A 1,153,433-nucleotide genomic window follows, 5' to 3' on the forward strand; every position below is an offset into this window, starting at 1 on the left:
TTGCATTTGTGACTCATATACAGTGACTGGTGTGCACTACTGGTGAGTGCAGACCAAACGCGACCACATACTATTTTGATTGAATTTTCTTTTCCCTGGACTGTTATTTTTCCTGGGAACTGCCAATTCTTACTGCCATGAATAAACCAGCATCAGTTGCATCTATGGATATAGATTTTGAGAAAGAGTGGTTGGAAATCTACACTTTAAAACAGCTCAAGCATCTCTGCAAGAAATTGAAAGTTGCTGCACCAGGCATTTCCAAAAAGAATGACTATCTAAAGGCCCTGAGGACCCAGATAGAGGCTAGAAATGCCCCTTATCTGGTGGTGGAGCCAGCTGGGGATGCAGATGGGCAACTGGATAGGCCAGTGTTTCCAGCTAGAAAGGGGTACCTTCCCCACCTGGCAGTAGCATGTCTTCCAAAGACCTGTCCCCCAGAAAGCTGGGAGACAGGGAGAGAAATAGGACACGCAAGCTGGAGATTGCTAAACTTAAAATGGAGGGTCAGAGGGAAATAGAGAAAAACAGGTTGTCCTTGGAAAGAGAGAGAGAATGAGGATGGAGCATGAAAGGATGTTGATGGAGTTAAAGATCAAGGCCAAGGGCTTAGAAATCAATCTTTCTGGTGGCAGCGCACCATCTGTGCCTTCAGAAGGCAGGGTGTATATCTCCAAGGATGTCATCAAAGACTTCCATAAACATGAGGATATTGGGCAGTGGGTTGCAGCTTATGAGATAACAATGTTGGCCCACCGGGTTCCTGAGGAAGAATGGGGAGCGGGGTTGTAGGGCCGCTTTGTGAGTGAGGGAAGGGATGCTTTGTTAGACCTACCCAGTGAGAATAGGATGTCTTATGCCCACATGAAGGAAGTCCTGATGACAAGGTATGGTTTGACCCCAGAACTCTATGGACAGATGTTCAGGAATTGTAGGAAGCTGGAGGGAACCACTTAGGTAGAATACTTATCCTTCTTTTGCAGAGCTATGGATGGTTGGGTGAAGGGTAGCAAAGTGGATACTTTTGAAGCGCTCTGTTATTTGCTTGCATGAGAGCACTTGTCTGCTAATTGTTTTCCAGAGCTACACCAGCACCTTATTGATAGCAAGTTGACTAACCCTAGGAAGCTTGCTGAGGATGCGGACCACTGGTCAGTACCAGAGTCCACAAGGGTCATGTGGGAGACTCCGCCAAAGGTGGCAGGATCCCCAGCAGAAGAGTGGGGGGAACAAGGGTAAACAGAAGGAGTTGCAGAAAGGGCCCCAAAGTAATTCCCAAGGGAACCAAGGAAAGGGTTCCCAGCCTCCCCTTGACAAAAAGTCAGAGCCCCAGACAGGTGAACCTGTTCACAGGGGGCCTGCTTCATGCTTCCAGTGTAAGCAAGTGGGACACCGTTGGTATGATCCCTAGTGTCCCCAAAAAGGTCAGTATGTGCCACCACGTGCACCACCTAATCAGTTGGCGAGTGTAGCTGGGGGTGGGGGGGATGGGTGTCCAAGGTGGGTGGGGTCCAGCAGAAATGTCCCTTGTCTCTTTGGGAGACTTTGAGATGGTCCCTAAAGTTCAACTGCCTGATAACATTAAAAAATACAGGCAGTGGATGACCATCAATGGCCATACAGTGGAGGCTCTCAGAGACACTGGAGCCAGTGTGACAGCTGTCAGGTGTCACTTGGTGTCTGACGAGCAGGTGGTCCCGAATGCATTCTTCCCAGTTGTTGCCGCTGACAACACAGAGTGGGGGGGATCTCTGGTGTTCTTCAAGTAGCTGTGAGGCCAGCCATGCCTGTTGATTGTCTGTTGGGCAATAATTTAGAACGCTCCCCTTGGGATAAGGTGGAGAAGAAGGCTCATTTGGAAATGTTGGGTTTGCCTGAGTGGGCGTGTCGGACCACTCGGTCTATGGCAGCCAGTAAGGGTTTTATTAAACCTGCTCCTATCTTTGCATATACCGAACAGGGCTACTTCTGCTGTTGGTAGAAGAGATTTCCCAATAGCCTGTTCGATATCAGCAAATATTCCCTTCCAGAAAGTTTCTAACTGGTGGCAAGAAAAAAAAATGTGATGCCATCCTCCCTGGCTACTAGCCATACATCTAAAGCACTTATTCTCAGCTCCGGGAAACATCCTTTCCAAAGCCTCCGGTGTATAATATGCTAACCAACGAGACAGATCCTTTTATAGTTGGCAGCTCGCAATGATCTATTCCCCAACTCACAAATGACCCCCCAATCCTTTGTGGAAAAGTTACATTGTGTAGCGAGATTTATTTTCTCAAGATGACTGTCTACTAAAACATTTTGATTTGAGCAATGAAGCATCTTATACCAGTATCCGATACCTACACTCATTCCATCATACTGGGCTGTTAGTATGATATTAGGGGGATTAAACAGGCCACTTATCTCTTTTCTAATAAAATTAACAATCTGCAGCAGGTTTAATAAAGCAGAAGAGGTATTTATATTTATTTCTTGCGCAGTTGCTCGTTCCTTAATTCTTCAAAACTGGAAGTCCAGCGAGATTCCATTACACTTAAAATGTTTCAACAAAATGAGGAGAACATGTTATTTTGAAACGGCAGCCAGTAAGGGTGTGCAAGAGATCCTGGAGCCTGAGAGAAGAGGTAGGGGGTGCATAAAACCAGCCCCCATTGTTCCCATGGTCCAGGAGGAGGCAGACCTTGAGGGGGATGCTCTGGGACCTACAGCGGAACATGTTGGTGAACTGGGGGACCTGCCGGAGATGACCCATTGGCAGCAAGAAGGGGGCCCCTCCAAGGAGGAATTTTGTGCAGAGCAAAGGAAGTGCCCTTCTCTTGAGGGATTGCAGCAACAGGCCACAAACCAGGCAGCAGGTGATCAGTCTGGATCACATTGGATCTACTGGGAGAACGGCATACTGTATAGTGAGCCTAAGGTTGCTGAGTCTGGGTCAGCCTGTGTGCTGGTAGTACCCCAGCGCTTTAGAGCCTTCCTACTGGGTTTGGCTCATGATGTGCCTTTAGCTGGACATCTGGGGCAGAATAAGACCTTTGAAAGGCTTGTCACCCACTTTTATTGGCCCCAGATGAGGACAAGTTCAGACACTCATTGTAGGACATGTCAAACTTGCCAGGCAAGTGGGGAAAGTGGAAGGAAGCAAAATGCTCCTCTCCAGCCTTTCCCTGTAGTCAGTAACCCCTTTGAACAGGTGGGCATTGACATTGTGGGGCCACTGGACCCCAAGACAGCCATGGGCAAAAGGTTTATCCTGGTCCTGGTGGAACATACTACCCGGTACCCGGAAGCCATCCCGCTCAGGACAGTGACGGCTACGTGGTGGGAAGTGCACTGATTTTCTCCCGCGTGGGGTTCCCCAGAGAGGAGGTGTCAGACCGTGATACCAACTTCATATCTAATTATATGAAGTCCATTTGGCAGGAGTGCGGTGTTACCTACAAGTTCACCACTCCTTACTGCCCCCAATGTAATGGACTGGTTGAGCAATTCAATCAGATCCTTAAAGGCATGATTATGGGTCTTGAGGAACCTATGAGGTGTAAGTGGGATGTCCTCTTGCCTTGCCTTCTTTTTGCATACCGTGAGGTGCCACAGAATTCCCTAGGGTTCAGTCTCTTTGAACTACTGTGTGGACACCCGGTAAGAGAACCTTTGAGTCTGGTCAAGGAAGGTTGGGAGCAATCTCCCAGGAATCCTCCCCAGGATGTATACAGTAACATGCTGGCCTGCAGGTACCAGATTAGGCGAGTCAGACAACTCGCTCAGGCGAACCTCGAAGCCAGCCAGGAGGAAATGAAGCGGTGGTACGATCAGAATACCACTCTTATTCAGCTTCAACCTTGTGTGCTCCAAGACAGGTGGACAGGACCATTCGAGGTGGTGGAGCGCAAGAGTGATGTCACATATTTGGTAAACTTGCGGTCTCCTAGGAACGCCTTGCGGGTCCTGCATATTAAACGCCTGAAGCCCCACTTAGAAAGGTCCGAAGTGGGAATGCTCCTAGCAACAGATGATGGAATGGAGGAGGAGACCGAGCCTCTTCCTGACCTCTGTCAGCAACAGAGCAAGATGGGTCAGTGGATGGCGTCAGCCTCTCTGCCACACTGACCCCTGAACAGCAGCAAGATTGTCGCCAACTGTTGGGGCAATTCTATGATCTGTTTTCCCTGTCACTGAGTGGTGCTTCCATGATGTGGACACTGGGGGCCGGCCTCCTGTGAAGCACAAGGCTTACAGAGTGACTGACAGGGTCAGAGCTTACATCACGAGGATGTCTCCAAGATATTTGCCTTAAGGGTGATTGAGTCCTCCAACAATCCTTGGGCCAGTTCGGTGGTCTTGGTCCCAAAGGCTGCTGCGCCTGGTGCCACATCCGAACTCCGGTTCCGTGTGGACTACCAAGCACTCAATTCAGTCACCAGGACTGACGAGCACCCCATCCCCAGAGTTGATGAGCTCATTGATCGGTTAGGGGCTGCACGGTACCTCAGCACATTTGATTTGATGTCTGGGTACTGGCAGATCGCCTTGACTGATGGGGCCAAAGAGAGGTCAGCATTTTCCACACCAGATGGGCACTACCAATTCCGGGTTATGCCCTTTGGGATGAAGAAGGCTGCTGCCATCTTTCAGAGGTTGGTCAACCAGGTGTTGGCTGGACTGGAGGAGTTCAGTGCTTCCTACCTGGATGACATTGCAGAGTTCAGCACCAGTTGGGAACAACATCTGTGCCACCTCTGGGAAGTGTTGATGGCACTGCGTAAGGCAGGCCTCATGATCAAGGCGAGGTAGTGCCAGATCGGGCAGGGTTCTGTGGTGTACTTGGGGCACCAGGTAGGGAGCGGCCAGGTGGCGCCCCTACAACCCAAGATTGATATCATCCTAGAATGGAAGCCCCCAAAGACTCAGACGCAGGTGAAAGCCTTTTTAGGACTTATGTGGTACTACAGGAGGTTTGTCAAGGGGTATGGCACCATTGTAGCACCCTTGACTGAGCTGACTTCCAGGAAGCCGCTCAAGGAAGTGAACTGGACTGACACCTGTCAGAAGGCTTTTGATACCCTGAAGACTGCCATGTGCCGAGCACCCGTGCTTCAGGCGCCCAACTTCTCAAAGGAATTCATTGTTCAAAAATACACTCAGAGCATGGTGTAGGGGCTGTTCTTTCACAGATTAATGAGGAGGGCCTAGACCAACCTGTAGCCTTCATCAGTAGGAGGTTACTTCCACGGGAACAGAGGTTGAGTGCGATTGAGGCTGATGCATTTGCTGTGGTCTGTGCACTGAAGAAGTTGAGACCATACCTGTTTGGGACTCACTTCCGGGTTTAGACAGACCACAGGCCCCTCAGATGGTTAATGCAAGGGTGAGAACCTAAAGTTGTTGAAGTGGTCCATTTCCATACAGGGGATGGACTTTATGGTGGAACACTGCCCTGGTACAGAACACGCTAATGCTGATGGTCTGTCCAGATTTTTCCGCCTTAGTGATGAGAACTCCCAAGGGGAAGGGTAGTTCTTCCCACATTTCAGCTGGAGAGGACACGTGTTAGACCTGGTATCATTGGCGTGAGTCTCCCTTCGATTTTTTACTGATTGCCTCCTCTGTTTTTGATCTGTTTTGCTGGTTAGATGCTTTGGGCACCGTGCTCTGCTATTCAGTGCCACAGTGAAAGTGCTCCCTATGTTAAATTATTGCATTGATTAGTGTTTCCATGATTGAATTATTTGATTTACTTGTCAGACCCTAGTACAGTGCACCATGTGTGCCCAGGGCTTGTAAATCAAATGCTGCTGGTGGGCTTGCTCTCAAAAACTACACAGGGTCGTGGCTCAGAAAACCAGCAAGGCTAAGCCAAATCAGATAAAGGAACAACACAATTGCCAGTACTGGACAATATTATGAATATTTGCACTGACCTGAACGTAAATAAAACATAGAGGTCCATAAACTGATTATGTCACTAGTTTATTCGTCACTTTAGTCACTAGTGGAGTAATTTTTTTCAATACTTCCGTTTTTTTAAATTTGCATATGTACAGATATAATACATTTAAACAAAGTGAATACAAAATACAATATACAAATATACATATTTACATCACATCCAACTCTCAAACTCATACATCCGCAGTCATACAAAATGAAGAAGAAAGGTGCACTTAGAACCTAAATGTCAATAATAAATTCTCAAAACATGTCACTGATACCAATTTTTTCTTTAACCCAATTATTTTTGCGAATAACGAAAGTGCTTTTTTTTCAAGTGATCAGAAGTTCATATCACTAAAAGTCGGTATTTTCAATTGACATAAAGGAAAATAAACATGGTCGACGCGTTTCGAACCCCCCACTGCGGGGTTCTCTTCAGGACCAATGTGTTCTAAAAAGAATAAACAAAAAAGTTGTCAGGACTAAACTGTGATAGTCTTTACAAACACCTCAGTGCCACCGCCTGGCAAAACCACCATCCTACCTTAGTCACTTATGGAGTAATCCAGGTCCGAATAAATCAAGGAATGGAGTGCTCTGGATAAAGAGAGACAACAACAACGTCTACAACATAAAGTCCAACAAATATTGAGGAATTTAAAATCACGGGTGGAGGGTGAAGGCTTACCTAAATTGCTGAGGCACAGCTGCAACCTGAGAAATGGGAAGAGAGGTGCCTACAGTTAGAGGATGTGTTTGTGAGGGGGTCCAGGACATGGCGTCTCTATAGGTCAGGTTCTTACCTGTATCGTGGGTAGTCCTGCCTGAATATGGCATCCTATGTCACCGTTTGGCTACCGGAGGGATAATATGCCGATCCGGTCACTGGCTGGGGAGATAGAAAACCGCGGTTAAACGGGCCGGCATGGTTGTGTAATCCTTCATTTGGCTGAGCTGGGCTGGGGGTAGGAGGTTACCTTCTCGCTGCTCGTTCGGCGTCTCAAACAGTCTCGGAATCTGAGAGTCAGTTCCGGGTTCAGATGTGCTCGCATATGAGTGGCGGGCGCCGGGGTCACGTGGTGCGACTTCCATCTAAGCTTCCTCTAATCCTTAAAGTGATAGTCGCCTGCTGCCGTCAGTAGCGAGATAAAATTCATCTGACAGACGTCCAGGGTTTAAAGTGTTGAAGCACATATACAAAAACCGTCCCAAGTCTCTAATTGGAATGTCTGGCGCAGGATGTCCAACAAAAGGGAACGTGCTATAACCGAAATGAAAGGGCCCTTCATGGTGACGAGAGTTGCCTTACTGATTGATTTTATAAATTTCCGACATCTCATTAAGTCCTGTGATTGCCGTACTATATTTCATAATAAGCAACGCCTCGCGTTGATTCAGTGTGCCTTCTGTATCTCCTCCACGAGGATCTTTTTGGACTTTTGAGATAATTGTCCACCTTAGGTCATCTTCCTTATGCTTATTTGTAATCCAGTGGAGTACCAAAGGGGCGTTAGGTGTTTCTTTGCGTATTCTAGACTTGTGTTGCGTCACTCTGTGTCTAACCTCCTGAGTGGTCTTCCCTATATACAGTTTAGGGCACGGGCATATGATCCCATATACCACGTTTTTAGTTAAACAGTTCGTAAACACTTCATGTTTCCAATGGATGCCATTGAAAGAAAACACAGTACCTTCGTTTGTTTGACCAAAGCAGGAGCAATTGCCACATTTATGATGGCCAACTACCGGAGGAAGGCCAAGCATTCCTCTTATTGTTGTTTTGGGAACAGGGGGTAATGCTGCCCTAACAATGTGTTGTGCCACACTTTTCTCTTTTTTAAAGGCGAATAGTGGTGGGTCTTTTAAGTCTTCATGTAGGTCTTTGACTAAATGCCAGTTTTGTTTCACCAGCTTCTGTAGTTGACTGGCCTTGGGGCTGAATGTCATTACACATACAGTGCGTTTCTGTTCCATGTGTGTTTTCTTTTGGAGTAAGGTTTCCCGAGGGATCCACCAGACTCGTTTTAGTGTGTTTTTTAGGAGTTTACTTGGATATCCACGGTCAATGAGACGCTGTGGAAGTTCGTTGGCATGTAGGAAGTATTCCTCTTTATTGGAACAGTTTCTCCGGACGCGGAGAAACTGTCCAAATGGCAGATTTTGCTTTAAACTTCTTGGGTGGTGGCTTGTATAATGTAATCCCCTGTTCCGATCTGTGGATTTGCGATACAATGTGGTGCCCAACATGCCCTCAGATGCATACACTCTCACGTCTAAAAAAGTAATGGTTTCATTAGAGAACTCAAAACTGAATTTGATATCCTCCGTCCTTTGGTTTAACCAGGTCATGAACTCCTCAAGTTTCAGTTGTGTTCCAGACCAGATCAAGAAAACATCGTCTATATAACGCATGTAGTTTGTAATGTACTCGCTGTATGGATTATTGTTGTAGATGAATTTATTCTCATACAGACCCATGAATAACACTGCTAGTTCCGGAGCAAAGGGGCAGCCCATGGCTACCCCCTTTATCTGGAAATAGAAGTCCATGTCAAACATGAAAAAGTTTTTTTGCAAGGCAAATTTTGCCAGTTGAACAATAAAGATAGTGGGTGGGCTTGCAGCACTGGTTGTGCCACCCACAGAAGCAGCTTGTAAAGTGTGTCTCAGGCCTGCCATTGCAGAGCCTGTGTGCAGTCTAGTATTGCCATGTCGACTTGGTAAGTGCACCCATTTGCCAGTCCCTAACCTTCCCTTTTCTTCATATCAGACACCCCTCAGGTAGGCCCACGGGCAGGGTGCATTGTAAGTATAAGGTAGGACATGCCCTGGTGTGTGGCATGTCCTAATAGTAATTTACAGCCTTTTTCGTTTATCACTATTGCAAGGCAGCTGTTCCCCATAGGCCAGAATGGGCAGATTGCTTGTAACATCTTATAATCCTAACTGACTCAGGGAATTAGGAAGAAATTTGAGTTTAGTATGCCTGAACTCAGTATGATAAAATACATCTTTTAGTGAAGTTGATTTTAAAAATTCTGTGTTTGAAAATACCACTTTTAGAAAGTAGGTATTTTCTTGACTAACTATCCAGTCTGCCTCGGCTAGCTTGTGTATTGTGTGTCTGGTTTTGTGAGTGACAGGGGCTGGGGGATTCTCGGAGACAGGGTGAGTCAGTACACGATTGAATAGACCTATCTGCATGTAGATGGGTGGGAGGAGTTGCACCTGGGACCTGAATAGGGCTGAACCTGCCTTCCGCAATGCTAGCTCCGCCTCCTGTGGTGCGTCTGATGTCCATGGCCCACGCTGTCAAAGGAAAGAAGGAGTCTTGTCAACAAAGTGCTCCAGGACTACACAGAACTGATTTGGACGACTTGTCACAGGACCCTCTGCCTTCAGAGGACAAAGGATTTGCTGGTATAAATATTGGGGCCCAAACCCCAAGACTTTAGATCACTTCTGGAACAAGACAAACCTCTGCCAAGGAGAAGAACCAAGGAAGCTGTAGGAGTTGTACTGCCCCCCTGCCAGTGTGTTGTGTTGCTGGGATGGCCTACAGTGGTGTCTTCAGTGCCAAGGAGAGGAAAAGGAACTTCTAAAGGACTTTCATCATCTTGCAGAATATTACTCCAAGGGCTTGAATTGAGCTTGCTTCCTGACCGAAGTCTCAGGGATACCAGACTTCATCACTTCTGTTTGCCTGCATCTGGAACTTGCTGTTCTAGCTGATACAGAAGTAATTCTGCAACACCGACGCCAGCGAGCGACGCCGTCATCTACATCGAAGGTGAGAGCACTACTCTGACCTGCAACGTAGACCCGCCGAAAACCACCATGCCCCCTTGACGCCTGCGAACGACATCGTAAGCCTGCCATAGCCGTGAGCGCTGCTCTGACTTGTGACGCCAGCCTGACGCCTGCTGCTATGCAGCATCGACTCCGAAGCCGACATCATCGCGGAGCCGATCGTCAACGTGGGTGGTCAAGAATCCATCGACGTTGTGACACCGTACGGAACCGTGGTCTCAGCGCCATCGTGATTTCAACTCCACTCGGGTCAGGAACCAAAGCCTCACCTGCTTGCACATGCATCCAGGTCCTGATGCATCACCTCCCCCAAAGCAAGGAACCGACACCGCAACGCGCCAACAACGCCGCACCTCCCCGACGCCGTGAGCTGTCTTTGTTTTCACGGTTCCCAGGTACTGTTCTCTGTGGGTCTGTTTTGACGAATGTATGATGTTACAACGCATACTTTTACAACACATACCTTTACAGCACATTTTTTACAACGCAACATCCATTACAATGCATGCCATTACAACAAATTTTTCTAAACTACCTTTACAACGTATTCCATTATAACGCATACTATCTTTACAACGCATACCATTACAACGCATACCATTACATTCATGTATGGTAAGTATTGGATAGTGTAGGGGTAAAAATTACTATTCTAACTCCAGGGGGTGCAACAGTAGGGTAAGTGTTCGATAGTGTAGGGGTAAAAATTACTATTCTAACTCCAGGGGGTGCAACAGTAGGGTAAGTGTTAGATAGTGTAAGGGTACTATGCGTTGTGATGGTATGCGTTGTAATGACTGCATTGTAATGACACACGTTGTAGTGGTATGCATTGTAGTGTCATGCATTGTAATGGCATGCATTGTAATGGATGTTGCATTGTAAAAGTTTTGTTGTAATGGTAGTGCGTTGTAAAAGTTGCGTTGTAAAGGTTGTTTCCCGTTTCAACTCCGGGCCTTACGCAGCGCAGCGCACCTTGCGGTCGGCGCAGTACTTTGGGATTTCTTTTACCTTGATGTCGTGATAACTCCCGTTGGGGTTATCTGTTGCTAAAGACTGTTTTTAAGTGAATAACCTATTTGTAAACTATTTCTACCATCTTGAAGAATTATTGATTACAGTATTGTGGATTTTTGTCATTTGTGGTCTTGTGTTAAGTCTATATAACGAATACTTATTTTTATAAAACTTGTGTTGGGTCCATCTGTAGTGTTTTCACTGTATTACTGTGTATATTCACAAATGCTTAACACACTGCCTCTGATATAAGCCTGTATGCTTGTGCGAAGCTACCAAGGGGGTGAGCAGGAGTTATCCAGTAGTATAATCTCCTTTCCCTGACTTAGAAGCAAGGGTCCTGTTGTAATCACAAAGAGGCTGGATCTGTAGGTTCTTAAGTTACTTTATTAAGATATTAAGTTAAGATGATAACCCCATCAGGAGCAGCTGTCCTGCTGCTCAGCCCTCACTCAACTGACATTCATAACATACTAACATTCCACTCATCCAACATTCTACAACACATGCATTCTAGCTGAGCAGCAGGGAGACTCAAGATACAACATATCTCCCTTCGTTATAGGGGAAAGAATTGCATAGTGAACAAATAAGATGATGACCACATGTTAAGTACACGTAGTCACAAACTTAAAACAATGCACAAATAAAACATATGCAAATATGCAACACCATTCTACCAATGAACTTACAAAGAAGATACATCCTGAATCGCTATACCACGATTCACCAAACATCAAATGAAAACAACACACACCACAGTCTGAGCAGAACGACACGAAAGGTCCCTGAAATGAAGCACTATCCATCATCATACACCATCAACCCGAAATGTCACACATCATACCAGTTGGCCAGACCAGAACAACATGCAGCACTCACAGAAACAAACCATAGCACCAAATAACAGGAATCAACGTGTACACTACAGACAAATGAACAAGCCCTTACAAAACTCATTCACATACCAGATCGAGCACTTACATAACTCAATCATAACCAGAACGAGCACTTACATAACTCATTCATACACCAAAATGAGCACTTACATAACCCATTCATACACCAGAACGAGCACTTACATAACTCATTCTCACACACCAGATCGAGCACTTACATAACCCAATCATAACCAGAACGAGCACTTACATAACTCATTCATACACCGGAATGGGCACTTACATAACCCATTCCTACACCAGAACGAGCACTTGCATAACTCATTCTCCCACAAATGAACAAGCTCTTACATAACTCATTCATACACCCGATCGAGCACTTACATAACTCAATCATAACCAGAACGAGCACTTACATAACTCATTCGTACACCGGAATGAGCACTTACATAACCCATTCCTACACCAGAACGAGCACTTACATAACTCATTCTCACACAAATGAACAAGCCCTTACATAACTCATTCATACACCCGATCGAGCACTTACATAACTCAATCATAACCAGAACGAGCACTTACATGACCCATTCCTAACGAGCACTTACATAACTCACTTACATAACTCATTCATACACCATGTCATGTCTGGGACACATTCCATTTTATAGTCACTTCAGGTACAGTTGCAGTGGCACAGTCACTTCTGGTGCAGTTTTTTGGGAAATCTTCCTTTAATAATCACTTCATGCGCAGGCACTTTCCTTAAATGGTCACTTCAAGTGTAGTGTCTTGGACCACAGTTCCTGTAACTTGAGCCATATAGCTCCTCGAAACCGTTTTCACGAAACCGTTTTCATCTGTGGAGCAGTGTTGGATTAATACGCTGCAGCACTAATTACCACATTTATTTTCTTGAGTCCTGACTGTCTCAACCCATGCAGGCTCGTGCTCCTAAAATCAAACGTTACCAGAGTCTCGTGGTAAGTGCCCAATTTCAAAAGACGCACTAACGGTAACTGAACCCACTTTCAGGTAACAAGCAAGATCCACTGAATAAAAATACGTGAATGACGCACTTCTTCTGTCCCGCACTTTTATTGCGCAAAGCAGGTTCACATCACTATGGCATTAATCTCACTTAACTTTCCCACAAGAGACGACGAGACAGGAACTGAAAATAAATCCAAACACCGAGGCACGACTTTCCCTTGCCCCCGAGCTATAAACATATCTCCCATGAGCTTGAAGCTTGATTACGCAGACGAAAAATGTGACTGGCTAGTTCTTTGCTCCCAAACAGTTTTCAACATACACTGCAGCTGGTACTAATCATTTTTTTTAGCACTGACATAACACGCAGAACAGGGTTAAATGTCATTTCAAACTTTCCTCCGTGGCTCGAACATAAACAAGGTAGCAGCTGTTTTTTTTTTTTTTTTTTTAAGTAGGCTCCAAGACTCGATTTTACATCTACAGCACACAGCAGCTTGCAACCTACACAGAGGCTCGATTTGTGCCCCCGGTCAATTAATTGCTTTTTTTACTTCCACCGAAGATAAACCGACCACACAGCTGCTGTTTTTAAAGCACTTCACTTTCAAAGTCTCGATCCATCACAGTGCAAATTTCATCCTTTGAACACCGTGACTCGATTTCCTGCCCCTGAACTCGTTTTTTTTTTTAATTCTTCAAATGCTCGGGAATCATACACCATCTAACAAATGGCTTTCACTTTTCTCTGAGGCTCGATTTTATGCCCCCGAGCAACCAGTCAACTTTTAAACAAGACCACAGCTTTATCTCCTGAATCACATTTATCTGACACACCTATGTATCAGGGCGACCGATGGTAAGGTCACTGATGGGGTTCTTCCTTTTTGTGTCAGACAACGTTTGAAACAGGCATACTTCATCAGATAAAAGTCATTTACCTCAAAATTGGTCTTTTCCAACGATGTTCTTTGACAGTCCAGTTACACTCTTTTCCTTTTATTTCTCTTCGCTGTTCCACTCTTCTCTTTTCTTCTTTTTTAATTTGCACGCGTAGATTCTTCTTGACAGTGATCTCCAAATGTCGCCAAAATGTTGTAATCACAAAGAGGCTGGATCTGTAGGTTCTTAAGTTACTTTATTAAGATATTAAGTTAAGATGATAACCCCATCAGGAGCAGCTGTCCTGCTGCTCAGCCCTCACTCAACTGACATTCATAACATACTAACATTCCACTCATCCAACATTCTACAACACATGCATTCTAGCTGAGCAGCAGGGAGACTCAAGATACAACAGGTCCCTAGTTGGTCAAAGGTGCATACCATTGCCAACTAGAGACCCCCTGGGGGTCTCTAGTTGGCAAGTGCCATAGTAGCGCCATAGTTGGCAAGTGCCATAGTAGCGCATTCAATGACAAAATATCTAGGTGTTTCGTAGTCCCAGATCGTCTCCTCCAGTACTTTGCCGAGAACTCGGATGGTGTCATCCTGAGGAATACTTCTATACTGGCTCTCGATATCTAGTGAAATTTAAAAAGTGGTGTCCCTGTCTACTATTATGTACTGTATCAGAGCCAGAAGATTTTTTATATCCCTCAGGAACGGTGCAGTCTTTTGTACTAATGGTTTAAGAAATTGGTCAAAGTACCTTGACAAAGGTTCCAGCAACAAATCAATATCTGAAACAATTGGACTTCCGGGTGGTGGTGTCCTGGTCTTATGGGTTTTTGGCAAGGTGTAGAAGTATGGATTAATTCCTTCACTTGTTATCAAGAAATCACCCTCTTGCTTTGTAATGTGACCGTTAGCTTCAGCAGACCGTAGATCCATCCCCTTAGATCAGGGGATGGATCTATGGTCAGAGGTTTATAGCTATTACGGTCATTTAAAAGGCGTCTGCACTCCTTGTCGTAATCCACAGTGTCCTGGATTACCACTCCTTACCATTTGTCTGCTGCCTCTATCACTATGGAAGTGTTAGACTGCAGGGATTGTAATGCTTGAAACTCAGCAGCACTCATGTTTTTAAATACTCCTGTTTCTTCGAAAGTTTCAACATCATTGAAAACCGCCTGCTCAAAGGCTATTACTTCAGCGGGGACGGAATGCAGAGGAGGGTTAAACGTTGATTTTAGACATAAGCCAGTGTCACTGGTAGTCGAGCCTGATGTCTCTGTCGGTCCCATCTTCTCAAAGAAAGCCTTGAGCTTTTATTTTCTAAAAAACTCTGCCAGCTCACAATGCAACTGAAACTTAACCAAGCTTGCCGTAGGCACAAAGCCAAGTCCTTTCTCTACAACCAAAAATTCTGCCAGAGTTAAATTGACCTGGGAGAGGTTGGTTACTAGACTCTCTGATTGCTGGTTTCCACTTGTGGGTTCTTCAATAAAACTTAGAATTATGAGTGGCATCAGAGGTTCATCTCCTATGGCACACAGGTAGTCTCCATATAGTGTTTAATGGGCTTGTGTGTCTGCTTGGTGGACTCTGTAGAATGATTACTGTTTGTTTTCCAGTGCCATGACAGCTGATGCTTCTGGGGGGGGGGGGGCTCTGAACAGTGTTTAAGTGTTTATTGGATGAGTATCATTACCACCTGTATGGGTCTAGACGCTTACCCGTACTGCAGGTACGGGTCTTCCGCTTTCCCAGGTACGTGCGACTTCTTTTGAAAGCCAAAATGTCACCACCCAATGGAATATGTAGTAGGAAAGAGTTTTTGACTTTTTCTGTCTACCACAAGACGAAGGCTTCAATGGGATGAAGGAAACCAGGAACAGGAATCTAAGAGTGGAATTCTTCAGAAAGGGGAGTAAGGACCAGGAAGTGGAGAGAGAGAGGAAGCAAGCAAAGTAACACAGCTTTTTTGCAACACTCCCACGAACAAGGCTGAAGCCTTTCTATAGTAAAATAACAGGAAAAGGAATGCCATCAATACACCACAGGACAGGAAGTATAAGTGACTGGAAAACAAAGGAAAGCAAAAGAGAACAAAAAGTTGAAGTGAAAGTTTTCTTTGAGATGCAAAATACTAATGACTCTCAGCCCCCACTCCCCGGAATATCTCCCCTTGCCAGATTTTTCCCCTACCTATTTGTTCCTTTTTGTTTGTCTCAACCATACTTGTAACTAAAATTGCCATGCTCTAATAACTGTGTAACCTTTGTAAAGCTGTAACCTGCAATTTATTGTCTGATACCCATGTAAAGCGCTCTGATACCTCTGGGTCTAGCCAGCGCTATATAAAACCTTTTTTAAATAAATAAATAAGACGGGCGGATCATTTCCTGTCCTCCAGACTCTAAATATTGGCCCTGAGTACATGCTTACTTGACTACCAGGAACGTCTTTTGGGTCCTCTTCAAAGATAGAAAGGTGCTATAGAAATTATAATAATAATTATACTATATAGTACAGTGCTTGCGTAGTTTCAATGCATACATCCTTAGTTTCTTAAACCTATGAAATTGTATAGACCAACAGATCCTGAAGAGCCTTTTTTTCATCCTCCTATTCATAAACACTGCTTCTGTCACCCCCTTGTGTCTTTTCACTCATTCCCTCTTCCTCCATTTATGTCTCCTGTTCTCTCTCTCCCACTTTCTCACCCTTATTCCCTTTTCACTTTCTTCATCTGCCTTTTCTGGTGTTACCAGTCTCCCCTTGTGTTATGTCTTTTCTTGTTTCTAGACTATCTTGTGTTTTCCACATATCTCAGGTACCCCCTATCTCCCTCTCATAGTCTTGCAGCAACTATCCCCCCCATTATAGTAAGAATTTTGGTCCAATCTTAAGCATGAATTGTAATTAATTTTGTAATGAAATTTGAACCTTCCAGTACAAAAAGTATGCTTTAAGACTTTTCCCTCTTTTTTATGGGTGCTGTCCGTTGTGGCGCGTATTCAAAGTTGGAAAGCTAAGGAGAAATGAAAACATTTCTCCTCATTATGCCTGCCTCAAGGAGGCATAAGGTTTTTGAGCAAACCCCTGTTACGAATGATATAAAGGTATTTCCACCAAAACCCATGACTGGTTGCATGGAAATTCCAAAGCATCACAAATGGAATGCCCGCTTAATGCATAGCACATATTTATGTTACTTTGGTAAATTTTCCAAAGGATATCCTTGTTTGAGTTGGATAGTATATCCCAGCACAACACTTTGCACTGGGTTTGCATCACAAACGCAAAGCACACTTGGTGCAAAGCAGTGGAACATCTGGGCCAGAACGTCTAGTTGTTAGGGCTTCCTGGTCTGTAGACAGTTGAAGGTGCCTCTACCAGAAGGGGGACAGGATACATCTAGCAGTGTAACTGATCTGTGTGACATTACTTCTGTGTAGTCCCCTTGTTGGTTCAAAGGCCCTTTAGAATATATCACCAATGGCTTTTCCACCTGCCATTCTGCATATATTCTTAAATTGTACATAATAATTGTTGCCTGTGTAATAAAGTACTGGCTAGACAGCAAATTATTCTGTGATGTTTGCTGTATTGCCTGGATGTGATTCTTTAACCTGAGTAGGATTTGGACTGCTCCACCTCATTATCTGGAGAGTCAAGGGCTAAAAAGGGGTAACTGGTTCCCAGTTGGGGTGTCTCCAATAAGGAGATCCCAGAATATTAGTGCCACAAGACCTCATTTGTTACAGCTGGAGGCCAGTGCCCTATTGGATGCTTGTACCCGGATTTCTTACAAGCTCCAATGGAGCAGATCTATGCTAAACAGAACCATAGATGCATTGTGATATATGTGCCTTTCTACCACATTTATAGAAATAGAAGCACAGGGTTGTGTCAATACCTTTCATCTACTGGGTCAGCGTCCAGATTTCAGTTTGACTGAGTAGTGAGATGACAGAATAAGCAGGAGTAAAGTGTAGGGTAAGAGAAGGAAAGGTGCACTGGACTAGAAGTGAGAGAAGGGCAGCATGCAGCTGAATGTGGGGAAGGGGAGATAGAGGATTGAGAGAAGTAAACAGAAGGTAAGTGGCCATAGGAAGTAAAACGAGAAGAAGACTTACACAGAGCAGAGGGACTCAGAGAGAAAAGTAGACTTGGTAAAAGTGAGGAAAGAATTAAAAGACAACAGGAGAAAGAGAACAATTGAGTGACCGGAAAAAAGAGGTAGATATGAGTGGAAAAATGAAAGTATGGAAGAGAGAAGCCTGTATGTAGAGCATTACAAAAGGTTTGTATTGCTCATGGATGTATCACACAGGACTAGGTCATGAATCTCTTTTGTGAGTAGTTTTGCTTTAGATTTGACTTACTGTGGACAGGTTGGCAGGTTTTGCTCCATGCATTTAGTATTCCTGACCCTTTAAATGCTTTAATTCTCTATTTTTCCCTCTGATTTAACAACCTCTTTGGGTGACACTTTGATGGATTAAACAAAGTCATAGCGTTTGTCATGTAACTGAATATGTGGATATGTTTGAGTTGGGACAGAAAATAGGCCAGGGCACCATAATAACAGTGGGCTCCATTAGTGAATTGGATACCTACAAAAGGCGCTCAGGGTTGCACATGTAGGCAGGTCTGAAGTGGTAAAGACACATTGTAGAAGTGTTTTGCAAGGTGAAGGCTGCATGGATTTGAGCTTGCTGCATGCAAAGTTTGTTTTAATAGCAAAGCATGCTTAAGCGAAATGTTAATTTGTCCATGAGAGAGACATATCATCTTTTTATATAAGGTTCAAAAGTTGACATCCATTCCACTGATGGGAATCCTTGGATGGTCAGCTAGAACCTAGGATGGACAATGCCTTCTTTATGATTCCTCGTCATCTGACTCCCACTGGGCATTGCTCCACCGCACTGTTTATGTGACACACGCTCCCATTCTTCTATGGACTTTGCCTTCAGCGCTTCCTGTCATCTACTGTACACACCACACAGCAGATCTAATTCATTGCAATGTAAGACTGCATCAATCCACATATTATTGCCCATGATTTGCTTGTCAGTTTGTGCTCTATTAGGAATGAATCAGCTTATACATGAATACCTTGTTGTGTTGTGTTGGAAGCAAAGATATTTGTGGCCAACAATATCTGCACAAGGGATTTGAGGATTGTGTGTTCCTCCAACTAACAATCTAGTATTTATGAGGGAATCTTTTTGTTAGGCCTGGCTTGACAATGCATCTGTGCCTCATATTGTGATCACCCTAAAAGGCGGCCAGTGTATGTGCACTTGAATAGGCCGATGTTGGGTAAAGTTTAATTAAAGGTTAAAGGCATTGGGAAAGGTCAAGCCAGAGTTGTTAGGTTTGATTTGTTTACTCCGAAGTGCTATGACAAAGCTAGTGGGCCTGAACTACATATTGTTGAAAGCCCGCATTGACAACAGGCTTTTAAGGATGGATTGTTATTACACTGTGTGTAAGCCTGGAGGGTCTTAGTTTAGTTTTTTCTTTCAATTTGACTCAAATTGGCAGTTCAGCAAGACAGATGCTTGTTCTTTTAACTTCATGCCAGAATAAAATCTAGACCAGAACTAAAATTAACTGGAACCAGCACCCCTAAAGAAGAAAAAGTGGGTGGATCTAATAAACAAGATTTTAATTAGAGATCTATATTTTGAGTTAAGATGGACCTGACAATATAAAAGGTATTTGTGAATGATCCCATCGAAGTGTGACTAATAAAGGTATCACATGAACACTTGAAGGAATTCATAGAAATAGAAGGGTGAGAAAACTAATCTAAGACCCTCGAAAGAAAATTATAGGGCATTATCCGGCACCTATGAGACTGTAAAAACCAGACAAGGAACCCGTCCAAAACTTCATAGGAGGCAAATATAAGAGCTTCCACATAAATCAATCGATTTTTAAATATTGAACTATTGCCCTGAAGAAGGTGACGATCCACCTAAGCACCGAAACGCCACGTTGAAAGTTGTACTTCATGTATTTATTGCACATATTGTTTCTCTTGTATTTAAAAATATGAGAATGTGATTTTAATGAGTTTTTAACTTTGTCAATATCAATTTTATAAAACATGATCTTTTGAATAAAATATTGATAATACATTCCTTTGAATTCATATGTTTGATTAGAAATTGATTATTCTATGTATGATTTTATATATTTTACTGTAAATTTAGCAACCTGGTAAAATTTGTCTTATTATATCTCAGTGTATGGCCTTACTATAACTGAGTTAACCAATCCAATTGGAGGATCAAATCCTTAAGTTCTCAGTGTAGAAGGAGAAGGGAACTTTGTGTTCATTTCAATATCAGAAAGTCATCCTTTTTGGCTCTGTTCACCCCCATTTTTCAGTGTTGAATGGAACTGGTGGCAGCTGACTGTGTCCTCTGCTAGTCTGGCCGGGGCCAGAGCTATGTTAAACACAAACACGTACACAGAGGTAAACTTAAATTTGGCATGGCCAACCCTTAAAATCCCTTGTAGATAACTAGGAGAGTGTACAAAATATAATTCAAAGACTGAACAAGATGGCATTGATAAATCCAGCAAATTGGTATTGTTGAATTTATGATAACTTGTACAGAAAATGTTTAGGAGACTTTCTATTCTCTAGGCCAAATTCCAGCCTCTAGCACTATTCCCTGATTGTTCAGCCCTGAGGGGATTAGCCAGCCTGCGTTGATTAGGTAATAAGTAGCCTGCCTGGGCAGAGGCTAGCTGACGGAAAGAGCTCTGTGGGGCACAGGAATGCCAGAGCAGGGGGTTGGGCCATAAAGCATCAGCTTCAAAGGACGAACAGGTCAAGAAAGCCTGCCAGTCAGGGTCACCCTCTCTCCCTAACAACACCCTGGACTCGTCCAAATCTGGATTCACAGGAACCACAGCACCGAAACCGCCTTCATCGCTGCGACTGATGACATCAGGATTCAGCTGGACAACAGAGAAACCGCTGCCCTCATCCTCCTAGACCTCTCGGCCGCCTTCGACACCATCTGCCACCACACCCTACGCACACGCCTCTGCAACGCAACAATCCGCGACAAAGCCCTGTACTGGATCATCCTTCCTCACCCGCAGAACCCAGAGAGTCTGCCTCTCTCCATTCTGATCCGAAGCCGCCAAGATCACCTCATGCCTCAGCCTGACCCTTTTTAACCTCTACATTGCGCCGCTTTCCACCCAGCTGACCCTCTCCCTCACCAAGGACTCCGCCACCGCCAAAACCAACCTAACAAAGGAATGAAGGCCGTTGCTGAATGGATGAAGAACAGTCGCCTGAAGCTGAACTCAGACAAGATGGAGGTCCTCATCCTCTGCTCCACCCCCTCTGCCTGGGACGACTACGCTGGGAGCTGCACTGACACCCCCAGACCGCGCATGCAACCTTGGGTTCATCCAGGATTCATCACTATCAATGACCCAGCAAGTCAACGTTGTCTCCTCCTCCTGCTTCAACACCCTCTGCATGCTTTGCAAGATTTACAGATGGATCCCCGCCGGAAACAGAATGAACGGTCACCCAGGCCCTCGTCCGTAGCAGGCTGGACTACGACAACGTCCTCTATGCGAGAACCACGGCCAAACTCCAGAAAAGACTTCAATGCATACAGAATGTCTCCGCACGCCTCATCCTCTACATCCCCACCACATCCACATCACTGCCCAACTGAGGGACCTGCACTGGCTCCCCTTCAACAAGAGGGTCACCTTCAAGCTCCTTACCCACGCTCACAAAGCACTCCACAACGCCGGACCAACATAGCTCAACAAACGACTCACCTTATACAACCCAAACCGCCAGCTTCGCTCCGCCGACCTCACCCTCGCCACCGTTCCATGCATCCACCGAACGACCACTGATGGCAGATGATCCTCCCACCTCACCAACACGACATGGAACACCCTCCCCATCCACATGCGACAGACCCAGGACCTGCTGACCTTCAGGATACTTCTCAAGATCTGGCTGTTCGAGCAGTAGCAGCACCTTCCCTCCCCCTCCCATTAGAGCCTTGAGACCCTTTTGGGTGAGTAGTGCGCTCTACAAATTCTCTGATTGATTGATTGACAGATGGGAGGCTTAAGGAAGGGATTCACAGATGTGAGTGGGGGAGTTTATGCAAATAAGCCATACTCTGAGTTGGTTTTAGCTAGTTCTTGCTGCTCTGCTGAATTTTCCATCACACTGGATTTTGAGAGAATAGTTCTTTCTGGACACGACTATGCCACACCTTGGAGGAAAGTGTCATGCTTTAGGTTGTTGCCCTGCAACTCATTGGTCAGGGGTGCTCCCCTGTTTATCATCAGAGAACACTGGATGAATATGAGGCCCAGAGCATCTAAGTTCTGCTGCCTGAAACTATAAGAAGGAGGATTGCCCTGCTGGTAACCTGATCGGCACCCAAGGGCCTCTCTGGTGAAGACTTTGCCTGCTGCACTATCTGGGACTACAGCTCTGAGGACTTTGCCTTGCTTCAAGGAGTAAGGAGTGGACTCCCTGCAGCTAGAGGTTATAAGAGCTTAACTGACCCTTCTCCATCCAGAGTCCCCCTCATGGAGTGTGCCCGTGGAGGTTTAAGGTATTGACCAAGTACATTGTGGGAAGTGATGTCAAGGCCTGAGAAGGGCCATCTAGGAGATTCCACATACTTGGATTTGTATTTTGGTCACTTGAAACCCACCAGGAGACCTTCTGGAAGGACCTCCAAAGGTTTGGGAAACTTTGGGAAATATTTTGGAAAAAGCTCCAGGAGGTGGCTGACCTGACCGTGAGACCCAAGCCGGCCACCTTCACCCATGACACATCCTATATTCCAGGTTCGCCCGCTGAAGAGCTCCAGAGGTACGACTTACAGAATTTGACCTCGAGCTCCCTGAAAGTCAAGCCAGTGAACCCTCCCTGAATCCAGACAGGTGGAGAGCAGCGAGGGCCCTCTGCGGAAAAAACTCCAGAAAGGTTTTTAAGTCTGAAGGTAAAATTTTGACAGAGGCCTACCACGTGGGGTATCCAAGCAGGGCTCCAACGGGGTTGGCCTCAAACTTTGACTTTGTCCTGGTCAAGTGCGACCAGATGTCCGGATGTAGAGCTATTGGTTTATAAGCACTAGAAAGTGTATATTCTTTATAAAATATTATCTCTGGTTCCCTACAATGGATTGCCATGGCTTTGGTGTCATTTTAAAGATAAACATATTTCCTTATTTTATAAATTGGTGTGGGATTTTTATTGTGTGTTGTGCCTTAGTCATTCACTGTAATGGTGTTTTTAAATACTTGCATTGCCTGTCTCCTAAGTTAAGCCTTATTGCTTGGTGTCAGCTATCAGGGGTTGAGCAAGGGATTGATTCATAAAGACCTTATTTAGGAACCAGTACCGTGTTGGTGGCCTACCACTCTCTATAACTCACCTTCCAACAATCAATAAGAATAGTACAGAATATTCAGAGACAAGGACAAAACATTCACAGAAAAGGACACCACATTAAGAGACAAGGACATGATGTTCAGAGAAATGAAGTTGACATTCAGAGAAAAGGACACAGCATTCAGAGACAAACACATAAAATTCCAAGACAAGGACACGTGATTCACAGACAAGGACACAACATTAAGAGACAAGGACAAGCCATTCAAAGACAAGGACACAACATTCAGAGACAAGGACATGATATTGAGATACAAAAAAACAGCGATCAGAACAGTACAGAACATTCACAGATAAGGACGTGACATTCAGAGACAAGGACGTGACAATCAGAGACAAGGATATGCCATTCACAAACAAAGACACAACCTTCACAGACAAGAACATGACATTCAGAGACAAGGACACAACATTTACAGAAAAGGACACAACATTACAGACAATGACATGACATTCAGAGACAAGAACATGACATTTAGAGACAGGAACATGACATTCAGAGACAAGAACATGACATTTAGAGACAAGAACATGACTTTCAGAGGCAAGAACATGACACAACATTCAGGGACACAAACAACTATCAGAGACAAGTACAAGGCATTCAGCACCCCTTTAATTCCAAGATGAAGAATTTTCAATTAAGAGGCATTTATGTATTAGTCCTAAAGTCTTTACTGTGCATTCAAGCACAGACTGTGTCATGGGAGGCAACTTTATTTGACAAAGTGCTGCTAATGTTTTTTACCTTGAACAGCTATATTTGCTATCGCTTTTTCTGACAGCATGTTTGCCGTATTTTGGCATTTTAACTTGGGACATTCTTGCTGGAGTACAGGTGAAAGGATAATGCCATAGTATTTTAGAGGTTTCAGATAGGGGTGGGCGGAATTTGCGTAATCGCGTTACACAAATCTCTGCGAAACGGTAAAAAAATATCCGCGAACACGCAGAAATTCCGCGAACATGCGGAATTGCTTGTTCGCGATGCTTTTTTACTGTTCGCAATTGCTGCTTGCGTGCTCGGGGGGAAATATCTCGGGAACACGCATTTGAGAACACAAACAAGCAAACAATTTTGTGAAGTTGCGGAATGCAGAATTTTGGACAATTTCGCGTTCCCCGCGGAACGCAAAATTACTAAAATTCCGCAAATTCCGGTAACGGAACGGAATTTACCTCCCAGGCCTAGTTTCATAACACATACATAAAGTTGTTTGCCTTCTTATCTCAAAATATATATCACCAGCATGGTAAGTACATTCAAGCCGTTTAAGTCAGGTGAAGTCACAGGTCAGCACCCCTAACTACAAATATTGTTCCAGAGCCACTGCATGAGTAAGGACAGAGATACCATGTGAATCAGGTGTTTGGGACCACAATTCTGCAGAGTTGGTGATGTCATTGTGTGTGGCACACTCTTGGTCTCATTGGCTTTCTTGCACCACATCACAAATTTTGCTAATCCACATCAACTACCCAGGGTTGGAATGGGACAGAAAATATGCCCAGGCAACAGTGACTAAATCATAAAAAATAAAATAATAAGTGACAGGGACCAGGATATTTTTCAGGATACCACTGCAGCGTGCGCCCTACACTGCTGCCGCCATTGCTGACAAATGTCAGTACCAACTTATTTGCTAATAAAAACACTCCTAGAAACCTTAACAAATTGGACTGTTCGACGTCAACCAAAGCTGTCAGACTGGTCTGGACATGCTGGCACTGCTTAATTTGTGAGAAGAAAAACATTAATGCCAGAGCTCTCCACTCGCCACTGCATCTTGCACCAGACATTGCCTGGGTCATGCTGCCAATGATAGTAACAACACACTACTAACCATCACACTCTTACAAGTGGGAGAATTCAGGTTATTTCCGGCCCCCAAAGCTATAAAAATGGCTAGGGCGGCAGGTAATAGTAATTTTTAATGTATATTGAATTAATAATTAACTATTGTTCAGATCAATCAATTAGCCAGACAGGGCCACCTTTTGGCAGACTGTCACAGCGTCAGTGTTGACAATTAAGTGCCGGTGCCGAGCACGGGAAACCACTGGCCTAAAATCAGTAACTGCACACTGTCATTATTTGCTTTTAATGTATATTTAGGGCCTCATTTATGTAGTTTTGGCATAGCGCAGCAAGGTACGCCAAAGTAAAAGGGCAGGAACGCACAGTATTTAGGCAATACAGTGCACTCCTTTCCTTTCTGTCTGAGCTGGCTCCGGTTTGACAGCCCAGCGCAAAGTAGGCACTTTTGCACCGTGGTGCAAGGGTGTCTTCATTGCATGCATGATTATTTTTGTGCAGGAAGGGGCACCTTCTTGCCAAAAAAAAATCCTACCAGGCGTTTTCCTCTTCCTTTCTATATGTGCTGCAGGATGCATCGTAAATGGAATAAGGAAGAAATTAAGAGAAATTTGCATATTTCTACTTTTTAGGCCTCACGTCTGGAGGCGGATGGATTTGACACATCCCCAGGTTCACATCACTTTGTAAATCCGGGTCAGTGTCAAATTCCATGGGTTTTGCTTCGGAGAAAAACCCACTGCAACGCCCGTGGAACGCCTCCCCGGTGCAGAGTAATGCAACACAGCGATTTGTGCCCAACTCATGACTTAGGAGGCCACTGAAGGCCAAAAAAGGGTGGCTTTGCTGCCTTCATAAGTGTTCATGAGAGCCCTGTGTCTTGTAAGTACCAGTTTATGTGGTGCAAAAGTGATGTAGGGCTCTCATAAATTAGACCTATAATGTTTAAACAGTCTGCTGCTGTTCTAACCTCAAAACTAGACAAACATCGCCACTCTGTGGTAGACTGCCATAAGTACCAGTGTTAAGAATGAAATGCCAGTGCCGAGCCGGCTAAAAGTAAGTACTGTGGTCCCCAAAATAAAAGTGGCCCCCATTAATGAATTAGATAGTCAATGTTTGTGTGGTATCCTTCTATGTGCTATGTATGTGTGACCTTCTGATTATAGAATGTTATTTGTAGAATGTCATGATGTAGTCTTGTGATGATTCTAAATGTGGCCAGGACTCTGTCAGTTGCTGCTGCCTGCCTGTGCCTCTGTGGATGAGATCCTTTCCTTCTTTGAGATGAATAAAGAAACCTTTTATCCATCTTATATCTGAGATGTACTTCTTCACATTGGCGACGAGGACGAGATGAAGACTTCATTTCAACTTTAAATATTCTTTTGGAAAAGGAAGAATAATTTTTTTTTGAAAATTTCTCAAAAGGATCTCAACACCAAAAAAGAAAAATCATCATTTTAAGGTACTTTATGCTAATTTCGTTTTCCTGTTCGGCTTTGGAAACTAAAAAAAGGAAGATTTTATTCCAATTTATGATTCTCTTCCTTTTATCTTACTGCCATTACATTCCTGGTGAGGTTTAATAATTTTCTACCTACTCATTCTTTATTTAAAGTGGCAGATTTCCCTAGCTTTCCTTATTTGCCTCACGGAAAACGTTATTTTAACTTCTCAAGGAGAACCTTGCTTTGCTAATTAACTTCGATGACTGCCTGCCGTGTTGCCTATCGACTTTCAGTGACTGTCTGCTGAGTGAATTTTGCTTGCCGAGTTTCTTGTTTCTGGGACATTAATTTGGAATAACTATTGACTTGTGTTACCTTATGTTTTCAACGACCGCGAGGCCACCAACGAAGGACATACATATATAAACAATTACCTTCATCTTCAGCCGCGCTCTCACCCGCGCTCCAGGCTCGTTGGTTGCACATACGCGTAACGTTCTTGACACTGCGTTTCAAGCCTGACGCTGCGTTTCAAGCCTGACGCTGTGTTTCAAGCACGCAGTCTGACGCTGCGTTTCAAGCACACATAACACTTCTGTCTGTGCGTTTCACTCGCGTCACACTCAAACAGTGACGAACATTCCTTTTCCCTTAGCAACGCTTTTGCTCTTGGCAAAGCTCAGCTTTCTTGACAACGCTGCACCTGAACTTCGAGTCACACCGGCGCTTCATTCTCTCTCGGCAGAAAACTTGAATACTGGCTCTTCTTAATTGATACTGACTCTTCTTCATGGAATTTGTCGTTTTGAAGACCTCTTCTGTATTAACAACATTTACTTTTGAACATTAAACTGAGCTTCGTGGGAAAGTTTCCTGTGTCTCTACGCTGACACACTCAGCTTCAGCAGTGTGTATGCTTTTAAATACCTTATCTACGCTGACACACTCAGCTTTGTTAGAGTATATTTATTATACTCTTACTGTACTTTCTTTAATTATTTTTTTTTCTCTTCTTCTTTTCACAGGTTTTGTTAATAATCTTAAGTATTTTAACTTAATTTTACTTCCCTACAGGTTCATTGACATACTGTTTTCATCTTTTGTGCTTGTTGTACTATTCACTTATGCAGAACGTTACAGCTGCTCCTTTTTTCCTTTCTAAACAAGGCAATCCACCCATTCGCTGGTCCAAATGGAAAAAGGTGTTCCTAAATTATGCAAGGGTGTGCGGTACTTCTCTTTCTGCAGAAAGGGAGTCTGCACTTTTAATGCACTGCTTAGGCTCTGAGGGGCAAGAAGTTTTCGAGCATTTACCTGAATTGTCTACTGAAGAAGCAAACAACTTAAATGAATTTGAGGTCAACATTAAAAAACTGGATAAACATTACTTGCCAAAAGTGAGTACCATTTTAGAAAGGTACCACTTTGGCAGGCGTATACAGAAAGATGAGGAGTCTATTGAAACATATCACAGCTTTACGCAAATTGGCTGCCACTTTTAAATTTGAAGGTACTTTAGAAGAAAGGATATGTGATCAATTCATGTTAGGATGTTGTCTAGAAAAAGTTAAAGATGAACTGTGGCAAAAAGATGATCCTAATTTAGATGAGGTTATCACTATAGCCAAAAGATTAGAACATTCGGATGCATGTGTAAAGGTTTTTAAAAAAGAAAAAGAGGCATCTGAAGAAAAGGTCTTAGTGGTTAATAAGAAGTCCCTGGAAAAAACTGATCTGAGAGCTGCATCCAAAACTGCTAAGAAAATATCTAATTCTGCTTCTTCTTCTTATAATTATTCCAGAACCTCCTCTAATTCCAAACTAAAATGCTTTCGTTGTAATGCCTCTGATCATCTAGCTAATGATAGGTCATGTCCTGCTTTATCTTCTAAGTGTAACAACTGTGGTAAGGTAGGACACTACTCGAAGGCCTGCAGGTCTCAAAGTAATAAAAAAAAAACAAGTGAAAGAAGTGATGATTGATGAAGACTCTGATTCTGATTCAGATGAGTTACATTGTGGTGAGATTTCCTTATTTGATGAAACCGTTAATTCTGATTCAGATGAATTACATTGTGGTGAAATTTCCTTATCTGATGGGAAAAAATGTAAAGGTGCTATTGATGTTGTGCGCATTGATAATTGTGAGGTCAAAATGCTATTTGACTCTGGGGCAAAAATTTCTTTAATACCTGAAATTTTCTTTAATAAGAAACTTTTTGGAAAAGTAAAAGTTTTCAAACCTGATATAAGACCTTTGGCCTATGGGAGAAAACCTATTAAACTTGTAGGTTATTTCAATGGTCAGATTGATCACAAGGGACGACTTACTGCAGAGAAAATTTACATCTCTTGCAGGGGAGATAGCATCATAAGTTGGTTTCACCAGGCGGACTTACATCTTGCCTTACTTCCTGGTGAGAATCCCTGCATAGTTCTAAGAGACATAGTATCTCACTCTGGAAAAAATGATCTTGTCTCAAATGATCTGTCTCCATGCACATCTGGCTGTAACGTGGTAGGTGTGCAAGAAGTCTCTAATCTGAGTAAAAATGAGGTGTCTTATCCTGATTGGCGAGGTCTGTTTGAAAATGTCTTTAGTAATAAACTAGGTTGTCTTTCTGGTTATGTTCACAATATTATCCTGAAGACAGATGCTGTTCCTGTGGCATGTAAAGTGCGTAGCGTTCCTTTAGCTATGCAAGAACCTATGCGCTTGGAATTAGAGAAACTCATGAGTGATGGAATCATTGTGAAATCTGAAGCAAGTGAATGGGTTTCGCCTGTTGTCTTAGCACGTAAACCCTCAGGCGAGATTCGTTTTTGTGTGGACCTTAGGGGTCTTAATAGGGAGGTATTAGCTGATAGATACCCTCTTCCCAATATTAATACTATGCTAACTCAACTTGGGGATGCTTGCATGTTCTCCACTCTAGACTTGAGGGCTGCATACCACCAAGTGAGAATTGATGAGACGTCCATGGGTTTCACAACCTTCATCACACCCTTTGGCACATATAAGTTTACTCGCTTACCTTTTGGTTTAGTCTCTGCAGCCTCTGTTTTTCAGAGGGTGATGGAGGATGTATTGAAGGGTATCACTGGCGTTAAAATTTATCAAGATGACGTACTTGTTTTTGGTTCATCACAAAGTGAACATGATCTTAGAGTTAGATCTGTTCTGGAGCGTTTTGAGGACAGAGGACTGACTTTGAGAGAAAATAAATGCAGATTTAATTTGTCGGAGATTGACTTCTTAGGTCATTGCTTGACTCCTGATGGTGTAAAACCAAAGGATAAACTGGTGAAGACCATACAAAACTTGCCTACGCCGAAATCTAGGGAAGAGTTGGTTAACTTTTTAGGTATGGCAGAATATTATAACAAATTTGTGCCTCATGTTGCCAATAAAACTTCTAACATGAGAGCCTTGTTAAAAAAAGGAACTAAGTTTTCTTGGTCTCAGATGTGTCAAAAGGAGTATGAGCTTGTTAAACATGATTTAAGTTCAGCTCCTTCTTTACAGAGTTTTGATGTGAATAATGATTCAATTTTGGTCACAGATGCTAGTTCTCGAGGTTTAGGGGCTGTGCTCAAACAAATGAGAGATGGGAAAGAGATTACCATCTTGTTTCTGTCTAGGTCTTTAGTTGGCCCAGAGTTGTCATATTCTGTGATTGAAAAGGAGGCCCTTTGTATTTATTGGGCAATTAGGAAATTAAAAAAAATTCTGTGGGGTAATTCGTTTGTGGTTCACACTGATCATAAACCATTGAAGGAGGTCTTTTATAAAAAAGGGTTTGGATGCCATTTCTTCACGAATTTGCAAATGGGTTATCGCTCTCCAAGAGTTTGAATTTGATGTGAGATATTTACCTGGGGTACATAATAATAAAGTTGCGGATTGTCTCTCTAGGCTAGTTGTGGAACAAACTGACCAGAATTCTTTACCATCTGAAGATTCTTGGGAAGTAGATGAGTTCAAGGTCTGCAAGGTGGTTGAAGGAGTTGTTCAAGAAAGTGATTGGAGAGACGCTATGTGTACAGACTCCGAGTTGCAAGAAGTTTGCGATTTGGTAAGTAAAGGTTGGCCATGTCTTAAGAATTTGAGTGTTACTGCCAAGAGGTACTGGAATGTCAAGGATGAGCTATCCTTAAAGGATGGTTTGTTGTGGAGAGGCACTAGACTTATCCCACCTTCTCTGATTAGGGAAAAAATTCTTCTCTTAGCTCACCAAGGACACCAAGGCATATCCAAGACTAAGGAGAGGATACGGTTACATTTCTGGTGGCCAGGTATCGATCTTCTGGTTGAACGAATGATTCGTGATTGCGTTGAATGTAACTCCTCTGACAAAGTGTGTAAAACAAGGACACAACCAATGGTTATTAGGGAAATGCCGGTATGTTGTTGGCAGGATGTAGCCTTAGACATTCTAGGTCCCATTTCCTCTGGGAATGGTCAGAGGTATGTGTTAGTCATGATGGATATGTTCTCACAATGGCCAGAGATAAAAATAACCCAAAATATTGAGACCAAAGATGTAGTCAAATTTTTACGAGATATTTTTGGTAGGGAAGGTTTCCCTGAAACTATCCTTACAGATAATGGTGTGCAACTGGTGTCAAAAGAAATGGAGGATTTCTTGGCAAGTAAAGGTATTAAACACAAACGTTGTTCACTTTACCATCCGGAATGTAACGGAATGGTGGAGAGGTTCAATCGTGTACTTAAAGAGTCTATTCAGATCTCTAAAGACCAGGGCTCGGATTGGAAAAATAACCTGATGGACAGGGTAATGATTTATAGAGTTACACCACATTCCACCACAGGTGATATTCCTTTTGTGCTTTTCCGAGGTCGCATTCCAAACACTTCTATATTTCAAAGTTGGATGAGAAATTTAGGGGTGGAAACAGGGAATCATAGCAAGGACTTAAGTTCATTGAAGCAGGAGATGAAGTCTGATATAAGGAAGGAAAACTTTGATAGAAGACATGCAGTTGCTCATACCAAAGTGTGTGTTGGGGATCGTGTAAGAGTTCGTCTTCCACTTGGATCTTCTGGGCCAAAGTTTTCTTCCCCCTTTTATGTCACAAAACTCTTCCATAATGCTGTTAAACTAAATGATGGAAGGATTTGGAATTTGAATCGAATTGCTTCATTTTCAGGTTCTTCTGGAAAGACTTTACCAAATAGCAGTTTGATTAACAAGGAGGTTCATGTCAAGTCTGATGTTCCTGTCAGGAGAAGTACACGTTTGACCCGTGCTCCTGCAATTCTTAAAGACTATATTTTGAAATAGTTTTTTTTGTGTTTCAGGGGAAGGTGTGTGGTATCCTTCTATGTGCTATGTATGTGTGACCTTCTGATTATAGAATGTTATTTGTAGAATGTCATGATGTAGTCTTGTGATGATTCTAAATGTGGCCAGGACTCTGTCAGTTGCTGCTGCCTGCCTGTGCCTCCTGTGGATGAGATCCTTTCCTTCTTTGAAATGAATAAAGAAACATTTTATCCATCTTATATCTGAGATGTAGTTCTTCACAGTTTGCAAACTGGGGCCGTTTTGAAAGCTGTTTAAGCGTTTTCCAAATTATGGGGCACTGCATGGATTTGAGCTTGCTGCATGCAATGTTTGTTTGAATAATAAAGAAATTAAAAGTAAAAAAACGGCACTTAAGATATTAAAATAGGCTCACAAGCAGTCAAAAGTCAGCCCACACACTGACCTTTCAGACTAGCCCTTCGGGCACTTCCTGGTTGCCCTATGGGCCATTCCGTCCATGTACACTGAAGAAATCGAAGCACTCACTTTCATCTTCGCTACATATATTTTCATAGCATTAAATAAATTCCCATCTTGGCGCTCTAATGAGTTAAAATGCAGAGAAATTTGCTATCAATAAGGAATTATTGAGATTGACACCCTCTTATTTGTCATGTTCCTGCTTTAAAGTGCTCTTAAGTGCAGGTAAGCAAAGCACACCGTCAGAAAAAAATAATAAAAGTTATCTTTTATCAGCAGATATATCGGGGCAGATTTTTGTTCCACCACACAATATTTGATGAGGAAGAAAAATCTTTTTTTGGTCTGTTCAAAAATCAATAGCGTCCAGAAAGACTGTGTAGTGCATAAGGGCAAAATAAGTGCCAGGGCCCTTCTCGGGAGGCCACTGCAGCCTGCACCACCCACCACCCCTGTCAGAGCTGCTAATGGCAGGACCAACACAACTGCTAACCATTGCACTCATAAAAGTGGGACAATTCAGACTATTCCAGGCAGCCCAAAGCTAGAATAATGGTGTGGGCAGCAGATATTATTCATTCTTGATATATATTGAGCTATAAACAACTGTTGTTGTGCTCATTTCAAAATTACGCAGACAGCACCACCATGTGGTGGACTGTCATTAGAGCCGGTGCTGACAATTAAGTACCAGTGCCTAGCACAGGAAACCACCGGCTCAAACTAAGCACTGGTTTGAAATAATTGGACTTATTAAATCATTCCTATGCCGTTGACATATGTTTCAGCTGAAGCATCATCAAAAAGAGGGACTATCAAGAACTGACAGAAAACTAGCACTAACACCCCCTAGTATGTTTTTATACCCCTGCATTGCTCCTGCCCTGCAGCAGGTGACCCTGGGAATTCTTAAAATGTTGCCATTTTGATACTAGTTTTCCACTCAGGTGCTTTTATACTCCTGGACTTCAAATCCTGAAATAAATAAACATTTCAAACTTTTCAGACAAATACTGACATTGCAGAACACCGCTGGTGTTGCTAGGTGTAGGAAGCTGGCTATATATGTAGTGTACCAGTGTAAGGGTACACCATGCAAAAAGTCCATAAGACCTTTACTTGGTTTACAGGGGCTTACTTTAATAATCCCAAGGTTCTCTTTGTGGTAGTATGGTCGAGCAGCTTAGGCTTATCAGAGGGGAGTGTTGAGCATTTGTTGTACACACAGGGTCACTAAACGAGACACACACTCAAAAAGTGCATTCAGAGACATAGATTTTGGAAATAGTACAATAAAATACAAGAATAATGGTTTATGAGGTATAAGCCCAGAACGCGATAACATTATCCTATGGGAGAAACGTACACTGTATACAGTTACTTGCCAGCGGTTCTTTAGGGTAATGTTAGGGGCTTAAGGTGCTTAGGGGCCAAGGTACAGGAAACCACCAGCAGTTCGGATTTACCGGTCCTGGTGTGTCCGGGTGCAGCGGTGCTGGTTACGTTGGTAGCCTCAAGCACTACACGTTAAAGTCTATGCGCAAGTACCAGTAAAAGAAAGGCTGCACGTGGTGACAAGTATGGTAGGATCCAATGGTGGGGTTGGCTCTTCAGTGTCTCTGGAGCAAGGAGACACTGTCACTTTACTACACCTCGGGCTGTGGGGCTCGGGTGCAGAGGTGTTTTGGTCAGCAGGTCTCTTGAGTTAGAGGCTCTCACTTCTTGGGTTGACTTGGAGAGGTAAGAAAAACAAGACTGCGGTGCCACTCTCAGTGACGCTCTCATCAGTCCTGGAATCCCTCGTTGGCTGGTGATTGGTTGGTGTTGGTGGTGTCAGGGCTGGACACGCAACAGGCCTTGGTTGGTGAAAATGCTCAAGTTGTCAGTGTATTGGTGCTCTGGTGTGTGGCTCCTCGAGAGCATGGGATCTCCACACTCAGCAGGGAGATGGAGCTGACCTCCTAGAAACACAGTGACTTCTTCCTGGCAGGATGTACCCTTGGTGGACCTGATCGTCAGCAAGATAATGTACCAGAGTGTGGTCGGTGGCTGCAGCTGCAGGGGAGTGGCTGCTCTACTGCAAGGGAGATGCTGCGAGGTTGTCGAAGTGCTGGAGAGTCCTCCAAGGCTTTGGGCCAACGGCAGGATGAGTCGTTTCATGCAATTGCAGGATAGCAGCAGCCAGGCAGGGTTTGGCGTCAGTTTCAGCGCTGGTCCACAATCCTGGCATTGTTGGCTCCTCTTTATCCTTCCTCTGTTCCCAGGTAGAGGAATCTGAGTTCCTCGTGTCAGGGTGCCACCTAAATACTGAATTTAGGTGTTAATGGGAGTGTAAGGTAGTAGTCAATGGGATACCTACCCCTGGGGTGGCAACACCTATATCACCACTTCCTTTGGAGAGTGGGCATAAACCTGACCCAGGGTTCTTAGTTTCACCAATTACAAGATGGTAAAACCCTTCTTCAGCTGGCTACTTCAGGGGGCCTACCTTAGGGGTGACAAGAGTGACAAGCCTTCAGACTATCTAATTTCCTACCTGCTCAGGTGCCAAATAGTGCTTAGGGCAGGGGTGGCGTTGACCAGGTCTGGGGGGGAGCCATTGTCACATACCAAAGGCAGCAGAGGCATTGAAGCATCTGGCCTTGACATGCTAATTTTCTAGCCATCCTGCTGGAGGAAGTGTGATCACCTTCTACCGGGGCAGACATTATTCCTCTAAGAGTGCAGGCTTTCACCTGCAGGTGGGTCAGAAACTCATCTGTGGTGGCAGGCTTGAATATACCAGTCAGTCAGCACACCAGAAGATAGTAGGTTTCAGGGGGCACCTTTGGGTGCATGTCATAATAAATCTAGTACTGTCATCAGTACAGACTTATTAAGACGAGGGTTTGATACCAAACACCTTTATTTTCAGTGAAGGCATTATGTAGCTGGGTAACTCAAAATAACCAGAGCTGCAGTTACGTTGTTGCTGACACGGCCAACACTCTGTGGTGGCACTGGCCCCATCATTGATACTGAGCCAGAAAGGCATCGCCTTACGAAAACTCCTGCTTTCGCCAAAACAATGCCCTCCGAGTTTGGAGACAGTGCCTTTTTCTTTTCGTCAGCCCTTGAGAGGGAGACAACTAGAAGGGGTCTCTGGACCCTTAGGGTTATTCTCACCTCCTTGATGAACCTGAGAACAGCTGGTTTGAGGAACGCGTGGATGCCTGTGTATTGGATATTCCACCAGACACTTACTTGGTCTCTCCTCTTATTGTGGCTATGGAGGAAGAGGCTTCCTTTGCCATAATGCCCACCGCCATTGCCCTGCATCTGGGGACCCCAGTTTCCTCACTGAGCACTCCACCCCAGAAGGCTTGGTGGTCCAAGCATCCATCACTAAAGTCAACCTTGGCACGTTTCCTACCACTCCACTGGACAGGGAATCCAAGAGGCTGGACACATTTGGCAAGAGGATGTACTCTTCTGCCAGCCTAGCACTGTAGATAGTGAACACTGCATGCTTTTTGGGTCAATACACCCACACTATTTGGAATTTGGTTGCGCAGGTGCTGCCGAAGGTCTTGAAGCAGGCCTGAGCTATACTGTCAAAGGTGACTGCAGATGGCAGGGACACAACTAAGTTCACCACTCACTGCAGACTTCCTCTTTGGCAAAAAGGCAGAATCAGCGCTGGAGCGTTTTAAGGACTGCTGCGCTACTGCCAGGTCCTCAGGCCTGTTGTTGGCCCCCCCGACAACTCCAGTCTGCTTCTTGCCTCTTTCGTGGCTATGGAAGGGGCTCCAAACAAAGTCCTTTCCTGCCCACCCATCAAGGCCAACAGGCTTCCCAGACTTTTCGTGGCCACAGGGACTACCAGCCATCGGTTGACCACGTCCACCCTTCCTCCCCAGGCAGCCACGGCCTCCAAACCCCTTTAGTTCACCCTCATGCCATCAGAGACACCCAGTATTGGGCAGGATCACCCACCACATTGGTGCTCTACAACATCTGACAATCGGGTACGCCAGATCATTCAGCTGAGTTACTCTTTCCACTTTTTGGAAACCCCACCGTCCAGGCCACCTTCTTACAACTAGCTGATAGAGGACCACCTCTTCCTGCTCCGTCAGGAACTACAGACTCTTTTGGTCTAAGAAGCCATCACGAGGGTGGTTGCTATTCCCGCTACTTTCTGGAACTAAAAAAAGACAGACGCTGCCACCCTAGTCTAGACCCGCTCCCTCCCAACCTCTACTAGAAAAAGGAGACGTTCGAGATACTCACATTGGCTCATGGTCTGTCTGTCCTTAACCCACGAGACTGGATGGTAGAGCTGGACTTGCAGGATGCCTACTTTCATATCCCGTCCTGCCTGCGCACCGGCATTGCCTGCGGTTCACAGTAGGCCATGAGCATTATGAGTTTCCTGTGCTCCCTTTCCCCTTATCAGTCACTGCCCCTTGGATGTTCCCCAAGGTGATGGCGGTGGTCGCGTCACATCTGCGGTGGTTATGGGTTTCAGTCTTCACCCTACCGTGATGACTGGCCATTGAAGGTGCGCGCATTCAAGATGGTCGCTGTTCAAGTCAGCCACTGTGGCTCATTTTTTAAAGGGACTTCGACACTTGTTCCATCCACTACCAATCATCAGAACCCAATGGGACCTCAATCTGGTCCTGAGCTTTCTGATGTATGCAGCCTTCATGGCACTACATAAGGTACCCTTTGTTTACTCACCATTAAAACTTCTTTTCTGGTGGCCATAACATTGGCCAGGAGGGTCAGTAAGTGGCATATATTCCCTATGCAGCATCCCTACACAACATTTTGCCCACACAAACTGGTACTGAGAACCTCTGCCTCCTTTCTTCCAAAACTAGTAACACAGTTTCATATGGGCCAGAATATCAACTTGCCTGCCTTTGTTTGCCCTGCCTCACCCTTCCAAAGGGAGACTCCACTTTTTGAACCCCAAAAGAGCATTGCTGTTCTACATTGATCATACCAGAGAGTTTCGGGTGCACGATCAGCTCTTCTTTGTGTACGTCGGGCGCAAAAAGGAAAGACCGTGCAGAAATGGACCATATCACAGTGGATTACTAAAATCTGCTACACATTGACCGGGCAAAAACCCCTGAGGGCTTGTGTGCTAATTTCACCAGAGCCAAGGCTATGACCGTTGCGGTAGCTCATTGTGTTCCAGTCCTGGATATCTGCCAGGCTGCAACGTGCGCATCTCTGCACACGTTCTCTAAGCACTACGGCCTGGACAGTCCGGCACGTCATAACGTGCACTTTCCTCGCTCAGCTCTGCAGGACTTCTTGGCCTAGTCTGTTCACAGACCCACCTCTGGGCAGCAATTGTTTGGGTATCTATTCTAAGGTAAGGAATGTGCGGCTAGAAGTTTCTATCAGTCAAACAAGTTACTTACCTTTGCTAATGCCTTATCTGGTAGAGACTCTATCCAGCAGCAAATTGCGTACTGACCCTTCCATCCTCGCAGCTCTGCGAACTGATGTTCCTGTGCAAAGTAACTCTTCTAAGACCATTAGTGCCAGCACACCTGTACATCAACATACCTTGTTGCTCCGTGTTTCTGGTGCTGAAAGGTCGCAAAAAGAAACTAATGTCAGCACGCTGGGGAGGTGCTTGTAAAAGCACTGTGCAAGTCATTTATGGCGCAGAACCCAACGAAGCAGAGTTGAACACCACCACCTCCCGGCGCATAGCTTGAAAAGTTTCTAGCTCCAGTCTGACGACTGGGGATTATTCTTAGATAAGGAATTTGCAGGTGGATAGATTCTCTACCAGAAAAGGCGTTACCTAAGGTAAGTAATTTGTTTGATACGTTTGAAGTCCTGCTGAGAAGTGCTAGAATCGCTTCATAACACTGATTTTACAGGCTGTCTGCAAAGCTATCTCTCACATTCTCTATTGCTTACCAGCTTGACAGGCCCAACTTGTGGGGCAACTAGGGCTACTGGGCCACAACCATTTGTGGGGGTCACTTGACATTGCTGTCACTGGGTGTGCCATACAAAAGCTTTGCACGCTTCTCCAAACACAACTCTTGCACACTTAACATGTCAAAAGTTCTCAGGGTGGTAATGTCAATTGTAGAAAATCACAAGTCAAATAGTCAAACAAGAGACACAGTAATTTACCTCCCGGCCACGTGCTTAGCTTTAGGCAAAATAAAAGGTACTTTGATACAAGAAATATTATACATTTGGATGGAGGTTTCTACTACAAGATTACCACTCTCCCTTATGGGCTTGAATTAAGCACTAATACCCCTTCTACAGTGCCCAGTCCCAACTCTATGGTGTCCCTACAGAGTCTATGTTGACTTATCAGCTATAGGGGCAGAGGCAAAGATAAGGCACAGGTACACATTCATTAAGCAGTTTCACCTCAGCACTTCCTATGATAGTTCAAATAGTTTCTGAGGCCAGGGAGTTCATACTAGCAAAGGTTATCCTCCTAACAAGATTGTCTTTGTGTGCTCAACAAAGTCTCTCAGCGGGTTGAGTTTGGATCTGCTTCACCTGCTCAGCAAAGACCAGACTAGGTTGATGCAGGATCTTATGGTCAATGGGAGTGCACCCTTGGCATCTTCTTTGGCTTTGTGGAACTAGGCTGTGGAGCTGCAAAGGAGATGAGCATGGCAGGCCTGATTGGCTTGGGCTGTTGTCGCTAGGAAGTGGGTGGTCTACCTCTTCAGCTATGGTGGCTAAATGTGCCACATGACTGCAGCATCAGCATCAGGTCTTTGAGCACGCTGCAGGGCTACCAGATTACATGTTGTTGTTTGGCTTATAATCTCTTCACACAGTTATACACAAACTGCTTACTGGTAGGGATGGGCATTCCTTGCGTAATTTACTGTAGCCAGGAGCGTAACCTTAGTTACGATGGGGGATGGGACACTGTTGGAAATGCTAAAGCAGGAAGAGCTTGTGGAGCAAACAGAACCAGTAAAGGTGGAGGATCAGTGTGCCGCCATGTTGGCGGTGGAACGGGCTCCCAGTAGCGACATCGGCTGACGCTGCTGTTTCTCCTACAGAGAAAATACCGGTCAGTAGCCCGTCTTCCAACTAGCCAGAGACTTCGTATAAGAAAAAGTCCCTCATTGAAGTACAGGTACAAATATTTGGAGGGAACCAATCAAATTCAAGTGCATCTTCTTTTGTTTCTTGTTCCGCTCCAGGGTGACGAGGCACTCAAAGCCAGTCGAAGCTTGTGGGGTTACAAGCTAAGGCCATGGAAGGCTTACTATATACTGTCACCAGGCAACTCCTAGCACATGTGAGGCTGTGGCTCTGGCATTTCTGTTATGAGTCAGGCACAGGGGATGGGAGCTCAGCACATCATTTGTATAAGTATGAACGAGCTGCTATGAAGTCCTTACCCATCTCAGCACAGAGGAAGAGGGGGAGAGATAGAGAGGGAGAGAGAGAGAGAGAGGGAGAGATGGAGAGAGGGAGAGAGGGAGAGAGGAGAGAGAGAGAGAGAGAGAGAGAGAGAGAGAGAGAGAGAGAGAGAGAGAGAGAGAGAGAGAGAGAGAGGGAGAGAGGGAGAGAGAGGTACCTGAAGAAGTCTACAACTTGAAGAAACCAGCAGTCCCATAAAAGGTACCTCATTTTCTCAAGTCTACTGAAGGATTGAATCCATTCTATCACGAGAAAATAACAGAAATTACATATACATACAAACATAAATACATACTTGAGAAACAAGGCAAGAGTAGCTGTGAAACTTTGACTAGTAGGGCTGCTGGCTCTCATCGGTTTCTCCATAGAGTGGACAGGTGAAGGACTGGGTTATTTAAGACCCAGCGGTGCCAGGGGACAACACCTGAAACCTTCGTGGGTAACCTGCTCCGGCGTACGAATGACAGAGACACGGGACACTTCCTTCGGCGTTCATAGATACCAGACTCGACCATATTCGTGCGAGTCGAAAACACCACTTACAATTGTCACGAAACCTCAGACGCTCCTTTTGCCCTCATGTAGGCAAGCACTAGTCGGAATCATACTCAATATTCATCAGACCATCTAGATGTTGCTGTAACATAGCTCTGTCCAACCGAGTTACCTTGGTAACAGGCGGCTGTCTTATACACGTTGTAGCACAAAGGCCACATAAGGCAGGACCACACTGCACACAAAGGCAACACGTGAACAGGAACGCCACAACAACTCCGATAATCATCAGAATCTTCCAACCCCAAGTCGACATCAGGCCCCAAAACCACCCAAGTAGCGTCCAATCCCCTACATCCACGTGTATGGATTCAGAGATTTTATGCAACTTTGAGATGGCTTGATAGACAGTCGGAGCGTTATCCGGAATGAAAATACAGCAGCTCGAATGGATCACCTTACATACCCCACCTCGATCTGCTAAGATCACGTCTAAAACCATACGGTTTTGTAACGTCATAAGTCTATCCGCCTGAAGTTCTGTGGTGATATTACCAAGGGCACTGGCAGTATTATTAGCTGTCGATTCTACCACTCGAGTCAACTGTCTCAGGTTCCTACTATTAACCATAGGCCCCCAAAACGGGAGGAAACCCTTGAAAAAGTCTCCTGCCTCTTGACCGGCGGTGTCCTCTTCGCTAATTACGCCTCTCACAACTCTAGTTTTGTGATAGTCTGCGTCTACAGTGAACGTCGGAGGCAACAGATTTGCGATAAAACATGAGCCCACAAAGTCGGAGGGCAACCATGCATACGCACGATCATGGCAGACAAAGTACGTACCCTTGGCAGCCAGAAACACAGGGGACGAGACCATCGGCAGAATGTAATTTTCAGTGCAAGCACTCTCTCCAAGTCGGGCTTTCGATCTTCGGCCACGACCCATTAAACAAAAATTACCAATGTGGGGTACGACCCATATCGGAGGCGAGCTTTTAAGCTGTTTATCACTCGTGAGCGCACTATACTCGACCTTACTCAGGACCCTATAGGCTTGTACCTCTTCCTCTGGGATGAGCGACGGCTCATAGATATCTCTATCTAAATCTTCTATCGCTATGGACAAAGGCTTATAGTATGAGCCAAGGCCAAGGTAGGGAGAACGTGGCTCTCGACTGGGGTGAGAATCTAGTGCGCTTCGAAACATTGTTTGGAATGCTCGAGCTGAACCCTGGGAACTATATGGTAAGACCAAATATGGAATTCCCTTATCCGTGGTATGTGGCATTAATCCACACACCCAACAATTAGTAGTATTCACAACTAACTGGTGCTGGTGAAGGAGCTGAATAAAGGAATTATTGCGGAATTCTGCACGTCTAGCCTGCTCGTGTTCGGGTAAGATATGAAAAGAATGAGGAGATGCAGTGGAGGTAAGTGTAGGGTCAGAAGTAGGAGTAGGTATGGCAGAAGGTAAGAAGTACGACATCATATAATACACCCCACCCGCCAATAGTGCAGAAACAATCAGAAGCAGTACGAATATTTGAAACATAAAACATTTGGTACGAGTAAGTTGTTGTAACTTGAACCTTTGCGCCTGAGCTTCTTCCAAGTCCATCAGCTTTGAAAACGCCATCCCCTATGACCGTCCGCAACGTTTCTTGACGCACTTCGTTCTGTGTGGCAGTAGTCAATCCCTAGGAGTTCCCAGGAACCGACGGTCTTTAACCTAGCGTCAAGACCTGCTAACCAGAAGGAAGTACACGCGCGGCCCTACGGCCTTTATTCACAATGTATATGCAAAAAAATGTCTCTCAGCTGTGGAAGCAAAAACACATATGGAACGAAACTCAATATATATACAAAAATAATTACAATGATACGGGTGTTCGGACTGATCGTGGAAAACGGGATAATGCAATTATAAAGGGGCAGAACGGGATTTTTATTTGTCCTTAGTACTGGAACGCAAAAAGTATCGAGTTTTCCCAGGATGTGTATGTTCATCAAACAAAGGATCCGATGAGGGAACAGAGTCCTGTTGATCAGCCGAATATTCTGGTCTCGAGTCTTTTGATGACAAATGTTCAACAGTGTCTTTCTGCTGCACTGAGGATTCTCCGACAGGTTGTGCGTCGCTAAAAGGTACAAACGCCGGCAATCCTTCTGATTCAGATGAAGCAATGCCCCTCCTCACCCACGAGTCTGCCGGTAAAGGAATAGGAACTTTCTTCGTATGGGTGGCATGCACCCAATTTTTCCGGCCTTCTAAACGAACTGCAGTTCTCGTGGCAAGGAGGACCTGGTAGGGTCCAGTAAATCGGGATTCCAAGTTCTTCTTGCGGGCAAAATTTCTGGTGACCACCCAGTCTCCGGGCTGGAGCTGGTGGCCTGGACCCTACGTCTGCGTCGGCAATGCTTCGTAAACCTGTTGGTGAATTAACCTCAGTTTAGCAGTCAGATCATGAAGATAGTCAATCAACATTGGGTATTCGAGACTGGAGAACACACCCGGTCTAGGGACCCCCCACACATTCGCAGGACGACCGAACACTATTTCATAGGGGCTAAGCCCTACTCGGGAGTGTACGGTTGCCCTAGTTGACAACAAAGCTAAGGGTAAAGCATCAGGCCACGAAAGACCAGTCGTAGCCTGAATCTTCGCTAGCTTCAGTTTAAGGGTACCATTATACCCTTCAACCAAACCAGCTGACTGGGGATGATTGGCGCTGTGGAATTTTTGATTAATTCCAAGGCCCTTACACACACTCTTCATCACACTCCCCACAAACTCACTTCCGTTATCCGACCATACAATCTGAGGCATTCCATACCGAGGAAAGTATTCCCTCAGTAGGATTTTCGCAGTCGACAAGGCAGTATTGTCTTTGAGGGGATAGGCTTCAATCCATCGGGAGAACGCGCAAACCACAACTAAAACGTATTTCAGGTTATTGCATCGCTCCATATGGATGAAGTCTAATTGGATCACCTCAAAGGAACATGAAGGGGGAGCAAAACTACCAGGAGGAGTTGGGGTTCCCTTACCAGGATTGTACAACATACATACCATACAATTCTTAACCAATCGTTCAGCACATTTCGTGATACCATCATTCTTCCACACAGGGGACAGCAACTTACAAATACCTTTCACGCTAATATGTGCTAACCCATGTGCCATTGTCACAACAGCTAGCACATACGCATCTGGTAACATCCATCTCTTTTGTTCCGACAAATCAACCCAACAACCATTCGCATCCAACTTTCCCGTACTTTCTTTCCACTTCGTCTTTTCAGTCTCGGTGGCCTCATTCTGAATTGCTTTCACACTCTCGATAGTGTCCTCACACATACTCGATTCTGTAGGCCACCTAACCGAACTCGTCACATACATTCTAGTGCTAAGGTTCCGGGCAGTCTCCTTAGCAATCTCATCCGCAAAGGCATTACCACGACCAACATCATCCGTCACCTTACGATGCGCACTACATTTAACAATCGCTACCTGCTTAGGCAACGTAAGTGCATCCAAAAGATCATTCACGAGCTGTCCATGCTGAATCTTCGTACCATGCGATGTCATAAAACCCCTCTCTCTCCACAACCGTCCAAAGCTGTGGGCGACACCAAAAGCGTATTGGCTGTCGGTAAACACATTCACACGTTTCCCTTTCGCTAACACACACGCTCTAGTTAGAGCGATCAGCTCTGCAGCCTGGGCAGAGTTCTGATTCAATCTCGCAGTTTCCACTACAGTATTCAATGTTACAACAGCATATGCAGTAGTCACATCACCATTCGGTAATTTAAAACATGAACCATCCACATACAACGTTCCATCTGGATCTTCCAAAGGAGTGTTTTTAAGGTCCACTCGACCTTTTGTTTCCTCTTCAGTTCTCAGATAGCAGTCATGGGCTGCTATTTCATCTGACTCTGTGCTAATGGGTAACAAAGTTGCCGGGTTCAGGACATTACAACGTTTTATCTGAATGTGGCTTGCCAACAGCGTCAACTCGTACCCAGACAACCTCGCACTCGTCAAGTGCTGAGTTTTCGTACGATTCAAAAGAGTGTCGACTGCATGCGGAACCATCACCGTAAGCATATTATCCATGACCAATCCTGCTGATTGTCGGATGGACACCGCAGCTGCCGCTGTTGCTCTCAAACAACTCGGCAATGCTCTAGCTACCGGGTCCAAGGTCGAGGAAAAATATGCACATGGACGTTGCTTACCACCAAAAGGTTGCGTTAAGACACTCAAAGCACAACCTTCCCTCTCGTGAACATATAGTGTAAACGGCTTGCTATAGTCAGGAGTACCTAACACAGGAGCCGAACACAATGAGTCACGTAATTCAGAAAAACTTTTCTGACATTCGTCCGTCCATGGTAAAGGAGTTGAAACATCCTTGCACGTAAGAGCCACCAATGGTTTCGCTAGCAATGAAAAATGTGGAATCCATTGCCTGCAATACGACGTGATACCTAGAAAGGCACGCACATCTCTTTGGGTTGTTGGCACAGCCATTCGCGCAATTGCTGCAATTCTCTCTGGGGTCAACCGTCTTCCCTCCTTTGACAATAAGTGACCTAGATAGGTTACTTCTTGACAACAATACTGGAGTTTAGAAGGTGACACCTTGTGATGTAAGTCACAGAGATGTTGCAGCAACGACACCGTAGCAATTTTGTAAATGTCCTGAGTATCTGCAGCCACCAACAAGTCATCGACATATTGAATTAAGGCCGCACCAGCCGGCAATGAAAACGCATCCAGTTGACCCTTCAAGGCTTGACTGTAAATCGATGGACTCTCACAGTAGCCCTGAGGAGCGCGTTTAAACCGGAAGCTGCGTCCACCAAGAGAGAAACCGAAAAGGTCTCCGCTCTCTTCTGCAATTGGAATGCTGAAAAATGCATTCTTCAAATCGATCACCGAAAACCACGATGCAGAAGCTGGAATCAGAGTCAGTAGCGCCGTGATGTCAGGCACAACAGGAAACTGAGGAATCACAATTTTATTCACCTCCCGTAAGTCGATAGCGAAACGATAAACAGGTGGTTTCGAGGGATCAGTACGTTTTAAAATAGGCAGTACAGGACTGTTGCACACGTTTCCCCGCGTCTCTTCAATAACGTCTTTCTCGATCAAATCATAGATGATCGCTAACAGTGCTCGTTCACCATCAAGAGAGATACGATACTGGGGAATACGTGGCAACCGTACATTAGATTTCAGCTGAACAACATAAGGGGAGATGTCAAGCAGGCCCACGTCGTTGGGACCTGTTGCCCACAAAGATGCAGGAAGAGAACTCAATTCCGGTGGAAGCTTATCGAGAGACAAGTACATAGGAGAGACAACCCTCTCTCCTAACGTAAGCTTTACACCCGCAGGAGAACAATACAAAGTTGCATACAAACGTTTCAGCAAATCCAGGCCCAAAAGATTTTCACCACAACCAGTCGTTAAAATCAACGGAGCTTGAAGCTCACGAGGCCCAATTGTAAGGGGCAAAGGGCGTGAAACTGGATTGCTAACAGGGGCGCCAGAGAATCCAACGGAAACATTTGTTAAGCCAGACAAATGTGCGCCAGGGAGTTTCGAATGCATTATGGAACTTTTCGCTGCACCAGTGTCCAACAGAAAAGGCTCAACGACGCCCGATGTAGCAACTGCGACGTAAGGCCCTCTCTGATCAACCGGAACTGATACCACTCCCTCTCCTTGTCTATGGCTGTCCTAGTAATTACTGTAGTCATTTTCCTGATCGACGTAATAATCATCTACATTGTACTGCGCAGATCGTCCTTGCGATGATCCGCGTTGATCAAAACAGTTATTGGAATTGGATGAGTTATCTGAACGATCATTTTGAACACCACGACCCCTACCGCGTGATGTCTGCTGCGACCCACCATGACCTCCTCTAGATGAGTTACCGCTGTTACGATCGTTTAGAACGGGACAATTGAATTTTAAATGACCCTCCTGTCTACAATAGGCACACTGATTGTACCCTAACGAAGATCTTTGGGAAGAGGAGTCATTTCGAGGTTGTGACCTATTTGATTGCGACTGCGGCCTATTTTGCTGCGAAGCATTCTGATTCGAGCGCGGAGGATACGCCTGCTGTAACAACACTTTAGTTTTGAGTTCTTTCGTTTTCTTATCAGCGCGGTCGTTCTCCTCTTTTTCTCTGTTCTCATAATACTGTGCCGTAGCCAATATTTGAGCCGAGGTAGAAACGGCCCACGCACTCTCAGAATTTTTTAATTTATTGCTCAAATCGGGCAATAAGTTAGAGACAAATTTGTCCACGAACAACCGTTGACCACCCTCAGTGCCCATATCCTGACCACTATGATCGATGAATGCCTCCTCAAATCTCGTAAAGAAATCAGAGACACTCTCGTCCTTTTTCTGTTCACAAGCTGACAATTTGTCCCAGTTCACCCTCATAGCTGGCATAAGAGTTTTCATTAGCGTAATTATTCTCTGCGGGAGAGCAGCAATCAACTGCTCGGGTTTAGCACCACCAGTTTGCAACCCATCCGCCGCTACAATGGCAGCCCAATCACCACCTAATTCATTTGCGTGATTTTCCTGACGAATCTTAGCCCATACCGGTTGAGGTACGACATTGCCGAACAGCATGTCAATATCGGCAAGATTCATTATCGTAGCGTCTACAAGCTGCGACAATTCTTTATAATACCCTGCAGGATTTTTGCGAGGGTCAGGCAAAGATTGCTTCACCTGTAACACTTCCGATCGTTTCCATGGGAGATGTATCCATACTCTCTGGAAATGTGCCGGGATCGGTAGAGCAGCACCAGCGTCGCCTGGCATCCAAACTGGTGGAACTTCACGCATGGGAAACTGCCCAGACACATCTAACTGCCTCTCAACGTCCTCAACAAACAAAGCTTGAGGTATGGGAGCGGGACGGAAAGATAACAACCGTTCAACAGCACGTCGAACATTAGTATCCACTATCAGTCCATTCGAGAACTGAAGCTGTAGATCAGACAAAGCGGTCAACACCTCGTCAGGTGCATCAGCCGATATCTGATCACGCAGAACCTTGCACATTTCTTCGAACACGTACCTTTGTGTCGGTACATTGAATTGGCAAAACGTATCAAGTACAACGCGTGGAGGATTTCTAAGAGGGTGCGTCATCCAACCCATCGCCATATTGTATAGCGAAGCACTTTCCCTGTTACCGGGAAGCTGACTACGTCTCTGAGGACCATCTGAACCAGCGGACCCAAAAACGGGTCCGAGAGAATGGAAAAAACTAGCCGCAACAGGAGGAGTACGACTACGAGTAGATGGAGAAGTATAGCACAAGGGACTAACAAGAGAAGGAGTAGAGACAGAAGAAGCAACAGGAGTAAGTAAAACAGGAGCCGTAGCGGGAGCAGGAGTATGTGGAAGCAGAGGAGCAGTAGGAATAGCAATAGGCAAAGGAGCGGGAACAGTCGGAAGAACGGGTGCAGGTTGAGGAACAGGCTGAGGAACAAGTACAGGGGGGACCACAGGAGCTGCGGTACCCTGCACGTACGGAGGTGGTGACTTCATAAGATAAGACATTAAAGGATCCTCAACTGATTCGTCCTTCTTATCTGACTCCGTTGGCAAAGCAGGATAGCACTTATCTATGGACATACGCTGTAGCCTGTCAAACACTTCCTTTTCCTTAACCTCCTTATCACGCTGAAACTGCTCTGCTTTTTTTACAATGGTAGCAACACCATCTCTCTGATTACGTTTAGTCTGTCTGATCTCTTTCTGTCGGGCTTCTTTACGCCACAACCGAAAGGCATCAAACATGGCCGGCCTTGACTTTCTCTCAAACAATTTAGTCTCAAGATTATCTAAGATCGTTGTCTCAAAACTACCATGAGGTGGCCAACTAAGGGCACCATCTTTCCTAGTATAACGGATCCAGTAATCATTAAAAGTAATCGGACCTAGCCCGTGTTTGCTGTAGAGCTCATAAGTGGGAGTTCCAACCGGAGGTATCGGACACGAGTCCTCCAGTCGGGAATCCGTACCAGAACGCCTGAAACAACTAAACAAAGTACTGCGACCAGGCATCTTGCACACTAGCCGAGTTTCACAAACGTCAAGGGTTACGGGATTTACCAAGTCCCTGCAAAGAGTAAAAACCCTCGGTTTTTGGCGACTGCAGACGTCAAATATCACAACAAGGTACCAAGGACCACAAATGCAATGGAACCATGCAACAACTAAGCAACCACAACCAAGAACTCTGGGAGCGACCCACAAATACTTAACTCAAAGATCAATGGCGTCACCAGGAAGGCCCGTCAATCGTCTCGCTATACCAAGGTCTACGCCAGGCGCCAAAACAGGTCTACAGTCAGGGCAGCAGTCCGTCGCAGCCGTCTGGCGGCGGGAATCTTCGCGGGAAAAGTCTTCGGGCCACTTGTTTCGACAACAGGATCGATGAAGCGGAGTGCACCTTCCCTCGGAGATTTCACACGAAGTTCCTCACGATCGTCGGGCTTGGACCGGTACCACTGATGCAGCCCCACGTTGGGCGCCAACTGAAGGACTGGGTTATTTAAGACCCAGCGGTGCCAGGGGACAACACCTGAAACCTTCGTGGGTAACCTGCTCCGGCGTACGAATGACAGAGACACGGGACACTTCCTTCTGCGTCAAAGATTCAAGTTTTATTTACTGCAGGGAAACACAGAAGTCACAGGAAGTACAACGAGTGTAGTTCGGGGAGACTGCTTCAAATTGGTTCTGTGGATCGCTCCTTTTATACACGATTCTCCCATAGGTTTACATGGTACACAAAGGTTTACGACTTGGTTCCCACAATTATCCCCGAGAGGGGTCGCTTTGGTCACTTTGATACATTCAAGGTCCGGAACATAAGTGCGGAAATATTTGGCGGTTCCCAACTGTAAAAACCCATCTTCCCACCATTAGTACATTCCAATCAGCAGTAAAACAGATCGAAGAAGGAACAAGAACAGGTGTAGAGGAAGATGGAGACAGTGGGGAGATTGGAAAGGGTGTAAAAAAGGGGAGGTATCGGGAAACACGAGCTACAGGCATCAAAGGGACGTGCCTAATAAGATGCACGGCTGAGACAATAAACCGGCACGGCAAGATGAGCCTCGAGCGGGGCCATCTGCCTTACAGTATCATCCCCCTCGTCATAAAGACACTTTCAAAGGACATGTGTCTTCCGCAGATCTCTTGGGAATCCCAGGGTCGCGAAGCGGACAACGTCCGTTCGCTGGCTACCTGAGGGCAAGGAACAAAATGGATGCCGTATCTAAGATGGAACCCGTGGGTACAGATGAAAAACCCACGTAACAAACGAACGGTTTAAGTTAGCACAGCGAAACTGCGCACACTTACTAAACTCGTCATTTGCGGTTCATAGATACCAGACTCGACCATATTCGTGCGAGTCGAAAACACCACTTACAATTGTCACGGAACCTCACAGGGAGCCGCAGAATTCCCTGCTAGGGGAGAGGATTTCGTTTACGGGCACTGGTGCTTTCTTCGGCAGTCTCTTGCCCTGTGCCCTCCAGGAGAACACTTAAGACTTGAAGCACTTTTGAGAGGACTTCTGGTAGGACTATCCCCAAAGAAAGAAAAGTAGCAAGTTACCCTGTATAATGAAATCAGGAGCAGGGCAGTACTCTGAATGGAAGTGAGCCGTTCAAGCTCCGTCGGCCGCCCGCTGACTCCTAGCGCTTATTACAGGCACACAAAGCTGCAACTCGCAAGAACGAAGGTGCATTGATTAAGGGTGGAGGAGGATTGACATCGAACCTCCGACAATAGCGCAATCCCACTAAAAGCTCCAGACAGCTAAACGCGTGTAGCGATTCACGATGGCGCCGGCCTGCCAGGGGCCCCGTTATTAAGAGGAAACCAGGAGTGCAGGTCGATTGAAGAGGAGGGGAGACCCCGGTGTATTAGCGGCGACAGCTGGAGATGCTCTGGGATTCCCAGTGAGTGAGGGAATAGACATTCCGGGAGAAGCGAGTGTCGGCAGGCACACCAGCCACCTTACGAGCGGAGCTCAGTGAGGCGATTAAGCTGCGCCCCCGGGACTCGCCAGCATTGAGAGTTAGACACCCGAGTAGAGGGGGACCGCTTATTTGGCCACAGGGTGGGAGATTGCAGCAATTATTTTAACACGCCTGACCCCAAGATGGCGGATGGGGCCTCCCTGCACGAGAGTCAATTCAGAAGGCTCCTCAGAGGGTCCTGAAGTGAGAAGGGAAGACTATTGAGGCACACTGTGATAACCTGAGAGGCCTTGATGATACCCAGAGCTCGATGAGTCACCGGAGCATACCGCATGTGCCTGACCCTAAGATGGCCGCCACGAGCTGCTTCAACCTCGGAGAGACCCTCCAGTTGAGGCACTAAGAAGGTCTGAGGAACGCACCTGGGCCTTCTCCCTACAAGCAGGTCAGCCCCCACCAGCACGAAGAGGGACACCCTGATGATCTGAGGGAACCAGGAGTCCCTGGAAACAGACAGGGACCGCATCTACTCAACCTAAAAAAGCGCAAGCGACCTCCCCCCCCCCTTTAATGAAGAGGACAGCATAGAGGCAAAACGCCCATAATTGAGGTTTAGGAGCCTGGGAGGCTGAGAAGTGCAGCGGGGTTGCCCATACATGATCTGCCTGACTTAAAACATGGTGCCCGCCTCTTACAATGCCTATACGCAGTTTTGGCGCACTGGGTCTGCAGGGGCACAGTTCCTCCTGCCCTTGAGCACCCTCCTCTTTCCACAAGACGGAGCCCAGACCATGACCTCAAGATCAGCTCTGGGATACAGCATGCTGCTTCCCCCACCACCATCCGACCTTCTACCTGTATGGACATCTCCAACTCGGAGATCCCTCCAGACGCAAGACCACCACCCTTGATTACAACACCACCTGAACATTTGGCTGCACGAAAGCCAGAATTTCCTGCTCTGTAAATATGTAATATATAATTGTCCAAGTCTAACCGGTGTTAAAATGTAATCCTGAGTGAATTTACTATTTGTATATATAAAACTCTAACCACTAGTATATGTAGTAGACCTTTGTACTCACTACCATTCTTATGTGATTTTAGAGTTTATCTGTTTGTATCCCTTCCTTGAGTGACAGTGACTTTACAACTTGTACATTTGTAATTTTTTCTGTTTGGATTTCTTCCATGAGTGACTTTACAACTTGTACATTTGTAATTTTTTCTGTTTGTATCTGTTATGTAACTCATGTCCTTATGTAACGCAACTGGTTCTTTTGTAAAGCGCTCTGGTACCTTCGGGTAATGTTCGCGCTATATAAATTCGCATTAAATAAATAAATAGACAGGCAGTGCGCCAGGATCTTCTGGCCTTTCTTGCGCCCACAATACCAGAGACTTGGAGAACATTTACCTTGGTTTCCAAAGAAGATGAAATATTTGCTTGTCCCCTTGCTGCTTTTGGGTCTGATGCAATGAGCTCAACTTCCTTTCCTCAGGTGACACTTCCCCCCAGGCTGTGCTTTCACCTGCCTAAGAGCAGAGTATGCAGCTTTCACATTGCACTTGCACGATTAGGGAGAACTTCTTCAAACTCAACCACTGATTAAAGGCTCTCCTAATGCCACCCCAAAGAACACAAGGCATTGGGGCATCTTTTACATTAAGCAGTTATATATAGAATATTAGGAAATGAAAGCACATCATCAGGTGGCACCATTGTGAGATTTACTAAAACAAGATAAAAGTAGGTTTAACATTTCAGATATGTGACCCAGGAAATATTTTGCTCCGTGGAAGGTCCATGTCTTATTAGTCTCCATCAGTTAGAATTTCTGCATGCGAACGACCTCTTTCGGAATCCCTGCGTTGCTCGATGATTCACTGCCCCTGAAAAAGGATAAATATTGTACAGGTGAGAACCAAAAACCACAAAGACTTATAATTGTTCAGCAGTTAAGTCATTTATATACAGCGGTTGTAGGTGGTTTGTTACCTCTGGAGTCACAAAACTACTCCTGCATGGAACAGAACAGGCCACAGGAGGGGAATGGTTAATCTGCTGCCTGCACAGTCACACAGTGTCAGACCCTGTTCAGGGAGCCAGGGGGCAGCAGAGGCTCCTTGACTCAGCCAGTGGGCTGGAGTTGTCAGGGAACCAGCAGGGTGAGACTGGGACAAGACTGGGATACAGGGAGTGCAATCTCTGTAGGAACAAGCATTTGCAATGCATCAGTCTCGCCTTTGGGACCTTCTATGTATTTAGCTATGCAGCATATTAGCCTGGGTGCTGAAACATCTACTGTTCTTTAACATGGAGGGAAAGTAAACACCAAATGGAGTGACACACCAGGTATGGGAACACATGGAGAGAAATATTGCCTTTCAGCTGGAAATGGTATATGCCTGTGAGTGAACGGTGGACATTTCACTTTCTCCAAATGTAATTTCATCAGCAGTGGCTTCCCAACCCACTGCTCAAATGTGCCTGCTTGTGTATTGTCTGTGACTGTGTGTGTTTCTGTTTTCTCTGCCGCTGTCTACGTACAGTGACTTCTGCAGGCATGGGGGTATTGATCTGGGCGTAAGGATACTCACACGTTTGCTTACACGTGTGGATATGTACCGGTGTGGCTTTAGGTCTGCATTTATGTGTGCCTGTATGTCTCCTGGGCTGGGTAGACAGGTGTAAGTAAGATGAGCTGTAGGTCTAGGAGTATGAGTGTCAAAGTCAGGCACGCAATGCCAATGGGGCTCAAAAGGCTTCAGACCCCCCATGCCTCCCCCGTTGTGTGTGTCAGCTCGGGCTTAGACAGCTGGAAGAATTAGCCCCCCCCTCAAATTTTTATCAGCCCCCCCTAAATTTGGCTCTGGTTGCGCCTCTGTTGAAAGTGCACATGTATGTGTGATCTTGTGACACTTACTGTACAAAAACTAGTCTCCCAGAGCATATGTAGCTGTAGATGTAAGAATTAAGCTGCAAAAAGATGACTTATTACAACTAAAAATGCCAACATTTCCACTCTGCAACTGAGGCTTTACCTTTTTGATATAAATAGAGGGTTTAAGTAGTGTGTTTATTTTTATAGGTTTATATACCACAAACTCAAACCAAATGCATTAGAGCGGGTTACATTCTACAAGGTCGCATTCTATTTTTTTTAGGCAGAGGGAGATTAACTGATTTGCCTAGAAATACAGGATGCTTAGGTTGGGACTTGAACATGGTTTAGCATTTCGTAGGGGTCCGGTCGAAAGAGGGAGCCTACAGGTTCCTAGTGGGTACCTGGCATCGTGGGCGGTGTGCCGAATCGCCACCACCCCTCTCCCGTGACCGATGGTGCATTGAATGACTGTACCTGTTAATAAACTCGGTTCCTCTCTACTTTCAAGGGAATCTGTACCCAGTGTTTTTTAATATTTTTAACAATAGTAACCTCTGGTTAGTGTGGGCCTTAGCGCGCCCACACCGCCGGCGTTCACTACCACACTCTTGGTCCTGTTGAAAGCCTGACTAACGCTCACACATAGGCAGAAACATGTTGACCACACTCTCAGGGATAAAACTGAACTTTTAATTTAGTTCTTTATCCTACACTTTAGATATTTCATTCATGTCTGATTGGCAAAACGAATAATGTATTTTTTTGACACGATCTAGACATTTTTAAACTCACTTTTCACGATCACCTATAACCATCTCTGCAGTAAACTGGCGTCGCAGCACACAAGGGTGGCATTCGTCCACTCCTGGTGGGGCCCAATGATGAAGCATGTCACCAACTAGGTTGGTGAGTGAGGGCTTTTCTAGAAACCTAGCGGGTTTTCTTCACAGTAGATTCTCACTGTGACTTTCAACATCCTTGCTCTTCTCTCATTTTTTATGGCACACTCCTTTGTTGATTTTTTGATTTAATTCGAGGGGAGTATAGGTCACCATTTAAAAAGACAGTAGCGCTGGCATTAACACAATAGTTCACTGGGTTGTTTTGACATGGAAACAGTTTGCTCATTGTTTATTTGTGTGCTCATTTGCGGAATGTAGCCACCCTTTCCTATTATATAATTTGTGTGAAAATTAAACAGGGATGGCTAAAATTGTTACATATATTAAAAACCCTGGCAACTTTATCAAGGCAGGAAAAACAACAAAACGATGCCTAATTAGCAACAACACAATACCAAAGGAATGTTTAATTTAGGAAAGCAATGCAATGAGTTAAGTAGTTGGTGGTGGATTGAAAACGAAACCCAATAACTCCCACTCGACCTTTTATCTTCCAACATAGCTAAAAGGAGTACCACTGAGTCGGCCCGTGCTATGAAGCTGTGACACGAAGCACTACGGGTGATTTATTAAAACCCAAAAGTAGTTCCTGGAATGAGGGGTCGCTTTTGAAGATTGTTTGAAAAGTTAGAACAATTGATTGGTTCGTTTCCCGAGGCAGCTTGGTTTTGTGTTTTTTATTGTTTTGGTATTTCCGGGTGCTATAGTCATACCGCTGTGTGCACAGTTCAAAAAGCGCGCGCATGACGAATGCATGCCAAATATCTACAGCGTGCAGCATAAACTGTGAAAACAATATGCCCAATGTGAGAAAAGCTAAAAACAGTGTTTCCATTTTAGACAGAGTACCCAGTGTTCACTGTATCGCCAGTCCTGAGAGACTCAGACTATATGTATGACTATACCGCGGGGGTGACTGGCATGTTGGCATCAGTGCCCGCATGCATTGTGTGGTACTCTACAAGCCTCAAAATGCAATAGAAAGGATTTTAGAAACTACCATTCTCACAGAATGAACATTTATACAAGAGACGAAGAGGTGAAGAGACAATGTGATGCTCTCTAAAATATTTAACATCTTCTGTGCTCATGACGAGCTGAGCTGGTCATGAGACATGGCGCTCGGGTGCTCATGACGAGCTGAGCTCGTCATGAGCTGTGGAACGCTCACACGCGGGGATAATTCCCCCGCTGTGCTGAGCGTTCCATTAAACGGGCACAGTCATGACGAGCTCAGCTTGTCACGAGCACCGTGGCGCTGTGCGGGCCCCCACGCCCCCCAGCACAGCGGGGGAATTACCCCCGCTGCGAAGGGGTTCAAAACAAGACATGATAATATGGTCACATGCTATAAGCCCACTGTATGAATTCTAAAAACTGTTAACGCAAAGCCTTCCTCATTTTGCTATATCTCAATGTTACGTAGTCGAACTTATTTTTTGCTAAGCCTTAGGATACAAATCAATAAAAATAAAAGCAATGTAAACACTCAAATAACAAACCTTCGTGTGAACCAAAAAAAAAAATCAATTCAATGTATTTTACTATAGCTCAGTGTGGGTAGGCAAGCTGATATCCTGGCAGTATTGCGTTCTGTTATTTGTCAGCAGAAACGGCTTACATTCAAGTTTAAGTATGGCAGAAGTAGGTTCCTCCTCACCTCAGTCTACCAACATGTGGTTTCGCTACAGTCTACTTTCACAGCATCAGCCCAGGCACCAAAAGTTATCCGACGAGTTTATTTAACTAATGGGCCTGTCATTAGACGATCCCAGGGCAACAGCAACGTTCAGTTTAAATACACGGCAAAAGGATCAGTTGAGACTCCGGATGCTGTTTAAGGACTGCTCAGTGTACATGCACAAGAGCGTGAATTTGTTTTTACGGGCTTTCAGTTTAAACACTTCAAAGCAGGAGGCGATGGAGCTTGCCATTTCAAACTTGTGAGTCGCGTACAGTTCTATGAGGCCGCCGACGGACAAAGAGCCTACTGCAACTACAGAGGTGAAAATGTAATGTGGTGTTACTGCAGTAAGAGTGGAGCCATAGCGCAGTGCAGGAAAGGAGTGAGACAGCACACAAAAAGGACTTTAGATCAATGGAGGGGCAGGACGAAGGAACAGCGCTTCCCCCAGAATCACTCCACCATTAATAACAACAAGCAGGAAGTGGGATAAGGGAGGGGGTGGCAAATGTTGAGTACTTTTGCGGCCGCTTTGATGTTCTCTGTGGCCACGCGGCTCACTGAGAACATCAAAGCGGCCGCAAAAGTGCTCCCAAAGGCTGCAGGCTGACAAACTGTGCGCGAGCCCGCGCACATGCACTGTACCTCATCCGCCTGCAGTCTTTGGGAGCGCTTTTGAGAGCCCCTACTAAACTCTCCCAGAGCAACGCATGCGCGTTGGCTCAGTGAGACCTAAAAACATGTTTGGGTAAAAAAACTAAATAAACCAAACAAAAGAGAACATGCAGTAGTCTGTATAGTTCTCGCTTCCATACTAGTGGAGCTGTTTTTAAATAAATATTTGATGTTGTGTGCAATCAAGATCGAGTTAACAATTACCAGAATGTTCCCATAAAAATCTAGTATTAGATTCTACCGTCTCAAGGACACAGGTCACGGCTATCATGGTGAAGCAGCCCGAAAGGAAGATGATGGGGCACTTGAGGTAACTGTAGCACTCCATGTTCACCAGGTAGGTGAGCACGGTGAAGAGCGTTGAGGCACAGCACCGACTAGATGCCAAACCAAATGCGAGCAGAGCGCAACTCTTTGGCCGTGAAGTACATGAGGCCATGGGCACCCCGGGGCTCGCAGGGGGCAGCCAGAAAGTGGTAGCCTACATAGGTGGGTGCCCGCAATGCCAGTGGGCAGGTGAAGTGTTCGGCCGTTCCCCCGCCCTAGGGTAGAAAGCAGTCCACGCCACGTTATTACTTTGCGTGCTGCACAAATAAATTGACACAGTGCATCCAAGTTAGGCCAGACTGCTTCTGTGCCAAGCTGGATGGGATTACAGAAGCAGAAAAATACCAGTCGGACGGCACACTATGCTAAGCTCAGATTTCCAGTGTACTTGTTTCCTTTGAGGGACCCCACAGTTTTTTCGTCCCACTTAAAAAGCCATGTCTAAACCTCTTAAAAAGTGGGATTAAGGTCCCATGGTAAGGTTCTCTCTGAGGCAGGGATGCCTCATTTAGTTATGACTGGGATGGAGAGGTTGATGAGAGCACGTGCAGGAGTATTCAGATGAAGATTATTGGCGGGCTCGGCTCTCACAGCCGCGCTGGACCTCCCTGGCTCAGCCTTGGGTGAATTTACCGTCTTCCTCGCCCCTCTCTTTGCCTGTCCGGCTCACCTCTGCCCATGTTGTGCATGTCCCGCAGTGGGAGAACCGATGCTGCTGCCCTCTGTGCTGTCTAGCTCTACCTATGTAGTGCCTGTTAAGCACTGATAGCACTAGGGACAGCCTGCGCTTGTCCACGTGCTGCTGCTGCCGCCCTCTGTTATGCCAGCCCAACACTTGCGGACAGAGTCCAAGAGAGATACTGGCCAGCTCTGCCCGTGCTACTTACTGGGGCTCCCTTGAGTCTGTAGAGAAGGTGGAGAGGAGCGGTGCCTACCCGGGCTGCCAGGGCTCAGCCTGGTGCCCGGGGAGGTGTTCGTTGGTCCCTGGAGGTGGAAGCCGGTCGCAGGCCCTGGGAGTGTGCGCGGTGGAGCAGCACGACAGCAGCTGCAGCAGGTAAGAACATCTCAATGCCTGGATGAGGGCACTGTGTACCCCTGAACACCCGGGGCAGGCATCGGCCTCGAGACGCAGCCAGGCACGCGGGGCTGTTGACTCTGGGGGCATTGCATTCAACGCTGTAAACCTGTTCAGGGACTCGCTGGAAGGGCAGGAGGTTCTGCATGATGTTCTGCCCACCGTTTCAATGGCGATGAGGGTTGCCATTTAAACATAGCATTATTGTGTAGTAATCTTGGTAGCTCTTGCCACATAACTGACACGCACAGAAGTAAGTTGCACGCACCTTTCTACTGCTCTGTCGTGCACCGACACGGTGATCCTGCAGCTGCTGCCGGAGATGGTGAACACGGATCACGTGATGCTGCCTTCCATAAAGCCGGCCAGGAAGAGAGCAGTCACTGCATGGTGCTCCTGTGATTAGGCCGCGTGCCAGAAGTAAGTACGGTGAGTAAAGGGGCCACTAGCCTTGGAAGGATACAAATGACGACAATCGTCATGAGGAGGGACTAACAAGCCTTAAACCAATTGGAAGGCTGCATTTACTGACCTAAGCCAATGACAAAGATGGGCAGAAAGTGGGCGGAGCAACCCCCACTATAGTGTATACAGCATCTCTCGCCGAGACAGCGCATGCGCTGCCTAGGCGAGACCTAAAAAGGGATAAGGTATGTAAAACAAACAAGTAAGAGCCAGAGGCCCAGGAAAAGGAACACTGAGGCTGGAGTAGGCAGGGATTTGTTTAGGAAACTGAAAGTCTGTAAAGGAAAACTACAAGTTTCACAACAAATAGAGACAGGAGAAGATAGACAAACTTATCATGAGTGATCGTATCTCTACTCCTTCGGTAGTAATCACTCTAGAGAGATGAAAACATTTTATCCGAAAGCGAGTAGCGTGTTCATCTCCAAGAGTTCGGGGGAGACAACCAGCAGCTCCAATGGAGAAGGAGCACTGAGTAGTTCTCTGTGCGGAAGGCACAAGCCCTGGAGTCTAACAGCACCCTTAGAAGCTAAGACAATTAGAAGTACAATATAACCACAAGACTTAACAACAGGGAACAGAAAAAGGAACACCAAAGAGGAAACTGGGTTCAGGGTAAAGCAGGACTGGAATCCAGGTCAGGAACAGGACTGGAATCCTGGGAACAAGGCTGAGAAAGATATGCACTCAAACAAGGCAAAACAGAATTACGCAGACACACAGAAGCACAGAACAGAAGATAAGGACTTTGAATATAAAACGGCAGATCAAGGAAAGTGCAGACAGGAGACTATGAACTATGGCTGTCACAAGAACAGGAAATCAGGATAGAAACAGATACTACAAAGAGCCAAAAACAAGAAAATGGGTACAGGGAAAAGAGGAAACAGAATCAAAGAACAAGCGGGTAATTACAGCAGCAGGAACACAGAGTGCATGGAGACTCACCAGAAGCCAGTTGCAAACCGCTGCACTCACAGAGCAGGAAGAGCAGCACAGGCGCAGGAAAAGAGCCAGGTGCAAGGAACTAACCAGGTGCAAGGAATCAGGGCACCACCAATAAAGGGAAGGAGAAGGGAAAACCAGGGGAGCTGGGAGATACAAGACAGGGAATAGCAAACCTGGAAAAGAGTACGGATTGGAACAAACCTTGTGAAGGGTCCAGAATGCCATTATAAAGGAGTCAAAATAACCCTAGAATGTAGGAACAAACCTAGTGAACAGGAAACCACCACCAGACAGGATCTAGGAAGGATCTGAAGACACAGAACTACAAGTACCATAATGCATCAGGTATGTTCAACAGAAACATGTACTACATGGTTAAGCAAAACTAAGCATGGCAAGTGTTTATTGACTTATACTGGTATGAAGGCAGGTTCGTAAAGGGCCCTCGTGAGCGACATCTGAAGGTAGGATGACAGAATACTGATCAGATTCTTTTGCCGTTGATGTCCCGGGTCTATCCAACCAGGGCTCTTCAATCTGGGTCAAGTACAACTCCTTCAGCATTTGACTCTCAGTAGTAGTGAAGGCGAGCAGTCACAGGCTTCTCAGGCAAGTTAATGTGGAGGGACAACGAGCTCAGCACAGACAGGGCTTATCTTTTAAAGAGAGAAGTACTTTAATACACTGTAAAATATAAAATACCACACACTCCAAAAGCTCAGGTTTTCAGAGTCTCTGGCGCAAGGCCACTGCTCTTTGGCGTGGATGACCCCTCCGCGTATCCGCGGACTGCTTGGGTACACTTATAGCGTGCCGCAAATGCTCGCTTTAGTGAGGCGGAGTGTCTCTGAGTCAGGCACACACCAGTCACACACTTAGGACTCTCTATTAGGCAGATCCACAATACCAGGGGTCAATTACTGTAGCCATGCTAGTAATCAGATCCTACCGCAGGCTTGGCTCACTCCTTCCTGGAAAGATACTTGCAGGAGAACCGGAACTGATAGACAAATCTGCCTCCAGAGGATGTCAACTCTGGACAGCTGGCTGTCAGGCAGACATCAACCCTGATTGCACAGTAGTCCTGTGTGTACACTGTGGAGCACCCCGACCTTTGTCAGAGAGACCGAGGAACTGTAACAAGTGTGTCAACAGATTTAATTCTTATAGAGAATCATTAGACAGATGTATATTCCTGGTTTGCACTTTTAGAACAACCTTTGTCGAGAGTGATGCTGCTCACAGCAAAGTTGTCTCCAGATAAGCGCACCCACAACAGAGGCACAAAGAGGTGTGAGCACTTTGTTACTGGCTATCAACAGCCAAAGACTAAGAACAGAGACTACAGACCCAACATTCATCCCCTTTATCTAACAAATGGCAGTATACATGAGACTAATCATCATTCCTCTGCAGCAAAAGCACCCTATTGAATTACTACGTGTCTCTTTTTCCACTTCAGTGTCAAGGTAACCTCTCTCAAGCCTCAGGAATGTCAGCAATACACGTACACACTATCAGAAAGTAACTTTACCTCCATCTTGTGCACAAGAACTGGCTAGCGTCTTCAAAAATGGAACCCAAAGGCCTCCCTTACTCTGGTTCATTCAAACACTGTGGGCCCAATTACGATCCTGTTAGGAAGGGCTCTGAATCGGATTACGATTTGCAGAATCTGATTCGGAACCCTTGTTGGCGACCGATTCGAACACTGTTAGCAAACACTGATTCAGACAGCCGTTCCAAATCGGTTTCTCCAGAACGAATCGGCTACCGAAATCTGTCTTTGAGGGCCTGTAGCAGGCATCCCTTCACCCGGGGCCCTCCAAATCTGGCCCGTGGGGGTACCCATGGGTCCCCTCTTCCCAACCATGCACAGTGTGGCAGGCACCATGGGGTGCCTGCCACAGGGTGCAAGGTTTTCCCCAGCCGCCCCTTTCTTCAATAGGAGCCTGTGTTCTCGTTCAGAACACCGGCTCCCATTCAAGTCAATGGGAGTCTGACCGAATCATATCCGGAAACATTCGAATACATCCAAATTGCTTGGTCAGACTCACCCGATCTGAGTCGTCCGGAAAGCATTCAGAGACTGATTCGGTAGGAATGCTTTCCGGACGAGATCGTAATCGGCCCCTATATGTGTAGGTAACTAACTAACTAACCAACTAACTAACTAACTCACACACTCGTACACACACACACATTACAGCAAGGATCCTAACTAACTTTTAGCAGTGGAACTTTTCTGGGTAGTAGGCGACCCCGCCTATTACCCATATGAAAAGGTCTGATCATGTTATACGATTACTAAAACACAGTTTGCCGCCGGCACTGCTCTACACCCTAGAACCTGCAACAGGGACAGCAGACCACTGCCACTACAGAATATGCACTTAAGGGCCAGAACACTCCCTCCAGGACCATACTCATGTCAAGGGTCAGCCATTGACCTTCGTCCATATACAAGAATTGCAAAAGGCTGGGGCAAAAAATCCCAGAACTGGGATAACAAACACTCACATTTGGGCACTCAGGGCAGGGAAACACCACTGTTCACCATTCAGGGGACATTCTCATCCAAATCCTTCAATCCAAACTTGAGAAATGTCCCACAAGCCCTTTCTTACCAGCAGCTGCACTGCATCCTGGCTAACCCTATACTCATTTAATCCTATCCCAAATCTTTTGTTTTGGGGCGGATGCAAATAATCTAGTGGTTGATCACAGTTAGTGGACCGGTAAGTGGTGCAGTATTTTAGTGCCAAAGTATGTAGCTCTTTCATTACGTTAAGTGCCGCGAAAAGGCAAATTAGGCAGCAGAACGCATCATAGTATAGCGATACCTATTTTACTAAGTGTTAGAAACGGGACCCTGGCCGGCCAAGACTCGCGTCGAGGTCAGTCAGGGATCGCTATTTCTAAGTGTCAGGGCAAGGGAGTCACACACCAAGATAACCCCTCTCTCGCCCTCTAGGTAACGTGGCGCGAGCAGTCAAGGCTAAACTTGGAGGCTATGTAGGTTAAGTGTTTGCGCGCGCACTCAGTAACAACACCCAAGGCCCACCACAAAGGAAACTCCACACAAGGTTATATAAAAATAGCCTTTGTATTATATCAAAAACACATTAGATAAAACATACACTTGGTTACACTGTGCCAACAGGCACGGCCAGAATTTACAAGGGGGATATTTACAAGACAGGGCCACCTGGACCACTGTCAGGAATCATCACTTTTTAGGAATAGTAATTAGCACATAGAATACTTTTAGAACATGTAGGACATGTAGCACAAACTAGCACACAACCAGTAATTACTGGTAAAGCATAAGAACCTCCTACGCAACCCTAACCACCTTAGGCAACTATTGCGCAGGGAACAAAAGACCTCAACTAGCAACACCTGTACTAGGAGAAAAGCAACCACCTAGGAATCACCAACATCTAGGGGTATAAGCATAGGAACATTACACATGATGCATTAACATTCAGCGGTGTAGGGAAGGAAGACACATGATGTATCCAAACACATTCAGAGGTGCGAGCACAAGAAAACACATGATGCAGTACCTACATTCAGCGGTGTATGCAAGGAAAGACACATGATGGTTCAGAACACATTCAGCGGTGCGAGCACAAGCAATTGCGCAAAACTTCCCATGAGCCACAACCTGTGGCAGTCCCTGTGTCCCAAAGTCAGGGCAGGCTGTAATAAGCCAAAAGTACACCCAGCCTAAACGTAGCAACTGTCCACTAAGTGCTGGACAGTTGTAAATACCAAGGATGCCAACGTTGGAGCCTCGTGGACTCAGGACAACTGACTGGGCAAGGAGCCTCTCAGGGGCTCACAAAGCAAATAGGCAAATAGAGCTCCAGCGCTCTAAATCAAGGAAAATGCCCCCAGAGCCTCTCTCAGGGCTCTCACTCGATGTGGGCCATGAGCCTCGCTAGGCTCGGCAACAACTGCGGGTTCAAGAGCCTCTCAGGGCTCAAAGAACAAAGAATGGCCCCTCTCGTTGGAGTCCCTCACGGGGGACTCGAAAATAGAAAATGCCCCCTGAAGCCCTCGGGCTTCAACACAACAGCGCGCGCAAACTCGCGCTACGGGGGAGGGGCGGACACCGGCAATGTGTCCCGACGCCCCTTTCCCCTTGCAGGCACTCACCGGGTCTTTGGGCGGCAGGACGGCTCCTCAGCGGCTCGGCTGAGACCGCGGGCGGGCTCCCCTCCACTCGGGAGCCGCGAGGACGGAGCCGGCTGCTCCTCTCGCCTCCCGCCTGGCCTTGTCTCGCTCTCCCCTCCGCCTGACTTCCGCCGGGGCCGCCAATGGCAGCGCGGCCCTGGGGGTCAGGAGGCGGGACTTCCGGGTCGCTCTAGGCAGCGGCCCGGCAACAGCTTTCACTCCTCCTCGGCTGCGGCGGCGGCGGTGATCACGGGCAATGCCGGGTGGGCATCGGCTTCAATCAATGAAAAACTCCACGGGGCAATGCCGGGTGGCACCGGCCTTCGAATTAAAAATAAAGCGAGGTGGCACTCGCTGTGCGCCGCGAATCGGCAGAATCAGGCGGCCAGATGCCGGGTGGGCACCGGCTGTGTACAGAAGCGCTCCCCAGCGCTTAGGACCAACAAGAAAGCGCTCTCAAGCGCCAAAGGCAAGGCGAAACGCTCCCAGGCACTAGGGAAAGTCCAAAGCGCTCCCAGGCGCTGAGAACACAAGCACAGCGCTCCCAGCTGCCCTCAGCAGGGCAGAGTCCCAGCAAAGTCCTTAGGTAGGCAGGGGGCAAGGCTGGGCCAGGGGCCAGCTCACTGGCCCTCCAGGCAGGGAGGCAGTCCAAGTGGCGGTTCCTCCTGGCCCCAGCAGCAGCAGCAGCCCCCTCAAGATCCTAGAAGAGAACAATTTCAGTGGGGACACAGCCCCATTTTTATACACTGAAATCCTTTGTCTGTAGGTGCAGGGTGGGGGAGAAACCAGTTGCAACTGGTTCTGGAGCACTCTTGATGGCCCAACCACCCATTTCATTCACTGGGGAGGCTAGGGTCGTTAGACACACCACAGGGGGGCGGAGCCAGCATTGTGTGGGGAAAACCCAGCCCATCCAGGACACAGGTACACTCCTCCCACACATCACTCATGCTAATCTCCCACTCACCACCGGGCAGACCCATCCAGACTTCCTGGAGCCTGGCATGCCAGCCAGCTCCAGCCAATCACGCTCCAGTACCCTCACTGCACACATATCTCACTGTCCAGAAGTAGCACTTCCCAACTAGACACACACATGCCGCAGACACCATCTTGCAGCATTCACTCTCACGAGTTTACACATACCAAACTCGAGCCTGCACTCCCCACGCATCAGGAACTACCAGGGACACACACATTCCCCATGCATTCCTATGGGAGGGCAGGCCAGCCATACTACACGCACGCACTTTCACTCTGGGACCCAGGGGAAAAGTGCGCCAAGCCAGAAATCATGAACACCAGGTCGCCATCAAAAAGCAAAAAGTTCAGGGGTGAACCAGCCATAAGGGCCCGGGTCCAACACAACCCCCTTCCAGCCAAAACGCAGGGTAGACCGATCACCACCGTGATGGGCTTCCCTGCTTTGGGCGAAAGAACAAGGACACGGGCCCGCCACTGCCGGGACACCGTCCTGTTCCACGCCACTGTGAACCCCTGGGATTCCTTCTCAGACCACCATCTGGAACAACTGGGCTACCCCACTGGTACTCCTCAGCTGTCCCCGGCCAGGACCAGGCCCTAGGCCACCCAGGTACCACTGGTTCCTGCCTACTCACCGAGTGGGGGGTAGTAACCCCTGGCACATAGTAGCCACTCTCCACTCTTCCTGTCTGCAAGACAGGGCTAGACTGCCACTGGTTCTCCAGCCTAGGGTCTACAACCTTAGGTGGACCAGGAGTCTCAGGGAAGGCTCTCCTCCCCTTACCTCTTCTTCTAGGGTTCCTCCACCTCCTGCGAGGTGTACACCTAGAACGCCATTCCAACCCAGGGTTTAACCCCTCAGGTTGCACCGGGGTCAGGGGCGGGCTCTCCCACCCTCTGCACCCCCTTCCAGAGTTCTGCACCCTCCCAACTGGAGAGGTACCCCTGGAAGAAGCACTGGCTAGGACTCTGGTTACAGAAGTCCCACCCTTCAGGTCAGGCCGATCCTGAACCTGGCCTCCCAACCTTCGGTCTAAACCTCTAGGTGGGATAATTGCCTGGCACTCCAGGACTTCTGGGGACTCACTCACCGTCCCCCTGAGGCTAACACATGACTCATGTGCTGTGTGACTGTCTGTCTGGCGCAGATCTCCCGTCCCCTGTCCACCTGACAGTGCGGGAAGATCCCCCAGAACAGAAGTGGTGTCACCATGGTCACTAAACGGGAACTTCGCCCAACTGGGTAGTCCCTGACCCACTGGTTCTCCCACTGGGGAACTCCCCCAATCACTCCTCACTTCGGACTTCCGTGCCCCCCCAACTGGAGTGGCACTGCCGGGCACTAGAACCACTGGAACACTATTTAAAGATACTCCAGGTTCTCTAGACACTAGGGGATCACCCTCAAGGGGTCTAACAGGACAGCCTAGATCCCTAACCTGGTGTTCCCTCAAGAAACCATCCAGGTTCTGAGACTGGGTTTCGGGCACCTGGGAACACTCAGTCCCCCACTCACTCTTACTCCACGGAGACAAGACGTGAGCCCCTTCACCCCTCTCGCTACACTGGGACCTAGCTGGGCTACTCTGAGCCTCCTCCACCACACTGGTCTGGAAGATACCTGACCCACTACTCTCGGGTTCACTCACCCATGACGTGTCAGAACCACTGGCACCTTCCCAGCGGTCTGCTTCCTTTGCAATGTCCCAAGGACTCACATAGTCACCTCTTGACAGGTGTTTGCGCAACTCTGGCACAAAACAATTGAGCAACTGCTCTCTGATAACAAGGTTGAGTAGTCCATCAAAATCAGGTTCCCCATGAACCTCTAACCAATCAATCAGTGCATCATGGCAATCATCCACATAATCTCCCCAATCCTGGTGAGGCAGTCTCCTACTGCTCCTGAACTTCAACCTGTATGTGTCCTCTCGGGAACAAGGTACCACTCTTTGGAAACGGGGCATGGCACTTCCCGCACCAAACTCTCTCTTGCTGCCACCACTGGATCCAACCCTCCCTGGGGAATCCAGAAAACTATGACTGCGGTCAGGGGATAACCTACCCTCTAGGGCTATCTTCTCCCTGGCCAAGGCCCTCTCAGCCTCTGCAGTCCGCTCATTCACACCCAGCTGCGCCATCTCTCTGGAATGCTCTAACCTGAGCTTCTCCATGGCCAACTGGTGCTCCCTCTCTTCTCTCCTATCCACCCACTCCTCTGGGGACAGGGAAAGGGATGGGGTGCTACATCTGACACTGGACCCAGCAAGGGACTCCCTATCTAGGGGGTACTCGCTCTCTGCTGGCGCCCATCCACTGTCATCCTCACTCTCCACATCAGACTCTTCAGGGCTCCCCTCAGACCCACCACCCTCATGGTGTGCGGTCCAGGCCCTCTCCCTCTCACTGTGCTCACGCTCCCAGTCACTCTTCTGCCACAGGATCATGTTATCCCTAAGCTTGGACTGGGTGTCTGACTCACTCACTGGGATGTCTCTCTCCTTACATAACCGTACCAACTCATGCATACTGTACTTAAACAGACCACAGAGGTTAAAAGGAGATTCCATCTTGACAGGATGCTCACAGACACGTGCAACACAGGGGACTCAACTGTCAGAGCTGAAGCAAGAGCACACGGTTCAAAAGTATTTCAGCAAGCTCCCTACTAAAGAGAACTCACACTAATCTGTCCAGGCAACACACCATTCATCCACGCACACCCTCCCCTCGGACCGGTAAGGCAGTTTTTACCACCCCTGATTTCTCAACCTGACCACACGTGACACAGGTACCAAACTCTGGGAGCAGGGCAGGGGACAAATGTACTGGACACTCTTTGGAAAAAGAAATACTAGAACTTCAAAGGACAATAATCCCCAACATGTAATTATCTAAAATGCAGAGCTTTGTAGTGTGGCCTGTTGCCACTGCAGTACAACGCAAACACAAATCCGGATCCTCACCGCCTGCCACCAATGTTAGAAACGGGACCCTGGCCGGCCAAGACTCGCGTCGAGGTCAGTCAGGGATCGCTATTTCTAAGTGTCAGGGCAAGGGAGTCACACACCAAGATAACCCCTCTCTCGCCCTCTAGGTAACGTGGCGCGAGCAGTCAAGGCTAAACTTGGAGGCTATGTAGGTTAAGTGTTTGCGCGCGCACTCAGTAACAACACCCAAGGCCCACCACAAAGGAAACTCCACACAAGGTTATATAAAAATTGCCTTTGTATTATATCAAAAACACATTAGATAAAACATACACTTGGTTACACTGTGCCAACAGGCACGGCCAGAATTTACAAGGGGGATATTTACAAGACAGGGCCACCTGGACCACTGTCAGGAATCATCACTTTTTAGGAATAGTAATTAGCACATAGAATACTTTTAGAACATGTAGGACATGTAGCACAAACTAGCACACAACCAGTAATTACTGGTAAAGCATAAGAACCTCCTACGCAACCCTAACCACCTTAGGCAACTATTGCGCAGGGAACAAAAGACCTCAACTAGCAACACCTGTACTAGGAGAAAAGCAACCACCTAGGAATCACCAACATCTAGGGGTATAAGCATAGGAACATTACACATGATGCATTAACATTCAGCGGTGTAGGGAAGGAAGACACATGATGTATCCAAACACATTCAGAGGTGCGAGCACAAGAAAACACATGATGCAGTACCTACATTCAGCGGTGTATGCAAGGAAAGACACATGATGGTTCAGAACACATTCAGCGGTGCGAGCACAAGCAATTGCGCAAAACTTCCCATGAGCCACAACCTGTGGCAGTCCCTGTGTCCCAAAGTCAGGGCAGGCTGTAATAAGCCAAAAGTACACCCAGCCTAAACGTAGCAACTGTCCACTAAGTGCTGAACAGTTGTAAATACCAAGGATGCCAACGTTGGAGCCTCGTGGACTCAGGACAACTGACTGGGCAAGGAGCCTCTCAGGGGCTCACAAAGCAAATAGGCAAATAGAGCTCCAGCGCTCTAAATCAAGGAAAATGCCCCCAGAGCCTCTCTCAGGGCTCTCACTCGATGTGGGCCATGAGCCTCGCTAGGCTCGGCAACAACTGCAGGTTCAAGAGCCTCTCAGGGCTCAAAGAACAAAGAATGGCCCCTCTCGTTGGAGTCCCTCACGGGGGACTCGAAAATAGAAAATGCCCCCTGAAGCCCTCGGGCTTCAACACAACAGCGCGCGCAAACTCGCGCTACGGGGGAGGGGCGGACACCGGCAATGTGTCCCGACGCCCCTTTCCCCTTGCAGGCACTCACCGGGTCTTTGGGCGGCAGGACGGCTCCTCAGCGGCTCGGCTGAGACCGCGGGCGGGCTCCCCTCCACTCGGGAGCCACGAGGACGGAGCCGGCTGCTCCTCTCGCCTCCCGCCTGGCCTTGTCTCGCTCTCCCCTCCGCCTGACTTCCGCCGGGGCCGCCAATGGCAGCGCGGCCCTGGGGGTCAGGAGGCGGGACTTCCGGGTCGCTCTAGGCAGCGGCCCGGCAACAGCTTTCACTCCTCCTCGGCTGCGGCGGCGGCGGTGATCACGGGCAATGCCGGGTGGGCACCGGCTTCAATCAATGAAAAACTCCACGGGGCAATGCCGGGTGGCACCGGCCTTCGAATTAAAAATAAAGCGAGGTGGCACTCGCTGTGCGCCGCGAATCGGCAGAATCAGGCGGCCAGATGCCGGGTGGGCACCGGCTGTGTACAGAAGCGCTCCCCAGCGCTTAGGACCAACAAGAAAGCGCTCTCAAGCGCCAAAGGCAAGGCGAAACGCTCCCAGGCACTAGGGAAAGTCCAAAGCGCTCCCAGGCGCTGAGAACACAAGCACAGCGCTCCCAGCTGCCCTCAGCAGGGCAGAGTCCCAGCAAAGTCCTTAGGTAGGCAGGGGGCAAGGCTGGGCCAGGGGCCAGCTCACTGGCCCTCCAGGCAGGGAGGCAGTCCAAGTGGCGGTTCCTCCTGGCCCCAGCAGCAGCAGCAGCCCCCTCAAGATCCTAGAAGAGAACAATTTCAGTGGGGACACAGCCCCATTTTTATACACTGAAATCCTTTGTCTGTAGGTGCAGGGTGGGGGAGAAACCAGTTGCAACTGGTTCTGGAGCACTCTTGATGGCCCAACCACCCATTTCATTCACTGGGGAGGCTAGGGTCGTTAGACACACCACAGGGGGGCGGAGCCAGCATTGTGTGGGGAAAACCCAGCCCATCCAGGACACAGGTACACTCCTCCCACACATCACTCATGCTAATCTCCCACTCACCACCGGGCAGACCCATCCAGACTTCCTGGAGCCTGGCATGCCAGCCAGCTCCAGCCAATCACGCTCCAGTACCCTCACTGCACACATATCTCACTGTCCAGAAGTAGCACTTCCCAACTAGACACACACATGCCGCAGACACCATCTTGCAGCATTCACTCTCACGAGTTTACACATACCAAACTCGAGCCTGCACTCCCCACGCATCAGGAACTACCAGGGACACACACATTCCCCATGCATTCCTATGGGAGGGCAGGCCAGCCATACTACACGCACACACTTTCACTCTGGGACCCAGGGGAAAAGTGCGCCAAGCCAGAAATCATGAACACCAGGTCGCCATCAAAAAGCAAAAAGTTCAGGGGTGAACCAGCCATAAGGGCCCGGGTCCAACACTAAGTATCATTTTAAAGCATATTAATATTGTCTGGGCAAAAACTTCTTTTTTATTGCCAGTTCAATACTTGAATGCTTGAATGCTATCAGCAACTAAAAGATGACCGGTTAAGATCTGCAATGGGTCAGCTTCTGTGTGACACCACACATGACACCTGTTTTAATTAGCTTTTGCCTCATTTGAGAGGCATTGCGTTTACCTCTGCAAGGTATGGAACAGATGCTAGGTTAGATGGGAACTTTGGAAAATACATGATCATGCAGAAAAGAATGCAGATTCATCCAATTCCAGTGTTTCTGAGTATACTCCATTCTTATAACTGGCATTTTATTTATTTAAGAGTGGCTGAAAGGTAATGAGGAGCAAAGTGTACAAGAGGCAGCATCAATGACCAATCTGAGGAGATTTTGTAGGGAAAGAACATGTTGTATCCGCTAGGGTGGATCTCATAGTTGTTCTGTGATCATTGCCATTTGGACATTAGAAAGTCTCTTTAGAACAAGGCTACACAGTTCAGTTTGCTGAGTGCTTGTGACTGCTTCTTTATTAAAGGGTGGAGAGGTGGCATGAATGGAGAGAAGTCTGGCATGTTGGAGGAATACATGTTGTGGAGACTTCGCACCTGAAAAGCCCCAGAAGATATTCACAATGTTGTTGTGATGCACAAGGTTCTCTCTACAGACATCTTGGTGCATATATTTATTTATGTAGTTTGTAGAGCGCACAGCTACCCCCGAGGGGGTGTCCCGGCGCTAGAACCTGAACCTCCAGGGGAGAAGAGAGGAGCATGGAGGGAAAACAGCAGAATAAAAATCAGAGTACAGAAAAGAGCCAAGTTTTGAGTCTGGCCCGGAAGATGGATTCAGAGGGACAGAATCTAAGATCGATTGGCAGAGCGTTCCACAATTTTGCCGCGATAACACTGAACCCTCTGCCACCCATTCTAGAGAGTCTGAAACGGGGAGAGATCAGAAGGCGGAGGTCATTGGATCTCAAGGATCTGATGGAACGGGATATTGAGACACGTTTTTTCAGGTAGTTGGGTCCGAGGTCATTGATGGCTCGGTAGGCAAGGGTAAGGATCTTGAACTGGATACGGCTGGCCACCGGTAGCCAGTGAAGTTCCTTACGATAGGCGGAGACTGATTGACGGTAGGGAATATTACCAATCAATCTGGCCGCCGCATTCTGGACAATCTGAAGCCGGTCTATCAGATATTGGGGGGCACCAGCATAAAGGCTGTTAGCATAGTCCAGGTGAGACGTGATGAGGGCATGGGTAACTGTACGGCGGGAATCCAGAGGGAGATAGGGGAGTATCTTTTTGATCATGCGCAACTTCAGGAAGCAGGCAGAGGTCACTTTATTGACCTGAGTTTTGCATGAGAGGGAGTCGTTAAACTGAAATCCCAGGTTACGAGCAGAGTGAACGGGAGAGGGAGCGGGATCCAGTGCCGTGGGCCACCACCAAGAGGAAGGGATGGGATTTTTCTGGTTAAAAAACAGCACCTCTGTCTTGTCTGCATTGAGTCTAAGGTGGTTATCAGTCATCCAGACACTGATGTTGTTGAGACACTGGCGGAAGTTGGTGAACGCGGAGTCCGAGTGGTCTCTGAAGGAGAACACCAGCTGAGTATCGTCAGCATAGGAGACCACCCTGACTCCGTAGGACTCAACAACGTCGGCCAGTGGGGCAAGATAGATGTTAAAAAACAGAGGGCTGAGGGCGGAGCCCTGTGGCACACCGCATGACAAGGGTTTTTCCTCCGATTTAAAAGGCCGCAACAATACCCTCTGACTTCTTCCTGAAAGGAAGGACTCGATCCAGCTAAAGGCAGTGCCGCCAATGCCAATCTGTTTGAGTCGGTCAAGGAGGATGAGGTGGGAGACCGTATCAAATGCAGCGGACAGGTCGAGGAGGACCAGCATGGCCTCCTCGCCCCTGTCCACGCATTCCCGAATTGTTTCCGATACTTCCAGCAAAGCCGTCTCTGTGCTGAATCCCGCCCGAAATCCGGATTGTGAGTCGTGTAGTAGAGAGTTGCTTTCCAAATACTCCGTGAGTTGCAACTGCACGGCTTTTTCCAGGACCTTTGCGGGTTTGGGGAGAAGGGAAATGGGGCGGTAGTTGGCGAGAACCGTGGGATCAGCATCTGCCTTTTTTAGGATAGGAATCACCAAGGCCTCCTTCCAAGTGGTAGGGAAAAAGCCATGGTGAAGGGAGGCGTTCCAGATGGAGAGGAAGGAGCCGGCTAACGAGGGAGCCAGCTCTCCCATGAGTTTAGCAGGTACAGGGTCAGAGGGAGCGCCAGATTTGCAATGGGTGAGTAACCTAATAGCATCGTCCCGGGTGAGTTTATTGAAGGAGAGGAAGGACGGAGAAGCTGGGGGACTTGTGGAGGGAGGCAGGGAGACTAGCTCTTTAGGGAAGGAGAGACAGAGTTTGTTTATTTTTTCAAGGAAGTAATCAGAGAGTCCCTCGCACAGGGCCTGACTCGCAGAGTTCTGAGTGGCCCTAGCCGGAGGATTAATGAAGTCTTTGACAATGGTGAAGAGGGTTTTTGACGAGTTTTTGGCATTAGCAATTTGAAGAGAGAAATGGTCTTTCATAGTGATTTTTTTTTGTTTGAGGAATTTTTTCAAGGCAGATTTGTAGGTAAGTTTAGCTTCAGGGTCATAGTTTAGTCTCCACTTACGTTCGAGTGCTTTGCATCTGCTTTTTTCCTCACGGAGGGAGGTGGAGAACCAGGGGGCGGAGGGGCGAGATCTAGTGGAGGCAATGATTTTCTGCGGAGCAATGGTGTCAATAGCATTGATAAGGGCAGTATTTAGCCTAGAAACATTTCCGTCAATATCAGAGGAGAGGTATTCCATCTGGAAGTGGAATACCGGGTCCAAGGTGGCACATGTGACCTTATGCCACTTTCTTCCCAACTCCTTCCTGGGGGCCAGGGGGACAGATTTCCGGCCTAGGGCAAGAGAGAAGGGGATAAGATAGTGGTCGGACCAAGTAAGGGGGAGGGGGGGGAGGACAGTGATAGTCGAAAAATTGGCGAAAATAAGGTCCAGGGTGTGACCAGCCACATGAGTGGGACCGGTGACTAATTGCGTGAGGTTCAGACTATCCATGGTTTCCAACAGATTGTTCGCCTTCACGCAGAGAGGGTTGTCTACGTGGAGGTTAAAGTCACCTAGGACTAGAAAATATTGGTGTTTAAGGGATAGATCAGCCAGCTGGTGGGTAAGAGCAGTAAGAGAAGGGGAGGCGGTGTTTGGGGGGTTATAAACTAAGGTGCCAGCCAGTATAACTGCAGCGGAGTCAGATACAGAGAAATACATGGCTTCAATTATACCGATATTGGTAAGTTTGGTAATGGTCAGCTGAAGATGGGATTTGAGGATGACGGCTAGTCCGCCTCCAGATTTTCCTCCAGCCCGGTTGATGCATTTAATGTCGTAGCCTGGGGGGATGGCCAGATAGATATCCGGAGAGGAGGAATCAGTGATCCAGGACTCAGTGAGAAATAAAATATCCCACTGGTCAGAGGAAATAGACATCCAGATATCGTTGGCATGACGGGGGAGAGACCGGCAGTTGACCAAGCCTGCTTTCAGCGTCCGGTGGTTAGATGAAGAGAGCTGCGGTGTGGGATGAGAAGGCAAACGAGATAGGTGGGACGGGAGAGTGAAGTTACATTGAGGGCAATGGAAAGGAACAAATTCTAAATGGTCTGGGTTGCAGAGGGTAGTGGCCGAGCAGGGGGAGGAATTTAATAGATGTAGTTGAGTGTTGGACCAGCACGTGCGGGTAGAATCAGTGGAACCGGCAGGGGGTTAATGACTTAACTATAGAGAACATCTCTCCTGTGGTGTTGATTGCCTTCTGGATTTTCACAGCAAATAAATCTCTGTGGGTTCGCCTAATTCAACAATGGTAAGTTTTTAAGGTTGCTAGATAGTTTGGTTTACATGTTGGCTCATAGGGTGTTCACCAAAATTGTTTAAGACATTTACAAGTCTTCTACGTGGCTGAGAGACGCCCGCATAGTGAAAGGGGTTGTTTGATCTTACGCTTGGTAATCCAGCTGTCAATTATTTGCTGGCCTTGTCCAAATTCCCATCTAGGATCGATATACTGTTGTCTAACACTTGACAAAAGTGCTTGGGATTGAGCTTAGTCCACTGTCATGATCATACAGGTGAAGGGGCACAGCCATCCGCAGTCCACCTAATCCTCCTCATAATAAGGATGGAAGAGTAATCCAACCATCTTTAACCTCCAAAATGTCTAGATTGGAAAAGACTGAGTTAAGCATATGTTCGGACCGGATGTATGTCATTACAACGCGGGCTTTACACTGCACTACCATTACGATGCAGCAATCACAACGCAAGTCATTACAACAACTTGTGCTGGAGGCGCTGGATTTAGGAATAGTATAATTTACTATTCGAACTCCAGCCCATGTAACAGTAGGGAAGGTGTTGGAATAGTAAATCATGCTATTCCTTAGCATATAGCGCCATCCAGCGCAAGTCGTTGTAACGACTTGCGTTGTGATTGCTGTGTTGTAATGGTAGCACGGTGTAAAGCCTGCGTTGTAATGGCTGTTTCCCGTTTGGACCAGTATGTAGGGTATCACATTTGATGGATGAATTGTACGCTCTCTGAAAATTCCCCATCATAGTTTTGACCACATGATGGCTAGTGTTTTCAAAGTGCATATTGAGGGTGTCGAAAACTGTAAAACGTGAATATTGTAGCTCTAGAGGAGTGATGGTGTCGACTAGGGTATTAGTAAAACTAGAGAAGGCACTTGGGAGTTAGTAGATGAAAGCCCCTGATCGGGTAAAGGTTTTGGGGAGTTCACGAATCCATTTTTAACTCTGAATAGGAGCAATTAAACCACTGTGGAAAAATAATGGATATACTGCCCCTTCTTGGAGTATCCTTGTCCTGCCTAACAATTGCATTAATCCTAGGGAAAAGATTGTAAAATATCAGGAGCCGGATCATCCCTCAACCAAGTTGCTGTCTGTTAAAAGCAAAGCATCTGTTAGTTGATCTTTAACAAAGTTATAAATATCAAGTTTGTGTTTTACATAGATCTGCAATTCATAAAAAAAAGGTTTTAACAGCTGGGAGTCAAATGTGACTGGCTTGTCTCACCTATATTTAAAGGTGGACTGTCAATCAAAACAATTCAATAATTGCAGCATACCTCATTTTCATCAGAGGGGCTTCTCCTTCCCCACATCCTACCATGCTCACATGTAGCCATAGAGAGAGGTGTCAGTGGAGAGGACAGTATCTCCTCACACCCTACTATGCCTGCATGTTTTCCCGGTGGAGATCTCAGGTGAGAGTGTTCTCCCTCCTCAGACCCTACTACGGACACTTGTCGCCCTTGGAAGAGGTGTCAACCGTGAACCCAGTCCAACCCCACATGCTACTACACACCTGTTGCATTGGGGAGAGTTCTCAGCAGAGAGGCTTCTCCCTCCGGACACTCTACCTTGCAAGCCTGTCAATATGGAGAGAGGTGTTAGTGGGGACAACAGTGTATCTTCACACTCTACTCATCTGTTATCCTGAGGAGATATCTCAGCAGAGACAGCACTTTCCACTCACATCCTACTACACATACTTGTCGCCCTGGGGAGTTGTGCTATGGAGAGCCCAGTTTCTCTCCACAGGCTACTACGCACACTTGTCACACTGGGTAGAGGTCTTAGTGGAGAGGCCACTTCCTCCCCACACAGTACTACGCATGCCTGTCATCCTGGGGAGATGTCAATCCATATCCTACTATTCACAGCTATCATCCTGGGTAGACATATCTGCAGATGTCACTCTTTCCCCACACTTTACTACATACATGCATCTATATTTGTAAAGTGTATACTTTTTTTAGCATTTAGGTGTATGAGCTCGCAAGACACTTAAGGTAGCTGAACAAATGTAGGGGTGGAGGTAACTGTTTGGCTGCTACAGGGAGAATCCCACGGGTGTTAATCCCCCACCACAGGACGTTTTAGCCTAAAACAATTACATAATGTTGTAGTAGGCGGTCTCTGAAAAGAGCCTTTATATTTATAGTGTGTAGTGTTTATTTAGATGTAAACTGGATACATTCCTTTATTTTATGGAAGATTCTGTTTCCTTCTGCAGTTGAGTGGACACCTTCTTTCCAGTAGACTCCTGGCATATCAAAGCTGAAAAATATTGTGATAAATAGAGCCCACGTCATGGTCATGGAGAAAAACAGAAATTGTTTTATTAACATGCTTCAGGGGCTACTCAATCTTAGAACAAAACTGTTTTGAGCATTGCCATTTTTGCCTTTGACATATATTAGAATACACAAAGGCTGTGTGAGGAAAGAAGGGCTTAAATTGTGAAAAGGTTTCCTTTGTTTGTATTTGTTAGACTTGGCTGTCTCTAGTTGGCAGAGGTATACACTTCTGACAAATAGGGACTCACCTCCTCTAGTCAGGGCAAGGAGATCACACACTAAGAACCCCTGATCACCCCCTTGGTAGCTTGGCAAAGCAGACAGGCTTATCTCAGAGGCAGTGCGTTAAGCATTTATGACCATATAGAGTAATAAAGTGAATACACTACAAATGGACACGACACAGTAGTATTATAAAAATAAGGATGTTTATATAAGGCTTAGCACAAGACCAAATAACGACAAAAATATACCACAATCTTAATAAATTCTCTGGGAAGGAAAAAATAATAGTTCAAGTGTAGTTTCTTCTTAGCACAAAAGTCTTTAGTAACAAAAGCAACTCTTATTCTCTAAATCACAGTTCTTGGCAACAATGTAACCTCCACAGGAGTCACACGACGTCGAGGCAAAGTTAATCCAAAGGTTCGGCGTCGACCGCGAGCCCGGAGTCGAAACAGACCCCCACAACACAGTACCTTGGAAAACGAAGAAAAGATGATCTACGGCGTCGAGGTGTCCCGGCGTCGAGTCTTCGGCGTCGATCGGGCCTCGGAGTCGGGGCGATCTACAGCGGCGTTGACAGGTGTCAGGCAGGAGTAGCGCTCACGAGGCGAAGCAGGATACGGCGTCATTGTCGATGTTGCAAGAGTGAGCAGCGCTCACGGCGTAGAGAGGGCTCGGGGTCGAGGTGTCGGCAGCGGCTTCACTACTAGCGTCGATCGGGCCCGGCGGCCGGCGTCGAAGGTGCGGGACACGGGAGCTGCACTCACGATGTCGAGCTGGATTCGGCGGCGTCAGTCGGCGTCGGGATTGCTGGATTTCTTCAGAGGTGCTGGACTTTCAGGTTCCAGCAACAAGCACTTTCAGCAAATGATGAAGTCCTTTAGCCCTGTGACTTCAACAGGAGGCTGGCACTCTTCCAGCCCTTGGAGATTTCCTTGGCAAAGTTTGAAAGTACACACTCAGTTCCTCTCTCCTGGTTCCTTGGCAAAAATAAAGAAGTGACTGCAGGGCTCCCCCCCAGCAAACAGCACTCTGGCAGAAGGGGTAGGCAAGTCCTTGGATCAGCAGGCTTCTTGTCCTTGGTCCAGGGTTCCTTGTCAGAATTGATCTAAATTCTTTGGTACAGGGGTCCTTCTCTTATACCCCTTTTCTGCTTTGATCCCTTTGTCCATGCAGGGGAATTCCCCTCATCCTGGGTTTGTTGTGGGTGTAGCCAGGCCGAGGCACCTGGCCTATTCACTGTGCAGGGCAGGGTCCTTAGCCGCCCAGCAGGAGGTGGAGCCAGTATTGTCACTGGCAGGAGCAGAGCCATCAGTCGCCCGGCAGGAGGTGGAGCCAGCATTGTGTCAGGCAGGGCAGGCTATCAGGAGCTACTCTTCCCCTACTCTCAATGCAAATGCCTCACTCACCCCACACTGACTCATTCAGACCTCTGAAGCCACCCAGCTCCTGTCACACACATACCAAACCAGCAGAGACCGGTAATAGTCAGACAAGAAAATAGCCACTTTCTGAAAGTGCTATTTTCAAACCCAGAGTCCAAAAACCATCCACCCAAACGGATGCGTTATTAAACCCTGAGTTCAGGGATATCAAACTCGACATTGTACCATGCTCCCTGAGCCAGCTAGGATTATAGCTCTTAATAACCCTGGCAGCCCATTCTAACTTATGGAGAGCAGGTAACCTTACAATAGTGATAAACGAATATGGCTGTAATTCACTATTAGGACATGCCACACACATCAGGGCTTGTCCTACCTTATGCTCACAATGCACCCTGCCCTTGGGCCTACCATAGGGGTGACTGACATGAAGTTAAGGGAAGGTTTGGGGACTGGCAAGTATCTGTACTTGCGTAGTCCGAGTGACAGTACCAGACTGCACGTAGGTCTAGCAATGGCATACCTTTAGACCCATTTTACCAGGCTGCTTCTGTGGGTGGCACAATACGTGCTGCAAGCCCACTAGCAGCATTTGTATTTACAAGCCCTGGCACTCCTGGTGCACTATACTAGGGACTGACATTAAACCAAACAAGCTAAACATGGAATCCAATCAATATTAATTTAACATAGGGAGTACTTGCACTGTGGCACTGATCAGCAGTGGCACAGTGCCCAAAGCAATATACCAGCAAAAACATCGTAAACAGAGGAGACAAACAGAAAAAATGGAGGAGAGACTCAGGCCAATGATGTCGGGTCTAACAGGATTTAAAATGCAACACCAATGACTGGGTTGGTTGCAGAGTCTTCACCTCTGCGCCATAGGGGGTTACCTTTATGTATCGCAATAAAATATTACTTTACTTTAAGAAAAGAACCAAGAAATTCACTGAAAAACCAAAGGTTAAAATGATATTACAGTTAGAGTTAGGTATGATAAAATCGGATTTTGTTTAAAAAAACAAAAACTTCTAGATTCAATGAATACTACAAACTTTAAAATGGCGTTGTAGTTAAGAATTTTTATTGTATTTTACTTGTATTTATTTATTTTTTTAAACCTTAGAAATTCAATGTAAAGCCAAAGCTTAAAGTAACTTTATAGTTAGGAATTATTATATTTTAATTTACATTACAAAAAACCTTAGAAATTCACAGAAAAAAACGATTCAAGTGATGTTATAGTTAGATAAATCTGTCAGTGCCAACATTATTGTTTTGAGCTAAAAAACACAGAAATTAACCATTTATAGTTAACAGAGCTAAATATAACTTTCACCCTGCCATGCACTGCTTAAGATCTCACAATTTACATCATTCATGGCGTGTTTAATGGCATAATTTATGACTTCTTAAATGACATCATTGATAACATCACTGGTGACATCATCCAAGCTTTTTTTTATACACCTTACCGTATAAACGAGTTTGGTGTTAGAAGTCTAAAGAAAAGTAGAAAATAGCTCAGAATAATATGAAGCATTATTTCCATTACAGATACAACTAACTCCCTTAGGTATAGCAGGTTTGTGTTGTGCTTGGCCCTATACCATACACTCCACGGTCACCAAGTTCACAATAACAATGAACCATAGGTATGTATCAAGAAGTTACTGCATACAAGTTTTCAAGTTTATTTTTATTAATGTTTTTTTGGAACTCCGTTGAAGATCGCATAAATCTTGAAGTACATATTTGCACTAAAATACAGATAAAATAAATATACCAAAAATACTATTTTGTACTCAAAAATACATAGAAACTACTCAGACAATAGGTCCAACAATCACAACAGAAGTGTTCAAGATTGAAAGTTGCATGTAAACAGTTTCCCATTTCCGGCAAGGTATTACCCCTAAAGGAACATCAAGTGGCTATTGTGCCCTTTGTTCAAAATGTGCAAACTATATAACGAAAGCATTATATAGGAATACGTCAGCAGCAACAAAACCAAGATATCAGCCAAATAAAAAAGCCTGAATTCCTACTTAAGAATCATAGGCAACTTCAATAACCTTGAAACTAGTACATCATTAATATAGGTGTAAAAACAATTAGAAAAGTTCAAAATCCTATAACAAAACACTTAATTTCGAGGTACATAAAGCGACTGGTAAATGGCTGAGAGAATGGACTGCTGCAAACATATGGGCTTCAGCCAATTTCACTGACTTTGTGAAAAAGCAGGGCAAACAAATAAAACATGATTAAGATCTTGGGAGCACAGGTTACAAATCGCTGAGAAAAATTCCATTGGTCAAAAGGAGATTTCATGGGAGCATACCCTTCCTCAAGAGTATCCAAAAACGTCTCAGTCCATGTGACAAGTACCATAGAATATACAGCTGTGCTTTATTCATCAGCTAGGGGTCTATAGCAGCCCCTTTTTAAAAAAAAGTGTACAGACCTTCCTGTCAAGGCAAAAGCTCAAGGACTATGTGGCTTCTTTTAAACTAGCTTTTAATTGTTGCATAGTCAGAGTAAAAATCAAGGATGGATCTAGCGTCAACAAATCTACAGCAGCCACAACCTTTCTATAAATTAATGTATTTTCTTTTAGGTCATCCAACATTTCTTTATACAAGACCTTGAAGAGCCATGACCGCCTTTTGCTATACCAAAGGGGATGATGGTCGGAGCGCTTGAGCAAATCAACACTCACCCCCAGTCAACTGATCTGGGTTTAATCCATCATCATTCTTTAGCCCACTCCACCACCCCAGTTCAAACATGGCCATATGCAAATCAGTCTGACCCCGTGCCTCATGGGAACAGTCCAGCCCGAACTGCCAAGCCATATCTTCCCTGGACCGGAAACAAGCTTCCGAGGATCGGTTTTGGATTCATAATCCTCATCAGCCAGGCTATCTTTGGTATCGCTTTGGTACCTGATTTGCATCCGTCCATCATCCCCTTTTGTACTGCTTTGTTCGCCATAAGTTAGCAGGGTATGCCCAGACATTGGTCCCTTGCTCACTCTACCACTGGAATCAAGATAGCCTGAGGCACGGTCAACCATATAAGTAGAGTTACGACAATGTTGGATATTGCCAACACACACAAATTGCCATGCAGGGTGATCTTGCAGAAAAGGCTTTCGACCGGGTCTCCTGGGAATTCTTATGGGTCACAGTGAGGTGGTATGGGTTTGGTGCCAGTTTTATTCAGGCAATTAAAGACAATGTACAGATCACCAAAGGCGCGAGTATGTGTGCTGGGGTTAGAATCGAACCCTGTAACCCTATCAAGAGGTACCAGACAGGGCTGTCCCTGCTCTCCCCTGCTATTTGCGCTATATATTAACCCTTTCTTAAACCTATTGGAACAATGGCTAAATATACAACTATTAGGTCCTAGGCTAGAACGGGTTAAAATATTTGCATATGCAGACAATGTAGTGATAGTCTCACTGGATCCTGCCACCACACTGGGAGAGACTGAACAACTGGCATCAATTTATGAGAGGAGTTCAGGGTACAAATTAAACCTAGCAAAGACACAGGTTATATGCACTGATCAAACGCAATTCAATGGCCTAAGAGTCATGGAAGAGGCAACATATTTGGGGGTGCGCTTGAATGTCTGCCTTGATTTATTTGGTCAAGTCTGATTGGGAGCCTCTTCTATGTGAGATCAAAAAGGATTTGGATAGGATGGAAGGTCTTCACTTATCGATGCTGGGAAGATGTAATGTTCTAAAAAGGAATGTTTTGCCAAAGGTTCTCTTTTTTTTCAGGGCAGTTCCACTTGAAATCACAAGGAAACCGATGCAGAGATTGCAATCTATCTGCAATAGTTTTCTGTGGGCACAGGGGAAACCGCGCTGAGCTTGGAAATTTATGGCCCTTCCATGTGAACGAGGAGGCTGGGGCGGTTCCTAACTTCCAGTTCTACTACTGGGCATGTTTACTGCAGTATATTGGAATCTTACTGGTTGGGGATAACGAGGAAAACCTAGAGGATACTCCCCATATCTTTCATTTGTTATTAGGCTCCACGGCAAGGAGCACTTTCTTTACAATCCTCGAGCCCAGCTACTATAAAACTACAACGTTTTAAGGTGCTTCAGGCAGCTTATAAGGCCTGGTCTCAGATAAGGCGACATCTGAAGATCGGCAGGATTAACTATTACACCCCTACGGATGCCACAGCTTTACTGCCAGCTATTCTCTTAGATGGTATCATGAACAGATGGAGAAGCAAAGGAATTGTGACTCTGGGACATTTAGTAGGTTGCAATGGCATTAAGACATACACTTCATTAATGGCTAACTAGGATCTCCCCAAAACAGATTTTTTTTCAAATATCTACAGATTCGGGACTATCTGAGCAAAAGAAGGGATGCCTCACGCTTATCACAGAAAAATAATCTATTAGAAATTGTAGAAGTCAGGGAAAAAATTGGTAACCTATATCAGGTACTTACGGAAATGCAAAAGGATGATGTGGAGGCACAAAATGTTAAATGGAATACTAGGCTGTTTGTAGTGGGTAATATTTTACAAGAATCTATTATTTTAGCTTACAAACTTCTAATTTCCTCTAACCTAAAAATACAGCAGTACAAAACTGTTTAATTTGCAATATACAGAAAATTGTGCGGTGGGGTGGGATGCATGAGGGTAAATGTACTCGGTATGGGAAGGACCAGGCAGATATAGTTCACCTCTTTGCTACATGCCCAGATCTAAAATCATTGATCAATAGGATGCAGACCTTTTTAACGGAAGTAACTGGAGTGCAGATTCAGATAACTCCTTTAGTTATGCTGCTGGGGGTACTAGAGAATGAAATGTCTGCACAGGGAATGTATACATTCAGATATTTAATATATATTGCCGTCGCTGTGGCAAGACTATGTATAGCCTCACTGTGGTGTCAGAAAGAACCCCCTACTTTTGAGAGAGGAAGGTTATTCGCTATATGTGAACTTGAAACTAACCTGTATGCTATCAAAGGGCCACAGAAGCGAAGACTGGGCGCTGGAATATGGGGGGTTTGAACTGAAGTTATGACACCGGCAATAGAAGACCATACCTAGACCCCGCTGTTTTTGGAAGGATTAAAGTCTGCAGGGTTGTAAAAATCTTTTTTTTATTTTGTAAATATAGGAGCAGGCTAATTGCAAACTACTGTTTACCAATTTATTTTTATTTAATATCTACTCTCTTCAGTCCATCCCTTTGTCTGTCGGTACTCCAGATTTAATTATTGCGTATGGGGTGTAATCTTCCAGATGGGATCCTACATATATGTATTACTTCAGGCTGTACAAATGTTATTTGTTCACGATGTTGTTTAATTTCCTTTTTTGTCGATCTTATGCTGGCTACATTTTGATGCTTTCTGTAATTGTCTACTGGCTTAAATAAAAAAAAAACAACAAAAAAAACTTAAACGCTTACTCCACAGCAAAGGACAATATACTTTATCAAAAGCCATGAAAAAGTCTATAAAAGCCCTGTATACCAATCCCTATCTTGTTAACACAGATTTTTCATTTATCATCTGAAAGGCAGTCATATAGTCAATCGGGCCCTACAAATTGGAATCTCCTTTTACTGTGGATCTAGGCCCGGAATAAAATTTACCCGTCTAGATTCTTCTATAGCTAAGGGGAAATATCTAGCTCTTGCACCACAACCCTCAGCGACTATCTCCCCAAAAGTTATAGTCTGGCCTTTTACTACTGCTTCCCTTAGTTTAATCCAGAGCCTATCCCACTCCTCTCTCTTCAGGATAGCCTTTAGCTGACTGCACCTCATTTTTAACAGCAGCATCCTAATATACTTTTTAGGGGACATAATCCAAATATTGTTGCCTAACTAGAGCGTTTATTTCCCTGTTTAACATGAGGAGAGGACAGCCTCCCCCACTGGGTTCTTTTGATCACCAGCTTTAATTTACTGCTTAATACAAATATTAAAACTTTCAATTTAGTTTCCTATCCAGCTAACCAGTTTATCAAGGGTGGCCTCTAAAGTACGTCTGAGGCCCATAACTGTTCTATAATCCCAGTGTGTTCTCCCTGTTTTCTTGTTAAACCTGGTAGATTCTCCATTAAAATTCCAAGATCTAATAGGGTGTTGTGTTAAAATATACAGAAATTCTTAAAATGTTATGATCACCAAGCAGGGGGGTCTATGAACTTTAATCACCCGACAGGTAGGAAGAGGTCCAACCTACCACCACATAAACCGGAATTGACCACTTGCGTGCTGCCGTAGGCCATTGGCCGACAGCTGCACTACCTCCCTAGTGCTGTAGTCGGCCAACGGCCGATGCAGCCCCACCCACTCTTCAGAACGCCCGCACTGCGGCAAAAAAACCGCCGCGGATAAGGCATTAAAGCTCCCCCTGAAGCTTTGTGAGTATATGCTGGAGGGGTGCCCAAAGGTAGTCTCCCTCATCGCTCTAACGCAATCAACTTTTTCAGCTGAATGGATATTAACTTTCCCTCTCTTATTAGTTTATTTTCTAAGGAAAAAGGGCTGGAGGGATCCACAAATCTTTCTTGTTTTCCACATCGCGTATTTGTTCTAAAGCATAATTAGATATTTTGAGGTTTAAGGACCCAACCCAAATTATATGTGGGGGGATGATCCTTATCAGAGTCTTTTGTTTAATATAAGAAAAGATCTCACATTAAAGTGCATCATCGGAGGCCTCTGGAGGGAAATAGGCATTTATCAACAGCAATTGAGGTGGGGTGGACTGAGGGGGGAGGGAGTCTTTGGTTCTCTTCCAAACTTGAACAGGGTTTCTGCCATAAATAAGTTACTTGGGTCTTTACAACATGTGTACCTCCTTTGAATTCTATTGGACAGAATACAGGCATACCCCCCACCCCCTTGCATGACTCCTCCATGATGGTATTACTTTACAATCTAAAATGATGTAATCATCGCAAGTGAGTTCCCCCTTGCACCATGTCTCCTGGAGACAAACTACATCTGCCCCTAGTGAGCTTAACTAATGCCACTTCTCCCTCCTATTTACTATTCTTGCTCTATTCCAGGAGATTATCTTTAGCTAATTGTTAATTAAAAGGATGCTGGAGGAGGTTACTCTGGGAGACACCGAGAAGAACGGTCACCCAGGCCCTGGTCAGCAGCAGGTTGGACTACGGAAACGCCCTCTACGCAGGAGCCTCGGCCAAACTCCTGAAACGTCTTCAATGCATCCAGAACGCCTCTGCACGCCTGATCCTCGACATCCCTCACCATAGCCACATCACACCCCTCCTGAGATACCTGCACTGGCTCCCCGGCAACAAGATGATAACCTTCAAGCTCCTCACCCCCGCACACAAGGCACTTCACAACACCGGACCAGCGTACCTCAACAGACGACTCCGCTTCTACTCCCCTACCCGCCAGCTCCGCTCTGCCGACCTCGCCCTTGCCACAGTCCCACGCATCCGAAGAGTGACCTCCAGCGGCAGATCCTTCTCCCACCTCGCCGCCAAGACCTGGAACACCCTCCCCACACACCTGCGTCAGACCCAAGACCTTCAGAAGACTCCTCAAGACCTGGCTTTTCGAGCAGTAGCAGCATTCCCCACCCCTCAGCGCCTTGAGACCCTCACGGGTAAGTAGTGCGCTTTATAAATGCTATGATTGATTGATTGATTGAAACACTTTGTAGCCAGTTCGATCAGAGGGGCTCATCTTCATGTATTGCTTGGATGGGGTGAACAGGAGGTTCTCTAATGGATACCTGTCTTGCGTAGCTGGTTTTTAATCCCCCAGTAATCGTTCAGAGAAACCTCACTAAAAGAACAGGCCAAGAGGGGTGGTAGCCCATTACCCACATCGAGTCCACCCTCTTCCAAAAGCATGATGATATCAATCCCCCTACATTGCAAACATTCAGACAATTTTTATATCAAATTTCCGGTAAGTAAAGAATAAAATATGTCCCTTGACTTAAAACTTGACCCTAGAGGCAATATGGAAAACAAATTGATATTCCTGCCTTGAAATTAACTTAAAATTTTCAATGCCCGAAAAACATTTAAGTAGAGAGGACCTATTTATGATTAAGTCTACATCAAAAAGGGGAATAAATTCCAACATGTTAGTGTCCACTTACACCATATGGAGCTTGACCCTTCTGATTCCATGGGGCCCCTCTTTAGCCTGGATCCAAGAATGGAGCAGCCATGGTTCTGCTGCTAATACTACTACAGTCGCCTCAGCCATTGCATTATCTGATCCGCAGTCAGAGTCCATAGCTTGTTGAGTGGCTTGAAGGATTCGCTTTGTACCCTCTGCACTTTAGGAGGCATCCATACCCTCTCTTACGCTTAATCCCCTTCATAACAAGTCTACCTCCACCTTTGCCTGAAAAGTGCTTTGTTTGCAGTCATCTAACTTGTGGTAAAGACCGGAATTTAAAATTTGGGAACACACCCTTTGGATTTCCATTTGTGCTCTTCATATTGGGAATAGCGTTGAAAATACATTTTATGGAAACAACTGGGCTATCGGGATGAAGAACTTTTTTGGTAAGCTGCTCACATTTTGGTTTTCCTGCCTGGTAGCCAAAGTCAATGTGACAACAAACCTCTTTCTTATGGATCTTCCTGCCAGGCATCAAGGCCCCTTCCATTTCATCTGGTTCCTCAAGGCCTATATCCTTTTCCTTCTTACTGCTTATCATTTCCTAAGTATTGCTGTCACAGCACAGTGTAACAAATAAGCCTTTCTAGACATAATAGGGAATCTGACATCTTTACCTGTTGGTCTGGTGGATGACAAAGTTGTATACCGCTTATATCAAGGTCAGGAGCCACGGAGAAATGGGTATCCAAGAAGGATGATTTGAAGGAGTACTGCTACAAAGTTGAAGTCTTTAGGTATTACCTTGGTGCCAGGGGCATTGCAGTGCTGGCTGTTATGTATTACCCATGTGGAGGCATTCCGTACTGGCAGACCTTTTTTTTGTTTACATTACCGCTGCCAACCCTGCCTGATGAAGTGAGGTATTCATTGGTAGTAACCTTGCATATGGTGGCCAGTCATGTAATAATGTCTGGTGTGGTCACTATTTCAACACTAATATCAGTAGCTCTGGAACAGTTTCATTGAACAGAAGTAGCTCTTATTACAGAAAAGTTTGGAAACCCCTGGTCTACAGCTTCAGTGCCAGACTGCAGCTGGACGCAATGAAGGGGGAGGGGAGCTTTGAGGGTATGTTGAGGAAGGGAAACTGAACAGGAAGAGAGCTCTCGGGTGTGAGAAGTAGTGTGGGCAGAGGATTCAGGAGAGATGGTCTGTGGTCCAGACAGCAGTAGACGGTAGTTATGAGCACCCTGGCACTTAGTTTCACATACACCCACTCAACAATACAAACACCATACACTTTATGAAATGTAAAAGAAAATCCCTTTCATAAAAAGCCTAAGCTATTTGCTTTGCCAATGCTTGTGTGGTGCCATATGTTCTAAATGTTCTGTGTCGCTGAAATCCTTTGGTGTACACTGGGAGGAGAGTTTTAAGTGGAGAAGTGTGGCTCAATGGTTAGAAGAGGCAGACCATGAAGCAGAGGTCAGACCCGGGACCAGGGTTCAATTCCCGACGCAGCAGGGTCTTGAGCCCAAAATGTCCACGGACTCGATAATTCTCGCTTCGGTGCCTGCTCGACTCACGGGTTCACACTTTGCGACTCTGGGCAATAACTTGCTTAATCTCCACTATGGCCCCCCGCAGCGGGATGCCTGGCTTTCACCTTGGGGGTACCCAGTACGGGTTATCTCACAGGAAAAAAACAGGACGGGTTCCCAAAGCAAGCGCTTAGAGACCGTTGGTGATAATGCGCTATATAAATATAAATTACAATTTACAATTTTATAGCAGCTGGGTCAAAGAGAGGCTGCTCTTCCTACAGGATCTGACTGTCGCAGGATAAGAGGTGGATGTGTCGAGGAGAGACTGCTCCCTCCAGTGAGTCTGACTGCCAAAGGGTGATAGATGGATGTGTCCAGGAGAGCCCCCATGAGGTCTGACTGTCACAGGATAAGAGAAAAGGGTGTCAGTGAGAGGCTGCTCCCTCCTGTGATGTCTGACTGTCACAGGATGAGAGCTTGATGTGTCAGAGAGAGACCCTGCTGAGGTCTGACAAGGAGGCTGCTCCTTCAAGTGAGGTCTTACTGTCAAAGGGTGAGAGATTGATGTGTCCAAGAGAACCCCCCTTGAGGCCTGACTGTCACAGGATAAGAGAAAAGGTTGTCAGTGAGAGGCTGCTCCCTCCTGTGAGGTTTGACGTTTGCAGGTTAAGAGATTGATGTGTCTCAGAAAGACTGCTCCCTCCTGTGAATTCGGACTGTCAAGGGTGAGAGGTTGATGTGTCAGAGAGGGACTGATCTCTCTTGGAAGGTATGACTGTCACAGGAGAAGATGTGGATGTGTCATAGATAGGCTTCTCCCTCCTGTGCAATCTGTCACAGGATAGGAGGTGGATGTGTCAGAGAGCGACTGCTCCCTCCTGTGAGGTCTGACTGTCACAGAATGAGATCTGGGTGTGTCATGCAGAGACTGCTATCTCCAGTGAGATCTTACTGTTACAAGATAAGAGGTGGTTGTGTCAGGGAGAGGCTGCTCCCTCCTGTGAGGTCTGTCAAAGATGAGAGGTTGATTTGTCCGAGAGGGACTGATCTCTCCTGGGAGATATGACTGTCACTGGATAAGAGGTGGATGTGTCAGGAAGAGACTGCTTCCTACTGTGAGATTTGATTATCACAGGATAAGAGGTAGATGTGTCAGGGAGAGAGTGTTCCTCCTGAGCTGTCTGACTTTGACAGCATCAAGATTTAAGTCCCAATATACAGCCTGACTGCCACAGAGAGAGGCTCTAGTTAAGAGACGGGATTGATAGAATGATTGACAGATGAAAGGACTAGTTGAATGATGGAAGGCTAAAAGAAAAGTTAAATGGTGGGATACAGAATGTGTGGCTGGAGGATGGGCGTGAATTCTGATGGATGGACGAATTGGTGGTATTCCATGAATTGTTAGATTAGTGGGTGGATCTTTGTATGAGTGGCTGGCTGGGTGCATGGCTGTGTGTTTTTGCATGAAGTAGTTTGATGGCTGAGAGCTGGCAGGATAGACGGGACGGATGGGAGATTATTGGATATGTGATGGATGGATGATGGATCTCGGTGGGCGGGGTGATGGATCTGGGTGGGCAGATGTTGGATCTGGGTGAGCGGGGTGATGGATCTGGGTGGGCAGATGTTGGATCTGGGTGAGCGGGGTGATGGATCTGGGTGAGCAGATGTTGGATCTGGGTGAGCGGGGTGATGGATCTAGGTGGACGGGTGATGGATCTGGGTGGGCAGATGTTGGATCTGGGTGGGCAGGATGATGGATCTGGGTGGGCAGGATGATGGATCTGGGTGAGCGGGGTGATGGATCTGGGTGAGCGGGTGATGGATCTGGGTGGGCGGGTGATGGATCTGGGTGGGCGGGGTGATGGATCTGGGTGGGCAGGATGATGGATCTGGGTGGGCAGGTGATGGATCTGGGTAGGCGGGATGATGGATCTGGGTGGGCGGGGTGATGGATCTGGGTGAGTAGGATGATGGATCTGGGTGAGCAGGGTGATGGATCTGGGTGAGCGGGGTGATGGATCTGGGTGAGCGGGGTGATGGATCTGGGTGGACAGATGTTGGATCTGGGTGGGCCGGGTGATGGATCTGGGTGGGCGGGTGATGGATCTGGGCGGGCACGCTATGGATCTGGGGGGGTGGATGATGGTTCTCGGCGGGTTGACATTTGATATGGGTAGGTGGCTGGTTTGGGAGGATGGATTTGTTTGACTGAATAAATGGATGAGGCTGAATGGGATTGGGTGGCTAAATGTATGGATTGATGCATGGATATATTATGGATGGGTGAGTGGATGTCAATGGGTGGGTAATGATGTACAGTTGGATGGGTGTCTTGATGGTGGGTGGGTGAGTGGATCAATGATGGATGTGTTTAGGTGTATATTGTGAGAAGTTAGCCTGGCATATGATGTCACTAGTTCTAGTGGCACCTTGCACCAGTCTAAATCGACCCTTATTGATGGTGGTTGTAAAGTCAACCTTATAGACAAGCTATCCTAGTGGTAGCATGGACCAGCAGTCATAGGCTAAGACTCCAAAGAGCATGTGAAGCAAGCTGTTTTACCAATTATAATCCCTTGAATACCAAATAAAAGGACACCACACAAGGTATATATCAAATATATATGTATTTATTTCTAACACAACCCCTCTGCACTCGTTATGAGGTCAGAGATCGAAGTACATCACAAGTTACTCAATTAGCATACGATAAGTTGCACAAATACAGTTATGCCCTAGGGGCCTCACAAACTATATACTAAGTAAATGGTATAAGAACCACGTCTGGAATAGAAAGCAGGCCTAGGGCCTGTGGAATCACTGGGGCTACACTAAACAACCAAAGGTTAGGAAGTAGACCCACAGGAGAAGCGTGCAGTGTCTAAACACAGTCGCGAGTTATCATTGACTTATAATGGAGAACGAAGAAGTTACAAAGTTACTGATTAAGGACACTTCCGGATGGACTACGGTAAACCCCTCTAGACTAGGACACTTCGAGAGTCAAGACCCACGGGAGCACCGGAGTACTCGTGTTACCTCACCCAGGGAAGCCGGGTGCATAGGTGTCTTTTCGTGTCGGGTTTCGTCGTTGTTTTCTATGGAGAGCTGCAAAGAAGTGCTGCAGGCGACCAGAGGAAAAGTGTCCGGGTGGATCCAAGGGTGGATAGAAGAAGTGAAGAACCTGAAAGCAGAGGGGACAGACTTTGGGTCACTAGCCAGTGACCAGGAAGGAACCAGGAAGGAACCAGGCGATGTTGCATTGATCTCAGGTGAAGAGGTGAAGCTTGTCTCTGCAGCCACGGGGACCAGGAGCTGGAATCGAGCTGTGCCACATAGGATCTAGTTGACTGCGGTGTCGGTATCCGGACTGGACCCAACAAGCCTTGGCAAACGCAATCCACGCAGGAAGTGAAGATTGGCTTCAAGTCAGACCAGCAAGGTCTGGGGAGCTTCTCCTTTGCAGGGAAGCTAGAGCAAGCCTGGAGCAAGCAGGAAAGCAGTTTAGTTTTAAAAAAGTCTTTGGATGGCTAACTAGCCAGCGGGCTAGCAACCGGGAAGACCCGCCAAGCTGAAATGCAAGAGCAGGCCTCATGTGGAGAAGTGTGGCTCAGGGGTTAGAGGCGGCAGACCCGGAAGGTGGAGAAGTGTGGCTCAGGGGTTAGAGGCGGCAGACCCGGAAGCTGAGATCGGCCCTGGACCAGGGTTCAATTCCCCGCCTCGGCGGGTCTTGGGATAAAAATTCCACGGACTCGATAATTCTCGCTCCGGTGCCTTCTCGACTCACGGGTTCACACTCTGCGACTCTGGGCAATAGCTTGCTTAATCTCCACAACGGCCCCTCGCGGCGGGATGCCTGGCTTTCACCTTGTGGATACCCTGCCGGGATATCTCACAGGGGAATGCCAGGACGGGTTCCCTAAGCAAGCGCCGGGAAACCCACTGCGGGTAGCTGTGCGCTATATAAGCTCAAATACATACATACATGCGGCACTCGTGGAGTGTGGAGGGCTGAGCTTCGGTGTAAATGGCGCTCGGGTCTGGGGCTTCTCATACCCCAATGCATAACTGCGCGGGTAGCTTTGGAGTTGAGCAGTTAGTAAAATGCAGGGTGTCCAATCCCACGTCTCTCATGTCTGCCACAGGTCTCAGCTTTGCTGTGGATGTGGGTCGGAGACGGAAAAGTCTAAGAGTCCAGTTTCTGTGTCACTGAGCCTTCGGGTTCCGGCGGGAGCATCGACAAAGCAGACCGGCAAGTTACTGGTGCTGCCTGTTTGCACAGGGTGGTCACTCCTTGACCACAAGGGAGATGCTTTCAGTCTTCTAGTCGGTATAGAACGTCGGAATGTCCAAGAGTTCTGTTTCAAAGTTTCATTCCAGGATAATATAAAGTCTGTGGACACAGCTCCTATCTTTATACTGATTTTCGGGGCTGGATTACCTGCTAGGTCCCTCCTACGGGTTGACCTGGGAAGGGGGTGGTTACACCGCTTTCCCTTTGTCCAGTTTCACGCCAGAGCAGGGCTGGAGTGCCCCAGCAACTGGTTTGAATCGGGCTATGCATAGAGCACCTTGTGTGCCCCAGGCAGTGTCTGGAAAAGCATCTTTCCATTCAACCCTCCCTGCCCCAATACACTACAGGCTGTCATGGGAGGAGCTAGCACCTCCCTCAACAGGAGACCTACTGACCAGGCCTCCCTTGCTGGAGTTTCCCCCAGCTGCAGGAGGTCAGACTTGTGTCTGTTGCAGCAGCATCCATTTTGTGATGCTGGGGCTCTGTTTAACTTTAACCGGGTAAAGCAGTAACATACATGTCTTTTCCCTCTAGAAGGGTGGAATGCTAACCCCGCTGCCAAAATTGGCGGGGTGGTAGTATTCCAAAGTGTTTGACACCTTACACAACATGTTTTGATAAAGCCAAACCAAAGTTAGCATCAACTGCGAGGATTATAATGCACTTAAGAGTATATGGTATGACTATATCATAGAACAGCTATAAGGAGATGGTTCAAAAAGCTGCAGAGGGGTTAAGCTCATGCTAGGGCACCTTCTCACATAAAACCAAGCACTCTGCCTCCAGGATTATCAAGGCCTACCATAGGAGTGACTTATAGGTGCATATGTGCCTATATATAAGGTAAACTTAGATATACTATATCTAAGTAAGGGGTGATTATGCCACCTTACCACAGGCTGTGTGAACAGGCCTGTGGTGTCAGTTTGGATGGCCAGCCAGGGGTGGCATAATACATGCTGCAGCCCCTGGTAGGCCTTGGATGCACCTATGCCCTGGGTACCTATGGTACACTATACAGGGGCTCATAAAGGTGACCCAATACCCAATCAGGTATGTACCTAAAGCACATGGTATCAATTTAGAGAGAGAACAGCTGGGCTGTGGGTCTGATTAGCAGGCCCACAGCCACGAAAATCCAGAGAATCACAGCAAAAAGTGGGGGTAACCATAGGAAGCAGACCCTACTCTCCTACATATTTGAATGAAGAAATTGATAGATTACTTACTGCATGTCTCTCGACAGGTAGCCTCTGTCTCGTCGCAGGGATGTTGGTCCTGTCTTTATCACTAGAAGTCTTTATACGGCTGCATCTGGACTTTGGGTTCTCTGGCTCAACAAAATGAATCTTTAACAGGATCTCTTACTGTTTACTCATTATTTTGTTCCTGATTCTTAACCTTTCAGCTACAGGGACTGTTATAAAGTTCATCTATTTTGAAAAGGCTATCTATTGGACTGTCCTAATGGTCATCCACGGGTACTGTGATAAAGGGCATACACTAGGTTTGTCATAAAGGTCATCCACTGGATCTGTCCTTAAGGTCATTCACGGGGACTGCCATAAACGTCATCTATTGGGACTGTCATAAAGTTAATCCACCTGGACTGGTCATCTCCTACACTCTCATAAAATTGACTCCTGAACTTGCATCCCAGATCAGGAATCTGTTCCCCCCTTCGGTTTGCAATTGGTTCTCGGTCCCATCCCAGTGAAGCTGTCGGGCACCCGTCCCCTGGGGGCAGGGGGGAATTTGTGCAGTGGCAAAATGGTGCTGATGGGATCTGTTTTTAAGTTTTGGGGTGCTCGTTTAGTGGGAAAAAAGTCAACTAGGCGTTGCTAGGGGCTGTGAGTCCTACTGTCCCCCATTGGGTGAGGGACTGTGAGTCCTACTGTCCCCCATTGGGTGAGGGGCTGTGAGTCCTACTGTCCCCCATTGGGTGAGGGGCTGTGAGTCCTACAGTGCCCCATTGGGTGAGGGGCTGTGAGTCCTACTGTCCTCCATTGGGTGAGGAGATGGGAGTCCTACTGTCCCCTATTGGGTGAGGGGTTGTGAGTCCTACTGTGCCCCTGGGTTGTGAGGGGCTGTGAGTCCTACTGTGTCCCTGGGTTGTGAGGGGCTGTGACTCCTTCTAAGCCCCCAGGGTGTGCGTGTCTCTGGGGACTTCTGAGCCCCCAGGATTTGGGGGATCTGAGCTCTTCTGTGCCCCCTGGGGTGTGTGGGCCCATTAGGCCATCTGTGCCCCCAGGGTGTGCAGTGCTCTGGGACCTTCTGTGCCTCTGTAGTTTGAGGGACTCTGAAGGCCATGTACCCCGAAGTTTTTAGATTCTGTTTGGTGTTATAATATTCCTTTGCCTTGTATTGAAGTCCTTTAACCCTTTCTTTGATGTCACCATGATCAACCCACACTTCTCTCGTTCTGTTCAATCATACGGGACATTTCTTCCTTCTTGGCTTTGTCCCTTTCAAAAACACAAACGGAGACACACCAGTTACAGAAAGGGGTGTTGTTCTATGTGACCACACCATGTTTCCCAGTTCCTTCATCCATGGAAGGCGATTAGCCATTGAGAGCTGTATGTTTTCCATCACCAGATGAGTCATCCTTTCCACCAAACCATTGGCCTGTGGTCTGAAGATAGCCACCTTCTCACAACAATGCCCATTCTGGCAATAAAGTCCGTCATCTCCCTGGAAATAAACTGAACTAAATTGTCAGCAACTATTGTCTTGGGATTGCCCTCCGACATGAACATTTTCTCAAAATATTCAATGACATTTTAGCGTTTACCTGTTCCAAGGTCTCCACCACAAACCACTTAGTGTGATAATCAACTGCGATTAAAATGTACTTACACCTCAGTTCCAGACAATTAAATGGCCCTATAAAATCAACAGCTAATTTCTCCCATGGTCTCAAGGGAAGGGAAAATCTGCACACTCTAATGGAGTTTGCCTCACCACATTGGTTTTATCACTATTTGCGCATACAAGACAGATTTTCACCACTTCCTTTATCACCATCCATCCCAGGCCACCAGTATGACTAGCGTATCCTTCTCTTGTTCAGATTGCGAATTGGATGGCCTTCATGAGCAATGGCAATTATACGAGTTTGAACATCAGTAGGAGAAATGATTTGACGACTCCTCATCTCCTCTTTTATCTTGTAAAACTGAATCTGAAAGAAACACGTTAGTTATAGATTCCTTACCTTAGAATTACCCCCAGGCGTCAGACTGGATCCGGAAAGTTTTTTTCATCAGCAGTACCTCTGTGCGTCGGAAGATGGCGTTGGATGGCTCCACATCCATCATCGGCGTTGTGGTCACCGGGATGACAGCTACTTAGACACCGCCAGCACAGATCCCGGAAGAGCGGTACCTCAGTCATTTTTTTACTAACTTTTTCTCTACTTTTGTCGACTTCTCGTTTTGAGTCTTCGACTCCAAACAGGTACACAAGGGATGCCCGGTTTCAAGGGCTGCAGTTCCTGTAACCGACTGATGTCGTTGACAGATCCGCACCGCGGGTGCCTCTTTTTCCTGAAGCACGACCACGACCCCAAGTCGTGCTCCGACTGTTGGTCAAAGGCACCGAAGCTTTGCTGGAACAGTCCTGAAAGGTGCTTGAACGCTGACAGTCGACTCCACGCCGTTCGAGGTCTTGGTCGCGAGGGAGGTTGAGGGATCGATCGTGGACCCACCACCATTCTGGTTCCAAGTCATCAAAGTCTTCGCACTATGGGTCGGGTAAGTCGAAGAATAAGAAGTCGTTAAAGAAGCATCTTTGATTTTTCCTCGTCTGTTGGCCGATCCGACGAGACACGCAGGTGGTGCTACTTCCGCGGCTCAAACGCGCCTAGCCCGAAGGGTCGACTCTGAGCTTCCCTTCCTTTCCATGACCCGGAGCGACTCCCGCGCAGCTTTGTATGTTCTACGAGGTGATGCATGCCATCTTTGGGTGGACCGACCACGCTGGCGTGCCTTCGGACTCTGCGGACTCAATTGGGGGGCCTAGGTCTTCGCTGCCGGCAGCTCCGGCACCTGCACTGCAGGCCCCACTTGGATCCAGGCCTGGGTCCAGATCAGCATTGGTTGACCTCGTTACACCTCCACCGGCGCCGCTTCCTATGGCACCACTACCACGTTCGGTGCCGGCGGGCATCAACCTTAGCCTACAAACCCCACGTGGACACCGAGCCCGACTGGCGTCGGCTACCACCGGATCTGGCGCCGATGAGTACTTTTGTCCCTGTGTTCCACCCTGGCCATTTTCAGCCAGATTGGCAGCCAGAGGAGGGTGAGGAGGACTGGGAGAGGTCAGGTGACCCTTTAACTGACCAGTTAGATGCTGAGCAGGACTGGAGAGAGGAACTGGGGAATGCCAGTGGTCTTGACACTTCTCCCGACCTTGGCATGTTGTCTCCTCCTACCGTGGCTACGGTGGAGGGAGAGTCATACGCAGTGGTGTCGCGTGGGGCGGCCGAGGCTCACATCCTTGAGATTCCTACGGTGGCAGTCAGGACGAACCTCCTGACTGAGGTGCTTCAATCAGCAGCGAGCTTTGTGGAGCCCCTGCTGCCATTTAATGAGGCCCTCACCGACGTCCTTTTGGGCACATCGTCCAGGCCCAACACGGGGGCTCCTGTGGACAATATGATCGCCCGACCCCCGACTGCAAATCAGTCTTGACCCTGTGCCTCATGGGAATAGTCCAGCCTGAACTTCCAGGTCAGGTCTTCCTTAGACTGAAAACCAGGATCCTGGGACTGGTTTCGGGGTAGCACCCCTCATCAGCCAGGATAACTTGAATCCACTTGAATAAAGTGAGCAAAGGACCCACGTCTGGACATACCCTGCCAACTTAGGGCGCACAAAGCAAACACAAGGAGATGATGGACGGAACGCTGACATTTTTAAGACACTCACCCCCAGTCACAGATCTGGGTTAAATCCATCACCGTTCTTTAGCTCACTTCGCCACCTCAGGTCAGACCCAGCCATATGCAAATCAGTCTTGACTCTGTGCCTCATAGGAACAGTCCAGCCCGAACTGCCAAGCCTGGGCTTCTCTGAATCAGAAACAAGCATCCTAGGACTGGTTTAGAAATAACACCCCTCATCAGCTAGGCTACCTTGAATCCAGTGGCAAAGTGAGCAAGGGACTCACGTCTGGGCATACCCTGCCAATTTAAGGCGAGCAAAGCATACACAAGGAGATGATGGATGGAGCGCTGAAACTTTTCAGACACTCGCACCCAGTCACAGATTTGGGTTGAATCCATCATCGTTCTTTAGCTCACTTCGCCACCTCAGTTCGCACCCAGCCATATCCAAATCAGTCTTGACCATGTGCCTCATGGGAACAGTCCAAACCGAACTGCCAGCCAGGTCTTGCCTGAAACAGAGGCAAGCATCCTGGGACTTGTTTTGGGGTAACACACCTCATCAGCCAGGCTAGCTTTAATCCAGTGGCAGAGTGAGCAAGAGACCCACGTATGGCATACCAGCCCCTGATCAATCAATGAGGACAGACAGTGCATGCTGTATCTGGCCCCTTAGTGAGGACAGAGAACTGAGCACATGGAGATGATGGATGGAGCGCTGAAACTTTTCAGACTCTCACCTCCAGTCGGATCTGGGTTGAATCCATCATTCTTTTGCTAACCACGCCACCCCAGTTCAGATCCAGCCATATGCAAATCAGTCTTGACCCTGTGCCTCATTGGAACAGTCCAGCCTGAAAAGCCAAGTCTTCCCTGGACCGGAAACAAGCATACTGGGGCCGGTTTCAGGGTAACACCCCTCATCAGCCAGGATAGCTTGAATCCAGTGGCAAAGTGAACAAGGGGCCCATGTCTGGGCATACCCGGCCAACAAAGGGCGAACAAAGCAATCACAAGGAGATGATAGAAGGAGCGCTGAAACTTTTCAGACACTCAACCCCAGTCAACGATCCGGGTTGAATCCTTCATTCCTTTGCTCAGCATGCCATTCCAGTTTGGACCCAGCCATATGCAAATCAGTCTTGATCCTGTGCCTCATGGGAACAGTCCAGCCGGAACTGGCAAGCCAAGCCTTCCCTGGACTGGAAACAAGCACACTGGGACTGGTTTCGGGGTAACACCCCATATCAGCCAGGATGGCTTGAATCCAGTGGCAAAGTGAGCAAGGGACCCACGTCTGCTTTGTTCTCCCTAAGTTGGCAGAGTATACCCAAACACAAGGATATGATGGACGCAGCACTGAAACATTTCAGACACTCACCCCCAGTCACAGATCTGGGTTAAATTAACACCTTGGCTGCTAATGGTTTTCCCCTCCTGTGCTAACATTTTATGAATCCTTCTATTCATGACTAGCTCAGCTCGTCATCAGCACAGCTCAACTGTGCCTCATGACGAGCTGAGCTCGTCATGAGCATCGAAGGGGTTAATCCTCGTTCTTTAGCTCACTTCCCCACCTCATTTCAGACCCAGCCATACGCTAATAAGCCTTGACCCTGTGCCTCATGGGAAAAGTCCAGCCCAAACTGCCAAGCCAGGTCTTCCCTGAACCAGAAACAAGCATCCTGGGACCAGTTTCGGGGTAACACCCCTCATCAGCCAGGGTAGTTTGTATCCAGTGGCAAAGTGAGCAAGGGACCCACGTCTGGGCATACCCTGCAAACTGAGGGCGAACAAAGCAAACACAAGGAGATGATGGACGGAGCGCTGAAACGTTTCAAACACTTAAAAAAGCAAAAAAACGATGGATTTAGGCCGAGATCTCTGTACCGGGGTGAATGTATGACATTGTTCTGCATTCTGTCCATCTATTGTTGTTTTTGCATTTGTCACCCAGAGTGAGATGGTATGCTCAGATGTGAGTCCCATGCTCTCCACAACACTGGAGTCAAGCTATCCTGGCTGAAGACGGCTGATAGCCAGAAACCGGTCCTTGGATGCTTGATTCCGGTCCAGGTAAGACATGACTTGGCAGTTCGGGCTGGACTGTTCCCATGAGGCACAGGGTCAAGGCTGATTTGCATGTCTGAACTGGGGTGGTGTGAGTAAAAAAAACTATGAATTTAGGCCCAGTTATCTGTACTGGGGTGAATGTATGACATTGTTCTGCATTCTGTGCGGATCGGAGCTGGGCCCATTCCTTTCACCCTCCACAGACCCCTCCAGACTGACCTTATTTTGAACTCTAGGACGTTCTGTTTAATGAGTGTTCAGTTTCAAAGAATTGTCATTCACCACAGACGAGGCGGGTGCTGAACACTGCATGACGGTGTGTCTTATCTTAATATAATGTATCAAGCGCTCGAGTACCCATAAGGGTGTCTTGGCGCTGGACGTAGTATGTCAATGATTCGACAGAGCCAGAGGGGTCGGGGCAGCTGCACCCCACTGCCCGGGATGCGCTGATGCGGAGGGGAGCGGGCGCTGGCTGTGGCTGCACTAAAATCAACGTGGGAAGTATCCCGGATGTGAGCAGGGTCCGAGTGGGGTGAGCTGAGATACAGGAGTCTCCCTGCAGCCCGCACCGGTCTCTGATTGGCCAGGAGCCGGGATCGGCGCTCGGGTTCTTGGGGACAGGGGGTCCCCGGGGTGGGTCCAGGGCACCGGTCCCTGACCCCAGAGTCATTCAGAGGGGCGATGGTAAGATTCCGGGGGAGCCAGACCCGCATCTTCTCACCCGCGTAAGGGAGCTTAGCTTTGTGGCGCAACATTTCATCAATTCTGTCTTTGGGGGATGCAGTGGGAAGACGGTGTGGGTGCCAAGCCACCCTCTTAAAGTTCTATCCCCTTCGAGGCGCTGTGCATGGAGTGTGCACTGCCGCGCGTGCGCGCGCACAGCTAGGAAATGGGGCCGCGCCCTGCCCTGTGGCTGCGTGCACGGGGCGTGTGCCTGTGGCCCAGTGCCCACCGCTGGTGCGTCTATGCCCACTCTGTGACCCTGCTGCTCGTGCACGCGCACACCTAGGCAACGGGGCCGCGCCCTGCCCTGTCTGAGTTCGTGCACAGATGAGCGCTCCGGGCTGTACACGCTGCACCCACCTGCAGGGAGGCACGGCCCGACAGAGGGGGAGCCGGGAGAAGGCCTGACCCCATCACAAGGAGTGCCGGTGCAGGCTGGGGGCAGTGCGAGGAACCCCACTGCCATGGCAGGTGAGTGGCCGCGTGGCAGTGCCCACTGGTGCATCCATGCCCTCTCTGTGAGCTCCGGTCCCGGCTCCCCCCCACCCCCCAAGGGTGTGATCCTTGGCAGATGCTTGCATCTCTCTCTCTCTCCTTTAGACGAGCCCTTCGGCCTTGGCAGGAGGCGCCGCGTGGCAGTGCCCACTGGTGCATCCATGCCCTCTCTGTGAGCTCCCGTCCCGGCGTTCACTCACCCAAGGGTGTGATCCTTGGCAGATGCTTGCATCTCTCTCTCCTTTAGATGAGCCCTTCGGCTGTGGCAGGAGGCGTTCACACACATGACTCTCGGTCACAGTCATCCACATACCCTCAGCCGCGTCGCATGGACCCCGAGAGCAGCTCCCTTCGCACTGGCTGCAAACGTGTATGTGTATATCCCCTCTCGCGCTCCCACCAGCCCTCACCCCTTTCACTCCAGAGCTCTGTCTGAAGAGTCCCCCACACTCTCCTGTCTTCATCTCTCCTCTCCTTGTGGTATCTCTCGGGTTCTTACTGCCACACATGCACCTGATCTCATGCTCACTCACAGCTTACCCTCTCTCTCACAGCTTGACCCTTTTACTCACTGCCTACCCCCTCTCACTCACAGCTTACCCACTCTCCTCTCTCTTTCTCTTTCCCACGCTCTCCCTCCTGCACTGTCTTCTTTCTTCGATACACACTGTTCGCACTCTCTCCTTCCTGCACTGTCTTCTCTCTCACTCACACGGAGTGCCCAGACCCTCCACTCTCTTCCACACTTTCTCCATCCTGTACTCTCTTCCCTCTCACTTACCTTGAGTGCTCATAACAGCTCCACTCACTTTCTCTCTCCCACACTACACTATCTTGCACACTGTCCTGCACTCTATTCTCTCTCACTCACGCTGAGTGGCCATACCTCTCCACACTTTCTCCATCCTGAACTCACTTCTCTCACTCACACTGAGTGCTCATAACATCTCCAATCTCTTTCTCGCTCACACTTTATCATGCACTCACTTTTCTCTCACTCACACAGAGTGCCCATACCTCTCCACTCCCTTCCTGTCTCCCACACACTATTTAGCACTCTGGCCTGCACTCTTCTCGCTCAATCACACCGAGTGCCCATATTTCTCTACTCTCTTCCACACTTTCTCCATCCTGCACACTCTTCTCTCACTCACACTGAGTGCTCATAACGTCTCCACTCTCTTTCTCTCTCCCACGCTCTATCTTGCACTCTCTGTCCTGTACTCTCTTCTCTCTCACTCACACTGAGTGCCCAGCCCCTCCACTCTCTTCCACACTTTCTCCATCCTGTACTCTCTTCCCTCTCACTTACCCTGAGTGCTCGTAACATCTCCACTCTCTTCCTCTCTCCCACACTCTGTCTTGCACTCTCTGTCCTGCACTCTCTTCTCTTTCACTTACAATGAGTGCTCATTGCATCTCCATTCTCTTTCTCTCTTCCACTTTCTCTCCATCTGCACTCCTTTCTGCCCCAGCACTTGTGCTATATGCCCCGCAATCGTGGGGAATGTCTGCACTCATGGCATGGCCCGCAGTCATAGGGGAGTCTCTGCACTCCTGGTGGAGGCCTCTCAATCGTTAGGCAGTCTCTGCACTGGTGGTGGAGGCCCCACAGTTGTGGGGGAGTCTCCGCACTCCTGGTGTAGGCCCTCCAGTTGTGAGGGAGTCTCCGCACTTGTTGCATAGGTGCCACAGTCGTGGGGGAGTCTATTCACTCGGGCAGAGTTGGGACTCCCCCATCATAGAGGGGTCTCTGCCACAAGTGCAGGGTCCCTTTGTGACTCAGGCCTTGTGTCTACCTCATACAGTGATTATCCTCCTGTACTCACGTTCTTTCTCCTCGCGTTCTCTATCACCCGCATTTGGTCTTGTCTATAAAGTGTGTGAAGTCAGAGTTTCCGGGAGTTCATCTTAGTAGTGGTTCTGTGTTTCCTTGTACCTGGGCAGTGTCTGCCGTGTTCCACAAGTCCCAGTGTTGTTGGACCTGGTCAAGCTCCGTCTTCCTTAAATTAAAGGGGACGTGGGGTCGCGCACTCCCTCTCCCCAAGCCTTTTTCAGCCCTAGTGAAACCCCTTCCCCAAGGCTTGCACTATTAAAGGTGGGTCTCTTGGTGCCCACCCAGGGCACTCACCATACACTTGGCGGGGGCTGCGGGGGAGCAACAGGCCCCCGTGGCCCAGCCAGCTCTACCTATGCTGCGGAAGCCAGCATTGCTCCCGCCCGCAGGGAGCAGCTACTTATGCATGGGGATTTTTGTGTTTTGGGACCTCCCATTTTTTTCTCAGCCCCGCTTGATGGATCACTCCGACACTTTCCATGCACAAGCTAGTCATAAAGTAGAAAATTTTTTGAAGGTTTTGTGGAGAATCATCAAATGGGGCCTAATTTATTAGCATCACAAAAAAACGATTTTCCTATGGAGCAGCTGACTTAACTATATTTACCCAGTGGCAACAGGGTAATTATAGTAATAGTTCAGCAATTATGATTTTTTGACAACTGATTGTTAGAAACTTGCTCTTATCTTGATCCTCTAATCTCTGTGATACTATTTCAAAATTTCAACAACAAAAAAAAAATTTCAAAAAAATTTCAAATGTCAAAGACTCGTGGGAGTCTATATGGAATTGGTCCTCTATAAACAGTTTTGCACATATTTATTTGTTTTGCACAATCTGTATGCCAGATGAATCATGGAAGTCTGAATATTGTACTCATGGCCCTAAGTCCCCAAAACTTTGTGTACTTTACAAGGACAAATTGTGAATTAATTGTATGCCTATTTACAACGCTGCAATGACACTTACGATTTATAATCAAAACGAAGAAAAAACATTTTTGGGTTGTGTCCCCTTTAAAACAAATATATGTTTTTAATTGGTGGTGGGGAAAGGGTAGCGATTTCCCTTTAAATTGACTCTCTATGTATCACTTTGACCCAGTAGAAGGCAACAGTCGAAACGCGTAAGATCAGCTTTGGATATTATGCACTCTGCTCTTTCCTTGTTTATGGCTCCATGACTTTTAGTTGCTTATGAAACCTAAATAAAGCACCACGTCGCAAAGGATTCCGTTGTGCCGTTCTTCTGCCCTTGGAACGCAGTGTGGATTGCTGGGCGTGCGCTACAGAGGCTTGAAGATATATATATATATATATATATATATATATATATATATATATATATATATATATATATATATATATATATATATATATATATATCCATCCTACTGGCGGTCGCCAGTAGGTAGTTATAGTTAGGACCTAGTTTCCATAGGAAATCCACAACATTCTATTTGGAATAACTTTGGCGCTGGTGGACGAATCTTCGCGAATTTCTCCAAGAAAATGGCCTACTTGGTTCCACTCCTTCCCTAAACGTTTGTGGGTGATTCGTCAAACAAGAGCCGAGAAAAAGGGGGGTCCCAAAACGTGTTTTCCCCATGCAATTTTCCATAGGGACCTTTAGCCAGGGCTACAGCCCGAACGGCTGAACGGAATTACACGAAATTCGGCAGAGAGGTAGAGTTATGTTCGCAGATTGTGCTTTTTGTTAAATGGTGTAAATCCGTTCAGTAGTTCTGAGAAAATTGCAAGTAAAATCATAGCGATATCTAGAGTCGGAGTTCAGTATGCGTACTGAAATCTGTACAATTACGAGCGCGAGCTGCATGCTGATTGACTGTGAACTGTCTGTCAACACTCGAAACCAGGAAGTGTTGGCGGCCATCTTGTGCCTCGCCAGAACCGAGTCACAAGAAAACAGTAAAACAAAGATGAGAAATAAGGGAAGGGGGTAGGGTAGAGATATTCTGACCCTGTAGGCTTGCTTAGGGGGTCGAATATGGATGTTTAGGCTCTATTTTTTATGTAATTTTTTTAAAGAAAAATAGCGGCGTACGTGTATGTAAATACCTACAATTACGAGCAGGACCTGCATGCTGATTGGCTGTCAATACTCCAAACTAGGAAGTATTGGCAGCCATGTTGTTTGTCGAAAGAGCAGAGTCACAAGAAAACAGTAAAACAATGTTGAGAAATAAGGAAACGGGGCAGGGTAGAAATATTCTGAGCCTATAGTCTTGGTCAGGGGGTGGTACATGTTATGTTAACAATTGTTTGAATAGCGCACTGACACCGGTTGGTTTCCTGGTGCTGTAGAGACAGAGGGCAGTCGGAGTTGGAGGCCTGCGGATTTAGTATTATGCTTGTTGGTAAAGCCAGGTCTTTAGGGATTTCCTGAATGACATGAGATTGGGGCATAGCCGGATCTCAAGGGGAAGGGAATTCCACAGACGAGGTGCCAAAGTGCCAAATCTGCAGCCTCCAGAGCGTTTACGTTTAAAAGATGGTGTTTGTAGAAGGCATTGGTGGGCCGAGCGTAGGCTTCGGGACGGGGCGTACTTTATAATGAGTTTTGTGATGAAATTGGGGCTTTTGCAGTGGAGCGCTTTAAAGATCATGCAGCTGACTTTAAAGGTGCAGCGCTGGGCGACCGGGAGCCAGTGAAGTGTTTTCAGAAGGGGGGTGGCAGAATGCCATCTAGGCTGGCTTAAAATCAGTCTTGCTGCCTGATTCTGCACCATCTGAAGTCGTTTCAAAAGGAACTGGGGGAGGCCCAAATATATCGAGTTAGCATAATCTATGTGAGAGATCACAGTTGCGATCACCACCTGTATCAGGGCTTCGTGGGTCAGAAGGCGACAAACCTTCTGGATTTTTCTCAGTTGGAAGCGACACCTGGAAACCACCTGGCCTACTTGCGTTTTAAGTGAGAGGTCGCTGTTTAAGGGGATGCCAAGCGTCTTTGCCGATGATGAAGGGATCGGAGCTTGACCCATTTCTGTTGGCCAATAATGTGGGCCCCAGTATTTAGCGCTGTCCCCAGTCAGGACCAGCTCGGTTTTTCCTGGGTTCAATTTCAAATGATTTTGGTTCATCCAAGCTTGGATGAACCTCATTGTTGATTGGAAGAAGGAGATGGACGTATCTGAGTTGTCGATTGTGAATAGGAGCTGTAAGTCGTCCGCATAATTCAGCACTGTTACCTGTTTGTCTCTGAGAGCCTGGATTAAAGGGAAGATGTAAAGGTTAAACAGGTGGGGTGACAGGGACGAGCCCTGGGGTACACCACATGTGATGGCTTGCTTGGTACCCGCTAAGTTGCCCAGGCGAACTGCCTGAGAACGGTCTACTAAGAAGGACTTCAGCCAGCCGGCTGCCGTGCCCCGGATGCCAGCCTGAGAGACAATAAAAAATAGCGGGGTACTCGTGCAGTACTTGTACGCGGTGGAAAAGGTGAAAAAAAAGTTGAAGTCCGTTTTATTCATTAGGTCCCGGGGGGGTAAATTACGGGGGCAATTTATCTGCATAATGGGGGCTTGTAAGGTGCCCCGAGCACTGGGGAACGGCACTCCTCTGGTTTTTATTTCTGAAGTATGCGGGGGGGTTATGGTCCTACTCCCCACAGTCTCTGGTAGCGGCACCCCTCGGGTCTTTTAAAAAAAATATATATATTTTGAGCTCTCTCGCTCTGTCCCCGTACACGTCGCGGGGAACGCCACATTTCTGGGGCAGTGATATGTAAAATTACCTTCCAGCTCCGGGTATCTGCATTGTCTGGAGTTTTTTATTAATGTTCGTAGGGTGGGCTTGATAATACGTCCTTGTTAAGTCCCATAGAAGCCTATGTTCTGGTGCTATCATGGGGTTCTATGGGAAATAAAAAGGCGGTATTATGAAGCTCATTATCGCCGTTTTATCAGCAGTTTCTTGCCAATAAAACGGCGATAATTTTAACACCGGTCCTTGATAATATGCACCTAAGTTTACTGGTAAAAAAAAGAGCAATGGTCCATATTATCAACAAAAGGCGATACATTATCGTCGCATTTATTGGCAGGAAACTGCAGATAAAGTGGAGATAATGGGCTTGATAATATGTACTTGTGAATAACCATAGCAGCCTAGGTTAGGATCAGAACCTGGGCTGCTATGGGAAGTTACAAGGCCTATTATCAAGCACATTATCACCGCTTTATCGTCAGTTTCCTGTCGATGAAAGCGGCGATAATGTATCGCCTTTTGTATGTAAAGCTTTCCTTTTTTTTGGTGTAGCAGTTGTACTCTCTTCACATGCTCAGCGTCGTTTCGAAGTTCACATTTTTTTCTTCAAGTTCAACAAGCAAACCTTTCTTTCTATCAGTTAGTAAATCTGTTGCTTTCTTTTCCCGGTTCGTGTGATTCATCCGGTGCTGTACTTTTGTTCAGTGTTAATAGTCATATTTTTTATATATTTATTTGCAAGGTAGTGCTGAGGCGCCAAACGTTGATTACGTACTCCGTCCACTGCCATTTATTATATCAGTTAGTTAGAATTCAGTAGTTTTCAATCCTAGTCTTGAATATCTTACTATAGTAGTTCAACATTATTTTTATTGTGGACCGTCATAACCCTCCCCCACAAAATAAAAGAAGTATGTAGTTTTTTTTTAATGAACTTTTATTAAACAATAAATATAAACAAAACTCAATTATAACTATATTAGAACTGGGAAAATAAGTTAAACAATGTTATAAAGAAATTGTGAAATGGATTCCAAAAGGTGTCCGATTTGGTAATCTGCAAAAGAAAAAATAAAATTAGAGTTTAGAATTATGTAGATGTGAGTAAATGAGCTGAAGCATTACAAGTTGTGGTAACTCTACAGTTTTACGTATGCAGTGTGACTCGTATATTCTTGTTCTGTTATATTGCCGCATTCAAATGGTGTCTATATGGAAGTGGCTATGGCGTTAATGACGCCCGTTATGGCGACTTATTTCTAATGCATTTCTATGAAGGATTTGTAGATCTAAGCCTCTGTGCTTACCGTTGTATAAAGCTTGCGGCCAAACACTGCAGCCACTGGGATGTACAACTTCAGGTGGGCTGATCTTCTACACGTCCAAGCAGACAGCAGTGTCTAAGTTTAAGAGAAAGAGAAATGATGTCACAGCTCTATGGAAAGAAGTAGGCAAATCCCATTCATTATGCTTTCCTACTAGTCCTGACATCCTATAATCAGCCTCCATTGAACAGCTGTAACATATACACATAACACAAAACTTAAAACTCTTAGGTGTAGGTACCCTCCAGACTGTATTTGCTGGAATGTTTCTGTTATTTATCGAGTAGTCTGGTAAGTATGAAGGGCCATACCCACTTCCTCATTGTCAAGTTATGGTGACAATGGGCTTTCGCATGTGCATATATCACCAATAAAATAGACTCCACACTCATAAAACAGGAGCCTATTGGGCAGTTGTTGTATTTATGGGCTCAACATAACCTCAGCACGCCACTCTAGGGCACCGGATATTCACTGTTCTAAACTATACCATCTATACCCATGCTACAACTTCTACAACCCTACAGAGTTGCCGTTAAACTTTATATTGCCTGACCACCCTAGGCGATACAAACCAGCAATAAAGTCACCTCTTTTTTTATCGCGGACTGATTCCCAACAGGGCTACAAGTCTTTGACACGGAATCGAACGCGATCCTGATGTGCAATCATCCTAATCATTAAGACATGCATCTTACTTACAAAGCGTATCGTGCACAGTCTATCACCATATAACAAGGAAAAGACAAAGCCAGGAAGACCCTGCATGCTTTCCTCTCCATCTGTACCTCTTGATAGTCATCCTAGCAGTCTGGGGAGGCACCAGCAGTGGAGCGCCATCATCTTTTTATGTCCCCAATTATCTACTAAGGGTTCTCACCGGCGCATGCGTATCACCTACATAGCGCCTCAGGCATCTGGTGATGACGTTCTGGGTATGCTGGGAGTGGTAGTTTTCTCCCATGATTACGCATATTAGCGAACTTTATTGTTCATAAATATACCAATGTTCAAGCAACCAATTATATTAAAGAGCGTGTAGCCCAAATCCTAACACAAAGGTTGTATGGTTGCACTGTACATATGCGTGCATGATTATAAACGGAACTAATGAATGACAGAAAGGTGTGGGCATGTGTCCTCATTTATGTATAAACCATTAAAGGACTAGCCCCCTAGAATAGTGATATATCGGACGCTGTTACAAAAATAATGATGATGGTCTCGCACTCGACCACCGATAATATTTTCTGGATAAAAAGTGTGAGCATGTCACTTCACTACTGTGTAGATAACTAAGGAACTAGCCCCATCAATATACCCTCACACCATCAGTGTTTATGCAATATCTGTTATATACCGTGCCCTGTCATAAGAGTGATGATGGTCTCACACTCGACCCTTAATCTGATAACGCTCGCCAATCTCAAGTGATAACGACCAAAGTCATTCAGTTACAAAACAGAAAACTGTATCCATGGATACATTATTAATAGGGGGTTCATAACGATGCCATCATATGGGGAGTCATTGAGTGGAAAGTGAACCACATTCATAAGATCACCCAAGGTATTGCATCATTCAAACCCACTTTGTCACTTTGTAATTTGAACACCCACTTTTGTAGGAGACATTTTGAGACATCTGTGACATGGCATGGAATGTATGGTTGTTCCTAGACCGTCCAATTAAAGTCGCCTGGTCGATGATTGACTTCCAAAAAATGGCTCGTCAATCTGGTTGCCTGTTTTTTGCACCTCACTGTGCTTCTATGTTCCATAATCCTCAATTTAACCTTTCTGGTTGTCATCCCTACGTAGTTCAATTTGCAAGGGTACGTGATGAGGTATATGACTTTATCACTATTGCAGTTCGTGAGGTTCTTCTGCACCCAAGGTCTCCCAGTACCAATGTCAATTGTCTTAGATTTCTGTGTTAGGGAACACACCCTGCAATGTAGTGTAGTTCCTAGTTTCCCACTAGGCCCTGCGCATTGGAATAACATAAACAGTAGTATCGACGTAGAAGTGCGGATCTTCCAGGCCTCTACTGACTATGCTAAACTTAATTGGGTTTGTTACCAACTAGCTCAGAGGTCACTGGAAACTTTCTTGACTGAAATAGGAAGTGATCAGCTTCCCTGGCACAGACAAGAAGGGATTCAGTTTTCCAACAACCGTGCAACATGACAACTTTGCTCCTCAGATCAAGAGTCAATCTCTAGGGTCGTGTGAAACAACAGACAGTTATTTTACTCAGTCAGGTTAGTGCAGATTACTTTCACAATATGTAGAGAACAGAGAGACGGGCGTTTGTCAATAAAGGGTTAACATTTATTGAACAGTCTTTCTTCTCGTACAAGAGAAATGTATTGCCACAATTGCAAGACTTGTTATGATAAAAAGTACGTACAGTAAGATAAGTATTGCGAAATAATACTGTAAAAGCATTGATATGGTTTCTTAGCCATACAATGGTTTAAAAGTAATAAAACATATATACAGTCATATATACATTAGGCTAAAATACTCAACTGGTGCTTCTAACTACGCCTACCCCAGTGTACCTGACCTAAGCCTAGTGCTTGGGAGGGGAGTAAGTAAGTAGCTCTAAGTTAAGTTGGTTTTGCCAAGGTTTGCTTCAAGAATTCTCACTAAGGGTTTAGTCAACACCATACCTCTGAATAGAATGATGGAGGTCTGGTATCTCCTTCAGGGGAAACTCGGTATCCCAGTCACCTGCGAGGGTAGACCAGAAACGCTGGAGCTGGATTTCTCTGCAGGAGAAAGGCAGCGTCTCTTCTTCAGCGCGTCGCGCGGGCAGCTGGCATCTGCTGGGCTCTTCGCAGAGGGACGGCTGTTCAGCTCCTAGTTACACCACACCATCGTTCGCGCTTTAGCAGCGATAATGGTATCAGCAGCTTCGGGACAGCAGCAGCATCAGCGTACTGCAGACAGCTAGCAACAGGCAACAGGCAACTGCTTAAGGCAACGTTGGTAATATTTATACCTGAAAGGTGCCTGGTTTGACGTAAGTTTGCTGGACATAAGACGTCAATTAAAGATGTCACTAGGAAGTGATAGCTATCAGTTGCTCATTAGAGTTCCATTACTAATCAAAACACAGCAAGCGGGGATTTCCAGGTTTGCTGAGTTTTTATCTTGTTGAAGAACTCGGAGTGTTAATCTAGGAATCTCAGATAGGGACTTCTGCTCTGTCATTGCACTAATTGGTTGCAAAGGAAGTGGCAGAGAACTATTCTGGAATGTGTCTCTGTTCGTGTGAGGCCAGAGATGACTTTCTGAATATCGCACTTGAACGGCTATGCCAATATAGGGAATAAATGGATTTATAGCCGACTAGGGGCATACAGTCACAGTATCGCTCACGATCCTAGATAAGCACGCAACAGCAAGAGCCACCAGGAAAGTGACCCTAAACAGCCGGGAGATCCTACAGTGTACTTAAAGCACATTCTTGTTCTTGTATGGACCAGCTGGTCACGTAAGTTAGTGCTCCTCTTGAAGGAAAATAGGAGGCAATGGAATCTGTTCATTGCCATGTTTAAAATGTTCCAATGTTTGCGAACACTTTTTTGTATGTCATTAGACATTGTGCTAAATGTGTTTACAAAAGTCAGTCTAGATAACTCCCCTTTAGGTTCAGGTGGATCCAATAAGGCGTCTCTGTTATTGTTCATAGCCTGCATTATTGAGCGACGAACTAAGCTGGGGGGGTATTTTCTAGCACACAGTTGTGATGTTAAAGTCTTCGCATGCTCCTGGAATCTCTCTTTGGTGGAACAGTTTCTACGAACCCGTAGAAACTGATCATATGGTAAATTGTCCCTGGGAGACTTGAGGTGATGACTATTGTAGCACAACAAAGAATTCCTTGCCATGGGATTTCTGTATAATTCTGGTTCTAAGCCTGTTGGAGTGGCCACAATCAATCGATCAAGAAAGGCCAATCTGTGTTTATTTACTTCAACAGTGAACTTTAAGAAACTAATTTCTACTATTCAGCCATGTGAGGAATTTGCAAATGGATTCTATTTCCCCCGCCAGATAACCAAAATATCGTCTATATAACGCCTCCATAGGCGTATAGATTCACGGTAGGGATTAGTAGATGTCAGCACATGCTCTTGCTCGAATCCATGTAAATACAGATTCGCCAAGCTGGGAGCAAAAATACTTCCCATGCTGGTACTCGATGTCTGAAGATAAATGGTTTCCTCAAACATAAAGAAATTCTCTTTCATGGCAACCTGAGACATGGCCATGATGAAGTGTATAGGAGTGATGGAATCTACACCTCTCTCTGTCAGGAGCATCGTAATGGCATTTAATGTCTCGTCGTGAGGAATCGAAGTGTAGAGAGACTCTACATCAAAAGATACCAATACATCTGTTTCTTGATGAAAATCCACTTCCGGCAGTAACCTCAACACATCCTTAGTGTCTTGCAAAAAGGTTGGCATGTCCTTAACCATAGGCCTTAAAAAATGATCTACAAATGTTCCAGTAGTGAGCCAAGTCTAGATATAATAGGACGTCCTGGTTGATGCCTCTGTGACTTATGTACTTTGGGTAGTACATAGAAATAAGGCATTATGGGATGTTTCGTTTGTAAAAATACTGATTCTTGTGCCTTTATCCATCGATAACTTAATGCCTCCTCAACCATGGTGGAGATGTTGATCTTGAATCTCTCTGTGGGGTCTTCTTTCAAAGGGCTATACGATTTCCTATCGCCTAACTGCCTTAGACATTCTGCCCGATATACATCTGTATTGAGTAAGACGATAGCCCCGCCCTTGTCGGCCGGTTTTATTACAATCTGGCCATCAGATATGATACTGCGTAATGCTATTTGCTCTTTTTTGGGGAGGTTACAAAATGTTTTGTTGTCATTTTTGAATAAAGCTGTGATATCATTGCTCACGGCTTGTTAAAACGTCAATACCTGAGCTGGAACAAGGTGTGTTGGCGGATTAAACGTACATCGTTTTTTTAAACCAGTGTTAACATCAATGGAGTCAGTGAGTTCCTCTTTTTCTTTTCTGAAAAAGAAATGCAACCGGACCTTCCGAAAAAAATTCGCAAGCACCCAATGGGTCTGAAATGGGTCACCTTTAGAGGGAGACACAAAGCCAAGACCCCCATTCAGAACTTTTTCTTCATCCACATTGAGGGTTCTGGAACTCAAATTTAACACTAATCCGTCCCCGCACGCATCCCGGGCTGACCGGGAAGCTTCTTTTTGCTGCTGTGCAGAGTTCTGGGTGATGGAGGAGGACTCCAATGGACTTGGGTCTGTAGGTTTCTTTACCTCCCTCTGGAGCAACCTCGGCCAATTCCTAAAAAAGGCTGATTGTTAAAATAGCCTGGAAAACCCGGTGGTTGGAAAGGTTCTATCGGTCCTATCCCTTCCCTTTCATCTTAAAATACATTACTGATGACCTCACTGATGACATCTGAAATGACATCACTGATGACATCATCCAGTGACTGAGTGTTTTCTAAAAGTTACTGAGTGTTAATCATATAAACTAAGAGTGACAGGGTAAATAAGAGACTGTATACATGAGATAGTGGGTGTGTGAGTTTTGTATAGGTGAGCGAGTGGGTGTCTCAGTGCGGGTATGAGTAAGTGAGCGGCTGAGTGAGTATCAGTTTAATTGACTGAGTTGGTGTATTAGTGGTTGTAAATCGTGAATGAGAGGGTACATAAGTGGCTGAATGGGTGTTTGAGCAGATACATTAGTGTCTGTGTGGGTTAGTGACAGGGAACATGAGTGGCTGTCTTGGTGCATCAATGGATGCGTAAGTGGGTGTGTGGGTGAGTGAGTGGGTGTATGAGTGGCTGTATATGTGAGCAAATGGGTGGTTGTATGGCAATGTATGTGGTTCTCTCAGTCACTGTAAAGGTGAGTGAGTATATGTATTAGTTCATGTATATGTAACCGAGTGTCTGTGTGAGTAAATGTATGGGTGAGTTAATGGCCATGTGACTGCCTGTATGGGCGACTGAGTAGGTGTATGTAGTAATTTACTGTGTCTGTAGCTGTATGGGTGTATGGCTGGATGTGTAAGTTTGGCTTGTCTCTATAACTGCATCTGTGACTGGCTGTATTGGTAAGTGAGTAGGTGCATGAGTGTCTGTATATGTGAGCTAGTGGTTCTGTTAGTGGTGTATGTGTGAGTTGATGTGTTACTGGCTGTATGGATGAGTGACAAGATGTGTGAGTGTATGTATGGGTTCTGTGAATGAATTTGTTAGTTATTGTGTGGGAGTGGGTGTATGACATGTTTTATGGGAGTGAAAATGGGTGTGTCAGTGTTTCTCTGGATGATGTCATGAGTGATGTCTCTTCAGATGTCATGAGTGATGTCATTTGAGATATCATCAGGTATGTCACTGACCATGTCATAAGTAATGTAATATGTGAGGTGATAAGGTGATAAGCAGAGTATTGCAGGGGCGTGAGTTAGCTCAGCGAACTATAACTGCTGAATTTCTATGTTTTTTATGAGTAAAATGTCATCCTAACTATAACGTTCCTGTAACCTTTGATTTTTGCAGTGAATATATATATATATATATACATATATATATATATATCAGGTAATCCGCTTTCAAATGCGCTGAACCAGAATCTCGCCAGCCGGCAAGGAAACTCGTACACGGACCAATTAGGCGCTGAATTTTCTTTATTGCAGAGTTTCCGTCAAAGACGTTTCGGCTCAATGGAGCCTTGTTCACATGACTGTTTTTTATGAGTAAAATGTCATCCTAACTATAACGTTCCTGTAACCTTTGATTTTTGCAGTGAATATATATATATATATATATATATATATATATATATATATATATATATATATATATATATATAGCGTTTCACCACACGCTCTCGAAAATCCAGCAATGATCACCATGAAGTTAAGCCAGCCAACAAAAGTTCGTGGGTATTCAATTTATTTCCAGCATGGAAAGACAGTTCATGGAACCAAACCCCCAACGCGTTTCAGCGATCACTTGCCTTGGTCACGTATATATATATATACAGGACCCGTGATAAAGGAGCTTGGCTCCGAAACGCGTCGGGCAAAGATTTGCCAATGACTGCAATAAATTAATTTCACCACGCACTATGGATTTGGGCTCGGTTCTTATGTGAGAATACCGAAGATTGGAGTAATATATATATATTATATAAATGAAGACCAGAACAGAAAATACAATGCACTAATGGAAAAAATTAAATCTAGGCCTGACATCGTAGTAAGATGGTCCGACAAAGGTGGCAACATTGTACTCTGGCCGTTGGAGATGTACAACGCGGAGGCACTTGTGCAATTGCAAGACAGGGAGTGCTACACAAGGATAAGCCCAACCCACTTGATAGGTATCCAAGAGAGATACCACAATGAACTGTATAAATGGAGAGGGGAAGGCTTACTGAGCAAGAATGAACTTGAATTTCTCAAAACAGATTATCCGGTAACAGCACAACTGTACCTAATCCCTAAGGTGCATAAAAATGAGAAAGTGCCACCGGGAAGACCAATAATCTCAGCCATAGGAAGCCTCTTCGAGAATACGAGTGTATATATTGACCACTTTCTCCAACCCGAAGTCAAGAAACTACCAGCATATATAAAGGACACGGGTGATTTCCTGAAAAAGATATTCGATGTAAGGTGGAAAGAAAATTATGTATTTTTAACATTGGATGTCCAAGGGCTGTATACCAGCATTAGACATAAAGATGGACTGAATGCCATAAAACACTTTTTGGGAAAAAGACCTATTGACCAGTACAAACATACTGCAATGATTTTGGAGATGACTGAGTGGTGCCTCACAAATAATACCTTCATTTTTGACAAATTGTTTTATAAACAGATTCAGGGTTCAGCCATGGGTACATGCTTCTCCCCCAGCTATGCGAATCTGCATATGGGCTGGTGGGAGGAGCAGGTACTGATGAACCTACACAAAGAGACATTGAACAAGAATGTAATTGTTTATAAGCGATTTATAGATGACATTTTTATTTTGTGGGAGGGCAGTGTGGAAAGTGCTAACAGCTTCACAGAACAGTTGAATGAGAACTCACTAAATTTAAAATTTACTTGCAATGCTAGCAAAGACAGTATTCAATTTTTGGATGTGGAGCTATTTGTAGAAAATGATACAATACAAACACGCACGTATCGTAAGCCCACTGCGGGCAATACAATCCTCCACGCAAACAGCTTCCACCCAACACCACTAAAACAGTCTATCCCATACGCAGAATGCCTTAGGATGACTCGCAATTGCAGCACAAGGGATGGGTTAACCAATGCCAAGACAAATCTCTTTTTAAGATTGAAAAAAAGAGGGTACACAGATGAGACATGCAAGGCTGCAGAGACAAAATGCAACTCTAAAACCCGCCTAGAATTACTATTCACAAAAGAAGTGGAGTCTGAGGCGACCGCACCTGACAGACAACCACCTAGGCTAATCACGGGCTATAATCGTCACCAAGCCAATCTTCGCAAGATACTCAGAAGACATTGGCCATTGGTTAGAAATGATTCAACCATAGGCAAGACAGTGGGTGAAAGACCACTAGTGTCCTTCAGGAAGGCAAAATCCATGCGGCAACAATTGGTTTGTAATGCCCCAGAAATACCTAAACAAAAAGTCTGGTTTCAATCCCAAAAAGGTTTTAAGAAGTGCATGAAATGCAAAGCCTGCATCCATGGCAAAAATACTGTCAGCATCACAGTACCCTTCCGAAAACAACCCTACACTCTGAGGGATCACTATACATGCAAAACCGACCATGCTGTATATTTGTTAACATGCATATGTGGCAAAATGTATGTAGGGTCAACTATTCACCCAGTACATGTCAGAGTATTGCAACACCTCAGGGCAATAACTAATAAGGACCCAGCATACCCTGTAGCAAGACATATCCACGAAGTACATGGTGGAGATGCAAAAGGCTTAACCTACTGCGTACTAGATAATGTCCCAAAAAATCTGAGAGGAGGCAATCGCAAACTCGCATTGCGTCGTCTGGAATCCAGATACATAATCTTACTGAATTCCAAAATTCCCATAGGGCTTAATGCAGATGAAGCCTTAACTCCTTGGACACTCATGACGAGCTGAGCTCGTCATGAACAATGGGAATGAAGAAGAGCCAGCACAGGAGGAAAATAACACTAGCATCGATGGTGTTAAATGTACACATCTAGAGCAGCGTCCGTTTCCTCTTTCCCAAGTACCCTTTAACATTGCAAAACAGCACACGCGATAATGTAAAACCAATCACTTATCTTTTCACTCAGTCATACTGAACCCTTATTAGTTGGCAAACACCCCTAAAATGGCACGTATGGCACGCATGGATCTCTATATTTAAGAGACATTATCCTTAGGTGGGAGTACAAACGCGCACTAGCGCAAAACAGCATGCTTCCGAAGCGGTAAAAATAACACATTAGACTTGCATGGTAATCTGGACGCTGTGATCCCTACACTTGAGAAATAGCAACCATAAACACGGGGGACAAATGCTCATCAGCGCAATACAGGCTTTCGCTGTAGCGTTTAAAATTATGGTAGACTTGCACGCAACGAGAGATAGCAAACAAATGCTCATCAGCGCGATACAGGTTTTCGCTGTAGCGTTTAGAATTATGGTAGACTTGCACGCAACGAGAGATAGCAATCATAAACACGGGGAACAAATGCTTATCAGCGCAATACAGGCTTTCGCTGTAGCGTTTAAAATTATGGTAGACTTACACGCAACGAACAGGATGCTACTCACAAATCATACGAGCGCTTCCTGACATCTGTAAACTTGTTGTGCCCCTGCCATTAGACGAGCAAACCGACGTCTAAATCGGCGAAGCCCATTTGTGACAAACCAAGGTCCAGGAAACCAATCAGGATCCTTAGGGGAACACACCTCCTCTCTGATAGGCCAGAGTTACCATGACACCGAAAACATGCAAGAAATCACGGAACACAGAGGCTTTCTCCCGCCAGTATTATTAAATACCAATCAATGACATGTATATACGATAAAATGTTTAAAATGTATCATTCATGATTATCAATATATACTTAATGTGTGCCTACTGAAAATAAAGTAAGGAACAAAGTAATGCATTATAAATCGCCAGAGAAACAAATGAACTGGAATAATTGTTTGGGTGTATTATATGATTACTATGGTAACTAATTAATGCCAATCAGGAATGACCATTATGACTCATGTGACAGTTTAAAACATGTATAAAAGCGTCATTTTGTTTAGTCAGATGTTAGTGAGCAAGGCGGAGGTTGCCGCCGAAACGCGTCTGAGCAGAAGTTGATATGAAATAAACACCCTTGAACTAAGATACACGGAGTCAGCGCCTTCTTGGATGGTGAAGTTTGGTGTGGTATTAATATATATATATATATATATATATATATATATATATATATATATATATATATATATATATATATATATATATATGTATATATATATTACCTACTGGCGGTCGCCAGTAGGTATATATAGTTAGGATTTTTTCTCTATGGGATTTTTGAAAATTCTATGTCTAATAACTTTGGCGTTTGTGGACGGAATTGGCTGAAATTTTCAGGAAAATGGAACATTTTGTTTCTGAGCAGCCCCTGACAATTTGGGGGGGTTTCATGAAGGGGGGGCCGAGAAAAAAGGGGGGTCCCAAAACACGTTTTTCCCATGTTAATTTCCATAGGGCGGTTGGCCTCACTTTTAGCTCGAACGGCTGAATGGATTTGCACGAAACTTGGCAAAATTGTAGGGACTGTTAGCCCGATGTGCCTTTGCTAGGTCTCAATATATGTGCTCCAGTGGATTTTGAGTAATTTAGGTTCAAAAAAAGATATATATCTGGGCGGAGCCTAACCACACATCTGATCTGATTGGCTGTCAGCACTTCATCCAAGAAGTGTTGGCAGCCATCTTGGGACCAATATACATGATAGCACCTCATTAAAAAGCATTGTAGTTAATAGAGGGTTTTAGGACTTTAGTTACATTATAAATCATTTGTTGATGGTACCATACTCGTTTTAGGAATTGTGGTGGGTTCTAAGGTGATTTTACCATGTGAAAAAACCTTCTGCTGTGATATCATGAATATTGTTTGAAAGAAAACTAATATCTCATGATTTTCCCACAGTGGTTTGGAAGGGGATCTATAAGCTAAACTGAAAGCATATTTTCTGTAAATTCACATTATCTTTCTCAGTCATGTGAAAATGAAGTCTGACATTCTCAGTAAAACATGCACATCCAACAAGGACAGAGACTGTCAGTTGATTCCTTTGTGTTCTACTGCAGCCTCCTAGAGTGTTCTAAAGAACAACTAGAGCGCTAACAGTCCTACTTATTATAAAGGTATGGCACACCTGAAGCCATCTTGATTGGAATAAAGTGGTAACTCTTAAAACATTTAATTTAAAAAGAAACAACATGAGGGGGTATATTTTGCCATAGAAAGTATGATTAGTGCTGCAGAATGAAAAATTAGGGCACATTTTGAGTGACTTCTCAAATCCTTTTCTATTTAATTAAAACATTCTGATATGCAGTCTCCCAAAATGGCCACCAGAGACAAAAGAGCCCAAATGTAGCCCAAATATCACCCAGATGTAGCCCAAGTATAGCCCAATGACAGAATGTCCCAGAGTGTTCTAAAGAACAACTAGAGCGCTAACAGTCCTACTTATTACAAAGGTATGGCACACCTGAAGCCATCTTGATTGGAATAAAGTGGTAACTCTTAAAACATTTAATTTAAAAAGAAACAACATGAGGGGGTATATTTAGCCATATGAATTATGATTAGTGCTGCAGAAAGAAAAATTAGGGCACATTTTGAGTGACTTCTCAAACCCTCTTCAATTTCATTAAAAAATTCTGGCATACAGTCTCCCAAGATGGCCACCAGAGACAAAAGAGCCTAAATGTAGCCCAAATATCACCCAGATGTACCCCAAGTATAGCCCAATGACAGAATGTCCCAGAGTGTTCTAAAGAACAACTAGAGCGCTAACAGTCTTACTTATGACAAAAGTATAGCACACCTGGAGCCATCTTGATTGGAATGAAGTGGTAAGTCTGAAAACACTCAATTTAAAAAGGAACAACATGAGGGGGTTAATTTTGCCATAGAAAGTATGATTAGTGCTTCAGAAAGAAAAATTAGGGATCATTTTGAGTGACTTCTCAAATCCTCTTCTATTTCATTAAAAAAATTCTGACATGCAGACTGAAACATGCACTTTGAATACCAGCAGCAGACGTCCCTGGTGAGCAGTAGCTTTACTACAGTGATCTAATGTGCAACTAGAGTGCTAACATTCAGAATTTATGGCAAATGTGTGACACATCTGAATGCCTTCTTGATGGAACCAAAGTAAACAAGCATTGAAAATGCAATAGATCTCGCCCTCGTTTAAGTTAAAGCCATTCTGTTTGTAATGAGGTGGCTTTTTAGCTTTGCTTTTATTAGTGTTTTTTCAACTTTCATGTAAATAACATGCATCTGTATGCATATAAGTATATGTATGCATGCATTTATGTTTGTATTTATATAGATATACAGATGATATATGTTTATATATGTATGTATATATATATATTCACTGAAAAAACCATAGGCTATAGACCATATATAGTTAGGAATTAGCATTTACAAAACCTTGAAAATTCACTGAAAAAACCATAGGTTATAGACCATATATAGTTAGGAATTAGCATTTACAAAACCTTGAAAATTCACTGAAAAAACCATAGGTTATAGACCATATATAGTTAGGCATTCGCATTTACAAAACCTTATTTTACTCACACAAAACCATTGAAATTCCATATATAGTTAGTTGCACTAACTATATATCGCGCACCCGCAATCCACTGCTGATGATGTCACATATTACATCATTCATGACATGGTCAGTGACATCACTGATGACATCACTGATGACATCACTGATGACATCTCAAATTACATCACTGATGACAACATCCAGTGACTGTATTTTTCTGTAAAGTTAAAATATGTCTTACATATTGAAGAATGAGTGGATGTATAAGTGTCTGGATAAAGGATTTAGTAGGTGCATGACTGACTGTATGAGTGAGTGATTAAATGTGTCTCACTGAGAGCATGGGTTAGTGACTAAACTGTCTTAATTTTCGCATCATTATGTCTGTTGTTCTGTAAACTGCTGCATGTGTTGATCAGTAGCTATATGAGTAACAATATGGGTTATTGATTGGTTGCCCAAGTATTTGTATGGGAGACTGAGTGTGTGTGTGGGTGGCTGGGAGGTGTATGACTCTGTGCATAGATGTGTGAGCAGTTGATTCACTAGATGTATGGTTTCAAAAGTGCATGTGGAAACAGCTGTATGGGCGGTTGACTGTGTGCATGAGTGTATTGGTGAGTGAATGGATATCTCAGTGCTACATGTCAAAGTAAGTACATATGTAAAACACAGTACATGTGAGAGTTGACATATATAAATAACTGTGCATAAGAGCCAGTGAATGTGTGAGTGGCTGTATGGATCATTGTGAACTTGTATCAGGGATTGTATAAGAGAGTAAATATGTGTTAGTATATGTTTGAATAAGTAAAGTTTGTATAACTGTATAGTTGAGGAAATGGAGGTGTGATTGATTCTTTGCATGACTGACTAGGTGTGTGAGTAACTCCATGGATGAGTGACAGTCTGTGAGTGTCTGTTTACACTGATTGTATCTAAGGTTATATTAGAGTCTGAAGAGGTTCATCGTATTATCACATGAATGATATCATCAGTGATGTGATCACTAAAGTCAAATGAGATGTCATCAGTGATGTCATCAGTGATGTCATTTGAGATGTCATCAGTGATGTCATTTGAGATGTCATCAGTGATGTCACTGACCATGTCATGAATGATGTAATATGTGACATCATCAGCAGTGGATTGCGGGTGCGCGATATATAGTTAGTGCAACTAACTATATATGGAATTTCAATGGTTTTGTGTGAGTAAAATAAGGTTTTGTAAATGCGAATGCCTAACTATATATGGTCTATAACCTATGGTTTTTTCAGTGAATATATATAACATTTGGAGTTGAGATTACTAAATCTATACTTACCTATACGATCCTACTTTATTTACATGATCATTGTAGAACACTATTTTGTTGTTCGATATTGTACCATACTTTGTGTACAAGGCCCGTGTGAATATTGAAGAAAGTGCCTGGCACACTAGCGGTCAAGGGGTTAATGTGCCGATTATTATGAGCCCAGTATAATGAGATGCTGAGTCAAGCTGTCGGAATTCAACCCTCTAACCTAAAGGTTAGACTAAAGTCTGGCTCAGATGTGAAGGCTAGGAGATGTTTCAGCAGCCTTTCATTTCTGAGGAACCTACTTGTTTGCAAGCCAACAGTGTGTTAAATAATGAAAGTACATGTGCTTTTATGCACGCCTACAGCATCTGAGTATTTGCTTTGCTAAGATAGCGCATTCCTATGTGTGTCCGTCAAAAACGACTTTGTGTTTATTGCTTAATCAGTACACATTTAATTATAGGTCCCAGCGGTGTATGAGCATTACAATGTATGAAAAGGACCTACTTATTTGTAGAGTTATAAGCAGTTAAATTTAGCTGATGCTGTTTGCAGTGTGAAGATAATAATATAACTGATCATTCAAAATATGCAATTAACAGTAAGTGCATCAGATTAGTGAAGCATTACATATTACAAAAATCTGGGAGTCTGGCTAGACTCAAACCTCTCTTTTGACTATCATACCAGGCGGGTGGCAGGCGCCTGTTTTGGGGTCGTAGAGGTACTGTGGAAAATGCTCGACCTTCTACCCACTCGCAGCATTCGGACAGAAGCAGACCGTGTTTAACTTGCAGGCATTTTCCTGGCCAACGCTGGTTCTGTGCTCATTGAAGCACTAAGTGGCATGATCCTGTAAAATTATTGGACACACTTGCAGCCACGTACGACCTACTCCACTCTGTACTATCACCTACAGTGAGTACCCGGCTGGGTCCACTGTGAGTACGTTTTATTCCTTTCCTCTCACGCATGGTTGGCATCTACTCCACCACGAGCCCTTGACTGAATCCTATAAGATGTCCCACACCGTCCCTGTCCTGACGAGACCCTCCATCCTGTAAAGGGTCGAAACGCCGTCGATGCTCATTGGGAATGAACCTTTGAAACAATGTCTATGAATTGAATAGCCATTGTATACATTATTGAATATTGTTTGTATGGTCGTTCTCCCTTTTCCTTGTAAATACACCTCTGTTGAAACCGTGTACATAATTGTCACTTGCTGTCACTTTTAGTGTTCTTTAACCACTCTTTCGGTTCACACTCTACACTTGGGACTCCTCTTTCAAAAAGCTTTCACATTGATGTAAATTACAATACAAATGTTAACTGTATACTCTTTGAATTCTTGTAAAAATAACAACTGATGGTTTTTGAATCGGTGGTATGAGTTTTTGTTTTTCCTTCTTACATCCTCGAACCTTTATACTATTATTAGACATTGTTCGGTAAGTATCGAGTATACTGTCAATTGTTCCACTGGAACCAATGTTTTTTGATATAAAATACGTACCCTGGTTGCTTAGTGGGTAGGGTTCCCTTGTTTTGCTTGCGACCTTCTACCCACGGCGGCCAGGAAGACCATGGTCCACGCCTTGGTGACGTCGCGCCTAGATTATGGCAACATTCTTTATCTTGGTGCGACGACCAAGAGTATCCTCTGCAGGGAGTACAGAATGCGGCAGCCTGCTTAATTCTGAAGCGACCTAGAAGGTCCTCTGCATGGGCAGCTCGGGCGGCACTACACTGGCTTCCGATAAAAGAGAGAGTCATATTTAAGGCACTGTGTGTCTGTCACCGAATCCTTCAGGGGAGCGCTCCACCTTATCTATCTGAGCTATTGACCCCCTATGTCTCTACAAGTCACCTAAGATCAGGTGGGGTGGGTCTGGTGTGTGTACCAGCCATCAAGAGAGCGAGGATGGGAGGTCGCTCCTTCTGCTTATTGGCCGCCAAACAAAGGAATGCGCTCCCAGTGGGCCTCCGGATGGAGGCCCAGGAGAGTCGCTTTAGAAAAAACTTTAAAACGCACCTCTTCCCTCGTGATATGTATGGTAGTGGTGGCGGCTAGCACTTCATCGGCAACTGTACCGCAGCGCGGGGACACACTGTCTTTAGTGTAACCATTGTGCTTTATAAATGTGCAAATAATAATAATAATAATAATTACAGAGAACTGTGGAGTAATACATAAAACTGTGTTAAACCACGCATGACAGCCAACTGGTGCCATCTTAATTATTCCACACAGTACTCCGCTTTATCGTTAGCAATGACATCATCAGCACCTCAAGGCGGCAATAATGACTAAGGACCCTATTTAATTCTTGGCGGAAAGCATTCTTCGTTGTGATACACTATGCTTACCGCCAAGGTAATAGTCCACCCGTCTGATTTAAATGCAGGCGGACCTTTGGTTTAATCACGGTGGAGACTACTCCATCTCCTCCACGATTAAACCTCTAACGAACCAACATAATAGGGGCTGACAAAGGTTGGCCTCTAATTTCTCCCACCTAAGTTAGATGGACATAATTAGAGGTCAGTTTTCACAGCCCATCACCACCAGCAAATCCAGAGGGAAAGTGAAAACTGCTAGGTGCTCCTCTCACCATGGGAATGTTATTGAGTATGAGAGTTGGGGGCCCCTGGGAAAGGGCAGAAGAATCCATCACCGGACCCTGAATGGGGGGGAGCGGGCTCACTCCTCCTCCCTTCTGGAGCACCTGTACTCACAAGCACCAGCCCCAGATTCTGAGGTCATTGGTGCCCTGTACTGGGAGGTCTGGATAGTGCCTATGAGCTGCGCCTTTGTATGGGTATTGAATGTGATAGCTGAGGACTCGCATTTGCAATTGGGGACAGTGGCTAGCTCGGGTGCCAGTTCACTCCAGGTGAATGAAGGTGAGCCATAGATGCTCAGGGGGTTTCCAGAGCTATTCTAAGACACTGACCCACGGTGGCAGGGTGTATATTGTCGCACCACTACCAGTCTCATACAAAATTATGTTGGAAACTTAATTACTGTTTCCTAAAGCGACTCATGCAAAATGCCCACCTTTAAAGACCAGCCACCGTTGGTGGTCTTGAATATAGCATATGAACACAGAGCTAAGAGAGGCACATATACAAAGACATCTAAAACATAGTCCTGGGATTAGTCCATGTAACAAAAAGAAGAAGCACTGTTAGACCTGGCACCTTGGCGTGAGTTTCCCTTCCACTTTTTGCTGTTGTGCCTCAGATGTTTTGCTGGTGTCCGCTACTCAGGGCACTGCGCCACGGCCAACCCGTGCCGCAGTGCAAGTGCTCCCTACTGAAAATTGTACATATGATTGATGCCCATGATTGGTTCATTGGATTTACTGTTAGTCCCTAGTAAAGGGCACCAGGAGTGCCAGGGCTTGTAAATGCCAATACTGCTAGTGGGCCTGCAGCGCTGGTTGCGCCACCCACAGAAGCAGCCTTAAAATGTGTCTAGGGTCTGCCATTGCAGAACCTGTGTGCAGTCTGGTACTGTCATGCTGGCTGGGCAAGTGCACCCACTTGCCAGCCTCTAAACCTTCCCTTAACTTCATATCAGTCACCCCTATGGTAGGCCTGAGGGCAGGGTGCATTGTAAGTGTAAGGTAGGACAAGCCCTGATGTGTGTGCCATGTCCTAGTAGTGAATTACAACCCAATTCCTTTTTCACTATTGCAAGGCTACCTGCTCCCCTTAGGCCAGAATGGGCTGCTGGAATTATTACACTCTATAATCCCAGCAGGCTCAGGGAACATGGTAGAGAGTCATGTTTAGTATGCCTGAACTCAGAATAATAAAATACTTCTTTTAGTAAAGTTTATTTTAATATCCTGGGTTTGCAAATGCTACTTTTAGAAAGTTAGCCTTTGCTTGTCTAACCATTTCAGCCCGCCTCTGCTCTTGTGTGTATCTGACTGTCTGAGTGTGTGAGTGACAGGGCTGGGAGTTGAAAGGTTGTGAATAGCAGGATGACACCTTAGTGGGTGGTGGGAGTTTCCCCTGAATGATGCATCAGGCTGTGCTTTGCCTCCACAATGCTGGCTCCACCCTCCTGGGGAGCGACTGATGACTCAGCCTGCACCTGGCCCAGGAAGGACCGAAGCTTGTCAACAAAGTGCTCAGGCTGCCCCTGTCTTCACAATGCCGGCTCCGCCCCCCTGGGGAGCGGCTGATGTGCCTGCCCTCACACTGAATGCAGAAGCAGAAGTACCCACCACAAGTGCTCAGGGACTAAGAACAGTTATGCAAAGGCCCCCCTGGCCTGTAAGAACAAAAGAAACTGGGTATAAAAGTAGGAGCCCTGCTCCTTGTAAATTAGATCCTGTTTGCGCTACAGAAGAAACTCTGCCCGAAGAGAAGGACCTGGAAGGACAAGGAGGAGTGCTGTCTCTGGCCTGTGTCTGGTGCCTTGCTGCAGAAGGAGAGGAAAGAAAAGACTACCAAGAGACTTTTGCTTTTATTGAACTTTGTACCAAACTCTGCTGAAAGATCTCCAAGGGCTTGCCTGTGAACTTGCCCCCTGACCAGCGCCCCAGGAACAGTGGGCGCTACCCCTCTGAAGGAAGCTGCTGCTGGCGTGTGCTGTGTGTCTCTACAGCGCCGAGTGAAGGAGACTTGAGAGCGCTGTGCCCGCCGCCACGCTCTCTGACAATTCGTGCAGCCGTGTCCCTCCCCCGACCACCGTGACTGTGGCCTGATCGTGTGCCAGCTGCAAAGTGAAGACCGGCCCCACGCTGGTCCGAGCGCCGTGACTGTCCGCGCCGTGCCGCGCTAACAAAGGAAAGGGAGGACCTGCCCGGTCCAAGCATCGCCGCCTGTGTGACCCCCGAGGTACAGGCTGCCCCGCAAAGACAGGCACTGCCAAGATTGTGCCCCTCGTAACTTGGGCGCTGAGACCCCCTGGCCCCCGCAGCTGGGAAGTGACTCGCTGCCGGGCCTCGCCTGATTTGGGCCTCGCACTTCGTGAAGTGCGCCCCCCTCAGCCCCGCCTGCTGCGGCCTCTCCCCTTCAGAGGACGAAGTGAACCTTTTCGGGAGAGCCCGTGACCCCATCGAGCACCGCCGCCCGCCCGGGAAGCAACGCGACGTGGGACAGCTCCCCTTGAAGCCGTCCGCTTCAGAAGTCCAAGGTACTGTGCTCTTTGTCCTCACGGTGCGAGCGTCCTGCGACCTGAGCTCGCACCGCGCTGCCTGCTTCACAACGCGAGCCGCCTCTGAGACCGAGGCTCGCACTGCTCCTGGTCCTCGAGGCCCACGCGGGAAGCGTGAGCTTTGGCCGGCCGGGCCCGATCTCCTCTCTGAAGCGAGCGGAGACAGCGGAACGCGCATTGAGGCGCTACAAGACACTGAACGTTGCTGAACCTGGGCAGAAGGCCCAAAAGATTGCTTATTGCTAGAAAGAACTGTGGCAACTTGAAACCAAGTAAACTGGAACCGCTATTGAAAGTTTGAAGTCTGTATTTGCAAGCCTGCTTGAAATTATATAAAGAATATATATGTTTACAAATACAGTTTGGTGTCATTGTGTGGTGGGTTGGTTGTGATGGTGTAATATTGCAAATGTTTAACCCTATGGGCCCCAGAGATTAGCCTAAGACTGCTTAAGCCACACTACCTAGAGGGTAAGCAGAGGTTGTCTTGGAGGTAACCCTCAGCCCTGACGAGGAAGAGAGAGTCCCTGCTTGTCGCCAGTGCTGCACTGCGCCAACTAGAGACTCCCCCTTCCTACGTTGGACGCAGCGGTTAGGATCGCGAATTTACATTTGCAGTGTTTTACCTTAGCTACTAACCATTGCACAGTGATTACAGTCCAGTAACTTAGCCACAGACTTTGTTTTTAATTTTGCCAAGAGAAGATCCCTAGTGTTGAAATCATGCCTGGCACAAACAGCGTTGATGGAGGAGAATCCATAGCCTCTGGTGCGGCGGAGCTGGAATGGGATGCAGCAAAGCTGGACAACTACACAAAGAATGAACTGAAGTTTTTTTGCAAGAAACTCAAGGTTCCACACGCAGGGTGCAAGAATAAACCAGAGCTCTACAAGGCCATGAAAGCCTGGATTGAATCTAGGGAGGCACCTGAGGATCAGAATGCACCTGTGGATCTGGTGAATCTTGAAAAACCAGACAGCGTGCATAGCTTTGGCAGAGGCCTGTCACCAGAGGAGCTGGCAGACAGGAAGGAAACCAGGGATCACGAAATGAAGCTGGCAGAATTAAAATTAAAGAGCCAACTGGAGCTTGAGAGCAAAAGGATGGCTCTGGAAGAGCGAAAACACCAAATGGATTATGAAGTGAAAATGAGGGAGATGAATCTAAAAGAGAGAACCTTGGATCATCCTCCCTCTGGTGGCAGCGCAACGCCGGTGCAGGTAGAGTCTAGAGTGCACATCCCCAAAGATGTAGTAAAGGAGTTCTTTAAGGGGGATGACATAGGACAGTGGTTTAGGGCATATGAGGTAGCCATGTCCTCCCACCGGGTCCCTGACAAGGATTGGGGAGCGGGGTTGTGGGGAAGGTTCCTTAGCGAAGGGCGGGACACCCTGCTAGATTTGCCCACTGAAAACCAGAGATCCTATTCCCACATGAAAGAAGCTTTAATGAACAGGTATGGGCTTACCCCTGAAATGTATAGACAGAAGTTTAGGGGGTGTACTAAGCGCCCTGGGAATACGTATGTGGAGTATGTGACTTTTTTTTGCAGAGCACTGGATGGTTGGGTGAAGGGTAACAAAGTGAATGATTTTCAAGGTCTCTTTGATTTAATTGCATGGGAGCACTTGTCTGATCACTGTTTTCCTGAGTTACGCCAGCACCTGATTGATAGCAAGTTGTCCAACCCAAGGAAGCTTGCTGAGGAGGCGGACCGCTGGCTCAGCACCAGGGTCCACAAGGGTCCAGTGGGAGACTCCGCCAAGGGTGGGCAGGGTCCCCAGCAGAAGAGTGGGGGGGACAAGGGAAAACAGAAAGGGTTCCAAAAAGGCCCCCAAAGTAATCCCCAAGGGGACCAGCAGAAAGGTTCTCAGCCTCCCCCACCCCCAAAGCAGAATGGGGCCCGACAGGTAGACCTGTTCCAAAGGGGCCCTTCAATTGTTTCAAATGCGGTGACCCGGGGCACATAGCCAGTGACCCCAAGTGTCGCCTGTTTGGAAAACCCGCACCCACTGGTGCTCCGCCCCGACAAGTGACTAGTGTTCACTTAGGAGAAGAAGTGATGTCCCGGGGGGTGGAGATCACGTTCAGATGACCCTAGTCTCACTAGGAGACAGTGAGATGGTCCCTACAAACTACCTGCCCTCTAACACTAAGAAATATGGGCAGGTGGTGACCATCAACGGTTAGGAAGCTGAGGCTCTTAGAGATACAGGAGCCAGTGTGACTGCAGTGAGGCAGCACCTGGTGTCTCAAGAGCAGGTTGTACCCCATGCCTACTGTAGGGTTATCAATGCTGATAATTCAGAGAGTCAGTGTCTGATGGCTCAAGTTCCCTTCGAGTGGGGGGGGGGTCTCTGGTACTCTGCAGGTTTGTGTGAGAACGGCCATGCCTGTAGACTGTTTGCTAGGGAATGACTTGGAGCACTCCCCTTGGGAAAAGGTGGAGAAGACGACTCACCTGAGGATGGTGGGTCTACCTGACTGGGCGTGCGTGACCACCTGGTCGATGGCAGCCAGTAGGGGTGGTCAAGAGATCCTGGGGCCTGAAGGAGAGGCCCAGGAACCGGCCTTAGGGAGAAGGCGCAGGGGGCGCGGGAAACCGGCCCCTGAAGTTCCCACGGTCCAGGAGGAAGCAGACCTTGAGGGGGATGCCCTGGAGCCTACTGGGGAACAGATTGCTGAACTGGGGGACCTGCCTGAGCTGACCCATTGGCAGCAAGAAGGAGGCCCCTCCAGGGAGGAATTCTGCAGGGAGCAGAAAGAATGCCCTTCTCTCGTGGGTATGCGGCAGCAGGCTGCAGACCAGGCCAATGGTGTTCAGGCCAAAACACATTATGTGTACTGGGAGAATGACCTCCTGTATTCAGAGCCTAAGGCTGCTGAACCTGGGTCAGCCCGTGTGCTGGTGGTACCCCAGAAGTTCAGAGCCTTCCTACTGGGGCTGGCTCATGATGTGCCGTTAGCAGGACATTTGGGGATGGACAAGACCTATGACAGGCTTGTCACCCACTTTTACTGGCCCCAAATGCACAAGAGCTCAGATGCTCATTGTAGGACCTGTCCAACTTGCCAGGCAAGTGGGAAGAGCGGAGGGAAGAACAAGGCTCCCCTCCAACCCTTCCCTGTGGTCAGTACTCCATTCCAACGAGTGGGTATTGACATTGTTGGGCCTCTGGACCCCAAGACAGCCATGGGCAACAGGTTCATCCTGGTCTTGGTGGATCATGCCACCCGGTACCCTGAAGCCATCCCTCTGAGGACAGTGACGGCCCCCGTGGTGGGGCGTGCACTGATGGGAATTTTCTCACGAGTAGGATTCCCTCTAGAGGTGCTGAGCGACAGGGGGACCAACTTCATATCCAAGTATATGAAGTCCCTTTGGCAAGAGTGTGGTGTAACCTACAAGTTCACCACACCTTACCATCCCCAAGGAAACGGGTTGGTTGAGAGATTCAACCGAACCCTGAAGGGCATGATCATGGGCCTGGAAGGTCCAATGAGGCGTAAGTGGGACGTCCTCTTGCCATGCCTGCTCTTTGCATACCGCGAGGTGCCACAGAAGTCCCTAGGGTTCAGCCCCTTTGAACTGCTGTATGGTCACCCCGTGAGAGGACCACTGAGTTTGGTAAAGGAAGGCTGGGAGCAATCTCCCAGGAAACCTCCCCAGAATGTATATAGCTACATGCTGGCCTTCAGAAACCAAACCAGGCGCTTCAGACAACTTGCCGAGGCAAATCTGGAAGCCAGCCAGGAGGAGATGAAGCGGTGGTACGACCAGAATGCCACTCTGGTCAAGCTTCAGCCTGGACAAGAGGTGTATGTCCTGGCCCCAGTGGAACCCTGTGCACTTCAGGATAAGTGGACAGGACCATTTGAGGTTGTGGAGCGCAAGAGCCCAGTGACATACTTGGTGGACATGAAGACGCCCAGGAACCCCTTAAGGGTCCTACATGTCAACCGCCTCAAGCCCCACTTGAGAAGGTCCGAAGTGGGCATGTTGTTGGCAACTGATGATGGAATGGAGGAGGAGTCGGAGCCCCTTCCTGACCTCTTAGTGGCCTGTGAGAAAGACGGGTCAGTGGATGGAGTTAACCTCTCACCCACCCTGACCCCTGAACAACAGGAAGACTGCCGCCAGTTGCTGGGGCAGTTTCCAGATCTGTTCTCCCTGGTTCCTAGTGTCACAGATTGGTGCGTCCATGATGTGGACACAGGAGACAGCTTACCTGTGAAGCATAAGGCTTACAGAGTGACTGATAGGGTCAGGGCCTGCATCAAGGAGGAGGTCTCCAAGATGCTTGCTCTTGGGGTGGTTGAGTCTTCCAGCAGTCCTTGGTCCAGCCCCCTGGTCTTGGTCCCAAAGGCTGCTGCGCCGGGAGCCACACCTGAACTCCGGTTCTGTGTGGACTACAGAGGACTCAATTCAGTCACCAAGACTGACGCGCACCCCATCCCCAGAGCTGATGAGCTCATTGATCGGCTAGGGGCTGCCCGGTTCCTCAGCACGTTTGATTTAACGTCTGGGTAAAATCAACGTGGGATTTAACATCGGTCAAGGCGATCTGAGAGATCGCCTTAACCGATGGGGCAAAGGAGAGGTCAGCATTCTCTACACCAGATGGGCATTTCCAGTTCCGGGTTATGCCAATTGGAATGAAGAATGCCCCTGCCACCTTTCAGAGATTGGTCAACCAGGTGTTGGCTGGGCTGGATGAGTTCAGTGCCGCCTACCTGGATGACATCGCGGTGTTCAGTGGTACCTGGCCAGAACACCTGCGACACCTCTGGGAAGTGTTGATGGCCCTGCGCAGAGCAGGCCTCACAATCAAGGCAAGCAAGTGCCAGATTGGGCAGGGTTCAGTGGTGTACTTGGGACACCAAGTGGGGAGTGGCAAGGTGGCACCCTTGCAACCCAAAATTGAGACCTTCCTGGCTTGGGAACCCACCAAGACCCAGACTGCAGTGAGAGCCTTCCTGGGGCTCACTGGGTATTACAGGAGGTTTTTCAAGGGCTATGGCACTATTGTGACCCCCTTGACAGAGCTGACTTCTAAGAAGCAGCCCAGGAATGTGATTTGGACTGACACCTGTCAGAAGGCTTTTGACACCCTGAAGACTGCCATGTGCACGGCGCCCGTGCTCCTGGCTCCTGATTTCTCCAAGGAATTCATAGTGCAAACAGATGCTTCAGAGCATGGTGTAGGGGCTGTTCTCTCACAGATGACTGAGGAGGGCTGGGACCAACCTGTAGCCTTCATCAGTAGGAGGTTACTTCCACGGGAAAGTAGGTGGAGTGCAATAGAGCGAGAAGCATTTGCTGTGGTCTGGGCGCTGAAGAAGCTAAGACCCTACTTGTTTGGATCTCACTTCCGAGTTCAGACGGACCACAGGCCCCTCAGATGGTTGATGCAAATGAGGGGTGAGAACCCAAAACTGTTGAGGTGGTCCATTTCTCTACAGAGTATGGACTTTACGGTGGAACACCGCCCTGGCACAGATCACGCCAATGCTGATGGTCTGTCCAGATTTTTCCGCCTTAGTGATGTGGAACTCCCTGGGGAAGGGTAGTTCCTCCCACATTTCAGCTGGAGGGGATACGTGTTAGACCTGGCACCTTGGCGTGAGTTTCCCTTCCACTTTTTGCTGTTGTGCCTCAGATGTTTTGCTGGTGTCCGCTACTCAGGGCACTGCGCCACGGCCAACCCGTGCCGCAGTGCAAGTGCTCCCTACTGAAAATTGTACATATGATTGATGCCCATGATTGGTTCATTGGATTTACTGTTAGTCCCTAGTAAAGGGCACCAGGAGTGCCAGGGCTTGTAAATGCCAATACTGCTAGTGGGCATGCAGCGCTGGTTGCGCCACTTACAGAAGCAGCCTTAAAATGTGTCTAGGGTCTGCCATTGCAGAACCTGCGTGCAGTCTGGTACTGTCATGCTGGCTGGGCAAGTGCACCCCCTTGCCAGCCTCTAAACCTTCCCTTAACTTCATATCAGTCAACCCTATGGTAGGCCTGAGGGCAGGGTGCATTGTAAGTGTAAGGTAGGACAAGCCCTGATGTGTGTGGCATGTCCTAGTAGTGAATTACAACCCAATTCGTTTTTCACTATTGCAAGGCTACCTGCTCCCCTTAGGCCAGAATGGGCTGCTGGAATTATTACACTCTATAATGCCAGCAGGCTCAGGGAACATGGTAGAGAGTCATGTTTAGTATGCCTGAACTCAGAATAATAAAATACTTCTTTTAGTAAAGTTTATTTTAATATCCTGGGTTTGCAAATGCTACTTTTAGAAAGTTAGCCTTTGCTTGTCTAACCATTTCAGCCCGCCTCTGCTCTTGTGTGTATCTGACTGTCTGAGTGTGTGAGTGACAGGGCTGGGAGTTGACAGGATGTGAATAGCAGGATGACACCTTAGTGAGTGGGGGGAGTTTCCCCTGAATGATGCATCAGGCTGTGCTCTGCCTCCACAATGCTGGCTCCGCCCTCCTGGGGAGCGACTGATGACTCAGCCTGCACCTGGCCCAGGAAGGACCGAAGCTTGTCAACAAAGTGCTCAGGCTGCCCCTGTCTTCACAATGCCGGCTCCGCCCCCCTGGGGAGCGGCTGATGTGCCTGCCCTCACACTGAATGCAGAAGCAGAAGTACCCACCACAAGTGCTCAGGGACTGAGAACGGTTATGCAAAGGCCCCCCTGGCCTGTAAGAACAAAAGAAACTGGGTATAAAAGTAGGAGCCCTGCTCCTTGTAAATTAGATCCTGTTTGCGCTACAGAAGAAACTCTGCCCGAAGAGAAGGACCTGGAAGGACAAGGAGGAGTGCTGTCTCTGGCCTGTGTCTGGTGCCTTGCTGCAGAAGACGAGGAAAGAAAAGACTACCAAGAGACTTTTGCTTTTATTGAACTTTGTACCAAACTCTGCTGAAAGATCTCCAAGGGCTTGCCTGTGAACTTGCCCCTTCTCACCTAAAATGGCCACCCTGATCTCGACCTTATATAGGCTGGCCACGGACCCTTCGAACCTGCTAGAGGGTTCCAGAACTTTCCCCTTGTTGCCCAATGGGTCAGGAAACCTGAGGTGACCGTTTTGACAGTTGGTAGCCACCATCTTAGGTCTCAGTTTCTAGCAGTATCTGGTTCTGAGGAAAAACTAGGCCCCACAGAAAAATGGCGGGCTCCAGGAACACCTAGCCCCTGCGACAATACTGGAAAAATTCTGGTGGACATAAGAAAGAATAAATAACTGGATCCTCTGGAAGGCAAAAGTGGACAAAATAAATAATTAATAGTAAAGACACTCCCAGAGGCAGACAGGTCTAACAATCACCATGACAGGGGAACATTTTTCAAATGCTGTTGTCAATCCTTTTAATCATAGCATGAATTCGTGCAGGCAAATAATGGAACACAGCCAACGCGTTTCACCCTTGCAGGCTTCTTCAGGGCTTGTAATGGTCCAGTAGGTACTGCAGGGTATTAACCTGAGCATAAAAGGCAAGGTTTCATTGAAGTCTTGATGTGTATCTCAAATGGTCAATGAGGACAGCAACAACATTGAGGTTTAAGATTGGTAAAATCAGAAACCGAAACGCATAATGTGTCGCGCTAGAAAACAAGGCTATCTGTAGCCGGCAAAAAATCATTTCCGCGTTCTTCTCAAGTTGAGTTTCCAGACCTACCTGTTGTGCTCATGTTTTTCTGGTGGAGGAGGCACCCACTGGTTCTTGGGCCCCTACTATGTATACCTTTGGTACAGTGACCAGGGGGCCCCCGGCCTGGACAAAGGGGGCTTTGACTTGGTCTTTGAGCTGCGATGTAGCTGAAGTGCGTTCTTGAGGTTGCTGGCTGTGGGCCGATGCTGATTTCAGTAAGCAGGGTTGCTGCACGGTTCTTCTTAGGTTGTTGAATCTGAATTCTTGGGTTCAAGGCAGCCCCCTAAATACTGTATTTAGAGAGCGTTTTAGGAGTCTCGAGTTATTAGCCAATGGGCTACTGGCCTTACGGTGACTACACCCTTGGTGATCTCACCCTAGGTGAAGGAGTGAGCACACTCTCTAGCCCTGATTGGGGGATGCCACCCATCAGCAAGATGGCAAGCACTGAGGAGTGGAATTCGCCTCACCTCCCCTACCTGAGAAGTGGAGTTGGCAGAGGTGGGCACACCTCCTGGGTGCGCTAAAGTTTCCCATCGGCTTCCTGCAAAAAGGGGGTGAGACAGGAATGGCCTGCTCCTGATAGCAGTAGAGGCTAGGGGTCGCGCTATAAAGGCGGCAAGGCTTTGAAGCTCCCCTGCCACAGATGGCTCGCCCTGAACAGGGGGAGGTGTGAACACCTCTGCCCAGGAGAGGCCTTGTTTCTGGTACCTGGGAGCACAGGCTGCCACCCCAGGGGTCCAGGAACCTGTCTCGTGGGGACAGGCTGGTGTTCACTAGTCAGGAATCCACTAGTGGTTGGTTTGGTTCAGGGGTCCCCTCTAGAAGGGACCCCTGATTGCATGGAATAATGAATCTGACACTGGAGGTATATTATTCTGAGATATTTGATACTAAACATCCCAGGATTCAGTAAAACCATTATGGCGCTAGGAAACCTGTGAGCAGTTTCTAGACCATATACTCAGTATGGCTTTACTGGGCACTTAGAATATCTAAGAATGGCCTTAGATATTATATGGCCTGTCTACTCATGCAGATAGACCCTCACATGAGGATAGTGCACTCTGCCTTAAGGGTGACTTACCAATGCTTCAAGCAGAGTTGGACGGGCATGGCACACAGGGATGTGTGCCAATGTCGACTCTTCACTTTTAGCTGCACCAAAACACGCAGGGTGCAATGGCGCATGTTTGTAATGAGAGGTGTCTGAGGGTGGCATAATACATGCAGCAGCCCTCAGAGGCCTTTCTCTGGCTACCATGCCCATGGCACCATATGGGCCCCTTACAAAGGACTTACGGGTAGGGCAGATTTGTGCCAAATGTGGAAACAATGGTACAGTTTAGGGAAAGAACGCAGGCCCTGGGAACCTGATAGGCAGGGACCCAGGGCACACTCAGTCAAAGTGCATCAGAAATCAGATACCACCAGGCATTACAGGTTGGTTCCTGGAAGGCAAGCTTGCTCCTGGGCCTGCCACCACCTGCCTCTATTTCTATTTACTCTGCCTCATTGTGAATCTTACCTTTCAGGAAATTGAAAGATTGATGGTTGCTGCTTGGATACTAAAGCTGCAGGCCTGGCAGGGGCTGGGCTATACGCAGGGCCAGGCCCTGCCTTTATTTAATGTAAACTGGGGTAAGAAACGGCCAAGATGATGTCTGAGATTATCTCAGCAAGGTGCACGCACTGGGTGGAAGCTGCTAACCACTGTTGTCACTCCTCACCCGAGGCAGTCATCGAGTTATATGAATATCTCAGTGCAACAATCCAGCTGATGTTAAAAAACCATCAATCGAAGATTGCAAGCAAAACAATCATTAACCCAGCATTACAAAAGCCAATACGTCTAGTTTCAATGTTGTTAATATGGATATCGATGCGTTTGTCGACAAAATAAACTATCATCCATATTCATAGAATCCCACATTCTGAACTTCACATCTACCTCAACACACAAGTTTGTGGTCAGGCTGCCCCTGTGACCTAGGCCCGAGATTACTGATTGATGTGTCATAGGTGGGAGGGTGCATAGCTGGCAGACTAGTACTTGGGCAGGAAACTCTTGATGAATCCCACAGATAGGCGCAGCAACATTACAATGGTCAGGGGAGATTGCCCAGTAAAGCACACATGGCTAGTGGGGGTATGCGCTCTTAAACACATGATACCGTCTGATGCCATATGAGTTAGAAAAATATAGGCAATCACGGCCTAGCACATGTAGAGATCATGCCCTCCCCCTGCTGGACATCTGGACATATTCACCACTGGACACGCTTTGTCGACGCAGGTCAACACACACCTATAGTAACCATTGACCATTAATTTATGACCCTAAAAGCAGCAACCAATATTTCTCACCATATATGGTACACAGGAAACCTTTTATTTCCGCTGTAATATTGTATTTAAAGAAACCTTAAACTCGATGTAAATTGAGACAGTCCTCAGGTCTAGTGCCTGTAACTGTTCTCCCGGCCGAACTGTTTAATGAAGAACTGTTCCTGTTTTGCCAAACACCTCTTGCCTTCTGTTTTTGAAGGAAATTCGATTCGAGCAGCATTGTGACATGGCATGCAAACACAGGCAAGTGAACATGTTTTCATGAGAAAACACATTAAAGTCCCACCTTTTTGTTATCGTTTAATTGGTGTTGATGTTATTAGTGGTGGTTTTGGTGATGAGGATATAACGTTGCTGGTGGTATTGTGGAGTTGGTATTGGTGTTATTAGTTGTGGTTTTGGTGGTGTGGATATAACGTTGCTGGTGGTATTGTGGAGGTGGTATTGGTGTTATTAGTTGTGGTTTCGGTGGTGAGGATATAATGTTGCTGGTGGTATTGGTGTTTTTAGTTGTGGTTTTGGTGGTGAGGATATAACGTTGCTGGTGGTATTGTGGAGGTGGTATTGGTGTCGGTGTTATTAGTTGTGGTTTTGGTGGTGAGGATATAACGTTGCTAGTGGTATTGTGGAGGTGGTATTGGTGTTATTAGTTGTGGTTTTGGTGGTGAGGGTATATCGCTGCAGGTGGTAATGTGGAGGTGGTATTGGTGTTATTAGTTGTGGTTTGGGTGGTGAGGATATAACGTTGCTGGTGGTATTGTGGAGGTGGTATTGGTGTCTGTGTTATTAGTTGTGGTTTTGGTGGTGAGGATATAACATTACTGTGGTATTGTGGAGGTGGTATTGGTGTTCGTGTTATTAGTGGTGGTTTTGGTGGTGAGGATATAACATTGCTGGTGGTATTGTGGAGGTGTTATTGGTGTTGGTGTTATTAGTTGTGGTTATGGTGGTGTGGATATAACGTTGCTGGTGGTATTGTGGAGGTGGTATTGGTGTTATTAGTTGTGGTTTCGGTGGTGAGGATATAATGTTGCTGGTGGTATTGGTGTTTTTAGTTGTGGTTTTGGTGGTGAGGATATAACGTTGCTGGTGGTATTGTGGAGGTGGTATTGGTGTTATTAGTTGTGGTTTTGATGGTGAGGGTATACTGCTGCAGGTGGTAATGTGGAGGTGGTATTGGTGTTATTAGTTGTGGTTTTGGTGGTGAGGATATAACGTTGCTGGTGGTATTGGTGTCTGTGTTATTAGTTGTGGTTTTGGTGGTGAGGATATAACGTTACTGTGGTATTGTGGAGGTGGTATTGGTGTTCGTGTTATTAGTGGTGGTTTTGGTGGTGAGGATATAACATTGCTGGTAGTATTGTGGAGGTGGTATTGGTGTTGGTGTTATTAGTTGTGGTTATGGTGGTGAGGATATAACGTTGCAGGTGGTATTATGGAGGTGGTATTGGTGTTATTAGTTGTGGTTTTGGTGGTAAGGATATAACATTGCTGGTGGTATTGTGGGGGTGGCATTGGTGTCAGTGTTATTAGTGGTGGTTTTGGTGGTGAGGATATAACGTTGCTGGTGGTATTGTGGAGGTGGCATTGGTGTTGGTGTTATTAGTGGTGGTTTTGGTGGTGAGGATATAACGTTGCTGGTGGTATTGTGGAGGTGGCATTGGTGTTGGTGTTATTAGTGGTGGTTTTGGTGGTGAGGATATGACGTTGCTGGTTGTATTGTGGAGGTGGTATTAGTGTCGGTGTTATTGGTGGTGAGGCTATAACGTTGCTGGTGGTATTGTGGAGGTTGTATTGGTGTGCTAATTATTGTTGCAATATTCTGGTGATGTGGTTTGGAGTGGTAGTGGTGATACTGATGATGGTATTGGTAATGGTGTTGGTATTACTAATAGAGTTATTACTATTGGTGGTGATGGTATTTGTGCTGGTGGTATTAGCGATGGTATTAATGAAGGTGGCACTGTGTTATTAGTGGTTGTATATCATTGGTTGTGGTGTTGATGGGAGTAGTGTTTGTAGTCATGTGGTGTTGGTGGTAGTATTTACAGAGGTACTGTTGTGGTGGTGGCATTGGTGGTATCTGTATTGGTGTTGATGTTATTGGTCGAACTGTTCGTAGTATTACATGCAATCAACTAAGAATTGCAGGTGATGAGTAGATGTGCTTTTTAGATGTAAAACAGTCCCTCATGCATTACAATACCAACACTGCTGAGGAAGTGTAATGATGAATAACATGAGTGAGAGGGAAATACTCCTCTGGGCAGAGTCAAATCCCCCTCAATGTACACTTCAAATAACTGGCAACAAAAGGGCAAGGCGGGCAAGTAAAGCTGTCTGTAGCCAGACATAAAAGATCACAATATGATACAGAGGGAATCCTTTACAAAGCAATAAACACAGTGAACACACTGTTCCATGGAGACATAAAGTGTTCTTGTGAATACTTTTACTTGTGAATCTATGTACCATATGACTAGCAGCAGTCTGCTATCCATTCCAGGACTCAGACAGTGTGACCTGGCCTGGCTACATCAAGGCATTTAATAAAACCTTTTCCCACCCCACTCTGTGTGACGTGCAGCAAGACCATGGAAGGCGACTTAGTCCATGACACATCTCATACAGACCCTTGGTATCCCATTCTGTCTTATGTTTATATCTAAATATCTGACAAAGATCCAGCCCTCCTGGGTCCAGGCTGGACACCACTGCTGAGAAGGAACCTTAAAGTCAAGGGAACCGTAGGACATCAAATAGGTTTTCAATCAAGCATATGTCAAGATTCGAGCCCTCAAAATATAAATTCACTGTGCAGTGTAGCTGGAGTGCAGTGCAACATGCCTAAAGCAGATGTGTACATTTGGGATCAATGCATTTTGTCTGGTATTACTCATATCTCATATTTAGGAACCGTAGAAGGTAGTGCACACCCCTATTTTCTTGCTTCCTGCGAAAGTTCCAGTTAATAGCTCGATACTTTCATAAGGGTTTAATGTGGGAACCCATATACCACCTTCAGTAACGCATCCTCTTAGACAGAGTGCAACAGCTGCTGTGGACTCCTAGTGACTGTGAGTGATGTTTCCCATGACAGGTCATGTTTGAGGCTCAGTCCCCCTTCCCTGGCTCTCTCACTGACCATCTGGTCACCATCACTCATTTGTCTGGTCTTTTAGTTCTACGCATAGTGAAGGAGCCATTTGACTCCACCGGTGTCCAGCCAGGTTCTGCATTGACCACCATGAAGTTTCACACCTGCATGAACATTTCACTTACTCCCAGTTGTTTCTTCATATCCCCTCCTTTACTGATCTTGTTGTTGTGGTCCATCAAGGCTAGATGTTTGTCACCTGCCATGTCGGTCCCTTGCTGCCCACCCTCCACTCCCCTCAGTCTCTTATTTATGTCCATAGCTACTTCCGCTTTAGCACTGATGCCAGTTTTGTTACAGGGGGCGATATTGCAGCACTGCAGCAAAGCCGGCCCTCAATGCTTGAAAACCGACCCCCACCCTTCTGGACCATTGGAAAATTCCCTGTGTCCGCGACGGCCAGTCCGGCCCTGGCAATGGGGCTTTCCAGTCCTAAACCAAGAGCAAATGGTACAGGAACAGTACGTACAACGAGAGTAAGAAATGTGGCAATGGAAAAGCTCATTCGAAAAGAGCCAGGTCCTTGGCATGCTGCCCTACTGGTCCCTCTTTCATTGCTGCTTTCTGTTGACCGGAGCATAGAGGGGCATATTATCAAGAACAGAGTTAAGATTATCGCCGCTTTAGTGGCAGGAAACTGCCCCTAAAGGGGCGATAATGGGCTTGATAATAGGCTGTAGAGAATTCCAATAGAAACCCATGTTCACATCAGAACATGGGCTTCTATGGGAATTCACAAGGGCATATTATCAAGCCCATTATTGCTGCTTTAGAGGCAGTTTCCTGCCGATAAAGTGGCGATAATTTTAACACCGTTTCTTGATAATATTCCCCATACTCTTTTGTCTGGGTGACCTCCCATCCCCAGTTAGCCAGTAGCAAACTCCTGGCTCACCGATCTTTTGGGGGACTGGGCCTCCCCTTGATTGAGCACTATGGCCTGGCCTTACACTTGCCACTGCTCACTTGCATGCTTCTCGGGAATCCGGATCTGCCGCAGGGGTGCTGGTGGAGCACACCCTGCTGAGCTGGCCACAGGGAATGCACTCACTCTACAAGAGTGGCGCACCCATGCCAAGCCCCAACAACCCAATGCTACAAGCCTTGGTCAAACCATGGCTGCTTGCCCACTGCTTCTTCAGGGTGGATTCTCTTCTTCAATACCATGCACCATTATGGGGCAACCCTGGCATACATATAGGTGGTGAGATGTTGAACTGGGAGGTGTGGTGTTCCGCGGGCACCCACAGCTTCCATAAAGTCCTCAAAAAGGGTACCCTTAAATCCTTTATGGCACTTCTTAAGTAATTCGGTCTTTCATACCATTGTCCCAGTGATATTTGCAGCTATGACATTGCCTCCATCGCCTTTTGGGTGCGCGGCCCTGGGTCCTACAGCCTTCTCCTGTAATCTCCTACCTTTAATCTGGGGTTGCATCCATGGGGTGATATCTGTCTTCTACAGCATCTTGACCCGTCATCTTTTCTCCCTGCCCCTTCTAAATAGCCTCTGTATCACGTGGCAAGCCAGACTTCGAACAGAATATAAATTTGGGCGGATCTTCTGGAGGCATTGGAACGTGGGGCTCAGTAGGCGCGACTGAAGTTTTGTCTCTTTAAATTACTGCATAACTTGGACTGGACTCACGTACACCTGAAGGCAGCGGGTCTGTTACCTCATGCAGATTGCTGGCTCTGCTCCCATGACTGATGTGACCCGATACACGTCTTCTGTGATTGCCCCACTGTACAACCTTTTTGGGAGGTGGTCGGCCCCATGCTGAGCAAGACCCTACCAATCAAGTCACCCCTGCCTTTCCCCGATCCTTCAACATTATCTTGCGACCTCTCTGGATCTTTCCCACTGTCAAGGCCATTTACTGCACGTGGCTCTGGCCACGACTAAGATCTGCATTCTCCCACTCCCCTTTCCCATGATGAATGGCTCTCCACCATGTACCAGACCGCCTCCTATGAGCGGGTCATATATTACCTACAGGATAAGACAGAGACCTTCCTTCTCACCTGAGCGCCTTTCCTCTGGGAGAAAGCACACAAGCCCTGAATTAAGGACGCCCATGTCCCCAAAAGGATGACCAGATATTATATCACACTAACCCTGCCCTTGCGATCCCATCTGATCATGATCTTTGAGGGTACGTGCCTACTTCCTCCGCTTTCCTATCCCGCTCCCGCTTTTTCCTCAACTCTCCTCTACTTTACCTCTCCTCTTCTTTCTTTTTCCTCTCTTCCCTATTCTCTCCCCTTTCTCTGCCACTTCCCCCTAAGCGTGTGGATGCGAGTATGGATCCTCTGTTTGCTTTCCCTCTATACATTTCTTTTTGTCATTTTACAAGCCAGTGGAGCTTCTGGAGGAGCCCGGTGGCAGAACAACATTGTGGGAGAGAGATAAGCAGCATCGCAGCAGCATTTTAGGCAATCGGAAGTCTTTTCATGACTGCTTTGTTGGCTCCTAGGTACAAGACATTGCAATAGTCTACACAGGGCAGGGTTAGGTCTTGAACAAAGGTCTGCCTAGTTTGGGAGTCAAAAAAGGCAACAATGAGTTTAAGGCTTCTCAAACGACCAAAGCCGATACCTGTCAGCGATTTGGCTTGGGCCTCGTAGACAAGAGTGTCGTCCATCTATACTCCTAGGTTCTTAATAACTGGTTTGGGCTTGGGATGGTCCGAGACTGACTGGCCACCAATGATCTCCCCAAGTGTGAGAGGGCCCGATTCACAGAACTAACTTGAGAAAAAATCCTAAACTTACTACCATTTTGGTAATCACAGAAGGCACTTACTCATTTCGGTATTCACAGATGGCACTTACTCATTTTGGTATTCACAGAAGGCACTTACTCATTTTGGTATTCACAGAAGTTAGGAGTCCTAACTTTAGGACTCCTAAATGGCTTCTGTGAATACCGAAAGTCTTAAAGTTAGGATTTTTCTCAGTTTAGGAGTAGTAAAATTAGGATTCCTAACTTTGGGACTCCTAAATGCCTTCTGTGAATACCGAAAGTCTTAAAGGTAGGATTTTTCTCAGTTTAGGAGTAGTACATTTAGGACTCCTTACTTTAGGACTCCTAAACTGAGAAAAATACTAACTTTAAGACTTTCAGTATTCACAGAAGGCATTTACGAGTCCTAAAGTTAGGAGTCCTAACTTCTGTGAATACCAAAATGAGTAAGTGCCTTCTGTGAATACCAAAATAGTAGTAAGTTTAGGATTTTGTCTTAAGTTAGTTCTGTGAATCCGGCCCAGTGTGTTTGCCTAACAGAAGTATTTCAGTTGTGTTGGCATTTCGTTTTATTCGATTCTAATTCAACCTCTTAGCATCAGTAAGCATTCCTTACAGAAAATTGGCCATGTCTTGCGTTGCGTTCTCTTAAAGTGAAAAGGTGAGATGAGTATCGTGTGTGTGTCTGATACCAATGAGAGCCCGAAAGATTTTACAACGTGGGCAAGAGGATGGATGTAAACATTAAACAAGGTAGGACTCAATGAGGAGCGCTGGGGGACTCCATGTTGCAGGGATTGTTGGTAGGACGCAAATGGGGGTGAAATGACCTCAAATGAGTTCAAGCTCAAAAAAGAGGAAAACTAGGCCAGGGCTGACCCTCATATCCCAAAATCGTGTAGGCGCTGCAGTAGTACTACATGGGACACCGTGTCGAACGTGATGCTTAGATCCAGCAGGATTAGGGCCAATAAACTGCCCCCGTCAAGGGCCCTGCGGAGTTTTCTCTGATACTACTAGCAGTGCAGAGTTGGTACTATGGGCAGGCCTAAAGTCATTTTAGGACGAGCCAAAAATATATATTTTTTCCAGGAACTATGTCAATGCACTGTTGACAGGTTTCTCTGTTTTCTTGGTAAAAAAAAGTAGAAGAGAGATGGGGCGATAATTTTCAGGCTTTGGCGGGTCCAAGGAAGGTTTTTTCAGCAGAGGGATAACTTTGGGATGCTTCCAGGCACAAGATACCAAAGCAGAGGTTAGGGAGAGATTACTGATTTCTAGAAAGAATAGGAGTAAAAGATCTTGGAGTTTTAGGATAAGGTCGGGTTTAATAGGGTCATCGGGACAGCCAGATTTGACTTGTATGCATAGGGCTTGTAGAGAGGCAGGACTGAGTATGGACAGATACCTCAGTATAGTCCTAGGCATAAGGGTCTCCAGCAAAGTGGTACTGTCCGTCAAATCGAAAGTCATATTGAGGAGAAATGTGGGCAGACATCCTCAATTTTACCGATAAAGTGATCTGCTAGCTTGTCGCAGTGTTCTGCCGAGGCTTCCATAGGCTCAGCTGATAGAGGTTATGTTATGTTATGTTACATGTATTTTATATAGCGCATAATCACCTTCAGGCCTCTAAGCGCTGTCAGAGAGAGTGACCAGAATCACTGACGTCAACTGGTAACACACGGCAGCAAAAAATTACACTGTGACTTCATTAAGCTGTTGACTAAGTTAAAAATGTCGTTGGTGGTATTGAATGAATGAATGCATACTTTATTGTATGATTACCTAAAATCATTTACAAAAGCAATGCATATCACTATCATAGTTAAAACAGTAAGTTGATTAAAAAAAAAGAGCATTTAAAAAGCATTGAAAATGCGGAGGGATTTAAAAGAGAAGGAAAAACATCTAGAGACATATATGTCTTTGGTGGTATTGGTACTATTGCGTATTTTATTGGAGAAAAACTCAACTCTAGGCTTCATCATCAATTTGCAATGGGATTTCACAGCTGACCTATAATGGGCGTTTGCAGAGGAATCATAGGTTTTCCTCCGGGCCTGCTCCAGCCCCTTACAGTGTTTTTTAGCGGCTACAAGGGTCTCATTGACCTATAGGGCAGCAGCTTTCTTTTTGCTGGACCCTGATGAGTGAGTTTGTGAACAAGTGTGTTTCCAATGGGGAAACTCTGTACCTCTACTGCTCAGTAGTGCCCTGTTCCCTTTGGTTGTGGGGCCACATCTCTAGTAGAATTACTGAGAGCTGAGGTAAGCCATGATGGTAGCATGGTATCGGCAGCCTGCACGTTTGACGCCAGCTGAGGACAGCTGACCTCAATACATGCACTAGACTCCAGTGAATCTCATTTCTGCCATTAGGGTTGTGTCTGGGGCCGAGGTGCGGTCCTGGAGTGTCATGTGGATGGACATGCGGACCATGTAGTGGTCAGTCAAGGACATGGGCCAAGGGCTCAAGACACATAAGTTACTCAAATTTGAAAGGCCCTTGTGCCACTTTTGCGTAATTTTTAACATGATAAAAGTGATGCAAGAGTGGCGTTTAGGAGTAGTTAAGTTAGGACTCCTAACTTGAGGACTACTAAACTGAAAAAAATCCTAACTTTAAGACTTTCAGTTTTCACAGAAGGCATTTCGGAGTCCTAAAGGTAGGACTCCTCACTTCTGTGAATACCGAAATGAGTAAGTGCCTTCTGTGAATACCGAAATGAGTAAGTGCCTTCTGTGAATACCAAAATGAGTAAGTGCCTTCTGTGAATACCGAAATGAGTAAGTGCCTTCTGTGAATGCCAAAATGAGTAAGTGCCTTCTGTGAATACCAAAATGGTAGTAAGGTTAGGATTTTGTTTTAAGTTAGTTCTGTGAATCGGGCCCTATATCAGGCGAGTGATCCTGGATAAAATCAACAATATGAGGGCGGTGGTGAACCAGAGAGCGGTAGTTGGTTCTGAATAATTGAAAGGAGGTGGGGTGTGAGTTGATGTGTGTAGTTGGTGCTGCGGTAGTACCGAGGGTACATAGTTTGGACCCGCAGATGTTGCATCTGAATGGCTCCTCCTCCGCATCTAACAAGTGCAGAGAGCTATGATGTGAAGACTGCTTTAGAGAGAAAAGCTTAAGTGGTGATTAGACTAACCTGTTTGATTTGGAACAGGCAGGGTTCCTGGCGCCCAGGTGGCGTCCAGACGGGCTTACCTTTGGTGCACCATTGGCAGGCCAGTGGCACGACCGCTGCACGCGTTTGGTGTGTCCGCGCATTGTGTCTTATTTTATGTGCATGAAGCGGCAACTAGATCACTAACCTTATTTACACTGACGACCTTACTAAAATGGCCGACTCCTCTTGCCTTTGGTGCGCTTATCTATATTGTAGAGCCATCTCTCCCAGCACAGGGGCAGTGTGGAACATCGATATTGTAAAGCCATCTCTCCCAGCACTGGAGCAGTGTGGAAAATCTATATTGTAGAGCCATCTCTCCCATCACTGGGGTAGTTTGCTAAATGTACAGTGTAGAGCAAACCCACTCATCAGCAGGATAGTGCTGTAAGTCTACAGTGGCTTGTCAACTCACCCTTCACCAGGGCAGTGGGGTAAATCCACAGTATAGAGCTAGTCTACCCATCACCAAGGCAGTGTGGTAAATCCACACTGTAAGACAAACCACCCACCACTGGGGTAGTGTGTTAAATCTTCAGTGTAGAGGCCACCCACCCTTCACCGGGACAGTGTGGCAAACCCACAGTTTAGATCAAACTCGCCATTCACCAGGGCAGTGTGGGAAATTCACAGTATGGAGCTGTCCCGCCCACCACTGGGGTAGTGTGGTAAACCTACAATGTGGGACAAATCCACCCAGCTCTTGACTACTGTTAGAGCCTGCACATTGACACAATTTTACAGCAGCACCCGCCTGATATGCATATCTACCACAGCATGCCGTATTGAGTTGGAATGTTCGCTGTTTGAATGTGTCAATCTGTTTCATAAATTTCCTGTGGCTTCTCCTTGGCAGGGTGGAGCCTGTCATTGGAGCACTCCCACTGATACTTGTTCTGGTTCTCTCTCTGGCCCGGTGCAGGTGCTGCAGTGCAGGACAGCGGCCTAGAGGAGCTGCTCACCTTCGACGACCTCTTTCTGGAGTATTTCAACGTCTTCCTCGCTCTGCCGGTGAGTTTTTGCGTTGTAAGACAGTCTCCATCTTGAACAGTCGGGTAACGCGTTGTAAGACAGTCTCCATCTTGAATTGGTGAGTTACGTTTGTAAGAAAGTCTCCATCTTGAACTGGCAAGTAAACACGTTGGACAGTCTCCATCTTGAACTGGTGAGTGACACATTGTAACACAGTTTCCATCTTGAACTTGTGAGTAACACGTTGTAAGACAGTCTCCATCTTGAATTGGTGAGTTACGCTTTGTAAGACAGTCTCCATCTTGAACTGACGAGTAACGCATTGTAAGACAGTCTTCACCTTGAACTTGTGAGTAACACATTGTAAGACAGTCGCCATCTTGAACTTGTGAGTAACACGTGAGACAGTCGCCATCTTGAACTTGTGAGTAACACGTTGTAAGACAATCTCCATCTTGAACTGATGAGTAACGTGCTGTAAGACAGTCTCCATCTTAAACTTGTGAGTAACGCGTTGTAAGACAGTCGCCATCTTGAACTTGTGAGTAACACGTGAGGCAGTCTCCATCTTGAACTTGTGAGTAACACGTGAGGCAGTCTCCATCTTGAACTTGTGAGTAACACATGAGACAGTCCCCATCTTGAACTGGTGAGTAACGCGTTGTAAGACGATCTCCATCTTGAACTGATGAGTAACGTGCTGTAAGACAGTCACCATCTTGAACTTGTGAGTAACGCTTTGTAAGAAAGTCTCCATCTTGAACTGGTGAGTAACGCGTTGTAAGACAGTCGCTATCTTTAACTGGTGAGTAACGCGTTGTAAGACCATCGCTATCTGGAACTGGTGAGTAGTGTGTTGTGAGACAGTCGCCATCTTGATCTAGCGGTAGCAAGTGGAGTGTGTGATGTGCATCCGCCGGCTCCTGCCAGACTATAAGTCTGTGTAATGTGCTTTTTGTCTACGTGGCGACATCTAATGTCACTGCTTTAGTTTAAACCCCTTCCACTGGTGACCCACCACATCATCGGGGTTGAAATATGAAATATCATCGCAGCCAAGTTAATTATAGAACATCTACAATTACATGGACAATAATAGGTCCCAATATATGCAGAGGTCGATAATTTGAACATTTGTAATGTAACATTCAAGCCTTATATCACAGTGCTGTGGTGGAAATATCGACCTGCCAAAATATCACATCGATCGTGTTGACTGTCGATACAATACTTACCTTGACAATGCTGAGGCAGTCGATACTGTTGGTGCAATATTTTTGCTTTTAATATGTTGACCACAATATTTTGAGGAGCAGCCCATTCACTGAGGTTTTGAGGATGAACGACCCCTATGACGAAGGAGACCAAGCCTTTGAGGATGAACGACTCCTATGACAACGGAGACCAAGCCTTTGAGGATGAACGACCTCTATGATGACGGAGACCAAGCCTTTGAGGATGAACAAACCCTATGACGAGGGAGACCAAGCCTTTGAGGATGAACGACCCCTATGATGACAGGGACCAAACGTTTGAGGATGAACGACCCCTATGACGACGGAGACCAAGCCTTTGAGGATGAACGACCCCTATGACGACGGAGACCAAGCCTTTGAGGATGAATGACAACAGAGACCAAGCCTTTGAGCATGAACGAGCCCTATGACGATGGAGACCAAGCCTTTGAGGATGAACAACCCCTATGACGACGGAGACCAAGCCTTTGAGGATGAACGAGCCCTATGACGACGGAGACCAAGCCTTTGAGGATAAACGATTCCTATGACGACGGAGACCGAGCGTTTGAGGATGAACGACACCTGTGATGACGGAGACCAAGCCTTTGAGAATGAACGACCCCTATAATGACGGAGACCAAGCCTTTGAGGATGAACGACCCCTATGATCACGGACACCAAGCCTTTGAGGATGAACGACTCCTATGACGACGGAGACCAAGCGTTTGTGTTCATGTCAGCGGTTAGTTTTTTGTGCATTGTTGTTCACAGCATAGAGAAGGCAGGCACTGAGTTCATGATGTCACTATCATGCAACACGTTCCACCTTTTTTGGTGTCAACAGCAGGGGTCTGGCCATGCTAGACTACTTTGGCCTTTCTGTCAAGATCCTGAGCCTACAGGGACCCCAGAAGAGAGATAGATGGGTTGTCTCTTCCACTCCAACCATCACTCCCACATTCTAGATACAGTCTGAAGCCAACTACTCAAATACCTTTAGAAAGAAGGCTCTTGTGCATTCTCCAGTTTTCTATGGCAGGAATTTATAGCACTTACGATCTGCAACCCAACAATGTATCTACATTCAATGCAATATGTTTGCAAGCAGCATTACATGCCAAACTTAATACTGGAGCGTGCAACATTACACACCAGACCTAATACAGGTGCTTGTAACATTACACACCAGACCTAATACTGGTGCATGCAACATTACATGCCAGACCAAAACTGATGCAAGCAACATTACATGCCAGTCATAATACTGGTGCATGCAACATTACATGCCAGACCAAAACTGATGCAAGCAACATTACATGCCAGCCATAATACTGGTGCATGCAACATTACATGCCAGACCAAAACTGATGCAAGCAACATTACATGCCAGCCATAATACTGGTGCATGCAACATTACATGCCAGACCAAAACTGATGCAAGCAACATTACATGCCAGACTTCATACAAGTGCAAGCAACATTACATGCCAACCATAATACTGGTGCATGCAGCATTACATTCCAGACCACAACTGATGCATGCAACATTACATGCCACCCATAATACTGGTGCATGCAACATTACATGCCAGACTTAATATTGGTGCATGCACCATTACATGTCAGACCCATTACACACCAGACCTTATACTGGCGAATGCAACATTACATGCCCTACATAATACTGGTGCATGCAACATTAAATACTAGACATAATGCTGGTGTAAGCAACTCTACAAGCAATATCTAATATTGGTGCATGCAACATTAAATGTCAGACCCATTACACACCAGACCTAATGCTGGTGAATGCAACATTGCAAGCCAAACATAATGCTGGAGCATGCAACATTACACACCAGACCTACTACAGGCACATGCTACTTTACATGCCAGACCCAATACTGGTGCATGAAACATTACATGCTAGACTTAATACTGGTGCATGCAACATTTTCATGCCAGACTTGATACTTTTGCATTCAACATAACATGCCAGACCTAATACTGGTGCATGCAACATTACACACCAGACCTACTACAGGCGCATGCTACTTTACATGCCAGACCCAATACTGGTGCATGAAACATTACATGCTAGACTTAATACTGGCGCATGCAACATTACAAACCAGATCTACTACAGGTGCATGCTACTTTACATGCCGGACCTAATACTGGTGCATGCAACATAACATGTCACACCCATTACCACCAGCCCTAATACTGGTGCATGCAACATTACATGCCAGACCTAATACCTGTGCATGCAACATTACATGCCAGACCTAATACTGGTGCATGTAACATTACACATCTGCCCTAATACTGGTGCATGCAACATAATATGTCACACCCATTACACACCAGACCTACTACGGGTGCATGCAACATAACATGTCACACCCAATACTGGTGCATGAAACATTACATACCAGACCTAATACTGGTGCATGTAACATTACACATCTGCCCTAATACTGGTGCATGCAACATAATATGTCACACCCATTACACACCAGACCTACTAAGGGTGCATGCTACTTTACATGTCAGACCCAATACCTGTGCATGCAACATTACATGCCAGACCCAATACTGGTGCATGAAACATTACATGCTAGACTTAATACTGGTGCATGCAACATTTTCATGCCAGACTTGATACTTTTGCATTCAACATAACATGCCAGACCTAATACTGGTGCATGCAACATTACACACCAGACCTACTACAGGCGCATGCTACTTTACATGCCAGACCCAATACTGGTGCATGAAACATTACATGCTAGACTTAATACTGGTGCATGCAACATTACAAACCAGATCTACTACAGGTGCATGCTACTTTACATGCCGGACCTAATACTGGTGCATGCAACATAACATGTCACACCCATTACCACCAGCCCTAATACTGGTGCATGCAACGTTACATGCCAGACCTAATACCTGTGCATGCAACATTACATGCCAGACCTAATACTGGTGCATGAAACATTACATACCAGACCTAATACTGGTGCATGTAACATTACACATCTGCCCTAATACTGGTGCATGCAACATAATATGTCACACCCATTACACACCAGACCTACTACAGGTGCATGCAACATAACATGTCACACCCAATACTGGTGCATGAAACATTACATACCAGACCTAATACTGGTGCATGTAACATTACACATCTGCCCTAATACTGGTGCATGCAACATAATATGTCACACCCATTACACACTAGACCTACTACGGGTGCATGCTACTTTACATGTCAGACCCAATACCTGTGCATGCAACATTACATGCCAGACCTAATACTGGTGCATGTAACATAAAATGTCACACCCAATACTGGTGCGTGAAACATTACAAACCAGACCTAATACTGGTGCATGTAACATTACACACCTGACCTAATACTGGTGCATGGAACATCACACACCAGACCAAATACTGGTGCAAGCAACATTACATAACAGACTTAATACTGGTGCAAGCAACCTTACATAACAGACTTAATACTGGTGCATGCAACATAACATGCCAGACTTAATACTGGTGCATGCAACATTACATAACAGACTTAATACTGGTGCATGCAACATAACATGCCAGACCAAATACTGGTGTAAGCAACTGTACATGCCATGCATCATACTGGTGCATGCAACATGTTATGTTATGTTATAACCTATTTGTAAAGCGCACTTCGACCAAGGTTTCATGGTGCATAACATGCTAGACGTAGTACTTGTGCATGCATCATTACATACCAGACCTAATACTGGTACATGCAACATTACATCCCAGACATAATACTGATGCCTGCAACATAACATGCTAGACTTAGTACTTGTGCATGCAGTTCAATTCATGAAGCTTTATTCGGTGCATATAGATGACCATGAAAGCACAAGTAAAATATAACAGTACATATTAAAATGTTCCATCTAAGGTTTACAATTAGTGATGATAATCATAGTTCGAAAGAGAACACATATAAAAGTTACATATGGTATAAAACATCTAGTGTTAATAGTCAAAGTTCATTAAAACACATACTTTTCCTAGAATTGATGCACTGATTTAAAAATGTTGCAGTATAAAAACAGATATCTTCCGATTGCAAGTTAAAAATTAGAATCATAGCTTGTTCAACTGTACGTACGCCATATTTAACAAACATGGGTTTCAAAAAGGCAATACGAAAATTAGTGTACAGTTTGCAAAACATTATAAAGTGCACAGTGCTCTGGGTGGATACCTCATCACACCTACATGGTCCAGTCGGATGTTTCTTAATATTTGGGTGGGCTACTAAATAATGTGCCATCCCAAATCTAAGTCTGGTTAGCACAAATTTATGTGAGTGCCTAGTCACCATAGTTAAGTAAGAAGGGAAACCTTCCGTTATATTATACTTATTTTAAAAAATGACAGTGGACATTGATCCGGTTGCAATTGCCCGCTTCCTCCCCGCATATGTCAGGAATATACTTTTCATTTCCGACTTAGGAATCATTGCTGCTGCGCTGGGGTCATTTAAAATGTTCAAGTTGAAAATGTCTGAAAACAAGTAACAACATATTTAACCCAGGGTATCTCTCGATATTTATCCAACCGTAAACAGTCCTCAATTACAGATCTATTAAAGGACTTCTCATCTATAAGCCAAATAGACCGCCAGATCATCATTGACCTAAGGGATAACAGGTCAGTTAAATAATCAATGGCTAGTTCACGGTGACTTAATTCGGTTGAAGCTGAGGTGGGCAAAAACAGGAGTTTCTTTACAAATAAGTTTTTCTCCAACTGTAACTTATGAACACAGCTGTGGCTCCATACTGCAGCTCCATACAGTGCTATAGTGACACATCTAGCCTGGTAAATCTTGAGCATATCCCTGGTACGACGGTCCCCAACCTTTGCAGCAAACCTGTAAATACCATGGGCATTCTTTGCCATTTTATTCCGGATATTGTTAAATTCATTGGTCCATTTCCTGTCATTAGAGAAGGTAATACCTAGATAACAACATTTGTCCACCTGTTGCACCTTTTCTCTATCTATAAAAAAAGTGTTTAAAAATGTAGCTTTAGCCCCACAGGTTATTGTATGTGTTTTCCCTTTATTAATTACTAATTTTCTATCTTTAATAAAGGAAGAAAAACTATCCATTAACCGCTGTAGACCCACAGGGGTTCTAGAGAGTAAAACAGCGTCATCGGCGTATAATAGCACCGGTACCGGGACACCTTTGATCTGGGGGGCATCTGCATTAACTTTTTTTAGAATAGCATCAACTCCATCAATAAATAAAATAAATAGGAGGGGGGCCAACACACAGCCCTGCCTAATGCCTCTTTTAACACTAAATTTTGGAGTGCATTCTCCTCTAGTCCCAAAGCGCACACTAGTTTTCAATTTCTCGTACAACCTTGCGAGGAAAAAGATTATGCCTTCTGGTGCTCCTAACTTCAATAAGGTTGGCCACAAAAGAGAATGATCTACCATATCGAATGCACTGCTCAGGTCTGCAAAGCAGAGGTACAAGGAGCCAGGTTTCGCTTCGGTGTATTTCCCGATCAGTAGATCAAGATTGATGCACTGATCGAGCGTACCCCGACCCTTTCTAAATCCAAACTGGCTGTCAGCCAGTATGCCATCCTGCTCCACCCATTCCTCTAATCTCACAAGCATAACCCTACTCATGACCTTGACTGATGAGTCAAGGAGAGAGATCGGGCGATATTTTGCATCAGACCTGCTTCCCTTTATATAAATTGGTACTATAATCGATTCGCCCCAAGTTGAAGGGGCCTCAGTACTCACAGCTGCATTAAAAACGGTAATCAAAAGAGGTCCCCAGACCTCTGGTGCAGCTTTGTAAACATCTATAGGGACCCCATCCGGGCCCTGGGCTTTCCCTCCTTTACTAGCGCGTATGCCGCACTCAACCTCACTAACAGAAATATCCAGCGGCAGAACAGGCCACCTCTTAGAGCAGGCATCTGTAACTTTATTAGAGTCAAAAATATTAGAAAAATGGGCTATCCACCCCTCACTCGGGACATTTGAGGTTAGCGCGGGTATTTTTTCATCCTTAAGAAAGCGAGAGTTAACCGTGGCCCAAAATAAGGTGCAATTTGATAACTCCGCTGCTTGGTTAAGGGAATCCCAAGCCTGTTGCTGCAGTTGGCGCTTCCTCTGTTTGAGCACACATTTGTATTCCGTTCTCAAATTAATTATTAGATTTTTTTCCCGAGGCTTTACTGCTAATGCCTGCGTAAGGTCAGTTAATGCAGCGGTACAAAGATGGTCGAAACATCCCAGTCCATTACTACGTTGCCCGCTGTTACGTCCGGTGAACTTTGCATCAATAGCAATATTAATTTCTTTAAAAAGTAATAAAACATTTACAAGGTCAAATCTATTTTGTAAAATAAAAACAATGTCCAACAGACTCTCCTTAATTATAGAACTAATTAATTTGTGGGACTTTTCTCCTGCCCATCTTAGCCGTACACCGTTGGTCCTATGTGGTTCCACATTGGAGATTGTGATTCCTACATCAGTTGGACTTCCGGCCCAAAAAATAGTCTCCAGGATAATACAATTATGGTCGCTTAATGTAGTTACCTCAATTCTAGGGGGAGCACAACAAGAAATAATATTTGAGGACACAATCACATGATCAATTGTAGAACTAGTGTGCCAGTTTTTAAAAGTGGGAATCAGTAAATCATTAGCATCTTTACAACACTCCACTATTTCCAAATCATGGCAACCCATGAGCTAATGCATATGCAATGCTTCCCCATAGCTGTTGTGCCTGAAATGCAAAACATCCCACCCAGCATTATTAGTGACCCCACAAACCCTCTGTGATGACAAATCGCATAGAGTGGTATTAAAATCCCCTATTCATATAAAATCAAATACAACATTCACTTCCAAACATACATTTTCAATGGCACCAGCTAAATCTGTTATTACTTTAGCCCTGGTGCCATCAAAAATATTGTTGTAATAGTTAATCAATAGGATATTACGGTCTTTGCCCTCAATAAGCCAGAGGATCTGCACAAGGTCGCCTACAGGTATATACTTTTTAACCACAATTGGGCGAAAGATCGATACAAGTGTGAGTAGACCCCATTTGGCTCTACCTGGTCCCACACCCACTGCCGGTAAGTTAAAAGAGACAACTCCCTCATAGTTGACATCATCCTTACGCCATGTTTCCTGAAAACATAGGACATCATGAGCATTAATAAAATTTAGCCATCCTGGATCCCTCTCCTTCGATTTCAATCCTGCCACATTCCAGCAGACAAATGTAGTGCCTTTACCTATTGCACAATCACTATCTGACATCAGCCCATTATTTCGACCCCCCCCTCTCATTCTGGTTTGTCCTACATGTGTCCCCACATTCAGATGGAACCCTTATGAACGCCACCCGGCATGGCTCAGTTATAATGGTTAACTCTGGGGCCGCAATAATATCTTTACAAACAACCCCATAGGGGCTAATAGTCTCCTGGGGTTGAGGCTGTCCTGCCTGTGCAAGTCAGTCATTCGTATCCAGAGAATTTAGGGCCTGGAATCGGTTTTGCATTGTGATGTCAGGGTATGGCCTATGGGTAACCGTACTGGGTCTATTTCCTCTACTCCCTTGGGTGTTAATATTAATGTGGCTATAGAAGAAACCTAACGAGCGGGCACACACATTATTATCAGTGACCAGTAAGGAGGCAGCTCTTAAAAGTACAGTGGCAGCATGTTGAGGGTGTTTAACATTTACAATAACACTATCTCCCGTAGAACTTTTCCTAGAGCTCCCTATCCAATTAACCCTTCTGGTGGTCAAAACTTGGTCCGAGAATGCAATTGGAAAACCACAATGTCTATGCAACCAGGACATCGTTTTATTTTTTAAAGAATCGTGTGTTTCCTAGTAATTCTCGTTTTCGGAAGGGGGAACATTAGTTAAGACTACCACATATGGTGCGCAATTGGGAGGGAGGTTAGAGGCGCGTCTTTGTCTCACCTCAGTCCAGCCCTCCTTCATTTCGTCTGTTATTACAGCCTGGCTATCGTTGCCGGCTGGGGGCTGGGTGGGCGGGGGATTCCGTACAACATTCTCACTGCCACCTGCCCCTCTCCCAGGGGGAACCTCCTGGGTATCACAGTTACTTGTTACTAGGGCTGATAAGCTGCCCACTTCCTCCACTGACTTATTGAGGAGTCCTCCTAGTCTATTAAACTCTGCGGTAAGCTGATCAATTTTAGCCACAAGAGGTTTAATAATGCCCTTAATCTTCAAGTCAATCATACTTACTAAGTTTTTTATTTGTTCCGCCTCCAATTTAACAGTATCACCTTTCACCGTGATGTCATCATCCTTATCTGGGTTTTTGAGTGGGGAAACTACTCTTTCTGTAGTAGGGGATCTCTGTGTATAGTCATAATCTAGTGAATAGTCCCGCCCATGTGCGCGGACCCCGGAGCAATCAAAAATAATCTCTTAAACTGTCAAAACATGCAGACCTGCATAGACACTTAAGAGAGAATTTAAAGACAGATAATGCAGCCTATATCCACAGGCTACACTGTCCAATACTTCAACTAGAAATTTCACCAAAACCCACAACAGCACAGCCTGTCCAGGGTTTTCCACAGAGAAAACCTTGCCTTTAACAGCAAAACCCTCTGGAATGATAGAGAGAAAGGAGTGGACAGACAAGCCCCATAGGCTGCCATTATGTGGCTCAAAACAGGATACTGTGCCTTTAAGAGAACTTTCCAGAAGCCTCACAGTATCCCAGAATGCAGTGCAGGTCCCTTTCACCTTCAGTTCTTTTTTCTGGCTCCTGCTAGCAGGACCCTGGAGCATTAGCTCTTCTTTTTTGAGTTTTTTCTATACTATGTTGGTGATATTTTTGGATTTTTGTAGCTTCACTCGACGTCTTTGGCCTTTATCTGCATTCTGCTGTGTTTTTTTGGCAGAATTTCTGCAGTCTTCTTGGCTTTAGACTATTTCTAGTCTGACAAGTGCTTTGTCTGCAGCTGAACTGAAGGCCAAAGCTGAAGCTCACAGGGTTTGTACTCTGTGCTTGCCTGTGTCTTTTGACACCCGTCTTCTCTGTACCTTCTTTTCTAGGGGGCTTCGGCTTCCAGGTTTCAAACAGAAGAGCTTGTAGGCATCTTCAGCTTCTGGGTGAGGTGAGGGTAGGTCCTCTACCGAGTCCCATGCTGTGATCTCTGGGGTTATCCCCAGTAAGGGCACGTCTGAGCTATGACGCGGTTCCGGTCTGCGTCGGGGCCGTCATGGCGACGTCATGGAGTGCCTAGACGTCATGGAGTGGCTAGACGTCATGGAGTGCCTAGACGTCATGGAGTGCCTCGACGTCATGGAGTGCCTCGACGTCATGGGGTGCCTCGACGTCATGAGGTGCCTCGACGTCATGGGGTGCCTCGACGTCATGGGGTGCCTCGAAGTCATGGGGTGCCTCGACGTCATGGGGTGCCTCGACGTCATGGGGTGCCTCGATGTCATGGGGTGCCTCGACGTCATGGGGTGCCTCGACGTCGACGTCATGGAGTGCCTCGACGTCGACGTCATGGAGTGCCTCGACGTCGACGTCATGGAGTGCCTCGACGTTGACGTCATGGAGTGCCTCGACGTCGACCTCATGGAGTGTCTCGACGTCATGGAGTGCCTCGACGTCATGGAGTGCCTCGACGTCGACGTCATGGAGTGCATCGACGCCATGGAGTGCCTCGACGTCGACGTCATGGAGTGCATCGACGTCATGGAGTGCCTCGACGTCGACGTCACGGAGTGCCTCGACGTCGACGTCACGGAGTGCCTCGACGTCACGGAGTGCCTCGACGTCGACGTCACGGAGTGCCTCGACGTCATGGAGTGTCTCGACGTCGACGTCATGGAGTGTCTCGACGTCATGGAGTGATGCTCGACGTCATGGAGCAGTGATGCTCGACGTCATGGAGCAGTGATGCTCGACGTCATGGAACAGTGATGCTCCTTTTGGGGCATTGGTCGCTTGGGCTCTGCTCTCTTCCGTTGGGTCAGGACGTCACCGTTAGGGATGGCTCGGCGTCTCCGTGTTTGACACCGTAGTGACATTTTGACGTCTGAGTGTTGGTTGTCGTAGAGACAGTCACTGTCTTAGTGATGGTAATGTCGTAGTGAGGTCGACGTCATGGGTTACAGCCGCAGAATACTGCCGGCTCTTGGCGCCTGGGTCTTGTTCCAGGCCTCGCTCCTTGGTGAGCCTCTCTTCGTAGGAGGGTACTTTGTGTTCCCGGCACCTTCCATTTACGACGCAGAGCAGTTGATCAGCGTCGAGGAACCCTTCTGATGGGGAGTTTGTGGTTACTCACCACGTGTAAGCGAGGGACGTTGGTCCTTTTGCTTAGTTTTGAGTACTTGCATACCTGCACGTCTGCTAGGTCGCCTCCTACTCAACCACTACTGGTGAGACCACCGGGGATCTTTCAGAATCCTCTCGGTTCCCTCTCCCGCCCACCACCCCAGGGGCCTTTGGCCCCTCAGTCTGTGAACCTCCGTGCCTTGATGCCAGGGATGCGTCTTCCATGAGTACGGGGAGTCTCTCTCCGACTCTTTACTGGTTGGCGGGACTTAACTTTCGTCCACTACCACCTGACAGGAGGTTCTGGCTCCGACCGTGCTCCTGACTTGGTCGCAGGGGTGGCGGCATGTAGACCTCGTGCTGTGGCCCGTTGTTGTTGGACCGTTGTTGTGAGATCCCTCTGTGGGGATGTTTTCTTCACCGATTTGTGGTTCCTCTGCCGAGAGACAGGAGGGAAGCCTTACAAGAGATGGTCTAATGGGCCTGATAGTTTTGGATCTAGGCATCAGTGTCGGAGCGGAGTTTTCTCTCCTGCCGACTCCCAGGTATTGTGGGTTTGTCCTACGTTGTCATACTTTTATTTGCCTGACGTCTCTGCAGCCTGCGGCTCAGCAGTGTGCTTCTACTCTCCCGTTCTTTGGGCAACCCTTGGGCTGCCATGAGAGTAGTGAGTGGCTCACATGAAGTCTGAATCGGAGACTTTTGGACGGCTGTAGGTTTGGGGCATGGAGAACGGCTTGAGGCCTTCTGCCCTTTCTAGCGGCGTTTTTTCCTCCCAGGATTTGCCGGTGGTCCCGGGCCGCCGTTTAATGCTTTACAATTATATTGTGCGCATACGCGGGAGAGCTTGTTGCTCCTCGGCGAACAAAGGCCGCTGGGTCTAAGTCAGTCTTCGGTTCATCGGCCCTCCTCCAGCAATTCCTCCGGTCGGCTCGCGGTTTCAGCTGCGCGAGCTCTAAGCAGAGGCCGATATCCTGTTTAGGAAAAGGGCGATAGAGGACGTACCTCTGTCTCAAAGGGGAAGAGGTCTGTACTCCCGGTTCTTTCTGGTTCGCAAGAAGGACAAGAACGAGTTCAGGCCCATTCTGGATTTGCGGCAAGCAAACAAGTGGATTCGCAGAAGAGGAATTTCGCATGCTGTCGTTGCATCAGGTTTATACTCAGCTGCAACAGGGAGATTGGCTCGGTGCCATAGATCTACAGGATGCATACTCCCATGTGCTCATTGCACACAAACACAGGAAGTTCCTGCGATTCCAAGTCGGCGCCCATCATTATCAGTACACAGTACTGCCAGTCGGGCTGAAGTCTGCGCCCAGACCATTCTCGAAGTGCATGGCAGTGGTAGCTGCACGCCTGAGGAAAAACGAGGTGGTTTCTCTAACCGTACCTGGACGATTGGTTGATCAAGGCCTCCTCCTTCTCGGAAGCTCAGGCACACTTCCAGAGGACGTGCGTTCTCTTGAACGAGCTGGGGTTGCACATCAACCTGTCCAAGTCTGTCCCGATTCCGGTCCAGTGCATACAGTACTTGGGAGCCTCCGTCAATACGCTGTCAGCAAGCGTGTCTCCTTCGGAGGAGAGACGATTATCTCTCCTTAGGAAGGTTCAGAGTGCTTGGAGGATCAGTGGGATTAGAGGAAAGGATCTTTGGGCGACAAGATACGACTGTCTCTGCGTGCTCTTCAGTCTCTGAAGTGGTAGTGTTCAGCGGAGAATCTCCTAAGAGGGGTTCCCTTTCACAAGGACATTTCCACACAGACGGTCGTGACGGATGCGTCTCCCCACGGCTGGGGGGCGCTTTCCGGAGACTTGCAGATTCCGTCCTTCCAGACCAACTCTCTGCTTGTACAGACGGACAATACGACAACAATGTATTACCTCATCAAGCAGGGGGGTTTGAGATCGCGCACTCTGTCGCAGGAGGCGCGGGCAATCTGGCGCTGGTTTTTATCCAGAGGACTGACTCTAACGGCTACCCATCTGCCAGGTGTGCAGAATGTTCATGCAGACGTGCTGAGCAGACTGATTCAGGAAAATCACGAATGGGTCATAAACGACGAAGTACTAGGAGTAGTCTTCGGCAAATGCCGAGACTTCGCCTCCAGGTACTGCCTGCGGGGAAGCTGGGGAATGCGTTCTGGATTAACTGGTCGAACAGCTTTCTGTACGCTTTTCCACCCTTTCCCTTGATTCCGGCGGTGTTCATCAAGCTGTCCCAGTCCAGGGTGCGGATGATCCTGATTGCCCCGGAATGGCCCAGACAGTGGTGGTTCACTGACCTGCTTCACCGGTCTCTCCGTCCTCACATACGGCGGCCTTGGAGGCCGGACCTTCTCACAAAGTTCAGGGGGCAGATGTTGCACCCCAACCTCTCGTCTTTGAGTTTGGCTGCATGGCTCCTGAGATAGTGTAATATGGCCATTTGAATCTACCAGAAGTTTGTATGGACATACTGAAGGACGCTAAGCATCCTTCCACTAGGACTTCTTATGCTTACAAGTGGAAGAGGTTTTGCATCTGGTGCAAGTCCAAGGACCATGACCTGACGACGTGTAAGGAAGATGTCATCCTTCCGTATCTTCTACACCTGGCGCAGTCGGGCCTTAATGTCCAATCCATTACGGTTCATCTTGCTGCGCTGACTGCCTACGGGAAATGCCCTTCAGACTTCCTTCTTCCAGATCCCTGTGATCAAAGACTTTTTGGAAGGCTGGAAGAAAGCATTCCCTCCTGTCTGGCTTCCTTCGCCTTCATGGGAATTGAATGTGGTGTTGTCCAGGTTGATGAAGGAGCCTTTTGAACCTATTCATAAGGCTTCGTTGCAGCACCTGTCCTGGAAGGCAGCGTTCCTCGTGGCCATTACATCGGCCCGCAGGGTGAGTGAAATTCTGGCGTTGTGTTACCAAGAACCTTATACTGTATTTCAGGCTGCTAAGGTTGTTATGCATACTCACCCTAAATTTCTTCCAAAGGTTATTTCTGATTTTCATGTCAACCAGACAATAACTTTGCCTACGTTTGTTCAGAATCCTTCATCTCCAGCGGAAAGGTCCCTACATTCCCTGGATGTTAGGAGGGTGTTGGAATTTTATCTGGATAAAACCAGAGATATTCGTGGTTCAGATCAATTGTTTGTCAATTATGGATCAGTCAGGACCGGTCTTGCTACCTCAAAACAGTCCATCTCTAGGTGGATTGTGTCCTGTATACAATTGTGTTACCAAAAGGCTAATACGACCTTAGGAGGTAAACCTAAGGCTCATTCCACCAGGGGCAAAGCTGCCACGACTGCTTTGCTACTTAATGTTCCGATGGCAGAAATCTGCAAGGCCACCACTTGGAAGTCGGTCCATACCTTTGCTAAGCATTACTGTCTGGACACTGATGCCAGGGCAGATGCTCAGGTTGGGCAGGCTTCGCTGCGAAATCGGTTCGCACAGTAGTGGTGTTATTTCTCGGTTCTCCATTGCCGCTTTGGTGTGGGGATGGGCTTGCCATTCTATTCACTAGATTATGACTATACACAGAGATCCCCTACTACAGAAGGAGTAGTTTCTGTCCTGTAACTCCAGTTCTGTAGTAGGGGTATCTCTGTTATAGTCCTAAGCGCTTGCCCTCCTCCCCGGTGGAGAGAGATATTCATGTAAGAAATGCTACAGGTCTGGCGTGTTACGCCTTCAAAAAGAACTGAAGGTGAAAGGGACCTGCACTGCATTCTGGGATACTGTGAGGCTTCTGGAAAGTTCTCTTAAAGGCACAGTATCCTGTTTTGAGCCACATAATGGCAGCCTATGGGGCTTGTCTGTCCACTCCTTCCTCTCTATCATTCCAGAGGGTTTTGCTGTTAAAGGCAAGGTTTTCTCTGTGGAAAACCCTGGACAGGCTGTGCTGTTGTGGTTTTTGGTGGAATTTCTAGTTGAAGTACTGGACAGTGTAGCCTGTGGATATAGGCTGCATTATCTGTCTTTAAATTCTCTCTTAAGTGTCTGTGCAGGTCTGCATTTTTCGACACCTTAAGAGATTATTTTTGATTGCTCCGGGGTCCGCGCACATGGGCGGGACTATTCACTAGATTATGACTATAACAGAGATACCCCTACTACAGAACTGGAGTTACAGGACAGAAACGACTCCTTTTCTAACAGAACGTGACCCCCCACGTTTGGTCTGAACTTTCCTACACGCTCTGACCACTCTAGGCACAGGTGTTGGTGGGTGCTGTGCCGTAGTGTCTAAGGACTCTTCTAGGTCAACTATGGGGGGAATGTTTTTCTCAGGCATATCATTGACAAAGATGTCAAAATTATTGATACCACTACTATCATCCTGCGCCAGTGGAACTGCTAAAGGTTGCGCAGTAGGTGGTGTAGAGGGACAACTTATCGCTAGCGACTGCCGCCTCTCACTGTTAATTTTACGCACAACCTTCACTAGATAGTTATCCAAAGTGTTAGGCACCAGGGGAGCCTTTTGTTTAGACATACTTAACAATAATAATTAAAAGAACCGAACTAAAGCCTTTCAGAATGTGTGTATACAAGATTAAATGATTTCTGGTCTCACTGTATATGGGTCACAGAAGCTCAACAGCATATGTAAATCAGGGTCCCTGGCCCAGCCCAGTCACTTCCTGTCCCGGTCTGTCACAGACTGTCCGCCCTTTGTCCGGTTCTTCATCCCGTGCTGCGTCCCACGCTGCGTCCCGCACTGTGTGGCCCGGTTGCAATTATAATAGCTGATATGTTTGGGGCGGAGCTCTGCGCAGGTGAACAGCCGCACGGACTCCTGGTCCTCAGAGTCAGGTGCGATACTGCCAAAGTGCCTCCGCAGTTGTTGGCGGCCTCTTGCTGCCCTCAGCATCACTCCCCACAAGAAAAAAGGCTGCTCTGCTGGCGTTGGCTTCTAACAGCGAACATTACATGCCAGACCTAATGCTGGTGCAAGCAACATTAAATGCTAGAGCTAGTACTGGTGCAAGCAACAATATATGCCAGACCTAATGTTGGTGCATGCAACATTACACATGAAACCTGAAAATATATACACATTCTCATTCTTTTATTACATTTTTAATGCAGCAATATTGCTTTATAAAAGACAGACGAGGACAGACCAAATGAATTAGCCAATCATTATTTTGTAAAGCAGTCTCTAGCGCTACGAGGCCTCCGGGTAGCAGTGCGCTTTACAAGACACAACAATTACAATTACAATTAAATGGTCATGGACTGTTTTTAAAAATAAACGTTGGCATTCAGGGAGTGGCACTGGTGGATTTAAGGACTACTGTCTGCGCCCCCCCATTGCTCACATTAAGTGCAGTCTTCCCCTCAGACATGGGGGTCTTTGTCCTCTGTGTTTAATCTTCATTGAACATATACCTACAATATAATAACATTGGGCACGATTCACAGAACTAACTTAAGACAAAATCCTAAACTTACTACTTTTGGTATTCACAGAATGCACTTACTACTTTTGGTATTTACAGAATGGATTTACGACTACTAACTTTACGTCCGCACTCGGGCCGGAAATTCCGGCCCGGAGGCGGAGCTTACGGCCCGGAGGATGAGCTTCCGGCTTTGAGGCGGAGCTTGCGGCCCGGAGGTGGAGCTTCCGGCCCAGAGGTGGAGATTTCAGCCATGGCTAGAAGACTGGCCATAAAAGTCTCCTCCTTCCAGTGGAGCATCCTGTAACTTAGTTAACACCCAACTCTCAGCTCAGCCCATATGTGCTGTGTAAGGGGGTGCACCTTACCAGACAGCAGTAAAGTCCCATCGGCGGAGAGACCCTTATTTAGATCTAAGGTGGACCCTTCCCTCCATGAGTGAGACCCATCCTGAGGGTATATTCTGAGGGGCGTCATGACTCCCAGTAATGAAACCATGAAGCGACATCTTCAGGTGGGGAGGTTCTGCCTTCAGAAAATATTTGAAACCCTAGGGCATTATTTATGAAAGTTTAATGCACTCAGCACATTTTTATTCACAATTTATATTGTGGTATGATCCTGCCCCAAGTACTTTTGGCAAAAATGTAACAAATGGTGCAGTTGAAAATATGGTAATAAAACAGAATATAATTAAAGACAGCCCAACAGGGAAGACAGGAGTTCTCTCCAGGGGTGTTTTGTCAAAAGGTGTTAGAAATGGTGAGCTACAAAGCACACCAGGACAGCAGCAGTAGTCAAAAGTGAATATAAGTTAAATACAATCTTACAGTGACTCAGAGAGTCTCCCAAAATAATTTGGGGAGAAAGTTGGCTGATATATAGCCATTAACTGTTGATACCTAGAACTGACTAAAATATAGTTTTGCCTTTTCGGAAACTCAGACAACGAGAGTTTTTGAAAAACTCATGCAAGTGGGTATGTGGGAAATCCACCTTTTCTGTTGGGTTTTTCACCTATAGCTGGACCCTGTATTTCTTCTGGCTGTAGAATTCTGTGCACTTTAACCCTGCTAACCAGTATTAAGTGCCTGCGGTCCCACTTCAAACATGGTTGAATAGGCATACGTCGAACTGATATGTTTAACTTGCCTATACGTTCCTAGTAAAGGGTACAAACTTTACTCAAGTGCCTGGAAGTTAAATGGAACCTGTGGACTACATCATCTATTGTGCCATCCACTTTGGTGGCAGTGCAAACATGGCATCAGGCCTGCCCCTGCAGCTTGACTGTAACAGTGCAACACATGCACTGTGACCTGTACAAATAAACCATTGTTGACCGATAAAAACCTTCTGCTGAATTTGTTTTTGCTGGTCTTAAAACTCTGTCCACTTTAACACTGCTAACTAGTGCTAAAGAGCTTGTGCTCTCTCCTTAAAGCATGTTTGAATTGGCGTATAACCAATTGGCATGTTTAATTTACTTGTAAGCCCATAATATTGTGGTACGACATGTATCCAGGGCCTGTAAATTAAATGCTATTAGTGGGCCTACAGCACTCATTGTGCCACCCATTTTAGTAGCCACTTAAAACCTGTCTCAGATCTGCCATTGCAGCCTGTGTGTCCACTTTAAACTAACATTGTGACCAAGCAAAATAAACCAACCCCTCTTTAATACATATATTACCACAAAGGTAGGCCCTGTACAGCCCAGTTGGCAGGGTGCAGTGTATTCAAAAGTCATACATGTACTTTTAAGTTTGCATGGCATTTGAATTACCTTGCTACATTTATTACCTGTAGGATGCTGGGTGTCTGGTAAAGTACACCCCCTCACACACACTTTATGTCTAGGATTTTGGTGTAACCTTGACTTGAAGTGCACAGGGTCCCTGCCAATCAGATCACCAGTGCCAGAAGCTCCTCCTCTAAACTGTACCTTTTGTTTCCCAAGTGGCCCAACTTCAGTACCCATTGTAAGTACCTAGTACATGGTACCCTCCTGCCGTGGAGGAAGAAGGGTGCCAGCAGTGGCAGTGTTGAGAGAATGCCCTGTCTTGCGACAGTGGATGTTAAAGGCAGTCCCAGTGTTGTACTGAATGTGTGAGAGAGTCCTGCATTGGAGGTGACAGACAGTCCTGTGGTGGGGTGAGAGACAGGCCTGTCTTGCTTCATTGGAGGTTGAAGGCAGCCCCAGTCCTTCACTGGAGGTGACAGACAGTCCTGTAGTGGGGTGAAAGGTAGTTTATAGTGCAGCACTGGAGGTAAGAGAGGGTCCTGCCTTACGGCAGTGGAGGGTAAATACAGCCTCAGTGCTGCATTGGAGGTGAAAGAGAATCCTGCATTGAAATTAAATTAAGCCAGCAGTGCTGCAGTGTAGTTAGACAGTTCTGCAATGCTGTGGTGGAGCTGAGACAGAGTCCTGCGTGGAGTTGGAAGGCAGCCGCAGGGCTGCATAGGGGATGAGAAAGAGTCCTGGAGGGCAGGTGGAAGCAAGCCCACAGTGCTGCAGTGGAGATAAGAGAAGGTGTGAGGAAGAGATGAGGTGTAGGTGAAAGGGAGCCGGCAGTGCTGCAGTGGAGATAAGTGGAGGTCATATGGAGTCCTGAGGTGAAAGAGACCCGCAGTGCTGCAGTGGAGATAAGAGAAGGTGAGAGAGAGTCCTGAGGTGGAGGTGAGAGGGAGCCCGCAGTGCCGCAGTGGAGATAAGTGGAGGTGAGAGAGAGTCTTGAGGTGAAAGGGAGCCGGCAGTGCTGCAGTGGAGATAAGTGGAGGTCATATGGAGTCCTGAGGTGAAAGAGACCCGCAGTGCTGCAGTGGAGATAAGAGAAGGTGAGAGAGAGTCCTGAGGTGGAGGTGAGAGGGAGCCCGCAGTGCCGCAGTGGAGATAAGTGGAGGTGAGAGAGAGTCTTGAGGTGAAAGGGAGCCGGCAGTGCTGCAGTTGAGATAAGTGGAGGTCATATGGAGTCCTGAGGTGAAAGAGACCCGCAGTGCTGCAGTGGAGATAAGAGAAGGTGAGAGAGAGTCCTGAGGTGGAGGTGAGAGGGAGCCCGCAGTGCCGCAGTGGAGATAAGTGGAGGTGAGAGAGAGTCTTGAGGTGAAAGGGAGCCGGCAGTGCTGCAGTTGAGATAAGTGGAGGTCATATGGAGTCCTGAGGTGAAAGAGACCCGCAGTGCTGCAGTAGAGATAAGAGAAGGTGAGAGAGAGTCCTGAGGTGGAGGTGAGAGGGAGCCCGCAGTGCCGCAGTGGAGATAAGTGGAGGTGAGAGAGAGTCTTGAGGTGAAAGGGAGCCGGCAGTGCTGCAGTGGAGATAAGTGGAGGTCATATGGAGTCCTGAGGTGAAAGAGACCCGCAGTGCTGCAGTGGAGATAAGAGAAGGTGAGAGAGAGTCCTGAGGTGGAGGTGAGAGGGAGCCCGCAGTGCCGCAGTGGAGATAAGTGGAGGTGAGAGAGAGTCTTGAGGTGAAAGGGAGCCGGCAGGGCTGCAGTGGAGATAGGAGAAGGTGAGAGAGAGTCCTGAGGTGGAGGTGAAAGGGAGCCCGCAGTGCTGCAGTGGAGATAAGAGAAGGTCAAAGTGTATACCCTATGCACTAGACTAAAAAGTTAAGAAAGGGGCCACAAATAACAGCACCAGGCCCTCTTACAAACACATACCAAAGCCACCTCTGATATGTTAGTGTGTGTTACTGCCTTCTTAGCATCACCATCTGCATAAATAAAACATCTGTAAAAAATTGGCATCTTTTGAATTAAGGAAAATTGTCCTTCAGTAAATCTGGAAACAGCGTCACAACCTGACGGACATGCTGGCATTCACTCATCCCAGGAATACCATTACATCCTCATCATCACCAACTACAGTGTGGGGCCAACCGAACCTCACTGGCATCATCCATGCGGCTCTGGTATTGTGCACCGGTCACTGAACATTGCGCACAAATACTGCTCAATCTGAAGAAACCAGCGGACTACTCCACTCGACACACTGCGCCAGTGAAAGGGCTATCCACGTGATCACGTGTCTCCTGGGATATATAGGAATGACCACCAGAAAGGCCTGCAGAATCATTACTGAACACAGAAGAAATATTTGCTGTAAATTTTTCACAACAGAACTCACCAGTCATTTCATGCAAGGAGCAGGGCCTGGTGCCAGCTCCCCCGCGCGGCTGCGTTTCGCCCACCTCCATCTAATTGTTCTTTCCTTGCCACATTCTGCAAAGAGCGTTCAGTCGCTAGCGTTACTGTTTTCTTTGCATAGCCATTAGTTCTGCTACTGTTTTCTTTGATGTTTTATTGGTCACTTTGTATTTATTAGACACTAACTATTTTCTTGCCGTTTTTATTGGTAACATTGTATTCATTAGCCACAAACTGTACTCTCTGTCCAACATTGTAATTACTTAGCCCCTCATAGTCAGGTCCGTTTGTGTTTACTTATCATATTTGTAACTCAACTCTATTGTTTTTTCGCCACATCCCCCACCGCCACTCAATTTTCCTGCGGTTTTCATCCGCTCTTTTCCCTCCCACTTCCTGCCTCCCAGCTCCTCTCCCTCCTCCCAGGACCTACTTAAAAGAGGACAGCGCTCAGTGCTAGGACCATGGTTCTTCCACCCCACCTAGCAACACTGTTGCAGACCTCCCAGCCCTGGATCATGGACACGTAAACAACACCACCTGCAGCTGCACATCTCCATGCAGCGCCAGAGGACCATTCTCCAGCCAGCACTGCCACTTCACCTGCAACGCCGAAGCAACCAACAATGCCAAGGACACTACAAGCACAACCACGCCCACCACGCTGACTGAGACCGCCACAGTACAACTCCAGTGCATTCTACTCAACGCACGATCGCTCTGCTCCCTAGGCCCCTTCGCAACTCAAGCCACAATAACTATCATAAACTTCTTGCACTTGGAAGCACCCATGGACCCCTGTCCCCACCACCAACTTCAACCTTGGGAGCAAGACTATTGGCGACGAGCTCAAGAAAGTCCTGAACGCGTCCATCACCTTGGCCTCCTTTCCCGAAGACTTGAAACACGCAGAAGTGAGGCCCTTCCTGGGGAAACCATCCGATGACCCTTCAGAACCGTCGAACTACTGACCCATCTCCCTGCTACCCTTACTAGTGAGGGTTCTCAAGAAGGTAATCAACCATCAACTAACTGAACACCTGCAACACAACAAACTCCTGGCCCCCCTCACAATCCAAGCAAACCACATCACTGAGGCATCCCTGAGCGTAGCCACTGACAACATCAGGGCCCTCCTGGACTGTGGCAACACAGCAGCCCTCATCCTCCTGGACCTGTCAGCCGCCTTCGACACTGTCTCCCATCACATCTTGTTCAACAGACTCCACCACATCTAAATCCAGGAGTCGTTCTCAAATGGATCACCTCAGACCTCACTGGGAGAACCCAGAGAATCTATCTCCTATCGTTCCCCTCTTAACCCAAGAAGATCATCTGTTGCTTTACCCAAGGATCATCCCTCTGTCCCATCCTCTTCAATGCATACATTACCCCCTGGCTAACACAGTCAGATTGCACAGGCTCACTATCCTCTTCTATGCTGATGACACCCAATTCATCCTCTCACTGTCAGAAGACCCCTCCACCACCAGAGCCAACTTCCACAGATGTATGATGAACGTCGCCGATTGGATGAAGGACAACTGTCTCAAGCTCAACATCGTCAAAACAAAAGTCTTCATCTTTGGGACCAACACCTCGCCAGGAAATAATGCATGGTGGCCGGCTGAGCTCGGCCCACTCCTAGCCCTGACAGCAACCTCAGAATCGTCTTGGACAGTAAACTATCTATGAAGAAATAGATAAACACAGTCTCATCAGCCTGCTTCCACACCCTACGAATGCTTCTCAAGATCTTCAGGTGGCTCCCAATCAACACCAGAAGGACTGTCACGCAAGCATTCATCACCAGCCGGCTGGACTACAGGAACACACTCTATGTAGGAGTCACTGCACGCCTCCTGAAGGCACTACAGACAAAACAGAACTCAGCGGCAAGACTTATCCTCGACCTCCCCAAACGGATCCACATCATACCACACCTCAAAAAACTATACTGGCTCTTCATCCAGAAAAGATGCCAGTTCAATATGTTAACCCAAGCATACAATGCCCTGCATGGTGAAGGACAGCATACATCAACAAACACATGACCTTCCACCAACCGACCAGGCACCTACAATCCGCCACTCTCTTCCTCACAGACACCCTCGGATCCACCGAAGTAACAGTGAAGGGCACTCCTTCCAACCTGGCGGCCAAAGCTTGGAACTACATTCCCCTGCCCCTCAGGATGGCCCCATCACTTCAGCAATTAAAGGACTCAAGACCTAGCTGTTTGAGTGAACAGATCACCGCAAAGCATTTTGCACCTCCAGTGCCTTGAGACCCTCACGGGTGACATGCCACGCTTGTGATTTGTGATTTGTGGAGGTATTTGTAAAGCGCAACGGTCGCTCCGGAAGGAGCATCTTGGCGCTGATTTCCAGGTAAAAGATCAGGTTGCTTCCTAAAGGTAGAGAAGTTAGATGGCTGCCATGGTGTAGTCGTCGGGAAGATTAAAAATCCAAGTTTTCAGTTCTTTCCTGAGGTGTTTTTCTTGGTTTAAGGACCTCATAAATTTGGGCAATCTATTCCAAGCTTTTGTGGCAAGATGAGTTAGGGTTTTACCGCCTTTGGTTTTCAAAGAGAACCTAGTTGGCAGGATTAGATTGTCATTGGAGGAACGCAGGGACCTGCTGGGGTAGTAGTGAGGGAAACGCTTAATGAGATATTTTGGGCCGGTGTGATTAAATGCCCGAAATGCTACAATCAGAATCTTGAAGTATATTCTTTTGTGCAGTGGGAGCCAATGTAAAGATTTTAGGGCGGCGGAAATTGAGGATTTTCTGGGTAATTTCAGGACTAACCTGGCAGCCGAGTGAAGTACACTTTGGAGCTTCTTAAGTGTAGCCTTCCTGGCTCCGGCAAGAAGGCCGTTGCAGTAATCCAAGCGGGAAAGGACTAGGGCCACTGCAACAGTCTTCCTGGAATCTATTGGTAAGAAGTCAAAAAACTTTTTTAGAGATTTGATAATTCCAAAACAACGGCCGGCAACCGTTCTAACGTGTTGGTCGAAAGACAGATCAGTATCAAACAGGACTCCTAGGTTCCTAGCCGTTGTTACTGTCTGAGGGGGAACAGCTGAGTCTTCGGGCCACCATAGGCTAGGACAGAAATTGACATTTTTTCCCATAGGGAGGATCTCGGTCTTGCAGGAATTACATTTTAGATGGTTTAGGTTCATCCATTGAAAGACGGCATTTAGACAGCATTTAAGGTTCTGTTCCGCTTCTGTCGAGTGTTCCTCAATGGGTACAATGAGTTGTGTATCATCGGCATACGATGTTACAAGTATGCCGAATGACTCGATCAGAGAGATAAGTGGAATAAGGTATATGTTGAATAGGAGAGGGCTCAGGATGGAACCCTGAGGGACTCCAGATGGGACCCTCTTCTCTTTAGAGAGGAAAGGACCTAGGGCTATCGTTTGCGATCTGTCCGTTAGAAAGAACGTAATCCAAGCTAGAGCCATCTCAGAGATACCAATATCTTTCAATCTACTTATCAGAATGGAGTGGGAGATGGTGTCGAATGCTGCCGAGAGGTCTAAAAGAATGAGAATGGCATTCTTTTTCTGATCCTGCAGCAGCTTTATGGAGTCGGTTAACTCAATCAGTGCAGTTTCTGTGGAGTGATGGGGGCGGAAGCCTGATTGTTGGGGATGGAGTACATTGTGTGCGTCGAGGTATCCTTTGAGTTCCCTATAAACCGCTTGTTCTGTGATCTTTCCTAATGCTGGAAGGAGAGATATTGGGCGGAGGTTGGTATGATCAGAGGGAGATTTATTGGGTTTCTTCATCAGGGGTTTAACTATTCCCTGTTTCCACAAGCGAGGTACAATTCCAGTGCTAAGAGAGGAGTTAACAATCTTGTTGATGATTGGGTTCACCAAGTCGATAAGTTGATGGAGTATTCTAGGGGGACAGGGGTCAGAGGGTGAACCAGATTTGCATGCCATGATAATTTCCCTGGTTTGATCTAAGTTGACTGGAGTGAAGTTTTTTAGACTTCCTACAGGAATTTCTTTCTGGGCAGATATGCTCGAGGTCTGTGTAGCTTGGGGAGGAGAGAAATTTTTTTGGATGTCATTTATTTTCTCCTCGAAGAAATCGGCTATTTGGTTACAAAACTCTTGGGATGGAGGGATCTCAGGTTGTAACGCTTTGGGCTGGGTGAACGTCTTCACAATTGAGAACAGTGTTTTCTGTTTCTGTTTGGACTCATTAATGGCGTTTGTGTAGAAGTTTTTTTTAGCTGTTTTAATGTTGGAATGATAGATATTCCTAAGATGGATGTATGAGAGTTTATCTGCTGTACCGTACATTCTACGCCATTTGCGTTCGGCTTTTCTGCAAGCCAGATGGGCTATTGCTAGCTCTGGGGTGAACCAGGGGGCATTGATCTTGGATTTTTTATCTTTTCTTTGTGGACGATTGGGAGGTTCACGCGCTTTAATTTCCTGACGAATCCAACTGTGGAAAAGGTTGGCGTCAAGTTCGACATTACCGGTGAAGTTAGGAATCTGAGAGTTGGTGATGGGATTTAGGTCGATGTTTTCTTGTATCATTTTCCAGTTAATAGAGTTATCCGGGTGTGGGTTAGGTTTATAGGTAGTTTGCACTCGTATAGTTTTGATGTGGAATGGGATCAGGCTATGATCCGTCCATATTTGAGGGACAGGAGGTAGGGTGGTTAGGGGGGAAAGGTTGGTGCAGACCCCATCCAGTGTGTGCCCTCGTAAGTGGGTGGGCTGATTAACTCTTTGATGTAGATTGAAGATTTCTAAGGTCTGAAGGAAGTTGTTGACATGTGCGTCGGTTTTGGACTCGAGGTGTAGATTGAAGTCCCCTACGAGAGTAAAATGTGGATATCTGAGGAGGAGGTGAGCCAAGGAGTCGCTAAGCGAATCTAGGAATCTGGTGGCATTGCCCGGCGGACGATATATCAATCCTCCGGAGAAGGACGAGGAGTCGTTGATTTTGATGGAGAAGCCAAGACCTTCCACATCTTTTAGGGGGTCTAAGTTGAATGTGTGGCAGTTGAAGCTGTTTTTAAGTACAACAGCGACGCCGCCACCTCTTCCCTTAAGTCTGTCTTGCCTAAAGATGGAAAAGCCCTGGGGGAGGGCTATGGCAAGATCCGGGTTGCTATCGTCTGTAAGCCAAGTCTCGGTAATCAGGAGGCAGTCAAGGTCTAAATTTTGGATAAGGTCACTTATATCTTGACTGTGCCTGCACATGGATCGGGCGTTGATCAGCCCACCTTTAAAGTGTGATGAGTAGTCTGTGGAGTTGGTTACGGGAATAGGTGATTTATCTGAGTCGCAGTCGGAAGACCAACGGCAGAATGTACAGCTAAAGGGACCATATAGGTTCTTCGTATCAAGTTTGCAATTGCAATTGTACAATCCGCGTAGGCGGAATAGTTCGCTAGGCAGATATCTTACTAATGGGGAAGGTTGGACAGTATTTCCTGCGCCTGTCGCGGTCTTTGGCGCGGACGGGCGCAGACGGGCTTGCCTTAGGCGCGCCTTCGGCGCGCAAACGGCGCTCCCGCTGCGCTCGTCCGCTGCGCTTCCTGTGCATGCACATATCTAATTGCGGGGGGCGTGGCTTCAAGGGGGCGTGGTCCGCAAGCATGCCAGAGGTAATGGCGGCCGCTCGAGTAAACAAACAAACGCTACAGCGTTCAAGTCAGCTGTGCGTTAGGCTGGGCGGTAAGCTCTGTGTTCTCAGTGCTCATTTAAAACATAGCTGAATAAAGTGACACCAATACAATTTTAAAAGAGAAGTAACAAGAAATCGTACCGCCACCTCCCAGCTTCCGCCTCAGGGGTGGGTTTGGAAATCGACGTGTACGCTGGTGTTCAGCGTTTTTGTAGGCAATGCGGGGGGCGTGGCCTCAAGGGGGCGTGGTCCGCAAGCACGCCAGAGGTAATGGCGGCCGCTCGAGTAAACAAACAAACGCTACAGCGTTACAAATACTTAATTGATACAACAAAGAAAGTGAGTTAAGCTGGACTTGATTTGAGTGGTCAGCCCAATGACAAATGCAACATCCTTTTTAATAAAGAACAACGTTGGATATTCAGCTTGCACGCAGACTAGTCAGGACCTAATGAATCAATATCATGGCTGTCCTTATTTCAGCTGAAAAATTATTATTAGAGACCTTCAAGGCACTGAACTGTACATACCGGATCACTGACATAATATCGACTACAAAAATATAGACATTACAAATATTGAGTTTAAAATATCGACTATCAAAATATCGAAATCCTATCTACAAACAGGTAAGTACAAAAATATCGAATCAAAAATATCCTTTAAAAATAATATAGTTAGTCAAAATATCGAATTTTTGTAAATGTCTTAAAAGTAATTTAAAATAAATGAAATATTAAAAATAATTAACTAAAATATACTTAAAAATACTTAAATAACCTTAACATTATAAAATAATTAAAGTTAAAAATATATATATATTTTTTTAAAACACAAAATATATATATTCACATGATATTAATTAAAAAAACACAATATTTTTACCGTAGGATAGCATAGGGGTAAAAATTACTATTCCCACTCCCACTCCAGTGAGTGCAACAGTAGGGAAAGCATTGGATAGCGTAAGGGTAAAAATTACTATTTCCACTCCAGAGAGTGCAACAGTAGGGAAAGCGTTGGATAGGGTAGGGGTAAAAATTACTATTCCCACTCCAGTGAGTGCAACAGTAGGGAAAGCGTTGGATAGCATAGGGGAAAAAATTACTATTCCCACTCTAGTGAGTGCAACAGTAGGGAAAGCTTTTGATAGTGTAGAGGTAATAATTACTATCCCAATCCACTGAGTGCAACAGTAGGGAAAGCGTTGGATAGCGTAGGGGTAAAAATTACTATTCCCACTCCAAAGAGTGCAACAGTAGGGAAAGCGTTGGATAGGGTAGGGGTAAAAATTACTATTCCCACTCCAGTGAGTGCAACAGTAGGGAAAGAGTTGGATAGCGTAGGGGAAAAAAATACTATTCCCACTCTAGTGAGTGCAACAGTAGGGAAAGCTTTGGATAGCGTAGAGGTAATAATTACTATCCCAATCCGGTGAGTGCAACAGTAGGGAAAGCGTTGGATAGCGTAGGGGTAAAAATTACTATTTCCACTCCAGTGAGTGCAACAGTAGGGAAAGCGTTGGATAGCGTTGGGGTAAAAATTACTATTCCTATTCCAGAGAGTGCAACAGAAGGGAAAGCGTTGGATAGCGTAAAGTTAATATTTACTATTCCAACTCCAGTGAGTGCAACAGTAGGGAAAGCGTTGGATAGCGTAGGGGTAAAAATTACTATTCCCACTCCAGTGAGTGCAACAGTAGGGAAAGTAAATACTTCATATATTATTTAATAAATATATATATTAACATCTATAAAAAATTAATTAAATGTAATTACCAATTTAATATAATATAAATATTAATCAATGAAAAATACAAGTAAAAATTAATTATTACAAATAATTGCCTATTAATACTAATTAGTTACAAATTAACAATTAATTAATTAGCAATTAAAAATGAATTAACATTTAATTCAAAATAAATACCAATAAATAAATAAAAATATTTAAATAATTATAATTAAATTACTTCCCAACCTATTCCCCTATAAACCCACAACCCGCTACGGAAAATAAATTAGTAAAATTAACATAATTTTCAATTAATCAATTAGGAAAAATAATTGTTAATTAAAATTTTATTAATTACCAAATAAAAATTAATTAACAATTAATTCAAAATAAATACCAATAAATAAATAAAAAAATTAATTAATTATAATTAAATTACTTCCCACTCTATTCCCCTATAAAAACACAACCCGCTACCGAAAATAAATTAGTAAAATTAACATAATTATCAATTAATCAATTAGGTCAAATTAATTGCCAATTAAAATTTAATTAATTACCAAATAAAAATTAAATAACAATTAATTCGTAATAAATACCAATAAATGAAATAAAAATATTTAATTAATTATAATTAAATTACTTCCCACCCTATTCCCCTCTAAACCCACAACCCACTACAGAATTACATTATGCAAAAATTAAATAACATAAAATTAATTACTTTAAATAAATGAATATAAATATACACTTTTCACACATATACTAACATACAAAACACTATAAAAAATTCGATATTATTAAAAATTCGATCATTTTAAGAACCTATATTATATACTTCGATATTATGACTTTCTATATTTATAAAATTCGATATTACATTACTTACCTTAAAAACTATATTTTTGATGAATATTTTCTGTCCATTCGATATTTTGTCCATTCTATATTTTGAAGCCGATATTTTGTCCATTCGATATTTTGTAGTCGATATTTTGTCTGTTTGCCGTACATACACTGTGATTCTGACATGACTCACCTTGGCCTGGTCCTTTATGATCCTCATTTGACAACTAGGAGTACCACAGCACCCCAAAGACCATATCACTGATCCTACCTAGTTAATCAGTTGTGGATCTGGCCAATACCTTGACATGGCCGTAATTCCCAGGTGCCAGATTTTATTACTTTGTAACAACATGATTATTAGGACCACACCACACTCGACTATAAGATGCTTCTGGAATACCCAACAAAGGGCATTTAATCCTATACCAGTGGGCTGACTTCAGACTAAGTCGTCTCAACATTTATGTGATGCCTGATAATCTTTCCTGAACTACGAGGCCCTCAAATCACTCTTATTAGCCCCCATTCTTTAATCCCGAATCTAACATTCACGACTTCCTGATATCTGTAGTATGTTGATATTCAAATGTACTACCTTCGTTGGGAATAGCACGCACTTCCTATAGTGATATATCAACATGATTTGCTATATTCATATGGCCTAAGAATAACAAATGGGAGTCTCACCGATGTTTTGACACAATATACAATCACAAGCAATTTCATCGAACATGAAGAGGGGAGACGATGAGGCTGACTCACTAACCTGATGCGTTATATGTGGATTGGACGAGAATGTTCAGTGTTATGCTAATTAAAGCTAGTGTTATCACCAGGATACTCACAACCTCAAGTCACCTGCACACACTACAGTCCACATCTACCCCATGCACCTACTGCCCTGATGATTAGACGTGGACGTCATGGAATGCCCACTTAGAATCCTAGTGCATCCCCCACCTCACAATGCTGCCTTGTTTTAGTCACATAAAATCAAAAAGACCTACTTGATGTTCTAATTACTGACTGGCACTTATGTTTACTTACCATATCACTTCCCAATAATACCTGCCGGGATCTGTATTCTAACTGTTGCTGCTTACGGGGTCTACCTTTCTCAGGGTAATTAGCGACCACTTCCAGATCCAGACTAACCTGAGTGACTCCCTAAGGGGCACCCTCGTCTACAGACCTCCCGGACCCCATCCCTTGTTCAGCAATTTCAAAGCCGACTTCATTGCTCACCAAGCTCTCACCTCAACGGACTACATCCTCCTCATCGACCTCAATTTCCACCTGGACAACCTTGACAACCACAACACCCCATCCCCATGAGAAAACCTCTCCACCATCAGACTGAAACAACCTCCCCAACCGACTAAGTAGGACACATGCTTGACTCCATGTTCTCCGCAGGCAAAAACGTCTGTCAGCCACACCTCCGAACAACATTGGACAGACAACCACTGCGCCCACTTCTCCTTCTTCAAACTCACCGAAAACCACCGCGTACACCGCGACCCGCGCAGAAGCTGGAACAATGTCTCCGAAGACCAACTCACCACCTCCCTCAGCAAAGTCCAAAGGCTGACCACCACAATCGCCAACGCCTCAGCATGCAACCTCCACCAGTGGATCTCAGACACTGGCCCCCCTTAGGAAATCCTCCAGCAAGCAGTCCTCTGGAAAAGCCAGCTGGTTCTCCCCTGCCCTGCAAGAGTCCAGGCACACCTGAAGATGGCTCGAAAGAAGATAGAGGAGCAGGAAGACTGCCATCACCGCACGCCACCACCTCATCAGACCCACCAAGAAAACTACCATACAGGAACGCAACAATGCCAATGCACACAACAGCAAAGAACTCTTCACTGTGATCAAAGAATTCATCAAATTCTACACAGACACCACAGACATCCCCCTACCAAGATTTCTGTGACAACCTCGCCAACTTTTTCCACCGCAAGATCTTAGATATCTACGACATCTTCGCAATCAAGGACCCACCTACTCCAACAGCAACCACCACACCTGAATGTTCTAGATCATAGTCGACACTGCTCAATTGGACCACCCTCACCGCTGGCCAAACCCTAAGGATTATAAAAAACTATCCCCACTTCGGCCCCCTTTGACCTCTGGCTCCACCACTTTTTCAACCGAGCAGGCGCCATCACCCCCAAACCCTGCTGCACCTTCAACTGCTTCATCGAGGCCACTACCTTCCCAAAAAACTGGTAACATGCAGAGATCAACCCACTGCTGAAGAAACCCTCGTCCGACCCGACAGACCTTGAGAACTGCAGACCCATCTCTCTGCTCTCCTTCCCAGCCAAGGTCATCGAGAAGGCCATCAATGCCCAACTCACAGAATTCATCAAAACACACCACACCCTGGACCCCTCCCAGGCTGGCTTCAGGAGCAGCCACAGCACTGAGACTGACTGCACTCCCTCTGCAACTGACAACACACGCACTCTCCTTGACGGTTGCGAAACCTCAGCCCTTATCCTCCACAACCCTGCTGCCTTCAACATGGTCTCCGAAATACCCTCTGCACGAGACTCCACAATTCCGATATCCGCACCAAAGTGCTAGAGTGAATCTGCTCCTTCCTTACTCGCTGAATCATAGTCAGGCTCCCACAGTTCTCCTTAGAACCTCCAGAGATCAGCTGTGGAGTTCTCCAGGCAGTGGCATAACAGAGGCCCCTGCATCCTCTGCGCTTCTAGGGGGGCCCCTCAGCACAGTACTCCAGCTGAGAGTGCTCAATTGATTCTGGAGGGGGGGCGCTCCACTTACTTTGCAGGGGTGCCCCCTCAATTTTCCTTACGCCAGTGCCCCCAGTGCTCCTCCCTGAGCCCCACCCTCTTCAACATCTACAAAGATACTTGCACCCATCGTCAGAACCCGTGGACTCAACATCGTCTCTAACACAGACGATACACAGCTCATTCTCTTTCTCACAAATGAACCTACAACCTCTAAGAGCAACTTCCATGACAGCATGAAGGCAGTAGCCATCTGGATGAAGGAGAGCTATCTCAAACTCAACTCCCACAAAACCAAAGTCCTCATCCTAGGTTGCACTCACTCCGCTTGGGATGACTCCAAGTGGCCAGCAGCACTCAGAAACCCCCCACATCCATGCACTCAACCTCGGCATCATCCTCGAGTCCTCGCTCTCTCAGAACTGCCATATCACGGCTGTATCAGCCTCTTGCTTGCAGGAGAATGGTCACCCAGGCACTCGTCAGCAGCAAGCTCGACTATAGCAACGCACTCTACGTCGGCACAGCTCAAAAACTCAAAAAGAAGTTGCAATGTATTCAGAACGCCTCCACCAGACTTATTCTCGACATCCCCCATTAAAACCACATCTCCGGTCACCTAAGAGACCTCCAGTGGCTTCCGATCAACAAATTAATCACCTCCAAGCTCCTCACGCACACCTACAAAGCCCTCCACAACACTGGACTCGAATACCTCAACCACTGCCTCTTCTACACACCGACCAGGCATCTCCTCTGTGCCCATCCGGCCCTGGCCACCATCCCACGGACTAGCAGGACCTCGGCTGAAGGAAAATCCTTCTCCTACCTCGCTGCAAAGACCTGATACTTCCTACCTCTGCACCTCAGGCAATCACCGTCACTGCCTCGATTCAGCAAGGACATCAAGAACTGACTCGTCGACTGAACTGCAGAACCCCTCTACCCCACAGAGCCTTGAGGCCCTTATTGGTGATTAGTTGTGCTCTACAAGGACCCTGATTGATTGATTGATTGATTGATTGATTAAAACTTCATGAAACATAAGCATGTTACATTTTTGATTATCTGCAGCTGATGATGAAATGTTTACAGTCTGACTAGCATATATTTACCAATTAAAGTAGAGATGGTTTCTAAGTGATGGTAAACTTTGTACTGCCATCCTGTATGACTGACACATGTCTATTGATTACATTACAGACCCCAATAATGTGTCTCCACCACTGAGATGAGACATTAGGATTTTCTCTATTTATGGGAGGAAAACAGGACGACGATTTATTTAGTGAGGTGTCCCCAGGTCACTATCACCTTGTGTGTGGCACCAGTGTGGACACTATCATGTGTGTTTGTACAAACTCGTGTATTTGTTTACTATCACCTGCACCCTTGATCCGGATTATCCGACCCATGGAATCCGAGGTCATTTCTCCTGGATTGGCCGACCCCCCATTGGGCTGTTTAACATTTTATAAATGAATTACTCAATCTTTGAAAGCCGAGAGGGTGCCAGGGTCCTGATGAAGGCCCCAACACCTCATTTGAGGATGCCACTCAGGCTGAAACATGTAGACTATTGGTAGAGTGTTGGATTAATCCCCGTGCTATTTTATAACCTATCTTCGGTGACCCAATAAAACGTCATTCAGCCCACCAATAGGTGGTTTTAGTTTACGTCTATTTGCTTTCTACTCCCTTCCGCAACTTGGTTCTCTCCCTGGTGAAGTCACCGCTCATCATAACCTCATCCCAGTACTCAACCCCCAAACATCTCGTGAGCCCCATGCAGAATGGTGGAGCGCGTTATCACAGCAGGGTTTCGCGGCGCTGTGGCTGCATGAAGCATGCACCCGTCGGGTGGGTGAGGGCTGCATGACGCATGCCACCTGTGGGTGGGTGAGGGCTGCATGAAGCATGCCACCCGTCGGGTGAGTGAGGGCTGCATGAAGCAGGCACCCGTCGGGTGGGTGAGGGCTGCATGACGCATGACACCCGTTGGTGGGTGAGGGCTGCATGAAGCATGTCACCCATCGGGTGGGTGAGGGCTGCATGAAGCATTCACTCGTCCGGTGTGTGAGGCCTGCATGACGCATGCCACCCGTGGGTGGGTGAGGGCTGCATGAAGCATGCCACCCGTCGGGTGGGTGAGGGCTGCATGAAGCATGCACCCGTCGGGTGGGTGAGGGCTGCATGATGCATGCCACCCATGGGTGGGTGAGGGCTGCATGATGCATGCCACCCGTCGGGTGGGTGAGGGCTGCATGAAGCATGCACCCGCCGGGTGGGTGAGGGCTGCATGACGCATGCCACCCGTGGGTGGGTGAGGGCTGCATGACGCATGCCACCCGTCGGGTGGGTGAGGGCTGCATGACGCATGCCACCCGTGGGTGGGTGAGGACTGCTTGACGCATGCCAACCGTGGGTGGGTGAGGGCTTCATGAAGCATGTCACCCATCGGGTGGGTGAGGGCTGCATGACGCATGCCACCCGTCGGGTGGGTGAGGGCTGCATGAAGCATTTACCCGTCGGGTGGGTGAGGGCTGCATGACGCATACCACCCGTGGGTGGGTGAGGGCTGCATGACGCATGCCACCCGTGGGTGGGTGAGGGCTGCATGACGCATGCCACCCGTGGGTGGGTGAGGGCTTCATGAAGCATGCCACCCGTGGGTGGGTGAGGGCTTCATGACGCATGCCACCCGTCGGATGGGTGAGGGCTGCATAAAGCATGCACCTGTCGGTGGGTGAGGGCTGCATAAAGCATGCACCCGTCGGGTGGGTGAGGGCTGCATAACGCATGCCACCCGTCGGGTGGGTGAGGGCTGCATAACGCATGCCACCCGTCGGGTGGGTGAGGGCTGCATGACGCATGCCACCCGTGGGTGGGTGAGGGCTTCATGAAGCATGCCACCCGTGGGTGGGTGAGGGCTTCATGACGCATGCCACCCGTCGGATGGGTGAGGGCTGCATAAAGCATGCACCTGTCGGGTGGGTGAGGGCTGCATAAAGCATGCACCCGTCGGGTGGGTGAGGGCTGCATAACGCATGCCACCCGTCGGGTGGGTGAGGGCTGCATAACGCATGCCACCCGTCGGGTGGGTGAGGGCTGCATAACGCATGCCACCCGTCGGGTGGGTGAGGGCTGCATGACGCATGCCACCCGTCGGGTGGGTGAGGGCTGCATGCCACCCGTCGGGTGGGTGAGGGCTGCATGACGCATGCCACCCGTCGGGTGGGTGAGGGCTGCATGACGCATGCCACCCGTCGGGTGGGTGAGGTCTGCATGAAGCATGCCCCCGTCGGGTGGGAGAGGGCTGAATGAAGCATGCCACCCGTCGGGTGGGTGAGGGCTGCATAAAGCATGCACCGGTCGGGTGGGTGAGGGCTGCATGACGCATGCCACCCGTTGGGTGGGTGAGGGCTGCATGACGCATGCCACCTGTCAGGTGGGAGAGGGCTGCATGAAGCATGCCACCAGTCGGGTGGGTGAGGGCTGCATAAAGCATGCACCTGTCGGGTGGGTGAGGGCTGCATGACGCATGCCACCCGTGGGTGGGTGAGGGCTGCCTGAAGCATGCACCGGTCGGGTGGGTGAGGGCTGCATGAAGCATGCACCTGTCGGGTGGGTGAGGGCTGCATGACGCATGCCACCCGTCGGGTGGGTGAGGGCTGCATGAAGCATGCACCTGTCGGGTGGGTGAGGGCTGCATGACGCATGCCACCCGTCGGGTGGGTGAGGGCTGCATAAAGCATGCACCTGTCGGGTGGGTGAGGGCTGCATGACGCATGCCACCCGTGGGTGGGTGAGGGCTGCCTAAAGCATGCACCGGTCGGATGGGTGAGGGCTGCATGAAGCATGCACCTGTCGGGTGGGTGAGGGCTGCATGACGCATGCCACCCGTCGGGTGGGTGAGGGCTGCATGAACCATGCCACCCATGGGTGGGTGAGGGCTGCATGACGCATGCCACCCGTCGGGTGGGTGAGGGCTGCATGACGCATGCACCTGTCGGGTGGGAGAGGGCTGCATGAAGCATGCCACCCGTGGGTGGGTGAGGGCTGCATGAAGCATGCCATCCGTCGGGTGGGTGAGGGCTGCATAAAGCATGCACCTGTCGGGTGGGTGAGGGCTGCATGACGCATGCCACCCGTCGGGTGGGTGAGGGCTGCATGACGCATGCCACCCGTTGGATGGGTGACGGCTGCATGAAGCATGCCACCTGTCGGGTGGGTGAGGGCTGCATGAAGCATGCCACCCGTCGGATGGGTGAGGGCTGCATAAAGCATGCACCTGTCGGGTGGGTGAGGGCTGCATGACGCATGCCACCCGTCCGGTGGGTGAGGGCTGCATAAAGCATGCACCTGTCGGGAGGGTGAGGGCTGCATGACGCATGCCACCCGTGGGTGGGTGAGGGCTGCCTGAAGCATGCACCGGTCGGATGGGTGAGGGCTGCATGAAGCATGCACCTGTCGGGTGGGTGAGGGCTGCATGACGCATGCCACCCGTCGGGTGGGTGAGGGCTGCATGAACCATGCCACCCGTGGGTGGGTGAGGGCTGCATGACGCATGCCACCCGTCGGGTGGGTGAGTTCTGCATGAAGCACGCACCCGTCGGGTGGGAGAGGGCTGCATGAAGCATGCCACCCGTGGGTGGGTGAGGGCTGCATGAAGCATGCCACCCGTCGGGTGGGTGAGGGCTGCATAAAGCATGCACCTGTCGGGTGGGTGAGGGCTGCATGACGCATGCCACCCGTTGGGTGGGTGAGGGCTGCATGACGCATGCCACCTGTCGGGTGGGAGAGGGCTGCATGAAGCATGCCACCCATCAGGTGGGTGAGGGCTGCATATAGCATGCACCTGTCGGGTGGGTGAGGGCTGCATGACGCATGCCACCCGTGGGTGGGTGAGGGCTGCCTGAAGCATGCACCAGTCCGGTGGGTGAGGGCTGCATGAAGCATGCACCTGTCGGGTGGGTGAGGGCTGCATGACGCATGCCACCCGTCGGGTGGGTGAGGGCTGCATGAACCATGCCACCCGTCGGGTGGGTGAGGGCTGCATGAACCATGCCACCCGTGGGTGGGTGAGGGCTGCATGAAGCATGCCATCCGTCGGGTGGGTGAGGGCTGCATGAAGCATGCACCTGTCGGGTGGGTGAGGGCTGCATAAAGCATGCACCTGTCGGGTGGGTGAGGGCTGCATGAAGCATGCACCTGTCGGGTGGGTGAGGGCTGCATGACGCATGCCACCTGTCGGGTGGGTGAGGGCTGCATGAACCATGCCACCCGTGGGTGGGTGAGGGCTGCATGACGCATGCCACCCGTCGGGTGGGTGAGTTCTGCATGAAGCATGCACCCGTCGGGTGGGTGAGGGCTGCATGAAGCATGCCACCCGTAGATGGGTGAGGGCTGCATGAAGCATGCACCCGTCGGGTGGGTGAGGGCTGCATGAAGCATGCACCGGTGGGTAATGCCAGTGTAAATGCAAGACAAAAAGATATGTCTAAACTGGGGTGGCTTGGTGAGCAAAATAACGATGGATTAAACCCAGATCTGTGACTGGGGGTGAATGTTTGACAATGTTCAACATTCCGTCCATCAACTTTTTGTGTTGCAATGCCAGTGTAAACCCTGCACGGCAGCACGGGCCATTAAGCGCCGCGACGCCTGTTCTTGTTGTCTCGGCGCTTAAATGCGGTTTGTGATCGGTTCTTGTTGACAGACTTTGCATTCTTGGCCGGGGCTCGGTGACTCTCAAATTAATCTCAGATAAAGAGGCCCGACCCTGCCAACAAGGGCCGAGCCTTTGAAGCCACAGACGCCGAACAAAGCGGGCGATTAGGGCTCCCTCTTGACTCAGCAAACACGGCTTGAGAGCGGCGCCGTGACTGCTTCTTCGCAGCAGCGCTTAGCAACGCCCGCCTACAACAAGCGCCCAGAGGCAGGGGATGCCATGTGCGGCGCTGTGGAGCCGAGGGCTGGAGTGCAGGGCTGTCCCTCCCAGACACCCCGAGGACACAGGGACCCCGAGATCTAGCGTCCTCCTCCAGTGGAGGGCAGGGGAGGGCAGGAGAGGGCCCTAGAGCCCTCGTGACACTGGTGCTGAGCTCAGGGCACAGGGTGCAGGGACCTCAAGACTCTGAGCTCCCCCCCTCGAGGGCCCAGGGGTCACAGCCTTCAGGGACTCTTGGCGCTGTCCCTGAGTGGCATCTCTCCACGAGGGTCCAGGGGGCAGTGCCCTCCGTACACTGAGCATCTCCACGAGGGCCCAGTGGGCAGTGCCCTCCTTACACTGGGCATCTCTCCACGAGGGTCCAGGGGGCAGTGCCCTCCGTACACTGAGCATCTCCACGAGGGCCCAGTGGGCAGTGCCCTCCTTACACTGGGCATCTCTCCACGAGGGTCCAGGGGGCAGTGCCCTCCGTACACTGAGCATCTCCACGAGGGCCCAGTGGGCAGTGCCCTCCTTACACTGGGCATCTCTCCACGAGGGCCCAGGGGGCGGTGCCCTCCTTACACTGGGCATCTCTCCACGAGGGTCCAGGGGGCAGTGCCGTCCGTACACTGAGCATCTCTCCACGAGGGCCCAGGGGGCAGTGCCCTCCCTACACTGGGCATCTCTCCACGAGGGTCCAGGGGGCAGTGCCGTCCGTACACTGAGCATCTCCACGAGGGCCCAGTGGGCAGTGCCCTCCTTACACTGGGCATCTCTCCACGAGTGCCCAGTGGGCAGTGCCCTCCTTACACTGGGCATCTCTCCACGAGGGCCCAGGGTGCAGTGCCTTACTGGCACTGGGCATCTCTCCACGAGGGCCCTGGGGCAGTGCCCTCCTTACACTGGGCATCTCTCCACGAGGGCCCAGGGGGCAGTGCCCTCCTTACACTGGGCATCTCTCAAAGAGGGCCCAGGGGGCGGTGCCCTCCTTACACTGGGCATCTCCCCACGAGGACCCAGGGGGCAGTGCCCTCCGTACACTGGGCATCTCCCCACGAGGACCCAGGGGGCAGTGCCCTCCTTACACTGGGCATCTCTCCACGAGGGTCCAGGGGGCAGTGCCCTCCTTACACTGGGCATCTCTCCACGAGGGCCCAGGGGGCGGTGCCCTCCTTACACTGGGGATCTCTCAAAGAGGGCCCAGGGGGCAGTGCCCTCCTTACACTGGGCATCTCTCAAAGAGGGCCCAGGGGGCGGTGCCCTCCTTACACTGGGCATCTCCCCACGAGGACCCAGGGGGCAGTGCCCTCCTTACACTGGGCATCTCTCCACGAGGGCCCAGGGGGCAGTGCCCTCCTTACACTGGGCATCTCTCCACGAGGGCCCAGGGTGCAGTGCCTTACTGGCACTGGGCATCTCTCCACGAGGGCCCAGGGGCAGTGCCCTCCTTACACTGGGCATCTCTCCACGAGGGCCCAGGGGGCAGTGCCCTCCTTACACTGGGCATCTCTCAAAGAGGGCCCAGGGGGCGGTGCCCTCCTTACACTGGGCATCTCCCCACGAGGACCCAGGGGGCAGTGCCCTCCTTACACTGGGCATCTCCCCACGAGGACCCAGGGGGCAGTGCCCTCCTTACACTGGGCATCTCTCTACGAGGGTCCAGGGGGCAGTGCCCTCCTTACACTGGGCATCTCTCCACGAGTGCCCAGGGGGCGGTGCCCTCCTTACACTGGGGATCTCTCAAAGAGGGCCCAGGGGGCAGTGCCCTCCTTACACTGGGCATCTCTCAAAGAGGGCCCAGGGGGCGGTGCCCTCCTTACACTGGGCATCTCCCCACGAGGACCCAGGGGGCAGTGCCCTCCTTACACTGGGCATCTCTCCACGAGGGCCCAGGGGGCAGTGCCCTCCTTACACTGGGCATCTCCCCACGAGGACCCAGGGGGCAGTGCCCTCCTTACACTGGGCATCTCTCAAAGAGGGCCCAGGGGGCGGTGCCCTCCCTACACTGGGCATCTCTCCACGAGGGCCCAGGGGGCAGTGCCCTCCTTACACTGGGCATCTCCCCACGAGGACCCAGGGGGCAGTGCCCTCCTTACACTGGGCATCTCTCTGCGAGGGCCCAGGGGGCAGTGCCCTCCTTACACTGGGCATCTCTCCACGAGGGCCCAGGGGGCAGTGCCCTCCATACACTGGGCATCTCTCCACGAGGCCCAGGGGGCAGTGCCCTCCTTACACTGGGCATCTCTCCACGAGGGCCCAGGGGGCAGTGCCCTCCTTACACTGGGCATCTCTCCACGAGTGCCCAGGGGGCGGTGCCCTCCTTACACTGGGGATCTCTCAAAGAGGGCCCAGGGGGCAGTGCCCTCCTTACACTGGGCATCTCCCCACGAGGACCCAGGGGGCAGTGCCCTCCTTACACTGGGCATCTCTCAAAGAGGGCCCAGGGGGCGGTGCCCTCCCTACACTGGGCATCTCTCCACGAGGGCCCAGGGGGCAGTGCCCTCCTTACACTGGGCATCTCTCCACGAGGGTCCAGGGGGCAGTGCCCTCCTTACACTGGGCATCTCTCTGCGAGGGCCCAGGGGGCAGTGCCCTCCTTACACTGGGCATCTCTCCACGAGGGCCCAGGGGGCAGTGCCCTCCATACACTGGGCATCTCTCCACGAGGCCCAGGGGGCAGTGCCCTCCTTACACTGGGCATCTCTCCACGAGGGCCCAGGGGGCAGTGCCCTCCTTACACTGGGCATCTCTCCACGAGTGCCCAGGGGGCGGTGCCCTCCTTACACTGGGGATCTCTCAAAGAGGGCCCAGGGGGCAGTGCCCTCCTTACACTGGGCATCTCTCAAAGAGGGCCCAGGGGGCAGTGCCCTCCTTACACTGGGCATTTCTCCACGAGGGCCCAGGGGGCAGTGCCCTCCCTACACTGGGCATCTCTCAAAGAGGGCCCAGGGGGCAGTGCCCTCCTTACACTGGGCATCTCTCCACGAGGGCCCAGGGGGCAGTGCCCTCCTTACACTGGGCATCTCTCCACGAGGGCCCAGGGGGCGGTGCCCTCCTTACACTGGGGATCTCTCCATGAGGCCCCAGGGGGCAGTGCCCTCCTTACACTGGGCATCTCTCCACGAGGGCCCAGGGGGCAGTGCCCTCCTTACACTGGGGATCTCTCCATGAGGCCCCAGGGGGCAGTGCCCTCCTTACACTGAGCATCTCTCTATGAGGGCCCAGGGGGCAGTGCCCTCCCTACACTGGGCATCTCTCCACGAGGGCCCAGGGGGCGGTGCCCTCCCTACACTGGGCATCTCTCCACGAGGGCCCAGGGGGCAGTGCCCTCCCTACACTGGGCATCTCTCCACGAGGGCCCAGGGGGCGGTGCCCTCCCTACACTGGGCATCTCTCCACGAGGGCCCAGGGGGCAGTGCCCTCCTTAAACTGGGCATCTCTCCACGAGGGCCCAGGGGGCAGTGCCCTCCTTACACTGGGCATCTCTCCACGAGGGCCCAGGGGGCAGTGCCCTCCCTACACTGGGCATCTCTCCACGAGGGCCCAGGGGGCGGTGCCCTCCCTACACTGGGCATCTCTCCACGAGGGCCCAGGGGGCAGTGCCCTCCTTACACTGGGCATCTCTCCACGAGGGCCCAGGGGGCGGTGCCCTCCCTACACTGGGCATCTCTCCACGAGGGCCCAGGGGGCAGTGCCCTCCCTACACTGGGCATCTCTCCACGAGGGCCCAGGGGGCGGTGCCCTCCCTACACTGGGCATCTCTCCACGAGGGCCCAGGGGGCAGTGCCCTCCTTACACTGGGCATCTCTCCACGAGGGCCCAGGGGGCAGTGCCCTCCTTACACTGGGCATCTCTCCACGAGGGCCCAGGGGGCGGTGCCCTCCTTACACTGGGGATCTCTCCATGAGGCCCCAGGGGGCAGTGCCCTCCTTACACTGGGCATCTGTTGGACAGGCCACATGAAGGGCCGCTCTCCCCCGGCCCAACCAGGCCTGAGCCCAGTCCCGCAAGTACCACACACCACCATTGCACGTCCTCCGTCCCCTCAGGGACCCCTGCCCTCGAGCCTGCCGACCTCGTGGGTCCGATCCACTGCCGGCCCACGCGCCCAGCCTGGGGCGCCATCTTGGACACTCCACCACGAGGCCGCCTGGCCCCCGATCGACCTCAACCCTGGGCCTGGCCCGGCCTCAGACATTCCGGCACCACCCTCCACCCAGGAGGTGAGCGGGCTACTTGGCAAGTCAATGGGAGAAAGAGGTGCCGATGGCTCTCCCCCACCAAGTGCCGCTCGCCCATCGCCTCCCCGGGCGCTGGCTCCACCCCCCTGCTGGGTGTCTGGACTCCCCCATCCCGGACCTCCCGACCTCCAAGTGCGAGGGTCCGGACATCAAAGCACGCCAGCCCTATAACTGGGGCAGCTCCAGAGCAGGAGGGCAGTTGTATCTTGGAGTCGAGAGACGTAAAGAGGAACTCATCCTGGACGGACTACTGGCGCTGCCATAGCTCTGTCCTGTGCACCATCGTCCTGCCTGTTGGCGCTGCCACAGCCGTCGTAACCTTCATCCTTCATCGTCGTCGGGATCTGCTGGCGTGGCCGCGGACCGTTGTAACCGTCATCTTCTACCGGGACCTGCAGGCTCCGCCGCGGACCGTCGTCCTTCCTTCATCCATCTCGGGACCTGCTTGGCTCCTCCACGGCCCGATCATCTAGAACGCCGAGCTCGAGGATTGAGAGCTATTTTGTACTCATTGGTAACTAAGACTGTCCCGCTACCCCTTTCCTAAACCAGAGACTAGAACCGAGGGGACCCCTGAGTCCAGACCTCCTTGTATCCATCATCGTAACCTAAGAATTGCATATAAAGTCTCGTTAACCTTCAACCTTGTGTGGTGTCCGTCTGTGGGGGGGAAGTTACTTATCTGTACAGTCGTTGGAGACGGCTCTCCCTGGAGACCTCTCCCCGTAACCTCGGCCGACCCTCCCGGTCCGTCTAACATTGGTGGCCAGCGGCGCGATCCGAATCACCGCATAAACGTACAGAGAGTAGCTCACCCCACGACGAAGTCACAATGACCACGAAAGAGAGCGGATCAACCGAGAAATTCCAAATGGAGAAATTGGAGGAGTACAACCATCGTGAACTTAAACAATTCTGCATCGAACTGGGTATCGCTACCACCGGACTGAGTACCAAGGACGATTTTAAGCATGCCCTAGAATCTTGGGCAGAAACCGGGGCTGCCGGAACCCCTGATCAAAGCACCGTAGAAAAAACGACCACGGCCCCGGAAGGGCAAAGAACGGGTCTCTCGCAAGACGAGATCCAGGAAAGAGAAAGGACCCGACTACACGAACTAGAAATGGCCCGACTTAAAATGGACATTGAACTTAAGTTGGCCGAACAAAAAATCAACTTAGAGCACCTGCGTCTCCGAGAAGAAAGAGAGGAGAAACAGAGACAAAGGGAGCTCGAGGAAAAGAAACTAGCGTACGAACACGAACGAAACCTAGCCGAGATCAACCTACGCAAGCAGGATAAAGAAGCAGGGGTGCCCGAGCGACCCCCCACCTCAGGGGCCACAGACAAAAAGGTACACATCCCCAAGGATGTTGTCCGAGAATACTTCAGAGAGGACGACATCCAGCAATGGTTTAAAGCCTATGAAATCGCTATGACTGCACACCGGATCGATAGAAGCGACTGGGGAGCCGGTCTCTGGGGAAGATTCCTCAATGAGGGCCGCGACACCCTACTACAGCTCCCGGACCACCAGATGACCTCCTACGACCATATGAAAGCGGCCCTCCTCACCCGCTATGGTCTCACACCCGAGATGTACCGTCAGAGGTTCCGAGACTGCACCCGCATCCCGGGTACAACTTGGGTGGACTATGTAACATACTTTAGCCGAGCCTTCGAGGGCTGGATCCGAGGAAGCAACGTCACGACCTACGAGCAACTATTTAACCTGATGGTATGGGAGCATCTGTCGAACAATTGCTTCATTGAACTCCGCCAACACCTCCTCGACAGCAAGTTAACGGATCCCCGGCAGCTCGCAGCCGAAGCTGACCGGTGGGAGATCACCAGAGTGGGCCGGAATGGGTCCTACGAACAGAACCGGAACAACAATGGTCAGCACCGACCCAGAGGAGGAGGAGGGGGCCAAGGGCGAGGAAGAGACAACGCCCCGGACGCCCCCGCTACCAACACCACCCCCCCGGCCAACCGGGGCAGCACCCCAGCGCGACCGGGGTACAGAGCCAATGTCACGTGTCACCGATGTCAACGAGTCGGCCACTATGCGAACGACCCAAACTGCCCGCAGTACCAGAGCCCAAGACCCCGCCAAGTGGCCGCTGCAGCCCTAGGGGAAGAACAGATCTCCGAGGAACAGGAAGAGTACGAACAAGAGCATCAAGAGTGGGAGCCAGCCGCCATGACTCTAGCCTGCTTAGGGGGGAAAGACATGGTCCCGCGGGTCCCCCTACCCGCTAACACCCAGAAGTACAGCCAATGGGTGAGCATCAATGGACACCAGGCCGAAGCCCTTCGTGACACCGGGGCCAGTGTAACAGCCGTCCGCTGTCACCTGGTGGCCCCAGAACAGTATCTACCGAACATTCTCTGCCCTGTACGATCAGCCGATAACTCGGAGAGCCTGTGTCGGATGGCCTGCGTCCCCTTCGAATGGGGGGGGGTCTCCGGCATGTTGAAAGTGACGGTCCGAGACGATGCCCCCGTAGACTGCCTCCTGGGCAATGACCTGGAAAGCTCTCCGTGGGCCGCCGTGGAGCGAAAGGAACACCTGGGGATGTTGGGCGTCCCAGACTGGGCGTGCGTCACCACCCGTTCCATGGCCGCCCGTGCCAACCACCAGCCAGAAGAACCCGAATGGCCGGCGCCACCGCCTCCGGTCGCCCCGGCCGAAAACACCGACCGTAACCTTCCCGCCGAACCAGCTCAACCTACCGACCTCGCTAACCTCGACCAGTGGCCTCAAGAAGGGGGGCCCACGCAAGAACAATTTCGCCAAGAACAGAAGACCTGTCCCTCCCTCGAGGGACTCCGCCAGCAAGCGCTCGCCCAAAGCGCAGGGGATACCCCCGGAACTCATTGGGTCTACTGGGACAATGATCTGCTGTACAGCGAGCAAAGAATCGCCGAGCTGGGGAGCAACCGAGTACTAGTGGTACCCCTCCGTTTCAGAGACTTCCTGTTAAACCTGGCCCACGATGTCCCCCTGGCAGGACATCTGGGACAAGATAAAACCTACAGTCGCCTAGTGACCCACTTCTTCTGGCCCAAAATGAGAAACGATGTGCACCAGCATTGCCGATCTTGCCCCACGTGCCAAGCCAGTGGGAAGAGCGGCCGCAAACTAAAGGCTCCCCTGCAACCTTTTCCCGTGGTCACTACCCCGTTTGAGAGAGTCGGAATAGACATTGTGGGGCCCTTGGACCCACGCACAAAACAAGGCCATCGATTCATCCTGGTGCTAGTGGACCACGCCACCCGCTACCCTGAGGCTGTTCCTCTGCGAACTGTGACAGCCCCGGTGGTCGGCCGGGCCCTGATGGGGATCTTCTCCCGTGTGGGCTTCCCCCGAGAAGTCGTCAGCGACAGAGGCACGAACTTTATTTCCAAATACATGAAGTCCCTCTGGCAACAGTGCGGGGTCACCTACAGATTCACAACCCCCTATCACCCTCAAGGGAACGGACTCGTTGAGCGGTTCAACCGCACGCTAAAGGGAATGATCGGGGGGTTGGAAGAGCCCCTCCGTCGCCAGTGGGATGTGCTGCTGCCGTGCCTCCTCTTCGCGTATCGAGAAGTCCCCCAGAAATCCCTGGGCTTCAGCCCATTTGAACTGCTATATGGACACCCAGTGCGAGGGCCGCTCAGTCTCGTCAAAGAAGGCTGGGAGATGCCTCCGCTAAAGAACCCTCCAGATGTCTTCCGGTACCTCCTCACCCTCCGCAACCAGACCCGGCGGGGCAGAGAACTAGCGAAGGCCAACCTAGAGGCCAGTCAAGAGGACATGAAAAAATGGTATGACCAGAATGCCTCATCCATTGAATTCGAACCTGGCCAACAGGTATGGGTGATGTCCCCCACTGAGCCATGCGCCCTGCAAGACAAATGGACGGGGCCCTTCAAAGTAATAGAGCGCAAGGGTCCTGCCACTTATCTCATCGACATGGAATCCTCCCGGAACCCTCTCCGGGTCCTCCACGCTAACAGACTAAAGCCCCACTTTGTGCGAACAGAGCTCAGCCTCCTGATGGCCACAGACACTGGGGTTGAAGAAGACTCCGAGCCTCTCCCTGACCTCCTACGGACTCAAGAGCAAGACGGCTCCGTGGATGGGGTCCGGCTCTCAGAGGCCCTCACCAGAGAACAACGCCAGGAGTGTCAAGCCCTCCTATCACAGTTCGCCAGCCTGTTCTCCCTCACCCCGGGTGTCACTTCCTGGTGTGTGCACGATGTGGATACCGGGGACAGCCCCCCTATCCGCCACCGGGCCTACCGCGTGCCAGACCGGGTACGGGCCTGCATCCAGGAAGATTTAGCCAAGATGCTCACGATCGGGGTCATCGAGCCCTCAGACAGTCCCTGGGCCAGCCCTGTCGTACTGGTCCCCAAGGCAGCGGCCCCCGGCACCACCCCAGAACTCCGGTTCTGCGTCGACTACCGGGGCTTGAATGCGGTCACCAGAACAGACGCGCATCCCATCCCCCGGGCAGATGAACTAGTCGACCGAATGGGAGCTGCCCGCTACCTCAGCATCTTCGACCTGACAGCAGGCTATTGGCAGATCGGCCTCACACCCCGGGCGCAAGAACGTTCTGCCTTCTCCACCCCCGATGGCCATTACCATTTCACGGTCATGCCCTTCGGCATGAAGAATGCCCCAGCAACATTCCAACGGCTCGTCAATCAGGTCCTGGCGGGGCTCGAAGGATTCAGCGCCGCCTACCTAGACGACATCGCTGTATACAGCCACCATTGGACCGAGCACCTCCACCCCCTCCGAGCAGTGCTGCAAGCCCTTCAGCGAGCTGGCCTCACGATCAAGGCCAGCAAGTGTCAAATTGGGCAAGGGTCTGTAACCTACCTCGGACACCAGGTGGGAAGCGGCCTAGTGGCCCCGCTACAGCTGAAAATTGCCGCCATCCAGGCCTGGCAGCCCCCCATCACCCAAACCGAGGTACGAGCCTTCCTGGGCCTCACGGGCTACTACCGAAGGTTCGTAAAAGACTATGGTACCATAGTGGGGCCCCTCACAGAACTCACGTCAAAGAACCAGCCCAAAAAAGTCACCTGGACCCCAGAGTGTCAAACTGCATTTGAACAATTAAAGGCCGCCATGTGTTCCGCCCCTGTGCTCCAGGCCCCAGACTACAGCCGGGAGTTCGTCGTCCAGACGGACGCCTCCGACCAGGGCATTGGGGCAGTCCTGTCTCAAGTGAACACCGAAGGCCTTGATCAACCGGTGGCCTTCATCAGCCGGAGACTCCTACCACGGGAGCAACGCTGGAGCACCATAGAGAGGGAAGCCTTCGCTGTGGTATGGGCCCTCAAGAAGCTCCGGCCCTACCTTTTCGGCACCCACTTTCGGGTGCAGACCGACCACCGACCCCTGCAATGGCTGATGCATATGCGGGGGGAGAACCCAAAGCTGCTACGCTGGTCCATCTCCTTGCAAGGTATGGACTTCACAGTCGAACACCGGCCTGGGCCAGATCACGCCAACGCGGATGGCCTGTCCCGGTTTTTCCGCCTCGACGAGGAGAGTCCCCAAGAGGATGGGTAACTCTCCCCGCCTTCAGCTGGGGGGGACGCATGTTGGACAGGCCACATGAAGGGCCGCTCTCCCCCGGCCCAACCAGGCCTGAGCCCAGTCCCGCAAGTACCACACACCACCATTGCACGTCCTCCGTCCCCTCAGGGACCCCTGCCCTCGAGCCTGCCGACCTCGTGGGTCCGATCCACTGCCGGCCCACGCGCCCAGCCTGGGGCGCCATCTTGGACACTCCACCACGAGGCCGCCTGGCCCCCGATCGACCTCAACCCTGGGCCTGGCCCGGCCTCAGACATTCCGGCACCACCCTCCACCCAGGAGGTGAGCGGGCTACTTGGCAAGTCAATGGGAGAAAGAGGTGCCGATGGCTCTCCCCCACCAAGTGCCGCTCGCCCATCGCCTCCCCGGGCGCTGGCTCCACCCCCCTGCTGGGTGTCTGGACTCCCCCATCCCGGACCTCCCGACCTCCAAGTGCGAGGGTCCGGACATCAAAGCACGCCAGCCCTATAACTGGGGCAGCTCCAGAGCAGGAGGGCAGTTGTATCTTGGAGTCGAGAGACGTAAAGAGGAACTCATCCTGGACGGACTACTGGCGCTGCCATAGCTCTGTCCTGTGCACCATCGTCCTGCCTGTTGGCGCTGCCACAGCCGTCGTAACCTTCATCCTTCATCGTCGTCGGGATCTGCTGGCGTGGCCGCGGACCGTTGTAACCGTCATCTTCTACCGGGACCTGCAGGCTCCGCCGCGGACCGTCGTCCTTCCTTCATCCATCTCGGGACCTGCTTGGCTCCTCCACGGCCCGATCATCTAGAACGCCGAGCTCGAGGATTGAGAGCTATTTTGTACTCATTGGTAACTAAGACTGTCCCGCTACCCCTTTCCTAAACCAGAGACTAGAACCGAGGGGACCCCTGAGTCCAGACCTCCTTGTATCCATCATCGTAACCTAAGAATTGCATATAAAGTCTCGTTAACCTTCAACCTTGTGTGGTGTCCGTCTGTGGGGGGGAAGTTACTTATCTGTACAGTCGTTGGAGACGGCTCTCCCTGGAGACCTCTCCCCGTAACCTCGGCCGACCCTCCCGGTCCGTCTAACAGCATCTCTCCACGAGGGCCCAGGGGGCAGTGCCCTCCTTACACTGGGGATCTCTCCATGAGGCCCCAGGGGGCAGTGCCCTCCTTACACTGAGCATCTCTCTATGAGGGCCCAGGGGGCAGTGCCCTCCCTACACTGGGCATCTCTCCACGAGGGCCCAGGGGGCGGTGCCCTCCCTACACTGGGCATCTCTCCACGAGGGCCCAGGGGGCGGTGCCCTCCCTACACTGGGCATCTCTCCACGAGGGCCCAGGGGGCAGTGCCCTCCTTACACTGGGCATCTCTCCACGAGGGCCCAGGGGGCAGTGCCCTCCCTACACTGGGCATCTCTCCACGAGGGCCCAGGGGGCGGTGCCCTCCCTACACTGGGCATCTCTCCACGAGGGCCCAGGGGGCAGTGCCCTCCCTACACTGGGCATCTCTCCACGAGGGCCCAGGGGGCGGTGCCCTCCTTACACTGGGCATCTCTCCACGAGGGCCCAGGGGGCGGTGCCCTCCCTACACTGGGCATCTCTCCACGAGGGCCCAGGGGGCAGTGCCCTCCTTACACTGGGCATCTCTCCACGAGGGCCCAGGGGGCGGTGCCCTCCTTACACTGGGCATCTCTCCACGAGGGCCCAGGGGGCGGTGCCCTCCCTACACTGGGCATCTCTCCACGAGGGCCCAGGGGGCAGTGCCCTCCTTACACTGGGCATCTCTCCACGAGGGCCCAGGGGGCAGTGCCCTCCTTACACTGGGCATCTCTCCACGAGGGCCCAGGGGGCAGTGCCCTCCTTACACTGGGCATCTCTCCACGAGGGCCCAGGGGGCGGTGCCCTCCCTACACTGGGCATCTCTCCGTGAGGGCCCAGGGGGCGGTGCCCTCCCTACACTGGGCATCTCTCCACGAGGGCCCAGGGGGCAGTGCCCTCCCTACACTGGGCATCTCTCCACGAGGGCCCAGGGGGCAGTGCCCTCCTTACACTGGGCATCTCTCCACGAGGGCCCAGGGGGCGGTGCCCTCCCTACACTGGGCATCTCTCCACGAGGGCCCAGGGGGCGGTGCCCTCCCTACACTGGGCATCTCTCCACGAGGGCCCAGGGGGCAGTGCCCTCCCTACACTGGGCATCTCTCCACGAGGGCCCAGGGGGCAGTGCCCTCCTTACTTATTTTATTTTTTTTTTATTTATTTTGAAAGTTTTATATAGCGCGAACAAGATCTTCGCAGATATCAGAGCGCTTTACAGAGGGGGGGGAGCATGTATACGCAGATACATCAATCATGTTAAAGGTACATTGAGGTGATAACATAAAACAATCAATAGGTCAATTTCAGAGTCGAAATAACAATACAAAGTGTTCAACAAGTAGTACAGATGAGTATCAAGTCTTTGTAGTTTATCTCCAGTAGTCGTTCAAGTGTATTTAGCCATGAGGATCGCTTTTACTTCTTTCTTGAAAAGTATAGTAGAGGTGATGAGCCTGGTTTCAGGGGGGAGCGAGTTCCAAATCCTGGGAGCCATTCCTGAGAAGGAGCGTTTATAGGTTTTTTCCTTGCGGAATCTTTTAGGCTTTAGCAAAAGATTATTTGTACCTCTAGTGTTTCTGGAGCCTCCTGAAATCGTCAGCTTCTGAGCAAGGTATGTAGGTGAGCTCAGGTGGACAGCCTTGTGCGTCAGACAAGCGATTTTCAGGTGTATTCTGGCTTCAAACGGCAGCCAATTCAGGGATTTGAAGTCAGGGGAAATGTGTGAGTGTTTTTTTGATCCAGTGATAAGTCTCGCTGCGGCGTTTAGCGAGGCTCTGATGGGTGCCGTAGTGGCTAGGGGGAGACCGCAGAGCGCGGTGCTGCCGTATTCTATTCGAGGTATGACTAGCGATTGTACCGCAGTTTGGAAGTCTTTGGTTGGAAGGAAAGGTTTAAGTTTCCTAAGGGTGTTGATTTGGTAGTTCGCTCCCTTAGTTGCTTTGTTGATGTGTTCCTGCATGCTGAGATTGGTGTCAAGTGTTATGCCCAAAGATTTTGCTGAGTCCACGATGGTGGGTTGGATATTGAGTGCCGTTAGGTCTTTAAGCCACATTTGTGCGGTAGTGCTCTTCGCGGGTGGTGAGATCAGAAGGAACTCCGTTTTAAGGGCATTGAGTTTCAGATGATTGGCGGCCAACCACGATTGGGTGCTTCTGATCGTTGAGTTCAAGAGCGTGATGTCTTTGGGTGATTGTAGTTTGAGATAGAGTTGAGTGTCGTCAGCATACATGTGGAAGTGTACATTTGATTCTTGCAGCAAGGTGGTGAGAGGTTCCATAACTAGGTTGAACAAGGTTGGGGATAGGGAGGATCCTTGTGGTACGCCTAGCGATACAGGTCTTGGTGCAGACATCAAGTTGTTGCTCTTGAATTTCTGCGACCTGTTATGCAAAAAGGACGTGAACCATTTGAGCACAGTTCCAGATAGGCCCATTCTCGTGTTTAGTAGTTCGATTAAGCTCTCATGTTTGACAGTGTCAAATGCAGAGGAGAGATCAAGGAGGATGAGGAGGCAAGTATCGTTATGATCTAGGATTTGGAGGGCGTCGTCGATTATGTGAGTCATAGCAGTTTCAGTACTGTGATTTGCTCGGAAGCCTGATTGATGAGAGTTGAGGAGATCAAACTGAGTAATGTGTTTAGTTAATTGTGTTTGTGCGCATTTTTCCAACAGTTTGGCAAGAGTCGGAATGTTGGTAATGGGACGGTAGTTGTTTAGGTCAGAGGGGTCAGCTGTAGGTTTCTTTAGCAAAGGTGTGACTTGACCAACTTTGAGGGAGTCGGGAATGATCCCTTGTTGAAGTGAGCTGTTAATGATTTTGGTCCAGAGTGGAAGGAGCGACGGGGTAAGGACTTTGACAGCGTTGGCAGGAAGGGGGTCCGTGAGGTGATTGGATGGTTTCAGAGTGCTGAGCAGTTTGCCAATTTCTTCCTCTGTGTAGGTGAGAAAGGTTGACCAGGTGGCATTGTTTTTTGGTGTCGTGGGTGCTATGCGTTGGTGTTTGGGATAGAGGCTTGCGTCTATGAGGAGGTCATTCTTTATGTTGTCAGTTTTTTGGTTAAAGAAGGAGGCGAAGTCCTCACAGGAGGGAGCTTCGCACACAGTGTTGAGATGTTGGGGTTGTTCTTTGGATTGTGTTCGGATAAGCTCAAACAGCTTTCTCGGACGATTTTTGGCTTGGTCAAGCTGACGGCTGAAGAAGTCTGATTTTGATCGTTTAATTTTCCTGAAGTAGGCGTTTCTCCTTTTCTTCAGGTTTTTTAGGTTCAGTGCGGAGGGAGCTGATCTCCAGGTGCGCTCTGCCATTCGCATGGCGCGTCTATCGTCATTGAGACTCCCGTCGTACCAGGGATTGGACATTTTTGTGGTGGCTTTTTTTAGTTGCAAGGGTGCGACTTCATTAATTATTGAGGTCATAGTGTTAAGATAGTGATCAGTCAAGGATTGGACATCTTTAACGCCAGCAGGAGGAAGTAGTAAGTTGCAGCTTTTGGGGGGCAGAGAGTTTGAGATTAGCTTTTTCATGTCTCTTTTCCAGACTTTGGGCCTGGCGGGTTGAACGGGGTTAAATTTAACTTTTTCATTGATGAAGAATGTGATGGTATGATGGTCCGACCAATCACAGGGATGGATTGATTCGAGTTTGATAGTGGCCTCTTTGGAGATGATGAGGTCGAGGATAGAGCCTTTCTTGTGTGTTGGAACGTTGCAAATTTGAGTGAGGTCAAGGGCGTTAAGGAAGTTCTTCAGACCTTTTACCACCGCATCATTATGATCGTTCCAGTGGAGGTTGAAGTCACCAAGGTATATTTGTGTGAGTTGTCGCCCGGAGTTGGCTGAGATCATGTCCATGATTTGTTGGGAGAAGGTAAGGTTGTCACCGGGTGGATGGTAAATGCCGTGCAGAGTGCAGATCGGTTTGTCCTCACTGTGAATATCGAGGCAGATATATTCACAGGAAGTTGGGGAGGGTAGGGAAGGAGAAGTTACTTTCAAGACAGAGAGGTTGTTCCTGTATATACATGCGATCCCGCCACCTTTTTTATTGCCAGACCTGTCAAGTCTAGTGATGTGGTAGTTGGGGGGGACCAGAATGTCCATTATAGGTGTAGAAGATTCTGTTAACCATGTTTCAGTCATGATGATTAAGTCAAGATCCCATTTTAGGATGAGATCGGCGATAGCGGCGGAGTGTCTAACGGCTGATCTGCAGTTGAGGAGAGTGCATTTGAGACGGGGTGTGTCGAGGGTGGAAGGGTGTTCTAGAGCGAGGGGGAATTTACTCAGGTTACTATGGATAGCGATATGCCCTTACACTGGAGAGATGCCCTTACACTGGGCATCTCTCCACGAGGGCCCAGGGGGCAGTGCCCTCCTTACACTGGGCATCTCTCCACGAGGGCCCAGGGGGCAGTGCCCTCCTTACACTGGGCATCTCTCCACGAGGGCCCAGGGGGCAGTGCCCTCCCTACACTGGGCATCTCTCCACGAGGGCCCAGGGGGCGGTGCCCTCCCTACACTGGGCATCTCTCCACGAGGGCCCAGGGGGCAGTGCCCTCCCTACACTGGGCATCTCTCCACGAGGGCCCAGGGGGCGGTGCCCTCCTTACACTGGGCATCTCTCCACGAGGGCCCAGGGGGCGGTGCCCTCCCTACACTGGGCATCTCTCCACGAGGGCCCAGGGGGCAGTGCCCTCCCTACACTGGGCATCTCTCCACGAGGGCCCAGGGGGCAGTGCCCTCCTTACACTGGGCATCTCTCCACGAGGGCCCAGGGGGCGGTGCCCTCCCTACACTGGGCATCTCTCCACGAGGGCCCAGGGGGCAGTGCCCTCCCTACACTGGGCATCTCTCCACGAGGGCCCAGGGGGCAGTGCCCTCCTTACACTGGGCATCTCTCCACGAGGGCCCAGGGGGCAGTGCCCTCCCTACACTGGGCATCTCTCCACGAGGGCCCAGGGGGCAGTGCCCTCCTTACACTGGGCATCTCTCCACGAGGGCCCAGGGGGCAGTGCCCTCCCTACACTGGGCATCTCTCCACGAGGGCCCAGGGGGCGGTGCCCTCCTTACACTGGGCATCTCTCCGCGAGGGCCCAGGGGGCAGTGCCCTCCTTACACTGGGCATCTCTCTACGAGGGCCCAGGGGGCAGTGCCCTCCCTACACTGAGCATCTCTCAAAGAGGGCCCAGGGGGCAGTGCCCTCCCTACACTGAGCATCTCTCAAAGAGGGCCCAGGGGGCGGTGCCCTCCCTACACTGGGCATCTCTCCACGAGGGCCCAGGGGGCAGTGCCCTCCTTACACTGGGCATCTCTCCACGAGGGCCCAGGGGGCAGTGCCCTCCTTACACTGGGCATCTCTCCACGAGGGCCCAGGGGGCAGTGCCCTCCATACACCGGGCATCTCTCCACGAGGGCCCAGGGGGCAGTGCCCTCCTTACACTGGGCATCTCTCCACGAGGGCCCAGGGGGCGGTGCCCTCCCTACACTGGGCATCTCTCCACGAGGGCCCAGGGGGCAGTGCCCTCCTTACACTGGGCATCTCTCCACGAGGGCCCAGGGGGCAGTGCCCTCCATACACCGGGCATCTCTCCACGAGGGCCCAGGGGGCAGTGCCCTCCTTACACTGGGCATCTCTCCACGAGGGCCCAGGGGGCGGTGCCCTCCCTACACTGGGCATCTCTCCACGAGGGCCCAGGGGGCAGTGCCCTCCCTACACTGGGCATCTCTCCACGAGGGCCCAGGGGGCAGTGCCCTCCTTACACTGGGCATCTCTCCACGAGGGCCCAGGGGGCAGTGCCCTCCTTACACTGGGCATCTCTCCACGAGGGCCCAGGGGGCAGTGCCCTCCTTACACTGGGCATCTCTCCGCGAGGGCCCAGGGGGCAGTGCCCTCCTTACACTGGGCATCTCTCCACGAGGGCCCAGGGGGCAGTGCCCTCCATACACCGGGCATCTCTCCACGAGGGCCCAGGGGGCAGTGCCCTCCTTACACTGGGCATCTCTCCACGAGGGCCCAGGGGGCGGTGCCCTCCCTACACTGGGCATCTCTCCACGAGGGCCCAGGGGGCAGTGCCCTCCCTACACTGGGCATCTCTCCACGAGGGCCCAGGGGGCAGTGCCCTCCTTACACTGGGCATCTCTCCACGAGGGCCCAGGGGGCAGTGCCCTCCTTACACTGGGCATCTCTCCACGAGGGCCCAGGGGGCAGTGCCCTCCTTACACTGGGCATCTCTCCGCGAGGGCCCAGGGGGCAGTGCCCTCCTTACACTGGGCATCTCTCCACGAGGGCCCAGGGGGCAGTGCCCTCCTTACACTGGGCATCTCTCCACGAGGGCCCAGGGGGCGGTGCCCTCCTTACACTGGGGATCTCTCCATGAGGCCCCAGGGGGCAGTGCCCTCCTTACACTGGGCATCTCTCCGCGAGGGCCCAAGGGGCAGTGCCCTCCTTACACTGGGCATCTCTCCACGAGGGCCCAGGGGGCGGTGCCCTCCCTACACTGGGCATCTCTCCACGAGGGCCCAGGGGGCAGTGCCCTCCTTACACTGGGCATCTCTCCACGAGGGCCCAGGGGGCAGTGCCCTCCTTACACTGGGCATCTCTCCACGAGGGCCCAGAGGGCAGTGCCCTCCTTACACTGGGCATCTCTCCACGAGGGCCCAGGGGGCAGTGCCCTCCCTACACTGGGCATCTCTCCACGAGGGCCCAGGGGGCAGTGCCCTCCTTACACTGAGCATCTCTCCATGAGGGCCCAGGGGGCAGTGCCCTCCCTACACTGGGCATCTCTCCGTGAGGGCCCAGGGGGCGGTGCCCTCCCTACACTGGGCATCTCTCCACGAGGGCCCAGGGGGCAGTGCCCTCCCTACACTGGGCATCTCTCCGCGAGGGCCCAGGGGGCGGTGCCCTCCCTACACTGGGCATCTCTCCACGAGGGCCCAGGGGGCAGTGCCCTCCTTACACTGGGCATCTCTCCACGAGGGCCCAGGGGGCAGTGCCCTCCTTACACTGGGCATCTCTCCACGAGGGCCCAGGGGGCAGTGCCCTCCCTACACTGGGCATCTCTCCACGAGGGCCCAGGGGGCGGTGCCCTCCCTACACTGGGCATCTCTCCACGAGGGCCCAGGGGGCAGTGCCCTCCTTACACTGAGCATCTCTCTATGAGGGCCCAGGGGGCAGTGCCCTCCTTACACTGGGCATCTCTCCGTGAGGGCCCAGGGGGCGGTGCCCTCCCTACACTGGGCATCTCTCCACGAGGGCCCAGGGGGCAGTGCCCTCCCTACACTGGGCATCTCTCCGCGAGGGCCCAGGGGGCAGTGCCCCCCATCCCTTTTTCTAAGCTCAGAAATAAGTTTATTGAAAAGAGTAGAGGTGCCTGCATACATTATAAGATAGAACTTGCATGATACGGATGTGTTGGACAGGCCACATGACGGGCCGCTCTCCCCCGGCTCGACCAGGCCCGAGCCCAGTCATACAAGCACCACACACCACCATTGTACGTCCTACGTCCCCTCAGGGACACCTGCCCTCGAACATGATCACACCATGGGCCCGATCCACTGCCGACCCATGCGCTCAGCCTGGGCCGCCATCTTGGACACTTCATCACGAGGCCGCCTGGCCCCCGATCGACCTCAACCCTGGGCCTAGCCCGGCCTCAGACATTCCGGCACCACCCTCCACCCAGGAGGTGAGCGAGCTACTTGGCAGGTCAATGGGAGAAAGAGGTGTCGATGGCTCTCCCCCGGCCAGTGCCGCTCGCCCATCGCCTCCCCGGGCGCTGGCTCCACCCCCCCGCTGGGTGTCTGGACTCCCTCATCCCGGACCTCCCGACCTCCAAGTGCGAGGGTCCGGACATCAAAGCCCGCCAGCCCTATAACTGGGGCAGCTCCAGAGCAGGAAGGCAGTTGTATCTTGGAGTCGAGAGACGTAAAGAGGAACTCACCCTGGACGGACTACTGGCGCTGCCGTAGCTCTGTCCTGTGCACCATCGTCCTGCCTGTTGGCGCTGCCACAGCCGTCGTAACCTTCATCCTTCATCGTCGTCCGGATCTGCTGGCGAGGCCGCGGACCGTTGTAACCGTCATCTGCATCGGGACCTGCTTGGCTTCTCCACGGCCCGTCGACCATCCGTCATCCATCCCGGGACCTGCTTGGCTTCTCCACGGCCCGTCGATCATCCTTCGTCCATCTCGGGACCGGCTTGGCTCCTCCACGGCCCGATCAGCAAACACACCGAGCTCGAGGATTGAGAGCTATTTAACTCATTGGCAACTAAGACTGTCCCGCTACCCCTTTTTCCTCAACCAGAGATCAGAACCGAGGGGACCCCTGAGTCCAGACCTCCTTGTATCATATCAACGTAACCTAAGAATTGCCTATAAAGTCTCGTTAACCTTCAATCTTGTGTGGTGTCCGTCTGTGGGGGGGGGAAGTTACTTATCTGTACAGTCGTTGGAGACGGCTCTCCCTGGAGACCTCTCCCCGTAATCTCGGCCGACCCTCCCGGTCCGTCTAACATTGGTGGCCAGCGGCACGATCCGAATCACCGCATAACGTACAGAGAGTAGCTCACCCCACAACGAACAACAATGTCAACTAAAGAGAGCGGATCAACTGAGAAGTTCCAAATGGAAAAACTCGAGGAATACAGCCATCGTGAACTAAAGCAGTTCTGCATCGAACTAGGTATCGCTACCACCGGACTAAGTACCAAGGACGATTTCAAGCATGCCCTAGAATCTTGGGCAGAGACCGGGGATGTCGAAGCCCCTGAGCAAAGCACCGCGAAAAATACCAGCACGGGCCCTGAGGGGCAAAGAACCAGTCTCTCGCAAGACGAGATCCAAGAAAGAGAAAAAGCCCGACTACACGAACTCGAAATGGCCCGACTCAAGATGGACATAGAACTCAAATTGGCCGAGCAAAAAATAAACTTAGAGCACCTTCGCCTCCGAGAAGAAAGAGAGGAGAAACAGAGGCAAAGGGAGCTCGAGGAAAAAAGACTAACGTACGAGCACGAGCGGAACCTAGCCGAGATCAACCTGCGCAAACAGAATAAAGAGTTAGGGGTGCCTGACCGACCGTCCACCCCAGGGACCACGGAGAAAAAAGTGCACATCCCCAAGGATGTGGTCCGAGAATATTTTCGAGAAGACGACATCCAGCAATGGTTTAAGGCCTATGAAATCGCGATGACTGCGCACCGGATCGATAGAGCCGACTGGGGAGCCGGCCTATGGGGCAAATTCCTTAATGAGGGCCGCGATACTCTGTTACAGCTCCCAGACCACCAGATGACCTCCTACGACCATATGAAAGCGGCCCTCCTCACCCGCTATGGCCTCACGCCCGAGATGTACCGTCAGCGGTTCCGAGACTGCACACGCATTCCAGGTACAACTTGGGTGGACTATGTAACGTACTTTAGCAGAGCCTTCGAAGGCTGGATCAGAGGGAACAACGTCACGACCTACGAGCAGCTGTTCAATCTGATGGTATGGGAGCATCTGTCCAACAATTGCTTCATTGAACTACGCCAACACCTCCTCGACAGCAAGTTAACCGATCCCCGGCAGCTCGCAGCCGAAGCTGACCGGTGGGAGATCACCAGAGTGGGCCGGAATGGGTCCTACGAGCAGAACAGGAACAACAATGGTCACCCCGACCCAGAGGAGGAGGAGGGGGCCAAGGACGAGGAAGAGACAACACTCCGGCCGCCCCCACTACCAGCACCACCCCCCCGGCCAACCGGGGCAGCACCCCGGCGCGACCGGGATACAGAGCCAATGTTACATGTCACCGATGCCAACGAGTCGGCCACTATGCAAACGACCCAAGCTGCCCGCAGTATCAGAGTCCAAGACCCCGCCAGGTGGCCGCCGCGGCACTAGGGGAAGAACAGATCTCCGAGGAACAAGAAACAGACGAGCAAGAGTATCAAGAGTGGGAGCCAGCAGCCATGACTCTCGCGTGCTTAGGGGGAAGAGACATGGTCCCGCGGGTCCCCCTACCCGCTAACACCCAGAAGTACAGCCAATGGGTGAGCATCAATGGACAACGGGCCGAAGCCCTTCGAGACACCGGGGCCAGTGTGACAGCCGTCCGCTGTCATCTGGTGACCCCAGAACAATATCTACCGAACATTCTCTGCCCTGTACGATCCGCCGACAACTCAGAGAGTCTGTGTCGGATGGCCTGCGTCCCCTTTGAGTGGGGAGGGGTCTCCGGCATGCTGAAGGTAACGGTCCGAGACGACGCCCCCGTGGACTGCCTCCTCGGAAATGACCTGGAAAGCTCCCCGTGGGCAGCCGTGGAGCGAAAAGAACACTTGGGGATGTTGGGCGTCCCAGACTGGGCGTGCGTCACCACCCGGTCCATGGCCGCCCGTGCCAACCCTCACCCCGAAGAACCAGAATGGCCGGCGCCACCGCCCCCGGTCGCCCCCGCCGAGACCCCCGACCATGGTATCCCCCTCGAACTTGCCCAACCTTCCGACCTTGCTAATCTTGACCAGTGGGCTCAAGAAGGGGGACCCACACAAGAACAATTTCGTCAGGAGCAGGAGACTTGTCCCTCCCTTGAGGGACTCCGACAACAAGCGCTCGCCCAAAGCGCAGGGGATACCTCCGGAACTCATTGGGTCTACTGGGACAATGACCTATTGTACAGCGAGCAACGAATCGCCGAGCTAGGGGCCAACCGAGTACTAGTGGTGCCCCTCCGCTTTAGAGACTTCCTGCTAAATCTGGCCCACGATGTCCCCCTGGCAGGGCACCTGGGACAAGATAAAACCTACAGCCGCCTAGTGACCCACTTCTTCTGGCCAAAAATGAGAAACGATGTGCACCAGCATTGCCGATCTTGCCCCACGTGCCAAGCCAGTGGGAAGAGCGGCCGCAAATTAAAGGCCCCCCTGCAACCCTTTCCAGTAGTCACGACCCCATTTGAGAGGGTCGGAATAGACATTGTGGGACCCCTAGACCCGCGTACAAGACAAGGCCATCGCTTCATCCTGGTACTAGTGGACCACGCCACCCGCTACCCTGAGGCTATTCCTCTCCGGACCGTGACAGCCCCAGTGGTCGGCCGGGCCCTGATGGGGATCTTCTCCCGTGTGGGGTTCCCCCGAGAAGTCGTCAGTGACAGAGGCACAAACTTTATTTCCAAATATATGAAGTCCCTCTGGCAACAGTGTGGGGTCACCTACCGCTTCACGACCCCCTATCACCCCCAAGGAAACGGACTTGTTGAGCGGTTCAATCGCACGCTAAAAGGGATGATCGGGGGATTGGAAGAGCCCCTCCGTCGCCAGTGGGATGTGCTGCTGCCGTGCCTCCTCTTCGCCTACCGGGAGGTCCCACAGAAGTCCCTAGGCTTCAGCCCATTCGAGCTGCTCTATGGGCACCCAGTACGGGGGCCACTCAGCCTGATCAAAGAAGGCTGGGAGATGCCTCCGGCCAAGAGTCCGCCCGATGTCTTCCGGTACCTCCTCACCCTCCGCAACCAGTCCCGAAGGTTCAGAGACCTAGCAAAAGCCAACCTAGAGACAAGTCAAGAGGACATGAAGAAATGGTATGACCAGAACGCCTCATCTATTGAATTCGAGCCGGGGCAACAGGTCTGGGTAATGTCCCCCACAGAACCGTGCGCTCTCCAAGACAAATGGACGGGACCCTTCAAGGTAATCGAGCGCAAGGGTCCTGCCACCTATCTGATCGATATGGAGTCCGCCCGGAATCCGCTCCGAGTCCTCCACACCAACAGACTGAAACCCCACTTTGCGCGAACAGAACTCAGTCTCTTGATGGCCACAGACAATGGGGTTGAAGACGACTCCGAACCTCTCCCTGACCTCTTGCGGACCCAGGAGCAAGACGGCTCCGTGGATGGGGTCCGACTCTCGGAGTCCCTCACCAGAGAACAACGCCACGAGTGCCAAGCCCTCCTATCACGATTTGCCAGTCTGTTCTCCCTCACCCCAGGTGTCACTTCCTGGTGTGTGCACGATGTGGACACCGGAGACAACCCTCCTATCCGCCACCGGGCCTACCGCGTACCTGATCGGGTACGGGCCTGCATCCAGGCGGAAGTAGCTAAGATGCTCACGCTCGGGGTCATCGAGCCCTCAGACAGTCCATGGGCCAGCCCGGTCGTACTGGTCCCCAAAGCGGCCGCCCCCGGAACCACACCAGAACTCCGGTTCTGTGTCGACTACCGGGGCCTGAATGACGTCACCAGAACGGACGCACACCCCATCCCCCGGGCAGATGAACTGGTCGACCGAATGGGCGCTGCCCGCTACCTCAGCATCTTCGACCTGACGGCAGGTTATTGGCAGATCGGCCTCACATCCCGAGCACAAGAACGTTCTGCCTTCTCCACCCCCGATGGCCACTATCATTTTAAGGTCATGCCCTTCGGCATGAAAAATGCCCCAGCGACTTTCCAACGGCTCGTCAACCAGGTCCTGGCGGGGCTCGAAGAGTTCAGCGCCGCCTACCTGGACGACATCGCTGTGTACAGCCACCATTGGACCGAGCACCTCCACCACCTCCAAGCAGTACTACAAGCCCTTCAGCGAGCTGGCCTCACGATCAAGGCCAGCAAATGTCAAATTGGACAAGGGTCGGTGACCTACCTCGGACACCAGGTGGGAAGCGGCCTAGTGGCCCCTCTACAGCTGAAGATTGCCGCCATCCAGAACTGGCAACCCCCTATCACTCAAACTGAGGTACGAGCCTTCCTGGGCCTCACGGGCTACTACCGAAGGTTCGTGAAAGACTATGGTACCATCGTGGGGCCTCTCACCGAACTCACATCAAAAAATCAGCCCAAGAAAGTGAATTGGACCCCAGAGTGTCAAGCGGCATTCGAACAGTTAAAGGCCGCCATGTGTTCCGCTCCTGTGCTCCAGGCCCCAGACTACAGCCGGGAGTTCATCGTCCAGACGGACGCCTCCGACCAGGGCATTGGGGCAGTCCTGTCCCAAGTGAACACCGAAGGCCTTGATCAACCGGTGGCCTTCATCAGCCGGAGACTCCTACCCCGGGAACAACGCTGGAGCACCATAGAAAGGGAAGCCTTCGCTGTGGTATGGGCCCTCAAGAAGCTCCGGCCCTACCTTTTTGGCACCCACTTTCGGGTACAGACTGACCACCGACCCCTGCAGTGGTTGATGCATATGCGGGGGGAAAACCCAAAACTGCTACGCTGGTCCATCTCCTTGCAAGGTATGGACTTCACGGTTGAACACCGGCCTGGGTCCGACCACGCCAACGCGGATGGCCTGTCCCGGTTTTTCCGCCTCGACGAAGAGAGTCCCCAAGAGGATGGGTAACTCTCCCCGCCTTCAGCTGGGGGGGACGCATGTTGGACAGGCCACATGACGGGCCGCTCTCCCCCGGCTCGACCAGGCCCGAGCCCAGTCATACAAGCACCACACACCACCATTGTACGTCCTACGTCCCCTCAGGGACACCTGCCCTCGAACATGATCACACCATGGGCCCGATCCACTGCCGACCCATGCGCTCAGCCTGGGCCGCCATCTTGGACACTTCATCACGAGGCCGCCTGGCCCCCGATCGACCTCAACCCTGGGCCTAGCCCGGCCTCAGACATTCCGGCACCACCCTCCACCCAGGAGGTGAGCGAGCTACTTGGCAGGTCAATGGGAGAAAGAGGTGTCGATGGCTCTCCCCCGGCCAGTGCCGCTCGCCCATCGCCTCCCCGGGCGCTGGCTCCACCCCCCCGCTGGGTGTCTGGACTCCCTCATCCCGGACCTCCCGACCTCCAAGTGCGAGGGTCCGGACATCAAAGCCCGCCAGCCCTATAACTGGGGCAGCTCCAGAGCAGGAAGGCAGTTGTATCTTGGAGTCGAGAGACGTAAAGAGGAACTCACCCTGGACGGACTACTGGCGCTGCCGTAGCTCTGTCCTGTGCACCATCGTCCTGCCTGTTGGCGCTGCCACAGCCGTCGTAACCTTCATCCTTCATCGTCGTCCGGATCTGCTGGCGAGGCCGCGGACCGTTGTAACCGTCATCTGCATCGGGACCTGCTTGGCTTCTCCACGGCCCGTCGACCATCCGTCATCCATCCCGGGACCTGCTTGGCTTCTCCACGGCCCGTCGATCATCCTTCGTCCATCTCGGGACCGGCTTGGCTCCTCCACGGCCCGATCAGCAAACACACCGAGCTCGAGGATTGAGAGCTATTTAACTCATTGGCAACTAAGACTGTCCCGCTACCCCTTTTTCCTCAACCAGAGATCAGAACCGAGGGGACCCCTGAGTCCAGACCTCCTTGTATCATATCAACGTAACCTAAGAATTGCCTATAAAGTCTCGTTAACCTTCAATCTTGTGTGGTGTCCGTCTGTGGGGGGGGGGAAGTTACTTATCTGTACAGTCGTTGGAGACGGCTCTCCCTGGAGACCTCTCCCCGTAATCTCGGCCGACCCTCCCGGTCCGTCTAACAGGATGGTTGAAAACGGCATGGAATCATTTTGGTTTATCGCAAAGTATTCATTAAAAAATGAAGTGAAGGAGGCTGTAAATGCAGAATCCAAAAGAAGAGCATTGTTAAAACGCCATCTTTTAGGGACATTAACTTTAGGCAGTATATCGAGACTAATTACGACAGGAGCGTGATCGGACAATAGGATAGGGCAATTTCAGCATTTATAAGGGCTTGCGAGATATTATGAGAAACAAATATATAGTCAATTTGTGATTGAGTGTGATGAGTTGGGGAGTAGAAAGTGTATTCTCTGGTAGTTAGGTTACATAAACGCCGAGCATCAAGGAGTTTGTCTTGAGTGATAGTGTGAACAAAAGATTCATGAGATTTATTAGGGACAAAAGGAACCTTGGAACATCTGTCTATGAACGGGTCATAAATCCGATTACAGTCCCCAGCATGTATGAAGTTATCTTCAATGCCATGAGAGATTTGCTTAGCTAATGTGTGCCAAAACGAGGCGTCACCACCAGTGGGAGCGTAAACAATACAGTTGTACCCTCTGTCTTCTGCTGCTAAGGGACCCTCTTCCCGATGCTGCTAAGTGACCCTCTCCTCTAATGCTGCTAAGTGACCCCTCTCCAATGCTGCTAAGTGACCCTCTCGCTGATGCTGCTGAATGACCCTGTCTCCAATGCTGCTAAGTGACCCTCCCCCCAAGGCTGCTAAGTGACCCTCTCGCTGATGCTGCTGAGTGACCCTGTCTCCAATGCTGCTAAGTGACCCTCCCCCCAAGGCTGCTAAGTGACCCTCTCGCTGATGCTGCTGAGTGACCCTGTCTCCAATGCTGCTAAGTGACCCTCCCCCAAGGCTGCTAAGTGACCCTCTCGCTGATGCTACTGAGTGACCCTCTCTCCAATGGTGCTAAGTGATCCTCTCCCGATGCTTCTAAGTGACCCTCTTCCTGATGCTGCGAAGCGACCCTCTCCCCGATGCTGCTAAGTGACCCTCTCCCCAATGCTGCTAAGTAACAGTCACTCCACAATGCTGCTAAGTGACCCTTTCCCCGATGCTGCTAAGTGACCCTCTCCCCGATGCTGCGAAGTGACCCACTCTCCAATGCTGCTAAGCGACCCTCTCCCCGATGCTGCAAAGTGACCCCCCTCCTCAATGCTACTAAGGGATCCTCTCCCCAATGCTGCTATGTAACCCACTCTCCAATGCTGCTAAGTGACAGTTTGTCCTCAATGATGGTAAGTGACCCCTCTCCAATGCTGCTAAGGGACCCTCTCTCCAATGCTGCTAAGTGACCCCCTCCTCAATGCTGCTATGTGACTCTCTCCTGAATGCTGCTAATTGACCCTCCCCCAATGCTGCTAAGTGACCTTCTCCTCAATGTTGCTAAGTGACCCCCTCTCTGATGCTGCAAAGTGACCCCTTCAGATGCTGCTAAGTGACCCTCTCCCTAATGCTGTAAAGTGACCCCTCCGAATGCTGCTGAGTGACCCTTTCCCCAGTGCTGCTAAGTCATCCCCTCCCCGATGCTGCAAAGTGACCCCTCCTGATGCTGCTAAATTACCCCCTTGTCAATGCTGCTAAGTGGCAATCTCTCCCCAATGCTGCTAAGTGACCCATCCGGATGCCGCTAAGTGACCCTTTCCCCAGTGCTGCTACGTGACCCTCTCCCAGATGCTGCTAAATGACCCCTCCGGATGCTGCTAAGTGACCTCCCCCACAATGCTGATAAGTGACCCTCTCCCCGATGCTGCTAAGTGACCCTCTCCCCGATGCTGCTAAGTGACCCTCTCCCCGATGCTGCTAAGTGGCCCACTCTCCAATGCTACTAAGTGACAGTCTCTCCTCAATGGTGGTAAGTGACCCCCTCCCTGATGCTGCTAAATGACCCCTCGGGATGCTGCTAAGTGACCACCCCCCCAATGCTGATATGTGACCCTCTCCCCGATGCTGCTAAGTAACCCTCTCTCTGATGCTGCTAAGTGACCTTCCCCCAATGCTTATAAGTGACTCTCTCCCTGATGCTGCTAAGTGACCCTCCTCCTCAGTGCTACTAAGGGACGCTCCCCCAATGCTGCAATCTGAGCCCCTCTCCAATGCTGCTAAGGGATCCTCTCCCCGATGCTGCTAAGGGACCCTCTCCCCGATGCTGCTAAGGGACCCTCTACCCGATGCTGCTAAGTGACCCTCTCCCCGATGCTGCTAACTGACCCTCTCCCCGATGCTGCTAAGTAACCCACTCTCCAATGCTACTAAGTGACAGTCTCTCCTCAATGGTGGTAAGTGCCCCTCTCCTGATGCTGCTAAGTAACAGTCACTCCACAATGCTGCTATGTGACCCCATCTCCAATGCTGCTAATTGGCCCTCTCTCTGATGCTGCTGGTGAACCTCCTCCTCAATGCTGCTATGTGACCCCCTCTCCAATGCTGCTTAGGGACCCTCTACCTGATGCTGCTAAGTGACCCTCTCCCCGATGCTGCTAAGTGACCCTCTCCCCGATGCTGCTAAGTGACCCTCTCCCCGATGCTGCTAAGTGACCCACTCTCCAATGCTACTAAGTGACAGTCTCTCCTCAATGGTGGTAAGTGACCCCCTCCCTGATGCTGCTAAATGAACCCTCGGGATGCTGCTAAGTGACCACCCCCCCCAATGCTGATATGTGACCCTCTCCCCGATGCTGCTAAGTGACCCTCTCTCTGATGCTGCTAAGTGACCTTCCCCCAATAATTATAAGTGACCCCCTCCCTGATGCTGCTAAATGAACCCTCGGGATGCTGCTAAGTGACCACCCCCCCCAATGCTGATATGTGACCCTCTCCCCGATGCTGCTAAGTGACCCTCTCTCTGATGCTGCTAAGTGACCTTCCCCCAATAATTATAAGTGACTCTCTGCCTGATGCTGCTAAGTGACCCTCCTCCTCAGTGCTACTAAGGGACGCTCCCCCAATGCTGCAATCTGAGCCCCTCTCCAATGCTGCTAAGGGATCCTCTCCCCGATGCTGCTAAGGGACCCTCTCCCCGATGCTGCTAAGTGACCCTCTCCCCGATGCTGCTAAGTGACCCTCTCCCCGATGCTGCTAACTGACCCTCTCCCCGATGCTGCTAACTGACCCTCTCCCCGATGCTGCTAAGGGACCCACTCTCCAATGCTGCTAAGTGACAGTCTCTCCTCAATGGTGGTAAGTGCCCCTCTCCTGATGCTGCTAAGTAACAGTCACTCCACAATGCTGCTATGTGACCCCCTCTCCAATGCTGCTAATTGGCCCTCTCTCTGATGCTGCTAAGTGAACCTCCTCCTCAATGCTGCTATGTGACCCCCTCTCCAATGCTGCTTAGGGACCCTCTACCCGATGCTGCTTAGTGACCCTCTCCCCGATGCTGCTAACGGACCCTCTCCCTGATGCTGCTTAGTGAGCCTCCGGATGCTGCTGAGTGACCTCCTCCCTGATGCTGCTGAATGACCCATCTCCAATGCTGCTTGGTCACCCCTTCCCGATGCTGCGAAGTGACCCCTCCCGATGCTGCTTAATGACCCCTTAGTCAATGTTGCTAAGTGACAGTCACTCCCCGATGCTGCTAAGTTACCCTCTGTCTTCTGCTGCTAAGTGATCCTCTCTCTGATGCTGCTAAGTGACCTGCTCCTCAGTGCTGCTAAGTGATCCTCTCCCGATGCTGCTAAGTGACCCTCTCCCCGATGCTGCTAAGTGACCCTCTCCCCAATGCTGCTAAGTAACAGTCACTCCACAATGCTGCTAAGTGACCCTTTCCCCGATGCTGCTAAGTGACCCTCTCTCCGATGCTGCTAAGTTACCCTCTGTCTTCTGCTTCTTAGTGACCCTCTCCTCGATGCTGCTAAGTGACCCTCTCCCCGATGCTGCTAAGTGACCCTCTCCCCGATGCTGCTAAGTGACCCTATTCTTCTGCTGCTAAGTGACCCTCTCCCCGATGCTGCTAAGGGACCCTCTCCCAGATGCTGCTAATTGACCCTCTTCTTCTGCTGCTAAGTGACCCTCTCCCCGATGCTGCTAAGTGACCCTCTCCCCAATGCTGCTAAGGGACCCTCTCCCCGATGCTGCTAAGTGACCCTCTCCCCGATGCTGCTAAGGGACCCACTCTCCAATGCTGCTAAGTGACAGTCTCTCCTCAATGGTGGTAAGTGCCCCTCTCCTGATGCTGCTAAGTAACAGTCACTCCACAATGCTGCTATGTGACCCCCTCTCCAATGCTGCTAATTGGCCCTCTCTCTGATGCTGCTAAGTGAACCTCCTCCTCAATGCTGCTATGTGACCCCCTCTCCAATGCTGCTTAGGGACCCTCTCCCCAATGCTGCTTAGTGACCCTCTCCCCGATGCTGCTAAGAGACCCTCTCCCTGATGCTGCTTAGTGACCCCTCCGGATGCTGCTGAATGACCCATCTCCAATGCTGCTTGGTCACCCCCTCCGGATGCTGCGAAGTGACCCCTCCCGATGCTGCTTAATGACCCCTTAGTCAATGTTGCTAAGTGACAGTCACTCCCCGATGCTGCTAAGTTACCCTCTGTCTTCTGCTGCTAAGTGATCCTCTCTCTGATGCTGCTAAGTGACCTGCTCCTCAGTGCTGCTAAGTGATCCTCTCCCGATGCTTCTAAGTGACCCTCTCCCTGATGCTGCGAAGCGACCCTCTCCCCGATGCTGCTAAGTGACCCTCTCCCCAATGTTGCTAAGTAACAGTCACTCCACAATGCTGCTAAGTGACCCTTTCCCCGATGCTGCTAAGTGACCCTCTCCCCGATGCTGCGAAGTGACCCACTCTCCAATGCTGCTAAGGGACCCTCTCCCCGATGCTGCAAAGTGACCCCCCTCCTCAATGCTACTAAGGGATCCTCTCCCCAATGCTGCTATGTGACCCACTCTCCAATGCTGCTAAGTGACAGTTTGTCCTCAATGATGGTAAGTGACCCCTCTCCAATGCTGCTAAGGGACCCTCTCGCTGATGCTGCTCAATGACCCTGTCTCCAATGCTGCTAAGTGACCCTCTCTCCAATGCTGCTTAGTGACCCTCTCTCCAATGCTGCTAAGTGACCCCCTCCTCAATGCTGCTATGTGACTCTCTCCTGAATGCTGCTAATTGACCCTCCTCCAATGCTGCTAAGTGACCTTCTCCTCAATGTTGCTAAGTGACCCCCTCTCTGATGCTGCAAAGTGACCCCTTCAGATGCTGCTAAGTGACACTCTTCCTAATGCTGTAAAGTGACCCCTCCGAATGCTGCTGAGTGACCCTTTCCCCAGTGCTGCTAAGTCATCCCCTCCCCGATGCTGCAAAGTGACCCCTCCTGATGCTGCTAAATTACCCCCTTGTCAATGCTGCTAAGTGGCAATCTCTCCCCAATGCTGCTAAGTGACCCATCCGGATGCCGCTAAGTGACCCTTTCCCCAGTGCTGCTACGTGACCCTCTCCCAGATGCTGCTAAATGACCCCTCCGGATGCTGCTAAGTGACCTCCCCCCCAATGCTGATAAGTGACCCTCTCCCCGATGCTGCTAAGTGACCCTCTCCCCAATGCTGCTAAGTGACCCTCTCCCCGATGCTGCTAAGTGACCCACTCTCCAATGCTACTAAGTGACAGTCTCTCCTCATGGTGGTAAGTGACCCCCTCCCTGATGCTGCTAAATGACCCCTCGGGATGCTGCTAAGTGACCACCCCCCCAATGCTGATATGTGACCCTCTCCCCGATGCTGCTAAGTGACCCTCTCTCTGATGCTGCTAAGTGACCTTCCCCCAATGCTTATAAGTGACTCTCTCCCTGATGCTGCTAAGTGACCCTCCTCCTCAGTGCTACTAAGGGACGCTCCCCAATGCTGCAATCTGAGCCCCTCTCCAATGCTGCTAAGGGATGCTCTCCCCGATGCTGCTAAGGGACCCTCTCCCCGATGCTGCTAAGGGACCCTCTACCCGATGCTGCTAAGTGACCCTCTCCCCGATGCTGCTAACTGACCCTCTCCCCGATGCTGCTAAGTAACCCACTCTCCAATGCTACTAAGTGACAGTCTCTCCTCAATGGTGGTAAGTGACCCCCTCCCTGATGCTGCTAAGTAACAGTCATTCCACAATGCAGCTATGTGACCCCCCTCTCCAGTGCTGCTAAGTGACCCTCTTGCTGATGCTGCTGAGTGACCCTGTCTCCAATGCTGCTAAGTCACCCTCTCTCCAATGCTACTAAGTGACAGTCTCTCCTCAATGGTGGTAAGTGACCCCCTCCCTGATGCTGCTAAGTAACAGTCACTCCACAATGCTGCTATGTGACCACCTCTCCAGTGCTGCTAAGTGACCCTCTCGCTGATGCTGCTGAATGACCCTGTCTCCAATGCTGCTAAGTGACCCTCCCCCCAAGGCTGCTAAGTGACCCTCTCGCTGATGCTGCTGAGTGACCCTGTCTCCAATGCTGCTAAGTGACCCTCCCCCAAGGCTGCTAAGTGACCCTCTCGCTGATGCTACTGAGTGACCCTCTCTCCAATGGTGCTAAGTGACCCTCCCCCCAATGCTGCTAAGTGACCCTCTCGCTGATGCTGCTGAGTGACCCTCTCTCCAATGGTGCTATGGGACCATCTCCCATGTGACACTTTCAGCTATTTTAGCCCTTTGGCCATCAGTCAGCTGTATTCTGGGGCTTGTAGCTTCACATCGTAAGTGTTAAATTGACCTGTGGCAGCCTTGACACATTAGCTCACCCTCTCACATTGGACTGGATTGCGCACAGAAGGCATTTATTTATTTAAGGTTTTTGTAGAGCGCGTAGTAACCCTAGAGCATCCCAGCGCTTGAACCTGAATTCAGGAGGGAACAGCAGCGGAAGGGACAAGGAATCAGGGGAAGATAAGAGTTTTCAGAGCCTTCCTGAACTGAAGGAGGTTTGGTTCGGTTCTTAGTCTCCGGGGGAGACTGTTCCAATGTTTGGCAGTGTGTACCGAGAAGCGGCGTCCTCCAGACCGAGCTTTTTTGACTCTGGGGAAGGTGATGAGGTTCTCTTCGCTTGATCGAAGAGCTCTTGTCGCTTTGTAGGGAATGATGAAATCATTGAGGATGGGTGGCCCTTTGTTATTGAGAAGTTTGTGGGCCAGACAGAGGGCTTTGAAAGCAACCCTTTCTCTGACTGGGAGCCAGTGAAGAAGCTTCAGCCCTGGCTTTGCCGAAGATCTGGCTGGGGTGTTAGTGAGTAGTCGGGCCGCGGCGTTTTGGATTCTCTGCAGGGTATTGAATGTATCTTCCGGGGCACCCAGGTAGATTGCATTGCTGTAATCTAGCCTCGCCAAGATGAGGCCCTGGATCAATAGTTTACGGGAGGTGGCAGGGAGCAGGGGGAAGACCTTCCTGCATGCCCTGAGGAGTCCAAAACATATTCCTGCCGTCTTTTTGGCCTGAGTTCTGAAGCTCAGATCCTTTTCGAGCCATACGCCCAGGCTCTTAACCTCCTCCTTGGGGGCAGGGGGGTCACCTAGACAGTCTGGCCAGATGTTAGGCGGCAAGGAGGGCCCTTTATGTCCGAGCAGCAGGATTTCGGTCTTAGACCCATTCAGTTTCAGCGCTGAGGTGTTCATCCAGCTGTGGATTTCGGTGAGACAGCTGTGGAGATTGGAGGGATCTTGGTGAGGGTGTGAGAGGGTCACCACCAGCTGGGTATCGTCGGCGTAATTGATGATAGTCACGCCGAACGGGGTGACCAATTCCTCCAACGGAGACATGAAAACGTTGAATAACGTAGGGCTAAGAGATGAGCCCTGCGGCACTCCACAGCGGAGGGGGATAGCGGGGGAGTGGCTGTCGTTCTCCCAGACTTGGAAGGAGCGACCCTCTAGGAAAGACATGAGCCACTTCAAGGCCGTGCCGCTTACTCCAATGTCTCTCAGTCGCTGGGTTAAGATCTACTACTGATGCGCCCCTCAAAGTGCCTTGCGTCCCTGGTTTCTTCTCGCCCAAGGGAGGTTTGAAGACATGGTGATGACTTGTGTGTTCATAGAGTCACCTCTGGTGCTGTAGAGAAGAGCCCAAGATGTGCATCATCCTTTATCCTCCCTCAGTACTAAATTTGTAAACAAACATAAGTGCCAGGGCTCTCGTCAAGAGGTCACGGCAGCTTGCACCATCCATTGCCCCGGCCAGAGCTCCCAATGACAGTACCAGCACAACTGCAGCCATCACACTCCTACAAGTGTGATAGCTGAGACTATTCAGGCATTAAGAATGGCTTGGTCAGCAGCTAGTAGTCATTTTCATGCACATTGAACTAATAAACAACTCTTGTTGTGCTAATCTCTAAATTGGACAAACAGCATCACTAGGTGGCAGACTGTCATAACTGCCAGTGTTGGCAAATATTTGCCTGTGCAGAGCACCAGGTACCAACAGGTACCACCTGCTCAAATTAAGCACTGGCACTGAGTGCCAGCAGGCCAGTGATGCAGAGGAAGTTCAGACTGATAGATGACCTCTTTACTAGACCATGAGCATGTGATTTCCAGGATAATAAGCCCTTACTCTGCACAAGAGACATGATTACCTTTGACCCTGCCGTCAGGTAGGTCGCCCCCCAGTCGCCACACGGTCCTCCTGTGACGCTGCCCCCACTGTCGCCTTGCCCCTTTACTGTCATTGCATTCTGTGATTATTTGTATTCTCCTGTTGTGCCTTGTGCCTTGTTGCCTTCTGTGCCCCTTGTTCCCCCACTTCGCCTCCCGTGTCCTGTCCCCCGGTTCCCTCTGCCTTCTCCCCGCCACTGCGACCCTGCGTCCCTGCGGCACCGCCCCCCGCCATTCCCATTTGCCACCCACTCCCGCCTCCAAGCTGCTCCTCCCTCCCACAACCCCTCATATGTAGGCCGCGCAGCGGGCACGCCAAAGGCAAGCCCGTCTGCGCCTGGACCGCGCCCAGCGCCAGAACTCTTGGCCCCCGCCGGAGCCAGGGGACTTGACTGAGATACTACTCCTCCACCCTCAACGCACTCAACACCGGACGTCGACCCACCTGCTACAGAGCAACCCCGAAGCGAACCCAGGGACCCTTCACCTGTCAAGACTGCAAATTCACCTGCCTCCGAACCTGCAGACCTCCCACCGGACCTAACATCAACAACAACCACCTCAAGTGCATCCTCCTCAACACCCGCTCCATCCACAAGCACGCCATCGAACTCTGGAACCACCTCGACACAACAGCACCAGGCGTCGCCTTCCTCACGGAAACCTGGATAAACGCCTCCTCGGCCCCAGACATCGCCATAGCCATCCCGGACGGCTACAAGATCACCCGGAAGGACCGCGTCAACCAAACCGGAGGATGAATCGCCATCATCTACAGGAACACCATCAACATCACGACCAACGACGAAGACACACTCTCTACCACCGAACACCTGCACTTTCAGATTCACACCAACCCCAAGACCACCGTTAGAGGAACACTTATCTACAGACCCCCGGGCCCGCGCACACAATTCAGCAAAACCATCGCCGACTTCATCACCCCGCACGCCCTAGCTTCACCAGATTACATCCTCCTAGGGGACCTGAACTTCCACCTGGAGAAAAACAACAACACCACCACCACCACCCTGCTCGACAACCTCGGCAACCTCGGACTCAAGCAACTGGAGAACACCACCATCCACCGAGCTGGCCACACGCTCGACCCCATCTTCTCCGCCAGCAACCACGTCTCCTTCAGCCACTCCACTGGGCTACACTGGACAGATGCATCCACTTCACCTTCAAAAAGACCACATCCCACCTCTGCACGCAACAAGTCCCCTGCAGATGCTGGAGCAAAATCACCACAGACCAGCTCCTCTCATCACTGAGCTAGAACCCGCCAGCCGACACTGCGGACACCAACAACGCAGCCCACAACCCCGCACAGTGAATCACCAATTGCGCCGTAGACATTGCTCCACTGAAGAACCCCCCAGGTGAGTCCTGCAACAGGAAATCCTCATGGTTCACCGACGCCTTCAAAAACTCAAAGAAATCCTGCCGAACCCTCGAAAAAACCTGGCGCCACAATCAGACTACCGAAAAAATGACTGCCCTCAAGAACGCCACTCTCGAACACCACCAGCTGATCCGCACTACCAAAAGGGCATCGTTTAAAGAGCGGCTAGACAACAACACCCACAACAGCAAGGAACTCTTCAGCATCACCAAAGAGCTCTCCAACCCCAGCGCCAGAAACAACGACATCACACCATCACAAGACCTCTGCAACTCCCTCGCCATGTTCTTCCACTGCAAAATTGCAGACATACACGACAGCTTCGGACCCCAGACATCGCCCCAGTCACCGAACCACAGACCCCAAACACCATCCTCAGCACCTGGACCCCCATCAGCACTGAAGACACCACTCACATCATGAACACCATCCACTCTGGCTCCCCCTCTGACCCTTGCCCCCATCACATCTTCAACAAAGCCGACATCATCATCGCACCCCATCTCCGGAACATCATAAACAACTCCTTCACGTCAGCCACCTTCCCTGAGAGCTGGAAGCACTCAGAAATCAACGCCCTTCTGAAGAAACCCACAGCAGACCCCAAAGACCTCAAGAACGTCCGCCCCATCTCTCTTCTTCCCTTCCCAGCTAAAGTCATCGAGAAGACCGTCAATAAACAGCTGACTGCTTCCCTCGAGGCAAACAACTCGCTCGACCCGTCCTAGTCTGGATTTCGAGCCAACCACAGCACCGAGACCACCCTCATCGCAGCCACCGACGACATCAGGACCCTCATGGACAACGGAGAAACAACCACTCTCATCCTCCTAGACCTCTCGGCTGCCTTCAACACCGTTTGCCACTGCATTATGATAACCCGCCTCTTCAACACAGGGATCCAAGGAAAGGCCCTGGACTGGATCACCTTGTTCCTCTCCGACAGAACCCAGAGAGTCCGCCTACCTCCTTTCCGCTCAGCAGCCACCGAGATCATCTGCGGCGTACCCCAAGGCTCCTCGCTCAGCCCAACCCTCTTCAACATCTACATGAGCCCCCATCGTATGCAAACACAACATCAACATCATCTCCTACACCGACGACACCCAACTGATACTCTCCTTCACCAAAGACCCAGCCACCGCCAAAACCAACCTCCAAGAAGAAATGAAAGATGTAGCAGAATGGATGAAACTCCGTCGCCTGAAGCTGAACTCAGACAAGATGGAGGTCCTCATCCTCGGACAATCCCCTTCCACCTGGGACGACTCCTGGTGGCCCACAGCGCTGGCGCCGCACCAAAACCCACGGACCACGCACGCAACCTGGGATTCATCCTGGACTCCTCCCTCACAATGGCCAAGCAAGTCAACGCCATCTCGTCATCTTGCTTCAACACTCTACGCATGCTTCGTAAGATCTTTCGGTGGATCCCCACCGAAACCAGAAAAACCGTCACCCAGGCCCTCGTCACCAGCCGACTGGACTACGGAAACGGCCTCTACGCAGGAACCGCAGCAAAACTTCAGAAACGACTCCAGCGCATACAGAACGCCTCCACACGACATCCCCCACCACAGCCACATATCCGCCCACCTGAGAAACCTGCACTGGCTCCCCGTTCAGGATCCTCACCCACGCACACAAAGCATTCCACGACAATGGCCCTGAATACCTCAACAACCGCCTCTCGTTCTACACCCCCACCCGCCAGCTACTCTCTGCCAGCCTCGCCCTCGCCACCGTCCCACGGATCCGCAGAACCACCACCGGAGGAAGATTCTCCTACCTGGCAGCCAAAACATGGAACTCCCTCCCCACACACCTACGACTGACCGAGGACCATCTCACCTTCAGGAGACACCTCAAGACCTGGCTCTTCGAGCAATAGCGACACCCGCCCCCCTCCCCCTCCAGCGCCTTGAGACCCTCACGGGTGAGTAGCGCGCTCTATAAATTTATTGATTGATTGATTGATTACCAGTCCTGGTGCTTTCCTAGAGGTTCGGTTATGGCAAATCTCTGGCTTGTTTGTGGTGGTGAGGTGGTACAGCAGGGGGACAGCCATGTCTTACCTGCTCTTTGTTCATGGGAGAGGCACAGGAGTGGGCATCTGAGGGCAGTGCTGATGTGAAATGGAGTGATGGACTGGGTCTGAGATGGAGGCCCAGCCAGTGAGAGAAAGAGGGTAGAGGTGAAGGAGGGTGCTTGAACCTTGCCAAGAGTGTTAGGCGGAGTGTGAAAATGCGAGAGGAGGGAAATCCATCTCAGAATGTTGTGGGGAAGATTAATTTAGGATGTATTCATAGGTTGGGAATTCTATCAGTGAAGTAAGCAAACATACAATATTGGTAACTTCTAGCCTGGTCTTGACTGGTGCCAACCAACATCCTATGAACTGCAGCAGTAGTGTTTACACCATAGAAGCTGGATGCCTGGTAGGTGAGAAGACCTCCTAAAACAGTGTTACCTTCCACCCGTAAATGTCTCTGCTATTACTGCACCTTCCTTAGTTGTAAATCTAACTCATGCTAGTGCATGGCTTTGCTATACTCCAGTTAAGTTCTAGGGACATCACAGATTAAGGAATGCCCAGTAGTGGTACAGATTCACTCCCTAGCACTCACAGCACCATTTTAGTTTGAATCCAGAGCATGTAACCCTTGCTGCACAAGGCATGGTGGTGGGGCTGCATCACTGCTTAATGATACACACATTTATGTCAGTACTGCTTGTGGTTAGAAGAAGTCTTGTGTGCAGCTTGGTTTTCCATTGTGAAATTTGCAGAGTTTTAATTGTTCCTGGTGATGGATCCTGCAAAACTGAGGAGAAGGTGTTGAAGCGCATAGATTTGAAATGGTGATATCATCAAATAGATTATATAGAGATCACTTGGGGGAGGGCAAGATTTTATTTTCTCCCAAGAGTGTTTCTCATTGCTCTCCTGTATGCTAATAACCACTAATACAAAAGAACTGCTTATTAGCACTTTTTATCTTTTTGGGTATACGTGTTACAGGACATGCTAATGGTATTTGCTGGAAATTGGGTTACTGGTTGAGGGGGGTGAAACCCTAGTCAAGCAGCAACCACAATTTCTGTCAGGGAAAAACACAAGAAAGCCCCAAATTAAACTCTGCTTAACCCTCATAGCTTGGCACAAAGCAGTCGGGCTTAACTTAGAAGCAATGTGTTTAGTATTCATGCAGCACTTCAAACACTAATAACGTGAAAACACAACACAAGAACAATCTCACACCAAATTAGAAAAACAAGAGTAAAATGTATAAACTATTTGGGACCAAACTGATTAAAATCAAATCAGTAGAATCAGAGATACACAATTTTAAAGTTTCAAGTGAAAATAATGCCTGACAGCACAAAGTGCCAACTGTGGCTATCTGGTCGCGCCAGACCTGTACAAAGTCTCAATTTAGGCTAACTGCGATGGAGCGTGGGCTGGCTATAAGGACCAAGTTAGGCCTGCTGAACAAAAGTACCTTAAATCCTGGTACGCCATCTGTGCTATATTGTTTTGCGAGGCAACGCATCGTTCGGCATCAGTTCTGATGAAGCTGTGCAGCGGTGCTTTGCAGGGCTTTCCGTCACTTTGCATCAGTTGCAGCGAGCTGTGCGGCGTGGCTTGGTGGGGCTATTTGTCTGTTCCAATGGAGCTGGCAGCTATGCAATGGGGCTTTGCATTACTTGGCGTACAACCCAATGAGGATGGCAGCCTTATGCTAAGGCTTCTCGTTGCTTTGCGTCGGTTCCAATAGGGACCATAGCTTGGCAGACAGAACACTTTCAGGCCCACTTCCAAAGGTCCAGGATTGGGTGTTCCCACTTGGGTTTACGATTCACAGCAGGCAGAGTCCAGATGCTGGGTTCAAGGTTGAGGCTCTAATCAGAAGGCCAGCCAACTGGCCCTTGAAGTCTGTCTGGTGGTCCTGGGTTCAAGAAGTAGGTTCAGTCCTTCACTCTGGCAGCAGGCAGCAGTCATTCTTGGAGAGCAGCACAGCAGTTTATCATAGTCCTCCCCAGATCCAGAGGAGTACTGCGGAGTTGTGTCTGAGGGTCCATTATTTGTACCTGGTGCCCACTTTGAAGTAGCAGAAGGCTCTGAAGGTATTCTCCCCACTAGTCCTTGGTATTTCCTGTCCCCTGCCCTGACCCCAGATTGTCAGGGGTCACAATAAACTAGTGGCAAACCCTTTGTGAGTTTGCTCAGACAGGGCCTTTGTGATGTGTAAGTGTGGTAGCTGGCAGCTCCTCCCCTCATCAGGTCAAAGATGGCTCATCCTGCCAACACCTATGCTTGTTTGTCTCACTGTCTGGGAGCAATATACAAAGAACCAACTGCCAGCTACACCTAGTCAAGGGACTCAAGATACAGGCTCCAAATGGTTGGGACAAGAAAATACCAACTTTCTAAAAGTGGCATTTTCAGAACTGTAACTTTAAGTTCACCTTTACCATTAAAGAGGTTTTAAAATTGCAGTTCTTTAAACTTCAAATTCGACATCCCTACCTGATCCCAATTGAAAGTTATCACTTCTTAATTGTAATAAATTAACCCAATGTTATCCTGAAGGAGAGGCAGGCAGTGCAGTAGTGAAATACTAATTTAAGAGTTTTTCACTACCAGGACAAGTAAAACTTAAAAATACACGTCCAACTTTTTAAATACACAGCACTGTGCTCTGTTTAGGTCCTCCTGTAGAAGGGACATATGTATTAAAAAGGAAGATTTAGGCCTGGCAAAAGGTTTATTTTACCAGGGCAAAATGTGCAGTTAAACCGCACATACAGGCTGCAATGGCAGGCTTGACATATGTTTAAAGGCTACTTAAGGGGGTAGTGCTACCAGTGCTGACGGCCCACTAGTAGCATTTCATTCACAGGCCCTTTACTAGGGACTTACACATAAATTAAATGTGCAAATGGGGTGTAAGCCAATGTTACCATGCTCGAAGGAGAGAGCACAAGCACATTAGCATTGATTAGCAGTGGTAAAGTGCACAGAGTTTAATAGCAACGAAAATGGGTTCAGAAAGCAGGAGTATGAAGGCAAAAAGGTTTATGGATGACCCTACAAAAAGGGCCAAGTTCAACAGTATTACTCTGATACTGTCTTGTCCGCAGTGTGTTTTTGTTTATTTATTTTGTGCCAAATGTATGTTAAGTTCATTTGTTTAAATATGTGAAATATTTGGATTAGTGCCTAGATTTGTTCAGGTGCTGAGCGGCAGCGGTTATTTCTGACAGGCCACGACATGATGGTGCTTTCTGTCTATTCTTGAGCAGAGCACAACAAAAAGCATCTAATAATTTCATAGCTCACAGCCTCTCCTTTGAAACCTTTCCCATGCAAACAATACCTGACCATCTGTAGCCTGTCTAATCACTCCACTAACCACTAGGTTATTCTCATGTGCCCCCACTAATGGTCACACCTAGCTCCTGTAAATGTAATCTGTCACAAAGGGACTGGAGTAAATGCATGGAATGGTTTCCTTGTGAGTGCAAGACTAATCCCAATAACCAGCAGTAACCAATAACCAGCGGATTAACCATTGATTTCGGGGGCTCTGAGTAGCACGCTGCTCAACATGAAGCACTTGAATGCATCATGTATGGTAGAAAGCGCTATATGAATAGAACACAATACACACACCGCTGGGACCTGGTGCCACTGCAGCTGCAGCACTATGGGGCCATGTAGATGTTGAACAGAGTCGGGCTGAGTGAGGATCCCTGGGGGACGCCGCAGATGGTAGAGGTGGTTCCGGAGTGGAAGTGCTGTAGTTGCTGCGGAATCCTGACTGGGAGGTGTCCAGGATGCTGTTGTCTTCTAGGTAGCGGGTTAGCTGGGTGTTGACGATCTTTTCCATGACTTTCGCAGGGAGCGGAAGCAGGGAGATGGGCCGGACGTTCCTGAGGTCGATAACGAGCCTTGAGGCGATAGCGTGCGGTTTGGAGCCCGCTTTGCATGTCAGCGATATTTATTGCTAATGACATGCAAAGTGGGCGTACCCAACCTGTTAGCGACTGAAAGCAGTTGCTAACATCGCTATTGCCTACTATCAACGCAGGCATAGCAATAAAAAAAATTGGTGCTAAGCGCAAATATCGCTGAAAACGAACGCCTGCTCAGACCAGTTCTTAACCTGTATATCCAATGGGAGGTGGGTATTCAGGTTAAGAACCTATTGGCATTAATGCCTGAATATCGCTGGATTTCCAGCGATATTCACGCATTAAGCCGCTATCGCCGGAAATTTAATCGCAATTGAAATAAACGTTACTAATAGCACGTTATCTCTGCTATAAAATCCGGTGATGCACGGCGATAGAAAAAATGTTGCTAAGCTTATTTAGCGATAAATATAGCTCGTTGTTGATAATATGCCCCTTAGTTATTGACCTGATATGTTCACAGCTGGAGCTGTGTTGTGCAGTTGTGCTAATAATTGGGGACTGTGGGGTTAGCCTACTACTAGCAACTGTGTGTGGTGATCTGGCCGAGGGTCTTGGAACTGGTGTTACTAACCAATATTGGTGTGGAGAATCCAGTGATAGAGCCTCGGAGCATTGATCCGAGGACCAGGTCAGTCTCAGGTCATGGGGTGACTATGAGAGAGACCACATTTCTGACCAGAAGGACTCAGACAGTCAACCTAGCACCATGCTCATCAGAGGCCCAAGAACTCATCTGCAGAATTCCTCAACGATCTTCACTCAGCCACACCCTCTTCAACGTCTACATGGCCTCACAGGCTGACATCATGCTTGCCCAGGACATCAACATCCTCTCCTATCAATCAATCAATCAGGGTTTATAAAGCGCGCTACCAACCCGTGAGGGTCTCAAGGTGCTGGGGAGGGCGGTATGGGGTGATGCAGCTCTGGATCAGTTTCAGACCTTTGCCGCGATGTAGGAGAAGGCTCTTCCACCTGCTCTGGGTCTGCGGATGCACAGGTTTCTGCTAGGGCAAGGTCGGCGGAGCAGAAGTTCCTTTTGGGTACGTGGAATGACACTCTCTCATTGAGGTATTTGACACACAACTTCTTCTCTCCCCTTTGGATAAATCCCCCGAAAACAAGTAACAACTTAACCACCTGCGTGACTGAGATGGCCACTTGGATGAAGGCCACCTGTCTCAAGCTGTACTCCGACAAGACAGAATTGGTGATCATCAGAAAGGAGGCCGCGCTGTGGGACTCGTCTGCTGGCTGACAGACCTTGGACCAACTCCCATCCCCAGCCCAAACATCAGTAACCTGGGCATCTTCATCGAGAAGCTGGACATCACCGCCCAGGTAATGCCGTCACCTTGTCCTGTTTCCACTGCTGAACTGTCGCACTGCTTTCCACATTCTGAAGATGCTAACAAAGATCTACAAATGGCTACCTGACAACACCAAAAAAAGTCACATAAGCCCTCATCACCCGCAGGCCGGAGTATGACCAGTGCTTAATTTGTGCCCGGCACTTTTGTCAACACTGGAATATATGGCAGTCTGCCACATGGTGGCACTGTTTGTCTGATTTAAAGATGAGCATAACAGTTGTTTATTAATTAAATATACATGTAAAATTACTTATACCTCCTGCCTAAGCCATCCTTATAGCTTTCAGTGTCCTGGAATAGTCTGAAATATCACACTTGTAGGAGTGTGATGATTAGTAGTTGTGTTGGTACCATCGTTGGCAGCACTGGCAGGCAGAATGGTTACTGCGAGTTGCCGTAGCCTCCCAAAGAGTGCCCTGGTACTTACTGTTTTACAAATTAAGCACTGACTGTGACTTTCTTTATGCAGAAATCTTCCAATGCCTTTCGAGAAGACTGCAAAGTGTCCAGAGCACAACTCCCAATGGCAAAACGTGCACCGTTTAAGCTCCTCACACACTGATACTAGGCACTACACAACACTGGCCCAACCTACCTGAACAGCTGCATAGACTTCCATCAACCTCCAGGCATCTCCGCTCCACAGGGCTCCTCAAAGCACACGTCCCATGAACTCATGGAAGCAGATTCGGAGGTCAAGCCTTCTCCTACATCGAAAGTTGCTGCCGGCCTAGCTCTCCACCCTGCTCCTGTAGCTAGCCTTACACACTTGCACAGTGCCAGTATACCTTCATGCGCTATACAAATACGCATTACATAAAGTGTATAACATTGTTAGTTACAGGAGTTTATCAGCTAGCTCTCTTCCTCCATTAGTCTGTTGTTGTGTCATTCACATGTATCTTCAACTCACTGCAGCATGCACCATGAGGCAATGGGTCAGCCCACTTCAGCCATTGGCCGACTTCCCTGTGAGTCACAGCACCCCGCCCTTTCACAAGGAGCACTTCCACACACAAAGAAGTTCCCTTCTAAGCCAGAGACCACTATGGTAACGTGCGCTTTTTTAAGATCAAACAATATTTTTGTTTTTAAGCATCTTTTATTTTTAACTAACGAGGGCCGGCGAATTCAACCAACAGTGAACTTTTGCAAAACACCTTGAGAGAACAAAATACGAATTGCCAAACCCAGACTTTCTGGGTTTGCCAATGTTTGTTTTGCTTTGCTCTCTCACTTCATCTATCTCCTCGACCAAAGTGGCAAGCATTCATAATCAATCTTCTCTCCTCCTCCCCCTTCTGGGGCAATTATTCCCTTACCTGCGTCTTCATTAGCCTCCAGGTGCATGATAAAACTAAACAAGTAAAAACTTCTCCGGGTCAGGAATGGCGGAAAGTATTGCTTTTGAGTCTGACATGTTATCTGTAGTTGCTCGTTACTGAGCGATCAGTGAGTTCAGATCTCTGGTAATCAAGACCACTTGTTCGCCTCTTCCTAGTGAGTGTGAGAGGGGAGGGAAGGATGATGGACTGGTTGGTAAAAATATACATTTTGAAGTTCATGGTCAGTGCCTACATTTGGAGTGCTGCTGGTGCCCTAAACAAGCTCTACCACACCTAACTCTGAGGCCCTGAGGCTGCACCTTAGAGGTGAGGGCCACCCCTGCCCCTCGAGGATGTGGCCCTGATTGCACAAGGCACGCGAGGCTCGTGTCACGTGTGGCACACTAGTGCGGTGCCACTTCTGCTGGTCCATTGTCACGTCACCAGATGAGGCTTTCATCGAGTGGTTCTGGGCACAGCCCTCTACAGCCTGCAGCGATGCCATTGGTCCTGCAGACTTCAGCGTTACTTTAAACAGCACATAAGGGCCACATCCACAGCATGTTCATTATATTAATGTGTGATGGAATAGCGCTTAGTGGCCTCTTTACGTCTTCCAATAGTTAACCTGAATATCTGAGGTGTGCAGATGGTCTGGTGCTTGCATATTCTAACACAGGGCTTTTGGGTTTCAGGCCTTTCCAGTCAGACTGTGCTATGACCCACTCTTGGGGAAAGTGAAGGAGCTGGATGGGTTCCTGCTAGAGTCGGCTTCTGGGCACCAAGAGCACAGGATCAGACTTTCCCACTTCTATGGAGCCGGCGAGGTGGAGAGGGAGAGGACATTGCATTGGCTGAAGAAGGAGCGGTTCCCTCCCTTCAAAAGGTCAGTACACTCATTTGAACAGGTTTTGATAGTCGGGGAACCCTGTTCTGCACCACCTGATGTACTCGCTGTGTTTTACACCACACTAATTGCCCACTTCCAACGACAAGACACCATTTAGTCAAACATTAGGTATATTTACACGTCAACGAGAGGCGACCAAAAAAGAATCTCAAGAGTAATGACAGAAGTCAGCATAAACAACACAAACCAATCCTATGCTTGTGTGTACTCTTTTATTTGTGCTTTGTTCTCCACAAGTAGGCAGAAAGATGCAGCCAACGCGTTTCGCCAGCACAAGGCTTCATCAGGGCCAAGAACAGAGTAAACCTGCATTGGTCACCAACTTTGGGCCGTACCATTGCTAAAACTAATCCTATAGTTCAAAGTAATCTTATAACGCGATCTCCAGCTCTTGAGATCTGATAGACAGTAGTAGATTCCTTACCTTAGAATTTTCCCCAGGCGTCAGTCTAGTTCCAGAATATTAACACAATCCACATTTCCACATTCCACATTTGTAAAGCGCAAACACACACCCGTAAGGGTCTCTAGGCACTGAGGGCCGTCGGGAAGATTAAGCAAGCTATTGCCCAGAGTCACATGGTGCTGGGCTAACCTGCCGCCGGAGCCGGGGATCGAACCGTGATCCCCAGATTCCAGCATCAGTCACCCTGGCCGCGGCGCCACACCTCTCAATAAGGTTCTGCACTCAACAATGTAACATGATAGTGAAAACAGTCTTTGTGTGCCTATTGAAAAACTTCCAGTTCACGATTATTCCTTTTTGTTCCCATCTGTTCTTTATTAATCTTACCGTTAAAATTCAATAGCCATAGCCGGCACGTTTTGTTCCCAAAGGGACTTCTTCAGGGCTCCACAGGGTAATAGGTAGCTTCCACTAGTGACATTTGTTCTGTAGTCTGGCTTAAGTCCTTTGTTCAAATATTTTGTATAGTATATATTTCCATTCGCACGGGTCGATAACCCGCGGTCTATTCATGCATCTGTTTCAGTATTTTCAGACACATTCTTACCAAAGTTGAGTAACTTGTTCTTCAGTTATACTAGTAAAACATCAAAATAGAAGTCCAAACAAAAATGTCTCTCGAAATAACCCCATTTTTGAAAAACATGATATCAGTCAAAGAAGGGTAATTAGTCCAAACTTTGAGCAGTAAAAACATTACACTTTGTTTGGCTTTGTAACGCAGCCGTCAGCCAGGCCGGACGTGCAGTCAATGAATGACTCTTTTACTCTGATTTCTCCTTTAAATTGGGGTGCTTGCATTTATCAAGCTTATCTCCATTTAGGAGGCAAAACAACAAATAATTGCTGTTCCCTTTCTCTAAAAAGGCAAATGCAGGAACTTATCTCTATTCCTTGCCCTCAATAGGCTATGAATTTACATCTGGTCCCTGCCTTCATTAAACTATGAGTGTACGTACCCTGTTCCTCACCTTTTAATCAATCAGGGAATTGTAAGCGCGCTACTCACCCGTGAGGGTCTCAAGGCACTGAGGGGTGGGGGGTCCGCAGATCTGTTTAGCCAAAGAGCCAGGTCTTGAGGTTCTTCCTGAAGGTGTGCAGAGTGGGGGAGCCACTGATGTTGACTGGGAGCTTGTTCCAGGTCTGGAGGCTCTTCCTGAAGGGGTGCAGAGTGGGGGAGCCTCTGAAGCAGACTGGGAGCTCGTTCCAGGTCTGGAGGGTCTTCCTGAATATGTTCAGGGAGGGGGCTAGTCTGATGTCTGCCGGTAGCTCGTTCCAGGTCTTGGCTGCAATGTGAGAGTAGGATCTTCCACCTGCTCTGGCTCTGTGGATGCACCGGGGTTTCGGGCAGTGCGACCTTTAATAGAACAGTTCCTGAATATATCTCTGGTCCCCGCCTTTAATTTAGTATGAATCTACAAAGAATACAAATCAATGTAGCACTCATCATGTATGTCCATTAACACATCATAGAACATATATGTATGGTATGGAGACTATGCCCCTGAAATCATTAACAACTTTAAACTTTCAGGTGATTGATGTTTTCTTTTTACTTCAAATCAATATCAGACAGAATAACACATCAAATATTCAATCTAAATACCGTTCTTTGTCAGTCCCTTGATTGCAAGTACAATTGTTTAGTGACGAATTGTAGATATGTTGCTGTTATTTCTTCATGGATGGTCTCAGCTGACACATGTTTCACCCCTTATGAGACTTCCTCGGGGCTACATTTAAATAGATTATCTCCAGCCAGTAAGTAGTGGTTACTCACACTTGTTTAAAGATATCCAGGCTCATTGAAGCTTTTCAACACTACTCATTCAAAATAATGATGTAAATTAAAATGTACCAGCTGTGCAATCCAAAAGCAATAGGCCATGAATGAACCTGTCCCTACCTTTGAAAGATAGTGCCTGACTGTTCCTGTGTCACTGCCTTTTTAAGCTTCAGACTGTTTGAACCCAGTGCTGTGGAGGCAGTGAGAATCAAAAGGGATGTGACGATTAGTGGAGATAACGAGATAAGGATTGCTGATCTGGACTCAAACAGTCAGGGACCAGGTTCACACAGACTCTTCACAAACGAGCATTCCACCAAGACACGGCCTCCATGGAAGTCTGTAGTTCCTCTCAGTTGAGAAGCTCCCCTACCGATCCACAACTTCCTATATCACAGGGCTTGCGTTGTGTTGTGATGTAACAATGAACTGGGATGCGGCCTGGGTTTTACTAGTGTTTGAGATTAATTCAAGGATTCAATCCATCACTTTTGTGTATACTTTAGTGAGTCATTCTTAGAGGGATAGATATGCACAGGCCAATGCACACCGTGTCAGTGGAACCTAGCTAGAACCTGGCTGAGAAACCCTAGCTAGGGAGAAACTGGTTCTGGATTGCTTATGTCCTGGTCAGGGAGGACCTAGCCTGGTTATTCGGTCTGGACTGTTCCCACTGGAGCAGGGTGAGGACTGATTTGCATATTGCTGAATCCAAACTGAGGTGGCATGGTATGCAAAATAACCATGGACTGGGATGCGGCCTGTTTACTACAGAAAACTGTGTTCCCAGCTCTAAATGGCTAAGAGCAGCAGGAGCTTAGGGTATTATTATGAATAAACTCTTCAGGTAGGCACTTCCCCTCTCCCATTGCCAGACCCTCTGCCTCTCCTGCCCACATAGGGCCATCGGTGTGAAAAAAGGGAATGTGCTCTGAGTCTGTCATCACATGCAGATGGTGTCCAATGCATACGTAAATATGTTTTATTTTTTTCTCACATTAATTTCTAGGACTGTGTTGTACCTGGAGTACAAACTGGCCAAGTTACTTGTCCGCCCGCTGCAGGATCGACACCCGGCCACGCGGTTTGAAATCCGAGGGTACAGCCGGCAAGCAGATAGTGCTTGTGTGTCCAGCATCCCGTCCACCGCTGGCCTCCCTGCAGCTACTCAGGGTCCAGGAACCACCTTCCCAAAGCTCAGCGATCATCTGGTCATCAGGCTTCCCAGCCGGACCCGCAGCACCCCAGCCAATCTCGGTGAGACGTGAAGCCCCACTCAGGTTGTACAAATACGCTTCTTCTAAGCACTCAAGGGTTCAGGTCTACCCAGTGCCTGGAAAGATCTGGATGGAAAGAAGAAGTTACAGAGAGGAAGGACCCTATGGTACCTGAGTGCTAAGGCAAGGTCAAGTTTAGATAGAAGGAAGGACGCTGATCTTAAAGGTGTTTCCGAGTGAAAACGTATACACGTATAGCTGCAGCTTGGATTGCCAACCTGCCGAGGAGTAAAATCCACTCAGGATTGCAATGTGTATGAGAAATATTTACATACAATCAGCACTATTTACACAGGTAACTTACATTTGTGAGTAATTTAAGTATCACTTACTCTTGCACCTTTGAGTAACTACTACTTTTGTTCATTAACAAAATCCAAAGTATAAAGTTACTCAAAAGTGTAGACTTGCATGTCTCCAACCCCTGAAAAAGTGGGTGGAGCCAGATTTATGAGTATGTTACTACTGCCAAAAAAGAAACAGTGGTATGTCCATCACCACAGATGGCCAACTACAGATACGTCCTCCTGAATGGCTTCCCATAGAAAGTAATGCAGGCAGGTACTTAAAATTGAACCCCATAGAACAAAGTGCTAAATTAAATTTATTTAAACTATTTTAAATTGTTACAAACATAAATAAATATAATTCAATGTAAAAAAGTATACAAAAATGGTTCATGTTTATTAATCATTTTTAAAATATTTATTAATCTTATTTGAATTAAAAAGTAATGTAATATTATTTGTAGTAAATATAATTATATTACGCTGAATTAATTCTAAACATAATTTTTAAGAATTTTTAATGAATACTATTTTTTTAACCTTTATGTGGATATGTATTAATTAATTTAAACTTCAGAATTTTTATTTTTTTATGTATTTAATTTATTTAAATTTAGTAAAATATGTACTTCAAAATCAAGTTTATAGCCCTGTAGTATGTTTTATTTTGTTCAACATTTAAAATAAATATGCAACGTTAATTTAATTTACAGTTATATTTAACACAAACATATTTTACTAATTCATTATAAAGTTTAATATGCTTTTTTAATGTGACCTATGCTTTATGTTGGGGAAAAGCTCCACCCTGACTGTGGAGTCTCGCTATGGTAAATAAAGTATAAGGAAAAGTAAAAAGCTTTAGTTAACTTAAAAAAAAAATTCTGAAGTTAACATTCAAAAATAATTTCCCATCTAAAGTAATAAAATTAAATTTTTTATCATGCAATAATTATTAAAAATGATGTATAGAAATATTTACAATTATTTTCTATTATATTTTACTAAAAAAAGAATGTTACATTCATTTGTAAATTAAAAAGGTTGGTAAAATGTTTGTAATTAAATAATTATGTTTATTTTTTATAGTTTTTAACATTAAATTATATTTATTTATGTTTTAAGCTATTTTAAATAATTTAATATAACTTTATTTCTTCTAAGGTTTTATTATAAGTTAAAACATCTATTATTTTCTATGGAAGGGTGTTGCAGTACCAGTGGTTGGCCATATGTGGTGCTGGACTTAGTCAAGTTCTAAACTGGAGCAAATGGCTACCGTTTTGTGCCCTTTTTTGCCTGTCGTAACTTTAGAAGTACAGTTTGTGACTAGCAATGGGATTACTCGTGGGAGAGTGCACGTCTCTCCATAAACCCCTTCCTAACCCTCCCCAAGCCCCCCTGAATCCTCCCTAAACCCCTCCCATTTATCAGTAAGTATGTCTCTTTTCCCAGCCTCTCCCCAGGTCCCACCCACAATTACTATAGGCACGACGAGACCTCGCACCCCAGTGCCCAGATACCCCCTGGGGTAGCTGTGCCAACCCACTTCAAATGCTGATTGATTAAGGGTACATGTGTAAGGATCGCCCCATAGAAAAGTTCGGATAGGTGATTTGCCTTCGCAGGGTTGTGAGTAGCATGCTGTAGTACATTTATAGTGATACTGTAGTTCTACTAAAATTCCTACAAATGGCTGTTTGTGAATAGGCCTCAATGAATTTCAGCCTAAACTATGTGCACCATTGTTAGATATCCTTAAAAGCCTGCTTGGACTGCACTTTGTAGCTGTTCGCCAAGCTCCTTCCTAGTGATACTGTGATGGTGCTGGCTAGACTCTTATTGCTGATTCAGGTCAACAGATGTCTCTTGCTCGTCTCTGCAGGTGGTGGAGCGCGCCGTGTGGAGCTGTACTCGCTAGAGTGTAACGGGGAGCTGGTGCTAGGGTACTACATCCCATGGGATGTCTCCGCACACATGGTGCTTCCTTCCTTCTCAGACCTCTCGCACCTGGCAAGGGCAGATCCAGGAGGCCACAAAGGTGAGTTTACCTTTTAATGGACTCCAGTGTCCTGGCCACCTCATCTCAGAGAGCCAGGATCCCTGCTGCCCCCTCTGTCATTGGCCAGGAAAGAGAATGTCTGGAGAGGCTCTTCTCTTGCCTGATGCTGGTTGTGTTTCCATCTCTTGTTTTCTCTGCCCTTGTAAATATCTGGATAGTTCTTTTGGGTCTTTGAAAAAGTGAGTCCTCCCTTTATCACTTATTCTGAATCTTGTGGGGCCCACACATGAGAATATTATGTTTCTTTCCTCAGTTTGTCTCACAGGGCTAAGAAACCTTTTCTTGTGTCCACTGTGGGTTTTGAGTAGTCTTGTGTAAGGATTATCTTTTGTCCATTCCATTGCATATTTTGGTTTTTCCTTGCTACCCCAAATATAGCCATGTTTGATGTGAGCGTAGCGGTTTGCATATTCATGGGTGAGGGCGCGTCCTGTTGGATGGTTTGAAGGCTGGGACTCTATTTCATCTTCAATGTGCACTCCACTGTATGAAAACTCATTTCATTGCCAGCACTCACACTCGAGGCCAGACTGCAAATGGCATTAGCCAGGGGTCTCCTCTCTTAATATTTCCTACTCTGATTAACATAAATAATGGTGGTCTTTTAAGATCACCTTGAGGGAAGCAAGTCTAATGACATCATATTTCAACATAGTCACTTCCTATTTGGTTTCCTGTTTGGCAGAGGAAATAATTGTCACCTGAGTGCTAATATAGCATTATAGCCCACAGCTGAAAGCTGTACCTGTCTTGTAAGTGCTTTCTTCGAAATTATAGACCCAAGATCAGGCGAAGACGACTAATGAGGGGCAGGGACTTTAACAACAGATAATATCCTGGCACAAGGGTGTGTGCAGTATGTGGAGTGGTGCACACCCCTAAGGGTTAGTGCAATGAATGGTTTTGTTCTCATATCATAAGGGTATTACTTGACTGCACAATCAGCCAACAGTAGAAACCAGCTCTAATGCTAAAGTCAGGTAGAAAATGGATTAGAAATACAAGAAGAACAAAAAACATTTGATATCAGCAAGAGTCATTACAGTAGAAGAAGCGGCCTCTGTTAATTCCTTATAATAAGCTGTTGGATTTTTCCTAGGGTTGCGCAACGTAGTCTTGAGGGCTAAAACCTCTTCTTTTCCATGGACTGTAAACCCATTGCTCCTGAAAACAGGCAGCCACGGCTGGTCTGGTGACATTACCGCGCTGATCTGTCAGCTTAGGTTTCTCTGGATGATAAATAGGATGGAACTAACGCATAAGGAACTAAAACTGAATAATTGTAGTGGGACTCTTATCAAACAATCGAACTCTTTAAGAAACAATAGTAGCAATATTTCCAAACACCTGCCCAAGGGCCAAATCAGCTGTATAGACACGATCCTTGATATCAAATAACACTTGTGGCGCCTTCATTTTAATGTGTGTGTGACAAAGATTGATCAGTGCAGCAGACATATGTTGAAGAACATGCTGCTGTAGAAAGGGCTCGAAGTCACGCATAACTTGCCAAATATCCAAATATCCTCTTTGGCAAATAAGATTTATCAATGTGCAGATGAAATCTTCTATCTTTACGTTCTACTCCTACCTCCTGTTTTTCTCTATCATATGCTACAGCTTTCTGTCTCAATGTTTGCATTTTCCTTTTCTGTGTCCCTTTCCATTTTTAAACGTCTCTGTCTAGCTTCCTTCTGCAAAGTTCTAACAGAATCAAACGTTGACTGCCTACTTCGTCTCTTAAACATCTGTTCCTGTAAAAACCCAATCTTTTGTTCATCAAAAGTGCCTGTCAACGGTCACTGCAGCTCGGCATTGTCCCTCGTATATTTGTGCCATAATCTACTAAACATAATAGGGCCAAGCCCATGTTTTATATACATATCAAAATAATGGCTGCCTTCGGGAGGTGCCGGCTGAGCTTATTCCAATTGAGCATCTGCAGAACAACAACGACAACACGAATTCCAAACTTTACTGAGGCCAGGCATTTTCAAAAAGAAAACAAGTTTGTTATGTTTACCTGGGAAAGTAATTGCAAATACTTTTTCTCAAGACAGTCCTCAGACCGTACCAAACTCAAACCACAATGGTGCCATAGCCACAAAGATCCAAAACAAACTCACCTGATATCAGTTGAACAAACTAACCAGTTCTCCACTGCCGACTCTTCAGACCAAATGGTCAGATCCAAGGGTTTCGCGGTTTAGGACTCCAGTCGGAATGACCATTGGGCGAGGCACCGTCCGGCAGGACAGGAGGGGCAGCTACGATCAATAAAAACTCTTCGTGCAGGGATCCCTGAGCCGTCCGTCCGACCTGATGATGTCCTCGACCTCCCCCACATCTGCGGTAAGGGGATGGATCAATCACATGAAGGAGTCCCTGATCAGGTGGCAACTGAAAGAGTGAGCCGTTTTAGGGCCACTCGGGTCACTAATGACCACCTCTCAGCCTTCCATACCAAATGAAGAGTCGGTTAAACAGCAGAGAATACAAACCAATAGCTATTTATCATTTTACACTCAGAGCGGAGCCTAGTCGCTTGGAGTTCTGCAGAAAGGACTGACATCGACAAGCATAAAGATACATGATGTACCTTTCATAGCCGGGCAAGAACACACCCACAATGGAATTTTCCAAGCAGGGGCAGCTAAACCGTAAAATACAGAAAAAACGGTTTCAGCGCTCCTATCTTATACAAAGTATTGTAATCCAAGGTCGTTCCATCTGGAGCCTGCCACCAGACAAGGGGGAGAAGGCCGGTAGCTAGTGAGAAAGCTATGTGCTAATTTGAATGGCATGCTTATTACTGAAACAGGACACAGATGAAGAATCAAAACTTACAGAAGGGAATTTCTCAGAATTAAACTGGATCAGTTTCGAACAGCCCAAAATGGCGCCTGCAAAGAAAATGGCGCAGCGAATGCTAAATTACATAGGGCAATGCTTTTCTAACACTATGGGCATCATTAGAATGGCAGGCGGACTATGTCCGTCCGCCATCCTGACGGAAAACTGGACTGCCGCCATATGTGCTGCAGTCCCGTGGGGGAGATTAGGTGGGCGCATCACACATTTTTGACATTGTGGCGGGTGGTGCTTTCAGCAGCATTTGCCGCAATGGTAATAATGCATGTTATGCATTTGCATGCACAAAGTGGCAGGCACCGTGCGGTGCCTGCTGCATTGTGCATGCAAATGCAGGGGGGTACCGTAGGTACCCCCCTTGTGCACCCCCATCCTCCCTAACTTCCTGGGGTCCCACAAAGGGCCCCCAATTGTGAAATCTGCATGCCTTTCTGTGGGGGCAATGCCACCGCGGAAAGGCTGCTCTCCGCCTGCATACTAATATGGATGGGAGTGTCTAGCAGACACCGCCACCATATTAAACCTCTTTCTGCCCGGTCGACTCATCAAACTGGCGGATGGTCTCATACTAATATGGTCGGGGAAATGGGTGGCAGGTGGAGTAGGATGTAGGGCGGATCGCCACCGCCATGCGGCCGTTGGCGATCCTCCCTGCATCCTAATGGACCCATAACTTCCAACGTTTATAGTTGACCTCCATTCGCCATGCCCCACACTCCTGCCCCGTAGGAGACAGCAGATACTGTATTCGCTTTATAAACAGTTTTAATTGATTCAAGAGGTTTTAAGCCCAGCTTTCTAGCTAAGGTGAAGGATTCTATCACCTCCAGTTTTCGTGTGCCTATAAGGAAGGGGGTGTTCTTTTGCCCATAGGTACCCCTGCAGTAAGAATGAAGGATTTTGATTCATTTACCTGCATGTCCAGAGAGGCCATAAAGACTGAGTAGTCGTTTATAAAGCGCTGGCGTGCTAACCCTGTTCTGGCAATTAGGATTGGAGTTCTGGACTTTTTGGTTCCGTCCAGAGGTGTCAGGGACAACACCGGAAGACCCCGGAGTTCTACCTGTCTCGGTGCACAAATAAACAGAAACACGGGCTTCTCGATGGTGGCGTCAAAGACCAAAGGTTTATTACTGCAGGGACACAGAAGTCACAGAAACTACACACGGGCAGTATCTAGGAGCCTGTTCGATTTGTACAAAGTGGGTTGCTCCTTATATACTAAATTTTAGGCTTCGGGCAAATTCTTTACATGTTAGTACATTTCTAAACCTTTATGTCCTAAACAATAAATATTTGGCGTTGCACAGGAATCGTCAACAATATCTGATGTCAAAACATTACGAACGAGGGGTTCCCACTGTTCCATCATAATCCCATGTCAACTTTTCATTCAAGAGCCGGACCGCCTCATCGTAAATTTCGTTACCTCCCCCTAATAAAGGCCCAGAAGGAAAGGAGCAGAGCCAGGTGTAGAAGATAGAAAAGCAGGATAAGAGATGTTTGTGGGTCGTAAATGGGCAAGGCTACCAGCTTCGGCCGCCTAATCATGATCAGGCCAACGAACACGAGAACCAGTATAGCAGGACTGGCCTTAGGCAGAGGAGGCAACTTCTGTCGAGTCATGTAGCCATAGCGTGTTCTGTTCTAAAGTGCACGTGTCACTAGCAAGGTGAATCTCCGGCTAAAGCTTACGTGTCCTTAAGCGAAAGAGGTCACTGCGTGTCCATTGTCTATGTGAGGGCAAGAATCACAAAATGGCTTCCGTAATCTAAGATGGATGCGATGGGTAGATCAGAAATGTGCTCATAACAGGAGTGCTCTTGCTCGTAGCATAGCGAAAACACCAGGATATGCTAAATGGATCATTTGCGGTTCACCAATACCAAAATTATGTATTTACGACAATGTTGAAAACACGGGTTCAAATCGTCACGGAACCTCAGGATTGAGCTATCAGAATATACCAGCATTGGTACGTTATGGCTATCACAAATGGGGAAGTCTGATGTTTACCCCTGAGTGCTACCTCAACCCCATTTGTGTAAATCAAAAATAAAAAGGGGCGATGAGGCACCCTTGTCTTACCCCCGTTAATCTTGATGGGCCCCGTATATTCCCCATTTTTTTCGTAGCGGACAGAAGCTGTTGCACAGGTATATAATTGGCGGATGAAATTTATAATAGTGGCATCCATCCCCATGGAGTCCATCAAATTCCACAATTTGGTGTGGGACACAGAATCAAATGCAGCACTAAGGTCCATAAATGCCATAAAGATCTATTCTCCCTTGGCTCTGGTATATTTTTTGATTATCAAACTTAAATTAGGTCATTGGTCAATTGTGCCTTTCCCCTCTTGAAACCCATATTGTGCTTCGATCAGTACATTTTTCTCCCTAGCCCACTCCTCCAACCTGTGTAGCAAAAAGTGACCCGTTAGCTTTGCGGTTGTGTCCAGTAGGGAGATTGGTCTATAATTCTGTGGGTACTCCTTATCTCCCTTTTTAAAGATCGGAATAATAATACTGGACGACCAGGAAGATAGTGGGCCTTTTTTTTTGCTATTGCATTAATCACATTTGTAAGGCAAGTGGCCCACAGGTCTTGATGTGTTAAAAATAAATCAATGGGAACTCCATCTGGACCTGGTGCCTTCCCATCAATGCATTTTCCAAAACCTGCTTTTATCTCTTCCAATGTTAATATTAAATGTTCTGTGTGGGCATGGATCATGGGATAATCTACAAGTGGTCCGCTCTCTACTGGACCAAAGACTCGTTCAAAGTGGGCCACCAGGCTTTTTCACCCACATGAGTATCCAATGAAGGGTCCGCTGAGTTTCCAAAGAACGGAGCATTACTTGTCTTCCAAAACTTGCTGCTACATTTAGTTACTGCTGCCTGTTCCAAGCTATCCCAAGCCTCTTCTCTCAGGATTCTCTCTCTTGATTTCCTGGCTTCTGAGTAGTTTTTTTTAAGGGACGCAATGAATACACTATTTCGGGGCCACGCTCCCTGACCAGCCTTGGTGCCTATTACTCTATCTGGTATCGTAGCGCTTGCTGCCTGGTATCATAGCGCTTGATATTTTATCATTGCCTGTAATTGTATGTCATATCGTAGCGCTTGCTGCCTAGTGTCGTAGCGCTTGCCGCTAATTGCTGTGCCTTGCTCTCTGACCTTATTCCCACTGTTGCCCTGCTCGCATCACCTGTTGAATTGTTTATGCCTCTTTGTGCCGCCACTACTGCCCGATCGTAACATAGCTCCGGTGGTGCCCCTGTATCGCTTGTTGTTTGTACTGCCATTTTGTTTGTTGACTCCTGGCCCGTCCCTCCTCCCCGCTCCCGCCTCCCAGATGCTCCTCCCTCGCTCCGCCCCCTCCACTATCCACATATGGCAGATGCTTTTGCGTGCAGCGTTCACGCGCAGCGGTCGCGCCCAAGGTGTGCCAAAGGTAAGCCCGTCTACGCTTGTCCGCGCCTGGACCGCGCCCAGCGCCATACCCCCTGGTGCTTTCAAATCCCACTCCACCCGCTTTACGTATGATTCCGCCATCCTCTTTGCCCTTAACCCCGGTCGCACACCACATTGCTGCGAAGCGACCCCAGGACACACCCACGGACCTTTCGCCTGCTACTCCTGCAAGTTCACCAGCATCAGGACCCACACCAAATCCACCTCCTCCAAACACAGCTCCGACTCTAATCACCTGAAGTGCATCCTACTGAACACCCGCTCGGTCCATAGACACGCCACTGAACTCTGGGATTTACTCGACACTTCATCGCCGGACATCGCCTTCCTTACAGAAACATGGATGAACGCCTCATCAGCGCCCGACATCGCCATTGCCATCCCGGACGCTTACAAAATCATCCGAAAGGACCGCACCAACCAAACAGGAGGAGGCATCGCCATCGTCCATAAGAACACCATCCGAATCACGACCAGCTCCGACGACAACCGCGCGACCGCCGAACACCTTCACTTCCAGATCCACACTGACCCCAGAACCACACTTAGAGGCACCCTCATCTACAGACCACCAGGATCCCGCACGCAATTCAGCGAAGACATCACCGACTTCATCAGTCCACACGCCCTCCCCTCCAAGGACTACATTCTTCTGGGAGACCTCAACTTCCACCTAGAAAAGAAAAACGACAACAACACCAACACCCTTCTGGATAACCTGGCCAACCTCGGACTCAAACAACTTGTGAACACCCCCACCCACTTAGCCGGACACACGCTCGACCCCATCTTCAATCCAGCAAACACATCTCCTTCGATCACACCACAGCTCTCCATTGGACAGACCACAGCTGCGTTCACTTCAGCTACAAAAAGACCACGACCCACAACCCCCCAAAACCTATTCCTCGAAGAAACTGGAACAAAATTACCACCGACCAACTCTTCACATCGCTCAACCATAACCCTCCTGCCATATCATCGGCCCCAAACCAAGCTGCCACCAAACTCACACAATGGATCACCCTCCGTGCTAACGAATTAGCACCTCTGAAAAACCACCAGATCAAACAAGGCTGCAAAAAGGCCCCCAGGTTCAACGATGACCTTAAGAAATCCAAGAAGTTATGTCGTACCCTCGAGAAAACCTGGAGAAAAAACCCATCCACTGATAACCTGACCACCTTCAAGGATGCCACCCGCAAACACCACCAACTGATCCGATCCACCAAGAAATCAGCATTCAAGGATCGACTCGACAACAACGCCCACAACAGCAAAGAACTATTCAACATCATCAAAGAATTTACCAACCCCACCGCCGGCACCAACAACATCACTCCCTCCCAAGACCTCTGCGACTCCTTATCCGCCTTCTTCCACAACAAAATCGCCGACATACACAACAGCTTTGAAAACCAGTCCGAAGAACAGACCACTCCACCCACCCCCCGAACCAAAACAGCTTTCTCACACCCTTTGCGCCTGGAACCCAATCACCACTGAAGACACCATCCGCCTGATGAACTCCATCCACTCAGGATCGCCAACCGACCCATGTCCCCACCACATTTTCAACAAAGCAGCCTCCATCATCGCACCCCATCTCCGCAACGTCATCAACTGTTCCTTCAACTCCGCTACCTTCCCGGAAATCTGGAAACATGCCGAACTCAGCGCCCTTCTGAAAAAACCCACAGCAGACCCCTCTGAACTCAAGAACTACCGCCCCATCTCACTCCTCCCATTCCCTGCCAAAGTCATTGAGAAAGCCGTCAATACTCAGCTTGCCGCCTACCTTGAATCCAACAACTCCCTCGACCCCTCCCAGTCCGGCTTCCGAGCCAAACACAGCACCGAAACCGCCCTCATCGCTGCTACAGACGACATCCGAACGCTACTGGACAACGGAGAAACAGCTGCCCTCATCCTACTCGACCTTTCCACAGCCTTCGACACAGTCTGTCATAGCACCCTTATACAACGCCTCAGCAACATCGGAATACAAGGAAAAGCTCTAGACTGGATCATCTCGTTCCTCGCCGGAAGAACCCAGAGAGTCCGCCTCCCCCTATTCAAATCAGAGGCCACCGAAGTCATCTGCGGCGTACCACAAGGATCATCACTCAGCCCCACCCTCTTCAACGTTTACATGAGTCCCCTCGCATCCATCGCGCACCAACCCAACCTCAACATCATCTCCTACGCAGACAACACCCAGCTGATCCTCTCCCTCACCAAAGACCCAAACACCGCCAAAACCAATCTACACGAAGGAATGAAAGAAGTAGTCGAATGGATGAAGAACAACCGCTTAAAACTAAACTCGGACAAAACAGAGGTCCTCATCTTAGGATCATCCCCCTCTGCCTGGGACGACTCATGGTGGCCTCCAGCCCTGGGCACTGCACCCATACCTACAGATCACGCACGTAACCTGGGCTTCATCCTAGACTCCTCCCTCTCGATGACCAGACAAGTCAATGCCATCTCATCCTCATGCTTCAACATCCTACGCATGCTCAAAAAAATCTTCCGTTGGATCCCCACCGAAACAAGAAAGACAGTCACCCACGCACTGGTCACTAGCCGACTAGATTATGGAAATACCCTTTACGCAGGAACCACAGCCAAACTACAGAAAAAACTTCAACGCATCCAAAACGCCTCAGCCAGACTCATACTGGACATCCCCCGTCAAGCTCATATTTCCGGTCACTTGAAAGAACTCCACTGGCTTCCCGTCAACAAGAGAATACCGTTCCGTCTCCTCACCCACGCACACAAGGCCCTCTGCGACCTAGGACCCGAATGCCTCAACACACGACTGTCCTTCTACACACCCACCCGCCAACTACGATCGTCCGATCAAGCCCTCGCCACAATCCCGCGTATCCATAAATCCACCATGGGAGGAAGATCCTTCTCCCACTTAGGGGCCAAAACCTGGAACTCTCTCCCCACTCATCTCCGCCTTACACAGAACCACCTCTCCTTCAGAAAACAGCTAAAAAACTGGCTTTTCGATAAGTAATGCACCCACCCTCCCTCAAGCGCCTTGAGACCCTCTGGGTGAGTAGTGCGCTATACAAATTCTTGAACTTGAACTTGAACTTCTTTTAAGGGCTATACACAGGAAGTCATGCGCCCTTGTTTGTAACATTTCCAGTAGAGTGGGTACATCAAAGGCCTGATGGCTGGGAAACGACCTTTACAACGACTCATTCACAACGAAGGGCCTGACAGCTACAAAAGGACCGCAATAAGGAGTTTTCTCTTAAAAGGACAGTGATGTGGCCAGGCCCACCACCCCACAAACAAACATTTCCCTCCAATGGTGCATTTGTGTAGACAGGAAGTACCATGGGACAACAGTCCTTTCGCTTTGAAAAGGGGAGCATCCGTTGGGTTACGAGGTCACTTTGAAGTAGAATTTAAATTGGCAACATGCTCCCAATAACATTATGCGGATTAGAAGCTGGACACCACATTTTTTTTAGTAGCAATCACATTGAGAAATGACCTCCCAGAGAGACAAGAAACAATTTATATCATAAAATAATCAAAAACAATCAAAAGTTAGAAGAACATGTATATATATATATATATATATATATATATATATATATATATATATATATATATATATATATATATATATATATATATATTCACTGAAAAAACCATAGGTTTTACACACGTTATAGTTAGGAAGTACCATTTGAAAAACCTATGAAATTCACTGAAAAAACCATAGGTTTTACACACGTTATAGTTAGGAAGTAGCATTTAAAAAACCTATGAAATTCACTGAAAAAACCATAGGTTTGACACATGTTATAGTTAGCTGGACATTTCACTCATATAAAACCAATGAAATTCCCCGTTATAGTTACTTCAGCTAACTATAACTCGCGCGCCCGCAATGCACTGCTGATGATGTCACACATCACATCACTCATGACATCATCTATTAAATGGGTTAGTTTTGAAAATTACATATATTTTATATATGTAGATCAGAAAGTTGGTTTGAAAAAAAATTGTAGTATATAAGTGTATAAACGGTTGCTTTTTGGGTGACAAATAGATTCTATAACTGACTGATTAAATATATCTTAATGAGTACATGTGTTACTGAGTAATATTTAAATATATACCTATCTATGTCTGTCTATCAGTTTCTATTTTAGTGGCTAAATGTGTTGATAAGTAGCTTTATCACTGATACATTATATCTATATAGGTTATTGTTTCTTTATTATTACCAAAAGTATCTCAGTGTCTAAGTGTTAATATGCTACATTAGGAGATTTTACATATTCCATTCATGCAAGAGTCAGTGACATACTATTCCTATATGTTGTAGGCAGCATATGTCAGATACTAGATATTATCAGTGATATCAAGAGTAATGTCACTAACAATGTGATGAGTGATGTAATATGTAACATCATCAGCAGTGCATTGCGGGCGCGCGAGTTATAGTTAGCTGAAGTAACTATAACGGGGAATTTCATTGGTTTTATATGAGTGAAATGTCCAGCTAACTATAACATGTGTCAAACCTATGGTTTTTTCAGTGAATTTCATAGGTTTTTTAAATGCTACTTCCTAACTATAACGTGTGTAAAACCTATGGCTTTTTCAGTGAATTTTATAGGTTTTTCAAATGGTACTTCCTAACTATAACGTGTGTAAAACCTATGGTTTTTTCAATGAATTTCATAGGTTTTTTGAATGCTAGTTCCTAACTATAAAGGATATACCTGAAATAAATATCGCCATACCAATCTTACGTGCGCGACCGAGTGAGCGCACCCACCTATATATATTTCGTGAAAGCTTTGCAATTTGAACCTAATGAATTTCTTTATAGACCAATGAAAGAACTTATAGTACGTTAAAGACACTGAACCTTTGCTTTTTTTTTTCATATAAACCTTTTAATTAAATGGAGCCGAATTTCTTTTTAATCTTTCGTGCGTGACTGGATGTACACACCTTAATATTTTTTTAAAAAATATAAAAGGTTTTATAGTTTAACAATTGTATACTTAAATCGAGCTCTAAAAATATGTAAAAACTGTATGTGTTTGAATTCACTTCTTTTCACGTTTTCAAACTTCGCTGAAGAAGATCGCTACTTCCAAATCACGTTCGTAACTAGATACTGTCACCGCGTACACGTCCTAAGAAGCGCATGTGAAGTCATGTGACTTGAAAAGAACACTTCCAATTGGTTCTTAGTAGTTTCTATTCTGGAATTTACACGCAGCACTCCACCCACTTTCCTCACTATCTTTTCTACTCTCAAGAGACAACAACGTCGAACATCTTCCGGAAGACTTTGCTGAAATGGCTGCCGTTCCGCATTCATCTTCCGAATCTGAAGGAAATGAGCGACCACCTTTAAGAAGAAAAAGGAATCTTTCATTTGGCAATTTTTCACATATCCTGAAGATCAAAAGAAAGTGAATGCGCCAAAAGTAACCTGCACGATATGCAAATCGGAGCTCTCAAGGGGAAATCCAAATAGAAAATATTCCTTTTCCATACATACCATGCAGCGGCATGTTAAACAAAGGCACCCTGAGCATTATGCAAAAGCATCGACAAGAGCCCTGGCCACGCTATTACCATCAGAGGTGGCCAGCACATCTTCTGGTGGACGACCTGTATCTCCATCGAGTGCTGAGATGGACTTGAGACCATATCTTGCGAAGGTGCACATGAAATGCAACGAGTGTGGAGAAATTCTTTTGTACGGAGAGCAGAGCCTCATTCTTATTAAACTCAAAATTGAAAGTCATAAATGCCCCAAGAAAAGATACATTTCTTCACTTCATTTTGATAGCATGACATACTAAAAAATGTTGTTGCAACTTTAAGAAATCAAAAGCATCATAACACTTGTTTTCCAAAAAAAAAAAAAAAAAAAAGTTCTTTTCAGAACTAACTCTTTGTACCAAAACGAGCTCCAAGAGCATATTATGAGATGTTTTTCGCCGCTTTCTTTTAGTGCGCGACCGGGTGCGCGCACCCACCTATCGCGTACAGGACCTGAGACTCGCATGTGAAGTCATGTGACTTCAAAACAACACTTCCAATTGGTTCTTAGTAGTTTCTATTCTGGAATTTACACGCAACACTCCCCTCACTTTCTTTTCTACTCTCAAGAGAGAACAACGTCGAACATCTTCCAGAAGACTTTGCTGAAATGGCTGCCGTTCCGCATTCATCTTCCGAATCTGAAGGAAATGAGCGACCACCTTTAAGAAGAAAAAAGGAATCTTTCATTTGGCAATTTTTCACTTATCCTGAAGATCAAAAGAAAGTGAATGCACCAAAAGTAACCTGCACGATATGCAAATCGGAGCTCTTAAGAGGAAATCCAAGGAAAAAATATTCCTTTTCCATACATACCATGAAGCGGCATGTCAAACAAAGGCACCCTATAGAGTTTGCAAAGGCATCGACAAGAGATCTGGCCACGCTATTACCATCAGAAGTGGCCAGCACATCTTCTGCAGGACGACCTGTATCTCCATCGAGTGCTGAGATGGACTTGAGACCATATCTTGCGAAGGTACACATGAAATGCAACGACTGTGGAGAACTTCTTCTATACGAAGAGCAGAGCCTTATTCTAATTAAACTCAAAATTGAGAGTCATAAATGCTCCGAGAAAAGATAAATTTCTTCACTTCATTTTGATAGTATGACATACTAAAAAATGTCGTTGCAACTTTAAGAAATCAAAAGCATCATAACACTTGTTTCCAAAAAAAAACCAAAAAAAAAAAAGTTCTTTTCAGAACTAACTCTTTGTACCAAAACGAGCTCCAAGAGCATATTATGAGATGTTTTTCGCCTCTTTCTTTTAGTGCGCGAACGGGTGCGCGCACCCACCTATCGCGTACAGGACCTGAGACGCGCATGTGAAGTCATGTGACTTGAAAACAACTCTTCCAATTGGTTCTTAGTAGTTTCTATTCTCCAATTTACACGGAACTCTCCTGGAACTCTCCTGGAACTCTCCTGGAGAAAAAGTTTATCGGAAAACTTTTAAACCCTCCTCTTATCAAACATTCGACATCGTTCACATAACACTGTAGTAAATAACACTAGATCCACTCCGTCCCTTCATTACAAGGGACATATTGCTGTGTGAAAACAACTTTTGTTTTCACGCAATAATGTGAAATACTGAGCCTGTTACAGAATTTTCTTTCACATATATGTTACCATTCTCCTTCAAGCACTAACACCGTAAAAAATACCACCAATAGCGGTGATATTTTTTACACCGAGAACGGGCAATTTTTATCGCTTAGAGCCCTTGCTACTATAAAGGTTTATTTCCTAAGTCTCTGATCTCCAACTGTGCAACACGGCTCCCCTGTGTGTCGTAATGAGCTGCTAAGAGCACCACGCACACTCTACTGTGACTAAGCATCCATAAATTCCACGGACATCTCTACCCTGCTATCTGCAATTGTAAACATCAAAAGGAGCTACGCTGCGCCCCTTGGAGATGCCTCACTCCCACTCCTACAACGGCTTGGCAGTCGCCAAGATCCACAAGAAGAGCGTCTCGGATCCATTGAACTTCTGTGACGGTCTCAATGAAAAAATGCACAGTAGAATATTCAAGTATGTAGTAGTCCTCCTGCTACAGCATACAGAATGCATTCTGTTAGATATAAAGAAAGGAAACACCCACGCCACAATCTTGCAACATTATATATCTACATAGAATAACAGAATAAAAACATAACACTGCAAAGGCCGAAATCTCTACTAAATGCAGATTTGTAACATAAAGGACACATTTATGATAACTACTTCATACCCAGATATCCACCAGTTAATGTACACCACAGTATGGTGTTACTCCGAAACCCATGGTGTGCCACATTTAAAATGAGGCGCACCATGGCAGAAACACAGCATACATGTGTAATATATCTGTGCAGAAAAAACAATACATTACTAGAGTTGTATGGGAAATGTAATGCAGCTACAGCAAGGCTCACCAGTGCACTTTGGGGCATATTATCAAGCAATAGCGATAATTATTTCTATTGCTTGGTTATGGACTAAAAATTTTCCGCAGCGCTGCGGCGATTTTTACCGCAAATAAACCTTGGTATTGACAAGGTTTAACGGAAATGCGGTAAAAATCGTTGCAAGCATGAATATCGCAGAAAAGTCTGCATTATTCATGCAATACCGACCTAATGCTATTAGCCATGTTATCCACCTCCCATTGGATAACAAGGCTAAGAACTGCTCAGGGCAGGTGTTACCTTTTAGAGATATTCCCGCTTAGCACAAATATCTCCAAAAGCTAGTAATAGGAGATAGCAAGGCTAGAGACTATTTTCAGTTGCTGACATCTTGGCACGCCCACTTTGCATCTCATTAGATATGAATATAACTGACATGCAAAGTGGGGCCCAAAATGGTCGCTATCTCCTACTAGCTGTCGCTAACTGGTGTTAGCGGCAGCTAGGTAATAGAGAGATAATTTTATCTCTGCTTTCTTTGCTTTTAAAGCCAAAAAACACAGATAAACCCCCTTGATAATATACCCCTATATTCAAATTGCTGCGTCAAGACCTACACCTGCTTCAAGCACATGCACATTTTTAAAACAGCATGGGCCTGAAAGTCACTGACTAAAATCTCATAAATTACAGTCAGCCACTTTCAAGACGCATTACTTCAGAGGAACACTTCTTTATAATACAGGGCTTTAGAATGACACATATCTCCTCTTTATAGAGACCCCTCAGGTTTTTTTAACAGCTGTTAAATCCTTCCATACTCATCACAAAGCCGCTCCATCACAAGCATTGCCTCAGCTGTCCTCAGGACGGACAACATTTGTGATGAACTTGCCGCTGTGCTTGCGTAACACTAACATTGCGCTTCCTTGACACGTTCTATTCACTAAGCAGAACCATCACGGAACCACTCTATCATGAACACACCTCAACAATGGCTCAGAAATGAGTAGCTCTATCATGACCATACAAGTACCACTAAGCCCCCCAGCCCCCTGATCTTGAGGCAGAATTAGCACTGCAACACAGGATTTAAAGTCCTGCAAAGAACACCATGTAACATTTAATATCATTTTCCACCATTGTTTTCATATATCAGTATTGCTAAACTCACTCAGTGAAATGTCGCTCATTTTATTAAATCACTTTTAAAGCATGCCTTATAACAATGCACCCAATCCTATGTGGAAGTGTTTAATATAAAAGATGACATTGCTTTAACGAGGATAGACAAATAAATAACACAATGATGTAAAAATTTCTTTATTATTTATACTTACCTAAAAAAAAGGAAAAAAAAAGTAAATTTCTTTTTAAAACGTACCACCTGTGGAACAAAAATAAAAATAAGATTATAAAGTATATTTATTAAAGAAAAAACAATAGGAGACAATAAGAGAGATGCAGAGAAAACTCTCAGATATTATTAATTGAACTTACCTTATAAATATAATATCTGTGGAGGAGAGTAAAAACAAATCTGTTATAATACATATTTCTGAATGCAATGTAACAAAATAAGTGAAACAACATATTAAATGGTTTATTTTTGCTGTCCTCAGAATACATTGATTTTCACTATCAAGAGTGATTTCAATATTAATCATCATATAACAGCGGGGAAAAAAAAACACAATCAAAATGATTGTGTTTAAAAAACCCATACAAAATCTGCATACATATTATAAATACCTGAAAAAAACATGTCTTAAATGTTTTCCTCAAATTGCAATTTCTTGAGTAAGCACACTACATCTTCCACAGTTACAAACTAATTAAAGTATACCACTTATTTTTCAAGATATCTCAACAAAGCCCCGTGCAGGTATCTCCTATAAAAAATCTATTTGAAAGACACAGTTTCTTCTCTCATACCTTTCCGCGTGGCCAAATTGTATAAGCAAACTCATTATCTTTTAAATACCTCTCCCAAAAACTTGCGTCCATATAAGTTTTAAAATAATTTTCAAAAGTACTCATTTTCTTCTCTCATATTTTTCCACGTGGCCAAATACTATGAGTTAAGTAGTTTTTTTCTGAAATTATTTAATCTTAGTCTTATCTATTGTTTTCTGAACCTTCACAATTAAAATTTGTAACATGTTTTATACCATCAAACATTAAGTAAATTTGTACCTGATGTTATCACTATGCCAAACACAAATTACATTTATAAATTTGTACACCCTCATTTACATGATATTTGTAAACTAGTAAGTTTCAGATCTTTACAGTATACATCTTCCTACAGCAAGTCATTCTACTGAAATTTGGGTTCCAAAAATAACAAATAAGAGTTAGTTAAGGCAAAAGGCAAACGTTTTTTAAAAGTCAATTGGCTATCATTGCAAAGCGTCCAGCCACTAGCACACTTCAAATAAGCTGTATAATGTCCTGATGATGAAGAATGCCCTTCATGAAAAATAATGGCTACAGTTACAAATGTTCTTCTAGAAATAGAAACTTGAGAAGCCACAACATTTTTAATTAAAGTTGACAATTTACTCCCATCAGCTCTGCATCGTTGAAACATTAAAATTACATATTTTCCATATCTATGGATAAATAAAGTTGATAACATTTCAGACTTGCATTGAGAACAGACCATGTTCTGATGCGCATCTTTAACTAGTTTATTAAAAGGCACTTCTTTGCAGTCTGGTAATGTCAAATATAAAAATCTTTCACTGGGTATCTCAGTACTACTTAAAAATGAGCAATTATCACACTTATGTTCCCATTTATAAGAAAGGCCAAAAAGACTATCAATATCTCCACCTTCATCTTCCAAAACTGTAAACATATACATGATAAATTCCTGACAATCTTGCTGCATATTCTGAGAAAATTGATTTACTCCTGCACATATGTCTAAAACATTCCTTAGTTCTGAAACACTTGCTACTTCACTATCACCACTACTACATATTTCAAATATAGAATTTAAAGAATAGCAAAATGTATACTCCTGATTTTCTATAGTCTGTTCCTTAACATATTTCAGAAAGAAAACAACATTAACTACTACATTTGCATAGCAGTTGACACCAGACCTATTTTCAAACTTAAATCCAACAATCTCTTCAATACTAACAGTTTTGCTACGGCTACCAACAACAGCTACATCTTTTTTTTGTCGTTTCTCGACTACTTCAGCACATTTGTCCTCATTTTTCCTTTTCTGACCAACCATACGCCTTTCAATTAAAGGATATTGAGGTAAACTTGGAGCATATTCTCTTCTTAACCTATTATACTCCTTCACACAATTTAAATCTGCACTAATCTTTGTCTCATCATAATCAATTAGATAAAGCCCACATAAAGTTCTAACTCGCGATAGAGCAACATACGCCATACCCTCTTTGAATACAGTGCTTCCAATATTTACCAAAGCACAATCTACACTTAAACCTTGAGATTTATGTATAGTCACTGCATATGCCAAACAAATTGGAAATTGCTTACGACGGACAAATAAGTCTTTCACAAGCAAAAAACGAGTTGAACATCGACTAATTTGTTGAACTTCCTCAATCCCATCAAATTTTATCCTCAAAAATTCAATCTCATCTCTATTTGTATAATTGACAAAACCAACAACATTACCCATTGCTCCATTTACCAATCCTCTTTCTACATGTAAATTTCTCCTTAAAATTATCCGACAATTTAAACATACATACAGATTTTTCTCTAAACCAGCAGTTTTAGATATAGTTTTTTGAAGAGAATCCAATTTTAATTTCAACTTTTCAGACAAAACAATAGTACTACCTTCATGCTCTATTCTATCTTTAGCTTCCAGTTTCTTAATTTCTTGATTTTCTAAATTCAACATTTTCTCATTAAAAACTGAACATTCTTTCAGAGTTGGCATCAAGTATATCACTGACTTATCTGCTACCTCTTTACTATATATTTTCTCAGGTACATTATCTTCATTAGGAAACAGCTTCGAAAGTAATCGGGTTCGTAGAGTGTGTTTCGCATCTTCAGTTAATTTTCCAATCCTAATATCTTGAAGAATACTTCCATATTTAGTATCCTTTGCCTGTTGCATATTTTGAATCAGTTCAGTATATTTGAAATGTGACCATATATTTACATTTCCAATACTGCCCAGGCACTTTCTGGTCTCCTCATGTGTAACAGTTTCAAATACAGGTTGTCCTTTCACAGGAGTTAGCTGCAGTAGATCTCCAAAAACTATGACATGTTTACCTCCAAATAACACATCATGCTCTGTCTTAAGTGTCTGTTGCATTCTTAAATGCACAAAAGCAAGCATTAAATTGGATACCACGCTTACTTCATCAATAATAAGAAGTTTCATTTTTTAAGGACTCTAGAAACTTCAAAACAAGCTTCTCCAGATAGCTTCTGATATTGTAATTTATTTTCATGTTCAACTGGCAGCATCAGTAAACGATGTAAAGTAACACCTTTAATATTATGTGCTGCCAATCCAGTTGGAGCAGTAACAACACACAACAGTGTTGACTGAGTTGTTTGCTGTAAATATGTAGTAATTCCTTTAATTAGGAAACTTTTACCAGTCCCAGCTTCTCCACTTACATATAATCGAATAGGCTCAAATGACATACATGAGCAATCCTTTCTCTCATGACGAAAGCCATGCTCAATGTGCTCTGTCCCTTCATCATATATCTGTCTTTGCTCAACATTAAACTGCTTCTTTAATTCTTCTAAGTCGATTACTTCCTCTTGACCTTGCTGCATTGCTCTTTCCACCTCATCCATGGCGGTGGCTGCTTCATTTTGGATAATTGGTTGTCCCAGTGGATCTTGACTTAATGAAGCCGAACTTTGACTACCTTGTGAACTATCTCAGCAATCTCCGCTGCAATTGTCGCTTCTTGCTCTATTTCATCATTCAACATTTGGAGATAATTACTAAAAACAGGACATTCAATATTACTTTTAGATGCGTTGAATGAATCTTCATAACTATCAAAGTCTCCAAGTAGTTCCTCTTCTCTACGCCATGGTTTAAAGAGTTGCAAAAGAGCAAAATAGTAAAATTCTCTTTTATCAGGTGTGTCGCAACTCAGTTTCCGATGATTTATCAAGTGTCCTTTTCTTTGTTTTACCAGACATCCTTCATGTCCAATTGCAGCATGTACACCTTTATCAATGTTCTCCGTAACATTCCTTTTAAAAGTATAATTTTGAAGTATTTCATACAGACAAATGTTTTCAAGCAGAGTACTTCTATTTGGATAGTATGTATCCAACATATTTGTTTTCAAAATGTTTGTACTGTTTGGTTCTTTCTGGGCTAAATATTCAATTTCTTGCACAGGTTTCAGAACACGGTTTCGTGTTTCTGCTAGGCCCAAACTCACCCAGAGAATAGTCCTTGATTTCGCATAAAGACTTGCTGATGATAATCTGTCACAACATTCATATGCTCCAATTTCTCGATGAGACAGCATCTTCAAACTGTACGTATACAATTTCTTGCTTAGGCTCTTTTCATGAGAAATGTCTTCCCACATCTCCTTCAGTTCCGTCTTTTCAGATTTCGTGATGTAAGACGTTACATATCGAGCCACAGCAATAGAGTTGTCTGCAACATATTGTATGTCCATGTTAGCATTCCACATGGACAAAATGACTGGGTTATAGTCATTAATATATTTGGATTCTTCACCTCTTCTTAAATTGTACGTATTTTTAGGTGACCTCCTTCTGATATTATGTCGCAAACATGACATCAAATTGTTGACTCTTCCTTTTGAAAGTACCGGTCGTGCAAATCCAAAGCGACATTTGGTGTAGAATTTGCTCTTTGATTTGAATTTTCGCCGACAATATTTTCCACAGCGATGACTTTGAAAACGTAACACTTTTCCTCTTAAGTCCTTATCAGTTGTACTATTAGGTATGTCACAAGTGGCATACTGTTCAATAAAAGACAGTACAGTCTCATCCGAGTCTATTCCAAATTTAGGAGCATCCTTGATCCATAGCAGCATCTGAATATGAGGAGCACCTCTTGCTTGATATTCTTTTCTCCAAAAGAAATCCAGTACTTCACCAAGAGGCGGATTTTTCCTGTTTGTAACGAAAGACATCATAGCTTCAAATCTATGATTAAAATATCTGCAAACATTAACTGGATCTAATGAACACAGTTCTCCAGGTGTCTTGTAGTTTATGTTTTCTATGTTTGCATTCGCCTCCCGAAGAAATTCAAGTAAATCTTCCCAAGCATACTTTGCACAGCTTAGAGTTAAAACCCATGTTGGTGCTCCTAAGTTTCTAAGCATGCACTTCAAATCTCCATGACGACGGTACCAATACTCATTAGTACCCCGCTGACAAGCCATTAAATTAATTAGATGTGAATCCAAAACACTATCTTTCTGTTGCACTTTATCCATAAATTCCTTTGCTGAAATATTTTGCAGATGTACACCACTTTTTAAAATATGATTTACTGCATAAGACAAACCAGATAAATCACTTTCAAACAGAAGATGAAACAAATATGGAATGCATTGGCGAAACCTTGGATCTTCTGCATATAATCTTGTTGTCCGGTACTCAGATGCAGGAATCTGCATAGGTCGATCATCATATCGTGTACCTTCACCTGTAGGAAATAACTGTGGAAAACAACGACCTTCCAAACTTTCTTCCCACACACTAATAGGATTTCCTTTCGCCTTTTTCATCTGAAATAATTCTATAGCATTCCCTATTGCTTCTTTGGAATGTAGTGGATGAACACTGTAATGTTCATAAATTTCTTCAGATCTGGATACATCAACTTTTTCAATTTGTCCACTAGACAAATCACTATCCTCTTCTTCACTTACATCTTCTTGTTCTACGTATACATCTTTGTAATACTTATTATTTTGCACTAAATACAACGTTGCCTTTTTCACTTTCCTAACATCCACTAAATCTTGCCAGATTTTCTTACTCTTTGTAGGTACACCATTAACTAGAATAACTAGAGGTTCCTCTTCTACATTTTCAACACCAATTGTTTCCATATTTTTTTTTAAATCAAGTGGCAAATACACAACTCTACCCTTTAATCCTCTTTGTAAATCTGAAGGATTTAATTTACCAGTCTTAGGCTCCATACGAACAATAGCCTGAAAAGGATGTACACATTGAATCAGAATAGTCTCATAAGTATTTAAATCCATCAATTCTGATGGAATATTTACCAACTCTAGATTATTATGAACAGCTCTAGCAGGCATTTTATTTTCATTTAATTTATTATAACAATATTTACAAACACGTTGCTCAAAACCCAAATCAAAATAGTTTTCCACCAACAAATAAGTTGCAAAATCTTTCCATTGACCATTATTTTCATCTTCACTTTTTAAATATAAATCAACTAACCTAGTTTGACTTTTGTAATGAATGCGTCGACAACAGACACAAGGAAAATTTGGTTTCTCACCTGCAATTACCTTAAACTTTATTATTTCCTGTTCAAAATTTTCAATATTAACATTTCCAACATTTTCAAACACATTTCCTTCTATAATTATATCAGTTTCTGCATTATCTTCCTCTGGACCAAAATAACTTACCTCAATTTCTGCACAAATCTTCTTAACATCTAATTCACATCCATACAAAAGAGCACTATTTAACTGTTTAAGTTTAAGTGCTGGACTTTTTGCATAGTACAACTTTCTCACTAATTTTCTCATTTTAGTATGATACACTGCTAACATCCGGACGTGATGAAAGACACTCTGGCATATTTTTTTAGAAAGACAAGCCAGAGAATGACCTTGCAGACCTATTTTTTCTCGCACTCTGCATTGATCTAATTCTTGCAACATTTTAATTTTTTTTTAGACTTTCTTTAGTGTACTTACGTAAGAAATTGCGAAAGAAATCAATTGAATCCTGTCGTACACTACAAATGCTACTACAATTCCAACTGTAAACAGGAGCATTAGAACGTCCCTCTAAAGCTTCTCTAGCCATAACATCTTCTGCATTTCTAACCACAATTTTCTCTTTCTCAATAACACAACCATCCTTCACCTCATACGCTCAACCACTGGTGTCAACTGCATGCAACAGATCGTTACTTTGAAAGTAACTCTCTTCATTAAAAAATGGCTCAGAAGTTGAAGTATGCATCCACTTCCCAGAAAACACTTTACAAAAATTACTCCTATTTATGTGTCTCTTCCATTTACTTTTACCTTTTAAAACTCGAATCGCCTTATTTAAAATATTTATTCTATTAAGTATTAAAATAAATAATTTTCTTTTTGTCTCAAATGCACGCTCAACAATACCCTCTATATATTGTTTCTTCTTAAAAAAAGCAGATCTTCTTTTGGAAACTTTCTCCTTTTGTAATAAATTTGAAACGACTCTGTTGTAAAACATACGCTTCCTGATTTGGCTGAATTGATTACTCCGGGTTTTACTGTACACTCTTTCATCTCTCCTAATTCCAGAAACATTTTTATCTTTGATTCCATATCTCCTTTTAGATACTGATGTCGTTTTCTCCTTCTGAACTTCAATATTAACATTTTTCCTTCCCAAAATTCCTTTCAAAAACTTTTTAGTTTGCTTACCAGGAGCACTCTTCTTTGTATCCGTCCTCTCCTTCTTAGAAAATATTTCAATATTTTTCTTCTTCAAACTGTAAGTCCGTTTGTAGAGTTTCTTCTTTTCAATTCTGGTCGGCATCTTAATTTAAAATTTTGATGAAATTGTCAATCTGTAAAACACAAAAATAACAAATATTATAGTTCACTACTAGCATATACCGTATAAATTAAAACCACACATTCATTGTCTAAAGAAATACAGATAATAACAGAAAATCTCTGAACAAAGTAGTAAATCCTGTAGTGAATGTTTGTTGTAAATTTATCACACTCCATATCTGTTTTAACTTTATAGACAATTTATTTTAAAAAAATTTAAAGCATACAAACAGTACACTTTTTTCAAGAACTATCGGTCATCATAGGTGTTTTAATCTTTTTTACTACGATCTCTTTTACACTTCATGAGAACATATCTTATCACTCTCATGAAGCACATCATCGACGAATAGGTCAAGAAAACTGTCTTCACGAATGCTTTGCTATCAATTTTTTTTAATTTATTCATAAGTTCATAATTTAGAAGAACTTCCAACATTAGTTCATCAGGGACTTCTTCAAGTCCACAGTCCTCATCTTCTTCTATCAGCTCTAAATAGGCTGAATCTAAGGATATGTCCATGAAATCATTATTTTCATCAATTTCCTCTTGAAACACCGCGTCTAAAATTTCCTCCATCAGTTCATTAATGATGTCAAAATGAATTTGATTCTCTTCTGACAATTCTCCATAATTAGTTTGTTTTTATTCTTCTGTATCCTTTTAAAAAAATATAGAGACTAAATTATATCTTTTTCCATAAGTGTATAACTGAAAAGTACCTTTACTAATTTTTAAACTACATATATTTTTATAATCTCTAACTTATTAACTCTATATATTGTAACATACCACATTCCTCTTGTTTTGAAAAAGAAATTGGCAATATAACTCTAAACATTTACACTGAGCTTTTTTTCCATTAAATAATTACTGTTGCTAAAAGACATTTCACTGTAAAATTTATTTTTAGATTTTCTAGATATCTCAAATATTTATTACCTGTACAATAATTTTTAGAGACCCATTTTTTTAGTTCATCACTACAAAGTGCAATATAAATGTATGCACTCTGAACAAAAGGATCACACTATACAAACCATTTTATTCACTTAACCGATTACTACTTCCCACAGAGACAGTTCCATTTATGTTACAATAGCATACTCACCATGTAAATGTGTTAGCATATGCAAAATGTCATACTAACCATGAAGAACCACCTCATAATAAAACTCTACATTAATATGTAAAAAAGTGCCTATACATAGTATAATCACAGATATGCAGGAAACATGATCATTACATTTAGATCCATATCATAATACCTCTCTGTAAATAAAGGTGAAACACTGCCAAACATAATACAACAGGATTTAAAAAATAATGAGCACTTCACAAGTATTAATTAAAAGAAACCTGAAAGAATTATACTCCAATGATTTCTAAATCTCAACTCCTTCCAAAAGAACACATGCACCAAGCTCATTAAAAGATAATTTGAACTGTCAATGGAGAACATCTCAAAAAACATATGTAGTATCAGCAGATAGAACCACATGTGAAAAATGTAAGATAAAATCATGTTCTAAACATTTCAAAAAATATTCTTTATTATTTTCATCACCACCCACAGAAATTGCCCAAGCAAAAAAAGTAACTCACCTGAAAAAATGAATATATACTCTCAAATTATACAATTCAAATGGCAGGTTGTTGCTTTCAGGCACCAAACTCTAAAAATGGAAATAATAAAATGTTATTAACTTATTACAAACTTATTTCCTACACAATATACAATCATTATAGCATTGAAGAAGCATAACTAATAAGTTCCCCAAAATCCTCTACATTAAAACTAAATACAAAATTTCTCATTTATAAAAGCATTGTGCCACAGATATGTCACGTTTCCCCATGTTAAAATTCATGCACCTGCAACAGTAGGCTTTCATAACTAAAAGGCCAAGTCACAAAAAAACAAAAGCCTTATTTATGAAGACCTTGCGCCGCCAGTGCGTCACTTTTAGCATGGGAAAAGTGACGCACGGGTGGCGCAAGACCGTCATAAATAAGGCCCCATGTCCATAGACAAAAAATACAGGGCCAGCATTATACACATGCAAGCAGTACACTTGCACAGAACCACAAAACCCCAAGGGCCACCATGTTAGTATATATCCTTAATATAATAAACCTCTGAGAATGGATACATATTTGCGTGGCAGCCCATACCAGAAATTTGGCGTCCTCTGACTCTGATCCACTACCAAACACTCTGACCCCCCCCCCCACCCTCCCTCTTCACTAAACTCCACACTCCACCCCACCCGGACCCCCTATTACAAACCCCCTACCTACCCTCCCTGCCCAAGGCCACCATGACCCTAGAACCGCCCCTGGTAAAGTTATAAGACACAGCATTACTAAAACTCAAAGAATAGGCAACAGGCAGATAAACTAAATAGTACATAAAGACACATATTTTTTACATAATCCCATTGAAAAACTTGTAGTATTTTTTTTAAATCTATCATGCAACTGGCCCTCTAGAACCGCTTTCAAAACGCCTACTTTAAACCTTTACATTTCATTTTTAAACCATACACTTTCAATTACATTTTTTATTTATTTACAATTCCTGTAATGTTACACACCTTTTCTAAAATACACCAGTCCCTGTTATTTATAAGGATTTTTTTTCATTCTTCATCAGTGATACTTTCTTAACATATAATGAAAATCACTGTAACTTTTCAAACAACAAAGCTAACGCGGTAAAAATAACTCTCCATTTGCTTTCCTTTAAGAATGTAGATTATCTACCCCACACATGCGATTCTTGATATTTGCATTTGGCAGCGAATACCGACTTTGAATCCGAAGACATGAACAAGAGCTCCATTGTCACATTTAAAACTTAACGTAGCATCTGCTCACACACATATCTTTCACTTAGCTAATATTCACAGAGAACAGCATTCGTGTAAAAAAAAAATTGACCTTCCTTTACAATTTGCTCAAATGACTCCCTTATTTTTTAACGCATCCTCCACTTCAAGACAGGCTATTTTTTTGATAACTACTAAGCAATATTTAAGTGACTAGTCTGCTAGAAAATTTATCAAGTCATTCTGCTCCTCTTCACTGCATAGCCGGCGACCTATTTCTGTGGAGTTCCTATAGAACCGGCAGTGCTGCGTCATTTCCTTTACCATCTTGGTAAATTAAAAATGGATGTCCCTCCTCTCTTCGCAAACGAGCCGGACCACTTAGAACTATTTCGACAGAGGATGCTTCTCTACTACGGCACCTTAGCACTCTCAACTTTTAATACTTCATATCGATTATCATTTCGATATTCGTATTTCACCTGTGTGCAACCTGTATTTCATTGCCTGAGCTGTGATTTCATGTGGGCCCTGGACTTATGTCTCTGCAATTTGGTACCTCTTGAAGTGAATTACAATCACCTCATGAATCCGTTAATTGATCATGAACAGCTTTGTTACAACGGAGGGTTTATGGCCTTTGCAGTGATACAAGGAGTTCTGGGTCATTGGAATATATTCGCAGCGGCGCAAGATTTCCTAACAGAGAGCTACATCGAAAACCCACCGAGCTGTCCTCTGATGGTAAAAGAGGCTCCGATAATAACAGATCATGAATGCTGCTTTCCTCTTTTCAATTGGATGGCTGACATGTTTTCAGATGATAACAGTGATTTCCTGTTAGAAGCAGTTGCTACCTACTTTGCTTACACAATGGACGGATGACTCTTTCCTAACAGAGAGCTACATCGAAAACCCACCGAGCTGTCCTCTGATGCTAAAAGAGGCTCCGATAATAACAGATCATGAATGCTGCTTTCCTCTTTCCAATTGGATCTCTGACATGTTTTCAGATGATAACAGTGATTTCCTGTTAGAACCACTTGCTGACTACTTTGCCTACACAATGGACGGATAACTCTTTCCTAACAGAGAGCTACATCGAAAACCCACCGAGCTGTCCTCTGATGGTAAAAGAGACTCCGATAATAACAAATCATGAATACTGCTTTTCTCTTTTCAATAGGATGGCTGGCATGTTTTCAAATGATAACAGTGATTTCCTGTTAGAAGCAGAAGCTACCTACTTTGCCTACACAATGCTTCGATAACTCTTATGCAAGCCATTGACATTCTCATTTCCTTTTGCCTCCCTATATTCTTCACGTTCTTTTGGATATTTTCTTATGAAGAACAGACCTATTGGCTTTACTAACAGTGGACATTATAATTTCGTGCTGGTTAAATTTTGGTCTTTTATGTGGACTAAATTTTTTTCTTCAGCTACTCGATTTTCAACTCTATTTTTTAAAACTCTAATCTCAACAATTCTGTTGCATATCTTATCTTATGTTATTTCAAACGTACTCGATGCAAAACTCGCTAATATATGCTACATGTGCCCTGATTAATGTGTAAATATTAAACGAGTTTTTTATAACTGTAAACGCCATTTCGCCTCTCAACTGCTTATTTCCGCCTCACACCCCTCTGCTCCTTTAATTTTCCATAAAATTATTTTTAAAAAATACATAACAGAAAAATATGTTCTTTCAATAATATTTCCATTGTTTCTTGTGCTGTATTTCAAATGCAATACTGCAACCTTCAAAAGATATCTCAATACAGTAGTTCTCCTCAATAGTGATTTGCGCACCATCCAACAGATTACATACATGCACCTCTCGCCATTTTGTCGCTTTTGGCGCCTTTTTTTCCCCTCACACAGTAATATAACACAAACTTGATAGTGCTTCGCATGTAGACAGCTGATTGATAAACTGATGATGTATAACCACTAGCATTTTCATATATGGTTCCTAAACTGAAAGGCCAGAGACCTTCTTCCATTTATTAAAATATAATATACTTCCTTATAAGGGTGTACAATTAATTTTGCAAAGTATATTCATTTTTCTTCAACTATAGCGTTTGTATTCCATGTACTACTGACAATACCAATTACTGTGTTTTTTGCAATTTCTGTACTCATATTACATAATGATTTGCCTTCAAAACAGTGCATTTCTGAATAAACATTTCAAATATTCACGTTCTCTCTTTTAATCCATAATCTCAACTGAAATGATTATATATTGAAAAAGTATTCATGTGTTCCACGTAACCTCAGCTGTACTAACTGAGGACCTTATTTATGAAGACCTTGCGCCGCTGGTGCGTCATTTTTTGAAATGGGAAAAAGTGACGCACCGGTGGCGCAAGGCCTTCATAAATAAGGCCCTGAATGTTTTCTTTTCTCGACCTCACTTACTGATACTAGAACCTGCAAGCCTATAACGGCCCATGAACTCTTTCTTAGTAGGTCGTGCACCGTACAGACAGTTGTACCTCTGTTAAAAAAAAAAGTTATTACTTTTACCAAGCACCGCCACAGTTCCGCTTGACTCAGAGTTAATCACTGCTCCCACGCTTCTACAGGCCAGACGCTATGTCGTATTTCACTCCTTATCACCCTTTCATCTCCACAATAACAAACAGTTCTCCGCCAGCCACCAGAGAACAGAGTCAGATGCAGAGGCAGCAACAAGTGAAATACGACATACCCTCTGCTCTGAGAAAGCAACCAAGCGGTAATTGTGAAAGAAAACATTCAGTAGCGCTTTAAAAATAGCAATGCAATTAGATAATTATTTTTTTGAAAACGTTCCAATTACTTTGATAGGACTATCTGTGTGTGCCTCCACAGCAAACTTCCTCAGCCCGGACTGAAGGCAGACACAGACAGACACACACAATAACATAACACAGGGCAAAGGAGACGGAAAACAGAAGGGACATGAAGATGCAGTCAAACTGCAAGACTGAGAGAGATACTTTTATACTCCGTTTGCTACCTCAATGTACGAACACATTTACTACACAAATCTGTGTACAACCTCATACTCAAAACTTTTCATTTTATTTCACTCGACCACCTCCCTTTCTCACCCAACCAGTGCAAACCGCGACCAGAAACCGCACTATAATTTTGTCATCTGCAAAAACTTTGTGAATACCTTAATCATTACCACTTTAGCCCCCTTCCCCCTCCCTCTCGCCCCACCCCCACCAGTGCAGGCCACGGCCACCAACCACCCTGAAATTTTGTCGACTGACAAAAACTTTACGAATTCATTAACCATTAGCATTTTTTGATGACGGTATCACTAGTAATTTACCATTTCTCTCTCTTTCTGCATTATCTGTCTCTCTGCTAATATCATTTTTTCACTTCATGAACAACTTCTCTCATTATATATAAATGCTTCAAAATCTCAAAAATAATTACTCTTTATATTAAAAATATTTTATACTGCGTATTCAACATTTAAATGAAAAAATTACTTTTAGAAATACAACACATTATGACAGCCAAAAATTAGTTTTCTTTCAGGCTACGAGGAAAATCAATCATTGTTTGTGACTAAACTATATTTTACGGTACATGACAAAACAAACTGTTACAGACTTACCTTTACCAATGCTTTGTACGATGTACAACAGTGACAGACACAAAACAGATATTCGTTTGACGGAACTGTCTATTAAGCTTCTATCACTGCAACCAAAATTCAATGGCACAGATATCCAGTCAATACACACTCATATAACTCTCTTCAGCCAATCACATTTCGTCACGCAAATTGTAAAATCAAATTTACATTTCAATTGGTTGTCCTTCACAATATTTTCAATCTCACGTGAAAGTCACCCATCACCAACTGCCATCTCCGGCTGTTTCCATGGTAACACCTCATTCTGCACTTGGCTGAAGGCACAGGTCAAAAGTTCATGTCTCAACGTTCTACAGCAAACTAAGAAGACTGTTTTCCCTCCAGAAACACCTGCCAATCCACAGCTCTGTTACATGTCATTTTTTTCACACCCAATAGTACTTTTCGTTTAACATAAACATTAACATGCAACGTACTCTTCAATCTCCAGTTATTACAATCAACCAATCATTTTTATTTTTTTAACCACACCCAGCCTCATCCTTTTTTTTTTATCCTGACTTTCAGCTTCTAACTACCATTCCACTTCCAGAACCGATCGGAGGACGACTACATATCCCTTGAAAATGAAGGTCTGGCTAATAGGACACAGTTATATTCACTGGAGTGAAAAATATGCAGCAAGCAGACAAATTTGCAACCTTGGTTTAACAAATGTACACATAACGTGGATTGGCCAAAGAGGATTGAAATGTCACCAATTGATTCAATTGGTGAAAACTTGTATGCATCTCCCAGAACCAGTCCTTATAATTGTGCACTGTGGTGGGAACGATCTAGGCACAATCACTGGGGTAGGTCTGGAAATGCTTCTAAAAGGCACCTTTCGACAATTGATGACACTTTTTCCTCGAACTGCCTTGGTATATTCCAATATATGCCAAAGACAGAAATGGAATTGGTCCAATCAACATTGTGCACAAATTGAGAAAGCAAGGAGACATGTAAATAAATCTTTCTGCTTTCCTCAGAGATTATAGCATGGGTTCTATTTACCACAACAACTTGCGTTACCACATGCAAGACGTCTATAGAAGAGACGGTGTTCATTTCACGGATGAGGGAACAGAATCTTCCTCTGCAACATCAGGCTCTGCATCGGTACTTACTTATAAATGCAGAAAACACTCAATTAACACAAGGGCTCTTTTCAGAGCCACCTTATATCTAAGCACTCAAACTTCTGATTTATCTCCATTTTTACACTCTTGTGAATAGGTGTGCGCGACCGGGTGCGCGCATCCCGCAACTTTAAAAAAAAATATATATATATCTTTTCACATTTAAGAGCCTTACTGCACACCCCGAGAAAACCTACGCAGCAAGACTATCTCTACCTTCTACCCTTTCCATGTTTCAACGCTTTGAAATGAACAATATATTTACTCGCAGTGAGAAAATGGCGGTCAACACTTCCTGATTTCCTTCGAATCGAACGTTAACAGACGTCACGCAGCAAAAAAAAAATTCCGCTCACGCGCAGCCGCTTGGGTGCGCGCACCCGTGCGCGCGTATAGATATATAATTGACTTTAACTTTAATTTTCTCAGCAACTACTGAACGGATTTACACCATTCCAAAAAAAGCGTAATCTGCTAACCGGACTCTACAGTTTTGCCAAATTTCTTATAAATCCATTCAGCCGTTCGACCTGTAGCCGAGTCTAAAGGTCCTATGGAAAATAACATGGAGAAAACACGTTTTGGGACCCCCCTTTTATCTCAGCCCCCACTTGACCAATCCCCCCCAAACTTTCAGGGAAGGAGCGCAGCGGACCGAGCCATCTTCTTTGAGAACTTCGCTAAGATTCTTTTACCAGGGCCAAAGTTATTCCAAATAGAATGTTGAGGATTTCCTATGGAAACTAGGTCCTAACTATAACTACCTACTGGCGACCGCCAGTAGGTAATATATATATATATATATATATATATATATATATATATATATATATATATATATTACCTACTGGCTGTCGCCAGTAGGTATATATAGTTAGGATTTTTTCTCTATGGGACTTTTGAAAATTCTATGTCTAATAACTTTGGCGTTTGTGGACGGAATCGGCTGAAATTTTCAGGAAAATGGCACATTTTGTTTCTGAGCAGCCCCTGAAAATTTGGGGGGGGGTTCGTCAAGGGGGGGCCGAGAAAAAAGGGGGTCCCAAAACGCCTTTTTCCCATGTTAATTTCCATAGGGCGTTTGGCCTCACTTTTAGCTCGAACGGCTGAATGGATTTGCACGAAACTTGGCAAAATTGTAGGGACTGTTAGCCCGATGTGCCTTTGCTGGGTCTCAATATATGTGCTCCAGTGGATTTTGAGAAATTAACGTTTTAAAAAATTTATATATCTGTGACAGCGTCCCAGATAGCGCTCCAGATCGCGTACTTTTCGCGTCACGGAGCTTTGCGAAGCGATGCTGATTGGCTCTCTGTCTGTCAACATTCTAAACAGTCCGGAGCGGCCGCCATCTTGTCTCTCGGTAGGATCGAGAGACAAGAAGAGGTGAAAAACGAAGGGGGAATTTAATGAAAGGGGGCAAGGTAGACCCCTCTTGACCCCCTAGGAATGATGTTGGGGTTATTAAAGGGTCCCGTGGGGAAAATTAAAAAAAATTGATTTTTCCCGGTAGAAGCGCTTCTCGGTTCGCAAATTAACGGCTGAATGGATTTGCACGAAACTTGGCAAAATTATAGGGACTGTTAGTCCGATGTGCCTTTGCTGGGTCTCAATATATGTGCTCCAGTGGATTTTGAGAAATTAACGTTTAAAAAACAGGTATATCTGTGACAGCGTCCCAGATAGCGCTCCAGATCGCGTACTTTTCGCGTAACGGAGCTTTGCGTAGCGAAGCTGATTGGCTCTCCGGTGTCTGTCAACATTCTAAACAGTCCGGTGCGGCCGCCATCTTGTCTGTCGGTAGGATCGATAGACAAGAGGAGGAGAAAAACGAAAGGGGAATTTAATGAAAGGGGGCTAGGTAGACCTCTCTTGACCCCCTAGGAATGATGTTGGGGTTATTAAAGGGTCCTGTGGGGCAAATAATAAAAATTTGATTTTTCGCGGTAGAAGCGCTTCTCGGTTCGCAAACTGGTAGCGAAACGTGAATTCGCCATTTTGTGTTTCGATTTCATTAAATTACTAGGTATAAGGGGGTACGGGAGACGTATCCTGACCCCTTTTGTTTTCTGAGGGTGGCTGAGGAGGCTCATATATGTTGATACATGTCTTCCAGCGGCTGTGCGTGAGCGTTTTTTTTTTTGTTGCGTGACGTCTGTTAACGTTCGATTCGATGGAAATCAGGAACTGTTGACCGCCATGTTGTCACTGTGAGTAAATATTTTGTTTTAAATAATTGTTATAAATTAATCCTTATTGATAAACATTGTCTGCGCCATCTTGTCTTTTTTGCAATGCCACACTTTTGTTGAGCACGGCAGCCATTTTATATGCCTTGACCAGACCCACTGTCTGCACCCTCGCAAGCATCTCCCCCACGCACTGGTCACTCCCGCTCTCTTTCTCATGTATGGGCTAGAAACCTCCTCCCATCTGCGCTGTTCTTCTCTGAGAATCACACCCTGTGCCCGCCCGACACCTGCCTTTCACCCTATTCACTACCGCACCCTCTGACACTCCTCTTCCTCTGTGTCCGATTGTCCAGGCCCGTCCCAGGCTATCACCTAGCCCTGCAGATGTAGTTTATGGCCTCAACTGTAAAGAATCACCCCTCTTCAAAGAAGTTACAGTAGATCAAGGCCCCCACCCGATGAGATCCGTCACACTACACGCGTTCCTGCAATCTGATAACCATCCTGTATTGTGATTGGAGAGGGGATTCTCACTGTGAGGGTGTGTGGGACCAAGCCTGAAGCGGAAGATTCCAGGGATGCCTTTTTGTACATCAAAGTCTTCACAATTATGTGTCACATTAAAAATATATAGCACTCACAAAAAAGTAGAAGGAAAATAACACTTTAATAATTTATAAATATGTACATCGCAACAAAAACAGTAAACACCTTAAAACATTTTTTATTAAAACAGAAGCAACAATGGTCAGTAGCGGTCTGTTGTGCGAATAGTCCCAAGGCAGCATATTTACCTAGAGTGGTGCTGTGTAGGACATTCTGAATGGAAATTAACCAGAACTATAACCATCTACTTCCAATAATATAACTTTTATGCCCAAATTACGCAAAGATTTAGCTAATCTGCTAAAGGGGGGAGTCGCCATTTCTTTACAATAATCAATAATGAAAAATCGACATCAATAGGGTTGTCCGTATTCCCGATGCAGCACTATAGTGCAACATACACAGCACCTGGGGTGTCAAGAGTGAACAGGTCCTAGCTGCTTAACCAATGACTGACAAATGCTATATTAAACACTTAGTATGTATAATACTTGCGTTCACAATAGTTTTACTTTACAAAACAGAACAAAAGATGTCCCCTGTAAGTAAACCCATATTAGCTGTTTCAGTTATTGAACATCCTAAGGTTTTATGACATGGGGAACAGTAGTGATATCCTGGGCGGGTGATGGAACTGGGTTTGTTAATGGAAAAACATCTACAGAGAAAACTATTGGTAAATTATACTTCTCCGGAAATTTAAAACTCACAAATGTTTCATTTGTGTAATCGTTTTATGAACATGTACATTAAAAAACTAAAAGAAATGCCAAGAACGTCCCATGTGAAAGTGAATTTTATCTGGCAATTTTTTTCTTTTCCTTCTCATGAAAAGAAAGTTAAAGCCAGGTTCGTTACCTGCCTCATCTGCAAAAAAAAAACTCTCGAGAGGGACCGAAAAAAATATTGCTATGGTAATCATACCATGCATTGGCACATGGAGAGGTGGCACCCTTTAAATTATTCTAAAGCACAACTTCGAGATTTGGGGGATAACCCCTGACCGGCAAAAACATCCACCAATGACTTAGCAATAAGTGAGTCAGAGGCAAGGGAAACGGTCCCAAATCTGCAAAAGAACTTTGGGCAGATGAGATTGACTTGTGTAGCATGTGGAAAATTAATTTTATGCGGAGAGATCAGTATTACTTCAATAAATACAGTAATCAATGATGCATTAGAACTTAATATCAATTCATTTTCCGAACGTGTAATCAGTACCTGTCCCATGTCAATTCATTGTTCGAACTTATAATCAATACCCATCCCGGATCAATTCATTGTCCGAATATATAATCAGTAAAAAGTGCGACAAGTGCAACAAAATCATATCGATAATTCATTGTGAGCAAGTACCAAAAGTGTCGACAATTCTAACCTTCAATAAATACAGTAATCAATGATGCATTAGAACTTAATATCAATTCATTGTCCGAATGTGTAATCAGTACAAGTCCCATGTCAATGTATTGTTCGAACGTATAATCAATACCCATCCCGGATCAATTAATTGTCCGAACATATAATCAGTCTTATCCCATATCAATTCATGTGCTAAAAACTGCATACATATCTCATGATATCAAGGCTGAGCAATCGGGGCACAATAGTTTCATTTGTACCGGCGCCATTTTGGGTGAGGTCAGGAAGGTCCAAGTATAGTCAAAATGTCTGCACCAACTCGTGGTTGGACCGGGACCTCTTTCGGCAGTCTAAAAGTTTTCGTTGAAGGGTAGTAGAGGGGACTGGCGACATGAACCATCAGTCAAAGAGGGGTGGGAGGTAAAAATCTCTCCTACCGGGTCATACTGGTGTCCCACCGGAACTGATCAAGTTGGTAGTCTTGCAGGATTTTGGTGATTTCAAGACTGAGGCCGGCGCCGGCATGAGCGCGCCGACGTCCCGCGGCTACGTCGTGGTCGTTCCGTGGGTGATCATGGCAGTCATTCCCCATTGGGGGTCGGGGGCCCCCGTGGCTCTTATAGAATCTTCAAAGTTGAGGAGAACGTTTCTGGATGCAGGACTCATTTTCTAGTTGAACTCAGAAGCGCCGTTGCACCGCAACAGTGGACGAGACCCCCGCTGGGTGAGCGGAGCATCATTGCCTCGCAATAGTGGACGAGACCTTTTGTCGGGTGAGTGCAGCGTCGCTGCATCGCAAGAGTGGAGAAACCCTTTTGTTGGGTGAGTGCAGCGTCGCTGCATCGCAAGAGTGGAGAAACCCTTTTGTTGGGTGAGTGGAGCGTCGCTGCATCGCAAGAGTGGAGGAACCCTTTTTCGGGTGAATGCAGCGTCGCTGTATCGCAAAAGTGGAGGAACCCTTTTGTTGGGTGAGTGGAGCGTTGGGGGTGCAGCCGAGGGGCCCTCACCTGTGGGGGTGGGAGAGGCTTGTTCGCGCCGCATCTCCCTCCCAGCGCACCCCACGCCGACACCTGGCGTTGATATCCGTGATGTCCGGACCAGGCGATAAGAGGGGGGGGGGTTGGAGGCAGAGGCAAGACATCCCCCCCGTGGCCTGCAGGGCGCCGCTTCAGGCCCGAACGGGGAGCTCATATCAAGCCGGGGCCAGACCAGGAGATACGAGGGGGGGGGTCGGTGGCATGTGCAAGACATCCCCCCCGTTGTCGCAGCCATTATCTAAGAAAGAAGAAGGATCCTGTCGGCCTCGGCTCCTCTCCTGGCCCACCTTACGGGATGACCTCCCCGGCCGACGGCTGCCAGCAGGACTCGCCCTACACGTGCCGAAGGCCTCGTCTTCCGGATGGGCGTAGCCGCAAACCTGTTGCACTTCGGGAGTTTCTGGAATGGGGGTAGGTATCTGCTGATTTGTATTTATTTCATGTTACCGTTATTGGGCGTGGCGGGCGGTGGAACAGACATGCTTGGAGCAGTGGGGGGGTGGCAGAGCCTAGCTACCTTGTGGCTGCCGTAACGTCAAGCTTGGCTTCTTTCACCACTTTCATGTTTCTTATTTCTAGCGAAGTCAAAAACTCATCAGAGGCCTACTGATTTTGTTCGATTTCTTTCCCTTCCTTTTCAAGTGTGTTTCATGCTAAAGTTTCTGTTTAACAGGATACAGGGATTACTTCGTATTTTACATATGTCTTCTTTATTAGGGGTTCTCTCCGGTTAAGTCAGATGATGTACCTCTAATAAATGGTCCGGGTGGAACTAGTTTCTCAATCAGTGGGGAGTAGATGGGCATGACAGATTACAACGGGGGACAAAGGTCCGCATTACCCTTCCTTCACTACTTGCAAAGACTAGACAGAATATTTCTATTCCACGTTATTTGCAAACAGAGAGTACCTCGAAAGAACTATTCCTTGAACAATAAATGTCCAGCCAATCAATCAATCAGGCATGACGGATTACAACGGGGGACAAAAGTCTGCATTACCTATCCTTCACTATCTGCAAAGGGAGACAGAATATTTCTATTCTTCTCTGTTTGTAGACAGGGAATATCTCAAACAGCAATAATCGATAAAAAAATTAGTAGGATTATAACAGTTTAATAACTTATAAATATATACATCGCAACAAAAACAGTAAACACCTTAAAACATTTTTTATTAAAACAGAAGCAACAATGACAACTAACAGTAGTGATATCCTGGGCGGGTGATGGAACTGGGATTGTTAATGGAAAAAGATCTACAGAGAAAACTATTGGTGAATTATACTTCTCCGGAAATTTTAAACTCACAAATGTTTTATTTGTGTAATCGTTTCAGGTCAAACGGATTGTGGGACAATGTTCACAATGGAAGAGTCACCAAAAGGCATTTGGATCGATGTTGCAGCAGGCTGCCATGTATATAGTTATTTAATAAAACGTTTTACCCTGTTACTTTGCTGGTGTGTTGTATATATTTATAATATTTGCATAGGGTTTGTCGTTATTTTGGGCGGGGTGGGTGGCGGAGCCGAGCTGTCTTGCAGCCATCATGGTGTGGAGCTAAGTTCATCTCACTAGTTTCGTATTTCTCATGAGGGGTTGTTCTTAATGTTTCTATTTTAGCGAGGTCAAAAACAGATCCCATTAGTGGCCTACTGATTTTGCTCGATTCCTTTTGTTTTTTTAAACGATTTTTCACTATCTGCAAAGACTAAACAGAGTATTGCGACTCTGTGCTTGTTTGTAAATACAGAATGAACCAAAGAGAACCAATTCTAAAACAGTAAATGCTTGGATAGCAATCAATCAAATAGAGAGAGAAGCAGGCACGACGGATTACAACGGGGGCAAAGGCCTGCGTTAACTACCCTTCACTATCTGCAAAGAGAGAGTACTGCTAAGAGAAAAGAGGGGGGGGTAGGGGGGGCAGCGTTCAAAGCACATCAGCGTGCATAAACACGAAAATGTTTTTACCTATCATGTACTTGACATTTGACAGCTTTTGATATTTGCTATTAAAAAACCATTGAAATTCAATGAAAAAACCATAGGTTTTAGCCCATATATAGTTAGGGATTAGCATTTACAAAACGTTATTTTACTCGCATAAAACCATTGAAATTCACATATATAGTTAGATGCGCTAACTATATATCGCGCACCCGCAATCCACTGCTGATGATGTCACATATTACATCATTCATGACATGCTCAGTGACATCACTGATGACATCACTGATGACATCTCAAATGACATCACTGATGACATCACTGATGACATCTCAAATGACATCACTGATGACATCACTGATGACAACATCCAGTGACTGTATGTTTCTGTAAAGTTAAAATATGTCTTACATATTGAAGAATGAGTGGATGTATAAGTGTCTGGATGAAGGATTTAGTAGGTGCATGACTGACTGTATGAGTGAGTGATTAAATGTGTCTCACTGAGTGAATGGGTTAGTGACTAAACTGTCTTAATTTGTGCATCATTATGTCTGTTGTTCTGTAAACTGCTGCATGTGTTGATCAGTAGCTATATGAGTAACTATATCGGTTATTGATTGGTTGCCCAAGTATTTGTATGGGAGACTGAGTGTGTGTGGGTGACTGGGAGGTGTATGACTTTGTGCATAGATGTGTAAGCAGTTGATCCACTAGATGTATGGGTTAAAAGTGCATGTGGAAACAGCTGTATGGGCGGTTGACTGTGTGCATGAGTGTATTGGTGAGTGAATGGATATCTCAGTGCTACATGTCAAAGTAAGTACATATGTAAAACACAGTACATGTGAGAGTTGACATATATAAATAACTGTGCATGTGTGAGTGGCTGTATGGATCATTGTGAACTTGTATCAGGGATTGTATAAGAGAGTAAATATGTGTTAGTATATGTTTGAATAAGTAAGGTGTGTATAACTGTATAGTAGAGGAAATGGAGGTGTGATTGATTCTTTGCATGACTGACTAGGTGTGTGAGTAACTCCATGGATGAGTGACAGTCTGTGAGTTTTTGTTTACACTGAGTGTATCTAAGGTTATATTAGAGTCTGATGAGGTTAATCGTATTATCACATGAATGATGTCATTAGTGATGTGCTCAGTAATGTCAAATGAGATGTCAAATGAGATGTCATCAGTGATGTCATTTGGGATGTCTTCAGTGATGTCATCAGTGATGTCATCAGTGATGTCATTTGAGATGTCATCAGTGATGTCATCAGTGATGTCATTTGAGATGTCATCAGTGATGTCATCAGTGATGTCACTGAGCATGTCATGAATGATGTAATATGTGACATCATCAGCAGTGGATTGCGGGTGCGCGATATATAGTTAGCGCATCTAACTATATATGCGAATTTCAATGGTTTTATGCGAGTAAAATAAGGTTTTGTAAATGCTAATCCCTAACTATATATGGGCTAAAACCTATGTTTTTTTCATTGAATATATATATATATATATATATATATATATATATATATATATATATATATATATATATATATATATATATATATATTCCGAATGGCCCATTATTTTGACGGACGTCATTTTAGGTCCCATTTTACCCAGCAAACCAGATATCACCTTCAGGAGAGCTCCCTCCATGAAGGATGCTTTAGATCACGCTCATCCAGAATTGACATCATTTATCAACTTAAGTGTACTTGTAATCTTTCCTATATTGGCAGCACCAAGCTACCCGCTAACCAACGTATTTTGCAACACATACGAGCAATCGTAAATTCAGATAGCAATTACCCGGTGGCTCGCCATTTTAAGGCTGTGCATAACAATAGATTGAAGGATTTACAATACACACTTCTAGGTTCTGTTCCAAACCCCGGACGGGGTGGAGATAGGGAGAAACTCCTAAGACAAAAGAAAACTTATTTCATCCTGTTACTTGATTCTAAGGCACCAAATGGCCTAACTGCCACGGATGAATTGCATAATTTTTTGTAATTCTGATCTGATTTTGAATCTTTGGGTTTCATGATCAAATTACCCATAATTAAATGAGTAATTTTTGTGCAGATGTATAATGAATTTAACTGTTTTCAATCATGAACTATGTAAATTTTCTATTACAGTGCTTCAGCTTTAACCGTTATATATAATTTATTGTTATTGATTTTCAAGTTTTTCACTCAAATCATTAGAAGCACGTTCTTTATTTGGTTGGCATTCGATGAATTTTGTTGGATATTGTTTGGAAAATAGTATTCTGGGTTAGACATGATTACATTATAGTTTGGTTGAAACTTGTTTATCATCTGTTAGTTGGTAATTCCTGAAATGATTTTACATATTTTTGTATAATTGATTCTTCTGCATTATATTGGATTAATTGTGATCTATAGGAGATTCCAACTTATTATTCTTTAACAATATGCTTCAACCAACTGTTTAGATTATTCATGCACTATGCATGGACTTGTTGAATCATTTCTTTTGTATCCTTTTTTTTGTGTGGGGTCTGATTTTATTTTTAGCCTATACAAAACAAATACCCAGCACTGTTTGATTCAAGCACTATGCTTTAATTATTTTTGCTTCCATCAAATGCATTCAATATCCTTGTGTATCTATGTTATTTGAAACATATTTTTTAGCTTATGCCAATCGATGTTATTATGCACTTTATCTGGTTTCCACGGGTGGTTGAGCTTGCTCTTCACTATTTATTGTCCTATTTGCTGTGGGCGCGTCATGTGACCAAGCTCCTTCGTAGGAGCGAAACGCGTCAGGGAAGAGCATTCAGCTCTATATTTTCTTTGTTTTAATAAATTTACCACTGGATAAGACGGTGTGATGGCGTTTTAACTTTGCGCTGAATCAGTTTGCCAGAGAAGAGGTCCGCGCCTGCTGTATTGCCGCTTCGAAAGCGGTCAGGAGTGTCATATATATATATATATATATATATATATATATATTCACTGATAAAAACCATACGTTTCAGAAAAGTTATAGTTAGGAATTAGGGTTAAAAAAACCTTAGAAATTCACTGAAAAAACCATAGGTTTCACAAATGTTATAGTTAGCTGGACATTTCACTCATACAAAACCATTGAAATTCCTCCGTTATAGTTAGTTGTACTAAGTATAACTCGCGCACCCGCAATCCACTGCTGATGATATCTCATATTACATCACTGATGCCATCTCAAATGACATCACTGATGACATCATCCATGTGATAATCTGATACATCTCATGATACACTAGTGTAACCTTTCAACACTCATTATAAAATCTGAAGTGCCATATTTCAAACCACTGACACACCAATACAAGTTTTTTTTAAACCCACTCAGTGATTCCTACATCTACACATACATCTAAACACTTACCTATATATTCACTCATACATGCTAACAAAGATCAAAAGAACACTAATAAATATACTTATACAGAGCCCCATCACCCAATTTTCTTAAGCCCAGCGTTGGGGGGGGGGGGGGGAGGTGGCGGTCCCCGGGGCTGGGGGAGTGTCGTAACCTCAAAAGTTTCCTCGGGAGCCCCACGGAATCCGAAGACTGGCCCACAGCTTCCCCCAACAGGTCCACCACACGCCAGGGAATATAAAACACCTGAACGTATGTGATGATGCCCAATAGGGAAAACAGGGGAACAAAACAAGGAAAGGAGGGGATAAACACAGGAATCTCTTCTATACTGGAGACGGACTGTTGATAATTCAGGATACTGGTTCACCTTGATCAACAGGACTGCAGTAGGCACAATGCAACAAATAAGACACAATCAATAATATAGATATGACAAACATGCATCCTCCTGTGGAAATAAAAGATACCTGTCTCTTTTTGTATATAGCGTTACAGGAAGGTCGTCTTAGGGTACTCATATATAAGTATATGCTTAGTCCTGGAGAATATATGGATATATTAAACAGGTTCACTTTTCAATGCTTATTTATACAGGAAATAATGCAGTATACTCTTAGGCATATTGTTACCTGAGGAACATAACGAAGACTCATACCATGGCACCCCATGCAATCGAAAGCCACAAAATACGGAATTAGGACTCAATAATATGAAGCACCTTCTCTTTTAACCATAGAAGAGAACAATCACAAAATCTTGTGATACAGGAATTATCTTCTGAATAATCGTTCAACCACTCTTGTTGTTTTCACAAGAACAGTAAAATAGGACCACGCAGTAACAACGCTATGGTCCCAACAAACTCCGTTATGAAATCGTGAATAAGGAATGCCCAGGAGATAACGAATACTCTCTTAGGCTACACGGGCACAGAAATGCTCAAGAAACAAACAGAAGACAAACACAACAAATGCTCCGAACGAGCTGAGTGAACGTGGAACATGGGCAGTGAAAGCCCAACACCATATAACCGGCCAGATGAAATACACCGGTAACAAGAAAGTACTGGCTACATACAATTCTCTAGAAATACCGTCAGTGCCGATAGAAGCACGACGAGCCCGCAGAGACGCCACCACCGTGACCCGGCCGGAACAGGAACCCCGGAAGCGGAAGAACGCGAAGCGCTCATATCACCATAGAGACGGGCTAAATAGGATGACTTGTGCTGACGCTTGCGTGGTGTTTAGCGCATGCGCCCTGATGGAACATTGCCGTATCTCCAGCCAACTCGAGGGAGCCGTTTTGCCATGTACTCTATACGCGGCAGGCACGACGGGGAGGCCCCGTGAGGCCCCCGCATACATTTAATTCTTGACCCAGGGGGTAGCGGTTCCCGGGGCTGGGGGGTCTGAGAGCCCCCCTCCCATTTCAAAATAGCCCCGGGTAGTGGCGTTCCCCGTGGCTGCAGGGGGGCCCCGTGAGCCCCACGCATACACTAAAATCGAGCCCTGGGGGTGGCGGTCCCCGGGGCTGTGGGGGGGCCCGTGAGCCCCCCCATATATTAAATTAGAGCCCCAAGGGGGTGGCGGTCCCCGGGGCAGTGTGGGGGGGATTGGGACCCCCCACACTTTTTTTTCGATAATGCCCCCGGGATTTGCCACGTCCCAAATTTACAAATTTACTGTGGGAGACCGTGTTTCTTTTTTTTTAATATCGCTAGGATGCGCGGATCCTACGCACATCTCGCGATTTAAAAAAAAATACATTTTTGGCCCAGGGGGTCCTTGTGGGACCCCCTGAGCAGGCCTAGGGGGTAAGGGTGTGTCTACCCTGCCCCCTTTTCGTGTTTTGCGGCGTTTGTTTTGGTTTTCTTGTGCCTCGGTTCTACCGAGGCACAAGATGGCAGCCAACACTTCCTGATTTTGACAGCTGTCAGCCAATTAGCATTCAGCACGGCAGGGTGCTTGTAGGCTGCGCATAGGGTACGCGGATAGTACTCTGGATCACCCGCACCCATAGATATATAAATGACTTTAACTGTCATTTTCTCAAGAACTATTGAACGGATTTACACCAAATAAGCAAAAGGCACAAGTCTGAACTGAGGACTACCTCTTTGCCAAATTTGATGTAATTCCGTTCAGCCGTTCGGGCAGTAGCCGTGGCTAAAGGTCCTATGGGAAATTGCATGGGGAAAACATGTTTTGGGACCCCCCTTTTTTCTCGGCCCCGCTTGACCAATCAGGGAAGGAGTGGAACTGAGCCGACCAAAAGTTTGGAAAATTTCGCACAGATTCATCAATCAGTGCCAAAGTTATTGTCAATAGAATGTTGTGGATTTCCTATGGATAATAGGTTCTAACTATAACTATCTACTGGCGACCGCTAGTAGATAATATGTATACATGTATATATATATATATATATACCCATGCACTCATCACCAGTAGACTTGAGTACACCCAGAAAATACTCAGGAAGGTCCATGGAAGAAAATAGAAAATGAAATTAACCCCTTCCATGCGGCCGCTGACGTAAATAATTAATTTACTCTCTTAATTCTATGCAGATAAGTACTTATGCAATAATAACTCAATCAGAATGAAAAAAGACAGAGTCCGTGGTGTTAGAGTTTCTAAGGGTTTTATTCCTCATAAAGGAATGGTCTGATCAGGATATCATGTTCTGACCACCACAGGGGTGTCAGAAGGGATAGAGCGCTATATTTTATTGACAGTACATAGCTTATATACTTAATTCATGTCATAAAGAATAATGCAAGAGGCGTAACAGCTGAGAGAAGACAAGATAACAGTATACACGTGATACTAATACGTAATCAAGAGGCGTGAACTAGGCGTGAATCAGAGGTGTGTGCTAGAAACGTCACTGATAGGTGACGCAAGTGGGTGGCACCAAGGGGTGGTGCTAACAGAATTGTTGCGATGTCAGCAGAAATCGGAAGCTTGGATGCGCGCGCAGCTGCATGACGTGTGATTGACGGGGTGCAGGGGATTTGACATTTACACTGACGGAAAGAGACAGAAGTCTGGCATGTCAGATCAACTTGTACTTCTATCATATCTGATATCTGATGTTTAGGAACTATACTATCTGGGCGGAAAGGTCTCTAGGGCAAAAGCTATTCTATGCTAACTGTGGATGCGTGTAGAAGCGCCTAAGTGTCTACATGTGAAGCGTGGGGCACGGGGCCTTCCATGGAAGCATGGCAACAGAGGCTATGAATTACTTGCATTGAGACAGGTCGGCCCTTTGGCTCTGCAGCTGGGGAGGATGTTTACAGGATCTAGTAGGCAGGAATGTATTCTCGGGGAGCGGAACAGATAACTCGAAGGTTATAGTCAGTCTTGGCAGAAAGCAGGCTTGAGCTGAGCGCGAGGGGCCGCGCTGAAAGTAAGTCAGAGTTCACGGGTACAGAGGTAGCCTGGGCAGAGGCTGCCAGAGTCAGGAGCCACAAAAGAGGTTTCGGTGGCAGAAATTCAGGGCCTACTCTGAAAAGTGTACTACAAAGAGACGGTGGCATAGCATACTTAGGAACGGACTACATAATCCATTCAGGGTGGATCTGAAAGAGGACATGTTAACGGTGGACGCAAATGTATTTGCGTCTTCATAGCTGGCACAGGAGGGAAGTTACATGCACTTTAAGCTGGTACATGGAGTCGGTGGGGTACGCGCTAGGGAACATAACATGACCAAAAATTTTAATTTTCCTCATTCCCTCCTTGTTCCCTACGGACCCTTCATGAAATATCTATCCTCATGAATCGATCAGTTTGTTCATGTAGCATCATTTGTTCTTCTTTCTTTCGTTTACGTTTTGAGAGAAAACTGGAGTGTTCAATACAAGAGGTGGCACACAGTCCACAAATCGCTGGCCCACACTGCAGGCACAGGCAGCAACTGAGTACCAGGACTAGGCCAATGCCTAGGAAGGATAGGATCTTCCATCCCCAAGCTGTTAACGTTGTCCAGAACCAACCGGACCAAGTCCAGGTGCCTGGATTCTGATGTATCTGATTTGCAATTTTATGAAGACGGGTGATAGCTTGATATACAGATGGTGCGTTTTGTGGTATGAAAACACAGCAACTTGACCCGATGACCTTACAGGCTCCACCTCTATCTGCCAAGATGACGTCAATTACAAGACGGTTCTGAAGGACAACAACCCGCATGGCGGACTGCTCTTCTGTTAAGTTACCTAAGGCGGAGGCAGTTTCATTCACTACTGCTTCAAGTGTTCTAGTTAATCTGCGTATTAATTTACTATTCTGAACAGGGCCTAAAAAGAAAAAGAATCCTTTATTAAAGTCGGTGTACTGTTCCCATGCCGTTTCTGTGTAGTCGACAAGTGGGATGTCTCTTCTGGGTCTATTCTTTACTAGATTGGTATTTCTATGGTAATCAGGAGGAGCTAGAAAAACAGGTGGCAGAAGGAATGCAATGTAACAGGTACCATCCCAATCTGGAGGTAGACGAATGTATGCGGTATGACCACAAACAAAGTAAGAGTGACTGATAGCTTTAAAGGACGATTTTCCATGATCACTGAATTCGACCACAGTAGTGCATTTACTATGACCTAAGTGTACTGAACCTTTTTTCTTGATACATAATTCACCAGTGACTGGCAGTACTGACATAACGGGTAGAACTGGTGTGGCTTCGGATTCGACAGTGAGAATCATAAGGCTAATTGTATAATTACCTAATCCATATACTTCATTTTCTAGATCAGTTCCTATTCTAGTGGGGAGTCCCTCCTTATCTGGGTAACAGGCGTCGAGCAGGACTAAGTTCAGGTTTCCCCAAACCCAGCCCCCATCGAAAACAGCAATATCAGGATCTACAGAATTAATTATTTTAAACCATGCTCCGCAGGAGCCATTGTGAGTGAACGGGTACGGAAAGAGAGGCAGAGCTCCCTTGTAGTTCTGGTAGGGAGGGAGTCGGCCACATATCCAGCAATTTGTAGCATTGTTGGTTTGATGAGAATGATGTAACATACTAATGAATGTGTTGTTGCGCAGCGCAAGTCTGTAGGAAAGCTCGTGAGGAGGTAACTCACTAAAAGTGTGTTCAGCAGATACATTGTAAGCAGATTGTTCATGCTTGAAAATAGGGTAATAGATAGGCAATAGGATGCTAGTAATGATAATTAAAACACTGAGAATAAACATGATTATTAGTGTCACTATGCAGTGACTACGAAGTGATTTACAATATGTACGTTTCTTTGCTTCTCTCTCTCTCTCTCTATCTCGATCTAGGGGATACATGTCAGAAACTATTTAACCGATTCACCTAGGGGAGGACTTAAACAATTAAACTGTCTGACTTGCTAGATCGTAATTTCATGCGATAATTTTCTTGAGGAGTCTTTTCTCGTTCAGATTCTGTAAAGTCTTTCTGTTTGACACAGTCTTTGGTGGGGGTGGACGAGTCTCGGTCAGATTTCAGTCCAGAAAATTTTTTTATATGACTCGTGTGGACCCACCCCTTTCTTCCTTCGATTTTCACGGCCGTCCTTGTTGTTAGAAGAACGGTCTTCGGGGACTTCCAGCGGGGCTCCAGCGGACTTTTCCTGTCGAAATTTCGGACGAGCACCGTATCACCAGGACGGACGTCGTGTGGCTTTACATCAGTGTTGTCAGGGAAGGCTGCGGCAACCTGTGAACGACATGATTGGAGTGCAGACATCAAGGAGGCAAGGTAATCTGTCAACATGTTAGAATCAACATCAGTAATCTTTTTTGGAATGGGCGTCCCCCACATATTCGGTGGTCTTCCAAAGACCACCTCGTACGGGGATAGCCCTGATCTCGAATGGGCAACCATTCTCATGTAGAATAGTGCCACTGGCAGGGCGACTATCCAGTCGACCCCTTTCTCCTGACATATTTTGGCAAGGCGGATCTTTAGTGTCTGGTTATGCCTCTCAACAAGGCCTGCGGCTTCTGGATGTCGGACACAATGGAACTTCCACTGGTATCCTAGTAATAAAGAAACTTCTTTCATTAAGGCAGATGAGAATGGCTGACCGTTATCTGAGTACACGACACGAGGCAGGCCGTATCGTGGGAAGAATTCACGAACCAACTGCTTGGCAGTGGTCGGAGCAGTGTAATCTGAGACTGGGTATGCTTCGGTCCAGCGGGACAGAGCACAGACAACTACAAGAACATATTTAAATCCTCGACAACGGTCCATCTGGATATAATCCATCTGGAGGACTTCAAAAGGGTGATCGGGAGGATGAAATCCACCTTGCTCTACAGGGACGCTTTTACCTGGATTGAACTGGCAACAGATCATGCAAGTACGCACTTTCTGTTTTGCTGCTGCTCGTAAGTGTTTATTGTTCCAGAGATTTTGCAAACTGTCTAACATTGCTTTCTCTCCTAGATGTGCAGGACTATGTGCTGTATTTATCATGACTTGAACCATAGAGTCAGGGAGAAACCATGTAGATTTTCCCTTCGTCATCCAACCTTGATCTGTCTGGATCCCTCCTAGTTCAATCCATTTCTTTATTTCTTCTGGAGTAGCATGTGTCTGAATGTCGATAACATCTAGTGTAGGATCCCTGACTGTCATACAGTTTGTCGGATCTGTTGTCATTGTCGTATCATTTGTCTGAGTGTGAGTCAGTGCTGTATGTTTTGCTGTCTGATCTGCCAGGTCGTTACCCTGGGAAACAGAATCTGTGACTTTAGTATGTGCTTTACACTTCATGACGGATATGGCTGAAGGCAGATGTATTGCTTCTAACAGTGCTTGAATGAGAGGACCGTGTTGTATCTTGGCACCATGAGAGGTCAGAAAACCTCGTTCTTGCCACAGCATGCCGAAGTCGTGTACGACTCCGAACGCATAACGGGAATCTGTGTATATGTTGACATTTCTGTTCTTGGCTAGAATACAGGCTCGGGTCAGGGCGATGAGCTCTGCCGCTTGAGCAGACAGTGTATCAATACGATGTGTTTCTTTAACTTCAGTTTCAGTGGTCACTGCATACGCGGCCACTAACTCTCCTGTATTTGTTCTCATGCATGAACCATCTACATAAAGTGTCAGGTCTGGATTTGTCAATGGAACATCTGTTAAATCTCGTCGGGGCTTTGTTACTGCATTAATGATCTCTATGCAATCATGCGGAGCTGGATCTGTCATAACTGTAGGTAACAGTGTTGCTGGGTTCAGGATACTGCAGCGTCTGATTTCTATGTGTGGCTGGAATAATGTCAACTCGTAACCTGTCAGTCGTGCTATAGTCAAGTGTTGAGTCTGGGTTCTGTTTAACAGAACCTCTACAGAATGTGGGACTTGTACTGTTAACTGATGACCTAGAACAATTGAGTCGCTTTGTCTGATTGCTAATGCTGTTGCTGCTACTGACTTTAAGCACGCAGGGAGTGCCTGGGCTACTGAATCCAATGTACTTGAAAAATAAGCGCAAGGCTTATGTGAACCTGCTTGATCCTGAGTGAGGACAGACAATGCTGTACCGTCACGTTCTGTAACAAAAAGTGTAAACGGTTTGCTGTAACATGGTGTCGCTAAAACTGGTGCTTGGCATAATGCTTTCTTTAATTCCTCAAAGGCTTGTGTGTGTTCCTGAGTCCAAGGGAGGACAATGGAAGTTGCTACCTCCTGCGTCGTTAACTGGATGAGTGGTTTAGCTAGAAATGCATATTGAGGAATCCATTGTCTGCAGTACGAGGTGAGGCCTATAAAGGCCCGCACTTCCTTTTGTGTCTGGGGTCGCGGCATATTTACAATTAACTGAATGCGATCGGGAGTGAGCTGTCTCCCCACTTTGGACAGCAAGTGACCCAAGTACACAACTTGCTGAACACAGAATTGTAGCTTCGAAGGAGACACCTTGTGTCCCTTGTCGGCCAGGAAATGCAAAACTGTCAGTGATGCTTGTTCACATTCGTGCTCACTTCGTGCGGTGATCAGTAGATCATCGACGTATTGCAGTAAAGCGGTATTAACTGGCATTTGAATACAATCTAGTTGTCTTTTCAGTGCTTGACTATAGATGCTGGGGCTTTCTGTAAATCCTTGAGGTGCGCGGGAAAATTTGAAACTTCGTCCATTTAAACTGAATCCGAAGAGATATTGGCTCTCCGGATCAATAGGTACACTGAAGAAAGCGTTCTTGAGGTCTATTACAGTAAAGAACGTTGCTTCTGAATCAATAGCAGTTAACAGGGAGGAGATATCGGGGACCACAGGATACTGTGGTACAATGCATTTGTTCAGCTCTCGAAGATCAATCACCAGCCGATATACTGGCGGTGCATTGCGGTCTGTACGTTTAAGAATTGGAATGATGGGTGAATTACAGATATTGGAGTCGGTCTCTACGACCACCCCCTGGGCAATAAGCTCTTCAATGATTTTCAGTAAAGCCACTACAGCATCGGGTGGTAACTTGTATTGTCTGATTCTGGGTAGAACAACTCCTGTCTTGAGTGTAACACGATATGGAGTGATATGCATACAACCTACATCAGCTGGGCCTTTTGCCCATAAGTGATCTGGTACATTTTTCAATCTGACATCAAAATCACGTAAAACATAATGACCCTTGAAATCCCGTAGAAAGAGTCTGACTCCCTCCGGGGAACAGCATATTATAGCTCCTAGAGCCTTCAGTGTTTTAATTCCTAACAGATTTTCTGGACATGATTTCGTAAGTAACAAATCTGTAACTCGGGATAATGGACCCACAGCTAATGGTACTGGTTCTGATACTTCGTTTACAATAGGCTGTCCTGAAAAACCAAGGGAAACATTCTGTGAGCCTGAGAGGGGTGCCCCTGGGACTTCATTGTGACTGATTGTAGTGCGACTTGCCCCTGTGTCAATTAAAAACTTTCTGTCCTTTCCCAATACGTGACTATGTACATAAGGACCTTCTTGATCTACAGGAATTTCAATAAGAGGCAAATCACTTTCCCTCTCTAGGCTGTTTCATGTGTATCGGGGGTAATCTGGATATGCAGATTGGGCATACTGGTACATCTGTTGTGAGACTTGCTGAGTCGCGGCAATGGGCTGTGGCTGCGGTACTGCTACTGTCTGTGCTGGGTGGGGTGGAGCATGCATAGGTTGTGTATTCTGCATTGGCTGTTCGTTCTGTGAGGTCTGTTGATGACCATGTTCATGTCTAGGCGGATGCGGTCTTTCTTTAGTTTTACCTGTCGCGATGTTGTGTTTCAGGACTGGACATTCATGTACGTAATGACCTGGCTGCTTGCAGTAATTACATGTCCCTTTAACGGGAGCTGCAGAATGATTGGTCTGGGCCCCACCTTTTCTTTGACCGTCGGCTGGGACCGTCTGAGCTACTAACATTTTCATTTTCGTGTCTTTCATACGTTTCTGTTCCTGATCTTGTTCTTCCCTAATTCTGTTCTGGTGATATTGTAACATTTGTAACATCTGGGATGGCGTATTTGCCTGCCAAGTACTTTCAACTTTGTACACTCTATTTTTGACTAATGGTAGGGAATTCTCGACTAATTTTGATACAAAAAGGTGTGGATATGACTCGCTACTAGGTTGTAGGCCACTATTTATAATGAAACATTTCTCGAATCTGGAATAGAAGTCACTAGTATCTTCATCTTGTTTCTGTTTACAGGACGAGATTGCGTCCCAATCTTCCTTTCTAGTTGTCAATAATCTTGGCAAAACCTGTACTATCAAACCTGGTAATGCTTTAGTCCTATCCCCAAGGCTTACTCCTGGGATCCGTTTACTTTCTTCGTCTTCTATTTCTGCCCATGCTATCTTAGACTCTCCCACCTCCCAATCTTTTTCCTTTAATTTCTCGTAAATGCCCGTGGGCAACAGTACTTTTAACATTTTCATAATATCATCATACGTGTAATCTCCCATCAGTAACATGTCTTTGAGCTCTCTGTGAAAACCTGCAGGGTCTTTATCATGACACGGAACTAATTTCTTCATTTCTAACAGTTCTAACTTAGTCAGTGGTGTGTGAACATACACACGTTTCAGGACGTTATCCGTACCCATAACTGGGTGTACTTCTCGTAAGGGATTCTGACTTTCAATGCCACTACCGCATTGCATGTAATACGTTTTCCTCTCTGGAGGCGGCGGGGGAACATATTCAGAGCTTATGAAGGTGTTATACTTACGTCGTTGTTCTAGAATTATTTGTATTAATTTGGTACTGAAACCTCTCCATCTATCCATGAGTAGTGCTTCTAATGTTTCGTGTAAGGGACCTGGATCGGAATGGTTGTTTCTGAACTTGATGAGGAGGTGCTGAATCATGTATACACCTGCTATTTTCTGCTCTTCTGGGGAAAGGTTCAAGAATGTCTGCACTAACGTATCATCATTGTATATGTCTGGGTTTTCGGCCCATAACACGGCTGACCGGGCTAGTTCCTGTTCATCCATAGAATTGAGTACATGGTACCCCACTCGGTCTCGAAGCCTTTTATCAGTTTCCTGGAACTGATGTTCAGAAGAATTCGGATTTGTTAAAGCCGAGAAAAGAACTCTCTTGCTTTCCGGACGAATACCTTTCCTAAGGTAGTTTCCCTTACCTACATACGCTATAGTATCTGTGGACCTTCCTGGTGCTGTAAGTTCTTCTTCCTCCTCGGAGGAAGCTTTATCATTCCCTTCCTGGTGTGCAATTAATACTGCCTTTCTAATTTTCTGGGACATACTGGCTATGCAAGTCCCCTTATCATGTTTTCCATCGGCTATATTTTGACCCCACTTGTTTAATGCGTCTAATTCACTTTGATCTGTCTCGGGCCTGTCTCGTTCTCTTATTACACAATTTATGAAAAATCGTAATATCTGAGCTTGAATGTCAACTTTCTGTTTATGCATGGCATCTTTGACACTGTCAGGGTCTTTCCCTGTCTGTATAAACTCATATAGTCTGTCGAGACGTTCCTTCATTCCTACATAGCATAGCAAGCTATCGGTGGCAGATCTTAATCGTAGTGATGCTAATATCATTAGATCATTTTTCCCGGGGACTGGATCATATCTGCAAACTGACATGTTTTCTTTTAATGCGTCAAGACGCGACAAGTGGGGAGACTGTACTGAGTGGGGAGACTGAAAAGGATTCTGTGTGTCCCTTAAATTGAATCTGTGTGTCGGTGGCGGGGTCTGAGGACCCGCAGTCGCACCTCCTGAGGCGGATGCTTGGGCATTATCTCTCCGTGGAGTCTGTATCTGAACTTGAATTTGTCGTTTAGTAGGATCAGGTAGGACTTGTTTCGGTGGGTCAATCTTGAGTGCGGGAAGCGGCGGAGCTGGCGGAACAGGGGAGGTCTGTCGCGGTACCGGCAGAACATGATCTGGGGGCGTAGTGCCACCCCCACCCCTGTCAGTAGGCAGGGCACGAACAGGCAGATTGGTGTAAGCTGGTGCTACATCCTCTAAATATGAATTTAGGAATATGTCTTTAGTAGTTTTATGCATTACTTTAGTCGGAACTAATGGTGTCGGTAAGTTTTTCGGTATTTCTGATAGGGCTTCAGATGTGCCATCTGCTGCAAGATACATACCGTTTACAAGATTATTTCGGGCACGGTCTATTTGTTCTGTTTTTACTCGGATCCCTTCAGTAACTAATTCGTTTTCTTGGTCTTTCTCTGATTCTTTAAGTCTGTCTTCTCTACGGAGTGCTTTGTCAGCACGCTTACGTGATTCCTTACGCCAAAATTCTATGGCGTCTTTCTGAGATTGTCTAGCTTTCTTTTTCCATAATGCTTCTTCTACCCTCATGATGCACTCGGCATCCCATGTTCCGGTAACAGGCCATCTGTGTCTTTCGTCTAGGTGTTTGGTATAATCGGCCCATAAATCTAGATATAATATGGCATCTATGCCATGCTTGTTGTACATAAAATTGCCAGGAGTGTCCCTAGGGGGAATAGGAATTTCTTCCTCCAATATCCCTTTCCTAGTTCCTATCTGCTTTAACTTGTTGAAAAACGGCATTTTGCTTACTTATTACTGAATGTTCAATCCTTATTCCTTAATACTCTTGACAGCTAGGTTATACGAGGAACACAATAATACACATTTAAACAGTCACATTCATACCACAACATTAATCACATAAGAACATTGAAGACATAGATGACTACCCCCCTATACTGGATGTACTGCTCAACAGTACAGATACACTGGTGTAACAGTGCAGAAATTCGGAATACTAGATATACTGCTAAACAGTACAGATACACTGCCTAAAACAGTGCAGACCGGACTTGCGTACCCAAACCCGTCTAGATACGACCCAGCAATGGTACTCACCGGGAAGCACGGAAACAGAAGGCCTCGGAAAACTTCGACTGGACTCGACTCGGTACTTCGGAATACTTCGGAAAACTTCGGAAAACTTCGGAAACCTGGTGGGCCTCTTAACACCTCGGACCTTGCTTCTTTCGGCTAGGCTCTGGTCGGGATCCTCCGCACTCCTCACCGCCTCGTCTGGGCACTGATCGCAGTCTTCGTCACCTCCGTGGGTCAGAGGGAGATGCAGGAAATCCTGCCAGTACGCGTAGGTTCCTTCTAACTGATGGCAGGGGACATAGCTTGCAACGCACCAACCGGCGCGTGAGGTGGGGGAGGGGTCCCTATTCGGGCGCCAAAATGACGTAAATAATTAATTTACTCTCTTAATTTCTATGCAGATAAGTACTTAATCAATAATAACTCAATCAGAATGAAAAAAGACAGAGTCCGTGGTGTTAGAGTTTCTAAGGGTTTTATTCCTCATAAAGGAATGGTCTGATCAGGATATCATGTTCTGACCACCACAGGGGTGTCAGAAGGGATAGAGCGCTATATTTTATTGACAGTACATAGCTTATATACTTAATTCATGTCATAAAGAATAATGCAAGAGGCGTAACAGCTGAGAGAAGACAAGATAACAGTATACACGTGATACTAATACGTAATCAAGAGGCGTGAACTAGGCGTGAATCAGAGGTGTGTGCTAGAAACGTCACTGATAGGTGACGCAAGTGGGTGGCACCAAGGGGTGGTGCTAACAGAATTGTTGCGATGTCAGCAGAAATCGGAAGCTTGGATGCGCGCGCAGCTGCATGACGTGTGATTGACGGGGTGCAGGGGATTTGACATTTACACTGACGGAAAGAGACAGAAGTCTGGCATGTCAGATCAACTTGTACTTCTATCATATCTGATATCTGATGTTTAGGAACTATACTATCTGGGCGGAAAGGTCTCTAGGGCAAAAGCTATTCTATGCTAACTGTGGATGCGTGTAGAAGCGCCTAAGTGTCTACATGTGAAGCGTGGGGCACGGGGCCTTCCATGGAAGCATGGCAACAGAGGCTATGAATTACTTGCATTGAGACAGGTCGGCCCTTTGGCTCTGCAGCTGGGGAGGATGTTTACAGGAACTAGTAGGCAGGAATGTATTCTCGGGGAGCGGAACAGATAACTCGAAGGTTATAGTCAGTCTTGGCAGAAAGCAGGCTTGAGCTGAGCGCGAGGGGCCGCGCTGAAAGTAAGTCAGAGTTCACGGGTACAGAGGTAGCCTGGGCAGAGGCTGCCAGAGTCAGGAGCCACAAAAGAGGTTTCGGTGGCAGAAATTCAGGGCCTACTCTGAAAAGTGTACTACAAAGAGACGGTGGCATAGCATACTTAGGAACGGACTACATAATCCATTCAGGGTGGATCTGAAAGAGGACATGTTAACGGTGGACGCAAATGTATTTGCGTCTTCATAGCTGGCACAGGAGGGAAGTTACATGCACTTTAAGCTGGTACATGGAGTCGGTGGGGTACGCGCTAGGGAACATAACATGACCAGAAATTTTAATTTTCCTCACCGCGATTCCCCTGGTGTGCTGTAAACAGCACGAACAGGGGCGGGCCGTGACGAACCCCAGCCGTCATCAGCACACGAGCACCGTAGTGCATGACAGCTGGGGTTCGTCATCAGCATGGAAGGGGTTAAAAAAATAATAGCAAAGTATTGAAATAAAAAACAAAATAAAAACACAAGGGTGAATGTATCGTTTTTAGATGTTCTTAAAGACTAGAGAAGTGATTGGCTACTGCAATTGCGTATAAACAATTTAGATATTGTAGAGGACTGACTTTAATAGTAATGAGTGTGAAGAAGTGGGTGTTCCCTATTTTTAGTAGGTTCACCAAAACTTTTATGTGCAACTTCAAGGACACAGAGGGTCACCTAATTTTGTATCAAGATAATAATGATGGGACTTCACCGAGCACACTCTTCTATTTATCCTCTTGATTTATCTCTTGAGTCTTGTTGGTCTAAAAAGAAATATTTTTGCACCATAATTTCCAGTGTAAAGAAGTCACTATGTAGAATGTTTGCAATATACGTACTAAACAATATATGTACTCTACTATTACCTACTGGCGTCTCGCCAGTAGGTATATATAGTTAGGATTTTTTGTCTATGGGACTTTTGAAAATTCTATGTCTAATAACTTTGGCGTTTGTGGACGGAATCGGCTGAAATTTTCAGGAAAATGGCGCATTTTGTTTCTGAGCAGCCCCTGAAAATTTGGGGGGGTTTCGTTAAGGGGGGGCCGAGAAAAAAGGGGGGTCCCAAAACGCGTTTTTCCCATGTTAATTTCCATAGGGCCTTTGGCCTCACTTTTAGCTCGAACAGCTGAATGGATTTGCACGAAACTTGGCAAAATTGTAGGGACTGTTAGCCCGATGTGCCTTTGCTAGGTCTCAATATATTTGCTCCAGTGGATTTTGAGAAATTAACGTTCAAAACAAGATATATATCTGTAACAGCGCTCCGGGCTGCGCTCCGGTCCGCTTACTTTTCGCGAAACGGAACTTTGCGATGCAAAGCTGATTGGCTCCCCGGTGTCTGTCAACATTCTAAACAGTCCTGAGCGGCCGCCATCTTATCTCTCGGTAGGATCGAGAGAGAAGAAGAGGTGAAAAACGAAGGGGGAATTTAATGAAAGGGGGCAAGGTATACCCCTCTTGACCCCCTAGGAATGTTGTTGGGGTTATTAAAGGGTCCCGTGGGGAAAATAAAAAAATAAAAAAATTTCACGGTAGAAGCGCTTCACGGGCCGCGAACTGGGCCGCAAACTGGTAGCGAAACGGGAATTCGCCATTTTGTGCTTCGTTTTAATTAAATTACTAGGTATAAGGGGGTGCGGGAGACGTATCCTAATCCCTTATGTTTTCTGAGGGTGGCTGAGGAGGCTCATATATGTTGATACATGTCTTCCAGAGGCTGCGCGTGAGCTTTTTTTTTTTTTTGCTGCGTGACGTCTGTTAACGTTCGATTCGATGGAAATCAGGAAGTGTTGACCGCCAATTTGTCAGTGCGATAAAATATTTTGTTATAAATGAATCCTTATTGATAAACATTGTCTGCGCCATCTTGCCTTTTTTCCAATGCCACAATTTTGTCGTGCACGGCAGCCATTTTAGATGCCAGGCCGGTCCCAGGCTATCACCTAGCCCTGCGGATGTAGTTTATGGCCCCAGCTGTAGAGAATCCAGACATGCCAACCCTCCCGATTCAGGCGTGAGACTACTGATTTCAGTGCTAGTCTCCCGCCTCCCGATTTCTGCAAGCAAAAACCCGGGGGCATATTACCAACAACTAGCGATAATTTTTGTCTCTAACTTGTTTAGAGACAAAAATTATCGCCGCACATCGGCGATTTTTATCGCAGATAAACCTTGCTATTAGCAAGGTTTATCGCAAATGCGATAAAAAACGGCCGCAATGCATGAATATCGCTGAAAAGTCCGCGATATTCATGCATTATCGAGCAAATGCTCTTAGCCATGTTATCCACCTCCCATTGGATAACATGGCTAAGAACTGCTCAGGGCAGGTGTTAGCTTTTTGAGATATTCGCGCTTAGCGCGAATATCTCCAAAAGTTGGTAATAGGAGATAGCGATGTTAGGGACTGTTTCCAGTCGCTAACATCTTGGCACGCCCACTTTGCATGCCATTAGTGATAAATATCACTGACATGCAAAGCGGGGCCCAAGATGGTCGCTATCTCCTTTTAGCTGTCACTAACTGGTGTTAGCGACAGCTTGGTAATAGGGAGATAATTTTATCTCCGCTTTCTTGGCTTTTAAAGCCAAAAAAGCGGAGATAAACCCCCTTGATAATATGCCCCACGATTCCTCGGGGGTTTCAGCTGACAAGGCTTGGTATTGTGTTACGTGGTAATTCTTCCAGGAAACGTCAGAGGGTCGATGCAGGGGTTCTAGAAGGGGTGATAAACCATTTAAGCCTCATGAACAAGCGCATGGTCTTTTAAAGATCTGTGAAGTACTCGGGGCGGCGGTGTGTGTGTGTCCTCTTTCAGGAGCGGGCAGGGGTTGGGGGGGGGCACTGCCAGCAACTTGCCAGGCCAGGCAGTGTTCAACACTTGCATCACCCTTTCTCTGCCTGCTATTGCGCTCCATGCTTCGGAAAGGTAAGAAAAAGAACGTGCATTTGAGTTTGAAATGTCCGATCCTGTAGCAGTGCACTTGCAAAGCCCACACATGACAATAACCCGATTCAAGGCCCCATTCACCCGATTTTTTAAAAATATATAGCACTCCAACAAAGTAGGATTATAAAACTTTATTAACTTTTAAATATAACCAACGGAACAAAAACTGTAACAAACATTTAAACATTTTTGACAAAAAAAAGCAACAATGGTCAGAAGCTGTCTTTTGTGCGAATAGTCCCAAGGCAGCACAACGTGCTGAGTTCTGGACGGCACCCAGGTGATGTCACCTGGGTGCCGCACTGGTTTTTGGGATCCTACAATGCAGCTCACAAAAACAGCGTGGGGCGTCCCGGGTGGTGCGGGGGGAGGCCTCGTCAGTAGCGGTCTGTTGTGCGAATAGTCCCAAGGCAGCAGAACGCGCTGAGATGTGGATGGCACCCAGGTGATGTCCAGTAAACTGCCGCACTAGTTTTGGTATCCTACAATGCTGCTCCGAAATTTGGCGTGGGGCGGCCCGGGGGGGGGGCGTGGGGGAGGCGGCGTGAACGGGCCTCCCCAGGTGGCGGCCATCCAGCTGAGTTGCGCCCGCTCTTGCGGCTACAGCGTCTCGCTCACCATGTAGTTGAGTTGCTCCCACTCTTGCAGTGCAGCGATAGGTGGCTGCCACAGGACTCTTAAAATGGCGGCCGGCACTTCGGTTTTGGGCCTGGTCCACTAAAATGGCCCTGGGACACCTTGGAACTCGGACGCTTGCCTGCTAGGGCTTGGGCTCCATTCTCGAAAGCGTCCCCTCAGCCGTGAAGATTCTACAAAAGTCTTGGGGGCCCTCGACTCCTGCAGGCTTCCGGTGGGGAGCGGCTGCCATGATTGCTCGCGGAATGACCACGACGGAGCCACGAGATGGTGGTGCTCTCATGCTGACGCCAGCTTCAGTCTGAATCATCCAGAAACAAGGTGGGGCTTTCATCGTTTGGGAAAATAAAATGTTCTAAACCAATGAAAAGTGTTATTTTTAGGTCATATGACCAAGCCTTCCATCTTTAGGAAACCAAAAGTAAAATGAACCAATGAAAAGTTTTATAAACAAGTCACATGACCTGTTATGCGGCATAGGGCTACAAAAAGCGTAGAAAATCCGTTGGCACGTGAGGCGGCGTCAGTAGCGGACCGATGTGCGAATAGGCCGAAGGCAGCACAACGCGCCGAGATCCGGATGGCACCGAGGTGGTGTCCAGCAAATTGCCGTACTGGTGTGGCCATCCTACAATGCTGCGCCGAAAGACGGCGTGTCCAGCTGAGTTTCGGTCACTCTTGCGGTACAGTGACTCGAACGCGCCGAGATCCGGATGGCACCGAGGTTGTGTCCAGCAAGTTGCCGCACTGGTGTGGCCATCCTACAATGCTGCGCCGAAAGTCGGCGTGGGGTGCCCCGTTGGCTTATGAGGTGATGTCAGTAGTGGACCGATGTGTGAATAGGTCGGAACCAGCACAAGGCGCCAAGATCCGAATGGCAAGTCCTGGATGTTGAGTGCCATAGTTGAGAGTTCTGAGCAGTGCTTGTAAGACTATCTGAAGCTTATTTGCACCTGCTGCAGCTTCACTATTGCCCGAGGTGGTGTCCAGCAAATTGCCGCACTGGTGTGGCCATCCTACAATGCTGCGCCGAAAGACGGCGTGTTCAGCTGAGTTCCGGTCACTCTTGCGGTACAGTGACTCGAACGCGCCGAGATCCGGATGGCACCGAGGTTGTGTCCAGCAAGTTGCTGCACTGGTGTGGCCATCCTACAATGCTGCGCCGAAGGTCGGTGTGGGGTGCCCCGTTGGCTTATCAGGTGATGTCAGTAGTGGACCGATGTGTGAATAGGTCGGAACCAGCACAAGGCGCCAAGATCCGGATGGCAAGTCCTGGATGTTGAGTGCCATCGTTGAGAGTTCTGAGCAGTGCTTGTAAGACTGTCTGAAGCTTATTTGCACCTGCTGCAGCTTCACTATTGCCCTGGTGTGGCCAAAGATCACCCATGACATAGGCGGCCGGCTCCCGAGGTCCGGCGGAACTTTTTTCCTTTTCCTTTCTGCTTCTTGTCCCACAATCCGTTTCACCTGAAGACACGACCAGGTCCCTGAATGTGTGCAGGGGGACGCTATTGATTGAATGAAAATGGCGGCTTGACACAAAGCTGACTCAAGCGTTGCTGTTGATGCTATACAGACAAAAATTGGTTTTCAGTTTGTACATTCTTCAGGATTTTTTTTTCCATCCAAGGCTGATTGAGAGTTTGTAGAAAAATGGCTTCAGATTTTCCACATATTACTCTTCAACATTCTTCCTAAATGTAACAATGGGAGACTCACTAGGAGAACGGCTGTTTATCTTTCCTTTCAAAATGCTGCCAACAATATTTTCTGAATGGAAGACACCATCTTGTAGCATAAAGGGCCGAAAGGGGTTCTGGTCTGGCCGATGGTTGGTGGAGACATTTTGACTATATCTTGGACCTGCCCGGCCTCGCCCTAAATGGCGCCGGTATAAATGGGACTCGTAACTCCTTGTTGTGTACTGGTTGAACAACCTTGATATCACGAGATATGAATGCAGTTTTGATGCTCATGGCGGGCGGGGACGAGAATTGATTGAATATTTCGACATCCCTATTGATATTAAGTTCTGATGTGTTATTGATTACTGTACTATTGAAAGTTCGAATTAACGTCACCCATGGTACTTGCACGCAAATGTATATCTAGATAACTTTTTTGTAAGTGGCCCTGTCGTATTTTAATTACAAAATGTACGTCCACCGATTCCGCAACTGTTAGACACCTTAGTTCTTGCAACCTAATGGCTCGTTCGTTACGTTCCTCTATAATGTAAATGTCTCCTCATCATATACGATTTCAGTTTGCTCCGTGGCCGGCCCACGTGGTTATAGGCCCGTATTTGTATACTGAAATTTTCACAATAAAGGTTTTTAAAACAAAACATGGTAGTAGTATTTACATTGGTAAAGTTTTTACTTTTAGTCACTGTTTTCGAATCAGTAAAAGGCAAGTGAAATAAAGCAGTCCAATTACATGACGGATAAAAGGTATAATATGTAGGAACGCAGTAAAGATAAATGGTCAAGGGCAGTTGTGTTTTCCACTCCTGCAACATAAAGTGATCGATAAGAATCTGATAATCAGGCGTATCGGCGACTAAGACAGCAGGCCGAGTCTCTTTTACTCAACGGCTCCGTCATGGAACGAAGAAACACCCTTTTTCTCGAAAAAGGAATATATTTTACTTGCAGGACAGTTGAAATTTTTCCGGGAAAGTACATTAGCCTGGAATATTATAACATATATGTTATAAAAAAAAAAGTTCGAAATCAATAAAAAGCGTATTTTTTAGGTCATATGACCAAGGTTTTCATTATTGAAATAACAAAAGTAAAATGAACCAATAAAAAGTTTTATTAACAAGTCACATGACCTGTTATGCTTACGTTACGCGCTGCGCGCCGCGCCCCGGATCACTTCCGGGTGCGCTAACGCGGCGTGTCATATAACGCATTACGCGACAACGTAGGTCAAGAATATAGTCAAAATGTCTCCACCAACCAGCGTTCGGAACACAACCCCTTTCAGCAGTCCAAAAAGTTCTGTAAAATGACAACAGAGGGGACAGGCAATAAGAACCATCAGTCAAAGAGGGGAGGGCAAGTTCTTCTCTACCGGGTCATGTTGGGGCGCTACCGGAACTGATCGAATTGGTAGTCTACAGTGTTTCTGGATGTTTCAGACTAAAGCTGGCGTCAGCATGAGAGCACTACCATCTCGTAGCTCCGTCGTGGCCATTCCACGAGCAGACATGGCAGCCGCTCCCCACCAGAAGCCTGCGGGAGTCGGGGGCCCCCAAGACTTTTGTAGAATCTTCACGGCTGAGGGGACGCTTTCGAGAATGGGACCCAAGCCCTATCAGGGAAGCGTCCGAGTTCCAAGGTGTCCCAGGGCCATTTTAGTGGACCACGCCCAAATCTGAAGATCCGGCCGCCATTTTGAGAGTCCTGTGGCAGTCGCCTATCGTTGCATCGCAAGAGCGGGAGCAACTCAACTACATGGTGAGCGAGACGCTGTAGTCGCAAGAGCGGGCGGTAAACAGCTGAATGGCGGAAGAGGCACAGTGTAGCAAAAGCGGGCGGAATGGCAACTAAAACGGTAAAGGGGCGCCCCACTACAGCGTGTCTTCAGGTCAAACGGATTGTGGGACAAGGTCCAGAATAGAAGAGTCATCAAAAGGCAAAAAGTTCCGCCGGACCCCGGGAGCCGGCCACCTATGTCGGGGGCGATCTCAGGCTAAACCGGTGCTATAAGACTTGGGGAGGGGGTCGGAGCCAAGCGTCTTCTCCGAGTCCGTGCCATCACACCGCCCCTCGGGGGCCTCCGTCAAGCGGTTTAGGGAGGTACCATATCACATTGTTTTCAAATGCAGTCAGGTCCACAAACGACACTCACTTACTTTGAGAATAGTGAAGCTGCAGTAGGTGGAAATAAGCTTCAGACAGTGTTACAAGCGCTGCTCAGAACTCTGAACTATGGCACCCAACATCCAGAACTTATGCCATTTGAGAATGGCAGTGACATTGAAGCAACTCAGGGACCAAAACCATTAACGTACTTTCACGTATGAAAATCTTACTTGGGGAGGGGGCAGGAGCGAAGCGCCCCCTCCCAGTCCGCGCCACCACACCGTATGTTGAAAATCTGAAGCCATCGTTCTACAAACTCAACCAACCTTGGATGGAAAAATCTAGGAAAATGTACAAACTGAAAACCAGTTTTGGTCTGCATAGCATCAGTAGCAACGCTTGCTATCAGAGTGCATGAGTTTCATGCTCGATCGATTGAGCTAGCCGGATCGGGCAATAAAAAGTATAAAATAGTTATGTAAATAGTTATTTAATAAAATGTTTTACCCTGTTTCTTTGCTGGTGTGTTGTCTATATTTTTAATATTTGCATAGGGTTTGTCGTTATTTTGGGCGGGGTGGGTGACGGAGCCGAGCTGTCTTGCAGCCCTCATGGTGTGGAGCTCAGTTCATCTCACTATTTTCGTATTTCTCATGAAGGGTTGTTCCTAATATTTCTATTTTAGCGAGGTCAAAAAGAGATCCAATTAGTGGCCTACTGATTTTGCTCGATTAATTTTATTTTTTTACACGATTTTTCACTATCTGCAAAGACTAAACAGAGTATTGCGACTTTGTGCTTGTTTGTAAATAGAGAATGAACCAAAGAGAATCAATTGTAAAACAGTAAATGCTTGGATAACAATCAATCAAATGGAGAGACAAGCAGGCACGACGGATTACAACGGGGGTAAAGGCCTGCGCTAACTACTCTTCACTATCTGCAAAGAGAGAGTACTACTAAGAGAAAAGAGGGGAGGGGGGCAGCGTTCAAAGCACATCAGCGTGCATAAACACGAAAAAGTTTTTACCTATCACGTACTTGACATTTTACAGCTTTTGATATTTGCTATTAAAAAACCAATGAAATTCACTGAAAAAACCATAGGTTATAGGCCATATATAGTTAGGAATTTGCATTTACAAAACCTTGAAAATTCACTGAAAAAACCATTGGTTATAGACCATATATTGTTAGGGATTAGCCTTTTCAAAACCTTATTTTACTCACACAAAACCATTGAAATTTCATATATAGTTAGTTGCACTAACTATATATCGCGCACCCGCAATCCACTGCTGATGATGTCACATATTACATCATTCATGACATGGTTAGTGACATCACTGATGACATCACTGATGACATCTCAAATGACATCACTGATGACATCTCAAATGACATCACTGATGACATCTCAAATGACATCACTGATAAAATCACTGATAACATCTCATTTGACATGACTGATCACATCACTGATGATATCATTCATGTGATAATACCATGAACCTCTTCAGACTCTAATATAACCTTAGATACAATCAGTGTAAACAGACAGTCACAGACTGTCACTTATCCATGGAGTTACTCACACACCTAGTCAGTTATGCAAAAAATCAATCACACCTCCATTTTCTCAACTATACAGTTATACACACCTTACTTATTCAAACATATACTAACACATATTTACTTTACTCTCTTATACAATCCCTGATACATGTTCACAATGATCCATACAGCCACTCACACATTCACTGGCTCTTATGCACAGTTATTTATATATGTCAACTCTCACATGTACTGTGTTTTACATATGTACTTACTTTGACATGTAGCACTGAGATATCCATTCACTCACTAATACACTCATGCACAGTCAACCGCCCATACAGCTGTTTCCACATGCACTTTTGAACCCATACATATAGTGAATCAACTACTCACACATCTATGTACAGAGTCACACACCTCCCAGCCACCCATACACACACACTCAGTTTCCCATACAAATACTTGGACAACCAATGAATAACCCATACAGTTACTCATATAGCTACTGATCAACATATGCAGCAGTTTGTAGAACAACAGATATAATGATGCACAAATTAAAACAGTTTAGTCACTAACCCATGCACTCAGTGAGACACATTTAATCACTCACTCATACAGTCAGTCATGCACCTACTAAATCCTTCATCCAGACACTTATACATCCACTCATTCTTCAATATGTAAGACATATTTTAACTTTACAGAAACATACAGTCACTGGATGTTGTCATCAGTGATGTCATCAGTGATGTCATTTGAGATGTCATCAGTGATGTCACTAACCATGTCATGAATGATGTAATATGTGACATCATCAGCAGTGGATTGCGGGTGCGCGATATATAGTTAGTGGAACTAACTATATATGAAATTTCAATGGTTTTGTGTGAGTAAAATAAGGTTTTGAAAAGGCTAATCCCTAACTATATATGGTCTATAACCAATGGTTTTTTCAGTGAATTTTCAAGGTTTTGTAAATGCAAATTCCTAACTATATATGGCCTATAACCTATGGTTTTTTCAGTGAATATATATATATATAAAAAAAGAGAGAAAATTACACAGCAAGATTGGATGATGCGTTAATAGCACATGAGCTTGTGAGATTGGCTGCACAAAATAGGGGAAATAATGGTGACACACATATACAAAAAAACAAATAATGGATGTAAAAAAATTGTAAATTAATGTTTTGCACTGGAATAACTGTGGTACAGTTTGCCTATGAAGTAACAATGTAAATATGATATACCCTTTAGAGGTCATAGTTTTGAAAAAGCATAGTATTTTTGATGTGGTGATGGTTGGGGGGATGAGGTCTCCTTTAAAGTGACTCTCTGTATACACTTCAGTATGGCCCAGTGGAAGGCTACGGCCGAAACGCATAGGCTATTTAATGCTGTTCTGATGCATTTGGTGGAATACCTTAAATAAATGCACCGGGTTAAGCAAAAGTTCAGATTGCTGCATACTGTTTCTGAGCTAATTTGAATGGTATCGAAGTGTTAATGAAGACTTGACTCGAAGAAAACAACAGCCCTACCATAATATATATATATTAAATACCCAGGCACTCATCACCAGCAGACTCGACTATGGCAACACACTCTCCGCTGGCATCACCCAGAAACTCTTCAGAAAATTACAGAACGTTCAAAACACTGCAGCCAGACTGATCTTCAACATTTCCTGCCACAACCATATCACCAAACACCTCGAGAACTCAACTGGCTCCCAGTCAACAAGAGAATCACCTTCAAGCTCCTCACACATGCCCACAAAGCCCTCCACGATGCCGAACCAGCATATCTAAACCCACCAACTCTTATTCCACGTACCCGCCAGACACCTTTGCTCCTTCCAACTTGCCCTGGCCACAGTCCCACGGATCCACATAACAAGAGCCGGCAGTAGATCCTTTTCCCACCTCGCCGCCAAGACCTGGAACACCCAGCCTCTCCACCTCAGGCAATCACCGTCACTGACCCAATCCAGGAAGGACCTCAAGACCTGGCACACCCTGCCCCTCCACCTCAGGCAATCCCTGTCACTGACCCAATTCAGGGAGGACCTCAAGACCTGGCACACCCTGCCCCTCCACCTCAGGCAATCCCTGTCACTGACCCAATTCAGGGAGGACCTCAAGACCTGGCACACCCTGCCCCTCCACCTCAGGCAATCCCTGTCACTGACCCAATTCAGGGAGGACCTCAAGACCTGGCACACCCTGCCCCTCCACCTCAGGCAATGCCTGTCACTGACCCAATTCAGGGAGGATCTCAAGACCTGTAACACCCTGCCCCTCCACCTCAGGCAATCCCTGTCACTGACACAATTCAGGAAGGATCTCAAGACCGGGCTCTTCGACTGAACCCCTGCTCCCAGCAGCCCCCCTTCTAACTCCAGGTGCCTTAAGACCCTTACGGGTGAGTAACCGCGGTATATAAACCCCTGATTGATTGATCCATATATGTATGCACGTATGTATATAGCCTTAAAGTCAACGAGTGGTAGGACAGCAAGCTGGACTGATCATGTTTTGTGATGAAGTGTTCTTTTAAGAGGTGAATCTGCAACTCTTGCCGACATTGGAGCAGCGTCGGGCGGTCCTAATGGATACCGAGAAGTTGTTCCAGATCCTGGGTGCAGAGATTAAAAAAAGGCCTGCGGGCTTCTTTAATCTTTTATACACCTCTTACGGCCTGATTACACTATGTGCTGTTTATCGCACCTGATAAATAACAATAGTCTGTAGTTCGGGGTGCGCTAAATAGCACCTCTTACTAGTTATCGAGGAAAAACACACCAAAATCTGCATGGTACGGTAAATGCCGTACATATTACCCCTGTTAAATTTCAGCAGGTTTGACCTGCCAAAATGTAACAAATGTGAAGGTATTTAACTCATTCTATAATGATCCAATGCATTAAATAAAATCAAACTCATCATTCGGTCCCTTGAATAAACAGGGCTGTACGCACCGGACGGAATTAATCACTCAACCTGTAATCAGGCCCGTAGTCTCACTCGGATGGTGTCCTGGCTGCGGGTGGGTTGAGGACCACCGAGATGCTGAGCTTGTCTGCCAGATAAGCAGGGATGCTGGTCATGCTGGCTTTGTAAATGATGCAGCTGGTTTTGAAGATGATGCGGCCTGCATGGGTGGTCAACAGTAGTCTCTCGTCTTGTGCTTCTGGTAGTTAGTGAGTAACCAGGTGTCATGTTTGTCTTCACTTGTTCAGAGTTTCGGTGGAGCCTTTGAGGGGACTTCGCCTCCTCACAGATTATGGGAAGTGCTTGGGGCCATATTTACAAGCCCCTAGCACCACTTTTGCGTCACTTTTCCCATGTTAAAAATGACGCAAAAGTGGCGCAAGAGGCTTGTAAATCTGCCCCTTGGTTTCTATGCTGACTGCTGAGCTCAGCCCCAGAGACAGGGGTAGTACCTGTTTAAAACCACTTGAATGAAAAAGTTCAGTTACTTACAGCGCCTAGAGGCTCCCGTGTGAAGTTCCTGGGTGACTATCTAACAAGATGAGGCGTAAAGGCGCAACCAACTGACCAGCTGCTAATGTTTGTGAACTGAAGCACCCTTGTGTGATGCCTTAAAAATATTAACACAAGATATTTATTCTACTCACAGACGGACGGACCAGTTGGAAAAATGCAGCAAACTCAGGATATTCTGATCTGGGAAAAAATGAATTGTGGGAACACAGCCCAGAAAGAGGAAGCCATTCAAAAGGGTAAGATTGCACCCGTCTCTGCGTCCTTACACGCCATCTGGGGTGTAGGATGGTCGAAACTTGTCTATGCTACCCACATACTGCATGGCTGTCTCTGCTACCCACATACTGCACGGCTGTCTCTGATACCCACATACTGCACGCCTGTCTTTGGTTCCCACATCCTGCACAACTGTCTTTGGTTCCCACATCTTGCACAGCTGTCTTTGGGTCCCACATCTTGCACAGCTGTCTTTGGTTCCCACATCCTGCACAGCTGTCTTTGGTTCCCACATACTGCACGGCTGTCTTTGGTTCCCACATCCTGCACGGCTGTCTCTGGTCCCCACATCCTGCACGGCTGTCTCTGGTCCCCACATCCTGCACGGCTGTCTCTGGTCCCCACATCCTGCATGGCCGTCTCTGGTCCCCACATCCTGCACAACTGTCTTTGGTTCCCACATCTTGCACAGCTGTCTTTGGTTCCCACATCTTGCACAGCTGTCTTTGGTTCCCACATCCTGCACAGCTGTCTTTGGTTCCCACATACTGCACGGCTGTCTTTGGTTCCCACATCCTGCACGGCTGTCTCTGGTCCCCACATCCTGCACGGCTGTCTCTGGTCCCCACATCCTGCACGGCTGTCCCTGGTCCCCACATCCTGCATGGCTGTCTCTGGTCCCCACATCCTGCACGACTGTCTCTGGTCCCCACATCCTGCACGACTGTCTTTGGTTCCCACATCCTGCACAGCTGTCTTTGGTTCCCACATCCTGCACAACTGTCTTTGTTTCCCACATCCTGCACAGCTGTCTTTGGTTCCCACATCCTGCACAGCTGTCTTTGGTTCCCACATCCTGCACAGCTGTCTCTGGTCCCCACATCCTGCACGGCTGTCTCTGGTCTCCACCTCCTTCATGACTGTCTCTGGTCCCCACATCCTGCATGGCTGTCTATGGTCCCCACATCCTGCACGTCTGTCTTTGGTCCCCACATCCTGCACAGCTGTCTTTGGTTCCCACATCCTGCACAGCTGTCTTTGGTTCCCACATCCTGCACAGCTGTCTCTGGTCCCCACATCCTGCACGTCTGTCTTTGGTCCCCACATCCTGCACAGCTGTCTTTCGTTCCCACATCCTGCACAGCTGTCTTTCGTTCCCACATCCTGCACAGCTGTCTCTGGTCCCCACATCCTGCACAGCTGTCTTTCGTTCCCACATCCTGCACAGCTGTCTTTCGTTCCCACATCCTGCACAGCTGTCTTTCGTTCCCACATCCTGCACAGCTGTCTTTGGTTCCCACATCCTGCACAGCTGTCTTTGGTTCCCACATCCTGCACAGCTGTCTTTGGTTCCCACTTCCTGCACGGCTGTCTTTGGTTCCCACTTCTTGCACGGCTGTCTTTGGTCCCCACATCCTGCACAGCTGTCACTGGTCCCCACATCCTGCACGGCTGTCTTTGGTTCCCACTTCTTGCACGGCTGTCTTTGGTCCCCACATCCTGCAGAGCTGTCTTTGGTTCCCACATCCTGCACAGCTGTCTCTGGTCCCCACATCCTGCACGGCTGTCTTTGGTTCCCACTTCTTGCACGGCTGTCTTTGGTCCCCACATCCTGCAGAGCTGTCTTTGGTTCCCACATCCTGCACAGCTGTCTCTGGTCCCCACATCCTGCAGAGCTGTCTTTGGTTCCCACATCCTGCACAGCTGTCTATGGTCCCCACATCCTGCACGTCTGTCTTTGGTCCCCACATCCTGCACAGCTGTCACTGGTCCCCACATCCTGCACAGCTGTCTTTGGTTCCCACATCCTGCACAGCTGTCTCTGGTCCCCACATCCTGCACGTCTGTCTTTGGTCCCCACATCCTGCACAGCTGTCTTTAATTCCCACATCCTGCACAGCTGTCTTTCGTTCCCACATCCTGCACAGCTGTCTCTGGTCCCCACATCCTGCACGTCTGTCTTTGGTCCCCACATCCTGCACGTCTGTCTTTGGTTCCCACATCCTGCACAACTGTCTTTGGTTCCCACATCTTGCACAGCTGTCTTTGATTCCCACATCCTGCACAGCTGTCTTTCGTTCCCACATCCTGCACAGCTGTCTTTCGTTCCCACATCCTGCACAGCTGTCTTTGGTTCCCACATCCTGCACAGCTGTCTTTGGTTCCCACATCCTGCACAGCTGTCTTTGGTTCCCACATCCTGCACAGCTGTCTTTCGTTCCCACATCCTGCACAGCTGTCTTTCGTTCCCACATCCTGCACAGCTGTCTTTGGTTCCCACTTCCTGCACGGCTGTCTTTGGTTCCCACTTCTTGCACGGCTGTCTTTGGTCCCCACATCCTGCACAGCTGTCTTTCGTTCCCACATCCTGCACAGCTGTCTTTGGTTCTCACTTCCTGCACGGCTGTCTTTCGTTCCCACATCCTGCACAGCTGTCTCTGGTCCCCACATCCTGCACGTCTGTCTTTGGTCCCCACATCCTGCACGTCTGTCTTTGGTTCCCACATCCTGCACAACTGTCTTTGGTTCCCACATCTTGCACAGCTGTCTTTGATTCCCACATCCTGCACAGCTGTCTTTCGTTCCCACATCCTGCACAGCTGTCTTTCGTTCCCACATCCTGCACAGCTGTCTTTGGTTCCCACATCCTGCACAGCTGTCTTTGGTTCCCACATCCTGCACAGCTGTCTTTGGTTCCCACATCCTGCACAGCTGTCTTTCGTTCCCACATCCTGCACAGCTGTCTTTCGTTCCCACATCCTGCACAGCTGTCTTTGGTTCCCACTTCCTGCACGGCTGTCTTTGGTTCCCACTTCTTGCACGGCTGTCTTTGGTCCCCACATCCTGCACAGCTGTCTTTCGTTCCCACATCCTGCACAGCTGTCACTGGTCCCCACATCCTGCACGGCTGTCCCTGGTCCCCACATCCTGCATGGCTGTCTCTGGTCCCCACATCCTGCACGGCTTTCCCTGGTCCCCACATCCTGCATGGCTGTCTCTGGTCCCCACATCCTGCACGACTGTCTCTGGTCCCCACATCCTGCACGACTGTCTTTGGTTCCCACATCCTGCACAGCTGTCTTTGGTTCCCACATCCTGCACAACTGTCTTTGTTTCCCACATCCTGCACAGCTGTCTTTGGTTCCCACATCCTGCACAGCTGTCTTTGGTTCCCACATCCTGCACAGCTGTCTCTGGTCCCCACATCCTGCACGGCTGTCTCTGGTCTCCACCTCCTTCATGACTGTCTCTGGTCCCCACATCCTGCATGGCTGTCTATGGTCCCCACATCCTGCACGTCTGTCTTTGGTCCCCACATCCTGCACAGCTGTCTTTGGTTCCCACATCCTGCACAGCTGTCTTTGGTTCCCACATCCTGCACAGCTGTCTCTGGTCCCCACATCCTGCACGTCTGTCTTTGGTCCCCACATCCTGCACAGCTGTCTTTCGTTCCCACATCCTGCACAGCTGTCTTTCGTTCCCACATCCTGCACAGCTGTCTCTGGTCCCCACATCCTGCACAGCTGTCTTTCGTTCCCACATCCTGCACAGCTGTCTTTCGTTCCCACATCCTGCACAGCTGTCTTTCGTTCCCACATCCTGCACAGCTGTCTTTCGTTCCCACATCCTGCACAGCTGTCTTTGGTTCCCACATCCTGCACAGCTGTCTTTGGTTCCCACATCCTGCACAGCTGTCTTTGGTTCCCACTTCTTGCACGGCTGTCTTTGGTCCCCACATCCTGCACAGCTGTCACTGGTCCCCACATCCTGCACAGCTGTCACTGGTTCCCACATCCTGCACAGCTGTCTTTCGTTCCCACATCCTGCACAGCTGTCTCTGGTCCCCACATCCTGCACAGCTGTCTTTCGTTCCCACATCCTGCACAGCTGTCTTTCGTTCCCACATCCTGCACAGCTGTCTTTCGTTCCCACATCCTGCACAGCTGTCTTTCGTTCCCACATCCTGCACAGCTGTCTTTGGTTCCCACATCCTGCACAGCTGTCTTTGGTTCCCACATCCTGCACAGCTGTCTTTGGTTCCCACTTCCTGCACGGCTGTCTTTGGTCCCCACATCCTGCACGGCTGTCTCAGGGTGGCGCAGTCTCTTTGTCCTCTGCCCTGCAGCGCCATGAGAGATGTTGATGTTCAGCCACCAATCATCCCACTGAACCATTCACAACTTACTTGAAGGGTCTCAGGGGGTGAACTAGGGTCCACTTTCATGCGGTTTAAAACACAGCAGCAGACAGGTGGTTACTAAAGTAATCAGTAACTGATAAATGCAGCCATGTACTCTTGGCTCAATTACACTATTAGGGCCCTAGTCACAAAGGCATGTTGGAGTGCCTAAAGTAGTTCTCTTTGCACACTCTAACAATTGGTTCTAAAACATGTATAATGGGAATAAAGTTGAACTATTCAGATAACATTAAGTTACAGTTAGTACAAGCAAAACGAGCATTTGCAGTGCAATAGGTCTCGGATTTATCAGAGTTTAAGCTTTTTTAATTAACATATAAATAAAAAGCATTTTTATATGCAATGCCGATAGTCCAAACTCTTGTAAATGCGAGACCTATTTCCTTTCAATGAAGCGGCCGCCATTTTCCCAGGCTGATTGGAAAGTAAAAGCATGCATGGCACATTGAATGTTGCAGGAAAACATGTCATGCAACGTGTTGACAACGGTGTTTTAATGTAAGGAGTGAAATGTGTAAAGTTCCTGCCCAAGGGTCATCATGAGTTTTGTGCCAGCATCGCCTTTGGGACCTTATAAGTGTTTAGCCAGAGCTATTGGCTCTGCGAATGCACAATTGTGGTCACAGAAAGGTTATGTTCCAACAACAAAAAGGCATGTATTAGGAGACTGGCACCGCATTCCATTTTTTTTAGATTCAGTTATGAGACATGGCTATCACCCCTCACTGCCACTGTCCCATTGGAGCTGCTGGCACGGAAGGAGCTGGGGGGCAGTGCCAATAGCTATGCACACTCGACGCCCACACCCAGTCAGCTGCACGCATGTTTGCTTCCTGTGAGCATGGCCGGTTTTATAATGTGGGCTATAAGTACAGCGATCCACACTGTGAAACATGCTGCCCATGTCCGTAGCCAAGGTCACCGAGTGATGCAGTGCTCTTCAAGCAGCGGGTCGCAAAAGTCACCAAGTGCTGCAGTGGCTCTTCAAGCAGCGGGTAGCCAAGGTCACTGAGTGCTGCAGTGGATCTTCAAGCAGCGGTTCGCCAAGGTCACCGAATGCTGCAGTGCTCTTCAAGCAGCGGGTCGCAAAGGTCACCAAGTGCTGCAGTGGCTCTTCAAGCAGCGGGTAGCCAAGGTCACTGAATGCTGCAGTGCTCTTCAAGCAGCAGGTAGCCAAGGTCACCGAATGCTGCAGTGCTCTTCAAGCAGCGGTTCGCCAAGGTCACCGAATGCTGCAGTGCTCTTCAAGCAGCGGGTCGCGAACGTCACCGAGTGCTGCAGTGGCTCTTCGAGCAGCAGGTAGCCAAGGTCACCGAGTGCTGCAGTGGCTCTTCAAGCAGCGTGTTGCAAAGGTCACAGAGTGCTGCAGTGGATCTTCAAGCAGCGGGTCGCGAAGGTCACCGAGTGCTGCAGTGGCTCTTCAAGCAGCGGTTCGCCAAGGTCACCGAGTGCTGCAGTGGCTCTTCAAGCAGCGGGTAGCCAAGGTCACCGAGTGCTGCAGGGGCTCTTCAAGCAGCGGGTAGCCAAGGTCACTGAGTGCTGCAGTGGCTCTTCAAGCAGCAGGTAGCCAAGGTCACCGAGTGCTGCAGTGGCTCTTCAAGCAGCGGGTAGCCAAGGTCACCGAGTGCTGCAGTGGCTCTTCAAGCAGCGGGTCGCAAAGGTCACCAAGTGCTGCAGTGGCTCTTCAAGCAGCGGGTAGCCAAGGTCACTGAATGCTGCAGTGCTCTTCAAGCAGCAGGTAGCCAAGGTCACCGAATGCTGCAGTGCTCTTCAAGCAGCGGTTCGCCAAGGTCACCGAATGCTGCAGTGCTCTTCAAGCAGCGGGTCGCGAACGTCACCGAGTGCTGCAGTGGCTCTTCGAGCAGCAGGTAGCCAAGGTCACCGAGTGCTGCAGTGGCTCTTCAAGCAGCGTGTTGCAAAGGTCACAGAGTGCTGCAGTGGATCTTCAAGCAGCGGGTCGCGAAGGTCACCGAGTGCTGCAGTGGCTCTTCAAGCAGCGGTTCGCCAAGGTCACCTAGTGCTGCAGTGGCTCTTCAAGCAGCGGGTAGCCAAGGTCACCGAGTGCTGCAGGGGCTCTTCAAGCAGCGGGTAGCCAAGGTCACTGAGTGCTGCAGTGGCTCTTCAAGCAGCAGGTAGCCAAGGTCACCGAATGCTGCAGTGGCTCTTCAAGCAGCGTGTTGCAAAGGTCACAGAGTGCTGCAGTAGCTCTTCAAGCAGCGGGTCGCGAAGGTCACCGAGTACTGCAGTGGCTCTTCAAGCAGCGGTTCGCCAAGGTCACCGAGTGCTGCAGTGGCTCTTCAAGCAGCGGGTCGCGAAGGTCACAGAGTGCTGCAGTGGCTCTTCAAGCAGCGGGTCGCCAAGGTCACAGAGTGCTGCAGTGGCTCTTCAAGCAGCGGGTCGCGAATGTCACCGAGTGCTGCAGTGGCTCTTCAAGCAGCGGGTCGCCAAGGTCATCGAGTGCTGCAGTGGCTCTTCAAGCAGCGGGTCGCAAAGGTCACTGAGTGCTGCAGTGGCTCTTCAAGCAGTGGGTAGACAAGGTCACCGAGTGCTGCAGTGCTCTTCAAGCAGCGGTTCGCAAAAGTCACCAAGTGCTGCAGTGGCTCTTCAAGCAGCGGGTAGCCAAGGTCACTGAGTGCTGCAGTGGATCTTCAAGCAGCGGTTCGCCATGGTCACCGAATGCTGCAGTGCTCTTCAAGCAGCGGGTCGCAAAGGTCACCAAGTGCTGCAGTGGCTCTTCAAGCAGCGGGTAGCCAAGGTCACTGAGTGCTGCAGTGGCTCTTTAAGCAGCGGGTCGCAAAGGTCACCAAGTGCTGCAGTGGCTCTTCAAGCAGCGGGTAGCCAAGGTCACTGAGTGCTGCAGTGGCTCTTTAAGCAGCGGGTCGCGAAGGTCACCGAGTGCTGCAGGGGCTCTTCAAGCAGCGGGCCTGAGGAAAATGGTTCCGCCTGCAACCCCGTCGGATGCTATTGCATGTCTATGCACTCCTTGCTTGCGCGCAGCTACCAATTTAGTCATTAAGCACAACATCTAAACACTTCCCACACTGAGTATATTGCACTCCGCATTATTCTAGACAAGCACTCCTTGTAAATTGATACTTGTATAGCACACTACTCACCCGCAAGGGTCTCAAGGCGCTTGAACGAATACCACTGTGGAACCCATCCTGGCTTTCCATGTGAGGCGTCCACTCCTGGGCACCCCCAAGGTGGAGGCCAGGCATCCTTAGCGTTGTGGGGGCCATTGTGTGGATTAAGCAAGCTATTGCCCAGAGTTGCAGAGTGGGACTCCATGATTGGAATAGGCACCGAGGCGAGAATTATCAGGTCCGTGGAATTTTTGAGCCCAAGACCCGCCGAGGCGGGGAATTGAACCCTGGTCCCGGGCTAGACCTCTGCATCAGGGTCTGCCGCTCTAATCATTGAGCCACACTTCTCCACTTGCGGTGTAACATGCTTCCCCTCTGATAATACACATCAGTGGTGAATCGTCTATACATTCAAATACAATACAATGCAACTAAACACAAATACCTGTGACTGTGATTACCCTCCGATAAATTGTGGGATGTATGGAAGAGTTTCAATTGCTTTCATGAGATAAAAACACACAAATTGAAGTTAAATAACAGGAACCGCCCTGAAAATGAACTTGATGCAGGTCAGTGTCCCCACAGGCACCTAAAAGAGCATTGTAGTGAGCACACGTGCAGGAATTACCCGAATGAATGACACTCTGTCGCGCCAATTCCACGCGCTGCTCTACGTCTTACGGGGGAGCGCTGCCAAGGCGTACATTCACAGCAATAACAGAGCCATTGATGTGTGACTGTGCTTACTCAAACAAAAAGACCAGTCGCCCCCAGGGGAGCCCAGCACATACAGGGCTGGTGATGTGGTGACTGACGTACGTCATCATGGTATGGGCTGGTTTGTTTCCTCACATGATATGCTGTCTGCAGAGTAATCACAACCGATTTGCGTCTGCCTTGAGCGGCTATCTGCTGCCATTTAATGCAACACCACAGGGAAGTGCAACCTCAACACTGACCAGCCAATTGTATCCGTGCTCTGATACCTGCGGCCTGCTCGGGCTGCCTGCAGGTTATTCCCGCCAATTAATGGGCGCGATTCAGAAAGATATGTGTGTGCCTAAGACTGCTGTAGGTATGCAAATAACATCATGTACAAGCGTACGTTTAGGTACAGGATAAACAAAACTGCAGTTTGAAGGTGTAAACATATGGACACATTCCTAAAATTTAGCCTGCATGGAATCATTTTTAGATTTCAGTACATTTTATCAAGGTGCCAACTATTCTCTGTTCGAGAACATTTTTCGAATGCAACAGGTGGGCACCAGTCTTTTGAACCGAACCATACACGAACAGACTCTAAATACAGCCATGAAGAAATATCGGCAAGTGACTTGCACCGGGGGAGCGAGAAAAAATAATGCTTCATGAGCAGGAGTGTCTGTTTAGCGTCTGCTGGACGACGCATGTGCAATCTAGCTGGCTGGACAGGTCAGGCAAAATAAAGTGCGCAACTCAGCCAGCCAATCAGACGAGAAAAATAGCATTTCTAAATGCAATGGGACTCGTATTACGCGAGCCCTATTGCATTATAAACAAAAGTGCATGACTCCAAGATGGCATGATCGGGAGAGGGGGGGTGGAGTGGGGTGGGCAGAGAAGTTACAGACTGCTGGAAGGAAGGGGGGGTGAGTAACAAAAAAGTTTACAAAGTAAAAGGGCTGATAACCATGTAAGGATTACTGACGACATGGCTGTCAGGAGGAGGCACAAACAAGCCAGAAACAAATCAGAATGCAGCATTTCTGATTAAAGCCAATGAAAAACATGGACGGAAAGTGGGCGAGCTTCCCTCACTATACTGTATACAGCATCTCTCTGACGAGACAGTGCATGCGCTGTCTAGTCCGAGACCTAAAAAGGACGGTGCTCTCTGTGGACTTTTAGTAAGGAGGCGTTGGACAATTTGTGACTGATTAACGAAGGTGTTTAACTGTAGGAACAATTGAAGAGGCCTCAGACTCTGGGGAGAGATTTACCTTTTTGATCGTATGGACCACATCCGTAGTCTAGAGACTGTCTCAAGCCGATTTAAAATCGATGAAGCGGTCATACAATGCTGTTTTTGTTTTTTATAGTTTTCGACCCGAATACTGACAAAGTAGTGATACTTCAACCCCAATCCCACCTCGAAAGCCAGTTTGGGTGAGAGGGATAATCATCAGATGATGAATCCAATCTACATCCTGCGGGGTAGCATTGCACAGCATTTAGCCTCAATATCAAGTGAGGCGAGCAGCGTATAGTTTGAGGAGTTAATAGGACCTCCCTTTCCATAAATTGACTGCGAGCTTCAACCGCGCCAAGAATCCGGCATTGTTTGACTATAGATGCATTTGTTGCAAAGCTTGGCCAGCAAGGCTGACCCCAAACAGGGGTTTATTTTATGGTTTAAATCTGTTTATTGAAATTTCAGAGAAAAAACAAGACAACAAGACCTCGATCTCTTCTTCAGACATCGCGATACAAACTTCAAGTTCAATAAAGACAGTCTTGCTCAGTACTTGCTAGGAGTTGGTCAGCAGTACAGGTCACGTAGAACACCCCAAAGTAAATCAACCGGGCCCTCCCCCCTTTGTCCACAAATCAAAAGGAGGACCCCACCAAGCGGGAAAAGGAGCCTTTCTTCTTGTTTATCCTCTGGTGCACACTTTGATTGTCAAATATGCCTACATTATTTGACAAATGTCCAGAGTGCTCCAGGAAGAAGGCCAAATCGGATCCCCATGAGGTGTGTATCCTCTGCCTTCCCTCTTCCCATGTCCCAGAGGAGTGTGTGATTTGTCAGGGCTTCTCTGGCAGGACCCTGAAGGACAGAAAAAAGATCAGGCTTCAGGGCCTTGAGGAAAGAAGGCTGAAGGCGCATGGTGGGTCTGGAGGGGCTTCCTCTGCCCATGCTGAGGCCTCTGGGGGGCTCCCCAGGGGCAGGAAGACCAGCAAGCGTCCCCATTCTCATTCTGGGTCGATTGCACCGACTACTGCGTCGAGAGGGATGACTACAGTCTGTTCCCTGTCTCCCCAGGGCTCTGGGTCGAAGCGACGTCGACGCTCGACGTCGAAGGAACTGAACAGACCGCTGTCTACGTCTCCTGTGACAATTTCGTCGTCTTCGGAGTCTGAGTCATCGTCGAGTGATCGATGTCGAAAGGCCCGTCATCGGCGCTCGCCGTCGAGGCGACACCGCTATTCGCCGTCGGCGAAAAGGAGAAGATCGTCATCAAGGGGATCCTCGTCGTCGAAGAGAAGATAGCCGTTGAGGCGCAGATAGCCGTCGAGGCGCAAGAGGTCGCCGTCGAGGGCGAACAAGGTCGCCGTCGAGGCGAAGGCATTCGCTGTCGAGGGAAAGACGGTCAACGCCGCGGAGAAGACGCTCGCTGTCAAGGGACCGACGCTCACCGTCCGATCGCCGTTCTTCAACGCCGAAGAGACGTGGAAGGAGGTCTGGCACCAAGGGAGGTTCACCAACTTCCCAGGCTGGAAAGGAAGGCGGATTACCGGGTTCGGTGTACTCAATGGTGTATATCCCGTCACAGAGGCCGGTTACACCCCCGCCACCATTACCGAGGGGGCTCCCTCCGAGGGCCCCTACTCCTCCTCCTCTACCACCACTTCCTCAACCTATACCTCAACCTCAGCTGCCAGCAGACAAGCCGCCTCCGGTCCCTCCGAGGTCGGTCTCTCTGCCCCGACTTCCGACTCCTCCCAAGGGGACCCCTCAGCCGAGGGCCCCGGCCAAATCAAAGTCGCCCGCTCCTGTGGAACCGGCGGATCGACCGAAGCCAAGGAGGTCACGATCATGCTCCGGACGGAGGGTGAGATCGAGGAGTCGGCGTAGATCCTCCACCAGGTCAAGACGTCGCCATAGGAGGCGTGGATCGAGGTCCTGCACGGACTCCTCCAGGTCCAGGACCAGGGCCTATTCACCGACCTTGTCGGAATCCCCAGGGACAAGGGTGTCTCCGGTGGACGACATCACAGCATGTTCCAGGATGTCCTCCTGAGGGGAGCAGCGAAATTGGGAATCACGGTGACGGCTCCAACACCCACGACGTCCGTGATATTTGAGACGCTTCACAAGAAGCATTTGTCTCGCCCTCTACTGCCGCTAGTACCTGGTTTGGTAGAGCCTGCGGAGGAGCTGTTCCTCACGCCAGCGGTGGTGAAGGCCGCTCCCTCCCGACTTCTGAAGAAGTACAGGGCCCCGGATTCGGACCCGGCTTTTCTGCGGATAGACCCGGTTCCGGACTCTGTTATAGTGACGGCGGCCAGGAAGCTACATTCTACCTCCCCGTCTTCAACCGTACCGCCCGATAAGGAGAGCCGATGGATTGACTCAGCTGGTAGGAAGGCTTGTGGGATGGTATCCACGGCCATGAAGGCATCCAGCGATGCGGCGTTGCTAGGGCGGTATGACCGTGCCCTGTGGGAATCCCTTCAACAGTTCACGGAACTCCTGCCACGAGATAAGAGGGAGGAATTCCAGGAGATACTCAAAGAGGGGATGCTGGTTTCAAACCAGGTCATCAGCGCGGCTGCGGATGTCTCTCTTTTGGCTGCCCATGGGTACTGTCATGGGGTCAACCAGCGGCGCCATGCTTGGGTCAGGCTCACATCACTGAAGCCGGAGGCACAGCAGCGGGTGGCCAATCTGCCCTTCTCGGGGGAAACCCTGTTCGGCAAGCATGCCAATGATGAGATGGCCCACATGGAGGCGGAGGCAGAAACCCTGACGGCTGTGGGCTTGGAGAAGCCCAAAGAAAAGAAGGCCTACCGCCCGTTCCAGAGATGGTTCGGTGCACAGGGAAGAGGACAAGGGCAGACTTCGGGACAGCAACAACAGCAACAGTTCCGGAGACCCTTCCAGAAGCGCCAGAAGGGTAGAGGAGGACAGCAGTCCTCTACAGCGAACAAGGGCCCGGCTGGGTCTCGACCCTGAGCGGTTACTTCCCCTACATCCGTTACCCGCTCCGGTGGGTGTAAGCGTTCAATTTTTTCTGGCAGAGTGGAGAAAAATTACTCAGGACAAGTGGGTGCTGAATATTGTTTGCAATGGATACAGTCTTCGGTTCACCAGCCCGCCTCCATCAATTCCTACGGTCAGCTCGCAGTTTCAACTGCACGAGCTCCAGGCGGAGGCCGATATCCTGTTAAGGAAAAGGGCGATAGAAGACGTGCCTCTGTCTCAAAGAGGAAGAGGTCTGTGCTCCCGGTTCTTCCTGGTTCGCAAGAAGGACAAGAACGAGTTCAGGCCCATTCTGGACTTGCGACAGGCAAACAAGTGGATTCGCAGAGAGAAGTTTCGCATGCTGTCGTTGAATCAGATTTATCCTCAGTTGCAACAGGGAGACTGGCTATGTGCAATAGACCTACAGGATGCGTACTTCCATGTGCCCATTGCACACAAACACAGGAAGTTCCTGCGATTCCAAGTTGACACCAATCATTATCAGTACACGGTACTGCCATTCGGACTGAAGTCTGCGCCCAGAACATTCTCGAAGTGCATGGCAGTGGTAGCAGCGCACCTAAGGAAGAACAAGGTGTTTGTCTACCCGTATCTGGACGATTGGTTGATCAAGGCCTCCTCCTTCTCGGAAGCTCAAGCACACTTCCAGAAGACGTGCGTTCTCTTGAACAAGCTGGGGTTGCACATCAACATGTCCAAGTATGTTCCGACTCCGGTCCAGTGCATTCAGTACTTGGGAGCCACCATCAATACGCTGTCAGCAAGCGTGTCTCCTTTGGAGGAGCGACGATTATCACTTCTTCGGAAGGCTCAGGCTCTTATGACCACTCCATCTACAACAGTGAGGACAGTGTCTTCTCTACTGGGATCGATGGCCTCTTGTATCTTCCTCACGCCACACGCACGACTGCACATGAGACCGTTGCAGGAGTGCTTGGAGGATCAGTGGGATCAGAGTAAAGGGTCTTGGGACGACAAGATACGACTGTCTCTGCATGCTCTTCGAAGTGGTGGTGTTTGGCGGAGAATCTCCTCAGAGGGGTTCCCTTCCACAAGGACATTCCCACTCAGACGATCGTGACGGATGCTTCTCTCCTGGGAGGGGGAGCGCACTCCGGAGACCTACAGATTCAGGGAACGTGGTCCCCATCGGACTCCACGTATCACATCAACTTCCTGGAACTCAGAGCCGTTCACTTGGCACTGAAGGCCTTACTTCCGTCCTCCCAGACCAACTCTCTGCTTGTGCAGATGGACAATACGAAACATGGAGTGTCCTGTCTCCCGCAGTAGGTCGACCGGTGCAGTCGGCGGAACCCCATTTAAAAACCACGAACCCGCTCACTAAAGAACCCGATTGATCCGTCCCTATCCACGACATTAGGCTGACTGCTGAAGTTGGCGGAACCCCATTTAAAGACACCTGATTTTCGCTTGAAGGAACCCGATTGATCCGTCCCCATTCGCGACATTAGGCTGACCGCTGAAGTTGGTGGAACTCCATTTAAAGACACCCGATTGTCGCTTAAGGACTCTAATCTACTTGCGGCAGAAAACCCAGCAGTGATACATCGTTCTGCGCACCATCGCTTTGAAATCACGACTGATAGCTACCAGCCGTCCGAAAATCGTTACAAATACGGCGTTCGTGAGTTATGTCCCTGACCGTTTTTTTCCCTAGATTGAATTTCGCTGGACGATGCTTTTTGGACAACTAATATTTTGGTAGTTATTGGAAATTATTTCCTCCTTGTGTGGTGAGGTGTGACCTATCCCTATCACCGCCTGACGTCATTTAATAAGAGCCTTCAGATTTTATTCTTGTTCCCCACCCAGTATACTGCCCCCAGCCCTGACGAAGGTGTGGCCTCATTGGCCTTTCACCGAAACGCGCGTCGGCTTGTGTCCCCAGGAATACGGCACTCTGTCCTAACTACATCAGGACCCGTATTAATGTCATCAGCCTGGAATTACTTTCCGATCTAGGCAACATATTGACCATCTATGTGTTGCATACGCCAGGACTAGAAGAATGAATGGAAGAATGAAAGTTGAATGTTAGAATAGTAGGTAGAGTAAACTGTCAAATGAGTGAGTGTGATAGTATGTCTGAAGTGTGGCTGTTACTGGGTAGGTCTTAATTCAGTCTACATCTTCCTTCTCCCCCTTAATTTAATTTCTCCCATTTGTATATGTCCCTTTTATGCTCCAAAAGTATCATGTGAAACCAAAAGCACTATTTACCTTTTATATGTTTGTCACCTCAAATTCAAAAAAAATATATCTAAAAGAAATAAATAAAAAATATATATTTTTCCAATATATTCTGTTGAGTCTACTTGGATTGACTTTGTGTTTGTTGTGTGCAGTGTCAGCTTCTAGGCTAATCACCCCTTTTGCATATTGTTTGGATCCTCTAGCTAGGGCCACTATACCCTTAGGCAGGGTGCCTTCTTTCATTCTACTCACAGATGGACAATACGACCACAATGTATTACCTCAACAAGCAGGGGGGCTCGAGATCACGCACTCTGTCGCAGGCGATGTGGCGATGGCTTCTGGCCAGAGGACTGACGATAACGGCTACCCATCTACCAGGTGTGCAGAATGTTCAGGCGGACGCACTGAGCAGACTGATTCAGGAAAACCACGAATGGGTCATAAACGACGAAGTAGTAGGAGAAGTCTTCGCAAGGTGGGGGACTCCAGACGTAGATCTGTTCGCCACTGCCGAAAACAGCGAATGCCGAGGCTTCTCCTCCAGGTACTACCAGCAGGGGACGGTGGGAAATGCGCTATGGATCAACTGGTCGAACAGCTTTCTGTACGCTTTTCCACCCATTCTCCTGATTCCGGCAGTGCTCATCAAGCTGTCCCAGTCCAGGGCGCGGATGATCCTGATTGCCCCAGAATGGCCCAGGCAGTGGTGGTTCACCGACCTGCTTCACCCGTCTCTCCTTCCTCACATACGGCTGCCATGCAGGCCGGACCTTCTCACGAAGTTCGGGGGGCAGATGTTGCACCCCAACCTCTCGTCTTTGAGTTTGGCAGCATGGCTCCTGAGATAGGGCAATATGGCCATTTGAATCTACCTGAAGATTGCATGGACATACTGAAGGAGGCTAAGCGACCTTCCACTCGGACTTCCTATGCTTACAAGTGGAAGAGGTTCTGTATCTGGTGCAAGTCCAAGAACTATGACCCGACGATGTGCAAGGAAGACGTCCTCCTTCCTTACCTTCTGTATTTGGCGCAGTCTGGCCTTAATGTTCATTCCATTAAGGTTCATCTCGCTGCATTGACTGCCTACAGGAAATGCCCTTCACAGACTTCCTTCTTCCAGATCCCCGTGATCAAGGATTTTTTGGAAGGCTTGAAGAAAGTATTCCCTCCTGTCAGGCTTCTTTCCCCTTCATGGGAATTGAATGTGTTGCTGTCCAGGTGGATGAAGGAGCCTTTTGAACCTATTCATAAGGCTTCGTTGCAGCACCTGTCCTGGAAGGCGGCGTTCCTCGTGGCCATTACATCGGCCTGCAGGGTGAGTGAAATTCAGGCGTTGTGTTGCCAAGAACCTTATACTGTATTTCATGCTGCAAAGGTTGTTATGCGTACTCACCCTAAATTTCTTCCCAAGGTTATTTCGGATTTTCATGTCAACCAGACTATAACTTTGCCTACGTTTTTTCAGAATCCTTCATCTCCAGCAGAAAGGTCTTTGCATTCCCTGGATGTTAGGAGGGTGTTGAAATTTTATCTGGATAAGACCAAAGATATTCGTTGGTCAGACCAATTGTTAATCAATTATGGATCAGTCAGGACGGGTCTTGCTTCCCTAAACAGTCCATCTCTAGGTGGATTGTGTCCTGCATACAGCTGTGTTACCAAAAGGCTAATAAGACCTTAGGGGGTAAACCTAAGGCTCATTCCACCAGGGGCAAAGCAGCCACGACGGCTTTGCTCCGTAATGTTCCAATTGCAGAAATCTGCAAGGCGGCCACTTGGAAGTCAGTCCATACCTTTCCTAAGCATTACTGCCTGGACACTGATGCCAGGGCAGACGCTCAGGTTGGGCAGGCTTCGCTGCGAAATCTGTTCGCACAATAGTGATGTTAATTCTCGTTCTCCACCGCCGCTTTGGTGTGGAGATGGGCTTGCCATTCTATTCACTAGATTATGACTATACACAGAGATCCCTACTACAGAAGGAGTAGTTTCTGTCCTGTAATTCCAGTTCTGTAGTAGGGGTATCTCTGTTATAGTCATAAGCGCCCGCCCTCCTCCCCGGTGGAGAGAGATATTCATGTAAGGAATGCTACAGGTCTGGTGTGTTACGCCTTCAAAAAAAACTGAAAGTAAAAGGGACCTGCAATGCATTCTGGGATACTGTGAAGTTCTGGAAAGTTCTCTTAAAGGCACAGTATCCTGTTCTGAGCCACATAATGGCAGCCTATGGGGCTTGTCTGTCCAGGTCTTCCTCTCTATCATTCCAGAGGGGTTTTGCTGTTGAGGCAAGGGAAATCTGGACAGACTTTGCTATTTGTGGATTTTTGGTGGAATTTCTAGTTGAAGTACTGGACAGTCTAGCCTGGTGATATAGGCTGCATTATCTGTCTTTAATTCTCTCTTAAGTGTCTGTGCAGAGTTGTATTTTTCGACATCTTAAGAGATTATTTTTGATTGCTCCGGGGTCCACGCACATGGGCGGGACTATTCACTAGATTATGATTATAACAGAGATACCCCTACTACAGAACTGGAGTTACAGGACAGAAACTACTCCTTGTTGATACAAGTCAGAAATTAATTTCTTGTCAGACGTGCGCGTGACTAGCCACTTCTCGTAAGGAGTGAGATGACGTTGCGCTCCTGGCTTAACCTGTGGGTGAAGTGCCCAATGGGGAACCTGCAAATAAGGTAGCCTATCATCCTCTGGGATGCCATAGTTCTCTCTCATTTGTTGGAATGAAAGGATACCGTCCAGGTTAAAAAGGTGCCCTAGAGACCTGCAATGGGAGTGCCTCCAAGCCGCGAACGCCTTGGGGTGTAGACCCTGAGTGAAGTCGGGGTTGGCAAATAGTGGTGTCAAGGGGGAGGGAAAGGAGGCAAACTCGTGTTTGGTAGAGACCTGATCCCACACCTCCATGACCGTTCCAGTAATATGGCACGCATATAAATTAGGCGGCCGGTGGTGCTTTGGAAGGAAGGGAATCCCTTATAAGGACATGCCCGCCACTGCCTGGTCCTGGAAGAGCCAGTTTTTGCCAGACTCCAACTGGTGCCATTCCACCAGGCTTCGGAGCTGTGTCGCATAGAAATAGAGCTGTAGATCGGGTATCCCCACTCCACCGTGTTCGGGCGGGAGAACCACAATGGCCTGTTTAAAACGTGGACGATGGCCCTGCCATATGAAACGCGCCAATTCAGACTGCGTCTGCTGTATCCAGCCTGTCGGGGGACGCAAGGGAAGGGTCTGATATAGGTATAGTATTAGTGGCAGGAGTGTCATTGTGGTGGCAGCTATCCTCCCCAGACAGGAAAGGGAGTGGCGCTTCCATCTCCGGAGCTCTCCGTGGAGTTGTGTGTGGAGTTTAGTATAGCTCACTTCTATGGTGGCCGGAATGGTAGGGCCCAGAAGGACACCCAAGTATGGGACCGTGGTGTTGGACCACTGTATAGAGTGTTCCTCTTGCACCGCGGCCAATGTCTCGGCTGACAGGGAGATATTGAGGGCAATGGACTTATCGGTGTTAATTTTGAACCCGGAGGCCAGTGCAAAACTGTGCATTTCAATAAAAAGAGCTCGAAGAGATTGGACGGGGTCAGTGAGGGAAAGTAAAATATCATCTGCGTAAAGACTAATCTTGTGAGTGTCCCCTGCAAATTTGATTCCCTTGATGAGTGCATGTTGCCGAATCCTTTGTGCCAACGGCTCCATATATAGAGCGAATAAGATAGGGGAAAGGGGACACCCTTGCCTAGTCCCTCTGCCAATCGGGAAGCGAGAGGATGTATGCCCATTGACGCGCACCACAGCGTTAGGCAGCCTGTAGCAGTTCATAATGCGGGTACAAAGAACGTCCCCTAGTCCAAAGAGGTGCAAGACCTGTTCAAGATAGGGCCAGTGGACCCTATCGAAGGCCTTTTCGGCATCTATTGCCAGCAGCATGCAGTCTCGTCTCGTGTGCGACCCCGCTTCAATGAGATGGAGGACCCTCCTAGTGTTGTCGCTGGTTTGGCGCTGGGGTATGAAGCCGGCCTGGTCCAGTTCCACCAGCCGTGACATGTAGGGTGCTAACCGTCCCACCAGAATACTCGTATACAGTTTGAAAACAATATTCAAGAGCGAAATCGGACGATATGAGCTACAGTGGGTGGCGTCTTTTCCCGGTTCCAAGAGTTCTGCAGGTATCGCGCCGGGTTGGGCAAAAGAGTTAAAAAGATCTCGCAACAGGGGGGCCACCTGGTGACAGAAGGTTTTGTAAAAAACCGCCGGATACCCATCTGGGCCGGGGGATTCCCCAGGTTTCAGGCGCGAGATCGCTGACACCACCTCCTATAGGCCGATGGCTCTGTCCGGGAATGCCGCCTGAACTAAGTTCAGGGAGGGAAGATGTGCACTCTGCTGGTATCCCTGGCCTGCTTGCGGGTCAAGGGAGTCACCTGCATATAGGGTCTCATAGAAAGTCCCAAAGGCCTCCGCTATTGCCCCCTCGTCTGAGACCAAGTCGCCGTGGGCATTATGTACGGCCTGTACCCCTTGTTTCTGGCGCTGCTCACACAGCTTGTTCGCTAACAGGCGTCCGCATCTATCCCCCCCCCCCCAGCATAATAGGCATGTCAGAGACGGAGGGCTGCGTATTCCGCCTTGTCTTGGTCCAAGGCTGCTAACATTTTCCTCTCTGCGCACAGTTGGCGCCAGGCCCGCACGCCTCCAGTACGCTGGTGCATTTGCTCCAGCTCGGCCACTCTCAGTGCAATCTCCGCCCGTTTCTGCGCTCGCTCCTTGTTATTGGCTGTGGCGATAGATATAAATTTGTCCCGCAGTACGGCCGTAAGGGCGGCCCACTGCGTTGCCCGCGAAGTCTCAGTGTTGTCATTGTGGGATAAGAAGTGGGTGATGGCAGATTTAATCCGGGCCTCCGTCGATGGGGTATGTAGGAGGGAATTCCCTAAGACGCCAAGGTCGCTGCGGTGTCGGTGCGGCCAGGAGTGAGAAGGTGGCCACCACCGGGGAATGGTCAGACAGTTATACTGGGAGGATGTCTACCTCTTGCGCTCGCGGCACCAGTGGGGATGAACAAAGAAAGTAATCGAGCCTGGCATAGGTCTTATGGGCCCCCTAGTGATAGGTGTATGCTGTACTGCGTGGGTGTAAGTGTCTCCACAGGTCAATGAGGCCCATATCTCGGAGGTGCGCATATCCAGACTTGGAAAGAGCCCCCACCTGACCCGACCTTTGGCAGGAACGATCTGTTGTGTTATGGAAAACCAGATTAAGGTCGCCCCCCAGCAGTAAATGTCATTCAGTGTTGGCCATGGCTGCTGCCAACGCTTTCTGGTGAAAGACCTCAGCCCCTTGTTGGGTGCATATAGAGATCCCACCACTAGCATCTGGCCTCCCATTAGGAACCGGTACACTAGCAGTCGCCCTTTTATCTCTGCCTCTCGGTGGAGTACCTTGCCCGGGAATGATCTGGACACCAGTATCGCCACCCCTGCTGTTTTCTTGGAGGAGGGCGAGAATAGTTGTGTGGGGAAGGCACAGGACTTAAGTCGGTGTTGGTCTTCAGGTAGCAGGTGCGTCTCCTTAGGAGGCAGATATCTGCTGTGGAGTGCTCTAAAAGGGACAGAACAGTTTGTTGTTTTATGGGGTTGTTTAGCCCTCGCACATTAAGGGAAAGAATCTTAAGTCGCAAGTGAGTCATCTTCTCTCAATCATGGACTCCGGCGCCCTGCGTAGCTTGTGGAAAATAATACAGAAAAAAAAGTGGACAGAGGGGTGCCCCCCCCCCCCAAAAAACAACCCCACCCCCAGGAAGAACCCCCTGGCCCTCAACTCCCTCCCCTCACCCACCTCCCTCCCTCCCTAACCCCAACCAGGAACTTCCAGTCATCCCAACCCCAACTCAGGAACTCCCAAGTACAAATCTTAGTCCCAGGCCTGTCAGTACGCAGATCAGGCCAGTGTAGACGTTATGTGAAGGAGTGTGTGGCAGTGGCAACCTTGTTGGCCCCCCGCCCGTCCCCCCTCAGACCCGCATGGTCTCAGTGCGAAGAAAAAGCCCCCTTATAAAGCTGCATCAGTTCAATGATGTTGTGTCCTTGGACACTTCCTGGATAGCTGCTGCTTGTTCCTGAGCCACTGTCACTGGGTCAGGTTTCAGATCGGCCTTGGGTGAGCGTTGTCGTCCCACTCGCTGCCATCGGCCCGTGAGGTTTGTGGTGACCTCTCTCGCGAGTGTCGTGGCGAGGCCCCTTCCGTCTTCGAGTCCTCCTCGAGATCGATGCCCAGCAGGATACACGTGTCTCGGAGCGATCGGAGCTGGTGTAGGGCCCCTTTCCATTTAAAGATTAGTCTGAAGGGGTGGCCCCAGGAATAGGGAATCTCGTTATCTCGCAAGAACGTCGTAGCCACCCTAAAGGCCTTTCTCTTTTGCAGGGTGATGGCCGAGAGGTCCTGGTACAAGGCCACTGGGTAGCCTTGAAATTGGAGAGGCTGTTTCTGGTGCGCCTCTCTTAAGATTCTTTCTTTCAAAGGAAAGTCAGGTAGGAAGGCCAAAATGTCAGGTGGGGGAGCAGGTGCACGGCGTGCCAGGCCCACCCTATGCGCCCTGTCGATGTGAATTTCAAAGTCAGCATTTTCCCCTAAAATCTCCCGGAACAGCCCCTGCAGGAAGCAAGCAACACTGTTCCCCTCCGCCTTGGATGGCACTCCCCGGACCCTTATGATGTTCCGCCGAGAGCGGTTCTTGAGGTCTTCTGCGTGCGCCTGGAGATCGACTTGTTGCTCACGGAGGTGTAGGACTTCTTGCTGCAATTGTTCTACCTCCTCACTCCTAGTTTGGTCCGCTTCCTCCACTGCCGCCACTCGTTCCCCCAAACTGTCTCATCTCGGCGCAGTTCACGGTGTTCTCCAGCTATATCTTGCTTTAGTGTCTGGAAGTCCTCTCGCAAGGACTCCAGGAATGCTTTAGTGATAGGGGCCCCTCCATCCTCCTGCCCTGGGGTATCTTTTGTCACCACCAAGGGGGATGGGCTCTTCTCTCCCTTAGGGGAGCTCTTAACCAGCATGTCCGTTATGCTCCGGCCTCCCCTGCGTCCCGTGGTGGCCTTGATGCGCCGACTGCTCTAGCCTTGGGGTCCTCGTAAGCCCACCCGCCTGTGTGTAGCCTGTCCTGGTGAATGTGCGCCCTCTAGGCGCCCAGGCAACTCTGGGCGCGATCGGGCTCCTCCCGTCTGTTCTGCGTCGCGCTGGCCAGGTACCTCGGCGGCCGCTGCATTCTGTGGTCACTGGGGGAAGCGCGCCGCAGGGGATTCACCTCAAGACCCGCTCTCCGACCAGCAGCACAGGCCAGGCCTCACCTAACAAAATCTATCTGAGCCAGGACCGGCTCCAGCCATAATATGTCCCGCCTGGCTCAAGCACCCTGCAGGCAATGCACAATAAGCACCGGGAAAGCACCACCAGTCCCGCCACTCCAATTTACACTCCTTGGGCCTCTGCACCTTCTGGCTGGGTAATCGCTTGTGTTCACCAGTTCTGCCGGTACCTGTCTGAAGAGCCTATTACTGTCTCCAGTGCGGGGTGCCCCTGATGCCCCACTGCTCCGGCCTCTCCTCCGCTACAGGAGCTCCGACGGGGCCCAGCACGCCAGCCCGATGTAGGCCCCAAGACCAGGGGCTCGATTTTCGTGCCTCCCAGAACTGGAGCTCTCCTGGACGGCGGCTGCTCCCCTCACAGGCCCCCGCTCTCACCGCCGCTGGTGTCTCACTCCACTTCGCCGGAGCCCGGCCTCTGCTGCTGCCGCTGTCCTCTTGGTTACCGGCCCTCGGCGGGTCCCCCGCGGCTGCAACGCTACATCAGCCACCTCTCCTTCAGGCCGCCATTTTGTCCCAACCCCAGTCGGGATGTCGCGCCTCGGAGGAAGAGCGTCTCCAGGGACCGGTGCCGCAATCGACTGCACCAAAAGAATGGGTGCCAACTGCCCTGCCACAGCGGGGTGTGCTGCTCTCTCGCTCTGGGGTTTATATGCGGTTTATGGGCCACAACTGGGTTCAGGGCCGGGGAGCCACACGATCCATCGTCCGCTCAGGCTGCCATCTTAGCCACGCCCCCTGTCCTAGGTGTTTATTTGAAAGAGTCCTGCAGTGTGGACCCCTGGACCTGGAGATCCCTCCTTCTCCCAGCTTCTATGATGGTTATGATCTCTTTGGCAGGTTTCCATTCCTCTGGTGCGTCTGTCTCTTGATCGTGTGTTCATTGGTTGCAGATAAGCGCATCAATTTTATTAGTGTTGTGATTGATTGAAGATATCTGATAACTGTTAGAATTACTAATATATAAATGGATGAAGAAAAAGAGTCCAGTGTGTTCAGTAATGTTTTTCTTCCCTAGAGAGCAGTGCGTCAGTGCCTCTTGGTTGGAGTAGCTTCAGAATGGATCTGAGTTGCCTTACCTGCAGGCATCAACTAACTGGTTCTGAAGCTTGTCGTGAGCAAGTTTATTTGCTGTCAGCACTGCATGCTTTTCTAGTTTTAAACAGGCGTGTTTCATCCCAGGGGCTTCTTGTCAGTGATTTTGACTTTGCTTGATTCACAGGAGTTTGCAGTGGTTTTGTCTTACGTGCTTTTCTCAATTTTTATTCAGAAATTGTAAAGATAAGTTCTGTTTGGATTTTGAACTGACAGTTGAGAATTTACTTTATGAAGTGTAAAGTTCTAACTGAATAGATTTAATGATTGGACTTGGTATTTGTTCCAGAGTACCAGGAGCAAGGTTCCAGATTTTGTCAAGCTCCCTCCTCCTTGTGCACTTGAGCTTTGTGAATAATCTTTGTAGTTATCTAGGATGAAGATTTCGTTGTGCTTGGAAGGGTTTGTAATTGGGAACTTGTAATCTTTTTGAATCAGTTGCAATTATTCTTAAAATTTCTTGAAGGTCTGAAAGTTGATCTACTATTGCCTGGCAGCTGGACTGATGTTGACTTTGTTCAGGTTTTTTGAGGGTCTCAAGGTTGGAGGGGACGAGATTTAGTAATTCCACTTTTTATCTATAGCGGTGATTGCCTTTGCCATCATTTGCAAGAGATCAATTTGAAATTCCAGTTTTGTAGCCTGGAGATTCAGTGCTTTAACTGATTCATTGAATGGCAGAGTAAGGTAGGCCAGGGTGAGTGTGAAGGTTATCACAAGGATGAAAATGTGACAAACAGAATTGTGACTTTTCTGGACTTGGTTTGATGTTTGGAGAAAGGTAGGGTCAATAGAACTTACCGGGCCCTTTGAGCTGAGGTTAATTTGATCGAGGTACAGACCTTATCAACTTTATTTTCAGCTTGCGGGTTGTGTTGGAAAATTCCTAAGCTTTTTTTCGCTGTTGTCGGCTGTGTAAGCGATGGGTCTGTCTTTAACACCTTGTTGCAAGTTGCCAGTTGGAGTTGGCACATTGCCTCTGGTTGCAGCAAGTCACTCTGGTGGGAAGGTTCTTCTGCCAGACTCAGATACAACCCATTCATCTTTCTTTAGCTTTTGTCAGCGACTGAAGATTTGATTACACTTCCTCCCCCACCGGATCTGCTTGTTGCAATTGCGCCATCCTTGCTTCTACACTTTTGTTTCCTTTTGTTGCAGAGTAGAGGGTTAAGCTCTAAGTTTAAAAGTCCTGAGCACATTCTTGGTTTAGTAAATTGAAAGCTGACCAGTGTTCTGTGAGAGAAGTTGTGAAATATTGGGTGCACAATTAGACACAGTGTTTTCAGTTTCTTTGATCTGCTGCGGAAGTGCGCTCTCTTAGGCTTTGAGCATTGTATGTTCATCCCCGCCAGCAACCAACAGTCGAGGTCAACTTGTTTGTGTAACCCTCCCCTCACAATCCTTGGCCGCCCCTTGAATTAGCCAAGTCACCAGGAGGGGTTAGAATGTGGGTCACAAACCTGTCTTCAGGCTAAGAATCATTGGGGCTGATTCACAGAACTGACTTAAGACAAAATCCTAAACTTACTACTTTTGGGTATACAGTCAAAATATCAAGTTACATTAATATTGAGTTAAAAATATAGAATGGACACAATATCGAATGAACAGAATATAGACAACAAAAATATTAAATGACAGAAAATAGACAACAAAAATATAGAATGGACAGAGTATAGACAACAAAAATATCGAATTTGAGGTAAGTTAATATTAGTTTTTTAAAATATTTTTTATGTTAGTATGTGTGAAAAGTGTATATTTATTTTATAATTTATTTTAATTAATTAATTTTATGGTATTTAATTTTTGCGTAATATAATTCTGTAGCTGGTTGTATGTTTATAGGGGAATAGGGTGGGAAGTAATTTAATTATAATTAATTAAATATGTACATGTTCGAGGCATGTGGGCTGCTGAATTCATATCTGTGCATAGATCGCCGCCTAGTGTTGGGTCCGGATGATTGCACATTGTTGTCCTGGAAGAGTCTTCGAAGTATCACGAGATAGGTGGCTCCTCCCCTGGACTACAGTGCGCATGGGCATCGACTCCATCCCCAGATTGTTTTTTTCCGCCATTGGGTTCGGATGTGTTTCGGTTCCCTCTGTCGGAATCGATAGTTGTTTAACTTTCTTTACTTGAGACCAAAAGGTCTTTAGGACTCGCGTCGGTATTGTTTGTCGTTCGGGTTGGTTTATTCATCGGATCCGATCACCTGCTGCCCTTCCGCGTGCTGTCGGCGCGGACGGGCCTACACGACGCTCCAGACTACTTCAACATGGAACGAAGTCCATTTAAGAGGTGCCCAGTGTGTTCCTCAAAGTACCCGCACATCGACGTGCACCCAGTGTGCAACAAGTGCTTGTCGCCAGACCACGACGAGGCCAAGTGTATGGCCTGCTCCAAGTTCCGGTCAAAGAAGACTCTCAAGCTACGTCGGGCCGCAAGACTGCAGGCCCAGAGATCGGCACCCCCACCAGCAAACATCTTTGAAGAAGATGTTGACGACGACACCATCCTGAATGTTTCGGACTCTAACCCGGCGTCGGAGGGCGAGGAAGACTACGACGCGGGAGACAAAGAGTTCGAGGAAGTCGTCGAGGAGGTAGGGGACGACGACGGGGCCATTGCCACCGTAGAGGATAGCTCGGAAGAGGAGCATCCTCATACTGACTCCGGGGCCAAACCCCATCATAAGGCCCTGGTCGAGGGATCGCCTTCGGGCCTTACCCAAGACCTCAATACTCGTCCCACGGCCCCGCCTCCTGGCCCGGCCACGGACATTGGTGATGCGCCACTCCCGGTACAGAAACCGAAAGTGAAGCCATCGGGGTCAACACCATCTGTATCGAAACCGAAAGTGCAAGTCGCACTGGTTGGATCAAAGGCTCCAGAGGCCTCGGCGCCGAAGAAATCCAAGATGGCCGCCGAGCTCAAAAGCCACACCAAAATGGCCGATCCGAAGACCCCCGTGTCGAAGCCGAAGGCGAAAACGCCCGACGCGGCTGCGTCAGCGCCGAAGCTGGTCGACGCTCTGAAGAGTCGCGTCGACGCCAAGATGGTCGATGACCATAAGAAGGCCTCGAAGAAGCGTCAGGACGACCCCAAGTCTCTGGCTGCACCAATCCCAGTCGACAAAGCAAAGGGAGGTGCTGTGTCGGCTCCGAAGACTGCGGCTTTGGTTGCCGACCCGAATCCGGACTCGGAGGACTCGCTCGAGCCGGTCTGGCCCTCCCCCTCACTCACCAAGAAGGTCACGGAGTCCCTTCAGCGTTAAACTATTGGGTGCAGATGGAGATTACCAGCGCTCTAGACGTATTTCACCTTCTATTTTAAGACTTGGCCGTGAATGCAAACACTGGGTGCTTCAAGGTTCAGGGGAGGATAACACCCAATTCCTCTCTGTGTAATCCAACGATTAAACACATACAATTTAACACAAAGTTTGAAGCACTCCAACTTATAATAGCCCAAAATTAGCTATAGTCCATACAAAGAGACATCCAAAAATTTCCACGAAGATTTTCTTTCTTTATTTCCTTTTTTGTGTAGATCCAATCCCAACCAACGCGTTTCGCCGAGGTTATTAACTACCATTCGGCTTCGTCAGGGCTGGCAACAAAACAAAATAATATGCTTTTACCATTATGTACATTTGCATAAATTTGAAGAAAGAGGATAGAGCCCCACATGGCCCATTCAAAAAACCTGTGTCCATATTTACAATAGAAGTGAATGCATGCAGTTTTAGAATTCATTCTAACAACTCAATAGTCCAAAATAAAAAATAAAAACAACTATCAGTGTATGAAAATAACACCTGCCATCACCTTTACGGTGAGTACTGTTCATGCACAATACAAGTGACAAAGACATCGTGTGAAATTGCTCCCACATATCCTTATAATTCATTGACTAGCAACTTCATATACTAGTGTTTTACCTTATCTTCAAATTGAACCTGCCTGAAAGGGGGAGACAGATCCTTACTCTCAAGTTCTGGCAAGAGGACAAACCTAAATCCATTACAATCCTACTCAAATGCATTGTACATATAAATATATCATGTTGCATACCTTGTGTATTTCCAATGTGTTTTTCTATTTTTTCACACGGGTGCTTTATGATTAATCTGTTGCTATATTAGCTTGGCGGAGGGACAAATATCCTTATACTCTCAAGTCCTAAAAGAAAATATGTATCCATGTATCAAAACAACTCTTAGCATCTCCACTATCTTCATTATCTATTAAGTCCTGACACGACTGTTAGCTTACAAGATTTCCAGCCTCACCTGCACTTTTGTCTAAAGTCTCCCACTCGATATCATTTGTATAAGTCTCGCCTTATCTCTCAATTTTCGTAATGCTCTCTCTCTGAAAGTAAAAAGCCATCATCAGATAACCAACTCTACCAACCCCGTTACATTCGACACAAATCCTTCTTATGTCAGTTATTCAAACGCATACCTGTCGTTTAGTGCTTTACGCTGTAAATCACTTCCGCTCCGCTGCCCTTCATAAAGCTGCACCCTAAGCAGAAAGGCGCGTCATTAGTATTCTACAGAAAAAACCACTCGCTCTCCTGGTCCAGATAATTATCGCTTTAGCGCCCTTACCTCACTACTCCAACTGGCGTCCCGTGTACAGGCAGCGCCATTCCCTCCTCGCACACCTGTTTAAGTGGCGTTACTAGATAGCGAAGAGGGACTAACCTACAAAAATATATGCGCCATCTTAGAGTGGGGAACGATATGTCCTCGGCGTCTTGTACTCCTCGGTTACCTTGTATTAGAACCATTGATGCCCATTTCTCCCTGCATACGCCGACGTCCCATATACCGGTAAAATCACCTGTTAAGCTCATTCTCCCTTTTATTTCGGCGCCCCCAAAAGAACAAGAAAGGACTCCCTCTCTACACATAGCATAAGCGCCATTTTGACGTGGGGTAGACTCGATCCAGTTTGTCTTCTCTATTCTATTCACAGATCTGAGCATATTCATGATATTAAATGTTTTGGAATTTACAATTGTAAATTAATGTGCAAGTTTATATGCCTTATATTAAACATTATCGGCACACAAATATAATTTGTGATCCCATGCATACCATCTACCGTCAATCCACATTATTATCCATACAATCCCCCTCTAATATGGAACACAAGTATTATCCACAATAGAATACCTCAGATACATTCTATATCATTGTAGTATTGGGTACCTCATCTCAAATGCATTCCATAGCAAGAATCTAATGCTAATCATATAGTAATAGTATTATTTTCAGCTTCTACTTATCTTAGTTATCATGATATGATGAATTGATTGTACTTAATATCAAAATCCAGATTCCCAAAGTCTGTTTAATCCCCTAAAAAGAATTCCAGCTCCCGATCAAAATTCAAGCCGTCCTCTACGGCCCGCAATTTCATAATCCATCTCGCCTCTTGCCTCCTCAATTTCAGTTCTCTGTTACCTCCTCTGGGGTCCATACCTACATGATCAATACCATAAAACTTGAAGTTTTTGCTTTGATCCTGCTTTTTACATGTGTGTACATGTTCCGCTATTGGGTACCTCATGTCATTATTTTTCACCGCTCTCAAGTGTTCACTCACTCTGTCCTTTAGCATGCGAATTGTGCTGCCCACATAGATTTTCAAACATTTACACTCTATAACATAAATCACAAATTTAGTGCTACAGGTTATGTTAGTTCTTATTTCATAGTTTTTACTATTTGGCACCTGAAAAGTCTTTGTCTTGTCCTTAGCATGCCTACACATCCCACAGTGTCCGCATTTATAGAAACCCTTTGAATGCTCATCCAACCAAGTAACTTGTTGCTTGTCTATCGGGTAACTGGGGCTTAATACTGTCCCTAGGGTCTTTCCTTTTCTATAGGTGATCTGAGGTCTCCCTCCCACAAAGTCACAGAGCATCCTGTCTATTCTAAGGACCTTCCAATGTCTAATCATGCTCTCCAATAGTACCCTACTCAAAGGAGTATAGCTGGTAATTAGTCTTACTGGTTGGTCTTCATTGTTCCTTCTCAATTTAGGTTTTAATGTCTCACTTCTTTCTACATTTTTCACTCTGAGTCCCTTCAGAGTATTCGGGAGGAGGCCGTGGCGCTCGAGCCGAAGGACACTGTGCCGCCTAAGCCTCCACAGAAACCGGCGAAGGCGCAGACGCCGATTCACTTCACGCTGCCGCCAAGAACGGCGCCGAAGGCTTTCGCTCCGAAACATGGGGCCGGGGTGCCCTTAAAGCTGGTTTCTACGCCGAAAGCATCATTGGTAGTGCCGAAGCCACGGCACCAGCCACTAGCGGACGAGGAGCGTCGAGAGGTTGTCATCGACGCCAACACAGGCAAGCTCTCTCTCCTTAAAAGGAAGATCACCCCGGAGCCTGTGTTGGAGCATTTCCACATCCCCCTTAAAAAGAAGTTGGACTCTGCGGGTGCATCTGCCCCTATGGAGCCTGCATCTCCACAAGGTCTGGAGCTCTCACCCACTCACTCTAACGCTGGGGAGGGTGACGGGGACGAGGAGGAGGAGTATACTTATCCAGCGTACTCGGACCCAGAGGATGTAAATGAGCCATGGTCTGCTGGGGGCGACCCTGAGGACCCTCAGTCAGGACACGAGCCGCAGCTTTTTGCTGCAAAAACTTCCCCAACAGAGGACTCTGCAGCCTTCAACGCTCTAATTGAAAGAGCTGCGGCCAACCATGATGTCGACCTCCATGCGGATCCAGTGGATGTCGATTTTCTTTTTGACACTTTCTCGGTGGCTGAAAAGACTGTCAAGACATTGCCAATGCTCAAAGGAGTGCTAAAGCATGCGCCAGAGGTTTTCAGGGAGCCCACCCGGGCAAGAGTCATCAATCCTCGTATTGACAAAAAATACAAGGCAGCGCCCACTGATCCAACGTACATCAAGGGACAGTTGCCACTGGACTCTTTGGTTGTCTCCAACGCACGTAAGCGGGCCAACTCACAGACCACGGGTGATGCTCCTCCCCCAGACAAAGAATCGAAGGTCTTTGAAGCTTCAGGGAAACGTATTGCTGCGCAGGCAGCTAATATGTGGCGCATTTCCAACACGCAAGCGCTACTTGCACGCTACGATAGGGCACACTATGACACCCTAGAAACCCTTCTACAGCACTTACCTGATCAGTACAAGGAGGCAGGTGAAATGTTGATTCAGGAGGGGAAGCTTATCACCAATGCTTCAATTAAGTGCGCTCTGGACGTGGCTGATACCGCCTCGAGAGCTATAAACACTAGCGTGCTACTGCGTAGACATGCATGGCTTAGAATATCAGGCTTTAAACCAGACATTCAGACTACCATCTTAAACCAAACAGTTAATCCAGACCACCTGTTTGGGCCAGAAGTGGATGCCACCCTTGAAAAAATGAAAAAAGACACTGACACTGCTAAATCTATGGGTGCCCTACAGTCCCAGCAGTTTCGGGGTGGTTCCTTTCGCCGCTCCAATAACAGAGGCACCTCAAGGGGTCAAGCGTCACAATCCACGCAATACTATAAAAGCAACACCCAATCCTCATACACCAACAAGGGTAGAGGTGGTTACCGGGGCAACAACGTCAAAGGCAGAGGACGTGGAAATAACAGCTCCAGGTCCTCCACCGCCAACAAACAGTGATGCCTTGTCACTGCCCCCCGACCACACAACACCAGTCGGGGGGAGACTCCAGCAGTTCCTGCCCGCGTGGAAGTCCATCACCACGGACAGGTGGGTCAAATCTCTTATCCAATACGGTTATTGTCTGGAACTCACTTCCACTCCACCAAACATACCTCCAAGAAACCGTCCTATGTCCGGCGAGCACTTGCACTTGTTGCAGCAGGAAGTCCAAGTCATGCTGCAAAAAGGGGCAATAGAGCTCGTTCCACTGCAAGAAAGGGGAACAGGGGTTTACTCTCTGTACTTTCTAATTCCCAAAAAGGACGGATCCCTCAGGCCCATCCTGGACCTCAGGCCCCTCAACTGGTACATTCTGTCAGAACATTTCCATATGCTCACGTTGCAGCAGGTTCTCCCGCTGCTTCGGCAAGGGGACTTCCTAGCTACTCTGGATCTCAAGGATGCATACTTTCACATTCCCCTGCATCCTTCACACAGGAAGTATCTAAGGTTCACCATTCAAAACCAGCACTACCAGTTCCAGGTTCTGCCTTTTGGGGTCACCACAGCGCCCAGGGTCTTTACAAAGTGCCTGGCGACGGTGGCGGCGCATCTAAGACGTCAAAACATCCATGTCTACCCCTATCTGGACGACTGGCTCATTCAGGCAAAGTCGGAACAGCAGTGCGCCAACCACGTGTCCCACACCATTCACCTCCTGCACAATCTGGGGTTCTCACTGAATTACCCGAAATCCCATCTCCAGCCCGCCCACATACGGCAGTATCTGGGTGCGACGATAAACACTCTGGCGGCCACTGCGCAGCCAAATTCAGTGAGAGTCGCCAGTATTCAGACGCTGATCCAAAGATTCAGACCTCAGCACTCGCTTCCAGCGAAAGTGTTCATGCAGTTGATAGGCATGATGGCCTCCTGCATCTCCATTGTCCCGCACGCGAGATTACATATGCGTCCGCTTCAGGAGTGCCTAGCACGTCAGTGGACTCAGGCTCACGGGCAACTAACAGACCTAGTGTTGGTGAGCGGTCGGGCATACAACTCTCTGCATTGGTGGAATCCACAAAACCTTTGCAAGGGCCGACCGTTCCAAGAGCCTGTGCCACAGATTATCCTGATGACGGACGCTTCTCTCCAGTGATGGGGAGCGCATGTACTCCACTACACAGTGCAGGGACTATGGACACTACAGCAAAGGAAGATGCACATCAATGTACTGGAACTGATGGCAATCTTCATGGCCTTAAAGGCATTCAAAGTACATCTGTGCAACAAGGTCATGTTGATCCGGACGGACAACATGACGGCCATGTACTACATTCAGAAACAGGGGGGCACACACTCTCCGCAGCTGTCTCATCTGGCTCAGAGCATGTGGAAGTGGGCCATTCAGAGGAACATTTTCCTGATGGCAGAACATCTCCCAGGCAAAGACAATCAGATGGCGGACCTGCTCAGCAGGCACAGCCACCAAATGCACGAGTGGGAGATACATCCATCAGTACTCCAACCGTACTTCCAAAGGTGGGGTCATCCAGAGATAGACCTGTTCGCCACAAGGGAGAACGCAAAATGCAAAAGCTTCGCTGCCAGGTTCCCACCCCCCCCCAATCGCAGGGCAATGCGATATGGATGAACTGGTCAGGCAGATTTGCGTATGCTTTTCCCCCAGCACCTCTGATACCGCTGGTGGCGCGCAAGCTCAGGCAGCACTCGATGACTCTCATCCTGGTTGCTCAAACGTGGGCTCGCCAACCATGGTACACCACGTTTCTGGAACTTTCCGTGGTACCGCATCAAAGGCTTCATATCACACCCAGCCTTCTGACGCAGAGCCATGGCGACATTCAGCACCCAGATCCGCAACAGCTCAACCTGGCGATCTGGCTCCTGAAGTCCTAGAGTTTGGCTACCTCAATCTTCCCCCAGATTGCATGGACATCATTCGGGAGGCAAGAAAGCCCACTACTAGAGCATGTTATGCGGCTAAATGGAAGCGGTTTGTCATTTATTGTGCGAACCACGACATTAACCCGCTAGATGCTTCCATTCAGAACATCATCTGTTACCTGTTCCATCTGTACCAGTGCAATTTGGCGTATACTTCCATCCGCATTCACCTGTCTGCGATGGCCGCATACCTCCAGAATAGACAACACCTTTCACTTTTCAAAGTGCCTGCTATCAAAGCTTTTCTGGAAGGACTCAAAAGGGTCATTCCACCACGGACACCACCAGCTCCAGAATGGAACCTCAATGTGGTTCTTACAAGGCTGATGGGTCCTCCTTTTGAGCCACTACACTCTTGCGAGCTTCAGTTCCTGACTTGGAAAGTGGCTTTCTTAGTAGCAATTACATCGCTACGGAGGGTTAGTGAGTTGCAGGCCCTCACCATCCAAGAGCCTTTTTTCCAAGTTCATGCTAACAGGGTAGTGCTCCGCACTAACCCTAAATTTCTACCCAAGGTTGTGTCTCAGTTCCACATAAACCAAACAATCGAGTTGCCGGTGTTTTTTCAAAATCCTGAGTCGCTGGCGGAGCGGATGCTCCACACCCTTGACGTTAAAAGGGCCCTAATGTATTACATTGACAGGACCAAGGATTTTAGAAAGACTAAGCAACTTTTCGTTGCCTTTGCATCACACCACAAAGGTAACGCTATTTCCAAGGCTGGTATTGCTAGGTGGATCGTGAAATGTATTCAGATCTGTTACGCAAAAGCTAAACACTCTTACAATTCCACCAAGAGCCCACTCCACCAGAAAGTTGGGGGCCTCTATGGCCTTCCTTGGGAACATTCCCTTAGAGGATATATGTAGAGCAGCCACATGGTCTACCACACATACATTTACTAAACATTACTGTGTAGACGTGCACTCTAAACAGCAGGCAGCTGTAGGACAGGCTGTTCTCAAGACACTTTTCCAAACTGCTGCAGCTGGCACGGGCGGCCGCCGATAATGGAGGGACTGCTATGTATTCTATGCACAGATATGAATTCAGCAGCCCACATGCCTCGAACTGCAAATGCTACTTACCAGTATGCATCTGTTCTTGGCATGTAGGGCTGCTGACATTCATATCGCCCGCCCTCCTCCCCGGCGCCTGTAGCAGCTGCAGTATTCATATATATGCTCATAGCATGGTCATCACTCACATAGTTCACTCCATCTCGGCCACAATGGCTAAAAACAATCTGGGGATGGAGTCGATGCCCATGCGCAATGTAGTCCAGGGGAGGAGCCACCTATCTCGTGATACTTAGAAGACTCTTCCAGGACAACAATGTGCAATCATCCGGACCCAACACTAGGCGGCGATCTATGCACAGATATGAATGTCAGCAGCCCTACATGCCAAGAACAGATGCATACTGGTAAGTAGCATTTGCATTATTGGTATTTATTTTGAAATAATTAATAATTAATTGGCAATTAATTAAAATATAATTGTGAATTATTTTGATTAATTGATAATTATGTTAATTTTATTAATGTATTTTCTGTAGCGGGTTGTGGGTTTATAGGGGAATAGGGTTGGAAGTAATTTAAATATAATTATTTAAATATTTAAATGTATTTATTGGTATTTATTTTGAATTAATTGATATTGAAATTTTTAATTGGTAATTAATTAAAATATAATTGGTTATTAATTTTAAATAATTGATTAATTGATAATTATGTAAATTGTATTAATGTATTTTATGTAGCGGGTTGTGGGTTTATAGGGGAATAGGGTGGGAAGTAATGTAATTATAATTAATTATATTTTTAGATGTATTTATCAGTATTTATTTGGAATTAATTGATATATACATGTTGTATTGGTAATTCATTAAAATATAATTAGTAATTAATTTTAATTAATAGTTTAATTGTTAATTATGTTAATTTTATTAATTTATTTTCTTTAGCGGGTTGTGGGTTTATAGGGGAATAGGGTGGGAAGTAATTTAATTGTAAATAAATAAATATTGTTATTTATTGGTTTTGTTTTGTTGTAATTTAGAATAATTGTTTTAATTGTTAAATAATTAATGTTTAATTGGTAAATCATTTGTATTAATAGGTGATTATTTGTAATAATTTATTTTTATTTTTAATTGATTAATTATTATATTATATACAATTGTTAATTACTTTTAATTAATTTGTATTTGGTATTCATATTTAATTTATTTTTATTCATATATGAAATATTTACTTTCCCTACTGTTGACCTCTCTGGAGTGTGAATAGTAAATGTTACCCCTACGCTATTCAACGCTTTCCCTACTGTTGCACTCACTGGAGTGGGAATAGTAATTTTTATCCCTACGCTATCCAACACTTTCCCTACTGTTGCACTCTTTGGAGTGGGAATAGTAATTTTAACTCTCCCGCTATCCAACGCTTTCCCTACAGTTGCACTTTCTGGAGTGAGAATAGTAATTTTAACCCCTAGCGCTATCCAACGTTTTCTCTACTGTTGCACTCACTAGAGTGGGAATAGTATTTTGTACTCCTACGCTATCAAACGCTTTCCCTACTGTTGCACAATTTTATTCAATTTTATTTATTATGTTTTGGCTCTCAAAAGAGGGCCACATAAAATTTACAGGGTAAAAAGCAAGACAAATACATATCAAAGATTATGACGTTTGAGAAACATGTTTAAGTACAAAACTAACATACAAAGACAAATCTACAGCAGGTCGCAAAGTCAAACATCTCCAAAAGCATGTTAATAAATAGCTAAAAAACCTTTAAAAAAGTTAAAAATATGGAAACAGAACATTTCATTCGGAGGGCAATAAAGTGCATGAAGAAAGTCGTTCAAGGTGGAAATGCCCAGGCGGATACAAATAAATTTTAACCATCTGAGACGCAGTTTACGGAGCGCAGGGCAGATCAATAAAACATGCATACAATCCTGGGTACTCAATTTACATAAATTGCACATAGAAGAGGAGCCATACCATTTGGATAAGAGTAGATTTAAAGGTACTAAGTCGTAACGTAAAAGAAACCAAAATCTACGAATACCATGCGGCAGGTTCCATGTAACATAGGTTTGGGGCAACTTCATCACATAGGAATTAAGGAGAAGGTCTACATTCCTTTTTTCACAGATTAACTTTTTATCAGATTGAAAACATAGGTCCCACGAGGCCTCTTTTAAAACGAGTTTTAACTGTAAGGGAGAGTACAAAAACAGAGTGTTTTCATCTAATTTTAGAAGGGTTACAGCTTTTCTAAAATTAATTACAAGTTGAGAAAACTCTTTAAAATTACCCAATAGTTCACTTCTGAGGAGGGCTCTCATCGTCCCTAAATCTGCTCTAGCCAGGCAGGCCACCCATCTTACTAGGGCACATAATCCCTGTACCCAGCTGCTCCTAAGACCAAAGTCGAGCCTGCAGGCGGCCAAAGAGCACGCAGTATTTAGGGAAGATAGAGATCTTAGAAGTTTCCCCTCAATCTTATGGCAAAAGTCCCAATATTTCACCTCTATAAGTTCTATGCCATACAGTATTGTTGCGGGGATTTTAGATCCGCCACGTCAGAAGCAAGCTTTAGGAAACTCCTAAAAACCTGGCTTTTTATGCAATAATACTGCCCCCCCTCCTGACTACTTACTCTTGCTGTGGGACTCGCTAGCGCCGGGACACCTCCCCAGAGGTAGCTGTTCGCGCTCAATAAGTTTCTGTATTATTATTATTATTATCTATACACCTCCAATAAGCACGAGAAGTGCCTTTTCCCCGTAGCCTGATAGAGGGAATATAGACCTTTGCCATGGGCGAGGGCTTTGCGTGAACTATGCTCAATATGGAGCCTCTCACTCAAGTTAGCCGTGATGATTTTTCCCAGGAAGGTATAGGAGTTTACAACCTCCAATTTTTGGCCGCCGATAAACCAACCAAAATTTACAGATCGGCACTTCTTCTTACCGGCTATGCACATAATTTTACTTTTGGATATATTGATCTTCATGCAATGGGCAGCAGCAAAGACATGAAGAGCATGTAGCCGATTTGCAAGTCCTTTAGGGGTCAGGTCAAGGATAAGGACGTCATCGGCGTACATCAGACAGGATATAGGGGTCCCCCCCACCACCGGGGCAATGCCCTCTCTGGCAGACAAGACGGCGGGTAGGTCTATCGTATATAAGGAGAACAAAAGGGGAGCTAATAAACATCCTTGTTTGAGGCCATTCAAAGATGGAATTTGATCAGATAGCCCCCTTTCGCCCCCTAACAAGACCCTACACCAGGTCTCTGTATGGAGAGACTGAACCAGCTCCAACAGATAAGTTGGAACACCAAGAGCTGCCAATTTTCTCCACAGCGTTCTGCGATCTACTTTGTCAAACGCTGTGGAGAAGTCAATAAAAGCGGCATACACCACCCCTCCTCTCACCTGCACGTATTTATCAGTAACCACATGGAGAGCGGTGAGGTTGTCTAATGTACCGTGGTCCCTGCGGAAGCCAGTCTGTTCAAACGGTAAGATATTGTTCTCCTCGACCCAATCGGAGAGGGAATGTAAAAGACATTTCGCAAAGACCTTTCCGATGGAGTCGAGGAGGGCTATCAGACGATAATTGCTGGGGCTATCCCTAGTTCCCTTCTTAAAAATAGGGACCAAGATACTTCCCCTCCAGGAGGCAGGTACCGTTTTAGACAAAAAGCAGGCTTTATACAGTGGATACAGGATTTTACTCCACCTTAAAGGATCCTGTTTCAGGACCGTCATGGGGAGTTCTTCAGGGCCCATTGCCCCGGAGGCACGCATGTTTTTTATAGCCATCTCAATTTCTTCTTCTGAGGGATAATTGATGAGTCCTTCAGGTGTTGCGTCTAGGGTGATATCTTCACCTGCAATACCATTCCCTGCATAAAGATCCCGAATATAGGTAATCCATACCTCTTCAGCTATAGAGATGGGAGAGGGACTTAGTCTAGTACCACATCCCTTCCCGATTATTGCCCAAAATTCTCTGATCCTACCATGAACGACAGATTCCCTCAAGTTGATCCAAACATTATCCTCCTTTTCCTTTTTTATTTTCGCCTTAAGTCTGCATCTCTTTCTTTTTAGCCTGGAAATTTCTTTTTCACGTTCCATAACTCTATCTAGATATTGTTCACGGACTAGATTATTTATTTCCTTGTTCAGGGTACGCAGTATACTAGGCACCACTACCCCTTTTCTAGGGTGAGAAGTTTTTTTTACATGTAAAATGATGTTTCGCATGAATTTTTCAAAATAAACTATTTCATGCCCACGCCACTCACCCACCTACTGTTGCACTCTTTGGAGTGGGAATAGTCATTTTTACCCCTACGCTATCCAACGCTTTCCCTACTGTTGCACTCACTGGAGTGGTAATAGTAATTTTCACCCCTAAGCTATCCAACACTTTCCCTACTGTTGCACTCTCTGGAGTGGGAATAGTAATTGTAACCCTCCTGCTATCCAACGCTTTCCCTACTGTCGCACTTTCTGGAGTGGGAATAGTCATTTTAACCCTCCTGCTATCCAACGCTTTCCCTACTGACGCAATTTCTGGAGTGGGAATAGTAATTTTTACCCCTACGCTATCAAATGTTTTCCCTACTGTTGCACTCTTTGGAGTGGGAATAGTAATTTTTACCCCTACGCTATCCAACGCTTTCCCTACTGTTGCACTCTGTGGAGTGGGAATAGTAATTTGTACCCCTATGCTATCCAACGCTTTCTCTCCTGTTGCACTCTCTGGAGTGGGAATAGTCATTTTTACATCTACACTATCCAACGCTTTTTCTACTGTTGCACTCTCTGGAGTGGGAATAGTAATTTTAACCCTCCCGCTAACCAACGCTTTCCCTACTGTTGCACTTTCTGGAGTGGCAATAGTAATTTTTACCCCTACGCTATCCAATGCTTTCTCTACTGTTGCACTCTCTGGAGCGAGAATAGTAATTTTTTTACCCCTATGCTATCCAACGCTTTCCTTACTGTTGCACTCCCTGGAGTTGGAATAGTAATTTTTACTCCTACGCTATCCAACGCTTTCCCTACTGTTGCCCTCTGTGGAGTGGGAATAGTTATTTTCACCCCTACGCTATCCAATGTTTTCCCTACTGTTGCACTCTCTGGAGTGGAAATAGTAATTTTTACTCCTACGCTATCCAACGCTTTCCCTACTGTTGCACTCTGTGGAGTGGGAATAGTTATTTTCACCCCTACGCTATCCAATGTTTTCCCTACTGTTGCACTCTCTGGAGTGAAAATAGTAATTTATTACCCCTACGCTATCCAACGCTTTCCTTACTGTTGCACTCTCTGGAGTTGGAATAGTAATTTTTACCTCTACTGTAAAAATATTGTAATTATTTTATTAATATTACGTTGAGATATATATATATATATATATATATATATATATATATATATATTAACAAATTAATTTGTAATTTTTTTTACTTACATTAATTCTTTATTAATTTTAAGGTTATTTAAGTATTTTAAGTATGTTTAAGTTAGTTATATTTATTATTTCATTAATTTTTAATTAATTTAAAGCATTTTAAAAAATTCGATATTTTGACTAACTATATTTTTTGAATCTATATTTTTGGTTCGATATTTTTGTACTTACCTGTTTGGAGATAGGAGGTCGATATTTTGGGATTCTATATTTTTACCTCGATATTTTTGTAACTCGATATCTTGATCTTGATATTGTTTCAGTGATCACTACGTTTGGTATTCACAGAAGACATTTAGTAGTAGTAAAGTTAGGATTTTGTCTTAATTTTGACTTAAGAGAAACTTAAGACAGACTTAAGACAGAGTTAAGACAAACAAAGACAAACTTAAGACAGACTTAAGTTAGGATTTTTTTACCCCTATGCTATCCAACGCTTTCCTTACTGTTGCACTCCCTGGAGTTGGAATAGTAATTTTTACTCCTACGCTATCCAACGCTTTCCCTACTGTTGCCCTCTGTGGAGTGGGAATAGTTATTTTCACCCCTACGCTATCCAATGTTTTCCCTACTGTTGCACTCTCTGGAGTGGAAATAGTAATTTTTACTCCTACGCTATCCAACGCTTTCCCTACTGTTGCACTCTGTGGAGTGGGAATAGTTATTTTCACCCCTACGCTATCCAATGTTTTCCCTACTGTTGCACTCTCTGGAGTGAAAATAGTAATTTATTACCCCTACGCTATCCAACGCTTTCCTTACTGTTGCACTCTCTGGAGTTGGAATAGTAATTTTTACCTCTACTGTAAAAATATTGTAATTATTTTATTAATATTACGTTGAGATATATATATATATATATATATATATATATATATATATATATTAACAAATTAATTTGTAATTTTTTTTACTTACATTAATTCTTTATTAATTTTAAGGTTATTTAAGTATTTTAAGTATGTTTAAGTTAGTTATATTTATTATTTCATTAATTTTTAATTAATTTAAAGCATTTTAAAAAATTCGATATTTTGACTAACTATATTTTTTGAATCTATATTTTTGGTTCGATATTTTTGTACTTACCTGTTTGGAGATAGGAGGTCGATATTTTGGGATTCTATATTTTTACCTCGATATTTTTGTAACTCGATATCTTGATCTTGATATTGTTTCAGTGATCACTACGTTTGGTATTCACAGAAGACATTTAGTAGTAGTAAAGTTAGGATTTTGTCTTAATTTTGACTTAAGAGAAACTTAAGACAGACTTAAGACAGAGTTAAGACAAACAAAGACAAACTTAAGACAGACTTAAGTTAGGATTTTGTCTTAAGTTAGTTCTGTGAATCGGGCCCAAGGTCACTGCCACAACCTCCACTGCCAGTGAGGTTAACTCCAGTAACTCCAGCGCCAATGGTGTGGGCTGTTGTAGCATCAGCCTTCTGCTGTCTTAGGCGTCCTTGCTGGGCCGCAGGGCTGTATACCAAACTGGGCTGCCTTCCACAGGTGTCTGCTGCTGCTGCTGTGCAGACCAGAGCACAATATCCTCACACCTGGAGCCCTGAGCCTAGGAAGCCAGCTGCCCATCCACCATGAACTCAGGCCGAGACACCCGGCAGACTGCGTCAATGTCCTCCCTGAGAACCGCACACCCATCACCCATCTGCTAAAGTCCAGCTAAGGGTGAGATGGCCGGACGCCTTGCGGGGGCTGGCGACTATGTGTACAAGGTCTATCTCTGCAGACCACTCAGTGTCTCGCCCCTTAGTGCCCTCTGATACCATCGGATACCCTCTGACATCCCAAAAGCCACAGGCCATGCTAGAGAGCCGTGCACTGGGAGCTGACGCCCCCTCCCCCCACTCAACCCCCTGGTAAGATGAGATGCAACTAAGTCTGGGCGGAGTGTTAGGTACTGGGCAGGCAGAAAGGTGGCCTCCTTACAGAGCCCCTTAAAAGAGCAGCCAAATCACCAAACTACTGAGCTGCCATCACACTGCTTTGCATCCGTCCGAGCCGCCGTTGAACTGAATTGCCTCCTGTCCAGCTGTTCTTGCACAGAGTTGCATCCTGCGGAGCTGCTGTTGCACTGAATTGCGTCCGCCCGAGCTGCCGTTGCACTGCATTGCGTCCTGCCGAGCTGCCGTTCACTGCGTTGCATCCTGCAGAGCTGCTGTAGCACTGAATGGCATCCTGCCGAGCTGTGTCATACTGTGTTGCGTCCGTCCGAGCTGCCATTGCACTGGATTGTGTCCTGCCGAGCCGCCGTTTACTGCGTTGCATCCTGCCGAGCTGCTGTTGCACTGCATTGTGTTCTGCCGAGCTGCTGTTGCACTGAGTTGCATCCTGCCGAGCTGCTGTTGCACAGAGTTGCGTCCTGCCAAGCTGCAAGCTGCTGTTGCACTGAGTTGCCTTCTGCCAAGCTGCCGTTCACTGCGTCGCATCCTGATGAGCTGCTGTTGCACTGAATGGCATCCTGCCGAGCTGCGTCATACTGTGTTGCATCCGTCCGAGCTGCCGTTGCACAGAGTTGCGTTCTGCCGAGCTGCTGTTGCACTGAGTTGCGTCCTGCCAAGCTGCCGTTCACTGCGTTGCATCCTGATGAGCTGCTGTTGCACTGAATGGCATCTTGAGAGCTGCGTCATACTGTGTTGCGTCCTGCCGAGCTGCTGTTGCACTGCATTGTGTCCTGCCGAGCTGCCGTTCACTGCGTCGCATCCTGATGAGCTGCTGTTGCACTGAATGGCATCCTGCCGAGCTGCGTCATACTGTGTTGCATCCGTCCGAGCTGCCGTTGCACAGAGTTGCGTCCTGCCGAGCTGCCGTTGCACAGAGTTGCGTCCTGCCGAGCTGCTGTTGCACTGAGTTGCGTCCTGCCAAGCTGCCATTCACTGCGTTGCATCCTGATGAGCTGCTTTTGCACTGAATGGCATCTTGCGAGCTGCGTCATACTGTGTTGCGTCCTGCCGAGCTGCTGTTGCATTGAATGGCGTCCTGCCGAGCTGCTGTTGCACTGAATGGCATCCTGCAGAGCTGCGTCATACTGTGTTGCGTCCGTCCGAGCTGCCATTGCACTGCATTGTGTCCTGCCGAGCCGCCGTTCACTGCGTTGCATCCTGCCGAGCTGCCGTTGCACAGAGTTGCGTCCTGCCGAGCTTCTGTTGCACTGAGTTGCGTCCTGCCGAGCTGCCGTTCACTGCGTTGCATCCTGATGAGCTGCTGTTGCACTGAATGGCATCCTGCAGAGCTGCGTCATACTGTGTTGCGTCCGTCCGAGCTGTCATTGCACTGCATTGTGTCCTGCCGAGCCGCCGTTCACTGCGTTGCACCCTGCCGAGCTGCCGTTGCACAGAGTTGCGTCCTGCCGAGCTGCTGTTGCACTGAGTTGCGGCCTGCCAAGCTGCCGTTCGCTGCGTTGCATCCTGATGATCTGCTGTTGCACTGAATGGCATCCTGCCGAGCTGCGTCATACTGTGTTGCGTCCTGCCGAGCTTCTGTTGCACTGCATTGTGTCCTGCCGAGCTGCCGTTCACTGCGTTGCATCCTGATGAGCTGCTGTTGCACTGAATGGCATCCTGCAGAGCTGCGTCATACTGTGCTGCGTCCATCCGAGCTGCCATTGCACTGCATTGTGTCCTGCCGAGCCGCCATTCACTGCGTTGCATCCTGCCGAGCTGCCGTTGCACAGAGTTGCGTTCTGCCGAGCTGCTGTTGCACTGAGTTGCGTCCTGCCAAGCTGCCGTTCACTGCGTTGCATCCTGATGAGGTGCTGTTGCACTGAATGGCATCCTGCCGAGCTGCGTCATACTGTGTTGCGTCTTGCCGAGCTGCTGTTGAATTGAATGGAATCCTACCGAGCTGCTGTTGCACTGAATGGCATCCTGCAGAGCTGCGTCATACTGTGTTGCGTCCGTCCGAGCTGCCATTGCACTGCATTGTGTCCTGCCGAGCTGCCGTTGCACAGAGTTGCATCCTGCCGAGCTGCCGTTGCACAGAGTTGCGTCCTGCCGAGCTGCTGTTGCACTGAGTTGCGTCCTGCCGAGCTGCCGTTCACTGCGTTGCATCCTGATGAAGTGCTGTTGCACTGAATGGCATCCTGCAGAGCTGCGTCATACTGTGTTGCGTCCGTCCGAGCTGCCATTGCACTGCATTGTGTCCTGCCGAGCTGCTGTTCACTGCGTTGCATCCTGCCGAGCTGCCGTTGCACAGAGTTGCGTCCTGCCGAGCTGCTGTTGCACTGAGTTGCGTCCTGCCAAGCTGCCGTTAACTGCGTTGCATCCTGATGAGCTGCTGTTGCACTGAATGGCATCCTGCCGAGCTGCGTCATACTGTGTTGTGTCCTGCCGAGCTGCTGTTGCATTGAATGGCATCCTGCCGAGATGCCGTTGCACTGCATTGCGTCCTGCCGAGCTGCCGTTCACTGCGTTGCATCCTGCCGAGCTGCTGTTGCACTGAATGGCATCCTGCAGAGCTGCGTCATACTGTGTTGCGTCCGTCCGAGCTGCCATTGCACTGCATTGTGTCCTGCCGAGCCGCCGTTCACTGTGTTGCATCCTGCTGAGCTGCCGTTGCACAGAGTTGCGTCCTGCCGAGTTGCTGTTGCACTGAGTTGCGTCCTGCCGAGCTGCTGTTCACTGCGTTGCATCCTGATGAGCTGCTGTTGCACTGAATGGCATCCTGCAGAGCTGCGTCATACTGTGTTGCGTCCATCCGAGCTGCCATTGCACTGCATTGTGTCCTGCCGAGCCGCCGTTAACTGTGTTGCATCCTGCCGAGCTGCCGTTGCACAGAGTTGCGTCCTGCCGAGCTGCTGTTGCACTGAGTTGCGTCCTGCCTAGCTGCCGTTCGCTGCGTTGCATCCTGATGAGCTGCTGTTGCACTGAATGGCATCCTGCACAGCTGCGTCATACTGTGTTGCGTCCTGCCGAGCAGCGTCATACTGTGCTGCGTCCTGCCGAGCTGCTGTTGCACTGCATTGTGTCCTGCCGAGCTGCCGTTCACTGCGTTGCATCCTGATGAGCTGCTGTTGCACTGAATGGCATCCTGCAGAGCTGCGTCATACTGTGTTGCGTCCGTCCGAGCTGCCATTGCACTGCATTGTGTCCTGCCGAGCTGCCGTTCACTGCGTTGCATCCTGCCGAGCTGCCGTTGCACAGAGTTGCGTCCTGCCGAGCTGCTGTTGCACAGAGTTGCGTCCTGCCGAGCTGCTGTTGCACAGAGTTGCGTCCTGCCGAGCTGCTGTTGCACTGAGTTGCGTCCTGCCGAGCTGCCGTTCACTGCGTTGCATCCTGCCGAGCTGCTGTTGCACTGAATGGCATCCTGCAGAGCTGCGTCATACTGTGTTGCGTCCGTCCGAGCTGCCATTGCACTGCATTGTGTCCTGCCGAGCCGCCGTTCACTGCGTTGCATCCTGCCGAGCTGCCGTTGCACAGAGTTGCGTCCTGCCGAGCTGCTGTTGCACAGAGTTGCGTCCTGCCGAGCTGCCGTTGCACAGAGTTGCGTCCTGCCGAGCTGCCGTTCACTGCGTTGCATCCTGCCGAGCTGCTGTTGCACTGAATGGCATCCTGCAGAGCTGCGTCATACTGTGTTGCGTCCGTCCGAGCTGCCATTGCACTGCATTGTGTCCTGCCGAGCCGCCGTTCACTGCGTTGCATCCTGCTGAGCTGCCGTTGCACAGAGTTGCGTCCTGCCGAGCTGCTGTTGCAGTGAGTTGCATCCTGCCTAGCAGCTGTTGCAGTGAGTTGCATCCTGCCTAGCAGCTGTTGCAGTGAGTTGCATCCTGCCTAGCAGCTGTTGCAGTGAGTTGCATCCTCAGCTGCCATCGCACTTCTGCAGCAAGCACGTAAAAAAGTACTACTGTAGTACGCCTACATTCTTTTGTGGATCTACTCCATCATGTATTATCTTTCAGTTACCTTCCTTTGGTTTCTCACCAGAAATGAAACAAGTGCAATGCCCGTTTTAAAAGCATGGCCTAATTATATTATGAACACAAAGAGGGGAGACCCAAGGAGCTATATGAAGGTCCAGTGTCCAGGCTCCCAAACCAATATCTCAACAACAAAGAGGACACTGTACCTAGACGTGAGATGCAAAAAGTCATCTGATCATTATATTAGACACATTTAAAGCACTTTAAACTAAAATATAATTACAATTTGAATTAGAAACATACCATATAATTTTGAAAAGAAGACACCAAATAGGTAAATCAGAAAAAGCAAAAGCAAATAAAAAGCTACTTTGAAAGACACATTTACATTTGAATATAACACAATGCAGCAATTTATAAATGCGCCAACTATAGGTAGGTATTGTTCACACTCCTCAATGAAAATATAAAAACAAATGGAAAGTTATTTTCATTGCAAAAGGAACATGCAAAAGAATTGGAAATGTTTGAAAATGTGACCCATGTTACCTTGCTATTGGTGTAATGAAGAGGGAAGCGATGCAACACTGATGGGACAGTGGTGTGGTGTGCTCTTAGTGACAACACTCACCATGGAAGGTCTGTGAGAGGAAGGGGGCGCAGACGCAGTCCATTGGGAGAGAGTGTGGTAATGACAGACTGGCAGTCCTAGATCCACACACCAAGTGTCATCTGCACAGAATATAGCAAATCACCCTGAGCTCACACTCGTGGGACCTCAGAGGCTGCGCCAAGATAGTAATTGTTGCTCAGAGAAGGTTTCTCCCTGCTCTTATGAAGGCCTTGAGATTACTTAAGGCTAGTGAGATGCTCTGGGCGGTGCTGGCATTCGCATGTCCTGCGGCTCATGCCTGGATCCAGGGCATGATGCCGCCAGTGGTAAACCTGCAGGCAGCTCCTGCAGAAGGTCCTGTGCACACGTAAAGGTGAAGGTTTCTAATGTAAGAACAGAAAGTTATAGTTTGTAGTAGACAAGAAATGAAATAGTCGAAATCCAGCGAAGTGTGCAAATAGATTTATAGTTCGGTTTTGATCAGGACATTAAGAACAACGTAAGCCGACACGACTTTCGTCACATCGTTTGAAGATATGACTCTTCAGGGCTGATCCGAGAGACCTGCCACCGCCGTACTCCGCTTCATTTAACTTATGCCATTGGCCACTGGACACACCCGTCCATAGGCTACAGTCTAGGCTCACACGCCAGACAGGGCCCACTTCCCCCGTACTTTTCCCCTGTCGCAGCCGGCTCCATCCCTGCCGCCCCTGCGTTTCCAACCCTCTACATAGAGAACCCAGCCCTGAAGAGTCATATCTTCACACGATGTGACGAAACACGTGTCAGCTTACGTTGTCTATTACAAACTATAACTTTCTGTTCTTACATAAGAACCCTTCACCTTTACGTGTGCACAGGACCTTTGCATATACTCATACGGTAGGGGACCGTTTTCCTACCTTCACAGGGGCTGTTCCTGGGTTTGTTCCTCTGACCTGTTTGCACTGTTACACCTTGGCTCATTCAAACTTAACTTTAACCGGACACGCTGAGCGCCAAATCTTCCTGTCCTTCCCTCAAACCCAATCACCTCTTACACTAATAGGTCCTGCAGAAGGCACTGGATTACCCAGCTACCACTAATGTCACTGGAAGCTGGGGTTGAGATTCACAACAGACAAAGGCCATTATGAGGTTGTGGAGGTCAGATGGTCTGGAAGGCTCAGTCCAAGCTAATCTGACCCCCTCTCTGACACACTACATTGTGCACAGACAGCACTGCCCAGGTCTTCACTTGGGGTTCCTTCGCACAGCATCGCAGCAATCCTGCACTGTGGGCTGCTCCTGGCTTTTAAGTTATTGCATCAAACATAGAAGCTACATCAGTGCTAGAAATGAGGGTGCATCACACAGGTCCAACGACTGGGCCATTCCCCTGTTAGCGCCTGTTAGAAATGGGATCCCTGGCTGGCCAGGGCTTGCGCCAAAGTCAGTCAGAGACCACCACTCCTAAGTCAGGGCAAGGGAGTTACACGCCAAGATAACCCCTGCTCACCCCCTAGGTAACGTGGCGCGAGCAGCAAGGCTAAACTCAGAGGCTATGTGAGTTAAGTATGTGCGCACGCACCCCAGCAACAACACCCAAGGCCCGACACAAAGGAAACTCCACACAAGGTTATATATAAAAATAGTCTTTGTAATATACCAAAACACATTAGATAGAAACACACACTTTACAATGTGCCAACAGGCACGGGCAGAATTTACAGGGGATATTTAAAAGACAGGGCCACATGGACCACTGTCAGGAATGTAAATGTAAATGTATTTGAGCTTGTATAGCGCACAGCTACCCGCAGTGGGTTTCCCAGCGCTTGCTTAGGGAACCCGTCCTGGTATTCCCCTGCGATATAACCCCGGCAGGGTATCCACAAGGTGAAAGCCAGGCATCCCGCCGCGAGGGGCCGTTGTGGAGATTAAGCAAGCTATTGCCCAGAGTCGCAGAGTGTGAACCCGTGAGTCGAGAAGGCACCGGAGCGAGAATTATCGAGTCCGAGAAATTTTTTGAGCCCAAGACCCGCCGAGGCAGGGAATTGAACCCTGGTCCAGGGCCGATCTCAGCTTCCGGGTCTGCCGCCTCTAACTCCTGAGCCACACTTCTCCACTTCAGCACTTTTAGAACTTGAAATACTGTTAGAAATAGCACTTGCACATAGAATAATAATAGAACATAAAGCACACAACCAGTAACTACTGGTAAAGGTTAAGTACCCCCTACGCAATCCTAACCACCTTAGGAACAGGTCACGCAGGGAACCAGGACCTCACTAGCACCACCTGTACTAGCAAGAAAACAACCACCTAAGTATCACAATACTAGTAGGGGCATAGGCACATTACACATGAAGCATCACTATACATTCAGCGGTGTAGGGGAGGAAAACACATGATGCAGAACCTACATTCAGCGGTGTAAGGAAGGAAAACACATGATGCCTAAAAACATTCAGAGGTGTAAGAGAAACACATGATGCATAAACACACATTCAGAGGTGTAGAAAAAGAACAATTGTGCCAAACTCACAAGTCACCACCTGTGACTGTCTCTAGGCCAACTGGCCTTGTTGGGGCTAGGATGCCCTGTGTCCAAATGTCAGGGGCCTAAACGTGGCAGTTGCCCACAAAGTGCTGGGCAACTGTGTAGCAATTGATGGGGCCAGCGTTGGAGCCTCCTAGGCTCTGGACAAAGGAAATGTTCCCTAGATCCTCTCTAGGCTCAAAACAAATGACTTGGCCCTTTGGGCCTCGCTGGGCCCTTGAAACAACAATGTGGGCACTCAGGAGCCCCTCTGGGCTTGAAGGAATGAAATGCCCTGCAGCCTTGTGGCTCTAAACAACTAATTGCCCCTGTTGAGCCTCTCAGGGCTCTGAACCAATGTGGCACTTAAGGGCCTCTCGTGGCTCTAACACTAAGATGCCCCCTGAGCCCTTCGTGGGCTCCCAGTAAATCAAAACGCCCCCTTGAACCTTTCAGGTTCAACCACAAAATGCGGCCGTCTCTGGAGCCTCTCCGGGCTCTTGAACAAATATGCCCCACACGGTGGGGCCTCTGGGCTTCACTCTCCGGTCTCCGGCGAGGCTACTCTGGTCGGGACAGAGCGAGGCTCCTCTTGGGCTGCGGGGCTTCCCTGGACAGCGTGGGGCTTTCTGCCAGCACCGGAGCCTCTGCTGCTCCGTCTCTGCTGAGGCCGGCCTTCCTTCTGTGCGGGGCTCCTCTCCTCATGGGAGCCCTGCGAGCGCCGGCAGTCTTCCTCCTCACCGGGCAGGAGCGTGGGGAAGCCCTCGAAGTCGGGCCAATCCCTGCGCGGCCCGAGGATGATGCGATGGGAACCCCGACAGCCGGGAACCAATCCTAGCGCGTCCAGGGGGCGGGACCAGCACTCAGCTCGGGATCTCCCAGGGCAGTGAAGTTTTCTGGCACAATACGGGGTAAATGCCGGGTGGGCACCGGCTCCTTTGACTAAATTGTAAAGCGAGGTGGGCACTCGCTAGAGGGGCATGAATCGGCAAAATAGCGGAGTGGGCTCCAGCGCTGTTTTTCACGCAAAATGCGGGCCAAACAAATGCCGGGTGGGCACCGGCTTTAACAATGAAGGCGCTTCCATGCGCCAGAGGCCAGTAAACGCACTCCCAGTGCTAAAGACACAGATGAAGCGCTCCCAAGCGCTATAGGCACAGATAGAGCGATTCCTGGCGCTAGAGAGGAAGCCAGCACTCCCAAGCGCTTTAGGACAAAGTACCAGCGCTCCCAGGCGCTGGAGGGGTGCCACAGTCCAGCAGAAAGTCCTTCCAGGAGTACAGCAAGGCAGGGGGGCAAGGCTGGGCCCAGGGGCCAGCTCACTGGGCCCTCCAGGCAGGAAGGCAGTCCCAAGTGGCAGTCTCTCCTGGCGCCCAGCAGCAGCAGCCCCCCTCAAGTAGGATCCAGGAACAGAACAATTTCTGTGGGGACACAGCCCCATTTTTATACACCACATTCCTTTGTCTGTAGGTGCAGGGTGGGGGAGAAACCAGTCGCAGCTGGTTTTGGAGCACCCTTGATGTGCTCATCACCTCACTCTATTCACTGGCAGGGCTAGGGTCATCAGTCTCGCACCACAGGGGGCGGAGCCAGCATTGTCTGGGGAAAACCCAGCCTCATTCAGGACACAGGTACACTCCTCCCCAGCCATCAGCATGCTAATCTCCACACTCACCACCGGGTAGACCCATCATGACTCATGGAGCCTGCCATCCCAGCCAGCTCCAGCCAATCACATGCCAGCACCTTCACAGCACATACACAGCCATGTCTAGAAGTGGCACTTCCGCACAAGACACACTCATGCCACATACATCATTGCGAAGCATTCACTCACGAGTTCGCACAGCCAAATTCGAGCATGCACACCCCACGCATCAGGAACTACCAGAGACACAGACATTCCCCATGCATTCCTATGGGAGGGCAGGCCTATCTCATCACATGCACTCAGAGTGCGCACGCACTTTCCACTGGGACACAGTGAAAGTGTGCAGAAACCAAAGAATCACTACCTCCAATTCATATTCACAAAGCAAAAAGTTTAGGGTGAACCTGCCAGAAGGGCCAAGTCCAACAGCGCCCCCGACAGTAGCTTCTCCACCACGTTGAGATGAGGATCACCTTTGAACCTCAGAGGGAATCAGTCATTAATAACGACCTGAGATGTTAAACTCTGAGATTTGGACCTTCTCCGAGTAGGAGTCTCCCTTACTGTATGATGGAAATGTGTAGGGACGCCTTCAGTGCACAGCCAGGGTAAGTATGTTGTATTACCTCATCCATTGGAGCCTGAACTCTCCCATCTCTTCTCAGTCCTGCATCTACCTATGAATAGGAAAGACCAACGTACGCCTGGAGCCTCACCTCTGTCTTCAGTCCTAGGTCTACACGATAGGACGTAGGACTGACAGGCACCTGGACACTCTCCGCAGTCCTCGATCCACACACCAAGAGGCGGGTCTGATAGGTGTCTGCACCCTTTCCTCTGTCTTGAGTCCTATCTACACACCAAGAGGTAGGATTGGCAGGTGCCGGGAGCCTCCCCTCTGTCCTCAGTCGTAGATCTACACATCAAGAGGTAGGACTGACAGGTGCCGGGACACTCCCCTCTGTCCTCAGTCCTAGATCCACACACCAAGAGGCAGGTCGGATAGGTTTCTGGACCCTCTCCTCTGTTTTGAGTCCTATCTAACCACCAAAAAGTAGGAGTGACAGGCACCTGGACACTCCCCTCTGTCCTCAGTCCCAGATCTACACATCAAGAGGCAGGACTGACAGGCACCTGGACACTCCCATCTGTCCTCAGTCCTAGATCTACACACTAAGAGGTAGGACTGACAGGTGCCTAGACACTCCCCTCTGTCTTCATTCCTAGAGCTACACAACAAGAGGTAGGACTGTCAGGCACCTGGACACTTCCCTCTGTCTTCAGTCCTAGATTAACACACCAAGAAGCAGGTATGACAGGTGTCTGGACCCTCTCCTCTGTCTTGTGTCCTATCTAACTACCAAAAGGTAGGAGTGACAGGTGCCTGGACACTCCCCTCTGTCCTCAGTCCTAGATCTACACATCAAGAGGTAGGACTGACAGGCACCTGGACACTCATATCTGTCCTGAGTCCTAGATCTACACATTAAGAGGTAGGAATGCCAGGTGCCTAGACACTCCCCTCTGTCTTCATTCCTAGATCTACACAATAAGAGGTAGGACTGACTGACAGGCACCTGGACACTCCCCTCTGTCTTCAGTCCTAGATCCACACACCAAGAGGCAGGTCTGACAGGTGTCTGGACCCTTTCCTCTGTCTTGAGGTCTATCTACACACCAAGAGGTAGATGGACAGGTGCCGGAAGCATCCCCTCTTTCCTCAGTCGTAGATCTACACATCAAGAGGTAGGACTGACAGGTGCCTGGACCCCCTCCTCTGTCTTGAGACCTATCTATCCACCAAAAGATAGGAGTGACAGGCACCTGGACACTCCCCTCCATCCTCAGTCTTAGGTCTACACACCAAGAGGCAGGACTGACAGGTGCCTGGACCCTCTCCTCTATCATGTGTCCTATCTAACCACCAAAAGGTAGGAGTGACAGGCACCTGGACACTCCCCTCTGTCCTCAGTTCCAGATCTACACAGCGAGAGGCAGGACTGACCGGCACCTGGACACTCCCATCTGTCCTCAGTCCTAGATCTACACACTAAGGGGTAGGACTGACAGGTGCCTAGACACTCCCCTCTGTCTTCATTCCTAGAGCTACACAACAAGAGGTAGGACTGTCAGGCACCTGGACACTTCCCTCTGTCTTCAGTCCTAGATTAACACACCAAGAGACAGGACTGACAGGTGCCTGGACACTCCCCTCCATCCTCAGTCTTAGGTCGACACACTAAGAGGTAGGACTGACAGGTGCCTAGACACTCCCCTCTGTCTTCATTCCTAGAGCTACACAACAAGAGGTAGGACTGTCAGGCACCTGGACACTTCCCTCTGTCTTCAGTCCTAGATTAACACACCAAGAAGCAGGTATGACAGGTGTCTGGAACCTCTCCTCTGTCTTGAGTCCTATCTAACTACCAAAAGGTAGGAGTGACAGGCGCCTGGACACTCCCATCTGTCCTCAGTCCTAGATCTACACATCAAGAGGCAAGACTGATAGGCACCTGGACACTCCCCTCGGTCTTCAGTCCCAGATCTACACATCAAGAGGCAGGACTGAGAGGCACCTGGAAACTCCCCTCTGTCCTCAGTCCCAGATCTACACATCAAGAGGCATGACTGACAGGCGCCTGGACACTCCCCTCTGTCCTCAGTCTTAGGTCTACACAACAAGAGGCAGGACTGACATCCCCTTAAATTGTTTGTCTTCAATCCTTGACCTGGGGGAGCTGTTAGGAATCTTCTGATCTTAGAGGCCAGGCAGTCCTGAATGCTAGTCAGGACACTGACTGCAGATTGGTTGATGGCAAACACCTCACATCCAGCATCCCATTCTTAAAATGGGTCCAATGTATGTCACAAACTGTAAGAACAAATATGGCTTTCTGTCCTCAAGAAATATGCCCATTGCGTGTCATGTATGAATGCATAACTGCCTATGAAGGCTAGCAATGGCCACACTGCACAGAGTAAGGCTGGCTAGTAAGGGCCACACTGCACACAGTGAGGCTGTCTAGTAAGGGGCACACTGCACACAGTAAGACTGTCTAGCAAGTGCCAACCTGATCACAGAAAGGCTGTCTAGTAAGTGACACACTGCACACAGTGAGGCTGTCTAGTAAGGGGCACACTGCACACAGTAAGACTGTCTAGCAAGTGCCAACCTGATCACAGAAAGGCTGTCTAGTAAGGGACACACTGCACACAGTAAGGCTGTCTAGTAAGGGACACACTACACACAGTAAGGCTGTCTAGTAAGGGACACACTGCACACAGTAAGGCTGTCTAGTAAGGGACACACTGCACAAAGTGAGGCTGTCTAGTAAGGGACACACTGCACACAGTAAGGCTGTCTAGTAAGGGACACACTACACACAGTAAGGCTGTCTAGTAAGGGACACACTGCACACAGTGAGGCTGTCTAGTAAGGGACACACTGCACACAGTAAGGCTGTCTAGTAAGGGACACACTGCACAAAGTGAGGCTGTCTAGTAAGGGACACACTGCACACAGTAAGACTGGCTAGCAAGTGTCAAGCGGATCACAGAAAGGCTGTCTAGTAAGGGACACACTGCACACAGTAAAGCTGGCTAGTAAGGGCCACACTGCACACAGTGAGGCTGTCTAGTAAGGGACACACTGCACACAGTGAGGCTGTCTAGTAAGGGCCACACTGCACACAGTGAGGCTGTCTAGTAAGGGACACACTACACACAGTAAGGCTGTCTAGTAAGGGACACACTGCACACAGTGAGGCTGTCTAGTAAGGGACACACTACACACAGTAAGGCTGTCTAGTAAGGGACACACTACACACAGTAAGGCTGTCTAGTAAGGGACACACTGCACACAGTGAGGCTGTCTAGTAAGGGACACACTGCACACAGTAAGGCTGTCTAGTAAGGGACACACTGCACAAAGTGAGGCTGTCTAGTAAGGGACACACTGCACACAGTAAGACTGGCTAGCAAGTGTCAAGCGGATCACAGAAAGGCTGTCTAGTAAGGGACACACTGCACACAGTAAGGCTGGCTAGTAAGGGCCACACTGCACACAGTGAGGCTGTCTAGTAAGGGACACACTGCACACAGTGAGGCTGTCTAGTAAGGGCCACACTGCACACAGTGAGGCTGTCTAGTAAGGGACACACTGCACACAGTAAGACTGGCTAGCAAGTGCCAACCTGATCACAGAAAGGCTGTCTAGTAAGGGACACACTGCACACAGTGAGGCTGTCTAGTAAGGGACACCCTGCACACAGTGAGGCTGTCTAGTAAGGGCCACACTGCACACAGTGAGGCTGTCTAGTAAGGGACACACTGCACACAGTAAGACTGGCTAGCAAGTGCCAAGCTGATCACAGAAAGGCTGTCTAGTAAGGGACACACTGCACACAGTAAGTCTGGCTAGTAAGGGCCACACTGCACACAGTAAGGTTGGCTAGTGAGGGCCACACTGCACACAGTAAGGCTGGCTAGCAAGGGCCAAGCTGATCACAGAAAGGCTGTCTAGTAAGTGACACACTGCACACAGCAAGGCTGGCTAGCAAGGGCCACACTGCACACAGTAAGGTTGGCTAGTAAGGGCCCCACTGCACACAGTGAGGCTGTCTAGTAAGAGAGACACTACACACAGTAAGGCTGGCTAGCAAGGGCCAAGCTGATCACAGAAAGGCTGTCTAGTAAGGGACACACTGCACACAGTAAGGCTGGCTAGTAAGGGCCACACTGCACACAGTAAGACTGGCTAGCAAGTGCCAACCTGATCACAGAAAGGCTGTCTAGTAAGGGACACACTGCACACAGTAAGGCTGGCTAGTAAGGGCCACACTGCACACAGTGAGGCTGTCTAGTAAGGGACACACTGCACACAGTGAGGCTGTCTAGTAAGGGCCACACTGCACACAGTGAGGCTGTCTAGTAAGGGACACACTGCACACAGTAAGACTGGCTAGCAAGTGCCAACCTGATCACAGAAAGGCTGTCTAGTAAGGGACACACTGCACACAGTAAGGCTGGCTAGTAAGGGCCACACTGCACACAGTGAGGCTGTCTAGTAAGGGACACACTGCACACAGTGAGGCTGTCTAGTAAGGGCCACACTGCACACAGTGAGGCTGTCTAGTAAGGGACACACTGCACACAGTAAGACTGGCTAGCAAGTGCCAACCTGATCACAGAAAGGCTGTCTAGTAAGAGAGACACTACACACAGTAAGGCTGGCTAGCAAGGGCCAAGCTGATCACAGAAAGGCTGTCTAGTAAGGGACACACTGCACACAGTAAGGCTGGCTAGTAAGGGCCACACTGCACACAGTAAGACTGGCTAGCAAGTGCCAACCTGATCACAGAAAGGCTGTCTAGTAAGGGACACACTGCACACAGTAAGGCTGGCTAGTAAGGGCCACACTGCACACAGTGAGGCTGTCTAGTAAGGGACACACTGCACACAGTGAGGCTGTCTAGTAAGGGCCACACTGCACACAGTGAGGCTGTCTAGTAAGGGACACACTGCACACAGTAAGACTGGCTAGCAAGTGCCAACCTGATCACAGAAAGGCTGTCTAGTAAGGGACACACTGCACACAGTAAGGCTGGCTAGTAAGGGCCACACTGCACACAGTGAGGCTGTCTAGTAAGGGACACACTGCACACAGTGAGGCTGTCTAGTAAGGGCCACACTGCACACAGTGAGGCTGTCTAGTAAGGGACACACTGCACACAGTAAGACTGGCTAGCAAGTGCCAACCTGATCACAGAAAGGCTGTCTAGTAAGGGACACACTGCACACAGTAAGGGTGGCTAGTAAGGGACACGCTGCACACAGTGAGGCTGGCTAGTAAGGAACACACTGCACACAGTAAGGCTGGCTAGCAAGTGCCAAGCTGATCACAGAAAGGCTGTCTAGTAAGGGACACACTGCACACAGTAAGGCTGGCTAGTAAGGGACACACGGCACACAGTAAGGCTGGCTAGCAAGTGCCAAGCTGATCACAGAAAGGCTGTCTAGTAAGGGACACACTGCACACAGTAAGTCTGGCTAGTAAGGGCCACACTGCACACAGTAAGGTTGGCTAGTGAGGGCCACACTGCACACAGTAAGGCTGGCTAGCAAGGGCCAAGCTGATCACAGAAAGGCTGTCTAGTAAGTGACACACTGCACACAGTAAGGCTGGCTAGCAAGGGCCACACTGCACACAGTAAGGTTGGCTAGTAAGGGCCCCACTGCACACAGTGAGGCTGTCTAGTAAGGGAGACACTACATACAGTAAGGCTGGCTAGCAAGGGCCAAGCTGATCACAGAAAGGCTGTCTAGTAAGGGACACACTGCACACAGTAAGGCTGGCTAGCAAGGGCCACACTGCACACAGTAAGGTTGGCTAGTAAGGGCCACACTGCACACAGTAAGGTTGGCTAGCACGGGTCACACTGCACGCAGTAAGGTTGGCTAGCAAGGGTCACACTGCATACAGTAAGGCTGTCTAGTAAGGAACACACTGCACAAAGTGATGCTGGCTAGTAAGGGCCACACTGCACACTGTAAGGTTGGCTAGTAAGGGACACACTGCACACAGTGAGGCTGTCTAGTAAGGGACACACTGCACACAGTGACGCTGTCTAGTAAGGGACACACTGCACACCGTAAGGCTGGCTAGCAAGTGCCAAGCTGATCACAGTAAGGTTGGGACACACTGCACAGAGTAAGATTGGCTAGTAAGGGCCACACTGCAAACAGTAAGTCTGACTAGTAAGGGACACACTGCACACAGTAAGGTTGTCTAGTAAGGGACACACTGCACACAGTGAGGCTGTCTAGTAAGGGCCACACTGCACACAGTGAGGCTGGCTAGTAAGGGACACACTGCCCAGTAAGGCTGGCTAGTAAGGGACACACTGCACACAGTAAGGCTGTCTAGTAAGGGACACACTGCACACAGTGAGGCTGGCTAGTAAGGGCCACACTGCACACAGTGAGGCTGTCTAGTAAGGGACACACTGCACACAGTGAGGCTGGCTAGTAAGGGACACACTGCACACAGTAAGGCTGGCTAAAAAGGGGCATTGCACACAGTACGGTCCCCTAGTAAGGAGCATTTCACAGAGTAAGCCTGGCTAGTAAGGGACACACTGCACACAGTAAGGCTGGCTAAGCATTGCACAGTGTAAGCCTGGCTAGTAAGAGACACACTGCACACAGGAAGGATGGCTAAGCATTGCACAGAGTAAGCCTGGCTAGTAAGGGACACACTGCACACATTAAGTCTAGTAAAGGACTGGTAAGGGGCTAGTAAGGGACACACTGCACACAGTAAGGCTGGCTAGTAAGGGCCACACTGCACACAGGGAGGCTGGCTAGTAAGGGACACACCGCACACAATAAGTCTAACAAAGGACTGGTAAGGGGCTAGTAAGGGACACACTGCACACAATTCTGTAGTTCACAGATATCCTTCTTGGAGGCAGGACAGAGCCTAAACAACAAACACAAATGTATTTGTTTATTACTCATTGTAGGGGAGATGGTCCCCTAAAATCTTTGTAGGAAATGCTTGTCGGTAGCTGGACTGTGGGGAGATAAGATGGTTCTGGGTTTCTGTTTACAGATGGCATTCTAACCAGAGTTCACTTCTTCTGTCAGAGACCAGGGACTCTTCCCTGAGGGCAATGATCCCCTCTTCTGCCTGGAGGAGGAGCTGGAAGAAGTCAGAGACTCCGGGGAGTTCCCACCACACTACAGCCTCACGCGCTCTACACTACAGCGAATGAAAGAAGAAGTCCTTGGGACGGTGGGTAGTGTCAGCACCGGGAGCACGTGGTATGGGGCGCCTTGGGATCGATATGGGACAGTATCATACATGCCAATAGACCCGATTCAGGCAGAGACTCACTATTTTTTTAAGACAAATATGGTTTTATTTGAGCTGTTTCCCGCCTGAAATTGCCTCTGCTCAAATAGAAGTCATGGAGGCCCTAACGAGTGAGTAGCGCACTCTATAATTGATTTATTGATTGAGGGAAATACATTCTCCCGATTCTGTTTTTTAAATCTCCCACTTTCCACTTCTAAAATGTTAGCATGTATGCAGTAGAGCACACAGTAAGTCTTGTACTAGGCTAATTATGTCATGGGAGTGACAGAGGAGTAGTGTGGTGTGGAGCAGTGAATAACGCAGTAAATGTTGCATTTTATCTTTTTATCTGTGGTTATGTATAAAGCAGACCAGACCCACTGGCGTACCAGCACTCTTTACAATTAAAATATGTTCATACAGGTAAGTACATAAATAGGAATCCATTAAGAATACGTACTAATCAGTGAGTAAAGATATACATGGGGGCGAGTACGGTCCACATTGGTGGTGACTCCTGGAGTTCAAAGAGGGCCGGTCTCGTGGCTTTTCATTCAGTCTGTAGATCCTCCCCAGCCTGGGAGCAGGTGACAGACCACACCACACCCAGAGCTCTGGTTTGGACATCTTTATTCTCCAGCATGCAACTGTTAACTGAACGCTCTAAGTCACAAACTTTTTAACCACACCCAGTCACACTCATGCTAAGCATGGTATGGAACGTGAGCGAACCCTGTATCAATTCTCACTCCCTCCTTCTAGGCATGACAAGTCATGGGTGGAGTTGGACAATGAACTCTGGCTACAGTACATGACCCCCGTGAGATCTATGCTAGGTTTACACAGAGCAAGTGGTTTGCCGCTGTTAAACTCACCATCCTCAGGGTGACCCATCTGGGAGGGGTGGGGGCGGAGGGAAGAGTGAGTAGGCCTGAGCCAACAGGCGCATGTTGGAATTTTAACAAAGCGGGTGCTGTGGATACCCATGCAGACTCCGACATGAGTGCTCGAGATGTGGAGATAAACAATGCTGCTGCCTGGGGCAGGGCAGAGAGCAAAGGGTGGAGGCAGCGCTGACAGTCAAGGGATGTTGGGGAAGGCCAGCTACACCAGTTACACTTGAGAAGTTCTCTGCAGAAGTACCTGGATAGAAGCAGGGGCGGCTCTAGGCTCACGGCGGCCCTGGGCAGGGAGCGTAGGTAGGGGGCCCCGGAAGAGGGGGTCCAGGCGGGCCGGAGCGCGGAGGCCAGTGAAGAGGAGAGGGTCACGGTGTTTGGAAGTGGAACACCACACAAATATGTATCCATCCTCAGAGGATTATTATAATTAAGGATGTATATTGGTGTGGCGGCCCCTGGGGTTTGATGACCCTGTGCAGGTGCACAGCTTGCACATGCCTAAGGCCGCCTCTGATAGGAGAGCAGAGCAGCTACTGCTGGACAGTTTTTCCCAGGTTTCGGATGCCTTATTCAGGCCATGTGAGGAGATATGCAGGGAACCTAAAATCTTGCAAAGAGGTGGGTGTGGGTTGTGGACAGCTGATAACAGAAATGTTAAAGTGAGGCATGGAGGCCCTTTCAATTCTTCATATGCTACACCTGATGATATCCCTCTCGACTATAGTGAGGAAGAAGGTGCAAAGCGAGTTTCGTCTGATGCAACATTTGTCATGTCCAGAGGGGGGTTCTGTAAATGACTTCATCAATCAAAATGACTGTACAGTTAAATATTACAACATAGACACTGATGCAGTGAGGACTGTGACCTGGAAACACAGCAATATAGCAGAAATGGGGAAGGCAGACATAAAATCTGCATTTTTCCTCCTGCCAGTGCATTCGGTATGCTTTTGGCTGTTGGGCATTCAGTTCGTGGGCCAGTTCTTCGTGGACAAGGCAATGGCGATGAGGTGATTGATAGCTTGTGAGCGTTTTGAGAAGTTAACACATTTCTGGAAAGGGTGGTGAGAGAGGTGGCCAGGTTGGAACAACTTATGCCCTACCTTGATCATCTTTTCTTTAAGGGCATCGCAGGAATAACATGAGAATATAAATGGTTCACGAGGTCTTTGGTGTGTCGTTAGCATGCACACACATGGCTAAAGGGAGTTGGACGCACAGGAGGCACAGAATAGCCTTTTTTAGAATTCTTCCAGTGGTGCCAGCTGTGAGGTTGTGGGGCTATGAGTTGAAGGACAAAGAGTGGCTTTGTGAGTGGACAGTGCCGCTGCGGTGCATGTGATCAACAACTTGAACAAAAGGATGAGCATGCGCTGGGACTTTTGTGGGAACCAGCGATGATGCGCTCGATGTGGAACGTGTAGTTCAAGCCATGGCGCACACAATGGGGGAATGACAAAGTGTCTCGTTCACAGTGGGTGAGATTCCGTGGTTTAGCTTCAGAAGCAGACTGCTAAGGCACCTCTATGACACTAAAAAAAGTGCAGCCTTTGTGTTTGACAGAGAGGTCACTAGCAGAGTCGAGGAGCAATAGATACTGGGCAGCATGGATGGAATTGGTCGAGCCAGGAGTGGAAAGGCGGTGTGGAAGGTGGGGTCTGGCGAGGCGAAGAGAGGACACAATGAACTTTCTGATAAGTCAAGTGGACAAACGTTTGGCCCCTGTGGACTTTTCAGAAAAGTTGGTGGGATAGCCTTCTATAGGAAGTGCTTTTTGGGGTGTGAGCCTTGTGGAGGTGAGCTGGGAAGGCGGGTTTTGAAAGGATGGGCTAGAGAACGGGGATTAGAGGGTGATGTAAGTTAACCAACAAGGGCTAGCATACTAAGGAGGGCCATTTGCTGAGTGAAATCTGAATGCACATCTGGATGGGAATTCAGGATATTCAGGACAATATTTTAAGTAATTTTCTTTGGGACATTTAGGGTATCAGAAGTGACGGGTACAAGGAGCTACAATGGTTAATGTAATGTAAACAGGATTTGTAAAGCGCGGCTAATCACCCATGAGGGTATCCAGGAGCTACGGATGTCGCGGCAGGAGCTCAGTCGAACAGTCAGGTTTTAGTCCTTTCCTGAACTCCAGCAGCGAGTGTGTGGCCCAGAGTTGAAGAAGGAGGGCGTTTTAAATCATGGCTACAGGTTAGGATAAGGAGCGGCTTCATTGTGGCTTCACCGTATGCGATGGATGTGAGCAAAATTTAGGGAGGCGGAGAGCAGGTGTCTGGACGGTTGGTGGAAGGTCAGGCGGTGATTGATGTATGCGGTCCAGGGTTGTGCAGGGGTTTCCAGTTGTGGCAGCATCTTGAAGTGGCATCTCGTCTGAATAGGGCGCCAGTGGAACTTGCTGAGGTTGGGGGTGATATGAGTTAAGGATGAGTCTGGCCGAGGCGTTCTGTATGAGCTGTAGCCTTTTCAGGAGGTGTGAGGCGATTCCTGCGTAGAGTGCGTTGCCATAGTCTGATCGCTGGGGATTAGTGCCTGGGTGATGGTACATCTGGTGTTGATCAGGAGCCATCTGAAAGCCCTGTGGAGCATGCAGAGAGTGAGGAATCAGGCAGAAGAGACCACGTTTTTCTGTTTTTTCACGGTGTGCTTACTGTCCAGGATGAAGCCAAAGTTGCAGGCATGGTTAGGCGGTGCGGGTGACGATTCTATATTTATTGTTTGAGGGTGTGAGTGGGGGTGGGAAGGTTGTGTGTGAAGGCGAAGGAGTGCAAAATAGTACAAGGAGCAGTGGATACAGAAGTATGGATGGGTGTGTCAAGAGATATGCCTGGTACAACTGGTGAAGAATTGTGTACGTCTGAGGAGGCTTGTTATGTTATGTTATGTCAATTATGTCTGTTGGACAGGCCTCGTGGCAGGCCCGACCCCTCCCCGCATGGCGGGTCGTGGACTACTGCTACCCCTGTTCCCCGGACAAGAACCACACCTGCAACCCACTGGGTCAACCCCCAGCTCTTCCCCGACGGAACCCCGGCTCATAACCATAACATTCTCGGCTGGCCCGGGTCCCTTCCCGAACCACCGACCCCGGCCCAGCCGCCGTCTTGGACCCGCCACAACCAGGCCTCGTGGCCGCGGGTCGACCTCAGCCTCAGGCCCAGCCAAGCCCCGACATCGAGGCACCACCATCCACCCAGGGGGTAAAGAGACCACTTGGCGAGTAAATGGAAGAAGGAGTGTCGATGGCTCCCATCCGCCTGGTTTCGATCGCCCCCAGCCTCCCTGGGCGCTAGCTCCACCCCCCTGCAGGGTGTCTGGACTCCCTCATCCCGGACCCCCTGACCTCCAAGTGCGAGGGTCCGGACATCAAAGGGCGCCAGACCTATAACTGGAGTAGCTCCAGAGCAGGAAGGCAGTTGTATCCTGGAGTCGAGAGACACCAAGACGAACTCATCCTTGGAGGCCTGCTGGCGCTGCCACGGCCCCTCTTCGTGAACCATCTTGAAGGCCTGCTGGCGCTGCCGCGGCTCATCCTCTTCGTGAACCATCTTGAAGGCCTGCTGGAGCTGCCGCGGCTCATCCTCTTCGTGAACCATCTTGAAGGCCTGCTGGCGCTGCCGCGGCTCATCCTCTTCGTGAACCATCTTGAAGGCCTGCTGGCGCTGCCGCGGCTCATCCTCTTCGTGAACCATCTTGAAGGCCTGCTGGCGCTGCCGCGGCTCATCCTCTTCGTAAATCATCCTTGAAGGCCTGCTGGCGCTGCCGCGGCTCATCCTCTTCGTAAATCATCCTTGAAGGCCTGCTGGCGCTGCCGCGGCCCCTACTTGCGAACCCTCCAGCTCGAGGATTGAAACTGTCCCGCTACCCCCTTTCCCAAGAGACTAGAATTGACGGGATCATCGTATCCTGGTCCTGCTGGATCGTCAAGTTAACCTGCCTAAGAATACCGATAAAAGTGTACAGAACCTATCCTTGTGTGGCGTTCATCTGTGGGGGGGTAGTTGCTCGTCTGTACGATTGAAGGAGAGGGCCCTCGCCAGGAGGTCTCTCCCCCCTTGCTCGGCCAACCCTCCGGGTTCCCGTCTAACAATGTCTTTTATAGCGCTCGGCTACTCAAAAGAGTGTCCCGGCGCTTTATTGACAGCCTGAAAAAGACAAACACAACACAGACATTAAAAGAAAACGGGGTCAGCAGGAAGAGGGAGTCTAAGAGGCAAAAAGCCAAGTTTTCAGGCCCTTCCTGCAGGCCAGCAAATTTGAGGTACTGCGCAGTGTCAGGGGCAGAGAGTTCCAAAGCTGTGGAGCCCGGGACATAAAGGAGTGACCTCCAATACGGGCCTTCTTCACACGAGGAACTGTGGCAAGAAACATCGACTCTGATCTCAGAGATCGTGACGGACGATAGAAGGCGAGCCTCCTTTGAAGGTATTTAGCCCCCGAGGCATAGAGGGCCTTGTGTGCAAGAGTTTAGGCTTTGAAAACTATCCGCTTCCGGATAGGCAGCCAATGAAGAGACTGCAACAAGCCAGAAACTCTGACTCGCCTGTGCAGGCCAAAAATGGCTCGCGCTGCCGCATTCTGGACCACCTGCATCCGTTGTAGGAGATATTCCGGCAGGCCAAGATATAGGACGTTGGAGTAGTCCAATCTTGAACCAATTAAGGCCTGTACCGTAGTCCTCCTATGGTCCTCAGATAGCAAAGGGAAAAACTTCCGAAGCATACGGAGGAGACCAAAACAGGTGCCAGTGAGGGCAAGGATCTGAGATCTTAAAGTCAGGCCTTTGTCAATTTTGATCCCCAAATTCTTAGCCAACTGAGACGATCGCACCGGAGGAGACATGTCAGCGGGCCACCATACCTGCCAGTCTGGATCGGATTGACAACCGAAGAAGAGTACCTCCGATTTATCTGAGTTGCACTTGAGGCTGTTCAGTTGGAGCCATTCGAAAACAGCCCCAAGGCACTCTCGGATACTCTCTCCATCAAAGTCCTGTCCTTTCCCACAGGTAAAGAGCAACTGTGTGTCGTCGGCATAGGATACAATCTGGGCCCCGAAAGACTCAGCCAATGCCGCCAGAGGGGTCATAAAGAAGTTAAAGAGAGTCGGGCTCAACACAGAGCCCTGCGGGACTCCGACTCCCAATGGCGGCATCTCAGCAGAGCTGAAGGAGGCCCAGACCGCTTGTCTGTAGGTAGGAGGGTGGAAGGGCTGTATCAGACAGGCTAGGTGTACTGAGGATGTGTTTGTAGCAGGAGGGTGTGGAGGAGTGCAAGTGTGGGATGCATTCTTTCCTGACTGGCAGCCATGGAAGGGTTACAATTTAGTGAAGATGGAACAGCAACAGAGTGTAGGGATACTTGAAACTGGGCAGTAGTTAATGAGGGATCAGGGCTACTAGTGTTATTGATCCCAGAGGTGGAATGGTCTGGAGCTTCAGAAAAAGACATTGGGAGGAGAGTGTGCTGATAGGCAGCCCTGCGGCTAGAAGTTGGGACTGTCATTTGAAGATGTGTGGCTAACTGTATGGGTGTAAGTCTCTGGGCTTAGGTGCTACAATTGTCAGGGCCGCAGAAAACTAAATACCGGCCTGTTAGAGAATCACAAAACTTAAACTGACTGCAGACTTGATTCCTTGCCTTGAAAAAGTCCATGGCCAATAGCCACCAGGGCAAAACATGTGTCGGCTGTTCTTCTTTTGCATATGCAACAACAAATAAAAACCACGCACGCAAAACCACTAAAGAACGCTTGAAATTTCTTTTTGGACCACCTTTGAGAGACTGTGAGAGCACAATCCTCCATCTTCCTCTATACATTTGAAGATGTGGCAGTGGTGTGGGCAGGTATGGGGGAGGTAGGGCCAGTTGATGTCCATGTTGTGGGAAATGAGGGAAAAATGTCAAAGGCCGGATGTGATGTTGATGCACACGGATGAAAATTACTTGGTGTGAGCTGCAGACTTGCAATCAATAAAGATGAGAGAAAAGGGACATGCAGGCCGTAAAGGAAAGGTGAGCGCCAACAATACTAATCTGAGTGCAGCTGCTGCCCAGGAGAGAGTGGAGCAGGGCGAAGAGCCTGCAGCAAATGACAAGGCAAGGAGGAAGATACACAGCGAGATTTTAGGATGATGTCCGACGTGGGAGGTAGGAGGGATAAGCCATGTGGGCACTGTATTTGAATAACTAGGATTATTCCGCCATGAAGGGTTTCACTTGTCCCTCATGGCAGCTGGATTTACTTCAAAAATTGAACATAATGTGTATTTGAAAACTGCACGTTCATCTAAGGGTATCTTGGTGCAGAATAACAGATGTTTATTGTTACCCAACTTATTGGTACTCATTTTATTGACCTCTGAAGGATAAAAGGCTGAGTGGACCTACTGGGATTTAAACCTGTGACCATGAGGGGGGGGACCTAACCCCAGGACACCCCCCACGCCGCATGGCTTGCCAGCTGTAGCGCGTCTCTGCCCCGGCGCCACAGGCTCGCCCTGACCTTGGTGCCCCTAGCTGCTGCTCGTTCCCTCTCTCCCCGCTGTTGACTCATTCTGTGCATCTCGTAACTGTAATCTCTTTAAATCCCTGTTTAACTGTTTTTGTGCCTCACTAGTATTGTAGTGTTGCCCTCTTTTTGTGCATTTCGTAACTGTATCCTCCTTATTTTTTGTCTGTTTAACTGATTTGTGCCCGTTAGTATTGTACCCCTGGTGTGCCCCCCGCTTCCCACTGCTGCTCCCTCGCGGCTCCGCCCCCTTTCTATTCTGTTACCCCATTGGCCGCCCAGCTCCCGCCTCCCAGCTGCTCCTCCCTCCCACTTGGCCTCATATGGAGCCCGCGCGGCGCAGGCGAGTGTGACCTGACCCCAGGACACCCCCCACGCTGCACGGCTTGCCAGCTGTAGCGCGTCTCTGCCCCTGTGCCACAGGCTCGCCCTGACCTCGGTGCCCCTCGCTGCTGCTCGTTCCCTCTCTCCCCATTGTTGCCTCATTCTGTGCATCTCTATAACTGTAATCTCTTTAAATCCCCATCTTCTCCTCCAGCAAGCACATCTCCTTCAGCCACTCCACCGGACTACACTGGACAGATCACAGCTGCATCCACTTCAACTTCAGGAGAACCACGACCCACCACCGCCCGCAACAGGTTCCCCGCAGAAGCTTGAGCAAGATCACCGCCGACCAGCTCACCACCACCCTCAGCCAGAACCCGCACATCCAACACGGCGGACCCCAACGAAGCAGCCCGCAACCTCACACAGTGGCTCACCAACTGCACCGACGAACTCGCACCACTGAAGAACCCTCCCAGCAGACCCGGAAGCAGGAAAGCCTCATGGTTCACCAACGACCTCAAAAACTCCAAGAAAACATGCCGCACCCTCGAGAAAGCCTGGCGCCACGACCAGATAGCAGAAAACATGACAGCCCTCAAGAACGCCACCCGCAAACGCCACCAGCTGATCCGCACCACCAAGAAAACAACATTCAAAGAACGACTGGACAACAACACCCACAACAGCAAAGAACTCTTCAGCATAGTTAAAGAGCTCTCCAACCCCAGCACCGGCAACAACGACATCACACCCTTGCAAGACCTCTGCAATTCACTTGCCTCGTTCTTTCACCGCAAGATCGCCGACATACACAACAGCTTCGGCGCACTGACAACTCACCCAACCACCGAACCAGCACCCCCCACCACCACCCTCAACACCTGGACCCCTGTCAGCACCAAAGAAACCACCCGCCTGATGAACACCATCCACTCCGGCTCCCCTACCGACCCCTGCCCACACCACATCTTCAACAAAGCCGACTCCATCATCGCACCCCAACTCCGGAACATCATCAACAGCTCCTTTGCATCTGCCACCTTCCCGGAGAGCTGGAAACATGCCGAGCTGAACGCCTCCTTGAAGAAACCCACCGCAGACCCCACTGACCTCAAGAACTTCCGCCCCATCTCGCTCCTCCCCTTTCCAGCCAAAGTCATCGAGAAGACCGTCAACAGACAACTCTCCGCCTTCCTCAAGACCAACGGATCCCTCGACCCCTCACAGTCCGGCTTCCGAGCAAACCACACCACATCGCAGCCACCGACGACATCAGGTCCCTGCTCGACAACGGGGAAACTGCGGCCCTCATCCTCCTGGACCTCTCAGCAGCCTTCGACACCGTATTCCACCACACCCTGATACAGCACCTCAGCAACACCGGAATCCAAGGAGCAGCACTGGAGTGGGTCACCTCGTTCCTCGCCAGAAGAACCCAGAGAGTCCGCCTCCCCCCGTTCCGATCCGCGGCCACCGAAGTCATCTGCGGCGTTCCGCAAGGCTCCTAACTCAGCCCCACCCTCTTCAACGTCTACAGGAGCCCCCTCGCAGCCATCGTTCGCCAACACAACCTCAACATCATCTCCTATGCCGACGACACCCAGCTGATCCTCTCCCTCACCAACGACCCCGCCACCGCCAAAGCCAACCTCCAGGAAGGAATGAAAGACGTCGCAGAATGGATGAAGATCAGCCGTCTGAAACTGAACTCAGACAAGACGGAAGTCCTCATCCTCGGACCATCTCCCTCTGCCTGGGACGACTCCTGGTGGCCCCCTGCCCTGGGCACCGCACCCAAGCCAACGGACCACGCATGCAACCTGGGCTTCATCCTGGACTCCTCCTTCACAATGACCAAGCAAGTCAACGCCGTCTCATCATCCTGATTCAACACCCTGCGCATGCTCCGAAAGATCTTCCGATGGATCCCCACCAAAACCAGGAAGACGGTCACCCAGGCCCTCGTCACCAGCCGCCTAGACTACGGGAACACCCTCTACGCTGGAACCACAGCCAAACTCCAGAAAAGACTCCAGCGCATCCAGAACGCCTCAGCACGACTCACCCTGGACATCCCTCGCGACAGCCACATCTCGGCCCACCTGAAAGACCTGCACTGGCTCCCCGTCAGCAAGAGGATCACGTTCAGACTCCTCACCCACACACACAAGGTTCTCCACGACACGGGCCCGAAGTACCTCAACAGCCACCTCACATTCTACACACCCACCCGCCAGCTCCGATCCGCCAGCCTCGCCCTCGCCTCCATCCCACGAATTCGCAAATCCACCGTTGGAGGAAGATCCTTCTCCTACCTGGCAGCCAAGACATGGAACTCCCTCCCTACTCACCAACGGCTGACCCTGGACCATCTCTCCTTCAGGAAACAACTCAAGACCTGGCTGTTGGAGCAGTAGCGCCCCCCCCCCCCGAGCACCTTGAGATCCCTACGGGTGAGTAGCGCGCTATACAAATTTTGCTGATTGATTGATTGAGGTTGAACACAGTTCCCAACAGTGGGCGCTTAGTCCACTAATCCACCAGACCCAGCACCGAAGGATGTGGTTGGGAATTTGATGCAAATCAGGTGCTGGCGAGGAAACTGAAAGAACATCTCAGGGGAGGTTTTTTCTGGTGGCTCAAAGAACAAGACTTGAGAGCTGGTTAAGAAAAGAAGAAATAGCCGAGGAGGAGAGGGAAATAAATTCTGTAGGAAAGTACAACTTGTCCTTAGGGTGCAGAAGGGACAAAATGAAAGAGTTCAGGGACACAAGAAGAACAAAAGTTGGTCAAATGTTAGTCTAAAGTTGTATGGTTAAGAATGAGAGAGATGGATCTTCTGACGGCTAGAAAGATCTCTTCTTGAGACGCAGAGCATGCCAGGCCTCCAGCTCACCGTGACCCCTTTGTGTTTCAGCTGGAAGGCATGGAGGAGTTCCAGTCCTTCCTCCAGGGCACCCAAGGAGTACACCTGCTGCACTTCTGGATGGACTGCGAGGACTTCAAGGAGCGCTTCTTGGCACTGGACGCTAATGAGGATCACCCGGAGGCCCGGCACCTCTGCGCTCACCTCTTCAGGTAGCCACTTCAATCAAATTAATCCATCAATCAGGTGTTTGTTAAGCGTGACTACTCACCCGTAAGGGTCTCAAGGTGCTCGGGGGTGGGGTGGGGTCTGAGTCTCCATTCCATCAAGGAGAGGGTCTGTCGAAGAGCCAGGTTTTGAGGTTTCTTGCAAAGATGGGGAGCGATGTTATCTTTCTGAGGTGGAGCAGGAGGGCGTTCCAGGCTCTGGCCGCGAGGAAGGAAAAGGAGCGGCCTCCCGATCTGGTCTTTCTGGTGCGGGGGACCACGGCGTAGGAGAGCTGGGCTGATCGTAGTGTCCTTTGGGGTGCGTGGAATTTGATTTGGCTGTTCAGGTGTACTGGTCCGGTGTCGTGGAGGGCCTTGCGTGCGTGGGTGAGCATCTTAAAGGTGATTCTCGCCTCAACGGGGAGCCAGTGGAGTATGCGTGGGTGCTGGGAGATGTGGCAGTGTTTTGGCAGGTTGAGGACCAGTCTTTCGGCGGCGTTCTGGATGTTCTGTAGCTTGCGGATGAGGTTTTTGTTTATTCCGGCATAGAGTGTGTTGCCGTAGTCGAGTCTGCTGGTGACCAGGTCGTGAGTGGCTGTCTTTCGGTGTTCGAGGGGGATCCATTTGAAGGTCTTATGAAGGAGGCGGAGGGTGTGGAAGCAGGAAGATGAGACAGAGTTGATCTGGCGGTCCATTTTGAGCTCGTAGTCCAGGATGATTCCCAGGTTGCGTGCGTGGTCCTTGGGGGTAGGTGGGTTTCTGAGGCCGGGGGGCCACCAGGTGTCATTCCAGGTGTCGCAGTTTGAGCCCATGATGAGTACTTCCGTTTTGTTGGTGTTTAGTTGTAGGCAGCTGTTTTTCATCCATTTGTCGACGGCTTCCATACCTTCCCGAAAGTTGTGTCTGGCGGTGTTGGGTTCGTTGGAAAGGGAGAGGATGAGTTTGGTGTCGTCTGCATATGACACATTGTTGAGTCTGTAACTTCTGACGATGGGGTCAAGCGGAGCCATGTAGACGTTGAAGGACACTTGACTCCCCAACAGGTACAGCACCTGAGGGGACAAGGCCCAGAGTCACTTCTAAATACTACATTTAGGGGCATTAAAGAGGTGTGCAGGTCGGGACCAATGGGACCCTTCCTTGGAGTGAGTACACCCCCTATTATGCCACCCTCCAGTGGGAGGGGGGCGTGAACCTCTTCCTAATTGTTTGGGTCCCCTCATCTTCAAGTTGGAGGGGACTGAGATTTGTGCTTCACCTCGCCTCCCTCACCTGAGTGGTGGGGTTGGCAAAAGTGAGCACACTTCTCCTACTAGCTTGGTTTTCCCAACGATTCTCCTGCCCAAGGTGGGGGGCAGAACCGGGGGAGCCAGTTGCTGGGGGCAGCAAAAAAGAATGGACAGCTTACAAAGGCAGCAGGCCTTTGAAGCTTCTTCTTCATAGACCCAGGCTATCCTGGGGGAGGAGGCATGAAACCTCTGCCCAGGATGGGCTTTGTTTCTGGACCCAGAGAGCAGGGGCCCTCTACCCAGGGGTCTAGAAACCTGTCTGGTTGTGGCAAATGGCGGGCATCCATTCAGGAACCACACCAGGGCTGGTGATTTTCAGGGGGCATCTCTAAGATGCCCTCTGAATGCCTTTTACATTCAATCTCACACTGGCATCAATGTGCTGAGATGTTTTCTACCAAACTTCCCAAGTTTTTATAAAGTCATTATGGAGCTGTGGAGTTTGTAATGACCAGCTCCCAGACCATATACTCTTTATGGCTTTACCGGCCGTACAGTGTCTTAGAATGAACTTAGACACTCTAGGGGCACAGGGCTCATGCCACTGTGCCCTCACCTAGGGGCTAGTACACCCTGCTTGAGGGGTGACTTACCTAGGCCTCTGGCTGCGGGTTGCAGGCATGGCACACAGGGATGTGTGCCATGTTGACTCTTCACTTTATTCTGCACCAAGACACGCAGCCTGCAATGGCAGTGTGAGTGTGTTAAGGTACAGGGCCTCTAATGGTGGCTCAACAGGTGCTGCAGCCCTTAGAGGCCTTCTCTGGTCACAGTGCCCTTGGTACCCATGGTACCATTTACAAGGGGCTTACCTGTGGCCAGAGATGTGAAAATTGTGGGTACAAAGGTACAGTCTTCGGAAAGAACACATTGCCTAGGATCCTGATTGGCAGGGTCCCAGGGCATACCAAGTCAGGTTGCATAAGATGTCAGGCAAAAAGTGGGGGCTAACCATATAAAAAGGGGCACTTTCCTACACTTTTCCTTATTTTTCTGTTTCCGTGTTGTTTGTAGGTGCCTGTGATGGGTGTTGTAAAGAGAGTAAGGAGTTGAATGTTCTACGCAAACCGTGTACATCTTTCAGCGGATGTATCTGTGCTCTGAGGTTTACGCCATTATTGTACCTTCTTACAGATGAGTCCTTTACTTTCGGTTAGTCGTTAGGTCTACCGGGATGTGGGGGGTTAAAATTGAGGGCTGTAGATTAATGCGCATCAACATTGTTTGAAGAGAGGCACATGTCAAATGACTCACCTCCTTGTCTAATCTGCGTACGCCTTAAGCTAAATCAAATTTGGGCCTTTAGTATGTGATCCATTGTATGCTTTACCCTTTGTGCTGTCGGGGTATGACCTACTACTGACATTATAATCCCATGATAAATTCAAACACTAGAGTTGGAGGAGTGTCTCTAAAATAATTAGAAGACATTTGAGTCCCAGGGTCGGTGACCGACGTTATTTTGCATCATTTGCTCAATTCAGAGGTATGGGTTTTGTCTTAATAGTCTGTCCTGAAGAAGATCCACCATATGTAGTGTAGATAAGGATCGAAACGTTCAGTTCCTGGCATCCATATGTTAATATAATTGTAATTTGTAAAAGGTAATTATAAACCCTTTTTTAATCAATGTGTAAGTCATGTACTTGTGAATTGTAGTGCTTAATTTGTGCAGGTGGCGGGCAGCAACAGTAATTTTTGGGTACTTGTACTTAGTGTCCATCAGCAGACTTTGTATAAAAAAAGAGAAAGAAATGGCCAAAAAGGAGTAAAGTAGTAGGGAGAGAAAGAAAGGAAAACAGTAACAGAGAGAAAGCAGGTGTGAAAAAGAGCCTGGAAGAGAGAATTAACGAGACATGATTGTAGGGTGCTGGAAGTAAGTGGCATGAGGTGGAACATTTCACCCCATTCTAAATAATTATATATATGAAAATGACCCATGTAAATCAGTATATGGCTTTGTGATACCCAGATTGTCTGAGGGGTACCAGGTTCCCTATTTTATTTAATCTTTCACTAGTGTTAAGAAGCATCCCGCAGACCACTCTAGGCGCTTTATGTAACTGCCAGGATTTTCATTCATCAAGTAAATAAAGTGCAGTCCTGTAAATACCCAGCACAAGCAGGTTAGGACCCCAAGGCCGCCCACTACCAGGATGTGGTTCTTACTGTTGGCACACCCAGGGGCACAGAGACTAACACTAGTTCTGTTTTTCATCTTCTCTTTGTAGGTGCATCCTGGATAAACACAAGCGCCACCTCACAGCCGAGACTCAGGTGAGTGACACTCAGTGCGTGAGGAGGGCAAAGTCCTGAGCCCGCACACAGCTCTGCCAATGCACCTCACACAGGATCTGCACCCCCCTCCCCCAACACTTACAGTACTGAGAGCAACACATAGCTCTGCCATTGCACCTTGTTCTCATCTCTGCTTTCTGATATCAGGGGCACACACAGCTCTGCCAAAGCACCTTGTTCTCATCTCTGCTTTCTGATCTCAGGGGCACACACAGCTCTGCCAAAGCACCTTGTTCTGCTCTCTGCTTTCTGATATCAGGGGCACACACAGCTCTGCTAAAGCACCTTGTTCTCATCTCTGCTTTCTGATATCAGGGGCACACACAGCTCTGCCATTGCACCTTGTTCTCACCTCTGCTTTCTGATTTTAGGGGCACACACAGCTCTGCCAAAGCACCTTGTTCTCATCTCTGCTTTCTGATCTCAGGGGCACACACAGCTCTGCCAAAGCACCTTGTTCTCATCTCTGCTTTCTGATATCAGGGGCACACACAGCTCTGCCAAAGCACCTTGTTCTCATCTCTGCTTTCTGATATCAGGGGCACACACAGCTCTGCCATTGCACCTTGTTCTCATCTCTGCTTTCTGATATCAGGGGCACACACAGCTCTGCCAAAGCACCTTGTTTTCATCTCTGCTTTCTGATCTCAGGGGCACACACAGCTCTGCCAAAGCACCTTGTTCTCATCTCTGCTTTCTGATATCAGGGGCACACACAGCTCTGCCATTGCACCTTGTTCTCATCTCTGCTTTCTGATATCAGGGGCACACACAGCTCTGCCTTTGCACCTTGTTCTCATCTCTGCTTACTGATCTCAGGGGCACACACAGCTCTGCCAAAGCACCTTGTTCTCATCTCTGCTTTCTGATCTCAGGGGCACACACAGCTCTGCCAAAGCACCTTGTTCTCATCTCTGCTTTCTGATCTCAGGGGCACACACAGCTCTGCCAAAGCACCTTGTTCTGCTCTCTGCTTTCTGATATCAGGGGCACACACAGCTCTGCTAAAGCACCTTGTTCTCATCTCTGCTTTCTGATGTCAGGGGCACACACAGCTCTGCCATTGCACCTTGTTCTCATCTCTGCTTTCTGATCCCAGGGGCACACACAGCTCTGCCAAAGCACCTTGTTCTCATCTCTGCTTTCTGATACCAGGGGCACACACAGCTCTGCCAAAGCACCTTGTTCTCATCTCTGCTTTCTGATATCAGGGGCACACACAGCTCTGCCTTTGCACCTTGTTCTCATCTCTGCTTACTGATCTCAGGGGCACACACAGCTCTGCCAAAGCACCTTGTTCTCATCTCTGCTTTCTGATCTCAGGGGCACACACAGCTCTGCCAAAGCACCTTGTTCTCATCTCTGCTTTCTGATCTCAGGGGCACACACAGCTCTGCCAAAGCACCTTGTTCAGCTCTCTGCTTTCTGATATCAGGGGCACACACAGCTCTGCTAAAGCACCTTGTTCTCATCTCTGCTTTCTGATATCAGGGGCACACACAGCTCTGCCATTGCACCTTGTTCTCATCTCTGCTTTCTGATCCCAGGGGCACACACAGCTCTGCCAAAGCACCTTGTTCTCATCTCTGCTTTCTGATACCAGGGGCACACACAGCTCTGCCATTGCACCTTGTTCTCATCTCTGCTTTCTGATCTCAGGGGCACACACAGCTCTGCCAAAGCACCTTGTTCTCATCTCTGCTTTCTGATATCAGGGGCACACACAGCTCTGCCAAAGCACCTTGTTCTCATCTCTGCTTTCTGATCTCAGGGGCACACACAGCTCTGCCAAAGCACCTTGCTTATGATTTCAGTCATGGCTGGTCTAGTCCCATGAGGCACAGGGTCAAGGCTGATTTGCGTATGGCCAAGCTGGGGTGGCATGGATTGGTATGCGGCCCACGTGATTGCCTGTGGCTGAGATTGATTGAAGTATTGCATCCATCACCTGGTTGTTCTTGCATTGACACCATAAGTATGTTATGTATGTCTGAAGAGGGTCCTAGGTTCACTGCGTCACTGGAACCAAGCTATACCTCGCTGACGAGCGCATAATAAGGGTGAAACCGGTCCCAGGATGCTTGATTCTGGTCCAGGGAAGACATGGCTTGGCAGTTTGGGCTGGGCTTTTCCCATGAGGCACAGGGTCAAGACTGATCTGCATTTTGCCGGGTCTGAACTGAGGTGACATGGTGGGCAAAAAACGATGGATTGGGATACGGCCCGGAGAGATTTCCAGTGGCTGAGATTACTTCAAGCCTTCCATCCATCACATTGTTGTTTTTGCATTCCAACATCAGGGGACATACCTAGCTCTGCCAATGCACCTCGCTCCACACTCCTGATATCCCATGGCACACACACACATTTTTTCAAGTCCAAACTCACACATACGCTACACACAAATGCAGAGTTCTGCAGTACACATCAGCCGTACACTTTGTGCTCTTTGCTTCCTGTGCACTTTGCTTTCTCCAGCATTGAGGCGCACACAGCTCTGCCAATGCCCCTCACTTCTGTGCCTGAGTCTATCCCACGACACTGCAGTTTCCCTGAGATTCCAGCCCCGGGGCCGCCCGCAGCTCTGCTGATGACCTTCAGTCCTGCCACCTCTGGGCAGGTATAACTTGCACACAGTGGAGCAGGGCTTGGACCTTGGGCACAGCCCAGCCACAGGGCCCAGGCAGAGGTGTTTCACAGTCTCCCTCTGGGGCAATGGATGGTCCAGTTACCTGCATGCATGGGGTGACTCCTGCAATGGTTGAAGAGGGCTAGTGCCAACGCTTTCTTGCCACAGCTTGTAATCTGTGCCACCGCTGCCCCTTCTGTCTCCTTTCTCCTGTTCCTCTCTAGGTGCAGATCCGTGATGCCCAGGAGCATGTAGGGCTGACCTTCCGAGCCTTCAGCCGACCCCAGTATGACGCGCTGAGACGCCTGCGGTATTACTGGGTTCCCCGGTTCCTGATCCACCGGCACCGGGGCGGCCAGCCGAGGTAGGTTAGGCTCACATCTGCTGAGCAGCTGGTCAGGTCACTGCCTGGCCTCCTCGAGGGTTACAAAGCAGGAGCAGCAGGGCTTAATTTGAGCCGGTGGTGTCCTGTGCTTAGCACCGGCACTCAATTGCCACCACCAGCACTCAGACAACAGCGCCACCATGTGGCAGGCTTCCTTAATTTAGAGATCAGTACCACAACGTGTTTATTAATTCGAAATACATTTAAAAAAATTACTAATGCCTGTGGCACGAGTCTTTCTTATAGCTTTGGGGGCCTGGAATAGTCTGAATTATCAGACTGCTAGCTGTGTGATGGTTACTAATTGTTCATCACCACCCCCTTTTCTAAATCGTTTTTGGCCACTATAGGTGTGGCAGGGTATACTCAGACATGAGTCCCTTTCTCACTGCTCCATCAGGATTCAAGCAAGCCGGGCCGAAGACGGCTGAAATGCCAGAAACCGGTCCCCGGTAGCTTGTCTCCTTTCTTGTGAAGAATTGGCTTGGTAGTTTAGTCTGCCCTGTTCCCGTGATGCACTGGGCCAGGGACAGACTGATTTGCATATAGCCAGGTTCTGAGCTGGGATGGGGCAGTGAGATAAATAACGGTGATGGATCAAGCCCTGATCTTTGGACTGGGTAAGAGTGGTCTGCTTAATTCAGACACTCTGTTCATCACCACCCCCTTTTCTAAATCGTTTTTGGCCACTATAGGTGTGGCAGGGTATACTCAGACATGAGTCCCTTTCTCACTGCTCCATCAGGATTCAAGCAAGCCGGGCCGAAGACGGCTGAAATGCCAGAAACCGGTCCCCGGTAGCTTGTCTCCTTTCTGGTGAAGAATTGGCTTGGTAGTTTAGTCTGCCCTGTTCCCATGATGCACTGGGCCAGGGACAGACTGATTTGCATATAGCCAGGTTCTGAGCTGGGATGGGGCAGTGAGATAAATAACGGTGATGGATCAAGCCCTGATCTTTGGACTGGGTAAGAGTGGTCTGCTTAATTCAGACACTCTGTTCATCACCACCCCCTTTTCTAAATCGTTTTTGGCCACTATAGGTGTGGCAGGGTATACTCAGACATGAGTCCCTTTCTCACTGCTCCATCAGGATTCAAGCAAGCCGGGCCGAAGACGGCTGAAATGCCAGAAACCGGTCCCCGGTAGCTTGTCTCCTTTCTGGTGAAGAATTGGCTTGGTAGTTTAGTCTGCCCTGTTCCCATGATGCACTGGGCCAGGGACAGACTGATTTGCATATAGCCAGGTTCTGAGCTGGGATGGGGCAGTGAGATAAATAACGGTGATGGATCAAGCCCTGATCTTTGGACTGGGTAAGAGTGGTCTGTTTAACTCAGACACTCTGTTCATCACCACCCCCTTTTTGTAAATCGTTTTTGACCACTATAGGTGTGGCAGGGTATACTCAGACATGAGTCCCTTTCTCACTGCACCATCAGGATTCAAGCAAGCCGGGCCGAAGACGGCTGAAATGCCAGAAACCGGTCCCCGGTAGCTTGTCTCCTTTCCGGTGAAGAATTGGCTTGGTAGTTTAGTCTGCCCTGTTCCCATGATGCACTGGGCCAGGGACAGACAGATTTGCATATAGCCAGGTTCTGAGCTGGGATGGGGCAGTGAGATAAATAACGGTGATGGATCAAGCCCTGATCTTTGGACTGGGTAAGAGTGGTCTGTTTAACTCAGACACTCTGTCCATCACCACCCCCTTTTCTGAATCGTTTTTGGCCACTATAGGTGTGGCAGGGTATACTCAGACATGAGTCCCTTTCTCACTGCACCATCAGGATTCAAGCAAGCCGGGCCGAAGACGGCTGAAATGCCAGAAACCGGTCCCCGGTAGCTTGTCTCCTTTCTGGTGAAGAATTGGCTTGGTAGTTTAGTCTGCCCTGTTCCCATGATGCACTGGGCCAGGGACAGACTGATTTGCATATAGCCAGGTTCTGAGCTGGGATGGGGCAGTGAGATAAATAACGGTGATGGATCAAGCCCTGATCTTTGGACGGGGTAAGAGTGGTCTGTTTAACTCAGACACTCTGTCCATCACCACCCCCTTTTCTGAATCGTTTTTGGCCACTATAGGTGTGGCAGGGTATACTCAGACATGAGTCCCTTTCTCACTGCACCATCAGGATTCAAGCAAGCCGGGCCGAAGACGGCTGAAATGCCAGAAACCGGTCCCCGGTAGCTTGTCTCCTTTCTGGTGAAGAATTGGCTTGGTAGTTTAGTCTGCCCTGTTCCCATGATGCACTGGGCCAGGGACAGACTGATTTGCATATAGCCAGGTTCTGAGCTGGGATGGGGCAGTGAGATAAATAACGGTGATGGATCAAGCCCTGATCTTTGGACTGGGTAAGAGTGGTCTGTTTAACTCAGACACTCTGTCCATCACCACCCCCTTTTCTGAATCGTTTTTGGCCACTATAGGTGTGGCAGGGTATACTCAGACATGAGTCCCTTTCTCACTGCACCATCAGGATTCAAGCAAGCCGGGCCGAAGACGGCTGAAATGCCAGAAACCGGTCCCCGGTAGCTTGTCTCCTTTCTGGTGAAGAATTGGCTTGGTAGTTTAGTCTGCCCTGTTCCCATGATGCACTGGGCCAGGGACAGACTGATTTGCATATAGCCAGGTTCTGAGCTGGGATGGGGCAGTGAGATAAATAACGGTGATGGATCAAGCCCTGATCTTTGGACTGGGTAAGAGTGGTCTGCTTAATTCAGACACTCTTTTCATCACCACCCCCTTTTTTAAATCGGCACTGTTATTGGCAGCGCTGGCGGGGGCAATGGGTGGTGCAAGCTGCAGTGGCCCCCTGATGAGGGCCCGGGCACCTATTATTGTGAAATTGTAGCACTGAGGAGCAGTGGGCCTTAGTGAAATAATGAATGCCTCTAGAATGCTCCTGTCAGATCCGCATCTGGGCACCACTGCCGGGGTGAATGGCTGCTTCTAATTTATCGCTTTTAAGAAGGCTTTTATCTCCTCCTGGGGGGGTGGGGAGGGATGTGGGAGTCTCTTTACTAGACAGAAGAGCTGGACCCCGTAGAGACCAAGCAGGGCTTCCACTGGGAGCGAATGGAGCACTCTTAGGCTTGGTACGACATTACCACAGCTGCACACAGTGCCTAGTGCAGATATGAGGGGGATGCAGCATGCAGCGCTGCCTCCAGATATGTGTTAGTGGTCGCAGAAAGACAAAGTTTCATGTTGCGCACACACATGCTCTTAGGGCATGTGTGTGTGCAACATATGTGCACAGATCAATTTCAGGGGTGCAACAGGGTGTCATGTATTCGCAAATTGCTCATGCAATCTCCAATTCATTCCTATGGGCCTGTAAGCCCATAGGAATGAATGGGACAGCATTCCTTAATTGCGACTAGCAATTTGCAAGTAGCAATTAAGTAATGTTTAGGAATCGCTATTTTAATAGCGATTCCTACATGCATAGGCTTTTGCAAATCCTAAATAGCGATTCCTTAAAAATCGCTAATTATGAATAGCAAAAGGCTACCTTGATGCATCTGCCAGCATATTCCTTAATAACGAATCGCTAATTGAGATTCGTTAATAAGGAATACCTAGCCATTCATTCCTATGGGCTAGGAGGCCCATAGGAATGAATGGGAAGACATTCACTATTTGCGATTCGGTATTACAGAATCGCAAATAGCAGGAGCTATTTCAAGGGTGCCAGTGTGTCAAAAGGACACCCTGTTGCACCCCTGAAATGTGCATGTGTGCACATGTGGTGCACATCCATGCCCTAAGGGCATGGATGTGTGCCACATGGCACTTTGAAAAAAGCAGAAAAGTGATTTTTTTAAAGGTAATCGCTACTTACCACCAACTTGAAGTTGGTGGTAATTAGAGATTCCTTAAGGCTGAAGAGCACTTTTTTTGTGCTACTTACATTGCATTTAAGGAATTGCTATTTTCGATTCCTTAAAAGTAAGAGCAAAATAAGGAATTGCAATTTTGCGATTACTTAATTTGCAAGTAGGTTGAAACTCACCTACATTGCTCTCAGCCAAATACCGGTCGGTAACGCAGAAATTCTGCGAATTTCTGCGTTACTGCTCAGTATTTGGCCACCTACATCTGGCCCTAATTCATTATTCTGCCCTAGAACATTTAGGCATGTTTGAAACTTGGGGCTTAGCAGAGTGTTCGGTTGTTTATTCTTTTGGATTCGTCAGTCCATCCAGTCCCAAAGATGCCCCAAAACATGCCACAGCGTCCCCTGTGGTGAATGCTGGAGACGCTCAGACATGTCCTGGAGAAACACTGGTGAGTTCAGAAGCTCGGCAGAGACCCCAGCAACCTTTGATAAAACGTGCAAGGTATTTCAGTACAGAGTGATGCTAGGAGGGAGAGAGAGAGGGAGGGAGGACGGGACAGAGGGAGGGAGAGAGAGAGGGAGGGAGAGTAGGAGAGAGGGAGGGAGGGAGGGAGAGAGAGAAAGGGAGGGAGCAAGGGAGGAGGGAGGGAGAGAGGGAGGGTAAGAGGGAGAGAGGGAGGGAGAAAAAGAGGGAGGGAGGGAGGGAGAGAGAAAGGGAGGGAGCAAGGGAGGAGGGAGAGAGGGAGGGTAAGAGGGAGAGAGGGAGGGAGTAAAAGGGAGGGAGGGAGGGAGGGAGAGAGGGAGGGTAGGAGAGGGAGGGAGGGTAGGAGAGAGGGAGGGAGGGAGGGAGGGTAGGAGAGAGGGAGGGAGGGAGAGAGTTGAGGGAGGGAGAGAAGGTGGGAGAGAGATAGGAATGGAGAGAGGGAGGGAAGGAGGGAGAGAGGGAGGGTAGGAGGGAGGGAGGAATAGAGGGAGGGAGGGAGGGAGAGAGGGAGGGAGGGAGTGAAAGAAGGAGAGAGGGAGGGAGGGGGGAGTGAAAGAGGGAGGGAGGGAGAGAGGGAGGGAGTGAAAGAGGGAGGGAGAGAGGGAGGGAGGGAGAGAGGTAGGGAGGGAGAGAGAGAGGGAGGGAGGGAGGGAGGGAGGGAGGGAGGGAGAGCAGTAAGTACTGGGACAAGGAAGAGAGAATCAGAGGAATGAAGATTAATCCGAGCTTTACCATCCTCATCCTGTTCCTCGTCGCAGCCCTTACTAGAGGAGGATATATCCAAGCAAAGACCTTCTAATCAAACAAGACAGATACAAAAAACAGAACACACAGACATGTAAGAGTACCTTACTTGTATTGAAACAAAATACACCCCACCACATGCCCAAAGGCCAGTCCTGAAAGACATAGACCTCCCTAGACAAACCAAGGGACTGCCCTTTCTACAATGGAATCTGGGAAGCCGCCTTAGAAAGTATCCCAGAAGCAAAAAGAGACTCCGACCCAGAGCAACTTAAGTCTATAGTGAGACGTAAAAGTGGACGGAGAAGCCTACGTCACTGCGGCACAAATGTAAGTTACTGAAACCCCAGCCCATTCAGCCCAGGAGGAGCCTGAACTTTCATAGGAAATTCAGCACCAGAAAGTTTGTAAGCCAAAGAAATGGCTGTCCTGATCCACAGAGCAAGGGGTGATGTGGAAGGCTTACCTCCTCCATTAGCATGACCAAAGATAACAAACAAGGAATCTGACTTCCGAAAAAAAGAGACTTTTCTTCAAATACACAGTAAGATCCCTTACTGCATCCAAAGAAGCCACAGGAGGGTCCCCCAGAGAAAGAAGGTCAATGTCCTGATTACAGTGAAAAGGAGAGTTAATCTTGGGGAGAAAATCAAGACTCAAAGACAAAACAACTCTATCCACAAACATTTTCAAGTAAGGATAGCGGCACCAAAGAGAACCCGACTCCCCCAGTCTCCTGGCCTGAGGTTATAGCCACCAAGAAGAAAACCTTAAATAACAAATGTTGGACAGGCCTCGTGAAAGGGCCGCTCCCTCCCCGCATGATAAGGCCCGAACACCGGCTCTCCCGGTGTCCCCCGAAGAACCACCATGGCAACCCACCGAAGCAACCCGCAACCCGTCCCCAACGGGACGCCTGCTCCCGAACATCCCAGCATCGGCTGTCCCGGGCCTCCGTCAGCACCCTTGCCCCGGCCCAGCCGCCATCTTGGACACTGCACCACGAGGCCGCGTGGCCTCAGCTCGACCCCAACCCTGGGCCTGGCCAGGCCCCGACATCGAGGCACCACCATCCACCCAGGAGGTGAAGAGACCACTTGGCAGGTCAATGGGAGAGAGGAGTGTCGATGGCTCTCCCCCGCCAGGTGCCGATCGCCCCCGGTCTCCCCGGGCGCTGGCTCCACCCCCCTGCTGGGTGTCTGGACTCCCTCATCCTGGACCTCCCGACCTCCAAGCGCGAGGGTCCGGACATCAAAGGAGGCCAGACCTATAACTGGGGCATCTCCAGAGCAGGAAGGCAGTTGTATCCTGGAGTCGAGAGACACCTTGAAGAGCTCATCCCTGACGGACTGCTGGCGCTGCCGCAGCCTTGCCTTGTGAACCACCTTCGAAGCCTGCTGGCGCTGCCGCGGCCCTCTGCAACGTGCATCTTCGTCTGGACCTGCTGGCGCTGCCGCGGCCCATCCTTGTGAACCATCGCTCTTGCCTGCTGGCGCTGCCGCGGCCCCTCCGCAAAGAAGTCATCATCGTAGCCTGCTGGCGCTGCCGCGGCCCTCCGTACCGAGAACCATCGTCCTAGCCTGCTGGTGCTGCCGCGGCCCTCCTTGCCGAGACTTTTCATCCTAGCCTGCTGGCGTTGCCGCGGCCCGACCTTTCAGACCTCCGAGCTCGAGGATTGTGAGCTCCGTCTGGCCGCCCTTGTACCGGACCGGTACCAAGACTGTCCCGCTACCCCTTACCCTACAGAGTCTAGAATTGGGAGGATCCTCGTGTCCTGCCCCCCACTGTATCGTTGATAACCTTGCCTCAAGAATCCTATATAAAGTGTGCAGATCGCATCCTTGCGTGGTGTCCATTTGTGGGGGGGAAGTTACTTGTCTGTACGATCGCTGGAGACGGTCCTCACCGGAGGCCTCTCCCCCTGTACTCAGCCGAGCCTCCGGGTCCCCGTCTAACATTGGTGGCCAGCGGCGCGATCCGAATCAACGCGTAATCGTACAGAGAGTAACTCACCCCACGACACAACCACAATGACAACAAAAGAGAGTGGAACCACAGAAAAATTCCAGATGGAGAAACTAGAAGAGTATAACCACAGAGAACTAAAGCAGTTCTGCATAGAACTAGGTATTGCTACCACAGGACTGAGCACGAAAGAAGACTTCAAAAAGGCCCTGGAATCTTGGGCAGAGATGGGTACGGCCGTACCCCAAAACCAAAGCCTCGAGGCACCGGAAACGAACACCACTCCGACGGAAGAAAGAAGATCGGGTCTCTCCCCAGAGGAGATCCGGGAACGGGAAAAAAGCAGGCTCCATGAATTGGAGCTGGCTCGACTTCGGTTGGATGGAGAACTGAAGTTGGCGGAACAAAAAATAACATTGGAACACTTGCGGCTCCGAGAGGAGCGGGAAGAAAAACAAAGACAGAGAGAGTTAGAAGAGAAAAAGCTAGCCTACGAACATGAGCGCAACCTAAAAGAAATAGAGCTTCGGAAACAGAATAAAGATCTCGGGGTGCCCGAGCGCCCAAACACTCCTGCCACTACAGACCCTAAAGTCCACATCCCCAAGGATGTCGTCAGAGAATATTACCGGAACGACGATATCCAGCAATGGTTCAAAGCCTACGAGGTAGCCATGACCTCCCACCGGATTCCCCGGAGCGACTGGGGAGCCGGGTTATGGGGGAGGTTCGTCGACGAAGGGCGAGACGCCCTGCTGCAACTCCCGGACCATCAGATGACCTCCTACGACCACATGAAAGCCGCCCTCCCCACTCGATACGGACTCACGCCCGAGATGTACCGCCAGCGGTTCCGCGACTGCAAACGGATCCCGGGTACAACTTGGGTGGAGTACGTGAACTTTTTCAGCAGAGCATTCGAGGGGTGGATCAAGGGCAGCAAGGTGACCACTTATGAGCAACTCTTTGACCTTATTGTGTCAGCCGACAACTCAGAAAGCCTGTGTCGGATGGCCTGCGTCCCCTTCGAGTGGGGAGGAGTGTCCGGAATGCTGAAGGTGACTGTCCGCGATGATGCCCCAGTGGACTGCCTCCTGGGGAACGACCTCGAAAGTTCCCACTGGGCAGCCGTCGAAAGAAGAGAACACCTGGGGATGTTGGGCCTCCCTGAATGGGCCTGCATAACGACCCGGTCCATGGCCGCCCGCGCCATCTCCAGTCCCGAAGAACCAGAATGGCCAGAACCTCCTCCCCCGATCGTCCCGGAGGGAGCCGCCCTAAGCGCCAATCCCCCAGAGCCCAACTAAGAAGGGCCCGTTCAACTCCAGGACCTTTCCGAACTGGCCCAGTGGCGGCAAGAGGGTGGTCCCACCCAGGAGCAGTTCCGACAAGAGCAGAGGACCTGTCCCTCCCTCGAGGGACTCCGGCAGCAAGCCCTCGCCCAGAGCGCAGGAGACACAGCAGGGGCCCACTGGATTTATTGGGACAATGACCTGCTCTACAGTGAGCAAAGAATTGCTGAGCTGGGGGCCAGTCGGGTGCTGGTGGTGCCCCTCCGCTTCAGAGACTTCCTTTTGAACTTGGCACACGATGTCCCCCTTGCTGGGCACCTGGGGCAAGACAAAACATACAACCGCCTGGTGACTCACTTCTACTGGCCCAAAATGCGTAATGATGTCTCCAACCACTGCCGGGCCTGCCCCACCTGCCAGGCCAGCGGGAAGAGCGGCCGAAAGATCAAAGCACCCTTGCAACCCTTTCCCGTCGTCACCACCCCGTTCGAACGGGTAGGAATAGACATTGTGGGGCCCCTAGACCCCCGAACGGCCCAGGGGCACCGGTTCATCCTAGTCCTGGTGGACCACGCCACCCGCTATCCCGAGGCCATTCCTCTTCGGACCGTGACAGCACCCGTGGTAGGCCGAGCCCTGATGGGGATCTTCTCTCGAGTGGGCTTTCCCCGGGAAGTCGTCAGCGACAGAGGCACGAACTTTATCTCAAAGTACATGAGGTCTCTCTGGCAACAGTGCGGGGTCACCTACCGGTTCACGACCCCTTATCACCCGCAAGGAAATGGATTGGTCGAGCGGTTTAACCGCACTCTCAAGGGAATGATCATGGGCCTGGAAGAACCCCTACGTCGCCAATGGGACGTGCTGCTCCTGTGCCTCCTCTTCGCCTATCAAGAAGTCCCCCAGAAATCCCTCGGCTTCAGTCCCTTTGAGCTCCTGTACGGACACCCCGTCCGGGGCCCCCTCAGCCTGGTCAAGGAAGGATGGGAGATGGCCCCCCAGAAGACCCCTCCAGACGTCTATAAGCATCTCCTGACCCTCCGCAACCAGACCCGGCGATTCAGGGAACTCGCCAAAGCCAACCTTGAGGCCAGTCAGGAGGACATGAAGAAATGGTACGATCAGCATGCCTCCTCCATCGAGTTCGAACCAGGCCAGCAAGTCTGGGTGATGTCTCCAGTCGAACCCTGTGCCCTGCAGGACAAATGGACAGGACCCTTCAAAGTGATAGAGCGCAAGGGCCCTGTCACCTACCTAATAGACATGGAGTCCTCCCGGAACCCCCTGCGAGTCCTCCACGCCAACAGACTCAAACCCCACTTCGTACGTTCGGAGCTCAGCCTACTGATGGCAACAGATAGTGGGACGGAAGAAGACTCCGAGCCCCTCCCTGACCTACTGAGGACCCGCGAAAAAGATGGCTCAGTGGAAGGGGTCAGACTCTCCGATGCCTTGTCCCCAGAACAACGCCAAGACTGTTGGGCTCTCCTGCTACAATTTGCGAACCTGTTCTCCCTCACCCCCGGGGTCACCCCCTGGTGCCTTCACGACGTGGACACTGGGGATAGTCCACCTATTCGACACAGGGCGTACCGAGTGCCAGATCGGGTGCGCACCTGCATCCAGAACGAAGTCACCAAGATGCTGGCCCTAGGAGTGATCGAGCCATCCGACAGCCCCTGGGCCAGCCCAGTCGTACTGGTCCCCAAGGCTGCCGCCCCGGGCGTTGCCCCCGAGCTCCGGTTCTGCGTAGACTATCGGGGCCTGAACGCTGTTACCAGAACCGACGCTCACCCCATCCCCCGGGCGGATGAGCTGGTTGACCGCATGGGGGCTGCCCGCTACCTGAGCATCTTCGATCTAACAGCGGGCTACTGGCAAATCGGCCTCACCCCCAGGGCCCAAGAACGATCCGCCTTCTCTACCCCGGATGGTCACTACCACTTCAAAGTGATGCCATTCGGCATGAAAAACGCTCCAGCTACCTTCCAACGACTCTTGAACCAGGTACTGGCGGGCCTCGAAGAATTCAGCGCCGCCTACCTGGACGATATCTCTGTGTACAGTCGCCACTGGGCAGACCACCTTCACCACCTCCGAGAAGTCCTGCACGCCCTCCAGCAGGCCGGCCTCACGATCAAGGCCAGCAAATGTCAGATTGGCCAGGGGTCCGTGACCTACCTCGGACACCAAGTGGGGAGCGGTCTGGTGGCCCCCCTTCAGCTCAAGATCGCTGCCATCCAGTCCTGGCAACCACCTGTCACCCAAACCGAGGTCAGGGCCTTCCTAGGGCTCACCAGATACTACCAGCGGTTTGTAAAGGACTATGGCAGCATTGTGGGGCCCCTCACAGAACTAACATCCAAGAAAAACCCCAAAACCGTCAACTGGACTTCGGACTGTCAAACGGCCTTCGAGAGGTTGAAGGCCGCCATGTGAACCGCCCCCGTGCTCCAGGCCCCCGACTACAGCAGGGAATTCATAGTCCAGACGGACGCCTCAGATCATGGCGTTGGGGCAGTCCTCTCTCAACTCAACGCCGAGGGAGTCGATCAGCCAGTGGCCTTCATCAGCCGACGCCTACTGGCTCGAGAACAGCGCTGAAGCACCATCGAGCGGGAGGCCTTCGCAGTAGTATGGGCCCTCAAGAAACTCCGGCCCTACCTCTTCGGTACCCATTTCAGGGTACGAACAGACCACCGACCCCTGCAATGGCTGATGCAGATGAGGGGGGAGAACCCAAAACTGTTGCGATGGTCCATCTCCTTGCAGGGGATGGACTTCACTGTGGAGCATCGTCCTGGCCAGGACCACGCCAACGCGGACGGCCTGTCACGCTTTTTCCGCCTCGGCGAGGAGAGTACCCAAGAGGATGGGTGACTCTCCCTGCCTTCAGCTGGGGGAGACGCATGTTGGACAGGCCTCGTGAAAGGGCCGCTCCCTCCCCGCATGATAAGGCCCGAACACCGGCTCTCCTGGTGTCCCCCGAAGAACCACCCCGGCAACCCACCGAAGCAACCCGCAACCCGTCCCCAACGGGACGCCTGCTCCCGAACATCCCAGCATCGGCTGTCCCGGGCCCCCGTCAGCACCCTTGCCCCGGCCCAGCCGCCATCTTGGACACTGCACCACGAGGCCGCGTGGCCTCAGCTCGACCCCAACCCTGGGCCTGGCCAGGCCCCGACATCGAGGCACCACCATCCACCCAGGAGGTGAAGAGACCACTTGGCAGGTCAATGGGAGAGAGGAGTGTCGATGGCTCTCCCCCACCAGGTACCGATCGCCCCCGGTCTCCCCGGGCGCTGGCTCCACCCCCCTGCTGGGTGTCTGGACTCCCTCATCCCGGACCTCCCGACCTCCAAGCGCGAGGGTCCGGACATCAAAGGAGGCCAGACCTATAACTGGGGCAGCTCCAGAGCAGGAAGGCAGTTGTATCCTGGAGTCGAGAGACACCTTGAAGAACTCATCCCTGACGGACTGCTGGCGCTGCCGCAGCCTTGCCTTGTGAACCACCTTCGAAGCCTGCTGGCGCTGCCGCGGCCCTCTGCAACGTGCAACTTCGTCTGGACCTGCTGGCGCTGCCGCGGCCCATCCTTGTGAACCATCGCTCTTGCCTGCTGGGGCTGCCGCGGCCCCTCTGCAAAGATGTCATCATCGTAGCCTGCTGGCGCTGCCGCGGCCCTCCGTGCCGAGAACCATCGTCCTAGCCTGTTGGCGCTGCCGCGGCCCTCCTTGCCGAGACTTTTCATCCTAGCCTGCTGGCGTTGCCGCGGCCCGACCTTTCAGACCTCCGAGCTCGAGGATTGTGAGCTCCGTCTGGCCGCCCTTGTACCGGACCGGTACCAAGACTGTCCCGCTACCCCTTACCCTACAGAGACTAGAATTGGGAGGATCCTCGTGTCCTGCCCCCCACTGTATCGTTGATAACCTTGCCTCAAGAATCCTATATAAAGTGTGTAGATCGCATCCTTGTGTGGTGTCCATTTGTGGGGGGGAAGTTACTTGTCTGTACGATCGCTGGAGACGGTCCTCACCGGAGGCCTCTCCCCCTGTACTCGGCCGACCCTCCGGGTCCCCGTCTAATAACAAAAATCTCTCTGATGCTTCCTCTAGTGGCTCAAAAGGTGGACCTTGAAGGAATGTAAGTCCCAAGAATGAAAAAACAAACTGACGTTTAGTCAAAGGAGGAAGAATCCTCGAAAGAGCCTACTAACCAAGGCATCAAGATCCTCCAGGTCACCCCAGGGAGATCTAAAAGCCCTGATAGCCGACCACTGTGGCCTTAAAGAAGAAACAGAAAAATGTTTGTCAAAACCCTCCTGAAGAAAATATTAAATAGTGTCAGGGGAACACTCCAGGGAAGAGAAAGCCTTGGCCTGGCACCAAGAGGCCCAATGATGGCTGTACATATTATTGGTTGATTCTCTCCTGGAGGCCTTCAGAGACCACGGAATAGACAAGGACAGGCCTTTCTTCAACAGTCCCCTCCTTTCAACCTCCAAGCCGACAGCCGAAGACGGCCCAGAGATGGAAGTGTCCGGGCTGGACGAATGATTGAAATGGGGACTAGAGGAAGAATCCATTCGTTGGAGATCGCCAGGGATCAACGAAGGGGGAACCGCAGCCTCCTTGGCCAACAAGGGACAAGTGAAATTACACCTACCTTCTCTTTCTGGATCTGAGAAGGACCTTCCGGATGAGGGGGAAAGGAGGAGAGGCATACAGGAGAACCTTGGACTAGGGCTGGAGAAGGGCATCTACCCCTAGAGAATGAATCTCCTGAGTTCGAGAAAAAACTGAGGAATCTGAGAATTGGAAAAGTCGGCAAACAAATCTATGGGGCCGATTCACAGAACTAACTTAAGGCAAAATCCTAAACTTACTACTTTTGGTATTCACAGAAGTTAGGAATTTGTCTTAAGTTTGACTTAAGACAGACTTAAGACCGATTTAAGACAAAATCCTAACTTAAGTCTGTCTTAAGTCAGTCTTAAGACAAAATCCTAACTTCTGTGAATACCAAAAGTAGTAAGTTAAGGATTTTGTCTTAAGTTAGTTCTGTGAATCAGGCTCTATGTCATGAACGCTCCATCTGCTGCCCAGATCCCGAAACACAGGGGATTGCGGACAAACTCCTGGGAACAGGAAAAATCCTGACTCAATCTCTCTGCCTGAGTGTTGAGACTCCCCTGAATGTGAACCGCCCTGATTGACAAGAGATTGTTCTCCGACCAAGCCATTATCTGGAGAGCCAACGGATTCAGGGGCTGACTCTTTTTTCCAAACTGGCGGTTGATGTATGCTTTTGCAATTGAGTTGTCCATCCTAACCACTGCGGATGAACGCCGCAACTGAGGAAGGAAAAACACCAATGCCTCCAGCACTGCCTTCAGTTCCTTCCAGTTTGTAGAAAGAACCCTCACACTGAAGGGCCACAGACCTTGAGTAGACAATTCTCCCCGGATCAGCTTCCCATCCGCATTTGCTGGCATCCGTGGCAACACTCAGGGAGTCCAGGAGTGCAAAGGGGTGACCCTGCACCAATGCCAGAGAATTTATCCACCTGCCCGGATGAGCTCTGATCTCTGGATTGAATTTAGGAAAGAAAAAAAAACTCCTCCTCTTGTATGTATGGCGGTACACCTCCGATACAGTGGACTGGTTACAATGCTACAAAATTGCAGACTTGCCCGCAACCAGCCATAAGACACCCTTGAAGGCCCAGCTTTTTGTCTGCTCTATCCACTTGACGGTATTGATGAACCGCCCCTAAGAAGCTGCATTCGTAAAGATCCTAAAATAGACACTTTGGACCACATAATGACCTACTTTTCTCTTAATTCGCTAAAAGATGCCTAACGTTTTTTTCAGAACAGACTTTTTAGCCTTATGAAATTTCGCTCTGTTTTTTGAACAAAATTTTAACAAATGTATTCACATAAATCTGTATTTTAAGTTTATTTATATGTATTACACATAGCTGACTGCAATGCTTTTAATTAACTGAGCAATAAAGAATTACTTATTTACTTACTTACTCTGGATTGAGTGAAACGCAAATGTTTTTTTTCCCACATCCGTCCAGAAATTGGCCTGATGTACTCCAAGTCTTGTGATGGAACCAGAACAGACTTGCTCCTGTTGAGGAGAACTAAGTATGGGCGAAATTTGCGAGTTCGAGGTCCGCAAAATCACACAAAAGCGAATTTGCGATCCGCAGAATTCGCAAAGTCATGCGAATTTGCGGATTTCTTTTTTTTTTGCGTGTTCACACGTTTTTTTGCTTGTTCGCGGACCGCTTGCAGCGCACCGACCGCGAGGTTGCCCATGCGGTTGTAAATGGGCGCGGCCATCTTGTGCACGTATTTCTGTTTCCGGGCACTATTGGCAATGTTGCGTTGTGTGCGGCGCGCTACTACGAGTTTGCTCGTGTTTTTGCGTACTTGCGGGGGAAAATCGCGCAAACTTACCCACGCGGTCCTCAATGGGCGCGGCCATCTTGTTTTTCATTCATTGCTATGGTTCTGTGCATGCTTTCTAATCCTCCTTTCATCTGTGCAATCCTTTGTTTCTTTGGACTTTTTTGTGATCTTTTCTACTCTATATCTATCCCTCTTTTTTTCTAGATCTATATTTTGTGTTTTTTTCAACTTTTCGTTACTTTTAAAGCTACTTTTTAAAACTTTTTTTTTTCTTTACTTTTTCCCTATTCTTTCCTTTTTTTTTTCTTTCTGCTGTACAGGACCATGGCAAAAGGAGCCGAGAAGGAGAAGGGCCCCGTACCCGGCTCCCGTGCTGGAGGTTACGAGGGGAGGAAGTGATGGCCAGGGAGACATTCAGCGCGGTGGAGGTGGCCGCAGTGATCTTTTATGTGCAGCACCACCTCCCCAAGACCGTGGCAGCAGGGGGGCAGGATCGTGGCAGGGTATGGCCTCTAAGGAGCGTCGCCAGCTGTGGGAAAAGGTGTGCCGGGCCGTGCGGAGGGAGTCAGGTGCCCGGCGCACCTACCAGCAAGGGATGCACCGGTGGTCGGACATCCTTGACCGCGAGCAGGACCTGCTCCACCTGCTCGGTGTGGAGATCCCTGGCCTTGGTGAGTAGCTATTTAATAACTACTTTGTTTTCTTCTGCTCTGTGTTATATTGCTAATATATGTTTTTCCCGGAGAGCAAGAATGCTGCCAATTCGATTACATTGCAGGCAAATTAACGTTTAAATAGCTTCTGTGATTGCAAGTGCTTGCCTGCTCAGTGGCGTTGCTACTATGCTTACTTGTTTGCAACTTTGTGCTCATTTGGCCTGAATATGTATGAGTGTAGTACTTTACAGAACTGCGTAATGCTAGAGAGACTAGAGACTCAAGTCTAGTCCTTCCTTTGTACTCCTGCTGCCACTAAAAAGAAGAGATAGTGATGGATTGATAGGTTCAGGATGAGTATATTATGACTCGTTATTAGTAGTAGTAGTAGGACATTTTTTAGTGCTCTGCAATCATGATGACGGACTGTGTCTGTCACGTCGCGTGCTGCTGAGTGCTGGCAGTCGTAGTAGAACATTTTTGTTGTTGGTTTAGTTAGTGATTTGCATAACTTTCAAAGTAGACGGTCTGCGAATCCAGCAATACTGTATTAGTATCCTCTTAGTTGACCAGATCAGATAGGTCAATACATGTAGTGCAATTCTTGCTCATTTGTTTCCCCGATATAATTTACGATTGTGGTCAAAGAAATCAAAAATTTCCAAAAAACAATCATCCATGTTTGTGTTTATTTCATGATCATCAGCACCTCCCAGGGGCAAGAGGACAGCACCACCCCAGACTCCGGCGGAACAGAGTGGGCAGTAGGAGCGGTCCACAGTAGGCTCTTCTGCTGGCCCCAGTAAGTAGTTCTGTTGTTAATATAATTATACTTCCCTAACTCTATTTTTTACAAAATAGCCTTTGATCTCCTTGTACACTGTTTCTACATTCTTATCCTGCCTCTCTACCATCACTCTCTGTGCTACTACTATTTACTATTATTTCTGAGACGGTCTGTGTAGGTAGCTAAGCTTGCCTAGTCGGCAAACGGTGTTAAACAAAACTCTGATCCAGCAATAGCTCTAGGGGCACTCAGTGCAGTCCACTGGGTTGCCTTTGCTTTCTATTCCAGTCTTGTTAATGTTAGTTCTTTTACAATTTCCAACAACAAAATGTCAATGTCCACCAAGAATAAGGTAGTAGTTGTCTTTTTGAAGTAGTGTGGCTCACTGGTTAGAGGCAGCAGACCCGAGAGCAGAGGACGGCCCGGGACCAGGGTTCGATTCCCGGCGCGGCAGGTTTCTGGACCAGGGTCAGCGGACTCGATAATTCTCTCGCCTCGGTGCCCACTCTGATCAGCGATCACACTCGGCAACTCTGGGCATTAGCTTGCCTCATCTTCACTACCGGCCCCACCAGACCGCCGGGGATGCCTGGTCTCACCCTGGAGATACCCATTAAGGGACCATCTCTCAGGGAAGCCAGGAAGGGTTTCGCAGCGGTCGAAGCGCCTTGGGACCCTACGGGTAAGTAGTGCGCTATATAAATGCCTATACATTTACATTTACATTTCTTTTTGATTTGATAGTAGCACATACCATACCGCTAGTGTTTCAGGGACTATTCTGCACATACAGAAGTATGGACAAGAGAAATAGGACATTGTTGATGATAGGTGCAGTTCGACTTTCCACATACCTCAGTCAGAAGTAACTGTGCGGGACTCGGGAGCCATCACCTTGTTGGAACTTCAAGTCCTCCTGGTGGTGATGAGGAGTAGTTGGTTCTGTCTGTAATTATAAAAATGTTGCACGTTAAAGAGCGGGCATTCATCAGTTGTGCCAAAAAGAGTTGCATGTTATGGCTAAGCATATAAGTTAACACCCTCCCCAAAACTGTGACTCATTTTCACTCCCAATAATCAAAAATTGTTTATCATTTTCTCTTCCATTACGAGACAAAGTAGGGGGTGGTGTATGGTGTAGGAAGGTGGATATCTGACTATGGTTGCCCCCAACTTTTTGCCTGGTGTTTTGTTGGTTTTTCGACTTAGTTGACCTGGGACCCTGTAAAATGGATTCATGTACCTTAGGTACATATCTAATTGGGTACTGAGTCACCTTATCAGCCCCTGTACAGTGTACCTTAGGTACCCAGGGCATAGGTGCACCCAGGGCCTACCAGGGGCTGCAGCATGTTTTATGCCACCCAAATCTGACACAACTGGCTGCACGACAGCTGGGGCAAGGTGGTGTAATCACCCTTTGCTTTAGATATAGTATCCCTATATCTAACCCTAAAATGGACATATGTATTCCTATCAGTCACTCCTTTGGCAGGCCTTATCAATCCTGAAGGCAGAGTGCTTGGAATTATGTGAGATGGTGCTCTGGCATGAGCTGAGCCCGTTTGCAGCTTGCGGAACCACGTCCAAATAGCTGTTCCATGATAACGCGTACCATATACTCTTAAGTGCATTATAATCCTCACGGTTATTTGCCAACTTTGGTATCGCTTTATCAAAACATGTCGACTAAGGTGTCATACGAATTGGAATACTAACCCCTCGCCAATTCTGGTGACGGAGTTAGCATTCCACCCTTCTAGAAGGACACAACATGTATGTAACTGTGAACCCCGGTTAAAGTTAACTCGAGCCTCAGCATCACAAAATGGATGCTGCCACCACAGACACAAGTCTGACCTCCTGCTGCTGGGAGTCCTTCCAGCGAGGAGAACTCGGACAAAGGGTTTCCTGTCAGGGGCGGGGCTAGCACCATCCCAGACAGGATTTTGTGTATCCCAGGTAGGCAGGGCTGAGAGGAAGGTGACTGCAAGTGGCACCCCGGTGCTCACTGTGCATATGCCGGCTCAAACCAGTTCCAGGGGCACACCAGCCCCTGAGCTGGGGAAAGTCCGGACAAGGGAGAGGGGTGTAACCACCCCCCTCCTGGTCCCACCCATGGGCAGGACCTAGTCGCGTTCCAGCCCCTTTTCTTAGGATAAAGGTAGGAGCAGGCCCCCTTCCCAAATTAGATATTTCTGAATCTTGAACTACTTTCCACGAAAGGAACTCTTGACAATTTCTGAAGACTCTCCCTTGTGGTTAAGGAGTAGCCACCCTGCACCCGCAGGCACCACCTAAGCATCGCGGTTTGCTGCACGTCCATCCTCCGGATCAAGACTGACCAGCTCGACGAGACCCGGATTCCCTGGCATCTCTGACCTCTACCTGCATCATCAGCCCAGCTGAGATTCGTGGGTGTGACGAGACCTGAGGGACCGGTCATCTTCAAAACCTGCACGACGCTTAACCAGCACGACCGCCGAGGGATCCTCGAGTGAGTGCACTGGGGTTTGAGAAGCCCCAACCCAGAGCAGCTCCAGCACCGAAGTCCAGCCCCCCAGCATCCACGAGATCTGCGTGGGGCCCTTCCAAAAGAGGAGCACCCCGGACCCTCCTGGTCCACTCCAGACGCCATCTTGACTCCACCGCGTGGGCTTGCCTTTGCCAAGGCTTGTTGCTCCAGTCCTGGTTCCAGCATCGCCGACAGCAGACACCCTCGTGGGACAGCTCGCACCTCCAGCCTGGTCGCCGACAACGCCTCCTGGCCCGTGTGACTGCAGAGTCCAGCGTCGCCCACTCACCTGATCGCGGTGACCTCATTCGGTGCCATCCTGGTGCCCACACAATCATTGGCTAGTGATTAAGAGCTGAGTCCCCTCTGCTTTCAGGTCTTCTCCATCACCGATCCAGGCTTGGATCACACCGAACATCTTCACTGGTCGCCTGCCAGCAACTTCTTCTTCCAGGCTCCATAGACTACAACGAGGATTCCCGACGTCTTTTGAACCTATGCAGCCGCAGCCCCTGGGCTAGGTAACCCGAGCATTTCGGTGCTCCAACGCAGGTTCACTATCCAAGTGTCCAGATCCTTTGTCGTTTTAAGTCTACCTAGTCGGATTCGTCCGAAAACAGTAACTTTAGAAGTTCGAGGCATGTGGGCTGCTGAATTCATATCTGTGCATAGATCGCCGCCTAGTGTTGGGTCCGGATGATTGCACATTGTTGTCCTGGAAGAGTCTTCGAAGTATCACGAGATAGGTGGCTCCTCCCCTGGACTACAGTGCGCATGGGCATCGACTCCATCCCCAGATTGTTTTTTTCCGCCATTGGGTTCGGAGGTGTTTCGGTTCCCTCTGTCGGAATCGATAGTTGTTTAACTTACTTTACTTGAGACCAAAACGTCTTTAGGACTCGCGTCGGTATTGTCTATCGTTCGGGTTCGTTTGTTTCTTCGACTCCGAACCGACGCTGCCCTTCCGCGTGCTTTCGGCGCGGACGGGCCTACACGACGCTCCAACCTACTTTCATCATGGAACGAAGTCCATTTAAGAGGTGCCCGGTGTGTGCCTCCAAGTACCCACATATCGACGTGCACCCAGTGTGCAATAAGTGCTTGTCACCGGACCACGACGAGTGTATGGCCTGCTCCAAGTTCCGGTCAAAAAAGACACTCAAGCTCCGCCGAGCTGCAAGACTGCAGGCCCAGTGATCGGCACCCCCTCCGACGGACATCTTCGACACGGAGGATGTCGGCGACGACCCTCTCCAGGATATCACAGAATCTAACCCGGCGTCGGAGGTCGAGGAAGACTACGACGCGGAAGACGAGGATTTCGAGGAAGTCGTTGAGGAGGTAGGGGACGACGACGGGGCCATTGCCACCGTAGAGGATAGCTCGGAGGAGGAGCTTCCTCACACTGACTCCGGGGCCAGCCACCATTCTAAGGCCCAGGCCGAGGTATCGCCTTCGGGCCTTACCCAAAGCCTTGATTCCCGTCCCACGGCTCCGCCTTCCGGCCCGGCCACGGACATTGATACGGCACCACTCACGGTCCAGAAATCGAAAGTGAAACCATCGGTCTCGACGCCAGACGTATCGAAACCGAAAGCGCAAGTCGCACTGGTTGGGTCGAAGACTTCGGAGGCCTCGGCGCCGAAGAAATCCAAGATGGCCGTCGAGCTCAAGAGCCACGCCAAAATGGCCGACCCGAAGACTACGGTGTCGAAGCCGAAGGTAAAGACGGCCGACGCGGCTGCGTCGGCGCCGAAGTTGGTCGACGCACTTAAGAGTCGCATCGATGCCAAGAAGGTCGACGGCCATAAGAAGGCCTCTAAGAAGCGGCAGGACGACCCCGAGTCCCTCACTGCCCCGCTTCCACTCGACAAGGCCAAGGGGGCAGCTGCGTCGGCTCCGAAGACTGCGTCATTGGTTGCCGTCCCAAAACCAGCTTCAGAAGACTCTCTCGAGCCAGTGCGTCCCTCCGCCTCGTTCACTAAAAAGGTCACGGAGTCCCTTCAGCGTATTAGGGAGGGGGCCGCGGCAGTCGAGCCGAAGGACACTGTGCCGCCCAAGCCTCTCCAGAAACCGGTGAAGACGCCAACGCCGATTCTGTTCACGTTGCCGCCGAAGACGGCGCCGAAGGCTTTCACGGCAAAACCTCGGGCCGGAGTGCCCTTGAAGTTATCTTCGACGCCGAAGGCATCGTTGGTGGTTCCAAGCCCGCGCCACCAACCACTGGCAGAAGAAGAGCGTCGAGAAGTGATCATCGACGCCAACACAGGCAAGCTCTCTCTCCTTAAAAGGAAGATCACCCCTGAACCAGCATTGGAACATTTCCAAATCCCACTTAAGAAAAAGTTGGACTCTGCTGGTGCCTCTGCCCCTATGGAGCCTGCATCACCACAAGGCCATGAACTTTCACCCACTCATTCTAATGTTGAGGAGGGTGATGGAGATGACGAGGATGAGTATGCCTATCCAGTCTACTCAGACCCAGAGGATGTGACTGAGCCTTGGTCTGCTGGTGGCGACCCTGGGGACCCGCACTCAGGTCAGGAGCCTCAGCTCTTTTCAGCAAAGACCTCCCCAACAGAGGACTTTGCAGCTTTCAATAGTCTAATTGAAAGAGCAGCAGCCAATCATGACGTCGATCTCCATGCTGACCCAGTAGACGTCGATTTTCTTTTTGACACCTTTTCAGTCGCTGAAAAAACTGTAAAGACTTTGCCAATGCTAAAAGGGGTGTTGAAACATGCGCCAGAGGTCTTCAAGGAGCCCACCCGAGCAAGAGTCATCAACCCACGTATCGACAAGAAGTACAAGGCAGCGCCCACTGATCCAACATACATCAAAGGACAGTTGCCTCTGGATTCCTTGGTTGTCTCCAATGCACTCAAAAGAGCCAACTCACAGACTACGGGTGATACTCCTCCCCCAGACAAGGAATCAAAAGTATTTGAGGCTTCGGGGAAACGTGTTGCTGCACAGGCAGCCAACATATGGCGCATATCCAACACACAGGCGCTACTTGCGCGTTACGACAGGGCACACTACGACACTCTAGAGACCCTTCTACAGCACTTGCCAGATCAATATAAGGAAGCAGCAGAAATGTTGATACAGGAGGGGAAGCTTATCACCAATGCCTCAATTAAGTGCGCTCTGGATGTGGCTGACACCGCCTCAAGAGCGATAAACACTAGCGTTCTACTGCGTAGACATGCATGGCTCAGAATATCCGGTTTCAAACCAGACATTCAAACTACCATCCTGAACCAAACTGTCAACCCAGACCACCTGTTTGGCCCAGAAGTTGATACCACCCTTGAGAAAATGAAAAAGGACACCGACACTGCAAAGTCTATGGGTGCCTTACAGTCCCAGCAGTTTCGGGGTGGTTCCTTTTGACGCTCCAGTAATAGAGGCACCTCGAGGGGTCAACTGTCACAGTCAACGCAATTCTATAAAAGTAACACCCAACCCTCCTATACCAAAAAGGGTCGGGGTGGATACCGTGGGAATAACTTCAAAGGCAGAGGACGTGGTAATAACAGCTCCAGGTCCTCCACCGCCAACAAACAGTGACGCCTTGTCACTGCCCCCCGACCACGCAACACCGGTCGGGGGGAGACTCCAGCAGTTCCTGCCCGTGTGGAAGTCCATCACCACGGACAGGTGGGTCAGATCTCTTATCCAATATGGTTATTGTCTGGAGCTCACGTCCACTCCACCCAACATACCCCCAAAGAGCCGTCCTATGTCCGGCGAGCACTTGCACTTGTTGCAGCAGGAAGTCGACGTCATGCTGCAAAAAGGAGCAATAGAGCTCGTGCCCCCGCAGGAAAGAGGTACAGGAGTTTACTCCCTCTACTTTCTGATTCCAAAAAAGGACGGATCCCTCAGGCCCATCCTAGACCTCAGACCTCTCAACTTATACATTCTGTCAGAACATTTCCATATGCTCACGCTGCAGCAGGTTCTCCCACTGCTTCGGCAAGGGGACTTCCTGGCAACTCTGGACCTCAAGGATGCGTACTTTCACATTCCACTGCATCCTTCACACAGAAAGTACCTCAGGTTCACCATTCAAAACCTGCTCTACCAGTTCAGGGTTTTGCCTTTTGGGGTCACCACAGCGCCCAGGGTCTTCACAAAGTGCCTAGCGACGGTGGCGGCGCATCTAAGACGTCAAAACATCCACGTCTACCCCTATCTGGACGACTGGCTCATTCAAGCGAAGTCGGCCCAGCAGTGCGCCCACCACGTGTCCCACACCATTCACCTTCTGCACGATCTGGGGTTCTCACTGAATCACCCAAAGTCCCATCTCCAGCCCGCCCACGTACGGCAGTATCTGGGTGCGACCATAAACACTCTGGCGGCCACTGCGCAGCCGAATTCAGTGAGAGTTAACAGCATTCAGTCGCTGATCCAAAGATTCAGACCTCAACACTCGCTTCCAGCAGGAGTGTTTATGCAGTTGATAGGCATGATGGCCTCCTGCATCTCCATAGTCCCACACGCGAGACTACATATGCGTCCGCTTCAGGAGTGCTTAGCACGTCAGTGGACTCAGGCTCACGGGCAGTTGAAAGACCTAGTGTTGGTGAGCGGTCGGGCATACAACTCTCTGTATTGGTGGAATCCACGAAACCTTTGCAAGGGCCGACCGTTTCAAGAGCCTGTGCCGCAGATCATCCTGACAACGGACGCTTCTCTCCAGGGATGGGGAGCGCATGTACTCTAATACACAGTGCAGGGACTATGGACGCTACAGCAAAGGAAGATGCACATCAATGTACTGGAACTGATGGCGATCTTCATGGCCTTGAAGGCATCCAAAGTACATCTGTGCAACAAGGTTGTGTTGATCCGGATGGACAACATGACGGCCATGTACTACATTCAGAAACAGGGGGGCACACACTCTCCGCAGCTATCTCATCTGGCTCAGAGCATGTGGAAGTGGGCCATTCAGAGGAACTTCTTCCTCATGGCAGAACATATCCCAGGCAAGGACAATCAGATGGCGGACCTGCTCAGCAGGCACAGCCACCAAATGCACGAGTGGGAGATACATCCATCAGTACTCCAACCGTACTTCCAAAGGTGGGGTCATCCAGAGATCGACCTGTTCCCCACAAGGGAGAACGCAAAATGCCAAAGCTTCGCCGCCAGGTTCCCACACCCGCTATCGCAGGGCAATGCGATATGGATGAACTGGTCAGGCAGATTTGCGTACGCTTTTCCCCCAGCACCTCTGATACCGCTGGTGGCGCGTAAGCTCAGGCAGCACTCAATGACTCTCATCCTAGTTGCTCCAACGTGGGCTCGCCAACCATGGTACACCACGTTTCTGGAACTTTCCGTGGTACCGCATCAAAGGCTTCATCTCACACCCAGCCTTCTGACGCAGAGCCATGGCGACATTCAGCACCCAGATCCGCAACAGCTCAACCTGGCGATCTGGCTCCTGAAGTCCTAGAGTTTGGCTACCTTAACCTTCCTCCCAATTGCATGGACATCATTCGGGAGGCAAGAAAGCCCACTACTAGAGCATGTTATGCGGCAAAATGGAAGCGGTTTGTCATCTATTGCGCAAACCACAACATTGATCCACTAGATGCTTCTATTCAGAACATCATCTGTTACCTGTTCCATCTATACAAGTGTAATCTGGCATATACTTCCATTCGCATTCACCTGTCTGCGATGGCCACATACCTCCAAAATAGACAGCACCTTTCACTTTTCAAAGTGCCTGCCATCAAGGCATTTCTGGAAGGCCTCAAAAGAGTCATTCCGCCACTGACTCCACCAGCTCCGGAATGGAACCTCAATGTGGTTCTTACAAGACTGATGGGTCCTCCCTTTGAGCCACTACATTCTTGCGAACTTCAGTTCTTGACATGGAAAGTGGCTTTCCTGGTAGCAATTACATCGCTACGGAGGGTTAGTGAGCTGCAGGCCCTCACAATCCAAGAGTCTTTCTTCCAAGTTCATTCAAACAGGGTAGTGCTCCGCACTAACCCTAAATTTCTACCCAAGGTTGTGTCTCAGTTCCACATCAACCAAACCATTGAGTTGCCGGTGTTCTTTCAAAATCCAGAGTCACTGGCGGAGCGGATGCTCCACACCCTCGACGTTAAACGGGCCCTAATGTATTACATTGATAGGACCAAGGATTTTAGAAAGACTAAGCAGCTTTTTGTTGCCTTTGCACCACATCACAAAGGTAACCCTATTTCCAAGGCTGGTATTGCTAGGTGGATCGTGAAATGTATTCAAATCTGCTATGCAAAGGCTAAACGCACTCTTACAATTCCACCAAGAGCCCACTCCACCAGAAGGTTGGGGGCCTCTATGGCTTTCCCTGGAAACATTCCCTTAGAGGACATATGTAGAGCAGCCACATGGTCTACCACACATACATTTACTAAGCATTACTGTGTAGACGTGCACTCCAAACAGCAGGCAGCTGTAGGGCAGGCTGTTCTCAAGACACTTTTCCAAACTGCTGCAGCTGGCACGGGCGGCCGCCGCTAATGGAGGGACTGCTATGTATTCTATGCACAGATATGAATTCAGCAGCCCACATGCCTCGAACTGCAAATGCTACTTACCAGTATGCATCTGATCTTGGCATGTAGGGCTGCTGACATTCATATCGCCCGCCCTCCTCCCCGGCGCCTGTAGCAGCTGCAGTATTCACATATCATTTCATGGCATGGGCAACATTCACTGAGTTTCAGTTTCAGTTTTTAACGTCTTTATTTCGAAATTTCTTCATAAAAGACAAAGTATTTACATGCATCAGAATAACATAGTCATAAACATAAATATATATGACCACAATGGCTAAAAACAATCTGGGGATGGAGTTGATGCCCATGCGCACTGTAGTCCAGGGGAGGAGCCACCTATCTCGTGATACTTCGAAGACTCTTCCAGGACAACAATGTGCAATCATCCGGACCCAACACTAGGCGGCGATCTATGCACAGATATGAATGTCAGCAGCCCTACATGCCAAGAACAGATGCATACTGGTAAGTAGCATTTGCAATACTAGCCTCCATAGACTTTGTCCCGCATCCCGCGTGAGAGTGCACATTCTGCACCCGATCTCCTTAGGCCTCCTGCTCCTAACCTTAGGGTTCAGTAGTGTAGTCCTAGCGATCCTGAAGCCTTTGGATCTTGTTACTTACCTGCTAGTATTTCGCATTCCACTTTTAGAGTATATGGTTTTTCGTGCCCCTCGGGCATTTGTGTAAATTGTGCAACTTGAAGTATTTTCATAAGAGTTTTGTATTGTGCTTAGCTCCCTGACTCATAAAGAGTTCAGGGTAGACTTGTTATAAATAAATATCCTTTATTTTCATAACAACTTGTGTGGTGTCCTTTCACTTGGTGTTCAAGGGGTATATGTGATGGTAAAACAGCTGGCTTAACACGCCCTCTAGAGTTTAGCCTAAAGACTGCTTTTGTCCACGCGACTAGGATAGCTGGTCTATAAGGTTGACTTACAACCAATCATCAATAAGGGTCGTTTGGTATGATACACAGTGATCACTAGAATAGTGAGCACTATATATCAGGCCAACTTCTCACATATGGCATCTAAAAATATGACATGTTTTTTCTAGGCGTCACAACATCTGATGCAGCACTAGCCACCACCTGTGCGCGGAGGGGTCCACTCAAGCAGCGGCGGCTCCACCAGGAGGAGCTGAGGGGGATGGCTCAGCAGCGGTGGACGGTGGTAAGTTATTATTATACTCCTTACTTATTGACATTTTAGAGTAGGCTCGCAAAGGAGTGTATGATGTACTGTACAGTAGAAAGTACACTACTACAAGTACACTACTGTTGAGAACAGTTACTGATTTAGAATTACATTTTTTTTTGCCAATCACGGAGAAGACAGTCACCCTTGACTTAGCATTAGCGGTGGGAGTTCTCGAGTAAGCTATGGCCCCCTCTATTTGACTTCAAATCAACTAGGAAAATTTTATCGTGAAGCCAAGTCATATCAGATGAATTTGAGGGATGCGATGAACGAAAAGGGAAAGAACTTAGGGTCAATGGAAGGACGAGCGAGTCGTAACATTTATGACCAAAGAATGATACGTGTTTTTGAATGCAGGCAGAGGTGGCTGATAGGAAGGAATCAGATGCATGGCTGCATGAAGCAAGGATGGTTGGAGGAGAAAGAAAAAATGACTGCCTGTGTGGGTCAATCAGAAAATTCATGTGTGGTGTGCATTGCAATATATCATTTGGGTGAAACTAAAATGCAAGTCAAAAAGACGGTGGTTTACCAAATAAAATGAAAAGGGTGTTATTTGGTTGTTGAGAAAAAGTAAAGTTGTTACAGTTGAGACATTAAGAAGAACGATAGACGTTTACTTTGGAAGCCTGGATGGTATATCTTCTTCCTCATACATAGCAGAGGTGTATGTAGAGCAGACGCTCCGTGCATGAAGAGTGTTACCTGGTTCGAACAGTATGTCCGTGCCAGAGTAGCAAAGCAGAGGAAATCCAAATACTACAAGTTGTGATTGTTCTGAAACTCTCCCTTGCCTAAATTAACAGTACAGTAGTTTACTTTGCAAGCACAGCATATATTGTGTATGTATTGTATAGTTGACAATTATATCAAGTCAAGTCCCTTCCTCCGGCAATTATGGCTACCACACTCACTCCCTATGTTCATAATTTTCTTTCTGCTGTGTTAATCATGGGTGGACTATTGCTGTTGTTCAGTCAATCTATCAGAATAAAGCACCTAAGGTCATGCATCACATAAGCAAAGAGATCATGTGATCGGCTGGAGACATGATCAGAAATGAATAATCTTAATTTTCCTTTTGTAGTACTGAAGGCCCAGGGGGGGCAGTGCGAAATATAAATTACATTGAGCAGTAGCCCTTGATGTAACCGAGTATGGCCAGTGCCACCCCTATACAAAAGTAAGAGCTTCCCTATCCCCACCTGCATATACTGCTTAAAGTAATGCATGCAAGTCTGCTACATCATGGCTTGTGTCTCTTTTTCTTGGGTGCAAGCTGACTTAGCTGGCATTATGCCGGCTACCACAAGTTCACGTACAAGTAATTTCTTTAGCAAAACTAGAGAAAAAAAGAAGAATACTGGTGTACTCTCTGACTATGTATTGAGTCCATAGTGCTGCCTGGTAGTAGAATGCCTGAAACTCCCACTGTTACAGGCCTACAAATACGGCGGAAAGATACATGCCAAAATGTTATACTGTGCTTGCAAATTGCTAGTTTTACTGTGAGACAACTTTCTGTTGAATTATTTTGTGGTATTGTTAAACAGTATTGGTTACATTATTTTTCTTCCTTTCTTCATATAGATGCTCCCAAAAAGCTCACCAGAGGGGAGATGGCTTTCCGGGCCAGGGCCCGGAAGATGGAGGCCATTCGAGTTGAATATTGCCGGCTGTGGGCTCGAGAAAACGAGGAGGGAACGTCACCAACCTCCTCCAGCACTGCCACCGTGTCCAACAGCCAGCAGCCTCCATCCCACCGCCGTGCTCGGACAGCCCCCCGCCGCCGCTCAGCTGCAAGACCATCAGCAGCTGGCCCCCTCAGAGCCAGGAAGGCACTCATGCGCCGCCTAAGCCTAAGAGTGGACTACCTGGAGCGCAAGGTGGACGACCTTGAAAAGCAGCTCTGGGACCTCCGCAAGGACCGCCTGCCCAAACACCGCCGGAAGTGACTGTGTCCCTTACCCCTTTTTTAAAGACTGTTGGGGGGGGTGGGAATCGGGAGTTGGGGGTTATTTATTTTTGGACTACTTCAAATGGACAATTGTTTGAGTTAGGGAGGGGTGGGACTACTTTATTTTGAAATACATTATTCATTTTACATACTTCAACATAGTGTACGCTTTGATCTTTTTTTGTGGGGTGGTGGGCGGGAGTTAAGGCACGTTTTGTTTTCCTCAAACTTACCAGCATGGTTTATCTAAAATGTCCAAAAATGCCACTAACGGAGTTAGTGAATTCAATTGGCCTACTAGTACTTTACTTGTACTATCAGTCCCTCCTCCGCATCCTAGCCCATCTTTCTACCTCCCCAAAATGCTTATCTTACTTGTGATTTGTGTTTGAGAATAGAGCTAGGCACAGCTCTGGCTGCATGGCAAATGGCGATTACACCATCCCGGACCGAAATTCCGTTGTTGTGGTGTTAGTAGTAGGAGTGGTACCATACTAGCAGTAGCAGCATATGAAAAACAAAGTAAAAAAATTAGACATTGAGTGGCCTGAGAGGAGTATTAGAAGGAACAGTAGCCTAAGCAATGCTGAAGATAAGTATTGAGAAAAAAGAATTGCATGGATGATTATTATGGCTACAACAAGAACAGTGACACAGCAGCGTAACACAACAAGTCTTCTTAGCATGTAGGAGGATGATGTTGACGATGGATCCAATCGATGGTGGGCATGAAATTCAGAATTTATTTTAAAATACTCATTGTTGTTTTTTTACCCAGAATTACAATATCCTAGGATTCATCTAGCTGCATTAAAATTGAGTTGAGGGGGTTGCTTACACCTTATCCTCCCCAGCAAGTGTGTGGAATTATTGTTATTTGCTCACACCTCAATGAAAACCACACAGCCCGGGGGAAGAGGGTTAGGGTTTGAAACTTGGATGGGAATGGGGTTTGTGGGTAAAGTTTTGTGGCGAGAGGGAAAAAGAAACACAGCATGGACAAACAACAAATGAAGATAAACAAATCTTTGGATACAAAGCTATTCATAAATCTTTTAAGGGACATAAAGGAAGTGCATGCACTACTGCATGCATGAAGTTGTTTGCTAAATGGATAGGTTTAGTAAGTAGTACTTTCTACAATGTATTATCAAGAAACAACAATGTGACAGTGCAGGGCTGTAGTAATTACTCAATTTCACTTGCCTATCTGCTCTCAGAGAGAAGAACCACTTCGTACATTAAATTAGTTTAAAGAATAGCAAAGAAAAAAGTATACAATGGCTGGAGGGATGAATTGAAGCAGAGAGCAAACAAATGCACAGTGTCACACTCACAGTAGCTCATAGCAATAACATTACTTAAAAGATAAGTCGAAATGAAGATGGATACTGTAACTGTATGTTGTTGTAGTTGTCCTGTTGAATTAGGAAAGTTGCATGCATCCAGCCATTCCTCTTTCGCGGTACTCCTCCATTCCATCTGACGCTCCGTTGATCAATGTTGGGGACCAGAAGACACCTTGTCCACTGCCTGCCTGGCGGATGCTGATTTGCGGGTCGCTAAGCCTGAGGTCATCCTTTTTGTCATTGCACAGGGTAAAAGCCGGCCTGTAATTGTTGATGGGAAAACAGGAAGTGATATCAAAACACCACAGAGATAAAAATATACGGTACGCTGTGTAGTGCAAAAATAACACTTTCAGTTTTCAGAGTCGACAGTATTACAAAACATAAAAGCATCATTTCGAAAGTGTGTACTCTGAGTCTCCTTTTCAAGGATAAATATGTGTGGGCGAAATTTGCAGATCTTTCCCCTCAAGCTGTGTAAAGTGTAAACAGCGATTTCAGAACCCTAACCCTAACCCTAACTCTAACCCTAGGTCCTAACCCCCCTTTTTAGGTCTCGCCTGTCGATACGCATGCGCATCGAGCAAGCGAGACTATGGGGGCTCATCGACTCTTTATCCAACTTGCAAGGAATCGTGGCGATTCCTTGCAGTGCACGAGAAATTTAAGCTCAATGCGCATGCGCATTGAGCTTAAATGCGCGTGCACATGCCCCCAGCCGCCTGCCTTGCCTACTCTCTCTCACAGCCTCCCCCAGCTCCGCCCCCTCACTACTTGATTGCACGGCCGCTAGGCCGTGCCTCCCCTACTCTCCTCCCCCCTCCTCCTCTCCTCCCCTGCCTGCCTGCCGCTAGGCCGTGCCTCCCCTACTCTCCTCCCCCCTCCTCCTCCTACTCTCCTCCCCTGCCTGCCTGCCGTGTCGCACCTCTCCCCTCTCCGCCCCCTCCCCTGCCCGCCGTGTTACGGTGAAAGGCTTGTTTTCTTTGTGGCTGAGTAAACTGCTTTATGTAGACCCATGCTTCCGGCCTACCGGAAGAGGTGCTGGGTTTGAAACTATAGGAGGCTTGTGGGTTGGTAATGCTTGTGCATAGATCACTGGAATGCACGGAGTGCTTTGCGAGCATGCAGTGTTCACAGTGGCATTAGGATTCAAGGAGAGGGCGCACATTCAGCGGTTTAATACTGATTGCATTGGCACAAGGGCAGTTCGATGTTGACCATTTCTTAATTCGATTTTATTCCACCATTGCTTGAAATGCGCAGTTACTGTTCCTCGAGATAGAAAGGATTGTTTCCAGTCACGTGCATTGAAAATGTGCTTGTGTTGTGTTTTACAACCTTTCCCTTTTAGTGATCTTGAATGCACTTCGTTTAGGCGCTGTTTTATGCATGTGCCCCATCACCATACACCCCCCTCCCCCACCCCCACTCCGGCCCTCTCACACTTTTAACAAGACCTTTGCTGGTCAGAAAGCACTAATAACGCATTGGGTTCATCCACATAATTTCAGTGGTGTGTAAAATGAATCTCTTCGAAACCTCTCCATTCTAAAGTCTTTCAGTCCTGTACATTTTATATTGTTCAGCCAGCTATCCCTTCCCCAGTCCTCGCTTTGTTTTCCACCTCGTCTCACTACCGTTTACACCTTTCTATACGTATAGCTTGCGTTTACTGGTCCAGCACCTGAGGCAATTTTAACGATTTGGGCGATTCAGATGAACGTACAGGGAGGGGCAAGTCCAATGGAAAACATCCCTGTTCTTTGGTGTTTGAGGGACCTCGCAGCCCTACACCCCCTACCTCCTCTAGTTTCCTTTTGTTTGCTGTGTGAGTCACGCACTTCTTTACTAACATTTGCCTTCATGTGGCTTTAAGCATTCCTTTTCCCAGAAGGGCCCTCGGGCCACCTCGCCCACCTGCAGCTTTTATTATAGTTTAGGCCTTATACCTGAGGCTCTGTTCCTATGAGCAACGGATTTACATCCTCTGCTACGGAGCAAGCCCAGGCTCGGCGGCCATTTTGTCGGCATGTTTGGAAGGCAGCGGATTAGGCTGCCTTTCTGCTTAGATTGTTTACATGTTACTTACCTTGAAATGCAGGTCGCTCGCTCATCTGCTGTTTCATAGCAAGCCCCTCATTTCTTTTTAGGTAATCATTGTTACAAAAGCATGGGGAAGAGAATCTTTAGAGACACGCAGCCTTTATTTACTAACAAGGGTTAAAAAACGTTTTTTTTAAATTATGGGTTGGAGAAAATGTTTGCTTCAGCGACTGCTAATTTTGTGCCACTTTAGCATCTCAGTCCTTCTCTCTTCATACAAGGTCTTTTAAAATGTATCGTCCAGTCCTAGTCGGGGCACAAGCCCAGTGTACACGCGAGTAGACCGCATCCACCCCACACAAATATGCAAAACTTGTATCCAGGACACATTCAGCAGCACCTGCACGTTTTCTGCTTTCCTGTCCCAAGCAGCAATGTGCAGTCGGGGTGGGGGTTATCTGTTTCTTCAAACCCCCCAAGTTGGAATGGGAAGGTCAGCGCGCTCCAGCTACAGCTCAGTTGTTTACCAGCCCATACCAATGACAGCAGCTACTGCACCACGCGGTGCACGCATGCCGGAAAAACTCACTACATTAGGCGTGAGCTCTGCCCGCCGGCTCACTTTCAGAGCCGCACGGACATTGAGAGGAGGTAAGCTCCAGGGACTGACACGCTTGACCCGCTGCCTTTAGTTAGACAGTTGTTTGGTTTTAAAAAAATATCCACTTCAATCAGACTTTTCACTTTCCTGCCACGCTGTCACCACGCCGTAATCAGTTATTTGACTTTAAAATTAAATCGCACTTTCCTTTGGCTTTGACGTTTTTAAACATGAGCATTTGCACTATTTTTATGATAGAACACGTAGCCATGAACCGGCCCACTATGGCATTGTTGAACACCCGATTGCGCTTGTACAAGAGAACATGGCATGCCGGTATCTCACTCACGTTTTCACAGGTCACACGTAATTTTAATATGAGACATCCCATACCGTAGCCACCCTCACTCACCCTCACCCTCACTCACCCTCACTCACCCTCAACCCCTCACCCTCAACCCCTCACTCTCACTCATCCTCACTCACCCTCAACCCCTCACCCTCACCCTCCCTCACCCTCACTCACCCTCACTCACCCTCACCCTCCCTCACCCTCACCCTCACTCACCCTCACCCTCACTCACCCTCACCCTCACTCACCCTCACTCACTCACCCTCACCCTCACTCACCCTCACTCACCCTCACCCTCACTCACCCTCACCCTCACTCACCCTCACTCACCCTCACTCACCCTCAACCCCTCACCCTCACTCACCCTCACTCACCCTCACTCACTCACCCTCAACCCCTCACCCTCACTCACCCTCACTCACTCACCCTCAACCCCTCACCCTCACTCACCCTCACTCACCCTCACTCACTCACCCTCAACCCCTCACCCTCACTCACCCTCAACCCCTCACCCTCACTCACCCTCACTCACCCTCAATCCCTCACCCTCACTCACCCTCAATCCCTCACTCACCCTCACTCACCCTCAACCCCTCACCCTCACTCACCCTCACCCACCCTCACCCTCACTCACCCTCACCCACCCTCACTCACCCTCACTCACCCTCAACCCCTCACCCTCACTCACCCTCACTCACCCTCACTCACCCTCACTCACCCTCACTCACCCTCAACCCCTCACCCTCACTCACCCTCAACCCCTCACCCTCACTCACCCTCACTCACCCTCAACCCCTCACCCTCACTCACCCTCACTCACCCTCAACCCCTCACCCTCACTCACCCTCAACCCCTCACTCACCCTCACTCACCCTCACCCACCCTCACCCTCACTCACCCTCACTCACCCTCAACCCCTCACCCTCACACAGTGCAATAGGTCTCGGAGCATTTGAGTTAGAGCTTTTAGAAATGTTTATGGCTTTTTTTTTTTAATTCTTTAGCTTTGGCTACAGGAAACAAAAATGCTAAAGATTTACAAAAAAACCCATAAACAATTCTAAAAGCACTAACTCTAATGCTGCGAGACCTATTGCATTTCCAATGCTTGTTCACAATGGATTTAGTCCAAACCACTTGATTCCGATATGAGACCTTCCCAGCAATGCCCCAAGACACGTCAACCCACCCGCAAAAAAGTTTAACACCCCCAAACAGGCAAAAAGAAAAATTCAAAAACGAGGACTTAGCCCTAGCTCCAAAATCACTCCATGCACGCTCTGCAGCTAGGCCCTAACTCCCCTTTGCCACCATGAATTTTCTCCAAACCACTTGCAATCAAAACTATCCATACCCAGCGTTGCTCCAAGACCCCCCCCAACCCCCCCTCAAACACCAGGAACCCCCCCAAGCAGGCCCCCAAAAACACAAAAGTGAGCGAAAAACTCTGAAAAGTGAAAATAAATTCCACCATGGATTTACTCCAAAACCCTTTTATCTGGTATTAGACCTTCCCAGCAATGCCCCCAGACCCGTCAACCCAGGCAGAAACAAGTTGAACACCCCCCAAACAGGCAAAAATGGGGACTTAAACAAATTTAGGCCTAGTTCCCAGATCACTCCGTGCGCGCTCTGCAGCTAGGCCCTAACTCCCCTTTGCCACCATGGATTTTCTTCAAACCACTTGCAATCAAAAGTATCCATACCCAGCCTTGCTCCAAGACCCCAACCCCCCCCCCAACCCCCCCCACAAACACCAGGACCACCCCCCCCCCCAAACAGCCCCCTGAAAATGCCAAAGTGAGCGAAATGTCTGAAAATGGAAAAACTTTTTCACCTCCGATTTTCTCCAAACCACTTTTATCCGGTATTAGACCTTCCCAGCAACGCCCCCAGACCCGTCAACCCAGGCGGTAACACCCCAAAACAGCCAAAAAGCAAAACCGCAAAAAGTGAGACTTAGAATAATTTAGCCCTCAATCCCAAATCACTCCATGCACGCTCTGCAGCTAGGCCCTAACTCCCCTTTGCCACCATGGATTTTCTCCAAACCACTTGCAATCAAAAGTATCCATACCCAGCGTTGCTCCAAGACCCCCCAAACACCAGGAACACCCCCCAAGCAGGCCCCCGAGAACACGAAAGTGAGCAAAAACTCTGAAAAGTTAAAAACTTTTCCACCTTAGATTTTATCCAAAACACTTTTATCCGGTATTAGACCTTCCGAGCAATGCCCCCAGACCCGTCAACCCAGGCGAAAACAAGTTTAACACCCCCAAACAGCCAAAAAGCAAAAATGCAAAAATGGGGACTTTGACAAATGTATGCCTAGTTCCCAGATCACTCAATGCGCGCTCTGCAACTAGGCCGTAACTCCCCTTTGCCACCATGGATTTTCTTCAAACCACTTGCAATCAAAACTATCCATACCCAGCGTTGCTCCAATACTCCACAACCCCCCCCCCCTCCCCCCAAACACCAGGAACCCTCTCAAGCAGGCCCCTGAAAACACGAAAGTGAGCGAAAACTCTGAAAAGTTAGAAACTTTTTCACCATGGATTTTCTCCAAAACACTTGATTCCGATATTAGACCTTCCCAGCTATGCCCCAGACCCCCGCAGCCACCCACAAAAAAGCAGAACACCCCCAAACTGGCAAAAAGCAAAAATGGCCCTACCTTCAATTCAGTCCAAATGCGCTCTGAAGCTAGGCCCTAACCCCCCTTTTCCACCATGGATTTTCTGAAAAACAAATGCAATCAAAATTAGACTGTGCCAGCAGTGCTCCCAGACCCCAAAACCCAGCACCCCAAAAACAGGCAAGTGAGCAAAAACGGAAAAACTTTTTCGCCATGGATTTGGTACAAAACACTTGATTCCGATATTGGACCTTCCCAGCAATGCCCCCAGACCCCTGCAGCCACCCGCCAAAAAGCAGAACACCCTCAAACAGGCAAAAAGCAAAAATGCAAAAACTCATACTTGAAAATTTTTCAGCCAACCAGTCAACATCGGTCCAAACGCACTCTGCAGCTAGGCCCTAACTCCTCTTTCCCACCATGGATTTTCTTCAAATCACTTGCAATCAAAATTATGCTATCCCAGCAGTGCTCCCAGACCCCCAGACCCTCCCCCACAAATCTAGAACACCCACAAACAGCCCCCAAAAACATGCAATACTGGTATATTCAAAACATGACAAATTGCGCTGTTCACAAAACATTGCTGTTTTCGCAACTTCCACTACTTCGATCCTCTTGAAACTTACCTGGACCGTCACTTGTTCAAGCGCTTCACAAGAATCTCAACAAGGCAGAACAAAATCGAACCACTGCGCTCTTTGAAGAAGAAGATGATGAAGAAGAAGAAGAATGTCTACGACTAGTTTTCACCCAAACGCACCCGCCCGCAAAACACCCAAAAAGGCCAAAATTCTGCCAATTCTGGACCAAAGAACACCAAACCCCCCTAAAACCTTGCCAACATCATTATGAACGAACCTGCATCGGGCCCCGAGCCCTAGACTCAGCGTGAACCATACCAACTTAAACCCAAAAAACCTAGTAAATCGCACTGAACCCTAAACCCTAGATATGCTTTGTCTGTCTGTGTCAAAGAGCCTAGGTATGCTACATCAGGAGGATGCTTCACTCAGTGGTGCCTGCCTTGACCGTCGCATGGCCCTGCCGCAAGCATGGGCCAAAAATCCGTTCCGCTCAAGAATTATTGATTTTTCGGTAATTTTGCGAGATTTGTGAAATACCGAAAAACAGCAAATTTTGCAAACATAACGGATGTTTGGCCCAAGCTTGAGGCAGTGCCATGCAGACAGTCAAGGCAGGCACCACTGAGTGAAGCAACCTGATGTAGCATACCTAGGCTCTTTGTCAGACAGACAAAGCATATCTAATTGTATGCAGCAAACCACATAGCCCCAGTACACTGCCTCGCCCTCGACCACTACATACCACGAATAGACAGACATGTAGTTCTGCTGTAGTATTTGTAGACTGGTTTACCTGTTTGCCACTCACAAATTGGCCATAGTTGTTCCGTAAACCCAACTGATGCTGAGTATCCATCCATCCCAGTGAGTGACTGTAAAGAAAAAAGATATATTATTTAATCAATCATCATGGTATATTGAAAAGTGAGTCCGCTCCAAGGACATTTTGCATATTGTGAAATGCAACATAGTGGCCCTTGAATTTTAAGTACAATTTGAATTAAACAAGGTAAAAAAAATAGAGTAGTTGACATGAGTTACAATTACTGTGTAAAAGATTAAATAATAACTAAGACAAGACATATGATTCATCATTTCATGCACAAAAAACAAACAGCAATTGGTTTCATGAGAGCCAGACAGCCATTGCTCTCCACTGCATGCCATCTTCTCAATTATTCATTACCTGTTCTACTTTTTGTCCGCATCTTCTTCGGAAAGTGAGGGCCCACAGTGCAGCTTTTCCTGTCAATATCAGAAGTCTATCATCAATCAGCAAGCATGAAGTCAGTCAGTAATTTCAGTCCCACTTGAGGGGACTCGTCGTAATCCATCCATCTGCCTTGAGGGAAATGGATAGGGGGAGTCTGGAGGAGGAGTATAGAGGAGCATGATTGAGTTGTGAACTTGTGAACCTCAGGAATGCAGACTGTGGCACCTTCAAATCAATAAGGAATATAAGATGAAGACAGTGCTGCTGATGGACTTGTTGTGATTAGGTGAATAGAGTTTTGTTGCGGTAAAAGTTGCAAAACAAAGAAAGACACACAGGAATAAAAGTGAATAAGGACGAAAAAAAGGAAGTCATTTTCAGGCCTTGGTGTCAAGGAAGTAGAGCTCGTCCTCAAAATCCATAAATTGAGACTTGAGTAGGTCAGGTAACAGAAGAACTTATGTCACCTAAGTTGGTGTCCTCTTCTTCCTGCGTGCATTTACGTACTTTGTAATCTGGTGGTATGAAGTGCTGATTCATCTTGATCAGTGTTAACCTCTCCACATTTTTGGCCGAGAGACGGGTCCTTTTTGAAGTTACAATTGCACCAGCAGCACTGAAAACACGTTCAGAAGACACACTTGCGAGTGGGCAAGACAAATAATTTAGAGCCAGGTAGGTGATCAGTGGCCATAGAGCCATTTTCCTGTACCAATACAGCAATGGGTTCTTATTAACAAATACCTCTGTTGGGTCATCTAGATAGGCATGCACCATCGACTCAAGGTTCTCCACGGTTGCTCCACTTTGCATACCCTCTGTGGCCTTTGGAGCACTGGAACGAGCAAACCCTTGATGAGTTAGCCAATCCGCTTCCGACAATATTATGGCTGGGCCTGGTGCAGGTGAGGATGATGATACGGTTGCTGCTGGTGTCGTTAACGGCTGTGAGGGAAAGTGACTCCCTTCGCCCACAGATTCAGAAGTGGAACTTGACGCCGGATGGCCTGCTGATTCAGTTGGACTTCTGCCGGCTCCTTGAATATTCTGCAGATTTTTTTCGAACCGAGTGGCTGATACAGCTAGCCAATGTTTGTACTTTGAAACATCTGCTTCATCAAAAGGAATGAATGCTTTGCTGGCCACTGCCTTTTTGTACTTTGGATCCAGAATAGTGGCACAAATGTAATGTTGTTCTGTATGTATGTTTTGAAGCCTTTCATTGGCAACTAGGCGGCTTAATAACCTCTCCGCCAACGGATATGCGTCTTGCTTTTCACCATCATCTCTGAACGTTGAAGACACCGCCTTCAGTTGGTGCTCTAGCATGACCAACAATGGGATAGCTTTGCCCAAAGAACAGTCCTCCCTGCCGACTTCACGCGTGAAGACCTCAAAAGGACGAAGCATGTCTGTCAGGCTTTTAACTAGCTTCCATTCCTCCAACTCTAGCCTCATGTCTTTCATAGTAGAACCTAGTTGAAATACATACTCATTGATTACCATGCACTGCTCAGACAGACGCTCAAGCATGATAACTTTATGACACAGCACTGAGCACGAAGTGTTCTCACATCGCCCAGCTTTTTAATAATTTAGACCTGTTTAGACCTGTGTTTAGGCATTTTAGGTTGCTTTGACGTTTTTAATGTAAATTGTTGTATTTTAAAACGGAATAATTGCAGCAGTCAGTTGAATTGATTTAGCGCATACTTGCACTTTACTCACCCTTCCACATCAGAGGGAATAGGCATTTCGAATCGGACTCGTCCTCGAGCACCACCCGCCATCTTGGGGCTGCCTCGGGACGCGTTCTAGCTCTTCTCCACTTCCGGGAGAGAGCTACTTAGTCCTCTCTCATCAGGATGCGCAGCGGACGTGCGCAGCGGGCGCGCGCCGAAGACGCGCCTAAGACAAGCCCGTCTGCGCCCGTCCGAGCTAGATCCGGGCGCAGGGCCACCCCCCCTGTCCATGCTGCCATCCATGATAGTTTACCAACATTAACCTATACCTCCAGCCAACTAAGAGGGATGAACCCTGGATTAGGTAGGTCCTGCATTATGCTTACGCCTCCTAAAGACCTTACTCCCATAGTGTCATCCTGTATGGGCTGTCATTATACCCTCCCGCCGCCTGTACTTGTAGCTAATCACACTTTACATCTTTCTTCAATTAGCAAGGCTCACTCTCGAACTGTTCAGTACTTCAGAGCAGCACTTATCAACTCTCGCTCCCTCCCCAAACATAGTCTATCTATTAGGGACTGTATCATTAACCAGGAATTGGACATTCTGTTCATCACCGAATCATGGGGTGACGAGGCCTCTGGCCCTGATTTTGTCTCAGCCACCCCCGAAGGCTATTGTGTCGCTAGACAAGACAGAACTTCTGGGCGAGGTGGTGGCTTGGCCATCATCCATAAAGATGCTTATAGGATAAAATTTGAGCTTATTCCAACCCCAAACTGCGAAGCTATCGCGTTTGTTATTAATCTCACCCAGAAGCAAGCTTTTAGAGGGACATTGGTCTATAGGCCACCGGGTCCCCGAACAAAATTCTTAGCTGCTCTCGCAGATATCACTGAAGCGGTCATAGGATCCTTGGATTATACTATCCTTGGAGATTTTAACTTTCCGCTGGAAGATATGGAAATTAAGGACACTGCCCAACTTATTACAGACATGCAAGCAATAGGAATGCAACAGTTGGTAAGGGGTCCCACGCATGAAGCGGGGCATACACTGGATGGTCTGTTTACAAATAATCCAGACATTGACCTGATAGCAGTACTACCATTGGTATGGTCTGATCACCAAGCCATCATCTTTAGAATTCGAGCAATACAATCCAACCCCCCCCCGACCAAAGCTCGGTTATCACTGGGAACACGAGCCTGGAAAAATGCCGATATTCCACATCTCTCTAATCTCCTTAGGACTTCGGTCCCGGATAGTTCCTGTGATCCTGAAAGTTTGTCCACTAACTTTCAGGGATGGTTATTAAAGGCAGCCAATCAGGTGGCACCTGAGAAATCTTATTGCCCAAACAGAGTTACACCATCGGCCCAGTGGTTCACAGAGGAGTTGCGTCTCCAGCGTCAGTATTGTAGAAGTCTAGAAAGACGCTGGAGAAAGCACTATAGTCCCTCTGCTAAGCAAATTTATAAAGATGCTCTGGCGATCTATAAGAAAGCTATCATTACTCAAAAAAATACATTCTTTACTGGTAAAATTGAACAGGCCCAGAACTCAGCGAGGATGCTATTCCAGGTGGTGAACTCTCTCTCTACTCCTCCCACTGGCCCGGCAACTGAGCATTCTCAGGAATTCTGTAACTCGCTGGCCAATTTTTTCACCACTAAGGTAATGGACATTTATTCCATTTTCCCACAGCTACCGGCGGAAATTAGGACTGATCCATCCTCCCATTTGGCTGTGACCCATCCTTCTTTTTCTGGTTTCAAGCTAGTGACAGAACATCAGGTCAGCATATTAGCTGCCAAGATCAAATCGGGTTCTCCGCTTGATCCATGCCCTCCTGACATAATGAATCAACTCTACAATACCATCGCTCAGCCGCTTACCACCATTTGTAATGCCATCTTTGAAACAGGCGTCTACCCAGAGATCTGGAAGAAGGCCATCGTCAAACCTTTGCTCAAAAAGCCTTCCTTAGACCCCATGGTTACGGCCAATTACAGACCCATTGCTTGCCTTCCCTTTCCCGCTAAAATCGTAGAGGCCATCATGACCCAGCAGCTCTCAGAGTTCATTGAACAACACGAACTCCTGGATGATACGCAGTTCGGTTTCCGGAGGGGACACGGAACCGAAACTGCGCTGATAAAGGCCTCCGATGAAATTAGAAACATCCTGGATTCGGGAGGAGCAGCAGTGCTCATTCTGTTGGATCTCTCGGCGGCCTTTGACACGGTCGACCATGCTATCTTGGTCGACCGTGTCACAGCCCTGGGGATTAATAATTTGGCCAAAGATCTTGTAGCCTCTTTTTTGGCTAACCGCAAACAGGCAGTTAAACTGGGCAATTATTATTCACCGACTTCTAAACTGCCATGCGGGGTCCCCCAAGGATCGTCGTTAAGCCCTGCGCTTTTTAACATTTATGTTGCAGACTTGGCAAGGGTCATAAAATCTCATGGGATGCGCCTAACTACTTACGCCGACGACACCCAACTTGTGTTGGCGGTCCATAAGAACGGCCCAGTGGTAGCAGCTAATTTCCAGGAGGGGATACTGGAGGTACAAGCATGGATGCACAGTAACTGTCTAAAATTGAATGCGGAGAAAACGGAGGTTATGACCTTTGGCAACATCTCTCCAGAATGGTCCCCGATTTGGTGGCCTATTCAGATGGGTCCTCCTCCGGTCCCAGTCGCAAAGGTCAGGAATCTTGGAGTGATCTTTGATAAACATCTGTCCTTCAAACACCATGTAAATAGGGTTGTCTCAGCTGCCTTTTTTACGTTGAAAAAGATAAAAAAGCTGCTACCGTACTTACCATCATCAGCTGGAAAAACCCTAATCACCACCTTGGTGTTTTCCAAGCTTGATTACGGAAATGCCCTCTTTCTCAACACTCATAAATATATCTTGAACAAGCTTCAATCTGTTCAAAATATGGCAGCCAGAATCCTTCTCAACATTCCAAGGCGCCAGTCCATCTCGGCAGCTATACGCCATCTTCATTGGCTAAGAGTGGAGAGCAGGATCAAATTTAAGGCCTTATGTATTGCCTATAAGGCCATTCATCATACTGGCCCGAAGTTTTTAAGAGAGGCATTTCAGCTATACACCCCTATAAGGAACCTAAGATCAGCAGCTAGCTGTTTACTATCTGTGCCCCGAACAAGAACCGCCACCTGGGGAGACAGACGATTCTTGGTTGCAACTCCCAGACTGTGGAACTCTCTCCCTTCACATATCAAAACTTCCCCCACTCTTATTTGTTTTCGTAGGGCTTTGAAGACTTGGCTCTTTAACCAATAAGTTTGTGTGCTGATTACTGTTTCCTAAAGCATCATACTGCGCCTAGACACCCTCGGGTATTAGCTGCGCATTAAAAATTCCATAAATAAAATAAATAAATAAATAAATAAGTAAAAGGTTGAGTTCCAACGTGTTGTCACCTCCTGGATGAGTCCTTTGACTGGCACTTTACGTTCATGTTGAATGTTCCCCAGCTCCCTCCGGGCCTTAAAAGAATGGCTGAAATGTGTGCAGATTCTTCAGCAGGTGGTCAGTAATTTCCTGACTGTGTTTTCATTTTTCAAGAAATCTTGCACAACCAGGTGTATACAGTGCGCCAAACACGGCACTCTGCAATAGTCACCTTGCTGCATGGCCTTAACTATATTACTGCCATTATCTGTGGAAACATAACCAACTATGCGATTTCTTGGTTGCAGCCATTCAGAGACCTTACTGTTAAACTCCTCCAAAATGTTTTTTGCAGTATGAGTTTTCTCCATGGCAAACATGGCTAATGTTGCATGTTTCCGAGTAGCTTGAAAAACTGTGTCCAGGTCAACAACTGCACTTGACTTGTCTCTAACCCCTGAAAAAGACCCTGCAAAAGAGACCCAGTGTGCCGTGATGCACATGTAATCAAGGACTTGGCAACTGGTCCACATGTCTGTTGTCAAGTGGATAGTGTGAACAGCACTCTTCTGCAAAGCTGCCCCAATCACCTCCAGCACATCTTGATGTAGTGCTGGAACTGCAACTCTGGCAAAATAGGACCGGCTAGGAACCTTCCATTTCGGGCAGACTGTTGCCACTAATTCTAGAAACCCCACCCCTTCCACCAAAGAAAAAGGGAGAAGGTACAGCGCTAGCATTTTAGCCAGCTTTGCGTTATACAGACGTACCGTTGGGTGGTTGCCTTCAAATGGCGCCTCCGACCAGAACATTCCGCGAATGGTGGGCTGGATCATTTTACGTGATGATGATGATGATGATGATGATGATGACGTCTTCAAACCAGTTAGGCCCAGTGATGTGGTTTTTCGCATTGGTGTCTCTCCCAGACTCTTAGTGTGCCTCATACATGTTGCGGGAGTAGAGGGTGTGGGCGATATCACTGCAGTGCTGCTGCCAGCAGTACTGGGTGTACCAGAAAAAATGTCTGTCGCTTCTTCACTTCCCCCCTGCACGATCAGCGTCTCGTCATCATCAGATGTAATATCAAGGTATACATTTGGATTTGTTTTTCTTTTGCCTTCCTCGATCTTCCTCATGTGTGCTTCCCAAATGATAGTGTGGTGTTTCTTGAGATGACCTCTCTGGCCTCCGGTACCCTAGTTGGTACCAAGCTTACCCCGACTAACTGATGTTTTACAAATCAAACAAACGACCACGTTTTCCGCCTTTGCGCTAACAGTAAAGAAGTCCCAAACTGCGGACTGGTGATGTCTGCTGCTGGTGGAAGTGCTACTTTGACTTTCAATGCCAGATGAAGTGGAGGATGGGCGTGGCTGAATTCATTTCTGTTGTTCACTTACAGCACCACTACTTGAGGTCGAGCTGGATGGAGGTCCATGCCGGCCCTTCTGACTAAAAAAGATGGAAGCTGTAGGTCGTGTTGGTGTTGTAGTTAACAGTGGTGGTACCAGTGCCACGCCGCCCATATCCCGCTCAACAGCCATTCGGGATAGGGTCAAAATGTTTGTCTGCTGCATTCCCGCTGGGGCTTGAGTGAAGACTGTGATGATTGGGTCGTCGTCAGACTGCTCATTAGCAGCAGAAGACACCACTTCTTGTTCGTCGTCATCACTCATAAGTCGAAGCCTTGCGGGAGCCTTCCTTTTAGGCTTTGTCGGCTTTGTCGGCTCATGGCGTGACTCACTCTCAGACTGCATTGCTGGGTTCCAATCACGATCAAGGTCATCAGAATGAAGGGGGCTTGAAGAAGAACTTGTAGTAGTAGTAGTATCCCTCCTTGACCTTTTTCTTGCTGGGATCTGGAAGACAATGGATCATCATCAGGAGGAGTGGCTTTCTCAGATGATATCTCCTCTTGAATATCAATTTCCTGATGTGCCCCTACTTCTGGAGGATCAAGCGTTGTAGGCAGTTGTGCCGCTCCATGAACCTCTAGTTGCACCTCTCCATGCACCTCTCCATGCGCCTCTCCATGTGCCTCTCCATGCGCCTCTCCATGCGCCTCTCCATGCACCTCTCCTGGCGCCTCTCCTTGCGCCTCTACTTGCGCCTCTCCTTGTGCCTCTCCTTGTGCATGTACTAGTTGCACCAGTGTTCGTGGTTGCGGCTGTGGTTGTTGAACACTCGTCAGCTGAGTTACACCCGGCGTTGATTGGATGATACTTTCTTGTGATGAGTCAAGATCACTGGTCGATGGTGATTGAACAACCAAAGTGGCTGCCCCAGCAGCACTCATGTTCTTGGACCTAACTTGGCGTGGTGGCACTGAGCCCAATGAAGCGGAGGTACTGCTTCCAGCTTGGTCCCCAGCGGACACCGCTGCTGCTGCAGGCGTAGTTTTTTTTCTCCCCAAAAAAGGTGTCAGTGGGCACACCAGTCTCCTTGGTAGGTGGTGCCACTTACTTCTTCTGTTCCTTCTTACTGGCAGTGGCACTAGCAACTATTTTCGCTGAGGCGCTACGGCCAACTTTCTTTGGGGCCATCTTCTTGAGATGTCAGAACAGCAGGCCGCAGTTCCACGAGTTGCAGAGTTGTCTTGTCTGTGGCCACACGTGACGTCAGGTGACGTTGTGCTGCACACACCGCTGCAGGACTTCTTCCTGGCACTGGTGGTTCTCTTGTGCACCTAAAAGCAATGGAAGCCAGAGGAACATCAGTTATAAACCCCAAAAAGTCGACAAACACTCACAAATCACCACAATCCAATGCCATTCATGCCCTCAATGATGTTTACATTCAAGACACCCCACAGAAAGACTAGGCCCATGCACCACTGAGTACCCTTGGGCATTATGGTTGAAAGCAATGCAAACTGGGTGCAGGCCTGAGCACACTGCTTGGCTTCAAAATGGCCCCTTGACCCCCACCACATGGCCAGGCCCTGCCTGTCCCAGGCCTCAAAATGTCCCCCACCCACTTGGCCAGGCCCCAACAACGCCCCAAAAAGTCAAAAAACACACAAAAATCACCACAATCCAATGCCATCCATGCCCTCAATGATGTTTAAATTCAAGACACCCCACAGAAAGACTAGGCCCATGCACCACTGAGTACCCCTGGGCATAACGGTTGAAAGCAAGGCAAACTGGGTGCATTCCTGAGCACACTGCCTGGCTTCAAAATGGCCCCTTGGCCCACACCACATGGCCAGGCCATGCCTGTCCCAGGCCTCAAAATGGCCCCCACCCACATGGCCAGGTCCCAACAATGCCCCAAAAAGTCAAAAAAACACTAAAAAATCACCACAATCCAATGAGATCCATGCCTTCAATTATGTTTACATTCAAGACACACCACAGAAAGACTAGGCCCATGCACCACTGAGTACCCCTGTGCATAATGGTTGAAAGCAAGGCAAACTGGGCGCAGGCCTGAGCACACTGCCTGGCTTCAAAATGGCCCCTTGACCCCCACCACATGGCCAGGCCCTGCCTGTCCCAGGCCTCAAAATGGCCCCCACCCACATGGCCAGGCCCCAACAACGTCCCAAAAAGTAAAAAAACACACAAAAATCACCACAATCCAATGCCATCCATGCCCTTAATGATGTTTAAATTCAAGACACCCCACAGAAAGACTTGGTCCATGCACCACTCACTAACCCTGGGCCAACTGGCTAGTGAGGCTTTATAGGCACCCCAAAATGTAAAATAAAATCTACTTATAACAGTGAGCTAAAATTCCATGACATAAATGAGAATTAAGTTTTAAAAAAATCACAGAAACATTTGTATCGTGCACCTATGACTAACCCTGGGCCTACTGGATACTGTGGCTACCCACAATATATATTTTGTTAAAGTTGTGAACAAAGTTTTAGAACTGTAGTTGCCTCAACTGCAATGCCCTAAACAATCAACACCAACTTACTTGTAAAATCTCAAGTCCAAAAGTGATCCAAACTCCAAGTCCAAAAAGTCCTCAAATACAGATATCCAGCAGCAGCCACAAAAAGTAATCCTTCCAGCTCCAGCTCCAAATCAAAAGTGACCAGGACATGGACAAAGCACTGGGAGGAGCCTGCTGGACAGGAACAAGAAGTTGGAGACTCTGGGGCTCTTCCTTCCTCCCACCCCACCCCAAAAAATGGACTCCTGCACCAAAAAGTGCAGCCGAATGTCAATCTGAGGGTAGATCAAAATCATCATTTTCACAAGGTTATTGCTTCCTGCGGTGGATTTCTTGTGCAGAATTGCAATTTTTGCAATTTCGGGAACGCGAGCTGTTCAAATCTCCCGCCGGAAGTCAGCTGCGCTCCGCATCTACGTGTTTGCCATTGTTTTCTCCCGCAATGCGTGATCGCGGGCCTTTATGACGTATTTGCGTTGTCAAACTCTCGCTGCGCAAGATGGCAAGCCGCGATAACGTAATTGCGTTCGAAAAACTCTTGCGCGTTCATTCAGCAAGATCGAAAATGGCGCAGCACACGCAAACCGGGAGAAAAACAACTCAGCGGACTCAGAATCACGGTAAGTCAACGCCGCGCGCGCGATATTGTATTTTTCAAGCACGACCAAGCAAAATAATTTGTAGCTTGCGAATTTGCGGATTTTTGGGCAAATTCGCGCGATTCGCGAATTGCGAAATTGCCAAAAATCTGCAAATTCGCCCGCGAAACGGATTTTACGCCCATACTTAGACAGCTGCTGCCTACTGCAATGACCTAGCCTGAGAACTGGGCTGGATCCGAAGAGCGTCAAGGTAGGGGTACATTTTAGTCGCCTTGTCGTGCAAGTACACTATCGCAGGAGCCAGGAGTTTCATGAAGACCCGATGAGCCGTTTTTATCCCGGAGGGGAGGGATCAAAACTGCCAATGCTCTGTACCTATAGAGAGCCTGAGAACCCGTTGGCTCACTGGTTCTTTGGGGACATGGAGATAGGCGTCCTGCAAGTCCATTCTGGTTTCTGCGGCCCCTGTTGACCTGGTGGGACCTGAACGATAGCCTTCCTCCTGAATAACGTTGACACACTGTCCAGTAAGGCCCCCCTCTTTCAGCTGCATACTGGAAGAGGAGTAGGCCGTAAATGAGGTAGCTTTAGGGCAGAAGAAAATGGAATGGTGCAACTCTTTAATAACCTACAGAATCCAGTTGTCCTGGACCCTGAAGACCCCAAAGCCCTGAAAAAACACAAGGACGACCTCCAACCGGCATAGGAATGCTGAGCAGGATTGCCTTGTTACCTGGAGGCTGGCGAGGGGCCGCAGAATTCCCAGACCCAGGTTGGAATCTTGAACCATTGTTTTATCTCTGCTCATATTCAGCCCCACCCTGCTCTGTTTTCATCATTAACCCCTTGGGCGAGGCCGCGATTCTGCGCCTGTGCGGCACATTCCGATCGCGGGTGCGGTCTTGACGGCCAGGAGCCGTCATCAGCACACGAGCACTGTGTGCCATGACGGCTCCCGGCCGTCATCAGCATGGAAGGGGTTAATGGCAGTCAAGTAGCCCTGTAGGTGACGTTCATGTGCACCACGTTTTTTTAATTTCCATTGGCCCCTGCTTCTTAGTCAAAAGGGTGGCGCGTAACTAGCGGACATCCTGCCCCTACTCTGGCTCCCGTGGCAGTACTATACCTATTTTAAACTCTCTTGGCACTCTCAATTCACTACCCTGATCGCATACCCTCACGCACCCAACGGCTGTCTCCTAAAAGATCTCCGGGGCAAAGAGCCCCTTTGTGGATGCCCGTTGGGCGTTGCAGCGCCGGCCCGACGAGGAGCAAAGCCCAATATTGAAGCATGCCATCCTTGGGGGGCTCTGAGGGCAATCCATTAAAGACCTGGGCCCTCCCCCTACCCCCTTAGGAACTGCACATTCATTTCACCCACTAAATTACCCAGCAGGGGCTAAATAGAGAGACCTGAGGAAGTTCCAAACCCCCGATGCCAAGAGATACAGTCTACCTAGGACCCTCGGACCAGTAACTCTAGCCAGGTCCCTCCACTCTCTGTAAACTACTCTGGACCTGGGAGTTTAGGAACCCAGGTTCATCCTGGATGCATTTCATTTCCTCATTTGGAATATATTTGTCTCTTGGAGCAGAAGAGTTATCTGGGAACCCCGAATCTTCTTTGTTGTATTCTGGAGAGACTCTGGATGAAACGGCGGAAGGAGAGGACCCTGAAACACCAGAGGAATCAGAACCAGATGGAACGATGGCCGGATTACACCCGCCCCACTATAGACCGTAAGCTTCTGACAAGGACTTAACCGTCTTCTATAAATTCTTGTACGCTTCTGGAGAAGAGTGACCCCCCTTGCCCCGGACATCAAGAGGGAGGAGAATGCCTCTGTTTCTGCATTGTTTGCCCACCTTGACAGCCAGGCAGGAGCTCACACTATGGGCCCAGAGGACAAAGACTCCTCACTGGGGAAGCGTTGTTCAGGCTGTTTCATTTTTGGTCATCTCCCACATTGATTAAGCCAACTCACTTTATTTCAGCCTTCCGGCATATTAAATCAAAAGACTGCAGCTGGTGCAGAATCAGGCTGCTAGACTGATTCTCCGTCGGCCTAGATGGCAACACGCTTCCCCTCTAATAAGGTAGCTACACTGGCTTCCTGTAACACAAGGTTGCGCTTTCAAAATTGGGTGTTTCATCATCAAATCTCTGCTTGGCCCCTGTCCGAAATTTGTTTCCAACCTCATTCAGAGATATAGACGTGCTCGCAATCTGCGCTCAACCCACCTGAACCTCCTGGTCACACCGACCTACAAACTGAAGAGACTTGATGGCTGTAGATTTGCGGTTTTAGCCCCCCATTTTTGGAACGGCCTTCCCCCTAACATCAGATCCTATACAAACTTCCAGATCTTCTGGAGACTTCTTAAGACCTGGCTGTTTATCCAGGCATATGAATAACCTACCAGGCTCCAGGCTATGCCTATGTTTAGCGCCAAAAAACCGACTGGTGAACGTGCGCTCTACAAATAATTTTAGCATAACATAACAAAGGACCCCACCAGGAGACCACTGACCTGCCCAACAGGACGCAAGCAACGTTTGCTGAAGGCAGAACCCCCTTTAACTTATAAGTATTGTTACTCTAAAGCAGGGGTACTCGTAGTACGGCCCGCTGGCCGGTGGCGGCCCGTCAAGCCTTCCTTGGCGGCCCGCAGACCTTGCAGACAATCGTACCTGTGTTAAAAAAATTATTTATTAGTGTTACCAAACACCGCCGCAGCTACACTTCACTCAGACTGATAATCACTGCTCCCCCCGCCCGCACAGAGCAGAGGCTTTGTTGTATTTCACCTCTTAGTGCCCCGCATCTCCACTCTGACAATCACTTCTCCCCCGCCCCCCAAAGTAGAGTGGAGATGCATAGGCACTAAGAGGTGAAATACAACAAAACCTCTTCTCTGTGGGGCCGAGCGAGCGGTAATTGTCAGAGTGGAGATTCAGGGGTGCTACGACAAAGCCTCAAAAACATGTACATGGTCTTTTAAAGACTTGCCAAGTTCTTTGGTGCGGCTGTCTGTGTGTGCGCGCTGAGGAAGCTGTCTCAGCCCGGACTGAAGGCTGACACAGACGGACACACACACAGTGAGATGACAGAGGGGGAGGGAGAGGGAGGGCAGGAGGGAGATCGAGAGGGAGGGCAGGAGGGAGAGAGAGATGGAGAGGGAGTGAGAGGGCAGGAGGGAGAGAGAGGGCAGGAGGGAGAGGGAGGGCAGAAGGGAGAGGGAGGGTAGAAGGGAGAGGGAGGGCAGGAGGGAGAGAGAGAGGGGAAGAGAAGGAGAGAGAGGGCAGGAGGGAGAGAGAGGGCAGGCGGGAGAGAGGGCAGGAGGGAGAGAGATGGAGAGGGAGGGCAGGAGGGAGAGGAAGATGGAGAGGGAGAGAGAGATGGAGAGGGAGAGTGAGATGGAGAGGGAGAGAGAGGGCAGGAGGGAGAGAGAGGGCAGGAGGGAGAGAGGGCAGGAGGGAGAGGGAGGGCAGGAGGAAGAGAGAGATAGAGAGGGGGAGGGAAGGCAGGAGGGAGAGAGGGCAAGTGGGAGAGGGAGGGCAGGAGGCAGAGAGAGATGGAGAGGGAGGGCAGGGGGGAGGGAGAGATGGAGAGGGAGGGCAGGAGGGAGAGAGAGGCCAGAAGGGAGAGGGAGGGCAGGAGGGAGAGGGAGGGCAAGAGGGAGAGGGAGGGCAAGAGGGAGACGGAGGGCAGGAGGGAGAGGGAGGGCAGGAGAGGGAGGGCAGGATGGAGAAGGAGAGGGAGGGCAGGAGGGAGAGGGAGGGCAGGAGAGGGAGGGAGGGAGAGTGAGGGCAGGATGGAGAGGGAGAGGGAGGGCAGGAGGGAGAGGGAGGGCAGGAGAGGGAGGAGGGAGAGCGAGGGCAGGATGGAGAGGGAGGGCAGGAGGGAGAGGGAGGGTAGGAGGGAGAGGGTGGGCAGGATGGAGAGGGAGGGCAGGATGGAGAGAGATGGAGAGGGAGGGCAGGAGGGAGAGAGTATGTATGCTGGGTCTGGTAGCTCATTGGATGAAGGCATCTGCTGCAGGGACCTGTGCGCAACCTCATGGTCACACGTTTTGTTTTGTTTTAGCCCCGCCCCCTCCCCCTCTGACCCCGCCCCCACCAGTGCGGCCCTCGGCCACAAACCACACTGTAAATTTGGCCCCCGAGAGAAAGTTTGTGAGTACCCATGCTCTAAAGTGATAGTGCCCTGTAAGGAATACATCAAGGCCACATGAGGAGGGAAACTAAAGTAAACATCCTTTTAATACCTCATTTGAGCGCAGTCATAGTGCAAGCCACCTTAGGAAAGACATAAAAAGAGTCCCTCATTCTGTTTCACCCCTTTTCCCTGTGTGAGACATAGCGGCCATGCTGGACAGACAGCGCCAAATGTAAATATAAAAAAACTTGGGCCTCATTTACAACATTTTGGCGCAGGGCAGCACCGCAAGGCTTCCTGCTGCGCTGCCCGAACAGGAAGTGCTGGGGAACAGGGAGGTTTTATGGAAGGAGCTTGGAGGGTTAATGGTAAGGGAAGAAAGTGTAGTGGGACCATCAATATATAGTAAATCCGCAAGAATCCAGGAGAAGTTGAAGAGGTATTTATTAGAGCATCCACCTTCTGAAGATCAGCAGTATAACTGAAGGTGTACTGATATTCAGAATATGGAACAAGCATCAACATTCAAATAGATACAGGATACGCAGAAGGATGCATTGCAAGAAGCATTCCATAATAGAACAAATCAGGGACATTCTAAAACTACTGCAATCCATCATAATACTACAAATCCCCTTTCTTTATAAACTTAAATGAATGAATTAATAACAACGAGTTATTTAAACAATACAAAATCATCAAATTTCTTTGGAACACGCACAAGGATTCATTGCGTGAAGCATTCCATAATAGAACAAATCAGGAACATTCTAAAACTAATACAATCTATCATAATACTACAAAAAGCTTTAAAAAGGTGTGCGAAAAGCGAGCAGAAGAGGTAAAACCTCCTATAGTGAGTACTGGGATGAGGAAGAGGATTAGGATGGTAATGGAACATCTCGTTGGTAGATTCTGGGCCGGGTGGACCTTTACACTGCTGCCCGACACATCTCAGACTTCACCTGCAATGTGGTGGCTTCAGGAAATACCTTGTGGACTGGACTCTTAATGTCAATCAGATATGTCACCAAGGGCCTGGGGCTGCCCTACCCCATTTTTAAATGCTATTTCTCCCTGTTGCAGAGGCGGGCTTGAATCGAGGCCTTGGTCGAAGGCACAGCCTGGTCTGAAGGTGGACTTCCTGCCTCCAGTTCTCTCAGCTCACCCAGTCGCTGGTGATGGACGGACGAGTTGGACGAATGGACCGAAGGATGGCGGCGGCGTGAGTACCTTCAGCTTTACCGTGTCTCACTTCGAACGCTCAAGTGCATAGAAGGAAGCTGTAGCACATCCTACATACAAGTTCATTTATTCACAAGAACTAAAGATATATGTAGGATGCCTGAGAAAACTGGAACCCCCCAGAGCCATGGTTCATTGATCATATATGTCCCCCTTGGTTCCATCTAGACATGAGGGTTAGTCCCTCTCAGTGTGTGGCACAGCTCTTTAGAGATGTGAGTCTTATCCCACAGGGGGACTCCTTCCAGCCCCCACAGCAATACAAACCTGTGTTTTTTGTCTGAGTGACATTTCTTTTGTTTAGCCCCTTCTCATGAATGAATCACTGGACAGAGTTCTTTTGAGACCCAATCAAGACAAGGGTGTATTGTTTAAACTTACTCTTTGCCTTTAATCAACTACCAACATAACTATTTTTGTTGCATTCATTGTTTACTAGTGATGCCACCCTACTGCTTTGTGAAAAGGTTGATTTGTTACAAAATTCCTCAACACTGAGCTCCCTGTGTCTCATTCAGTCAATCAGAGGGTCTTGTAGGCACAGCTTGTCACCCCGGGGGGTCTCCCGACACTGCGTGGTTGTGCGAGCCTTGGTCGGAGAGGTGGTGGTCGATAAGCCAAGTCTTGAGCTGTTTCCTGAAGTCCTTTAGAGATTGGAGGTGCGCAGGTGGAGGGGTAGGTCCTTCCAGGACTTGGCGGTGAGATAGGAGAAGGAGCGACCTCCACAGTGGCTGTGCGGATGTAGGGGATGTGGACAAAGGTGAGGGTGGAGGATCGAGGCTCTCTGGTCGGTTGGTGGAAGGTAGGCGGTTGTTGATGTAGGAGTGTCTGGTTTTTGTTGAGTGCTTTGTAGACATGCGTGAGGAGTTTGAAGTGGCATCTCTTCTGGAACTGGAGCCAGTGGAGGGCCCTGAGGTGGGGGGTGATGCTGTCTCTTCTGGGAAGGTCGAGCATGAGTATTCCCACTGAGTTCTGGATGGTTTGGAGTCAATTCAGGAGCTGCTTAGTGGTTCTGGTGTAATGTGTGTTGCCGAAGTCGATTCGGCTGGAGATGAGGGCTTGGGTGACTGTCTTGTTGGTTAAGACGCGGATCCATCGGAAGATCTTGCGGACCATGCATAGTGTGTGGAAACAGGCAGAGGAGACGGCGTTTATCTGTTGCTTCATGGTGAGTTGAGTGTCGAGGATGATTCTGAGATTGCAAGTGTGGTCAGTAGGGGTGGGTGCTTGTCCGAGAGCTGGGGGCCACCAGGTGTCGTCCCAAGGATAGGGCTTGCTCCCGAAGATGATGACCTCTGTCTTGTTTGAGTTGAGTTTCCGGCAGTTGGTCCTCATCCAGGTGGAGATGTTGGTCATGGTGGTTTGGAAGTTGATTCTTGTGGTGAGCTGCGGGCGATGTACGCCGGAGGTGCCATGTAGGTGTTGAAGAGGGTAAGGTTGACGGAGAATCCATGAGGGCACTGTATATGATGTCTTTGCAGAGAAGAAGCGTGATAGGTGGATACTCTGTGTTTGGCCGGAGAGGAAGGAGGAGAGCCAGTCGAGTGCCTTGTCCTGGGTGCCTATGTGGTGGAGTCTGGAGATGAGGGTGTGGTGGGAGATGGTGTCGAAGGCTGCCGAGAGGTTGCGGGATGATGCTGGCTGGTCCGCCTAGGTCCAGGAGTCTCCTGAAGTCATGCGTTGCTGCTATCGGGCGGTCTTGGTGCTGTGATTAGGCCAAAAGGCTGATTGTGAGAGGTGGAGCAGGTTGTTTTCTTCGAGGTATTTTGTGAACTGGCAGTCAATGGCTTTCTCCAAGACTTTGGTGGCGAAGGAGAGGATCGAGATAGGTTGGTAGTTTTTGAGCCACTCTACACTACTCCACATACCTTTAACAGAGCCACTCTGCACTACCCATCTTCCCTCCAATGGAAGCACTCCGCACTACTCTACTTGCCTTCAATAGAACCACTCTGCCCCCCCTACCTCCCCAAAAATGTATCTCCATTGACTTCAGCTGGATTGCCCTCCTTAAAAACATGCTCCGGGGTTCAGGAGTATCACCAAACTAAACATCTTACTCCCCTACAGAGACAGCTCACAGATGTCTCTGTTACAAGCGACTCACACTCTTTCCTGAAGCCCTCATTGGATGCTGAGGTTATCCACAAGCTTCCTTAACCTCACTCTTCACTTGTGATACAGGTTTTGCCGCTGGGCCTGAAAACCCAAGCACGGTGTCCAGACTCCAGCCGATCCCTTCAGAAGACCCAGCTGCTGGAGAAGCTCCTTGCCGCTCTATCGAGAGACCGAGAAGCCGGCAGCCCCTTCCTGCACTACCTGACCAGGTGACCCCCCCACTCAAGTTTTACTCCTACCTGCAAAGCGTAGATGGCGCACCAGATCGGAGTCAGGCTTATTGAGCGCTCTTAAATGGCTCTCATATTTTTACATGTATATGTTGACCTACATTTCCAACCATTAAATTGGCACCGTTAAAGTTCCACAGTAAAACCAAACCAGCGCTGGCAAAGCCAATAGGTCTGGTGTTGGCCGCCAGCCTTTTGGCAATTCTTGTTTTGTTTTGTCATGAGTTCTTTCAAACTTTATTGTTTAGGAAGCTGCCAGGCCTTCACCAACTCCCCCCCCCCACCCCCGAAAATAAAAGACAATGGCTAAAGGTATAAATGCTTTTCTGGTCTCAAAAAAGTACACATTGCCATAATACTCCCTGGCACTGATGGGTAATACTCTGTGTGAAGGATGTGCTCCTTGTAAAAGGGGAAAAACAACAGTGGTCCCAAGCTCAAGAGAATAGTGGCACAAAATAAATATAGACACAATGGCACTATATTAAGTAGTGACTTGTCCAGCCGGACAGAGGTCCAATTTTTACTTTAGAAAAGAATATTCTGATTGAATACCTTCAACATTTCCACAGAGGAGGGCACAAGCCTGTACCCAGACATACACAATTTAACATAAAGAAGAAAAGGTTAAAAAGTAGACCAGAGTGATTAGGCAAAAGCTGTTATTTCCTGTAAATGCTTCAATAACAGAAATTCCATTAAACACCATTACTCGCCAACCTAGGCAGTTAATACAGTACACAGTATATGGTGTTTTATACAGTCGATGGCGTTTCGATCCCTTTTAAAGAGTCATAGGGATCCTCATCAGGACAAAAATGTTGCCTAATTTTAACAAGGGTCATCGGTGGACATAGAGGTCTACCTACGATTGCGTCGTTCCATCAGGGAGGTTCACCACTAGGACCCTAATTTTGTCAGCATGTTGTAGGCATGCACGAATCGCTTATAAGAGACCGTTTAGTCACACGGAGATTCCTCTCTTTATCGTCACCGTTCACTGTCTTGCACGTGTCGCTAAAAGCAAGCAACAACACCACAGCAATCCATTACCACAGTTCTTTTCACTGCATAATGCATGGTTAGCCACGTTAACAGAGCGCCTCACTTTAGAGCCGCGTAACTACATTTTACTGTACCTCCTTTTCCTGATTTTCCCTCTCTATTTTTCCCTTAGGCTTTCATGGCTTGTTAAAATTAGGCAACATTTTTGTCCTGATGATGATCCCTATGACTCTTTAAAAGGGATCGAAACGCCGTCGACTGTATAAAACACCATATACTGTGTACTGTATTACCTGCCTAGGTTGGCGAGTAAGGGTGTTTAATGGAATTTCTGTTATTGAAGCATTTACAGGAAATAAACGCTTTTGCCTAATCACTCTGGTCTACTTTTTAACCTTTTCTTCTTTATGTGAAACTAGCAGCCCGTCCCGACCTTGTCCGGGAGCAACAGGCTTCCCCGACCCCCGCCCGCCCCGACATTGTCCAGCAGACCGGGGCCCCGCCCGGCCAGTCCCCCGCCTGCCCCGACCCCCGCCTGCCCCATGTGTCCCCTTAACTCAGCCGCCGCTCCTCCCACCTGTCCACTGCTCGCACCGCCGCTGGCCTGTCCGCTGCTCCTCACGTCACCGCGCCATGTCCGCCGCTCCCTTACCTCAGCCGCCGCTCCTCCAGCCTGTCCGCTGCTCGCACCGCCGCTGGCCTGTCCGCTGCTCCTTACGTCACCGCTCCTCCCCCGCGCCATGTCCACCGCTCCTCGTCGCGCTCCTGGACACCGCTCCTCCCCGCGTTCCTGATGTGAGCACGCACTTCGGAGGGACTACTTTTTTTTTTTACTGTAAATTTTTTAAATAACGTTTTTTTTTTATTTATATAGCCTATAACCATCTACACACCCTGACGATTGTGTGTGGATTGGCGCTGTGGTTCCCGAGTTTACCCGCCTCAAAGGCTGAAAGTTCTTCCTTTATTATAGTAGTATAGATTGTATATGTCTGGGTACAGACTTGTGCCCTCCTCTGTGGAAATGTTGAAGGTATTCAATCAGAATATTCTTTTCTAAAGTAAAAATTGGACCTCTGTCCGGCTGGACAAGTCACTACTTAATATAGTGCCATTGTGTCTATATTTATTTTGTGCCACTATTCTCTTGAGCTTGGGACCACTGTTGTTTTTCTAAAATATGTTCCCCGATGTCCCGTGCTGACTCATTCGGGTGCCCTTGTTGTTTTCTATCCTTGTAAAAGGGGGGCATGCTGTAACTCCCAGTGGAATCAGTCAATGGCTGGAGTGAGTGGGGTTACACATTGCCCCTTGATGCATGCTGGACTTAATGGAAGAGAAATGTAAATGACACAATCATGGACTAAGGGTCTGGTTTAGATCTTGAGGACAGTGATGGATATCCCGTCCGCCAAAATATAGATCCCATTATATCCTGTGGTTTCTTGTACCTTGTTAGTGTGTATAGTGCTTGCCTACTCCATCCAAGTAGATCTGTAGCATTCATCTGTCCATAAAGTGGCTTGAGATAGATTTAAGCACACATGTAACATGTAAGATGTAACACAATCTTGAAGAATAATCAGGGCAGGCCAGCCAGGCATGCTGCACCTGGATTGTGTCTCCATGCTGACGCATGACATCTTATGTGTGATGTGCTGCCTTCAGTGTAAAGCTCCTAATGCCTGATACAATGGCTGCTAATTTGTTTCCCAGCATCCCTTACACGCAGCCCCAACAATGTGTGGTGTGGGCATTGGCCATGCCTGGCTCCCTGACAGTGATAGTGCCAGGTTTGTGTCTCCATATAAGTGTGTGTCCCCTTGTATTGACTTTCAGTACATTTACATAAAATAAGTGAAAAACTAGCTGTGCATTGCACGTTCATCTGTTTTGTACAAGTTCATGAGCATTGAAAACATCTACAAATGTTACATTAAGTTATGCAGAATTGTAGAGCGCACTACCACCCGGGAGGGTTTCCTGGCACTGAGCTGGTGTGAGTGTAGCCACACCTAGGGTCTGGTGGGACTACAAGAAAAGCAAGGTCTTGAGGAATTCAAGAAGCGAGGAGGAGTCTCTTTTGTGTAGAGGCAGGTCATTCCATGCTTTAGGAGCAATATAGGAAAATGCTCGACCACCACATCTGGTTTTCCAAATGCGTGGGATTTGTGAAAGCAAGAGTTCAAATGAGAGGAGGTGTTTTGAAGGTTTGTGAAATCAGACGCGATTGTTGAAGTTTACTGAGCCATTGTTATGTAGTGCCTTGAAGGTATGTGTGAGTGTTGGACCTGACATTTTCTATAGGGTTATATCCAAACTTTTTGCCTTTCTCTGCCTATTTTTCTGACCTTCCTTTTGTTAGCTTTAGGACTCTGAGCACTTTACCACACTACTCAGTGCTAAAGTGCCAGTGCACCCTCCTCTAAACTCTAAACAAGGTATGATTGGTTTACACATGTTTGGCACATTTGATCTACTTGTAAGCCCCTTGTAAAGTGGTATACCATATATCCAGGGCCTGTAAATTAAATGCTACACTGGCCTGCAGTGCTGCTTGTGCCACCCATAGAAGTAGCCTTTAAACCTGTCTCAGGCTGCCACTGCAGGGCATATGTGGGCAGTTTACTGCCACTTTGACTTGTCATGTAAAACTACTTGGCAAGCCTTAAACTCCCCTTTTATTACACATAGGTCACCCCTAAGGTAGCCCTATGGGGAGGGTGCTGTGTAAGTAAAAGGTAGGACACGTGCCTTATGTGTGGCATGTCCTGGTAGTGACAAACAGCCTATTTAATTTTCTCACTGCCGTAAGGCATACTCCTCTCATAGGCTAAGGAATTCCCTTATATACTTTTGAAGTGGTAATTCCCGATCAGAAAGGGGCGGCGTTGCAATGTTTGGTATGTTTAGAATAGTGGTGATAAATACTTCTTACTGGTGCAGTTGGATCTTACATTACTATTTTAGACATGCCACTTTTAGAAAGTTATAGAAACAACACAAATGCCAGTACTGATATCTTTTCACACAATCATTCACCACTGAGATCATTCACATGTTTTGATCAGGAATTTACTAATTGTTTTCTTTTTCTTTTACTCTTCAAAATCTTTTTTAGGAGCATTTTCTATACTCAATTCACATAACCTAGATATACAAAAATAACACGACACAGAGAAAACCTCAATAATATATACAAGACATGAAAAAAACCCATGCGGGTAAAACCCCCCATCAGGTCCTTTGCCACTGTGGGTGCAGTAGTGGTCCTCAGAGGGATTGCTTTTGGGTACGTAGTGGCATGATCCACCAAACCAGGATATACCTGTTGCCTTGGGGATCCATAGACCTTACAATGTTGATGCCCACCATCTCAAAGTGTGTGCCAATGACTGGCGGGGGGGGGGGCTTAAGCCTTTTTCCTGCCTTCCCACCAGCCTGGCAGGTTGTACAAGTCCTACAAAATGTATGTGAGGAAGCCTTGATTCTTGGCCAATAAAAGTGTGGGACAAACCTTACAAAGGTCTTGTCTTGGCCCAGGTGTCCTGTCAGGGGTCTTTTGTGTGCCAACTGCAGTAGGAAGACCCTGTAGCATTGGGGGACCACTAAGGCCCTTGTTGTCCCATGCACAGGAAACATAGGCTCACTGTAACAGAGGCTGTCCTCCCAGTACGTATGGTGACAACCAGAGGTATCACCTGCTCCTTGGGCTTCAGCGTGTTGCCTCAAATTTTAAGGGTTGCACACTCTTTGTGCCCTACAAAACTCCTTCTTGTTGGTCCTTTTTCTACATGCCATCCAGCAATGCCCTCTTCAGTGGACTCCAGGAAAGCCACCACAGTTGCCCCATCCATTTCTCTAGAGGTACATTCAGGGGCAGGCTTCCTACGCCCCCTGCCTTTCCTCTTCTGAGCAGCTGGCTGGGACATTTTTCCAGGTTCCAGTGCTTTTGACTCCAATCCTGGGCACTCATGGACATTGTCGCGGCACAGATCCTATCAGGTAATCCTAACATCTCCACATGAACCTTGAGCTCCACCTCCTTCCAGGTAGTGTACGCCGTTTTGGTAACACGCGTAGAAGGAGGAAGTGACGAGGAGAAATTATGATATTTCTTCTTGTTACGCCTCTCCTTGGGAGCTGTACCTTTTTGGTGCATTTCCAGGTGTAACAGGTTTGGTAAATCTGGGAATGTGTCGAAACCCATGAGAGTTGCAATACTCGTGGAACACCTCCCTGGCACAGAGTAACGCAGTGCAGCCATTTGGTTTGCATTGTTCCATATTTGTGAAAAACATTCAAAGCCACGCAAAGTGGCTTTGCGTGGCTCCAAAAATATTGCTTAGAGGTTTGTTGTAGGAGAGTAGGATCTGCTTACTATGGTTAACCCCATTTTTTGCTGGTGTTTCGCTGTTTTTTGACTTTAGTCTGGCTGGGGCCCTGCTATCCAGGACCCAAGCCTAGCTGCTTCCTCTCTAAATTCATTCCCAGTACCTTAAGTACACCTCAGATTGAATTCTAGGGTACCCTTATAAGTCCCTAGTATATGGTATACTATGTACCCAGGGCATAGGTACCCCAGAGGCCTCCCAGGGGCTGCAGCATTCATTATGCCACCCCTGGGAAGCCTTCCAAAATAACACCACAGGATTGCCACTGCAGCCTGGTTATGGTTGTGTATGCACCCCTTACTTCAATCAATCAATCAATCAATCATCGCATTTATATAGCGCGCTACTCACCCAGAGGGTCTCAAGGTGCTGGGGGAGGGGGGTCCGCTACTGCTCGAACAGCCAGGTCTTGAGTTGCTTCCTGAAGGCGAGGTGGTCCTGGGTCAGGCGGAGGTGGGTCGGGAGGGAGTTCCATGTCTTGGCGGCGAGGTAGGAGAAGGACCGTCCCCCTGTGGTGGCTCTTCGGATGCGGGGGACGGCGGCAAGGGCGTGGCTGGTCGATCGAAGCTGGCGTTTGGGAACGTAGAAGTTGAGGCGGCTGTTGAGGTATCCTGGGCCTTGGTTGTGTAGGGCTTTGTGTGCGTGGGTGAGGAGACGAAAGGTGATTCTCTTGTTGACCGGGAGCCAGTGCAGGTCTCTCAGGTGTCCGGAGATGTGGCTGCGACGGGGGATGTCCAGGATGAGTCGTGCTGAGGCGTTCTGGATCTGCTGGAGTCTCTTCTGGAGTTTGGCGGTGGTTCCGGCGTAGAGGGAGTTGCCGTAGTCCAGACGGCTGGTGACGAGGGCCTGGGTGACCGTCTTCCTGGTCTCGGTGGGGATCCACCTGAAGATCTTACGTAGCATGCGCAGGATGTTGAAGCACGACGAGGAGACGGCGTTGACTTGTCTGGTCATGGAGAGGGAGGAGTCCAGGATGAAGCCCAGGTTGCGTGCGTGGTCTGTTGGTTTGGGTGCGCTGCCTAGGGCGGGGGGCCACCAGGAGTCGTCCCAAGCGGTGGGTGAGGATCCCAGGATGAGGACTTCCGTCTTGTCCGAGTTCAGTTTCAGGTGGCTGTTCTTCATCCATTCGGCTACCTCTTTCATCCCTTCGTGAAGGTTGGCTCTGGCGGTGGCGGGGTCGTTGGTAAGGGAGAGGATCAGCTGGGTGTCGTCGGCGTAGGAGATGATGTTGAGGTTGTGCTGGCGTGCGATGTCTGCGAGGGGGCTCATGTAGACGTTGAAGAGGGTTGGACTGAGCGAGGAGCCTTGAGGGACGCCGCAGATGACTTCGGTGGCTTCAGATCTGAACGGAGGGAGACGGACTCTCTGTGTCCTTCCGGCGAGGAAGGAGGTGATCCACTCCAGTGCCTTCTCCTGGACTCCGACGTTGCTGAGGCGTTGTACTAGGCTACGGTGGCAGACAGTGTCGAAGGCCGCGGAGAGGTCGAGGAGGATGAGGGCCGCTGTTTCTCCGTTGTCGAGCAGCGCTCGGATGTCATCGGTGGCTGCGATCAGGGCGATCTCGGTGCTGTGGTTGGCCCGGAAGCCGGACTGCGAGGGGTCAAGGGATTCCTCCGTCTCGAGGAAGGCGGCCAGCTGCTTGTTGACAGTCTTCTCGATGACTTTTGCAGGAAACGGGAGCAGCGAGATGGGGCGGTAGTTCTTGAGGTCGGTGGGGTCGGGCGATGGCTTCTTGAGTAGGGCGCTGAGTTCGGCGTGCTTCCAGCTCTCCGGGAAGGTAGCGGTGTCGAAGGAGGTGTTGATGACTTCCCGCAGGTGGGGTGCGATGACAGCGTCGGCCTTGTTGAAGACGTGGTGAGGGCAGGGGTCGGTCGGAGATCCGGAGTGGATGGAGTTCATCGTGCGGACGGTGTCTTCGGTGCTGATCGAGGTCCAGGCGCGGAGGGTGGTGGTGGGGGGCGGTGGTTCGGTCGTGGCGTTCGTCGGTTGAGTGCTGAAGCTGTTGTGTATGTCCGCGATCTTGTTGTGGAAGTAGGAGGCGAGGGAGTTGCAGAGGTCTTGCTAAGGGGTGATGTCGTTGTTTCCGGCGTTGGGGTTGGAGAGCTCTTTGACGATGTTGAAGAGTTCCTTGCTGTTGTGTGCGTTGTTGTCCAGTCGTTCCTTGAATGCAGTTTTCTTGGTGGCGTGGATGAGTTGGTGGTGTTTACGGGTGGCGAGCTTGAGGGCAGTCATGTTGTCCGGTGTTGGGTCTCTGCGCCAGGTTCTCTCGAGGGCTCGGCAGTTCTTCTTGGAGCTCTTGAGTTCGTCGGTGAACCATGGGGCTTTCTTGCTACCCGGTCTGCTGGGCGGGGTCCTCAGGGGGGCGAGCTCGTCTGCGCAGTCGCTGATCCACTTCGTGAGGTTGGTGGCCGCCTGGCTAGGGTTCGTTGTGCTGGTGGGAGGGTTCATGTTCAGGGAGGTCGCGAGCTGGTCGGCTGTGATCTTGTTCCAGCTCCTGCGTGCAACTTGTTGCTGGTGGTGGTGGATCGTGGTCCTTCCGAAGCTGAAGTGGGCGCAGCTGTGGTCCGACCAGTGGAGTCCGGTGGCGTGGCTGAAGGCGATGTCCTTGCTGGATGAGAAGACGCGGTCGAGTGTGTGTCCGGCGTAGTGGGTGGGGGTGGTCACCAGCTGCTTGAGTCCCAGGTTGGCGAGGTTGTCCAGCAGGGTGGTGGTGTTGCGGTCGTTGTTGTTCTCCAGGTGGAAGTTGAGGTCCCCTAGGAGGATGTAGTCAGCGGAGCAGAGGGCGTGCGGGCTGATGAAGTCGGCGATGTCTTCGCTGAATTGTGTGCGTTGTCCCGGGGGTCTGTAGATGAGGGTGCCTCTGAGGGTGGTCTTGGGGTTGATGTGGACCTGAAAGTGCAGGTGCTCGGCGGTTGCGAGGGTGTCGTCGGTGTTGGTCATTATGCGGATGGTGTTCCTGTGGACGATGGCGATGCCTCCTCCGGTGTGGTTGGTGCGGTCCTTTCGGATGATCTTGTAGCCGTCTGGGATGGCGATGGCGATGTCGGGCGCAGAAGAGGCGTTCATCCAGGTTTCCGTGAGGAAGGCGACGTCTGGTGAAGTAGTGTCGAGCAGGTTCCAGAGCTCGACGGCGTGTCTGTGGACGGAGCGGGTGTTGAGCAGGATGCACTTTAGGTGGCTGCTGCTGTTGCTCGTCGAGGTCTTGAGCACTGCTGGAGTGGTGCAGGTCCGGATGCAGGTGAACTTGCAGGCGTTGCAGCAGAAGGGTCCGTGGGTGCGTCTCGGGGTGGCTCGGTAGCACCCCGGGATTCTTCCGGCATTGAGTGCGTAGAGTTCGGTGGCGTCGTTGGTCCGGCGGGTGGACTGGGGTCTGCGGGGGCCAGGGGTCCTGGCACTGGGCGCGGTCCAGGCGCGGACGGGCGCAGACGGGCTTACCTTTGGCGCACCTTCGGCGCTCAGTCGGTGCTCCCACTGCGCGCGTCCGCTGCGCGGTCGCTGAGGGGGCGGCATAAGAAGGGAGCCGGGAGGGCGGGTCAGCTGGGAGGCAGGGTCGCGTTCACCAATCGTCTGGCGAGGGGGCGGGGCCGCAGGCAGGAAGCGGCGGGAAACGGGATCAGGCTGAGCGGGCGGCCCTGCGGCGGCTGGGGCGTTGCTATCGGCGGTGCTCGGCGGTGCTCGGCGGTGAAGATCTTAGTCAGCAGGGGGCTCTGGAGCAGGAGCGTAGAGGAGCGAGGGAGCGACCAGGCCAGAGGCGCAGTGGTCGCTCCCCAGGTGCGGGCAGGGTCCCCTTAAGAAGGGAGCCGGGAAGGCGGGTCAGCTCCGAGGCGGGGTCGCGTTCACCAATCGTCTGGCGAGGGGGCGGAACCGCAGGCAGGAAGCGGCGGGAAACGAGATCTACTTAGATATAGGTTACCTATATCTACCTTAAATCACTACATATATAAACCTATCAGTCACCCCTATGGCAGGCCTTATCAATCCTGAAGGCAGGGTTCTGGGTTTTGTGTGTGAGGGTGCCCATGCATGAGCAGGGCGCCTCTGCAGCCTTCGGAATCTATTTTCCGGGGTTGTTCTGTGATGCAGCCAGACCATATACTCTTAAGTGCATTATAACCTTGTGGTAAATGCTAACTTTGGAATGGCTGCAAGGAAACATGTCATGTTTGGTGTCAAACACTTTGGAATCATACAACCAGTCGTATGATCCCACCCTTCTAGAGGGAGAGACATGTCCACACCGGTACACCCAGTACCAGTTTAAAAGAGCCCTGGCATCACAAAATGGATGCCACAGCCACAGACACGAGTCTGGCCTCCTGCTGCTGGGCGAAACTCCGGCAGAGGAGGCCTGGACAATAGGTTCCTAGGTTCCCTGTCACAGGGAGGTGTAACCACCTCCCAGACAGGCTTTAGTGTATTGGGGCTGGGTGGGTGCACCCCAAGAGTGCTTTGAAGTCTGCACTGGGGGCACATTTGATGTCCCTGTGCATAGCCCAGTTCAAACCGGTTGCAGGGGCTACCAGCCCCAGCTCTGGGGCGAAACTGGACAAAGGAAATGGGTGAAGCCACCCCCCTTGCAGACTCACCCATAGGTGGGTCCCCAGAGTTTGTCCAAACCCCTTCCTTGGGTATAAGGAAGGAACTCATGACTACAGGAATTTAGATTACCCCTGGACGAAACTCTGCTACAGCATCCCGGAACTTCAACGATCTACACAACTAGATGACGGAAGAATCTCCCTTGGAGTAAAGGAGTTACTCCCCTTCTTGGCAGGCACCAAAGACGCATCTGACCGGTTTGTATCTCCGAAGCTCCCGCCAGACTCTGAAGTATTTGCAACACAGGGGGTGAGTTTCCATACTTCGCAGAGACCAAACCGAGTCCCCAGCAAAGCTGAGACCAGTAGCCCTCGTGGGTACCGTGGAACAGGAACCCCTGGACACTGTGCACATTTGCAAGTGCATTAGCTTCTCGACATTCCTTAAGGATGTGCATTGGGTACTTGTAGCCCAGACCCCGAGCACCTCTTCCACCGAGGATTGCTGGCCTATATTCCACAAGTGTTCCGTGAGTCGGCCCTTTGTGTTTTCACTCGAGGTACCTTCGTGATCACTGGTCCGTTGACTGGTGGGTCCCTGAGAAGGCAACTTTGACTTTCCTTGGGTTTCCCTGGTTGCTCCAGACGTGCTCTGACTCCCCACCACTTGGTGAGTCCCCAGGATCTTGCTGGTCCGCACTGAAGCATCTTTTCTCTTCCAGCGTGGTTTGCTGTTGTCAAGGCTTGTTGGGTCTAATCCTGGCACCAACACCGCAGCACTCAACATCCTTCATGGGACAGCTCGAATCCAGCTCCTGGTCATCGTCGATGTCTCCTGGTCCTCGTGGCTGCAGAGTCAAGCTTCACCTCTTCACACCTGAAACACCTGACATCAGTGGGCATTCGTCTATCATGCCCCTGGTCACTGGCAAGTGACCAGACTCTGTCCCCTCTGCTTTCAGGTTCCTCACATCTTCGATCCAGGCTTGGATCACACGGACACTTTTCTTCTCGATGGCAGCAGCACTTTGCAGCAGATCGCCATTGAAAGCAACGACGATTCCCGACACCAAAAGACACCTATGCACCTGGTTTCCCTGAGTGAGGTAACTCGAGTACTCTGGTGCTCCCATGGGTGTTGGCTCTAGAACCCCTTAAGTCTAAAGAGATTTGCTCAAAGTCCTCTCCTAATTGTGTCCTTAATCTTTAAATTTCCAACCCCGACTTTCCCCATAGAAGCTAACAGCGATTTGCGGCTGTGTTCTAAAGGCTCTAGGCCTTGTTTCTAGTCAAGTCATGGTTCTTATACCACTTTCTTAATATATGGCTTGGTTCACCCCTAGGGCCTAACGTATATTGTGCTAATTGACTGTGATAAACTAAGTGTAACATTTGGAATTTGACCTCTAGCCTCATAAAGAGACTAGTGGGAAGTGTTTAGTAATAAATACATATATTTTATATATATACCTGGTGTGGTTCTCCTTTCATTTAGCCATTCAAGAGATTATAGACTGGTAAAACAAGCTGCTTTACATTCCTTCAAGACTTAGCCTGAAGGCTGTTCTCCACAGCTACCACTAGGATAGCTCTCAAATAAGGTTGTCTTTAACCTATCACCTCTAACGGGTTGTTTGGACTGGTGCAAGGTGCCCACTGTAACTAGTGGACAGCATATGCCAGGCCAACTTCTCACATTTGTGTCATGCAAATAACACGTTGCGTGGTTCACACATATTGCACAGCTCTCAAAGATTTGCCTCTCGGTCTTTACATCAGCGTATTGCAGCTCTGAGCCAGCATCAGTCTAGGCATTGAGGCCAGTAAGATGTACGTCTCCTTCTCTTAGTCTTACTTCTCTTTCTCTCATCCTCTCCCAAGGTTTGAAAGTGCTCAGATGGTGCACAACTTCCTGCTGTGGAGAGAGCTGGAGGACTACTGGGCAGCCGAGGCCCAGCAGACAAACTGCCAGCTCCTGCACCGCGCAGCCTGGGACATCCACCACAAGTACCTGCGGACTGATGCGCCATGTGCAGCGGGTAAGCCTTAAGTCTGACAGGCTATATGCAGCGGATAAGTCTCAAGTCTGACGCGCCATGTGCAGCAGATAAGTCTCAAGTATGGCCACCATGTGCAGCAGGTGAGTCAAGTAGGACGCACAATGTGCAGCAGGTGAGTCTCAAGTAAGACGTGCCATGAGCATGAGGTAAGTCTCAAGTCTGATGCATCATGTGAATGAATGAATGAATGAATGAAGCTAGATTTATATAGTGCTACTTAGCCCAACGGGCGTCAAGGCGCCTAGCCAAATACAGTGTAAGGTCAGAGAGCATGCTTACAGATATGCCTTAGTGAAACACCACGTCTTTAGGGCTTTCTTAAAAAGGGCCATAGAGGGTTGGGTTTTAATCTCAGAGGGAAGGGCGTTCCACAGTCTAGGGGCCACAGATGAAAAGGCCCTTCCGCCCCATCTGACCTTGTTTGTCCGAGGGACGGATAAAAGGTTCTTACTAGCAGAACGTAGGCTTCTACTAGGGGTATAGGGACTAAGGAGGGAGCTTATGGCTTCAGAGCAACCGCCGGATAGAGCACTGAAGACCAGGCATAGGATTTTGAAAGAAATCCTAGACTGGATCGGAAGCCAGTGGAGACTCTTCCTAGCAAGAGTAGCAGAGGCGGTGTTAGGAACATCCAGGACAAATCTGGCAGCCGCGTTCTGGATGGTCTGGAGGCGTTGGATAAGGCCTTTATTGGTGTCTGCATATAATGCGTTGCAATAATCCAGCCGTGATGCAACTAAGGCGACCACGGTCTGTTTGCGGGCTTGAGGGGAGAGATAGTGGGCGATTTTCCTGAGAACCCTAATAACTCCCCAACAGGTGGACACAGTTCTATTGACCTGTCGTGTCATGGCCAGCGAGGTATCGATGATCACACCAAGATTCCGGGCGGAGTTTGACGGCACAGGGCAGGCTCCAAGAGACGGAGGCCACCAGTCATTGGACCATATGTCTTGATCTTTACCGAAGATCAGGACCTCGGTTTTCTCTCCGTTCAGCTTCAGTGCGTTTGAGATCATCCTTTCGGAGACTGCCTGCATGCAGTTCCTGCAACTGAGCGCGGAGGTACTCACCGAGTGGGAGAGGGACACCATAATCTGGGTGTCGTCGGGGTATGACACCACCTCCATCCCCTGTGATCTTACAAGCCTGGCAAGTGGGGCCACGTAAATGTTAAAGAGGGTCGGACTCAAGGCCGACCCCTGTGGGACCCCACATTGCACAGGCTTAGCAGGGGAGAGGAACTCTCCTAGCTTGACCCTCTGCTCTCTCTGGTCGAGGAAAGAAGACAAAAGACTCAATGCTGGGCCCTCCACCCCTATCTCCCTCAGACGGGCTGTTAAAGTTGAGGGAGATAGGGTATCAAAGGCTCCGGTCAGGTCGAGTAGGACCAAAAGAGTGGTCTGGCCTCGGTCGACCTTTGATCGTATATTGTCTATCACTACCGTGAGCGCCGACTTGGTGCTGTGGAATTTTCGGAAGCCATGCTGAGACTGGTCCAAGAACCCAGAGGCATCGAGGAAAGCAGTCAAATGCTGATTAAGATGTGATTCTAGCATTTTAGCTGGAGCAGACAATAAAGAAATCGGTCGGAAGTTTTTAAGGATTTCTGGGTCCAGAGTAGGCTTTTTAAGTAATGGCTTGACTATGGCCTTTTTCCAGGGTGCTGGGAATAGGCCCTGAGTCATAGCCCGGTTCATCACCTCCAGAAGAGGGGGTAACAGGGTGTCCCTACAATCCTACAGGACTTTCAGAGGGCAGGGGTCCAGAGGCGAACCCGATTTTGTCCTATTTAACAGCGAGTCTAGTTGATCGAGGGTAAGGAGCGGGAAGTTGGTCAGGTTCTTGGAGGGATCTTTAGCCCAGCACTCTAAGACAGGTTGAGTCGGGCAAGAATGGGAGCACATTTGATCTCTCTGTGCTTCCAGAGTGAGAGAGATGTCAACGATTTTAGAATGAAAGAACTGAGCGATCTTGTCGCACAGCTCTTGGGAACCTATGATAGGATCGGGAGTTTGTAGAGAACACAAAGAATCAACGATCTTAAATAGTTCCCTAGAGGAGGTGAGGGACGACGTAAGCCTGCAGAAGTAGTCCTGCTTTTCTTTAATGACCCTAGTCTTATATTCTCCAAGCAAAAGCTTATGTGTTTCTCTATCTGTGGAGTTCCAAGTTTTCCGCCATTGCCTCTCCTGCCTCCTACATCCCTGCCTCAGAAGTCTAAGAGGCTCCGTAAACCAGGGGGCAGAAGGTTTACGCCTAGCTGAATAGCGCAGAGAGGCAGGGGCTAAAAGATCTACTGCTCTGGAGATAGAGTTGGCAAGCTCCAGTGCAGCATCACTGGCATCCTTCATGGGAGAGCTAGAGGTCTGCGCTAAGAGGGGGGCAAGAGATTCATTAGTGATACCCCTATAATTCCGTTTGAGTTCTTTGTTACTAGAACCATGTTGAGGTGAGGGGGGGAGAAGGGATTTAAGTTCCAAAGGAACCGCCAGATGGTCTGACCAGACCAAGGGAATAGGGGGGCCCACGGAAAGTCTGGGGTCATTAGAGAACACCCCGTCAAGAGTATGGCCAGCCAGGTGGGTAGGACCATTCACCAACTGATGAAGGCCACATGCGGCCAGGGGGTCCACCAAGGAAAGAGTGTCCTTAGAACAAAGATCATCTAGATGAAAATTTAGATCGCCCAGAACCGTAAGGTGGGGTTTGCCAAAATAGGGCTCTAAGATTTTAAATAGATGGTGGCCAAAACAGGATCTGGGGGCGGGGGGTCTATAAATGAGGAGGCCGGTGAAGGACACTAAGGGAGAGGAGGATATAGAGAAGTGAATAGCCCGAATCCATACTTACGGTCCCATCGTCTTTTTTGAAACGCCAGCTACGGGTTTCAAGTAGCTGTAATAGATCCCGGATGGGGCAGACCCCTGTAGTCAAACATTCATCAAGGCTGACCGCCCGCCCTCTGCACCTACTCTGGTCTTCTCGGAATCTAGACGATACCTGAATCCATGTTTGACTACAGGAGTCTGCCCCATCCGAGATCTATTACCGCTACTTCAAACCCGTAGCTAGCGTTTAAAAAAAGACGATGGGACGGTAAGTATGGATACACCCCTGCATGCACAGCACACCTTAGCGTGTGTGCTGAAACTAATACACATGGCGTTCTTTTGCCACAGCACATTCTTCTCACTTTGTATGGTCCTGAAGAAAGCCTCATGAATTATTTTTCAAGGCTGAAACATGTCGACAAGTCCCTGAAGGATAAGGAGGACCAATTGCCATTCTTCACGTTGCCCCTCTGTTTTCTTTTTAATATGTCCTGGGCCACTGTGAATACAACATTTGTCAAAGCAAAAACAAAGGGGATGATGGATGGAGTGTTAAACGTTGCAAGCACTCACCCCCAGTCAACTGATCTGGGTTCAATCCATCATCATTCTTCAGCTCACTCAGCCACCCCAGTTCAGACATGGCCATATGAAATCAGTCTGACCCTGTGCCTCATGGGAACAGTCAGCTCGAACTGCCAAGCCATGTCTTTCCTGGACTGGAATCAAGCATCCTGGGACCGGTTTCTGGCTAATCAGCCGTCATCAACCAGGCTAGCTTGAATCCAGTGGCAAAGTGAGCAAGGGACCCACGTCTGGGCATACCCTTCCCACATAGGGCGAGCAGCACTTATTTTTCTGCATGATATTTACAGAGGGCAACAGATGGAAAAAAAAGAAAAGTGGAGAAAGCGGACAAACTGTCCCTTGGAAAGAAAGCATGCACTGCATGAGTGAGATAAAAGTGGATTACAGAGGCATGAGGTGGATTTAGGAGTACACAACCTTGGTATTCCGTATGCACCCATTGAAGTGCACTGGCCACAGGTTTCAGAGCAGAGCTTTGGGCACTGGTGCTTTTTCATTTACAAATTAACACCTTCAGCGCGGCGCGAATTTTCGCGCTGCTCTGAAGGTTCTAAAAACCGGGCGTGGTCGTGACGGAACGGTTCTGTCATAAGCACAGCCCAACCGGCGCTCATGACGGAACCGCTCCGTCATGAGTGTCGGGGGGGTTAAGCACTGGTGTTTTGGACAGTAGTACCTCAGGGAGTGAGCACCTGTTTGTTAGCGGATTTAAGCCTGTTCTGTGGGGAAGGTCCAGTCTTTTGAACTGGGTAAATGTTCCCCTTACTTTAAGCAAATGTACAACACAGCCAAACATTACCATAAAATAATATTATCATAACCTCACTGACATTCTTCAGCTGCTGTTCAGATCCACTGGTTATGCCTTCTTTATTGAGTGAAGAATTTAGAAATTAGATTTTGCATGTTAAGCCTCTGACAGCAGAACTATCTTTCAGCCCATTTATTTATTTTGGCATTTTATTTACCGCCTATTTGCCATATTTTGGCTGTTTCAGGATGCATTACATGGAGCAAGAGAGACACAGGTGGAAAGGAGAGAAGGCGCCGGTAGTAAAGTTGGGATATACAGGAGAAAGAGACAAGCCGGGGTTTCAAAGAAAAGGGGCCATGTTGAAAGCATAGAATGGGGCGGCAAGCAGGATGGTAGTGAAGGAGAGAGCAGGAGCATGGTACAGGCAGAGGTGTTTTAAGGCATGGGCAAAGTGGGCTCCGACCCAGGGGCCTGGCCTTTCAGGGCCCTCTCTGAGAGAAAACAAAAAAAGGTTTCTGTTTCCAGATACCTAAGAGCCTTGCTAGAAAAAGCAGCCAGCACACACTGGGGTTGACTGTGAGAAATATGTTTAATGTGTATAAAAAGGAAAAATTGTTCCTTTTTTAGGTGTCCCCTCACTCACCGGGGTTGCCCCACGGTGACATGCTTCATCATTGGGGCCATCCCAGTCCTCTACGGGCTGGGGTGTGCTACGACTTGCGAAGTTACGTAGGAGCACTTTTAAGGACTATGTGTGGTGCATGTGTATTTGTGGGGAGTGGACTATGTGATGTGGGTTAAAAATACCTGCCCAGTAGGTTTTCAATAAACTTTATTCTGACCTCTAGGTGGTAACATAAAAAACGGGGTGGGGAGATAGGCTGCCCTAAACTTAATGTGTCCAGATGTACCTATCAACTCCTAAGTCGACATGTTTCGTGCATACCCCAAGCACTTCTTCGGGACTACACAGGGACCAGCCCTGTGTTCGCCACTCCTTAGCTCTTTCAATGAGATATTATCGAAATTGACTTTCAACTGCAGCAAACTCTACTAAGTGCATGCAATAATACCTACGTATTTTGTTCCAAAAAACACGTGGTTCCTGAAAGATAAAAAACAACTTGAAAGGTCACGGGGTGAATAACCCCTTATATTATCACACACAGTTGTAGGCAGAAAATGTGATGGTTTTCTGTGATCTGAAAGCGGACTTGTTGACCGTGGTTGTTTTCATGCACAAAAACGTGATTCATTTCGTGCATTTTAACGTGATTAAAAAACACACCTCGCTCAGTGACACACCCAAGCATTCATCTGCCATACACACTCATACATACTTTTCAAGAGACCTAACTGGGCCCCATGGAGTCGGAGGGGTATCGGTATCCTAGCAACTCTAGTGGGAGAAAAACAAAGTTGGTAAATCACCCAACAATGCGCGCCGGTTGGCGATGTTAAAATGACCCATAGGCGGTCCTTGGTGCCCTGTTTTTACTTACTTGTGCTCCGGTTACCTCCTGCATTCAGGCACCTACTTGTGTCCCTCCGGTCCGGATGTTATCGGACTGAGGGTTTCAGTGTTGTTTTTAAGGAGATACCGTTCGCGGTTTGTTTGCGCTGGCGTGGGAACGCCCTTACGTGAACTAGAGCGTGTTGTTCCATGCTATCTCACGTATTCGTGGCGGCCATCTTTGGGGTACCGATTTCGTTATCTGTTAGGAAAAATGTACTTAATTGGAACTGTACGGGCTTAATTACACCTCTAAAATAATTTAGGGTGTTGTATGGGGAATTTAGCGTATTATCAGGGTACATGCTGGCCTGATCATTTTTAAGTGCATAAACTCGAAAAATTATTTAACGCACCAGGTTCACCAGTTATGCCCTATAGGTTATTTATAATCTCTCACATTCATGAAATAATTTGCTAGGAATGGCACAAAATGCCATGATACCCCATCATGATTCATGCAACAGTTCGGGTAGATGGTAGTATTTACATATATGATACTCTATGAGTCTTTTACACTATGGATCAGTTCTCGTCTAGCATACGTTTACCATTTAGGTAAACTGTCCCCAGGGGATATCGTCATTTAGTCCCACAATGTGTGAGCGGAGTCTGAACACCCAACGTTGCTCTTTTTCCAGTAGTTTCTTTTCCATGTCAGCATGGGGCTGTTGAATTTTCAGAACTACCCAACGCATATCATTGGGTGTGTGTGCCTTTTCCAGGAAGTGTGTTGTCATTTTTGTATTTGAGTGTTTGCACCTGAAGTTACTGCGATGTTCAACCATTCTTGTGTTTACCTTTCTGGTTGTCATTCCTATGTAGTGCAAATTGCAAACACATGTGATCATGTATACGACCCCTGATGTATTACAGTTTGAGAAGTTTTTCAAATCCCATACGAGGCCTGTGTTACATGTCACCTGTTTGGTAGTTTCAGTAAGGTGGCATACACTACAATTGGAACACGGGTGGTGTCCAACTGGCAAAGGATGTAAACGTCGGATAGGGCCTTCCATATTCCTCGGACGTGTATGTACCACTAGATCCTTTAGATTTTTCCCTTTCCGATGACTGAACATCGGTTGGGTGATGTTCAAACCTCCACTGTTCAGTGTTTTCCAATGTTTTTTTACAATTTTTGTTACCTGCTGCGAAGCTACCGTGTAGGTAGTGATACAGATGGGTCTTCTTTCAGAGGTATCTGTTGGTGGTTCCTTAGGTTTTGACTCCAGTAGTGCATCCCTGTTATTATTGGATGCTCTTTTCTTTGCTTTTTGGACAATCCTTTTGGGATACTGTCTTTGGTGTAGTTTGTCGCACACCAGGAACCACCAACAGATACCTCTGAAAGAAGACCCATCTGTATCACTACCTACACGGTAGCTTCGCAGCAGGTAACAAAAATTGTAAAAAAACATGGGAAAACACTGAACAGTGGAGGTTTGAACATCACCCAACCGATGTTCAGTCATCGGAAAGGGAAAAATCTAAAGGATCTAGTGGTACATACACGTCCGAGGAATATGGAAGGCCCTATCCGACGTTTACATCCTTTGCCAGTTGGACACCACCCGTGTTCCAATTGTAGTGTATGCCACCTTACTGAAACTACCAAACAGGTGACATGTAACACAGGCCTCGTATGGGATTTGAAAAACTTCTCAAACTGTAATACATCAGGGGTCGTATACATGATCACATGTGTTTGCAATTTGCACTACATAGGAATGACAACCAGAAAGGTAAACACAAGAATGGTTGAACATCGCAGTAACTTCAGGTGCAAACACTAAAATACAAAAATGACAACACACTTCCTGGAAAAGGCACACACACCCAATGATATGCGTTGGGTAGTTCTGGAAATTCAACAGCCCCATGCTGACATGGAAAAGAAACTACTGGAAAAAGAGCAACGTTGGGTGTTCAGACTCCGCTCACACATTGTGGGACTAAATGACGATATCCCCTGGGGACAGTTTACCTAAATGGTAAACGTATGCTAGACGAGAACTGATCCATAGTGTAAAAGACTCATAGAGTATCATATATGTAAATACTACCATCTACCCGAACTGTTGCATGAATCATGATGGGGTATCATGGCATTTTGTGCCATTCCTAGCAAATTATTTCATGAATGTGAGAGATTATAAATAACCTATAGGGCATAACTGGTGAACCTGGTGCGTTAAATAATTTTTCGAGTTTATGCACTTAAAAATGATCAGGCCAGCATTTACCCTGATAATACGCTAAATTCCCCATACAACACCCTAAATTATTTTAGAGGTGTAATTAAGCCCGTACAGTTCCAATTAAGTACATTTTTCCTAACAAATACAAAAAATGGAAGGTGCACTCAATGAGAGTCCAAAGGAAGAAAGTATATTATAAATCTTCTTCTTTATTAGTAGTTTTTTTTCCACATACAGGCACAGCCAACGCGTTTCGTTCCTTTAACCATATGGAACTTCGTCAGGGCGAATTGATATAGTATTGAAATCGGGATCTATACAAACACGACTCGTGGATTGCAAAATAGGGACCTCCAATAGTTCAAAGGCATGTAACCATTTATATAGAGAAGGTGCACTCCACTGGATAACCTGTAGAGCGTCCAGTGATGATTCTTATGCTATGCCTCTTAGTCTTCAGGGTTCCGGCGATCTAGGTGGGAAACTGGTTCAAAGTGGGGTGGGTGTCCACAGGCAATCTAATAGTTGCCAAGACGATTTCCTGTAATTCCCCCTAGTGCCAGGCTCCAGTGTCGGTATCAGTACAAAACGGAAGGGTCACCGGTCCATAATACAACTCGGTGTTCGCAGTAATGACAACAGTGCGTCCCGGGACGCCGCCACGAGACGCTTCTGTAATCTTGAGCACCCAACTGCAGGTGCACTGTTGTCATTACTGCGAACACCGAGTTGTATTATGGACCGGTGACCCTTCCGTTTTGTACTGATACCGACACTGGAGCCTGGCACTAGGGGGAATTACAGGAAATCGTCTTGGCAACTATTAGATTGCCTGTGGACACCCACCCCACTTTGAACCAGTTTCCCACCTAGATCGCCGGAACCCTGAAGACTAAGAGGCATAGCATAAGAATCATCACTGGACGCTCTACAGGTTATCCAGTGGAGTGCACCTTCTCTATATAAATGGTTACATGCCTTTGAACTATTGGAGGTCCCTATTTTGCAATCCACGAGTCGTGTTTGTATAGATCCCGATTTCAATACTATATCAATTCGCCCTGACGAAGTTCCATATGGTTAAAGGAACGAAACGCGTTGGCTGTGCCTGTATGTGGAAAAAAAACTACTAATAAAGAAGAAGATTTATAATATACTTTCTTCCTTTGGACTCTCATTGAGTGCACCTTCCATTTTTTGTATTTGGATCCCTTGACCTTAACACCGACTGGTAGCAGGTGTAGGAAGAAGTTTTGCACCGACCCAAAATCTTAGAAACTTGGAACTTGTAGTGCTTGACCTGGTCTGCTGCCTTGACCCTTTCTGGTTTTTACATTTTTCCTAACAGATAACGAAATCGGTACCCCAAAGATGGCCGCCACGAATACGTGAGATAGCATGGAACAACACGCTCTAGTTCACGTAAGGGCGTACCCACGCCAGCGCAAACAAACCGCGAACGGTATCTCCTTAAAAACAACACTGAAACCCTCAGTCCGATAACATCCGGACCGGAGGGACACAAGTAGGTGCCTGAATGCAGGAGGTAACCGGAGCACAAGTAAGTAAAAACAGGGCACCAAGGACCGCCTATGGGTCATTTTAACATCGCCAACCGGCGCGCATTGTTGGGTGATTTACCAACTTTGTTTTTCTCCCACTAGAGTTGCTAGGATACCGATACCCCTCCGACTCCATGGGGCCCAGTTAGGTCTCTTGAAAAGTATGTATGAGTGTGTATGGCAGATGAATGCTTGGGTGTGTCACTGAGCGAGGTGTGTTTTTTAATCACGTTAAAATGCACGAAATGAATCACGTTTTTGTGCATGAAAACAACCACGGTCAACAAGTCCGCTTTCAGATCACAGAAAACCATCACATTTTCTGCCTACAACTGTGTGTGATAATATAAGGGATTATTCACCCCGTGACCTTTCAAGTTGTTTTTTATCTTTCAGGAACCACGTGTTTTTTGGAACAAAATACGTAGGTATTATTGCATGCACTTAGTAGAGTTTGCTGCAGTTGAAAGTCAATTTCGATAATATCTCATTGAAAGAGCTAAGGAGTGGCGAACACAGGGCTGGTCCCTGTGTAGTCCCGAAGAAGTGCTTGGGGTATGCACGAAACATGTCGACTTAGGAGTTGATAGGTACATCTGGACACATTAAGTTTAGGGCAGCCTATCTCCCCACCCCGTTTTTAATGTTACCACCTAGAGGTCAGAATAAAGTTTATTGAAAACCTACTGGGCAGGTATTTTTAACCCACATCACATAGTCCACTCCCCACAAATACACATGCACCACACATAGTCCTTAAAAGTGCTCCTACGTAACTTCGCAAGTCGTAGCACGCCCCAGCCCGTAGAGGACTGGGATGGCCCCAATGATGAAGCATGTCACCGTGGGGCAACCCCGGTGAGTGAGGGGACACCTAAAAAAGGAACAATTTTTCCTTTTTATACACATTAAACATATTTCTCACAGTCAACCCCAGTGTGTGCTGGCTGCTTTTTCTAGCAAGGCTCTTAGGTATCTGGAAACAGAAACCTTTTTTTGTTTGACCTATTTCTTGGAGGGCGAGCCTAGCTAATAATCCTCTAACTCCCTTCCTTATTTATTCCCTCTCTGAGAGAGCCAGATCTGGTCTCCAGAGTCTTGCCCTGTTGACCTTGATTAATTCTTACACAGATTGTTTCAAATACCGTTTTCTTTTAAACCTTTTTTTAATGTGGATGAAGTGTGAGTCTATTACAGTCATTTTTCTGACTGTTGTATTTATGTTTCATGCAACATCCATAAAAAAGTTCTTTTAGATCAAAACAGGACCTCAGATATGAGAAATGGGAGGGTGTCACAGAGATTATTGCAGTAATGTTAGTGCGCTGCTGCTGCTGCGGTACAATATTGAAAACACAGGTCACTGTCTGTAAAGACATTTAGGGCCTGATTCACAATGGTGAACATGCACTTTAAGTTTACAATTTTTTGCAATTCACAAAGCGATTTTACTAGTAGTATCTTTCCGACTGCTTATCTTTTATGTGCGGAGTCTCCGCCATGAGTGCATAGCCTCTACATTCCTAAAATTTCTTTGGAAATTGAAAAAAATCATTTACTTACACAAAAGGGTAAGTTTACTCTTGTGAATGCAGCCATTAGAATCTGGACGAGCATGCTTGTGCATTTTCACTGACCTGGCCAAAGAAGGCTTGAAAGAGCTCAAATTGGATCATAAATTCGAAGCTGTTCCAAACACGGGCCCCAAAATACGATTTAAACTGCACCCCCTGTAGTCTGAGCAGTGCCCTCTGGGTAAACCTCAGGTGTAGGCGCACACATGATGGTTATGTTGGCATGGATTGTGGGGCTCCATGTAGACCACCAGCTATTTGTGATGGTTGTGAAAGTCTGCACTTCGACTCTCTCTACAGCTTGGGTTTCTTTGCTTGCAGGATTATTATTACCAGAAACAGCTCTACACTTTGGCGACCCCGAAGGGATTGACAGCTCCAGCCTTGGAAGCTCTTACACATGGTCGTTTGAGGCCGCTGCTCGCCATGCCCTGGAGGTTCTCCGCATAGCCTGGCTGCGCTATCTCACCTACGACATATCTACATTCCTAGAGTGAGGTTTGGTTCTTTGTGTTTGTTTTAAAGCAGTAAATTGTTATGATAGTTTATTGGGTTGAGGACCTGCTGCATAGACTAACAGTGTCCTGTCATTCATAGTTCAAGCCCCATCCCTTTTTATCTTCTGAGCTTAATTTGAACAGTTTTGTTTACTTCATCTGGTAATAAAGCGCCTAAAAATGTGAGCTATAATAAACATAGGTTTATTAATTTCCTGAGTTAGTCAGCTGATCATTCACACTGTGACTACTGAATGATGATGGGTCTCTCCAACCCTACAGACCAGGGATTAAATGGCTTGGAAAATTGGGGTCTAACATTAAAAGCCTTTAAATAATCTCAAAGTGACTCCATGCTATCTGTGTCTCCATGTTCAATGCCATTTTTTACAGATGATTGCCTTTATGTGTGTGAATCCAGTTAATTCCATTGAACCATGACTACAACTCCCAAAATACATTAGGTCTTTAAAGGAAGCCACCAGGCTGGCAAATTGTGTCACCAATGACATGAGCTCAGCTGGTCACCTTACCCTATAATTGTATCAATATGTTCGAGGCATGTGGGCTGCTGAATTCATATCTGTGCAAAGATCGCCGCCTAGTGTTGGGTCCGGATGGTTGCACATTGTTGTCCTGGAAGAGTCTTCGAAGTGTCACGAGATAGCTGGCTCCTCCTCTGGACTACAGTGCGCCTGGGCATCCTCTCCACCCTCAGATTGTTTTTTTCCGCCATTGGGTTCGGATGTACTTTCGTTACTCGGAGTTCGGAAATAGATTTATAACTTTCTAAAGGCCACAAGGCCTTCGGGGCGTCGGTATTGTATCTTCGATCGGTACCAACAACTTATTCCTGTTCTTTCTACTCAGGACGTCGAATCGGGCCGCGTGGCGTTCTCGACACCAGGGCCAATCGTCGATGGAACGAAGTCCTTTCAAGCGATACCCCAACTGTAACTCTAAATACCCACACATTGATAAACTTTCAGTCTGTAATAAGTGTTTATCTCCTGAAAACAACGAAGCCGACTGCTTAGCTTGTGCTCAATTTCGATCAAAAAAGACTCTTTGGGTTCGAGGTGCGGCGAGACAGACGATGCAGAGGTCAGCGCCTGAGCTAGAAAACATCTTTGAAGACGACGAAGAGGTCGTCGAGCCTGAAGACTCGGATCAGCAGTCGGATCAGGGGTCTGAACACGACTCCAACTACTACGTCAATAACGAGGAAGACATCATCGAGGTAGGGGACGACGAACCAGGCATGGGAGCCGTCGAGGACGACTCCAGCGAGGACAATGGGCCGCCCGTGACTACTGAGCCCAATACATTTGCAGGTTCAGATCCAGAGGCTCAGGTCGAGGCATCGCCGGAAGGCCTTAGCCAAGATCAGGTCGCACATTCTATAGCCCCGCGGTTAAGCCCGGCTAAGAATATATTGCAAGAGCCATCGGTGCGACATTACCAAACTTTGGGAAAAATGAAACCGAAAGTGATGGTAACCAAACAGAAACAGAAACTAATCGACATCCCATTCTTCGGACCGAAAAGGGCGGATCCGTCGAAGCCGACCAAACAAAAACAGGTCGTCGAGGTTGCATGCAAAGGTTGTCGAGGCTAGAACCACTACTCCTATGTCCGCGATTAAGCTGAAGGCCGTCGAGCCGACGACATCGACGTCGACGCCTAGCAACGCAAAGAATAGAATCGAACGGACAACGGTTGTCGATCCCAAACTACGAGTCGAACAACCAAAGCAAGTGCACACCGAGACACTTAAGCAAAAGTCCAGACTCGAGCCGAAGGGCTCCGTCGAACCAAGGGAACAAAACATCGCTCTGAAGCAGCAAGCTCCGAAGGCGACACCGGACCAAAGGATGGTTATCGAACAACCAAAAACAGTCGGATCGATTACCACGGGTCCAAAAAAGAACATACAGTCCACCAAAACGGTCCAACAACCAAAGTCTCTCGGACTGATAAAATTCGGACTTCCTCCGCACGTTAAGCCAAGGGTGGTCCAACAAGATAGTGGATTCGAACCGGCCCAGCCAAAAAGGCCAAGATTGGGGGAAAGAGCTAAAGTACCTGAAGAACAGTCCAAACTGTATGTTGACCCTGATACTGGGAAGGTTACCCTATTAAAAAGAAAAATCAGGCCTGAAACTAACGTTGAGTCCTACAAAATACCTCTGAAGAGGAAAAGAGACACCTCAACATCTCCAGTTCTCTTTGAGACTATCACACCATATGTGCAAGAGACTTATATGTACTCGCCCACACGCACAGATGACTATGGGGAGTATGAGGACAATAACCAGTATAATTATCCGACGGTTATTGACCAGGACACACAAACTCAGCCATGGACTGACCCTGTAGATCCTGGAGATTCTCAAACAATTCCTGACCATACTGCATACCCTGTTAAAACATCGCCTACAGAGGACACAGCTGCCTTCAACGCACTAATAGAAAGGGCAGCATATAATCACCATGTGGAGATGCATGCGGATCCCATTGATGAAGACTTCCTCTTTGACACTTTCAGCACCTCTGAGAAAAACGTCAAAACATTGCCAATGCTAAAAGTGGTGCTTAAACATGCAGGGGACATATTTAAAAACACAACCAGAGCAAGGGTCATTAACCCTAGGATATAGAGAAAATACAGGCCAGCCACAGTTGACCCTACATACATTAAGGGTCAACTGCCTTTAGACTCTTTAGTCGTCTCCAATGCACGTTAATGTGCTAATTCTCAAACCTCTGGCGAGGCTCCACCTCCAGACAAGGAGTCCAAAATTCTAGAGGCCTCTGGCAAAAGGGTGGCTGCTCAAGAAGCTAACATTTGGCGAATTGCAAACACGCAGGCCCTGTTAGCCAGGTATGACAGGACGCACTACGGCACACTGGAGCAAATCTTCCAACATCTACCAGACCTTTATAAGGAACAGGCAGAATTCCTGATAAAAGAGGAAAAGCTCATATCTAACGCATCCATCAAATCTGCCTTAGATGCAGTGGGCACAGCAGCCAGGGCTATCAACACCAGTGTCATGCTCAGAAGGCATGCGTGGCTACATATCTCTGGGTTTAAAAATAAAGTTCAAACCACTCTACTTAATCAACCTGTTAACCCTGACTACTTATTTGGTCCTGATGTGGACACCATACTGGACAAAATGAAAAAGGACACCGAGACAGCCAAGTCTATGGGTGCCTTGCAGTCACAGCAATATAGAGGCGGTTCCTTTCGTCGCTCCGGGAACAGAGGAGCTGTTAGAGGAACCTCAACACAGCAAACCTCGTACAGTAAAGGAAACACGCTAAACACCTACAACAAAAACAGTAGAGGTGGATACCGTGGCAATAACACCAAGGGTAGAGGACGAGGAAATAACAGCTCCAGATCATCCACCAACACCAAACAGTGACTTCTTGTCACTGCCCCCAGACCATTTAACACCGGTCGGGGGAAGACTACAGCAGTTCCTGCCAGTCTGGAAAACCATAACTACAGGCAGGTGGGTGAGACAAATTATACAGCATGGCTATTGCCTAGAGTTAAACTCCACACTGCCCAACATACCCCCAAGACAACGTCCTATGTCCGCAGAACACCTACACTTATTGCAGCAGGAAGTCATCAGCATGCTATAAAAGGGGGCCATAGAACTGGTACCCTTAGAACACCAAGGTACAGGGGTGTACTCTCTGTATTTCCTGATCCCCAAAAAGGACGGGTCTCTCAGACCAATTTTAGACCTCAGGCCCCTAAACCAATACATCTTATCAGAGCATTTCCACATGATCACTCTGCAGCAGGTGTTGCCACTGTTGAGTCAAGGAGACTTCCTCGCAACATTGGACGTCAAAGACGCATATTTCCATATACCTATACACCCGGCACACAGGAAATATCTCCGGTTTACAATTCTAAACCAACACTACCAATTCAAGGTCCTCCCTTTTGGGGTGACGACAGCCCCAAGGGTGTTCACCAAGTGCCTAGCGACAGTAGCTGCACACCTCAGAAGACAGCATATACATGTCTATCCATATCTGGACAACTGGCTGATACAAGCACAGTCAGCCCAGCAATGTGCCAGCCACATGTCGCGCACTATTCACCTCCTGCACAGTGTAGGTTTCTCGCTGAACTACAACAAATCCCATCTTCAGCCGGCCCACGTGCAGCAGTATCTGGGAGCAACAATAGACACTCTGGCAGCAAAAGCACAACCAAATTCTGCCAGAATAAACAGCATTCAAACACTCATCCAAAAGTTCAGGCCACAACACTCACTCCCAGCCCGAGTGTTTATGCAACTAATAGGCATGATGACCTCGTGCATCTTCATAGTCCCTCACGCAAGACTTCACATGCGTCCGCTGCAGGAGTGCCTAGTACGGCAGTGGAACCAGGCTCAGGGGCAATTAAACGACCTAGTGTTGGTGACCAGTCGTGCATACACCTCTCTACATTGGTGAAAACCACAAAACCTTTGCAAGGGACGACTGTTCCAGGAGCCTGTACCACAAATTGTGCTAACAACGGACGCATCCCTGATAGGGTGGGGAGCCCATGTCCTCCACCACACAGTACAGGGCCTATGGACCACGCAGCAGAAGAAACTGCACATCAACCTGCTAGAGCTGATGGCAATTTTTATGGCAATCAAAGCCTTCAAAGTACATCTGTGCAACAAAACCGTGTTGATCCGGACGGACAACATGACTGCAATGTACTACCTACAGAAACAGGGAGGAACACACTCTCCACAGCTGTCACATCTGGCTCAGAGTGTGGAAGTGGGCAATCCAGAGAAACATGTTTCTCATGGCGGAGCACCTCCCAGGCAAGGACAATCAGATAGCGGATCTGCTCAGCAGACACAGCCAGCAAGTGCCTGAGTGGGAGATTCACCCCTCAGTACTTCAACCATACTTCCAACAGTGGGGACAACCAGAGCTAGATCTGTTCGCCAAAAAGGAAAACGCAAAATACCAGTACTTCGCCGCAAGGTTTCAACACCCGCAGTCTCAGGGCAATGCGATATGGATGAACTGGTCAGGCAAATTTGCCTACGCTTTTCCACCAGCACCACTAATACCGCTGGTGGCACGCAAACTGCGCCAGCACTCCATGACGTTAATCCTAGTTGCTCCAACATGGGCGAGGCAACCGTGGTACACCACGTTCATAGAACTTTCCGTGGTACCTCATCAAAACTACGACTAACACCCAGTCTCTTAACGCAGAGCCATGGAGACATTCAGCACCCAGATCCGCAGCAGCTGAACCTTGCGATCTGGCTTCTGATGTCATAGAGTTCGGCTACCTCAACTTACCTCCTGACTGCAAGAATATTATCAGGGAGGCAAGAAAGCCTACAACAAGATTTTGCTATGCGTAAAAGTGGAAACGTTTTGTCATTTATTGTAACAACAACAAGATAAACCCACTGGACGCGTCCATTCAAAATATCATATGCTATCTTTTGCACTTACACCGCTGCAATCTAGCCTATACGTCCATACGGATACACCTAGCGGCCATAGCCGCTTACCTTCAAAACAGGCAGCACCTTTCATTATTCAGAGTGCCTGCAATTAAGGCATTCATGGAGGGCCTCAAACGAGTAATTCCCCCAAGACACCCACCTTCACCTGTCTGGAACATAAACGTTGTTTTAACCAGACTCATGGGACCACCTTTTGAGCCATTACACTCCTGTGAGATACAATTTTTAACATGGAAGGTGGCTTTTCTTGTAGCCATTACTTTGCTTAGAAGAGTTAGCGAGCTGCAAGCTCTAACTATTCAAGAGCCATTCATTCAAATTCATGCAAATAGGGTCGTGCTTCGGACAAACCCTAAATTCATGCCCAAAGTGGTATCACACTTCCACATCAATCAAACAATAGAACTGCCAGTGTTCTTCCCAAATCCACAGACAGTACCTGAAAGAGCTGTGCACACACTGGATGTCAAGAGAGCTCTACTATATTACATAGACAGGACAAAAGATTTCAGGAAGACGAAACAGTTGTTCATTGCCTTTTCACCACAGCCCAAAGGTAACCCTATTTCAAAAAATGGTTTAACTAGATGGATAGTTAAATGCATCCAAATATGTTACATTAAAGCTAAACGTACTTTAACAGTGCCTCCAAGAGCGCATTCCACACGCAAAATGGGAGCATCCCTGGCTTTCCTAGGGAACATTCCTCTAGAGGAAATATGTAGAGCAGCCACATGGACAACCATACATACATTTACCAAACATTACTGCGTAGATGTGCACTCCAAGCAGCTGTAGGACATGCTGTTCTCAAAACTCTTTTTTAGACTGCTGCAGCTGGCACGGGTAGCCACCGCTAAGGGAGAAACTGTTATACATTCTATGCACAGATATGAATTCAGCAGCCCACATGCCTCGAACGGAATATGCTACTTACCAGTATGCATCTGTTCTTGGCATGTAGGGCTACTGACATTCATATCGCCCACCCTCCTCCCCTGTGCCTGTCGGAGCTGTAGCATTCTTTCTTACTCTTACTCTCTTGCATGGACATCTCTTACTGTATCACACTCCACCTCTGCCACAATGGCGAAAAACAATAATCTGAGAATGGAGAGGATGCCCATGCGCACTGTAGTCCAGAGGAGGAGCCACCTATCTCGTGATACTTCGAAGACTCTTCCAGGACAACAATGTGCAATCATCCGGACTCAACACTAGGCGGCGATCTATGCACAGATATGAATGTCAGCAGCCCTACATGCCAAGAACAGACGCATACTGGTAAGTAGCATATTCCTTCTGTCCACTTCGATACTGTAAAACACTTGTAACTTGAATGGTGCAAGGCTGCGGCCTGCAGGCAGAAGCATACCTTAGTCGGTGAGATCAGGGGTTTTAAATCCCAAATTTCCCAACTAAAATAGCAGTGGGCAGCAGGGTGGAAGAGTGAGACGATCAAATGTTCACAATGGTCTGTTTTCATGAGGACCAGGGTTAGCACTGATTTGCATCGGTGACCACTGTCGAGGTGGGCTAAAAACAGTGGATGGGAATGCTACCCGAGTGATGGCCACTGATTAGACTATATGCACATATTTATCTCGCCAGCTTTTTGGTGATTGAGTACCAGTTGATGCCTGGTAATCTGAGAATAGCACAGCTTTCCAATCCTACTGCTGCCAATGCTTGCGAATTCTAATAGGTAGTAAATTTGCACCCATTCATGGAGTACTAATATGGGTACAGATTTACTACTTTTTGGGAAAACCGTTCATTATATATATTTAAGATCCTGGCCCAAAAAAAGAACGAATTTAAACCTCGTAGTCAAATGAGACAGTAGAGAAAAACTGTTACAGACATAGCAGACCGGACTCAGGGCCCCCAGACCCAGCTACCAAACCAAGAATTAGGGGTGTCACACCACAAACACCCCTGCTGAAACTACACCCCTGCCCATCCTACTTGGACCTGGTAGTTCTCCCTGAAAAATCATGACAACTGTTACGTTCAACAGCCTGGAGTCCCTGCACTGGGATCACTTACTTTATATGTATTGTCACTCAACACACTTCTCTCATCTGTGCTGAAGACGCCCTGATGGTTGTCAACTTGGTGCATGTGGGAAGAGCTGCATGTTTTGGTCATTGAGCTTTCCAAATCATTTTATCAAGTGACTGATGGCCCTATGCACTAAGGCTGAGTTGCAAATAAGAGAAGGGCTCAAAGGCAAATTAACAGGGTGAGCCATGCTAGAGCTGAGCCATGGGTCTGGCTTGGCCTATAAGAGTCCATGAGTAAGCTGAGCCATGAATACGATTCGCATGTATATCATGCAAAACATAATGTAAACATGATGCAATCCCTTTAAAATAAAAAAATAAGTGTGTTTTTTTTACCATGTGGAAGCATGTCATAGGGGTGGGCGGAATTTGAGTAATCGTGTTACGCAGATCTCCGCGATACGCTAAAAAATCTCTGCGAACACGCAGAAATTCCGCGGACCCGCGGAATTGCTTGTTCGCGATGCTTTTTTACTGTTCGCAATCGCTGTTTGCGTGCTCAGGGGGGAAATATCTTGCGAACACGCATTTGAGAACGCGAACAAGCAAACAATTTCGCGAAAGTCGCGGAATGCAGAATTTTGGGCAATTTTTAGTTCTCCGTGGAACGCGAAATTACCCAAATTCCGCAAATTCTGCGAGCGGAACAGAATTTAGCACCCAGGCCTAGCGTGTCACCTTAGTACCTCACATTATGTCACTGTATACACAAACAACCATAACTCCCTGATTTGTGGCCAGCAATAGAGGTGTGCGCTTTGCCAGGATCTGAGGGACTCCTGCCTCCATCTCACTCGCCCAGAGGAAGCAATATTGGGGCCATTGACCACGGAACCGGACACCAGCTCTGAAGAAGAATCAGATGAGTCTCTGCTTTTGGGCCCTCGCAGACTTGTGACGTGGGTGTCTTTTGAGAGGGTCTCCTTCTCTCCAGAAGAGTTGTGAGCTCGGTCCTGGCAGGAGTCCAAGGGATTATCTCCAGAGCAGCATTTTCAGGTGTTCCTGGTTCCCGACCCAACCTAGCAGAGGATCCTTGGGGTCAGTGAGAGCGGAGTAGCCTGCCAGGGCTACGGTCAGTCCCCTGCGGTCACCCCAGGCAGAGCTGCTGCTTTAAAAGTTAATGCACCTTGATCAACCCGGGTCAGAGTCCAGCGTGGTCAGCTCAGGGAGACATTTCATGGAGTTAATCCACATGAAGACTCTCTCACTCCCACCAGAACCACCTCACATCATCTTTGGCATCCAAGACAGTCTCTGTTCCTTAGGGGACGCGCTACACCGTCCAGTACTAAGGGACTGATTACGTCCTTGGCGGGCAAGGTTTCTCCGTCACAACGTGACTGATATCCCTTCCGCCATATTACAATTCCATTATATCCTATGGAACTCGTACCACGACGGACGGGATATCAGCCACATTTGTGATGGAGTATTCCATCCGTATAATGCACTTGTAATACGGCGGACAGGATCTCAGTCACGTTTGTGATGGAGTATTCCATCCGTATAATGCACTTGTAATACGGTGGACGGGATCTCAGTCACGTTTGTGATGGAGTATTCCATCCGTATAATGCACTTGTAATACGGCGGACGGGATCTCAGTCACGTTTGTGATGGAGTATTCCATCCGTACAATGCACTTGTAATACGGCGGACGGGATCTCAGCCACGTTTGTGATGGAGTATTCCATCCGTATAATGCACTTGTAATACGGCGGACGGGATCTCAGTCACGTTTGTGATGGAGTATTCCATCCGTATAATGCACTTGTAATACGGCGGACGGGATCTCAGGCACGTTTGTGACGGAGTATTCCATCCGTATAATGCACTTGTAATACGGCGGACGGGATCTCAGGCACATTTGTGATGGAGTATTCCATCCGTATAATGCACTTGTAATACGGCGGACGGGATCTCAGGCACGTTTGTGATGGAGTATTCCATCCGTATCATGCACTTGTAATACGACGGACGGGATCTCAGTCACGTTTGTGATGGAGTATTCCATCCGTATAATGCACTTGTAATACGGCGGACGGGATCTCAGTCACGTTTGTGATGGAGTATTCCATCTGTATAATGCACTTGTAATACGGCGGACGGGATCTCAGTCACGTTTGTGATGGAGTATTCCATACGTATAATGCACTTGTAATACGGCGGACGGGATCTCAGTCACGTTTGTGATGGAGTATTCCATCCGTATAATGCACTTGTAATACGGCGGACGGGATATCAGGCACGTTTGTGATGGAGTATTCCATCCGTATAATGCACTTGTAATACGGCGGACGGGATCTCAGTCACGTTTGTGATGGAGTATTCCATCCATATAATGCACTTGTAATACGGCGGACGGGATCTCAGTCACGTTTGTGATGGAGTATTCCATCCGTATAATGCACTTGTAATACGGCGGACGGGATCTCAGTCACGTTTGTGATGGAGTATTCCATCCGTATAATGCACTTGTAATACGGCGGACGGGATCTCAGTCACGTTTGTGATGGAGTATTCCATCCGTATAATGCACTTGTAATACGGCGGACGGGATCTCAGTCACGTTTGTGATGGAGTATTCCATCCGTATAATGCACTTGTAATACGGCGGACGGGATCTCAGTTACGTTTGTGATGGAGTATTCCATCCGTATAATGCACTTGTAATACGGCGGACGGGATCTCAGTCACGTTTGTGATGGAGTATTCCATCCGTATAATGCACTTGTAATACGGCGGACGGGATCTCAGTCACGTTTGTGATGGAGTATTCCATCCGTATAATGCACTTGTAATACGGCGGACGGGATCTCAGGCACGTTTGTGATGGAGTATTTCATCCGTATAATGCACTTGTAATACGGCGGACGGGATCTCAGTCACGTTTGTGATGGAGTATTCCATCCGTATAATGCACTTGTAATACGGCAGATGGGATCTCAGTCACGTTTGTGATGGAGTATTCCATCCGTATAATGCACTTGTAATACGGCGGACGGGATCTCAGTCACGTTTGTGATGGAGTATTCCATCCGTATAATGCACTTGTAATACGGCGGACGGGATCTCAGGCACGTTTGTGATGGAGTATTCCATCCGTATAATGCACTTGTAATACGGCGGACGGGATCTCAGGCACGTTTGTGATGGAGTATTCCATCCGTATAATGCACTTGTAATACGGCGGACGGGATCTCAGTCACGTTTGTGATGGAGTATTCCATCTGTATAATGCACTTGTAATACGGCGGACGGGATCTCAGTCACGTTTGTGATGGAGTATTCCATACGTATAATGCACTTGTAATACGGCGGACGGGATCTCAGTCACGTTTGTGATGGAGTATTCCATCCGTATAATGCACTTGTAATACGGCGGACGGGATATCAGGCACGTTTGTGATGGAGTATTCCATCCGTATAATGCACTTGTAATACGGCGGACGGGATCTCAGTCACGTTTGTGATGGAGTATTCCATCCGTATAATGCACTTGTAATACGGCGGACGGGATATCAGGCACATTTGTGATGGAGTATTCCATCCGTATAATGCACTTGTAATACGGCGGGCGGGATCTCAGTCACGTTTGTGATGGAGTATTCCATCCATATAATGCACTTGTAATACGGCGGACGGGATCTCAGTCACGTTTGTGATGGAGTATTCCATCCGTATAATGCACTTGTAATACGGCGGACGGGATCTCAGTCACGTTTGTGATGGAGTATTCCATCCGTATAATGCACTTGTAATACGGCGGACGGGATCTCAGTCACGTTTGTGATGGAGTATTCCATCCGTATAATGCACTTGTAATACGGCGGACGGGATCTCAGTCACGTTTGTGATGGAGTATTCCATCCGTATAATGCACTTGTAATACGGCGGACGGGATCTCAGTCACGTTTGTGATGGAGTATTCCATCCGTATAATGCACTTGTAATACGGCGGACGGGATCTCAGTCACGTTTGTGATGGAGTATTCCATCCGTATAATGCACTTGTAATACGGCGGACGGGATCTCAGTCACGTTTGTGATGGAGTATCCCATCCGTATATTGCACTTGTAATACGGCGGACGGGATCTCAGTCACGTTTGTGATGGAGTATTCCATCCGTATAATGCACTTGTAATACGGCGGACGGGATCTCTGTCACGTTTGTGATGGAGTATCCCATCCGTATAATGCACTTGTAATACGGTGGACGGGATATCAGGCACGTTTGTGATGGAGTATTCCATCCGTATAATGCACTTGTAATACGGCGGACGGGATCTCAGTCACGTTTGTGATGGAGTATTCCATCCGTATAATGCAATTGTATTACGGCGGATGGGATATCAGGCACGTTTGTGATGGAGTATTCCATCCGTATAATGCACTTGTAATACGGCGGACGGGATCTCAGGCACGTTTGTGATGGAGTATTCCATCCGTATAATGCACTTGTAATACGGCGGACGGGATCTCAGTCACGTTTGTGATGGAGTATTCCATCCGTATAATGCACTTGTAATACGGCGGACGGGATCTCAGTCACGTTTGTGATGGAGTATTCCATCCGTATAATGCACTTGTAATACGGCGGGCGGGATCTCAGTCACGTTTGTGATGGAGTATCCCATCCGTATAATGCACTTGTAATACGGCGGACGGGATCTCAGTCACGTTTGTAATGGAGTATTCCATCCGTATAATGCACTTGTAATACGGCGGGCGGGATCTCAGTCACGTTTGTGATGGAGTATTCCATCCGTATAATGCACTTGTAATACGGCAGGCGGGATCTCAGTCACGTTTGTGATGGAGTATCCCATCCGTATAATGCACTTTTAATACGGTGGGCGGTATCTCAGTCACGTTTGTGATGGAGTATCCCATCCGTATAATGCACTTGTAATACGGCGGACGGGATCTCAGTCACGTTTGTGATGGAGTATTCCATCCGTATAATGCACTTGTAATACGGCGGACGGGATCTCAGTCACGTTTGTGATGGAGTATTCCATCCGTATAATGCACTTGTAATACGGCGGACGGGATCTCAGGCACGTTTGTGATGGAGTATCCCATCCGTATAATGCACTTGTAATACGGCGGACGGGATCTCAGTCACGTTTGTGATGGAGTATCCCATCCGTATAATGCACTTGTAATACGGCGGACGGGATCTCAGTCTTGTTTGTGATGGAGTATCCCATCCGTATAATGCACTTGTAATACGGCGGGCGGGATCTCAGTCACGTTTGTGATGGAGTATCCCATCCGTATAATGCACTTGTAATACGGTGGGCGGGATCTCAGTCACGTTTGTGATGGAGTATCCCATCCGTATAATGCACTTGTAATACGGCGGACGGGATCTCAGGCACGTTTGTGATGGAGTATTCCATCCGTATAATGCAATTGTAATACGGTGGACGGGATCTCAGTCACGTTTGTGATGGAGTGTCCCACCGGCCAATCTCGCACCCAGGCCCTGCGTTTCTTAGCGCCCGACACTGCAGCTCATGGCGGCAGTAGAGGGAGGGGCAAGCAAAGGAGGACCGGGAGGGACAGACCATGATGGGAAGCACAAACCGCAGCAGTAACCGGCACTCACCACCCCCCGAAGGACAGGAAGACGACTTTCTGGGCGGACCCCAAGTCACAAAACTGCCACATTTTTGGGAACTAATGAAATGGAAGACGGGGTTGGAGATATGTCTCTGCTTGTGATAATGTCATTAGATGTGGCTTTTGTGTTATGATTCCGAAGACATTTTAGGTGTTTACTTGTAAGGGAACCAGTGACTTAGGGCTGGATGTAGGTGGCTAAATACCGGTGAGTAACGCCGAAATTCGGTAAATTTAAGCGTTACCGACCGGTATTTAGCCATGTGCAATGTAAGGAAGGAATCGGTAATAAGGAATTGGTAAATACCGATGCCTCAATACCGATTCCTCACGGCCATGCATTTAAGGAATTGCTGATACTGATTCTTTAAATGCAATGTAGGTAGCACTTAAAACAGTGCACCTCAGCCTTAAGTAATCGCTATTTACCACCAACTCCAAGTTGGTGGTAAGTAGCGATTTCCTTTCAAAATGCACTTTTTTGATTTTTGAAATGTGGCACACATCCATGCCCTTAGGGCATGTATGTGCGCCACATGTGCACACATGCACATTTCAGGGGTGCAACAGTGTGTCCTTTGGACACCTCTGCACCCTTGAAAATACCTCCCACTATTACCAAACTGGTAATACCTAATGTCTTCACATTCATTCCTATGGGCCTCCAAGTCCATAGGAATGAATGGGTAGGTATTCGTTATTACCGAATTTCAATTACCGATTCGGTAATAACGAATATTAAGAATTCGGTATTTTTTACCGAATTCTTACCTACATCTGAAATACCGATTCGTAAATACCGAATTGGTAAAATTCGGTATTTAGGAATCGGTATTTCCCTGTTACCTACATCTAGCCCTTAGGAAACTTTGCTTTCCAATAGAAGAAAAATGGCTTAATGGAATTACCTTCAATCATTTGTATCCAGCCGCAAACCTTGATTCACTTTCTTATAAATCTGTGGTGGGACAAGGACTTCAGCGCCACTTTTCCTCACTGAGGGGCATATTATCAAGAACAGCGTTAAGATTATCGCCGCTTTATTGGCAGGAAACTGCCGCTTAAACGGCGATAATGGGCTTGATAATATGCCCTTGTGAATTCCAATAGAAGCCCATGTTCGGGTGTGAAGCTGGGCTTCTATGTGAATTCACAAGGGCATATTATTATCAAGCCCATTATCGCCGCTTTAGCGGCAGTTTCCTGCCAATAAAGCGGCGATAATCTAAACGCCGATCTTGATAATGTGCCCCGGGGTGCAAAAAATTGCAAACTGCATGTTCATAAACAATTCATCAAAATGCCGTGGGTAACGGAAGTGACATCACAGGTCCTTTGATCTTCGATGTCACTCACTCACGCTTATACATTCATACATTCACACTTACACTCTCTCACGTAAACACACGTTCACCTGCAAGCACGCACACAACATACATTTAAAAACATTGTTTTTACTTAGTTCTCCCCTGCCAGGGAAGGCCTATTGCAGCAAACTTGATTGCATTTTGTATTGCACTAATAGTGAACGATGAAACATTATTCACTATTAGTGTCATAAAAAACTGAGAGAAAGCAGGGAGTGGAGTTCCAGCCCAACCTCCATCCATAGGACGAGCTGCCACTCTGTTAATAGCGCTGATGTTGCCACCTCTGAGGCCAGGGGTCGCAAAGGGTAAGCCAGGGGTTGCGGCTGTGACCCTTGGCGATCCCTGAATGACACTGTAAATCCCAGTGTCACTTACCGCTCACAGGTCACAGTTTGGGTTTCACGGCGGCTCGTCCTGCACTCTGACGTCACGTGCTCTTTGACCCCAGACACCCTCTGTACTTCCAGTTTTCTGTCCCTCTGTCCAGTTTCCTGGGGGCTCAGACTCCTTGGGGTCCCCGGGGTTCTGCTGTTCATGGCTGCTGCCTGGCAGTGGCAGGAGAGGGGGTCGGTTTCCTCTTCGAAGACATTTACATCAAACACCCCAAAGTTTGTAAAACGCAGACTTATGTAAAATGCATCAGATGCTTAAAGGTGACACCGGCGGGGGGGGGGGGGGGCGTCACCTGATGCGGACTCCCAGGCCGGATAGAGTCTGTCCGAGGAGCTCAGGGAGCAGAGACCGGCGGCTCCTGCGGGAGCAGGGAGTGCGGGGACTCCTGCAGGTGGACCGTCCATGAGGGGGTGAGGCATCCATGGAGGGGGCTTATCCAGCGGCACCCAGGGGCCGTTCCTGCAGCCCCCCTTCAATGCTCCCTGCTTCATCACCTGCAGCGCCCCTTGAACTGTGCCCACGCAGGCTTCCTGACCGACACACTGCCTTTGGAACATGGACGTCTTGAGGGCTGGGGGAGAGTCAGCAGGGCAGGTTCCGCTCAGAGTTTTATTATATATACATTCAAAGTGCATTTCTTACTCTCTGCATGTGTAGCCATTTAAATGCAGGACTTAACTGGGTTTCCTTGTAGGGGGTAAAGTTACTTTATATTTGTCTCAGATGGAGTTATAATGTAGCTTGAGTTGAAGGGATAGTTTAAAATTCAAATAAAAAGCAGACCACTCCGCTGCCTCGTGCAATGATAACACCCGCTGTGCCCTCTCTTGCAGGTGCTGCGTGCCAGCCTCCGACTTCACACCCGAGGAAGATGAGGAGGGCGCTGGGGGCAGCGGGGGGAGGCGGAGAGCGGACAGGTATGTACACAAGGGGGCGCAGCGGGACAGGGGGCGCAGCCGCGGGGGGGGGGGGGGGGGGGGGGTACAATGCAAACAATTTCAAGTAGTCGACCGAATGAATGAATGGATGGATGGATGAAAAGTGGCTGGATGGCCAAATGGACGAATAGAACACATTGCATTCGTGCAATATTGGATATATAAATGAACCGCCTCAAGGCGCTGGTTTCCCCAAGGAGGGTCGCACGGGGTTTGGGGTATTTTTGGAAGGACGGGGGTCTGCGCCCTACCGGGGCGAGGGGAGTGCGCTGCGTGCACTTCTGTGCTATGTAAAGCACCCGGGGCCTCTAAGCGCTTTGATGGCGTGTACGTGCTTCACTTCTACTTTTATAAAGTTGCGGCTCCTGTGGGCCCCGGGGTGGGAGCCCTGGGCCCCTTTGGCCCTCTCTGCCTCGGTGCCCTGACCCGAAGGAGGCCGCAGCTCGCCTCCATCAATAATTCACCCACGGCCTGCCTCCACTCATCGAATGACTCCTTAAAATTCCTCCCTGGCCCCCTTGGCACAGAAGGGTATCGGGTGGCACGGGGAGCATTACTCACCTCGCGGCTTCACTTACAATCACGGCGCCTCCCTCCGCGCCTGTGATCGTCGGCAGCTCTGAGGCACAGAGATCTGCAGAGGGTCCAGTGTGGAGGAGGCGCTGGGCTCCAGACATCTGTGCTTGGGGCAGGGGGCTCTCACGGGATAGTGTAGTTTATAGTATTGTGTATAGCGCTTACTAATCCTGTAAGGGGCGCACCGGAGAGGCGCTTATCTGCCTGAGTAGCGCTCTCTGCCGCGTGGGTGTCTGGTCGGAAGTGTGTGATCTTTGCAGCGCTCCCATGCTGGGAAGTGGTCTGTGTAGCGCCTGGTGAGCACCGATGGGGCTGTTAGCGGGTTGTATCATTGTATGAAGAAGTGTGAGAGACAGGTGTGCTTGTTATCACTTGTGTTATGCTGGCAGCTCGGATGAACTCTTTTGGGACCCTTATCTGATGTTCTTGAGGGTGTTTCATCGGCTGGCTTTGGCAAGAGGGTGCCTGCTCGTTGTCCAGTGCGTCAAAGTGAGGTGACAGACAGGAGTGGAGAAAGAGTGAAGGGGGGGGGGGGGTCTGCGCAGACTGACTGTGCTGCTGTTCCCATCACGAGGCATCAGGTGCATAGATGAGCCAGGAGGCGCGTCACTATCAGCATCTCTTGTGTCATTATGGGATGTCAGTGCTCAGAGTGTGTGACTATCTGGAAACCTCATTGGCCAGTACCTAACTCCCATTACACAAGCATTTGTCAACTACAGACATTAGTCAGCACTCAGCCTGCACTCACTCAGCTGTTTACAAACCTCATTAGTCAGCACTCTGCCTTTACTCACGTAACTGTATTCAAACCTCTTTAGTCAGCACTCTGCCTTTACTCACTTAACTGTATTCAAACCTCTTTAGTCAGCACTCTGCCTTTACTCACTTAACTGTATTCAAACCTCTTTAGTCAGCACTCTGCCTTTACTCACTTAACTGTATTCAAACCTCTTTAGTCAGCACTCTGCCTTTACTCACTTAACTGTATTCAAACCTCTTTAGTCAGCACTCTGCCTTTACTCACTTAACTGTATTCAAACCTCTTTAGTCAGCACTCTGCCTTTACTCACTTAACTGTATTCAAACGTCATTAGTCAGTACTCGGCCTGCACTCACTCAGTTGTTTGTAAAACTAATTTGCCTACACTGAGCCTGCTGTTTTCAAACCTCATTAGTCAGCACTCTGCCTTTACTCACTTAACTGTATTCAAACCTCTTTAGTCAGCACTCTGCCTTTACTCACTTAACTGTATTCAAACCTCTTTAGTCAGTACTCGGCCTGCACTCACTCAGTTGTTTGTGAAACTCATTTGCCTACACTGAGCCTGCTGTTTTCAAACCTCATTAGTCAGCACTCTGCCTTTACTCACTTAACTGTATTCAAACCTCTTTAGTCAGCACTCTGCCTTTACTCACTTAACTGTATTCAAACCTCTTTAGTCAGCACTCTGCCTTTCCTCACTTAACTGTATTCAAACCTCTTTAGTCAGCACTCTGCCTTTACTCACTTAACTGTATTCAAATCTCTTTAGTCAGCACTCTGCCTTTACTCACTTAACTGTATTCAAATGTCATCAGTCAGTACTCGGCCTGCACTCACTCAGTTGTTTGTGAAACTCATTTGCCTACACTGAGCCTGCTGTTTTCAAACCTCATTAGTCAGCACTCTGCCTTTACTCACTTAACTGTATTAAAATCTCTTTAGTCAGCACTCTGCCTTTATCACTTAACTGTATTCAAACCTCTTTAGTCAGTACTCGGCCTGCACTCACTCAGTTGTTTGTGAAACTCATTTGCCTACACTGAGCCTGCTGTTTTCAAACCTCATTAGTCAGCACTCTGCCTTTACTCACTTAACTGTATTAAAATCTCTTTAGTCAGCCCTCTGCCTTTACTCACTTAACTGTATTCAAACCTCTTTAGTCAGCACTCTGCCTTTACTCACTTAACTGTATTCAAACCTCATTAGTCAGTACTCTGCCTTTACTCAACTGTATTCAAACCTCTTTAGTCAGCACTCTGCCTTTGCTCACTTAACTGTATTCAAACGTCATTAGTCAGTACTCGGCCTGCACTCACTCAGTTGTTTGTAAAACTAATTTGCCTACACTGAGCCTGCTGTTTTCAAACCTCATTAGTCAGCACTCTGCCTTTACTCACTTAACTGTATTCAAATCTCTTTAGTCAGCACTTTGCCTTTACTCACTTAACTGTATTAAAATATCTTTAGTCAGCACTCAGCCTTTACTCACTTAACTGTTTTCAAACCTCATTAGTCAGCACTCTGCCTTTACTCACTTAACTGTTTTCAAACCTCATTAGTCAGCACTCTGCCTGTACTCACTTAACTGTATTCAAACCTCATTAGTCAGCACTCAGCCTTTACTCACTTAACTGTATTCAAACCTCATCAGTCAGTACTCGGCCTTTACTCACTTAACTGTATTCAAACCTCATTAGTCAGCACTCTGCCTTTACTCACTTAACTGTATTCAAACCTCATTAGTCAGCACTCTGCCTTTACTCACTTAACTGTATTCAAACCTCATTAGTCAGCACTCTGCCTGTACTCACTTAACTGTATTCAAACCTCATTAGTCAGCACTCGGCCTGCACTCACTTAACTGTTTTCACACCTCATTAGTCAGCACTCTGCCTGTACTCACTTAACTGTATTCAAACCTCATTAGTCAGCACTCAGCCTTTACTCACTTAACTGTATTCAAACCTCATCAGTCAGTACTCGGCCTTTACTCACTTAACTGTATTCAAACCTCATTAGTCAGCACTCTACCTGTACTCACTTAACTGTATTCAAACCTCATCAGTCAGTACTCGGCCTTTACTCACTTAACTGTTTTCAAACCTCATTAGTCAGCACTCTGCCTGTACTCACTTAACTGTATTCAAACCTCATTAGTCAGCACTCAGCCTTTACTCACTTAACTGTATTCAAACCTCATCAGTCAGTACTCGGCCTTTACTCACTTAACTGCATTCAAACCTCATTAGTCAGCACTCTGCCTGTACTCACTTAACTGTATTCAAACCTCATTAGTCAGCACTCAGCCTTTACTCACTTAACTGTATTCAAACCTCATCAGTCAGTACTCGGCCTTTACTCACTTAACTGTATTCAAACCTCATTAGTCAGCACTCTACCTGTACTCACTTAACTGTATTCAAACCTCATCAGTCAGTACTCGGCCTTTACTCACTTAACTGTATTCAAACCTCATTAGTCAGCACTCTGCCTGTACTCACTTAACTGTATTCAAACCTCATTAGTCAGCACTCAGCCTTTACTCACTTAACTGTATTCAAACCTCAGCAGTCAGTACTCGGCCTTTACTCACTTAACTGTATTCAAACCTCATTAGTCAGCACTCTACCTGTACTCACTTAACTGTATTCAAACCTCATCAGTCAGTACTCGGCCTTTACTCACTTAACTGTTTTCAAACCTCATTAGTCAGCACTCTGCCTGTACTCACTTAACTGTATTCAAACCTCATTAGTCAGCACTCAGCCTTTACTCACTTAACTGTATTCAAACCTCATCAGTCAGTACTCGGCCTTTACTCACTTAACTGTATTCAAACCTCATTAGTCAGCACTCTGCCTGTACTCACTTAACTGTATTCAAACCTCATTAGTCAGCACTCAGCCTTTACTCACTTAACTGTATTCAAACCTCATTAGTCAGCACTCAGCCTTTACTCACTTAACTGTATTCAAACCTCATTAGTCAGCACTCAGCCTTTACTCACTTAACTGTATTCAAACCTCATTAGTCAGCACTCAGCCTTTACTCACTTAACTGTATTCAAACCTCATCAGTCAGTACTCGGCCTTTACTCACTTAACTGTATTCAAACCTCATTAGTCAGCACTCTGCCTGTACTCACTTAACTGTATTCAAACCTCATTAGTCAGCACTCAGCCTTTACTCACTTAACTGTATTCAAACCTCATCAGTCAGTACTCGGCCTTTACTCACTTAACTGTTTTCAAACCTCATTAGTCAGCACTCTGCCTGTACTCACTTAACTGTATTCAAACCTCATTAGTCAGCACTCAGCCTTTACTCACTTAACTGTATTCAAACCTCATCAGTCAGTACTCGGCCTGTACTCACTTAACTGTATTCAAACCTCATTAGTTAGCACTCAGCCTTTACTCACTTAACTGTATTCAAACCTCATCAGTCAGTACTCGGCCTTTACTCACTTAACTGTATTCAAACCTCATTAGTCAGCACTCTGCCTTTACTCACTTAACTGTATTCAAACCTCATTAGTCAGCACTCTGCCTTTACTCACTTAACTGTATTCAAACCTCATCAGTCAGTACTCGGCCTTTACTCACTTAACTGTATTCAAACCTCATCAGTCAGTACTCGGCCTTTACTCATTTAACTGTATTCAAACCTCATTAGTCAGCACTCTACCTGTACTCACTTAACTGTATTCAAACCTCATCAGTCAGTACTCGGCCTTTACTCACTTAACTGTTTTCAAACCTCATTAGTCAGCACTCTGCCTTTACTCACTTAACTGTATTCAAACCTCATCAGTCAGTACTCGGCCTTTACTCACTTAACTGTATTCAAACCTCATCAGTCAGTACTCGGCCTTTACTCACTTAACTGTATTCAAACCTCATCAGTCAGTACTCAGCCTTTACTCACTTAACTGTATTCAAACCTCTTTAGTCAGCACTCTGCCTTTACTCACTTAACTGTATTCAAACCTCTTTAGTCAGCACTCTGCCTTTACTCACTTAACTGTATTCAAACCTCATCAGTCAGTACTCGGCCTTTACTCACTTAACTGTATTCAAACCTCATCAGTCAGTACTCGGCCTTTACTCACTTGACTGTATTCAAACCTCATTAGTCAGCACTCGGCCTGCACTCACTCAGTTGTTTGTAAAACTCATTCACTCAACCTGCTGTTTGTAAACCTCATTAGTCAGCACTGAGCCTGAACTTACGAAAGTATTTGTGAGCCTCGTTAGTCAGCACTCACCCTTAACTTTCTCAACTGTTAGTGACAAGTCTGTGCCAGAGCTTATGTCTGGACCTGAAACTTTAATGGATTTGCATGCTGCCAGCTCAGGACATTTACATTTGTAAAAGAAATGGAGAAGAGGAGACGGGCAGGAGGATACAAAGTTACAATGTTGTAACCAATGTGTCTGGATTTATCTAGTCAATCTAGCTTCAAATATAGGGCAACCCTGTAACCCTGGGAACCCGGGCAAGAGAACAGTGGTTGTCTCCACAAATATGTCAAAATATAGAGTAGGTACCCTAATCTTTGGAAAAGGGATGGGTGTAGATACACAAACCACACAAAAGTTCCCTTTTTCTAAATTTAAACTTGTAGAATCTAAAAACAGTTGGCGCTATAACCCATCTGGCTTACCAGATACAGGCAATCCGTGATCTAAATAAGGTTTAATTAAATGGATTAGTTGATTAGCTACCTGGAAATCCATTTAATTAAACCTTATTTAGATCACGTATCTGGTAAGCCAGTTGTGTTATAGCACCCGCTGTTTTTAGATTCAAAGTTAAAATTTAGGAAAAGGGAACTTTTGTGTTGCTTATCTGTCTCTACAAATAGCCTCAAGTCTTAGTTTACCTGCCGTAGCAAACAAAATGCACACAGATCGTATATTGACAGAATTTACTGTCCTTTGGGGGGGACAAAACAAATTCAGACAAATATATAATCTATAGATGCTCCAGTGAACAGTGCCATGAGAGTGACATTTGTGAATAAATGTTCGCTAAAAGTGTAAACAAAGTAGAAATATTGTAGACACATTCGCAATGCAATTTTCATTTTTGTCTTAGAATTAGAGTGCCATTCAGACGAATATCAATATATAGCGGTCTACATCTTAAAAGTGTTGATGTTTCAACCCCTATCAGTTATTTAGGAGAAGTCTTCATCAGGACTAGTTGGAAACACCAAAATAATTCAGGGGTATGTAAGAGGAGTGACATCCAGTCTGTGGCTCATATACAGTTTATTGTTCTTCACATCTTTATGAAGGGCAGACAACCCCCAACCATCCTCTGGACGATCGGGGGCAAAATGTGACGTTGGCAGAAAAAAAGCAGCTGATTGGATCACAGACACTAAGCCATGTTTAACCCGAAAGGCTCTTTGCTTTTCTGACGAGTTCAGAAGAACAAAACACTGGTGTCCAGGGCTAACAGCACTGACTGCGCTTGAACATTCAAGAGACCACAAGAGAAATTGTAAGTTATAGGCATTTTTAAAGTCCCTCTACCTTGATGCACTGGGCGGACTGGGACTGACCTGTGACCAGTGTACAACGTCACCCTCTTGCCTACTACTGCAATCTGAAATTACATGTAAGAAAAAATACCTGCCTAATAGCACAATGTAAGAACAATCCAACCTTAGAAGCCTGCTGCCTTTACATATGCTTTTTAAAACCAACAAGCTAGGTCTGTTGGCTTTGTCATAATGATTCATAATAAAAGTTCAAAGCCATGGACACTGACATGCCTTTTGTATTGAACCAAGAGGGCGCTCTAGCTTTGATCAATGCCTTGTCAGCATACCCAGCACAGACCTCCTGATTGGTCCATAAGTTGGTACCCATCATGCATCCATTTTTTAAATACAAATATGCACAACATTACAGTCGGCAAAACAATATACAGCCTCTTTCAAGAGGCCGGACAAGGATTATCATAGTATGTGTCAGAGGGGGTGAACTACATCCGAACCTTGCTATGGTAACTGGTGAGATTTCATGTAACACAATAACTATGTCCTGCTTGTAACTCAGTGTGATAACAATCCACCATTAAAGGCCTATTGGCTTTAGCATATGCTTTTCACTATAGCTGGACAGGCCTGGTGCCTTTGTCATAACCTCTCATGATCAACAGCTCTGCCCTATGGCATCGGACATAACGTTTCCTAATGACGCAGTCTTGCCTACAGCCTTTTAATTGGCTTATCACCAGAACCAACTCAGGCATACTGTATCGAGTGGAAACTTTCCCACAGCAAAAATCTGCTGTATGGAAGGGAAAGAGGATGAAACATCCCACAGGCACACAAGAAGTCAAAACATAAACAAACCCAGGCAAAATATTACAAATATGTAATCCTTACTTTACCAGTAAAAACTTCTGCACAAGCTTAAGGCTGAAAATATTGAAGATGTGAACAGTCCCCTTGTTGCCCAAAGAAGGATCTAATAACTTTTAAAAGTTTTGTCGAGAGCTGGTTTTCGATATAGTGCATTAAAACGAGGTACACTGTGCAGACAGTCCTGTGGGTCCCTTATTGGTTTACAGAGGCACAAGTAGATAACACTAACGCTCTATTTGCGGTAGTGTGGGCGAGCAGCTAGGCTTATCGAAGGGTAGTGCTGAGCATTTGTTTTACTCACTGAGGCAATAAATGAGACACACACTCAAGAATAAATCCGAGACCAAGTCATAAAAATAGCATCGATTTTTATGTAATTTTTAAAACTAAGAACTTCAATCTGTAGTAAGTACTTTCAGAGTTGAGATTTTTAAGAGTTTAGAAAAATATATCACTTTTGTGGGCAATTACCACCATTGAAGTCAATGGGGAAATGCAGAAAATTGCATATAAAATCAGGTAATGCTTTCACAAAGTTGACCTTCTCGTTTTAGGAAGATGGCAGGACTAGGTCCAAACTTCCAGCAGCAGACGTTCGGGAGGGTCCCGGATTTGGCCGGGAGCAGAATGGTGAAGGTGATGGTAGCTGGTGCACTATGACGAAGGGGGCTACATGGAAAGACTCTGCGCAGGAGGACTTAAGTGTAAGTCCGGTGGGTCCCATTGGAGGGAGGAGGTTGCAAGGGTCTCAGGACCACAGGAACGCAGCTAGGTTGTCGTTTATGGGGCTGATCAGGCCGGGTACAGAGTAGTTAGGTCAGCCGGGCACACTCAGTCGAGAAGTCTTCGTGGTCAGGAGGAGGTACCTTAGAGAGGCGACTTCGGGACAGCAGGGCTTCCCACAACGTGGGTCTCAGGGCTCTCGGCATCCCTCAACGAGTGCTTGCTTCTGTGGAAGTTGGAGTAGGAAGCAGTCTTTTCATCTCACTGCTTGCTGAAGGGAGACAGGTACCACTGGTTTTGGTACACTGCAGCTCCGGAAGGTCTTGGTGTCTCCATATGTAGTGGGGAATCAGATCTGGCCCTCCAGAACGGTTGTACCTCTTTTGGTGTGGGTTATGCGTCAAAGTCATCGGGGAGCAGCATGTCGACAAACCAAACTTTTCTTGATCGTTGCCTTTGGTGTGCAGGGAGTGATAGTGATGCCTTCGCTCCAAGGGAGGTACTTGCCAATTTCTTAAAGGTTGGCAGAGCTCCAGGGTTCTTGGAGTCCTCACAGGTTCAGGATGACACTTCACAGCCACGATTGTTGAGCCCTTGAAGCAGCAGGCAGAGAGTTTGGCGCCTTTTTTCTCTGCAGCAGGGCTTTAGTTCTTGGGTAGAAGCTCTTCTTTGTCTGAGTCTTCTTTTTGTCCGTCGAATCAACTGTTCAAGGTCCTGGGAAGCCACCTAAATTCTACTACATTTAGGAGATGTTAAGGAGGAACCAGGTAGTAACCAATGGGCTACCTACCTTTAGGGTGTCTACACCCTCTAAGTGACTACTTCCTGTGGGAAGGGGCACTTCCTTAGCCCTGATAGGTTGGTTTCCCACCATCCCAAGATGATGGATTTTCAGGTGAGGGGTTCACGTTGCCTGCCACACCTTAGGAGTGGTGCTGGCTGAATGGGAACACTCCTCCTCATCTAACTAATTCCCCCGTCCTCCTTCCAAATGTGGAGCAGGACAGGGGGGTTGGCATGCCCCCACTGTGTGGGGAAGCCTGGGCTAAACTTCAAAAGGCGACATCGCCTTTGAAACTTCCCGCTCTGGCAGACCATTGCGGCCTGGAGGAGGTGTGAAGCAGGCGCTCACCACACAAGGTCAGAAACATGTCTGTTCATGGCAGACTGGCTATGACTAGTCAGAGACCAAACCAGTGCTTGGTGGGTTTTCAGGGGACCCTCTAAAGTGTATCCTGTTTGCATTTATTCATAAATCCAACACTGGCATCAGTGAGGATTTATTAAGACAAGATATTTGGTACCAACCATCTTAGGCTACAGTGAAGACGTCGTGGAGCTAGGAAAGTCTTGTTAACAAGTATCCAGCCCATGCACCCTCTATGGCTTCCATCTGCACCTATGATATCCAAGGATGGCTCAGATATTGCAGGGTCATACCTGCTCATGCAGATATGTCCACACATAGGATACAGTGCACCCCTCCATAGGGCTATAAGACCTGCAACAGGGGTAAATTACCTATACCATACGCATTTTATGGGTGGCATGGCACACAGGGCTGTGTGCCATGCCGACTCTTCAGTTTTCGCTGCATCAAAACATGCAGGCTGCAATGGCAGTTTTCATGGTCTTGGTGAGGGGTTCCTCGGGTGGCACAACAAACGCTACAGTCACAGAGGACCCTCTTCTGTACCAATGTCATAAGTATCATGGCCACCATTTACTAGGGACTTACAGGGGTAGCTGTAGTTCTGCCAAACGTGGTACAGTTTAGGGCAAAGAATACTTGGAGCCTGGTTGGCAGGGACTCAGTACACCTCAGTCAAAGTTGCATCAGAAACCAGGCAAAAAGTGCATGTGTTGGGGGGAGGGGTACAGCAACACTTTCTCACAGTTTGTATATCTGAGTCCACAAAACCATTAGGTATTTCTGTCCTAGTTTGAGCAGACTTCAAAACCCTTGCAAAGGCAGTTTAGAACTAACTATTAAATGTTTAATTCATGAGTGAGGCAAGACACTTTTTACTGCCATTAGTAATGCTGAGAGCATGCATGTTCATGTTACAGAACTGGATCTTGGGTACCTGCCGAAGGAGGTTATTTTTAACAAGAGCCTTCAAGATGTTTCCTCGACAAACACGACTTAGAACATGAGGTGCCGAGCACTACAAGCAACCAGTGACCTGGGGCTGTACACACAGGTGCAACAGCGTTCCAGTGGCCTAACTGCAGCCTCTGAGAAGAAGAAAAAGCCATGGATGGAAAGCTTGGATTTATCCCAGTCAGTGGATATAACTCTGAGCCCCATTCCATTCCACAGTTTTGTTGCTCACTGTGCCACTATAGACAGGGACCAACCATATGGCAGTCAGTCTAGGCCCGCCCCAATAGGACTATCAAACCCAGGTTACTAGACCACCACCCCTCTGATCTACAGCCCCTGCCTTTCTTTTCTCTGTATCTCCACTAGTTCTTTGGAACGTTGTAGCACTGTGGAGGGGGGTCGGGGTGCAGAGGCCGTGGGAATGGAGAGGTTGCTACTGTTCCCGACTACAACAGCTCCTGCTGTTTATGTGGAACCACCAGGAGCGGCAAGGAAGGACAGGGATGCTTCTATTTCTCCAGCTGCCAAAATAAACAAGCACTGGCAAAGCCAATAGGCCCGACTATGTGATAAGGGACATATTTGATAATAGTTGGGTGACTTTGTGTGTGTTGCACCCAGCTACCCTATAAAGAGAAATCCACAGTAAATAAAACAGTTAGAATTGGAGTTCTCTAGTTGGCACAGGTGGGTATTTGAGACAAATAGGGACCCTCTCCTCTAGTCAGGGTAAGGGGTACACTCCTAATATTACCCTTGCTCACCCCCTTGGTCAGACAAAAATAGAGGAGGAAGGCAAAAAGTTCAGGGATGACCCTGCAAAAAGGGCCAAGTCCAACAGAAACCATGTGCCAATATGGAAGCTAGAAGTAGGACCCCTTTCAACAGGCTGTGTTGGTATAGTTCAGCAGTTCCTTTTGAGAAGGTTGTTATGAAAGGGACTCCTAATATGAAGTAAGTGTCGAACTTGAAGGACATACAGAGAAAAATAATGCAAGGTTGGTATATCTGACAAATGTGCCTTTCTTTACTTTATGAATAAAAAATAACATAATAGAAAAAACGTTATCACAACAGCACAATCAAACTCACAAATGTGCAAGGGCATATTGTAAAGAGCGCTGTGTCTTTATTTTTCATTTATATATTTTTAAACCATATTTTATAGAATTTTCGAATATTCATATCTCATATCTCACGCATACAGTATTGTACACTTAGTGCCGTAATCATACATTCTGGTTCGACCCAACAACAACATAGAACTATTCTCCCTCCCTCCCCACTGCCCCCCTTGAGTTGCACTCGGTGCTGGGTAAACGCCTGCTCATCAGGTGTTTGCGCGGTGTGGACCTTTTGCTATCCTCTGGCACTATGTGCTCTCATATAGTAGGACAGTACCTCATAGAGGAAGGGCCATTCCAGGCTTTCGAAGGCCTACGGCTAACACCATCGCTTCTGGCCTATTGTAATCCTTTATATCTATAATAGTTAGGAGTCGCCTTATGTGTGTTCTGCCCCAGGATAAACCCGGCTTGGTCTGGGTGGACCAATGTCGATATGGGCGGTACAAGTCAGGTTGCCAATATCTTACTTAATATTTTGTAATCCATTTTCAGCATTGATAATGGCCTGTAGGCCGTTGATCATGTACCGAATTTCCTGGTTCAACACCAAGACAATGAGGGCTTCCCTGGTGCTTCCCGGCAGCATCCCTGTTTCTCGGGCTACAGTACATAGTGAGACCAATCTTGGGGCCAGTTCCTCCACGTATGTTGCATAAAATTCCGCCGGTAAACCATCTGTGCCCGGCGTCTTGTTATATACCATATGTTTGACGGCCGCCCGCACCTCCTGCAATGTCATGTCCACCCCTATACCCTCAGTCTCTTCTGGATCCAAGCGTCGTAGCCCCTCCAAGAATTCCCGCGCCGCCGTTTTATCGCACTGCGCCGAGCCCCTATGTAGCCCAGCACAGTACTAAGCAAAGCTATCTTTAATCCTCTCCTGTGTGTGTGGTCTGACGCCCTCCTCGTCGTCTAACTCTACTATTGGGGAGTCCTTGCCTATGGGATTAGCCAACCACACCAGAAGGGACCCAGATGTGTCCCTCTCCGCATGTGTTCGCTCCAGGTGGTGTTTATTATCACAGCACCTGAGCCTCTCGGTCTGTCTCGCTTCCTCCTCTTTGGCCTCCTGAACTGTCTGTTAGAGCTCTGGGTGCTCTGGGCATCTGTGCTCCAATCCTCTAAGAGTCTTGTCCGCATCTTCAACCTCCCTGAGGAGTGTACGTCTAACCCTGTGGTTTCTGCTATACGTTGGCCTCGCTGGACCGCCTTAAAGAAGCTGTCCCTTCATTATCAATGAAGTATTGCGTGATTTCTCCTCAAGTCCCCTCCCGAAACACTTGACCTTCTGGGACATACGGGAAGAGTCCCACATAGGGATTTTGTGTCTAGGGCGTGCCCACTTTAGGCTTGGTAGTACTGGGTTATGGTCTGAAATTGTGCAAGATAAATATTCTACGGTGTGTACTAGGCTCTGTATGTCTGCAGTGCATAGAAAGGTGTTCAGTCTTGTGTGAAACTCATGCACAGCTGAAAAGTAAGAGTAATCCCTGTCCTGAGGATGCAAGGTTCTCCAGCAATCTAACAATCCCCCTCAGTGTCGCCAATTACTGAATGCCTGCTCTACGATCAGTGTCGGAGAATCTCATAGTGAGGGCGGGTCCTGTCTAGATACAGATCGTCTACGCTGTTAAAGTCTCCCCCATTATCATACTGCAGGTCAAATATGGAGCCAGACAGTGGGTCAAGTAGGTAAAGAAGGTGGATTGCTCAGTAGTGGGGGCATATACACTCACTTTGCTCAGTTCCCGGCCTTCCAGTGCCCCCGTACTACCACATAGCGGTCCTCCAGGTCTATCAGGGAATCTATGAGCTGGAATGGGACCCCTGCTTGGATCCATATAATTTCCCCTCGCGCGTAAGCGGAATAAGTGGTATAATAGGCTTAACCTCTCCAGCTCCTCTGTAACTCTAAACCCTCTTTCTGCTTGAGGTGTGTTTCTTGTAGTAGGGCTATTTGGACTCCCTGCCTTCGAAGGTAGGAAAGCACTTTATATCTCTTTGCCTTTGTGTGCATTTCTCTAATACTCCAATTCATGCATTTATATGTCTGAGTACGTGCAATCTAATGTTGCATCTAAGGGTATGTATCCGCGTCTGCCCCCATGACCCTGTTTCTTCAACTGCCACAAACTCTCTTTGATCAGTGACACATTCTGTAGGCGGTGCAGCGCAAGACCTTCCCTCATTTGAAACAACAAACAATTCCCCCAACTCCCACTCCCCAGGACAAGTAGGTAAATGCTTCTTCTTTAAACTAGTAAATCAATTCTGCAAGCAGCAGCTTGCGAATCGTTCTGTCAGAGGGGGTGGCCCATTGCTCCTCCACCCCTCGTTGCCGCCACCCAGCTCATAGGTATCAGGGAATCCCTTTGGGTTCGCCTCCATATCAATCCTAGTACCTTGCACAGGGCCAATTAAACTGAGTGTCCCTCAGACTCCTATCTTGGTTACCGCACCCACACGTCTCTCAAATGGTACCATCAGCTGTTTGCAGTGTCACCTCTGAAAGCACCATACTCAGGATCTTGGACGCACGGGATCCCAACTCGGAGTTCAACTCCATCACGGTGTCGCTGTCTTCTGGGGGCAATTGATCCTGCCCCTTTCCGCTCATCAGCACCACCACCTTCATCGCATTTTGACTTCCCATTTGTGCCGCCTCATGCGTGCGGGACCTGCCCCTTAGCCTTCTTCTCTGTCTGAGCTCCTGGGATGATCCTGCTCCGTCGTGATTCTCCAACCACACCCAAGCCTCTTGTGAGGTTCGTAAGAACTCTGTTCCATTCGGCGTGAACACTCTCAACCGGGCTGGATAAAACATTGTGTATTTGTAATTCAGTTGACGGAGTATTTGCTTCACGCTCTAGAATGAGCCCTGTTGTTTCTGCACTTCTCTGGAAAAGTCCGGGAAGATTTGTCCTGTCACATTATTCACCTTGTATCCCTTTTGTCGTGCTTGAGCCAAGATGCAATCTCTGTCTCTGTAGTGTTGAAGTTTCACTACCACTTCTTGTAGAGGGGCTCCAGGCACAGGTGGTCTTGCCAGCACTTGGTGAGCTCTCTCCAATGCAATCCTTCCGGTGCTATTTCCGTACGCAGCTATTTCTCAAGGTAGTCCACCATGTTGGTGCCATCTACTTTTTCGGGCAGTCCCACTACCCGGATATTATTTCTGCAGGACCTGTTTTCTGCATCTTCCACCCGCAGTTCAAGTGTGCGCACTTTTGTTTCAAGGGCAGCCAATTGCTTTTTCATTGCTGCTATATCTGTAGATGTTTCAGACAGCTGACACTCGTCTGTCGATACTCGCTCCATTAGTCGCCTGTGGTCCTCTCTGAGGATGGCCTAGTCGGTATCTATGGAGTCTATCTTGACCACCAACCACTCGCTGGAAGTGGTTATGGCCTTCAGGATGTCTTGTAGTGTCGGGTCCTGCAAGTGCTCTGCTTGGGATTGAGGATTCTCATTTTCCGCCGTCGCGCTCTCCCCCCGAGGCTCCATCTTTGTCACTCGTTTTTGGCACTTTCCCTCGAGTGCAATGTCTCCTATTGTATTCCTACTGCTTGCTTTTCTTCTTTCCAGTGACTTTAGCTCTCAGGGGTATAAAACAACAGTCACTATTGTGCCCTGCTAGGCTCAATTTCATGTGAAGGAGTTTCAATGGGCAAGTCCAGTTAACATACACTGTGGGCAGCTCAGTTCACAACCAGACCAGTGTGAGTTGTGGGATTTGTGGTCCTATAATCCACCGTCCCTCCAAAGGTGCGCAGTTAGGGGCAGGGCCCACTACAGTTGTCCATTGGGCCTTTCTCCGTGCCTTTCAGCAGTTCAGCCTCTCAATGTCTGGCACATGTCCCTCTGTCCTCCTCTGGCCATCTTTCCAGCCCTCCTATTGCCATGTAGCCCTTTGGCAGGGCCTGCACTTCTATAAGCTGGCTGTGCGCCACTCTCCCATGCAGATTCGGTTATTTCTTTATTTTGTGTGCTTCTTTCTGGAGGTGCCCTTCTCTTGCAAGCTCTGACTTCCTGGCTGTCAGGAGCTGCATCTTCTCCTATCACCCGATGTGGATCTTCGCACCAGCAGCGGTCTCTGCCAGCTCCTGGGCTAAATTCGGTCTTTGCAACATTGGGACCGGGTTCCGTCCTGCAGGCATCTCCCTCTTGGGCTCGCTACACTTGACCGGCCCAGTCCTCCGCTGCCGGTATTCTTGCACTATTGGAGGCCCGCCTGCCTTGTCGTTTCTCTGGAGCCTAGTTGCTGGAGCTCCTAAGCTTGTCGTATGTATTGCTGCACCTCTAAGCACGACCTCTGGTAGGCCCAGCACTTCTTCCCACCTCCGAGTGGTATTTAGCATTCACAAATCACACACTTGCTAAAGAAAGAATGCCATAAATCAGCAATTAAATGTGTCTCAGTATCAGCAAGGTGAATACAGGAAATAACACATCTGCAGTCTAACAAAAATATTGTAATGTAAGGTGGATTTGTAGAACGCTGCTTGTCACTCGTGAAGGTATCCAGACGCTGGATTACTTGCATCCCATCACCAAAGCCCAATGGGAACACAAGTACGACGATGTGACCATCCTCGACATGCCATGGCCTTGATAGACAAAACACACAAGATGATGGACGGAATGTTGCACAATGGCAAAACATTCACCCCCAGTCACAGATCTGGGTTTAATCCATCGTTATTTTGCTCACCAAGCCACCCCAGTTCAGACATGGCCATATGCAAATCAGTCTTGACCCTGTGCCTCATGGGCAAAGTCCAGCCGAACTGCAAAGCCATGTCATTACTGGACCGGAATCAAGCATCCTGGGACCGGTTTCTGGCTATCAGCCATCATCAGCCAGGAGAGCTTGACTCCAGTGGCATAGTGAACACGGGACCCACGACTGGGCATACCCTTCCCACATAGGGTGAACAGCAAAACACACAAGATGATGGACGGAATGTTGCACAATGGCAAAACATTCACACCCAGTCACAGATCTGGGTTTAATCCATCGTTATTTTGCTCACCTTGATAGACAGCACGTGAAGAACAATTCAACGTAATGCACTGGAAAAAGTGAATTTTTATTCACATTTTACACTAATAGACACAATGTGCAAACTATACGAGAAATACATCAAGAGATACTCATTTTGTGAGGGCTTAGACTTCCTAAACTTCTATTATTTTGATCCACCTGGAAGTGTGGCCTGCCCAGGTATGTACCTAACACAGCAGAAGTAAATCCTCACCTCCAGAGTTATCTAGAACAGCTAGAGGTGTAGTGCTGGAATGAGTGACAGCCCCCAGCATGTTCTCTCCGGTGGGTGCAGGTTTATCTATCTTCTCTGTGAGAGGGATGTCTTGTGAGGGCTTGTGATGATGCATCACAAAGCGGAAAATCTGGGGTAAGACCCCATCCACTGAAAGGGAGCGGTTTTCGAGCTCGGACCCTCTTTCCTTGCACTGGGGCAGTTGGAAGAGCGAGCTGATACTGTAGGTCTTGGAAGTAAGGATCCGCTTCTGTAGACTCAGGACCTTACTTAGATCTTGGCGGAGTGGTTACTCCATGACAACGGTGATGGATATCCCGCTCACAGAAATATAAATCCCATCAGATACAATGGATTTACATGTCAGCGGACGGGATATGCATCACCGTTGTGACGGAGTACCCATCCGCCGAGATCTAAATCAAGCCCTATAACACGAACATCATTGTCTTAGCAGTGGCGTTCACAAAAGAAGATATTGCCACTCCCATGGGGAGGCGTAAGCTTTTAGTGCTGCCACAGATTTACGATTTCACGTAAATCTGGGGCAGTATCAAACAATGGAGGGAACGCCCCCAGCAACACCCATTGCACGCCCCTATAACGCAGAACACTGCGTTAAAGGGACTGATATTTATCAGGCAGCATTAAGCCAAAAAAGTGTGTTAGTGCTGCCTGATAAATATCACGCAGGCTTCTGCGCCACTGAACGTCACAAAAAGTGACGTTCCGGGGCCGCAAGGAGTCTCATAAATGAGGCCCTTAGAATTTTTTTCACAGAAAAGCAGTCAATGCAATCTTATGGAAGGAAATTAAGTTATCGGTTTAAAGGTAAGGGCTTGGTTGTGGGAGTTCAGTTTCTGGGGTTAGAACCAAGGTTCCCCAAGGTCAAGGGTGCACTCACAAAACACCCTCAATGGCACTAGGGCGGCAATGTTAGCCAATGGGGGATAGGAGGCCTCCGGTTGGTGGCTGCTCATGGGCACTCTACTTGGAAGTGAGAGCAAGGCTCCTAGTTTTTAGCTCAGGGCAAAGGGAGGTGTGATTTAGCACACACGGTGTACCCTCAGCGGCACAGGGCCGGAAGGGTGCAGAGTGCTGATTTGGTGTCGGGTGCCCTGTTGATTTCAATGGAGTTGCCGGTTTTGGGTTTTGGCGGCAGGCTCGGTCCAGCAAGTCATCCGGGAGGAACCAACAGCTGGGCAGGTAAGTTGGAGGGCTCGGGACATAGGTGCACCTCGGGTCTTCTTCTCCAGGGCACAGGGCGGCTGGATATAGGGGTGTTTTTTGAGATAGGATTTCACCTTACCGGGCCCGTCGGTGTTGAAGGGTCTCTATGTAGAGGCTGCAGGGTCAACCCAGGGTGGGCTCAGACTCTGAAGTACTGGGGGACCTCGCTGGGACCGGTGGGCCACTCAGACTTGGGCCGTAGGCATCGGGTGCAGTGGTGGTTCCAGGAGTCATGTTTCTTTGTCCTCAGCAGGCTATGAGTCTTTCTTTAGTGTTTATTTTGAACAGAGCTGCTGTTTACAGGAGAACTGGTTTTTGTTGATGGCAGTCAGTCCTCCCAGGGGTTCGGGAGGTGCTGGCTGCAGGACAAGGCAAATTTTGGTGCAGGGTCTCTTTAAACTGCAGACAGGCCGGTAGGGCTGGGGCAAAGTCAGTTCTTCTCTATAGTCTCCTCTGCTGGGCGTCGTCTTTTATCCATCATCTTCGTAGGTTGCGGTAATCTGACATCTTGGTTCAGGGCTGCCCTCTAAATACTGTATTTAGGTGGCATTTTAGGGGTCTCGAGGTCAGTAGCCAATGGGCTACTGATCTTAGGGTGACTACACCCGTGGTGTGCTCACCCATGTGGGGGAGAGAGCACAATCCTTAACACTGATTGGAGGGTGCCTGCCATCTGCAAGATGGCGGGCACTGAGTAGTGGGCTTCACCTCGCCTCCCCACCTGAGGGGTGGGGTTGGCAGAGGTGGGCACACCTTCTGGGGTGTTCTAATTTTTCCCACCTTTCTTCCCGGCAAAAAGGAGGGGAGACAGGAAGGGGCTCTGCTCCTGGTAGCAGGAGAGGCTGGGGGTCGCGTTACAAAGGTAACAAGGCCTTTGAAGCTCCCCTGCCACAGATCACTCTTCCTGACATGGGGGAGGTGTGAACACCTCGCCCAGGAAAGGCTTTGTTTCTGGGCTCAGGCAGCAAGACAAGGCAGTGTTTGGGGGACACCCATGCTCTCTTGCAAGGCCACATTGTGTTCAGAAGAACCTGTGCTCTCTGACAAGGCTAGACTGTGTTCGAGGGACACCCCTGTTGTTTGGAAGACTAGGCTGTGTTCAGGAGACACCCCTGGCCTCTTGCAAGCCTAGAATGTGTTTGAGGGACCTCTCATACTTGCAAGACTAGACTGTGTTCTGGAGACACCCGGGCTCTGTTGCACGGTATCATGACAGTAGGATGTGTGATAGAGACAATACACATTTGACAATAGACAGGAAAAAAACTGTAAATGAAGCCTAAAAAGGGCTTAAAGAATGGGGGGGGGGCACAGAATGGAAGACTCTGTCCTCCTAATAAACAAAGCTGCATTAGTGTTAATAAAGGCATCAAACAGGGGTGTCATTAATCCCCGCCTTATCAGCTGCGGTTTTTGATGTGCCTCATCTGTCTGCTACTCAACAGACAGATGCTCTTAATTAAAGCAAAACAGTGGGAAGGTGAGAGAGTGGAAGGATGAATGCATGGATGGATTGATGGATGGACGGATGGAGGGATGGAGGTGTAAGTGAAATGGTAGATGGGTTGGTGAGTAAAGGGGTGCATGGATGAATGAGTGAAAGGAGGGATGTAATAATGGATGAGTAAAAGTGAAGAAGAATGTATGAATGGACAGACAACTGTGTGAGTGAAAGGATGGACGATAAGTGAAAGGTTAGATGGACGGATGGGTGAATGGATGGATGGGTGAATGAGTGAAAGGATGGACACAAGGACGGATGAGTGAAAGAATGGATGAATGAATGAAATGGTGGATTGATGGCATGGTGAAATGGCTAATGGACAGATAAGCAAAAAAGGGTGAATTAATGGATAGATGAGTGAGTGAGAAAAAGGAAGGAAGGATGGATGAGTGAAAGGGTGGATGGTTGGATGGATGATGAGAGAAAGGATGGATTTATGAGTGATAGAATGAATGGATGGGTGGATGTATGTACTGAGTGGAAGGGTGGTTTGATGGATGAGTGAAAGGGTGGATTGATGGAAGAATGAACAGGCAGAAGGATTGATGTATTATCAGGATTGGCTGTAGCTCAAGAATAGAAATATAGCCACTAACCTTTTCCAAACGCCAAGCGGAGACGACGTGTGATGTAAGTCCCCCAGTCCCCCGAAACACGACCCCCAACAAAGGCAAGATAGATACCTCTGCGTGAATTCGTGCCCCCAGTGAAAAAGGGAAAGGGAAAAAATAATAAAGTAGCTGTGGTCTCGGTGTATCACTTGTAGTCCTGGCCAACCGTCAGTGAAGACCCCAAAGTTGTATACACTACAGTAGGATGACAAAGAATGAGTATAAGTAATGCGAAAGAGAACAACGGGACTCATATTTTCTATTCTACTTTCCCTACTCACCCATAGCTCACAAGCTGTCTCTTGAATAATGCTCTCTGTTCTCTGTATGTATTCAGGAACAGAATACTTTCACGGAGTCCAAACACTTCAGAAATATAACTCGACTGGTAATTCAAACCATTAACAGTCATTGATCTGGATACTAGGTTATCAGCATTCCTTTCTTCATCAACGGTATTTCTTCATACCACACTAAACAGTTGTCGGCGTTGCTGAAGCCTTTATCATTGCACAGTATTCGTCTTTCCGAAATACAGTTTTAGTTACTCTAAACAAAAAGGCCTGCCACGGTAAGAATTGCCTTGCAGTTCTGTGTATAATTTCGCCACTAAGAAAAGCGTTACAGCAGAAAGCGTCTTTACCTCAGACGCGCCTCTGTAAAACACTTTTACAGTTTTCTCGCATGCCCTTTTAAACGCGTCTCTTGCGTTCAAAGCACAGCGGCTGCTCGGAACCGTTTTCAGATGCATTAACGATTTCACGAAAGATTGCAATCCTCATGAGGCTTCCTCCGACACAAATACCTGGCAAGAAACAAGTTTTACGAAGTCCTCTGGGAAACACAGTTCAATGGGTTGAAAGCGCTGGAATCTTCTTTTTTCAAGCTGAACTCCGGCGGGGAGCACCATCCGCCATTCCAAAACCTCGAGGGAAAATTGACAAGCAGTCTCCTGTTCTCTGGGCGGCTCTTAAGTGTGCACCGCCTTCATTCCTCACCAATGTCAAACCTAGGGATGCTGGGAAATGTAGTTTTGTGCATTTTTTCCTCAATATTGCGCTTTTCACAGGATAGCAGTGAAGATATTTCTTACAGCGCCAGGAAATCGCTACATGTATGGAGTGAAAGGATGGATGGATGAGTGAAAAGGTGGATGAATGGATGGTGGGGAATGGATAAGTGAAAGGAGGGATGACTTACTAAAAGGATGCATATGTTTGATGGCTAGGTTTGAAGATGATTGGATAGGTTTGGTTATAGATGGGCAGACGGATGGAATAATGACAGACTGAATGTTGGATGAGAGACTGAATGGATGACAGAATGTAAAATGAAAGTGCTGGGGTGTCGTTAACAACCTTCTTTAGCAGATACTGCGGGTGGGGGCTTTGATGGGCCTCCTCTGCCTACAACTCAGCAGCCAAAGGCTCATATTTGACGTGAAAGGGTGAGAATGTGGATGAGAAAGAGGATGGATGCATGGATGTGTGAGTAAGCGAAATGGTGAATGGGTGGGTGAGTGAAAGGGTGGATGGATAGATGCATGGATGAATGCGTGTCAGAATGGATGTAAGGATGGATGAGTGAAAGGGAGAAAGAAGGGTTGGATGGTTGTGTGAAAAGGGGATGGATGGTGGATGATGGGAGAAAGGATAGATGGATGAGTGAGTGAAAGGATGGATGATGAGTAAAACATGGATGATGAGTGAAAGGGTGGGCGGATGAATGGCGTGAATAGCTAAATGCATGGATGGGTTAAAAGAGTGGAAGGATCAGTGAAAGGATGGATGAGTGGATGGTTGGATGGATGAGTAAAGGGATGGACGGATGAGTGAAAGGGTAAATGGATGGATGGGTGGATGAATGAAAGAATGGATGAATTAGTGAAAGGAAGGACAGATGTATGGCTGGATGATAGGGTGGGCGGCTAGATGAGGGAAATGGTGAATGGATAGATAAGTAAGTGAAAGGATGGTGGATGAGTGAAAGGTAAAATGGATGGATGGATGTTTGAGTGAAAATGTGGATGGATATTTGCATTGATGAAAGAGTGAAAGGATGGATCTATGGGTGGTTGAGTGATAAGGAAGAAGGATGGATGTATGGGTGAAAGAGTGAGTGAATAGACAGATGAGTGAAAGAGCAGACGGATGGATAGATGGATGAACCGAGTGAAAAGGTGGATGGATGAAGAGTGGATGTATGGATGGATGAGTGAAAGGGAGGGTAAATGGATGCTGCATGAAATATAAATGAGTAAAAGGGTAAATAGATGAACGAATGAGTGAAAAGACTAGATGGATGAGTGAAATGGTAAATGGATGGATGAGTGAAAGGATAGATGGGTGAATGGATAAAGGTGGATGCATTAGCGAAAGGATGGATTTATTTAAAGGATATATTTGAAGCTCGATTGATAGGTATGGCTATGGATCGGCAGACGGAATAGTGACAGACTGAATGTTGGATGAAAGACTAAATGGATGACGTCCGGATGCAAAGGTGAAATAGTGATTGTCAGCGTGAAGGATGAAAAGATGAATGTATAGATGCTTGGATGGAAAAGACAATGTGAAAATGAATGTTTATGTCAGGAAGGTGTCCCTTTCTGCACTTAAACAATCATTTTAAAAATGACGAGTTACAAATCGCCATTTAATACTGTTTATGTGAAGCGACACCTTCATGAATGGCTTTTTGCTTTTTTTTAATGAGTCCAGCGCAATGCAGAAACAGCAACAACGAGTAGAAATAAAGCATTTCTCCTCGTTGCGCCATATTAAGACCAGGTTTTTGGGTCTTAATTTTGGCGGAGCCCCATATTTACGCCACCCTTGTAAATGTGGGGCAGCATCAAAATCAATGGGTGTTTCGGTGGAACGCCCAACGCAAACTCATTGCCCACTCCTTTCAGTATAGCGTGAAAGGGTGCCTTATTTACAAGGCAGCTTTAAGACACATTAAGTGGCTTAAAGCGGCCTTGTAAATAAGGTGAAGCTCGTACTGGCCCAGGAACGTCAAAAAGTGACGTTTCTGTAGTGATAGGAGCTCATAAATATGGCCCTTAATGCGGGCTTCTCTTAACGCTTCTTTCATTTTTGCAGATGCACCAAGCACCTGTTCCCAAGTATTAAAATAAAACACAGCTCTGTTTTTGTGAATGCAACAAGCACGTTGTTGTAAGTATTATCATAAACCTAGTCTGTGGAAATAGAAATCATAGCTTCTAGCGCCATCTACTGGACACTCACATGGCAGCACCTCCCCTAACTCATCTGGTTCACTCACAGCTTAGCTCCACCGCCTGTGGTGCCAGGTGGGGGAGAGGGCTATTAGTGCGAGTCGGCAGGGGGGGGAGCATGGGGTGGGAGTGGATGCAGGGGGGTTAATGAGCTATATAAATGGCACAAGTGGCAATAAAAAATGGGTTAAGAAAGTTTATTTTGAATCATTGGAGCAAAGGTTCTTGAGGCGCTGCTCTTTGCATGACCTTAATGCAGACAGCTTCCTGCGCCCCTCTGACGATCGGCGCCCTGTGCCTAGGCCCAGCTCTTCCCCGCCAAAAGCCGGCCCTGCTTCTGACATCATCACTAGGTGGCGATAGATGCAGAACTCAATAACCAGCTTCCGCCAGTAATCAAACAGAAACTTAATGTCCAGTCAGAGCGAACTCTTCTAGAAAGAAGAGGCCTTATACATATAGAACATGTAGGGTCAGAGAGACGAAGACTGTCTGTGGTGTTTAATAACTAAGATGTGAATGTCAGTTGCCAGCAGTATTGTGCACATTAAATACAACATTTTGCAAAATCAAAAATGGTTTGTGCTAGAAATCAGTGACCAGCAACATTTCACACTAGTATGTAAGTGTCTCTGTGTAAAGGGTGCATTAGTGGTATAGGCTCATACAGTAACTTACATGAGGAAATATAAAGGTACAAGAACATGGTGACCTGGGTGCATTTTGAAAGGGAATAGCACACGCCCAACCTAAAGTATTTTTCAGCGCGGTGTGGATGGCACTGTGCTAGTCCTATGCTTAAAGACTTTGCTGTAGAAATGGCAAAATTATTTGTCCCTTTCTATCTTGGTGTGGATGGCACTGTGCTAATCCTAAGCTTAAAGACTTTGATAGAAAAGCAGACATTTGAGGTGAACAGATCTAGAGTGTGGCTGGGGTTGAGGGGTGCTCTGTACAGGAGCTGCTTTCCACCGAAACTGGAGAATTACCCAGAGTTCTCTGCTTCTTTTTTGCATAATTTGTGCAGCACTCTATGCCTGAAAGGGTATTCTTTTGACTTATACTGGGTACTCCCTTGTGTCTGGATTCAGCGAAACCTCTCTGTAGAGCTCTAATAATGAGAGCGAAACACATGCCAGGGGTTGCTTTTATTCATCCCATGTTGGCTTGGATAGTGTTTTACCAATCCAAAGTTGTAATACTGTGCCTGGAGTGGTAAACAGTTTTTCTAATATTACAGCTCAGCTTGGATAGCACTTTGCTAATCCTGTGCTTAAAGACTACTAGTGAAATGGCAAAAGACCTTGTCCCTTTCTATCTCGGCGTGAATGGCACTGTGCTAATCCTACGCTTAAAGACTTTGATAGAAAAACAGACATTTGAGGTGAGCAGATCTAGAGTGTCGCTGGTATTGAGAGTGCTCCACACAGGAGCTGCTCTCCACCTAAACTTGGGAACTACCCAGAGTTCTCTGCTTCTTTTATGTCTATATATGTATATTACAGAGTGGTGGTAGCCCCTCTGCACTTATATTTATGGTTACCAGAGAAAGGAATCCCTCTGAATTTTGCCCTCTAATAACTTAGTGTCCGTTTGATGAATCTTCACAAAACTTTGCAGGGCTATTCTTCTTTCTACATTGGCAGACAATGTAATGTTTCATGGTGATTGGTGAAGGGGGGGGGGGCAAAAAAAGAAGGGGGGAGGGGTCAAAACAGGTTTTAACCCCAATGCATTTTACATAGACTTCTTGTATTAGACGTACCAACAGAACGGCTGAATGCATTTACATGAAATTTAGCAGGATTGCACATTATGGTGCGCAGATGAACCTTTCAGGTACTACAGGTAAAAAGGGGAAGTATTTTTTAAGCTATAAGGCATTTTAACTTAGTGAGATCTGTTGTCACCGTATTTGGCAAAAGTACCACGGTACATAGTGACGGCAATTAGGTAATTGGCTGAAGACTGCCTTTATAAAAGTTAAAGGCAGCCATGTTTTTTTTAGGTACAGTTTGGCTGTGTTTTGTCTTAATCCTTCGAATCTAGGTAAATAGTGAGTTTGGTATTTTTCCCCTATCTATTACCACTTCATTAATGTGTTAATAGGAAGGGAAACATATTAATACGTTTCTATATATTTGAAATAACTGAGCAACACAGTAATACCTCTATGTGTTACCACTTAATATAGTGGTAATAGGTAAAAAACAACAATAGACCTATATACTTCCTATATATAAGACCCTAACTAAGAACTTAGTGAAACGCAGAACACAACAAAACTATGATACACACAACCTGGTGGCCTTTTGCCTTTGGTAACCCCACAGCCATTAACCAATCACATATTGACTTCACAACCGCATGTAACACGGTATACCGCAAACCTACTGCTGTATACCATCGCACAACAAATAACTGCGTTTTTAAAACCTTACAACTTTACCACTACTTACACTATTCACACATACTACCAAAAATGGCCATTTATACCTCATAATGTATATTCCTGCCACATTACGTCTACATTTGTTCACACATTCACGCTACATCAGTTTTAATTAACACACTCCACTTCATGTGACTCTACGCCACTCCACTCTACGCCACTCCACTCTACGTCACTCCACTCTACGCCACTCCACTCTACGCCACTCCACTCTACGTCACTCCACTCTACGCCACTCCACTCTACGTCACTCCACTCTACGTCGCTCCACTCTACGCTGCTCCACTCTACGCTGCTCCACTCTACGCCGCTCCACTCAACGCCACTCCACTCAACGCCACTCCACTCTACGTCACTCCACTCTACGCCACTCCACTCTACGCCACTCCACTCTACGCCACTCCACTCTACGCCACTCCACTCTACACCACTCCACTCTACGCCACTCCACTCTACGTCACTCCACTCTACATCGCTCCACTCTACGCTGCTCCACTCTACGCTGCTCCACTCTACGCTGCTCCACTCAACGCCACTCCACTCAACGCCACTCCACTCTACGTCACTCCACTCTACGCCACTCCACTCTACGCCACTCCACTCTACGCCACTCCACTCTACGCCACTCCACTCTACGCCACTCCACTCAACGCCACTCCACTCTACGCCACTCCACTCTACGCCACTCCACTCAACGCCACTCCACTCTACGCCACTCTACTCAACGCCACTCCACTCAACGCCACTCCACTCTACGTCACTCCACTCAACGCCACTCCACTCAACGCCACTCCACTCTACGCCACTCCACTCTATGCCACTCCACTCTACGCCACTCCACTCTACGCCACTCCACTCTAAGCCACTCCACTCTACGTCACGCCACTCTACGCCACTCCACTCTACGCCACTCCACTCTACGTCACTCCACTCTACGTCACTCCACTCTACGCCACTCCACTCTTCGCCACTCCACTCTACGCCACTCCACTCAACGCCACTCCACTCTACACCACTCCACGGTACGTTACTCCACTATATGCCTCTTCACTCTATGCCATTCCTCTCTACATAGCTAGACTCTATGCTATTCCACTGTACGCCACTCCACTCTATGCTATTCCACTGTATTCCACTCCACTCTATGCTATTCCAATGTACGCCACTCCACTCTATGCTATTCCAATGTACGCCACTCCACTCTATGCTATTCCACTGTACACCACTCCACGCTATTCCATTGTACACCACTCCACCGTACCACATTCCACTTTAAGCACTCAAGGACACTTTATTGTATAACAGTGAACTTTACAACACTCACCTCTACTCTACTGTACCACGTCTACATCCGTTCACACACTTTCACGCTACGTCAGTTTCAATTAACACACTCCACTCCATGCCACTCCACTCTATGCCACTCCACTCTACGTCACTCCACTCTACGTCACTCCACTCTACGTCACTCCACTCTACGTCACTCCACTCTACATCACTCCACTCTACGTCACTCCACTCCATGCCACTCCACTCTATGCCACTCCACTCTACGTCACTCCACTCTACGTCACTCCACTCTACGTCACTCCACTCTACGCCACTCCACTCTACGCCACTCCACTCAACGCCACTCCACTCTACATTAATCGACTGTATGCCACCCCACACCACTGTACTCTATGCTATTATACTAAACGCCAGTCTATTCTATTAAATTCTAGTCTACACCACGTCACTGTATGTCCCTCCACTGTATGCTGCTCCACTGTACACAACTTCACGCTACACTACACTGCACACTATTCTACTCTATGCCTCTTCACTGTGCACCACTTCATTGCACACCCATGCACTCTACCGTATTTCACTGTATGCCACTGGGCTATACCCCACTTCACGAAAATCCAGCGTACGCTATTACACTGTACAACACTACATTCTACGCCACTCCATTCTACGTCACTCCACTCTACGTCACTCCACTCTACGCCACTCCACTCTACGCCACTCCACTCAACGCCACTCCACTCTACGCCACTCCACTCTACGCCACTCCACTCTACGCCACTCCACTCAACGCCACTCCACTCTACGCCACTCTACTCAACGCCACTCCACTCAACGCCACTCCACTCTACGTCACTCCACTCAACGCCACTCCACTCAACGCCACTCCACTCTACGCCACTCCACTCTATGCCACTCCACTCTACGCCACTCCACTCTACGCCACTCCACTCTAAGCCACTCCACTCTACGTCACGCCACTGTACGCCACTCCACTCTACGCCACTCCACTCTAAGTCACTCCACTCTATGTCACTCCACTCTACGCCACTCCACTCTACGCCACTCCACTCTACGCCACTCCACTCAACGCCACTCCACTCTACACCACTCCACGGTACGTTACTCCACTATATGCCTCTTCACTCTATGCCATTCCTCTCTACATAGCTAGACTCTATGCTATTCCACTGTACGCCACTCCACTCTATGCTATTCCACTCCACTCTATGCTATTCCAATGTACGCCACTCCACTCTATGCTATTCCACTGTACACCACTCCACGCTATTCCATTGTACACCACTCCACCGTACCACATTCCACTTTAAGCACTCAAGGACACTTTATTGTATAACAGTGAACTTTACAACACTCACCTCTACTCTACTGTACCACGTCTACATCCGTTCACACACTTTCACGCTACGTCAGTTTCAATTAACACACTCCACTCCACACACAATGGACACACAGAACTGACCCAGGAGTCCCGGAGGGTCCTTGAAGCGCCGCAGCCTTCCTGCGCTGTATGCTGAGGGAAGAGGGAGCAACCGGACTACATTTCCCACCGCCCCACGCGACCGGAAGTCGCGCACGCCCTGTCCCGCCCCTGGAGGTGCTCACAAGTCCAGCCAGAGCCCCGGGGGAGCGGGGGACACACAGAACTGACCCAGGAGTCCCGGAGGGTCCTTGAAGCGCCGCAGCCTTCCTGCGCTGTTTGCTGAGGGAAGAGGGAGCAACCGGACTACATTTCCCACCGCCCCACGCGACCGGAAGTCGCGCACGCCCTGTCCCGCCCCCGGAGGTGCTCACAAGTCCAGCCAGAGCCCCGGGGGAGCGGGGGACACACAGAACTGACCCAGGAGTCCCGGAGGGTCCTTGAAGCGCCGCAGCCTTCCTGCGCTGTTTGCTGAGGGAAGAGGGAGCAACCGGACTACATTTCCCACCGCCCCACGCGACCGGAAGTCGCGCACGCCCTGTCCCGCCCCCGGAGGTGCTCACAAGTCCAGCCAGAGCCCCGGGGGAGCGGGGGACACACAGAACTGACCCAGGAGTCCCGGAGGGTCCTTGAAGCGCCGCAGCCTTCCTGCGCTGTTTGCTGAGGGAAGAGGGAGCAACCGGACTACATTTCCCACCGCCCCACGCGACCGGAAGTCGCGCACGCCCTGTCCCGCCCCCGGAGGTGCTCACAAGTCCAGCCAGAGCCCCGGGGGAGCGGGGGACACACAGAACTGACCCAGGAGTCCCGGAGGGTCCTTGAAGCGCCGCAGCCTTCCTGCGCTGTTTGCTGAGGGAAGAGGGAGCAACCGGACTACATTTCCCACCGCCCCACGCGACCGGAAGTCGCGCACGCCCTGTCCCGCCCCCGGAGGTGCTCACAAGTCCAGCCAGAGCCCCGGGGGAGCGGGGGACACACAGAACTGACCCAGGAGTCCCGGAGGGTCCTTGAAGCGCCGCAGCCTTCCTGCGCTGTTTGCTGAGGGAAGAGGGAGCAACCGGGCTACATTTCCCACCGCCCCACGCGACCGGAAGTCGCGCACGCCCTGTCCCGCCCCCGGAGGTGCTCACAAGTCCAGCCAGAGCCCCCGCGCCGCGGGACGCGCGCGGGCGCCGCCGGGCCCTCAGAGGCACAAGGAGGCCGGGACGGGCCACCCCTCTTGGCTACTACGAAGGAGGAGGCACCGAGTTGTTATATTGTCCTACCTTCCACTGGATACAGGAGGTAAATCATATTGACACATAATCGTGACTGCCTTGTTACCCTTTCCGCCTAACAGAACTGGTCTTATGACTTTGTACACTGGTCCAGTACTGGTGTTTGTTGTTGTTACCATATTGCTGCTATATACAAAGGCTATCAACATTATGGATGGCAAAGGGGTCACTAATAATACTAACTCCCGTGGGGGGCTTGGAAACGGGAGTTTGGAAAACTTAAATCTCTGCCGTCAATCCCCTTCAGTAACAACCAAATACTGCCAATCACTATTGCTATTGGAAGAACTTAACGCGCTTTGTAAAACTAATTACATCCTGTTTCAAGAGGGTAACGAATCAACTGGCGCCCCACTAAATATAAGTCCTAGTCCTAACAAACTACCTAACCCCCAAGAAACCCACCAGGGAAACCTCTCCCTAATTACGGATAAAGATAGTACTTTTATTACAAACCCTCAGACACCCCCCACCAAAAGAAAGCGGGATGCAAGTCCACCCTCGGTGTGTACTATTTCTCCGCACTCACTCAGGGCATGCTCCACCTCTTATTCTCCCCTACCTTCAACACCAACTGATCCTTTGACCCTGATTGAATACATCATTAAATCTTTAATATCCCCTTTGGTTAAAAAAATCATGGTTATCGGGGAAAAAGTTACCTATATAGAAGAAACAACAAAGGCGAACGCCATCCTCCTAGAAAGTCTGGTAAGAGCTAACAAAGCTGAACTCACAGCCACTGCCGATCTTCCAATAATTATAACACAAAGCAGTACTCCCCCAACCCAGCCATCTGCACCTAACAAATCTAAAAAGTCATTACCATTTAATACTCGGCAGACTACATCTAACAGAAGTAGTCCAAAAAAGGTAATACCATCGAACTCTGATAAAGGAGTAGGGTTATCCAAAGATTTAACGCCCTTAGTGGGGACTCTCTCAAAAAATGGTTATAGGCAAAGAAAAACTAATCAAATTGACCTACCGCCGGAGGCAGCTCCATTTGTTTGCATTCTATCAGGCGTGCCTGAATTAAGCAATGGAAAAATCGAGGGACAAACCGAGCTGGCAAACAAAGTATCTTTTTGGTTAACAAAGAATAGGCCCCTTCCACCAAACTTAGACGGGAAAATACTGAATGTCAGAAGGGTGAAATGGTTGGGTCCTCTAACCAAAGATATAGCGGGAGATCTGATTCTTGTAAACTTCAGGGATCCTCGGGTTGTCCATTATCTTCTGGGCTGGCAGCCTCAAAGGGGGGACGGCCCAATAGTTGTAAGGGAATTGAGAGATTTTTACCCCAGAGCCGCATATATGCCCCATGTAAGATTTAAGACAGGGAATAACTACTGTAGGGGCAACAATACACCCAGCAACTACTAGCAACTACAAGCTACCCACTTGGAATCACTTTTCGCATTGATCTGATAATTTGACCCTTGAAAGGTCTGATAACAAATCTCTGATGCCTTGGGCTGCTTAGAATTGCAGAGGAGGCGGCATTTAGTGGGGGAATGATCTTACGTCTAGTCGGGTTACATGCCGATTGAGTGAAGGTTATATTCCCCTATTTTTATATGAATGAAATTCCTTGTTAACGCACATTGCACTTTTTTCGTATAATCCAAAAAAACTGTTTGTTATATTTTTGTAAATTTATTGTATGTACATATTTACTCTTTGGCATGGTATTTCCTTTTAATGTATAGATATGAATGTATTTTAATAATTGCACTGTGCTTTTATGGTTGCTTTGTTTCAACCGAATAAAGCTTATTGACTTTGACTTTGACTTTGACACTCCACTCCATGCCACTCCACTCTATGCCACTCCACTCTACGTCACTCCACTCTACGTCACTCCACTCTACATCACTCCACTCTACGTCACTCCACTCTACATCACTCCACTCTACGTCACTCCACTCTACATCACTCCACTCTACGTCACTCCACTCTATGCCACTCCACTCTACGTCACTCCACTCCATGCCACTCCACTCTATGCCACTCCACTCTACGTCACTCCACTCTACGTCACTCCACTCTACGTCACTCCACTCTACATCACTCCACTCTACGTCACTCCACTCTATGCCACTCCACTCTACGTCACTCCACTCCATGCCACTCCACTCTATGCCACTCCACTCTACGTCACTCCACTCTACGTCACTCCACTCTACGTCACTCCACTCTACGTCACTCCACTCTACATCACTCCACTCTACGTCACTCCACTCTATGCCACTCCACTCTACATTAATCGACTGTATGCCACCCCACACCACTGTACTCTATGCTATTATACTAAACGCCAGTCTATTCTATTAAATTCTAGTCTACACCACGTCACTGTATGTCCCTCCACTGTATGCTGCTCCACTGTACACAACTTCACGCTACACTACACTGCACACTATTCTACTCTATGCCTCTTCACTGTGTACGCCACTGGGCTATATCCCACTCCACGAAAATCCAGCGTACGCTATTACACTGTACAACACTACATTCTGCACCACTCCACTATATGCCACTCCACTCTTTACGTTATTTCACTGTACAACAATGCACTTTATGCCACTCTACTCTACGCCACTATATGCCATTCCACTCTACTTCACTAGTCTGTACATCACTAAACTCAACGTTATTCCACTCTACACCATCCCAGTGTTCGTTTCTCCACTATATGCCTCTTCACTCTACGCCATTCCTCTCTACATAGCTAGACTCTACGCTATTCCACTGTACGCCACTCCACTCTATGCTATTCCACTGTATTCCACTCCACTCTATGCTATTCCAATGTACACCACTCCACGCGATTCCATTGTACACCACTCCACCGTACCACATTCCACTTTAAGCCACTCAAGGACACTTTTTTGTATAACAGTAAACTTTAGGACACTCACCTCTACTCTACTGTACCACACTCCACTCAACGACAGTCAACTGCATGATTTTGAATATTTTTTAACTAAAAATAAAAAAAACATTACAATCAGGAAACCAGTTTCTCCTTTCTATGCAAACATAGCAAACTACACAAATATTAAAGTTATAGTTACAATTTACATTTATAATTTATGCACGACCCCAAAATTACTATAAGTTGCACACTTTGGTACACAGTCTGATCACCTCTCTGTGGTAAATAAAGTATTACCCTGTCATAATTTCTATACTTAAACAAAGGGTCATGCATATAATGAGAGGCAGAGTCCGTGGTGTCCGATTCAAAAGGGCTTTATTTCAGTAACTCAAGTTAAGGGAGAATCGGTTCCATCACCACTAAGGTTCAGGAAGGGTCTTCTGAACTTTATTCACAGAGTACAATATTTATACATTCAATTGTATAGAGAAGGAGGAGCGCTCCAGGCAGAGCAAGAGGAAGAGAGAGATAAGAGCATGTGGGCGTGCATGAGGGCGTGCATGTGGGCGTTCACTTGAGGAGTCATAGGTGAGTCATAGGTGGGTGGATGCATGGAGGGGGTCTGCATGGCCAGCTGGAACCTTTGCCCTACTTGTGTGCGCAACTTGGTCATGACGTACAACTAACGTGTAACTGGGGGGAGCTGACTTTCGATCTAGTAGAGAGGCCTTCAGTGTCAGGACGACCTGCACGTCTGGTATTATCTGATATCTTAGGTCCGGGGATGTATTATCTGAAGCAAAGGTCGCTCAAGCAAAGGTTGCTCATCACCAAGAGCCGGTGTGGGTATATATTTCATATATTTCTTTGTTCATTGCGTGGGGGCTTTGGGCTTTCTATGGATGCGAGCACTGCAAATCACTTAAACGGAGACAGAAAGGCTAGGGCCTATCTCTGCAGACAGGCTCTGTTTACCTTCTTCACCAGACAAGAATGTGATTCTGTAGAGCAAGCAGATAACTGTGTGCAAAATACTGTCTTGGCACCCCGGGCTGGGCCCCTCTCGGCTGAGCCAAAAGTATGCGAGAGGTCAGGGATACGTAGCTGCAGCCCTCAGAGTGTCTGGAGACATGAAAACCTTAATTCGGGTCCTGGCTCAGGCTGAGCCACAAAATGGGTTCATCTCGATATATTAAACGTGCACAATGCAAACACATGGGTAACATAGGCCTCAATGCAGAATTAACGTTTCTTTTCATGGGAGACTTGGTAACTGGCATTAACTGACATCCTAATGTGGGACGTAAATGCAGAGGCATCATTATTACAGACATGAGAGGGAAAATGCATGGATGACATGCAAGTACACTAAACGTGGGGTACACGCAGGGGACACATTGGCCATGTAAAATTTAATTAATTGTTCCCTACTGTACCCTTCAGGACATATCTATATTCATGAGACCGTATATCTGATCATACAGCATCATTTGTTCATCTTTGATCTTTTGTATACGTGGATGGGGAATACAGGCAGTGGCACACAGGCCGCAAATCGCCAGGCCACACTGCAGACAGAGACAGCAACCGAATAGCATAAGCAGTATCATTCCTAGGAACGACAATACTTTCCATCCCCATGCCGATATTACACTCCAGAGCCAACTGGACCAAGTCCATGTGCCTGGGTCTTGATGTATATCATGAGCAATTTTGTGGAGCCTTGTTATTGCTGCGTACACAGATGGCGCGTTATTCGGAATGAAAACACAACAACTGGAGCCGATCACTCTACAAGCCCCGCCCCTATCTGCCAGGATGACGTCAAGAGCAAGACGGTTCTGAAGAACAACAAGTCTCAAGGCAGACTGTTCCTGGGTCAAGTTAGCCAGAGCAGATGCAGTCTCATTCACTACTGCTTCTAGAGTTCTTGTTAACCTGCGTATGAGTTTACTGTTTTGGACGGGACCTATGAAGAAAAAGAATCCTCTATTGAAATCTGTATATTGCTCCCAAGCTGTCTCAGTCTGATCAATCACGGGGGAATCGGTCTCCCTCCTGTGTCTAACATGCTCTAGTCGTGAATCTCGATGATAATGGGATGGGGCTAGAAAGACGGGTGGCAGTAGGAACGCTATATAACACGTCCCACTCCAGTCTAAGGGCAGATGTACATAGGCTGTCTGACCGCAAATGAAATAGGTATGACGTGATGCTTTGAAAGAAGACTTTCCTTTATCATTAAACTCGACTACAGCATTACACTCGCTGTGTCCCATATGTACTGATCCTTTCTTTCTAACGCACAAATCACCTTTAACTGGTAGGACTGTAATAGTCGGTGGACCTGCATTTTGCTTGGGCTGAACATTCAGAATCATAAAACTAAGGGAATGATTTCCTTGCTCGTCCTCTTCATTTTCTAGATCGGTCCCCTTCCTTTGAGGAAGACCGTCATCTTCTGGAAAACATGCCTCATTCATTACCTTATTCAAGTTTCCCCATATCCAGTCGCCCTGGGAAACTGTGGACTTTCTGTCTAGTGATGTCATTAAAGCAAACCATGCTCCGCACGAACCATTGTGGGAGAACGGAAAAGGGAAGAAGGGCAGAACTCCCTTCGTCTTCTGATAAGGTGGCAGTTGGCCACATACCCATTAATCTGTTGCATTGCTGGTCGGATGAGAACGGTGCAACATTCGAATAAAAGTATTGTTGCGCAGGGCTAGTCGATATGACAGTTCATGGGGAGGCAGATCACTGAATGTATGCTCTACAGTGTCATTAAAGGAAAAGTGTATATGTGAGGCAATAGGAGGAAAGAAAACATGTAGTGTCAAGCTGATACATATTATAGTGATGCACAGAAGAGATAGAAAAATCAGAGTTACTATACATCTACTGCGTAATATCTTGCAGTATTTTTCTTTCATTTTGCTCTTTTTACTATTCTGGCTGTTATGGTCTACGATCTTATACATGTCAGGAACCTGTCTAACCGATTCACCACCTAGTGGACTTAAACAATTAAACGCTGTCTGACTTTCTGGATCGTAATTTGGACCTGTACTCTTGCTGTGGAGTCTTTTCTAGCAAAGGGGGCTTAAAGTCTGTAATGTCATTTGTCTTTATCAAAGTTCCAGAATCGCCAAAGTACTTTTTACAATGGTGGGCATGAAGCCATCCTTTTCTTCCTTCGACCTTGATGGCTGTCCTCGTGGTCAGTAGCACAAATTTCGGTGTCTTCCAACGCGGCTCAAGGGGGCTTGATCGATCAAAATTCCTCACGAAGACGAAATCTCCAGGGACTATGGCATGCTCCTTGACTTGGGTGTTGTCAGGGAAGGCGGCGGCAACCTGTGAACGACAAGAGAGTAGTGCAGACATCAAGGAAGCCAGGTAATCTGTCAGCATGTTACTGTCAACATCAGTTATTTTCTTAGGCATAGGCGTACCCCACATATTTGGCGGTCTACCGAAAACCACTGCATACGGAGATAGGCCTGTTCTGGAATGAGCTACCATACGCATGTAAAAGAGGGCAACGGGCAAGGCTACCATCCAATCCACGCCTTTTTCTGCACAGATCTTTGCTAGTTTCGTCTTTATTGTCTGATTATGGCGCTCAACAAGGCCTGCTGCTTCAGGGTGTCGTACACAATGAAACTTCCACTGATATCCTAACAGGAGGGACACTTGTTTCATTAATTCAGAAGAAAAAGGCTGACCATTGTCTGAGTACACGACACGGGGCAATCCGTATCTGGGGAAGTATTCACGCACCAATTGCCTGGAGGTTGTCACAGCAGTATAATCTGGGACTGGGTACGCTTCTGTCCATCTAGATAGTGCACACACAACTACCAAGACATACTTGTAACCTCTACATCTGTCCATTTGGATATAGTCCATCTGGAGGACCTCAAAAGGATGGTCAGGAGGATGAAATCCGCCTTGTTCCACCGGAATGCCTTTACCTAGATTGAACTGGCAACAGATCATACAAGTTCGCACTTTTTGCTTCGCTGCTGCACGCAGGTGCTTGTTAAACCAGATATTCTGTAAGCTATCTAACATTGCCTTCTCTCCCAAGTGTGCTGGACTATGTGCTGTGTTTATGATCACTTGTACCATGGAATCTGGAAGAAACCATGTAGCTTTTCCTTTAGTCATCCAACCTTGGTCAGTCTGGACCCCTCCTTGTTCAGTCCATTTCTTTATTTCATCTGAAGTGGCATGTGTCTGTATGTCGAGTACATCTTGAGAAGGATCCCTGACTGTCATACTTTTTGTCAATAATGGTACCTCTGTCCTTGTCATGTCTGTTGGTGTCTGGGCTGTAAGTTTAGCAGTTCGGTCTGCCAGGTCATTACCCTGGGAAATGGTGTCTGTAACTTTGGTGTGTGCTTTGCATTTCATGATGGCTATGGCTGTAGGTAAATGTATTGCTTCTAACAGAGCTTGAATAAGCGGGCCATGCTGAATTTTGGTCCCATGGGAGGTCAAGAAACCTCTCTCCCTCCACAGGACTCCGAAGTCATGAACTACACGGAATGCATATTGTGAATCTGTATAAATGTTCACTTTCAAGTGCTTAGCTCCTATGCAGGCTTGTGTCAGAGCGATGAGCTCTGCTGCTTGTGCTGACAGTGTGTCTATTCTTTGTGTCTCTATGACTTCAGTAGCAGTGGTCACGGCATATGCGGCCACTAACTCTCCTGTACTCGTTCTCATGCATGAACCATCTACATAAAGTGTCAGGTCAGGGTCTGGCAAAGCAATGTCTGTCAAGTCTTGTCTTGGTTTCGTCACTGTATTCATGATTTCCACACAGTCATGTGGTGCGGTGTCTACTGTACTTGAGGGCAAAAGTGTAGCAGGGTTAAGAATGTTACATCGTCTGATTTCTATGTGTGGCTGAAATAACGTCAGTTCATATCCTGTCAATCTCGCTACAGTCAAGTGTTGTGTCTGTGTCCTGTTCAAGAGAACTTCCACTGCATGCGGTACCTGTACTGTCAGGGGGTGTCCCAGCACTATGGAGTCACTTTGTCTTATGGCTAGGGCTGTTGCTGCAATTGATTTCAGGCACGCAGGCAGAGCCTGGGCCACTGGATCCAGTGTACTAGAAAAATAAGCACACGGCTTGTGCTTTCCTGCTTGATCTTGTGTGAGGACAGATATTGCTGTTCCATCTCGTTCAGTCACGAAAAGCATAAAAGGTTTGCTGTAACAAGGAGTCGCTAAAACAGGCTGAAATAGCATCCCAGTCTTCCATTTTAGTAATCAATAGTCTCGGCAAAACCTGTATTAGGAGTTCAGGTAGTTCTCTAGCTTTGTCCCCAAGACCAACTCATTGAAGCCTGGCTTTATCCTCTGTTTCCAATTCTGTCCAACTTATCTTTTTCTCTCCCACCTCCCAGTCTTTTTCCTTAAGCTTTTCATAGATACCTGCAGGCAACAGTACTTTCAATAGTTTCAGAATGTCAGCATACGTATAATCTCCGATGCGGAGAATGTCTTTTAATTCTCGGTGAAACCCCCCGGGTCTTTATCATGACAGGGCAACATCTTTTTCATTTCCAGTATTTCTAATTTCGTCAAGGGGGTGTAAACATACACTCGTTGAAGCTCACCAGTTGCATTTTTGACGGGATGTACCTCTCGTAGGGGGTTCTGTCTGTCTATGTATAGGCGCTTTCTGTCATGGTGTGGGGTGGGAAGCATGCATGTGGTCAGAGAATTTAAGTACTTATGTTGTTGATCCAGGATCACATTAATTAAGTCAGTACCCAGGCCTGTCCATCTTTCTAGAAGTATGTCATCCAGTAATTTATACAAGTGACCAGGATCAGAATATTGACTTTCATACAACGTTATTAAATGTTGGACCATGTAAATACCGGCCAAACGCTGTTCGTTCGGCGGGAGGCTTAAGAAAGTTTGGGCCACTATATCATTGCTATATATATTAGAATTGGACACCCATTGGGTGGCTGACCGGGCCAATTCCTTTTCGTGTGGGGTGTGGGAATGTTCGGTCTCTATCCGTCTGACTCTTCCGATGATGACTCACCCTTCTCGTCAGACCACATTCTGTGTATTGCTAATATTTCTTTTCGTATTTTCATCATCATGCTATCTGTCTGTCCCTGTTTATCATGCCGACCGGCTTCTATGTTATCACTCCACTCTATCAGACCATGCTTTACATCTCCGTCTCCTTGGTCTTGTTCCCTGATCAGACAGTTAATCATAAAACGTAGGATGTAGTTCTTGACCCCTACCTTTCTGTGTTCCATGGCCTCTTCTATACACTCGGGTCCCTCCCCCGTTCTAATGAAACGGTATATTTTATCTAGGTGTTCTTTCATGTCTGATAGTGTGACCAAATAGTCGACGGCTTTTCTTAGTCTTAGTGAAAACACGAGCATTGAACCCTTTCCTGGTACTGGATCGTATATACAGCGGGCGATTGCTACATCTACAGTAAACTTATATGGCGTTGACGTTGGCGTTAACGTTGGCGTTGGCGTTGGCATTGGCATTGGCCCCCCTCCCCCTACGGCCCCTGGCCCTACGTCATCTTTAACGGTCTGCTGGAGCTGTTGGAGCTGAGCCGCTGATGGGGGCGGAGGGAAATCTGCGTTTACATAGTCCGGTGCGGGCTCCTCTAGATAGGAGGAAATAAAAGCTTCGGAGGCTGTCGGCTTTTTTCTACGTACTCTAAAGGGTACAGGTGGTGGCGTACGCGACCTACGGGGTGTTTCTGAGGGGGTCACTCTAGCTAGTTCTTCTGAGAGAACGGGATAAATACCAGTAACTACGGCATTTCTTTCTCTATCAGCCTGTTCTGCCTTGACCCGTTCCCCCTCCTCCCGCAGTTCTTTTTCTTTGGCTTTTTCCGCTGCTTGTTTACTTCTCTCTACTTGGTGGAATTCTTTCTCTGATCTCCTATGTGACTCTTTGCGCCATAACTCAATGGCATCTTTCTGAGAAGGTCTTGCTTTCCTTTTCCATAGCGCTTCCTCTACTTTCATAATGCATTCAGAATCCCATGTTCCCGAAATAGGCCATCTGTACTTCTCCTCTAAATCCTTTGTGTAATCTACCCATAGTTCTAAATACAACACGGCATCTAGCCCGTGTTTATTATACATGTAATGACCAGGTGTGTCTCTAGGCGGGATGTTAACTGGCTCTTCTAAGATACCTTTCCTGGTCCCTATCTGACGTAATTTCGAAAACAGTGGCATGTTGAAACCAACGTAATGAACAACACAATAAACACAAAAATACTCTGACTGAAACAATCATTCACACTACAACACTAAAACATTAAAACAGATACAGTTTGACTAGATACATGTACTTGAAAACAGTTAACTTTATGCACTGGAATACAGTACAACCATACCGGTCTCTTAAAGAGACACGTCTTTACCCTGCCCACCGAAATGGACCCGTCTTTACCGTGCTCGTATGAACGGACACGTCTTTACCGAGCTCATATAAATGAACCCGTCTTGAACTTTATGCGTTCCCAATAGCGGTACTCACCGGGAAGCAGAACTTGAAGGCCTCGGAAACTTGATACTGCCTGCGCATGCGCCACGGAACAGGTGGACCTTCGGAAACCTCGGACCTTGCTCTCTCACGGGTTGGGCTCTGGTTGGGATGATCCGCAATCCTCACCGCCTCGTGTGGATGCCTGGTCGCAGTCCGTCCTCCTCGTGGGCCTGAGGGAGTAAGCAGGAAATCCCGCTGGCGTGTACACTTTGAAGTCCGTCACGGCTGTGGAAGGGGGCTAGGGCTGGACCTGCATCTCCGGCGCGTGGGGAAGGGGATTTGTCCCTATTCGGGCGCCAGAATATGTGGTAAATAAAGTATTACCCTGTCATAATTTCTATACTTAAACAAAGGGTCATGCATATAATGAGAGGCAGAGTCCGTGGTGTTCGATTCAAAAGGGCTTTATTTCAGTAACTCGAGTTAAGGGAGAATCGGTTCCATCACCACTAAGGTTCAGGAAGGGTCTTCTGAACTTTATTCACAGAGTACAATATTTATACATTCAATTGTATAGAGAAGGAGGAGCGCTCCAGGCAGAGCAAGAGGAAGAGAGAGATAAGAGCATGTGGGCGTGCATGAGGGCGTACATGTGGGCGTTCACTTGAGGAGTCATAGGTGGGTGGATGCATGGAGGGGGTCTGCATGGCCAGCTGGAACCTTTGCCCTACTGGTGTGCGCAACTTGGTCATGACGTACAACTAACGTGTAACTGGGGGGAAGCTGGGGGGAGCTGACTTTCGATCTAGTAGAGAGGTCTTCAGTGTCAGGACGACCTGCACGTCTGGTATTATCTGATATCTTAGGTCCGGGGATGTATTATCTGAAGCAAAGGTCGCTCAAGCAAAGGTTGCTCATCACCAAGAGCCGGTGTGGGCATATATTTCATATATTTCTTCGTTCATTGCGTGTGGGCTTTGGGCTTTCTATGGATGCGAGCACTGCAAATCACTTAAACGGAGACAGAAAGGCTAGGCCCTATCTCTGCAGACGGGCTCTGTTTACCTTCTTCACCAGGCAAGAATGTGATTCTGCAGAGCAAGCAGATAACTGTGTGCAAAATACTGTCTTGGCAACCCGGGCTGGGCCCCTCTCGGCTGAGCCAAAAGTATGCGAGAGGTCAGGGATACGTAGCTGCAGCCCTCAGCGTGTCTGGAGACATGAAAACCTTAATTCGGGTCCTGGCTCAGGCTGAGCCACAAAATGGGTTCATCTCGATATATTAAACGTGCACAATGCAAAAACATGGGTAACATAGGCCTCAATGCAGAATTAACGTTTCTTTTCATGGGAGACTTGGTAACTGGCATTAACTGACATCCTAATGTGGGACGTAAATGCAGAGGCATCATTATTACAGACATGAGAGGGAAAATGCATGGATGACATGCAAGTACACTAAACGTGGGGTACACGCAGGGGACACATTGGCCATGTAAAATTTCATTTTCCTCATCTCCTCACCCGCTACACTACATTAACTATTACTCTGGGAGTGGTAGTGAACTCTATTTGGAACACCATTCATTCATTCACTCGCCCCTTCTCCATGCACTAGTTAAACCATTGCATATTACATAACGTATAGTATGTGAAATAGCATTCATAACAACACTTATGACACTAACGTGACTTGTGAGAACACAGTGCATGGTAGAGTGGTGAGTTATAGTTATTGTAGGGTGGCGAGTGAGGTGACCAATGTGTATAGAGGTGCGCGAGTTATAGTAATTTGAAGGTGGTGCGTAAATTATAAACAGTGAATGTCTGTGCCAGAAAGTTGGTAAAACCACAATGAAGGTTGTTGTGCGGCAGGCGGTTTGATAAAGTACTGTGTGTAAGTAACTATTGCTGAGAACATGTATCTTGAGATCAAGTGATGTTTTTGTTTAGGATGTCGGGTAGATGTCTATAGTGCATGCTGATTGGTGCACACCTTCTTCTTACCACCATTGAGTCCACAGACGCTGCAAAGTGACAAAGCGCCTCAACTCTTTAGAAAGGGGCAAGAAACTATCACCAACATTTTGCACACTATTATTTTTCATGCAAGATTCAAAGCTGAATTAATGTGATCTTAACCCTTTGCGTGCTGCCGTCGGGCCAACGGCCGACGCGGCCCCGCCCACCTTTCAGAACACCCGTACTGCGCCAAAATAACGGCAGCAGTTAAGGCGTTAAAAAAGGATCAAGAGTTAGTGGCAGATTCCAGCCCAATCTCTACAATAACGCTGTGGCTGAAGTGATGGCGTGTCTCAGTCATGGCAACTGTAGTAATATTATAGTTGGTGTGACAGCAGAGAAGTTATAGGGCGGGGACATGGAAGCTACTTCATGAAATGAAAATAGGTACTTATAAAGCGCACAGCTACTCCACAGAGTGTCCCGGCGTTGCTGGTGGAGTATGTACCTAATCAATTGGCCTGTTAACCCTTTAACTTGTGCATCTACTGGACGGTGGGTTGGTTTACAAGAGACTCCATAAGTGCTGGAATATTCTTGGGGTTTCTGGTTTTAGGTGAATATGTTTCTAACCTTCTTCTATTCGTTGCAGAACCGCAAAGAGAAGAGGGATTGTCCGATTCAACATCGAAGGGGGCAGGAGCCCCCACAAAAAGAAGAAACAGAGAAGAACCACCTCTCCCATTCAGTGTCCTCAGGTGCAACTGGACTCTGAGACACCAAGAGGTCCACCCTTTGAGCTGCTGCAAAGCACGACGGTGTTCAACATCTACCAGAAGGTAGTCCATGACACCGAGGGTGCGGAACTGCAGGAGGTGTTGGAGATACTTCACCAACTGAACGAATGCCGAGCGACCAAAACTGGGAAGAGACGTCTTAGGCTCGTGAGGAAATTCCTGGCAATGGATTGTGCCCAGAGGGTTTGGCCCCTGAACCCAGTTCCAAAAACACTCACTAAACAGCTAGAAGCTGAGGTGACCCATGGAAAAATCAGTGATGAGTGTCTAGAAGCGATGGGGGGATTTCTTTGCTCCTTGCTGGAAGAGTCGTTCGGACGCTTTTGGAAGGACATAGCTGAAGGGCTTATAGCTTGCGGGGTGCAGCCTTCCCAGGTAGGACCAGGAGGGTGGTCCAGGCTGGAGCCACTCCTGCACACACTGGCATCAAAGCTGATCCTCCGACGCTTGAAGAAGAGGAAGGCCAAGTTGGTGCACAAGGTCCGGGCCCAGCCAACTCCAGAAGACAAGGTCTTGCTGTCGAGATCCCTGCAGCTGGCAGCTGAAGGTTGGCCCACGCTGGAGATGCTACATTTTCTGAAATATCTCCAGACATATGGGCCCATGGAGGATCTTCCCCTGCTGGAGAACCATCTCCGCTTCTGCTTGGAGGTGCAGAAGTTCAAGAATGCCCATCACGACGTACCCGACAAGGCTCTGCTGAAGAAGAAAACTTGGATCATAAGAGACTGCTTCCTGGCCTCCCAGGTGGAACCATCACTGCAGGTATGGCTGGAGCTGTGGGCTTCTTAGACGGGAGAAGATAGTCTGCTTCTTGGTCTCAGATATCTGGGTTTTCAGAGCGCTTGGAGAACCAGTGGCTACTGAGCGTGGTGTGACAGTGGTAAAAAGGACTGCAGAAGGATGGAGTTAGAAGTCGATGGAAGAAGGAGAAAAGGGGTGTAATGGGTAGTTGAGTAGACGGACTCAGAAATCGGAGTGCAAGTAGCGATGGAGAGCGAGGGAAGAGAGCAGGAAGGATGAGGGTGAGAGTAGGAGCGGAGCGCCAGTGATGGAGTAGAATTTAAGATAGAAAAACGGAAGAAAGGGCGCAGGTGTGAGGTAAGGACAGGGAGCACATGACTATGAGGACACATTTAATGGACTGAAGATGAGGATCGAGAGGGGTCAGAGAAACAAGAGTGAAAGTAAATATATATTTATATATAAGACCTACTGCTAGTCGCTAGTAGGTAGGTAGGTAGTAGGAGATCTGTAGTTAGGACCTGGTTTCTATTGGAAAAGTGTTTCTTTGGTTTCCTTATAACTTTGGTGTTTGGTGAATCTTCACAAAATTTGACAAAAAAGTGCCCTCTTGTGTCTTGTTGTGCATGGAAAGTTTCGGGTTGATTCGTCAAGCGGGGGTGAAGGGCGAGAAAAGGGGGAGTCACAATTAGTGGGTTTCCAATTTTCATTTTCATAGAAATGTTAGACACGACTGCAGCCTGAACAGCTGAATGGAATTACACCAAATTTGCCTGATGGCTACATCTTGATTCAGACAGATCTCTTATGATTTGGTGCAAATCTGTTCAGTAGTTTTTGAAATATTAAAAGAAAAAGAAATGTAGATATCTGACGTGGATCCTCTGTGGATCCAACAGATCCCATGCTGAGAGCTGATTGGCTGCCAACAATTAAACCCGAAAGTGTTTGCAGGTATTAGTATATCAAAAGCTTCCTGGAGCCTCTTATAGAGTTTTTAAAAATTATTTTATTGCTTCTAGATCTGTGAGTTTGTTCCACTGTCGAAAGGTGGATGCATGTAATGTGGCCATAGGTGTGCCGAGTTGTGGTGTTTTAAGATCGATAGCTAGCAGATGATGGTCTGACTATGTGACTGGAGTAATCCTTTGAAAGGTAACTAGTTCTGGGTTTGCAAAAATTACATCTAGGATGTGTCCAGCGATTTGTGGAAGTTCGTATGTAGGCTTAGTCTGTCTAGGCCAGTGATGATATATTAATAATAAAGTAATTTGTACAGAACATAGCTACCTCACTCAGAAGCGTCCCAGCGTAATATAAAGTGACCCAGATCCCCACACAAAGACTATAGATGAAACCTGGCAGCTTAGGATAACCTTAACAGCCAGGTCTTCAACTTTCTGCGGAACAGTAGTTCTGAAAATTTCTGTCTAATTAGCAAAGGTTGGGAGTTCCATCGTTTGGCAGCTAGAAAACGAAAGGAACAGCCTCCAATCTGCGCCTTTTTAAAAATGGGAACCGATGCTAGCAAAGACCCGGCAGATCTTAACCTTCTAGCTTAAAGAAAGGGTGCAAGTAGCCGAGGCCCTTGTTCCAGAGGATCTAATGACAGTAGCACATAGATTTAAAAGTAAGTAGTTTCTCAAGTGGCAGCCAGTGCAACTTTGAAAGAACTGATCCTAAAGAAGACTGCCTAGGGAGATTCAATAGAAGGCGAGCTGCCGCGTTTTGTACAAGCTGAAGTCTCATCAAACGAGACTGCGTAACTCCCAGATAAAGGACATTTCAGTAGTCCAGCCATGAAATGACCAAGACCTTGACTTTTGTCTTTCTGGCAGCCTCAGGGAGGATTCCAAAAATCTTGCCCAGGGATTTTAAGATCATGAAGCCCTTGCCTGCGAGGGCTGTGATCTGACTATCAAAGGTCAGCTTGGCATCGAACCAGATGCTGAGGTTCTTGACTTTCAGCTTGGGAAGAGGCAGAGGGCCAAACACATCCGGCCACCAGGCAGAGGACCAGATAGATGGCTGGTTACCCAAGATAAGGACCTCTGGTTTTTTCAGCATTTCGCTTGAGACAACTGAGGTCCATGCACCGGGCGACCTCAAACAGGCCCTTAACAGTGCAGCAGGTCCATGACATGGTGATAACCAATTACGTATCATCGGTGTATGAAATGATATTAAGTCCATATCACCCAACAATATTCGCCACGGGGCAGAAAGACAGACTGTATAATGTAGGGCTCAAGGAAGAACCCTGTGGCACCCCTGCTGCAGTGGGAAAACCTGAGATAGAAAAGGTTTTAATACCACCTGAAAGATCAGTCCTGCAGAAAGGGGGCTAACCACTGCAAGGCAGTATCCCCGACACCTCATGCTCACAACCGTTCAAACTGTAGGTTGTGGGCACGTTGTCAAAGGCTGCACTAAGATCTAACACCAGCACTGCTGCTGTATCACCCCTGTCCATGACTTGACGGATGGACTCCGACGCTAGAAGCAATGCCGACTCTGTGCTATACAGAGAGCGAAAGCCTGACTGAGTCCAATGGAGAAGCTCTTTTGTCTCAATAAAAATGGAAAGCTGCTGATGTACCCATTTTCAGGCACCTTAGAGGCAAAACGGATCAATGACATTGGCATGAAAGTTTCAGACTAGAGCAGATCCAGACCAGGTTTCTTTAGAAGAGGCAGTTTAATGACTTCAAACAAGGATAGCCGTGAGCTATCCGGCAGCGGTTCAAACCACTGACTGCGACATGGGGTGTTCCTGGACACCTCAGGGAACGTAGAGTAAATAGATGCAACCTTATTAGCACAACTGAGCAGTCACATTACAGCATTCTTCTGAAGGTGGAATAGCTGCTGACGCCTGATCTAAAGAGGATTGGGATTTGACAATAGAAAAAATGTCTTGGTGAAATTTTGGCCACCCTCAGTTTTTCTGGCATAAAAAGCAAGGCGAGTCACCTTAATATGCCTGTGGTATCCCTTCAAGGATGCTTGATAGTTGGCCTTATCGGTTTGGTTCAACATTCCTGCACCAAACGCGCTCTAGGCGTTTGTTGTTCTTTTTTAATGCAAGTAGTTCATCGCTGACCCATTCTGCTGAGGGTTTAGACCTTTTAGCAGAATGGTCAACCCTTGGTGCGATTTGATCTAGAGCCCCAGTTATCCAATCTGTGAGTTAGCTCAATAAACACACTGATGTAGGCTAGGGCGAGTGGAGACCAAAGCCTGGGTAAAGTTGGCCGTGGTCACCTTGGCCCACTTCCAACCAACTGGCCTTGGACAGGTATAGATAAAGAGTTCACAACAGGGACCTGGATTGGTATGGCAAAATGGTCAGACCATATAACCCACTGATAAACTAGTCAAGATCTGAAAAACAGAATCTAGAATATGACCTAGTCTGTGCGTGTAAGACACAACCAATTGTGAGATCTGAAGGGCTTCCAGGTCTGCAACCAGAGAAGCCACCACAGGTCATGCAGTGCAATCAAAGTGGAGATTAAGGGTTTCCAATCGCCATAAAATTATAGTAGCATGGGATATAACATGGCTGGCGTTCTGTTAGAGAGGACGTAAATCTGGCCAGTGATCCTAGAAGCCGCGAGATTAAAAATCTGGCGAAGGCAAAATTGCTGGACAAGGTGAGAGAGAAGAACCCTGCCTGACTTCCTGAGATGGCAAATTCCATAACCCTACATCTAGCTGACTATTTAAAGATAATAGCAGTCCCTCCCCGTGCAATTGACTATCATGTCTGAAAATTGCATAACCTTGGGGGATAGCAGAAAGTTGTTCATACGATAAATTCTCATTCAACCAAGATTCTGATAAGAAATCAGTATCTCAGATATAATCCGTTAAGAAATCAAACATTTCCAACTTGTGCTAAACAAGTGAGCGGCAATTTAAGGAATACAAATGATCCACTTGAGGGGGACGCGCTGTTACAAACCCTTCGATGTCCAACGCCAGCTAGGTCAACGGAGAGAATCCACCTCGGTCAAACCCAATAAGTGTTTTTACTTATTTGACACAGTGGGGTCCAGTGACCAAACTTCCCTGGAAGAATAATGAAGCCAACCTGGATTGCCACAACCAGGGGTCATGGCCCCTGGTGCCGTCCAGATGCGGACGGGCGCATATGGACTTCGGTGCGCCAGCGGCGCATCTGAGCACCGGCCCGCTTTATGTAGAGTGCCAGTATCGAGAGGTGCAGCACATCACTAGTCCGCTAACTGGCTAAAATGACAGCCGTTGTGGCAGAAAACAGCCAAAACCCACTCACAAAGTGTAAAAAGTGCCTGCAGCGCAATTGCCACAAGATAGTTCTTGGATGGGGCATATTAGGTTTGTCTAACCACGGGACCGATTCACAAAGGTAAATTTACACTTTAGTGTATGTTTACTAGTTTTCGATATTCACAAAGGTAAACTTAGACCAAATGTCTAACCTTACTACTATTCAGTATTCACGGAGGTAAGTTACTACTAGTAAAGTAAGACTTTATGTCTAAGTTAACCTTTGTGAATAACGAAAAGTAGTAGAGTTACTTTTTATCGAAGTTTACCTTTGTGAATACCAAAAGTATGAAAGTTAGACCTTTTGGTCTAAGTTTTCCTTTGTGAAAACCGAAAAATAGTAAACTTATACAAAAGTGAAAGTTTACCTTTGTGATTCAGGCCCCATATGTCTAGATCACCAAGGGTGCACAGGTTGGAGAGTTGTGTGTAGTGTTATAAGGTTTGAAACAATGCCTAGAAAAGTTGTCTGGGAATGTTGCATTGCTAGGTGGCGGCTTGTAAAAGGAGAAAATTACAGGAGGAAGTTGGTGAAGGGGTGCATCTGGTGAAGAGGGCCAACACACCCTGTATGTAATATAAAAGCTAATCCACTTTCTCTTTTGCTCATGTGAGTTTCAGTTTGATAGCCTGGAGGAATAGCTTCATGTAATACTGGAGCCATATAATATCCCAACTACTATTAGTCAGTTATGAACAGTAGGTCAAGGTATGTGTAAGTGAGAAGGTTGTGGATAGGGTGCTTGTTTATAGAAAGTGATTGAGCATGTTTTAGTAATTAGTCTAGAGAGTGTGTATTGGTGGTACTGTGACTTTGTTTCCTAGAAGAGTGAGTAGTATTCTTTGCACTTGTAGCAGGGGTGTTGGTATGAACTGTATCAGGATAGCAATAGTGTTGTTTGTCTATATCATGATCATCACCCTGCAGGTTTAGGAGGTATTTTGATGGGTCCGTGTGTGCCGGTGATGGATATGGTGGTGAGCTGGTCAGCTGCGTTGTTTTTGTAGAGAAGTTTTGTTGTGTAACAGACAAGAAAATGCAAAGTAGTGAAGAGTGGTGTGTTGTTTATTTTGTTTGCATCTGTTTAGGGTGGAAGGTGTATGGGTTAAGGGTGGTGGTGTAGCTTGTTGGTCATGTTTTAAGGATCTATATTGTGCAGTGGATGAGAGGCGGGTGAATGAGCTTTTGTGTTGGGTACAGATAGAACATTTGAGTGTAAAGTTGGTTTAGGATGGGTATTATCTGTGTAGTCATGAGTGTGGGGGGAGTCAGTGTTTGTTTCTATTTTGTGATAGAATGTAGTGTAGAATTGTATGTGTGTGTGAGAGAGAGTTTTTGAGGTGCTGGTGTGTGTGTTGTGTTTTGCTTTTGTGGAGTAGTAAGAGGATATGTTGATGTAGTGGTTTTCTGATAAGGATTTGGATGCAGAATACTGTTGGTGAGTGGAAGTTGAATGGTAAAGGCGGTGGTGATGTGCTTTGGAGGAGAGTGTTTGTGGTGTATGAGGGGATGGACACGGGTTAAGAGTGTTTTCTATTACATTTGGTAGCAGGAGAGGTAATGTGTGGAGGAGTGGAGTGTTAGAATTGTTTGCCTGTGTGTTTTTGGCAAAAAAAGGAGAATGGTTTGGTAGGTGGATAATATGAGAGAGGACTGTGTAAAAGTTTACTGGTGCTGGTGTGGGGTCTGTTCGGTGTAAGTAGAGGGTAGGTCTGTTTTTGTATGAAAAAATTCTAAATGCCCAGTGTGAGGTGTCAAAGGAAGGATAGGAAATGGCATGGAAGAGAGGAGAAACTATATGTTTGTTTTTTTTACTGGGGCTGGAGAAAGGCCTGACAGCAGGGACAATAGTGGGAAGGTTGGAAGGTATTACCTCTTATGGGAATAGTCATTGGGTCTATGACCCTTGAGGGGTGAGTTGGCAGAGAGAATATTGGAGGGGCTGGTCAGAGAACAAGGGTTGAGGAGAATGAAAAAGCAACTGGCAACAATTCGGGTTTTGAGATTTTGGGTGGTCCAGATGAGAGGTGTGTGCACATCCGCCTGAGAAGCGGGGTTCTTTCGGGGCCTTCTTTACCTTGATTTTCTTTGGGGCATTTCAGGTATCAGAACTGGGGCGAAGGATGGGGACCTAATATGGGGTTCAAGGGGCTGGGGGTACTGTTGCACAGGACAAAGATGGATCAGAAAGGGAGAGGGTGCATGGACTGGTGAAAAGGAGGTTTTCACCAGTCTACTGGCTGGGAGAGTATTTGAGTTATCGTGAATGGAAGTGGAGCCGGTGTTTCATCATGAGGACAGGTCTCCAGTTTTTTCCAGGCAGGTGCCTGGGGTTATGAGGAAATGCCTGAGACAAGCAGGCTATGGGGGTGTGGGATTAGATTGGGCATGAGTGACAAAAAGTTGAGAGGTTTGGGGAGATGGAGAAGTGCGTGTCTGTGGGGTTATGTTCAGCAGAGGACAGCCAGGGAGTGAGAGGAGCTACTGGTGGTGCTTTAATCCAGCAGGTGTTTTGGAGGTCACAGGTAAAAGAGTATGGATCTGTGGACATTCTATTGTAGAGTAGGCCAGGGTGCAGTCTGAAATGCAATTTGGTAAAGCTCAACTGGGTTTAGAGCACAGAAAGATGTTGGTGTGTTGGCATGGTATAGGGGGCATGAGATGGGGCTGGTTGGAGTCTGCACTGTGGGAATTTAAGTAGAAAAGTAGTAGTGTGGGCAGGGTGGTGATATACCTGGGAGAGAATGACCTGGTACAATCGACGGCATTGGAGCTTTGTTCTGGTCACCATTCTTGTCATACGTATCCTGTGGTGGGTCTTTGAACCTTCCCGCATTTCAAAGGGCAAGTGCCCCCAAAACTCTTCCCCAGGGGCCACTAATCAGCACACAACATTCATACTCATGTGTCTAAGCAATCATTGCATCATTCACAGCTCCCTTACATTTTCTCTCCCTTGTCTCTTCTTCCAACAAAGTTTTCATGTCACTTTGTCCCCTGGCAGTCTTGATACCATTTCCACCTAGTCCAGTAAAGTGCCCAAAAATGTCAATCAGGGGACCAGCCCTTCTGATCTTTCAGTTGCCAGCGGTATCCCAAAGACTCTGTTATGGTCTCCAGTGTTCTCATCAGCCTAGCAGAGTTATCTGCAACACCACCCTGTCTCCCATCAAAAAGTCATCCAAGTATGCCAAACACTTGGGCATAGCTTCATGTCACACCACCAATTCAATAAAACTATTGAAATTTTCAAAAAACGCACGCCACCGCCCACCCCATTGGCATGCACTTGTTCACAGAACATTCCGCCTGAAAACATATCTCTAGCAACTAGAAGTCTGAAGGGTGTACTGGTAGGAGGCAAAAAGCCGCCCTGATGTCCACCTTCGCTACTGCCATAACTTTCCCACAATTCCTGACCAACTTCATGGCCGTGTGGACACTGATGTACGACACAGAACAATCTGCATGATCGATAACGTCATTCACTGAATCACCTCCAGCCAAGATAGGTGATGGATAAGGTAGAACTTCCCTGCCTTCTTTTTAGGTACTTGCCCAGGGAGGACACCATGAGGTCCATGATCAGTGTGGAAGCAAACAGCTCTGACATTCTTCCACTGACTACCTTCTTGCTAAGTTGGACTGTCACTACCGGTGGGACACCCCTGCATAATTGTAAATGTTCTACCTATCGTCCCCGGCTACTAGCGGATCATCAATGCCCATGACCTGGAGAATCACCTCACTTAAGTGTCACCTGCTACAAGTCCAGTTGAGGACCCCTCTTTCCCCATTTGTGTATCCCCCTGGCGTGTCCTTCTGTCCTGTCTGTGAACAATCTTCCATCGAGGTATGCCCCCAGAAGTTTGTATCTCAGGCTCTTTCTTGTGGCAATCCCTACCCGCTGAGTGCTGCTGCTCTTTTGTGTTACGCTGCTGTTTATTTATTTATTTATTTATTATTAATCTTGTAAAGCGCGAACAGCTGATTGACAGTATAGCATAGTAATCCGGAGGGAGTTATTGCGCAAAAGCCAGGTCTTAACGGCTTTGCGGCTTACCGGAGAGAGTTATTGAGCAAAGAGCCAGGTTTTAACGGCTTTGCGGAAGCGAAGATGGCAATGCTCCACTCGTAGGTCCATAGGAAGAGAATTCCAAAGTCTGGGTCCTAGTACAGAAAAGGAACGGCCACCCACTCTGGTGAGCCTAAACTTAGGCACACAGAAAAGATGTTGGGAGGAGGAACGGAGGGAGCGTGCGGGAACATAGGGTTTGACAAGAGATTGGAGATAGGTGGGGGCAACTTCAATTTTTATCTTGTGCATAAAGCATAGTGCCTTGAATTTAACTTGTTTATCAAGGTTGAGCCAATGGAGTTGTTTGATGCGTTCGGTAATTGGATCATATTTCCGACATCCACACAGAAGCCGAGCAGCGGCATTCTGGACTCTGTGTCAGAAATCTTTCCAACAACTCACACATGCTCTCTGCATGCACTCAGACTCACTTGTGTAAAGTGTTGGGGCCCTAGGCCCCAAAGTAAGCCAGTGTAGTATCTGCTGAGAAAGCTTTCTTTGTCATCTGAAATGCCTTTTCTTGGGCGGGTCCCCAGCTTCATGGGGTAACGGCTTTGCTCAATTCCCTAAGTAGGGCAGTGAGGGCGGTTCGGTTTTGAATGAAGCGCCTGCAGTATGAAACCATCCCTAAGAAACTGCGCACACCGGTGACACTGGCCGGTGCCAGAGCTGTTTGCATGTCGTTGACTTTTGCGGGATCTGGAATGACTCCTTCCCCCTAGTATCAGTACCCAAAGAACTCTATTTCCTTCTAAAGGCCTTTTTTTCTTTGTGAAGCATACAACCATTGTTCTTCAATCATTGGAATGCTACTGTCAGACGGTCGAGGTGTTCTTTCAGTGTAGGGGCGTGAACCAGAATGTCATTGATGGCACCTGCAAGGCCAGCCAACACCTCTCTAATTGTGTCCTGAAAAACTTCTGCTGTACTTAAAACTCCAAAACTGAGGTGTTTATACCTACATAGACCCACATGGGTGGAGAATGTGGTGATTGCTCTTGATTCTGGGGAGAGCAGTAAGTGATGACACCCTGCCCGGAGATGCATCTTTGAAAACCACCTTGAGCCACTAACCTCCGCCACAGTCATCGAACGTGAGCGTCAGGTGTCCCTCGCGTTGGATGGGCAGAGTGGGTAGGCTCATATCAACACATATTCTGACTTCTCTTGGCTGCTTGGGTTTCCACTCCACCACGATCGTGGGTACCCACGGTGTAGTGCCATTGACCATCTCGATAATGTCCCCTGTTCTAACTTCTGCAATTCTGCCTCCACCTTGAGCGGCAATTGGAACACCTCCCTCCGAGGCGTCAATGCGACAGGCTGGATGGAGCCATCAATGTCCAGGTGTATGAGACGGTTTCTAAGACATTCTATACCATAGCAGACGGGCACAATGAGGCCATAGCAGCCATAAAGGCACCCCTCTAAGCAGCACACAGCGTCTTGTATAGGCAGGTGGGGCAGCGCTGCCTGGAAAAAGCTGCCAGTCGTGAAAACCAATCCCTGTTGGCACCACAGCATGGCAGAGATGACGAGGCGTCTCCTGCACGGACACGGGAAGCGAGCTTCCACTGCTGTGTGCAGGTGCCTAGGAACAGGAGAGCTGGAGAAAATACAGGGCATGAGCATGCAACGGAGCCACAGGATACACTCTGCAAACATGAGCACCGGGCACTGCGAACAAAGGCAGCATGCGTAAGGGGTGAACGAGAGCCCGCCAGTTGCTACATTTGTGGTGGCACCTTGTGGGTACTAGGACTCACGGTTGGGAAAAGAAAAAAAGACACTGATACAGCAGTAGTATGGTACTTGAACTGAACCACGAGGCAGACTCCCCGGGCTCTTTTATTCACTATCCCCTGACGTCACCACAGGGATCATTGTTGCAAGAGTGCCATGGTCCATTTGTTAAACCCCTTCCACAAACCCATATCATGGCATGTCCCATCCCCAGCATAGGTGTGAGGCTGATTCAGCATTGGGTAGCAGGTATGAGGCTCTTTCAGCATTGGGTAGCAGTTACAAGAGTGCTTCAGCTTTGAGTAGCAGGTACAAGGTTGTTTCTGACTTGGCTAGAGTTGTAAGGTCTTTCCCTGTCTTCCTCCTTTCCACCCTGTTTTCCCTCCTTGTTCAGTCTGGGGACATTTAGAAGGTTGCATGATGTCACAGAATGTGGGGTGACTCATGTGAATCAGTTGACTCCTGGCTGAGCTGAAGGAAGCGGCTCCTGGTGGAGCATTCTTACTAACTTATATCTTGGCCTACCTACTACCCTGACCTACCTACTTACCATCTATGTAACTACATCCTGAATAAAGATACTTCCTGGAATTATTGCTTCGACTCCTGTGAGGTATTTATTTTCAACATTTTGGCGACTAGGATGGGATGGGCACGCGTGGGTTCGTATCCCATCCTCGTCGCCAAAATGTTGAAAGTAAATACGGCACAGGAGTCCAAGTAGGAGTTCTAGGTTGAAGTTTATTGGATGGTTAGTTACAGAGGTGAAGAAGTGGGTAGTCAGGGTAGTAGGTAAGCCAAGAAGTAGGTTGGTAAGAAGGCCCCACTAGGAGCTACTTCCTTCAGCTCAGCCAGGAGTCAACTCACTTACATGAGTCACCCCACATTCTGTCACATCAATTAACATTCTGAATGTCCCCAGACTGAACAAGGAGGGAATACAGGGTGGAAAGGAGGAAGACATGAAAAGACTTTACAACAGCTAGCAGGTAAGAAGCTGCTACAGCATTGGGTAGCAGGTATGAGGCTGCTTCAGCATTGGGTAGCAGGTAAGAAGCTGCTACAGCATTGGGTAGCAGGTATGAGGCTGCTTCAGCATTGGGTAGCAGGTATGAAGCTGCTTCAGCATTGGGTAGCAGGTATGAAGCTGCTTCAACATTGGGTAGCAGGTATGAAGCTTCCATCAGCATTGGGTAGCAGGTGTGAGGCTGCTTCAACATTGGGTAGCAGGTGTGAGGCTGCTTCAGAATTGGGTAGCAGGTGTGAGGCTGCTTCAGCATTGGGTAGCAGGTGTGAGGCTGCTTCAACATTGGGTAGCAGGTGTGAGGCTGCTTCAGCATTGGGTAGCAGGTATCCTCACCCTAGCATAAGAGGTGACCATGTCTTCTGCTTGCTCTCCAGCTCGACATGGACGAGGACCTGCTGCAGAGAACCATGATGGTGGTTGAGGACTCGCTGAATGTCGACCTCCCCGAGCCCGGCCTGTTTGATGAACTTCATGCGGCTGTGTTTACCAGTCTGCTCCCGTTCTGGGCAGGGTTCCGCAAGATGTGGGAAACGCGATCTGTTGCCAGTGCCCAGAGGCCTCCAGGTAAGCATGACACATGCCAGGTGGACAACACAGCGAGCTGCAAGCACCCAGGGACATTTGGTTAAGGATGCTGCATGGCTAGGAGAAAATGTTAGTAGAAAACAGTGTCAGCTGCCAATAGCTAGAAGCTGTCACAGAAGGACACCACATGGCTAGGGCACAATGCGGCCAGCTGCAAGTGCCCACAGGCCGCAAGGATAGGACATAGCAAGACTAGTGGACATCACGGTTTGCTGCAATCTCCCAGGGCCTCCAGGTTAGGATGGGCATGGCTAGTGTACACTGCATTGAGCTGCCAGCGCTCAGGCCTCCTGGTAAAAACATATGCTGGCTACTGGACAGGGCAGTCAGCTACAAACACCCAGAGGGTTCTAGGTAAGGATGTTTCAGTGGGCAATGCAGTCAGATTTGTGTGCCTAGAGGCCTACAGTCAAGGATGACTTAGTATGGCTAGTGGGCCACACAGTCAGATGCATGCTCCCAGAGGCGTCCATGTCAGGATGTAGCAGGGCTAGCGGGCAACGCAGTCAGCTTCAAGCACCCAGAGGCCTGAAGGTAAGGACGCTCCATGGTTAATGACCACGAGGTTTGACCTGGTCACTAACTTAACCCATCCTTTCTACGCACATCACATCCATGCTTCTCCCAACTTTCCTAACAGAAGGTAAGTCTACACTTACTCAGAATCTTAGTGAACAAATCTGGAGAAGTCTGATCCCTGATGAATGGAGGGAGAGCTTGTGAGATACCGCAGAAGGCTAATGCACACACTGCAGAGGTTCTTGTGTGTCCTGAAGGTCACAGGTTCAAAGTCAATCAAATTGGCTGAGTCTCTGATTATCCCATAATAATAACAATGAGATTGAATGGTTGAGCGAATCCCAGCCATTAGTAATCTCTCTTAAGTGCATTCCTTGCCATCATGTTTGTGCTACAAACATATTTGCTGTATATTATTACCCTGCATTACAAACAGTATCCCATATATGCCTTATTTTCTCTGAGGAAATTGGTTATCACTCTGCTGGCAAAGAAAACAATTGTTTTTCGTTATTATTCCAGGGAGCAATTCAGTTGCACTCACCAGGGGCCAGATTTACAAGTCCCTTGCGCCACTTTTGAGTCACTTTTCTCATGTTAACAAACAAGCAAAAGTGGCGCAAGGGCTTGTAAATCTGCCCCTGGTGTTTATGGACCAGGGTGAGACCCGCTGATGAAGCATGCCTCTACCAGAGTGGATGAGGGTCTTACAAGGAAAATTAATTGTTTTTCTTCGTGTTGATGTCATATTAATACTTTGTTGTAAATAACCCTCCATATATGTGTTGTAGAAATCACCCTGTGTTATATCAATACTTCCCTATGATTGCGTTAAATTAATACCCCCCTATGCTTGCATCATATTTATAACCCCACATGATTGTGATAAATTACTACCATCATTTGCTTGCTTTATATTAATACCTCATATTCTTGGGTGATATTAAAGCCACCATATGTTTGCATTACATTAAAAATCCTATATGTTTGTACTATATTAACAACCAGTTTAGTTAAAAAAAAAGATTTACATATGTATACAAGTATAAATGCTTAGAAAAATGTGCATTTATACATGCTAATATTTTTGTTCTTCTCAAGGCAAATATGTATTCCTTTGGATAAACCTTTCATCCTACTCCCCACCAATCCTGGGGTCATTCCCTCCATCCATGCCCCCCTCCTTGACACAGATATAATCTCCACGTGTATCCAGAATGAGAATAGGCCTTACAAAAGTCTGTAAATAATTACAAGCTGATTGGTCTTTATCTGTTTTACATCACCCTTTGTGTATTTGATGTGACACCAAGGCAGTGCCGAGATGTGGGTCCCTTGCTCGCTGTGCCACAGGTTCTAGTTACACCCCACTGACGAGGTTAATAAGGCTGAAACTGGTCTGAGGTTGCTTGTGTTCCGACCTAGAGGGGGAATCGCCAGACAGTTTGGGATAGGCAGTTTCCGTGAGGAGCAGGGTCAGGAGTGATTTGCATAAGGCAGGTGTTGTGTCTTCCTCGTAATAACGACAGACTACTTCTTTACATATCTACTCTGACTAGCCCATCCCCTGGATCCTCTTCTTCCCCCAGCCCACTAACTCCGCCCACCCAACTACTAGACCACTCACAATCCCACATCTCCCCCTTTCTTAACAAAATGGAATAGCCAGTTAATTCATAGTTCCTCAATTTGTCGTTTAGGCCGTCGAACATCTCGTCGAGGCCGTTGGGAGCCTCCATCATAGGCAGTCTCACTCTCAGGCTGAGCGTCTACATTTGGAGGGTCTCTTATTTGGTCACAACTCTCACTGCATTCACCACTGGTTGGTTCAGCTGTTCTAGTGAGAGCATCTCTCAGAGCTGGAGTACATCTTTGGAAATGGGATATATTCCTGGTAATTCTCCGGCTGTCTGATTCTGCAGTCACCATGGTGCCCTTCTGGCGCGTAGTGGTCAAAGGATCATCTTGGAATTGACAATCCGTTTTCTTTTGTTACTCTTGTTTCACCACAACAGTATCTCCTTCCTGCAGGGAGGAGGGTCTGGCTCGCCGGTGTCGATCAGCATATGATTTCATGATCTCTTTGTTCGCACCTTCGGCAGCTCGGACTTCGGAATCAATGCGGGCAGGAGACATGGGTCTCAGTGCGCCTTCCCATGTGGGAATTCTGGTCCGGATAGGTCGACCCAGCATTAATGTTGCTGGGCACTTGCCCATTGTGGCATGTGGGGTGGTTCTATAGGCCCTCAGCACTTCATTGAGAGCCACTTGGAGATCTCGCTTATTCAATATTGCTTGTTGAAAAGTCTTCTTGAGAGTGGCCATGAATCGTTCCACAGTGCCGTTAGCTTGTGGCCACAACGGAGTGACTTTCCGGTGGTGGAAATTTAAATGCTTTGCAAAGTCCTCGAACTCCTGACTAGTGAATCAGGAGTTGCTGCTATCATTCGCTCTCAATTCCATTTCACAACTTTGATAAATACTCCTATCCCAAACTCTGATATTTTTACTTTGAAATTTACGTCCTCTAAATCTTCCTTTATCTGTGTCCTAGTTTACCGCCCCCCTGTTAATATGCCCCTTTTTTCTTCCCATTTTGGTGATCTCATTTCTCAGTTAGTTATTAACTCTGCAAGAATTCTGATTATAGGTGATTTCAACTACTGGCCATCAGACTCTCATGAAAGTGGCCTGTCGGTTGAATTCACAGATCTACTATGCGGCCTGAACTGTCAGCAGCACATTTCAGTAGCGACCCATAATAAAGGCCACATTCGTGACCAGGTATGACCTGGACATTTCCCCCCCCCCCCCTCAGTTTATCCTTGCACTTGGTTTGACCATTCTTTTATTTCTTTTTTATTAAAATCTTCCCCGTCTACCCGTCCGCCACCGGTGTCTAATTTCACGGCACGAAACTGGAAGCAGGCTGATACTTCTCACTTTCATTCCATTCTATCTACCACACTCCCTAGCGACACCACTGATATTAACACGCAAACCGCTATCCTTGATCAATGGTTGACACAAGCCAGTGATGTGGTCGTCCCTGTGAAAACTATCAGAACTAAACGCCCACATGACGCTCAGCGCTGGTTTACTGATCAACTAAAACTGGACAAATTAGCCCTTAGGCAAGCTGAGCGTCGGTGGAGACGAAAATATGACCCCTTACTAAGAACCACTTATGTGGATCTATTAAAACTGTACAAGAAATCTATTTTATTGGCTAAATCTTTCTATTATTCCCAGAAAATCCTCAGTTCAGCCTCAAAAACCAAGGACATTTTCTCCATTGTAGCTGAACTTTCTCTTCCTGATCGTGTTACTGTCCAGCCCCAACCCACACAGGCTCTTTGTGACTCCCTCAATTTATTTTTTATTGACAAAATCACAACTATTAAAAATAATATTCCTTCCCCCACCTCACCCAATGTCTGTGTTCTACCCCCCACGAATCCTTGCCGCCTGCACGAATTTCCTCCTATCTCTCAGTCTGAATTTATTTCTCTATTACATGTAGTAAGCTCTGGTTCCCCCAATGACTGTTGCCCCCCTCAAATTCTGAAAGATGCTTTCTTGGCCTGTCCAGGCCCCCATTAGATCTTCTTAACTATTCTCTTGCTACAGGCTCTGTCCCCGATGCTTTCAAAAAAGCTGTTGTAATACCCATTCTCAAAAAACCAGGCTCGGACCCAACTGTTTGGGCAATTATCGACCAATCTCCCTCCTCCCCTATCTGGGGAAGGTGTTGGAGACTCATGTCACCCGTTGTATGAGCGCCTTCATTAAAAAATCTCACTTCCTAGATGACCAGCAGGCCGGTTTTAGACCGGCCCACTCTACGGAAGCGATCATTGTGGCCGTGATGGATGCGCTGAGACAGGGGGCTGACAAGAACTTAGCCCAGGCCTTGGTACTATTAGATCTGTCGGCCGCTTTCGACACGGTCGATCATGCTATTTTGATCGACCGTGTCGGAAATGCGGGTATCCAGGGCCGGGCCTTAACCTGGATTGGGTCCTTCCTCCATCAACGTTCTCAATCGGTTCAGCTTTCTACCTTCTCTGCCCCCCACTCTCCACTTTCCTGTGGTGTTCCCCAGGGTTCTGCTCTATCGCCTCTTCTGTTTAATCCTTACATGCAACCCCTCTTAGCCTCTCTCCGTCAAACCCCTGTCACCATCTTCAATTACGCGGACGACCTACAGCTAATCTTTCCTATTGATCCCTCTTCTTTCTCTTGCTCTAATTTTCAATCCATCATGTTCACCATCTCTGAGTGGATGAATTTCAGTCAGCTGAAGCTTAACCCCAGCAAGACTGAGTTGGTCTTAATAGGAGGGTCCTCAAATCCTTGGAGTTCCAGCTTTTGGCCCCAAGCTCTTGACCCTCCTCCTTGTCCAGTCAAGTTCGTGAAGAGCCTTGGTGTCATCATTTCAAGTGACCTGTCGATGAGACCTCAAATCAACTCTGTCACCTCGGCCTGCTTTTACCATCTACGCAGAATTGGCAAAATCCGTAGGTTCTTATCCACAGAGGCTCTCATACTTGTTATTATGGCCCTGGTCACCTCTCGCATTGACAATGCGAACTGCTTGTATGTGGGGATTCCTGCTTACCACCTTCATCGGCTTCAGCTGGTACAAAACCAGGCGGCCAGATTGGTTTTCCAACAGCCAAAATACCAACACGTCATGCCCCTGCTGAAAAGCCTGCATTGGCTTCCGGTCGCTTCCCGCTGTTTGTTCAAAATGGGCTGTACTGTTTTCAAATCTCTTTTTGCTCTTGCCCCTGCCTTTACCTCTCTCAGCCTCAAACGCCACATCCCCTCGAGGCATCTTAGGTCTTCTGCACATAACCTCTTAATCACCCCCAGGTTCAAACGCAAAAAAACATGGTGGCTCTTGTTTTTCTTTTCTGGCTCCTTCTACCTGGAATTCTCTTCCTCTTTCAATCCGGCTGTCTTCTGACTACACCATTTTCCGTAAATCTCTCAAAACCTATCTTTTTCAGCTAGCTTATGATTAATTTCTCTGCTCACTCCCAACTACTCTGTTCTTCCACTTTGTCTCTGAGCGCCATGAAACCAATTGGTGTCCGTGTGCGGTAACAAATTTCTTTAACATAACATAACATAACATAGAATGAATGGGGGACCATTGTCTGTTTTCAGTTCTTTAGGAACACCCCAGGCAGCAAACACCTCATCTAGGATTGCAATTGTGCTGGACGCACTGGTGGACGATACAAATTGAGCAATTGGGAATCGTGAATATTCGTTAATCACCTCAAGGACATATTTGCCAGATTGCAACGGGCCATAAAAGTCCATGGCCAATTCCTGCCACACTCCTTGAGGCGATTTAGTCATTTGCAGTGGAGGCGGCAGATCTCCAGACTTGACCAATTGACATTGAGGGCAATCTCTTAATGTGAGTTCGACCATGTGATCTAATAGAGGGAACCAGACTCTTTCTCTCAACACCCTTTTAGTTGCTACAATGCCACTGTGACCCTCATCCGCCAGATTAATGACTCCCTGGCGTAGTTTCTTGGGAATGACAATTCTCTGATTCCTTAACAGGAGTCCCTCGGAGGTGGATGACAATTCCTCTTAGATGTGCTGAAATGCCTGCAGTTCTTGCCGAAGCTGTGGCTCACTCTCCCCTTCCTTATCAATGTCTCTCCACCGGTTGTTTCGCAAACAGCTCATAACTTTTTGCAGCGCTGCATCATCTCTAGTGGCTTTCTGAATGACCTCGAGGGGAACTGCCGGTGGCCTGGCCTGATCCACCACAAAATAAAGATACTCCTCAGCTATAGATGGCCCAGTGATCTGAGACTGCTGCGGATGGCGTGACATATAATCAGCAGGATTGGCCGACTTCCCAGGCTTATGCACAATGGTATAGATGTAGTCTTGTAGTCTCAAACCCCACCGTTCAATGCGAGGCGGCATCTTCGCTCGAGGGTTTCCAAATATCGTCACAAGGGCCTGGTGATCAGTCACCATCGTGAAATGTTTGTATTTATGAAGACGTGAAAATGTTCACACGCCCACACAACCGCCAGGCTTTCTTTCTCTGGTTGTGAGTATGCTTTTTCTGGGTCTGTCAAACTGCGACTCGCATAAGCCACAATGTGTCTTTGATCAGTGTCGTTATCATATTGTGCAAGTATGGCACCTAGTTCCACCGGACTGGCATCTACAGTGATTTCTGTCTTGCGCTTGGAGTCAAAATATGCTAGGTTGGAGGCAGACTCTACTGCCTTTTTGATCTCACAGAAGGCTCGCTCACATTGGGGGGTCCATTCAACCGGCTGACCCTGCTTGGTGAGAGTTCTAAGAGGATGACTTATGGTAGCATAGTCTTTGATATACCTGGCACAATAACTGTCCATGCCCAGGAATGACCTGATGTCTCCAACGTCCTGTGGACTCTTGGCGTCATTCATGGCAGCTACTTTGTCGGGGTAAGGCTTCATCCCGGCTGCTGAAAAAATGTGCCCGAAGAACTAAAGTGTTTACCGGTGAAACTCACATTTCTCTCGATTCAAGGTCAGGTTGGCTTCCAACAATGCATGGCAAACTCGATCTAGTGCCTTGTCATGTTCTTGAGTGGTAGACCCATACACCAGTATATCATCACTGTAGTTCAGGGTGTTGGGTATATGGTGAATGGTTTGACGAATGGCTTCCTGAAATATTTCCGCTGCTGAGGATATGCCAAAACTCAATCGCTTGTAGCGAAATAACCCCAGGTGTGTGACAAAGGTCGTGATATATCGCGACTTGTCATGCAATTCTAACTGATGATAGCCTTTATTTAGATCAAGTTTGGAGAACACTTTCGCGCCGTTTAAGGCAGATATCATGTCACTCAGATGGGGCCCTGGATGGCGCTCCCATTCTATGGCCATGTTAGGCACTCGCATGTCCACGCACAAGCGCACTCTCTCGGGCGTCCCTTTCTTGGGAACTATCACTACCGGTGACACCCAGGGCGTGGGACCATGCGTACGTTCAATGATGTCAGCTCTCAGTAACTCTTGCAGTTCATCTTCGACGGCCTGCTGGAGATGGAATGGCACCCTGCGAGGGTGTTGAGCAACAGGACGGACTTGTTCATTTATGTGAAGTTTAATCTGACACTTATTCATCTTCCCCAGGCCGGAGAACAACTTTGGAAATTTATGAATTATATCAGGATCATTGTTGACTTGATACAGAATTTCTACTATGGGAAGGAGTTCAGCAGTCGGCAAGCTGAGAAAATCCGCCTCTGGACCCTCAATAACATGTATGACAGCTGTTATGGACTTAGTCTTATATTTAAGGGTCATGGAGAATTGCCCAAGACAGTTCAGTGGCTCTTTAGCCATCCATGTGTACACCCGGACTGTGCTGGGTTCAAGGTGGGCATTGGTTTCATCTTTCTATACTCAGTCACTGGGAGATAATTTAGCGATGCTCCGCTGTCTAGCACAAACTTAGTGCTATGGTTTACTATGAGGATATCGAGTCGGGGGTACTTTTTCAACTGGTCCGGGTTAGCCACCATGCTTGCATATTCATTGGTGTATTTAAGTTCCAAAGATGCTGACCGAAAATCTCGGGACGACGATCTGCAGACCCACTGAGATCGTCTAGACTCTCTACTAGAGTTTGGGGACTCAGGAAATGATTTAGTGTGATCTTGTGAAGTTCGCACGTGGTGACGCCGAGCACCCGGCCTGGACGTTCGAGCTGCACCATTCCTCATTTCACCTCGAGGATCTCCACGCATAGCTTCCAAATGGTCATTGTGCTTGCACTTCCGACACTGCTGGTCCATCACAGGACAGACGTCTGTATGTGGGAGCTCATAACCACAACAATAGCATTTCTTGGTACGATCCGCCCTTTTGGCTAGCCGACGGGTTTCAGGGCGCCGATGTCCAGCTTGCTGGTGCCAGGCAGATGACCTGTTTCTTCTGGGCCTTTCTCTGGAACGCTTGCGGGATCTGACATTCTGGACTCTGTTGGCCTGCTCCCTTTTCTCCGCACGCCCTGACTCCATCTTCTTGGCGTGCTCCTCGGCCTGATCGTGCACCTTTGTCATCTCCTCAATTTCATCAAGTTTGTGACTTTTCTTTAACAGCTTCCTTTGAAGTGCTTCGGATTGACTCCCGTCAATGATTCAAAGCCGTATGGCATCTTCAGTGGAAAATGTGTCAAAATTGCAATATTGTGATAGTCGGGGCAGTCGTGTTAAGTAAGTGCTCATCAGCTCTTCTTTGTCCTGTCGAGCCTGGTGAAACATGTATCTCTCGTAATCAACATTACACTTGTGCAGGAACTTTTTGTTTAAGGCTTCACGAACTTTGGCATACGTCCCGGTTTCAGCCAGGGGCAGTTCTTTTATTACTTTGCTAATGTCTTTTCCAACTAAATTACGCAATGCAATCAACTGGTCTTTATCCACCGTCACCTTGGACCCTTTGATGTAGTCCTCGAAGTCTTCAACCCACTCCTGCCACCGTGGACCCATGCTTCCACCAGCTATCAGAGTCAATGGCTCTGGGGGCCTCAGGTGGGTCATGCCCACCAGGATTGGCCTGGCTTCTCTTTGTGCTGAGTTGTGCGTTGACATGATGAATGATTTATCTAATGTTCCTGTTTCCTTTGACACTCTATCTCTTTTGACCATGTGTGGTCATTAGGATTGTCTTGTGCTTGTTCAAGAACTCTGTCACTGCCTCTGGGCAGTCGTGTGATTCACTGTTCACCGTTTCAAGTGATGCCCTTATTCTCGCTGAGCAATCATCTCATGTTATTCATGTTTTCATCAGTGCATTACCGTGTGGCTTGGAATGTCTCGGGCTTGTCTTCATGCAACAGGGTCACCTCATTCATGTGACTCGTCGGTACAATGTACTCGTGACACTTTATGTCTGCAATTCTGTGCAACACTACAAACACTTGTGTCCTTCTTTGACTTGCCTCTCGGGGCGATGCGCTCTTGGTACAGTCCTTTATTCGATCATTACTGTGCTCGAATTTCTTTAACTGAATGGCGCGCACTGATGCCTGACTCCAAGATGGCCGCTTCACTATTGACCAGGAAAGTCCTTCCCGTCTTGCCTGACTTCAAAATGGCCGCTTGACTGACGGCTTTCGCTCTGCGATGTCAGACGACATGCACTCTTCACTCGCACGATGCGTTGCAACAGGGACTCACCGGTCGCCACCACACTGCTGGCACAACGATCTCTCCAATCGTCTGCTTGTCTCTCGCCGGCCACTCCGGTTCACCAGGTACGCTTGGGCCGCAATTCAAATTTCGGCTTTTCACGCGCATGCCACTTCGTACGCTTTTGGGGTGAGGGTCTCTCGTGGCGGGCTATCTCATCTGTTCAGTACTTTTCCACGCATTCATCCTGATCTCACACTTCTTACGATTTCGTAGCACGGTGGTACTAGGTGACTTCAGAGCTGGTCAGTAGGCCTCATACCACGCCGGGCCTCTTAGCTTCTCACCGCTTCAGGCGCGTACTGGCACCAAATTCAAACTTCACCAATGCTCGACTGCGCTTCTTCGCTGGGGCTCTACGCGATCTCCCGATCATGGAACAGATACGAACTGCTGGCCTCTCTTCTCTGGGCGGCAATTCTTCTTGGGGCACCTGCGTCGCAACAGCGACTTCCTTCACAACTTCTAGGAACGGGACCGAATGTCATTTGCGGGTTCAGGGACAGCAAGCTGTGCATCCCACCCTCGTTGCCAGTTGTTGTGTCTTCCTCGTAATAACGACAGACTACTTCTTTATATATCTAGGAGCTTTATTCAACATGTGCTCTCAGGTCCCCGTCCCTACTCTAACTGACTAGCCCATCCCCTGGATCCTCCTCTTCCCCCAGCACACTAACTCCCCCCACCCAACTACTAGACCGCTCACAATCCCACATCAGGTATCTGCCTAGAGTGGCACAGTGGTGAAAAGAACAAGTTACTTACCTTTGATTATGCTCTTTCTGGTGGATAATCTATCTAACCTCAGATTCCTCACTTTTCTGGATCTGGAAGCCCACAGGACTCCCTCTTTCCGTAAAAGAATATCCCGCACCCGGAGATACTCAAAAAGTCTCAATGGCATGCTATATATTATAATCCCTTCTAAGATCTGCCATGAAGCAATCCCGCTGATAGTAAAGAAATACCCTAAACTGTTCTATCGTGATATACCACTATCTATAAAAATATCCAGAAATGCATTGTTCTTCCCTATGGGGATATAACAGTTCAGTCTCCCGCTCCCCAGCAACTTGCGGACCAGAACTCAAACACATTCTCAAGAGCCTTGAACCGGACTCTTTTACGTGTGATTACAATAACCAGACGTGGATTTGATTAAATGGATTAGTGGATTAGATTAAAGATATTAACTGTGTTTTCACTTACAGAAGTCTGATTCCAGTAACTATATGTAGGAGTTTTACTGTTGTAATTACCATTACAATAACAACACATGTGTATTTAGTGGGAGAGATCTTTTTTTAAATAGATGGGTCTTGTCCAAATCTTTGTCTATGACTGATTCTCGCTCCCTCTTTGTGTCTCTCCTAGTTCTGAGGGTTCAACACCTTCTGAAGAGGCGGCTGGCCACCTTCCACCGCGAGGAGGAGCCGGAGAAGACGTTCCACCTCCCTCCATTGCCGCCGCCCACAGAGCTACAGAGAAGCCAGAAACTGCCCCGGTTCACCTACAACTTCACCGTCAGCAAAGGGCTGATGCTTAAGGTGAGTGTCCAAGGATGCTGCAGACTGCACCCCGGATACACCAAAGTCTACAAACCGACCAATAGGAGGGTTCTCCCATGTCAAATCTACAAACCGACCAATAGATGGGTTCTCCCATTATAAGTCTATAAACGGACCAATAGAAGATTTCTCCCATGTCAAGTCTACAAACTGACCAATAGAAGGGTCCTCCCATGTCAAGTCTACAAACCGACCAATAGAAGGGTCCTCCCATGTCAAGTCTACAAACCGACCAATAGAAGGGTCCTCCCATGTCAAGTCTACAAACCGACCAATAGAAGGGTTCTCCCATGTCCAGTCTACAAACCGACCAATAGAAGGGTTCTCCCATGGCAGCATCAGTCGCTCTGATGGTGTAGTAATGTTCCATCCTTGCCTCCTCTTCTCAAAATGAGAGCCTATCAATGAGGTCACGGGGAGGTGGCATGCTTGTGACATCTTTGTTCCAGCAGCTCTTAAAAACAAAAACTTATGATGCTATAACCTAATTACCTAGGTTTATTTCTTTATTTCTTTATTTTGAAGGTTTTATATAGCGCGGGCAAGACCCTTGTGGGTATCAGATCGCTTTACAAGCAGATATAGTAAACATAATAACACTAACTATATATCGCGCACCCGCAATCCACTGCTGATGATGTCAGGATTAGTTAGGATTTTTTCTCTATGGGATTTTTGAAAATTCTATGTCTAAGAACTTTGGCGTTTGTGGACGGAATTGGCTGAAATTTTCAGGAAAATGGAACATTTTGTTTCTGAGCAGGCCCTGACAATTTGGGGGGGGTTTCATCAAAAGGGGCCGAAAAAATAGGGGGTTCCCAAAACGCGTTTTTCCCATGTTAATTTACATAGGGCGGTTGGCCTCACTTTTAGCTCGAACGGCTGAATGGATTTGCACGAAACTTGGCAAAATTGTAGGGACTGTTAGCCCGATGTGCCTTTGCTAGGTCTCAATATATGTGCTCCAGTGGATTTGGAGTAATTTAGGTTCAAAAAAAGATATATATCTGGGCGGAGCCTAACCACACATCTGATCTGATTGGCTGTCAGCACTTCATCCAAGAAGTGTTGGCAGCCATCTTGGGACCAATATACATGATAGCACCTCATTAAAAAGCATTGTAGTTAATAGAGGTTTTTAGGACTTTAGTTACATTATAAATCATTTGTTGATGGTACCATACTCGTTTTAGGAATTGTGGTGGGTTCTAAGGTGATTTTACCATGTGAAAAAACCTTCTGCTGTGATATCATGAATATTGTTTGAAAGAAAACTAATATCTCATGATTTTCCCACAGTGGTTTGGAAGGGGATCTATAAGCTAAACTGAAAGCATATTTTCTGTAAATTCACATTATCTTTCTCAGTCATGTGAAAATGAAGTCTGACATTCTCAGTAAAACATGTACATCCAACAAGGACAGAGACTGTCAGTTGATTCCTTTGTGTTCTAGTGCAGCCTCCTAGAGTGTTCTAAAGAACAACTAGAGCGCTAACAGTCCTACTTATTACAAAGGTATGGCACACCTGAAGCCATCTTGATTGGAATAAAGTGGTAACTCTTAAAACATTTAATTTAAAAAGAAACAACATGAGGGGGTATATTTTGCCATAGAAAGTATGATTAGTGCTGCAGAATGAAAAATTAGGGCACATTTTGAGTGACTTCTCAAATCCTTTTCTATTTCATTAAAACATTCTGACATACAGTCTCCCAAAATGGCCACCAGAGACAAAAGAGCCCAAATGTAGCCCAAATATCACCCAGATGTAGCCCAAGTATAGCCCAATGACAGAATGTCCCAGAGTGTTCTAAAGAACAACTAGAGCGCTAACAGTCCTACTTATTACAAAGGTATGGCACACCTGAAGCCATCTTGATTGGAATAAAGTGGTAACTCTTAAAACATTTAATTTAAAAAGAAACAACATGAGGGGGTATATTTTGCCATAGAAAGTATGATTAGTGCTGCAGAATGAAAAATTAGGGCACATTTTGAGTGATTTCTCAAATCCTTTTCTATTTCATTAAAACATTCTGACATGCAGTCTCCCAAAATGGCCACCAGAGACAAAAGAGCCCAAATGTAGCCCAAATATCACCCAGATGTAGCCCAAGTATAGCCCAATGACAGAATGTCCCAGAGTGTTCTAAAGAACAACTAGAGCGCTAACAGTCCTACTTATTACAAAGGTATAGCACACCTGGAGCCATCGTGATGGGAATAAAGTGGTAACTCTTAAAACATTTAATTTAAAAAGGAACAAAATGAGGGGGTATATTATGCAATAGAAGGTATTATTAGTGCTGCAGAAAGAAAAATTAGGGCACATTTTGAGTGACTTTAAAATCCTCTTCTATTTCATTAAAAAATTCTGACATGCAGTCTCCCAAAATGGCAACCAGAGACAAAAGAGCCAAAATGTAGCCCAAATATCACCCAGATGTAGCCCAAGTATAGCCCAATGACAGAATGTCCCAGAGTGTTCTAAAGAACAACTAGAGCGCTAACAGTCCTACTTATTACAAAGGTATGGCACACCTGAAGCCACCTTGATTGGAATAAAGTGGTAACTCTTAAAACATTTAATTTAAAAAGGAACAAAATGAGGGGGTATATTTTGCCATATGAATTATGATTAGTGCTGCAGAAAGAAAAATTAGGGCACATTTTGAGTGACTTCTCAAACCCTCTTCAATTTCATTAAAAAATTCTGACATACAGTCTCCCAAGATGGCCACCAGAGACAAAAGAGTCTAAATGTAGCCCAAATATCAGCCAGATGTACCCCAAGTATAGCCCAATGACAGAATGTCCCAGAGTGTTCTAAAGAACAACTAGAGCGCTAACAGTCTTACTTATGACAAAAGTATGGCACACCAGAAACCATCTTGATTGGAATGAAGTGGTAAGTCTGAAAACACTCAATTTAAAAAGGAACAACATGAGGGGGTTAATTTTGCCATAGAAAGTATGATTAGTGCTTCAGAAAGAAAAATTAGGGATCATTTTGAGTGACTTCTCAAATCCTCTTCTATTTCATTAAAAAAATTCTGACATGCAGACTGAAACATGCACTTTGAATACCAGCAGCAGACGTCCCTGGTGAGCAGTAGCTTTACTACAGTGATCTAATGTGCAACTAGAGTGCTAACATTCAGAATTTATGGCAAATGTGTGACACATCTGAATGCTTTCTTGATGGAACCAAAGTAAACAAGCATTGAAAATGCAATAGATCTCGCCCTCGTTTAAGTTAAAGCCATTCTCTTTGTAATGAGGTGGCTTTTTAGCTTTGCTTTTATTAGTGTTTTTTCAACTTTCATGTAAATAACATGCATCTGTATGCATATAAGTATATGTATGCATGCATTTATGTTTGTATTTATATAGATATACAGATGATATATGTTTATATATGTATGTATATATATATATATTCACTGAAAAAACCATAGGCTATAGACCATATATAGTTAGGAATTAGCATTTACAAAACCTTGAAAATTCACTGAAAAAACCATAGGTTATAGACCATATATAGTTAGGAATTAGCATTTACAAAACCTTGAAAATTCACTGAAAAAACCATAGGTTATAGACCATATATAGTTAGGAATTCGCATTTACAAAACCTTATTTTACTCACACAAAACCATTGAAATTCCATATATAGTTAGTTGCACTAACTATATATCGCGCACCCGCAATCCACTGCTGATGATGTCACATATTACATCATTCATGACATGGTCAGTGACATCACTGATGACATCACTGATGACATCTCAAATGACATCACTGATGACATCTAAAATGACATCACTGATGACATCACTGATGACATCTCATTTGACATTACTGATCACATCACTGATGATATCATTCATGTGATAATACGATGAACCTCTTCAGACTCTAATATAACCTTAGATACAATCAGTGTAAACAGACACTCACAGACTGTCACTCATCCATGGAGTTACTCACACACCTAGTCAGTCATGCAAAGAATCAATCACACCTCCATTTCCTCAACTATACAGTTATACAAACTTTACTTATTCAAACATATACTAACACATATTTACTCTCTTATACAATCCCTGATACAAGTTCACAATGATCCATACAGCCACTCACACATTCACTGGCTCTTATGCACAGTTATTTATATATGTCAACTCTCACATGTACTGTGTTTTACATATGTACTTACTTTGACATGTAGCACTGAGATATCCATTCACTCACCAATACACTCATGCACACAGTCAACCGCCCATACAGCTGTTTCCACATGCACTTTTGAAACCATACATCTAGTGAATCAACTGCTCACACATCTATGCACAGAGTCATACACCTCCCAGCCACCCACACACACACTCAGTCTCCCATACAAATACTTGGGCAACCAATCAATAACCCATATAGTTACTCACATAGCTACTTATCAACACATGCAACAGTTTACAGAACAACAGACATAATGATGCACAAATTAAGACAGTTTAGTCACTAACCCATGCACTCAGTGAGACAATTTTAATCACTCACTCATACAGTCAGTCATGCACCTACTAAATCCTTCATCCAGACACTTATACATCCACTCATTCTTCAATATGTAAGACATATTTTAACTTTACAGAAACATACAGTCACTGGATGTTGTCATCAGTGATGTCATCAGTGATGTCATTTGAGATGTCATCAGTGATGTCATCAGTGATATCACTGACCATGTCATGAATGATGTAATATGTGACATAATAAACACAACCTGTATTGCGAGAAATAAACATAAACAATAAAAATTTTAAAATAAAGAAGGATAAAATAAAAAGGTTGGGGGAAGAACCTAAACAGGGGTTTCCCAGCCTGGTCACCTATGTTACCCCTTTGTTCCTTTGGCACCCTACACTGGACTCTATAGCTCCCATTTACAAGAAGAGTAAATAACTTATCACCTGTAATGGATCATTCCAGTTCTCCCCCGCCCCTCGGATTGTGACGTCACTGTTCCGTAGGGATCAAGGGACTATCCAGCAGAGGGGTGGGTGAGGTGGGGCTCCTCGTCCTGTGGGTCAGGGCAGTCAGAGAATGTCAGGACCGGTGACCTCGTGGTATGTACTAAGGGTTGAGCGGGCAATCATGCAACAGCTGTCAATTTTGCTCTGCACACGCGGGCCTTTTAAAAGGTAAGTAAAACTTTGCATTGCTTTGCGTCACTTTGGGGTATATGCACTCGGACACAACATTAGTAAACAACCCACAAACATTTCCCACCTCTTTTGTTTGCCAGTAGTTTTGAGTTCTTTTTGCATTTGTCACCCCGAGTGGGAAGGGTATGCCCAGACGTGAGTCCCATGCACTGCACACCACTGGATTCAAGCAAGCCGGGCTGAAGACGGCTGATAGCCAGAAACCGGTTCTAGGATGCTTGATTCCGGTACAGGGAAGGCATGGCTTGGCAGTTCGGCCTGGACTGTTCCCATGACGCACAGGGTCAAGACCGATTTGCATATGACCATGTCTGAACTGGGGTGGCATGGTGAGCAATAAAACAATGGATTTAGGCCCAGCTCTCTGTACTGGGGTGAATGTATGACATTGTTCTGTATTCTGCCCATCAATTGTTCTTTTTGTTTTGAGGATAAACTACAAGGCCAAAGTAAAGAGCCCAGGCTCATTTGAAGCTCAGGAGGGCGACCAGGATACAGTAAAGCCTTTGTGTTTCCATCTCAAAACATTAATGGGTTTGTGAAGCAGTAGTAATTTTAAAAATGTAAAGCTCTTTTAATGCGGATTTAATGCGGATCTTTAGAAGAAGAGGAGTAAAAAGCTCCAATGGTTGTACAATGTCAACCCTCTGACTCCAACTATTGGTTAGTTATGAATGGTGCAGGCCCCAGAGTCCGACAACCTGCAATGGCCTCTTGTAATCTTTGGCATGGGCAATGCTGACCGAGGTGGTCTGTGGCCGTGATCTCCAGGGGTTGAGCGCGTCATTGGTACTCACAGCCAGTGACCGCCGGGCTCGGATCTGAAGTTCAAAGGGTCTTTTGGTGAGTTGAGCCTGTGATTGGATGCACAGCCGGGGGCTCTTGACCATTCCACGCATTACCCTACGATGATGGGGGTGAGTGCAGACCAGGGACCCTGGATGGGTGCACTTCAGCGATCCATGGTCAGCGGCAGTTGGCAGAGGGTTTCTGAGCTGGTCGCTCTCACTTACCATGTGGTATGCACGGACGGTGCACGGACGGTGGACCTAGAAAGCATGGGGGTACTTGTCACTTATTGGTGCAGGCAGATGAGGGACAAGGACAGTTTTAGTAGATCCACTTGTTCTTCTCTCAAGGCGCTGACCATCAGAGGACAGCGGTGCTGCAACAGAGTTCATAGTGGGGGTGCAGGTCAACCTCAACACTAAAGTCATAGACAGGCGAAAAATGATTGTGTTATTGAATAAACCAGTGTTGCATTTAAACAAAACCTCTCTAACCGGTTTTCGTGTGGACCTCCCAAAAATAGGTTTGTAAAAATCTGCTCTAGCTGTGCAATTTGACACATATATTCTCATTTTTATAAAAGAAAGGTGGTATGATCTATAATCAACATTGTGCCTCGGAAAGCCGTTTGGAGATTAATAAAGCATAAAAAAACGTACTGGCAGCGCCAGGGGCTTGTAATCTGCCCCATTGTAGTGTCTAGGGGAAGTGTAGGGTGCTGATCACTGCTTGGATGGAACCTGCTAGGTGGCCGTGTTCAATTGTAACAAGCCACATCTATGAGTAACACAAGTCTCAGTTCTGGTGTGCAGGGCTCTGCGATGTCTCTGTCGATGCTTTCGCCTCTTTCGATCTTTGGCTTCAGGTGACACTCACTCTTCTGTCTCCCTTCTTATGTTCCAGGATGATGACATGGAAGAAACAGAGATGGATGCCGAAGGTGCTCCCGGAAGCCGGAAGATGTCAGAGGTCTGCCTGCTCCCTCCGATCCCTGAACTGACACAAGCCTGAGACGCGTGCAAAAACAACGCCTGCGTGGGTGCCAAGCATGGCACACGCCACAGGGAACACAAAACACGGACGCAAACCAAAACTAGAAAAACAACAACAACATACCTAGCTGCAGATGTCAAGCGGTCAACGCACTTCTAACGGCTATTTACACAACATTGTACTTTTCATTCCTATTATATGTTTCCCAAATCCTACAACAATACTCTCTCCTCAGCCTCTAATAGTGAGGCAGGGGCGAGGGCCGGTGGAATGCCCTCCCAGCACATCTGAGATTGGACAAATCCGAAACAAATTTCAGAAAATATCTGGAAGCCCACTTATTCTATCCCAATTCTAGTTACGCAAGGTAGTAGAGCCGAGGTTGTTACCAGCGTTGGGAGGCCCGTCGGGTAGCCATGCGCTATATAAATCTTGGTGAATAGAATAGAATAGAATATGATAGGGCTGGCTGACTCCCTGGAAAGAGGGTCACTCTGGTTATGGGAGGAAGAGTATACCATGTGACTGGAGGAAGAGAAGCAACAAATACCACGACCGCCGAACAACACGTTGCCTTTGCAACGCGGGCCAAACAACGAATGTGTGTGAACCACCCATTCCATTTACAACGAAAGTCGTTACAACAACATGCGTTAGGTAAATCGGCGTTGGAACTTCCTAAGGCCAGAACATTCAACCCTAGAGGACGTTTAGGTCAATCAATGGAAGGGCGGTCTTGATGACTTCAAGGGGGAGGGGCAGTCTGGCTCACTCGAGTGCAAGTAGCCTTGGTCACTCAAGGGAGAATACTCCAAATCACTTGAGTGAGGGAATCCCGCATCACATCGAATCAACCTGCACAAACCTCCAGGTCAGAACCAGAGAACAGTCTTCCTTCGGTCACTGTCGGGGGGGTTCCTAGATGGACATCTACAAAGAGTGTCAATAAACAACAGCCTCTAAGCCGTGAATCAGGTAGGACCTCTAAAAGGTCACTAACAAGCTGAGACTGGACAGAAGCCAGAGACTCTGGAATGTCCTGAAGAGCCAGTTGTCCAGATAAAGGAAAATTGATGTGCCCTGAAAACACAGGACCTCACCTGTGTGCTCACTGCCTTAGTGAAACCCACCGGCACTGAGCTCAGGTTGGGGAGCAGTGCCTTCTACCTTATATCCTAATACACAAAAAAAGGCATCAATCCTTGGATGTCCGGCATACTAGAGTGGAGCGGAAATTTGAGACTAACCATGGGGTTCACAGAATGTCCACACATACGTGGGCAGAGTTTACGATGAGCGTCACTTTCTTGGCCTTCGCCTGCTTTTCAACCTTATGCAGGTGCAGAATTAGGGAAATTTGAAATTTAAAGCATATCTTCTGAGTCATTTTTTAATTTATAGAAATCGGTTGTTCGCCAAATGTATTTTTCTTCTAAACTCTCCTCTTCTTGAAAGAACACTATACCTCAACCGGTAAATAGAGAATGTTCTGTCTCAGAACCCAGCAATCCCACCTAGAACCCCGCTCGGGCTACCTGTGACCCTCTGCAGTGCCTCTCACCTGGGTTTGTACTTCACAGATAATACATGCATCCATGCATGGATAGGCTTTCTGATATCCCTTACACCTTCATGTTTCAGGTGTAAGATTTGTAGTAAAGGTAGGTGGATCATTACAACGTCCATTGCATTGCATGGTCCTATTACTATATCACATCACCAAGGTATGTTTAATATATTTGTACCATTACATTATCAATCACTTCATTTAACCTACCCTTAATGTTTTAATTCTAATTGTAATCATATTCTTAACCTTTTTATTGATCTCTAAATGTAATTTATTAATCTGAAATGTATTTATTTTTGTAACCTAAATCAAACTTGTTTTTAATTAATTTGTCAGTATTTATTGTTCACATATCGTTTTTCTTTAAATGTGTTAATATCTATTGTCTCTTTTCCCATCCTCTATAAAACCTTAGGGGTGGGAAAACAGACAAACTTCTTGAACAAAAAACTGGACCTCTTTGTGACAGAGCCTCATTAGGAAACTGACTTAAGAACTTAAATATTTTAGTTACCAACAAATGATTTTGGTAGTATCCTAAATAAAGTACCAATTAGTCTTTTTATTCCAATGAATCCCTTTATGAAAGGCAGGACGACACTCAATGTAAAGTGAGAATGAATTTTAATAGCATTTCTGTGGATAGCTAAATCACCATGAGACCTGTCTGAGTTGCTCAAAAGGCAACACGTTTCTGCCCTGCCGGGTCTTCTTCAGGTCTGTCCTCAGTCCATTTACAGTCTTTTTAGGTCATGCTACAGACAGCCTTAGCTATCTATTGCAAGAGCTGTTGTCATCAATATGCCAAAAGAAATATAAATAAATATAGACTGAAAGTGGCCTTTGGGTCAGCCCTCTTCAGATATTGCCTCTTCATGGCTGCTGTTGCTTGGATGGTCTGTTGATCAAGGACATTGCATTTTCAGGATGGTTCCCATTAGCCGTTGGCGAGGTCCTTTTATTAACCTGCAGATTCCACATGCTAGGTAGCTTACAGTTGAGGCTCGGTTTGTGTTTTATGTATTTACTAACATTTTACTTTCTGATTTACTGGTTGACTCCTTGCTGTTTGGATGCTTACACCGGCTAGAAAATAAAGCCCCTTTGCAATTCCCTATTTGCTTGTGTGCATTAATTTGTTTTTGTTTGATGTCATGATGAAATTATTCTGATTTTGCAGTTTTTTTTGTTCATAAAATACAGATGTGTGGACTCACAGCCTTTCTTAAAGAGCAACAGGAATCATATCCCTATGTCAAAATTAGCTTCTATGCAGAATTTTGCTGCATATGCTTTTAAGAGCCGCATTTACAACGCAAACATCATCTTTCTCAATTCAGAACAATTTTCTGTGAGGGAACAGTTAACTCTACCAAAGCCACATTATTCATATCCAACAGAGAAATGATAAACGGAGTGAGAGGAAAGAAGTAAACCTTTTTGGAAATATGCCCCTAACGGCGAGCTGAAGAAGGATGGCTGGACGAGGTGGCGCACAAGGTTGGCAGGACAGCCAAATATCCTTTTAAAGTAGCCACTGCCTGACCTTGCTGGTCAGGAGATAAAATAAACCACAGGACATCAGAAAGGAGGGATGGAAGAGGATTCAGGCCTTCTGGCTCGCACCATTAACAGAATTTGTTCAAGCGTCCATCATAAATGGATTTCAAAGCATGTTTTCTGGTAGACCAGACAATGTCCAGAAGACCACCAGGAAGATAAAATGCCCAATCTCCACGCACGACTGTGGAGGGAGGACCTGACCCTCCTGCTGTAAAGTGGATCCACCTTGTCTGGGAGAGGAAGAAGTGACTGAGCGGTGATGAACGAGATGAGGACCAACTTTTCTTGATCCTCCCACACCGTTCACGAGACCTTTGCCAGACGCAAAACTGGTGCAGCTGCCACTAAAACCAGATGAACCTGAAATCATCCCTAGGGACCCATATGGTGGGAAGCTTATGGCACAAAAAGGAGGACACTTCCTGTTCTGGTTCGTGGTGAAGAGATCCATGCATGAACACACTTATGATGTCGTTATCACTCGTGGTTCTTCATTGGGAGACGACAAAGCATTTCCTCGGAAACTGAGGAAACTCACATAAGGGTCTACTGGGAAAGTTTATGGATGCTGTACCTACTGCCACAGGCAAATCACCTCCTAACACAGGATCCATGACCCTAAACCTTTCTATCATGGACGGTGGTGGTGGTGTCAGACAGAGTGTTAATGCTGCTCCCTGATATACAAGAGACAAATGCCTCCAAGGCTCCACCACGTTGAGGTGCAGACGCTGCTCCGACACAGGCCGAAGGCCTTACAGATTCAAATCATCCAGATGGGTACCCTGGTAAAAAACGTTTACTACAAATCTTTCTACCCGCAGTGAATCACAACGCGGTCGTTACAACAACTGCTTTGTGATTCCGCATACCATTACTCCGCAAGTCGGAACAACGACTTGCGGAGGGGGGGAGGTGTTGGATTTAAAATTCAACACCTTCCCTATTGTCCGCACAGACTGGAGTCGTAATAGTAAATTATACTATTCCAACATCCAGCGCCCACCCTCCGCAAGTCGTTGTACCGACTTAGAGTAATGGTATGCGGAATCACAACGCAGACGGCAGAATGTATGTGTAACGACCACGTTGTGATTCTCTGCGGGGAGAAATACTGCGGAATAAGATCATACATTCGGGTACCCCAGTTCAGCCAGGAGGCATCCGTGACCATGGTAGGCTGTGTGTGTGGAGGTTCGAAGGGGCGGCCCAAACATTTGAAGGGATGCACCCTCCAATACAGATCTGGAGGAACTGACTGGAAGGTCTGCTCCCGAACCAAGAGCTCCCTTGATGGGGGAGGAGGGGCACTGTTTTCTCAGGCACAACTGAAGGGCCATCATCTGTGGTCTGTTGTGTGGCCCTAACGGCATGCACAAGGCCATTGGATCAAGCAGGTTCAGGAGTCCTGGACCGATATCTGTGTCTGGGACAGAAATATTGGAAGCCTCTGTAGAATACCCACAATCCTCTGAGGAGTAAAAGCCTACATATGGTATGTCCTGTACTGCCCGTACGAAGGTTAATCTCTGTGTTAAGTCAGGTTGGAATTCTGGGCCTGGACTATAAAGCCCAACTCATGAAGGAGAGTCATTGTGCGCTGAAGATGTTTTTTCAAACCACGCTGGGGTCTTTGCTTTCAGCAGGCAGTCATCCAAATATGTTTCTTCTTCTAGCTATCCAACCTACATGAGTTCGCCCACATGGGCACCTCCTGGTCCCAGAAGAATCCAATCACCTTCAGATTTCCCCAAGGTTCCAGTGTCCTTTAACCTCTGCAAAAAGCCCCTTGAGGACTCAATTCACAAATAACAGTTTCAAAATTCACAGAAGACACACAAGTATAACTGAAAGTCTTCTTAGCTCTACTAATCCCACGCCTGCAACACATCCCAGACTACAACCATTCCTGGATGTCCAGCACCTACCTGAAGCCTAACCCCACCAAAACAGAATTATTGTTCGTCAAGAACAAAGAACAGCCAGTCCAAACTTGGCTCAATGACGAGAACCAGGACAGATCTGAAGCTCCACTTTCACCCAATGTCAAGTGTCCTGGATTCAATGAGCTAAGCCTCCAGGAACGCACTGCCAAGGAAAAAGAGATGGCATCGTACCAGAGCTCTCTTTACTACAGAAAGTGAAACCATTCTTTCCGGAAAATGACTTCAGAACTGCTGTATACACTTGCATCTGGATGGTGAGAACGCCTTGCATCATGGCCACCCAGACTCTGTATTGGCTCCCACATGAAGGAGCATGCCTCATCAGGACCTGACGAAATATGACCACCTCAACCCAATCGTGTTGGAACTCAACTGTTTGCCTTCGGCACCCCCCTCCACCAAATTAGCGATGTCGTCTACAAAGCGATTACAATCTGCATCGTGCCTAAATAACTGATAAGCTCACCATCTCCGGTGGCTGTTGAGACACACCCACAGCCAGAACACCATCAGACCGGGGATAAAGAATTGCAAAGAACTAACAGAACAGGCCATCTCCATCTATGCAGCTGGGATCTGTAACAACATCCCCATATCCATCAGGACTGGCCAAAAACTGCTCCACTCTAGGAAGAGCTGACACTCTTAGAAACCAGGTACCCCTCCAATCACAGGCTGACCATCTTTGCGTGACCTGTACAGCACTCTGCTACCTTGCGGCTACGTTTGTATCATATAAATACGCAAAAGAGGCAATTGATGGACAGAATGCTGGACAATGGAAACATTCACCCCCTGTCACAAAGATTTGGGTTTAATCCATCATTCTTTTGCTCACTCCACCACCCTAGTTTGGACCCAGCCATATGCAAATCAGTCTGACCCTGTGCCTCATGGGAACAGTCCAGCCGGAACTGCCAAGCCAGGTCCTCCCTAGACTGGAAACAAGCATCGTAGGACCGGTTTCGGATTCATAATCCTCATCAGCCAGGCTAGCTTGAATCCAGTGGTAGATTGAGCAAGGGACCCACGTCTGGCCATACCCGGCGCACTTAGGGCAACATATGCAAAAGAGACAATTGATGGATGGATCATAAATACTACATACATACATGTATACATAGTTACAGCTGCTCATCTTCGAAGGTCATGTCAATGCGGGCTGCCTGGAGATGCCATGGAGGAGATCTGTGTGCAGCGGTGCAGCGTGAGGTTGTGCCCTTGGATCGAGCAATGGTGTCAGCATCGTCCAGGTTACACTTGAGGATCTGTTGGAGGCATCCAAACTCTCATTGATTCATTGCAAAGAACTTGTATATTGATAACGGTAACCTTTGCCAGTTTCCACAGGAAGTAGAAACAGCAGCCCAGGAGACTGGTGGTGTTCACCGTCCGAAGGGAAGACTGCCAGAGGGAGGCATCTTGCAGCCCATAGAGTCTAGTGTTTTTGACTCTCTAGCTGAAGGTACCGTGGGAAATTCAAAGGGGTAAACTTTCTGGTAGACACTTGCAGACAACTACCCTTTCTGATGAATTGTGAAGCATCAGAAATTGTCCATCACCCAAGACAGCTCTATGTCCTCTTGCTATTAAGCTTTGGACTGCTGGGCCTCAAAAGGGTTTCTCCAGGAATCCAGAGCAGGTTTGGGAGGATAATCATTAAAAGGCAGCAAGAGCTCTAAAACTGAAGATAGTTACAGAGTTTGCATCAGCATCTTACATTCCCTTGGCTAAGGGCAGTGTCAAGTGCCAAACCTCCTGCTGCTGTCTCACACCACTGGAGACAATGAAAAGACATCTTCTGAAGAGAGCCGGATGGAGATGGGATGTCCCCTTCTGAGGAAGCGTCCAGACCACTTTCATCTTGTTCTTTTTCAAGCATTCTATCCAGAGGCATTGCCAGGATTGAAAGACACACAAACTTGTCTTTTTCCCAAACTCTATTTCACATGGGTATAAATGTGTTACTTGCATTGATGTGAGAGTTTTGTGTTCAGGCGTTTATCAAGGAGCCCATGCGTGTATAGCACCGTTTTAGGACATAGCTTGTAGGATGCAGGGACAAGACTCCTTGGTATTAGTCTGTAAGTTTAGTGAATACATCATTTTTGAAGAAAAGATATATAGGTATGATGAACAGTCACCACATCATCAATACAGAATCATATCATAACACCAACCATACACCTATCCCAGACACTCTTCACTTTAATCTAGAGTGCTGCAGTCCATTGATCCATTCTCGAGGCTTGCGGGTGTGAGGCAACTAGGGGGGTTGTGATATCAGAAGGCTCAAGGTAAGAGCACAGCTGCAGGGAGAGAGCCAGGTGCAAGGAATAAACCTGGGGCAAGGAATCAGGGAATGACCAATGGATGGAAGGCTGAACTGGGACTTGGGAAGGGGAAGGCAGGGAAACCAGCAGAAAAAAGACAGGACACAGAAAAGCCAGGAACGGAGTTTGGATCAGAGCCGAAAGCGAGACATGTCAAGAATGCAGATATAAAAGGGTCAAGATAACCGTAGAATCCAGGAACCAAGCTAGTGAACAAAGAAACTCCACCACAAAGTGATCTAGGAAGGGTCTGGTAACAGAGGGAACTGCAAGGATAACAATCAATCAGGGACATTGGACAGAAACCTTGACTGGAAGGTGAAGACACATTAAAGAGTCGCAGTGGAGATGTGTAGGTTTTCCTACACTGATGTAAAGCCAGGTTCCCTAAGCGCCCTCGTAAACGACATCTAGTGACAGGACGGTATAATCCTGACAACTATGGCGTCCCTCAGGGGCCTTTATTAATCAGCATCTACCGAACGCCTTACCAGCCCGATTACGAAAGGTAGAAGTGGCCTACAACATTGCTGCTGAAATTCAAGAACTACGTCACATACTGGGGTGAACATAAAAAATTAAACCTACAAGTAGGTCAGAGACTAATCACTGAAGACATGAACGCACACAGCAATCACATCAATAGGACGTTTTGAGGGCTTATCATAGTTTACTTCTTAGGGTTTCAGAATACTTATTAGACCCTACCCCTACCTGGAATAATAGCACACTGTTATGGGCCTATAGACTGTCACAACCACACCTGTGATGTCACTCAGGGATTCATAGTAACTATTTTTACATTTCTCAAAAATGCAACCAATACCAAGAAGCTCTCCACGCCTATTCAACGATTAATTTGCTTACTAAGCCTTGAAAAAGCCCATAGGATGAAACACGTGTCGGAAGAAGTTCTTGATATATATATATATATATATATAAATATATATATATATATATATATATATATATATATATAGATATATATATATATATATATATATATATATATTCACTGAAAAAACCATAGGTTATAGACCATATATAGTTAGAAATTCGCATTTACAAAACCTTATTTTACTCACACAAAACCATTGAAATTCCATATATAGTTAGTTGCACTAACTATATATCGCGCACCCGCAATCCACTGCTGATGATGTCACATATTACATCATTCATGACATGGTCAGTGACATCACTGATGACATCACTGATGACATCTCAAATGACATCACTGATGACATCTCAAATGACATCACTGATGACATCTCATTTGACATTACTGATCACATCACTGATGATATCATTCATGTGATAATACGATGAACCTCTTCAGACTCTAATATAACCTTAGATACAATCAGTGTAAACAGACACTCACAGACTGTCACTCATCCATGGAGTTACTCACACACCTAGTCAGTCATGCAAAGAATCAATCACACCTCCATTTCCTCAACTATACAGTTATACAAACTTTACTTATTCAAACATATACTAACACATATTTACTCTCTTATACAATCCCTGATACAAGTTCACAATGATCCATACAGCCACTCACACATTCACTGGCTCTTATGCACAGTTATTTATATATGTCAACTCTCACATGTACTGTGTTTTACATATGTACTTACTTTGACATGTAGCACTGAGATATCCATTCACTCACCAATACACTCATGCACACAGTCAACCGCCCATACAGCTGTTTCCACATGCACTTTTGAAACCATACATCTAGTGAATTAACTGCTCACACATCTATGCACAGAGTCATACACCTCCCAGCCACCCACACACACACTCAGTCTCCCATACAAATACTTGGGCAACCAATCAATAACCCATATAGTTACTCATATAGCTACTTATCAACACATGCAACAGTTTACAGAACAACAGACATAATGATGCACAAATTAAGACAGTTTAGTCACTAACCCATGCACTCAGTGAGACACATTTAATCACTCACTCATACAGTCAGTCATGCACCTACTAAATCCTTCATCCAGACACTTATACATCCACTCATTCTTCAATATGTAAGACATATTTTAACTTTACAGAAACATACAGTCACTGGATGTTGTCATCAGTGATGTCATCAGTGATGTCATTTGAGATGTCATCAGTGATGTCATCAGTGATGTCACTGACCATGTCATGAATGATGTAATATGTGACATCATCAGCAGTGGATTGCTGGTGCGCGATATATAGTTAGTGCAACTAACTATATATGGAATTTCAATGGTTTTGTGTGAGTAAAATAAGGTTTTGTAAATGCGAATTCCTAACTATATATGGACTATAACCCATGGTTTTTTCAGTGAATTTTCAAGGTTTTGTAAATGCTAATTCCTAACTATATATCGTCTATAACCTATGGTTTTTTCAGTGAATTTTCAAGGTTTTGTAAATGCTAATTCCTAACTATATATGGTCTATAGCCTATGGTTTTTTCAGTGAATATATATATATATACATACATATATAAACATATATCATCTGTATATCTATATAAATACAAACATAAATGCATGCATACATATACTTATATGCATACAGATGCATGTTATTTACATGAAAGTTGAAAAAACACTAATAAAAGCTAAGCTAAAAAGCCACCTCATTACAAACAGAATGGCTTTAACTTAAACGAGGGCGAGATCTATTGGATTTTCAATGCTTGTTTACTTTGGTTCCATCAAGAAGGCATTCAGATGTGTCACACATTTGCCATAAATTCTGAATGTTAGCACTCTAGTTGCACATTAGATCACTGTAGTAAAGCTACTGCTCACCAGGGACGTCTGCTGCTGGTATTCAAAGTGCATGTTTCAGTCTGCATGTCAGAATTTTTTTAATGAAATAGAAGAGGATTTGAGAAGTCACTCAAAATGATCCCTAATTTTTCTTTCTGAAGCACTAATCATACTTTCTATGGCAAAATTAACCCCCTCATGTTGTTCCTTTTTAAATTGAGTGTTTTCAGACTTACCACTTCATTCCAATCAAGATGGCTTCTGGTGTGCCATACTTTTGTCATAAGTAAGACTGTTAGCGCTCTAGTTGTTCTTTAGAACACTCTGGGACATTCTGTCATTGGGCTATACTTGGGGTACATCTGGGTGATATTTGGGCTACATTTAGGCTCTTTTGTCTCTGGTGGCCATCTTGGGAGACTGTATGTCAGAATTTTTTAATGAAATTGAAGAGGGTTTGAGAAGTCACTCAAAATGTGCCCTAATTTTTCTTTCTGCAGCACTAATCATAATTCATATGGCAAAATATACCCCCTCATTTTGTTCCTTTTTAAATTAAATGTTTTAAGAGTTACCACTTTATTCCAATCAAGATGGCTTCAGGTGTGCCATACCTTTGTAATAAGTAGGACTGTTAGCGCTCTAGTTGTTCTTTAGAACACTCTGGGACATTCTGTCATTGGGCTATACTTGGGCTACATCTGGGTGATATTTGGGCTACATTTGGGCTCTTTTGTCTCTGGTGGCCATTTTGGGAGACTGCATGTCAGAATTTTTTAATGAAATAGAAGAGGATTTGAAAAGTCACTCAAAATGTGCCCCAATTTTTCTTTCTGCAGCACTAATAATACCTTCTATTGCATAATATACCCCCTCATTTTGTTCCTTTTTAAATTAAATGTTTTAAGAGTTACCACTTTATTCCCATCACGATGGCTCCAGGTGTGCTATACCTTTGTAATAAGTAGGACTGTTAGCGCTCTAGTTGTTCTTTAGAACACTCTGGGACATTCTGTCATTGGGCTATACTTGGGCTACATCTGGGTGATATTTGGGCTACATTTGGGCTCTTTTGTCTCTGGTGGCCATTTTGGGAGACTGCATGTCAGAATGTTTTAATGAAATAGAAAAGGATTTGAGAAGTCACTCAAAATGTGCCCTAATTTTTCATTCTGCAGCACTAATCATACTTTCTATGGCAAAATATACCCCCTCATGTTGTTTCTTTTTAAATTAAATGTTTTAAGAGTTACCACTTTATTCCAATCAAGATGGCTTCAGGTGTGCCATACCTTTGTAATAAGTAGGACTGTTAGCGCTCTAGTTGTTCTTTAGAACACTCTGGGACATTCTGTCATTGGGCTATACTTGGGCTACATCTGGGTGATATTTGGGCTACATTTGGGCTCTTTTGTCTCTGGTGGCCATTTGGGGAGACTGCATGTCAGAATGTTTTAATGAAATAGAAAAGGATTTGAGAAGTCACTCAAAATGTGCCCTAATTTTTCATTCTGCAGCACTAATCATACTTTCTATGGCAAAATATACCCCCTCATGTTGTTTCTTTTTAAATTAAATGTTTTAAGAGTTACCACTTTATTCCAATCAAGATGGCTTCAGGTGTGCCATACCTTTGTAATAAGTAGGACTGTTAGCGCTCTAGTTGTTCTTTAGAACACTCTGGGACATTCTGTCATTGGGCTATACTTGGGCTACATCTGGGTGATATTTGGGCTACATTTGGGCTCTTTTGTCTCTGGTGGCCATTTTGGGAGACTGCATGTCAGAATGTTTTAATGAAATAGAAAAGGATTTGAGAAGTCACTCAAAATGTGCCCTAATTTTTCATTCTGCAGCACTAATCATACTTTCTATGGCAAAATATACCCCCTCATGTTGTTTCTTTTTAAATTAAATGTTTTAAGAGTTACCACTTTATTCCAATCAAGATGGCTTCAGGTGTGCCATACCTTTGTAATAAGTAGGACTGTTAGCGCTCTAGTTGTTCTTTAGAACACTCTAGGAGGCTGCAGTAGAACACAAAGGAATCAACTGACAGTCTCTGTCCTTGTTGGATGTACATGTTTTACTGAGAATGTCAGACTTCATTTTCACATGACTGAGAAAGATAATGTGAATTTACAGAAAATATGCTTTCAGTTTAGCTTATAGATCCCCTTCCAAACCACTGTGGGAAAATCATGAGATATTAGTTTTCTTTCAAACAATATTCATGATATCACAGCAGAAGGTTTTTTCACATGGTAAAATCACCTTAGAACCCACCACAATTCCTAAAACGAGTATGGTACCATCAACAAATGATTTATAATGTAACTAAAGTCCTAAAACCCTCTATTAACTACAATGCTTTTTAATGAGGTGCTATCATGTATATTGGTCCCAAGATGGCTGCCAACACTTCTTGGATGAAGTGCTGACAGCCAATCAGATCAGATGTGTGGTTAGGCTCCGCCCAGATATATATCTTTTTTTGAACCTAAATTACTCAAAATCCACTGGAGCACATATATTGAGACCTAGCAAAGGCACATCGGGGTAACAGTCCCAACAATTTTGACAAGTTTCGTGCAAATCCATTCAGCCGTTCGAGCTAAAAGTGAGGCCAACCGCCCTATGGAAATTAACATGGGAAAAAAGTGTTTTGGGACCCCCCTTTTTTTCGGCCCCCCCTTGATGAAACCCCCCCAAATTGTCAGGGGCTGCTCAGAAACAAAATGTTCCATTTTCCTGAAAATTTCAGCCAATTCCGTCCACAAACGCCAAAGTTATTAGACATAGAATTTTCAAAAATCCCATAGAGAAAAAATCCTAACTATATATACCTACTGGCGACCGCCAGTAGGTAATATATATATATATATATATATATATATATATATATATATATATATATATATTACCTACTAGCGGTCGCCAGTAGGTAGTTATAGTTAGGATTTTTTTCAATGTTAAATCTCAAAATTCCATTTGGAATAACTTTGGCGCCGGTTGACGAATCTGACTGAAAATTTCCTCAAAATGGCCTTGCGGCGTTCCGGTCCTTCCCTGAAAGTTTGGGGGGGATTCGTCAAGCGGGAGCAGAGATAAAAGGGGGTCCCAAAACGCGTTTTCCCCATGTTAATTTCCATAGGGCGGTCGATTTCACTTTTAGCCCGAACGGCTGAATGGATTTCCACCAAACTTGGCAAAATTGTATGGACTGGTAGTCCGATGTGCCTTTGCTATGTCTCAAGATATGTGCTCCACTGGATTTTGAGTAATTTAGGTTAAAAAAAATATATATATCTATAGGCGCGCTGCGGTGCGCGCACCGGGGAGCGCACCAGGCGCGACACGCGACTTGCGAGCGGAAAGCTGATTGGCTCACGGGTGTCTGTAAACATTCGAAACAGTCCGGAGCGGCCGCCATCTTGCGTCTCGGTAGGATCGAGACACAAGAGGTGACATAAAAAAAAGGGAGAAATGACTATAAGGGGGCAGGGTGAACCCCCTCCTGACCCCCTAGGTTTGATGTGGGGGCTAAAATAGGATCCCGCGGGGCATTTAAAAAAAATTATTTTTTCGATTTGCGCGGGGGGAGCGCCCAGTACGCGCACCGGGGAGCGAAGCACGGGGAAAATCCAGGGCCTTATTTATGAAGGCCTTGCGACAGTTTTGCGCCGCCTGTGCGTCACTTTTTGTGACGCACCAGCTGTGTAAAAAAATGCGCATCGTTGCGCTATATTTAAATAGTGACGCATCTAGGTAGATGGGTCACTTTTTAAAACCCTGCGCCACATTATACCTGCGTCAGGTATAATGTATGCAGAGGGGGCGTTCCCCCGCAAAAAGTTTGGTAATAGCAACGCAGTGAAATCTATGAGATTTCACTGCGTCACTTTTAGGATGCTGTTGCGTCAACATCTTGCGCCTGCCTCACAGCAGGTGTAAGACTGACGCAAGACCTTTCACATGGTGCTTTCCCCATGTGAAAGGACGCATTACTGGAGTTGCGTCACTTTTGTGACGCACTCAAGCAATGCGTCACTTTTGTGTTTACAGATACGTCAGAAATACTGACGTATCTGTAACTCCTTGCGACATGATTCGTCATACATTAAATATGACACATCTGGAATGTCGTAAGGAGTGCGCACAGAAAAGTGACGCATCGCACCAGCGGTGTAAAAAAATGCACCTCGTTGCGCTATATTTAAAAAGTGACTGTAAAGCCAGCGACCTTACCCGTCGGGAATGGTGGAGCCCGACCTCTACTTATCTGTCGTTTCCGGCTTCTCCACAGGATCCCGAGTGGGAGCACGGAAACGAGACTACCAGCGAGTTCGAGGACAACGGTCCCTTTAAGTGGGCGTCGACATACGAGGGGGAAGCCCCGACCCTCCGGGACGTCACTGACTCCACATTGGTTAAAACAGGGGAAGTCTTGTACGCCGGGTGTGGAAACACCGCGAGGAAGAAGGCGGAACTTGAAGAGACGGAGAAGCGGAGTGTAACAGAAGACGGTATCCGAAGAACCGAAGCGGGAGTCTACAGTGGAACCGAAGGAGAAGCTGACCCACGAGGCGAGCCAGGAGGCCAACGTCCCTGCGGACCGCCGTGCCACACTCCCGAGGGAGGAGTGTGGCTGACACAGGTACGGCGGCGTTTGGCGGCTTGGATAGGCAGGTGTAACGCTAGTGCTTAGAGCGCAACTGTGTGTTCCACTCCAGCTGCATTTATCCCTTAGTCCTACCTTTCCTTTCCCTCACCCTACCCTCCTTTACCGTCTGTTCCCAACACCTCCTATACTGAGCACGGCAGTTATTAGTTATATACACTGGGTGTATACCTAACACTCCCTGGGTCCCCCTGGTGCAACCCCATTGGAGGACTGTGTCCTAACGGCTTTCCGCCTTGTTGGTCTTCTTTCTTTCATGTGGCGAGACCCCCGGTGCCCGAAGTGAGGACTCATCTTCCTGGGAAGGAACCTCTAGAAGAGCAGCGCCACGGACCCCAGTACCTTCGCACGGGAGAGACTAACATTCAGGACACGAAAGACGTTGGTCACTAAACCTTTAAGAGCTATCAAAATAAAACCCTCCTTAAACCCTACAGTTGGTGTCACGGTCGTCCCTTCACCCACGTCCACACTGGTGTCAGAAGTGGGATCCTCCCCTCCCAAAACGACCATGGCAATGGAACAAGTGATCCAAACGCTTATTGATGGACAACAAAAACTAGAGTGGGCAATAGGCCAACAGATAAGTACAGCTGATGCTGACCGGGACTTGTTCAAAATGTCTATGACCCAACAATTGGACGCCATCCAAAAAGTTGTACAAACTCCCCTCTCAACAACCGCAATGGACAGAAGACCCGTAGGCCCACACCCATCAGGGGTAGCCTTACAAAAGTACGTGAGTGGGGAAGATCCAGACGCGTTCCTGCTGAATTTTGAGGGCGCAGCCAGAGCTTGCGGATGGCCGGAAGAGAAATGGCCTTTCTTTTTGGCGCCCTTACTCTCGGGAGAGGCTCAAACTGCCTATCAGGTAGCAAATCATGCAGGAACGTCTTCATATACCGACATAAAAGCGGTGATATTAGACCACCTAGGGATGGATGCGGAGGCATACCGTCTACGGTTTAGAAAAGAGAAAGGAATACCGGGTGAGAATCCAAAGACCATGTATCTTAGGGTAAAGATGGCTGCTGAAAAATGGCTCAGGCCGGATATCCGGAGTAAAGAAGAGGTCATGTCCAGTATTATACTGGAACAGTTCATGGAAGTCTTACCATACGGCACACAGAGGTGGTTAAGACAACACCCCGGACTAACGGCGGCCCAAGCCATAGAAATGGCGGCCAACTATAACAGAGCAGCACCCCGGTCTTTTCCTTGGGACAATGAGAAAAATACCAAGGCCATACCATCTACATCCAAACCTGAGAAGAAAAAAACTGTACCAGAACCAATTAAACCACGTCAGTTCACGCCGGAAGGTCCCCATATGAAGGGGCCACAGTGCTTCGAGTGCGGAGAATGCGGGCACATAGCCCGAATGTGCCCCCAACGAAGACCCGTGGAAGAACCCATGGAGGTCGGCTATATCCCAAGGACAGTCATGTACACCTCCGAAATGGGCCCATCCTTTTACGTAAGGGTACGAGTTAACCAGAAGTTAGTGAAAGCCTTACTTGATTCGGGTTGTCGTCAATCAGTTGTTCAGGAACGACTTTTGCACCCAGACTAGATAGGCCAGGAAGGTACTGTTCTAATCAGGTGCGTACATGGTGACGTCAAACCCTATCCTATGGCACGAATAACCATACACCCAATAGGTAGAGAGCCTTGCTCAGTTAAGGTGGGGGTAGTAAGGTCTTTACCCGAAGAGTTGATACTAGGGGTGGATAACCCAGACTTCCTATCCTTATTCAAGAGGGAGTTAAAAGACCACACCGCAGAAGCTTACCTGTCAGTAGACCCATGGGTGTTAGACAGAGGGTTTAAGTTCGCACAGGCCAATGATCATTCTCTATTGAATGCCTGGGAAGCAGCCCATCACTCTCAAACCTCTCCCTCAATGAGTTACCCCAGATTCAGGATAGAAAACGATCTGCTCTATAGGGAAAATAAAGAGGGAGAGCCCACTCAACTAGTAGTGCCCAAGGAATTCAGGGAACAGATCCTTTTCTATGCCCATACACACCTAACTGCTGGGCATAGCGGTCGTGAGAAAACAACTCAGAATATCGTACGCCTCTTTTATTGGCCCGGTATATACAAGGAGGCAGACACATACTGTAAACAGTGCGAGGTATGCCAAAAAAAGAACCTGACTCGCCCACCCGCAGTACCCCTACAACCAATGCCAATCATTGGGAATCCCTGGGATAGGGTGGGAATGGACCTGATTGGACCACTACCACGTACATCGCGTGGCCATACCTACGCTCTTGTTGTGGTTGATTACAACACTAGATTCCCAGAAGCCTTTGCACTCAGTACTCCGACTACCAAGAACGTAGCGGACAAGTTGGTGGAGTTATTTTCAAGGGTAGGGTTCCCTCGCGAGATTCTCAAGGACCAGGGAACACCATTTGTTTCCCGGATGATGAAAGAGGTGTGCAAAACGCTTGACCTACACCACATCCGAACGTCCGCCTATCATCCTCAGAAGGATGGCCTCGTGGAGAGGTATAATAGGACCCTAAAAACCACCCTGAAGAAGTTGCTAACTACCGAGAATAAGGATTGAGACAGAGTACTTCCTCTAGCGTTGTATGTGATAAGAGCACAAGTACAGGGCAGTTTGGGATTTTCACCCTTCGAATTGCTCTATGGCCGCCAACCACGGTCCCTGTTAGAGATCACCAGGGAAGCCTGGGAAAATGAAGGAGCCGCTGAACAGAGAAATCTGTTGGAGTATACACAGCAGTTAAGATCTAGATTGGGCAAATTGAGGGACTTAAGATATTCAAACCTAGAGAAAGCTCAAGCTGCTCAAAAACGATACTATGATAAAGGATAAAAATGGAGGACCCTAGAAAAAGGAGACTGGGCTCTGGTGCTTCTACCTTCGTCCACCCAAAAGTTTCGGAGTGAGTGGAAAGGCCCCTATAAAGTTGTAGATACCTACGGGCGTACCACATACAGCTTACAAATGACCCAGAATAGGAGACAAACTTTCCACATTAACCTCCTCAAGAAATGGATTGGTCCATATCCCCGCCAGGTTAACTTGACCTTACCAGAAGAAAGGAGTGGGTCCACCCTGAACCAACTGCCAATGAACACAGAATTGTCTGAAGTAGAACAAGAAGAGTTGAGGTCAACTCTACTTCCCTTCTCCCCTATCTTTTCAGACACCCCTGGGTGTACCCATTTGGCGGAACATCAAATACGCACAAAAGAAGGACAGATAGTAAAACAAAGACCTTATCGCATTCCAGCTGCCAAAAGGGGTGATGTAAGAAAAGAGGTGCAGGACATGCTTCGTCTAGGGGTGATAAGACCTTCTAAGAGCAATTGGTCCTCTCCCATAGTCATGGTCCCTAAACCTGACGGGTCTACCCGTTTTTGCATGGACTTTAGGGCCCTGAATGCTGTGTCCTCTTTTGACGCATTTCCAATACCCCGGGTGGATGAACTAATAGAGCGGATAGGGGATGCTCGCTACATTACCACCCTTGACCTGACCAAGGGGTATTGGCAGGTGCCACTCAGGGAGGAGGATCGCCACAAAACAGCCTTTGCAACGGAAGATGGGCTCTTTGAGTTTACTGTCTTACCGTTTGGACTCCATGGAGCCCCCGCTACCTTTCAGCGGTTAATGAACAGGGTACTGGCAAAACACACCTCATACAGTTCGGTGTATCTGGATGATATAGTCATCTTTAGTTCATCCTGGAAAGAACATCTGGTACATGTATCCAACGTCTTAACCGCACTACAGGCAGCCGGACTCCATGTGAATGCAAAAAAATCAAGGGCCGCATTCCCAAAGGTGAAATACCTGGGATTCATGCTAGGGGAGGGAGTCATAGCCCCTCAGGAGGAAAAGATCAAGGCTATAACCGGTACTCCTTTTCCAGCCACAAAAAGGGAATTACGTGCGTTCCTAGGTCTTATAGGGTACTATAGGAGATTCATCAAGAACTTTGCAGACCTTTCAAGTCCCCTAACAGACCTTTTGCAGAAACACGTAAAGAACGCTCTGCCAAACCCTCCATCAGACGGAGCCATCAAAGCCTTCCAGACTCTAAAGACTGCCCTTACCACAAGCCCGGTCCTCATACCACCTAACTTTGAGAAACCCTTTTCCCTGTCCACTGATGCCTCTGACACCGGCATTGGGGCTGTGCTGTCACAGGAAGGGGATGACGGAGCTGAACATCCCATACTCTATGTCAGCAGAAAGCTCCACCCCAGGGAACAGAAATACCCCACGGTGGAAAAAGAGTGTCTCGCCATCCGGTGGGCTATTGACAAGCTGAGGTACTACCTGGAAGGTAAAGCTTTCATCCTATACTCAGACCACGCACCCCTCCAGTGGATGCAATGAAATAGATCCCAGAACGCTAGGATATTGCGTTGGTTTCTCTTCCTGCAACCGTTTGCCTTCAAGGTGGTGCATCGGAAGGGGGTTGACAATGGGAATGCTCATTTCCTCTCCAGAATGCCCATTCTCCCCGATCGGGAGAATACAGGGGGGGAGGAATGTAAAGCCAGCGACCTTACCCGTCGGGAATGGTGGAGCCCGACCTCTACTGATCTGTCGTTTCCGGCTTCTCCACAGGATCCCGAGTGGGAGCACGGAAACGAGACTACCAGCGAGTTCGAGGACAACGGGCCCTTTAAGTGGGCGTCGACATACGAGGGGGAAGCCCCGACCCTCCGTGACGTCACTGACTCCACATTGGTTAAAACAGGGGAAGTCTTGTACGCCGGGTGTGGAAACACCGCGAGGAAGAAGGCGGAACTTGAAGAGACGGAGAAGCGGAGTGTAACAGAAGACGGGATCCGAAGAACCGAAGCGGGAGTCTACAGTGGAACCGAAGGAGAAGCTGACCCACGAGGCGAGCCAGGAGGCCAACGTCCCTGCGGACCGCCGTGCCACACTCCCGAGGGAGGAGTGTGGCTGACACAGGTACGTGGCGTTTGGCGGCTTGGATAGGCAGGCGTAACACTACTGCTTAGAGCGCAACTGTGTGTTCCACTCCCGCTGCATTTATCCCTTAGTCCTACCTTTCCTTTCCCTCACCCTACCCTCCTTTACCGTCTGTTCCCAACACCTCCTACACTGAGCACGGCAGTTATTAGTTATATACACTGGGTGTATACCTAACACTCCCTGGGTCCCCCTGGTGCAACCCCATTGGAGGACTGTGTCCTAACGGCTTTCCGCCTTGTTGGTCTTCTTTCTTTCATGTGGCGAGACCCCCGGTGCCCGAAGTGAGGACTCATCTTCCTGGGAAGGAACCTCTAGACGAGCAGCGCCACGGACCCCAGTACCTTTGCACGGGAGAGACTAACATTCAGGACACGAAAGACGTTGGTCACTAAACCTTTAAGAGCTATCAAAATAAAACCCTCCTTAAACCCTACAGTTGGTGTCACGGTCGTCCCTTCACCCACGTCCACAGTGACCCATCTAGGTAGATGGGTCACTTTTTAAAACCCTGCGCCACATTATACCTGCGTCAGGTATAATGTATGCAGAGGGGGCGTTCCCCCGCAAAAAGCTTCGTAATAGTGACGCAGTGAAATCTATGAGATTTCACTGCATCACTTTTAGGATGCTGTTGCGTCAAAATCTTGCGCCTGCCTCACAGCAGGTGTAAGACTGACGCAAGACCTTTCACATGGTGCTTTCCCCATGTGAAAGGACGCATTACTGGAGTTGCGTCACTTTTGTGACGCACTCCAGCAATGCGTCACTTTTGTGTTTACAGATACGTCAGAAATACTGACGTATCTGTAACTCCTTGCGACATGATTCGTCATACATTAAATATGACACATCTGGAATGTCGTAAGGAGAGCGCACAGAAAAGTGACGCATCGCACCAGCGGTGTAAAAAAATGTGCCTCGTTGCGCTATATTTAAAAAGTGACGCATCTAGGTAGATGGGTCACTTTTTAAAACCCTGCGCCACATTATACCTGCGTCAGGTATAATGTATGCAGAGGGGGCGTTCCCCCCGCAAAAAGCTTCGTAATAGCGACGCAGTGAAATCTATGAAATTTCACTGCGTCACTTTTAGGATGCTGTTTGGCTCAAAATCTTGCGCCTGCCTCACAGCAGGTGTAAGACTGACGCAAGACCTTTCACATGGTGCTTTCCCCATGTGAAAGGACGCATTACTGGAGTTGCGTCACTTTTGTGACGCATTCCAGCAATGCGTCACTTTTGTGTTTACAGATACGTCAGAAATACTGACGTATCTGTAACTCCTTGTGACATGATTCGTCATACATTAAATATGACACATCTGGAATGTCGTAAGGAGTGCGCACAGAAAAGTGACGCATCGCACCAGCGGTGTAAGAAAATGCGCCTCGTTGCGCTATATTTAAAAAGTGACGTATCTAGGTAGATGGGTCACTTTTTAAAACCCTGCGCCACATTATACCTGCGTCAGGTATAATGTATGCAGAGGGGGCGTTCCCCCGCAAAAAGCTTCGTAATAGTGACGCAGTGAAATCTATGAGATTTCACTGCATCACTTTTAGGATGCTGTTGCGTCAAAATCTTGCGCCTGCCTCACAGCAGGTGTAAGACTAACGCAAGACCTTTCACATGGTGCTTTCCCCATGTGAAAGGACGCATTACTGGAGCTGCGTCACTTTTGTGACGCACTCCAGCAATGCGTCACTTTTGTGTTTACAGATACGTCAGAAATACTGACGTATCTGTAACTCCTTGCGACATGATTCGTCATAAATTAAATATGACACATCTGGAATGTCGTAAGGAGTGCGCACAGAAAAGTGACGCATCGCTGTTTTCAGGCAGCGATGCGGCACTTTTCAGAAATGAGGCCTCCAGTTTATTCACTGTGTCACCTCTACGACCCTTTCTTGCGTCAATACGTCCCTTTTGCATACATTACACCTGACGTAGGAATAATGTGGCGCAGGTGCTTACAAAGTGATGCAACTACCTAGATGTATCACTTTGTAAATATGACTGAATAAGGTGCATTTTTTACAGCACTGGTGCGTCACAAAAAGTAACGCATCGGTGGCGTTAAAGTGACGCATGGCCTCATAAATGAGTCTTTCAGTCTTCTACTCATGCGTCATATTAAATTTATAACGTATTATGTTGGAAGTTCTTTTAGATACGTTAGTATTTCAGACGAATCTGTAAGCGCAAAAGTGAAGCATTGCTGGAGTGTGTCACAAAAATGAAGCAACTCCAGCAATGTATCCTTTCACATGGGGCCAAGCCCCATGTGAAAGGGCCTGCATCAGTCTTACGCCTGCTGTGAAACAGGCGTAAGATTTGGACGCAACAGCGTCATAAATAGTGACGCAGTGATATCTCATAGATTTCACTGCGTCATCTGTACGACCTTTTCTTGCGTCAATACGTCTCTTTTGCATACATTACACCTGACGTAGGAATAATGTGGCACAGGGGTTTACAAAGTGACGCATTTACCTAGATGTGCCACTTTGTAAATATGAATAAATAAGGTGCATTTTTTATTGGACTGATGCGTCACAAAAAGTGACGCTCCTGTGGCGTTAAAGTGACGCATGGCCTCATAAATGAGGCCTTCAGTCTTCAACTCCAGCAATGAATCTTTTCTTACCCTTCCACACCCCTGTTCCTTTTCAACATTTTCTTTGAATATCAACATTCCCCATATTCACTCTCCTTCTCCTTACTTTCCTTCCCAACACTCACCTTCTTTCAGTTCTCCTACTTCACTTCCTTTCTCCTCTCATACCTTTCTGTTCTTTCTTACTCATTTTCCTTTCCTTTATCAATGCACTCCACTTCACTTACTCTTTTTCATTTTTTTAAGAATATAGCTCTTTGATGAGAATTGGAGGTAGTTCTGAAAAGAACTTTTTGTTTTCTTCTTTTTTCAAAACTGGAACAAAAACAGGGAATGGAAACTGCTCAACAGGAGCAAAAAAACCAAAAAAAATTAGGGGTGGGAAGGGCAGCGATGGTTTTCTAATGCTCGAACCATGAGCTGGACACTTTGCTCCCATTGGTGAGGAGTTGATTGCAGTATCTGCATCACAGGACACCATGGTTAAAAGCAGGTTGAATGTTCGGCACCAGCTCCTGCGATTGCCCCCTCCCAGAAGTAGTTGCCCCTCCGGTGGATGTAGAGGCCCCATCACTGGGAACCTCTTGTGCCAGAGCCCTGACACTTTCCTGGGCAAAATTCTGGGAGTGCTTCCTCTCCACATGCCGGATCATCGTGAAGTTTCCAAATGAGTATTTTTTTAAGGGGTTACCCCGTGACAGGACTTCTTTGCAGATCCTGCACTCCACTTTTAGAGCATTCACCTTTTTTTGGTTAGGTGGTATTTTAAAAAATTTCCAAATAAAATGTTCCTTCACCTTTCGTTGAGGAGGCTCTTCATTGATGAATTCAGGTTCTTCATCACTGCTGGATTCTCTGGCAGCCATGGTAAAACCAAGAAAGATCCAGGAGCAAAAAGGCAGGTCTTGCAGTCACAAAAGTGAAAGAAGAAGTGAAGGAAATGGGTGGGGATTTCATTCTTTGTAAAAAAAAAACTGTTAGCAACCAATGAAAAGTGTTATTTTAAGGTCACATGACTTGACGCGCTGACACTGCGCGCACGCGGCGCGAACGTAGGCGCTTCCGGGGCGCATACGCGGCGCGAACGTAGGCGCTTCCGGGGGCGCACACGCGGCGCAAACGTAGGCGCTTCCGGGGTGCATACGCGGCGCGAACATAGGCGCTTTCGGGGGCGCACAAGCAGATGAACGTAGGCGCTTCCGGGGGCGCTTACGTTGCGCGCCGAAGTGACGTTATCATAGTTTTACGGAAATGCATAATCATTTTCATTTCCTTATAAAAAAAACTGCTTTTATTTGTATGGTACGGAATGTTTTGCGTTATTATTAACTTTTCATTCATATTTTTTTCGCGAACGAAAGTAGCGCTCTGGGTGCGCTTTCCGGAGAGCTTACCGGAGAGCTTACCGGAGCGTGCACCCAGAGCGCCCCAGGAAAAAATGATTTAAAAAAAAACTTAAAAATTAATACTTACACAAAACAGCAAATTGTAAAAAAAAAACATAGGTTAGAAACTCGATGTAGAAAGGAATTAGCATTTAAAAAACCTATGAAATTCACTGGAAAAACCATAGGTTTCACACCAGTTATAGTTAGGAATTAGCATTTAAAAAACCTATTAAATTCACAGAAAAAACCATAGGTTTCACACCAGATACCCATACCAGTTACAGCAAACAATTCAGTAATTCCACCATCTATATACACATCCACTCATTCACCAACAGTTCTATATAGTCACTCATACATATACTCACTCATTATATGTAGCGATACACCTATACATCCTGTTACACTTCGACAGTCATCCAAAAGTTACTCACACACATATTCACACATGCAAAAAAACTATTGAACATCCATTTGTTTGCATATACAGCAATACACACACTACCACCTTACTTCTAAGAATACTTACACATACTTACTCTCTTAAACAATCACTTATATAAACACATACTTATTTAAACAGGAACTCTTATAATCTCTCACTCTCACATATACTCACTTTTATAAATCAATACTCACATATACTAGATTAAAACATATGTCGTTACTGAAAAAGACAATAGTGAGACAGTCGTTTACTCACTAACATACACATATACACACTCATCCATCCATACAGTCCTGTACATATGCTGTCTTCAAAACACATACAAACAGTGAGTCAGTCACCAACCCATACAGCCACTTATACACAAAGTGAAACACTGATACATACATTTCAATATTTAAAAGTTACTTGCTAATATATGTATTCACTAAGATACACTTAATAAGGCAGTTAACCAATCAATTCTTTTAAAAACAAACATCCATTTACACACTTATTTAACCATTTATTCTTCCATCGTACTTTACAAATACATATAAAAAAAAATATTTTTCAGAAAGACACACATTCACTGGATGGTGTCATCAGTGATGGCATGAGTGATGTCACTGACCATGTCATGAGTGATGTAATATGTGATGTCATCAGCAGTGCATTGCAGGCGCACAAGTTATAGTGAGTCCAACTAACTATAACGTGGGAATTTCAATGGTTTTATGTCAATAAAATTTCCAGCTAACTATAACTGGTGTGAAACCTATGGTTTTTTCAGTGAATATATATATATATATTCACTGAAAAACCATAGGTTTGACACATGTTATAGTTAGCTGGACATTTCACTCATATAAAACCAATGAAATTCCCCCGTTATAGTTACTTCAGCTAACTGTAACTCGCGCGCCCGCAATGCACTGATGATGACGTCACATATTACATCACTCATACTTTGAACATTTTAGTTTCTATTTTTGAATGTGTGTATCAAATGTTATATTATGGTGAGAGGAGGTCTGCCAGTCTTTCTCACGGATGATGTGATCAGTGATGTCATCAGTGATGTAATTTGAGATATCATCAGTGATGTCATCAATGATGTCACTGACCATCTCATGAGTAATGTAATATGTGACGTCATCAGCAGTGCATTGCAGGCGCGCGAGTTATAGTTAGCTGAAGTAACTATAACGGGGGAATTTCATTGGTTTTATATGAGTGAAATGTCCAGCTAACTATAACATGTGTCAAACCTAGGGTATTTTCAGTGAATTTCATAGATTTTGTAAATGCTACTTCCTAACTATAACGTGTGTAAAACCTATGATTTTTTCTGTATATATATATATATATATATATATGTGTGTGTGTGTGTGTGTGTGTGTGTGTGTTTTTAATGGATTTATGCCTTTAATTACCTGACACTACTCAGTAAGTTCTTTTTATGTGCTTCAATATAGCATGTTACATTGCCCTTACCAGACACGATCAAAGCATGCAAACATTACCGGTCACAACTATGCAGATGACAAATCGTCCTACAAACTGTATGCCCACAAGACATCTAGAACTCACGCCATGATGACTGCCTTCACCTCATAAACACTTGGATGATGAATAACCATCTAAAGCTCAATACTACAAAGACATGAATTGTGACCTGCAAACAATGGCAAAAATACCAGTCGACCGCAACACGGCCCAAAGAGCTCAAAGTCCCTTCAACAATCTCAAGAGACATCAGGAACCCAGTGATAACCACAGGTTCAGTCCTACCATTGATGCTGCATTTTAACAACGTTACAAATAGTGCCTTCTACACAATGAAGAACTGTGCCGCATCTTCGATATTAACAGAAACCTCAGGCCATTCTCACGTCCAAATCTTCAAGCTGGACTATGCCAACAGCCCTCAGTGCACCCAGATTCAACAGACACAAAATACAACTGATCCTAAAATGCTGCTCTAGACTTCCTCTCTGCATTCACCCAACGTTTTCTACTTCTGTTATTTCAGATCTTTGTGCATCAGACCCACAAATTCACGTGCCTTAAATGTGGCATGCCCGTGCACGTATGCATGGCCTCCCCAATTCACCAAATGTACCAGAACCTGCTATTCTCATACTCAGCCATTTTCAGACATGTGTCTTGGTGCGTTATCGTATTGGATCCTACTATCATATTTTGATTTGTTGAACAGTTTCTTCCTCCTTTCAGCTTGAATGGTTGATGCCGCAATTCTCTGCTTTTAAGCCGTGCATATTGTGTCACTGAACATTTGCAGAAGCTATCCCCATAAGACACAGCCTCTGCCTCTCTTGTTTGGTCACAAACTGCCAGGGTTCATTGAGCCAATAATTCCCTTGGGCTGACCCTTTAAATCTACGGTGTGCCACAACTCTTCCTAGGTTCTATACAAACACACCAATGTGCACACAAGCAGACCTACATACATATGCTTGAGTCGGGTGGAATTAAAGGACGACTTACCTTCGGTAACACTCCTTCTGGTGGGTACTCTACCTATCTGCAGTTTCCTCACCTTTAAATATCCCAGGCGCTAGGTACCAGGGATTCAGCAAGAGTAAGGTTGGCGCTGGACTCCCATAGGAAGGCTGCCAAAGACGCAAAAAAGCTCTGGGACCAGGCAAGATGGCAGGAGCTTAAGGAGGCATGTGTGTCCCTTAATTCCAAAATATTTTGGGACACGTATAAGTGGGACAGGGGGCGGTGTCCAGATCCCCCGCAAAACAATGTTGCCCATCACTCATGGGTCGAACATTTTGAACCCCAGTATGCTTCCTTGGGGGACGAGGTGAATATTGATCCTTACGTCCATTCCTATTTTTCTAGCGGGATATTCACACTAGCGGATGTGGATAGGGCAGTAGATTCTATAACACCAGGACGTGCACCTGGAATGGATAGCATCCCTGCGGACATTTTTCTAAGCTATAAACCTTCTTGGCGATTGTATATTAGATATTTAGCAAATGCAATTGCTTGTGGTGCCCCAATCCCAGCCTCCTGGAAGGGGGCAGAGATAATCCCAGTATTTAAAAAAGGGGATAAATCCATAGCAGCAAATTATAGACAAATTAGTCTCATAGAGTCCATCCCAAAAATTATGAGTTGACTGATTTTGCAAAAAGTCCAGGTATGGATGGAAGATGAGCAAATCCTAACTCCATTACAAGCGGGCTTCCGACCCCTCACTAATACTATCGACCAGGTCTTCCGTTTTGTTAACATCTATTGGAAGACAGTTTTTATGGGGAAAGGGGCCCTGAACGCTGTTTTTGTGGATTTGAAGGCAGCCTTCCATTTAGTGCCTCGACGTAGGCTATGGTGCGTCTTGAGAGAAATGGGGATGTCTCCTGACCTATTATCCCTGATCGTCCGTCTACATGAGGGTAACCATGCGGGGGTACGGTGGGGGGCCCGGGGGAGGTCACAGAGTCATTTCCCGTGGACAGGGGAGTGCAACAGGGTTGCGTGCTTGCACCAACCCTGTTTTCACTCTTCGTTAAAGGGGTGGCCGATTTCCTCTCCGTGGTCCCCCTGGATGCCCCGTTACTGGCGAGCGAACATATACCTATCCACATGTTCGCAGACAATACTTTATCAACTCCAAGACCCCCAGTGGTCTACAGAAAGCTTTAAGTAGGTTTGAGGATTTTTGTCTTATGCAGGCTCTCATTATCAACACGGAAAATACAAAGTTCATGTCATTCAATAATCATAGGTCATTTCGGGGCAAGGTATATATGAACAAAGCCCCTCTTGAAAAGATTGATGCTTTCACCTACCTAGGAGTGACGCTACAGGCAAATATGGGGTGTTCAAAACAAATTGATATTGCCACCTTAAAGCATAAGCAACAGGCCGGGATCCTTGCAGCTAAGTTTGGATCTTCCTTGCCAAACCAATCAGCCCACTGATGGAGATCTATGGTATGAAGGTGGTAAGCTCAGCGCTTTATGGAGCAGAGTTCTGGGGGTTTGCAAATCTATCAACCCTATCAGTAGCTGAAAATTCCTTTCTTCGAAAGGCTACTAGTGTCCCGAAAAGTACACCAATGTTCCCACTGCTGCTAGATTTGGGGAGAAAACCAGTAACTGATTTGGCGAAACTTCGCCCTCTTTTATACTGGCGAAGACTGTGGTGTACGGCTGAGCTTGCTCACTACGCCAAGGGCTTCAAAGATGTAATGGTCGCTGATCAATTTCACAAGATTAGATGGTTGAGAGAGATCAGGGTGTTGCTGGTGAACCTAGGTTTGAGTGAACTGTGGGCTGATCCCCTTAATGCATCATTTCCTTCTAAGAAGATCCTGTAGGAGATGTATTGGGATATGGTCATGGTCACAGCATGCTCAAATGGCTCAACAAGGCATTTCACTGGCCGGTTCCTTGAATTCAAGATTAGGCCTGCACTAGAACAGTACTGGGATGTTGTTGAGAAACCATTTGACAGGAAGTTGTATTTTCAACTGAGGGTCGGCACACTACCTGTCAGGCCATTTACCAGTAAATGGACAGGGGTTGTCGAGAATGTGTGTCCAAAATGTTATGATAAGCAGGAAACAATTAGTCATCTGTTGTTTTTTTGCCCCCTATACAAGAAACCCCGTGCTAGGTGGGTGATACCTATTTGTAAATTACTAGGCTTTAGTAGGCATGGAGAGGCGCTGAGAGTCCTAACAACGGACTCATCGCTACTAATAGCAACTGCAGTAGCCACATTTTTGGGCTGGGCCTGGTCTATTCGGGCAAAGGTGCTTTCTTAGGGCTGTCTATTGATCCATTTCTTTAATGTTATCCTGTTTCCCATTATTTGTAATGAACTGGAGTTACAAAATATTTGAGGCTTATCGCTGAATTGGTGAACATATTTTACTATTTTTAATAAGAGCTTTATCCGGCAGATATATGAGGTTTAATATTTTCTTAAATTATTTTTAAGAGCCGTAATATTTATAGTTTTAAATTGTGACGTATCTGTATGTTGTGCTTTTATGACAAATCTGTTGAATAAAGCTATCTGAACTGAAAGGACGACTTACCTTCAGTAACACTCTTTCTGGTGGGTACTCTACCTATCTGCAGTTTCTTCACCTTTGAATATCCCAGGCGCTTCTCTGGATCTGGAAACGACTGGCATGGCTCCGCAGCGCCGGCTCTGTCTCAATCCAAGACAAGGAGTTGTGGTGACTGGTGCCTTCGACACAGGTTCAGAGCTTCTCTCTCTTAATACTTCTATTTAAAAAATTAACAAAATCTATAAAAATCAACAGTTTATGTTTCTAAATTGTTGTCTACGGAAACTTTACACGTGCATCTGATGAAGGACACATGGATTGACAAAGACTGGTTGCCCAGCTCCGCCTCAGTGGCCAGTTGTGACTGGTCTAGTAACGTCATACCCAGGGCTGTCTTTAGGGATGTGTAACCGCATCTGATGCAGAGCTGGGTGGTGCTGCGTTTGGAAGTAACCTATGTTGCAGAGCTCCTTGTGTGTCTATCAGTTTTCAGGCAACAATAACGATGTCCAGATAACTCTGGTGATTAATGTTCCTGCTGCAGAGAGAACAGAGTTTTGTCTAGTGGCAGCTTTGACTCATTATAAAGAAATTCAAAGGGTTAATGTGCTTGCTGCAAAGAACATGTATCATGGAGATCACTGAATTGTATTTTATGTGGATAGCTCAGTGGGGTAGGGCTTTTGTCACAGAGATCCTTTTGTTACCTGTAGTTCATACGTTACAATCCTTCTAATACAGCACAGTGACCTATGAACTGTCATCAAAGAGCTGCATGTAAACTGCATGGTATAATAAGACCATTATGTTTTTCCCCACAGTCTTTCATTATCCTAATTGTTCTTTTGGGTAGAAATCAATTCTTATCAATACAGTCAATCCCAACCACTGTGGTGTGTTTAAAATAAATCACGAGTCTGTGCTTCTCCAGACCAAACACTCTTAAAATATACTGCCTACTAGTATGGATGACATGCGACTCCTGCGCCTTGTAGTCCTCACTGCCTTATGTCCCATTTCCAATAGACTGATGTGCACATAGCCATTGTCTCTGTATAATGTGTGTGATGTAAAGTGCTCTGACACCTTAGACTGGTGTGAGATGTGCTATAAAACAAATTGATTGCATGTGGAGAGATGAGGGGCACTGGCGGGGCGTGGTAGTGAGGGAATCTGTGGATAAGGACATTGTTGCACCAGGCGCCACCATCGCTACAACCAGCCCTGGTCCTATCAGAGCTTGTTTGGTAGCGGTCACACTGGGCATGAGTATACTTTTGTGGCAAGAATAATAGAGAACATCAGAGAGAAAGACTCAATGCCTCTCCAAGGTGCCAGTCCCTGCAGGTGGTTGCGTACAGTAACCTCCACACCGCTTCAAGGATAGCTCTAAAGATGGCGGCGGGGTGTGTGGGGTTCACCACTGTGCCAGTGTGAGTAGTCATGGCAGAGGGCAAACATATTGTTTGAGGAGGAGGTTCAAAAACTCCTCAGATCCCAAATCATAACTAGGCCTGGGCGGTAAATTCCGTTCGCGGAATTTGCGGAATTGGGTAATTTTGCGTTCTGCAGTGAACGCAAAATTTCCCAAAATTCTGCATTACGCGACTTCACGAAATGTTTTGCTTGTTCGCGTTCACAAAATGCGTGTTCACAAGATATTCCCCCCTAGCACGCAAACAGCAATTGCTATCATTTAAAAAGCTTCGCGAACAAGCAATTCCGCGTGTTCGCAGAGATTTTTTTACCGTTTCGCTGAATGCGTAACACGATTACGCAAATTCCACCCACCCCTAATCATTGCGCAGCACTGTAACATGGGGAAGGCAACCATGTCTGACAGCCAGAGGCGCGACTCAGAAAGACTTATGCACAGCTACGGTCAACTTAGGTAAATAAAATGCAAACGTTGTAGATGGAAATATCTATAATCATAATTCACAGAATCAGGATTTGCTAGTTTTTTTGTACGCAAAGTGCATTATGAGAATTGTGTCGGATTTCTGAAACCTCCACATTCACACATGCGGTTGTAAGACGTGTGGATGTTCCTGGGTGGCCCCACCTCTAAAATTTGATCAACACTCACAGCTCATAAGGTTGTGGGCCTTCGAAAAAAAATTAGTTGATAGGTCTCAACCTTGGAAATACTTGCATAATGACTCCTTTCCAGGGCAGGAGTAAGTGTGATTTCAAGCTGGGGCTTGGGGCAAATGCTTTCCCAATTCCGAAGAAACAAAACAAAGTTGCACGAGTTAGTAAACATTTACAGCACATTTCAAAATAGTGTATTTTCCAACTAGTGGAAATATAGCAATTACAAATTTCATGTATGAGGGTGCCAAGGAGAAGCTACACCTGTCACAGTTTTTCACAAGGACCCCTCTTGGATATTAGCTCCAGTCCTAGGAATAAATACACAGAAGCAAACTGCAACACTTTTCACTTACCTATTATCTTTAGGGAATCAGGACGTTACATTGCAGGTCCTCAAAACTTTTTTTGCTCTGGAGACATTGAAGAACAGATACTGAGCGTTCAAAATAAAAGGCGATGGGAAACATGTTATTGCATTTTTTAATACAAGACTTGGGAACACTCCTCCACCTTGACAAGACACAGCGTGACATACCTGTAGTGTTTTCATGGGTGTGACCCTTCCTGCACCTTTTATTTCAGGAGAACAAGATGTTATAATCAGGTTCAGACATTCAGTGTAACAAAGTGCAGTGTGAAGATTGGAGAGCAGTGCTGAATCTGAATTTCAGAAGTTGCTTCCAAAACATACTACAGTGCTGTTTTTTATTTATTATTTTTCTTACTGTGAACAGACTTTCTTGCCTGGAGGCAGGGCCAACGATGACGTAGGCTGGAGAACGCAGAGCTCAAGAGTAAGTCCATCGATCCTTCCCTTTGTAGTCGAAACCTGTCAATAAACCAGTTTCCCAGTCGAGGTCAGTGTTATGACACAGCCTGACTAAGGAAGTGTGTCCCTTGATCTCCAAATGACAGGGTTTAGAAGCGGTGTCCTTTCTAGATACCAGAACGACCTCACATTGCGAGTGGGTGTTGCTTCTCCAGGAGGAAGTTTTGACTTCCATTCGATTTTTTCCAGGCTTCTTCAGGGCTCATGAGCCAGATTCCTGGAGCTTTGCCTTTGCGCACGCCAGTGCAGCACACAGAATAGTGTCCAAGTTGCTGGTGCTACCTGTCCCCTTGGCCACAACGTCAGAGCCACCAGCGCTTCCTTCCATTTGACCGCAGACCTCCAGGGCCCAATCAGCTGCTGATAACCTGTGCACTGAGGCCTAAAACAGATATGAAGAGAAGAGATACTGCTTTGAAAATTGAGGATACCATGTGAACATACCTACTAATGCACTTTGCACTTGAGCACCCTGGGATCCCTGCATGGTTACAAGCAGTACTAGCCTCATTTATACTGCTTGTTTATTACCAGTAAATAGTAGGTTGATCAGTGGGTTATTGGACCTTTGCAGAGGTGTGTGTTTGTTACCTGTTTTTATTTGTCAATCATGGTGCAAGATAAAATAGTTTGTTAGCGCACCAATTTATTCAGTGAGTTACTTGACGTACAGCAGAGGTGTGTATTGAATACATTATACTTGTCAGGTATCCACAGTGTGAGATAAGGCAGTGGGTTAGTGCACCTGCTGGAGAGAAGTCAGTATAACCGGAGGCTATTATTCAGGTATCTGCTTGAAACCATCAGAGTGGGACGAAGAGAAGCAAAATTGAATAGGCAAGGCAACAGGCCATCTCCATCTATGCACCCATCATTAAGGAGGACAATCCCAAAGCTGCTCCACATAAGTAAAGAGTGGAAGACACCTCTTTGAAGGACACTACATCACAGTGCAGTAGCAGTACACTCTTGCTTTCAGAGACCATCTACTCCTCCAATCATACATTGAATGATTCATTTACCTTTGACTTCGTACAGTGCTCAGCTGCCTTTACGCTAGGTTCACGCAAACATCACATACATCTATGATGCAATAACTGCTACCACGCCCATCTGACTCTACAGGTCACATTGTGTTTGTGTGATGAACAAGAGCTCATGGTGTAAAGTGTCCGCCACACAGAGTTTCAGAATATCTTCAGGTTACACACAGACCGAGTGCATCATTCCATCAACTGCAGAGATATCTTTGTACGCTCCAGCCACTCATCATGGGTGTAGTAGGTAAGATGTTCCAGAGAGGTAAGGCACCTACGGCAAGATGTACAAAGGTTTTTTTTGTTCACAAACGGCCAGATTTCCAATGTACAGAGGCCCACTTTGTGATTTAGTAACCTATCACTAAATCGCAATTTGGGTTTGCGATTCTTTATCTGGAAAAGGCGTGTTTAGGGCGTCCTTTCCTAATACCGCATCGCAGTGGTATGTGTGAATGTTTTGCGAATGAAAGGCAGTTGCAAAACATTTGCTTTTTTAAAATATTTTATTTATAATTTTCAAATAACAAACATATTGCAGTACAAGTTGTCATATATCACTCAAGATAAGCAAATGTGGTCCATATCATAAACTTACATCCACGCAGTTTACAATAAAGTTGATCCTGGAAGCTACTTCAAGTAGGTGGTAACCCATTCGTAAACAGGAAGGGTGTTACGTGTTTATCTAGGTTCCTGATCGATACTGTGACCTTATGCCCCTATTCGGCTATAAATCCATTTATTCCCTATATTGGCATAACCGTTCAAGTACGATATTCAGAAAGTCATCTCTGACTTCACACGAACAGAGCCACGTTCAAGGATATCTCTCTCTGCCACTTCCTTTGCAACCAATTAGTGCAATGACAGAGCAGAAGTCACTATCTGATATTCCTAGATTAACACTCCGAGTTCTTCAACAAGATAAAAACTCAGCAAACTGGGAAATCCCCCTTGCCTTGTTTTGATTAGTAATAGAACTCTAATGAGCAACTGATAGCTATCACTTCCTAGTGACATCTTTAATTGACGTCTTATGTCCAGCAAACTTGCGTCAAACCCGGCACCTGTCAGGTATAAATACTACCAACGTTGCCTTAAGCAATGAGCTGTTGTACTGTTGCTAGCTGTCTGCAAGACCCCGTGTTGGTGAAGCTAGCACCCTGTAGCTGCAGCCTGCTGTCCCTGTGGTGGTGAAGCTACTGATACCATTATCGCTGCTAAAGCGCGAACGATGGTGTGGTATGCTTAGGAGCTGAACAGCCGTCCCTCTCCGAAGAGCCCAGCAGATTCCAGCTGCCCGCGGACGCTGTCCCCCGCCTCCTCCTCTCGACGCGCTGAAGAAGAGCCGCTGCCTTTCTCGTGCAGAGAAATCCAGCTCCGGCGTTTCCGGTCTACCCTTGCGGGTGACAGGGATATCGAGCTTCCCCTGAAGGAGATACCAAACCTCCATCATTCTATTCAGAGGTATGGTGTTGACTAAACCCTTAGATGAGAATTCTTGAAGCAAACCTTGGCAAAACCAACTTGACTTAAAGCTACTTACTTACTCCCCTTCCACGTGTTAGGCTTAGGTCAGGCACACTGGGGTAGGCGTAGTTAGAAGCACCAGTTGAGTATTTTAGCCTAATGTATATATGACTGTATATATATGTTTTATTACTTTTAAACCATTGTATGGCTAAGAAACCGTATCAATGCTTTTACAGTTCTATTTCGCAATACTTATCTTACTGTACGTACTTTTTATCATAACAAGCCTTGCAATTGTGGCAATACATTTCTCTTGTACGAGAAGAAAGACTGTTCAATAAATGTTAACCTTTTATTGACAAACGCCCGTCTCTCTATTCTCTACATCTCGTGAAAGTAAACTGCACTAGACTGACTGAGTGAAATACCTGTCTATTGTTTCACACGACCCTAGAGATTGACTCTTGATCTGAGGAGCAAAGTTGTCATGTTGCACGGTTGTTGGAAAGCTGAATCCCTTCTTATCTGTGCCAGGGAAGCTGATCACTTCCCATGCAGAGAAGAAAGTTCCAGTGACCTCTGAGCTAGTTGGTAACACACCCAATTAAGTTTAGCATAGTCAGTGGAGGCCTGGAATATCCGCAGTTCCACGTCGATACTACTGTTTATGTTATTCCAATGCGCAGTGCCTAGTGGGAAACTAGGAACTACACTACATGGCGCCCAAACGTTTGGTAAGGCGATAAAATAACGCAAGACGGTAGAGTAACTCAGTCGTGCATATTTCACACAGACCCCTTTCTCCCGTAAATACTCCAATAGACGTCTGGAGTGGGTGAAAGGTTAAAATCCGCCCGACCTTAGTAGGAAGAGATTCCTATGTAAAGCTCTGGTTTATTCAACGTTGAAGGATACAGTGTTCCAAAATATTGTGCACCTACTCTTTGTCTCCTTGGAGACCTACTCTGCAAACCTTGCATTTTTTTTTTACAATGCCAGGAGAAAACGGAACCACTGGGGCCGCAGCAGATGCGACTCAGCAAGGTCCCGAACACACAGACCCGGATGCTATTATCATCCCGGTCCACTTAAGAAGATCTATAACTTTAAAACTTATAGAAAACGGACTGACACCTCAAGGTGGTACAGTAATTTTCGTGATAGAGGCTCACGAGTATCGGCAGACAGAGGTATTCTATTCATGGATAAACTTTCCAGCGGTAAACGCTAGAACAAAAGAGTTTCACTATTACAAAATAGAGAAACCTCCGGAAGAGTACGCTCCTTTCGAGGAGATTGAAATTCCACTTAAATTTCAAGAGCACCTGCTCTGGTTTAATGGCGCCCTAAAACATAATGATCACATTACCAGGCTCGGTCCACTAGGTAGACCAGGAGCAACGTGGCCGGTTCTAGCCAGCTACACACCACATCCTGACATTGTAAAAATGTCTAAGGAAGAGCTGTTAGTACAGCTAAAAACATTAATAAAAATACATAGGCAATTAGTCCAATATGTAAAGCGGACTGCAACAGTCCAACCAGCTGTTAATACACCACAGCTGACCCCTCATCAGGGGAACACAAATAAAATTACACCACAGAACATACAGTCATGTCTTGGTAAAACACCCGTAAAACGGGAACAAATTCCTTTCTGGTTAGCACAGAAAATCACTCAAATAGAGGCAGTATTTCCTGATACTACCCCTATTGAGAAACACAGAATCTTGACCATCTGCCTTCCTATGGGAATCGCACCACACGTGGAGGACTGTGACACTTGGGGTACAGTCTTTGCTTCCATTTACACAAAAACACACGGTGTTCCGTCTATGGCGGTAATACCAGAGGTGCTAAAACAGATTCAAAATGAATTCGGTCCAGAGCCCGCTTTAAATCTAGGTATGAAATTACTGAAAGACTTCAAGCAGGTCTCGGCTATATTATTAGCCAACATTAAAGGAGAAGCAGCATCTGTGGCGATCCGCCAGAAGTTGAAGGAAACAGATATAAAAGATCCTGTTGAGCTTGCAAAAATCATAGAAAAATGCTATGAAGAATTAGGCAGAGACAGCTTGGGTGGGAAACCAGTAAAGCCCCAACTGCTCGAAAATCCTGAAAAATTATTTATTAAAAATAATTCAAATACTCCTAAAAAGAGCTGGGATGGAAATACACAATCCACTCCCAAGGAAAAAGTTTTCCAGTCCAGAGGAAGGTCTCCTCGACGGAGGGAAAAAACTCCGACTCGAGAACGCCAGTCTCCCCAGAGGGAGCCCTCTGAGAAAAGATATAACCTTAGAAATAGGGATAATCTGAAAAAACCTGATAGATATCAAAGTATTGATACACGTCCCTCTCGATCTTTTCCACAGAATTCGGAAAGAAGAGGACGGTCAGACCCAGGAGAGCACACCAAGTCCAAAGACAAGGAACCTGCTCAGAGTAAAAAAATCTCAATTTCAGAAAAAGAAGGTAGCCAGTATTAGAGTAATCAACCATGCCGAGAATACTGAGGACACAGTTGAAAAACGGGGAGTGGGCATTGACAATGTTGGACAGTGCAGCAGAAATCAGTATAGCGCGCAAGATCTTGATGAGTCATCTGGAGACAGTGGACACGAATGAATACATTCAGGTTGAAACTGCCGACACCAGACTTAGCAAGCCCCATAAAATATACGAAATAACATTGCGTATAGAGGGTGATAAGACTAGGAAAATAAGAGGTCTATTTTGGGATAAGCTCTCAAAAGGCTATGATATTCTGTTAGCTGAAAAAGATTGGCCCCCAGAGTTTGTCAGGGAGTGCCCTCGTGGCGAAGAAGTGATTATGCCTGCCTTCTCGAATCACATTCCGATTCACAAAAAATATACATATGCAAGGAAATGGGCAGTAGCCCAGGCACCTGCATTGTATAAAAATCATGTAGGATGGGATGAGGACTCTCCTCCCCACAAAATACAATTAAAAAGTGAACCGACTGCCCAACGGCAGTATCCCATTAAGCAAGAAGCTAAAAAACAAGTCAGGGAGATCTTAGATCAACTTGAATACCAGGGGGTGATTGAAACATGCACCTCTCAAATGAACAATCCTTTGTTTCCTGTCTCCAAGCCAGACAATTCATATTGTCTAGTTTTGGACTACAGACACCTTAATACATGTTGCAAAACTTTTGCAGTACAAAACTCGCATAGTGCAGCCCTAATGAATAACATAGTTAGGAAAAAATATAAAACGACATTAGACATTTCTAATGGTTTCTTTTGTCAAAACATTGCACCAGAAAGCAGATATTTGACCGCTTTCTCTGCATTTGGGTCACAGAAAAAATTCTGTTGACTCCCACAGGGGTTCAAGAACAGCCCAGGACTATTCTCAGCTAGAGTAACAGAGTTACTACAAATCTATGATGATGAAGCATTATCTTACGTAGATGATATTTATCTCACAGACGACGACTTGGATACTCACTTGAAAAGAGTGAACACCATTATACTTGGGTTCGCAGCAGAGGGTTACAAATTCAACTTTAAAAAGTCTCGAATTGCCCATCTGACAGTACTGTTCTTAGGGTACGAATTATCAAGTGAAGGGAAAAGCCTAGCGGACAACTTCTTAGAGAAGTGCGCTGTACTCCAAGCTCCAAAAACGCTGAAAAATCTACAATCCATTCTAGGTTTTCTGAATTTCGGGAGAACTTACATTCTAAATTACGCAGAGAGGGTTAAACCTCTCTACGAACTAATTAAACCTGATTTTAAACAAATCAATTGGACTCAAAAACACACAGAAATTTTGAGATCACTGCAAACAGACATGTTAGCAAAAACAAAATTAGATACACGTGAACACACACGTGATCTTGTAATCCGAGTCATCCCAGGAAGATGCGGATTCACGTACCTAACCTCTAATGAGGGAGAAAAGGTACCAATAGCTTATAAATCTCACTTGTACACACAAGCAGAAAAAGCATTCAGTCCCACAGAAAGAACTGTGAAAGCAGTGCAAATCGCATTAGCAAATGAAAGAGAACTAGCACACGGTAAACGGATTAATATCCTTACAGCGGAATCCGCCTTCGAAGCGCTATTCAGCCCAGTAAACCTGCCTACAGTGTCACTAGATCCGAAATGGATACAGTGTATAGATTCTCTAGGAGCGGAAGACGTGAAATACTATTTCGCCCCGCAATTTGAAGAACTGAATGATTTAGAATATGAAGAAGAATATCCTCTGCCAATCGAAATTCTGCCTCTCCCACAATACGCCTGTATAATCTACACAGATAGTTTTGTACAGCATTTCAATGTAGAGAGCAAATCCTACAATGCAGCATGTGCGATCATTAAAGGTCGTTGGCTGTGCGGTAAATTCAGACCGAAAGTAACAAAAACTGAATCTGTAAGAAACTGTTCGGTTCAGAGAACTGAAATCAGATCTTTAAAGATGGCGCTCGAAAATGCAGAACGTGAATTCCCGACACTTATAGTGTGCGATTCTCATTTTTGCGTCAACTCTTACAACAATAAACTGCAGAGTTGGATTGAAAACGATTACAAAGATGACACAGGTGCCACAATAAAGCATAAATTGCTCTGGAAACAGGTAGCTCTTTTACACAAAGAACTACAAAAGACTCACGTGATTCACGCACAGAGTCTTCAACGTGATGGCGTTCACGTTGCAGGGAATTCATTGGCTAATACAGCCACAGCGGAAGCAACTAACCCGGCTTCCGTAGCCACAAAAAAGCGTACAGATAAATACATAGACGGGGAAACCATGCTGGCAGTAAAAACGACCGTAAAAGGCGACTGTGCAGCACTGCCCGTAAACTATCCACTCAATTATGCATACATAATCGATGCAAACTCCGTTCCTTTTGCTCGAATCCCTGGAGTGGGGGACAGAGTAATTCCAAACAGGAGCAGGAGGGGCTTCCTCTTACTGGAAGCACACATGGGGTTGGGTCTGAGACACCAAACAATTAAGGTTTCTCTGAAAGAATTACAATCAGAGTACTGGTGGCCAGGAATGAGCATAGATATTCAATGTTTTGCTCAAAATTGTGAAAACTGCAACAGAGATCGCAGTAATGAACAGGCCAGTGTAGTTTCAGGATCCCTGCTAGACAGCATAAGGCGGTCTATCTGCGCAATCAAAGAAGAGAAGCGCGTCCCATTGTACACCATTAAGACGAAAAGCACTTAAAAAATGAGACCCCCAGCGCTCGGCTGACGCTAGAACGGTTATAAAAGATTTGCAAGTCTTTATCGGCACATACGCAATTACCACGTTCCATTCTGATCAGGGTCCTGCTTTTAGCTCTCGAGCTTATAAGGAGGCCATGGCCAGCATGGGAATTGGGTTGCGGTATTCTTGTCCGTCGCACCCCGAAGGGAATAGTGTGGTAGAAAGAAAAAACCGGGACATAAAGCAATCTATAACAGCGAAGGTATTAGGTTCAGGCGCTGGGTGGGTCAAACATTTAATAAGTGTCCAGACTAGTCTTAATAACATGCCAAGAAATTCTCTAAAAGGTTTCAGCCCATACGAACTATTGTTCGGAATTAGAATGCGTATTCAGGACCTCGATAGTCAGATGTCAGTGGTACAAGAAGAAACAACGCACTTTGATGTAAAGGATCGTTTGGCTGTTTTACAGGAACTGAATGAAACAAGAAAATCCTTAAGCAACATAAAGTTAAAGCAACAGCCAACTACCACTGACGAGGCACCACCAGCAACAGCCCCAGCAAGGCCTGTCTGGATTCCAAAGATTGGGGATCTAGTCAGAGAAAAGATCGCGGTTAAGAAGGAATTTGGGCCTTCTTACAGAAAAGCAGTACCTGTCTTAGCAGTCACCGGAACAAGATCAGTTGTACTACCGCCCCTTGCTGGTAAAAAGGAGAACAGAGTCGTGTCTATCGATCTGGTAAAACCAGAAGCATGTGGCCTATAATCAACAGTAGGCCCAGTGGACTCCCAAGAAACAACAGAATACCCAAACTTGCAAAAATCCAAGAGGTTCAAACTGAAAGACTAATCACATTCGATCAGCCTGCAGTGCACAATGAAGGACTATGCAATAAAGCCATGGAACTCGTGCCTCTTGAAACACAGATTGAAACAGTTCGTCAAGAAACAACACCAGTCTACACTAATGTGGCATCAGAAAGTGCTACCGAGAGACAGATTGAAAGAACAATCCCATCAATTGACAGAACTGCCTCTGGTTATTTCATCAACTTCGACAACTTCTCTGAAGATTTTAATGACCCCGAAGTGATGCCAGAAACAAAAAAGTATTCTAAAGAAACTACAACGGAACTCTTTCAACAAATCAAAGAATTGTATCTGGATTCACCGTTGATTGAGCATTGGATTATCTCAGGGGTATTCATACTCCTACTATGCCTAATTTTAGTTTTAATTTTAGGAAAGTTTATTACAATTGAATGGACACAGCAAGTCAGAACATCAACCTAGTCCTGAAACCACACAGATCATCCCACGTGAAGAAAAGAGAACTGTCAACAGTAAATGTCACGGCAATTCCAATACCTGGTGGGGTAGTATGGGAGAAAACAGACTAAGAGATCTATGGTCCGGTCGAAATCCTGAAGTATCCTCATCAACTAAAGGTTTCCTTAAGTGACTTTGTGACACTGTTAGACGGACCGGGAGGGTCGGCCGAGGACAAGAGGAGAGGTCTCCGGGGAGAGCCGTCTCCAGCGATCGTACAGACGAATAACTTCCCCCCCACAGACGTACACCACACAAGGATAAGGTTTAACGTTCTTTATAAGCAATCTTTAAGTACGGTAGAATGGTACAAGGAGGTCTGGACTCAGGGGTCTCCTCGATTCTAGTCTCTTGGGCGGAAAGGGGGTAGCGGGACAGTCTTGTTACCAATCTGGTAGATGCGATGATAAGATGGATAGCTCACAATCCTCGAGCCAGCAGGTCCCGAGATGATCGTAGGTAGCGACGGTCCGCGGCGGCGCCAGCAGGTCCCGGTGAAGATGAACGGTTCAGAAGGTTTGAGGCAGCGCCAGCAGGCAGGACAGTAGTTCACAAGGCAGGGCTACGGCAGCGCCAGTAGTCCGTCTAGGATGAGTTCGTCACGGTGTCTCTCGACTCCAGGATACAACTGCCTTCCTGCTCTGGAACTGCCCCAGTTATAGGTCTGGCGTCCTTTGATGTCCGGACCCTCGCACTTGGAGGTCGGGAGGTCCGGGATGAGGGAGTCCAGACACCCAGCAGGGGGGTGGAGCCAGCGCCCGGGGGAGCTGGGGGCGATCGGCACCTGGCGGGGGAGAGCCATCGACACTTCTTTCTCCCATTGACCTGCCAAGTGGGCCGCTCACCTCCTGGGTGGATGGTGGTGCCGGGATGTCGGGGCCTGGCCAGGCCCAGGGTTAGGGTCGATCTGAGGCCACGCGGCCTCGTGGTGCAGTGTCCAAGATGGCGGCCGGGCCGGGCGAGGGAGCTGGTAGCGATTCGGCCCCATGATGCGGAGATGTCCGGGGGCAGGAGTCCCGTATGAGACGGGGTGCGGGTTGGTTCTGTGGGTAACACCTGGAGGGCCGGGCTCGGGCCCTGTCATGCGGGGAGGAAGCAAGCCCTTCATGTGGCCTGTCCAACATGCGTCCCCCCCAGCTGAAGGCGGGGAGAGTCACCCATCCTCTTGGGGACTCTCCTCGTCGAGGCGGAAAAAGCGTGACAGGCCATCTGCGTTTGCGTGTTCTTGCCCAGGTCGATGTTCCACCGTGAAGTCCATTCCCTGCAGGGAGATGGACCAACGCAATAGTTTTGGGTTTTCCCCCCGCATCTGCATGAGCCACTGCAGGGGCCGATGATCTGTCTGCACCCGGAAGTGGGTACCAAAGAGATAAGGCCGGAGCTTTTTGAGGGCCCACACCACTGCGAAGGCCTCTCTCTCGATGGTGCTCCAGCGTTGTTCTCGGGCCAGAAGGCGTCTGCTGATGAAGGCCACTGGTTGGTCAAGTCCTTCGGGGTTTAACTGGGAAAGGACTGCCCCAATGCCGTGGTCGGAGGCATCCGTTTGGACGATGAATTCCCGACTGTAGTCGGGGGCCTGGAGCACAGGGGCAGAGCACATGGCGGCCTTCAGCTTCTCGAAGGCCACTTGGCAGTCGGGGGTCCAGTTGACCTCCTTTGGGTGATTCTTGGATGTGAGTTCCGTGAGGGGCCCCACAATGCTGCCATAGTCCCTCACGAACCGCCGGTAGTAGCCGGTGAGCCCCAAGAAGGCGCGGACCTCGGTCTGTGTGATGGGGGGCTGCCAGGACTGGATGGCAGCGATCTTGAGTTGAAGAGGGGCCACCAGACCGCTTCCTACTTGGTGTCCGAGATAGGTCACGGACCCCTGACCTATTTGGCATTTGCTGGCCTTGATCGTGAGGCCGGCCCGTTGGAGGGCCTGCAGGACCTCTCGGAGGTGGTGGAGGTGGTCGGACCAGTGGCGGCTGTACACAGCGATATCGTCCAGGTAGGCGGCGCTGAATTCCTCGAGTCCCGCCAAGACCTGGTTCACTAGTCGCTGAAAAGTAGCTGGGGCATTTTTCATGCCGAATGGCATGACCTTGAAGTGGTAGTGGCCATCAGGGGTGGAAAAGGCGGATCGTTCTTGGGCCCTGGGTGTGAGACTGATCTGCCAGTAGCCCGCTGTCAGGTCGAAGATGCTGAGGTAGCGGGCAGCTCCCATGCGGTCGATTAGTTCATCTGCTCGGGGGATGGGATGAGCGTCGGTTCTGGTGACAGCGTTCAAGCCCCGGTAGTCGACGCAGAATCTGAGGTCTGGAGTGGTGCCGGGGGCGGCAGCTTTGGGGACCAGTACCACTGGGCTGGCCCAGGGGCTGTCTGAGGGCTCGATGACCCCGAGCGTGAGCATCTTGGACACCTCCTCTTGGATGCAGGCCCGTACCCGATCTGGTACGCGGTATGCCCGATGTCGGATAGGGGGACTGTCCCCAGTGTCCACGTCGTGCAAGCACCAGGGGGTGACCCGTGGAGTGAGGGAAAACAGAGTTGCAAACTGCAGCAGGAGGTCCCGGCAGCCTTGGCGCTGTTCCGGGGTGAGGGCCTCTGAGAGTCGGACCCCGTCCACGGAACCATCTTTCTCCCGGGTCCTTAGGAGATCAGGGAGGGGCTCGGAGTCTTCTTCTGTTCCGGTGTCTGTAGCCATCAGGAGGCTGAGCTCCGAGCGCACAAAGTGGGGTTTGAGTCTATTGGCGTGGAGGACCCGGAGGGGGTTCCGTGAAGATTCCATATCGATGAGATAGGTGACGGGGCTCTTGCGCTCGACCACTTTGAAGGGCCCCGTCCACTTGTCCTGTAAGGCGCATGGTTCGGTGGGGGACATCACCTACACTTGTTGGCCAGGTTCGAATTCGATGGAGGAGGCATTTTGATCGTACCACTTCTTCATGTCCTCCTGACTGGCCTCAAGATTCGCTTTCGCCATTTCTCTGAATCGCCTGGTCTGATTGCGTAGGGTCAGGAGGTACTTGAAGACATCTGGAGGGGTCTTCAGAGGGGGCATCTCCCAACCTTCTTTGACTAGGCTGAGGGGCCCTCGCACAGGGTGTCCGTATAAGAGTTCGAACGGGCTGAAGCCAAGGGACTTCTGGGGGACTTCTCGATATGCAAAGAGGAGGCACGGCAGTAGCACATCCCACTGGCGACGGAGGGGCTCTTCCAACCCCCCAATCATCCCTTTGAGCGTGCGGTTAAACCGCTCGACTAGTCCGTTTCCTTGAGGGTGATAGGGGGTCGTGAATCGGTAGGTGACCCCACACTGTTGCCAGAGGGATTTCATGTATTTTGAAATAAAGTTTGTGCCTCGGTCGCTGACGACTTCTCGGGGAAAGCCCACCCGGGAGAAGATCCCCATCAAGGCCCGGCCGACCACCGGGGCTGTCACAGTTCGCAGGGGAACAGCCTCGGGGTAGCGGGTGGCGTGGTCCACCAGTACCAGGATGAACCGATGTCCTTGTGCTGTACGGGGGTCCAGGGGCCCCACAATGTATATTCCCACCCTCTCGAACGGGGTGGTGACAACTGGGAAGGGTTGCAGAGGTGCTTTAAGTTTGCGGCCGCTCTTCCCGCTGGCCTGGCACGTGGGGCAGGACCGGCAGTGGTTGAGGACGTCGTTTCTCATCTTAGGCCAGAAGAAGTGGGTCACCAGGCGACTGTAGGTTTTGTCTTGACCCAGGTGACCAGCCAGGGGGACATCGTGGGCCAAGTTTAGCAAGAAGTCACTAAAGCGGAGGGGCACCACTAGCACTCGACTGGCCCCTAACTCCGCGATTCTCTGTTCACTGTACAACAGGTCGTTGTCCCAATAGATCCAATGGCCTCCGGTGGTGTCCCCTGCGCTCTGGGCGAGGGCTTGCTGGCGGAGTCCCTCGAGGGAGGGACAGGTCTTCTGTTCTTGACGGAACTGTTCCTGGGTGGGCCCCCCTTCGGTTGGGAAGGTCCTGGAGCTGAGCGAGCCCTTCGGGGGTTTGCCCTGGGGGGTCGGCACGGTCGGTGTCTTCTACTGGAGCGACCGGGGGAGGAGGTGCTGGCCATTCAGGTTCTTCGGGTCGGGGGATGGTACGGGCAGCCATGGACCGGGTGGTTACGCACGCCCAGTCCGGGAGGCCCAACATCCCCAGGTGCTCCCTTCTCTCTACGGCGGCCCACGGGGAACTCTCAAGATCATTCCCCAGGAGACAGTCCACGGGGGCATCATCTCGGACCGTCACCTTTAACATGCCGGAGACTCCTCCCCATTCGAAGGGGACGCAGGCCATCCGACACAGACTCTCGGAATTGTCGGCTGAACGGACGGGGCAGAGAATGTTCGGCAGTATCTGTTCTGGGGTCACCAGGTGACAGCGGACGCCTGTCACACTGGCCCCTGTGTCACGTAGGGCTTCGGCCCTGCGCCCATTAATGTTCACCCACTGACCATATTTTCTGGTGTTGGCGGGTAGGGAAGCCCGCGGGACCATGTCTCTTCCCCCTAGGCACGCTAGAACCATGGCGGCCGGCTCCCACTCCTGTTGTTCTTGCTCGCATTCCTCTTGCTCTTCGGAGATTTGTTCTTCCCCCAGGGCGGCGGCAGCCATCTGGCGGGGTCTCGGAGTCTGATTCTGAGGACAGTTCGGGTCATTTGCGTAGTGGCCGACTCGCTGGCATCGGTGACACGTGACATTGGCTCTGTACCCCGGGCGCACAGGGGGGTTGCCCCAGTTGGCCGGGGGCGGGGTGCTGGCAGCGGAAGCGGCCGGGGCGGTGTCTTTTCCTCGTCCCTGGCCTCCTCCTCCTCCTCGGGGACGGTGCTGACCTTGGTGGTTCCGGTTCTGTTCGTGCGGCCCATTCCGGCTTACTCGGGTAATCTCCCACCGGTCAGCCTCGGCGGCGAGCTGCCGTGGATCTGTCAATTTGCTGTCGAGGAGGTGCTGCCTGAGCTCGACGAAGCAGTTGTTGGAGAGGTGCTCCCACACCATGAGATTAAAAAGTTGCTCGTAGGTTGTTACCTGGCTCCCCTTGATCCACCCCTCGAAGGCTCGGCTGAAATAGTTTACATACTCCACCCAAGTTGTACCCGGGATCCGGGTGCAGTCTCGGAACCTCTGGCGGTACATTTCGGGTGTGAGCCCATATCGGGTGAGGAGGGCAGCCTTCATGTGGTCATAGGAGGTCATCAGATGGTCTGGGAGCTGTAACAGGGCATCGCGGCCCTCATTGACGAACCTCCCCCATAGACCGGCTCCCCAGTCACTTCGATCGATCCTGTGGGAGGTCATGGCGATCTCGTAGGCCTTGAACCACTGTTGTATGTCGTCATCTCGGAAATATTCTCGAACGACATCCTTGGGGATGTGGACTTTCTTTTCTGTCGCTCCGGGAGTGCGCGGTTGCTCGGGCACCCCCAGTTCTTTGTTCTGCTTTCGTAAGTCTATTTCCGCTAGCTTGCGCTCGTGTTCATACGCTAGTCTCTTTTCTTCGAGTTCTCTTTGTCTCTGTTTTTCTTCTCGGAGCCGCAGATGTTCTAGGTTCAGTTTTTGTTCTGCTAATTTGAGTTCACCGTCCATTTTGAGCCGGGCCATTTCTAACTCATGTAGTCTGTTTTTTTCTCTCTCTTGGATCTCTTCCTGCGAGAGACCCGTTCTTCGTTCCTCGGGAGCCGTGGTGCTCCTCTCCGATGCTGCAACATTTTGGTCCGGGGGTCTTGCGGCCCCGGTTTCTGCCCATGACTCAATGGCGTGCTTGAAATTGTCTTTCGTACTCAGACCGGTGGTAGCAATGCCTAGTTCAATGCAGAATTGTTTCAACTCACGATGGCTGTATTCTTCCAATTTCTCCATCTGGAATTTCTCGGTGGATCCGCTCTCTTTGGTTGTCATTGTGGTTTTGTCGTGGGGTGAGCTACTCTCTGTACGATTACGCGTTGATTCGGATCGCGCCGCTGGCCACCAATGTTAGACGGACCGGGAGGGTCGGCCGAGGACAAGAGGAGAGGTCTCCGGGGAGAGCCGTCTCCAGCGATCGTACAGACGAATAACTTCCCCCCTACAGACGTACACCACACAAGGATAAGGTTTAACGTTCTTTATAAGCAATCTTTAAGTACGGTAGAATGGTACAAGGAGGTCTGGACTCAGGGGTCTCCTCGATTCTAGTCTCTTGGGCGGAAAGGGGGTAGCGGGACAGTCTTGTTACCAATCTGGTAGATGCGATGATAAGATGGATAGCTCACAATCCTCGAGCTCGGCGTTCTTGGATGGTCGGGCCGCGGCGGAGCCAGCAGGTCCCGAGATGATCGTAGGTAGCGACGGTCCGCGGCGGCGCCAGCAGGTCCCGGTGAAGATGAACGGTTCAGAAGGTTTGCGGCAGCGCCAGCAGGCAGGACAGTAGTTCACAAGGCAGGGCTACGGCAGCGCCAGTAGTCCGTCTAGGATGAGTTCGTCACGGTGTCTCTCGACTCCAGGATACAACTGCCTTCCTGCTCTGGAGCTGCCCCAGTTATAGGTCTGGCGTCCTTTGATGTCCGGACCCTCGCACTTGGAGGTCGGGAGGTCCGGGATGAGGGAGTCCAGACACCCAGCAGGGGGGTGGAGCCAGCGCCCGGGGGAGCTGGGGGCGATTGGCTCCTGGCGGGGGAGAGCCATCGACACTTCTTTCTCCCATTGACCTGCCAAGTGGGCCGCTCACCTCCTGGGTGGATGGTGGTGCCGGGATGTCGGGGCCTGGCCAGGCCCAGGGTTAGGGTCGATCTGAGGCCACGCGGCCTCGTGGTGCAGTGTCCAAGATGGCGGCCGGGCGAGGGAGCTGGTAGCGATTCGGCCCCATGATGCGGAGATGTCCGGGGGCAGGAGTCCCGTATGAGACGGGGTGCGGGTTGGTTCTGTGGGTAACACCTGGAGGGCCGGGCTCGGGCCCGGTCATGCGGGGAGGAAGCAAGCCCTTCACGTGGCCTGTCCAACAGACACCTAGTACATTCTCTGATGATTGGGACTTTAACAGTATTAATGACATGATGTCTGATTTAGTAATGTCAGCTAGATTCACAGATCATGATTATTTACAAGGTTCATCTAGTTATGAGCAGTTATTCTGTTACACCCACTATGGGGATCATTACTTGCATAAATCTGCACAGCCTAGAAATGTTTTTATGTATAATCAATGGGAACATTGTTCTACACCACCTAAAAGCAGTTCTAAAGCATTTTTTGAGAAATTCAAATACTTCTCAGGGTTTAACACCAGTGATGCAGAAACATTTTATTACAAACTGTTAGATAAAACAGGAATGAAAACAATGCTGACAAATTCTAAATTGATATATCCAGAAGCATTTTATGACAAAATGATGACATTTGGTTTTGATTATTGGAAAAATAATATTGAAACGAAAACAATTTGGGGTACAAAAGATTGGCAGGTGCGAGGCATTGAAGCACTATTTAGAACCTGCATAATACCAGAACAAATGTTATTTTTAAATGACACAATACACCAAACATCTTGTCTTGGCCTAGCTAAGATCAAAGACCTTAAAACACCGTCTATACCAAAGCCAATACCTGAAAATACAACAACAGATATTGAGTTAGACGTAACACAAATTTTACATTTTAACAGAACACATCCTGATTGGAAAAAGTGGTTAATCTGGCCTACTGACACAAACAGCTGTCAAGTTAGATTCCTGAATAAAACACAGGGGTTAAAAATGACCAGATTAGACTCGAGATACTCCCAGAGACAACATCCAGGGATTATAACAACATACAGTGTAGGGAAACTCTGCCTTGAATGGCTAACATCATCCACACTGGCTGAAATTAAGCAACACTTGTCTTTACTAAAAGATGGTGCTGATTTGCGCGATTTCATTCTTGGACCACGCAAACAGCGTTACAAGCATTTCATAGCGACCAGAATCTATGCTGCTTACAACGAGGCTTGGAAAGTCAAACAAATTGAAACTGCTGAGAAAATACGAGAAATTGATCGTATTAATTTGGAGAAATCACTTTCTGTAGTAGACAATGGGTTAATGACTGTCTTCCAGAATATATTCGTTGGACAATATTGTATCCTCTGCCTTTGATGTGATAGACAGAGACTTGCTAATGTTACAACATGGCCAGTCGCAATTACGCTCTATTATAGAATTAGGCTGGACGCTGCAAAATCTTCGTTCAGGCTATGTGCCTTGGCGTTTAATCAACACAACGTCATTATTTTCCATTTTTAACCTTACTGATAAAGAGATCAGTTTGGCACAGAAAGGTGCATCGAAAAACTCGAGAGATTACCATTGACAATGTCAGAGAGTCCTGTCATTGAATGGATAATACACGGAATTATCACAATTCCGATAACAACTTTCCGATTTAAAAAGTGCCTTGAGTACATACCTGCTGGCCAGTATGAACAATTGGGTAAAGGATATATAAAATCTGAATGGAAATTACCATACACACATTCTTGCTACAGTGACAGCAACAAAAATGTATTTCTTAGTGGTGACAACTGTAAACATTCACTAAGCGGTATACTTTTGTGTAAGGGTATTAATTTACACGGAGCATGTGATGGAAATTCAAACAACCTTTCATGCCACCAGCTAGTCACACCTGCAACTCAGATAGAGCCCTTCTTTATGCAACTTTCAAACGGGAGTTACATTCTTAGAACGGATCACAGATGTTGTGGCCTCGTGCCAGGGAAAAGTTATCTAGTGAAAGTAACATCCATGGTCAAATGCTGTATGCAAGCATTGTTCCCGAGTGGGCCTGCAGACACAGTGACTCCCATCTGGCCTCGTCTGAATCTCTATTCTATACGAATTGATACTTTAAGCAAAATGAAATCTGTACTTTTACAGACAACAGTGCCTATAACGTCATCAAAAGAGACGTATGATCTTCTAGTTGCAAGGACAGCTACTGAAGTTCATGACCTTTTATCAACAAATTGCCCCGTGCATTTCGTACAAATGCTTAGCCAACTCCTTACCATGTCTAGTGCCACAAGCATCCCAGGCATATTCAAGACAGTCTTTACGGGACTGCTAACACCTTTTCAAGCAATTCTGGGAATCGTTCCTAATTTTGTGCACTCTGTTTTTGGCGGCATACCATTATTTTTGGGACTTGTAGCAGGGATTTTATTTTTGACCCTCTTACTTCGTTATGGCAAGCCTCAGCTCAGACATAGCTCCCATGGGAATGGAAGAGACAATCCTAGCAATGCGCTACCGGGACAGGATAACTAACGTCCTTGGATTGGCCAGGCTGAGAGATCTAAACATGACCTGGTTCCTTTCATTCAGACCTGTATGGCAAAATTGCATTTTACCTGTGCTACGATGTATGCTTTGCGGCGATGAATGCGTGTTGGACATCTGTCTTTCACTTCCATCAGCAGTACCAATGGACGTCGATACTTTGCTCAGTCCAATAACGGCTCACGCATTGTGTTGTCCCCAGCGGCTACTAATCCTGATGACGGCATTCGTGGAGACTCCTGTACTACAGCCAAGTGGTAACAGTGGAGCGAGTGACAAAAGCAACATCATCCGGGTACAACGTTCAGTGAGCATTGCTGATCCTGCCTTCGATGACAGCAATCATTCTCACACCTGCCAAGTTACAGCGCTATCTAATTTGGTTGAACTGTCACCTGAATTTGTAGACCAATTCTTTGAGAGCCTGTCTGATATGATGTTCCCACCCATACAGAAACAATAACTTTGAGAAGCTTTCCGACACACAGCGTTCCCATGAACTCTGAATTCGCCCTTCAGTTTTAATCAACAAAAACTGCTAACAGCGTTGGAACTCTATTTCCCCGTTCAAGCATTAATTCCGTTTGAATTGGATATTTTTCAAATATTGACCCTTTTTGGCACGAACAATTCTTTGCTTTGAGGTAAAATCTATTCTTAAAGAACAGAAGTTCGTACTTCTATTTTTTACACACACCTAGAGACATAACAACTTACATTAGTCTCTAGCACACATTTTTGCAATGCATTTATATGTGATGATTTATCTCGCCCTTCTTCTGTCAGAGATACTTCATGTGTAATTCTTATGCATAATCGTTCATTGATTTCATATGCAATAGTTTTTGAATGATTCTATGCTTCAAAAAACGTACAGTACCTAAATTTCACGTATTACAATATACGCCTATTTCGAATGCATTTATGTATTTTGGGGTGGGCAATGTTACACATGCATCTAATTGCTCTAGTTTTAGTAATTTGATGGACATGAAAACGTGGAGTGGGTGTTGCGTGTTTATCTAGGTTCCTGATCGATACTGTGACCTTATGCCCCTATTCGGCTATAAATCCATTTATTCCCTATATTGGCATAACCGTTCAAGTACGATATTCAGAAAGTCATCTCTGACTTCACACGAACAGAGCCACGTTCAAGGATATCTCTCTCTGCCACTTCCTTTGCAACCAATTAGTGCAATGACAGAGCAGTAGTCACTATCTGATATTCCTAGATTAACACTCCGAGTTCTTCAACAAGATAAAAACTCAGCAAACTGGGAAATCCCCCTTGCCTTGTTTTGATTAGTAATAGAACTCTAATGAGCAACTGATAGCTATCACTTCCTAGTGACATCTTTAATTGACGTCTTATGTCCAGCAAACTTGCGTCAAACCCGGCACCTGTCAGGTATAAATACTACCAACGTTGCCTTAAGCAATGAGCTGTTGTACTGTTGCTAGCTGTCTGCAAGACCCCGTGTTGGTGAAGCTAGCACCCTGTCGCTGCAGCCTGCTGTCCCTGTGGTGGTGAAGCTACTGATACCATTATCGCTGCTAAAGCGCGAACGATGGTGTGGTATGCTTAGGAGCTGAACAGCCGTCCCTCTCCGAAGAGCCCAGCAGATTCCAGCTGCCCGCGGACGCTGTCCCCCGCCTCCTCCTCTCGACGCGCTGAAGAAGAGCCGCTGCCTTTCTCGTGCAGAGAAATCCAGCTCCGGCGTTTCCGGTCTACCCTTGCGGGTGACAGGGATATCGAGCTTCCCCTGAAGGAGATACCAAACCTCCATCATTCTATTCAGAGGTATGGTGTTGACTAAACCCTTAGATGAGAATTCTTGAAGCAAACCTTGGCAAAACCAACTTGACTTAAAGCTACTTACTTACTCCCCTTCCACGTGTTAGGCTTAGGTCAGGCACACTGGGGTAGGCGTAGTTAGAAGCACCAGTTGAGTATGTTAGCCTAATGTATATATGACTGTATATATATGTTTTATTACTTTTAAACCATTGTATGGCTAAGAAACCATATCAATGCTTTTACAGTTCTATTTCGCAATACTTATCTTACTGTACGTACTTTTTATCATAACAAGCCTTGCAATTGTGGCAATACATTTCTCTTGTACGAGAAGAAAGACTGTTCAATAAATGTTAACCTTTTATTGACAAACGCCCGTCTCTCTATTCTCTACATCTCGTGAAAGTAAACTGCACTAGACTGACTGAGTGAAATACCTGTCTATTGTTTCACACGACCCTAGAGATTGACTCTTGATCTGAGGAGCAAAGTTGTCATGTTGCACGGTTGTTGGAAAGCTGAATCCCTTCTTATCTGTGCCAGGGAAGCTGATCACTTCCCATGCAGAGAAGAAAGTTCCAGTGACCTCTGAGCTAGTTGGTAACACACCCAATTAAGTTTAGCATAGTCAGTGGAGGCCTGGAATATCCGCAGTTCCACGTTGATACTACTGTTTATGTTATTCCAATGCGCAGGGCCTAGTGGGAAACTAGGAACTACACTACAAGCGGTCCACAGGGGACCAGTTCTCATTTGTGAACGGTAGCAACATTTTTTTTAAAAACAGCTTCAAGAACACCCTGCTCCATGCAAAACAATTGTTTACACATGCTTATGTTGAAAAATGTCTACACACGCTACTGTTTTTAAAATTGAAATGCCGCTGGAAACATGACGCGGGTGTCCCTGAAAAGACCTTGGGAGCGAGAGAGGAAGGCGATAGGACAGAGCAGCAAATGGGTGCAAGAGGAGGAATGAGGAAGTGTACCGCCTGTTTAAGGGAAAGGCCGCGTTTGTGTGCTCATAATGCGTAGCGGAATGGGGGAAGCAAAAACAGCTTTAAGGAATACTTGAGCAGAGCAAAAGAGAGGCGGCTCCACTTCAAAAAAGTTAGTTTACACATGCTACTGTTCAAAAATAGAAATGCCCACACTCGGTACTGTTTTTAAAAAACAAATGCTGTTGGAAACATGAAGAGCGGCAATGAAGGAGGGGGAGGTGCACGGAGCATGTACCCTCGTAAGCATCTGTTCAGGCAAGGTTGGGGGGAAGTGTGTAACTGTGCTTGCAGCGTAACAAACAGAACTGCTGACTTTGGCCCTGGGGAACTGTAAGTAAGTAAATTTATTATGCATGTTTAATTAAAACCGTGCATTCAGAACATTAAAAGTACATTCCAAAGAAAATATTGCATTAAAACAATTTAAGATAGAATACAAGGTTAAAAATGCTTTGGTATTGTGTTTAAAAGACGTAAATATTGTTTACAACTGTATTAGCACTGCTGGCACAGACATGAAGGCCTGTGTAAGGTCAATTATGGAAACTTTTTTGGTTGACCAGTGGTGTGGTCCAGTTTTACATCTTTAAATCTCTGTATTGGGTCTTAACTGTTGACAGCAGGTTTTTTCAATCTCAGTGCTGTTAGATCGAAGAATTTTGTAAGGCGGTAGTTTAGCTGCACTAAGGTAGGGTTAAAGCACAGCATCACTGCCTGCCTGCAGGACCTCACTCCATACTGGTTAAATATTGGTTTTAACAGTGCCTTCCGAATGTCCTCTAGTTTCTTGCATATGATATGGATGAGAGACTCAGTGTCTTTCGCACACAGACGGCAGATCTGATCGCTCCCTCTACCTTCCCACGGTGGCAAAAGCGGACTGATCGGTCCGACTCCCAACCGAAGCCTTAGGAATTTTTCTTTGATCACAAGCTTGGATCCGACCTTGAGGTAGGGTTGGGGATTAAGAGCTACATAATTGTTAAGCACGACCAAACCATGAGCACGCTTAGATACCGCTTCCTTATCCTCTATTACCGATGAGTCTTGTAGTTTTTGCGACTAGTCTTTTGAAAACCAAGTGGGCCATTGGGGTGTTGCAGGCTTCTGTCAGACCAAGAACCTGCAAGGATTTCTGAAGGTAGTCATTAGCTGACAGCTTTCCGGTACGGGTCAGCTCTTGCCAGAGCTGATAATTCAGGGACCCTGTGTCGGCAGCTCTGATTTTGTGCCAGCTCTTTAAAAAGGCGCCTCGCCTTTCTACTTCCTGTTTTTGAAGACCGGATTCCAGTCTTATTTGGGCAGGTGAAACAAATTTGGGGAGTAGAAAATCGCACGATAGGAGGTTGCAATTGTGCAATCGAGGATAGCAGCGTCTCTTCCTGTCGTGGATTCGCTCCCATAGGTGACTGTTGGTTGAAGTTTCGCTTGCAGGACTTTTAAAAAGGGGTCGAGTGTTAAGTCCTGAAGCAGTTTCTTCAGTGGTTTTAATGCCAAGCAAGTCATTACTCCCTTCCTTTTTAAGGATTCTAGCTGTGGTTTAAAAGAATTATTTTTGTCTAAAAGCACTCCCAAGTATTTGTAGGTTATTACCTGATCCAGACAGTTGCCGTCCAGGTGCCAGCGAGGATTTGACTTCTTGCGGTGGTTTACGGCCATAACTTTTGATTTTTTAAAATTTATTTTTAAGGCGTTCCGGTGTGAAAAATTTTGGGTGGCATCTAGAAGGTGCTGGAGACCTATCGGGGTTCTACTGATCAGCACTAGGTCGTCAGCATAGAGTAGATTTGTCAGTGTCATGCCACCTAGCTTTTGGGGCATGTGAAGAGCAAGCATCCAGTTCTGCCGGCAGGTCGGGCAGAAAGAAGCTAAAAAGCAGTGGAGCGAGAACGCATCCTTGCTTTAACCCCTTGGTGGTCATGATTTTGTTTGAGACGTGCTTTCCAGTGCCTGGTTTAATTCTTATCCATGTGTTGGTATGCAGCTGTATGAGTTGATCTAGGAGTAGTGGAGGTATCCCCCAATCCTTCAGCTTTTGCCAGAGCTTGAATCGGTTGACATGGTCGAAGGCTGCTGAGTAGTCTATGAAGCATAGGTATAGGGGATATTTACCTTGCTTTGCTGCGTCCATGAGCATGGTTAAGGCCATAATGTTGGTTATGGTTCCTTGCCCTTGCCGGAAACCTGTTTGTGTTATTGGTATTATGTTGTTTCTTGTGGACAAAGCAATCAAGACTTTGAGTATAATCCCTGCATAGTATTTTGCCTCGGTGTCTATCAAGGCTATCAGGCGGTAATTGTTTGGATCAGATTTTGCTCCTTGCTTGAATATGGTACTGATGATTGAGCCTCTCCATGACTCTGGGATTGCTGTAGTTCTTAATGCCTTTACTATTACTTGGACTAGTGCATTGCTCCAGAAATCAGAGTCCTGTTTGTATAACCACGGAGGTATGCCATTTGGGCCCTGTGCTCCTGCCCGTCTGCCTCTAGATATTTGTTTGCTTATTGCTTCGACTAGAGTTCCTTTTTGAAGGCCTTCTGTACAGGATGGGCGATCGTGACTTGAGGGGGGAGCTGCCTCTAGCTGCGGCAGATTATGCGGTTCGATGCCCACAACATTTAGACGGTTGGAATGACTTCCCACCTCAATTAAATTTATTGTGTCCACGTAAGTCGATGAAGCCAATGCCACTGCTGTTTCTGGTTCATGATTGTTGAAATGTTTAAGTAAATAGTGAAGAACCGGGTATTTAAACCCAGCGGCGCCAGGGAAAACGCCCTTAGTCTTCCGGATTCACCTGTCTTAGAGTACAGAGACACGGGATACTTCTTGGTGACTTCAAAGATCAAGTTTATTGGCTGCAGCCGGTAACAGAGGTCCTAGAAGTACAACAGCATGTAGGTTCTCAGGAGACTGCTCAATCTTACAGAGCTAGCCTTTCCTTTTTATACAAATTATCATGCTTCAGGCAAACATTCCTTATTTTACAATTGATCATTCACATATTTTCACTACAAAGAAAAAGCAGAGTCATGATGACAAGCCCATATTTCAGTTCGTCCAGCCCACAATCAATTACCCGGCAAGGTCCAGTATTTCCATCAGATATCAACAAACCCCAATAAAAACGGGCACCTCCTCATCGTAAAGCTAGCCATAAAGAAAGAAACAGGGACAGGTGTGTGTAAGTTTAGGCATAGTTTGTGTGCGATGAAAGGTTTACGACATGTGCACCTGGATGCTAATCTCATTCGGCCACTGGGAAAGGAACTGGCCGAACAAGTTTGGCTTCAGGCAATGGAGTCAGCTTGCCCAGGTCACAGGGGAGTCAGCAAAGGTGTACGTGTCCTTAGAGACTTGCATGGCCACAGTCATCCTGCAGTCATCAGTCTAATATGAGGGCAACCCACAAAATGGCTGCCGTACACAAAATGGAACCCAAGGGTTCGAGACGAAATCGTCAAATGCATAGTGAATCCATCGGTGTAACGTGACGGAAACACTCATGCATACCGCACTCGTCATTTGCGGTTCGCCGATACCAAAATCGTCATGATACGACAACCTCCATTGAACGGGTTCAGAACACTGAACCTCAGACCCTCGAACTACGGAACTACAATAGTCTGTCCAGGTGACTTCAGTGATATTGGAGTTGATCCCTTGATGATTGGGATGCTGCAATTTGTTTACTGTTTACCAAAATTTGGAACTGTTTTTTTGGTTTGTATCATGTATAAGTTTCGCCCAAAGATCGTAGTCCTTTGTTCTTTTTTTCTCCCATCTCCTACGTTTTAGTGAGGTCTTTAGCTCACGGAGTGTTTATTGCAGTCTCAGATTGTTTGGAGATTTACGTTGTTGACTTAGAGTGCTATTTATAGTTTGCTTTAGTTTTTTAGTGCTAGGACTATTTTGTGAGTCAATAGTTGCAGCTGCCGCTTTCCGTTGTTTCAAGCCATTGTTATGTGAGTATTTGTCACCTAGAGTTTTGAGAAATATTTCCCAGCTTTCTGTTGGTTGTATTGAATTGACTTGCCATTGGTTATATAAAGCTTTGGCACATGCTGCTATTTCATCTATATTGGTGGAGTTGCATCTTATTCTTTTTAAGTTAGTTGTTTCCTCTAGCAAGATGGATTTGCAGATTTCAGGAGTTTGGCTTGGGCTTAATTGAAGACTCAATTCTTGTGGGAGGTGGTCACTAAATACGTTGCTGCCGATCTTGAAAGTGGCGATTTTGTGAAACAAAGTCAGAGTTGTGAAGGTGAAGTCTATGTGTGATGATATTGTAGATGAGTGGTATGTGGCTGGTGGTGGGCTGTCGTCCTTAAACCGTCCGTTCAAAGCTCTCATATTTAAGAATTCTAGTCCCCTTAGTAAGTTCTTTGCAACCCTAGGCGGCTTGATGGAATGAATGTGGCCTTGTTTTGGTAGTCCCCATGCACTTGAGAGTTCCTGCGTTGAATCTTCTTCCTTAGTATACCCTAAGAGGTGCATGTTGAAGTCGCCAGCCAAAATTATGAGGTCTGTTGATTCTTCTTCTATAACTCTCTGCAACTCCAGTAGCAGCTCCTTAGTTGACTTTTATTTTTGTTTTGGGTGCACATAAACGTTTATTACTATAATATCCTGTTTGGACTGATTAAGCTGGAGTGTTAACTTTGTGGCTTGGATTCCGCTAGGTGGTGTCAAATGTATGGTAACAGGAAGTAGCTCGCCTATTTTGGTTATTGAGGCAAGAAGTTGAAAGCCCCCCGAGCGGGGCCAAAGGCGGATGCCTTTGTCGCCGGGAGCGAGTAAGTGGTGTAGCCTTGCAGGTCAAATGGCTTATCTTCCCAAGTCCCCTGTAGCAGAATTATGTCAAAGGAGGTCAGGTATTTTATGAACTCTTGGTCTTGCTTTTTGGAGGCTAGGCCATTGATGTTCCATGCACATACCACAATTCCGGCTCGTTCTATTTGTGAAAGCGTTGCTGTATCTGGCAGCTGTCATTTTGGACATGCCAATGTAGCCCAGTCCAACTGTTAAGCGTTGAAGGGGACAGCGAGTCTGGGGGGCCGTGGGTCAATTGCAGTGCGATTGTCAAATTTGCCTCGGTTGTTGAGCCTGGTTCTCTGCTTCTTGCTCCTTTCAAGACTGAGTAAGTCATCTGGTGTGAGTTATTTACTACTGTTTTAAGAAAGGGAGTTGGGTATAGCGGTTTTGGGATTGATTCCAGGCCTATCCACCAGTTTAAAAAGTTGTCTCTTTCCCGAAGGATTCTACCTGCAACCTCGGCTGTTCGCCATTTTGTTCTAGTTGCTTCGGTGCACTGACTGTTGTTTGTTGACAGAAATTCTACTGACAATAAGTCAGTGGTTTCGATGGTTGCTAAGGTTGAGGTGGAATGTAATAGCAGTAGAATATTCCCTCTATTCAGTGTGTCCACATGGCCTCTGGTTTTATATTGAGGGTAAAATATTATTGTGTCTGTCCCTTCAGCCTTAGTTATGGCCTGGTCTTGTGGTTGTGTGTTATTGCTAGTGATTAGTCTATAAGCAAGGGGGTCTTGGTTTTGAGATGGTCTGCTTGTGTTGATGTTTACGCTATTAAGAAGGAGCCCTTGATGGAAATGATTTGCTGTGAATCTTTCAGTGTTGTCACTGTTGTGGGAGTTTTCCCTATGGTCAGGTAAATTCCAGTCTGCTGCATGCGCTGTCACCTTTTCCTCGTGGTTATGACTTAATAATTGTTGGCACTTATTTATGACCACCCTGTCGGCTGAGCCAGGCAGTTTACTTGTTTGATCTGATCCATTGATTAGTGCCATTCTTTCTAGGGGGGTGGTTGGTGACTTGATCCCTGTGTTTGCGCTTGTTTGTTTCTTCTCCTGGGCGAATGCAGTTGGTTGCTGAATCTTGTCAAGTTGATTTCCTTTCTGTTTGGTCTTGTCCGCTTGTTTGTTACTAGGGCTAGCTAGGCTGCTAGGTGTTTTTTGCTGCTGCTTTACATTTTTGGTGTTTGCGATCAAGATCTTCGTGCTGTTTGCCATAACTAGCTTGTCAGCACTAGATGTTTCGTCGTATAGCAATTCTGTTGTAGAGAAACCTGTCGGAGAGCGGTATGTTGAGGGCTGGGCCTGGACTGTTGGTTCTTGTTCCTGCCCTTCCTATTTTGCTTTCGCCCTGGTCTTTTTGATAGGGCTTTGTTTCCGTAGGGTGTTGATTTTGATCCTTGGAGGGAACTGTTGAATTCCTTTAGAGTGTCGCTGTTTAGTGATGTTATCACTATTGGTTGTGTGGTCAATTGTGCCACGTTTTCCCTCTGGATGCAATTGTTGACTGTTTGCTGCGATACGGTCAGCCAGTGTTGTTGGTAGCGTTTGTAGCTTGTCCACGATCGGGGCGCATAGGCATTCTTGTCGCACAAGCTGTGTTTTTGCGGCCGCAGCCAGCCCTCTCTTTATTAGACCGTTCAGCTCGCCTAGCTTTTTATCGATCCCCAAAGTAAAATCGGCAAGCGTCTGCAAAACAGTGAGCTGGAGGTCCATTTTATGGGAATGATATTGCAGGGCCGCAGTTGAATATTGCATGGAGCTTAATAGAGATTCCCAGATTATAATTTTGTTGTTGTGACCCGAATTACTTCCTCCAGTTTGCAGGTCATTGGGGCGATCACTGGGACCGTGGGTACATGAGGCGACTAGGTCTTCCCACTCTTGGGAAGCTAGGAAGGTCTTGTCGCAGTTGGAGGCAGACTGGTCATTGATTGGTGGGAGCTGCCCTTGCACTGATTGAGCTGTTCCTTTGATTTTACAAGATAGGTTGTCAACTGAACTGGTGATTGATAATGTAGATGATAAATTCAACAGGGGGGGACTAATTGTTTGCTGTATCTGTTTCATCTGCTTTCGGGCGTCCGACTTGTCTGGAGTAGATAATGGATGTAGATGGAGCATTGGGTCTGGTCCCTTATCAACCATTGTTTGTTGGGGAGAGAAGATGGTACCTTGGCCTAGAAGATTCTCGGCGAAAAAACTGGAAAGTTGAGCGTTCAGAGGTTCTGGTCCTTGTCCTGAGTAACTGGAAAGTTGAGCGTTCAGAGGTTCTGGTCCTTGTCCTGAGTAACTGGAAAGTTGAGCGTTCAGAGGTTCTGGTCCTTGTCCTGAGTAACTGGAAAGTTGAGCGTTCAGAGGTTCTGGTCCTTGTCCTGAGTAACTGGAAAGTTGAGCATTCAGAGGATTTGGTCCTTGTCCTGAGCATTCTGCTGATTAGAATTTAGTGCTGGCACCGATGAAGCCACAGTTGTTACCCTAATTTGTTGAAGATTGGGGATGCTGATTTGGGTAATGTTTGTACTTTCCACTGTGTTGTGTTGTGATGGGTTAGAGTAGTCATTAGTATTATCCTTTAGGAGGTTTTGTGGGGGTTCCAATAGTCGCTGTTGTTCGGAGTTGTCAACCTTGGTTCCACGAGATAACTCTGTGTCTTTGGTTGCTTGTTTGGATCCCAGATAGTCTTTGATTTTGAGTTGTGGACTCATTTGAGATGTTCCTTTAGAGTGGATTTGTGCTACGGTATCCTTCGCTACCAGTGAGCCTAGTTTGTGATTTAGGCAATCCGCCCTCCATCCTAATGGATCCCCTAGTGTCTCAGTGTTGAACCTATGTTCTGGCATTAATGGCGGTCGCACACAGCCTCATTAACCCTCCACCTTGGCTCACACCATTCCTTTTTTGCACTCCTTTTTATTCACAATGGCATTACTGAGGGGGACTGTGTACTTGGTGTGTCCCAGAGGCGGGTCAAGGCCAACTTTCATGCAGCTTCATTGCTGCCCAAGCCCAAGGGAAGGCAGTCGAGCTTGACAGAGGTACGCAGCCATGGTGACGGAAGGGCAGATTTGCTGAATTTGGGGCTCCCAGGCATAGCGTTGAGCAAGTAGCACACAAGGCCAAATCTCTTGTAGCTCAAACAGATGTAGGTTATAAACCCCTCAAGCCCACCAGAATGGTCTCACTGGTTACAAATGACCAGATCAGCATTTTTAATATTATTTAACTAAGAAGGGTCAGATGTCATCACTAATACCTAACAAATTACTATATATGTATGGGGCTCTGCAAACTGAAAGATTCTAGAAATTCAGTAAGAAGTGTCAGCCAAGACCATCCAAGACCACAGCCCGTCAACCACAACCAGACCATCCCACATTACCAGGGTGGTACCAAACACACACATTATTGAGGTAGCACCTGACCCACCCATATTCCTCTGGTGGCACCAGACCCACCCACATTCCTCTGGTGTCACCAGACCCACCCACATTACTGTGCAGGAACCAGACCCTCCCACATTACTTGGCAGGCACCAGACTCACCCACATTACTGTGGCACCCGACCCACCCACATTACTGTGGTGGCACCAGACTCACCCACATTACTGTGGAGGCACCAGACACACCCACATTACTGTGGTAGCACCAGACCCACCCACATTACCGTGGTAGCACCAGACCCTCCAATATTACCATGGTGGCACCAGACCCACCCACATTACTGTGGCACCCGACCCACCCACATTACTGTGGTGGCACCAGACTCACCCACATTACTGTGGAGGCACCAGACACACCCACATTACTGTGGTAGCACCAGACCCACCCATATTACCGTGGTAGCACCAGACCCTCCAATATTACCATGGTGGCACCAGACCCACCCACATTACCGTGGTAGCACCAGACCCTCCAATATTACCATGGTGGCACCAGACCCACCCACATTACTGTGGCACCCGACCCACCCACATTACTGTGGTGGCACCAGACCCACCCACATTACTGTGGTGGCACCAGACTCACCCACATTCCTCTGGTGTCACCAGACCCACCCACATTCCTCTGGTGGCACCAGACCCACCCACATTCCTCTGGTGGCACCAGACCCACCCACATTCCTCTGGTGGAACCAGACCCACCCACATTCCTCTGGTGGAACCAGACCCACCCACATTATAGTGGTGACACCAGAACCACCCACATTCCTCTGGTGGCACCAGACCCACCCACATTACTGTGGTGACACCAGACCCACGCACATTCCTCTGGTGTCACCAGACCCACCCACATTCCTCTGGTGTCACCAGACCCACCCACATTCCTCTGGTGTCACCAGACCCACCCACATTCCTCTGGTGGAACCAGACCCACCCACATTATAGTGGTGACACCAGAACCACCCACATTCCTCTGGTGGCACCAGACCCACCCACATTCCTCTGGTGGCACCAGACCCACCCACATTATAGTGGTGACACCAGAACCACCCACATTCCTCTGGTGGCACCAGACCCACCCACATTACTGTGGTGACACCAGACCCACGCACATTCCTCTGGTGTCACCAGACCCACCCACATTCCTCTGGTGGCACCAGACCCACCCACATTATTGTGGCGACACCAGATTCACCCACATTCCTCTGGTGGCACCAGACCCACGCACATTCCTCTGGTGTCACCAGACCCACCCACATTACTGTGGTGGAACCAGACCCACCCACATTACTGTGGTGATACTAGACCCTCCCATATTACTATTGTGGCACCAGACCCACCCACATTACTGTGGTGGAACCAGACCCACCCACATTACTGTGGTGGAACCAGACCCACCCACATTACTGTGGTGGAACCAGACCCACCCACATTACTGTGGTGATACTAGACCCTCCCATATTACTATTGTGGCACCAGACCCACCCACATTACTGTGGTGGAACCAGACCCACCCACATTACTGTGGTGGAACCAGACCCACCCACATTACTGTGGTGGAACCAGACCCACCCACATTACTGTGGTGATACTAGACCCTCCCATATTACTATTGTGGCGACACCAGACCAACGCATATTACCGTGGTGGCACCAGACAAACCCACATCACTGAGGTGGCACCAGACCCACCCACATTACTGTGGTGGCACCAAACCCACCCACATTACCGTGGTGGCACCACACCAACGCATATTACTGTGGTTGCACCAGACCCACCCACATTACTGTGGTGGCACCAGACCCACCCACATTACTGTGTTGGCACCAAACCCACCCACATTACTGTGGTTGCACCAGACCCATTCACATACTGTGGTGACACCAGACCCTCCCACATTACTGTGGTGGCTTCTTCTTTGAGTTTAAGATGTTAGCTCTGTGGTAAACAGCAGGGATTTTGCTCTGTGACTACTGCCCCAGTACCGCTCCTCTGTGCAAGTTACCAAGCCCCATCAACCAAGCACTAGAGGAACCCGAACCACTGTTCTGGAAACAAGTCTTATTTACTATCAAAAGAAAATTTGTCAGGTCTCTGATCCAAGCTTACCTAGTTCTTGGCTAGTGATCCCTCCATCTGTGCATTAATTAGCATTACTGGTATCAGGACTTTAGTTCATGAGTTCCAGTTTTGAAATGGGCACTGCACTAACCCTGGGCGCAGTACTACGCTACGCTCGCGGGGCATGCGTAGTCTGTGCTACTACGCAAACTGCATGTAGTACAGTGCAATAACGAGTAGCGGGCAGTTTTTGCTTGCTCGCGGTCAACGTCAAGTTGGCGACCGCGAGCTGGCAAAATCAACATACCGGCGAGACTTATTCCTTGTTTGCGTTCAGCAACATCAAGTTGCCGATCGCGAGCTTGGAAAATAACCCTCCCGGCGAGATTCTCAACGCGGGGAGGTCAGGTTTCTCATTACCAGTGGTCGCGTATGCTCGCAACCGCTCGCGAAACTACCAGTACGCGTTGAGAAAACTGCTGCTCGTGTACATATCTACTAGAGCGGCAGAAAACGACCGCTTGCCCTGTGCTAGATGACATTTGCAATGATTGCACAGTGCTGACAAGCATCCAGCACTGTGAAATTAGTGCGAACAGCATTTCCCTACCACACTATGCAGTTCGCGTAGCTACGCTTAGCGCTACTACGCAAACTACGCCCAAAGTTACACTGAACTCCCGTGGCCATCATGCATGCTCTGTTCTAGGTGAGTCTGCCAGTGCTCTGTTCTAGGTGTGGACTGCCAGTGCTCTGTTCTAGGTGTGATCTCTCAGTGCTCTGTTCTAGGTGCGGTCTGCCAGTGCTCTGTACTAGGTGCGGTTTGTCAGTGCTGTCTTCTAGGTGTACTCAGCCAGTGCACTGCTCTTGGCGTGGTCTGTCAGTCCTCTGTTCTAAGTGTGATCTGTCGGAACTCTGTTCTAGGTGTGGTCTCTCAGTGCTCTGTTCTAGGTGTGGTCTGCCAGTGCTCTGTTCTAGGTGCAGTTTACCAGTGCTCTGTTCTACGTGTAGTCTGCCAGTGCTCTGTTCTAGGCGTGGTCTGTCAGTGCTCTGTTCTAAGTTTGGTCTGTCAGTGTACTGTTCTAGGTGCAGTCTGTCAGTGCTCTGTTCTAGGTGTTGTCTGTCAGTGCTCTGTTCTAGGTGTGGTCTCTCAGTGCTCTGTTCTAGGTGTGGTCTCTCAGTGCTCTGTTTTAGGTGTGGTCTGTCAGTGCACTGATCTAGACACAAAAGGAGAGAGGGTCCCAATAGTTTAAACTCCAATAGCCCAGGCCCCCTAAGGAAACCAGTTAATCACACGTAGGGGGTATATAGAGTGCACAACTACCACAGTGGAAAATTCCCCAGTTTAGAAAAACTGCCCTCACTCACATACCGAAGTATGTGACATGCTTCATCATAGGGCCTGCTACATACGCCCTGGTGTAGCCACATCCAGGGCGGAGCATTAGGGAGGGGGAAAAACAAATAAAATCCATGTGACAAGACGTACGATACGATCAAATAATACGTACAACGAATAACATACAAGAGTGGTGAAACGTGTAAGTGAACACCTCGTGAATTTGATGCAAGTGCACTGTTCTAGGCGTGGTCTCTCAGTGCTCTGTTCTAGGCGTGGTCTGTCAGTGCTCTGTTCTAGGCGTGGTCTGTCAGTGCTCTGTTCTAACTTTGGTCTGTCAGTGCACTGTTCTAGGTGCAGTCTGTCAGTGCTCTGTTCTAGGTGTGGTCTGTCAGTGCTCTGTTCTAGGTGTGGTCTCTCAGTGCTCTGTTCTAGGTGTGGTCTGTGTGGTCTCTCAGTGCTCTGATCTAGGTGTGGTCTCAGTGCTCTGGTCTAGGTGTGGTCTGCCAGTGCTCTGTTCTAGGTGTGGTCTCTCAGTGCACTGTTCTAGGTGCGGTCGGTCATTGCTCTGCTCTAGGTGCGGTCGGTCAGTGCTCTGTTCTAGGCATGGTCTGTCGGTGCTCTGTTCTAAGTGCGGTCTGTCAGTGCTCTGTCCTAGGTGTGGTCTGTCAGTGCGCCGTTCTAGGCATGGTCTGTCGGTGCGCCGTTCTAGGTGCAGTCTGCCAGTGCTCCGTTCTGGGTGCAGTCTGTCAGTGCTCTGTTCTAGGTGTGGTCTGTCAGTGCTCTATTCTAGGTGTGGCCTGCCAGTGCTCTGTTCTAGGTGTGGTCTGTCAGTGCTCTGTTCTGCCAGTGCTCTGTTTTATGTGTAGTCTGTCAGTGCTCTGTTCTAGGTGTAGTCTGTCAGTGCTCTGTTCTAGGTGTGGTCTGCCAGTGCTCTGTTTTAGGTGTAGTCTGTCAGTGCTCTGTTCTAGGTGTGGTCTGTCAGTGCTCTGTTCTAAGTGTGGTCTGCCAGTGCTCTGTTCTAGGTGTGGTCTGCCAGTGCTCTGTTCTAGGCGTGGTCTGCCAGTGCTCTGGTCTAGGCGTGGTCTGTCAGTGCTCTGTTCTAAGTTTGGTCTGTCAGTGCTCTGTTCTAGGTGTGGTCTGCCAGTGCTCTGTTCTAGGTGTAGACTGGCAGTGCAGTCTGTCAGTGCACTGTTTTAGGTGTGGTCTGTCAGTGCTCTGTTCTAGGTGTGGTCTCTCAGTGCTCTGTTCTAGGTGTGGTCTGTGTGGTCTCTCAGTGCTCTGATCTAGGTGTGGTCTCTCAGTGCTCTGTTCTAACTGTGGTCTGCCAGTGCTCTGTTCTAGGCATGGTCTGTCGGTGCTCTGTTCTAAGTGCGGTCTGTCAGTGCTCTGTCCTAGGTGTGGTCTGTCAGTGCGCCGTTCTAGGCATGGTCTGTCGGTGCGCCGTTCTAGGTGCAGTCTGCCAGTGCTCCGTTCTGGGTGCAGTCTGTCGGTGCTCTGTTCTAGGTGTGGTCTGTCAGTGCTCTATTCTAGGTGTGGCCTGCCAGTGCTCTGTTCTAGGTGTGGTCTGTCAGTGCTCTGTTCTGCCAGTGCTCTGTTTTATGTGTAGTCTGTCAGTGCTCTGTTCTAGGTGTGGTCTGCCAGTGCTCTGTTTTAGGTGTAGTCTGCCAGTGCTCTGTTTTAGGTGTAGTCTGTCAGTGCTCTGTTCTAGGTGTGGTCTGTCAGTGCTCTGTTCTAAGTGTGGTCTGCCAGTGCTCTGTTCTAGGCGTGGTCTGCCAGTGCTCTGGTCTAGGCGTGGTCTGCCAGTGCTCTGTTCTAAGTTTGGTCTGTCAGTGCTCTGTTCTAGGTGTGGTCTGCCAGTGCACTGTTCTAGGTGTAGACTGGCAGTGCAGTCTGTCAGTGCACTGTTTTAGGTGTGGTCTGTCAGTGCACTGTTCGTGGTGTGGTCTGCCAGTGCTTTGTTCTAGGTGTGGTCTGTCAGTGCTCTGCTCTAGGTGCGGTCGGTCAGTGCTCTGCTCTAGGTGCAGTCAGTAAGTGCTCTGTTCTAGGCGCGGTCTGTCAGTGCCCTGTTCTAGGAGTGGTCTGTCAGTGCACTGTTCTAAGTGTGGTCTGCCAGTGCTCTGTTCTAGGCATTGTCTGTCGGTGCTCTGTTCTAGGTGTGGTCTGTCGGTGCGCCGTTCTAGGCATGGTCTGTCGGTGCGCCGTTCTAGGTGCAGTCTGCCAGTGCTCCGTTCTGGGTGCAGTCTGTCAGTGCTCTATTCTAGGTGTGGCCTGCCAGTGCTCTATTCTAGGTGTGGCCTGCCAGTGCTCTGTTCTCGGTGTAGTCTGTCAGTGCTCTGTTCTAGGTGTAGTCTGTCAGTGCTCTGTTCTAGGTGTGGTCTGTCAGTGCTCTGTTCTAAGTGTGGTCTGCCAGTGCTCTGTTCTAGGTGTAGTTTGTCAGTGCTCTGTTCTAGGTGTGGTCTGTCAGTGCTCTGTTCTAAGTGTGGTCTGCCAGTGCTCTGTTCTAGGTGTAGTCTGCCAGTGCACTGTTCTAGGCGTGGTCTGCCAGTGCTCTGTTCCAGGCGTGGTCTGTCAGTGCTCTGTTCTAAGTTTGGTCTGTCAGTGCTCTGTTCTAGGTGTGGTCTGCCAGTGCTCTGTTCTAGGTGTAGACTGGCAGGGCAGTCTGTCAGTGCACTGTTTTAGGTGTGGTCTGTCAGTGCACTGTTCGTGGTGTGGTCTGCCAGTGCTCTGTTCTAGGTGTGGTCTGTCAGTGCTCTGCTCTAGGTGCGGTCAGTCAGTGCTCTGCTCTAGGCATTGTCTGTCGGTGCGCCGTTCTCGGTGTAGTCTGTCAGTGCTCTGTTCTAGGTGTAGTCTGTCAGTGCTCTGTTCTAGGTGTGGTCTGTCAGTGCTCTGTTCTAAGTGTGGTCTGCCAGTGCTCTGTTCTAGGTGTAGTTTGTCAGTGCTCTGTTCTAGGTGTGGTCTGTCAGTGCTCTGTTCTAAGTGTGGTCTGCCAGTGCTCTGTTCTAGGTGTAGTCTGCCAGTGCACTGTTCTAGGCGTGGTCTGCCAGTGCTCTGTTCCAGGCGTGGTCTGTCAGTGCTCTGTTCTAAGTTTGGTCTGTCAGTGCTCTGTTCTAGGTGTGGTCTGCCAGTGCTCTGTTCTAGGTGTAGACTGGCAGGGCAGTCTGTCAGTGCACTGTTTTAGGTGTGGTCTGTCAGTGCACTGTTCGTGGTGTGGTCTGCCAGTGCTCTGTTCTAGGTGTGGTCTGTCAGTGCTCTGCTCTAGGTGCGGTCAGTCAGTGCTCTGCTCTAGGTGCAGTCAGTCAGTGCTCTGTTCTAGGCGCGGTCTGTCAGTGCCCTGTTCTAGGAGTGGTCTGTCAGTGCACTGTTCTAAGTGTGGTCTGCCAGTGCTCTGTTCTAGGCATTGTCTGTCGGTGCGCCGTTCTAGGTGCAGTCTGCCAGTGCTCCGTTCTGGGTGCAGTCTGTCAGTGCTCTATTCTAGGTGTGGCCTGCCAGTGCTCTGTTCTAGGTGTGGTCTGTCAGTCCTCTGTTCTAGGTGTGGTCTGTCAGTGCTCTGTTCTAGGTGTGGTCTGTCAGTGCTCTGTTCTAGGTGTGGTCTGTCAGTGCTCTGTTCTGCCAGTGCTCTGTTTAATGTGTAGTTTGTCAGTGCTCTGTTCTAGGTGTGGTCTGCCAGTGCTATGTTCTAAGTGTGGTCTGCCAGTGCTCTGTTCTAGGTGTGCTCTGCCAGTGCTCTGTTCTAGGTGTAGCCTGCAAGTGCTCTGTTCTAGGTGTAGCCTGTCAGTGCTCTGTTCTAGGTGTAGCCTGTCAGTGCTCTGTTCTAGGTGTGGTTTGCCAGAGCTCTGTTCTAGGTGTAGCCTGTCAGTGCTCTGTTCTAGGTGCGGTCTGCCAGTGCTCTGTTCTAGGTGCGGTTTGTCACTGCTGTCTTCTAGGTGTACTCAGCCAGTGCACTGCTCTTGGCGTGGTCTGTCAGTCCTCTGTTCTAGGCGTGGTCTGTTAGTGCTCTGTTCTAAGTTTGGTCTGTCAGTGCACTGTTCTAGGTGCAGTCTGTCAGTGCTCTGTTCTAGGTGTGGTCTGTCAGTGCTCTGTTCTAGGTGTTGTCTGTCAGTGCTCTGTTCTAGGTGTGGTCTCAGTGCTCTGTTCTAGGTGTGGTCTGTGTGGTCTCTCAGTGCTCTGATCTAGGTGTGGTCTCTCAGTGCTCTGGTCTAGGTGTGGTCTGCCAGGGCTCTGTTCTAGGTGTGGTCTGCCAGTGCTCTGTTCTAGGTGTGGTCTCTCAGTGCTCTGTTTTAGGTGTGGTCTGTCAGTGCTCTGTTCTAGGTGTGGTCTGTCAGTGCTCTGTTCTAGGTGTGGTCTGTCAGTGCTCTGTTCTAGGTGTGGTCTGTCAGTGCTCTGTTCTGCCAGTGCTCTGTTTAATGTGTAGTCTGTCAGTGCTCTGTTCTAGGTGTAGTTTGTCAGTGCTCTGTTCTAGGTGTGGTCTGCCAGTGCTATGTTCTAAGTGTGGTCTGCCAGTGCTCTGTTCTAGGTGTGCTCTGCCAGTGCTCTGTTCTAGGTGTAGCCTGCAAGTGCTCTGTTGTAGGTGTAGCCTGTCAGTGCTCTGTTCTAGGTGTAGCCTGTCAGTGCTCTGTTCTAGGTGTGGTTTGCCAGAGCTCTGTTCTAGGTGTAGCCTGTCAGTGCTCTGTTCTAGGTGCGGTCTGCCAGTGCTCTGTTCTAGGTGCACTCAGCCAGTGCACTGCTCTTGGCGTGGTCTGTCAGTCCTCTGTTCTAGGCGTGGTCTGTTAGTGCTCTGTTCTAAGTTTGGTCTGTCAGTGCACTGTTCTAGGTGCAGTCTGTCAGTGCTCTGTTCTAGGTGTGGTCTAGGTGTGGTCTGTCAGTGCTCTGTTCTAGGTGTTGTCTGTCAGTGCTCTGTTCTAGGTGTGGTCTCAGTGCTCTGTTCTAGGTGTGGTCTGTGTGGTCTCTCAGTGCTCTGATCTAGGTGTGGTCTCTCAGTGCTCTGGTCTAGGTGTGGTCTGCCAGTGCTCTGTTCTAGGTGTGGTCTGTCAGTGCACTGTTCTAGGTGCGGTCGGTCAGTGCTCTGCTCTAGGTGCGGTCGGTCATTGCTCTGCTCTAGGTGCGGTCGGTCAGTGCTCTGCTCTAGGTGCGGTATGTAAATGCTCTGTTCTAAGTGTGGTCTGCCAGTGCTCTGTTCTAGGTGTGGTCTGTCGATGCGCCGTTCTAGGTGCAGTCTGCCAGTGCTCCGTTCTGGGTGCAGTCTGTCGGTGCTCTGTTCTAGGTGTGGTCTGTCAGTGCTCTGTTCTAGGTGTGGTCTGTCAGTGCTCTGTTCTGCCAGTGCTCTGTTTTATGTGTAGTCTGTCAGTGCTCTGTTCTAGGTGTAGTCTGTCAGTGCTCTGTTCTAGGTGTGGTCTGTCAGTGCTCTGTTCTAAGTGTGGTCTGCCAGTGCTCTGTTCTAGGTGTAGTCTGCCAGTGCACTGTTCTAGGCGTGGTCTGTCAGTGCTCTGTTCTAGGCGTGGTCTGTCAGTGCTCTGTTCTAAGTTTGGTCTATCAGTGCACAGTTCTAGGTGAGGTTTGCCAGTGCTCTGTTCTAGGTGCGGTCTGTCAGTGCACTGTTCTAGGTGCAGTCTGTCAGTGCTCTGTTCTAGGTGTGGTCTGCCAGTGCTCTGTTCTAGGTATAGACTGGCAGTGCAGTCTGTCAGTGCACTGTTTTAGGTGTGGTCTGTCAGTGCACTGTTCGTGGTGTGGTCTGCCAGTGCTCTGTTCTAGGTGTGGTCTGTCACTGCTCTGCTCTAGGTGCGGTCAGTCAGTGCTCTGCTCTAGGTGCGGTCGGTCAGTGCTCTGCTCTAGGTGCGGTCCGTAAGTGCTCTGTTCTAGGCGCGGTCTGTCAGTGCCCGGTTCTAGGAGTGGTCTGCCAGTTGTCTGTTCTAGGCATGGTCTGTCGGTGCTCTGTTCTAGGTGTGGTCTGTTGGTGCGCCGTTCTAGGCATGGTCTGTCGGTGCGCCGTTCTAGGCATGGTTTGTCGGTGCGCCGTTCTAGATGCAGTCTGCCAGTGCTCCGTTCTGGGTGCAGTCTGTCAGTGCTCTATTCTAGGTGTGGCCTGCCAGTGCTCTGTTTTAGGTGTGGTCTGTCAGTGCTCTGTTCTAGGTGTAGTCTGTCAGTTCTCTGTTCTGCCAGTGCTCTGTTCTAGGTGTGGTCTGTCAGTGCTCTATTCTAGGTGTGGTCTGCCAGTGCTATGTTCTAAGTGTGGTCTGCCAGTGCTCTGTTCTAGGTGTGCTCTGCCAGTGCTCTGTTCTAGGTGTAGCCTGCAAGTGCTCTGCTCTAGGTGTAGTCTGCCAGTGCTCTGTTCTAGGTGTAGCCTGTCAGTGCTCTGTTCTAGGTGTAGCCTGTCAGTGCTCTGTTCTAGGTGTGGTCTGCCAGTGCTCTGTTCTAGGTGTAGCCTGTCAGTGCTCAGTTCTAGGTGTGGTCTGCCAGTGCTATAATCTAGGTGTGGTCTGCCAGTGCTATGTTCTAGGTGTGGTCAGCCAGTGCTCTGTTCTAGGTGTAGCCTGTCAGTGCTCTGTTCTAGGTGTGGTCTGGCGGTGCTCTGTTCTAGGTGTGGTCTGGCAGTGCTATGTTCTAGGTGTGGTCAGCCAGTGCTCAGTTCTAGGTGTAGCCTGTCAGTGTTCTGTTCTAGGTGCGGTTTGCCAGTGCTCTGTTCTAGGTGCAGTCTGTCAGTGTTCTGTTCTAAGTGTGGTCTGTCAGTGCTCTGTTCTAGGTGTAGTCTGCCGGTGCTCTGTTCTAGGTGTGGTCTGACGGTGCTCTGTTCTAGGTGTGGTCTGACGGTGCTCTGTTCTAGGTGTAGCCTGTCAGTGCTCTGTTCTAGGTGTGGTCTGCCAGTGCTATAATCTAGATGTGGTCTGCCAGTGCTATGTTCTAGGTGTGGTCAGCCAGTGCTCTGTTCTAGGTGTAGCCTGTCAGTGCTCTGTTCTAGGTGTGGTCTGACGGTGCTCTGTTCTAGGTGTGGTCTGCCAGTGCTATGTTCTAGGTGTGGTCAGCCAGTGCTCTGTTCTAGGTGTAGCCTGTCAGTGCTCTGTTCTAGGTGTGGTCTGACGGTGCTCTGTTCTAGGTGTGGTCTGCCAGTGCTATGTTCTAGGTGTGGTCAGCCAGTGCTCAGTTCTAGGTGTAGCCTGTCAGTGCTCTGCTCTAGGTGTAGTCTGCCAGTGCTCTGTTCTAGGTGTAGCCTGTCAGTGCTCTGTTCTAGGTGTAGCCTGTCAGTGCTCTGTTCTAGGTGTGGTCTGCCAGTGCTCTGTTCTAGGTGTAGCCTGTCAGTGCTCAGTTCTAGGTGTGGTCTGCCAGTGCTATAATCTAGGTGTGGTCTGCCAGTGCTATGTTCTAGGTGTGGTCAGCCAGTGCTCTGTTCTAGGTGTAGCCTGTCAGTGCTCTGTTCTAGGTGTGGTCTGGCGGTGCTCTGTTCTAGGTGTGGTCTGGCAGTGCTATGTTCTAGGTGTGGTCAGCCAGTGCTCAGTTCTAGGTGTAGCCTGTCAGTGTTCTGTTCTAGGTGCGGTTTGCCAGTGCTCTGTTCTAGGTGCAGTCTGTCAGTGTTCTGTTCTAAGTGTGGTCTGTCAGTGCTCTGTTCTAGGTGTAGTCTGCCGGTGCTCTGTTCTAGGTGTGGTCTGACGGTGCTCTGTTCTAGGTGTGGTCTGACGGTGCTCTGTTCTAGGTGTAGCCTGTCAGTGCTCTGTTCTAGGTGTGGTCTGCCAGTGCTATAATCTAGATGTGGTCTGCCAGTGCTATGTTCTAGGTGTGGTCAGCCAGTGCTCTGTTCTAGGTGTAGCCTGTCAGTGCTCTGTTCTAGGTGTGGTCTGACGGTGCTCTGTTCTAGGTGTGGTCTGCCAGTGCTATGTTCTAGGTGTGGTCAGCCAGTGCTCAGTTCTAGGTGTAGCCTGTCAGTGTTCTGTTCTAGGTGTGGTCTGCCAGTGCTCTGTTCTACGTGTGGTCTGCCAGTGCTATGTTCTAGGTGTGGTCAGCCAGTGCTCTGTTCTAGGTGTAGCCTGCCAGTGCTCTGTTCTAGGTGCAGTCTGGCAGTGCTCTGTTCTAGGTGTAGTCTGTCGGTGCTCTGTTCTAGGTGTGGTCTGACGGTGTTCTGTTCTAGTGTAGCCTGTCAGTGTTCTGTTCTAGGTGGTGTCGATTCTCCTACGGTCTGTGCTGTCACCTGGGTGGAGAGCTCTGCTGTCGTCTTTAATATAAAGCCCCCCACTGTCGCCAGGGCTCCCCCTACATAAACATGGTGCACACTATTCCCACTGGTGAGTGAGGAAAAGTGCTGTAGGGAGTGTATTGCATCAGTTTTAAATATGTTGGTTCTGTTGTGTGTGTTGAGACGCGCTTGTCATAAATCTGTGATGTCAGTAAGGCTGCCCCCACTGCGAAGCCACAGACGTCACACCATCCCAGGAACTCTGCGACAAGCTCAGTTCCTACTTCATCTAAAGATCAAGGCCCTCTACGACAACTTCAGTGAACCAGCACCGGACACTACCTCCCTACCCACCGCCGCTGATAAGCCAAACATCACGTACTGGGATTCCGCAACCGTGGAACTCATCACCAGGACCATAAAAAAAAAAACCTTCAGGAGCCCCAACTGACCCCTGCCCACCGCACATCTTCCACAGGGCTACCGCTGTCATCACACCCGAAGTACGACGGACGATCAACACCTCCCTCAGATCCGGCATCTGCCCAGATGACTGGAAACGGGCGGATATGAAACCCCTCCTCAAGAAACCAACTGTCGACCCAACAGACCTGAAAAACTAACGGCCCATCTCCCTCCTCCCTTTCGCGGCCAAAGTCACAGAGAGACTCGTGAATGCGCAACTGACCGCCTTCATTGAAGAGAACTCCATCCTAGATGCCTCCCAGTCCGGATTCCGCAGCAACCACAGCACCGAGACCGCCCTCCTCGCCGCCACGGATGACATCCGCTTGCTACTAGACCAGGGACACGCTGTGGCCCTCATCCTTCTAGACCTCTCTGCGGTCTTTGATGCGGTCTTACATTGCATGCTCGCAGCCAGACTTCACGACGCTGGGATACAAGGAGCCGCCCTCGACTGGATCCAATCCTTCCTCTCCGGCAGAACCCAGAGGATTAAACTCCCTCCCTTCCTCTCCGAACCCACATAAATCAACTGCGGAGTACCCTAAGGATCTTCACTCAGCCCCACGCTTTTCATCATCTACATGGCCACCCTCGCCACCATCGTCAGACCGCATGGGCTCAGCATCATATCCTATGCCGACGACACCCAGCTCATCCTTTCACTCACGAAGAACCCTGAAGACACCAGACTGCTTCTAGGAAGGAATGAAAAATGTGGCAGCATTGATGCAACTCAGCTGTTTGAAGCTCAACTCAGAGAAGACCGAGGTCCTCATCCTCAGACCCTGCACCTCTGCCTGGGACAACCCCTGGTGGCCCTCTGCCCTCGGGAACCCACCACCCCGACAGACCATGCTCGGAACCTCAGCATCATCCTTGACTCCTCCCTCTCTGTGAACCGCGAGATCAACGCCGTCGCTTCCACTAGTTTCAACTGCCTTCGCATCCTCCGAAAGACCTTCAAATGGATCTTCCCAGACTGCAGAAAGATCGTCACCCACACACTCATAACAAGTAGACTGGACTACGGCAACGCCCTCTACGTCGGAATTAGCAGAACTCTTCCCTGCAAACTACAAACCATCCAGAACGCCGCAGCCAGACTCGTCCTCGGAACTCCGCGTCACAAGCACATGACCCAACACCTATGAGGCCTCCATTGGCTCCCAGTCGAGAAGAGGATCACCTTAAAAATCCTCACCCACGCCTACAAATCCCTCAACAACATCGGACCCAAATACCTCAATGAGAGGGTTTCCTTCCACGTACCTAAGAGAGACCTCTGCTCTGCCTACCTCGCCCTGGCCGAGGTCCCCCGCATACGCAGAACCAAAACCGGCGGAAGAGGCTTCTCCTACATCGCTGCCAATTCCTGGAACAAGCTCCCTGTGAATATCAGACGCTCCCAGACCCTGCACACATTCAGGAAGAACCTCAAGACCTGGCTCTTCGATTGATCTGGAGTCGCTCCCCCCCCCAGCACCTTGAGACCCTCCCGGGTGAATAGCGCGCTTTACAAACCCCTGATTGATTGATTCAATTAATCAATCAAACATTTATAGAGCGCGCTACTCACCCGGGAGGGTCTCAAGGCGCTGATGGGGGGGGGGGGGGGGGGGGGGGGGGGTTCTGCTACTGCTCGAAAAGCCAGGTTTTGAGGTGTTTCCTGAAGGTGAGATGGTCCTGGGTCATTCGTAAGTGTGCGGGAGGGAGTTCCATGTTTTGGCTACCAGGTAGGAGAACGATCTTCCTCCGGCGGTGGTTCTGCGAATTCGAGGGTGAGGCTGTGGATCGGAGCTGGCGGGTGGGAGTGTAGAACGAGAGGCGGTTGTTGAGGTATTCGGGGCCCATGTAGTGGAGCGCTTTGTGTGCATGGGTGAAGAGCCTGAATGTGATCCTCTTGCCGACGGGGAGCCAGTGCAGGATTCTCAGGTGGGCGGATATGTGGCTGTGGCGAGGGATGTCGAGGTTTAGTCGTGCGGATGCGTTTTGTATGTGTTGTAGTCGTTTCTGAAGTTTGGCAGTGGTCCCTGCGTATAGGGCGTTTCCGTAGTCCAGTCGGCTGGTGACGAGGGCCTGGGTGACCGTCCTTCTGGTTTCGGTGGGGATCCACCTGAAGATTGACTCTCGAGAATCAGGTTTACATTTAAATAAGTTTTAGTCAATGTAGTTTTATATGTTAAATTGTATGATTTTATCTTTTGTACAAGCAGTGGTACAGCTGGCAGAAATATTACTTTTTACGTTAATGGCAATGTCGCCTGTAATAAGAATGTGGTAACCAATCAACCCCCCCGCCTCCCCAATGCGTTCCCCCCCGCCCACACACACACACCACGTCATATGTGTAAATCCGATGTATACAATGGTCGTGTGTGGACCAGGTGCAGAAATTCAGTTAGAAACGTAGTAATATCAGAGGCACTGTGCAATGAATGGCTCTCTCTGGTGGGCCTGATCCATAAAACCAGAGTAGGGTGGAAATTCAGAGGTAGGCCATTGTAGGACAGTTTCTGGGAGCACTGTCTCTTTAAAGCTCTCTCAGACAGAGCCCAAGCCCTGCACATGTTCACTCCTACTTCAACATTAATCTATAGATTTTAAAATAAGTCTGTGCTACCCGTTTTTGTTCTTATCCTGCTACAACTGTTAATGTCTAAAAAAAGAATGCCACCCATTTGTTGATCTCATCCAGTGCAACTGCTAATGTCAAAAGTTGATAAAACCCAATAAAAAGCGTTTAATCATTAATAAGTCTGTTATTTGACTTAACACGTCCTTAGCATCTGATGGTGCCAGAGCTCGGAGCTGCCGTGCTGGTCCAACAGGCCTGTGTGATTGGCTCCTCGGCACTACGGCATGCATGGCCTTAGAAGCGTGAACAGGGCTGTAGGGTTCAACTACATGCACAGCAGCTTACCTTGGATACCTGGCATGCACAAAGGACCTTCCCAGAATCCTGCTGGCTGAGGAGCAGGACTGAGGCTGCCGGCACCTGCTCACACACCTGGTTCACCACCTTCATCAGCGCCTAGAAGTGGAGGAAGGGGTGGATAGGCGCTTGGTTATCAGAATCTGGGAACAACATTCATAAAACTCTATTTATTTGGTGTTTTATAGAAGCGTGAACATGGCCCTAAGAAAGGGTATCAGAGCGCTTTACATTCACATATCTTCAAACTTAGAACGGCACTTGCGACAAGTGAATTTAGTAAAAATAATCAGTGTACAGCGAGTTGCTAGAAACAGTTATGCTACAAAGTCCTGAGTAACTATACATTGCTTTGTAATAAAAACATTTGTGCTTTAACACTCATATATACAATCCAAAGATAATGGTTAGGGGACAATGTGAGTAAGCACATGTGTGAGCAAAAAGAGTCCTCTGAGAATAACAAGTCTGCTGAAATTATGGAAGAAATTTGCTCATAAAAAAGGATTTGGCTTCATTTTTGAAATCAGAAATGTATGATATTTTTCGAATGTTCCGGGGGAGTGCGTTCCAAATTCTTGGTGCTGCACCAGAGAAGGCTCGGTCGTAAGTTCTTTTCTTTCGGAAAAGGGCCGGTTTCAGTGATAACTCTCCTTGACTCCGGGATACTCTGCATCCTCCTGATAGTGTGATTTTCTTTGCCAGGTACACTGGTGTTTTGTAGTGTATCGCTTTGTGAGTGATACATGCCATCTTTATTCGTATTCTTGCTTCGTAAGGCAGCCAGTTGAGCGCTTTCAGATGAGGGGTGATGTGGTTGAATTTTCTGGAGCCCGTTATGAGTCTTGTTGCCACATTAAGACAGGCTTTCAGTGGGGCTGTTGAGATCTTGTGAAGCCCGGCTAGAGTTGTGCAACCATACTCGATCCTTGATATGACTAATGCCTGGACTGCTGTGTTAAGGTCTGAATAATTTATGAAAGGTTTCAGTTTTCTGAGGTAGCTTAAATGGAAACAGGCGTTTTTTGCGGTGTTAGTGTGTGTTAGCATGTTCAGGTTTTGTCTAGCATAATTCCAAGGGACTTGGTTGAGTCTACAAGCCTCGGAGTTTAGTTTAGCGCCGTGATCAGCTTGGTCCACTCAAGATATTTGTAGCGCTTTTCTGGGGGGAGATCAGAAGGAATTCCGTTTTATGCGGGTTAAGCCTGAGGTGATTAGTAGTTACTTGTCCTGCTCAACCATTAGGTATGCAGGAATGAGGATGTCCCAGTGAAAAAAGACCCTCATGCACGTGATGGGTATGGTGATATCTGAAGCGGTATATCTTGGTTCTCCGCTTATGGATCACGTGTGTGCATAATCATTAGGTCTATTTTCGGTTTATGCAGCCTCCACCAGGAGGTTCTTACCCATGGTTGACGCAGTAGTGAGCCAGTGATACGGGTTCTGTTAAAAAGACACAACAGCCGGGAGTTCTGATTCTTTAATGTACTTGGTTGTTGGTCTGGTAAACTCTATAGGAGTGCATCACTTGGACTGAGTTACGAGTACTGGATGCACTCAGAGTGGTTCGATTCCAGGGTTCGATTCCCGGCGCGGCAGGTTTCTGGACCAGGGTCAGCGGACTCGATAATTCTCTCGCCTCGGTGCCCACTCTGATCAGCGATCACACTCGGCAACTCTGGGCATTAGCTTGCCTCATCTTCACTAACGGCCCCACCAGACCGCCGGGGATGCCTGGTCTCACCCTGTAGATACCCATTAAGGGACCATCTCTCAGGGAAGCCAGGAAGGGTTTCGCAGCGGTCGAAGCGCCTTGGGACCCTCCGGGTAAGTAGTGCGCTATATAAATGCCTATACATTACATTACATTACATTACATCTGCCTGGGTTTAGGACTTACGGGCATTCATCAGGACCGGTGGTGGGAAAACGTGAGGTTTAACAAAATTAAGTGCTCAAATGTGAAAGAAAAAGGTGTTGACCTGTTTCTCTGGACTGGAGGTCTTATGTACCTGTAAAGAGTAAGCACAAAGTTTTCGGCATACATACAGGGCGGGGGGAAGGGGGACACATACACCGAGCAGAACGTTGCTGCTTATATCTATCCATACATAAATACATAAACAACTAAAAAATGGCAATACTTTAAAAACCGGTTAACAATCATGGCAATGTCAACTCTCTCTTTTTCTCTCCGAACTCATGCAGCGGGTATTTAGCGTGCTATACAACAGTGATTACATTGTATTCATTGTCGACCTAGAACGCTGATCTTAACTATGGTTATTGTCAAGTGGTGATTGTGGTGAGCCATAGGTGGGTGCTGGTGTTCAGCGGTCGTTGTGCGGACTTGAACTATGTTAGTGATTACGAGTGCTCAGGAAATGTTACCTCGCGCATTTGTTTAACACGCTCCTGTCGAATCGTAGAGCTCTTGGAAGGGGCTAAAGGGTAGAGATATGGGGTGGTTAGCATGGGTGGTTTAGAATACTTGCGGTTTTTTGGAGACGCCTTCATTGGTCTCGCTACCTGTTGCACCCGTTCCTCAGCTTGCTTCGTGAGTGCGCTGCTCTGCCCTTACTGATCCGGAAACACTTGCTGGTGTTTCCGGGTCGTTTTTATCAGGCTGGGATACCGTTTGTTGGTGATTACCTATTGGTCGGCTGTAGTTGTCACGGTGACAGAGGAATGTTTACCATGTTATGTGGAGTTAAGATTACAGGGGTGATACGTACGGGGAGTTTATCTATTAACCAAGGCCAGCCAGGGTATATTGTCATTCAGCCCTTCGCTATCAGTTTTGAGCCTATGCACCCATCTTTGTTCTTTTTCAAAAAGAATTCTTTCGGCATTGTGATCCTTGTTCGGCAAGGTTTCTAGGATGACCCACTGTAAATCTAGTACAGTGTGGCCCTTCTCTAGATAGTGAGTGGCCATCTTAGTAGTGCTCTTTTTACATTTCACATTGCTCCTGTGTTCGCACAGTCTTTGTTTGGCTTTCCTGCAGGTCATTCCAACGTACTTCAGGTTGCACGGACATGTGATCATATACACCACGTGTGTCCAAAGGACGATCGCAATGATGATAGAAGAAGGAGAGACGAACAACTGGATATCCAAAAAGGAGGGGGACTATCTCAGGACCAACACACCCCGAACCCCTTACTTCTATTCATTACCCAAGACCCACAAAGGGCGATTTCCACCACCAGGACGACCAATTGTGTCAGGAATCAGATCCATCCTCGAACCCCTCTCCCAATTTGCTGACCAATATCTGAGACCCCTTGTGCAAAAAACTCCTACATATCTGAAGGACACAAGAGACCTCCTTAACCAACTTAAAGACATCGAATACTCACCCAACACCATGCTCTTGGTGGGATTCGATGTCGAGAGCCTCTATACGAGTCTGCCACAGGAGAGAACTATGGAGACTCTTGAAAGCATTCTGTTCAGCACATAATGGTCATACAAGACACCCAGACACTTTGTTCTGGAGTGCTGCCGGATGGCACTTATGGAAAAAAAATTTCAGTATAAGGACAAGCTATACCGCCAATGCCATGGCACCTCAATGGGCAGTACTTTTGCCCCGAGCGTGGCGGACTGTACGTGAGCACTTTTGAGGACACACATATCCTGGATGCAACTAACAACCCCTACCATCAATGTATCCTTTTTTGGAAGCGATACATTGATGACATTTTTGTCATCTGGAAGGGAGATCGGGAGAAATTAACAGAATTCTACAACTGGCTCAACCAAAAAGACGACTGCCTTAAGTTCACCTACTGTGCAGACAACAAAAGTATTGACTTCTTAGATGTTACAATCTATGCTGAAGCTAACACCCTACAAACGCGTACCTTCTTTAAAACCACAGCGAAAAACATCCTCCTATCCTTTAACAGTTTCCACCCCGACCTCTACGAGAGAACTTACCGTACAGCCAGTTCCTCAGGTTACGACGAAACTTTAGTGACACGATGGAATACAAAACACAAGCTGGAGACCTATGTAAAAAACTGGAGGCTCGAGACTACCCAAAAAAGGTTATTGCCAAATGCAAAAAACGTGCCAGGAATCAAAATAGAGACGCACTGCTTGAATGCACCCCAAAAAATCAACCCGACGAGGTCCTTACATGTGTGACCACATATAGTGCCATGACTAATAACATCAAGAAAATTGTGAACAAAAACTGGCGCATACTGACATCAGGTAACCTCACTTGGCAAAAACCCAGATTTGCAAATAAAAGGAGCAGAAACCTGAAAGACATCTTGGTCCACACGAGACCACCACCAAAAACACCGAGACAACACACTAATCTATGGGGAAACCCACAAGTACAGGGACATTACCCTTGTGGCTCATGCTCCGTCTGTAGCCTCACAAAACCGACCAAAGAGCTCCAACTGCTTCCCAACTTCAAATGGACCCTGAATAGCCACACAAACTGCAACACCACACACGTGGTGTATATGATCACATGTCCGTGCAACCTGAAGTACGTTGGAATGACCTGCAGGAAAGCCAAACAAAGACTGTGCGAACACAGGAGCAATGTGAAATGTAAAAAGAGCACTACTAAGATGGCCACTCACTATCTAGAGAAGGGCCACACTGTACTAGATTTACAGTGGGTCATCCTAGAAACCTTGCCGAACAAGGATCACAATGCCGAAAGAATTCTTTTTGAAAAAGAACAAAGATGGGTGCATAGGCTCAAAACTGATAGCGAAGGGCTGAATTACAATATACCCTGGCTGGCCTTGGTTAATAGATAAACTCCCCGTACGTTTCACCCCTGTAATCTTAACTCCACATAACATGGTAAACATTCCTCTGTCACCGTGACAACTACAGCCGACCAATAGGTAATCACCAACAAACGGTATCCCAGCCTGATAAAAACGACCCGGAAACACCACCAAGTGTTTCCGGATCAGTAAGGGCAGAGCAGCGCACTAACGAAGCAAGCTGAGGAACGGGTGCAACAGGTAGCGAGACCAATGAAGGCGTCTCCAAAAAACCGCAAGTATTCTAAACCACCCATGCTAACCACCCCATATCTCTACCCTTTAGCCCCTTCCAAGAGCTCTACGATTCGACAGGAGTGTGTTAAACAAATGTGCGAGGTAACATTTCCTGAGCACTCGTAATCACTAACATAGTTCAAGTCCGCACAACGACCGCTGAACACCAGCACCCACCTATGGCTCACCACAATCACCACTCGACAATAACCATAGTTAAGATCAGCGTTCTAGGTCGACAATGAATACAATGTAATCACTGTCGTATAGCACGCTAAATACCCGCTGCATGAGTTCGGAGAGAAAAAGAGAGAGTTGACATTGCCATGACCAACCGGTTTTTAAAGTATTGCCATTTTTTAGTTGTTTATGTATTTATGTATGGATAGATATAAGCAGCAACGTTCTGCTCGGTGTATGTGTCCCCCTTCCCCCCGCCCTGTATGTATGCCGAAAACTTTGTGCTTACTCTTTACAGGTACCATAAGACCTCCAGTCCAGAGAAACAGGTCAACACCTTTTTCTTTCACATTTGAGCACTTAATTTTGTTAAACCTCACGTTTTCCCACCACCGGTCCTGATGAATGCCCGTAAGTCCTAAACCCAGGCAGATAGAGGCAGAAACATGTCGACCTTTTTTTAAGAATACCCCCACAACTCCCCCCCTTTTTTAACCACTCTGAGTGCATCCAGTACTCGTAACTCAGTCCAAGTGATGCATTCCTATAGAGTTTACCAGACCAACAACCAAGTACAATAAAGAATCAGAACTCCCGGCTGTTGTGTCTTTTTAACAGAACTCTTATCACTGGCTCACTACTGCGTCAACCATGGGTAAGAACCTCCTGGTGGAGGCTGCATAAACCGAAAATAGACCTAATGATTATGCACACACGTGATCCATAAGCGGAGAACCAAGATATACCGCTTCAGATACCACCATACCCATCACGTGCATGAGGGTCTTTTTTCACTGGGACATCCTCATTCCTGCATACCTAATGGTTGAGCAGGACAAGTGATCCATTCCCCTTTGATGATTAAATGCTATTTTGGAAAGTGAATGGATCCACAATCCATCTTCCTCACCCTTGATTAGAAGGTGATTAGTAGTTAGCCAATGGACGGATCTCCTAAGTGCCTGGTTCATGATAACGATCTCTTCTATTGAGGTGATCTTAATATAAAGTTGTGTATCATCTGCATACGTGTAGAAGGAGATGTTTGCCTGTTGTAAGATTTCTGTTAGTGGTTCGACGTAATGTAAGGTCACATTTATATAGCGCTACTACCACTCCAAGGAGCATCTTGGCGCTCAAGACCAACCCAGCTGGAATAGGTTGGTAGACTGGAGGCAACTCAGAACACATTAAACACTTTACACCAGTGCCCTACAGGCCGCGTCAGTGAGGGAGAAAATTCATGTCTTCAGGGATTTCCTAAAGTGGCTCTCCTTAGATATAAGCCGAAGCTGGAGTGGCAGTTTGTTCCAGGCCCTAGAGCCTAAGACAAAGAGAGATTTCCCACCTTTAGTGGCCAATCTAAATCTGGGTGTTACCATAAGATTTTGATTAGCGGACCTCAGGCAACGTGCTGGCTGATAAAGTTTAAAGCCATTAGACAAGTATCTGGGTCCTTGTGACTGGAAGGCTCTAAAGGTGATAACAAGGACCTTAACCCGTTCGGCGCTTATGACGGAACCGTTCCGTCACGCGCCTCGGGTGAGCTGTGCTAGTGACGGAACGGTTCAGTCACGGCCCGCTCGACGCGCCTGCGAGGCGCTGATTTCGCGCCTGCGCGGCGCGTTCTATTGAGTGGGCGCGTTCGTGACGGAACCGTTCCGTCACTAGCACAGCTCACCCGAGGCGCGTGACGGAGCGGTTCCGTCACAAGCGCAGGAGAGCCGTGCGACCCCCCCCCCCCACTCCCTAGCACTGCGGCGGAATTGCCGCCGCAGTGAAGGGGTTAAAGAAGACACGCTTGTGTATAGGTAACCAATGTGGGGTCTTGAGCGCGGCCGAAGCAGATGACCTTCTTGGCCAGCGAAGTACTAGACGGGCTGCAGCCTGTGGAGCTCTGCTTTGTTGGTACCTGCGTACAGGCTGTTGCAGTAGTCCAGTCTAGATGTTATCAATGCTACTGCCACTGTTTTCCTTGCTGCAAGTGGAAGAAGGTCAAAAAACTTCCTGAGTGATTTAATGATATGGAAGCACGTGCTAGCCACGCCTACCGCTTGCTGCTTAAATGACAATTGGTCATCAAACTTGATGCCCAGGTTACGCGCAGAGGAAATAGTGTTAGGAGGAGCTTCAGCATCCTCAGGCCACTATTGTTTAGGGGAGAACAGGTTTTGATGGCCGAAGGGCAATATTTCCATCTTCCCAGAGTTACATTTGAGGTGATTGTTATTCATCCACTCAAATGTAGCCGTAAGACAGTTTTTCAGGTTTTCCTCTGCACCAGGCAGCTCCCTATCCAACACCAGGATCAGCTGCGTGTCGTCAGCATATGATATAGTGCTAATCTATTAGGAAGCGATTAGCTCAATCAGGGGTACCATGTAAAGATTGAAAAGTACAGGGCTCAAACTAGAGCCCTGAGGGACCCCTGAGCTGATGACTTTTTCTTCAGATTTAAATTTGCCTAATACCGTGACCTGACGTCTCTGGTTGAGAAAATTTCTAAACCACTCCAATACCACTACTCCTATACCTGCGTTGCACAAACGGTCGACCAAGATTGTGTGTGAGACCGTATCGAAGGCCGCCGATAGATCGAGTAAAATCAAGACGGCCTTCTTCCCTTGGTCCATAGCCATTCGTAGGGTCTCTGCCGTAAACAAAAGGGCAGATTCGGTCGAATGTTTGGATCGAAACCCTGATTGGTTGGTGTGCAGGATGTTATTCTCCTCAAGAAAATTCGTAAGTTGGTTATTAACAAATTTTTCCGTCAGCTTAAACACCGCAGGGAGCAGGGAAATAGGACGCAGGTTGGACAGAGTGGTTGGGTCTGGTAGAGCTTTTTTCTGAAGTGGCATGACCGCTGCGCGCTTCCAAAGAAAGATTGAATAGAACGTAAAGATTGAATAGAGCAGGAGATAATGTTGTTTCCTGTGGTACTCCAATAAAATTTTTAGGTGAAGCAGATAATGATTGGTTCACTGTGAATTTTTGCGATCTGTTCTCTAAGAACAAACAAAACCACTTTAGGACTGTCCCCCTAAGGCCCATCCTTTTTTTCAGACGTTCCAGTATTTTGACATGGTTTACAGTGTCGAATGCCGATGAGAGTTCGAGCAGGATTATGAGACCGGTTTCGATGCGGTCAATGGCAAGAAGAGCATCGTCCACGATGTGCAGAATTGCTGTTTCGGTGCTGTGGTTTAGTCTAAATCCTGATTGGAAGTCATTCAGCAGTTTGAATTCAGAGATATGTTGGCTCAGCTGTTGATGTACACATTTTTCCAAGACCTTGGCTAGCATGGGAATGTTTGTTACTGGTCTACAGTTGTTGAGGTCTTGTTGAGAGATTATCTGTTGTCTTTTTTTTAAGGATTGAAGTTACTTGCCCTGTTTTTAGGCAGTCCGGTAATGAGCCTTGCGATAGCAAAGCATTGATAATCTTTGTCCATGAAGGGATGAGCAGATGGTTTATTGTAGACCAACAATTTGCAGGTAGAGGATCATTGAAATGATTGTTTGGTTTTATTGTTGATATAATCTTTGCAATGTCTGTGTTAATGTAAGGCTTGAATGCTGACCATAAAGCATTATTTTTAGGCCTGTTCGGTCGATATTGCGGCTTAGTTGGGGTGCTCCTTTTGATCAAGGGGCACTCCGCTACCTTTTTGAGCTCCACCTCCATGTATTTGGCTTGGGCTGTAAAGAGGCCTTTCTGGTTTGTCCTAATTGGATTAAATGGGGTGAAGCAGGGTGTTGTCTCCATTTCCACTCTGTGAGTCTGAGTGATCGTCTTTCTTCATTGAGGGATCCGTTAAACCAGGGTTTTTTATCTTTGTCAGGAATCCTTTTGAGTTTTAAAGGGGCTAAGACCTCTATTATGCTCGTCAAAGTATTATTGTAGTGTTCCGTTAAGTCAGTGACGTCTACCTGGTTATTAGGAGGTTGCAGATCTTTCTTTCATATAGTGCGGACAAGATCCAGACAATCAGAAACAAGCTTTAGAAAGAACTAAAATGGATACATAAGAATGCAACATGCTGAAAACTGTTCTGAAACCAACAATAAAAAGAGCACAAATCATGCCTGTTTATCAAGTACGTTTTTCAACACTTTGGTAATTAACTAAATGGAGATTCATCAACGTAAAGCAGTCAGACTAGTGGTCTGTTTTGTTTTCATTTTCATCAAAATTTGCCACATACTGTTAGATGGTCCTCTAATTGGCACATGTGCACTGGAAGAGCCTGTCACCCAGCAGGGACCTCACCACAAGTTTACCTCTGTGACCTTAGGATGCCACTGTTTACCTCTGTGTCGTCACCACAAGTTTACCTCTGTGACCTTAGGATGCCACTGTTTACCTCTGTGTCGTCACCACAAGTTTACCTCTGTGACCTTAGGATGCCACTGTTTACCTCTGTGTCGTCACCACAAGTTTACCTCTGTGACCTTAGGATGCCACTGTTTACCTCTGTGTCGTCACCACAAGTTTACCTCTGTGACCTTAGGATGCCACTGTTTACCTCTGTGTCGTCACCACAAGTTTACCTCTGTGACCTTAGAATGCCACTGTTTACCTCTGTGACGCCACTACAAGTTTACCCCTGTGATCTTAGGACGCCCCTGTCGCACAGCAGGGGTCTCACTACAAATATGCTCCTGTGAGTTAGGACGCCCCTGTCACCCAGCAGGGGCCTCACTACAAGTTTACTTCTGTGACCTCAGAACTCTCCTATTGCCCAGGGGGTAGGCTGCTGATCAAAGCGCCGGTGCCCCCTGCACAAGCGGGTTTTTGTTCAATGTTCAGCCCCACTCAAGGATGTTCGACCCCAGGCATCGCTTCCTGGTCCAGATGCTTGAGCGTCTCCTGATGGCCGAGACCAGATGGGAGGAGGGGCTTTCAAAAATGTGCCCTCAATTTATGACACAAAGCAAAGGCAGCCTAGAACCCACCTGGAATCAGGGGCACTCCAGGACATAAATAACAAAGGTTCTGCAAGGAGAGACCAACTGGGGGTGAACAAATTATCAATCTCAGGGAAAAGGCAATGTTAAATATGAGATTATCAATAATCACAATAGATTTCCTTATAAAAGTGAATAAATAAATACTTTCACTGCCTCATAATAGTGCTCAGGTGAACACAAAGTGGATGAAGGTCTGAGAAGTGCTGTGTGTGTGTGGTACAAGGAGAGAAGGAATGGCAAGCGTGTTACTAAAAATCCAATATTTGGGCCATGAGGGCTCACAACCCATATCAGTTCATTAACTGTTTGTTCCAATCGCATTAGTATTAGGCCTGAGCTGAACTCGCGAAGTTTCTAAAAAACTATGCATGATTCCGCGAACTGGCAGAAACGGGTACGTTGTGCTGCTCGCTCTGTAATGTAGCACTGGGTGCTTGATCGGTGCTGAAAAATCAGCGTGAACGGCACCGTGCTGCGTACTCAAGGGTGCAGCTTCTCGAGGTGATTTTGCTGCTGCTCGAATAGATTTTCTACTCAAGCTGCAGTTTTCTGACCCTCGGCGGTCCACGCGGCACTCTCAAAGGAGAAGCTTCTCGAGGTGATTTTGCTGCAGCTCTACTAGAGCAGCAGTTTTCTGACGGCAAACGGTTGCGATTTGCCACGACTGCATGTGTTGGAGAAATCCCACCTGGTGCCCTCGGAGGGTCGAAAGATCACACTAAGGTTTTGCCAAATATCACTTGCCAACTTATCGTTGGCAAGCTGCACACGAAAAAAAATTCCATCACATGAAGAATGGCGGAATTTGACTAGAACTCTGCTGGCCGAGCGTAATATATCACCCACCCCTACATAGTATTTCCATTTTCAGAGGTGCTTATGGCCATGAAAGGGTGTTGAGCAGAGCAGAACCAAGACATACAATGAATATAGTAATGTGTCACAAGTATGAAAAGCCTGCTTAGCTGGTGGAGCTGCATGCAACAGCAAAACAAACACAGAAAGATCACCCGTCTAATTACAATGTAAAACAGAACTGATGGAAAACCCTTGTATGGACAAACAGAACTACCTAATCTTTATGGAAAGTTATGACATAACTTAGGAACTCTGACAGGATTCATTTTCCTATTAAGTGCAATTGCGCAAGAATAAATCAAGTTTGCAAACAAAGGGCCTTTTAAGGGGTGGTTTACTCAATCTGAGTTACAATCAATCAATCGTTTTATTTCAGATATTAACATCCATAAAAAATCATCAAAAAGACCATAAAAATACATAAAATGCCAGGAAAGATTAAATATACATGTTAAAGTAAAGTTTTAATTATAAGAACATATTGCTTTGGCGGACTGCAGCGGATAAAAAAATGGCTTACAGAATAACAAACAAATATTGAATCCAATAACTAAGTACAACAAAGCTGATTTACGTCTTGGAACAGGCATCACTATAAAAAACACACACAAAAAGAAGAGCAGTAGATTATGAAAGGACAATCTAAATGTGGGTGAGAGCCACCTGCCACACCTGGAGGAGATTCCTGTTAGAAAGGACTCCAGGCCTAGAGAAGCTTCAGCAGAATTAGATTTCTGACCTGGGCTTTCCTAACTTCCTCTTTGTTCCTGTTCACACTAATGGATGATAATGTTGTGAGTGTCCTGGGTGGGAACAAGACATCCGCATTTTTTTTAATGATTTACCAGCTCCCGAGTGCTGCACCAGATGTGGGTGAGCGGGGAGCTGGCTAGGGCACCCAGGAGTGGATAGCCTGCGCTGCCCCTGCCCCTGGCAGTTCGGGCTGGACTGTTCCTATGAGGCACATGGTCAGACTGATTTGCATATGGCCATGTCTGAACTGGTGTGGCAGAGTGGGCTAAAGAACGGTGATGGATTAAACCCAGATCTGTTTACTGGGTGTGAGTGTTTGATTGGTTCAGATGCTCCGTCCATCACCACCCCCTTTTGTACCACTTTGTTCGCCATAAGTTGGCAGGGTATGCTCAGACGTGAGTCCTTGCTCACTTTGCCACTGGATTCAAGCAAGCCTGGCTGAAGACGGCTGGAATGCCAAAAACTGGTCCTAGGAAGCTTGTTTCCGGTCCAGGGAAGGCATGGCTTGGCAGTTCGGGCTGGACTGTTCCCATGAGGCACAGGGTCAGACTGATTTGCATATGGCCATGTCTGAACTGGGGTGGCGGAGTGAGCTAAAGAACGGTGATGGATTAAACCGAGATCAGTTGAATGGGGATGAGTGTTTGTATTGTGAAGGCTCCGTCCATCATCCCATTTGGTTTTTCTTTGTTCGCCCTAAGTTGGCAGGGTATGTTCAGACGTGAGTCCCTTGCCACTTTGCCACTGGATTTGGCCATGTCTGAACTGGGTTGGCGGAGTGAGCTAAAGAACAGTGATGGATTAAACTCAGATCAGTTGACTGGGTGTGAGTGTTTGATTGGTTCAGATGCTCCGTCCATCACAACCCCCTTTTCTACCGCTTTGTTCGCCATAGGTTGGCAGGGTATGCTCAGACGTGAGTCCCTTGCTCACTTTGCCACTGGATTCAAGCAAGCCTGGCTGAAGACGGCTGTAATGCCAGAAACCGGTCCTAGGAAGCTTGTTTACGGTCCAGGGAAGGCATGGCTTGGCAGTTCGGGCTGGACTGTTCCCATGAGGAACAGGGTCAGACTGATTTGCATATGGCCATGTCTGAACTGGGGTGGCAGAGTGGGCTAAAGAACGGTGATGGATTAAACCTAGATCTGTTGACTGGGTGTGAGGGTTTGATTGGTTCAGATGCTCCGTCCATCACCACCCCCTTTTGTACCACTTTGTTCGCCATAAGTTGGCAGGGTATGCTCAGACGTGAGTCCCTTGCTCACTTTGCCACTGGATTCAAGCAAGCCTGGCTGAAGACGGCTGGAGTGCCAGAAACCGGTCCTAGGAAGCTTGTTTCCGGTCCAGGGAAGGCATGGCTTGGCAGTTCGGGCTGGACTGTTCCCATGAGGCACAGGGTCAGACTGATTTGCATATGGCCATGTCTGAACTGGGGTGGCGGAGTGAGCTAAAGAACGGTGATGGATTAAACCGAGATCAGTTGAATGGGGATGAGTGTTTGTATTGTCAAGGCTCCGTCCATCATCCCATTTGGTTTTTCTTTGTTCGCCCTAAGTTGGCAGGGTATGTTCAGACGTGAGTCCCTTGCCACTTTGCCACTGGATTTGGCCATGTCTGAACTGGGTTGGCGGAGTGAGCTAAAGAACAGTGATGGATTAAACTCAGATCAGTTGACTGGGTGTGAGTGTTTGATTGGTTCAGATGCTCCGTCCATCACAACCCCCTTTTCTACCGCTTTGTTCGCCATAGGTTGGCAGGGTATGCTCAGACGTGAGTCCCTTGCTCACTTTGCCACTGGATTCAAGCAAGCCTGGCTGAAGACGGCTGTAATGCCAGAAACCGGTCCTAGGAAGCTTGTTTACGGTCCAGGGAAGGCATGGCTTGGCAGTTCGGGCTGGACTGTTCCCATGAGGAACAGGGTCAGACTGATTTGCATATGGCCATGTCTGAACTGGGGTGGCAGAGTGGGCTAAAGAACGGTGATGGATTAAACCTAGATCTGTTGACTGGGTGTGAGGGTTTGATTGGTTCAGATGCTCCGTCCATCACCACCCCCTTTTGTACCACTTTGTTCGCCATAAGTTGGCAGGGTATGCTCAGACGTGAGTCCCTTGCTCACTTTGCCACTGGATTCAAGCAAGCCTGGCTGAAGACGGCTGGAGTGCCAGAAACCGGTCCTAGGAAGCTTGTTTCCGGTCCAGGGAAGGCATGGCTTGGCAGTTCGGGCTGGACTGTTCCCATGAGGCATAGGGTCAGACTGATTTGCATATGGCCATGTCTGAACTGGGGTGGCAGAGTGGGCTAAAGAACGGTGATGGATTAAACCCAGATCTGTTCACTGGGTGTGAGTGTTTGATTGGTTCAGATGCTCCGTCCATCACCACCCCATTTTGTACCGCCCTGTCTTACACGGCACCTGGGTGTCCAGTGTGCACGGCACCCAGGAATTAATAATAAATAAAGAAATGTAGCGCTAAGCTGCAGACAGAGAACAGAGGGCTTCTCCGGCTGCTCCAATATTCACTGCTCTGGGCCAGGGAGTACCCCTTAATGCCTTGCAAGAGCATATTTGGATATTCTGTAGCTTCCAAGGTGCCCCGAGCAGGGGCACCACCAATGAAGTAAAAGAGTATTGCAGAGGGCATGCAGGAGTTGCAGCTTCCCCCAAATACTTCCTGTTGGAAAGTAGATAATTAGTAGTGGTAAATGTGCATATATGTACACTAAATTGTATAAAAGGAAGACTCTTACACATTTATTGTTGTTTCACTTTTAAAAAGCTTTATTGCTAACTTTGTTGATTAATGGTGCAATTAATATATTTTTAATGAGTGCTTTTAAATGTAATTATGAGTGATGTAATAGATGAGGACATAAGCAATAGGAATGGCAGGAATGCAAGTTATAGTTAACCAGGTAACTGTAACTGGGTATTTTCAGTGTTTTTGTGTGTTTAAATGGTATTTTTAACTAACATTTCCACCTAACTATAACATCATTTTAACTTTTGTTCTTTTCAGTGAATTTCTGAGGCTTTGTTTCAATGTAAACTAAGATATTAATACCATACTTATTTTGACTTCTCTGATCCCTTAACCTTGGTCTGCGTTTTTTGGCACATGTTCAGTTACGGGTGGCTGGGTGTAGGTCAGCTCCCTTTCCTATATGCCGTGGTGCAAGGCAGGGTTGCCCCCTGTCTCCACTGTTATTCGTGCTTGTCATAGAGCCCCTAGCCACATGATCTAGGGGTTTGAATGGTCCCAGGCGCGATCAGACAGAATTGCGTTATACACGGATGATAATTTGTTCTTTCAATCAATCAATCAGTGACACTTGTAAAGCGCGCTACATACCCGTAGGGTCTCAAGGCGCTTGGGGGGGGGGGGGGGGGGGGGGGTGCCGCTACTGCTCGAACAGCCAGGTCTTCAGCTTCTTCCTGAAGGAGAGGTGGTCTTGGGTCAGGCGCAGGTCGGACGGGAGGGAGTTCCAGGTCTTGGCGGCCAGGTAGGAGAAGGACCTTCCTCCTGTTGTCGTTCTTTGGATGCGGGGGACGGCGGCGAGGGCGTGGTTGGCTGATCGGAGGTGGCGTTTGGGAGCGTAGAAGTTGACTCGGCTGTTGAGGTAGCTCGGGCCTTGGTCGTGTAGGGCTTTGTGTGCGTGGGTGAGGAGGCGGAAGGTGATTCTTTTGTTAACGGGGAGCCAGTGAAGGTCTCTCAGATGTCCGGAGATGTGGCTGGTTCGTGGGATGTCGAGGATGAGTCTGGCTGAGGCGTTCTGGATCCGCTGGAGTCTCTTCTGGAGCTTGGCGGTGGTACCGGCGTAGAGGGCGTTGCCGTAGTCCAGTCGGCTGGTGACGAGGGCCTGGGTGACGGTCTTCCTGGTCTCTGTGGGGATCCACCAGAAGATCTTCCGTAGCATGCGTAGGATGTTGAAGCACGCCGAGGAGACGCTGTTGACTTGCCTGGTCATGGAGAGGGAGGAGTCCAGGATGAAGCCCAGGTTTCGTGCATGGTCTGTCGGTTTGGGTGCGGTGCCCAGGGCGGGAGGCCACCAGGAGTCGTCCCAGGCGGAGGGTGAGGAGCCCAGGATGAGGACCTCCGTCTTGTCCGAGTTCAGTTTCAGGCGGCTGGTCGTCATCCACTCGGCTACCTCTTTCATCCCTTCGTGCAGGTTGGCTCTGGCGGTGGCGGGGTCGTTGGTCAGGGAGAGGATCAGCTGGGTGTCGTCGGCGTAGGAGATGATGCTGAGGTGGTGTTTGCGTACGATGGCCGCGAGGGGGCTCATCCTTGATTTTCTGGGCCCCAAGTACTCCAGATACTCCGGGTGTTTAGAGAAACCTCAGAGCCAACGGTGTTATTTCCCATGTGCAGTGATCAAGGCGGGGTACCTGGGCCGAACAATTATCTCATGCTACGGGTGGCTTCAAATATTTGGGTGTCTTTATCTCACTGTGTCCCACGACGTAGTCACATAATATCAATTTGCTGCTTTCATGTATCCGCGAGGAGACCAAGATATGGTCCTATCTACCACTGTCCCTGTATGGACCGTCTGCAATTTTTTAAGATGGTCTCCCTGCCTCGGCTGCTCTATCGGTTGCAAAACTTCCCATACAATATTACTCGCACATGGTTGCCCAAGTAATTCCAATCCTTAACAAGTTCATTTTGGGTGGAAGGGCCATTCGCGTTGCATTGCGTACCTGCACGAAGTCAACATATTGGGGTGGGATTGCAGCGGCTGATGAATAAGTTTATTATGCAGCATCACACCTGCTGGCTATCAATGAGTGATGATACAGCCTGCACACAGACCCAGCATATGCAGTTGAGCGTTTGAGCTGAGTTGAGCATACCCCTCTTGAAACTTCTTTACCGCCACATGAACCTTGACTTCTTGCCCCCAGCCAGTAGAACGGTCGCTCAGCTCTGGCGATACATTGCTACATTGTTAAGAAAATGGGCTGGGAGGGGCGCCTGACACAGAAGACCCGCTGTGGCAGGATACCTACCTGCGCTGTAGCTGAACTTTTAGGCGTCCATGCATGGGACCTCCTCGGAATCTCTACCCTTGGGGACACCATGCAGGGTTCCACTCTAAAATCATTTCAGTAACTACAAAATTTATTTCAACTGCACCAATCGAAGTTTTCTAAATATTTGAATTTGAGACTTGCTCTGACTCCTTTGTTCCGCTCACTGAGTGACTTGCCCTAATACCACCCCCTTGAGGGTCGCTTACTAATGGGGGACCTAGGAACTCATGAGATCCAACAGATCTATCAGACGTTAACCACACATACTCATACTTCACTACGCAAAACCTGGGGGTTGTAGGAAGCGGATATGTCCGAAATGACGGATGATGACTGGACGGAGGCCTCGCTAGTCCTTGTGGAGCCGCTATATCCACATGTTATTGTCTCATTCAGTTGAAATATCTCCCCCGTGCATACTTCACTCGCTCCCGTCTTTGGAAGGTGGGTGTTATCCAGTCCCCTATGTGTCTTAGATGCGGGGAAGCGGAGCAAACCTTTTTCCACACTATTTGGAGCTGTGGGGCGCTGCAGCCGTTTTGGGGGAAAATTCCGTCATATCTGGGCCGGGTCCTGTCCTGGAGCCTCCCGCTTGACCCCAAGTTGTTCCTGCTGCATAGCATGGAGGGGATTGGTGTGAATTGCTACAAACAGCACCTCTTGTTCTTGGGCCCAACGGTGGAAAGCGATCTCTCCACCAACTATGGGCGGGTGGAAGGTGGCCATGGACAAATGCATGGGGGCGGAACTTGCAGTCTATCAGGCACGTGGCTGCCCACAAAAACATAGGAAAATATGGTCCCGTTGGGCGACATACCGAGGCATAGACTTACCCACCTGCCACCATCAGACTCCCTCAAAACCCGTCCTTACATGATACCCTAGATGAGCAGCTCTGATGTTATTATATGCACACACACTTCGGTCAGTGAATTCTGGGGTAACTTGTGCAAGTTTTTGTTTCAGGGCCTTCAGGTTTGCAGGTTAGCTTGTTGTGGAAAAGTACTTGGTACTATCTAGTTCAAAATGTATCCATAATGTATACTTTGGGATTTATCCGCTATGTACCACTAAACTCAATAAAATCTGTCATTTAAAAAAAAGATATTAATACCATACCAAATTATGATGGTATTTTAACCTTTGTTTTTTTCAGTGAGTATATATATTATCAACATCGGGAGCTGCAACAGGTGCGAGCATTTTGTTTGGGGCGGAGCCTAGTTCACATGACCATTTAAGGTGCAGGACTTTAATTAACAATTGTATCGATGGGAGCCTCCTGTAAACTTGGGCGCTGAAGAAGGCATGGATATGCCGAAATGCATTCGCCATTAACATCGGAATAAAAGAAGCTTCCTTACTGTTCCCCCGTGTGGCCTCTACTCTTTTCGGAAGGAGGAGGAGATATATATATATATATATATATATATATATATATATAAGTAGCTATATGAGTAACTATATGGGTTATTGATTGGTTGCCCAAGTATTTGTATGGGATACTGAGTGTGTGTGTGGGTGGCTGGGAGGTGTATGACTCTGTGCATAGATGTGTGAGCAGTTGATTCACTAGATGTATGGTTTCAAAAGTGCATGTGGAAACAGCTGTATGGGCGGTTGACTGTGTGCATGAGTGTATTGGTGAGTGAATGGATATCTCAGTGCTACATGTCAAAGTAAGTACATATGTAAAACACAGTACATGTGAGAGTTGACATATATAAATAACTGTGCATAAGAGCCAGTGAATGTGTGAGTGGCTGTATGGATCATTGTGAACTTGTATCAGGGATTGTATAAGAGAGTTAATATGTGTTAGTATATGTTTGAATAAGTAAAGTTTGTATAACTGTATAGTTGAGGAAATGGAGGTGTGATTGATTCTTTGATTGACTGACTAGGTGTGTGAGTAACTCCATGGATGAGTGACAGTCTGTGAGTGTCTGTTTACACTGATTGTATCTAAGGTTAAATTAGAGTCTGAAGAGGTTCATCGTATTATCACATGAATGATATCATCAGTGATGTGATCAGTAATGTCAAATGAGATGTCATCAGTGATGTCATCAGTGATGTCATTTGAGATGTCATCAGTGATGTCATTTGAGATGTCATCAGTGATGTCATCAGTGATGTCACTGACCATGTCATGAATGATGTAATATGTGACATCATCAGCAGTGGATTGCGGGTGCGCGATATATAGTTAGTGCAACTAACTATATATGGAATTTCAATGGTTTTGTGTGAGTAAAATAAGGTTTTGTAAATGCGAATTCCTAACTATATATGGTCTATAACCTATGGTTTTTTCAGTGAATTTTCAAGGATTTGTAAATGCTAATTCCTAACTATATATGGTCTATAACCTACGGTTTTTTCAGTGATTAAAGTGTCTTAATTTGGCAATCATTATTTATGTTCTTCTGTAAACTGCTGCATGTTTAAATCAGTAGCTATATCAGTAACTATATGGGTTATTGAATGGTTGCCCAAGTATTTGTATGGGAGACTGAGTATGTGTGTGGGTGGCTGGGAGGTGTATAACTCTGTGCATAGATGTGTGAGATTATAACTCTGTGCATAGATGTGTGAGCAGTTGATTCCCTAGGTGTATGGGTTCAAAAGTGCATGTAGAAACAGCTGTATGGACAGTTGACTGTGTGCATGAGTATATTGGTGAGTGAATGGATATCTCAGTTCTACATGTCAAAGTAAGTACATATGTAAAACACACTCCATGTGAGAGTTGACATATATAAATAACTGAACATAAGAGCCAGTGAATGTGAGAGTGGCTGTATGAATCATTGTGAACTTGTATCAAGGATTGTATAAGAGAGTAAATATGTGTTAGTATATGTTTGAATAAGTAAGGTGTGTATAACTGTATAGTTGAGGAAATGGAGGTGTGATTGATTCTTTGCATGACTGACTAGGTGTGTGGGTAACTCCATGGATGTGTGACAGTCTGTGAGTGCCTGTTTACACTGATTGTATCTAAGGTTATATTAGAGTCTGAAGATGTATTATCACATAAATGATATCATCAGTGATGTAATCAGTAATGTCAAATGAGATGTCAGTGATGTCATCAGTGATGTCATTTGAGATGTCATCAGTGATGTCATCAGTGATGTCATTTGAGATGTCATCAGTGATGTCATCAGTGATGTCACTGACCATGTCATGAATGATGTAATATGTGACATCATTAGCAGTGGATTGCGGGTCCGCGATATATAGTTAGTGCAACTAACTATATATGGAATTTCAATGGTTTTGTGCAAATAAAATAAGGTTTTTTAAATGCTAATCCCTAACTATATATGGTCTATAACCTATGGTTTTTTCAGTGAATTTTCAAGGTTTTGTAAATGCAAATTCCTAACTATATATGGTCTATAACCTATGGTTTTTTCTGTGAATTTCATTGGTTTTTTAAAAGCTAATATCTATAGCTGTAAAATATATTCTTTATTAAGTGACGTATCACGTAGCCCGTGAGACGCCTAATGATGCATCGCATAACCGTGACGTATCGTCTCTGCAGCGCAAACCAAACCCAAAACGTAAGCGCGCCAGAACACGCTTAAAGATATATATATATTTTTTTAACCTTAATTAGACAAAATCCACACGTGCACATATCACAAACGTTCAAAAAACACAATATGTCGGACTCCCGTTACGCTGCCGGTTAGCTGCCCGGTTAACGTACCAGGAAGCACCTTTACCGCGAAAAATCGCAATTTTTTTTTCACCCCCCAGGGAACTTTAATAGCCCCCTCATCAATCCTAGGGGTTCAGGAGGGGTCTGCCTTACCCCTTTCATTCATTTACACCTTTTTTTTTTCCACCTCTTGTCTCTCGATCCCACAGAGAGACAAGATGGCGGCCGCTCCAGACTGTTTACAATGATAACAGCCAATCAGCTTCTCCTCAGACTCCCGTTACACTGCCGGTTAGCTTCCCGGTTAGCTGCCCGGTTAGCTGCCCGGTTCGCGTACCAAGACGCGTCTCTACGGCGAAAAAATCGGATTTTTTTTTTTTTTTGGGCCCCGCGTGGCTTTATAATATCCCCCTCATCAATCCTAGGGGGTCAGAAGGGGTGTACCATGCCCTCTTTCCTTCATTTCCCCCTTTGTTTTGGCCTCCTCTCGTCTCTCGATCCTACCGAGAGACAAGATGGCGGCCGCTCCGGACTGTTTACAATGTTGACAGCCAATCAGCTACTCGTCAGACTCCCGTTACACTGCCGGTTAGCTTCCCGGTTAGCTGCCCGGTTCGCGTACCAAGACGCGTCTCTACGGCGAAAAAAACGGATTTTTTTTTTTTTTTTTGGGCCCAGCGTGGCTCTATAATATCCCCTCATCAATCCTAGGGGGTCAGAAGGGGTCTACCTTGCCCCCTTTCCTTCATTTCCTCCTTTGTTTTGGCCTCCTCTTGTCTCTCGATCCTACCGAGAGACAAGATGGCGGCCGCACCGGACTGTTTAGAATGTTGACAGACACCGGAGAGCCAATCAGCTTCGCTTCGCAAAGTTCCGATAAGCGAAAAGTACGCGAACCGGATCGAAGCCCGGAGCGCTGTTACAGATATATATCTTGATTTAAACGTTAATTTCTCAAAATTCACTGAAGCATATATATTGAGACCTAGCAAAGGCACATCGGGCTAACAGTCCCTACAATTTTGCCAAGTTTCGTGGAAATCCATTCAGCCGTTCGGGCTAAAAGTGAGTCCAACCGCCCTATGGAAATTAACATGGGAAAAACGCGTTTTGGGACCCCCCTTTTTTCTCAGCCCCCCCTTGACGAACCCCCCCCAAATTTACAGGAGCTGCTCAGAAACAAAATGTGCCATTTTCAGTGTAAACAGGCACTCACAGACTGTCACACATCCATGGAGTTACCCACACACCTAGTCAGTCATGCAAAGAATCAATCACACCTCCATTTCCTCAACTATACAGTTATACACACCTTACTTATTCAAACATATACTAACACATATTTACTCTCTTATACAATCCTTGATACAAGTTCACAATGATTCATACAGCCACTCTCACATTCACTGGCTCTTATGTTCAGTTATTTATATATGTCAACTCTCACATGGAGTGTGTTTTACATATGTACTTACTTTGACATGTAGAACTGAGATATCCATTCACTCACCAATATACTCATGCACACAGTCAACTGTCCATACAGCTGTTTCTACATGCACTTTTGAACCCATACACCTAGGGAATCAACTGCTCACACATCTATGCACAGAGTTATAATCTCACACATCTATGCACAGAGTTATACACCTCCCAGCCACCCACACACATACTCAGTCTCCCATACAAATACTTGGGCAACCATTCAATAACCCATATAGTTACTGATATAGCTACTGATTTAAACATGCAGCAGTTTACAGAAGAACATAAATAATGATTGCCAAATTAAGACACTTTAATCACTGAAAAAACCGTAGGTTATAGACCATATATAGTTAGGAATTAGCATTTACAAATCCTTGAAAATTCACTGAAAAAACCATAGGTTATAGACCATATATAGTTAGGAATTCGCATTTACAAAACCTTATTTTACTCACACAAAACCATTGAAATTCCATATATAGTTAGTTGCACTAACTATATATCGCGCACCCGCAATCCACTGCTGATGATGTCACATATTACATCATTCATGACATGGTCAGTGACATCACTGATGACATCACTGATGACATCTCAAATGACATCACTGATGACATCTCAAATGACATCACTGATGACATCACTGATGACATCTCATTTGACATTACTGATCACATCACTGATGATATCATTCATGTGATAATACGATGAACCTCTTCAGACTCTAATTTAACCTTAGATACAATCAGTGTAAACAGACACTCACAGACTGTCACTCATCCATGGAGTTACTCACACACCTAGTCAGTCAATCAAAGAATCAATCACACCTCCATTTCCTCAACTATACAGTTATACAAACTTTACTTATTCAAACATATACTAACACATATTAACTCTCTTATACAATCCCTGATACAAGTTCACAATGATCCATACAGCCACTCACACATTCACTGGCTCTTATGCACAGTTATTTATATATGTCAACTCTCACATGTACTGTGTTTTACATATGTACTTACTTTGACATGTAGCACTGAGATATCCATTCACTCACCAATACACTCATGCACACAGTCAACCGCCCATACAGCTGTTTCCACATGCACTTTTGAAACCATACATCTAGTGAATCAACTGCTCACACATCTATGCACAGAGTCATACACCTCCCAGCCACCCACACACACACTCAGTATCCCATACAAATACTTGGGCAACCAATCAATAACCCATATAGTTACTCATATAGCTACTTATCAACACATGCAACAGTTTACAGAACAACAGACATAATGATGCACAAATTAAGACAGTTTAGTCACTAACCCATGCACTCAGTGAGACACATTTAATCACTCACTCATACAGTCAGTCATGCACCTACTAAATCCTTCATCCAGACACTTATACATCCACTCATTCTTCAATATGTAAGACATATTTTAACTTTACAGAAACATACAGTCACTGGATGTTGTCATCAGTGATGTCATCAGTGATGTCATTTGAGATGTCATCAGTGATGTCATCAGTGATGTCACTGACCATGTCATGAATGATGTAATATGTGACATCATCAGCAGTGGATTGCGGGTGCGCGATATATAGTTAGTGCAACTAACTATATATGGAATTTCAATGGTTTTGTGTGAGTAAAATAAGGTTTTGTAAATGCGAATTCCTAACTATATATGGTCTATAACCTATGGTTTTTTCAGTGAATTTTCAAGGATTTGTAAATGCTAATTCCTAACTATATATGGTCTATAACCTACGGTTTTTTCAGTGAATTTTCAAGGTTTTGTAAATGCTAATTCCTAACTATATATGGTCTATAGCCTATGGTTTTTTCAGTGAATATATATATATACATACATATATAAACATATATCATCTGTATATCTACATATAAATACAAACATAAATGCATGCATACATATAGTTATATGCATTTTAGGGTTGTTAGGGCGTTTTCGTGTGTATTATGTTGCTTTTTTGGGGCTGTTGGGTCAATTAAGTAGGGTTCCCGGAGCCTAGGGCTGAGGGGCCGGTTCAGTTTCGTGCGTATTGGTGTTGGCAAGGTTTTGAGGGATTTTGGCGGTTTTTGGTCGAGATTTGGCCGTTTTATGGCTTTTTTTTGTGTTTGCGGGGGGCGCGTATTCGGGTTGAAATTCGTCCCCGTTCCAGTGGATGGATTGGGCTGATTTTTGGTGAGATGTTAGGGAATCGCTGGAACTAGTGTCCAGCCAAGTTTGAAGCGGATCGGAGCAGTGGACGTGCTTTAAAGAGCAATTTTTGTGCGGAGTAGCGAATTGTCATGTTATTCAATGGGAGTTTTTGGTGCGCATGGAGAAGGTGAATTTGGGGTGTTCCAGTTGCGCTAGAGGGACGGGGCTTGGGTGAGCTGTAGGGAGAGTGGATCGGCAGGTGTGCCGAATTTTTGGGATTTGTTGGCCGAAGGGAAGGGTGTGCTTGGGCAAAGTCGATTTGGTGAAAACGGTGCGTTATTTACATGAAAGTTGAAAAAACACTAATAAAAGCAAAGCTAAAAAGCCACCTCATTACAAACAGAATGGCTTTAACTTAAATGAGGGCGAGATCTATTGCATTTTCAATGCTTGTTTACTTTGGTTCCATCAAGAAGGCATTCAGATGTGTCACACATTTGCCATAAATTCTGAATGTTAGCACTCTAGTTGCACATTAGATCACTGTAGTAAAGCTACTGCTCACCAGGGACGTCTGCTGCTGGTATTCAAAGTGCATGTTTCAGTCTGCATGTCAGAATTTTTTTAATGAAATAGAAGAGGATTTGAGAAGTCACTCAAAATGATCCCTAATTTTTCTTTCTGAAGCACTAATCATACTTTCTATGGCAAAATTAACCCCCTCATGTTGTTCCTTTTTAAATTGAGTGTTTTCAGACTTACCACTTCATTCCAATCAAGATGGCTTCTGGTGTGCCATACTTTTGTCATAAGTAAGACTGTTAGCGCTCTAGTTGTTCTTTAGAACACTCTGGGACATTCTGTCATTGGGCTATACTTGGGGTACATCTGGGTGATATTTGGGCTACATTTAGGCTCTTTTGTCTCTGGTGGCCATCTTGCGAGACTATGTCAGAATTTTTTAATGAAATTGAAGAGGGTTTGAGAAGTCACTCAAAATGTGCCCTAATTTTTCTTTCTGCAGCACTAATCATAATTCATATGGCAAAATATACCCCCTCATTTTGTTCCTTTTTAAATTAAATGTTTTAAGAGTTACCACTTTATTCCAATCAAGATGGCTTCAGGTGTGCCATACCTTTGTAATAAGTAGGACTGTTAGCGCTCTAGTTGTTTTTTAGAACACTCTGGGACATTCTGTCATTGGGCTATACTTGGGCTACATCTGGGTGATATTTGGGCTACATTTGGGCTCTTTTGTCTCTGGTGGCCATTTTAGGAGACTGCATGTCAGAATTTTTTAATGAAATAGAAGAGGATTTGAAAAGTCACTCAAAATGTGCCCTAATTTTTCTTTCTGCAGCACTAATAATACCTTCTATTGCATAATATACCCCCTCATTTTGTTCCTTTTTAAATTAAATGTCTTAAGAGTTACCACTTTATTCCCATCACGATGGCTCTAGGTGTGCTATACCTTTGTAATAAGTAGGACTGTTAGCGCTCTAGTTGTTCTTTAGAACACTCTGGGACATTCTGTCATTGGGCTATACTTGGGCTACATCTGGGTGATATTTGGGCTATATTTGGGCTCTTTTGTCTCTGGTGGCCATTTTGGGAGACTGCATGTCAGAATGTTTTAATGAAATAGAAAAGGATTTGAGAAGTCACTCAAAATGTGCCCTAATTTTTCATTCTGCAGCACTAATCATACTTTCTATGGCAAAATATACCCCCTCATGTTGTTTCTTTTTAAATTAAATGTTTTAAGAGTTACCACTTTATTCCAATCAAGATGGCTTCAGGTGTGCCATACCTTTGTAATAAGTAGGACTGTTAGCGCTCTAGTTGTTCTTTAGAACACTCTGGGACATTCTGTCATTGGGCTATACTTGGGCTACATCTGGGTGATATTTGGGCTACATTTGGGCTCTTTTGTCTCTGGTGGCCATTTTGGGAGACTGCATGTCAGAATGTTTTAATGAAATAGAAAAGGATTTGAGAAGTCACTCAAAATGTGCCCTAATTTTTCATTCTGCAGCACTAATCATACTTTCTATGGCAAAATATACCCCTTCATGTTGTTTCTTTTTAAATTAAATGTTTTAAGAGTTACCACTTTATTCCAATCAAGATGGCTTCAGGTGTGCCATACCTTTGTAATAAGTAGGACTGTTAGCGCTCTAGTTGTTCTTTAGAACACTCTAGGAGGCTGCAGTAGAACACAAAGGAATCAACTGACAGTCTCTGTCCTTGTTGGATGTACATGTTTTACTGAGAATGTCAGACTTCATTTTCACATGACTGAGAAAGATAATGTGAATTTACAGAAAATATGCTTTCAGTTTAGCTTATAGATCCCCTTCCAAACCACTGTGGGAAAATCATGAGATATTAGTTTTCTTTCAAACAATATTCATGATATCACAGCAGAAGGTTTTTTCACATGGTAAAATCACCTTAGAACCCACCACAATTCCTAAAACGAGTATGGTACCATCAACAAATGATTGATAATGTAACTAAAGTCCTAAAACCCTCTATTAACTACAATGCTTTTTAATGAGGTGCTATCATGTATATTGGTCCCAAGATGGCTGCCAACACTTCTTGGATGAAGTGCTGACAGCCAATCAGATCAGATGTGTGGTTAGGCTCCGCCCAGATATATATATTTTTTTGAACCTAAATTACTCAAAATCCACTGGAGCACATATATTGAGACCTAGCAAAGGCACATCAGGCTAACAGTCCCTACAATTTTGCCAAGTTTCGTGCAAATCCATTCAGCCGTTCGAGCTAAAAGTGAGGCCAACCGCCCTATGGAAATTAACATGGGAAAAATGCGTTTTGGGACCCCCCTTTTTTCTCGGCCCCCCCTTGATGAAACCCCCCCAAATTGTCAGGGGCTGCTCAGAAACAAAATGTTCCATTTTCCTGAAAATTTCAGCCAATTCCGTCCACAAACGCCAAAGTTATTAGACATAGAATTTTCAAAAATCCCATAGAGAAAAAATCCTAACTATATATACCTACTGGCGACCGCCAGTAGGTAATATATATATATATATATATATATATATATATATATATATATATATATATATATATACATATACATATATATATACATATATATGCATATATATATATATACATATATATACAGTTCAGGTTGCCCTGCTAAAGAGACGCCATCCAGGTAAGGGTTCCTTTCTTTATTGCGGGTAGCAGACACAGCAATATGCACCCTCTATCGGTAACGCTGCCAAACATGTTTCGGGCTCCTCCGCCCTTGATCACTGGTCCTATGCAAAGAGTCACTACAGCTGTGAGGACTATTAAAATGCTGTGTCTGCTACCCGCAATAAAGAAAGGAATCCTTACCTGGATGGCGTCTCTTTAGCAGGGCAACCTGAACTGTGTATATATATATATATATATATATTATATATATATATATATATATATAACCTACTGGCTATATATAGTTAGGATTTTTTCTCTATGGGACTTTTGAAAATTCTATGTCTAATAACTTTGGCGTTTGTGGACGGAATCGGCTGAAATTTTCAGGAAAATGGCACATTTTGTTTCTGAGCAGCCCCTGAAAATTTTGGGGGGGGTTCATCAAGGGGGGGCCGAGAAAAAAGGGGGGTTCCAAAACGCGTTTTTCCCATGTTAATTTCCATAGGGCGTTTGGCCTCACTTTTAGCTCGAACGGCTGAATGGATTTGCACGAAACTTGGCAAAATTGTAGGGACTGTTAGCCCGATGTGCCTTTGCTGGGTCTCAATATATGTGCTCCAGTGGATTTTGAGAAATTAACGTTTTAAAAAATGTATATATCTGTGACAGCGTCCCAGATAGCGCTCCAGATCGCGTACTTTTCGCGTCACGGAGCTTTGCGAAGCGATGCTGATTGGCTCTCCGGTGTCTGTCAACATTCTAAACAGTCCGGAGCGGCCCCCATCTTGTCACTCGGTAGGATCGAGAGACAAGAAGAGGTGAAAAACGAAGGGGGAATTTAATGAAAGGGGGCAAGGTAGACCCCTCTTGACCCCCTAGGAATGATGTTGGGGTTATTAAAGGGTCCCGTGGGGAAAATTAAAAAAATTAGATTTTTCACGGTAGAAGCGCTTCTCGGTTCGCAAACTAACGGCTGAATGGATTTGCACGAAACTTGGTAAAATTATAGGGACTGTTAGTCCGATGTGCCTTTGCTGGGTCTCAATATATGTGCTCCAGTGGATTTTGAGAAATTAACGTTTTAAAAAACAGATATATCTGTGACAGCATCCCAGATAGCGCTCCAGATCGCGTACTTTTCGCGCAACGGAGCTTTGCGTAGCGAAGCTGATTGGCTGTCCGGTGTCTGTCAACATTCTAAACAGTCCGGTGCGGCCGCCATCTTGTCTGTCGGTAGGATCGAGAGACAAGAGGAGGAGAAAAACGAAGGGGGAATTTAATGAAAGGGGGCTAGGTAGACCCCTCTTGACCCCCTAGGAATGATGTTGGGGTTATTAAAGGGTCCCGTGGGGCAAATAAAAAAAATAGATTTTTCGCGGTAGAAGCGCTTCTCGGTTCGCAAACTGGTAGCGAAACGTGAATTTGTCATTTTGTGTTTCGATTTCATTAAATTACTAGGTATAAGGGGGTACGAGAGACGTATCCTGACCCCTTTTGTTTTCTGAGGGTGGCTGAGGAGGCTCATATATGTTGATACATGTCTTCCAGCGGCTGTGCGTGAGCGTTTTTTTTTTTTGCTGCGTGACGTCTGTTAACGTTCGATTCGATGGAAATCAGGAAGTGTTGACCGCCATTTTGTCACTGCGAGTAAATATTTTATTTGTTATAAATAAATCATTATTGATAAACATTGTCTGCGCCATCTTGCCTTTTTTGCAATGCCACACTTTTGTCGAGCACAGCAGCCATTTTAGATGCCTTGACCAGACCCACTGTCTGCACCCTCGCAAGCATCTCCCCCACGCACTGGTCACTCCCGCTCTCTTTCTCATGTATGGGCTAGAAACCTCCTCCCATCTGCGCTGTTCTTCTCTGAGAATCACACCCTGTGCCCGCCCGACACCTGCCTTTCACCCTATTCACTACCGCACCCTCTGACACTCCTCTTCCTCTGTGTCCGATTGTCCAGGCCGGTCCCAGGCTATCACCTAGCCCTGCAGATGTAGTTTATGGCCCCAGCTGTAGAGAATCACCCCTCTTCAAAGGAGTTAAGTAGATCAAGGCCCCCACCCGATGAGATCCGTCACACCACACGCGTTCCTACTATCTGATAACCATCCTGTATTGTGCTTGGGGAGGGGATTCTCACTGTGAGGGTGTGTGGGTCCGAGCCTGAAGCGGAAGATTCCAGGGATGCCTTTTTGTACATCAAAGTCTTCACAATTATGTGTCACATTAAAAATATATAGCACTCCAACAAAGTAGTAGGTTTATAACACTTTAATGACTTATAAATATATACATCGCAACAAAAACAGTAAACACCTTAACATTTTTTTATTAAAACAGAAGCAACAATGGTCAGTAGCGGTCTGTTGTGCGAATAGTTCCAAGGCAGCACAACGTGCTGAGTTGTGGACGGCACCCAGGTGAAGAACCATCCCTTCTTTAAACACCATGAAAAAACTAAAGTGACAACTTCCTCATCCTTAATTTGTCTTTCTTTGTTCCTTAAGATGTCATCTGTGTCAACCTCTTCCGAGAATGCAGATGCGTTAGGGATTTCCTTGTGTTTCTTAATAGCATTGGTGTCTGCACACTTCTTTGTCAATTCTGTGAACATGACAGCTGCTTCATAGACAGACGATATCTTTGTTAAGTCATTAGTGTTAAGTGTGTCTGAAACTACAGTGCCCTTCTGTTTTACTTTCCTCAGACACTACAGAGTTTTGTGTGTTGTTCTTCTGAGCGACAATTATTCCAGAGGTTTCAGGTTCACTTGTTTTGTCCTGCAGTGAGTTAACAGCTTCAGAGACTTCATGTTTATTTGCTATGTCCTGCTGTGCGTCAACTGCTTCAGAGACGTCAGCCTCATTTGATATGTTTGACTATATCCTGGACCTGCCCGGCCGCGCCCAAAATGGAGCCGGTATAAATGGGACTCGTAACTCCTTGTTGTGTACTGGTTGCCCAACCTTGATATCACGAGATACGTATGCAGTTTTGAAGCACATGGCGAGCAGGGCCGAGAATTGATTGAACATTTTGACATCCCTATTGATATTAAGTTCTGATGTGTTATTGATTACTGTACTATTGAAAGATCGAATTAACGTCACTCATGGTACTTGCCCGCTTTAGCTGCACTGTGCCTCGTCAGTAGCGGTCTGTTGTGCGAATAGTCCCAAGGCAGCAGAACGCGCTGTGATCTGGACGGCACCCAGGTGATGTCCAGTAAGTTGCCGCACTGGTTTTGGTATCCTACAATGCTGCTCCGAAAAATGGTATGGGGCGCCCCGGGGGGGGGGAGGCGGCGTGAACGGGCCTCCCCAGGTGGAGGCTCGTCTGCTGTAGTGGGGCGGCCCTTTACCGTTTCAGTTGCCATTCCGCCCGCTTTTGCTACACTGTGCCTCATCCGCCATTCAGCTGTTTACCACCCGCTCTTGCGGCTACAGCGTCTCGCTCACCATGTAGTTGAGTTGCTCCCACTCTTGCGGTGCAGCGATAGGCGGCTGCCACAGGAGTCTTAAAATGGCGGACGGCTCTTCGGATTTGGGCCTGGTCCACTAACATGGCCCTGGGACACCTTGGAACTCGAACGTCCCCTGAGCCCAAAAGTCTTGGGGGCTCCCGACTCCTGCAGGCTTCCGGTGGGGAGCGGCTGCCATGATTGCTCGCGGAATGACCACGACGGAGCCACGAGATGGTGGTGCTCTCAGGCTGACGCCAGCTTTAGTCTGAAACATCTAGAAACAAGGTGGGGCTTTCATCGTTTGGGGAAAAAAAAGTTTTAATCCAATGAAAAGTGATATTTTTAGGTCATATGATCAAGCCTTCCATCATTAAAAAACCAAAAGTAAAATGAACCAATGAAAAGTTTTATTAACAAGTCACATGACCTGTTATGCTTACGTTACGCGCTGCGCGCCGCGCTCTGGATCGTTTCCAGGAAGCTGCGCCTTGCGCACCGGAGCACTTCCGGGTGCGCTAACGCGGCGCGTCATATGACGCATTACGCGACAACGCAGGTCCAGAATATAGTCAAAATGTCTCCACCAACCAGCGGTCGGAATACAACCCCTTTCAGCAGTCCAAAAAGTTCTGTTAAATGACAAGAGAAGGGACAGGCAACAAGAACAATCAGTCAAAGAGGGGAGGGCAAGTTCTTCTCTACCGGGTCACGTTGGGGCTCCACCGGAACTGATTGAATTGGTAGTCTACAGTGTTTCTGGATGTTTCAGATTGAAGCTGGCGTCAGCATGAGAGCACCCAATTCTAAAACAGTAAATGCTTCGATAACAATCAATCAAATGTAGAGGGAAGCAGGCACGATGGGTTACAATGGGGGCAAAGGCTTACGTTCCCTACCCTTCACTATCTGCAAAGAGAGAATACTCCTAAAAGAAAAGAGAAGGGGGGGGGGGGCAGCGTTCAAAGCACATCAGCGTGCATAAATACGAAAATGTTTTTGCCTACCACGCACTTGACATTTTACAGCTTTTGATATTTGCTATTAAAAAACCATTGAAATTCACTGAAAAAACCATAGGTTATAGACCATATATAGTTAGGAATTAGCATTTACAAAACCTTAATTTACTCGCACAAAACCATAGAAATTCGCATATATAGTTAGTTGCAATAACTATATATCGCGCACCCGCAATCCTCTGCTGATGATGTCACATATTACATCATTCATGACATGGTCAGTGACATCACTGATGACATCACTGATGACATCTCAAATGACATCACTGATGACATCTCATTTGACATTACTGATCACATCACTGATGATATCATTCATGTGATAATACGATGAACCTCTTCAGACTCTAATATAACCTTAGATACAATCAGTGTAAACAGACACTCACAGACTGTCACTCATCCATGGAGTTACTCACACACCTAGTCAGTCATGCAAAGAATCAATCACACCTCCATTTCCTCAACTATACAGTTATACAAACTTTACTTATTCAAACATATACTAACACATATTTACTCTCTTATACAATCCCTGATACAAGTTCACAATGATCCATACAGCCACTCACACATTCACTGGCTCTTATGCACAGTTATTTATATATGTCAACTCTCACATGTACTGTGTTTTACATATGTACTTACTTTGACATGTAGTACTGAGATATCCATTCACTCACCAATACACTTATGCACACAGTCAACTGCCCATACAGCTGTTTCCACATGCACGTTTGAACCCATACATCTAGTGAATCAACTGCTCACACATCTATGCACAGAGTCATACACCTCCCAGCCACCCACACACACACTCAGTCTCCCATACAAATACTTGGGCAACCAATCAATAACCCATATAGTTACTCATATAGCTACTGATTAACACATGCAGCAGTTTACAGAACAACAGACATAATGATGCACAAATTATGACAGTTTAGTCACTAACCCATGCACTCAGTGAAACACATTTAATCACTCTCTCATACAGTCAGTCATGCACCTACTAAACCCTTCATCCAGACACTGATACATCCACTCATTCTTCAATATGTAAGACATATTTTAACTTTACACAAACATACAAACACTGGTTGATGTCATCAGTGATGTCACTGACCATGTCATGAATGATGTAATATGTGACATCATCAGCAGTGGATTGCGGGTGCGCGATATATAGTTATTGCAACTAACTATATATGCGAATTTCTATGGTTTTGTGCGAGTAAATTAAGGTTTTGTAAATGCTAATTCCTAACTATATATGGTCTATAACCTATGGTTTTTTCAGTGAATATATATATATATATATATATATATATATATATATATATATATATATATATATATATATAGAGAGAGAGAGAGAGCGATATATATAGATAGATAGATAGATATGTGTGTATGTATGTATGTATGTATTGCGATTTATATAGCGCACGTATCACCCGAAGGCATCAAGGCGCTTGCCTTGGGAACCCGTCCTGGCTTTTTCCCTGTGAGATAACCCCTACTGGGCATCCCCAAGGTGAAAGCCAGGCATCCCGCAGGGGGTGGGCCGCCGTAGTGGAGATTAAGCAAGCTATTGCCCAGAGTTGCAGCGTGGGACCCCATGATTAGAATAGGCACCGAGGCGAGAATTATCGAGTCCGTGGACATTTTTTGGGCTTAGGACCCTGCCGCGTCGGGAATTGAACTCTGGTCCCGGGCCAGACCTCTGCATCAGGGTCTGCCGCTCTAATCAGTGAGCCACACTTCTGATAGATAGATAGATAGATAGATAGATAGATAGATAGATAGATAGATAGATAGATAGATAGATAGATAGATAGATAGATAGATAGATAGATAGATAGATAGATAGATAGATAGAGTGAGTCAGAAAGAGAGAGCGCACGTTTCATGGCTGAGTAAACAAGTAAACAAACTGGTGTTTCCCAGATGAGGAACAGGCCCTGGGGACGGATCCCTCTCCAAGCAGCAGGCCCTGGTAGCTCACTTTCAAAATGAAAATATTTTAAATATGATTTTCTGCAATTTTCAATGTTATCTTAAACCCAGAAATCCCGGACGGCAATACTGAGAATGTAAACTTACATAATTACAGGACAGCTTCAAAGTTTACCTCTGTGATCTTAGGTATTACCAGAAAACTGTCACTAGATGTGGCACAGGCATCTAGCCAGCTCTGTCCACTGTCCAGTTGTTAATGTGAGTGAACAACTACAGGAAGAACTTACAAACACGGAGTCAGCGGGAACCGTGTCGACGATCACGAGCTGGTCAGGATGTTTCTCCAGAAGAACGCGGGCCTTCTCAGCAGCCTGGAGAAGAAATACAAAGCACAGCGAGCATCAGCATAGAGCAGAGCTCCAGGAAAAGCAAGGATAAACCACATTTAATAAGACTAATTCAACTAATTATGGGCAGTGTGAACGCCCCTCTGCATGGCGGCATCAACACCCCTGAAGACATTTGCAAAACAGGAACAAACATTTGAGTTGTTACAACAGTATACCTGGGAAGAGGTTGAACCACATCCAACCCCAGCGTTAATGTGTGTCGAGCCTTCAAGGAGCGACACTAGAGAGTATGTGAAAGTCATTGGCCAAAGGTTCACAACCCAGATCAAGCAGGTGATCAGGTATTTTAGCCTCAGCACCTGGATATGCTGAGGCAGGAGGGTGCAGCATCACGGAGGACATCAGGGATTGGTCAGAATCATTGGTGACATCCACTGTACCAAGTGGTCGGGCAGGATTTGGAGGGTGTTAGCTGAGTGGGGTGCTGTATCATTTAGAGCATTGAGGGGTTGTATTTTTTAACGAATGGACGATGCAAAAGTTGGAAAGGAGATCTGAAAATGTATCAATTCTTCTGCCCAGAAGGCCTCTAGTGGAGATGGAAGGTGGTGGTGAGGGTTGCGAGGAGTGACGGGTTAGTAGCTCCAGGGAGTTCAGTGTCACTTGCGTTTTGGGGCGTAGAGGGCCAAGAGGACGTAATTATGACAGCGAGGTCACCTCCCTGCTTCTGTGTGTGGTCCATACAATGGATGCAGTAGCATACGAGAAGGACATCTGGGAGGTGTGAGGATGGGAGTGAGTCGCTTCTGGGATGAAGAGGCCCTCAAGCCTTGGGTAGGTGATGAGGGCTGCAGTAACTGGTGCCTGGAGTATTGCAGCACAAGCATTACAGAGCATGCCTTACACTGATCATGTATTTTCTCTTCCAGCGATATCCCTTCTCAAATTAAATATGCTGTTGGTTAAGATATAGGTTTCAAATATAAATGCAACTTTATTTAAGTCATTAATAAATGCAACATGATAATTAGGTCTGCTTGAATATATTTGTGTTTTCTGTACGGATAAAATACTCTTTTCCAGCGACTGGTTTTAAATTCTGTACAAGCTTTCATAGAAGCTGATAAAGTGACTTCTTGTTTATGGTTTTTAAACAGTAGGCACGGTTTTACTGAATGGAAGGAAGTGAAAGGCTCCCAGGGAGTTTCTGCTAGTTGTGTTTCTGAAAATGTTTAACAATGTTCAGATACAATATATAAACTAAGAAAGTGTACTGAGGTAGAGAGAAACTTTGTGCTTGAGACTCAAAGAGAGCTGTAACTGCCTTTCTTCTCTGTACGCCTCAGGAGGGATATATCGCCTTCACTCGGAGGCTTCTCTGCCTGCCTGCTGATGCAGACAATGATCCCTGAATCTCAAAGGAGGCTGCTCATGGGGTGAGCAGCCTTTACAACGCGGGCATTACCACGCGCTGCCATTACTACGCTGCTATAACAACGCAAGTCGTTACAACGACTTGCACTGGAGGGCGCTGTTGGATAGGGAATAGTTTAATTTTCTATTCCAACACCTTCCCTACTGTAACGTGGCCGGGAGTTGGAATAGAAAATTAAACTATTCCACTATCCAACGACTTGCGTTGTAAAAACAGCGTTGTAATGGCACGGGTGGTAATAACCTGCGTTGTAATGTCATACAACTGCTCATGGTGATAAGCTTAGTTTAGTAAACTGAAAGGAAGGTGGAGTGGAAAATATCAATATATCATATCAATAGTATTATACAACCACAACGTTGCTATATGTTTTATTGTTCCCCTCCTGGTGAGTATCATTGCCACTAATTGACCTGTTTCTACTACTCACCTCGTATGCATTGGGATATGATTTTGATTTAAAATAAATATTGAAAATATTTTTCTGGATTCCTAGTGTGCTTGAGTGGCCTTTACATGATAAAAGAGAGTTTGGGTTCCACTAACTATCCCTGTAATTTCCCACAGGATTCATTGTTACCCAACACTCATCTCACTCAAGTGATGCTCAGTGGGTTGCAGGATGGCTGCAGTCCACCTGACTTTCCGTCTCAGGTTCCTATATTTACAAAGTCCTTACTAGCTGAGTTTTGAAAAGAAATCCTGAACAAATATCACAAGTGGAATGTGTGTTCTGTAGTTTAAGGGTGTGTGATACTTAGTAGTAAATGCGTCAGATCGGGTCTATGTATTATAAGGATACTATGTGTCTGTTTGTGTCGTATTGACCCGGGTATGATTGAGAGAATTAGCAGTAGGGGGTGCTAGGTGATATAAATCTTACTGTGTTGGTTTCGGTGGAGCAGGTTCTGGCCCAAAGCACTTCCTGGCCCTAACTAGGGAATGCCATAGTCCGCGGTCTGCCGCGGGAAATGCCCAGACAGTGTGACATCCCAAGGAGGTGACTGAATTAAGGGGAAGGCAGGAAGAAATGACACTTTCTGTAAATATGGCTGATAGAAAATGCAGTGATGTCACTTCCTGTGAAGATGGGCGATGGGGAATAAAGTAGTCTTGCCTGGCTTCTTCTTTTGAAGATGTTTTGGTGGTAAACCAGTGCAAATGCTTGACCTGCAACTAAGAATTCTACTGGGTTTGCTTGCTGCTATGCAGACCGAGCTTCCATCCATGGTCTTCTAACAGTTCTCTCTAGAAAAGGAAAATGCTCACGCTCTAGCCACTCTTTTGGGACCCTTTGATGGCTCTAAAATTTGCTTGAAGGGAACACCGATGTTCAGGGCCTGAGCTGTCAGTCATCAAACTCCACATGCTCTCTCATTTGGGTAGTTAGTCTGCACTAGCAACCTCTCTGCTGCAGCTAGCAAAGACCTAAGTCATCCTGACCACTCTTACCCTCAACGCATACAACAGGGACTCCTCCAGTGACCAAATGTTTCTCAACGCGAGGTCCTTGCCTGTGCCCCATCTCTGAACAGATCTATCTTAACTACTTTTAACGGATTTGGAAAGAGTTCTCACAGGAAGCCCCAGAAACAATCACTGTAAGAGCCCATCAGTATAAGACACCGCCCATCTCAACGGTGGATCAGTCGATCCCTGCTCAAATCGCAGATACCTGCGGCATTGCTGGTTTCTGCATTCACTCAGTTGTAATGTACAGCCGATCATAGAGAGCACTAGACAGTGATTTAACTTTTCTTGTCATCATTCAATACTGTGTGTAAATAGTTGAAGCTAGTTTTTCAATGCTTGAAATCTGTCTGTTGACAAAGATTAGAACCACATCCAATGGGATTTCCTAAACCTTCAGCTTCGCTTCCTGAGCAGACTGCTCGCACCTCTGTCATATTTATGCGCAAAGGCCAGTGAACGGGTCCGGCAGCTTCATTTCCCTTGAGTGATACGTGTTTAACCCCTGAACATTTCCAAAGACCTTGATTTACTTGACCATCATGTATTTAGACTTGACGTCAACTGTTGACATAATGGGATTCTTCCTGCAGTGCACATCAAAGGTTTCCTTGCAAATGATGCAAGAGAGTGGTCCTCCCCTGGAGGACAACTTACCTCAAAGTTCAGAATCACTCAAAGGAAGACACTAGCCAGGGCTCAAGGGAGATGAGTGAATCCCATCAGAGCACCCTTGAAAACAGCTCAATGAGGACGATGCATGTTCCCGGTACTTCCTTGGGGTAGAATAACTTGAAGCAGTCTTGGGAAGTTAGTGGCATGGGACTGAATGACCTTCTGTGCTGTGCTCTATCGGATTAGGAGGATGGGTCAAATAGAAAGCGCACGTTGTAGTATGAACAGGGGTTTCTTAGTAGGTAGAGGACAATTAACCGGGGCGGATGAACTTTGATAAAACTTTAGCTGAATATCTCCAAAAGGCATTCATCTCAAACAGAGGAAAGAGTCAGGCAGCAGAACAGAGATAAGGAACTGAGCGAGGGGAGCCATGGAAAAGCAGGCAGGGAGAAGCAGAAGAGGCGAAGTGTGAAGAGCAAGAAAAGCAGGCAGGAGACAGCTGGCATGTATGCTCACATCCTACCTCGCCTTACCTGGCGGGTCTCCAGCTTCCGGATGGCTGTGTTGGCGGCCCTCTGAAGAGACTTCAGTTCCATCTGCAGCTCCTTCCTCTGCCACTGTGGCATTGCGGCACTATCCACACTCTGATATCAGACCCATGCAATGGGAGAAGCACAAAAACGTCAAATATGGCAAACAATGGGTGCAATCAAAACTCCTGCCTTCCTGAAATACAACTCTTACATCCTTTCATTGTAGCTAGCTATGTCTCATACTCCAGCTCTATAATACAACCATCTCTTTATCATGGCCTCTATTGTAACTTATTCTCCAATGGGCTTTGAGACATTTATTTTTTTCCTGAGTTTTATATAGAGCGAACTTGACCCGGTATCAGGTATCAGAGCGCTTTACATAGCACCAGTTGCGTTACATGAGGACACATTAATTTTTGTTAGGCACAGGGAGATTTTTGATGTGTCCAGAATCACAGGATGTTGCGCGTCATTGCTGACACTTTAACGCGGTTCCCCAGATTCAAGGTCGACCGCCCTAGCCATAAGGCCAACTCCTCTCCCCCATTGATCTGGTCACGGAGACAAAAGTTTCATGCATCCTCCCACCTAGTTAATCAAGTAAACCCAAGACATAGGTGACTGGCGTGACACCGAGGACTGGATTTCAGGTAAAAGCATGAAGGAGAGCAGATCTTAAATCCATCTCGTTAAAGTGATACCTCATGAAAGTTCAAGTGTTGCAAGGCTGATATCATTTTACAAGTTTCAAATGTGATAATGCACGGGTGGTCAGTTATGTTGCGTCTCACTCACGTTCAGTCTCCCAGAGTCAAGAACTCCAAAGGTCAGAGGACTGGCAGCTGAAACGGGCACAAGGGGTCGAGTCCCCCCACTGGCAGTGGCGGCCACTGTTAACTGTGTCCAAACAATGGTTCATCATGCATGTAAACTGACTGTATGTGGGGAAAGATGCTCTAAACCCACCATCCTTCGTTACATGTACAGTGTGTATAAAGGAGCAGGGGAGACAGCAGGGCCAGCACCTTTCGCTGGATCAAAGCTGCTACTTGTGTGTCCCCTCAGCACAGGTAAAACCCTTCCCAGGGCTCCACCCCCCTCAGTGGATCGCTGAAGTCTAACAAACAGCAACAATCATATAACAAATAGAAGGGCGGGCTCAACCCCTTCCCCTGATTGGATACCGGCTACCATTTGGAAGGCATCTGCCGTCCAATAAAGAGAGGTGGAGACGGAGACCTGGGAGAGGTGTCCCGAACCCTACGATGCCTGTTTTCTCGCTATGCCTTCCCTGCACCCAGAGCTCCAACACTAGCCTCTTGTACCTTCCTCCTGCATGTTGGTGGAGCCGGGCTGCCATGGATGGCTGGAGACTATTGTGTGTCTGTAAGAAGGACCCTGAACAATAACAGGGACACTCTAAGGCAAACAGGCATTTCTCAGATACCAACGAAGGACACACAGTTCACTGATGCTGAACTGCACGTGATGAGAAACGACCAGCATACCTTGAAGGAAGACAGGCAGATCACGTAAAGCAGGCAAGTCTTAATAGATTTTATTATACACAAACAGGAAGGGGAGAGGGTACGGAACTCACCTACACCGAACCCTCTGTCAAATACTTATACACCCAAAAAGGAGTAGGAAGTGAAGATCGCAGTGTAGTGATCCAGTGGTGGCACATGCTGTGTGTCCTAATACTGCCCTCACTCACACAGGTGAAACCCTAATCCTCACAAAAAGGAACTTCCTCTAGAAAATGTGTGGATTTACGAGTTTACCCCTAAGTCCTGTTAAAAATGGCAGTCAGCGAGACCCCCTGTTGTCACACTTACTCCAAGGGTGGTGCTCCCTCCAAAATCGGTGCGCGCCTGCTCCCGCCGTGTAGGTATGCCTACAAGTTCCTTTTTGCGAGGATTAGGGTTTCTGACACCTACGAATCTCAAACGGAGGTCAGAGCACTACATAATACACTGGGACCGGTAGAGTCCTGAAGAAGGCCTGCGTGACCCTGAGTACTGGGCACTTACAGATGTCCGAAACATGTTGACCACCTGCCAGTACGGAGGGGTGTAAGGAGCACATTATATCTTTCTATCACACCCTCCTTCACGTTTTTAATCCTGGCTGGAGGGTCTAGGAATAAAGTATAGGTATAGAGATACCACCGAGCTAGTTTTAAACTCACATCACACTGCACTTTCACTTCCGGCGTTCCCAGTCACTATTGAAAGCATTGCTTTCTCTCTTTTATGTTGTGTTTGTCTCCCCCTACCCTATTGCTCCACCCCAGGCGTTGGCTGTGCCGGGGTGTATTGTAAGCAGCCCTATGATGAAGCATGTCACACACATGTGTGAGTGAGGGCAGTATTAGGACACACAGCACGTGCCACCACTGGTTCACTACACCGCAATCTTCACTCCCTACTCTTTTTGGTGTGTATCGGTCTTAATAGATGTCAGACAGAATCTCTTATGCCCACTGAATGACAGGGACGGATGGAGGAGATGATACAGAACATTGTGTTTGTGAGATGAGGCTGGTCCCACTTTCAAACCAAAACTGCAAATCTCTGAACTATGACTTGTGTTCATTGCACACTCAGCAGTCTCACAGTCTTAGCTTGGCTGTGACTGAGTTTGCCACTAAATTATGAAAATAAAAAAAATATATCCACTAGATGATGACCCAAATAGTGTTTAACAAAACGGATAACAAAAAAGCTATGCTGATCACCTCCTTCTATTATGAGCAGAAAAATATGGCAGTGAGCAGACAGCCAGTGATTGCCCTGTATCCCCGTATCCTGTCTCCCCAGTCTTACTCACATCTGTCAGCATGCCCACTTCCTTCGAGAGCCGGTGTGCCTCCAGCAGGGAGGGGCTTCTGGTCTTCAGTCGCTGTGAGATGGACTCCACTTCTGCGGCCAACATTTGGCCATCCTCTCGAGCCTAGAGAAGGTGAAGAAAAACTCAATAATAAATCATGCCTTATGCACAACAAGAAATGCAAGATTTACATTATTTAGGAATTTTCCAATTGAAATTTATCATCTGTAAAACTGCATGCCATCGGACATAGGTTGTTTTGGTAACTACTCTTCTTGGAGGCACAGCTGGAGCATACCGGAATTAAGTGCAGGAAAAGAGAAGATAGACAACTTATTATTATTATTATGTTTCTTATATAGCGCCTGAATCGACCCCCGAAGGGGTATCTCCGCGCTTGCCTTGGGAACCCGTCCTGGCTTTTCCCTGTGAGATAGCCCCTACAGGGCATCCCCAAGGTGAAAGCCAGGCATCCCGTCGCGGGGGCCGTTGTGGAGATTAAGCAAGCTTAATGCCCAGAGTTGCAGAGTGTGAACCCATGATTAGGTCAGGTACCGAAGCGAGAATTATCGAGTCCATGGACATTTGAGCTCAAGACCCTGCCGCGTCGGGAATTGAACCCTGGTCCCAGGTCTGACCTCTGCTTCAGGGTCTGCCTGCTCTAACCAGTGAGCCACACTTCTCCACCCAGTGAGCCACACTTCTCCACTGAGACAGTGATGGTTATCCTACTGTGAAGATGAGGCATAGGTCAAGGTGGTGGAGCCGATGGGGAATTAATGTCATTGTGCATCATTTTAGAGAAAGTTGTGAGATACATGTGTGATAGAGAGAGGACATAGGATGTGAGTCCTTTCTAGGGGCGAGGATATCCCAAAATGTGCAGAAAGGAGAGTGGATGGTAGAAAGTGCGACTTACCAAAGGATAATGCTTAGGGATATGGGACACCCTAGGGACACCCCAAGAGCTGATTCAGGCGCCAGCAGACCATGAATGAAGGTGAAAACCAAGGTGTTGGAAAATGGCAGCCAGGCAGGTAGCAACATGACAAAAAGAAGGCTGCAGAGCTAGAGGGGTAACATAAGTCAGACAAGTATCTAGAGCAGCCGATGAGGTTGGGTACCGATGTCTTATTGAGGGAAGTTCAACACATACATGCTACACAGCTACAGTAAGCACGATTCCCATGAGTAGATGCGAAATATAGAGCTGGACAGAGTGGGTCTAGTGGAAATTCGTGGTATGAGGAAAGATACTCCTGAGTGGTGGAGGGTAATGCTTCTACACGGATGAAAGTGGAATGTATGGAGTCGATTACTGACGCTGGGTAGGATTTTTCAAGAAATTGTTTTGCAGAGTGGGAGCGTGAAATTAACTGCCACTGGTAATGGAGTTTAACTAATGTCTTCCAAGATACACATGGGATCCAGGTTAAAAAAATTATTTGTGGGGTCCCAGATCACATGACCTAACTCTGAATATATACTGGGAAGAACATCAGGTAGGAGCAGAGTGCAGCAGGCTTTTTCCCTTCTGATATGTAAAGAATGTATCTATTTAAGGATTGGACACTGCTTTTAATTTCTTTGCCAAATCTCAACTCATGCCCTTTCTGCACAAACATCTTCCCCCCTGCTCAGACGCTGCCCTCTGTGCTCCCTGACACTACTACTCACCAGTGCGGGCTAGTGGTTTGGGAAGGTTGTGAGCAAGAACACTTGCGCCTATTACCCGAGAATGAAATGAGCCAGCCAGACATCTTCTAGAAAGGTTCAGGGGGTTCAAACCTGCCTCCCTATCCCAAACATTTGAAAAAAGATGGAGTTAAAAGTGCATTTTAAAGGCAACATTTTCACATAAGTTGGCCAAAGTCATGCTCAGAAAGGGCACTCATGAAATATTCCAGTTCTTTCCTAGTGTATCAAGAAAGTCTGACCCTCCCAGGCTGTTGCCCCATTTTTCAAAATCTGACATGGATTCCTCCATATGTTAGAAATAACCAGCAGGATTCCAGGATCAGATGTTTTCCATGGGTGCCCACACATCTCAAGAATTACCTCCTGCATAGCAGGGTCAGCGTTTTGTCATCAATATCCCTTGTTGTGTCGTGAGTGACGCAAACAGTTCAGCGCCAGGAAGCCTCACTGCTGACGCCTCGGTTCCCGTGCAGAGCCCAGGCTTTGGTATGCCTCACTGAAATATTGATGGCTTGTGATGTTAAGAGTTTTATAGGATGTCAAAGGGAATGTTTTAGCAGAAACAGAGCAGTAGGAACTCAATTGGCGGCTGAAAGGAGTTTGGAAAAGTTTTTTTTCCAGACGATGTAGACTATAACGGAGAACACCGCTGATGAACAGAGCCCTTTGTGGTCATGAATCGAAGGACTGCAAGGCGTTTGCCTGTTCGTGGCTGGACGGATAAGGGATGAAAGGCAGAAGCTGATGAGAAAGTTTATTTATAGGAAGCGAGTTCAATGTCATGGAGTGGGATACACATGAAGAATTTGGAAATGATGAAATGATGAACAGAGTGAAGGAAGGTAAGTCATTTATAAAGAGGTTGCCTGTTTATCAAACAAAATTCCAAAGAATGGAACAATGCACCATATGGGCACGAGGCACGTCATTCTCACAAACGTCAAAAAAGTGGAAGGAGTGAAGTTTGAAGAATATTTCATTGGGAGGAGAGTACGGGTGTGTCTGTGAAAGAGAGAGATACAAAGAGTGTGTTTGTGTTGGTGTGTGTGATACTGTGTATGTGTGAGTGTATGTTCAGTCAATATGTTCCACGTGAGATGTGTTGCAATGTTGTGTGTGTTGTCATCACTACTGCAAATGTTGAACCCTCTGACAGTATTCAGTGTTGTAGAATGGTTAAATTTAAAGTAGGAGACACTGTGATCTTGTCGTGGTTTCAGGATGCCAGATAAGTAAGGGAGCTACCATAGACAAACCACACACAACACCTTCCTCTGTTTTGAATGCCACGCCAGCGCGTGCTCTGCGATCCTCCTGTGTAGGGCTACTAAAGGTTCCCAGGATAAAAAAGGCACGCATGGGAGGTAGGTCTTTTTATATACCTGGCCCCGAAAAGCTGGAATGCCTTGTCGCTGGACCTTCGCCTGGAGCCATTTGAACTTGGTTTCAGGAAAAAATTAAAAACCCACCTTTCCACACAGTAAGCCGAGCTGACCTTGTGGCACGACTCTGCTGACTCCTCTCGCTACAGCGCGGGGACACGCCATCCGTGCGTAACCAGGCGCTTTATAAATTTCCCTTAATAATAATGTTACCTCCATTACACGCAGGCCAGCCTATGGAACTCCAAATCCCAGGAGGCCTTGGGGCACCATGACAGGAAGAAGAAACCAGGTGACTCCCAAGGGCCTGTTCGGATATAAGCCCCGCCTCTTTTTGTAAACAGTGCTTGACAATTTTTCCATGTAGCCGAGATTCGGATGGAGCTTCCCCGCTAAGGATTTCCCGGTACAGCGCCTCTGGGACGCTGTCTTTCTTCACCAAAGGCTGTGTTTCCCTTCCGAGCACTCGGGTGCACGTTTTCCCGGACTTCGGAAGCCGACGCCTCAGAGCTGCTTCCTTGCCGATAACGCAGGTATTTCTTCCGCATTTTCGAGAGTTGGAGACTGCGCAGAAAGGCGCTCTCCTCTCGAGATTATTATTTGATTACCGCAACATTATTCTGCAGCGTCGCGGAGTTGCCCGTGTTCTGAGGGCTCTCGGCATACTTTTGCCGTCATCAGATTCTACCTCTGCAGTTTCCAAGAGGTGAATACAGGGGGCTGTTCGAGATCTAGGCTGCTCACGAATATTTTGACTTACGTCCCGGGTGGGACCCGTTTCTCTTATCGTGTTCTGCAAACCTCATGGGGGATAATTATTCTAGAAGTTTCTTTTTAGCAGAACGTGTTCGAAGAGTGCTGGAAGACTATTCAGCCATATATTTTGGAATTATCCTTTTGTACAAAACTATTCAGTGACAATTGGGGATCTTGCCCTCCATGTATTGAAGTTCTGGTTCTGATGACTATAGGTGTTCTCTGGGTTCCTTTTGGTTGATACTATGATGGCGCACAAACTTCTGTGAGTGTAACATATCTCTGAGTATAGTGGTATTACGTATGTATGCATGTTGTGTCTCTTACTTTCCTCTTGCTTTCTATTACATACCAGACCTGTGAAGTAACAGGAATTCTTTCTTATTTTATCCCCTTCCCTTTTCCCCTGGGTACTCCTCTTCCCGCAGTGTTGTCCTTGCATTGTGGTGGGGTAGTGTTCAGGGTAAGAGCTACTCTTCACAGCATCGGTCCTGCTAGCTGTTACAGAAAGGTTAGTGGCGTGGATACTACCTGGTGCTGCTGACAACCCTGACAGATCTTTGCTTCCAGCAGGTTTCATCAAGCGTTTTCTCCTGTGTGTCCTTCCTTATTTTTAAACGTCTCGATCTTTAAATGGACTCTTTTTTTATATGTATCTGTTAAAATGCGTGCAGTGTAGCCCATGAGGTTGCCTTGCAAATCTCTACCATCGAGGCAGCGTGATTTTGAAAGGGACGGCTGCTGCCTGTTTCTTACTCCGTGTACAAGAAGACCCTACTTGAAGGCTGACATCTGTTTAACAATCAACGAACCGGGGACCACACAACAGGCATTCAAAGTGTTGGAAGCTCATCTGTCAAAAGACAAACACATATGAAAGGATGGATCTGTTCCTATGTGTTTATTATTATTCTTTATGTTGTGAATGTGATATTTCTGGTATTTCATCCACCCAACAAATGCTGGCTCCTCTCCACATCAAAAGGAGGATTCAGAAAAAGAAAGTAAGAAACGTCTCCTGGTGAAGCTGTGAAAGGCCTTTAGACAACTTAGAGGAGTATTTGAGACAACATAGATAGGTAAGATTCCACATCAGAAGCGAAACTATAATATATATCTGAAAGAGCAAGAAAAAGTAATGACCAAGAGAAACAAATCCAGGGAGGGTCCAACTTCAGAATATTGCATGATAGTCGGAACTGACATCTATCAAGTCTGTGCAAAGAATTGTCAATCATGATATAATGTGGGTCTAGGCTAAAAAGAGCCATTGGCTGGTAGTAACTGAGTCGTAGCCTTTACATTCAAGTTGGCTGATGGCTAGAAGAACGAGCCATCAATGGCCAGACCAACCCATGAGACAACCACAGTGCTGTGCAGTTGCATCAGGCCAGATCTCCCTGAAGAATGAATGTCCCTTGAACACCAGGGTTTACAAAAATATACAAAAACAACCTGCAAACATCTTTTCCACCTAGGGCCACATGCACGAACCTTTTTGGTGTTCGCAAGTGGGTCGACTAACAGAATCAGCCTGTTTGTGAACGCAAAAAGGCTTTTGGGGATGTAGAAAGGCGCATTTAGGATTCAGTAACCTATTATCCAATTGCAAATTGGGTTGCAGATTCTGTAAAAGGAACAGGTGTGTTTAGGGCGTCTCTTCCTAATACCGAATCGCAGTAGTATGTGTGAATATTTTGCAACCAAAGTGAGGTCGTAAAACATTAGCAAAATACCGCCAATTTCAAACTGGTGGTCACCCACTCACAGATGACTTGCGATTCGCTAAGAATTCCAATTAGGAAATTGAAATTAGGAAGTTTTGCACATGTGGCCTGTAGAATCTAGAATAGTTTTTCAAGCAGACCTTACCAGTGTGAAAGAAAACAGCTAACTGAGGCTGATCTCATGGAAAATCACTGGCATCAAGGCAAAGGCAAAGGCCAATGCCCAATGCCCTGGACACAAGAAACACTCTAACAAGCTTTCCAATCACTGCAAAAAGGCTATTTGGATCAACATTCTAAGGGCGATGAAGGAACTCATTATAATGGAAGCCAAGAAAGGCAAGCCAAGAAGCAGGGGCCTGGAGTGGCGTACAAGGTAGCAGCAAGACCAAAAGGGAAGGAGTGTCCCAGATCGCACCGGCTTCATCCCATGCAGAGAGTGGCCAAAATTACGGGGAAAACTTACATCAGAACAATACACGCGTATCACAGAAAAAAGTTTAATATCCCAAAATGTGTACATAAATATCAAACTTTTTCAGAAAGAAAACCAAGCAGGCAAACTGATGCCCTGTGGTGATTTTAGTACAAAGGTGGGTGGCTACGCGGGAGCCGAGCTAGAGTAACAGCAGGTCTAGAATGCAGTCAATATGCTCCGCTCCTTAGTCCTCACCAGGCACACTACGTGTTCTTATCGAACTGTCACCCACATGCTAATAATCTGACATGTATCATCATTGGGTACCCACAACCAGGCTGACTCAACATCGCATTGGGAGGGAGCACTTTGATATTCTCTATATTCTTAGTAAGATCTTAGGACAGGAAAGGTTAAAAATATCTCCCAGGAACCCTAACCCAATTCTTTAATTGGAGGAGCCCTGTGACTAGACACATAGCATGACACAAAGAGGCATTTACTGAGCCAGTGTGTCTATTCTAGGTCGTCGTGTTTCATCTGCTTTGTAAGATGTGCAGATTTCACCAGGATCTCCAAGACTCGTGTGCTCCAAACCTATCCTGAGCAGGAGTTATGCACCCGCACGCACTCCATGCAGGATCAAGAGATAGTAAATAGTGTAGTTGAGAGAGTAACCAACCCTGCTAAACAGGGGAGTCAAGTGAAAACTGGGGATTATCCACTTCAAGAATAACCATGGTTCATCACGCAGGTAAAGTGCCTCATTCGCTGGACCGCCCAAATGAGTATGGATGTGGCGGCCATCTTAAAATTCTCGGTGGACCTGCACATGCTAGGCTGCACCGCTGTTCTAACGAATATGCCCTGAAACGTGGGAATGGGCCGGCCATCTTGATATTCTTAGAGGGGTATTTAATACTGCTCAGTGCAATATATTTAGTTAAAATTTTGGAAGCAACATAGAAGTCATATAGAAGATTACCTAAACATTCCTGACATCTAAAATCAATGGAAATAGGCTAATGTGGGGGATGCTAACTCAAAGTGTCTCCAGAAAAAAATAAAATCAGTGTAATCAAATAAATGATTATCCCTTTTGGCATTTCCTTTTAATTTCCCAGGAGAGAATTTAACAAATTGAACACCCTGACGAAGGGCGAGAGGTCCGAAATACATTGGAGATGGGCATGTTATTAATTTATACATAAAAAAATATTTGTGGAAACATCATAACTAAAAAAAGGAATAGAAATTTGAATGAGGGTCTAATTCATATTTGCACTTATTGGATTTATTTGATTACTAGTAATGAACACATGAAGATCTTGGAGTAATAGTGAGCACATCAATAAAATTATTCAATTAAAAAGTAGAGGTATCATTACACAAATCAGAGGAGTGAGGACAAGGGATGGACACTACCCAGATCTGGGGATATGCAGTTTGCAGGGCGTCAAGGGACTTTGGCACATTTCAACTCAGCTGTAGGGAGTTCTTAGGAGATCATCAAAGTTCTGAAAGACAGCAGGGGGCAGGAGAACAAATCAATGGTGGGGCGATCAAAGCTCTGAAGTACATTAAGGGGCAGGAGGAAAAGATTATTATGGGAGTTAATGAAGCAGTTTTATTGGACCTGCTTCAGAGATCCATGTAATCTACAGGTAATTGACGTAAGCAGGTCAATGTGCTTGCCCCGGAGACACATGTGTATGCTGAGGTTTTATTCAATTGTCTAACATAGATCTGCGGGTGAATACACCTCCTTCACATGCGTATATTCTGTATGCCACAGGTTACCGTTTTGCTTTCCAGCCACACTTCCTCCAAGTCTTTGTCTATTCAGTGCTTAGTTCTGTCTAAAATCAAATGGGAAATAGCGTGCTGGGAGTACCCCCTCAACTCACCTGCGTGGCATGCTCTCCTGTGACAGCGATGAGGCGGCTCACTCCCTTCACCAACTGGCGCTCAGAAAAGATGACCACATCCCCCACGGTGGCCGTCCGCAGCAGGTGACTGAAAGAGAGACGAAGTATAAAAGGCAGTGAGTCGGGCGCAAAGAAACTGTGTATGGCGACAACGCAAGATGTCAGATTCAAGCGCCCCGCCTTGTACACATTGACTGGGTTCGTAAGTGGGGTCAGGTGAGGTTATGTGCGGTACCTCCTTGCACGACTTAAGTCATCAAGGACATCCTCTGTATGATAGCTACCTCGTGTGAAGGGGAACGTGAGGCAATATTTAAAAACATGATAAGGTTCAAATGTAAAAAGACTTCAGGATAAAGATGTTTATGCATATATATATTTAGATGGAAATTTAGCTTGGGGCAAACATGCTAAAAACCAGGGTTGACGCCGTTCGAGCCTATTCCGAGAAGAGCATAATGAGTGCTTACTCATCCCAGCTTGTCATACTTGGAGGTAACTGCTTGCACAACACAGGACACTAGCAATAATGCCTGGCACACAGTGAGCACAAAACCAGTGCCCCAACTGTAATAACTGGTGCAAACTAAAACAGTGATTGCATACATTAGTCTCTATACATTTGAGCTAATATAGAACTGGGCGCAAAGTCAGAGTCTGGCCATAAATATTACTGAAATTGGGTGTGTTTTTGTTTTCAGTTATTTATTTATTTGAAAAATGTTATAAAGCGCGAACAAGACCCAGACGGGTATCAGAGCGCTGTACAAAGAGGAAGACTAACGCTGACATGAAGAAACAGTATAAGTACAATACAATAAGGCAACATAAGAGGAACCTGAAACATAAAAGTAAATGTGGGTGCTAGGGGAAGACGAGGTAGCATGTGAACAAACAGGTAAAAGCCCTACTAGACAGGGCCGTACCGTTTAAGCATCACACTACGTCCAAAGACCGACAAAATATATTTCAAACCCCCAGTAAAAATGAATGTCAAGCCCAAACTTCAAAACACAAAGTGAAAATGACTGTCGAGCACGAGAGGGAAGTGTCTAGCAAATGACATAGAGGCTATTGCTGATGAAGTTCATCCAAATGTAGCCATTTGACCTGTTTTTTGCATGAGGCAGTCGAGGGATTGGCTCTGATCTCCGTCGGAAGGATATTCCACATTCTTGGTGCTAGCCCTGAGAAGGTGTGATTGTAAGTTCTTTTTTTGTTCAATTTAAGTGGTTTCAGTAGTAGGGTATTGGAGCTTCTTAAGTTTGGTCTGGAACCAGAGAGCTCAAGTTTTTTTGCCAGGTAAACGGGGATATTGAAGTGAATGGCCTTATGTGTCAGACAGGCTATCTTGAAGCGGATCATTGCTTCAATGGGAAGCCAGTTAAGTTGAATTAAGTCAGGTGTAATATGATCATGATCATGCTTTCAGTTAAGTTGAGTGTGGGTATTTGTGCTAAAAGCACTAGAGAACATGTAAGAGCAGAGGAACAAAAGAACAGGCTTTGTTTAGAGCTTCGAAAACAAACTAGCAAAACTCGCAGGCTTCATATCATGCGGCAGAATTTATTATGCGAAGGATTGGTGGGACTGAAAGGAACTTACGTGCCACAGCAGAGCTCCACAGATGTCTGTGTCCCAGCCAGGGAATTGTCCTGTAGTAGTCGGTCCACGGAGAGACCAACTGACACCACCCTGACGGGATCGGGGTACACCTGAGCAGGTGAAGGGGAGCAGAAAGAGAGACAAAAAGTTGCTAGTGCACAGATTTTATTAGAAATCAACAAGCAGTATTTATGTGTACTACCCAAAAATCCTGATAACGACACAACCAGCTAAACCGTTATGAGACACAAACTGCAGAGAACGTGAAGGGCCGTGGAATAAACTAGGGTTCTGCTCTTTAGGGAGCCAGAGACTTGAAAATTTTTTGCAAGGCAGTCACATTACATTTTATATCCCTCAATAGTATTTGTGATAAACAACATCATTGTCTGCTCCCTGGCCCTAAACACCCAGCCCAATCAAATGCACACTTGCCACATCTTGTCACTTTTACAGGGGTGCACATGACTGCAGTGGCCGAGTGGGAATTGATCATGTGGATGCTGTGGTTCTGCGCCCGAAGATTGGAGCTCCTCACGGGCTGGGCACACCAGGGGAGGAAAGCATGCACTTGCTGGTGTAACACAATTTTTACTTTGCAACTAGACACCAGCTCATAGCTTTTAATTAAAAGGCCGAATCTCTCAAGACTTGCTTTTCTGTCCCAGGAATCCTATTTCAGAGATCTTTATCCAGTTGGTACATGCGGAGGAGATACTCAACAGAACACGCCTCGATATGGAAAAGCGACAAATGAATATAGTTTCATGAGACAACGGGAGCCGTGAGGGTTGAAAAGTAGGGTGTTATGTTTATAAATGAGGAGACCCTGGCAAGCATGACACAGAGTTCACTCTGAGCTTCAAGATCACAATTCACACAGGACAGCATACACTCCTTAGGCCAAACCTAAAGAGTTTGTAAAAGATGGTATTCACACACAACCCATGTAGGGATGTCGCCACACTAACTGGCCCACCCACCACCCTCTGCTACATCACACTCCTTAGGAAAGTGCCAACATCCCGCAGCACGGGGTCATCACCAGCAGATAAAGGGTCACTTTCCTAACATTTGCCATCCTCATGTGGTCTCTGCTCTCCAGGGGCAAACCAGCATAGTCTAATTGACTACAGAGTTAAATCCGCTCCCATTGGGACTGCACCAGCTACCCTCCTTATTTGGCTCTTTATCAGTAGAGGCTCCATGTCTTAAGGACATCATACTGCAAATTCCCAATTTAGCGCTTGTTCCAGAGCTAGTTGGTTTTTAAACACTCCACTGTTTCAGGTACGAGTAATAGATGTACAAAGAGAAACATCTTTCCAAGACATCCTTCATTTTGGTAGCGAATGAAAGACAACTAAATGAAATGAAATTACATGAAAAGGGGATTTATAAAGCTCTCTTAACCTGCAGGTATCAAGGCGCTACAAGACAGGTTTTCTTATAGTTGCATATTCTGCGTTCAATCACAGCTCCTGCCCTTAAAACAGCTCCTGGTTAGAAATTTAAACCTCTGGAGCTACAAATGGAAAACAGACACACTGGTCATAGGTGAAACTGCTACTGTTATATTCCATATAGGTATCCTATATAGGTGCAGGTAACACTGAAAACTTGACCAATATCCTTCCCTACATACATACATAATGGTTCTTAGGCACTGACCTTTTACCTAGATACGACACTGCATTCAGAACGCAGGTTTTTCCCTGTTTCGATACGCATACATTATGCATGAGGCTTCTTGGAAGCACAGCAAGTCTCACAGCAGGAAGAACATCTCATGTATAATATCTCTGTATAAAGTTCAGGGCCAACGTCATCCTTTAGGCCGACCCAGTAACACAGCAAGGTGGGACACCTGGGGAGACCTATAGCTATATACACATCATGTCTTAGAGAGACAGAGGAGACCGTGACTTCCCAGCTGACACACTGACCAGAGACGCAGAGGGTGTCCAAGTCGAGACCAAGACAGGGTCCCATATTTTCTCCTTTCCCAAGTAATGGGGTTGACTAGACCTTAGAGGGATTCTTGGCATAACACCTACACAGATGCTAAGTACATTTAGGTACATCTAGTTAGGGAGGCATAGTAGGAGTACGCATTTATTATCATGTGTCTTATGTACTTGTATATATCCATGATTACTGCAAAATGGTAGAACTGTACCATCCCTTTACGTTAATAATACTGCTAATCCTATATCTCTGCTACTGTCTAATGGTTGTTACAGCACATCAGTTTAACACAAGAATAACAACTGTTCAATAAGTCCTTATTGAAACGCCCAGACTGATTTTTCTGTGTATCTCTGAGACAAACTAAGGAACACGAGTGACTGAGCGAAAAGTAGTATATTGTTTCCACGATCCTGAGGGATAAGGGTTGTCATGTTCTGAGGTTGCCAGGAACGATTCTCCCCCCGATTAGGGGAGATTCTAGTGGCACTGTGAACCAGCTAATGCAAACAGGAGAACATATCCGGTGGGGGTGCTCGGAAACAGTCCGCCACCAATCCCACAGTTTATGTTATCTGAACGCGCAGATCCTGTATAGGTAATATAGGAACAACACTACTTACTGGTACTAGGCGCTGGTTGTGGCGGAAAGCAGCTAACCAAGTCAAGAAGAGACATAGGGCCATATGTATCAAACTCGGATTTTGCGATTCTCAAATTATGATTTTTTGCGAATCCTACATATGTATGTAGGATTTGCAAATAATTTTGCGAATCCTACATATTCTTTAATTGCGTATTGCAAATTGCGATTCGCAAATATGGAATACCTCATTCATTCCTATGGGCCTAGTTGCCCGTAGGAATGAATGGGAAGACATTCTCAATTTGCGATTCTCAATTAGAGAATCGCAAATTGAGAATGCAATTTCAAGGGTGCCAGGGTGTCAAGAGGATACCCTATTGCATCCCTGAAATGGTACAAAAGGGGGTGGTGAAAGACGGAGCATCTGAACCAATCAAACACTCACACCCAGTCAACAGATCTAGGTTTAATCCATCACCGTTCTTTAGCTCACTCCACCACCCCAGTTCAAACATGGCCATATGCAAATCAGCCTGACCCTGTGCCTCATGGGAACAGTCCAGCCCGAACTGCCAAGCCATGCCTTCCCTGGACCGGAAACAAGCTTCCGAGGACCGGTTTCTGGCATTACAGCCGTCTTCAGCCAGGCTTGTTTGAATCCAGTGGCAAAGTGAGCAAGGGACTCCCGTCCCTGAAATGTGCATGTGTGCAAATGTGGCACACATACATGCCCTAAGGGCATGTATGTGCGCCATATGGCACTTCGAAAAATGCAAAAAAGTGCATTTTTCAGAGAAATCGCAAATTACCACCAACTTGAAGTTGGTGGTAGTTTGCGATTCCTTAAGGCCAAATTGCACATTTTCTGTGCTTCTTACATTGCATTTAAGGAATAGAAATTTGCGATTCCTTAAATGCAATTGCAAAAAAGGGAATCGCAAATTTTGCGATTCCTTATTTTGCGAGGCAGTTTTTTTTTCATACATACCACTGAGCCCAATTGCAATCGCAAATGCCCAAATTCTGCAAACTTTGGCATTTGCAATCGCAATTTGGAATGATACATATGGCCCTAAGAGCCCTATTTAGAGTTTGGCGGATTGGATTATCGATGGAATGGTACTCCCCCCTCTATCTCAACTTCATCGACTATGCGAAAGCATTTAACAGTGTGGACAGAAAGATCCTTTGGAGACTCCTCCGTAACTATTGTTGTGCCAGATAAACTCGTAAGTGTCATGAGGAACTCTTACGAGGGAATGACCTGTATAATACTCCATTGACGACAACTCACAGAAGTGTTCCAAGTGAGGACCACAATCCACCAGGGTTGTTTTCTCTTGCCTTTTCTCTTCCTGCTGGCCATAGACTGGATCAGGGAGACATCCACAGCAAGGAGAAGAAATGGGATCCAGTGGAAACCTGGGGCTCGGCTCAATCACCTGGACTTTGCAGACAACCTGGCCCTACTCTCCCATATCCACCTGCAGATGCAAGAGAAGATCGACAACGTGGCAGACACATCAGCACTCGAAGCCCCCAACATCCACAGGGGAGAATCAAGATCCAGAAGGCTAGCACGGCCAGTACAACTGCAGTCACTCTTGCAGGCGGGGCACTGGAAGAAGTTGTGGTCTACACCTACCTGGGCAGTGCCATAGACAAGCAAGTTGGCACAGACGCCGATGTCAAGGCAAGAATCAACAAAGCATCCAGATAAAGAAGATCAGGAGCTCCAAGGACCTAGCGCTGCAAACCAAGATCAGGCTTTTTAACACCAACATAAAATTGGTCCTACTGTATGGAGCAGAAACATGGGGGACAAAAGTGACCACCACCACCAAAGTCCAGTCTTCATCAACACCTTTCTAAGGAAAATCCTCTAAATCTCCTGTCAAAACACCATCAGCCGCAACAATGACCTATGCCCTGCTCAAGAAGAAATCATGAAAAGACACTGGGGCTGGATAGGTCACACCCTCCACAAGCCAGCATCAAACACCACGAGGCAAGCCCTGATCTGAAACCCTCAAAGGAAGAGGGAAAGAGGAAGGCCAAGCCAGGCGCTCAGGTCTCGAGGCTGACCGCAAGGATTAGGGTGACTCTGGGAGTTAGATTGAAAACAAAACCAGGACAGAGATGGCTGGAGAGTCCTGGTGGATGATCAATACCCCAGAGGGGGGGGGTAGAAGGCATAAGTAAGGAGTGGAATGTCTGCCAAGAATTGCGTAGATATACACTCTAAATAGAGCAGATGGGACATAGGTCAATCGTATGTCAAGAGTTTGTAACTTTGGCCTATGGGAGGCAAATCCATGCTACAGTTGGTTAATACTGAGCAGAGAAACATTTACATATGATGAGTCTGAAGTGGAATCATTTACACAGTCATTGGTTATCCTGAACATTAATCCAGTATTTGTAAAGCGCACAATTACCCAAGGGTGTCAAGGCGCTGGGGCCGTCGGGAAGATCAAGCGAGCTATTGCCCAGAGTCACATTGTGCTGGACTAACCTGCCGCCGGCTCTGGGGATCGAACCGTCAAACCCTGTGGTCCGGAGTCAAAAGCCCTGGCCGCTGCGCCACACCTCTTCCACATCGTTCATGTTTGTCAACAGGAGAGGACCAATATTGGCCATCTCTTGACTACCCCTACTCTATTGATCCCAGGTTTCCGCTTTACTGGAATATACACCGGCTAGAGGGCACATCATCCAGTGCCCCTAAAAACCTTTCTGTACCCTAAAAAGAGAGAGTGACGTCTTGTGCAGTGTAGAGAAGACTCTTAAAGATTCAAATGGCGTCACTCAGCGTTCCATGTGTGTCGGACACATTTGTAACCACACCTCCAAAGGCACGCAATACAGTCCCACCAGAAAACCTTCCAGCAGACTTGAGCTGACTCTATAAGGGGACGGGACTTTAAGAGGTGCAGACATGCACAATCATGCTGCAAGGAGAGCGGCAATCTGTGTCTCGAAGCACAGCATCTTAAAGAAAACATTTCTGAACACAAGTCACTTTGCTTAGTACATCTCACTCCAGGGCATCTCTTTAGATTGCATCTTATGAATAGAAGAGACTGGTATGTTTCCAGCATGGCCTACATTTCAAACCCTACACTTAGTTATCTATCAGGCCCCAAAAAGGCCCTAGAAATACATCTGTTCCAGTTAAACCAGCAGTATCTCTCTGGTGGCATTAGATTCTCCTCAGCACTTGGCATTTCCTCCACATCTCAAAAGATTTCCTGTGACCATCCAATTGTCGATAGGCCTCAGGTGGTTTCCATTTGTTCTCCTACTACTACACAGTGAATCTTCTCTATGAAATGTAGTATAAACTAAACATCAATAAATGTGTGGGTGCCAGGCCACTTTCCTTACCTCATCAATCTTCCGGAGTCCCGCAATCCTGTCCACCACCTTCACCGGCACCTCTGCGGTGTGGATGACCTCGTTCCTCTGAATTACTTCCTGGATTGCTTGTTCTACTTTCTGAAGCTGCTGAGGGGTAACTGGTACCTACAGGAGAGATAAGGGTTCAAATCAAGCCTTTGGAACACATGCACTGGTTTGACATTTAGGAGGTTCCGAGAGGAAGAGAGGAAGTGTTAGGCTGATGCCCAGGAGCACACAAACACAGAAACAATGGCAGCCAATAAAGCAACAACACGGGTATCAGAAAGCAACAGACGCGTGATCGGTCTGCAGATAAGAGCATCTCTCCTACTCTACATAGGTAGTAAGCTTCAGCCCGGCATTGGAAGTCTCACCTTCTGGCACTGTAAGTAGAGTACAGCAAACACATGCGAGTAATGATGGTCTCAGGTCTGCCTTCAACCTAAGACAAATTCTAGTCAAAGCAGCAGGTCAAGAAATAAATGTGCTTTGAAGGTTCGGGAATCAATATCTAAGCAACTATGTCGTCAGCGGAGGGAGCCTCTCTTGGAGACGTATACTACGACTATTTTAGAGGTGAAGGCCTTCTTTCTAGTGTTTCCTGCTCTAAAGTAGGCCTGGGCGGTAAACTTCGCTCCGTTTGCGGAGTTTGCAGAGTTTTCTGCACTCCACGGAGCTTGCAGAAAACGACGCTTTGCGATGTGCAGCTGAGTTTTTTCACCGCTCGCAATCGCAAACGGTAAGTTCGCAAATGGTATGTTCGCGAGTGCGAGCTGACGCTCTGGTAGAATTTCTACCTGAGCGGCAGGAATGCCAGCACAAACTGCAGTTCACACTGCACTCCGCCACTCGTGGAACTTCGCAGAGTTCTTTTTTTTTTTACTTTGCGGAGTTCTGCGTAGCAAAACTCTGCGAACTACGCCCGGGCCTGCTCTAAAGCCAGTTATATACATCAACATACACATGAGCTGATGCCCGATACTACTAACTATTGCTCGCAAAATACAGCGCATTCTGCAGAGCTTGACCAGGGTCGACCAGCACTCTAACCGGCCACAAGATGAAAAAACAACAATAAAAACAATCATAATAATAATAATATTAACGCCAACACCAATATTCACACCATTAACAATAGTGAAAAATATTAGCAGTATTAATAGTTATAAATATTAGCAATTGTAAAAATAATTGAAATAATAATAATAACAGTACTAAGTGCAGTGATAATAATAAAAATAATCGCAATAATAATGGCATTAATAATAGGCTAATATACACACATTATGTGACCGAAATTGGTTTTTATTTAGAAGGTTTTATAAAGCGCGAACAAGATCCTTGCGGATATCAGAGCGCTTTACAATAGATCAAATAGGATAAGATGCATAAAGGTCTAAAATACAGAAAACTCCTGTGTGGGGAAGCACATGAGACACAAAAATAACTAATAGTGCCATTACAGCAGGTTGCAGTCTCAGTTTCTTGTGAGTCAGGTAGAATCCTCATCATAGTACACTCAGGTGAATTTAGCCATGAGATTCGCCTTAACTTCTTTTTTGAACGATGCGGTAGAGACAATCCATCGGGTTTCTGGGGGTAGTGTGTTCCATATCCTGGGAGCCATACCGGAGAAGGATCGTTTATTGTTTTCATCCTGTTGAATCTTTGAGGTTTCAGGAGAAGGTTTTCCGCACTTCGAGGCTCTGGAGCCCCCAGATACCGTTAGCTTCTGCGCGAGGTAAATGGGAGTCTTGTGATGTATGGCCTTTTGCGTCATGCATGCTATTTTAAGGTGGATTCTAGCTTCCAGCGGTAGCCAGTTGAGAGCTTTTAAGTCTGGCGCGATATGGTCGCTTCTTTTCGAACCAGTGATAAGTCTCGCAACCGCATTTATTGAGGCTCTTAGTGGTGCCGTGGTCGATTTTTGGAGGCCACAGAGTGATACTCCCGTAGTCCACGCGAGGGATGACTAACGCTTGCACAGCTAGCTTAAAGTCGTTGGCTGGGAGGTATGGTTTCAGCTTCCTAAGTATTTATTTGGAAGTTTGCTCCCTTAGTTACGTTGCTGATGTGCTTCTGCATGGTGAGGCTGCTGTCAAGAGTGATTCCCAGGGATTTCGCTGAGTCTACGATAGTTGGTTGAATGTTGAGTGCAGTGATATGTTTGATCCATTCCTGTATCATGGGGGCTTTGGCGGGGGGGGGGCAATAAGGAGGAATTCGGTCTTTATAGCGTTCAATTTGAGGTGGTTTTCTACCAGCCATGTCTGGGTGTTTCTGAGCGTTGAATTGAGCGCTTTGATGTCGTCTGGAGTGTTGATCTTGAGGTACAGTTGCGCATCGTCTGCATACATAAGGTATTGCACGTTGGATGCTTGTAGTATTTTGGTGAGGGGTTCCAGGAACAGGTTGAATAGTGTCGGCGAAAGTGACGAACCTTGCAGTACCCCTAGTGACACTGGTACGGATTTGGAGAGACTGCTGTTGGTCTTGAATATTTGCGTACGGTTATGGAGATACGAAGTGAACCACTTAAGTACTGATCCGGAGAGACCTATCCTATGTTTCAGAAGCTCTAGTAGATTGTCGTGTTTGACCGTATCAAAGGCAGAGGATAGATCAAGCAGGATGAGAAGACATGATCCGTTCTGGTCGAGTATTTGAAGAGCATCATCCGTGATGTGGGTCATGGCTGATTCAGTGCTGTGACCTGCTCTAAACCCCGACTGGTGTCTGTTCAGCAGGTCAAAGCGATCAATGTGATTAGTCAGTTGGGTGTGTACGCATTTCTCGAGAAGTTTGGCCAAGGTAGGGATGTTGGAGATAGGCCGGTAGTTATTTAAGTCTGTAGGGTCGGCTGTGGGTTTCTTTAGGATGGATGTTACCTGTCCGACTTTGAGGCTGTCTGGGATGCAGCCTTGTTGGAGGGAGCGGTTAATGATCTTAGTCCACAGGGGTAGAAGAAGAGGGGATAGGTCTTTAACCGCGTTTGCCGGTAGGAGATCAGCTAGGTGGTTGGCCGGCTTCAGGGTATTAAGAATCCTGCCTGTGGGGGGGGGGCTACGTCAGCAAATAAGATGTCTGCTTAGGCTCCCGGCTCCGACGACCTCCGTATCCCGCCACAATATCCTGTACATTATCCTGAATTTACTCCGAGCCTCTGTGTGCATGAACTGCTCCGCACCCTGATTGTGAAATCCGGAAACTTTTATCGGCTGATTTGACGAAGTTCCGTCGAGTTGAAGATTGTGGCATACTCCAGCGGTGCAGCCGGGGCCTCGGGTATTTTCACAGCCGGGCTGCAGTGCAACAACATCGGCTGGGAGACGCAGGCTGGGTCCGGTCAATCGGAGTGGAGGCTTTGTTTAAGCCCGGATTTGGTAGCAATCGTTTCTATTGCCCAGCATCGATGAAGGAGTAATTCTGCTTGCTGTCGGCTGCGGGTGGGGGTCCCCGTCCCGCGGACCCGGTGGAGTTCGGTGGGTCGGGGTCTATGGCCTGCGGCTTTAACCGAGTTGACCGTGGCTGCGATTAAAGTCTGGTCACCCTCCGCATCTGCAAGTTCGAGATCCTGTTTGTCCCCCCCGAGGATGCCAGATTCACCCGGGGAGGTGATTGTGATTGGTGTCGGGCGTGAGACTATGGATCGAATGGTGCTTGAGCCATCGCTGAGATCAATACTGGCAGAAATTAGGGCGTTTCATTCACATGTGGATGTATTATTGAGCAAAGTAGACACGCGCCTATCTGAGATGCTCCTGGTGGAACCGGACCCGGCCTTCCTGTCGGAACAGCAATCTGCAGCCGTTCAAACCGCGGCCATTTTGTCTCCGTGCGAAAACCCCGTGAGGAAGCAAGTACTGAAACCGTCGGATAGTGCCCTGGAGGACGGTGTGCCCGAGGTCGTCAGTGTATTGCCGAACCTTCCACCCCATTGACTTCTGAGGTACCGAAAGGCGTCCCCCTCTTGAGAACTTTTGTTCGTGACTTTCCATTCATTTTGAGGTCATCTTCCCCTCTCTTGGTGACTTTACGACTCCTGGGCAAGGTACATTGGTTCTTCCCATCTAGGAGGGAGAGTCCTTCTGCGTCTGAAGTTTTTGTGGACTCACTGCCTATGAGTCGCCATAGATTGATTCTGGATGACTCCCTTCTCCTTTATTACTCCTTTGTGTGCCTCGGGGTCCCTGCCTGGGGGGGTGCGGGGGGGGGGGAAGGGAGGGGCGTATTCTGTTTCAGAAGGGCCAAGGTTAAGATCAACCGGGTCGGGACGGGTTGGAGTGGCTTTTACTGGTGGTAGACCTACAACTGTTTGATCTAAGAGGCTGGGAAGTGTATCACGGTGCCCCCTAATTTCTTCTACAAGTGTTGTCAAACTTTGGGCTTTTATCGATAGGGGGTATCTGTTTCTGGCGGGGGGACTAAAGGGGCTGGGAGCCCAAACGGATAAGCCCTCCTCCACTCTTTTTCCTACTTTTAGGGTTTTAGTTGTTAGGGGCGACAGGCATGCTGCTAGTGGGGTTAGGCTGTAGCCATTTGCAGGGGTGCAGGGTGGGGGGCTGGAACGGGGTTTTTTATTTTGCCTTTTTTATTTTCTATGGCCTTTTTTGCCTCCCTTTTCTCTTCCTTGAAGGATCAGTATGGCCGACTATTCATTCGGATTCTTAGCGTGTACTTATATTTAGTGCTTATGCTTTTATGATATCCTGATTCCCGGGTGGGCAAGCCTTGAGAACTGGCGCTCAACATTGAATGTATACTGTATTGTTGTCTGCGCCGATCCATATGCTTTAGCGCCAATGTTCCATTATAGCGGTTATTATGTGCATATCCTGTATCTTGTCCTGTCCCCCGTAGTCTTCACCTGATCCTTCCTTAAAAATATAAAATGGAACCTGTCTCATCCTGGACTCAGTAGTGCATTCTAATACAAGTTTTATCCTGAATCGCTGCCGGACTTCAGGGTTGTCGGCTGATGAGATGTGTCATACTTTGATATTGACGGTCTCAATTTGTTCAGCGGCCGGCCCCTGCGGTTGTAGGCCCATGCTTGTATTTTTATTGAATGCTACAATAAAGGTTTTGCAAGTACTATTTTAAAAAAAAAAGATAAATCGAACAAAATATAGACCCACTGACTGATTCAGGGGACAATTCTGGACACTGTACTCATGAAACCATGAAATACACCATACATTTTTTCCACTCTGGCCTTCATTTGACTGATCTGTGGCGCGCCCACGTCCAGCTGACGACCTTTCCTTAAGGTTACATGTGAGAGCCCACACCAGGGCAGGATGATTCTTCCAATCACATGGCCCACTTCAGAGCTCAGGAGGAAGTCTCCGCACCTCAGCCCTCTGCACCCATCGCAAACCCCCACTCCTCTGCACCCTTTGCAGCCCCTACACCTCTGCACCCTCTGCAGCCCCTACACCGCTGCACCCTTTGCAGCCTCCACACCTCTGCACCCTTTGCAGCCTCCACACCTCTGCACCCTTTGCTGCCCCTACACCTCTGCACCCTTTGCAGCCCCTACACCTCTGCACCCTTTGCAGCCCCTACACCTATGCACCCTTTGCAGCCCCTACACCTATGCACCCTTTGCAGCCCCCACACCTATGCACCCTTTGCAGCCTCCACACCTCTGCACCCTTTGCCGCCTCCACACCTCTGCACCCTTTGCTGCCCCTACGCCTCTGCACCCTTTGCAGCCCCCACACCTATGCACCCTTTGCAGCCCCCACACCTATGCACCCTTTGCAGCCTCCACACCTCTGCACCCTTTGCCGCCTCCACACCTCTGCACCCTTTGCTGCCCCTACGCCTCTGCACCCTTTGCAGCCCCTACGCCTCTGCACCCTTTGCAGCCCCTACACCTCTGCACCCTTTGCAGCCCCTACACCTCTGCACCCTTTGCAGCCCCTACACCTCTGCACCCTTTGCAGCCCCTACACCTCTGCACCCTTTGCAGCCCCTACACCTATGCACCCTTTGCATCCCCTACACCTCTGCACCCTTTGCAACCCCCACACCTCTGCACCCTTTGCAGCCCCTACACCTCTGCACCCTTTGCAGCCCCCACACCTCTGCACCCTTTGCAGCCCCCACACCTCTGCACCCTTCTGAGCCCCCCCCCAGCCTCCGCACCTATGCACCCTTTGCAGCCTCCACACCTCTGCACCCTTTGCCGCCTCCACACCTCTGCACCCTTTGCTGCCCCTATGCCTCTTCACCCTTTGCAGCCCCTACGCCTCTGCACCCTTTGCAGCCCCTACACCTCTGCACCCTTTGCAGCCCCTACACCTCTGCACCCTTTGCAGCCCCTACACCTCTGCACCCTTTGCAGACCCTACACCTCTGCACCCTTCTGAGCCCCCCCCCCCCCAGCCTCCACACCTCAGCACCCTTTCCACCTTCCTTCGTAAAAGCTGGAATGTGTTAAGGATTATCAATCATTAATAATTATATAATCGTATAAGAGAAGATTGACAACCGGGCCTAACCCCTCAATGCAGACTCATACCACGTCCACTTCATGTACCATGGGCCGTGTGTGTGTCGCTTTGTTCCACACATGTGAAACACAAGTGACTTCATGACCTACACTCTCTGTGTGACAGAAGAGTTCCTTGTTACTCTGTGGTGTAAACCAACTCCATAAGCAAGTTTAACCAACTCATCATTCCCTAAGATCGGGCCACATTAAAGCGGTCAATGTGTAAGTATAAGAACATTAATAAATACTAGATTTTAATGGTTTTCACCTGCTGAAAAATGCTGGGTTCACCACGCTGCTCGTACAGATTGAGGTGTGGGACACGCAATACAATGTACCGGTCTATATGTCCATCAGACCGCTCTCCTCAAAAGCCATGCGTCTTCCATTCTGCATGTGCTGTGCCATCAATACTGCTCTGCAAACCCAATCCCTTCTTACCTTGGTGCTGACATCAAACCGCAGCCGGTCAGCAGCGACATGTGACCCTCGCTGCTCTGTGCTCTCTCCCAGAACACGGCGAAGGGCAAAGTTTAGGAGGTGGGTAGCGGTATGTTTCACCATACAGGACAAGCGCTGCGTCTGAAAACAAAGGAGTGTTGGTCAACTCACAAGGAAAGATCATAGGAGCCGGCACTGGAACAGTGAGGGCAAGGAGAGGAGCTAGACAGGAAGTGTTTAGTAACAGGCACAGGAGAGACTCAGAGGCAGGGGAGAAAGAGAGAGTAGGAACAACAGCCAGAGTGTTAGGAAAAAGAAGCGACACCTAGAGAGAAGACATGGAGAGTGCATGAGTAATATAAGGAACGAGGAATCATGACTGGCACAGTGCATACATTGAGTGGTGCAACAAGGAGTGAATAGAAGCAATAGTGAGAATATTGAAGGAGGACAGGCATATAGGTGAATGGAAGACAGGAAACGGAGCAGGTGTGTCCAATACTGGAGAGCAGGCAAACACTGCCATGGGTGAGACTAAGAAAACAGAGGGCACAGTGTTACGCAGGGAAGAAACAGCGGGACGGAGGGCCATCCCGATAGCCCAGATTTGGGAGGGCTTCCTACAAGCATACACCAAGGCCTGCCACGATAAAGGGGTGATGTGAGATGATAGCCAACTCGCCCCCCTCCCCCACCAATGGAGTGAAGGGACACATTTGGGTAGAATGATGCATAGCAATAGGGAGAAACAAGAGCCGCACACATATAGACATAAGCTACCACCCCCGCAGCCTCTCTCTCGCCCCCTTCCCCCCCTTCTTCCCCCCCCCCCCCCCCTTAGTCGGAAGGGGCCACACACACGGCCGACTCCAACGGTGCAGCCCCGCCCCGGGCCTTAGAGCTTCCACACACCACCCGAACCGTCGCCCCGCGAACACTAGACGCCAGCACCCTGCGTAGCCACTCTACCCGGACCTAGCACGTCAGGACCCATACTGCAGCACCCCCTCCCCCCTCCCGAGTTAAGGTTCATTACACCCCCAATTTCTTTCCTATTTCCCCCGGTTGGGTCAGAGGTAATTGCAGCAACTGTCGCCCCCCCGGTTGACTACGCTGGATCTGCCTTTCTCAAACAAATTTTACTTTTCTGCACACGACGACCAAACACGAGGTTGTAGCACACATAGCGGCCCCTGCCGCAACCCTCTACCACACCGCGACAACACTCTGAACGTTCTAGCCGCCCACGGCACTCATATACGTCGCCCGGAACAGGGCCTGGTTGGTTATATACACCATTGAGGAACAACACACTGCATCACTGGCCGGAGGGTTGTAGGCAACAGGGGTACAGCTGGCCAGAAGAATGCCCGTCTTGAAGGGTAGGGCCAGATATTCTGGTGGGGTCGACACTGCGAAATAAGTTGTAATACAATGATGGAGTGTCCATTATGGTGAATGCAGAGACTGTCCCCATTACAGCTGATGGTGTTATTCGCTAATGAGTGCATTTATTGGGTTTTCAACCGTCGTCAACATTCGCTCAGATATTGTACGAGCTAATCGCTGTTTCCCCTTTGAATTATACACACAAGAAATGTAACTGTATGTCAAGTGTTTCAATAAAACAGATTTAAAAAAAAAAAATGGGTGAGACTAAGAAAAGACAACAAGGGGGTTTGAGCTACAGTGGGAGTGTGGAATGATGACTGAAACAGGTGGAGAGCCAGATAAGGAAATGAGGGCCAGGATGAGCGACATACATTGTGCAGAATAAGAACAGGACAGGTGGGACACGGGGAGAGTCACAAAGCACTAGACAAGATCTAAAGACCGCAGAGAGTTAAATCAGGTACCTAGAATCCAACTTCACTCCTCCTGAGACAATGGAGACCTAAAAAACCCAGTCCTGTGGACTGAATATCGGGTGTACATTTAAAAAAAGAAATGTCTAAACATTGTTAAGCATTGCAGTTAAGCTCAGTTACTCCTTTTTAGGTCGAGCTTGGGCAGCGCATGCACTGCGAGCCATGCTGTATGTACTTGAAGCCCTGCCCACTCTCCGCCCATATTTGTCACTGGCTTGTGTAATTGTCCTTCATAAATGCTGGCTTCTGATTCGTTATTAGGCTTGTTGGTCCCTCCTTAGTACCTCCTTGTCTTCATTTGTAACCTCCCATGAAGACTGGCCCTTTTACTTTGGTTGTTACACGGTACGTCTTCTTTCGTCTGTAAGCACTATTTTCTTTAATGAGTTTCTCTTACTGCAGTAGAGCAGGAGGGTCTCTCGTGCGTAGTGGTGACCACCGGCTTATTCATTTAACTAATAGCAAAATGGGAGCTCTTCGGGGGCCATGGGAGACAGAAGGGGGCAACTCAGTGATGCCTTCAAGCATTTGGAATTAAATAGGCCTCGCATTTGCGAGAGTTTAAGCTATTGGCATTGTGTTGAAGAACCGGGATAACCCACTTACTGGGTCTCGGCGGCGGGGGTTCCGCCCAAGTCTTCCATACTTAGTAAAAGGAGACACAGGAGCCTTCGTCTGCAGGAGGAACCCAGATTTATTTCAATAGCCCGGGCTATGGAACAGAGTCCCAAGCTAGTCAGAGACAAGACAGAGGAGGCTGCTGCTTCACTCTGCAGCTTACAAGCCTTTTATATATTTTCATTTCAGTCTTTTGGCTGTTAGTTCATTGTTCAATCAGGGCAGTGTTTGTAGTTGATAACCAGATCCGGACGATGTTTGTAGATGGTGACCTGGTCAAGGCTTGGTACACAAATCATTGTCCACTCAGCTTTATCAGAGTCCAGTCTTTCAGGTCTTTGTTTACTCACCATGATCAAAGCCGGCCTTTCAGGTCATTGTTTAATCAACCTGACCAAGGCCCAGCAGTCAGACCATTGTCCGGATAACCTGATCACGGTGTCAAGGATGTTTACTAGGCTGGGAGCAGGAGATGGAAAATGAATCATTTACACATGGTGTGAGTGTCTCATGGCTTTCTGTTGAACTGCAAAGAACAGGGGGGGTTGGGTGTGCGACAGTTCCTGGGCAGAAATGCAGGCTGCAAGATGGTCTCTGTCGTGTCAGTTTAGATTTTCCTCAGGCCTCAGCAGAAACGACCAGGTGGGTCGTGTGGAAGTGTTTGACACGAGATGGCAATGAAAAAACAATGGAGTCCCGGTACAAATGATGCCGATCAGAAAAACACTTTTCCTTAGTGTAAATTACAATGCCTTTTATTTATGTTTTAAAAACTAAAACATAAATAAAAGGCATTATCATTTTCAATGCCAATAGCTCAAACTCTTGTAAATGCGAGACTTACTGCATTGCAGATGCTTGTTACACATACTTCCAGTCAACATATAATGACAAAAGTTGTAAGTGATGGCCCATTACAAGGTGACTTACTGCCGGTCATGTTTTTAACACTTATAACAAAGCAAGATGCTTTTCTTGGTCAGAAACTGAAGCCCTCACCCTGAGATCACTTAAACCCCCTTCCCCCCAGGTGGGCCTGCCCCCCAGTTTGAAGACCACTGCTCTACAGTGACCAGGACGGAGAGAGATTATATGCTTCAATGGCACAACCATTCAATTGCCTTTTGGTGACTTACCTACCTCGTCAATAAAGAGCATCACTCGGTCCCCAACCTGCAGGTTGTCTGGTGCAGTCACTTCATGGACGACGTACCCTCCAGCCACATGAACGGCCTCCACCGGGAACAGAACATCCTAAAAAGGAAATCGAGGGGAAATTCAATCACAACTATTATCAGCAGGACTCATGTTTATCACATATTACGTTTATAAATCAAAGTCTTGCGACTGGCTGAGCTAATGCTGACATTCAACAAAGACCTGTAACTATAAACAATATCTATGGTTAATAATATAAATGAATGCTTTGCTCCTCCCAGAAAGGATCTCAGGACCACATAATGTTCAAGAAATGTAAGCTAGGATGAAAAGCTCTTGGAATCTTTGTATGATCAGCGCTGGGATGCCTTTCAGGAGAAAGTAACGCTTTATAAGTGTCATTAATAATAGTAAGAATAAAAGAGACTTCGGATCTGAAACTAGAACAGACATTCTGGATTCACTTGATAACTATAACTAAATAACTATTGAAAAATGATGCAGTCAGACCAGAAAATATAAGAAGAACGGTGGTATTTAGAGGCCTCTCCAAGAAGTAAGAGTGACACAGCCATCTCCCCTGCCGATGAAGAGAAGGAGTCTTACCTGCTGCTCCACTCGCATAAAGTATCCCGAGTCGTGCGCCTGCCCGCCCTGCTCTGCGTACAAATTGGTTTGATCCAAAATTACTCCACAGCGCTCGCCTTCCTTCACCTTGGAGTGCAGCGCTTGGTCTTTGTAGAGGATGAGAACGGTGGCTTGGCAGGGGCTGAAGACTAGAGAGATGAGAATAAAGCATGTATTTGTACAGAATTTAGAGAAGAGTTCTAAAATTGGCTTCATAAGAAAGAGATTTTAATTAAATCAACTGATTGTGCTCTGCAGGAGAAAACCTGAGAAGCTTAACTTAGTGTAAGAACAAAGCTATAAATCAAAGTTATTCGGTCCGTTTTCATATATGTTGCTTGCCCGTGGCCACAGCCGAATGTGGGCATCAAGAATTGCCTCTCAGAAGTAGCAATTGATCTTGACAAGACACCTGGCCTGGGGTAAAGACATCAGCATCAGTCACCAGTGCAAATCTTGAGATGAGGACTTTGGTATTGGTTGTACCGTATCAGGGTCAATGGAGTGAGGCACCACAGCTCACAGTGGATGTTTTTTTATTAGGTGAGAATATATTCCCGGGTCCCAGGATCGTATTTGTCCCATTGCAGGTGTGCGGAGCTCGTGAAGTTCAAAGATCTCACGTAGACCCATTCTATGTGTCAAAGGTCATCCAGTGCTTAGAGGCTAAATTGTTCCATTGTCAGGTGGGAGCAGATCACCAGGCCAGATATCTTAAACGGGCCCATGTCAGATGTCAAAAGTTAAACCATCCATGCTTTCCTCTCTGCGTTCGGATACTTATACTTTTACCTTTTTAAAATTCCCAATTGCAAAAACCAGGTTACAAAGTGCTGCAAGGTAGGATCAAGGCCTTGAAGCTACAGAATCCTCACATGAGACACTTGTGGTCTCTTCCGTTCCTGGCAGCTCCTGAGAACACACATGGCAGCTTCAGGGCCACCAGCGCCAGTTCTTGTGGGACTCTGTGTCTTCAGCACTTTAGAAATGATCACCTTCCGTAGTTGGCTTAAAGATAAAGCCACGCCCAATTGGGGTAAAGAAAACAGAACAGTACTCTACCAAACTTGTTTCAATACTGTAACCTTACAAATTACAAAAAAAGATATTCACCATATCGCCCGTCAGCATCCAGGACATAGGAATACTTTGGGGAGTCATCCGTGGTGGGCACCCCTCTCCGCTGCAGTTCAGCCAAAGAGTGGACATCCAGCTGCATGCCACCTCCTTCCTCCTCCGCTTGCTGGGCCTGAGATTTACGCTGTAGACATACAAACACATTATACATTATCGCGGTAGAATCAGAGCAAAGGGACCTGCATTATTAATTCACAGCGGGATTCTCACACATCGCACCAGCAAACCTGAACCCCCTTCAGACCGGTGACTCTTTACTAATCCATCCTTGTCTGGAGAGACGTCAACCCCGGGTGCCGAGGAACACAGATCCCATGTGCTGCCTTTCCCTTTCCTGGCATTCAGTGAAATGACTACATGCTCCCCGGCATTGAGAGCACTAGACGGAGACGAACACCTCAGTGTAAAGAACACCCTAACCATTGGCTCCAGATCTCAACAAGAAGGGAAGGGCAAGGACTCTTCCGTAGTTTCACTCTGCATGACTGAAGGCATCAGTAACCTGTGAGAAGTACTTCCTTATTGTGGCAGGACTGACAATTCCTCAAAGATACTGAGTCATCATAAAGTAACATCTTCATTTTCTACTAATGTTTGGTAATAGATTACTAAGCAGCGTAACACCAGGAGGTGGCCGTCAGTACCTGAGAGCCAAAGAACAGTTACCTAGAAATCAATTCTAGACGCTGTCATCACTTCCGGCCTGGTGACAATTATGCGTGCCCAGATTGTGTAGATGCAGGACACATCTACTCCAGCATCTTAAAAAGGTGTTAGGTGGCACTGGTCTCCCATTTGAGTATTTGAATATTTGACCAGTCAGTGTACCACTGGGTGGTTTTGTTTCTCCAAGCTGAACACAGATGCTGGTAAAGATCAGATATACTTAAACAAATCAGCTGTCAATTATACATTTTTGGTGAGAGTATTGTAGTGGGGAGAGGGGGCTTGTAACATCAGGTGCAAAGGTGTCAGAGGACCATGTCTTCCTGAGTTCCAGCAGGTGTGAGCAGCTGCTGAGGATAAGGTTTTTGATGTTTGGTGTGTTTTGTTTTTGCTTTATTATCGATGGCTGACCATGCACTGACTGAAAGGCTCTTCTCCCTTTCCGCCCCCTGGTTGGAATGCATGGGATGTAATTTTGGGGTTGAAGACTAGCCTCGAATGGTAACTTCAGCCAACAGGTATGGGACTGGAAAGGAATGTCAGTGGACGGCAGGTACCACGTAGTGTCACTGGTAAGTCAGTTGCTACCCTGGCGTCTGGGTGCTCTGCCAGGTGCGATGGACCAGTTCAGGGCGCAGGTTGGCGTCTATGGAGGGGGTTAGGAGCACAGCATTCACCACGGAGTTTGCTGGGTACCGAAGTTAATGGCGTGTCAGCAACTGGAGCTGGCAGCCCTTGCTGGTTCATCCTCTTGTCAGCTGAGAGGTGATGCTCTTACACTCACTGAATTAACTGTTGACAGTTAGTGGCACCTTTCGTGTAAGGAGGGGATGAAATCTATTATTTGAATGGTCCCCGTTTAGTGACTCTCGTGACTGTGTTTCAACTGGCACTAGACAGCGTGAACCCACAAGTGACCGTCCGTGGTAAAGAACTTTGTTTTGTTGTATTAATAGCTGCTGTCCCCTCTTGACTTGATGTTAGGAAGGAGTTGTTTGATTGTTGGCACTGACGGTGGATTGCTGATATTCATAGCTGGCTGCACTTGCTTTCGATAACTGGATGGTTGTTGCGATATGTGGACTGGGGGATGAGTGACGTGGACGAGCCGTGTGTGATGGATGTTCAGGATGGCACGAGCAGCCTTAAAAAATGGCTTGAAGACACGGACCTCGTCAGTCAAGCCGGGTCTAGGGAAGGGTGTGAGCAGGTAACCTAGGATGTTTGTCAGTCCCCAACTTTAACTCAAACCTACCGGTGAAAAGCCCTCTGAACCTAGGGTTTAAGCCCATTTTCTTCCTCCTCCCTGGCTGGGAAGCTATTCATGTGCCTGAATGGACTCATAGCCAGCAGCCAGGACACGGGGCCCGAGGCAGTTGTGTGCATTAGTGTTATGATGGAAGTATAAAAGGGGAGCCACGGTTCCCCTATGCTGTGTGCTTCTACTGGATCGCTACTCTCTTTAATGAGGGATCTTCGATGGCCCCTCAGCCACCCAGGACGAAGGATGAGCACTAGATCCTGCATCACTATTCGCAGCACCGTGAAATGAAGCTGCACTGAAACTCATTCTGGGGGTCCCCCTCGCTTACCTGGGCCTCTGCCTGGGCGAGCTGCTCCAAAGCTGCCGAATCCAGGGTCACGCCCTTCTCCTCAAGCATCAGACCGATGAGATCCAACGGAAAGCCCAGGTCCCTGTGGAGCGACCAAGCCACAGCGCCTGCAAGACAAGAGGCCATGAGAGAAAGACACCCACTGTGCTCAGAAAGTTAACAAGGTCAAGTGAATAACACCTCTGTGTGAGGATATGTCACATCACTCTATCACAGGAACAACACCGAAACCTTTCCATGTGAAGGCATCTTCAACGACAACCCAACCATACTCAGCTTATTCATTTATAATATGTGCGAGAGTAGTCTCCTTATAAACTGTTGTCTTTTATTTTCTTATTACAGGTGCGTTCTTGGCAGCCCCAGCACTTTCTCTGTGTTACGACTGTAGCGTGTAAAGCACTCGCTCTACTTTTCTGGCTGTAGTGTGTAAAGCGCTTGCTCTACTTTGCAGGTACAGACCAACTTCTGGCCTTTTCTGTCTAGAAAAGTAGGTTCCGTAGGCAGCCTGCGAGCAGGACTGGTACTGGTATTCTAAAAACAATTCTAAAGAAATACCATGAGAGAATGCGTGGAGAGCTGTACAGCTCCAAGGCTATAGTAGTGGTTGTAGGCATTGCAGATACCTGGTTGCAGATACCGGTGGTTCAAGCTAAGAAAAAAGTCTCTTCTATTGTTTATCGAAAACAGCCTCCAACCATGAACTTGATCTACGGTCACAGCAGTGCATTTGATGCTGACGTATAGAAAGGATGTGTTAGTTGGGGGGTCAGCGGAAACATCCGTCTCAAAACAAGGAACAATCTTCCTTGTGTGGTATTCCATACAAGATTCCGGTAGTTAGCGTAGCGTAGAAACCGGAATCAGTCCTGGTATCAGAGCAGCTCAAGTTCATGGTTGTAGGCTATTTCGATAAACAATAGAAGAGTCTTTTTTCGTAGCATAAACCATTGTCCTGAAGATGGTCTGATGGACTGAAGCCGCAAACACCGAAACGTCGACTCTGCCTTCTATTCCGGAGAAATTTTGTTACTCTTGAACGACACATTCTCATTTGGAGATTTGTTGCCTGTGATTAGGTTGGAATAGTTGTTTGTCATGTACTGCTAGGTTAATTCAATTTTACTTCTTTCCATGACTTTTTGCTAATTGATTTCATGTGTTTGTACTCCCTTTTAATTGCTTTCAATACATAAAAAAATGTATACTTTCAAACTATTAGGATTTCCCGTGCTGTCTATGCTTACAAATTGCATTGATTGGTGCTGTCTAATAACACTTTGGTGTTTGTTCCGGATGGACTAACCATCTAAGCAATCGTATAATAATATAAGTTTGCTCCAAATAAATTCCCTTGTATGCACATTTTACCTTTCATTGTATTGCCTTAGCCTCAAAGGGTACTTTGGGTCTCCCAAATTATTGACTAGACATGCAGGTAAACATGATCCTCCGAGGACCTGTTGGCCAATGGTGAGAATCCCCATGAATGAGCAGAAGCTTTAGGGCCCACTGGCAGGAAGTGAGCTCAAGGTCCTGAAGGTGAGTAAGGTTTTAGGAGATTCACAGACCAGAAGATGAGGAGCAGGAGACCTAGGAATGAGCTGCAGCAGAATAATTGTGTTTCCAGACTTGACCAGGATTACTGAGCCGCACAAGCTGTACACTGATTCATGGGCCACGATTTCCCCCAAAAATTAGCTCTGGTACTAACCAAACAATGCTTTGTGAAAGGTCCTGATCCACTGGCCATTTTTTCTTTTGGGAGCCTGGCCCTATTTTTGGTCCCAATCAGATCCGCACCTAGGATGGACTGAATTGATTCACCAAGAGGGGTTTCAAATCCAGCCAGGCCGACTCTTGGAACGGGCTGTACCTAGTTAGACAGAGGAGATTCCAGGTGAGCCATACCAGCTCTCACGACTGGCTGCACCGGGATATCAAGAGGAGGCTCCACATCCTACAATTCTAGCTTCAATGCCTAGGTGGATTGGGTCACCAAGAGGTGTTCCAAATCCAGACATGCCAACTCACAGGAATGAATAAAGTGAGCGACCCTTAGGAGGCTCCATGGTGATGATGATGATGAGCTGAGTTACTAAACTAAGTGAAGGAACTATACAAATAGGTTTTCCCTTTTACTTAGTTACATTTGGTGTGTTCTGATATTTAATTAGAGGAGAGATATACTTTGCTAGCCTGACCACTCCGAGGTTTTGGTAAATAGTTGTAAGATGTACATAGTTGTATATAGTGTGTAGTATAGTGTATAAAGAACCCTGACTTAATATGCATATAGTAATGAATACATAGAGTAATTGGTACTTTTTTGTATGATTCTGTAGACAGACCGTTGCATTAGCCCAAGTCCTGATGAGGCCCATAGTAAGAGGGCTGAAACGCGTCGACACTTTTGTTTGAGAGAAGACCCCAGCCTAAAAATATTGGAAACTATACATAGTTTCACAAGGAGTGAAAAGGACATTGAACAGATCAAAAAATTAAAAAACGATCTGGTATACTCCCTTGTAAATAGGTCTGGAGGAGCTTACTACTTAAGGAATGCTGAAGCCGTACTAAGAGCTAGCATCCTGTGAAAATAATTGGGCTATTTGAATACTCTGCAAGATTAGTGTATCAATGTGTGTATATATTGTATATATATATATATATATATGTAAAAAGTGATGTATTTGTATATGTTTGTTTGTCTAAATGTGGCAAAAATAGACTCAACTGAATAAAAAGTCTGATTCTAGGTTATGTTATAATTAAATTAAAATCAAATACATAAACATATTGTTTGTGGTGTTCTCTATATAAAAGTGGGTGACCTGAGAAAATGAAATATAAGAATTTGATTCACCTAAATACGACAGATTGGGTATAGGATGAGATAATTTAGTGGTCCCATTCTTGAAGTAATACTGTGCTAGTTGAGTCCAAGGCATCATTTTGCTTTATAATAGAGTTACTAAACTGAGGCTGTCACCCAGCAGGGTATCTTGGTGCTAAGAAAACTACTCATGAGGGGTCAGCAGAGGACCTACAAGAGCAGAGGAAAAGGATAGCTCTTGAGGGATTTCCTGAACTGAGGACGATCACTAACAAGGCAGATTGTGAGAAGCAGCAGATATGAGTAGCGAATAGGAATATTGGGGGGTGATCCGGGAGGAGAGTAAGCAACAATCTTAGCTTGAAGAAAAAGGGACTAGGTTGGAAGAAAGCTTTGTGAACAACGCACATAGGTTTGACCCAAATACGTGCAGACACAGCAGCCAGTGAAGCGTGGCAAGATGCTCCTAAATGTGTCTGAATTTAGAAGATTGGGATGATTCTGGCTGATGTGTATTGAATACAGAGAAGTCCTCTTAGGCCATGCGCAGTCCTAGGATGGCATGAGCTGGGCTATCATCAGGGGCATCCATAAGGGTGTTCTAGATGTTGTCATGCTAGCTCCAAAGCCTAGCATCATTAGGTTACTAAGAGGTGCTCCAAATATGGCCCTGCTAGCGCCTAAGATTGGCTGAATTGAGTTATCATGAGGGGTTCCGGATCTAGTGTGCTAGGTCGCAGGATTACATGATTGGGTTACAAAGGGGGTTCTTACTTGCTAACTACTAGGACTGGCTGGATTATATTACTATTCTAGATCTCCTAGGGCTCACTGCACTGGGTTACCAAGACCCGGGTTCTACATCCTGCACTGAAAAGCTTCTAGCACTGACCGAGGACCACTGCACCCCTTCCTCTGAGACCACAATGTACTGAGCAGGACACGTTCCCTGTTCACTCTAGTACGGACTGGGCGGGATCACAGGCGCACTCTGAAAGTGGGCTGGAGGCGCAGAGCACTGTAAGGTCCTCACCTGGAAAGACCTTTGAGGTAGTCGTCTGCTGGAGTGTCCGATCTATGATCCTCCGCCCACGCTGTAGAGATGACAAGAAGGCTGCCTCGTTGTCGCCAATGATATTCATGATCTAGGGGGGAAATGGGAGACTCCGTCATGCGCTGGACCTCACTCCATCATCGACATCACATCCCGCCTCAATGCCAGTCCCGGGGTTAGGTCTAGGAGGCGTGCCAGTGCATTATACCGGTGGCCTGCTGTTACACACGTCTACCCGGGTTTTGCATCCTATATCTTGTACTCAATATAAAAACACGGCATTAAGGGTAGGTGGGAATGCCTTACCTACGGTCATTACACATGTTTATATATTCATGATAGTATTAATCTCTTTAATATCTGAGAACTACTGTGAGAAGGGAGGGAGAAGAATGGGAAGAAATCTGGTCGGGGGAGTGGGGAATAATTGACCTTTTTTCTCAAGTCTGGAGAAATAAATGTAGAGAGAAGACTGTACTTCAAAGCAAGAAGGGACGAATACGTTTGAGGATCGCTGGGGAGGGAGCTCCAACGGAGAGATGTGAACAGGTCAAAGAACCTAAATGTACATAATTGGCAGTGTAAAGTAGAGACGCAAAGCTGGATGATTGGTGTGCAATACCCAGGTTTCGATATGTAAAGAGACACTCGAGGATAGAGGGTGAAATGAGGGGTTATACACTGCCTTAGTGACAGGGACTGGACATTCCCCTGTGTCTGGCTGACAGAGAGGCAACCTGGAGGTGGCAGGGGAAATGGATGCGTTTCAAGAGGTTGAAACGTGTTCAAGTCACAGAAGTTGGAATCTCTGTCCTACCATTCAGCCCCCCATCCCAGAATTCAACACTTGTCGTAAAGAGTCACAAGCCGCAACCCTTCCAGTTAACGTCACATGACAGTTTACAACGTGTTGCAACATGTCCCTCTGTGCTGAAGGAACCTGAGAATTCTTTGCACTATAACAGGTGAGGCCGGTCCTAGTCTAGTGCCAAATACTGTGCTGCGAGCAGCCTCTCTGTTCACTGGACCCCAGAGCTGTATCCTAGATTGTGTGACCTGCTGTGGCCCAAGCTATGTGCTACGGTGTATCCTCATGTGTGCACTCAGTTGTTTTCCAATTAGAGACCAAGCAGTGTGCTAAGCTGTTTGCTAAGGCTTTGTTCTAAACTGCCTCCTAAAACTGTGGCATAAGTGGTGTTCCAAGTTGTGTGCAACGCTGTGCCTTAAGGAATGATCTAAGGTGTGTCATAGGTTGTGTCTAAGTCTGTGTGTTATGCAGTACCCTAAACTATGTGCTACTCTGCGGGCTAAATATTGTACTTTTCTGTGTGCTAAACCATGTGCTTAGCTGTGTGCTACACTACGTACTATGCTTAGTCCTACACTGTATCCTACACTGTGGGTAACGTCATGTACTATGCTGGGTGCTACACCGTATCTTACATTGTGTGCTAAGCTGTGTGCCACACCATATCTTACACTGTGTGCTACCTTGTATCCTACCATATGAGCTATGCTTAGTATTACACTGTATCCTACACTGCGTGCTATGCTGTGTGATACACTGTATCTTATACTGTGTGCTACGCTGTGTGTTACACTGTATCCTACACTAGATGCTAAGCAGTGAGCTACATTGTGTGATAAGCCTTCTCTGACCAGAGGGATGTAGGTCAAAAGGCAGGCTTTTCATTCTTTTACATCCTAGGGTCTCGAGCTCTGACCGAAGGCGGGCTGAGTAGGGCCACAATGGCGGCATACATTGTAAGTACATATGTTTGTACTACTAAACTCATTATCATCAACTCCTTTGTAACCTTAAAAACCCTGTTACCCGCGCCAGTGGCGGAGAGTCCGGCTTCATCGACTCCTGTATTCTCTACAGAGTCCGGTGACATTAGGCGGCCTCTGGCACGCAGCCAATGCCGGACAGCCCCATAGAATAACATTCATAATGATCAACTGGGGATGTGCTCTTAGCGTGTAGTAGTCTTCCAGTACTATTACTGGCGCTACTACCACACCTACTGCTAATACTAGCTAGGCTGGCTTTCTACTAGCATTAACAGAACTACCACGCGTGCCGCAACAACCACTAACAGAGTGCGCTTGAGAAAGAGGCAGACAAGACGAATAGAGATAGTAAACCAAGCTATACAGGCAGAGGAAATACAAATCAAACCCAGAATATGAGACTAAATTTGTTTTAATTTTTCACAAAGGATATTGTGGTTCTCGATAGACTGACGATGAGCAGGAGCTGGTTCCAACCTTTAGCTGTAACACTCTGAAGGGTTTCCCTCCAATGTGTGCTCGTCTGAAACTGCGAGAGCTTTACAAGAGGAGCACAGGAAGCATGGGGGCTCATATTTCCTGGTGTGAGATCTTGTGTTGGAGCCCCCACTCCAGAAATCGACATGTGAACGAGACAACGTGCCTTGAGTTGAACATGTACGGTGACCGTAGGCAGCCGGAGATGTGATCAAACTTATGGAACCTGCAAGCAAGTCCAATGACTGTGTTCTGAATTAACTGCAAGCATGCACAGAGTTCATCCGTAGGCCCAGGGAGTGAAAGTAGGGTCACTGCTACTACCACAGGTCTACACTCAGGAGCTTAAGCTGGTAAGAAAGGACGACACAGGGGCATTCATTTGGGCTTCCAAGGATACTTACTCGTCCAATTTGAAAGTAGGTTCTGGTTCTTGACAACTGCTGCAGGCAACGGAGGGGAGACAAACCTGAGGTACAAGGTGAGCCCTGGCCACATACCACAATCTCTGTCTTCAGTGGTAGTAAATCACATACGACTAGTACTGGTACCACAACTGCACTAATTCTATAACTACTACTACGCTTATTATCAGTAACAGTAGTACAGGTATTACCAGTTCTGTTACTAGTAACAGTGGTAACAGTAATGAAAGCGGTTACGCAACTACAGTTACAACTACTAGCAGACCAATGACTCCATCTGGTGGTACGACTACTACTGACACTGCTGTTTCTGGTAGTAAATACACCTGCTAGTACTACTATGTGTACTATTAGTGCAATGCCTACTGTTACTACTGCAGGTACAACTACAGCCTCGCTCACCTTTTACTGACACTTCAAGTACTACTACCAGAAACCTTACAACTACCTTTGCGCAGTAGAGCACCCGTCAGACTCACCCGCCTTCTTTGGATCACTGCGGTCACCAGGCACGTAAGATGGACCGCTACGGTGTCATAAAATAAAGGTTTGTTTATGAAAGCGACTTGATGTAAACAGTAGACCTGGAGTTGAACCATCACTTCAAAGCTAGGATGAGCTTCAGGTGAGGCCAGTGACAGTCTGTGCAGTTTCTAAAAGCAAAGTCTGCTCGAGGGTAACACAGCCTCCTATTGGGCTCTCTGCGAACCCTGAAACGCCCTGAATCGCCGACCACAGCATTTGATGGTGACAACAAGCTCTCCTTATGGACAGAGGTGAGATGCTGCTTCTCCTTTATGGACCACTGCACCCAGAACATGGCACCACTGCACCCAGAACATGGCACCACTGCACCCAGAACATGGCACCACTGCACCCAGAGCATGGCACCCCTGCACCCAGAGCATGGCACCCCTGCACCCAGAACATGGCACCACTGCACCCAGAGCATGGCACCCCTGCACCCAGAGCATGGCACCACTGCACCCAGAGCATGGCACCCCTGCACCCAGAACATGGCACCACTGCACCCAGAGCATGGCATCCCTGCACCCAGAGCATGGCATCCCTGCACCCAGAACATGGCACCACTGCACCCAGAGCATGGCACCCCTGCACCCAGAACACGGCACCACTGCACCCAGAACACGGCACCACTGCACCCAGAACATGGCACCACTGCACCCAGAACATGGCACCACTGCACCCAGAGCATGGCACCACTGCACCCAGAACATGGCACCCCTGCACCCAGAACATGGCACCACTGCACCCAGAACATGGCACCCCTGCACCCAGAACATGGCACCCTGCTCTGGTCCAGTCCCAACGTCTACCAACTGGGCTCACAATAGTGAGACTCTGTAAGACAAGGTCCATCGATGACCAAGCTTCAAAGGAACTATCAGCATCAAAGGGCGCTAGATGCTGAAAACCCAAATATCAAATTTAATGTTAAACTCACATGGGTTGACAGTGCTGTAGGAGGTGCAGCATAATATTTATACTTTGGTATAGTCCCCTCAGGGTCTAGTGGTGGAAGTGATTCACCAGGGAGTGGGTCTCTTTGGCAATCATGGAGTCAGATGGTGTCTGTGAAGAAACCTACGGACAAAGCCTTTGCTCGTTGCTGTGTTTCATGAACCCTTAAAAAACAAAATGGCTGCTGGGACTCTGAGTCTTTTCTTTATATACAGATTGAGGCTGTGGCCACACACTTTCAAGGCTTCTGGTGTGACTTTAAGTACGCTAGGAACCACACAAGCACATCCTGTCTCTTCACTTGTTTGAGGCAACAGGCTCCTGACAGCCAGTGGGACAACACACCACTAGACACCCTGGCTGCATGGGGGAGTTTGATATCATCTGAATTCTCCGATGGCAGTCGCAGTAAATTGGAGCGTTTTCTGCCAGTGAAAATCCACAAGGCAAGGCAGTGGGGCTGGTGCAGAGGAGAAAGCGAGCAGGCCAGAGAGGCAAAGCCCAGACCGAAAAGGGGCTCGTGACAAACCCATACTGGGAGGCGGAGTGAGAGGCGGGCAGTCAGCAGGCCCGCAAGAAAGCGGGAGCAGGATTGGGCCGCAATTTATGAAGTGCCCAATGGCCTAGGGGCCCCCTGGCGACAGATTAGGATTTATGTACCAAAGGGAGACCCCCAGGTAATATGTGCCTTCGCCACAGACCCACACACCCACACCTGGATGCAGACATTGCAGCCGCAGAGGAAGGGCTCGGACCAGGTCAGCGTGGCGGGGATAGCACAAAGGGTCGGCCGGCAGAGCGTAATAGACAAAGGGGGAGCCACTCAAACCTGTGCCTTTGGGATGCCTTACAGGGGGGCACTGGGGGGCAGGATTCAGGTCAGCATGGGGTCAGCAGAGGTCAGACACAGCACTTGTAGCCCGGGTCAGGCAGGACATTCGGCAGCGAGGTGTAGCCTACAGGCCGCAGGAAGTGCTAGAGTGGCTGAGAAGGGGCATTCGCTCGGGACACTGTTGAAAAAATGGGTGCTGTCTAGGTTCAGGCCAGGGTTGCAACGATCAGCAACGAAATGGACAGACATGATAGACTGGTTGAATTACCTGTTGGTTAACTGTCTGTCAATAAAGCGTTGGTCTTTTTGCACCCTAACCGAAATGCGTTATTTGTGAGCATGAGGAAAAGGAGGGTGCAAGTTTTAGCAGGGAGCTCGAAGGTCACCTGGGAGTGGTTAGGCTGCCATGGGAGGCTGGGATGCTCACTCTCTGTGTCCCGGAGCAGTCGCAGCTGGCATTACTTGCAGAGGGTTGCGTGGGGAGGGGTTAATTTAATTATGGAGGAAAAAAAATTAAACCGTACCTTCGCTTGCGGTCCCACGTCGCATCTCTTGCCTCTCACTGCTCACAAGAAGCGGGCAGCCTCCCTCTCCTTCCCTAAGCCAATCACAACGTTTCAGGTTTGGGATTGGCTAGGACGCTGTCCATATAGGCCGTTTTTGCAAGCAGCCTACATGGAGAAAACGGGAGCGTGCTCATGTTAGAAGGGGGTTCTGACACTATGGGCAGCCCAGCTTTTCGCTTTTTGAGCACCTAAGTGTTGAGCTTTTACTGTGGGGGAGCCTCAAAATCTGGGACTCGCCCACAGTGAACACACAATGAAGGAGACTGCATGGGGATTTTACTGGTGTCCCCCTGGCTTGACCAGGCCACTGCGCAGCAGCTGGAGTAAGGGACACCAGGCTGGTTACATGAAGACACAGGTGTACATGCATGTGCACACATGTAGGGGCTGCGCTGGGGAGATTCCTAGCGTGCGCAGTCCAGGAGCAGCTACAGAGTGAACAGTGTGGCAGGATTTATGCAGAATTTGGTGGTGACATGGAATAGGCTTTATACACTGGAAAGAAACACGCCAGGGAAAGTCAGTTTGTTTTACTGTGTTTTCCACTTCAGTATCCCCTTATAGGGCTGTGGAGCCAAGGAGCTAAAGTAACTTCCATAACGCCTTCCGATTCCAGACACGCACTAAAGTCCACTGTAGCGGATGTGAAAAGAAGTATTCTGCAGGGTCCAAAGTCATATTTGTACTGCTTTTAGGTCATACGGAAATGTTATATTTCTCTGAGTCACTGGCTGGAGTCTGGCCCTGGCAGGTTAGATTAATGACCTTTCTTCCCAGAGCGAAGATCTTCCCTCCAAGGAGAGAAGATAGGTGGAGCTACAAGCCAATCCATCAACTGCTGTCGCTGGGTGCCAGGCACCAAGCTGAACCAAGGTGAGGGCAGCACTGGGGGAAGGGGACCATGTGACCAGAGACACTGGACGACGCTATTTTGAACAAACCCAGAGGCTGGACAAGAAGGAGGGAGCAGGGGCAGGGAAGTGAGGGGTCGCTGTGTGATAGGGCAAGCAGAGACTTCCTGCCAGCCCCCTCCCCAAATTCTTAAAAAGAACTTGCACAGGAAGAGAAGCTCTTTCTGGGGTGTGGTCTGCTGAGGCAGAAGGTGCTGGAGCCTGGCAATGGGCAGTTGGAAGGAGAGACCCCCTGACTGCCCCCCAGGGCCCTAACTGCGCTAGGAGAAGAGTCCAGGACCAGTGCGCAGAAGCAGGGGCCTCTGCGCAGGGAGAAGAGAGGCCCAGGAGGAGAGCGAGGCGAAGACCGCTCCCTGCAGAATGAACCCTCTTGGAAACCCGGAGGGCAAAGGAGAGTGCTCCCAGTGGCTGGGGGACGCCACCAGGAGCAAGAAGACGCAAAAATGGGTCAGAGCGCCATTGCGCGCCCCTCGAAGAGGTTTGGGGGCCCGGGATCCCAACTCCGGGCCCCGTATGCTGCGGTGAAGGCGGGGAGCGCCGTTGCGCCCCCCGTGAAGACGGAAGTCGGGGGAGGGCAGTCGTGCCCCCCGCGAAAATGTGGCACTTCCCCGCGAAAATGGGATCAGAGGCCCGGGACCCCATCCCTGGGCCCCAAAGTGAAGGCGGGCGTGGGGGGAGTACCGTTGCACTCCCCCAAAGAACGGACCATCCCACGGGAAGCTCCGTGTCTGCCTGCTCACAACTGCTGGGCCAGCTCCCGCGGCAGGACACGAGGGTGCTGGCCGGAAGAGGAGCGGGCCCCCTAGAATCCGACGATCACCAGGGGGGGCTCCCCGAGCCGTTACTCTTACCTGGGGGTTTGGGTGGGACCGGGCTCCCCAACGAGGCCTGAAGATGAGGGGAAGCCGCCATCAATCCATCGCGGCTCTCCCCGGTGCAGCGGGCGAGCCGCTCATCAAATATTCAAGGAAATCAGACAACACCCCACAATGCCTTACAACTGGAAAGGGAATGGTTTTGGTGTCTGGTGGCCCCCAGAGGAGGGGGGTAACCCTCAATGGTGAAAAGGTGCTGGAGAAGCGCAGGCACCCCCCAGCACGAAGAGACAAGTCACCCTCGGTGTCCTAGGAACTTGAAAGAATAACCCCTCAAGGGCTCTGCCAGCATGAAACCCCCTCCTTGGCTGGAACTGTTGTTCTACAGCTGGAGGTGCGTGTAGAAGTGCACCATGGAGTGAAGGGCTGAGTTGGGGATGTCTGGAGAAGGGCATCCCCCGGAGGTGAAGAGGTGTAATTGCACCTTTACTAACGGTTATTTCTTTTAGAGTGACTGAAGTTCACTGAAGTTCATGTGGATAATATGAAGTACCTGTAAGGTGATGTCATAAGCAAAGTTGGGTTATGTTGCCAGACATTCCTGCTAGGGTGTCTGGCTGTATAAGCTAATCCTGTGATTTCATCTGTGATGCCTTTAGGGGCTGTAATTGCAATGCATTCTAATGATACCCAAATGTGCTGTCATTCTAAAGTGTGCTTAAACATGTATTTCTGCTGCTGCTGTTAGGTGAGGAACAACCCAGACTGTTAGTCCTTAAGATGTGGAGGTGCATACTTTATGGTCAGCAGGACATGCTCAGTCAGGGTCGTGTGTCACCAAGGCAGGGTTACCCATTTTTAATGCTTGTTGAGGTAATGGGGTGGGTCGCCACTGGGATGGTGCCAGTGCGCAGGGCCCACGCCCCAGGTTGTGTTCAACTAATTGCATTGGGGGCACGATGATGTGTATAGATGGGAGTGGTGGTACTGGACCCCCCTCCCCCCGCCGCCCCCCCTGCGGGAGGGGTGGAGATGTTATGCGATGTCATAAAGAAATTCCAACAGCTTATGTATATTTGTAAATTGGTGTATAGTATTGAGTGGTGTGTGTGTGTTTAATAAATGTACTCTTACTTTTATAAAGCAAAGTACAGACTCGACAATCACTTATTGGGTGTTATTTTTGCGCACCTGCAAATGGCGATTACTAGCCCTCACTACCTCCCTTGAGTAAGCCTCAGACTGCTCTGCAGCGCTATCCTCTGAGAGTTAGGCGCTACAATTGGGTGTTTGGTTCCCAGTGAAGGACAAATGTGTCATGTTATTTGTGCAGGCCTCACAGATACGCCCTCGTTTTCCAACAGCTCATGACTGGTTTGGACGCCCCTGGGGCCGACCACACAGTCAGCGCCTATAACATTGGGCTAGCTTATCCTCCCCAACCCGCCCACCCACCCGCCCCCAACCAGGTATAACGTTCTTCTGCTTCTCGCACTGTGAAAAAATAGAGGGGTGACTCTCCGACGCCCACGTGGAGGAGCAGCCCTTGTCCTGGAGTCCAGCAGCAGCAATTTTCTCCTTTTTCTTTTTTTTTAGCCATTCAAGTGATGCTTTTTTTGAGGCACTTCGAGGCAGGCTCCGCCCCCAGGAAGCTCAAAGTGTTGTTGCAAAGCAGGAAAGAAGGAATGAAAAAACCTCTCGCCTGCTCATCCTCCTTTTATTGACCCAGCGCAGGGTCAATAAAAGGAGGGGAAAATAGGCTTCATTTTGCTGGGCCTTTGCAAAAATTGCGGGATTTTTACAATAGTCCTAGTTTCACAATATTTTTTGCAAATGGCAAATCCTGGAGGGTCTGTCTGACAGAGAGACTGCAGCGGACACTGAAGTGAAGGGAAGAACTGGAGTGACGGAGACATTTCAAAGACTGCTGCCCTTTCCACAGACCTTAGCAATGTTCCATTCACAGCTTCATATTTCCAGAACTGAAACATTTTTAATTCCCATTTTTCATAACTAATTCATTGCTGTTACTCATTTATCTGAAACTGCTAACAAGCATTGGCAACGTCAATAGGTTTGGCTTGCTTTAAGTGCAGGTTTGTAACTCTGTGATATGTCTGAGATGCAATAATTCAAAATCTCACAGAGAGGCAACAAAATGCTGGTTGGCTGCTACACTATAAGAAGAGCAGGATTTTAGTTTACATGTTTTAAGCCACACCCTTGATTTTATAGGCCGCACCTCTTGGAAATAATTCCTAGTTGGGCTTCTAAGGCCACGCCCCTTTTTAGAGAGCCCCCATTTTTTTGTTCCACTTGAAATGATGTCCATACCTGGCTCGTGTCTCGCCTCAGCTCCGGGTAGGCATCACCCTGGTAAGCAAGCGGAAAAACATTGTCAGGAACTGAATTGTTCGACAAAACATACCGTTTACATTTCTCAGGCAGTAAAACATCTTCCTGCCAGCGACTGTATCAAAGCCCAGCTGAAGTAGTTCCAAATAAATCCAAGCAGATTCTTCATGGAGAGTAGTTTATTGGAGCATCCACCTTCTGAAGCTAGGCTGATCTTCAGAACATGGAACAAACACAGGTATTCAAAGAAATACACAAAAAGTGCATAGATGCAGGAGGAAGAAAGTTCCATAGAGAGAACACATAAATGAACATTTTAAAAGAATCCTAAGAAAAAAATCTACTACCACACCAGCTTTCACTGCTGCTCCTGTGAGCTGGAATTGCCATCCTGGAGAGGCCGTTCAAACGTCTACGGTTTAAATGTTCCTTCAACGACAGGTTGCTCTGGCTCAACTCATGGTCCTATCACAGAATACTCGGATTCCCAAGGTCTACACTAAGCTTTTCTGTTATGTTATGAGCATCTCATCTTATAGGAACAGCTTCATAACTCGTGCAGTGATACAGGGCTTCGCCTGTGTACACACATGACAAAGGCGATGGGGACAGGATTGTGGTTCACATCTCACATGAGAGAACACATGAATGGATGATAAATGTGGGGTGCTGGGAGCAAAGAAAGGGGCTTGGAGACTTTTGGGGAGCCATACCAAATCCGAATGAACTAAAAGGTGCTGAGAAAGGTTTCTTAGGATCTGTAATTGTCTCTTAAGCATTCACCACAGAACATGCGGAACATTATACAAGTCCTGTGCTGCTCCTCACAGAGCAGTGAAGTGCACAGTTTCTGTAACCCTGTTTTGCAAAGTCCTTAACTTCTCACATTGAAATGTACTGGCTGCAGATACTTACCAAAATATCAACCACCGTGGGGACTAAGGTGGGCAGGAAACCAGGAGGAGCCTGAAGTATCTCAGAGGAAAAGCGGACAGCCCTTCGGAGGATCCGGCGCAGAACCAGCCTGAAACCAAGACAAGAAACCAATCAGGTGACGCGTAGACCCAGGTCAGATACCTCAGGGCTTCTCTCAGACTCAGGCCAACATCTCACATAGGAAGACATTCTACAGAAGCTCATGTCATACATGGGCAGATGCCACCCACATGGTGAACTCACAAGAGAAGACATCTTAACATCTGGCAATCTAGCATGCAGTCTCACACCTGGAAACCACATACAAACTGATGTGACACCTTGATCTCACACAGGGAACGAGGTTACACCAGGATCTCAAACAGAGAACAAGATTAAACCAGGATCTTACACAGAGAACGAGGTTACACCAGGATCTCACCCAGAAAATGTCACACCGCAGTCTGCAAGCCCAGTGACAATTCATTTTATCTGTGTGGGATTTCACGCATTAGATGACCCCGGCCTTATTCCTAAACCCCCGTTCCTCTAAACTTTAGGTCACTGGTATTCTCTTCATAAGCCCTCCCCCAAAAGCTGATCTGCATTCTATAAGCTGAGAGCATTTGTTACCATATTCACAATTTTTTTCCAAATCGTCAAGCTGAGACCTGTCCTGCCCCCGTGTACCTTACCCTCTTTGCACTCTCCCACATTCTCACCCCTGGCCCCTCAGAGGGTTAATCCCTTTACTCTTTCTCCTCCCCACCTTGGGACTTCACATCTTTACACCTCACAGATCCTCACCCTTGAACATTACACTGACCTTCCCCTGGCCCTCATTCCTCTCCCCCTAACGCCACCTCTCCTCGCTTCATGCTTTCCCATCCTGATCCTACTGTGGACCCCCTTGGTCCTGGGACAGATCTGCACTGACATGAAGTTGGTGAAATCCCACCCACCTCCATCTACTAATGCAGAGTAACTAACGCCCAGCAGTTGACAATACCAGTTGTGGCAGCGACACATCAGGCCACAAGTTCAGACTACTTCTAGTAGGGTTTAATGCTTGTACATGGAAACCCAGGCTCCAGAGGAAGGCGACTGCGAGCTAGGCGACAGGGGGTCATCTGCTTGGAAAAGCTATTTCAAGGAAAGAAAAGAAAAGGCTTTTTTCTGAAAGGATGTTGGTGCTTTTTAGCAATGATTTTGTTCTGGGATTATCAAACTCCAGCCTCGATACTGGCCACAGAGACAGGAAAAGCTGCGAGTCCTTAGTTTAATATATTAGGTCCCTTTCCGAGGAGCATAAACAGAATTTCACACAATTTTGCAACAAGATCCTTACAAGGTTTTATCTGCGGTAAACATTTAGGCAAATAGTGCATGGTAGTAATGTAACATGCATGTGGGCAACTAGGCGGTGTGCAAACACAACCCATCCTGGAATGTTACTTCATGTACAAAGGGGAGTTTGCGCCCGAAATGAAATATATCCTACACTTGTAATCTAGGCCAGGTGTTTGCATCAAAATCCCAGCATGCATGTCTGACCCCCACAAAGACCAGGATTGTTTATTGGGCGAGATCTCTGGACAGCCCACAGTACAGCCTTTGAGACAAAGGGGCTGGCCTGTCATATCCAGATTTTAGTTTGTCTCATTACTGAAAAGAAACATGCTTCATGGACTGCTTGTCAATTCAATTCAAACCCTTTATTTTGTTTCATAAAACCGTAAAAGTTCATACATAATCACCAGATTAAAATCAAAACAGTCAGATATAAAACATTAAAATGCATGATAAAGAAAAAAAACTAGAACAGCTAAATACTCAGCCATTTTGTAATATAAAACCCTGCAGCATATATAAACTTGGAATCTAAAAATATACAGTCTGTCCTTTCCTCCAAGTAGAAGCGTAAATGAATTTCCACTGCAGAGTTTCTATTGTAGAGTGTCATAAGGACCATTGCCTTCCAAACACCAGAAACAAGCAGAAACCAGAAATCAACAGCGTTTTACTAGTTGTTACCAGGTTGGTGGCTAAAGGACACCCCCTTCTTCCCCTAAATGAGTTTACCTTCTTACAGTGTATCAGCAGTAGCAATGTGTTACTCACTCAGCACCAGACATCCCCGGGTACACACCGTCCGCGATGCACACCGAAAGGGTACGAATGTGGTCTGCCACCACGCGATACGCCATGTCCACATTGCCAGCATCGGCACTGCCCAGATGCCCCTGGTATGATGCACACCGAGAACCCTGGAAAGACAAGAGCACGCAGAATGCGGTCAGTTCTGAGACCACTCAGAGACACTTTGGTTCAGAAGGGGCTTGCTTTCCTGCTAAGAGCCTCCTTATACGAGTGGACAAGAGCCTATCCAATGGTGGATGACACCACAACAAGTGCACTAGTCTGCCATGGGTCCAGCCTCACCTGGTGGATTGCGTCCATCAATGGTGTGAAGAGGTCTGTGTCGTAGTTGGAGCGCTTGTGCTGCAGGACGGTCACCAACCTCTCGAGGCCCATTCCAGTGTCCACGTTATGCTGGGGCAGGAGGCGCAAGCTTCCATCAGCCTCCCTTTCAATAAACATACAGTAAGAGGGTTAGCAGCGATCACACTCTTCTAATCGCGACTAGAGACAAGAGCGTGTGCATACCGCCCATCTCTTGTACAACTGTAACAGAGGAGGTTACATAATACTCCCGTAAGAGCACAACAGTGAGGCACCCGCATCATCTTCATTCAAACGTGCTTCAGTAATTCCAGAAAAAGTTCAACCACAGAGGACGAGCAGAGAAACATAGATCACAAACAACTACATGAAAAGAGAAGGACCTCAGAAAACCAGGTGGGACTTTCCGCTTATCCACAAGTCCTCTCACCAAGTGTCACACTCTCTGTGATAACCCCTTGTGTGACACTACAGTGCAGACCAATATCTGGGGAGATGGGAAACCCCTGGCCAAGGAGATGCCTGCTAATCACCAGAGAAAAGACATGAGGCAGGACCCCTGTACTTCTCTACAAACTGACAGCACCTTGAACCGAGCGTCCTCTGCGGGACACTACAGGACAGACCACCTTTCAGATGGCAAAGAAAGCAGTGCCGGCCGACCTACGCATTGTCTTTTTAGGATCTACCGAAGACTTTCCTCAGATCTGGCCAAGTGCTCCTTCCCTCTCAGCAAAGTCTCTCAGCAAAGTGCGGCTAGCAGCCCATCAACCCAAGCTAGCCTGGACTGAACTAGACAAGGAGAATGAGAGCTGGTTCTAGCTTGAGGGGCACAGGCTTCTTCACATGAACTCCAGGACAAGTTCCCAGATCGCACTGGAGTCCTTATGTCCTCTCATTGTGTTCAAGGAAAATATTCTCGGATAGGAGGAGCAGTAGGACAGGAGAGAGAGAGAGAGAGAGAGTGAAAGAATGCAAGAGTAAGAGACTGGGATAGAGCTAGAGCAAGAGTGGGAGAGAGCTAGCGTAAGAGAGTTAGAGTAAGAGAGGGAGAGAGAGAGTGAGAGATAGAGAGTGAGAGTGCTAGAGTGAGAGAGAGAGTGAGAGAGCGAAAGTGCTAGAGTGAGAAAGAGCTAGAGTGAAAGTGACAGAGAGAGTGGTAGAGTGAGATAGCATGCAGGAGTGAGAGAGAGCCAGAGTGCAGTGGACCGAGCTTCCCTTCTCTCCATGCAAGCATCACCAAACTTCCCATCCCCTGACAGAGGCACCATTGCCCCAGAGTGACACCACCTCACATTCTGTCATGCTAAAGGACACAGCAGCTGTCCTGGAAGAGGTGGGCCACACTCAGTTCTGTGTCCCCCACAGTTGCTGGACTAGATTTGATTGAAAGAAACAGAAGAAAGGGGAGGGGGCCAGGCTGAGAATGTAAGAAAGGGTGACCCACAGCAGAGAGAGACAGAGGCAGAGAGGGAGAGACACATCACGAGGGAAAGAAATCAAGACAGGGTCGCAGAGGGAGACAGAGAATGACAGAGTAAACACAATGGGGTTCGTCCTGCAAAAGCTTAGATCAAAGAAAGGGAAAGATGAGCTTGGATGGGGCTGACAGAGATTAGAAAGCTTCCAGTTCAGCTTTTCACCTGTGCCCACATTGTGGAATAAATACTGGCCTCTTGAAGGAATAACTGCTATTTTGTCTAGAATTCAAAGAGCGATCATACCAGATATGAGCCTGAGCTTTGCAAGTTGCTGCCTTTTGTGAGGCTGGAGACAGGCCTAGGATCCAGACAAGACATCAGTGTTGACCTGGAACAGGAGAAGAGGAAGCTGAACTGCTCAGTGTGGAGAGATCTCTGACCAGAAGGAATGTTCACAGGAGTGAACCATGTGTGGAGGACATGTCCAGGGCCCCCATGGTGGCTTCACAAAGGGTCAAGAAGTGACCGAAAGAACTTTACACCACCAAGAGCAGAGAGGACCTGCAGAGAGAAGTCGGAAGACGTGCATGTGGAGAACAAGCATCATCCCTGACCTGCCATCTACTGCCCATGTGGACGGAGCTTTATCACCCCATTTCGATCCCGAGAGGTACTCAAAATGTTGTAGTTAGCTTTAGACCTGATAGTAGCCTCCTGTCGGCTGTGGCTACTCTGCGTCATTGTGGAACCACTGAGCTCCTACTGCAGCGCACACAGTCAGTCTGTCAGTAACCCAGACTCCCCACTTTGCATGTCTAACTGGTGAGCACCACAGCGGCCCGTTGACTGCGAGGGTTCCTCACTGCATGAAATCATGTCTTTAACAGCACGTTTTCAATATAAGACTGTAAGGTCTGGTATTCCCTCGAGATATGTGTTTGGGTGCCAGCCAACCCCAGCACCAGTAGCGCTCCTCCATGAATATTGACACCACTGGTCTCGACTGCACTGTTCGTGGTGAACTGGGCATCAATCCCAAAAATCCACTTGCCATGGTAAAGTGCCTGTTGGACAGGCCACGTGAAGGGCTTGCTCCCTCCCCGCATGACAGGGCCCGAGCCCCGGCCCTCCAGGTGTTACCCACAGAAGCGACCCGCACCCCGTCTCCTACGGGACTCCTGACCCCGGACATCTCCGTATCATGGGGCCGAGCCACTACCAGCTCCATTGCCCGACCCTGCCGCCATCTTGGACACTGCATCACGAGGCCGCGTGGCCTCAGCTCGACCCTAACCCTGGGCCTGGCCAGGCCCCGACATCCCGGCACCACCATCCACCCAGGAGGTGAACGGACCACTTGGCAGGTCAATGGGAGAAAGAAGTGTCGATGGCTCTCCCCCGCCAGGTGCCGATCGCCCCCAGCTCCCCCGGGCGCTGGCTCCACCCCCCTGCTGGGTGTCTGGACTCCCTCATCCCGGACCTCCCGACCTCCAAGTGCGAGGGTCCGGACATCAAAGGAGGCCAGACCTATAACTGGGGCAGCTCCAGAGCAGGAAGGCAGTTGTATCCTGGAGTCGAGAGACACCGAGAAGAACTCATCCTTGACGGACTACTGGCGCTGCCGTAGCCTTGCCTTGTGAACTATTGTCCTGCCTGCCCGCGCTGCCGCAACATTCCGCATCCTTCATCCTCGTCGGGACCTGCTGGCGCTGCCGCGGACCGTTGTCCTTACCACCTTCTCCGGGACCTGCTGGCGCCGCCGCGGACCGTCGCTACCTACGATCATCTCGGGACCTGCTGGCGCTGCCGCGGCCCGTCCATCTAGAACGCCGAGCTCGAGGATTGTGAGCTATCCATCATATCATTGCACCTACCAGATTGGTAACAAGACTGTCCCGCTACCCCCTGTCCCATCCAAGAGACTAGAATCGAGGGGACCCCTGAGTCCAGACCTCCTTGTACCATCTTCTCGTACCTAAAGATTAATTATAAAGAACGTTAAACCTTATCTTTGTGTGGTGTACGTCTGTGGGGGGGAAGTTACTCGTCTGTACGATCCCTGGAGACGGCTCTCCCCGGAGACCTCTCCCCTAGTCCTCGGCCGACCCTCCCGGTCCGTCTAACATTGGTGGCCAGCGGCGCGATCCGAATCTACGCGTAATCGTACAGAGAGTAGCTCACCCCACAACTAAACCACAATGACAACCAAAGAGAGCGGATCCACCAAGAAATTCCAGATGGAGAAATTGGAGGAGTACAACCATCGTGAGTTGAAACAATTCTGCATTGAACTAGGCATTGCTACCACCGGTTTGAGCACTAAAGACGATTTCCAGCACGCTATTGAGTCTTGGGCCGAAACCGGGGACGCCAGACCCCCGGACCAAAACATTGCAGCATCAGAGAAGAACACCACGGCTCCCGAGGAGCGAAGAACAGGTATCTCGCAGGAGGAGGTCCAAGAGAGAGAAAGAAGCAGACTACATGAGTTAAAAATGGCACGGCTCAAAATGGACGGTGAACTAAAGTTAGCCGAACAGAAACTGAACCTAGAACATCTGCGGCTCCGAGAAGAACGGGAAGAAAAACAGAGGCAGAGAGAGCTCGAAGAAAAGAGATTAGCGTACGAACACGAGCGCAAACTGGCAGAATTAGACCTACGGAAGCAAAACAAAGAACTGGGGGTGCCCGAGCAACCGCACACCCCAGGAGCAACAGAAAAAAAGGTCCACATCCCCAAGGATGTCGCCCGAGAGTATTTCCGAGATGACGACATACAACAGTGGTTTAAGGCCTACGAGATCGCCATGACCTCCCACAGGATCGACCGAAGTGACTGGGGAGCCGGCCTATGGGGGAGGTTCGTCAATGAAGGCCGCGATGCCCTGTTACAGCTCCCAGACCATCTGATGACCTCCTATGACCACATGAAGGCTGCCCTCCTCACCCGATATGGGCTCACACCCGAAATGTACCGCCAGAGGTTCAGAGACTGCACCCGGATCCCGGGTACAACGTGGGTGGAATATGTAAACTATTTCAGCCGAGCCTTCGAGGGTTGGATCAAGGGGAGCCGCGTAACAACCTACGAGCAACTTTTTAATCTCATGGTGTGGGAGCACCTCTCCAACAACTGCTTCGTCGAGCTCAGGCAGCACCTCCTCAACAGTAAATTGACTGACCCACGACAGCTCGCCGCCAAGGCTGACCGATGGGAGAGCACCCGAGTAGGCCGGAATGGGCCGCACGAACAGAACAGGAACAACCAAGGTCAGCACCGTCCCCGAGGAGGGGGGGGAGGCCAGGGACGAGGAAGAGACACCGTCCCGGCCGCTCCCGCTGCCAGCACCCAGCCCCCGGCCAGCCGGGGCAACCCCCCGATGCGCCCGGGGTTCCGAGCCAATATCACCTGTCATCAATGCCAGCGAGTCGGTCACTACGCCAATGACCCGAACTGTCCACAGAACCAGACTCCGAGGCCCCGCCAGGTAGCTGCCGCCGCCCTGGGGGGAGAGCAAATCTCCGAAGAACAAGAAGAATGCGAACAAGAACAACAAGAGTGGGAACCGGCCGCCATGGTTCTAGCGTGCCTAGGGGGAAGAGACATGATCCCGCGGGCTCCCCTACCCGCCAACACCAGAAAATATAGTCAGTGGGTGAACATTAATGGGCGCAGGGCCGAAGCACTACGTGACACGGGGGCCAGTGTGACGGCTGTCCGCTGTCACCTGGTGACCCCGGAACAGATCCTGCCGAACATCCTCTGCCCCGTCCGTTCAGCCGACAATTCCGAGAGTCTGTGTCGGATGGCCTGCGTCCCCTTCGAATGGGGAGGAGTCTCCGGCATGTTGAAGGTAATGGTCCGAGATGATGCCCCCGTGGACTGTCTCCTGGGGAACGATCTTGAGAGTTACCAGTGGGCCGCCGTGGAAAGAAGAGAGCACCTGGGGATGTTGGGCCTCCCGGACTGGGCGTGCGTAACCACCCGGTCCATGGCCGCCCAACAACAGCAAGGAACTTTTCAACATCGTCAAGGAATTCTCCAACCCCTCGGCCAACTCCAACGACATCACCCCCTCTCAAACCCTCTGCGATTCCCTAGCCTCTTTTTTCCACAACAAGATTGCTGACATCCACAACAGCTTTGACAACCAACCCGGAAGCCAACCCACCCCACCATCAGCTGACCTTCTTCCCCCCGTTAACACCCTTAACGCCTGGAACCCAATCTCCACTGAGGACACCATCCGCCTGATGAATTCCATCCACTCTGGATCCCCCACTGACCCATGCCCTCACCACATCTTCAACAAAGCAGACTCCGTCATAGCTCCGCACCTCCGAGACGTCATCAATTGCTCCCTCAACTCCGCTACCTTCCCAGAAGACTGGAAACACGCTGAACTCACCGCCCTTCTGAAAAAACCAACAGCAGACCCCACCGAACTCAAAAACTACCGCCCCATCTCGCTTCTTCCATTCCCGGCCAAAGTCATCGAGAAAGCGGTCAACAACCAGCTCGCCGCCTTCCTCGAAGCCAACAAATCACTCGACCCCTCACAATCTGGCTTCCGAGCCAAACACAGCACTGAGACCGCCCTCATCGCAGCAACAGACGACATTCGAACTCTACTGGACAATGGAGACACAGTCGCCCTCATCCTCCTCGACCTCTCTGCAGCCTTCGACACAGTCTGCCACAGCACCCTTTTACAACGCCTCAGAAACATCGGAATCCAAGGAAAGGCACTGGAATGGATCACCTCGTTCCTCACCGGAAGAACCCAGAGAGTCCGCCTCCCACCATTCAAGTCCGAGGCCTCAGGAATCATCTGCGGCGTACCACAAGGATCCTCACTCAGTCCCACCCTCTTCAACGTATACATGAGCCCCCTCGCGGCCATCGCCCGCCAACACAACCTCAACATCATCTCTTACGCGGATGACACTCAACTGATCCTATCTCTCACCAAGGACCCCAGCACCGCCAAAACTAACCTACACAAGGGAATGAAAGAAGTCGCCGAATGGATGAAACAAAGCCGTCTGAAACTGAACTCAGACAAAACAGAAGTCCTCATCCTAGGTAAATCCCCCTCTGCATGGGACGACTCTTGGTGGCCGGAAGCCCTCGGGAAAGCACCCATCCCGACAGACCACGCACGGAACCTAGGCGTCATCCTGGATTCTTCACTCTCAATGAACAGACAAGTCAGCGCCGTATCCTCTTCCTGCTTTAACATTCTTCGCATGCTCAGAAAAACATTTCGCTGGATCCCCTCCGAAACAAGGAAAACAGTCACCCACGCTCTGGTCACGAGCCGACTGGACTACGGAAACACCCTCTACGCAGGTACTACCGCAAAACTCCAGAAGAAACTACAACAAATCCAAAACGCCTCAGCCAGGCTCATATTAGACATCCCACGCAACAAACACATCTCTGGTCACCTTAAAGACCTCCATTGGCTACCCGTCAATAAGAGGATTACTTTCCGACTGCTTACCCACGCACACAAATCACTCTACGACATCGGACCAGAGTGCCTCAACTCTCGAATGTCCTTTTACACCCCCTCCCGCCAACTTCGCTCTTCCAGCCAAGCCTTGGCCACTGTACCTCGCATCAACAAGACCACCATGGGAGGCAGATCCTTCTCTTACCTGGCTGCCAAAACATGGAACTCACTCCCCGCTTACCTTCGCCTCACCCAGAATCACCTAGCGTTCAGAAAGCAGCTTAAAACGTGGATATTTGACAAATAATCCTACTCCCCTTCCTAAGCGCCTTGAAACCCTCTGGGTATGTAGTGCGCTATATAAATGTTATGACTTGACTTGACTTGACTTGACCCCCCAGAGCAAACCCCCGAAGGGCCCGCTCAGCTCCAGGACCTTCCCGATCTGGCTCAGTGGCGTCAAGAAGGGGGGCCCACCCAGGAGCAGTTCCGTCAAGAGCAAAAGACCTGTCCCTCCCTCGAGGGACTCCGCCAGCAAGCCCTCGCCCAGAGCGCAGGGGACACCACCGGAGCCCATTGGATCTATTGGGACAACGACCTGTTGTATAGTGAACAGAGAATCGCGGAGTTAGGGGCCAGTCGAGTGTTGGTGGTGCCCCTCCGTTTTAGAGACTTCTTGTTAAATTTGGCCCACGATGTCCCTCTGGCTGGACACCTGGGACAGGACAAAACCTACAGTCGCCTGGTGACCCACTTTTTCTGGCCAAAGATGAGAAACGACGTCCTCAACCACTGCCGATCCTGCCCCACGTGCCAGGCCAGCGGAAAGAGCGGCCGCAAACTCAAAGCACCTCTGCAACCCTTCCCAGTTGTCACCACCCCGTTCGAGAGGGTGGGGATAGACATTGTGGGGCCCCTGGACCCCCGAACGGCACAAGGACATCGGTTCATCCTGGTACTGGTGGACCACGCCACCCGCTACCCCGAGGCTGTTCCCCTACGAACTGTAACAGCCCCGGTGGTCGGCCGGGCCTTAATGGGGATCTTCTCCCGGGTGGGCTTCCCCCGAGAGGTCGTCAGCGACAGAGGCACAAACTTTATTTCAAAATATATGAAATCCCTCTGGCAACAGTGCGGGGTCACCTACCGATTCACGACCCCCTATTACCCTCAAGGAAACGGACTAGTCGAGCGGTTCAACCGCACGCTCAAGGGAATGATCGGGGGGTTGGAAGAGCCCCTCCGTCGCCAGTGGGATGTGCTGCTTCCGTGCCTCCTCTTCGCCTATCGAGAAGTCCCCCAGAAGTCCCTCGGCTTCAGCCCTTTCGAACTCTTGTACGGACACCCTGTTCGAGGGCCCCTCAGCCTAGTCAAAGAAGGTTGGGAGATGGCCCCCCTGAAGTCCCCTCCAGACGTCTTCAAGTACCTCCTGACCCTACGCAATCAGACCCGACGGTTCAGAGAAATAGCAAAAGCGAATCTTGAGGCCAGTCAGGAGGACATGAAGAAATGGTACGATCAAAATGCCTCCTCCATCGAATTCGAACCTGGCCAACAAGTATGGGTGATGTCCCCCACCGAACCATGTGCCTTGCAGGACAAGTGGACGGGGCCCTTCAAAGTGGTCGAGCGCAAGAGCCCCGTCACCTATCTCATCGATATGGAATCTCCCCGAAACCCCCTCCGGGTCCTCCACGCTAATAGACTCAAACCCCACTTTGTGGGCTCGGAGCTCAGCCTCCTGATGGCTACAGACAGTAGAGCGGAAGAAGACTCCGAACCTCTCCCTGATCTTCTAAAGACCCGTGAGAGAGATGGGTCCGTAGACGGGGTCCGACTCTCCGATGCCCTCACCCCGGAACAGCACCAAGACTGCCGGGACCTCCTGCTGCAATTTACGACCCTGTTTTCCCTCACCCCAGGGGTCACCCCCTGGTGCTTGCACGACGTGGACACTGGGGACAGTCCCCCTATCAGACATCGGGCGTACCGCGTACCAGATCGGGTACGGGCCTGCATCCAAGAGGAGGTGTTAAAGATGCTCACGCTCGGGGTCATCTAGCCCTCGGACAGCCCCTGGGCCAGCCCAGTCGTGCTGGTCCCCAAAGCTGCCGCCCCCGGCACCACTCCTGAGCTCCGATTCTGCGTCGACTATCGGGGCCTGAACGCTGTCACCAGAACCGACGCTCATCCCATCCCCCGAGCAGATGAACTGATCGACCGCATGGGGGCTGCCCGCTACCTCAGCATCTTTGACCTGACAGCGGGCTACTGGCAGATCGGTCTCACACCCCGGGCTCAGGAACGATCCGCCTTTTCCACCCCCGATGGCCACTACCACTTCAAGGTCATGCCATTCGGCATGAAGAACGCTCCAGCTACTTTCCAGCGGCTGGTGAACAAGGTATTGGCGGGACTCGAGGAATTCAGCGCCGCCTACCTGGACGATATCGCTGTGTACAGCCGCCACTGGACCGACCACCTCCACCACCTCCGAGAGGTCCTGCAGGCCCTCCAACGGGCCGGCCTCACCATCAAGGCCAGTAAGTGCCAAATTGGTCAGGGGTCCGTGACCTATCTAGGACACCAAGTGGGAAGCGGTCTGGTGGCCCCCCTGCAACTCAAGGTCGCTGCCATCCAGTCCTGGCAGCCTCCAGTCACGCAAACAGAGGTCCGAGCCTTCCTGGGGCTCACCGGCTACTACCGGCGATTTGTGAGGGACTATGGCAGCATTGTGGGGCCCCTCACAGAACTCACATCCAAAAACCACCCGAAGATGGTCAACTGGACCCCCGACTGTCAAGCGGCCTTCGAGAAACTGAAGGCCGCCATGTGCACTGCCCCGGTGCTCCAAGCCCCCGACTACAGCCGGGAATTCATCGTACAAACGGATGCCTCCGACCATGGCATCGGGCGGTCCTCTCCCAGTTGAACCCCGAAGGACTTGACCAACCGGTGGCCTTCATCAGCAGACGACTCCTGGCCCGAGAATAGCGCTGGAGCACCATCGAGAGGGAGGCCTTCGCCGTAGTGTGGGCCCTCAAGAAGCTCCGGCCCTATCTCTTCGGTACCCACTTCCGGGTGCAAACAGATCATCGGCCCCTGCAGTGGCTAATGCAGATGCGGGGGGAAAATCCCAAACTATTGCGATGGTCCATCTCCCTGCAGGGGATGGACTTCACTGTGGAACACCGACCTGGCCAGGACCACGCCAACGCGGATGGCCTGTCACGTTTTTTCCGCCTCGACGAAGAGAGTCCCCAAGAGGATGGGTGACTCTCCCCGCCTTCAGCTGGGGGGGACGCATGTTGGACAGGCCACGTGAAGGGCTTGCTCCCTCCCCGCATGACAGGGCCCGAGCCCCAGCCCTCCAGGTGTTACCCACAGAAGCGACCCGCACCCCGTCTCCTACGGGACTCCTGACCCCGGACATCTCCGTATCATGGGGCCGAGCCACTACCAGCTCCATTGCCCGACCCTGCCGCCATCTTGGACACTGCACCACGAGGCCGCGTGGCCTCAGCTCGACCCTAACCCTGGGCCTGGCCAGGCCCCGACATCCCGGCACCACCATCCACCCAGGAGGTGAACGGACCACTTGGCAGGTCAATGGGAGAAAGAAGTGTCGATGGCTCTCCCCCGCCAGGTGCCGATCGCCCCCAGCTCCCCCGGGCGCTGGCTCCACCCCCCTGCTGGGTGTCTGGACTCCCTCATCCCGGACCTCCCGACCTCCAAGTGCGAGGGTCCGGACATCAAAGGAGGCCAGACCTATAACTGGGGCAGCTCCAGAGCAGGAAGGCAGTTGTATCCTGGAGTCGAGAGACACCGAGAAGAACTCATCCTTGACGGACTACTGGCGCTGCCGTAGCCTTGCCTTGTGAACTATTGTCCTGCCTGCCGGCGCTGCCGCAACCTTCCGCATCCTTCATCCTCGTCGGGACCTGCTGGCGCTGCCGCGGACCGTTGTCCTTACCACCTTCTCCGGGACCTGCTGGCGCCGCCGCGGACCGTCGCTACCTACGATCATCTCGGGACCTGCTGGCGCTGCCGCGGCCCGTCCATCTAGAACGCCGAGCTCGAGGATTGTGAGCTATCCATCATATCATCGCACCTACCAGATTGGTAACAAGACTGTCCCGCTACCCCCCGTCCCATCCAAGAGACTAGAATCGAGGGGACCCCTGAGTCCAGACCTCCTTGTACCATCTTCTCGTACCTAAAGATTAATTATAAATAGGCTTTCCTGTTTTCAGTTTCTATTTTTGGTAAATTCTGGTGGGGTTTTTTCAGTGTTTTCAATATTTTTAAAAACAGTTGTTATCAGTGGTTACACATTTTCGCGCCCCTAAAAACTGCAGAAAAAGTGTTTTTCCGGTGTTTATGGAACGTTTTGCTTTTATTATTGCTTGCTTTCTGCACTGAAAGAACATGGTATATAGACAGTGTACTTATAGTGTGCATGAGGTCCAAATACATTTTTGCTGATTAATCTTATTGTAGTACACCATACAATACTTCTTCCGTGAGTCTTTGGGTCCACTCGCTCTTTCCTTCCCATGTAAACTTCTGTGAAAATGCCCTCTCAGCATTCATAGCCCCTTGGGCTGAGAACCATCAGCTAATGGGCATAGTTGGGATGATTCTTTCTTTGATGCCACATAAAGCACAAAATGATAAATATTTGCGTTTTAGTTTGTGTGCATAAGAAAACAGTGCACCATAATGGACTAAAAAGTCCATAGCATCCCTCATTAACTCTGAAGATTGTAAAGATGCTTTCAGCATACCATCTAACAAGTGGCAAGGATCTCCTACAGGTAATCACTTCAACTTGGGTATCAAGTTTGACAGGTCATCACACAACTTTTTTATATACGTTTTACAAATGACACTGCATTTAATGTTTTCCAAAAGTCTGGTGTCATGTTTTCACCACTATCCCAGATGCTTGTTAATATATATATACTCGTCACTATACCTTTCATTGAATGTTTAAAGCCTGAGGTGTTGGAAATTCACCTAATATCAATACTGACCCACTAGAAACCATGGTCTGATGTATTAAGGGTTTTTACCAATTCTCTGTCGGTAAATGTGATGGCACATATTAGGAAAGATTTTTATGAAACCAGCCATTTTACCTATCAGTGAAATAGTCAAATGCAGCCAAAATATCAAATATGAGTTTGATATTTCCTGATTCTCTACAGTTTATAAAATAATTAAACTAGACCTAAAACACGAAACTAAACCCTGCATCTTTAGACCAAAGGCCACAAAACTGAAAAAAGTAAAAGGAAGAAGAAACAATATTTTAGTGGCATCCCTAAAGAACAAAACTCAAGCAGAATAATGTTAGCCAGTCTTTCTTACTGCTAGCTTGTATAACAAAGTTACATTGTATTGAACCCTTCAGGATGAAAAAAATGACTCATTCACTCTTTTTCCTTTCTTTGAATGGCATTTAGTTTGTGGTTGGGCAGGTGTTTTTTTAGTGTTTATATGTTTTCACCGGTGAGGGCTATTTTTCTTTCAGTGGGGTTTTATCGGTTATTATAGGTTTAAACCTAAAACCCCACAGCCTAATTATAAAGAACGTTAAACCTTATCTTTGTGTGGTGTACGTCTGTGGGGGGTGGGGGGGGAGTTACTCGTCTGTACGATCCCTGGAGACGGCTCTCCCCGGAGACCTCTCCCCTAGTCCTCGGCCGACCCTCCCGGTCCGTCTAACAGTGCCCATCAAGACTTCTGAAGAAGTCAATTTGCACTTTAAATCCATGTTTGTACGCGGTGGAATCCTCAGTCCAGTTGGGACAGGGGGCCTTTGGGCAGTCTGACTTTTGGGGCATTTTGGGAGAATCTTAGCCCCCTGTGTTCGACCCTACTGCGTTGTCTCTCCTTGTAGCATTCTGCCTCGCACCTTTGTCCCACTGACTTGTAGACACTGTCATAGTAAAGCATCTGAGTGTTACAGATTTCTAAACCTAGCTGAAGCTGCACAAACATGTGCCCCTTGACCAAGAGTATTATTATTATATAAAATTTGTAACGTGCGCAGTTACCCAGGGGCATCCCGGCGCTGAAGAGTGGCCGCGTGTCCCCATAACTTTCCTATTAGTGCACTTTCCCACAGAGGGCCTCTTACCGCATGAGTGCTGCCTGTCAGTTTGAGGCGTATCTTGGCCCAGGAAGTTACTAGGACTGTTTGTGGCTGGGCTCTCAAGTGTAACTGTTCTACTTCCTCATAACTACACAACAGTGCCATACCTGGACAAAGCCTAGTCACAGGTGGACAGCCCAAGATCCAGGGAAAGCCATGTGCACCGTACAGAGAGAGTTCAACAGAGAGTCTACTGTGCAGAACCAGGATAAGGGAAATTTTGGTGAATGTGGAGGATTTGGAAACAACTTTATCAGTAGATTATGTGAGATGAGAGAAGGAGTGAAGGGCACCTATGTTCTAGTGGTTAGTTCTGCCTCAAATAGCGGGACAGATGGCCCCTAAGAGCAGGGGCAATGGGTGAAGCAGCGCACAAGAGATGCTGATGGAGAAGATGGGTAGGTGTGAGATTGGTGGCCCCCTCCGTCCCCACAGGGGGATTTGACAACTACAGTCACCCATTGCCCAATATCCTGCAATGATGTTTTACTTGGACCGCCCCTACAGACACATTGATGAAGGTGCAGAGATGCCGTGCAGCGAAGCCATCACAAGTCGCCAGAGATGCCATGTGCAGAAGAAGCAGGAAGTGACTAGTGTACCCTCTGCCCTGTCCTGTATGATGCACTCACACAACAGGCGACAACATGGGCAGACGATACAGAAACAGGCCGGGTTGTCTCTTAAATCCTGTTGTAGCTTGGTACCACTAGCTACCCCACCGCGTATGTCTGGAGAACCCAAGGAGGTTCTTGATCAACACTCACTAGCTGGGAAATGTATGAGAGAGGAGGCAGGAACCGGCTGCAGGCCCCTGAGTACAGGGCACACTCGCACCCATCCCCTGTCGGACAGCATTGTGTGAATCAGCACCAGCATCTCCCCAGCACGGTCGGAGGCACGTCTGTGCAGGCTGCACATGCTACATAGGTCACCACTACTCGATCTCTTTGCAGGGCTCAGTGGCTATTGTTTCTTAGGCCTTGTATTTTTCCAATCTGATCTCAAGAAGGAGGGAGAAAGAAGGAACGAGTTCAAGTGAGAAACAGCAAATGGCCAAACAGGACAAGACAAAGAAAGGAAACAGAGAAGAGAAGGTGGGAATAATAATAGAGGGAGAAAGATATTATAAGAGCACACGTCAGGGGGCAGAAACAGATAAAATGGCTGTCCCACTCTATTACCAAGCACACTCTGGATCTCTGCACACACATGCCCCATCACTGACCAGGTGACCACTCTTACCTGTTGTGCTGCATGAAAACCAGGTTCCAGATCTCCACCACCTCAGGGCTGTCGCGGTTCACCAGGGCTGCGGCATCACGTCCGCCCACGTGGTCGTAGTGAATCTCGGTACAGGGACCACAAGGGCCCGTCTCGCCCATCTCCCAGAAGTTCTCTCTTAACCCAAAGGGTAAGACACGGTCCGGGGGGAGTCTGAAAAGGAACAGGGAATCCATGAGGATAGTCACAGTCACAAGTTTTCAGGTGCCGCAACTTTGCCAATGGTCCTTGGAACCCAAGTTTCTAAGAGAGGCAAACGTCTCTATGGCCTCTACGCTACAATATGCCTGGAGGCCCCTCTAAAGCTTGCTATGTATCTGTGATGTCGATGCAGCCACAAGAGCAGCAGAGTCATCTCCATACAGTGGCAGAACGTGGCTTTGGTTGTCTGATCCACACACTCGGAAACCAGGCGCAGTCTGAGCTCCTCAATTGGACAATGATGTCTGGTGCTCCTACCTTCCTTTGCCTCCGTTATGGTATATGACGAAATTGATAGAGTGTCAGAGCAATATAAAACGTGAAATATACAGAAATAGGGAACGGCGACACTAATCCTTATATCAATCAATAGGGATTTGTAAAACGCGACTAATCACCCGAGTGGGCATTCAGGCGTCGGCACCTCTATGCAGCACAGTGCCTTGATGCTCACTTCTAGTCTCGTTGGCGCTAAAAAGTTAATGTAATGCACAGACTATGCGTGGCACTCTGCAGCGTGAACTGCAGAAGCATTGTCTGTCAGATACTTCGACCTACGTGAGTAGTCTCTCATTCCAAAGACAGGCAAAGCTAATCAAAACTGCTGGTGTTCAACTTCATACAACTTTACTGTTTCAAAGTTGCACAATAATGAACAAGAGGGTTCTGTAATGAAAATGAATCATGGTTTGGACTCTTGGCATAGAAGAAGGTGAGAACACGCAGCTCAGGGAGGTACATATGCACCGAGCAGGCTTCCCTGCCCAGGATGCACACAGCTCCTTCCTCCTCTCCGCCTAGGTCTTACATAAGCAGAGGGGAGGTCTCCTCTCGCCCATCACAGGCACTGCTCTATCAGAGGCACTCAACACATTTTCAATCAGCAGTATTACTTCCATTTTGAAAGACTTTTTAATTCAAATGTGGTTTAATTCAAAGGTGATGGTGTAGAATTGGGAAAACTGTTTTTCTATCTTTTCAGGGGGGTGAAAACTGAGCCATCTGATGTCACACAACATGCAACAGGCCAACACATTTTTGGTGTGTTTTTGTTACATTTTTTGAAACTCATAATAGGTGCAGCAGTTGCTAAACAGAATTTCTTTGCATCAACCATTTAGAACTTCAGTCAAAGTGCTCATATGTGGATTTCATTAGCATTATGAAAATGCCATCATATATCTATGAGCCAATAGAAATATAAACACTAACTTGTCTCTTAATAATAATAATAGCATTTGTAGAGCGCAACCGCTACGGCAATCAGAGGTGTCCCGGCGCTACGCGGTCACCGCTGGGGATGGAGGTCCAACCGAGGTGCTAGCATTGGCTGAATAGCCAAGTCTTCAAGGTCTTTCTGAACTCACGTTCAGAGTTGATCAGGCGCATAGGGGAAGGCAGGGAGTTCCAGAGTCTGGCCGTCCCCACAGTGAAGGACCTGCCTCCCATACGGGACTTAGCAGAACGAGGTACAGGCAGGTGCTGGGAGTTAGATCTCAGAGTGCGTTCTTGTTGGTATAGGCAGAGCTTACGCTTATGATAGCCCGGGCCACCATCTTGCAAAGCCCGAAAGGCCAGAGTCAGGGACTTAAACTCTATCCTTTTAGCTACTTTTAACCCCAGCACGTCACGCTTGTTGTCACTTTACTATGTGAGTACATGATTTTTTTCTTGAATAATTTCATAAAATAAGTAACAAATGTTATTTGAACTTGCATGCCCCTGTTCATCTTACTTATCTCTCCCAGAGATATTTATTATCTATCTCGACTCTAGCGAATTGTCACTAATTCTGACCCCGCTTCCTTCCTTGGACCTTTTTTGGCCACATCAGAACCATTATTTTTCTAAAACATTAGTCTACCCCAGGTTCACTTATTGGGTCCCCTTGTTTTCCTTACAACATGCACAAGTTTTTCCAGCATCTCCACGGGTGCTGGCAGTAGTGAGATCGGGCGGTAGTTGCTAAGCTCCATCGGGTCAGCGTTCGGCTTTTTTAATAGGGGCAGTAACAGAGCATGTTTCCAAATATCAGGGAAAATGCCGGTGGAAAGCGAGGTATTCCAAATGTGATTTAAAACGGGGGTAATCGAATGAGACAAAGTACTGAACAACTTTGGCGGCCACGGATCCTCAGGCGAACCAGACTTGAAATCAAGGATTTCAGCCAGTGATTCCTGCTAGGAAATAGCGAGAAAATGTGAGAGGGTGCCCATAGTATTTAGAATTCCCTGTGACTGTGGCTCAGCCATCTCATCCCCTGCCGTAAATGTGCCATATACCTTCTGTATTTTGTTCTCAAAGATGTCTGATAGCTTCATGCATAGAGAGGTGGAAGGCTGTATATTACCCTCCATGGCAGAAGGCTTGTTGATGGAGCCGACTATCCTAAAGATCTCTTTACCAGAGTTTTCTGCGCTAATAATGCGCTTCACAAAGCGTTCCCTTCTAGCCTCCCTCATCAGTTTGCAGAGCTTTTTCGAGGCTTCATTATAGGCCAGTTTAGCCGCCGGAATATATTTTTTCCTCAACAGGCACTCCATCCTTTCACACCTGCTCTTTTCCGCTCTGAGATCAGCCGAGAACCAGGGGGCCGATGGGGATTCTCTCGAGGTTCTAACTGATCTCACAGGCGCCACTGTGTCCAGGGCGGTAGAAGTCCACGTATTAAGTGCGGACAAATCGTTGTTGGGATTCCTAGTTAACTGAGCCCAACTCACAGATAACACTGAACCCAGGTTCCCAGCTGTTAACTTTTTCCAGTTCCTTTTTAACATAGTGCGGATACCTCCACTTGGTTGTATTTTCTCCAGGCTGAAAGAGAAGGGGACCAGGCAGTGCTCAGTCCGGACCAAGCACCGGAGGCCTCTGCTACCATGGATGGAATGTTCAAAACAATTAAATCTAAAATATGACCTGCTCTGTGAGTGGGAGCATTCACATGCTGTGGAAGGTTGGCACCATTAAGTGACAGTTACCCGAGAGGCCTGGAGGCAGCTAGGATCATCTATGTAAAGGTTGAAATGTCCAAAGGCTGTAATGTTGGCATGTTGCAATGATCTCTGAGCGATGAGATTGCATAGCTCCGGAGTAAAGCTGTGTGGGCAATCAGGTGGTCGGTATATCAATAACCCAGTGAAGGAGAGAGTTGGAGAGATGTTTATACAGAAATGTAGGCCCTCCATAGTACCCATATTTTTCAATTCCGTTGTAGAGATCTCCCATGATTTCTTCAAAATGATAGCAACCCCACCTACTCTTTTGTTGCAGCCCCTGTTGGCACAGATGATTCGGAAGCCCAGGGGGATAGCCAGGGTCAGGGCCGGCTTAGATTCCTCCTTAAGCCACACTTCTGTCAGGAACATCGCATCCCAGTTGTTGTCCGACAGTGATAACCAAATATCGTCTGCGTGTTTGGGGAGTGATCTGCAATTGATCAGACAGGCTCTAATGTTGCCTTCCAACAACTTCTGACTGCCGGGAGTCGTGCCCTTGCTCCGGGTTGTCACTAGCGGTGCCTATTTTGTGAAATTGCAAGCCTTGCAGTGGTATGGGAAAACCAGTAATCACTATGTTAAAAACCTCGGGGTAATCTGGGATACCAACATTTCTTTCCAAAAACAAATCCAGACGGTATCCGCTGCCTGCTTTTCTAAGATGAGGATGATGAAAAAGTTCATCATCAATTTCCTTCCCAGTCATACTAGGAAAACAATTGTGCAGGCTCTGATCACCTCCCATCTGGCCTACGCCAATGGATTGAACCTTGTACTTTCCTTGGGCCTCCAACGGCGTCTACAGACAGTCCAGAATGCTGCTGTTCGTCTGGTCTGCGGCCTCTCCCTTCGTGAACGTATCACTCCCCACCGGCATAAGCTGCATTGGCTTCCCGTTCACAAAAGGGCGGAATTCAAGACACTTACCCTAGCCCACCGGGCAGTCAAGGGAAAGGGTTCTGCATACCTATCCTCCTGCCTTCGTCCATACAGCAACACCAGACTTCTCCGTTCCAGCTCTAAACATCTTCTCTCCACCCCCAGATTCAAAAAAGTTTGTTCTGGGGGAAAAACATTCCAAGTCTGTGCCTCTACCCACTGGAACAAGCTACCCATGTCCATTCGGCCATCCAGGAGGAACTCCCCTTCCGGAGAGCTCTAAAAACCTTTCTCTTCTGTTTGCTCCATCTGAGTCAGATACAGCATCAGTTCTCACAGGAGCGCCGGGACACCCCGCTGGGGTATTTGTGCGCTATATAAAATTCCCTAAATAAATAAATAAAATATGTTAGTGCCCTGGTCTCCCAAACACTGGTTCCCCCTTAAGGCCAGGAGGGAATCACGAGGCCAAGTAATAAACTTACCATTACGTATTTGAGCAGCGTGGCTGGCGTTGGCCACGATCAGGGCGCGGACGGTGTTGCATTTGCCGCAAGTGCGTCAGCGGTGCGGTGTCCATTAAATAGGCACCAAGGGAGCCAGACAACTAAAGCTAGTCCGCTCACCCTTCAAAATGGCACCTTAAAGTGTCCCAGCTGAGCGGAGGAAAGATGGCGCTCCGCTCGTTATGCAAAAAGCAAAAGTGCAAGCCTACAGTGTAAAAACGAATTTAGGGATTTAAAAAATTGTCAGAATAGAGTCATTTTAAAACAGCATCCGATTCACCATGCAATACCCAGAGGTGAACTTCACCCTTGTACTTACGCCCCACAATGAGCTCAAACAACTCAGTATCACAGTTCAACTACAATCACCTTAACAGCTTGCTTTTCCTTCTTATAATACTTCTACCACTTGTAGGTGTTGTAAATATTAGGTGTTATATACAGCCCTTAGCTGTATTATTCGGCACAGTTACACAAAAACATACATGTGCATTCCATGTGAGCTCTGTAGCATTGTTGACAGTACTTTCATGATTAATCTGGCTTATCGTGCATGTAGTATTTTACTCACTTGGTTAGGTTTGATTTCTTTTGCTTTTACTTAGTGCCTGGTGTGATCTCAAAACCAAAAGAAAGCTAAAAAACATAGGTTTCTTAAAAATTAGCATATCTCTAGTTCACTTTATATAGGAAGTCTTTTTTCTTTTCAGAGTGCGATTTCCTCTTTTGTCTTTTTTTGCCACGCCTCACTCATTGCATCAGGATAGAATGATTTTGAGCCAGTACAGATTTCTCGTCTTTGCTCTGTCTCAGTAGTGCAGGGCGCACAGAATAATGAAAGTGAGCCTGGGCATTAACCAAAGTGAACTCGCCTTTAGCATGCGCGGAGTGAAAGAAACAACCATGCCAGTGAATCCTGCATTAAGGAAAATTGCAATCAGCAAGCCACAGCCCCCTGTGCCATTCATTCAATTGCTCACCCCAAGCTCAGCCAGATATCTCTACTCTCCTCATCGGCTCCCAATCCCGAAGATGGGTCTCCTGCGAAGTAGGTGACGTAGAGTCGCTCTCTCGGGATCTCGTACACCTGCGTCAGCAGCTCCCAGGCCAAGCTGCAAGCTTCTTCCTGGGACAGTGAGACAGAAAAGGGAATCAGAGTGAAGAACCAACTAATGCAACTTAAGAAAGAAGAAATGTATGTATAAGAAAAATGTGTTGGGGGAATGAAACAGAAATTGATAGAAGTATAAAAAAGAAAAGCAAGTTATAGAAGAAGCAAAAAGAAAAAATGAGGTGCAAAATAAGAACAGAAACAAAGGAAAATAAATAAAATTGAGATCAAACATGGAGATCAAAGAGAAGAAACAAGCATTGGTAAAGCCAATAGGTCTGACACTGGCCGATAACGTTTGTGTTTTTTTAATGTGTGTTTTGTTCTGTCATGGTTTTTGCAAACCTTTATTGTTTGGGAAGCTGTTAGGCCCAAGTTAATCTAAAATATATAGTAGTTCAACCAAAAACGTATTGTCTTCAAAATGTGCACATTGCTACAATAGTCATTGCCACGTATGCAGACTACTTTGTGCGTTTATGTGCTTCCTGGGAAAGGACAGAATGCTATCACTCCCAGTGAGCTTAGCCAATGGCAGAAGTGGGCTGGCCCATTACTCCATGCTGCATGGTATGGTGGGTGGAGCAGAAGTGTGAATGCCACAATACCAGGCCAATGGATGAAACCGCTGTATGAAAGCCCTAATAGTAAGTATTTTATACATATCATTTTCGTCAAATTAAAAGGTTTCAGCTATCGCCAGACCTATCATTGGGCTGAAGAAGGTTGGAAAGAAAAAAGGGGAAAATAGTTAAACAGCATCTAGGAAACATCAAACACAGCCTTCTTTAATTGCAGCCAATGGTGTCATATTGATGGAACTTCTGTTAGACATCACTAACCCACATCCATACATTGTGGAATGCCAGCTCTCTTGCAACAACTCTATCTGTGGGTTTGAGGTCTTGGTATAGAGTACCTCCAAGCCCCCCAGCAATGTGATGGGCTCTCAGACCCTTTCTACCACCACAAAATGCTTCCAATGGTACCTCCATGTAAATAGGACTTCATACATTTATACTTAGTTAAACATTTGCAATACTAAAGAACGGCTTCCCGAGAGCGCATATAAACAGGTATATAAAATTACTTGCAGAACTGTAGCACAAAAATCTACTGAAAGTCAATCTTAAACACATATGCTGCAGCCTCCTTTTGTAATTACAACAATTTGTGTTCCTTTCTAATATGCAAGGAGTGTTTTGTCTAAAAGCTGGAGCACCTGATCGCTGGGACTTCCCGCTGGACGCTTGGCTTGTTCTTGATGCAAGAAAAGCGCCTGTGAAGCGGTTTGTCCAATACCAAAACCAGAACAGGATGACAGTTATGCAAAAAGGTAGCTTTTTATTTATTTGGCCCTAGTTACTGCTTTCCACGTAACTTGAGCATGTGTGTCAGTCACGTCGTCTCAACATTTCCTCTTTAATTTGTTGGTGCAGGTACAACATAAGGTCTCTTGCCGCTAAGTTATTGGAAGCAGCAACAAGCAGCCAAGTTAGCAGAGTTCGCTCTCGATTAAAACTGGAAAGGGGGAGATTTTGCAGTAAATAATTAAACCCATTGGGGGAAAGTATTTTCCAATTGACACATTACAGTGGAGGCAATCTTCCGCCGAACACAGCTAAAATAAAGCCTTTTTTGCCTTTTAAAATTGTGGATCTCCAGCCTGAATGGGGTCTGTTGGCATGTATGCCCTCCCTTGATCTCGTGGAGAGGACATGAGTGAGTTCCAATAAAGGGAACCCAGTATTTTTTAATGAGTTGAACCGTAAAGCCGTACAGGTAAGTCTGGAGGGAATGAGTAGATTTTCACTGATGGAGGGATGGTCGAGAGGCTTACCTGGGTGCAAGAGATAGTTGGGTGCCATTCCATAGACAGCAGACGCTTACTTGGGTGTGAGAGATAGTTGGGTGTCATGTCATAGGCAGCAGAGATTTACAGGGGTGCGAGAGATAGTTGGGTGCCATGCCATAGGCAACAGAGGCTTACCTGGGTGCAAGAGATAATTCGGTGCCATGCCATAGGCCGCAGAGGTTTACCAGGGTGTGAGAGATAGTTGGGTGCAACGCCATAGGCAGCAGAGGCTTAACTAAGTGTGAGAGATAGTTTGGCTATAGGTAGCATGAAATAGCAGTATCATAAATGTGTCCAAAGCCTTGGTTTGGCTCATAACCAGCCACATTGACCAGACTATGACAAGCGAATCTGGCGCACCCTACTTGTTGGTACCTTAAAGTAGTCGCCAAAGGACCAATTTCCAAGCATCTCAAAGAAGGTGTGATGGTACACGTCGCGTCCCACGTCCTCCAGGTCATTGTGTTTGCCACCGGCGCGCACGCACTTCTGACTGTTCACCACACGCCGGTACTGAGCCATCTCGCTTCGAGGATTCACAGTGCCTAAAAAGATGGGTTTGAACTGCCAGGAAAGAGACAAAACATCAGTAAGAAGACCTGTGACAGCTGTGAATGGACATTTAATCAAGCAACAGGAGCAATGAGAACCACTGGGTGAAAATCAAATCAGTTATAGTATGAAATTCCACACTTGCCTTATTGTTTGTTGGGAAGCCTCGCGTTTATGCAATCTAAATTTCTCCTCATTTCTCCATTTTTTTATAATTATATTCAAAATGCACGTTTAGCGCTCACAACTTCTCGATTTTATGTCAAGACAGGAGGCTAGCATTATACATAACCTCTTATTTAGCACTTCTGAGCAGCACTTATTGCTTCAACTAGAATAACATGAAGTAATAGAACATCCACTGAGTACATAAATCCCCAACGCTCCAATCTCAGCCTCTTTTGTTTGCTACTTCTGAGCAGATGAGTATATTTTGAACCTATTGCATATGTATGTAGTTGAATAAGTTTCAACAGCAATTTACAAAAATAGTTAGTTTGGTTTGTGATTGGTATGTTTGTGAGTATGTATGAAATACTCAATTTTCCAGTAAATTAAATGTGTAACATTTAGTATTGCATCGTGTTCAGTATTGATAGGTAACACATTTCTGGCCTTCACTAAGAAAAAAACGAGGTGTCAGATTCTTGAATTCTGATTCAATTGATGAAAAGATATGAAACTAGAGGAGGCGCTGCATGATCATAGGATACGCCAAGTTATCCAACTGAAGTTGTACCTGTCAAACAAACAAGAAATGAACTCATCCAAAATGCCATTAAGTTCTGGGGTATGGACGCTGCATATGAAATAAATCAGTGGCAGCGATTCTGCATAATTCCAACTTAGGAGGGTGCCTAGACAGTTTCACCAATGATGATATTCACTACAACTTACTTTTCATTTTCCTGTAATTCTGCCTCAAATTCATGCATGAGTGGGAAGAGGAAGACACATCCATGTTAATATCTCCTCATTGAAGTGTCAACTCAACCATGGCCCGGTGTGAGCTTGCACCATTGTACAGCAGCCATTACAGTGACTGACGCCCCAGTGTCAGCTGGTACTTATTTTCCCATCCTTTAATGGAATGTTGTATTTGGGAAGCGTTCAGGCTCGCTCTGACCTCTTCCCAACTAAAGAAATTATAAACATCTCTTTGTGGTCAACCTTAATTTTAACTCAGTGACTGTTTCCTTTGCGCGTCTCCTGAATGCCTCGCACACACAACAGAGCTTTACTTGTACCCGTACTCACACTATCAAGCGCATCTTGGCTTAATGACTTAAAATGCCACATGAGAAGCACTTGCACCCTTTTGTTGATTCAAGCCACACAGGAGGTAGGTTACTAGCACAGTACACCCAGTTTGTGATACTCACTTCTGCATCAAATCTATGATGTGTGCAGATGGCTGCAGATCAGTACTTTTTATATGTTAGAGAAATCACCAATTCAGTGCAAATGACCATCACGTGGGACAGCATTCCTATATTAACTGTACACAATCTGGGAGCTAATAAATCTGAAATAAAGAGGCTACAGAGAGTCCTGAACGCGGCTGCAAGATCTCTTTTGGGCCTGCGTAGAACCTGCGCAGTGACCAGTGCCATTCATCGCCTCCACTGGCTGCCTGTGGCCAGGCGAATTGAGTTTAAAGCACGGTGTGTAGCCTATAAAATTTTGAAACTGGCATCCCCACAAATCCTGACTGATCTTCTTTTTCCTTATATTCCCACATGATCACTTCGATCCATGGGACACTGTCTGGTAGTGGTCCCCCGGGTGAGAAGAGCCCGCGCCGGCAGGCGCTCTTTTCGTAACAGAGCAGCTATTCTGTGGAACTCTTTGCCGGCCCACATTCGAGGACTTGCCAATTACCTTCATTTTAGGAAAGCCATTAAAACATTTCTGTTTCCTCCCTTGTAGGCCTCCTGTGGTTCGGTGCGTGTTATTTTCTTGTTGCTTAGCGCCGGGACGCTTCTTAGCTGGGGCAGCTGTTGCCTTCTATAAAATTGTTTAACATTAACATTAACCAACTTTCTCGTCAAGGTTTGACAATGCTTCTTTTAGTGCTGGTTTGCACAACTAGACTGGAAGATGTCAGCAGACATGTTCTTAGCATCAGTGTGAGAGCTCATTGTCCACTTTCACCTGTCGATCGAACTGTGCATTAATCGCACACATGCAAAATTGGAGTCGCTGTGACGCTGACAAAGCAAACCGCATTAAGTGTTGAATTGTCTGTGAATAGCATGAAAACGACAAAGACAAGAAAGTGCATAACAAATTTGCATGCGAAGACGTTTAAAAACTGCAGAATAGCTGCATGAGACAGCATGACAATCAGCAGCATTTGCATGACCGGACAATGGACTCCCAAGGAGTTGCATGCGACCATCTGCAATGCAGGATTTCATCAGGCGTAGTAAGATCTATATAAATGGTAATAACACATAGATGATATGTTTTTGGCTTTGTTATGGCAAAAGCCAATTTATATGCATAGAAAAAAGCAGTTATGTTGATGTAATGAGCTATAAGAAAGGACTCCTTTAATGGATACTACTATTCTAGAGATTGCCTTGAAACAGCTGCATTTCTCCTGAAATCCCCATGCAGGGTTGCTGACTTATCCCTTTTCTAACACTACACAGGCACCCTGTGCATCGCCTCATCTTTTGTTAGTGGGAGGTTTGGGCCCAGGACAGATGGAGTTTGACAGCCATGATCTGTCCAAAATAAACTGAAATGCATCAGTCACTGGCTATGTGCTACAGTGGAAGCCAATGACTGGATGCAGGCCGCCCCCCACAGACCTTCACTGGCTTGTACTTTTGTTAGTAGCTCCTTGAGCTCCAAACACAAACTTCAGAAGATATCCAGGGTTCTTAGTTTCTCCAGTAGAAGGGCAGGAAAAAGGAATAATTTACAATTGGGTGGTAACGGGAAATCCTCTTATTTTTAAGGAAGTGATAAGGCAAGAGAAGAGTTCACTAGTGGTATTTTCTTCACAATGCCATCCCTACAATGAATGAAATTCCACCGGTGCAATCTCCTCTAGAGCCGGCCCTTCCATCAGGAATCAAATGATGATTCTTAATCATCCACCTCTAAATGAGGTCCCTAGACTGCTGGACTGCAAGGGAGCTAAGCTCATGTATGTGATATACAATCCGTCCTTCCCTTGTTGTACTAGACCAGTGAAACTTGGAGACACCCTCCATCATTCCTCAAATCATCACTTTGCTCTTCTGTTCCTTCGTTGGGTCTCTGGTGTAGAATTTTACTTTCTAGTCTACTCTCTCCCACTTTACCATTTTCTTGTACTTTTCCTCCTCTCCACTTATTCTTTCTCATATCCACATTCTCCCTCCTTTCTTTTCTCCTGTTCTTCATCGATCTGCTTTTCTAACTTTCCTTTTATTCTATGCTCTCTCCTCTTTTTCAAATATTGTTTCGCTCTTCTTTCCTCTTCCCTTCTCGTCATGCTGTCATGTGGGCCAGTATGAGCGTGGAGTATAAGCTTATTTGCAGTGTGCTCCTTATTGTATGTTCTCAGTTTCGTCTGAGACAGTGCCCCTGGACTCTAAGCAACATTGTTATTGTGCCCAAAGTGGCACATGTTGTTGTTGAGCAGCGCTGTGGGTGCCCGGTCAATCAGTGCTCTGCAGATCATGGTGAATGTAATATAGTGCCTAGTATACTCAGCAGCTGAGGGTGTGGTGGGACAGGCAGAGAGGCAGGGGCAGGAGGCCCAAGGGCATAGTGACTATGCATACCTGGCAACTCACCCTCATTTAGCTAGTCACACCCTCTTTTAACTTCGATTCACCCGCTTGACCAAAAAATGCCTCTGTGGGATTCATCGGGCCAGCCCTTTTCAAACCTATATCACCCTCCAAAAAAGCGTTAATTCTCCATCAACCTTAATAGGACCCCCCACTTAAGCACCTGGCTTCGCCTGCATTTTTGAGTCAAGAGGTTGACAGGTACACTATGTTTGTAATGCTACCTGTACGACATGCCGCGGCATCCAAGACTGTTGTTACTGCCTGTGCAGCCATCCAGCTGCCTGTGGCTCACTTGCATCAGACCAGGAACACTCTGTATGTGGCCTGCCCCCCCCGCCATCCCCCCCTCCTCCCCAGACCACTGGACAATTCCAGGTGAGTATGCCACCTACAGAGGTATTTGGGCTTTATGAGATTTTTTAATGTTGTTTCTTTTTTAGCTTTTCCTCAACAACCAAGAAACTCACCCAATATATGTAAACGTACCACCTCTTGCAATACTTTTGGGGAAATCTGAAATATCTTTTTGCATTTTTAAAGAGTGTGATAGTTGCTCGACGGCATAAGAGAATGTTACATGAGAACCAGACATTACACTTATTTTTAGGCACAGAAAAGTTAACCGATTTGCTCAGGATCACAGGGTGTTGAGCAGAGGCCGGGATTCAGTAGTTGTCTCCTGTAAGGTGACAAAAAACCTAGTGACTCTGTCACGTTGTCTCTAAATATGTAGGCTAGAGCCTGGGAAGCCTTAAGCTTATAGCAAGTTTAGGGTATATGAAACGTATGTTCTATTTGTGATCTTTTATATTTACGACCAGTGCTTTAACCCCTCCCCCGCTGGTGACGGAACTGCTCCGTCATCAGCCGCGGTCACGCTGTGCTGATGACGGAGCGGTTCCGTCACGGCCCGTTCGGCGCGCCTGCGCGGCGCAGATGCTGCGCCTGCGCTGGCCGTTCCATTGAGCGGGCGGGGCCGTAACGGAACAGCTTCGTCATGAGCACAGCCCAACCAAGGCTGGTGACGGAGCGGTTCCGTCACCAGCATGGAGGCGCCCCCCACCCCTTTAGCGCTGCGGCGGAATAGCCGCCGCAGCGAAGGGGTTAAATGGGCCGGTACTGTCCAGTACGGAGTACCAGCTCTTTATTATTTTGAGAAGGAGAGTACCTGTACTTCTCAAAAGAAACATAATAACTTTTAATTGGAGAGTACAGGCACTTCTCAGGAACAAGCAGGTACTCCTGAACTTCTATTTTTAAAGTTCAAGCACTGTTTACGACTTAAAAAAGCAAAGCACATTAAGGTACAGACAGCAGGCACTACACCCGGAAGTAACACATCAGCCTGACCGCGTCATCCATCTCAAGGTCAGGCAAAACATGACGTCCCCTGCCAATCCAGTTTGAAAGTCAAACTATCGCTTGATAACTCCGCCCCTTCCTCGAAGTCCCGCCCACTACCGCAGAAGCCACGCCCCACTCCAGCGGCACTGATGCTCACTCACCTGGTTCATGCCCGCGTTGACGAAGAGCAGGCTGGGGTCGCCGCGCGGACGCACGGGGGCGGAAGGCACGCGCTGGTGCCCGCCGCGTTCCCGGAAGAACTTCAGGAAGGTCTCGCGCACCGTCGCCGCTGCCGAGGAGCCGAGCCCACGGCGCGTGGTGGCCAGGCTCCCCCTGGCCCGCAAGCAGAGGCGGGCCGCCATCTTACAGAGGGCACCGAAGTGACAGCCGAGATAGAAAACGGACAAACGGCGCACTAGAAACAGAAAAAGGACGAGGGGGTTAAGCAGTGATGAAATTGAAATGGGACTCGAATATGAAAAAAACAAACTGTTAAGGGGCACCTCTGAATTCTGGGACTTGTAGTTTTTTTTAATTCCATTTTAAAATAGGACTACAAGTCCCAGAATTCAAAGGGAAAATCCTGGACTGGCGCAACACACCACACTCACACATGGGTCTTGTATACAATTGTCATAATTCTTTAGTAGTATGCCATTTAATCCTCTGTTTGCTCTAACACTCATTCGGAGGCACCTCTGAAATATCTTTTAACTGATTTATTTGTGTTTCCTGTTTTAGACTTATGCTTCAGACTGGGAAATATACTGGAGTTCACTGTTTTTCATAAGATGTTTACCGCCCTGGACTTAAAAAAATACTGGCCAGAATGGAGGGTGATTGAGGGTTCTTTTTTCTCTTCAGAGTTTTATATAGCACAAACTTGACCCGAATTAGGTATCAGAGTGCTTTACATGAGCACCCGTTGCGTTACATGAGGACACATACATTTTTGTTAGGCACGGGGAGATTAAGTGATTTGTCCAGAATCACAGGATGTTGAGCATCATTGCAGAGACTCGAACCCAGTTCCCCAGAATTGAGATCAACCACCCTAGCAGTTAGAACAACTCCTTTCCACCAGAGTTGCTTAGACAGAGGCCCAGTACAGTTACTGAGTGCTGTAAAGACCCTTCCAGAGCCCCAGCCTGGTAGGAAATTCACTAGGATGTACAGACACCACCACTTAACATCTCGCTTTAGCATTGCATTTATAGAGTTATGGGAGGTCCAGTCAGGGAGATCTGAGGTGAATAGGCAAGTGGTAGTGTCTTTTGAGCTTTATTCTTGTAATGGATTGTGCAGTGTTTGTTTTTGATAATATTTTAGTAGGTTAATGCCAGAGCATTGACTGTAGTGGTGTGGTGTGGGCAGCATCTGATTCCACCGCTGTGTGGGCCAGGACAGGTTGGGGGCACAGAAGTAGTACAATGCCATGTCAGGCACTGGTGAAACGCCCTTGACTAAATGGCAAGCCCAGCACTTGCCTCCTGATACAAGCTTGTTCACCTGGCCACACTAGCCTTCTTAGAAGAGAGAGCACAGTGTATGAAACAATGTTTTTGTGAGCGGGCTAGGTATATTCGTAAAGTAATATAGGAACTGGGAGAGGATTACCATCCTGCATATTGCTATAGGTTTCCCATTGTCAGAGGGAGCGTAATCCATTTTTTAATTTCCTCTTCTAATCGGGAGACTGCCCTACTATAGGTCTCTGCAATAATAACATCCACCTCACGATGTATCCAGATACCTAAATATTTAGTGGGTCCCTCGCTCCAAACCAAGGGGAACTTAGATTTAAACCTGGCTGTATTCACGGTTAGAGGAAAAATACCAGATTCTCCCCAGTTTATAGGTATGCCTGACAGGCCGCCAAATCTTTTGCATTCCCTCAGTAATTTGTTTCAAACCCCCTTGGATTTCATGGATACATTGTCATATCATTGGCATACAATGTTATTTCAATGTATTGAGCACCCAAACCCCCCAATGGGTATCTCTGGGTGGTAGAGCATCCACCCAGGTCACCAGATAAAATTAACAGAATTAAAAGATTTAAAAGCTATGTTTCTAAAGATTTTTTACATGGGACTAGGTCAGAACAGGGTCGCAAATGTAATGGTAACAGATTCCAATGTTGGGGGGCCAAAAAGGAAAAGGAGCGGCCCAATGACACAAGTATGGGGCGGGCTTTAAATCAAAGGGCATGCATGCTCTGGGACTGCTGTAGGTTGGATGCTAGAGACCCCAACATAAAGACAAACAATATGGGGAGAGGAGCACACCTGTCTGGTACCTCTAAGGATTTGAAATGGGGAGGACAATAGCGCGGTAACTCTTGCTCAAGCAATAGGACGTGGATATAGAGGTTGTATTCACCGCACAAAAGAAAATGAAAAACCCATTCTGTGTAGTATGCTAAAAAGATACAGCCACTCAACAAAGTTGAACACCTTAGTGGCATCCAAGAATACCGCCATCACCTCCGTAGCAGGCTTGATTTGGGGAGGAGAGCCAAGAGTGTATGTATGTAGGTTGGAACCTCCCCGCACCAAGCCAGATTGATCCAGCCAGCCCTGCAGGGGGTAGTATTAATAATGTCTTTTCAATGAGATTGGACAATATTTTCACAAGCAATTTATCTGCGATAAAGGAAGGTATGAATCTAGTTGTCCCAAACATTTGCCAGGCTTAAGTACACTTATTACACAAAGGGCAAACACTGAGATTTGATTTGATGTGGATTTATATAGCGCGAAATTGCTGCCCAGAGGCGTCCAAGCGCTGAGAATACCAGATCCGACAGAGGGAGAAGGCACAGGAGAAGGGGGAGGTTAGACTGAATGGAACAGGAAGGTTTTCAGTTGTTTGCGGAACGTCGTAAGGTTAGAGTTGGATCTTAAATGCGGTGGAAGGGTGTTCCAGGCCCTCGCCGCATTGTAGGAAAAAGACCTACCTCCAGCTCTGGATCTCCTTACTCTCGGGGTGACTGCTAAGAAAGACTGATCTGATCTTAGGTTCCTGTTGGGCCTGTAGTGATGGATTAGGTCCTGTGTGATCTTGGGGCCAGAGTTCCAAAAAGACTGGTGGGCTATGCATAAGGCCTTGAACAGCACCCTTTGGCGCACAGGTAGCCAGTGGAGAGAGACCAACCCGGATCTGACTGACTGTCTGCGAGGGATGTCAAGTAGCAGACGTGCAGCACAATTTTGCGCTATCTGCAGCCTCCTCAGAGTGGATTCTGGGGCTCCGAGATAGAGGACGTTATTAAAATCAAGGCGGGATTGAATCAGGCCTTGTATCGCTGCTTGCTTGGCTTCCATAGGAAGAAGAGGGAAAATTTTCTTAAGCATCTTCATGATGCCAAAGCAGGTGGCCGAGAGTTTGGTGGATTGTACATCGAAAGAGAGTGATCTATCCATCCATATTCCCAAACTTTTAATACTGTTTTTGGGGGTAGGTGGAGGGCCCATACTGGGTGGCCAAAGGGTGGTCGGGAGGCTGGAGATCGAGTTGCCGAGAACCATAAGCTCGGTCTTGTCTCCGTTTAGTTTCAAGGATGATAAGGACATCCAGGATTTTACCTGTTCTAGACACTCTCTGAGTCCGCTCTGTGCAGGTAGATTGGTCTCCTGTGTAAGGGAGACCACTAGCTGCGTGTCGTCCGCGTAGGAAATTATCTTAATCCCGAACGGACGGACGACATCAGCCAGTGGCCTCATGTACAGATTGAAGAGAGCCGGGCTCAGAGAGGATCCCTGGGGGACGCCACAGTTCAGGGGAATGCTGGTGGAAACTGAATCACCCTCAAACACCTGGAAAGATCTATCCTCTAGGAAAGACCGGAACCAAGACCAAGCTCTGCCCCTGATCCCAACCTGGGCCATACGGTCCAAAAATTTGTTTTAAAATACCTGTAACTTCCTGATTCCCCAGAGCGGAGCCAGCGCTCAGAGGGAGTGCCCTCCTCGTCCGCCATCGGCCACGAGGAAGCGAGGGACACGCCCCCCCCCCTCGTAGCCACGCCCACTTTGGAGATATATAGCGCGCTGACTTCTAGCCCGCTGTATGCCATTTCCCTCCTGAGGCACAGCCGGGAGAGGGACCACGCTGCTCGAAAAATTGTTATTTTGCACTGAATGAAGTTTTAAAATTTGTTTTAAAATACCTGTAACTTCCTGATTCCCCAGAGCAGAGCCAGCGCTCAGAGGGAGTGCCCTCCTCGGCCGCCATCGGCCACGAGGAAGCGAGGGACACGCCCCCTACACTCTCCCAACAAATATGTGCATGCACAGGAAGCGCAGCGGACGAGCGCAGCGGGCGCGACGAATGCGGGCCGAAGGCGCGCATAAGGCAAGCTCGTCTGCGCTCGTCCGCGCCGAGTCCGGGCCAGGGGCCAGTTCCCCTGCCCCCCCAATAACCCATCACATCTCCTATAGTGCTGACTTTCTCCATAGTCTGAGGGCCCCCATGGACAACCACTGTTGCCCCAGATTCTTCGCCGACAACTTACCTCAACTATGTCCAGAGTGCCGCAAACCCCTCAAACCCACTATAACCGTCAAACCACTCGACAATTTTCGGATGTTTTTGCTGAACTGCCGCTCCCTTCCCAAACATTCAGCCGAAATAATATTGTTAATAGATGAACACTCACCTGATATTCTGTTCCTTACAGAAACCTGGCTTTCCCTGGAAGCCGACCCAGCCGTAATAGCCGCGCTTCCTGCAGGGTTTCAAATCCTGCGCCAGGACCGGCCAAAAGGGAGGGGAGGTGGCCTAGCTATAATACACAAAGAACAGTTCAACTGCAGAGTGGCTGCTGAAACCATTCTAGACTGTGAAAGTCTTACCTTTCATATAGAACTGTCCCCCAACAAGTGCCTTTCAGGCACCCTGATTTATCGACCTCCAGGCCCCCCGAGACAGTTCCACGTCAGCTTACCCACTAATGTATCCGAACGTATCATTTCTTCACCCAACTTTATCCTGTTGGGTGATTTCAACTTTCATTTTGATTCACCCTCCGACCTCACTGCTTCGACTCTAACAAGCAACCTAGCAGCTCTGTTACTCTCACAACGGGTCACCCTTCCCACTCACGTAAAAGGCCATTTGCTCGACCCAGTCTTCACCAACTGCATCGATCTCCTTACCAGCCGCCCCATACCCCTTCCATGGACGGATCATTTCCTGATCCCCATCAATTGGACTATACCTAAGCCCCCTGAACACATCCCCATTACTAGATTCAGGAGAACTTGGTCCCATCTAACGATTGACAGTTGGACCAACGCACTCACAGAGACCCGCCCCATGATCACGGAGAATCCCGATTCAGCCAATCTGGCCTACGTTAACTGGATTTCCCAATCCCTTGACATCGCTCTCCCAAAAAAGGAAATCACGCTTAAACGCCCCCGCAAAACTGCCCCGTGGTACACGGAGAATCTGAGAGAGAAAAAACGGTGCTGTAGGCAACTCGAAAGACGCTGGCGAATTGACTACTCAGTGGCAGATAAAACCCGTTACCGAGAAGCTATTAGTAACTACAAAAACCTGATAAAGGAAGCCCAGGCCGCCTACTTCTCGGAGAAAATTGTCCTTGCCAAATCAAAGCCGAAGGAAATTTTCAAAATCATAAATATACTCACTAAACCCCCCCCCCCCCCCCCCCAGTCCATTAGTGGACAAGCCCGTTTCCCACTGCAACAAAGTCGCAGAATTTTTCCATCAGAAAATTAGTTCCATCTACTCGGCCTTCCCCCAGATCAACTCCCCTCCGACAATTACGCCTCCACATCCTGTTGAGCCAGCGTGTAATTCTCAATCACCCACGCTGTGTCACTTTCCTCCACTGGAACTTACCCTTCTGGAGTCCTTGGTACGCAAGGTCAAATCCGGCTCCCCCAACGATCCTGCCCCCCCAGAGATAATAATGACAGCCGCCCAAACCACCCTACCCATACTAAGGGAAGTGCTAAATACTTCCATCTCTAAGGGCACAGTTCCCACAGTCTGGAAGCAGGCCATGGTGAAGGCCCTGCTGAAAAAGCCCAGCCTGGACCCTACGGATATGAGCAATTACCGTCCAATATCCCTGCTCCCCTGGGCGAGCAAGGTCCTGGAGAAATACATAAATCTCCAACTCACCAACTTTCTAGAAACACACCTTCTTCTGGACCCCACCCAAACCGGCTTTAGACCCAAACATGGGACCGAGAGCGCCCTCCTCATGGTCACCGAGGAGGCAAGGAAAATCCTAGATCAGGGAGGATCAGTGGCAGTGATCCTCCTTGATCTCAGCGCGGCCTTCGATACGGTCAGCCATCTCACCTTGCTGGACCGTACGTGAAGCACTATATAAAGAGACAACTGATTTATCATTATTTGCATACAATTTCAGTGACCTACACTCTTAGACTATGCTAGGTTTTATATTGGGTGACCCTCCTACCTCTGCATTCATCTGTTTTGTTTTGGAGAACTGACACTATCTAGTAACACCCACCACCCCCTAAAAAAAACCTCTATCCTCCCCACTCTCCAAACATTGTCCCAACACCTCTGGGAGCAGAGGGAGTGTCCTCCAAGAAAGGCTGCTCCTCAAATGGCTGTCTCTTCTCAATCTAAGTATCATACATTATTGCCACATGGTGGCGCTAGCAGCTTGCTGGTTAGAATTTAGATTCTAGCCTTTCAGTTTCACTGCCCATTCCCAGTGCATCCAGAGCACTAAGCCACCCCTCCTGGAGTATGCAGAGACCTTTACTCCTTCTGTGTATGGCTGGGGCGCCCCTGCTCTCTGCTCCTGTGACATTCGACACAGGGGCTCATGGAATTCAGTTCAAGGCCCTGGGGGCTGCAAAGGAGCTGACTGGGGGCCTGTCCAAGGTTTGCCAGCCCCGAGGCCATTGTACCATACCTGATCCACAGAAAAAAAAAGATTTACAAGAAAGGCAGTAGGTCCGGCTTCTTTAGTGTGAAAGACCAAAGGCCGTTAAGGGTGGATTGTTATTACACTGTGTTAAGACCAGTAAAGAGGTGTTTTGTTCCAGGGCTTCTCACAGGATGCCATAGGAGGCACGGGTGTCTGTGTTGGCTCAGCATCTGAAGAACCCTTGTAGAAGGTTTATACTCTGATAATCCTTGTTAGGACCTCTTAGGCCGGGTTGCATATGGTTTTGCCAACTGTACTTTGGTGTAATAAAGTAGGCTTAGCTTGACTACGGCAACAAACCAACAATAAGGACAATAGTCCTGATTGCTTCATTGTGAAAAGTTATGTCAGATGCTGTTGATTCTGAAGAGTTACAGCAAAAGCTGCGGGTCTGAAGTGTTTATTGTGAAAAGCATACATGACAGCCAATAGGCCTCTAGGGTTGGGTTGCTGTTGCACTAGGTTAAAGCCTGGAGTCTGGTGCTTCAATAAATACAATCTAACAGGTTACCAGAGGTAAGTTTCTCTGACAAAACCTAGGTTTAGAAGCTTGCACAAGGAGCATTGGCCCAGCCCACTTCAGCCATTGGCTCATTTTCCCTGTGATTGACAGGCGCTTCACTTGATTACATGCACACATTGTGCTTCAGTGTCATGGCTGGTGGCAGTCCTTTAGTTTTCACCTTTCATAGGTCTGCTTTTGCTCTGCTTGCTTGCATTCATTTCTGGTGCAGTGTGCTGCATAGAATGGTATTGCTTGTAGTGCAACATTGTTTTACCGTTCCAAGATGGCCTCCACATCTAAAAGCAACATGTCATTCATCATGGATCAATACACCGATCCATTGATTACTATAGCATTCTAAGATGGCCGCACAGTTGAAGTTTTATTGACTGGCCCTTATTAAAAGGTATTCTGTATAATTTATTAGTTTTTACTGTTACAAGATTAGCAACATGTTGCTTCTAAACATGGAGGCCATGTTGGGACTGTTAAACAATGATATTGTATGCAGAATAACACTACGATAATTTTGTACTTTTATATTGATATATATATATTTTTTTGCAGAGTTTTATATAGTGCGAACTTGACCCGAACCGGGTATCAGTGCGATTTACATAGCACCAGTTACGTTACAAAAGGACACACATTCATTTTGTTAGGCACGGGGAGATTAAGTGATTTGCCCGGAGTCACAGGATGTTTAGCGACATTACCGAGACTCTAACCAGGTTTTTAATTATCTTGCCTATGCTTGTTCAGATTCTGTGTTTTTTTATTATGGATTGGTGAGTGGGTGAATGCAAGAAGGAACCACTGAGTGAATGTATAAATGTATATGTTCAACTCTGGCTTGCAGAGTACATATATCATGAGCCACTGAGTGGCTAAAGACAGCAGTGGCTGAAAAAGCATTTCAGTGATAAGTCAGACCTATTGCCATTGCCAATGTTTGTTGATAAAATTGTTTATCAAGGTGCCCAGAGTCATTTTCAGCTTCATGGACGTACGGTTCACCTATTTACAGCTTTACACCCAATTCTCTCAGTTGTATGTTGAAGCTGTTGTGGGAGATTTTTGTGCATTTATAAATTTGTGCATTATTAATCACAGACAAAATATGGATCTACACTAATTTTCAAACAATGTTGCTAGGATAGGTTAAAGAGCCTTTTCCTTGGTTATGCTAACTAGGCCTCAGTTAGGCCCCAAATGCCATCTTGTTTAAAATGGTTGTCTCACCCAGCATGTTCACTGTTTATTATTTCTTCTTCACATAGTCAAGTAAAGTCATGTTTGTTTATTTCCATTCAAGTTGTTGTATTCTTCTAGAAGAAAACTTTCCCAACATGGGCTCAGTAATGTTGCAGCCACTCACGGTGTCGTCATTCTGCTCGCAGTACCGCATTCATTCACAATAGTTCACTGTTGTTTTGTAACTAGTTTGTTCTGCCATCTCAGAATAACGAGAGCTAAATCAATATTCATGCAGTGGGATAGCGCTTAGATGGTTAGGCAGTATGACATTTAGTAATTCTGTGCTCTGATTTGTCAAAATTGTATTTCTTTTGCTTACATAAATTTGCCATTGTAGTTTTGTTTAATGAGAAGACTTCCTTTATAAAACCCTGGATTTTGGGAGCGAGACCAAACTCTCTAGAGACCATTCCGATGGTACTAGTGATGTAGTCCAATTTCTTACTGATTTTTATCTTCATTTGGGAGTTAGAATGTTATTTTTATTTTGGCTACTATTCTGTATTGCCCTATTATTGAGAACCTTCATGGTAATGACTTAATGTATCTGCACTTTACAATTTTTGCTTTGTATCTTCAGATTTCTTGTAATAAATCCTTCAAAATGTTCTAATTCCTCATTAGAACTGAATTAGTCTGTCCTTACACCACAGAACATCTTCAGAAAAACACAGTTTAGTGTTATTTTTTTTTATTGAAAAACTACAAGCATTGGATCTTGAAATAAATATTGCAGCTGTCAATTTATTCTGCATAAACAAATTACATTTGATTTGAGATCATTTTATATATCACTCCACTAACTTGTCTTAGTCTAAGACATTGCATTTTGGGGTTTGCAGTCCAATTACTTTTTTGATGTTTTAGGAGTTTAAAAGAATACAAAGCGTCCTACTGTGTCATAAGTAAATTACTCCAATAAATGGTTTTAACTTAAATGTTTGCTACCATGAATCTGGTAAGAAAGAAAAAGTACATCACAAGTTTAGGGGGCTTACACTTCTGCATAGGCTATATGCTATAATATAGAAAATGCATATTAATTAAACGTATAAATCACATTTTGTACACAGAAGACATTACAGAAGAACATGATACTCACAAGGTAAAAGATGTAGCTGATCAGGACAATGATAACAGCAATGAAATGCTTCAAGCAAAGGAAATCACACCCACACCAACACTGTATCCAATAACTTTACCTACAAGAAGACACACAGCTAGATTTCCTAGAAATGTAAGGGCAACTGAAGATTGATCTAACTTGTATATCCAGAGGCTCGGATGTCAAAGATAGTCACCCCTACAACCACAGCTTCCAGGAGGCCCGCTGGTTCAGATGCCACACCATCCAGATCTGACTTTGTGTAAAATCCATGTTAGATATTCAAGCCAAACAATTTCAAGCAATTGACATGCTTGCAGAAAACATGGACGAAGGCATGTATGCTATGATAGTATTGACAATTTATATGAAACAATGACGTCCATTGTTTAGGAGACACAGCAACAAAATAAAATACATTCGCAGGTTGTTTTTAAAATGCAACAATTTGGAAAAAGCATAGACAAATCGTCACCTGCAACAGGGATACTCAATTGTCCCACCACACATATCCAGCAAGAAATGTCTCACTGTTGCAGAGATGTAATCAAATGTTTAGGGTAGATTGCATAATGTCTTACATTTTTGCAAACTGTGCAAACACGTTGTAGTGGTCCGGCTACCCCTGCTCTGGTGAGTGAGGAGGCTAGAAGCCCCCTCACTGAGCCCAGGCCCTACAGAACCGGTACGTCATGAATCATAAACCCCTGGATGTGCACACCTGTCTTCAGTGTATCCCCTTCCCAGCTCCAGGAATGTCATCAAGCCCCTGCCTGGGTCTGCAGTCCACACCTCCATTTTCGTTTTCCTAGGCCCTGGGCTTCTAAAATGGAGCCCACAGGCTTCCATGTTATGCACCACACTCAGACACACATATATGCAACACAGCATGCACAAACAGTCACACGCTGTAAGGCGCTATAAATGAACCATGTAGGCCAAGGTGAGTTAAATGCACTGCAGCTGAACTTTACACATGTTGGCCTGTAAACTCCACTCAGTGACGCGGGTAAAAAGGACTGTTCACAATACTGATTACTGCGAAACCGAAAATGGATATGCTGTTCCCACAATACTCATGCCATTTAACTCAAGTTGTCATTTTTTAATAGTTAATTTAACCCTTAACAATAAGAATACATAAAAACTAAAAGTTTGGGATCAGAGGGGAAACGTACCCAGGCCACACTACTCTGGCACAGCGAGAAATTGGGCAGGCTGATTCACTCAAGGGGCTTTGATCGTAGGGACATTATTGGTATATCCAGGGTGGGTGATTTGTGGAAATCTGGCGAGGTGGTCCCTTTTTCCTGGCTGCAGCAGGAATATGAGTTAGCGCAGTCGGAACATTTCAGGTATCTCCAAATCAGGCACGCCATACTTGCGGTTCTCCCTAGAGGTAGTGAACTCCCCGAGTCCACCCCGTTTGAGGATAGAGTGCTACATGGTTACCTGCCTGAGAAGGCCACATCACTCATCTGCAAAAAACAGGTTAACAACATGGGGGATCCCCTGACTCACCTGAGGGCCAAATCACGACGTTGCGGGATTAGATGATGACGAATGGCTGGTGGCAGTGGCCTCCCCCGCGAGGTGTCCATCTCTTCCAGACTACACCTGGTGCAGCTGAAGTTTCTCCAGAGGTCCCATCTGTCTGGGCCATAGTTGGCGCGTATGGGATACAGCTCCAACAGCATATGTGTGAAGCGATGCGGGTAGGAGGTAACTTTTGTTTACACACTTTGAGAATGCACTACTATCCAGAGATATTGGGAGGCGGTAACGAACCTAATGAAAGAAGTGTTGGGGTAGCACATAGAGCCTAACATTAACCCCTTCGATGCTCTTGACAAGCTCAGCTCGTCATGAGGCACGGTTGAGCTGTGCTTATGACGAGCTGAGCTCGTCATGAACAATGGTAAATCATGGAAAGCAGCACAGGAGGGGAAAACCATCAGCAGCGATGGTGTTAAATTGGCTCTCCTAAACATCTGGGGCCCTACCAACCAAAACTCCAGGAAGCGTATATGGGTTACATTGGGGCTGATGTTGGCAAAACGCATGTTGGACTTGGCCCTTCTGGCAGGTTCACCCCTAAACTTTTTGCTTTGATATGTGACTTGGTGCTAGTGATTTTTGGCTTCTGCGCACTTTACCACTGTGTTCCAGGGTCAAGTGCGTGCGTGTAATGAGGTTGGCCTGCCCTCCCATAGGAATGCATAGGGAATGTATGTGTCCCTGGTAGTTCCTGATGCGTGGTGAGTGCAGGTGCGAGTTTGGTATGTGCGGACTCGTGTGATTAAATGCTGTGCGATGATGTGTGCGGCGTTAATGTACCTAGTGTGGAAGTGCCACTTCTAGAAGTTGTCCTGTCTGTGTATAAAAGGTAAATTGGCTGTCTGGCTTGTGATTGGCTGGAGCTGGCTGGTGAGCCTGGTTCCAGGAGGCAGGATGGGTCTGCCCCGGTGGTGAGTGGGAGATCTGCATGTTGATGGCCGGGGAGGAGTGCACCTGGGACTTGAATAGGGCTGGGCTTCCCCACGCAATGCTGGCTCCGCCCCCTGTGGTGCGACTGATTACCCTAGCCTGGCCAGTGAATAGGGAGAGGGGCTCAGAAAAACAAAGTGCTCCAAAACCATCTACGACTGGTTTTTCCCCCCACCCTACAGACCCAGACAAAGGGATTTACTGTATAAAAAGTGGCTGTGTCCCCATGAATGTGCTTTCTGTTCCTGATCCTATCCTGAGGGGGGCCTGCTGCTGCTGGGCGCCAGTAGGACGGCCACTGGGGACTGCCTCCCTGCCTGGAGGGCCCTGTGAGCTGGCCCCTGGGCCCAGCCTTTGCCCCCCCTGCCTTTCTAAAGGACTGGCCCTGGACTTTTGCGCATCTAGCGCCTGGGGGCGCTGGTTTATGGTGCTGGGGAGCGCTGGGCTTCCCTGAGCAGTGCTTCCCCTCTTTTGAATGGCAGCACAGAGCTGCAAATTCAGTTCTGAGGGATTCCCCGGCGTGGGGATCCCCCGTTGTTGATTTTCGAAGCAGGTGCCCACCCTGCATTTGGCCCGCATTTTTTATAATCTGAGCAGGTGCCCACCCTGCAGGGTTGCCGTTTTGTTTAATATTTAAATTTCCAAGGGTGCCTGCCCTTCACTTTGCCCTGTATTTTGGTCCTCGAGAAAGGCTCTAACACCAAGGGGTCCTTGTTCTTTTCCGAGTCCCCCGAGCTTGACTCACACGTGATTTGGGGGCATTTCGGGAGGTAGAGCGGCCCCGGCTGGCAGTGGGCCGCTCCCCCCACAGTGGCAGTTATTTATTTAGGGCCCCAGAAGAGAGCCAAGAGGCACGGGGGTGCCAGGCTCAGTTTCCCCTGCTGCCCAGCACTTAGTGGGCAGCTGCTACGTTTAGGCCCTGGTGAATCTTCTTTGGCTGCCTGCGCAGCCTGCCCTAACATTTTGGACACAGGGCGTTTCAGCCCCTGAGAGGCCAGTTGGCCTGGGGGACAGTTCTGTGTTGTGCCCTTGCATGAGGTACATGTGTTTGGCCCTATGGGATCTTTGCGCAATTTGTGATTACCTGCCTAATGTGTAATGCTTTCTTACCTACACCTCTGAATGTGTTTTTATGCGTCATGTGTAATGTCTTTATGCCTATACCTCTGAAAGTATTGTTATGCTTATTGGGTTGTTTTACCTAGTATAGTTATACTAGTGAGTTCATGGTTCCCTGCGTGATGTTTTCCTAAGGTGGTTAGGGTTGCATAGGTGGTACTTACCTTTTACCAGTGGTTACTGTTTGTGTGCTACATTTTGCGCTACAGTTATTATATGTGCTAAGGGTTATTCCTACAAGTATTGTATGTTCTACAAAATGCTAATTCTACCAAGTGCTAGTTCTAAAAGTGCTTATTCCTGACAGTGGTCCATGTGGCCCTGTCCCATGTACATAATCCCCTGTAAATTCTGCCTGTGCTTATGGCACATTGTAAAGTGTGTATTTATTATCTAATGTGTTTGGTATAATACAAAGGCTATTTTTATATATACCCTTGTGTGGAGTTTCCTTTGTGGTGGGCCTTGGGTGTTGTTGCTGGGTGCGCGCGCAAACGCTTTACACCTTGCCTCCGAGATAAGCCTGACTGCTCATGCCAAGCTACCAAGGGGGTGAGCAGGGCTTATCTTGGCGGGTGACTTCATTGCCCTGACGTAGAATGGCGGTTTCTGCCTGACTTTGGCGCAAGCCTTAGCCAACCAGAAATCCTGTTTCTAACAACGCAATATTGCAAGATTGTGGCGGGCGCAGAACCCACTGAGTATCGAGCACCTGGGTAAAGATATGGACTGGTGTATGGTCACGGAAAGGTTCATATACAAAGCCAGGGGGTGCCCGAATAAATGGATGCAAGTTTGGGGGCACCGAAATACACAGAGGTGAGATACGTGAACCTCCAAGATCGAGAGAAGATATTGTAGATGGGATCTGTATATGTCTCAGCGAGAACTGAATTTATTGCCTTGTGATAAATATGTCTTGAGTACATTGTGGAACGTAAAAGTGCTGCCAACGTACATGTAACATGATTCTTTCATCTGTCAGGCCTTGATTTCAATAAAAAAAGATTTAATAAAAAAATAAAAGAATACATTAAAATACATTGTACAATTAATTATAAGATCATACAGCATAGGATTAAAATTCAATGTCTTGATATTATAAAAAGTATGTTATGGACAACTTCTTATACGACATATATTGTCAACTTACAGCTTGGAGGAAAGTGCATATTGTGACAAAATACAAAGTGCGTAATGTGACAAAGTGCAAGAAGCGTACAGTAGTGGTGGAGAAGAGGAACACGATTGTGGTCAGCACTTCGCTGCATTAGTAACATTCAATTTTCCCCAATATTCCTTAAAGAATTTCATATGGGACTGTTCAGGATAGACCTCACGGCAGTGTGATGGTGGGCGGACTGCAGGCTGGAAAAGCAAGCGTGGAGGCCGAATATAGTGGGCGATGTTGTTATTTATTCAAAAACAAGGTAACCAACAAGGTACGGGCCACATAACATATAGTCCAGGTAAGGGATCCGAGGTCGGGTAGAGGGCTTGTGTCCGGTTCCTTTCTTCAGGTTCGTCTCTGGGGTCCTTCGTCGGGGAGGTACCTCGGAGGGCAATAAGAGACAAAGAAAGGACCTGTTAGTCTGGTCGGTAACTCTATACAATGCTTCCACCGTCAACCGGGTAGTGAGGTAGAGAAAGGAATGACTGTGAGGAAGGAGGGGGGGGGGGCGGTATCCAGAAGGGAGGTAGGGTGAGAGCGAGTCAAGTGAAATCGTGACGGGCAGGGGTTTCACACAGTGAGGTGCTATACAACTAATATACAGTGCGACGAAGTGGCTAGGGTATAGTCTATACATACAGTATATACAACGAGCACCTAGCGAGCTCTCAGGTGGAATTACGGTACTCACACGGTCCGCCGTGACTCTCCGCTGAGTCACGGCCGCTCTTCAGCCACCTCCTCGGGTCTCCACCAATCCTCCGTCCACACGTCTTCTTCGGTTGCCTCGTCTCCGTCTCCAGCTCCGGTTCGAGTGTCCTGCCACGATACTCCAACGTCGGTCGTCCGCCAGCTCTCGGCTTTTACCTGTTCCGACGCTGCCACGGGGTTGGAACTTCCGGGGTTAGAGGGTTGTCCTTCCTGTGGTCGAAAGTCACTGATTGGCTCCTGCAAGAGAGAGGAAGGCGGAGTTCCGTTGGACATGGTTGTAGCGCCTATGTTCGTTACTGTCATGGGGAAATGGTCGCGGCGCCGCAGTCCTGGCGGAAAGGAAGCTGATACAGGTGTGTGGGAGTGTTCGTAGGATAGGGGGCTCCGGGACTCCGTCTTGCATCCCCTTCCCCTAGCTGTCCTTGCTGTACGGGGTGGAGGAGATGGAGTATGGGGGTAATGGGAAAGATAGTCTGCGTTGCCTTGGTCTGTCCCTTTCCGGTGTAGAGTTCTGAAATGGAAGCGTTGTAGGGAAAGGAACCACCGGAGAACGCGGTCGTTGTGCCCCTTGTTCCGGGACATCCACTCCAAGGGGGCCTGGTCGGTGTAGAGGATAAAGTCACGGCCTTCCAGGTAATATCTTAGACTTTCCACTGCCCATTTTATAGCCAAGGCTTCTTTTTCCACTACCGCATAGTTCTTTTCTCTAGGAAACAACTTCCGGCTCAAATATAGAATGGGTTTTTCGTTCCCCTGAGCATCTCTCTGAGACAACACGGCCCCCAACCCTTGCTCGGAAGCATCAGTCTGTAAAATGAAGGGAAGTGAATAGTCCGGGCTCATCAGGACCGGGCTGGAGGTCAGAGCATTTTTCAGGTCCGTGAAAGCCCTCCATAAGATGGGAGTGGGGTTCTTTAAAATCTCTTCGGACCTGACTGTTTTCTTGAGGATGTCGGTTAGGGGGGTTGCTCTCTGTGAAAAATTGGGTACAAATCGGCGATAGTAACCCAGAAGACCTAAAAAGGCCCGGAGGTCTTTTTTAGTTTGGGGAAAAGGCAGGGACTGAATAGCTTTCGTCTTGCTTTCTTGGGGTCTTATCAGGCCATCCCCCAAGAGATATCCCAGGTATTTCACTGTTTTTGCAGCCAAGGTGGTTTTGGCGGGGTTAATCGCAAAACCAAAGGAACCCAAGGTAGAGACTACGTTAAAGAGATGGACCAGATGTTGAGCCCAGTCATCACTGAAGATAACGATGTCGTCTAAATAGGCTCCGGCATACTGTGAGTGGGGTCGCAGGACGTGGTTCATGGCACGCTGAAAGGTGGCAGGGGCACCATGAAGCCCAAATGGCATGACGATAAACTGGTATAACCCCTCAGGGGTCGAAAAGGCGGTTTTCTTTTTATCCTCTTCCCGGAGGGGTATTTGCCAATACCCTTTACAGAGATCAAGGGTGGAGATGTACTTCGCCTTTCCAATTCTCTCAATCATTTCATCTACCCGGGGTAATGGATAGGTGTCAAAGCTGGATACCTTATTGACTTACCGAAAGTCAATGCAGAACCTGACAGAGCCGTCAGGTTTCGGCACAAGGACTATAGGGGAGTTCCATTTGCTTATGGAGGGTTCTATTATCCCCATCTTTTGCATTTCCTCTATTTCCTGCCTTATAACCGCCCGTGGGGCCTCAGGGACCCTGTAGGGTCGTAACCGGACTACCTTCCCTGGTTCTGTCTGTATCGCGTGTTCGATGATAAAGGTTCTGCCCGGTGTGGAGGAGAAGACCCCTTTTACGGGGGCTAGGGCCGCACAGAGCTCATTGACCTGTAGGGTGTCAAGTTGGGGATTGATGCAGGGATCAAAAGGGGTTGGAGATGGGAGATTGGTGCCGGACAATACCGGACGGGGTCCTTCCCATTTTTTTAGAAGGTTCACGTGATATATCTGAGTTGTACCCCGAGTGGGATCCAACTCCACTTCGTAGGTTACCGGGGTCACCTGCTGTAAGATGGTGTAGGGACCTTGCCATTGACCTAGGAGTTTCTGGTCTGAGGAAGGCATCATGAGTAGGACCAGGTCACCTACAGCGAAGACGCGGTTTTTGGTGCCCTTGTCATATTGTCTTTTCTGTGAGGATTGGGCCTGCTCTAGGTTCTGGCGGACTATGTCCCGAATCACCGATAGGTGAGTCTTCAGGTTTTCTATATATTCAGGGAGTGGCCGGGTACGGTCTGGCTCCGCTTCCCAGGCTTCCTGTGGGTCCAGCAAGGTACGAGGAGGACGCCCATACAACAGCTCGTACGGGGAATATCCCAGGCTACTCTGTTTCTTACACCGAATGGCGAATAGGGCCAGGGGTAACATGTCTTCCCAACGTTTTGCCTCCAAACCTAACAGTTTTTTGAGGGTTTGTTTGATGGTGGCGTTGTACCGTTCCACCAAACCGTCGGTTTGGGGATGATACGCTGAAGTTCGGATTTGTTAGATTCCCAGTTGGGAACAAACGTTTTTCATGAGTGCAGAGACAAACGGGGTACCTTGATCGGTCAGGATTTCCCTGGGAAACCCCACCCGAGAAAATATGGCAATAAGGGCTTTGGCTATATTTTGGGCTGTGGGTTGGCGTAGTGGAACAGCTTCCGGAAAGCGAGTGGCGTAATCTACTATGACCAGCGCATAGCGACACCCGCTTCGGGAAGGCAAGAGGGGACCAATGATGTCCATCCCTATTCTGCTAAACGGGACGTCAATGATAGGGAGGGGCTGTGAGGGTACCCTAGGGGGTCGATATCTGCTATTCCTTTGACAGACCGTACATTCTCGGCAATAGTTCTTGACCCTCTGGTGAACTCCCGGCCTGTAAAACTTCTCTAAGACAGCCTGACTAGTCTTCTCATCCCCGAAATGGCCTCCTAACAAGTGACTGTGAGCCAAAAAAAGGACTTTGTCATGAAATGGAGCGGGGACTAGTAGCTGTGGGTTCTGTTGGGGCCCCCCTTTTCGGTATAGTAACCCGTTTTTAAAAAAAAAATAGGGACCTACGTGTAGGGGGTCTTCGTTCTCTAGGGCGTTTCCCCATGCTTCTCTTAGGAGGGGGTCTTCTTGTTGGGCTGCCCGGAATTCCCGGTCTGTTTGCCAGGAGTGGTCTTCTGTGAGAGCGGGATAGGCAGTTGCATAGTCTTTTTTCTCTCTTCGCTTCTGACTCTTGGGTTTGTGAGATTTGGGTTCGACATCCGGGAAGGTGTGGCCCTCTGAGTAAGGGGCTTCCTTCCACCACTGGGTCAGAGAGTCAGTAGTGTCCTGAAGAAGCGAAGGCAGTCCAGGGTAATCGCTTCCCAATATGGCTTGTTCCGGTAGTGCCAGCACAAGGCCCACGGTGAGGTTAGTTCCGGAATCATTCTTATGCTGCACTCGCACTTGCGTCGTAGGGTATCGTTTAGTGTCTCCATGGACGCATTGAATTGCTACAACACCCGTAGGGATACCAGGCGGATGGGCTAGGTCTTGTGGCCTGAGAACACTCTGACGGCACCCCGTATCAGCAAGGGCCATGACTTGTTGTCCGTCAATAGACACGGGGCAGTGGAAGGGAGGAGGAGAGGCCCCCGGAGTGTTACAAACATAGTTTCTTACGAGGCCTATCTCCATCGGCTCCTCCTTCTGTGGACACATGCGTGCTATGTGTCCAAAACCCCCGCAAGAATAACATTGGGGTCCAGGGTTGGGTGGCCGAAAGGGGACCGGTGGTTGCAAAAGAGGAGGAGGCTCTGGTCTCCGAACTAACGGGGGTCGTGGAGGACGAGGGGTAGCAACGTGGTGGGGTCTGTGCAGGTGTTCCTCCTTGCCCCGTTGGAGTTCTTGAGCACGACTGAAGGCACAGGCAATGTTGATGGCTGTGTCTAGTGTGAGGCAGGAGTGCTGTCTCACCCAGCGTTGTGTGGCCGGGTGTAGCGAATTCAAAAATTGTTCGAGATATATTTTCTCCAGGATATCTTCCTTTGTAGAGACCTCAGGTTTGAGCCACCTGTTGGCGAGATCTTTGATACGAAACGAAAGAGCCCTTGGATTCTCTTGTGGTTTTTCTCTTGCTTGTCTCAGTTTGACCCTGTACGTGTCGTCGTCTATACCAAGACGTTCGAGTATGCATTTTTTTATGTCTGCATACGGGGTGGTCCCCTGTATGTTGGCCTGTTGATAGGCAGCTTGTAGGTCCCCGGTTAGGAGCGGTCCTAAATATTGGCCCCATCGGTCAACCAGCCAATTGGCTGCTTGGGCCAACCTCTCGAAGTTGTTGAAGAAATAGTCGGCATCTTCTCCGGGCACATACTTCTGGAGGACTACTGAGGGTAGTGAGGTCAGGGGTCGTTGTTGTCCCAGGGCATCAGTCAGTTTGCCCATAGCTTGTTCGTGGACCGCACCCTGACCTTTGAGGACGTTGTACAGCTGACCCCTATCATCTTCTGCGGTTTTCAAGAACTGTTCCATCAGTTTGCCGAATTGTTCCTGGGACTCGGCCATTTGTTTCACCACGGCCTCCATGCTTCCAGCGGATCCCACTTCTGACACCAGATGTGATGGTGGGCGGACTGCAGGCTGGAAAAGCAAGCGCGGAGGGCGAATATAGTGGGCGATGTTGTTATTTATTCAAAAACAAGGTAACCAACAAGGTACGGGCCACATAACATATAGTCCAGGTAAGGGATCCGAGGTCGGGTAGAGGGCTTGTGTCCGGTTCCTTTCTTCAGGTTCGTCTCTGGGGTCCTTCGTCGGGGAGGTACCTCGGAGGGCAATAAGAGACAAAGAAAGGACCTGTTAGTCTGGTCGGTAGCTCTATACACGGCTTCCACCGTCAACCGGGTAGTGAGGTAGAGAAAGGAATGACTGTGAGGAAGGAGGAAGGGGGGGGGGCGGTATCCAGAAGGGAGATAGGGTGAGAGCGAGTCAAGTGAAATCGTGACGGGCAGGGGTTTCACACAGTGAGGTGCTATACAACTAATATACAGTGCGACGAAGTGGCTAGGGGATAGTCTATACATACAGTATATACAACGAGCACCTAGCGAGCTCTCAGGTGGAATTACGGTACTCACACGGTCCGCCGTGACTCTCCGCTGAGTCACGGCCGCTCTTCAGCCACCTCCTCGGGTCTCCACCAATCCTCCGTCCACACGTCTTCTTCAGTTGCCTCGTCTCCGTCTCCAGCTCCGGTTCGAGTGTCCTGCCACGATACTCCAACTTCGGTCGTCCACCAGCTCTCGGCTTTTACCTGTTCCGATGCTGCCACGGGGTTGGAACTTCCGGGGTTAGAGGGTTGTCCTTCCTGTGGTCGAAAGTCACTGATTGGCTCCTGCAAGAGGGAGGAAGGCGGAGTTCCGTTGGACATGGTTGTAGCGCCTATGTTCGTTACTGTCATGGGGAAATGGTCGCGGCGCCGCAGTCCTGGCGGGAAGGAAGCTGATACAGGTGTGTAGGAGTGTTCGTAGGATAGGGGGCTCCGGGACTCCGTCTTACAGGCAGTTAAAAGGCACATCAAGCAAGGTGCAAATTATTGTAAAATGGAAAGTGCAGGTTACAGAAGTGTGCATTTGTGCTTACACAGGAGGAGAAGATTGTGTTTAGCACTGCGGGGCATTAAAGACAGTCAGCTGTGGAATTTCATCTAAGAACAGCTCAAGAGAGGGTCTGTAGGATTTAGACTTGCTATTACCACCTTCCTGCATGTCTGAATCTGGTGTTGGTTAAAAAGAGTTCTCAGCAAAGATGTCCTTTCTTGGAGCAGGTTGGGCAAAGACATGTAATGTGTACAATGCTCTCAACTCCAAAAGGGCAGTGTTGGACTTGGCCGCCTTTCCCAAAATATTTCGCTTTTTGCCGCCCTAATTTTTAGATGTTTTCCCCATGGTAAAGGTCACTGAATAGGCCATATGTGGTGTGAGACACCATGTTAATGTTAAATGCAATGCAATGGTGTGTACATTTATTTTCCATCATTGTAAACATGTACCCTGGTGAAAGGCTGCATTTGTGTTTTGTATTTAAAATGGCTGCCATGGCTGTGTGTTGTGCCACCTGACTGCAGGAGGTTAGCAGTCTAGTCATTAGGTACCCAGCCACCCCAGCATTTGGAGGGAAAGTCTGGCACCCAGGGTGCTCTACTCCTCCCCCTAAGCCAGTTAGAACTAGTTCACCTGAGAATGAAAAATTTCCTAGCTAACGTAACGGAAAGTTTCAATTCTATTAAGGACAAGGAGGCGAGGATTATGCAGTCCTTTCTTCTCTTTATTAAAATCAGCACTTTAAAGAAAAACCAATCAAAACGTTTTTATCGAACCACAACTCCCATGAGCACATGGGATACAGTGTCCATAGTAACCAACAGCCAATCATGGATCAGTCCGCTGTATAACTAGCCATGACGTCCTATCCTTTTCCTCGTCTTCTCTGTGAGGCAGAATCCCCGGGAAAACTCTTCATTCTTTCTGGTCTTGCACCAAAGCAAATAAGGAGACCGTTATCCAGTTCTTCTTACAAGAAGGAAGGCAAAAGGCAGTACACAGTATACACCAGAGACAATAAAGATTGACAACTTGAACGTTACCAGATTGCAACATGAATCTTAAGAAAAAATACTGTTCCAACACAATTCGTTGCATCAACACAGCATTGAAGCCAATCGTAAAAGTAATACTTACTGAAGTACGAAGGTGTACGGGTGGGACGAGACCGTCCCGTCTCGGGAGGGATAATCCTCGCCTCCTTGTCCTTAATAGAACTGAAACTTTCTGTTACGTTAGCTAGGAAATTTTTCATTCTATGTCAGGACGGAGGCGAGGATTATGCAGTTTCAAAGCTTATCCACAACAAGCTCTGCCGCGCAATAGATAGGCTTGAAGTAAAACTTTTTGAATGTAGACTCCGAGGACCAGTCTGCTGCTGCCATGATGACCTCTAGCCTACCACCTACCTGAATGGCCTTAGATGCCATGGCTCCCCTTACGGAGTGAGCCCCAAACCTGGTCACATCTATGCCCGCTTCGGTCATAATCCAACGGACCCACCGAGCGATAGATGGAGCCGAAACCGCCTTAAAAGGCTTCTTCAGTGCTATGAGGAGTTGTCGTTCCCCAGGAGGGCGGCAATCCTCTGTCACATCCTCGTACGCCTTGAGGCAACGCACCACACACAAGTTTGGATGGTCCGGAAACGCCGGGTATGATACTGACCTGATGCCAGTCTTTGTACGTCTAGCCACTGTGAATGTCACTCCCTCCGGAGTGAACACGCGTGCCGTGATATCCAATGCACGCACGTCAGAAGCTCGCTTACGAGAGATTAGACACAACAACATCGCCAGTTTAGCTGACAGTTCTTTCCTAGTCAAATACCTGTTGTCACGCCAAGAGTTAAGAAACCTGAGGATGATGTTGACATCCCAGAGATTGCGATACCTGGGCTCTGGAGGAGTGGAAAGCCTTGCGCCCTTCATGACCATGCAAACCCAAGGGTGCTCCCCCACCGGCTTGCCGTCGATGTGAGGATGTCCCGCCGAAATGGCGGACCTGAAAGAGTTAATGGACCGATATGCCAAACCCGATTGGACTAGTTCAGCCAGAAAATTCAGAATGTGGGTAACGTCAGCCCCCACGGGATCGGCGTGTCTTCCCAGACACCAACGACGCCACAGTTGCCAAGCCGATCGGTACCTCTTGACGGTACCAGGGGCCCAGGCCCTGCTGATGAGTTCCGCAGTGCCCACCGAAAGGCGCTCGTCCTGCCAACGACCCCGGAAATCCTCCACGCCATGAGGACCAAAGTTTCCTGAAGTACCAGCGGGTGCCCCTCTCCCAGGGGCCCCGAAAGTAACGACGGGAACAAGGGCAGCCGAATCGGACAGTCCCACGACAGCTCCAGCAGCGAGGGAAACCAGGCCTGAGCCCGCCAAAAGGGGGTCACCAAGACCAGCGAGGCCTGTAGTCGGCGAACTTGTGCCGCTACTCGAGGAATCATGAGGAAGGGGGGAAAGGCGTACGCCTGTTCCGTCGACCAGTTCTGTAGGAAAGCATCGACCGCGACCGCATCTGGGTCCGGCCTCCAGCTCACAAACCTCGGAAGTTGACGGTTGAGCCGGGAAGCAAACAGGTCCAGAGTGAACGGACCCCAGGTCTCCCTCAAGGCCTGAAAGACCGCAGGGTGCAGCCTCCAATCGCTGAAATCCAGGAAATTCCTGGAATGCCAGTCCGCGATCGAGTTCTGCGTGCCCGGGAGATATTCCGCCGAGACCGAAATCCGTTTCTCTAGGCAATAGTGCCAGAAGTCCTTCGCCAGATTCGCCAGTGCCTTGGACCGAGGCCCGCCCAGGCGATTGATATACTGTACCGCCGACATGTTGTCCATGCGCTGCAGGATGCAGCACGACACCTTGTTCTGTGTCAGAGACTTCACTGCAAATGAGCCCGCTAGAAGCTCCAGGCAGTTGATATGAAGCCGAAGCTCGTCCTCCGACCATGGGCCCCCCATGGTGACCTCGCCGCAACGGGCTCCCCAGCCTGCTCTGCTGGCATCCGATTCGATGATCAGGTCCGGGCTGGATCCGAAGATCGCTCTCCTGTTCCACGCACTCATGTGTTCTATCCACCATCGCAACTCCGTCCTCGTTTCTTCCGTAAGGGAGATGAGTTCGGAATAAGTAACTCCCTTCCGGAGGTGTTGCGCCTTCAGGCGCTGGAGTGCCCTGTAGTGTAACGGGCCCGGGAAAATCGCCTGGATCGAGGATGATAGAAGGCCCACTATGCGAGCTAGGTGCCAGAGGGAGATCCTGTCCCTCCTCAGAGTCTGGGAGAGTTCCCTGCGGTTCTTGTTCACCTTCTGCTGTGGGAGGCTGAGGCAGGCCGAGTCGGAATCTATGAGGAAGCCCAGAAAGGTAATCTGTCTCCTCGGAAGAAGTTCCGACTTCTGAGCGTTCACTACGAACCCCAAATCCTGGAGTAGGGCAATAGTCATGGTCAAGTGCGACCGAAGTCGGTCCGGCGACTGATCCATGATCAGGATGTCATCGAGATATATGATCATCCGCACACCTCTCTCGCGTAGCGTTTCCACCACCGGCCGAAGGAGCTTCGTAAAGCACCAGGGGGCCGACGAGAGGCCGAATGGGAGGGCTTGAAATTCGAAGACCTCCTCGTTCCACAAGAACTGCAGGAAGTGTCTGTGAGGGGGAAAGATCGGTATCGTGAGGTACGCGTCCTTCAAGTCCAGACGAACCATCCAATCCCCTGTAGGAGAATGTCGTGAAGTAGATGGATTCCCTCCATCTTGAAGTGGCGGTAGACCAGCCACTCGTTGAACTCCCGTAAATTGATGACCGGGCGAAACCCCTTGTCTTTTTTCTGGACCAGAAATATGTTGCTCAGGAATCCCGCAGGGTGAAGGCGCGTTCTGCGAATCGCGACTTTTTTGAGAAGATCTGTAATTTCGTTTTCGATAAGAAGTCTGTCCTCTGTGGAAAAAACCAAGGGACGAGGGCGAACCCTCTGGTGGGGAGTGCCATAGAATTCTATCCGGAAGCCCCTGACCGTCTGGAGAACCCAAGGGTCTGAGGAGATTTTGCACCAGTTGTGGAGGTGATCCCGAAGCCTCCCCCCAGAACGGATGGGGAAAAAAGGGTAACACTCACCGGATGGGCCTCCCGGTGCATTGGCACCGCTGTGGTAGCCTCTGCCGCGCCCTCTGCCGGCGCCTCGACTCGGGTAGAAGTTCCCCTGGCGACCGTCATTCCAGCCATTGTTACGGCGTTGCTGGGCCTTATTGTTAGGGCCTTGTTGGGGTTGGCGGCCGGAGGAGCGACCCCGTCCTCGTCCGGCCCCTGCAAAAACCCGTCCGGGAAAAATTTTCTTGATGGACGTTTTCACAACTGCGTTTATTGACTGTTTAGGCATAGCATAGGTACAGTTCTCCACAATCAGGAGGACACTGTCAAATGGCAAACATATAGCAGGATGTATACATAGCCTAAACGCTTAAATCGCCCCCCTCCCACACCCCTTCACCCCGCCAACCACCCAACGCCCCTACTACCCACCCCTTATCCCACCCTAACCCAATGCACGTGATCACCTTCAACCGCAGCATATGAATAGAGTACAGTAGGTATCGAGCACCCTCCTAGGCCCCGAGGTCTCCATCTGCAGGCAGTCCATCGTCTAAGTCAATTGGGGGCTCCAGGGTCAACCCTCTATAATCCACCCACCGCTTCCAGATCTTGTAATGTTTCCGGGGGCACCCCCTGGCTTCAAACACTGGTAATTCTAACCCCATGAGATAATCCAGGCCCGCTTTCCAGGCGCTTAGTGGAGGAGCACGGTCACTTTTCCATGCCCTTGCCAGATCCCGCTTGGCCACAACTAGGCCCAACAACAGGAGGTGACGCTTGTAGATGTTCCCACCCACATTCTCCAGGACATGCAGAAGACCCAGCCTGGGCGTACGAGGAAGGTCCCACCCCAGCACCTCCGACAAACAATTCCACACCCCATTCCAGAATCGGGTCAGACCCACACAGGACCACACAGTATGAAGCAGTGTGCCTCTCTCAGTCCCACAGCGCAGACATTCCGGAGTAGCAATGAGGCCAGCCTTCCACAGTCTCTCTCTGGTGTAATAGGCCCTATGTAGGTATTTTAACTGTATGAACCGGAGTCGCACGGCTATGGCAGCCCCACGGGGGGACTCCAGGGCCTCCCTCCAGTCATCCTCATCCAAAGGACCAATGTCCGTCTCCCAGGAGGCTTTCAGCGGCAGTAGGGAAGAGGAGCAATGGGTGACAAGTGTTTGGTATATTTTGGAGACTTTCTTATCCCCCAGATCTCCCATGAAGAGCTTGGCTTCCACTGGGCTAAATTCGGGAAGCTGGTCCAGCCCAACCAGACTAGGTGCAAGCGCATGAGGGAATTGTAGGTATTTAAAGAATTGGGTCTTGGGCATACTAAATTCGGAGCTAAGGTCTTGGAAGGATTTGAGGGTAGTCCCAGAAAGAGCATGACCAAGCGACGAAATTCCGACAGAGTCGCAGCCACCAAACCCCGTCAACGAGGCCAGTGCGGGGAGCTGTCCATTGTTCCATAGTGGGGTTTCCGCCGTCAGTCTACCCCACCGGCCCATGCGGCGCAGTACCTGTCTCCAGATCATGAAGACCACCTGAGTGACCTGCGGCAGTTTCTTCCGCCGCCCAGCCGAGTACAACAGCGTATGTAGCGTGGCATCACCCATCAACACGCGTTCCAGTGCGTATGCGGGGTCGTTGCGATCGCCGTACCACCACTCGTTCAAAACCAATAAGTGGGAGGCCTGGTAGTAGGACAGAAGGTCCGATGTAGCTAGACCTCCACAATATGTGGATAAAAAGCAAGTCCGTAGCGCCACCCTGGAGGCACCCCCCGCCCACAGAAAGCGGCCCAGCACCGAATTCACTCGACGGAACCACTGTGGTTCGATCCTATGTGGATGGTTCTGCAGTTGGTACAGGAGCCGCGGGAGGGCGACCATTTTAAAGATTGCAGACCTACCATAGATATTGAGAGGCATGCGAGACCAGGTTTTGATGTCCGATTGGACTCTATCCCACACCGGCAGCACGTTGCGCTCCCACGCAATTGCGGCAGACTCAGACAGGAAGACTCCTAAGTATTTTAGACCACCGACCGCCACCTGCAGGGCCGATGCCCAGGGGTATATCCCTGACTCTCCGCCCAGCACCCACAGGGTCGACTTGCGCGGGTTGAGGAAGAGTCCTGACACCTCTCCAAATATACGCATTATTTCCAATATTCGAGGGCCAGAGCGGTTAAGATCAGTCATAAAGAAGAGGACATCATCCGCATATAGCGCGATTCTATCCGAGAGTCCCGCCCCCCACACAAAGCCACGAAGCTGTGCATCGATGCGCACCCATGCGGCCAATGGTTCCATGGCCAGCGCAAAGAGGTAAGGGGATAGGGGGCATCACTGTCGGGTCCCCCTGGCAATTGAGAATTTCTCTGAGATCGCCCCTGATACACGCACCGAAGCGGTGATGTCCGTGTACAGTACCTTGACATAGGAAACAAACACCGGGCCCAGGTTGAGGCGCGGCAAAAGGGCGAAGAGGTACGTCCAGCTGACCGAGTCGAACGCCCTGTCGATGTCTGCCAGTAGTAGCGCCGCTCGTTCTCCAGTCGCCCCCATAGCGTCCACCGCCGCCTGCGCACGTTTGATGTTGTGTCGCGTCGCCCTATGCAGCATGAAGCCCGCCTGATCCGGATGGACCAAGTCTGCAACATATGGGAGAAGGCGGTTCGCCAACGCTTTGGCCAATAACTTGGCTTCAAAGTTGAGCAAAGATATGGGGCGATAAGACTCATGTCGAGCGGGAGGCCTACCCGGCTTCTGGAAAACTACAATTTCAGCCTGGCGCCAGTCCGCCGGCAAGCTACCTCGTTCCCGGGCTGCCTCCAACGCCCGCCTGTAGTGCGGTCCCAGCTGCAGGTGGAATTTCTTATAAAATTCACTGGGGAATCCACTCGGTCCGGGCGCCTTACCCGTGTTGAACTGCCCCAGCGCATCTCCCAGTTCCTCCGCCGTCAAGGGGAGGTCCAGAGCTTTACTGGCATCGTCTGATACCGCACGGGGGGGCAGGTCAGCAATGAACTTGTCAATCGCGTCCGGTGGGAGACTGTCCCGGTGAGCATATTGCTCCGCATAGTAGTGGGTGAAGCTCGCCGCAAGAGTCGCAGGGTCCGTTATGGTAGTTCCCTCACCATCAGTGAGGCCCGGCAGTGTGATTGGCTGTAGAGTATGTTGACACAGCCTATGGAGCATGGTGCAGGACTTATCGCCCCACTGGTATACCCTGCTCCGCTTGGCCAGCCACGCTTGTCTAGCCTCGTCCATTAAGACCGAGGCATAGGATTGCTGCGCTTGCAGGAGCAGTCGTATCGCCACTTCGTCACCATCCCCCTGACACCGTCGTTCCAACACCTCCACCCGTGCCGCAGCCGCAACGATGGCCTCTCGACGACGACGACGGGCAGCAGCACACCATGCAATGTCTATGCCTCTCAAAGTGGGCTTCATGGCCTCCCAGACTGTCACTCCATCCACCCCCTCCCCCAGATTCTCCTGCCAGTAGTGGGCAACTGCGCTGCGCATATTTTGTGTATAGTCCACCTGTTGGAGATGCCACGAGGACATCCGCCACCGTATTGGCTGACGTTTCTTGCGCAATTCGATCCGTACCACAACAGGAGAGTGGTCGGATAGCCCCCTAGGCTGAATTGTGGCCTGTCTTACCCTGTCAAGGAAGGCTCCCAGTACAAACACACAGTCCAGCCGTGAGAAGGAGCCATGCACAGCAGACACATACGTATATTCACGCGTCATGGCATGCAAGTGTCTCTAGGCATCCACCCAGCCCAATCCATCAATCATCGCTTTTAACCGTGTAGGGGAGGCCGCCGCCACTGTCCCTTGTAACCTCCTACGGTCCAGGCACACATCCACAACATCGTTCCAGTCACCACCTATCACGGCCAAGGAGTCTGGGATCTCGGCCCACAGTTCAAACAGTCTCTCTGCCAAGGACCATTGTAAAGGGGGGGGGGCATACACACTACCAAACACCACCGGTTCCGTACCAATCATTCCCTTAACAAACACATAACGACCCTGCAGATCAATCCAGTGACGCTCGTGGGTGTAGGACAACCTCCGATGGATAAGTACGGCCACCCCCCTCGAGCCCCTGGAGAACCCTGCATGAAATACTTGTTGGTAAGCAAATCGCTGTAGGCTCAGCACCTTTGTCCCCAGCATGTGTGTCTCTTGTAATAGCATCACATCAGCTGAATCCCTTTTACCCCAGCGCAAGACCGCCCCACGCTTAATGTTGTCCAGCATCCCCCTGACATTCCAGCTTAATACACGCATAGAGTCTCCAGCGAGTTCCTGCCTTGAGGTATCAGCCATTGTCCCGATGGAAAAATCTCCGAGGACCCCAGGACCCAGCCCAGGCACTCAACACCATAAACGTCAATGCAGTAGAGATCACGTGCACCCCCCTCAAAACACCCCCCACCCCACCCCGTCACTTCCCTCCAACACCTCTCCCCCAACTGCCCAACACCCGTTCCCCACCCCCCTCCCCTATACCTCATGAAACACTGAAGTACCTGTCGCGGCATGGGGAGCTTCGGGCCCAAATTAGAGCGCCCAAAGCCAACCATACCAATGGATCCCAACTATACCCACCAACCAACAGGACCCTCCCTCAGGGCCACCCCCTACCGTGGGAGGACTAGGCCGCCCTACAGGTCAGTACCCCGAACCCCATTTTACCACAGTTTTCTGAACTCAAGTAGAACGAGGCAGCCAGACACCACCAGCATTGCTCCCCTCGATCCAGACCAAGGTCCTGGTCGCTCAGCACCAAATGCTATCCGCTCGGCCAATGAAGCAGTCACACAGGGCCCTCTGTGGAGTCCATCGATGGACAAGCGCTAAATAAGGAGGGCTGGACCCCTATAGTGCTCAGTTCTCTTTTCCCGATTGATCGGTGTCGAGCTGCGTCCCATCCGGTCGGCCACTGCGAGACAGGGAGCATCTCCGTGACCGAGATTTCCTGTGTCGTTTACCCCTGACGGCAGAGTCACCCCTCTCCTGCGACGATCCACGCGACGGTCCAGAGCCCAGGCCCGGCTGGGCGTTCGGTCGAAGCCTGACCGTCTCATCCGTCCACCTGAACACTGCCTCCGGGGTATCAAAGAAGTGGGTCTTGGACTGAAAGACAACTCGAAGGCGGGCCGTATACAGCAATGAATATTGGATCTTCAGACCACGCAGTTTGGCCTTCGCCGCCAGGAAGGAATGACGCTGCTGCTGTACCTGTTTGGTATAGTCTGGGAAAATCATAATCTTGTGATTATCGAACAGCAGAGTCTCCTAGGCCCTCGCCTCCCGTAGTATTGTGTCTCTGTCGTGGAAATTCAGTATTTTGGCTATGACTGGCCGAGGCCACTCTCCCACTGGCGGTTTCTGCGTCAGGGCTCTGTGTGCGCGCTCCACCACAAAGCAGCACGACAGGACGTCCGGGGGAAGCCAGCTCTCCAGCCACCGTGTCAGGAATTCATCCATGGGCCCCTTCTCACAGTCCTCCGGAAAACCCACGAAGCGGAGGTTATTCCTGCGTGCTCGCCCTTCTGCATCCTCAACGCGGAGCGCCAGCCCTTTTTGAATCCTGTCTATCTCCGCCACTTTCTGTTTCAGGGTGCTCACATCGCCCTCCACCCCCGTGATCCTGGTCTCGGCCTCCGTGATGCGAGCGACTGCATTGCGGAGATCCTGTCGAAGTAATGTTACATCAGCTCCCACCGCACCGATTTTGGCGTCTAACATGTCCCTTGATTGCGTGATGGCTGCCATCAAGGCCGCGTTGTCAGGTCCCGTGCTCTGGCCACCCCCGGAGGCCCCGGGTCCCCCACTGGGTCCAGTAAACTTGTCGATTGGCCCTTGTTTGGCGGAGCCACTGCCACCCCCGCCTCTGGTCATGGCCAGGATGTTTTAGATGGGTTGCTCCGTGCCCGTTGCAGACCCTCCACTCACCGCAATTCAAATCCAATGTCCACCAGGATGGCCTTGATCCACTGAATCCGAGGCCGGGGGGCTCCACAGGGCGCCACGCCGCACCAGACCGCCACCACAAAGCTCCTCCAGTGTCCAGGCACCCAGCCAGCAAAGGCCACAGTTGTCACCCGGGCCGAAACCACAGCAAAGCACCCAAGGCCTCAGGCAGGGCGCCCCGGCCCCTCCAAGGATAGTAGCACCAGATCTGACCCCTCGCCTTCAAGGGATCGCGAAACTCCAGGCCCCGGCTTACAGGCCCCACACCGGCCACCGCCGTCTCCACAGCTCCGGTCACTCGCCCTTAGATCTGTTGGTCGAGATGGGCACAGCAGGGCATCCAAGCACGAGGCGCCCAGGTGACGCTATTTCTCTGGGCCACCCCGGTCCCCAGTCAGGTCCCGGCTCAGAATGGGCGAAGCAGGCCCCGGGGCTCCGCCAGCCGCCACATCAGCACAGCCAGCAACGGAGCACTCTTCAATATGGCGGGGGCACCGCACCTCACCCCGGGACTCGGATCACTTCGCGCCAGGGGGCTGCACCGTGGGGGCCCACTCACTCAGGCTGTCGGGCAAAGCGCGCCTCACCTAGGGCAGTGCATGTGCCGATGGTCCGCTCCCAGCCTCAATGCAGCAATGGCGTCTGGCAACGCGGGGGGGTCCCGACTGATTCCCCGGTCTGCGGAGCCCGCCACCGCCACCGACTTACCACAGCTCCCTACGACGTCGGTGCTCTCACAGGTGGTATGAAGCTCCGCCACTATCCCTCCGGCCGCGCCGTCCGCCACTCAGCCACCGGAGCACGGAGCCTGCCGGCGAGCCAGACGGCCGATGTTTAGATCCCCCGGCCGGGGTCTGCCCAAAATCGAGGCCCCGGCTCACCACGCTGCAGGTAGGCCCGGAGGCGCCGCCGCCGCCTACCTCACCGGCCCGGGACCAGGGAACCCAAAAGTAGCACCGGAGGGTGCACCCTGTCCATCGCTGCCTCAGGAGTCGCTGCGTGGCCAATATCAGGTCCGGGGGTCAGGATAAATGAGCAAATTAATGACGGGCCAGCGGGAGCTCTAGGAAGCCACGTCCGCCATTGTCGCCCTCGTAGCCACGCCCCCTCTTCTTGCTGGAAGTTTGAGCTCTGTCTAACGCGGAGAAAGTCGTCACAAACTTATTCAGTTCCTTTATAAAAGGTTCTCCAAAGAGTTTGCCTTGTGCAATAGGGCCCGCCTCCGATGTAGCTAGATCCCCGAGTTTCGGATCGATCTTGATGAGGAGAGACCTCCTCCGCTCTGCCGCCAACGCACAATTCGCGTTGCTCAGGAAGCATAGGGCTCTCTGTGCCCAACCTGCCACGACCTCCGTGGACATCGCCGTCCCCGACTCCTTGGCCCTCTCAGCCAACTGGATAATCTGGGTCACGGGACCCACGGCGTCCAGGAGCTTATCTTGGCAGTTGCGCCAGGATCGGTCTATGCCCCTCCTGGGGACCTTCATAAATTTAGCGAAGAACGCATAGAGCTTTTCGTCGATGCCCTTCAGTTTAGGGCGAGGGCACTCACCCCGCATGCGGGTCCAAACCTCTTTTTCCAGAGGTTGGCGTACCTTGCCAGCCACGTACGCCGCTACTTTGGGGTCAAGGATCCATTCCGACGAACGTGGATGGTAGATCTTTGTCGGATCAAACATATCCGGGATTTTATCGTCCCCTTCAATCGACCCCGAGGAATGAGACGGAGGGCGCCAAGGGCGTCCTGAGCACCCATCCTCATCGTCCGTGGAGGTATCATCCTCGGTAACACCCTCTCCCTCCAAGGGGAAACCATCTTCCTGGTCAGAATCTGGGGCGACCTCGTCACCATCGTCTCCGGGGTAAAAACCCTCCCGGCAAGGTAAATTTTTAAGCGTTCGCGCACTCTTGCGGAAGGAGTCCCTCAAGCGATCGAACTCCTCCAAGTGCCCCGCGTGACGCTTCGCCGACTTCCCCCCCCCCTGCGCGCCTTTGGTTCCGCGGTTCGCAGGAACTGCGCCACTGAACACCCCGGGGATGCTTTGGGTGAGGGCATCCACTCTCTCCCGCAAAGGTGCCAGTACCGAATCCAGCGCCTGCGAAAGCGCGCGACCAACCGCTGGCGGCAGTGGTTGGGAACAGCCAGGTTCCTCCGCCTCCTGATTGAGGGGGTTCGACTGTTCAGCAGTCTGCATTTTGCGAGGGTGAGAGCACTAAACACCTTGTACGATTTTACAGAAGGTAGCCCCCTCGCCGGTGCTCCGACAGTACCTCTGTCAAATTTAGGGTGCGGTGACTGACAACCGCCACTAGATGGCGTCGCGCACGGTGGGCGCGCTAATACACCGGACCGGTGTCAGGCGAGGGTTGGTGAGTCAGGTGAGAAAACCTGCCTCAGCGCACCGACCCGAGGGAAAAGCACCGAGAACGCAGCCTTAACCCACGCGGTGGCGCCCCACGGAGCTGAGGGGAAGCGAAGCCGCTCTCCGCAGAGCCCGCGCTGAAAACACTGCAGAGACGGCGCAAGCAGCGCCTGACGCACGTCGAACTGCCGAAGGGTCTGACAAGAGATCAAGCGCACCGCCAAGCAAGCGCTATTGCACAAGAAAACACAATAATAAACTAAATATAGAAACGTCAGAAAGATAAAAGGTTTGACTTACCTGACGAGCAGAGAAGAAAGAGGAAAAGGATAGGACGTCATGGCTAGTTATACAGCGGACGGATCCATGATTGGCTGTTGGTTACTATGGACACTGTATCCCATGTGCTCATGGGAGTTGTGGTTCGATAAAAACGTTTTGATTGTTTTTTCTTTAAAGTGCTGATTTTAATAAAGAGAAGAAAGGACTGCATAATCCTCGCCTCCGCCCTGACATTGAATTCTAGAGGCTACCAGCCTTTCTGGTATAGGTAGAGCAGTAGAGTTGTCATGTGCTGGGACAGAGCTGGGACAGGAATGTGAGGGGACCTGCTGCAAGGGGATACCGCCACTTGGGCCTGTGTGCTGGGCCCTGCACCCATCTAGGACCCCCCTACTGTCCCCAGGGCTTGTGGAGCCCCACTTCAGGAGTTCAGGCTGCCGTGTGGGAGGAGGGCCACGCTGCTGTGGGGATGGTGAAAGCCTACCACCCTGTTTTGATGATGCCCCCACTACCTGCTGACCTGGCCCAGTAGTGCCTACTGCTTTATCCCCCGGGCCCCTGAAGAAGAAGGGCCCCCCTAGGTCCGTGAAGCTGCCGGGACCCTGCGCCACGCAAGCGCTGCGCAAAGAAGAAACTAGAAGGGAAGGAGCATCTTGGACCCCCCCAGGAGGTGAGGAGTGTTAGCTCGGGGCTTGCTGCTGGGACTGTCCGCCCCCCTTGCGCTGTGTGCCTGGAAGTGCTGGCCTGCAGAAGACGGCTTGTGTCCCAAGAGAGCTGTGACCAAGACTGCCCTGCTGATTGCCTGCCAAGCGCTATAATCTGGGAAGCGCTGGCCTGTTAAAGAACTGAATTGCTGAGTGCCTGCTAAGCGCTATAATCATGGAAGGGCTGTGGTCTTAACCTGCCTGAACTGTACTGCCTTCTGCTGGCCTGAGCACTGTCAGCACTGTTGTGACTGCCCCCAAAGCGCCGCTGTGTACTCTAAGCGCGGTACCCTAGGGTTGATGTATTCAATGGTGTACTCGCATCGAGGAGGATGCCCTGTGCCCTGAGATAAGCCTAGTGGTTGTACACCCCCTGGTTCATCTTCAGTGCACCCCTGAGGTATAGGGGGGATATATGCCCCAGGTGCTGATGCTGAGGTCCCTTGTTAAAGGTGTTTTAGGCCTGACAGGTTTCAGATTTACCTCCTGTTGTTAACGCTGCTGATGCCGTTCATATTTGCACAGGGTTGCTGGCCGAAGGAGTTTATCCACAAGGGGCTTCCGTGACTAATGTTTATCTTCATGCAGAGGGCTGTTATCTGCAGACTGATGTTACCCCTGAGGTTAATATTTTGCGCCTATTGATTGCTTGTATGCTGATGCCATGCATGAGGGGTCTTCACGCCTAATGATTTATTTTACGCTACAGCCTTCTACCCAGGTGATGCTAGGGATTAATACCTGTGTTCGCCCTGCGATATTGACCTTGGGTTTCAGCATTAGTATTTTTTTCCCTCACGTATTCTGCTGAGGTTTCATGCCAATGATAACATTCTTTTTATTTCAGCTGGACACAAATGGACTTCTTCAACCCTTTTTCTTACTTCTCCCATTTTTCCTTGTAAATAATCCCCCTGGTATACTTTGCTCTGGCGCCAGTTGGCGCCCCCTTGTGATTACTGCTGTTATTGTGTTTTACCTTTGCAGGTTGGAGGCAATACAAAACGTATTCTTTTTCCAACCAGAAGCAGTGTTTTGTCTCTTTTGTGGTGTGCCTGGTGTGTCGTCTGTGGGTACTGCGTGGATGCTTCACACATGTCCTCTGAAGTTTGGCCTGCCCGCTCTGCTCCATGCTACCCCCCGTAGAATTGGAAACCCCATTTCTAACAGGCAGCGTCTGCAGTGACCCTGTGGAACTGACCTTGCCATGCATTCCCTTCTATTCCCCTGTGAAACGGTAGTGCATAAAGTCAGCTTATAGATAGTTAGTCCACCCACTCTCTGGGTAGTTTTGGGGCTTGCGGATCTTATAGCCTTTCAGAATTGTCCATGCATGTGATTCCTGAGATAGGATTGCCTTGTCTGTTAACACAGAATTTTTTTTCCTCATGCCTTTAACCAGTATTTTTAATGCGATTGGTGATGGAGAGTTTTCTCATATAGCTTGAATGCCTAAATCAGGAATGGCTGATTCGAGGTAGAGGTAGCCTGGAGCAGTTTCATTTGTTTGCAGTTCTTGCCAAACAGCTTGGCGCGGTTGGCTTTCCGTGGCGCTCCTAATTTAACACCGTTTCACTCCTTGAGGCGGAAGTACCTTTTTACCCCAATGAGGGCAGCACTGGGTCCACCCTTCCTGGTCTAACCAGAGTGCAAATCCCTGAGACAGGCCTAGGTCATGGCACACATGCATGATCCGTTTTCACCAGGGCACAAGTCCTATAAGAAGAAGTGGGAGGACTGGCAATATGCAAATGACCTCATGACGTCACATGCTGAAAGTGTCCCGGTGTCTGAAAATTACACCGGGAAACGTTCAGCATTTTTACTGTGGGGCCCAGCTTCTTGGCAGGGGGGACAGCGTCCACCCTGGGGAAAGAGTGGTGGCACGCCATGTACCTGCGTGTACCCCCGACTGAAGCCCTGGTGTTCACATATGGTCAGCAATCTGTACCAGGGTTCCAGGTATCCATGTTATGTTATGTTATGTTATATACTCTTATAACGTGCACAGCTACCCCGAGGAGTGTCCCGGAGCGAGTCCAAGAGGAGTCACTGAACTGTACCACCATCATTAAGGGTAGGGTGAGTTTTTAACACTTTCTTGAAGGCTAACCGGTCTTGATTATTGCACAATGGAAATTGAAGGGCATTCCAAGCTTGGGCAGCCTTACCGGCCAAGGAGCAGCCGCCCATCTTGTGGCGGGTGAAGCGGGGCACTTTAGCTAAGAGAAGAGCTGGCGAGCGCAGTTGTCTCAGCGGGACATAAAAGGAAAACCGCTTCTGTAAAAAGGCGGGGACAAGACCGTAGAGGGCTCGATGGGCAATGACCAGGGATTTAAATTTGACCTGATCCGCCACGAGAAGCCAGTGGAGTAAGCGGAGATGTTCGCGCACGCTGCTCCTCTTAGAGATACCCAAGAGCAGCCTAGCGGACGCATTCTGGAGTCTATTCAAGGAGTATCCAGGGATGCCAACATACAACGTATTAGTGTAGTCCAATCGAGAGAGGATCAAGGCACGGATAACCGTCTCTTTGGCAGGCCTGGGGAGGAGAGGGAGTAAACTCCTTAGTGTTTTGAGAAGGCAAAAACAGCTGACTGAGAGGTTTTTTACATACAGCGGGGGCACTGAAGGCAAGGGGGCACATCCGTCACCACGGAGGGGGACCTTTCTGTCCCAACAGACGGTCAGTAATCCAGGCAGCAGCATCAGTGTTGATGAGTGGTTGTGACCTTGGAAGCGAAGTACTGTGTCCTGATCTCCACTCAGTCACATCCTGTTTATTATCCAATGGTACACGTGAGATATTCTTGTATCTGACTGGATACTGTCTGAAAACATAATGTATATCCTTTAATTTGATTGGATGATAGGGGTTTCACCTTGTTTAATCCACTTTACCTAAGAGATGTGCATGCACTGGTAAAATGCCAGATATAATTTCACTAATAATAATTTAAATGGCATCTACCAATTTTTTTAATGTAATTCTTTTGTAGTGCTACTCATCCCAGTGTAGGGTGTCAGGGCCCTTTACATCACACACAGACACAATAAATCAGATGTGTGTACCTCAACGAACAGCAATCACATTTCTTCCATAAGTGTAGACATTATATATTATGAGTGAATGGTCGGGAAAAGCACAGAGTCTGGATATAAAACCTAACTCGGTGATCGCGGTTGTCTGTACTAACAAGACTTTACTACTTCTCAAAGGAACCCTTTGCAATCGTAGAATAACAACAGATTGAGAAAAAACATTAAGGCTAACCCCATGACTTACAGTTTGCGTGCAGCTCCTTGACGCAGATAAATAGATCATTGCGCTAGATTAGAAGGGTTACAACGTGTGAACTGGAACTAACAAAATGATCTCAGCGCCAAAAGCAGAAGTCCACTTACCTGTCTACATAAATGACAAATCTGCAGTTGCGGCTGGCATTGCTCGTGGGTGGGAGGGCGGGGGTCATGTGGGGAGGGGGTCATAATATATATATTTTTTAAAACCTACCTTTCCGCCGTGTCCCTCGTCTTCTCTGCTCCTGCTCCCCTGCCTCCGACAGGAACTGGAAGCAGGCATCCAGGCTCCATCCTCTAAGCCAATCACAACGCTGCAGTGCAGCATTGTGATTGGTCTACAGCACCGTTAAACGGCACTCAGTCAGGGGCTGGAGGGGTGGGCATTTTCTCTATGCAGGCTGTAATGCAGCCTGCATGGCGAAGGGCAAAGTGTGCATGACTGGTTTGGCGCCCCCAGAGGGACCACCAAACAGTCTTTGCGTACTCAGGAGTGGGCAAACCACTCCTCCCCTGCCCTGCTCCGGGAGCAGAGCAGCCCGGACCACCAACCCACAAAGCAAACATAAAATTGTAATAAACTTTTAGTTATTACCATTTTATGTTTTTGCTTCTCGCACTGTGAGAAAGCAGTGGGGCGACGCTCCTCCGCCCTAGTGGAGGAGCCGCCCCTGCAAAGCTGTGATCTGCCTGTTGCATAATGGACTTTGCAGCAGGCACATTAACCCTCTATGATACTTTATGAGTCAAAACTGTGATTGGACAGAACACAGAACTCTCCCAGAACTGCATTAGTGACCAGAGTTATCTTACTGCTATTTTAACCCCCTGTTAATATCTGGGTACACAAAGTTCTCTGCGGCAGGTGCCTGAACCCTGTAAGATATTTTACCATGTTGCCTTGTTGTGACAAATAAATAAGCCAGAACAGATTTACTGTCACAAGTTGACTGTGACATTCTGCTCCACCCCCAGTAATGTTTTTCCAGTTCCAGCACTGGTCTGGCTGGTGCAGGGCGTCCCTTCTTCCAGCTGTAAACATGTTGTGCTGGGGAGGGACCCAAAGTCCACCTCTGCTCTCCCTGGGGAAGTCCCTCATCTGGCTGGGCGTGGCTGGACTTTCCCTCCTCCGGTCCCAGAGAGGCCAGGCCAGAAAGAGAACAAACACAGGGCACCAGTGCAGGTGCGGGCCACCCCTCCTGGGGAGAGAGTGCTCACAGGCCTGCAGGGCTGGGGCCTGGCACGGAGGGGAGTCGGTCACGCAGGCCTCTCTGGATGCTTTCCCAGGGCGCTTCACCTGGGGCTGGCAGCGCCTTGAAGGGCGTGCACAGCGCCCAGAGCAGGGCTGGCCTCGGCCTTGGATTGCACAACATCTGGATCCTGCAAGCAGTGCACGCTGCCGGGGTTGTCAGAAGTGTGTGCACTCCACGTCCCAGTTAACTGGGAGCTCTGCTGCCACAGGCTTGCACGAGGAGCACAGGCAGAGCTTAATTTGTAAATAAATAGGTGCCAAGGCTCTCATCAGGAGGCCACTGCACCCTACACCATACATTGCCCCCGCCAGCGCAGCCAATGATAGTAACAACACAACTACTAACCAACACACTTCTTCAAGTGTGACAATTCCGACTATTTCAGGACCCAAAGCTCTAAGAATGGCTTGGGTGGCAATTAATAGTCATTTTTATGTATATTGAATTAATATTTTCCTGTTGTTCAGGTCCTCTCTAAAGTAGCCAGACATCGCCACCTTGTGGTAGATTGTCAAAAGCGCCGGTGTTGACAATGAAGTGTCATTGCTGTGCACCAGAACCACAGGCTCAAATTAAGTACTGCAGGTCTTTAGATGTTACAAATGGGGGTGGGGTCGCACACTACTCACACACCAGCGGGATCGCCCATAAGGACTGTGGTCAGTGTAGTTCGAACGAACTACACTGACCACAGTCCTTAGGGGCGATCCCGCTGGTGTGTGAGTAGTGTGCGACCCCACCCCCAATTGTAATGTTAAAAGCTCCCTCGAGCAGTTGGCTGACGAGCCTGGGACCCCGCACCTGCGCGTCTGAGTGGTTCTAAACCTGGCAATATTTGGCAGCCACCGGCAACCCCAGAACATGGCCTAATCCCTGCTGATGAGGGGTAAATACCCCGAAACACGTGTCCAGGGATGGCGAAGAAAGCAAAGATAGAGGATAAAGGATGATATCAGTGCAATCAGGGGGGCCATATATACATTAAAAAGCGTTGGGCTCAAGCAGGAGCCCTGCAGTACCTCTGAGGTAAGATGTTTTTCCTCTGAACTGAAATGGCCTAATGTGATCACTTGCCGCATGTTTGCCAGGAAGTTTTTGATCCAGCCCAGTACATTTCCTGCTATACCAGCCGCGGCTAGACGGTTTACAAGGATGGTATGCGAGACCGTATCAAAAGCTACAGAGAGGTCCAATAGCACCAGGACGGCCTTCTTTCCGTGGTCCATTGTGGCTCGCAATGTTTCCGTGGTAAAAAGAAGGGCTGACTCTGTGGAATGTTGGGCCCTAAAACCTGCCTGATTTGGGTGCCAAGGCGTTGTTTTCCTCCAGAAAGGTGGTTAACTGTTTGTTTACAAATTTCTCTGTTAATTTACAGAGAGTTGGAAGCAGCGGCAGCAGCAGATGGAAAATAGGACCCCAGACACAGCCACTGAAGAGAGAAGAAAAAAAATTAGACTTCTTAATAAGAGAAGTCTTCATAAATGCTAAATACTGAATGCCAAAAAACTATTCTTGATCAAAATTATGGACACTGCAAAGAATTGAGCTGACGAGGTTCTCGGAACTCTTCATGCACTCCTCCCTCTGGTCTACTCATGTCAGCCAGGCTTTTACTTCCTATCTATGCTCTTGTATTTTGACTTGTCGGCCTTGCTCTCTATGGGTCTACCTCCCCCAGCTTGGCGCTGTGACTTCCTGTAACCCTCTTGAACATGTTGTTGTTTCGCCCTACTTGTCTCCTCTCCCTGACCATTTGTAAAGCGCCCTGATACCCTCCTGGGTCCTGTTCGTGCTATATAAAACTCTATAAATTAATAAGGTTTGATGAACTAAGCCCGCACAAGTCTGTAGGTCCAGCGGAGGAAGGCTGCTGTAAGGAGCCATAAAACCGGTCTAGGAACAATGGATACAATTTCCTTAAGGCTAGAAATATCTCCTCGAAATGATATCACCCTTTGGTATCTGTGGGAAGTGATGTCACCAATATGAATAAGTATAATCTATTTGACCTCAAGGATGTTACCAAACACAAAACAGGAGACTTTTAAAGTGCACTAAAACTCAAGAACTGATGGAAGGTCTCTGCCCTTCTAGATTTGCACAAGGACGCTCCCAGGGACCACCATTGGTCATTACCAGTCTGGTAGCACCGGGTTTAGGAAGAGCCCTCTTCCAGATACACTACAACAAGACTGAGAAAGGCGCTGGTAACGAGGCCTCCGTAGGCCCTGGTCACCTCTGAGGTATCGGCTTGCCTCGAACGCTCCTCTGCTCCTCCTGGGTGGAAAGAAGGTGGAAGCCACCCAGATGCTGAAGCTCGTGAAGCTGCGTCATGTGCTGGGCGACTAGTGGCCAGGCTTGCACCGATGCAGCTGGATTTATCAACGTGATTTGACACCGCACAGCCCTCCCACCCATTATGAAGAATGGCGGAGGTAGTTGTGATGTGGAATGGGGTTATGATTTATAGTGACTTCGTATGGGGTAACTTAGCGTCAACAGTTATAGCAAGAGTCCCAACATCCAAGTGCCTCATCTAGAGATGGCCAGTTACAGCACAAGCTACCTCATGTTCTGCCCACCACACACAAGCCCCGCAACATTTAGAGGGTGAGGGGTGCGGGGATTTTCCTGGATACAAACCCATTACTGACTCCGCCTTTGGGGAACACCTCTCAGTGGGTCGCATGTGGTTAAGAATGGCTTCAGGGGGCAGCTCTGTTTAGGATAGTGCCCCCAAGCCATGTCTGTGGGCAATTGTGCTGTGCAGGACCAGGGCAATAAAAACCCATACATCTCCCCAGCATGAGAGAGAAAATTCCCCGCATGAGGGAGATTTTAATTATGTTTTTTCCGAAGACAAATTCTGTCTTTGGGCTCTATCTTTGATAAGTCCGTTATATAAATGTAGTACGACTGGTGCTGTGCAGTTATTATCCCCTACTATTCAACAGCTACACTCCGTAAGTTAAGTTAAAACTTCACAGCACAGTACTCTTTTGTTTAATATTTTGAAAAGATGAACGTCCAGGTCTAAGATGTCCTGAAGAAGGCCTTGGGATCCGAATGTTCCTTGGCCGAAACATACATCTTGCAGAAGTATACATAGTATAACCATTTACCCCCTGCCCTTACAAACAAAAAGTGGTCACTATTACATGATGCGTGCACGCACTGCAGCCTTTATGCTACCACATAAACAGAATTTGTTGCACACCAGTGCTACCTACTCCTGGTCCCACTACTCCTCTTCCTACACTATTGTTTTCTCTTACTGAACATGGCAATAATTTGCTGTTGAAAACAAAAATTCAGTTAAAGACATTTCTATATAAAGTGTTTGCTTCTCCTGAACATATTCCAAATTATGCTTCCAAAGGACTACAAGTCAGTAATAAAGATACAACTCTGTCTCGTCCAAAGCCTGCAGGCTCAGCAACGCACTTTTTTAGGGCGGATGGAGACATCACATATGAAGCAGTGATAGAGCGCGCAGGTCACCCGGGTCACAAGTTTACCAATTTTCCACGCACTGGGCCCTGGCGTGCATATGAGGACTGAGTTTGCGTGAACCGGGTGATTTCTTACACGCCACTATGAGTAATTCGGGGGGGTGACTCTTCACCACTTACTATTCATGTACCTGACTTACCACAGGCACATTACTCCTGACGGATCAGGAGCTAGCAGTGGATAGGTGACAAGATTCCTAAAGGGAGTAAAACTTTTCATATACCAGGTACGTTTATCCACACTTTATACTGTAAATGACCACAGACACCTGATGAGTTTTAAAGATTTATCAAGAAATTTCAGAATGAATATGCCAAGATGATAAGCCAAATACAAAGTAACACATCAATCAGTAGAACCAAAGCCACAATATAACTATGGATTAGGGCAAGGACCATTAGGGTAAGTGTGAACACTATAGGGTAAGAGTATCAAAACAGAGCTATTCACAGTAAGTTATACTAGAGCAGGGGACATGAACAGGATCTAAGACGTGTATTTAAACTAGGCTACTTAGGCTATTCTTACTAAGTTCACTGCAACCATGCTAAAGGAAAAGGGAAAAGTGGAACACACTGATATAATACGACAATTTGATAATACCCTACAGGTGGGGAGAGAAGTGGAACAATTCTAAATTAACAATTGCATATAATGTGCATTCAAAGGTGATAGAGCAATATCACAGGCAAGAGTGCTTTATTGAGAAGGGAAGAAAGGGAGATAAGAAAGTGTAAACCCACAGATTGATAATTACCTAGATCAAAAGGAGGACTAACCCTGGCCACGGGTCAGTTTGGAAAGACTGGGACAAGGACCCTCAAGGAATGGAATACCAGAATGCAAGCAGGTACAGCTCACGGACGGTCAGGACAGGATACCCCTCAGGTTTGGGTCAGGACTGGGCTCACCAAGGTACGACCAACACCCACAGCTTCGGATGCAACGCCTGCGTTACCCCTCTCTGCAAGTAATCCGCCAGTAACCCCGATTGGGTTTTCGAATTTCCCCAGCAAAGTGCTTCGCCAGCACTTAGGACTATTTCCACCCCTAGGAGTTTGTGGAAAGTATGGACAGAGTGCTCCGCAGCACTCTAGATTGATCACCTATAGAGTTCGTAGGGTCAGTGACAGGTCTGCTACTCGGACAAGTCGGACAATTTCTCTATGCTACACTAGGCCAGTTATACGGTTTGGGGACCCCTGGACCACCCACTAATGTTGCAAGTGACAATTTCCCACATTATGATTGGTCAGGAGAGGTGATTTGGTCATTGTCACCTCCTAGAATTCAGTGTTCACATCATTACTATTAAATTTTGCATACCCGCCCCTTGGGTTCACGTTCCCAGGCATAGGAATACAGAAGACAATGAGAGAAAGCATGTTACAGATACATTGTTTCACAGTCAAGGAAAAATGCCGTGTCTTCGAGGTGGGTTCTCAGGCGCATCAAGCTTCAGGAGCCAGCTGGCTGGTTTCAGCTTCTGCGCAGTGGGGTTTCCCCCATGTCACGTGACAGGGTTCAGAGGAGCTTCAGTATGGCACAGCTCAAGTTTTCCCCAGCCCCCAGAGACGCGGTACATGAAAAGTAAGCGAGAACAAATTAGAATCATACATAAAATGATCACACTGTATACCGTGATAGATTTTAACACACCCCTTATTTTATAACATCTATAGCATTAAAGTTTAGTGCGAAAAGACAGATAGGCTGAAGCAGCAGTGGCAAGCAGAGAGCGTGGTGAGATACAAGCGGCCATATTTGCAACGGTGCGCATGAGCAATAAAGTCCCTCCAAAATGCGAGTGCGTCACATCACGTGAGTATGACCGACGCATGCGCAGACTGGATTTCTGCAAAGCAGCCATTTCCTTAGTGCAAGCATTGTGAGGATGAAAAGACACACAGGCAAGCCTCTCGGGGACACCCGCGTGTTGGGGAAAATGCTAAATAAATGACGGACAGTTGGATTAATATGATTATACGTTAGGCGAGGTTCATGAGTGAGAGCAAGTCGCTTTACGTGCGAATCCTTGCTCCATCAATCCCCTCTTTGATGATATTTACTATCATCACTACAAAGGAAACAGATGCCAACTTTCATTCTTCCATATCATGCATCTCAATTTCGATAAACTTATTGTTGAGTTTTCTTTTGGCTTCTCTATGAGAGTGGTGATTCTTGGCCTTTTTGTAGATTTGATTCATCAATTCTTCTAATTCTAACTCATCAATATTTCTTTTCACTCCTCTCTTATTCACCGTGTACTTTTTGCATTTTTGACATTTACAGCAGATGAATATGATCAGTGCAACCACACCTATTCCAGCTATTGGCATCAGTATTTTCCACAGAAGACTTCTACCTAAGTTAGAAAACCAACTACCTATAGAGGAGAGACCTCCAGTCAGTCTCGTCCAGGCACTGTCAACCTCCAATGGTTTGAGTTCTCTTTCCAAATTAGTTATGTTCCTTACATATTTCTTAAGTTCGATACTTTTGTCAGGTATGTAGGTGCAACAATGTTGCGCCTTCAGCATTCTACAGACTCCGCCCTCTTTTGCCAATAAGGTATCAAGAGCAAGGCGATTCTGTAAAACCATTGATCTGATCGCAACCATCTCGGTATTGACCAGCAGGAATCCAGCAGCAGTGTCAGTTGATAACCGATCCACTACTGTAGACAATGTGCAGATTCTGTGAGTATTCAGAACTACCCCCATTCCAGGTATCAGTGCACTAAAAATATCACCTATAATTTCGCCTACGCTTTCACGTTTTCTACGCACTAAGCCATTAGTCTCTTCATTGCTTCCAGCAGCATTATTCACATGGTATATTTTCGGGAAGACAATGCCAAAGTAGCAGCTTCCATACCAGTGATCCGGCAATTTGAAATAAGCCTTGTTCCCACATATATAATAAATTCCGGGAAACACAGGTTCTGACCCATTTTTGAAACCCCAACATCCAATTACCTTGTAATTATGTTCACACTCGCTGGAACCGATGAATACATTGTTATAATATTCTGTCCTTTCTCTATGGAGACAAAGGTTCCCTTTCCGTTCAAAATCCAGCAACAAAGCAGGAGTAGCTTCGCCTTGCGAGGTGTTGTCCATGTGCTCTGCCCACCTAGGGACTCTATCCTTTTCGTCATTTGCCTTTTTCTGAAACTTTTCCCTCCTTCTGTCTGCCATTTTTATAAACATCTTTTCCTGCTCTTGCAAAGAACAGGTCAGATTTTCTTGTCTTGCTTCATTTAAGTCTATGTCACCTATAGTCAGAAAATATTCTCCCATATAACGGGTTACCTCGCTCCTAACATGTACAAGGTTCAGGTGTCCTCTAATAGGAAGTTCAGAAAAGATTACGTCAGCATTTGAATAGTAGTACTGTAAAGTGCTTCTATAAAACAAGCTTGCCAATATACTACAGGAAATTCCGTAGGTTTGGGGTAAGTGGTGATATGTCACACCTTCAGCTACAGAAGTGGGTAGCTTCATGCAGACATAGCAATCTTCTATTTCCATAGCTTCTACGTAATGCACTAAAAGGTTAGCGAAAACATTTAAATGTGTCCGGTTTCTCATCTTGTGAAAATGTAGTTCGCCCTCATCTGATGCTTCTAAATTTGGTCGTGTGTGTCTCAGACTAACTGGGTTGTCACGTCGTTCTAAGCTGCGTGGAGTTTCTACAGTCTGTACAACGTCTGTGTCTAACACTTCAGGTTCAGTAGGGGACAAGTTAGGGTCTTTGCTTATCATAAAAGGAATAAAAACTGTTAGTCCTATCCACATCACTATCAACATAGCTACACTACATAAGCATATTTTACAGCACGTTGTGCAACATCCAAATCTGGATCTTCCAGCTACGTTTGAATCAGACATTTTAGCTTACAGGTGGCTTTTGCAACCCCTCTTTGTCTCTTTACACCAAGAGTTCACTTGGTTCTGTCTCAAGGAGGGTCTTCGTCAGAACTCCGATCAGTACCGGACTCTTCGTCACTTTTGCCACTGGGGTTGGGCTCATCAATTTCTTCCAACACCAAGTATGTCCATTCAGGGCTCCGATACAGCCTGTTCTGTTTCTTTACTCTGTCGCTCTTTCTCAGAGACTTGCCTCGGGCTGCTTTTCTTTCACTTTCAGCCCTCTTTCGGTCTTTCAGTTTTTCCTCGACTGTCTTTATTCGGAGTCTCAGCCTTTTGACGTATCGGGGTTCACTTTTGCCCCTGTGGCTTTCTGTGGTCGAGGAAACTCGGCCTTCCTCGTGTCCTCTTTTTATTTCACTTCGTTGTGGCACTTTGGTGTTGGCAGAGTCTATTTCCCTTCCTGTCTGACTAGTTCCAGGTCTTTCATCTATTTCTTCTGCCTGGTCCCTAAGCTGGCCCTGTTCAGGTTTGCTTTGTACGTTTTCTTTGCTTTCAGGTGAACTGGATTCTGATTCCTGAACACGTTCATCTATTTCTATCTGCTCTGGTTCATGCACTTCGTTCCCTTCATTTTCTTCCACATGAACTTCAACTTTGACCACTATCTGTCCCTTTCCAGACTCCGGAGTTTCAGGAGGAGTGTTGATGTCTTGATCTGTCCCTACTTGGCCTACTTCCTGATCAGGTGTGATGTGAGTCTCGCTGACCTGATCTTCGTCCTCTAGTTCTGTCTCACCTGGACTATCCCACTCACTGTCTAGGTAGGAATATTTCCTGGTTCGTATTGGATCAAGAACCTGGTCGTCGGCAGGGTACCAATCAACGTCTCGACTTGTGCTCGGCAGTTCGATGTCAGCGAGATCCGGACTCTCTTCGGGAGTCTCCTCAGCTGTGCTGCCTTCAGCTTCAGTCGCGTTTTCTCCGGTTACCCACTTCGTGTGGCTGGCATGGATCCACTTCGGTACACCAGCACACTTTACAGCAGTAGTGGTGACAAGGATCACTTGTCTTGGCTTTCCCCACTTTGGTCCAAGGCAACTCTTCCGGGTGTGTTTCTTTAACACCACCCAATCACCTGGTTGTAGCTTATGGGCTGGAGTCTTGGGCCAGTCGTCAGCTGTCTCTCCAATCTGGTGGGAGAGAGAACGCACTTGGTCACCCAGTTGCTTGCAGTATTCTAGCACCAAATCATCAGCAATGCTTAGCAGTTTGTGTCCAGGTACCCATGCTTGTCGCATCACTCTCCCCATTAGCACCTCATGGGGGCTCAGGCCTGTTTTTCGATTCGGAATACTTCTCAAACTCATCAGCACAAGGGGCAAAGCTTCTGTCCAGTTCATTTTGGTGGAATCACACATCTTCGCCAATCTGGACTTGATCGTGCCATTTATCTGCTCAACCACCCCAGACGCCTCGGGATGGTAGGCACAGTGCAGTCTTTGCTTCATTTTAAAGGCCTTACAGAGTTCTTCTAGGACCTCGTTGGCAAAATGCCCACCTTGGTCTGTTTCAATCGTCTCAGGAATTCCAAACCTAGGTATCAACTCCCTGAGCAATAATTTGGCTACAGTCAGGGCATCATTTTTCTTTGCTGGGTAGGCCTCCACCCACCGGGAAAACAGGCACACTATGACCAGGACATACCTATATCCCTTGCATCTGGGCATTGTTATAAAGTCCGCCTGCATCCTGACAAAGGGACCTACTGCCTTTCCGATGGTACTTTGTTCTACTACAGTCCTCTTTCCTGCATTGAATTGCTGACACACTAGGCACCTCTGGCAAAGCCTTTCCGCTTGGTTCCTGAACTTTGAATTATAGAACACCTTGTCAAACACACAACACATTGCGTCCCTTCCCATATGTGTTGGTTCATGTATCATTCTGATCATGGGATCTATCAGGCTGTCGGGCAGTAAAGGTACCCCAGTCGAGTTTACCACCACCCCATCATTCCTTATGCTGCATTCATTCGCCCTCCATCTGCCTTTCTCTTCCCTGTCTGTTGCCTGTTGTAAGTCTCTCAATTCTTCCCATGTTGACACATTCTCAAACAACATCAGTTGGCAGCTGTTTCCACCCCATAACCCAATTTGGAGGGACATTTGGTATCGGGCACAAAACTGTGCGATTTGGTCAGCGTATCTGTTACCGGCTGTCACATCATCATTTCCGGATCTGTGAGCCGCACACTTGACCACAGCCAATTCTTTGGGCAATTGGATAGCTTCCAGTAATTCTTGTACCACCTTTCCGTTTCTGATAGGGGTACCTGAGGAAGTCATGAATTCTCTTTGCAACCATAGTTGGCCGAAGTCATGAACAACCCCATAACAGTACTGGCTGTCGGTATAAACAGTTATTCTTTTGTTTTTACCCCTCCTACATGCTCTTGTCAACGCGATGAGCTCTGCTACTTGTGCAGATTTCACTTCGCATAGGTAAGAGGCTTCCAGGGTGTTTGTCAATGTGACTACAGCATAGGCAGCACACAGACCTCCACTCTCATGTCTTAAACATGAGCCGTCCACAAAGATTGTAAGATCCCCATCAAGTAAGGCTATTTCTCGGATGTCAGGACGGGGCTTAGTGCTGAATTCTGTTAAATCAATGCAGTTATGTTCCATTTCATCCTCGGCGTCTACATCCAGAGGAACAGGTAACAGAGTTGCAGGGTTTAAGACATTGCACCGAGAAATGGTTACATTCTCAGCACCAATCAAAATTCTCTCATACTTAGTCAGCCGACTAGGTGTGAGATACTGGGTCTTGGTTCTTGTCAGTAGGATTACAACAGAATGTGGAACATATACGGTGACAGGATGTCCCATGACAATATTCTCACTCTGTTCTAAACTGACGCAAGTAGCAGCTACTGCCTTCAGGCATCCGGGCAATCCAGCAGCCACTGGATCCAGAGTGGCCGAGAAGTAGGCCACGGGACGCCTGACCAGCCCATGCTCCTGGGTCAGGACTGAGAGCGCACAATTTTCTCTTGTGTCACAGAACAGCTCAAAGTGCTTGGAATAGTCAGGCATACCTAATGCAGGAGCGGTACATAGACAATTTCGCAATGTTACCCAAGCGGACATGCTTTCACTGTCCCAACTGACTGGGTCTTCCACTCCTTTCTTGGTCATTTTTATCAAAGGTTTGGCTAGAGCTGCGAATCCCACAATCCACTGCCTGCAGTACACCACAACTCCCAGAAACATCCTCACCTCTTTCTGAGTTCGGGGTAGGTCCATTGCTTTAATTATCTTGATCCTTTCTGTGGTGACTTTTCGGATCCCTTTCTCTATCTGGTGCCCCAGATACTTTACTGAGTTTTTACAGAACTGTAATTTGTCAGGGGATACTTTATGTCCTCCCTTTCCTAGGTGATTCAACAAGGCGATGGTGTCCGTAACACAGTCAGTTTGAGTTTTAGATGCCACTAAAAGGTCATCTATGTACTGGACCAAAACGGACTCTCTGGGTAGTATCAGAGATTCAAGACATTTCTTTAGGATCTGGTTGAAAATCGATGGACTTTCAGTGTACCCTTGAGGGACACGATTCCAGACATAGATATGGCTGTCGAATTCAAAACTAAAAAGGAACTTGCTTTCTGGGTGCAATGGGATGGAAAAGAATGCATGGCACAGGTCAATGACAGTGAACCATTCCGCATTCCAAGGAATCTGATATAGGATCACTGCAGGGTTGGGCACAATGGGACAGCAAGGTACAACAATTTGGTTTACCTTGCGTAGGTCCTGCACTACTCGGTACTTTCCACTAGGCTTTTTAATCCCAATGATGGGTGAATTGCAGGGACTGCTCATTACTTCCTGTATGATGTCTGCTTCGAGCAACCTGTTAATTTCAATTGCGACTCCTGCTTTTACTTCTGCACTCATTTTGTACTGTCTGGTTTTGGGGTATACAGCATTTGTTTTTATTGCTATTTTAACTGGGTCCACATTTGCCATTAAGCCTACATCTCTTCCCGTGAAATCCCATACTTCGGGTACCACTCTTAACTGGAGCTCTTCAGGTAAGTCTTCAACAGACAAGGGTCTAATATCAGTGTCAGGTCTCACTAACATCAGTTTGTACAAGCCATCTTCATCGGGGGTCTGAATTTCCACACCTTTTGGTGTGCAAAAGATGGTGCAGTTCATTTTGCACAACAAATCGCGTCCTAGCAGGTTCACCGGACTGGAATCACAGACCACAAATCTGTGCATTTCTTTAAAATTTCCTATGGATATTTCCATTGGTTCTGTTACTGGAGTACTTATTATCTGATTTGAGACGCCCACTACTTGGATAGCTTCTCCCGAGAGGGGTAGGTTAGGAACATCCACTGTTCTCACAGTGGACCGGGTAGCACCAGTGTCCAACAGAAAGGTGACGTCTTTTCCCTCAACCTTTCCTTCAATGTATGGTCCAGTCTGGTCTACCGGTAAGGAGGCGCCAAGCACGCACTCCTTATCCTCCCCCCTCAGGCCCCGTCAATCTTGTTCATCACAGAGGAACGAATCGTTTAACAAGTACTGCGGAATTGCTGCATTTCTCTCATTCTCTCCTTCCCATATCTCTGCCCTTTCATTCTGCTGACCCTGATTCTTATAATTCTGTCTAGGAGCGCGAGGTACTGGAGGTAGCTTTACCTGTTGCTGGTTCTTTTTCGTCCCCTCTTTCTGCACCTGTGGATTTAAACCATTTATAGGGGCATTACCGGCCTGTAGGTGTGGACACTCGTCTCTCCAATGCCCTATCTGGCCGCACCCGTGGCAGGGGAATTTCTTCATAGCCTCTTCCCGACTCATTTTTACCCGGGGCTTCCCTCCTCCCCCAGCATTGATATTCTGGGCATTATTATTAGAATTCAATTTACTTAACTGTTTTTCTTGCTGTTCAGCCAATTTCACTTGTGCCCACATGACTTTCTCCTTGAGGGCTTTCTTTTTATTCTCTATTTCATCTTCGCAGTACTTGGCGTACTTTAGGACATCATCTATGGGCTTTCCCTGCCAACTGATTTTATTGTCTCGAATCCATTGTGATATTTCAGGCCTTAATCCTAGCACGAATCTGTAACTGAAATGGGTCATGTCTTTCATGTCCACATTATCGATTCCACTGTAAGTTTTGAATACTTGTAGCAACCTTTCATAAAAGGAGTGGACAGTTTCATCGCGCTCTTGGGTAGTTCTATCTATCCGGGTCCAATCTGTTTCTTTTGCGGGCACCTTTTTCTTGAGGTATTGTATGACTTGATCATACTTCCTCATTACTTCGGGTGAGGGAGCTCCGGTTTTGGGGTCTCTCACATACTCATCATTGGGCCAATCGATTTCAATTTTACACTCGGTCCACAAGTCTACGGGCACCACAATGTCAAAAAACCCATCCAGGTCTTTTAGGAGACATTTCTGAACCTTTATGAAGTGTTCGACCTGTCTGTACCAATCAACTGGTTTTTCCCGTAACTTTGGAAAGTCATTTGTAAATGACACAATATCCTGTCGGGACCAAGGAACATGGACGTATTTTCCCCCCGGGACCTCCCTCATGGGACACAATTTTTCTGCGGGACTTACTTCTTTGAGCACGTATTCTGACGTTTGAGACTTAGCCCTACTGTCTTCCTTTTTCTTTGCCCACCGGGTTCTCCATTTTCCCACATCCCCCCATTTCTGTAAGAGTTTCAGTAATTCTTTTATCTGGATCTGTTTCCCTACCACATTCAAGCTCTCTAAATCTTTGTCTGCAAAATCTACTCTGTAGGGTTTCTGAAGGATTTTGGAGCGACTGACATCGATTCCCATTTCTGCGGCAGTGTCCATTAATCTCTCATGGAGCAATCTAGCGTTCTGGGTAAGATTTTTGCTGATGAACAGTAACTCTTCTTCGCTAAAGGAGTTTAATCGGTCTAATCCTACATTTCCAGCCATTAGCTCCTCTATTTCTATCCTTAACCTCTTCGCCGCTAATGACAAGGGTAACTCGTCATGGACTTTCCATTGATTTCAATGGAAATTGCAGCAGAGGAGTAATTGTACCTTAGCAGCCAAGTGGTTAATTTATAGATTTCTAATTGTTTGGGTTGGGGAGTGGTGTCTTTTTCTAACTCTTTGGTCCATCTGTCCAATTCTTCGGGAGATACTACTGTGGCACTCCTAACCCCTGATGTGCTTTCAATCTGCACTTCTTTTGCCCTACTCTGACTTCTTGGACCTGGCATGCTCGCTCTAGATTCCCTAATGGGCATATCCATCAGGACCACTGACTCACACTCACTTTCTTGATCATCATCTATGAGCACTTCTTTTCTCGGGAGTGGAATGCTAGGAGTTGGCATGTTTGGGGTCATGACAGGAGGACGAGGACTAGCCAGTCTATCCCCGTAAAGAGGAATAGCAGGACCAATAGTTACTGGGATGGTCAGAGAATCTGGATGGGGATGTATCTGGGCTATGGTCCGAACTAAATCATCTCGCTGTCTAGCTAGAGCTTCCTTCTCTCGCTCTCGTAAAGCCTTTTCTGCAGAATTGTCATGCAACACTTGCGGTACCAAGGGAGGGTAAATACTTGGGGCAGTCGGAGTAACCAACCGAGGTGGGTCTTCTCCAAACGGGCGGTAATTTGGGACCGTGGAACTAGGTTTGCAAAACCCATCCCCCTCACTGGTTTTACTATCCGTTCCTGTTCCATCTGTTTCACTATCCCTCCGACATCTCAGATATCTGGAAAACGGGTTTGGTGAACTCAGGGGCTCTGACTCTGCAACATAGGGAGGGGGGTTCTTCATCAATAAATCCTCTAGGTGCTCATCTTCAGAGTCCCCCCCGGCCATTAAGTGATGGGTCTTCTCTTTGCATTTCCCTTTCCCTTGTTCTAATACCCCCATCATGGGAAACAATCCCTCCACCATCATGTTTTGTCTCCAATGTTTCATTTTCTGCTCTTTGGTTTCTCTATGGACCCTCGGATACCACTTGCTTACTCCCTTGTCCATCCGGGGTCTATCTCTTTCCACAGCCTCAATTTCCCATTCTTCTAGGGCTTCGTACTGTGTTAATCTGGGTCTGGGATGTAATTCATTCATGCGGGTCCTCAAATTAAACAGGATTCTGCCATTAAACGTACCATCAATAGGAAATGCTAGAACCCCGTCATCTGCAGTATACTTTGCCCAATTTTCTAGCCATACACAGGTATGATACCCTTTTTCAAACAACATGAAGGAAGCAGGTGTATTCGGGGGAGGGATGATCACCCCCGCCCTCGTTCTAATGGGCTTGTCCGTTTTAAAAAAGTTCTTTACTTTATCGGCAAATTACATTTTTCTTTTTACTCCGTACATCATGTGCGGTCTACCTCGTAAAATCTGTTCCTTATAGAAGCCAAAGTTTTGTGGATTAGGTAAGAACTCCGGATACCACATACACCTTTCTATACCTCTCTCAAGCTCCTGTTGATTAATTTTGTTTACCTTTGAGCTTCCAATGCTAGTGCGACTTTTATTTCGTTAGTAACCAATCAACACTGTGATTACGAAAATCCTTGTCCAATGGGTGCGCGGCCTTTTCGCGAGACGAGGTCTCACGCTCCGGCACTCACCCCTCCCTTACAATTTCAGCTTCACTACACACCCGCTGTCTTGACCAATACCAGCGCGGCACGGAGTGACGTCAGAGCAGTCTTCCGACCGACTCCCTCCTTCACAAGGTAACGGAAACTTTTAACTTTTCCTAAAGTGCAAATGCAAATCTTAGTTAACAACACACAACGTTTGCCACTGTGTCTGAGTGTTCTAAACAGGTAGAAAAATTTTCTTTCACTACTAGTAAACCACTTCTGTCTACTTTTCATTCACTCCGGATAGACTTCTTTGCCTAACCTCTCACTCGAGCAATATAGAACCTGTTACTCCTCTGACTCATCCACTTCTTTCCGGGATATATACTGAGTCAGAATTTTACCAGCGGACTATTTTACTTACCATTCAAGCCTCGGAGACCCTATTACTCCTCCCGTATGTGACCCTTACTAGGTGATATCACAATGGAAGTTTTATAACGGACTCGTAGCTATCATATATTCAGATGCAAGAAGATCCTAATTAGTGCTTCCAGGTATTCCTAACCCTGCACTAATGACTCACCACAAGTGACTTTTCCAGCTAACCGGATTCTGCTCACCGTTAGCTATATACCTCCCCGGGGATTCGGACTACACTGAACACTTACAAACAATTTCTTTGTTAATATTACATATAACACTTATAGCAGCAATGCAAAAATCATTTACATACATATACAAATCCTTTAAACATTTTGCGCAATATTTGAATCAATGCAATAGAAATTTCAGCAGCACATTTTATTTTCACGGTTTGTTTATCAACTATCCTGTCTACCTATCTTAACTAGTCCTAACCATAGCTCTGCTACCAGAAAATTACTGATAGAGCGCGCAGGTCACCCGGGTCACAAGTTTACCAATTTTCCACGCACTGGGCCCTGGCGTGCATACGAGGACTGAGTTTGCGTGAACCGGGTGATTGCCTACACGCCACTATGAGTAATTCGGGGGGTGACTCTTACACCACTTACTATTCATGTACCTGACTTACCACAGGCACATTACTCCTGACGGATCAGGAGCTAGCAGTGGATAGGTGACAAGATTCCTAAAGGGAGTAAAACTTTTTATATGCCAAGTACATTTATCCACACTTTATACTGTAAATGACCACAGACACCTGATGAGTTTTAAAGATTTATCAAGAAATTTCAGAATGAATATGCCAAGATGATAAGCCAAATACAAAGTAACACATCAATCAGTAGAACCAAAGCCACAATATAACTATGGATTAGGGCAAGGACCATTAGGGTAAGTGTGAACACTATATGGTAAGAGTATCAAAACAGAGCTATTCACAGTAAGTTATACTAGAGCAGGGGACATGAACAGGATCTAAGACGTGTATTTAAACTAGGCTACTTAGGCTATTCTTACTAAGTTCACTGCAACCATGCTAAAGGAAAAGGGAAAAGTGGAACACACTGATATAATACGACAATTTGATAATACCCTACAGGTGGGGAGAGAAGTGGAACAATTCTAAATTAACAATTGCATATAATGTGCATTCAAAGGTGATAGAGCAATATCACAGGCAAGAGTGCTTTATTGAGAAGGGAAGAAAGGGAGATAAGAAAGTGTAAACCCACAGATTGATAATTACCTAGATCAAAAGGAGGACTAACCCTGGCCACGGGTCAGTTTGGAAAGACTGGGACAAGGACCCTCAAGGAATGGAATACCAGAATGCGAGCAGGTACAGCTCACGGACGGTCAGGACAGGATACCCCTCAGGTTTGGGTCAGGACTGGGCTCACCAAGCTACGACCAACACCCACAGCTTCGGATGCAACGCCTGCGTTACCCCTCTCTGCAAGTAATCCGCCAGTAACCCCGATTGGGTTTTCGAATTTCCCCAGCAAAGTGCTTCGCCAGCACTTAGGACTATTTCCAACCCTAGGAGTTTGTGGAAAGTATGGACAGAGTGCTCCGCAGCACTCTAGATTGATCACCTATAGAGTTCGTAGGGTCAGTGACAGGTCTGCTACTCGGACAAGTCGGACAATTTCTCTATGCTACACTAGGCCAGTTATACGGTTTGGGGACCCCTGGACCACCCACTAATGTTGCAAGTGACAATTTCCCACATTATGATTGGTCAGGAGAGGTGATTTGGTCATTGTCACCTCCTAGAATTCAGTGTTCACATCATTACTATTAAATTTTGCATACCCGCCCCTTGGGTTCACGTTCCCAGGCATAGGAATACAGAAGACAATGAGAGAAAGCATGTTACAGATACATTGTTTCACAGTCAAGGAAAAATGCCGTGTCTTCGAGGTGGGTTCTCAGGCGCATCAAGCTTCAGGAGCCAGCTGGCTGGTTTCAGCTTCTGCGCAGTGGGGTTTCCCCCATGTCACGTGACAGGGTTCAGAGGAGCTTCAGTATGGCGCAGCTCAAGTTTTCCCCAGCCCCCAGAGATGCGGCACATGAAAAGTAAGCGAGAACAAATTAGAATCATACATAAAATGATCACACTGTATACCGTGATAGATTTTAACACACCCCTTATTTTATAACATCTATAGCATTAAAGTTTAGTGCGAAAAGACAGATAGGCTGAAGCAGCAGTGGCAAGCAGAGAGCGTGGTGAGATACAAGCGGCCATATTTGCAACAGTGCGCATGAGCAATAAAGTCCCTCCAAAATGCGAGTGCGTCACATCACGTGAGTATGACCGACGCATGCGCAGACTGGATTTCTGCAAAGCAGCCATTTCCTTAGTGCAAGCATTGTGAGGATGAAAAGACACACAGGCAAGCCTCTCGGGGACACCCGCGTGTTGGGGAAAATGCTAAATAAATGACGGACAGTTGGATTAATATGATTATACGTTAGGCGAGGTTCATGAGTGAGAGCAAGTCGCTTTACGTGCGAATCCTTGCTCCATCAGCAGTGTCGGTCACTTTACAGCACAATAACAGAGGAAAAATATATCACGATAGCAAATACTCAATTCCAATGCACAGGATGGAACCTAGATTAGGCATTTATCCATGATTCCATGAAGGTATTATGTTCAACAAAATTATAATTAATTTTTTAAGGTTCAGTTGTCCTGCGTTTTCCAATTTCAAGTGACAAGCTTTCATTGGGAGGCTGTGTATTTGGGGCGGGGGGGAGTCGGTGTTCAAAAGGTTCAGACCCTGCCCTAACCCCAAAGATTTTCCAACACACTTTAGTCTCTAAAAGTAACCTCTTGTATCAAGTGCCCGACTAGGAGCACCAGTGTGTGATTTTATTATATTCTCATTACTTTATTTGAAAAGTATTATCTGTCTCAGAGAACTTACCTCTCCTCAGCTAGGCCTAAAAGACACGTTCTTTCTGTTTGAGTGTTGTATTCAAAACTTCCCACAAAGAGCTGGCTTTTCAATTTGAAAGAATACCAGTGCCAACCAATCTGGCAGTAACATCAAGGCCAGGTGACTGGAGGCCATCTGCATCATACTTAAAACAGGAACCCCCATGGTCCCAGCATGAATTCCCAGAATGTTTCACAGTTTTGTAAAGTGTCATCAATGCTGTGAGGGGTGTCGGAGCACTGAAGAGGTGTGGAAGAAGAAGCCATTGGCTACACATCACGTGGTCTTATTCAAGTTCTGCACCAATAGGAAGCAGCATCACCGCCATGGGTGCCCTGTGATTGGACACTCTAGACTGACAAGTGGGCTCAGAGGTGCAGGTCCCGCCCCCTTTTGTGTCATCTGAAGATATCAGGGTCTACTGGCAGCATGACCTGCAACTACCATCCGACAGCTAGCCCAGTGGCTACTTGACTAGTGGGACTCCAGAACCTATGTCTAGACACTAGGCAATGGTAGAACCCCCCCCCCTGGCGACCCCTCTAAGGAAGGGCGGGCACTTCTGTTCCTTTGGGTGGGGGACAGTAATATTCGACTTTATATCACTGCGGGAGTCCAGTCGCGGCGATGCCAGTGCGGGTACTGTTACCACAGCTTTGAAGAGTAACACTGTGCAACATGGTCTAAATGTTCCAATATCAAAAGTTTTAAGCTTAGCATCTAGGCACTATAATACTGTTTGGGGTCAGAACTCTGACCCGTAGGGTGGCACAGGTGTCTAGTTTTCACTGTATATCTCAGTGTTACATGTAGTATATTTTTCATGTGTGTATTAAAGTAATTTTATTTTAGAAAGAAAATCACTGACTGTACCTGATCTCTTTAGCTGGTATTGCCGTGTTGTGTGATGTTAGTTAGATTTGTAGAGTGCCCTAATCACCCGTGAGTGTATGCAGGCGCTTGAGCTGGTGAGTGGGTGAATGATTCCAGTGGGGTTACTCGAAGAGCCAGGTCGTCAGCTTCTTGTGGAACTCCAGAGGTGAGGAGGAGCCCCTGATAAACTGGGAAGAGTCACACCGAGTCTTTTCACAAGATTTGGATTTCATTGGGGCGAGATTACCTATAACACAAAACATGGAGACGCCAATGGATGGAAGAGAAGCCAGAATACAACGGAAACCTCCTCGACAAAGGTGGAACTTCGGTTACCTGAGCAAAGGGATATGGGAGCCACAGTCCTTGTAGTGCCTTGGGCCAGATTTAACCGCTTCCGTGTGGCAGGAATTATAGCCCTGTGCTTTACATTCCAATTGCCGGCGTGGTCGTGACGGAACCATTCCGTCATCCGCACAGCCCAACCGTGACTCACGACGGAATGGTTCCGTCACAAGCATGGAAGGGGTTAATTTACTTCAGGTCGTGAGGCCTGTTCTCCATCTTTGGAATCCGATGTCCCAAGACTACTACCAGAGGATCCCTCTAACTCCTCCAATAGTGAAGGAGCTGGACTGGCGGCTGAATCCGGTGCTCCTGCTGAAGGGGGCTCCACCGGCTTTACAAGTTTGGACTATTGTAACAACAGATGCCAGCTTCCAGGGCTGGGGAGCCTGGGTGGAGGGGCGTGAGCTGCAGGGGCTCAGTCTCACCACTAGAGGGCTGCCTCTTCCAACTAGAAGCAATTGGACCTGATCAGACTGGCTTTGGTGGGATTTCTCCTCACCTGTTGGGCAAGGACGCTTTGATCAGGATGGCCAACATGATGCCAAAGTCATGGGAAGGGTTGACCAAGACTGCTGACCACCATCTCGGACCAGGTCTTCAGCTGGACAGAAGTGGATGTGACCCCACTTTCAGCGGTTCACAGTCAGGGGGTGATGACCACAGTAGCAGATTCCCTGAGCAGGAATCTCTCTTCATCGCGTAGAGTTTGCCTGATCCCCAGTGTCATTGCTCATTTCTTTTGAATGTGGGGAGAACCATTCCTGGATCTTTTTGCCAGTGGAGAGAATGCTCTGCTTCCTCATTTTGGTACTTGGGTAATAGAAGAAGGGGTTTTGGGACAGGATGCATGCAGCTACCCATAATCTCAAGGCCCTTTATACGTCCTTGCCCCCCTTTCCCGTGATCTTGAGGTTCATGGCGTGAATGAGGAAGGAGAGTGGATCACTGGTATTCATTTTTCCTTTTGGCCCCACGCGTCCTGGTTTGGTCAACAGACTCAGACGAGGACGGGTCAACACCAGTAGCGTAACAATAGCCCCTGCAGCCTCTGCGGTGCGGGGGCCCAGAGCTCCATAGGGCCCCCTACAGCACCATGCACAGACTGCGGGCTACTGAACTGAGAGCTCCTGACTGGGTCCAGAGTGGGGTCCCCCTCAATGTACTTTGCGGGAGCCCTTCAAGTTTCGTTACGCCACTGATCAACACTTGATATTACCAATAGTCCCCTCACCGCTGAGCTCTTCCGGTTTTGCACCAAGAATCCCTGGAGAGGCTTCACTCACCAGCATGGAGGTTGAGCGCAGAGGGCGAATTAAAAAGGGCCTTCGGGTCAGTTAATGTTAATTTATATTTGTAGAGCGCCAAATCACCAAGAGGTCTCTAAGCGCTTGTAGCATAGACCAAGAACCCGGGAATCCCTTATTCCTGCTGGGATTGGGCAGTTCGCTTTTACTGCCCAATCCTCAAGAAAGGGTTCAAACTTATGACCTATTACCCTTGGAAGTCTCGGAGTACATACACTCCAGGTAGGAAAGACGAAGACAGGGAGACCCAGGGAAGAAACACACTCAAGGCTTAGCACTTGTATCTCGCCAGTAATTGTCATGACATTATATGCTGTCTGGTTGTTAAACAAAATGAAAATAAAGTTAAAAAAGGGGTTAGCACTTGCATTCCAAGAGACCCTCTGGATTGGAGCTCAGCCTAGGGAAAGAGCAGAGGCTTCTGGGTAACATTAGAAAGGGCAATGAATACATAGCACAGCATCGAGCATCAGAAAAGGAAACAAAAAGTCATAAATAAGTTCCAAAAGGAAAGGACCAGACCTCACATGCTAGCGGGGAGCGGGCGGGGTTGAGAAGGTAGGGTAGGGAACAGCAACTAGCAAGCTAAGCGGTTGCCTAGGACTTCAAGGTAAGCAAAATTTGTGAGAAAAAGTCAAATATAAACAAGCATTTGCAATGCAATAGGTCTCGCAGCATTCAAGTTTGAGTTATTGGCATTGTATATGACAATGTGTTGCATTAATTTTCTTACAAACTCTGTATTGGCGCATGAAGATGATTTGCAAGTGCCTATTTTGTTGTTTGTAAATAAATATGTAAATATTGCATATTTGTTTGGTTAAAGTTTAATGTTATCATGGTCATGTAAGGGCCTGGATAGGATTGTTATAGTGAACAAGAGCAATTATAGTACATTATTGGCGAGAGAGAGAATGTATGCTGTCTCATTGTTGACACCAGGCAGCACATAGTGAGATCACCAGACTGGAAGAGAGGGCGCATTTTTTATAAATACGTGTTTGTGCCTGAAAGGTAGTAAGAAATGTGCAGTGGCCTCAGTGCCCAATGGGGTGTCGAACATAGCTCTCTTCTCGTTTACCAGCAGTCATTTTGCCTTGCCGTTTTTAGAATTCCTGTACTAAAATCATGGGTATTTATGATTCTGTATAAAATGACTGAAAGTGGCGATACAATCAAAAACATTCTAGCCAAAACTGACACAACAGCTTTAAACTGTTTAACTACTCTTTACCATGAAAGCCTCGGTCCCAACAGTAGCGTATACATTTTGTCATGAAAGGACATGTAAACGAAACGTTAGCGAAAACGAAACTTTCCGTGGGGCGGGACTTCCGGCTTCGGAAGCCCGCGCACGCGCCCACGGAGAGAAGCCGCGCCCACGGAGAGAAACAGTGCTGGTGACGCGGGGCTCCCATGCCCTAGAGAGAGCCCCGCGGTGGCGGCTGAAGTCCGGAGTGGTGGTAAGTGGGCGGGCGCTCGGTGCACGTGTGTGTGTGTGTGTGTGTGCGCGCGTGTGTGTATGCGACGGCGGGGGTGGGTTCTCTGTATGTGTGGGTGCGTGCGTGCATGGGCGCTCGTGTGTGTGTGTCTCTGTTTATGCGCATGCGTGTGTGGTGTTGGAGCTTCCCAGGAGACAGCAGCTGAGCGCGTTCGCGAGCGCGTGGCCCGCTCAAATCGCCTGCTTGAAGAGGCAATGCGCGCGGCCAGGTGCTGTCTCCTGGGAAGCAGACCCAGTGACAATAGATCTCTGGCGAGACAGCGCTTACGCGCTGTAACGCCACGAAACCTAAAAAATGAATTACCTTTGCGCCCCTCTCCGGTCTGGTCCCTGCATGCAGCCTAAATGGAGAAAACAGGAGAGTGCGCATGACTGGTTTGGTCGGCCCTGGGGTTGACCAAACAGTCAGCACCCACAACAGTGGGCAAGCAACTCCTCCCCTACCTGGAGTAGGACGCCCACTCACCCGTCCCCAACCAAACCATTCTGCTTTCTCACAGTGCGAGAAGCAGAAACATAAAATGGTATTCATAATACCATGTCATGTTTCTGCACTGCGAGAAAGCAGTGGGGAGACGCTTCTCCCCCCACGTGGAGGAGCCGCCCCCGAGTCCATCACACATCAACAGTAATGAGGGTTTTATTCCATTTGTAAAGACATTGATAATTGTACCAATACTTCTGTTTTGCAAAATGAAACTAGCCAGAAGAGTTTGTCTTCCCGCTCTCAACGTACTATCAGATTACCTTTTATGTTGAATGATTATGTTCTTTCTTAGTTTTTCCATGTTAATGGGGGGGAGGGGTATACTTAGCTTGTTGTGTTCTGCTGTTACTACTGTTCGTGATCTGTTTTGATCTGAACTGCTTTCCATTCTGTTCATCCATTGTGACTCTGACTGCGAATCCCCATACAGTTTGAGATTCCTTGGTTAGGCAGTTGCCTGCCTGACACGGACTGAATGGGAGCTCGCTGTCGTGGGTCTTCATGTTCAGGAAATAAAATCTTCTTTTCAAATCAACCTACCGGAGTCTGGATGATCCTTACATCCCACACTTCCGAAAGCTGAAACATGCAATCTAAAAGAGCGGCCTGGTAATACGCCGGGAGATGGGGTAACGCCAACCAACTCTGAGCTTTGTCGAGTTGTAGAAATGTCATCTTTACCCTAGCAGAAACTTAAACTTCAGATCCATCTAGGTTTAGTCCAGAAGGTGCCTCAATAAGAATGAAGATAAAGCAAAAACGAGGACTGTAATTCAGCCCTGATTGATTGCCAATGTCTGGTTGCAATCATTCCACCTGTCATGGTTGTGTTTTCCAATCTGCTTAAGGACCTAGGGCTCCAAAACCAGGTATGATTTTGATTGGACAGTTGTTGAAGCTACCAAGGCATAAATGCATTCATTCTCTGGCAGAAGTGTTGGTGTCACAATGAGCAGCACCTTCAATCCCTTGGCTTCCAGATAGGGCGTGATTTGCCGCAGGTGCTCAAGGTCCCTAGCACCGATTGTGATTGGTCTCCATCTCTCCCAGGCATGCCCGCTTACAAAACCCACCACGGGGTGAAATCGATACCCACAAGATAAGAACGAGAAAGCGCCATATAGTAATTGTGTGATAACAAAGGTGTGTCAGTATTTTCATTTCCAGCAGGCTTAGGAAGCACTCGTTCAGGGTAGTCATAAATTGTCTAACATATGCATTTTGAGGCCACGCGTGTGCTCACTGCTGAAGTGATATCCATGATGACTCTCACCACATGTTCAAAAGAGGCAATAATTCGGAAAACGTATCTGTTGTACAATTTTTATGTAGACCTTTTGCTGATCTGATATAATATATCACACCACGGTGGACAACTCGAGCAAACAACTTTAATATGTAAGTGGAACACGTAATCTTAGGACAAGGTTCAGGTTAGGCTCAAACCATATCCCAGTTGTTTTTTTGCCTTTTTAATACCCTCAGAGGTAGACACTCCTTCCTAGGTGCAAAACAAATAAGCATCGGGTATTTTCATACCTATTTTTCGAATGACAATAAAATCCCCAATGCACGGGTTGACAACATCAGAACCCATGAAGTGATTGACCTGGAAATAAGTGCTAAGGTTAATACAGGTACGGCAACTTTTTCACATAAGTATCTAATAAAAATACTGTGAACAATAAAACTAGATTGGAAAATAAATATGGCTTGTTAAGGGGAAAATAAGGAAGAAGTTCAATGAATACTGAAACACAAATCTACACCAATCTAATCTGCATTCATGTAGTCCCTGTTGAACGCTTGTAATAATAGATCAACATTTCTCCCAGGAGCTTGATTAAGTGGTTTTGGGTTGGGCTACTGAAATCAATTAAGTATCTTTTTTTTTTGTAGGGCGAGAAAGGTTTTGAGCTAATGCTTAGAGTTTAGAGTACAAAGAGGTTGACACACTTCAAAGGATGGTGTATTGTGCGGTATGACAATGCCACAGTGCCATCTTTTCTGTGAACGCCATTGCAGTCTGGGACTTGTAGTTTCACTTTTATCCGTAAACTATAGAGTCAAATTTTTTTTAACACATATCATGAAGCCCACCGGCAGCAATGGTGAGTGGGGGATCCATCCTGTGCAAGGGCTAGCCGAACCGGCGACCGCTTGGTCAGGTTTGCACTGTAGTAAATGTTACAGCTCCCGCTATGTAGTATTGTTTTTACCTGTATGGTGTACACCCAACCTACGTCCATGTGGCTATGCGGAAGTACGAAAGCTCTGATGGGTTCTGCTTCACGGGAGCTCGTCGGACTCAGCAGACACAGGGACATTATTGCAAATAGAAACATGATCAACTCCCTTCGACCCGGCAGACACAACACCGCCGGAACACTCTTTGCATTATTAAGAAGCAGCAATGTACAGAACACTTCCTCAGTAGCAGCAGCTGTAGACCTAGAAGAAGGACTAGCGAGGAATGTGTTTGCAGGATAAATGAAAATGTGCCGTCCATCATAGAAAATGTTTTGTTAACGTTATCCCTGATGAGATAATCGGTTCCAGGGGCAGCCACAGCATGAAATGCAAAATCATTACTAGAGAAACTGAGTACCTTATGTCTGGTTTAATATTGTATTGTGTGTGTTTTTTCTAAGTTCTTTAATTTTTCTTCTGCTATACGTATATTTTAAAATGCATTGTTGTTTCAAAATTTATTCACTTTACATGCTACTATTACTACAAGGCTGCTATTAAAATTCCCCCGGAATCCCGCCGCCCCGGAAGTCAGGCACGGTCGCCTGTGACGGGGGCGGGGCCACGTCCAGACCGGAAGAGGAGGCAGGCGGAGTCAATGCGTCTCGCGGCTCCTGTGAGCAGTGTAGAGCCCCGGGGCTGCGCCAGCAGGAGGTTGGGCGCCGCGTGCTGAGAGCAGAGTCCCCGACATTGGCCAGGTAAGTTCCAAAAGGCTGGGGGGGCTTGGTGCACTTGTGTGTGTGTGTGTGTGTATGCTCGTGTGTGTATGTATGTGTGCGACGGTGACGGCGGGGGAGGGGGGCCTCGGTGCACTTGTGTGTGTGTGCGCGCGTGTGTGTATGTGTGAGGGGGGTGTCTCTGTATGTATGTATGTGCGTGCGTGCATGGGCGCTTGTGTGTGTGTCTGTGTGTATGCGCATGCGTGTGTGGTGCTTGAGCTTCCCAGGAGACAGCGCCTGGCCACAGCGCGCGTTCCAGTTTCAAATCGCCTCCAAGGCGATGCGCGCGGCCGGCACTGTCTCCTGGGAAGCAGAGTCAGTAACAATAGATCTCGGCGAGTACAGTGCTTACGCACTGTATCGCTACGAGACCTAAAAATGAAAGAAAAAAATTGCGGCAGGGCCAATTTCAATGCTACCCTGCGGGGTAGGGGGCACCAATTGCTAACAGCTAGCCTAAGGCTAACACAGGAATGAATATGATGGGGCGAGGCAACACAATCTGCAGGTGACAAGCTGAAACAAGTCAGGAGGCAGGTGCCCCTCTCGGCCTGTTATCACTGTTTCTAAAGTCTGGAGATAAGCGCCTTCTCGGAACCCCATATCACCTGCTTGCGCAGTTCCTAGAAATTAATGTTAGATAGAAAGAAAGAGGAAGTAACGAGGAGAAATAAAGATATTTCTCCTGCTTTCTCTGAAGCATGAATGAAGTGGCTGGATAGAAATAGCCTTTTTCAAACCAATTATACCCCGGCGCATGAACACTCAATAACAGCCGGACCTATTCAATAGTTTCATTTTAGAACAATTTTCTTCTCATTTCTGTTATTATCTTTTTTTATAAATCACATTTCAACAAATATGTAGAATATTAAAAAAAATGACCAAAATTCTTAAGTGAACGTACAATGTCAAATTGACACACAACTATGGACTCACCTCACCAATCTCACTCACAAAGAATTCACCCATCCACAGACTTCATACAATCATGGTCAGATACCACACTCACTCAACTCACACAACAGACCCCATGTCTTATACAAATGTTGTCACTTTCTTGGACCAAGGTACCGAAACCAAACAAAATACCATTTTTTACTACTATTTTTTATGTGCATAACACAAAGTACAAAAACTTTCCAATTTTAGGGAAACAGACTTTCCGAAAAATGCACAACAACCAAACTTTTTCCAAAATGTTTGTTTGGTAATCAAAAACACAAGGTCGACGCGTTTCCAACCCTCTTCATTATAGGGTTCTCCTCAGGACCAAACAGTACATTTCTTTAGCCTTGGGAACTTCAAATCTTAACAGAAAATCTGATGTGGATTTTAAAAGAGGAAGTAAAAGAGGAAGTAATGGGGACTAAAGATATTCCTCCTTGTTACGCCTCCACAGGGTAGGCGTAGCATTTGGACCCATTCCCTGGTCTGCCACTCATGGTAAATATGGAAATGTGCCAACATCCATGGGTGGGTGCGTGGGAACACCTCTGCTCCACCCATGTAATGCCTCCCTGGGGCAGAGTAACTCAAGGCAGCGACTTGTGCTGCGTTGCGTCACTCCAGGTTTACCAATTCATGCCGGGCCACACAAGGAGGCCTTCCGTGGCTTGATAAGTGTAATCCTGTTTTGTGTCCTCCTGTGTCTCCTTCTGTGGCACAAGGTCGACGCACAATCTTAGATAAATATGCCTCCCAGACAAGAGCAGGACGGCAGATGCAACCACAGGGACACAGAAAAAGGGCAGGAATTACAGCAACATGGGGAGAGGAAACACTAATTGTGGAACTCACTGAAACCCTGATAGTCTATACCCTAGAACGGAGACTAGAACGCAGGACATGAGACACACTAACCCTGGGAGAAGGAATACTGGGGCTGTGAACACATGAACACTGAGGCTTATCAGCTGCAGGTGAGGCACAGAATATGGTGAACGATATAATGTGTACTCTGGCCCTGAGACACGGAACATGCTGAAACTCGGATCGGGTGTGCCTTGCTACTGAGACTGGCACAGGGAAGTAGAGAGGCGTAACACTGCTCCGCTGCGTTTTGGCTAGGTTTGTGCTATAGAAATATCATATATATATATATATACAGACATTGACCCTGCGACAGGAAGTTGTTGGAGGGTGAATACAATGAAAGTGAGTTTGGACACATGATCTTGAGTCGGGGAACCATGGGAAAGCGTAAACTTGTATACCCAGATCAGGGGAGAAGATTTGGCCTAACGGTTAGGGTGGTTGACCTCAAATCTGGGGAACTGGGTCCGAGTCTCGGCAAGGACGTGCAACATCCTGTGATTCCGGGCAAATCACTTAATCTCCCCGTGCCTAACAAAAAAATGAATGTGTCCTCATGTAACTCAACTGGTGCTCGTGTAAAGCTCTCTGATACCCGATACCTTTGGGTCAAGTTTGTGCTATATAAAACTTTGTAAAAGAAAAAAAAGAGCACAAGACACTGTCATAGGTACAGCATCTTCCCCAGCCTAGCTACCTGCGAATGGCTATGCAACACACAGAACTTAGGTTTACACGTCTTTATTTGTCTGTGTGTAACGGCGAATTGAACATTCCGAACCAGCCTTCAATGCATTCTGCTCCAACACTTACGTCAAAGTTCTACAGGAGGCCATCAGGAGCCAAAAGGGTTCCATCATCACCAGCTTGCAAGACACAACATCAGGGAACATGATGTCGCTGAATACTGGTACAGTAAGACCCTGAGATTGGAATACATGACACTGAGACGCGCAAACATGGCTGGTAAGGCACCAGCAGGTATGCGGTTCTAGACTTTCTGTGTCTGCAGTATTTATGCTGTCTGTAAGTCCATCAAGGACAAAGTATTCTCTGCAAGGGTGCTGTTAGAGTTGGTGGGGTGGGAGCACCATATGAGTGTTATATTGTGGTACTTGAGTGCAGCTGGCTGCAGCCAGCTCTGTGGAGCTCCCAGGATGGGTCAGTCCAAAGGTACAGCTGGGGAGTCCCCAGTGCTGTGTGCGGCCAGGTTCCAGGAGTGTGGGCGGGGGGGGGGTCCTGGAGTGGTCGAGGGGTAACTCAGTGTTAAGTGCTGTCCTTACCTGAAGCCAGTGACACCAGGGTCCCTTCTGCACTATCATCCTGCTCTGCCTGCCTATTCACCAGTACAGAGGAAGGCGAAAGCGAGAAAGCATGCTTACTTTTACAAGAACATATACAATTTTAGGAAGACTTGGAAGAATTGAAGGTTGAGAAAGTATTTCTTGCATACTTGCTTTTGGGGGGCCATCCAAGGTGGCAGCGTAGGGGGTTGTGTCAGAAAAAGGGCGCTGTAAATATTACAAATCTCATCCATATGGTATGTGTGGATTCAATGGTGTGACGTCTCGGTGCTGGCTTGTTCACTATCACCTTTAAAAGGGCCATCTCCAAATGGAAGGGTGTGTCGGCTCTCACCAGAAGCTGGGCATAAGGAGTGGGCTGCCTGCAGACCCCTACGCATGGTGTCCAAAGTGCTGTGTATCCAAGCTTGGCTGAGCCCGCATTGTGTGCTCCACTGTGGTTGTGTAGATAGTTGTAGGTGTAGTATCTATACAAGAGCCCTCAAAATCATGACGCGGATTCAACACTGTCTCATTGTCAGGACTGAACCTCAGTCACAGTGACTGCCAAGGGCACCCCACTACTACCCTTATACGAAGCCATTAGCAGGGCTCGAGTCGGGGGTACACGCGGGTGGACGGCGCCCACCCACTCTTTTCACAGGGTGGACACCAAGAAGTTTAGCTCCACTCTAAAATATGCTGAACACGTCCTGGTGTAACTTTGAGACACTGGGATCCTGCTCGTTCTCTGCTTTCCTTCCGAGCAGCAACCTGCAGACAGGAGAGGGGGTCTTGTCATTTGAGATTGCAGCCGGGCCAAAAAAAAGGCCAAACTTAAGGGTCCATTTGTCCTTCTTTGTCCTAGTACCAAGGCCGAGGGCTGCCTGTAGCCTCCCCTAGATGTAAATGCAGAGGAAGGGAAACAAAGCAGCAGCTTGTCAACACTTCAAAGGCGCATGAGAGAGGCACGATCTTGACTTTGTTGGGACCCCATATATAATAGATATCCATGCACTGTATGAATGTCAGATGTGTTACTCTGTCCCAGTGCAAAGTAACAATTTAAATACAAGTATTTTGTATTTGTTATGCAGCGCTATGTATCCCAATATAGGGGATCGGATCACATTACAGCAAACATACACATTATATTGACAATAAATCGCACAAGTTTGTAAATCTTTGTATAGGGTGTGTTTCATAAGACAGTGAGGGTTACTGGGTGTCGGAGTCACATATCACCCTTCAGAGATCACTCTGCTGTTCTATAAGGATTACAATGCGACTGCGTGTAACAAAAGGATCTCTGTGTTCAAAGCAGTAACCCACTTACCTATCTACATAAAATACAATCTGCCATCTGCATGTTACATGATGTGCTTTGCAGGAGGCGCATAAACCCTGTATGCTACTTTAAGTCAAAACTAGGACTAGACGAAAACAGATCTTTCCATCAAATGTGTGAACCGCCAGGCAGCTGAAGCAGTCACATGGAAATGTGCTGCACACGGAATATGACGCCTAGTGGGGTCGGCTGGCAGCAGAGTTAGTTTGTCAATCCGTGGGTATTGGAACCTGTCACGTGCTGTGATGTCACTTCCTGTGATGTCACTTCCTGCAATGCCCCGCGCCGTGATGTCACTTCCTGTGATACTACCTAGGTTGGAGAGTCCCCCCACTTTGCCATGTGCAGCCTAGATGTGGTCTGTTTGTTGTGTTGATGCGACATGGAGGGTTGTCCAGCGAACACCCTGAACTGATGTCTTTGAAAGTGCTCTTAAATGTTATGGTAAAGGAAAGGCAAGCACAGTGGAATAAGTGAATGGCCTTGGATCACATCATTTAAGGGCTGATTTAGATGGTGGTGGACGGGTTACTACGTCACAACAGTGACGGATATCCTGTCCACCGAACTATAAATCCCATTATATCCTATGGGATTTATATTTGGGCAGACGGGTTATTTGTCTCCGTTGTGATGGAGTAACCCGCCCACCACCATCCTAATCAGCCCTTAGTCAAGAATAGAAGCCGGGGGTCATCCCAGGTTTCTGTCTCCGGTTACCTGATAAATACCATCTTCTCACCTATCCCGCACCAGGACACTCAAAGTAACTTCTAGTTTCCGCTACTGTTCATGCTGTTGGTAGCATAATAATGCTCATTTATCTTGCTGCCTTAATAACATCTTATTTTTTATTCATTGGATCTGGGACCCGGAAACAGAAAGTCGCCATGTTTGGTTTTGTTTTTATTTTCCATGTACTAGTTCCATGGGAGGGGTTTAAGACTGAGGATGAACCAGGCTGTGAAGAAGGCCCTTATCCGTGTCTTCGTGTGCTTCCTCAGTAGGAATCCTGCTGAAACGTGTCTCCACATGTAGCAGAGATACCACATACGTGCTCAGGGTAGACAGGTGCACCTTTGAAAATCTGCTTCAGGGAGACAGATTTCTGACAGCCTAGTATCAGATGCAGCAACTATGTGAATAAAAGAAAAATCAATCAAAGAGAAGGTAGATTTGTAGATACAGACAGCCCTACCTTACTCTACCCAAGAGACCCCATATCTTACTGGTCAACATGCTACAAAACTATTTTCGAAAAGCACCCCGGCACTCACAATGTCACAAATTTTATTTAAGACAATAATCTGTCAATATGACCCAATGAGATAACAGATGAGAAGAGATTCCTCACAACACAGGAAACAAAGCAAATGTAATCATATATTCCATCGGTAATTTATTCATATATAAACAGCATGTTATATTTGCTACAAAAGGACAAGGACTAAGACATATAAATCATGCTTGACATCATTATAAAAGCTTTCTTCCAGAATGTAATGACGGTGCAGTCCTTGTTTCCAAAAACACACGAAAGACAGCCAACGCGCGTTTCGTCACCACCGTGACTTTCTCAAGGCTCTGTATTGTCCTGATAATTCGGAGAAGCTCAACAATTTAAGACCCGTAATCCATCTACTTGTGAATTCAGCATTCAAGATTTATAATCTCTGGTCTCCGTTACCACCGATGATATAAGTGATCCTATATCCAATGGTGTTCCTATCCACATATTTGGGGAGTGAAACAGGGCTCCTAGTGATTTCTCAAAAATAATAATCATGGCATCAGGGGTACTGTCGTATGTCCCTTATTTCGATGCCATTACATGCGTTAGTATGTCGTCCCGTATCCGCCAAATCACTAGGAGCTATTTATACATTTTGAATGCTGAATTCAATATTATCTGTGTTGCTTACATTTTTTTAAAGACTATACTCTCTAGTGCCTTGGTAAGTTTAGAAAAAATATATCACTATCCATATTTGTAAAACAGTTTCAAAGAGGCGGTTGGTAATATGCAGACATTTCGTAAACATTAGTACACCACACACCATCTGCCTTTCGAACACTGAGGCCAGGCGCATTCCCGCGGTCTAGTCTTCCAAATCAATTAAAGGCATTGTAGGAATTACATAGGAAACACTATTGAAGGAGCGTCATCTTAAGGTATGTAAAACTAATGATGGAAAGTGAATGGGAGGGTGCGGGGACTGGAAGCCAGCAATCCATACCCCACGACTGCTCTCCTCCCCTCTGTGCTTCTGCCAGAAAAAAGCAAATATGTATCTATTTATCTAGGGTCACATTCATGGCACAGGAAGGATGCTAAAAAGTCCTAGATAAATAGATACATATTTGCTTTTTTCTGGCAGAAGCACAGAGGGGAGGAGAGCAGTCGTGAAAGGTCAAGCACAATTCCATTGTAAACTTTGTACATTGTGTGAGTTCCTGAGCCTTCTCCAGGCAGCCATAGTTCTGCTGGCTCAGGCAGCTGGATAAAGAAACAACATCCAAAAAATCACAGCTGTGTGGAGGACTATTTCTGTAGAAGCAAACAACTCCTGCTGAATCTACATGTGTACCAGAAAGCTCTTAAAAATTGAAGCTTACCTCAAGGCGCATGCCTGGTAGGTCAGGGTCACCCATGATGAGTGAGTTTCAGCGTGTGCTGAGGGAGTTTCAGCTGTGTGTTCAGTGAGTGTCAGATGTGTGCTGAGTGTCAGATGTGTCCTGAGTGAGTGTCAGCTGTGTGCTGAGTGAGTGTCAGCTGTGTGTTTAGTGAGTTTCAGCTGTGTGCTGAGTGAGTGTCAGCTGTGTGCTAAGTGAGTGTCAGCTGTGTGCTGAGTGAGTGTCAGCTGTGTGCTAAGTGAGTGTCAGCTGTGTGCTGAGTGTCAGATGTGTGCTGAGTGAGTTTCAACTGTGCTGAGTGAGTGTCTGATGTGTGTTCAGTGAGTGTCAGATGTGTGCTGAGTGTCAGATGTGTGCTGAGTGAGTGTCAGCTGTGTGTTGAGTGAGTGTCAGATGTGTGCTGAGTGAGTGTCAGCTGTGTGCTGAGTGAGTTTCAACTGTGCTGAGTGAGTGTCTGATGTGTGCTGAGTGAGTGTCAGCTGTGTGCTGAGTGAGTGTCAGCTGTGTGTTCAGTGAGTGTCAGCTGTGTGCTGAGTGAGTTTCAACTGTGCTGAGTGAGTGTCTGATGTGTGCTGAGTGAGTGTCAGCTGTGTGCTGAGTGAGTGTCAGCTGTGTGTTCAGTGAGTGTCAGCTGTGTGCTGAGTGAGTGTCAGCTGTGTGCTGAGTGAGTGTCAGCTGTGTGCTGAGTGTCAGATGTGTGCTGAGTGAGTTTCAACTGTGCTGAGTGAGTGTCTGATGTGTGTTCAGTGAGTGTCAGATGTGTGCTGAGTGTCAGATGTGTGCTGAGTGAGTTTCAACTGTGCTGAGTGAGTGTCTGATGTGTGCTGAGTGAGTGTCAGCTGTGTGCTGAGTGAGTGTCAGCTGTGTGCTGAGTGAGTGTCAGCTGTGTGCTGAGTGTCAGATGTGTGCTGAGTGAGTTTCAACTGTGCTGAGTGAGTGTCTGATGTGTGTTCAGTGAGTGTCAGATGTGTGCTGAGTGTCAGATGTGTGCTGAGTGAGTGTCAGCTGTGTGTTGAGTGAGTGTCAGATGTGTGCTGAGTGAGTGTCAGCTGTGTGCTGAGTGAGTGTCAGCTGTGTGTTCAGTGAGTGTCAGCTGTGTGCTGAGTGAGTGTCAGCTGTGTGCTGAGTCTCAGATGTGTGCTGAGTGTCAGATGTGTGCTGAGTGAGTTTCAACTGTGCTGAGTGAGTGTCTGATGTGTGCTGAGTGAGTGTCAGCGGTGTGCTGAGTGAGTGTCAGCGGTGTGCTGAGTGAGTGAGTTTCAGATGTGTGCTGAGACTCACACTAAAGGTGTGGGCTCCTCAGGACCTATGCTCTCGGGTGAGGGCGTCTCTCCTGGTCAGTCAGGATGCGGCTCTCCCGAATGATGGGCAGGCTCCTGGTATGTCCGAGATGGAGCAGCCCCTGTCCCCAGGGTCCTAGGCCTGGCCACACCTCTAGCAAGAGAGCTCCTCTCAGGGAAGCTAAGGGACAGGAAGTGCTACCTAGAGCAGGAAGAAGACCCAGTAGACATGACTTACCACACCCTGGGGTCTCGAGGACATAGGGATGGCTGCTGCTTAGGTGTCGCTAAGTTGGTATCAGGATGCGATGGCCGGCATTACTGCTGCCCTTGAGGAACCTCCACCAAGGTGTGGGCAACCTCAGCCATTGACTCAGACCGAGAGTATAAGCTTCAACCCATGAAGGGTTTCCTGTTCTCGCTGTTTGCCACCTTTAGGTACCACGTTCAGGTTCCTCTTTTTACAGTGGAAGTCACCTCATTCTGGCGTAGCTGGTGTATGTTCCTGCTCAAAAGCCATGCGTCCCGCGTCCTCTGGAAGGCGGCTCCACAGTAATGTGAATATCTTCATCCTGAGAGGAGTATCTGAGTGCTGGAGATGGGATCCCGCAGACTGGACCTCCCTTTCAACATGGACAGGGCTTTATTTGGGATGAATAAACAGGGGGGTGGGTGGTCTCTCTAAGGGGTGATGCAGCCCTTTCCCTTTCGTTTCGTCACTAACCCAAGAACAACTCTTCTCATTTCCACATCGTTGGGGCCCGTAACACCGAAAACACTCACACATTCAGCTCTCTCTGGATCAGTGACAAGTAGACGAGCTGCAAGACATGCGGGGTACCCCATTAACCTATATAATAAGCATATACATTATACACATTTGATTTTAATAGCTATCAGTTATAAAACATCAAGGTACTCCGCTATTTAGTCGATAGACCAACTAGTAGGAATCAGTTGATGGCGTTGAAGTCCAGCTCAATCACAATTTAAAACCTTCAACATTTTATTGTCATGACTTTTATTCTAATAAACACAGACTCGAGTTTATATTTTTCATACAATTTTATCTAATTTCAGTTAATGAGAAATTGAAATTTAGGTGGTTTATTAGGCAAATACATTTAAGCATTATTTCAATTACATTTAAGCAAAGAAAATAGAGAATGGAAAATACTCATTACCCCCTGGCCATAGGGCGTTGAAGAGAATGGTTCATCCAAAAATAAACTGCAGATCACAGATAGGTTCCCAAGCTGACTGTCTATCCCTCTAACCTCCTCGGACATATCCCTCCAGAGATAGAATATCTGCAACAGTCTTGTTCCTTTTCCCCATCAAAATTCGAAGTCCAAAGATTTCAAAGTCTTATGCATCATAAAGGAAAACCGTCTCAAATGACAGCATGTCGTGCTGGGCCAAGGCGTGAAAAAAAAGGCACAACTCGTCATAAGCACAGGCTCTTTTATACCCTTTCACTAACTTTCTATACCCGAAATTGAAACTTTTAAAGGCTACATCCACTTCTGATTGGTCCATTGGAGGGGTGATGATGGTCACCTCATGTCCTCCTTACTCAAACCAGTTCGCAAAAGTCCAGATTCATTCCGGTTTCACATGACTTCATAAAATATTTTCATTTATACTTTGTTAAATTGTTTGTAACATTCCTTCATAGTCATGATTTTGCTCATCCTCTGGAGCTCAGTTCTCCCATCCGTTCCCAGGCTTTTAGTATAGTATCTTAGGCACAACTCCTGTAGCAGGTGAGGCTGGCCTTGACATCGCTCACTTAAGGCGTAGGCCATACACTCTTGACTGAACTTTCATTCTGCACATGCACGGGGGCCATCTTAATTTTCTTTTGCGCCGTCGCATTTTGCAGAAGCCACTTTCCAGACAGGGCCTAGCAGACCCAAATTGAAAATTAATACGAAAGTGAACATAACAGAAATCAGATATAGAATTCAAGCCCTTCTGTTTACCGCCCACCATTCTAATGACTCGTGTTAGGTGTTACCTAGCAAAAACAACATTTAATGGCATTTTACTTACCATCCGTAATTTATGCCACAATATAAATCTACTACAAACACAGAAATACATGCAATTTACTCTCCATTTCTACGTAATCACAAACCTATGTTACTTCACATCACATTTTATTAATAAAATAGAATTTTGCAAATAGCAGTTAGTTTCCCACACGCAGTGTCTAAATAAAAGGTTCATTTTGTTGATTGGTTTACATGTTTCACACAGTTAATATTATTAAAGTTATGAGGTCATTAACTTCGAAGGGGGTACAAATATTTTTTGTATTTCCCCAGCTCCATCAGGGGCATGACCAATGTAATTAAGGGCTTGGTGTAAAAACACCCACCTGATATTTTACTGCTATATATTTATGGATGTTGTTAGAAATGGGATCTCCGGTTGGCTAAGGCTTGCGCCAAAGTCAGGCAGAAACCAGGGCAAGGGAGTTACATGCCAAAGATAACCCCTGCTCACCCTCTAGGTAACGTGACACGAGCAGTAAGGCTTATCCCGAGGCAATGTAGGTTAAGTGTTTACGTGCGCACCCAGCAACCACACCCAAGGCCCACAACAAAGGAAACTCCACACAAGGTTATATATAAAAATAGCCTTTGTATTATACCAAACACATTAGATAAGAAACACACACTTTACAATGTGCCAGAGGCGCGGGTAGAATTTACAGGGGATTATGTACACGGGACAGGGCCACGTGGACCACTGTCAGGAATAGGCACTTTTAGAACTAGCACTTGATAGAAATAGCACTTTGTAGGAATAACACTTAGAACATAGCACATATAATAACTGCAGCGCCTAATAGCAAATGTAGCACACAACCAGTAACCACTGGTAAAAGGTAAGTACCACCTACGCAACCCTAATCACCTTAGGAAAATATCATGCAGGGAACCATAAACTCACTAGTATAACTATACTAGGAAAAACAACCACCTAAGCATAAAAACACATTCAGAGGCATAGGCCCACAGACATTATACATGATGCAGAAATTACATTAGGCAGGTCATTACAAATTGCGCAAAGATCACATAGGGCCAAAACATGTACCCCACGCAAGGGCACAACACCAGAACTGTCCCCCAGGCTGAAACGCCCTGTGTCCAAAAAAGTCAGGGCAGGCTGCGCAGGCAGCCAAAGGAAGATTGCGCAGGGGGGGGGAGACCTAAACGAAGCAGCTGCCCACTAAGTGCTGGGCAGCTGTAGAACTCCTCTGGGCATTTCACGTAAGCAAGGGGGCCCAAAACAACATGAGAGGTGGGGAGCCTCGTGGGCTCTCAGCAATAGAATGCCCTCAATCACGTGGGAGTCCCGCACTGGGGACTCGGGAAAACAATGCCCCTCTTGGTGCCTTGTGGGTCTGAACAACACAATGCCCCCGTTGTTGGAGCCTCGTGAGCTCTGAAGAAATATGCCACCACTGGGGGAGCGGCCCGCTGTCAGCCGGGGCCGCTCTACCTCCAGAAATGCCCCCGAAAATGTGGGTGTAGGAGTCTCTCGGGCTCTAGATGCAGAATGCCCCCAGGATCATTGGAGTCCCACTCGGGGGACTCTGAATGAGCAACTGTCCCCGGAGCCCTCGTGGGCTTTAAAAAAATATGCCCTCAGAGCTCTCAGGGGCTCAGACAGAAGAATGCCCCCTTAAAGGTGGAGCCTCACTGGGGGACTCGTTGGAGCGGCCCGCTGACCAGATGGGGCCGCTCGACACACCCGGAGAACACTGCGCCTCTCTCCAGCACTAGGGACAGGTCCGGAGCTCCGACAACACTCACCGGGCTCTGCTGCGGGGAGGCTCCTTCACCGGTCTGGTCCGCAGGAGAGCTCCCGCTCCTCGAGGCTCTCCCTCGCTCGAAGCCTCCTGCGCTGCAGCACCTCTCTGGTGGCCGGGCTCGGTCCTCCTGGTGCCACGGGCGGGGCTCTCCTCCTGGATCTCGCCGGCACTTCCCAGGCTCCCCTTCGCTGTAGGGAGCCTCGAGGGAGAGACGCTGGCTTCCTCTCTCGCCGCGGGTGCGGGGGCGAAACTTCCGGCCTCTTCCGGTCCCTGCCCAAGGACATCCGGGTCATCGCAGGCAGCGCGGCTGCCCGGAGGGGGGAAAAGGTGGCTTCCAGCAGCAATCCGGGGTAGGCACCCAGGGAATGATGAGTAAAATGGGGTGAGCACCCGTTATGACTTAACTAGCAGCCCGTCCCGACGTTGTCCGGGTATGAATTGCTGCTGGCCAGTAGTATATTGTTTTGTAGGATTTCGTTTTGATAGCATTTCTCATCTGTGACAGGCCTTTGAAACGCTCCGATTCACAGTGCACTGCTGATGCACTTAAGAGTGCGCGTTCAGGAACTCGAGTTTCCCTACTTTATTTTTCCTTGCATTATTATATAGCGTGAACTCGACAACATGGCATGAGCACAATTTACATTACAGAAGAACACATTCATTTGTGGTAGGCACGGGGAGACAAAGCGATTTGCCTGGAATCACAGGATGTTGAGCTGATGCCGAGATTCGAACGTAGCTCCCCAGCTCTAAAGTTCGCAATTCTAGAATTTGTGGCGGGAGGTGTGTCTAAAAGTGTATGTCGGTACTGGCCATCAATGAGAGAGACCTGTGCATTTTTCAAATCGGTGGTGAAAAAATATGAGTATGTTGCTGGAGATGTGGGCCGCAGTGCCACCAATGTACTTACCGGGGGAGGGTAAACCCCCAATATTCCGCAACTTTCTTTCCGCATACCAACACTCTGCATGCTTTCATTGCGAAAGTACCATTACTCCGCAATGCCATTATAACGCATGGCATTACATTTTATATGCTTTTACCACGCATACATTTACAACAAAAAATGTTAATGTTTGGATAAGGTAAGTATGGGTATAGGGGTATATGTTTTGGGGTACTGAGGAATATGTTTTGGGGTGTTTGGGTATTTTAAGGGTTCAGATATAGTTTTGGGTTATGGGGTACAGGGGTAGTTTTAGGGTTCAGGGATAGGTATGGGTTTTGGGGTACAGGGGTATTTTTAGGGTTCAGGGCTAGATTTGGGTTTTGGGGTATAGGGGTATTTTTAGGGTTGCCCCAGTATTGGAACTTTCATAGATTCCCATGCTTTGTATCATTCCCCGTCATCGGAATGGGAGTCTTGGTAATAAAAAATACTATAGTAGTAGGTAGAAAAGAGAAAAGAAGGCCTAGGCCTCATTCCCTTTTGTAGCATATCAGCCTCTTTTTGTAAACGAGACCAAACTCTAGGCATCAGCCAATCAGAAGAGCCTCACCCTTAGAACCTTCCTGAAGGAACCTCAGAGCCTCAGATTTTCTACCGGACGTTGTGCTAGGGAGTCTCCCTTGAGCTCTGCTCTATTTTCAACTCTTTCTAAAAATTTCTACAGTTATTTCTTCAGGATTTTCTTCAGAATACTTCAGAAAACTCTCTTTTCTTCAAGATGTCTGAGGTTGAGAAGAAGAAAGCCCTTTTCAAGCCCTGTTCCACCTGTGGGAAGAAAAGGCTTTTTGTGGAAGACAAACACAAGGATTGCATCTACTGCCTTTATCCAGATCACAAGGCAGAGGACTGTAAGATTTGCCGCACTCTCTTCACCAAGACCTTGAGAGATCGTGCTGGAAGACTTCTTACATGGCTGCAGAGGCAGAAGGAAAGGAAACATGGAGTTTCCAGTGATGAGGAAGAATCGGCGTCATTTGCTTCCTCAAGAAGGTCAGTGAAAAGGGGTAGAGGTTCCCCATCTTCCTCTGTTGGGCGCCCCTCCAAGGCTTCAAAGAGGACCCCCAGGGAGTCTGATGGCCGGGGTTCAGGAAGCCCCACCACCACAGTGGGACTGACAAGGCAGAACTGGTTTCGCCTTCTAAGGGTTAGAAGACAGACCCAGCCTTCAAAAAACCCTCCTCACATTCTTCAGAGAGGAGTTCCAAGTCCTCTACGACGAAGACTTCGTCGACGGTGGCTCCGTCGACGACGAAAAGGAAGCCCAAGATTCAATTGGTCCCGTCGACGGGCTCGTTGACGGGAGGGTCAACGACGAAAGCTCCGTCGACGTCGAAGAAAAGCTCGTCGACGGAGAGTGTGCCGACGACATCGTCGACGAAGACAAAGACATCGTCGACGAAGAAACCATCATCGTCGACGGCGGTGGCGACGACGGCAGTGTCGATGACGACGGCGACGACGGTGTGGACGACGGTCATGTCGTCGACGAGTGCATCGACGACGACGACTATATCTACATCGATGGCGGGCTCGTCATCGGTGGCGTCGATGACGACATCTGTAATTCCTATATCGTCGACGAGGATTTCTCCGGCGTCAACGAAACAACCAACGATACTGGCTGCGGAGAGACGGGTGACGATTTCTTTGACAAGAATCACGCCTGAGATGACGTCCCCGAGAAGGTTGACCTCTTTACCACCCACTATGTTGTTGGACCAAGAGGACTCTGAGGGAGACGGACAGGATGTTTTTGAATATGCCAATAGCCCATCTAAACTTCTCATCAAGAGTCAGGACACAGATTCAGAGGAGGCATATGAACAAGGCGGGGGCGAATATCAACAGACGGCCCACTCTAGGAACTATGAGCCACAAGACATGGTTTCAGTTCCGACGACATTCCTGCATGACCTGCACAAGATGCTGCAGGACTACAAGTCGAAAGCTGAAAGACCAGCACCATGTAGGTCTGCTCTGTCGACACCAGTGAGGACCCAATCATCTGTAGTCCCTCCAGTGCACCCGATCCAGACTCCTCCTCAACCGCAGCGGCCAGTGCCTCAGGCTACGTCGGAGCCAACCGATGATCCGGATGGGGATCATGATGATGATAATGATGTGTCATTAGATGATAATCAAGACTCAGATCAGGACGGGGATGAATACAATGACTACATCATCCCAGATCAAGCTTCGCCTCATCAGGACTTAGGAGATTCTCCTCCCGCTGACAGCGGCAGTTTTCATCAGCTGATGGAACGAGCCGCTGGAAGATTTAAATTGGTAATGCCTGCTCAAACCACGGACTGTTTCTTATACGATTTTAAAGAAACTCACGCAAGACAACAAGGTCGATTCCGATTGTGGAACATTTATGGGAGGAAGGTTTGAAGGCAATGAAAAACCCAGCGACGGTGGTCCCTGTGCTACCGCGCCTTGATAAAAAGTATAAGGCACCAGAGGATGGACCTGCAGCGCTAACGGGGCATCCCAAGCCTGACTCTGTTATCTCGCAGGCAGCGCAGAGGAAGTCACAGAACCCTTCTGCTCCCTTGACGGTCCCTCCTGACAAGGATGGACGACGGCTTGATAACACGGGCAAGCGTTTTTCATCGACAGCTAGCCTTCTGGTTCGCGCCGCCAATGCTTTGGCAATATTGGGACGATATGATCGCCAGTTATGGTGCGATATAGCTCCATATTTGGAACAACTTCCACCGGAATCAGGGCTGGAAGCGAAGAAAACTTTGCAAGAAGGTGAGGCGGTTTCGATGGAAATAATAGACTGTGCTATGGACATTGCCACAACGTCCTTTCGGGCTTTGGCAGGAGCGGCAGTGTTGAGACGCCAGGGATGGCTAAAGGCGACTTGGTTCAGACCAGAAATCCAAAACAAGGTCCTTGATCTGCCTTTTGATGGCGAGGCCCTCTTCGGTAAATTGATCGATGATACTCTTCAGGAGATCAAAAAAGATACGGAAACAGCTAGATCGCTGGGAACCCTCCAGTATCGCAAAACTCCTTTTAGAGGTGCGAGAGGCAGAGGAGGTGGTTACAGAGGTTCATACCAACAACAGCAGCAGCGTTATTCTTCGAACAGCTCTGGATACCAACCAAACCGCCAGTCATACCAACAAAGACAAGGGCAATCTTCAGGTTACTCAAGACCTTACAACAAAGGCAAGCAGGCTGCCCGTGGACGGGACTCGTCCAAACGCCAATAGCGGCCTCCTGGCTCTGCCTACTGTTCCCTCCTCCAAGAGATCATCAGTTGGAGGCAGGGTGTCAAAATTCCTTCAGAACTGGTCCCAAATTACATCGGACCGTTGGGTGCTCAACATTATAAGACGAGGACATACTTTGGAATTTATGGAAGTCCCTCCACCCAGACCCCCGGCAGCCATTCCATCAAAGCATCTGCGTCTCCTAAGACTCGAAGTACAACAAATGCTCCACAAAGGGGCGATAGAGCCGGTCCCCTCCAACCAAAAGGGCCAAGGGTTCTATTCCAGGTTCTTCCTGGTGAGAAAGACGCTGGAAAAATGGCGCCCCATCCTGGACCTCAGGGAGCTAAATGCCTATCTCATCTCCCTTTCCTTCCGGATGGTGTCCCTACAGGACGTTTTGAAGATGGTCAGCCCGGGGGATTTCATGGCCACGCTCGATCTGGAGGACGCGTACTTCCATGTCCCGATTCACCCAGCACACAGAAGGTTCCTACGCTTCACAGTAGCCAAGAGCCATTTTCAATTCAGAGTTCTGCCGTTCGGCCTTCGCTCTGCCCCAAGGATTTTTACGAAGGTGCTGGCACCTGTGGCAGCATTTCTGCGAAAGAACCACTTCCAGGTCTTCCCTTAACTCAACGATTGGTTACTAAAGGCCCCGACCAGAGCATTAGCGCAGGACACGGTGCAGGCTTGCAAAAATCTGTTTCAAAATCTGGGTCTCACCTTGAACAAAGAGAAATCCACGCTGGTGCCCTCAAGGAGAGCACGGTTCCTGGGAGCAGTGTTGGATTCAAAGCTCTTAAGGGCATTTCCTACTCGAGAGAGGATACTGAAACTGCAACTATTGGCACAAAGACTTCGGGGAAAAAGGTGTCTTTCTGTACGCAGCTACAAGTCGCTGCTAGGGGTGATGTCATCATGTATTCCCCTGATTCCGCACTGCAGACTGCGGATGCATCCCCTGCAGGAGCAACTGGACCTCCAGTGGCAGCAAGTACACGGATCGTTCGACGACAAAGTGATTGTCACTCGAGAGATGAAAGAGGCAGTACTTTGGTGGTCGCATCAGGACAATTTATGCCAAGGTCTATCCTTCGCAAATGTTCCATCACCTCACATACTGACAACGGATGCGTCATTGGAGGGATGGGGAGCAGTGATGCAGGATCTGCAGATCAGCGGCCATTGGTCCCCCCACGACCAAAAGCTACACATCAACCTGTTGGAGCTGAGAGTGATCAGGCTAGCTCTTCAAGCCTTTCTTCCGCGACTCCAGGGTTCACAGGTGCTAGTCAGGACAGACAACACCACGGCTATGCATTATGTGAACAAGGAAGGAGGTACGAGGTCACTCCTCTTGTCGCGAGAGGCTCAACAGATTCTGGAATGGACAATTCTTCACGGAATTTCTCTAAAGGCGGAGCACTTACCAGGAGCGCTAAACGAGGGCGCCGACAGACTGAGCAGACTCACCTCAGTCAGTCACGAGTGGGAGCTGAAACAACAGGTTTTGGATCGGCTCTTTCAAACATGGGGCACACCAGAGGTGGACCTGTTTGCGACGCCAACCAACAAGAAGGCCGAGCCTACGCCAGCAGGTTCCACCATCAGGGCTCATTGGGCAATGCCCTCTCAATAGCCTGGACGGGGAGATTTCTTTATGCGTTTCCACCAATTCCCCTGATTTCACGCCTCATCAGGAAAATGAGGACGGAACCATGCAAGCTGATCCTTATCGCCTCGGCATGGCCGAGACAGTTTTGGTACACCGAGCTCCATCTGCTATCGCTAGTCCCTCCAATGTGGCTGGAGGATGTTCCGGATCTCCTGACAATGTCCGAAGGACAGGTTTGGCACCCAGAATCAAGGTCGTTACACCTGACTGCATGGCTCCTGACCAGCGAGAATACATGAATGTCCCTCTTTCCAAGGAGATCAAGGACATCCTTTCCCAGGCAAGGGCGCCTTCAACAAACAAAACATACAGACTGAAATGGAAGAGATTCTGTATTTGGTGTAAAAAAGAAAAGGTTGATCCGTTCACCTCAAAACCTCATCAACTCCTGCCTTACCTACTCTTGCTAGCTAAGTCTAATCTGTCCCATTCTACAATCAAAGTCCACTTGGCGGCAATTTCAAGATTCAGAAGATCTGATTCTGGTCCTTCGTTGTGGTCTTCAAGAGTTGTCAAGCAATTCCTCAAAGGCCTGTTCAGGGTCTATCCACCAGTGAGATCTCCTCCTCCGACGTGGCATTTAAACTTAGTCCTGGCTCAACTAATGAAGGGGCCTTTTGAGCCAATTCACCGCTCAGACCTGAAATACTTGTCATTGAAGTTGGCTTTGCTCTTGGCCCTCACCTCGGCAAGGCGAGTGGGGGAGTTGCAGGCCCTTACTATCCAAGAACCGTTTTTGCAGTTCAAGAAGAACACAGTCATCTTGCGGACGAACCCAAGGTTCATCCCCAAAGTTCCTACAGACTTTCACCTAAATGAGCCAGTGATTCTAAAGACATTTTTTCCGAACCCAGTCACTCCTGCGGAAAAAACATTGCACACTCTGGATTTACAACGATGTCTCAAATTCTACATAGACCGGACCAAGGACTTTAGAAAGTCTTCGCAGTTGTTCATTGCCTTCGGCGGTCCGAACAAAGGTCTCCCTCTGTCCAAACAGGGGATCTCAAGATGGATTTCGAGTGCCATTCTGCATTGCCACAAGATAGCAGGGAAACCTCTGGTGGGCAGGATCCGTGCTCACTCAACGAGATCAGTGGCATCTTCTACAGCCCTCTTTGCGGGGGTGCATATCAAAGACATTTGCAGGGCTGCTACCTGGAGCAGCGTGCACACGTTCACTAAGCATTACTGCTTAGAGTCATTGCAGCAGGATGACGCGGCAGTGGGCCAGGCTGTCCTGAGAAACCTCTTCAAGTGATTGGTGAGCTTTCCTTCTATCCCACCTTCCATGGGTAACACATTTTGTACTTTCATTTCTAATGTTATAATGTACTTCTTTACAAAATGTGTTTATGGTGTTTACTGCTTGCTATTCTGATACAAAGCATGGGAATCTTTGAAAGTTCCAATACTGGGGCAAGAAAACAAGTTACTTACCTGTAACTTTGGTTCCCCAGTATTGGTAACTTTCATAGATTCCCATGCGCCCACCCACCTCCCCGGGGAAAGCTCAGCCTTCAGCAAGTATGGTGTCTAGCACACAACGGCTACGAAAATCTGAGGCTCTGAGGTTCCTTCAGGAAGGTTCTAAGGGTGAGGCTCTTCTGATTGGCTGATGCCTAGAGTTTGGTCTCTTTTACAAAAAGAGGCTGATATGCTACAAAAGGGAATGAGGCCTAGGCCTTCTTTTCTCTTTTGTACCTACTACTATGGTATTTTTTATTACCGAGACTCCCATTCCGACGACGGGGAATGATACAAAGCATGGGAATCTATGAAAGTTACCAATACTGGGGAACCAAAGTTACAGGTAAGTAACTTGTTTTCTTCAGGGGTAGGGTTGGGTTTTGGGGTACAGGGGTATTTTAAGGGTTCAGGGCTAGGTTTGGGTTTTGGGGTACAGGGGTATTTTAGGGTTCAGGGGTAGGTTTTGGGGTACAGGGTTATTTTTATGGTTCAGGGCTAGGTTTGGGTTTTGAGGTACAGGGGTATATTAGTGTTCAGGGGTAGGTTTGGGTTTTGGGGTACAGGGGTATTTTTAGGGTTCAGGGGTAGGTTTGGGTTTTGGGGTACAGGGGTATTTTTAGGGTTCAGGACTAGGTTTGGGTTTTGGGGTACAGGGGTATTTTTAGGGTTCACGGGTAGGTTTGGGTTTTGAGGTACAGGGGTATTTATAGGGTTCAGGGCTAGGTTTGGGTTTTTGGGTTACAGGGGTATTTTTAGGGTTTAGGGATAGGTTTGGGTTTTGGGGTGCAGGGTATATTTATAGGGTTAAAATGGCTTAGTGTTTAAGGGTGTTGGGGTATTTTAAGGAGTAAGGGTGGGTTATGATTATGGGGTGCAGGGGTATTTAAAGGGAGCAGGGTGGACACCCGGAGCTGGAATGTACAGAACCTGGGAAGAAAAAGCAATGAAATATTGGGCACAACGCTCGCTTTTTTTTCTCTGTAATCCCGCGCCCCGCACATGCCCCCAGCACACGCCCACAGCACACGCCCACAGCACACGATATGAGACATGGCATGAAGGGCGGAACGTACCACACACCCCCAGCGTTTGTCACTATCCCAGCACACGCCCACAGCACAACGCAGACACGCCCACAAGGGACTACTTTGCTGGCACGGTTCCTTTACCTTTTAAATGTATATGGTGGGCGTCTGCATAGCCTATGTCCTTCTGCTGCAACTGCCGTTTCCAACGCTGTATTGGGTGTTGTGATTGGTGCTGTGGTTCCTAAGATTACCCGCCTCAAAGGTTTGGGCTCTCTCTTTATTATATTAGAATAGATAAAAAGATGGGCACAATAAGCGGCAGGCAATGCGGGGTGGGCACCCGTGCCGCAAATTAGCAGCAAAGGGGATCCCCACGCCGGGGAATACCTCGGGACTGGGAACTGCAGCTCGGGGCTGCAGGCTAGATTCCCAGCGCTCTCATGGGGGAAAATCAGGCGCTTTAGAGGCAAGGTCCCAGGTCCAAAGTTCAGCTACAAGGCCTTTAGGAAGAAAAAGGCAGGGAGGGGCAAAGGCTGGGCCCAGGGGCCAGCTCACAGAGCCCTCCAGGCAGGGAGGCAGTCCCAGTGGCGGTCCTCCTAGCGCCCAGCAGCAGCAGGCCCCCCTCAAGTTAGGATCAGGAAGGAGAACATTTTGTAAGGGGTCACAGCCCTTTTTTATACCCTAAATTATTATATTTAAATTTATAAAGCGCTCAGCTACCCGTAGGTTTCCCGGCGCTAAGAGCCAACAAAGGAGAGGTGAGTTCAGATGGGAGGAAGCTACATGTTAAATAGCCATTTTTTTACCTGTTTACGAAATGTGGAATAATTCGGTTCTTTTCGTAACTGAAGGGGAAGAGAATTCCAAAGTGAGGGGGCTAGCCAGGCAAAAGAGCGTCCTCCCATTCTGGCTTTTCTAATTCTAGGCACTGAGAAAAGGTGTTGGTTAGATGAACGCAGAGTGCGGGGGGGGGCAATGAAGGTGAACCAGGGATGTAAGATATGGTGGAGCCAGACCAGTGTTTATTTTGTGCATTATACAGAGGGCTTTAAATTTCGTGCGGTTTTCAATGCGAAGCCAGTGTAGTGAGCGGAGGGAGTTAGAGATAGGGGAAGTGTTGGGTAGTTTGCAAAGCAGCCGTGCAGCCATATTCTGGACTATTTGAAGTTTGCGGGTCACCTCTTTGCTGGCACCCAGGAGAAGGATGTTGCTGTAGTCCAGTCTGGAAGTTATTAGAGCCTGGACCACAGTTTTCTGGGCATCCACTGGCAGCATCCAGATGATCTTGCGCAACCACTTGATGATTGTGATGCAGGTGGAGGAAGTTTTGACCACATGACTTTTCATAGTTAGCTGGTTGTCGAAGGTCACGCCTAAGTTGCGTGCTGATTTAGAAGGGGTGGGTGGAGTGCCCATTTGAACGGGCCAGTGTTGGGGTCCCCATAAAGTGGTATAATGACCGAACAAAAGAAGTTCAGTTTTCACCCCGTTCAGTTGCAGTTTGTTGTCCAACATCCAAGCTGCGATGTTACTCAATCCTGAACGGAGGGCGGATGAGGAGGCATGGGAGTCTGAGGAAAGGGAGTAGATGATCTGGGTATCATCTGCGTAGGAGTAAATGGTGAGCCCAGCTTGCTCCGCAATAGACGCCAGAGGTCTGACGTATAAATTGAAGAGCAAGGGGCTCAGGATGGAACCCTGTGGAACTCCATACGCAGATGTAAAAGTTTGGGAAGCAGAGGAGGAAGAGAAGACTTGGAAGGTATGATCAGATAAGAAGCTGATAAGCCAATTGAGGGCTGAGCCGATAATACCAGATGATCGGATGGCATTGACAAGAATGGGGTGGGAAACCGTGTCAAATGCGGCACTCAGATCAAGCAAAATGAGTACCACGGTTTCCCCCCTGTCAACTCGGAAACTGATGTTTTCCGAGACTCCCAGCAAGGTAGATTCCGTTGAAAACCGGATCTAAAGCCGGATTGTGACGGATGTAAAATTCCTCTTCGCTCCACATGGGTAGAGAGTTGAGAGTTAATGTGTTTTTCTAGGATTTTAGAAAATATCGGGACATTAGCTAGAGTGCTGGGATCGGCATTGGTCTTTTTTAATAAAGGCATTATCATCGCATGTTTCCATGCGGAAGGCACAGTAGCTTCTCTTAGAGAGGAATTTAGAAGATCCTTGATGAGTTCTAGGGAGGAGTTGTCCAGCTTTTTTAGAATTTGGGGGGGAATGGGATCCCGTGGGGAACCGGATTTGATTTTACATATGATGTCAGAGAGGGTTTCAATATTGAGTGGGTCCCATGTGTCGATCCATTGAGCGATAGGTGGACAGATGTCAGGTGTGAGCCTATGATCACAGGAAGGCGTGGGTGGTGAGGAGGGGGTAGGCCGAGAGTGGGTAGGGCTGTTGTCCTCTGGTGTTCCTTGATCGAAGGATGAGATTGGGGCGGGTAGGTTGGACAGAGAGGGGAGGGGAGATGAGTTCCCAAAATTGGAGTAGATGGTGTCAATTTTGGCGATGAAGAATTCGGCCAGTGAGTTGCATTGTGCCGTGTTCAGACAGGGAGCTTTGGGGTGACATAATGCGTCCGAAAGTTTTTGTACTACCTTGAAGAGTGTCTTTGGACGATTTTTTGCTTCAAGGATGGTGTGGTTGACAAGTTCAGCTTTGGCCGTTTTACAAAGGAAATGATATTTTGTTAGGTCGGCTTTATAGTTTTGTTTGGAACATGAGTCATAGTTTATACACCATTTGCGCTCCAAATTTTTGCAAATCTTTTTTTCTTTTTTTAAGGCTTCTGTAAACCAGGGTGCAGGTGGATGATGAAAATTGTGCGATTGCAAGCGCAAAGGTAGGCATGCATCGGCAGCCTGTGCAAGCCAGATGTTTATAGCGGTAGAAGTAGCAGTACTAGTATCTTCCATGAGAGGTCTAGTGCTCTCGAGACATGAGTTGAATTTGTTTAGGTCCAATTTACTCCAATTTCTGGATAGTCTAGGTTCAGTTGTATTAGAGGGGGTGTTTAATTGCTGACCTAGTTTAATAGTGAAGGTCACCATGTAATGGTCAGACCATATAATAGGTGATGGAGCCTTACAATCAATGGCCTCCAGATTAGAAAGGATGGGGTCTAAAAGGTTCCCTGCTTTGTGCGTGGGGCCAGAATTGTGTAAAGAAATATTTAAAGCAGCCAAGTCTTGTAAGAGATTGCTACTGGTAGTGCATGAAGGATCATTCAGGTGCAAATTAAGATCACCGATAATGGAGAAATTTGTAGAGCTCTGAATTAGCGGTGCTATATACTCAGGAAGGGAGGCTGCCCAAGAGCTCGCTGGGCCCGGGGGACGGTAGATAAGTAACCCAGAGAAAGTAAAATTGGGAGAAAGCAAGAGCTTAAACAGACCTGCCTCACAGTTAGGTAGTGCGAAATCTTCCCATTTGCAGGAGTATAGTCTGTTGTAGACTATGGCTATAAAATCCCTTTGTTTAGGCTGCAGGGTGAAGGGAAAAACCAGTCACCGCTCATTTTAGAGCACTCTGTTGTGCCCAACCACTCTTCCTATTCACTAGTCAGGCTAGAGTCATCAGTCGCACCACAGGGGGCGGAGCTAGCATTGTGTGGGGAAAGCCCAGCCCTATTCAGATCCCAGGTGCACTCCTCCCCGGCCATCAACATGCAGATCTCCCATTCAGCACCGGGGCAGACCCATCATGACTCATGGAGCCTGGCACACCAGCCAGTTCCAGCCGATCACAAGCCAGACAGCCAATGTACCTTTTATACACAGACAGGCCAACTTCTAGAAGTGGCACTTCCACACTAGACACAATCATGCCGCACACATCATCGCGCAGCATTTAATCACACGAGTCCGCACATACCAAACTCAACCTTGCACTCCCCACGCATCAGGAGTTACCATGGACACATACATTCCCCATGCATTCCTATGGGAGGGCAGTACAACCTCACAACACGCACGCACTTTACCCTGGGACACAGTGGTAAAGTGCGCAGAAGCCAAAAATCACTAAAACCAGGTCACCATAAAAAAGCAAAAAGTTTAGGGGTGAACCTGCCAGAAGGGCCAAGTCCAACAGATGCAATTATAAAAGCAGTAAAATATCAAGTGGGCGGCACACTATGCTATGGATAGATTTTTAGCGTAGTGCTTAGACATGTAAACCGTATATATAAACCCGGCACCTATGGACTCCCCACCCGGGTTTTTGAGATCGCCTGTCTCCTGTACATGTAACTATCTGTTTTGTTATGATCCCAAATGTATTCACCCCTCCCATGTCTTTTGTATACCACTTGTCAATCCTGTAAAGCGAAAGCGCTCTGATACCCTCATGGGTGTGGTTCGCTCTCTATAAAACCCAAAATAAATATATATATATATATATATATATATATATATATATATATATATATATATATATATTGCACATCATGAGTCGCCCCAAATATAGATGCCACACATAGAAGGGCATGCACACAAATCAAATGCCACAGGCGGTTGCATGGACAGCGCCTCCCTCAGCTCGCTCCTTTTAAAAGCCAAACGCGTTTCGAGTATCTGTGTACCCTTGATCACTGGCAGCTTGCATATCTTTAGTAACGGAGGCAGCAAAATGGATTCAGGACATCTGATTTATTTAATAAACAATTCCCGCCCACATGGGCGTTGGCATTATGGTTTTTGTAGTCCATGAAATGGCTGCCATACTTGTAGTCCTGTTTGTTAAAGCCCAAGTGGATTTTCAAACTCCGAACTGGATTATCAATAATAAAGACATGTTTCATTAAATTAATGTCCCAAGTGGGTGAGCACAACAGGGGATCCTGCCGCACTGCTTCCAATATGTACCTGTGGCTCAGGTCCCCTCTATCCCGATCCGAGACTCGCGGTTGCGAGTCTGCAGGATGCGCCTTTCCGGCAGCGGGGCATCTCTGCGGCCGGACTAGCCGCGTAACATTGCACATCATGAGTCGCCCCAAATAGAGATGCCACACATAGAAGGGTATGCACACAAATGCCACAGGCGGTTGCATTGACAGCGCCCATATATATATATATATATATATATATATATATATATATATATATATATATATATATATATATATATATATATATATATATACACATATATATACATATATATAAATATTAGAGCTCTTTTAACTACACAAACACCAGAGCTGATGTCTATCTGTACATTCGCAAATTAAAGCTCAAGAAATTTCACGCCATCAAATCCAAACCCATTTCAACACAGCCAGTCCAAACCGGGGCAACCAGCGAAGTGACTGCATCGCCAATGGTTCCAGCAAGCGACACCAGAACCCTTATCACGTTATGTAAACTCAACAGTGGAGCACCTCCTTTATCAGCCAACATGGAACTTCCAGACACGCAGAGTGAATTGCGTGAGATTGATGTTCCTCAGAAAGGTGCTGGAGAGAGCCCATTCAAACCCAAAAGCAAATTTGTCCCCGTCATGCCCAAGGACGCGGTTGACATTTACCACGACTGCATCATTGAGGATCTGAAGAAATTAAACAAACAAATTCATACTAAGAAAAACATGTCCAGTTTCCTAACTAAACAGTATAACAATTTAATGACCAAATTGTCCAAAAATCAAGAAGTCATCGTGAACTCGTCGGATAAAGGAGGCAACATTGTGCTGTGGCAAAAAGACCAATACATTGTGGAAGCCAAACGACAGTTAGAGAACGCCAACTGTTATGTAAGAAGCAATGGCATTCAATATAAGCGCGCCAAGGATGATATAAAAAAACAGCTGTTATCGTACAAAAGAAACAACCTTATCACAGCAACTGAATGTGCTTTTCTATTGGTGGAACATCCAGTCATGCCACATATGTATCTGATTCCGAAGGTACATAAGATGCAAGATCCAACTCCGGGGAGACCCATTATCTCGGCGATCGGAAGTATGGGTGAGAACATTTCACGTTATATTGACTTTTATTTGCAGGAACATGTCCAATCATTGCCCAGTTATATCAAAGACACGGGGAATTTTTTGTCCAAATTGGAATCAATAGATTGGCATGAGAACTGGTGCATCGTCACTCTGGACATTGAGTCCCTTTATACCTGTATAGAACACACTCAGGGCATTGAAGGAATCAAGCATTTTTTGGGACATAAATCCTGTATGTACTATAGTCACAAGATGATATGCAATTTGGTACAATGGTGTCTTGACAACAATTATTTTATGTTTGGAAAGGACATTTGGAGACAAATACGCGGTGTAGCCATGGGATCCTGCTTCTCCCCCAGCTACGCGTGCTTGCACGTGGGGCTGTGGGAGGAGCAGGAGCTAATTGATATTCCAGGTTTTGAACGCATCAAGCATTGAATGCGTTTTATCGACGATGTGTTTTGCATATGGGAGGGTGATGTGGAGAGTGCTCAGCTATTTGTTAAGGCACTTAACGTCAATCATTTTAATTTATTTTTTACATCCAATATCAGTACCACAACTGCTGAATTTCTTGGTGTCTGCATTAACATCAATGGCACTGTTATTGGCACTTCCCTTTATAGGAAACCCACTGCTGGCAATAGTATATTACATGCCAGCAGTGGTCACCCCAAGCATGTAATCAACAGTATCCCTCTCGGTGAATTGTTGCGTTTGAAAAGAATTTGCAACACACCAGAAAAGTTTGAGGAGGGTGCTGTGGCAATGATAGCCAGACTTCAAGCAAGAGGTTATAACAATGATTGTTTGGCTAAAGCTCTGCAAAAGAGCCGTGAGAGATCAAGAATCTCTCTGCTTACACCGAAACTCCCTTACAATGATACCAATGCTAACACATCTAGATTAATAACTACTTACAGCAGGCAACACCGTCAAATTAAATCCATAATGACCAAACATTGGGCAGTTTTGAAAACTGATGGTGTCCTACGGGACATCATTTCAGACAGACCTGTGATAACTTTCAGGCGTGCATATAGTATGCACAGCAAACTGGTTAGATCTAGTCCTGAATTACCTGCAGTTAATCAGTGGTTGGGAAGGAAAGGCTTTCACAAATGTTCCTCTTGCCGAGCCTGCAAATTTGGACAGAACATGACCCATTACCTTACTCCGTTCTCTGATAATGAAGTTCCAATTCTTGGCAACTACAACTGCCGAACGGAGTTTGCTATCTACGTCCTAACATGCACCTGTGGTCTGCGCTATGTGGGCAGCACTGGTGCCCAGGTGCATGTTAGAATACTGCAGCACCTTTGTGCTATTGTCAATCACGACAGTGCTTATCCAGTGGCGCGCCACTTCAACAGCAGGCACAACAGGGATCTGTCATGCCTATCGTACTATGTCATCGATGCTGTTGCTCCTCTCAGACGAGGTGGCGATCGTGACAAACTATTACGCCGACTGGAAACGCGATATATCCTCAGGCTCGATAGCAAACAGCCCAATGCGACAGAGGACATGTACAACTTTCTGTAAAAACACCAATCTTTTATCTGCAATCAGCATACAATAATTCTCTCTAGCTGATATACCACCACAGCACAACAATATCATTTTTATATATTTCATATTGTATATTGTATATAATTTTTGATATTGCGCCTATTTTAGGTGATCTGCAGTCCGTTTTTCTGTTTCTGAACTGGCCGGCCAGGGCTCTGAGCATGGCAGTCTTTTAATAGATCACTGGTTTAAATACAATCATTTTCTTTAGGTGGTTCATTTGCACTGTGAATACATTTGAGCACTTGAATTTATGTTTTGCACTTATCATAAACATTGTTTTTGTAAATAGTCCTTAATATTTATGTAGTATAAAGTTTATAATGTATAAATTTTAAATAAGTATAAACAATTGTTTGTTTCCAATACACGAGTTACCCGTGAGCAAGGCGAGAGTTTCATCGCCGAAACGCGTTGGGTTTTTTGTTCCATACTTGCCGTGTACTATATGATGGAACCTTGATGGAGAAATAAATCCATTTTGAGCACACGCACTGTTTCGTGGATTTCTTTGAAATTACTGGATTGGAAGTGCATATACACAGCGGCCGCTGTGTTTGGTGGAAAACAATTAATACAGGGCGACCTCCGCCCCTGGATTGCACCGCAGTTACAAGGTCCCGGTGCAAACGGAGGAAGTGGGCTGATTCATATATATATATACACACATATATATATATATATATATATATATATATATATATATATATATATATATATATATATATATATATATATAAATATATATTTGCATGGTAACATGAGACCTACAAGAAGCAAGGACTAATGGCTTTGTCAGTGGTTATTAGTTGCATAAGATAAATAAGCAACAACTATGGCTTTGTTGTATATAATGATGAAAATGCTTCAGTTCTGAAAGGATGAGACTGTGAAAGAACTATAACGAGTCTCTTTGAAGTTACAGCAAAGGCAGTGAAGGGTGGCACTGCTGCACAGTTAAGATTTCTTTTCACCCTGAAGGTGAGCCCTATAGGGCCCAGTCTCAATACCTGCTTTTAAGAACTTTCGGTGCTGAGCATCGGCAGGACCCGGCCCACTTAAAGCCCTGAACATGCATGAGTGCTGTAGCCATGACGTGACTAACAGTTGATGGCAGGTGAACATTAGTTTTAGGGTTCACACCTTTTACGTGCACCTCCTGTTTGGGAAGCTGTTTGCCGACCATGTGGTAATTCCGTGCATGGGAGAGGAAGTGACGTTACAGCCAGAGCTTCTGACTTTGAAACTGGGGAACCAGGTTGGAGTCTGAGGGTTCAACATCCTGTGATTCTGGCAAAAACACTTAATATCCTGTGACAAAAATTAAATAAATGATGTGACCTTGTGTAAGGTAAGTGATGCTAATCTAAAGCGCTCCAACACCTCCGGGTTGAGTTTATGGTAATAAAAAAAAAAAAAAAAAAAAAACTGCAAAGATTGACCATCACTTCCTACAGTGTCGGGGTTGTGAGTAGAGTGGTTATGGCCTACAGAATCTTAAAGAGTGTTTTCCCAGCTTATGCTAGATAAGTCTCTGAAGATGAAACAGCCACCCTTTTCCAAGTCGTCACCAGTTGGGGTGGGGTCAGCAAGCATCAAAGACCCCACGCGACCGAGTGTTGAGTTGGGAAAAATTGGGGTAACAGCATGCTGCCTGTGTGTGACTGAGAGCATGTTACCTGCTGTCTCAGTCATGAAACTCACAGCTAATGACTGTGAGATCAGGTTGCATGCACGGTGTACACAGAAGCACTGCACATGCTTCAGCGTGCACAGAGTATCTGTTTACAGCATAACTCCTCATCATGTCACTCAGACGCTGAGGGAGCAGCAACGCTTGGCATTGTAGCGTGCCCTCCTCCTGACTGGCACGGCAGACACTATTATGGCCTCTGCATGCTTTTAACCCCTTCGCTGCTTCTGTCGGCCAACAGCCGTCACGAGCACTACCTCCGTAGTGCTGCACACGTCCGTTGGCCGACGCGGCCCGCCCAGTCAATGGAACGCCCCGCGGCGGAATTGCTGCCGTGGTTAAGGCATTAATTGAGCAGGACCAGAACAGGACCTGTCTGGCAATCCAGGGAGCAGAGGCCTCACCTGGGCGGGACTGGGAACCCAAAGCAACCCCGGGCAGTTTTGTCAGACCAGCCCCCAGGTGGGGGTAGGGGTGCAAATGTGAAGCACTGCTGTTCTTGTTGCTGGGGGCTGATATATCAGCACCACATGCAAAACCGGTCGACAACTTTCCAGCCTCCCGGGGAAACGTCCAATGCCCGCTTTGCCAGTCCGGCTCTGGCCGTCGCTTCATGCCTGTCAGGTGTCATGTCTCGCTATCGGGCGCCGGACAAACACCAAACTCTGCACACAGGTTGGTTATTCAAGGATTCTTTATTTCTGTTACATCTGCTGCATGTCCTATACACGTCCTTCCCCTCTGTCTGTCCTGGTCGATCTGAGTCCCTTTCCTGTCCCCTAACCGGATGTGGTGTCCGGTGACCTGGTCACCTCCCTCATGACCCACAGGGTCCTAGTGTCCTCCAGTCCTTATCTGTCAGGTCACGACATCTCCCCCTTTGTTGCAAACAAATGTTCATGGTACCGTTCTGTGTTATGGTGAGAAAAGAGAGAGAGAGAGAGAGAGAGAGACCATAGGACTGGTCGACCCTTCTCCCCACTCTCTGTCTCCTACGTTTTATCACTTAGTCTCTTTGTCCCCTTGCATTCCCCCCTTGGTCGTTGTTCTCTGCCATCAGCTTTGCTTCTGTTTTCCAGTTGTCCTCCGTCTGCTCTCCGCTTGCCAGCCTCTCTTCGTCTTGGTCGTTGTTTTCTGCCATCAGCTTTGCTTCTGTTTTTCAGTTGTCCTTCGTCTGCTCTCCGCTTGTCAGCCTTTCTTCGTCTGCTTCCAGCTCCTCTCTTTTCTCTTTGCTTGCTCTCAGTGTGTCTTTTGTTTTTTCCATGTGTCATGGTTATAAGGCCCATCGTTTGGGCGGTGCTGTTGCTCATCAGGCATGGTCCTGGGACATCGCCTTTTAAAACATGGATGTCCTCTTTGTTCTTTTTGTCTTCATATCTCAGTTCCTCTGTGAACTTTCCCAGGTTTGTTACCTGTTTCTTTGACCCCCAGGTGAAAACCTTCACCTTGGACGCTCTCAGTGTTGGCTTGACTTCCATCTTCTCGTACTCTGATACACACATGACATTGCATGTTGCACCACTGTCCAGTACAAATTCCGCTTCATGCGCTCCTACTCTTATCTTTGCAGAGTCCGTCTTTCCTGGGGTGCTTCTGTCTATTCGGTGTGTTGTTTCTCCTTTTTCGTCTTCCCCACTCAGCTCTGTGCGCACCTCCGACATGTGGTATAGTCTTTCCACTTTCTCTTCTTCCTCTTCTTCGCCTGTCCCTCGTGATGAACTTCTTCTTTCTCTGTCGACATACCTGACGTACCTTGTTGTCGACTCTTGTTGTCTTCCTGTTCTTCCTCTGTCGTCTCTGAATTGTACGCCTTGGCACATACTGGCGTAGTGATTTCTTCCATTACATCTTCTGCACGTCTGGCCAAACGCTGGGCACGGGCCTCTGTGTGGAAATTCCATTCCGCACCTGTAGCATGTTCCTTCAGGTTGTCTCCTCTCTTTTTGTTCCCTCCAGTCATTCTTCCATCGGCCTGTGCGATATCTGTTTGTCATGAGGTGTACGCTTTCGATTTCAACGTTCTTCCCCCTTTCCATTTCCTTGGCATGTTCCGTTGCTCTCGCCTCTGCTCTTGCTAGTGACAGGATGTTCTCCAATGAGGTCGGTTCCTTGAGTATCCTTGCCCTGAATCCTGTGTCGCGACAACCTTCTATGATCCGTAGCCTTATTGCTTGTTCGTTATCAAATTTGTCGAACTCACAATGTGTCACCAGTTTTCTCAGCCTTGTCGCGAAGTCATCTAGTGTTTCGTCTACTTGTTGACACGCAATAGTAAAGGTATATCGTTCAAAGTCAATATTCCGTTGTGGGTCAAATTTGGCCGACAGGCATTTCTTTAGCTTCTCATATGTCTTTGTTTCTTCGGTAGGCAGTGTCACCAGAAGTTCTTCGACGTCATCCCCTGCTAAGTTCAACAGTAACCCTAGTCTCTTTCCATCTGTTACATCTGTTGCTTCCATATATCTTTCAAATCGTCTGATCCACTTCTCCCATCGAATTCCTGTTTGTGGCTCCGATAAGTTGAACGGCAGTGGTCTCCTGTATTGTGCGCTGGGCTTTGGGTCTGCCATTCTTGCCTTTATCTGCTCTTTCCTCCTCTTGTTCTTTTTCTCCTTTGCGCGTTTTTTTATGTTTCTTTTGCTCTTTGCCTTTTTCTTCTTTTTCTTCTTTTGTTTGTCTCTTTTTCTCCTTTTCTTTTGCTTTCTTTATCCTTTTCTGTGCTTTCCTAGTCTTTTTTGCCTTTATTCTTGTCTTTTTCTTGTCTTTTTCTGCTTCTTTTCTTCCTTGCCTGACCTTAAAATGGCCGCCCTGTTGATTTCTATGGTCCCTCTTTGTGTTGTCCTTTTTTCAAAATGGCCGCTGCTCTTCTCGCGAGATTTCGCGATTGAAATCTCGCTCGCCTGACTTGGAAATGGCCGCTTCCCCGATCTCGCCTCTGATTGGCCCAGCCGCCTGATCTCAAAATGGCCGCCGAGACTCTCGCGAGAGCTCGCGCCTCTGTTTTGAGATCACGCGTTCCTTCGCGCTTACCGCAGTTTGCCAGGCAATTCTTCAGAAGCGGTCGGGTGGGTTCCCATGTCGCTCCTTTTCTCCTCTTTTCTTGGCACATCCAGGGTGGGCACCTGGTTCTTCCCAATACTTCGATGTCGCCGTCAATCGATGTGCGACGATCTGCGCGTCGGCTCGTCTCACCCTTCGTCGCCAGTTGTCATGTCTCGCTATCGGGCGCTGGACAAGCACCAAACGCTGCACACAGGTTAGTTATTCAAGGATTCTTTATTTCTGTTACATCTGCTGCATGTCCCATACACGTCCGTCCCCTCTGTCTGTCCTGGTCGATCTGAGTCCCTTTCCTGTCCCCTAACCGGATGTGGTGTCCGGTGACCTGGTCACCTCCCTCATGACCCACAGGGTCCTAGTGTCCTCCAGTCCTTATCTGTCAGGTCACGACACCAGGTAGTGCTGTGTTTTTGTATTCAGCCTCAAGGCTGACCCTGGCATCTTCAGATCCAGAAATGAGGCTGAGAGTAAACACAGGAAAACGTCATTCCTTCCAGCATGCAGCTAATGAAGAAACATGTGAGATCGCCTTGAAGTATGTGAGCCCAGGATAGGCGCTGTATAGCTATTGTCGGCTGTGCATCTGTTTCACGAAGGGACAGCGATTGAAAAAATAGCAACTTCTTTAAATGCAAGATGTATTCAAAATATACAGTAGAGAATTTCTCAAATTGTGCATGTCAGACACTTGTCAAAGTATAAAGACACAGAAGTCCACATTCATGTGTACCCTACTGATACCAGGTGCATGATTGCATTGCCAAAAGGACATAGGCACACATAGTCAGACCCCCCAGGATATAGCGGCATGGATTAGCAAATTTAGCGGCACAAAAATGGAAATTTAGCGGCACAAATATGGAAATTTAGCGGCAATTTTGCGGCATTTTATTTGGCCATTTTTCCTACAACAAACACAGATATCTTGTTTTTTTTAGTTATTTAACAACATGAAGCTATGTATATTTGGTTTATTTACAATGTAGACACTTTGTTTCCCTCGAAAAGCAAAAGACTGCCCGCAAGATCGCCGACATCCACAACAGCTTCAACGGCACGTGGGGTGTACTGCTAGATATATTTTATTTGGTGGGTGGGGATTAATGAATGCTTGTATCAGATGATGTGTAGGTGAAATGAAGAACACCAGGGCCATCAGGAATGCGCAGCCCCCTAACTGTAGAGAAGCCGCTCCCCCAGGGGAGGTGTTTGCAGCTCAGCAGAGTTAAAAACACTCAGCAGGGGCACAACACCCCCTGCATCAGGAGTGGCATGAGAAGTGGGGTCAGAAGCTCACTTCCAACCCCACTGCCAGGCAGGGCGCGGCTGCGAGGATATCTACCCCACATGCATCATCTTCTGAATGCCCCTCAAGTTATGCTCGCCACACACAGGAGGCAGAAACCAGGATAGCGGGGCTGAAATCGATATTGTGCTTCTTACCATCACAGCCTCAAGCTCTCCGGGCAGGAAACCCATCTGCACACCAATTCCACCTCATACTCAACAACCTGGAGACAGCACCTGGCGCTAGCATTTACTCACCTGGTTGGGAATAACCGAATTGTGGGGATGTGCGGTATACCCAAGGAAGAAACTGTAAGTAAAAGTCTGGGCACCTGGAGAGCAGATGAGGGAGTTGTGGGTGGGATACATCAGGTGTGTTCGTCGCCCACTGACAAGACAGGGTTCTGGGCATTTTGCTGCATGTTTGCAGCTTCGTGGGCCGACATACATAGCTGCCAAGGTTTCAGATTGCATATGTGTGACATTTTCATAATTTTACTATAAATATGAGTGACATTCAACGACTATGAGTGACACTTTCTGGGGAGCAAAATCAAGCAATGACCACAAGGAAAACATATAAATATCAGAAATTACACCAATTTGAGCTACAAGAAACTTTAGGAATATCTTAAAACTGCTGTAACCCACTAGAAATGGAAGGGCACCAACTAAATAAAAAACAGTAACTCACAGCTAATTCTCATAAAATAGAATTTTGAGAATAAGCGTGGCTCATATTCTTATGGGAAAACTGTCACTCAATAAAAGCTGCTCTTGCGCCAACCCTCCATCATTCACCAGAGCTATCTTGACATTTGTGTTAGTTTCATGAAAACTCCTGGGCAAACGAAGAATTCAGATCCACTAACGTTGGTTTTAACTTCATGTTATTTAAACGGATCTCATGATATATGTGCTTCCCTAATCACTGCGGCAAGGCTGACACAGAAAGTGTTTTTGGCCGGGACAGTCTGGGTGGGGGGGGGCCATGGGCTGCAGCTACAGTGTGGTGATAGGGGCCTGACGCGCCGGCCTGCAGGCCTGCTTGTGATTATCTTGGCCTTGTAACCTTCTGCAACAGGCCGTTTCAATCACGGTGCTCAGAAAAAGGCTTTTTATGTTTTCACTCGTTGCTGTCCGCTCGCTTCCAGGTTCACCTTTACTCCCTTGCGCCATTAATTATTCAAGTCTAATGCCCCTAAATACGGTAAATAAATGTGCAGCCCAGCCCGTGGCCTTTAGCCCGTCCAGCGCACTTATTGAGCAGGCTCAACTGTAGATAACAGTCACGACCCCATGATGAATAAAAAAATATTATCCTAAAAGAATGATAAATACCTGTTCATGAGTGGCACGCACTCAGAGCAAACCACCACTGCATGAAGGGCCAGCCGCCACGACTTCTCTGGCCCCAGACCCCGATGCAGGGACCCGCGGGTGGCATGAAAGCCAGCTGCCGCACACAGGGTGAGGTCCGGCGGACTCGCTCGGTATGCTGCATGGTCAATCTGAGGCTCCAACGAATCAGGGCACAACTACTAACAGTGTGACTGAGCGAGCAGCACGTAACTCTTTAGCTCAGACATGCCAACCCTCCCGATTCAGGCGTGAGACTACCGATTTGAAGGCTAGTCTCCCGCCTCCCGATTCCTGCAAGCAAAAACCCGATTCCTCGGGGTTTCAGCTGACCGGGCTTGGTACTGTGTAAAGTGCCAATTCTTCCTGCAATAGTCAGAGTGGCCATGCAGGGGATCTAGACGGGGTGGAAAACAAACAAAGCGTCATTAACAAGGGAATGGTCTTTTAAAGACCTGTGAAGTAGGGGGGGCGGCTGCGTGTGTGCACTGAAAGCTGTTTCAGCCCGGGCTGTCACACAGGTTGTGGGGGGGGGGGGGGGGGGGGGGGGGAGCATGCATTACCAGCAACCTGCCAGTGCACAACACTAGCATCACCCTCTCTCTGCCTGCCTTTGTGCTCCATGCTTCTGAAAGGTTAAAAAAAAAGTGCATTTGTGTTTCTAATGGCCAATCCCGCAGCAGCACGCTTCCAAAGCCCACAGATGCCAGTAACCCGATTCAAGGCCCCATTCTCCCGATTTTTTTTTTTTTTTATCTCCCTCTTTGCTCTTCTGAAATGTTGGCATGTATGCTTTAGCTGCCTAACCTCGGATTTAATCCCATGAACAGGATTACAACCATTAGACCCCCAGGATATGGCGGCTTTGGTAAAAATGGCGCGATTTCTACTAAAGTGCCGATTTCGCGGGCACTTTGGTAAAAATCGCGGCATTTTTAAAAAAGTGCAGATTTCGCGGCAAATCGCGAAATCGCGATATCCTGGAGGGTCTGCATAGTGTATCGTTTCACACACTCACTCAGTGGTGTGGCTCACACTTTTGTGCAGGAATGGAACAAGAGTGATAACAGATGGTAACCTAACACAGTACAGGAGGAGAACGACTGTCCTGTCCACATTTTACACAATACCCTGGAACATAGAAGACCTGATAAATTAATTATAGTTCTCCTACTCACCCTTTTTGTGATAAAGCATGGTCCATAAAAAGAGCTCTTTTCAAGGAATTATTTTTTGGACAATCAATTTTACTGAGTTTTGAATGTAACAACAAACAGCACCATTCAGAGCTACATTGTACATTGTCAGAGTAGGGAAAAAACACATCACAGTGACATCGAGGCTACACAAGAATCGAGGATGCGTGGATGCGGCCAACTCCTGCAAGGAGATTTTCTCGATTGTTAGGGAATTCACGACCCTTCGCCCTAACTCAGCCCAGGTTGCCCCCTCTGAGTCATGGGCTGCCACTCTTGCTAACTTCTTCACCACTAAAATCAGGTTGATACAGGACTCCTTCCCTACTAGGCCGGTGGAGAGTTCTTTGAGTGTCCCGAAGGGGCCAATCCATTCCATCTCATCAGGCCCAGTCCTGGCGGATTTCCCATTACTCTCGATGTAAATGTAAATGTAAATGTACAGGCATTTATATAGCGCACTACTTACCCGTAGGGTCCCAAGGCGCTTCGACCGCTGCGAAACCCTTCCTGGCTTCCCTGAGAGATGGTCCCTTAATGGGTATCTCCAGGGTGAGACCAGGCATCCCCGGCGGTCTGGTGGGGCCGTTAGTGAAGATGAGGCAAGCTAATGCCCAGAGTTGCCGAGTGTGATCGCTGATCAGAGTGGGCACCGAGGCGAGAGAATTATCGAGTCCGCTGACCCTGGTCCAGAAACCTGCTGCGCCGGGAATCGAACCCTGGTCCCGGGCCGTCCTCTGCTCTCGGGTCTGCCGCCTCTAACCAGTGAGCCACACTACTTCACCATACCTTCGTCGCTGACACTCATGACGAATCTTAAATCTGGTTCGCCCCTTGATCCCTGCCCGGCCAAATTCCTAGCTAAAATGGCATCTATTATCAATCCTCTGGCTAATCCACTTTTGAACCTCTCTCTGAGCCAGGGGGTAATTCCGCAGACATGGAAACAGGCCATGGTCATCCCTCTTCTTAAGAAACCGAGCCTTGCCCCAGAAGCACCTGCCAATTATAGGCCCATTTCGCTGCTTCCGGCATTGGCTAAGATCCTTGAGAAGCATGTACATGGCGTGCTCTCCAATTTTTTGGAGTCCCACGAGTTATTGCATGCCTCTCAATCTGGCTTCCGCCCCAATTTAAGCACCGAGACGGCGCTATTGGAGGTATCGGAGGCCATCAAGGAGGCACGGGATTCAGGAGGCAGGGCTATGCTGGTCATGCTTGACCTGTCGGTGGCCTTTGACACCGTCCCCCACGAGGGTCTCCTCGCAAGACTCTATGAAATCGGTCTGAGGGGGACGGTGCTCAGTTGGTTTCGTTCATTCTTAGCCGACCGCCGAGAAACGGTCTGGGCCTCCCTTGGCTCCGCCGAGATGTCGCCACTGGGAGTCGGAGTTCCTCAGGGCTCCGTGTTGAGCCCGACTCTATTTAACATCTTTATGACCCCATTGGCGACACTGGTGGAGTCTTTCGGGGCCCAGATCGTATCCTATGCCGATGACACCCAGCTTCTCTTTACATGCCGGAGGGGAGAGGATTTCGATGGAGAGAGTATCCGTGAGTGCCTTGGGGCTGTTTTTAGGTCGAGCTCTCGACCTATTGTGGCCAAGTTGTTCCTCAAGGGACGTAGATTGGTGCACGAGTGCCGACTGCACATCGTGGACGCGCATCATGCCCCGCCCCCCCAGCCGTGCACATCTTTTGATCCACATTCCACATTCACAGCCTCTCACAATCACGCACGCACACAGCCACACTCACGGAAGCACACACACACACACCCACCCATCCCCTCTCTGCCCCCCACCCACTCACCTGGCTCTTTCGGTGTCCCGCTCCCTCTGCAGCGAGTCAGTGTAGGCAGCAGGCAGCCTCGGAGGTCGGCGTGTCTTGACTCTTCTCCGGCGATCTGATGTGCACGCTCACGGTGGCGTGCACTCCCTCCTTCGCACACAACAGGTACAGCGCCGGGCCAGGGCATAATTCAGTGCGTTGTAAACAAGTGTAAGAAAAGGGGGGGCCAATCGGCCCCCATGCATGCATGGCGGGGCCCGGCCCCTCCCATATTTCCCCGTCCCTTCGTGGTGGCTTGCCCCGCCCTCGCCCTCGCCCCGGAAGTAGTTGTGCACTTCCGGGCCGAGGGGGCGGGGCCGCGACTGTGAAGGGGTTAAGAGCTTGGGGAGCGCGGGAAGCGGCCTCTTTGTGCCTGCGCTCCTCGCCCCACCATGGGGCTGTTTAATTTTGTTTTTTGTCTTACAGGGTTTTCAACGCTTTACCAGTACAGCGAAGGTCTAGAGCGGCTGGATCACGTGCGCTGGACTGGGGAGCATCTCTTCTATTAATTTTTCTCCTCTGCAGGTCATGAAGCAATTTTGACGGGTCCGGTGGGTGCTCGGAGGCCTTGAGGGTGCTCACCGGAGGGAGTACTGAGACGCGATCGGCTGGAATTGCACAGCGAGCTACCGGAGGCCCGTGTATCGGGGGCTCTATTCAAGCCGGTGAGGTGAATGGTAGACTGGTAACTCGGAGCTGGAGACATGAGTGGGGGCCGTGAGGAGCATCGGAGCTGTGGAACTCGCGCACATGGGTAAGGGTGCTGGGGCGATGATGGACTGCTTTTAAGATAATGTGTGCTTGCTGCAGAAGGGCCCGGTCGCAGCGCGTGCCTGTGGGTCAGGAATTAAGAGGCCGCCAACATTGGTCCAAGGAACGGAGTTATGACCAGTGTAAGTGAAAGCCTAGCGGTCATGGCGCTCGCATTGCTTAGGAAAAATGTCACCCCTCGGATGACTTTAGAGCTCGGACTGTTTAAAAAATGCATTCTGTTTCCTCCGGCGTCTTTATTTCTTTCCATCCAGTGCATAAGGTCCTTCAAAGTTTCTCTCTTCGTAAAAGTTAATAATCTATTCGTTCACTCATGGGTGTGCCAAGAAGGTTTATTGTGCTTGCATTGTATTGCATTTACTGTAGCAGCATATTTGATTCCATTGCCCAGCAACAACTGCACGCAGCCTCATCAGTTGCACACTCAAGGCGGCCACTAAACACTGCACGCCGCTTTATAATTCTCAAAGGGGGAAAGAAGGTTGCTAATTTAGGCCTAGGTTTACGAAGGGTTGGCCAGTTACTTCCGTAGCGCTGAGCAATTTTGTGTTGCACTCGCAGGTTGTTATAATGGAAAGTAAATCTATGCAAGGATTTGTGTCACTTTCTGCCACACAAGTGCAGTAACGCCCTTAAATCCGAGTAAGCGTTAACATTGCGTGCGAGCTGCGCGTGGGGGAGCGCTATGAGAGCTCGTAGGTATATTTAGAGATATGCAGCGCAGCCTGCTGGAAGTTAATGTTGTGTACCGATGCAGGCGGGGTATCAGGTTTTGCCTGCACATGCACGGTACCTTTGTAGCATGACCAATGGTAAGTGTCTATCCATGTAGTGCTGCTGTTTCTTTGTGAAGCACTTTGACAGATGCACGTTGACAGATGCAGGCGATATAAAAAAGCACTTAAAAACAAAGCTAGGTGATGATGTTCCACGAGAGTCTGGGAGGGGAATTTTTCTCGGCATACAGGAGATTAAATCTGGCAGCCATATGTTACCCTCTAGTGGGCATGTTAACATTATCGGGGATGATATTGCTTATGCATTTCGACATCGATTCCAATCCATGTTTCGAAATAGACAGACCTGTTTGCAGCTTTTAGGAAAATAAGTGTATGTGCGCAGTAATTGGGGTTTATGCGTTAATGGTTGTGTCGTGATTACTCTAAGCGGTTGGTTTTGGTAAAATACCTTTTATATTCAGGCTATTTGTAAAGATGGAAAGCAGGCACTGTGATATACGTGTATAAAATTACGTAAGCTAAACATCCGGGCTTAGCATGCTGCCCTAATTGTGTTTTGCGGTTTTTGCCATTGCATACAGATATGATACAACAAGTAAACAGCATACCTACAAGGTTTTCAACGGTTGTTAGTTATATAAGATGAATAACCAGCAACTAGGGCTTGTATTACAATAGTAAAAGGGGGGCCAATGTGACACTACGACGACTATGTCAAAAAGAGAAGGGAAATCCCTAGAGAAAAAAAAATGACTTCAGGGGAGTTCCCTTCCCCTACAAGGCTCGCCTGGCATGACGTCATGCCATAACATCCGTTTGTTTTTGAACTATGGCTCATCCCTATGTTAGGTGCGTCACATGGTTATATCTTGAGCACCCAGCAGTGGGAGCACACGTACAGGCAGCAAGTCCCTGTGTTTGTTTTCTTTCTTCATCTACTAGCTGAGACAGGCTAGGAGCTCAGGATGGCTTGTGTATTGATATTTGAATTATGGCTCATTTCTGTGTTGGGTGAGTCAAATGGTATCTCATGAGCATCCAACTTTCTCTTCTTTTCTTTACTGAAGGTAACACATTTTGGGTGCCAAGAATTTCCAGTCCTCGGCCAATTGGGCCAAGAAAGTCAATACTCCAGTGGTGTTCTTATTAAAGTGATTTAGAATCTGAGGTGCTACCCCTGAGCGGGGAGCCCTGTTTCGGCTGCATTGCCTACATTAGGTGTTGAGTGGTACTCCTTTTCCTCGGAATGCTCTGTAGTCGGTGCAGAATGCCTTAAACATTGATCATCTAGCCAGATCATGCAGCCATTGAAGGACTTGGGGAAATGGTGTCATATCTTCGGGAAATTAGGTGAGCATAGTCTGAGAAGGTTGCCTGGCATATGCTGTCCATTGCTCTAGGGGGCACATTGCACCAGTCCAACAACCCATATGGTTAAAGATAGCATTATTAGAAAGCTATCCTAGCGGTAGCTGTGGAGAGCAGCCTTCAGGCTAAGGCTTGGAGGAAGGTAAGGCAGCTCCTTTTACCAGTCTATAATGCTGGAGTGAGGAACAGAAAGTAGAGCCACACCAGGTGTATATGAATATATGTATTTGTTCTAAACACATCCCTCTAGTCCCTTTAGGAGGCTAGAGGCAAAACATTACAGTCAGTAAGCCTATTTAACACACAGTAACTTAGCACAATATACGTTGAGCCCTAGGGGCGTACCGAGACATATTAAGAAAGTGGTATAAGAACCACGACTGGCATACAGACAAGGCCTAGAGCCTTTAGAAGGGAGGTAAAGCAGCTTGTTTTACCAGTCTAAAATCTCTTGAGTGAGGAAATGAAAGTGAACCACACCTTGGTTAGCGGAATTTGGGTAAGGACAATGGTAGGTATACTGTCTAGCGATGTGCAGGATCATAGGAATAAAATGCTTTCTTCCTTAGGCCTTTTTCCCGTTTACAGACAAATGTACATATGTATATGTTTTGTGGGCTTTGCTGTGGTTTTAACTAAGTTTTCCTTAGGCCTTTGTTATGCAAGATCATAGGAATACAATGTTTTTTCTTCCTTAGGCCTTTTTCCCGTTTACAGGCAAATGTACATATGTATATGTTTTGTGTTACCTTGTCATAGGCATCTCAAGCGGTGTCCATAGTGCAGTAGGGGCGATAGCAGGAAAGTCACGGAGCTTGCTAAAGACTTGAGGAGAAGCTCCGCGTTGACAGCTTGAGTTGGGGCTGCTGGAACAGCTTCCAGGGCTATCCCGGCAACCCCGGGACGCCTGGTCACCCTACATATAGCGAACCTGCTCTCAAACGTGCTAAACGTTCTTCAGCGTTAGTGTCCAGAAGCCGTGTCCTTCACATCATAGCTGCCTCGCGTTAATTAGCCTAAGGCCAGTCTTTCCTAGTGCCTCACACAACGCGAGCATGAAATCCCTCTGGGCTGCCTATGTTTATGCTGGTTATTTAAATCACTGCCTCGCACTGGTTTTGAAATGACCCCTTTGTTGCCACGGCACTGTCTCCCGGCAAATTTGTATATTTGAACTGAAAAGCATATCTTTCTCTGGTTAAATGTGTTCCGTGCGGTGCAGCCCTTCGCTTACTACTCGAGGGCTCATCAACACTTACTTCACCGCTTGCTAATATAACGTTGAGAATCCTTGTCTGGCATACACGCTCTCCGCTTAAACTCGATGGAAGTAGAGTAAACAAAAGGATAGTTCAAATAGAACTTCGCATGGGTGTATTTTTTTTAAGTGAATAACATATTTCTACCAAACGGTGTTAGTGACCGAAATAGAGCCTTCTAACAAGATTGCATTTGGGGGCTATCAGCAGTACTCTTTGTTTTTCCACTGTTGAGTCAGCTATTAGATATAGCCATTATAAATTGCAATCCCTTTTATTTAAGTATTAATTAATTTTAAAAAAAGTAAAAGTCACGTAAATACAAAACCTGTTGCATTACAAACGCTATAGGTGACACATTTGCGAAAGTTAGAACTATTGGCATTGTAAATGACAAAGCTATTAATTTAGCTATTTTCAAAAACAGCACATAAATAAAAAAATTGTCATTTACAAGACCAATAGCTCAAACTTTCATAATGCGAGACCTATTGCATTGCAAATGCTTGTTAAATGGTTCCAGCTAAACAGCCTCAAGTGCAACTCAGATAAATCGGAGATACTCTTCTTCGGATGTCCATCTGATCCGGATTGGCATGGGTGGTGGCCCGCTGACATGTTCCCCCCAGCTCATTCGTCCCAATTAGCCAAGAACTTGGGAATTAAAATCGACAATGGGCTGACGCTTAAGTCCCAGGTTCTGGCTCTTACAGGAACATGCTTCGGCATCCTCAGGATGCTCCGGAAGTTCTTCCCTTTACTCTCTGAGGAACATAGGAGGACGACGGTCCAGGCCTTAATTGGATCTAGATTGGATTATTCGAACATCCTATATCTTGGCCTGCCGGAGAACCTTTTACAACACCTGCAGGTGGCCCAGAATGCGGCCGCACGAGCCATTTTCGGCCTCCACAGGAGGGCCAGTGCCTCTAGCCTATTACAATCGCTACATTGGCTACCTATCCAAAAGCGGATAGTTTTCAAGGCCATGACATTGGCCCATAAGGCCTTGCATGCTTCGGGAGCTCAATATCTGCAAAGGAGGCTGGCCTTTTACCATCCGGCACGATCCTTGAGATCGGAGTCCCTCTTTCTGGCTGTAGTGCCCCGTATAAAAAAAGCCCGTATAGGAGGACGGTCGTTCAGGCTGCTAGCCCCGCAGCTGTGGAACTCTCTACCTTTGACTTTACGCTCTACATCTAATCTCCTCGCGTTCAGGAAGGACCTAAAGACATGGCTCTTTGCCGGCTAGGGATTTCCTGCTTTGTGTTTGTATTCAGAGCCATCCTCCTATTCCATGTTGTTATGTTTGTTTGTTTCTCTTTTCTAGGTCATGGAATACAAAGTGCGGGGACACTCCTTTGGAGTAGCCGTGCGCTATAGAAGACTGTGATCGTGGGCGGTCGGCGGACTGGTAAAGCAGGCGAGGAGGCCGGATATAGTGGGCTATAGTGTTTTTATTTTTCTCTGAACAGTAGGATACGGGGAGAGAGAGTCCCAGGTAGAACACTCAACGAAGGAGATGCGTCTTCTTCCGGGTTCCTCCTGATGGGATGAGGGTCCGATGGATGTCCGGGTCTTGGGTGTAGCCGCCTCGGTATGGTCGGAGGGCACCTCGGAGGGCAACCAGAGAAAAAGGAGCCGTTAGTCACTCTGGGACTAGAGATCCGATACCGTCACCGTTACCCGGTAGTGTGAGGAGGAGAAAGGAGAGTGAGGAAGGTACGGGAAGGAGTCAGGGAAGGGTAAGCAAAAAGAAGTGCACAGGATGGTGGGGAACAGGGGTGCTCTTTGTACAGTGCTAAGTGCTATTATATACAAGGTGTCTAAGGGCTATTGGTGACGTGCCTAGGATAGCGGGAGTATTTATACACGGGGAGGGGTTCGTACTATTTACACAGAGCACCTAGCGTGCTTAAGAAGGTAGCTGGTACTTGTGAGAAGTTGGCCCGATATGCAACGTTCGCTATTCTAGCGACCGCTATGTATCGTTCCAACGACCCTTATGGTGTTTGGTTGTAAGTCAACCTATAGACCAGCTATCCTAGTAGCGTGGATACGAGCAGTCTAAGGCTAAAGACTCGAGAGGGCGTGTTAAGCCAGCTGTTATACCACATATACCCCTTGAACACCAAGTGAAAGGACACCACACAAGTGTTATGAAAATAAACAGTTATTTATTAAGAATCACAACAGCCCTGTACTCTTTATGAGGACAGGGTACTAAGCACAAACCAAATCTCTTAGGAAAATACTTCAAGTGCACAATTAAAACAAGTGTCCGAGGACACGGAAAGTTTAGTGGTCTCGGGCGGACCCGATAAGGCAAGTCGGAAGCGAGGGACTCAGGACCCTAGAGTAAGGAGGCTATGCAGGCACCGAAATGCCGAGTTACCTAGCCACGAGGGCTGCGGCTGCACAAGTCTTACAGGCGTCGGGGTCTTCGCTGACGAGCCAGGAGCCGGAAGAAAAGGAGTTGCTGGCCGGCGACCAGTGATGAATAGTTCGTAGAGATCCAAGCCTGGATCGGAGATCGATGACACCTGAAAGCAGAGGGGACCAAGTTCGTACTACTAGCCAGTAGTCAGAGGGTACCAGGAGGGCACCGGTTGGCCGTCACCTCGACCAGGTGAGTGGGCGACGCTAGGCTCTGCAGTCTCACGGACCAGGAGGCGTTGTCGGCGACCAGGATGGAGGTGCGAGCTGTCCCACGAAGGATGATGCTGTCGGCGTCGCTGGGCCCAGGATTGGGGCAACAAGCCTTGGCAGATCTCAGGGCCACGTGGTAGGCCTAAGATGGCGTCTTGAATGGACCAGGAGGGTCCGGGGTGCTCCTCTCGGAAAAGGGGGCAAGGGCCGGTCTGGAGCAACCAGACCAGCAGCGTTGATTGTCGGATGTCGTCACTGAAGGGCACAAGCCAGCGGCTAGTGACCAGACAACGTGCTGAGCAGCGAGCAGAAGGGCCCCACGCAGATCGTGGAGATGCTGGGAGACTGCACTTCGGTGCTGGAGCGGCTCAGGGTCGGGGCTTCTCGGACCCCAGAGCACTCACCAGAGAATGGCTTCGATGGTCGTGCTGGTTAAGAAAGTGTGCAGGTTTTGATGATGGCCGGTCCCTCGAGGTCTCGTCGCACTCACAGATCACAGCTGAGCTGATGACGTGGGTAGAGGTCAGAGGTGCCAGGGAAGCCGGTTCTCGTCGAGTTGGGCCGTCGGATCCTTGAGGAAGGACTTGCAGCAAACCGCAGAGTTCTTAGATGGTGCCCGCTGATGCAGGGTGACTACTCCTTAGTCACAAGGGAGAAATCTTGAGAAGAGTCTCGAATGTCCTTTCGTAGAAAGTAGTTCTTGATTCAAAGATGATCTAATTTGGAAGGGTCCCCGCTCCGGCCTTTATTCTAAAGAAAGGGGTGGGTACATGACTAGGTCCTGCCCTAAGGGTGGGACCAGGAAGGGGGGTAGTTACACCCCTCTCCCCTGCCGGACTTTCCCCAGGCCAGGGCTGGCGCCCCTGGAACTGGTTCTGACCGGCAGATGCGTAGTGAGCACCGGGGTGCCACTCCGCAGTCACCTTCTCGCAGAAGCCCTACCTACCCAGAATACACAAACCCTGTCTGGGACGGTGCGAACACTGCCCTCGACAGGAAACCCTTTGTCCAAGCGCCCCTCGCTGGAAGGACTCCCAGCAGCAGGAGGTCAGACTCGTGTCTGTGGTGGCAGCATCCATTTGGTGGAGCTGAGGCTTTAGTTAACTTTAACCGGGGTTCACAGTTACGTACATGTCGTGTCCCTCTAGAAGGGCGGAATGCTAACCTCGTCGCCAGAATTGGTGAGAGGGCAGCATCCCGATTCGTATGACACCTTACTCGACATGCCTTGATAACGCGATACCGAAGTTACCGATGTGGTACGCGTTATCATGGAACAGCCATTGGGTCTTGATTCCGCAAGCTGCAACCGGGCTCGGCTCGGGCCAGAACCTAGTTCACACGAGCCCACGCACTCTGCCTTCAGGATTGTCAAGGCCTGCCATAGGAGTGACTGATAGGAACTCGGGTGTCCATTGTATGGTTAGATATAGAGCTACTATACCTACAGCAAAGGGTGCTTACACGACTTTGCCCCAGCTGTCATGCAGCCAGTTGTGTCAAATTTAGGAGGCCAACCAGGGGTGGCATAATACATGCTGCAGCCCCTGGCGGCCCTGGGTACACCTATGCCCTGCGTTACGGGGTCTGATAAGGTGGCCCAGTACCAATTGGTAAATGCACCTAGGGTACATGTTGTAATTTAGAAAGAGAACAGCCAGGCTGTGGGTCTGATTAGCAGGCCCACAGCCAGAGAAAGTCGTAAACCAGTGAAACAAAAGCAAAAAATCCGGGTGATCATGGGATTGCAGACCCTACTCTCCTACATGACCCCCCCCCCAAACGTCGGAACAATAAGCTAACCTTGCCCAGGTGAGTCTTCTTGTTCTAAGTGGAAATATCTGGAGAGCCCATCGGCATTGCCATGATCAGTACCAGGTCTATGTTCCACTGTAAAGTCCATCCCCTGTAGGGAAATGGACCACCTAAGCAGTTTGGGGTTTTCACCCTTCATCTGATTTAGCCACAAGAGGGGCTTATGGTCGGTCTGAATCTTGAAGTGAGTGCCAAACAAGTATGGCCTCAGCTTCTTCAGGGCCCAAACCACAGCAAAGGCCTCCCTCTCAATAGCTGACCAATTCTTCTCTCTAGGGGTCAGCCTTCTGCTTATAAAAGCAATGGGCTGGTCTTGACCATCAAAATTCAGTTGAGAAAGAACAGGTCCCACACCCAACTCAGAAGCGTCTGTTTGGACAATGAATGGTTTGGAGTAGTCTGGACTCTTAAGGATAGGCGCCGTGCACATGGCCTGCTTTAGGTCATCGAATGCTTTTTGACAGCTCGCTGTCCACTGAACCTTTTTTGGCATTTTCTTACTTGTCAGTTCATTTAATGGTGTCACGATGGAACCATAGTTCCTGACAAACTTTCGGTAGTATCCAGTCAGGCCCAAGAAAGCTCGAACCTGAGTCTGGGTGGTTGGAGGAGCCCAGTCCCTGATTGACTGTATTTTGCTCTCCAGTGGCTGAACCTGGCCTCCACCTACAAGGTGGCCCAAGTATACAACCTGTGTCTGCCCTATCTGGCACTTGGTGGCCTTGATAGTGAGGCCTGCGGCTTGCAGGGCCTCTAACACTTTCCGCAGGTGGACCAGGTGATCCTCCCAGGTGGAGCTAAAGACAGCAATATCGTCTAGATATGCCGCACAGAAGTCATCCAGCCCAGTAAGGACTTGATTCACCAACCTTTGGAAGGTGGCAGGTGCATTTTTCAGACCAAAGGGCATCACCACGAACTGATAATGCCCACCAGGGGTAGAAAATGCGGTCTTAGGCTTGGCGTCCTCAGCTAACCTGATTTGCCAATACCCAGCTGTCAGGTCAAACGTACTTAAGTAGTTGGCCGAAGCCAGTCTATCGATAAGCTCGTCTGCCCTTGGTATTGGGTGGGCGTCAGTCTTAGTGACTGCATTGAGACCCCTGTAGTCTACGCAGAACCTCATCTCTTTCTTACCGCCCGGGGTGTGAGGTTTCGGCACTAGAACTACGGGACTAGCCCAAGGGCTATCCGAGGGTTCAATGACTCCCAGCTCCAACATTTTCTGCACTTCACTCTTGATGCAGTCTCTAACGTGATCAGGCTGCCGGTAGATTTTACTCTTGACGGGCAAGCTGTCACCAGTGTCAACCTCATGGGTGCACCAATTGGTCTGACTGGGTGTTAGAGAGAACATATGTCTGAAAGACTGAAGAACCTGTTTACAGTCTTTCTGTTGATGTTCGGAGAGGCTGCCACAAAAGACAACACCATCTACCGATCCATCGTCAGGATTCTGAGTGAGCAGGTCGGGGAGAGGGTCACTCTCCTCCTCCTGTCCCTCATCTAGGGCCATGAGCAAACTCATGTCCTTCCTGTCGACATATGCCTTGAGCCTGTTGACATGAAGCACCCTGTGGGGGCTCCGGGGAGTTCCCAGGTCGACCAGGTAGGTGACCTCTCCCTTTTTCTCCAGGATGGTGTAGGGCCCGGACCAATTGTCCTTGAGTGCTGCTGGGGTCACTGGCTCCAACACCCACACCTTCTGTCCGGGCTGGTAAACAGTCAAGACAGCCTTTTGGTCATGCCAAGCTTTTTGGAGTTCTTGGCTGGCCTTAAGGTTTTCGGATGCCTTCTCCATGTATTCAGCCATCCGCGAGCGGAGGCCAAGCACATAGTCCACTATGTTGGTTGCAGGCTTTTTGAGAGGTCTCTCCCATCCTTCCTTCACCAAACACAGGGGTCCTCTTACAGGATGCCCGTACAAAAGTTCAAAAGGGCTGTAGCCAACCCCCTTCTGTGGGACCTCTCTGTAAGCGAATAAAAGGCAGGGGATCAGGACGTCCCATCTACGCCGAAGCTTTTCAGGTAGTCCATGAATCATCCCTTTTAGGGTCCTGTTGAATCTCTCAACAAGCCCATTGCATTGTGGATTATAGGGTGTAGTGAACTTGTAGTTGACACCACATTCCTTCCACATAGCAGTTAAGTAGCTCGACATAAAGTTTGCACCTCTGTCGGAGACGACCTCCTTAGGAAAGCACACTCTGGAGAATACTCCAACTAGGGCTCTTGCCACAACAGGTGCTGTAGTGGTCCTAAGGGGAATAGCTTCAGGATACCTGGTGGCATGATCCACTACCACCAGTATAAACTTGTGCCCTGATGCTGTTGGTGGTTCCATGGGACCGACGATGTCAATCCCCACCCGTTCAAAGGGCACCCCCACCACAGGCATTGGTATAAGGGGGGCCTTTGTCGTGCCACCTGACTTACCACTGGCTTGGCAAGTGACACAGGAGCGGCAAAACTCCTTTGTATCTTCGTTCATATGAGGCCAGTGAAAGTGCGAGACAAGCCTGTCCCACGTCTTCGTCTGGCCTAAGTGACCTGCTAAGGGAATCTCGTGGGCCAAGGTAAGTAGGAAACCTCGCTGAGACAAGGGTACAACCAGCCTCCTGGTCATGCCAGGCTTGGGGTCTCTTGACTCAGTGTACAGGAGTCCATCTTCCCAGTATACCTTGTGGGTACCTGTGGCGTTCCCAGCAGCCTCAGCAGCAGCCTGCTGTCTGAGGGGTTCAAGAGAAGGGCAGTCTAACTGGTCCTTCCCCAGGTCTTCCCTTGAGGGTCCCCCTGAACCCAAGAATTCAACTTGATCAAGTTCGAACTCTCTCGGCTCAGTTTCCCTCAATTCCTGTAGGTCAGCCTCCTCTGAGACTTGATCCACGACCTGGGGCAAGGGGGAAGGCGCAGCCTTAACCCTACGCTCTTTTTCTTGGGAGGTGTCTGGTCCGTTGTTCCAGGATCCAGCACCTGTTCAGTGGGGCATTTCCTGACCTGCGACCTGGTCACAGCGAACACATGTGCTGGCAAACCTAACATTTCCATGTGAGTCCGGTGCTCCACTTCTGACCATTGTGATGACTCCAAATCATTGCCCAACAAACAATCCACTGGGAGGTCTGAACTAACTACAACCTTCTTTTGGCCAGTTACCCCTCCCCAGGAGAAAGCTACAATTGCCATACTATGATTGGTAGTGACATTGCTTGCATTGGTCACCAGGAATTCTGTACCTGGCATGATCTGTCCAGGGTCCACAAAGTTAGGTGTCACCATGGTGACACTGGCACAAGTGTCCCTATAGGCCTGAGCCATTTTTCCATTTATGAAAGGTGTCTGTCGGTATTTGCCCAAAGTATTGGGACTTACGTCAGGGGACATATCCACATCCCCTGTACTGACAAGGACAGCCTGAGTGAGCGTACCAACTAAGTTGTCACGCCCCTCAGAACCCAAGGTTAACCCTACTAAACCCTTGGGAGGTGCACTACCACTGCTGGCTGTACTAGGGGGCACAGGTGCCTTAGGGGCTGCAGGAGTCTGCCCTCCTCCTTTCTTGGTGCACTCACTAAACCAGTGAGATTTACTTTTGCAGTACTGGCACCATCTTTTGGATTGGCCTTCTTTCTTCTTTTGGGGAGCCTGACCCCCACCCTCTTTGGGTTGTTGGGGACCTGTCGAAGACTTCTGGTCATTTTGTTCCCCCTTTGAATCTTTACCCTTCTGGTCTGCTTTTGTCATGTGCTTATCTAGGTTCCTGATCGATACTGTGACCTTATGCCCCTATTCGGCTATAAATCCATTTATTCCCTATATTGGCATAACCGTTCAAGTGCGATTTTCTGTAAAGTCATCTCTGGCCTCACACGAGCAGAGCCACAGAGCCACATTCCAGCATGACTCTCTGCTACTTCCTTTGCGACCAATTAGTGCAATGACAGAGCAGCAGTCACTATCTGATATTCCTAGATAACACTCCGAGTTCTTCAACAAGATAAAAACTTAGCAAACCTGGAAATCCCCGCTTGCTATGTTTTGATTAGTAATGGAACTCTAATGAGCAACTGATAGCTGCCACTTCCTAGTGACATCTTTAATTGACGTCTTATGTCCAGCAAACTTGCGTCAAACCCGGCACCTGTCAGGTATAAATATTACCAACGTTGCCTTAAGCAATACGAAGCTGTAAGCTGTGAGAGCGAAGCTAACTGCTGTTGAGCGTTGCCTGTCGCTGCAGCCTGCTATCCTGTGGTGGTGAAGCTACTGATTACCATTATCGCCGCTACAGCGCGAACTATGGTGCAGTACGCTTGAGGAGCCGTGCAGCCGTCCTCTGCGAAGACATCCAGCCCAGCTGCCCGCGGACGCTGTCACCCCTCCTTCCTCCAGACGCGCTGAGAGAAGCCGCTGCCTTTCTCGGGCAGAGAAATCCAGTCCCGGCGCTTCCAGTTTACCCTCGCAGGTGACTGGGATATCGAGAGAGAGACCCCTGAAGGAGATACCAATCCTCCATCATTCTATTCAGAGGTATGGTGTTGACTAAACCCTTAGACGAGAATTCTTGAAACAAACCTTGGCAAAACCAACTTAACTTAAGCTACTTACTTACTCCCCTTCTCACGTGTTAGGCTTAGGTCAGGCACACTGGGGTAGGCTTAGTTAGAAGCACCAGTTGAGTATGTTAGCCTAATGTATATATGACTGTATATATGTTTTATTACTTTTAAACCATTGTATGGCTAAAAAACCATATCAATGCTTTTACAGTTCTATTTCGCTATTCTTATCTTACTGTACGTACTTTTCATAATAACAGTTATTGCAATTGTGGCAATACATTTCTCTTGTATGAGAAGAAAGACTGTTCAATAAATGTTAACCTTTATTGATAAACGCCCGTCTCTCTATTCTCTACATACTGTGAAAGTAAACTGCACTAGACTGACTGAGTGAAATCTATGTCTATTGTTTCACACGACCCTAGAGATCGACTCTTGATCTGAGGAGCAAAGTTGTCATGTTGCACGGTTGTTGGAAAGCTGAATCCCTTCTTGTCTGTGCCAAGGAAGCTGATCACTTCCTATGCAGAGAAGAAAGTTTCCAGTGACCTCTGAGCTAGTTGGTAACACAACCCAATTAAGTTTAGCATAGTCAGTGGAGGCCTGGAATATAAGCAGTTCCACGTCGATACTACTGTTTATGTTATTCCAATGCGCAGGGCCTAGTGGGAAACTAGGAACTACACTACATGGCGCCCAACGTTTGGTAAGGCGATAAACTAACGTAAGACTTGTAGAGTAACTCAGTCGTGCATATTTCACACCCCTTTCTCCCTTAAATACTCCAATAGACGTCTGGAGTGGGTGAAAGGTTAAAATCCGCCCGACCTTAGTAGGAAGAGATTCCTATGTAAAGCTCTGGTTTATTCAACGTTGAAGGATACAGTGTTCCAAAATATTGTGCATCTAATCTTTGTCTCCTTGGAGACCCACTCTGCAAAAACTGCATTTATACAATGTCAGTAGAAAACAACGGCACCACTGGGGCCGCAGTAGATGCGACTCAGCAAGGTCCCGAATACACAGACCCGGGTGCTATTATCATCCCGGTCCAGTTAAGAAGATCTATAACTTTAAAACTTATAGAAAACGGACTGCCACCTCAAGGTGGTACAGTAATTTTCGTGATAGAGGCTCACGAGTATCGGCAGACAGAGGTATTCTATTCATGGATAAACTTTCCAGCGGTAAACGCTATAACACAAGAGTTTCACTATTACAAAATAGAGGAACCTCCGGAAGAGTACGCTCCTTTCGAGGAGGTTGAAATTCCACTTAAATTTCAAGAGCACCTGCTCTGGTTTAATGGCGCCCTAAAACACAATGATCACATAACCAGGCTCGGTCCACTAGGTAGACCAGGAGCCACGTGGCCGGTTCTAGCCAGCTACACACCACATCCTGACATTGCAAAAATGTCTAGAGAAGAGCTGTTAGCACAGCTAAACACATTAATAAAAATACATAGGCAATTAGTCCAATATGTAATACGGACTGCAACAGTCCAGCCAGCTGTTAATTCACACCAGCTGACCCCTCATCAGGGGAACACAAATAAAATTACACCACAGAACATACAGTCATGTCTTGGTAAAACACCCGTAAAACGGGAACAAATTCCTTTCTGGTTAGCCCAGAAAATCACTCAAATAGAGGCAGTATTTCCTGATACTACCCCTATTGAGAAACACAGAATCTTGACCATCTGCCTTCCTATGGGAATCGCACCACACGTGGAGGACTGCGACACTTGGGGTACAGTCTTTGCTTCCATTTACACAAAAACACACGGTGTTCCGTCTATGGCGGTAATACCAGACGTGCTAAAACAGATTCAAAATGAATTCGGTCCAGAACCAGCTTTAAATCTAGGTATGAAATTACTGAAAGACTTCAAGCAGGTCACGGCTATATTATTAGCCAATGTAAAGGGAGAAGCAGCATCTGTGGCGATTCGCCAGAAGTTGAGGGAAACAGATATAAAAGATCCTGTTGAGCTTGCCAAAATCATAGAAAAATGCTATGAAGAATTAGGTAGAGACAGCTTGGGTGGGAAACCAGTTAAGCCCCAACTGCTCGAAAATCCAGAAAAATTATTTATTAAAAATAATTTAAACACTCCTAAAAAGAGCTGGGATGGAAATAAACAATCCACTCCCAAGGAAAAAGTTTTCCAGTCCAGAGGAAGGTCTCCTCGACGGAGGGAGAGAACTCCGACTCGAGAACGCCAGTCTCCCCAACGGGAGCCCTCTGAGAAAAGATATAACCTTAGAAATAGGGATAATATAAAAAAACCTGATAGATATCAAAGTATTGATACACGTCCCTCTCGATCTTTTCCACAGAATTCGGAAAGAAGAGGACGGTCAGACCCAGGAGAGCACACCAAGTCAAAAGACAAGGAACCTGCTCAAAATAAGAAATCTCAATTTCAGAAAAAGAAGGTAGCCAGTATTAGAGTAATCAACCATGCCGAGAATACTGAGGACACAGTTGAAAAACGGGGAGTGGGCATTGACAATGTTGGACAGTGCAGCAGAAATCAGTATAGCGCGCAAGATCTTGATGAGTCATCTGGAGACAGTGGACACGAATGAATTCATTCAGGTTGAAACTGCCGACGCCAGGCTTAGCGAGCCCCATAAAATATACGAAATAACATTGCGTATAGAGGGTGATAAGACTAGGAAAATTAAGGGTCTATTTTGGGATAAGCTCTCAAAAGGCTATGATATTCTGTTAGCTGAAAAAGATTGGCCCCCGGAGTTTGTCAGGGAGTGCCCTCGTGGCGAAGAAGTGATTATGCCTGCCTTCTCGAATCACATACCGATTCACAAAAAATACACATATGCAAGGAAATGGGCTGTAGCCCAGGCACCTGCATTGTATAAAAATCATGTAGGATGGGATGAGGATTAACCTCCTCACAAAATCCAACTAAAAAGTGAACCAACTGCCCAACGGCAGTATCCCATAAAGCAAGAAGCTAAAAAACAGGTCAGGGAGATCTTAGATCAACTTGAGTACCAGGGGGTGATTGAAACATGCACCTCTCAAATGAACAATCCTTTGTTTCCTGTCTCCAAGCCAGACAATTCATATCGTCTAGTTTTGGACTACAGACACCTTAATACATGTTGCAAAACTTTTGCAGTACAAAACTCGCATAGTGCAGCCCTAATGAATAACATAGTTAGGAAAAAATATAAAACGACATTAGACATTTCTAATGGTTTCTTTTGTCAAAACATTGCACCAGAAAGCAGGTATTTGACCGCTTTCTCCGCATTTGGGTCACAGAAAAAATTCTGTCGACTCCCACAGGGGTTCAAGAACAGCCCAGGACTATTCTCAGCTAGGGTAACAGAGTTACTACAAATCTATGATGATGAAGCAGTATCTTACGTAGATGATATTTATCTCACAGACGACGACTTGGATACTCACTTGAAAAGAGTGAACACCATTATACTTGGGTTCGCAGCAGAGGGTTACAAATTCAACTTTAAAAAGTCCCGAATTGCCCATCTGACAGTACTGTTTTTAGGGTACGAATTATCAAGTGAAGGGAAAAGCCTAGCAGACAACTTCTTAGAGAAGTGCGCTGTACTCCAAGCTCCAAAAACGCTGAAGAATTTACAATCAATACTAGGTTTTCTGAATTTCGGAAGAACTTACATACTAAATTACGCAGAGAGGGTTAAACCTCTCTACGAACTAATAAAACCTGATTTAAAACAAATCAATTGGACTCAAAAACACACAGAAATTTTGAGATCACTGCAAACAGACATGTTAGCAAAAACAAAATTAGATACACGTGACAACACGATCGATCTTGTAATCCGAGTCATCCCAGGAAGATGCGGATTCACGTACCTAACCTCTAATGAGGGAGAAAAGGTACCCATTTCAATTAAATCTCACTTGTACACACAAGCAGAAAAAACATTCAGTCGCACAGAAAGAACTGTGAACGCAGTGCAAATCGCATTAGCAAATGAACGAGAACTAGCACACGGCAAACGGATTAATATCCTTACAGCGGAATCCGCCTTCGAGGCGCTATTCAGCCCAGTAAACCTGCCTACAGTGTCACTGGATCCGAAGTGGATACAGTGCATAGATTCTCTAGGAGCGGAAGACGTGAAATACTATTTCGCCCCGCAATTTGAAGAACTGAATGATTTAGAATATGAAGAAGAATATCCTCTGCCAATCGAAATCCTGCCTCTCCCACAATACGCATGTATAATCTATACAGATAGCTTTGTACAGCATTTCAACGTAGAGAGAAAATCCTACGATGCAGCATGTGCGATTATTAAAGGTCGTTGGCTGTGCGGTAAATTCAGACCGAAAGTAACAAAAACTGAATCAGTAAAGTACTGTTCGGTTCAAAGAACTGAAATCAGGTCTTTAAAGATGGCGCTAGAAAATGCAGAACGCGAATTCCCCACACTTATAGTGTGCGATTCTCATTTTTGCGTCAATTCTTACAACAACAAACTGCAGAGTTGGATCGAAAACGACTACAAAGATGACACAGGTGCCACAATAAAGCATAAAAAGCTCTGGAACGAGGTAGCTCTTTTACACAAAGAACTACAAAAGACTCACGTGATTCACGCACAGAGTCTTCAACGTGATGGCGTTCACGTTGCAGGGAATTCATTGGCTAATACAGCCACCGCGGAAGCAACTAACCCGGCTTCCGTAGCCACAAAAAAGCGTACAGATAAGTATATAGACGGGGAAACCATGCTAGCAGTAAAAACGACCGTAAAAGGCGACTGTGCAGCACTACCCGTAAACTATCCACTCAATTATGCATACATAATCGATGCAAACTCCGTTCCTTTTGCTCGAATCCCTGGAGTGGGGGATAGAGTAATTCCAAACAGGAGCAGGAGGGGCTTCCTCCTACTGGAAGCACACATGGGGTTGGGTCTGAAACACCAAACAATCAAAGCCTCTCTGAAAGAATTGCAATCAGAGTACTGGTGGCCAGGAATGAGTATAGATATTCAATGTTTTGCTCAAAATTGTGAAGACTGCAACAGAGATCGCAGTAATGAACAGGCCAGTGTAGTTTCAGGATCCCTACTAGACAGCATAAGGCGGTCTATCTGCGCAATCAAAGAAGAGAAGCGCGTCCCAGTGTACAACGTTTAAGACGAAATGCACTTAAAAAATGAGGCCCCAGCGCTCGGCTGACGCTAGAACGGTTATAAAAGATTTGCGAGTCTTTATCGGCACATACGCAATTACCACGTTCCATTCTGACCAGGGTCCTGCTTTCAGCTCTCGAGCTTATGAGGAGGCCATGGCTAGCATGGGAATTGGGTTGTGGTATTCTTGTCCGTCGCACAAGTGTGATAGAAAGAAAAAACCGGGACATAAAGCAATCTATAACAGCGAAGGTATTAGGTTCAGGCGCTGGGTGGGTCAAACATTTAATAAGTGTCCAGACTAGTCTTAACAACATGCCAAGAAATTCTCTAAAAGGTTTCAGCCCATACGAACTATTGTTCGGAATTAGAATGAACGTTCAGGACCTCGATAGTCAGATGTCAGTGGTACAAAAAGAAACAACGCAGTTTGAAGTAAAAGACCGTTTGGCTGTTTTACAGGAACTGAATGAAACAAGAAAATCATTAAGCAACATAAAGTTAAAACAACAGCCAAGTACCACTGACGAGGCACCACCCGCAACAGCTCCAGCAAGGCCTGTCTGGATTCCAAAGATTGGGGATCTAGTCAGAGAAAAGATCGCGGTTAAGAAGGAATTTGGGCCTTCTTACAGAAAAGCAGTACCTGTCTTAGCAGTCACCGGAACAAGATCAGTTGTGCTACCGCCCCTTGCTGGTAAACAGGAGAACAGAGTCGTGTCTATCGATCTGGTAAAACCACAAGCATGTGGCCTATAATCAACAGTAGGCCCAGTGGACTCCCAAGAAACAACAGAATACCCAAACTTGCAACAATACAAGAGGTTCAAACTGAAAGACTAATCACATTCGATCAGCCTGCAGTGCACAATGAAGGACTATGCAATACAGCCATGGAACTCGTGCCTCTTGAAACACAGATTGAAACAGTTCGTCAAGAAACAACACCAGTCTACAATAATGTGGCATCAGAAAGTGCTACCGAGAGACAGATTGAAAGAACAATCCCATCAATTGACAGAACTGCCTCTGGTTATTTCATCAACTTCGACAACTTCTCTGAAGATTTTAACGACCCCGAAGTGATGCCAGAAACAAAAAAGTCTTTTAAAGAAAAAGCAACTGAACTCTTTTATCAACTGAAGGAAATCTACCTCGTTTCCCCTTGGCTAGAGTTCTGGTTCGGTCTAGGTGTATTTTTCCTCCTGCTTTGGCTCATCATGGTACTGTGTTTGGGAAAATTCATTGAAGGAAAATATATTACAATGGACACAGCAAGTCAGAACATCAACCTAGTCCTGAAACCACACAGATCATCCCACGTGAAGAAAAGAGAACTGTCAACAGTAAATGTCACAGCAATTCCAATACCTGGTGGGGTAGTATGGGAGAAAACAGACTATGAGATCTATGGTCCGGTCGAAATCCTGAAGTATCCTCATCAACTAAAGGTTTCCTTAAGTGACTTTGTTACACCTAGTACATTCTCTGATGATTGGGACTTTAACAGTATTAATGACATGATGTCTGATTTAGTAATGTCAGCTAGATTCACAGATCATGATTATTTACAAGGTTCATCTAGTTATGAGCAGTTATTCTGTTATACCCACTATGGGGATCATTACTTGCATAAATCTGCACAGCTTAGAAATGTTTTTATGTATAATCAATGGGAACATTGTTCTACACCACCTAAAAGCAGTTCTAAAGCATTTTTTGAGAAATTCAAATATTTTTCAGGGTTTAACACCAGTGATGCAGAAACGTTTTATTATAAACTGTTAGATAAAACAGGCATGAAAACAATGCTGACAAATTCTAAATTGATATATTCAGAAGCATTTTATGACAAAATGATGACATTTGGTTTTGATTATTGGAAAAATAATATTGAAACAAAATCAATTTGGGGTACAAAAGATTGGCAGGTGCAAGGCATAGAAGCACTGTTTAGAACCTGCATGATACCAGAACAAATGTTATTTTTAAATGACACTGTACACCAAACATCTTGTCTTGGCCTAGCTAAGAACAAAGAAATGAAAACACCGTCTATACCAAAGCCAATAGCTGAGAATGCAACTGCAGATAATGAGTTAGACGTGTCACACATTTTACATTTCAACAGAACACATCCTGATTGGAAAAAATGGTTAATCTGGCCTACAGACACAAATAGCTGTCAAGATAGATTCCTGAATAAAACACAGGGTTTAAAAATGACCAGATTAGACCCTAGATATTCCCAGAGACAACATCCAGGAATTATAACCACATACAGTGTAGGTAAACTCTGCCTAGAATGGCTAACTTCATCCACACTGGCTGAAATTAAGCAACACTTGTCTTTGTTAAAAGATGGTGCTGATTTGCGCGATTTCATTCTTGGACCACGCAAACAGCGTCAAAAGCGTTTCATAGCGACCAGTATCTATGCTGCTTACAACGAGGCTTGGAAAGTAAAGCAAATTGAAACAGCTGAAAAGATACGAGAAATTGATCGTATTAATTTGGAAAAATCACTTTCTGTGGTAGACAATGGGTTAATGACTCTGTCTTCAAGAATATATTCTTTGGACAATATTGTATCCTCTGCCTTTGATGTGATAGACAGAGATTTGCTAATGTTACAACATGGCCAGTCTCAATTACGCTCTATTATAGAACTAGGCTGGACGCTGCAAAATCTTCGTTCAGGCTATGTGCCTTGGCGTCTGATAAACACAACGTCATTATTTTCCATTTTTAACCTTACTGATAAACAGATCAGTTTGGCACAGAAAGGAGCAGACTATACAATTTTGAGCATCGAGAAACTCGAGAGATTATCATTGACAATGTCAGAGAGTCCTGTCATTGAATGGATAATACACGGAATTATCACAATTCCGATAACAACTTTCCGATTTCATAAATGCCTTGAATACATACCTGCTGGCCAGTATGAACAATTGGGTAAGGGATATGTTAAATCCGAATGGAAATTACCATACACTCATTCTTGCTATAGTGACAGCGACAAAAATGTATTTCTTAGTGGTGACAACTGTAAACACTCACTAAGCGGTATACTTTTGTGTCAGGGTATTAATTTACACGGAGCATGCGATGGTAATTCAAACAACCTTTCATGCCACCAGCTAGTCACACCTGCAACTCAGATAGAGCCCTTCTTTATGCAACTCGCCAACGGGAGTTACATTCTAAGAACGGATCACAGGTGCTGTGGCCTCGCGCCCGGACTAAGTTATCTAGTAGAAGTATCGTCCATGGTCAAATGTTGTATGCAAGCATTGTTCCCGAGCGGGCCTCCAGACTTAGTGACTCCCCTCTGGCCTCGTCTGAATCTCTATTCTATACGAATTGATACATTAAGCAAAATGAAATCTGTGCTTTTACAGACAACAGTGCCTATAACGTCATCTAAAGAGACGTATGATCTTCTAGTCGCAAGGACGGCTACTGAGGTCCATGACCTTTTATCTACAAATTGCCCCGTGCATTTCGTACAAATGCTCGACCAACTCCTTAACATGTCTAGTGCTACAAGCATCCCAGGCATATTTAAGACAGTCTTTACGGGACTGCTAACACCCTTCCAGGCAATTTTGGGAATCTTTCCTAATTTTGTGCACTCCATCTTTGGTGGTATTCCACTATTTTTTGGACTCATCGCAGGGATTCTATTTTTGACCCTCCTGCTACGTTATGGCAAGCCTCGGCTCAGACATAGCTCCCATGGGAATGGAAGAAACAATCCTAGCAATGCGCTACAGGGACAGGATAACTAACGTCCTCGGATTGGCCAGGCTGAGAGATCTAAACATGACCTGGTTCCTTTCATTCAGCCCGATATGGCAAAATTGCATTTTACCTGTGCTACGGTGTATGCTTTGCGGCGAGGAATGCGTGTTGGACATCTGTCTTTCACTTCCATCAGCAGTACCAATGGACGTCGATACTTTGCTAAGTCCAATAACGGCTCACGCATTGTGTTGTCCCCAGCGGCTACCAATCCTGATGACGGCATTCGTGGAGACTCCTGTACTACAGCCAAGTGGTAACAGTGGAGCGAGTGACAAAAGCAACATCATCCAGGTACAACGTTCTGTGAGCATTGCTGATCCTGCATTCGATGACAGCAATCATTCTCACACCTGCCAAGTTTCAGCGCTATCTAATTTGGTTGAACTATCACCTGATTTTGTAGACCAATTCTTTGCGAGCCTGTCTGATACGATGTTCTCACCCACAGAGAAACAATAACTTTTGAGAAGCTTTCCGACACACAGCGTTCCCATGAACTCTGAATTCGGCCTTCAGTTTTGATCAACATAAAACTGCCAGGAGCTTTGGTAAACTGATTTTTTCTTTGAATTGGACAATTTTTTAAAAAATATTGACCCTCTCTTTTTTGGCACGAACAATTCTTTGCTTAACGTAAAAACTATTCTTAGAGAACAGAAGCTTCACACTTCTATTTCTAAAAACACATCTAGAGACATAACAACATAACACCAGCCTCTAGCACACATATTATTACAATGCATTTTTATGTGATGATTTATCTCGCATTTCTTCTGTCAGAGATACTTCATGTGTAATTCTTTTGCATAATCGTTCATTGACTTCATATGCAATACCTTTTGAATGATTACTATGCTTTAAAAAACGTACAGTACCAAAATTCCATGTATTACAAGTACGCCTATTTCGAATGCATTTATGTATTTTGGGGTGGGCTATGTTACACCATGTTACACATGCATCTAATTGCTTAGTTTTAGTAATTTTGATGGACATGAATTCGTGGAGTGGGTGTCATGTGCTTATCTAGGTTCCTGATCGATACTGTGACCTTATGCCCCTATTCGGCTATAAATCCATTTATTCCCTATATTGGCATAACCGTTCAAGTGCGATTTTCTGTAAAGTCATCTCTGGCCTCACACGAGCAGAGCCACAGAGCCACATTCCAGCATGACTCTCTGCTACTTCCTTTGCGACCAATTAGTGCAATGACAGAGCAGCAGTCACTATCTGATATTCCTAGATAACACTCCGAGTTCTTCAACAAGATAAAAACTTAGCAAACCTGGAAATCCCCGCTTGCTATGTTTTGATTAGTAATGGAACTCTAATGAGCAACTGATAGCTGCCACTTCCTAGTGACATCTTTAATTGACGTCTTATGTCCAGCAAACTTGCGTCAAACCCGGCACCTGTCAGGTATAAATATTACCAACGTTGCCTTAAGCAATACGAAGCTGTAAGCTGTGAGAGCGAAGCTAACTGCTGTTGAGCGTTGCCTGTCGCTGCAGCCTGCTATCCTGTGGTGGTGAAGCTACTGATTACCATTATCGCCGCTACAGCGCGAACTATGGTGCAGTACGCTTGAGGAGCCGTGCAGCCGTCCTCTGCGAAGACATCCAGCCCAGCTGCCCGCGGACGCTGTCACCCCTCCTTCCTCCAGACGCGCTGAGAGAAGCCGCTGCCTTTCTCGGGCAGAGAAATCCAGTCCCGGCGCTTCCAGTTTACCCTCGCAGGTGACTGGGATATCGAGAGAGAGACCCCTGAAGGAGATACCAATCCTCCATCATTCTATTCAGAGGTATGGTGTTGACTAAACCCTTAGACGAGAATTCTTGAAACAAACCTTGGCAAAACCAACTTAACTTAAGCTACTTACTTACTCCCCTTCTCACGTGTTAGGCTTAGGTCAGGCACACTGGGGTAGGCTTAGTTAGAAGCACCAGTTGAGTATGTTAGCCTAATGTATATATGACTGTATATATGTTTTATTACTTTTAAACCATTGTATGGCTAAAAAACCATATCAATGCTTTTACAGTTCTATTTCGCTATTCTTATCTTACTGTACGTACTTTTCATAATAACAGTTATTGCAATTGTGGCAATACATTTCTCTTGTATGAGAAGAAAGACTGTTCAATAAATGTTAACCTTTATTGATAAACGCCCGTCTCTCTATTCTCTACATACTGTGAAAGTAAACTGCACTAGACTGACTGAGTGAAATCTATGTCTATTGTTTCACACGACCCTAGAGATCGACTCTTGATCTGAGGAGCAAAGTTGTCATGTTGCACGGTTGTTGGAAAGCTGAATCCCTTCTTGTCTGTGCCAAGGAAGCTGATCACTTCCTATGCAGAGAAGAAAGTTTCCAGTGACCTCTGAGCTAGTTGGTAACACAACCCAATTAAGTTTAGCATAGTCAGTGGAGGCCTGGAATATAAGCAGTTCCACGTCGATACTACTGTTTATGTTATTCCAATGCGCAGGGCCTAGTGGGAAACTAGGAACTACACTACACTTTCTTCTGACCACCTTGATTCTGGCCCTGGTTCTGTTTAACTCTTGTACGAACCCATCTGTCTGCCTTCTTTCCCAATTCTTGGGGAGAGGTCAGATCCGAGTCGACAAGATGCTGATGCAACAACTGGTTCTGACAATTGTTTAAAATTTGTTCTCTCATCATCAAATTATACAATCCTTGGTAATCAGTAACCTTACTGCCCAGCAACCAGCCCTCAAAAGCCTTAGTGGCACAATCGACAAAGTCAGACCAATCTTGAGACTGCGTTTTCTGGGTATCCCTGAACAGCACCCTGTACTGCTCAGTGGTTAGGCCAAACCCTTCAACGAGTGTATTCTTCAAGACGTGGTAATTATTAGCATCCTCTACCCTTGTGGTGAGGAGCTTGTCTCTTCCTTTACCTTCAAAGGAGAGCCACAAGATAGCTGCCCACTGACTCTGGGGAACACCTTGCACCGTGCAGGCCCTCTCCAAAGCAGTAATCCATTTGTGGATGTCGTCCCCTTGTTTAAAGGGGGGCACTATCTTACCAAGGTGTTTCGTATCAAAACTCCTTTCCCTATTACTAGGTACAATGCTGCCACCAGTGGGGACTTCCCCACTTAACTGTTGCTCTCTAGCAAAGGCAAGCCTTTCTTTGGCCAGGGCAAGTTCTTCCCTTTCGATCCTCAGATTAGCTGCCCTTTCCTTAGCTTCGTACACTCTCCGCTGAGGGGACGTCATCCCTCTTTGCGAAGAGTTGTGAGAGCCATTGGTTTGAAGGGATCTGCCAGAGTCTCTTGACAGAGATCTGGCTCGTCCATTCCCAATGTTAAGCTGACCTGATAGTGGCCCCGGGGGTCCCCCAGTACCACTGTCATGTTTGCTTAAGTTGGACCTGCTTAGTCTAACGACTTCTACCTGTCCCTTATCTGCCTCATCCCCAGAGGGATCCTCATCCTCATCATCCTCCACATCTTCGTTCTCAGTTGAGAGGTGGATGAGGTCAGGATCGCCTCTGGTTCCCTCAAGGGGAGGCATGTCTCCTTCTGGATTAGAAGAGCTAAGAAGGGTCTCAGCTTTTCTGGCATCATAAGTCTCCAAGAGACCAATCAGAAAGGACGTTGTGGGGTTAGACCCCTGCTTGATCTTCCTGGAGTGACACACTTGTCTTAACTCCTTGAAGCTCAGCACAGTATATCTTGAAGGGATGACCTGTGGAGGGTCAACTGACACAAGGGGAGACTCAGAGTTTCCTCCTTTGTCCGACATACTGTTTCTAGTGTGGTGTAAGTGATGCACCTACCTACACTATGTGTTTACCTACTGTTCCCTTGCTAAGAGTTGCAGCCAAGGTGTGCTACGCCTTGAGGAGCTGCAACAGCTGGTTCAGTAGAAATCAGAGTATTCTAAGCTTTAGTTATATGTGCTAACAGTACTTATGCGATCTTTCAACAAGATATTCTTAGGATACGTGTGGTAAAACAACAGCAAGCTCAAATCCCAACCGCTGCTCACCAATGTGAGAAGTTGGCCCGATATGCAACGTTCGCTATTCTAGCGACCGCTATGTATCGTTCCAACGACCCTTATGGTGTTTGGTTGTAAGTCAACCTATAGACCAGCTATCCTAGTAGCGTGGATACGAGCAGTCTAAGGCTAAAGACTCGAGAGGGCGTGTTAAGCCAGCTGTTATACCACATATACCCCTTGAACACCAAGTGAAAGGACACCACACAAGTGTTATGAAAATAAACAGTTATTTATTAAGAATCACAACAGCCCTGTACTCTTTATGAGGACAGGGTACTAAGCACAAACCAAATCTCTTAGGAAAATACTTCAAGTGCACAATTAAAACAAGTGTCCGAGGACACGGAAAGTTTAGTGGTCTCGGGCGGACCCGATAAGGCAAGTCGGAAGCGAGGGACTCAGGACCCTAGAGTAAGGAGGCTATGCAGGCACCGAAATGCCGAGTTACCTAGCCACGAGGGCTGCGGCTGCACAAGTCTTACAGGCGTCGGGGTCTTCGCTGACGAGCCAGGAGCCGGAAGAAAAGGAGTTGCTGGCCGGCGACCAGTGATGAATAGTTCGTAGAGATCCAAGCCTGGATCGGAGATCGATGACACCTGAAAGCAGAGGGGACCAAGTTCGTACTACTAGCCAGTAGTCAGAGGGTACCAGGAGGGCACCGGTTGGCCGTCACCTCGACCAGGTGAGTGGGCGACGCTAGGCTCTGCAGTCTCACGGACCAGGAGGCGTTGTCGGCGACCAGGATGGAGGTGCGAGCTGTCCCACGAAGGATGATGCTGTCGGCGTCGCTGGGCCCAGGATTGGGGCAACAAGCCTTGGCAGATCTCAGGGCCACGTGGTAGGCCTAAGATGGCGTCTTGAATGGACCAGGAGGGTCCGGGGTGCTCCTCTCGGAAAAGGGGGCAAGGGCCGGTCTGGAGCAACCAGACCAGCAGCGTTGATTGTCGGATGTCGTCACAGAAGGGCACAAGCCAGCGGCTAGTGACCAGACAACGTGCTGAGCAGCGAGCAGAAGGGCCCCACGCAGATCGTGGAGATGCTGGGAGACTGCACTTCGGTGCTGGAGCGGCTCAGGGTCGGGGCTTCTCGGACCCCAGAGCACTCACCAGAGAATGGCTTCGATGGTCGTGCTGGTTAAGAAAGTGTGCAGGTTTTGATGATGGCCGGTCCCTCGAGGTCTCGTCGCACTCACAGATCACAGCTGAGCTGATGACGTGGGTAGAGGTCAGAGGTGCCAGGGAAGCCGGTTCTCGTCGAGCTGGGCCGTCGGATCCTTGAGGAAGGACTTGCAGCAAACCGCAGAGTTCTTAGATGGTGCCCGCTGATGCAGGGTGACTACTCCTTAGTCACAAGGGAGAAATCTTGAGAAGAGTCTCGAATGTCCTTTCGTAGAAAGTAGTTCTTGATTCAAAGATGATCTAATTTGGAAGGGTCCCCGCTCCGGCCTTTATTCTAAAGAAAGGGGTGGGTACATGACTAGGTCCTGCCCTAAGGGTGGGACCAGGAAGGGGGGTAGTTACACCCCTCTCCCCTGCCGGACTTTCCCCAGGCCAGGGCTGGCGCCCCTGGAACTGGTTCTGACCGGCAGATGCGTAGTGAGCACCGGGGTGCCACTCCGCAGTCACCTTCTCGCAGAAGCCCTACCTACCCAGAATACACAAACCCTGTCTGGGACGGTGCGAACACCGCCCTCGACAGGAAACCCTTTGTCCAAGCGCCCCTCGCTGGAAGGACTCCCAGCAGCAGGAGGTCAGACTCGTGTCTGTGGTGGCAGCATCCATTTGGTGGAGCTGAGGCTTTAGTTAACTTTAACCGGGGTTCACAGTTACGTACATGTCGTGTCCCTCTAGAAGGGCGGAATGCTAACCTCGTCGCCAGAATTGGTGAGAGGGCAGCATCCCGATTCGTATGACACCTTACTCGACATGCCTTGATAACGCGATACCGAAGTTACCGATGTGGTACGCGTTATCATGGAACAGCCATTGGGTCTTGATTCCGCAAGCTGCAACCGGGCTCGGCTCGGGCCAGAACCTAGTTCACACGAGCCCACGCACTCTGCCTTCAGGATTGTCAAGGCCTGCCATAGGAGTGACTGATAGGAACTCGGGTGTCCATTGTATGGTTAGATATAGAGCTACTATACCTACAGCAAAGGGTGCTTACACAACTTTGCCCCAGCTGTCATGCAGCCAGTTGTGTCAAATTTAGGAGGCCAACCAGGGGTGGCATAATACATGCTGCAGCCCCTGGCGGCCCTGGGTACACCTATGCCCTGCGTTACGGGGTCTGATAAGGTGGCCCAGTACCAATTGGTAAATGCACCTAGGGTACATGTTGTAATTTAGAAAGAGAACAGCCAGGCTGTGGGTCTGATTAGCAGGCCCACAGCCAGAGAAAGTCGTAAACCAGTGAAACAAAAGCAAAAAATCCGGGTGATCATGGGATTGCAGACCCTACTCTCCTACAGTACTCACGCGCTCCGCCGTAACTCTCCTCCGAGTTACGGCCGCTCTTCAGCCACCTCCGTGGGACTCCACCAATCTTCGGACCACTCCTCGATGTCTCCGTTCCCGTCTTCTCCGTCCGTCACCGCACCAGCCGAAAGCTCCTGCCACGATCCTTCGACGACTTCCTCCTCTCCTCTTCCGTCTTTTCTGTATCCGGCTGTCGGCAAGGAGGCAGGACTTCCGGGATCATGGGGAAGTCCTTCCGGTCCTTCATTGTTCCTGATTGGGTCCTGCAACAGAGAGAGGGGCGGGGTTCCCGTCGTCATGGACGCTGTGGTGGTTGATTCCGCTCGTGTGCCTGGATACGGGGACTTGCGGAGGGGTGATAGGCGGGGCGGGGTGAGTAGGGGTCTCGTGACCCGTGGGCCGAGATCACATTCCCTTCCCCTAGCTGTCTTTCTTGTACCCGGTGAGGATACAGGGTAGCGAGAGAGATAGTCGGCGTTACCCTGGTCCACGCCTTTCCGATGTAGGGTTGTGAAGTGATATGGTTGGAGTGACAGAAACCAGCGAAGGACTCGATCGTTGTGGCCCTTGTTCCGAGCCATCCACTCTAAGGGAGCGTGGTCTGTATAGATTGTAAACTGTCTTCCCTCTAGATAGTATCGGAGGCTTTCCACAGCCCATTTGATGGCCAAAGCTTCCTTTTCTACCACGGCATAGTTCTTTTCTCGTGGGAATAACTTCCTGCTGAGGTAGAGTATGGGTTTCTCATACCCATGAGGGTCTATTTGAGAAAGTACCGCCCCTAGTCCCTGTTCCGAGGCGTCTGTCTGGAGTATGAAGGGTCGCGAGTAATCAGGACTCACCAACACGGGACTGGATGTCAGAGCGTTTTTCAAATCGGAAAAGGCCTGCCACAACAATGGAGTGGGATTCTTAAGGATGGTTTCAGTTTTAGCAGATTTTTTTAAGAGGTCCGTGAGTGGGGCTGCCCTTTGGGAGAAGTTTGGTACAAACCGTCTGTAATACCCCAAGAGGCCCAGAAATGCACGAAGGTCTTTTTTTGTCTGGGGAAAGGGAAGGGAGTGGATTGCTTCGGTTTTGCTTTTCTGGGGCCGTATCAGTCCTTCACCCAGGAGGTATCCTAGATACTTTACTGTTTGGGCCGCTAGGGTGGTTTTGGTGGGGTTTATGGTGAACCCATATGATCCCAGGGAGGTGATGACCTGGTGGAGGTGTTCCAGGTGCTGGGTCCAGGTATCGCTATAGATGACGATATCGTCTAGATAAGCACCTGCATACAGAGCGTGGGGTTTTAGGATGCGATTCATGGCCCGTTGGAACGTGGCCGGGGCGCCATGAAGACCAAAAGGGAGAACCAGGAATTGATACAATCCTTCTGGGGTGGAGAAGGCCGTCTTCTTTCTATCCTCCTCTCTGAGGGGTATCTGCCAATACCCTTTACAGAGGTCTAACGTAGAGATATATTTGGCCTTCCCTATGCGCTCGACCATTTCATTGACACGTGGAAATGGATATGTGTCAAAGGATGATATCTTGTTGACTTCGCGAAAGTCAATACAAAACCTGACAGACCCGTCAGGTTTGGGTACAAGGACGATCGGTGAGTTCCAATCACTCACCGACGGCTCTATTATACCCATCTTCAACATCTGTTCTGTTTCTCTTCGTATAACCGCCCTGCGGGCTTCGGGGACCCGATAAGGTCTTTGTCGGACCACCTTTCCAGGAACCGTCTGTATGGCGTGTTCGGTGATGGCGGTATGGCCAGGTGAAGAGGAAAATACCTGTCGCAACGGGTACAGGACCGTTTCAAGTTCATGGTGTTGTTGTGGGGTTAACTCAGGGTCAATACAGGGGGTAAAGGAAAGGGGAACAGGGGCCAAGGAGCCGGACAGGACCGGTCGAGGGCCTTCCCATTTCTTCAGATGGTTAACGTGATAAATCTGTGTTATACCACGTGTGGGATCTAGGTCTAATTCATATGTGACAGGGGTCACTTGTCGAAGGATGGCATATGGGCCCTGCCACTGTCCTAGGAGTTTTTGGTCAGAGGATGGTAACATCAGCAACACCAAATCACCTACGGAGAAGACTCGAGGTTTCGCGCCTTTATCGTACTGTCCCTTCTGTTTGCTTTGTGCGTTTTCCAGATTCTGTCGGACTATGTCACGTATGACAGATAGGTGAGTTTTTAGGTTACTCATGTATTCAGGGAGGGGGCGAGTGCGATCTGGTTCAGTTTCCCAGGCTTCTTGGGCCATGTCCAACAGGGTGCGAGGGGGTCGACCATATAGCAGCTCGTAGGGTGAATAGCCGGTGCTGCTCTGTGTGGTACAACGGATGGCGAACAGGGCAAGGGGTAGCATATCCTCCCACCGTTTGGCTTCCAACCCCAGTAGTTTTTTAAGGGTCTGTTTTAGGGTGGCATTGTATCTCTCGACTAGCCCATCGGTTTGGGGGTGGTATGCCGAGGTTCTGATCTGTTTAATCCCTAGGTGGGAGCATACCTGTTTCATCAGAGCAGAGACAAAGGGAGTACCCTGATCTGTCAGTATTTCGCGGGGAAACCCCACCCTAGTGAATACAGAGATGAGGGCTTTGGCGATATTCTGGGTGGTGGGCTGGCGCAAAGGTAAGGCTTCCGGGAAGCGTGTGGCATAGTCCACTATGACCAGGGCGTAGCGACACCCGCTGCGTGAGGGTAACAGGGGTCCTATAATGTCCATCCCCACTCTGCTGAACGGGACGTCAATGACGGGAAGGGGTTGTAGGGGGGCTCTAGGGGGTCGGTATCTGCTATGTTTCTGACATACCGGACATTCCCTACAATACTTCTTGATGTGTTGGTATATCCCAGGCCAGTAGAATTTGTCTAGAATAGTTTGGCTGGTTTTTTCCTCACCAAAATGACCCCCCCAGAAGGTGGCTATGGGCCAGGAACAGAACCTTCTCTTGAAAGGGACCAGGGACCAGGAGTTGGGGTTTTTGTTGGGTCCCTCCCTTACGGTACAATAGCCCATTTTTCTTGAAGAAGTAGGGACCTACGGTAAGGGGATCATCTTGGTCCAACGCCCTTCCCCACGCCTCCTGTAGTATAGGATCCTCCTGTTGTGCAGCCCTGAATTATCGGTCTGTTTGCCAAGGGTGTTCATCCGGGATCACGGGGAACGCGCCTGTGTATTCTCTCTTTTCCTTCTTCTTCTGTGCTTTGGTTTTAGGTGGTTTGCGTGCCAACATAGGGGAGGACAACCCCTTTGGAAAGGGGGCTTCTTCCCACCAGTGGGTCAGGGATTCAGTGGTGTCCTGCAGTAGTCCTGGTAATCCGGGGTAATCGCTTCCCAATATTGCCTGCTCCGGGAGTGCGGGTATGAGTCCAACGGTGAGGGTGGTTCCGGGATCTTTGGGATGTTGGACCTGTACCTGGGTGGTTGGGTATCTCTTCGTATCACCATGAACACATTGAATGGCGACCATGTTGGATGAAGGATTAACAGGGCGATTCAAGTCCTGAGGTCTGAGGACACTCTGTCGACACCCGGTGTCTGTCAGGGCCATGAGGGTTTGTCCATCAAAATTCACCGGACATCGGAACGGAGGTGGTGTTGTCCCGGGTATGGAACATACATAGTTCCGGGCTAGGCCCACTTCCATCGGCTCGTCTTTGTGAGGACACACCCTGGCGATGTGACCAAATCCTTCACAACTATAACATTGAGGTCCGGGATTGATAGGACGTTGCAACACAGGGGGAGGGAACAGAAGGGTAGGCTTCGGTCTTCTCGGTACAGGGGGACGAGGAGGCCGGAGGCCTGTGGGGGTGTGAGGTTTATGGGAGTGTTCCTCTTTTCCTCGCTGACCCTCCTGGGCACGACTATAGGCACTTGCGATTTCAATTGCAGTGTCTAGGGTAAGGCGGGCATGTTGGCGTACCCATCTTTGCGTGCCTTGATGCAAAGACGACAGGAATTGTTCCAAATATACTTTCTCTAGGATTTCCTCCTTAGTAGAGGTATCGAGTTTCAGCCACCTGTTGGCTAGGTCTTTGATCCGAAAGGAAAGGGCTCTGGGGGTTTCTTGGGGCCCTTCCTTTGCTTGACGTAACCGTACTCGGTAGGTTTCATCATCGATGCCCAGCCTTTCGAGAATACACTTTTTAATGTCCGCATACGGATTGTTACCCTGGATGTTCGCTTGTTGGTATGCGGCCTGTAGGTCGCCCGTCAGTAAGGGGCCCAGATAATGACCCCCAACGGTCAGCAGGCCAGGCGGCGGCTTGCGCTAGCCGCTCGAAGTTGGTAAAAAAGAAGTCCGGGTCTTCCCCCGGCACATATTTCTGGAGAACCACCGAAGGCAGGGAGGCCACGGGCCTCTGATGACCTAGGACATCGGTCAGTTTCCCATAGCCTGCTCGTGGGTGGTTCCCTGTCCTTTCAACACATCATGGAGTTGGCCACGGTCGTCCTCAGCGGTCTTTAGGAACCGCTCCATTAACTTCCCCAGTTGTTCTTGGGATTCCGCCATCCTGTTCATCACGGCCTCCATACCTCCAGGTGATCCCACTTCTGACACCAGATGTGATCGTGGGCGGTCGGCGGACTGGTAAAGCAGGCGAGGAGGCCGGATATAGTGGGCTATAGTGTTTTTATTTTTCTCTGAACAGTAGGATACGGGGAGAGAGAGTCCCAGGTAGAACACTCAACGAAGGAGATGCGTCTTCTTCCGGGTTCCTCCTGATGGGATGAGGGGCCGATGGATGTCCGGGTCTTGGGTGTAGCCGCCTCGGTATGGTCGGAGGGCACCTCGGAGGGCAACAAGAGAAAAAGGAGCCGATAGTCACTCTGGGACTAGAGATCTGATACCGTCACCGTTACCCGGTAGTGTGAGGAGGAGAAAGGAGAGTGAGGAAGGTACGGGAAGGAGTCAGGGAAGGGTAAGCAAAAAGAAGTGCACAGGATGGTGGGGAACAGGGGTGCTCTTTGTACAGTGCTAAGTGCTATTATATACAAGGTGTCTAAGGGCTATTGGTGACGTGCCTAGGATAGCGGGAGTATTTATACACGGGGAGGGGTTTGTACTATTTACACAGAGCACCTAGCGTGCTTAAGAAGGTAGCTGGTACTCACGCGCTCCCCCGTAACTCTCCTCCGAGTTACGGCCGCTCTTCAGCCACCTCCGTGGGACTCCACCAATCTTCGGACCACTCCTCGATGTCTCCGTTCCCGTCTTCTCCGTCCGTCACCGCACCAGCCGAAAGCCCCTGCCACGATCCTTCGCCGACTTCCTCCTCTCCTCTTCCGTCTTTTCTGTATCCGGCTGTCGGCAGGGAGGCAGGACTTCCGGATCATGGGGAAGTCCTTCCGGTCCTTCATTGTTCCTGATTGGGTCCTGCAACAGAGAGAGGGACGGGGTTCCCGTCGTCATGGACGCTGTGGTGGTTGATTCCGCTCGTGTGCCTGGACACGGGGACTTGCGGAGGGGTGATAGGCGGGGCGGGGTGAGTAGGGGTCTCGTGACCCGTGGGCCGAGATCACAAAGACCTATTTAACATTTAACATAACATAACAAGTAAACCAATAATGACGTATCCACGTGTGCCTGAGGAGCAGACCACTTTGTGAAGGTATCATCCCAGGCTATCTTAAACACAAAATCTTACTAGCTATGTACTGAAATCAAAGAATGATAAGCATAAACTATAACACAACAATAAAAATTGATATCAAAAGGATTTTCTAATTTAAAAAGAGAAAGTGATTTCACATTTGTGTATTATCTACATAATAAATTGGTATAAAACGTATATTTTTAAGCATAAAACATATTTGGTTAAAAAGCGTTCAATAGACAATATTGTTGTCCTTTGTATTAATGCTGCGGCTGTAGTCTGCCAACGGGTTTCGACACGGCGTGGTGTCTTCCTCAGGACAAATTATTTTGCAGTCCAATACTCTAGAAAGAACAAAACATTTTCAGTTTTTGTTTATTCCTATAAAAAGAAGTGTTATAGTGCATGATCACAATTTTTTAATACTTAACACATAGGAGAGGAAATTGCTATTGAAATATCGGTTATTATTAATTTCTTTATAAGCAATGCCTCTCTCTCTAAACATAGCATAGACTTGGATTTATATCAAGGATATTCCATTGGAGGTACACAGGAAAAGGGATTTTGAGAATGTGGGTCTTAAAAGACTTGAATACATATTCATTTTATTTAACACCAGAACTAGATAGAATGGCATCTTTCTTCTATACAGTTATTTTACCATATTTTGATACGATGTCCACTCTTAGTAACCCTTTAGATGAAAACATATTGATAACATTTTGGTCAGAAACTCATTCTAAGTTGCATCAATGCTTAGCAACCCATACAAAAACCATACTCCAAACCGTAGGGTGTTTCTTTTCCCCAAATTTATTAAGAAAAAGAAAGTTCAAAGGGATAGTTTAAGAAAAGATAAAACAAGGAATTCAGAGACGAAAGAGAGTCTATTCATGTTATATCGGTGGCCAGTATAAGACGTGAAGTAAGGTTGATTGAATTTTTGTTTCAATCTTTAAACTATATATTTATTACTACTTTCTAATATCCCTGACTTTTATATTCATCTATTTTCATTTATTATGTAACAAGTTTACAATTTCCTAATTTTATCTCTTTAATGTTCCGTCCTTTTTTACCTTATGTGAACTTTATTCGTTAAAAACCTCGAAATCTCCGTGTAGTCGTAGCAGAGAGTGAGGCACCTTTGAATCTATATTTCATGGTATGTGAAATCTGAAAGGACAAGATCACAATTGTAGGTCTTTCTTCTATTCAAATTTTATTTTATGAAACCTAAGTTCTTAAATTGTATAGTCGCGATCTTTTATTTATATAATATCGCGTTACCTTTTTTTTAAGATTTCACTGCTCCCATCTCACTCTATGCGATTAAAAAATGGAACGTCTTTTTCTTATTTTGAAAGACCTATGTTCTCTGTTGGGAAATACGATTACATATTAGGTTCTAAATTGGTGTAATACTTCAAAATCATATTGCAAAGAGGTTTGTCAGCTTGAATTACTGCTAGATTTCTTACCGCCTCGAGGTCTGCTTTTAGTATAAAGCCGAACAGTTAATGAAGCCGGTACACACTGGGTAAGGATGATAGATGGATTGCTCAAAGCGTTGTAAACCAAAAAAGGTATTCCTGTTGTAACCCTATCAAGAGAAAAACTCTAATGAGTCTTCTTGTTTGTTTTGGACGATTATCGTTAACGTTATTCTCATTCTGTTCCGATGCTTCTTCCTACCTTAACAAAAACACTTTTTTCGCGGGAGATAATCTGCAGTATCGTCTATCTCCGGAGTCTCTCGCGTTTGTAAACAACCCGTCTTGTCGAGTCTTGCGTAACGTTGCATTGACGTCCAAAAGGACGTAGTGTTCTTCTTAAAGGGATCTATGAGAATATAACGGCAGGAAATCAATATTCTGGTATCCCACTATTCTCGAAAGCAACTACTTAAAAAACGAGGGCCAGGGGCAGAGTAACGCTTACCTTCAAAATGTTCTGTTCTTGTGTTATCACCAGGTACCGGTCATACGTTCCACGGAAGGGATTTGTAAACTGCCTTCCTATTGGTATTTATACTCTGAGTTTCTGATGACTGGCATTCTAGGCCCCGCCCCTATTTAAAGTTATACTCTTATATAAGTCGATTGTTATCAGAAAGCTACCTCTGTTCCAATGTAATCCTATTCTAATTGTTCAGGGTCTCATTTCTTTTTATATTGGGTGATTGTTATTGGAAAGCTACTTATAGTTTGATATAGTCCTAATATGATTATTCAGAATCTCATTTCTTATTTCAATCAAACGGAGATATAATTCTTTTCCCACAAATAGTTATTTTATCTGTTTCCATTAAGAGACTATTTTATTAGAAAACTCTTTGGTGTTTAAATCAGATGGAGGGCTATGCTTAGGTTGCAAGCACTCCCATTTTTTATACCAGATAAAAGCACAATCACCTTGTCAATACAAGGAGTCACATTGATTCCCTGTATTTATCGATCAACTGATTCATATTATGGCATTTTTCCAGGGGCACTCCTGGTTCAGGCCATGATTAAAAGTATCAAGAGTGAATATCCAGTATATTTCCCGTTTTTTTCTTATTTTGTCACCACCCATATTATTGGGTGTGTAGATCTTCTCTAGGATTCGCCATTTTATTTCATCTGGAGAATGTTTAAAATCTACAAAATGGATGACCAATGGAGCTGTAAACTTTTTTGTTTTTATTGCTGATCTGTGTTCCGTCATACGGGTTTTCACAGATCTTGCTGTCTCTCCTACATATCCTAATTTACAAGGACATGTGATTAAATAAATGACATTTTGAGTATTACATGTCCACAATTCCTTAGCTTGTACGTTAACGTTGTTAAAGGTCATTGTTTCACCAGTCAGGATACTATTACATGACTTACATGAGCCACACCGGGAGGTTCCTTTTATTGCATTATTTGTGTTAAATGATCTCTGCACAAAGGGTAATTTTTTTGTTTTTTTGGGGAATCGAGAGCGAACAATTTGATCCTTTAAATTTTTATTTCGCCTGTGTGTATACATTGGTTTTGCTATTTTTTGGGTGTTATTTAAATTAAGCAGATGGCAATTTGAGTTGATTATTTGCCTCACTGTGGAGTCTAGAGTTGAATGTTTAGTTATACAAACTAACTTGGGGTCTGTTCTAGGTTTTTCCGAGTTTAAGAGTGCATCTCGGTCGTAAAGCCTGGCTCTCTTATACGCCTCTCTAACCAGGCGACGCGGGTATCCTCTTTGAAGGAATTTTATCTTCATGGTTTCTGATTGGGTGTCAAAATCTTTTAGGTTGGTGAAATTGCGCCTAACCCTTAGGAATTGTGAGAAAGGGATGCTGTCTTTCTGACATTTGGGATGGTAACTGTTAAAATGTAGTAGAGTATTTCTAGCAGTGGGCTTAGTATATAAGTCCACCCCTAGGGTTCCCTCATTGTTCCTGATATAAATGTCAAGAAATTCTACTTCTTTTCTGTTAGTATGGGCAGTGAACTTAAGGTTTTCATCTGCTTCATTAAGCCATAGGAGAAATTCCTCCAGAGTCTGTTCCCCATTGGTCCACACAAAAAAGATGTCATCTATGTATCGAAACCAATGGGAAACAGACTCAAAGAAAGGGGCCATTTCGTTAAAAATATGTTTTGCTTCAAAAGCAGTCATGTATATATTTGCAATTGAGGGAGCCATAGAGGCTCCCATACTGACTCCCTTTGTCTGTAGGAATAGATATTCCCCAAATTCGAAACAATTCTCTTTCAAAACCAAAGAGAGACATTCTTTTATGAAATTGCTAGAGCATGAAATCTGATGTTTTTCAATAAACCACATAGTTGTTTCTATGGCTCCTGCTTGTGGAATGTTACTGTATAGCGACTCAATATTGAGAGTCACAAGGATGTCTCTTTGCTGATTAAATGGGAGGTTTTCAATTTTCTTTATAACATCACCTGTATCCTTGATGTAGGATGGTGAAAGAGAAATGTATGGGCGAAGTATATTGTCCAGATATTTAGAGATGGCTTCCAAAGGGGTTCCTATCGTCGATACAATTGGGCGGTAGGGAGGATCTTCCTGGTTTTTATGGATTTTTGGTAGCCCATATATACATGATACCTTTCTTTCAGATTTATTTAAGAATTCGTATTCTTTCTTATTTATGGTTCCTACATCTAGTGCCCTAGTTGTTATTCTATTAATGGTTTTCACTATCTTCTCTGTGGGATTTAATTTGATTTTTTTATAAAAAGTCTCATCATTTAGCATCTCTAACATTTTAGTTTCATACAAAGCAGTGTCTATCAAAACTATCGCTCCTCCTTTGTCACTGTTCTTAACAGTGATCGTATTGTCATTTTTCAATTTGTTTATTGATTCATGTTCTTCCTTTGTGATGTTATATTTGGCTTTGGGAACAAATCTTAAGGTTTGGTTTAGTTTGTTTAATACTGCTTTCTCAAAGACTGCTATTTCAGGACCTACCTGTTCTAGGGTTGGGGTAAATGTTGAGGGGAGGGACACTATATTTGAAGTTGTATTATCTAATTCCAAGGGGTCACTTTCTGAAAAAAAACATTTTAATCTGATCTTTCGAAAGAAAGCATGGATATCTCGATATAATTCGAAGATGTTAACTTGTGCATGGGGGACAAATGACAGCCCTTTTGATAAAATGGACAGGTCAGAAGGAGCTAACGTATGTGAGGAAAGGTTGAATATCGGGATTACATCCCGTTCCTCCAATATTGTTTGCTCCTTGTTTCCAGAAAATGTTGGGGTTCCTGGGCATATTGATGGCTTTGACCACTCCATATCAGTCTTCTATTGCTCCAACCCATTTGCCCCAAATTCAGCGAAATTTCTCAGGGCATCCCCTGGCGTCATAAAGAGGCCGCTCCTAGCGCACCTGTCCACCCCCCTGTGCCAGCACCCTAGAGTGGGTGCGGTAGTGTCCAACCAGTGAGCAGCAATGTCCCTTTTGGCAACCACGAACACTGTATTGAGGAAGAGCTTCTCAGCCCTGGACCCATCCAGTCCGTCAGTGATGCCCAGCAGAACACATATGGAATCAAGAGGCACCTCCCAGCCCAGGACCCCTGTCAAGTCTTGTGTTAAAGATTTCCAATACCCCTGAATCGCAGGACACAACCACACCATATGGTAGAAGTCAGCGTAGGGGTGGGAGCAACGGGGGCATGGGGCGTCAGGCCAAAGCCCTGCGCGGTGAAGACGTAGGGGTGTAAGATAAGCGGCATGCAAGAAATAAACTTGGACCAGGCGGAGCCTCGCTGATACCGCAATCGTTCTAGGAGTCCATCAGGGCGTCCCTCCAATCTTCATCCTCCAGAGCCCCTAGCCAGCCCTCCCATTTGTCTCAGAGTAGGGAAAGGGAGTTAGGGGTTGTTGGATTTGGCGGTCTCTGGTTGGCAGAGGTAGGTTCTTCTGACCAAACAGGGACCCGCCTCCTCTGGGGAGTGTCGAAGGTTACCCCACATAGTAGCGGGGCTGAGCCCTTAGACTGATCCTCGGAGGTGAGGGTAACGCATTTATGACAACGTACAGCAATGTCTGAACACACTACAAAGGGACACCACACCAGTCGTATATGGAAAATAGAGGGTCCTTTATATAATAGTTATCACAAGCCTCATAACAAAACAAAAACTAATACAATTGGTCGGGGGACCAGTGGGACCCCACGCACAGTGTCTGGAGGATTAGTTCAGGTTGCTTCTGAGTCAGGGGGATTCGATACTCACAGTCCTTTGTGGACAGGCGCAGTCTACTGGTAGGCAGAGTACGGGATTCCAAATCAGTTCAGGGGAACCGGGCGTCTGGCTCGTTGGTCACGAGGCGTACCGGGCGTCTGGCTCGTTGGTCACGACGAGCCGGAGTTGCGATTCTGCTGGGCTGAGGAGGTACAAGGCGTACCTTCGGTGGAAGACAGTGAAGACGCGATGTGCACCGGTGGGTGCAAGCAACAAGTACGAGGCGTACTCGCGTTCCTTGAAATGAAGATTTGAGGTGCACCGGCCGGTGCGTGCCATGATTACGGAGCTTACTCTACGTTCCTGAAGATGCAAGTACGATGCGCATCGGCGGGTGCGGGCCAGGAGTACGGAGCTTACTCTACGTTCCTGAAGATGCAAGTACGATGCGCATCGGCGGGCGCGGTCCAGGAGTACGCAGCGTACTCTACATTCCTGGAAGGTGCAATTACGATGTGCACCGGCGGGTGCGGGCCAGGAGTAGGGAGCGTACTCTACATTCCTGGAAGGTGCAATTACGATGTGCACCGGCGGGTGCGGGCCAGGAGTACGGAGCGTACTCTACATTCCTGGAAGGTGCAATTACGATGTGCACCGGTGGGTGCGGGCTAGGAGTACGGAGCATACTCTACGTTCTTGAAGATGCAAGGCAAAGCGCACTGACTGGTACGTGCATGTCAAGGAGATGTCAGGCTGGAGCCGCGACAAAGTCAGCAGGGCTCTGGATGTCCTGATACAGGAGGTCCTGGCGGCACTGGTCGACGGAGCCGGGACAAAGTCAGCAGGGCTCTGGAGGTCCAAAAGTCCACCGCCTCAAGTGGGGAAGGGGCTTCCAGTTATAGGGCCTCACCCCTTTGAAGTTCTTTGAACGGGCAGGGGGTTCCTTGGTGCCCTCGCCCTGATTGTCCGGGCTTCCAGCCAGATGGCACCTGGCTCCTTTCAAGTTGGGGGCAGGGTTGTCAGACGGCCAGCGGGGAGTGGGTCCGGCCTCGGGTGAGACAGGACGTTTGGCCGAAACTCCTCCACCCCCCTCACTTAGCGCCTGCACGCTAACACCAGGCTGGGAGACAACTTGGCAGGATGTTTTAGGCCTCCACGTTTCTCATGGCCTGGAGTACGGTGTTGGGGATAGGGAGTCGGGGATCTTGAAGAACAGTGCTAGTCCTACACTGGGGGGTGCTACAGGTCTTTGCTACGTGTATGCCTCATGAACCCTGGGGATGGGGGCGCTACTCGGAGTTTCTGTTACCTCCACGGGTCGGATGAATCCGTGAGGTCAGGGGTTAACTTATTATTATGAGGCCTCGCACGGGGCTCTTGGGTGGAGCATGAAGGAGTTTAGCCGGGAGAATGAGTCATACACGGGGAGGCATAGGGGAGAGAATCTAAGGAGACCCACGCCAAGGCTGCCAGGTCTAACACAGGTATTGTTGGTGAGTGAGCGGTAGATCCGAGAGATCCCACCCTTCCCCAAATCGTGAGTCATAACTTGTGCCTCAGGCGGGCTATATTCGGGTAGGGAAGTGCCATCTGGAATGTGAGAGCAAAGGGCATGGCGCAACTGCAGATATCGGAAAAATTGAGAGGGGTGGAGGGAGTGTCTAGCCTGTAAATCTTTAAAGGACCGAATATGAGTACCGCTCCAGACTTCGCCCAACAAGGTTACCCCGATGAGATCCCATTGCCGGAACCCTGACAAGGAGGCAACTTCACGGAGCCTGGTGCCACACCACAAGGGAGTGTATTGAGTCAGCCTCCCCGCCCAGTGAGTATGACGTAGTGATGCACGCCAAGCCAGAAATACTCCACGCGCGACCTCAGTGAGAGCCCAAGGAACAACGGCCCCGTAAAGCATCCCCTGGATCGAGGAGAAGCCCATGGTGTGAAACTCCAAGTAATATGCCGGGTCGGGCCAGCCGCCATTGAACCAGTCGTGGATCGTAAGGAGACGAGTTGCTAAATAATAGAAGTAGAGGTTCGTGATTCCGAGACCTCCCTCAAAAGGTGGGATTCAGCAGTGGGCCAGGGCCAGCCTGGGCCTCCGGCCTCCCCAGAGAAACTTAGTGGCCAAACCGTTCATGTCCCTGACGTAAATAATTAATTTACTCTCTTAATTTCTATGCAGGTAAGTACTTAATCAATAATAACTCAGATCGGAAAGAAAAAACCAGAGTCCGTGGTGTTAGAGTTCTTAGGGGTTTTATTCCTTAAAAAGGAATGGTCATGACCAGGATATCTGATTCTGACCACCACAGGGGTGTCAGAAGGGATAGAGCGCTACATTTTATTGACAATACATAGCTTATATACTTAATTCATATCATAAGCAACAGTGCAGGAGGCGTAACAGTTGAGAGAAGACAAGATAACAGTATACACGTGGTACTAGTACGTAATCAAGAGGCGTGAACTGGAGGTGTGTGCTAGAAACGTCACTGATAGGTGACGCAGGTGGGTGGCACCAAGCAGAAATGTGGCAATGTCAGCAGAAATCGGAAGCTTGGATGCGCGCGCTGCTGCATGACGTGTGATTGGAGGGGTGCAGGGGACTTGACATTTACACTGACGGAAAGAGACAGAAGTCTGGCATGTCAGATCAACTTGTACTTCTATCATATCTGATATCTGATGTTTAGGAACCATATTATCTGGGCGGAAAGGTCTCTAGGGCAGAAGCTATTCTTATGCTAACTGTGGATGCGTGTATAAGCGCCTAAGTGTCTGCATGAGAAGCGTGGGGGCACGGGGCCTTCCATGGAAGCATGGTAACAGGGGCTATGAATTACTTGCACTGGGACGGGTCGGCCCTTTGGCTCTGCAGCTGGGGAGGATGTTTACTGAAGCTAGTAGGCAGGAATGCATTTTCGAGGAGCGGAACAGATAACTCGAAGGTTATAGTCAGCTTTGGCAGAAAGCAGGCTGAGCTGAGCGCGAGGGGCCGCGCTGGAAGTAAGTCAGAGTTCATGGGTACAGAGGCAGCCTGGGCAGAGGCTGTCAGAGTCAAAAGCCAGAAAAGAGGCTCGATGGCAGAAATTCAGGGCCTACTTTGCCAGAGCAGAAAAACATGTAAAGTACACTACAAAAAGACGGTGGCATAGCATACTTAGGAATGGGCCATTTAATCCATTCATGGTGGATCTGAAAGAGGACAAGTTAACGTTGGACGCAAATGTATTTGCGTCTTCATAGCTGACACAGGAGGGAAGTTACATGCACTTTAAGCTGGTACATGGAGTCGGTGGGGTACGCGCTAGGGAACATAACATGACCAAAAATTTATATTTCCTCATTCCCTCCTTGTTCCCTACGGACCCTTCATGAAATCTCGATCCTCATGAATCGATCAGTTTGTTCTTGTAACATCATTTGTTCTTCTTTCTTTTGTTTACGTTTTGAGAGAAAACTGGAATGTTCAATACAAGAGGTGGCACATAGTCCACAAATCGCTGGCCCACACTGCAGGCACAGGCAGCAACTGAATACTAGGACTAGGCCAATGCCTAGGAAGGATAGGATCTTCCATCCCCAAGCTGTTAACGTTGTCCAGAACCAACCGGACCAAGTCCAGGTGCCTGGATCCTGATGTATCTGATTTGCAATTTTATGGAGACGTGTGATAGCTTGATATACAGATGGTGCGTTTTGTGGTATGAAAACACAGCAACTTGACCCGATGACCTTACAAGCTCCACCTCTATCTGCCAAGATGACGTCAATAACAAGACGGTTCTGAAGGACAACAACCCGCATGGCGGACTGCTCTTCTGTTAAGTTACCTAAGGCGGAGGCAGTTTCATTCACTACTGCTTCAAGTGTTCTAGTTAGTCTACGTATTAATTTACTATTCTGAACAGGTCCTAAAAAGAAAAAGAATCCTTTATTAAAATCAGTGTACTGTTCCCATGCCGTTTCTGTGTAGTCGACAAGTGGGATATCTCTTCTGGGTCTATTTTTTACTAGATTGGTATTTCTATGGTAATCAGGGGGAGCCAGGAAAACAGGGGGCAGAAGGAATGCAATGTAACAGGTACCATCCCAATCTGGAGGTAGACGTATGTATGCGGTATGACCACAAACAAAGTAAGAATGACGAATAGCTTTAAAGGACGATTTTCCATGATCACTGAATTCGACCACAGTAGTGCATTTACTATGACCTAAGTGTACTGAACCTTTCTTCCTGATGCATAATTCACCAGTAACTGGCAATACTGACATAGTAGGTATAACAGGTGCGGCTTCGGATTCAACAGTAAGAATCATAAGGCTAATTGTATAGTTACCTAATCCATACACTTCATTTTCTAGATCAGTTCCTATTCTAGTGGGGAGTCCCTCCTTATCAGGGTAACAGACGTCGAGCAGGACTAAGTTCAGGTTTCCCCAAACCCAGCCCCCATGGAAAACAGCAATATCAGGATCTAAGGAATTAATTATTTTAAACTATGCGCCGCAGGAGCCATTATGAGTGAACGGGTACGGAAAGAGGGGCAGAGCTCCCTTGTAATTCTGGTAGGGAGGGAGTCGGCCGCATATCCAGCAATCTGTAGCATTGCTAGTTTGATGAGAATGGTGTAGCATATTAATAAAAGTGTTGTTGCGCAGCGCAAGTCTGTAGGAGAGTTCGTGTGGAGGTAACTCACTAAAAGTGTGTTCAGCAGATACATTGTAGGCAGATTGTTCACGCTTGAAAATAGGGTAGTAGATAGGTAATAAGATGCTAGCAACAATAATTAAAATACTCAGAATAAACATCATTAATAGTGTCACTATACAGTGACTACGAAGTGATTTACAATATGTACGTTTCTTATATTCTCTCTCTCTATCTCGATCTAGGGGATACATGTCAGAAACTATTTAACCGATTCACCTAGGGGAGGACTTAAACAATTAAACTGTCTGACTTGCTAGATCGGAGTTTCATACGGTACTCTTCTTGGGGAGTTTTTTCTCGTTCAGATTCTGTAAAGTCTTTTGGCTCAACACAGTCTTTGGTGGGGGTGGACGAGTCTCGATCAGGTTTCAGTTCAAAAAAAATTTTCACATGACTCGTGTGAACCCACCCCTTTCTCCCTTCGATCTTCACGGCGGTCCTTGTGGTGAGAAGGACGGTCTTCGGCGTTTTCCAGCGGGGCTCCAACGGACTCTTTCTATCAAAGTTGCGCACTAATACGAGGTCCCCAGGACGGACATCATGTGGCTTTACATCAGTGTTGTCAGGGAAGGCTGCGGCAACCTGTGAACGACATGATTGGAGTGCAGACATCAAGGAGGCAAGGTAATCTGTCAACATGTTACAATCAACATCAGTAATCTTTTTCGGAATGGGCGTCCCCCACATATTCGGTGGTCTGCCAAAGACCACCTCGTACGGGGATAGCCCTGATCTCGAATGGGCAACCATTCTCATGTAGAATAGTGCCACTGGCAGGGCGACTATCCAGTCGACCCCTTTCTCCTGACATATTTTTGCAAGGCGTATCTTTAGTGTCTGGTTATGTCTTTCTACCAGGCCTGCGGCTTCAGGATGTCGGACACAATGGAATTTCCACTGGTATCCCAGTAATAAAGAAACTTCTTTCATTAATGCAGATGAGAATGGCTGACCGTTATCTGAGTACACGACACGAGGCAAGCCGTATCGTGGGAAGAATTCACGAACCAGCTGCTTGGCAGTGGTCGGAGCAGTGTAATCTGGGACTGGGTATGCTTCGGTCCAGCGGGACAGAGCACAGACAACTACGAGAACATATTTAAATCCTCGACAACGGTCCATCTGGATATAATCCATCTGGAGGACTTCAAAAGGGTGATCGGGAGGATGAAATCCACCTTGCTCTACAGGGACGCTTTTACCTGGATTGAACTGACAACAGATCATGCAAGTACGCACTTTCTGTTTCGCTGCTGCTCGTAAGTGTTTATTGTTCCAAAGATTTTGTAAACTGTCTAACATCGCTTTCTCTCCTAGGTGTGCTGGGCTATGTGCTGTATTTATCATGACTTGAACCATAGAGTCAGGGAGAAACCATGTACATTTTCCCTTCGTCACCCAACCTTGATCTGTTTTGATCCCTCCTTGTTCAATCCATTTCTTTATTTCTTCTGGAGTAGCATGTGTCTGAATGTCGATAACATCTAGTGTGGGATCCCTGACTGTCATGCAGTGTGTCGGTCCTGGTGTCTTTGTCATATCAGTTGTCTGAGTGTGAGTCAGTGCTGTATGTTTTGCTGTCTGGTCTGCCAGGTCGTTACCCTGGGAAACAGAATCTGTGACCTTAGTATGTGCTTTACACTTCATGACGGATATGCCTGAAGGCAGATGTATTGCTTCTAACAGTGCTTGAATGAGGGGGCCATGTTGGATCTTGGCACCATGAGAGGTCAGGAAACCTCGTTCTTGCCATAACATGCCGAAGTCGTGTACAACTCCGAACGCATAACGGGAATCAGTGTATATGTTGACATTTCTGTTCTTGGCTAGAATACAGGCTCGGGTCAGAGCGATGAGCTCTGCCGCTTGAGCAGACAGTGTATCAATACGATGTGTTTCTTTAACTTCAGTTTCAGTGGTCACGGCATACGCGGCCACTAATTCTCCTGTACTTGTTCTCATACATGAACCATCCACATAAAGTGTCAGGTCAGGATTTGTCAATGGAACATCTGTTAAGTCTCGTCGGGGCTTTGTTACTGCATTAATGATCTCTATGCAATCATGCGGGGCTGGATCTGTCATAATGGTAGGTAACAGTGTTGCTGGGTTCAGGATGCTGCAGCGTCTGATTTCTATGTGTGGCTGGAATAGTGTTAATTCGTAACCTGTCAGTCGTGCTATAGTCAGGTGCTGAGTTTGGGTTCTGTTTAAAAGAACCTCTACAGAGTGTGGTACTTTTACTGTTAACTGATGTCCTAAAACAATTGAATCACTTTGTCTTATTGCTAACGCTGTTGCAGCTACTGACTTTAAGCATGCAGGGAGTGCCTGTGCTACGGAATCCAATGTACTTGAAAAATAAGCGCAAGGCTTATGTGAACCTGCCTGATCTTGAGTGAGGACAGACAATGCTGTACCGTCACGTTCTGTAACAAAAAGTGTAAACGGTTTGTTGTAACATGGTGTCGCTAAAACTGGTGCTTGACATAATGCTTTCTTTAATTCCTCAAAGGCTTGTGTGTGTTCCTGAGTCCAAGGGAGGGCAATCGAAGTTGCTGCCTCCTGCATCGTTAACTGGATGAGTGGTTTGGCTAGAAATGCATATTGAGGAATCCATTGTCTGCAGTACGAGGTGAGGCCTATGAAGGCCCGCACTTCCTTTTGTGTCTGGGGTCGTGGCATGTTTACAATTAACTGAATGCGATCGGGAGTGAGCTGTCTCCCCACTTTGGACAGCAAGTGACCCAAGTATACAACTTGCTGAACACAGAATTTTAGCTTCGAAGGAGACACCTTGTGTCCCTTGTCGGCCAGGAAATGTAAAACTGTCAGTGATGCTTGTTCACATTCGGGCTCACTTCGTGCGGTGATCAGTAGATCATCGACGTATTGCAGTAGAGCGGTGTTAACTGGCATTTGAATACAATCTAGTTGTCTTTTCAGTGCTTGACTATAGACGCTGGGGCTTTCTGTGAATCCTTGAGGTGCGCGGGAAAATTTGAAACTTCGTCCATTTAAACTGAATCCAAAGAGATATTGGCTCTCCGGATCAATAGGTACACTGAAGAAAGCGTTCTTGAGATCAATTACAGTAAAGAACGTTGCTTCTGAATCAATAGCAGTCAATAGGGAAGAGATATCGGGGACCACAGGGTACTGTGGTACAATGCATTTGTTCAATTCTCGAAGATCAATCACCAGCCGATATACTGGCGGTGCATTGGGGTCTGTACGTTTAAGAATTGGAATGATGGGTGAATTACAGATATTGGAGTCGGTCTCTACGACCACTCCCTGGGCAATAAGCTCTTCAATGATTTTCAGTAAAGCCACTACAGCATCGGGTGGTAACTTGTATTGTCTGATTCTGGGTAGAACAACTCCTGTCTTGAGTGTAACACGGTATGGAGTGATATGCATACAACCTACGTCAGCTGGGCCTTTTGCCCATAGGTGATCTGGTACATTTTTCAATCTGACATCCAATTCTCGTAAAACATAATGACCCTTGAAATCCCGTAGAAAGAGTCTAACTCCCTCCGGGGAACAGCATATTATAGCTCCTAGAGCCTTCAGAGTTTTAATTCCTAACAAGTTTTCTGGGCATGAGTTCGTAAGTAATAAATCTGTAACTCGTGATAATGGACCCACAGCCAAGGGTACTGGTTCCGATACTTCATTTACAATAGGCTGTCCTGAAAAACCAAGGGAAACATTCTGTGAGCCTGAGAGGGGTGCCCCTGGGACTTCATTATGACTGATTGTGGTGCGGCTTGCCCCTGTGTCAATTAAAAACTTTCTGTCTTTTCCCAATACGTGACTGTGTACATAAGGACCTTCTTGATCTACAGGAATTTCAATAAGAGGCAAACCACCTTCCCTCTCTAGGCTGTTTCATGTATATCGGGGGTAATCTGGATATGCAGATTGGGCATACTGGTACATCTGTTGCGAAACTTGCTGAGTCGCGGCAATGGGCTGTGGTCCTGCTACTGTCTGTGCTGTATGAGATGGAGAATGCATAGGCTGTGTATTCTGCATTGGCTGTACATTTTGTGAGGTCTGTTGCTGGACCTGATCTTGTCTAGGCGGATGCGGTCTTTCTTTAGTTTTACCCGTTGAAATGTTATGTTTCAGGACGGGGCATTCATGTACGTAATGACCTGGCTGTTTACAGTAATTACATGTCCCTTTAACGGGAGCTGTAGTGTGACTTGTCTGGGTCCCACCTTTTCTCTGGCCGTCGGCTGGGACCGTCTGAGCTACTAACATTTTCATCTTGGTGTCTTTCATACGTTTCTGTTCCTGATCTTGTTCTTCTCTAATTCTGTTCTGATGATATTGTAACATTTGTAACATCTGGGATGGCGTATTTGCCTGCCAAGTACTTTCAACTTTGTACACTCTGTTTTTAACTAATGGTAGGGAGTTCTCGACTAGTTTTGATACAAAAAGGTGTGGATATGACTCGCTGCTTGGTTGTAGGCCACTATTTATAATGAAACATTTCTCAAATCTGGAATAGAAGTCACTAGTATCTTCATCATGTTTCTGTTTACAGGACGAGATGGCGTCCCAATCTTCCTTTCTAGTTGTCAATAATCTTGGCAGAACCTGTACTATTAATCCGGGTAATGCTTTAGTTTTGTCCCCAAGGCCTACCCCTGGGACCCGTTTGCTTTCTTCGTCTTCTATTTCTGCCCATGCAATCTTTGTGTCCCCCACCTCCCATTCTTTTTCCTTTAATTTCTCGTAAATGCCCGTGGGCAACAGCACCTTCAACATTTTCATGATATCATCATACGTGTAATCCCCCATTAGTAACATGTCTTTAAGCTCTCTGTGAAAACCTGCAGGGTCTTTATCATGACACGGAACTAGTTTCTTCATTTCTAACAGTTCTAACTTAGTCAGTGGCGTGTGCACATATACACGTTTCAAGGCGTGATCCGCACCCATAACTGGGTGTACTTCTCGTAAGGGGTTCTGACTTTCAATGCCACTCCCGCATTGCATGTGGTACGTTTTCCTTTCTGGAGGTGGGGCGGGAACATATTCAGAACTTATGAAGGTGTTATATTTATGTCGTTGTTCTAGAATTATTTGTATTAACTTGGTACTGAAACCTCTCCATCTATCCATGAGTAGTGCTTCTAATGTTTCGTGTAAGGGACCTGGATCGGAATGTTTATTTCTGTATTTCGTGAGGAGGTGCTGAATCATGTATACACCTGCTAATTTCTGTTCGTCTGGGGAAAGGTTTAGAAACGTCTGTGCTAAGGTATCATCATTATATATGTCTGGATTTTCGGCCCATAAGATGGCTGACCGGGCTAGTTCTTGTTCATCCATCGAATTGAGTACATGGTACCCCATTCTTTCTCGTAGTCTTTTATCAGTCTCCTGGAACTGATGTTCAGAAGAATTCGGATTTGTTAAAGCAGAGAGAAAAACTCTCTTGTTTTCCGGACGGATGCCCTTCCTAAGGTAAGTTCCCTTACCTACATATGCTATAGTATCTGTAGCTCGTTCTCGTTCTTCAAGTTCTTCTTCCTCCTCGGAGGAAGCTTTGTCTTTCCCTTTCTGGTGTACTGTTATCACTGCTTTTCTAATTTTCTTATACATACTGGCTATGCAAGTCCCCTTGTCATGTTTTCCATCGGCTATATTTTGACCCCACTTGTTCAGTGCATCTAATTCACTCTGATCTGTCCCAGGCCTGTCTCGTTCTCTTATTAGACAATTTATGAAAAATCGTAGTATCTGTGCTTGAATGTCAACCTTCTGTTTCTCCATGGCATCCTTGATACTGTCAGGGTCTTTCCCTGTCTGAACAAATTCATATATTCTATCTAGACGGTCCTTCATTCCTACATAGCATAGCAAGATATCAGTAGCAGATCTCAACCGTAGTGATGCCAATATCATTAGATCGTCTTTACCGGGTACTGGATCATATCTACAAACGGAAATGTTTTCTCTGAGTGCGTCAAGGCGAGGAGACTTGAACGTGAGAGGACTCTGCGTATCCCTGATATTGAATCTGCGTGTTAATGGTGGGGTCCGAAGACCCGCGGTCGCACCTCCTGAAGCGGATGCTTGGGCATTATCTCCCTGCGGAGTCTGGATCTGAACTTGAATTTGTCGTTTAGTAGGATCAGGTAGACCTTGCTTCGGTAGGTCAATTTTGGGTGCGGGAAGTGGCGGAGCTGGCGGAGCGGGGGAGGTCTGTCGCGGTACCGGCGGAACATGATCTGGGGGCGGAGTGCCACCCCCGTCCCTGTCAGGAGGCAGGGCACGAACAGGCAAATTGGTGTAAGCTGGTGCTACATCCTCTAGATAAGAATTTAGGAATATGTCTTTAGTAGTCTTATGCATTACTTTAGTTGGAACTAATGGTGGCGGTAGGTTTTTCGGTATTTCTGATAGGGCTTCAGATGTGCCCTCGGCCGCGAGATACATACCGTTTACGAGATTGTTTCGGGCACGGTCTATTTGTTCTGTCTTTACTCGGATCCCTTCAATAACTAATTCGTTTTCTTGGGCTTTGTCTGATTCTTTAAGTCTGTCTTCTCTACGGAGTGCTTTCTCAGCACGCTTATGGGATTCCTTACGCCAAAATTCTATGGCGTCTTTCTGAGATTGTCTAGCTTTCTTTTTCCATAATGCTTCTTCTACCTTCATGATGCACTCGGCATCCCATGTTCCGGTAGTGGGCCATCTGTGTCTTTCGTCTAGATGCTTGGTATAATCGGCCCATAAGTCTAGATACAATATGGCATCTATGCCATGTTTATGATACATAAAGTTACCTAGAGTGTCCCTAGGGGGAATAGGAATTTCTTCCTCCAGTATCCCTTTCCTAGTTCCTATCTGTTTTAACTTGTTGAAAAACGGCATCTTGTTTACTTGTTACTGAATACTCAATCCTTACTCCTTAATACTGGTTACAGCTAGTTTATACGAGAAACACAATAATGCACATTAAACGGTCACATTCATACCACGACATTAATCACATAAGAAGACATTTGAGACATAGATGACTACCCCCTATACTGGATGTACTGCTCAACAGTACAGATACACTGGTGTAACAGTGCAGAAATTCAGAATACTAGATATACTGCTAAACAGTACAGATACACTGCCTAAAAACAGTGCAGACCGGACTTGTGTACCCAAACCCGTCTAGATACGTCCCAGCAATGGTACTCACCGGGAAGCACGGAAACAGAAGGCCTCGGAAAACTCGACTGGACTCGACTCGATACTTCGGAAAACTTCGGAAAACTTCGGAAAAACCTCGGAAACCTGGTGGGCCTCTTGACACCTCGGACCTTGCTTCTTTCGGCTAGGCTCTGGTCGGGATCCTCCGCACTCCTCACCGCCTCGTCTGGGCACTGATCGCAGTCTTCGTCACCTCCGTGGGTCAGAGGGAGATGCAGGAAATCCTGCCGGTACGCGTAGGTTCCATCTAACTGATGGCAGGGGACAGAGCTTGCAATGCGCCAACCGGCGCGTGAGGTGGGGGAGGGGTCCCTATTCGGGCGCCAAAATGACGTAAATAATTAATTTACTCTCTTAATTTCTATGCAGGTAAGTACTTAATCAATAATAACTCAGATCGGAAAGAAAAAACCAGAGTCCGTGGTGTTAGAGTTCTTAGGGGTTTTATTCCTTAAAAAGGAATGGTCATGACCAGGATATCTGATTCTGACCACCACAGGGGTGTCAGAAGGGATAGAGCGCTACATTTTATTGACAATACATAGCTTATATACTTAATTCATATCATAAGCAACAGTGCAGGAGGCGTAACAGTTGAGAGAAGACAAGATAACAGTATACACGTGGTACTAGTACGTAATCAAGAGGCGTGAACTGGAGGTGTGTGCTAGAAACGTCACTGATAGGTGACGCAGGTGGGTGGCACCAAGCAGAAATGTGGCAATGTCAGCAGAAATCGGAAGCTTGGATGCGCGCGCTGCTGCATGACGTGTGATTGGAGGGGTGCAGGGGACTTGACATTTACACTGACGGAAAGAGACAGAAGTCTGGCATGTCAGATCAACTTGTACTTCTATCATATCTGATATCTGATGTTTAGGAACCATATTATCTGGGCGGAAAGGTCTCTAGGGCAGAAGCTATTCTTATGCTAACTGTGGATGCGTGTATAAGCGCCTAAGTGTCTGCATGAGAAGCGTGGGGGCACGGGGCCTTCCATGGAAGCATGGTAACAGGGGCTATGAATTACTTGCACTGGGACGGGTCGGCCCTTTGGCTCTGCAGCTGGGGAGGATGTTTACTGAAGCTAGTAGGCAGGAATGCATTTTCGAGGAGCGGAACAGATAACTCGAAGGTTATAGTCAGCTTTGGCAGAAAGCAGGCTGAGCTGAGCGCGAGGGGCCGCGCTGGAAGTAAGTCAGAGTTCATGGGTACAGAGGCAGCCTGGGCAGAGGCTGTCAGAGTCAAAAGCCAGAAAAGAGGCTCGATGGCAGAAATTCAGGGCCTACTTTGCCAGAGCAGAAAAACATGTAAAGTACACTACAAAAAGACGGTGGCATAGCATACTTAGGAATGGGCCATTTAATCCATTCATGGTGGATCTGAAAGAGGACAAGTTAACGTTGGACGCAAATGTATTTGCGTCTTCATAGCTGACACAGGAGGGAAGTTACATGCACTTTAAGCTGGTACATGGAGTCGGTGGGGTACGCGCTAGGGAACATAACATGACCAAAAATTTATATTTCCTCAAGACCAAGCAAAGGAGTGATGTGTGTTCTGGAGCATGTACAAAAAACGAGGTTGGATCATCATTTTGTATAGGGCTATCCTGCCCATAGGGTTCAGGGGCAATGTGCGGCATTTAAGGATGTCGGCGCGGACCCTTTTCAAGGAATTTTACATGTCCAATACAGGTGTAAATTATGGATGAGTAAAGGGATCTTAAGCTATCCAACATCAGGTGTCCCTGTCTCACAAACACCTGTATTTTGTTTACCACACCCCACTTCCAGCGGCTGTGCAAGGCTCTCTCATATGCTAATTACTTCATGAGCACATATGAGAACATCTTGAAAAAAGGTTTCCTTTTTCTACAGTGCACATCCTGAAATCGCGTATTTCAATATGCTCTCATGTGTGCTAAAGAAATAAAGTAATTAACAGATGAGAGTTATAGATAATCATATTAATGTGAATGGAAAACTGTCCACACCTGAAATGTGTAGAAGTATTTCAATGCTAAGAAACTATTGGATGGTGTCATAATGATTGTATGATGTCATCAGGCATGTTATCTCAATGATGCTGCTTGAGACATCGCCTCTGAAGTCACTAATGAAGAACTTTATCATGTCATGAGTGATGCAATATGTGAGGCTGTAAGCAGTGCATGGCGGGGGGTGTTATAGTTAGCTCAGTAAACTATAACTGGTCAATTTCAGTGTTTTATTTTCTTTTTTTAAACAACAGTTATTACAAGCCCTTCCTATAACACCACTTTAACTTTTGTTTTTTTCTGTGAATTTCTACGGTTATTTAAACATAAAGTTACATATGATCACCATGCATAACTATAACATCAGTTTCCCCTTCAATTTTTCAGTAAATTTCTGAGCATGGCTACCATTTCCAGAATACGAGACCGAGGGGCCAGATGTATCATTATTCCAAATGGCGATTTAATTGTGATTCTCTTTGAATCGCAATCAGGTAATCACTATTTAAATATATGAAACTATATGAGTTTCATTTAGCGTTTCCTAATGGGTTGCAAATCGACCTACCTCATTAATACTAATGAGGCATGTTGCAGTTTGTGACCTATTAGGAATCACTAAACTCACAGGGATGGTGGCCTGCTGGAGTCAGCAGACCACCGTGCCTGTGATTGCTTTTAAATAAAGGACTAATTTTAAAAAAAATGCCACCCATTTTCCTTAACGGAAAACAGGTAGCATTCAAAAAAGAGAAATTTAAAGTTTTATTTTGGTTTTTCTAGAGGAGGCAGTGGTCTATGGAACCACTGCCTGCTCTTTAAAAGCATTCTCACGAGCATTCACAAACATTACCATTGTAAAACATTACCATTTTACTACCTACTTGAAGTAGGTAGTAAAATGGTAATGTTTTACAAGAACATTTTGGTCGCAAAACATTCCTACATACCACTGCGATTCAGTATTAGGAAGGGATGCCCTAAACACGCCCCTTCCTCTTACCGAATCGGTATGTATTCGCAATTCCAAATAGCAATTCGGTAATTTGTTACCGAATCACAAATTGGAATTCATACATACCAAAATGCATTTTCCTGGTCGCATACAGCACAGTTCTGCGAATTGGGCCGTTTGCGACCGGTAAAATGCATGATACGTGTTCCTCGTTGTGTAGACCTGTAGTAGTGGAGACCATTAATGAAGAGTTGCATAGGTTAGTTTGCAATGTACACAGGAGTAATTATTGTTAGCCTGACTAACTTTCCTGAAATGTGATAATAATGTGAATGCTGAGTTAAGAGTGATCATCCAGGTAGGCTGAAAGGAGGAGCTGGTACTTTATGTGTTCAACCCTGCATAGGGTGACATGTGTAAAGCAGCAAGAGGCACGGCCGGAGGGCCTTCCTAGTCACCCAGGTAGCGCTCCACTTTTCCTAGGAATGTTTTTGTACTTTAGAGATACAAAGCTTGATGGGTCCTTCAACGATGGAAAGTACTTTCCTCCCGTAGAAAGTGAATCATTCGCCGATCTGCTAATTTTATTACAAGACAGGAGGCTCTGTTATGTCATCTCTTTTCCTGCTTTATTTAGACCATACATTCAAAGAAACATTACATTTCACACAATCCTGCATTCTCAATCAGGAACCATTAACATTACAATGCAATCATTACGACAGCCTACCTTTACAACATCACTGTTACAACCCAACTGCCTTTACATCGCATGCCATTACAATGCATGCCATTACAACGAATCGTAAGGTAAGTAATGGAGATTTTTTTAGAATTAGGGTGGGTATGGGTTTTGGGGTAAATGGGAATAGTAATTTTTACCCCTACGCTATCCAGCGCTTTCCCTACTGTTGCACTCTCTGGAGAGGGAATAGTAATTTTTATCCCTACGCTATCCAACGCTTTCCCTACTGTTGAACTCTCAGGAGTGGGAATAGTAATTTTTACCCCTACGCTATCCAACGCTTTCCCTACTGTTGCACTCTCTGGAGTGGGAATAGTCATTTTTACCCCTACGCTATCAAACGCTTTCCCTACTGTTGAACTCTCAGGAGTGGGAATAGTAATTTTTACCCCTACGCTATCCAACGCTTTCCCTACTGTTGCACTCTCTGGAGTGGGAATAGTCATTTTTACCCCTACGCTATCCAGGGCTTTCCCTACTGTTACACTCACTGGAGTGGGAATAGTAATTGTTACCCCTACGCTATCCAACGCTTTCCTTACTGTTGCCCTAAAAGTATTATGCGTTGTAATGGCATGCGTTGTAAAATCATGCAATGTAATGGTAGTTGTGACGTAAAGACTGCGTTGTAAAAACATGCGTTGTAATTGCATGCGTTGTAACATCATATATTCACATAAAATACAACCTACCCTATAAATAAGCGGGCATCAATCAAACATCTTCTTTTCTCGATGTTCCGAGATTATAAATCTTGGAGGAATCTAAACATAACAACTAACAGCGATAACCCAAGCAACAGCCAAAGTGACTCCCCGTCCCCTGACCGCAGCCCTCAGTAGAGTCTGTCTTGCAACTGTCCCGCTTCTTCATTACTCTGTTCAGTCGTGACCCCTCAGAATGACGTCTGATTTGCTAAAATTCCAAACAATAAAAAAAGCTGTTATAAACAGGCCCCTTAGCTGGAAACAGACATTGACATATAAAGTGGCAGGACAATATTCACCTTTTTGTCTTTCATAAAATTAAGACTCTCCTTCATATTAGCCGGGAGAGCCTGTAATTTCCTTTGGGAACTGATTTGGTCAGCCTTAACGGTTCCAGGCATTTTACTTGGTAGTTCAGAACTGGGGACGAATCGTTCGGAAACATGTCTTCCGGATCCGATTTGGCAAACCCAAATCCGAATCGGAGCCCTTCAGACCGAAATCGGAATCGACCCCTTAGCAGTGAATCCCCTGCACGTGCTATAGGCCACAAGTACTGACTGGTTTCAACTTATTACTCTTCTTTTACTTTCAACAATAACAGTAATCTTAGTTCAGAAAGTACATATCTTGCCTAAATAAATGAACCTTTGCCACACACCCTCTATCTCTCCTTTGCAAAGATCGACTCTCACGCTCTCTCTCTACCCCCCTCTTTCTCTTTTTTTTCAAGGCAGCCCGTATTCGCCCGCGCTGTTGTTTTTATTCACTCTATGATGTTTCTAGGTCTGTTGCTGCTTGTTGTACTTTGTGCAGGGCCCGTGCTAGGCAGTACCGTGAGGGGTCTTCCTCGTTGGACTTCAGTCCTGGAAGAAACAGGAAATGTGCCCTTCCTCCTGTAGAAAGAACGGAAGAGGCTTCCAGTATACTCGATAAGACTGAGCAGAGTGCGGAGCAAGCAATTGTAAAAGTTCTATTTGGTAGATAAGTATCTGGGGAACAAAAGGTTTTTAGTTTTTTTCTGAATATTAGATAGTCTTCAGTCAGGTGTCAAGGTGACCGCGGTGTCAAGTGACCGCGGACCTGGGGAACTGGGTTCGAGTCTCGGTGATGACGCTAAAACATCCTGTGATTCTGGGCAAATCACTTAATCTCCCCGTGCCTAACAAAAATGCTATGTAAAGCGCTCTGATACCCTATTCGGGTCGAGTTCGCGCTATATAAAACTCTACAACAACAAAAAATTCCAGAGGGTCGCTGCTGATTTTGAGAAAGATCGGTCACCCATGCCGACTTTAGTCGTGCGTTTGACTGTTGCCAGTGCCTGATGGCGAGATCTCAGATTACATGAAAGTCTAATTTGCCTTGTAGGATTTGTGGGCCAGTCTTATACAAAGTTCTATGTACATAGCACATGAGCTTAAAGCGTGCTCTTTGGCGTACTGGAAGCCAATGTAACTCCTTCATGCAGAAGGATGCTGAAAGGAATCTACTTTTGCTACAAATCAGTTTAGCAGCAGCGCTTTGGACCACTTGGAGTCTGGTGAAAAGATAATCGGCCATGCCCACATACAGTGCATTGCTGTAGTCCAGCCTGCTCACAAGAAGTGCCCGTGTCACCGTTTTCCTACAGTTTAAAGGAATCCAGGGAAAAAGTCTTCTAAAGAGTTTTAATGTAGCAAAGCCTTTCCCTGCATAATGAGGGTACTTGATTCTGCATGGATAGGGCGTCATCAAAGATGATGCCAAAATTCTTAGCAGCCTGCCTTGGTTCAGGAGAGGGTGCCCAACGCTTGAGGCCACCAACTACTATCCCAGATTGCATGTGCGCCCCCGAAAAGCAAGATCTCCGATTTTCCGGCATTTTGTTTTAAGCAATGTCAGGACATCCAACCTGCTATTTCTGTAAGGCAGTGGATGAGATTGCATTGTGTATCATCAGCATATGAACATATGTCGGAACCCCATTTCCTGCTGATATCTGCCAGGAAAGAGACTCATATATTAAAAAGAGTAGGGCTGAAGATGGCTCCCTGTGGAACTCGGTAATCAATTATTTTTGTGGTGGAGGAGTAGGGACCCATTTGCATTCTCTGGGTTCGGTTTTTAAGGAAAGACGCAAACCATGCCAGGGCTTTTGAACAAAGCCCTTTTTCATTAAGGATTTGTAGTAGTTTATTGTGGGATACAGTGTCAAAAGCCGCAGTGAGGTCCAATAGAATCAATGATACAGCTCTGCCTTGGTCAACTAGTGACCTGATATTATCGGACACAGCTAGCAGGGTTGCCTCGGTGCTGTTGTTAGCCCTAAATCCAGTTTGTTAGGGAACTAGTAAGTTATTGGTTTCGATAAAAGTCGTAAGTTGTTTATTGACCAATTTCTCCAGAACTTTATATAAAGATGGTAATTGGGAGATTGGTCTATAATTAGCTGGGTCATAAATTTCAAGACCTGGTTTCTTTAGAGGGGGAAAGACTACTGTTTTTTCCAGATATCTGGAAAAGATGCAAGCTCTAGGGATTGGTTGAGGGCTTCGGTGACCTGGGGGCATAATACTGACACCAGGCAGGAAAATATGAAGTGCGGGCATGGGTCTAATGGAGATCCTGCCTTAACTTCTGTCATGGCTTTGGCCACTTGTTCTTCAGAGAAAGGTGTCAGACTGTCGAGATGGGCATGGGTTGCAGGGTTAGGTGCTAGATTTACCCAGACCATATTGTCTTCATCGATTGAAGTAATAAAAGTTGCATAGATTTTTGTCACCTTATCTATAAAAAGGTTGTTAAGTAGCTCACAATTCTCAGACGAGGGCACCATAGATTGAGACAACGAGGTAAGCTTACAAAGTTCCCGAATGACTTTGTAGAGTTCTTTAGATGAACTACCTTTTTCTTCAATACCTTTTGTGTAATACTTTGTTTTAGTATCTTTCAGGGCCCCATGATATATTTTTTGTTCAGCTAGATAGTTATGTCTACCTATGCTCGTTTTTGAGAGTCTACATTTGTGTTCCTGGATTCTACACTGCCTTTTCATAAGTTTTCATTTCAAGGTATACAACTTTTCTGATTGGGTTTTATTGGCCAATTTCCGTAATAAGTTTAGGAGCACACTGATCAAGTGTTTTTTCGATATCCTGTTGTAGCTGTGTAGCTAGTGTGTGTGTTGAGTTTTGATAGAATAACCTAGAGGCATGGGGGAAGAAGGCACTAAAAGATTCCTCAGAGATTTGATTCCAGACCCCAGTTCTTGACTGATATATTGTTTCAGTCTTAGATAGATTGTTGGGTTAGCTGAAAGAGAAGGAAATTAGGAAGTGATCCGTCCAGGATAGGGGTTTAATTTCTTGAATGTTCATTGATTCTATGTTAGGAAACAGTAAGTCGAAGGTGTGGCCGGCCACATGAGTTGGTTTAGTGATTCTCTGGGTTAGCTGCATTATACAACACACAAAAAAGGTTTAATTAGGGTCGGAGGCCAAAATTTAAAGACTAGCTGGAATATGCAGCCCCTAAAGTAACTTGAACATACAAAATATACTCCAGCGTCTAGAAAATAAGAGAACTAAAGAAGGAAGTTCCCACCAAGAATCAAATATGTGAAATGCAATAAACATAAAAATGTATGTGTATGGATTCCCATCATTCACCAAGCCTGGTGATAAGCTTCATCATTTGGGTATCCCTTGATGTACGAAATGACAGACTAGCTCTATGAACATCAGAGCTTACGAATGTCAAGAGGTGTATTTACCAAGATGAGCAAGATAGAGTATATGGGACCCCCCCAAAAAATTTTTGTGAATATTTTTTAAATGCAGTGAAAAAAGTGGGGTGTGAAAATATAAAATTGGTGCGTGAACAGACTAACTATTCTTATTCGTGTCAGTCACGATCAAGGATTAAAAACGTGAACGCCAGGACTAGTTTTAACAAATAGCTGTCCTAAGCAGTGGTGGTCAACATGTTTCAGCACTTAAAGGCGAAACACTGGCAGTTAATGACCATATGGGTCTATGCAGATGGAGGATGACCTTTTGCATTTTGGAAAGTAGCATTAACCTTTTTTCCAATTTGTATTATAACAGCTGAATCTCCTGCATATACTCAGTTGCCGTGTATTCTTGAGCATTTCGTATTTTTTCATCTTTAGGGTCTGTCTTTAATTACCATCATTAAGTGTCAAACTACACACATCTTGAGAGTGTATCTAATGCTGAATAGCTTTGTGTTTGTGTGCTGTGGATAGATGTTATTGTTTTCAAATGTTAAAGTCTGATACACCACAAGAATTTTGGTGTATTTTTCTTTTTAGAGCGGTGCCTCCTACATCCTGAGCCGTTGCCAGGTGGGGTTTGGCTTTATCTTCCATATTACAAAGGTAAGATGGAGTCAAGAACCATTCAGGGGCGTATATGTAGGCATAATGTTTTGTGGCCACATATTAAGAGAGAACTGTTTGGTCGTTTTTTCTCCAAGAATCTCATGTGTTCTGTATTTTTCTTCACTTATTATTATTTTTAAGAAAACTGAAGATATCACGAAGGAATCGGGATTGTGAGATGTTGTACTCACACCATATCCTTTTTTGATGTATTGTAAATAGCAGTTATTGTAGTTTTGTCTTGTTGAGGTCCTGACGAAAGCACATGGCTCTATCTTTCGCCTTTAAGTGCTGAAACATGTTGACCACCACTGCTTAGGACAGCTATTTGTTAAAACTAGTCCTGGCGTTCACGTTTTTAATCCTTGATCGTGACTGACACGAATAAGAATAGTTAGTCTGTTCACGCACCAATTTTATATTTTCACACCCCACTTTTTTCACTGCATTTAAAAAATATTCACAAAAAACATTTTTTTGGGTCCCATATACTCTATCTTGCTCATCTTGGTACATACACCTCTTGACATTCGTAAGCTCTGATGTTCATAGAGCTAGTCTGTCATTTCGTACATCAAGGGATACCCAAATGATGAAGCTTATCACCAGGCTTGGTGAATGATGGGAATCCATACACATACATTTTTATGTTTATTGCATTTCACATATTTGATTCTTGGTGGGAACTTCCTTCTTTAGTTCTCTTATTTTTTAGCTGCATTATAGCCATGTCGTCATCCAGGTGTTTAACCCCTGGATTTGTGAGCTTTTCATAATGAAGATTAAAATCCCCTACAACTAAAAACTGATTTTGTTTTAAGCAGAGGGGGAGAAGTTGTGTTAGTATGCTAGTACTTAGGTCAGGCTGGTAGCCTGGCGGGACGCAAATGACCACCCCTCCAAATAGATGACAGTCACCCACGGACACTGAGAACGCTAGAAGCTCATGTGTGCCTGCTTGAGTGACTGTCGTAGGAATACAGGTTCGGTGATCTTTATATAGATTTGTTATCCCCCCTCCTCTCTTTCCCCCTTTTCTATCTTGTTTATTTTAAACATGGGTCCCAGGACGGCAGAAATAGCCAAAGCCTACCCATAAGGCTCGGCGTTCGTGACCGCTGGGGACGGGAGGGCGGGCAGAGAAGGAAAAGGGCTCAGTCTTTTCCTTCTTGCCCAGAGAATACAAGAACAGTGTTCACTTCTGCTGCTCTGCCGCTGCCAGCTGCCTCCCCTTCTCTTTCTTCCTCCTATTCCCTCTCTTTCTGTCTCGCTCCTCCTCGTTTAGTGAAAACTCTGGCTTCAAGAAACAGCTCTTACCCCCTTTCCTTTCTTTCATACGTTCCCCTGTGAAATGGATCCAAAAAGGAAAAACACTCTTGCTTGAAATGTCGTTTTTTTCTGATATTTTTCTGCTCCAAAGTGCAGCCTCTGGAATAAAAGGTAAAAAAATATGAAAAATAAATAACTAATAAAGCAAGACAGAGTGGTCGCAATGTGGCCAGATTGCTTTTATTCACACCCAAACATATTAGCGTCACTTTACAGAGTTTGCCAGTGAAGCGCTACTTTTTTTTTCTTGACTTTCTTTGAACAACATTGTTTTCCCCGGGCAGGGAACTAGTGCACCATTTTTGAAGAAATAGTATGTCTTCCAAAATCCCCTCACCAATTATCACCCAACTCCACATAACGGCGTATTCTAGTATTTCTTCTAAATATAGCCGTGCGTTGCACTAGGAGTAAAACACACCGCCAGTCTAGTTCTTTAGGAACACACAAGCGGAACTACATCATAAAAGACGTCCCAACTTCCTGTCAGGTGACCGTCTTTGAAAAACGGCGCCGGGAACTACAGGAGGGGGAACACAAACAGTCAGGTAAACAATCTCGCGTTTTTAACCGATCCTTTTTTACCTTACCGATAAGTGCCAAAATGCAAAGGAGTAGGCATCCACTACACCCCTTTGTTTTCTTTACCCCCTTTACAGGTGTATCCGCCTGTCTTCTTACCTTGAGCGCTACTGCTTCAAATCTTCTCCTCCCGGTTATGGCTTCCTTTCTACTACATTAAGGTAGGAGTACTAATCAAGGGGATATTCACCCCCCCCCTTTTTGGTCTGGTCTACATAACCGTCATTGTATATAATTCTATACGACACGCATTATGTATATTTCTAGAAACCATCAACTACGCGAGCAACGTTTATTTTCTACACACTTCGCCCTTTCGGGTTTTGGCCACAACACCATTTCCGGTCCATTTTCTATGAGGGTGAGTCTTATAGTTCTGTACATTTTTGGTAAACAATCCAGACTTGTTTTACTCCCATGGTACGACCGGCCAGTATTATTGTTGCCCCAATCATGCAAATACGGGCTCAAATTACCGTAATACCACGTATCACGTGTTTATACACATACGAGGTATTCTACAGTTGGTGTTCCTTCAGGTTAACAGATTTTCACTTCCAGCACCTATCTTCCGATATCCTCCTTTTCCGTCATGCACTCGCACTGACTAGTGGCGTGCGAATTAATTGTCGTTTCTACTCAAACTGTTGACACTACCCCTTGACTTCAGAACGAAATACCCTTTGGGGTTTGTTTTGTCTAAAACATAACAATAAAACGAGCCTCTTTTTAACCAAAAACGATACCTTGACACACATGAAACTCTAGAATAAGCACAATCTATTTAATAAATTAACGCCACATTTTGACATAACTAGTGCAATCTACCATTGCCTTGGTTGCTTTAATTACTTCCAAATCGATTATGTACTGCAAAGCTTGCTGTTAGGTTCAACACAGTATATGGAATATGTCAGACAGCATGGTTCATATGTACTTATCAAACAGTCACTACAAGTCACAATGGGGGTTTGTACCCGATAATAAACACAGACACTTATGTTTCACTCCGCCACTCTTCATGTTTTTCGCACTGGTCAGTGTTTCTTTAAAAATAATGCTCTAGACTGCTAAAGTGTAGTCAAATCTACACAATCTGTTGACTCATGACAGAATCAATATCACATTTCACTCTCACTAAAGTCACTTGTACAACAGAGTCCAAGTCACAATTTGACACAATGTCACTTTATGGCATGCCAATTTTTCACCCAGGTTTCACAAACCACTTTAATATATTTCGTGTAGAACATCCTTACAAATGCATCTTTTGTATCTATATCCAGCCCTGAAGATTCGCAGTCTGTTTCCCTGCGATGAAACACGTGTTGGCCAGTACAGAGGAACAATAAACCGGTGTTTTATACCAAGAACTTTACATCATTTGAACTCCTTTTTCAGCACTATGTGGTCTATTTACTTTGAAAGTTTGATGTGCACGTTTGACCTATGCTACCGAAACTCGAAATCACCCAGACATTATTGTTGTTTGTCCAGTGCAGGGGCTTTGTTGTTTTTGTACAATTTGTGTGGATTGTCTTGATCCAACCTTGAGCGGTTGTGAGGGATTACCGCCCGCCCTTCTTGCCTGGATTTCTATACTCCATAGCAGTATAATACTTTGCGGTTACTCAGGTGCGCGCCTGGCCAATTCTGGAATACCCTAAACCCTCCCAGTAGATCAATAACTAGTGCACCATGGATTGGAAACCAAAATGTGTACCGCCGTTCTGTGCTCACGGATGTGGTCTTTTTAAACCATACTGCTTACATTTTTTAAGCATATAAGCAACGGACGTTGAACGAGTCCCTCCCGGGCCTTGTAGTCATGTTCTAAACTTTTCAGGCAAAAGCCCTCATTGATTTCTTAATAGTGAGTTTAAAAGCGTTAAAGTAACCATGTTGTTCCTGCTTACATTTCACATCCATTCCCTATGAGGGTTTTTTTTTTTTGGGATGTAGTTGCTTTTTTTTAGGTAGCATATTGCTCTTATCTAGTACGTAATTTGAATTGAGCCGCATCCAGGTGTTTATAGCGGGCACAATTGGGTTGTAGTTGAAGGCTATGTGAGTTTTTCTCAGTGGGGCAGTACGATGTTTAGTGAGGGAGAGGATGTGGCACTATAGTCAGAGCTGCTGAACTCAGAACTGGGGAACCAGGTTCAGCCTTCATGACCAGTCCGCCAGACCACTCTCCCGAGGGAGCACATTCCAATGCTAGACCTTAGAAGAGCCCGCAAGACCTTAGAAGCCCTGGTATCTTAGCACCAGCAGGTGGACCCTAGCAGCGGCAAGTGTGGGTTAACCATCAAGGCTTGTCCACCACAATCCATACTGAAGCTCACCTCCAGTCTTGCGGGCAGGCCTATGAAGCAGCACAGCCTAGAACAACAGTAACTCTGTCACTGAGGTCACAGGACCATTGAGAAGGGCCAGCTCTAGGGCGGTGTGACCGGTGTGATCTCTCCGGGCGCTGACTTTGGGTAGAAGCATCATGTTTGCAAGTATATTATGGTTTTTAAAGAGATTGCTGCCTCCTTCCTGGACTCTAGCAATTTTTGGCAACAATAAAAAATTTCATGATTACTGGTGAATAATGTTCTTCCTAGAGAGAGATCAGCTTTTTATCTATTGGAAGTTTTGACTACTGGAAAGGTAGCACAGAGAGTTAATGTGCTTGCTGCAAAGAAGATGTACCTTACAGATCACAAAGTGCACATAATGTAAATAGGTTAGTGGGTTACTTCTTTTTTCAGTGAGATTCCTTTGCTACTTGCAGTTTATAAGTTAAAATCCTAACATGGAACAGTGAGCTACTAACTGTCATCTAAGAGCATTATGTTTTATGTTTTTTCCTCTAGTCTTTGATTATCCTAATGTTGCAAAATGAGTTCTTTTGGATAGAATTTGATTCTGAGTATGAAAGAGAACCCCCAACCATGATATTACGTTTTAAATTCTGAGTTTGCGTTTCTCCAGACCAATCACTATTAAACTATACGACGTTCTAGAATGGTTGTTATGTGACTCCTACACCTTGTAGTCCTTTGTCTTATGTAACATTTTCTATACAGGTATTTACACACGTATGATTGATTGTCTCTGTGTAATGTGGGTGATGTAAAGTTCTCTGACACCCTACCCTGGTATGAGCGGCGCTGTAAATCAAATGAATCTGAAAGACAGTGGTTATGGAGACTTGAGGGGGACTGTTAAAGGGTGGTAGTGAGGGAATCATGTGGAGGTGGTCATTGGGGGCGCCAACAAACAGTGTTGCACAGGGTGCCACCAGCGCTGAAGCCAGCCCTGACCTTGAAACCAGTTCATCTCACCCATTGGTACCTCCAATGGCGTTGTTTCAGCAATAGTAGCTGCAACTCACCAGGGATCGGCAATGCAGGATTTGCACGCACACCAAACTAGCATGCACACAAAACTATGGGGGTCATTAGGATTGCGGTTTTTCCGCATCCTCAGGGCTGGCGGAAGCCACCGCTGGCTCCGAGGATGCGGACTGACCAAAGACCCACCGCCACATTAGGATGGCTGGTGGGTCCTGGTTTCCGTCCGCAGCTTTTCCGCCGCGGTCGGCTTACAACCGCGGCGGAAAAGCTTTAATATGGTGACGGTGTCTTCCAGACACCGTCCACCATATTAGGATGGGCAGTACAATATGCTTTTCCGCGGCGGGTTTTCCGCCGTGGAAAAGCATACGGAACTTCACTGCGTGGGCCCGTTGCGGGCCCCCTAGGTGAAGGGGGGGTGGGGGGTGCACATGGGGGGTACCTATGGTGCTGCGCGGTGCCTGCCGCTTTGTGCACGCAAATGCTGTGCATGCTTTTTTAACATTGCGGCGGGTGCAGCTTGAAGCTGCACCCGCCGCAATGTTAAAGATTGAGGATGTGACCGCCACCCTGGCGGTCACATCCTAATCTGCACGGAGGGACCTCCGCAGCCCCTGCGGACGGTCCCTCCTACTCTATGGTGGCGGACGGACGCAAGTCCGTCCGCCATCATAATCGGCCCCTAAGTTTGTATACTCCACGGTCTCTCTGCTTCATTCACAAGTACTTTGAACATGTGCTGCCTGCTTTGGGGGCACTGGAATTATGCAGCAAAGGATGACAACATTATGTCCCAGTGTTATCTAAATTATGCAGCAAAAGAAAGGCTGCAGCGTAATTCAGTATAATTTCTGATATTTTATTATTTTGACATTTGTACACATGCTAACAGTCTCTGGAAAGAGTATGCCCTTATTAGTACCAGTGTAACATACAAATGCAGCAGTGAGAAAGGTGATCAGTCAACCTTTGCAAAGGGCCGTCCACTTCGCAGCAACACAAGTAACACTTTTTAGTAACTTTTGATCTGTTTGAGCTACAAACAATTCATTTGTTAAAATGTCAGATTATGCAGCAGATGTATTATGTGGAAAATATTGCAGAGCCATAATTATATAGAAAACATTTGCAAACTAGGATACTTTGCCATTAATGTTTGAACTGCTCTTGTGGGAAAAGGGAAAGAGAAGTGCTGATGATAGAAACTCCATGGCTCGGAGGCAAATGGGTTGTGCTTCCACTTTTAAGGGTATTTGGGACATTCTGTGAATGGAAACATATCCCACTTTGTGAATGTATTTTAATGTCAATAACTCAAGCTTAAATAAGCATGTGTATCCATTGGCTGAATTAAATAACACAATAAGCTGTTATTGGCCAGTCATATGCCAAAAAAATACTACAAATTGGGATGTTTTCTGCATTCTGGCCACACTTCTGACTCCGCCCACTGATCTAATCCTTGGGTTATTCCAGGGGAGGCTCCTCCATTAGGGTGGAGGAGCGTTGCACCACTGCTTTCTCGCAGTGCAAGAAGTAGTAACATAAATTGGTATTTTAAATACCTTTTTATGTTTCTGCTTCTCGAGCTGAGAGAAAGCAGAATGGTATGCCTGGTTGGGGGCGGGCGGGGCGGCGATGAGCGGCTTGCACAATGCTGTGGGCCCTGACTGTTTGGGTGGCCCTCTGGGGCCGACCAAACCAGTCATGCCCACTCTATTTATTCTATGTAGGCTGCATGCTTCCTACATAGAGAAAATGGCCTCCCTATAGGCGCTCGACTTGGTGCCGTCCACACCAATCACAACGCTGCCATTGCAGTGTTATGATTGGCTTAGAGGAGGGGAGGGAGGATGCCTGCTTCGTGTATGTTTTTTTTTAACCCCCGCCCGCGAAGCCTTGCGCGACTACTGACCGCGAGTCATGCAAGCATCGACTGGGTTATTCCCGTCCTCTGATTCTTCACCTACAGTTCCCCCTACTTTTTTCTCCCCACTTCGACCATTGCTTACAGGATAACCATGCCAAGTGCGAAAGACTGATCCCCATCCGTCAACAAAAATTAGACACTACTCACACTCACACTTCCTTCTGAAACTTTCTTTGAGCTTGTTAGTCCAGCCACAGTGTTGCTTAGAATAAGGTACATAATATCAAGTTTTTGGCCAAGGCCGCTCCTCTGCACTGGACGGACTGGTGTTGGAATTTGAAAGACTCGGCTTCTCACACACCCATACCCTGTGTTTTCTTTAGTATTGCTTGATTCTCCTGAATGGCTTCAAATAAGCCGCAAAATTGTGTTAGTGTGTAGTGTCTAGGGATGAGTATATATCAAGATTCACATGTATGTGTATAGTGAGTTTGTGGTGAAAGTTGGGTAGTATGTACGTCTCTATGAGAGGTTTCGATGAGTCGCACAGCAGAGTCCCATGAATGGAGTTCTGACACTGAATGTCGCCTGCCTCATTCGTTTACATGTTGTACTTACAACAGCTGCTATATGACGACTCGTGCAGTATGTCTGTGTCATATTATGGTTGCTCTCTGATTCAGCTGCATATTATTCTCACTATATGATGACTAATAGACCTTTCAAAATATCCTTTCTAGACGACCGAGCAAGGGGAGCTTTGCAGCTCTTGATAGCCTCAACTTGTTGGCTTAGTGTGACTAATCTACGGACCCGATTCACAAAGTAAAATTTGTATTTGTATTTGTGTTTATATAGCGCATAAATCACCTGTAGGTCTCAGAGGTCTTGGAAGATGCTAGAAGGGAGTAACCGGTAAACAGATAGCTAGTAAAGCCATGTTTTTAAGAGTCTTCGAAATCTCAGGTGGTTGGGTTTGGTCCTAATGTATAGGGGGAGGGCATTCCAGGCGTCTGGGGCTATTTTGGAGAAGGACCTATCGCCATTCCTGACAATGCGAACTTTGGGGACTCCCCGCTTACCTTCGCCTCACCCAGAATCACCTAGCGTTCAGAAAGCAACTTAAAACGTGGATATTTGACAAATAATCCTCCTCCCCTCCCTAAGCGCCTTGAAACCCTCTGGGTATGTAGTGCGCTATATAAATTTTATGACTTGACTTGACTTGACTTAGGAGAGACTTGTTAGTAGACCGAAGGGTTCTGACCGGACAATGGCTTACAAGTTCTTTTCTAGATATTTAGCACCTTGTCCATTGATGGTTTTGTGGACTAGGCAGCAGACTTTGGAGTTAATGCGCTTTCTTATGGGGAGCCAGTGAAGTGTTCTAAGACTGGGCACGGAGAGGGTGCGGGGGGGAGATCGAGCACCATTCTGGCTGCGGTGTTTTGCAGGACCTGGAGTTTAGCCAGGAGACTCTCATTGATGGATGCAAGCAATGTGTTGCCATAATCCAACCGGCTTATGATTAGGCCTTGGACTAGGGGAATGCGTGAGGGAAGTGGGATCCATTTAAAAATTTCTTGAAATTGCGCATCAGTCCGAAGCTTGTGTGTACTATCTTGTTAACATAGTTGGCCATGGACACCTTGTCATCAATTGTCACTCCCAGGTTTCTACCTTTACGACTTTCGGCATTCACAAAGGGCATTTACTACTCAGAAATGCCCTTTGTGAATCCAGAAAGTCGTGATGTTCAACATTTGGTATTTAGAAAGGGCAATTACTACTCAGAAATGCCCTTTGTGAATCCAGAAAGTCGTGATGTTCAACATTTGGTATTTAGAAAGGGCATTTACTACTCGTAAAGGCGCCTTTGTGAAAACCAAAAGTCAAGAAGTTCAAATTTTGGAATTCACAAAGGGCAATTACGAGTAGTAAATGCCCTTTGTGAATAACAAAAGTCGTAAAGTTTGACTTTTGTCTCAGTTTACTTTTGTGAATCTGGCCCTATGTATCTATGAGTCGAAGGCCCACATAGCCACCATAGAACAGGAAAACCCTTTTCACTCCTCATTCCAGATGCGGGCCATATATTAGAAAAGTTACTATTTCTCTCCTCCTTGTTCCTCCACATAACGCGTCCACATCCGGACCAGCTGTTACATCTCCTGATTACAGTGACAAGCCAGCTGAGAGCATTCCCTTTGCCCCCATGATTCACATTGTTGACTGTATTGCGTACTGTCTTGGTATTTGATTCAATGTGGCTTTCCTGATGAAGGCGCCATGTTCGCTGAAACGTGCGTAGACATATTGAAGATCCATCATCGTTTTAAAAGCCACCATATTATATAGTCACATTTTATGTATTTTCTTTATATGTTTTGTCTAGTTGTTTATTGCCCGTATAATTTTGCATGTAGTTATTCCACTGATTGATCATACCTTTCCTTTATTGACCATTTATATAGGACACACAGCTTTGCCTGTTGTATGAGACATTGAAAGAACAAATATCTCTTTTTAAACTGTTGTTGGTTTTTGTGATGTTGTTGTCTATATTATGTGGATTCAAACAGAAACATAGAATCTTCTGTAGTTTTTTTATGATTATGTATGAATAAAATGAATTTTTAATGAGAATTGCAGTACACTGAGTCTCTTAATACCTTGGGAGTATGATGGTCTTGTATATTTAACAGACCAATTGATGCCTTGGGAATTTTTCTTGAACAATTGACTAATAGACCACTGTGGGCGTGGGAGTAGGGACGACCGTGACACCAAGTAGTGGGGTTAAAGACGGTTTTATTTTTATGGCTCTAGCAGGTTTAAACATCAACGTCTTTCTGTTTCTAAGTGTCAGTCTCTCTCGGGCGAACACGCTGGGGTCCGTGGCGGTGGTCTTCTCTTTCCTTTAAATGGGTGTAGAACGGTTGGTCCCCCAGGTGTCTCCGGTATAGGGTGTTCTCTCCGTTGCCTCAGGCTCGGGTACATGCAAGAAACCAACAGAAAGGGAGCCGTTAGTGTCCAGTCCTCAATGGGGTGGCACCAGGGGTTCCGGGGTAAGTGAGGAAAACCCAGTGTATCGTGCCTCCGTATATTTACAGTGCTTGGTGTGCAAGTGAGGTGGGGAAGAAAAGGTAGGAACAGGGAAGGGAACGGGAGAGCGGATGGGACGGTAGAACAACACAGGGTAGGAACGAACAGGGTCTATTTGCACTATTCACACGCTTTCACTTCTCCTCCCCAACCAAGCTGCCCAACGCCGCCATACCTGTGACAGCCACACTCCTCCCTCGGGAGCGTGGCACGGCGGTCCGCAGGGTCGTTGGCCTCCTGGCTTCCCTCCGACTTCCGTCTCTCCGTCTTCTCCGTGATGTTCCTCCGGGCTGGCTCTCTCCACGCTCTCTTCGGTTTCACCTCCGTCCTCCGTTCCTCTTGCTTCCGCCTGTCTCTCCTCCTCCGGGGTGCTCGCACACCCAACGAACATCACTTCCCGGCTTTTCACCAATCCAGTCGCTCTGACGTCCTTCGGGGGAGTGTCCTCCTCATCTGCGGAGAACGCCCAGTTAAAGGAGCCGCTGTTGTTGTCGTCGTCCGGATCGCCTCGTCCTTCGTCCCATCGTCTTCACTGAAAAGAAGGAGTCGTTGGATGGTCAGCAGGGTGTGGGTTCCACCAGTCACGCGAGGTAGGCGCCCCCACCTCGTTACATTCCTCCCCCCCTGGATTCGCCCGTTCAGGGTGAATTGGCATCCTGGAAAGGAAGTCTGCGTTCCCATTGTCCCTTCCCTTCCTGTGTATCACTGTGAAGGAAAACGGTTGCAGAAAGAGAAGCCACCTTAGGATTCTCGCATTCTGGGACCTGTTTTTCTGCATCCATTGCAGTGGGGCATGATCCGAGAAGAGTACGAAGGCCTTACCCTCCAAGTAGTATTGCAGTTTGTCTTCTGCCCAGCGAATGGCCAGGCACTCTTCCTCCACCGTGGGGTATTTACGTTCCCTCAGCTGGAGTTTCCTACTCACGTACAGTATAGGATGTTCAACACCATCCTCCCCTTCCTGGGACAACACCGCACCAATACCAGTATCTGAGGCATCAGTAGCCAGGGAAAATGTCTTTTCAAAGTTTGGAGGTATGAGGACCGGACTCGTGGTAATTGCAGTCTTTAGTGCCTGAAAGGCGACTTGGGCCTTTTCGGAGGGAGGCGTTGGAAGGGTGTTTTTGACATTTTTCTGGAGTAGGTCGGTAAGAGGACTGGACAGATCAGCAAAATCCTTAACGAAGCATCTGTAATAACCGATTAGGCCTAGAAACGCTCTCAGTTCCCTTTTATTCGATGGAAAGGGAGTCTGCGTGATGGCCTTGATTTTCTCCTCTTGCGGGGCTATCACTCCCTCCCCAAGCACGAACCCCAGGTACTTCACTTTTGGGAAAGCAGCTCTTGATTTCTTGGCGTTCACATGCAACCCTGCTTCCTGTAGAGCCGTTAAGACATTGGCCAGATGTCCCATGTGGTCCTCCCAGGTGGTACTGAAAATGACTATATCGTCTAGATATACCGAACTATATCGGATATGGGGTGCTAACACCTTGTTCATTAGTCTTTGAAATGTGGCCGGGGCTCCGTGGAGTCCAAAAGGGAGTACATTAAACTCAAAGAGCCCATCCTCTGTGGCAAAGGCGGTTTTGTGCCGGTCCTCCTCCCTCAGTGGGACCTGCCAATAACCCTTGGTGAGGTCAAGGGTAGTGATGTAACGAGCCTCCCCAATCCGTTCAATCAATTCGTCCACCCTGGGTATGGGGAACGCGTCGAAGGATGAAATAGCATTCAAGGCACGGAAGTACATACAAAAACGGGTAGACCCGTCGGGCTTCGGGAACATGACTATGGGCGAGGCCCAGTTGCTCCTGGAAGGTCTTATCACGCCCAATCTTAGCATGTCCTGTACCTCCTTCCTCACATCGGCCCTTTTTGCTGCTGGTATGCGATATGCCCTCTGTTTTACCACCTGACCTTCCTTTGTTTTGATCTGGTGCTCTGCCAAATGTGTACACACCGGGGTGTCTGCAAATATCGCGGAGAAAGGGTTTAGGGTTTTGAACAACTCCTTTCTTGCTGATTCCGTCAGCTCGGCATTCACTGGAAGATCCACCAAGGTGGAGGTAGTGAGGCTGGATGGTAACACCAGATGGGCGGATCGAGGAGGTTGTCCTATCCACCGTTTGAGGAGATTAATGTGGCAGGTCTGCCTCCTGGTAGGAGACATTTGTAGCCAGTAGGTTGTTCTCCCAAAGGAGTCTAGAACTTTATAGGGTCCCTTCCACTCACTCTTGAACTTTTGTGATGAAGATGGAAGGAGTACAAGGGCCCAATCCCCTACTTCTAGGGTCCTCCACTTCTTGCCCTTATCGTAGTATTGTTTTTGGATTCGTTGTGTTTTTTCCAGGTTCGAGTATGCCAAGTCCCTGAGCTTCCCCAGTCTAGACCTCAGCTGTTGGGTGTATTCTAGGAGATTTCTTTGTTCCGCTGCCTCCTCCCTCTCCCAGGCTTCTCTTGTGATCTCAAGGAGAGATCTTGGTTGCCGTCCGTAGAGGAGCTCAAACGGTGAAAACCCTAAACTGCTCTGTACTTGGGCTCTCACTACATATAGGGCTAGGGGCAACATCCTATCCCAATCCTTATTTTCCGCGCTCAACAATTCTTTTAGGGTGGTCTTTAACGTCCGGTTGTACCTCTCTACGAGGCCGTCCGTTTGGGGATGGTATGCAGACGTTCTGATGTGGCGGAGGTCCAGCAACTTACATACCTCTACCATCATCCTAGAAACAAAGGGGGTCCCCTGATCCGTTAGGATCTCCCGAGGAAACCCCACCCTGGAAAACAGCTCCACCAGCTTTTCCGCTACATTCTTGGTAGTCGGGGCGCTGAGGGCGAAGGCCTCCGGGAACCTGGTGTTGTAATCAACCACCACAAGGGCGTATGTATGTCCTCTGGAGGTCCGAGGCAGTGGACCGATAAGATCCATCCCCACCCTATCCCATGGGTTGCCTATGATTGGCAGGGGTTGTAGGGGAACTGCAGGGGGTCGTGTCAGGTTCTTTTTTTGACACACTTCGCATTGTCGGCAGTACATATCTGCCTCCTTATAAATTCCAGGCCAAAAGAATAGCCGTACTATATTCTGTGTCGTTTTCTCGGCCCCACTGTGTCCTGCCGTTAGGTGGGTGTGGGCGTAGAAAAGGATCTGCTCCCTGAAATCTTTTGGTACCACTAGCTGGAATGGATCTCCTGCTTTCCCTTCTCTATACAACAACTCGTTCACTATCCTGAATCTGGGGTACCCCTAGGTGGGTGTGTTTTGCGCGATGTGAGCCGCTTCCCAAGCATTAAGTAGAGAAGGGTCATTGGAGTGGGCGAATTTAAAACCCCTATCTAATACCCATGGTTCGACCGACAGGTATGCCCCTGCCGGGAGGTCTTTTAGTTCCCTTTTAAAAAGGGACAGGAAATCAGGGTTATCCACTCCTATTATAAGTTCTTCTGGAAAGGACTCCACCACCCCCACTTTCACCAAACATGGCTCTCTGCCTTTCGGGTGTATTGTTATGCGTGCTAGAGGGTATGTTTTAACGTCCCCGTGAACGCATCTGATGTGAACGGTGCCATCTTGGCCTACCTGGTCGGGGTGCAACAGTTTCCCCTGTATGACAGATTGCCTACACCCTGAATCTAGGAGGGCTTTTACTGGCTTGCAATTTACCCGTACCCTTACATAGAATGAAGGGCCCATTTCTGCGGTGTACATCACGGCTTTAGGGATGTAGCCGACCTCCATGGGTTCCTCGGTGGTTCTTCGGTGGGGGCACATTCTGGCTATGTGTCCCCACTCTCCGCACTCGTAGCATTGGGGCTCCTTCATAATGGGGGGTCCTTCTGGTCGATATGGTCGGGGTTTGTGTGGTTCGGGGACCGGTTTCTTTTTATCCTGTTTGGAAGGAGTCGGGATTGGCTTGCCCCTCTTGTCTGTATCCCATGTGAAAGTCCTGGGAGCTGCCCTGTTGTAATTAGAGGCCATCTCAATGGCTTGTGCTGCCGTCAGTCCTGGATGTTGTCTCAACCATCTCTGAGTGCCATAGGGCAAGACATCCATGAACTGTTCCAGGATGATGCTGGACATGATGTCCTCCTTGGTACGTATGTCCGGTCTTAGCCATTTCTCGGCGGCCATCTTGACTCTTAGGTACATGGTTTTGGGGTTCTCACCAGTAATACCTTTCTCCTTCCGGAAACGAAGATTGTATGCCTCCGCATCCATTCCCAGATGGTCTAGTATCACCGCTTTGATGTCGACATATGAGGATGTACCAGAATGGTTGGCCACCTGATAGGCAGCCTGGGCTTCTCCTGTCAATAAGGGAGCAAGGAAGAAGGGCCATTTGTCCTCAGGCCACCCACAAGCCCTAGCTGCCCGTTCAAAGTTCAACAGGAATGCGTCCGGATCTTCCCCTGTCACGTATTTCTGCAGGGCCACTCCCGAGGGATGTGGTCCGCCTAGTCTCGGGATTGTTGCACTTGGGGCCTGCACGACTTTGTGGAGATTATCCATCTGCTGAGTCATGGAGGTTCTGAATAGTTCTCTGTCGGCATCTGCAGTGTTGATCTGCTGGCTGATCGCCCATTCTAACTTTTGTTGCCCGTCTATGAGGGTCTGGATCACTTGTTCCATGGCCATGGTCGTTTCTGAAGGGGTAGATCCCACTTCTGACACCAGTGTGGGCGTGGGAGTAGGGACGACCGTGACACCAAGTAGTGGGGTTAAAGACGGTTTTATTTTTATGGCTCTAGCAGGTTTAGACATCAACGTCTTTCTGTTTCTAAGTGTCAGTCTCTCTCGGGCGAACACGCTGGGGTCCGTGGCGGTGGTCTTCTCTTTCCTTTAAATGGGTGTAGAACGGTTGGTCCCCCAGGTGTCTCCGGTATAGGGTGTTCTCTCCGTTGCCTCAGGCTCAGGTACATGCAAGAAACCAACAGAAAGGGAGCCGTTAGTGTCCAGTCCTCAATGGGGTGGCACCAGGGGGTCCGGGGTAAGTGAGGAAAACCCAGTGTATCGTGCCTCCGTATATTTACAGTGCTTGGTGTGCAAGTGAGGTGGGGAAGAAAAGGTAGGAACAGGGAAGGGAACGGGAGAGCGGATGGGACGGTAGAACAACACAGGGTAGGAACGAACAGGGTCTATTTGCACTATTCACACGCTTTCACTTCTCCTCCCCAACCAAGCTGCCCAACGCCGCCGTACCTGTGACAGCCACACTCCTCCCTCGGGAGCGTGGCACGGCGGTCCGCAGGGTCGTTGGCCTCCTGGCTTCCCTCCGACTTCTGTCTCTCCGTCTTCTCCGTGATGTTCCTCCGGGCTGACTCTCTCCACGCTCTCTTCGGTTTCACCTCCGTCCTCCGTTCCTCTTGCTTCCGCCTGTCTCTCCTCCTCCGGGGTGCTCGCACACCCAACGAACATCACTTCCCGGCTTTTCACCAATCCAGTCGCTCTGACGTCCTTCGGGGGAGTGTCATCCTCATCTGCGGAGAACGCCCAGTTAAAGGAGCCACTGTTGTTGTCGTCGTCCGGATCACGTCGTCCTTCGTCTCATCGTCCTGACTGAAAAGAAGGAGTCGGTGGATGGTCAGCAGGGTGTGGGTTCCACCAGTCACGCGATGTAGGCGCCCCCACCTCGTTACAACCACCTTCATGACAGGCAGTGAGCAGCCCTCTGATGAATCTGCAGTGTGTTCTTGTTCTTAGCGGATTTGCTGTATCATTATGGCGCTGTTTCCAATTCTGACGGTGAATAGGACAGCAGCCCCAGGATTTATCTTTGCAGAGATTTTCTGGTGTACACCCCACTTACCTTTCTGATTTACCTACATATAGGTGCTTCTAATAATGAGTAGTAACGCAGCATCATAGGATACTTGTGCGTTGCTTTCTAGCCTTGCATCCAGGGGCGGCTCCCACTCACGTTCACGATATCACAATACTCAACATAATCTTATTTTAGGTAAAGTTCCAATAAAGTGCAAGAAAGGATATTTTATTACAATCAGAGACAGTAGCCAAGATGTTCAGGTATAAAGGTATGGTTCTGTTCTCTTTTGGCACAACTGCCCAAGATATACATATGTCTTAGGCATGCAACGGAGACCTAAAAGACACAAGAGCTATTGTTGTTATGCTCTTACGCCTCCAGGTTACAAGGCAGCATTGTTCAATTCAATTTGGTAGCGGAAGCACAAATCCACACGCCTAATATGTTTATGCAAGAACACAAACATTTCTGCAAGCCCGGCCCCTACATTGTCGTGACATTGTTGGTACTCTAGGTCAGGGCTTAATGTGTAAAAAACATAAGTGCCTGGGCTCCCGTCAGGAGGCCACTGCGGCTTGCACCACACACTACCCCCGACAGTGCTGCCAATTATAATAACAACACAACTACTAACCATCACAGCTCTTCAAGTGTGACAGTTTAGACTATTCAATTATACGTCTCTGTTTCTAAACATATAAAAATGCATTAATATGTCTTGAAATATTTATACGAACTAGGCAGATAGGCGAAACCTAATGCATTTATCAGTGCTTGTTAAGAATGCACTGCTATAATGTGCCTATCAGTGTCAAAGCTTCTTTGTTAAAAATATATATATTTTTTAATTTTGAAGAGACGTTATCATATTTTCATTAAATGGCACGGAAGCCCATCCTTGGGTGTGTGTGTGGCCATTTCCAGTAGCACGTGAAGCAACAGAAAATGTTGTATCACTCAGAATATGTGCTGCGTGGATAAATACTTATAAGGACCCAAAGGCGAGACCTATTGGCTATGCTAATGCTTGTTCTTCTTTGGTTTGGCGGGTCTGAAGGAGCATGTGATGGGCAAGAGGTGTGCAGGCGTGCACACCAGAGAAGAAGAAACACAAAGGGCACCTAAGAAGGCCTTTTCACCACGTTGAAAGAAATCTCATATTATGCGTTACAGGCCCTATTCATGGCATATAAAAACAATGCATCGCAATTTCAGGATTTTGATTTCTTTCCTGCTTAGCTTGCAGGGGTTTCTTAAGCTGGGTTTTTACCGAACCAGGCCAAATCTCACAACACATAGAAAAGGTAATTGCCTAAAAGAATGCAGAAAGACAGAACAACAGCACGAAAGGGGCGTGTCCAAGCGCCCTGTGGCACAATGGGATCCTTGGAAAACTGCACACACTCACAGGGCGGTCGTGTTGCAAATGTCCTTGACACTTCCGGTATGAGTTCATTGCAGCTTAAAGGTGGTTTCTTGGGTGCATTGAATGGGTAAGTATAGAGTACGAACATAATATATAGCATTCTATAATCCCTGTATGAATGCCGATCTCTAATTTCTTCATAATCAATGACCTGTGACGCACCCAGTCGCCGATTATAAAGAAAAGACGTCAGAACTCGACTATTATAAGCTGATACACTGGAGTTTTGTCCTCACATTCCCTGCTGCCAGAGCTAGCAGCGGAGGTGAAAGGCAGCTCACGGAGCATAATTGACGCAGATGTTTAAAGCAAGGAAAACAGAATATTGCTTTTCTGTCTTCTGCTCTATTTTTTAAGGTATGCAACGCTTACAACGCGCGCGTTACCACGACCTACCATCACAACGCGGTCGTAACAACGAAAGTTGTTACCACGCAATGCGCAGGGGGGCGCTCAAGGATAGGAAATGATTTAATTTACTATCCCAACACCTTCCCTACTATCCACGGGGACTGGTGTTGGAATAGTAAATTAAATTAATTAATTTTGCGCCCCCCCAGCGCAATGCGTGGTAACAACTTTCGTTGTTACGACCGCGTTGTAATAGTAGGTCGTGGTAACGCGCGCATTCTAACGACATACATCCATTTTTTAAGCTTATAATGACAAGCAGATGTTACATGTTTCTTTTTTGCCTTCATTATATAGTTAGAGAAAAGCTAGAATCTTTCTGCATTCTTCTACACATTCCGAGCCAGTGCAGATATTTTTTCTTTGACTTCTATTGAACTTTTTCTAATATCTGTTTACAACAAAGAACTAGCAGATTTTAATGCATTAATTTTTTCCCTGTAGGTTTTCTTTATTGTTCATGTCTGCAAACATGTTTGCTCTTCCATATGAAAGAGCTACGCACCAAAGTTTTAAGTGGTTTGTGGGAAAGGTGAGGACGTGACCATGTATTATATGGGATAAAGTACCCCATGGCGTACATGGAAAGGATATTGCAAGTCCCACGGAGGTCCATACCCTTACAAAGAAACTCAGCCTTCAGCCTTCTTCCTCTATATGGGTATGGAACTCCTCTGTGGCTTGCAATATCCTTATAATTAAGGCTTCCAGTTTTCCGCTTTTACAGATTTTTACAGATAAATACAGACAGAAAGCAATGTGTTTCCTGTCTGTATTTATTTTTAAGAGCGGAAAAGTACTGAAAATGGTGCTTCTTGTGAGAGTCTCTCCATGCGGACCTTCATGAACTCCAGGCAGCAGCTGAGCTGATAGACAGCTTGGTGATTTAAAAACAGGATGAGATGTCCTTAAATACAGGCATATGTTAACATATGTTTTTATTAAACCTGTGAGTGTAGTGTTTTGTTATGCGTGGCTGCTTAATTTGCTAAAAAGTGACAGGCATCCATGTTTTGAGTGCATGAACATTAGTTAAATAAATGTGGAAATATACCATTCACAGCTCCATTTATCTTCAAAACACAAAATAGATATGGATAAATACCAATAAGATGGCCAAAAAATAAATATGGATAAATACAGGCGGGGTCTTAAAGTCCTTATGGTCCAGTTTGCGCACATTAGAAGATAAGATAGGGGAGCTGGAATGCGCACACGCATGAATGCCGGAGCCCGTACTGCCAGATCAAACTAGGGATTTAATTTCTGAATGAGATGAAACTGCTGGTCAAGAGTCGCAGCGTAGAGCTAAGGGGTGCGTTGCGAGGCAGTATGGCGAGGGAGGTAGGCCTATCCGCTCTCTGGCTGAAAAACTCAGATCGTCTGCAAGTCAAAATCATATTGTAGAAATGCTAGATAACAATTCAGAGACACATCATTCCACCCAGGACTTTAGTCAAGTGTTTATAAAGTTTTATTCTGAACTATAACACCGGTGGAGGAATCTGACATTACACGATATTTAGATAACATTGCGCTGGGATGGCTATCTCCTGGACAACGTGAATACCTCGCGCAACCTGTAACGGTTGAGGATGTCAAAGAGACCATAATGTCGCTTCCCAGTGGTAAAGCAGCCGGTCTTGACGTCCTGCCAAGCGAATTTTATAAGGCATATGTAGACCTGCTGGCCCCCTGGCTACTGGAGGTATATGCTGAAGCTTATGAGGCAGGTATTCTCCCTCCCCCCTCTCTCCGGGAAGCTTTAATAGTCACATTGTTAAAACCAGATAAAGTAGCTACAGATGTGAGCCACATCGGCCCCTCTCTATGATAAATATAGACACTAAAATATATGACAAAATTATTGCTAATAAATTGCAACGGATGTACGTTGTTACAACGCATGCTTTTAGCACGCATGCTGTAACAACGCAAGTTTTAAAACGCATTCCTTTAGAGCGCATTACACTAAGGGGTGTTGGATAGTGAATATTTTAATTTACTATTCCAACACCAGTCCCCGTGGACACTAGGGAAGGTGTTGGATAGTAAATTAAAAGTATTCCCTATCCTAGAGCGCCCCCCAGTGTAATGCGATGTAATGGAATGCGTTTTAAAGTCTGCGTTGTAATAGCACTGCGTGCTGAAAGTTGCGTCGTAAACAACGTTTCCCGATTGCAACCTCTACTTCCTAATCTGGTGCTTTCGGATCAATCAGGGTTTATACCCAAAAGATCCACAACACATAATCTACGCACAATATTTGTTGTGTTAAACCACCTGGACCCCGAGCTTCCGGCAGCGGCTGTACTTCTAGACCCGAGCAAAGCCTTTGATTCTTTATGATGGGATTTTATGTTTGTGGTGCTGAGGCATATGGGAATGCCTTTGGTTTTCCTGAAATGGGTGTATTTATTGTATAATAGCCCTGCTGCCAGGATACGTGTTAACGGAGTGGTGCCTGATCCAATAACTATTCACAGAGGCACTAGGCAGGGATTCCCTCTATCCCGATGCTGTTCTCTTTGGCGTTGGAGCCCTTGGCATGCAAGATACGACAGGGACATGCCGCTGCGGCACTGGGTTTCAGGCAGCGCCCGCTAGCATTTTCATTGTATGCGGATGCGATGTTGTTATATGTCAGGGACCTGACGCCTTTGCTAAGGGAGTTTGTGTGCTACGAGAGATTTTCTGGACTGGGCATACATTGGAGTAAATCTACAGTGTTCCCCCTCACAGATAGAACTAGGCAAGTAGAGCTGGAGTTTCCGCTGAGTTGCTCCCATGAAGCCCCAGACATGCCCTTGTGGAAAATTAGATTTTGATGTGAACATTACCGGCCCCATCTTGTCCAAACCTGGGCCCTTACGAGCGCGTAAGCGGCAGCCATCTTAGACACCATGGCCACTTCGTACACTGCCGATCACCTGCACGTCTCCCTGACCTCCCTAACATCCCCCGCGCGCTGGCAGCCCCCATGCACACATGCCTGAACCATAGACGCATCCACAGCGCGACCCTGCACCGGAGCCACTTCCCGTGCCGGACACACATACCCTTTCATCTCTTTCACACGAGCAGCCCCTTTGACAACCCCTTCCCCTGCACCTGATTGTTCGATCCAATCCCAGGCCATCACCTAGCCCTGCGGATACAGTTTATTGCCCCCATACTGTAGGATCTCGCCTCTCATCAAAGGAGCCGGGATTAATCAGTGTCACCACCCCATGAGATCTAACCGATTGCACACATTTCGGTTCCTGACGGAATGTCCAGCTGCGCGATAGTCATCACCTGCTGAGATTGGGGTGGGGGACCTCTACTGTGAATACGTGTGGGAACGAGCCTGAAGCGGGGATTCCAGAAATGTCTTACTGTGCTTCAAAGTAATGTCAGGAATGTGCTATCTTGTAATAAAGTAATAAACCACTGTATAAAAGCCCAGGCCACAGAGATGCAGTTAGAGCACCTCGAGACGATACCCTGTTTGTGCGATCTGACGTGCTTTGCTCCGGAGAAATTAAAAACCCTTTCCTGTTTTCCAGTTTCCAGCACCCGCCTCTTTTTCCACACCCTCATATTACCTCTGTGCACAAGCTCAATTTGTGCATTATTGGTACTTTCCCCAGCGATATCTCCCACACCTTGCAGTAGAGGCTGATAATGCATATCCGACTCCACTAACAGCCATGGTGTTACACCAAAGAACATTGAGGAACAAGAAGGAGCTTGACACAGCTGCATGCACTGTTAGTGCGTGGAGACAGGGCATGAGTCCTAAAAAGAGAAGTGGGGGGGCGCTGTCACCGGAAGTGACGTCACGACAGGAAATGACGTCACAAAAGGTGCACTCCGATCTCGTCCCAGGGAGGCCAAAGAGTGAAGTCCAGCTGTTTGGCAGGGGGGACGGCGTCCACCCGGTAAAATAAGTGGGGGGACGCCGTCCACCGGCGTGGTACCCCGACTCGAGCCCTGCGTGGAGAGCTCTGGGAACTCGTGCAGGAGTTGAGAATCTGTATGCACTAGCTATGTCGATTGTTGCACACCCGGCATCTCGGTGACACACCAGAAGGGGGCATTAAGAAGTATAATGTCGGCTGCAGGGATTACAAAAATGGGGGATATGTACCTTGATGGTAATTTTTTATCATTAAATGCCTCTATGACCAGAACTCAGTGTACAGCGATGCAGGGCTGTGTATGGCTGTCAGGACGCTTGACCCAGGATTCTCGGGGGAGGAGCCAAAAATATTGAAAACCTTAAAAAATAGTGATATCAGTGGGGGATTCAACTAGTCTTATTACTTGACTATACAGTGCTTCTCAAAGAGAAACAGAGGTGCAAGGTTCCACCTCTTTTGCTAATTAGAATGAACGGTTGGACAAGCCATTGACCTGGGAGGACTGAGTGGAATGCTGCGCGCTGACTGGTCGCCTTACGGCGAATTGCAATCTTCGTATAATTCATTTTAAGTTTTTGCACCAAATGTAATATACGCCGAGGCGGTTGAAGAGATATGGTTTATGTGAAGATGCTAAGTGCGCAAGATGCGGGGTGGATGAGGCAGACTTTGTGCATCTCGCCTGGACATCCATGGTTTCTGGACGAATGTCACTTGTACACTCACAGCAATCACAAGCAAAACTGCGGAATGCTCGACTGAGATTTGCCTACTAGGGTTAGTATAAAAATTAAAGCCCTGTAACAGATGTATTGTCGCTGTCACTGTGCTACTGGAAAAACGTTTAGTTGCCAACATTGGGGAGGGATTACTGTGCCAAAACTGACGCACTGGTTGAAAGAACGTGTTTATTGTAAAGAACAGTTAGCCACATATGCAGAAGAACTACCTGAGACTGTGAGAAGTTGGCCTGATATATGATGCTCACTAGTTCTAGTGATCACCTTGTATCAGTCCAAACAACCCTTATGGTGATTGGTTGTAAGTCAACCTTATAGACCAGCTATCCTAGTAGCGTGGACAAAAGCAGTATTTAGGCTAAACTCTGAATGGCATGTGAAGCCAGCTGTTTTACCACATGTAACCCCTTGAATACCAAGTGAAAGGACACCACACAGGTTGTTATGAAAATAAACAGATATTTATTAGCTAACATACACCGCTGAACTCTTTATGAGGTCAGAGGGCTAAGCACATGACAATACTAAAAAGAAAATACGAGTTCGCACAATATTTACAAGTGCGCCTTAGGGGCACGACAAACCATATACTCAAGACAATGGAATGCGAGGAAGGAAAATACTGTAAGGAGATCCAGAGGCTGGAGGATAGCTGGGACTACGCTACAAACTGGGTAAGTAAGGAGCAGGAGGCCCACAGGACTCACGTGCAGAGTGGAAACTCTCACGCGGGATGCGTACCAACGTCTATGGATACTACAGTTTACAAAGTTACGGATTCCGGACGAACCCGGCTGGATGGAGGGAAAACAACAGTGGACCTGGACACTAGGATAGTGTACACAGACTTCAGCACCTAGAAGCTTTAGTTACCTTACCCACAGGCTGCGGGTGCATAGGGCTGAAGTTGCGTCGGGTTTGCTGCGTTGATCCCGGTGATGCCTGAAACAAGGAGTTGCTGGCAGGCAGCCAGATGGAGGAGTCCGGTGGTTCCAAGGATGGAACTGGAAGGAAGAAGTCCTGAAAAGGAAGGGGACAGAGTCTCGGTCACTAGCCAGTGACGGTGCTGGAACCAGGAGGGAACCAGATGCTGTTGCCGCAGTCAGGTGAAGGAAGGGTCGCTTCTCTCTGTAGCTGCGCGGACCAGGAGCTGCTCTTCACGACCAGGCTGGAGGCACGAGCTGTCCCACGTAGTCTGCTGCTGTTGGCGGTGTCGGATCGTCGATCTGGACAACAGGCCTTGGCTAGTGCAAGCCGCGCGGTGGAACAAAGATGGCATCTGGTGCGGACCAGGAGGGTCCGGGGTTCTCCTCTTTTACAAGGAAGCAAGGGTCAGTCTGGGGGACCAGACCAGCAGTGTTGGATTCTTCGGATCGTCGTCTCAGAGGGCACAGGTCAGCCGGCAAGTGACCAGACAACAGGAGAAGCAGCAACCAGGCAAAAGGGCCCCACGCAGATCTTGTGGATGCTGGGGGGCTGGTCTTTGGTGCAGGAGCTGCGTCGGTGTGGGGCTTCTCAGACCCCAAAGCACTTACTCGAGGATCCCTCGGCGGTCGTGCTGGAAGCGCTGTGCAGGTTTCTCAAGATGGCTGTCTCCACGTTGCTCGTCACACCCACGGGTCCCAGCTGTGCTGTCGATGTGGGTAGAGGTCAGAGAGGTCTGGAGGTCCGGGTCTTGTCGAGCTGGGTCGTCGGATTCCGGGATGGAAGGACGTTGCAGCAAACCGCACAGGAGCTTGATGGTGCCCGCAAAGCAGGATGGTCACTCCCTGACCATAGGGGAGATTCTTCAGTCTTCTGGTAATCAGGAGGTCGAAGGTCAAGAGTTTCTTCGTGGAAGTTGTCAAGATTAATCTGATTTGGAATGGGACCAGCTCCTACCTTTATTCAGCTAAAGGGGGCTGCACTATGACTAGGTCCCTCCTCTGGGTGGGACCAGGAAGGGGGGTGGTTACACCCCCTTTCCTTTGTCCGGTCTGGTGCCAGCTCTGGGGCTGGAGTGCCCCAGGAACTGGTTCAGACCGGTGTATGCACAGGGACACCTTGTGTGCCCCAGGCATGTCTCATTCCTTTGAGCCCTGTCTTACCTAATACACAAAATCCTGTCTGGGGTGGTGCTAGCACCTCCCAAGGAAGGAAACCCTTTGTCCAAGCCTCCCTCGCTGGAAGGACTCCCAGCAGCAGGAGGTCAGACTTGTGTCTGTGGTGGCAGCATCCATTTTGGGATTCTGAGGCTCGAGTTAACTTTAACCGGGGTTCACAGTTACATACATGTCGTGTCCCTCTAGAAGGGTGAAATGCTAACCCCGTCGCCAGAATTGGCGAGGGGTTAGTTTTCCAATTCGTATGAAACCTTACTCGACATGTTTTGATAATGCTATGCCAAAGTTAGCATTTGACTGCGAGGTTCATAATGCACATAAGAGTATATGGTATAGCGTTATCATGGAACAGCTATTAGGACTTGGTTCCGCAAGCTGCAAACGGGCTCAGCTCATGCCAGAGCACCATCTCACATAATTCCAAGCACTCTGCCTTCAGGATTGATAAGGCCTGCCATAGGAGTGACTGACAGGAATATATGTGTCCATTTTAGGGTTAGATATAGGAATACTATATCTAAGCACAGGGTGATTACACCACCTTGCCCCAGCTGCCGTGCAGCCAGTTGTGTCAGATTTGGATGGCCAGCCAGGGGTGGCATAATACATGCTGCAGCCCCTGGTAGGCCCTGGGTACACCTATGCCCTGGGTACCTAGGGTACACTGCACAGGGACTGATAAGGTGGCCCAGTACCAATTGGTAAATGCACCTAAGGTACATGCTTGTCAATTTAGAGAGAGAACAGCTAGGCTGTGGGTCTGATTAGCAGGCCCACAGCCAGGGAAAGTCGTAAACCAGTGAAGCAAAAAGCAAACATCGGGGGTGACCATAGGATTGCAGGCCCTACTCTCCTACATAACCCCCCCCCCCCCCAAACTTAGGGACATTAAACTAACCTTGACCAGGTGAGTCTTCCTGTTCTAAGTGGAAGTACCTGGAGAGACCATCTGCATTGCCATGGTCAGTCCCTGGTCTGTGCTCCACTGTAAAGTCCATCCCCTGTAGGGAAATGGACCACCTAAGAAGTTTGGGGTTTTCACCCTTCATTTGATTTAGCCATAAGAGGGGCTTATGGTCGGTCTGAATCTTGAAATGAGTGCCAAACAAGTATGGCCTCAGCTTCTTCAGGGCCCAAACCACAGCAAAGGCCTCCCTCTCAATAGCTGACCAACGTTTCTCTCTAGGGGTCAGCCTTCTACTTATAAAAGCAATGGGCTGGTCATGACCATCAATATTCAGTTGAGATAGAACAGCTCCCACACCCAACTCAGAAGCATCTGTTTGGACAATGAATGGCTTGGAGTAGTCTGGACTCTTGAGGATAGGTGCAGTGCACATGGCCTGCTTTAGGTCATCGAATGCCTTCTGACAGCTAACTGTCCACTGAACTTTCTTTGGCATTTTCTTACTTGTCAGGTCATTAAGTGGAGTCACAATGGTTCCATAATTTCTGACAAATTTCCTATAGTAACCAGACAGGCCCAAGAAAGCTCTGACCTGTTTCTGGGTGGTTGGAGGAGCCCAGTCCTTTATGGCCTGTATCTTGCTCTCCAAAGGTTGAACTTGGCCTCCACCTACAAGGTGGCCCAAGTATACAACTTGACTCTGCCCTATCTGGCACTTGGTAGCCTTGATAGTGAGGCCTGCCTTTTGCAGAGCCTCCAAAACTTTCCTCAGGTGGATCAGGTGATCCTCCCAGGTGGAGCTAAAGACAGCAATATCATCTAGATATGCTGCACAGAAGTCATCCAGCCCAGAGAGAACTTGGTTCACCAACCTTTGAAAAGTGGCAGGTGCATTTTTCAAACCAAAGGGCATCACCACAAACTGGTAATGACCTCCTGGGGTAGAAAATGCTGTTTTGGCCTTGGCATCCTCAGCTAACCTGATTTGCCAATAACCAGCTGTCAGGTCGAATGTACTCAAGAACTTGGCAGAAGCCAATTTATCTATGAGTTCATTTGCTCTTGGTATTGGATGGGCATCTGTCTTAGTGACAGCATTGAGACCCCTGTAGTCTACACAAAACCTCATCTCTCTCTTGCCATCCTGGGTGTGAGGTTTAGGCACTAGAACAACAGGACTAGCCCAAGGGCTCTCTGAGGGTTCAATGACTCCCAATTCCAACATCTTTTGTACTTCTTTCTTTATACAGTCCCTGACGTGGTCAGGTTGCCTGTAGATTTTACTCTTTATAGGCAGACTGTCACCAGTGTCCACCTCATGGGTGCACCAGTTTGTCTGACTGGGTGTCAGAGAGAACATTTGTCTGAAGGATTGAAGAACCTGTTTACAATCCTCTTGTTGATGCTCAGAGAGGCTGTCAGAAAAGACTACACCATCTACTGACCCATCATCAGGGTTCTGAGTGAGCAGGTCTGGGAGAGGGTCACTCTCTTCCTCCTGTCCCTCATCTGTAGCCATGAGCAAGCCCATGTCTTCCCTGTTGACAAATGCCTTGAGCCTGTTCACATGAAGTACTCTGTGAGGGCTCCTGGGAGTTCCAAGGTCTACCAAGTAGGTGACCTCTCCCTTCTGCTCAATAATGGTATGGGGTACAGGCCATTTGTCTTGCAGAGCTGCTGGGGCCACTGGCTCCAACACCCACACCTTCTGTCCAGGCTGGGAAACAGTAAGGACAGCCTTTTGGTCATGCCAAGCTTTTTGGAGTTCTTGGCTGGCCTCAAGGTTTTTAGATGCCTTCTCCATGTACTCTGCCATCCTGGAGCGGAGACCAAGTACATAGTCCACTATGTCCTGTTTAGGCTTTTTGAGAGGTAACTCCCATCCTTCCTTCACAAGACACAGGGGTCCTCTTACAGGATGCCCAAAGAGAAGTTCAAAAGGGCTGTAACCAACCCCCTTCTGTGGGACCTCTCTGTAAGCAAACAGAAGGCAGGGTATCAGGACATCCCATCTACTCCTGAGCTTTTCAGGTAGTCCATGAATCATCCCTGTTAGGGTCCTGTTGAACCTTTCAACAAGCCCATTGCATTGTGGGTGATAGGGTGTAGTGAACTTGTAGTTGACACCACATTCCTTCCACATAGCAGTCAAGTATCCTGACATGAAGTTTGCACCTCTGTCAGAGACAACCTCCTTAGGAAACCCCACTCTGGAGAAAACTCCAAGTAGGGCCCTGGCCACAACAGGAGCTGTAGTGGTCCTAAGGGGAATAGCTTCTGGATACCTGGTGGCATGATCCACTACCACCAGTATAAATCTGTGCCCAGATGCTGTTGGGGGGTCCATTGGTCCAACAATGTCAATCCCCACTCTTTCAAAGGGTACCCCCACCACAGGTAGTGGTATAAGGGGGGGCCTTTGTTGTGCCACCTGATTTGCCACTGGCTTGACAGGTGACACATGAGCGACAAAACTCTTTAGTGTCTTCAGACATATGGGGCCAGTGAAAGTGTGGGACAAGCCTGTCCCAAGTCTTGTTCTGGCCTAAGTGACCTGCAAGGGGAATTTCATGGGCCAAGGTGAGAAGGAAACCTCTCAGAGACAAGGGGATGACCAGCCTCCTGGTAGCACCAGGCTTGGGGTCTCTTGCCTCAGAGTAAAGGAGTCCATCATCCCAATACACTTTATGGGCACCTGTGGCATTCCCTGCAGCCTCAGCAGCAGCCTGCTGTCTGAGGGGTTCAAGAGATGAACAGTCTAATTGTGCTTTTCTCAAGTCTGCCCTGGAAGGTCCCCCTGTCCCAAGAAATTCAACCTGTTGAGGCTCAAGTTCTTCTAGGACAGTTCCTTCTGGGGTCTCCTGTGAGAGCTGATCCTCACCTTGAGGCAAGGGGGGAGGCACTGCCTTAACCCTACTGTTCTTACTCTTGGTTAGTGTCTGGTCTATTGTTCCAGGATCCAGCACTAGTTCAGCTGGGCATTTCTTGGCCTGTGACCTAGTCACAGCAAGGACATGTGCTGACAAACCTAACATTTCCACATGAGTCCTATACTCCACATCTGACCATAGGGAGGATTCCAAATCATTGCCCAAAAGACAGTCCACTGGGAGGTCTGAACTAACAACAACCCTTTTGAGGCCATTTACCCCTCCCCAGGAGAAATTAACAAGTGCCATACTATGGTTGGTAGTGACATTGCTAGCATTGGTCACTAGGTAGTCTGTACCTAGTATTACCTGATCAGGGTACACAAAGGCTGGTGTCACCTTAGTGACACTGGCACAAGTGTCCCTGTAGGTCTGAGCCATCTTTCCATTGATTAAAGGCGTTTGCCTGTACTTGCCCAGAGTACAGGGGCGTAGCTAGAGGTTGTGGCGCCCGGGGCTACCCCTCAGATTGCCGCCCCCTCCTTTGCTGGGGAAAAAGGACGGTGCGCACTTGAAAGATGTCTGAGTCTCCGAGAGACACGTAGTATTGCTGCTAACAGTTACCTCGATCATGCAAGTTACATGCACATACATGACACGGTCATTGGCAAAGCCAATAGCTCTGGCGAAATACGTGACCTATTGGCTATGCCAATGGTTGTTTTGTTTTTTATAGGCACTGAGATCAAATGATTTGCCCAGAATCACAGGATGTTAATTGCAACCACTGGCAAGCTGCTAATATATCAAAGTGGTGGGGTTTCCATAGAATTCCAGGAGTGAAAATACCAGGAGAATGCAGTTCAGCAATTCAACTGCATCACGGAAAAACAGCAGCAGTGTAATTTACTAAAGGGAATGTTTTCTATCATCTACTATTTCCATTAATTTCCAATCAGTATGGCAATGGGTAACAGGGTTTACAGAACGAAGAGTGGGTCCAAGTGAGACTAGATTAGCCGGAAGTGGAGAATATTCCCTAAATACTATTATCTGTACATAGCTGCCAAGGTTTCAGATTGCCATGTGTGACATTTTCATAATTTCAGTGAAATTATGAGTGACATTTCAACGACTATGAGTGACACTTTCTGCCGAGCAAAATCATGCAATGAAAACGAGGGAAACTTATAAATATGAGAAATTATAGCAATTTGAGCAACAAGAAACTCCAAGAAGTTCTTGAAACTGCTGCAGAGCACCAGAAATGGAAGGGCACTAACTCTAGTGCTCCCTCCTGTAACCTGACAAAGGTAACAACACTACTAAAGTCAGTGGCAGGCTGGCTGCCTGACAAAAACTTTGCAGAGATGCATAACCTTGAGAAAGTTTGGAACTTCAGTAGGCAGACCTAATTAAAATGATGTATTGGCTCGTTAGCTACACAACGTATTCATCAAAGTGACCAGGGTAGCCCAGGTTGAAATTCAGGCGGATATTCCCACGGTGGATTTTGTAATTTCATTTATTTTGCTCTGTATTCATGACAGAGTATTGCTGGACAACTTAAAGAATATTTGGTGTGTCTTCTGTCTGTGTTTCAAGTTTTCAGTGATTATAGAATTTGGTTGAAAATGCTTTAAAAGACTGTCTGTAAACTCTGGTGGCCCTGCATGCTAAATGCTTGATTCACATGCTATCGGATCCCATCTGCACCGTAGGATTAAGTCGATGCCGGTCACCTCACTCCCTGACTGTCCTGACAGCCCTGTTACATCAAGGGAAGCATGCACTGCTCGGCAACGCCTCGGAGGCCTCATGGCGACAGGGGCCGCAAGTGATATACACAACTAAGAGGTTTTTAGGTGTTCCAGAATTACTAGGCACACAACCTGGGTGGCCGCAAGGTGATGGTGACAATAAGTGGTCAGTATAGGCAATGAGGCGAACGGTAACCCTCACAACCGCTCTGGGATGGACCCCGAGGGATCCACACAAACAACAACAGACAGCAAAGCCCCTGCACTATACAATTACAGTTAGTTATTAATAATATTTGTGTCCGTAACAGTAGTGAAAGTAACAGAGCACACCAATATGCAATCACAAATTTCGAGAGTAGATAAGCAAAAGTTGACATATATCAGTACAGAAACGTTCTTTTCTTGTTGTAGTATTTCTGTTTATTGTTCCTTTGTATAGGCCAACACGTGTTTCATCGCAGGGAACAGACTGCGAATCTTCAGGGCAAGATTGTTAGATATCCAAGGACGTCCTTGGAAAACGGCGCCGGGAATCACAAGAGGGAGACCGGTACCAGCCAGGTGTACCTGCCGGTAAATTGGTACCTGCATTTGCTTCTCCTCCCGGTGACCATTTGAATATCTAACAATCTTGCCCTGAAGATTCGCAGTCTGTTCCCAGTCTGTTTAGGCGATATGCAAATCATCTCTGACCCTGTGCCCCATGGGAACAGTCCAGTCCGAACTACAAGCCCAGACGTGGGTCCCAGGCACTCCACACCACTGGAGCCAAGCTAGCCGGGCTGATGAGAGGTGTTACCTCGAAACCGGTCCGGTCCTCGGATGCTTGATTCCGTTCTGGGAAGGACATGGCTTTTGTAGTTCGGACTGGACTGTTCCCATGGGGCACAGAGTCAGAGCTAATTTGCATATCGCCATTGTCTAACCCAGGGTGGTGTGGAGTGCAAAATAACGATGGATTTGGGCCCAGATCTTTGGACTGGGTTGAGTGTGTGACATTGATCCACATTCGGTCCATCACCTGTTGTGTTTGCATATTCCGCCCTAAGTGCACTGGGGATGCCCAGACGTGGGTCCCAGGCACTCCACACCACTGGAGCCAAGCTAGCCGGGCTGATGAGAGGTGTTACCTCGAAACCGGTCCGGTCCTCGGATGCTTGATTCCGTTCTGGGAAGGACATGGCTTTTGTAGTTCGGACTGGACTGTTCCCATGGGGCACAGGGTCGGAGCTGATTTGCATATCGCCATTGTCTAACCCAGGGTGGTGTGGAGTGCAAAATAACGATGGATTTGGGCCCAGATCTTTGGACTGGGTTGAGTGTGTGACATTGATCCACATTCGGTGCATCACCTGTTGTGTTTGCATATTCCGCCCTAAGTGCGCTGGGGATGCCCAGACGTGCGTCTCAGGCACTCCACACCACTGGAGCCAAGCTAGCCGGGCTGATAAGAGGTGTTACCTCGAAACCGGTCCGGTCCTCGGATGCTTGATTCCGTTCTGGGAAGGACATGGCTTTTGTAGTTCGGACTGGACTGTTCCCATGGGGCACAGGGTCAGAGCTGATTTGCATATCGCCATTGTCTAACCCAGGGTGGTGTGGAGTGCAAAATAACGATGGATTTGGGCCCAGATCTTTGGACTGGGTTGAGTGTGTGACATTGATCCACATTCGGTTCATCACCTGTTGTGTTTGCATATTCCGCCCTAAGTGCGCTGGGGATGCCCAGACGTGGGTCCCAGGCACTCCACACCACTGGAGCCAAGCTAGCCGGGCTGATGAGAGGTGTTACCTCGAAACCGGTCCGGTCCTCGGATGCTTGATTCCGTTCTGGGAAGGACATGGCTTTTGTAGTTCGGACTGGACTGTTCCCATGGGGCACAGGGTCAGAGCTGATTTGCATATCGCCATTGTCTAACCCAGGGTGATGTGGAGTGCAAAATAACGATGGATTTGGGCCCAGATCTTTGGACTGGGTTGGGTGTGTGACATTGATCCACATTCGGTCCATCACCTGTTGTGTTTGCATATTCCGCCCTAAGTGCGCTGGGGATGCCCAGACGTGGGTCCCAGGCACTCCACACCACTGGAGCCAAGCTAGCCGGGCTGATGAGAGGTGTTACCTCGAAACCGGTCCGGTCCTCGGATGCTTGATTCCGTTCTGGGAAGGACATGGCTTTTGTAGTTCGGACTGGACTGTTCCCATGGGGCACAGGGTCAGAGCTGATTTGCATATCGCCATTGTCTAACCCAGGGTGGTGTGGAGTGCAAAATAACGATGGATTTGGGCCCAGATCTTTGGACTGGGTTGAGTGTGTGACATTGATCCACATTCGGTCCATCACCTGTTGTGTTTGCATATTCCGCCCTAAGTGCGCTGGGGATGCCCAGACGTGGGTCCCAGGCACTCCACACCACTGGAGCCAAGCTAGCCGGGCTGATGAGAGGTGTTACCTCGAAACCGGTCCGGTCCTCGGATGCTTGATTCCGTTCTGGGAAGGACATGGCTTTTGTAGTTCGGACTGGACTGTTCCCATGGGGCACAGGGTCAGAGCTGATTTGCATATCGCCATTGTCTAACCCAGGGTGGTGTGGAGTGCAAAATAACGATGGATTTGGGCCCAGATCTTTGGACTGGGTTGAGTGTGTGACATTGATCCACATTCGGTCCATCACCTGTTGTGTTTGCATATTCCGCCCTAAGTGCGCTGGGGATGCCCAGACGTGGGTCCCAGGCAATCCACACCACTGGAGCCAAGCTAGCCGGGCTGATGAGAGGTGTTACCTCGAAACCGGTCCGGTCCTCGGATGCTTGATTCCGTTCTGGGAAGGACATGGCTTTTGTAGTTCGGACTGGACTGTTCCCATGGGGCACAGGGTCAGAGCTGATTTGCATATCGCCATTGTCTAACCCAGGGTGGTGTGGAGTGCAAAATAACGATGGATTTGGGCCCAGATCTTTGGACTGGGTTGAGTGTGTGACATTGATCCACATTCGGTCCATCACCTGTTGTGTTTGCATATTCCGCCCTAAGTGCGCTGGGGATGCCCAGACGTGGGTCCCAGGCACTCCACACCACTGGAGCCAAGCTAGCCGGGCTGATGAGAGGTGTTACCTCGAAACCGGTCCGGTCCTCGGATGCTTGATTCCGTTCTGGGAAGGACATGGCTTTTGTAGTTCGGACTGGACTGTTCCCATGGGGCACAGGGTCAGAGCTGATTTGCATATCGCCATTGTCTAACCCAGGGTGGTGTGGAGTGCAAAATAACGATGGATTTGGGCCCAGATCTTTGGACTGGGTTGAGTGTGTGACATTGATCCACATTCGGTCCATCACCTGTTGTGTTTGCATATTCCGCCCTAAGTGCGCTGGGGATGCCCAAACGTGGGTCCCAGGCACTCCACACCACTGGAGCCAAGCTAGCCGGGCTGATGAGAGGTGTTACCTCGAAACCGGTCCGGTCCTCGGATGCTTGATTCCGTTCTGGGAAGGACATGGCTTTTGTAGTTCGGACTGGACTGTTCCCATGGGGCACAGGGTCAGAGCTGATTTGCATATCGCCATTGTCTAACCCAGGGTGGTGTGGAGTGCAAAATAACGATGGATTTGGGCCCAGATCTTTGGACTGGGTTGAGTGTGTGACATTGATCCACATTCGGTCCATCACCTGTTGTGTTTGCATATTCCGCCCTAAGTGCGCTGGGGATGCCCAGACGTGGGTCCCAGGCACTCCACACCACTGGAGCCAAGCTAGCCGGGCTGATGAGAGGTGTTACCTCGAAACAGGTCCGGTCCTCGGATGCTTGATTCCGTTCTGGGAAGGACATGGCTTTTGTAGTTCGGACTGGACTATTCCCATGGGGCACAGGGTCAGAGATGATTTGCATATCGCCATTGTCTAACCCAGGGTGGTGTGGAGTGCAAAATAACGATGGATTTGGGCCCAGATCTTTGGACTGGGTTGAGTGTGTGACATTGATCCACATTCGGTCCATCACCTGTTGTGTTTGCATATTCCGCCCTAAGTGCGCTGGGGATGCCCAGACATGGGTCCCAGGCACTCCACACCACTGGAGCCAAGCTAGCCGGGCTGATGAGAGGTGTTACCTCGAAACCGGTCCGGTCCTCGGATGCTTGATTCCGTTATGGGAAGGACATGGCTTTTGTAGTTCGGACTGGACTGTTCCCATGGGGCACAGGGTCAGAGCTGATTTGCATATCGCCATTGTCTAAGCCAGGGTGGTGTGGAGTGCAAAATAACGATGGATTTGGGCCCAGATCTTTGGACTGGGTTGAGTGTGTGACATTGATCCACATTCGGTCCATCACCTGTTGTGTTTGCATATTCCGCCCTAAGTGCGCTGGGGATGCCCAGACGTGGGTCCCAGGCACTCCACACCACTGGAGCCAAGCTAGCCGGGCTGATGAGAGGTGTTACCTCGAAACCGGTCCGGTCCTCGGATGCTTGATTCCGTTCTGGGAAGGACATGGCTTTTGTAGTTCGGACTGGACTGTTCCCATGGGGCACAGGGTCAGAGCTGATTTGGATATCGCCATTGTCTAACCCAGGGTGGTGTGGAGTGCAAAATAACGATGGATTTGGGCCCAGATCTTTGGACTGGGTTGAGTGTGTGACATTGATCCACATTTGGTCCATCACCTGTTGTGTTTGCATATTCCGCCCTAAGTGCGCTGGGGATGCCCAGACGTGGGTCCCAGGCACTCCACACCACTGGAGCCAAGCTAGCCGGGCTGATGAGAGGTGTTACCTCGAAACCGGTCCGGTCCTCGGATGCTTGATTCCATTCTGGGAAGGACATGGCTTTTGTAGTTCGGACTGGACTGTTCCCATGGGGCACAGGGTCAGAGCTGATTTGCATATCGCCATTATCTAACCCAGGGTGGTGTGGAGTGCAAAATAACGATGGATTTGGGCCCAGATCTTTGGACTGGGTTGAGTGTGTGACATTGATCCACATTCGGTCCATCACCTGTTGTGTTTGCATATTCCGCCCTAAGTGCGCTGGGGATGCCCAGAAGTGGGTCCCAGGCACTCCACACCACTGGAGCCAAGCTAGCCGGGCTGATGAGAGGTGTTACCTCAAAACCGGTCCGGTCCTCGGATGCTTGATTCCGTTCTGGGAAGGACATGGCTTTTGTAGTTCGGACTGGACTGTTCCCATGGGGCACAGGGTCAGAGCTGATTTGCATATCGCGTTTGTCTAACCCAGGGTGGTGTGGAGTGCAAAATAACGATGGATTTGGGCCCAGATCTTTGGACTGGGTGGTGTGGAGTGCAAAATAACGATGGATTTGGGCCCAGATCTTTGGACTGGGTTGAGTGTGTGACATTGATCCACATTCGGTCCATCACCTGTTGTGTTTGCATATTCCGCCCTAAGTGCGCTGGGGATGCCCAGACGTGGGTCCCAGGCACTCCACACCACTGGAGCCAAGCTAGCCGGGCTGATGAGAGGTGTTACCTCGAAACCGGTCCGGTCCTCGGATGCTTGATTCCGTTCTGGGAAGGACATGGCTGTTGTAGTTCGGACTGGACTGTTCCCATGGGGCACAGGGTCAGAGCTGATTTGCATATCGACATTGTCTAACCCAGGGTGGTGTGGAGTGCAAAATAACGATGGATTTGGGCCCAGATCTTTGGACTGGGTTGAGTGTGTGACATTGATCCACATTCGGTCCATCACCTGTTGTGTTTGCATATTCCGCCCTAAGTGCGCTGGGGATGCCCAGACGTGGGTCCCAGGCACTCCACACCACTGGAGCCAAGCTAGCCGGGCTGATGAGAGGTGTTACCTCGAAACCGGTCCGGTCCTCGGATGCTTGATTCCGTTCTGGGAAGGACATGGCTTTTGTAGTTCGGACTGGACTGTTCCCATGGGGCACAGGGTCAGAGCTGATTTGCATATCGGCATTGTCTAACCCAGGGTGGTGTGGAGTGCAAAATAACGATGGATTTGGGCCCAGATCTTTGGACTGGGTTGAGTGTGTGACATTGATCCACATTCGGTCCATCACCTGTTGTGTTTGCATATTCCACCCTAAGTGCGCTGGGGATGCCCAGACGTGGGTCCCAGGCACTCCACACCACTGGAGCCAAGCTAGCCGGGCTGATGAGAGGCGTTACCTCGAAACCAGTCCGGTCCTCGGATGCTTGATTCCGTTCTGGGAAGGACATGGCTTTTGTAGTTCAGACTGGACTGTTCCCATAGGGGCTAAGGGTCAGAGCTGATTTGCATATCGCCATTGTCTACCCCAGGGTGGTGTGGAGTGCAAAAAAACGATGGATTTGGGCCCAGATCTTTGGACTGGGGTGAATGTGTGACATTGATCCACATTCTGTCCATCACCTGTTGTGTTTGCATATTCCGCCCTAAGTGCGCTGGGGATGCCCAGACGTGGGTCCCAGGCACTCCACACCACTGGAGTCAAGCTAGCCGGGCTGATGAGAGGTGTTACCTCGAAACCGGTCCGGTCCTCGGATGCTTGATTCCGTTCTGGGAAGGACATGGCTTTTGTAGTTCGGACTGGACTGTTCCCATGGGGCACAGGGTCAGAGCTGATTTGCATATCGCCATTGTCTAACCCAGGGTGGTGTGGAGTGCAAAATAACGATGGATTTGGGCCCAGATCTTTGGACTGGGTTGAGTGTGTGACATTGATCCACATTTGGTCCATCACCTGTTGTGTTTGCATGATCCGCCCTAAGTGCGCTGGGGATGCCCAGACGTGGGTCCCAGGCACTCCACACCACTGGAGCCAAGCTAGCCGGGCTGATGAGAGGTGTTACCTCGAAACCGGTCCGGTCCTCGGATGCTTGATTCCGTTCTGGGAAGGACATGGCTTTTGTAGTTCGGACTGGACTGTTCCCATGGGGCACAGGGTCAGAGCTGATTTGCATATCGCGTTTGTCTAACCCAGGGTGGTGTGGAGTGCAAAATAACGATGGATTTGGGCCCAGATCTTTGGACTGGGTTGAGTGTGTGACATTGATCCACATTCGGTCCATCACCTGTTGTGTTTGCATATTCCGCCCTAAGTGCGCTGGGGATGCCCAGACGTGGGTCCCAGGCACTCCACACCACTGGAGCCAAGCTAGCCGGGCTGATGAGAGGTGTTACCTCGAAACCGGTCCGGTCCTCGGATGCTTGATTCCGTTCTGGGAAGGACATGGCTGTTGTAGTTCGGACTGGACTGTTCCCATGGGGCACAGGGTCAGAGATGATTTGCATATCGCCATTGTCTAACCCAGGGTGGTGTGGAGTGCAAAATAACGATGGATTTGGGCCCAGATCTTTGGACTGGGTTGAGTGTGTGACATTGATCCACATGCGGTCCATCACCTGTTGTGTTTGCATATTCCGCCCTAAGTGCGCTGGGGATGCCCAGACGTGGGTCCCAGGCACTCCACACCACTGGAGCCAAGCTAGCCGGGCTGATGAGAGGTGTTACCTCGAAACCGGTCCGGTCCTCGGATGCTTGATTCCGTTCTGGGAAGGACATGGCTTTTGTAGTTCGGACTGGACTGTTCCCATGGGGCACAGGGTCAGAGCTGATTTGCATATCGTCATTGTCTAACCCAGGGTGGTGTGGAGTGCAAAATAACGATGGATTTGGGCCCAGATCTTTGGACTGGGTTGAGTGTGTGACATTGATCCACATTCAGTCCATCACCTGTTGTGTTTGCATATTCCGCCCTAAGTGCGCTGGGGATGCCCAGACGTGGGTCCCAGGCACTCCACACCACTGGAGCCAAGCTAGCCGGGCTGATGAGAGGCGTTACCTCGAAACCGGTCCGGTCCTCGGATGCTTGATTCCGTTCTGGGAAGGACATGGCTTTTGTAGTTCGGACTGGACTGTTCCCATGGGGCACAGGGTCAGAGCTGATTTGCATATCGCCATTGTCTAACCCAGGGTGGTGTGGAGTGCAAAATAACGATGGATTTGGGCCCAGATCTTTGGACTGGGTTGAGTGTGTGACATTGATCCACATTCGGTCCATCACCTGTTGTGTTTGCATATTCCGCCCTAAGTGCGCTGGGGATGCCCAGACGTGGGTCCCAGGCACTCCACACCACTGGAGCCAAGCTAGCCGGGCTGATGAGAGGTGTTACCTCGAAACCGGTCCGGTCCTCGGATGCTTGATTCCGTTCTGGGAAGGACATGGCTTTTGTAGTTCGGACTGGACTGTTCCCATGGGGCACAGGGTCAGAGCTGATTTGCATATCGCCATTGTCTAACCCAGGGTGATGTGGAGTGCAAAATAACGATGGATTTGGGCCCAGATCTTTGGACTGGGTTGAGTGTGTGACATTGATCCACATTCGGTCCATCACCTGTTGTGTTTGCATATTCCGCCCTAAGTGCGCTGGGGATGCCCTGAGGTGGGTCCCAGGCACTCCACACCACTGGAGCCAAGCTAGCCGGGATGATGAGAGGCGTTACCTCGAAACCGGTCCGGTCCTCGGATGCTTGATTCCGTTCTGGGAAGGACATGGCTTTTGTAGTTCGGACTGGACTGTTCCCATGGGGCACAGGGTCAGAGCTGATTTGCATATCGCCATTGTCTAACCCAGGGTGGTGTGGAGTGCAAAATAACGATGGATTTGGGCCCTGATCTTTGGACTGAGTTGAGTGTGTGACATTGATCCACATTCGGTCCATCACCTGTTGTGATTGCATATTCCGCCCTAAGTGCGCTGGGGATGCCCAGACGTGGGTCCCAGGCACTCCACACCACTGGAGCCAAGCTAGCCGGGCTGATGAGAGGTGTTACCTCGAAACCGGTCCGGTCCTCGGATGCTTGATTCCGTTCTGGGAAGGACATGGCTTTTGTAGTTCGGACTGGACTGTTCCCATGGGGCACAGGGTCAAAGCTGATTTGCATATCGCCATTGTCTAACCCAGGGTGGTGTGGAGTGCAAAATAACGATGGATTTGGGCCCAGATCTTTGGACTGGGTTGAGTGTGTGACATTGATCCACATTCGGTCCATCACCTGTTGTGTTTGCATATTCCACCCTAAGTGCTCTGGGGATGTCCAGACGTGGGTCCCAGGCACTCCACACCACTGGAGCCAAGCTAGCCGGGCTGATGAGAGGTGTTACCTCGAAACCGGTCCGGTCCTCGGATGCTTGATTCCGTTCTGGGAAGGACATGGCTTTTGTAGTTCGGACTGGACTGTTCCCATGGGGCACAGGGTCAGAGCTGATTTGCATATCGCCATTGTCTAACCCAGGGTGGTGTGGAGTGCAAAATAACGATGGATTTGGGCCCAGATCTTTGGACTGGGTTGAGTGTGTGACATTGATCCACATTCGGTCCATCACCTGTTGTGTTTGCATATTCCGCCCTAAGTGCGCTGGGGATGCCCAGACGTGGGTCCCAGGCACTCCACACCACTGGAGCCAAGCTAGCCGGGCTGATGAGAGGTGTTACCTCGAAACCGGTCCGGTCCTCGGATGCTTGATTCCGTTCTGGGAAGGACATGGCTTTTGTAGTTCGGACTGGACTGTTCCCATGGGGCACAGGGTCAGAGCTGATTTGCATATCGTCATTGTCTAACCCAGGGTGATGTGGAGTGCAAAATAACGATGGATTTGGGCCCAGATCTTTGGACTGGGTTGAGTGTGTGACATTGATCCACATTCGGTCCATCACCTGTTGTGTTTGCATATTCCGCCCTAAGTGCGCTGGGGATGCCCAGACGTGGGTCCCAGGCACTCCACACCACTGGAGCCAAGCTAGCCGGGCTGATGAGAGGTGTTACCTCGAAACCGGTCCGGTCCTCGGATGCTTGATTCCGTTCTGGGAAGGACATGGCTTTTGTAGTTCGGACTGGACTGTTCCCATGGGGCACAGGGTCAGAGCTGATTTGCATATCGTCATTGTCTAACCCAGGGTGGTGTGGAGTGCAAAATAACGATGGATTTGGGCCCAGATCTTTGGACTGGGTTGAGTGTGTGACATTGATCCACATTCGGTCCATCACCTGCTGTGTTTGCATATTCCGCCCTAAGTGCGCTGGGGATGCCCAGACGTGGGTCCCAGGCACTCCACACCACTGGAGCCAAGCTAGCCGGGCTGATGAGAGGCGTTACCTCGAAACTGGTCCGGTCCTCGGATGCTTGATTCCGTTCTGGGAAGGACATGGCTTTTGTAGTTCGGACTGGACTGTTCCCATGGGGCACAGGGTCAGAGCTGATTTGCATATCGCCATTGTCTAACCCAGGGTGGTGTGGAGTGCAAAATAACCATGGATTTGGGCCCAGATCTTTGGACTAGGTTGAGTGTGTGACATTGATCCACATTCGGTCCATCACCTGTTGTGTTTGCATATTCCGCCCTAAGTGCGCTGGGGATGCCCAGACGTGGGTCCCAGGCACTCCACACCACTGGAGCCAAGCTAGCCGGGCTGATGAGAGGTGTTACCTCGAAACCGGTCTGGTCCTCGGATGCTTGATTCCGTTCTGGGAAGGACATGGCTTTTGTAGTTCGGACTGGACTGTTCCCATGGGGCACAGGGTCAGAGCTGATTTGCATATCGCCATTGTCTAAGCCAGGGTGGTGTGGAGTGCAAAATAACGATGGATTTGGGCCCAGATCTTTGGACTGGGTTGAGTGTGTGACATTGATCCACATTCGGTCCATCACCTGTTGTGTTTGCATATTCCGCCCTAAGTGCGCTGGGGATGCCCAGACGTGGGTCCCAGGCACTCCACACCACTGGAGCCAAGCTAGCCGGGCTGATGAGAGGCGTTACCTCGAAACCGGTCCGGTCCTCGGATGCTTGATTCAGTTCTGGGAAGGACATGGCTTTTGTAGTTCGGACTGGACTGTTCCCATGGGGCACAGGGTCAGAGCTGATTTGCATATCGCCATTGTCTAACCCAGGGTGGTGTGGAGTGCAAAATAATGATGGATTTGGGCCCAGATCTTTGGACTGGGTTGAGTGTGTGACATTGATCCACATTCGGTCCATCACCTGTTGTGTTTGCATATTCCGCCCTAAGTGCGCTGGGGATACCCAGACGTGGGTCCCAGGCACTCCACACCACTGGAGCCAAGCTAGCCGGGATGATGAGAGGCGTTACCTCGAAACCGGTCCGGTCCTGGGATGCTTGATTCCGTTCTGGGAAGGACATGGCTTTTGTAGTTCGGACTGGACTGTTCCCATGGGGCACAGGGTCAGAGCTGATTTGCATATCGCCATTGTCTAACCCAGGGTGGTGTGGAGTGCAAAATAACGATGGATTTGGGCCCTGATCTTTGGACTGAGTTGAGTGTGTGACATTGATCCACATTCGGTCCATCACCTGTTGTGTTTGCATATTCCGCCCTAAGTGCGCTGGGGATGCCCAGACGTGGGTCCCAGGCACTCCACACCACTGGAGCCAAGCTAGCCGGGCTGATGAGAGGTGTTACCTCGAAACCGGTCCGGTCCTCGGATGCTTGATTCCGTTCTGGGAAGGACATGGCATTTGTAGTTCGGACTGGACTGTTCCCATGGGGCACAGGGTCAGAGCTGATTTGCATATCGCCATTGTCTAACCCAGGGTGGTGTGGAGTGCAAAATAACGATGGATTTGGGCCCAGATCTTTGGACTGGGTTGAGTGTGTGACATTGATCCACATTCGGTCCATCACCTGTTGTGTTTGCATATTCCGCCCTAAGTGCGCTGGGGATGCCCAGACGTGGGTCCCAGGCACTCCACACCACTGGAGCCAAGCTAGCCGGGCTGATGAGAGGTGTTACCTCGAAACCGGTCCGGTCCTCGGATGCTTGATTCCGTTCTGGGAAGGACATGGCTTTTGTAGTTCGGACTGGACTGTTCCCATGGGGCACAGGGTCAGAGCTGATTTGCATATCGCCATTGTCTAACCCAGGGTGGTGTGGAGTGCAAATTAACGATGGATTTGGGCCCAGATCTTTGGACTGGGTTGAGTGTGTGACATTGATCCACATTCGGTCCATCACCTGTTGTGTTTGCATATTCCGCCCTAAGTGCGCTGGGGATGCCCAGACGTGGGTCCCAGGCACTCCACACCACTGGAGCCAAGCTAGCCGGGCTGATGAGAGGTGTTACCTCGAAACCGGTCCGGTCCTCGGATGCTTGATTCCGTTCTGGGAAGGACATGGCTTTTGTAGTTCGGACTGGACTGTTCCCATGGGGCACAGGGTCAGAGCTGATTTGCATATCGTCATTGTCTAACCCAGGGTGGTGTGGAGTGCAAAATAACGATGGATTTGGGCCCAGATCTTTGGACTGGGTTGAGTGTGTGACATTGATCCACATTCGGTCCATCACCTGTTGTGTTTGCATATTCCGCCCTAAGTGCGCTGGGGATGCCCAGACGTGGGTCCTAGGCACTCCACACCACTGGAGCCAAGCTAGCCGGGCTGATGAGAGGCGTTACCTCGAAACTGGTCCGGTCCTCGGATGCTTGATTCCGTTCTGGGAAGGACATGGCTTTTGTAGTTCGGACTGGACTGTTCCCATGGGGCACAGGGTCAGAGCTGATTTGCATATCGCCATTGTCTAACCCAGGGTGGTGTGGAGTGCAAAATAACCATGGATTTGGGCCCAGATCTTTGGACTAGGTTGAGTGTGTGACATTGATCCACATTCGGTCCATCACCTGTTGTGTTTGCATATTCCGCCCTAAGTGCGCTGGGGATGCCCAGACGTGGGTCCCAGGCACTCCACACCACTGGAGCCAAGCTAGCCGGGCTGATGAGAGGTGTTACCTCGAAACCGGTCTGGTCCTCGGATGCTTGATTCCGTTCTGGGAAGGACATGGCTTTTGTAGTTCGGACTGGACTGTTCCCATGGGGCACAGGGTCAGAGCTGATTTGCATATCGCCATTGTCTAAGCCAGGGTGGTGTGGAGTGCAAAATAACGATGGATTTGGGCCCAGATCTTTGGACTGGGTTGAGTGTGTGACATTGATCCACATTCGGTCCATCACCTGTTGTGTTTGCATATTCCGCCCTAAGTGCGCTGGGGATGCCCAGACGTGGGTCCCAGGCACTCCACACCACTGGAGCCAAGCTAGCCGGGCTGATGAGAGGCGTTACCTCGAAACCGGTCCGGTCCTCGGATGCTTGATTCCGTTCTGGGAAGGACATGGCTTTTGTAGTTCGGACTGGACTGTTCCCATGGGGCACAGGGTCAGAGCTGATTTGCATATCGCCATTGTCTAACCCAGGGTGGTGTGGAGTGCAAAATAACGATGGATTTGGGCCCAGATCTTTGGACTGGGTTGAGTGTGTGACATTGATCCACATTCGGTCCATCACCTGTTGTGTTTGCATATTCCGCCCTAAGTGCGCTGGGGATACCCAGACGTGGGTCCCAGGCACTCCACACCACTGGAGCCAAGCTAGCCGGGATGATGAGAGGCGTTACCTCGAAACCGGTCCGGTCCTGGGATGCTTGATTCCGTTCTGGGAAGGACATGGCTTTTGTAGTTCGGACTGGACTGTTCCCATGGGGCACAGGGTCAGAGCTGATTTGCATATCGCCATTGTCTAACCCAGGGTGGTGTGGAGTGCAAAATAACGATGGATTTGGGCCCTGATCTTTGGACTGAGTTGAGTGTGTGACATTGATCCACATTCGGTCCATCACCTGTTGTGTTTGCATATTCCGCCCTAAGTGCGCTGGGGATGCCCAGACGTGGGTCCCAGGCACTCCACACCACTGGAGCCAAGCTAGCCGGGCTGATGAGAGGTGTTACCTCGAAACCGGTCCGGTCCTCGGATGCTTGATTCCGTTCTGGGAAGGACATGGCTTTTGTAGTTCGGACTGGACTGTTCCCATGGGGCACAGGGTCAGAGCTGATTTGCATATCGCCATTGTCTAACCCAGGGTGATGTGGAGTGCAAAATAACGATGGATTTGGGCCCAGATCTTTGGACTGGGTTGGGTGTGTGACATTGATCCACATTCGGTCCATCACCTGTTGTGTTTGCATATTCCGCCCTAAGTGCGCTGGGGATGCCCAGACGTGGGTCCCAGGCACTCCACACCACTGGAGCCAAGCTAGCCGGGCTGATGAGAGGTGTTACCTCGAAACCGGTCCGGTCCTCGGATGCTTGATTCCGTTCTGGGAAGGACATGGCTTTTGTAGTTCGGACTGGACTGTTCCCATGGGGCACAGGGTCAGAGCTGATTTGCATATCGCCATTGTCTAACCCAGGGTGGTGTGGAGTGCAAAATAACGATGGATTTGGGCCCAGATCTTTGGACTGGGTTGAGTGTGTGACATTGATCCACATTCGGTCCATCACCTGTTGTGTTTGCATATTCCGCCCTAAGTGCGCTGGGGATGCCCAGACGTGGGTCCCAGGCAATCCACACCACTGGAGCCAAGCTAGCCGGGCTGATGAGAGGTGTTACCTCGAAACCGGTCCGGTCCTCGGATGCTTGATTCCGTTCTGGGAAGGACATGGCTTTTGTAGTTCGGACTGGACTGTTCCCATGGGGCACAGGGTCAGAGCTGATTTGCATATCGCCATTGTCTAACCCAGGGTGGTGTGGAGTGCAAAATAACGATGGATTTGGGCCCAGATCTTTGGACTGGGTTGAGTGTGTGACATTGATCCACATTCGGTCCATCACCTGTTGTGTTTGCATATTCCGCCCTAAGTGCGCTGGGGATGCCCAGACGTGGGTCCCAGGCACTCCACACCACTGGAGCCAAGCTAGCCGGGCTGATGAGAGGTGTTACCTCGAAACCGGTCCGGTCCTCGGATGCTTGATTCCGTTCTGGGAAGGACATGGCTTTTGTAGTTCGGACTGGACTGTTCCCATGGGGCACAGGGTCAGAGCTGATTTGCATATCGCCATTGTCTAACCCAGGGTGGTGTGGAGTGCAAAATAACGATGGATTTGGGCCCAGATCTTTGGACTGGGTTGAGTGTGTGACATTGATCCACATTCGGTCCATCACCTGTTGTGTTTGCATATTCCGCCCTAAGTGCGCTGGGGATGCCCAAACGTGGGTCCCAGGCACTCCACACCACTGGAGCCAAGCTAGCCGGGCTGATGAGAGGTGTTACCTCGAAACCGGTCCGGTCCTCGGATGCTTGATTCCGTTCTGGGAAGGACATGGCTTTTGTAGTTCGGACTGGACTGTTCCCATGGGGCACAGGGTCAGAGCTGATTTGCATATCGCCATTGTCTAACCCAGGGTGGTGTGGAGTGCAAAATAACGATGGATTTGGGCCCAGATCTTTGGACTGGGTTGAGTGTGTGACATTGATCCACATTCGGTCCATCACCTGTTGTGTTTGCATATTCCGCCCTAAGTGCGCTGGGGATGCCCAGACGTGGGTCCCAGGCACTCCACACCACTGGAGCCAAGCTAGCCGGGCTGATGAGAGGTGTTACCTCGAAACAGGTCCGGTCCTCGGATGCTTGATTCCGTTCTGGGAAGGACATGGCTTTTGTAGTTCGGACTGGACTATTCCCATGGGGCACAGGGTCAGAGATGATTTGCATATCGCCATTGTCTAACCCAGGGTGGTGTGGAGTGCAAAATAACGATGGATTTGGGCCCAGATCTTTGGACTGGGTTGAGTGTGTGACATTGATCCACATTCGGTCCATCACCTGTTGTGTTTGCATATTCCGCCCTAAGTGCGCTGGGGATGCCCAGACATGGGTCCCAGGCACTCCACACCACTGGAGCCAAGCTAGCCGGGCTGATGAGAGGTGTTACCTCGAAACCGGTCCGGTCCTCGGATGCTTGATTCCGTTATGGGAAGGACATGGCTTTTGTAGTTCGGACTGGACTGTTCCCATGGGGCACAGGGTCAGAGCTGATTTGCATATCGCCATTGTCTAAGCCAGGGTGGTGTGGAGTGCAAAATAACGATGGATTTGGGCCCAGATCTTTGGACTGGGTTGAGTGTGTGACATTGATCCACATTCGGTCCATCACCTGTTGTGTTTGCATATTCCGCCCTAAGTGCGCTGGGGATGCCCAGACGTGGGTCCCAGGCACTCCACACCACTGGAGCCAAGCTAGCCGGGCTGATGAGAGGTGTTACCTCGAAACCGGTCCGGTCCTCGGATGCTTGATTCCGTTCTGGGAAGGACATGGCTTTTGTAGTTCGGACTGGACTGTTCCCATGGGGCACAGGGTCAGAGCTGATTTGGATATCGCCATTGTCTAACCCAGGGTGGTGTGGAGTGCAAAATAACGATGGATTTGGGCCCAGATCTTTGGACTGGGTTGAGTGTGTGACATTGATCCACATTTGGTCCATCACCTGTTGTGTTTGCATATTCCGCCCTAAGTGCGCTGGGGATGCCCAGACGTGGGTCCCAGGCACTCCACACCACTGGAGCCAAGCTAGCCGGGCTGATGAGAGGTGTTACCTCGAAACCGGTCCGGTCCTCGGATGCTTGATTCCATTCTGGGAAGGACATGGCTTTTGTAGTTCGGACTGGACTGTTCCCATGGGGCACAGGGTCAGAGCTGATTTGCATATCGCCATTATCTAACCCAGGGTGGTGTGGAGTGCAAAATAACGATGGATTTGGGCCCAGATCTTTGGACTGGGTTGAGTGTGTGACATTGATCCACATTCGGTCCATCACCTGTTGTGTTTGCATATTCCGCCCTAAGTGCGCTGGGGATGCCCAGAAGTGGGTCCCAGGCACTCCACACCACTGGAGCCAAGCTAGCCGGGCTGATGAGAGGTGTTACCTCAAAACCGGTCCGGTCCTCGGATGCTTGATTCCGTTCTGGGAAGGACATGGCTTTTGTAGTTCGGACTGGACTGTTCCCATGGGGCACAGGGTCAGAGCTGATTTGCATATCGCGTTTGTCTAACCCAGGGTGGTGTGGAGTGCAAAATAACGATGGATTTGGGCCCAGATCTTTGGACTGGGTGGTGTGGAGTGCAAAATAACGATGGATTTGGGCCCAGATCTTTGGACTGGGTTGAGTGTGTGACATTGATCCACATTCGGTCCATCACCTGTTGTGTTTGCATATTCCGCCCTAAGTGCGCTGGGGATGCCCAGACGTGGGTCCCAGGCACTCCACACCACTGGAGCCAAGCTAGCCGGGCTGATGAGAGGTGTTACCTCGAAACCGGTCCGGTCCTCGGATGCTTGATTCCGTTCTGGGAAGGACATGGCTGTTGTAGTTCGGACTGGACTGTTCCCATGGGGCACAGGGTCAGAGCTGATTTGCATATCGACATTGTCTAACCCAGGGTGGTGTGGAGTGCAAAATAACGATGGATTTGGGCCCAGATCTTTGGACTGGGTTGAGTGTGTGACATTGATCCACATTCGGTCCATCACCTGTTGTGTTTGCATATTCCGCCCTAAGTGCGCTGGGGATGCCCAGACGTGGGTCCCAGGCACTCCACACCACTGGAGCCAAGCTAGCCGGGCTGATGAGAGGTGTTACCTCGAAACCGGTCCGGTCCTCGGATGCTTGATTCCGTTCTGGGAAGGACATGGCTTTTGTAGTTCGGACTGGACTGTTCCCATGGGGCACAGGGTCAGAGCTGATTTGCATATCGGCATTGTCTAACCCAGGGTGGTGTGGAGTGCAAAATAACGATGGATTTGGGCCCAGATCTTTGGACTGGGTTGAGTGTGTGACATTGATCCACATTCGGTCCATCACCTGTTGTGTTTGCATATTCCACCCTAAGTGCGCTGGGGATGCCCAGACGTGGGTCCCAGGCACTCCACACCACTGGAGCCAAGCTAGCCGGGCTGATGAGAGGCGTTACCTCGAAACCAGTCCGGTCCTCGGATGCTTGATTCCGTTCTGGGAAGGACATGGCTTTTGTAGTTCAGACTGGACTGTTCCCATAGGGGCTAAGGGTCAGAGCTGATTTGCATATCGCCATTGTCTACCCCAGGGTGGTGTGGAGTGCAAAAAAACGATGGATTTGGGCCCAGATCTTTGGACTGGGGTGAATGTGTGACATTGATCCACATTCTGTCCATCACCTGTTGTGTTTGCATATTCCGCCCTAAGTGCGCTGGGGATGCCCAGACGTGGGTCCCAGGCACTCCACACCACTGGAGTCAAGCTAGCCGGGCTGATGAGAGGTGTTACCTCGAAACCGGTCCGGTCCTCGGATGCTTGATTCCGTTCTGGGAAGGACATGGCTTTTGTAGTTCGGACTGGACTGTTCCCATGGGGCACAGGGTCAGAGCTGATTTGCATATCGCCATTGTCTAACCCAGGGTGGTGTGGAGTGCAAAATAACGATGGATTTGGGCCCAGATCTTTGGACTGGGTTGAGTGTGTGACATTGATCCACATTTGGTCCATCACCTGTTGTGTTTGCATGATCCGCCCTAAGTGCGCTGGGGATGCCCAGACGTGGGTCCCAGGCACTCCACACCACTGGAGCCAAGCTAGCCGGGCTGATGAGAGGTGTTACCTCGAAACCGGTCCGGTCCTCGGATGCTTGATTCCGTTCTGGGAAGGACATGGCTGTTGTAGTTCGGACTGGACTGTTCCCATGGGGCACAGGGTCAGAGATGATTTGCATATCGCCATTGTCTAACCCAGGGTGGTGTGGAGTGCAAAATAACGATGGATTTGGGCCCAGATCTTTGGACTGGGTTGAGTGTGTGACATTGATCCACATGCGGTCCATCACCTGTTGTGTTTGCATATTCCGCCCTAAGTGCGCTGGGGATGCCCAGACGTGGGTCCCAGGCACTCCACACCACTGGAGCCAAGCTAGCCGGGCTGATGAGAGGTGTTACCTCGAAACCGGTCCGGTCCTCGGATGCTTGATTCCGTTCTGGGAAGGACATGGCTTTTGTAGTTCGGACTGGACTGTTCCCATGGGGCACAGGGTCAGAGCTGATTTGCATATCGTCATTGTCTAACCCAGGGTGGTGTGGAGTGCAAAATAACGATGGATTTGGGCCCAGATCTTTGGACTGGGTTGAGTGTGTGACATTGATCCACATTCAGTCCATCACCTGTTGTGTTTGCATATTCCGCCCTAAGTGCGCTGGGGATGCCCAGACGTGGGTCCCAGGCACTCCACACCACTGGAGCCAAGCTAGCCGGGCTGATGAGAGGCGTTACCTCGAAACCGGTCCGGTCCTCGGATGCTTGATTCCGTTCTGGGAAGGACATGGCTTTTGTAGTTCGGACTGGACTGTTCCCATGGGGCACAGGGTCAGAGCTGATTTGCATATCGCCATTGTCTAACCCAGGGTGGTGTGGAGTGCAAAATAACGATGGATTTGGGCCCAGATCTTTGGACTGGGTTGAGTGTGTGACATTGATCCACATTCGGTCCATCACCTGTTGTGTTTGCATATTCCGCCCTAAGTGCGCTGGGGATGCCCAGACGTGGGTCCCAGGCACTCCACACCACTGGAGCCAAGCTAGCCGGGCTGATGAGAGGTGTTACCTCGAAACCGGTCCGGTCCTCGGATGCTTGATTCCGTTCTGGGAAGGACATGGCTTTTGTAGTTCGGACTGGACTGTTCCCATGGGGCACAGGGTCAGAGCTGATTTGCATATCGCCATTGTCTAACCCAGGGTGATGTGGAGTGCAAAATAACGATGGATTTGGGCCCAGATCTTTGGACTGGGTTGAGTGTGTGACATTGATCCACATTCGGTCCATCACCTGTTGTGTTTGCATATTCCGCCCTAAGTGCGCTGGGGATGCCCTGAGGTGGGTCCCAGGCACTCCACACCACTGGAGCCAAGCTAGCCGGGATGATGAGAGGCGTTACCTCGAAACCGGTCCGGTCCTCGGATGCTTGATTCCGTTCTGGGAAGGACATGGCTTTTGTAGTTCGGACTGGACTGTTCCCATGGGGCACAGGGTCAGAGCTGATTTGCATATCGCCATTGTCTAACCCAGGGTGGTGTGGAGTGCAAAATAACGATGGATTTGGGCCCTGATCTTTGGACTGAGTTGAGTGTGTGACATTGATCCACATTCGGTCCATCACCTGTTGTGATTGCATATTCCGCCCTAAGTGCGCTGGGGATGCCCAGACGTGGGTCCCAGGCACTCCACACCACTGGAGCCAAGCTAGCCGGGCTGATGAGAGGTGTTACCTCGAAACCGGTCCGGTCCTCGGATGCTTGATTCCGTTCTGGGAAGGACATGGCTTTTGTAGTTCGGACTGGACTGTTCCCATGGGGCACAGGGTCAAAGCTGATTTGCATATCGCCATTGTCTAACCCAGGGTGGTGTGGAGTGCAAAATAACGATGGATTTGGGCCCAGATCTTTGGACTGGGTTGAGTGTGTGACATTGATCCACATTCGGTCCATCACCTGTTGTGTTTGCATATTCCACCCTAAGTGCTCTGGGGATGTCCAGACGTGGGTCCCAGGCACTCCACACCACTGGAGCCAAGCTAGCCGGGCTGATGAGAGGTGTTACCTCGAAACCGGTCCGGTCCTCGGATGCTTGATTCCGTTCTGGGAAGGACATGGCTTTTGTAGTTCGGACTGGACTGTTCCCATGGGGCACAGGGTCAGAGCTGATTTGCATATCGCCATTGTCTAACCCAGGGTGGTGTGGAGTGCAAAATAACGATGGATTTGGGCCCAGATCTTTGGACTGGGTTGAGTGTGTGACATTGATCCACATTCGGTCCATCACCTGTTGTGTTTGCATATTCCGCCCTAAGTGCGCTGGGGATGCCCAGACGTGGGTCCCAGGCACTCCACACCACTGGAGCCAAGCTAGCCGGGCTGATGAGAGGTGTTACCTCGAAACCGGTCCGGTCCTCGGATGCTTGATTCCGTTCTGGGAAGGACATGGCTTTTGTAGTTCGGACTGGACTGTTCCCATGGGGCACAGGGTCAGAGCTGATTTGCATATCGTCATTGTCTAACCCAGGGTGATGTGGAGTGCAAAATAACGATGGATTTGGGCCCAGATCTTTGGACTGGGTTGAGTGTGTGACATTGATCCACATTCGGTCCATCACCTGTTGTGTTTGCATATTCCGCCCTAAGTGCGCTGGGGATGCCCAGACGTGGGTCCCAGGCACTCCACACCACTGGAGCCAAGCTAGCCGGGCTGATGAGAGGTGTTACCTCGAAACCGGTCCGGTCCTCGGATGCTTGATTCCGTTCTGGGAAGGACATGGCTTTTGTAGTTCGGACTGGACTGTTCCCATGGGGCACAGGGTCAGAGCTGATTTGCATATCGTCATTGTCTAACCCAGGGTGGTGTGGAGTGCAAAATAACGATGGATTTGGGCCCAGATCTTTGGACTGGGTTGAGTGTGTGACATTGATCCACATTCGGTCCATCACCTGTTGTGTTTGCATATTCCGCCCTAAGTGCGCTGGGGATGCCCAGACGTGGGTCCCAGGCACTCCACACCACTGGAGCCAAGCTAGCCGGGCTGATGAGAGGCGTTACCTCGAAACTGGTCCGGTCCTCGGATGCTTGATTCCGTTCTGGGAAGGACATGGCTTTTGTAGTTCGGACTGGACTGTTCCCATGGGGCACAGGGTCAGAGCTGATTTGCATATCGCCATTGTCTAACCCAGGGTGGTGTGGAGTGCAAAATAACCATGGATTTGGGCCCAGATCTTTGGACTAGGTTGAGTGTGTGACATTGATCCACATTCGGTCCATCACCTGTTGTGTTTGCATATTCCGCCCTAAGTGCGCTGGGGATGCCCAGACGTGGGTCCCAGGCACTCCACACCACTGGAGCCAAGCTAGCCGGGCTGATGAGAGGTGTTACCTCGAAACCGGTCTGGTCCTCGGATGCTTGATTCCGTTCTGGGAAGGACATGGCTTTTGTAGTTCGGACTGGACTGTTCCCATGGGGCACAGGGTCAGAGCTGATTTGCATATCGCCATTGTCTAAGCCAGGGTGGTGTGGAGTGCAAAATAACGATGGATTTGGGCCCAGATCTTTGGACTGGGTTGAGTGTGTGACATTGATCCACATTCGGTCCATCACCTGTTGTGTTTGCATATTCCGCCCTAAGTGCGCTGGGGATGCCCAGACGTGGGTCCCAGGCACTCCACACCACTGGAGCCAAGCTAGCCGGGCTGATGAGAGGCGTTACCTCGAAACCGGTCCGGTCCTCGGATGCTTGATTCAGTTCTGGGAAGGACATGGCTTTTGTAGTTCGGACTGGACTGTTCCCATGGGGCACAGGGTCAGAGCTGATTTGCATATCGCCATTGTCTAACCCAGGGTGGTGTGGAGTGCAAAATAATGATGGATTTGGGCCCAGATCTTTGGACTGGGTTGAGTGTGTGACATTGATCCACATTCGGTCCATCACCTGTTGTGTTTGCATATTCCGCCCTAAGTGCGCTGGGGATACCCAGACGTGGGTCCCAGGCACTCCACACCACTGGAGCCAAGCTAGCCGGGATGATGAGAGGCGTTACCTCGAAACCGGTCCGGTCCTGGGATGCTTGATTCCGTTCTGGGAAGGACATGGCTTTTGTAGTTCGGACTGGACTGTTCCCATGGGGCACAGGGTCAGAGCTGATTTGCATATCGCCATTGTCTAACCCAGGGTGGTGTGGAGTGCAAAATAACGATGGATTTGGGCCCTGATCTTTGGACTGAGTTGAGTGTGTGACATTGATCCACATTCGGTCCATCACCTGTTGTGTTTGCATATTCCGCCCTAAGTGCGCTGGGGATGCCCAGACGTGGGTCCCAGGCACTCCACACCACTGGAGCCAAGCTAGCCGGGCTGATGAGAGGTGTTACCTCGAAACCGGTCCGGTCCTCGGATGCTTGATTCCGTTCTGGGAAGGACATGGCATTTGTAGTTCGGACTGGACTGTTCCCATGGGGCACAGGGTCAGAGCTGATTTGCATATCGCCATTGTCTAACCCAGGGTGGTGTGGAGTGCAAAATAACGATGGATTTGGGCCCAGATCTTTGGACTGGGTTGAGTGTGTGACATTGATCCACATTCGGTCCATCACCTGTTGTGTTTGCATATTCCGCCCTAAGTGCGCTGGGGATGCCCAGACGTGGGTCCCAGGCACTCCACACCACTGGAGCCAAGCTAGCCGGGCTGATGAGAGGTGTTACCTCGAAACCGGTCCGGTCCTCGGATGCTTGATTCCGTTCTGGGAAGGACATGGCTTTTGTAGTTCGGACTGGACTGTTCCCATGGGGCACAGGGTCAGAGCTGATTTGCATATCGCCATTGTCTAACCCAGGGTGGTGTGGAGTGCAAATTAACGATGGATTTGGGCCCAGATCTTTGGACTGGGTTGAGTGTGTGACATTGATCCACATTCGGTCCATCACCTGTTGTGTTTGCATATTCCGCCCTAAGTGCGCTGGGGATGCCCAGACGTGGGTCCCAGGCACTCCACACCACTGGAGCCAAGCTAGCCGGGCTGATGAGAGGTGTTACCTCGAAACCGGTCCGGTCCTCGGATGCTTGATTCCGTTCTGGGAAGGACATGGCTTTTGTAGTTCGGACTGGACTGTTCCCATGGGGCACAGGGTCAGAGCTGATTTGCATATCGCCATTGTCTAACCCAGGGTGGTGTGGAGTGCAAAATAACCATGGATTTGGGCCCAGATCTTTGGACTAGGTTGAGTGTGTGACATTGATCCACATTCGGTCCATCACCTGTTGTGTTTGCATATTCCGCCCTAAGTGCGCTGGGGATGCCCAGACGTGGGTCCCAGGCACTCCACACCACTGGAGCCAAGCTAGCCGGGCTGATGAGAGGTGTTACCTCGAAACCGGTCTGGTCCTCGGATGCTTGATTCCGTTCTGGGAAGGACATGGCTTTTGTAGTTCGGACTGGACTGTTCCCATGGGGCACAGGGTCAGAGCTGATTTGCATATCGCCATTGTCTAAGCCAGGGTGGTGTGGAGTGCAAAATAACGATGGATTTGGGCCCAGATCTTTGGACTGGGTTGAGTGTGTGACATTGATCCACATTCGGTCCATCACCTGTTGTGTTTGCATATTCCGCCCTAAGTGCGCTGGGGATGCCCAGACGTGGGTCCCAGGCACTCCACACCACTGGAGCCAAGCTAGCCGGGCTGATGAGAGGCGTTACCTCGAAACCGGTCCGGTCCTCGGATGCTTGATTCAGTTCTGGGAAGGACATGGCTTTTGTAGTTCGGACTGGACTGTTCCCATGGGGCACAGGGTCAGAGCTGATTTGCATATCGCCATTGTCTAACCCAGGGTGGTGTGGAGTGCAAAATAATGATGGATTTGGGCCCAGATCTTTGGACTGGGTTGAGTGTGTGACATTGATCCACATTCGGTCCATCACCTGTTGTGTTTGCATATTCCGCCCTAAGTGCGCTGGGGATACCCAGACGTGGGTCCCAGGCACTCCACACCACTGGAGCCAAGCTAGCCGGGATGATGAGAGGCGTTACCTCGAAACCGGTCCGGTCCTGGGATGCTTGATTCCGTTCTGGGAAGGACATGGCTTTTGTAGTTCGGACTGGACTGTTCCCATGGGGCACAGGGTCAGAGCTGATTTGCATATCGCCATTGTCTAACCCAGGGTGGTGTGGAGTGCAAAATAACGATGGATTTGGGCCCTGATCTTTGGACTGAGTTGAGTGTGTGACATTGATCCACATTCGGTCCATCACCTGTTGTGTTTGCATATTCCGCCCTAAGTGCGCTGGGGATGCCCAGACGTGGGTCCCAGGCACTCCACACCACTGGAGCCAAGCTAGCCGGGCTGATGAGAGGTGTTACCTCGAAACCGGTCCGGTCCTCGGATGCTTGATTCCGTTCTGGGAAGGACATGGCATTTGTAGTTCGGACTGGACTGTTCCCATGGGGCACAGGGTCAGAGCTGATTTGCATATCGCCATTGTCTAACCCAGGGTGGTGTGGAGTGCAAAATAACGATGGATTTGGGCCCAGATCTTTGGACTGGGTTGAGTGTGTGACATTGATCCACATTCGGTCCATCACCTGTTGTGTTTGCATATTCCGCCCTAAGTGCGCTGGGGATGCCCAGACGTGGGTCCCAGGCACTCCACACCACTGGAGCCAAGCTAGCCGGGCTGATGAGAGGTGTTACCTCGAAACCGGTCCGGTCCTCGGATGCTTGATTCCGTTCTGGGAAGGACATGGCTTTTGTAGTTCGGACTGGACTGTTCCCATGGGGCACAGGGTCAGAGCTGATTTGCATATCGCCATTGTCTAACCCAGGGTGGTGTGGAGTGCAAATTAACGATGGATTTGGGCCCAGATCTTTGGACTGGGTTGAGTGTGTGACATTGATCCACATTCGGTCCATCACCTGTTGTGTTTGCATATTCCGCCCTAAGTGCGCTGGGGATGCCCAGACGTGGGTCCCAGGCACTCCACACCACTGGAGCCAAGCTAGCCGGGCTGATGAGAGGTGTTACCTCGAAACCGGTCCGGTCCTCGGATGCTTGATTCCGTTCTGGGAAGGACATGGCTTTTGTAGTTCGGACTGGACTGTTCCCATGGGGCACAGGGTCAGAGCTGATTTGCATATCGTCATTGTCTAACCCAGGGTGGTGTGGAGTGCAAAATAACGATGGATTTGGGCCCAGATCTTTGGACTGGGTTGAGTGTGTGACATTGATCCACATTCGGTCCATCACCTGTTGTGTTTGCATATTCCGCCCTAAGTGCGCTGGGGATGCCCAGACGTGGGTCCTAGGCACTCCACACCACTGGAGCCAAGCTAGCCGGGCTGATGAGAGGCGTTACCTCGAAACTGGTCCGGTCCTCGGATGCTTGATTCCGTTCTGGGAAGGACATGGCTTTTGTAGTTCGGACTGGACTGTTCCCATGGGGCACAGGGTCAGAGCTGATTTGCATATCGCCATTGTCTAACCCAGGGTGGTGTGGAGTGCAAAATAACCATGGATTTGGGCCCAGATCTTTGGACTAGGTTGAGTGTGTGACATTGATCCACATTCGGTCCATCACCTGTTGTGTTTGCATATTCCGCCCTAAGTGCGCTGGGGATGCCCAGACGTGGGTCCCAGGCACTCCACACCACTGGAGCCAAGCTAGCCGGGCTGATGAGAGGTGTTACCTCGAAACCGGTCTGGTCCTCGGATGCTTGATTCCGTTCTGGGAAGGACATGGCTTTTGTAGTTCGGACTGGACTGTTCCCATGGGGCACAGGGTCAGAGCTGATTTGCATATCGCCATTGTCTAAGCCAGGGTGGTGTGGAGTGCAAAATAACGATGGATTTGGGCCCAGATCTTTGGACTGGGTTGAGTGTGTGACATTGATCCACATTCGGTCCATCACCTGTTGTGTTTGCATATTCCGCCCTAAGTGCGCTGGGGATGCCCAGACGTGGGTCCCAGGCACTCCACACCACTGGAGCCAAGCTAGCCGGGCTGATGAGAGGCGTTACCTCGAAACCGGTCCGGTCCTCGGATGCTTGATTCCGTTCTGGGAAGGACATGGCTTTTGTAGTTCGGACTGGACTGTTCCCATGGGGCACAGGGTCAGAGCTGATTTGCATATCGCCATTGTCTAACCCAGGGTGGTGTGGAGTGCAAAATAACGATGGATTTGGGCCCAGATCTTTGGACTGGGTTGAGTGTGTGACATTGATCCACATTCGGTCCATCACCTGTTGTGTTTGCATATTCCGCCCTAAGTGCGCTGGGGATACCCAGACGTGGGTCCCAGGCACTCCACACCACTGGAGCCAAGCTAGCCGGGATGATGAGAGGCGTTACCTCGAAACCGGTCCGGTCCTGGGATGCTTGATTCCGTTCTGGGAAGGACATGGCTTTTGTAGTTCGGACTGGACTGTTCCCATGGGGCACAGGGTCAGAGCTGATTTGCATATCGCCATTGTCTAACCCAGGGTGGTGTGGAGTGCAAAATAACGATGGATTTGGGCCCTGATCTTTGGACTGAGTTGAGTGTGTGACATTGATCCACATTCGGTCCATCACCTGTTGTGTTTGCATATTCCGCCCTAAGTGCGCTGGGGATGCCCAGACGTGGGTCCCAGGCACTCCACACCACTGGAGCCAAGCTAGCCGGGCTGATGAGAGGTGTTACCTCGAAACCGGTCCGGTCCTCGGATGCTTGATTCCGTTCTGGGAAGGACATGGCTTTTGTAGTTCGGACTGGACTGTTCCCATGGGGCACAGGGTCAGAGCTGATTTGCATATCGCCATTGTCTAACCCAGGGTGGTGTGGAGTGCAAAATAACGATGGATTTGGGCCCAGATCTTTGGACTGGGTTGAGTGTGTGACATTGATCCACATTCGGTCCATCACCTGTTGTGTTTGCATATTCCGCCCTAAGTGCGCTGGGGATGCCCAGACGTGGGTCCCAGGCACTCCACACCACTGGAGCCAAGCTAGCCGGGCTGATGAGAGGTGTTACCTCGAAACCGGTCCGGTCCTCGGATGCTTGATTCCGTTCTGGGAAGGACATGGCTTTTGTAGTTCGGACTGGACTGTTCCCATGGGGCACAGGGTCAGAGCTGATTTGCATATCGCCATTGTCTAACCCAGGGTGGTGTGGAGTGCAAATTAACGATGGATTTGGGCCCAGATCTTTGGACTGGGTTGAGTGTGTGACATTGATCCACATTTGGTCCATCACCTGTTGTGTTTGCATATTCCGCCCTAAGTGCGCTGGGGATGCCCAGACGTGGGTCCCAGGCACTCCACACCACTGGAGCCAAGCTAGCCGGGCTGATGAGAGGTGTTACCTCGAAACCGGTCCGGTCCTCGAATGCTTGATTCAGTTCTGGGAAGGACATGGCTTTTGTAGTTCGGACTGGACTGTTCCCTTGGGGCACAGGGTCAGAGCTGATTTGCATATCGCCATTGTCTAACCCAGGGTGGTGTGGAGTGCAAAATAACGATGGATTTGGGCCCAGATCTTTGGACTGGGTTGAGTGTGTGACATTGATCCACATTCGGTCCATCACCTGTTGTGTTTGCATATTCCGCCCTAAGTGCGCTGGGGATGCCCAGACGTGGGTCCCAGGCACTCCACACCACTGGAGCCAAGCTAGCCGGGCTGATGAGAGGTGTTACCTCGAAACCGGTCCGGTCCTCGGATGCTTGATTCCGTTCTGGGAAGGACATGGCTTTTGTAGTTCGGACTGGACTGTTCCCATGGGGCACAGGGTCAGAGCTGATTTGCATATCGCCATTGTCTAACCCAGGGTGGTGTGGAGTGCAAAATAACGATGGATTTGGGCCCAGATCTTTGGACTGGGTTGAGTGTGTGACATTGATCCACATTCGGTCCATCACCTGTTGTGTTTGCATATTCCGCCCTAAGTGCGCTGGGGATGCCCAGACGTGGGTCCCAGGCACTCCACACCACTGGAGCCAAGCTAGCCGGGCTGATGAGAGGTGTTACCTCGAAACCGGTCCGGTCCTCGGATGCTTGATTCCGTTCTGGGAAGGACATGGCTTTTGTAGTTCGGACTGGACTGTTCCCATGGGGCACAGGGTCAGAGCTGATTTGCATATCGTCATTGTCTAACCCAGGGTGGTGTGGAGTGCAAAATAACGATGGATTTGGGCCCAGATCTTTGGACTGGGTTGAGTGTGTGACATTGATCCACATTCGGTCCATCACCTGTTGTGTTTGCATATTCCGCCCTAAGTGCGCTGGGGAGGCCCAGAAGTGGGTCCCAGGCACTCCACACCACTGGAGCCAAGCTAGCCGGGCTGATGAGAGGTGTTACCTCGAAACCGGTCCGGTCCTCGGATGCTTGATTCCGTTCTGGGAAGGACATGGCTTTTGTAGTTCGGACTGGACTGTTCCCATGGGGCACAGGGTCAGAGCTGATTTGCATATCGCCATTGTCTAACCCAGGGTGGTGTGGAGTGCAAAATAACGATGGATTTGGGCCCAGATCTTTGGACTGGGTTGAGTGTGTGACATTGATCCACATTCGGTCCATCACCTGTTGTGTTTGCATGATCCGCCCTAAGTGCGCTGGGGATGCCCAGACGTGGGTCCCAGGCACTCCACACCACTGGAGCCAAGCTAGCCGGGCTGATGAGAGGTGTTACCTCAAAACCGGTCCGGTCCTCTGATGCTTGATTCCGTTCTGGGAAGGACATGGCTGTTGTAGTTCGGACTGAACTGTTCCCATGGGGCACAGGGTCAGAGCTGATTTGCATATCGCCATTGTCTAACCCAGGGTGGTGTGGAGTGCAAAATAACGATGGATTTGGGCCCAGATCTTTGGACTGGGTTGAGTGTGTGACATTGATCCACATTCGGTCCATCACCTGTTGTGTTTGCAATTGCCGCTTTAAGTGCGCTGGGGATGTCCAGACGTGGGTCCCAGGCACTCCACACCACTGGAGCGAAGCTAGCCGGGCTGATGAGAGGCGTTACCTCGAAACCGGTCCGGTCCTCGGATGCTTGATTCCGTTTTGGGATGGACATGGCTTTTGTAGTTCGGACTGGACTGTTCCCATGGGGCACAGGGTCAGAGCTGATTTGCATATCGCCATTGTCTAACCCAGGGTGGTGTGGAGTGCAAATTAACAATGGATTTGGGCCCAGATCTTTGGACTGGGTTGAGTGTGTGACATTGATCCACATTCGGTTCATCACCTGTTGTGTTTGCATATTCCGCCCTAAGTGCGCTGGGGATGCCCAGACGTGGGTCCCAGGCACTCCACACCACTGGAGCCAAGCTAGCCGGGCTGATGAGAGGCGTTACCTCGAAACCGGTCCAGTCCTCGGATGCTTGATTCCGTTCTGGGAAGGACATGGCTTTTGTAGTTCCGACTGGACTGTTCCCATGGGGCACAGGGTCAGAGCTGATTTGCATATCGCCATTGTCTAACCCAGGGTGGTGTGGAGTGCAAAATAACGATGGATTTGGGCCCAGATCTTTGGACTGGGTTGAGTGTGTGACATTGATCCACATTCGATCCATCACCTGTTGTGTTTGCATATTCCGCCCTAAGTGCGCTGGGGATGCCCAGAAGTGGGTCCCAGGCACTCCACACCACTGGAGCCAAGCTAGCCGGGCTGATGAGAGGTGTTACCTCGAAACCGGTCCGGTCCTCGGATGCTTGATTCCGTTCTGGGAAGGACATGGCTTTTGTAGTTCGGGCTGGACTGTTCCCATGGGGCACAGGGTCAGAGCTGATTTGCATATCGCCATTGTCTAACCCAGGGTGGTGTGGAGTGCAAAATAACGATGGATTTGGGCCCAGATCTTTGGACTGGGCTGAGTGTGTGACATTGATCCACATTCGGACCATCACCTGTTGTGTTTGCATATTCCGCCCTAAGTGCGCTGGGGATGCCCAGACGTGGGTCCCAGGCACTCCACACCACTGGAGCCAAGCTAGCCGGGCTGATGAGAGGTGTTACCTCGAAACCGGTCCGGTCCTCGGATGCTTGATTCCGTTCTGGGAGGGACATGGCTTTTGTAGTTCGGACTGGACTGTTCCCATGGGGCACAGGGTCAGAGCTGATTTGCATATCGCCATTGTCTAACCCAGGGTGGTGTGGAGTGCAAAATAACGATGGATTTGGGCCCAGATCTTTGGACTGGGTTGAGTGTGTGACATTGATCCACATTCGGTCCATCACCTGTTGTGTTTGCATATTCCGCAACGATGTTTATAACACGGGTCCAGAATTTTCAGTACCACAGCCCCTCCTTTTGCCCTTACATAGGCAATAACCTATACTCACGCTAATCTGAGTCCAGGTCTATATTCATAAAGTCATTGAGATGTCGTTGTAGCATCATCCTATTACTTAGCTCATCCCTTGATACAGGTTTCCTTACACACGATGTAGCACAGAGGCCACATATTGCAGGAGCACACTGTACACACAGACAGAACAGGAAAAGAATGGCTAGGATCACCCCAATGATCATTAGAATCTTCCATCCCCAAGCAGATAACAGCTCCCAGAACCATCCCATCAACGACCAATCCCCTTTATCCACATGAATAGTTTCAGAGATCTTATGCAGTTGGGAAATGGCCTGGTACACTGTTGGAGCGTTGTCTGGGATGAAGACACAGCAACTTGATTGGATCACTTTACATACCCCACCTCGGTCTGCAAGTATGACGTCTAATGCGACCCTGTTCTGAAGAGTCATAAGACGATCCGACTAGAGCTCAGCAGTCAAATTACTAAGGGCACCGGCAGTTTCAATTACAGTGGATTCAACCACCCTTGTCAATTGCCTTATGTTCCTGCTGTTCACCATAGGCCCCCAAAACGGCAGAAAGCCCTTTACGAAATCTCCAAATTCTTGTCCTGCAGTGTCTTCTTTACTCTTGACACCTCTAACTATCCTTGTCTAATGGTAATCTGCCACGGCCGTGTAGGTGGGAGGCAACAGGAACGAAACAAAACATGTGCCTGAGAAGTCAGGGGGCAACCATGTATAGGCTCTATCATGGCAGATGAAATAGGTACCCTTAGCTGCTAGGAATGAAGGGGAAGTCCGAGATGCAAAAACATATGTTTCAGTGCAGATACTTTTCCCTAACTGAGCTCTGGAATTCTTGCCATTACCTTGCAGACATAGGTGACCCTGATGGGGTACAATCCAAATCGGGGAGGATCTCTTTGCTCGCTTGTTCTCACTCAAGGTAACTCCATATTCTGTTACGTTCCATCTACCGTAAGCTTGTACATCATCTCTGGGAATCGTTCTATACGAGTCAATGTCTCTACTCATATTTGTGGTTCCCACCACCAATGCCTTGTTGCTTGAGTTACTTCTCGTGGAACGTGGGGGATATGGTTCGATGGCGTATATGAACATCGGCTGAAATGCCCACAAAGAACCATTGTAGCTGAATGGTAGGACCAAGTACGGAATACCCTTATCTGTCGTATGGGGCATAAGACCACACACCCAACAATTATTTGTGTTCATTGCTAATTGGTGTTGGTGCAAAAGCTGAATGAAGGAGTTATTGATAAACTCTAATCTTCTAGTGGACTCGTGTTCAGGTAGAGGGTGAAAAGAATGTGAGGAAACAGTAGAAGGAGGTATGGGCTGTGTAGTGGGTGCAAATGTCACTTGAAAAGAGAATAGAACATATCCTATTAAAAACGTCATTACACTAAGCAACATGAAAATACATAATATCAAAAATCGTTTCTTTGTCATCATTATACACATTCTGGCTTTAAAGTCCATCTGTTTGGCAGGTCTCTCCATCTCGAAAAAAACTCCATCCTCTCTAAATGCTGCTCGCGATGGTAGGGTGTTCTATGCTAAGGAATGCTTCTGTCAGTCCAGGGCAACTCCCTTAGACCAACCAGAACTGTCGACCTAACGTCTTCAGCTGCACCCCAAAGACTTGGGCAACCGCGACCCTACAGCTGAACCCGGATGGCGGTTCGAAAAACAAAAATAAGAAAGTTTCTCAGATGGGAGAGCTGCACTTTCAAAAATAGCAAAGGGAAAGATTTTTTTTTTTATTTGTCCATAGTTCTTGGCCTCAAATTATAACGGCTTTTTCCAGGTACTGTCTGGTTCTGGAACAAAAGTTCAGGCTCTGCAGTGTTCAATTGAATTGACGGTGGCACAGCTTCTTGCAAAAGATTGTCACTTTCACATTCAGAAATTGTTCCTTTTACACGTGTGTCGCTAAAAGGCAGAAAACGAGGCACAGTCTCAGTCTCAGAGTCAGCGGTACCCTCCTGGACCCACCGGTCGTACGGCAGAGGTAAAGGGACCCTCTTGCAGTGAACGCCGTGAATCCAGTTTTTCTTTCCTTCCACTCAAACAGCTGATCTCGTTGAGAGAAGGACTAGATTGGGGCCGGTCCAACGGGGCTCGGCATTCTTTGTCCGCTGGAAGTTCTTGATCAGCACCCATGATCCAGGATCAATAGGATGTCCTGGAACTTCAGTAGCCTGAGGTAGGGTATTGTGCACCTGTTGGTGTAAAACACGTAATTTAGCCGTCAATTCATACAAATAATCAAGCAGTACAGGGTGTTCGATCTCACTGAATTTCATTGGCCTTGGCACTCCCCATATGTTGGCCGGGCGGCCGAACACAATTTCATAAGGACTAAGTCCCACTCGTGAATGCACAGTCATTCTTGTTGATAGGAGTGCTAAGGGCAAAGCGTCAGGCCATTTACGACCAGAGCTCGCTTGAATCTTGGCCAGTTTCAGTTTTAGCGTGCCATTATAGCACTCTACTAGTCCAGCTGATTGGGGGTGATTTGCAGCGTGGAATTTTTGTTGGATGCCTAGCCCTTCACATACTTTCTTCATCACTCGACCCACAAATTCACTCCCATTATCACTCCAGACCATTCTCTGCATTCCAAATCTAGGGAAGAATTCTTTGACAAGGGCTTTAGCTGTGGATAAGGCAGTGTTGTCTTTTAAGGGATATGCTTCTACCCATCTTGAAAAGGCACAAACAACAACGAGTATGTATTTCAGATTGTTGCACCTTTCCATGTGGATGAAATCTAGCTGTAAAACCTCGAACGGATACGTAGGAGGAGCAAAATGACCAGCTGGTGTTGGGGTTCCCCTACCAGGATTGTATTTCAGACACACCATGCAATTCTTTAACACATTTTCTGCACACTTAGGAATTCCAGCGTTTTGCCATACTGGAGCCAACAACTTGCAAATCCCTTTCACACTGATATGAGCCATACCATGAGCCATTATACCCACTGCAAGCACATACGCATCGGGTAACAACCATTGCTGATGTTCTGACAATTAAACCCAACAACCATTCGCATCCAATTTACCCGTACTCTCTCTCCACACACTCAACTCTTTCTCTGTAGCTTCAGCTTGAATAGACTTCACACTCTCTATCGTATCTTCACACATTCCCACGTCACCAATACATCTTGCAGGGCCTACAACATACATTCGACTCATCACATCTTTTGCTGTTTCTTTTGCGATTTCGTCAGCAAATGCATTTCCACGACCAACATCATCTGTCACCTTCTTATGAGCACTACATTTCACGATTGCTACTTGTGATGGCAAAGTAAGTGCCTCAAGGAATTCATTCACCAACTGACCATGCTGAATCTTGGCTCCGTGCGAAGTCAGGAACCCACGTTCACGCCACAAACGTCCAAAAGTATGAGCCACGCCGAATGCGTATTGGCTGTCAGTATATATGGTCACTTTCATTACTTTTGATAACACACATGCTCTCGTAAGTGCAATCAATTCTGCTGCTTGAGCTGAATTATATGGGATGCGTGCAGCTTCAACAATCGTATGCAAAGTCGTGACAGCATATGCCGCAGTCGTATCACCATTCGGAAGCTTGAAGCACGAACCATCAACCCACAAAGTACCATCACATTCTGGAAGAGGAGTGTCCCTAAGATCTATCCTCCCTTTCGTTTCTTCCTCAGTTCTAAGGAAACAATCATGTTTTTCTTCAACATTCTCTCTCTCAACTGAAATCGGCAACAACGTGGCTGGATTCAACGTATTGCACCTCTTTATGTGCACATGACTCGCTAACAGTGTTAACTCGTAACCTGACAATCGAGCACTAGTTAAGTGCTGTGTCTTGGTACGATTCAACAAGGTGTCCACTGCATGTCACATGGTTCAACAGAAAGAGACATAGGACTAGACATCGGGTTCCTAACCGGGGCGCCAGAAAAGCCTGCTGAAACAATCATTTCGCCAGACAAAGGTGCGCCAGTGAGTTTTGAGTGCATAATAGAACTCTTTGTAGCACCAGTTTCCAACAGAAAAGGCTCTGACACACCTGATGTAATCACCTCAACATAAGGTCCACTCTGATCTACTGGAACTGAAACAACTCCCTCACTTTGTCTATGGCTGTCCTAGCAATCATTACCATCCATATTCTCATCTTCTGCATAGTAGTCATCAGCATAGTACTGAGTTGTCCTATCAGACGCGTTATTTTGCTGATCAAAGCGATTCATTGAGTTTTGTGGAGGAAAGGGGTGCGCGTTCTGGGGGAAATTTCCACGTCCTCTACCTCTAGGAGCTTGTTGAACCCCTCGACCTCTTGCACCAGAAACACCATTCATACGCTGTAACAAAACAGGACAGCTATTTTTAAAATGACCCTCTTCTTTGCAATATGCACACTGGTTAGGGCCTACAGGGAAACGGTGTTGAGAAGACTCGAACCTTTGCGAGCTTCTCTGAAACTGCTGAGGTTGCTGATTGTCATGCTGATTATTACGAAACGGGTACGCCTGCTGTAAAAGAACCTTCATCTTTAACTCTTTAGTTTTCTTGTCTACTCTATCCTTCTCATCTTTCTCCCTATTTTCGTAGTACTGTGAGGTAGCCAGTATTTGCGCTGAAGAGGAAACGGCCCAAGAACCTTCTGAATCTTTCAATTTCTTACACAACTCGGGAAGCAAATTGTGTACAAACTTGTTAACGAACAACCGTTGACCACCTTCTGTACTCAGATCTTGACCACTGTGGTCTACGAAGGTCTCTTCGAACCTCGAGAAAAAGTCAGACACCGTTTCGTCTTTCTTCTGCTTACATGCAGACAATTTATCCCAGTTTACTCGCAATTCAGGCATTAAAGTCTTCATATACGTAATAATCTTCTCAGGAAGTTCAGTAATCAAATCCTCAGAGTTAGCACCGCCTACTTGCCAATTGTCGGCATCTCTAAGATTAACCCGTGTACCACCCAATTCAACCGCATGATCCGTATGACGAATCTTACTCCAAATAGGTTGTGGAACAACATTGCCAAACAACATGTCGATGTCCGCCAAATTCATAACACACGAACCCACAGTCTGAATCAACTCTTTGTAGTACCCTGCTGGATTTTTGCGTGGATCAGGCAAAGACTGTTTAATAGCTAAAACTTTAGCACGTTTCCAGGGAACATGCACCCAGACGCGCTGAAAATGCGCCGGTACACCCTGTGGATTATTACCTGCACCAGCAGCAACTGCTTCCTTCCACACCGGAGGAACCTCTCTCATTGGATATTGTCGTGTCCTTCTCCTAGCAGAAGCGTCAGCCTCAAACATCGGCTGAGAAGGAGACTCATTCCTAAACGACAACAACGTCGCAACTTCTTTCTCAACCTCGGAACCCACAATAGTTCCCTTCGCAAACTCAGATTGTAGATTGACCAATTCGGAAGGAGCCTGTCCTACATCATCATCTTCCCATTCCTCGCGAAGGGAAGAACACACCTTATCGAATACATATCTCTGTTTCGGCTCTTCCCATTGATGGAAGACATCCATAACAGACTCCACATCATATCTTAAAGGACAAGTGACCCATTTACGCGCCAGGCGGTCTAATATTTCTTTCTCTCGTGAATCGGGCAGTTGACTACGCAACTGTTTACGTTCTGACACAGGGGTCGTAGTTAATGACCCAAAGAAGGGAGACAGAAGACTAGTAACAGTATTAGTCATTCTCTGTCGAACAGAAGGAGAAGTTGACAAGACGGGAAATAAAGCAGATTGAGAAGAGGACAATGGAGGAACAATAGTAGGGGAGGTAGCAAGAATAGGTGGAAAAGTTGCAGAAGTTAAAGGCGGAGCAGGTAGCAAAGTCGGTGGCCCTTGAGAAGGCTGCACCAGAGGAATAGGAGCCGGCTGAAGAGGAGCTGGCGGCTGTTGGATAGCAAGGGGCAAAGCAACCAGAGGTTGCGCCACCAAAGGTTGTGGAGGTGCTGTAGCACTCTGCGCATAAGGGGGTGGCGAACTCAATACGTGTGACAATAAAGGATCTTTTTCAAGTTCTTTTGCTGCATCTTGCTGAAGAGGCGGCAAAACTGTGTAACATTTATCAACCGCCATTTTACGTTGCCTGTGCAACTGCTCACTTGCCTGTTCTTCTTCGTTATCTTTAAACTGCGTAGCAGCTTGCATTATCGAAATACCCCTTTCTCTCTTATTTCTCTTTGCTAATTTAATTTCCTTCTGTTTGGCTTCCTTATGCCATAGGCGGAAAGAGTCAAACATTGCCGGCTGGGCTTTCTTCTTAAAAAGTTTAACCTCTAGATTATCCAAAATCTCTGTGTCAAAGCTACCATATTGGGGCCATTTTAGAACACCATCTTTCCTGGTGTATCGGATCCATACTTCATTATATGTGATGGGGCCTACGCCGTGTTTCACATAGAGTTCATAAGTCGGAGTTCCAATCGGAGGAACCGGACATGAGTCCTCCAATCGGGAATCCCTATTACAACCAAGACAAAACAAATTTCCAAGTCTGCTAAAACCAGGCATCTTCGCTCTCTAGTCTAGCTTCAAACTTCAAAGGATTATCGAATACGATAGTCTCGTGAATACACGAATCCCTCTGCTTTGGCACTTGCAAGGTCCAAACAAAGCGATCCCAAGGGGATACCAAAACTAAGAACCAAACTAAGGACTGGGAAACGCTCCACTCATACTTAACTGAGGTATCGATGACGTCACCAGAAGACTCGTCTATCGTTTCGCTCTACCAATCATCAAGGGTCCAAAACAGGGCGATAGTCAGGGCAGCAGTCCTTCGTAGCCGTCGGGAAGTGGGGAACCTCGCAGCAAAGACTTTCAGACCACGTCGACATACAGGGGTCGATGAAGTGGATGGCCTTCCTCCAGAATTTTCACACGAAGCTCCTCACGAACCTCTGGCTTGGACCGGTACCGCTGAAATCGCCCCACGTTGGGCGCCAACTGAAGTACCAGGTTTTTAAGAACCCAGCGGTGCCAGGGGACACACCCAAAGACTTCGAGTTCTTCCTGTTTCAGACTACAGAATCACAGAGTCTTCTAGGTGAAGTCAAAGATCGAATTTATTGGCTGCAGCCAGTAACAGGTATCCTAGAAGTACAACACGGTGTATATTCTCAGGAGACTGCTCAATCTTACAAAGCCAGCCTTCTCCTTTTATACAAAATATTATGCTTTAGGCAAACATTCCTTATTTTACAGTTGACCATTCACATATTTTCACTACAAAGAAAAAGCAGAGTCATGATGACAAGCCCATATTTCAGTTTGTCCAGCCCACAATCAATTACCCGGCAAGGCCCAGTATTTTCATCAGATATCGACGGACCCCCAATAAAAACGGGCACCTCCTCCTCGTAAAGCAAGCCATAAAGAAAGAAACAGGGACAGGTGTGTGTAAGATTAGGCATGGTTTGTGTGCGATGAAAGGTTTATGATATGTTGTGCCTTGATACTAATCTAATTCGGCCACTGGGAAAGGAACTGGCCGAACAGGTTTTGGCTTCAGGCAGTGGAGTCAGCTTGCCCAGGTCACAGGGAAGTCATCAAAAGGTGTACGTGTCCTCCAGATTCGTTTTTGGCCTTAGTCACTGGCCTATGTGAGGGCAATCACAAAATGGCTGCCGTTCACAAAATGGAACCCGAGGGTTCAGGACGGAAACTCTGATTTCAGGGTGATTTTGTCACCTGAATATGACGAAAATGCTTGTGCATGGTATTCTAATCATTCTCGGTCTGCTGACACCAAAATCGTCATGATGCGACGATATTTATAACACGGGTCCAGAATTTTCAGTACCACAGAAACACCAAAAGGTTCTATGCCTAGTATACTCACCACTACCAGCTGTGTTCACTCACAGTCACTGTGGTCGTCTGTGAAAATTGTTTTTTTCCTATGGTCAGAATGTTCCTTTCTACTGTAAGTACTCACCAGGTGATGGTGGTCATCCTTGTTTCCAGTTTGTTTGCTTTCCTAGGGAGCGCCCCCTGGTGTTGATCTCGGCTCACTGCGCTCTGCACCATCAGTGTGTGCTTTCAGGACCCATGTCTACTCTCCGCTTCCTCTGGATGGGGCAGCCGGATAGTGAGTGCTCGCTCTGCTGCTGTGGAGGCCTGCCTGTGGTTCTCGCCTGCCGTGTGGTTGCGTTGTGTGCATGTTTTTACTTTCTGACAATGGTGGCGAGCGGTGAGCAGTTGGCCTCTTTCTTCATGCCTGTGGCGGCGGTGCTCAGATTAGCATGTGGATGCTTTATCTGCCGCTTGGTCGGCGGTGCTCAGATTAGCATGTGGATGCTTTATCTGCCGCTTGGTCGGCGGTGCTCAGATTAGCATGTGGATGCTTTATCTGCCGCTTGGTCTCACCCTTCGCCGTGGTGGGCACTCGGTCCCTTTTGTGATAGCAGCAACGGTGGCCCCTCCTGCAAGGCGGGATGTTGAATCCTGTAGTGTTGTGTGATCGTGTGCAGTAGGATCCCTGTGGTCCTTGGCGGACTCCTTACCAGTTATGCAATCAGTTGCGGTGTGTGGGTGTGGTCAACAGAGTTCATGACACAATGCGTTCAGTTAACGGTTGCATGCTGAAGAATAAAGACGCGTGGTACCGAGCTCCGAGTGTGCCGTAGTCCTTTATGTGCCCCAAAGCTGGGGTGGGTGCCACAAATCCCCCCCTATGCTACCAATTGTTGTGACTTGTGACCTAAGTAGGCCATATGGACTAGCAAAAATAAGTGTCACGCAGGTCTGGTGTGAAATGCGTTTCCAACAATCAGTCTGTACTTGTACAGCGCTGCTTGTCATCCGTGAGGGTATCCAGGGTAAACACCCATCACGACGCGGTAATGACACCGCAGTGCCATTACAACGCCGGTTTTACAATGCAAGTTGTAACCACGACTTGCGCTGGAGGGCGCTCTAGACTCAGGAATAGTAGATTTACTATTCCAAAACCTTTAAGTCCAGCACCCTACTGCGCAAGTTGTGGTAACGACTTGCGTTGTAAAACCTGCGTTGTGATGGTACTGCGGTGTTTTCTACCGTGTTGTACCATCATACATCCGTATCCAGGCGCTGGGTGGCTGGGCTCAGTCGAAAAGCCAGGTCTGGAGTCTCTTCCTGAAGTCCGCAGCGAGAGTGATGTTCAGAGGGGGCAGGGGCGGTTCTGGACTATTACTACTTCCAATCTCTACTACCCCGGCCAGACCAACACACACCCTTAAACAGACCCTGTTGCATCATTAGGCGCTGAACACTACTGGCAGTGCTTAACTTGTCAAACAAGAAGTGCCGGTGCCCAAAGAGCTGGCGGGATACCAAGATTGAATCCTCATCTGTCCTCTTTCATCCATCACCAGACTCTGTCTGCCCCTTTTTCTCACTCTTGCAGGTTCCTGCTTTCTCCCTTTCTGGTCCTTTTCCCGTCTTCTTCTGCCTCCATCTTTTGAGGTATGTGCTTTCTGTACCTTCTCTTGCTCTCTGTAAATATCTAATGCAGAAAAATAAGTTCCGGTGGGCTTTACCGCCGGCAACACCGGCTCAAATTAAGCACTGCCTACTGATGTCTAGTAAAGGGGTGGGGAACCTCAGGACACAACAGACGTGGCCCACCCCCTGCCCCCAAACATACTGAGGCCTTCTAGACTACAGCCAACCCCAGGTAGCAAGCAAATGTTAGTCTGCGCGATTGTAACCTGCACAACTCTGCAACTCATCCCGTCCCTACGCAACGTGCACCACTGCCTATATGGTCCCCCCAGTAAAACAACTGCAGGAATGCTTCTGGGCGCTTTATAAGCGTCGTTATGTAAGCAAATCGTTTTTAATGACATGCTGAACCTCTCCTTGGCAAGACATAAAGTTCCCGCACTGAGGGCTGGGTGTGTCCAAGGACACATTCTGTCTATGGGAGATTAATGGTAAATAAGGACCTAAAGTTTCGAACTCTCTAGCCCCGCCCCCCGAGGGAGGGGCAAGGCACATGCCTGACCTTGGACTGCAGGGCCTGTGACTGTCCCTGCTGCAGGCCCCGCCTCCCGGCTGCGGGGATTCCCTGCCTGGGGGGCAGGGACTTCCCTCTGCAGAGCAGGTGGGGCAGTACTGCCGGGGCGGGTATGGGAGGGGCAGCTCCGTTTGACTCACCCTGGCAGCAGAGACAGCCTGTCCTCACTGTGCCTTCGGAGAGCTGGGTGGGCAGTCTGCATCTGGAGACGCAGCTCTAGCGCCTAGTGCAGACCAACAGGCGCTTCACAGGGTCTGCAGCTGGATTCCTCCTACCAAGCGACCCGGATAAAAGGCGGAGAGGCTCGATGCGACTCACCCTGGCAGCAGAGACAGCCTGTCCTCACTGTGCCTTCAGAGAGCAGGGTGGCCAGACTGCATACTAGACGTCGCTCTAGCGCCTAGTGCAGCCTGCTGACCACCAGGCGCTTCACAGGGTCTGCAGCGGGATTCCACCTACCAAGCGACCCGGATAAAAGGCGGAGCGTGGACCCGTTGAGCTGCCTGGGAGTGGACCCTCTACACTGCTGGTTACGTGCACGCTCTGCAGCAGGTGCATGACTCCTCTGAGCTGTCTCGCTGAAACAGGGACCGAGCCCTGACTGTCGCATCTGCCTCTGTGCACAGAGGTCTTTAAAAGATTGTGAGCTGTTTCACTGGGGTTGGGGCCGCCGCCCTGCTTCATGTACACGAGCTCCGCGGAAGCTGCATTAACCCACCGAGCTATCTTACCTGGACCACCTGCTGCACGTGCACACAGACCCCTGAGGGTGCACCCGAGCTGTCTTCATTGGATTGCAACCTGCCATGGTAGCTGCACCGAGATCTCAGCAAGAGGTGCATTAACACGCTGACCTATCTTACCTGGGCCCCCTGCTGCAAGTGCACACACACCTCAGAGGGTGCATCCGAGCTGTCTTAATTGGTTTGCAACCTGTCATGGTAGTTGCACTGAGATCTCTGCACGGGGTGCATTAACCCGCCGAGCTGCCTGCCAGGGAGGTGACTGGAGCCGCCCTGTGAGGCCTGTTCTTGGCAGCAGCGTTTTTCTCTTGCACAACTTGGGGTTTTCTGCTGCTCTGCCTGTTGTGTGCTCCCCTGCTAGGACCTGTGCAACCCACTGGCAGGTGCCTGGCTCCGGTTACTGATCGAAGACTCAAGTCTCACTCACTGGAACGGAGTCTCACTCACTGGAACGGAGTCTCACTCACTGGAACGGAGTCTCACTCACTGGAACGGAGTCTCCCTCACTGGAACGGAGTCTCCCTCACTGGAACGGAGTCTCCCTCACTGGAACGGAGTCTCCCTCACTGGAACGGAGTCTCCCTCACTGGAAGCGAGTCTCACTCATTGGGAGTGAGTCTCACACGCTGGAGCATCCTCTCACTCACTGGAAGCGATTCTCACACACAAAGCGCATCTCACTCACTGGAAGTGAGTCTCACTCATTGGAAGTGAGTCTCACTCATTGGAAGTGTCTCACTCATTGGAAGTGTCTCACTCATTGGAAGTGTCTCACTCATCGGAAGAGTCTCACACACTGGACCACACTCCTTCACTGGAAGCGCATCTTATTCACTGGAAGTGAGTCTCACTCATCGGAAGAGTCTCACTCGGAAGAGTCTCACACACTGGACTCCTTCACTGAAAGCGCGTCTCACTCTTTTGGAACCGTCGGATGGATTGTGTTTGTCTCACTGGTGCTAGTTTCGTTTCTTGGGGCAGGGTGTCACTCACTTGATGGGGGTCTGACTGGAACGAGTCTCACACACTGGTGCACACTCCCTAGGGTGGGAGTCTGATTCTTTTTGGCAACGGTCAGGCTCGTTGTGTAGCTCACTTCTTGGAGCAGGGTGTCACGCACTGGGTGTCATTGTCACGCATCGGACCATTGCCTCACTCCTGGCCACCCTCAATGGTCCCATTGAGTTTCATGGAGTCTCACACCTGGGAGCTCTCCTCCCATTGAGGCCTTACCTTTCTGTCTGCAGGTCCACCGGACCACGAACCTCTAGTCCAGTATGTCGGGCCCGTGGCCCCTGAAGAAGGCCCCTAAGGACGAGCTGCCCTTTGACCCCGAGGACGGGCCCTATGACTCGGGTGTGCTGGTCTCAGTGACCTCCCCCTCCCTGCCCTCCAGCCCGTCGGTGGCTCGAGGGGCCTCCTCCGAGGGCGAGGATGTGGTCCCGGGGGAGAAGAGGGGCGAGGGCCTGGAGCAGGAGAGGGTGGACTCTGCCTACAGTTCGTCCTCCATCACAGACTCATTGCTGGCGGGGTGTGCCGGGGAGCCCCCCGGGGAGAAGGCATCGACCCAGGACCCCCTGCAGGCCTTGGCCTACATCTCCGAGGATGGAGACACGTGAGTACTGCTGGGTATTTATTACAAGTGTCTGTGTGTCACTGAGCACTGGGAGGAGGGTGTGCAACTTTCACCCCAGGCTTCCCTTCCACTGTGGGCACTGTAGGCAGCTGCCTAGTGGCGCCACCACACATGACCTCAAGAGGGCGCCCGGCTGCACCAATTGTCATAAACAGCTTTCCTGCTAGGGTCCCGGGACCCCCATAGAGGGACATATTCATTCTGCAGGAGGTTCAACAACTTTACTCTAAAGATGCCTCCATCTTTCTGCTGGGTACTACAGTGGCGACCCAGCTGCGAGCTCAGCCTGGTTATTCACAAAAAATGTGACATAGTTGAATCCAAGCCGCCTCCTCCCCAGATCTCATGACCACGTGCTCCTAGGTTTACGAACATCCACACTACTGGTGAAGCGCCTTCGCTGGCCCATCTTCTTAGAACAAACAAGCATTGGCAAAGCCAAATAGGCTAAACCGGTGAAATGGCTATTTGATTTGTTGCATTTTTTGGGGGGCAACACAAGCTACCAAAAAAGCAAGGGGGGATGCAGAGAAAACGGTCAGCTGCACGGGGGGACTGGGGAGAGTGAAGCACATGGCTGAAAGAGAGCAGCAGAGAGCACAGGGAGAGAGAGAAGCATTCGATGAGAGAGCAACACAGAGAACAAGGGGGTGAGCACTGAGCAATACACAGAAAAGAGAGAGCAGCACGGAGCGTGGGGAGGGAGACAAAAGCGCACAAGCAAGACATCTGGAAAACACATGCACTCTGATCGAGTGCTTAGGCATAAAGAGGAAAGTAGTTCCCTAAAAGTGAGCCGTGGAAGGAACAAAGTAAAGGGAACAAGCTCCGCAGTGGCGGCTCCTCCACTATGGCGGAAGGGCGCCGCCCCACAGAACAAAAGGAAAACTGAAATGTTGATAACTATCCTTATTCTCATATTAGTTTTCCTTTGCTGTCAGCGGCTCGCGGTGCGGGCGGGGCAGAGCAGGGGAGTGGAGGGCTTTGCATTCCTTAAGTGAGCATGACTGCTTGACTGGCCCTTTCGGGCATCTTCCCCACCAGGCTGCTGGAGCATGCAAAGCCTCCCATTCCTCATTTGAGAACCACGGTGCTCAGACCAATCACAATGCTGCATTGCAACGTTATGATTGGCGAACGTGGGAGCGGGATGCTTCCTGCTGCTGGCCGAGAACAAAGGGAGAGGCGGTGGCACGCCTTTTTAGATAAATGTTTTCTTTTTTACTTTGTCGTCGTCCCCAGTCTCACCCCTTCCCCCTGCCAGGAGAGGCGAACAAAAGATGGACAAGAATAGCCATCAAATGAGAAGCAAGCAAATGAGAGTGACAATACAGTCAGCCAATGGTAAGCAATGGGCAGGCTCTAAACCCACTGTAAGGCCCCGGAAGCTAATAATATGTATCTCAGATAGGTGTCCCTGTTGAAATGGTCTCAGGATTCCCGTACGGGGCCCCGGCGCCTAAGGATACTCGGGGTGTCTCGTCATTGGGGAAACAGGACTCCCACCTCTGATATACATTAACTAGCTAGTGCAGTGGTTACCAAACTTTTTAGAACCACAACCCACTTTTTAGAACAACAAACTTTCACAACCCACCTACCTTGAATGAACATGAGGCGGGCGTTATTTAATGTAATTAAAGCATCGTGGTAGCGCACTGTCATTACAGACGGCATATTTTCCATTGAAATGGTCATTACATTTGCTCAGACAGTTTTACGGGTCAGACTACAATGCACAGAAATGATAATGAGCCGAAATCGGGTTTCGGTGAATATTTATCATTTGTGCACCAGCAAGTAAAGTGTCTCGATTCGTTTTGATCCTATTCAAAACTTTGTCTCCAGCACATTTCGGGACCAGGGACTAGGATGTGCCAGGAGATCCACGGGAATTTGGCGGAAGATTCTGAGCGTACTTTGTCGGAATTTCCACCTTTATCGATCACTGCGTCGCTTGATTTGCTTTCTCAGCTTAAATCAGGTTCACCTGCTGACCCGTGTCCTGCCAGGTTTTTGGCAAGGACGGCGGTGGTGGTCAATCCTCTTGTGAATCCTGTGCCGAATTGTTCCTTGACGAGCGGCGTTGTTCCTGGTGTTTGGAAAGAGGCGAGGGTGGTTCCGCTTCTCAAAAAACCGGGCCTTGATCCTGACCTTCATGCTAACTATCGCCCGATATCTCTCCTACCTGCTTTTGCCAAAATCGTTGAGAAGCATGTCCATAAGGTCCTCTCTGCCTTTCTTGAGTCACATAGCCTGCTGCATGCCACCCAGTCTGGCTTCCGTACCAACTTTAGCACTGAAACTGCGCTTCTCGAAGTCAGTGAGGCTATCATGGATGTGCTGGATTCAGGGGGTAGGGCCATGTTGGTCATGCTTGATCTGTCGGCGGCCTTCGACACCGTCCCTCATGAAGGTCTTCTTCGCAGACTGTATGAGATTGGTCTGCGTGGGACGGTGTTGAGGTGGTTTCAATCTTACCTGTCTGGTCGCCGGCAGGTGGTCTGGGCCCCTCCGTACTCAGCCGAATTGCCGCCGCTGGAGGTTGGAGTACCGCAGGGCTCCGTGTTGAGCCCCACACTCTTTAATATCTTTCTGACCCCTTTGGCGGTGCTGGCTGAGTCCTTTGGGGCCCAGATAATATCATACGCTGACGACACCCAGCTCCTTTTCACGTGTGCAAAGGGGGCTGAGTTCGATGGAGAGAGTATTCGTGGTTGCCTGGGAGCGGTATTTGAATGGTTTCAGGGTAATAGTCTTAAGTGTAACCCTGGAAAATCTGAGGTGCTCTTTTTTGGGTGCCAATTTGACCCGAGTTGGCAGGAGTGGTGGCCGCATGACATGTTTCCACCGGTATCTTCCTCCACCGTGGCGAAAAATCTGGGGGTCAATATTGAAAACGGCCTGACGATGAAAGCCCAAGTTCTTGGCCTTGTGGGCGTTTGCTTTGGCCTGCTTAGGATGCTTCGGAGGTATCTCCCTCTGCTCTCAATTGACCATCGCAAAATTACCGTCCATGCCCTCATTGGCTCGAGGCTGGACTACTCTAATGTTCTCTACCTGGGTCTGCCCGACTACCTGCTGCAGCGTCTTTAGGTAGTCCAGAACTCGGCGGCCCGCGCCATTTATGGTCTTCCCCGCCGTGCCAGTGCCTCTGACCTTTTATCCACCTTGCACTGGCTCCCTGCCAGAAAGCGCATCGCCTTTAAGACACTTACTTTGGCCCACAAGGCGCTCTATTCTACGGGAGCAACCTATATTCGAAAAAGGCTAGCCTTTTACAAACCTACCAGGGCCCTGAGATCAGAATCTCTCTCTCTTGCGGTGGTGCCAGCGGTGAAGAAAGCCCGGACTGATGGACGCTCCTTCAAACGGCTTGCTCCTCAGCTCTGGAACACTCTTCCCTTATCAGTCCGCAGCACTGCCAATTTGCTTGCTTTTAGAAAGGGACTTAAAACCTGGTTGTTCTGTCTTTAGTTTTTTTGTTTTCTTTTTTGCCGGTCCTATTTTCTGTTGTGTTGTGTGTTAGCTGCTGACCTGTTGGTCTGAAAGCGCCGGGACACTCCTTTGGAGTAGCTGAGCGCTATACAAAACCCCCCTATAACATAACATAACATAACATAACATAACATAACATAGCATAGCATAGCATAGCATAGCATAGCATAGCATAGCATAGCATAGCATAGCATAACATAACATAACATAACATAACATAACATAACATAGCATAGCATAGCATAGCATAGCATAGCATAGCATAACATAACATAACATAACATAACATAACATAACATAACATAACATAACATAACATAACATAACATAACATAACATAACATAACATAACATAACATAACATAACATAACATAACATAACATAACATAACATAACATAACATAACATAACATAACATAACATAACATAACATAACATAGCATAGCATAGCATAGCATAGCATAGCATAGCATAGCATAGCATAGCATAGCATAGCATAGCATAGCATAGCATAGCATAGCATAGCATAGCATAGCATAGCATAGCATAGCATAGCATAGCATAGCATAGCATAGCATAGCATAGCATAGCATAGCATAGCATAGCATAACATAGCATAGCATAACATAACATAACATAACATAACATAACATAACATAACATAACATAACATAACATAACATAACATAACATAACATAACATAACATAACATAACATAACATAACATAACATAACATAACATAACATAACATAACATAACATAACATAACATAACATAACATAACATAACATAACATAACATAACATAACATAACATAACATAACATAACATAACATAACATAACATAACATAACATAACATAACATAACATAACATAACATAACATAACATAACATAACATAACATAACATAACATAACATAACATAACATAACATAACATAACATGGCATGGCATGGCATGGCATGGCATAACATTTCAGAATGACAAAAAATGTGTTCCTTTTTTGCTTTTCCTAACTGCTGAATATGTACAGTTCATTTACAGGTACTTAAACTACATCCAACATTGTTACATAATTCATTTTACACCCTCCTCTCGCTTTGGAGTCGGAGAAAGAAAAGTAAACACCAATCCCCATGTTCAAAGAATAAAGCAGCCAGACATTTTGACTTCTGTCTTCAAATAAGTGTGCCAAGCTACACATTGAATTTAAAGGCATCTTTATTTATTGTTATGACTTTGGGGTCCTGACCCACAGTTTGGGAAACTAGTGCATTGTGGGAGTTGTGGTCTCTGATCCCAGCACAACAATGAAGACAATCTTCGTATAGAAGAAAAGTCCAGACCAGAGCTAGGTGCCCCTGTGTGCACAGATGTATTTATAAACAGGTGCAGGTGCTTCCACGTTAAATATACTTTAACAGTGCTGAGAAGTGCAGGCACTCCCCCTTTCAGAATAAAGAAGTGCCGGTACTCTCTACCGGAGCGTACCTGCCCACTTAAAGCACTGTTCTCCCCGTTATCTCTCGGTGAAAACAGGATTATATAATTATCCAAGCCTAATCGCTGTTAAAATGTAATCCTGTGTGAATTTACTATTTGTATATATAGAACTCTAACCACTAGTATATGTAGTAGACTGTTGTACTTACTAGCATTCCTATGTGATTTTAGAGTTTATCTGTTTGTATCTCTTCCTTGAGTGACTTTCAACTTGTACATGTGCAATTTTTTCTGTTTTTATCTCTTCCTTGAGTGACTTTACAACTTGTACATTTGCTACTTTTTTTCTGTTTGTATCTCCTATGTAACTCATGTCATCCTAAGTCCTTATGTATCGCAACTGGTTCTTTTGTAAAGCGCTCTGACACCTTCGGGTAATGTTCGCGCTATATAAAATCGCATTAAAAAAAAGATGCTGCTGTGCGGAAGAATCCATTTGATGCTTCAATCGGTGTTATTACACTGGACCGCTGACTTTCATCTGCGAGCGGCCATCTTGGGAGGATCATTTGCGTGCTAGCATCAGTCTCCAAGCCCTTTCCTACTTCATTTAAATGGTATGTTCCTAGTATTCTAAATGGCCTGCAATATCTATAAACAGTTCATATGTATCAGGGGAAAGTGTAGTCATGTGAGCCTGTGATGTCATGTGAGCCTGTGATGTAGTTCCTGTAAAGTTATGGAACATAAAAAAAAGTCATCACCGCCAGTAACTATATGATCAGCTTGTTAATGAACAGCATTCCATGTGCTATATGCATACATGCCAACATTTTAGGAGAGGAAAGTGGGAGATTTAAAAAAATGTGATCAGGAGAATGTATTCCCCATTGATTCAGAGGCAGTTTCAGTTGAGAGGCCACCAAAATAACGCAATTTTTGCGTCAAAAATCAGGAGTCACCCGTCTGAATCAGGTATGTTGGCAAGTATAGCTTGGGGAGAGGATGTAGGCTTATGGCTAGAGCAGTTGACGTGGGATTCGAGTCTCGGCAACTACTCTACATCCTGTGATCCTGGGCAAATCACTTAATCTCCCTGTGCCTAATAAAAACATGAATGTGTCCTCATGCAACGCAACTGGTGCTATGTAAAGCGCTCTGATACCCGATACCTTGGGGTCCAGTTCGCGCTATATAGAATTCTAAAAAAAAAGTGTGTATGTCTTCATGTGGAGGTATTTTTTGTTTTGTTATTTGTTATGGATTCTTATATAGCGCATGACTCACCCAGGGGCATCTCAGCGCTTTACCAGTGGGAATCCAGAAACGAGGAAACAGAGAGAGTGCTGTATTATGAAGAGGCAAGCTTAGAACAAGAATGTTTTTAATTGTTTCCTAAAAGACATATAAGTGCTGTATTTTCGCAGGCCCACTGGTAGCGAATTCCAGTATATAGGGGCTATGTACGAAAAAGCTCTGCCCCCTGTGCGGGTTAGCCGAATACGTGGAATCTTCAAGAGAGCTAAAGCATTAGATCTTAAATTGCATTCATGTGATTGTTTGGAAAGTTTATTTTGGAGGTAGGATGGTCCCTCCCATATAAGTGCTTTAAAGGAGAGACCGCATATCTTAAACAAAGATCTTTTTTGCACCGGAAGCCAGTGCGGTTGTCTGAGCAGGGGGAGGGATGGGGATCCAGGAGGACGATTTAAGACCATTCTGGCGGCGGTGTTCTGTATTACCTGTAATGTTGCCAGAGTGGTAACGCCTACTTCAGCCAACAGGGCGTTTCCGTAATCTAACCTGCTCACTATCATTGCCTGCACTACCGCTCCACGGTGTTTCAATGGTAGATAGGGAATAATTCTACGTAGTAGACGCAGGTTATAGTAGCAGGACCCTGCGATATTTTTTACATTGTCTTTCATATTAAGCATAACATCCAGCTGGATTCCTAGGCTTTTCACTGAGGAGGACGGCGTTGGGGTTTCACCCAATTGGGGGGGGGGGGGGGGGGGGGCACCAATCAGGAGTCCGGAAGAGGGCGTCCTTACCTAAGAGCATGAGCTCCGTTTTTTTCGGGTTGAGCTGCAGACACCGCTCCTTCATCCAGTTCGCGATTGCTAGCATACCACCCGAAAAGCGTACTTTCTCGTCAGAGATATTTTTGCCTATAGAAAATAGTAGCTGCGTGTCATCGGCGTCCGAGACTATCTTGAAGCCGAAGGATTGGACAATCTTGGCCAGGGGGGCCAAGTATATATTCAAGAGGGTGGGGCTAAGGCAAGAGCCCTGGAGCACCCCTTTATCCAACAGGAATTTATTTTGAGAGACGAATGGTCCTAGTGTGGTGGTTTGCCATCTGTCCAATAAAAAATTCCTCAGCCACTGTAAGGCTATGCCCCCGATGCCACACTCAATCAGTCTCTCCGCTAGCCACTGATGGGATATTGTGTCAAAAGCTGCGGAGAGATCTACCTGGAAGACATGTTAATCAGCAAACCTAAAGGCTGCCTGGGAAACGCGTTGACAATAAGTTGCATATTCACAGTGCCTTCAGTAGCAGGCTGGGACTTCCTAGCACTATGCATACACAAGTCACTATCCCCCCCCCCCCCCCGCAGCAAGCAGGGGTTAATTCTGTGACTGTCTGCTGAAAGAGACAGCCATCTGCAGTGATGCATTAACCAGCTGAACTTTCATAACGTGACTGAGTGCGTTTCCAGCAGATTAGATTAACTTGCATTTAATTTTGTTTACGCTGTGAGTTTTATTTGTATTTGCATTTACCTGAAGGTGAAAGGCCAACATAAATAGTTGCACTTTAGCCTCGTCTCTGGCCCCGACCCTAAACACGTCGACCCCCCGCCCCCCTTCACTGCACTCAGGGTCGCAGCTTCCATACTTTTATGTGCTTCAATGCTGATGCCATAGGACGCATATCCTGTCACCTGTGTCCCCTGAGAGGCCTGTGAGGCCCGGCCCTGCTGGCCTGCTGTGCTGGTGTCAGTGTGTGCTGGGGGGAGGGGCCTGGTTTACAAACTTAAACCTCGATCACAAAAACGGAAGTCGTGACAGGAAGCTGAGTGGAGGCTGGACTCCAGACCGTGGAAACCCCCTCCCAGGCCGCAGGGCGGGGTGCAAAACCTGGAGGGCAGGAAGGTGCACGCGGGCTAGGGACTAGGAACCGGCATAGGGGACGGTCCGAGCCAGGAACGGCTACTCTTAGACCAGTACTTTAAATGGGAAAAAGAAGTGCTGGTACTCACCAAATTTAGGGCCCAATTGACAAACGTAAACTAACACCTTTGTGTAATTTTACTGCGTTTCGGTATTCACACAGGTAAACTTAGACCAAAAGTCTAACTTTATTCGTAGTAACTTACCTTTGTATATCGGCCCCTCAGTGCCTTGAGGCCCCGCTCGGGGTGTGTCCTCGAGGCAGGCATTTAACAGCATCAGCATTTTCTTGGGGTGCATCAGAAGCTGGGGATCTTTGAGCCAAAAACTGCATTTACAGCAACATTTCATGCAAACTTGACGAAGCAGCTATTGATGCTGAAAGGCGCCATACAAGAATCTCATAGCACAACAGGGTGATCAAGATGTAGTAATGTGGTGGGGTTCTTGTCTAGATGGTAAATTATAAACTGTGACACTGGGAGACCACATTCTAATGCCGATTGCACAACTACACCAACATGTGTGGTCTTGGCCAAATTAGCTCATCTCACGCTCTGCCAATTCCATTTTCTGCTCCAAATGAAGTAGGTAGGGACTTGCCAGAAGGCAGTAATAGGTGTCACGTAGTCCATGGCACATATCAATGTAGTTTTACCACACTCGCGTGCCGTCGCTGTTGCCACAACACTTGGAATACAGCGTGCTTAGTTTTGTTTCATTTTATGGTATTTATTTTTAAATAATAAAAAAATCTGTATTTGTAAAGCGCAAACTACTCTCCTTTATGGGTCTCAAGGAACTGGGGGCCGTCGTGGAAATTAAGTGAGCTATTGCCCAGAGTCAATGGTGCTGAGCTGAGTTGCTGAGGGAGCTGGGATCGAACCGTGAACCCTGTGCTCTGAAGTCAGCTGCCCTGGCCGCTGCACCACACCTCTCCATTTTGTAAACCTTTCCGTCTGCATTTATTTAGATTTATTTTTTACCCATTTTATTGGTATTTATCCATATTTAGTTTGTGTTTTATGAACAAATGGAGTGATAAAATGGTATGTTTTTATGTTTATTTAACTGATTAACATGCACTCATACTTTTAGGGGGCCGTCCAAATTGCGCATGTGCCATTTTTTGTCTCGCCTTAGCGATGCAGCGCATGCGCTGATCGCCTTGGCGAGACCTATAGTCGCCGGTTTCTCTGCCGAAGGGAGACAAGAGGTGGCACCTGCGGACAGAAGATGTGCACTCTGTATGCGTGCACATCTCCTGTCCGCATGTGCCAACTCCTGTTTTCCTTCACCAGAGAAACTGGTGGCTCAGCGCGCGCATCTCATGCTTTCACTTTCCCTCCCCCCGTCGGCACAGCATTCACTGCTTTTCCCAAAGATTTTAGAAATGCATCTTTCAGGGATTTACATAATTTGAGCATGAGTTGTTCATCTCGCACCATGTTGGGGTTTTCAAGGAAGTTTAGAGAGAAGATCACGGTTAAAAGCACATTGATGCCTTCAAGAATCTAGACTTCCTTTTGTAAATTAAGTTCTACATGTGCGTGGGCCTGTAGGATCAGATATTCGAGACAAAATGCTCTAAGTAAGGCGTTGTGCTAAGTCGGCCCAGCACGAAGATCAGGCCCACAATGCAGCAACACCATATAAAAGTTGGCACAGGCTTTAGGTGAATTATCCTTAAGGTGGGAGTTGACCCACACAGCATAATGGGCAGAGAGACAGAAATAGAAGTTGAAGGCATGGGCCTCAACCTTTCAGTGTGGCCTGGTTTAATTTGACTCCTCCCCTATGTTAAAAAAAACATGGCCAGCTCTTTATAGGCAGCAGCGCACTTCATTTGAACATTTTCCACATACAAACGGCCTTTTTATATTCCTTGATGCCTTCTCCTTATTTATGGGTAACTTATTAATGCAGTATGCTTATTAATGGAGCGGTATGCTCTCAGTTGTATAAGCGACCTCTGGGACAACTGTCCGATCTGATATTACACTGCCATCAGCATACTGTAGAATTGAAATAGGCTCACCATTCCTTTTGGGCGGAAGAAGGTTCACTTTATTTAAAGCTATTTTGAGGTCTTCTATATGTTAGTGGAAAAGCAGAGGTGCGTGGATGCACCCCAGCTTTCGCCCTCAGTTAGTATAAATCTTCTCGATTGTAACTCATGAGAGCTCCGAAGTGACTTTTAACCAAGTATCAGAATAAAGTCCCTATGGTGGCTTTTGACAGATGACGTCATACCCCATCCTGCTAATTTTGAGCATAAATGACACACAAAGTATGTCTGAAATCAAGTGAATGAGCCCCCTATTGTGGTGTTTTGTTTCAGAGAAGCCAAGGTAATCAATAAAGTTGTTTTCACAGTATGGCTAAAACCTACTTGAAAAGAATAGGAAAAGCTTATTGTTTCCAACCCGGGCTTCTCTATCTTAAAGTAAGACCGTGGCAAAAGAACTTTCCTTCTCTCAAGTAAAGCTGAAAGTTGATAGTTTGCCATTTTTAGGCCGATGCTGCATATGGTAGTACATGTGCTGATAAGACTCTCGTGTTCAGTAAAGGGCTTGGAACCCTCCCACTGCTCGCCATTCGTTGGTATCATTGTCACTCTTCTGTGCTGCCTTCTAATTGTGCAGTGCTTGCCACGCGTCACTTTGTTTTCTTTCTGTGGTGCACAGACCAAGCCCAGATTAATTTTGTTTCATTAGTGTCTCTCTGCTGCTCACACTGTGATTCAGATATTATTTCTTGTTTTAAAAGAAGGAAAAAAAAACAACCGCTTTGACGTGGTCAACGGTAGCCACATTATTGAGCTTTTTAAAAATCTTCCCACCTTGTCCCTGCTACCCTGCACCCTCCCCTCATCCTGTTTCTTCTCCATCATCCCAGTTTCTTCTCCCATCTAATCTTAGTTCATTTGCCCCCCTCTATCCACCCAAACTCCCGTTTGTTAATTCTCCCCCTTTCCCTCATTACAAAAAACAAGCATTTGCAATGCAATAGATCTCGTATTTACGCAAGTTTGAGCTATTTGCATTGTAAATGAGATTGCCTTTGATTTAAGTTTTATAAACTAAAACAAAAATAAAAGGCATTGTTATTTGCAATATGAATAGCTTAAACTCGCATAAATGCGAGACCTATTGCATTGCAAATGCTTTTTTCCACACTGGAGCGGAATGTCCGCTGAGGCGAAGCGCTTAAAGAGCAATCACTCATTTAAAAAAAAGTTTATTTGCAAAATCCTTGCAGCTTCGTAGCGCTGATAATGAGCATTACACTACACTGTAAGCGATCTCAGTGGTAAAGATTTTTATCAGCATTGGGTAAATGAAAGGCTGACTTTGCTCTACCTGGATTCTAAATCAGTGGCTGGAAGTAGATTTCTGCAGCAAGTATGCAAATTTAGATGCCTTTTCATGGCAGTAACAATGGAACGTGATCACTCGATCCTCTGCACGCTTGAAAATGCATGTAGACAGTCTTTGAGACCGACTCGTTTCCCCCTGCCAGGCTCTATGCCTGGTCGGTAAACTCCGCTCCATTCGCAAAGTTTGCAGAGTTTTCCTCACTCCGCGCTCCGCAGAGCATGTGGAGTTCCAAAAAACTCAGCTCTGCTGAGTTTTTTCCTCACTAACGCTCACCAACGTCAAGTTGGCGAGCAAGGAAAATCCTCCAGGTGAGATTTCTCAATGCAGGCGTTTAGATTTCTCAGCGATGGCTTCTGCGGAGGGTAGCAACCACTCACGTTGAAAAACCTTACGTTTGCATTGAGTAAGCTGCAGCTCGGGTAGAAAATCTACTCGAGCCACAAGAAAAGAAGCAGCTCCCTCTTGCACTCTGTGATCCTGCCGGAGGTACCTGCCGTTAGCAGACGGTGACCCGGACTGGGGTACCAGGGAACAGACCACAAGGGGGAGTGGAGTTGGCCTAATGGCTAGGGCGGTCGACCTCGAATCTGGGGAATCGTGTTCGAGTCTCGGCAATGACGCTGAACATCCTGTGATTCTGGGCAAATAACTTAATCTCCCCGTGTCTAACAAAAATGAATGTGTCCTCATGAAACGCAACTGGTGCGAAGTAAAGCGCTCTGATACCCGATTCGGGTCAAGTTCACGCTATGTAAAACTCCATTAAAAAAAAAAGTATTCTGTGATCCTGCCTTAGGTACCTTGGGTTAGTACCCATGCTGGGGTATCAGGGGAACAGACCTCAAGTATTCTGTGAAGCAGCCGTGAAGACTCAGAGTTGTATCTTTTACTTATGTTCTGGACAGGTAAGAACGGGTGCCAGCGGTAAACATCGTTTACCACGATGTTTTAACAACGCAGTACCTTTAGCACACATCCCTTACAACGCAAGTCATTACCACGACTTGCGTTGGAGGGCGCTAAAGGATTACAAATAGTATATTTACTATCCCAACACCTTCCCTAGGGTCCACGGGGACTGGTGTTAGAATAGTAAATTATACTATTCGAAATCCGCACCCCCAACGTTGTAAGGGATGCGTGGTAAAGGGATGCGTTGTGACGGTACGCGTTGTACCGTCATACATCCGGTGCCAGCACCAACACAAAGATGTTCTTCTAAAAAGGGCACGTGGGAACCCCATGAAGAAATACAGACACACCCACAACAGTGCCACCCTAAACTGATTTAGTTGTTATCTGTAGAATTTTAATTAATGCAAAACAATGCTAAAAGCATGGGCGATGTTACGTAATGTTCCTTGGCAGATGTTACGCAGATCCAGAGGATAAACAGCCACGGGCAAACTCTCTGACGTCCCCGGGAGTGTGGGACACGCCTCTGTGGCTTCCTCCCCGCGGCGGACACTTCCGGCCTGGGCTTTGATCTGCTCTGTCATTGATCTCACAGGTGATCATGAATTCAATGTTTAGCCCCTGAAAGGTTCCTTCTGCGTGCGGCACACCTGTCGATCTGGGTATCGCCTTCAACCAGATGTGAGAATCACCTGGGAGTCTAAATCATGTCCCACTCATCCACTTCTTGTCCTGAGAGACCAGGTGGTCCCCTGGCACCCTAACAGGAATATGTCTCGTTACTACGCGAGTCATTACATTGCATGGCATTACAACGCAATCGATACAACGACCGCGTTGTTACCATGCAATGCCAAAACTACGCAAGTCATTCCATTGACTTGCAGTAGATGGCGTGCTAACATTAGAAATGTATAATTTACTATTCCAACTGCAGCCTACGAAACAGTAGGGAAGGTGTTGGAATAGTAAACTATACTATTCCTTATGTTAGCACGCCATCTACTGCAAGTCGATGTTATGACTTGCATAGTAATGGCATTGTGTGGTTACAACGTTGTCGTTGCAATGGCATCGGGGTGTAATAACCGCGATGTAAAGGTTGTTGCCCTTCTAACAGCCACGGAGGGGCCCCGTCCTCATCGGAGCCTGTGTCCATGCTGGTCCCCGGGGCGTAGCTTGGTCCATAAGATTAGGGGTGTGTGATACTCCTGTGAGTCTAAATCATGTCCCACTCACCCTCCTGTCCTGAGAGACAAGGGGGTCCCCAGGCACCCTAACAGCCACGGAGGGGCCCCGTCCTCATCGGAGCCTGTGTCAATGCTGGTACCGAGGGGCGTGGCTTGGTCAGTAAGATTAGGGGGGTGTGATTCTCCTGTGAGTCAAAATCATGTCCCACTCATCCTTTTCCTGTCCTGCAAGACCAGGTGTTCCCCAGGCACCTTAACAGCTCATTGGACCGTGTGTCAGAGCCCCGAGAGCCCCTAGTGGGTCAGAGCCCAGAGAGCCCCTAGTGGGTCAGAGCCCAGAGAGCCCCTTAGTAAGTGTCCCTGAGGGTGAGTGGGCAACCAAAGGGATAGGCAGCGCCAGCCATGTATGTTACTTACACCAAAACCTTAACAAGGTGGGTGCTAGTGGGGGCTGCCTGTTTACAAACCACCCCCCCTACATACCTGCAGCAACTCAACCTTTCGTTTAACATGGAGAATTTTGCTGCAGACCCTTCCTTCCACCTCTTAATGGGTGATGGTCCTGTGAGTCGACTCCAGGTCCACACTGTGAGGAGCATGGCTTTTCCAGAGTGTTAGACGGAGACCCGGAGGGTCGGCCGAGCAAGGGGGGAGAGGCCTCCTGGCGAGGGCCCTCTCCGGTAATCGTACGGACGAGTAACTTCCCCCCCACAGATGGACACCACACCAAGATAGGTTACGTAGACTTTTATAGGTACTCTTAAGCAGGTTAACTTGACGATACAGCGGGGACCAGGATTCGAGGATCCCGTCAATTCTAGTCTCTTTGGGGAAAGGGGTAGCGGGACAGTCTGAGTACCGATCCGGTACGAGGGCAGCAGGGGTGGAGCTCACAATCCTTGAGCTGGAGGGTTCGCAAGGAGGGGCCGCGGCAGCGCCAGCAGGCCTTCAAGATGGTTCACGATGAGGAGGGGCCGCGGCAGCGCCAGCAGGCCTTCAAGATGGTTCACGATGAGGAGGGGCCGCGGCAGCGCCAGCAGGCCTTCAAGATGGTTCACGAAGTGGATGAGCCGCGGCAGCGCCAGCAGGCCTTCACGATGGTTCACGAAGAGGATGAGCCGTGGCAGCGCCAGCAGGCCTTCATGATGGTTTACGACGAGGATGAGCCGCGGCAGCGCCAGCAGGCCTTCAAGATGGTTTACGACGAGGATGAGCCGCGGCAGCGCCAGCAGGCCTTCAAAGGTGGTACACGAAGAGGAGCCGCGGCAGCGCCAGCAGGCCTCCAAGGATGAGTTTGTCTCGGTGTCTCTCGACTCCAGGATACAACTGCCTTCCTGCTCTGGAGCTGCCCCAGTTATAGGTCTGGTGCCCTTTGATGTCCGGACCCTCGCACTTGGAGGTCGGGAGGTCCGGGATGAGGGAGTCCAGACACACAGCAGGGGGGTGGAGCCAGCACCCAGAGAGGCCGAGGGTGATCGAAACCGGGCGGAGGGGGGCCATCGACACTCCTTCGCCTATTGATTTGCCAAGTTGCCTCTCTACCCCCTGGGTGGATGGTGGTGCCTCGATGTCGGGGCCTGGCTGGGTCCGAGGCCGAGGTCGACCCGAGGCCACGAGGCCTGGTCGTGGAGTGTCCAAAATGGCGGCTGGTCTGGAGACAGTGGTTCGGCAAGGGACCCGGGCCAGCCAAGACTGTTGTGTTCATGAGCCAAGGTTCCGTCGGGGAAGGGCCGTGGTTTGACCCGGCGGATTGCAGGGGTTGTTCTTGTCCGGGGAACAGGGGTAGCAGGGGTCCGCGACCCGCCATGCGGGGAGGGGTCGGCCTGCCACGAGGCCTGTCCAACATGCGTCCCCCCCAGCTGAAGGCAGGGAGAGTCACCCATCCTCTTGGGTAATCTCCTCGCCGAGGCGGAAGAAGCGGGACAGGCCGTCTGCGTTGGTGTGGTCTTGGCCCGGGCGATGCTCCACAGTGAAGTCCATCCCTTGCAGGGAGATGGACCAACGTAACAGCTTCGGATTCTCTCCCCGCATCTGCATCAGCCATTGCAGAGGTCGGTGGTCTGTTTGCACCCGGAAGTGGGTACCGAAGAGATAGGGCTGGAGCTTCTTGAGGGCCCACACCACGGCGAAGGCCTCTCGCTCTATGGTGCTCCAGCGCTGTTCTCGGGCCAGCAGGCGTCGACTGATGAAGGCCACTGGCTGATCCACTCCCTCGGTGTTGAGTTGGGAGAGGACGGCCCCAACGCCATGATCGGAGGCATCCGTCTGTACTATGAATTCCCGGCTGTAGTCGGGGGCTTGGAGCACGGGGGCGGTGCACATGGCGGACTTGAGTTTCTCAAAGGCCGCCTGACATTCGGGAGTCCAGTGGACTTTCTGGGGGTTCTTTTTGGACGTGAGTTCTGTGAGGGGCCCCACAATGCTGCCATAGTCTTTTACGAAGCGCCGGTAGTACCCGGTGAGCCCCAGGAAGGCTCGGACCTCTGTTTGGGTGACCGGGGGCTCCCACGCTTGAATGGCGGCGATCTTGAGTTGGAGGGGGGCCACCAAGCCACTTCCCACCTGGTGCCCCAGGTAGGTCACGGATCCTTGGCCGATCTGGCATTTGCTTGCCTTGATGGTTAGCCCGGCCTGCCGGAGGGCGTTCAGGACCTCCCGGAGGTGGTGGAGGTGTTCTGCCCAGTGGCGGCTATACACGGCAATATCGTCCAGATAGGCGGCGCTGAATTCCTCCAGACCCTCCAAGACTTTGTTCACGAGTCTCTGGAAGGTGGCGGGTGCGGTTTTCATTCCGAAGGGCATCACCTTGAAGTGGTAGTGGTCATCCGGGGTGGAGAAGGCGGATCGCTCCTGGGCACCGGGAGTGAGGCCGATCTGCCAATAGCCCGCTGTCAAATCAAAGATGCTCAGGTAGCGGGCGGCCCCCATGCGGTCGATTAGCTCATCTGCCCGGGGAATGGGGTGAGCGTCGGTCTTGGTGACGGCATTCAGACCCCGATAGTCTACACAGAACCTGAGCTCGGGGGCGACGCCAGGGGCGGCGGCCTTGGGGACCAGTACAACCGGGCTGGCCCAGGGGCTGTCAGAAGGCTCGATCACTCCTAGAGCCAGCATCTTGGAGACTTCCGACTGGATGCAGGCGCGTACTCGATCAGGTACCCTGTACGCCCTGTGTCGGATGGGGGGGCTATCCCCGGTGTCAACATCGTGGAGGCACCAGGGAGTGACCCCCGGGATGAGGGAGAATAGGTCGGCGAATTGTAGTAGCAGGTCTCGGCAGTCTTTGCGTTGCGCTGGGGACAGGGCATCGGAGAGGTGGACTCCTTCCACGGAGCCGTCTTTCTCGAGTGTCTTCAGGAGATTGGGGAGGGGCTCGGAGTCCTCTTCAGCCCCACTGTCGGTAGCCATCAGGAGGCTGAGTTCAGAGCGTACAAAGTGGGGCTTAAGTCTGTTGGCATGGAGGACACGTAGGGGGTTCCGGGGTGACTCCAGGTCTACCAGATGGGTGACGGGGCCCTTGCGCTCCACCACTTTGAAGGGTCCCGTCCATTTGTCCTGGAGGGCGCATGGTTCAACCGGGGACATCACCCAGACCTGTTGTCCCGGCTCGAACTCGATGGACGAGGCATTCTGATCATACCAGCCCTTCATGTCCTCTTGGCTGGCTTCGAGGTTGGCCTTGGCAAGTTCCCTGAACCACCGCGTCTGGTTCCGGAGGGCCAAGAGGTACTTGTACACATCAGGGGGAGTCTTCTGAGGAGCTACCTCCCACCCTTCTTTGATCAGGCTGAGGGGGCCCCGGATGGGGTGCCCATACAAGAGTTCGAACGGACTGAAGCCCAGGGATTTCTGGGTGACCTCCCTGTAAGCAAACAGGAGGCACGGGAGCAGCACGTCCCATTGGCGACGTAGGGGCTCTTCCAGGCCCATGATCATCCCCTTGAGGGTGCGGTTGAATTGTTCTACTAGTCCGTTCCCTTGCGGGTGATAAGGGGTCGTGAATTTGTAGGTGACCCCGCACTGTTGCCACAGGGACTTCATGTACTTGGAGATGAAGTTCGTGCCTCTGTCACTGACGACTTCTCGGGGGAAGCCCACCCGCGAGAAGATCCCCATCAAGGCTCTGCCCACCACGGGCGCTGTCACGGTCCGGAGCGGTATGGCTTCGGGGTAGCGGGTGGCATGGTCCACCAGGACAAGTATGAACCGGTGCCCCTGCGCTGTTCGGGGCTCCAGGGGCCCCACAATGTCTATTCCCACCCGCTCAAAGGGAGTGGTGACGATGGGAAAGGGTTGCAGGGGGACTTTGAGTTTTCGGCCGCTCTTCCCGCTGGCCTGGCAGGTGGGGCAGGCCCGGCAGTGGTTCGTTACATCGTTCCGCATCTTCGGCCAGTAGAAGTGGGTCACCAGGCGGCTGTACGTCTTGTCCTGCCCCAGGTGCCCGGCGAGAGGCACATCGTGTGCCAGGTTGAGGAGGAAGTCTCTGAATTGGAGGGGGACCACCAGCACCCGGCTGGCTCCCAGCTCGGCGATCTTTTGCTCACTGTAGAGCAGCCCGTTGTCCCAGTAGATCCAGTGGGCCCCCGAGGCATCCCCTGCGCTCTGGGCTATGGCTTGTTGTCGTAGGCCCTCGAGGGAGGGACACGCTCTTTGTTCCTGGCGGAACTGCTCCTGAGTGGGGCCACCCTCTTGGCGCCACTGGGCCAGCTCCGGGATGTCTTGGAGCTGGTCCGGTTCTTCGTTGCTGAGCCCCGGAGGACCAGGCTCAGGGATGGTTTCTTCTGCGACGATCGGTGGAGGAGGCTCGGGCCACTCCTGTTCCTCTTGGCTGGAGATGGCGCGGGCGGCCATGGATCGGGTCGTTACACAGACCCATTCCGGGAGTCCAAGCATCCCCAGGTGCTCTCTTCGCTCAACGGCTGACCAGGGCGAGCTCTCGAGGTCGTTCCCCAGAAGGCAGTCCACCGGGGCATCGTCTCGGACGGTCACTTTTAGCATGCCGGACACCCCTCCCCACTCGAAGGGGACGCGGGCCATCTGGCACAGGCTTTCGGAGTTGTCTGCCGACCGTACTGGACAAAGTACATTGGGTAGGATTTGATCGGGGGTCACCAGATGGCAGCGGACTGCGGTCACACTGGCCACTGTATCACGGAGGGCTTCAGCCCGGCGTCCATTGATGGTGACCCACTGGCTGTACTTCTGCGTGTTAGCGGAAATGGGCGCCCGCGGGACCATGTCCCTCTCCCCTAGACAGACCAGGGACATGGCGGCTGGCTCCCACTCGGGCTGGTATTGCTCGCACTCTTCGGCTTCTTTGTGGCCTGGCTCTTCTCCCAGGGCGACGGCGGTGATCTGGCGGTTCATGGGGCTCTGATTTTTCGGGCAGTTGGGATCATTGGCGTAGTGGCCTGGTCGCTGGCATTTGTGGCAGGTGACGTTGGAGCGGAACCCTGGTCGCGTCGGAGGGCTTCCTCTTCCGGCCGGGGGCGCGGGATTGCTAGTGGGGGGCACCGTGACGGTGTCCCGGCCCCGACCCTGGCCTCCTCCTCCTCCCCGGGGACGGTGGGGCCCCTGGGAGGCTCTGTTCTGTTCGCTGGACCAGCTCCGAGGGACTCGTGTGCTCTCCCATCGGTCTGCTTCGATGGCGAGTTTCCGAGGCCTTAGTTCTACGAAACAATTATTGGAGAGGTGCTCCCACACGATAAGGTTGAATAATTGCTTGTAGGTGGTGACCTGGCTGCCCTTGATCCATCCCTCGAAGGCTCTGCTAAAAAAGTTTACGTACTCCACCCAGGTGGTACCGGGGATTCTCTTACAGTCTCGAAATCGCTGCCGGTACATCTCGGGCGTGAGCCCATAGCGAGTGAGGAGGGCGGCCTTCATGTGGTCGTAGGATGTCATCTCGTGGTCGGGGAGTTGCAGCAGGGCATCTCTTCCTTCGTTGACGAATTTTCCCCATAACCCGGCTCCCCAGTCGCTGCGCGGAATTCGGTGGGAGGTCATGGCCAACTCGTAGGCCTTAAACCATTGCTGGATATCATCGTTCCGGTAGTATTCCCGGACGACGTCCTTGGGGATGTGGACCTTGGGGTCTGCAGGGGAAGCGGGACTCTGGTTCCCGGGGACGCCGAGGTCTTTGTTTTGCCGTCGAATTTCGAGTTCTTTTAAATTCCGCTCATGCTCGTATGCTAGTCTCTTTTCTTCCAGCTCCCTCTGGCTCTTTTTCTCTTCTCGTTCTTCCCTGAGCCGTAAGTGTTCGAGGGTTATCTTCTGTTCTGCCAGCTTGAGTTCTCCGTCTAAGCGGAGTCGAGCCAGCTCCAACTCGTGGAGCCGGCTTTTCTCCCGTTCTCGGGCCTCTTCGGACGAGAGGCTCGCTCTTCTTCCTTCTACGGGGGTGGTACTTGTTTCTGCGGTCTCGAGGCTTTGATTTTGGGGTGGGGACGTTTCTGTCTCCACCCAAGATTCCAAGGCGTGCTTGAGGTCATCTTTTGTGCTCAGTCCCGTGGTAGCAATGCCCAAATCTATGCAGAATTGCTTTAGTTCTTTGTGGCTGTATTCTTCCAGCCGTTCCATCTGAAATTTTTCCGTTGTTCCACTCTCTTTTGTCGTCATGGCTGCTGTGTGTCGTGGGGTGAGTTACTCTCTGTACGATTATGCGTTGGCTCGGATCGCGCCGCTGGCCACCAATGTTAGACGGAGACCCGGAGGGTCGGCCGAGCAAGGGGGAGAGGCCTCCTGGTGAGGGCCCTCTCCGGTAATAGTACGGACGAGTAACTTCCCCCCCACAGATGGACACCACACCAAGATAGGTTACGTAGACTTTTATAGGTACTCTTAAGCAGGTTAACTTGACGATACAGCGGGGACCAGGATTCGAGGATCCCGTCAATTCTAGTCTCTTTGGGGAAAGGGGTAGCGGGACAGTCTGAGTACCGATCCGGTACGAGGGCAGCAGGGGTGGAGCTCACAATCCTCGAGCTGGAGGGTTCGCAAGGAGGGGCCGCGGCAGCGCCAGCAGGCCTTCAAGATGGTTCACGACGAGGAGGGGCCGCGGCAGCGCCAGCAGGCCTTCAAGATGGTTCACGAAGTGGATGAGCCGCGGCAGCGCCAGCAGGCCTTCATGATGGTTCACGAAGAGGATGAGCCGCGGCAGCACCAGCAGGCCTTCACGTTGGTTTACGATGAGGATGAGCCGCGGCAGCGCCAGCAGGCCTTCACGATGGTTTACGGCGAGGATGAGCCGCGGCAGCGCCAGCAGGCCTTCAAGATGGTTTATGACGAGGATGAGCCGCGGCAGCGCCAGCAGGCCTTCAAAGGTGGTTCACGAAGAGGAGCCGCGGCAGCGCCAGCAGGCCTCCAAGGATGAGTTTGTCTCGGTGTCTCTCGACTCCAGGATACAACTGCCTTCCTGCTCTGGAGCTGCCCCAGTTATAGGTCTGGCGCCCTTTGATGTCCGGACCCTCGCACTTGGAGGTCGGGAGGTCCGGGATGAGGAAATCCAGACACCCAGCAGGGGGGTGGAGCCAGCGCCCAGGGAGGCCGAGGGTGATCGAAACCGGGCGGAGGGGGGCCATCGACACTCCTACGCCTATTGATTTGCCAAGTGGCCTCTCCACCCCCTGGGTGGATGGTGGTGCCTCGATGTCGGGGCCTGGCTGGGTCCGAGGCCGCGGTCGACCCGAGGCCACGAGGCCTGGTCGTGGAGTGTCCAAAATGGCGGCTGGTCCGGAGACAGTGGTTCGGGAAGGGACCCGGGCCAGCCAAGACTGTTGTGTTCATGAGCCAAGGTTCCGTCGGGGAAGGGCCGTGGTTTGACCCGGCGGGTTGCAGGGGTTGTTCTTGTCCGGGGAACAGGGGTAGCAGGGGTCCGCGACCCGCCATGCGGGGAGGGGTCGGGCCTGCCACGAGGCCTGTCCAACACAGAGTCACTCTTTTAAAGCCCTGGCGTGTTGGTCGCGTGCCTTGCACCAGTGCTGGCGGACTCTTGGGTGCACTTTACCATGATTTGCATACGTCCTGTTCTCCGTCCTCACACCCACCGTGCTCCCACATACTGTCTGTCAATCACTTACTCCTCCCTCGAGCTTCACTACTTGTTTCTGCAAATTATGACTTGGGGCCTGATGAAGACCTAGGTGGACAGGTAACTGTCGAAACGGTGATTGATATCCCATCTGCCGAAAAATCAATTCCATTATATCCTATGGGATTTATATGTAAGCGTACAGGAGATCCATCACTGCTGACTCCTGCGCAGAGATCTGACTCAGCTCCAAAGTTTATTAACAGTTGCCGCAATGGGAGGTCACACATCCCCTCACCCAGCACGACTCAAGGTGTTCGAAGTCATCAGGCAGCGAAGGTGTCCGTGAGACCAGGGAGACGAAGTGAAGCGAGGTGGTGCGGAGTGCGGTGCCCACAGTTCACGGTGCAAGCAGCCCGACTCTTTGTGTGTCCTCACCCATACTGTGTGTCGTTGCACACCCAGCACTCGGTGCTCGCCAGTTCTGCTTCCGTTGTGTGACTTGTGTGTCCTCACCCACACTGTCTTAAGGACGTGGGAAAACCCAATGTTAGACGGACCGGGAGGGTCGGCCGAGATTACGGGGAGAGGTCTCCAGGGAGAGCCGTCTCCAACGACTGTACAGACAAGTAACTTCCCCCCCACAGACGGACACCACACAAGGATGAAGGTTAACGAGACTTTATATGCAATTCTTAGGTTACGATGGTACGATACAAGGAGGTCTGGACTCAGGGGTCCCCTCGGTTCTGATCTCTGGCTGAGGAAAAGGGTAGCGGGACAGTCTTAGTTACCAATGGATACAAAATAGCTCTCAATCCTCGAGCTCGGCGTTCTAGTTGGTCGGGCCGTGGAGGAGCCAAGCAGGTCCCGAGGTGGATGAAGGAAGGACGACGGTCCGCGGCGGAGCCTGCAGGTCCCGGTGACGATGAAGGATGAAGGTTACGACGGCTGTGGCAGCGCCAACAGGCAGGACGATGGTGCACAGGACAGAGCTACGGCAGCGCCAGTAGTCCGTCCAGGATGAGTTCTTCTTTACGTCTCTCGACTCCAAGATACAACTGCCTTCCTGTTCTGGAGCTGCCCCAGTTATAGGGCTGGTGTGCTTTGATGTCCGGACCCTCGCACTTGGAGGTCGGGAGGTCCGGGATGAGGGAGTCCAGACACCCAGCAGGGGGGTGGAGCCAGCGCCCGGGGAGGCGATGGGCGAGCGGCACTTGGTGGGGGAGAGCCATCGACACCTCCTTCTCCCATTGACTTGCCAAGTAGCCCGCTCACCTCCTGGGTGGATGGCGGTGCCGGGATGTCTGAGGCCTGGCCAGGCCCAGGGTTGAGGTCGGCCGGGGGCCAGCCGGCCACGTGGTGAAGTGTCCAAGATGGCGGCCCGGGCTGGGCGCGTGGGCCGGCAGTGGATCGGGCCTACGAGGTCGACATGCTCGAGGACAGGGGTCCCGGAGGGGACGGAGGACGTGCAAGGGTGGTGCGTGGTGCTGGTGTGACCGGGCTCGGGCCTGGTCGAGCCGGGGGAGAGCGGCCCTTCATGTGGCCTGTCCAACATGCGTCCCCCCCAGCTGAAGGCGGGGAGAGTCACCCATCCTCTTGGGGACTCTCTTCGGCGAGGCGGAAAAACCGGGACAGGCCATCCGCATTGGCGTGGTCGGACCCAGGCCGGTGTTCGACGGTGAAGTCCATACCCTGCAAGGATATGGACCAGCGTAGCAACTTAGGGTTTTCCCCCCGCATGTGCATCAGCCACTGCAGGGGTCGGTGGTCGGTCTGCACCCGAAAGTGGGTGCCGAAAAGGTAGGGCCGGAGCTTCTTGAGGGCCCATACCACAGCGAAGGCTTCCCTCTCTATGGTGCTCCAGCGTTGCTCCCGTGGTAGGAGTCTCCGGCTGATGAAGGCCACCGGTTGATCAAGGCCTTCAGTGTTCACCTGAGACAGGACTGCCCCAATGCCCTGGTCGGAGGCGTCCGTCTGGACGACGAACTCCCGGCTGTAGTCTGGGGCCTGGAGCACAGGAGCGGAACACATGGCGGCCTTCAACTGTTCGAATGCCGCTTGACACTCGGAGGTCCAGTTCACCTTCTTGGGCTGATTTTTTGACGTGAGTTCGGTGAGAGGCCCCACTATGGTACCATAGTCTTTCACGAACCTTCGGTAGTAGCCCGTGAGGCCCAGGAAGGCTCGCACCTCGGTTTGGGTGATAGGGGGCTGCCAGTTCTGGATGGCGGCAATTTTCAGCTGTAGAGGGGCCACTAGGCCGCTTCCCACCTGGTGTCCGAGGTAGGTCACAGACCCTTGTCCAATTTGGCACTTGCTGGCCTTGATCGTAAGGCCAGCTCGCTGAAGGGCTTGCAGCACTGCTCGGAGGTGGTGGAGGTGCTCGGTCCAATGGTGGCTGTACACAGCGATGTCGTCCAGGTAGGCGGCGCTGAACTCTTCAAGCCCCGCCAGGACCTGATTGACGAGCCGTTGGAAAGTCGCTGGGGCATTTTTCATACCGAAGGGCATGACCGTAAAATGATAGTGGCCATCGGGGGTGGAGAAGGCAGAACGTTCTTGTGCTCGGGGTGTGAGGCCGATCTGCCAATAACCTGCTGTCAGGTCGAAGATGCTGAGGTAGCGGGCAGCTCCCATTCGGTCGACCAGTTCATCTGCCCGGGGGATGGGATGTGCGTCCGTTCTGGTGACTTCATTCAGGCCCCGGTAGTCGACGCAGAACCGGAGTTCTGGTGTGGTTCCGGGGGCGGCTGCTTTGGGGACCAGTACGACTGGGCTGGCCCATGGACTGTCTGAGGGCTCGATGACCCCGAGCGTGAGCATCTTAGCTACTTCTGCCTGGATGCAGGCCCGTACCCGATCAGGTACGCGGTAGGCCCGGTGGCGGATAGGAGGGCTGTCTCCGGTGTCCACATCGTGCACACACCAGGAAGTGACACCTGGGGTGAGGGAGAACAGACTGGCGAACTGGGACAGGAGGGCTTGGCACTCTTGGCGTTGTTCTCTGGTGAGGGTCTCCGAGAGTCGGACCCCATCCACGGAACCGTCTTGCTCCTGGGTCCGCAAGAGGTCAGGGAGAGGCTCGGAGTCGTCTTCAACCCCATTGTCTGTGGCCATCAGTAGGCTGAGTTCTGTTCGTGCAAAGTGGGGCTTCAGTCGGTTGGTGTGGAGGACTCGGAGTGGATTCCGGGAGGACTCCATATCGATCAGATAGGTGGCAGGCCCCTTGCGCTCGATTACTTTGAAGGGTCCCGTCCATTTGTCTTGGAGAGCGCATGGCTCCGTGGGGGACATTACCCATACCTGTTGCCCCGGCTCGAATTCAATGGATGAGGCGTTCTGGTCATACCATTTCTTCATGTCCTCTTGACTGGCCTCTAGGTTGGCTTTGGCTAGGTCTCTGAACCGCCGGGACTGGTTGCGGAGGGTGAGGAGGTACCGGAAGACATCTGGAGGATTCTTGGCCGGAGGCATCTCCCAGCCTTCTTTGATCAGGCTGAGCGGCCCCCGCACTGGGTGCCCATATAGCAGTTCGAATGGGCTGAAGCCTAGGGACTTCTGTGGGACCTCCCGGTAGGCGAAGAGGAGGCACGGCAGCAGCACGTCCCACTGGCGACGGAGGGGCTCTTCCAATCCCCCGATCATCCCTTTTAGCGTGCGATTGAACCGCTCAACAAGTCCGTTTCCTTGGGGGTGATAGGGGGTCGTGAAGCGATAGGTGACCCCACACTGTTGCCAGAGGGACTTCATGTATTTAGAGATAAAGTTCGTGCCTCTGTCGCTGACGACTTCTCGGGGGAACCCCACACGGGAGAAGATCCCCATCAGGGCCCGGCCGACCACTGGGGCTGTCACGGTCCGGAGAGGAATAGCCTCAGGGTAGCGGGTGGCGTGGTCTACCAGTACCAGGGTGAAGCGATGGCCTTGTCTTGTACGCGGGTCCAGGGGCCCCACAATGTCTATCCCGACCCTCTCAAATGGGGTCGTGACTACTGGAAAGGGTTGCAGGGGGGCCTTTAGTTTGCGGCCGCTCTTTCCACTAGCTTGGCACGTGGGGCAAGATCGGCAATGCTGGTGCACATCGTTTCTCATTTTGGGCCAGAAGAAGTGGGTCACTAGGCGGCTGTAAGTTTTATCCTGTCCCAGGTGCCCTGCCAGGGGGACATCGTGGGCCAGATTCAGCAGGAAGTCTCTAAAGCGGAGGGGCACTACTAGTACTCGGTTGGCCCCCAGCTCGGCGATTCGTTGCTCGCTGTACAACAGATCATTGTCCCAGTAGACCCAATGAGTTCCGGAGGTATCCCCTGCGCTCTGGGCGAGCGCTTGTTGTCGGAGTCCCTCGAGGGAGGGACAGGTCTTCTGTTCCTGACGAAATTGTTCTTGCGTGGGTCCCCCTTCTTGAGCCCACTGGTCAAGGTTAGCGAGGTCGGAAGGTTGAGCAAGTTCGAGGGGGGTGTCGTGGTCGGGGGTCTCGGCTGGGGCGACCGGAGGCGGTGGCGCCGGCCATTCTGGTTCTTCCGGGTGATGGTTGGCACGGGCGGCCATGGACCGGGTGGTGACGCACGCCCAGTCCGGGACGCCCAACATCCCCAAGTGTTCTTTTCGCTCCACGGCTGCCCACGGGGAGCTTTCCAGGTCATTTCCGAGGAGGCAGTCCACAGGGGCGTCGTCTCGGACCGTCACTTTCAACATGCCGGAGACCCCTCCCCACTCAAAGGGGACGCAGGCCATCCGACACAGACTTTCCGAGTTGTCGGCTGATCGTACAGGGCAGAGAATGTTCGGTAGATATTGTTCTGGGGTCACCAGATGACAGCGGACGGCTGTCACACTGGCCCCGGTGTCCCGAAGGGCTTCGGCCCGTTGTCCATTGATGCTCACCCATTGGCTGTACTTCTGGGTGTTAGCGGGCAGGGGGACCCGCGGGACCATGTCTCTTCCCCCTAAGCACGCGAGAGTCATGGCGGCTGGCTCCCATTCTTGATACTCTTGCTCGTCTGGTTCTTGTTCCTCTGAGATCTGTTCTTCCCCTAGTGCTGCGGCGGCCACATGGCGGGGTTTTGGACTCTGATACTGCGGGCAGCTTGGGTCGTTGGCATAGTGGCCGACTCGTTGGCATCGGTGACAGGTAACATTGGCTCTGTACCCCGGTCGCGCTGGGGTGCTGCCCCGGTTGGCCGGGGGGGTGGTGCCGGTAGCGGGGGTGACCGGGGCGTTGTCTCTTCCTCGTCCTTGGCCCCCTCCTCCTCCTCGGGATCGGTGGTGACCATTGTTGTTCCGGTTCTGCTCGTAGGACCCATTCCGACCCACTCTGGTGATCTCCCACCGGTCAGCTTCGGCTGCGAGCTGCCGGGGATCGGTTAACTTGCTGTCGAGGAGGTGTTGGCGTAGTTCAATGAAGCAATTGTTGGACAGATGCTCCCATACCATCAGATTGAACAGCTGCTCGTAGGTCGTGACGTTGTTCCCTCTGATCCAGCCTTCGAAGGCTCGGCTAAAGTACGTTACATAGTCCACCCAAGTTGTACCCGGGATGCGTGTGCAGTCTCGGAACCTCTGACGGTACATCTCGGGCGTGAGACCATAGCGGGTGAGGAGGGCCGCTTTCATATGGTCGTAGGAGGTCATCTGGTGGTCTGGGAGCTGTAACAGGGTATCGCGACCCTCATTGAGGAATTTGCCCCATAGGCCGGCTCCCCAATCGTTTCTATCGATCCGGTGTGCAGTCATCGCGATTTCATAGGCCTTAAACCATTGTTGGATGTCGTCTTCTCGAAAATATTCTCGGACAACATCCTTGGGGATGTGTACTTTTTTCTCCGTGGTCCCTGGGGTGTGTGGTCTGTCGGGCACCCCTAACTCCTTATTCTGCTTGCGCAGGTTGATCTCGGCTAGGTTCCGTTCGTGCTCGTATGCTAGTTTCTTTTCCTCGAGCTCCCTTTGTCTCTGTTTCTCCTCTCTTTCTTCTCGTAGACGCAGGTGCTCTAAGGTTATTTTTTTGTTCGGCCAACTTGAGTTCTACGTCCATCTTGAGTCGGGCCATTTCTAATTCGTGTAGTCGGGTTTTTTCTCTTTCTTGGATCTCGTCTTGTGAGAGACTGGTTCTTTGCCCCTCCGGGGCCGTGTTGGTCTTTCTCGCGGTGTTTTGCTCAGGGGCTTCAACATCCCCGGTCTCTGCCCAAGATTCTAGGGCATGCTTAAAATCGTCTTTGGTGCTTAGTCCGGTGGTAGCGATACCTAGTTCGATGCAGAACTGCTTTAGTTCACGATGGCTGTACTCCTCTAGTTTTTCCATTTGGAACTTCTCAGTTGATCCGCTCTCTTTAGTTGTCATTGTGGTTCGTCGTGGGGTGAGCTACTCTCTGTACGTTATGCGGTGATTCGGATCGCGCCGCTGGCCACCAATGTTAGACGGACCGGGAGGGTCGGCCGAGATTACGGGGAGAGGTCTCCAGGGAGAGCCGTCTCCAACGACTGTACAGACAAGTAACTTCCCCCCCACAGACGGACACCACACAAGGATGAAGGTTAACGAGACTTTATATGCAATTCTTAGGTTACGATGGTACGATACAAGGAGGTCTGGACTCAGGGGTCCCCTCGGTTCTGATCTCTGGCTGAGGAAAAGGGTAGCGGGACAGTCTTAGTTACCAATGGATACAAAATAGCTCTCAATCCTCGAGCTCGGCGTTCTAGTTGGTCGGGCCGTGGAGGAGCCAAGCAGGTCCCGAGGTGGATGAAGGAAGGACGACGGTCCGCGGCGGAGCCTGCAGGTCCCGGTGACGATGAAGGATGAAGGTTACGACGGCTGTGGCAGCGCCAACAGGCAGGACGATGGTGCACAGGACAGAGCTACGGCAGCGCCAGTAGTCCGTCCAGGATGAGTTCTTCTTTACGTCTCTCGACTCCAAGATACAACTGCCTTCCTGTTCTGGAGCTGCCCCAGTTATAGGGCTGGTGTGCTTTGATGTCCGGACCCTCGCACTTGGAGGTCGGGAGGTCCGGGATGAGGGAGTCCAGACACCCAGCAGGGGGGTGGAGCCAGCGCCCGGGGAGGCGATGGGCGAGCGGCACTTGGTGGGGGAGAGCCATCGACACCTCCTTCTCCCATTGACTTGCCAAGTAGCCCGCTCACCTCCTGGGTGGATGGCGGTGCCGGGATGTCTGAGGCCTGGCCAGGCCCAGGGTTGAGGTCGGCCGGGGGCCAGCCGGCCACGTGGTGAAGTGTCCAAGATGGCGGCCCGGGCTGGGCGCGTGGGCCGGCAGTGGATCGGGCCTACGAGGTCGACATGCTCGAGGACAGGGGTCCCGGAGGGGACGGAGGACGTGCAAGGGTGGTGCGTGGTGCTGGTGTGACCGGGCTCGGGCCTGGTCGAGCCGGGGGAGAGCGGCCCTTCATGTGGCCTGTCCAACACCCAATAAACCCTTGTAGGCTTGGGCAATGGCTAGTTTATATAGAGGGTGACTACAAGGGATTTTGTTTCTTAGCTTGTTCAATATGATTTCAGTATGTTCAATCATAGGCTCTTTAAATAATTAAGCCCAATGTATCCACAGGATTACTTTAACATTAGTGAACAGTTTTAAAAAAAATAATATATTCAATATAGTAAAAATGGAGCAAGGAGAGAAGAAGCACACAGCCAATAAAGGTTATTTTTAAAGTAAATTGTATTAGAGTAAATCACAAAGGATAAATCATGGGGACAAATAATAGAACAAAACTTTGAATAAAAGTCATGAAAAGCAGTGTATCTACATGTAGATACACTGTTTTTCATGGCTTTTATTCAAAGTTTTTTTTTTCTGGTTTGGTCGGCACCAATGGGGCCAACCAAACCAGTCATGCGCCCTCTACAGTTTCTCTATGTAGGCTGCATGCGGCCTACATAGAGAAAATGGCCTCCCTACAGGCGCCTGGCTGGGCGCTGTCCGCACCAATCACAACGCTGCAATTGCAGTGTTGTGATTGGCATACAGGAGGGGAGGGAGCATGTCTGTTCCTGTTCAGGGGCAGGAAAACGCCAAACGAGGTACGTGGCCGAGGAGCAGAGGCAGCACGGGACCCGGGCAGGTAGTTTAAAAAAGAAAATGTCTTTTACCCCCCTCCCTTGCGACCCCCTTCCTCCACCCCCCCATCCGCGAGTATTGCGAGCTGTGACTGAGTATAAATATTGGGGCCCAGAACTTTAGAACTCGCAGGAATCAAGGAACCTGCCAAGAAGAAGAGCTGGAAGAGCTGCCAGGAGGAGTACTGCCCCTTTGCTGTGTTGTTTCTTTGTTTTGTTGGCCTGCAGTTGCTGCTTCTGCCTTGGACAGTGAGAGGACTGAACTGAACTTTCTTTACTTGTACTAAGTTCCACCAAGGGCTTGAAGTAGAGCTTGCCTCCTGAACTGAAGTTTCGGGGACTGCAAAGACTTCACCAACCTCTGAGTACCGCAACTGGAACCGCTGTTTCCGTTGCCACAGAGAAGGAAAAAGCAACCGACTCCATCACGACACTGTCGCTGGCTCTGTGTCCGCTGCATCTCGCACCGCAACCCTGGTCTCACAGACGACAAAGACCGCCGGCACCGAGCAGCTGCTTGCACCGTGAACTGTGGGCACCGCACTCCGCACCACCTCGCTTCACTTCGTCTCCCTGGTCTCACAGACACCTTCGCTGCCTGATGACTTCGAACACCCGCAACCACATTGTGGCTGGGGCACCGCTCGTAAGTTTCACGATGCACCACCTTGTCCCACACCGCATTCTGGGCCGACCAATGCCAGTTGCCGCTAACCAGCTCTGTTGCCTGCACTGCAACTTGCATAGCACCGCATGAAGCACCCACCTCATCTCGCACCATAAGCCTTGGTTTCACCGACACCGTCTGGATGATCGTCACCAAGTCGCTGCCTGCACCGCATTGTGAGGGCACCGTACCCTGCGCCGCTTCCATTTTGCAACATAACCGGGACTTTTACCATGACTGGCCCGCACCAACGTGTCAGCCACAGCGAGAAAGGTACTGTTCACTAGTATGTCCAAGCTTTAGCTGGCCCGTACCTATGTGGTTGACTGGAACTGTTAGACTCTGTTGTGTTCATCATCGCGGTAGCCCCGGACGAAGCTACCGACTCAGAAGAACTGTGTGTTTCTACAAAGTATATATTTTGAAGTACTGTATGTTGGATTCTTATTGTTTTGGTCTTGTTTTGGATATATGAAAATATTGGATATTTTTATAAACTGGTGTGGTGTCCTTTTAAAGTGTTTTCACTGTATTACCGTTGGTTATGTGCAAATGCTTTACGCACTGTCTCTGAGATTAGCCTGACTGTTCATGCCAAGCTACCAAGGGGGTGGGCAGGGGTTATTTTAGGAGTGTACCCCCTTACCCTGACTAGGAAGAAGGATCCCTACTTGGATAAAGGTGCAAGTCCTTGCCAACTGGAGACCCCAGTTTCTAACAATTACAAAGGCTGCCTAGCATTGATTCCACCTCCTGCCTCTTTCTTCCCAGCCACACTTCCTGTCTCTTTATCTCAGGAGTACAACAAAACACACCAGGTGATGGACGGAATGTTGCACATTGGCAAAACATTCACCCCCAGTCACAGTTCTGGGTTTAATCCATTGTTATTTTGCTCACCAAGCCACCCCAGTTCAGACATGGCCATATGCAAATCAGCCTTGACCCTGTGCCTCATGGAAACAGTCCAGACCAAACTGCCAAGACATGTCTTCCCTGGACCGGAATCCAGCATCCTAGGACCGGTTTCTGGCTATCAGCCGTCTTCACGCAGGATAGCTTGACTCCAGTGGCGTAGTGAGCACAGGACCCACGTCTGGGCATACCCTTCCCATATAGGGTGAACAGCAAAACACACAAGATGATGGACGGAATGTTGCACATTGGCAAAACATTCAGCCCCAGTCACAGATCTGGGTTTAATCCATCGTTATTTTGCTCACCACGCCACCCCAGTTCAGACATGGCCATATGCAAATCAGTCTAGACCCTGTGCCTCATGGGAACAGTCCAGACCGAACTGCCAACGGCTGTCTCGCATTGATCCCACCTCTGGACTCTTTTTTCCACAGCCCCACACTTTGTCTCTCTTTATCTTTCTCCCTATTTCTGCTTTAGTTCTCATGCTCTCAGTGAAAGCCTAATCATGAAAAATAAGCACCTGACTACAAAAAGCATTGACAAAGCCAATAGGCTACACCTTTTGAACCTACTGGCTTTGCTGATGTTGTTTGCCACAACTGTGCAGCATCAGCAAAAAGAAAAACAAAGAGGCAAAGACTCAGCTGCAGTTGCCATTCATGTCTTTCTTTTGGCACCTGCATGCATCACCACCTCACTACCCCTGTACGTGCCTGCGTAACCACCCATGAACGCCCCTACAGAATGTTACAGGCAATATTTTCTTTTTTGGATTGACTGATCTAAGTTGGTAGATGCCTCTTAAAATAGTAAACATAAAAAGAAATGTTAGGTCATTTTTTTTCTTTGTAGTCAAGTGCTTGGCAGTAAATGGTCTTGGATGCCTCCAAAACTGGGAAAACATGGAAATGCCAATCCCAACAGAGCGCTGGTGGGTAGGAAGCAACAAGGGAGAGAGGGTTGATACTTTTAGACTTGTTGAAATCCAGCCCCCCCAGCACGTCATGCTGCTCACAAACTTTGCAGAGCTGCACACTTCTCTCTTTGCACTTGTGAGTGTTATTGTAAATTAAGCAAGGTATACCAGCCATCACCCTCATTAGTATTCAAAAAACAAACACTTGGGTATTTGGACTTGTTTTCTTATTGGCCAGCTGGGTGGAAACATCTGGGAATGGGTGATATCACGTACGGGTACGAGTGTTCTGCTTAATTCAGATACTCTGTCCATCACCACCCCCTTTTCTGAATCGTTTCGTCCACCACAAGCGTGGAAGGGTATGCTCAGACATGAGTCCCTTGCTCACTGCACCATCAGGATTCAAGCAAGCCGGGCCGAAGACGGCTGTAATGCCAGAAACCGGTCCCCGGAAGCTTGTTTCCTTTCCAGTAAAAGAATTGGCTTGGTAGTTTGGTCTGCCCTGTTCCCATGATGCACTGGGCCAGGGACAGACTAATTTGCATGTAGCCAGGTTCTGAGCTGGGATGTTGCAGTGAGCTAAAAAACGGTGATGGATCAAGCCCTGATCTGTTGACTGGGTACGAGTGTTCTGCTTAATTCAGATACTTTGTCCATCACCACCCCCTTTTCTGAATCGTTTTGTCCACCACAAGCGTGGAAGGGTATGCTCAGACATGAGTCCCTTGCTCACTGCACCATCAGGATTCAAGCAAGCCGGGCCGAAGACGGCTGTAATGCCAGAAACCGGTCCCCGGAAGCTTGTTTCCTTTCCAGTAAAAGAATTGGCTTGGTAGTTTGGTCTGCCCTGTTCCCATGATGCACTGGGCCAGGGACAGACTAATTTGCATGTAGCCAGGTTCTGAGCTGGGATGGTGCACTGAGCTAAAAAACGGTGATGGATCAAGCCCGGATCTGTTGACTGGGTACGAGTGTTCTGCTTAATTCAGATACTCTGTCCATCACCACCCCCCTTTTCTGAATCGAAATCTAAACCAGGCCCTTTGTTTCTGTGTTAATATCATCTGACCCTCCCTGGAGTAGTTCTGTGACTACACACCTGAAAATAAAAATGCCCATCATAGGGGCAGGCGGGGTGGCTCAGTACCAGTGTGTGCGGCCCCCGCACTAGAGACCGAAAGGACAGAGTGGGAGCTGTGGTGCTGGGAGGCGGCACTTTTACATAGCGCTGCTTTTCTGAGAACTGGGAAGGAAGTTATGTGGCGACTTGCTGTGTGTACTTCGGTTTGCCACCGTTCCCAGAGAGAAATACCGACCATGTCTTCACATATAAATAGAACTTTACAGAAAATCATCTGTATTCATTTTTAACGTGGCCTTTCTGTCCTTGTTTACTTTAATTATCAGCCAGGGATCATAAAGATAGTTCTGGAACAATTTTTTTTATTGCTTTCTTTTTATATATTGTCCTGATGTTTGTACCGGACGGTAGGATATTCAAATACTGGCCATGCTAGTAAAAAACACAGCCAGGTGGTGAGGAATCTTCTCTGGGCGCGAAATTCAAATTACCCCGCTCTCAATTTTCCTAGAAAAAATAGGTGCTTTGCCAGGACCTCGTCAAGTGGCTCTCCGACGACTTGGAGCCCTATTCAATCACAGCGTGCTGCTTTGCCCCGCTGAGTTTTTTTTTTTACTTCCATTCCAGAGACGATAGGCCTGATTCACAAACGTAACTTACACTTTTGCGTACGTTTACGCCTTTGAGTAAGTTGACTACCTTTCGGTATTCACAAACTGCACTTTTGTAGTAAGTCCAGCACTACACATGGCCAAACAATGGTACTACAACACCCTTGAAGCGATTTAAAGCAATGCTAACATTAGGTTTGAATCTTTTTTCAAGTCTCGCTAATGCTTCTGTGTAAACATTCAAAGAATCACCACTACCATCAACAGGTGTCACTATTTGTGGTAGTGATCGAACAGGTCTGATACTTAAAGGAACACACACAATAATTAAATGAAAATGTAACAACCCTCCCATAAAACGCAATGGAGGTAGTGACTTATTACAAAAGTGTAAGTTACCACCGAAGTGATGTTTGTGAAAACGGGAACGTTATTTTTTTTACGGAGTTTTATATAGCGCAAACTTGACCTGAATCGGGTATCAGAGCGCTTTACACGAGCACTAGTTGTGTTACACGAGGGCACAATCATTTTTGTTAGGCATGGGCAGATGAAGTGATTTGTCCAGAATCGCAGGATGTTCAGCGTCATTGCCGAGACTCGAACCCCGTTCCCCAAGGTCGACCGCCCTAGCCGTTAGGCCAACTCTTTTGGAAAGTAGTAAACTTTCTCAAAACTGTGAGTCACTACAAAAGTGTGAATAGCGCTTTCTAGTAAGTTTTGCTGTACTACTGCGGTCGGCCTTAACTTGTACCTAGGAAGCAGTCGAGCACAACTCGATGAACTTGGTTGGCACTTTATGCTTTTTGGAGCTATTTTGAAATTGAAACTTTAAAAATTCCTAACTCCGGTTGCCCTTATGGAATTTTTGGTTTTATTCATTAAAATGTATCTATTTTTCTTAGTTGGTTTGGGAGTTTACTTGTGCTGTTTTCTGACTCTGTTACTGTTTTTATGTTGCAGAAATACCATACACATGGCCTCTAAGTTAACCACTGAAATTCGACAGTTATGATTATCTCTGCAATCCGTAACTTGTTCCGCAGATTCAATGTTTATAGCTTCACAATGTTTAACCTAGTAACTAAACCAAAAATTACAAAATTCCACAACACATTCTCCAATCAATAATCCTATATTACCACAAATGTGAGAGAGGTTTGACCCCTAGCTTATTTCCATGTCATTGTTTTGGGTGTTAAGATCAATAAAATATCTCTGTTATTCATCATTTCATGGTGTGATCAATTAAACTCTCTGAGGCAGCCTCTCCCCCTCTTCCTCTGGGTATTTTTAGGTCTGGCTTGACCGTGCAGCCTGACCTTATGTTCTCTGCAGGGAACCTGTGCTACTGATGCTCGCCTGGACCTGTTCTGTGCAGGGAGCCTGCGCTTCTGATGCTCAGCCTGGTCCTGTTCTGTGCATGGAGCCTGCTCTTCTGGTGCTCAGCCTGGACCTGTTCTGTGCAGGTAGCCTGCGCTTCTGATGCTCAGCGTGGACCTGTTCTGTGCAGGGAGCCTGTGCTTCTGATGCTCAGCCTGGACCTGTTTTGTGCACGAAGCCTGCGCTTCTGATGCTCAGCCTGGACCTGTTCTGTGCAGGTAGCCTGCGCTTCTGATGCTCAGCGTGGACCTGTTCTGTGCAGGGAGCCTGTGCTTCTGATGCTCAGCCTGGACCTGTTCTGTGCAGGGAGCCTGCGCTTCTGATGCTCAGCGTGGACCTGTTCTGTGCATGGAGCCTGTGCTTCTGATGCTCAGCCTGGACTGTGTACAGGGAGCCTGTGCTTCTGAGGCTCAGCATGAACCTGTTCTGTGCATGGAGCCTGTGCTTCTGATGCTCAGCCTGGACCTGTTCTGTGCATGGAGCCTGCGCTCCTGATGCTCAGCCTGGACCTTTTCTGTGCATGGAGCCTGTGTTTCTGATGCTCAGCCTGGACCTGTTCTGTGCATGGAGCCTGTTCTTCTGATGCTCAGTCTGGACCTGCTCTGTGCAGGGAGCCTGTGCTTCTGATGCTCAGCATGAACCTGTTCTGTGCATGGAGCCTGTGCTTCTGATGCTCAGCGTGGACCTGTTCTGTGCAGGGAGCCTGTGCTTCTGATGCTCAGCATGAACCTGTTCTGTGCATGGAGCCTGCGCTCCTGATGCTCAGCCTGGACCTGTTCTGTGCAGGGAGTCTGTGCTTCTGATGCTCTGCCTGAACCTGTTCTGTGCATGGAGCCTGTGCTTCCGATGCTCAGCCTGAACCTGTTCTCGGCAGGGAGCCTGTGCTTCCGATGCTCAGCCTGGCCCTGTTCTGTGCAGGGAGCCTGTGCTTCTGATGCTCAGCCTGGACCTGTTCTGTGCATTGAGCCTGCACGTCTGATGCTCAGCCTGGACCTGTTCTGTCCAGGGAGCCTGTGCTTCTGATGCTCAGCCTGGCCCTGTTCTGTGCATGGAGCCTGCGCTTCTGATGCTCAGCCTGGACCTGTTCTGTGCAGGGAGCCTGCGCTGCTGATGCTGAGCATGACCCTGTTCTGTGCAGGGAGCCTGTGCTTCTGATGCTCAGCATGGACCTGTTCTGTGCATGGAGCCTGCGCTCCTGATGCTAAGCCTGGCCCTGTTCTGTGCTGGGAGCCTGTGCTTCTGATGCTCAGCCTGGACCTGTTCTGTGCATTGAGCCTGCACGTCTGATGCTCAGCCTGGACCTGTTCTGTGCAGGGAGCCTGTGCTTCTGATGCTCAGCCTGGACCTGTTCTGGCAGGGAGCCTGTGTTTCTGATGCTCAGCCTGGACCTGTTCTGTGCATTGAGCCTGCGCTTCTGATGCTCAGCCTGGACCTGTTCTGTGCAGGGAGCCTGTGCTTCTGATACTCAGCCTTGACCTGTTCTGGCAGGGAGCCTGTGTTTCTGATGCTCAGCCTGGACCTGTTCTGTGCATGGAGCCTGCGCTTCTGATGCTCAGCCTTGACCTGTTCTGGCAGGGAGCCTGTGTTTCTGATGCTCAGCCAGGACCTGTTCTGTGCATGGATCCTGTGCTTCTGATGCTCAGTCTGGACCTGCTCTGTGCAGGAGCCTGTGCTTCTGATGCTCAGCATGGACCTGTTCTGTGCAGGGAGCTTGCGCTTCCGATGCTCAGCGTGGACCTGTTCTGTGCAGGGAGCCTGCGCTTTTGATGCTCAGCCTGGACCTGTCCTGTGCAGGGAGCCTGCGCTTCAGATGCTCAGCCTGGACCTGTTCTGTGCAGGGGGGCTTTACTTCTCATGCTCAGCATGGACCTGTTCTGTGCATGTAGCCTGCGCTTCTGATGCTCAGCCTGGCCCTGTTCTGTGCAGGGAGCCTGCGCTTCTGATGCTCAGCCTGGACCTGTTCTGTGCATGGAGACTGTGCTTCTGATGCTCAGCCTGAACCTGTTCTGTGCAGGGAGCCTGTGCTTCAGATGCTCAGCCTGGACCTTTTCTGTGCAGGGAGCCTGTGCTTCTGATGCTCAGCCGGGAACTGTTCTGTGCATGGAGCCTGCGCTTCTGATGCTCAGCCTTGACCTGTTCTGTGCAGGGAGCCTGTGCTTCTGTTGCTCAGCATGGACCTGTTCTGTGCATGGAGCCTGCGCTTCTGATAATCAGCCTGGACCTGTTCTGCGCAGGGAGCCTGGGCTTCTGATGCTCAGCCTGCACCTATTCTGTGCAGGGAGCCTGTGCTTCTGATGCTCAGCCTGGACCTGTTCTGTGCAGGGAGCCTGCGCTTCTGAAGCTCAGCCTGGACCTGTTCTGTGCATGGAGCCTGCGCTTCTGATGCTCAGCCTGGACCTGTTCTGTGCAGGGAGCCTGTGCTTCTGATGCTCAGCATGGACCTGTTCTGTGCAGAGAGCCTGTGCTTCCGATGCTCTGCCTGAACCTGTTCTATGCAGGGAGCCTGCGCTTCTGATGCTCAGTCTGGACCTGTTCTGTGCATGGAGCCTGTGCTTCTGATGCTCAGCCTGGACCTGTTCTGTGCATGGAGCCTGTGCTTCTGATGCTCAGCCTCGACCTGGTCTGTGCATGGATCCTGCGCTTCTGATGCTCAGCCTCGACCTGTTCTGTGCATGGAGCCTGTGCTTCTGATGCTCAGCCTGGACCTGTTCTGTGCAGGGATGCTGCGCTTCTGATGCTCAGCCTGGACCTGTTCTGTGCAAGGAGCCTGCGCTTCTGATGCTCAGCCTGGACCTGTTCTGTGCAGGGAGCCTGCGCTTCTGATGCTCGCCTGGACCTGTTCTGCCCAGGGAGCCTGTGCTTCTGATGCTCAGCGTGGACCTGTTCTATGCATGGAGCCTGTGCTTCCGATGCTCTGCCTTGACCTGTTCTGTGCATGGAGCCTGCGCTTCTGATGCTCAGCCTGGACTTGTTCTGTGCAGGGAGCCTGCGCTTCTGATGCTCCACCTGGACCTGTTCTGTGCAGGGAGCCTGCACTTCTGATGCTCAGCCTGGACCTGTTCTGGCAGGGAGCCTGTGCTTCTGATGCTCACCTGGACCTGTTCTGTGCAGGGAGCCTGCGCTTCTGATGCTCAGCGTGGACCTGTTCTGTGCATGAAGCCAGCGCTTCTGATGCTCAGCCCGGACCTGTTCAGTGCAGGGAGCCTGTGCTTCTGATGCTCAGCGTGGACCTGTTCTGTGCAGGGAGCCTGCACTTTCGATGCTCAGCGTGGACCTGTTCTGTGCAGGGGGCCATTGCTTCTGATGCTCAGCCTGGACCTGTTCTGTGCAGGGAGCCTGCGCTTCTGATGCTCAGCCTGGACCTGTTCTGTGCAGGGAGCCTGTGCTTCTGATGCTCAGCCTGGACCTGTTCTGTGCAGGGAGCCTGCGCTTCTGATGCTCGCCTGGACCTGTTCTGTGCAGGGAGCCTGCGCTTCTGATGCTCAGCCTGGACCTGTTCTGTACATGGAGCCTGCGCTTCTGATGCTGAGCCTGGACCTGTTCTGTGCATGGAGCCTGTGCTTCTGATGCTCAGCCTGGACCTGTTCTGTGCAGGAAGCCTGCGCTTCTGATGCTCAGCCTGGACCTGTTCTGTGCAGGCAGCCTGCGCTTCTGATGCTCACCCTGAACCTGTTCTGTGCAGGGAGCCTGCGCTTCTGATGCTCAGCCTTGACCTGTTCTGGCAGGGAGCCTGTGCTTCTGATGCTCAGCCTAGACCTGTTTCGGCATGGAGCCTGTGCTTCTGATGCTCAGCCTTGACCTGTTCTGTGCAGGGAGCCTGCGCTTCTGATGCTCGCCTGGACCTGTTCTGCGCAGGGAGCCTGTGCTTCTGATGCTCAGCCTGGACCTGTTATGTGCAGGGAGCCTGCACTTCTGATGCTCAGCCTTGACCTGTTCTGTGCAGGGAGCCTGCGCATCTGATGCTCGCCTGGACCTGTTCTGCGCAGGGAGCCTGTGCTTCTGATGCTCAGCGTGGACCTGTTCTGTGCATGGAGCCTGTGCTTCTGATGCTCAGCCTGGACCTGTTCTGTGCAGGGAGCCTGCACCTCTGATGCTCAGCCTGGACCTGTTCTGTGCAGGGAGCCTGCGCTTCTGATGCTCAGCCTGGACCTGTTCTGTGCAGGGAGCCTGCGCTTCTGATTCTCGGCCTGGACCTGTTCTGTGCATGGAGCTTGCGCTTCTGATGCTCAGCCTGGACCTGTTCTGGCAGGGAGCCTGCGCTTCTGATGCTCAGCCTGGACCTGTTCTGTGCAGGGAGCCTGTGCTTCTGATGCTCAGCCTGGACCTGTGTACAGGGGGCCTGTGCTTCTGATGCTCAGCCTGGACCTGTGTGCAGGGAGCCTGTGCTTCTGATGCTCAGCCTGGACCTGTGTGCAGGGAGCCTGTGCTTCTGATGCTCAGCCTAGACCTGTTCTGGCATGGAGCCTGTGCTTCTGATGCTCAGCCTGAACCTGTTCTGTGCATGGAGCCTGTGCTTCTGATGCTCAGCCTGAACCTGTTCTGTGCAGGGAGCTTGCGCTTCTGATGCTCAGCCTGGACCTGTTCTGGCAGGGAGCCTGTGCTTCTGATGCTCAGCCTAGACCTGTTCTGGCATGGAGCCTGTGCTTCTGATGCTCAGCCTGGACCTGTTCTGTGCATGGAGCCTGTGCTTCTGATGATCAGCCTGAACCTGTTCTGTACAGGGAGCCTGCGCTTCTGATGCTCTGCCTGGACCTGTTCTGTGCATGGAGACTGTGCTTCTGATGCTCAGCCTGGACCTGTTCTGTGCATGGAGCCTGCGCTTCCGATGCTCTGCCTGGACCAGTTCTGTGCATGGAGCCTGCGCTTCTGATGCTCAGCCTGGACCTTTTCTGTGCAGTGAGCCTGCGCGTCTGATGCTCAGCCTGGTCCTGTTCTGTGCAGGGAGCCTGCGCTTCTGATGCTCAGCCTTGACCTGTTCTGTGCATGGAGCCTGCACTTCTGATGCTCAGCCTGGACCTGTTCTGTGCATGGAGCCTGCGCTTCTGATGCTCAGCCTGGACCTGTTCTGTGCATGGAGACTGTGCTTCTGATGCTCAGCCTGAACCTGTTCTGTGCAGGGAGCCTGTGCTTTAGATGCTCAGCCTGGACCTGTTCTGTGCAGGGAGCCTGTGCTTCTGATGCTCAGCCTGGACCTGTTCTGTGCAGGGAGCCTGCACTTCTGATGCTCAGCCTGGACCTGTTCTGTGCAGGGAGCCTGTGCTTCCGATGCTCAGCCTGGACCTGTTCTGTGCAGGGAGCCTGTGCTTCCGATGCTCAGCCTGGACCTGTTCTGTGCATGGAGCCTGCGCTTCTGATGCTCAGCCTGGACCTGTTCTGTGCAGGGAGCCTGTGCTTCTGATGCTCAGCCTGGACCTGTTCTGTGCAGAGAGCCTGTGCTTCCGATGCTCTGCCTGAACATGTTCTATGCAGGGAGCCTGCGCTTCTGATGCTCAGCCTGGACCTGTTCTGTGCATGGAGCCTGTGCTTCTGATGCTCAGCCTGGACCTGTTCTGTGCAGGGAGCCTGCGCTTCTGATGCTCAGCCTGGACCTGTTCTGTGCATGGAGCCTGCGCTTCTGATGCTCAGCCTAGACTTGTTCTGTGCAGGGAGCCTACGCTTCTGATGCTCAGCCTGGACCTGTTCTGTGCAGGGAGCCTGCACTTCTGATGCTCAGCCTGGACCTGTTCTGGCAGGGAGCCTGTGCTTCTGATTCTCGCCTGGACCTGTTCTGTGCAGGGAGCCTCCGCTTCTGATGCTCAGCGTGGACCTGTTCTGTGCATGAAGCGAGCGCTTCTGATGCTCAGCCTGGACCTGTTCAGTGCAGGGAGCCTGTGCTTCTGATGCTCAGCGTGGACCTGTTCTGTGCAGGGAGCCTGCGCTTCCGATGCTCAGCGTGGACCTGTTCTGTGCAGGGGGCCTGCGCTTCTGATGCTCAGCCTAGACCTGTTCTGTGCAGGGAGCCTGCGCTTCTGATGCTCAGCCTGGACCTGTTCTGTGCAGGGAGCCTGTGCTTCTGATGCTCAGCCTGGACCTGTTCTGTGCAGGGAGCCTGCGCTTCCGATGCTCAGCCTGGACCTGTTCTGTACATGGAGCCTGCGCTTCTGATGCTCAGCCTTGACCTGTTCTGTGCAGGGAGCCTGTGCTTCTGATGCTCAGCGTGGACCTGTTCTGTGCAGAGAGCCTGCACTTCCGATGCTCAGCCTGGACCTGTTCAGTGCAGGGAGCCTGTGCTTCTGATGCTCCGCGTGGACCTGTTCTGTGCAGGGAGCCTGCGCTTCCGATGCTCAGCGTGGACCTGTTCTGTGCAGGGAGCCTGCGCTTCTGATGCTCAGCCTGGACCTGTTCTGTGCAAGGAGTCTGCGCTTCTGATGCTCAGCCTAGACCTGTTCTGTGCAGGGAGCCTGTGCTTCTGATGCTCAGCCTTGACCTGTTCTGTGCATGGAGCCTGCGCTTCTGATGCACAGCCTGGACCTGTTCTGTGCAGGGAGCCTGTGTTTCTGATGCTCAGCCTTGACCTGTTCTGGCAGGGAGCCTGTGCTTCTGATGCTCAGCCTTGACCTGTTCTGGCATGGAGCCTGCCCTTCTGATGCTCAGCCTTGACCTGTTCTGGCATGGAGCCTGCGCTTCTGATGCTCAGCCTTGACCTGTTCTGTGCAGGGAGCCTTTGCTTCTGATGCTCAGCGTAGACCTGTTCTGTGCAGAGAGCCTGCACTTCTGATGCTCAGCCTGGACCTGTTCAGTGCAGGGAGCCTGTGCTTCTGATGCTCAGCGTGGACCTGTTCTGTGCAGGGAGCCTGCGCTTCCGATGCTCAGCATGGACCTGTTCTGTGCAGGGAGCCTTCGCTTCTGATTCTCAGCCTGGACCTGTTCTGTGCAAGGAGCCTGCGCTTCTGATGCTCAGCCTAGACCTGTTCTGTGCAGGGAGCCTGTGCTTCTGATGCTCAGCCTTGACCTGTTCTGTGCATGGAGCCTGCGCTTCTGATGCTCAGCCTGGACCTGTTCTGTGCAGGGAGCCTGTGCTTCTGATGCTCAGCCTTGACCGGTTCTGGCAGGGAGCCTGTGTTTCTGATGCTCAGCCTTGACCTGTTCTGGCATGGAGCCTGCGCTTCTGATGCTCAGCCTTGACCTGTTCTGGCAGGGAGCCTGTGCTTCTGATGCTCAGCCTTGACCTGTTCTGGCATGGAGCCTGCGCTTCTGATGCTCAGCCTTGACCTGTTCTGGCAGGGAGCCTGCGCTTCTGATGCTCAGCCGTTTCCTGTTCTGGCAGGGAGCCTGCGCTTCTGATGCTCAGCCTTGACCTGTTCTGGCAGGGAGCCTGCGCTTCTGATGCTCAGCCTGGACCTGTTCTGTGCAGGGAGCCTGCGCTTCTGATGCTCAGCCTGGACCTGTTCTGGCAGGGAGCCTGCGCTTCTGATGCTCAGCCTTGACCTGTTCTGGCAGGGAGCCTGCGCTTCTGATGCTCAGCCTGGACCTGTTCTGTGCAGGGAGCCTGCGCTTCTGATGCTCAGCCTGGACCTGTTCTGGCAGGGAGCCTGCGCTTCTGATGCTCAGCCTGGACCTGTTCTGTGCATGGAGCCTGCGCTTCTGATGCTCAGCCTGGACCTGTTCTGTGCAGGGAGCCTGTGCTTCTGATGCTCAGCCTGGACCTGTTCTTTGCAGGGAGCCTGTGCCTGGACCTGTTCTGTGCAGGGAGCCTGTGCTTCTGATGTTCAGCCTGGACCTGTTCTGTGCAGGGAGCCTGTGCTTCTGATGCTCAGCCTGGACCTGTTCTGTGTAGGGAGCCTGCACTTCTGATGCTCAGCCTTGACCTGTTCTGGCAGGGAGCCTGCGCTTCTGATGCTCAGCCTGGACCTGTTCTGTGCATGGAGCCTGTGCTTCTGATGCTCAGCCTGGACCTGTTCTGTGCAGGGAGCCTGTGCTTCTGATGCTCAGCCTGGACCTGTTCTGTGCAGGGAGCCTGCACTTCTGATTCTCAGCATGGACCTGTTCTGTGCAGGGAGCCTGCGCTTCTGATGCTCAGCCTGGACCTGTTCTGTGCATGGAGCCTGCGCTTCTGATGCTCAGCCTGGACCTGTTCTGTGCATGGAGACTGTGCTTCTGATGCTCAGCCTGGACCTGTTCTGAGCAGGGGGCCTGTGCTTCTGATGCTCAGCCTGGACCTGTTCTGTGCATGGAGGCTGCGCTCCTGATGCTCAGCCTGGACCTGTGTACAGGGGGCCTGTGCTTCCGATGCTGAGCCTGGACCTGTTCTGTGCATGGAGCCTGCGCTTCTGATGCTCAGCCAGGACCTGTTCTAGCAGGGAGCCTGCACTTCTGATGCTCAGCCTGGCCCTGTTCTGTGCAGGGAGCCTGCACCTCTGATGCTCAGCCTGGACCTGCTCTGCGCAGGGAGCCTGCGCTTCTGATGCTCAGCCTTGACCTGTTCTGGCAGGGAGCCTGCGCTTCTGATGCTCAGCCTGGACCTGTTCTGTGCAGGGAGCCTGCGCTTCTGATGCTCAGCCTGGACCTGTTCTGTGCAGGGAGCCTGTGCTTCTGATGCTCAGCCTGGACCTGTTCGGTGCAGGGAGCCTGCGCTTCTGATGCTCAGCCTTGACCTGTTCTGGCAGGGAGCCTGCGCTTCTGATGCTCAGCCTTGACCTGTTCTGTGCATGGAGCCTGCGCTTCTGATGCTCAGCCTGGCCCTGTTCGGTGCAGGGAGCCTGCGCTTCTGATGCTCAGCCTTGACCTGTTCTGGCAGGGAGCCTGCGCTTCTGATGCTCAGCCTTGACCAGTTCTGGCAGGGAGCCTGCGCTTCTGATGCTCAGCCTGGACCTGTTCTGTGCATGGAGCCTGCGCTTCTGATGCTTAGCCTGGACCTATTCTGTGCAGGGAGCCTGCGCTTCTGATGCTCAGCCTGGACCTGTTCTGTGCAGGGAGCCTGTGCTTCTGATGCTCAGCCTGGACCTGTTTTGTGCAGAGAGCCTGCACTTCTGATGCTCAGCCTGGACCTGTTCTGTGCAGGGAGCCTGCGCTTCTGATTCTCAGCCTGCATCTGTTCTGTGCAGAGAGCCTGTGCTTCTGATGCTCAGCCTGGACCTGTTCTGTGCAGGGAGCCTGCGCTTCTGATTCTCAGCCTGCACCTGTTCTGTGCAGGCAGCCTGTGCTTCTGATGCTCAGCCTGGACCTGTTCTGTGCATGGAGCCTGCACTTCTGATTCTCAGCCTGGACCTGTTCTGTGCAGGGAGCCTGCACTTCTTATTCTAAGCATGGACCTGTTCTGTGCAGGGAGCCTGCGCTTCTGATGCTCAGCCTGGACCTGTTCTGTGCATGGAGCCTGCACTCTGATGCTCAGCCTGGACCTGTTCTGTGCATGGAGACTGTGTTTCTGATGCTCAGCCTGGACCTGTTCTGAGCAGGGCGCCTGTGCTTCTGATGCTCAGCCTGGACCTGTTCTGTGCATGGAGCCTGCGCTCCTGATGCTCAGCCTGGACCTGTGTACAGGGGGCCTGTGCTTCCGATGCTGAGCCTGGACCTGTTCTGTGCATGGAGCCTGCGCTTCTGATGCTCAGCCAGGACCTGTTCTATGCATGGAGCCTGCGCTTCTGATGCTCAGCCTGGACCTGTTCTGTGCAGGGAGCCGGCGCTTCCGATGCTCAGCCTGGACCTGTTCTGTGCAGGGAGCCTGTGCTTCTGATGCTCAGCCTGGCCCTGTTCTGAGCAGGGCGCCTGTGCTTCTGATGCTCAGCCTGGACCTGTTCTGTGCAGGGAGCCTGCGCTTCTGATGCTCAGCCTGGACCTGTTCTGTGCATGGAGCCTGTGCTCCTGATGCTCAGCCTGGACCTGTGTACAGGGGGCCTGTGCTTCTGAGGCTCAGCATGAACCTGTTCTGTGCATGGAGCCTGTGCTTCTGATGCTCAGCCTGGACCTGTTCTGTGCATGGAGCCTGCGCTCCTGATGCTCAGCCTGGACCTTTTCTGTGCATGGAGCCTGTGTTTCTGATGCTCAGCCTGGACCTGTTCTGTGCATGGAGCCTGTTCTTCTGATGCTCAGTCTGGACCTGCTCTGTGCAGGGAGCCTGTGCTTCCGATGCTGAGCCTGGACCTGTTCTGTGCAGGGAGCCTGCGCTTCTGATGCTCAGCCTGGACCTGTTCTGTGCATGGAGCCTGCGCTTCTGATGCTCAGCCAGGACCTGTTCTGTGCAGGGAGCCTGTGCTTCTGATGCTCAGCCTGGACCTGTTCTGTGCAGGGAGCCGGCGCTTCCGATGCTCAGCCTGGACCTGTTCTGTGCAGGGAGCCTGTGCTTCTGATGCTCAGCCTGGCCCTGTTCTGAGCAGGGCGCCTGTGCTTCTGATGCTCAGCCTGGACCTGTTCTGTGCAGGGAGCCTGTGCTTCTGATGCTCAGCCTGGCCCTGTTCTGAGCAGGGCGCCTGTGCTTCTGATGCTCAGCCTGGACCTGTTCTCGGCATGGAGCCTGCGCTCCTGATGCTCAGCCTGGACCTGTTTTGTGCAGGGAGCCTGCGCTTCCGATGCTCAGCCTGGACCTGTTCTGTGCAGGGAGCCTGTGCTTCCGATGCTCAGCCTGGACCTGTTCTGTGCATGGAGCCTGCGCTTCTGATGCTCAGCCTGGACCTGTTCTGTGCAGGGAGCCTGTGCTTCTGATGCTCACCCTGACTCTGTTCTGAGCAGGGCGCCTGTGCTTCTGATGCTCAGCCTTGATCTGTTCTGTGCATGGAGCCTGCGCTCCTGATGCTCAGCCTGGACCTGTTCTGTGCAGGGAGCCTGTGCTTCTGATGCTCAGCCTGGACCTGTTCTGTGCACGAAGCCTGCGCTCCTGATGCTCAGCCTGGACCTGTTTTGTGCACGAAGCCTGCGCTTCTGATGCTCAGCCTGGACCTGTTCTGTGCAGGGAGCCTGTGCTTCCGATGCTGAGCCTGGACCTGTTCTGTGCAGGGAGCCTGTGCTTCTGATGCTCAGCCTGGACCTGTTCTGTGCAGGGAGCCTGTGCTTCCGATGCTGAGCCTGGACCTGTTCTGTGCAGGGCGCCTGTGCTTCTGATGCTCAGCCTGGATCTGTTCTGTGCAGGGAGCCTGTGCTTCCGATGCTGAGCCTGGACCTGTTCTGTGCAGGGAGCCTGCGCTTCTGATGCTCAGCCTGGACCTGTTCTGTGCACGAAGCCTGCGCTCCTGATGCTCAGCCTGGACCTGTTCTGTGCAGGGAGCCTGCGCTTCTGATGCTCAGCCTGGACCTGTTCTGTGCACGAAGCCTGCGCTCCTAATGCTCAGCCTGGACCTGTTCTGTGCAGGGAGCCTGCGCTTCTGATGCTCAGCCTGGACCTGTTCTGTGCACGAAGCCTGCGCTCCTGATGCTCAGCCTGGACCTGTTTTGTGCACGAAGCCTGCGCTTCTGATGCTCAGCCTGGACCTGTTCTGTGCAGGGAGCCTGTGCTTCCGATGCTGAGCCTGGACCTGTTCTGTGCAGGGCGCCTGTGCTTCTGATGCTCAGCCTGGATCTGTTCTGTGCAGGGAGCCTGTGCTTCCGATGCTGAGCCTGGACCTGTTCTGTGCAGGGAGCCTGCGCTTCTGATGCTCAGCCTGGACCTGTTCTGTGCATGGAGCCTGCGCTTCTGATGCTCAGCCTGGACCTGTTCTGTGCAGGGAGCCTGTGCTTCTGATGCTCAGCCTGGACCTGTTCTGTGCACGAAGCCTGCGCTCCTGATGCTCAGCCTGGACCTGTTTTGTGCACGAAGCCTGCGCTTCTGATGCTCAGCCTCGACCTGTTCTGTGCAGGGAGCCTGGTGTGTCTGTGTTCTGTCCTTGCCTTTGGGTTACCCTAGGTTGCCGCCACAATGAGGGATGCCCGATGTCCCTGCAAGGGACCCCCTGGGAGGGCAAACCCCGTAGTAGGGCGCAGGAAACCGAGGCCAGCCCTGGGTGGGAGGGGGCGGGGAGGCGGGGTCACGCTAGGCATGCCACCCCCCCATCCTCTGGGGGGCTTATAGGCGAGCTCCTCCCCCTCAGCGGCCTCTTTGCTGCTGCCCCCTCCACCTCCGCGGTCGCAAGGCTGACTCGCCAGCCTTAGGCCCGTTAGCCCCTCCTAGGCCCCTTTCCCTCACCCCACGACCCGGACGCAGGCCCGCGATTTCAGCTCAGGGCTGGTTAATCCCATTAGATCACTTTACCAACTCCGGGATATCGTCGGAACGTCGTGTGCAAGGTAAGGGCAACGCTCTCTCCCTCCCCCCGGGCCCCGTCCTTGGGCCAAACCCAAGTTGCACAGGGGCTCCGTGGTCAGACTCCACGGGGAGGGGGAGATGCTCGTAGGGGGTGGGAATGCGGAGGAGGCAGGGGGGTTCGTGTGGGGGGCCTGTATTGCAGCAAATGGCTTGGAGGACTGGTTTTCGGGCGCTGGGCATGCCGATGCGGTGCAGGCATTAGAGTACCGGACGGTAGAGCACGCACCCAGGTTGGGGCGTCGGCGAAGCCAAGACAACATATAGGAGCACAGCCATGTTTAATAATACACAGCTGAGAGAGGTCGCCGCCGCATCATTCATTAGGTTGATGCTGCGGCACATTCCACGGAAGGTTGCGAGTTCGGGGGGGGACAGTGCAAGCTGCGGAAGCTATTGTGGCGGCGCACGCGGTCTCCCCCACGGCCCATGAGGCCAGAACTAACTTTTATCGTAGATTGCTTAAGGTGGGGGGCTCGGGTTCACCCCCCCCCCGTCCAACGGCTCTCTTCGGGCCTGTGCCAGTCGCAGCCACCTGAATGGTTAAACAGTGGCAACAGGGACATCGCAGTGAGGTGGTCCCCTGAGCTGGCTTTCCCCGCCCTCGTATGGGGGATGGTGTAAGGAGGGGAGGGGGTGCGTTCATCGCAATCATCGCCAGCTCTCTCGGGACCAGTCTTGTAGACTTCCCAGGGGGCTCGGCAGATCAGCAGCTTGCGGCCTTGTAAACCCCCAGGGCACGCGTTAGAGCAACAGCCGCATTTATATCAGCTATAGGGCTGCGTGCACACGAGTAGCACAACACTGCATTTATGCACAGACTTGAAGAAAGTATATTGGAAACCCAAAGCAGCGCGTAAAAGTGCTTTAGTGCGCCTCCTGGCCCCGGGCTTGTCACCGAAATACATCTAACATAAACACTCGCCCATTTATCCACAACAAGCTGAGGAGGCGGAGCTGCACGCTCCAGCACAAAACAGAAAGCGCACAGAGATTAGGTTAACGGGCAGGAAGGCGCTACACAAATTCTATAATACAATCGGCAGGAAGGCGCTACACAAATTCTATAATACAGTAGGCAGACTAATGTCGGGTTTAAGTGGAAGATGCCAGGGTCGGAACGATAAAGTTACACAAATTACTATTTAAAAGTATCTCAGAGCACCACTAGCACATGGTAAAGAATGGCCGCCAACGAGAGTCATGTTCATTTCGCAATCGGTAGGAGCCGCTGGGAGGACACTTTATCGATTCTCAAGCTTGGAAGGTTTACCTTAGGCCATAAGCGGCTTGGCAAGCCTGTTTTAGCATCCTCGTAGGAGATATTTCACGAGTATGCGAAGATAAGTACCCGGAGGCTGGGTGGTCAGCTAGTCTCGCAACTGTCTATCAGGCGTGGCCCTGTTGATGTGGCGACAGCATTGGCCCCTGTCCCAATGCAGTACATAAAATGTGTAACATTAGAATCTCTCATAAGGACACATATCAATTAATCTCACTAGGGCGCTTACTTATAAAATAATTAATATTGGTCCGTAGCACGGGCAAGGATGTCATGCACTGTGCTCACAATTCTCCATATGGGCATCAGGGAACATGTTTCACTAGTTTTATCTTTCCACGGGATCCTCCTTTTCCCATCGTCTTGCATTCAATTTGGCCTATCCAGTGGTCTGTTCTGCGGACACAAAGTGCTCAAGGGAACAAATACGTAAGCGAAAAATGATGGATTTTAAAATAGCAAAATTAAGTTTTACAGCCCAAGATTCGTAATTTGCCGATATTGATGATTGTAATGCACCGGCAAAATCCATCTTAATTGCCTTCTTAAAACTAAACTAACAATTGCATGGCCTAGAGGTAAATTCAGTTTCTGCACCGTGCACAAGAAATTGTGTCCTTAGTTCGTAGGTCAATGAAATGAAGTTTTGCAAGTTAAAAAAGACACAACGAGAGGGTTTGCGAAGCAAGAGACAGGCAGTATAGTTACAAAGTGTTTGAAATAATGCAGATCCAAAGTAACAGAGGCAGTTAATCGAAAGGAGTCTCCGAAAGAACCTTGCGCTTTTGCATAAAAATGCGCTAAAAGTCACATGGCAGCATTTCCGTTACATAGCAACCGGCAAGCATGTGAATGCATGTGGTACACATGCACTACTGATTAATGGGAACTCCACACTATTAACTTGATTTTAAATGCGTGCCGCAACATTCTGCAAGCAGCAAGATATCACAGTATGTATTAGCAAACGTTGTGCAACCAAAAATGGAATCTGTGTCTTACAGTTCAGTTTTGCTACGTATTGAAGCACTAGGTTTAGTCATTTCACTCCTACCTTCTACCCACTCAAACCCCAAACAAATGTGAAATGTCTTTCTTTCGGTCTATTCGAGCATGTGTGGCCATCAACCAACTTCCTGCCTCAGCATGACTGACACTCGCTCCATAAGGAATGCCATTAGACCCCCACTGAATGAAGGAGGGCGCCGGAACTCCAAGCACTACTCCACCCTGCCGCCTTCAGGCGAGGTTATCTGACGTGCCTGTGCAGGCGATGGAGTAACACCGGCAGAGCTACGGGTGGAAGGCAGAGAAGGCTGCGAGCGAAGAGATCGGGACACCCACACACTTCTCTGAGTGAGATATAGCTGCAGTGACTGTCAGTATGAAGAAGCTGAGCTCAGAAGCAGGTCAGCTGCATAGGTAGATGATGTGGGGCAGACTCAGCCGGGTGGAGGGGCTTGCCATCCTAGGCAGTGTCACACGCAGCAGTGGGTTGTTTAAAAGCTCAGCAGTGAAGTAAGCTACACGTTTAGCTGGGGAGTGGGCGGCAGGCTCTTTGGGGGGACTGCAGGTTCAGCAGGGAGTGTAATTCCAGTCACACCAGCCTCTATTACTTTCAGTGCAAAACCGGGAGGTTTTCTTCTTTTCTCAGCGCAACAGATTCAGTCCGAGCCTTAGTATTTGCATTCCCATACATACTCTTTCCCTGCCTCACCTTCTTTTTCTTCACCTCATCCTCCTGTCTCTGTGCTACGTCCAGCTACAGTTGGGCCGTTTAGCTGCGCCACCTAGCAACAAACAGCAGAGTAGGAGAGGGGCCACCCTCTGTTCCACACCCGGGAAGTTTGATGAGCCCGGTGCACCCATGCTAGGACTGTACGTGCAGTCCAACCAGTAGAAATGGGGGTTATTCCCATGTCGGCACCAAAGCCCACCACAACTTTGCTACCCTGAGGAAACTTTCACGCAATATCATGCAACATATACCTGAACACCCTCGTAGCCGCACTTGCACCCTTTCTCGCCTTGACAGAGTAAGGCCCACTAGGTGGGGCAGGAGCATGTGGTTAATCCGGTTCAGTGTCCCCTGCTGTTAAAAAAAAAAAAAAAAAAATGTTTTATAGTAAGGGTTGAGGTCACCTGGGAGTAAAATATCCTATGGCATAGTCACCATGGGGGGGGGGCGCTAGCGGTGCAAGGTAATGTGTTGCACCCCTAACTGATGTTCTACATGGGTTTAACATGCACGCTGTATGTAAAACGCGGGGGAAAAGCTTTAAGCCAGCGGGCAGACCTTCCTTTTGTAGGGGTAAATGCCGCACATTACGTATCCAGAACGCGCCAAGGGTTCGGAACAGGAGGAGCGTAGCCCCATACAGATCCTGGCGCCCCCCGTCATTACAAGTCTCTATCATATGGAAGCTAGTAATTAAATTACATCGTAACATTATCAGCAAGAAGGACAAACACTAGCCACAGTTGTAAAGGATTAGTTAAGGAATTAGTGAAACAAAATACATAAAGATATCATAAGTATATTGGCCTCTAGGCACCCAGAGCTTACAAAACTAAGAACTCAATAAGTTCAATGGTGAATCCGGCATATATCTGCCTTCTAAGAGGGGAAAAGGGGTTCCGTTAGGTGAGGGAATCCGTCCTTTTATAGGACACCAGACAAAGGATTTCACACATGACTACACAAGTACAGCAAGAAACATTTTACTTTAAAAGATATTCAAGGATTTTCTCATAAGATCAATACATTGGAGGCAGAGGCCTCAGAATGGACCCAGGCGACGTGAATGGCAACACTGTTCACTGAGCGGTCTGGGACTGATAGGTGTCCTTGGTTAAGGACTCTTAGTACAAGACTAGGAACCTTCAATCTTTTCATAGGAAGGCCACAATCATTAGAGCAAGATCCAGTGGGCAATCGGTTAGCGCGCGGTAATTACATGCAGTACTTGCAAGGAGCAATGCCCAGGTTGTGAGTTCAGGCCTCACCGGGAGCAGGTATTAAATTGGAATGTTGTGTGCACAACCCGTGTTGGCACAATAGGAGCATAAGAAAAAGGAAACGGTGTGCTTACTGGCAGGTGGGTAAAAACAGCACTGCCATGGCTCGGCGCCACGCATAAGAGCTATCGCATCAACCGAATAATGCCTCTTCAAGGGGCTTTTGGAGAAAATAGGACTGGCAGCCCCGGACCATGAGGAATTCCAAAATTTCCATGCGGACCATCCTGCAGCGCCCTTTAGGTTTGCCAATTTTAAGGATAACTTGCATAGCAGATTAAATAGTTCCTTTGACTCTGCCTATGTCTGCTCAATAAATAGGGCGGGTTAATTTTCGCCTCATGGCAACTGAGGGAGATAATCTGGTATCTCAGACATGGAACATGTTTATGCTATAGTAATACCTTTGGTGCAAAATCCCCCACAGTTCATGCCGCTGGACGCTTGGTTCTGTGATCTGGATCAGTCGTGTCTCTGATAGTTGTTTTCCTGTATATGAAAGGCCAGTTGTTGGAATCTGTCACAAAATCTGGCAGGAGTTGGTATCAGAATTTGGCTGCTGGGGCAGACTTTAATAAACGAACAAATGGACTAAAAGAGCAGTCTAAGACAGGAGTACAGCCCAAAAAACATGGGCTTTCTTCTTGAGCCCTCGCGGGGGAGTGTCAGCAAGGATGTCAAGTGCTGTCTCTACAGCTGGCAATCATCCCAACACCAGCAGTCCTCCCAATTAAACACTCAGGCATCCTAAACATATTTGAGAACATCGATCATGTTACCCAACGCTAAGCAAGTACAACATAGTTAATAAATAGATTAATAAATGTGGTCATCATGTCCCCCCTTAGCTAAGTAAAAAAACAAACATGCACATGGGAAATTAGATGCTGCAAAAGAACTTAAGTTAGGATAAAATAAATCAGTAAACCTTCAGGACTTTGACAACGCGTTAAAATAACAAAAATCATGTCTCCTCCGGTCGTATCTAGTGTACTGTGTGAAATAAAATCCTTAGGCTGTCATACACGAAAAATAAGTGGCAAACAATGGCAGTAGGGGAACACACAAGGGAAATTAATAAGGGCTGAATTTTAATTAACAGTTGGAAATTCATATAGTAGAACAAAGCTACATACCATATGAAAACGAATAAATACATATTTCCATCACACGGTTTTAATTATAAGTACCAGAAGTCACTGGGTTTGGACGATATTCTCATTTGCAGTCCGCTATTGGAATAGGAAGGTTCAGCAAACGATATGATCCTGACCCTTGCAGACCTTGCTTGGGGTGCTCATCATACACTGGAAGCTCAATGTAATTGATAACGTTTGGTCAAGGGGTGTCCTTAAGTAACTATCTCTTTGTTGTAGACCAATCGATTCATCGATATATGGCGTAGTAGAAGGAGGGCAACAACTTCAACTCAGTCACAAGTTAAAATTCATAAAAACAAAGGGCTAGATATTGCAACGCACGAAGGCCCAGCGGGCCTTGGGCTCCAAATTTATGAACTAGGGTGCCAACACCCTAGCCCACAACACTACCTCGCACCAGCATACCAGAAATTGTAACATCAGCTCGGAGCTGTACAGAAGAGTAGTTTTTAGAATAAGTAAATTATTTACATGAATCCCGGGCAACATTCGCTGACCTGGGGCGACATTTAAGTGGGATCAGTCTGTCTCTAGCAGGAGAGCTTAGAAGAGACCTGCAGGCAGGGTAGGAAGTAAGGGAAATAGTAGTGTCCCATAGCTGCCCCAACATAGTTAGGTCTTGGTTAGGGTATTGCCCCTGCAACCCTGGGGCAGACGAACACTCCAGTCAAAGCGGCCTGCCCCAGGGCCATATCAATAAGAGACGTGCGATCCACAGGGAAGGCAGCCGAGATCCTTCCGCAAACTCCAAGAACAGATCAGCCGGCAAGGGTAGGTCAATTACATTGCAGCGCCTGGGTAACGACAAATACTGCCCGGTGGCCCTATTGGCCAAGTTCCTGTCTAGCCGCCCGCGCATAGACGGGCTACTGCTCACCCACGCTGCGGTTCACCAGCAACTAAGTACCAGGTAGAACATGTGATGCAAGGGTGCTTATTCAGGGGGGGGGGGCACCACGAGCGGTGCCAAGTTTAGCTCCCTTTCCTTCAACATACTGGGTTTTATTACAGGGGCAGAGGTGTGGGTGATGGGGCACTCCTATGTCAACAAACTGGCGAGATGGGTAAGGGTCAACGCTTGGAAGCATGGGTTCAGCAAGACTAACATATCATGGTGTGGTTTCCCGGGGATGCGCTGGGCAGCATGGTTAGGGACGCTGCGTAGGGCCCTGAAGGAACACAGGCAGAAGCCGAACGTACTGGTGGTGCACCCTGGGGGGAACGACTTGGTGACTTTAGGCAAGAGACGTTTATTGGACACTATGAGGAAGGACCTGAGCACCTTGGGCGGCGAAGTAGGACAGTGCAGTGTATACTGGTCAGAAATACCCCCCCCCCAGACCAAGCTGGCATGGAGCAGCGTCACAAGGGGCATTGGAGGCACTCACAGGCGAGTCAACGCAGCAATGCGGAAATTCAGTGAACAGAGAGGGGTGGGTTTCAGTAGGCATGGCTTGCTGCACACCAAATCCATGGGGTGTTGGGAATCTGAGGGGGTGCACCTATCCAAAGTAGGCATGGCGATCTTCCTATCAGACCTGGGTGAAGCGCTAGGAAAAGCAGGGGTAGGTAGGGTAGGACTAAGGCTAGGTAGTGGGGGCCCTGGGCGCAGCGGGTGCCACGCCCAAGGCTGTGGAAAAGGTGGTAAGGCGACCCCATGCAGGACAGGCGCAGGAACAGGACCTGAAGCCCCCGTGCAAATGCACAGCTATGAGTCATATATAAGCCGAGGGGCCCTTCTCGGGGACTTGGTTCAACGGCACCCCGTTAGTCCTTAGGGCGGTTGTAAGCCTGAACAACCGGGGGTTTGCTAATAATGCCCCGCCTGGATGGGCAAGGTGTGAGTTGACTCTCCCTTGTCCGGAGGGTGGGGCAGGTGGACGATAGGTCCACCGGTGGGAGGCTGCTGCCTCCCAGGATCGACACCTGGCCAGGGCCATTGTGTCAGCATCATTGGCTCAACTTCAGGCGCCCCGTCACGAGGGGTGGCGGGGCTTAGGGGGGTCGCCTGTCAGTTAACCCGCTCCGTTATTTGTATCACAAATAAACCTGCAACTTCTTTTCCCAAATTACTTGTCTGTGTATTATTTGGGCGGTGAAAGTTGTGGGAGGGAGGGGCGAGGTGTACCGATGCAACTACTATGAGGGATGCCCGATGTCCCTGCAAGGGACCCCCTGGGAGGGCAAACCCCGTAGTAGGGCGCAGGAAACCGAGGCCAGCCCTGGGTGGGAGGGGGCGGGGAGGCGGGGTCACGCTAGGCATGCCACCCCCCCATCCTCTGGGGGGCTTATAGGCGAGCTCCTCCCCCTCAGCGGCCTCTTTGCTGCTGCCCCCTCCACCTCCGCGGTCGCAAGGCTGACTCGCCAGCCTTAGGCCCGTTAGCCCCTCCTAGGCCCCTTTCCCTCACCCCACGACCCGGACGCAGGCCCGCGATTTCAGCTCCCCTCCCTACCGCTCACCCGCTGAAAGGGGGGAAGTGGTGAGGGGGGTTTTATTAATATTGTTTATGTCTCTTTCAGGTTGCAGGAGGTGTTACAGGGCGATCCCCCATGGGCGACCCCATGCAGGACAGGCGCAGGAACAGGACCTGAAGCCCCCGTGCAAATGCACAGCTATGAGTCATATATAAGCCGAGGGGCCCTTCTCGGGGACTTGGTTCAACGGCACCCCGTTAGTCCTTAGGGCGGTTGTAAGCCTGAACAACCGGGGGTTTGCTAATAATGCCCCGCCTGGATGGGCAAGGTGTGAGTTGACTCTCCCTTGTCCGGAGGGTGGGGCAGGTGGACGATAGGTCCACCGGTGGGAGGCTGCTGCCTCCCAGGATCGACACCTGGCCAGGGCCATTGTGTCAGCATCATTGGCTCAACTTCAGGCGCCCCGTCACGAGGGGTGGCGGGGCTTAGGGGGGTCGCCTGTCAGTTAACCCGCTCCGTTATTTGTATCACAAATAAACCTGCAACTTCTTTTCCCAAATTACTTGTCTGTGTATTATTTGGGCGGTGAAAGTTGTGGGAGGGAGGGGCGAGGTGTACCGATGCAACTACTATGACGTACACACGCGTGTTGTGGTTCCACTGTTTCTTTTCTCGGTAGCGCACTGATGGGGAAGTGGTATTTCACGTGATAGTGTCTGGGTCGGTGAGCCCCTAGTGTCTTTTAAGACAGATTACACCCCCTTCCCCTCCCCCCGCCCTCCCATCCCCCTCCCTCCCATCCCCCTCCCTCAGCACAGAGCTCCTCCTAGCTGATAACCTGCTGGTCACCAGACGTCACTTCATTCATCTACTCATTCACTGCATCAGCAAAGGCCTGCTTTGTATGCCCGGGCTGCGCTGGCACCCTGTATCGATTGTGATTCCATTTATATAGCGCTTCCAGCCCCTGGTGAGGCATTAAAGCACTTTACAGCAGGCAGCATGCTGCTCTGCTCGGAAGGTTACTGGTTAATCCAGTGTTTATCGGTGATTGTAATTCCTCCTGTGCTCTCAAGGGACCTTTCATGCTTTTACCCCGTTTCTTGGCGCTAGATTAAATGAATAGGCGCTAGGTGGGGTGGTTAGTGGGGGAGGGGTGTGTGAAGCTGGAGTTTGGGGTTCCTCGATGAGCTGGAGGGGTCAGGCATTGGGCTTACAAAGCAAGAGAGGTTGTGATGCTTAAAAGGAGGTGTTGGTGTTGGCACTTTGCAGAAATACCATCGTTGAGATTAAGGCAGACAGGCGTGGAGCCTGGAGCCGGCTGTGCTGAGGGAGGTTTGTCAGAGGATGGAAGGTGAGGAGAGGGTCACGTGACAGGAAAAGACTGCAACAAAGAGGGGTTTTAAGCCGAGATCTGTTCTGCACGCAGGGTTTAGGCATACGGAGGAGGCTTATTGAGATAGAGTGGAAAACGAGGATACAAAACTGCAGAAAGAAACGTCATTCACATGCGAGATAGCGCTGTATTATGTACTTTTGAGAGGCACTAGAAATTAGTGAAAGGTGTGCCCGCTGCTGGGATACCTCCCCAGGGGCGGCACCTCCAGTTGAGCGGAGGAGCGTCGCCCCACAAGGCCCGGAGCAAAAAAAATAAAATGCTACCAAAGGTTATTTACTTAGTTCGGGACAGGATGGGGCGGGACCAGAGCTGCTGAGTGACAGCAGCAGGGAGCTGTGCAGTGCGCTTTATAAATGTGCACGTCTCTTTTGCCGGCCGTCCTGGGACGAGGGTGGACCGGGAGAGCCACCAATGAAAGGTCTTGGCTTAGTTATGAACAGGGGTAGCGGAACCCGAAATATCACCTCGTCTTCACAGCACTTTATCAATAGACATATTACCAGTGCAGCGGGGCAAGAAAGGAACCATGCCTCCCTTGCCCCACGCGAAGAAAACCGACGTCAGCGCGCCAGGAGGGGCATATATGGCTCCGCTGACATCACGTCTGTGGACGACGTCAGAGCAGAGCCGTGCGGTGCCGCCCCCCGGCGCGCTGACGTCACGTCCGTGGACGACGTCAGAGCGGAGCCGTGCGGTGCCGCCCCCCGGCGCGCTGACGTCACGTCCGTGGACGACGTCAGAGCGGAGCTGTGCGGTGCCGCCTCCCGGCACGCTGATGTCACGTCCGTGGGCGACGTCAGAGCGGAGCCGTGCGGTGCCGCCCCCGGCGCGCAGAGGTGCTGCTGCAGAAAGTTTTCCGGATCCAGTCTGACGCCTGGGGATATTCTAAGTTAAGGAATCTGCGGCTAGACAATGTCTCTACCAGATACATCGTTACCGAAGGTAAGTAACTCGTTCTGTAGGGCAGCTGCCAGCTTCTGGGGGTAACAGGGTATCTGGGCTCAGCTTCTTAACTTTACCTGCACTTTCACTTTCATCGAAAGTTCAACCTTCCAGTATAGCGCCTCGTTTGTACAAACTATGGCTAAATAAATAATTGCTGTTTCACAAAATGTTTCTTAACCCCTCTGCTGCGTCGAACGTTCAGCACCCAGTGCTGAACGCTCGAATAACGAGCACTGGCCCGTCGGCCAACGGTCGTGCCCAGCACTGGCAAGTTAGTGCTCGCGACGACCGTTGGCCGACGGCAGCTCTTAAGGGGTTAAGAGGCTTTTGCTCGCGTCTACCACTGGCGCTATCCACTTCCCCACTGGTGCTACCCACGTCTACCACTGGCACTACCAAGGCCTACCACTGGCGCTACCCACGCCTACCAATTACACTACCCATTTTTACCGCTGGTGCTACCCGCGTCTACCACTGGTGCTACCCACACCTACCACTGGCGCTACCCACGTCTGCCACTGGCGCTACCCACGTCTGCCACTGGAACTACCCGCGTCTACCACTTGTGCTACCCACGATTACCACTGGTGTTACCCACACTTACCACTGGTGCTACCCACACTTACCACTGGTGCTACCCACGCCTACCACTGGTGCTACCCACGTCTACCACTGGCACTACCCACGTCTACCACTGGTGCTACCCAAGCCTACCACTGGTGCTACACAAGCCTACCACTGGTGCTACCCGAGCATATCACTGGTGCTACCCGAGCATATCACTGGTGCTACCCACGCTTACCATTGGTGCTACCCACGCTTACCACTGGTGCTACCCACACTTACCACTGGTGCTACCCACACTTACCACTGGTGCTACCCACACTTACCACTGGTGCTACCCACGTCTACCACTGGCACTACCCACGTCTACCACTGGTGCTACCCAAGCCTACCACTGGTGCTACACAAGCCTACCACTGGTGCTACCCGAGCATATCACTGGTGCTACCCTCGCTTACCACTGGTGCTACCCACGCTTACCACTGGTGCTACCCACGCTTACCACTGGTGCTACCCACGCTTACCACTGGTGCTACCCACGCCTACCACTGGTGCTACCCACGTCTACCACTGATGCTACCCACGCCTACCACTGGTGTTACCCACGCCTACCACTGGTGCTACCCACGTCTACCACCGGTGCTACCCAAGTCTACCACTGGTGCTACCCAAGCCTACCACTGGTGCTACCCACGCCCACCACTGGTGCTACCCACGTCTACCACTGGTGCTACCCACATCTACCATTGGTGCTACCCACATCTACCATTGGTGCTACCCACATCTACCACTGGCGCTACCAACGCCTACCACTGGCGCTACCCATGCCTACCATTTACACTACCCATTTTTACCGCTGGTGCTACCCACTTTTACCACTGGTGCTACCCACTTCTACCACTGGTGCTACCCACTTCTACCACTGGTGCTACGCACGTCTACCACTGGTGCTACGCACGTCTACCACTGGTGCAACCCACTTCTACCATTGGCGCTACCCACTTCTACCATTGGCGCTACCCACTTCTACCACTGGCGCTACCCATGCCTACCACTGGTGCTACCCAGGCCTACCACTGGCACTACCCATGTCTACCACTGGCGCTACCCACGTCTACCACTGGCACTACCCACGTCTACCACTGGCACTACCCACTTCTACCTTTGGCGCTACCCACGTCTACCACTGGCACTACCCACGTCTACCACTGGCACTACCCACGTCTACCAGTGGCATTACTCACGTCTACCACTGGCACTACCCGCACTTACCACTGGTGCTACCCACATCTACCACTGGTGCTACCCACGTCTACCACTGGCGCTACCCGCGCCTACCACTTGCGCTACCCGCGCCTACCACTTGCGCTACCCGCGCCTACCACTGGTGCTACCCACTTTTACCACTGGTGCTACCCACATTTACTACTGTTGCTACCCACTTCTACCATTGGTCGTACTCACATCAACCACTGGCGCTACCCACTTCTACCACTGGTGCTACCCACTTCTACCACTGGTGCTACCCACTTCTACCATTGGTGCTACCCACTTCTACCATTGGTGCTACCAACTTCTACCACTTGTTCTACCCACTTCTACCATTGGTGCTACCCACTTCTACCACTGGTGCTACCCACTTCTACCACTGGTGCTACCCATGTCTACCACTGGCGCTACCCATGTCTACCACTGGCGCTACTCACTTCTACCACTGGTGCTACCCACGACTACCGCTGGTGCTATCCACATCTACCACTGATACCACCCACGTCTACCATTGGTGTTACTCACTTCTACCACTGGTGCTACCCATGTCTACCACTGGCGCTACCCACGTCTACCACTAGCGCTACCCACGTCTACCACTGGCGCTACCCACGTCTACCACTGGCGCTACCCACGTCTACCACTGGCGCTACCCACGTCTGCCACTGGCGCTACCCACGTCTACCACTGGCGCTACCCACGTCTACCACTGGTGCTACCCACGTCTACCACTGGAGCTACTCACTTCTACCACTGGCGCTACTCACTTCTACCACTGGGGCTACCCACGTCTACCACTGGCGCTACTCACTTCTACCACTGGTGCTACCCCCGTCTACCACTGGCGCTACCCACGTCTACCACTGGCGCTACCCACGTCTACCACTGGCGCTACCCACTTCTACCACTGGCGCTACTCACTTCTACCACTGGCGCTACTCACTTCTACCACTGGCGCTACCCACGTCTACCACTGGCACTACCCACGCCTACCACTGGCGTTACCCACGCCTACCACTGGCGCTACCCTCGCCTACCACTGGCGCTACCCACGTCTACCACAGGTGCTACCCACTTCTACCACTGGTGCTATCCACTTCTACCACTGGTGCTACCCACGTCTACCACTGGTGCTACCCACGCCCACCACTGGTGCTACCCACGCCCACCACTGGCGCTACCCACGCCTACCACTGGCGCTACCCACGCCTACCACTGGCGCTGCCTACATCTACCATTGGTGCTACCCACATCTACCATTGGTGCTACCCACATCTACCACTGGCGCTACCAACGCCTACCGCTGGCGCTACCCATGCCTACCATTTACACTACCCATTTTTACCGCTGGTGCTACCCAAGTCTACCACTGGTGCTACCCACGCCTCCCACTGGGCTACCCACTTCTACCACTGGTGCTACCCACATCTACCACTGGTGCTACCCACATCTACCACTGGTGCTACCCACATCTACCACTGGTGCTACCCACTTTTACCACTGGTGCTACCCACTTTTACCACTGGTGCTACGCACGTCTACCACTGGTGCAACCCACTTCTACCATTGGCGCTACCCACTTCTACCATTGGGGCTACCCACTTCTACCATTGGCGCTACCCACTTCTACCACTGGCGCTACCCATGCCTACCAATGGCGCTACCCAGGCCTACCACTGGCGCTACCCACGTCTACCACTGGCACTACCCACGTCTACCACTGGCACTACCCACTTCTACCATTGGCGCTACCCACGTCTACCACTGGCACTACCCACGTCTACCACTGGCACTACCCACGTCTACCACTGGCATTACTCACGTCTACCACTGGCGCTACCCACACTTACCACTGGTGCTACCCACGTCTACCACTGGTGCTACCCACGTCTACCACTGGCGATACCCGCGCCTACCACTGGTGCTACCCACTTTTACCACTGGTGCTACCCACATTTACTACTGTTGCTACCCACTTATACCACAGGTGCTACCCCCGCCTACCATTGGTGCTACCCACATCTACCATTGGTGCTACCCACATCTACCACTGGCGCTACCAACGCCTACCACTGGCGCTACCCATGCCTACCATTTACACTACCCATTTTTACTGCTGGTGCTACCCAAGTCTACCACTGGTGCTACCCACGCCTCCCACTGGTGCTACCCACTTCTACCACTGGTGCTACCCACATCTACCACTGGTGCTACCCACATCTACCACTGGTGCTACCCACTTTTACCACTGGTGCTACCCACTTCTACCACTGGTGCTACCCACGTCTACCACTGGCACTACCCGCGCCTACCACTGGTGCTACCCACTTTTACCACTGGTGCTACCCACATTTACTACTGTTGCTACCCACTTCTACCACAGGTGCTACCCACGCCTACCATTGGTGCTACTCACATCAACCACTGGCGCTACCCACTTCTACCACTGGTGCTACCCACTTCTACCATTGGTGCTACCCACTTCTACCATTGGCGCTACCAACTTCTACCACTTGTTCTACCCACTTCTACCATTGGTGCTACCCACTTCTACCACTGGTGCTACCCACGTCTACCACTGGTGCTACCCACGTCTACCACTGGCGCTACTCACTTCTACCACTGGTGCTACCCACGACTACCACTGGTGCTATCCACATCTACCACTGATACCACCCACGTCTACCATTGGTGTTACTCACTTCTACCACTGGTGCTACCCACGTCTACCACTGGCGCTACCCACGTCTACCACTGGCGCTACCCACGTCTACCACTGGCGCTACCCACGTCTACCACTGGCGCTACTCACTTCTACCACTGGTGCTACCCCCGTCTACCACTGGTGCTACCCACGCCTACCACTGGCGCTACCCACGTCTACCACTGGCGCTACCCACGTCTACCACTGGCGCTACCCTCGTCTACCACTGGTGCTACCCACGCCTACCACTGGCGCTACCCACGTCTACCACTGGCGCTACCCACGTCTACCACTGGTGCTACCCACTTCTACCACTGGGGCTACCCACGTCTACCACTGGTGCTACCCCCGTCTACCACTGGCGCTACCCACGTCTACCACTGGCGCTACCCACGTCTACCACTGGCGCTACCCATGTCTACCACTGGCGCTACTCACTTCTACCACTGGCGCTACTCACTTCTACCACTGGCGCTACCCACGTCTACCACTGGCGCTACCCACGTCTACCACTGGTGCTACTCACTTCTACCACTGGGGCTACCCACGTCTACCACTGGTGCTACCCCCGTCTACCACTGGCGCTACCCACGTCTACCACTGGCGCTACCCACGTCTACCACTGGCGCTACCCACGTCTACCACTGGCGCTACCCATGTCTACCACTGGCGCTACTCACTTCTACCACTGGCGCTACTCACTTCTACCACTGGCGCTACTCACTTCTACCACTGGCGCTACTCACTTCTACCACTGGTGCTACTCACTTCTACCACTGGTGCTACCCACGTCTACCACTGGCGCTACCCACGTCTACCACTGGCACATAATATGCAACACTTTGCAGTCCCTGCGCAGGGTAAGTTGCCCTGACATTGGAGAGTTTGAGACGTCATCGTGTTCAGGGCTCCTACCATCACATTGCTGGTCCTCCTCCCCCTCTCTCCCCTTCCTCCCCCCCTCCAGCTTCAAGCAGGAAGCTAGAGAGCTGGAGCCCCCCACACTCAGTGAGTCAGTCCTTCCATAGGGCATGTGTTCCCTATTCTTGAACTCGGTGCGGTGGATGGGGGGTGGGGGGTTGAGGTTCCTTTAGCTCTGTAACTAAAATCATCAAATTACTATAAAAGTTCCCCGAAAGACTCGTGAATCAGCACAAGCACTATCTATAGACCCCGGGTGCTCGCAAACCGTTCCCAGGGGCCAAAAAGTATGGTCTGTGGGCCGCTTTAATGCCCGTAGGGTGTGCGTGGGGCGGTGGACTGGGGTGTAGGGGAAGCGAAGTGTGTGCATGGTGCTTCCTCTAAATTAAGCTTCCAGTCCCTAATCGCGTCATAGATTTGACAGTACTGTGTTATGCTGCATCTGAATTGTTGGCCCTTCACCAGACTTTGGGGTCCGCATTCCCTGCTTCCTGTCTCTCCCGGATGTATGATGGTACAACGCGTACCGTTACAACGCGTCCCTTTACGACGCAGTTTTAACAACGCAAGTCGTTACAACGACTTGCGTTGGGGGGCGCTGGATAGTGAATAGTTTAATTTACTATTCCAACACCAGTCCCCGTGGATAGTAGGGAAGGTGTTGGATAGTAAATTAAACTATTCCCTATCCTACAGCGCCCCCCCAGCGAAAGTCGTTGTAATGACTTTTGTTGTTAAAGCTGCGTCGTAACAGTACCGCGTTGTACCAGTTACGTTGTAAAGGATGTTTCCCTTCCCTTCAGAGAGCCAAGTGTACAAAGGAAGTAACTTCATGATGGGAATGGAATGAAATAGAATTGAACAATGGTTTTGGTGGTTGCAGTTCCCAGTGCGGCCCTGATCAACATGTCCTCTGCTTGTTGGGTCCGGCCCAGCACCGGGGAACGAACCGTGAACCCCAGCATCCGGTATCAGTCGCCCTGGCCGCTGCGCCACATCTATTCCACTCTCACTACTTTGATCGTTCATTCTTTAAAACGATCACCTGTAAAAAATACTTCTCAATGCACGGATATAGGGGGCATATTACCCAAGATGGCGATAGGGAATTATCGCCACTTTAGCGGCCGTTTTTGGCCGCTAAGGAGCGATAATTCTATCGCCCTATCAGCAAGCTGTCGCTAACAGCAGTTAGCGACAGCTTGTAGGCGATAGCGAGCGGTTTGGGGCCCGCTTTGCATGTCAGCGATATTTATTGCTAATGACCTGCAAAGTGGGCGTTCCCAACCTGTTAGCGACTGAAAGCAGTCGCTAACCTCGCTATAGCCTATTTCCAACACAAGCGTAGCGATATCTCCAAAAACGAACGCCTGCTCAGACACGTTCTTAGCAATTATAACAATTGGGAGGTGGATATAATGGCTAAGACCCTGTTAGCGATAATGCGTGAATATCGCTGTATTCTCAGCGATATTCACGGATTTTGCCGCTATCGCCTGGAATTTTATCGCTGTTAAGATAAATGTTGCTAATAGCACGTTATCTCAGCGATAAAATCAGGCGAAGCACGGCGATAGGAAAAATGTTGCTAAGCTTAGGTAGCGATCATTTTGGCCAGTTGTTGATAATAGGCCCCTCAATCTGATGTACGAAGGTGGAACGCAGCGGTATGTTAATGAATGACAAGTTTATTTTTTATTTTGAAGAGACTTTCTCATATTTTTACACATTTGTTGAAGATCTCTTTAAACATGAGGTGGTCCTAAGGGTGAGCGGTGCAGGACACATGTTCTGTTCCTTTTCTTCCACTTCACTGAGCCTGTGAATAAGTGATTGCTTGTTTACTCACCATCGGTCTTAATGTTAGTGCTTCAAGTGACCCCCGCCCTTGGAGTCTCACTCTCAGTATCACTGGGAGAGACAATAAACCAAATAACACGTACCCGCCCCTGAAGGAATCCCACCTTTCAGGGCTCAGTAGTGAAGCTGAACCTAGAACCTGGCTCTGAAGATCTTTAGTCTGGGCAGGTCAGGATTGAGGGGCCCTGATGGAGCTGTGTGTGTGTGGACCCCAGGAGCCTAGCACAGGGGGTGCTACATGCCAGGATTGAGGGGCCCTGGCGGAGCTGTGTGTGGGCCCCTGATCTGAGGGCACTGGGGGTGCTACAGGCCAGGATTGAAGGGCCCTGATGGAGCTGTGTGTGGACCCCAGGAGCCTAGCACAGTGGGTGCTACATGCCAGGATTGAGGGGCCCTGGCGGAGCTGTGTGTGGGCCCCTGATCTTAGGGCACTGGGAGTGCTACAGGCCAGGATTGAGGGGCCCTGGCGGAGCTGTGTCTGTTCCACTCCGGGAATAAGAGGGTCCGCTGCTGGGCCTTGTCAGGGTTTGAGGGGGTCTCATGAGAGGGGTTCAGGCCAGGCCTGGGGTGCAGTGCTGGAGCTGTGACTGCGATGCTTTCTGTATGTTTTGTAGCCCATGGATAACTTCGATGCGCTCTGAGCTCCTCCCGACTCCCTGTCTTTATTTGTGGGGTGGGGGGGCGGTGGGGGCAGGCTGGGGGTGCAGAGGGGGGGGGGGGGGCTCTGAGGGGATCCGCTGTGAAGCTCTCATCAGCACTTTTCTTCTGTGCCTGGGACCAGGGTGCTGTCTGTCTGTCCTGTCATCTGAGGGTGAGTCACCGGCAGGAAGTGTGTGTGTGGGGGAGGGGCGGGGGGGGCAGCTTCCTGCCCCTTACCCCACCACCTGCCCCTTCACACCACAGGGGGCGGATGCTCGTACTCCCACCCGGGTCCCAGGTGCTGGGAGTGAGGCCTGGGTGGGGGGAAGATTAGACACAGAAGCCAATCCGGATTTTTAGGGGATTTCTGCAGATATTTATATTTCTTCAACATATTCCTGCAGCGTGGGTGCAGCACTGAAGCGTTCCTTTGTGTGAGGGAGGTGTCTGTCGGTGGGTGAGGCTTGTCTGTCTGTGAGGGAGGTGTCTGTCGGTAGGTGAGGCTTGTCTGTGAGGGAGGTGTCTGTCGGTGGGTGAGGCTTGTCTGTCTGTGAGGGAGGTGTCTGTCGGTGGGTGAGGCTTGTCTGTCTGTGAGGGGAGGAGTCTGTCGGTGGGTGAGGCTTGTCTTTGTGTGAGGGAGGTGTCTGTCGGTGGGTGAGGCTTGTCTGTCTGTGAGGGGAGGTGTCTGTCGGTGGGTGAGGCTTGTCTTTGTGTGAGGGAGGTGTCTGTCGGTGGGTGAGGCTTGTCTTTGTGTGAGGGAGGTGTCTGTCGGTGGGTGAGGCTTGTCTGTGTGAGGAAGGTGTGTGTCGGTGGGTGAGGCTTGTCTGTGTGTGAGGGAACCGTCTGTCGGTGGGTGAGGCTTGTCTGTGTGAGGGAGGTGTCTGTCGGTGGCTGTCTCTGTGTGAGAGGGAGGTGTCTGAAAGGGGGACACTGGGCCATGTGTGAGGCCAACTTGTCTGTTTATAGAAGGGAGTGTGTCTGACTGAGGGAAGCTGTTACTGCAGCTGCTAGCCATGTACTTCCGGGTTTGGGGGCGTTGAACTGTGTCACAGACCTGTACGGGTGATCCACAGTGTGTGTTTGTGTGTGGTATTTATGTAGTGTGTGTGAGGGAAGCTTGCACTGCTGCTGTAAGTGGTGTTACTTTAGTATTGGCTACTGCTCCCTGTGCATGCGTATGTGGTATTTACGTGGTGTGTGAGGGAAGCTTGCGCTGCCGCTGTCCGTGCTGTCACTCATTGTTGGACAGATTGGTGTACCACTGCTCCCAGTGCATATGTATGTCCTATTAGATGGTGTGTGAGGGAAGCTTGCACTGCTGCTGTCCGTGCTTCTCTCATCAATGCGATGAAAAGGTGCAGCTGCCATTGCAGAATATATTCTGTATGAGGGAAGCTTGCAGTGCTGCAGCCTGTGTGTAACATATTCTGTATGAGGGAAGCTTGCAGTGCTGCAGCCTGTGTGTAACATATTGTGTATGAGGGAAGCTTGCAGTGCTGCTGACTGTGCAGAATATATTCTGCATGAGGGAAACTTGCAGCGCTGCAGCCTGTGTGTAACATATTCTGTATGAGGGAAGCTTGCAGTGCTGCAGCCCATGTGTAACATATTCTGTATGAAGGAAGCTTGCAGTGCTGCAGCCTGTGCAGAACAAATTCTGTATGAGGGAAGCTTGCAGTGCTGCAGCCTGTGTGTAACACATTCTGTATGAGGGAAGCTTGCGGTGCTGCAGCCCGTGTGTAACATATTCTGTATGAGGGAAGCTTGCAGTGCTACAGCCCGTGTGTAACATATTCTGTATGAGGGAACCTTGCAATGCGGCTGCCTGTGTAGAACATATTCTGTATGAGGGAAGCTTGCAGTGCTGCAGCCTCTGCAGAACACATTCTGTATGAAGGAAGCTTGAGGTGTGCTGCAGCCCGTGTGTAACATATTCTGTATGAGGGAACCTTCCAGTGCTGCAGCCTGTGTGTAACATATTCTGTATGAGGGAACCTTGCAGTGCTGCAGCCTGTGTGTAACACATTCTGTATGAGGGAAGCTTGCAGGTGTGCTGCCTGTGTGTAACATATTGCGTATGAGGGAAGCTTGCAGTGCTGCAGCCCGTGTGTAACATATTCTGTATGAGGGAACCTTCCAGTGCTGCAGCCTGTGTGTAACATATTCTGTATGAGGGAACCTTGCAGTGCTGCAGCCTGTGTGTAACACATTCTGTATGAGGGAAGCTTGCAGGTGTGCTGCCTGTGTGTAACATATTGCGTATGAGGGAAGCTTGCAGTGCTGCAGCCCGTGTGTAACATATTCTGTATGAGGGAACCTTCCAGTGCTGCAGCCTGTGTGTAACATATTCTGTATGAGGGAACCTTGCAGTGCTGCAGCCTGTGTGTAACACATTCTGTATGAGGGAAGCTTGCAGGTGTGCTGCCTGTGTGTAACATATTGCATATGAGGGAAGCTTGCAGTGCTGCATCCCGTGTGTAACATATTCTCTATGAGGGAAGCTTGCAGTGCTGCAGCCCGTGTGTAACATATTGTGTATGAGGGAACCTTTCAGTGCTGCAGCCCATGTGTAACATATTGTGTATGAGGGAAGCTTGCAGTGCTGTAGCCTGCGTAACATATTCTGTATGAGGGAAGCTTGCGGTGCTGCAGCCTGTGTGTAACATATTCTGTATGAGGGAACCTTTCAGTGCTGCAGCCCATGTGTAACATATTGTGTATGAGGGAAGCTTGCAGTGCTGTAGCCTGCGTAACATATTCTGTATGAGGGAAGCTTGCGGTGCTGCAGCCTGTGTGTAACATATTCTGTATGAGGGAACCTTTCAGTGCTGCAGCCCATGTGTAACATATTGTGTATGAGGGAAGCTTGCAGTGCTGTAGCCTGCGTAACATATTCTGTATGAGGGAAGCTTGCGGTGCTGCAGCCTGTGTGTAACATATTCTGTATGAGGGAAGCTTTCAGTGCTGCAGCCTCTGCAGAACACATTCTGTATGAAGGAAGCTTGAGGTGCTGCAGCCTGTGTGTAACATATTCTGTATGAGGGAAGCTTGCAGTGCTGCAGCCCTTGTGTAACATATTCTGTATGAGGGAAGCTTGCGGTGCTGCAGCCCTTGTGTAACATATTCTGTATGAGGGAAGCTTGCAGTGCTGCAGCCTGTGTGTAACATATTCTGTATGAGGGAAGCTTGCAGTGCTGCAGCCCTTGTGTAACATATTCTGTATGAGGGAAGCTTGCGGTGCTGCAGCCCTTGTGTAACATATTCTGTATGAGGGAAGCTTGCGGTGCTGCAGCCCTTGTGTAACATATTCTGTATGAGGGAACCTTGCAGTGCTGCAGCCCGTGTGTAACATATTCTGTATGAGGGAAGCTTGCAGTGCTGCAGCCTGTGTGTAACACATTCTGTATGAGGGAAGCTTGCAGTGCTGCAGCCTGTGTGTAACATATTCTGTATGAGGGAAGCTTGCAGTGCTGCAGCCTGTGTGTAACATATTCTGTATGAGGGAACCTTGCAGTGCTGCAGCCCATGTGTAACATATTGTGTATGAGGGAAGTTTGCAGTGCTGCAGCCCGTGTGTAACATATTCTGTATGGGGGAATCTTGCAATACCTGTGCAGAACAAATTCTGTATGAGGGAAGCTTGCAGTGCTGTAGCCTGCGTAACATATTCTGTATGAGGGAAGCTTGCAGTGCTGTAGCCTGCGTAACATATTCTGTATGAGGGAAGCTTGCAGTGCTGTAGCCTGCGTAACATATTCTGTATGAGGGAAGCTTGCACTCCAAAAAGGCAACTTGTGAAACTGTATAAAAGCCGGCCTGCCTGGTCGGGGAGAGCACCTTTGCAGGAATCTGTGCAAATCCTGTACATTCACATTTTGAATGATGCATTGGAACTACAAGCTGCGCTTTACTTTTGGAACAACTTTCCGTGTTTGTGCAAGTAATGCTAAATAAAAGAGAAAAAAGTATGCTGTTTAAATTTCATCATGTTCTGTGTTTCTGGACCCACGAGGGTTAAACAAGGACTCAAACTCCCGTGATTCATTTCATTCAGGCCCAGCTGGACAGGATATAAATTAAAGGGAATATGCTAGTTGGAGTGATTACAGAAAGAACATGGTTTGGTTTACGAAGGATTAATGGTTTGCCATATACTTGTAATTTTTCCATCTTTACAAATATGATTTTATCACCTCATTTTTTTCATTGATTCTGAGTGGCCTTTCAAAATTAACATTCCTTCATCTACCTTAAATGCATATAACTATCACATTTTCATAATCCGAGTGTTCATCATGTTCATGTGTGCTGCATAATATTAAGTTAACCTTTCAATTGTGCAAAACCCAATAAAATTAAGGAAATATAGGCAGCAGCTGGATGAGCAGGGTTGTTAAAAGCAGAAACTGGTTGTTATCCCGTTCTAAAAGGAGAGAACTTTCTTTTAAAAAATATTCAAATAAATATAAATATAAAAAACATCTAATTGTATATGTACATTAGTTTTTAATTTCATTTGGTTTGGAATGGGTGTTTCTGAAATGGTAGATACAGGGGACGATCTATATTGCTATGTGCAATTGTGCAAGGTATGTGTATAAATACATACAAATATAAATACATATAAAAATATAAACATATAAATACATATACATACATATATGTGTACACAGAATCATTGTCCTAACCAACAATAGAGATTTGTCCATAATTACAATAATAAATATGGTCACAGGTATAGACATGAATGTGTGACTGGATAAATAAATACATAAATATATAATGGCTTAAACTTCCGATTGGTTGATGTGTATATACACACACACCCAGGAAAGTCTTTTCAACAGGACGTTGTTTGCTGGACGCAAATGCATTTTAAAAAGAATAACGGCAATAGGTAGCATCGGGTATAGATAACGTACTTAAGAAAATGTACACAGATGTGAGAGGCAAATTTATTTGAAGAATGAATTAATTCCCAGCAACTAGCTTTGCCTCTCTTTTGATGCCCTTCTCTGCCTTTGAACACGTATGAGGGCTGGTGGTGCACTATGGAGTAGAGGTCTTGCCAACAGAGAGCCGGACGTGTGAGGGACTCCAGCAGTAGAGCTTTAAATGTGCATCTGTCCGCTGGAGGTCACGCACCGGAGCGGAAACACGCATAAAGTTACATGCTACAGGTGGAAAGAGAAAGTGGTACTATGTCCACGAAATTACAGACCTTCCAGCACAGACAGCCATCCTGCATAGTGTCAGGCCACCCCATACCTGTACTGTGTGTATGCGAAGCTTGTGCTGCTGCTGTCAGTGCTATCCTTGGTCTGTGTGTCAGCAAAACTTGCACTGCTGCTGTTAGAGCTGCCCTTGTTCAGTGTCAGCTAAGCTTGAACTGCTGTGTGTCCAGGCTGTCCTTGTTTTGTGTGTGTGTGAAGCTTACACTGCTGTGTGTCCAGGCTGTCCTTGTGTGTGTGTGTGAAGCTTGCACTGCTGTGTGTCCAGGCTGTCCTTGTTTTGTGTGTGTGTGAAGCTTGCACTGCTGTGTGTCCAGGCTCTCCTTGTTTTGTTTCAGCAAAGCTTGCACTGCTGTGTGTCCAGGCTGTCCTCGTTTTGTGTGTGTGTGAAGCTTGCACTGCTGTGTGTCCAGGCTGTCCTTGTTTTGTGTGTCAGCGAAGCTTGCACTGTTGTGTGTCTAGGCTGTCCTTGTTCTGTGTGTCAGCGAAGCTTGCACTGCTGTGTGTCCAGGCTGTCCTTGTTTTGTGTGTGTGCGAAGCTTGCACTGCTGTGTGTCCAGGCTGTCCTTGTTTTGTGTGTCAGCGAAGCTTGCACTGTTGTGTGTCAAGGCTGTCCTTGTTCTGTGTGTGTGCGAAGCTTGCACTGCTGCTGTTAGAGCTGTCCTTGTTTTGTGTGTCAGCGAAGCTTGAACTGCTGTGTTTCCAGGCTCTCCTTGTTTTGTGTGTGTGCGAAGCTTGCACTGCTGTGTGTCCAGGCTCTCCTTGTTTTGTGTGTCAGCGAAGCTTGAACTGCTGTGTGTCCAGGCTGTCCTTGTTTTGTGTGTGTGTGAAGCTTGCACTGCTGTGTGTCCAGGCTGTTCTTGTTTTGTGTGTGTGCGAAGCTTGCACTGCTGTGTGTCCAGGCTGTCCTTGTTTTGTGTGTGTGTGAAGCTTGCACTGCTGTGTGTCCAGGCTGTCCTTGTTTTGTGTGTGTGTGAAGCTTGCACTGCTGTGTGTCCAGGCTGTCCTTGTTTTGTGTGTGTGCGGAGCTTGCACTGCTGTGTGTCCAGGCTGTCCTTGTTTTGTGTGTCAGCGAAGCTTGCACTGTTGTGTGTCAAGGCTGTCCTTGTTCTGTGTGTGTGCGAAGCTTGCACTGCTGCTGTTAGAGCTGTCCTTGTTTTGTGTGTCAGCGAAGCTTGCACTGCTGTGTGTCCAGGCTGTTCTTGTTTGTGTGTCAGCAAAGCTTGCACTGCTGTGTGTCCAGGCTGTTCTTGTTTGTGTGTCAGCAAAGCTTGCACTGCTGTGTGTCCAGGCTGTCCTCGTTTTGTGTGTGTGTGAAGCTTGCACTGCTGTGTGTCCAGGCTGTCCTTGTTTTGTGTGTCAGCGAAGCTTGCACTGTTGTGTGTCAAGGCTGTCCTTGTTCTGTGTGTGTGCGAAGCTTGCACTGCTGCTGTTAGAGCTGTCCTTGTTTTGTGTGTCAGCGAAGCTTGCACTGCTGTGTGTCCAGGCTGTCCTTGTTTTGTGTGTGTGTGAAGCTTGCACTGCTGTGTGTCCAGGCTGTCCTTGTTTTGTGTGTGTGAAGCTTGCACTGCTGTGTGTCCAGGCTGTCCTTGTTTTGTGTGTGTGCGAAGCTTGCACTGCTGTGTGTCCAGGCTGTACTTGTTTTGTGTCAGCGAAGCTTGCACTGCTGTGTGTCCAGGCTGTCCTTGTTTTGTGTGTGTGTGAAGCTTGCACTGCTGTGTGTCCAGGCTGTACTTGTTTTGTGTGTGTGTGAAGCTTGCACTGCTGTGTGTCCAGGCTGTCCCTGTTTTGTGTGTGTGTGAAGCTTGCACTGCTGTGTGTCCAGGCTGTACTTGTTTTGTTTGTGTGTGAAGCTTGCACTGCTGTGTGTCCAGGCTGTCCTTGTTTTGTGTCAGCGAAGCTTGCACTGCTGTGTGTCCAGGCTGTACTTGTTTTGTGTGTCAGCGAAGCTTGCACTGCTGTGTGTCCAGGCTGTCCTTGTTTTGTGTGTGTGCGAAGCTTGCACTGCTGTGTGTCCAGGCTGTCCTTGTTTTGTGTGTGTGCGGAGCTTGCACTGCTGTGTGTCCAGGCTGTTCTTGTTTGTGTGTCAGCAAAGCTTGCACTGCTGTGTGTCCAGGCTGTCCTTGTTTTGTGTGTGTGTGAAGCTTGCACTGCTGTGTGTCCAGGCTGTACTTGTTTTGTTTGTGTGTGAAGCTTGCACTGCTGTGTGTCCAGGCTGTCCTTGTTTTGTGTCAGCGAAGCTTGCACTGCTGTGTGTCCAGGCTGTCCTTGTTTTGTGTGTGTGCGAAGCTTGCACTGCTGTGTGTCCAGGCTGTCCTTGTTTTGTGTGTGTGCGGAGCTTGCACTGCTGTGTGTCCAGGCTGTCCTTGTTTTGTGTGTGTGTGAAGCTTGCACTGCTGTGTGTCCAGGCTGTCCTTGTTTTGTGTGTGTGTGAAGCTTGCACTGCTGTGTGTCCAGGCTGTCCCTGTTTTGTGTGTGTGTGAAGCTTGCACTGCTGTGTGTCCAGGCTGTACTTGTTTTGTGTGTGTGTGAAGCTTGCACTGCTGTGTGTCCAGGCTGTCCTTGTTTTGTGTGTGCGTGAAGCTTGCACTGCTGTGTGCCCAGGCTGTCCCTGTTTTGTGTGTGTGTGAAGCTTGCACTGCTGTGTGTCCAGGCTGTACTTGTTTTGTGTGTGTGTGAAGCTTGCACTGCTGTGTGTCCAGGCTGTCCTTGTTTTGTGTCAGCGAAGCTTGCACTGCTGTGTGTCCAGGCTGTCCTTGTTTTGTGTGTCAGCGAAGCTTGCACTGCTGTGTGTCCAGGCTGTACTTGTTTTGTTTGTGTGTGAAGCTTGCACTGCTGTGTGTCCAGGCTGTCCTTGTTTTGTGTCAGCGAAGCTTGCACTGCTGTGTGTCCAGGCTGTCCTTGTTTTGTGTGTGTGTGAAGCTTGCACTGCTGTGTGTCCAGGCTGTCCTTGTTTTGTGTGTGTGTGAAGCTTGCACTGCTGTGTGTCCAGGCTGTCCTTGTTTTGTGTGTGTGCGGAGCTTGCACTGCTGTGTGTCCAGGCTGTCCTTGTTTTGTGTGTCAGCGAAGCTTGCACTGTTGTGTGTCAAGGCTGTCCTTGTTCTGTGTGTGTGCGAAGCTTGCACTGCTGCTGTTAGAGCTGTCCTTGTTTTGTGTGTCAGCGAAGCTTGCACTGCTGTGTGTCCAGGCTGTCCTTGTTTTGTGTGTGTGTGAAGCTTGCACTGCTGTGTGTCCAGGCTGTCCTTGTTTTGTGTGTGTGCGAAGCTTGCACTGCTGTGTGTCCAGGCTGTCCTTGTTTTGTGTGTGTGTGAAGCTTGCACTGCTGTGTGTCCAGGCTGTCCCTGTTTTGTGTGTGTGTGAAGCTTGCACTGCTGTGTGTCCAGGCTGTACTTGTTTTGTGTGTGTGTGAAGCTTGCACTGCTGTGTGTCCAGGCTGTCCTTGTTTTGTGTCAGCGAAGCTTGCACTGCTGTGTGTCCAGGCTGTCCTTGTTTTGTGTGTGTGCGAAGCTTGCACTGCTGTGTGTCCAGGTTGTCCTTGTTTTGTGTGTGTGCGAAGCTTGCACTGCTGTGTGTCCAGGCTGTCCTTGTTTTGTGTGTGTGCGAAGCTTGCACTGCTGTGTGTCCAGGCTGTACTTGTTTTGTGTGTGTGTGAAGCTTGCACTGCTGTGTGTCCAGGCTGTACTTGTTTTGTGTGTGTGTGAAGCTTGCACTGCTGTGTGTCCAGGCTGTCCTTGTTTTGTGTGTGTGAAGCTTGCACTGCTGTGTGTCCAGGCTGTCCTTGTTTTGCGTGTGTGTGAAGCGTGCACTGCTGTGTGTCCAGGCTGTCCTTGTTTTGTGTGTGTGTGAAGCTTGCACTGCTGTGTGTCCAGGCTGTGCTTGTTTTGTGTGTGTGTGAAGCTCGCACTGCTGTGTGTCCAGGCTGTCCCTGTTTTGTGTGTGTGTGAAGCTTGCACTGCTGTGTGTCCAGGCTGTACTTGTTTTGTTTGTGTGTGAAGGTTGCACTGCTGTGTGTCCAGGCTGTCCTTGTTTTGTGTCAGCGAAGCTTGCACTGCTGTGTGTCCAGGCTGTCCTTGTTTTGTGTGTGTGCGGAGCTTGCACTGCTGTGTGTCCAGGCTGTCCTTGTTTTGTGTGTGTGCGAAGCTTGCACTGCTGTGTGTCCAGGCTGTCCTTGTTTTGTGTGTCAGCGAAGCTTGCACTGCTGTGTGTCCAGGCTGTCCTTGTTTTGTGTGTCAGCGAAGCTTGCACTGCTGTGTGTCCAGGCTGTACTTGGTTTGTTTGTGTGCGAAGCTTGCACTGCTGTGTGTCCAGGTTGTACTTGTTTTGTTTGTGTGTGAAGCTTGCACTGCTGTGTGTCCAGGCTGTACTTGTTTTGTTTGTGTGTGAAGCTTGCACTGCTGTGTGTCCAGGCTGTCCTTGTTTTGTGTGTGTGTGAAGCTTGCACTGCTGTGTGTCCAGGCTGTCCCTGTTTTGTTTGTGTGTGAAGCTTGCACTGCTGTGTGTCCAGGCTGTCCTTGTTTTGTGTGTGTGTGAAGCTTGCACTGCTGTGTGTCCAGGCTGTCCTTGTTTTGTGTGTGTGCGAAGCTTGCACTGCTGTGTGTCCAGGCTGTCCTTGTTTTGTGTGTGTGCGAAGCTTGCACTGCTGTGTGTCCAGGCTGTCCTTGTTTTGTGTGTGTGTGAAGCTTGCACTGCTGTGTGTCCAGGCTGTACTTGTTTTGTTTGTGTGCGAAGCTTGCACTGCTGTGTGTCCAGGTTGTACTTGTTTTGTTTGTGTGTGAAGCTTGCACTGCTGTGTGTCCAGGCTGTACTTGTTTTGTTTGTGTGTGAAGCTTGCACTGCTGTGTGTCCAGGCTGTCCTTGTTTTGTGTGTGTGTGAAGCTTGCACTGCTGTGTGTCCAGGCTGTCCCTGTTTTGTTTGTGTGTGAAGCTTGCACTGCTGTGTGTCCAGGCTGTCCTTGTTTTGTGTGTGTGTGAAGCTTGCACTGCTGTGTGTCCAGGCTGTACTTGTTTTGTGTGTGTGTGAAGCTTGCACTGCTGTGTGTCCAGGCTGTCCTTGTTTTGTGTCAGCGAAGCTTGCACTGCTGTGTGTCCAGGCTGTCCTTGTTTTGTGTGTGTGTGAAGCTTGCACTGCTGCTTGTCCAGGCTGTCCTTGTTCTGTGTGTCAGCGAAGCTTGCACTGCTGTGTGTCCATGCTGTACTTTTTTTGTGTGTGCGAATCTTGCACTGCTGTGTGTCCAGGCTGTCCTTGTTTTGTGTGTGTGCGAAGCTTGCACTGCTGTGTGTCCAGGCTGTACTTGTTTTGTTTGTGTGTGAAGCTTGCACTGCTGCTTGTCCAGGCTGTCCTTGTTCTGTGTGTCAGCGAAGCTTGCACTGCTGTGTGTCCAGGCTGTCCTTGTTTTGTGTGTGTGTGAAGCTTGCACTGCTGTGTGTCCAGGCTGTCCTTGTTCTGTGTGTCAGCGAAGCTTGCACTGCTGTGTGTCCAGGCTGTCCTTGTTTTGTGTGTGTGCGAAGTTTGCACTGCTGTGTGTCCAGGCTGTCCTTGTTTTGTGTGTGTGCGAAGCTTGCACTGCTGTGTGTCCAGGCTGTCCTTGTTCTGTGTGTCAGCGAAGCTTGCACTGCTGTGTGTCTAGGCTGTCCTTGTTTTGTGTGTGTGCGAAGCTTGCACTGCTGTGTGTCCAGGCTGTCCTTGTTTTGTGTGTGTGCGAAGCTTGCACTGCTGTGTGTCCAGGCTGTCCTTGTTTTGTGTGTGTGAAGCTTGCACTGCTGTGTGTCCAGGCTGTCCTTGTTTTGTGTGTGTGCGAAGCTTGCACTGCTGTGTGTCCAGGCTGTCCTTGTTTGTGTGTCAGCAAGCTTGCACTGCTGTGTGTCCAGGCTGTACTTGTTCTGTGTATGAGAGGCCTGCACTCCCGGTGTCCATACTGAACCTATTCCAATCATGTGTGAGTGAAGCTTGCCCTGTGGCTGTGCGTGTAGCATGTTGTGTGTGAGGGAAGCTTCACTCTCACCTGAGCTGTTTTGTCCATGACCCGGCCCCCCCAGCCTAGACCTTCTTGCAGTATGAGGGGGGGCGAAGCTCTCCCACTGCGGGGCCAGGTCAAGGTCCTGGCACACATGGGCCCGGATGCCTAACTGCGGACTAAAAGTCACAGTGTGGGGGGGGGGGGGGTGGAAGTACTCAGGACGGCGACCCTTACAGTGTAGGCGTGGGGCACCGCGGAGAAGTAGGTGCTTTCCAGGGAAGTCTGAGAAAGGAATCCCCTCCCCCCAACACCCACCCATTTAGCACCGGATTGCGTCTCGGTCGAGAATACCCTACAGCTGCGCAGAAAACGAACTGAGAAATGTTAATTGCGCCAAAGCATAAATCCGCATGATTTACATATGCAGATTTTCAACCCAGACGAAAATCTGCAGTCAGAAATGTCGAGGTGAGGGCTGGGGCTGGAAATCGGCAGTTGTGGGAGAGTTCGGGGGGTTGAGATTCCCATAAAAGTCAGAAAGAAAACACTTTAAATGTAGGGTAAACGGTAACCTACGGGGGAAGAGGGGCGGCTTTTAACTCCATGGCATGTCAATGTGTATTTTTGCATGCGAAAGAAGCATGCACGTGTGCAGCCGCGCAGAGTGAAGGAGGCAGTGTGTGTGTGTGAATACGTGTGGACATGCGCAGGTGTGTAGACGGGTGTGCGCAGGCGTGTGGACATGCGCAGGTGTGTGGGTAGGTGTGCACAGGCGTGTGGACATGCACAGGTGTGTAGACGGGTGTGCGAGGCGTGTGGACATGCGCAGGTGTGTGGGCAGGTGTGCACAGGCGTGTGGACATGCGCAGGTGTGCAGACGGGTGTGCGCAGGCGTGTGGACATGCGCAGGTGTGTGGGCAGGTGTGCACAGGCGTGTGGACATGCGCAGGTGTGTAGACGGGTGTGCGCAGGCGTGTGGACATGCGCAGGTGTGTGGGCAGGTGTGCACAGGCATGTGGACATGCGCAGGTGTGTAGACGGGTGTGCGCAGGCGTGTGGACATGCGCAGGTGTGTGGGCGTGTGTGCATATGCGTGTGGACATGCGCAGGTGTGTAGACGGGTGTGCGCAGGCGTGTGGACATGCGTAGGTGTGTGGGCAGGTGTGCACAGGCGTGTGGACATGCGCAGGTGTGTAGACGGGTGTGCGCAGGCGTGTGGACATGCGCAGGTGTGTGGGCAGGTGTGCACAGGCGTGTGGACATGCGCAGGTGTGCAGACGGGTGTGCGCAGGCGTGTGGACATGCGCAGGTGTGTGGGCAGGTGTGCACAGGCGTGTGGACATGCGCAGGTGTGTAGACGGGTGTGCGCAGGCGTGTGGACATGCGCAGGTGTGTGGGCAGGTGTGCACAGGCATGTGGACATGCGCAGGTGTGTAGACGGGTGTGCGCAGGCGTGTGGACATGCGCAGGTGTGTGGGCGTGTGTGCACACTCAGGCGTGTGGACAAGCGCAGGTGTGTAGACGGGTGTACGCAGGCGTGTGGACATGCGCAGGTGTGCACAGGCGTGTGGGCAGGTGTGCACAGGCGTGTGGGCAGGTGTGCACAGACGTGTGGGCATGCGCAGGTGTGTGGGCAGGTGTGCACAGGCGTGTGGACATGTGCAGGCCTGTGGACATGTGCACGTGTATGTGTGCAAGCAGCTTCACGTGTGCGTGCACGGCTGTATCCGTGCGTGTGCACGCTCTTCACACGTGTGCACGCACAGGCTGCCTGGAGTCACACACAGGGAGGCTCCTGGAGCGAGGCCAGCAGGGCTGGGGCTTTAGGGAAGTAACCTCGAGTGATAAAGTGCTCCCAGCATCCGCAGGGGGATTTTTTAGTCTAAAAAAATTGGGATTTTCCGCTGTGGAGTCTCGGGGTTTGGGCCAGGGCACGTGTCTGCGAGGGCATCAGAAATGGTGGCTTGTAGGATCCCCAAAGACCCGAGCCTGTCAGATCCTGGGGCACTGGGGCTGCGAGGGGCCCTGCCAAGGGCCCTTTCCTCTCACTAGGCCTGGCCAGAGTAGAGCTTTAGCACAAATCTGAACTATTGGGAGAGTGTTTAAAGGGGGAGGGGCAACTCATGTGCTTCTGTAGGCTGACACCAAGGGTGGAGGTAGACAGCTCTGTGGCTGTGTGCCTGTGGTGTGTGTCCATACAGTGGTGGGGGGCCAGGGCTCTGTGGCTGTGTGCCTGTGCTGTGTGTCTTCATGCAAGGGTGGAGGACCAGACCTATGTGTGCTTGTGCTGTGTGTCTTCATGCAAGGGTGTAGGACCCAACCTATGTGTGCTTGTGTTGTGTGTTTCCATGCAAGGGTGAAGGACCCGAGCTCTGTGACTCTGTGCTTGTGCAGTGTGTCTTCATGCAAGGGTGGAGGACCCGAGCTCTGTGACTCTGTGCTTGTGCTGTGTGTCTTCATGCAAGGGTGTAGGACCCAACCTATGTGTGCTTGTGTTGTGTGTTTCCATGCAAGGGTGAAGGACCCGAGCTCTGTGACTCTGTGCTTGTGCAGTGTGTCTTCATGCAAGGGTGGAGGACCCGAGCTCTGTGACTCTGCTTGTGCTGTGTGTTTCCGTGCAAGGGTGGAGGACCCGAACTCTGTGACTCTGTGCTTGTGCAGTGTGTCTTCATGCAAGGGTGGAGGACCCGAGCTCTGTGACTCTGTGCTTGTGCTGTGTGTTTCCGTGCAAGGGTGGAGGACCCGAGCTCTGTGACTCTGTGCTTGTGCAGTGTGTCTTCATGCAAGGGTGGAGGACCCGAGCTCTGTGTGACTCTGTGCTTGTGCTTTGTGTTTCCGTGCAAGGGTGGAGGACCCGAGCCCTGTGACTCTGTGCTTGTGCTGTGTGTCTTCATGCAAGGGTGGAGGACCAGACCTATGTGTGCTTGTGTTGTGTGTTTCCATGCAAGGGTGGATGACCCGAGCTCTGTGACTCTGTGCTTGTGCAGTGTGTCTTCATGCAAGGGTGGAGGACCAGACCTATGTGTGCTTGTGCTGTGTGTTTCCATGCAAGGGTGGAGGACCCGAGCTCTGTGACTCTGTGCTTGTGCTGTGTGTCTTCATGCAAGGGTGGAGGACCCGAGCTCTGTGACTCTGTGCTTGTGCTGTGTGTCTTCATGCAAGGGTGGAGGACCAGACCTATGTGTGCTTGTGTTGTGTGTTTCCATGCAAGGGTGGAGGACCCGAGCTCTGTGACTCTGTGCTTGTGCAGTGTGTCTTCATGCAAGGGTAGAGGACCAGACCTATGTGTGCTTGTGTTGTGTGTTTCCATGCAAGGGTGGAGGACCCGAGCTCTGTGACTCTGTGCTTGTGCTGTGTGTCTTCATGCAAGGGTGGAGGACCCGAGCTCTGTGATTCTGTGCTTGTGCTGTGTGTCTTCATGCAAGGGTGGAGGACCAGACCTATGTGTGCTTGTGCTGTGTGTCTTCATGCAAGGGTGTAGGACCCGACCTATGTGTGCTTGTGCTGTGTGTTTCCATGCAAGGGTGGAGGACCCGAGCTCTGTGACTCTGTGCTTGTGCAGTGTGTCTTCATGCAAGGGTGGAGGACCAGACCTATGTGTGCTTGTGTTGTGTGTTTCCATGCAAGGGTGGAGGACCCGAGCTCTGTGACTCTGTGCTTGTGCAGTGTGTTTCCATGCAAGGGTGGAGGACCCGAGCTCTGTGACTCTGTGCTTGTGCAGTGTGTCTTCATGCAAGGGTGGAGGCCCAGACCTATGTGTGCTTGTGCTGTGTGTTTCCGTGCAAGGGTGGAGGCAGAGATCTCTGTGGCTGTGTGCCTGTGGTGTGTGTCCATACAGTGGTGGGGGGCCAGGGCTCTGTGGCTGTGTGCCAGTACTGTGTGTCTTCATGCAAGGGTGTAGGACCAGACCTATGTGTGCTTGTGTTGTTTGTTTCCATGCAAGGGTGGAGGACCCGAGCTCTGTGACTCTGTGCTTGTGCTGTGTGTCTTCATGCAAGGGTGGAGGACCAGACCTATGTGTGCTTGTGTTGTGTGTTTTCATGCAAGGGTGGAGGACCCGAGCTCTGTGACTCTGTGCTTGTGCTGTGTGTCTTCATGCAAGGGTGGAGGACCAGACCTATGTGTGCTTGTGTTGTGTGTTTCCATGCAAGGGTGGAGGACCCGAGCTCTGTGACTCTGTGCTTGTGCTGTGTGTTTCCATGCAAGGGTGGAGGACCCAAGCTCTGTGACTCTGTGCCTGTGCTGTGTGTCTTCATGCAAGGGTGGAGGACCAGACCTATGTGTGCTTGTGTTGTGTGTTTCCATGCAAGGGTGGAGGACCCGAGCTCTGTGACTCTGTGCTTGTGCTGTGTGTCTTCATGCAAGGGTGGAGGACCAGACCTATGTGTGCTTGTGCTGTGTGTTTCCATGCAAGGGTGGAGGACCCGAGCTCTGTGACTCTGTGCTTGTGCTGTGTGTCTTCATGCAAGGGTGGAGGACCCGAGCTCTGTGACTCTGTGCTTGTGCTGTGTGTCTTCATGCAAGGGTGGAGGACCCGAGCTCTGTGACTCTGTGCTTGTGCAGTGTGTCTTCATGCAAGGGTGTAGGATCAGACCTATGTGTGCTTGTGTTGTGTGTTTCCATGCAAGGGTGGAGGACCCGAGCTCTGTGACTCTGTGCTTGTGCTGTGTGTTTCCATGCAAGGGTGGAGGACCAGACCTATGTGTGCTTGTGCTGTGTGTCTTCATGCAAGGGTGTAGGACCAGACCTATGTGTGCTTGTGTTGTGTGTTTCGATGCAAGGGTGGAGGACCCGAGCTCTGTGACTCTGTGCTTGTGCTGTGTGTTTCCATGCAAGGGTGGAGGACCAGACCTATGTGTGCTTGTGTTGTGTGTTTCCATGCAAGGGTGGAGGACCCAAGCTCTGTGACTCTGTGCTTGTGCAGTGTGTCTTCATGCAAGGGTGGAGGACCCGAGCTCTGTGACTCTGTGCTTGTGCTGTGTGTTTCCATGCAAGGGTGGAGGACCCGAGCTCTGTGACTCTGTGCTTGTGCTGTGTGTTTCCGTGCAAGGGTGTAGGACCAGACCTATGTGTGCTTGTGCTGTGTGTTTCCGTGCAAGGGTGGAGTGTAGGAGAGTAGGGTCTGCAATCCTATGATCACCCAGATTTTTTGCTTTTGTTTCACTGGTTTACGACTTTCTCTGGCTGTGGGCCTGCCAATCAGACCCACAGCCTGGCTGTTCTCTTTCTAAATTACGATATGTACCCTAGGTGCATTTACCAATTGGTACTGGGCCACCTTATCAGACCCCGTAACGCAGGGCATAGGTGTACCCAGGGCCGCCAGGGGCTGCAGCATGTATTATGCCACCCCTGGCTGGCCTCCTAAATTTGACACAACTGGCTGCATGACAGCTGGGGCAAAGTCGTGTAATCACCCTTTGCTTTAGGTATAGTAGCTCTATATCTAACCATACAATGGACACCCGAGTTCCTATCAGTCACTCCTATGGCAGGCCTTGACAATCCTGAAGGCAGAGTGCGTGGGCTCGTGTGAACTAGGTTCTGGCCCGAGCCGGGCCCGGTTGCAGCTTGCGGAATCAAGACCCAATGGCTGTTCCATGATAACGCGTACCACATCGGTAACTTCGGTGTCGCGTTATCAAGACATGTCGAGTAAGGTGTCATACGAATCGGGATGCTGCCCTCTCACCAACTCTGGCGACGAGGTTAGCATTCCGCCCTTCTAGAGGGACACGACATGTACGTAACTGTGAACCCCGGTTAAAGTTAACTAAAGCCTCAGCTCCACAAAATGGATGCTGCCACCACAGACACGAGTCTGACCTCCTGCTGCTGGGAGTCCTTCCAGCGAGGAGAGCTTGGACAAAGGGTTTCCTGTCGAGGGCGGTGTTCGCACCGTCCCAGACAGGGTTTGTGTATTCTGGGTAGGTAAGGCTTTTGCGAGAAGGTGACTGCGGAGTGGCACCCCGGTGCTCACTACGCATCTGCCGGTTAGAACCAGTTCCAGGGGCACCAGCCCTGGCCTGGGGAAAGTCCGGCAGGGGAGAGGGGTGTAACTACCCCCCTTCCTGGTCCCACCCTTAGGGCAGGACCTAGTCATGTACCCACCCCTTTCTTTAGAATAAAGGCCGGAGCGGGGACCCTTCCAAATTAGATCATCTTTGAATCAAGAATACTTTCTACGAAAGGACTTCGAGACTCTTCTCAAGATTTCTCCCTTGTGACTAAGGAGTAGCCTAGCGCCGCCCACTCACCTGGTCGAGGTGACGGCCAACCGGTGCCTTCCTGGTACCCTCTGACTACTGGCTAGTAGTACGAACTTGGTCCCCTCTGCTTTCAGGTATCATCAATCTCTGATCCAGGCTTGGATCTCTACGAACTATTCATCACTGGTCGCCGGCCAGCAACTCCTTTTCTTCCAGCTCCTGGCTCGTCAGCGAAGACCCCGACGCCTGTAAGACTTGTGCAGCCGCAGCCCTCGTGGCTAGGTAACTCGGCATTTCGGTGCCTGCATAGCCTCTTTACTCTAGGGTCCCGAGTCCCTCGCTTCCGACTTGCCTGATCGGGTCCGCCCGAGACCTTAAACTTTCCGTGTCCTCGGACACTTGTTTTAATTGTGCACTTGAAGTATTTTCCTAAGAGATTTGGTTTGTGCTTAGTACCCTGTCCTCATAAAGAGTACAGGGCTGTTGTGATTCTTAATAAATAACTGTTTATTTTCATAACACTTGTGTGGTGTCCTTTCACTTGGTGTTCAAGGGGTATATGTGGTATAACAGCTGGCTTAACACGCCCTCTCGAGTCTTTAGCCTTAGACTGCTCGTATCCACGCTACTAGGATAGCTGGTCTATAGGTTGACTTACAACCAATCACCATAAGGATCGTTTGGAACGATACATAGCGGTCGCTAGAATAGCGAACGCTGCATATCGGGCCAACTTCTCACATTGGTGAGCAGCGGTTGGGATTTGAGCTTGCTGTTGTTTTACCACACGTATCCTAAGAATATCTTGTTGAAAGATCACATAAGTACTGTTAGTACATATAACTAAAGCTTAGAATACTCTGAGTTCTACTGAACCAGCTGTTGCAGCTCCTCAAGGCTTAGCACACCTTGGCTGCAACTCTTAGCAAGGGAACAGTAGGTAAACACATAGTGTAGGTAGGTGCATCACTTACACCACACTAGAAACAGTATGTCGGACAAAGGAGGAAACTCTGAGTCTCCCCTTGTGTCAGTTGACCCTCCACAGGTCATCCCTTCAAGATATACTGTGCTGAGCTTCAAGGAGTTAAGACAAGTGTGTCACTCCAGGAAGATCAAGCAGGGGTCTAACCCCACAACGTCCTTTCTGATTGGTCTCTTGGAGACTTATGATGCCAGAAAAGCTGAGACCCTTCCCAGCTCTTCTAATCCAGAAGGAGACATGCCTCCCCTCGAGGGAACCAGAGACGATCCTGACCTCATCCACCTCGCAACTGAGAACGAAGAAGTGGAGGATGATGAGGATGAGGATCCCTCTGGGGATGAGGCAGATAAGGGACAGGTAGAAGTCGTCAGACTAACCCGGTCCAACTTAAGCAAACATGATAGTGGTACGGGGGGACCCCCAGCGCTACTGTCAGGTCAGCTTAACATTGGGAATGGACGAGCCCGATCTCTGTCGAGAGACTCTGGCAGGTCCCTTCAAACCAATGGCTCTCACAACTCTTCTCAAAGAGGGATGACGTCCCCTCAGAGGAGAGTGTACGAAGCTAAGGAAAGGGCAGCTAATCTGAGGATTGAAAGGGAAGAACTTGCCCTGGCCAAAGAAAGGCTTGCCTTTGCTAGAGAGCAACAGTTAAGTGGGGTAGTCCCCACTGGTGGCAGCATTGTACCTAGCAATAGGGAAAGGAGTTTTGATACGAAACACCTTGGGAAGATAGTGCCCCCCTTTAAACAAGGGGACGACATCCACAAATGGATTACTGCTTTGGAGAGGGCCTGCACTGTGCAGGGTGTTCCCCAGAGTCAGTGGGCAGCTATCTTGTGGCTCTCCTTTGAAGGTAAAGGAAGAGACAAGCTCCTCACCACAAGGGTGGAGGATGCTAACGATTACCAAGTCTTGAAAAATACACTCGTTGAAGGGTTCGGCCTAACCACTGAGCAGTACAGGGTGCTGTTCAGGGATACCCAGAAAACGCAGTCTCAAGACTGGTCTGACTTTGTCGATTGTGCCACTAAGGCTTTTGAGGGCTGGTTGCTGGGCAGTAAGGTTACTGATTACAAAGGATTGTATAATTTGATGATGAGAGAACAAATTTTAAACAATTGTCAGAACCAGTTGTTGCATCAGCATCTTGTCGACTCGGATCTGACCTCTCCCCAAGAATTGGGAAAGAAGGCAGACAGATGGGTTCGTACGAGAGTTAAACAGAATCAGGGCCAGAGTCAAGGTGGTCAGAAGAAAGCAGACCAGAAGGGTAAAGATTCAAAGGGGGAACAAAATGACCAGAAGTCTTCGACAGGTCCCCAACAACCCAAAGAGGGTGGGGGTCAGGCTCCCCAAAAGAAGAAAGAAGGCCAATCCAAAAGATGGTGCCAGTACTGTAAAAGTAAATCTCACTGGTTTAGTGAGTGCACCAAGAAAGGAGGAGGGCAGACTCCTGCCACTGCAGCCCCTAAGGCACCTGTGCCCCCTAGTACAGTCAGCAGTGGTAGTGCACCTCCCAAGGGTTTAGTAGGGTTAACCCTGGGTTCTGAGGGGCGTGACAACTTAGTTGGCACACTCACTCAGGCTGTCCTTGTCAGTACAGGGGACGTGGACGTGTCCCCTGACATAAGTCCCAATACTTTGGGCAAATACAGACAGACGCCTTTCATAAATGGAAAGATGGCTCAGGCCTATAGGGACACTTGTGCCAGCGTCACCATGGTGACGCCTAACTTTGTGGACCCTGGACAGATCATGCCAGGTACAGAATTCCTGGTGACCAATGCAAGCAATGTCACTACCAATCACAGTATGGCAATTGTAGCTTTCTCCTGGGGAGGGGTAACTGGCCAAAAGAAGGTTGTAGTTAGTTCAGACCTCCCAGTGGATTGTTTGTTGGGCAATGATTTGGAGTCATCACAATGGTCAGAAGTGGAGCACCGGACTCACATGGAAATGTTAGGTTTGCCAGCACATGTGTTCGCTGTGACCAGGTCACAGGTCAGGAAATGCCCCACTGAACAGGTGCTGGATCCTGGAACAACGGACCAGACACCTGCCAAGAAAAAGAGCAGTAGGGTTAAGGCTGCGCCTTCCCCCTTGCCCCAGGTCGTGGATCAAGTCTCAGAGGAGGCTGACCTACAAGAATTGAGGGAAACTGAGCCTAGGGAGTTCGAACTTGATCAAGTTGAATTCTTGGGTTCAGGGGGACCCTCAAGGGAAGACCTGGGGAAGGACCAGTTAGACTGCCCTTCTCTTGAACCCCTCAGACAGCAGGCTGCTGCTGAGGCTGCTGGGAACGCCACAGGTACCCACAAGGTATACTGGGAAGACGGACTCCTGTACACTGAGTCAAGAGACCCCAAGCCTGGCATGACCAGGAGGCTGGTTGTACCCTTGTCTCAGCGTGGTTTCCTACTTACCTTGGCCCACGAGATTCCCTTAGCAGGTCACTTAGGCCAGACGAAGACGTGGGACAGGCTTGTCTCACACTTTCACTGGCCTCATATGAACAAAGATACCAAGGAGTTTTGCTGCTCCTGTGTCACTTGCCAAGCCAGTGGTAAGTCAGGTGGCACGACAAAGGCCCCCCTTATACCAATGCCTGTGGTGGGGGTGCCCTTTGAACGGGTGGGGATCGACATCGTCGGTCCCATGGAACCACCAACAGCATCAGGGCACAAGTTTATACTGGTGGTAGTGGATCATGCCACCAGGTATCCTGAAGCTATTCCCCTTAGGACCACTACAGCGCCTGTTGTGGCAAGAGCCCTAGTTGGAGTATTCTCCAGAGTGGGCTTTCCTAAGGAGGTCGTCTCCGACAGAGGTGCAAACTTCATGTCGAGCTACTTAACTGCTATGTGGAAGGAATGTGGTGTCAACTACAAGTTCACTACACCTTATCATCCACAATGCAATGGGCTTGTTGAGAGATTCAACAGGACCCTGAAAGGGATGATTCATGGACTACCGGAAAAGCTTCGGCGTAGATGGGACGTCCTGATCCCCTGCCTCTTGTTCGCCTACAGAGAAGTCCCACAGAAGGGGGTTGGCTACAGCCCTTTTGAACTTTTGTACGGACATCCTGTAAGAGGACCCCTGTGTTTGGTGAAGGAAGGATGGGAGAGACCTCTCAGAAAGCCTGCAGCCAACATAGTGGACTATGTGCTTGGCCTCCGCTCGCGGATGGCTGAATACATGGAGAAGGCATCTGAAAACCTTAAGGCCAGCCAAGAACTCCAAAAAGCTTGGCATGACCAAAAGGCTGTCTTGACTGTTTATCAGCCCGGACAGACGGTGTGGGTGTTGGAGCCAGTGGCCCCAGCAGCACTCAAGGACAAATGGTCCGGGCCCTACACCATCCTGGAGAAAAAGGGAGAGGTCACCTACCTGGTCGACCTGGGAACTCCCCGGAGCCCCCACAGGGTGCTTCATGTCAACAGGCTCAAGGCATATGTCGACAGGAAGGACATGAGTTTGCTCATGGCCCTAGATGAGGGACAGGAAGAGGAGAGTGACCCTCTGCCGACCTGCTCACTCAGAATCCTGACGATGGATCGGTAGATGGTGTTGTCTTTTGTGGCAGCCTCTCCGAACATCAACAGAGCGACTGTAAACAGGTTCTTCAGTCGTTCAGACATATGTTTTCTCTAACACCCAGTCAGACCAATTGGTGCACCCATGAGGTCGACACTGGTGACAGCTTGCCCGTTAAGAGTAAGATCTACCGGCAGCCTGATCACGTTAGAGACTGCATCAAGAGTGAAGTGCAGAAAATGTTGGAGCTGGGAGTCTTTGAACCCTCGGACAGCCCTTGGGCTAGTCCCGTAGTTCTAGTGCCGAAACCTCACACCCCGGGCGGTAAGAAAGAGATGAGGTTCTGCGTAGACTACAGGGGTCTTAATGCAGTCACTAAGACTGACGCCCACCCAATACCAAGGGCAGACGAGCTTATCGATAGATTGGCTTCGGCCAACTACTTAAGTACGTTTGACCTGACAGCTGGGTATTGGCAAATCAGGTTAGCTGAGGACGCCAAGCCTAAGACCGCATTTTCAACCCCTGGTGGGCATTATCAGTTCGTGGTGATGCCCTTTGGTCTGAAAAATGCACCTTGAGTGCCACCTTCCAAAGGTTGGTGAATCAAGTCCTTACTGGGCTGGATGACTTCTGTGCGGCGTATCTTGACGATATTGCTGTCTTTAGCTCCACCTGGGAGGATCACCTGGTCCACCTGCGGAAAGTGTTAGAGGCTCTGCAAGCGGCAGGCCTCACTATCAAGGCCACCAAGTGCCAGATAGGGCAGACACAGGTTGTATACCTGGGCCACCTTGTAGGTGGAGGCCAGGTTCAGCCACTGGAGAGCAAGATACAGTCAATCAGGGACTGGGCTCCTCCAACCACCCAGACTCAGGTTCGAGCTTTCTTGGGCCTGACTGGATACTACCGAAAGTTTGTCAGGAACTATGGTTCCATTGTGACACCATTAAACGAACTGACAAGTAAGAAAATGCCAAAAAAGGTTCAGTGGACAGCGAGCTGTCAAAAAGCATTCGATGACCTAAAGCAGGCCATGTGCACGGCGCCTATCCTTAAGAGTCCGGACTACTCCAAACCATTCATTGTCCAAACAGATGCTTCTGAGTTGGGTGTGGGAGCTGTTCTTTCTCAACTGAATTTTGATGGTCAAGACCAGTCCATTGCTTTTATAAGCAGAAGGCTGACCCCCAGAGAGAAGAATTGGTCAGCTATTGAGAGGGAGGCCTTTGCTGTGGTTTGGGCCCTGAAGAAGCTGAGGCCATACTTGTTTGGCACTCACTTCAAGATTCAGACCGACCATAAGCCCCTCTTGTGGCTAAATCAGATGAAGGGTGAAAACCCCAAACTGCTTAGGTGGTCCATTTCCCTACAGGGGATGGACTTTACAGTGGAACATAGACCTGGTACTGATCATGGCAATGCCGATGGGCTCTCCAGATATTTCCACTTAGAGCAAGAAGACTCACCTGGTCAAGGTTAGCTTATTGTTCCGACGTTTGGGGGGGGGGTCATGTAGGAGAGTAGGGTCTGCAATCCTATGATCACCCAGATTTTTTGCTTTTGTTTCACTGGTTTACGACTTTCTCTGGCTGTGGGCCTGCCAATCAGACCCACAGCCTGGCTGTTCTCTTTCTAAATTACGATATGTACCCTAGGTGCATTTACCAATTGGTACTGGGCCACCTTATCAGACCCCGTAACGCAGGGCATAGGTGTACCCAGGGCCGCCAGGGGCTGCAGCATGTATTATGCCACCCCTGGCTGGCCTCCTAAATTTGACACAACTGGCTGCATGACAGCTGGGGCAAAGTCGTGTAATCACTCTTTGCTTTAGGTATAGTAGCTCTATATCTAACCATACAATGGACACCCGAGTTCCTATCAGTCACTCCTATGGCAGGCCTTGACAATCCTGAAGGCAGAGTGCGTGGGCTCGTGTGAACTAGGTTCTGGCCCGAGCCGGGCCCGGTTGCAGCTTGCGGAATCAAGACCCAATGGCTGTTCCATGATAACGCGTACCACATCGGTAACTTCGGTGTCGCGTTATCAAGACATGTCGAGTAAGGTGTCATACGAATCGGGATGCTGCCCTCTCACCAACTCTGGCGACGAGGTTAGCATTCCGCCCTTCTAGAGGGACACGACATGTACGTAACTGTGAACCCCGGTTAAAGTTAACTAAAGCCTCAGCTCCACAAAATGGATGCTGCCACCACAGACACGAGTCTGACCTCCTGCTGCTGGGAGTCCTTCCAGCGAGGAGAGCTTGGACAAAGGGTTTCCTGTCGAGGGCGGTGTTCGCACCGTCCCAGACAGGGTTTGTGTATTCTGGGTAGGTAGGGCTTTTGCGAGAAGGTGACTGCGGAGTGGCACCCCGGTGCTCACTACGCATCTGCCGGTTAGAACCAGTTCCAGGGGCACCAGCCCTGACCTGGGGAAAGTCCGGCAGGGGAGAGGGGTGTAACTACCCCCCTTCCTGGTCCCACCCTTAGGGCAGGACCTAGTCATGTACCCACCCCTTTCTTTAGAATAAAGGCCGGAGCGGGGACCCTTCCAAATTAGATCATCTTTGAATCAAGAATACTTTCTACGAAAGGACTTCGAGACTCTTCTCAAGATTTCTCCCTTGTGACTAAGGAGTAGTCACCCTGCATCAGCGGGCACCATCTAAGAACTCTGCGGTTTGCTGTAAGTCCTTCCTCAAGGAATCCGACGGCCCAGCTCGACGAGAACCGGCTTCCCTGGCACCTCTGACCTCTACCCACGTCATCAGCTCAGCTGTGATCTGTGGGTGCGACGAGACCTCGAGGGACCGGCCATCATCAGAACCTGCACGCTCTTAACCAGCACGACCATCGAAGCAATTCTCTGGTGAGTGCTCTGGGGTCCGAGAAGCCCCGACCCTGAGCCGCTCCAGCACCGAAGTGCAGTCTCCCAGCATCTCCACGATCTGCGTGGGGCCCTTCTGCTCGCTGCTCAGCACGTTGTCTGGTCACTAGCCGCTGGCTTGTGCCCTTCTGTGACGACATCCGACAATCAACACTGCTGGTCTGGTTGCCCCAGACTGGCCCTTGCTTCCATCTTTGCGAGAAGCACCCCGGACCCTCCTGGTCCACTCAAGACGCCATCTTAGGCCCACCACGTGGCCCTGAGATCTGCCAAGGCTTGTTGCCCCATCCTGGGCCCAGCGACGCCGACAGCATCATCCTTCGTGGGACAGCTCGCACCTCCACCGTGGACGCCGACAACGCCTCCTGGTCCGTGAGACTGCAGAGCCTAGCGCCGCCCACTCACCTGGTCGAGGTGACGGCCAACCGGTGCCTTCCTGGTACCCTCTGACTACTGGCTAGTAGTACGAACTTGGTCCCCTCTGCTTTCAGGTATCATCAATCTCTGATCCAGGCTTGGATCTCTACGAACTATTCATCACTGGTCGCCGGCCAGCAACTCCTTTTCTTCCGGCTCCTGGCTCGTCAGCGAAGACCCCGACGCCTGTAAGACTTGTGCAGCCGCAGCCCTCGTGGCTAGGTAACTCGGCATTTCGGTGCCTGCATAGCCTCTTTACTCTAGGGTCCCGAGTCCCTCGCTTCCGACTTGCCTGATCGGGTCCGCCCGAGACCTTAAACTTTCCGTGTCCTCGGACACTTGTTTTAATTGTGCACTTGAAGTATTTTCCTAAGAGATTTGGTTTGTGCTTAGTACCCTGTCCTCATAAAGAGTACAGGGCTGTTGTGATTCTTAATAAATAACTGTTTATTTTCATAACACTTGTGTGGTGTCCTTTCACTTGGTGTTCAAGGGGTATATGTGGTATAACAGCTGGCTTAACACGCCCTCTCGAGTCTTTAGCCTTAGACTGCTCGTATCCACGCTACTAGGATAGCTGGTCTATAGGTTGACTTACAACCAATCACCATAAGGGTCGTTTGGAACGATACATAGCGGTCGCTAGAATAGCGAACGCTGCATATCGGGCCAACTTCTCACATGGAGGACCCGAGCTCTATGACTCTGTGCTTGTGCAGTGTGTCTTCATGCAAGGGTGGAGGACCCGAGCTCTGTGACTCTGTGCTTGTGCTGTGTGTCTTCATGCAGGGGTGGAGGACCAGACCTATGTGTGCTTGTGCTGTGTGTTTCCATGCAAGGGTGGAGGACCCGAGCTCTGTGACTCTGTGCTTGTGCTGTGTGTCTTCATGCAGGGGTGGAGGACCAGACCTATGTGTGCTTGTGCTGTGTGTTTCCATGCAAGGGTGGATGACCCGAGCTCTGTGACTCTGTGCTTGTGCTGTGTGTCTTCATGCAAGGGTGGAGGACCAGACCTATGTGTGCTTGTGTTGTGTGTTTCCATGCAAGGGTGGAGGACCCGAGCTCTGTGACTCTGTGCTTGTGCTGTGTGTCTTCATGCAAGGGTGGAGGACCAGACCTATGTGTGCTTGTGCTGTGTGTTTCCATGCAAGGGTGGAGGACCCGAGCTCTGTGACTCTGTGCTTGTGCAGTGTGTCTTCATGCAAGGGTGGAGGACCCGAGCTCTGTGACTCTGTGCTTGTGCTGTGTGTCTTCATGCAAGGGTGGAGGACCAGACCTATGTGTGCTTGTGTTGTGTGTTTCCATGCAAGGGTGGAGGACCCGAGCTCTGTGACTCTGTGCTTGTGCTGTGTGTCTTCATGCAAGGGTGGAGGACCAGACCTATGTGTGCTTGTGCTGTGTGTTTCCGTGCAAGGGTGGAGGCAGAGAGCTCTGTGGATGTGTGCCTGTGGTGTGTGTCCATACAGTGGTGGGGGGCCAGGGCTCTGTGGCTGTGTGCCTGTACTGTGCCTGCTGATTATGCTAGTCTATCGCCCTCCGTGGACTACGCCTGACTTCCCTGACTTGTTCATAAGACTGGTACAGGACATTCGCTCAAGATATGACAAGGTAATGATAATGGGGGATTTTAACTACCATTGGGAGAAGGTCCCAAAAGATGGTCAGGCGTTACAGATTGATGAGGCGCTAACCTCATTAGACCTGGTTCAACAAGTAAGAGGACCAACACATGCCAAGGGACACACTCTAGACTTGGTGTGGACGACAGTTCCTGTTCAGGACATGGTTGAGGCTCAGCCATGCGTGTGGTCTGATCACTACTTGGTGAGAGGCAAGGTTTTGGCGAATAGACAGAAAACAACAACTAAAGGAGGATGGAAGGCAGTTAGGAAGTGGAATAAGATCGATGGGGAAAAAATGGTAAATATACTTCGCACCAACCCCCTTGCTAACGACCACCCCCTCAACCCAGAGGCCCTTTGTGGGGCACTCATGGACAAACTTCAGATTGCCACAGACACAGTTGCACCAATCTGTAGGGTGAACCGTTCGGATAGGAAACGAGGGGCCCCATGGTACAATGAGTCACTCAGAGCTCAGAAACGGGGGCTACGTAAACGGGAAAGATACTGGCGGAAAAACTATAGTCCCGACTCTCGCAGTAACTACCTACGGGCTCTCGCTGATTATAAGCAAGCGATTATAGCCAGGAAGTCCGAGTTCTACGAAGAGAGGATTTCTTCAGCCACGAACCCTCAGAAAGAAGTCTTCCGAGTCCTTACGGAGCTCAGGAAGAACAAGGAACAGTCCCCGGACTTTAGTCAGGAGGATTGTCAGAAGTTCCAGGACTTTTTCACCAACAAAGTCATTGACTTGGTCACTGAAATTGCGGCAACCTCGCAAATTGACTGTCCACCGGTGGATGTCCCAGCCATACTGCCAATTACAATCCCGCTTTCTAATCTACCCTTGATCACTAAGGATAGTTTAGTCTCCCTCACGGGACGGGTTAAGTCCGGTTCTAGGTCGGACCCATGCCCACCTGAAGTGTTTAAACTTGCACTCCCGGGCATTGAGGAGGACGTGCTGAGTCTCCTGAACCTTTCTCTACAAACTGGCCAAGTGCCATCGGCCTTCAAGGAAGCTCGTCTGATTCCCTTGTTAAAAAAACCAGGGGCAGACGCAAAATGTCTGAAGAACTTCAGACCAATTTCCCAGCTACCATTCCTGGCGAAGGTTCTGGAGCAGCATGTCCTTATCACCCTCTCTGAACATCTGGAAAGTAACATGCTGCTAGAACCGAACCAAGCAGGGTTCCGCACGAACCACAGCACGGAGCTGGTGATGTTGTCAATCGTGGATGAACTTAGGAACAGAGCAGACAAGAAAATCCCGGGGGCCCTGGTGCTGTTGGACCTCTCCGCGGCATTTGATACTGTGTGTCATGAACAACTACTGTCGCGGATGAGGGATATCGGCATTCAGGGCACAGCACTGGCATGGTTCCCATCCTTTCTTCAAGGGAGGACGCAGAAAGTGCAATTGGGTGACATGCTTTCTACCGCAACCTCGATCACTTGCGGGGTCCCACAAGGGTCGGCTCTGTCACCCCTATTATTCAATATATACCTGCAGCCTTTGATTCGGATGCTTAATCAAATGGACTGTCAGGTATATAACTACGCAGACGACACCCAGATTATTATCCAGCTGGAGGATAGCCAGAATGCCTTTACCAGACTGCAAAACATTCTGAGAAGCACAGCTAACTGGATGTCCGGCAACTCCCTAAAAATCAACCCGGACAAAACCGAGGTGTTGCCGATTACCATCGCTGGCAACCCTTGGTGTGATCGTTTCTGGCCTGGGGAGTTGGGCACGCCGCCAGAACCGGCGGAGGTGGTCAAGAGTCTGGGCATCCAGGTGGACAGTAAGCTGTCCATGAAAAAGCAAGTTTCAGCTGTGGTGGGCTGTTGCGTCGGCCTCCTTCGCCAACTTAGGAAAGTTTCCCCGTTACTTTCTTTTTCCACCTTAAGGAGCGCGGTTTCTGCAATGATTTTGGCCAGGCTGGATTATGGCAATTCATTGTATATAGGACTCCCACAGGGCCTCTTAAATAGAATGCAGACGGTTATGAATGATGCTGCTAGGCTCATCTTCAAGAAACCAAGGAGTACCCAGGCATCCCCCCTCCTGCGGGAACTCCATTGGTTGCCAGTGAGGCAGAGATTAATGTTCAAGGGGCTCTGCATTGTACACAAGGCGCTTCATGGCAGAGCACCCACCTATCTGAAATCTCGTCTGTCCCTTTACAAACCAGGGAGGGCGCTTAGATCTGCTGACTCTATTTATCTGGTTCAGCCACGCTGTAGACTGACTACTGTGGGTGGACGCGCTTTTTCACATACTTTGCCAGCTATGTGGAATAAATTACCGCTGAAACTCCGCAATGAAAAGAAACTAATGCCTTTCCGCAAACAACTAAAAACTGTGCTTTTCCAGCAAGCGTGGGGTGGCCTTTAAATGTAATTCTGATGCATCTCTTATTGTCTAGCTGATCCTAACAAAGCGCTTAGAGACCCCTGGGTTATAGGGCGCTATATAAGTCGCAATAAATAAATAAATAAATAAATACTGTGTGTCTTCATGCAAGGGTGTAGGACCAGACCTATGTGTGCTTGTGTTGTGTGTTTCCATGCAAGGGTGGAGGACCCGAGCTCTGTGACTCTGTGCTTGTGCTGTGTGTCTTCATGCAAGGGTGGAGGACCAGACCTATGTGTGCTTGTGTTGTGTGTTTCCATGCAAGGGTGGAGGACCCGAGCTCTGTGACTCTGTGCTTGTGCTGTGTGTCTTCATGCAAGGGTGGAGGACCAGACCTATGTGTGCTTGTGTTGTGTGTTTCCATGCAAGGGTGGAGGACCCGAGCTCTGTGACTCTGTGCTTATGCTGTGTGTCTTCATGCAAGGGTGGAGGACCAGACCTATCTGTGCTTGTGTTGTGTGTTTCCATGCAAGGGTGGAGGATCCGAGCTCTGTGACTCTGTGCTTGTGCTGTGTGTCTTCATGCAAGGGTGGAGGACCAGACCTATGTGTGCTTGTGTTGTGTGTTTCCATGCAAGGGTGGAGGCAGAGAGATCTGTGGCTGTGTGCCTGTGGTGTGTGTCCATACAGTGGTGGGGGGCCAGGGCTCTGTGGCTGTGTGCCTGTGCTGTGTGTCTTCATGCAAGGGTGTAGGACCCGACCTATGTGTGCTTGTGTTGTGTGTTTCCATGCAAGGGTGGAGGACCCGAGCTCTGTGACTCTGTGCTTGTGCTGTGTGTCTTCATGCAAGGGTGTAGGACCAGACCTATGTGTGCTTGTGTTGTGTGTTTCCATGCAAGGGTGGAGGACCTGAGCTCTGTGACTTTGTGCTTGTGCTGTGTGTCTTCATGCAAGGGTGGAGGACCAGACCTATGTGTGCTTGTGTTGTGTGTTTCCATGCAAGGGTGGAGGACCCGAGCTCTGTGACTCTGTGCTTGTGCAGTGTGTCTTCATGCAAGGGTGGAGGCCCAGACCTATGTGTGCTTGTGCTGTGTGTTTCCATGCAAGGGTGGAGTACCCGAGCTCTGTGACTCTGTGCTTGTGCTGTGTGTCTTCATGCAAGGGTGGAGGACCCGAGCTCTGTGACTCTGTGCTTGTGCTGTGTGTCTTCATGCAAGGGTGGAGGACCCGAGCTCTGTGACTCTGTGCTTGTGCAGTGTGTCTTCATGCAAGGGTGGAGGCCCAGACCTATGTGTGCTTGTGCTGTGTGTTTCCATGCAAGGGTGGAGTACCCGAGCTCTGTGACTCTGTGCTTGTGCAGTGTGTCTTCATGCAAGGGTGGAGGACCAGACCTATGTGTGCTTGTGTTGTGTGTTTCCATGCAAGGGTGGAGGACCCGAGCTCTGTGACTCTGTGCTTGTGCTGTGTGTCTTCATGCAAGGGTGGAGGACCAGACCTATGCGTGCTTGTGTTGTGTGTTTCCATGCAAGGGTGGAGGACCCGAGCTCTGTGACTCTGTGCTTGTGCAGTGTGTCTTCATGCAAGGGTGGAGGCCCAGACCTATGTGTGCTTGTGCTGTGTGTTTCCATGCAAGGGTGGAGTACCCGAGCTCTGTGACTCTGTGCTTGTGCAGTGTGTCTTCATGCAAGGGTGGAGGACCAGACCTATGTGTGCTTGTGTTGTGTGTTTCCATGCAAGGGTGGAGGACCCGAGCTCTGTGACTCTGTGCTTGTGCTGTGTGTCTTCATGCAAGGGTGGAGGACCAGACCTATGTGTGCTTGTGTTGTGTGTTTCCATGCAAGGGTGGAGGACCCGAGCTCTGTGACTCTGTGCTTGTGCTGTGTGTCTTCATGCAAGGGTGGAGGACCCGAGCTCTGTGACTCTGTGCTTGTGCTGTGTGTTTCCATGCAAGGGTGGAGGACCCGAGCTCTGTGACTCTGTGCTTGTGCTGTGTGTCTTCATGCAAGGGTGGAGGACCCGAGCTCTGTGATTCTGTGCTTGTGCTGTGTGTCTTCATGCAAGGGTGGAGGACCAGACCTATGTGTGCTTGTGCTGTGTGTCTTCATGCAAGGGTGTAGGACCCGTCCTATGTGTGCTTGTGCTGTGTGTTTCCATGCAAGGGTGGAGGACCCGAGCTCTGTGACTCTGTGCTTGTGCAGTGTGTCTTCATGCAAGGGTGGAGGACCAGACCTATGTGTGCTTGTGCTGTGTGTCTTCATGCAAGGGTGGAGGACCAGACCTATGTGTGCTTGTGCTGTGTGTCTTCATGCAAGGGTGGAGGACCCGAGCTATGTGATTCTGTGCTTGTGCTGTGTGTCTTCATGCAAGGGTGGAGGACCAGACCTATGTGTGCTTGTGCTGTGTGTTTCCATGCAAGGGTGGAGGACCCGAGCTCTGTGACTCTGTGCTTGTGCTGTGTGTCTAGACCACCACAGGGTGAAGACCGGCACGGCCCGTTCGACACAGTTCACACCGTCACCCAAAAGTTGCAACAGCCAAGGCTTGTTGGTCCCCAGTCTGGTAACATACCCGTTCAACGCATCCACAGCCAGAGGGATGGTCACAGTTCCTTCCACAGGATGTAGCCATACGGCTCTAGCGGTCGACCTCGAAACTGGGGAACCGGTTTCGAGTCTCGGCAACGACGCTCAACATCCTGTGATTCTGGGCGATTTTTGGTAGGCGCGGGGAGATTTCCCTGCGCCTACCAAAAATGAATGTGTCCTTCTGTAACGAAACTGGTGCTCATGTAAAGCGCTCTGATACCCAATGTCTCGGGTCTAGTTCGCGCTATATAAAACTCGAAGAAAAAAAAAAAGGTGCTGGAACTTCCCTTGAACTCTGGGCGACCGTTGTGGAGCGTTGATTCCATCGACCGAAAATGTGTTGGAGGTACTCCGCTCTCTAACCCTACGCTGTTCTTAAAGTGACCGCAACGGTAACTGTTTTGACGGTGTTCCGCCACATTATATCCCATTGTAACCAATGCTTTCTTCCCCTGTACTGCGACGGTCTCTGCCAGCCTTATTTACCACGGTTTTTTAAAACCTGTAAGCTTTTATGTCTTGAACTGCATTTGGTTACAAATTGACCTACAAAGCAATTATTAACTGTTAAACAAAGTTCTTGGTTTCTAAAAATGTATGTAAAGATTCAACTTATTTGATTTATTTTTGAGTGTGTGTCTCATTTATTGCGTCTGTGTTGAACAGATGCTTAGCACTACCCTTTGATGAGCATAACTGCTCACCCACACTGCCACAAAAAGAGCTGTTAGAATTAGCTGCTTTTACCTCTGCTTACCTATTGGTGATCTGCACAGTGTACTTCATTTTTTATTTTTTTAACAGATTTTTATATAGCGTGAACTTAACCCAAAGATTCGGGTATCAGAGCGCTTTACAGGATACCAGTTGCGTTATATTCATTTTTCTTAGGCGCGGGGAGATTAAGTGATTTGCCCAGAATCACAGGATGTTGCGCGTCCTTGCCGAGACTCGATCCCGCTTCTCGGATTTGAGGTCGACCGCCCTAGCCACTAGGCCAACTCCTCTCTTAGAGCACACTATATAGGGAGTCAGCGTCCTACAAACCTGCTCCAATAGCAACAGTCCAGCCCGACCTGCCAGGCCAGGTTGATGAACCCAGGACCAGGTTGCTTGTGTTCTGGTTCAGGGAAAACCTGGCCCGGAAATTCGGGCTCTACTGATCTTATTGCAGCAGAGTTAAAAGGTTGAAAGGTGTGTCTTACATCTCCTCCCTGTACTACCCAACCGTGAAGGCTGCCTTCCTTCCTTTTGGACAGAGAAATGATTTCTCTCTGAGCGGCTGAAGATAGCTGGCTCCACGGTCCACTGCAAATCAGTGCTTGTCCATAACAGCTTTATGTTCCTATTGTAGACTTGCCCTTTGTAAACACCCATAAAATATAAAAACAATAATTCCATACATAAAATAACAACAAAAGTAAAAAATAACATTAATTCTAAGCACAGAGTTAACCTGGTGAGAGGACATAACCTACTCTGAATGCGGCCACCAGTCCGATCAGGTGCTACCGAGGCGAGAAGAGGCGGTCGCTCTTTTTTCTTCTTGACCACCAATCTTAGGAACTCGTTGCCTTTGACTCTCCTCACCTACCAAATCGGGTTTTCGTAAACTTCTTAAGACCTATCTTTTTGATATATAGTCCTCCTGTTCTTGATTTCATTAATCGCTTGTCCCACTTTTAAGCCGCCTGCGCCGGGACGCCTCTTCGGATGCAGCCGTGCGCTTTATAAATGTTGTAGTATTGTACAGGCACCAAGCTCACTCAGTCTCCAGCTGGGGATGGATGGGCCAGGGCCTAGGAAGGTGGGGCCTGTTTCAGTTGAAAGGTATGAAATGCCCTGATGCAGGTCCTGCCTTGCATTGGAAAGTACCGAAACGTGTCAGCAGGGCTGTTGGTCCCGTAATGAAAGTGCACAGGCACTTCCCAGCAGGGCTTTGAATCTCTGAATGACTGAATGAAACAGAATTAGCATCCCTCAGAGAAGCTGCAAGAGGTTTAATAGCACACAAGTTACACTTCTTAGTAGCAGTGTTATAGAGTAATTGGGACAGTGCGGATCCATCTTAGCATGAAGCATTGGAGCTGTTCTCAGGAGGGCAGGTGTTCATTTACTGGGGCAGTACCTGCACTTCACAGCAGTGCTGCTATACCTTCAGTAGGACATTACAAGCTCTTCTGAGCAAAATCCCATAATATAATAGGACAGTTTCAGAACATCTCAGCAGGACTGCTATCTATTAGCACGGTGTTACCAACCCTCCACAGCAGTGCCGCTGGAATAGGACAGTCCTGGTACTTTTCATATGTGATGCTCTACCTGTAATGTCACACAATCACAACTTCTATAGGTACTATGCTTTTAATATGATGGTAAAGAGGCTTAACAGCAAAGATGGTGTATCGCGAATGGGACAGCCCGAGAGCGTCACAGCTGGACTGTTATACTTTCAGTTCAGTAGCATCAGAATCTGGCAGCAGAGTGGCTATACTTTTAATACTTTAATTCTGTTTGTAATCTCAGCAGAGAGGCCAGTATAAGACTGTGCATGCAGCGTGTATCCTGTTTCGTGCATCTGAGCTCATATAATGGGTGGTGGTGTGGTGTGCAGAAGGTAGCTTAGGGCACTGTTGCCCTTTACATAGAATAGTTGCAGCTCAGGCAGCAGCAGTGCAAGCTTCTTTCACAAACACAGAGACATCATCAGCAGTGCAAGCCTCTCCCCCCCCCCCCCCACTCACCACAGGCAGCAGCAGTGCAAGCTTCTTTCACAAACACAGAGACATCATCAGCAGTGCAAGCCTCTCTCTGTCCCTCCTCACTCACCACAGGCAGCAGCAGTGCAAGCTTCTTTCACAAATAGAAAGCTGGTACAGCTCAGATGCCGTCAACAGTGCAAGCCTCTCTCTCTCCCTCCCTCCTCACCCATTACAAGAAGTAGCAGTGCAAGCTTCTTTCACAAACACAGAGACATCATCAGCAATGCAAGCCTCTCTCCCTCTCCCTTATGCACCACAGACAGCAAACTTGGAAGCTTCTTTCACAACCACAGAGGCATCATCAGCAATGCAAGCCTCTCTCCCCCCCCCCCCCCCCCCCACTCACCACATCCAGCAGACGTGAAAGCTTCTTATACAACCACAGAGGCCTAATAAGCAATGCAAGCCTCTCTCTGTCCCTCCTCACTCACCACAGGCAGCAGAAGTGCAAGCCTCTTTCGCAAACACATGGCAGTGCAAGCCTCTCTCTCTCTCTTCACCCCCACAGGTAACAGCCGTGTAAGCTTCTTTTACAAAGACTCATCAGCAGTGCAAGCCTCCCTCCTTACCCCCCACAGGGAGAGGTTACTCAGGGACGCTGTGTCCTCACAGAGGCCCTGACAGTTCATGGGTTGCAGATTCCGTTGCGGAAGGGCGGTGCGGCTCTCAGACATTAATGCATTATTGCAGTGTAGTGGCCCCGGCCTTCTTCCCCCTCTGGAGCACCCTTGGCAGAGGTGCCTCCTCTCCATCCTGGAGTGATGGGGCGCTGCTGCCCTCTAGTGGCAGCTGGTGATATGACGCTCTTGTGCCTGCTGGAAAAGACTGGGGCTGTTTTTGGTCATTTAATGTCCTAACTAATGCAGCATATTTTGTTCAATATCATAAATGTGACCACCAATTGTCTCCATTTTCATTCAATTTCTCTTCTATTCGTTTCTGTTGTATTTAACCCCGTGCTGTCACACACTCCACATACACACATTTTTTCCAAAGACCTCCTTTTGTTAAGGTCGACGCCGCCACGCGCCATCCAAGGTTGCACTCGGGTCCCTCTGCAGGGGCGGCGTGGGACCCCGGGCACACCCACAAATACATCCCTCCCCCTGCCAGGACATTTCTATCACGAACCCCCTCCCCCCTCAATGCAGAGTTAAACTAACTGCCCATTGATTGACATTGCAAATCCTGTGGTGGTGACCTGTGCCCCTTGCTTCTGGTACAACCGGTGCCTCTTTACAACAGCTTTGAAAAAGGAACTGTGGGGGCATATTATCAACAACTAGCGATATTTATCGCCAAATAAGCTTAGCAAAAAATTTTTATCGCCGCGCATCGCCGGATATCATCGCTGAGATAATGTGCTGTTAGCAACGTTTATCTCAAATGCGATAAAATATCCAGCGATAGCGGCTCAATGCATGAATATCGCTGAAAATCCAGCGTTATTCAGGCATTGACACCAATAGGGTCTTAACCAGAATATCCACCTCCCATTGGATATACAGGTTAAGAAGTGGTCTGAGCAGGCGTTAGTTTTCAGCGATATTCGCACTCAGCAGAAATTGTTTTATCGCTACGCCTGCCTTGATAATAGGCGATAGCGATGGTAGCGACTGCTTTCAGTAGCTAACAGGTTGGGTAAGCCCACTTTGCATGTCATTAGCGATAAATATCGCTGACATGCAAAGCGGGGCCCAAACCGCTCGCTATCGCCTACAAACTGTCACTAACTGCTGTTAGCGACAACTTGCTAATAGGGCGATAAAATTATCGCTGCTTTAGCGGGAAAAAGTCCAGCTAAAGCGGCGATAAGGCCCTTGATAATATGCCCTTGTTTAGCTTAAATCAAAGTTTTCATCCCGGGTGTTCCCAGAAGCGTCCACAGGGGGCGCAGTGCTCGGGTCAGCCGGGGGCTGTGCACAGGCATGCCAGGCAGAACCAGTAACTCCAGGAAAGGACTCTGCTGCACGCAGAAGTCTGCTCAGAGTTACAAAAAAAAATCTGAATATAATATAACAAATAAAACGCAGGCCAAAAAGTCAAATCTAGAAAAGTAAACGGTAAAAGAAAATACTCCGTGCTGAGGTGGTTGTGACCCTTGCATATTCCCACTCAATGGTTGAAGTGCCCATACTTTTTAGGTCGAGCATTCGAGACCTCTTGTATATACTTTAGTATACACTTATTAGATACTTATAAGTGTATGTCCTTTGTGGGCTCTGGAGATCAGCACTAGGACTTGTTGGCTTCCGCCTAGGGACTTTTTTTTTCGTTCAACTGCCTCCATTTAACTGTCTTGATAGAAAACAACCAGCAAAGTTCAGTAAAATACCAGAATTGCTTTCTGCTGAGAGACTTTCTTTTTTTTAATTTTTCTGGCAACAGCCTCTATTTAACTTTCTAGAAAGCGGCCAGCAGAGGTCAGTAAAATACCAGAATCCCTTTAGCATTGTTTAGATTCCACTCCATAGAAATTGTCTTCCACTGGCACCCGTAGACAATAATATTTTTTTCAAATCTTGTATTTTCAGTGACATGATCACCGAAGGCCCTGATTTTATATTAAAAACAGAGCTTTGGACTTTACCATTTCCTGCTGAAAGGCAATATTTCTCTCTATGAGTTCCCATACCTGGCATGTCACGCAGTTTGGTGCTTACTTTCCCTCCATGTTAAAGAACAGTAGATATTTCAGCACCCAGGGTAATGTGTGGGATAGCTAAATGCATATAAGGTCCCAAAGCCGAGACCGATTGCATTGCAAATGCTTGTTTAATTTTAGGAAAACAGTTCCCAAACAGTTGTCAAAAGTGGGTTAATTCCGGTTAATTCCGAGAGCTGAAATACAACAGCTGCAGCGTAAGGCAGGGAGTCTACAGAGCTGTGAAACCGAGTGAGGGGCAGAAAGCCAAACAAGCCGTCCTGCCAAGGTGCCTGGAAGCCGATAACGACTTTAATTGACGGAATCACTTGTAGCTGTTTGGTGACACACATTTATTCTTTTTGAGAAGTATTGTAAGGGGGCTAATCTGTGAACTGTGTGCTTTTAAAAGACTGGTTTAAAAAACAAAACTGCACAACATACAGCCTGCAAAAAAAATCTATATTTTAGATTTGTTTTACCTTAAACCTTTCTGCTCATTCTGTAGCAGCCTGTCTTATACTGTGTGAAATGCAAGTTTAAAATAACATAACATAATAAAACATGCATATTTGTAAAGCGCACATCACCGAAAGAGCATCTTGGTGCAGAATAAGAGATGTTTATTGGCACCTAACTCAATGGTACTCATTAATAACTAATAATGACTTACATGTTCACAGTGCATTCTGCCACAGACGGGGACCTCGTAACACTAAACCCACACACGTCACTATTTCCCACTGCACCAACCAGGATTTCGTGTGCTGCATTAACTAATAGAGGTTTCATAATGTACGATCGTGTATTTCCTGACTGATTAACATCATAATTATCCTTTCAGTTGTGTTATTTTAGATGGAGTTACCAGAAGGTACAAGACCGAAAAAGTTACAGAATATTTGGTCTTTTAGCCATGTCCACATGCTCACTCCCCCCGCCCCCTACCCCGCCTCAAGCCTGATTTTGCATTTGGTTATTTCCTCTCTGGAGTGGCATGGTAGCAACAATGATGGAGTGGAATGCATGACTGCTAGAACAATTACCAGTATCTGGGATTAGTTCAGAAGCCATCACAAATGTTTTTCTCAGATACAGACAGAGATATAATATATCTGTGGTGCTTGTCCCTTCCGCTGTGATAGAACAACCCTGAAAAGGATGTTTCTCCCACTGACACTGTCTGGTTTTCCCTCCAGAGGTCTCTAGCTTGTTTTAGGCCTGTGCACTCAGCACTCTCTCTCACACTGCACCGGTTGGGTGATGCTGATGATGCTGATGATGCTGGGGATGCTGATGATGCTGGGGATGCTGGGGATGCTGGTGATTCTGATGATGATGGTGATGCTGGGGATGTGACAACTTCTGTCCTTTCTTCCAGGCTCCTGCATCTTGCCATCATCCACGAAGTCCAGGACGTCGCTCTGGACATCATTTCTCTGGTCCCTACTGACATGATGGACGTGCAGAATGACCTGTTCCAGGTGAGTGTGGTGGAGTGGGAGGGGGTCACTTGTGGCGAAGGCTCTCTTGAATTCTTTTGGAAGCATGAATAGTTTGTATACAACTAACATGGCCTGATGTCAAAATAGCCTTCAAGAGACTTCATATAGATCACAACACTGCCCTGGCCCCTTAGACTGGTTTACAGCCCGGGTCACTCCTATTGGCCGCAAGCCCTTACTAGATGTAATCCCTTACATCAGCTAGTAGCCCCTGTCCCTCCAGTTGATGGACAGCACAGGTCTGGTAGGCTGACTCACAGTCCAGGTCACTCAAAGCAACTCACAGCCCTGACCCCTTGGATGGACTCACAACAATCTGCTGTGCAGCTGGAGGCGAGTTGCTCCTGCCCAATCACATCCAGCTGCACAGCCGATTGTTCAACGGGCCTGACGCCATTCCTATAATTTTAGTCCAGGCTTCACCCTATTGTCCGTAGTTCTTGTTGGCTCTTCACGCATGCAGCGGTAGCCTGTCCCTGCTTCTCCTTTTTTAGATGCTTTCGGACACTATCTTTGCTGGCACAAGGCTCCTAATGAAACCCTAGGACAGTCGGTTCATGTTCTCCCAAGATCTCCTTTAGGACCCAGTACTCTTGTTACGTTGTCTCTGTGAGGCTCTCAAGGCTTATCTCCTCTACTTTCTCCAGCTTTCATCCTGTTGCTAGTTTTCTGGGTGTGCTTCCGAGTGCTGGTAACCTCTAGTGTTCAGCTAGCAGCATGCCGGCCCCTGCTGTACTCCATGACTGGTGATAGCCCATCTGGTCACCACTGAGCCTTTTGTGCACTCACAATAGGTTAAAATAGGTTATTGAAGGTTCTTTCTCTCCTGAGTGCTGGAAGGGCCTCTTGTTTGACCATGACTGCCCTTGAATTCCTCCGAGCAGTGAAGACCCTCTCATTGGTTCCTTCTGCAGACCCCCCTACATCTCGCTGTGTTCCTGGACCAGTCTGAGGTGGTGCGAGAGCTGGTGCTGAAGGGGGTGAACCTGGATCTCCAGGACCGGAATGGGAACACAGCGCTACATGTGGCCTGTGAGCAGCAGTACCTGAACTGTGCCCAGATACTGTTGCAGGACAAGGATCTACCAGAGTCCCACAGGAGTGCACGGCCCAGACAGTGGCAGGACCTGCAGCTCCAAAACTGGCAAGGTGAGTAATGGCCCCAGGGACCGGTGCTCGGTTCCACTGAGTGCGAGAGACTCTTCCATTTAGCGATTGATTGCTTCATAGTGTATTTTAATGCATTTGAGAGACTTCACTGGTGTTTGTGCATGAGCCCTGTAAAGCAGGCACTATGCAGCATGTGCATGGTAAAAATAATCCCTCCTAACAAACATCTAAGAAGAGTCCTAGCTGGGGCACAGAGAAGACATGTTTCTCTTTGTGCTTGTGATCTCTCATGCGCACACAGCACATGTCTTTTGATGTGTGGCTATAACATGAGAGAATGGAACATCATTGTGTGAAAATGTGATGTGAAAGTGTTTAATCTCTGTACAGTGTGGTTTGTTTCCCAGAGCTGTGCATCTTGTGTTATAGCTGGGTTGTAATTGTGTGTGTTGGCTTTTCACAAGAAGCCAGAAATGTGGAACAGCTATGGGGGAACAATATACTCCTGCTTTGGCAAACTTTCTCATTTGTAATCTGGAATGAGGATGCATTGACCAAGAACATCAATTATTTTATTTATTTTATTTTAGGCATTTACACAGCTTTCCATGTGGCTTTTGGCTTCCTCAGAGATTTTTACATGCAGGCCAGGAGATTATACTGGCACAGAGGGAGCCTTGAATGCGTATGTTTATTGTGGTGTGTCATTCAAAGTACCAACTGGGGAAGAGATTCTTATGTGGTACACGCACTGGAGACAACCCGCGCACATGGCAAGGTTTGGTAGAAGGATGATCCACCAGAGGCCCTAGGACCCCTCAATATGAGTATCATTGCTCGCCTTATTTCCTCGACTGGAAAGCCATGTGTGGGGACAGAGCCGTGGACATATGATGGATGTCAGACATCTGTGGGAGATGATTGAGGCAGGAACTAAGGGAAATGGATGAACAGATGAATTATCAGCATAGTATAAATACTATGATTCCAGTGATTGATGGAACGTCAGAAGATACCCTTCTGGCTTGAAAAGCGATGGAACGCTGTACCAAACTATACAACCTCGCCGATATAAAGAGATGCCATTGGGAATGCCGCATGTAGCAGTGAGACTGGTGCTTGGGTAGAAAGTGGCATGCCATCAGTTCCTTGGCTCGTAAGCAACCAACTCTATGCCAACCCTCCTCCTGGGGTGTCTAGCCCAGCCATACATGCCGTGCATGGGGGGGTCACGGACACCTTCACCCTGATGAGGCCTGGAAGCGCCTGGATCCATTACCATTGTCCTGTTATATTCTTTCTACAGAATGTAATGACACACTCGCCCTTTAAACTTAATCATCATCTACGCCAATGGATTGGGGTTGCTCCATGCTTGCACAGACTTAAAACCCACCTGCATATATGATGCCTGTCCCATGAGTTCCTCTGCGTCACTCTGATCACCATACTGTTGCTCTGTTACACCTGCACCAAAAACAGTGCAGTGCCGAGCCAGAGGTTACCAGAGTTACCTGGAGAAGGAGCACTCCTCACTCACTCAGGTAGTGTGTTGCTAGCCGCTGAACTCACAGCATTTGGTGCATGGGTCAGAGCCTGCACCACTTAGGCGCTCTGTACTGCACCGACATCTCTATGCGCGCAGTCGCACAAGGAGTGTCGGGCATGAAAGGCAGCGGCGGGACTGCGCAGTTCAGTGCTGGGCAAAAGATGTCAAACGTGGGCATCTTCTTCCTTGCCAAATGAACTCCATGATTTCCAGAAAAGAACCATGGGCAAGCCGTATAATCTGCCCTTTCCGAAACGGCAGCTTTTCCATAGAGTGCGGTCTGAGGGCTCCAATCCATTGAAGTAGCGTTTGTTCCTGTAGTTTCAGTTCCACATGCACAAAAAGGAGCTTAAGAGGATCTAGAACAGGTCGCCTTCCACTCAGAGTATATAATCACACACAATGACCTGCTCTAATACGGGACAATCTTCGTGAGCATACCCAAAGCCATATCTTGGCTCTAATATTTTAGTACCAGCTTGTATAATGCTGTCCAATCTAGGTGCTCCTATCCCAAGTTTGAAAAGTTATTTAGTGTCATTCCGTAGTATACAACCAAACATATATATTTCACAACAGAAAAGTCAATGTGCATATCACAACAAAGAAAAATGTGTGAAAGTTTTGAAGGTACCTCACGGAAACACCATTGTGGGAGCTGCTGATAGGTTCTCACCAGTGTGCTCCAGTTCTCATCATTGACAACCTCCAAAACCAAAAAAAAATATTGTGAAAAACGGTGCACAAATAATTTGAAAGTGGGAAAAAGGTCAAAAACGCACTTGAAGAAACTTCCGCGTGCATCCCAGTTCTGACCCCCTACTATCAAAGCAAAAATTCCACAGTTTTTTTGCTTCTACAAACTACAAACGAGCTAAACGACCACTGGCAAAACCATCAATATTTAATCACTGCTGTGCGTCTGCTCAATTTAAAACCAAGACCTAGTTGAATCATACCTAAAGATGTGTGTATTGAACACAGATTTTCCCTGGTTTTTACTGGATGAGGGGGTGGCCAGAAAAATCAAATATCCCCCACTTTGACCCATATAAAGCCATGAATGGGCAAGTGAAGTGAGCGATCTTAACCCTTCCTATGACGTGTCATGGGAATTGTACCCATGGGAAAAATTTGCAAAAAATTATGCAAAATGATTACTATTTTAGCATGTTTTAAATCGATTTGGCCAGGAACGAACCATTTACCGGTATAGACCTATTTCTCTCATTCACCCTTTCAATATTCTCTCTTTCTTTTAATGCTTCTTTTGTTCCTTCTTTTCACCACCTTTCTTTGGTTTTGAAATGTTTTTCATTCTTTCTATCTTCTCTCTACTCTTCGCTCCTTCCATCAGTCATTTCTTCTAGCTTTCGATCCATCCTTCTATCAGTTTATTATTATGTTGCTCCAGGCATTCTTTCACGCCTTCTTTGTATCTTTTTTTTTTGTATTCATCGCTTTCATTAATTCTTTCTTTCTCTTCTTTCCTCCAATCATCCATCCTTTTCATTTTTTCTTCAAAAGAACTTTATTCGGACAAAAGTTTTGCCCATAAAAGTGACATAAATACAGCAAATAAAAACATTTCAGAAAGGTTAAAAAGACACATATCAATTCAATAAATATAAGAGAATTGACAGAAAATAGCGGCAGAGTTTAAAACAACAAAGTGCCAAGGGCACTTACTGTGTGGTGTAAGAACGAGCCTACATGTGAGCAAGTTTCCACATCAGATAATTGCCGAACCAGTGAAAACGCGGCTCTACACTGCCTAGTATTGTAATACTTCTTTAATTAAAGGAATTAAAGACAACCTAGTATAAAAATAATAAAATTTACAAAACAGCAAAAAATGTATCATTATTTGACATGTTTTGCAATGTCGTGGAATAGCAGCAAGATCTGGTTGAAAGCCAAGCGGGAAACATAGTAATATATTTAACAGTATCCGCTCTAAAATTTATCTACTTTCCATCTTTCTCTCCGTTCATTTTTTTCTTTTAAATTTCTTTGATCTTTCCTTTTCTTCTTTCCACCCTTTCTTCTTTATTTTCTTCCTTCCTTTTCTTTTATAACATCCCGTTTTCTTATTTCCTGTGTTCATTTGTACCCTTTATCCTGCATGCTTCCTTTTTCCTTCCCTCATTATTTGCATTTCCCTTGCTTTCCTTTGTGCTGTCTCACTCCATTGGTCTCTTATTTCCCTTTGTCATTTTAATAGTTTGTTTTCTCCCTGTCGTTGTTTTAGACTGATTTTAGGTTTTCTTTTGGTCCCCACCTCAAACCTGTGTTCTTATCATTTATTCTTACAGAATTTATTAGTTTTCACTTTTGACTTGCTTTTGATCTGGGCCATAAAACATTTTAATCTGCCTCAGTCTCACTCCCACTTAAGCTGATATAGCGGGTGGTTCCCTTCGCCCTTGCTCTTGGGCTCACCCACATCTTGGAACTCTTGAGTGCAGGATTTGATTGGCTGAGTTGTGTGCTTCCTCACAAAGGGGTGCTTTTTAGGTCTCGCCTGTCGATGCGCATGCGCATCGAGCAAGCGAGACTATAGGGGCTCATCCACTCTTTATCCAACTGCAAGGAATCGTGGCGATTCCTTGCAGTGCCCGTGACTTTTAAGGTCAATGCGCATGCGCATTAAGCTTATGCGCATGCGCATTGACCGTAAAAGTCACGGGCGCGTGCACGTCCGTGTTTGTTTACCCTTGCCTACTCTCTCTCTCCCCTCTCCGCCCCCGTTCCGCCCCCTCCCCTTCCCGCCGTGTCGCATTTCTCCTCCCCCCTCCCCTCTCTTCCTTCCTTCTAACGCCGTGTCGCACCTCTCCCCTCTCCGCCCCCTCCCCGCTCCGCCCCCTCCCCTTCCCTCCGTGTCGCATTTCTCCTCTCCCCTCTCCGCCCCCTCCCCTGCCCGCCGTGTTATTTGTTTATTCCACCAAGCTCCATACTGCAGCAATCAGCTTTTCCATAAATCCCAAACTGAATTATACGGGTGCCCAGTTCGAAGGCCTTTCCATACATCCTTCTTTCAAATGCCAGCTGGTGCAAAATATGACAGGGCGATTCTATGCTGGCCTGCAGGCATCTGAAGTGCACACAGGAAATTGCGGACCCAAACCAATGCAAAACCTCGACAGTTAAACATCCAACAGAGGTCTCCTCCTCACCAGGGGTCTCCTCGCTCACTACCCAGGTCTATAATCTGCAGACGCCATTGTGCCGACACAACATGATGGTCTACCCTGGATTCGTTCAGCGAGCCATAAAAGCACACTTGGTTCTTTCTCCTAAATTCACCCCACACTCTCGCTATAACCTGCAGGGTGTGATGCACACTGATGTCGCACCTCTCCCCTCTCCGCCCCCTCCCCGCTCCGCCCCCTCCCCTTCCCTCCGTGTCGCATTTCTCCTCTCCCCTCTCCGCCCCCTCCCCTGCCCGCCGTGTTATTTGTTTATTCCACCAAGCTCCATACTGCAGCAATCAGCTTTTCCATAAATCCCAAACTGAATTATACGGGTGCCCAGTTCGAAGGCCTTTCCATACATCCTTCTCTCAAATGCCAGCTGGTGCAAAATATGACAGGGCGATTCTATGCTGGCCTGCAGGCATCTGAAGTGCACACAGGCCCCAAAGGAGAGGAAAATAAACGCTGAGATTATCCCCAGAGCATTCAGATTCCTCATTGAAATTGCGGACCCAAACCAATGCAAAACCTCGACAGTTAAACATCCAACAGAGGTCTCCTCCTCACCAGGGGTCTCATCGCTCACTACCCAGGTCTATAATCTGCAGACTCCATTGTGCCGACACAACATGATGGTCTACCCTGGATTCGTTCAGCGAGCCATAAAAGCACACTTGGTTCTTTCTCCTAAATTCACCCCACACTCTCGCTATAACCTGCAGGGTGTGATGCACACTGATGTCGCACCTCTCCCCTCTCCGCCCCCTCCCCGCTCCGCCCCCTCCCCTTCCCTCCGTGTCGCATTTCTCCTCTCCCCTCTCCGCCCCTTCCCCTGCCCGCCGTGTTATTTGTTTATTTTACCCGCCGTGTCTCTGCTGCTTCCCCCTGTCCTGTCTCTCCTCTCTCTCTATACCCTCCCCCTCCTCCCCACCACTCCCATCAAGTCCCTCTGGCCCTTCCCTCCTCCCCGGACCCCTCCTCCCCTGCCCCCTCCACCCTTTCTTGTTCGGATTTGAGGTTGAACTGCGTTTGCTCACGCATTTTTTGCTGTTTGCTTTTTGCTTTACTATGAGGTAAAGCACAGGGCTGAGTTGGTTTCTAAAGTCTCCTGCCACATTGCCGCCTCCTCCCCTCCCTGCAAGTGCATTTGTCGTGTTGTCGATTGTCGTGGTACACACTCACACGAGGTCAAGTTCTGATAATTTTAACGTTGTAATTTGCACATCTCCGCCTAAAGCGCCTTTTACTATTTCCACAGTAATTTCTTTGTTACATCAGTTCTGCTTTGTCCAGCTCTTTTGAAGAGGTCAGGTGTTTCTCTTCTTTCTTGATCTGCCTCCTTGTTTGTAAATATCTCTTCACGCATGTAAGCTCGGGTGAAATGCTGTTACCGGCTGTTGTGCAAGTTAGTCTGCTCTTTTAATTTGTGTGGATTTTGAAGTCTACCCACATAATACAAAGTTACATTTTGCTGTAATCAGGAGGTTCTCTGGGAAATGTTGGCATTTTGGCAGTTTTATTTATCCTGGTATTTGCTACAGAATCGGGAAATTCCTGGAATATTTGAATACTGCTTCTTTCGGGTGTGTTTTTGTGTAGCCAAGCAGCTGTTCATCACCCCACCCAGAGGAGACTTCGAACAGATCTTCTGTCCCAAAGTAAAGTGTTGATTGTCAGGGCAGGACTGGGGAACCAAAACCTCACTCACCCTCAACCCCTCACCCTCAACCCCTCACTCACCCTCAACCCCTCACCCTCACTCACCCTCAACCCCTCACCCTCAACCCCTCACCCTCAACCCCTCACCCTCAACCCCTCACCCTCAACCCCTCACCCTCAACCCCTCACCCTCAACGCCTCACCCTCACTCCCTCACCCTCAACCCCTCACCCTCAAACCCTCACCCTCACTCACCCTCACTCACTCACCCTCAACCCCTCACTCTCACTCACTCACCCTCACTCACCCTCAACCCCTCCCCCTCGACCCCTCCCCCTCAACCCCTCACTCACCCTCAACCCCTCACTCACCCTCAACCCCTCACTCACCCTCAACCCCTCACCCTCAACCCCTCACTCACCCTCACTCTCACTCATCCTCACTCACCCTCAACCCCTCACCCTCACTCACCCTCACTCACCCTCACTCACCCTCACTCACCCTCACTCACCCTCAACCCCTCACCCTCACTCACCCTCACTCTGACTCACCCTCACTCAGCCTCAACTACTCCCCCTCACTCACCCTCACTCTCACTCATCCTCACTCACCCTCAACCCCTCACCCTCACTCACCCTCAACCCCTCACCCTCACTCACCCTCAACCCCTCACCTTCAACCCCTCACTCACCCTCACTCTGACTCACCCTCACTCAGCCTCAACTACTCCCCCTCACTCACCCAAAACCCCTCACTCACCCTCACCCTCACCCTCACCCTCACTCACCCTCAACACCTCACCCTCACTCACCCTCACTCACCCTCACTCACCCTCACTCACCCTCACCCTCAACCCCTCACCCTCAACCCCTCACCCTCAACCCCTCACCCTCAACCCCTCACCCTCAACCCCTCACCCTCACTCTCAACCCCTCACCCTCAACCCCTCACTCACCCTCACTCACCCTCAACCTCACCCTCACTCACCCTCAACCCCTCACCCTCACTCACCCTCACGCTAAAGATTTACAAAAAAACCCATAAACAATTCTAAAAGCACTAACTCTAATGCTGCGAGACCTATTGCATTTCTAATGCTTGTTTCAACATGTTGGTGTGTAGCAAAGCTTATGCTCATTGCAGCAGGACTGAGATGATTCTGGTGGGAGCCGATGATCATCACTGTCGGCCTGATCTGTGGGTTATAAGATATTACAATAATGGCTGTAGGCCTGACATATTTATTCTGAAAAGCATATATTAACTTTAGTCCATTTAAGGGTAAATTTGTATTACTCTGTTTGAAAGCTTATGGAAAGGGAATTTTATAAATGTTTTCTCGACAATTACAGTAGTTGGCAGAGGTGGCAAACTGTGCACTTAAAAGATTTTCCCTGTGAGAATCCTTGTTAGGTGCTCTTGGGAGAGACAGTATTGTGAACAGTCACCAGTAATTGTGTATACCTTTGTTATGTAATGAGTGTATGCCTAATGGTTGCCTTGGGGAAACTTACTCTCAAACAAGTCGGCCTGAATTGGTTATGGTGACGAGCTTCAGCGATCAGGCTGATTGTTGTGCTTGCAAAATTTACGCCTGATGCAATGCGTCTGATTACTTCTTAGGAAGAATTATGACAAAGGCAGTAGAGCTGGCCTATTAATTGTGAAAAACATATCGATGCATTGGTAACAGATGTGCAGGATACCATCGGTTTGATATGTTTATTAAAGCCAGTAGGCCTTGACAGCGAGTTGTTATCAGATTGTGTTGCCCGGTAAAGACAAGAGGCCTTTTTGTGTTGCCCCTCCACTCTGACAAACCATGGGTGTTTTCACTGTTATAGCTTTGGGGGCCTCGAATAGTCAAAAATGTAACACTAGTAGGTGTGTGATGGTTAGTAGTTGTGTTGGTACTGTCATTGGCAACACGGGAGAGGGCAAAGGGTGGTGAAGCTGCAGTGGCCTCCTGACGAGAGCCCGGGCACTTATTTATTCACAAATTGAGCACTGGTAGGCATGTGTTCTGATTCTGGTACCCCCTGATCAGTACTTAATTTGTAAAAGAGTAAGTGCTGGGGCTTAAAGTTTTACTAAGAAGAGAATGGTTGGTGCTACTGAAGGGGGGATTGAAATGTGGGGACACGGCTCTTCATTGGTCCGACTCGGGAGGCAACACTTGGCGATTCAATGCAGTCAAGGAGCAACAGGTGGGCTTAAAATCCATTTTCAATCAGTCATTGGTAGCTACTATTATTGCTGTTATGCTGAGGCAGAGACTTCAGCTGCACAGTTTCTGGCAGTGGGTGGGTGCCGTCTGTGTGCCTCCAAATGTAAATATCAATTAGGCAACACTGAACCCAGGCAGAAATGGATTTACATGTGATTAAATAAGTGCTGGTACTAAGCACCGGCACAAATTAAGCACTGCCTCCGACAGACCCCGTGTGTAGAAGATTTGCAGTGAAAGAATCCACGTTAGCCTCTGTTGCAAGAGTTTATATTTTTGTTTGCCAACTGTAATTGTGTGTTTATGTGCTACTTTTTGCATATGATCACTCTACGCCAGGCCTATTGGCATTGCCAGTGTGCATTTCAGATTGCAAACGTGTCTTCTATTTTTGAGAACTAGTAAGAAACCCCCATCCTATTCATAATATGAATTTAACATTGAAACTTTGGGTGGCCCCAGCAAAGCTCATGGGTTCGCCATATTCACCCTCACAAACGGGCTTCAAGCCCCTTACACCGGATGCAGCTTCCTTGTAGCTGTTGTTTCGGCTCTTGGATTAAACAAACTGGATCCCTGCCAGTATAACCACCCATGTGTGGACTCCCGAGAGGGGGAGCGGGTACTTGGACTTCTCTCACTGGAGATGAATGCTTGTGTTGCTCGCTTCACACGCTCTGAAGTGTTTCTTTCATAGATTCACATGCCACCCACCATCTCCCTTCAAGATACGGCACCCCTGCAGTGGACCTGAATATGGCGTCTGAACAAAGGTCGCTGTGAGTCTCTGAACCCTTTCACCTCTGTCCGGATCATAATGAGAGACTGAGAAAAGTGACCTTTCCGGACAGTAGTTCCGTATCTTTCCAGCAGGTGACAGGAGAGGCAAGCATACGAATCTATGGAAGCCATGAACATTGGACAAGGAGGCTTAGAAGAAAATGTGGGTTTGTCCTGAGGACAGCTGCATGCAGGGAGACTACTCAGCATGTGGAGAGTGCCTGGAGTCGGCACCCGCACTGAGCTGAAGGCTGTCATCAAGGAAAGCGACCAGTGGCAATGAGATAAGATGACCACCTCACATGGAAGCAAATTCAGGACCGCCTTGTAAAAAATTCAGAACAAAGGGTCCTGTAGTGTCGCAGGCTGGTGGAGCGTTCCACTGCCGCACACGCCCCCTCCCACTGTTTCTAACGGTTTTACCCCTGGAGCGTAAGGAGGTTTGGTTTGGTCTTAGCGTGTACGTACGTACGCAAGTTATGCAATAAAAAGCCCGGGGCTCCGGGCGTGGTCAGGTAGTTTGCCGCCACCAACCATACAACACGTGTCCTGTGTATTCTGTATCTAGGCCTAAACCCCAGGACACTACACTGGCGACGAGGTGGTCAACGTCCCACCTCCCCTCGTGCTCTGCGACGCCACGTCTCAGCGTCCCATCCACGGCGCTCTGCCCAGCGCTCCTGAGCACCATCAGCCCGCCGGGCCTACCTCGCACCGCCCCCCGGTGCCCCCCGTGAAGCCCACGGCCTGCCTACTGCCTCCCGGCCGGCGGCGCCTCAGCCCTCATGGCCACCGTGCCGCACCTCGAGCCGTTTGAGGTCTCGGGCCCTCCCCCATCCCAGGCCACCCGTTGGAAGAAATGGGTGGAGCGGCTAGAGAACTACTTCATAGCAGCAGACATTGCGGTAGGGCGACGCCGCGCCATGCTGCTACATCTCGGCGGAGAGGCCATCCACGACATCTCCAAAGACATCACGGAGGGCGATCCACCACACACCTACGCCACCCTCCGCGATGCCATTACCAGGTACCTAGAACCGTTTGCCAGTGCCCACTATGAACGCTTCCTGTTGCGCCAAGCGCGCCAGCTACCCGAGGAGTCAGTCGATGTTTTCTACGCGCGGCTCAAGAAACTGGCCAGCACGTGCACCCTCCCCGACGCGGAAGATGAAATTCGCGCCCAATTCATTCAAGGGTGCGCCTCGCTAAAGCTACGGGAGAGAGTGCTCAAAACAGACGCCATGTCCATGTGCGACATCCTAGCGTTAGGGCGGTCCAAAGAACTCTCAAAGGCCCGTGCCGCCCATATGGAACCGAAGGCACCAGTCCTGGTCAAGGCAGAGCCCGTGTGGGCCATCAAGTCTCACCCGATAGACAAAAAGGCGAAGACACCCAGAAAAGGGCTCACAAAACAAGGACAATCCACCCAGGACCAGTCCTGCATCTGGTGCGGAGGCCCCACCCCCCACAAAGGTGCCTGCCCGGCTCAAGGCAAGATCTGCAGCGCGTGTGGAAAAGCAAACCACTTTGCAAGCGTCTGTCTAACATCTCAAAGAAAAAAACAGAGTGGCCCACCCAGGAGAGTGCGACAGGTGGCGCCGCAGCAAGACACGTCGACCAGCAGCGACATGGACGACGACGGAGATGACGCAGCATCCATCCACGTGGTGCGCATGCTCAACACCCTAGCAGCAGCGTCTTCGACCGAGCCCATGTGCTCCGTCCACGTCCAAGGCCAGGTGATCCAGGCCCTCATCGACACAGGTGCCACGATAATCCTCATGGCCGCCAGCGTGTATCAAAGCCTCGAGGACGCCCCCGCGCTCCACCCCACCAGAGTGCAAGTGTACGCCTACGGAACCCGGCGGCCCCTACGCCTGTGCGGAGTGTTGCGGACAACAGTGTCCCACGACTCGACCAGTCTAGAAACGAAAATCTACGTGTCCCAAGAGGGGTCGGGATTCCTCATTTGCTGCAAGACCACGAGGGAGCTGGGACTCATACATTTTGCCCTAACAGTACAAGCCCAAGGACTGGACCATCTTGTGGCAGAACATTCCTCACTGTTCGAGGGCATCGGGTGCTTACGCGGACCCCCAGTCTGGCTTCACATCGACCGGTCGGTCGCCCCGGTGGCACTTCGGCACAGGCGAATCGCTTTCCACCTCCGGCCCAAGGTCAAAGCTGAGTTAAAGATGCTAGAACAAGCAGGCATCATCGAACGGGTTACAGGACCCACACCATGGGTATCACCCATAGTAGTGGCCAAGAAGCCGAAGCAACCCGACGCAGTGAGAAAATGCGTAGATATGCGCATCCCCAACCTAGCCATCAAAAGGGAACGCCATCTGACACCGACCATTGATGACATCATCGGAGAGCTCGCAGGGTCCAAGTGGTTCTCCAAAATGGACCTGCGGTCAGGATACCATCAGATCCCTCTCCACCCGGACTCGCGCGCTATCACAACTTTCTCCACCCACGCAGGCCTGTGGAGGTATACCAGGCTGAACTTCGGCATCTCAAGCGCGGCAGAAGTCTTTCAAAATATCGTACACAACGTCCTCCAAGGCCTAGATGGCGTGCTCAACGTGAGTGACGATATCCTCATGCACGCCCCAACCCTCGAAGAGCACATCCGAAGAGTCCAAGCGGTGTTCAGCCGGCTACAAGAAAAGGGGCTAACGCTCCACAAAGACAAGTGTGAGTTCCTGCGCAGAGATATCAGTTTTTTTGGATATAGATTCTCCGACCAAGGAGTGGGCCCCGACCCCGAGAAAGTTAAAGACATACACAATGCTCCAGCACACTCGTCGGTAACTGCCGTCCGCAGCTTCCTAGGTATGGTAACCTACTGCGGACGCTTCATCAAAAACCTCTCCGACCTCACAGGGCCCCTCCGCGACCTCACCAAGTCTAATACCACCTGGAGGTGGGGCCCGGAGCAGCAAGAGTCGTTCGTCAGGACGTTGGCCTACTTCGATCCACAACACGAGTCCCAGCTGATAGTGGATGCCAGCCCCACCGGTCTTGGAGCAGTACTGTCGCAGCGTCAGCCGTGCGGGGAGTGGGCCCCAGTAGCATACGCCAGCCGCACGCTGACCCCCACCGAACAGCGCTACTCACAAATTGAACGAGAGGCAATCGCCATCCTATGGGGGTGCCGCCACTTCCACATCTACCTCTACGGACACCCTTTTTCCGTGATCACTGATCACAAGCCCCTGGTACCCCTTTTTCAAGGATCATCATCTCGACCACCACCAAGAATCGAGAAGTGGGTACTTCAGCTGCAGGAGTTCCGGTTCACAGTGGAGTACCGGCCGGGCACCCGAAACCCAGCGGACTATCTTTCGAGGCACGCCCGCCCGGTCACCGACGCAGAAGCAGCAGAAGCGGCCGCCACCGAAGAGTACGTCAGGCTCATTGTCGAGCGATCAAAACCACGCCCCATGTCTCTGGAGGAGGTGGCGAGGGCCACCGAAGAAGACGACTGCCTCCAGATCGCGATCCAAGCCCTGAAGTCCGGCGACTGGAAGGCCCTGCAAGCCCGGCGTCTTTCCGAACCCAAGCCGCCCAAGCGGTCCTTAAAGCCCTATATCAAGTCAAGGACGAACTGTCCGTGTCCACCGAAGGGTGCCTCCTGAGAGGCCCACGCCTCGTGTTGCCCAGCAGCCTCACCCAGCAAGCCGCCCGGCTAGCACACGGATCACACCAAGGGATCGTTAAATCAAAAAGCAGACTTCGAAGCAAACTATGGTTCCCAGGACTCGACAGGGCCGTCGAGGAGGTTGTACACAGCTGTCCGGTATGCCTGGCCACCAGCCTGCCGAATCCCCCGGCACCAGTCATCACCGAAGAGGGACCAACCTCCCCGTGGACCCAAGTAAGCACAGACTTTGGGAGCCTCCCTGGGGGCAAGCACATGCTTGTCGTGGTGGACGACTTCTCCCGCTACCCCGAAGTGGAAATTGTGACATCAACTGCAGCCGCGGAGGTGATCCCGAAATTCGAAAAGATCATCGCGACACACGGGATCATGAAAGAAGTCCGCACAGACAATGGGCCCCCGTTCAATGGCAGCGAGTTCACAGAGTACCTGCAGAGCCATAATGTTAGACACAAACGGATCACACCAAGATGGCCACAGGCGAACGGGGAAGTCGAAAGGTTGATGAGAACTTTAAACAAAGTCATTCAAATCGCTGTCGCCGACGGCCACTGCATAGAGCTAGCCATCTACCAGTTCCTACGGGAGTATCGCCGGACTCCACACTGCACCACCGGAGTTGCTCCTAACCGCCTGTCTTTCAACCGGGCCGTGGTGGATACCCTCCCGCACCATCCCAAGTGGGAGACGGCTCCGACTCCCAGCAACCGATCCATGGAACAACGCGCGAAAAACAACCAAGAAGCATCCCGGAGGCGGAGGGCCGCAGACAGCCCCATTCAAGTGGGTGACACAGTGTTGGTGAAAGACCGCCATCCCGGCGGGAAATTCCGCCTGCCGTTCGAACTGGACCCCTGGAGGGTCACCGAAGTGCAAGGAACGATGGTCACCGCCGTAAGGAGTGGAGAGGTAGTCACAAGAAACGTCTCGTTCTTCAAACGTGTACGTGAAGGAGGAGAAGACCTAGAACCGGACGACTGGCACACAAACCACCCGAATCCAGAGGCTGGACACCAAAGCCCACCACACAGGCCGATGGAACCGCCCGAAACAAGCACCCCAGCACAGCAGCCCGAGGGCACCACCCCGAGAAACGGGGACCCGGCGAGACCAGCGGAAAATCCCAGCAGCGCTGACGCTAGCGAAGCGGAAGAGCCTTCCCAAGTCACAGCGGAAGGCCGCAGCCAATCGAGGTACAGTCTACGTCCCTGCCCCCGGCCTTCCCAGAGATACCGAGACTTTGTGGCCCAGTGCTGGCGCTGAACTGATCGAGACGACGAACCCCGCCGAGACCGAAGTAAGACTGTTAAATTTTACGCTTGATATTCTGTGTTTTGTCAAATGGATGTTCAGAGACTGCACTTGAGACTGTCGAGTTACTTGGGGTGAATTTTCTAACCAGCGGAGATCATTTTTCCACCTTTCAGAGACATGTGTGCATTTTTATTCCTGCCATTTTGTGTCATCCCTAGGTAAAGGAGGAATGTAGTGTCGCAGGCTGGTGGAGCGTTCCACTGCCGCACACGCCCCCTCCCACTGTTTCTAACGGTTTTACCCCTGGAGCGTAAGGAGGTTTGGTTTGGTCTTAGCGTGTACGTACGTACGCAAGTTATGCAATAAAAAGCCCGGGGCTCCGGGCGTGGTCAGGTAGTTTGCCGCCACCAACCATACAACACGTGTCCTGTGTATTCTGTATCTAGGCCTAAACCCCAGGACACTACAGGTCCAAAGTCAGGACAAAACTGTAGAACAAAATGGAGGAGCGGCAACGCCCACTGGTTCATCTATGCATCTATTTACTATTTTTTATGTTGCACTATTTATTCACTGTGGTGTGTGTGAGATTACCTCTATGTACATTATGTCCTTGTTGACTCAGTACTAAACCGATGCCCTTGAGCACGGTGTCAAGGGCACGACTCCTACCCAAATGCATCCAATCATTTTTGGAGAGAAAAAAACAGCAAAACCTTGTTTATGCGGGCGAGCCTGGATTTGAACCCATGTTTCCTGATCACACATAGCGCAAATAAGCAAATGAAAAGATTGCTTTCTTTTTCTCAATCCCTTTAGCACCAGAGGAGAATGTTTTGGACAATTCAGTCAGATGAATAGGAAGCTGTGTTAAGTAAACACAGATCACAGGTTAATCTGACACAATGCCTAATCCGAATGACTTTAGTGAAAGTGAAGAACTGCGGGACAACATGTGCTGACATCACTCACTGGCTTTCTCCGTTTTTCATAGCTATGCATTGGGGAGAGGATGTGGCCTAATGGCTAGGGCGATGACTTCAAGTCTGTGGAACCGGGTTCGAGTCCCTGAAACGACGCTCAACATCCTGTGATTCTGGGCAAATCACTTCATCTCCCCGTGCCTAACAAAAATTAATGTGTCCTCATGTAAAGCAACTGGTGCTCATGTTCAGCACTCTGATACCCGATTTCGGGTCAAGTCCTCGATATATAAAACTTAGAGAAAACTATGACACAGTGGGGATGGGGTCAGTGAGCATGGAGGCAGAGACAAGCACATGACCAGTGCTTAATTTGAGCCGGTGATTTCCGGTACTTAATTGTCAACGAATATCTGACGTTACAACACTGTTGTTACACCGTGGTACATTACATCGCAGTTATTACAACGCAAGTCCTTACAACGACTTACACTAGAGACTCTGGACTGAGGAATAGTATGATTTACTATTCCAACTCCAGCCTACGTAACAGTGGGAAAGGTGTTGGAATAGTAAATCATACTATTCCTTAGTCTATAGCGCCATCCAGGGCAAGTCATTGTAACGGCTTGCATTGTAATGACAGCGATATAAAGGCCGCGTTGTAACGGTCATTCACCATTCTCAGCACCACACTTGGTTGGTATCATTCACATCAGAGCGTCTTCCGTGCCGGTGATATCAGAATGAGGGGCATTCTATAAGGGAACCTTGCATCTTTAAGAAGTAATTCTTCGTCATACTCGAATCCGAATTGTCGATCAGGTGTCCCCTTCCATCATAACCGGCACTTTTAGATAAGAAGTCTCTTCTGGCCTGTCTTCTATAACATCAGGAGAAATTTTTCAGCTAAGGTGGCACTAAATCGGTCGGTTTACCGACGGAAGGCATTTTCCAAAGGAAACTTTACTGGATCGGCATTTCATATATTCAGGAGACCATCTCCAATAATTCGAAATCTTTTTCTAAACTGAAGTTTATACTCACTCGAGACCCCTTTTAAGTTGTCCCTAAGGCCGATCCCTCCCATATATGCCCTCAGCCCTGCAGCATCTGAACTTATAGTAGGAATTGCGGAACCACATTTAATCATTCTCCATATCCTGCGAACAATAGACGGCTACCTGATGAAGGCGTGTATGCCGAAACGCGCGTTGTAGACATCTGCCGCACTGCCTGAATCAACGTTTTGTCTATCAATTGGATTTGTATATACCCATGTTGACTGCTCAATTTAATCAGATTTCTCTCTTTTTTGAAACAGTTATTTTGTAATATTATATGCACAATTGAATGTCTGTTATGTTAAAGCAACTCATGAAGTATATATAAAAAAATATATATATTATCATAAAAATAATTTTTGCACATACAGATATGATTTATATTAGGGTGCTTTTTCTATAATTTTAGATTTATAATTCTTAGTCAATGAGGTATTGTTATCATTGAGTTTTATGGTTATCCTTGCTAGCTATAATTTCCTTATACCAGCACCACACTTATGACAGTCTGCCACATGGTGGCGCTGCTCTTGTTATTTAGAGATGAGCAGAACGATTGTATCTGAATATAATGTACATTAAAAATTACTAATCCCTGCCTCCTCAGTCATTCCTTTAGCTTTGAGGACCTGGAATAATCTGAACTGTCGCACTTGCAGGCGAGAGAGATGGTTAGTAGTTGTTTTTGTGCCGTCATTGGCAGCAATGACAGGGTAATGGGTAGTGGAAGCTGCTGTGGCCTCCTGGTCAGGGCCCTGGCACATATCATTTTACAAATTAAGCACAGTGCATGCCTAAAAGGAAAGTCTGGCTGGCGGTCCATTGGCATCCCCATGGCGGTGCCTATTAAAAAGGCACCGCAATGAAAACATCAACCCCCATTCCTGCTTGGCATGGACTGTGCAGTCTATGACGTGCAGAAAGGGGGGGCATGCAGACAGGGGGGCACACCATGTGCCTCTAATGAATGCATCCCATGGCCCTGAGGCAACAAGGGGCACTTTAGGGCCCCATTCGTCTCCTCACTTCCACAGTTTTCATGGCGGCTTCTGACTGCCCCGGCACCGCCAGGGATAGTGGATCCCTGGTGGTTGCGGCGGTCCTATGGTAGTCCGGCCGCTGAAGTATGTGAGTGAAGTGTTGCGAAAAGTGACAAAGTGTACACTGAAATTTGTGAGAGAAGTGATGTGAAAAGTCACTGAGTGTACACTGAAGGGTATGAGGGAAGTGATGTGAGGAGTGACTGAAAGTACATTAAAGTGTTTGAGTCCAGTAATGTTAGAAGTGACTGAGTGTATATTTAAGTGTATGAGAGAAATGATGCGAGGAGTGACTCAGTGTACATTGAAGTGTTTGAGGGGAGTGAGTGAGTGTACATTGAAGTGTTTGATGGAAGTGAGTGAGTGTACATTGAGGTGTTTGTGGAAAGTGAGTGAGTGTACATTATAGTGTTTGAGGGAAGTGAGTGAGTGTACATTGAGGTGTTGGAGGGGAGTGAGTGAGTGTACATTGAAGTGTTTGATGGAAGTGAGTGAGTGTACATTGAGGTGTTTGTGGAAAGTGAGTGAGTGTACATTGAAGTGTTTGAGGGGGGGGAGTGAGTGAGTGTACATTGAAGTGTTTGTGGAAAGTGAGTGAGTGTACATAGAAGTGTTTGAGGGAAGTGAGTGAGTGTACATTGATGTGTTTTAGGGGAGTGAGTGAGTGTACATTGAGATGTTTGAGGGAAGTGAGTGAGTGTACATTGAAGTGTTTGAGGGAAGTGAGTGAGTGTACATTGAAGTGTTTGAGGGAAGTGAGTGAGTGTACATTGAGGTGTTTGAGGGGAGTGAGTGAGTGTACATTGAGATGTTTGAGGGAAGTGAGTGAGTGTAAATTGATGTGTTTGAGGGAAGTGAGTGAGTGTACATTGAAGTGTTTGAGGAAAGTGAGTGAGTGTACATTGAAGTGTTTGAGGGAAGTGAGTGAGTGTATATTGAAGTGTTTGAGGGAAGTGAGTGAGTGTACATTGAAGTGTTTGAGGGAAGTGAGTGAGTGTACATTGAGGTGTTCGAGGGAAGTGAGTGAGTGTACATTGAAGTGTTTGAGGAAAGTGAGTGAGTGTACATTGAAGTGTTTTAGGGAAGTGAGTGAGTGTACATTGAAGTGTTTTAGGAAAGTGAGTGAGTGTACATTGAAGTGTTTTAGGGAAGTGAGTGAGTGTACATTGAAGTGTTTTAGGAAAGTGAGTGAGTGTACATTGAAGTGTTTTAGGGAAGTGAGCGAGTGTACATTAAAGTGTTTGAGGGAAGTGAGTGAGTGTACATTGATGTGTTTTAGGGGAGTGAGTGAGTGTACATTGAGATGTTTGAGGGAAGTGAGTGAGCGTACATTGATGTGTTTGAGGGAAGTGAGTGAGTGTACATTGAAGTGTTTGAGGGAAGTGAGTGAGTGTACATTGAAGTGTTCGAGGGAAGTGAGTGAGTGTACATTGAGGTGTTTGAGGAAAGTGAGTGAGTGTACATTGAAGTGTTTGAGGGAAGTGAGTGAGTGTACATTGAAGTGTGTGAGGGAAGTGAGTGAGTGTATATTGAAGTGTTTGAGGGTAGTGAGTGAGTGTACATTGAAGTGTTTGAGGGAAGTGAGTGAGTGTACATTGAAGTGTTTGAGGGAAGTGAGTGAGTGTACATTGAAGTGTTTGAGGGAAGTGAGTGAGTGTACATTGAGGTGTTCGAGGGAAGTGAGTGAGTGTACATTGAAGTGTTTGAGGAAAGTGAGTGAGTGTACATTGAAGTGTTTGAGGGGAGTGAGTGAGAGTACATTGAGGTGTTTGAGGGAAGTGAGTGAGTGTACATTGTTGTGTTTGAGGGAAGTGAGTGTACATTGAAGTGTTTGAGGGAAGTGAGTGTACATTGAGGTGTTTGAGGGAAGTGAGTGAGTGTACATTGAGGTGTTCAAGGAAAGTGAGTGAGTGCACATTGAAGTGTTTGAGGGGAGTGAGTTAGTGTACATTGAAGTGTTTGAGGGGAGTGAGTGAGTGTACATTGAAGTGTTTGAGGGGAGTGAGTTAGTGTACATTGAAGTGTTTGAGGGGAGTGAGTGAGTGTACATTGAAGTGTTTGAGGGAAGTGAGTGAGTGTACATTGAGGTGTTTGAGGGGAGTGAGTGAGTGTACATTGAGATGTTTGAGGGAAGTGAGTGAGTGTACATTGATGTGTTTGAGGGAAGTGAGTGAGTGTACATTGAAGTGTTTGAGGGAAGTGAGTGAGTGTACATTGAGGTGTTTGAGGGGAGTGAGTGAGTGTACATTGAAGTGTTTGAGGGAAGTGAGTGAGTGTACATTGAGGTGTTTGAGGGGAGTGAGTGAGTGTACATTGAGATGTTTGAGGGAAGTGAGTGAGTGTACATTGATGTGTTTGAGGGAAGTGAGTGAGTGTACATTGAAGTGTTTGAGGGAAGTGAGTGAGTGTACATTGAGGTGTTTGAGGGGAGTGAGTGAGTGTACATTGAGATGTTTGAGGGAAGTGAGTGTAAATTGATGTGTTTGAGGGAAGTGAGTGAGTGTACATTGAAGTGTTTGAGGAAAGTGAGTGAGTGTACATTGAAGTGTTTGAGGGAAGTGAGTGAGTGTATATTGAAGTGTTTGAGGGAAGTGAGTGAGTGTACATTGAAGTGTTTGAGGGAAGTGAGTGAGTGTACATTGAGGTGTTCGAGGGAAGTGAGTGAGTGTACATTGAAGTGTTTGAGGAAAGTGAGTGAGTGTACATTGAAGTGTTTTAGGGAAGTGAGTGAGTGTACATTGAAGTGTTTTAGGAAAGTGAGTGAGTGTACATTGAAGTGTTTTAGGGAAGTGAGCGAGTGTACATTAAAGTGTTTGAGGGAAGTGAGTGAGTGTACATTGATGTGTTTTAGGGGAGTGAGTGAGTGTACATTGAGATGTTTGAGGGAAGTGAGTGAGCGTACATTGATGTGTTTGAGGGAAGTGAGTGAGTGTACATTGAAGTGTTTGAGGGAAGTGAGTGAGTGTACATTGAAGTGTTTGAGGGAAGTGAGTGAGTGTACATTGAGGTGTTTGAGGGGAGTGAGTGAGTGTACATTGAGGTGTTCAAGGAAAGTGAGTGAGTGTACATTGAAGTGTTTGAGGGAAGTGAGTGAGTGTACATTGAAGTGTTTGAGGGAAGTGAGTGAGTGTACATTGAAGTGTTCGAGGGAAGTGAGTGAGTGTACATTGAGGTGTTTGAGGAAAGTGAGTGAGTGTACATTGAAGTGTTTGAGGGAAGTGAGTGAGTGTACATTGAAGTGTGTGAGGGAAGTGAGTGAGTGTACATTGAAGTGTTTGAGGGTAGTGAGTGAGTGTACATTGAAGTGTTTGAGGGAAGTGAGTGAGTGTACATTGAAGTGTTTGAGGGAAGTGAGTGAGTGTACATTGAAGTGTTTGAGGGAAGTGAGTGAGTGTACATTGAGGTGTTCGAGGGAAGTGAGTGAGTGTACATTGAAGTGTTTGGGGAAAGTGAGTGAGTGTACATTGAAGTGTTTTAGGGAAGTGAGTAAGTGTACATTGAAGTGTTTGAGGGAAGTGAGTGAGTGTACATTGAAGTGTTTGAGGGGAGTGAGTTAGTGTACATTGAGGTGTTTGAGGGGAGTGAGTGAGTGTACATTGAGGTGTTCAAGGAAAGTGAGTGAGTGTACATTGAAGTGTTTGTGGAAAGTGAGTGAGTGTACATTGAAGTGTTTGAGGAACGTGAGTGAGTGTACATTGAAGTGTTTGAGGGAAGTGAGTCAGTGTACATTGAGGTGTTTGAGGGAAGTGAGTGGGTGTACATTGAGGTATTTGAGGGGAGTGAGTGAGTGTACATTGAAGTGTTTGAGGGAAGTGAGTGAGTGTACATTGAAGTGTTTGAGGGAAGTGAGTGAGTGTACATTGAGGTGTTTGAGGGGAGTGAGTGGGTGTACATTGAGGTATTTGAGGGGAGTGAGTGAGTGTACATTGTTGTGTTTGAGGGAAGTGAGTGAGTGTACATTGAAGTGTTTGAGGGAAGTGAGTGTACATTGAAGTGTTTGAGGGAAGTGAGTGTACATTGAGGTGTTTGAGGGAAGTGAGTGAGTGTACATTGAGGTGTTCAAGGAAAGTGAGCGAGTGTACATTGAAGTGTTTGTGGAAAGTGAGTGAGTGTACATTGAAGTGTTTGAGGAAAGTGAGTGAGTGTACATTGAAGTGTTTGAGGGAAGTGAGTCAGTGTACATTGAGGTGTTTGAGGGAAGTGAGTGAGTGTACATTGAAGTGTTTGAGGGAAGCGAGTGAGTGTACATTGAAGTGTTTGAGGGGAGTGAGTGAGAGTACATTGAGGTGTTTGAGGGAAGTGAGTGAGTGTACATTGTTGTGTTTGAGGGAAGTGAGTGTACATTGAAGTGTTTGAGGGAAGTGAGTGTACATTGAGGTGTTTGAGGGAAGTGAGTGAGTGTACATTGAGGTGTTCAAGGAAAGTGAGTGAGTGCACATTGAAGTGTTTGAGGAAAGTGAGTTAGTGTACATTGAAGTGTTTGAGGAAAGTGAGTGAGTGTACATTGAAGTGTTTGAGGGAAGTGAGTGAGTGTACATTGAAGTGTTTGAGGGAAGTGAGTGTACATTGAGGTGTTTGTGGAAAGTGAGTGAGTGTACATTGAAGTGTTTGAGGGAAGTGAGTGAGTGTACATTGAAGTGTTTTAGGGAAGTGAGTGAGTGTACATTGAAGTGTTTGAGGGAAGTGAGTGTACATTGAAGTGTTTTAGGAAAGTGAGTGAGTGTACATTGAAGTGTTTTAGGGAAGTGAGTGAGTGTACATTGAAGTGTTTGAGGAAAGTGAGTTAGTGTACATTGAAGTGTTTGAGGAAAGTGAGTGAGTGTACATTGAAGTGTTTGAGGGAAGTGAGTGTACATTGAGGTGTTTGAGGGAAGTGAGTGAGTGTACATTGAGGTGTTCAAGGAAAGTGAGTGAGTGCACATTGAAGTGTTTGAGGAAAGTGAGTTAGTGTACATTGAAGTGTTTGAGGAAAGTGAGTGAGTGTACATTGAAGTGTTTGAGGGAAGTGAGTGAGTGTACATTGAAGTGTTTGAGGGAAGTGAGTGTACATTGAGGTGTTTGTGGAAAGTGAGTGAGTGTACATTGAAGTGTTTGAGGGAAGTGAGTGAGTGTACATTGAAGTGTTTGAGGGAAGTGAGTGTACATTGAAGTGTTTTAGGAAAGTGAGTGAGTGTACATTGAAGTGTTTTAGGGAAGTGAGTGAGTGAGTGTACATTGAAGTGTTTGAGGGAAGTGAGTGAGTGTACATTTAAGTGTTTGAGGGAAGTAAGTGAGTGCACATTGAAGTGTTTGAGGAAAGTGAGTGAGTGTACATTGAAGTGTTTGAGGGAAGTGAGTGAGTGTACATTGAAGTGTTTGAGGGAAGTGAGTGAGTGTACATTGAAGTGTTTGAGGGAAGTGAGTGTACATTGAGGTTTTTGAGGGAAGTGAGTGAGTGTACATTGAAGTGTTTGAGGGGAGTGAGTGAGTGTACATTGAGGTTTTTGAGGGAAGTGAGTGAGTGTACATTGAAGTGTTTGAGGGGAGTGAGTGAGTGTACATTGAAGTGTTTGAGGGAAGTGAGTGAGTGTACATTGAGGTGTTTGAGGGAAGTGAGTGAGTGTACTTTGAGGTGTTTGAGGCCAGTGATGAGAGAAGTGACTGAGTGTACATTGATATGTATGTGGTAAGTGAGCATACAGTGATGTCCTGGAGGCAGTGGGGTAAGCCTGTGTACCTTTAAGTCCCTCTTCTTTAACTCCACCTCTCTCTTTCTCTCCTTGTCCTGCCAGGGCTGGCCTGCCTGCACATAGCCACGCTGACGAAGAACCTCTCTCTGATCTCCCTGCTGCTGAAGAAGAAGGCGGACATCAACATTAAGGTACCAGCGACTGACTGACTATCAGGGCCAGCTACAAGGGCCCCCAGCCTGCACTTCAAGTAGGGGGGCTCCCCATGCACTGTGTAGGGTCTTTCAGAGGGAGGTGTGCTGAGGACCCGGGAGGAGGCGTGAGCTGTGGCCCCAGCAGAGACCCCTAGAGTGGGCAGGCATTCTCTGTGGGGCATCAGTGGGCTGGCCTTCAGCACTGTGTCCCAAGTCACAGGGCAGAATGTGCCCCCCACCACCCCCACTGCCCTCAGCTGGCAGTGGGCGCCTCCGCCGGGGTGTCCCTCGCCAGGGTGGGCTGCGCTCAGGCCTTGAGGTGTTTACCAGGGAGTTGGTAAAAAGAATCACACGCTTGTGAAAATGAGCTCACCAGTGGTTGCACAAGTGGACACCGAAACAGTGCATGTTTGGGAGGTGATGGAAGGGGGGCACAGATGAAATGGGAGCTCGGGAGAAGAAAGTGTCCCTAACTCCTGCAAGTAGAGGTATCTGTCAGAGAGAGACACCTTTATTCTTAAAATTATCAGTACTGAATTGGAAAAAAGAACCCCAGGAACACTAAATAGGGAGACTGCGGAGGCGGGGTTAAAGGGGGTGGGCCAGAGGAAAGGAGGCGGAGTCAGACAGGGTGGAGTCAGAAGGTGTACATTCAACGACAGTTTTGGACTGAAGAGGGCTCCTTAAATAGAAAATACTATGCTCTGAAATAGCTTAAAACGTTTATACCTTTGTGTGTGTGTGTTGTACAGTTCAGCACACATGCAAAGTTAGAAATGTTTTGAGAAAGCAAAACTTTTCTCTACCTTTACACCAGCCTCAAAGAGGTGTGAATGTTCAGCGTAAATCTCTGACCACCAACATTAGTAGACAGGGATTTCTATCAAAAGCCATGGATGTTTGCACGGAAACACGTGTGTACCACCCATCGAACATCGGCCTGACACAAAGTACGCGACGTAGCACAAAGTGGTACTTTATGTTACTTTGGAGCCACCTTTCAGGGCAAAACATATTTGTTATTGTTAAATTTGGCGGTCTCTGGTTGGCAGAGGTAGGAACTTCTGACCAAACAGGGACCCGCCTCCTCTGGGAAGGGTAGAAGGTTACCCCCGCTTGGTAGTGTGGCAGAGCCCGTAGGCTAATCCTCGGAGGCGAGGGTTACGCATTTATGACAACGTACAGTAATGTCTGAACACACTACAGAAGGACACCACACCAGTCTTATATAAAAATAGAGTGTCCTTTACATAATGTTTAACACAAGGCCAATTAACGCTACAAAAATTCTCCAATAGGTCTGGGGACAAAGGCAACCCCATGTACGGTGTCCCGAGGAATAGTTCAGATCGCTTCGAGTGGTGGGGGTGACTCATACTCACAGTCCACTGGCACGCAGAGTACGGGAGTCCAGGTCGGTTCTGGGGAACCGCAATGAGTAGAGGCTGGTCTGCGGGGATGTGTACGAGGTGTACCTGACGTCCGGCTCGTGGGTCACGAGCCGCGTTGCAAATCTGCTGGGCTGATGAGGTAGGAGTCGAGTACCTGACATCCGGCTCGTGGGTCACGAGCCGCGTTTCAAATCTGCTGGGCTTATGAGGTACGAGTCGAGTACCTGATGTCCGTCTTGTGGGTCACGAGCCGCGTTGCAAATCTGCTGGGCTGATGAGGTACGAGGCGTACCTGGCGTCCGGCTCGTGGGTCACGAGCCGCGTTGGAAACAGCTGGGCTCTTTAGTCAGGATACGTCGCGCACTAGAGGTTGGAATCGAGCCGCTTTGCATTCAGCTGGGCTCTTTAGTCAGGATACAGTGCGTACTGGAGATACGGGTCGAGCCGCTTTGCATTCACCTGGGCTCTTTAGTCAGACCCATCTGTCTAATCCACCTGCCCCACGACTAGAAGGCTCACAATCCCTAGCAGACGATTTGGCTAGCTTCTTTGAGGATAAGGTTAGCTCCATTTTTTCAACTTTCTCCCATTCATCCTCTCTCCCCCCCCTGACATCACCTCCTATAACCAATAATGTCAGCTTCATATCTTTTCATCCGACTAATCAAGAACAAATCCGACATCTGGTAACTAGCACTAAATCGGGATCTCCCCTAGACCCATGCCCTCCAGCTATTCTGAATCTTATCCCAGAATCCATCTCCCCCGCGTTATCCACTATCTGTAACGCCATGTTTTCTACAGGCATCTATCCATCGGTCTGGAAAGAGGCAATCATTAAACCTCTCCTCAAGAAACCAACATTGGACCCTCTTCTCCCTGCTAGTTATAGACCCATCGCCTGCCTTCCCTTCCCAGCTAAGATCTTCGAGAAGGTAATGAATACCCAACTCTCCAAATATATCAACGACAACGATCTTTTAGACGACACTCAGTTCGGTTTCAGGCAGGGCCATGGAACGGAAACTGCACTGCTCAAGGCAGCAGATGAGATCAGAACAGCTATGGACAAAGGAGGCGCGGCGGTCCTAATACTACTGGACCTTTCCGCTGCATTTGACACGGTCGATCATGTCACTCTGATCGACCGTGTCTCAGCTTTAGGCATAAGAGACAAGGCCAAAGACCTTATCGCCTCATTTTTAGCTAACCGCCCACAAACAGTCAAGATGGGCAACTTCACCTCCCAGACCTTCTCCCTCCCCTGCGGAGTTCCACAGGGTTCCTCGCTAAGTCCGACACTTTTTAATATCTACGTGTCGGACTTGGCGAGAGTAATAAAATCCCATGGCATTGCCCTCACAACGTATGCTGACGACACCCAATTAGTGCTATCAGTGCACAATGACGGAACATTGGTCGCAGCAAATTTTCAAGAAGGGATGAAAGCGATAAGCTCCTGGATGTCATCTAACTGCCTCAAGCTGAACTCCAACAAAACAGAGGTGATGACATTTGGGAGCTTGCAGCCGGCCTGGTCCCCACAGTGGTGGCCATCACAGATGGGCTCGCCCCCCCAGCCAGTAGTCAAGGTACGAAATTTGGGAGTCACTTTTGATAACAAATTGACGTTCCTCCACCACGCCAATTCTGTGGTATCCTCTGCTTTCTTCATCCTAAAAAGAATAAAGAAACTCCTCCCCTATCTGCCACAATCCGCCGGTAAAACATTGATCAGTACCCTAGTGTTCTCCAGAACAGATTATTGCAACTCCTTATTTCTGAATGCTCAGGAAAAGGTACTTAATAAGCTCCAGACGGTACAAAATGCCGCAGCCAGAATTCTCCTATCCATCCCCAAATTCACCCCTACCTCCCCTTACATCAAAAAATTACACTGGCTCCCCATCAGGAGCCGAATAAAGTTTAAGGCACTCTGTATAGCCTACAAAACTTTGAACAGTCCCGGACCATTGTTCCTAAAAAAAGCCCTCTGCCCAGTGGAACATCAGAGAACATTACGGTCAGCATCAGCCCATCTGTTAAAAGTCCCTCGGACAAAAAAAACCAACTGGGGAGACAGATGCTTCACCATCGCAACTGCCAAACTATGGAACACTCTGCCATTCCACATTAAAACTGCCCCTACGCTACTAAAATTTAGAAAAAGCCTCAAAACCTGGCTGTTTACCTCATAAATTCTACCCCAACTGAAGTGAAGTTCTGTAACATTAGCGCCGAGACACCCGTATGGGTAATTGATGCGCTCTAAAAATTGCGATAAATAAATAAATAAATAAATAAGGATTCAGGATACGGTGTGTACTGGAGGTAGGAGTCGAGCCGCGATGGAATCAGCTGGGCTCTCTAGTCAGGATTCAGGATACGGTGCGTACTGGAGGTACGAGTCGAGCCGCGATGGAATCAGCTGGGCTCTTTAGTCAGGATTCAGGATACGGTGCGTACTGGAGGTACGAGTCGAGTCGCGATGGAATCAGCTGGGCTCTTTAGTCATGATTCAGGGTACGGTGCGTACTGGAGGTACGAGTCGAGCCGCGATGGAATCAGCTGGGCTCTTTAGTCAGGATTCAGGATACGGTGCGTACTGGAGGTACGAGTCGAGCCGCCATGGAATCATCTGGCCTCTTTAGTCAGGATTCAGGATACGGTGTGTACTGGAGGTACGAGTCGAGCCGCGATGGAATCAGCCGGGCTCTCTAGTCAGTATTCAGGATACGGTGTGTACTGGAGGTACGAGTCGAGCCGCGATGAATCAGCCGGGCTCTCTAGTCAGGATTCAGGATACGGTGCGTACTGGAGGTACGAGTCGAGCCGCGAGGGAATCAGCTGGGCTCTTTAGTCAGGATTCAGGATACGGTGCATACTGGAGGTACGAGTCGAGCCGCGATGGAATCAACTGGGCTCTCTAGTCAGGATTCAGGATACGGTGCGTACTGGAGGTATGAGTCGAGTCACGATGGAATCAGCTGGGCTCTTTAGTCATGATTCAGGGTACGGTGCGTACTGGAGGTACGAGTCGAGCCGCGATGGAATCAGCTGGGCTCTTTAGTCAGGATTCAGGATACGGTGCGTACTGGAGGTACGAGTCGAGCCGCGATGGAATCATCTGGCCTCTTTAGTCAGGATTCAGGATACGGTGTGTACTGGAGGTACGAGTCGAGCCGCGATGGAATCAGCCGGGCTCTCTAGTCAGGATTCAGGATACGGTGCGTACTGGAGGTACGAGTCGAGCCGCGATGAATCAGCCGGGCTCTCTAGTCAGGATTCAGGATACGGTGCGTACTGGAGGTACGAGTCGAGTCGCGATGGAATCAGCTGGGCTCTTTAGTCAGGTTTCAGGATACGGTGCGTACTGGAGGTACGAGTCGAGCCGCGATGGAATCAGTTGGGCTCTTTAGTCAGGTTTCAGGATACGGTGCGTACTGGAGGTACGAGTCGAGCCACGATGGGTTCAGCTAGGCTCTTTAGTCCGGATACGTTGCGTACTGAAGTTACGGGTCCAACGAGCCGCGACCAAGTAAGCAGGGCTCTTTGGTTCCAAAAGTCAACTGCCCTCCTATCCCAGAGGGGCCCCCAGTTATACGGTCCTGGGCCTTTGAAGTTCTTTGAGGTTGCAGGGGTTTCCTGGGCCCCAGGCTCTGGGGGTGGGTGTTTCCTTATAATCAGAAGGGGGAAAGGATCCCTGGTCCTGCTTAAACCTTAGGCTCACAAGTCAAGGACCTGGTATCTCCCAAACATATATGACTCTCATACACGTGTATATTGATAGTAATGGTCTCTCTTTTGCGGTATATACTGTGTCCCCGCTTTTCTACACGTGCGTGCGTAATCATTGAGTCATTTTTTTGTCTTGTGCACCCTCCACCAGGAGGTTTGCCTTAAGGTTTAAGGCAGTAGTGATCGTGGAAAGTGGGGGGTAGTGGTGTGGTTAATAAAAAATCCGGAAGGCCAGACAAAAACCCTTTGTGCTGGCTCTGCCTGTCCTCACCCGGAACGGGTGAGGACATGCAGAGCCAGCACATGCTGCCGGGACCGAGTAAGAAGGCACTAAGTAAGGCCTCTCTCGATCAGCCTAAATCCCCGAGGGAGCAATTTCCGAAATAAGACAAGGTACAATGAAACCTTAAAGTCACGAAGAATCAGGTCAATATTCCTTTATTCTTCTCACAATTTTTTCACTATTCACTTATCCCCATTGGTCCTGACGAAAGCCTATAGATCTACTGACTACCAAAGGCTGAAACATGTTGACCTCTTTTTAACAACACCAATGTAATGCACTAGAATCCCTTATCAATTCGCAAAGTGCATCCATAATTTTTAACTATAGTCCGAACCCAGACTTATTAAAGGGTTTTTGTCTGGCCTTCCGGATTTTTTATTAACCACACCACTACCCCCCACTTTCCACGATCACTACTGCCTTAAACCTTAAGGCAAACCTCCTGGTGGAGGGTGCACAAGACAAAAAAATGACTCAATGATTACGCACGCACGTGTAGAAAAGCGGGGACACAGTATATACCGCAAAAGAGAGACCATTACTATCAATATACACGTGTATGAGAGTCATATATGTTTGGGAGATACCAGGTCCTTGACTTGTGAGCCTAAGGTTTAAGCAGGACCAGTGATCCTTTCCCCCTTCTGATTATAAGGTTACCTACGGAGACTGAAAGGATTCTCACTCTGCCTCCCCCACCCCCATGATTATACAGGTGGGTGTTTCCTGCCTGATGGCACCTCGCTCCTTTGAGGGTCTGCAGCAGGGTCGTCAGACAACCAGTGGGGAGTGGGGCCGGCCTCTTGGGAGGCAGGACGCTCGACAGAAAATACTCCACCCCTCTCTTTTAGAGGCTGCCGGCTAACACCAGGCTGGGGAGACAACCTGGCATCGTGAGTTAGACATCCAACTACACGTTTCTTTGAGCTCGCAGCAAGGCTTGGGGGTATGGGTTTGGTTATCTTACAAAAGGGGTTATTTCTCTGCTTGGTATTTCCACCGGCTTTCTTTACAAGGAGGACTTATGGGCCCTGGAGAGCAGGGGCGCTACTCTGGAGTCTCTACTGTCATCCCGGGGCCTTCCATGGAGTTATGAGTCTCTAGGTCAGTTTATGATTAGGAGCCTTCACCCGGGATCACTGTTTGGGGCGTAAAACTAGTCAAGTTATGAAAAAGGGGTCATACACGTAGGAGGTGTAAGGAATGGATGGCCGGGAGACCCACACCAAGGGTGCCAGGTCGAACAGTTATGTTATGTTAATAAGCTTATAAAGCGCACTTCTACCCAAAGGTGTCCTGGCGCTGAGCCATGCCTTACTGGTTACCAAAAAATAAAATGGCTTTTTGCACTGGAAAGTGAATTTCGCAATCAACACATCAATCATTTTTGTAATCCAGACACGGCGCAAAGTCTTGATACATTTGGTCCAAGTGTTTCATTGTTAGGTTGCAGCTACCCCGACTTGAAGCGCTGATATAGACGGTGTTTCTGAGGCGATGGACCAATCACAGTTGTAAAATCCCTGGAATATAATGCTACTTTGTAATTTATTGCTTGGTTTAGTGCCTCTTCTGGGGGTAAGAAGCTCTAAATAAATACAACTACTCCACATTACAATACTTAACCTAAAATCGTTAGTATAACCTTGAATATTATGTGACAAGCAGGTTACTGTGTGCTGCACGAATGGATACTATGGTAGCTAACAATCAGTGGTGGCTGGCATCCTCGGGGTTGGTGGGCGAACAAATGGGTGGTTGCATGCACTATCGCGCTGGGCGCTGCCAATAAAACAATAAAAATCAACTTACCTTACACGCACAACACGTCTTCCTCCTCTCTGCACATCCTCCCCCTGCTGCAGTCCGATATTCAGGGCGGGCCCCCGCCAATTCCCTTAACCAATCCTGGTGCTGTTCTCATACTGTTAACCAGCATGAGAGAAGCGCCAGCATTGGAGGGAGCGGTCTCTGTTGGCGCTCCCAAGGGCACTCGAGGCCTGTGCTTGGTCTAATTCAGCTGCTTTAACACAGCTTGGTTAGAGAGGTTTCAAAGTCTGCATGTCAGGCTGGTCATTGCAAGACGGCCAGACCAAAGGGGCATGCGCACTAAGTGCTCAGGCAGCTCACGCACCTCCCTGCTGCTGCCACCCAGCAAGCCCCGTCCTGACACTTGGTACGAGCCGGGTCAATGAAAAATAAAATGGTTATAAATTAACTTTATAACCATTTTATTTTTTGGCTCTGGGGATTTTGGGGACATTTTACTTTGCGGGGCGATGTACAACCGCCACATTACCATGATGTCCGACAAAAGACCGCCACCTCCACCAAGATCAGAGATCCGAACGGGGGGGTCAGTCGGAGCATCTTCCCAGCATGGTGGCAGTGCCAAAGCAGGCACCGCCGTCGGGATGACAGCCTTTTCTTGGCGAGAACACCGCCATGAAAAGGTTGTCGGAAAGGTACGTCGGGGCACCAAACAAGGCCATGTCTGTCATGGCCCACCTAAAAATGGCCCTGGGGACACATGTAGTGCCCCCACTCACCTCTGTGCACTCTGTGTCATGGCACATGGTGCACAGACGTCAGCATGTGCTTTGGTCCTTTCCTATGGCTGCAGCATGCCCCCGCCATGTGCCCGACCGCCAGCCCGGAGGTCACAGCCAAATAGGGCAGTCGGACGCCCGCATGCTTGTCGGCAGTCTCCTGACCACGCAATAGTGGCCGGCTGTCCGACCAACCGGCATTAAAGTGATGCCTTAAGTCTCTAGTGCTGTAACATTGGTTTTATTTTGTTGTACATTAAAAAAATATATATACAAAATGAATTTACATAGTATTTAACAGAGTAATATTTTAGTCTCTTTTTTTTTTACTTAACAATTTTTTTTTCTTTGCTCTATACTTCCCCCTAAGGAAACTCCTGAGTTGGGGTGGAGAGCTCTCTATGGTATAGTAAAGTAAAAATTACAAATGTTTTATTAAACTTTATAATACATTTGTAAAAATATTCTTATGTGAAACTAAATGTTTTTAACATATTTTTAACATGAATTCATATTTATTTATATTTAATAATTTAAAATAAAGTTAATTTATTGTACCATTGTTTCCTATGGGGTTTTATTTTTAGTCTCTGTCTCCATTATTTTCTGTGGTAGGGTGTGGCAGTATCAGTGGTTGACCATGTGTGGCGCTGGACTTACCACTGTTTCTTTCTGGCAGAAGTAACTTACACTCATAAACGTGGCTCCACCCCCTGAGATTTTTTAATAGCAAAAAAAGTAGTAAAGTTACTTAAAAGTGTATGAGTAAACTTACAGATATAAATTACTCCTAGGAGTAGGAACCTTTGTGAAGAGTTTGGCTGCCTTTATCCAGGACAGGCTGTGTCACTGTACTGGTGGAGAAGCGTGGCTCAGTGGTTAGAGGCGGCAGACCCGGAAGCTGAGATCGACCGTGGACCATGGTTCGATTCCCCGCCTCGGTGGGTCTCGGGCTCAAAATTCCACGGACTCGACAATTCTCGCTCTGGTGCCTACTCAACTCACGGGGTCACACTCTGTGACTGGGCAATAGCTTGCTTAATCTCCACTACGGCCCCTCGCGGCGGGATGCCTGGCTTTCACCTTGTGGACACCCTGCCGTGGTTTCTCACAGGGGAATACCAGGACGGGTTCCCTAAGCAAGCGCCGGGACGCTTACGGGCAGCTGTGCGCTTTACAAGTCCAGCACATTTACATTTACATTTACATTTACATTTACATTTACAGTACTGGGACATATGCAGACGGAGCGGCTGGGACCGGCCCAGAACCTAGTCCCTAGTCAATAATACCTCCTGGAACCAGAATCCGTCCAGTTCCCACGCCATTCCAGCACTTGTGCGTCAACTACAGTTTCAAGAACAGAATTGTGAAATCTACACAACATTTGTGGACCTCACGAAAGCATTTGACTCTGTCAGTCACCAGGGACTGTGGAGATACTGTCGAAAATCAGCTGTCGTGACACATTCATACTAACGGTACGGAAACTTCATGACGGTATGATGGCTCGTGTCCTGGATGACGGTGAAACGTCTGATGCCTTCTCAGTCACCAAATGGAAAAATAACAGTTGATGGATAGAATGCAGAGCAATGTCATACATTCACCCCAGTACAGAGATCTGGGCCTAAATCCATCGTTTTTTTCCTCACCATGCCGTTCCAGTTTGTTCCCAGCCATATGCAAATCAGTCTTGACCCTGCACCCAATGAGAACAGTCCAGCCCGAACTGCCAAGCCAGGTCCTTCCTGGACTGGAATCAAGCATCCTAGGACCGGTGTCTGGCTAATCAGCCCTCACCAGCCAGGATAACTTGCCTCCAGTGTCGTGGAGAGCATGGGACTCACATCTGACATACCTGTCCCGCTCGGGTGACAAATGCAAAAAGAACAATTGATGGACAGAATGTAGAGCCTAAATCCCTCGTTTTTTTGCTCCCCATGCCATTCAAGTTTGGACCCAGCCATATGCAAATCAGTCTTGACCCTGCTCCCCAAGGGAACAGTCCAGCCTGAACTGCCAAGTATCGCAGCACGTCTGATAGTATAGGGTTTGGTTTTGTAAAGTCTCCATGGCAGGCTGGGGGCTTTCGTTAGCTTTGCAGTGGAGTGTGAAAATAGGCTGAGTAAGTCGATTTTAATCAGTTGTGGATTTTTTTTTAACTGACAAGATGCTCGCGAAATTCAGCCTAGATTCTATCTACCCCGGCTGGGCACAGAGGTTGAGTGTAGTAAAAGCTTAAAAGATAAGTTTTTACTGGGCAGTTTTTATCTGCATTAACTGTAAACATCAATGACAGGATAAGTTCAACGTGGTTTATCTTGTGTGCCACCTCGGACCCGTCTGTCCCTAGGGTTTCAGTCTTGCGTCACCACATGTGCCTGCAGAATAACTCATTGGCAGCCGAAGAGAGGGGGCCCTGTCCTGCTGAGAAGCAGTCCCCCCCCCCAGGTCTCATTAAACATGGTGCTGCCCAAAGGCGTCATCTCATTTTTCTTTAATACTTTAAAAGCTTTTTGAGGATACCCTCGTATTAAAAAAAAAAATCTGTGAATATTGTACTTTTTTCTGAATTGTTTAATACCGGGTTTTAAAAAACAAGCAACCATTGGCAAAGCCAGTAAATCTCCACTTTGAATGGCGCTGTAAGAGGGCGGGTTTGATAAACAGGCGTGGAGGCGGTAGTGGTGGTTTAAAGGAAGAAGGTTTATTAACAAAAAAAGATGATGATGTGTCGGGAGGTTGCAAAGAGTCCTCAAACTTTTCTTCTTCTTCTGATGTCTCCGGTGAAGTGTCAGGTGATGAAAAGTCCCGTGGGGTCTTCGCCTTATCTTCAGGACGTGGTGGTATTCCCCGGTGGCTCATGAGAGAAGGGAGGAATAAAGGAATGTACCATGAGAAGGACAAAATTACTCTAGATAGAGTTTTCCCTTCACCTCACCTTTTAGTGTATAGGGCCAAAATAACGGAGTGGAAAGGGGTTGAAGTTTAGATAGTATAGGATCTTTGCAGTAGTTTATAGTGCCTAGGAAAGAAACTTGAAAGTGCTCACAGAGACGAGTGCTCGCAGGGTATAGTGCAAAAATCCACAAGTGTACTACCACTGATTCTAGTTTGCACGTTTAAAAAATACAATACAGTGCTGGGCTTTTAACCATTTGGTGTTTCCTGTCAAAGTTCGGTGATATTTCCTGCTGCTCAATGCGCGTCAACAACGCTTAAACAATGCACGCCAATATCCCTTAAACAAGGCGCGCCAATACCCCTTAAACAAAAGAAAGCCCTGCCCGTGTCTTTTCCCACCCGCTATTCTTAACAATCCCCTAGAGCCGATGTCACTCACCGACCCCGCCGTAACTCTTCCCAGAGTCACGGCCGCTCTCCAGCATCCACCGGACACCACCAGTCCTCACACCAGCTGTCTTCGTCGACGTCCTGTTCGGTGTTGGGCTGGCTCTCCTGGGGTCCCACGTCTTCCTGCACTGGGTCCGTACCGTCGTCAAGGGCTCCTGTCCCTTCTACGGGTCCCGCGTCTTCTCTCTTCGTCTCCGTTTCTCCGTCTTCAGCGTGGACGCTCACAGTCTCCGCCCTACTCCCTTTGTAGCTGACTTCCTTTCGTTCTGCCGTACTGCATCCGGGTTCGTTCTCCTCCCCTTCCGGGTTACTGCCTGTGCCGTTTCCGACCTCCTGAGAAGACACAGCAAAGGAGTGTGGGTGTTGCGGGTCGTTGTTAGGAAAGCGTAAGGTACGGTTCTTAGCTAATCCGGCCTCCTTCTCACAGGCGCTAGCCAACTTTTTGGCTTTACCAATGCTTTTTGGCAATGCTGAACAGCATCAGCAAAAAGAAGAAAAGGGTAAGCAACACAGAGAGCATGGGGTGTGCTGATATGAGGGGGGGGGGGGTAGAAAAAACACCCACTCCCTTAGAATGTTGAAAGCAAAAGAAAAAAGTAGTTCCAGAATATAAGGGGTGGAAAGATACAAGAAATCCAACTACAAGTAAAGAGGCTTTGCTACAAGGAAGACACAAGAAGAGGAAGGCAAGCCATCAAATAAAAAAAAGCAAATGAGATTGACAGTAAGCCGACCAATGATGAGCAGTGATCAGTCTTGAAGCCTACTGTTAGGACTGGTAGTGCACACAACAGATTTGTCTGTAGGCGAGGCCTAAAAGCACTCGGTTTAACTCTGGGTAAAAAATCGAAGTGAAAAAGGGTTTGGAATACCAGACCAGCGAAAAGCCGTTCCTGGTGTAAAACAATGAATGAGTGGCCCGCTAATACCTATTTGGGCTCAAATTGTGTTTTTTGCCCCACTGGGTATTCCAAGCTGTACATACAGCCTGCCTATGCCCCAGTTGTCCTCAAAACACCTAGAACAAGTCTCCAGCTCCAACCCTTGGCTGGTACTCAACCCTAGCTTTATTACTGCTGTGGATCTCCTGTGGATATTGCAGGCTTCTCTGTAGCCGCCTGCCCTGCCCGAGAAAGACCCTGGCAATACCTTAACATTTATTTTTATTTTTTTATTTTTTGGTTGTGCGGGGCCAAAGACCCTCCTTTTTTAAATTTCTCCTTACGTTGTTTTTACAAGTAAACACCCCAAAACCTTAAAATTACTCTTACCTCCCTTCACCACTACCCACCTGTGACCCCTAAAATTACCCTTTCTACCCCTTACCACTGCCCACCCCTTATCCCTAAAATTACCCTACCTCTCTTTACTACCCAAATCTAAACCCTACATTTTACCTTAGCATCCTACCAGCCCACACTCCTGAACGCCCAATTTAGAATTACTGTTATTTTTAATATATATGTGTGTGTTTGTTTGTGCAGAACTATAACTAGCGCCCCACCACAGTATTGTTGTAAACAACGCCAGTTCAGTTGTCATTGTTACTGTTATCAGTGATGTCACAGAACCTGTCATGAGCGTTGTAATATGTGAGGTCATAAGCAGCGCCTGGAAAGGGAGTGAGATGCAATTATTTTAAATAACTCCGATAAATTTCTGATTTTTTTAGTTTAAAATGTTGCATTTAAAGTGTCATTTTTACCTGTGCATAACATCACGTTAACTTTAGTTTTTTAGTGAATTTCTGAGGTTTTTTTAATGCAAAGAAAAATATTATTACAATACCGAAGTATAACGTTACATTAACCTTTGTGTTTTTTTCAGATTTTTTTTTTTGAGTTTTTCAGAAAGGCCCTACATCCAAGCCCCCACAGGCAAACCAGAGGCTGTGCTTGGAGTGGAGTTTGCCCCAGGGCCTGGTCTGTGGCACTGGCAAGGCCCGGCAGCCAGCCCCTGCTTGCAGCCATCCCTCACTGGGCACGGCCTTCGGCCACGCATGGTGTGGAGTTGGCTGTCGGCAGCCAAGGCCTCGCGGAACATGACCGTAGGCCACATGGCCAACCTCCTGCTTGAAGAAACCCACCACGGTCCTTTTTTTATTTTTATTTTTTAATCTTGGGAGTGTCCCGTGAGAGCCATTGTGGCCCCAAGCGCATCCGTGGGACTCCCACAGGAGTCCAGGGGGCCTTGCTGGATATCTCAGGATACTCAAAGGATTGTAGAAATCCCCCCTCCCCCCACTCCCACTTTGTTTTTATTTAGGCCTAGGGGAGGTCCTTCTGGGAACCCCAAATCATAATCAATGGGGGCTAGGGTACCCCTACCCTGACCCCTTATACTTACCTAATTTTTCTTAATTTTCAGGGCACTGTCCAATATTACCAATACATGCTAAAGAAACAAGTACTTACCTACATGGTGAGGGTATTGTGTGGTGAAGGCACACATACTTACCTGCGTGGTAAAGGCATGCGTGGTAACGCCATTGCGTGGTGAAGGCATTGATGTAAAGGCTGCTTCCCAAGTGGACTACAGGCAGCAGTGAATGCAATGTAACACGCATATAGTCCTTCGTGTTGGGAGTCCAGTGGGGCCTCATCTCAGCCATTTGATGTGGTCCAGTTGGTAAACTGCTGGCTCTTTATTCAGGAGACGCAAGATCTAATTCTGGTTGCATCCTGCTTCGTCTACTTGTGTGATAGAGAAAATAAAAAATCTTTCTGTATCTTCATTTCCCTTTTGGTTGACCATAGACCGTGGTGTGTGTTGAGCTTGAACACTAGTATTAAGCAGGAAGTATGCACCAGTACAACGACTACGCTTGTCGCTTCTTTCGGCGTACACTCACCCCTTTTCCTTTCACTTTTAGGAGGGGACCAGCGGAAAGACCCCCCTGCACCTTGCGGTGGAACTCCGAGACCGGGGTCTGGTTAGTTACTTCCTACAGAATGGTGCCCAGGTGGACGCGGCCATGTTCAACGGCTGTACGCCCCTGCACCTAGCGGTGGGCAGGAAGGACGCTGCCATCGCCAGCATTCTGTGCCAATCTGGTGCCGACACCTTGCTGAGGAACATGGAGGACGAGACTGCACAGGACCTGGCCGACGGCAACAATGACGTAAGTGACCTAAACCATTACTCTATGCTTTTTTGTTGACATGCCTAGAATATAGGAAATGTTTAACTGCAAATCTCCCTTGCAGTCTGATGAGGGTGCCCCACAAAGTGCCTACACTACAACTACAAGGGTGAGCACACCTATGACCTATTGAGGAAACCCTGCAGGATCAGAAGGAGGTCCTGTTGGGTCTTATATCCTGCACCCCTCTTCCATACTCAAGGGCTTCTATAATTTATCCTGTAGGAACCACACCACCTTTGCACAGCACTTATTTACAAGACCGAAGCCTGGTTGAACGTGTTTGATTCTCGCAGGTCCGGCCACAGCGCTCCGGCCCAAACATTCACTGGTTTCCTGATTCCCACACCTTCTCTCTGCAGCAAAAGAACTGTTTTATGTTTGTGCCTGGGCCTCCTTCACTTTCTCTTCCACAGTGATTTTCCATATCCTAGGGGTGAATGTTTACTGCAATCCTCACCCCTTTCTCCCCCTGGCTCCTCACTGAGTGACTTTTTGTTCCCTGTTTCTCTGGTGCTTGTCATGTTTGTAGGTGCCCGCCTTTATCGCTGTCACTTGTGTCCGAGACCTTGAATGGGCTTTGTAAGACCTGGGGTCACCAGCTCTTAAGGTGGTAGCATGGCTCGAGCAGGAAGGCAGCCAGGGGCTTGTGTGTAAAGCAGCTACTTAACACACACATCCAATGTAAGACACAGTGGCGCAATAATGGAGACCACACCAGTAGTTGTGTTTGAAAGAATCAAGATCTTTTATATAGGCTTTCAAATAGAGCGTAGCATTATTAATTCGTCAGCATTACATTGAGACATTTCATGAACCACGTTCCGGTTACATTTCCTATAAATGGGTGAACATTTCATTAGATTAATAACCAATTCATCTAGCAGTGGAACACTAGCTGACCCCGCCTGTCGTATCAAACTCTCTGACAGGCAACGGGGTGACTGTATTAACCTGGAGGATCCTACAAGAAGCGACTATGGTAATGCGTTTAAATATCACATCAAAACCTCTCATGGACGCTTTTCCTTACAGGTAATACAACATATGGGCAAGTACTTATCAGCCCAACAAGGAACTCCAAAGAACACAACCTTTACTTATTTGTGACACGCCTTTCTTCTTGTGAATACAGGTCGGCTTGCAACCTAGATCAGGTCATCAGAATACTATGGAAGCCCACCTCTGCAAGAAAATTCAGTACAGTGAAGTGAATCTCCCTCGCATTTCCGGCTTGTACATATGGTGCACTAGGAGCAAATCAGGCTTGTGGATACAGTGCTCTTATAGCATTTCAGGCTTGTAAATACGGTGCACGTTAAACACTTCAGGCTTGTAAATACGGTGCACGCTAAACACTTCAGGCTTGTAAATACGGTGCACGCTAAGCACTTCAGGCTTGTAAATACGGTGCACACTAAACACTTCAGGCTTGTAAATATGGTGCACGCTAAACACTTCAGGCTTGTAGATACGGTGCACGTTAAACCCTTCAGGCTTGTAAATACGGTCTCTTGAGGCACAGTTACAGGGGGGAAGGGGCCAACAGGGCCCAGTCTCAGAGCACCCCGGGGGAGGGGCGACCTCGGGGCTCTCCCGGCCTACCCCCCTCCTCCCCAGGGGGTTACCTCACTTCTTCGGCCCTCCAGGGCCCTTGCGTCGGGTTCAGCGGAGGAGAGGGGGTTCCACCCCTCTCGTGGCTGCCCTCGTCCCAGCGCGGTGCAGGCTCAGCTTCAGGGCACCGGCGCTGTGGACGAGGCAGGGGCCGGGCGTGCTTCGCCTCGAGGGCGCGCCAGCTAGAACTAATGGTAGCGCAGCCCTCGGGGGCGGGACGAAGGTGCTCCCCTGTCACGTGGGGTGCGCACTGACTTCGGGCCTACCGCGGCCCGGCTCACTTAAGGCGGCGGCCCTCTCCTGGCGTACGGGGGCCGCCAAGGGGGGTAATCTTAGCGCTGGACACCGCGCAAAGGCAGGCGGCCACAGGACAGGCCGGAGGCACCTCGGAGGTGTCGCGAAGGCGGCGCCGATGCCGCGATGGTGACGCGGTCCCCTCAGGCGCCTCAGGGGCTAGTCACAGCGCTTTACCACGAAGCAGGTGAGCGCGTGGGGGCAACTGTGGCGCCTCACAGGGCAGGATGCTTCTTGAGGCGAGAAGCGCCTCAGGATCACAGCGCTTGAACCACGGGGGCACAGTTAGCTCAGGGCAGGCAGTCTTTTTTTTTGTCCTCATTAGTGCAATATTATTAGTAAGGAGTCGTCGGGGACCCAATCTCTCTTTAGTTCTTAGCCTTCACTGTCAATTGATGGAGTATGTGAAAAAAGACAGTTCCCCTGTAACGTTTTAAAAGAGAGGAGGGTCCCCTTATTTCCATTACTTTGTTGAAGGATTTAAAGCGGGGGGGGGTAGCCATTATGGCTACTCATACAGGCCTTCTCCTGGCTTTCCATTGCTTACACATAATCATTGGACTTTCGCATAAATTTATCAAGTTCGAGCCAGCCCCTGGGATAAATTCCCTTCGAGTTATCCTTTAAACAATTTAGCTAGTACCTTGATGGTAGGTTTCCCAGATGTTCCAGAACAGAAGGCTTTTCTTTTATCAAGTCTATAAATTCTTAATACTGAGGTTAACCATTCACTATGAGATGGAGCTGCCGGGCTTACCCATTTCACACATATTTCTCTCCTAGCCAGCAATATTAACAAAAATAGGAGATTTTCCTGTGCTATGGAAAGTTTTTCTGGAACATTTGAATTCCTTACCCCAAAGATAATTAAATCCATACTTACATTTAGATGTCTTCCTAAAACCCCATCGAGTGTCTTACCCACATCATTCCAGAAACCGTCCAGAAGGGGGCACTGCCGATACATGTGTAGATCATTGGCCCTTTCCAACCCGCATTTGGGGCAGACTTTCACTGACGCCCCAGCGAACTTCGACAGCTTTTTTAGAGTCCAGTAAGCTCTAATGGAAGTGAACAGATGATTTCTCTTTAGGGCAGCCGATGTTACAATTGTCCAGCATTTACTCATAGATACTTGCCATTGGTTGTTTAACTCCAGCGTCAGCAGATCTTTCCCCCATACTCTCTCCGGTATCCGAAAATCTTCTTCCCCTGCGTGAATCAAAGCCCAGTACCATAACGCGATTTCTTTGTGTTTAAAGTCTGTTTTCTGCATTTCTTTCTCCAAGGTTGGGTTTCCCGCTCTGACTTCTTTTTGAGATTTAGTCCAACTGGATAGCTGGTAGTACTTGAATTTAGATAATGAGCCCATAGTTTTTGAAGATAGGGTGTTTCACTCCAGGAGATTGTTTTGAGACAGCAGATGACCCCACTTGGTTATTCCAGAGGATTTTAACGGGTATGCTAGTTTGTCTTTGAGACACTCTGGGGTGCCAGGGGAGTCCCATATGGGGGCCAGATCGCTGTAGTAGGGAATATTTAAGGTACATCTTATGCCAAACCAGGATGTGGCCGCAGACTTCAGCATCTTAAGTTTAATTTTTTTTAAAAATTTAGGATGTCCAAATTTATATAAGAAATGACTGGTTTTAATGGTCATTGCTTGGAAGTATAACGGATAGCATTCAAATTTATTTAGAAGCTTTCTGTTTGATTTGAATTGGAAAGCTCTGCAGTACTCAAAGAGATCAGGGCTTGCGATTCCCCCCTGGTCTTTTTTTCTTCTTAACTTACTCCAGGCAATTCTGGGATTTTTTTGAAGACCAAATGAAAATAGAAATTTCACTCTGGATTTTTTTTAATGATTCTTTTTTTAAATTCAAGGGGAATGGCACCAAAGGCAAAAGTAAATGTTGGTAAAATTGACATTTTTATTATGTTCGATTTGCCTAGGAACGTCAAGGGAAGACCCCCCACACTTTCAATAACCTTTTGACTTCCTTATCTATTCTTTGGATGTTAACGTGAGTAACTTTATCTAAATCTTTGACTAGGTCTATACCAAGGTATCTGATTTTATCCTTGTTATAAGGGCTAATGGAGTTATCATTCCAGCTCATTGTTTCCGTCTTATCTTGATTGATTTGGTAGCCGGAGATACTCCCAAAACTGGTTAAGGCCTCTTCAACAGTTGTTAACGATCCACAGAGGTCATCTGTGAAGATCATCAGATCGTCTGCATAGAGAGCGATCTTTTTAGACCAGTCTTGGAAAGAAAAAGGTGATATTAAAGGATCTATCCTGAGATGTTCCGCCATTGGTTCAATATAAAAATTGAAGAGCAAAGGGGAGAGGGGGCATCCCTGTCTGGTTCCTCGCTTTATCTGTATATTAGTAGTAAGGCTGCCATTGATTAAGATTTGGGCACTGGGAGAGGTATATATTTTTGACACCATATTCAGGATATTTGCCCCCAGATTAAATCTTTTCTGAACTTCGCTTAAGTATACCCAGTTGACTCTATCAAACGCTTTTGCGGCGTCTATAGTAATTATCGATAGAGGAAGTTTCTCGTTGGAAGCAATGTCTATGGCGGCAAAAAATTCTTGCGTTAGGTCTTGTAATTGTCTACCCGGTATGAAGCCCTTCTGGTTGTTATTTATTAGAAGCCCGGCTGTTTTCCCTAGTCTCTTCACCATAATCTGTGTTAAGATTTTATAATCACAGTTCAGGATCGAGATTGGTCAATATGATTCGCATTTTTTTGGGCTTTTACCCTGTTTTAGAAGGATGGTAATTATGGCTTCGTTCCAAGAATCTGGGAGATTGCATTTTTCCATAAATATTTTATTCAGCAGAGTTGTTAAAGGTAAAAGCAAAGCTTCTATTAGATTGGTGTAGAATTCGTTCGGTAGGGCATCTGGACCAGCTGTTTTGCCTTTCTTGAGATTTTTTAATACTTCTTCAACTTCTTGAGTCGAGATTTCCGCATTTGGTTCTTCGCTCAGATCAGATGGTAGGATTGGGAGATTTAGGGGGTCTAGGAAGTGTTCTATTTCTTCCTTTTTGGGTTGACAATCTTCGCTGTACAAATCTGAAAAGAAAGTGAGGAATTCTTGTTTTATTACAGCTTCTTCCGATCCGTTATCTGCTGAGTTTCTAGGGACGATACACAGAACTTTGTTCCTGGCTTGTTCGGTCTTAGTTTTCCAGGCAAGCATCTTGCCACAACCTTCCCCATATTTATAATGGGCTAGTTTGCTGGCTTCCCATTTTTCTCTCACTTTGTTTTCTAAGATTTCTGCCAAAGTATCTTTTTGCCTCAATCTGTCGACCTCTAATTGGTCTTTGTGAGCGGAGGAAGTTGCAGAGGCTATTTGTAGATCCAGGTTTTTAATCTTATCTTCCAAGGATAATATCGATTGTTTTATACCCTTAAATTTATGAGCCGCTAGACTGAGGATGTTTCCCCTTATCACTGCTTTATAAGCGTCCCAGGTAGTCTGTATCGAGGTGCCTTCCTTATTTTCTTCAAAAAAGAGATTGGTCCGTACTTTTAGTTGGTCGATGATCTCGGGGTCAAGGAGGATTGTGCGGTCCAAAGTCCATCTTGTACTATCCTTGTTAGGTTCAAGTTTCAAGGTGATCAGGACTGCTGAATGATCAGAAAGATGGGCGGGGATGTGTTCTACTTTGACAGTTTTTTCGATTTAGACCTTGGTCCAGGAGAAAAAAGTCAATTCTTGATTGGATTCCGAGTTTTTTATTTTTAAAGGTAAAGTTGTTCTGTTTATCCCTCTTTAATTTCCATATATCCACTAAGCTCAGATCTCTTTTGTATACTCCCAACCAGTCTCTCATTTTTGGCAAAGTTGTTTGTTTTCTAATGGGAAGGCGGTCTATTTTTGGGTCTAGTATTATGTTAGTCTCCGCCTAAGATTATTTGTGAAGGGGCTGAGAGTAAATATGAATACAAAGTTTGCAATGGGACTGGGTCGTCCTTATTTGGACCATAATACCCTGCCACGGTTAGGGCATTGTTCCGTATCCTTACTCTGGCCAGAGCCCATCTCCCGTTCTGGTCAGTTTCTGATGCTTCCACTTTTGCATTCAAAGATTTGTTAAAGAGAATGGCAATGCCTTTGACAACGCACTCCTGATTAGTGCAGATATATGAGTCAACCCAATGCAGTTTTTTCGCGATGTCTTCCCACTATTTTTTTAATAGGTGAGTTTTCTGGAGTATTTCAATCTTGCTGTCTATTGTTTTTAAGTACTCTAATATTCTCCTTCTTCTACTCTTGATTCTTAAACCATTAACGTTCCAGGAGGTAATTTTGACTTGGGTATTATCTTTGTTTATTTTATGAATATGTATATATATATATATTTTTTTGTTGTGGGGCTCCGAGTTCTCCTTCTATTTTTTTTCTGATTGTTGCTGAGGACGTTTTTATTTTTTCCCCTAGTTTGCTCCCGAATCCTGTGCATAATTTTTTATTTTTTTTTGTATTCATTATTTCAGTAGTGCATAAGTGCATAAGTTAAAAGTAGATTAAAAAGGCCCCCCTCCCCTGGGGAATCCTCCCTTTCTTCTTTTTTGGGCTTGTTGATAGCCCTCTTTTGAGCTCAGTGCTTTAATAGCGTTTAAGAAGAGAGCACAACGGCGCAATCTATTTACTCGTCTGGTCGCGTAATTGTTCTAGGAATATTTCGACTTCTTTGGGGTCTTTTATATTATGCATTTTGTTTCTCCACATTATCCGTAGAGAAGCTGGAAATTTCATCTGGACTGTAGCGCCCAGCACTTTCAACTCCTGCATCATCTGCCCCAACTCCCACTGCCTATCTTGGGTAGCCTTTGAGATATGCGAACGGATCCTGAAGGACCAGTCATCCTTATTGTAAGAGCCTGTTTTTATTGCTTCAGTTAGGAGTCTTTCTTTGATAGAATATGTTCGAAAGTTAACCAAGATTTTCCTCGGGTTCTTCCTTTCCTTATTTTTGCCAAAGGGGTCTCTGTGTACCCTCTGTATGTCGTCTTCTAATCCGAGATCTTTGCACCATGGGAAAAACTCCTCTAGAAGTAAGATAATAAACTTTTTAATGTCTGTGCCTTCTCTACCTTCCGGAACGTTTAAGACTCTAAAGTTGTTACATCTGGAGTGGTTTTCCAACGTTTCCAGCTTGTCGGCAAAGGTTTTATCCATTTCTCTCAATTTACTTATTTCCTTTTCATTGGATTCCACTCTCCTACTTATTGAAACTACCTCAGCCTCGACTGCAGTTACTCTATCTCCTAAGGCGTTTAGTTTGGAGTCTAAGAGTTCACAAGCTTCCTGGATTTTACCTTGATTTCCCTCTGAGATCTCCAATCTAGATTTCATTTCTTCCATCATTTTTTCTAGGAGTACGTCAGTAGGGGTTCTCATCAGGCTTGGAGTTTGGTCTGTGGTTGAGGTTTGAGTCTCGGTTAGGGCTAAAAGTTGGCTTTGGCTATTTGGGGGCATGTCGCCTGTAAGAGACATAGTAATGCCGAATGGGTGACTGGGTAGACTGTACGTAGCGATAGGGGATACTCCTACTTTCTTCAGGTCAGGGCCAGAACATTCGGGTTTTAGTTCAGGGTCGCGTTTCTTCTCCTTTTCCTTCTCTTTCTCCTGTTTCTGCTCTTGTATTTTAAAGAAAGATCTTAAAGAGGGAGTTATTTTGATCTTTGCACAATCTGGCCCCTCTTGTGAGCCTGCTGACCCCCCTGTTTTTTTAAATGTCTTTCCAGCCTTTGCCTGTGCCTTAGGAGTTTTCTTGGCTTTTCTTTTGGTGCTTCGGGGTAGCACGGGGGGTTTGGTGTTTGTAACTGGGTTTGTTTTTAGAAATTGCCTACTCCTTAAGCAGTATGATGATCTTTCTTTACAATCTGAATTCAGTCCTGCCGCCTCCGAGTTTTCAGCCGAGTTTTCAGCTCCCCTTGAGCCCCCCCCTTCGTTTAGAATATGAAGACTCACTCTTGAGCTGGAAGATTTGCTTAGGATTCCGAAAACCCCCCCTCACCTTCGCCTTCGTTTACCAGTGCCCCGACTGCAACTCTAGCGCCCTCCTCTGCCTTCTGATTATCCCCTTTGTTTACCCGGTTCGTATGTTGGGGAGAGGAGAACCCAGAGCCTTTCTTCTCCGTGATCACTATCGGAGAGAGTTGAGGGAGTTGGGCAGGGGTCTCTGCTGCTCGTCCCTCCAGGTCTTTATTGGGCTTTCTCAGCCCTTTACCGGGCTCTGGGCTGTGGTGCAGACTTGCGGCGCCAGCGCTGTAAGTGCAGCCGCCTCCTCCCTTGCCCCGGAAGAAGACGGTGACTCTCCGAGCGGCCCTCCGGCAGTACTTGGTTGCCTCAGAAGCCGCCTCCCACCAGTTGAAGAGAGTCCGGAGCACGGAGCTTGGCTGTGGCAGTAAAGCTTGCTTCCTCCATCTATTCACCGATGCAGCAGGCACGACTTGAACCGCTGTCCTGTGCATTCCCTCCGGTTTTCATTTGTTCAATGTCGGAGCTGCAGAAGGTCAGGCAGTCTTAATTACAGCGCTGGACAGGGGAAGCAGAATATAGCGCTTTCCACACAGTTTAACCAGGACAGCAGAGCAGTTCAGTCAGGGGGATGCGCAGGGCAGCACAAGTCCAGTACCTGGTCGATCACCCCAGCAGTCTCTGGTCAAGGAGAAGTAGACTTCTTGGCGCTTGGATGGTTCTGCGCCCTTAGTTGCTGGTTACTTGAAGTTGTTGAGGGGGGGGGGGGTTCTGAGTTGAAGGCTTGAAGAGTTTTTCCTCAGTCACTGCAGATGGACCCTGGGGTTCCCTGCCACTGGGCCAGGTCAGGGGGGCTAGCTTGGGACACCTCACCCAGCTTAAGAGGCAGCACCTAAATCCTGTCACTGCCAGTAGCATAGGTTCCTCACTAGGCCCTCCCGCCTAAAACTCCTGTGTGGGTTCCCCAGGTCAGTGATGCCCCAACTGACTAGAAAGTTTCCCTCCTTTTCCTTATATAGTGTCAGTTGGCAGTTGGCAGTGGCAGTTTGTGCCTCCCCTATTCTGGAAGGTTCCAGGAGCTTCCCTCATTCTAGCTATGGGCAGGCTGGCAGGCTGGTATGGCAACATTGTTTAAGGGTTCCAGCCAGCTCCTGGCTACTAGAGTGCGCCTACACAGACCACGCTGCTGTAGCAGGGGTCAGTGGCAGCCATGTTGGGGGAAGAGAGCACCTGCACCCTGGCATTGATTAGCAATGGGAGGGTGCCCAGAGTCCTAAAGCCAACAAAAAGTAGGTGTGAAAAATGAGGCAAGGGCAAAAAATACAGGGAAAGACCACCCTAGGGCTGACCGGTCTAACAGGCTTGAAGTCACAAAACACTTTATTACAACTTTTTTTGTAAACCTAAATTAACTAAAGGATCACACCGTGTATTGAAGTGTGGATGGCTGAAGGTGAACCTTGGTCACCTGGTTATATATGAACTAATCACACCACCAGATCATGTATTGCCCAGAGAGCATAATTATGTTTGCAACCTACTTATTTCCAGTAGGTCCCATATTTTAAAGAGTAAACCCGCCTCTTCCTGGTCGCTTGCAATCCGGTCACACTGCCGTTCAGTCCAGCCTGGCACTCTGGGTATGGATTCACTGGCAGTCTGGGTAAAGCCGACCTTCCTCCCTGTGCAGTATCTTAGTGGGAAATTGCTGAGAATGAAGAACGGTTGCGGTGTGAAAACTGCACTCCTTTTTGTTTTGATTCATATAGCACAAACTCAACCCCAAGGCATCGGAGCGCTTTATGTTAAGCACCAGATAAGTAACACCAGGCCACATTACCCCCCCCCCCCCGCCAGTTCTGCAGGGGGTAGCATTCCACCCTTCTAGAGGGAAAATACATGTATGTTACGGCTTTACCCGGTTAAAGTTAAACAGAGCCTCAGCATCACAAAATTGATGCTGCTGCCACAGACACGAGTCTGACCTCCTGCTGCTGGACGAAACTCCGGCAAGGGATGCCTGGACAATAGGTTTCCTATCAGGGGAGGTGCTAGCACCTCTCCAGACAGCCTGTAGTGTTTTGGGGCAGGGTGGGTTGAATGGAAAGATGCTTTTCCAGACACTGCCTGGGGCACACAAGGTGCTCCATGCATAGCCCGGTTCAAACCAGTTGCTGGGGCACTCCAGCCCCGCCCTGGCACGAAACTGGACAAAGGGAAAGGGGTGTAACCACCCCCTTCTCAGGGTCCACCCATAGGAGGGACCTAGCAGGTAATCCAGCCCCTAAAATCAGTATAAAGATAGGAGCTGTGTCTAGAGACTTTAGATAAATTCTGGAAGAAACTTTGACACTAACTCTTGGACCTTCGACGATATATATCGACTAGAAGACTGAAGACATCTCTAGTGTGGTCAAGGAGTGACCACCCTGTGCAAACAGGCACCACCAGTAACTTGCTGGTTTGCTTTGTCGACGCTCCTGCCGGAACCCGAAGACTCAACGACTCAGGAACTGGACTTCCAGACTTTTCCGACTCCGATCCACATCCACAGCAAAGCTGAGACCCGTGGCGGACACGAGAGACGTGGGACCGGACACCCTGGACTACTTGCATTTTGCTAACAGTGCAACTACCGAGGCACACTCGAAGTTGTGCATTGGGGTTTGAGAAGCCCCAGACCCGAGCAACATTTGCACCAAAGCTCAGCCCTCCACACTCCACGAGTGCCGCGTGGGGCCTGCTCCTGCATTTCAGCTCAATGCGTCTTCCCGGTTGCTAGCCCGTTAACTAGTGGGCCCTCTGAAGATGAACCTTTGAATTTACACCACTGGCCTGGTTTCTCCAGGCTTGCTCCAGCTTCCCTGCAAAGGAGAAGCTCCCCAGACCTTGCTGGTCTGACTTGAAGCTAATTTTCACCTCCTGCGTGGGTTGTGGTTACCAAGGCTTGTTGCGTCCAATCCGGATACCAACACCGTAGTCAACTAGATCCTTCATGGGACAGCTCGAATCCAGCTCCTGGTCATCGTCGACGCCTCCTGGTCCTCGTCGCCTGGTTCCTTCCTGGTTACTTCCTGGTCACTGGCTAGTGACACAGACTCTGTCCCCTCTGCTTTCAGGTTCTTCTCATCTCCGATCCACCCTTGGATCCACCCGGACACTCTTCTTCTGGTCGCCTGCAGCACTTCTTTTGCAGATCTCCATTGAAAGCATCGACGAAACCCGACACGAAAAGACACCTAAGCACCCGGCTTCCCTGGGTGAGGTAACTCGAGTACTCCAGTGCTCCCGTGGGTGTTGACTCTCGAAGTATCCTAGTTTAAAGGGGTTTTACCCTAGTCCATCCGGAAGTGTCTTAAAACTGTAACTTTGTAACGTCTTCATTCTCCATTGTAAGTCAATGGTAACTCGCGACTGTGTTTAGACACTGCACGCGTCTCCCGTGGGTCTCCTACTTCCTAACCTTTGGTTGTCTAGTGTTGCCCCAGCGATTCCCTAGGTCCTATGCCTACTCCCTATTCCTGAAGAGGCTCTTATACCACTTACTTAGTATATGGTTTGCGAGGCCCCTAGGGCAGGACTGTATTTTGTGCAACTTATAGTATGCTTAATGAGTAACTTGTAATGTACTTCGTTCTCTGACCTCATAAAGATTGCAGAGGGGTTGTGTTAGTAATAAATATACATATATTTGATATATACCTTGTGTGGTGTCCTTTCATTTGATACTTAAGGGATTATAATTGGTAAAACAGCTGGCTTAACATGCTCTCTGAAGTCTTAGCCTAAGACTGCTGGTCCATGCTACCACTAGGATAGCTTGTCTGTAAGGTTGACTTTACAACCACCATCAATAAGGGTCGTTTAGACTGGTGCAGGGTGCCCACTAGAATAGTGGACATATGCCAGGCTAACTTCTCACATTGATTTGTGGTCTCACAAAAAGTGGGCTCCTTAGATGCAGTCTTTTTTCATACCGCGTGCACACACAGCTCACCACCCCAGATTCATTCTCTGCCTTCTGTGATTCATAATAGAAAAAAAACCGATTACAACTACCACAATGCAGCTGGGTTGTTGGCTTTAGAACCTGCGCACCTTGGTCTCTGGCACATGATGAAAAAAAATCGGTTTACGCTGCTTCAAATCGTCTTATCTTCCTGGACCTACAATTGCAAAAGGTAAACAGTCCATAAAAAAAACTACTGTATGGTGTTCTGTCAGAATTAAACTCACACCACACTCATGTGTTGTATACAGTACCTAATGTTTAAGTTTTGTTGTTATTAAAAAATAAAATTAAAAAATACAAAAGTAGTCTCCAAAGCGCTCTGGGCTTCCAGGCACTATTTTGGCGTAACATCAAATGGCAATAATAAATGCATAGAAAGCAAATTAGTCATGCTCAAATTGGTGAGAGCGCTGACTGTACACCAGTATAAAGTGTTCCATACGATATTAAATGCCGTCGGCATATAGGCCAAGAGGCTGAACGGCGAGCACTGAGCTTCACTAACACCCGGCGAACTCCGAACAAATGTTGATGTATACATTGAGCGATCCAGACCCCCATCCATACTCACTCTGGTGCGTGGCGCGCCCTCGCTCGCGTGCTTGGCAGCCTCTGGCAGGTACGTGTGAGCAGTCGACGCACCGAGGCTTGCCCCAGCCCTTCTCACAGCCCCGGCCCCTGGTACTGCTCCCTTCGCCGTGTGTGGGCAGGTGCTGCTCAAGCAGCCATAAAATTGCGATCCCCTTCATTCAGCACGATTACTTAATTTAATCAAGTTACAGCGGAGCCCCCACCAGGTAGGCGGTGAGACTGGCCTATTGTGTGTGGGGGGGAAAAAGAGCCCCGCTAATGTGATAGCAAAATAATTAGATGGCACTTCAAAACAGATTAAAAGAGAACTTTGAAAAAAATTAAAACTATAAGTAATCCTAACGAGGCACACGAATAGGTATTCCTATTTTTGTTTAAATTAATACTTATGTTAAATGTATGAGCATGAGGAGTATAAAGTGGATATTTACAAAAATTATTACAAAAATACTAATATTAAAACAGAGCTTCCAATTAAAACAATATAATTTAATGTCAAATTTATTTTGGGTAAATCGTGAAAAGAAAGCTGCACTAGAGTTTTGCACACACAGCCTTTTTAATGTTTTCACTGGGAGATGTCATTAGAAACTCTGGATTACTCTACCATCAGTATGCAGATGCAACCTAGATCTATCGATGGATTTCATCTCTGAGTGGCCTGTTCATGCTCTTCAGCACCATGGGAAAATTATCAAATGAATGTCAAGCTAGAATTCTAAAGGTCACCCCAGAAAAATCCAGCCTATGTGTCTGTGTATGGAAATGCAGCCTCCCTCTGCCTGGAGTCGCCTGCATCTAGACAAGAGTGTTGTATGAAGATGTGCTTTTCCGACAGTGGAACTACGATCTGTCCTTCACTTCTACCATCTCTGTGCATGAGTCCCCGCCTTGCAGCTTTTGAGAAGAAGCTCAAACTTGTTCTGTTTCAAAGACATATCAGTTGAGACTTTGCACCCTGCTTATCACTATGTATGTAAGTTCCACTGTTGAACTTCAGCTGATTGCACACAAGTTTACTGTTTCGTTGACTAATTCTTTGCAGTGTTTATTACATCAGGAATCACTAGTCATAACCCTCTGTAAACCATGACAATGCCCTTGCGTCAAAGTTTGCTCTATAGAAAAGACACAAATAAAAAAATTATTAATAATACTGCTAGTGTCTACTCTGAAGCATCCGGTTGACCCGCTGCCGCCACTCCCTGAGAGTCGTGCCTGCTCCATCCGGTGTGAGCACTGCCCTTGCGGAGGGGTCTCAGGCCCTGCCCGGATCACAGGAAGGGCAGCCATTTACTTCCTCCCTCACATGTACCACTCAGCCACGATAGGGATCTTTGGCAATGTCCTGACAGACCTCGGGCCTCCTGGGAAGGAAGTGTCTTGAGACTGCAGTCACTGTGCTCGCTGCTGAATAATCGGCAGCGACCGTGCGCTTCTTGACCTCAGGCAGCACCCGTACCCTGCTGTGGCTCCTCGTGCGTTATTAGGCAACACCAGACGGGTTTAACTCCGTCTGATATAGTTGAATTTTACAACTCGACGAGTGGTGCTAAGTGTGAGGGGGTGCGCAATATAATTTTTGTACGTTTTTTTTGTGAACGTTTGCGTAGTCCAAATATTCCGGAATGTGTGGGAGGATAAAGTTTGTAGGTAAAATAATGTAAACATGCAACATTACATTTCTCCCCTCCGGCAACGCAACAGTTGCATCGCATACTGGGGAGGGAGGAGGAAGGCGATTGCAAAAGTGAAAGCGATCAGGAAAACAAAGCCACGAGTGGTGCGTGCGCCTTTCCTGCCATATGCTTTCAAATATCGCGCCCGTGTCTGGCCACGATAATTGAAAGCATATGTCAGGAAATGCGCATATGCCTATTGGTGTCTATTTTACAAAACAGCAAGCAGTGAAAGGCAAATAGCAGGACGCAAATGGAAAATCACACGCACAAGCGTGTGGAATTTCCAGGTCCATTTTTAAACCCCCTACAAAACGGCACTCGCTTTGCGAGCCCTAAAAAGGGAAACACCCTTGCGGTCACTGGGAGCTGTTCTCATCTCTCAAATCATGTCATCGACAACTATTCTCCAATCCAGTTATTCACCAAAGCCAACTGCAAACGTCTTTAAAAGATACAATTAAATCGTTTGACTAATCCATTGCTTCTAGGATGATAAAGAGCAGACTTTATGTGCTTAATGCAAACCTTTCGTAAACATTCTTCCATTTCAACAGAGACTAATTGCGTTCAATTATCGGTCACCAATTCACTTGGGTAGCCTTCCCTTCTAATTACCTCTTTCAAAAATCGTATAATAACCTGTGTACTAATTGCGCTCACAAATGTCACCTCAGTCCACTTAGACAAATATTCAACTAAAACTAAAACATACCTACATGTTCTCTCAACAATTTATATGGACCTGAAATGTCCATTGCCAATTTATACCATGGTGCCTTGGGTACCTCAATAGGTGTAACTGGAGATTGATGCACCACTTGTGTCTTATCACTGATTGCACATGCACTACAATCCCTCACATAATTCTCTACTGCCTTATCCACACTAGGAAAATTCCTCCCGACTCTCCGCTTCATGGCTTAGATACTGACATGTCCCTCATAGGCCGATTGCAATACATGCCCTTACAACTCCAACAGCACAACCGAATTCTGCATGTCATCAAGATGATGTGTAGGTGTATGGGGACGATGGAAAGATGCATGATAACAGGTTGAGGCGAGTTTTGGTCAAACTGCGGGACCACGGTCTTACATTGCGTGTTGATGAATGCAAGTTCAGCAAGTATGGTGTGGACTATTAGGGCCATCATATTTCTTAGCAAAGGGTGCAACCTAAAATGAAACTTTTGGAGGTGATTGATAAAATTCCTGCACCCAGTAACAAAGGCCAAATAAGTTTGCTGCTGAGTATAGTTGAATTTTATTCTAAGTTTGTGCCACATTTTGCCAATAAGACATTCTCCTAAAGTAAGTTGATGAAGAAAGTGGAAAAATATGTGTGGGATGAGGAGGGTCAGTAAGCTTTCGAGTGTGTTCATTCAGATATTATTAATGAAAATCCTCTTAAACCCTTCGATACCAGGGACAGGAGCGCAATAATAACTGATGCTAGTAATGCAGGGTTGGGCACTGTTCTCATGCAGAAAAGGGTGGATGGAAGGGAGAAGGTAATAGTTTTTACCTGTAAGGCGCTTTGGGGAGCAGAGGCTTCCTAGTTTAACAATGAAAATGAAGCGTTGGCATTGTGATGGGGTCACACCATTTCAAAACCTATGTGTGTGGGGGGGGGGGGGTACATTTAACAATCCGTATGGACCATAAACCCTTGGGGAATCTGGCTGCAGAGTAAGTGTTTTTGCCCTTCCTCCTCCAGCTGCAGAGTAGGTGTGGCAACCCCTCCTCCTCCAGCTGCAGAGTAGATGTTTCCGCCCCTCCTCCCGCTGCAGATAGGTGTGTCCACCCCACCTCCTTCAGCTGCAGAGTAGGTGTGTCCACCTCTCTGCCCCCAGCTGCAGAGTAGGTGTGGTCATCCCTCCTCCAGCTGCAGAGTAGGTGTGTCCGCCCCTCCTCCGGCTGCAGAGTAGGTGTGTCCACTTCTCTGCCTCCAGCTGCAGAGTAGGTGTGTCCACCCCTCCTCCAGCTGCAGAGAAGGTGTGTCCACCCCTCCTCCACCTGCAGAGTGAGGACACCCCTCCTTCTACACCTGCAGAGTAGGTGTGTTCAACCCTCCCACAGGGAAAGCACAAACTTCACAGCCTGAGAGTGGGCAGGCCATCCCTTCTCCAGCCTCTGGGAGCCAGGGTGCCTGCACGTTGTTCTGGGGCGGCAGAGGATGCTGGTGAACCTCGGTTATTAACTCTCATGTTGCGGTAAACCCCATACTTCCACCATGTTGACTTGCTTCTGTTTAATGAATCCCAAATCTTGGAGTACTGACCTATCTACTCTTTTGCTTCTTTCTCCCCAGCTCCTGGCTCTTTTACCCTTCGATGATCTGAAGATTTCGGGGAAGCTTGTCGTCTGTTCGGAGTGACCCAAGCGAATGTACGGAGCTAAGAACTGACGGTAGTGAAGACTCACCAAGTATGGTGTGGCTCAGATGACATCACTACCACCACGACACAGCAGGGTCCCAAGGAGGGTCTGCTTGCACCAGGTCCCTATAACTTCTGATGGGTTTGTGTTGACACCACAGGGATTAGTGATTGCTGGATCTTAGAGTGGCCCTAAATAAGGCGAGCATGAACCACCTGAAACACCTCGACATGCAAAAAACATTTGCACCGCAGATTCATCTCGAAGCCTTGATGGTGGCTAATGCCAGGATTATGGCGACCACGATGGGACAAGGTGGTGTCGGATACTTTAGCACCGCTGTCTGCAGTCCACGTCTGCTGGAGGGACCTTGCTGTCTCCACAGGGATCCTGCGCAACACATGGACAAGTGTGGACAATGCAGAGCATTGCTCGGTGGAGGGACAGTCCATGCCAAAACCACTGTGTTACCCCTGGTCTGAACTTGGGCCTGACGGGGGCGACCCCAGCAGTGGATGTTTGACCTTGGTGGTGAATTGTTCAGGGGTGTCTGGTACTCTTGTGACACTGGAGCCATGAGTGGTAGCAGTGCTTGATTTGTAAAAAAAAAAAAAAAAAAAAAGAAGTGCCCGGATCTTGCCAGGAGACCACTGCACCTTGCACCAGACATTGCCCCTGCCATGCTGCCAATGACAGTAACAACACAACTACTAACCCTCACACTCCTACAAGTGTGACAATTCAGACTATGCCAGGCCCCCAAAGCTGCAAGGTTGGCTTGGGCGGCAGGTAATAGCCATTTTTAATATATATTGAATTAACAATTAACTGTTGTTGTGGTCATCTCTAAATCAGCCAGGCAGCGGCATCTTGTGACAGACTGTTCTAAGTGTCCCTGTTGACAATTAAGTGCCTGTACCGAGCAAAGGAACCACCGGCTCAAATTAAGCACTGATGGTAGGCATTTTACTGGACTGAGCTGTCTCGCTGCATTCAGAACAGTTGATGCTTGTCACCTCCGAGCGTGCTGGTCTGGCTGCTGACATAGGCTTGGGTTAAGGAGCTGCTCTGCTTCCCATGGCATGGCCCAACGCTGCTGAGAGCTCAGGACCTACACTGTGCACATGCGCAGTGCACACCACAAAGACCACTCCCTGTGACACTGCATCTCAAGTCTTTATAGCCAAACTGAAATAAAGCAGACCAGGCATTACTTGGGCATTTATTTATTTGAATGTTTTATATAGTGCGAACATGACCCTTGCTGGTATCAGTGCTTTACATGGAAGATGTTGGAAACAGGTACAAGCATAGAGTGCTTTTATCTACAGACGCAACAGGAATGCTTTCTCTTGGTGGGGGAACTGAAACCCCCACTGAGGTGATAGAAGCAACTGAGCAGGCAGACCCTCCTGTGGGATATCTTTATGAAGGGTCGGTCCTGGAACAGTACAGGGAGCAACAGGTTAGGATTCAAGTGAACCTGTGGGCCCAGACCTAAAATAGCACAGGTTAGGAATGAGGTGCATTTTAGGGACTCAGTCCTGGGATAGCACAGGGAGATAAGCTACCGGCAGGAATGAGGTACATGTTGGGGTCTCAGAACTGGAGCAGCAGAAGAAGGTTCTGGTCAGGGGTGAGGTACATTCAATGGTCTCGGTCCTGCATTAGCACAGGGAGCTACAGGTCAGGAATTAAGTACATTTCAGGGTCTCAGAACTGGAGCAGCACAAAGAGCTTCAAGTCAGGAACAAGGGGCCTCATTTATGAAAAGTGACGCATCGCTGCGTGAAAACAGCGATGTGTCACTTTTCACTGCGCCCTCCTTGCGACACCAATGATGCGTCATATTTACAGTGATGCCTCATGTCGCAAGGAGTTACAGATACGTCAGTATTTCTGACGTATCTGTACGCGCAAAAATGACGCACTGCTGTAGTGTGTCACCTCCAGCAATGGTTCATTACACATGGGCAAGTCCCATGTGAATGTGCCTGCATCAGTGTTATGCCTGCCATGAGGCAGGCGTAATATATTGATGCATTTGCGTCCTAGAAGTGGCGCAGTGAAATCTCCGAGATTTCACTGCGTCACTTCTACGACCCTTACTTGCGTCAAAACGCCCACCCTGCATACATTATACCTGGCGCAGGTATAATGTGGCGCAGGGGCTGACAAAGTGACGCATCTACCTAGATGCGTCACTTCGTAAATATGGTGCAAAAAGGCTCATTTTTTAAGCAGCTGGTGCATCGCAAAAAGTGATGCACCGTCTGCACAAAAATGACGCAAGGGATCATAAAAAAGCACTGAGGTATTTGAGGGTCTCAGTCCTGGAATAGCACAAGAAGCTTCAGGTCAGGACTGAGGTACATTCAGTGGTCTTGGTCCTGCAATGGCTTAGGGAGCTGCAGGTGAGGAATGAGTTACATTTGAGGGTCTCAGTACTGGAGCAGCACAAGAAGCTTCAGGTCAGGAATGTGGTACATTCAGTGGTCTCCGTCCATCCTGCAATAGCAGAGGGAGCTACAGGTCAGAAATGAAGTACATTTTAGGGTCTCAATCCTGGAAAGACTCAGGGAGCTACAGGTCAGGAATGAGGTACCTTTGAGTGGTCTCAGTCAGTCCTGGAATAGCACAGGGAGCTACAGGCCAGGAATTATGTACATTTTAGGGTCTCTGTCCTGGAATAGCACACAGAGCATCAGGTCAGGAATGAGTTACATTTGAGGGCCTCAGAAATGAAGTAGCACAAGGAGCTTCAGGTCAGGAGTGAGGTACATTAATGGGTCCCATTCCTGGAATAGCACAGGGAACATCATGTCAGGAATGAGGTACCTTTGAGGGGGTCTCAGTCCTGGAGCAGCACAAGAAGCTTTAGGTCACTAGTGAGGTACATTCAGTGGTCTTGGTCCTGCAATGGCACAGGGAGCTACAGGTCAGGAATGAACGGCATTTGAGGGTCTCGGTACTGGAGAAGCACAAGGAGTATCAGGTCAGGAATGAGGTACATTTCAAGCTCTGAGTCCTGGAACAGCACAGGGATCTTCAGCACAGAAGTGAGGTACCTTTGAGAGGGTCTCAGACCTGGAGTAGCACAAGGAGCTTCAGGTCAGGAGAGAGGTTCCTTACAGGGGCTCAGTCCTGGAATAGCGCAGGGAACATCAGGTCAGAAATTAAGTACATTTTAGTGTTTCAGTCCTAGACTAGCACACGGAGCTACAAGTCCAGAATGAGGTACCTTTGAGTGGGTCTCGGTCCCGGAATAGCACAGGGAGCTGCAGGTCCGAAATGAGGTACATTTGATGGTCTCAGAACTGGAGCAGCACAGGGAGCTTCAGGTAAGGAATGAAGTACATTTGATGGTCTCAGAACTGGAGCAGCACAGGGAGCTTCAGGTAAGGAATGAAGTACATTTGAGGGTCTCAGTCCTGGAATGACCCAGGGAGCTACAGGTCCAGAATGAGGTGCATGTCAGGGTCTCAGTCCTGGACTAGCACACGGAGCTACAAGTCCAGAATGAGGTACCTTTGAGTGGGTCCCGGAATAGCACAGGGAGCTACAGGTCCAGAATGAGGTGCATGTCAGGGTCTCAGTCCTGGACTAGCACAGGGAGCTACAGGTCAGGAATGAAGTACATTTGAGGGTCTCAGAACTGGAGCAGCACAGGGAGCTACAGGTCAGGAATGAAGTACATTTGAGGGTCTCAGAACTGGAGCAGCACAGGGAGCTACAGGTCAGGAATGAAGTACATTTTAGGGTCTCAGTCCTGGAATGACCCAGGGAGCTACAGGTCCAGAATGAGGTGCATGTCAGGGTCTCAGTCCTGGACTAGCACAGGGAGCTACAGGTCAGGAATGAAGTACATTTGAGGGTCTCAGAACTGGAGCAGCACAAAGAGCTACAGGTCAGGAATGAAGTACATTTGAGGGTCTCAGAACTGGAGCAGCACAGGGAGCTACAGGTCAGGAATGAAGTACATTTGAGGATCTCAGTCCTGGGATAACACAGGGAGCATAAGGTCAGGGTTGAGGTACATTTCAGGGTCAGAGTCCTGGACTAGCACAGGGATCTTGAGCTCAGGAGTGAGGTACCTTTGAGTGGGTCTCAGTCCTGGAGCAGCACAGGGAGTTACAGGTCATGAATGAGTTACATTTCAGGTCAAGAAAGAGGTACATTTGGGTGTCTCAGAAGTGAAGCAGCATAAGGAGGTTCGGGTCAGGAATGAGGTACATTTCAGGGTCTGAGTCCTGGACTAGCACAGAGAACATCAGGTCAGAAATTAAGTACATTTTAGGGTGTGGGTGCTGGAATAGCACAGGGAGCTACAGGTCAGGAATGAAGTACATTTGAGGATCTCAGTCCTGGGATAGCACAGGGAGCATAAGGTCAGGGTTGAGGTACATTTCAGGGTCAGAGTCCTGGACTAGCACAGGGATCTTGAGCTCAGGAGTGAGGTACCTTTGAGTGGGTCTCAGAATTGGAGCAGCACAGGGAGCTTCAGGTCAGGAGTGAGGTACATTTCAGGGTTTCAGTCCTGGAACAGCACAGGGAGCATCAGATCAGGAATTAGGTCAATTTCAGGGTCTCTGTACTGGAATAGCACAGGGAACTACAGGTCGGTAATGAGATACATTTGAGGACCTCAGAACTGAAGCAGCATAAGGAGGTTCAGGTCAGGGGTGAGGTACAGTTCAGGGTCTCAGTCCTGGGCAGGTCAGGAGTCATGTGATCTAGCCAACTTGTGCCAGTGCTGGAATGGCAGGAGGGCTGGATGTAGTGTTTGGGGTGCACTGGTAGCCCTGTGTAGAGGTCCCACTACAGCTACAGGAATAGATACTGCAGTCAGGATGGATCAGTGACAAATGCCTCTCATTGTAGCCTCCATGTACTAGAACATATCCCCCTTTATAAAGTGCTCTCAAAGAATTACAGCAGTGAATGCATCTGTGTAGTGCTGACTGGACTGCTGCAAAACACCCAACTTGTGGCTGCTCAAGAAAAGCATTGCTAGAGTTCAAAGGATTCAGAATACCTTGGTGACATTCATTGCCCCAGCCGGGCAGAACCTACCAATCCCATCAGGGGTGGGTGATTACACACTCTGTATAACCTGTGCTTACTCTTAGGTAGCTTGGCACTGAGCAGTCAGGCTTATCACATAGGCAGTGTGCAAAGCATTGGTACAGCACTCACTCACAATAAATACACTGAGCATCACAAAAGAGACTTCACACCTGGTGTATGTAAATAAACTCTGTAATCAACACACATTATTGAACACAAAAGGAACATCATGTATTTCTGGGCAACTTACTAGGCCCAACCCTATTAAAATGGCATCAGTAGAATGTACACTTGGGCAAGATCCTACTTTACCCCCCACTCCACCGAGCCCCCACCCCCCCCATCCGCCCCCGGCACCCTTGTCAAAACTAGGCACACTCTGGCAATTATTATAGTTAAAGGGCACACCCCAGATCACAATATAAATAATATGTACATACAAAGAGTTGCAATTCTTTTAAGCAGCACCGTGGGTCGAGGCCACACAGGAAAAACCAATGTTAAATGTAGTATTCTTTTGGAAAGGAATAACATATGAAGCAAAACCGCCGGGCGGTGTAATGAATCACAGGTGGTTCACCAAATGTCACACACTCACTCAGTACTGATACATGGTGCAATGGATATCAGGAAGGTCCGTATAGAACTTACTCACACACATATGAACACAGCACCGTCATTCTGCGCAAATGATATCCTACAGGTCAATGATTAGCACACTGCAGAGCCCAGGGCCCAAGTCTCCCTCCAACTCACGTCGACTACCTCACACCCATGGGTTGGAGATAAACAGCCCATCCCCTGGTACTAGGCCTCTCGCAACCGAAGTCACACTTAGTCAGGGTCCCCAGGAAGAAGGTGGTGGTAGGTAGCAGGACTAAGTAGGAGGCAATTGTCAAATGGGGATTGTGAGAAGGTGGCCTGATATGCAGTGCTCACTATTCTAGTGAACACTATGTATCAGTCCAGCAACCCTTATTGATGATTGGTTGTAAGTCAACCTTATAGACCAGCTATCCTACTAGCATGGATACGAGCAGTCTAAGGCTAAAGACTCGTGAGGGCGTGTTAATCCAGCTGTTATACCACACATACACCCCTTGAATACCAAGTGAAAGGACACCACACAAGTGTTATGAAAATAAACAGGATATTTATTAAGAATCACAACAGCCCTGTACTCTTTATGAGGACAGGGTACTAAGCACAAACCAAAACTCTTACAAAAATACTTAAATTAGCACAGTATATACAAATGCCCGAGGGGCACGGAAAACCATATACTCAGAAAGTGGAATGCGAAATTACTAGCAGGTAAGTACAGTACTAATAGCCTTTGGAATCGCTAGGACTTGACTATAGAATCGTTAGATTACTTCTAGGAGACCCAGGGGACTCGGGTGCAGAGTGTGCACTCTCACGTGTGATGCGGGACAAAGTCTATGGTAGCTAGGAATTGCAAACTTAGTGTTCTCGGGCGAACCCGACCTGGTAGGAGGAAAACGAAAGTGGATTCTGACCCTTGGATAGTGAGGCTATGCTGGGGCACCGAAATGCCGAAGTTACCTAGCCCAGGGGCTGCAGCTGCATAGGACTCAAAAGACGTCGGGAATCCTCGTAGACGGACCAGGAGCCTGGAAGAAAGAAGTTGCTGGCAGGCGACCAGTGAAGAAAGTTCGGTGGATCCAAGCCTGGATCGATGGAAGATGACACCTGAAAGCAGAGGGGGCCAAGTTCGAGACTACTAGCCAGTAGTCAGTGGGCACCAGGAGGGCACCGGATGGTAGCCACCTCGACAAGGTGAGTGGGTGACGCTGTGACCGCAGATCTCACGGACCAGGAGGCGTTGTCGGCGACCAGGATGGAGGAGCGATCTGTCCCACGAAGATAGAAGCTGTCGGCGTCGCTGGACCCAGGATTGGGCAACAAAGCCTTGGCAAATTCAAGCCCACGCGGTGGACTTAAAATGGCGTCTGGAGTGGACCAGGAGGGTCCGGGGTGCCTCTCTTGAAGAAGGAAGCAAGGGCCAGTCTGGAGCAACCAGACCAGCAGCAGTGATGTCGTCGGGCGTCGTGAAGAAGGCCACAAGCCAGCCGGCTAGTAGCCACACAGCGCGGTGAGCACGCAAAAGCAGAAGGGCCCCACGCAGATCGTGGAGATGCTGGAGGGCTGATCTTCGGTGCTGGAGCTGCTCAGGGTTGGGGCTTCTCGGACCCCAAAGCACTCACCAGTGGAAGACTCGGTGGGCTTGTTACAAAGAAGTCGTGCAGTCTTGGCGATCGTCGGTCCCTCGAAGTCTCGTCGCACTCACGGTTCTCAGCTTTGCTGTAGAGGTGAGTAGAGGTCAGAGGTGCCAGGGAAGCCGGGTCTCGTCGAGCTGGGTCGTCGGATTCGTGAAGAAGGACTTGCAGCAGACCGCAGTGTTCTTAGGATGGTGCCCGCTTGATGCAGGGTGACTACTCCTTAGCCACAAGGGAGAATCTTGAAGAAGGAAATCTTGAAGTCCTTTCGCAGAAAGTCGTGTCTTGATTCCAAAGATGATCTAATTTGAACAGGGGGCCCGCTCCCATCTTTATACTAAAAAAGGGGGCTGACCCGGTGACTAGGTCCTGCCTATGGGTGGGACTAGGAGGGGGGTGGTTACACCCCTCTGCCATGCCGGACTATCCCCAGGCCAGGGGCTGGTGTGCCCCTGGAACTGGTTCTGACCGGCCTATGCGTAGTGAGCACCGGGGTGCCACTCAGCAGTCACCTTCCTGAAAAGCCCTGCCTACCCAGGATACACAAAACCATGTCTGGGACGGTGCTAGCACCGCCCCGGACAGGAAACCCTTTGTCCAAGCCTCCCTCGCTGGAAGGACTCCCAGCAGCAGGAGGTCAGACTCGTGTCTGTGGTGGCAGCATCCATTTGGTGGAGCTGAGGCTTTAGTTAACTTTAACCGGGGTTCACAGTTACATACATGTCGTGTCCCTCTAGAAGGGTGGAATGCTAACCCCGTCGCCAGAATTGGCGAGGGGTTAGTATTCCAATTCGTATGACACCTTACTCGACATGTTTTGATAAAGCAATACCAAAGTTAGCATTTAACCGCGCGGATTATAATGCACTTAAGAGTATATGGTATGCGATATCATGGAACAGCTATTAGGACTTGGTTCCGCAAGCTGCAGACAGGCTCAGCTCATGCCAGAGCACCATCTCACACGATTCCAAGCACTCTGCCTTCAGGATTGTCAAGGCCTGCCATAGGAGTGACTGATAGGAATCTGTGTGTCCATTTTAGGGTTAGGTATAGGTATACTACACCTACAGCAAAGAGTGATTACACGACTTTGCCCCAGCTGTCATGCAGCCAGTTGTGTCAAATTTAAGAGGCCAGCCAGGGGTGGCATAATACATGCTGCAGCCCCTGGCAGCCCTGGGTACACCCATGCCCTGAGTTACAGGGTCTGATAGGGTGGCCCAGTACCAATTAGAAATGTACCTAGGGTACATGGAATCCATTTTACAGAGAGAGCAGTAGGCCTGGGGTCCTGATTGGCAGGCCCACAGCCAGAGAAAGTCGTAAACCAGTGAAACAAAAGCAAAAAATCTGGGTGATCATAGGATTGCAGACCCTACTCTCCTACAGGGATTTGCCACCACTTAGGATGTTCACCCACAGGATGTGGAGCAGAAGCAGGCTGGGGCAAGGCAGTCACTAGAAGGGTTCCACAATGTGCCTTCTGGCACCAGCTCAGTTCTGTGAACCACAGAGGGGTTGTGTAGTCTCTTGAGCCTTCAGCCCAGTCAATCACTCTTACTACCCAGGCACGATCCGGGCAATACTACCTGGCAACACAATGTCGGGGGCCAGGTGAGGAGAGGGCAGTTGGTCCACTGCACTGAGAGCCCAAAAGGAATAAACAATGAATAGAGAATGAAGCAGGGGGAGCCTCTTGGAAGAAAGAGACACCCGTCAGGCACATGTCGATCAGAGTAGCACCCAGGCAATCCGGGCACGTCTGTTGCACGGTGACACGAGTCACATCAGGCAATTCCAGTCTCACACAATGCAAAGTCACAAACTGAGTACCTCCCTGGAAATGAAGAGCAACGTCTGGTGCGTGTTGCTCCAAGTCGCACCAGACGGTTTTGGTCACACAAAATGAAGAGTTGCAAATTCTGTACCTCCCTTGAAATGAGGGACTACGTCCGGTGTGCGTTGATTCAGGTCATACCAGACAATACCGGTCACACACAATGAAGAGTTGCAAGTTCCATACCTCCCTGGAAAATATAGCACAATGCCTGGAGCAGATTGATTCTGGTCACACCAGGTAATTCCAGTCACACACACAGGCGGAAGTTTAGCAGTACCACTCGAGGTAGAATGAGGCACTACTAGGCATATGCCCTCACCTCCGAGGTTCGCAACCTGTGAATCGGCACAAGTTTAGCAGTACCACACGAGGTAGAATGAGGCACTACTAGGGATATGCCCTCACCTCCGAAGTTCACAACCTGTGAATCGCACACCGCACACAGTAGGTACTTAAGGGCTTACCTGGCTGTAGGACCTTAAATTTGACGTGGACAAGATTCTGATCAAGAAGCCACCGACCTTCGACCGTCTTGTCACTCTGGACTTCGCTGGACATCGACTGGGCCTGACTTCTTCCTCCTCTCCGTCCAAAGCATCGTCTGCGCCTGTGCACCATACAGGTTCCGTGCAGGACCTGTGGGGCATCAATGACATCTGAAGAATCTCCCTTGGGGTGAAGGAGTCACTCCCCTACATTCGCAGGCACCGTAAAGCAACTGACCGGTCTGGTGATCCTGAGCCCCTGCGAACTACAAAGGCTCCAGCAACACAGGAGGTGGACTCCGATGTTCCTTGAGGTTGATCTGCCCTCTCACTGACTTTGAGGCCAGTATCCTTCATGGGGACCGCATAACCCGAACCCCTGTGCACTAAGTACTTTTGCAAGTGCATTTGATTGTTGGCAATTTCCGAGCTTGTGCATTGGACTCCGTGTAGTCCTGACCTGCGCTGTATTTCCACCAAAGTACTCCAGCCTCTTCACACCAAGTGCTCTGTGAGCTGGTACTTTGTGATCTTGCTCGAGGACCCCATTGCGACTCCTCGTCATTCGGCCTGTGGGTCCGCCTGAGGGTCATCTTGAATTCTGTTGGGCTTCCCTAGTTGCTGCAGACGTGGCCTAACTCCCCATTGCTTGGTGAGTCCCCGGGACTTTTTTGGTCCACACTGTAACCTGCTTGACCTTCCTGCATGGGTTGTTGCCAGGGCTTGTTGGTGCTCCAGTCGGATCCCGACCCCTCAGCACTCGACATCCTTTGTGGGACAGCTGGTATCCAGCTCCTGGTTGTCTTTGACATCTACTGGTCCCTGTGGCTGCAGAGTCAAGCAACTCCTCTTCACACCCGTAGCACCCGGCATCAGTGGGCATTTGTCTATTGAGCCACTGGTCACCCTGAAGTGACCCACACTCTGTCCCCTCTGCTTTCAGGTTCCTTCCATCATGAATCCACCCTTGGATTCCAATGAACACTTTCTTCCTTCCTGGCAGCAGCTCTTCTTGGAAGTCCTCCATTGAGAACAGCGGCTGTTTCCGACACCACTTCAGACCTATGCACCCGGCTCCCCTGGGATAGGTAACTCGGGTCCTCCGGTATCCACGGGTGGGGTGGCTCTCCAACCTCCTAAGTTCCATAGGGTTTCTTCGAAGTCCACGGAGAAGGGCCCTTAAACTTAAAAACAGCAACTGCGACTCTCCCATTGAGTTGTACGTAGCACGCGGTTGTGTCTTACACTGCACCCGTCCTCCGTGTGGCCCCTATTTACTCATCTTGGGTGGTTCCTTGGGGGTCCCAGCGACACTTCAGGGTGCCACACAGAAGGTAGTCAGCCCAGGCCAGCCACTTTTCAGGAAGGGTGCACGGTCCTTTCCAATGACAGTCCTTCTTGCGCACAACAGATTCCTCTGGCAGTGTGCACCACACCGTTCCAGGTTCTCTGGTCCCACGTCCCCACAAGTTTATCTCTACCTTGCTGATGTATGGCACCTGTAGTTATACTGTAGTGTGCCTTTGAAGTTGGGGGTGGTTCAGAGGGTTTCCCTTTGAACCACATCTCCCCTAAATGTCAGTCCTGTATCCCATCAGGCCACAGAATGCAAATCTTAATCTTTAGTAGGGCCATGATTTGGCTTCCTAGAAGCCAAGTGTCAAAACCTCTTCCTCCAATCTATCAAGTCAGGCCCTCAAATGGCAGAGGTCTGTAGCTCCAGTTGCATGTCCAATGTGTATAGCTGCCGCTGGGGAATGCACAGATGTGCTCCCCCAGACTCCACTGTGCAGTGGAGTCAAGCTAAAAGGCACACAAAGAGTTTTAGAGTAGAGAAAAGCCCACTTTCTAAATCCACCTTTATCACAGGAGAGGGTTTGTCATTGTGAATCCAATGATAGGAAACATTATGAGGCTGCTCCACTGTAAGCCACAGGAAACATCGTTTACAATGCGGGGATTACATCGCAATGCCATTACATCGCGGTTTTTACAACGCAAGTCGTTACAACGACTTGTGCTGGATGGCGCTCTAGGACAAGGAATAGTATCATTTACTATCCAACACCTTCCCTACTGTACGTAGACTGGAGTTGGAATAGTAAATCATACTACTCCTAAGCCCAGCGCCCTCCAACGCAAGTCGTTGTAACGACTTGCGTTGTAAAAACTGCAATGTGATGTACCGCAATGTAAATTTATGCATTGTAACGTCATACATCCGTAAGCCACAATTGCAGCTTAAAGTAATCTCAGACATTCCCCCATGTTAACCTATGGGGAGGGCAGACCTCATAGGCAGTGAAAACACACATGGGGGTTCTTCACTACCTGGGCAGGGAACTCATGTGTACCTGTCCTGCCTTTCACCTCCCACTTGCTTCACCCCTTAAGACTTACCCTACGGGTGCTCTAGTGGTAGTGAAAGTTCCCCTAAGGAGTAGCCAGAGTATTAGAAAGCAGGCCAACCTGAGCATAAGTGTTATGGCACAAGCACAGGCATGCAATGGCAGGCTGGACTCATGTTTAAAACACCATAGGGGCAAGTTCGCACACACGTTTAAAAACATCAGGAAAGCACCACTTCCTAACACGTGTAGGAAGGGTGTACCTACTTTCACACTGCATTTACAGTGGGAAAGTGCCCAGAACCCTATGGCCGCTACAAGAGAATCAGCAAAACCCTGAAGGAAAAAGCAAAATGTTTAAGAAAACACTACCTGAAGAGTATCAGGTCTAACAGTCAACCTTCGTAAGATGGGATATTGTCTCCTCGTATCTCAAACACTTCCGCTGTCCACCAGTTCACAAATGGGAGTAATTTAAAGCTGCATGTATAACAACAACTGCTCATCTTTTCCAAGTAGCTGCAGAATATAATTGAGCTCTGCGGTCAAAATGAAACTCTCTTTATCAGTCGGAACTAAAGTTAACGCTTTAAAAGCGGCAGCAGCTGAGTTTGGAAACAGATCTCCGGATCAATACAATCTGAAAGAATTCTCCTGATACTGTGGCAGAAGTTACAGACCTTGGTTGTTCGTATCACAAACAGTTGTTTCTATGGGCCAGATCAAGATCCCAACCAAAGCTGGCCTTGCCTGTCTTCCACCCACCAGTCACTGCTGGACTGGATGATATCTCATGATTCTGAGCAATGTGTTATGTTGTGAATGCATCTTAGAAACTCAGGAAAGTAAATGGAGCACTCAAAAAATAACCTTTAAGAAATGAACAGGGTGCTGCAGGTGAAGACACTGGCAGAGCTGTGTTTGGGCCTCTGTACATGAGTAGCAGGAGTGCTGCATGTCAAGCTATTAGATCATCACACCATGGTAATTTACAGCCAGCCGACACGTGTTTCGTTAAAGCTCTGCAAATATACAGATGCTGTAACTCTTCAGGGCTGGAAAGATACAGAAAAGGATGACCTGTAATCAGCCTGCTACAAAACGCGTACAATAATCTATATGACATTCTCAAGTTCAAAGCATATGACAGTACTTTGAAATAAGAAACCTCTAAGTGATTTAAAATTATGTTTTGACATGCACTTATCATTATTTTATACATTAAGACTCATTCGGTCTTTGCTCATGTATGTAGAAATTATGTTAAAATTTTGTTGATGTTTCTATAGGTACTCTTGCTGAGTTACTATGAACAATTTGTCACTATCTCGAATTTTCACGGGTGTTAGTGCTCTTCTCTTAATATGACGGACTCTACAAGTGTAATGTATAAAATAATGATCAATGCATGTCAAAACATGATTTTAAATCACTTAGAGGTTTCTTATTTCAAAGTACTGTCATATGCTTTGAACTTGAGAATGTCATATAGATTATTGTACGCGTTTTGTAGCAGGCTGATTACAGGCCATCCTTTTCTGTATCTTTCCAGCCCTGAAGAGTTACAGCATCTGTATATGTGCAGAGCTTTAATGAAACACGTGTCGGCTGGCTGTAAATTACCATGGTGTGATGATCTAATAAAAGGAGATGTACATCCAAAACTCCAGGAACCAACATTGGACAATTGTTTTTGTTAATCACATACAGTAGCACTCTACTTGTTATATTGAATCTGTGTGCGCGGGACTTTGTGATTAAGTTTCAGGTGTGAAATTTTCACATTTAAATTGAGGGGTTCTTGGGGTCCCCCCTCCCTGCTAGCACCAGTTACTATTGCATTACAATAACTTTCACGCTAATATTGTCTGAGCGCCCTTACTTCCCGGTTACTTAATACCCTTTTCTCTGTTCTGCATGTCAAGCTAGTTGCACAGCGGCAGAGCTGTGTGTGTGTCTCGGTACAGGAGCAGCAGGAGTGCTGTATGTCAGACTAGGTGCACAGTGTCGGAGCTGTGGTGGTGGTCTCGGTATAGAAGCAGCAAGAGTGCTGCATGTCAGGCTAGTTGCACAGCGGCAGAGCTGTGTGTGGGTCTCAGTACGGAAGTAGCAAAAGAGCTGTATGTCCGGCTAGGTGCACTTTTACAATCCATCATTCACAGGGTAACGTGCAAAAAAGAGATGGGAGGAATGTCCCCTTCCTATCTCAATCACGCATTTATATCCAAAAGTATAATTAATAATTGCACTCACCCAAAGTTCATGGACAAGCGGCAACACCTCAAACTGGCAGCAGATCAGGGAAGGGGGCCCCACTCTAAAAGAAATGAATCATGTGTCAAGCATACCCATCATTATGCTGACACTGCTCCTAAAGTTAAAAACATTGTGTATAGGTCAGAGACCTCATGTAGAACTGAGCACCCATAGGGGTAATTTTATGTACAGTATATGTAAAGTACTTTCGATAGAGACAGACTAATATTTACATAACGGTTTAGCATGTTGAATGCGCATCACATTGCACAGAGCGTAGGCTCACCGCCACACTTCACTGAAAGCTAAGTGCAAGGATAAAAGTATAATCGAGCCTCCAAAACACTTAATCAAGTTCATAACATCTCTGAGAGGCAGCACTGAGTCCTCACCAGGCGTCACCCAGATTAAACCCTTTGGTAAAATTTAACAAGCATTAAAAATGCAGTAGGTCTCGCCTTTATTTAAGTTAAAGCCATTTGCTTTGCTATACGATACCGTTAGCAAAGCAAATGGCTTCAACTTAATGAAAGGCGAGACCTATTGCATTTTCAATGCTTGTTTACGTTGGTTAAGACTTTGTAGCTCCACAACAATAAGGTCTGACAAAATACATGACAAAGTAAGCACTGACAAAGCCAAAAGACTGGCAGCAGCAAACACTAGGCCTACTGTCTTCGACAGACCTAGTTTGACTTTGGTGAGGGAGTCTCTGACAATACAAACCTCACATCTGTATGTGAAATTGTCACCATTGTAAATATTGGCAACCACAGTAAAAACAACCTCTGTTTTATGCAGCAGATTTGTTATGTAGAAATCTAGCTGGTAGGTGGGTGCTACTATACAATTCGAGTATTCGCAGAAGTTGGAGGATGTTCGGTTATCTCCCAACTGTAAATGATGGCCTTAATCTTTTCCGCAGGTGCGCCTAGATGCAGTGTGCATTTCTGCTACACAGACTCAGCGCTGAGTTTGTAGATTCCTGCCAGTGCCTCAATAAACCAGGAGTAACTGGCAACTCCCTGATAATGGTTCAGCGCCCGTGGCCCAAACAATGCAGCAAGGAGCTAACTGGGAGGCATGCCACATTCACAATCTTGTGGTCTTTATTCACACTTTGATGAGGCAGTCGCCTATGATCGAGGACATTTGTGCAGATATGTAGTGTTGTGAACTCGTATGACCTTTGAAGAGCTTCTGAGTTATCAGGTTTGGTGGCATTCTTCACTTTAGCAGCCATTAGGTTCCCTTTTCAACGCAGCACGTTTTACTGCAATTCTGTTAGTTTATTATTTGCCACCCACATGAATTTTCCCACTTCCTTCCTTGATCCATACCTGGTCTCATCAAGACAGGTGTCCCAGTCTACAGGTAAATGTTGCATATTAAATTTTAATTTCATGTTCAGTTTCTACACATCTTTCTGGTATAGATGTATTCTTAACGGTTTTCAAAATTACCACACTCACACTTCAGCCCCTCATTCCTGCAAAGAAAAGCAAGGATGTGGACATTATTGACAGTTTTGTCAAGTTCCACAGCAAAACCTGAATGCCGCAAAGTTTTATGATTTGCCACTTTTCTTTAAAATTTGAGACTTTTCTGCCGATTTGAGTCACAAAATGTATACATGCTGAGAAAAAGTCTGCCTACATTTTCCTCTATGCGATTAAAGACTGCAAAAGTGAAACTTGTAGAGATTTAAAAACCAGTGGAACTTGCTTACCACAGTGGCGAAGCTGCTAAAAACTGCTTCTAGACATTGTTTCTGTTTCCACGCCAATGTGTAACAACTAGGGGGTGAGTTTAGATGCGTCCTGCCTCCTGTGCGCGCTTTGGTAATCTGTTTGGACGGGATGCTCCAGATAATAGCAGAGAGCTGCGCCAAGATCTCGGATGCGTTGACTGAATTGGTCCAATGCTGACAAACTCCTGTCTATTCAACGAAGCCCCAAATGTTGGGTCCACAAGCTTTTAGAGGCAGACTTCCACATTGGACGCGTCCAAATAACTCACCCAATGCAGTCCAAGAGGGATCCATCTTATTAAACAAATATTGACTTGCTGCAGCCACCAATGAGTCAGGAAGTCTAACCTGCCTCTCCAAAATAAAATACTGCAAGCCAATCCTTCTTGCTTCTCCCGTGACCGCCACAGACCACCCAATGCAACGACTTTCCTCTCTTAGCTCCTCAGCCCAATATCAGAGTAGGCCAGGAAGACGGCGCTAAGGAAACATATAAATATAAATGGGACTTGGAGGAATCCTATTTTAATGCTGTTCTATGGCGGCCATATTAACCTGGTAAGTGTAAAGCGGGCCCGTCATTGGAGGACATTTATGCATATTTATATTTATATAGTGTGAACGTTACTCAAAAGTGCTAGATCGCTTTACAAGAGATATACTTCGATGGAAGTTACAGATTGTTCAAGATAAACAAATTGTACTATAAATAATTTCAAAGGTCATACAAACCTCCTCTTTTCCAATGACTGGCCACGACGCAGGCCAATGGAAAAGAGGGGTGGGGCTTAAAGCCTGTAACTGAAAGCTACTCAAAAACATAATAAAATCTTGCTGCGGGAGCTGCGCATGTGCGCAGCCATGCTAGCCGAGACCTAAAGAACGTTTCTGTAGCAAAGCTATAAAACAACAATGAGAATAACTGCTACATTCACTGCAAATATATTTAGAGTGTAAGTCCATTGCGCTTTTTCGAACACCAAGAAAATGGCTTCTATATTTGTTAAAAGCACTACTTACACATTGCATGTAGCTGGGCTTAATGTTCCTGACGTTTTAAATAAGGCGCCGGAAAGTAAAACAATTTTGCGTTTACTGCAAAAGCGCATCAACTGAGAGGTCATACACCACTATGTGCTCTCAACAACTTAGAGATGGCCATACACAACTATGAGCACTCGTCATACTAACCAAAGTCGGTAAGCCTGTTGAGCAACCAAGAGAAAAATTGCTATAAAATGTGGAAGCTTTAAGTCCATTACATTTAATGCAACTCACAGAGAATAGCTCTTATGTGTATAGAAACAGGCTACTTCCGTATCACATATGTTGAGGCTCAATGATCCCTACACTTTAAAAAGACGCGGGGATACTCTACACAGCTAACAGAACCCCTGACCCTGTGTGCTCCCAGCCAGCTTACCTGTCCGTCGGTACCCCGTCACGGTGCTATGAAGTGCGACCCGAGGTACCGACAGCAGGTCCAAGCCCAGATATAAGTAGCGCTCTTGTTCCTGTGCTGCTTGATGGTCGAAGTGGCTGCACCTGTGTACATCGTTACCAGAGAGTGTCTCTGGTGGTGCCTGCGGGGCCTTGGTAGTATGCTCTATCTGCGCATTTAGTGAACACAGCTTGTCTGTGAAGTGCAACGTTTGACTTTCGTATTGCCAAATTTCTACATGCATTCATTATAAAGTGACAGAAAAGCTGCCAGGTTCTAGTTCTTATTGTGTGAATTTAACGTTGATAGTGTAAGCTACACGATAGTTATACTGACAAATGCAGAGAATGGTGTTATACCTGTTGTGGAATGGGTGTAAAAACTTAGTGTTAATGACTGCATTAGTTTGGAGCTGTTAAATTTATTGTGCAGTATAATACACACATAATAGTAAACATGTGGCAAGGATAACCAAGGCCATGTGTGCTAACTGATGTTTTGACTATTTGGTAAAGTTGAGATGAACCATTAGTCAGCAATGGGTTAGTAATGACAGATAGTGTTTTAGAAGATTTTGAACACTAGTCGCGTGTTCTAAGCAACCACTATATCACAGGGCTAATCAAGAAATCTCATTGTTGAGCCCGGAACTGTCACTCTTAAGTCTATGCATCCAGCATTGCTCACGTCTAAAAAGAAATTTAGATATGTCTGCAATATGTGCTGAAATCCATTGTTGTTCGAGGACTGTCCATTTCAGATCCTCTGGAGCATGATTTATATCTATGAATTGATTTGTTAGTTTCGTAGATTGCGTTTTGCTCCGGATGGTGCTCTTGTGCTCCATTATCCTTGTTTTAATTTTTCTCGTCGTCATACCCACGTAGAGCAAGCCACATGGGCATACGATAAGATAATCAGCTTC

The 1,153,433-nt window shown here is 48.2% G+C and overlaps 3 protein-coding genes across 3 annotated transcripts; 2 read left to right on the forward strand and 1 right to left on the reverse strand.

Moving 5' to 3' along the window:
• Window positions 1-38,942: 38,942 nt before the first annotated feature.
• On the forward strand, window positions 38,943-546,381 carry LOC147706721 (uncharacterized). The gene is made up of 19 exons (XM_086925573.1): window positions 38,943-39,057; window positions 146,081-146,169; window positions 228,994-229,184; window positions 232,470-232,717; window positions 234,910-235,065; window positions 302,651-302,753; window positions 360,137-360,284; window positions 371,010-371,170; window positions 374,685-374,730; window positions 377,605-377,744; window positions 429,861-429,999; window positions 432,204-432,346; window positions 444,186-444,343; window positions 455,712-455,883; window positions 471,704-471,787; window positions 514,822-515,731; window positions 527,248-527,437; window positions 538,587-538,759; window positions 545,704-546,381. Exons 1-19 carry the CDS (start codon window positions 38,943-38,945, stop codon window positions 545,809-545,811), a joined length of 3,474 nt encoding a protein of 1,157 aa, XP_086781699.1. The 3' UTR covers window positions 545,812-546,381.
• Window positions 546,382-577,701: 31,320 nt separating this feature from the next.
• On the reverse strand, window positions 577,702-738,477 carry AARS2 (alanyl-tRNA synthetase 2, mitochondrial). The gene is made up of 22 exons (XM_086925856.1): window positions 738,259-738,477; window positions 732,783-732,971; window positions 730,422-730,567; window positions 724,821-725,012; window positions 710,515-710,659; window positions 710,194-710,339; window positions 708,073-708,181; window positions 707,137-707,175; window positions 697,480-697,591; window positions 693,590-693,717; window positions 691,308-691,455; window positions 690,174-690,343; window positions 689,550-689,663; window positions 685,924-686,064; window positions 678,966-679,103; window positions 673,025-673,134; window positions 671,399-671,507; window positions 663,511-663,633; window positions 660,676-660,786; window positions 656,557-656,640; window positions 622,433-622,543; window positions 577,702-578,461 (listed from the first exon to the last, which is right to left on the reverse strand). Exons 1-22 carry the CDS (start codon window positions 738,457-738,459, stop codon window positions 578,282-578,284), a joined length of 2,946 nt encoding a protein of 981 aa, XP_086781982.1. The 5' UTR covers window positions 738,460-738,477; the 3' UTR covers window positions 577,702-578,281.
• A 235,931-nt stretch (window positions 738,478-974,408) lies between these two features.
• Window positions 974,409-1,136,289, forward strand: NFKBIE (NFKB inhibitor epsilon). The gene is made up of 6 exons (XM_086925857.1): window positions 974,409-975,255; window positions 1,079,574-1,079,676; window positions 1,080,612-1,080,846; window positions 1,103,939-1,104,027; window positions 1,118,224-1,118,472; window positions 1,135,011-1,136,289. Exons 1-6 carry the CDS (start codon window positions 974,918-974,920, stop codon window positions 1,135,074-1,135,076), a joined length of 1,080 nt encoding a protein of 359 aa, XP_086781983.1. The 5' UTR covers window positions 974,409-974,917; the 3' UTR covers window positions 1,135,077-1,136,289.
• The last annotated feature ends 17,144 nt before the right edge of the window (window positions 1,136,290-1,153,433 follow it).

This window comes from Lissotriton vulgaris, chromosome 6 (genome assembly GCF_964263255.1).
Source record: "Lissotriton vulgaris chromosome 6, aLisVul1.2, whole genome shotgun sequence".
NCBI classification, from domain to species: domain Eukaryota; kingdom Metazoa; phylum Chordata; class Amphibia; order Caudata; family Salamandridae; genus Lissotriton; species Lissotriton vulgaris.

Excerpts from the sequence above, each read along its gene's own strand:
- NFKBIE (XM_086925857.1), top strand. The coding sequence starts at position 974,918 with ATGTCGGGCCCGTGGCCCCTGAAGAAGGCCCCTAAGGACGAGCTGCCC. Across the intron at positions 1,079,677-1,080,611 it reads TGCAGAATGACCTGTTCCAG|ACCCCCCTACATCTCGCTGT; the intron begins GTGAGTGTGGTG and ends TTCCTTCTGCAG. Across the intron at positions 1,080,847-1,103,938 it reads GCAGCTCCAAAACTGGCAAG|GGCTGGCCTGCCTGCACATA; the intron begins GTGAGTAATGGC and ends TTGTCCTGCCAG.
- AARS2 (XM_086925856.1), bottom strand. The coding sequence starts at position 738,459 with ATGGCGGCCCGCCTCTGCTTGCGGGCCAGGGGGAGCCTGGCCACCACG. Across the intron at positions 671,508-673,024 it reads GTGGAGCTCTGCTGTGGCAC|TCACCTGCTGCGGACGGCCA; the intron begins GTAAGTTCCTTT and ends TCTCTCTTTCAG. Across the intron at positions 622,544-656,556 it reads TTCCCGCTGACTCCGTGTTT|GCGCTGATGAAGGTGGTGAA; the intron begins GTAAGTTCTTCC and ends CTCCACTTCTAG.
- LOC147706721 (XM_086925573.1), top strand. The coding sequence starts at position 38,943 with ATGGGGGATGGGACACTGTTGGAAATGCTAAAGCAGGAAGAGCTTGTG. Across the intron at positions 371,171-374,684 it reads CTCTGCGCTCACCTCTTCAG|GTGCATCCTGGATAAACACA; the intron begins GTAGCCACTTCA and ends TTCTCTTTGTAG. Across the intron at positions 527,438-538,586 it reads CAGTGCCCAGAGGCCTCCAG|TTCTGAGGGTTCAACACCTT; the intron begins GTAAGCATGACA and ends TGTCTCTCCTAG.